This window comes from Dasypus novemcinctus, chromosome 7 (genome assembly GCF_030445035.2).
Source record: "Dasypus novemcinctus isolate mDasNov1 chromosome 7, mDasNov1.1.hap2, whole genome shotgun sequence".
NCBI lineage: Eukaryota > Metazoa > Chordata > Mammalia > Cingulata > Dasypodidae > Dasypus > Dasypus novemcinctus.
This window is the reverse complement of record NC_080679.1, coordinates 77,335,806-78,230,378: the sequence shown is the minus strand read 5'-3', so window position 1 is coordinate 78,230,378 and position 894,573 is coordinate 77,335,806. Positions and strand designations below refer to the sequence as shown.

At 41.0% G+C, this 894,573-nt stretch overlaps 5 protein-coding genes, 2 long non-coding RNA genes, 1 other non-coding gene and 2 pseudogenes across 14 annotated transcripts; 8 read left to right on the top strand and 2 right to left on the bottom strand.

The window, feature by feature from the left end:
- Positions 1-30,854: 30,854 nt before the first annotated feature.
- Positions 30,855-560,718, top strand: MYO3B (myosin IIIB). 2 transcript variants are annotated; one of them, XM_023589485.2, is made up of 36 exons: positions 30,855-30,917; positions 31,071-31,116; positions 100,420-100,603; positions 101,977-102,111; positions 114,323-114,427; positions 114,711-114,810; positions 125,175-125,251; positions 145,651-145,796; positions 236,793-236,858; positions 280,226-280,381; positions 293,265-293,361; positions 294,293-294,409; positions 294,915-295,019; positions 297,101-297,184; positions 298,026-298,228; positions 310,046-310,144; positions 310,471-310,585; positions 314,828-314,954; positions 315,769-315,979; positions 316,786-316,933; positions 318,691-318,844; positions 319,753-319,841; positions 322,112-322,241; positions 348,332-348,411; positions 354,675-354,752; positions 357,228-357,433; positions 395,102-395,213; positions 396,165-396,327; positions 397,733-397,813; positions 410,755-410,844; positions 424,659-424,758; positions 458,905-458,965; positions 459,897-459,993; positions 557,041-557,147; positions 557,522-557,568; positions 558,399-560,718. In XM_023589485.2, exons 1-36 carry the CDS (start codon positions 30,911-30,913, stop codon positions 558,514-558,516), a joined length of 4,041 nt encoding a protein of 1,346 aa, XP_023445253.2. In that variant the 5' UTR covers positions 30,855-30,910; the 3' UTR covers positions 558,517-560,718. The 2 variants fall into 2 exon arrangements, with proteins under 2 accessions (XP_023445253.2, XP_071072397.1); XM_071216296.1 differs by lacking the exons at positions 30,855-30,917; positions 31,071-31,116; positions 100,420-100,603; ... (2 more) ...; positions 114,711-114,810; positions 410,755-410,844 and adding an exon at positions 114,860-115,082.
- On the top strand, positions 236,589-236,705 carry LOC111764722 (U2 spliceosomal RNA; annotated as a pseudogene).
- Positions 533,908-607,537, bottom strand: LOC101420513 (uncharacterized). The gene is made up of 6 exons (XR_009186566.2): positions 607,408-607,537; positions 597,338-597,433; positions 593,518-593,630; positions 567,398-567,479; positions 547,248-547,358; positions 533,908-539,138 (listed from the first exon to the last, which is right to left on the bottom strand). It is a non-coding gene; the product is annotated as an uncharacterized lncRNA (long non-coding RNA).
- A 558-nt stretch (positions 607,538-608,095) lies between these two features.
- SP5 (Sp5 transcription factor) lies at positions 608,096-611,008 on the top strand. The gene is made up of 2 exons (XM_058300662.2): positions 608,096-608,619; positions 609,246-611,008. The coding sequence occupies exons 1-2, from the start codon at positions 608,569-608,571 to the stop codon at positions 610,383-610,385; spliced, it is 1,191 nt and encodes a 396-aa protein (XP_058156645.1). The 5' UTR covers positions 608,096-608,568; the 3' UTR covers positions 610,386-611,008.
- A 49,865-nt stretch (positions 611,009-660,873) lies between these two features.
- Positions 660,874-705,042, top strand: ERICH2 (glutamate rich 2). Of its 3 annotated transcripts, XR_011649259.1 has the most exons (12): positions 660,927-661,168; positions 661,437-664,436; positions 665,714-665,762; positions 665,978-666,014; positions 667,618-667,662; positions 668,136-668,231; positions 669,236-669,384; positions 672,214-672,395; positions 691,745-691,802; positions 698,459-698,652; positions 704,133-704,204; positions 704,845-704,920. XR_011649259.1 is itself a non-coding variant. In XM_058300660.2 (10 exons), the coding sequence occupies exons 2-10, from the start codon at positions 664,368-664,370 to the stop codon at positions 704,964-704,966; spliced, it is 834 nt and encodes a 277-aa protein (XP_058156643.1). In that variant the 5' UTR covers positions 660,874-661,168; positions 664,341-664,367; the 3' UTR covers positions 704,967-705,042. The 3 variants fall into 3 exon arrangements, 2 of the variants coding, with proteins under 2 accessions (XP_058156643.1, XP_058156644.1); XM_058300660.2 differs by lacking the exons at positions 667,618-667,662; positions 698,459-698,652 and having other exon boundaries at positions 660,874-661,168; positions 664,341-664,436; positions 704,845-705,042; XM_058300661.2 differs by lacking the exons at positions 667,618-667,662; positions 668,136-668,231; positions 698,459-698,652 and having other exon boundaries at positions 660,874-661,168; positions 664,341-664,436; positions 704,845-705,042.
- Positions 705,043-718,482: 13,440 nt separating this feature from the next.
- Positions 718,483-726,130, bottom strand: LOC131279196 (uncharacterized). The gene is made up of 2 exons (XR_009186565.2): positions 722,370-726,130; positions 718,483-719,488 (listed from the first exon to the last, which is right to left on the bottom strand). It is a non-coding gene; the product is annotated as an uncharacterized lncRNA (long non-coding RNA).
- GAD1 (glutamate decarboxylase 1) lies at positions 723,154-766,176 on the top strand. 3 transcript variants are annotated; one of them, XM_071216304.1, is made up of 19 exons: positions 723,196-724,248; positions 724,685-725,010; positions 725,121-725,592; positions 726,398-726,542; positions 729,718-729,780; positions 735,262-735,420; positions 736,771-737,013; positions 743,071-743,161; positions 750,364-750,476; positions 751,571-751,686; positions 751,771-751,850; positions 752,074-752,128; positions 753,624-753,740; positions 754,804-754,868; positions 757,861-757,939; positions 759,016-759,165; positions 761,744-761,851; positions 763,447-763,536; positions 764,750-766,176. In XM_071216304.1, exons 4-19 carry the CDS (start codon positions 726,461-726,463, stop codon positions 764,921-764,923), a joined length of 1,785 nt encoding a protein of 594 aa, XP_071072405.1. In that variant the 5' UTR covers positions 723,196-724,248; positions 724,685-725,010; positions 725,121-725,592; positions 726,398-726,460; the 3' UTR covers positions 764,924-766,176. The 3 variants fall into 3 exon arrangements, with proteins under 3 accessions (XP_004460842.2, XP_071072405.1, XP_004460844.2); XM_004460785.5 differs by lacking the exon at positions 725,121-725,592 and having other exon boundaries at positions 723,154-724,248; XM_004460787.5 differs by lacking the exons at positions 723,196-724,248; positions 724,685-725,010; positions 725,121-725,592; positions 726,398-726,542 and adding an exon at positions 729,131-729,589.
- Positions 766,177-777,676: 11,500 nt separating this feature from the next.
- LOC101430504 (GTP-binding nuclear protein Ran-like) lies at positions 777,677-779,800 on the top strand (annotated as a pseudogene).
- LOC111764725 (U6 spliceosomal RNA) lies at positions 778,643-778,745 on the top strand. Its single transcript, XR_002797267.2, has one exon. It is a non-coding gene; the product is annotated as a U6 spliceosomal RNA (small nuclear RNA).
- A 59,946-nt stretch (positions 779,801-839,746) lies between the features above and the next one.
- Positions 839,747-871,599, top strand: GORASP2 (golgi reassembly stacking protein 2). Of its 2 annotated transcripts, none has more exons than XM_004460784.5 (10): positions 839,747-840,133; positions 854,292-854,372; positions 856,903-857,106; positions 857,578-857,664; positions 858,602-858,732; positions 861,637-861,769; positions 864,120-864,243; positions 865,004-865,090; positions 866,080-866,190; positions 867,855-871,599. In XM_004460784.5, exons 1-10 carry the CDS (start codon positions 840,071-840,073, stop codon positions 868,193-868,195), a joined length of 1,362 nt encoding a protein of 453 aa, XP_004460841.1. In that variant the 5' UTR covers positions 839,747-840,070; the 3' UTR covers positions 868,196-871,599. The 2 variants fall into 2 exon arrangements, with proteins under 2 accessions (XP_004460841.1, XP_058156641.1); XM_058300658.2 differs by lacking the exon at positions 839,747-840,133 and adding an exon at positions 840,461-840,591.
- Positions 871,600-894,573: the final 22,974 nt, after the last annotated feature.

The window sequence follows — 894,573 nt, the reverse complement described above, 5'->3', positions numbered from 1 at the left end:
AAGAGGAGAGAAATAAATACATAAATCTTAAAAAAAAAGAGAGAGCATGAAAAGTTTTTGTCCATGCAATTTCCAGACCAGCCAGCAGATGGCATTAGTCAGAGCACCTTTCAATGTAGGTGTTTTAATCTCAGCTTTCCTGTGTTCCTGTGTTTAATCTCCAGAGCAGAGGTTCAAAGCAGGCTCTGCTGGCCAAATTCACTAAAGGAAAGCACCCTGACCTCCCCTCCCTTTTCCCTTGAAACAGCTAACAGGGAGGAAAATATCTGTTCCCTTCCCAGTCAGCTACGTGAGCTAGGTGTTTTACCCCAGCTTAATATCTTGGGGGTGGGGGAGGGGAGCCCTTCCCAACTGCCACAGGGGCTTGGTAACTCATGTTTGTCATTTTTGCTTGTCTCTCTATCCCTCACCCTCCTAAGAGTTGTGTTGCACTTTCCTGATCTGCTGACCCCCAAAGCATGTCCCTTGGACAGCTTTTGGCTCTTTCTCTGTTGTTTTTGTGAGAGCATTCAGCTCTGCATGCTAGTCTGTCACCATCTTCCCACAATCCTCCTCTTTCTTCTCTTTTCAATATAGGTATTTGAGCTATAAATTTCCCTCTTAGTTCTACCTTTGCTGCATCACATAGGTTTTGGTATATTCTGTTTTAGTTTTCATTCATCTCAAAATATTTAATTTTTCTTATGATTTGCTCTTTGACCCACTGGTTGTTCAAGAGTGTATTGTGTGGCACAGAGGCTCTGAGGGGAGGTAGAAGGAAAAATAGGTGTAATTTGGGGGTATTTTCGGGACTTGTGAATTGTCCTGCATGACATTGCAATAACAAATAGAGGCCACTATATATCTTGTAATAAGTTATAAAACTGTGCTGGAGAGAGTGTAAACTACAATGTAAACTATAATCCATGCTTAGAGGCAATGCTTCAAAATGTATTCATCAATTGTAACAAATGTACCACACTAATGAAGGATGTTGTTAATGTGGGAAAATGTGGGAGGGCTAGGGAGTGGGACTTTTGGTAATCCTCTATATTTTTGGTGTAACATTTATCTAATATAAGCATCTTATATATATGCATTGTTTACGAGAGTGGGACATCCAGCTTCCAAACAGGGCCCTTTATGTCATGTGTGACAAGAGAGTGAATTCAAAATGGGTGATATTGAGAAGAGTAACATTTTTGTTTAGAAGTGTGACCAGTGCCACACCATGGAAAAGGAATGCAAACACAAGACCGGGACAAATCTGCGTGATCTGTTTGGGCAGAAGACAGGAAAGGCCCCTGAATTCTCTTATACAAATGCCAAAAAAGAAAAAATTCATCACTTGGGGAGAGGAGACAGTAACGGAGTATTTGAAGAATCCCAAGAAGTACATCCTTGGAACAAAAATGATCTTTGTTGGCATTAAAAAGATGGTAGAAAGGGCAGACTTGTTAATGAGTAATAGTTGGCCACTGCATTATTACAAAATAGAATGCCTTGCAACTTTTTCACATGTACCATATTTAAATTGATCTTATACACCCAAATTCAGATAATGAATGGCTGATTGGATATTTTTGTTGGACAGACCTGAGTTAAATAAGATTGGCTTATAGTTAAATGAATATGATCAAGCTTTTTGAATTTTGGTAGTAGTTCTGGTTAAGCAAGTGCTATCACTATTTCTCTCTTTAAAGACTTATTCCCTCTATCATTTACCAGTCCTACATAACCACTAATCTACTTCCATCTTTATAAATTGATTTATGTTTACATTTTATACAAATTGAATTAAGGGAAATAGATATGGCTCAAGCAGTTGGGCTCCTGCCTACCAAATAGGAGGTCTAGGGTTCGATGCCCAGGGCCTCCTGGTGAAGACAAACTGACCCACGCAGAGTGCCAGCCCATGTGGGAGTGCCACCCTGTGAAAGAATGCCGCCCTACACAGGAGTACCCTCCCCCCATGTAGGAGTGCTGCCTGTGCAGGAGTGCCGGCCAATGCAGAGAGCTGGCACAGCAAGATGGTGCAACAAGAGACACAGAGAAGAGACAATAAGAGACAAAGCAGAACAGGGTGCTGAGGTGGCGCAAGAGAATGATTGCCTCTCTCCCACTCTGGAAGGTCCCAGGATTAGTTCCTGGAGCTGCCTAATGAGAATAGCATCAGATATAGAAGAACACACAGGGAATGGACACAGCAGACAACGGGGAGGTGGGAGTGGCGGTGGGAGTGGGAGAAATAAATAAATCTTTAAAAATATTTAAATACAATCATACAACATGTAGTACCTTGTGCCTCGTCTCTTTCACTTATGATATAATGTGGGTATTTTTGCCAGATATTAACATATATAACATTTTTTAGTTTCAAATAAAAGCGGTTTTATACATGCAATATTACCCATATTCATTTTCACTTGAGGTTTTACTATGCTATACAGTCCCATTTACATTTTTTTGCTTTCCTTTTGTCAAGAAAGGATGCTGAATTACATCAAATTCTTTTTCTGCATTGATTGAGATGATCGTGTGCTTTTTTCCCTTCAATTTGTTAATGTGGTGTATGACTTTGATTGATTTTCTTGTGTTCAACCAGTCTTGCATACCAGGAGTAAATCCCACTTGGTCCTAATGTATAAGTCTTATGATTTGCTGTTGGATTCAATTTGCAAATATTTTGTTGAGAATTTTTGTATCTATGTTTGTTAGAGATTGGTCTATAGTTTTATTTTTTTGTATTGTCTTTAACTGGCTTTGTTATTAGGGTGATGTTGGCTACATATAATGTGCTGGGTAATTTCGTGTCCTCTTCAATTTTTTGGAAGAGTTTAAACAGGATTGGTGTTAATTCTTTTTGAAATGCTCATGAAATTCACCTGTGAAGCCATCTGTTCCTGGACTTACTTTTTTGGGAGATTTTTGATGATGGATTCAATCTCTTTAAATGTGATTGGTTTGTTAAGTTCTTGTATTTACTGTAATGTCAGCTTAAGTTGTTTGTGCATTTCAAGGAATTTGTCCATTTCATCTAGGTTGTCTAGTTTGTTGGCTTACAGTTTCTCATAATATCCTCTTATGATCTTTTTTATTTCTGTAGGATCAGTTGTAACTTTTCCCCTTTCATTTCTGATTGTATTTATTTGCATCTTCTCTCTTTTTTTCTTTGCTAGTCTAGCTGGAGACTGTCAATTTTATTGATCTTCTCAAAGAACTGGCTTTTGGTTTTGTTGGCTTTGTTGTTTTTTGTTGTTCTCAATTTCATTTATTTCTTCTCTAATCTTTATTATTTCTTTCCTTCTGCTTGCTTTGGGATTGGCTTGCTGTTCTTTTTCTAGTTTCTCTAGTTGTTTAGTTAAGTCTTTGAGTTTAGCGCTTTCTTATATTTTAATATAGCATTTAGGGCTAAAAATTTCCCTCTCAAGACTGCCTTTGCTGTAACCCATAAATTTTGATAAGTTGTGTTCTCATTTTCATTTGTCTCAATATATTTATTGATTTCACTTGCAATTTCTTCTTTGACCCACTGATTATTTAGGAATGGAAACACTGATTTCCAGTTGTTTAGCCTCCACACATTTGAGGAAGTACCTCTTTCAGCTCTATTATTGATTTCCAGTTTTATTCCGTTATGATCCAAGAAGGTGCTTTGCATAATTTCAATCTTTTTATATTTATTGAGAGCTGCATTTTGCTATAACATGTGGGTAAAGCAATGGGCACTAGAGAAGAATGTATAACCCACTGAGTTTGGATGCAATATTCTGTATATGTCTTTCAGGTCTAATTCAGCTGTCATATTGTTTAAGTTCTCTGTTTCCTTGTTGATCTGTCTAGTTATTCTATCTAATGATATGAATGGAATGTTGAAGTCTCCAACTCTTACTATGTAGGTATCTATTTCTCCCTTCAGTTTTGCCAGAGTTTGTCTCATGTATTTTGGGGCACCCTGATTAGGTGAATAGATTTTTATGATCATTATAACTTCCTGGTGAATTGTTGCTTTTATTAATATGGCCTTCTGTATCCCTTATAACTTTTTTGCATTTAAAGTCTCTTGTCCAATATTAATATAGCTACTCCTGTTATTTTTTCATTACTATTTGCCTGGAGTATCTTTTTCCAAACTTTCACTTTCAGCCAGTTTGTATCCCTGGATCTGAGGTTAAGTCTTTCATAAGCAGCATGTGGATGGCTCATGTTTTGTTTTGTTTTTATCCATTCTGTCAGCCTATATCCTTTGGTGGGGAGTTTAATCCATTCACATTCAATGATATTACTGTAAATGCATTATTTATTTCTACTCTTTTGTTCTTTGGTTTTGTCATATCTTATTTTCATGTCTTTTTACCCTTTTGGTTATTCTTTCTGCTATTCTTGTCTTCTACACTCTCCTCCAAGCCTCTCTTTCCTGTCTTTTTCAGGCTCTAAGTCTCCCTTTAATAATTCCTAAAAGACAGATTTTTTAAAAATTTCATGATTTCTTCTAGTTCATGTTTATTTATGACTGTTTTAAACTCACTTTCATATTTGAAGGATGCTTTGCTGGATAAAGAATTCTCGGCTGGGAATTTTCCTCTTTTATTATTCTAATTATGTCATACCACTGTCTTCTGGTCTACATGTTTCTGATGAGAAATATGCACTAATTCTTCCTGGTTGTCCCTTGTATATGATTGTTTGCTTCTCCCTTCCTACTCAGAATTTTTTCTTTATCTTTGACATTTGACATTCTGAGTAGTATGTGTCTTGGAGTAGGTCTATTCAGATGAATTCTAATTGGGATATGCTGAGCTTCATGGACATGTAAATTAATTTCTGTCATGAGAGTTGGGAAATTTTCAGCCATTATTTCCTCAAATACTCTTTCTGCCCCCTTTCCATTCTCTTCTCCTTCTGAAATTCCCATGACATGTATGTTCTTCTGTTTTGTGTTGTCATTCAATTCCTGAGCCTTTGCTCTATTTTTTCCATTATTTTCTCTCTTCAATTTCAGCTGTTCTGCCTTTTGTATCACTTATTCTTTCTTCTATCATTTCAAGTCCTCTGTTGTATGCCTTTAATGTATTTTTCATCTCACCTATTTTGCCTGTCATTCCCATGAGCTCTGTTATTTTTCTCTTCAGGCTTTCAAATTCTTTGAGCTCATGAAGTGTCTTCCTGATGTCCTTTATCTCTTAGCCATGCTGTCTTTCAACTCATTAATTTGATTTTGGAAATGTGTATGAATCTCATTGATTTGTTGTCTTAAATCCTAGTCTCATCTGGGGCTTTGATATATTCCTTTTCTTGGGTCATTTCTTCTATTTTCTTAGTAAGGCTTGTAAGTTTTTGCTGATGTCTAGGTATCTGATTATGATGGTGAATTTACTCTGATACTCAATTTCTCTCTCTTTTGTAGGGATTTAGTGGTGGGAGTCTGTTACTCTCATTTTTTGATTCTTGGTTCAACCTTTTCTGGGCCTTTAGGTTTGTCCCTGTTAGTTGCTTAGATCTGGGCCCTGAACACTGTAATGGGTTGCAGACCCACATCCAAAAGCTTTGGGGTGAGAGGATGTAAAGGCCATAAAAAGACTTTCTTACTTATTTACTTTTAATTCCCTCCCATGCACTTTCTTGGTCAGCATCAGATGGTGCTCCTCAGTAGAACTCTCAGTTCAAAGCCTGGTCAGAGTGTGTTCAGTGCAACAGGGACCATATTAATATGACAGAGGATCTTGCCTGGAATCTAAAAGCCTTGCAATCCAAACTTTCTCAGATGCTTTTCTCCAACCTTTGCTGGCAGCCCCCTCCCTTTTTCCAAGTAGGTAATTGTTTCACTTCCCTCTGCATCCTTGACAACCAGTTCCACTAAGTTGGTTGGGTGATTGAGAGGGTCTTATCTCTTTAGTCCCCTGTTGGCTCACAGGACAAACAATGGCATGGCCCCCACCCAGCCTGGAAGTGCTCCTGGGACATAGCAGATTAAATCTGTGGGCCAAAAGCTAAATCAGCCTTAGGCTGTGTCCCTCTTTCTCCCCTTTCCTGGGGAGTTGGATCCCTGCAGCCAACATGAGGCTGGAGAATTCAAAATTGTCAGCTCCTATGGTGGGGAAGGTGTGTCAGCAGCTGCAGCTGCAGCTTCCACTCACAATATTTCCATTGAGATTCTTTTCCTTTCCCCCTCTCTTCTGGCTATTGTCTAGCCTTCCCCTGGTGTCCTAAATCCTGGACCATTTTTTTCCAGGCTGTTTCTGCCTGTCCTCTAGCTATTTTTCTGGGAGAGGAGAGAGTCCCTTGTCCTTTTAATCACCATCTTCCCAGAGATTACTATCTCTCTCTCATTTTTGAAAGACAGTTTTCTGGATATAGATTTCTTGGGTGGGAATTTTTTGCTTTCAGCATTTTGTTATTCCACTGCAAAAAAGGCATGGTTTCAGAAGGGAAACTGACATTTAATCTTATTTGGTTTCCCTTTTACACAATGTATTGCTTCTCTCTTTCTCTTTCAGAATTCTCTCTTTATGTTTGGCAATTGACAGTTTTATTATTATGTGTCTAGGTTTGGGTCTATTTGAGTTTATCCTGGAGTTCATTGAGAATCTTGGATGTATATATATAATTGGTAATTTGGGTAATTTTTCTTCCTTCTCATTTCTCTCTTTTCCTTTTGCAACTTGCATTATATGTGTATGTATGTGTGTGTGTATATATATATATGGGACTTATATAATACACTCAGTGGTGTCTCACAGTCTCACAGTCTCAGGCTCTATTCACATTTCTTCATTTTTTTTTCCTGCCCCTCAGACTGCATGCTTTCAATTCTCTTATCTTCAAGTTTATTCTGCTTTTTTTCTGCCAGCTCCAGTCTGCTTTTGAACCCCTGTAGGAATTTTTCAATTTCTGTTACTGTGGTCTTTATCTCTATCATGTGTTTGAGTCCTTAAAAAAAAAAGACTTTTATCTCTTTATTGAAATTCTCTTTTTTCTTTAGTTCTTGTGTTTTCCTTTAGCTCTTTGAGCAAATTTAAGACCTTTTTTAAAAAGATTTATTTTTATTTATTTCTCTCCTCCCCCATTGTCTGCTTTCTGTGTCCATTCACTGTGTGTTCTTCTGTGTCCACTGGCATTCTTGTCAGTGGCACTGGGAATCTGTGTCTCTTTTTGTTGCATCATCTTGCTGCGTCAGCTCTCCGTGTGTGCAGCACCACTCCTGGGCAGGCTGTGCTTTTATCGTGTAGGGTGGCTCTCCTTGCAGGGCACGCTCCTTGCACATGGGCCTCCCCTACACTGGGGACACCCCTGCAGAGCATGGTAATCCTTGTATGCACCAGCACTGCACATGGGCCAGCTCTCCACACAGGTCAGGAGGCTCTGGGTTTGAACCCTGGACCTCCCATGTGGTAGGCGGACGCTCTAGCAGTTGAGCCAAATCTGCTTCCCAAGACCAAAACCTGGTCGTCCTCATTGATGGTTTTTAATATTTCCATTTGTTCCCTTGCATGAACCATCATTTCCTTTTACTTTGCATGACTAATAATCTTTTGTATGACACTGAACATTTCAGTACTTGAATGTGTTATCTCTGGAATTTAGTCACTGAAGTGTCTGTTCCTTAAGCTTGGTATCTAGCTATTATTATTATTGAATACCCTGAGGCAAAAGCATAGGATCTTTGCCAGTCTTTTTTCCATATATGTCTTTGCCTGGACTTGCAGTGTAACCCTAGGAATTTTCATGTCCACATGGATCTGAATGTTCCCCTTCTTCTAAGAAACAGCATCTCTTCCTGGTCACACTGTATGTCCCAACTGGTACTCCTTTGCTCCAGTCAACTGTAACTTGACTACTATTCTGCAGTACTCCAGCTGTCCTGCCAGCCACCACCATGCATAAGGCAAGCTCTGGAATGGCAAGCCTGTAGTAATTGTTCTGATTTAGGTCCTTCATATTGCCACCAGACAGATTGTCACAGATATACATGCACCCAGGATGTTCACAAGGGTTACATTGCTTCCTCTGGAACTGAGACCCAGGATCTCATGCAGGCTAGGTCCATGATAAGCTGGGAAGAGGATGGAGGAGGGGCCTGCAAGTGTGCCACAAGGGCTTCCTACCATTTTTATCTTGGCTTTTTGTTGATTTGGTACCTATCCAGTTATCATTTTCTGGAGGTCTGAGAAAGATGGTTTTGCCAATTTTTGCTTGTTCTTCATAAATTCTGTTGGGGTGCAGAATCAGGTGCATCTTACTCTGCCATCTTAGTGATGTCACTCTTACCAATTTGATTTTGAACAGCCTGAGGCATTCACAAAGCGTTTGTGAAAGAATTTGTTCCTGTTGCAAATAATCTGAAATGAATGAAGAGAATTGAGTGGAATGCCCACTGCTTGGCATTTCTGACAGGACAGAAAGATGAGAACAGAACATTCAAGAGTATTGAGACAATTTGGGCAGGCATCTCAAAGGTAAAGTTGGTTGTATTATTTTTATTTGTGTCCATTAGGAAGTTAAAAAAAAAAAAGCAATCCTTGTTTATCATTTCTGCTACTAAAAGCCAATTGTTTTGTTTCTTTCCTTTTAAAAATTTTAAATTCTGGTTCCATCTCAGTTTCCCTCCACTTAATTTCTTAGACTATTCTGATAAAATTGTCTATTAGTATTACTGATTTTATACAAGAAAGATTTTTAAGAGCTTGATGTTTTAAAGCCTTACTATAGATATTAGGGATGATACAAAAAGTAGAAAAATGAAGAAATGAATTAATATTTTTGGTGCCCTACTGTGTATGAGAATACATTGTATTTGGCATTTTATCCACATTACCTTTTAAATTCTTTTTTTGACCTATTTGACAGGCATTATTTTCTCCCATTTTATGGGTAAAGAAATTAAGTTCAGAGAGACTTCTTGGGAATATGGTAGAGTGGGAAGATCCAAGACTCGGTCCTTCCACCAAAACAACTATCAAACAGAAACTGTCAGAAACAACTGTTTTGAAACTCCAAAGTTCAAAAACTTCAAATGAAGAGCACTGTACAGCTTCAGGAAAGAGTGGGGGAAGAGGCTGATAAACTATAATAAAGAACAGTAAATTGCTCTCTCTATGCAGTGGCTACCCGTGCCTATCCTCCACTTTCACAGCAGGTGACCTTGAGGTCCAGCCCATGCTACCTTGCTGGTATCAGAAAGGGACTCCTCAAGAACAGAAGTGGCACACTGATCACTGATCATGGTTTTGATTAGTGAATTTGAATTGCTGGGGCCCCAATTCTGAGGGTGGCCATTGTTTCAATTTGCCCTGAAGGTGGTAGCAGCCATAGTTTCAACTCTTCCCTGACAAGATGTAAAGATGCAGCATTTCCTCAGGGCCGTGGGGGGCAATTAGCTGAAGGGCTTAATTTGCTGAAGAGGTCAGGAAAGCTCAGTTTTGGGGATCCATCAGCTTTAGGCATCCTTCCTGATCCTCTCCCCAGGGCATTTTGGGGCTGGTCTGTGCCCTCTTCATGGATCCCCAGCCCTGTTTTGACTGGGAAAGTCTGACTTGGGAAAATCTTCTCTGGGGTGACCATCCTTCCAGAATTTACCCTAGAGGCAAAAGCAACTACAGACAATGAAATAAGTGTTAAAATACTATAGAGGTGGACAGTCTGAGTAAAAGGCCTGCTGGCTTCAAGCAACCAGAATAGGGGGGTCTGTCTCCTGGAACACAGAGGGGAAAACCAAATTCCTGAAAACAAGTGAACTCCGAAACAACAAAAGCGAAACCTCAGGACAAGGCAGAGGCTCAAAAGGACAGGGAAAACCCTGCACAGTGCATTTGCCTAAGGCACACCTTCTTGATGCGAGGGTGGAAGCTCAAGAACATTTCTGTTCTATCACCCGCTGGTTATAAAACCAAGAAACAAATATCTCAGGGTGTAAAACCCAGTGATAACATTTTAAAATACTAAAATGTACAGTATTCAATAAAAAAGTGCAAGACAACAAAGAAGCAGGGAATGATGGTCCATCCAAAAGGAAGAGGATAAAAATACAGAAAACATCAAGGAAAAAGGTGAGAGGGTGGACATACCATAAAAAGCCTTTAAAAAACTATCTTAGGGGAGTGGATGTAGCTCAAGTGGTTAAGTGTCTATTTCCAATCTATGATGTCCTGAGTTCAATCCCTGGTACCTCCAAAAAACAAAAGAAACAAATGAAAAGAAAAATAATTGTCTTAAAAATGTTCAAGTGACTGCTAAGGAGTGTGGAATTTTTCTTTTTGGAGTACTGAAATTGTTCTAAAATTTTTCTGGTGATGAATGCACACCACTGTTATTATACTAAAAGCCATTGATTGTACACTTTAGATGGGTTGTATGGTATGTGAATATATCTCAATAAAACTGCTTTAAAAATGCTCAAGGATATGAAGGAAAGTACAGAGAAAAAACTAAAAGATATCAGAAAACAATAAATGAGCAATAAGAGAGTCTAAGAAAAGAGATAAAAAAATTTAAAAGTAACAAAAAAGAACTGCTGGAGTTGAAGGTGACATTAACAGAAATAAAAATGCCCAGGAAGGTTTCAAGAGCAGACTGGAGCTGACAGAAGAAAGAAACAGTGAACTTGAAGATAAGGCACTTAAAATGAGTCAGGGTGAGCAGCAGAAAGGAAGAACAAACATTTAAAGCAAAAATAGCACAAGACACCTGTGGCACACCATCAAATGCACTAATGCATGCATATGGGAGTCCCAGAAGAAGAAGAAAGAAAGGGGCAGAAGGCGTATTCAAAGAAATAATGACAGAACTTCCCACTCAGCAAAAGATGTAAATATGAACATCCAAGAAGTGCAGAGAATGCCAGTCAGGATAAACATGAAGAAAAATATACCCATCATATATTGATTACACTATCAAATGCAAATACAAGAAGAAAGTTCTGAAAGCTGCAAGAGAAAAGCAATGTGTTACATACAAAGGAATCCCAATTAGATTGAGAGCTGATTTCTCATTACAAATCATGGAGGCAAGAAGTAAATGTATTGAAATACTTTGCTGAAGGAAAACAATTGCTATCCAAGAATTTTACATCTGTTGAGACACTCTTTCAAAAATGAAAGATTAAAGATATTATCAGACAAACAAAAGCTTAAGGAGTTCATCTACAATAGACTTACCCTATGAGTAGTGCTAAAGGAAATTCTTCAGATTGAAAGGAAAGGACACTAGACAGTGGTTCAAAGCAGCATAAAGAAATAAGACCAGGTAATTATAGATATCTGTATTATTGTATTGTATTGTTTGGTATATAACCCTATTTCTTCCTACAGGTACTAAAATGTAAATGCATAAAAAGAAATGATAAATCAAGGCTTTGGACATATAATATTCAAAGGTATAGGCAGTATAAAGTACAAAAAATGGTAGGGGAATAAAGGATATAGAAAAAGTATGTGTGCATGCCACTGAAGTTAAGTGGGTTTCAAATCAAATATGATTATTATATATTTAGGATGTTAAATTGTCACCCTATGATAAACACAAGGAAAACAGATGAAAAAATATATCCAGATGGAAATGAGAAGGCACTCAATATGGTACAACACATACAAAAAAATCAAGTAAATATGAAAGTAGGCATAAATGGAAGTGAGGGACAAGAAAGGCAAATAACATACAAAAGCTAACTAAAAAAATGGCAGAAAAAAGTCCTGTATTATCAGAAGTGACTTTAAATGTAAATGTATTAAACTCTCCGTTCAAAAGAGTGAGATTGGCAAAATGGGTAAAAAAGCAAGACCCAACTCTATGGTGTCTGCAAAAGACTCACCTTAAATTCAATGATACAAATAGGTTGAAGGTAAAAGGATGTAAAAAATATATACCATTCAAGTAGTAACCAAAAGAGAGCTGGAGAAGCTATACTAATACTGGATAAAATAGACTTTAAGTGAAAAAACAGTTGTAAGGGACAAAGTTTATCATTATGTGCTATCCTTGCATCTTCCTGTAAATCTATAATTATTTCAAAATAAAAAGTTTGTTAAAAAGGCAAAATCCAGTCAATGAAGACTTAATCTCCTTGGAGACTGGGCAAGTGATTCTGTACAGTCCATCTCTCTTCAATATGTTTATTTTGTTTTGTTTTTCTTTTTGTTTTGAGGTACTGGGGCTGGGGATTGAATCTTGGACCTTGTGTGTGGTCAACCACTGAGCCACATCAGCTCCCCTGAGTTGTTTTTTTTTTTCATTTGGTTGGTTGTTGTTGTTGTGTGTTTTTTTTTTAGAAGGCAGGGGAAACTGAACCCAAGACCTCCCATGTGGGAAGCAGGCACTCAACTTTTTGAGCCACATCTGCTCCCTGATATGTTTGTTTTTTAACAGTAGATTGACACCCTATTTGACATATTTGGGACCTTCTATTCTCTATGCAAATTGATGACAGGAAGTGGGATAGGGGAACATAGAGGTGTTTTATGTTTGTATGTATTTTAGTGCAACGTATATCTATTGAGGGCCTTAAGTTCAAAACCCTGTGTTGGTTGTTCCTGGGAATATAAACAAGTAAAATGTCCCTGTCTTATACTGTAGCTTGTAAAACATTAGTTTACCTATAAAAATAATCACAATGTGATTATATTATGAACCACCAATGGCTGGTTTATTAAAAAGCTATAAATGTCCCAGGGTTAGAGATACTGATATTATGGAGAAGTATGGACCTTATAGGATGGATTGGATTCAGAAAGGTAACAGGGAGGTGAAAGTGAACAAGAGATAGAAGACAAGGAAGGCAAGCAGAGGACTGGTGTTCTCAATCTGCCAGAAAGACCTAAAGGCTATTTTTTAAGAGCCTGGACTTTTTTTTTTTTTAAGATTTTTAATTTTTATTTATTTCTCTCCCTTTCCCCTGCCCCCCTCCCCCCCCCCCCCCCCCCCCCGTTGTCTGCTCTCTGTGTCCATTCATGGTGTGTTCTTCTGTGACCACTTCTATCCTTATCAGCAGCACCGGGAATCTGTGTTTCTTTTTGTTGCTTCATCTTGTGTCACCTCTCCGTGTGTGGTGTGCCATTCTTGGGCAGGCTGCACTTTCTTTCGCGCTGGGCGGCTCTCCTTATGGGGCACACTCCTTGCTTGTGGGACTCCCCTACGCGGGGGACACCCCTGCATGGCAGGGCACTCCTTGTGCATCAGCACTGCGCATGGGCCAGCTCCACACGGGTCAAGGAGGCCCGGGGTTTGAACTGCAGATCTCCCATGTGGTAGGTGGATGCCCTATCCATTGGGCCAAGTCCACTTTCCAGCGTGGACTTTTAAATCAGATATATCTGTGTTAAATCGGTCCTCCATCTTCTAATTAGCTGTTTGATCTTGGATAAGTTATTTAGCCTCTCCGGTCTCAGGTTCCTCCCTGGGGTCATTGGGAGGATTAAATGAGGTAGAATGGGATCTCCCTTGACATTTAAATTCTGCAAATATCTTCCCCTTTTGATTATGCATTGACTTTGTGAGTAGCCTATAGTGTCATTTATAGAAGAGAAATGTTTAATTTTGATGTCAAATTTACCTGTTTTTACTGTATAGTTGGTGCTTTTGAGGGTGCTTGTTTAAACAACAAAAGTACCTGGAACCCTACTAGAAAAATAGTCAAAGTAGTTATGAATAGGTAATTCACATAACTGGAAACCTAAGTTTCTAAACTGTTGATGAAAGAAATGCTCAGCCTCACAGTCAGGGAAATATAAACTAAAACCATAATAGGATACTATTCTGGAGAGCATTCTGTCAGTACCTAGCAAAAAAAATGTATATGTGTCTGTTCTAAAACTCAGGCATTATAACTCTGGGTATATTTTTCAGAGAAATTTTTGGGCAGGAGATGGGTAGGAGAATATTCTTTGCCATTTTTTCCTGTTTATCATAGAAGAAAAAAAGATATAAAAAGTGGTAATACTTATTAAGTGAACTCTGTAGCAGTCAGAAATAATGAACTAGATGTGCACAAAGCAATAAAGTTTCAAAAACCTGGGGTTGGGTGAAAAAATAAAATATAAAAATAAGATCTATAACACCAAACCATTTATGTAAATTAAAAACTTATACACACAAAACTTCTATATAGTTTTATTTTTAAATTGTATTTTATTTTTTTGAGGTACTGGGGCTGGGGATTGAACCTGGGACCTCATTTGAGGGAAGCTGGCACTCAACCAATGAGCTACAATGGTTCCCCCATTTGTTTTTTTATTTTAGGAGGTATGGGGGATCAAACTGGGACCTCATACATGGAAAGCAGGCACTCAACCACTTTAGCTATATCTGTTTCCCCTATATAGTTTTTTTTTAAGATTTATTTTGTTTTATTTATTCCCCCCACCCTTGCCACCTGCACTTGCTGTCTGTGCTTGCTGTCTGCTCTCTATGTCCATTCGCTATATGTTCTTCTGTGTCTAGTTGTTTTCTCTTCTTGTCTTCTCTTTAGGAGGCACTGGGAACTGATCCTGGGACCTCTGGTATGGGGAAGAGTCACTCAGTTGCTTGATTCAACTTAGCTCCCTGGTCTGCTGCATCTCTTACTCTCTCTCCTCTGTGGCTCCCTTTGTTGCCTCATCTTGCTGTGCCAGCTCTGCAGCGTGGGCTATCAGCTATCCATGTGGACCAGTTTGCCTTCACCAGGAGGTCCCAGGAATTGAACCTGGGGCTCCCATATGGTAGAGGGGAGCCCAATTACTTGAATCGTATCCACTTCCTGCCCTATATAATTTTAAAGAATACATTTACACCCAAGGATATTCCCAAGCATAATTCTCTAGGTACCTCTACTTGGGGGCTGATGTAGAAAGGAACTAAAACCTCCTTCCAACAGCCAACATCATCTTCCAGCCATATGAGTGAGCAACTTTGGAAGTACATCCTTCAGTCCCAAACAAGCCTTCAGATGACTGAATCCCCGGATGACATCTGCCAGCAACCTCGTGAAGGACCCTCAGCCAGAACCACCCAACCAAGCAACTCCCAAATTCTTGACCCACAGAAAGAGTCAGAGGTAATAGATGATTATTAAGTCACTGAATTTTGAGGTAAGTTGTGGCAGTTTTGATATTGTTTATGAATTCCAAAAATAGATATTGGATTGTGTTTGTAAAGTAGTCTGTTCCTCTGGGCATGTTAGATTATATTATATTCAGAATTTTCACTTTATTAAATCAAGATTAGGGCTTTTATTTGACCATGCCATTAGGGTGACTTAATTTAAGCCCCCCCCCCTCTCCTTTGTGGGCTATATAAATGGATACACAAAGACAGGGAAGTAAATACACAGAGAAGGACAACATAGAAGCAGATACGCAGGAAGAGAGAGTGCTCCATAGACATGGCCCCAGGAGGGAGATGAGCCTAATAGTCTACAGCTGACCTTGTGGAGAGACCAGAGCCGCTGAGCCCAAAAAGAAATGAGCCCCAGGGAGAGTGACGAGCCTTATGCCAGCCTACAGCTGAAACTAGAAGAAGCTGGGACCATGGAGCCTTAAGAGGAAGGAGGAAAGCTGAACCCTCGCTGACATCACCTGTCATCTTGCGTCAACACGTGGCAACAGACTTTGGATAGGAAAGTACCTCTTATGGTACCTTGAGTTGGACTCTTTAGGGCTGGTAACTGTAAGCTTCTACCCCAAATAAATGTCTTCTATAAAAGCCAACAGATTTCTGGTACTTTGTATCAGCATCCCTTTGGCTGACGAATACATACATTTTTTTTTTTTTAAGATTTATTTTTTATTTATTTCTCACCACCACCCCACCCCCCCGGCAGTTGTCTACTCTCTGTGTCCATTCACTGTGTGTTCTTCTGTGACCGCTTCTATCCTTATCGGCAGCACTGGGAATCTGTTTCTTTTTGTTGCGTTATCTTGTTGTGTCAGCTCTTTGTGTGTGTGGTGCCATTCCTGGGCAGGCTGCACTTTCTTTTGTGCACTCCTTACGGGCTGCACTCCTTGTGCATGGGGCTCCCACAGGGGACACCCCTGTGTGGCAGGGCACTCCTTTGTGCGCATCAGCACTGCGCATGGGCCAGCTCCACATGGGTCAAGGAGGTCCAGGGTTTGAACTTTGGACCTCCCATGTGGTAGGTGGACATCCTATCCATTGGGCCAAGTCCACTTCCCCTAATACATGCATTTTTATGCAGTATTAGATAACTAATACATAGACCTATTGTGTACTAGGTAATGTTCTAGACGCTGGGGATATAGCAATGAATAAAACCAAGTCCCTGATCTCATGGACTTTATATTCTATTTTATGGGAGGACAGAGAAACTATACAAATAGATAAATATATACTTTGTTAAGAGTTGATAATTTCTGAGGAAAAAAAGTGGAGTAAGAAGGGTGAAAAATGATGGAGGGGTTTCTATAAGATGATCAGGAGGTGCCTGTTGAGTAAGTAGAAATCTGAGCAGTGACCTGAAGTAAGGGAACAAGTCACACAGATATTTTGGGGAAGAACATTCTAGCAGGGAAAAGTTCAAGAGTAAAGACTACAAGGCGGGAATGAACTTGGTGGATCTGAGAAATCATTAAGAGTGTGAAGAGTTCTGTGTCTAGTTTTCATTGGCCTTCTTTTAGAATGTTTGGAGTGAGGTGGCCAGATTCAACACAGGATGCCTTGTTAAAATTGAATTTCAGATAATCAACAGATAAGTATGACCCAAATATTGTATGGGAATATTTACTAAATAATTATTCATTGTTTTATCTGAAATAGAAATTTAACTAGGTATACTGTATTTTTATTTGCTAAATCTGGCAATCCTATATGGAGCAAAGGAAGATCTGAAGACAACTAACTAAAATGATTACAGAAATGGAAAACATATCTTTTTGGAGGAATATTGAAGGAGGTGGCATATATATCCTTGAACAGAGAAGTCTAAAGGGAAACCCCATACCCACCCCCAAAGTAAGACAAAACAGTAGAAGAGAAAATGTACCATATGAGAGGCAAGTCTTGTGGACAGCTTCTGTCAGATGGTTTACAGGCACTGGAAACTAAAGTCCCCTGACTAAATGCATGTCCTTGGGCAACTGTTCTCATAGGTACAATAAAGGGGCAGTGCCAGTTCATATCTGCAGTCCCTTTGGCTTCAACATCGTGGGTCAGTGGAAGGTTAGATACTGCATGCTAACTTGTTTTCCATCTCCACAGAGAATAGAGCAAGAGTTGATGAGATTTTCAATGAGAGAATTGATTAAATATAAGGAAGAACTTCTTAACTGACGGGCAATTAAACACTGGAATGGCTTTCCATGAGAGGCTGTGGAATCTTGCTCCCTTGTGATCTTTAAAAAGAGGCAGCAGCTGTTGTAGTAAACACAGCCTCACAGAGAACCATCCTGGAGACGAAGGATTGAATCAGGTAGACTCTTGAGGGTCCATGCGCTGGAGTCATTCTGTTTAGGTCTACAGAAGTGGAGGGAAATGATCCTTTATTCCTCCTAGGAGCTGGTTCCAGTTCTCTGAGTCTTTGTTCTTATGTTGATGTAGCCCTACAGTAGTCTTTCAAAAGTACTTTTCCTCCACCTGTGTGGGTATCACCTAGAATGACTGCTGAAAAATGCAGTTTCCTGCGACCTACTCCAGGCCTACCGAATCTGAATCTCTGGATGAGGGGCCCAGGAATATGCATTTTAACAAGATCCCCAGGTGGTCTTTATGCATAGTACAGTTTGAGAACCACAGTCCTTGAAAAATGAGGTTTTCTCTCTCTTCCTAGGAATGAACTTTTAATGGCCTATATGGTTGCACATGTGGTAATTGAGACTCTCACCTAAGCCTATGTGCCAGGGGGTGGGTACATGTGTAAAGAAGGGAATGGGAGAATGGAGGTGTCAAAGGATTTTTAAAAAGGTTTTTAGACAGGATGCTTTGGCCAGGTGGAGAAAAGGGAAAGAAACCTGTTTACTGGCTGTTAAATTTCGCCAAAGACTCCCATTACTATAAGAAACCGATGTCCTGAAACCATTTCTGTCTATCTTTGTTTTTACATTCTTGAAGTATTTTACAAAGTCTTTCTGCTCTTTAAGAAAATATTAAATCGTATATTAAGCCAAAAAGGAATACTTTTTCCAGGATAGATTGGGTACCCTGAATAACCCTGGCAGCTATGGGTGCAGACAACCATCCTCTCTTAAAATTTCTGGAAAGAGTCAGTGTAGCTGGTAAAGATACAATAGAGGAAGAGAGCTCAGAGCCAGCTAAGAGGCAATTCAATTTGATTTAGTATTACAAAAGGAATCCAAAGTCACCAAGCATTTCCATGCTCCACTTGGACTCTTAATTTCCAGAATTGTTGCTGTGAAAGTCCTTGGAAAGGAAGGACTATGAAGGAAAGATTAATAGGTAGAACATTCCATGTGTCCCCTCCAAGGTCACTGGAGATCCCACTGGAGCAGGTCACTCTGGCCATTGTATGACTTACCTCTCAGCTCTGGGTAACTTTTGGGTTCTGCTCCAGACTTCTGCCAAGCCCTGCAAATGGAACTGAGCAAAGAAAAAAAGGAAGGAGAAATATTAAATAGAGGCTTCTGTTAAGAGGGGGAAAACCTTCCAGAGCCTGATTCAGGCCCAGGAATGGGAGAAGCAGATTGGATGGACTGGGAGGTTAGGGAAGGTACAATAAATGAGTCATCCTAGTAAAGTTCTGGTCTGGCTTTATGAAACTGAGTCCCCAGCCTCTGACACTTTGAGGGTGGGCCCCTCTGTGCAGCCAGTGGCCCAGGTGCTTGTCTTTGCAGGGTTCTCCACAGCCAAAGGCATTCCGGCATATCTGAGAAGGATGCCCTCTAAAGCTGGGCCAGCAGCTGTCTCTGAGCAGCAAGGCTCTTAAAAAGACTGCAGAATTCAATAGCCTCATGAAAAAGACCAAATCCTGACTTGATCTACTTGAGAGCCCTAGATGAGCCACTGGTCTCCTATCTAGACTCTGAACTGTACACACCTGTTCCAGAACTAAAGTGGCCTGACAGAGCTGAGCTGTGCTGGAAATGCAAAACTCTCTAACCACTCATGGAAAAATTCCACCTAGGACCCAGGAAGTCAGGTTCTCATTCAGCTCTTTTGCAGAACAAAGCAAAAAACAAATAAAAGTATTTTCATTATTATATTCTATTGTGTGAACCTCATATAGCTTTATCAGAGGTCCCTTTGATGGGTGCATCACTGAAAAAGAGTTGCCAAGAAGTATTGTGAGTTTTCTCTCCTAAGTCGGGAAGTTGCCCTAGAAGATAACAATGCACAGTTCTCAATTCACTCATTCTTCTATTTGCTCACTTATTCATTCAATCTCTAATTGCTTTTTTCTTTTAAAGATTTATTTATTTATTTATTTATTTCTCCTCCCTTCCCTCCCCACAACCCTGGTTGTCTGTTCTCTGTGTCTATTTGCTGCGTCTTCTTTGTCTGCTTCTGTTGTTGTCAGCGGCAGGGAATCTGTGTTTCTTTTTGTTGCGTCATCTTGTGTGTCAGCTCCCCATGTGGGCGGCGCCATTCCTGGGCAGGCTGCACTTTCTTTCGCACTAGGCGGCTCTCCTTACGGGGCTCACTCCTTGCATGTGGGGCTCCCCTACGCGGGGGGCACCCCTGTGTGGCAGGGCACTCCTTGCACGCATCAGCACTGCACATGGGCCAGCTCCACACGGGTCAAGGAGGCCCAGGATTTGAACCGCAGACCTCCCATGTGGTAGATGAACGCCCTAATCACTGGGCCAAGTCTGCTGCCTCTAAATGCTTCTTGAGTAGCTACTATGGGCCTAGTGACCCAACACACCAAGCTGGAGATGGAGAGGGGGAGAAAACTCACCAATAAAAAAGGAAAATAGGTCTGTCCTGATAGAAAATGTATATTTATGAATACAGAATCAAAAATCTACAAAAAAACGCAAAACAAAACAACTTTTTTATTTAAGTCCAGGGTAAGTGGGGGAGGAGAGGGGAAAAATAAATTGACCATGAATAAGAATGGGCCATTAAATCTGTAAGGTGTGGGGCTGCTAAATTCCCTTTGACATTGAACTTCATAACTGGGACACAGATCCTAGAGTGAGTCAACACTTTTCAATATCCTCTGTCTTGATCCTGTAGAAAATAGGTCAAGTAAGTCAGAAGCTGCCCAGAGGGAAGAGGCTAGAAAGAAGCTGAGAAGCCAGTCTGTCTGGGGAGCAGCGGGTGAGGGCATGAGATGCAGGCTCCAGGACAAGCCTCTCTGGGGGATCACCACAGCCTGGGGAAGGGCTATTTGCACTGACACACAATACCTCGTGTCAAGATGAGCTGGTACCTTGGCAGTCCTGTGGAGCTGGGGGTAATGGAGACAGCAGGGCGTTTTCTGAGTCACTGTGCAGACTCTTAGAAACAGTTGAGTTTTCTGCTGTTTAAGGAATTAAATGGTTGGATGCTCACTCACCAATCAAAAACACTTCCCAGGATGATACTGAAGTGTTGGACAGGGGTTTCCTTCTGATACAGAGGAATGCTGGGGGTCAATGGTGCATGGCAGGGAGAGGCAACCGAGGAAGGACCCTGCTGGGAGCTGTTTCTGAAGGACGGGAATGTAGTGTCTGGCAGCCAAGGTCCTCTCATGGGGAAAAGACCTTCTCCAAGCCAGACCCGGGGAACAGAGTTTCTCCTTCCAATCAGACCCCATGACTGGGCTAAGCCCCTATGCTTTTTGGAATTCCTAGAGGTTTCAATTATTCACTGGTCCGTGTGATGGATTATATTTCCAGTCAAGCTGATAAGATGGCTGTCTCTCCCAACTTTCCATTGTCCTTTTCTCTACTTTGTAATTTCTCTGATAAATCTTCTCTGTGCCCTGAGAATGACCACATTTCCTGAACAGTCAGGCCTGTTCTGTGGCATATGACAGACTCCCAACTGGACAAAATCCAAAGAGGGATTTAGTGATTCATGCAACTTACAAGTAATGGAGGAGCTTTAGGCCTGGCTAGATCCAGGCAGGCAAAGGGTCACCAGCTTGCTCACAAGATTTTAACACAAATAAGTTCAAAGTAAAAGGATGAGGGGAAAAAACTAGCATGCTAATACCAATAAAAGAAAACTGGAAAAATGTTACTAAGAGAGGAAAGGGGGAAAAGGGGAGGATGTTGGGTATATGGGAATCCCCTGTATTTTGTACATGACCTTTCTGTAACCTAAAACTTCTTTGAAGACAAAATGAAGAAAGGAAGACACTGGGGGAAATAAATGGAAGAAAATGTCACTATACATACAAGACAACAGATCTTACTGCGATGCAAGACATAATATCAAAAATTTTTTTAAAAATATTTTTTCATTATTTTTTATTATTCCAAACCATTTTTTAATTAAAAACTTTTTTGGTATTTTATTTCTTATTTTTAAAACTATCATTGTTATTTCAATTTCTTATTAATTGTTTTTGGCTTCATTTTTTTTTTTAAAAGATTTATTTTATTTATTTCTCTCCCCTTCCCCCCTGTTGTCTGCTGTGTCCATTCGCTGTGTGTTCTTCTGTGTCCGCTTGCATTATCCAGCAGCACTGGGAAACTGTGTCACTTTTTTGTTGCTTCATCTTGCTGTATCAGCTCTCTATGTGTGCAGCACCACTCTTGGGTGGGCTGAGCTTTTTTTCACGTGGGCAGATCTCCTTGCAGGGAGCACACTTTGCGCAGGGGGCACCCCTACATGGGGGTGCCCCTGCATGGCACAGCACTCCTTGCATGTGGCAGTACTGCATGTGGGCCAGCTCACCACACGGGTCAGGAGGCCCTGGGGATCTCCCATGTGGTAGGTGGACCCTCTATCAATTGAGCCACGTCTGCTTCCCTTGGCTTCACTTTTGAATATTGGATCACAGAAGGGTTACAACTATGACAGGGGTGGATCATTTGTGTGGGAGTCAGTGATGGGTGATACATGGGGGGAGGTTCACCTAGGTATACATATAAGGCATATAAATGTGTTCACTTGTTCATGGGGTATTGTCATGGTGGGCGGAGATTTATCCAATAACCGAAAGAATAGTGAATTCCCATCCTGGGGAGCTCTGCCACATTCTCTAATGGAACAGCAAGAATCCCCTGAGTACAGGGCAATGATTAGTGGAGGATGGTCCATTGATAGGCTCTTAATATTGATGACTGTACTTATGAATCTTTATTTTTGAAATTGAAAATTAGCCTAGTATTATAGAGTGCCTAAGAGTTACCACCTGACAGCCTCCTTGTTGCTCAAATATAGCCTCTCTCTAAGCTAAACTCAGCATATAAATGTTTTACCTTCCCCATAGCATGGGATGTGACTTCTGGGGATGAGCCTCTCTGGCACCAAGGGATTACTAGCAAGCACAACTAACAATGCAACTGGAAAAAGACCTGGACCGAAAGGGGGAAAAGGTAAAAACAGACGAGTTTACATGACTAAGAGACTTCAAAGTGAGTTGGGAGGTCATTCCAGAGGTTATGCTTATATATGTCTCAGCAGGACCTCATTAACTTCCAAAGTAAATACTACCACAAATAGTGGGGCTCATGAGAGCTCTGGAAACATCCAGACACTATAATCAGGACAGATAGCTCAGGTGTTTGATGCCTTGCCAGTGGGCCCTACTCTGGGATTTATGTTCCCCATATGATGGAGTTGGGCTCATTTGTAGTTTTCCCACACATGACTCTTCTGATCCTTCTATTTGAACCCGTAATTAGTACTAGGGTTGCTAGGCATAATCTAAGAGGCTAAAATCTTTGGGCTGTCCATGTTCCATCTGGGCCCTGAATCTCTATGGAGTTGCAACACCTACTCTCCAGTTCATTGGACTCATCCAGGACAACTAACAAGGAGATGATGATGGACAACAACCATCCCAAGGAACCAAGAGAGTCTACAACTGTAAGCAAGAGAGTTCCATCCATCTGTCCCATGGGATCAAAGCCCCCTCTCAATTAGAGGTGGAGTGGGCATCACCATCCCAGAATCCTCAGGATTGGGGAATGAACTATGGACTAGAGTGGACTTACTGGTATTCTACTATAGACTTATTGTGAATCTAGCAATGGAAGAACTTACAACATTGATGTGGAGGCAGTGGCCACTGGAGTTTCTGAGGTCAGGGAGAAAGAAAACAGGTGTAATATTGGGACATTTTCAGCACCTGGTAATTGTGGGAACCACAGAGGCAGGCCATTGTATATTTGCCATAACCCCAGAATTGAGTAGGAGAGTGTGTAAGCTACAATGTAAACTCTAATCCATGCTTGGCCATTGTATATTTGCCATAACCTACAGAATTGAGTAGGAGAGTGTGTAAGCTACAATGTAAACTCTAATCCATGCTTAGTGGCAATGCTCCAAACTATTTTCACCAATTTTAACAAATATACCACACTAATGAAGGATGTTGTTAAGGTGGGAAAATGTGGGAGGTCTGGGGAGTGGGGCATATGGGAATCCCTATATTTTTATGTAACATTTATATAATCGAAATAGCTTTTTAAAAATATGTATATTTAAAAAAAAAAGTTGGAGTGATATGTTAATATCAGATAAAGTTGATTTCAGAGTAAAGAGAATTAGCAGGGATAAACAATGTCATTTTCTAATATAAAGGGGTCAGTTCATCAAAAGGACATAGAAATTGTAAATGTTTATGCACCTAATAAAACTTTAAAATACATGAAGTGAGATCTAATAGAACTGCAAGAAGAAATAGACAAATCCTTGATTGTAGTTAGAAATTTCAGTAACTCCCTCAATAACTGATAGAACAAGTAGAGAGAAAAATCATTAAGGATTTAGAAGATTTAAATAAGTTTATCGACCAGCTGGACATAATTGATACTTAGAGAGCACTCCACCCAACAGCAGTGGAATACATATATGTTTAGTGAAATACATGGAACATTTACCAGGTTAGACCATATTCTGCATCATAAAAACTAGTCTCAATAAATTTAAAAGGATCCAAGCCATGCAAAGTATATGCTTGGCCATAATGAATAAAATAGGATATCAACAAAAGAAGGGTCTCTGGAAAATCCATAAATCTTTGAAACTAAAGAACACATTTCTAAATAACATATGAGCCAAGGAAGAAATCAAAAGGGAAATTAAATAATAAATTTTAAACTAAATGAAAATGAAACCACAACCTATCAAAGAGCAGTTAAGGATAGGTAGAAGAAATTACAAAGGGATCCGAGGAGACTTCTGAGGGCAATGGCTCTGTTCATTATCTTGATTGTGCTAATGGTTTCATATATGTATCCATCAAAATGTGCACTCTAAATATGTGAATTTTGTTGTGTGTCCATTATGTTTCAATCAAGTAATTAATAAAAAGTCATTTTAAAATGCTGACAGGTACCATAAATGAAAAATAATCCAGAAAAATATCATATATCACAGCATTGCACAGCACTCTATAGTTTGACAGAGTTGAACTTTTTGTTGTTCCCATGTGTCATGTGCTATCACTCCTCCATGATTTTGTACATGCTGTTCCCTTTGCCTGAAATGCTCTTCCATCACAATCTATTTGGGAAGTTTTTATTGAACTCCAACCCATTCCTGTCTCTTACGGCTGAGAAGAGTTCATACTAAAACTTTTGGACATCTGTTTCGTTGATTATCTTATAATAATTGCTTGTATGTGTGTCTCCCATTTTGACATGGGTGGAGTGGGGTTCCAGTTTGATCTGAGCCTGGTTCAGTCAAAATGCAGATGTATCTGGAGAACAGGTGGGATGGACATTTACATCATTGTACATCATGTTTAATGGACGATGGTGTGTTGGTCAGCCAAAGGGGTGCTGGTGCAAAATACCAGAAATTGGTTGGTTTTTATAAAGGGTATTTATTTGGGGTAGGAGCTTACAGATACCAGGCCATAAAGCATAAGTTACTTCACTCACCAAAGTCTATTTTCACGTGTTGGAGCAAGATGGCTGCCGACATCTGCAAGGGTTTGAGCTTCCTGGGTTTTTCCCTTCCAGGGTCTTGCTTATCTCTGGGCTCAGAGTTCCTCCCTTCCTGGGGCTTGCTTCTCTTTCCTCTGTGAGCTTACTTTCTGGGGCTCCAGCTTAAGGCTTCAGCTTCGAACTCCAACATCAAAACTCCAACATCAAAAAACCCTCCTCTCTGTCCTTTGTCATGTCTTTTATCTGTGAGTCTCACCTACCAAGGGGTGGGGACTCAACGCCCTCTGAATCCAATATAATCTAATATGCCCAGAGGAAAAGACTAGTTTACAAACATAATCCAATATTTCTTTTCGGAATTCATCAATAATATCACACTGTTACAAATGGCAAAGAAATGAGCAATTTCATTTAAAGCAGGGGTCTGTCCCTCAGTTGGTCTTTGTAGCCATGACTCCACTCTGAGTTCCATTGGGTGGCAGAGCATAAGCAAAAATGGAAAGCTCTTTTGTAAACATCGCGGTGATACATCTGGCGCCAAGCAGCCTATGGTTAGGTCCACAGAATGCATTGATCCAGAGAAGGGAGGAGGTTCACTCTGATTTGGCCTGAACATAAGGAAATTTCTGGTGTAAGCTGCGGCATCAGCAGCTCTGCTGACCTTTGGCACAGAGGAGCAAATTTCCACAGTGTGACTTTGGAATATGCCAGAGGGAGTCAGTGTTCCAGCTGCAGACATGGGTAGGCAGAGGAGAGGAGGTGACTTCATGAGCTTCCATGGGCATCTGTGACTTGGGCCACAGACATGGCCCCAGGGGGCTGGCGTGGCTGGGTGCCCCACAGCCATGCAGGGTTAATGGGAGGAGGGCAAGAGGAAACAGTAAGCATAGGCTCTTCTTTTATTATTATTATGATTTAAAATTTATTTCTCTCCCCTTCCCCCACATTGTCTGCTCTCTCTGTCCATTCGCTGTGTGTTCTTCCTTGTCCACTTGCATTCTGGTCAGCGGCACCGGGAATCTGTGTTTCTTTTTGTTGTGTCATCTTGCTGTGTCAGCTCTCCTTGTGTGTGGCACCACTCCCGGGCAGGCTGCACTTTCTTCAAACTGGGCGGCTCTCCTTATGGGGTGCACTCCTTGCACGTGGGGCTCCGCTACATAGGGGACACCCCTGCATGGCACGGCACTCCTTGCACACATAAGCACTGCACGTGGGCCAGCTCACTGCACGGGTCAGGAGGCCCTGGGTATCTAACCCTGGACCCTCCATATGGTAGGTGGACGCTCTATCAGCTGAGCCACGTCTGCTTCCCCATAGTCTCTTCTTAGGAGACATTTGGCTGAAAAGAGAGATTAGTTAGCTGTTAGAGGAGAGGCAGGGTCAAGGGAGGATTTAAAAATGCAAATTCATGCTATTGGAAGTTTGCCTTCTATTAATAAGAGATATGAAGAAAAATGCTGAACAAGAAGAAAAAAAATATATATGTACAATGAAGAAAATTAATATAGTGCTATGGGTAAACCGAGCAAAATGAAGTTATTATCCTCTTTGTGGCACACTAGAATGATCACAAAAATGTACCAACAGGCAGGCAAATTTTGATTAATTATGTAGTATCTGGCAATTATTTAACTATTGAGAATTTTATTTGGGGGCATTTTTGGGATTGGAATTGTCCTGCCTGACGTTGCAGTGACAGATACAGCCATCATTGATTTTGCCATAACTTACAAAATTGCACAGGACAGAGTGTAAATTATAATGTAAACTGTAATCCATGGATAGTGGCAATGCTTCAATATGTGTGCATCAATTAGTAACGAATGTACCACACTAATGAAGGAGGTTATTATGTGGTAAAGTGTGAGAGGGGAAGGGGATGGGGCATATGGGAATCCCCTATATTCTTAATGTAACATTTATATAATCTGAAGTTTTTAAAAAATTAATTAATTAATTAATTAATTTTTTAAAAGTCAGCATCTCTCTATCTGTGTCTTAAGCCTCTTCCTAATGAATCCAGGGAGGAGTTAGGGAGGCTTCCCAGCCCTGGCTATGCTGAAAACCTTCAGGACGACAAGATACAGACTCTAAGAGCTCCTAACTGTTCTTCCGGTAACCAGGTGGGTGCTCCCTCTGGCTCACTCCCACACTGCTGCCAGAGACTTTTTCCAAACACAAATTAACTCCCAAGTCTGAAGATGCTGTCCTATGTGCTTGATGCATGCCTCTATTGGAGCCTCTAATGGCTGGTTGATGGAAATACCTACTTTCATACATTGAACTGATGTTTACTGAGGGCATATAGGTGCCAGCTACTATTTTAAGTGCAGGTACAGCAGTGAACAGATTGGAAAAAAAAGTCCTTGTCCTTATGGAGCTCACATTTTAATGGCAGGAGACCGAAAAGAAACAAAAATAAAAATGTACAGTGTTATATTGTTAAGTGCTGTGGCCATTTGAAGTTCTTTTACAAATCCCCAAAAGAAAAAGCTTGTGTTCGTGAACGAATCCATTCCTGTGGGTGTGAGACCCTTTTAATTGGACTATGTTAGTGAGGCATGACTCAGATTGAGTCTCTGCCCTCTTGCTGGGTCTGATATAAATGAAGACGCCGAAAAAGGAAGCCACCATTTCCATCCGGTCACGTGAGAAAAAGGACTCCAGGTTCACCCACAGCTGAGCTCAAGGCGAGAAGCCCTGAGAGGCTCAAGGAACCAAGGCGTGGGGAGAGATGCCCAATGGGCCACAGCTGAGTTCTGAGTTCAGGAGAAAGTAGAGAGAGACCAGCAGACCGGCCGTCTTGCCTGGTGGCCTCACGTGATATGGGCTGTGTGTGGGCTGTGTGTTTATTCAAGAATAACCTGGGGGACGTGGACTTGGCCCAGTGGTTAGGGTGTCCGTCTACCACATGGGAGGGCCACGGTTCAAACCCCGGGCCTCCTTGACCCGTGTGGAGCTGGCCCATGTGCAGTGCTGATGTGCGCAAGGAGTGCCGTGCCACACAGGGGTGACCCCGTGTAGGGGAGCCCCATGTGCAAGGAGTGCGCCCGTAAGGAGAGCCACCCAGCGCAAAAGAAAGTGCAGCCTGCCCAGGAATGGCACCGCCCACACGGAGAGCTGACACAACAAGATGACGCAACAAAAAGAGACACAGATTCCCATGCTGCTGACAACAACAGGAGCGGACGAAGAAGACACAACAAATAGGCACAGGGAACGGACAACTGAGGCAGGGGGGAAGAGGAGAGAAATAAATAAATAAATCTTTAAAAAAAAAAAGAATAACCTGGGCTATATGTGTAAGCTCACAAAACTTAACATTCCAGCACAAGCCATGTGTGCATGCAAACAACAAGAACTGCAGCCCTGCCTCTCATGACCACACCACCCAGTCCGGCCTGCCTAGTTCCTGGAAAGTCCCCAAGTCCCGAGAAACTGAAACCACAAGAGTGGTGCGGGGCTCGGTGTTTTGGGCAAGAGCTCACTGGGCCAGCCAGTCATAATCAATCTTCCTTCTCAGAAAATTCCCACATCCTAGCCTTGAACACTCGATCACAGACTTCTCTCTGCTGCCACTACAACGGCAGGACACCAGGACCAGCAGCAGCTGTCTTTGGTGAAAAAGCATCTCTGATGGTGCCTTGATTTGGACATTTCATGACCTCAGAACTGTAAGCTTTTACCCCACATAAATCCCCTTTATAAAAGTCAACACATTTCTGATACTTTGCTTTGGCAGCCCAGTGGCAAACTAAGACAAATGCTATGAAGAAAAATAAAGTAGGAAATGAGGATAGCTTTTTAGTTTTATATAGTGTGGTCAGGGCAAGCCTTGCTGAGAAGATGACATTTTATTTTTTAAAGAATCCACTTTATTGAAGGATTGTTTACAAATCACCAAATGCAAACATTTCAAGTGTATGATTTGATAACTTTGGCCAACTGTATATACCCGAATACTACCATCCCATCAAGATATTCATTGCCTCAACCCCAAAGAGTTCCCATACTCCCCTTTGCAGTCAGACCCCACCCACTTCCCCTGGTCAGGCTGAACTGAGTGTTAGCACCACAGATTCGTTTGACCTGTTCTGAAATAAGAAACGGACTTTTGAGAAAAGACATGAAGAATCCAAGGAATCAAGCGTGGGGATATCTGGAGGGCAATTGTTCCTGTTCTGTACTGAGGTATACCACGCAGCAAAGACCAGAGGCTGGAACACGTGTGGTGAGCTGAGGCACAGCGCAGCTTGTGTGGGGGTAGAGGTGAGAGTAGTAGGGGAGGAAATCAGAGCGGGTGTGGCCAGACGTGTGGGACTGCAGTGTTTAGTCCACAGGAGCAGAGGAGTGGCATGATCTGCTCTGTGCTTTAACAGTTGTCTGTGTGGAGAACTGCCTCTAGGGGAAGCAAGGGACACTATTTAGGAAGGTATTGTGACAATCCAGGTGAGACCTGGTGACGCTTGGACCAGAATGATGGTAGTGGAGTGGTGAGAAGCAGTAAAAGACTGGAAATATTTTGAAGGTAGCGCTGAGAAGATTTGTTGCAGAGCTGAGGTGGGATGTAAAAGAAAGATTTTTGTAGAAAGCTATTTGGAGTCTGAGTAGCCAAAGGGGTGGATTGTGCTGGTTCTTCAGTAAATGTTTCTCAGTTAATGTTTCTCTGAAAACCACCCTTCAGCTTTGCCATCTGGGTCCATTTTAATAGGCTCTGCTGAAAGGAGGTGCTAGAGGGGGAGGGAGAAGGGTCATGCTCCATCATATTGGCTTCCCTTTCCTGACAATGGCACCACAGCAGTGGTTTTTCTCCAAGGCAGCAGTAGCTGGTTCTAATTTCCAGCTTTTTGTCACACTCCGAGAACCAGCCTCATGGGACCTCCTCTGTGGTACCAGTCACAGCTCCCTCCTCAGAGGTCTGCACTAGCTCCTTGGACCCCTCCTCACAGATCTATGTTCTGATGACCTGAGCCCTTCTCTGGCCCCCCAGCTGTAGGGATGGTGGCTGCTGCCTGTAGTTATTATGTCCGTGCTACCTCAGCAGACTCCTTTTGCCTTTTCAGTTCTCCAACTCCCGTTTAACAATTCCTTCTACTATTTTTTCTGTTAAAATAAATGATGGGGTTCTAACTCCTGAACAGACTCCAACTCCTGCAGAAATCATGAATGACTGTGAGAAAACTCTCAGCACAGGAAGAATGGATTTTCCATTAGAGAATACTCTGGAAGGAGCAAGCTTGGAGTCTTTTTGGACACGTTCAGTTTGGATGCCTATTAGACAGAGTGATGCTGCATGACTGTTGGGTCTGGGAGTTTAGAGTGTGGGGAGATATCGGGCTGGAGATATCACAGGGGAGGTCATCAGTGTAGTAGACAGGTACTTAAAGCCACACGACCACAGGCCTGTCAGGAGACACTCCAGGTCTTACCTTTCTTTTGGATCCCAGTGTCTTAGCACAGATCTTGGCACGGAGAGATGCTTCATTGTTATGTGTTGAATGAAGGCACATGATAGAAGAATCATGATGGTATTAGTTGAGTTTTCGTGTTTATAACAGTAAACTGTTTTGGAAATAAAGAGGCAGTTTCCTAGGAATGGCACTAACATGACAGGCAGGGACAGGAACTTCTCAGAATTGACTGGCATGTGGAGCCAGTCACAGAAGCCAGGTGACCAGTCTCCAGAAGGGGCATCGTCCCTAACAGCAAGTGCCCCCTTGGACTTTTTGGAATCCAAACCCTGGCTTTTGCTGCTCCAAAGCCATTATTTGAAAACGGAAGCTCTGATCCTCAGCAATCAAACATGAACAGTCCCACTCCGAGCCTCCTTACGAATAAAACGTGGCCTTTCCCCCTTTGGTGCTTCTTTCTCTTATTAACCCAGGCCTTACACTTAACCACTGCTTCAAGTTCCAGTGAATTATTAATTATTTGTCTCTTCTAGTCCTTTTCTTTGGGAGCAGGACTTTGCCAGTTTCATGTCGTCTTGGGCTGGGTGAGCGATGGCAGGTAAGGCTTTGCTCCTCCGGCTGGAAGCTGAGTGAGTGAGAAGCCATGCCTGGACCCTGGTGTCCTGGCGGCTGCTTGGGGCTGGCGGCAGGCCAAGGGCCTCGGGTGTCAGGTGGCCTTCATGATTCTGCTTATTTTGCTTGTTCGTTGCAGCAGTATCAGAGGTGAGCAGTGGAAGCATCGAAGAAGGCAAAACAAGGTAAGAGAAAGAATCCCCAAAATGAGGTCGATTCACCTTGGAGAACTAGAATGGAGCCTTTTGTGATGTGCAGGGGCTGGGCTTAATATTCATGTTGTGCATTATTTGTGTTCACCCTGACGCAGAATTTTCCTTAACTTCTCTGCTAATCATGTGATGCTGCTGATCATTACAAGTGGTTGGAATGATCTTCCTTAGGAAGAGGCAAAAACAGAGTCAAGATGGTCATGGTTATGATCATGTTCCCAAGCAGATGCTCCTTTGTGGCTAAAAGAACCTAAAGTCTTTTTCATCTTTTCCTCCTCTACCCAATGCTGCCCCCAAAGATCTTTCCCAGAGCCTGTGAGTCTCCTCATGAGAGGTTTGCTGGTTGCCCATGATCATGTAAAATTATTGAAGAGATTTAAGTATATTTGATTTAAAATGTGATGGCAAACAACTCTGCGTCCCACTCCATACAACATTTTTGTTTAATGTGTTCTTGTCTGATTCTGAAGCATTCCATCACTGTCAGAAAAAAACAGGTTAAGCAATGGCCGTGAATTTTAGTGCAACTATGTGTGCATAGTAAAAGTTAATTTTGGCCTGCTAATCTGCTAATCGGGTCCGGGCTGTGTTCTCTTAATGAGCCCCTCCTGCTTTCCCCTTTGGGGAGTAATAGGGTCCAGTGGCTCAGTTCCTTTCCCCTTTGCTGTGTGAGATGGTCCTGTTAGAAAGAGGTGAATCAGAACAGCCCGGGCCCAGAGGGCGCTGCAGCGCTGGTGGAGGTTCGAAGCAAATCCTTGCTGGGTGGGATGCGGCCGCTGAAGTCAGGCTGCTGGATTGCTCCTGTCCATAGGGGCGCTTGTTCTTTCTCAAGGCCTCAGTGAAACAATCAATGTGGCTTTGTCCCTATAGTCCAAAAATGTTAGCCTGGCAATCAGTCCCAGGGCAGTTTTGCAGAGCTTCAGATTTCAGAGCCCTGGGTAGGTGGGATAGGCTGAGCAGCCCTCCCTTCTTCCCCATCTCCCGGGCTGCCTCTCCTTGGGCCGAGGGACAGCTGATGGAAGGCCCGGTCAGTGTTATCTGAAGATGATGATAAGATCGCAAGGCTTGGTAATGTTATGTCATCAATTGTAACAAAAGGTACCACACTAAAGGGAAGGGTTAATAATGGAGGGGGACAGGAAGGGGATATGAGAACTCCGTATTTTCTGCATGACTTTTCTGTAAACTTACAACTTCTCTAGTAAAAAATATATATTAAAAAATTATAAGGTTTGGGATGGCGGAGAGAGAACAGAAAAGCATGTCGCTTTCTTAACCTCATAATCACGGCTCTTAAACTGATTTATTTTCAGTTGCTTTTGAAGCGGGGCTGGGAAGTGGGCAGTCTTCAGATGGGAGATGAGAGAGCTCCAGAGAATGGGTAATCAGGAAGCTTTCAGAGAAAATTGCTTGCCCTCCCAAGTGTAATGTTTCAAGGATTACTCAGCCCACTGATAGACACAGTTAGTTTTGGGGTTTTTTTGCAAGTTGTATTATGACTTTTTGATGACTGCAGAGCGTGGCATATAATCACAGCTGTTCAAGAATGAAGTATGTTCACCTTCTGTAGTGCTTAATGGAAAAGTGAGCAGTCAGATGATCTCTCTTCCTCATGATGAGGCAAAAATGAAGTTGAGATGAGCACATTTCCTTGGGAGGCAATGGCTTTTGTGAGAGAAGATGTGCTGGCTCCAACTGCTGCTGATGCGTCACCTGGAACGGTTGGTCTGTGTGCCAGGAATGACTGTTCCCAAGCAGATGCAACTTCATGGGTAGAGGAACCTAATGCTTTTCTTGTTGTCTTTCCCTCAAACAATCCCCAAAGGTCTTTTCCAGTGAAAATCTGACACTGTGAGTCTCATTTTGAGAGGTTTCAGTGGCTGTTACCATCTGCTTTGCTGCTTGGGAGTGTGGAACACTCGGTTGGAAACATTAAGAATGCTTTCTGGTAGGCTATTAGAACAGGGAGGGCACCCACTTGGTGCGAATCGTCAAAGACATTGCTCTCCTTTTCTAACAGGAATTAAAACTAAGTCATGGACTGCTTGACATCAGGATGCCCCCGAAAAGAATGAGAAGTAAATCCAATTATCTGGCAATTTTGCCTGGTCAAGACAATTTAGGTAATATCTTAGGTATTTAGGTACAATGCATGCTTTGGTTAATATTTTTCTTCAAAAAAGCATTTACTCTAGTACATTTGAAAGCCCTCAATCTCCCTTTCTACAATGATGACCTCAGGCTTAGCCAGAATCCTTGGCCAGATTGTGAATAGGCATTTTCTTTGTCTTTTGTCAGAAAAAAACCAAACACTTTCAGTGTCAAAATGGGAGGTGATTTGACAATTTAGTCAGATATTGAGGTATAAGCATAAAGAAAAGCAAAAGATAAAAAATTGGTGGTGTTAAAAAATTATGATAGAAGTTATTAATACTTCCTCAAACCTCTGTACACTGCTAAACCTTCAATTCTTTCAACCCAACTGCCCTCATCCATACTCTTTAAACCATTCATCAGGATTATCATTGGCCCGGGGTCTGTGCAGGATTGGATTAGTTTGGACATATAGTGTGCTTGGAAGGGGAAGTAGAATAAAGGCTTTGGGCTCATTAACTGGCTGGCCCTGGCCCCTGAGGTTGGTTGATCCTCCCTGTGAAGAAGGAAACCTAAATTGACTTAAAGGACACTCTGTGCTCACCATCTTTCTCTTTCTTTACCCTTCTCCTCTCTCTGCCTCTGTCTCTTTGCTTCAGTCTCTCTGTCTTTGTTTCTTTTTCTTTCTCTCTCCTTTGTTTGCTTTTGTACCTTCTTTATCAATAAACTTTGCAAAAATAGTATGTATAATTGCATACATATACACATTGAAAAAGGGACCCGGAAATATATGACACCCACATTTTAAGACAGTTATCTCCATGTGAGAGCATTACGTATGATTTTACTTTGCTTCTTCATACATGACAAAATTTTTCAACTTTTGGTATGTATATCTTTCATAATCAGAAAATTTTGATAAAAATAAGCAGGATACTGTGTAATAGTCTCATATAAGTTGAAGATAAAAAGCAACTTTTCTTGGAATGTGAAAAAGTAGTTTGCACAAAACTCTACCCCCTTGACTGCAATATCCACTGGGAGCAGGGACTGGGTCTTTTCACTTTGTATCTCCAGGCCTGGCATAGCAGCTGGCACACAGTAGGCTTTGATACATTTTTTGTGGAATGAACGCTTAAAAAGGCTCTATGGTGAAAAGTACCATGGTAAAAAGATTTTGAAGGAGGCAGCCCTTCAGCTTACAAATGATGCTATCCAAGATTCAGTCTATTAGACATTAAGTAAAAAAGAACAATGGATTAGAACTATAATATCCTGACTGGCTATAACTCGGACAAGAATTAATAAAACTCATTTTAAGCCGTAGTAATCTTTTATTAGAGAGACCAGTACCGATCAGGGTCCAACGGTGGCTTTCTCTATGGAAAAATAAACCTGGCATATACTTTTTTTTTTTTTTTAAAACCAAAAATCTCCATTGTCAGGATCTTGAATGCTGGTATTTGGCCTCTTGCTAAAAATGTCTGTAACTACAATGCGGGGAGACGAGGGGGCTCCATCCTCTCTGTGTTTGACAAGGCTCTTTCTTTCAAGGAGAAACATTAATAGATTTGTCTGGTGCCCAAAGCTGCCTGTGGAGGGAGGAGCCTGACCTTACAGTGTCCCCATTCCACATAATCTGGGTGTTCAGCCAGCTGGCACAGGCGGTGCAGGACGTGAGGCGTCAGCCGGGCTTGTTATGTCCTTGTGGGCAGCTTCCAAACTCCTTGGGAGCAACTACCTACAAGCATATGGTCTGAAGTCTACAAAGTTTAGCGAGTTAGTAAAACACCATGCTGCCCCAGTCAGGCTGTTTGCCCTGGTTGTAGCTTTGAGGGAGATTTTAAACTTCTGCTAAAGGGATCTTTTCACTTTGGGACTTTACTGGTGGAGAATCCATATCCATGTTCTTTCCCCCCAAATCGCTCATCTAGATGTCATGTCTCCTTAGGACTCTGTTCTTTTACTTTGATGCTTTTTCAACTATTTTGTCCTGAGTGAGTTTCTTTAAAAAAAAGATGAAACAATTGGTCATATCTAACAGTTTAATTGGTGATGCCTGTTTAAGGATTTGAGCTGGATTCAATTTTTGCTTTTCGAGTAGTCACTTTATCTGCTTGACAGAATGAAAAATCTTGTGCAGGTGTAATATTTATTTTGATCCAAAAACAAGGCCTTGATTTTTTTTTCTTATAGTGAGGCCAAAGAAATAAATAATAAGAAAAATAATAAGAAAAAAGACTGGAATTTCAACAAGGGGATTTCTCAAGGGCATTTAATGCTCAGCGTCACCTAATGCAGTTCCTTCTACGTGGGCAGTCTGTGTAACACTGTTAAGTCTATAAGCTGTTGTGTCTAAGATCTCATTAGCATTCATGGAAATATGACTGCTTGCAAATGGCCCTTCTCCTAAAGATGAATAGCTGCCTCGTATAGATGGGTGTCCCTGCCTATGTCCCTGCTGCTATCTGTACCCCCAGAAATAGAGACAGAATGGCCTGTCCTTCTGAAGACTTTGTGACCCCTTCTGGCCAGCTGTGAACTGTGAAAAGATAACAACTTATCTTCCCTTCCTCCCACATACTCCCCACCATTCCTCATTCAAATGTAAATTTGCTGGAATGGTTAAAGAGTATGCAACTAAGTAAAAACAGTCCTGCTTCCTGTGCAGAAATTATGTGCTTGTTTTGTTGGGGGCCATTTATTTATTACATGGTTACTGCACATTATATTATCTTTGTAGTCTGCTGATCTACCTTGATTGGATACTGGGAGGAAATGATTTCTTAATGTAATTTTATGCTTAATTTATAGATTTGATGCCTATGCTTTTCTAAAAATCATTATTTCTGCTAGCTTTTAGGACTCTATTAATAATTTAATTATGCGTTTTCTTTGTTTTTATAGCCTATGGCTATTTGATGGGCAGGCAGATTTTTAATAAATTAAGTAGATATGGTTCACTTACAGAACAAAAGAAAACATAGTCAGAGGAAGTATCTATTTGGGGGAATAACTATAATCAGTTCCCTACTTTAAACAAAGATCTGCCCTCAGCATTGAGAAATATATGGAGCCTCCCTTCTTATACTGTTCTTGCTTCCACTACGGGAAAACTTTTAACTGTGTGCATTTGAGGTGAAAAAAATAATAAGATAATATGGAAAACTGAAGACCTGTGGATACTAGTCTTGGCTTCACCTAAGTGATCTTTGAACTGAAACAAGTTATTCCATTTCTCTAAGCCTCAGTTTCCATGACTCTGCAAGTGTCACTATCTATTTCTCCTGATTGTATAGGGTTTTTGTAGGGAGAAATGACATAATGGATATAAAACTGCTTTTTAAACTGTAAAGTGCTGTGCAAACCTATGGCAGGGGCCAAATGCTGGTGCTCACGGTCCAAATACGGCATACATACTTTATTTGGCCAGTGCTATGTATTTTTTTTTTTAAGTTTCTGAGGGGAGGGATAGGGAAGAATAGGTGTAACATGGGGCATTTTTTTGGACATTGGAATTGTTCTGGGTGACATTGCAATGATGGATACAGTTTACTATGGATTTTGTGAAAACCTATAAAATTGTGCCAGGCAAAGTGTAAATCATAACATAAACTATAGGCCATGGTTAATAGCAATACGTCAATATTTGTTCATCAATTACACAAAAGTACCACACTAATGTATGATGCTGTTAATGGAGGAAAGTGTGGGAGCGGGAGGAGGTGGGGTATATGGAAATCCCATATATATTTTTCATGTAACTTTTATGTAATCTAAAACTTCTTTAAAAATAAAGATAAAGAAAAGAGCCAATATTTGAAAATAAATCAGTTTTACATAAAAGTTTCAATTTAGGGCTTCTCTTGAGAAACAGGACAATGTGGCAACTGGGCCTTATTTCTATGTGGCAACAATTGGTCTGAGTTGCAGAGCAGCTGTCATTTTAGTTCCCAAAAAATCTCCATCCTTTCCTGACAACTCTCTGACAAGGAGAGTGATCTCTTTTGCTGTTTGTGTGACGTGTCTGAGTTCATGATACTTGAATAATTAGACAGGCTGCTTTAATTTTGTGGTAAAAAAAACATTGGATTTGGAATAAAAAGATCAGAACTAGAGACCCAGCTCTGGCATTTTTCAGCTGAGACAACTTGGACAAGTCACTTTACATTTTTGAGCCCTTTCCTTATATGTAAAAGGGAAATATAATAACTCTCTCATAGAGTTTTAGAAAGATTTTACATGAGATAATGACCTAAGCTTATGAATAAGAATAAACAACACATACCTGTGTGTATTAGTAAGTATAACAGTTAATTATTACTGCAATGATGCTGTGTAACAAACAAAATCAGTGGCATATAGCAATAAACATTTATTTTTGCTAATGTGTTTATAGGTTGGATGTTGGTTCTAATGATCGAGGCTGGGCCCACTCACATGTCTGTAGCCCTGGCTGAGATGACCATGCCAACTTGGCTCTTTTCCATGCATCTTATCCTTCAGTAGGCTAGCCTGGGCTTGCTCTCATGGGGAAGTCAGAGGAGCAAGCAAGACAAAGCAAAAATGTACATTCACTTTTCTAAGCCTTTGCTTGTGTTATATTTGCTAATATTCCATTGACCACAGTAAGTCGCAGGACTGAACGCAGAGTCAAAAGTTGGAACAAAATAGCCCTGTCCCCAAGGCGAAGGTGCTGCAAAGTTACATAGGAAAGATATCCAGGGAGGGATGAAGATTTGGGGCCACTTTTGCCATCTATGCACCTTGGTAGGTACACTACACTATTGAAACAAACTCCAATACATATAATGTCTCAAATACAGTAGAAGTTTACTTCCCATCCATTTAATGGTATAAATCCTGGTTGGTGAGCAGTTCTCCTCACATAGCAGTTTGGGACCTTCCGTCTTGTAGCTCCATCATCCCCTAAGGCCTTCATCATTGCCTCCATTAGGGATGGGCAAACTTTGGGGGCCATACTGTCTCTCTTGCCACTATACATGCTGTCCTTGTAGCATTAAAGCAGCCATAGACAAAATGTAAATGAATGGTCATGACCCTGTTCCAATAAAATTTTATTTACAAAAAGTAGGCAGCAGGCCAGATTTGGCCCACAAGTCATAGTTTGCTGACCCTTGCCATCTAGAGTCCCAGGTCTGGAAAGTATTGGGTTACTCACCCATGGAATAAGAGGAATATTTTAACTCTTGCTAATACTGATTAAAGATAGAAAATATCAGAATGGATGAGAAATAAAAAACAACAATGAAAACAAGTTTCAGTCTGCTATACCCGATTCTTTGCTACCTGCTGTCAAACCGCCAAGCCAATTCTCACACACATTTTTGAAACAGCAGTTCCCTATTTCAAGATACTAATTTCTGTGTCAGTTAGGGTAGCTTAACTGCTGAAAAAAAAAAGACCAAGATATGTAATAAATGTAAAAAAGTTTACATGTATAACAGTGAAGGCTAGGTGTTTTTGGTCGGTAGTGGCTCTCCTCCACAAGGACAGTCAGGGACCTACTTCCTTTCCCTCTTGGAGCCTTGCCTTCTCATTTTTATCTGCATCCAATGGGTAGAAGAAGAAAGAGCATGGAGGAAGCACATCTGCTTCTTAAAAGCTTTGGTCAGAGAGGGCATATTATTCTGCTCACTCCCCATCTGTGAGAATGTAGTCATATGCCACACATAACTGCCAAGGAGGTTGGGAAATCAGTCTAACCATGAACATAGCAGCAATCACACTACTATGAAAAGAAAGGATGGCTTTGGCTGGATAGTTAGTGCTCTCTTAACTCTTACAGAATGATTTTCAGACTACAAATATCCCAGTGTCTAACACACTGCCAGGTATAGAGTGAATATTTGGTAAATGCTGTTGAAAGAAGGAAGGATGGATGGAAGGAAGGGAGAAAGGAATATTCCATTCATATGTAGGCCTGCCCAATTACAGACAGACAGGGCTGTCCATGAGTAATTATGATTCCCCATCTTGGCATCATGGCTTGATCTTTTGAGTACAAGTAATTATTTGTAGTGTCTTGGATTCTATAAATGGTGTGCTTCAACCATACATATGCCCTCTTTGACTTTTATAGTCTCAGGGAGAAGAGAATTAAACATTAATTGTACTTAAGTAATTAGCTCATTCAACTTGTCACTTAAGTGTTAGTGGATGGGAAGGCAAGAGGAAGGAATAAAATATAAGAGCAACTGGGACACAGCCTCCCTAAGCATTTAGGGTCAGGCTTATCAGAGTCATCTCAAAGAATAGTGAGAGAGTGTGCCTGGTCCCCCTTCCCACCTTTAAAGTATATCTAATGGACTTCATTAAAGTCACCTTCATCACAGGCTTTAAAGTAATTTCAAATGGCACTTCCGGGTGCTGCCCATGTTTGGCTAGGGAGGAGGCCTCTGAGCAGTTATCTCTCTGGCTGCACAGATGGTATTTCTCTGCTCAGTCACCTCTCGCTATCCTCTGCTGGTTTGGTGACTGTGGGACTGTTCCATGCCAGAATGTCAAGAAATCCTAGCATCTTCCTATTGAGGAGAGTCCTAAGCTCTAAGCGACAAAGGGAGAGATCCTGTGCTGAACACGGTTAGTGCAGGGGAGGGGAGAAGGCTGCAAATCTTGGCTACCACCTTATCTCGCTCAGCAGATGAAGGAGGGAGGAAGAACGGAGAGTTCTTGATAAAACACAAAGTGATAGGAATGAGCTGGGGTCTGCTTTGGGCCCTTGAGGAACTGTACCCACCTAAGGGTTGGAACTACCATCTTAGCCTTTTTCTTGTGGAATTGACTACTGTGGTAGGTGTATATGGCCTGTTAGTGAGGAACCAACAATGATGAAAGATGCCTTGGCTGGGGTTCTCAGCAGGGAACTGGGGTTACTTTTTAAAATTGCCATAGGCCCCACCTCTAGTCAGGGTGTGGGGAAGGAGAGAGGAAGAGAAAATAAACTTAACCAAACCCACCCAAGAATTTCTGGATTATATAAAACCTGGCCAAAGAATCAGAAATTCCATCTAGTTACTTGAAAGAAATGGTCTAGGAAACAATTCAATATTTGGCAATTTGGTAGTATAAGAGAAAATTGATTTTTTGAGCATTTTAACACTCTGGCAGCCTAGATTGAGTTTATCAATGGACTGTAGACTCTTTTTTAAAAATTCCAATCCATTCCACTATATTCTTTTCCAATTCATAATACTTATTCATACTTAATATTTTACCATCTACTTAAGATTAATGTTTTACCACATCAGGTAGAATGTTGGTTAATATGTCTGTTGTAAGCACTAAAGCACTGAAAAACTGTACATAGAGATACAGTAAAAAAATAATACAAGTAAATTGAAATGGAATGCTAAAAACAAATGTTCAAATAACCCAAAAGAAGGTAGAGAAGAGTATACTAACTCCAGCTAACAACAATTAAAGACAGAGAATATTAGAATGGATGAAAAACAAAGACAACAATGAAAACAAGCGCCAATAAAAAACAAAAATAGAACAGAAAACAAATAATAAAATGGTGGACCTAAATCCAAACTTACCAAGAATTATATTAAATGTAAATGATCTAAACATACCAACTATATACTATCTACAAGAAACTTCAAATATAGACATATACATAAGAGTAAAAGGATGGAAAGAGATTATATTAGTTCTCTGTGTTGCATTACAAACTCACTGGCTTAAAACAATACACATTTAATAGCGCACAGTTTATCTAGGTCAGAAGTCTGGATGTGATTTAGCATGGTTTTCTACTTTAGGGTCTCACCACACTGTAACCAGGGTGTCAACTGGGACTGTGGCCTCAACAGAGGCTCAATTGGAGAAATATCTGCTTCTAAGCATCCTCAGGTTTTTGGCAGAATCCATTTCCTTGAAACTGCAGGGCTGAGACTTCAGTTCCTTATTTACATAAATTTGTCAACTTAGATTAAATGGACCAGTTCCTAAAAACCAGAAACTATCAAAACTCATCAAAATGGAATAGACAACTTGAATAATGTTATGGCTATCAGAAGTAATTGAACCCTCGGTCAAAAACCTTTTCCAAACATGATGGTTTCTTGTCAAATTCCTTCAAAGAAAGAAGAAATAACACCAATTCTACCGATATTCTCTTCCAGAAAATAGTAGGAGAGGGAACACTTCTATGAGGCCAGTATTTCTCTGATACCAAAGCTAGACAAAGGAGGTACAAGAAAAGAAAGCCCCAAAACAAATACTCACGGAAATAAATGCAGACCTCTCTACCTCCAACAAAATATTAGCACATTGAATTTATTCTGGGATTGCAAGGTTGGGTCATTATTTGAAAACTAATAAATTCCATCCACACTATCAATAGTACAAAGAAGAAAAAACACATGATCATATCAAATTCATGCAGAAAATCACTTAAAAAACATTCATGATAAAAGCTCACAGCTGATTAAGAAATAAAAGGGAATGTCTTCAACCTGATGAGGGGCATCTACAGAAAATCTCGAATGTGGCAAACCCAATGAGGACTACTTATATCCTAGGTAACCCTGCCCAGGACATTTGCTTTCCTTGCCCTAGCAAGATACAGCAATAAAATCTCAGGCAACGCTGTTTCCAAACTTTGGTTTATTATTTCTGACAATCCAGAGACCAGCACCTGGTGAGAGCTTAAGTGCAGCAAAAGCAAGCTCTGGTGGTTGTTTTTTGGTGTGGCACTGGCATCGGGACTGCATAACGTTTGTGATGGCATTGTGCAGGAAGGAGGTGGTGAAAAGAACAGTAAGTTGTTGGAGAAGCAATTTGCTGAACAATAATTTAGGCTCTGATAACAAGGCTGTGAGGCGGGAAGCTGGCAGCTCATCCGAGCCTGGATGCCTCCTGGGAACCAGAGCCAGCAATCAGCAACACGCGGGGAAACAGTGGGGACCTGGAAATGAGATTCTGAAAGTCAGAAAGTGGGCAGTTGAGTCAGAGCTGTAGAACTAGCTAGAATAGAAATGTTTAGCTATCAGTACCAAGCAATGAAGCAGCAAGGGAGGGTTCTGTAAAGTGACCAGGGAAAATTTTTTTTCCGACTTAAAACAATAGGAATTTATTAGCCCATGGTTTTTAAAATTAATTAATACTTTTTAAATTTATTGTCTTTTTTAAAAAAGATAAATAGATCACACAAAGCATTACATTAAAAAACATAAGAGGTTCCCATATACCCACTCCACTCCCTCCCACCCCCCAGCCCACAGTTTTGAAGCAGGGAAAATGTCCAAATCAAGGCGTCATAAAGGTGATGGTTTCTCTCTGAAGCTGGAGTTCTTGGGCTGGCTGCCTGCACACCCTGGCCCTTGGCAACTCTGTCACATGGCAATGCACATGGCGGTCTCTCCTCCCTTTTCTCTCTTCTTTTCTGTGATCCATTGACCTTCAGCTTCTTGCCTCCTGTAGAATTTTTTTTTTTTATGAAGAGACTCAGAAAGAAAAAACTTTGCTTGATTAATGCCACAGCCTGCCAGAGATTCCAAACAGCAGAGTCATAAAGAGAAATGTCTCATGAAGGTTATTCTCTCGTGCAGATGGGTGCACTGGACTCTGTAGTCTGGCCCTTCTGCTTTTGAACTTATTTCTGTCACCCAGACTTCTCATACCTTCTTCTTAATGACCGGAACTTCTGACTTCCTTAAACTCCTTTAGAGGAAATTTGGTCTCTTGGTCAGTTACAACAGAAAAAAAATTGATGAGGCAAAGTTGGAAGTGTGATTTTTGGACTTCCAATGCTCAGCATATACTCATCTATGAGTATAAGATAACTTTTTCTTTCCTGGTCTCTACTGGAATTGCTAATGGAATGCACTGGTTTAAATTGCCCAAAGAATGTGGCCTGAAATTGAGAAGTCTGATTTCCAGGATGCTCTAGGCAAAGAGAAGTATAGAATTTTGGAAAGGAAAAGAAGTGATGTTGAAATGTCTTTCAAACAAACCAGTTCTTCCTGTTAAGAAAAATCACTGGAGCTCTCAAAGGCCAACAGAAAAACCCCAAGTTCTTGCTGGAGAACCACAGCCTTCCAGGCAGTGTGGGGTGGAGGGTATCATACTCTGGGAGTCAGGCCACCTGGTTTCTACTTCATTTGCCCCTAGGGGGGTTGTGGCTATGGTGGACCTGTAGGAAGGCAGTCTGGGTTCAAAGACTAGATCTGGTATTTTTTTCTGTGACTGTGGTCAACTGAGTTCACCTCTCTGTGACACTGTTTCCTCATCTATAATAACAAATGACAATAATATTGACCATGTGTGGTTGTTGAAAGGAATTAAATGAATTACCACTGCCTGCGTCAAACACCTGCAACTGTGCCTGGCTTATAATAAGTGTTATGTAAATGAAAGCTGATAGTGTATACTGTGTCCTAGGGCAACTTTCTTAATCTCTCTGGGTTCTAGTTTTCTAACCTGTAAAGTTGGAGGGTTGGATTATGGATAATTTGTAAGGTCCTATTTTTCAAAATGTGGTCTGGAGACTTTTAGCATCAAAATCATTTGGGCTTCAGTTAAAATCTGGGGTCTGGAAAGGGAACGGACTTTATAAAAAGTGCTTCCCAAGAGATTCTCAAGCATGCTAAAGTTTGATATCCATACTCTTAAGTTTTCTTCCGGGTTAAAAACTATGATTCCAAGTTTAATTAATCACAGCAAAGCCCACATAGTTAAATGAGCAACAGCTGGCGTTGAGCTGCTTTGGGAGGAAGGGAGAAGTTCTCCCCGGCTCGGTGCAGGCTCTGACCCTCTGACCAGTGGATGAAGTGCCAAGTCAGAGCAGGATCCAGGCTCTGCCTGTGCCTGCAGCAGGTGGTAACTCCCAGGCCAGGGTGGAGCTGCTTTCTTCATGAATGCCGCAGACAGGTCATGGAAGTACCTGAAACGAATTCCCTTCCTATCTCTAGGCCTTAGGGCAAGCCCTTGAATCTTTGTGACAATTAACATTTTTATAAAGTCTCTTGTTGGAAGTCAGAACGAATTGCTTCATCTTCTGTGCTCTGGTTCATATTATTTCTATCCTATTATAACTCGCATTCTAGTGTTTTGCAGTGGAGTATGTGTATCTGTCTCCCTGGAAACGATGAGTTTCTTAAATTCGGAGTGAGTGCCTTATACATCTAGGCATTCCACTCTCTCCTTGTCCCTTGCCCTTGCATTGAGCACAGTGATTTACATGTGGCCGCTCTTTAAAAAATGTTTGTTGAATGAATCTGCAGAAGACCCAGTTTACTGAGTTCCTGGGATGGAGTTTACAAGGCTGTGATCCCAGACAGTGTACACTGTAACCAATGATAGCCACAGAAACAAAGGCAGTGGAAAAATCCCACCTTCATCACAAAGGCCTATGCAATATTAATCCAGTGGAAGATATGAATCTTAATTAGTAGCAGGAAAAAAGTGATGATGTATCAAGTTTCTCAAAATGTCAGCTGGTGGCTGGGCAATCAATTCATTCAGAACCACTAACCATTGCACTGTGATACTGAAACCAATGCTGCTAATTAAAGGTATAATGACAATCAGCCAGCTCACTGTTAATTGATTCTTAATACTTCAATTACTTGTTTCCATGCCAGTCGAATTTAATCAAAAGGGGTCAGAGAGGTCTACAAGGTTTATAATTTTTAAATGATTTGCATATATTAACTTTTATGTGCATCATTTTCAAAACCAAAGTGAAAGGGTACCTATATTTATATACTTACTTGCTTATCAAGGTTTTTGGAAAATGAAGTTAATTCTTGATTACAAACATAATTTTATCAAAAGGGAAATTTCATTTCATCTTGGACTTTGGTTTGTGTTCTATTTCTTTATCTTCTGCTGGAAAATAATCCTGGATTTTTTTCTAACTTGAGAAAAACTTTCAGTTGATCGTGGGGCCTTCTCTCTTCATCATCTCATTTTTTCTTTCCATTAATGCACAAGTTTTGGGGAAAGAGTAGTTAACATAGCCTGCAAGACTGGTAGGGAATATGAGCCTAGGGGCCTATCTGGCTGAAGAAGAGTAAGAAAATACTGGGGCAGAAGTGGTGGGCCCTTCTCAGAAAAAGACCAGTGGCCAGCAGGTCCGAACACCCAGGCAAGTGACTCTAACTGCTCTCTGCTCAAGTTCCAACTATTTACCATAAAGAGTTGTCATGAGGATTAACTGAGTGGACATTTAAGAAGCACTAGGAACTATTATCTAGAACATAGTAAACAATACATAAAATTAAATTGTGACCAGACCAATGGTCCTAAAATGATTTCATTGGCATTCCTTTAAGAAACTCCGCCTTGAAGAATCAAGGCCAGGATTAGCCTGACACACTCCCCCAACCTGGCCCAGTCACTCATGCAGACAAACCCTCTGTCGGTTCTCATCTGATTAAACACTACCTGTGCTTTCCCATAGGAGCCTCCCACATGACTCTCAGCCTGCCTGTCCCTCTCCTGTATAACTGGTTCTCTTTTTTTTTTTTTTACTTTTTTTTCAAACTTACAGGACAGTTGCAAAAATAATGTGAAATCCATACAAAAATTCCAACATACTTCTTCCAAGGTATCCAGATCCACTAATTTTAACATTTTGCACATTTGCCGTATCATGCTATCAATGCATCTATTTATCCATCCATCCATCCATCTATTTATCTATATCTATCTATTTATCTATCTATCTATCTATCTATCTATCTATCTATCTATCTATCTCTTCTGAACATTTGCGAGTAGGTTTTATATGCTCCTCAAACATACAATACTTCCATGTATATTTCCTAAGAGCAAGGACATTCAGTTATGTAACTAAGTACAGTTATCAAGATCAACAAATTTAACACTGATATAAAGCTTACAGCCTATTCCAAATTTTCATATCTCAATAATATCCTTTTGAGCTTTTTCTCCTCCATTGCGACATCCCATCTAGGATCATGTATTGCACTTATTGTCATTGTCTCTTTAGTTCTTTTTTTAAATTGTAGAAACATATATACAACATAAGCTTTTCTATTTCAACCACTCCCAAGCATACCATACAGTGGCATTAATCAAAGTCACAACATTGTGCCACCCTCACCAATATCCCACAGAAACTCTACATTAACTCTAGCATTAGCTCCCCATTTTCCCTTTTCCCCAGCCCCATAACCAGAACTCTGCTTCTGTCTCTATATGTTTGCATATTATAGCTATTTCATATCGGTGAAATCATACAATATCTGACCCTTCATGTCTGACATTTCACTCAAATTGATGTCTTCAAGGTTTGTCCATGTAGTGGCATGTATCAGTATTTCATTCCTTTTTAAGGCTAATTCCATTCTTTCGGGTAGGATTTCTGGGTCATATGGTAATTCTATGTTTAACTTTCCTGTTCCACCCCTCCGATGTCTCCCTCGTCTGTTTGCTTGTTGTTTTGCTCGTTGTCTGCTCTTGTCTGTTTTTGTTTTCCTTAGGAGGCACCGGAAACTGAACCCAGGACCTCCCATGTGGGAGACGGACACTCAACTGCTAGAGCCACTTCCCCTCCCTATGTTTAACTTTTTGAAGAACCATCAAATTTTTTATCCACAGAAGCTGCACCATCTTACATTCCTGACAATGTGCAAGGCTTCCTATTTCTCCACCTCTTCATCAGCACTCGTTATTTTCTGTTTTTAAAATAACAGTCACTCTAGTGGGTGTGAGGTGGTATCTCATTGTGATGTTGATGTGTAGTTCCCTTATGGTTAATGATGCTGACCATCTTTTCATGTGCTTTTTGGTCATTTGTGTATATTCTTTTGAGAAATGTCTATTCAAGCTATTTGCCCATTTTTAAATTGGGTTGATTGTCCTTTTGATGTTAAATTGTAGTAGTTCTTAATTTATTCTGGATTTTAAACCCTTATCAGATATATGATTTCCAAATATTTTCTCCCATTCTGTAGGGTGCATTTTCATTTTCTTGATAATGTCCTTAGATGCCCAAAGGTTTAAAATCCATTTATCTATATTTTCCTTTGCTTTTGGTATAATATCTGAGACTCCATTGCCTAATATAAGGTCCTGAAGATAATTCCCTGTGTTTTCTAGGAGTTTTATAGTTTTACCTCTTATATTTAGCTTGTTGATCCATTTTGAGTTAATTTTTATGTTTGGTCTTAACCATCTGCCAGGCCCTGTTCTTGTCCTCCTTGCAGTGTGCCCAGCCCACTGTTGTGGCTCCTGCCTGGGACTTAAGGTTTGTGGTATTTATTGTGTAAATAATTGTGCATTCTTGTACATATTTGTTTAACTTTGTGCCTACAAAACGTAGTTGTAAACTTCATATGGATAAAGACCCTACCCTTCACTTCTTTGTATTACCGACCAATGCTGGGACAAAATCTTGCACATGACAAATGCTCTGTAAACAGTTGTTGATTGTTAAAATAACAAAATTTTAACCTTTTTAGTGAAATCTTTGCTTTGTTTATTTATTTATCTCCAGTTATCTGACCAACATTTATTTCTTTTCTTTTCTTTTTTTTTAAAGAGGTAGTGGGATTGAACCCAGGATCTCCTACATGCAAAGCAGGCACTCAACCACTGAGCTACACCTACTACACCTTTGCTTTATTTTTCAAATTTGGAAGTTTTAATTAGCAATGCATTTATCCTATCTGGTACTTTGAAACAAAAGATGTTAATGTTATTCTTACAACACTTCATTGTTTTCTCAAAGTGTTAAGTGATATTATTTGACTAAATTATTTATATTTGAATATATTAATGTATTAGGAGAGCCTCTTCTTTTGAAACATGACCAAAAGTCATATGAGAAGAATATAAATTATCACCTAATTTAATTAAGATTAGATAGAAGCTCAAGAAACCTAAGCATCATTTAGTTTTCTTTGTTTTTAGATAGAACTAGTACTGTAAAACCTGTCCAATTCTCATTGGGCATTCTCTATGGGCTTTTTTTTTTAAAAACATATTCAGGAAAATAGATTCCATAGCCTAATCTTGTAACTATCAGTAACTATTCTAATTACTTTCACCAGTAGGACTTTATCCTTTGAAAATACCCAAATTCTTTCTCTCAAAAGGCAGAATGGGAAAAGAGAAGGAAAAGAGAGAAGAAACAAATACAGGGATGCATATCTCTAGTACAACACTCTAGTATTACAGATAGGGACCAAACCATCTTCCTGACAAGCAACATTTACTTAAAAATAGATGATATCTTCTTAATCTCTTAACTTTGTGCTGAAAAATTCTAGATCCTTGAGCTTTTTCAGGAACTTATTCTCTAGGACTTAAAGTTCTTATGGGCTCTCTTTTGAACCTTCTCCAGTCTCACAATTTTAAACTGCAAAGTGCAAAACTCGAAACGCAATTAAATGGGGTTTCGGATGCCCCTTGGCTTTTCTAATGGAACTTGCTTCACTGGACTCCATCCCTCTCCTCCTTTCTTTTAGTGTAAAGCTAAATAGCACAGGCACTAAAGAAGTCATCAGGTTCTGTTTATTTTTCCTCATCAGCATGTGTCCGTGTGTGTGGGCACAGTCTTCCCTCAGGAGACCGAACTTTAGCCAATATGAGTAAGAGATATCTAAACATCCCTCTGGAACGAGGGCCTGGGGCTCTGTGAGCCGGGCCTGCTGGAGAAGTGGCATGCGGTTATGGTAAGAACAATGACTTACAGGACTGCAATCTTCAAGACCACTTGATCCCCTCTCTTTGCAGTGGATGACTTTTGTGTCCATTTAGCCCTCTGAGTGTAGAAGTCCTCTTTCCTACGGGGAGCCCATTCCACGTGGCTAGAGTGGAATGGAACCTTCTCCCATCAACCTCCTTTCACAGGGGTGAGCATTGACTCAGGCCTGACCAACCAGAGGACTCCATTCCTGGACTCACAGTGATTAATTCAAAGTCCGACATTGACCCAAGCCAGACCAGTCAGAGTTCTCCCTGGGACTTTTCTTCTGGAGCTGTTTAGTCCACTAGAGGGACTAACTTCAGAGACTGTGCACCTGGGGTTGCTGGTGCCCATCTTGTTTTTCATGTAGAGAGAGATCTCGTTAGAGAGTGAGAGAGGACATGCTCTGATTAAATACTATGAGTGATGCCGGAAGCCAATCTATCCCTGGACATTTCTTTTAAAAAAAAGTCATTTTGAGGCATGTTTCTGTCACTTACAAACAGTATCCTGACAAATACACTCCTCATTTTGCAAAGGAGGACACCAAGACCCAGAGAGGTGAAGAGATTGCCGTGGCATCATCACTGGAATTCTCATCACCAATCTGGGATTGCCCGCTTGCCCGCTTCCCCAAACTCCATTCCGTCCTTCCCCTTTCTCTCCGATCCCAGAGCGCTCTTGCTCAAGCACACGTGAGACTGTGTTAGGGAGCTCTTTAGTAGGACTCCTGGCTGTCTCTCCAGTTGCCTTACTGAGTACAGTTCAAGCTTCCCAGTCTGGCACGCAAGAGCCTTCAGGCCTTTGTCCCCACATTCCTTTCTTTTTCTTCTTCTTCTCATAGTTAGGCCAGTAAAAAGAATTTATTTGGTGAATGGGAGAAAGAACAGAGCTTGCTGAGAAACCGGGGACAAAGATGGAAATACACATCAAGATTCGATGCAGGCTCCTCCAGGCAGAGGCTATGTCCCCACACTCTCGGCTCTTGCTTCTCCTTAAGGTTTATGCTGCAGCTGTGCTAAATTGTGTGCAGTTCCCCAAACACGCCATTCACTCCTTCTTCTGTCACCTAGAGCTCCTTCATTCTGGAAGGAGCTTTCTGGAAAGTTCTTCATGTCCTGTGAAAATGTAAAGCTTTAATTTGTCCTTCAAAAATCCAATCACCATTCCTCCCCTAAGGGATTTAGTAACTGATCTGAATTAAAGTGACTGCCCTGAGATGACTTGGCAGGTAGCTGGGACTAGAACCCAAGTGTCCTGACTTCCAGCCCAGGGCTCTTCCTCTGCCTCACATGGTTTTTTTACTTTTTAATTAAAAATTTATTTTAAAATTATTGTAATTTCTTTTTAAAGCAGGTACGGGGGATTGAACCCAGGTCTGCGTACAAGAGAAGCAGACACTCAACCACTGAGCTACAGCTACTCCCTTATTATAATCTTTTTTAATTAGAAAAGGTATAAGTTTACAGAAAAGTCATGTAAAAAGTATAATGTTCTCATATATCTCACTATTGTTGACACTTTGTATTATTATCCCACCATGATTTTGATCTCAAAAGGTCCAGTGGGCCTTAATTCTGCACTGTTTACAAAGCATGCCAGCCCCACACAATCTGCACACTGGCATTCTGGCATCTGGGATGGGAGCAGCAGACTTCATTATGCAGGGTTTTTAATGTGCACTCTTTTAGGTTATGCTAAAAGCATAAAATGCACGAGGCTGATCGTTTTTTCTCTCATCTATTCATATACAGTGGTTCTCCCAGCTCTAAGCATCTGTTTGGTGAACTTCATAGTAAATAATAGTGAGTATGTTGCAAGTCTTAATGAACTGCTTGCATAAAAATCGTTCATACGTAATCAAGATACTATTGTTGTTATTAATAATATCAGCCATTTGTGTACAGATACTGAGGCCCAATACCAGCCCAATTAATTAAGGATTTTTAAGGGTGAAGCCAGACCTTGTGTTTTTTTTTTAAAAAAAAAAAAAAACTCCCTGTGGAAATTGCAGTGTGAAGCTGGGGCTGAGAACCAGCGGGCTTGTCAGTTTCTCCTTGAAGGGAGATCTGAGCAGGATTTGGGTAAGCTTTCAGGTACGGGCAAAATTAAGGGGATGATTTGAGTTAATCTAAAAGTTATAAAACATATTTACTTCCTAATTGTTAAGAATAAATATTGTCTCCACCCTGAAATACTGTTTCCTCATATTCATATTTTTACTCATTAAAATATTATCCCAAAGTGCTACCTTATTGCTGGGGTAACCAGGAGGGCTTCCATTAGTTAGTTTAGCCCTTCCTGAAGACTCTTTATCGTGTGCTTGGCTCTCCTCACTCTGATATAGGAAGGATAAAAGCACTCTACAAAAAGGTCTCCTAGGGAAGCAGATGTGGCTCAAGTGATTGGGCTCCTGCCTATCACATGGAAGGTCCCGGGTTCAGTTTTCCTGGAGAAGGTGAGCAAGACAGAGAGCTGGCACAGCGAGCTGACACAACAAGATGATACAACAAGAGACACAAAGAGGAAAGACAATGAGAGACACAACAAAGCAGGGAACTGAGGTGGCTCAAGCAACTGAATGCCTCTCTCCTATATGGGAGGTCCCAGGTTCGGTTTCTGGTGCTCCTAAAGAGAAGATAAGCAGGCACAGAGAGCACACAGCAAATGGACACAGAGAGCAGACAGTGAGCACAAACAACGGGGGTGGGGAGTAGAGAATGAATAAATAAAATAAATCTTTAAAAAAAATGTCTCCTGGCTGCTTCTCCCTATTTGCTTTGTCTCTCCATAGGGTCTCATTGGACTGTGCATTCATATCTAAGTGGAACTGTACCCATTTTGTTACATATAATTACTCCTAAATAATGAATTTCCCCTTCTGGCTAAGGCAGCTGATAAAACAATATTTAAAATAAAAAGCCAGTTAAAAAATCATCCTTGTTTAGTTCTGCTTTGTGCCTGGCTTACATTGCATTAGCCCCAGTGCATTCAGAACATCGAGACATCCTGGCAAATGGCAGCCGGGCTTTCTTGCTTAGGACCCATCCACGCATGGAAGACCTACCTCCACAGAGCTGCTCCTGTGCTGACGAATGTCATTCCGTGACTTGACCCTGTCTCCAGTTCAGAGCTCCTCATTTCTACCCCTTCAGTTTTCTCATATGGCCAAAAAATTAATCCATGTTCACCTCCTGTACTTCCCACCTATGGACTTCAGAGCCCAGGACATGGCAGTATTACCAAGGGCTGCACATCCACGCGGCCCTCCTGAATGGTTTGCAAGCTAAGTGGAGCAGACACAGCCCATGGTACTTTCTAATGTCTGTGGAAGAAAAAACACAAATTCATAGTAGGTTTTGGGTACGTGCCTTTCAAACACCGGAGTATAAAATACAGTTTCTGTTTATGGTGGTGAAAAATTCATAAAACTTTTTGCGCAGTGGAAGATGGGTTATCTGGAAATGGTAGGACTGTAGCTGTACATCAAGATACTGCTATAATAATGCTATCTTGCTCTCACTTTCCCTCCCCTCCCCACTATCTGTGTCCATTATTAATACCCTACAATCATCAAAATGACCAGCACAGAGTAGCCTTTCTCAGTTTGAGGGATACAATACACTTCCCTCAGAAACAATGGTTCACTGCAGCTGTGATCCTCAACCATGGGACTGTGCTTTTGGTATGTCAGGATAATCCAGAGAAACAGAACTAAAACCAAAAGTCTGTATATACCCTGACTATACATGAGAGGGAGGGAGGGAGAGAGAGAGAGAGAGAGAGATTGACCTATTATGAGGAATTGTCTCATGCAGCTGTGGGCCTGGCAAGTCCAGATTCCTTGGGCACCCTCGAGGCTGGAAATGGAGGTGAGAATGGGCTGAAGCCTTGAGTCTGCAGCTGTCGGAGCGGCCAGCAGGGAGGGGAGGGGGCTGGAATCCTGAGGCAGAATTCCTTCTGATCACTGTAACCCTCAGGTCTTGCTCTTAAGGCCTCCAACTGATTGCGTAAGGCCCACCCACATTATTGAGGGAATCGCCTTTACTTAAAATCAACTGGGGAGGCAGATGTAGCTCAAGTAGTTGGGTGACTGATTTCCATGTACAAGGTCCCGGGTTCAATCCCTGGTACCTCCTAAAAATAAGCAAACAAGTGAAAAACCGTTCCTGGGGAGCAGGTGGAGCTCAGTGGTTTAGTGCCTGCTTCCCCTACATGAGGTCCTGGATTCAATCCCTGGTACCTCCTAAAAATAACAATAAAACAAAAAACAAAAAAACTGGGAAGCGGATGTGGCTCAAGCCGTTGAGTGTCTGCTTCCCACATGGGAGTTCCTGAGCTCAGTTCCTGATGCTTCCTAAAAACAGAACAAAGCAAAACAAAAAACAAACAAACAAATGAAGAAACCAACTCAGGGAAGTTGGTGTGGCTCTGTGGTTGAGCGCCAGCTTCCTACTTACAAGGCCCCTGGGTTCATTCCCTGGCCCTGGTGCTTCATAAAAACAAAAACAAAAAAACCACAACTGATTGTAGATGCTAATCCCATCTACCGAATACTTCCACAGTAATAACTATGCCAGTGCTTGACCAAACAACGGGCCACCTTAAACTAGCCAAGTTGACACACAAAATTCACCATCACCCTCTCCTAGGAGAGACTGCTGTAACTCAGGGTGGGTGGGAAAGTGGCATAGGCTATTATGGCTTGAAAGAAGCCACAGTGGTCATTCTCACATTTCTACTCCCTATTCAAATGGCTGAGGAGTGTAATATAAGAGTTGAAGGGTAATTGCTACTTACAACAACAAAATGAAGTAGGCACTATGGCCCCATTTTACAGGTAAAAAAATTGAGGCTCCAAGAGTATGACGAAGATCATACAGCTAGTAAGAATCCAAAAGCCAAGATTCGAACATTACTCTCTCTCCTAAACTATGCTCCAACTGCTATTTCTTTTTTTCTTTTTAAGATTTTATTTATTTCTCACCCCTTCCCTCCCCCCTCATGTTGTCTGCTTTTTGTGTCCATTCGCTGTGTGTTCTTCTGTGTCCGCTTTGTATTCTTGTCAGTGGCAACGGGAATCTGTGTCTCTTTTCGTTGTGTCATTTTGCTGCATCATCTCTCGGTGTGTGCGGCGCCACTCCTGGGCAGGCTGCGTTTTTTTGCACAGGGCAGCTCTCCTTGGGGGGCACACTCCTTGCATATGGGGGCACCCATATTGCATGGCATGGCACTCCATGTGCACAGCGGCACTGCATGTGGGCCTGCTCACCACATGGGCCAGGAGGCCCTGGGTACCAAACCCTGGACCTCCTATATGGTAGGCGGATGCTCTATCAGTTGAGCCACGTCCACTTCCCTACTATTTCTATGCTGCCTCTCCAGGGTACTGTTCAATGCTGAATGCCAACTACAATCTAAAGGTATGGTAGGCTGCAGAATGGTCCTCCAAAATTGTCCTCATCCTCATCCCTGGAACCTGTATAAGGCAACTATGTTGCCTCACATAGCGAAAGGGACTTTGCAGATGTATTTCAATTAAGGATCTTGGGATGGACAGATTATCGTGGATTGTCAGAGTGGCTTCTGTGTAATCACAAGGGTGATGGTAAGTAAGAAGGAGGAAGGGTCAGAGACAAAGAGAGACTTGAAGATGCTACACTACTGGCTTTGAAGACGGAGATGAGGCCACAAGCCTAGGAATGCAAGGTGTCTAGAAGCTGGAAAAGGCAAGGAGACAGATTCATCACTAGAGCTTCTAGAAGGAAGTTAGTTCTTCAGACACCCTGATTTAGGCACGGTTGCATTCTTTTTGGTTTTCTGATGTCCAGAACTGTAAGATAATAAATTTGTGTTGTTTGCAGCTACCAAATTTCTGTTAACTTTTTACCAAAAAAAACCCAGGAAACTAATACAGAAGGACAGAACAATTAACCAAGGCATAAATTCTCTTTTTTTAAATTTTAAAAAAATTTTAATAAGATATTTAGATTACAAAAATGTTACATAACAAATACAGGAGATTCCCATATGCCCTGCTCCCCATACCACCCATGTTTGCCCCCATTAAAAACAAACTTCATTCATTGTAATTGATGAACACATTTGGAGCATTGCCACTAAGCATGGATTATAGTTTACATTGTAGTTTATACTCTCTCCCACTCAATTCTGTAGGTTATGGCAAATATACATGGCCTGCATCTGTTATTGCAATGTCATTCAGGGCAATTCCCAGGTCCTGAAAATGCCCCAGTATTACACCTGTTTTCTCTCTCCCTGACCTCAGAAACTCCAGTGGCCACTGCCGCCACATGAATGATCTAAGTTCTTCCATTGCTAGAATCACAATAAGTCTATAGTAGAATACCAGTAAATCCACTCTAGTCCATAGTTCATTCCCCAGTCCTGAGGATTCTGGGTTGGTGATGCCCACTCCACCTCTGATTGAGAGGGGGCTTTGATCTCATGGGACAGCTGGATGGGATTCTCTTGCTTGCAGTTGTAGACTCTCTCTGTTCCTTGGGATGGTCCCATTATCATCTCCTTGTTAGTTGTCCCGGGTGAGTCCAATGAACTGGAGAATAGATGCTGCAACTCCATTGAGATTCAGGGCCCAGCTGGCACATGGGCAGCCCAAGGGGTTGTCTAGGGTTGCCTACACCTGTCAACCCTAGTAGTAATTATAGGTTCAAATAGAAGGGTCAGAAGAGCCATGTGTAGGGAAACCACAACTGAGTCCAGTTCTGTCACACAGGACCAAAGTAGGGCCCACTGGTAAGCACCAAACTCATGAACTCTCTACCCTGACCGTAGTGCCTGTGTGCCTCCAGAGCCCTGAGCCCTGCTATTGGGGGTAACATCTACTTTGGCAGTCAAGGAGATCCTGCGGAGACATGCATATGTGTCTCAGAATGACCTCCCCACTCACTTGGAAGCCTCTTAGCCATTTAGACTCGTTTGTCTTTACCTTTTTCCCCTTTTGGTCAAGGGCTTTTAAATTATCCTCTTTTGACACTTTAGAGAAGCAAATTTAATTTTCTCTAATAGCTTGTATCTGATTAGGAATCCTCATGGTTAATAATAAAATAAGCTTATATTACATGAGTCTTAGTAGTATAGGAGAAATCTAAAACTGTCAAGCCTTTTCTACAGAGACAGCAATAACAAGATAGATTGCACTGAAATTCAGGGATAGGTTAGTCTTATAATTTGGCAATTTGCTACTTTCTCTACTATTGTAGACAGTATCTGACCTGCCATTTAAATTCACAATATTTACTACATTTATTCTTCATGCATGTAGCAATGATCAGATGCCTCCCATGCTGTAAATTATACAGATATGTGTAGGGCTGTAGATAACTGGATAAACAGATGCACACAGAAACTGTGGTGCCCCAAGGACTGACAGGAAGATTTTCTTTTCAGTATGAGTTCACTTACCACCTTTGAATTAGATGGCTGTATAAATGTTTAAAAGTTTATCAGGTATCTGATTACAAGAGAATATAAATAATTCAATACAGAAAATTGTTCCTTTAGAGTTGAAAGAAGTGTCAAGTGATACGATATAATATAAATGAGTAATTTCAATCTTAGATTGTTGTTTTGATGATTAATCTTATTTTCAAAAAAAGAATTCTTGCCTGCGAAAGGACACTCTGACATCCATTAGATCTTATAAAAGTTTGATTTATTTCTTTTCTATCATAGTTAATTTGGAAAGTTAGGAAAAAGTCTTGATGCTAAGTAATATGGAAAATCATCCAGTACAATATAATGACCCAGCTGGAATCCAAAGTCTCAATCAAATTGCCAAGCTGCTTACTTATCATTAGACTTGCTTAGCTGGAGACCAAAGTGTTGGTCTTGCTGGGTGTGAAGAGCTGTTTAGGGCCTAAATTAGTGCAAAATTTAATTTATGTATGACTTGACCTAAGAGCACTATTCTGGGAGTCACATCATCTAGATGACCTCTCTGAACCTCCTTTTCCTGTAAAATGAGAAGGACGTGTTCTCTGAATTCTCTCCATATGCCAAAATGATATTTGATCCCAAGTGAATGCATCAGAGTTCTGCTGTTTTTTTCTTCTTCGGAGTAGTCTTAATAAAATGATCAACTTACAACACACTCATTCAATCTAGTTGAGGTATACTGATGGCGCTCCCACCATAGGGAAGGACTTTGCTTCCTGTGGTTGAGGAACATGAATAAATATAAGACTCAGAGGATGCATCCAGTGCTTTTGTGCAAATTACAGAACGCTGCGCTCTCTGGAGGATGCGCACCAATATTATACAATTTGATGGGTGATCATTAGAAAAAGTATCCCTTTTCTTTGGGCAGATGTAGCCGCATGCCTGGGCACATGTGTTGGTGAGATTTCAGCTCCTGCATGTTCCTTTAGTTGGTAACTGATAAAACCAGTTCCCTTTATGCAATCTAGTTATGGAAATACAACACCTACTCTATATTCAGATCTTACAAATTACTCCAAATGGGTAATGGGTGCATTGTTGATTCAGTTCATATAAAATTAGAGGAACTAGGATATTTTCTTTCTTAACTCTTTTGAGGAAATCACCACATGACCGTTTGCAAACTGTTTGATCAAATTTGTTTTTAAATATTCGAAGTGCTTATGAATTTCACAAGTCTTTCATACAAAAGGCAGGTTGCTAAGTCTCATGCCTTAATTTAATATGTTTTGAGAATAACAAACATCAGCAGTTCATAGGGAACAAAAATCCCCTATCCCTGCCCACATGGAGAAATACTCTGGGGGAAAAAAGTGGTAGTAGTATCAGATCTTGATAAAGAAATCTTGTACTTTGCTAAAGCAGTGATTCACTGAGCAGGAAGAGTTGGGGCAGTGATGGAGATGGTTGCCAAGGAAACCCTTCCCTGGATGAAAACATATCAGATGCGGAACTGTGGGTCTGCAGACGTGCATGTAATTACTTGTAGCTTCTCTATTCTGACTTTGAGAGGAAAGGAAGCTTAAGACTTCTCCTCGACAGGCAGGATAGGCAGTTAAAGCCTGCTAGATGTTCTTAGGAGAATTAAGACGCTATTTGAATTGGTCTTTCTGAGAAGGTGTAAGCAGGTGGTTAAAACTTGGGAGGCCAAAGCGTGTATGAAGCCACAGCCAAGGCAGATGCAGGAGCCTCCCTGAGAACTGTGTATGTGCTTGAAACCTGGGTTATTCTGACATTGAAAGAAGACAGAGAAAAGTTCTATGGCAGTCTTTTACTTAGAAGAAGAACCAGTCACTGAAAACAACTCATTAAGTGTGAGAAAAATTATAAATATATTTAAATGTTTGTATTTATTTTGATCAATCTGTAGTCTATGTCATTTCTTTTTTTGAGTTATTCATAAGTAAAAATATTCAGATCCTATGGTCCAGCAATTCTACATCTAGAGTTTTACCCTGAAATCAACAGGGATATAAACAAAGATTTACCCAAGGATGTAGAGATGTTGATTGTAGTCATTCTTAAATATGGAATAATTGGAAACAATGAATGTTTACAGGTGGAGGGGATCAAGGAGAATGTTACTAAGTTTTGGCATACTCACTAACTGGAAAGAGAAACAGTAACAATCATGCTGTAGACCAGTGGTCTCAGTGACAGGCACATGATGTTCTTGCCCATCTGTATACACTAACCTGCCAGAAAGGCTTAATCTGTGGGTAAGAATGGGTAGGAAAGTGTAGTTTGAAAAAGTTTCCTAAGGTGATTCTGAAGGTGGGCATGGACGCTTTTCGAGAATTACTATTGCAATTAAATGATGTAGACACATATATTACTCTAATATTTATATATATATTTGTTTTATTTATTTTTGTTTTTTATTGCAATATATATTTTTAAAATATCAAACAGTAGGTAGTCAACATTGATAAAAATACACATATGCATGCACACATTTTGTAAAAAATTCTGAAGGAAAGATACAAAAATATTGATAGGGATTAGTTCTAGGGGGTAGATTACACATTGTTTCCTTTTTGTTCACGTCCTTTCCTGTATTTTCAAACATTTTGCCTACAGACATGTACTACTTGATAACCAGAGATCAAGGAAATGACATATTCTTGAATTTAAAAGGATGCAAAAGTTACAATAGTAGTCTTAGATTCCCAGCTGCTGAAACAAATACTACACAGTGGGTTGGCTTAAACAATGGGAATTTATTGTCTCACAGTCTTGAGGCTCAGAGAAGTCCAAAATTGAGACCTCCTCAAGGTGTTTTCTCCCTGGAGACTGTGGCATGGTGGGGCCAGCTGCCGACAATCCTTGGTTCTATCCTATGGTGATGTTGTCCTTTTTCCTCCAATTCCAGTTGACTTCCAGCTTCCTCCTGTAGTTTTCTCTCTCTATGTCTGATCATTCTGTTTGTACAGGATTCCATAATCTGGGTTAAAGCACAAGCTGATTCAGCTGGGCCTTAACGTCTTCCGGAGATCCTGTTTACCATGGGTCCACACCTACCAGAATGCGGTCCAAGACCAAGAACAGGTCCAAACGGGGGCACACAGTTCCACTCACCACTGTGTCAATCTTTTTTGAAGAGTTAATTTTGAAGAAAGAAAACAATAAATTGAGTTGCTAATTATACTCGATTGGTCTCTCCATTATGCGTAATTGAGGAAAACCCAGCATTTTGGCTTATATTAGAACCAAAGCCAAGCATTATTGCCCCTTCAAGGCAACTACCCACATTTCAGGCCCATTGCTTAATGAAGTTATCTAGAATATGAAGACAAACAACTTAGTTATATTTACGTCAACTTTACACTAGGAATGAAGTTCTGTAGAGTCAAATAATTGTCCAAATATAGCTAGGGCCTACTAGACCATTCTGTGGTGACACATATACAAATGCTATGGGCAAGTATATATGTTATCATCTTTGTGAAGAGCTTGTTTCTCCTTTACCTTTCAGAATTGTAAAGACATTCTTTCCATGGAACTGGACTCTCCATTTGGGGAGTAGTATTAAAGGTCAGAGGGATGTAGTACATCATCAGACCAGGAGGTAGAAAGCTTGAGTTCTAGACCTGGCGCCACTATTTGATCTCTTTGAGACCTTTTCCTTGTCTACAAAATGAAGATAGGAGTGCCAGCCTATTGCAATTTGATATTATTTTTGAATTCCAAAATAAAAGATGTTAATTATATCCTAAACTTGTCTGTTCCTCTGTGCGTGATCCCCTTTGATTGTATTAGATTCAGCTGAGATGTCTTTGGGTAAATTATGTTACAATTACGGCTTTGGTTTGACCCATCAGTAGGGTGTAACTCAGTTTAAGCCCCCAACCTCTTGGTGGGCTATATAAGCAGACATTCATTCGAGAAGACACATAGAAGAAGACAAGGAAGAGGAGAGAACGTGGTCATTTTGGTCCTGCCATGTGACAGGAAAGAGAAGGCTCAAACAGCTAAAGCCCCAGGGAGAGACAAGCTATTCACATCATAGTTTGCAGCTAAGGAGACGAGAGTCCTGAGCAGCTGAGACAGCCCAGAAAGAAACGAGCCCTCCAGCCTACAGCTGAGCCAGGAAGAAGCTATGACCATGGAGTCTTAAGAGGGAGAAGGAAGACTGAACCCTAGCAGAGATTGACAGTCATCTTGCTTCAACATGTGGCAACAGACTGGTGAGAGAGTACCTCTTATGATACTTTGAGTTGGACTCTTTACGACCTTGTAACTGTAAGCTTTTACCCCAAATAAATACCCTTTATAAAAGTAAACAGATTTCTGGTACTTTGCACCAGCACCCTTTGGCTGACTAATACACAGCCCTTCTTGCTTCTCCTGTTTCTGTAAAGAATTGGGTAAGATTAAAATTAGATGGGATAATATTTGGAAAAGTGCCAGGAAAGCTGTAAAGAGTTACACCTGTGTAATATTATTACTTTTCAAGATAAGCCAGTCTGGACATTTAATATCCTGAGAGATAAGGGGCCCTTTAAATTTACAACACTGCTGTGGCCAGGGCTGTGAACACCAGTAATATTTTTCCTCATGGAGTCATTTCCTCCTCAGCCAAAACCACAGATGGCAAGACAAGGGCTTGCACCTCCCTGCCTCTCGGCCTTGACCCTTGCACAAGTCTTCCTCCACTCTCTAAAGAGGAATGTTGTCCTTGTGCTGTCTTTTCTCAGGGCGTTCACATGGAGTTTCCCTCTGCCAAGCGCACTCCCTCCTTCCTGCATCCCTCCCGCTCAACTCCTCACCCGATTCCCTAGAGCAGTGGTTCTCAAAGTGTGGTCCCCGGCCCGCAGCAGCCACATCACATGTTAGAAATGCACATTCTGGGCCCTTTTCCAGAACGAATGCTACAAACTCTGGGGATGGAACGCAGCAATCTGTGTTCAATGAAGTCCTCCAGGGGATTCTGATGCACACTAAAGTCTGGGAATACTGCCCTACTGCTTTACTGCACATTAGGGTCCCCCTGGGAAGCATTAAAAACCGCTGGTGCTCAGGCCACACTCCAGACCAATTAAGTCAGAATATCTAGGGTGGGACCCAGGAATCCATATTTTGTAAATCTTCCCTGCTGAGTCCAATGTATAGCCCAGATTGAGAACCAGCAACCTAGAGTGTGTTAACTCTGTCCATCACAGCACGTAGCTCTGTGTACTTCTCTTCTGTAATGCTCATGCTTTAGCCCTATGAGGACGAGGAGTGTGCTTTATGTCACCAGAAACTGTCACATGGCAGGCACTCACTGAATTCTGATAGAATGAACCACAGCAAGCTTTGACGAGAGTATGTATTCAAAGGATTAATTTTTGTGTGTGTGTGATTTTTTAAAAATATTTATTTCCCCCCTTCCCCCACCCTGCTGTTTTTCTGTCTGTGTCCATTCATGGTGTGATCTTCTGTATCTATTTCTCTTTTTGTCTTCTCTTCTTGTCTTTCTCCTCTAGGACTCACCGGGATTCAATCCTGGAGACCTCTGATGTGGAGAGAGGTTCCCTGTCAATTGTGCCACCTCAGTTCAAAGGATTAATTTTAAAACACTAATACCAAAAGGATTTCAACAGGGTGTTGTGCAAAATATGATTAGGGTAGTATCAAAGTAGTTCCAAAATATTCAGGATGAAGAAAGATGGTCCTTTACATAGAAAGAAGTATATAGATAGATGTAGGAACACCAAAGAGTAACTACTAACACACCCTGGTGTATGCTTCCTGGGTCTTGCTGGTTGGGTGGCTTAGCTGTCCCCAAACAGAATATTCTAAGCCAGGCAAGCACTTCTCTCCCAACCAGCCAGTCTGGACCTACCCTCGGCTCCAGTTTCACCCCTGAACCTCTCCTGCTGCCTGGCATGGCCCTGCCCCTTGGCAGGTGTCCTGGACTCCCGTGGACCACTTGCTGCCTTCGGGGGCACTGTACTCTCATTAGGCCCATGGGCGCCCACCCATGATATTCCCAGGGGTCCCATCCCTGCCTCACAGCAGTCTTGCCTTTCTCAGGCCGGACCAAACATCCTATCATCAGGGCCTACCAGGAGGGAATGCTACCTCGCCCACCCTCACCTTAGTCCCTCACCCCTGGGGAAGAAAGGAGAGGCTCTTTTTACCCAGCCAGAGATTCAAAAAGTGAGGTAGACTTAGCCAGGCCCGAGCATGTCAAATCTCAAGCCCTGCATGTGCCACCGGCCCCTGCTTCCTGGGGTTCATGGGACCACATGAGCAGGGTTTGTGGGAGTGTATATTTGAGGGGATGAGAGGACTATTGAATTTTTAAAGCTGTTTTATTGAGATATATTCACATACCATACAATCTATCCAAGGCGTACACTGCTTTTAGTTTAATCACAGTGTTTTGCATTCATCACCTCAAAAATTTTTAGAGCAATTTCATTACTCCCAAAAGAAAAATGATAGCATTTTAATTCCTCTACAATACAGACCCTTTGCATTTACTTTTCATATCTCTAGTCTTCTTTAATCTGTGGCTGTTCTTAGCTTTTTCTGTATTTCATGACCTTGACATTTTTGAAGAGCACTGGCCAATTTTTTGAAATATAAAATATTCTTCATTTTGTTAAAATAAATAAATTTAAACAGTACAACCACCCCCAGGGCACATGACCCACCTGGCAACGGCAGTAGTCAGCCCCTGCCTCTGACCCTCAGCCATTCTGACCCGGAAGCAGGTCAGTTCTGTGTGTGCATGGGTGTTTGTGTTTGCATGTAAAAAAACCAGAGGAATTCCAGAACCCAAATTTTTAAAATCTCAAATTAGACACTGTTTCTTCAGTGACTATTTTCTTCAGGACAGAATACCCAGAGATCCTATCTCCTTTGACCATTAAAATCAATTATCTTTTTTAAGTACTGCTGATGACTTTGGTTAAATTCTCCTTTGATTTAGAATGTCTTTTGGAATTGAGGGATAAAATCCATGAAACGAAAATATGGATATTGAAATAGAGCGGAAAATGGATTATTTGGTCCTGCCAAAAATGTATCGGTTTAGAAAAAAACTTAATAGAATGTTCTTTGGAAAAATTGTCCAGGGGGGAACACTCAAAAGTTAGCTATTTTTACCTACCTTTATAATTCTTCAGCCATCAAACCCAGAATGTGGCACTCCATACATGGATGAAGGAGATCAGAAGTTAACCTGCAGGACTTCATTTAAAAATGTTATAAAATGCATTGCTTGTTTTGAACTGTATCTGCTCTAATGAAGAATTTAAAAATTAAAGTAGTTTCTTCTTTATGTACTTCTGAAGTTGTTTCTACTTCAGGTGTGCGTGTGTTTGAGAATACATATGGGCCCATGTGTTTATACGCGGACATGATGGAATTCTTGATATTTCTAGCACTTTGGAAAAATAAATTTTATGCATGCATTTCTTAGGTATAATAATTGCCTCTTAATGTAAAGGAATCACATTCAGTCATTCATCTGGTCAGCCATTTCTTTCAGCATTATACAGTCATGTACCAGGTCTGTCTTAGGCACAGGGTATATAACAGTGAACCTGAGAGACATGGTCCCTGTCCTTGTGCTGCTGACTGTGTAATAGTATCAGCACATGCAGAAGTCATCTCTGACATTCTTTTGCTTCTGGGAACCATTGTCCCTGAAGGCACCTAACCTTCCTGACTTGGTGTGTATGTGTGTGCATATGTGGTGTGTCTGCCTTATTCATGATACCAATTATCATTATTTGCCACTCTTAGATGAACTTTCCAGACAAGCTACCTTCCGTACTTCTCAGTACATTTCCAAGTGGGCATCCCAGAAAAAGTCAGCAACTCTCCAGTAACACAAATTGTGTCCATTCTCCAATACGTCTCATTGGAGAGAACAAATGATATACTGCATAACTCATGGATTAAAAATCTTTTTGGTGCTTTATGTACTTAACTCCATTAAACATAACAGTTCAAGCAAATTTAAAGTTAATAGATTCTCTCTTTTGCCTGTTGTTATTTTTGAAGTCTGTTACAGAAGAAAAATTATGCAAATAGCTGTCACTGTTGCTACTGCACTCACACTAGGAATGCATTGTAACTGCTTTCTTAGATGGAAACACTGGAGCTGGAGCAGATCTGGCTCTCAGATCTTGCAGGAAATTGTTCCTTCCTTCATACGGTCCATTTAGACTAAGAAATATTGTCAAGCCTGAGGTAGGAGGTAGGGAGGCAGGGAAGGAAAGCAGGCTAGATTACTAGCCCCTATAAGCTAGAAAGCCTTGGGGCAAACCCTTAGTAAAGACTATTTAGCCAGCCTTCCTGTGCTGGGGGGCCTGGTATTTTTTTTTCCCTTTTGGAGCCTGAACTGACAGGGGAGGGGGAAAGAAACTGCCTGCAGGGCACAGGTGCAAAATGGCAGACTTGGAAGTTTTACAGATGGCTTGCTCCACCAGAAAAATGTATAAACTGGACAAAGAAATTAGAATTAGCTAGAGGTAACTAGGTGGTGATCCTGGAGCCATACTGGACATTTAGCACAACTACAGGAGTGCCTGAAGAAGGGGGAGGCTGTGGAGAGTTCTGCCCTCTGGGCAGCGGCAGCTTCTGGCCTCCCATCAGCATCCACGGGGATGTAAACTGCAAGTGCCCTTTTTAAAAATTGGTTTTCATTCTTTTGTGGATGGATGATTTTTGATCTGCCAGATACCTGAGGGTACAGTGCAGACCCTAGCCAAGGTTTTAGCCTTCTTGTTTGCATCTGTTTCTGGCTTGCATCAGCATCTACCAGGACATAAAGAGTCAATGCCCTTTTTTCTTTTTTTTGGTCTGTTGATTATTTTCTTTCTCTTTTTTTGATGTGTTTTATGGTATGATGGATACCTGAGGGAGCACAAACTCTGGCCCAAATCTGGCCTTCACAGGAGCAGATTCTGGCTTCCTACCGGCATATAACGAGAGACTTGGAGAGGCAGTGCACATTTTTCTTCTTGGCTTTGTGTGCATGTATGTGGAGGGAAATTTGTCTGTATGTTAGTAATTTTCTTCTTTATTTTTTCTTTTCTCTTTCCTTTTTTTTTTTCCTTTCCCATGTTCTTGGTTTGGCAGAATGAGGAATAGATTTCCAGAATGACTATAACATAATATTCAAAATGTCTAGTTAACAACAACAACAAAAAATGACAAAACATACAAGGAGATAAGAAAGAAAGTATAGCATAGTCACAGGAAAACCAGAATTCAATGAAAACTGTTTCAGAGGAAGTTCAGTCTCTGGAATTATGAATCAAAGATCTTTGAGCAACTCTCTTAAATAATACATTAGTCAGCCAAAGGGGTGCTGATGCAAAATACCAGAAATCTGCTGGCTTCTATAAAAGGGTATTTATCTGGGGGTAGACGCTTACACTTACCAGGCCATAAGTGTAAGTCATTTCCCTCACCAAGTTCTCTGGCCATGTGTTGGAGCAAGATGACACATGGCAACATGCCTGCCAGGGTTCAGGCATCCTCTTCATCTTAAGGCTGCATGATCCCAGCTTCTTCCAATATCAGCTGTAGGCTGGGAAAAATCTTGTTTCTCTTCCAGGTCTCATTTCTCTCCAGGCTCAGCTGCTCTGCTTTCTCCACAAGACCAGCTGTAAACTACCAAGTAAATAGCTTTCTCTTCCTGGGGCCTCTGCCCTGTCTAATGGAGTCTTCTCTCTTTCCTCACATATCTGCTTCTCTGTGTATTTACTTCTTGGGGCTCTAGCATTGAAACTCCAGCCTCAAGACTCCAATCAACTCCTCTGTGTTGTTCTCCTGTGTGTTTTCTCTGTGAGCCCCCACCCACCAAGGGGTCAGGGACCCAACATCCTACTGATGTGGCCCAATCAAAGCTTTAATCATTAATCAAGTAAAAGTTAAACCTCTGAATCCAATCCAATCTAATATGCCCAGAAGAGCAGACCAATTTATAAATATAATCCAGTATTTATTTTTGGAATTTATAAACAATATCAAACTGCTACAAATAGGATCAATGAATTAAAGGAAAATAAGATCAAAGAACTAAAGGAAATCAGGAAAATAATATATGGATAAAATGAAAGTAAAAGAGCCCTAGACAGTAATCAAAGCTATATGAAGAAATAAAGACTCTGGTATGGGTAACTACGTGGGTAAATATAAATGCCAGTTTTATTGCATTTTTCATTTGCAATGCTCTCTTATTTCTTACATGGCTTAAAATTCAAATGCATAAAAAACAAGCATAGGGAAGTGGATGTGGCTCAAGTGATAGGGCTTCCACCTACCTACCTGGTGAAGAAGAAGAAAAAGTGTGCCTGCCTGGTGAGCCAGTGCTCACACAGTGAGCCAGTGCCTGCACGAGTGAGTCATACAGCAAGATGATGATGCAACAAAAGAGAGATGAAGGGGAGAATCAAGGTGAAGCGCATTAGAAACCAGGAACTGAGGTGGTGCAGCTAACAGGGAACCTCTCTCCACATCAGAGGTCCCAGGATCAAATCTTGGTGAATCCTAGAGGAGAAAAAATAAGAAGAGAAGCTCAAAAGAGAAATAGATACAGAAGATCACACAATGAATGGATACCGACAGCAAAAACAACAGTATCAAGGAAAGGGGAAGGAAAAGGGGAAAATAAATAAATAAATCTCTTTAAAAAAACAAGCATAAACCTTTGTTACTGGGCACATAATGCATTTATATGTAATTTGTGACAAGAACATAAAGGGGAGGACTGGAGAGACTTAGGAACAGAGTATGTGTAGGCTAATGAAGTCAAGTTGGTATCAAAACAAATCTAACTGTAATAGATCTAGGGTGTTAAATGTAATCCCCATGGTATCCATATCTAAAAATCTACACAAAAAGAAGTGAGAAGTGATACAAATGGCTTATTATCAAAGATTATCTACTCAAAAAAGAAGGAAATAATGGAGAAAAGGAGAACAAAAAAGGTATTAAACTTACAAAAAACAATAGCAAAATGGCAGATGTAAGTCTTAATTTATCAGTAATTACCTTAGATATAAATGGAATGAACTCTCCAATCAAAAGGCAGAGATTAGCAGAATAGAAAGAAACATGACCCAACTATATGCTGATTATAAGAGACCCAATTTAGGTCCAAAGACAGAGAAGTTAAGCGTCTACCTACCACAAGGAAGGTCCAAGGTTCAAACCCAGGGCCTCCTGACCCATGTGATGAGCTGGCCCATGCACAGTGCTGGTGCATGCAAGGAATGCCTTGCCACGCAGGGGTGTCCCCTGCATAAGGGAGCCCCGTGCGCAAGGAATACACCCCATAAGGAGAGCCACCCAGTGTGATAAAAGTGCAGTCTGCCCAGGAATGGCACCGCACACACGGAGAGCTGACGCAGCAAGATGATGCAACAAAAAAGAGACACAGATTCCGGGTGCCACTGACAAGAATACAAGTGGACCCAGAAGAACACACAGTGAATGGACACAGAGATCAGACAACTGGGTGGGGGGGAGGAGATGGGGAAGGGGAGAGAAATAAATAAAAAATAAATCTTTAAAAAGAAAAAGTGAAAAGATGGAAAAAAGATTTCATGCAAATAGAAACCAAAAGAGAACTGGGATTGCTATATTAATATCAGACAAATGGATGTTAAGTTAGAAACTGTTACAAGACACTCACCTTACAGAAATAAAAAGGATTATAAGAGATTACTATAAACAATTGTATGCTAACAAATTAAATAATCTAGAAGCAATGGAAATTTTTCTAGAAATACACAGATTATCTACATTGATTCAAGAAGAAATGGAGATACCTGAACAAACCTATAACAAGTACAGAGATAGAATTAGTAACCAAAAGCTCCCAATATAGAAAAGTCCAGAGCCAGATGGCCTCACTGTTGAATTCTACCAAACATACAAAGAAGACTTAATACCAGTCTTTCTCAATTTCTTCCAAAGAATTCAAGAGGAGGGAATACTTCATTCTATGTGGCTTGTATAGTCTTACAACAAAGTCTGGTAGAAACATCACAAGAAAGCAAAATTATAGACTACTTTCCCTTATGAATGTTAAGGCAAAAGTTCTCAACAGCATATAGAAAAGACTATACACCATGACCAAGGGCTATATGTACAGCACTTGTGCTAAGAATGCAAGGGTAGTTCCACATATAAAAATCAATCAATGTAATACAACACATTAATAGACTGAAGGAAAAAACTCTACATGATTATCTCAATAGATGCAGAAAAGGTATTTGACAAAATTCTGCACCCTTTGTTGATAAAAACACTCAGAAAACAGGAATAGAAGGGGACTTTCTCAACATGAAAAGGCAATTTATGAAGAACCCACAGCTAACATCATACTCAGAATGAAAGATTGAAAGCTTTCCCCCTAAAATTAGGAAGAAAACAGGGATGTCTGCTTTCTCCACTTAATATTGCACTAGAAGTTCTATCCAGAGCAATTAGGCAAGAAAAAGAAATTAAATAGAATATGAAAAAGTAAAATTATCTCTATTTGCAGATGACATGACCTTATCTTATATATAGAAATTCAAAGGGATCTATAAGAAAACTATTAGAGCTAAAACAAAAAACAAACAAACAAACAAAAAACAAATTCAGCAAAATGGCAGGGTACAAGATGGAAACAATTGTGTTCCTATACACTAGCAATGAACAATCTGAAATGGAAATTAAGAATAATTATTATTAATAAATTAAGATGCCATTTACAATAGCATCTAAGATATCTGGGAAAAATTTTCACCAAGGGTATAAAAGACTTGTACACTGAAAAGTACACAACACTGTTGCAAGAAATTAAAGGAGACCTACACAAATGGCAAGATATCCTATGCTTATGGATTGAAAGAGTTAATATTTTCAAGAAAGTGAAAAGTTGGAAAAAATAGTCTATGCTAATAGCAATCAAAAAAGAGCTGGTATAGTGATACTAATATCGTTTAAAATAGATTTTAAATGCAAAACTGATAAGAGATGAAGTAGGTTAATATATATTAATAAAAGGGACAATTCACCAAGAGGAAATAACAGTAATAATTATTTATGCACCTAAAATAGGTGTCCCCAAAATTCATGAGACACACACTGGCAAAACCAAAGGGAAAAATAAACATCATTACAATAGTAGTTGGAGACTCCAACACTCCACTCTCAGCATTAAATAGAACATCTGGACAGAAGATAAATAAGGAAACTGAGAACTTTAATAATATGATAAATGAACTAGATCTAAGAGACATTTATAGAGCATTACACCCTCAAACAGTAGGATATACATTTTTCTCAAGTGCTCATGGATCTTTCTCCAGGATAGACCATATGCTGGGAAATAAATCAGATCTCAATAAATTTAAAAACAATGAAATTATACAAAACACTTCCTCTGATCATAATGGAATAAAGTTGGAAATTAACAACAAATGGGAAAAAGGGGAAATTCACAAATATATGGAGATTAAACAATACACTCTAAAATAATCAGTGGGGTAAAGAAGAAATTGCAAGAGAAATCAATAAATACCTCAAGACAAATGAAAACAAGAGTACAACATATCAACACTTATGGAATAAGGACAGCTAACATGGAGGTGATAATGGACAACTACTATACCAAGGAACTGAGAGAGCCTACAACTGCAAGCAAGAAAGTCCCCCCCCCCCCCATTGGCCCTATGGTATCAGAGCCCCCTCTCAATTAGAGGTGGAGTGGGCATCACCATCCCAGAATCTTCAGGATTGGGGAATAAAATATGGACTAGAGTGGACTTCCTGGTATTCTACTACAGACTCATTGTGATTCTAGTAATGGAAGAAATTATATCATTGAAGTGGAGGCTTTGGCCGCTGGAGGTTCTGGGGGCAGGGATAGGAAAAAACAGGTGTAATATGGGGGCATTTTTGGGACTTGGGAATTGTCCTGAATGACATTGCAACAACAGATAAAGCCATTATAAATCTTGCCATAGCCTACAGAATTGTGTGGGAGAGTGTAACTACCATGTAAACTTTAATCAACACTTAGTGGCAAATTTCCCTCTCAGCACTGCCTTTGCTCCCATAAGTTTTTTTTTTTTTTAAGATGCTTAGATTATACAAACATCACATAAAAAATATAGGGGATTCCCATATGCCCCATTCCCTACCCCTCCCACATTTTCCCACATTAACAACATTCTTCATTAGTGTGGTACATTTGTTACAATTGATGAACACATTTTGGAGCATTGCCATTAAGTGTGGATTATAGTTTACACTGTCTCCAGCACAATTTTGTAAGTTATAGCAAGATTTATAATGGCCTGTATCTATCATTACAATGTCATTCAGGGCAATTCCCAAGTCCTGAAAATGCCCCCGTTTTATACCTGTTTTTCCCTCTTCCTCCTCTCAGAACCTCCAGTGGTCACTGCCTCCTCATTAATGAAAGTTCTTCCATTGCTATTAATAAAATCACAATAAGTCTATAGTAGAATACCAGTAAGTCTACTCTAGCCCTTTGTTCATTCACCAGTCCTGAGGATTCTGGGGTGGTGATGCCCACTCCACCTCTAATTTAGAGGAGCTTAGATCCCATGGGGCAGATGGATGGGACTATCTTGCTTGCAGTTGTAGACTCTCTGTTCCTTGGGATGGACATTGTCCATCATCACCTTGTTAGTTGTCCTGGGTGAATCCAGTGAACTGGAGAGTAGGTGTTGCAACTCTGTTGAGATTCAGGGCTCAACTGGCACATGAACAACCTCTTGGACATACACCTATCAACTGTAGTACTAGCTATGGGCTCAAATAGGAGTAGAAGAGCCACGTATTGGGAAAACACAGCTTAGTCCAACTCTGTCACACTGGGAGCATAAATTCCAAAGTAGGACCCTCTGGCAAGGAACCAAACTCCTGGCCGTCTGCCCTGCATATAGTGTCTGGGTGTCTCCAGAGCCCTCAGGAGCCCTGCTATTTGAGGCAATATCTACTTTGGCAGTCAATGAGATCTTACTGAGATGTGCATAAGCATAATCTCTGGAATGACTTCTGGCTCACTTTGAAGTCTCTTAGCCATATAAGCTATTTGTCTTTACCTTTTCCCACTTTGGCCAAGGTATTTTTTCCAGTTGCATTGGTAGTTGGTGCTTGGTAGTAATCCTTTGGTGCCAGGGAGGCTTATCCCCAAGAGTCATGTCCCATGCTAGGGGAAAGGTAATGCATTTATATGCTGAATTTGGATTAGAGAAAGGCCATATTTGAGCAACAAGGAGGCTCTCAGAAGGTAACTCTTAGGCACCCTATAAAACTAGGCTAAGTTTCTATTTCAAAAGTAAAAGTTCATAAGTACAGTTCTCAATATCAAGGGCCCATCAATGGATCTTTCACTACTCCCTGCCCCTGTACCTGAGGCATTCTTGCTGAAAATTAAACACTTTTGATCCTCAAAGACTTTGTCAAGCAAGTAAAAAGGCAGCCTATTCAATAGGAAAAAAGAGTGAGAAACGATATTTCTGATAAGGGATTGATCTCCATGTTATATAAAGAGATCACACAACATAATGACAAAATGACAAGCAACCTTATTAAAAATGGGCAAAATAATTGAACATTTTCCAAAGTGGAAATACAAATGGCCAAAAGACTCATGAAAGATGTTCAACCTCACTAGCTATTAGGGAAATGCAGATCAAAACTACAATGAGATATTTTCTCATACCATACGGAATGGCCATCATTAAAGAAGAGAAAACTACAAGTGCTGGAGAGGATGTGAAGAAATATGAACATTCCTTCACTATAGTGGGAGTGTAAAATGGTGCAACGTCTGTGGAAGATGATCTGGTAGTTCCTCAGGAAACCAAATATTGAACTGCCATATGATCCAGCAATCCTACTATTAGGAATATATCCAGAAAAACTGAAAGCAAGGACACAAACCAATATTTGCACACCAATGTTCATAGAGGCATTATTTAAAATTGTTAAAAGATGGAAATAACCTAGTTGTCCATCATCTGATGAATGGATAAACAAGATGTGGTATATTCATATGATGGAATATTATTCAGCTAGAAGAAGAACTCCATTGGGGAAGCACATGACAAAATGTAGGAAACTTCAGGATATTAGGTTGAGTGAAATAAGCTAGACTCAAAAGGATGAATGTTGTACGGTCCTACTGATATGAACTAAATACAATGAGGAGACTTACAAAGTTGAACTATGAACTGTAGGTAGGTGGAAGATAGAATGTGGGTTAAGAATGGGAGAAGATAGTGGATGTATGGAAAAAGTTTAATAAGATCGAATGTAAATATGGGGAACTGGACGTGGCTCAACTGATAGAGTATCCATCTACCATATGGAGGGTCCAGGGTTCGATCCCCACGGCCTCCTGATGTGGGTGTGGTAAGCTGGCCCACATGCAGTGCTGCTGCACAGAATGGGTGCCATGTCACACAGAAGCACCCCTGCATAGGGGTGCCCCATGCTCAAGGAGCATGCCTTGCAAGGAGAGCTGCCCCACATGAAAATAGCACAGCCCACCTAGAAGTGGTGCTGCACACACAGAGAACTGATGCAGCAAGGTGACGCAACATAAAAGAGGCGGTTTCCCAGTGCTGCCCGATAATGCAAGCGGACGCAGAAGAACACATAGTGAATGGACACAGAGAGCAGACAATGGGGGGGGGGGGGGAAGGGGAGAGAAAGAATTAAAAAATAAATCTTTAAAAAAAAAAAGTAAATATGTGGTAATGGATGGACTTGAGGGCAACATGTTAGAATGAATGTAACAAACACTGTTAATTTATGGACATGATTGTGGCTGAAACCAGGAGTCTAGGAAGATTGTTAGTTGGAGGACAGCTGGAGGATAATATTGGGAATGTAAAACAATGATTTGGAAGTAAACGAGGATTGTAGTTAATAATATTAATACAGGAATGTTCTTCTACTACAGGGTGTTAAGAATGTGGTGATGCATGGGAAAAATATAACAAATGTAATTTGTGGACTATAGTTAACAACAACATTGTAATGTTTTTGTAGCAAAAGCAAAGTTGTTACCATATTAATTCTAAAGGTTAAAAAAAAGAACATGGAGTTTGGTTTTGTGAGATATGAATACAGTTAAGTGTTTTTTTCTCTTCATTTATTTCATTAATAAGAAAACTTTGAGTATATCATTTAACTAATCTGTGCTCATCTTTCTATCTTTCTGAATATGAGAGGAACAATGGAGCTAGTAGTTGTAATTGTATGAGATAAAAGTGCCTGAAAAAAGCTTTTTAGGAGTATTGTTTCCATAATTCATTGAGCTGTCTTTTTCTGTTCTTTTATTCTTGAGAATTTGAAATAAAATTGTTTTAAAAAGTTGTTATAATGTCAGTAGTACAAAAGCAAGCTATAGAGTCAATGCAATCCCTATCCAAATTTCAACAACTTGAAAAATCAATCTTCAAATTCATATTTAACTGGAAGGGGCTCCAGCTAGCCAAAACAATTTTGAAAAAGATTAACAAAATTGGTGGACAAAATTGGTGGAAATTGGTGGACTTTCCAATTTCAAATTATACTATAAAGATACAAAGCTGCAGTAATCAAAACAGTGTGGTAATGGTATAAAGATAGACAAATAGGATGGAGGAATAGAGTATGGATTAAAGTGGACTTACTGATATTCTATTCATGAACTATTGTGATTAGTAATTGAAGAAAATGTGGCATTGATGTGAAGAAAGTGGCCATGGTAGCTGCTGAGGGTAGGGAGTGGGAAAAAGAGATGTGATTTGGGGGCATTTTCAGGACTTAGAGTTGTCCTGGGTGGTATTGCAGGGACAGTTACTGGACATTGTATGTCCTCCTATGGCCCACTGGGTGTACTGGGGGAGAGTGTAAACTATAATGTGGACCACTGACCATGTGGTGCAGCAGTGCTCAGAGATGTATTCACCAAGTGCAATGAATGTCCCATGATGATGGAGGAGGTTGTTGTTATGGGAGGAGTGAGGTGAGGGGGTGGGGGGTGGTATATGGCGACCTCATATTTTTTTAAATGTAACATTAAAAAAAATAAAGACAAAAAAAAAAAAAAAAGATACACAAATAGCAAATGGAACAGAATCTAAAGTCCAGAAATAGACCCACACAACTATGGCCACTTGATTATTGACAATGGTGCTAAGTACATGCAATGATGAAAGAATAGTCTCATCAATAAATAGTTTTGGAAAAACTGAATATCCACAGAGAGAAGAATGAAACTAGACCCCTACCTCACACCAGATACAAAAATCCACTCAAAATGGATCAAGGACCTAATTATACAAGTTAAACTATAAAAGTCTTTGAAGTTAGCATAAGTGCAAATCTTTATAACCTGGGATTCAGCAATAGATTCTTAGATATGACACTAAAATCATAAGAAACAAAAGAAACAACATATAAATTTGACTTCATCAAAATTAAAAACTTTTATTAATAAAGTAAAAATACAACTTATAGAATGGGAAAAAATAGTTGCAAATCACTTAACAGATAAATGCTTGATATCCAGAATATATATAGAACTTTTACAATGCCGCCACAAAAAGACAAACAACCCCAATTAAAAAATAGGGAAACAACTTGAATAGATGTTTCTCCAAAGAAGATATACAAATGGCTAATAAGCATATGAAAAGATGCTCAACATCATTAGCCATTAGGGAAATGCAAATCAAAATCATGGGATGCAGATGTGGCTCAAGTGATTGGGCTTCCAGCTACCATATGGGAGGACCCAGTTTCGATCCCTGGGTAAAGGCGTGCCTGCATGGCAAGCCAGGCCCATGCAGTGAGCCTGTGCCTGCATGGCGAGCCAGTGCCCGTGAGGTGAGCCAGTGACCATGTGGTGAGCCAGGCCTGCAGAGCGAGCCTCAGAGCAAGATGGTGACACAATGAAAAGAGAGATGAAGGGGAGAGTCAAGGTGAGACACAACAGAAACAGGAACTGAGGTGGCACAATTGACAGGGAACCTCTCTTCACTTCGGAGTTCCCCAGGATCAAATCCCAGTGAATCCTAAAGGAGAAAATGAGAAGAGAAGACAAGAAGAGAAATAGACACAGAAGATCACACAACAAATGGACACAGACAGCAAAAACAGCAAGGTGGGGTCAGGGGAGTGGAAGAGGGGAAGGCGGAGGGGCGAGAAAAAGCAAACAAACAAAAAACAAATAAAATCACAGTGAGACACACTTCACACCCACAAGAATGGTTATTACTTAAAAAATGGAAAAGTGTTGGAGAGGATGCAAAGGAATTGGAATTCTTGTGCCTTGTTGATGGGAATGTAAAGGGTGCAGCCACTGTAGAAAGCAATAGGGCAGTTCCTCAAAAAGTTACATATTTAATTACCATATAACCCAGTGATTCCACTTCTAGGTATATATCCAAAGGGAGTGAAAACAGGGTCGCGAACAGATACTTTGCACACCAATGTTTATAGCAACATTATTCACAATAGTCAAAAGGTGGAAACAACTCAGGTGTCTATCACCAAATGAACGGATAAACAAAATGTATGTACACACAACAGAATAATATTTAGCTATAAGAAAACGTGAAGTTATGGAAAAACCTTGAAAACATGCTCAGTGAAATAAGCAAGGCACGTAAGGATGACTTTTGTATGATATCACTTATAAGAGATGACTAAAAATGGCAAATCCACAGTAACAAAAAAGTAGAATAAGAGGATGGGGGAAGGAGGGAAAAATAAGGTTAATATGTGACTTTTCTCCAGATCCTGAGCCTCAACAGACTCCAGCACCTACAATCTGATTTATTGGACTTACCACACTCAGCTAAGATGGAGGTGAAGGACAACCACCACACCATGGAGCCTAGAGTGATTACAACTGAAAATGGGAGGATTGCATCCAGCATCCAGGTGGAATCTGAGCCTCCTCTTGACATAAAGGTGCAATGGACACAACCAATCCAGTGTCCACATAGAAGAGGTGGCATTGGATTGGGAAAAGTGGACATAATGGACAAAGGGTATGGGGAAAGGCAGGAAGAGATGAGAGGTGGAGGCGTCTTCGGGACATGGAGCTGCCCTGGATGGTGCTTCAGAGGTAATCACCGGACATTGTAAATCCTCACAGGGCCTACATGATGGAATAGAGGAGAGTATGGGCCATGATGTGAACCAATGTATATGAGGTGCAGAGGTGCCCAAAGATGTACTTACCAAATCCAATGGATGTGTCATGATGATGGGAACGAGTGTTGTTGGGGGGGGGGGAGAGGGGGGGGTGGGGGGGTGGGGTTGAATGGGACCTCACATATATATTTTTAATGTAATATTATTACAAAGTCAATAAAAAAAAAAATTAAAAAAAAAAAAAATATGTGACTTTTCTGTTATGTGGGGAAAAAGGAAGCTCCCTGCAGGCAGACAGGCCCTGCTTTCCTGTTCCTAGTCCCCCCTTCTCTTAGCCCATCGCTCTGTGCTCAGCCCTGGTTGTGCTGTTGAACGCCGTTGAACCGTCACCTTCTTCCTCAGGAATTCAGATCGGAATCTTACGGCATTTTTCCGAGTCCACCTGCAGCTCAGGAAAGCGAGTCTGCCTGCAGACCTTGACTGAGCCCTTGGCTTAGAAAAAGATATTAGTTTTGATTGTGCCATGTCTGGAACTAACGGGCACTGTAAAATAAACTTGGGGAAATACAAAATTGGAAATACTAAATGGCATGCACCCGGGCCTGGGGGAATGCTTTTGATGCTGCTGCTTGTGCTGGTAGGAAACAATAAATAGATTGGGTCCGCTACCAGTTAGCATCACATTCATTGTTGTCCAACAGTAAAGCAAAGCCACCAAGGATTTGGTGGATGCCTCATCTCCTCCTACAACAGGCATCGGAGGCTGCCACTACCAGCAACCCGGGTTGGAAGCAAGCCCTTTGGTGAAATGTGTTATCCATTCTGGTCCATGCACTCCTCAAAGACACGCTTTTCTAGGCCTGAATTGTTCTGCTGATTTTTGGAGGAATGAAAATTCAATCTCAGATAAACCAGATTCAGAAACTAGGTCGCTGATGTGACTTGCAGTTATTTCCCTTCCAGCTTTCTTCTGAGCTTGCTTTAGATTGCTTTTCTGCAAAGGGCAGACACAGCTGCCCTGGTTGTGGGGCTATGGGGAGTGACAGCCACTAGCCTGGGGTCCCTATCAGGTACCACTTAGATTCCAGCACCTCATGGCTAACATCTGCCTTTTGTCTGGACAGTTAAGTTCTCATTAAAGGAGTTGCAGAAATACTCTCCTTGAGTATTCATTTTTCATACACACACACGTACACACAGCATAGTTGATAGCCACTTGATCTGCCACCCACAGTTTATAATAGAACAGACCTGAGGGATTATAAGCCACTTCATTTCTGCACGAAATTTCTCAGCTTGAGGCCAAATTGAAGGGCATTAGTCATGAGTAATTTGCAGTTGTTTTTAATGTATTTTCCTCAGAGAGTTTTAAGGCAGCTAAAGTGAAGATAAATTTCCTATTGCTTTGGTGAGAAAGTGAAAATCTGATCATTTAGTTAATCATTTGTCATAGCTGTGGGCATGTATTGTTCCTTAATAACTGCAATGATTATGACTTGTGATTTTGGTAACATGACAATTTAAATGATATTAGATAAATTCAATTATGCAGCAATTATTTTTTCCAAATTTATATATGTTTAAGGTTTAAAATTCAAAGAGTCACTGTCCGTGTGGTGCAGGGGTGCTCCAGAATGTATTCACCACGTGCAGTGGATGTGCCGTGATGATGGAAGAGGTTGTTGATGTGGGATGGGTGGGGTGGGTGGGGTGGGGGGTATATGGGGATCTCATATTTTTTGAATGTAACATTTAAAAGAAAAAAAGGAGAAAAAAAAATTCAAAGAGTGTTAGAGAAGGAAACGTAGAGATCGCCACAATCACCCAGGGAGCTCCACTTCGGTAGGTCTGGGCTTGCACAAGTGCTGTGGGTGTTGTCTCAAGCCAACTATGAGTGACAGTGATCAGTCCATCCATCTCATAGTTTCAGGTGAGGAAACTGGGCATAAAGAAGCAAAGAGACTTTAGAGACCTACCAGGATGACAGGAAGACAAACCTGACACTCAGGACTAGGCCTCCTGCTTTCTGCTTCTGTGTGTTTTCTCCCATCCCAGAGAAGAAATGCCTTGTTTTTCCTACTCTGTTACTAGCCCTCAGCAGCAACAAAGACCCGTTTTTCTTCCTCAGCATCTGTGTGGGAGAGGGAGACCTTTGTGTTACGATGGCTTCGTTGCCTTCCTCGCAGTGGGGATCCCACAGTGGCACTCTGTTCTCTCACCTCAGCAGGGTGAACTTCTGCCCAATCAGAGGACTAAGGTCAAACCCAACAGCTGGAAAGCAAGCAACAAACAAATGGGTTCATTTCTCCTCTGCTGCTCTTGATGCTCCAGGAAGCCCTGTTGCTCTGCTCCAGGCTGCATCACCGAGCAGGATTTCCATCCTCAATCACCAGTCTTTCTCCTCATGCCTATTCTAATCCTGTCTGTTGTCCCTCTGCTGAATCCAAGCCAGACCCTAATGCCGTCATGCATGCTCACTCTCAGGCCTTGCTAGCCCACAATTAAGAGGACGTTTCCCGAGGTTATTGTGAGGATGTGATACATGAACAGAGACCTGAGTGATGTGGAGGGAGGCATGGAGCCCTGGCGGGAGTGGAGCAGGGAAGGTTTTTGCTGAGAGAGCGGCAAGGGTTGTTGTCCGTGGGCCGGAATCCACTCAGTGTGCTGTGACCAACGCAGAGTGAAAGAGCCGAGAGAGAAAGAGAATATGAGATCCGAGAGGGAGGCAGCAGTCAGGTCATCAAGGCATCGTGGGCCATGGTGGGAGAGGTTTGGATCCTATCCTAAATGCAATGGCATTTTATATAACTTTTCAAAAATCCTTCTTGTGGCTCTGTGGAAAATAGACTGTTTAGGACAGGCGGCAAGGATAGAAGCCATGGCTGTGGTCCAGGTGGGAGTTGGCTTGGACCAGGTGATGGAGGTGGCGGGGCTGAAGGCCATGTCCTGATGGAGGTACCTGACCGAGATGGCGGGTGGTACTGAAGTACAGCCTGGACTCTGCTTGCCAAGCCGTGCAAATTGCACGGGGCTAGGTCCCCTGGCGGTAAGGAATGCCTTTTTCTAATTTGCCTAAAAGTTTCCTTATGGACTTGTAGTGGCTCTGGGTGCCTCTAGGTATTTAGATTCAGGAATATAATAGAAGTGACAGGATTTATTGACTCTTCCCAAGTGGCTTAATTAATTAGTTAAGTATTTGTGAAGTATTTTGGAACATGTCAGAATAAAAGATTCTGCACGTTTTAAAGTTTTCCTACCCACCTGTTTTAGTTTCCTAGGCTGCTTCAAAGCACATACCATGAAATGGGTCTGGTTAAACAATGGGAATTTATTCACTCATGGTTTTGAAGCTATGAAAATGACCAAATCAAGGCATCAGCAAGGCAATACTTTCTTCTGAAAGACTGGCTGCTGGCAATCCTTGGCTCCTCTGTCACATGGCAAGGCACATGGCAGCATCTGCTTGTCTTTCCCTTCTCTTCCATGTTTTGTTGACTTCAATTTCTTGCTTCTGTGGCTTTCTCTTATGCCTGAATTAATTCTGTTTATAAAGAACTCCAGCGACAGGAGTAAGACCCATTTGATTGAAGTCATACCTCAATGAAAGTAGCCTCACACCCACAGGAATGGACCAATTTTTAAAAAATATATTTATTTTATTTATTTATCCCTCTGCCTCATTGTTTGTGGTTGCTTTATGCTCTCTGTGTCTGTTTGCTGTGTGCTCTCTGTGTCTGTTTTTTTTCTCTTTAGGAGGCACTGGGAACCAAACCTGGGACCTCCCATGTGGAAGAGAGGGGCTCAGTCACCCAAGCCACCCAGCTCCATGGTTTGTTGTATCTCTCATTGTCTTTCCTCTTTGTGTCTCTTTTGTTCTGTCATCTTTGTTGTGTCAGCTCACTGCACCTGCCCACTGCACCAGCTCGTCTTCTTCAGGAGGCACTGGGAATCAAACCAGGACCTCCCATGTGGTATGTGGGAGCCCAATTACTTGAGTCACATCTGCTTTCCTGGACCAATTTTAAGAACATGTTTTTCTGGGATACATACAACTTCAAACCACTACACCACCCATATATTGCCTTCAATGATCAAATCTTTAGAATCATACAGTATCATTTTCTATTTTGATTTATGATGTAGCTCAGTGACTTTCACCCTCGACTGTAAGATTTCATTATGGAAAAGTAGAATTATATCTCCAAGTGAAAGCAGGATTTTACTGCATGTGTTCTATTTATTAATGTTTTTTCAATTACTTGTGTTTTTTTGTTTTTTAGGGTTTTTTTTTTGTAAAATTTCATCACTTTCACAGATGAAATATATTTTAAGTGACTAAATGAAATTTATTCATCTATGGAAGCTATTTTACAATATAACTTTATCATCAGCCCATGAAAACTTTGACAAATAGCTTTATCACCAGCCCATGAAAACTATGACTTTTGTCTGATTTTATTGGAAGCTTAAAATTTTTTTTTTCAACCCAACACCTACTTATCTTTCCCTGCCATCTCTGCCAGCATAGGAGGCTCTGCATCTCAGAGCGATTCTCAAGGCTAAGTGCACCGAGTCGCTGAGGGCTGGTTTCAGGGCTAACCATGTGCCTGGTGCCCTTTAGGAAGCGCTGCTTCTAGCTCACAGAGAGCACAGTTCACATCCTGGCCATTCTCATCACACCTTCCCTGGTGCGTCCTGTGGTCCAAGTTCCCTCCTCACCATGCCTCCTTCCCTCTGCCCTCTCCTTCCTCACCTACCCAGGGACGTTTCAGCCCAGGATTAGCCCTGTTTCTTCTTGAAACAGCCCCTCCCCTTCATACCTCTCTGAGGGCTCTTCCTCTGGTTCCTCTCCCACACTTCCTCACCTCCACTTAACTGTACAGATTGGGTGAGAGCCTGTCCTTGCCCCTCTCCCCACTGCATCTGCCTTGGGGACCCCACTGGGTAGTGAATAGATGTGCTCTCTCTAAGGATGACTCTCCATTTGGTCCTCCCGATACATCTCCCTTCTTAGCTCCAGGTCTGCTTTCTCGTTGCTTACTGGTCAGCTACCCTATTTCCCATGGGAGCCTCCAACTCAGTAGGTCCCAAACTGAATCCAGAGTCTCCCCCAGAACTGCTCTTATTTCTGTTGACAATCTCCTAGTCATCCGGGTTCAAAATTTTAGCTTTATATTTGATTCTGATTTTTCTTTGGTTTTTGCATCCTATGTTTTGCCCAAAATTTACTGATTCTACTGCTATACTTTTTCCCAGACATCTGTTTCTCTTTTTCTTGAGGCTTCTTCCTTAGTTTAAGCCCTCAAAAATTTAACCAAAATCCACAATAGCCTCTCTTTTAGTTTTCCAAAGGGCTTGCAACGGAAAGTACCAAAAATGGGTTGGCTTTTTTAAAGGGGATTTATTTGTGTTGAAAGCTTATAGTTCTAAGACTGTGAAAAGCCCAACTCTAGGCATTATAAGAGGTGTTTTCTCACTAAAGTCAGCTTCATGTGGTGAAGCAAGATGGCCACTGATCTCTGCCGAGGTTTGAGCTTAGCTGAAGGCCACTCGGCATAGGGCTTGTCTCTTTCTGAGCCTCTATCAATTTCAGCTGCTCTGCATTCTTTCAGAGTTCAGCTGCTAACTATTGGGCATATGGTTCATGTCTGGGCCTCAGTTCTTTGAGTCTCTCAGGGGCGTCTCTCCTTGCAGCTCAGCTGTGGGTGAAACCTGCTGTATTTTCACATGGCCGGATCAAATATGGTGGCTTCCTTTTCCTGTCTGCATCTCTCTGTGTCTCTGTTTTTATCAGACCCAGCAAGAGGGCAGAGATTCAACCTGAGTCACACCTCACTGATGTGGTCCAATCAAAAACCCTAAATCGATTCTATCAAGTAATCCTATCAAAGGCCCATTAACTGAATTTAATTCAATCAAAGGATATCTCACCCACAGTCATAGATTAGTTTAAAAACATGATCTTACTCTTTTGAGGAATCGTAAAATAATTTCAAACTCTCAGAGCCTCCTAATTTATCTTCCTAATAGAGTTCCTTCCTTTGGCCCATCTCTGCACATTACAACCAGGTTAATCTTCCTGAAGTGACCACCAGGCCACTATTCTGTTCACAAACACCCATAGCTTCTCACTCACTAACTACAACAACGAAAACAACAGCAATTTATTGAATACTTGCTGTGAACCATGAATAGGTCTAAGAAGTTTACATGTATTTTCTCAGAACAATCCCAAAGAGAAAATATTATTACCCTTATTTTGTAGAGTGAAAAACGGAGGCACGAAGAGGTTAAGTGACTTGCCTATAGAAAAAAGCTCAGACCCTTAACGGGGTATTGAGAGCCTCCAAAGATTCAGTCCCATCTGCCCTTCAACATTTAACAAATACTCACTGAGCCTTTGCTCTATGTCTCTGCTGTCATGGAGCTCACAACCTTTGGGGAGAAACAATAAGTAAACAAATAGATACATGCATACAGATTGCAGGTAGTGCTATAGAGGAAATAAACAGGATTACATGAGAGAGAATAGCTAGGGAAGCTATTCTACATAGAGGGGTTATAACTCAGTTCTTCTAGCATTGCTTAAAGGGTATGTGTGGGGAGGTTAGGGGGAGTGGGCAACCACTGCTTTAGAATTACCTGAGTGTCCCTGATAAAAATACAGATTCCTCCATCCATTGTAGACTCAGGATTGCTGGGGCATGGACCCAGAATCTAAATTTTAAACAAGCTCCTTGGGGATTTTTTTGAGAGTTGTTGTGTCTCCCCGAACTCACCCATCCATGTTCCTATCCTGCATCCTTCATTTTTTTTCTCTGCCTATCTAGCCTCCCTTCTTGGCAAAACTCTCCTGATCTGTGTGTGTCTAGCTCCAGTTTCCTCTTTAAGGCCCAAGTCAAATACCATCCTGATTTCTCCCAGGTGGAAGAACTGTCTCTCTTCCCACCCCACCATAGAACATTTATCACCCTATTTTCCCAATATAGTTACTTATATTTAAGTTGCCTTCTTTAACATACTAAACTATATGCTCATGTAGGTCAAGGTTGAATCTGATTCATTTTAAAGTCCTTTAGTGCCTTGCTCCTACTAGGTACTCAATACACATTTGTGGAATATGTGACTAAGCTTATGCCTAGCTCTCTTTGGATTTGTTCAGAATGTTCAGAATGTCTCAATTATAGCAGGCCTAGCTTGTACTAAGATTGGTACAACCAATTCTATGTTCAGCTTCATCTCCAAAAATGAAGGCGAGTTCACTAAGGAGTGATGAACCACTATGCAGCAATTTCCAGCCAGCTACTGCTGGATGCATCCTGATAGCCTGTTTCAGAAGGGGTCACCATCTCCATGCATTAGAGCCGCCCAGTGCAAAAGAAGGTGCAGCCTGCCCAGGAATGGTGCTGCACACACGGAGAGCTGACACAACAAGATGATGCAACAAAAAGAAACACAGATTCCTGTGCCACTGATAAGGATAGAAACGGTCATAGAACACGCAGCGAATGGACCCAGAGAGCAGACAAATGGGGAGGGGGGTTGGAAGGGGAGGAGAGAGAAATAAATTTTTTTAAAATCTTAAAAAAAAAAAAGATGTACCCAATAAGACATCACAGAGTGGAAAGAGGCCTTCAAGCACTTTGCTCTGGAAAATTATTTTAAAAATAACACACTGTGATCATACCTGGTAGAAATAAGGAAGGCATTGTTACTTCTTTTTTCTTGCTGATAACTTTGGCTGTTGTTCTTGAAGGCCTCTGAGTGGTATCCCCTTAGTCCACTTACATGCAACTACCAGAGTGATCCTTTTAAAACATAAATCAGACCCTGTCTCTCCTTGCTCCAATTCCACCAATAGCTTTCTAATGCACTCTAAGTGAAAGCCAGGTCCTTACTTTACGGGGGCCGATAAAGACCTACATGATCTGCCCACTTTGTCCCCACCTTATAGCTTTGACACCATCTCCTGCTTCTCCTCTCCCTTTTCATTCCACTATAGCCACACTGTCTTCTTGCTATTCCTGAATAGGCCAGGCAAGCTCCTGCCTCAGGACCTTTGCACTTTCTGTTGCCACCATCTGAAATGGTTTTACCCCAGCTCTCACTCCCTCATCTTCTTCATGTCATTTCTCAAAAGGATTCTGCTAATAAGGTCTACCTTGGTCATTCTATTTAGAATTGCAGTTCCCCTGCCTTTTGCCTCGCCCTGACTTTCTGTTCACTTTACCTATTTTATTTTTCTTAAAGCAGTTATCACTATCATTTGCATATTTTACTTATTTATTTTGTTGACTGTCTCCCTCTCCTTCTCTTCCCTACTAGAGCATGAGCTTCATGAAGGTAGGTATTTTTTTTCATCTTAAAAATATTTTATTGTTAACTTTAAATGTAGATTTAGATTTTCTTTGTGATATATTCTCAATGCGTGTGTTCACTCCACTCTCCTTACTTTGTAGTTCAGATATTGAGAAACCTTCATTTTTTCCATGTAATAAATTTTATTTTTAAAAACTTTTTAGATTACAGAAAATTTACAGTGAAAGTAGGGGATTCCCATATACCACCCCCCACATTTTCTCCTACTAAGGACATCTTATATTAGTGTGGTACATTTGTTACAATTGAGGAGCAAATACTGAAGCACTGCTACTAACCAAGGTCTACAGTTTACAGTATGGTTTACACTCTGCGCCACACAATTTTATGTTTTGAAAAAATGTATAATGGCCTGTATCCATCATTGCAAAGTCATGCAGAACAATCCCAAAGCCCTAAAAATGCCCTATGCTCCACCGAGTCTTCCCTTCCCTCCCCTCAGAACCTCTGGTAACCACTATCTTTTCATCAGTGTTACAAGTTCTTCCGTTACTACAACAATAATAAGTCTACTTTGGCCCATGGTTGCCTTCCCTCCTTATGTTTGGGATGGTGATCCCAGCTCTGCTTCAGACTGAGTTCAGAGCTAGACCATCGACTGCACCTTAGTCGTCATTCCTCAGTCTGTGCATGAGTGAAGCTATTGGGAAAGACGAGAAGAGGCTCAGTGCTGTCCGCTGCTTTGTTTCCCTTCACAGCAGTGTGAGGGGTTGAAAGATAGATGTGCTGGATGTTGTTCTTCTCACCCCTCAATGGAATTAATTCTTTTGCTCTAGCAAAAAGAAACATTTTGCTGGGGCTCATCAGTTCCCTCACCAGCGGCCCACAGCTCCTTCTGCAGGACCTTCCATGAAGTTGTCCTGCTCTGGAAGCCGAGCCAGGAGGCTGTTTCGGGAGGGTGATTGGTGTGTAGTAAATTGGGTCCCAGGATGCTCACAGTCCTGAAGCATGTGGCACAGTCCAGTGCAGCAGAGAAGTTTCTTGCTGAAAATGTCCAAAATGCCCCTATTTTTCTCTGGAATTTCTTTTCCAAAATTCCCACCATATACTTTCTTCGGGGGCAACTCAAGGCTTTACTTTGAGACTCAAGGATTGAGCCCACCCTGCTCACCTACACTCAACCTTTCCTTTGGTTTCTCAAATGTTTAGACCCAGGTTGCTTAACTTTTGCCCCATCTCAAACTGACTGCAGAATCTTCTGGAGCTCTCCACTTCATAGTGATGTAAGTAACATTTTTCAGGGGAGAGAAGAGAAAACTGTCCAGATACCGTGAACTCTGCCTCAAGCATGGGTGAGACAGCTTTGCTTGAGTGATACCTGATACATGTGCAGATGCATTTCATATATGCCACTCACAAATGAATTAGACAGTCTCTGCCTTCAAGGTGCTTGTGGACCTTGCCTGTTGAGGAGGTGAGGTTTGTACATAGAACGACTCCACAGGGTAACATGTATGATCATCTAAGCACTACAGTGTTTCAGAGAAGGAGGTTGGCCGTAGGTGAAGAGAATAGGGAGCAAGAGCTGGCTCTGAAGGTTCTGGTAGGATTCTTGGTTAATGGACATAGTGGAATGGACACTCCTGCTGGTAGAAACCACATGAACACAATCACAGAGCTGCAGATATCCACGGGTTATTTAGGAAATGGAGAGGGGGTTGGTTGAAATGCATCATAAACTTGAAACAGGGGAATAATAATTTTAAGACAGGAATAGAAATGGAAGTCTACATTTAGATTGCCAAGGTCTTAAATATCTGAATGAGGAACTTGGACTTGAAGTTAATTTAACAATAGGGAGCCATTACAGACTATTTATTTACACAAGGTTGTGGTATGAAGGAGCCAATGGTTTTGGAGTCTGTATCTGAAATACAGGGTCCATAAGAAATTCTAATGAAAGGAGACAAATGGAAAAGCAACTAGTTAGAAGGCTTTTGCAAACCATCTTTTGTGAGATGAGTGGGGCTGGAAGGGGAAGAGTAGAAATGAAGGAAGAATGGACACATCGTAGTGACTGATGTGAGAGGTGAGGCAGTGGAGAAGAATTTGAGCATGTGGGGGCCCCTAGCTGACACTGGAGAGCTGAAGAGTGGTTTGGAGTTGCTGAAGGAAGTCTGTTACCTTTTATACACGTGTCTGAAAACCATGGAGGACAAGTAAGTGGAGATATGTGGTAAGCAATCAGTAATCCTGGACTGGTTGAAATACATCATACACTTGAAACAGGGAAATAATAGGAATTTTAAGACAGGAATGGAAAAGAAAGGCTGCTTTTAGATTGCTGTGGTCTTAAATATCCAAATGAAGAACTTGGGGGGAGGAATTGAGGCTGGAGAGAGTGAATTACCTGCCCAGAAACTATGATTAAAGCCTTAGGGTAGATGGGAAATTTGGAAGACAGTTGGAGGACTTTGGGCAGGACTTTGGTTTGAATGTCCAAATTAATGGGGAGAATGGAAGCTGGCACAGGGGGCGGAGAAGCAGGAAAATAAGGTATAAAGGAACTAAAGGGAGTCGAGTGGCTTAGAAGTTGGAGGCAGTGAGCAATGGCTAAGTTGTAGAGGTTGAGGACAAGGACTGAATGATTGCATTGAATTTGGTTTTTAAAAAGCCATTCAGAGGGAAGTGGATTTGGCCCAATGGATAGGGCATTTACCTACCAAGGTTCAAACCCAGGGCCTCCTGACCCATGTGATTAACTGGCCCACGCGCAGTGCTGATGCGCGCAAGGAGTGCCATGCCAAGCAGGGGTTTGCCCCATGTAGGGGAGCCCCATGTGCAAGGAGTATGCCCTGTAAGGAGAGCTGCCCAGCGCGATGAAAGCACAGCCTCCCCAGGAATGGCGCTGCACATGGCGCTGCTGACGTAGCAAGATGACGCAACAAAGAGAAACACAGATTCCCAGTGCCACTGACAAGAATGCAAGCGCACACAGAAGAACACACAGCAAATGGACACAGAAAGCAGACAACTGGGGGGGCAGGAGGGAAGAGAAATTTTTTTAAAAAAGCCATTCAGGGAGCAGATGTGGCTCAAGTGGCTGAATGCCTGCCTTCCACATAGGAGGTCCCAGGTTCAGTTCCCAGTGCATCCTGGAAAAAAAAAAAAAAAACAAGCAAAATGCAAAACAAATGAAAAAACCAACTCTGGGAAGCTATGTGGCCAGTGGTTGAGCGCCGGCTTCCCATATAAGAGAGGTCCTGGGTTCAATCCCTGGCCCCCGGTCCTGCAAAAAAAAAAAAAGCCATTCAAGAGTGATTGGGCTAGAAACCGGATAGTTTGCCTTGTAAAAGAAACTCACCTATAAATCTTCATATGTATGCATATGCATGTTTGCATTGATGTTTACAATTAAGAGTGCTTATTTATGGGTAGTGGGATTTCATGAATAATGTAATAATTTTTTTGTTTATTTCTCTTTAAAGTGTTCTACGAAACCACAACTGCTTTTTTTAAATCAAAAAAACACCTTCATTGGCCTTTCAAGTTCTTATTTTCATTCCTTCATTAAACAAATATTTATTGAGCACTTACTGTATCCTAAGTATTTGCCTTTGGGACAGAAAATTAGCAAGGCATGTTCTCTGTTCTCGAGATGCTTACTGATGGGGAAGACCCAGCAACATGGTAATTGCTAGAGAAGAATAATGGTACAGGGGGACCGTGACGGAAGGACTGGTCATCTCTAATGGGAACATTAGGAAGGGTCTGCTAGAGATGACATTTGAGCTGTACTTAGATGATCCTCCTGAGCAATGTGCACATCAGTTCTGTTTGTGAAAGGGCCAGTCCCTGCAAACGGGCCTAGATGCTTTCCAGCCTTTACCATCACATTGTACACTTGCTCAGATGTTGGTCTAGAACCATTCTCTAATTTGTTCATGCTTGTATGTGTTTTCTTATTTTGTGTGTCTCTGTGTATGCTTGTTTTTTTATGTTTTGTACAAATATCATCTGAACTCTTTCACTGTTCACTTTTCTGAATTCTTTTTAAAAGCTCTTTTCTAGGTTTGGAATATTCTTCCATGATTAATATGTAATATACTATAACATTTAGAAAAAAATACTCTGAGTAGCATATTCAGAAATGGAAATCTTCATCTTGAACTTTTCTTGCAAGTAAAAAATGTTGCTGGACGAGTTTCTATTTAAATCATACTCGCTAAGCTTGACTAGCTGCAGGAGATGACTGGGTACGTGCTCCAGACTTCTCTATTTTCAGCAAGGTAAGGCTGCACCTCTACTCCAGGAGTAACTCAGGGTATTCGGCAAGGGTTCAAGTCGTCCCATTTAGGATTGTTGGAAACTAACCCCCACTCAAATTAGCTCATGGAAAGGGGGGCTTCTTAGAAGAATACGGAAGGGAGTTTCACAGATATTTAAGGAAGATCACGGAGGTTAGCAGACCCTGGAAGGCCTGGAAGTAGAAATCGTAGTGAAGCCATGACCCAGTCCTCTCGGTCTTGTACTCTCCGGCATAGTGTGGGCCCTTCGGTTTCTTCCTTCTCTCTTTTCCTCTTGTTCTCAAGATGGGCTTCCACTGCTTCCTGCTCTCCCATGACTTCAACATGCATCCACGCCAGAATAATCTCTACAGAGACCTCTTGTTTATTTAAAAAAAAATACCTTTTAAAAGAAAATAATATATGTACCAGCAAAAATCTGACTAGTGTTCAAAGGCAGATAATTTTTAAAAATTATGTTAACTTTTCCCTTTTCCAATCTATGATTCCTGGTGCCATTTCCTAAAGTTTAAGGGTTTCTGGCATAGCCTTCTGGGGAAAAAAATTATATATAGAGAGATATGCATGCATTAATATACACATTAAATGGTTATATATGCAAGTCTTTTATTTACACAAAAGTTATCTTCCTTACACATGATTCAACACTTAAAAAAAAAACTTAGTTGTGTATTTTGGCATTCTTTTCATGTTAACTGATAGAAAACTTAACATCCTTTCTTTTTAGTGGCATGTAACTGAATAATATCTCGTTTTATATCATTATTATGATTTATTAGATAATGTCTCCATAATGATGGTTCTTTCGTTTGTATCTGGTTTTCTATAAAGTATAATGCTACAGTGAACATCCTTGTATATCTACTAGAAGCGTAATAGGGTGTTTGTTCTTACATTCATTCTATGGTCAATTTTAAGTTAAATTTTAATATGTGATGTGAAGTAAGGTGGAGATTTGGATAGGTTTTTTTTCCTTTTTTTTGCACATGGCTATCTAATCATTTCACTACTATTTGTTGAAAAGTTTTCCTTTCTAGTATATATTGATTGATTTTAAATATTGACCTGTTATCCTGTAATATTGATAAACTCACTTATTATTAGTTCTAGTGTTGTTCTGATCTTAAGGTGAAAACATTCAGTCCTGCACCCATTGAGTGTGATGCCCGCTGAAGGTTTTTCTAGATGCCTTTATCAGGTTAAAGAAGTTCCCTTCTCGTCCTCATTTGCTGAAAGGTTTTTATTTTTTGTTTGCTTTGTTTTTTCAAATCTTGAATGGATGTTGAATTTTGTCAAATGCTTTTTCTATGTCTACTGAGATGACCCACTGTGGGATTTTTTTTTCCTGGTCTATGAATATGATAAACCTAAGTGTGCTTTTTTGAGTATATACGCAGGGTTAATGCTTATAGTAGAAGTGCAGAGACAAAGGGAATGGGCCTTTTAGATTTTGACTAATTATCCTCAAAGAGATTGTGCCAATTTATACTTTCATTCATGTTGTCTCAGAATGTTTATTTCTTCATATTCTTGATAAGATGGAATATTATCAAACTTTAAACTACCTTTAAAGTTATGATAGAAGATAAATGGTATCAGAGTACTTTGATTTGTACTTGAAAATGTATGAACTTTAGCATCTGTTCGATATCTATCACATTTAAATTTCTCTTTCTATTGAGTTGTTCTGTTTCTTTTCTTTTTGTATAAGCTCTTAATAAAATAAGGAAATTATATCCTGATGCAAATATTTTTCCTAGTTTATTTTTGGAAAAAATATTAAGACTCTCATTTTTGGGCTATAGAGAAGTTTTAAACGTTTATGCAGTAAGATTTATCAACCTTTTTTTCTTTGTAGCTTTCGTACTTTATACTGCTTGAAATGAACACTTGCCTACACTAAGATTATAATAAATTTTACCTATGTTTTGTTTTATTTTAAAATTTTTTGATCTATTGTCATTGATTTTGGTGAAAGGATCTGGCTTAACTTTTTTTCTTAACAGTTAGCCGGCAAGTTAAACCAATACTACTTATCAAATAACATTATTTGGTCCATCTCTTCCCCATTGATTTGAAATGTGATCTCTATCATAAAATCTATTTTCTTATATATTTGAGTCTACTTTTGGACTCTATTCTACCTACCTGCCTATTTATAGCTTCTCCTGTAGCAAAATTTTTAAATAACTGTAGCTGTACAAAATGTTTTAAAATCAGGTAAGGTCATGTTCCCTAATTCTTCTTTTTCAGGTTTCCCCTGTTTTCACATTCAATTTTCTAGATTAACCATTGTATCATTTTGACATTTTTTTAAAAAACAAAAATAAAAAACATATGCACTTACTTTCAAGATAAATTTAGGAAGAATGGACAACTTCAGAGTTGTCACCTATCATAAGAATAAGACATGTATTTTTCCACTTAAAGTCTCTTCAATTCCATGATTTTAAGATTTTACTTCATATATATATTCTGCTCTATTTTATTAGGTTTAACTTCAGGTATTTTACTTTTCTATTTCCATTAAAATTATATTTATTTTATGACTTGATATGTAAAAAAATCCTTTTCTATGTAAAAACCTTTTTATACATAAAAAGTCTTTTGATTTCTGTATATTAATTTTATACTCAGCCACTTCAATGAATCAATAAATTTTTAGTAGTTGTTAAACTTCAATTGTCTAGGACTCAATCATTCCATCGACAAATGTTTTTGTCATCTCTTCAGCGTTTATTCCTATTCTTTTGTCTAATTGCATGCATTGGCTAGTACTTGCAAAACAATATAAAATATTAATATATGATAGTGGGAGAGTGCTGTCTTTTTCCTGGTTTATTAATGAAGGGTCTAGTAATTTATCATTAAGCAAAATGTTAACTTTTGGTTTTATATGTATATGTATATATATATATATTTTTTAAAGATTTATTTTATTTATTTGTTTCTCCCCCATGCTTCTTGTAGTTTGCATTTACTGTCTGCTCTCTATTCATTTGTTGTGTACTCATCTTCTTTTTTGGAGGCACCAGAAATCAAACCCAGGACCTCCCATGTGGAAGGGAGGCACCTATTGGCTTGAGCAACCTCTGTTCTCCACTTGTGTCTCTCACGTTTCTTCGTTGTGTCTCTTTGTTGCATCATCTTGTTGTGTCAGCTTGCCACGCCGGCCTGTTGCTCTCTGCGTTGGCTGACACTCCTGCGTGGGTTACCTTTCCTGTGCAGGGCAGCATTCTCAGCACTCCTGTGCGGGGCCGCATTCCCGCATGGGCTGGCAGTCCGCATGGGCCAGCTCTCTGTGTGGGCCAGCTCGCCCTCACCAGGAAGCCCTGGGCATCAAACCCTGGATCTCCTATATGGTAGGTAGCCCAATTGGTGGAGCCTCTTTCGTTTCCCTCTTAATTTAATTAGGCAGTCTATTTTCATTTTTCTAATTAATCAATTGCTGCTTTTACTTTTTCTTATACTTTCCTTAGGTTTATTTTATGGAGCCAGCTCTACATTCTTGAATGGAATGCTTATTTAATTTTTTTTTGTTATTATTTGCTTGGTAAATGTTTAATGCTATAAGTTTTTACCTTGAGTTCATTTTTTCAAGGATTTTGCTAAGTAGTATCTTTCATATTGCTATTTCTATATCCTCTGTAATTTCAGTTTTGAGTTTATTCTTTACATCAAGATCTGAGAGATCTGAGAGAGATTTAAAATTTTCAGGTGGCTAGGTTCTTTTCTTTTTTTTGTTATTAATATTCAATTTTATAATACTGTGGTCAGGGAAGAGTGTTTCAACACCATTTCTTAGAATGTATTAAGGTTTTTCTTTGTGGTCTAACATAGTCTTTATTTTTAAAATTAAAATATTTCATCATCATTTGAAAAGAAGTTGTATGCTAGATATGCTGTTTGACATATATCTGCTGTGTTGAACTTATTATTTTGTCTCCTTGCTCTATCATGGCTGACAATGTCTCTTACTAGTGTGTTTCATTGATTTCTTCTAGAAGTTCGTGTTTTTATGTATTCTGATACTTTGCTTTTAGCACTGGAAGATTTATGGCATGTATAAGCTCTTTATTTATTTATATATACTTTTTTTTTTTTAAAGATAGGTGATAGAAATGTTACATATCTTATTGATTTAAACTTTGAACATTCTAAAAATGTGTATAACAGACCCTGGTACACAGTAATTGCTAAATTATTATTGCTGACTGTTACAAATAATAGTTTGTGTTCTTAAATAGTTTTTGCCTTGAATTTACTCTATTCTGATATTACTATTATGACTCTTTTTATTGTTGTTACCATTTACCCTGAACTTCCTTTTACTCTTTTTTTTTTCTTCTGAGGTACAGGAATTGAACCCGGGTCCTCATATGTGGGAAGCTGGTGCTCAATCACTGAGCCACACCAGCTCCCCTGAGTTGTTTTTTTTATTTGTTTGCTTCTTGTTCGTGTTTAGGAGGCACCAGGGACCAAACTCGGGACTTCCTGTGTGGGAAGCTGGCGCTCAACTGCTTGGGGCACATCTATTCCCCCACTCTTTTAAGTTTTCTGAGTTGTAAATAGACTCTCAGAGAGTTTTTTAGATGTGGAACTCTACAGTTTTGGTTTGTTTTATGTTTTGACCTTTTGAAAGACTCTTATATTCATTTGTACAATAGGTGTTTTTTACTTTAATGCTTCCATATTAATTTACATTATGCTTTCTGTTTCTATTGCTCTCTCCCCCCATTTTTTTTTTTTAAGATTTATTTTTATTTATTTCTTTCCCCTTCCCCGCCCCCCCAGTTGTCTGCTCTCTGTGTCCATTTGCTGCGTGTTCTTCTGTGTCTAGTTGCATTCTTGTCAGCGGCACTGGGAACCTGTGTCTCTTTTTGTTGCATCATTTTACTGTGTCAGCTCTCTGTGTGTGCAGCCCCACTCCTGGGCAGGCTGTGCTTTTTGTTGCATGGCGCGGCTCTCCTTACAGGGAGCACTCCTTGCGCGTCGGCTCCCCTACACGGGGACACCCCTGTGTGGCACGGCACTCCTTGAGTGCATCAACACTGTGCGTAGGCCAGTTTACCACATGGGTCAAGGAGGCCCTGGGTTTGAACCCTGGACCTCTGATGTGGTAGGTGGATGCTCTATCCGTTGAGCCAAGTCTGCTTCCCCCTATTTCTTACTCAATGATTTGTCTTTTCTTTGTTTGATGTGTGTGTGTCGTATGAAAGAATGTGCTTTTCTTCTGATAATGTCAAATACTTAAAGTCTAATTTTAGTTAATTTAGAGATTTCTTTTATAACTTTTTATGGTAGTTTTCAACCTCTATCAACTTATCAATTATTTATTGAAATGTACTAAGATGGGTGAGAAAATTAACAAACATTTTTTCCTTATTTTTGTTAATAATGTCACTTCTGGTTATAATTTTGAATAGTATACTTAAGTCTCAGTTTTCTGATTTGTCATCTCTAGATACATTGCTTATATTTTTTCTGGTATTGACTGTTGCTGAGAAGAGGAGCCTGAGCTTTTATTTTGTATGTTTTTTATTATGTTTTGAGGTTTGTGTGACTTACATAACTGAAAACTTTTCTCTTTGCTTTGAAATTCAGTAATTTTACCAGGAAAGATCTTTCTGAGGTTTTCTCTTCCAATTTATGGGTAGTGGGCTTTAGGGGCAGTCATGGTTGATGGGTATCAACTTTGTTCTTCCTTCTAAAGTGTTGTTTAAAGTGCTGTGCTAGGGTCATTCTGCCTGGCAGGGGACATCTCCTACTGTATGACTTTGAAAATGTTCCTCTCTTTAGGATAGAGCCTTATTATTTCTTCTACTTCCTTTTAGATACCCACAAAGCCCAGTATCAAATAATATATGTAAAGGTTCTTCATAAGTTCTTATGAACCTGAGAACTAATTCCCTGTTGATAACTCATCCTCTCTGACAACTTCTCTCTAAATTGGAAGCATTGTTGAGATTTTTCAGGGAATCTCCTAATTCCCATCACACTTCTTCTGGGAGAAAAGCAAGAGCTGGATTTAAAACAGCAATGATTCCTGGGATCTTCCATCTCTCATGTTCCTTGAATGCTACTTTTCAAAGATTATGGCATGAAGCTGTATCCCTTCTTTAGTTTGATTGCTGCTAGGGTATTTTTGTTTTGTTTGCTGGATTTCAATTAGTCTTGTGAATATTGTTCATTCATTTAATTATAAGGAAGGCAGACACCTGACTTCATTTTCTCACCTTGCCCCAGAATTCATATAGATTGTCTAAACAAGATTAGAGCCTCAAGATCAGAGCTCAGTTGCTTCTTCTTCCTTATATTTGCTGTAGAATTAGTCCAGAGCTGCGCATACAATTAACATTTAATAACTACTTACTGAATGCATAAATAATAAATTTTATGTTATTTCTCATTTTTTACCTACTGTTGAAAGAATAGGAGATGGGGCACCATCATCTTCGAACAGGAATAGTTTTTGAGTAATCAGAAGAGGTGATGGGCTAAGCAGCAAGGAAAGAGCTGTAAGATATGGAAGAAATGGCTGCATGTCAGAACAAGTCAGTTTAGTGCTTACTTCAATGCTGGAAGAATCGAGCTCATCTATTTGCTTTTGACCCAATGTGGAATTTCAGTTCCCAAGGCCCCTGGAAAGACATTAGTGAATAAGCAGGGAATTTATCAGGAGTGACTTATTCCTTTGAATTTGCTTTTTCCCCCTTCTTTTTCACTAAATATATCAGTTTTTTTTAAATTACACACCCCTTAGCATGCCTTCCATAGCCCTACATAACCACTAGTTAAATTTCATCTTTATAAATTGATTTATGTTTACATTTTATATAAATGCAATCATGCAATATGTAACACAATATATTTACTTCATAGTAACACAGTTATTTAATATTTGTCCTTTTGAAAACACATCCGTTTGAAGGGCACTATGTGAAATTGACTTCTTGGATTCCTTCTTTAGCTAAAGTCAAGGCTTACCTTGGATTATTCGTTTTCTTTCCAGGCCTTTCCCTGAGGGGCAGACCTCCTGGCTGGCAAATATGTATTTCTTTGTGATTTTATGTGACTGTGTTTGGCCTTGTGCAGACTCAGCCTCATTCCAATGGGCAGTTTCTTTTTCAGTGACATGAGTCTTTTTGTGGCGATCAGTCTTTTTTGTTCATTTCAGTTTCAGAGCATTGATGTTCTCTCACTTCTCCTCTTTCAGGAAAAAGAGCAGGAATTGGACAGACAGAAGAAGGTCACTTGCCACCTTCTCTTGATTTTCTTTTTGCCGTTCAGTGGTTCGTTAGTTTCTCTTCACTACAGCTCTGTGTGGAGGCAGTTTGGACCGCACGGCAGCCGTGGTGGGGCACTGGCAGAGCCTCAGTAGGCTAGCAGTGGATCAGAGCACGGGACTTTCTGAGGATATGAGGGTGGGTGATTTTGGATTCTTTCTTTTCACTCAAATTTTCTAATGTGGCATGAGGGTAAAACAGAAGACCAAAATAGGAGCCAGGTGTTTGTTTTTTTGTTGGTCTTATATTTGTGCTTTATGATTTTCTCTACAAGTAAAATGTTAGCCCACAAGTGTCTTTGAGACGTTTTAGAATATGATCCAGGTGGAGAAACATTCAGGGAGGAGGGATTCACCAAGTGTTTGACACCAGAGTACACTCTGGCATACATTAACTACATGGAATTTTTAAGACTTTTTATCATGGGAATTTGAAAAAAAGGTACAAAGTAGACAGACTATTATAATGAAACCCCAAGCACCCAGCTTTAATAATCATCTCCCCACGGCCAATCTTGTTTCATTTTGCCCTTTCTTCCTTTCTCCTCTCCTTTATTATTCCAGATATCACATTATTTCACTCAGGAATATTTCAGTGTGTATGGTTTAAAGACAAAGAGCCTTTTAAAAAACAGCCAGAAAATACAACGACCACACTAAAGCAAAATTAAGCATACTTCCCTGATATCATCAACTATGCAGTGTTTCAATTAGCTCATAAATGTCATAAATTTTTCATCTTGTTGGTGTAAATCCACATGTTATTTCACACTTGATAGGTTTTTAAAGCCACATTTGATATGAGTTTAAGTCTCTTTTAATCAGATTATCCTGAGGTTACCCCTTCCAACTTATTTTTATTTGTTTACAGTTTATTTGTTCAGGAAGGGTCATTTGTCTTACAAAGTTCCCTGCTGTCTGGATTTTGCTGCTTGCTCCTCCATGGTGTTGTTTAACATGTTCCTCTGTCCCCTGCCGTTCCTGTAATGTGGTAGTGAGCTCTAGAGGCTTAATCAGATTCAGAGATTCAGGTTTAATTTATTTTAGCAATGCTGCTTCTTAGGTAGTGGGGTGTTCTGCCACCAGAAAGCATATTGTCTTTCTTTCTCTCTTTTTGTGATGTTAGAAATATAGGGAATTTAGGTCTCTATGTTGTAGAGTGTGGCAAAATCTAACCATGGAATATTTTAAGGCTTACTTTTAAAAAGGTCATTGCCTGCTGATGGTGGAAACTAAAACTCCTAAGAAAGTCTTTAAAAGGTCCTTCCTGATACAATAAGGCAGTCTGACATTAAAGTGCGTGCTATCCCACTCCTGATAGCAGGGGCCTGGAGCTGAGCTGTTCTCTGCCTCTGGCTGTTCACAGCAAAAAGAAGTCATATTCAGTGCATTTATAATTATCAACACAAGGAATATTATTAATAACCTGCTTTCTTACTCATCATAAATATACAAGTCCAGTTTGCCTTCTGAAAAGACAGAAAAATAACAGAATAAGAAAAAGGCCATTGTTCTTAACTTCCATGGGACTTACTGCAAGGATAAAGTCACTTACTAAATCTTTATCCATCTATCCATCTATCATCTTCTACTGCTCTATCCTGACTGGACAGTGGTTTGCATAGTGAATCATTTGAGTATTTTCTAGATATTTGGCTAATGACATATGGGCAAAGGAAGGAAAATATTACTTTAATAGCCAATTTTCCTTATTTACTGAACAGGAATATCTCTCCTAGATGATGTCCTCTCTGCCTTGCTAGTAACTTGGAAAGGTGTGGGTGCCACAGGGCTATGTGGGACAGCAGAATCTTGCTCTGGGCATCTAGTGACTTTGATGAGAAATCCATTTGCATCATCAGCTTACCTAATAATACCATATTCAAAAATGAGTGGTCATCAAGTCTTCACTTTAGAGCAGCCTCACAAACAGACACATTCAGGTCCATAGGACTTCTGACTGGTTGGCAAATTCTGTGGGAGCCTCCCCAGCACAGTGTATTAGTCAGTCAAAAGGGATACCGATTCAGTGTACCAGAACTCTGTTGACTTTTATAAAGGGTATTTATTTGGCAGTAGAAACTTAAAGTCACAAGGTCCTAAAGAGTCCAGCTCAAGGTACCATAAGAGGTACTTTCTCACCCAAAGTCTGTTGCCATGTGTTGAAGCAAGATGGTGAGCAGTGTCTGTGAGGGTTCAGCCTTCCTCCTTCTTCTTAAGTCTCCATGGTCCCAGCTTCTTCTGATCTCAGCTGTAGGCTGATATAAGGCTCTTTTCTCTTCTAGGGCTTGTTTCTTTCTGAGCTCAGCTGCTCTGGTCTCTTCAAAAGGTCAGCTGCAGACTATCAGGCTCATCTCTCTTCCCAGAGCCTCTGCCATGTCTAATGAGCTGTCTGTATTCCTCTGTGTTATTCTTCTCTCTGTGTCTACTTCTGTGTGAGAGTCTGTTTTGTCAGCCCACCAAGGGGGTAGGGATTCAACACTGATGTGGTTGAATCAAAACCCTAATCTTAACACAATTTAATCAAAGCCATCTCAGCTGAATTTAATACAATCAAAGGGTATCATGCCCAGAGAACAGACAAATTTGCAAACCAATCAAATATCTTTTTTGGAATTCATAAGTAATATGAATAGGAAAGTGCTGTTCCCCACCTCTGCTTAGACATGCTCTCTCCCAACCTGTCTGGCTTCCTGTGACGTTTGAAGCTTTTTGTGGATCTCAGAAAAGACCATGTTCTTAAAGCTAATCAATTCCTGTAGGTGTGTACTGGATTTAGTTGGGGGGCCTTTGATTGGAGTACTTCAGAGAGGCATGACCCAGACTTTGCTTGACAAGCTGACCATTCAGGATGGGACTTGCCTGGGCTCTTGGACTGCTGGTTCAAGGCAATTATGGAGCATGGTGTGCCTGCCAGGTGCTCTGGAAATACAGGTTCCCTTTATGCATTCATAATTTGTTGAGCCGCCTTTTGCCTGTTATTTTATTTTTTGAATTTGAAATTGAGTTTGAAAAAAAAAGGGTAAGATCAAAGGGTGGTGCCTTGGCAGAATGCCGTTTAGAGAATAATTTGAATTAGAAGTACAAAGCGGAATGCCTAGTAAGAAGCAAAAGGGCTCGCGCTGGGTGGACTCTAAGCCGCTGTGTGGGGATTGGAGGCCAGAGCTGGGACTGTGGGAGCCTGAGGGCTCCTCCCTTGGGTTGACAGGAGACCAGGCTTGGGGCCCCTCATTCAGCCTAGAAAGCAACAGAATTTGAAGGGACTCTTCCGTGGGATCAGTCTTGGGTGACTTTGTTTACCTGCCAAGCTTGCTGCTGGTACTTTACCACCACAGGGCTGTGTCCTTATTAGAGGACTGCTAAGGCAGAGTGAGCGTGCAGCTCTTGGCTAACCCCTCGGTGTGGCTGACACCAGGCTTTGCTGTGTGGACAGGGCCTGTGCTTGGTCCATCTTGGCAGGTCCTGACCCTGAGCAGCAGCCGGTGCCATGCATTGACTTATACCTGACAGCTGCCATAGCAGCCCAGGCTTTGCACATAGAAGTTGGGGACTGGTTTCCATGGCTATCGGGGAGCCCTGGTCATGGGCGCATTAACTTGGGGGGAAAGGTCTTAGACTGAGGCCTCTAGGTGTTTCCCAGCAGTGGCAGCCGCTGCTACCACTCAGCAGCCGAGCACAAATGCTCTCCTTCACGACCAGAACATCCTTTTTGCCTCTCTCACTCGCTCCTGCAGGGTTTGTATGACCTCCACTTTTAGAATCTTATTTTTCAGGGTGTCTCAGAGTCACTTTATTCCTCCACTCTACCTTCTATTTCCATTTCCTTAAGGAGGCTTCAAATTATTTTTTCCTCTATTGAAAGTAGAGACGGGAAATAAAAAATATCACAGAGTTACTAGGTAAGAGAGAAAAATATTCTTCTTTTGAAAGCCTGTACTCCATTGCCCACAATAAATTTTTGTCCCCTCTAGGAAACCTCTGTATGGGTTATTTCACTACAACCCCATGATGCTTGGACTTGAATCGCTCCCGGATCCCACAGATACCTGGGAAATCATAGAAACCATTGGTAAGGGCACCTATGGCAAGGTCTACAAGGTGGCCAGTAAGAGGGATGGGAGCCTGGCCGCGGTCAAGATTCTGGACCCAATCAGCGTAAGTAACAGCGGCAACTTACAACCACCAGACAGTGCTTCACATATATTGAGCTTTCAACTTTTTTTGCTGGTTCTAGGGATCATTTTCATTTGGAAAATTGCCACCATGAAATCGCAACATAAGTCATGATTTGTTGGCTCATCTATATAGAAGGTACTCTGGTATTGAAGTTTAACCTGATTTTTATTGCTTGTCCGAAAGTATTATTTCAGTTTTGGACCTTTGGGCTCTTCAAAAGTCATTATCTTGGAAACAGTGATGAATTAACACACCTGAGCTTATAGAGAGGCTGACCACTCTGTAAGTTACAGAGTGACCCAGATTTGTGATGTTCAACCATTTTGGGCTGAGAACTTATTTCAGAGCACGAAACGCTGACATTGTAATGCTGTTGGTTGTTTTACACGATGAGCTTACTGGCGTCCCGTTCCATGTCAGGGCCCTTAGTGATGCAGACAGCAGGAATGTTGCTCTGGATGCAGAGAGTGACCTAGTGATTGACATCTCAGACTGACAGCCACCTGCCCCCGCCACCCCCAGCTTCCTCAGGGGGGTTTATTGACACCACGTTGCCATGCTTTGGCTGTTGACACAATCAGAAAAGGTGTAACCACACACAGATGTCCCCTGGGAAGAAGGGCCCTCACCAGGGAGGGCAGACCCTGTGCCACACTCAGGCTCCATCGGGGACAGTTATTAAAGGGGTGCCAGGGAGCACTGCCACCATGTGGGGAAGCGGAGACCCTGCAGCGGGCACCCCTTTAAGAAGGCAGCTGTACAGGGCTGGTTTTTTAAATGAAGACTCTATGTGAAAGAGATGGCCCTTTTCAAAAACAAACACTTAGCTGCTTTGAAAATGCAGATTTTTTAAATCATTACATTATTTTTACATTTTGGTAATATATATATAACATAAAGTTTGCCATTTTAACAATTATTAAGTCTACAATTCAACAGCATTAATTACTTTTACAATGTTATTTTACCATCACCATCATTCAAATATAAAACTTTTTATCATCCAAAACAGAAACTTAGTATCTGTTAAGCAAAAACTCTCCATTTCCCCTTCCCCAGCCCCTGGGTATATAATTTAATGTACTTTCTGTCTCTGTAAATTTAACACAGATGTTTTTAAACAGAAAAAGAGCTTTAAGATATATTGCTAAAGAAAAAAAAAGAATATAATAAAAAAGATTTTAACTGGGATTTGAGTGTCCATTGTTATGTATTTCCAAAATATGGTAATTATGACATTAAAAATAGAGAGTGAATATGCTTTATTCTGTGATTATTTGACTATGACATCATATTTATACCCTTCCTTAAAGAGTAGACTGAATCCAGCATGCATTTTTCACCCTGTTTAGGATATGGATGAAGAAATTGAGGCAGAATACAACATTTTGCAATTTCTTCCTAATCATCCCAACGTTGTAAAGTTTTATGGAATGTTTTACAAAGCGGATCAGTGTGTAGGAGGACAGCTGTGGCTGGTCCTGGAGGTAAGAGGCACCTGTGGGGTAACCATCAATTCAAATAGAACATCGGGTGCTAGCAGACACTTTATTGTCTAAATGGTGTTTTAAGATTTACACTGGAGGGTCGGTCCATCTCACGTGTCATAGGTACCTTACCAGATGTGGCGCTCCCATGGGTAGGTGTGTGTGCTGAAAATGTTTGTGTTTCTGTGATTTAATAATTGAATAATCTTTTCTTCTAATACAGAGTGAATATAGGAATGCATTTGGAAAAGGTCCTTTTCCTCCCCAAAGAGGTCACATTTCATAGAAAATGTGCTGCAATTCATTGCAACTCATCTTCCAAAATGGTTAACCCAAAGTTCACTTAGCTTGCCAGGCTTGGATTAGCCCTGTTCCTGTTCATGAATCCTTCCCTTAGGTTGGGTTCCCTGCAAACTGACTCTGACAGTTAAGTGTGGAAGGTTTATTGGGGAGTCCTCTCGGGAAATAGAACTAGAAGGAAGTGAGGTGGACAGGATGGGGCAAGTTGCAACAGGGGCCTCGTCGGATCCTCTGGTGAGCTGTTGCTCTGGTCAGCTATTTCAGAGTCATCTGGAGTTGTGTCTCTGCATCAGTTGATCGTTGACTGTGTGCCAGCCCTGGACAGAGACATTGCCTTTGGTGGGGCAATTCCTTAGCTGAGGGCAGTTCCTCGCGAGGGGCATGGCCAGGAGCTGGGAGCAGTGGGCAGGGAGCAGTTGATATTCCCAGCAGCATGACCGAAGAGGGAATCTGAAGGGACAACTAGGTATCCACTGTAGTCCTGCATATTTTCTCCCTTGTCACTGGGAATGAGTGTGTGAGTCTGGGGCAAAAGAGGCATTTCCCTACAAATATAATCTCCCATGGGAATAAAATGGCAAACACATAATGACAATATATGGAAAAACCATATATTTACGGCAGGTCTCTTGCCTCATTCGCACTAGGCCCCTCCTGATCTGTCTGCCTGTCACCAGCATGCGTCTTCCTTCCTGAGGTCACATTTACCATCCAGGACACACGAGGAAACCGTAAAAGGAAACACAGCAAGGGGAGGCCAGGCCTCACTTGGTTGTCTAGTACCTCTTGTCTGAATCTGGTGCCTGGCTCGGGGAGGCCTGAGCACAGGGGAATAGGTACTGGCTGCCATGTGTGGGGATTTCCTTTGTTATATCCAAATGGGATAATATGCAGGGAGGGAAACCAGTCTGAACATTCCCGTCACATCAGTTGCCTTCCTCAGAATATAAAGATGTAAAGGATTTTGGCTTCAGGGATCATCTTTGTCCATGTAGTTGACTGGTTAAGTCACCCCATACATTCTCATGTTATCACCTTTTGGGCTTGAGTCCTCTCCCCATCTCCTGCCTCCCTTTTCAGGAAAAGTATGGGTTTTTATCCTGCAAATGAAATCTCTAGAAAAGTATCAATTTTTGAAATGCTGCTTTGCTTGGGAGATTAAAAGCATTTCATTCCTGGGGTCTCTGATTTTATTCTTCATCAGCTCTGTATGATCTCCATGTTTAAACCTCACTGTCATTTAATAATGGAAGCAGAGTGACCAGGAAATCTTAATCTCTGCTCATTATTTTTCCTCTGGCTCAAAAAGCCTCTGTGTTCAGACATAGTGAACTGGAACTGCTGCGAATTTTCCGGGGCCTAAGAAGAGGCCTTCCCTGGGCAGGGAATGCCAGCCCCCTGGGCCTGGCCGAGGGAGCCAGGAGGGCCTCACAGGGCCCTGCGAGAAGAGAAGGAGCCTAGGGCTATGTACTGGGCCTCGTTCGCATCCTCCCCTGCCAGCTGTCTTTTGCCTTTTTAGGGTAACCATGGGAGATAATGAGGCTGCCCTGAAACCCTGGGTTAGTCCCACCTCGGCAGCACAATATGACATTTACGGCTTTTGCATGATGTTTTGGCCCATGGCAAAGTTGGTGGTAGGGGAGCTGGATGTCCCCGGTCTTTTCTTTCTCATGACAGGCAGTCTAAGTCAGGCTGCTGAGTGGTTAGGGCATGACCAGTGCCTTCAGTGGTCCTACAGACACACAGGGATGCCTGGACTCGGAGTCGGAAGGAACTGCAACATTATTTTCTGCTCAGTTCCCTTAGCATTGTGTTGAGAAACAGAGGCTCAGAGAGTGGAAGTAACAGGTTCTAAAGTCATATCATTATGTGGGTGGCAGAGCTGGAGGAGAGATCCACCATGATGCGCTGCTGCTGCTGGTCATGCTCTCGTTCCAATTCCTGAAACGCTGGAAGCAGCAGCACTTCCTTATTGTGCTGGACAACGACGAGCAGTCAACAAGCGACCTGTCCATTCTGCTCCCTCTGCAGCTGTTTTCAGAGTTTTTTAGGAGACGCACACAATACAATTATGGTTTGTTTAATATTATTCTCCTCTTCCTGTACATTGAGATGAAATTTATGTTGTCTTTGCTCTTTCCTTGCCAAATGGGATAAAAGGCCCAGTGAGAGGCTATTCCACAGAACACTTCTAGGGGATAGAATAATATTATGAACAACCACCTTTAAATCACCACACCTCTGACAATGAAAGCAAATAAAAATGTCATTCCTAAAATTCATTACTAATTGTTAGAAGAAAGCAAACAAAAGCTCTCTTTCATGATGGACACCTATGATATTACAACAATATGAAGAGAAAGCACTCGTACACAATGATGTTTGGAAAATTGCAGGTCTTATTTTAGATGAAACATTAAAGTAAAAAAATACATAAGTCCTATTTTCTCTCACCTAAATGAAAGATAATAAGATTACATCTTTAAGAAAAACACCATACACAGAAAAAGACCAGGTATGTGCTAAGGAATGCACTACATTTTCTTTTTTCTTTTCAGTTTAAAACCCTTGGCAGGTAGAAACTATTAATTTCAGAATGAATCAAGTGTTCAGCTTAAAAGAAATGGTTTAATGGCTAGTATATTACTAGTATATGAAGCTATCAAGTTTAAAGAATAAAAGTTTCCTTATATTTTTTAATCAGATGAAAGAACTAGTTTTTTGTTTTTTTTTTTTTAGATTTATTTATTTATTTAATTTCTCCCCCTCCCCTGGTTGTCTGTTCTTGGTGTCTATTTGCTGCGTCTTGTTTCTTTGTCCGCTTCTGTTGTCGTCAGCGGCACAGGAAGTGTGGGCGGCGCCATTCCTGGGCAGGCTGCTCTTTCTTTTCACGCTGGGCGGCTCTCCTCACGGGCGCACTCCTTGCGCGTGGGGCTCCCCCACGCGGGGGACACCCCTGCGAGGCCCGGCACTCCTTGCGCGCATCAGCGCTGCACATGGCCAGCTCCACACGGGTCAAGGAGGCCCGGGGTTTGAACCGCGGACCTCCCATATGGTAGACCGACGCCCTAACCACTGGGCCAAAGTCCGTTTCCCGAAAGAACTAGTTTTTAAAATCTGGTCCCCTCTCCCCTCCTTCTCCCTGAGATCTAGGTATAGTCCAGTACTTAGTATGCAGACCAGAGCCAAAGAAAAACATCTCAGTCCAGTTTCCCCCTTCATTTAAGGCTTAAGGAAGTCCAGTCTAGACTCAAATATCATTGGAACTGTCATACATTAAGCCATTTTCACCCATTGATATTTCAGCAAGGATCAAGTTTATCAGACTAACAAATCAGTGTTTTAGCAGGAATCTGATGGACTGAAACACAGGACTAGCAAATTCTGATTGACCAGAGATGGATGGGAAAGCACTGGAGCAGACGGTGGGGTTCTAGAATGAGTGTCTCTGGAGCACTGGAGATCAGGATGAAGTGTAGAATATTTGGGAATAGAAAAGAAGGGAAGGACTTGGAAATGTTACAGAGTTGTATCCTTCATACATGTGGTATAAGTGCTCAGTAAAAGATATAGCGTTACGAAGCCGAACAGAGGAGAAATTCTGCCCGCTGCTCTCAATGAGCATGGAGGATGAGGTGGGAGATTGGGGTCTTGGTTCCTCCTTGCCTCTTGTGGTGTGAGTATCCCACCACTCTAACTCTAGGGTTTCAAGTGACATATTTTTTATACCTCCAGGTGCAAGCCAGTGACTTTATCGGGTACTCAAGAAAATAAACACCATCTGTCTCAACACTGTAGGATAAATATGATGTTCTGGACTTAACTGGGGTGTAGACAGTGTCCAACATGGTGCTTCCTAATTGATCTTCTAGAGTAATCTTGACTATATTTGAGTTTTGCTTTATGCTCTTTCTAGAACCTAATACCCTTGAAAGATAAAGTCCTCTGAGCAAAGGGATGCTGAAAAGAGAGTCTCCCAAATTCTGCAATCAGACTAGACTTGGTCAAATCAACCTGTGGAGACAGAAAATACATGAAAGGGGAAGCTTAGACTAGGATAAGGTCTGGTGATTGTGTTGCATTGGCCATTCTCAGATGATGTGGAGGAAAGTTGATGGCTTATTGAGCAAAGGACGTTTTATTGCTAGAAATTATGGCTGCCTTAGCAAATGCACACACTGTGATTGAATCAGTATTCAACGATGGTTTGAAAAGTAGATGTGGAATGTAAATGATTTTCTATTTTCCTTGGTTTGGAGCAAAAGGATCATTCAATTCTAGGCGCATCCAGCTGCCCCATTTCCTGAACGCTGAGGGTGTAAGGGGGAACTGCAGGAATGGAGACACACGTCTGTGCTTGAATCTGATCGCTGGCAGAGTGGGTGGGGAGGAAAGGCTGCAGGTGCCACCCCTCAGGGGTGGGGCGGGAGGCTCGGTTGTCTTCTTACAACTTTAAGGGGATTATTTTATTTGAAGCATTTAAATATAATTCTTTGTCATCCTTTAAGGTGTTCAGCCCATTTCACCAAACATTTACTCTGGTTAGATAATTGTCAGTGTGTACTTGCTTTCTTTTTTTATACCTAAGTACCCAAAGTCCTTTCTCTGTAACCCACGGGCTGCCCTTTAAAACTGTGTTGGTAGGCTTATCAGCTTCATGGGACAGCTTCTTTTAAAGGTGCCCTGAGCAATTTAATTATATGTTTCTGTGAATCAGGGAAAGTCAGACAGCCCTTAAACTCTGACATTTAGGAAACAAAAGGCACAGGCTGAGTAAGAGCCCTTTGTTGTTTTTAAATCCACAGCTGAGTTTTGATCCTACTGACAAAAGGGCTGCTCTAAATCACTTCAGAGGTTCCAGAGTTATGAAGAGAGTTTATAAGTTGGCTACTTACATACAATATTGCTGAATAGGTCCCTGTTGCAAAAGTGGCCTCACTTAAAGTAGGGCATGAGAGAGAATAAAATGCGGTTCCAGGGGGAAATGCCAGGGATGAGTTAACTTGAATCATCACCCAGCATTTAATATAAATTTTCTCTTGGTATTAATAGAATTTCAGTAGTGTACTTGTAATACAATAAAGCCTCTCTAAGATGGGAACCAGACTAAAGAATGGTTCTGATGAAGATGCATTGCATTCCTGCTGCTGCTTTTGCTTTAGAGGATCAAAGGACTTTATTGACTTCCCTTATTCTCACACTATCCCTAGATTCTGTCTCTTCTTTACCTTCCATATCCAATTGGTCAAAATTCCCTGTCAATTCTATCTGTCCCTTCTTCTCTATCCTCATGACTCTTGACTTCTTGACCCTGTTTCCCTCGATTGCTTTAAGAGCCTCCTGGCAGATGCCTTCCCTCCTGGTGTCTTCCTCCTCTGTCCATCCTACAACCTGCTGCCCAAGTCATCGTTCTAGAATGCAAATTTGACCATAGAGACCTCCTGTCTAAAACCTCTGGAAGGCTCACTGTTCCTATCTAATGATATATCATGGTATTATATTAATGACACAAGTAATGTATAATAGTAAAGCCCAAACACCTTAGTAGAGCATACCTGACATATTCCATTCCTCACCTTCCTTCCCTGTCTCCCTGGCCTGATATGCTGATAACTTTTGTCCCATTAGGAACAGACTGTCTCAAATTCACATGCACCCACCTCATTCTTTCATGCACTCTTCCTTTTCACATGATGTTTCTTCTCCAGGGATACCCTTCCCCTTCTTGTCTATTCATCCTTCAAACTCATTGAAAAAGTTATGCCCTCTGGGAAGATTTTCCACACTCTCTCTTCTCCTTACCTCCAGGAGAGTTCGCATTTCCCTCTTCCCTGTCCCACCTTATCATAGGCATATTCCTACCCCTCTTCTATTCTCTCTTTATGGGTCTGTCTTCCCCACTGGTACATGAGTTCCTTGAGGGCAGAATGGTGTCATACTCATGATCAAGTAGTGGGTAAGAAATTGGATAGCCACAAACTATTGAGTAGAAACTTTATTTTGTTTTTCTTAATTTGAGAAGTTGTGAGTTAACAAAACAATCATGTATACCATACCAAACTTTCTTTTCAATAACTGAATTCAACTTTGTTCTTGAGCCTCTAACCTGCCTAGAGGAGACAATTGATTCTAACCCATTATAAAGCTTCGTCCTATTTAGTGATTTCCTTGAGAAGGGGCAAATTCCAGGGTTTATATCTCAATTTCACAGTCCAGCTCAAAGCTCAGTCATTTGGAGAAAGTGAAGACAGCTAGTAAGATAAGGAATCAGTAGATGGATCTGGAACCTGGCAAAGAGTCCACATGGACATCAATAACCCTAAGATGGCTGCTGGAAAATACCCTCCCACACACGAGATTCTGCCATCCAGAACAAGATTTTTTCGGAAGCCAGGAGAGCCCGGATATTCCCCCAAGGACTTTATAATTGGGCCTTCCTGGGGAATTGATGGGTTGGGTAATCAATCAAAACAGCAAACAGCTGGAACTCCTCCCCTGCCATTAGCAAAGGGGTGGAATAATTAATAGTTTAAAAGGCAAGCATGAAGACCTCTTGCTGTCTTGCCTTTGCCTTATCCCAATGCCAGTCTTTTTTTTTTTAAAGATTTATTTATTTATTTATTTCTCTCCCCTTCCCCCCCTACCCTGGTTGTCTGTTCTCTGTGTCTATTTGCTGCGTGTTCTTTTGTCCGCATCTGTTGTTGTCATCTTGTTGTGTCAGCTCTCCCTGTGTGCTGTGCCATTCCTGGGCAGGCTGCACTTTCTTTCGTGCTGGGCGGCTCTCCTTACGGGTGCACTCCTTGCACGTGGGGCTCCCCTACGTGGGGGACACCCCTGTGTGGCAGGGCACTCCTTGCGTGCATCAGCACTGCGCATGGGCCAGCTCCACACAGGTCAAGGATGCCGGGGATTTGAACCGCGGACCTCCCATGTGGTAGATGGACGCCCTAACCACTGGGCCAAGTCCGCCGCCCAGTGCCAGTCTTGGTGCTGGTTCGTGTGCCTGTTCCTGCCCTCTGTGCCCTGCTCTTGCCATTTTTCTCCTGCCATAGTCACCATGCAAGTAAAAACCTGAGCATTTATAACTTATAATGGGGAATTTTGTAGTCTTTAAATTAGCCTGCTTTATCAATCTTCAGCCATTCCTCTCTATCTGGGCCCATGATCTGTTATTTTCTCCCATTTCTTTTCCTTCCCTACCTTAATAAATTACTAACTCCCTTGACCTGCTCTTGAAATTCATGTCTGCAGCATATCAAGAACCTAGACAAAATCTGGTTACAAAAGTACTCAGTGTTTCAGGTACCTTTTCTCATCTCTCCCTCTATCCCTCCCTTCTCCCTGGGTGGCATCCAGATCTGGGCCCAAACTTATGGAAAGTCATGATAGTGAGGGCAGGGTAACCTCCAAGTCCTGGTGAGGCTGAAATTGCTGTCGGCCTTTGGTACCTCCTGATGTCCCTAGTCCCTGGTACTCTCTTCTCTCTAGAGGTCCTCACTTTATATATCCTTCTCATTCAAACACTATCTTCTTCCTGTCCCCAGATAGAGCATCAAGAGAGTCCTGAATCTCTGGCAAGTCCTCAGCAGGCTGTAGGGGATTGTTACTGTCATCTCAGGCTTGGTTTGCCTAACCATGTCATACTGTCACTTCCACTCAACATGGACACTGCTTGTTGGCTTAAGGCTCCCTGTGAGGAGACTTCCCTTAGATTTTCAGATAGGAAGAAGGAGACTTCCCAATAAATCCTTGCCTGCAATTGCTGGTCTCCGCATCCCAATTGTCTCACTCTGACATCTAACATTTGGTGCCAAAACCCGGGATCCGGGAAGAGGAGACCCCCGTCACCATACCTTGCAACTTGGGAAGCCGTGAGCAGGGGCAGCTTGCTCAGGCTTACGCCCAGATCCTGGTTGGTGAGTTTGTTGCCTGATCTTGGAAAGAGGAAGCAATGGGCAGCGGCAGTTCGCCCAGGCTTACTCCTTGATCCTGATTGTGCAACTCTAGGTCTTTTTCACCCTCTCCTGGAACTCCCCAGAGCAAACCCCAGAGATGCTTGAGATTGCATTCAGACTGGCAGATTGGTGAGAGATCTACCCTTGCTGCTGCTGTAGCTCCATCCAACACCGAACTCCAATGATCAGCTGGGTGAGTTAAGGGAGTTCTCCTCTAGAGGAGCCTGTTCTTTCTCCTGTTGTTTTAGACAACTCTGCAAATCCTAGCTAGGTCAATGATCTTCTCTGTTTTTGGGGACCATGGCAGGTGCCTGACCTGCATCCTCAGAAGCCCCTCAGAAATCAGAGACATCTGGTTCTGGGTGTGGACTTCCTGCTGATAAGGTTCTCTGACTAACTCGGGGATGCCTGACTTGCTCAGTTAACTTTTGAGAATCCCTGACCTCATCCTATTTTCCAAAAATGGGAAATAATCCTTCAGCTCCTATCTATTACTCCACTACAATTTGGCCTCAGTACAAATTAGAACATGAAAATCAATGGTTAGAACATGGTACCTTTGACATAAGATCCTTAGAGATCGGAAAACTTCATCCAAAGCAATGGCAAGTGGCTAGAGGTCCCTTATGTTCAGGCCTTCCTATTTCTCAATAAATCCTTGCTTGCAATCGCTGGTCTCCACATCCCAATTGTCTCACTCTTCCATCTAACATTTGGTGCTGAACCCCAAGATTGACAGGACTAGGCCCCATTCCTAGCCCCCAAAACAGCCACAACTTGCAGAAGCTGCAAGTTTATTATTAACCTGCCCCATTGCAGAAGTGCGACCAGCCATTTACTCAGAAGGAGCCACGTCCCATGACATAGAACAGTCTTCCACCCAGAGCCTATGTGTCCAGATACAGTTCATTTCCTCACAAGAATAGACAAAGAAGCCACGTAACCCCACCAACCCCTTCTATACCCCCAAAATTCACTGCCCTTAGCCCACTGCCCCCTAGCCATCCCTATAGGCCCTCAGATCTCACTGAAGCCAAAACCCACTCCCACTAACTAAGCATGTTCCCGCCTATAGAAGTGCTGTATAAATTCATGACTGCTTCTGCCAGAGGCAGGCCGAAGTTTATTCTTCAGACCCCCTCCATGGGGAGAGCTTCCCAATAAATCCCTGCCCGCAATCGCTGGTCTGTGTCCCAATGGTCTCACTCTAACATCTAACAATAAAAACTGAAGCTTCCATTATCTTTACTCCTTACATGGACTGCCCCCACCCCACCCCAGAAGCAGCATCCTCACTCTAATCCTGTCTTCTCCATCTCTCTAAGCTCCACGCTCCTAGTCCCAGCAGGGCTTTTCTTTTTCTTGTGGTTTGAAAACTTCCCTTATGCCATGTCCTTAGTTCTTCCCTGTTTGTCATGGACTTGGTCAGTCCTTCAATTTTTGTTCCTTGATTTAGAAAATCTAATTTAGGAAGTTCTGAGAAATATTTTATGTCTCTTGAAAGCCTAAATTTTAAGACTATTCTATGTATCACAGCATTGAAAATTCATTCTCTGCTCAAGAGGTGTTAGATTGACTGTTGAATGATATTTGTCCTTTCAGGGTAATGTGAAAAATAATTGGAATGAAAAGAATGTGAAATCCTTTGGAAGACGTTACCCTGTTACTGACCATTAAGGCCAATGGAACCTGCAGTGCTGAGTTAGGACTTAAACCTGAAATTTGCAGAGAGGAGATTCCAAAGTCACCTAATATAGTCCCAAACTCACGGGACTGTCAAAGCTCTCACTGCATTTCATTGCTTCTGGCATCCCATCTAAATCATTCCTAAGAGAAAGTAATTTTTATCCTAGTGTTTAAGATTCCTTAATCCTATATTAGATTTTTAACCACATGCTGTGCCACTTATGAACAATTTAAACGGTAAAAACATGGGCAGGTTCAGTTCCAGATTATCTTAATTGCTAATGGGTGTGCAAGGTATCTGCCATGTATATAATGTGGAATGATACACACATCAAATAAAAACGTGTGCTCATCCTTTATTCAAAAGTTGCTGATGTTCATAATTAGAGCCAAATAGATCCTAATGTATTATTATCTGGATAAAGAGTTGTCTTCTTTTAGAAAATGTACTAATCCTTTGCCCTCAGGTTTCTTTTCTTACAAAAGCCACAACCCAGGGGACTACCCATTGTTTACCAGTTAACTCTTTCCCAAATTGCAAAGTGCCAGGAGAAAACTTGTGTCTCTAAAGTGGGCCTTTCCCTTTTAAAGGTCAAGGATGGCTGTAAGGATCTGATGAAAGCTCTAAATTTTCTTTCAAGAAAAATGCAAGATGCATATAGAACACTGCTGCCTATAATTTCAGGGTATTTTTGTGTCCTGCTCAAATCCGTTAAGAACCCTTGGTTTAAGGTGGTGGCATATACCAAACCCAAACCTGTAAATTGACTTCTTGGGTTAGTTTTCTAAGTTAGGGAGTAAATATTAATAAAAAGTCATGTGTGGTAAAAGTTACCCTTGAGACCCTGATAAAGTATACGGTATCTGGTTCGTATACTCAAACATCAGTAATTTACAAGATATAATAAAGACCAAGGGAAGTGGATGTGGCTCAACTGCTAGAGCATCTGCCTACCATGTGGACGGTCCTGGGTTCCATACCCAGGGCCTCCTGACCCGTGTGGTGAGCTGGCTCACATGTAGTGCTGCTGCACGCAAGGAGTGCCATGCCATACAGGGGTGCCCCTATGTAAGGGTGCCCCACGCACAAGTAGAGCCACCCTGCATGAAAGAGTGCAGCCTTCCTGGGAGTGATGCTGCACATATGGAGAGCTGATGCAGCAAGATGACTCAACAGAAAAGAGATGCAGTCTCCTGGTGCTGCCTGACAATGCAAGTGGAAACAGAAGAACACACAGTGAAAGGACACAGAGGGCAGACAATGGGGGGAGGGAAGGAAGAGAAATAAATAAAATAAATCTTAAAAAAAAAAGAAGACTAAATATACAAGACATAATCTTCTGGTATTTTTAATTATAGAAAAAGAAAGAGCATAACGTTTCTATAGTCCAAAGTTGAATATGAGGTTAAACACACATATGATGCAAACTCCATTTTGTAAACGTTAGGTACTATGTCAGCTCTAGAAACAGCAAATACACAGAAAAATATACAAGAAATACCCTGAATACACATGATAAAAGAAAAGCTTTTCAACAACGTGAAATTTAGGACCTCACAGCTTTATTGAGTGATTTGTGAATTGGGCAGCATCCCATACAGAAAGTAGAAAGGAGCTCCACCAAAGGGGTGGAGGCTCATATAGGATAAAAGCAGAAGCAAGTGAGGAAATGTTCTGATTGGCCGATATTAAGTATCCATTTTACATAGGAGGGTCTTCCAAAGCTGTGGATCGATAGATTAGTAAGGTGTGTTTGTCCATTCTGATAAGCTCTCATTACTGGATGGAAACTAGTTTTATCACCAGATATTGCTATCATCAACCCTTTAGGGTGTGTTCCATTTTCTTGGAAAATCCTTGAAGGTCAATTATTTTTGGCTTCTGGAAAAGCCCTTCTCTATAAGAGGTCTTCTCTCAGCAACACCAATGCAGGCAGCTGTTTTATTTTACTTAATAGTTCATGCTTTTTCTTTTAAACTTCTAAATAATGACTTGTGCTTTTATAGTTCATTTGACATTTTAAAGGCCACTTTTGGATTGCACTTTCAGTCATAAATCATCACCTTGAATAAAGAGTACATACACAAAGAACTAGATTTCACTGTGTAATGGAAAGTCAAAGTTGATTGATCCTGAGCTGGAGTTTTATGAACCGCAAATTAACTTTAGTGCATCAGGTCAGTAATAAGTGGGTTTCCATCTTAATTTCTTTTTCTTCTCTTTGTGTGTGTGTGTGTTCTGTCTCTGTCTCCCATACTTCCTCTTTTAGCTGTGTAACGGGGGCTCCGTCACCGAACTTGTCAAAGGTTTACTGAAATGCGGCCAGCGTTTGGATGAAGCATTGATCTCGTACATCTTGTACGGGGCCCTCTTGGTAAGCACGCCCATCAGGCTGGGGCCCCCTTGGTAAGCACGTCCATCAGGCTGGCGATGACAGCAGAGGAGGCAATTTGTCCACAGCTTGAATCTCCACTGCATATTAACAATGGGGAAAATCCCCTATAATATGCAAGGTTTACAACAGCAGGGAGGTGTAGCCAAATGTACACTTTGATTAGACTTTTTAATAGTAGGGTGATTGTTTTAAAATAAGCATGTACATCTTCCTTTCTCTTTCCTGCTCTCGGCGGTGGTGGCGGTGGCGGGACACCCTGCAGGGCCTTCAGCATTTGCACAACAACCGAATCATCCACCGTGATGTCAAGGGAAATAACATTCTTCTGACAACAGAAGGAGGAGTTAAGCTCGTTGACTTTGGTAATGACTGCTTGTCGTTTGTTTTCTTGATGTGTGCAGTTTAGCCAAAGGGGACAATTTATTGCAATCTCAGAAAATGGGGGCCTCTTGTTCTGCCGTAGGCTGAGGGACTTCTCCCGTGGAACACAGGCTGGAAAGTGGGGTGAGCAGATGGAGCACCCTAGGAGAGCTGTTTGTTCATCTATTTTCAGCTTTAGAAATACTTTTATTAAAGATGAAAAATAAAAGTGCTTTTTAAGAAGAATTTGAAGGGGAAATCTTCTGGTTTTCTGGTAAGAATTTCACGGTCTTAAGGCAATTGTCTATAATTTACATTTTGACACTTCTTCTTTTGCATATTAAAAGAGAAAGCAGTTTGGGTTTTCCAATGACTTTCACTAGCCTGGGGCACACTTATTCCCTGTGAGCAGAAGGTAAAATAGTCCTTTGGGCCTAGGAGCTAACATCCCTTTAAATTGTGATTATTGCTGCTACCTGAGAGGTTGGTTCAAGCTGGAAACATTAACAGTAAATGGAAGTGTGAGAGGAAGTGCAGAGCAATATCATCTAAGGCCAGAGAACTGTTAACTGTCTTCTGGGGACACTCATATTGATAGTCACAACTAACAAGCCATTTGGGTTTCCTTTTTCAGATTTATTGAATGGTTTTTTATTCTAAATGAGTTTCAAAGATAGTACTTCAGGGTCATTGTTAAAAATAATGAGAAAACGTCTAGAGAAGTGCTTTTAAAAGTGTTCTTTATTAATGTCAATATTGTAGAATAAAAGACTGATGGATTTTGAATATTCATTGTTTTCTTGATAAATAGGAATTCCTGTTAAAATGTACCAATGAATCATTTGCTCAAATTACTTAAAAATAATTGAAATTGCTTTAGGTATATTTGGTCTGTTTACTAAGAAATAAGCAATGAAAAATAGAAGGGGCAATCTTTTCATGTCTTATGCTCCTCTTTTATATAAGGAATGATTGTAATTCCAATACTAGTCTAAGGATTTAGTATCAGAGGTATGTTTTCCACACTTGATCCTGAGGGCAGTAACTATGGTGTGAGGGAAAAAGTCTAGAAGGGTGAGGATAGGGATTAATGTTGACTCACCTCCTCACCAGTTCTGCAGTTTGGCACAATGGTACAAACCCCTAATCTTTCCAATTCAAGGCTCCTGAATTTCCAGTTGCTGCAAAAAGAAATTTCTATAAAGTAAAAACAGAAAGATACAGTTAATTTTAACCGAAACTATAGTAGAGGATGGGGTAAACTGTGAAATTTTCCATGGCCAATAGAGTTTAGACAGCCCTCTTTGACCTTGTAATAAATGTAAGGGGCTAACCTCCCCACCTTTCTCCAAAAAACAACCCATGGGCTCTTGGCAATCTACACCTGATGTTTTTGATACCAAGAAATTGTAGGTTCTTCCTTCCTGATGTACTCTAAAGACCAATTTTTGAGACGCCAGGGTTTCAAAGACAGAAAGAGTTTGCGCAAACAAAGGAGGTCAGTTGCCTTAGACTGTCCAAAAACTGCCTCCTGAATCTGCAGAAATTCTAATACTTGATAACATCAGGGTTGTAATGAATAATTGGGTGGAGCTGGACAAAGAGTCCTTCATTAATAAACATTAAGGGACTGAACAGGATGGGGGTGGGTACCAAAGCAGGGAGAGTCAAAGTTACAATCATAATCAAGATCAAGTTTCTGGGACAGAGTAGAGGTCAGACACAGGGTTTTCCATGTTTCCTGAAGGGCATGAATTGGTGTGACCATGAGACCAAAGAATACACCTGGCATTTAGTCAGGCATAAACTTTACTGGGATGTATGAACAGGAGAGAATCTTTGATGGCTGTTGGTCAAAGAATGAATGAAGTTAATGTTCCACAAAGAGATGAGAAAATGAGGGATGACATATAAGGGGTTTTAGAACAGAGACATTCCATAGGGTATGAGAACAGAGTTCCTGCTAAGGTCATGTGAAATGTACACAAGGGGTCTGGTGATGTTTTCACTATGCATGTAGGAAGGACATTTATCAAGGACGTTTACTGCTTTGGGAAGATTATAGTTAACTATAACATTCATACATTCTCTCTCCTTTGGGAGGACTGTTAACCTTTAAGTTATGTATGGGTCACACAGGCAGCTATAGGCTGAGGACTTAAGGGGGCCTGGGTCCCCACAATATTAAACAGGAGGGTGAAATGGTTACCATCACAATAGTAAACCTATACAAGTGTGAGCCTAAGTCTAGAGTAACCATAAACAGGGAAGAAACTGTTACCAGATTTCATTTAGGTTCTTGGCTATGCTGCAGCAATGAATTTCAAGAACATGCCAGTAATTGATTTAGGTAGGGAAGGAAGAGAAATGAGAGAAAATAACAGGGCAGGAGTCCTAGGTAGAGAGGAAGAAGCTGAAAAGTGATAAAGAGGACTGATTTACAGACTACAATCTGCCATTATAGGTCATAAATGCCCAGGTTTACATGTGTAGTGATCCAAGTGGGGGACAGGGCAGCTGGAGTCCAGGATCCAGAGGCAAGAGAGCACAATAGAGCAAGAGAGCTCATTCAGGCCTAATGCCTGGCTTTTGAACTGTTAATTATCCCACCCCTTTGCTAATGGCAGGGGAGGAGTTTCAGCTGTTTACTGTTTTGATTGCTTATTTCCCCCATCAATCTCCCAGGAGGGCTCAATGGTAAAGTCTTTAGGCAATATCTGGGGCTTCTCTTGGCTTCTGGAGGAAGTCTTCTTCTGAGTGGCAGAATCTTGGGGCAGGTCTTCCAGCAGCCATCTTGGGGTTGCTGATGTCTATGTGAACTTCTTGCCAGATTCCAGGTCCATCTATTAATTCCCTATCTTGCTAGCCTGCTCCATTCCCCCCTCAGAGAGTTTTATATCTTTAATCTTAAAAGGGTGCTGAAGGAAGATGATCATTCTTCTGTAGCTACTTCCTGCTGGTTAGGGGCAGTAGGCTCTACCTGACCAGGTGTAAAACCCTCCTGCTATTCTATCTCAGTTGGAGGAAGATGGATATGGCATCCTGGGTGAAGCTGGATGAAGTACCCATATGACTGACAAGATGTTGATTCTGGAAGAAATAGACTTGATTAGAATTTTGAAAATATATGGTCCCACTAAGAGGACACTGAACCACAGAAGAAGAAAAGGCTAGGTGCCTGCAAAGGCTGCATTTTCCCGAAGTTGGTGGGAAACAGTACTCTTCCTTGAGTTATTTTATGCTGTTGGTTAACTCTAGAGAGAAAAACTGCAATAGACAATGGGGTTAGGTATGAATTGTCAATCCTAGTTCCTGTGGTGGAGGAGAGGAATGAGAAGAGGCATTTTCCTTTTCAGTTATGCTAAAGGAGATGAAACAGACAAGGTTTTTTAAAGGGGTGTTTAGTTCGCTCTCCCCCTAGCAATAAGCATTTGGGCTACAGTTAGAGGGAATAGCTGACTTTGACATAGACACTACTTAGTTTTGTGTCTTGAAGAGGTATTTCAGGCCGTCCAATGACTGGCATGCATACATCTCATCAGGTGCTTCTGGTGAGCTGGCACTTTCTTGGGCAGCTACCTTCACTTAGAATTAGTGCATCAAACTGGACATTTCTTTAACTTTAATAGCTGTGGGAGTGATCAGAAATACAGAGTAAATTTCCTTACATTTTGACTCTAATTGAGCAACTTCTCTGGTAATTTCTTTGACTATCTGCACCAGGCTTTGTCTTTTGAAAACCCATTTGGCTAAGCTGGTTAGAGCTTCCCTCCCCAGATGAGTGGTTTGGTGAAGTCCATGAAGGACTCTCCACTGCACTGCTCCTGGCAGGTAGACTTGAGTATCCTTACAAGCCACCCATCAGCTCCATTGTGAGTCCCAGGCTAGCTGCCCTGGTCAGTTCATCCTGGGTATACTTGAAGTACTGATACAGGTGCTGGAATAATGGGTAAGAGAGAAACTTTGGTTTGTGCTGCTGCTTTAGCAGCTGTCAGCTCAAGCATTTCTCTTGGCTATAGCAGTGTTTGGTTTTTGATGCCCTGGACAATGCATAACTGCTGTTTCCTGAGGTAACAGTGCAGTTTTTAGTGAGTTTAGGATTTCTTGCCTGTGTTTAATAGTTGACCTACTCTCAGTAAGCAAGCCTCATTTGCTGTATAGTAGAGTGAGCTTGAAGGACAAAGAAAGCATATTTAGAGTTTGTGTAAATATTACCTCATTTCCCAGCTGCTAGTTTTAAACTTCAGGTAAGGGAAATCAGCTCTGCTTTCTGGGCTGAAGTTCCAGGGGGATGAGCTTTGGCTTCTATTATTTCAAATTGAGAAACCACTGCATAGCCTGCCCTTTTAATCCCTTTCTTAACGAAACTGCTTTTATCTGTGAACTATTCAATGTTTGGGTTCACAAGAGGCTCATCTTTTAAATCTGGCCTGCTTGAGTAGTTTTGGTTAAGAATTTCAAGGCAGGAGTGGAGAAGGGGTCCCTCAGGATCTGACTTTGGGCCCCCTACCAGTGGTAGGGTGGCTGGGTTGAGAGTTTGACATACCCTTATTTGCATCTTGGGAGTTTCTAGTAATTGAGCCTGGTATTAATTAACCAGCGACCTGTGAGCCACTGATGGCCCCTGGCCTCAAGCACGTCCTTCACCCTACGTGGGGTGAAGACTGTGAGAGGTTGCCCCCAAGTTAGTTTGGTGACTTTTTAAATTAAAAGGGCTGTTGGCCCCACTGCTCTCAGGCAAGGTGACCATTCCTTTGTCTTACAAACATGTTTATTAACTACTCAGGAAATGAAGTTTACCAGGACTTTTAACATGTTTAATGTTCCTCTGTATATGATCTAATAGAAATATCACCATAATAATCAGACATAAATCTAGAATAGGATATGGGTACAGTACTTAATACTAATTAATGAACTACTCAATGCATAAGTTTCACTCTGAGCTGTAATTAATAGATTTAAGTTTCAGGTTTACAATACCTTACATGTTATCTCTCCATGGGAGCAGGCCATAATGCCAATTGTGTTTAAGTTTTACTCACAGTACTCTGGTGATCATTGCCCCACTTGGTATGTTCTTTACAGAAGCAAGCTGCAGCACCATTGACCTTAGAGAGAAGTTAGGAAAGTAGTTTCCAGTATTCTACCAGCCTGGTGCATAGCACCCTTCAGTATTATGAAACAGTACCAGCCTAGAGGTGATATCCATTGTACATCTGGCTATAGCAAGCCACTGTTGGCTGCTGCAGGGGCCTGAAACTGCAACATAGTTTCCATCTACTTCAGGAGCACAACCAGAGATTATAGTAGATACCTTTATTGTTTTAGGGGTCAGTGACCAACCTAGCCAATAACTCAAATGGAGAGGCAACCTGCCTGTATTGAAGGCCTGGTTAGAATACACAAGAGTGTGACAATGCCAAAGTCTATCTCTTGATTTTTATATGCTTTTTAAACATTTCCAATGCAATGTATCATATATCAAATGAACTTTTCAGTACTTTGCTTTTTACTTCTACATTTTTACCATGAAGATGTTAATTAGCAGGTATTTTACTTTAGCAGTAGAGGAAAAACTAGTTTTTCCATTTTTAAAATGAAAACTGAAGGTTCTCAATGGAATCAAGGTAACTTTTCATTACCACCACTTGAACATGCACATTGAGTTAACTTCCAGGTTTCACTGCTATGACGTTAACTTTTTGCTGTTAACATTAATTTAGGTTTCTAGTTAATTACGGTTTCTTAGAACTAGCCATTTAAATGCTTCAGTTTAGAAGATGCTTTTACAAACTCTTTATAATTGACCACAACCACATAGACTGGCTAATTTACCTTAGATGACAATTAGTAACCAATGGAATTTACTTTATGAATTTAAGAGAGGGCAGGCCTACATTCCTTTAACTTAATTTCATTAAATATGAATTTAGAGTTTTCATTTGTTAATTTGATATTACCATCCTGATGTATGAAGATATACACTGAGCAAATAGGCAGACATGAATAGTTTGACACAGAAACACTACTTAAAATTACTTAAAACTTTCATTTTTTTACAAAACAAGTTCAACTGTAAAATAACATTTGAAAGATCTCCTGGAAGCCTTCTTCTTTAATTTGCACTATGACCATGCAGATATGCACAAGAATTTTGTTTCTTAATTAATGGTTTATAACCAAAATGCCCCTAATGCTTTAATACAATTTACCTTTGCTTCAGAACTTTATTTTACTTTGACTTTAGCAGATTCTGGATGACCAAGACTAATTATATGTATATTCACTGAGGCTATTGAAGCCTCAGGGAAACTAGTTTCTCTCATGAATTGCCACTTTTAGGAACCCTGCCAGTCAAGGCAGGAGGCCTTAAGGTGAACTGGGTACCTTTATTAACTAAGCCACAAGACTTTTACTGGTAACAACTTTGTGAAGTTTCTTTACTTTTCTAGCAATTAAATAAGTTCCACTTGTGATTTATGCATTAAACCTACTAGCAAGACAGTACTGACATTTGAAGACTCATTTTTAGGTTACTTTTCACCATTATCCAATTTGTAACAGGTGAACCCCAAATCTGATTTCCTAAGCACAAGCAAACTGACAAAGTTAAATGCAGATTTCAAAGTTGAACACAGAGTTAAGTACAGATTAAAACAGAAGAGAGAATTTTATACCTTTAGCATTTCTAGGAATTCTTTCATCTTAATTGATGGCACATGAGGTTTCTTATTTTTCAGGAGTGGTTTAGTAACCAGTTTGGATTTTGATCTCTAGTCACACTTTTTATAGGCACAACTGAGTTTAAACTGAGAAGTTTGAGGTTTATTTCCTCATTTCTTTAAGGAGACATGGCATGAAGTTTCTGGGCCTCAGATTTATCTGTTTTCTTTTTTTACACTGGGATTCAGGGTCCTATACAGAGGCTGCTCTTGGCTATATGGTGGCCATGTAGACCAGCAGTAGGCAGAATTTCCTGATTCCTGAGAAGAGACTCCTGTAAGGAGTTTGCTGGTATGCTAGGGACTGCACCATCATTCTAGGAAGAATGAAGAAACACCTTTTTAGTCAGCTGATCTGGCATCCAGAGTCCTAGTCTGACTGAAGTTCACCACTCCCTATAATTTGGAGCTGATGCTCTGTCTCAGCATCCTGAGAATTTTTATTCAGAGCCAAAGTGGCCTATAGGTGTCATTGAGTGGGTGAGCTAGGTCCTGGGGGTTATCTGATGCTTCCTTTGGTGATCAGATCAATGCACTCAAGCCAAATTGGTGGGAGACTGAGTAGCAGCCCCAAATCAAAGTGCCTCAGATGTCTGTCTCTCAGGGGATATTTGGCTACTCTCTGAATGGATGGGCCTAAGGAATGGGGGCCATTCAGTTTCCTGCTCTGGTTCTTGGCACCCCTGACAGTTACAGGGTCTGAGACCGACTGACCCAAACAGAAGTTCCTGAGTTAAATCTCAGGAAACATTTGGCTGCTCTCTGATTCCCACCACCCCAGGGAATCATAGAGCCCCTGCTGCCCGGCATTCCCGGGGCTGCCTGGACTTGGGAGACAGGCTGACTAGATTTCAACTGGAAGCTGCCAAGCTGAATAGTGCTTCTTCCTCGAATATTCCTTTTTCTGAGAAGGGGCAAAAATAAAGCCTTACTAGTTTTATGACTTTACTGTCTGATAGTTTCCCAGTTAAACCAGCTTTCCAAAGGCCTTTAAGTGATTAAAGATTAATTTTTCTAGCTAACAGGCCTTGGGGCCCTGAGGGAAGTTTCTTTGCTGGACAAAGGTGAATTCCCAATTTCAAGGTTATTAAAACATTCCAAAGCATTCTAACACAAACCTGTAAAGAGAAATTCAGTACAAAGAAGTTGAAAGGTAAAACATGGGTAAAGGTTAATTATGCAACAATATCCCGGCCTGTGACCCCCCTGGGAAGGGAACTCTCATGACATACATTTTGGCTCTGCCTGCCTGGAGGGCCTGCAAAGGCATGGACCTGGTGGGAGGACTAAGCCCCCCAGGGCTTCCTGCCATTGCCATGCTGCCTCTGAGGGGAGAGGGCTGGAGAAGGCAATGGAAGGCAGGTCTGAGGACAAAGACCCTGGCTGCTAAAATGGCTTGAAGAAGCTTCACAGGGCCCAGTGCTCTGCCGGGAACCTCTGTCTTGGCAGGGCCGTGATTTAAGCCATTGCCCTATGACCCAGTCTTCCTGGCTGGGGTCAGATTTAATAAACCTGGACAGGTGAAGTGGATGCGGATGCAGAGAATTCCCGAGGCCTGGCCCCTTCCCTCCTGGGATTATGATCTTTGGGGGCTCATAGGCAAACCCATTTAAAATAGAAAACCAAAGGAAAGTGTTAAACAAGCTGTAGGCCATAGTTTCACTCAACAATAAACTCCTAGACTGACTAGCTAAATATGTTACAAGATTCTGTTTAGGTTATTGGCTATGCTGCAGAAATGAACAAGAGCATGCCAGGTGAGTTAGGCCAGTAATTGATTGAGGTAGGAAGAGAAATGGGAGAAAACAACAGGTCAGGAGTCCTAGGTAGAGAGGAAGGAGCTGAAAAGTGATAAAGAGGGCTGATTTACAGTTTACAATTTCCCCTCATAGGCTATAACTGCCCAGGTCTACTTGAGTAGTGATCCAAGTGGGGGAGAGACAGCTAGAGCCTGGGTCCAGAGGCAAGAGAGCACAAGAGAGCAAGTGAGCTCCTTCAGGCCTTGCACCTCGCTTGTGAGCTGTTAATTATCCCACCCCTTTACTAATGGCAGGGGAGGAGTTCCAGCTATTTACTGTTTTGATTGCTTATTTCCCCCATCAATCTCCCAGGAGGACCCAATGGTAAAGTCCTTAGGCAATATCCGGGGCTTCTTCTGGCTTCCGGAGGAAGTCTTCTTCTGAGTGGCAGAATCTTGGGGCAGGTCTTCCAGCAGCCATCTTGGGGTTGCTGATGTCTATGTGGACTTCTTGCCAGGTTCCAGATCCATCTAGTAATTCCCTATCTTGCTAGCCTGCTTCAAGGCCACTAGTAATTTCAGTAATTCCATAATTTCAGGTATTAGTTTTTGCTATTAGTAATAGAAAAAGCATCTGTATAATGATCCATTAACCATAATCATTTATTAACTCCTAACTCTCGGTTACATTTCAAAGGTGTGCCCTTCACTAATGAACACATGAATCCTGCTTTCTCAATTCTCATCATTACATCATTACAGCATTCTTGGTAACCTTTGTTATCCTCTTCAGGGCTGGATTAGACTTCTGCTTGGTATAAAGGAATACTTTGTAAAATATTCTTTACAAAATTTGTACAGTGCTTTACAATTTATAAATCATTTGTTCTTGTTTGGTCTTAAAAACCATCTGTGTTAGGTGAGGCAAGTATCATTATCCCCAGATTAAAGGTGAGAAAACTGAGTATCAAAGGTGAGGTGGTCTGCCTGAGGCCACACAGTTAGTAAATGGCATAACTGGGGTGGAAACAGTTCCTCTGATTCTTTATCCACTGTATCAATACTTCTATTTTGTTCCCTTGTGGTATAAAGAAAAGAACTGACTGAAGACTAAGATAAAGTACCCCAGAATTATATTAAAACTGAGGTCCTCAACATCGAGTGAGCCCTAGATAGTAAAATGATTAGTCAAGTTTTTTTCTATTTGATAGACACAGTTCTCTTGCCAGGTTTCCAGGCTTCTAGGTAAGATAAGGTACAAAAACATTTTACTTCTACACTTTTGCTTTATTTTATATGATATATGTTATTCTTTTTCCTACACAAAATGAAGCAACTTATTAAGAAATAAGTCACTTGAAATATTTTGAGACTATAATGGGAAGATATTTTGGGTGGATCCCAGTTATTGAGAACTGTCTTTTGATTCCAGATTTGTAATAATATGGATGGTGACATTCATTAGGGAAAAAAAAATACTCTAGTGATTTAGATGAAATGATAAATATTTTAGCACAGGGGTTGGCAAACTACAGCTCATGGGCCAAATCTGACTTCCCTCTTATATTTATTAAGTCTGTGAGTTAAGAATAAATTGCACATTTTAAAATGGTTAAAAAAAAAACCCAAAGAATAATATTTTGTGGCATGGGAAAATCATATGAAATTCACATTTCTGCCTCCATAAATAAATTTTGATTGGAACACAACCGTTGTCATTTGTTTACATATTATCTATGCTGATTTTGTACTAAAACAGCAGAGTTGAGTATTTGTGACAGAGAGTGTATGGCCACAAAGCCTAAAATATTTACAATCTGGCCCTTAATGGAAAAAGTTTGCCAAGCCCTAGTTTAGCATCATTCTTTACTCACTACTGAATCCCATCACCCTTTTCTTGTAGGTGTCTCAGCTCAACTCACCAGTACACGCCTACGGAGAAACACATCGGTTGGCACCCCATTCTGGATGGCTCCTGAGGTGAGCAGGGGGGCGTCTAGTTCTGTTTATTGAGTGCCTTGGTACTATGCCTTCTTATGGGTAAATCATATGCTTTACACATATAATTTTCAGGAAGGAAAAAAAATTCTATTTTCATGATTGAACTTTAATAGTTTTCTGATGAGATTTAACGTCAGAAAAGGAGGATTAACTCACAGTGAGCCCAAAGAGTACCTTCCTGCATTAGAGAAAAGGTACACTCCAGAAGATGCAGTTTTCTCCAGGGATCATAGCTTGTTTAGTTCATCCAGTCTGTGCAAATTAGGAAGTCACCTTCCCTGAGCAGGTGCAGCCCTAGAGACATGGCTTTATGGAGAACCCACTTCAGCTCCAACTGGCTTGCAGAACTATGCGCAGTGGCCCTGTTTGTTTCTTTGTTACTAGGTACATAGCAACTTTGTACTTTGCAACTCTGTGTACTTTGATGGCTCTCTGAAGTAAAGCCTGGGATTTGGTCCTAATTTTGTTCTGCTCTTCTGGCATCATCACAGAATCCTCTGTGAAAAGACGCATGTAGAAGTTTGGGGAACCTTCCAGCTACGAGGACAAGCCCTGAAACCTCAGTACAGCTTAGCTTGTCAGATAAGCCTTTAAATCCACCTTGGCCTTTGCCTGATAGCCACTCTCTGGGATTAAGCAAATGGGTTCTTTTAATAAGAGGACTCATGCAGTTGCCTCCTAGAGGTCTTTCCATCTCTAGTCTGTTCATCTGGTGGTCCCTCCTCTCTGTGGCTGCCAAGATGGTATTATAACACATTAATTTGTTTACACCAATCTCTACTCAGATTTCTTCTATGGTTCCCATTATCTATGGCTCTCTTTCTCATACTTGGATAATTGACAGTCCCAATTTAAAGGAAAAGAAAATTCCTCTAAATTCAAGAGTTTATTTAAATTGTCCATATTTCCTAAACATGTTTTTAAACATGAAAGTAGATATAAACTCCTTATCACTTAAGACCTACAGAACTATATAACCCAAAGGAAAACATGTTTTATAAACAAAATTACAAAGGCAGTAACATTCAAGTAAGCAGGCTGAATTTAATGAGATGAATTATATTGTTTTACAGAATTTGGTTGTCCTTTGCAATGTGGATATGTTTCAGAACACTGCAGCATGGGTTACCTTGAGTCTGGAAGACCGACTACCACTGGGTTGCATGTGGTGACCCAGTTCTCCCACTGCTTTTCTCTATGTCAGCATCTCTTTTGGCCTTCGGCTGGTACATCTCTGTTTTTCTCTCCTTGCCTGGGACAACTGAATTATGTCCACCACAAATGACATGTTCAAATTCCAACCTCTGGTCCTGTGGGTGTGAACCCATTTGTAAATAGGACTTTAAAAGATGTTATTAGTTAAGGCATGCCCAAACTGAATGAGGGTGGGTCTTAATCCAATATGCTGAAGTCCTTAGGAGCAAAGGAACTTGGACACGGAAAGATGCCATGAGGAGCAGACAGAAGCAGAAAGTCAATGGAACATGGAAGAGAAAGGAGAAGGCATTGCCACATGATGTAGAAGCCGTGAAACCCCAAAAATTGCCAGTCAGCCAGAAGATATTGATCCTGGGAAGAAGCATACATTCTAGATTCTGAAACCAAGAACCAATAAATTCCTGTAGTTTACGCCAACCCATTTTATAGTATTTGTTTTAGAGCCAGGAAACTAATACAGCTTTTGGTACCAGAAGTTGGGTGCTGCTATTACAAATACTTAAAAATGTAGAAATGCCTTTGGAATTGGGTAATGGGTAAAGGGTTGGAAGAATTGTGAGGCCCTTGATAGAAAAAAAGCCTAAATTGCTTTGAAGAGACTGTTGGTAGAAATATGTACGTTAAAAGTACTTAGAAGAAAATGATAAACGTGTTATTACAAAGCAGAAGAAAAACCATCCCTGTTGAAAAGTGGCAGAGCACTTGGAAAAATTGTTCTGATGTCAGATTGAAAGTAGAACTTGTGAGCAATGAACTTGGGTATTTAGCTGAGGAGATTTCTAAGCTAAGGGTAGAAGGTGCAGCCTGGTTTCTCCTTGCAATTTATAGTAAAATATGAGAGGAAAAGGATAAGCTGAGAACTCAGCTCGAAAGCAAAAAGAAACCAGAAATAGATGGTGTTGACAATTCTGAGCCTATTCAGATACTTCGCTCTGAGACTAAGGCTAGACAGTATCTATAGGGACCTCCCTGAGCTTCCGGGAGTGAGTCCCCAGAGGACTCCACAATGGGCTTTGATTAAACAACCCTTTGCTAAAGAGGGTGTGGCAGAACATGGATCTGGTCAGCCATGTCGGTGGAATCCAGGACTGGAAATGCAGTTATCCAAGAAGGATCTGTGGAAAGTTCTATTGTTTGATCATTTGGATCCCCTGTAACAGCACATAAAGCTAACAAGGTTTTGGTGAAATTTGTATGAAAAGAAGCAATGCCTGAAAGGGACAGAGAAAGGATGAATTGAAGGAAGAATGACTTTAAGGGCAGGACCTTTGAAGCTGCATTCTGGACTGGAGAGATCTCCTTGGGCCAAGAAAGTGGGCCTACCTGCATGTGTGGAAAGGGCAGGTCTGCCCCTGTGCCACCCTTGTTCAGGGAGAGTGCCACCACCCAAATGCTGTGTTCCATCCTTCCCAGAGAGCCCAGCTGCCATTCCAATGCTTGGAAAGGGTGGGGCCTACAGTCCCAGGATTGGGGAAAGCAGGGCAGTTGGGCAAGTGCTTGCAAGAAGTGAGGCTGCTATTTTATCAAGCCTGGAGGACAAAGAATCAAGCCATAGTTGGTTCACACGCTTTGAGCTCTAATTGAGTTTGCCCTGGTTTTTTGTACTTGTTTGGGGTCTGTGGCCTCTGTTTTTCTTTCAATTTCTCGCTTCTGGAATGGGAAGATCTATCCTATGCCTATGCCACCATTGTAAATTGGAATCAGATAACTTGTTTTTTAGGTTTTACAAGTCCATTGATGGAAGGATTTTTGCCCTAAGACTGACCACACCTGTATTGATTTTGATGAGACTTTGGACTTAGACTTGTTCTAAAATGGTCTAAAGGAGTTGAGATGTTGTGATGGAAAGAACTCATTTTGCATGCGGGAAGAACATGTCTTTTGGGCTCCAGGGGACAGACTGGGGGGAATTGAGTCATATTCCCCACAAATGGCATGTTTAGGTCCTAACCCTTGGTCTTATGGGTGTGAACCAACTCATTTGTAAGCAGGACTTTCGAAGATGTTATTAGTTAAGGTGTGTCCAAACTGAATGAGAGTGGGCCTTACTCCAATATAACTAAAGCCCTTACAAGCAAAGAAATTGGATGAGAGAAGCCATGGGGAGCAGCCAGAAGCTAGTGAATGAAAGAGAAAGGAGAAGACCTTGTCATGTCAATTGCCATGAGACAGATAAGCCAAGGAATTCCAAAGATTGTTGGCCAGCCAGAAGATACTGGCCCTAGGAGGAAGCAAGCCTTCTCATCTCCGAAACCATGAGCCAAAAAATCCCATTGCTTAAGCCAACCCATTGTATGGTATTTGTTGGTCATCTAGATGATCTGGAATAGGTTTTTAATCCTCTTCCTAATAATAATATTATTATCATTGGAACAAAAACAAAAAAATTTCACAGTGAACTTGTGAGCCCTATTTTGAGAAACACTGCAGGATAAATTCAAAACTCCTTTGGATAATGAACAAAGCTTGTCGTATTCCAGCAACTATCTACCTCTCCAGCCTTATCCGGTAACTTTTCCTTAAATTGCTTGTTTGTTTGTTTTGTTTTGTTTTTTTATGCACTAGGGCCGGGGATTGAACCCTGGGACCTTGTATGTGGGAAGCTGGCACTCAACCACTGAGCCACATTGGCTCCCCTGAGTTTTGTTTCTTGTATGTTTGCATGTTGTTTTGCATTTTTTTGTTTTTAGGAGGAACCAGGGATTGAACCCAGGACCTCTCATGTGGGAAGCAGGTGCTCAAATGTTTGAGCCACATCCACTCTCCCAAATTACTTGTTCTTACTGCTCTAATAGTAGTGTACAGCATGTAGTTCTTCAAACCCATATCTAATTCCTTTAGTCCTTGCATGAACTATTATATCATCCAGAATGGCCCTCTGTGCCCTGGAAAATTCCTCCTCAATGCTGGCTCCCTAGGAAGCCTCTGCTAATCCTTGGCAGACTTTGAGGCTCCTCTCCCTGAACTTCCACTGCAGCCTTTCCACCCTCCATTAGCGCATCGCATTGTAATTGCCTGCATGTCTGCCAATTGGACTCCAAGTTCTAGCAGGAATCTGTGATGCCCAGCTCTCAGCTCAGTGCTGAGTACAGAGTAGGTACTCAAAAAACAGGAGTAAGAAGAATTAACATATTGGTAAAAAAGCCAAAGGAATAATAAGTTTGGAAGGCGGCTTGAGGAGGACTGTTACAACAATTGATAATAGCCAATTCCTCTACAGCTTCGGTTTGATCTATTCTCAAAGAAAAGCCTACTTGAGGTCACTCAACTCATATTTGGGGTGGCGGGACATGAAAGATGGTGTTCCTGTCCTAATCAACAACAAGCTGGTGTTCTCAGAATCTCCAAGTGTAATTAAGAGAAGCCTCCACATGGACTTGTACATTTCTTATGAGGTGTTTGTGACCAGAGCATACACTTACACCTTTCCAACTTCAACTGTGTTGAATAGAAAAAGTAGAGTATTTCTTTAAGGGGCAGTTTCGTGGTCTCGAGTGAGTTTCCACTACCCAGATTGCCTGGAATGGGTTCCGGTCTCAGTGGAAAAAGCTAGCACTGCGTCCTGTCTGCTGCAGTGGTAAATTGAGGAGTAGGCAGTTTATCCCGTGGAGACCCTGACTGTGCTTTTCAGGAGAGCAGGAGGCCCCTGGGCAGGCCTCAGGGATTTTCCCAGGAAATGTGCCTCTGTCCAGGACACTCTGGGACGGAAGCTGCAGTTCCCAGAATTAGGCCTACACCACCCTCATGGTTTTATTTTCCAAATGGAAAATTTATTTTTCCAACAAAACCTTTTTTTCACTCTATAATCCTCCATTGAATGTCCACAGGAACAATCTTCCGTTTGCTAGTTATTTGTTCAATTCCACAAACATTTACATTACACACTGTGAGCAGTGTCTTGGGTCAGGAGCAGTCTTTGAAAGCATTGTCAATAACGGTTCAAATTAACATTGTCTTCCTATGACACTTTGCATAGTCTATTGGTCTTAATATGCATTCACTTCTGTTGGTGTGAATAAATGGTATTTATATTAAATATGACAACAAGGCATGCAATACCAACACCGATGCATGAAACCTGTGCAGAAAACCTGTGCTTTCATTTTTTTCAAGGAAGCTGAAAGATCCTTGGTCCTATTTTATTTTTGAGAGATTGAATCAAATTATTATTTTCCCATTTTTATTTCCGTGCTTATTTCACAAGCTTGAGTATCTGTAGTATTTAATTCAAATAGGCTATGCTACAAACCAGGTGGCTAATGGAACGTGAGCATACCCAATATAACGTTGACGAGCAGTCAGGATGCACAGCTCACCCAGGCAGTTCGAAGCTGCAGCATGAATTCGCTGTCATAATGTCAACACTCTCCACTTATTCCCTCTCACTGCTTCATTTGGACACTACTAAAGTTGAAAAATACTGGTAGAAGTGGTTTTAAGTCAGCAATGGAGGAGAAGAAAAATTCTATGGGCCGTCCTTAGTGTGGTTATAATTTGAAACACTAGTACTGGGGAAATATTGACTGGTTGGTAAAAGGGTTAATCCAAAAGTCATGATCAGTGTAACTTTTAAAAAATTTAATATAGTTTTATTGCATTATTGAATTTTAGCCGGTTTCAGTGTTCGTTTAAAAAATAACTTCAAACTTACAGGAAAGTTGCAAAAATAACATGAAAACAATACACAGAGTTCCAGTATACTCATTCACCTAAATACCTAACTTTTGGCCTTTCCTGACATTTATTATATAATTCTTTCCGTATCTATCTATCTATCTATCTATCTGTCTATCTGTCTGTCTATCTATCTATCTATCTATCTATCTATCTATCGCTCTACTATCTAAACATTTGAGAGTAGTTGCACTGTGTAAATTTTACAAGCTAAATATGTCAGTAGCAGACTATGACTCCAAAGATTATTTTAAGAGGGAAAGAAAAAAAATTTGAAGTTCAGCATAGAAACTACGTATTTAATAGGTTACCCTGAGCAAAATGACTTAACAATAGGAAATTAAATTTCTTGTATTGTAAGTACGGAAGTAGGTGGTTCCAGAGCTTGTTGATCCAGCAGCTCCTTGACGTCATAAAAAACCCAGATTCTTCAATCTCCGGGTTGTGACCGCTGCCAGCTGCATGTCTTTGTTGTTCGGCGCCTTGGCGGAGGTTGTGACAACATCCGCTGGAAAGCCCCAGCCTTGCACCAGTTGAGGGTAAAAGCACCAATGGGACAGTCAAACAGAAGCCTACCCTTCACTCCTTCTGCATTGGGTTGCTATTGTGGTCTGTCACGACGTCCAAGTGGGTTCTCCTCCTCCCCTGGGACCAAAGCCTAGTCCATCCCACAAATATTTAGCACCTGTTCTTTGCCGTAAATAATTCAAATTCTGAAGTAATCAGCAAGCAAGCTTTTGGAACCTGCAGGTCCCATCTTACGGGTGCTGGCTTAGTCAGAGCTCAGTTTTGCTTGTCACACACACTCGTACACACACACTCATACACACGTGCTCTCTTTCTCAGCCTCTGGTGTTTGAAGCAAATATAGTTCTTTCTGGATGTACCAAGAACAGCAGCTTGACTTAGGCCGTTGTCTTATTACATGAGCCCCCAACATCTTCAGCCATTTGTTCTCTCCAACCTGCTCTCTGGCCAACAATTTTTTAAACATTTTTCCTGAGATGGTTTGTCCGGGGCAACTTTCTCCTTATGTGGTTAAGCCTCTCTGGTTTCCCCTGCCTGTGCCTTTAGCCTATCCCCTAGGTAGGGTTGTGTGTTTGTGTGTGTTTTTACAGTTTTTCCTATGACGGTGTTTATTGTTTCTTTTCTCCTGGACTGTCTTCTGACTACTAGTGTCTGATAAGAAATAACACAGTTAATAGTACCCCACATTTGCACAGAGTTTTTGCAAACACAATGTTTTTAAATGCTCACCACTCTCTGTGAGAATGCCAGTTAGATATGACTACACCAGTTTTTTTTTGGGGGGGGGGTACCGGGGTCAGGGATTGATTGTGGGACCTTGTATGTGGGAAGCTGGCACTCAACCACTGAGCCACATCTGCTCCCCTGATTTGGTTTTCTCATTTGTTTCCTTTTCATTTGCTTTTTTGGTTTGTTTTGTAGGAGGCACTGGGAACAGAACCTAGGACCTCCCATATGGGAAGCAGGTGCTCAACGGCTTGAGTTACACCTCTCCCCTACACCAATTTTGTAGAAAGGGTGCTAGGGCTCTGCCAGGCTAAGTGTCCATGGACACAAGGTGGGTAGGTGAGTGACAGTCACTCACTGTCCCATGTGATACAACACATGCCAGGGTAATGTTAGTGTGCTCAGCCAGTATTTACATCAAACACTTGCCAGTGAATATTCTGGTCTGCAGCAAAAAGGGACATAAGCATACTTTGTGCTTAGTTACGGTGATGGTGGGACATTGGAAGTAGCTGATACTTAATCTACCTTTTCCAGCTTGACATATAGGGAAGACTTAAAATGAATGCTTGTAAATGATGCAAACCCAAATAAATGACACACAAAGTTGCCATTATTTTTATTGAGGATTGTAGACTGTGTTAAAATAATGCCTAATATGTAGCAGGTATACACTGGTCTGGCCATACTGGTTGTTAAAATATTAAAATATATTCTATTCGGGATGGTAAATAGCTGCTGGCAAGAGACCCCTGAGTGCTCTTGGCCACTGCAGGTGTCCTGTCTCTTTCCCTGGGACACTTCTGACCTCGTAATCTTGCAGTTAAAGGGGGTAACTTTTACAAATACTATGGCAAAGATGGCAAACAGAGGCCTCCAGGACTTTCTGATGGATGTGCCAGCTGACTGTCAGGTATTTTGAACATGACCCCTGCTAAACTAATGTATAGTGGGAAGGACACTTTTCCCTTACTAAAGACCTGATAAAGCACAAGGATTTGTGACAGGTGCTTTTTAATATATTATTTTCATTTCATTTCACAATAACTTTCTATAGTAGACATTGTGTCTCTGTTTTACCACTGGGAAAACTGAGTTTCAAAAAGTTGGAGGAGCACATGAAAAGATGGCAAATGTCATAATTCATTGGGAAAAGGCAAATCAGAATGCAGTGAGGTACTACCTCATACATTCTAGGATGGCTCTTATGACATTTAAACAAAGAAACCAACCCAGAAAGTAACAAAGTATTGAAGAAGTTATGGAGGAATTGGAACCTATGTACATTACTGGTGGGAATGTAAATTGATGCAGCCACTGTGACAACAGGTTGGAGATGCCTCAAAAAGTTAATCATAAAATTACCACATAGCCTGTAATTCCACTTCTAGTCATATACCCCCCAAATTTGAAAGCAGGTACTCAAACAAGTACATGTACATGCTTGCTCATAGAAGCATTATTCACAATAGCCAAAAGCTGGAAAGAGTCCAAATGTCCATCAATAGATGAATGGATAAGCAAATTGTGGCATGTACATGCAATGGAATATTATTCAGCCATTACAAAGAATGATGTACTGATGCATCCTAAAACATGGACAAAACTCAAAAACCTTATGCTAAGTGAGAGAATCCAGACACAAAAGGTCACATATTGTATGATTCCTTATATATGAAATATCCAGAATAGATACATCTAGAGAGACAGAAAGCAGATAGGTGGTTGCCAGGGCTGAGGACTTAGAGAATGGGGAGTGACCACTTAAAGAGTTCCCTTCTGGGGTGATAAAAATGTTTTGGAACTAGATAAAGGTGGCAGTTGCACAACAACTTGAATGTACTAAATGCCATTGAATTGTTCACTTTAAATCGGTTAATTTTTTCATGTCAATTAAAAAAAGAAAGCAGGTGTAGGAGGGATCATGCCCAAGCTCACCTACCTAGTCAGTATCAGAGCTGTCTGGCTTTTCAGAGAGTGTGGGGAATCAAGCTTCATTTCACAGATGAAGGAATCAAGACAGGGAGAGGATAGTCTTGGAGCTACTGCAGAGCAGATGTGGCCCCAGCATTCAGATTTCCTAGAGCACCAGTCCCTCTACAATGTGTTCAGTTGGGGTGTTCAGTGTGGAAAACGTGTACCAGCTGAGAGCGGATACAACAAAGACATGCAAAGATGGTGGGAAAATATTCTGAAATTGGAGTGGAGACACCTCATTTTAAAAGACGCTCATGAAGGAGCCATCACCTATCATTTATAGGTCGACTACACGTTGCAACACCAGCAATGCGAGAAGTAGCCCATGTATATAAAGGTTCTAGTTTATTCCACATCTTCCTAAAACAGCCAAAGGTCTGTGTCTATACTGGAAAACAGATTTGTGGATAAAATTAACATTTTCTTCTTTTTAGAAAAATTTCCCCCCTTTCTACTTCCATCTGCTTGTTGTTGCAAACAAGAGCTAATCAGCTGAGCAGAGAAACAGATGTGCTGTGACGGCTCTAAAAATGGGTCTCTCTCTGCCTGGCAAAGGGTCGTTGACAGGGACGGTTGCCATAACAACCAGCTTACGCCAGTGTAGAAATATTGCAGGCTTTTTGCGGCCACTTTTGCCTTCATTAATTATGCTGTTCCTAGCTAAATGATACGAAAATGCAATTTCTTTTGGTATTAGCACGATTAGAGACCATAAATAAGATGTTTTGTGTTGAAGGGCTGAGAAAGCATAAAACACTAAAGAACCAAAATATTATTTTGGCCATTATTACCATTTTGTTCCCTAAGCTCTAGTTAATGGGTCTGGCTACCAAATAAGAGTTAGCATTTATTGGATGCTTACCATGTTCATGGCACAAAGTACTTTATATGTATTAACTGATTTATAATCCTAACAACAACCCCATACAGTTGTATTATTATCCTAATGTTTTAGACAAAGGAATTAAGTAACTTTAGACAAAAGTTAAGTAACTTTTCTTGTCGTTGGATTAATTATTTGGTAGTGGCACCAGGATTTGAAACCAGGTATTTGGCTCCAAAATCCTTAGTCTAACCACTGAATGACAAATTGTTAAAGTATCACTAGTGTACCAGATAGGATGTGAATCTGGGGTTTTGTTTTCCTATTTTTAAGTTATTTTAGATGAGAGTTATCCTTCATAAAATGTAGAGGAAAATGCAATATTTTAACCTGACCTAGAAAAAACAATGCTATTACAGTTCAAGGGGAGGAGGAAAAGATCTGGAAAAATAAACTAACAAAGTTCTCCAGAGTAGAATAAAGGAGGTTTGGATTTTACTTTGTGTTTTGCCATTTATTTTAAAAAGTGAATGTGGCCCAGTTATTTCAATCTAGCTTCAGTTTAGTTTTTTTTTTTTAAAAAAAGTTAGGAGCATGAATTTTGGAGTCAAATAGACCTGAGAGCAAATCCTAGACATCTGCTTACCCACTTATCACTGACCTCAGCCGTGATATTGAATATTTCTGATTGTAAAATGGAAAGAAAAAAAAACTTCCTCAAAGGACAAGGTGAAATAACGTATTGAAAGCACTTTGCACAGAGCCCAGCATAGTAAGTACCTTTAAAAATGGTGGCATATGGGAAGCAGATGTGGCTCAAACGCTAGAGCCTACCATATGGAAGGACCTGGGTTCGAAGAAGAGAAAGCATGCCTGTGTGACAAGCCAGTGCCTGCACAAGTGCCCGCTTAGAGAGCCAGTGCCCATACAAGTGAGTCACGGAGCAAGATGATGACGCATCAGAAAAGAGAAAAGGGGAGAGTCAAGGTGAAGTGCAGCAGAAACCAGGAACTGAGGTGATACAATTGACAGGGAACCTCTTTCCCCATATCAGGGGCCTCCAGGATCAAATCCCAGTGAATCCTAGAAGAGAGAAAATGAGAAGCCAACACAGACAGCAAAACTAGCAGGGCGGAAGGAGGGGAAGGGGGAAAATAAATAAATACATATGTGTATATATTTTTTTAATGGTGGCATATATCACCCTGCACCCAGCCTCACCCCCCCCCCCCAGCCTAAGTTGTTCTCTCCTTTAAAACAAACAGGCTGGCTTAGGGAGTCTCCGCCTCTGTGGGCTCTTCTGCTTCACAGACCACGTTTACGGTTTTTAGGGAGCCTTTCCCAGCTCTCACGTTCTGTGGCTCTGCAGTTCTGCAGATTACAAGAGTGGGGTGTCCCCAAGCTCTCAGTAAGCCAAACTGATGATGGAATGACCTTCAGGATCCACTTTTCCCTGGCTGGAGATCCTGCGACTCCCTGTGCCACTGACAGCACTGCAAGGAATGGAGGGCTCGGGAGTTGGGGAGATTCAAGTGAGAGGTTTAAAATTTCCGATCCTTGGCTAAAAAACCTATGTATCCTCCCCAGAGACACTCAGCCATTTGCTGTTCCCTGGCTCCTTCCAGGCTCTTTGTGTCACCTTCCAAGAAACAGATTCCCTGCCTTGTGGCTCTGAACATGACCCTGCCATAATCTACAGATGCGGCCCCACCTTCTGAGGCTCTGAAGCCCTCCCGGATGCTGGGGGCTGCAGGGAGTAACGCTCCCAGGGCAAGAGTGAGTGAATGATTGAGTGCGGCCCCAGCTCTCCCCCTCAGCTCCCCTGGCAGCTCCCTGCCAGCTGGGGCTCCGTGGGGAAGTTGAGTCATCTGTCATTTGTCAGTGTGGAGGAGGGGGGCCGGGTCTGGGGGTGGCGGTGACATGTCGTCACCCTCCTCCCAGGGGTCTAAGTATAGGCCTCGTGTGAGGGCTTCAGGCCCCAGATGTGCAGAAGCATGGGCGGCCCAGAGCTGAGGCCACCCATGCACTGTGCTCAGTAACCCCCGGAACTCCCAGGCAATCCTCCCACAGCCCACAGTCCCCCACCCCTGGCCACACCACCCTCTCAGCCCCAGGCACAGAGAAGCCAGAGTTGGCTGATGCTTAATTGCAGGAGCAGGGAGAAGGGTCAGGGCACCTGCTGTTTTCTTCTTCATCATCCACCCGAGAGGAAGACCTGACGTTGCTACCGTCGGGGCAGAGGCGTTTGTGCGGGAGGGAGGTCAGAGCTGGCCTCCAGCTGGCCCTGAGCTCTGAGTCCCAAAGGACCAGGGAGCTGCCTCCTACTGAGGCTTCATCCGCCCCAGCAAGGCACCGGGTCTCTGAGCCAGGAAAGGGAACTCACGCTCAGGCAAAATCTAGCACTTACTCCTTCCTGATGGTCACTGAGCTGTCCCAGAAGAAGACAATGGGATGCAGGCAGTTAACCTGAGGATGGGACCCCAGATGAGCCTTGGGGAGGGAGTGAAGAAGGAGAAGGTGGGGTGGGGAGGGGATCCGCATTTATTGTGCTCTATTATGTCCTAGGCATTTCCCACACCTTTTTTAGTTTTAGAAAGTTAAACAAAATCATTCTTTTGCAGGCAAGTGCGACATTTCCAAGGGCATCCTGGTTCTCACGGTGATACCAGCCTGGGAGAGGACAGAAACCAGAGGCTCCTTGCAGATGAATGAATATGCTCAAGTGTGAACACTCAAATAATCTGATTTGCATCCCTATTTTTTTAGGTGCATCATAGAAGAGGGAAAAAAATATTTCTTCGCATTTGTTTCCTCTTGCGGGGTCAGGATGCGGTTCTATTGCCTACCATCTGTGTGACCTTGGACATGTTGCTTAACCTTTCTGAATCTGTTTCCTCACCTGGGGTCATCATACCTGTCCTAACAAGCTGTAAAATGCAATGAACTGTAGAAGCTCGTATTCACTGGTTCCTTTACTGTATTCTGGTAGGAGCAGAGCACTAACTGGCAAAGAACAGGGGACAGCAAAGAGGGAAGAGTGAAGGATGAGAAATGAGAGGAGCAGGAACTCCATCTGCTTAGATGGAGCCTAAGGGCCTTAGATGGAAGTTACTGAGGCTATGACTTATGGAAAACAAAATATCTGGCAATGGCCCCAGCATTCTCCATATTACAGGAATGCCCAGGAGATACCTCCCTGAGGAGGAACCACTGATTTTGCCACTGGCTTGGCCATGAGTGAGCTTGGTGACTTTGGGCAAGTCAACTCTCCCCTTGGGAGCTCAGTTTCCTTTTTTTGCGAAGTAAAGGGGGTTGAATGAAGAAATCCTAAGGTTCAGCTCCATCTCTGGTAGGAGGAAGCTGCTGGAAAAGGGGAGAGCAGTGGAACTGTACTGGGTCTCCATGTAAATGTACTCCTCCAAGAATATTTTTTGAGAGGTTAAGGACATAGACAAAAACATACAATGTGGACATGGAGATTTACTTTTTCTAGGGGGGCTCTGTAGATGCTTGTGCTCAGTCTGAGAAGGGGGCTTACCACATAAAATAGGGATGAGTGGCTCATTCCCAGGGCTTGGAGGAATTTAAAAATTGAGTGCTGTGCTGGCCTCAGACCCAGAACCAACCTCCTCTACCTCCACCAGCCACACTGAGCCTTGCTGGTGGGAGGGTACTGGTGTTGGGTATTGTGCAAGGGTGCTCTGTGAGTTTTTAATTTGAACCTTGTTTTATTTTGCAAAAAGCTTCAGCTGAATATTGCAATCCTGGGAAAAGACTTATAGAATGTCACATTTTAATTAGAGAACTTGCTGGATTTCATAAAAACAGTATAATTTAAATTATTTCTGACATTTCTCAGTGAACAAAATATAGAGCAGAGGCTAGCCTTGGTTTGCCTTTTATGATCATAAAAGAACTGAAACAATAATACATCAATTCCAATTCCTCTGCTCCACACCCCCTTTGCTCAAACAAATATCAAATATATTCTTCTTGAAGTTATATTTTATCCTAGAGAAGATGCCATTTGTCTATTTAGTATCTGAGCCTGTAAAACTTTAAGGTGTTGGTATGTAAAACTCATGAAAAATATTTGTCACGGGAATGTTTATAACTGCAATCTCTGAATCCAGGGAAGAAGCTCTATTTTGGAAATCTTTATGATCAATAACATTTATCAATTATGCCACATGGATTGTAGAAGCAAAATTAAGAAACGTATTTGCTTTCCTACCTCTCAGCCCATCTTATTTGCCAGTCTATTGCCTGCATTTTTGGGCTCAAGGTCAGCCAAGGATTAATAGCTTTAGGTCTATTTGCCTTGCTTCTTTATTTAGCTGAATTTAGCTCTTGAGATAACAACATTTTCCCTGTGTACTTGAGTGAAATTTTAATCTCGACCTTTGGTTATAATTTTGGATTGCACAAGTGATTTTATTTAGTAAGGGGAGAAATCAGAATGTATAAGGCTATACTATTTACATGTTTTAATGGGATTTAAAAAATCAGTGGAAAAACAAAATAGTCTAAATACCAACTGTATTATTTTTAAGTCTGGTAAATTATTTTTATGAGAGCAAGATATATTTTTTTCTTATGGTAATTGGCACAACTATAGTATTCTTTGCTTTAAGATCTCATTATTGAAAGAGATTTGATAAATGGTTTTGAGTTAAGTATCATGTTGGAGAAATCTAGGTTTTCTGAATCCAGGAGCTCATATGTTGACTGTTTTTATCCCCTTTTTATCCAGTCTAAGACAGATGTACTTTTCAGATAATGGAAACCTTGATTTGAGGAGAGACTGTCCTCTCAGGCTCTTATAGACACAGGCTTCTTTCCTCCAAGAGCAGAGGGTGAAACTCACTCTCTTGGAAACTTTATCAGTAAGGTTTACCCCTGGGGTAGACTGAGATGAAATTATAATCATGGTGGCCTGAGATAGTGAAAGTGCCACACAAGACTTGTGCTTACAATAAAAAGAATTGCGGATAGAAAGGAAATTTGTTTTACTTTTCTTGTGTTAGGCTCATAGGAACCTAGTTTTATAACCAAGACACCACCTTTAACCTGCCAACTTATAGCTAAAGAATCCCAACAGTTACCAAATACCTTGGAGGAATAAAACATGCCCTTGAAAGTGAAGGCAAATATTTCCTTTATTTATTTATTTATTTTTTTACATTTTCAAAACAACAAAATTCTTACTCTCTGTAGACCCTTAAGAATACGTAGAAAGACTTAAAGAAATAAAATAAATATTACCTTTACTCAATGACCCCACATTTTCTACTATTAACATTTTAGTGCCATTGAAAAAGCTGAATAATCAGCCTTTTCATAAACTGTTTCAGATGAGGCCCATGAAAAAGAGATTGTTTAGATTGCATGGGAGAAAGAAGTGCAGAGAGAGGAAATGATTTGCCAAGTTACCCAGGGGGGGAGTAGCAGAACCGAAATGAAGGTGCCCAGCTCTGGGGTTTTCTTGTGCTAGCCAGAGGTATGAGTCCCTCTCCATCAGATAGCTGCTGATGGCTGCTTTTTCACTCTGCCATTCCCTAGCCAGGGGCTGAGAAAAAGGTCAGCCATCCTCAACAGAATCCTGCTGACTGTGCTGGGGATGGACAAGGGGATGATATATGGCAAAACAGCTACATCAAGGTGCTGGGGCAGTTTACCCTGTAAACTCCTGCAGAGAGGGGAGTTGGCACTCATGCTGTGGAACAGAAGGAAGTGATTGGGGATGGATTTAGGGAATCTGGGCCTTTGGGGCGCTTTAGCCTGAAGAAGGCTAGAGAGAACTGCCCTAGCAATCAAGGAAAGCTGATGGGCAGCCTTTGCTCCAAAGACCAGTCCGACTAAACTTTTAGTGAAAACTTATTTCTTGTCCTCCTTGGTTTCCTCCAGAGAGAAACTGAGCAACCAAGGTAGTAACCAGTGACGTTTCGGCTGTTCAAGCCCACCTCTGGGTAAAAGGGCCTTAAACATTGGGCACCCAAGCTGTTAGAGGCTAGATATTGCAAGTAATCCCCGCATTTGTGTTTTTCCTCTTTCTAAAATAAGCAGCAGTGTAGTATGTGGCCAGAAAAGTCCTAAGTTTGCATTTCAAGGTGGGAACCTGAACATGCTCCATTAACCAGCACCTAAACAATCGCTATGTCGCTGAAGCTCATTTTCCTTAACAGAGGCATTATCTCAGTAACAGGCATCTTTTCCTAGACCTTAAGACCTGAAATTATTGGCAATAAAAACTTCTCAAAGATCCAGCCATCCAGTTCACACTGAAGAATAATCTACTGTCCGCTCTCCCTAATTTGCAAGGGGATGCTAGCCTCCCCATTTGAGACGCTATCCCAAGATTGCTTATTTGGAAATTGTGAAGTTATAGAATATTAGAGTGGGAAGAGAAGGTAGAGATCATTCATTCCCACCTTTCCATTTCATAGATCAAGAAAGGGAGGTCCTACCACGTTAGGGTAGAACTCAGACACAACTGGAACTTTTTATGCCGCCTAGCAAATTGACTTCTCCTGGCTTGTCTGTTTCTGTAACTGGCACCATCATCCTCCTCGTCACCCGGGATCAAAACGTCAGTCTTTCTTGATGTGTCCTGCTCCCTAACCTCCCATATTAAATTGCTCTCCACGTCCTGGAAGTCTTCCCTTGAACTCTCTCTCACACCTGTTCTGTCCTCCCCATTCCACTGCCACCCACATCATCCACTCTCTGTAAACAAAGGCCAGCCTCAAGCATTGGGCTTGTCTCCTCTGTGGGGTCGTGGGGGGTGAGGTGCAGGGTGTTGGGGTTCGGAGCCTTGTGTCGATGCTCCTCTCTCCGCCCCTTGAGTGTGACTTACAAAACCTGGGAAACCTGGTGCAGGGCAGCCCCTTTCCCTGTCCTTGCCATCCTCCTTTCTTATTGGAGCATCTTAACAATGGATCCAGTGAGTTCTTCTGAAAGTTGCCTTCTGGGGTAAGGGAGCAAAGACCAGTCGATGACCCCAAGCCTCCTTAATGCAGTTTATTTATTTAGAGACAAAGAGAATGCTCAGCTAAGGAGAGCGATTCTTCCTTTTGTCTCCTAAAGAAATAGTTGCAAACATTGGTGTTAGATTGATAGGGAATTCAGTTCCAAGATCTGTTGACCTTAAGTTGGGGAATATCCTCTTGAGTGCTTCTTACCCCTTCACACACGAGTCCGTGTGAAGGCTCATGTACTCCAGCTGAGGCCCAATGCTGGAAAAGAGGTACCTTCTGTGTCTGAGACTCCTCCAAGAAGATGGAGTTTAGGTGACAGAACCTCAAAGAAGCTGGTTAGTTTAGTCAAAACGTGAGTGCAGAAGCAGATAATTTCAATGTTCCTTGAGCATAACTTTTTTATGGCACTTACCACATCATATTGCAATGATCTGTTTACGTGTCCATTTCCTCTCTATGGTTGGGTAAGTTAGTTAAATTTTTATGCTTCAGTTTCCACATTTGTAAAAGGTGGTAATAATGTCTACCTCAGGGAATTATTCCGAGGATTAAATTAAGGCTTTATTTGCTTTCTCTCCCCAGAACCTAGTACAAAGCTTGGCTCATGGGCACTCAATAATAATGACTTATCTTATTAGCATCGTATTCGATACTTTTGCTTGGAAAGCTGAGATTAGGGAATTTCTCTGTCACATTATGAGCTGATTTTTGGGAAGAGAAGAATGTGGTTGGATGCTTTTCTATTAGTCAGACTGAGCTGAAGATAGTGTCTGCCTGTAAAGAGAAATTGAAACCACATAAATGTTTTTAATATTTTATGACAGCATTTGAGAAATGTAAGGAATATCCATCCTGACATTTGGATGTGTTTTGGAATTACCACCTGTGTCCCATCCAAGACAGCCAGAAGTTAATTTAAATTTATTCCAGGAGTTGAGGGCTCTGGGTCCTAGACACTTTTCATTGACTTGCTTAGCCAGAAATTATCTCCCTCTGCATTGCTAAGCATTTGGAGCCCATACCCTTTATTGGACACTTTAGTATACATTGTCTTAGGATATGTATAGCTGTCATGATAGGTCACTTGTTTATCATAAGCTCACATTATATTTCAACTGGCCATAAGTGCCTGGGTTGGAGCAGGATTATCTTACTTCCCTTTCTTACCTCACAAGGCCCTTCCCAGGGTCGTGTACCAGAATAGTGAACTATTTGCTAGATGATAGGTCTAAAATTTTGTGTGTCCCATACTTTTGAAAATGTCATTCCTGAAGGGGAAGGTGTTGAATAGCCTTCTCCAGAGATCTTTAAAAATAGTGTAGCTTTTCACTTGATTGGTGTAAGGAAAGCAAGGTCTTTGAGGGCAATGAAATGGCCTCTGCTACCGAAATTGGAATTCTTTGTACTTCAGTTTGAATGCACCCTTGAAAATAATATGTTAAAAGTATGACAGTTATTCTATGACAGGATATTCTATTCAGAGGTTGGGGCTGGGACCAGGCCGAGGACATGTGTCCATGGAAAATATCCAGTTCAGAAACAGAAGAAAAGTTGGAGGGTAATTTTGGGAAATGAGCACAAGCTCTAGGGCAAACTGGCAGACACATTTTGCCAGGCCTTGCAAGACCAATTAACCCAATTAACTGGATCTGGAAGAGAACATGTGTATTAGTTTTCTATTGCTGCTATAACAAATTACTACAAACTTAGTGGCTTCAAACAGTGCACATTTATTATCTCACAATTCTCTTCTCTACTGGACTAAAATCAGCATCTTATTTGAAGTCTTAGATGCATCTCAGACTCAATTTGTCTCCCGGGGGAACTCTGCTTTTCACTATCTCCCTTGCCCCCCCACCTCCCACCCTCTCTCCCTGCCTCTTTCATCATCTTCCCCAGCTCAATAAACAGCAATACTATTTTTCCAGTTGCTCAGGTCAAAAACGCTGGGGTTGTCCTTAACACTTCTTTTTCTTAAACACCGTGTACATCCCATAAGCAAATCCAGTTGGCTCAACCTTTAAAATTGTACCCAGAATCTGATTATTTCTCACCACCTCACTGTCTCTCATTTGAACTTTTGCAGAAGCATTTTTAACTGGTTTTGCTTTTCCTACCTGTACCACTGCAATCTGTTCTCAGTGAAGCAGCCAGAGTGATTCTTTGTGAACATAAGCCAGATCGTGCCGTTCCTCTGCTCAACGCAGTCAGTTGTCCCATCTCACTTACAGAAAAGCCAAAGACCTTATGATGGCCATGAGGCCTGTGATCATGGCCTGCCTGTGCTCGCCAACGATATTCCTGTCAACCTCTGCGGTTGTTTGGCCAGATGCCTACCAGAACCTCAGAATTTCCCACCCTCCCAAAGCCATGGGTCATCCTTAGTCAAGGAAGCAAATTCCTAGTCCTTCCACATCCCTTTGGTCCACCCCTGCCTTCTCCCAACCCCATTGTGATTGTCATCAGAGTCTGAATGTAGGGACTTTTCCTGCCTGACTCAGAAAGTTCACAGAGGGAAGCAGATGTAGCTCAACCAATTGGGCACCCACCTACCACATGGGAGGGCCCAGGTTCGGGTTCTGGTGCCTCCTAAAGAAGGCAAACATCTGCTGCACCCACTGCAATCAGCTAGATGCCGCAGCCGCTGCAATGAGTGGACACCATAACCCAGCAGCCGCTGCAGCCTGCGGAGAGTGAATGTGGCTCAGGCCATTGGACACTCACCCCCCATGCGGGAGGTCCTGGGTTCAGTTCCTGGTGGTGCCTCTGGAGAAGGCGAACAGACAATAAGCAGACAGATGAGAAAACCATGGGGGACGGGGGAGGAGGGAGATAAAAAACAACAACAAGTTGATAGCAACAGCTTTCTCTGCAAGATTCCATGCTTCCCAAGCGAATGACAAGTTTGGTGACATTTTCTGCTAATATTGATCTTGTATCCAGTCAGGCCAGTAACCACTGGGACAGCCAAAGTGGAGTAGCTGCTGAAATACAAACTGGTTGTTGGGGTTCGGTGGGGGGGGGGGTGCTGGTGTTCTTGATAGAAGAATGTGGGAGGGATTGCTGCTTTGTGTTAACCACATCAGTTTTCCTACATCTTTCTGTACAATTGGCCACAATCTTGGGGATTTTGCCCAGGAGTCAAGGATCTTTGAGAACAACTATTCTTTGCTATTGGATTTTTGGCCAGTAATAAGGTGGAAGATGCAGACACAGCCTTTCCTTAAAGGATGCTAGGGCAGGGGCAGTGTGTTTTGCACTTCTGTGCCTCTCCTGGCACTGTTCTTGGTACATAAAAGGTTCAGTGCGTGTTTATTGAACTGAACTGAGAAATTAAAAAACAAAGCAAAACACCTCAATGAATCTATCAGATGAATGGAGATCGGCAAAGGACCTTTTTGGACATCTGAGGTGGCAGTGGGGTTGATGTGTTGTGTCTTGCTTTTGTCTGATAGGTCATTGCTTGTGAACAGCAGTATGACTCTTCCTATGACGCTCGCTGTGACGTCTGGTCCCTGGGGATCACAGCAATTGAGCTGGGTGATGGAGACCCTCCCCTCTTTGACATGCATCCTGTGAAAACGCTCTTTAAGATTCCAAGGTAGGACACTAGATGGCGCTCTTGCCTCACTAGTTTTTGGCGTTTTTTGGGGGGTCAAATAGCTTGGTTAGAAAGAGAATAAGTAGTTTGTCAACAATTTCTAATCCTGAAAAAGACTGATTGTAAAATTTATTTCTTTTTGGAAAAAAAGGGCGGGGGAAGGACTGTTCTTGAAAAAGCACACCCCAAGGAATAATAGAAACAAAACAATTCCACATTTTCAGTATTTCAATTTTTCTGAAATGCTAATTTTTTTGCACTTCTCACTAGAAGACTATAAATGCAATTCTGAATTAAGTAATTTACTTAAACAATAGTGTTTTCTTTATATTATATAATCATATTTGGTCTTTTTCTCCCCAGTATGAATCTTTCTCAGGTATTTTGGAAACTTTGGGGGTAAGAAAAATGTGTCATATTGCTGTATCCACTCAGCACAGCATCTAAAGAATATCCGAAAAATGTTAATTGGTTATATACTTTACGTCTCAGTGGGAAATTGTGATGAAAGATCTCTGTTTGGAGGGTATTTAAAATGCAACTACATGTTTATTGTATGTATGTATAGGTTATTATGTACAAGAGGTTTGATGATAAAGAGTAGATTGAATATTATTTATTTTCCTGTATGTATTTGTCTTTCTTCATAATGAGGCTCTAGTTACAAATAAGGAGACCGTCAGGGGGCTCTCTCCTCGACCAGTTGCAAATTGACAGATAATTTGTACCTTCCACATTTTACTTTCAAAGGAAGGCTCTGCACTGGCTAGGAGCAGTTTAACCACTTCAACAATACAAGTAGTGACCTTTCCTTATCTGCACAATCACACAGCTATCACAGGCTTTAAAATTTTCTCTTGATTGCAATTTGCATTTCTGAGTAGGTCTATTTATATGCAGATGAGGCACTCGGGCGTTCATCATTTTAATGTTATCGTTTTATACCTAACCCAGATGTGAACAACCACCAACCAAAAATTATTCCCACCCAAATCAGAGTTAGTCTTTTTGCATTATCCAAAGTGCAAAACAGGTCATGGTGATTAGAAGAACAGGCAGGGCTTCTGGCTTTTTAAATTAATAGTCTGGAGAGTGTTCAAAACGATTTAAGAATGCAAGTGCGAAAAGCAGCATTGTGTATAGTAATATGTCAGAAAGTGAGAAATGGTGTTTGGAATGATTTGTGGGGTGTTTTGAGTTTTTACAAATGGTTTCCCCTTCACCATTTATTTATTGTGGCAGCATCATTCCCCAAATGTCAGGATTAAGATGTGTCTTCTGATTAGCAAGATATGTAAATATATATATATAGTCTTTAAATATATATGTATAGCCTTTAAATATATGCATTGTTTTTTAATTTCTTTTTTAAGTATGTGTTTTTGCACACATAAAATGTTCAGAAATTTCATGAGGTGATAAACATGAGGTAAGTTAGAAGCGGTGCGTTCTGTGTGTATTTCATTAGACCCTTCATCTCCAATGACTACACTTAACTTGCTTTTGTGCCCAGCCAAGCCTTCAAATCTGAATATCCCTGTGCTCTCATCTCTTCCGTCTTGGGAGAAGCCTCCAGATCCAGAACACACAGAACCAATCCCCACTTCCCACGCCTGCCTCGGGACACTTAGAAAGGGGAAGGGTGAATCCCGGAAACAGGGCAGTTGCTGGGCACGGATCTTAGGGATGAGAAGACTCCTTATCCCAGCTCCCAGCTCTAGATTGAGGTTTTCTCTCTCCCCCGAGTTTAACCTCCTGCCCTTTTACCATCTCTTGGTTCTCGTGCAGGTAATAAATCAGCTCGAACCAGGGAATGTCAGCAGGTCCCCAGTGCCACTGAGAGAGGCTCAACACTTGCCATTGTCACAACCTGAGGAGGGGACATTCCTAGGCAGGAAGGACAGAGGTTACAAGAAAAGAACATGTTGTATATACCGTACAGCATTTTAATTCCTGAAAGTAGGGACAATATATTGGGTTTACACTCAAAGTTAATTCCTTAAAGCTCCCCTGTCAATTAGAATTGGACAGTTCTCTTCCCAAGGGGTGTGAACTGACTTAGGGGAGTGTGTGTGTGTGTGTGTGTGTGTAAAAGAGGGAGAAACTTTCCTCAGATAGGCTCTTTGACAGGAGAGTGAGAGTGGTGAAATGAACTATTTACATATTTTTAAAAGGCATTCAGATTATTTGCCTTTGTCTTTCATGGGGTTCTCTCTCTCTCTCTTTCTCTCCCCCCTTCCCCTTCCCTCTCTCCCTCTCTCTCTCTTTCTCTCTCTCTCTCCTTTTTCTTTCCTGACAAATTATGATAAAAAGTCTCTGAACTTGCTGGCTTCAGAATTGTTTTTCTATTTCAACTCTAAGTGCCTCTGTGTTCTGGAATGCTCCTCAGCTGAGTAATGAAGTCCTTTTCAAGGGGCTCTGAAATCCAGAACACTGCTTCTTCATCTGGCCTTCCTTGCTCGCCTCTTCCCTGCAGCCCTTTTCCTTACTGGAAATAAATAAATTGGGTAAGTTATCAAGTAAGGAAATAAAAGAAAACCTTTACTGAGTCGGGGAGAGGTGACTTTCATAAGTTATAAAGGACTTAGTAATCACTGACGTGCTGGTTACGTGTGAGGTGAGAGCCTCAGATGTCAACAAAGCAAGTAATTATACGGAGCTCCCAGGGCACCAATGGAAAGTATGAAAGGAGACTGGCCAGGATGTGCATGATTTGTCTGCACGCTGGTCTCCTTGCTCTTCTCCTCTCTGCCTCCACCCACCTTCTCCTTTCTCTTGACCTTCACATTAGATGACACACAGAGTAATCGTGACCTGTCTTTGAAATACTGCGTGACTCGCAATCTTTCCTTGCACTGCAAACATGCAGAAATTATCTGCTGATTGGCAGAGCATCCACTGTTTGCTGAATCTGTCAGCATGTGTCATCTCGTCTAACGCCTTTGCTCCAAAAATGCCACCTCTCTCTCACGGGTTGATGCCTGGTCTGCTGCTATTTTTCCCAGGAGATAGAAGAGAGGAAAAGAAAGGAAAACTGTTTCTCTAGGTGTTAGTGGGTTTGGAACGATCTCTCTCAGGATTCTCTCCTGAGGGCTCCTATGAAACTCTAAAGGCGGCATGCAGGCTTAGGGGGATGACCTGGAAACATTTTCACTTAAAAGATGTGTTTTATAGATGCAACTGTAGGACGCGATACAGATAGGAAAAATAGACAATTGTTTTGGTCTCTTGGCAACCAGGTTTCATTTCTTAGCTTTGAGTCTTTGGCTAATGACTCCTTCAGCCTCCAAAGAGTGGAGTTGGAAAGCCAATAGTGATGAGTGTGAGTATTTATTAGGCAGGCACTGAGTGCTGGATCCCCAGACTATTTATTTTGGGGCCAGGTAGCAGCTGACTCTGTCCAGAGTCCCACCGCACATTGAGTACTTCTGCTTCTTTCCTTGTGGAAAAATGCAAAATGTTTTCAAGATTCCCGGCCGAAACGTCCTTGACTGGGAGCAGAGGGGACAGAACAGCCTGAACAGTCCAGTCCCAGAAGCTGAAGATTATTCCTTCCTAAAGGGAACGTGTCCTGCAATACTCTAGTTGAGAAAAGGAAAGCTCCTGAGAGTTTGGATCAAACCCCCAACTCACCTTTTGGCTTGTTTCCTTTATTGAATCTAGGTTATACCAAAGTCATCTGTACACTACCAGCTATCATTTTTATGGTATTTCCTGTGACACTGATTTGGGGGCAAAATATTGAACGACCAGCCTAAATGATGATGGAGAAAATAATAATAGCTAAGATCTTTGAGTACTAACTATGTGACAGGCACAGTACAATGCACTTTACAAATGCAGATAGGTGTAATCCTCACGGGGATCCCGTGAGGTACCATCCCCACTCCCTTTTCCAGATGACACGAATGGAAGCTCAGGCTGGTTCCATGGCTTGCCCTTGGCCATCCAGCCACGGGAGAACCTTGATTTGAACCTAAGAAGTTTGACTCCAGAGCCCACACTTTTTACTACTACTTAGAAAGTTAGGTCCTTCCTTATATTATGTTTATTTATTGATGAATTATGTATGGAGCACCTGAGGGGACTGGGGTATATAGTAATGAGTAGGAAGTAGTCCCGGCCTTTAAGAAACGTATAGTCCCCCATCCTTTTCCCTGCTCCCAATTTTAAACTGACATAGTAAACCTGAAAGTTAATATTTTATTAGCATCAATAATTGTGTCAGTCAAGGAACCAAAGAACAGGAATCAAGAATGTCATCCCACATATACTCAGGCCCTCCTTGGCATACTGATTTATAACCCCAACATCAGAAATCCCTCCCTTCTCCAAACTCAACTTCAAGCAATTGCCTTTTAGATCCTAATTTACAACACCTAAGATGAGTGTTTGAATGAAAGAATTGCAGAACATATGTTATGTAAAGGCAAAAAGGTACTTCAAATTATCATTATCATTATCCCAAATTTTCTTGCCCCTGTCCCCCTCCTTACAAATGCCATGTCCTCTATAGCCAACCTCTCGTCTCTCTTTTTCTTCCTCTTATTTTTCCAATGGGAAAAATCTCTTGGCTCTTGGGTAAATGGAAATCTGTTTCTAGCATCCTGCTTTGGAATGGATTTTCTCATGAAAAAAGTATATTAAGGGGTTATTTAGGAAGAAGAAATATAAGCTCTGATGTTTTCCACTTTGGGTACATTATTAGACTAGCTAATAGACTAGCTAAATTGACTTCTGTGATCTAGTCTGAGGACTTAGCCACTCTGTAGAACTTTATGGAAAAAAAATGTACTTTCCAAATTCTAAACTCTCAACTTAACGAAAGTGCTTTGGAACACTACCAGATGGGAATTTGGGCAGGCCCATACACCTGGCTTACCTTCAACTTTGCTCAACCTAACTCAGTCTTGGTGTTGGCTGCTTGAGTTGCAAAGATGAACAAGACAGGGTTTCTGTTCTCACCCCATATAGGGTACAGAGGTAACATGGGCAGAAGTTAGATAACAAAAGGGAGGAGAAACCAGACTTAAGGGATACAGCATACTCTTGGGCTGCCTGGATGGTGTGGGTGGTGGGGCTCAGAAAGTGTCACCACACAAAACATTCGATTTTAAAGGTCTGTCGTGGCACTCAATGCCTACAGCTGAGGATTGTTGTGGAGCAGAGAATCCTTGGGCGGAATTTGCATCCAAATTAGGCATAAAGATTCCTTTTGATTTTGCCTCCTCTATGTCAAAACCAAATCCTTCCTACGTGGTAAGCAGCAGCCCCTGCCTGTTCCTTGGCTCCGGGTGGATGCAGAGGCAGCAGAGAGCCCTGAGTCACCACTAATTGTCTTACTTTTACAGAATTATCACGGAACATTTTCCCTTGGGGCTGTGAAATATAAGGAAAAGAAAATTAAAACTAAACTATTGTTGTTGGGGTGTTAATGAGCGAAGCGGGATGTGTTTAATGGCACAGTAAGGCTAGATTTGCCGCTGGGAATTTTGGTTTCTCTTCACCAACCCAGGTCACTTAGCTATTGGCCTTTTAGCGATGAATCCTCACAATTCTGACTTCACTCATAAAGCAAGAAACACTAGAAGAATTACCATCATTTAACATTATTGAGCACCTAATAGCAAAAAAAAAAAGTTTTGAAATACTCCAGTGGAAAAAGTCTTTTATAAGTTTTTTTTTTCTCTCTTGGGGAGTTTTCCAATCCCATTTTTGGTGCATTACGATCCCCATCCTTCAGCCACCCCACCATGCCCTGGACGTGGGGGTATGCTCTGGGCCTAGAACTGGACACTCCATTTCCTTGGGAACTCAGCAGCTAGAGGCAGCTGGCAGGAAAACCCCAGAAGGCTCCCACTACATGGAACACGTTTCCCAATTCATTTTTGATTTGAGTTGAGCAGCTGGGGCTGTTAGTTCCTGTGGGGGTGCGCTTTGCTGTCCCCTGAATCCTGGCAGGCAGGGAGAGCTCAGCTTTGCTAGGTTTCATTTGGGGATCAAGAGGCAAAGCAGGAGAGTGCCTTCTGGGATGGCTAGTCCCAGCCACGGTAAGATGCCCACCCTGAGAGAGGCAAGGCCAGACAGTGTGAGGGCTTGACTTACAGCACTCTCTGTGCTTTCTCCCTCTTTACCCTGATTTCATTATTTTGGCATCATTCACTTTGCCTAACTCCAATAGCTCCTAAATGATGGAGAGATGGGCAAAGAGGATAGGCAAGGAAATAGAGCTCAAAATAGTACTGAAGGTCAGGAAAAGTCAGGGGAGGAAAGCGGAGAAGGTAGAGCCCAGGACATTTTTAGGGCAGTGAAACTTTTCCATATGACACTGTCATGGTGGACACATGATGTGATGGTTTGTCCAAACCCATAGAACTATACAAACCCAAGAGTGAATCCTAAGCTAAACCATTGTCTTTAGTTAATGGTTCACTGATGTTGGTTCACCAATTGCAACAAATGCATCACACTAATGTAAGATATGAGTAATAGGAGGAACTGGGGGGCAGGGCACCCCTCTGTACTTTCTGCACAATTTTTCTGTAAACCTACAACTGCTCTAAAAAAATAAAGTCTATTAAAAAAATTTTTTTAAGGAAAAAAATAGTACTGAAGGGTTGAGGCACCCTAGTTTCCTCTCTACTACAGAAAAACTAGGGAAAAAAAGTGAGGGATGGTAGTAAATGCTGTCATGAGTTGGCATAGTGGTAGGGCAGGGAAGAAACAGGGGTGAAGAGAGACAAGGTAATAGAATGGAGTAAGGCTCATCATGGCTGGAGCTGTACAGTCTCAGAGAATCCTAGAGTCAGGTGACGCCAATGCAGGCGAAAGAAAGTACCATGTGGTGCTTAAGCATGGGTGTTTGGGTCAGTTATCTGCTGGTATGTAAAAAACCACCCCCAAACTTGGTTGATTAAAACTGCAATCATTTATTAGTTTTCATGAATCTGTGGGTTCTCTGGGCGATTCTGCTGATCTGATCTTGCCTAGGTGTGCTCGTGTGTCTGAGGTCAGCTGGGAGTTGGCTGGAGGCTGGCTGGCCTAGGATGGCTTTGTCTAGGATGACGTGGCTCTGTGCCCAGTGCCGTGCAGTTTCTCATCCCCCAGCAGGCTAGTCAGGGCTTATTCTCACATTGATGAGATGGTTCCACATCTAGAAACAGGAAGGAGTAGAAAACTGGGCCATTTTTGCAACCAGTTTACCATAATGTGCTATAGTCAGTGTGTATGGGTTCAAATATCAGCTCTGCTGCTGTGTAGCTGTGTGAACTTAACCAAGTTAGTTAATGTCCCTGTGTCTCAGTTTCCTCCCCTGAAAAATGAGTATACAAATAGAGCCAGCTTCATAGACTTATTGTGAGGAGCCAATGAATGTAAAGTGCTTAGAAGAGTGCATAGTGAGCACTCAATTTATGTTAGGTACTACCAAAGGAAAGACCTCAAGGGTGCATTTATGCTGTAAGGAATTTCCTTTTCCTTGTAGTTGACAAACCTGAAACCTTCCACTGGAAAGAACCACCCAGGAGATGAGTCATTTGCAAGTTCAGAAAATTAATTGATTGATAATTGATTTTATGGGGAATTGAGAGAGAAAGAAGGCTGATTTCTCAATACATTCTTACTTGAGCTGTACTGGTCTAAAGGACTCTGCTATCAATAGCAATTGTCACAACTCCTTCATGATTGTAAGTACTCCTAAGAGATGTGGAGTCCCTCAGATACACACACAAGAGCTGTGACAGGAACTGCCCACGGGGAAGCAGGACTGGCCTTTGTTCCCACTCCCTTTGTGCCTGCTATGAGTGGCAGTCATCATCTTCTGAAGAGGACTGAGGCTGTGGTGCTTCTTTTGTTGTGGCTTTGTACTCAGTTGATGAGCTGTGTGATGGGAACTTGGCTGTCTCTCTACAGGGCCCATTTAGTCCCGGTGGCAGATTCAACCTTCCCCGGGCTCTGGAAATTTCTTATCCCCAGGTAAAGGGACAGTAACAGAGGCCCTAGACACTCGGTCACTGACTCAAAATTAAGTCTCATTCTCTTCACCAAAGAGACTGACTTTTCTTCCAGCCTGGGAAGGCTGAAAACACCGGCAAAGGGAGGTGGAAACCTAAGCCAGGCAAGGGGATTGTAAGGAGAGCCCTTAGTTGTTCTAGGTGAGTTCAGGTTTCTTGGCTTGGAGGAGTGAAACCTTAGGTACTGATAGAATATACAGGTGAGACTGCTGGCCCACTGTCAGTGATCTTAGTAGAATTCTGGAGAAACAGGAAGAGTGTCGAGGAGTGGAAAAGGATGAATGTACCTCAGTTCTCCAAAAAGGGATAGAAAGCAGATTCTGCAAACTAACATCTGGTGAGTTTGACTTTCATCATGGATTAATTGCTAAGACTTATTTTTTTCTCCTTGAATAGTTTGTGAATTCTTAGAAAAGAAAGCTGTGATTGTTGGGAATTAGCAAGGGCTCACTAAAAACAAGCCTTGTTAGACTAATTTCCTCATTTAGTATTATTCAAGACTGGTAGGAATGGAGACTGTTTTATACATGACATGTTTGGATTTTCAGCCTCAGGTAAAATCTGTTTGGATATCTTTGTGGCCAAAGAGAGAGATACATGGGCTGGATACTGGTGGTATTGGCGGATTCATAACCCAGAAAAAGGACTAACGTGCAGAGGCTGGACAATGGAATCAGTGTCAGCGTGGAGGAAGCCCTGGAGGGCTTGGACAAGGCTGTGCTCACTGTCGTGCTGTTCAGTGCGTTGGAGGACCGTGGCAGCCTGTGGATCACATTCGTGGAAGTAGTAGCTGATGTGCTGGATGACAGACTGGGAATCCCAAAAGATCTTAGTTGTTAGGAACAATGGGTGTCTCTAACAAGCAGATAGGCTCAGAAACCCTGGTGAGCTGTCCAGGCTGAGAGTGCCATGGCTTTGTCACTCACAGGTAGAAAATGGATTTAATCATGACTGTCAGTCCAACAGGGGTCAAAGAGTTTGACACAGCTATGAAAACAGTGAGGCAATCTTATGTGGCGTAATGTAAAGTTTAAAAGAACCCCCCCACCCCCCGCAAATGACCTCTGTCCTAGCCAGAACCCATTTTTTTTTATTTTATTGACTTTGTAATAATATTACATTAAAAATATATATGTGAGGTCCCATTCAACCCCACCCCCCCCCCCCTCTCCCCCCCCCAACAACACTCGTTCCCATCATCATGACACATCCATTGGATTTGGTAAGTACATCTTTGGGCACCTCTGCACCTCATAGACAATGGTTCACATCATGGCCCATACTCTCCTCCATTCCATCCAGTGGGCCCTGTGAGGATTTACAATGTCCGGTGATTACCTCTGAAGCACCATCCAGGGCAGCTCCATGTCCCAAAGACGCCTCACCTCTCATCTCTTCCTGCCTTTCCCCATACCCATTGTCCACCATGTCCACTTTTCCCAATCCAATGCCACCTCTTCTATGTGGACGTTGGATTGGTTGTGTCCATTGCACCTCTATGTCAAGAGGAGGCTCAGATTCCACATGGATGCTGGATGCAATCCTCCCATTTTCAGTTGTAATCACTCTAGGCTCCATGGTGTGGTGGTTGTCCTTCTTCAACTCCATCTTAGCTGAGTGTGGTAAGTCCAATAGATCAGATTGTAGGTGCTGGAGTCTGTTGAGGCTCAGGACCTGGCTATCACCTTGTCAGTCCAGAGATTCAAATCCCCTAAATATATCTTAAACCCCAACATTAACTGCACCTCCAGCACATTAGCATGAAAGTCTTATGAAGGGAGATCCCATCTGAGTCCAGATTCATCACACATAAACACCATTTCCAAAGAGGGGCCATCTGCCCTGGTAGTTAACCCCATCGGCCATGACCATAACTCCCATGGGTCTCTTTAGCCCTCAAAGGAACCAATATCTGGGGGTTGTATCTGCTTTATCTGTCTCTCTGACTCTGCTCAGTTGTGCATGAGGGCAATCCTTCTGCCAGCCTCCAGACTCTTTTTTAGAAACTCGTAGCCATATAAACTCATTTCTCCTTTTCATTTCCCCCTTACTTTAGGTCAAACAGCATTTTAAAGTCATGGTATTTTATGTAGACGTGGATATTCTGCTGATCCGCATTGAACCTTCCGTATAAGGTCATTTTCCAGTTGCATCATCAGTTGGTAGTTGATAGTGGTCCCTCGTTGCCAGGGAGGCTCATCCCCGGGTGTCATGTCCCACGCTGGGGGGAAGGCATTGCATTTACATGCTGAGTTTGGCTTTGAGACTGGCCACATTTGAGTAACATGAAGGCTGACAGGAGGAAATTCCCAGGCACAATGTTGCTCTAGGCCTTGCAGAACCCATTTTTAATGAAAGTCTCGTTCTGGAAACCACACTCAAGGTGCACAGCGAGTCCTTCCCTGACAGCACTCTAATGGGCCTGAGCTGGGATCCCGACACCTGGACACTGGTCCTGCTCCTGCTGACACCATTCCACCATGCCACCTCTCCATGAGAAAAAATTGCTACCATCCTTGAGCAAGACTCATAACCCAGACTCATTCAGATAAAAGGGCCTGTGTAACTAGGGCTCTTCAGCCTCCTATCTACATTCTCTGGGTGCTCAGCAGAGAGCACCTGCTGGCTGGAGCCGTCCACTGTGCAGCAATTCTCACCCAGGACCGTGGCTAGGATGTGTCCTAGAGCAGGGTCCTCAGTCCTGGCTACACATCAGAGTCCCGGGAGTGCTGAAAAACAAGTACCTGGGCACCACCCCTGGAGATGCCAATTTCATTTGTCTGGGATAGAGCTCAGCACTTATGTAAATATAAATTATATAATTACCTTTACAAATAAGGCTTGTAATTACATATAGTTTTATATCGTAAAGTTCCCCAGATGATTCTAAAGTGAAACCAGGGTTGAGAAAAACCCTGCCCTGAAATGTCTATCTATAATCTACCATCTATCTTTCTATCAATCCATATATTTACTTATTTGTCTATCTTTCAAAAACTTCAGTGTGTCTCCAGGAAATTCTGGCTCCTGCCTTCCCCATCCAACCCCATAGTTGAGAATTGAGAAGTAAGAAATGACACTAAGGGGAATACATTGTTACATATGAAGAATAAAAAGCAGAAAGAATAGTCAGTGGCGACTTTCTCCAGTTTTGAACCCATTCCTCCTAGAGCATACTGGAGGGCTGCCAGAGGCATAATTAAGGATGAGAGTTGTGGGGAGGGGACGTATCCTGCCTAAGAGAGCCCTGGGGTGAGAGAGGGCGAACTTGGCCAGGCTTCCACTCCAAAACCCCCTAGGTCAGGGGTTCTTAACCAGGGGTCCTGGGACCACCAAGGGGTCCATGGAAAGATTTCAGGGGTTCCATGAGCTTGAATTGAAAATTCAAAAAACATTATTCTTGTGGGGATGTGTTGGTGAGGGTGTGATATATTTATTAAAATAATGCACAATATAGTGTGGACTTAGTATGATTTTTTTTTTCTTCTCTTACCCCTCCCCTCCCCCTTCCCTTTCCCCTGCTCTGCTGTTTTTGCTGTCTGTGTCCATTTGGTGTGTGATCTTCTGTGTCTATTTCTCTTTTTGTCTTCTCTTCCTGTTTTCTCCTCTAGGATTCACCAGGATTTGATCCTGAGGACCTCCAATGTGGAGAGAGGTTCCCTGTCATTTGTGCCACCTCAGTTCCTGGTTTCTGTTGGGTCTCGTTTTGACTCTCCCCTTTGTCTCTCTTTTTTGTTGCATCATCATCTTGCTGCATCATCACTGCGCTGGCACTGACTTGCCATGTGGGCACTGGCTCTCTGCATGGACACTGGCTTGCTCCATGGGTACCGGCTTGCCGTGCGGGCACACCTTTACCAGGAGGTCCCGGGGATTGAACCTAGGTTCTCCCATATGGTAGACGGAAGCCCAATCACTTGAGCCACATCTGCTTCATGACTTAGTATGACTTTTATTTTGAAGTAACATGTTCTGAGTGCAGTGGATAACTGCCTGCAAAAAGTTGGTAAGGATGGTGGAGATGTTTTATGACGTTGTGGGAAAACTTGACCGTTTGAACAGACGTTGAACCATGTTAGGGAATCAGGTATTGAAATTATGGGAAAGTTGTAAAACATAATTTTGAATAATACTAAAATTTAATTTAAAGGCATGCTGATGTTGAGTGTCATAAAACTATCTGCCGCTACAGTTTAAGAGGGGTCTGTAATTTTTACCTGAATGGCAAAAGGGTCCATGGAACAAAAAATACTAAGAACCCCTGCCCTAGGTGGTAGAAATCAAAACACTCTTATGTAATGTGTCAGGCAGGACTCAGTCTGCTTCCGACAGGAAGTGGGATACATTAGATATTCCTCTTCTCCCTTGCTCCAGACCACTGAGCCAAGAACCTCTCTCCCCATCCAGACCTGCCTGGGCAGGGAAGAAGAGCCCATCTTGTCCACAATGTTCTGAGTGGAGAGGAGAGCCAGCTTCGAGTCTGCTTTTCTTCTGAGTTCTTCCCCAACTCAGTTTCTTTTCTGCTAAATGTGTCTGCTGATGCAGAATTAAAGAAAGGAGATAACTCTTAACCTTCAATCTGTCCATTTCAGAACAAAGAGGAGTGCATGATAAAAGTAATACTTGGGGGCATTGAGGGGTAGCTGTTATAAGCTATCTGGGACAGGTGCTGTGAGGTTGGTGATGATTTCCCAGAAGACACAGGTGTCCACCTTGACAGGAGCCAAGCATTTGTGGAGACATGATCCAAAGAGTGGCACCATCGTCTTCCATGTCCTAAAGGAGCTTATAAGCTGCACAGAGGACAGATGGACCTCCCAGTACTGAGCCTCATCCTGGTCATATGATATAGCCTCTTATACGGGACCTAATATCCACATACAGTTTTCCTTCCTTATCTCCACACAAAGAAGGTGGCACATTCAGGGAATGGTGAGGCATGCCATAGGGGGAGAAGAGTAGCAGTATCTCCTCCTTGTCCCTTCTGCCTTATCGCATCCTCTGCTTCTGAATCCTCAGCTCCTGCTTTGTTTGGCTTCACATTCCTGGTGCTAACCCTGGCTCTGCTCTCTGGACTCACAGTGCCCTTCTCCCCCTCTGTGATAGATTGCATTATGGTCCTCAGTTTAGGCATGCTCTTAGTCTTGATCCAGATTCCTGTCAGTGTGAACCCACTATAAATAGGATCTCTTGAAGTTGCTATTTTAAGTTAAGGTGTGGCTCAACTGAATGAGGTTAGGTCTTAATCTGGATTATTGAAGTCCTTTATAAGCAGAGAAAATTCAGACATCATGAGAGAAAGCCATAGGGAGACACCAGAAGCCAGAAGTAAATGGAACCAGAAGAGAAAGGAGAGAATATTGCCATGTGATAGGAAAGCCAAAGAATGCAAACATTGCCAGCCAGTCAGAAGGCTACCCACCATAGCAGAAAGCAAGTCTTCTAACCAATGCCTTGACTTGGACTTCTGGTCTCCGAAATTGTGAACTAATAAATTCCTGTTGTTTAAGCCAACTCATTGTATGGTATTTGTCGTAGCATCCTGGAAAACTAAGACCCTCTTTCTGTGCTGACTGTTCCTTGGGCTGGAAGCTCCTGCAGGTGTTCTGCATTATTCATGAGTCTGAGTGGGCTGAGTGGCTGTGGTCTCTCCTGGCTGCCCATATCCCTGCAGTTCACATTATCTCTCTGATGAAAGTAATCCTTTCTTTCCTCTTTTCTCCTGGAAGAAGTCTAGTGCTTGAAGGGCTAAGAAGGGATTTGAAACTGTTACCTCCAGACCCCTGAGGCACATGGTTCCTACCTGGTTAGGAAGTTTCTGAATGTCATTCAGCATCTGCAAGTTAATATATATTTATGTGGTTCCAATGTCTTCAGGTTCAACCCCATAAATAGCAAGATCTGAGCTATACTCCCACTGTATTAACTTTCTATTGCTGCTGTAACAAATTACCAATACGTAGTTGCTTAAAATAACACAAATCTTATAGTTCTGAAATTCAGAAGTCTGAAATTAGTTCTTGCTGGTCTAAAATTAAGGTGTTAGCAGGTCTGTCTTCCTTTCTGGAGGTTGTGGAGGAGGACCTGTTTTCTTGCGTTTTTCAGCTTGTGGAGGCTGCCCACATTCCGTGGTTCATGGTCCCCTTCCAAGTTCAAAGTCAGCAAGGGCCAGTTGAGTCTTTCTCATGCTGCCATCTCTCTGGTCCTGAGTCTTCTATCTCCCTTTTCCATATTATAAGGACCCTTATGATTATATTGGGCCTGCAAAGGTATTCTAGGATATTCTTCCTGTTTTAAGGATTAGTAAATTAAATTAGTAAACTTAATTCCATCTGCTACCTTTATTTTCCCCTGTCATGTAAGCTAACTTATTCAGTTTTGAGGGATTAGGACATAGACATCTTTAGGGGGCCATTATTCTGCCCACAAAACCCCTCCACCTTTTCCTAGGAATTCTTAGAAATCCTCAAGAATGTGCTGCATATGTGCCCACACCCATTTGGAGCTACCATCATTCTGTGCCTTCTGTCTGTTATTTCTCTCTTATCTGGCGCTGTCCACATCTACTTCCCATTCAACCACCATTAGAGTACCAGTGCCTGCAGGACTGCTGGTTCTGGTTACCCTGAAACCCTTTAGTCCTAGGGTATTAAAGCAGTATTAGGTTCCACCCAGAAGAGGGCAGACAGCCCCTTTCCTGGCTCTGAGCCACATTCTGCAACTTGGATCCCTGTGCAACTCTGCTCATGTCAAGGTTTTCACAGTCCATCTTTACCATTTTGGTGAGCTTCTCCTTTCTCTATCAACAGAGTAGCATCAAATCTCTCTAGAAAAACAGGTCTTCTATTTTTATCCTCATTCTTCTAATCAGTCCAAGGATCCAAGGAGGAGAGAAATCCACACTACCCCTTCCACATTTCTCCACACCTCCCTACCCAACGCCAAACTCCTTCAGCCTCACTGCTTACTAAATGGATATTCCCATTCAGATCAACGTACTTGTGAGGGAGAAGAAGACTAAGGAGAGGTACTATTGTTCTTGTGGTCTTCAAAGTGGAAGCATACACAACAATCTATCAGGGTGCAGGGAGAAAAATATTAGAATTTCTATATATATGTATTTTTTTTAAAAAAACAACAATTTATTACCTTGGTTGTAAAAGCTAAAAATCTGAAATCAAGGTGTCAGAAGACCCATGCTCTCCCAGAAACCTGTAGTTGAGGCCATACTTGGCTTTCCTTGGCTTGTAGATGGATCACTTCCATCTCTGCCTCCCTCTTCACATAGCCTTCTCCTCTTTGTGTCTCTCATCACCCTCTCCTCTTGTGTCTGTCTGTGTTCAGATTTCCTTCTTATAAAGACACCGGTCATATTGGATTAGAGCTAACCCTAATCCAACTTGGCCTCATCTTAGTTTATTATACCTGCAAGACATCTATTTCCAAATAAGGCCAAATTCACAGGTGCCAGGGGTTAGAACTTAACATATCTTTTTGGGGGGACACAATTCAATCCCTAACACCACCCAGGAATATTCTCTTACTGCCTTCATCTCCATTCCTGCTTGGTTTGTTCCTTCTCAGGAGAGGCAAAGCTCATCTGAAAAGTTAACTTCTCAGAGCAAACTTCCTGGGCAAACCAATGTATAGCAGTAACATTGTGTCATCCTATTTTAATTCTCTGCAGAGTACTTACCACTATCTTACAATTTTCTTGATTAGACTTTTAAATTTGGTTTATTTTCTCTTGCCTCTCAATGAGATGTAAGCTCTTTGAGAAATGAACTTCTCAGTTGTTCATAAATATATTTTTAGCACCTAGAAGAATTCCTTGCACATTGAAAGCATTTAAAAAACATCAGTGAATGAATAAAAATGTTTGTATTTACATAGACAAGAAGCAGGATTCACTTATGTGAAAAGGGACTAGGATGAGGGGGAAGGTAGGGTTGGAATAGCTGGTGGCCAGGTTTTATGGTCAGAGACACCTTAACTGCTAACTGAGATACTCATTTCATTAAATATCTGCTCTTTTCTTCTCAGATTTCTTTGGCATCTGCATCTTGTGTTTTAGCCTAATCATGTTTAACATACTGCGCCATTTATACCCGTTCCTAAACTTGGAAGTTTAGGAAGTCAGAATGGAGCCAGCTGTCTTCTCTCCTTCTCTGCTCCTCTCTGAACATCTGTCTTTATCTGCACTTCTGGTATGTAAAAGATGGATGCTCAAAACTCCCAATTTCAAAGCATTTAATCTATCCACATCCTGAGATAAGGTAATCATTGCTGAATCCCAGTTCCAACTTCCCTGAAAAGGCACATTTGAAAGATTCCCTGGCCTAAACTGGGAACTAAATCTATACCTATGTCTAGTTAACCTTAGCCAAGAGGAAAAGAGGCATGCAGCATGAGAACAGCTATAGGGAGCCCAGCCCACGAGTGGGGAAAGGCCATGCCTAGAAAAAGGGATTAACATGAACGAGGCAGATAGCCCAACAAGCGTCTTCTGCAATTTCTGTTGCATTTTATAAGTATTTTGAAAAGCAAAATCTTAGAAATTACCTAAATCTCCAACATTTAAATAAATAAAGAAATTTAAGTAAATTTTGCTAAACTAACTCTGGCATTATACTTGCTTTATGTTAAAGCTGAGCAGGCTCCATTCATTCATTCCAGAGAGATGGTTTTACTTGCAGCTCATTACAAATATACTTGAAATCAAGAGGGCGGTGACAAGATCCCTTTAGTGTTTCCTAGGTTCCTTTCCAGTCAATAAGAAACTCTTTTCTTTGAGTCCCAGAAGGCGTCTCCCTATTGGATTATATCTCTCTTGTTCTATTTCTTTTTTTTTTAGATTTATTTCTCTCCTCTTCCCCGCCCTGCCCCCCCCCCCCCCAGTTGTCTGCTCTCTGTGTGTTCTTCTGGGTCCGCTTGTATTCTGGTCAGCGGCACCCGGAATCTGTGTCTCTTTTTTGTTGTTGTTGAGTCATCTTGTTGTCAGCTCTCCGTGTATGCGGCACCATTCCTGGGCAGGCTGCACTTTCTTCGCCCTGGGTGGCTCTCCTTACGGGATGCACTCCTTGCGTGTGGGGCTCCCCTACACGGGGGACACCCCTGCGTGGCAGGGCACTCCTTGCGCGCATCAGCACTGTGTGTGGGCCAGCTTCTCACACGGGTCAGGACGCCCTGGGTTTGAACCTTGGACCTCCTGTGTGGTAGGCAGATGCCCTATCCATTGGGCCAAATCCGCTTCCCTTGTTCTATTTCTTTTTTCCTCAGGATCCCAGCTCTGTCCTGTCATGTATCGCTGCCTCCAGCAAGCATGTCCTTTGTCTCATGGCTTAAATCTCAGACATCGCCCATCTTTTTATTTTGAATCCTAACTGTTTTTTAGAGAGAAGCACCAAAAATGCACAACTTTCAACATCTCTTCAAATGGGGGTCTGGGGCCATGCCAAAGAACAATTCATTGCTGAGGAGGAACTGCTTTAAATTGGTTTTGGGCTAGAAGACCAAAGTCAAGTTATTGGCAAGACAATGCTTTCTCCCCAAAGTCTGCAGTGTTCTGGTGCTGGCTTGTAGCAATTCTTAGAGTTTCTTGCCTTGTATCCCTACATGTATTTTTAATCTAAAAAAAAAAAAAAACCCAAGAAATAAATTATACTTTTTTTTAAAAAAATAATTAACTTACTTCACTCAGTTCGAATGTTGGACAACCCCACCTGGTTTGGTTTGCAGGTGAATCATGAGGACACTCCACTTAGGGGCCCATTTTCAGAGTGTTGGAAAGCACTGCAGTTTAAGGGCACCTTGTTAAGTAACTATATGTCAAATGCTGTTGAATTTCAACTAAGTGGACTTCCACAGAAAAGACAAGTGCCTCAAAAAAATCTCACAATGAATCTAATTCTAATAATTCAAGCGCAAGTGAGTGACAGAAAAAAAAATAGCGAGGTGATAGCACTTTTTTCCTAGGACAAGCTCCTCATCAGCCATATGAGGTTAAAACAATGAAAGACTCATCAAATTTGCCAAGAAATCATCTAAAAACTTCAAAATTACCATGAAGACTATTTGAAATATGGATTTATATTCACTATTATTAATGATGAGGATCTTTCTAAATATATACGATGCCTTGAATTATTATCATGAAGTTAGTAGCATACTGCCACTGGGATAAATCAGCATCCAGAGCAGAAAGACATACATCTACATCTGACTGAAAAATGTTTGAGGGCTATTGTTTTTTAAAAAGCGTATTATTTATTTCATCTTACTTATCCATTTTTAAATTCAGTAGCACTTGTACACAATTTTTAAGAAAGAAATTGGTGGTGCATGCACTCAAAGAATCCTTACTGATAGGATGCTAATCAAGGAAGTTTAGAGATCACTGGTCTAGACTAGTACCTCTGAGGCCCAGGTCAGCCACTGTAAACAGTTCCTTTACTGTTTGGACTGTCATAATTTATAATTGCTGTACTATACATAATTTCTTTCTTTTTTATTTTTTTAAAGATTTACTTATTTATTTTCTCCCCTTCCCCACCCCTGCCCTGCTGTTTTTGCTTTTTGTGTCCATTTGCTGCGTGATCTTCTGTATCTATTTCTCTTTTTTTGTCTTCTCGTCTCGTCTTTCTCCTCTAGGATTCATGGGGATTTGATCCTGGGGACCTCTGATATGGAGAAAGGTTCCCTGAGCTGCACCACCTCAGTTTCTGGTTTCTGCTGCACTTCACCTTGACTCTCCCCTTTATCTCTCCTTTGTTGCATGATCATCTTGCTGCATGACTCACTTACATGGGCACTGGCTCACTGTGCGAGTACTCGCCACGCAGGCACTGGCTTGCCACGTGGGCACTGGCTCGCCATGCAGGCATGCTTTCTCTTCTTCTTTTTCACCAGGCGGCCCCAGGGATCGAACCTTGGTCCTCCCATAAGGTAGGCGGAAACCCTATCACTTGAGCCACATCCACTTCCCTATACATAATTTCTTTGAATCTCCACTGCAACTCTGATAGGTAGGTTTCTTCTCACTTTACAGTTAAGGAATCCAGAATTCAAGGGTTATGATTTGCTCAAAGACACACAGTTAATAAAAGCTAATAAGTGGCAGAGGGGGAGCTTCAAGTGGTCTGTAAACTCCCTGAGACTGAATGCAAAATGAATCATTTTGGGGGAAGATGGTCCATAACTCTCAAAGGGGCCTGGGTCCCCAACATATTTAAAACCACCAATATAATCCAACACAGCCACAAGCAGATGTAGAAACTCAGAGACTGAGTGAATTTTCCTAGGTGATATGGCTAGTCAGAGAGAGAGAGCTGTGGCTCAATTCTACACATTCTGACTATTAAAGTCCAATGCCAAAGCTTGGAGAGGTGAGTGTGGGGACGTCCACCTGTTGCCTTCATCTCTAGATCTGATATTGGCCCTGCCTTGTAGATTCATCTCGGTCTTTTTAGCACAGATCACCATTCTTCTAATAAAAAGGACAAACGGAAAGTGCACTTCACCTTTACCTCGATGATGACATACTTCCTTGGAGATCGTTGTCCTCCTTTTGACTCCATCCTCCACTTCCCTCTTTCCCAAAGTTCACATGTTGGCACTCCCATGTCTATTAAAAAGAGAAAGAAAAAAAAAACCCGCTTGTAACAAAACATGTATATCAACAAGGAAATAGTTCATTGACTTGGTAATAATATGCCAAAGGGGAAGGGATTAGAAAAATCAATGCACCCAGCACAAAATTACAATTAAGGGAAGAATGGCCCTAGGGGAAAAAGTTTGCCAAATGAGTTTGGCAAAATGTAAGAGCTTCCTAATTAAAACTATTTCATTTCTCTAGAAGCATGTGTGTAAATAGTAACCTCCTTACAAATGAAATGTAAGGTGTTGCTTGGAATTAATTTATCCAATAATTTGATGAATATCTCCTGATCACTTACCACACACTATATCAGGCACATTAGTGAAGAAAACAAAGTCCCTGTCCTCATGGAGCTTACATTCCAGAAAGGAGAGAAAAATAACAAACAAACAAATATATTATTTTAGGGGGCGATAGGTACTTGTCTGAAGAAAAATAAAGTGGGATAAGGAAAAAAGAGAGTGACAGCTGGGGTGGGGTTTAGTATTATATAAGGTGCTCAGAATAGGGCTCTACTATAAGATCCAAAGAAGAGTCTAAAGAGGGGACAGTGGTAGGAGATGATGCCTGAGAGGTAACTGGGGATATATCATATATGGACTGGTGGCCACTGTTATGATTTTGGAATCATCTATGAATGAGATGGCAAGCCATTAGGATTTGGAGCAGGAAAGTGACAAGAACTGACTTTTGTTTAAAGGGATCTTCTGGATGCCATGTGGAAAATGGAGTATTGGAGGGTGGGGGTTGGAGATAAGAGTGGAAACAGGGATACAAGGTAAGAGGCTCTTGTATTAGTCCAGCTAGGGGAGAATGGAAGCTTGGATCAAGGTGGAGTTGGTGAGAAGGAGTTTGATTATGGATATAATCTGAAGGTACAGCTGATTGGATTGCTGAGGAATTGGATATAGGATATGAGAGAAAGAGGAGCTAATAAAAACTTCAAGGTTTAGGCTTGAGCAAATGGAAAAGAGGTGTTGCCATTTTCAAGATGGGGACAACTATGGGAGGAGCTGGTTTGATGGAGGGATAGGGTAGGCATCCAGGATTCCATTTAGACATTAAGTTTGAGATGCAAATTTGTCATCCAAGTGGAGAGATTGAATAGGTAGTTGTGGTTACTGAGGTTAGTTGTATCATTAAATAAGCATGAAAACTGAGAAGGAGGAATAGGTTTTGGGGAAATGAATGCGGAGATGATTAAAAATAGGAAGGCCAAGTGACATAGGTTTTTAGAATCAGCTTTGGTTAGTTAATGCTGCATAACAAACAACCCTGACAGTTAGTGGCTTAAACAAAAATTTATGATTTGCCATGATTCTCTAGGCCAGGAATTCAGGCAGGGCTTGGCTAGATGGGTTTTCTGTTTCACATGGTGTCAGTTGGAGCCACTCTCTGGAAAGCTGGATTCAGCTGGAAGGCCCAGGAGGTGTTCACTCACATGCCCCAGTGACTCTCTGGGTGGCCTCCGCTCTCCACCTGGCTGCCTCTCAGCTTGGGGGTGCAGGGCAGATGGACTTCCAGGAGGGAACACTCCCAGGGCATAAAAGCAGAAATTCCAGATCCGTGAAAGCCCAGCCTTGGAAGGTATTCAGCATCACTTTGGCAGCATTCTATTGGTCAGAACAAGTCAATGGGTCAGCCCAGACTTAAGAGGAAGGGAAAGGACTCCACCTCTTCAAGGGAGGAGGGCAGAGAATTTGTGGCCATCTTGAATCCATCACCCAGACACTCTTGGATTTGAATTTGGGATCTGCCACTTGCTGGTTGTGTGACCTTGCGTAAGTTCTGTGAACTCTCCTAGATGAGATGATACCAACATACACTGGGCTGATATGAGGGAAAGAGATAATAGGGCACTGTGGCCTGGCCTGTAGTAGATGCTCAATGAAAGGTAGCTACTATTATTACTACTGCCATGCACATTTAAAGGATAAATACAACAAAAATTTGGAAAAGGATATTTGTTGGATTTGACTTTTAAGAGGTTATTGGTGATTGCTTAATTTTGGAAGAGAATAATAGTGAGGTGAAGAGCAAAAGTCAATGGCAAAGGTTAAGCTGTAAGTGGATTTGAGGGCAGTGAAAGGGGAAATGGGGGCTGTTGTGAGGGAAAGTAAGGTTGAGTAGAAGGGGCAAATGGAGACGTGGAAATTCAAGAGATGTGAGAGGAGATAATTGGTGAGGGCAGGATTTAAAAAGCCTTCTTAGGATTTTACAGAATCATATTTAGAATGCTGTGATTATGAACCAGAAAGTAGTTGGGGCTTGCTTTTCTAAGGGAACTCCATCTCGTTATTTAATTTTCTTTACTCCTTGTAGAGGGCACTTGTCTTCAGCCCCCAAACTGGTGGGAGACCAACACATAAGGAACAGTAGCTGCTCTAGATTTTTAAGTTTTGGCCTCAGTTCAGAGCACCATGAATTCTTAGCCTATAAATCACATGGTGAGAGGCTCCGAAAGTCTGAAAAGGTTCAAGCATTTAAAAAATGTTCTAAAAGAAAGGACTTTTTTTCTTGTATAACTTGGAAGGTAAATGTTATAAAAGCCTAAATCATCTGTGAATTTGGGAGTAATTATAGCATGGCTTGGGCCAAAATCAGCCAAGTAGAGTTATTAGGACCACAGCCAGGAGCCCCATTTCCCATGCCGAGGTGTGGGCAGTGCCAGAGGCAGAGGGCAGTGAAGGTCAGGTGAGGCAGGGGTCAGGGCATGCAGCAGGCACAGGCCTGGTTGAGTCCAGCCCTGCCCTTCCAGGGCACGAGGGGAAGGCACTGTCTGGTCAGAGTGAGAGTCCAATCAGTAGCTTCGAGATAGACAGAGACAACAGGAGTTGAAGGACTTCAGTCACCTGGTTGGATCACAGTCCAGCTAATGCCAGACTTTATTTCTTAAAGAAAACAGGTGGCCCTGCTGGAGGTTTTACTTTTAGCTTCCATGCCTACCCCCTGATTCCTCTCTTCTCTCTAGTTGGGAGTGATTCCATCACTCCATCACTTGGCTCATTCTAGAAAGTATTTAAGGCCATTTATAGATACACCAGCTGTGTAACATGATGAAAACATGAAGGAAGGAATTTTGCAAGAATTAAAAAGAAAAAAAAGATGGGAGGAAGATTAGGCCAAGGGGAGGTTGATAAAATGCACACAGTACTTTTCTATTCATTTGTGGTCCACACATTTGCTTCTGAGCTTCCTAGCTGCCAATGCAAAAAGAGAATCATAATCAATTATACAGTTGGCAATGTTCAGAAGATTAAAAATAACTAGGGTGCTCAGGATAGGTAACATAGTAAATGTTGTCTTTACTATCATCTTTAAATCCAATACTAGTTTTTCAATGTAGGTTGCTGTTCTAACTATAAAGAAAAACTCAGTAAAAATTAATAAAACAATGCAGCTCATCTGCATACAACTGATAGCTTGGCCTAATAAAGGATTAATTTTTAAAAATTTTCTAGGGCAATAATTGAGTGCCTACCTTGGTCACAAAACAAAAACACATCTGAACTCAATAAAGTATCTAATTTTAATTTTTAAACTAATTTTAATCCATGTAATTTCCTGGTATGTCCCCTGAGTTAAACAAATAAATTGCTTGGTAAACTGATTGAATTGGTTTGCTGTTGGTTATAACTTAATTATATTTTTATAGGATATATATAACTCTGGTTTTGAAATACTCTTAAGTCTTTTTTTTCTTTGGATCATCTATTTCTTAGCAGTTTGTGTCAAAAAGGTCATTGCTGTGCATATAGAGGTATGCTTATTATTCTTTTCTCTGTCAAGTAGGGGCATGGAAGGACTCTGATGCAAGTGAGAGAGGGGAGACCCAGGTTCTCTGTAAGAATCATAACAGGAAGTTCATGCCTCCCAGTTCAGGACAGGTTACATCCATGAAATCAAAAGCTGAAGGAAGGTCAGTAAAACTGCAAACAGTCCTGTGTTGCTCCTAACAGGTTTCTTCTGATTGCAATGGAGTAAAACAGTGAGAGTGGTGGAATAGCCTTGCTTGGACTCCCTCTGCATCAGTTTAAAATGACCAAGCTTGCAATTTATCAAAAAGGAAACAGATATATATATTATTATGTTATTATAAAAATCTTTTTAAAATGCACAAATAATTAGAATACATAAATAAAACAAAAGAGGATACGCAAAAATTCCACTGTCTGATTAATATCTTGGTGTTTATTTTTACAGATTTTTTTTCTAGAGATATATTCCTATGTTAGTTAGAGACTGCAGACCTTCTGCTATAACAAGTGATACTCTCAAATCTCAGTGGCTCAATAGATAAACGTTTTATCATTTGCTCACATAAAGCTCAAATAGCAGGAGTGGGTGGGTGGGGGTTGAGCTCTGCTCACACAGTCTTTGGGGGCCGAGACAGATGGATATTCAACAGGTAAATCTGCTACCCCCTAAAGCCTCTAAGTCCTCCCTCTGCTAGATGCTTGGCATTGTTCTGGCAGGCATGGGTAGAGAGAAAATGGTAGATTGCACACAAGTGTCATATATTCATTATGTCTACTTTCCTTTGGCTAACAGTCACATGGTCACATGTAACTATAATGGAGCCTAGGAAATGTAATCTAGTTCTGTGAAGGAGGAAAAGGGAATTAAACAACCAGTTCACTTATGCCACTGCCGTAAACATGTATATTTTTTCTGCAAAAAATAATATGTCATATATACAATTATTTAATCTGCTTTAACCCCATGGACATGTCAAATATCACTATTTGAACATGATGTGAAAGTCATGTCCTTTAGTCTGACTTGAGAGTTATGTAGAGTTATTCATTCAAAAGGTTCTTGCCAGTTGGTCAGAAGAATTCTCACTTTTCCTGTCCTTGGACAGTATATCTTCTAGAAACCGTCTTCTTGGTACCTGACAGGAATGAAGTTGTATGAATATTATTAATATATGTTAATGTTTATTTTTCAAATATATGGCCAATGTAATTTGAAGGTTTCATCTGAAGATCCAGAGTATGAGGTTAGCAGTCCCAGGAGAATTGATCTTTAGGAAGTCACTCTGGAAGGGCTCAGGGGCTTGGAGAGAATCCAAACTGGAGGGGAAAAAAGAATGAAGAAACTGAAGGGAAAAAGATGACTTGGGGAACCTGAGTGGGGTAGAGTGCTACCTGCCCATAAAATAAGAGTTGAGGGGGAATTCGTACTGAAAAGGGAAAACAACAAATTAGATCTTATTGGCTGAAATGGGTGAGAAAATGGCAGAATGATTGGGCTCAGTTTTTATGATGGCCAAGGTAATATGGACCCAAGAAAGGATAAACTCACAAGAAAATCTTGGTTGACCCAGAGAATGTAATTATAGAATCTTATGGGACAGACTACTTGAAAGAGGAAATCTTAGTGGAAACTGGACAGAGTACTAAATTAAATATTGAGACATATGGAGTTATGTGTTTAAAACTTTCCTTTTCTGAATAGTTGTTCATTCACTAAGCCTTTATTTAATTTTTGAAATTTACGTGTAATTCTACCACAATCTTGGTGGCTGAAGGGGATGAGGAAGTAAAAAAATGTAAGACACTTTTTCTGTTCTTCAGTCTCATAGTCACCTAGTTGGAAAGACAGATGGAACAGGTAAATTATGTGAATATATAAGGGAATACCAAGTGTACAATACTAAGGTGGAAAGAAAATATTTGCAGCATGTATAACAGATTCAAAAAATTAATACCCATGGTATATAAATAAGAAAAAGATAGCCCAAATGAAAAAGGGACAAAGGATTCCCTTTGTCTGGCATTCGTCAGACGAAATACAAATGACCATTCAGAATGTGAAGAAGTGCTCTAATTGTTCAAATCACTATACATAGGAATCAAGAGAATGTGTAAGAAACTAGTAATGCTACCTACTGCATTTGCCTCATATGTGCGCTCAGGTTACAGGAATCCATGTATGTTTGACTGAGGGTAAGAGGGAACTGGGAACCTGCTCTTACCTCTTATTTCTCTCAGGCTTTTTCTTAATGTATGGTGTTCCTGTCACATTGAGTACGTGACTCTGCTGTTTAAAGATGTGTACTTTTCCTGTAACCATGCCCCTAAATATTTCATCTGGAGCACAGTAGAGAGCTTGGGGTGGAGGTGGGGGAAAACTGATTGGATTGCCTTTATTTGCAGTGAGTGTGTTAGTCTCCAAAAAGGCACATTTTTAAAAAGTTCTTAAAAGGTAATTTTGACTATACATGGCTTTCACCTTACCACATTAGAACCACTCCCCCTGTGATTTTATTATACCATTTTTTACCCACCCATCAGACTGGAAAGACTGGCGAAACTGACAAGTGTTGAGCATAGGAGGAATCAGTCATATTGCTATTTATGGGAATATAAACTGGTATAGCCTTTTGGAAGGGCAATATGACAGTATCTCTCAAAATGTGAAGAAAAGTACCCTTGACACAGCAATTCCACTCTTAGAGATTTTTCTTCAAGTATACCACATAAGCTAAATGAAGTGAATGTATAAGAATGTTCATTGCAGCATTTTTTGTATTGGGAAAAATTGGAAAAAACCTAAATATCCATCAGTAGTGAATGACTGAACAGTTACAGTGTATACATTCTATGGAAAAACATGTATCCATGAAAAAGAATGTGACAGATCCTTATGTCCTGACATGGAAAGATGTTAAAAACAGTGGTTCTCAAATTTTAGCACACATTAGAATCACCTGGAAGACTTGTTAAAGCACAGATTGCTGGGCCCCAGCCCAGGAGTTACTGATTGAGTAGATTTGCTGGGGGAGAGGAGAGGCATGGATTTGTAGTCCTAAACAAGCCCCAGGTGATACTAATGCTGCTGGGCTTTGGTCCACACTTGCAGAGTCAGTCTTCCAAAACATCGTGCTCAGGGAGTGGATGTAGCCTCCCAGGTACGAGGTCCTGGCTTTGACCCCTGGTATCTCCTAAAAACAAAGAAACAAATGAAAAAACCATCTCTCTCATGTAGTCTCCCATGTATGAGGCCCCATGTCCAATTCCTGGTACCTCTTAAAAACAAATGACAAAACCAACTCTCTCATTGAGGAGTGGATGTAGCTCAGTTGTTGAGCACCTGCTTCCCATGTGTGAGGTCCTGGGTTCAATTTCTGGTACCTCCTAAAAAAAAACCATACATCTTGCTCAATGAAAAAAAATCAAGTTGCAGATTATTATGTCCTGCATGGTCCCATTTACCACAAAAACCTCACATATTTGAAAGGACATGAACTCATGGAAAAGGGCTCAGTGCTTCTCTCTGAGGAGGGGTGGGGCCTCAGTCTTGAGTCTATATTGCAGTATTGTTTAAATCTTTTACAATGAGGACATATTCATAGATGACTTGTATTAAAAAGAGAAACTACAAAAGCAGGAAGAGAGCAAGCACTTTTTGTCCTACCATCAGAACCAGTAAGTCTGTACAATAGTTCTAAGAGAAACAGGAGCAGAGCTGGCATGAGAAAGGCTGATAAAGAGTAATAGAATGAAAAGTTTTCCCTTTGAACTGTGTTGAGCTCCCAGACTCTGGAAATGTCTGGCTTAGGTCTGTAGTACCTACTACTTCTCTCTTACCCTGCTCTCAAACTCTGCACTTGACTTTTCTCTCCCTTGGCCTTAATCTCAGTACTGTTTAAGTCTGTAGTATCTACCAACTTCCAGGGTTTAGACATCTGCTCTTGCTTCTTTGCCTGGTACCTGATGCCCTCCATAGCTTGGCAGTCACTGCTAGAGCCGCCTTTTGGTGTTGCTTCCGGGTCTTGCCTGGTCGTTGGGCTGGTAGCTCAGCGTAGGACTTGGTCGTAGCGGTGAGAGTGGGAGGGGGGATCAGAGCTGTGACCCAGCAGAAGGATGGTACTTAAAAGGGAGCCATGATCAGCTACTGAGTGAAGATGACATTTGGTATCTTTCATTGTTCATTTCCTCAGCCTATCTTTAGTTGAATTTGTATGGTAAATGTGAGAGAAGAGAAAGAAACGTATTACTCCAAATACCATATTGCCACTTCTAGGAGCTCACACCGTAGGGTCACATGACACTTCACAGTTCACATGTGTTATGTTCACTAATCCTCAGACCCTGACAGGAAGTGTGCTTGTTTTACAACCATGAAAACCGAAGCCCACAGCGATTGCTGCTAAGTAGCAGATATGCAATTCACATTCAGGTTATATAATCTTAAATTCAGTTTCCAAGAGTTCAGAAATGAGAAAAGACCTCTTTCCTTCTCAGGATATTGTTTTAGAATTTGTTAATGAGATAAAGAAATGGGTGGAACACAGGGAATATAAAAGTGCTGAACATGTTTTAGCTCTAAAGCCTCTAATTGGAAAGCGGCATACTCTTAGAAGAAATGTTATCTTTTTTTCCCTCAATGATGTGTACATTTCCTTTCAAACCAATGGAATCATATAGGTAGCTCATAAATCTCTTGAATAAGGGCCTCTGGTGCCTACACATATAGATAAATCACACCGAGAGGACGCTGAACCATGAAATGATTCTGTTAACATGTCATCTGCCTAGAATATATTTTCAAATCTCCAACAGAAGGGTCTAAATTATGAAGGGAGGTGGCCGAGTAAAGTCGATGCTTTGATATTTGATACTTTTAACTTCCTCTGTCTGCTGCCTCTGTCTAAGAAGTGGGTCTGGCCTGGACCATGGAATAAAGCATGGCCTAAAATTGGCAGTCATTGTTATTAACCATTTTAACATCCAATGAAGCCAGAAATTCCTTATGCTGTGTTATGTTGTAAAGCATGATACACTGGTGCCACATGTCTGGTGTCACTAAGAAATTTTGAAAATTGCTAATAATCATAATGAGAATCTTAACCACAAAGAAGTCAAATTTAATGTGTTCTTGGTTTGTACTCAGCATTAACCCTAAAACTACAATAGGATTCCAAAGGCTTCCCCAAAATGGCTTTTGTTTTCAAGTTGCTATGAATGTAGTCTCAGAATTTGAGGTGGGAACTAGTAAGTTTTAGTGGTTTGTTCATGCCCAAACTTTAGTACATAGCAATGTGCCTAATAAATTTGCACATGCAGGTGATTGGTGAGGGACTATTTTTTTCCTACAATTCATCTTAATGCCCCTAGTAACTGTGACCTATCCCCATTTCCAAGTAGGGACAGAGGAGAAGAGTTATAGCATCACGCAGGAACTTTTTAGAAATACAAATCTGAGCCCTACCCTAGACCTACTGAATGAGTGTTAGAGATTTGGACCTGAAGAGTATCGGGAATGAAAGAAAGTGAAAGAAAGAAAGAGAAAGAACGAGAGAGCTGGGATCAGGGGGTCTGCGAGTAATAACTCCTCAGACAACTTTATTGTTTACAAAGGGCTCTCTATATACCCCAGTGTACGTGACAAGAAGCAGGCATACATAGCCTACGTGCCAATAAACATAAACACATAGCATACGTGACATCAAGCAGCAATGTGTATTAACTATTAGTATTACCCATAGTCTAAGGAATTTAAAAAAATCTTATCTCAAGGTACAAAGTCTAAGTGTTCTATTCACTGCAAAAGGTATGAGCTCATCTTTTCTTTCAGCCTTTAACAGCTTCATCCCATTTGCTGGGAACTCTTAATTACCGCATTCCTTAGGTTGCAGTCGTAGCCATGGAGATAGCACTAGCATGAAGACAGCACGTCTCTCCTTGAGGCCACTGTGCCTCAGTTTCCAACAAATGAGAATCTCTGAGGGAAGGGCCCAGTGATCTGATGTTTGCCAAGGCTTGAGAACTTCGGGGTGGCCATTCCTTCTTGACTCCTTTCCACTCCCTCTGCCACAGCCTTGGTGTAGGCCTTCATCAAACCCCACTTGGACCATTGGAGAAGAACCCCCACTGGTCTCCTGCCTCCAGACTCAGCAGCTCTCATCCAATCTCCAGATCACCATCAGCCTTTTCAATGAAGTCTTAGTTCTTCTTGTTTCCAGTGGACACTCAACACTCTTTCGAGGGGGAATCCCAAGTTTTTTCCCCTTTACTCCTCTCACCCACAAAGAGGAGACCAAGGCAATGGCTGCAATAGACTACACTAGTGTTGGGGTGATGGTGGTGGTGGTGGGAATGGTGGGTGATAACCACTATGGGAAGGAGTATTGGATAAACTGCACTGTGCTTTCTCCTTTTTTCTTTTAGAGGGGTGGTATGAAGTATGTGTATGTGCTTCCCTTGGGATCAACTTTGGCACAAAGACTTAAGATCAAGAAGGCCAAGATTCAGAAATGGGTCTCCAGGAAGGATCCAAAGAGGCTGCTCAGCCTGTTTTTGTATAAGCCTGAAGGCTGCCTGGAACAAGGCAAAAGGGGTCCTTTGAGCTCTTTGAAGTCTGGCCCATCTCACTCAATGACCATCCTAGACTTTGGGGTCAAAGCCTTAGCTAGTAATTAACAGATTGCTATAGCTTGTGGCATCCCTTCTGCATTTCTCTCTTGGAAAGCAGAGGCAAAGGTAGGGATCTGAGAACTCTGGGATCCTCCATCCTTGCTGTATATTATCCCCCAAAGCATAGGATTTTCCTCTTTCTTGAAATACCTCAGTGACCCACACTTGTTCACAGGATGAAGTCCAGATTTCTTGCTATAGCTTATTAGGCCTTTTTTATTCTGGATCCTACTTACTTTTTCTTGATATTGACCAAATGTACCATGCTCTCCAGGCATATCAAATTAAGGTCCCTAAGGAAGACATGGTCTTTTATGATTCTTTATAGTTTTGTACATACTGTACCCTTAGCCTGGAATGCTCATTCCCCCTTTGCTCTCATATGCTCCCATCTTCCACATTCCCTCTTGGTCCCTGCCTCTACCACCTGGCAACCATCCTTCAAAGTCCAACTCATATGTCACCTCCTCTGTGAAGTCTTCTTCAAGCAGGACTGAACTCTTGTGTACATTTATCATATACAGTGTTGGTCTAACAAATATTTTTTGTGGATTCAAAGGGAGTCCAATCTCCTACACCATAGCTACCAATAAGAGGCTTGGGGATCCCACTACGTATGAGGAGGGAGACTAGGGATGCCATGGATGGTGCTTGGCCATTTGGATTTCCTCTCTTGGAAATGTTAACTAAGAAACAGCAGGCGGCGGACTTGGCCCAGAGGTTAAGGCGTCCGTCTACGACATGGGAGGTCCACGGTTCAAACCCTGGGCCTCCTTGACCCATGTGGAGCTGGCCCATGCGCAGTGCTGATGTGCGCAAGGAGTGCCCTGCCACATAGAGGTGTCCCCCGCGAAGGGGAGCCCCACGTGCAAGGAGTGCACCCCGTGAGGAGAGCCGCCCAGCGCGAAGGAAAGTGCAGCCTGCCCAGGAATGGTGCTGCCCACACAGAGAGCTGACACAACAAGATGACTCAACGAAAAGAAACACAGATTCCTGTGCCGCTGATAATAGAAGCAAAGAAGACTCCGCAAAATAGAGACAAAGAACAGACAACCGGGGTGGGGGGGAGAGAAATAAATAAAATAAAAATAAAATAAACAAACAAACAAACAAACAAAAGAAACAGCAGGTCATTCCAATTGGTAGTACGCACATGAGCTGAAAGCTTGGGAAGAGATGGGGCTGGGCTGGCCATTTTGGACCTATATCAAGATAAGAAGAACAAGCAGGGCATGGGGTGGGGGTTATTTTGTAGCATCAAAACCAAAAGGCATAAGAGTGGGGAGAGAGGACTGATAAAGAGGTACAAGGACAATTTTGGGGTGATGGAAATGATCTATATCTTGATTCTGGTCATGGTTAAATGACTATATAAGAGAACTAGATCCCTAAATAGGGTGAATTTTGCTGCATGTAAAGTATAACTCAATAAGTTTGACTTAAAAAAGAAATCAATTAAAAAGAAAAACAGGCAGAAAGCAAACTAAAATGAGTTTTTTCTCCACAATATATTAATTTCCTAATAAGGGACCACAGCAGTTTTTTCTGCATAATTTTACTCAATTCTTCTTTTACCCCTGTAACCTTAGGATCTGAAGACTAGAGATGCTGTCTGTGGAACATATAATGCTTTTTGGTATGCTTGACATTGTTCAAAATGTCATTGAAATGGAAGGTAATATTTCTTTGTCACCTAGTTCTGAGTAGTGATAGAAACAAAAGATTATCTTCAAAGAGTCGTAAATCCATATACCTGAGCTTCAGCTTCTGCTAGGGCCTCATTTAATATTGTTGCCTAACTACTATTTGATTTGAGAGCTTTAAACAATATTGATTAGGCAGCATCACTAGACTTAATCACTGGTCTAATTATATAAAAGTTCCTGTAGTCAAATGCTTTGGGGAAATTCTGGGTTAAACAAAGTAAGCATGTTTTTTTTTAAATTTCAGGACTTCCCAGTGTCTTAGAATGGAGTCCAACAAGAGAGATGCTGTATATTGCAAATGTCTCAGATTATCGTCAACCCAATTTCACCCACAATTTCCAGATGTTCCCATCTCCTTCATACCCTCTGCTTTGGAACTTGATGTCATTGAATCATTACTGTTTATGTGACTCTTTCACGTAAACAGTGTCCCAAATACGTGTGGTATTTCTTTTGTTTTATTTTAGAAAGTCATGGAGCTAGGGCCACTTGAACTTCTTATTCATGTTTATGCCAAATTACACACACATTAGCTGAGTACTAGCTTATTTTAAAAGAGTAGATTCTGGTGCTTGAAAGGGAGACTTGCTGTCAGGGCATGAATGGTTTCCTGGTCTTTTATTTTGCCTTCCACAGTATGTTTCTTTATTAAGAAATTGTTCTGTGCTGTGCAAAGCACACATAGTACAATAAAACCAGTAAAGTATTGCAGAAAAAGAAGAGAAATGCGCTAAACAAGTTTTTTGGTATTCTATGGTGGTGAAGCAAGACATTGTCACCATCAGTAATTGTGTTTATAATTTGTTCACACAGGGAGCAAAAACAAAACAAAACAAAAATTAGTATCTGCTTACAGTGACAATGACTGTGGAACTTTAAAAACTATCATTTTTTTTACAGCAAATTTTTGTAAAATATACTAAATCTGAGCTGCTTTCCTCTCTGCAAAGATTGAGGACCATGGAGGCACATTTCTGCATTTTTCTAGGCCAGTGTCATGTCCTGGAAGGGTCATTCATGGATCATGCATGAATTTTTTTTCTGAAACAGGGATTGTCACTCTGACCAAATGAAGTCAGACAAAAAGGTTGTTAGGTTTCCCACCTATAGCCACTGCCATGGAAAGAGACTTTTCCCCCAATCAGAAGTGGTTGGTGTAGAAACCAGCTGGGGTCTAAGTCCTGAGTGAATTATTTCTAGTATGGCCCATTGGACTGGTGAATAAATGGGTCACTTAGAGAACCTTGGAGCAATATGAATGGGTCCTCTGTTACATATATACAAAACCAGATATCTTAACTCTGGTCTCATGATGCGCTGAAGAGCCTTCTAGAGTAGAACATATTTGCTTACTAGTTACCCAAGACTTCCACTTTGATAAAATGAAGAAACCGTTTCTATAATATGCAAACCCTGTAGCTGAACTCTCCCACATTTTAGTTGTAAACTATGCTGTTATTGTCCAGCTGCAAATGTGTGAGTAAGCACATATGGTCAATTATCAATCTTTACATCATAATTAAGGCCCAAAGTGAGAACCATCATAAAGGCAGGTAGGAGGATTCAGTATCCAGTCTCGCACAGGTAGATAACATAATGCCTGCCCAATCTAACAAATTTGTTACCTTTCTGGTAAACATAATTCCATAATTATGTTTTCTTTTTTTTTTAAGATTTATTTTTATTTATTTCTCTCGCCTCCCTCCCCCCCCACCCCCGTCTGCTCTGTGTCCATTCACTGTGTGTTCTTTTGTGTCCGCTTGCATTCTTGTCATGAGGCACTGGGAAAACAGTGCCACTTTTTTTTGTTGCATCATTTTGCTGCATCAATTCTCCGTGTGTGTGGCGCCACTCCTGGGTGGGCTGCATTTTTTTTTCGCATGGGGCAGCTCTCCTAGTGGGGCGCACTCCTTGAGTGTGAGGCACCCCTACGCAGGGGACACCCCTGCGTGGCACGGCACTCCTTGCATGTGGCAGCACTGCGCATGGGCCAGCTCCACACATGTCAGGAGGCCCTGAGTACAGAACCCTGGACCCTTTATATAGTACGTGGACGCTCTATCAATTGAGCCACAACTGCTTCCCTCCATTTCCTTTTTTAGCAGCACTCTCCTTTACCAAATTTCCCCAGCAGAGAAAGAATCAGAACCCTGCGATACAAAGGGGATATGTTTTGGCTTTATAACTTGTTGGTTTGGATTATACTTCTTATTCACAGTTTCTGTATTTTCTCATCTAAAAGGGGAGGACTGTTCAGTGAGACACCCCCCTTCCAGATGTGCCCTTGCACACATTACCTGGGAAATGGGCTCCGCAGGTAAGTTATTACTACCTAAACCCTCCGCTCAGGCAGGCAAGGGCAACTGAGACACAGTGAGCCCCAGTTCTGTTTTGCTCTAGTGGAAAATTTCCTGCTGACAAAGCTGGTGCTGGGAGCTAGGTGTCATCCAGCAGCACGTGGTTTGTGCAGCCCCTGGAGAGGCTGCAGAGCCCTGGCCTTGTCTATTTTGGTGAAGTGAGCATTGGAAATTCAGGGCTCCAGGTGCATCCGGAAGCTCATGCTTACCTGTGGTTTGGGGGCTTCAGATGCAGATAATGGTTGTTGATAATTACTGTTGTAATGATTGTTGTTATCAATCACATTATTATAACTGTGTTTTTGGAGCATATTATAATATAATATAAATCCTATAAATAGGATTTCCCAAGAAGCTAAAAGTTAATGGTGTTTTTCATTGACCACAGCTGTCCAGTGGCAATCTCTCAGTCTCTGAGGCAGTCAACTTCTATGACTATTGAGAGAGAGAAAGAGAGAGAGAGAGAGAGTCATTAAATCAATATATCAATTGCTGATTTTCAAAGAGATTCTTGATTTTTGCATGATGTAACTTATGTAAGGGTAACTACTGTGGCTGAATGGGGTTGCACAAAGAACTCACTGGACTCTGCTTTCACATATGAAAGCAGGTCAGAAGAAGATATGTCCTTTATAAATGGCTTCATGCATTCAGTTTAGGAAACCATTTCTTTTAAGTTGATAACTTAAGCTTAGCTCTGCAGAGGATTGAGAATTTTTTTCCTGTGTTGTTTCGTCTGATTAATATATGGAAACTGCAAAAATTCAAATATTACACAAATAAATGTCTTACAAAGAATGAAAGCCTGCCATAATCCTATCCCTCAGAGAGTACCACTGTCAACAGTTTGCTGCACATTTTCCCAGATATTTTTCGAGCAGAATACATACATACACACACACATTTCTTCAATTTACTTCCCCCCCTCCAGCATTTTAAAAGAAATGCATTTTAGAGGAAATTTTCTGATCTTTCATAACAGAAATGAACTTTTCTGTATGTTGTATTTTTCAAATTATGTTTGTATATCAGGAATAGATTAAGAGAGAGGCATTTCCAATGCCTATTTATCTCTGTAATTATCCAAAGTCTCTGAGAGACCATGGATGGTTTATTAGATAGATTTAGAAAGAATAACTGCAGTACTAGGCTTTTTGCTACAAACAGAGTGAGCTTCCAATGCACTGAGCATTACAATTATTTGGAAACAATCTGTAGCCTTGGAAACAATATGGCAGCAGTGACATCAGCAGCAATTATGTATAATTTTTATCCTCAGTTTATCACCAAGGTAACCAGAGCAGGTTTCCCTGCTTGAAATTTTAAGAATACTGTAGTCCTATATAAGGCAAGGATGTAGGAAAAAATTATACTCAGAATCCCTGCTACGATTCATTCCATTTCCCTTATAAAAGAGCGCTTTAAAATTTCAATAGCATGCATCTATTTTTGGCAATAACCGCAGGCTTTTGAAGCTATTAAATACAATTCCAAATATCTGAAATACTAAAAAGTTGATTATCGTGTTTAATTTTCATGCTCTTTCCTGTTAGAATATCTCCTCTTGCTTTGAACAGCAGTTAAGGGACAGACCCTCTTACAGAAGAAATGAGACAAATGGAATGTGCTTTGTAAACTGACATGAATTGGTTTATTCCTAAAACCAACTACCCTAGAGCGACAAACCTCTACTAACAACAATCATAATGGCCTCTTCCTAGGTTGAAAGCTTCTGGTCAATTCTCTGTACAGGGTTAGATGTGAGGTGGCTGCAGCTGGGCAAGGTGCCCCTCTAGTCAGAAATGATAGTTAAAATGGGACATTGTATTTGGATTCTGGGGTTGGTCCTGATAAGTTTGCATACAAAATCAGGTTATACACTGCTTCTGAACAAATGACTGACTGAATGAAAAGATGTGTAGATTTGATCACTTCATTACTGCAAAGTACACAGTTCCTCAGTTCCCCCCAAAATCCCTTTTGCTCCACAGCTGAGCTGGATTTTTTTATTGTGTTTTGTTCTGCAAATATCTTCTCTAAGTCTATAGCCTGTCTTAACATTGTTTACAGTGTTTATTGATGTGTTACAATTTTAATTTTAGTGTAGTCAAATTTTGCAATCTTTGCTTGTTGGTTTTGCTTTTTGTATTCTAGAAATAATTTCCTACATTAAAATTATAACATTATTTCCCTACACTTCTTTTTCTGCAGGGTGTAAAGCTTTGCTTTTTTCATATAAGGTCTTCAATTTGTCTAGAATTAAAAATGTTTTTGCATGTAATGTGAGGGAGAAACCTAAAATAATTCCTTTTTATATGGAAAGTCAATTGTTCTAAGACCACTGATTGATTAGCCTCTTCCCCATTGATTTGTAATATATAAACATGCCATCTATCTAGATCTCATGAATATGTTTTGGATTCTCTATTCTGTTCTATTGGTCTATCTGACAACCCCTGTGTGAATACCACACAGTTTGAATTAATAAGCTTTGATAATTATTCATGATATTGTAAGGCAAACTGCCTGTGATTAGTCAGGTCATTAATCTGGTCCAAGTTTGCCTTCCAAAGCAGCTAATAAGCATTGCAAAGGAAATGGCTACAGTCTTTCACCACTGTCTTCTTTCTCATGGAATTGCTTCTGAAGTTCAATGGTCTTGGCAGCTCCAGCAGAGTGAAATACCCTCTAGATCTCAGGAACCTAAAACTGGGCATGAATATCTGTCAGTAATCCTTTTCACTGACCATGGATTTCTTGCCAAGTCAGCACTAGGGCAGTTTGCCCCTATCTGTACCTGTACTGTGTGGTCTGAGAAGTTTCCCCATTTATGACTACTTAGGGACTTTCCATGGACAGGTCTAGTCATAGTCATTACATCCTTCCTCCTCTTTCTCTTCCTTTCCTCCACCTGTTCAAAAAATTTTATGGCTATTCTTGGCTTTTTATTTTTTCATATGAATTTTAGGAACAGCTTGCCAAGTTCTATGAACAATCCTATTGGGAGTTTGTTTGGAATTACTTCCATTTAAAGAGTAATTTGAGGATAACCAACTTCTTTTAGATTTATAGTGTTTCCATTCATCAAAATGGCACAGCCCTCCTTTCATTTAGGTCTTCTTTCATGTCCTCTAATTTGGGTTTACACTTTTTCTGTAAGTCTTGCACATTTAAAAACCAATTTATTCTTAGGTACTGTGATAGTTTGGAGCTTTTTGTGGATTCCAGAAATATCATGTTCTTAAAGATAATCCACTCTTGTTGGTATGGAACCTTTTGACTGGACTGGATTGGATTCAGTTGGGAGGCTTTGATTGGATTACTTCAGTGAGGCATGACCCAGGGTGGGTCTTGGTCCTCTTGCTGGAGTCCTTTATAAATGGGGGACTGAAAATAGCAGACACACAGAAAAAGGCAGCAGAGAGAGAGAAACTTGGAGAGGCTGAGAGGCTGGAGGATGGACTCATTGGAGCACAGGAGCCCAAAGAGAAAAGAGGAAGAAAGGGGAGAGATGAGCCATATGCCTGATTATCCACAGCTGAGCTTGGGGAGAAAGTAAGCCTGGAGGGGAAGGCAGAGACCCAGTTAGCAGATGCCTCTATGTGCCTTGCAATGTGGAAGGAGTCCTGGATCACCAGCAGTTGTCCCTTGGTGAGGCGGCATCTCTGATAATGCCTTGATTTGGCTCCTTTCATGGCCCCAGAACTGGAAGCTTTTAACCTAATAAATTCTCATTATAAAAGCCAACATATTTCTGATACATTGTTCCCATCAGCCTTTATTTTTTTTTTAAGATTTATTTATTTATTTATTTCTCTCCCCTTCCCCCCCACCCCAGTTGTCTGTACTCTGTGTCTGTTTGCTGTGTCTCCTTTGTCCGCTTCTGTTGTTGTCAGTGGCATGGGAATCTGTGTTTCTTTTTGTTGCATCATCTTGTTGTGTCAGCTCTCCGTGTGTGGGGCACCATTCCTGGGCAGGCTACACTTTCTTTCGCGCTGGGCGGCTCTCCTTACGGGGCGCACTCCTTGCGCGTGGGGCTCCCCCACGCGGGGACACCCCAGCGTGGCACGGCACTCCTTGCACGCATCAGCACTGCGCATGGGCCAGCTCCACACGGGTCAAAGAGGCCTGGGGTTTGAACGCGGACCTCCCTTGTGGTAGACGGATGCCCTAACCACTGGGCCAAGTCCGCCACCATCAGCCTTTAGCAAACTAAAACAGATACTCAATTTTTATTACTATTATAAATGGTGTTTTTTCTTGTTAGGTCTAATACATATTAGTTCTAATACTTAATTCTTCTCTTGAATTATGTTGAATAAAAGTGATGATAATGGACATCTGTCTTATTTCTCACTTTAAGGAGATGTTTCCAATGTTAATACAAATATTATACTTTGGTGATAATACTCTATTAGATTATAAATCTCTTACTTTGCTAAGAGTCTTTTGTTTTTTGTTTTTCTTATATATTTTTTCCAGGCTGCCTCATTGCTGGCGGTAAGGCGCTGCCGGTAGGATCCAGCGGCCCCAGTTATGAGCAAGCATGTGCTCTGACTCTGCAGAAGAGTCTTTTAAAAATCATGAATATCTTGCCTTTTATCAAATGCTTTTTATACATTTATTGAGATGATCATTTATTTTTCTATGTTAATTTCTTAAAATGACAAATCGCTTTAAGTAGTTATATTCAATCATCCTTGTATTCCTGAAATAAACTCAACTCAGTCATGACATTTATTTTTAAATACATTGCTGGAATTCTTGCTAATAACTTCTTTGGAATTTTTGCATCTTTATTTATAAGACTGGCCTAGAAAACTTTTTTTTCTCATTTTGTCCTATCTAGTTTGGTGTCATGGTTTTACCAGGCCCCAAACAAGTTTTTACCTTCTCTTCTTGGGAACAAATTGAATAAAATAGATAATATGTTTTGGTAAAAACATATTGTAAAATTATCTGGGTCTGGGTGGTTTTAAGAGTGAATTTTAAATTACTGAATTTTAGGTCTAATGAAATTTTTCCTTTATTTTTTAGTCAATTTTGGAGAGTGATTTTCTAGAAAATCATTCATGATGTATAAGCTATTTAAATGTATTGGCATAAAGTTCTTCATTGTGTTTTCTTATAATTTAAAAAATCTCTACTGTATCTGTATTTAGATCCCTTTTTGATTCTATATAATGTGTATTTGTGGCTTCTCTATTTTTCGTGATCAATCTTCAGAGAGATTTAATTATTTTACTGATCTTTTTACTGCCCTTTTTCTCTTCTCCTTTTGGAAATCTTATGACAAGAATGTAAGACTTCTTGGGATTGGGATCATTTTCTGTTTTTCAATAGCTTTTTTTCTGTGTTTTTCAGATTGGATAATTTCTATTGGTTTATCTTCAAGTTCATTCTTTGTCATCTCCATTCTGCTGTTTAGCCCTTCTAGGGAGTTTTAAAATTTGATTATTCTATCCTCATTTTCTATAATTTCCATTTGATTCTTCTTTATATTTTCTATTTCTTTTTTGAGAGTTTTTAATCTTTTCACTTGTTCCAGAGGGTATGTCTTACTTGTTACAATATTTTTTAAAAATAATAACTGCTTTAAAATCTTTGTCAGATACTCTGAAATCTGTGTCTTCTTAGTATTGACATGTGTTGTTTGTCTATATCCATGAGAATTGAGGTTTTCCTGTTTCTTTGTATACTTAGTAATTTTAGATTGTGTGCTGGACATTTGGAATATGGTTATTATAAGATCCTGAGTGATATTTAAATCCTACGGAGAATGTTGATATTTTTATTTTATTAAGCAATTAACCTGATTGAGTTCAGGCTGCAGGTTCCTTCCAGGCTTCCTTGGATTGTGATTTTAAAGTCAGTTTCATTTTCAAAATCTTTACCGTGCTATTCAGAACTGATCAGCATGTGCACCACCCATTGGCCAATCTGGGACTGTGGTAGTAGTCAGTCTCTTAGTCTCAAAGCTTTTGGTATGTTGTTTAGGATTAGATCTATACATGTGTAATTTGGGAGTGAAACCAGTTCATTAACACCTCTTCTAAACTCTTTGCTCTCCAAGATCTACATAGTACAGTCTGATTCCCTGGGGAGCCCCTTTCAGTTTTCCAGCAAGAAAGCTGAGGATTTATTTACTTTACTCTGCTATGTACTTTCTATGACTGCAACCATGTCTGGAGAAAAGTGACTGGAGGACAGAGAGAAAAAAGAAACATGGGTTCACCCTATCCTTTTGGAACCATAGCTCCCCTGATCAGAGAGGAAAGTTCCTTTACCATGGAGGTTTAGGCACCTTTTGCTACAAGGAGGCCCCTTTTTCACCTGTCAAGTTTTGTCTAGAGGAATTCTCCTGGAGCTTTCTCTGTCCTCACCTTGAATTTCCACTTCTGGGTTTTAGGATGCCTTAAGACAAAGCTGAAGGATACTGGAGGAAAAAATTGATAAATTCTACACTGGTTTGATGGTACTTAGACTTCTGGTCTTTTTCCTCTAATCCACATACTCTCATTTACTCTTCAGAGTCCTCAAATAACAGTTCCATGCTTTCTGTCCAAGTTTCATAGCTGCTTTCATAGCTCAGAATCAGAACCTATATTTGTTTGTTTGTTTGTTTGCTTTAGGAGGTACTGAGGATCAAACCCAGGATCTTGTACATGGAAAGTGGGCACTCAATACTTGAGCTACATCTGCTCCCCCGTATTGGTCTTTTTAAAGAAACAGCTTTTGGTTTGATCAAACCATTATTTTTTTTTCCCCTATATCATCAATTTCTGTGCATTTTCAAAAAAAGAATGCCTATTTATACTATTTTCTTTGCACTTATCTTGCTCCCTGTAATCTTGAGTGGAAGATTTAGGTCAACTTTTCTTTTTTCTCACCCTAAATATTCATAGAAATGTATTACAAAATTTCTTCTAAATACTGCTTTTGCCATACCTCATGATTTTGGAATGGAGAATTTCACAGTTACTCAGTTCTAAATATTCTATTTTATTTTTGTAATTGTTTTTGACTTATAAATTACTTACCTGTATTTTACTCTTGCAAACAAATAGTGTTCTATATTTTAAAAAGTGATTTTTAACTTTATTGCACTATAGTTAGAGACTGTGGTTAGAGTCACACTGGGGTTGGTGTGACTTCAGTTTCATATTATTTATTGAGAATTTGTGTCTCAGTCCATGGTCAGTTTTAAAAAATCATTCATGTATGCTGGAAAAGAATATGTACTCTTAATGATAAGGGGCAAGGGCCTATATATTATCATCAAATTAAACTTGTTAAATATCTCACATTGATTGTGGACTGATTAATTTCTCTTTGTAATTCTTTCAATTTTTACAAGTACTGAACTATCGTTTATTACTGATGAATAGTTTGTCATTATGTATTCTCATATTAATTTTACTATACCAATTTAATATTTGTTAGTATTTGTCATAGCGTTTCAAATCCCCCTTCTTTCAAGACTTTTGTGTCATTATGCTTTAGGTATGTTTTAAAAATAACATAGCTGGATTTTTTTAAAAAGTCATAGACTCTTGAATTGACTCATTCTGTTTAAACCTATGATTTTTGATACCTCTCAACTTATTTCTACTCTTTAATTTTGTGTTTTCTACTTACCATGCTATCTTTTTATTCTTTTATATGTGTTCTATTGTATTGATTTTCTTTATTACTCCCTTTTTTCTCTCCTCTCTATCATTTGGCAATAGTACATTAGATTTATATTACTATAATGGTCATCCTTAAATTGTTTTTTTTTAAGATTTGTTTATTTATTTATTTTTCTCCCCTCCCCCCACCCCAGTTGTTTGTTCTCTGTGTCTATTCGCTGCGTGTACTTCTTTGTCCGCTTCTATTGTTGTCAGCGGCAGGGGAATCTGTGTTTCTTTTTGTTGCATCATCTTGTATCAGCTCTCTGTGTGTGTGGCACCATTCTTGGGCACTTTCTTTTGTGCTGGGCGGCTCTCCTTACGGGTCAAACTCCTTGCTCCCCTATGCAGGGACACCCTAGCATGGCACAGCACTGCTTGCGTGCATCAGCACTACGCATGGGCCAGCTCCACATGGGTCAAAGAGGCCCAGGGTTTGAACCACGGACCTCCCATGTGGTAGACGGATGCCCCAACCACTGGGCCAAGTCCGCTTCCCTTAAATTCTTAACATACCATCTTGATTTAACAAGGTCTAATGTTATTCTGTATTTTTACTCCCTAAACAATAGAAGGACTTTTAAAAACTGTAAGTCTATACATATCTTAATTCTTCCATGTATTTTACTTATGCCTTATTTTAACACTCCCTTACCTGAATTATTCATTACTGTTATCGTTTTTAAAAAATTTACCCATATTCACAACATCTTTTTGCTCAATATAGCTTCTCTCATCCTGTTTTTTTCATTCAGAATGGAAGTTCTTAAATGGTTCTTTTAGAGTCTTTGAGTAATAAATTCTCTAAGTCTTTAACTTTCTAAAGATATCTTTATTTTTTCTTTATTATAAAACATCTTACCTTTGAAATAACTTAGCTGGGTATAAAATTCTAAGTTTAGAGTTCTTTTCCCTCAGCATGTTGAAGATGTAGAATCCTGGTCTCTTATTGCTGACAAGACTACTTTTCTGTTCCTTCAGAAATAATCAGTCTTTTCTGACTTTCTCTCCTTTTCTTTTCTTAAGATTTATTTTTTATTTATTTCTCTCCCCTTCCTCCCCCCACCCCTGCCCCTGCCTCAGTTGTCTGTTCTCTGTGTCCATTTGCTGCATGTTCTTTTTGTCCGCTTCTGTTGTTGTCATTGGCACAGGAATCTGTGTTTCTTTTTGTTGCAGTATCTTGCTGTGTCATCTCTCCGTGTGTGTGGCACCATTCCCGGGTGGGCTGCACTTTCTTTCGCACTGGGCGGTTCTCCTTACGGGGCACACTCCTTCCACGTGGGGCTGCCCTATGCAGGGGGCACCCCTGTGTGGCGCGACACTTCTTGTGCGCATCAGCACTGAGCATGGGCCAGCTCCACACAGGTCAAGGAGGCCTGGGGTTTGAACCACAAACCTCCCATGTGGTAGACAGATGCCCTATCCACTGGGCCAAGTCCACTTTCCTCTGCTTTTTATTTCATTTTGTTTTGTTTTCTATAGATTGACAATGACCATGTGAAAATTTTTTTTGTTTTTTTATATTTTTCTTTTTTGTTTTATTTTTGTTTGCTTTTATGTTGTTTTTTTTTTCTGTACGAATTTTTTAACTCATTTTGCTTGAGATCCATTCTGTTTCTTCAATTTGAAAATTAGTGCCTTTTAATTATTGAAAATTTTCAGCCATTGTCATTTCAAATATTCCCTCTGTCCCATTTTTTTCTATTCCCTCTTTTTGGATTTCCTATTTACTTTATTGTTCATATCTCAACTCCATTTTGATAATTTCCATTTATTTGTCTGTGTGCTGATTTCTGGATTATTTCTTCAGCTCTATCTCCTCATTCACTATTCTCTTTTTAGGTATATCTAACTGCTAATTAATAGTGAGTTTTTAATTGCAATGACTATTTTTCATTTCTAGAAGTTCTATGATGTTATTTTTCTAGGCTCTTTGTTCTGTTCTCATAATATCCTATTTCTTCATTAGATTAATGTCCATTTCATATTTTTCTTTTTAATCATTTAAAATACTTATTTTGCTTATAATAATATCTTTCAGATAGTTTATTATTTCTTTGGTATTTTTGGGGGGTGGGGGGTGGGGGGAAGGGGGCAGTTAATGCATCTCCCAGTTTGCTGTTTGCTTCCTCTCATCCTTAGATCATTTCATTGTATCATTGTAATATATATATATTTTAAATCACGAGGTCTTCTTATAGGTGATTGTATTTTCTATTTTTTTTTTAATTTTTTAAAAATATTTATTTATTATTATTATTTTTTAATTACATTAAAAAAAATATATGAGGTCCCATTCAACCCCACCGCCCCCGCCCCCCACTCCCCCCACAGCAACACTCTCTCCCATCATCGTGATACATCCATTGCACCTGGTAAGTTCATCTCTGAGCATCACTGCACCCCATAGTCAATGGTCCACATCATAGCCCAGACTCTCTCACGTTCCATCCAGTGGGCCCTGGGGGGATCTACAGTGTCCCGTAATTGTCCGTGAAGCACTATCCAGGACAACTCCACGTCCCAAAAACGCCTCCACATCTCATCTCTTCCTCCTGTTCCCCACACCCAGCAGCCCCCATGGCTACCGTTCCCACACCCATTTCACATTTCCTCTGTGGACATTGGATTGGTTGTGTCCATTGCACACCTATGTCAAGTGAGGGCTTAGATTCCACATAGGTACTGGATGCACTCTTCCCGCTTCTAGTTGTAGACACTCTAGGCTCCATGTTGTGGTGGTTGACCTTCTTCAACTCCATGTTAGCTGAGTGGAGTAAGTCCAATAAGTCAAAGTGTAGGAGCTGAAGTCTGTTGAGGCTCTGGGCCTGGGTGTCATATTATCAGTCCAGAGATTCAAATCCCCTACATATATCTTAAACTCAGCACCAACTACAATTCCAATAAAGTAGCATGCAAGTCTTGTGAAAAGAGATCCCCTCTGAGTCCATTTCCATCACGCAGAAACACCAGCTCCAAAGAAGGGCCATCTGTCATGGCAGTGAACCCCTTCTGCCATGACCATAGAACCCGTGGGTCTCTTTATCCCTCAAAAGAACCAATACCTGGGATTGTATCTACCTTATCTGTCTCTTAGACTCTGTTCAGTTGTACATAGGGGTATTCCTTCTGACAACCTCCAGACTCTTTTTTAGAGACTCACAGCCTTATAATCTCATTTCTCCTTTCCATTTCCCCCTTACATTAGGTCAAACCGCTTCCCGAAGTCATGTTATTATATGTAGACAGGTATATTCTGCTGTTCCGCATTGAATCTTTGATTCAAGGTCATTTTCTAGTTGCTTCTTCAGCTGGTATGTGGTAGTGATCCCTCGGTGCCAGGGAGGCTCATCCCCGGGTGTCGTGTCCCACGCTGGGGGGAATGCATCACATCTACACGCTGAGTTTGGCTGTGAGAATGGCCACATTTGAGTAACATGAAGGCTGTCAGGAGGAAACCCCCAGGCACAATGCTACTCTAGGCCTTGTTCTTATTGCAGGTGCATAGACTCAAAAGTGTAGCCATTAGTATCACGAGCCCACTGTTGGGCCCTCCTTCCTTCCTGGTTCTTGCCGTTGCACCTGGAGGATTGCCGCTGCTCTCCCAGGGCCCACAACAGTGACCCCCCGGCCAGGAGCCCAGTACCCCCCCAGCTGTTGTTTTTAATTGTTTCCACTATGAGTATATATAGACATTACCATATACCCTGGGCATATGCCCTGTATAACTCCCTGTCAACCATATATATCCTGTCAATAACATCCCATATCAGTATTCCTCCGCTGCCATTGTTGAACCACTCTGTGATCCAAAACTTCCCGTAAAGTGAATCCCAACATAATGTCAGCTTCAGAAGAGTCTTAGATCACCAAAATTCATATATACAATATACAGTATTTCCCCAGATCCACCATAAAACCTTTTCCCTTCCACAGCAATAATCTTTTAACTTATTCATATCATATTTCCTGAAACTGATGTACAGATTCCAAAACTATAGTTTTCAAACAAGGTAACATTTGTGCTTACTATGTGGTCCATACTTTAGGTTGTACAGTTTTCTAAATTTTTTAGTTATCCTATGTTTTGTCTTATGGTTTTCATTATTAGTCTGTCGTCCCCTATATGTTTTTGGTGTAATATTAGCTGTTTTATATTCATCCTCGTGTACTCTCACATAACTCCTCTTTTGCCCCCTTATTTACCTTTGTTCTATCCATTGCACGTCCATTTTCCCCTCCCCTTAGGACCCACAACACCTGCCAATCTAATGCCCTGGGAGCCGTCCTTTCTCACGAGAGATACAGTTCTCTCTATTCGACGGCATTAGTCTTCCCCAGGATATGGGTCCACCCCACCCAATGGTAGAACCCACCTTGGCAAAATGAGCCTTCAGCTATTCCCTCCGGAGTCCGTCCCGCATCAGACCATACCCCCTGAGCGTCCTAACCAGGTGACCCTCCTATTTATACTTTGATACGTTTTACTCAACATTTAGTTCTCAATGAATTTCTGGCACTCTCCCATGTTTGTATGTTGCCCCTCCCTCCCACCTATTTCTTGGACCATATTACCCCTCTTCCCATCCCCAGCCACCCTCAAACCCAGAAAACCCCACCCGAAGGTAACCCCTTGCCCCCATTTTGTCCCTTCTTTGTGCTCATACTTACCCCCAGCTCATCACAGATTCCACCCCTACAGACATTAACTCACATCCTTCCTCCACCCCCCGATTTCCAGTAAGCCACTTTTCCAGACTCTAGCTCTCTGAGGCAGTTAACTTATTTCATATCATTGAGGTCATATAGTGTTTGTCCTTCAATGCCTGGGTTGCTTCACTTAACATAAGATTCTCAAGGTTCATCCATGTTATCACGTGCGATTGTAGTGTATTGGTTCTTACAGCTGAGTAGTATTCCATTGTGTGTATATACCACATTTTATTGATCCACTCATCTGTTGATGGACTTTTGGATTGATTCCAACTTTTGGCGATGGTGAACAATGCTGCTATGAACATTGGTGTACATATATCAGTTTGTGTCCTTGTTTTCAGATCTGATGGGTATATACCCAGCAGTGGTATTGCTGGGTCATATGGCAAATCTATGGATAATTTTTTGAGAAACTGCCAAACTGTCCTCCAGAATGGTTGGATCCTTCTGCATTCCCACCAGCAATGGATGAGTGTTCCCCTTTCTTCACATCCTCTCCAGCATTTGTATTCTACTGTTTTTTTCATGGCTGCCAATCTTATGGGAGTAAGATGGTATCTCATTGTAGTTTTGATTTGCATTTCCCTGATAGCTAGGGATTTGGAGCATTTTTTCATGTGCTTTTTAGCCATTTGTATTTCTTCTTTGGAGAAGTGTCTGTTTAAATCTTTTTCCCATTTTTTAAATGGGTTGTTTATCTTTTTGTTTTCGAGATCTATGAGTTCTTTATATATGCAAGTTATAAGTCTCTTATCAGATATATGGTTGCCAAATATTTTCTCCCATTGTGTGGGTTCCCTTTTTACTTTCTTGACAAACTCCTTTGAGGTGCAGAAGGCTTTAATTTTGAGGTAGTCCCATTTATCTATTTGTTCTTTTGCTGCTCGTGCTTTTGGTGTGATATTCATGAAGCCATTTCCTATTACAAGGTCCTGTAGATGTTTCCCTACACTGCTTTCTAAGGTCTTTATGGTCTTGGCTCTTATATTTAGGTCTTTGATCCATCTAGAGTTGATCTTTGTATAAGGTGTGAGATGGTAATCCTTTTTCATTCTTCTACATATGGCTATCCAGTTCTCCAGGCACCATTTGTTGAAAAGGCCATTCTCTCCCAGTTGAGAGGGTTTGGTGGCTTTATCGAATATTATATGGCTATATACATGAGGTTCTATATCTGAACTTTCAATTCGATTCCATTGGTCTGTGTGTCTCTCCTTATGCCAGTACCATGCTGTTTTCACTACTGTAGCTTTGTAGTATGTTTTGAAGTCAGGAAGTGTGATTCCTCCTATTTCGTTTTTCTTTTTCAATATGTCTTTGGCTATTCGGGGCCTCTTTCCTTTCCAAATAAATTTCATAGTTAGTTTTTCTAGTTCCTTAAAGAAAGTTGTGTTGATTTTTATTGGGATTGCATTGAATGTGTAGATCAGTTTTGGTAGGATAGACATCTTAATAATATTCAGTCTTCCTATCCATGAACAGGGAATATTCTTCCATTTATTTAGGTCTTCTTTGATTTCCTTGAACAATCTTGTATAGTTCTCGATGTATAAGTTTTTTACATCTTTAGTTAAATTTATTCCTAAGTATTTGATTTTTTTATGTACTATTGTGAATGGTATTTGTTTCTTGATTTCCTCCTGATCTTGCTCATTATTGGTGTATAGAAATGCTACTGATTTTTGCGCATTGATCTTATAACCTGCGACTTTGCTAAACTCATTTATGAGTTCTAGGAGCTTTGTTGAAGATCTCTCAGGGTTTTCTATATATAGGATCATGTCATCTGCAAATAATGAAATTTTGACTTCTTCCCTTCCAATTTGAATGCCTTTTATATCTGGTTCTTGTCTCAGTGCTCGAGCCAGTACTTCCAAGACAATGTTAAATAGGAGCGGAGACAATGGGCATCCTTGTCTTGTTCCTGATTTTAGAGGGAAGGATTTCAGGACTTCGCCATTGTAAACAATGTTGGCTTTAGGTTTTTCATATATACTCTTTATCATGTTCAAAAAGTTTCCTTGTATTCCGATCTTTTGGAGTGTTTTTATCAGGAAGGGGTGCTGTATTTTGTCAAATGCCTTTTCTGCATCTATAGATATAATCATGTGGTTTTTTTCTCTCAATCTGTTTATATGGTGTATTACATTGATTGATTTTCTTATGTTGAACCATCCTTGCATACCTGGGATAAATCCCACTTGGTCATGGTGTATAATTCGTTTAATGTGTTGTTGAATACGATTAGCAAGTATTTTGTTAAGTATTTTTGCGTCTAGGTTCATTAGAGAAATTGGTCTGTAATTTTTGTATTTTCTATTGAAGTCTTCTATGATCTGGGTTATGATGTATTGCCACAAAACAGGTTTGAATTTGGTTCTAACATGTTTCCTAGGATTTTACCGGTTCAGTACCAGTTTCAGACATTTTTTACCATATTTGACTACTACCTGTATTACAGGTTTGAGGTTTTAATGTCCAACAAGAGTCCAGTCAGAGAGAGGCTTCCTTGTTGTGTCCATGGATGGAGTGGTGCTAGGCTTCTTTCCCTGGGCAGGCAGCCCTCCTCCTAAGTCCTGGTTTTATGTGTTGGTTTCATGTCCCATCTCTTTTCTCTCATGTGATTAAAAAACAAAACAAAAAAACAGCCACTAAAAAACTCCAGTGGAGCCTATAACAGGATCTCATTTTCTCTTGGGGCACTTCACAGATAGCCCATGAGCTCTACTGTTCATGCTTTAAATTCCTTTTCTCTTTCTTGTACCCAGGAATTTTCTTTTCTTCCTTTTGAACTCAGCTGTGTTTCCATTGTTTTTTTCTTATATTCTATCCAGCATTTTTATATACTTTAAGTGGTGTGGCATAATCTTCCTTAGCTCAGCCTGCCATGTTGGCAGAACTGAAAGTCTTGAATCACTTAAAGTTTACAAGGAATGGTCACACACATATTCTTGTTCACAGAAGAATCTACACAAGATGGTTGTTTATTCTGTTAGATGATATGATGAATGTTAAGTAACGTGAACATTATTGAGACCTATAAAAATAATGAGTCAGTGTTGCATAGTAGAAAGAACATGAACTTTGAAGTCATATGAACCTAATTTTTAATTCTGCCTCTGTCATCCACCAGGTGAGACCTTGAGAAAATGACTTAACCTCTTATTGTTTAAATTTTTCATCTGTGAAACTCAGACATACTAATATATACCCCATGGAGTTATGGGTTGTTGTGGGAATTAAGTGAGATAATGAATGAAAGTGCCTAGTACAGAATGTGGTATATAATAGGTGCTCAATAAATGATAGCTATTGTAAATTTGATATATTAACAATAGTTTTAATGTAGCACTTTATTTTTGCAAAGTATTATGCACTTGTTATTATTAACCATGATAGGTGTGACTTAAATCCTCAACCAGCAGCCTATCCCTACTGTAAGTTTGGAAGCAGCAGCATCATCGGAGTATGCTTCAGGACAAGCAGCACTCTACGACAAACTAGAACTTTGGTCTGTGATCTGTCCTGATGAACCCAGCTGGATATATGTGGGTGGAGAGAGTTTCTTTTGCCCCTCTGGACTTGAGTCCAGAAGCAGCTGAAAGCCCTCTTCATCCTGTTTTTCCAAGGATGCTATGTATCCTCTGGTCTTGATCCTTAAGGTCTTATGCTCTGAAGGCAAAGTGAGGCACAAAAGACCGACCCAAGAGAGTGTGAACATCCTTCACCCTAAAATTTAGGCTAGGCTTTGGCACCTGCTCCAGGTCTTCTTCTATCCGAAGCCCACCCTGGACCTGCTAAGCCAATGGGCTTCACTTTTGGGGGGTCCTGAGCCCACAGCAGCCTTTTGAGAATCATATAACCCTCAACCTAGAAAATGAATAAAAATTTCCCTGCTGGTTTAAGAATTTATGGATGCTCTGAATCTTCTCTCTGGTCCTAAGTGAAGAACATTTGTTACAGGCTTTCTTATGGCTAGAGATCAGCCCAAGCAGGAGATGGACCCAGGACCTTCTTTTCATGTAGAATTTTGGTTGTAATCCCCTCTCTGAGCACATACCTTGACAAGTGGAATGCTGGGCCACAAGAGATGAATGATGAGAAGAAAGTGATCCAAAGGGGAAGAGATCTCTAAACGCCACCCATGTAGAAGCTGGAGCTGAAATATAAGCTGTTAAGATGTTACCTGTCTGTACAACCATAGATGCCTAAGATGGTGGCAGCACTCTGGGTATTTTGGGGTGACCAGTGCAGTCATTAATGGAAAAGTAGAAAACACAGAGTAGTGTGCACCAAGTGTCAAACCAGTAGGGGGTGTTCAGATGGGCTTTCCAATAGGAATTACTTAGAAGTTTCCAGATCATAAGGCCGTCATTCTCCAGGCAAGGGGAAACCTCAACATGGCCTTGTGTGGGATTAAAAGGAGACTACTGAACTGAGCAGAGCCTTGTAACCAGGGAGGCGTGGGGGTCTTCATGGACTCCTAGCCCACTCTTCATAACCCAAAGCAGCACACGGCCTTTCAACTGATTGGTCTCTTACACATTGAAAAGCAGCCGTGGGGATGCACAATTTCTTCTTCATCTTCATCTTCATCTTCAACAAACTTTTATCTGGCTTCCATTGCGACTGAGGCACTATTATAGGTGTTGGGGTACAAAAATTCACCTTACAAAAAGATTCTTTCCCTATTTCCCCTCTCATACTTTATAGGCCTGAGGAAGAAAAAGCCCCAACCCTCCTTCCCACACATTTGTTGCATTGTTGCCAGGGTTAAGAATCTGTGGGTGTTCTCCTTACACCTTGTAAAATGGATTGAGCTAAATTATAGCTTCCCTTTTATAAAACAGTGATAGTCTAAACCTTCATAGTGCAAAATTCAGAGATTGCCATAGTAACTCTGCTTTTCCCAGGAAGTAATTGAAAATAGGACACTTTTTACAAAAATAGAATATTGACGTTCGTATCTATAAATGAATTAATTTACTGACTGATAGAGGGGAAAGAAGAAAGATGAGCCATTGAGCTGCATTTTAATGTGATTATGATTATCCCCAGGGTGGCAAGCAGCTTAAGCTTCTTCTTTTATTTTTGCAGCAAAGAGCACTTTCTTTTTGGCTTGGTTTGGGTATAGAAATAGTTTCCAGAAATATATAAAGTAATAAGGAATTAGAGAGCGCTTTTAGTAAAACACTGAAAGGCTCCAATTTGTTTCTTGCCATTATCAGTTTGATGAATGTTCAAATTGCTTGCAGGATATTTAATCGCTGTTCATGATTAGTATGGCAGCAAAACTATAGGAATAGCTGAGTGTGCCGTTAGCAATTAGGGAATTCTAGCCTATCACAGGTGCCGTCATGAGACCAAAGACACAAATGTATGAAGGAAAAATAATTAGGCTAGGAAATAATAATGATGATAATCATGTTCTAGAAATACCACTTAGAGGGTTGATAGAATTTTGATGAAGGCTTATAAATGTGTGTATTTATATGTGTGTGGTATAAATAAATGCCACATATATTCCAGGGCTTCTTTCCTAGAAATTTTCTAGGATCATTCTCAAGGTAATTTGTTTTCTTTCCAGATCAGGTCCCAGGCAGCTAAATAATGATCCAAATGAATGAATCTCTAATGGTAAAGTATTAGGCACCATGGCAGGAACTTAGAGAAGATTTTGAAGCTATAGCACTCTCCTGAGACCAGCCAGATCACACCCCTGGTGCGGCTGGTTTCTAGCTGGCAAGAAGTGAGAATAATACAATGTATTTTCATTTTATTGAGAGTGGTAACACCTTAATCCAAGGGACTAGACTTCCAGGGAGAAAATCTCAAGCACAGATAACCTGGCGTGGGAGTTTGGGTGGGTTGATGACTAGGGGCTGCCTTGGACTCTACCTAATATTTATATCATGATGTTTCTTATGCTCTGGAAAAATAGTGCTGCTATTCATTTATATATCTTTTACCCCTACTAGTTATGAGCCTACAGTGGGAAAGACAGTGTCTTAGTCATCTTGGTTGTCTTAGGGCTGGCATGTCGACTGGAATAGGAAGAGAGTAAATGCATGCCTGACTGACTGACCGGTTGGTTGGTTGGTCGAATGAGGCCCTGAACCTTCCCTCACGGAGGCAGGCCCACATCCAATTACTAGGGCCAGCCTTGCCCGCTGGACATTGGCCTTGCCTTGGCTGACATAACAGTTACTTTCCCTGCTACTAACACCTTTAAAATAACTTTCCACTAGGTTTCTTTTTTTCTTATAAAAAGAAAAAAGCCAATATTTACTGAATACATACTATGAGCCAGGGCCTGGGCTAAGTACTTTACATAGTACTATGTACATTTAATCTTTCCAAAAGCCCTGGGAGGGGAGGTGTTATTAATATTCCCTCTTTTCAGAGAAGGAAACTGAGGCACAGAAAGAATAAGATGGTTGGCTGAGATTTTGTGACTGCCAAATGTCAGGGCCAGAATTAGAACCTGAGCAGTCTAACTTCCAAATATTTTTTCCCTTTGTTCCCAGGACGTTGAGTACAAATAGAAATGCATGCTCTTCTTGGGTCCCAGCTACAAGGCTAATGTGGGAAGAGGGCAATAAGAAAAAAGGTACATATGACTAGATCACAGGAAGGAGTATGCCAGGTCTTTGATGAGGTCTAAAGATCTAGGAAGCATCTTCTGAACACTCATGCTTACATTGTTGGGATGAGATTGTAGAATCTTCGCGTGGGAAAGGCCTTGGTTATTCTCAGTGGTATGGCACACATTGATAGAAACAATCCACTGTTGTATATTTTGGTATTTTTTGTTTTGTTTTTGCAATCTACAGAGCCAGTGCTCTAATTACTCCCATTTTGCAAATGTGAAAACAGAGACACAAATTGCTTACAAATTTATCTAAGTGTTAATGAGATGCTGTGAAGTAAATAACTGGGAAAAACAACTTGGGTCAGGTGGTCAGAAAAGGTTTCTCTGTGGAAGTGATAGTAAAGCTGGAATTTAGAGGACTGGAAGGAGGCAGCAGTGTAAAAACCGGGGGAGGAGCATGAGTGATAGCGGGGAATTCCCAGTCACTAAGGGCTTGTGGTTTTTAGAATCACTTTCATATCTTATTTTATTCAATCCTCACACTCCTTTTTGAGGTATGGACTGCAGCTGTGGTACTCTTTAGAGCTGGTCAGAATTCCAGTTCTTTTCCTTCTGAACTCAGGGTTGGGTTGTACTTACTGGTCCCTTTAAAATTGGTTATGATCACGTGAGTTGTTTTGGTCAAAGAAATGTGAGTGACAGTAAATTGTGACATTTTTGGGTGGAAGCCTTAGAAAGATGGCTCATCTTGTTCTCTTTCCTCTCCCTATAGTGCAGGCACATCAGCCTGTCTGCCAGAGAAGTGATATGGGAAGGGCCCATATCAAAATATCGGTGCCCTAATTTGCATATCAACACCTTCCTTGTTTCCTTCCATACCAGGTGCCTTAGGGCCACAAGAGAAGACCCAATTTAGATTCCTCAATCTAAGAATATGTCATATTAAAAATCCTTATCATATTGCATGTCTCATCCTAATTTCTACCCCCAAACATCTCCCTTTGGGGAGTGATATAGAAAATGTGGCCTTTGTCAAAGTGCTGGGCTCAGGTTGTCAGGTGTGGTAGCTTGGAGTTACATACCCCATAAAACATGTTCTTAATCATAATCCATTCCTGTGAGCATGAACCCATTGTAAATAGGACCTTTTGATGAGGTTACTCCAGGTAAGGACTGATGCAGCTGAATCAGGATGGAGGCCTTATATAGAAAACTACAGAAAGAAGTCATGGGGAGCAGCAAGAAGCTGGAAGTCAACAAAATCCCAAAGAGAAAGAAGATGCCCCATTTTCATTAACATAAGATGGAAAAGCCAAGGAACCCCAAAGATTCCAAGCCAGTCAGAAGATGCCAATTCCACCCCTACTTCACCCCTGCCCCAGGAGAAAGTAGACCTTCTACCCTCTGAAACTGTGAGCCAATAAATTCCTGTTGGTAAGCCAACCCATTGTGTGGTATTTGTTTTAGCAGCTCGGAAGCGAAAATAACATGCTTAAGTACTCTTGGTGGCTAGACCTGGGTGGCAGAATACAGAGGTTAGTGCGACAGATTCAAGAATACGTATTTCTCCTTTTCTTTTTCTTTTTTTTTTTTTTTAAAGATTTATTTATTTATTTAATTTCCCCCCCTCCCCTGGTTGTCTGTTCTTGGTGTCTATTTGCTGCGTCTTGTTTCTTTGTCCGCTTCTGTTGTCGTCAGCGGCACGGGAAGTGTGGGCGGCGCCATTCCTGGGCAGGCTGCTCTCTCTTTTCACGCTGGGCGGCTCTCCTCACGGGCGCACTCCTTGCGCGTGGGGCTCCCGCACGCGGTGGACACCCTTGCGTGGCACGGCACTCCTTGCGCGCATCAGCACTGCGCATGGCCAGCTCCACACGGGTCAAGGAGGCCCGGGGTTTGAACTGCGGACCTCCCATATGGTAGACGGACGCCCTAACCACTGGGCCAAAGTCCGTTTCCCTCCTTTTCTCTTCATCTTTGGGGTTTGAAAAGTGAAGGATCAAGCATCACAGGAAACAATAACAGTGACAAGACTGAAGCCAACCTGGAATTCCTGCTAGCTGTTCTGCCTTCTGCAGCAAAGTCTGCAATAAAGCTTCAAGTAGTGCTCATAAAACAAAAAATTAAATAGATGCCAGGCTGTTTTTCTACTTTTTGAAGTTTGCCACATTAAAATAAGTCATTTTAAATGACTTACTTGATACAACTTAAGATTTAATTTTCAATTTTTGTTTTTATTTTCCCCATCTCAAAAGTTGCAAAGAGTGAAGATGAAATAGATTTCCACTTAACAGAACTATTGGAGATTAAAAACAAATCTGGAGAAGAGGGGCTGAATTACAAAGAGAGAGTTTATTGAGTTAGTTGATGAACCTTGGTGGGTATAGCATGCAAGCACAACAGAATTTCACAGGCTACATCTGTGCAGGCTGTCTGTCGGAAACATTCTCCATCGGGAAAGGGAGCTGGAACCTATCGGGATGACAATGAGACTATTTCCTTGAATGTTAAGCCAATCTACTTGTCAGTGTGTGGTGATCACTCAGCTGAGCTTTAAAGACCACAGGACCCTTTAGTTATTTGTGCCAACTGCTCAACCAGGTTTTATTTTGGTGATTGAAATCGTAGGAAAAAGCATCCTAGCTGACTAAAGAGATATTCTAGACGTAAATACATGAGTTCCTACAATAGATTCAGATGTTTGAATTTGGGGACTTTGATATTTTAGGTTGGTTTATTCATCAAATGATTTATCTAAAATTAGGAAATTGCTGAGGGTCAAAGTACCTCAAATTGAACTGATAATGGTTATAGACAATTCTGGGCACAAAACACAGTCAAATTAAGGTGGGATGGTGCTAAGAAATTTCTCTGCATTCAAACTCTTCTGCTAAGTTCAACTTACATTTAAAATGTTTGGAAAGATAGAGCCAGTGAAATAAAACAACAGTTGGGGGTTTCTGGGGGTGGTTTAATGACTAATTCTCAGTAGTCTCTGAGCAACAACAAATGATTGTTATCCTGAGCAACTGTTTTCTGATTGTGTGATGCACAGTCATGTGGAGGGTGACAGTGGGGACACGCTGGCCCAGTATTTCAGGGTCTTTTGGTATGGATGAAGGTCTGTGCAGAAAGCTTATAGAAAACAAGTAACATAGAGCTGCCACAACGCAGGGTGGAAGCAGGACACTGGATTTCCTCTCTCAGGCACAGGCTAGATAATTAGAGTCAGCAGCAGGAGGCAAATTAAAGCCCTATTGGGAAATTCTAAATATATAGGTGTTTGTGGACTTTGGCTACTTTTCCAAAGCCCTGAAGCAAGACTGAAGTGTGGGAGCAGGCCGTCAGCAAGTCTTCCCATCAAGCTGGACTTCAGTAGCTCTTCATTAAATTTATACTTTTTATTATCTTTTAAAATTTTGTTTTGCAGCTCTTAAAGTTCTTAAAACACAACACTGCCATAGAGAATGAGGTCTGTGTGACTTCTGATTTTAAAAAAATAAATAGACAATAAATAACAGCAGTTGAAGTTGAAATGTGTGAATCACAGTCTTATCTTGTATGGACTTGTATTTCTTTAATTCTTACCCCACATGATGTTTTTTCAGATATGTAAATGGATACAACTAATATTTGTTAATATGGTTATGAGACATTTGTAATAGGAAACGAAACATAATATTGATTGAAGTACTTACCCTAAATGATTTAGTTCTCTGTTTTCTGCAATTGGAAACATTTCAAATTTGGTTAAGGCTGTACAAACCAAAATAAGCATTACTGTTCACCTAGTGCAATTGCCCCAATTTTGCATGGGATTTAGAAGGAACTAATAACCAGCACTAGAGCAGTGGTTCCTGACCTTCATCTTGCCTCAGACTCCTGGGGAGCATGCTTTTACTACAAGCAGGGACTCTATCGCAGTGAAGTTCGTTCTAGTGGCAGGAGTCGGGGAGGCTTTTATCTGCAGGGACGAAACATTTGTGGTTTGAAAATTTTTATTTTCTCTCATTGAGATCACTTTAGAAACTGGGTCCTGTAAAAACAACATATTTTCCTAGATATTTTCTTTTTTTGTTGTTGTATTATGTATGTGTCTACATACACATTCTATTATATATTAATATACACACCCATTCATTAATAAATATCTCTTTTTCTTTTACAAAATACAGTCATACAATTTGTTTTGCTAACTTTTCTTTTTCTTAGCAATTTTATCAGATCTATTTCCTTGTCAGTACATATATGGATCTACCTTATTCTTTTTAAATGACTGTGTTGTATTCCATAAGGAGCTTCTGCAATTTATTTAACAGTTCCTTTACAGTTTTAGTTTTTTTCTTTTTTGTTGCTATTATATAAAACTTCAGTGAATATCATTGTATATTTGTATATCTATGTCTTGATGTGAGGGTAGACGCTAAAAAGTGAAACCTATGAGACAAAGATGTATTTATTAATATGGACACGTTGCCAAGTTGTTCTAAAAAAAATCGATAGCACTTTATATTTTCCTCCAACAGTATATGATAACATTCATTTCTCTACATCTTTATCAACACATTATCATTCTTCAAAAGTTTTTCCATTATGGTAGATGAAAATTGTATCTGATTTTATTTTTCTTTACTTTATTACTGATGGAGTTGAACATCTTCCTATAGTTTTTGGCAATTTGTGCTTCATCTAAGTGAATTTCTTATTCTTTTCTTTTTTTAATCTGTTTTTCTATTGTATTAAAAATTTTCTTTGGGAAACGGACTTTGGCCCAGTGGTTAGGGCGTCCGTCTACCATATGGGAGGTCCGCGGTTCAAACCCCGGGCCTCCTTGACCCGTGTGGAGCTGGCCATGCGCAGCGCTGATGCGCGCAAGGAGTGCCGTGCCACGCAAGGGTGTCCCCGGCGTGGGGGAGCCCCACGTGCAAGGAGTGCGCCCGTGAGGAGAGCCGCCCAGCGTGAAAAGAGAGAGCAGCCTGCCCAGGAATGGCGCCGCCCACACTTCCCGTGCCGCTGACGACAACAGAAGCGGACAAAGAAACAAGACGCAGCAAATAGACACCAAGAACAGACAACCAGGGGAGGGGGGGGAATTAAATAAATAAATAAATCTTTAAAAAAAAAAAAATTTTCTTTTAGTAATTTATAGACTTTTATCATGTATTATGGCTATTAACCCTCTGACTATTATAAGTTCAGGTATTTTCTCATGGCTTTCTTTTGGCCTACCAATTTTATTTAAGATGTCTTTTTCGGTGTAGAATTGGAAATTTTAATGCAGTTAAATCTGTCAATTTTTCCCTTAATGGTTTTAAAATGTTATATCATGCCCATGAAGTTCTCTCCCTTCTCAAGATTTTAAAAGTTTTCTCCTTTACTATTTTAATCTTTATATTTAGCTGATACAAATATTTAGACTTTTAGTCTATCTAGAATTAATTTACTGATTGATTCAAGATAGGAATGTAATTAAACTTATTAAAATATGAATAATCTATTGTCTTAGTTTGCCAAAAGGCTGCCAGTGCGAGTACCAGAAAAGGGTTGCCTTTTATAATAGGAATTCTACTTGGGGTAAAAGCTTACAGTTCCAAGGCTGTGAAATGTCCAAATCAAGGCACCATCAGAGATGCTTTCTCACCCAAGTCAGCTACTGATGATCCTGGCGTCCTGCTACATGGTGATCAGGCATATGTCAGGGCTCATCTCCTCAGCCTTGAGCTGCTCCTTGAGCCTAACCTCTTGGGGGCCCCTTTCCCTGCCTCTGTGCTCTGCTGATTCCAGTCTCTGGACCTCTCTCAGCCTCTTGGGGCTTCTCTGCTTTTCTGCAGCTATAGGCGAACCTGGAGTCCTCTCTCACATGGCCAGGTCAAAATGGCAGAGCTCCCTTTTCCTGTGTGTCTCTTCCTCTGTGTCCCTGTTATATAAAACCCAGTAAGAGGGTGGAAACCCAACCTGTGTCATGCCTCACTGACATAGTCCAATCCAAATGGCCCCACACCCACAGGAATGGATTAGTTCAAAAACATAATCTTTTTGGGGGTTTCACCAAATTCAAACTGTCTCAACACCATATATAGGATAGTTCATCTTTTCCTAATGATTTGGGATAAAATGATTTCTCATTTAATCACATCCTAATGGTTCGCATATATATTAATCTGTTTTTGTGCTTTCTATTCAGTCCTGTGATTAAAACGTACCATACTGTCTTTAGTCACCTAGCTTTAAAGGTGTTTTTTCTTATCTGAGAGAGTGAGTCCTCATTTTTTTTTTCAGAATGCTCCTGGCTATTCTTCCATATTTACTCTTCCGGAGACCATTCATTTTAGAATATGGAAGTGAAATATAATCTCAGATGCAGTTTCCTTAGGACTATGATGAAAGATTATTTAATACTGGTCTATTGTCCTTCTAGTTTCCTGATCTTACTCCCATAAGTAAGTGCATTGCTTCAAGTCTTGAATAAATGGAGAGAAAGAGGTACACACTCTCTTTTGTCTGCTAGTCAATGCCTTCCCAGTGGGAGGACTGTCAGAGAATTTGTGGCCATCTTTAATCTGCCACAGGTTTTATCTGCTAAACCCTTGGAGGATTGGGGTATGGAGCAAGTTTCTAGTGATTATTTTGCGCATACTTCCATAGAATTTAGAACCTAAAGTCAGAGCCGTTGAAGGCTTTCTTCATTATCTTATGAACTCTGGTGGTATACATAAACAATTTGTGTGATTGTACGTGGGTGCCAATTTGGGGAAGTTTGAATTCAAACAAAATGACCCTTGAAAAGAATTATATATCAGACAGTGGCTGGTGACTGGCCATTAGTTGTTTATTTAAACAAATTTGACTTACGGGTTTCAAAATATCCTTGGCAAGTAGAGTTCAGTAGCTACAGCACAGAGCTTGTGAGCCCAAGGTCAGTGTTTCATCCCTATATGAGAAAGGAAGACCCCTGCAATTCTGGTTCCCCCTTACTCTTACCACCCCCTGCTAGTAACCTTCCTCCCAAGGCATGTTTGGGTACCAATTGGCAACACAGACAGAGGACTATTTTGAGGGGAAAAATAAGCCCGTGTCCTTCTGAAGTTGGGTCTGTGATGTCATCTTATTACATAAAAGTCATTAGGTGCACATTGTGGGTGTGGAAGTATTTTGTACATTTGAATATTTTATTAGAAAACCTTTAATTAATTTTTTCCAAGAAGCTTGGAAAATATTTCTTTTATATTTTTGTTCTCATTCATCCAAAGGTGGCATAATCTTTCTTCCATTTCAGAATCTCTTTGATTTACCAGGTCTTTTATTTTAGGTGGATCATATCACACTCTGCTTTTTTAACCACAGACTTATAAAGTCATATGTACTCTACCACAGGACAGGGTGTTCTCAGCAACAGATGGTAAATTGGGCCTTTAACCTGAGGAAATTAAACTACTTTTTCAGTGAGCCAAAGTTTTCTCCCCAAGGCTGTCTTTCTCACTATGATAACATATGACCGAGGATTTATTGCATATCAGTGGTATAGATAGTGTAATGACCTTCTAAAGCTTTTAAATACCATTTTAGCTTGGGTTCCCACCCTGCATATGCCCTTGAAGTGTGAAGGCAAGTCTGTGTCCCCAATGGGAAGAGAGATTTGTCCCAGCTAAGTATGGGAATCAGCCCTTTGTGTCCCTGATGCCTGGCCCTACTCAGGCTCTAACAAGTATCTGGTGAATACGTATTGAGTGAATGGCCAGGGCAATGATTTGAATGTACTGGCCTCATATTTCCAGCCTTTTATTTGCCCTATTGAACCCCATTGTCTCAGAACATACTGTGATAATAGACTACTCTCGGTTGTTGGGAAAATGTGACTGTTCTGTTCTAGCAACATTGGGAAGGGATGTTGTAATTGCTGTAGGCAGTGCCCTTTGGTAGCCCTTCTGGCAGAAGGTGGAAAGCAAAAATCAAAGAAACAATTGCCTCCTGTAATTGTTTTTGTAGCCACGTTGCTGCAAGAGTGAGACGCCTGTGCCTTCCTTCTCTTTCCCTGAACAGAGTCACTGCCCTGAGTGTGGTGGACCTAAATCTTAATCTCCACCCCAACGATTTGCGTCAATGCATGTGAAAAAAATCACTGCTATCATAACAATCTTAACCTGTGCACTGATGCTGCTGCCTTCTTCTTAATTTCAGATTAGGGTCTTTAGTGCTGGGCATAATCTGGGTAGAAGTGGATCTCTGTGCTTCAGCATCCCACGAGGCTGCTTTCAGACCCTCATGTTCATCTAATTGCTCACCTTTTTTTTCAATCTTTGTATTTCTTGATTTATTAGAAATACCACCTTAATTCTGCATTATAATTAATTACCCCTTTTCACATTCCTACCAACCTTTACCTATTGGACTATAAATCCCTCTCCCCCACAACATTCAAGAAAGACAACACCAAAGCCAACCAAACCATCCCCTGCTATGCTTGCTCCTTTAGGAGGGAGCACAAATTCAAATGTTTAACCTCAAAGGTTAAACAGAAAATGAAAATGAGGGAAACATTTAGGTATAAAGTAAGACACAGGAATTGGAGGAGTCTGGGGCTACCTGGGAGAGGGCACGCCCTACCTAAAGGCTCTTTTGGGAGGGGGGGTGGGCAGGCAGGCAGGCTCTTATTTTTACACCATGCTGGACAAACAAAACATACCTCTGGCAGCTGAATCTGACCCACTCACCCCTGAGCACTGAACATTTTCAAGGGGGACCTCTAGAGACCTTTAAAATCCTGTCTGCCGCCATGTCATATAATTTCCCCTATAAAATAACACAAAGTATATATGAAAATGTAAAGTGGCCCCTTCAAGATTAAATGAAAATAAGATAGTGAGAGTAACGAAGTTGCCTAGGGCCACTCATACAGCCTCACAGTCTGAATTTGTGCAAAATTGTGAATTAAATAAATGTGATGAACTCTGGCTTGCTTGCAGATAATCAAAACCATCACTGATAAATCCTGCAAATGCCAAGGATGTAATGGCCTCCTTATTTTCTTCTGCCACAGGATTTTGGTACAGGCTGTTTCCATTGCCTGGGATGTTCTCTCCGCCAGTGCCTCCAGCTCTCTTTCCCCTGGTCACTTATTAACATGAATTTATCGTTTCTACCTCAGCTCATTCTTTTTTTTTTTTTTTTTTTATTTTTTTTTTTTTTTTATTTTTTTATTTTTTATTGACTTTGTAATAATATTACATTAAAAATATATATGTGAGGTCCCATTCAACCCCACCCCCCCACCCCCCCTCTCCCCCCCCCCCAACAACACTCGTTCCCATCATCATGACACATCCATTGGATTTGGTAAGTACATCTTTGGGCACCTCTGCACCTCATATACATTGGTTCACATCATGGCCCATACTCTCCTCTATTCCATCATGTAGGCCCTGTGAGGATTTACAATGTCCGGTGAAGCACCATCCAGGGCAGCTCCATGTCCCGAAGACGCCTCCACCTCTCATCTCTTCCTGCCTTTCCCCATACCCTTTGTCCATTATGTCCACTTTTCCCAATCCAATGCCACCTCTTCTATGTGGACACTGGATTGGTTGTGTCCATTGCACCTTTATGTCAAGAGGAGGCTCAGATTCCACCTGGATGCTGGATGCAATCCTCCCATTTTCAGTTGTAATCACTCTAGGCTCCATGGTGTGGTGGTTGTCCTTCTTCACCTCCATCTTAGCTGAGTGTGGTAAGTCCAATAAATCAGATTGTAGGTGCTGGAGTCTGTTGAGGCTCAGGATCTGGCTATCACATTGTCAGTCCAGAGATTCAAATCCCCTAAATATATCTTAAACCCCAACATTAACTGCACCTCCAGCACATTAGCATGAAAGTCTTATGAAGGGAGATCCCATCTGAGTCCAGATTCATCACACATAAACACCATTTCCAAAGAGGGGCCATCTGCCCTGGTAGTTAACCCCATCAGCCATGACCATAACTCCCATGGGTCTCTTTAGCCCTCAAAGGAACCAATATCTGGGGGTTGTATCTGCTTTATCTGTCTCTCTGACTCTGCTCAGTTGTGCATGAGGGCAATCCTTCTGCCAGCCTCCAGACTCTTTTTTAGAAACTCGTAGCCATATAAACTCATTTCTCCTTTCCATTTCCCCCTTACTTTAGGTCAAACAGCATTTTAAAGTCATGGTATTTTATGTAGACATGGATATTCTGCCTCAGCTCATTCTTGACATCATGGGGAGGCCTTCCCTGATCTTTTTAGTCTGGAACCGTATCTCTTTCATCCATAGTACTTAAACCTTCCCAAGGGAGATTGTTTGAATAAGGCTTGTCTTTTCCACTGTACCGCCACGAGTCTACTTAGCTACCGGTTTATCCTCCACACTGTTTCCCCATTGAAACTTTCCCCATTGTTGAAGGAATGAATTAATGAATTTTCTGTAGATTCATTTTTTGAAGTTTCTGGACTATCTTTGCCTTGCAATTGGCAGTATCTTATTCCTTCGCACGCCTTCTTCTCAGTGCTTTCCATCCCTCACGCTGTCAAGTACTAATGTGCACATTTCTTCAGAGGTTTGTCTACTTTCACAGTCACAACTATTTCCAGGGAGTAGTTAGGATTTGCTGTGATTTCAGGATATGAATGCCTCTAAAACTGAACTGGGATTGGACTGATAGCTGGAGCCAGAAACCTGTCTCAAGAATCCCCTAACCCAGCCAGCTGCATCTCCTGGACAGCATTTTGTCATGGCCCAATTTACTTACCTGTGATTAACCTGTAAGCAATTAGAGTGTGAGGATTACACTCTTAAACTTAATAAGATTCCGGCCTTCTGTAGGGTTTACTATGTCTATTTAGTGTAATACCAACAAAGAAATCCCTGACCATGTGGGTAAATGTTATCTCCCACCTAGGGGATGGTTCCCACCCCACTCACAAAAGAAATTGCTGCTGGTGATTAGTAAACTACATTTAAATTGTGATCTAAGTTTGCTCTAAACCAATAGGCGGAAATGCCATTAAAGTGAACCCTGCATCAAAGGCTGGCAGGAAGGAGTAGAAATGTTTATTTTGCTATTAGCTAAAGATAAGAGAGCCTTTCTGAATATTTTGCTTGGTGGCACTGTCCCTGGGAGTTAGAGATCTGTTTAAATCACTTCCATCTGTTAGCCAGGGAAATCATTCTTACTGCAATTTGGGGGCCATGTTTCCTGCAAATTGTTTTTTAGTTCTGGTTGCACTTAAATCTGAGGAGTGCACCAATGCCTTATATGGGGTGGGGTTTTCCACCCATATACCCACAAGTGTACGATGAGTTCTATAGAGAGGAATTATCTATGATATCGCATTGTGATGCAACTGTGTGTTTTATTTTCTTAACCACTGTGGAATTGTAGGTCCTAGACAATTGGGTATATGTTTTCTGCAAGAGTAGTAAGTTTATTAGCATTGACTGCTCCCCTACTCCCAGTAATTGGCATTCTTGCTTTCCAAATTTGTAGGTCATGGATTATTAAAGGAGGCAAAATATTGTGGAATATTTTATAAATTAAAAACAAAGTCTCTTCGTCTTTGCACTTCTTCATCTTTGATGCCTAATATTATCTGCCTCTTTTGCTTTGACATGTCATTTCAAGCGCAGTCATGATTGGATAAGGCCCCACAGACACTTTGCATGGAGCTTGAAGGGTGACCACTGTCCAGGGAAAAGGTAGCTGCCTTCTTCTTCATCCTCACTTCATGCAAAAGTTTTTGGTGATCCAGATCTATCTGTCCTTGCCCAAGGGAAGCTGGAAATGACATGGGAGTAAATGGTTCTTGGTCAAGCCTGACTGAAATCTCACACCTGCAACCTGCATGCGCTCCAGTCTATCAGGAAAAGGGCAGACACTCACCAACTGGGGGATTGTTCCAAGGCAGACTTGTTGATTGTTTTTTAAATAATTTTCTCATCTACTTTTCTGAGTAGGAAGCTAAGGTGTAATTCTGTAAAGAGATACTCTGGGCGGGATAAGGAATACTTGTGACGTCTCCCGTAGTGTGAAGAATGAATGGCAGTTCTTATACCTCTGTTTCCTGATGCCTTGGTTTGTTTGACTCTGTCTGACTTATTGAACAAGCTCCCTCTAAAGTCACACCTATCGTCTTCATGTATTTGACAGCCTCCTCTTCCTTCCAGTGACATTTGGGAATAGGGTCATCAGTGGATGCTCACGCTCCACAACCAGCATGCCCTTGCTCACCTTTTTGAAGAGTCTCCAAGCCGTAGGGGCAGAATTGCTGGTTGAGGTCGAAGGAACTGGATGAACGTGAGTGGAAAACGGGCATGGAACTGCAAAAACAACCTACCAGGTTGGCCTAAGGCAAGCTGGGAAGGGGGTACAGTTTGTCTTTGCAGCTTGTCTTCACCACTGTGTCCAGAGACCTACGGCACTGTGACCGCCCCCTGCACTCCTCATCAACCGCTTTCCTCCCCACCCAGGCCCTGCTCCTGGAGTCCTGCTGTGGGCACCGGCCTTCTTGTTCTCCGTGTGCCCTGCAGGCTGGCCACCTAATATAGGACAATAGGCTCAGTAATAGCTTCTTGTGGCCTGTGGGATAAAAGAGCCACAGGACCTGTGACTAGATGAAGGGCAGTATGGTACTGTGACACCCTTTGAAGTTGTCTAACAGGGGTTACTCATCCCAGGCAGACATTGAACATCCCTGAGGTAATTATTTCACCCTCTGAACTTCCTTTCCGCATCTGTGTGGAATGTTATGACGGCATACCAGGGTAGTGGTACGGATTACGTGAGAGAAGGGGATAAAATGTGTGGCCGAGTTGCAGGCCTCGCGTTCTCGGTAAGTAAATGAGAGCTCCCTCAGCCCCCCACCCCCTCACACCTGAGAAAAGGGTGGGAGTGGCGTGGCAGAGAATCTAGAAATCTTCTCATCTAGTCTCTTTGAGAAACATACTAGCTTCAACCTAGAAAAGTAATTCTAGACAAACAGAGAGAGAAACATACCGCTGAGCCCTTTGGTTCAAAGCTATCGGCAGCACCTCTCCGCAGACCAGCCTTGGTCTAAGTCAGATCTTGCTACTCTAAGAACCAGTGACAACATCTTTAGTCCTGAACATTCAAAATGTTCCTGAAAGGGTCCTATTTCCCACAGTCAGAAAACCAGTCACCTGGACCCCAGATTCGTTTTAAATATCCGCAATCCTGATCTTTTAAAAATACCCGTTTGAGAATATACTGAGTCCGTTCCATTTTGCTCCCCGCTCTCCTGACAGGGCTTCTCCTCCTCTTTCCACGCCCACCTCTTGGCCACCCTCTCAGCCCAGCAGCTGCAGGGAAGGTTTCTTTCCAGTTGTCCATCAAGTCTTCAAAAGCCAGCCGGAATGTAATTGTAATCTATTTTCCACCCTCAATAGTAGTGGGTGAAAACACACACACACACATTGCTCAAAATTGCAAGGCGATGGGAGCCAGAGCTGCCTCGTGACTCACACAGAGCCCCGCATGGATAATTACTGCCATTCATTACTGGCCCAGGAAAGAAAACAAGGGTCCGATTAGGTTTAGTGAACCAGAAGCCTGGTGGGTAAGGGGGGCGGCAGGAGGAAGCCTTGCTCCTTCTCTGCTGCCCCGCCCCCACCATACACTCACGTGTCATTTCCAGAGAAACAACATCCTGCTGGCTATTTTCCTCCCAGCCCACATCCTTTGTTATGCTTATTTAACGGGCAGTTTAGAAATGGCATTGTGGCCAAGTTCTGCCAAGCCCTTCCCCAGAGGTCTTTATAACCTTGAGCTAGGACTTGATTTGTCTGTTTCACTGAATGAGGTTAAATAGGGTCTATTTCATTAATTCATTAATTCATGCATTCATTCAATCTCCCATTTGCAAGGAAAAAGTCAAAGGACAAGTTCTGTGGAACGTCCTAAGGGAAATGTGATGGTGCACTCCTCCCAATGAAGTGCCTTCCCTCCCCATTGTAACCTCTGCCTATAGCGTCTTTTAGAGCAGGGGTTCTTAACCTTTTTTGTTCCAAAGACCTCTTTGCTAGGCAGGTAGAATCATGGACCCCTTACTAAGTCCAACTATACTATGTAGTATTTAATAAATATATCCACACCAACATGTCTCCACAAGAATAACGTTTTTTTGAATTTTCAATTCAAGCTCATGAATCCCCTGAAATCTTTCCATGGACCCCAAGGGGGACACCCTGGTTAAGAACCCCTGTCTTAGCACCAACCTAGGATGCCATTTACTGACTTGTTCCAGTCAAAAACATTGTCTCCCTTCTCTGAGTTCTCTGAGCATCTGCGGTATGCTGCTCTGCCTTATCACCTTTTATTAGATCTTTAACTCACTGATAAGAGAGGGGGAGGTTATGCAAATTACACTTCAGCTGTCAGCACAGAGTTTTATATGTTGCTTGTAGGCACTCATATTCGGCAGAATTGAGTGAATGAAACTCAGGTAAGGAACAATGTGTTTTAAGCTGAAATGTCTTAGGACAGCTAGTTGGGGGGAGGTAAATCCTGAAGGAAGAGTAAGATTTAGATCAGGTGATAGAGATGGGAAGTCCTAAAATGGAAAGCATTGGAAGAAAGTGCTAGGAGTGAATCTCTAGAATTAGAAAACATAAAAGAACAAACTAAGGCTGCATTAGTCAACACTGTGTCCATTACTTTTGTCCCCACATTTGCTCCTCACAGGTGGTCCATCAATATCATTGCATTTCATTCCATTCCTTGCAGGAACTCATTAACTGTATGAAATTTGTATTGGGTGGTTATGGTCATGACTGTTACTTTTAGGACAATCAAGTTTCACATTACAAACATTTATTCTTACTGTTTTATTCTATTCTATTATTTTTAGTTCTCCTGATTCATAACCAGCACAAAACCACCCTACTCCTTTTATTTCTTAAAAGACTGCAAATTCTGGAATTAGAAGCAGCGTTTAAGCCAATGATTCCTGGGAGCCAGCTTTATTCTTCTTAAATTTATCATACAATGTCAGGAATGATAAGAAGAATTAGGAATAGTGAAGAGACTCAGGATTTACTTATAGCTCTTAATAATAGTGGCTATTTTAACTGTCACTCATTGAATGTTTACTTTGTGCTAGACATTGTGTTTAATGTTTTGCATGTATCATTCTATTTCTAATGACGCATGAGATTCCTATAATAGATGTGTCATTGCTATTCTCTTTTATATATGATGAAACTGAAGCTTAGCAGGGTTAAAATTGCCCAGACTCATGCAGACTAAGCAGTGAAAGGGACATTTGAGCCCAGGAAATCTGATCCAGAGCCCATGCTCTTAATTACCACCATGTAGTCTCTCCCAGTGACTGGAACCCTGGGCCTGACAGGAATCAGGAAAGATCTATCCTTTATCTCCCAGAATCTAGGCAAGCCTATTAATATACAAATGTGACCTCAAAATGAAGGATGTCTGGGTATTTCAAAGATGATTCCATGGCTGACTTAGCCTAATTATTCTTTTTAGGCTGGATTACTATTGATTGTTAATGTATTTTTAAGTGGAATAATTTGCCAGATATTCCATACATACAGTTCCCATAGTGTATGACTTTCAAGAAAATTTTTAGCCATACATGAACGTGTGTGTGTGTGTGTGTATATATATATATATATATGTATATATATATATATGCATGCATATATACATAGGGGTGTGTGTATGTATCAATGATGGGGTGTATCTTATTTAAGCAGTCAATTATTTTAATTATTTAAATGTAGCAATCCACTGAAGTCTTTTTCAGTTACTCTGAAACCAAGATATTTTCAGGAAGATCAAGCAAAGTTCTTCAGATGATCTCTAAGTAGAGCATTTACTCTTCCCAAGAACTTTTTTTTGTCCCCAAGAAAAATCTTCCCCAATTACATTTTCTGAGTGCTCATAAAACTTTGCTCTAAAGTCTACCCAACTGCCTGGGCAGGAAACCATCTTCGAAGATCATATTTCTGTTCTCAATGGTCTGGAGAGTATGCTGTATTGCCTAGCTTGGAAGCTTACTGCCATACCTAATAATCTAGATAGCAGGAAATTCCTGATGTGCAACCCACATCTTTCCTGCTGCCTTTGTCCATGCCATTTGATTGTCAGGATGCTTCATGGCCCTTTTCCCAAGGCCAGAAAAGTACAGCATTTATAACTGATTCAGTAGTTATGGTCACATTCCAATTTCCTTAAGTGCCTCCATCTTGAACAGCCCTCTGAGTCCCAATTTGTGTAATGTGACTGAGGAACTGTGAGAATGCCATCTGTTTTCAAGAATGGGGCCATTGATGGCTGCACATTTGACTCTGAAGATGGCCCTCAGAGGTACTACTTGTCCAAATCAAGATTTGAGATCTAAAGAAGGTGGCCTTGGACAGCAAAATTGACCCTCACTTTATAGGGAAATGTGGCCATTTGAGGGTAATTGGATGGAAACATAAGCCTGGAGTGGTATTTATATAGCTTTTTTGTTTATTGAGTATAACTGCTGTACTCAGCTTCTTATAAAGCATGGGAGTAATAGGATCAAATTAAGAAAATCTACTTAGATGGAATAGCAGGGAAGTTTCCTAATGAAGAGATCTGATAGACCATGGAATAGTCTTCCCCAGGAATACTGGTCTCATTGAGATGTGGTTATTTACCATGGAACCAAATAGTCTCCCACTGGATGCATCTTGGGGCATTTTCATTTGGGTTTGTGACTTTGATTTAATTGGAAAAACATCTCAAATCTGTTGTTGACTACCTAAGGCTGTGCTTCTCAAATCCTGTTAGTGCCAAAATCACTGGTACACTTGTTAAAATGCAGATACCTGGGCCCTATCTCCAGAGATTCTGTTTCATCAGGTCTGGGCAAAGTCTGGGAATGTTCAAGTTCCAATTTTACAGAAGTGAAGTTTTGAAAAACACTAAATTAGAGTCACTTTGGGAAGATTCCAGATGTTTTAGCTGTGCATTTTGGTATACCTGTGCACTTTGTCCCTTATCCTTATCCTAGTGTCCCACTTTGCCCTATCACCAGAGTCCCTTTCCACTTACCGACAGGGAGGAGCAGTCTGGTAAAAGCCTGAAGGTTGCTGAGAGGAGCATGCCTCTTCAAGAAGCACCAAGCCTGACTGCCCCTGGCATTCCTTACTCTTCCTATGAGGCAGTTTTGTGTAGTACAGTTATTCCCAAAGTTCTATGGCATGTTAGCAGGTATGTGGTTTCATGGTCAGACAAGTGTAAGAAATACTGTAGAAAACAAAGTTAATAAGATTTCTTTATGGCAGGATTCCTCAGAGACTTTATCATGACAAAGTCTTCCCCATTTCTTAAAAAAAAAAATTTAAACATTTCTTGTATCCTTTTTAAAAATTTTTATTTTTATTTAAAGCCTCCCCCCAATGGTTGTCTCATCTGTCTGCTCATTGTTTGCTTGCCTTCTTCAGGAGGCACTGGGAACCGAACCCCAGACCTCCCACAGGGGAGGCAAGTGCCCAGCTGTCTGAGCTACATTCGCTTTCTGTGGGCTGCGGTATCTGCTGGCTTGTGGCATCTGCTGGTTTAGGTGTCTGCTTGTTGCAGTGGGTGTGGGGTCTTGCTCATTGTGGTAGGTGCAGCATCTGCTCGTCTTCTTTCAGAGGCACTGGGACCTGAACCCAGGACCTCCCATGTGGTAGGCAGGTGCCCAACTGTTTGATCAACATCTGGCTTCCCTTCTGAATTTTTTTTATCACTGAACTTCACATGAGACTACTGTGTCATGGAATGCACTCTGGAAAATCCAGTTAATTCTGAGCAAGAAAAATTAGTTTAAAACCTCAATTCTTCCCCCCCAGTAACTGAGTGACCTTGGACAGGTCCTTCATGTTCTCCAAGTTTGTTTCCTCATCTGTGAAATGGGAGTAATCATGCCACCTTACATAGCTCACAGGTTGTTGTAAGGACTGAATGAAATACATTTATGAAAGTGCTTTGTGAAGTATAAAGTGCTTTATGAACATTGGTCATCACTTACAAGTTCCTTACAAGTTTGGAGAGTGGAGAGTGAGCACTGGAATATCTGGTCCATTTGGTTCAATGGGGGTTGTCTTAATGCCGTATTAAATGTTAATCAGAAATTCTTAGAATACTGCTTTCTAAATCATTCCATTGACATAATGATTTGACTGAATATCAGAGTCCTGGATACTTTGCAATCCACACCGAAACAGGACTAGAAAGTGGTCAGTCATGCTGAAGAAGATGTTAAGGACCATGACCCAAAAGAATGGGGAGGGGGCAGGAGGAGAGCTGGGATTAGGCACAGCTAGACCTGGGGCGATGATGTGGTTATTGGGCTGTACCACATGGGATGGGTCGCCCCAGACCAAATTCCATTGTCTCGAGGAGTTTGGGCAAACTTGAGCTCAAATACGTAAGATTCATACGCAATGTGTCCAATACAGTGAGTGGGAGGTGCAGAGTAGGGGGCACTTCAATGCAGGGACAGCGTTCATCATTCAGTAGACAGTGTTAAGATTCTGAGTTGTCAGTGTGGTTTGAAGTCTGATGACAATTTGCACTATAGGCATGTGAATCAAAGTCCAGGCCTTTAGGGGAGGGGACCAAATAAATCTGTGTCATGTTTCAAAGTACTTGCCGAGTGGAGTAAGCATTTAATTGGAAAAACATCTCAAATCTGTTGTTGACTACCTAAGGCTGTGCTTCTCAAATTCTAATAATGTCTGAACCATCAGGTGAGCTTGTTAAAATGCAAATTCCTTGGTTCTATCTCCAGAGATTCCTCTTCATCATCTCCACCTCCTGCTGTTCACACTTATGTAGACCCCTCACACTTTGATCCAGGGTTGGTCCTTGTGGCGAGTAACAGAAGTGAAGGTATGCTGCTTTCTAGATTAGGTTAAAAAGACACCATGACCCCTCTGTCTCTGTCTTTCTGTCACGTTGCTTGCTCTGGGGGAAGTTAGTTGCTCTGTCACGAGCAACACTATGCAGAGGCCCATGAGGTAAGGAGCTGAGGCCCCCAACCAACGGCCAGTGAACGAGCCTTCTGTGAAGCAGATCCTCTGGCTCTGGTCAAGCTTTCAGTTGGCTGTAATCTAAGTCAACATCTTAACTGTAACCTAATGAGAGACCCTGAGCCAAAGTCACCCAGATCAACCATTAATGGCTTTTCTGATTCTCAGAAACTGTGTGAAATAATAAATGTTTATAATTTTGTGATTTTAAGTCACTAAGTTTGGACTAATTCTTACCCAGCAATAGATAATGAATGAACTTCAGGTTTGAAAATAGTGGTGTGAAGTGGGTATTTCCCCTTTCTGTTCTGCCTCATCTACAAGGAGAACAAAAAATAGCTGCAGACTTCATCTTTGATTAAATTAATGAAGAAAGATAATATAATCAACCAAAATTGAGTAAAAGAGGGTGAGGGAAAATAAATATACAGATTTAATCAATGCTTATACCAAGGAATTAATAAATGCTATCTAAAAAAAATAAAAGTTTAAAGATATATATATAAACTTACATAGATAATTATCAGAATAAAATTCAAGGCTTCCTAACTATCAAAAGAAACATATACCCAGAAAAAAAATAGACATTGTAATAAAGGATGAAAAAACAAGAAACTTACATTTTGGGCCAAGACGAAGTAACAGAAACTAAATTTATTCACCTGCTTGCCTGAAACAACCAAAACAAGAAAAAAAGAAAGAAAAAAGGACAAAATACAAGAAATAATGGTTTTCAAGACATTGGACATTAGGCAATGAAGGATAGTGATTCCTGAGAAATGGGGAAAAAATGAGCCTTATAATTACTCCAGTTTACTGCCTTTAAAGAGGTCATAGCAACTCAGGAATAGCGTGATTGATTGCCCAAAATAAGGAAAAAGAGCAAAGAGTTCAGAGAGACCAAGATGGCTAGAGTTCACAGGACAGAGTGCTAGAGATGAGAGAACTGCAGAGATAACTTCAGAGATCTGCAGAGGTTCCTCCATGATAATTCAATTGCATATTGATCAAGGAATGCATGTGAGGAAATTATCCAAGGCTGCTGGAAAGAACCATATATCCAAAGAAGGACTAGTTCTTGACCCCACAAGACAAACCAGAACATTTTAGGATTTACAGAGTATTAGGTAGGACACTCAAAAAGATCTTGCCTCTGTAGTGGGAAATATTTATCCCTAGTCAAAGCCCTACTCTGTTTCTACCTATCAATCCTTAAAAGAAATATTTCCAGGATGAGGCAAGCTGGAAAGACCAGCAGCTTTGTGGTCAAAAGGGCATCACTTGATTTGGAGCAGTGTGTGATACCCACATCCAGCAGTGTTATCAGTGGAAATGAAAATCTTGGCAGCAGATGAGTGGGGTGGCAGGAGTAATGGCCCCACTCACCTGAGGTTTTGGTCATGATTGGAGAAAGCATATTCCCAGACGAAGCTGCAATAAACTGAGTGAGGCCAAGAGTGTGGCCAAGCTATGCACACATTCCTGTAAGACCCTGAGGCTGCTGCATGCACAGAGGAGATGAGAAAAGGCCCATCAGAAAGTAAAAGCAGGGCAAGACTTGAAAATGTACAGAACTTTGAATGTGCTTCTCTGTCCACACACAGATCCACTAACAGAGGATGGAATTCTTACTGTCTTGAGATCTTTGAGCAAACAGCTATCTAATTATTGACTGATGACTAAGCTTTGCAGATACATAGGTCCCCTAGTAATCCAAACTTAGAAATAAAAACAAGAATTGAAAAAAAAAAAAAAAACTGACCAGGGACACAGCAGCTGCACAATTCAGGAGAGACAGATTCCATAGATTTAGTCCAAATAAGTAACTGAAAAAACAAAAAACAACAATCAAAAAACCAGCAAGACCAAGAAATTTTAGAGGAGGTAGAAGGATCAGAATTCAAACTTGCTACAATATATTATCTAAAATGTCCAGTTTTCTACAAAAATTTATAGACCATGCAAAGAAAGAGGAAAATTTGGCCTGTACTCAGGAAAAATTACAGCCAGTAGAGTCTTTAGACTCCTCAGATATTGAATTTAATAGGGTTGTGTTCAAAGAACTAAAAGAAATTATTCTTAAAGAATTAAAGCAAACTATGACATCAATTAATCAACAAGTAGGGAATCTCAATGAAGAGATAGAAATTATTTTAGAAAATCCAAGTAAATATTCTGGAGTTGAAAAGTACTGTTACTGAAATGAAAAACTCACTAGACGCCTCAGTAGACATAAGATGATAAAAGAAAGAATCAGTTAACTTGAAGATAGATCACTAGAAATTATCCTATCGGAAGAACAAAGAGAAAAATAAATACTGGAGAAAAATGAATAGAGTGTCAAAACCTGTGGGACACCATCATGCATTTTAACATATATGTGAAGGGAGTCCCATGTGGAGATGAGAGAGAAAAAGGGTGTTTTAGTTTGCTAAAAGATGCTGGAAGCAATATACCAGAAAAAGTATTGGCTTTTATAATGGTAATTTATTAAGTTAAAAGCTGACAGTTCTGAGGCCATGATAGTGTCAAAATCAAGGCATTATCAAATATGTTGTCTCACTAAGCTGCAGCTGTGGACAATTAGCATATGGCTTGTTTCTCCCTTCTCCACGCCTCATCCCTTTCAGTTTCAGGCTAAAGGGGCTTCCTCTCAGGCTCTGTGTTCTGTTGATTCCAGCCTCTGGCCTCCAGGGCCTCTCTTTCAGCTTCTGGATTCTTCTCTGACTCTGAAGCTTTTCTCTGTGTGTCTCTGCATGTTTCTTCCCTTTATAAAAGACCCCAGATAATGGATTAAGTCCCACCCTGGGCCATGCCCTTTTGAAGTGGTCTAATCAAAAGGAAGTTTCCTTAACTGGATCTAATCAAAAGGTCCCATCTACAATAAGTTTGTATGCACAGAAATGGATTAGCTCTAAGGAACTTCTGGAGTTGACACAGTTTCAAACTACCATAAAGGGCAAGGAACAAATATTTAAAGAAATAATGGGTGAAAATGTCCCAAATAGTCCACAGGAAGAAATAAAGAGCACATGAAGTGGTAAATATGTGGGCTAACATGAAAGACTCCTTAAATATAGTTTTTAATCCTATCCCCTCCTAATTCCTTAAAAAAATATAAGAGTTTGGGGAATGGATGTGGCTCAAGAAGTTGGGTGCTTACTTTCCACCTGGGAGGTCCCAGGTTTGGTCCCTGGTGCCTCCAAAAACTAAAAATAAACAACAAGCAAATGAATGAAAAAACTAACTCAGGGGCTCAGTGGTTGAGAGCTGGCTCCCCACATGCAAGGTCCTGGGTTCAATCCCTGGCCCTAATACCTCAAAACAAAACAAAACAAAACACAAAACACACAACACACACACACACATATGAGTTTATAAAGCAATAAGTATATTCTTAATATTAGAGGATATTGAATTTAGGACCCAAACCATTAATTTAGTCTGTGAGGACATTGCATAATAAGCATTATTTTACAATGAAGATATGAGAGTATATCTATTTATGACATTAGTTCATAAAGCAGAACTGAAAAGTACAAGGAGATATACACTGGTTGCAGAGTTATCTAATGAAACTTTCATTCCCTGACAAATCTAGTGGATAAAAAAATCAGCAGTGATAAAAGTGTTTTAGAATGTTCCCTGGGTACTTGAAAAGAAGATGCATTCTCAATTTTTGAGAGGACAGGTTTTGATAAAAAATATCTTATACCTGTCACAAAGGCTACAAAGACATTCTCAAATTCCAAAAATATAAATAGTACCAACAGCATTCTCTGACTACGGTGCAATAAAACTGGCAATAAAAATAAACAGAAAACACCTGAGTATAATAAAACAAAGCCATCTTTAGCAATCCAAATTAAAAAGGAAATCCAAATAGAAATGGAAGAATATATAGAAAATACTAATTATCAAAATACTATACATCAGACTTAATGGGAAATAGTTAAAGCAGGGATCAGAGGCAAAGTCATAGCCAGGAATACCTACATTAAGAACCAAGAAAGAATGGAAATGAATGAATTCGCTTCCAACCCAAGAAATTAAAAACTTTAATTTTGAAGCCAACTAAAGCAGAAGGAAAGATTTAATAAAATAGAAGAGTAAATTAATGAAGTAGAATATAGAAAAACAGTAGAACTAATGTATAAATCCATTTATACATTGTGAGCTAACCTAATCAAGAAAAAAAGAGAAAGTTTAAATATAAAATAAATAAAAAGAAGGAAGTAAATACAGACCCAGAGGAAGGTACTTGGCTCAATTTCTTGCAAATAAACTCAAATACCTGAATGAAATAGGTAATTTTTGCAGGAAAGTATAATTTAGCAAAAGGAAAGATACAGCACACAAGAATTAGCATTGCCCACTTAGTAGCTCACAGCTAGGGTGAAGTAAGGAAGATTATAGGTTCCCCTTAGACGTGGACTGAGACCTTCTTGAGAGAGTACAGTGAAATGGGCACTGTATATACTCAATATGTTTCTAATGGCTTGATGTTGATATATTTCTTTTTCATCTTATTTTTATGCAATAACCAGTGATAAACCCCTCCCCTCCATTTGTTGAATATACTTTTGTTAAATACATTTGCTGGCATTGTGTGTTCTGCTAGAATACCAAACTGTGATATCATAACACTCCCCACCACCACCACCCTGAGAGGGGACAACAGATTGGTGTTCAAAGAGGAATCTGTGAAATAAACACAAATTTGCTCATCTGAAGGTCTCTAGCATCTTTCTGCCATATTTCTGGCCTTTCAAATGGTTGCTAGGCAACCAGGTAGAAAAAAAATCGCTAAAGCTCTTGTAAAGAGAACACGTGCCTTAGAATGTCAGGGAAATAAATGTGGGCTTGTTCACTTGGGCCCCTTTTACAAACTATCAGGACTTGTGACAGTCCATTCAGTAGCAATGATTGCAATTGATCTTGAGTTGGTGAAAACAATTGGACACAATCTGGCTGAATGCAGCCATGACCTGATTCACCCAGGTGTGAGAGGAGGTGCTGCTTGGATGACTTTTGCCCTTGAAAGGGGACAAATGCTCAGTGTCTCCTTCCGGGCAGTCTCTGCCTAAGTCTGTGTGCTAAACCTGTGGGAGTCCATTCTTTCAGTTAGCACTGTCTTTATAAAACCTCTTTAGAGCTCACTGTTGTTAGCACTCAGTCTTCCTTAGGAACTGCTGCTATATCTCCCCTGGCATCTAATAAATCCACCTGATTTAAAATGGAGCCTGCCTGACCATGCTTCTGTAGGACCACGCATGCTCTCTCTGGCTGCCCTGGCTCAGATTGCTGTAAGGAACTGACAGCCTTGCTACCTGGTGCATGTGCCAGGGTCTGCTCATGGTGACAGGTGTTGATGTTCAGCTGCTAAATTCTCCCATTAGAGACAATGTGGTAGGATCTGATGACACAATCTGTTCATCTGAGGTCTGCCCTGATTTTTCCTGTCTAGAATACATTGCTAACTTTATTGAAACAATAAAAGAAGGGATAGATGCACAATTTGCCTTTTAAATGGTGTTGCTTTGCTAGGGAAAAATCCATGGCTATCTTTTTTTTTTTTTTCTATTTTAAATTTATTAACAGTGTATTGTAATTAGGTACATGGCTTTGCCTTAGAGGACAAATGGTGCTTGTTGAACTGTGACATTGGTCTGATTGTGGTAAAATGACCCATTTGGTTTGACCAGCTGTGACTTTGAAGAGAGCTGCATGACAGAGAACACACAAAACTCAACTGATGAAAACATTCTCAGCTCATACTCCCCATTACTGATCATTTTGTACCCCAAACAAAATGTTCTTTGGATTTGCTGGCTAATATCTATGATCTAAGGAGTACTATGCTTAGGTTGTTGGGATGACAGAAGTGCAATTGGTTTATCAAATTAGGTCCATATTCCCCCATTAATGTGATCTAAATTGCCCTGGCAGAATCCAAAGATGCTGTGGTGTCTCATTAACCAAGTGCAATTCCCAAGAGGGGAAGAAATATGGTGAGATGGTGTTGCAGTTGTGGACTGTGGAATCAGGCTGCCTTCCGAACTTCCCTAAGCCTTGGTTTCTTAATCTCTAAAACAGGGAATTATATAATTTATCTTATAGGTTTTATGTCAGGATTAAATGAGTGAATTCTTAGTACAGTGCTTGCACACAGTAAGCTCTCAGGAAACGCTGGCTATTGTTCTTTTTCTTGTTAGTCATCAGACCTCAGAAAGAATATTAGGCTTTGCAGAAAATTAGTCCAGTTTCAAGCCTGTGGGTCCTGTCCAAAGGAAGAGCTTGGGTTCCTGACTGGTCTTGAGAGAATAGGGAGAAATCATGGTCAGCTCCCTCAGCCTACTCCTTCCCTTTAACATAGCATGACTGTGTTGGTGGGAAATTGGGGGCCAGAGGAGAAAGGAGTCCCCCCTTTTCTGTGTTAATGATCCTGGCAAAAGAGTCTTGAACCACTTTGATTTTCACTTATTCCTTTCTAGGTTGGGAGAAATCAAAGGCAGAGAGATAGGGAGGAGTAAGAAGACACGCCACGCCTCGTGGCTCCTGAGTTCTTCGGCTCACCCAAAGTTGGAATTCTAGGGATAGAAAACCACAAAAAAGATTGTGTGTTTAGGGTCCTGCCACCTCACTCCTCCCTGTTCTGGGTCCTTTTTACTAAGTTTTTTTTTCCTGTCTTTTATTTATCCTAAGGAAAGTTTTGGCCAATACAGGTTTATAATACAATGCCTTAGAGAACATTCCCATTTAATAGGGAACTTTTGGGATAAAAATCAAAGAATCTTGAGGAAACGTCATGTACAATGACAAGACAGCTTTTTTTTTAAGTGAGGGAAGAGGGTGTCCGTCATCTCTTCATTACCTCTCACATACTTCCAGTGAGTATTCCTCACGTCGGAGGACACTGGACTCATTCAGCTGATGATAGCTTGAAGTTGCCCAGTGCAAGTCTGAGATTGGAATTTCTTAAAGTCTGCATTTTATCTTCTTAAAAAAGAGCAGTGTAACCCTCTTGGCACCTCTCTGTTCTCTCATTCCCTTCTTTGCCATGTGAGTTATTAATTTATTGCCTTTCAGCTCTGAATCTACCCTTCTTTGCCCTGCTTTGTGATACTGAATGGACTTGTAAATATTTCCCCTTTGCCAGATGGCAGATGTTAAACTTCGTCAGTAGAGGGCACCGGAAGGCCACTTCAGGAGGAAAGGGCTCTCGGTGATTCCAGCATGCTTTTTCCTCTGCTCCTATGGCTTGTAGCTTCCAGTCTGTGTCTGGAGTCCTGCCTCCTCACTCTGGGACACACAAATGACCCTCAGTCTCCAACGAGTTTTGCCAGCACCCAAACAGGCTACTTCCTAGTGAGTCTCAAAGGTGCCCCCGTAGGTGGTTCCTGCTTGCCAGCCCTGGGTTGGCACATCCCAGAGCACTCTACCACCCAATGGGCCTCAGTAAGCACCCTACCCAACCATGTCTGAACCACAGCCGTGGGTTTCAAGGGAGGATCTCTTCCAAATTTGTTTCTTCCTTGAATACTAGAGGCAGTAGCTGCTTCCAATATCTGCTATCCCTGTCTTCTTTTTACTCTTCAGTAGCAAATCCTGCTACAAATTAGTAATGTTTTATATTAAAATTTCCCTGTTCAAATTACTGGAGTGTCTTCTGTCTTCCAGTCGGACCTAAACTGATACAGCTCTGGAGGATGAGAAGTGGTTTATATGGTTGGGGAGGTTGAGGAGGCACCGGCAATGTGTAGCCCAGCTCTTTCCCTTCTTTCTCAGGGGAGTCAGCCTACCTTGCTTGCTAGCTCTCAGCTTGTAGCAAGCTCAGTGGCTAATGCTCTGCCACTGGGTGAGGGGCTCGTGGTGGTCCAACACCAGTTTGAGGTTGGCCAGCCAGGCAAGTCCTTGTCTAACTCTGCCTTTTAGTTTTAGGATGCTCAGAAATAAAAAGCCACCTTCTCCCAGATCAGCTCTATCAGTAACAGAGGTGCTGTTTTGGACTCTTTGGGTTGAATTCTTTATGTTGTTCCTCAATTAGTTCAGAACTAAGGCAGGGAGGAGACATACTGTTTATTGTCCTCCCCTACTCCCAGTGATTTTCATAAGAAATTGTTTTAATTAACTTAATATCAGAAAATTTGATGCAGGAAGGCCTAACATTTTTAGCCTGTGGTTTTACATATCTTGTGACCCTCTATGACAGCATAGTGATTTTTATCCTACCACCTAAAAGCTATTTTTTCTTATAATACAATGTATGTGGAGAGTGGTACTATATCTCAAAAAAAAAAATGCTTAGATACACCATAATGATCAGCTTCAAAGAGTATAATCCTCCAGAAACCTAGCCCCAAGTTTGATGATGGGCAGATATTTAGAGAATGACATGATATGTTTGAAACCCATCTCTTTGAAATCATGGACTTAAAAGCTCATGCATTTTAAATTGTGAGGAGAGAAATAAATAAATCTTTTTTAAAAATTTACTTAAAAAAAAAAAACTGTATGTGTAAAAGAAGAGGCCTGTGGCTTCCACTCTGTGCATGAAGAGTCTACTTCCCTGACACAGTGGACATTAACAGTTGGATTTTAAAGTATTACTGAGTTCTTGTTGAAGGAGAAATTAAAGAAGGAATGTCAACAAATTACCGCCTTGGCTCAGGCAGCGAACCACACACCACTCATCCCTTCCATCATTGCTATCGACAAGGCACCTTCTGTTGTCCTTGACTTTCTCCTGCACTTTGCATGGATGGCTGAGTTGGTTATGTGTTGTGTGTGTTTGTATAAGGAGAGTACAATAAGAGGGGAAGGTACCCAATGTGCTTTAGAGAGAAAATGCAGTGCATGCCTTTCGTGAATATTTGAAATGTGGGTGCAGTGGTCAAGGATTAATAACACTCAGTGACAACCCTTCTCCCCACCCCCATCTCAAATATAGGCCTGGAGTAGTACCTGACATGGGTAACATAAGGTAATCTTGAGATTCCAAGATGACCTTTGAAATAGATTCCTGCTGGACTGAAAAGTCAAAGGAAGTGAACCTCTCATCATTTATTGACTGTAAATAGTAGAAATGGGTTTATTATTAGCAATGTGATTTGATGGAATAACTTTACATTTTAATGATTATAGCTTAACATTACAAAATGGTGTTATTTAAGGAAGAGGGCCCAACTAATTTACTAAGAATTAGAATCACAGGATTCAACAAGCTTGAAATTTCAGATATAAAATTTTTCTTCTTTTAGTTAAATGTCTTCAGTTATCATAGTTATTAATTAAAACCCTCTGTTTCCTTAGGCAGTAGTGATTTTAAGTCTGAGATGTGACTCAGTCATATTCTGTCTTTACTTCCTTCCAGATACCTCTGCATTTAGTATTTCTCTTGTAAACCTCATCCTCTCCTCCTTTTCCCTACTCCAAAGGACTGGCCCTGATAGGGAGTTACCTTTATGGTGGTTTTAGCACTTAGCACGGATGTCTTTTCCAACGGACTTATCTTTCACATTTAATAAAGATCCAATATATTGCCTTGTAATGCTGTCTTCTGTGTCATTTTCATATAATCTATTTTCTGATTTTAAGGAAATGTCTTCAACTATTTGATTCTTTTTTCAAATGATTCCTCTTTAGCAAAATTATAGCACAAGTTTGTTTTGAAAATATCTTGGTCTGCGTCATGTATGTCAAGGCTATTACCCAGAGATACCCACAATTGGAATCAGGTAGCAGATTCTTGAAAGTAGTAGAATGAACCTCAGCAGTAGGGTTCCAAGCTCGGCAATGGTGTCCTTGAACAAAGCCAGGTTACCCTTCACGTTGCGTACTATGGAGTTGTGATCTGGGGGCACTTTTCACAACTAGTACATCCCACTCTGGAGGTTGCTTTCTCCTCTGCTTTAGCTCTATTGACCCCACTGGTCTGGAACTTCTCACTGGGCCACCCCCAGAAGATGAGGCAATCAGTGTTTGCTGATAAGAGGTGTTTGCCAACTAAGAAACCTTTAAAAGTTAGAGATCTCATATAACCATTTTCGCCTTCTTTCTAACAGTGAAAAGATAGATACACCCTAAAAACCCACCAACAGATGAACGGCTAAATAAACTATAATAGTTCCACCTATGAATAAGGTTGACATGGGAAGGTCTTTAAGATATGTTATTGAATGAAAAACAATTCAAGTACCAGGACACTTTTGTGTAGAGTATAAATCCATTTCTATTGCCCCAAATGTAAATATATTATAAAACTTAATATATTATAAAACGTTATATTTAAAATGCATAGAGAAAGGTCTGAAAATATATAAGCCATAGTGATATGGGGAGGAGAGTGGATTTGGGGTGGCAGTGAAAAATAATTTTTCCCCCTCTCTATGTTCCAATATATTGGGGAACTTTTTGCATTGAGCATCATGTATTACAAATAAGTATAAAAAATTTTAAATAACAAATTTTGAACAGGTGAGATGTGATTTCAGGAGAAAAGCAACTTTGGCTGAGTTTGGGGCTGAAGTTTTATACTGAAGACACACAACTAATTATTCAACTTCATTAATGGGATGTTTCAATTGTGATTAGAACAGCAGCTCAGTTGCTATAGTTAACACTCTCAAAACATTTAATTGAGCCCAAATCTTTGCTTTCTTGCTTCTTTGAGTAAATAAATAGAACATTTCAACATGTTTACTCAGCTGTATGTTAATTGTTAACTATTATACTTATCTTCAGTTTTTGTATCTTCTTCTCTATTTTCCCCTTCTCCTTCCCTAACACTTTTTACCCTTTAGCCACAGCTATCTGTCCTCTCTCTTCAGAACTCTACCTCAAAATTCACAACTTCCAGGAAGCTGCTCTTAATTTACTCAGCCCCTTGAGAGATCTTTTACTCAGTATCTCCTTGGCAAGTGTGCTATAATGTTTGAGGAGTTCATTTTGTACCCTCTCAAGGTATTACTTGCTAAGTGGTTTTCTATCATTTTATGTATATATGTTCAATTAATTCATCTTCTAAAGTACTGGACTCTTCATTAGTTGAATACAGAAAAGCAGTGAGGTGTGTGAATGTTGGAGCCAGAAATACCTGGATTTAAAACTTCCTTCTTCCACTTTAGAGTTGGATGCTTTTGAACAAATTTTTCTTTTAAGCTGCATTTTCACCACATGTGAAACTGGAATAATAACCCTTATTTCACAGGATTGTTGTGTTGTTCAGGTGACCTAATAGGGCATAGAGTGTCTCTGTAGGAAGCACTGAATATATGGTGGCAAATGATTGTCTGCCTCCAAACCACACATGTGTATATAATGATCCTGACATCAGATAAAGTTTATAATGAGGTGTGGGATTGTGTTTTATTGGTTTATGTTGGTCAAGTTCTATTCAGGGGCCAAGGGACATTGGGCTGCAAAAGTAGAGGGATAAGGCTTGTGTTGTCAAATCCAGCTCAAGGTACCAACCAAGATGACTCCTTCATTTCCCAAACCCTCCTTGTTGTGAATAATTTGGTCAGAATTTGTGCACATCCTAAAGAGCTGTTCCATATTTTCCTAATTTTATGTCACTTTGGGGACCAAGTCAGATTTTGTTTTGGCATCAGTCCCTGGTTTACTTAAAGCATATGTATATGTGTGTGCATTTACTCATGTAGTTCCTCGTTTAACAAAAATTATTGAGTGCTGCTGTGCCAGGCACCATAGATACACATAAGAGAAAATGCTTTAACCCCATGGATTTCACCTCTAGGGGCTTAGATGAACTTGCAAACAATTACAATGTTTTATGACCATTTCTGTCATGGAGAGCTTCACAGGATATGATGAGACTACAGGGAAAGGATCAACTAAGTCTGCAGGGGAAGGCAGGAAGGGGTCATAGAAAAGTTGCATATGAGCCAGGTCTTGAAGCATGAATAGGAGTCTGCCAGGTTAATAACTTGGGCCTAGCATTATAACCCAAGGATACATCAGGTGCAAAGACCCCAATGCATGAAAGAACAGGTCCTACCTCCGGAGCTGCAAGTAGAGCAGTAGAGCAGTATTGTGGCATCAGGTGAGCATAGAGAGTGGTTGAGATGAGATCAGGAAGATCGGCATGGGACAATTTGTGTGGGGTTGAGATTTTATCATTCTGGCAGTGTTGATCCACTAGAGAATTTTGAGCAAGGAAATACAGGTCAGATGTGAATTATAAAGAAATTCTAGTTGGCAAGTGCATGATGGGTTAGCAGGGGTTCTTAACAAGGGGTCTGTGAACTTGAATTGAAAATATTCTTGTGGGGATGTGTTGGTACAGGTGTGATATACTTATTAAATAATACACAGTGTAGTGTGGACTTAGTAAGGGGTCCGTGGTTTTTACTTGACTGGCAAAAGAGTCTATGGAACAAAAAAGGTTAAGAAACTCTGGATTAGAGAACGAGGATAGAGGGAAGGAGACAAACGAGGCTACTGAAGGAGTCTGGGTACAAGGTGATGAGTGATCAAGTCAGCACTTGAAAGAGGGGCTGGGGTGATGAAAAACTGGTTTAGGAATAGAATTGATAGGACTGGGAGCTTGATTGATGTATTAGTTGTCAATTGCTGTCATAAATTACCACAAACTTAGCAGCTTAAAACAACACAAACGTATTATCTTACAGTTCTGTAGGCCAGAAATCTGACACAGGCCTTACTGGACAAAACTCAAGGTGTCAGCAGGTGCATCCCTTTCTGGAGTCTCTAGGGTTGAATTTGTTTCCTTGCTTATTGAAGTTGTTGGCAGAATTCAGTCCCTTGCATTTGTAGAACAGAAGTCACCATGTCCTTGCTGGGTATCACCAGAGAGGCCCATTTCCACCTTCCAGAGTCACCTGTATTCCTTGGCTTGGGGCCTGTATTAGTTAGCCAAAGGGGTGCTAATGCAAAACCCCAGAAATTGGTTGGTTTTTATAAAGGGCATTTCTTTGGGGTAAGAGCTAACAGATACCAGGCCATTAAGCATAAGTTACTTCCCTCACCAAAGTCTATTTACATGTGTTGGAGCAAGATGGCTACCGACGGCTGTGAGGGTTCAGGCTTCCTGGGTTCCTCTCTTCCAGGGTCTTGCTTCTCTCTGGGTTCAAGGTTCCTTTCTTCCCAGGGCTTGCTTTTCCTGGGCCCAGGGTCCTCTCTTCTTGGGGCTGGCTTTTCTTTCCTCTGTGAGCTTACTTCCTGGGGCTCCAGCTTAAGGCTTCCGCATCAAACTCCAACATCAAAACTCCAACATCAAAAAACCCTCAACTCTGTTCTTTGCCATGCCCTTTATCTATGAGTCCCCACCTACCAAAGGGTGGGGACTCAATGCCCTAATCATAACTCAATCATGCCCAGGTACAGATCAGATTACAAACACAATCTAACATCTATTTTTGGAATTCATAACCATATCAAACTGCTACAGGGCCCCTTCTGCCATTTATAAAACCAGTAATAATGGGTCAAGACCCTTTCATACTGTGAATCTCTCCTGCCTCTTCTTCTATCTTCTCATCTCTTGGACTCCCTCTTCTGCTTAAAAGGACTCACATATGATTAAATTGGGCCCACCTGGAAAATTTGAGATAATCTCCCCATCTCCAGGTTCTTAATCATACCAGCAAAGTCTCTTTTGATATGAAAGGGAACATATTTACAGATTCCAAGAATTAGGGCATGGATATCTTTGGGGGGGAGGCGGGGGGGAGAGGCATTATTCTGCCTTCTTCAATTGGAAGTGAACCTTAAGGGAGCATGTAGAATCCAGGTTTCTGATTTCAACAACCAGACAGAATGCAGTTTGATTTTGAACATGCTGACTTTAAGGTTTCCCTGGGAAATCAAAATGGAACTATCTAGTAAGTAGTTGGATGTGAGCCAAAAGGCAGAAGAGAAATTGAGGCAGGATTAGGAAGTTGTTAAAATAGAGGTGTGGTGAACCCTCAATGAATATGTAGAATGAGAACAGAAGAGGGCTAAGAACAGAATCCTAGGAACAGATGTTATTTTAGATGCTGCAGAGGAAGAGGCACTCACAAAAGAACCTGAAGAACAACCAGCATGGTCTCCCGTTACAGGATCTCTGTCCCTATTGGCATGTCTCTTCCTTCTTCCTCTACCTGCCTATTTTCTCCCCATTATCTTCTTTTCTATCTACATGTAGAATTTTCCTAAAATTCCAGCTTTCACATTGTGCAGCATAGCCTTTCCAGTCTTCTTCATCACTATTGATCTTTCAATTCAGCTCCCATTACTGAACTCACTCATTCTCTTGGTATTTTTCAGTTCAAGTTTTTTTAAAAAAGACTTTTAAAGATAATCCAATAAGGAAGTGGACTTGGCTCAACTGATAGAGCATCCACCTACCATACGGAGGGTCCAGGGTTCTATACCCAGGACCTCCTGACCCATGTGGTGAGCTGGCCCATGCACCTTGCTGCCATGTGCAAGGAGTGCCCTGCCATGCAGGGGTGTCTGCCACGTAGGGGAGCCCCACATGCAAGGAGTACACCCTGCAAGGAAAGCCGCCCAGGATGAAAAAAGCACAGCCCACCCAGGAATGGCACTGCACACACAGAGAGCTGATGCAGCAAGATGACACAACAAAAAAGAGACACAATTTCCCTGTGCCTCCTGATAATACAAGCAGATGCAGAAGACCACACAGCAAATGAACACAGAGAGCAGACAATGGTGGGATGGGGGGAGGGGAGGAAGGGTAGAGAAATAAATAAAATAAATCTTGGGGGAAAAAAAGATAATCCAATTGACCCAGCTTATCATTTTTTTTTTTTTTTGAGTCATGCCATAGCATAGGTAACCATACCTTAGTTCAGGTAGGTGCCTACCTTGGTCCATTCAGCTGCTTCTCTAGTTCAGGGACTAGAATGAATCTAATCTGATTGTTCAGCAAAGCATTTTTTCCACAGTGGCTTTGAGAAAAGGCAGCTAAATTTATCTCCATTGTATTTGCTGGACCCAAGATTATGATGTTGAAAATGGGCATAGACTTGTAATAGGTTCGGCCTCACTTCACCATCTCCCCCTGCTCTTAGCCTCACATTCCTGATGCCATCTCTGTGTAGAGGATCATCTTTACAGAAATTCCAAACCACAGGAACAAAGCTGAGGCAGTCCAAACTCAAATCAAACTTAGTCATTTGCCTCAACTGACTATTCTCTTTTCTTAATTGTCTTGGCATGTTTATAAACAGAATCCTAACGAGAGCTGGTTTCCCACATTCACAGGACTCGCAGTCATTTGCCATTCACACATTCCAAAGGTGCTCAACATCCGCGTACATAAGGGAGGGATGCCTGCTTCTGTCTCTGATCACAGTTACGAGACTTCCTCATCACACTGAGTTCATCTCTCTCTTCTAAAGTCAGACCTTCTGGGCAGGGTTGCAGTTTACATCTGTAGGACTCAGCAGAGCTAAAAAGGTGAGATTCCTGGATTGGGAGAGAACTAGAGTTTATATTGCCAGTCCAAATAAAGTACTGCATAGTCTTCCTCTTGGTTTTCATTACATAAGGGTAATAATCTTTCACAAGATTTCAATTTTCTGAACCAAAGTATGATGGATGGACTCCAGGAAAAGCAGGCATCAACAAGGTCAAATGAGCTTCCTTAAACCAAATTCCTATGATGCTGTACTTCAAAAAAGACGTTTCCTTGTGTGGGGTTCATTTGAGGCCACAGAGGAGTAGTGGTGGCCTGGGCAAATGGGCAAAGTTAAAGGGTGATCTGCTGCCAGTTTCCTCAGTGCCTGCTGCAGAGTTTTAAGCCAGCACACAGAGTGTGGCCCCTGCCCATATTTCCTGCTGAGTAACAGAGACTGAAAACAGGAAGGGTAAGGTGCTCTCTATAATATAGAGGACATGTTCCATCCATTTCTTCATTGTACCCTTGCCAGGGTATTCTCTAATTGGTCATGATCTTTTGCAGCAGAGAGCTGTCCCTCCATACTTGGCTGACCAGGGTCAAGCCCATTAGTGTTGCTTCAGTCAAGTCAAGTCACTGTCTACAAAGGACTTCTTGGCAATGATTAACTCCTTTGGTGATGAATTAAGTCGTAGACAGTAGGTTACTTTTACTTAAGGAGCTCTACTCTGTTGAATTAGAACTGAGTGAGAAAGAAATGAGTTGAAAATGTGAGAGGATCAAAGAAAACGCAAACCTTGGAGAGATGATGAAGGACAACCTGTTTCCTGAGAAATGCAGGTCTGAGGCTCAGAGAGGTGGGCTGTGAGGATGTGGATGCACAACCTCAAACAGTTGGCGGCCAGTTAGAACGAGTCAGCCAAACAGGTACTGAAGCAGAAGTGATGTGATGGTGCTTTTATTATTAAAAAAAAACATTCAAAGGAATGATGAAGGCAAATATTATTGAATGAAATGAATGAGATAAAGAGGCAGCCTCCAAAACAACTGAAGGACAATCTTCACTGCTACTTTTTTCTAACTGGATACACAGATAATTTTCCTTTTGGTCTTTGAATTGGAAATACCTGAAGAACCACTAAATTCTTAAGCAGAACAGGTAGATCATATGCTTCCTTCTTATCATTCTTCTTTGCCACCTCATCCTTCCCTTCTACTCCCTCTTCAGTTCCAAAAGAATCATATAGTCTAGTCTCAAACTTACCCAAGTTCTTTGACTTTTTTACTCATCTGTGACTTCGTACATGTTATCTCCTAAGCCTGAAGTGGCTTCACTTTCCTTCTATATCCTGAAAAATCCAACCTAATTTTCAGAGGCCAGCTGAAGTTCACCTTTTTTATGAAGTCTTCTGGAACTTGCCAGATTGAGTAAATAGTCTCTCAATTATGATCCCACTTATCTTTGTGCTTGTGCTTCTATTATACCATTTATCAAATTATGTTCTAATTTGGATAATACTCTAAAATATTATCTCACTCAATTTTAGGTTCTGCTATATGTAATGGTAGCCTAAAGAAGATAGAAGTTTATTTCTCTCTCTCCTGTTAAGGAAAACTAGAGGGATGTAGTCTAGAGCTGGTATGCCAGCTTTGTAATGTCATCAAAAATCCAGTTTCCTAGCCATAGTACTCAGTTCACTTTTATTTTCAAGTTCATCTCATGTCCAAGATGGCTGCTCAAGCTCCAGCTATCACATCCATGCTCCTGGAAGTAGGAACAAGGAAAGAAAAAGAGGGCATATCTCTTTTCTTTTAAGGAGACTTTTTGGAATCCTGTACAACAATTTTAGTTACATATCATTGGCCAGAACACAGTCACATGGCCACATCTAGCTGCAAGGAACTTTGGGGAATACCATTCTTATTTTTGCAAAATATTACAAAATAAAAATTGTTCCAGAAGAAATGATAAGAGAATGGAGATTAGGACGCAACTTGTAATCACATTTTCTGATATATTTTTCACTTCTGATCATTCTTGCTGTTTCCCATCCCTTTACTAGTTAGAACTCTAATGAAAACAAAGATCACATAAATGGTTTAAAAATTTATATTCATAATTTGTGTGTGCAGAAATATAACTTTCTTCCTTTAGTGAATTTGATTTGCCCACAAGCCCCTAATTCCATTTATGGCTAGAAAAAGAAATCTTCTCAATTAAAGGTAATGTAATTACTTCTGTTTTAAAATGGAATCTCTTTGGAGTCAAGTTCTGGGCTCTTTCCTTCCTCTCTATCCCACCTTCTCACCAAGAGGTGGGATGGTTACCTTTCTTTCTTCTGTTCTCTAGTTCTCCTGGGCCTCCAATAGTTATATATCTGTCTCCCTCTCTACCCAGGAACCTCTTGAAATCTAGGGCGTTGTTTTGGCTATGTTGCTTTCCCCAGTGCCTATTCAGGAGCTTAAATAGTTAAAAATATGACAAATGAATTTATAAGTATACATTAAATGCATCATATAATTAATTCAAATGGTATCATAATGATCTGGAAATCCCCTAAAATTACAATTCTATTTCTCTACGGCCCCTAGCACTATGTTGATTGCTTTCTCATGGCACTGATAATATTCAGCTCTCAGTTATAATGATTTGTGTGTTTGCCTTGGCCTCCCTAAAGACTTCCTGATCTGTGTACCTCTCTCAGGCCCTGGGAGAAGAGCTGGAACATAGTAGGCCCTCAATTAATGAAAATGAATGGGGAAGCAGATGTGGCTCAAGCGACTGTACTCCCATCTACCATATGGGAGGTCCAGGGTTCGATTCCCAGGGCCTCCTGGTGAAGGCAAGCTGGCCTGTGCAATAAGCTGTCCCATGCAGAGTGCTGACTTGTGTGGTGAGCTGGCCCGCGCAGAGTGCTGGCCACGTGGCAAGCTGGTTTGAGCAGAGAGCTGGTGCGGCAAGATGACACAACAACAACAAAAAACAACACAGAGGAGACATGATGCGAGATGCAGAAGACTGGGGAGCTGAGGGGGTGCAAGAGATGGAGCACCTCTCTCCCACTCCAGAGGATCCCAGGATTGGTTCCTGGTGCCGCCTGAAGGGAAGACAAGCAGACACAGGAGAATGCACAGCGAAGGGGGTGGGGGGTGGGGGGATAAATAAATAAATAAATCTTTAAAGAAAAGAAAATGACTGAGTGCATAGGGTCTGGCACTTTGCCACTTACCTCCATCACTTCTTGGCCTTTTGGCTAAGATCAAGTGTAGTATCTGTTCTTATCATTTTAACTTACCTCCATGAATGAATCCCACTGGGAAGAAACAGAATAGACTTTATTAGAACTACTTAATGATGTCCATAAAGAAAAACTGGTATTTTGTCTTTAACTGAACTCTCTTTCATTTTTAAGGAAAAAAATTGCTTTTGTTTTTCAGAAATCCTCCACCTACTTTACTTCATCCAGAAAAATGGTGTGAGGAATTCAACCACTTTATTTCACAGTGAGTATTTCTTTCACTGAAAACTGCTTATCCAGCAAGGCCTTAAACAGTGATTGGAGAAATTCAAGCAGTGGAATTTACTTGGCACTAGAAGTTGTTATGCCTACCAGCACATTATGACACAAGATTTGTTCCAGTAAATGATAGAAGACGCTTCTGCAGGATCTGAAAAATAACGAGCTCAGTTTTACTATTGGCTGTAATCAGTCCTCCTGATGATTTAGGTCACATTTGTCTGAGAACCTACTCTGTCCTGGGGCAAATATTGCCAACTTTTCTTGTTTAATGATGGAGAAAGTTCAACATCTAAAACTCTGATGCCCACACTGGAACCAGAAAGGTGACAGAATTTGAAATTTCTGGCAGAGGTTTTACAGCTTGGAAGTTAGGCTGGGAACAGGGTTACAGTTCCCAAGTTGATTAAGGGAACAAACAGGATCTCAGGTCTGGGGCACCAATGCATAGGGTCCTAGCTAAGGCTCAACACATGGAAAACAAAATGAAAACCCAGGTGATGGGATGACCTACCTGGTGGAGCTATGTCACCAAGAACTAGGCAACACTCAATGGGGCTGAGACATGAGCAGAACCAACAGTGACACCAAAATAACTGGAGCAGGGCTGGGAACATGAGCTTTTGGTCCCACCTCTGGGAAGGATGCTATGTGGTTCCAGATTAGAAGACTAGAAGAGCTAAAGCTAGGAAACTGCTTTAGACTTAGAAAGGCCTTGAATACTGGAATGGAGGACTAAGGACAGAAAATAAGGTCTTTGTGGATGCAAACTGTTGGAGAGCAAAGCAGAATAGATTCATAAAGCATCCTGTTGATACTGTAGGCAAGGGAGACCAAAAAGTTCTACCTCTGAGACAGGTATCTAGACTAGGCACATCAAACCATATCCAGGGACAGGAGCTTGGAAGAGGTGCCCCCCAACTCCCATCCCCCACCCCCGCCTCTTCCTCCCCTACCTCCCCCCACCACCCCCCCCCCCCCCCGGGCTAGTATATGTAAAAGGTGATCTGAGGTTATGGGAGGAGAGAAAATGAGACCAAAATGGCTGATAAGCAGGATATAGGGAAGGTCAACAAAAATTCCTCTAACTTGTACCTATTTTGAAGACTTGGCTTCCACAAAGTGGTAAGGCAGTGAAGCAAACTTGGTATTTTGGTCATTGTAGTTAGTCACAATACAGACTAACAATCCCTTATCCACAATTCCAAAATCCAAAGAGCTCCAGAAACGGAAAGTTTTTTGTACTTGAATCATTCATCAGCAAAGCCTGACCTTATGTGAACTGATATGATGGCAACACATGATCTGAAATGATGGGGGCTATTTATAGCCATTATTTATCTCGCTTAGTGTGAATATTCATGTCTTTTGCTGCAGATATATTGTTGTTTGATTACAGTGTGCTACCCCAGATCCTGCTGGAGATGTTATGTAATATATATTAATAAATGCAACAGTTACTTTTCTAAAATATGATAAATTCTGAATTCCAAAACTTATTTGGCTCCCGAGAGTTTTGTATAAAGAATTATGAACTTGTATTTAATTCTCACTTTCATTTCAAATGCAGTATCATTCAAGGTCCCTGGAATTGTTCTCTTGTCCAGTCCCTCCTACACTTGTGCCATCTTCCCCCCTAGGAGAGAAGGGACAATGAAGAACTCAGAGAACGCCTTCAGGAAAGGCCATGTTGGAAGGTAATAGTACAGTTCAGGGCCAGGGGATCGAGGACATTTCCTTGCCCCTCCACCCCAGTGTTATTTCTGTGATGACTGCAAAATGCATCAGCAGCAGCTACAAGGCAAGGGTAGTAGAGTCAGAGATATTGAGAGGAACAGCTGCCTTGCAGGAGGAATGCTTCCCCCATATCACAAAGGAGGAGCCTTTCCATGAGGCTTGGGAGGTGAAGTAGAGGAAAGTGGAGAGCTGAAAACACCATGGTGGGTTGGGGACACATGACAGACCACCCAAGGAGAGAAATCTGATACTAAGCTCCCAGAGATCTTGCTGGCAGAGGTGGGAGTAAAAGCCATTTTGCTTTTCATTCCATTGCTGCACACAGATGCCCTTGAATGGCCTTCTCTAAACTGTTGGCCTAGAAAAATCTATTACATATTCACTATTATGCCTTTCCATACTGAGCTCCCCCAGTGCCTCCAAAATGTGACTTGACTCACAAAAATTTGTCTTACATATATTTTTTCAAGAGGGCATTCGTGTTCTAAAACCTAGTACAGTATTACTGGAATGGATTTAGGATAAAGTACACACTTGGTGAAGAGGGTTGGGACTTATAGGGTTAAAAAATCTCTCCCTACCTTTGCTTTCTCCTTTTGGCCAATTTCTCTACTATAGGCAAATCTAAATCTGTATATTGTCCCCCAATTTGGAGAATTCCAGATGCACTCATTTAGAACTGCTTTAGACTTGGAAAAGCCTTGGATATGAGAATGGAGGGCTAAGGTCAGAAAGCAATGTCTTTAAGGATACAAACTATTGGGGAGCAAACCAAAATGGATTCATAAGCATCTTGTTGCAGCTGCAAGGGAGGGAGACTGAAAAGTTTCTAATGAACCAAAGAAGGTAAATAGCAATTGATAGTACTTTCTTACTGATTTAAGATGTGGAAAAATGTCAATCTTCTCTTTGTTTAATGAGTTGTCCTCATAACAACTCATTTAGTGAAAGTACTCTATATTGTAAGTGTTCATAGGTTACTTCCTGACCTCAACCCCAATTCTATTTTCCCCAGAACATCTTAGATTCCTCAAGAACTTAAGTCTTGAGATTGGGAACTGATTATCATATTTTATATCTTTAGATAGAAACCTGCCCACCCTTCCTGAATAATATCCTTTTGCTTTCCTAGTCTAGAGGATTCAACTAGCCTAGGCTGCCACAATTTAGTCTACCACATGAAATTTGACTTTACTATTTCAGTGCATTTATTCAACTCTCTAATTAAATATAAAAACTGGCACTCACTGGGTTAGAAATGTGTATTTAAAGAGTGAGTCTTGGTTTGCTTTTATACTTACCTTGCTTATTTTGGGAGGAAAGGGAAAGAAGTATGGAGTATTGAAACCTTCTGATTTGAAGTTTTTCACTCTTAGAGGGATGGGGGCAAGGGAAGATGATTATCAGGTCATTTCAGGAAAAGTATTTTTAGCCTGAATTATCTAGATAATTGCTTCAATTCCCTTTGTAGACCAACTTGCAGTATATTAATGAAAACGGAACTAGCGCTCTCTAAAGAATAAGCAGGACTAGAAGTTTCTTAATAGATTCAAAACTTTTAATACTCTGTCCCCACATGAACTAAACTAAACTGAACTAAAGTGCATTCAATTCAATAATTTCACCCTTTCCTAGCCATCTGGTCCCCACCGACCAAAGGACTTACCTGACTTCTCCTTTATTACTACAATGGTCTGAATGGACTGACCTGCAGCCAAGTAATTACAGCATGTAGTCAGGGAGCAGGACTTCTGTGAGTATGTGTGTATATGTTGTGTCTACGTCTATGTATGTATGTATGGTGGGTGTGTGTGCTGTGTGTGCATGTTGTGTAAGTGTGTGCATGTTGTGTGTGTATTGTATGTGTGTGAGAGAGAAAGACAGAGGTTGAGAGAAAGAGAGCATGGAGAAGTGTGTGGGGGGAGGGCTAAACACCAGTGCCAGGATGTGGCTTAGTGCTTTTACATTTGTTCCTCGCCTCCTTAATATGCAGAGAGTAGGAGAGATTTTAGGAAGGACTGCAATCTATTAGTAAACCTGTTTTGGGGTTTAATAGAAAAGAAAACATCAGCTTGTTTGGTTCTGAACCTATAGGTGTTAGTGATAATTGACTCATTTATATGCATTAGTTATGCATTTGTCAAAGGATGACTCCTGACAGCTTAGTTATGATAAATTAAAAGCAATGCTCACATAAATTCTCCACTGCTTTTTATCCATATGCCAGGACCTGCCTGATGTTTATTGCCCCCTAAGTAACGTGTGGCTGGTTTTGTAGAGATTCCATTATCAGCCCTTTCCCCTTTGGCTAAAGCTATTTGCATAACAAGTTTATCTGGTTCAAGTAACAGACAGGCTTTGCTTTGTTATAAGGTTCCATTCAAAAATAGTCTTTTGATAAGATAACAATAATTTTCCTTTTCCCAACTTCACCTTGGTCCTGATGTATGTCACCTTTTGTGGGTTTTTTTTTCAAGTTCAAACTAATTTCAGGTTTGTGAATAAACTACAAAAATATTTTCCCAACCATTGGCCAAAAGATATCCATGAGCTATGCTTTTTCATTTTGCATCTAAAACTTTTGTGGTTTTATTGGGAATACATTTAGGGCTTCATCAACAATGGGTCTTGAGCTCCTTAGTAAGACAGTGAACATGGATTTCTCTGGGTTAAGGGAAATCCACTAAAAACACCACGGCTGCTGGTAGGGCTTAATGATGACTTGACCCATCTGATTGCTCACAAATACACTCAGCTTTTCTGGGCTGGCTGGCTTGGGCCCTAAGTGTTGCAGGTGTGTCAGTTTCCCAGGGTTGGCATCATGGACGACTTGTCACTTAGTCATGAAATGTTGAGGCAGCCTTTTCTGTCCCTCCTAAAGATATTCAAATGGGTACAAGTGTTGTAGAGAAATCGGGTGTGCGCGGTATCGAAGGCCAGGACACGAGAGTACCGAGAAGGAAGTTGGTTTATTTCGACCGGCCGGGCTCGGGCTCGGCGGACTCTCGTCCTAATAAAAACCGAGCCCCGAATAGAATTTTGGGTTCCCTTTTATACAGAAAAGATATAAGGATAGGGAGTTAAATGGTGCTTTTGTGAAAGAAAATGACTTTCCTTGTTAGTTAAGTGTTTGAGTACCAGATAAGTTTTTTATAGTACCCCCATATTTTAGGTGCGCTTGAATTAACATATCCCTCACATCTCCGGAGAGCTTGAATTAGCATATCGCTCACATCTCAGGTGAGCTTTAGCATATAGCTCACATCTCAGGTGAGCTTTAGCATATCCCTCACATCTCCGGTGAGCTTGAATTAGCATATCTTTCACATCTCGTCTGGAGGCAACCCTAAACACATTTGTCTTACATCCTTTTTGAACATTCAGAGACTATAGGGCCTATTTTACTTATTTGGCCATCTTGGGGACTAGGTACTCTTGGAAACAATTTTGAATTTATGCACAGGCTATATCACAAGCAGTCACACTGAAAGTTGAACAGGTGATATTACTGTATACTATGAAACTAATGGATATTTGCATATATTTATTTCTTAAAAATTGAAACTCAGACCTGAAACTTTTTCTTTTCTCTTGGCTTGAAAGTTTCTAAAGCTAAGCATTTGGGGGTGGTTGCTTCGTGGACATTGATTGTATTCCCGTCAAGGCAACAATTCTCAAATCTTTTGTCTTTCTCCATTTTGTGTTTCAAGGCTGCTTAGTTCCACATGGCTTTATCATATCAATGGACAACACACTTGCAACAATAAATAGCCCAACTCAGTGATTGATTAAGTTCTACAAATATTCTTGGCCTTTTAAGTCTTGAGTTCTCAGGAGACCATGTGAAGGGTTAATAATTCCTGGAGTAGAAGGCTGCAATAACCTTTATTTACATTACTTCACAAATTGGTAATTTTAATTAAAATGAGCAGCAGTATCTCCAGTGACAGACTCCATTTTAGATTTATTTAGCCAATGATTAGCTATTATGGCTTCTTGAATTAATTAGCATCTCTTGAGCTACAGGGAACTAGCAAATTAATAAAAACTCATGGAGAAGTTCAAAATAAAAAAAGAATTCTAATTTAAGAGCCCCCAACTTCCCCCTTTCTCTCTTAACATATATTGATCAATATACTTACAAATGCAACCTAACTCCTTTCTCATTTTTGAAAAACTGGGATTTTTTTCCCTTTCATAAGAACAAATAATGCTGTGCATTTCAAGGTTAGAGCTCCCTGAAGAGTGTCTAATTTAGGTTACCTAATAGATCATCTAAAGGCACAGAGGTCCTGATTTGATCCCATGTGTACACCGCTTATAAACCGATCTGATAAACTCTGATTTTCTCATGATGTAAATCAAAAAGTAGCTCATGGTGACTTGACATTCAAAACAGTGTAATGCCCCCAAACCCAGAATATAGTGTTGTCCTAGAAACTGTGGGAATGGGAGAGAAATGAGGGTTTTAGCCTCAGCTGAAGTAAGAAAAAGACATAGTAAAGTGGGTAATCTGGACTCTAGTGAGCACATTCTGCTTATTTCCTGACAGATGCTGGTTTTAGACCTTGTGAGAGAGCAGATCTTTAGCATATGCCATAGATTTCACAGAGTGCTCGTGTCAGCCGACACCTATGGCTTTGCGGTAGGTTAGTTTAAATGATGTTCCATGTCATTTCCCCCATACTGGCTTTTCTTTTCCTCTCCCCTCCCCTCCCCTCCCTTCATCCTCTCCTCTTCCTCTTCCTCTTCTCTCTCCTAGATGTTGGAGTGAGACAACTGGGACACAGAGACCAGAGATTGCAGGCAAGAATTTATTGAGAAAATCCAACAGGAAGGGTTCTGAAGATAGAAACTCCAGGCGGCCTCTGGCAGAGGCGGGCATTAATTTATGTAGTACATCTACAGACGGGAACATGCTTAGTTAGTGGGAGGGGCTTGGGGCGTGGGTAAGACCTGAGGGCCTGTAGGGATGGCTAGGGGGTGGGGGGCTAGGGGCAGTGAATTCTAGGGATGAGGGAGGGGTTGGTGGGGTCAGGTGGCTTCTTTGTCTATTCTCCTGAGGAAATGAACTGTATTTGGACACATTTGCTCAGGGTGGGGGGCTGTTCTATGTCACTGGACATGGCTCCTTCTGAGTATGTGGCTGGTCACACTTCCACAATGGGGCAGGTTAGTAATAAACTTGCAGTTTCTGCAAGTCTGTTATTCGGGTGAGGGACTAGGGATGGGGCCTAGTCCTGTCACTCTTCTTTCTCTTTGTTTTGCTTTGCTTTTTCCTCCCTCCTTCCCTCTCTCCCTCCCTCCCTCCCTTCCTTTCTTTCTCAGACTTGATTTTCATAATGTCAATCAAAAGGAGCCTGCAGCTGAAACTGACAGACGCAATGGCAAGCTCTGGACTGTCTGCAAATGCACACACCTGGGGTGGCAGCCGCATGCCCAGCCCAGCTTGTCCCTTATTGTCAACACTGTGCACTAGTGTGGTACCTTTGTTACCACTGATGAAGCAATTTTATTGTAAGTATATGATTAAGTTTAGTCCACAGTTTATATTAGGCCAACCCCCTATTTTAAGAGGTGAAGAAGTGAGGTCAAGTCTTGACAGTGCTCTGCTCACCATTCAGAAGAGGCAGCTGTGGAAGAGGGTGCTATCGTGTCTGCATCCAGCTGTGTAACTAGCTGTACCTTAGGAAAGATATTTAACCTCCTCATTTTTCAAATCAGCGCTGAGAGCACGTGCCTCACAGGGTGACTGTTAGGATTAGATTATATAATGTTTATACAGTACCTGGCAAATAATAATAGTAATTAACATGTAACTCTTACTCGTGCCAGGCACTGTTCTCTACACTTGACAGAATTTATTTAAAGTCTCATAATCCTCTAAGCCAGTTCTAATATTATCCCCATTTATAGAAATTGAGGTACAAAGTGATCAAGAGGCCCAAGGTCACAGCTAGTAAGTGGCAGAGCTGAGATCTGAACCCCAGAAGACTTGCTCCAGAGTTCGTGCTCACCCAACACTGGTTATTGCTTTTATTACCCTTTGCATTCGGCCTTTTCCATTATTCTGAAACTGTTTTTTTAAAAGTGTCAATGACCTTCTCATCTTTGACATCTCTGCTGGTTTGCATTCTGCTGTCTACCATATCCTTCTTTAAACTTCGGCTCAGTGAGTTCCACATCACAGTCCCTCCACACGCACATGCACATGCACACACATACACGAATGCACACACGCGCCCACATTCCTCACTCATTTCTCAACAGCAACAGCAGCACCACCTCTGGCTCAGCCTGAGAGAACCAGCTCCAGCAGCAGTCAACCAGAAGCAGTGTCACCTTTACTTGCTCAGCTGCAGACAGCGCTCCCTCCCCCACCTGTCCCGGGCTGCGCCGCTCTGCCTGTGCTGTGCTCTGCCTGTGCACGCTTCTCCAAGGCACGGCGCGGTAGAAAGGGAAATGGATGGCAGGATCCCGGGAGACACAAGCCCACAGTGCTTAGCCATTAGCTTTGGGAAGAGGGGGTGTACCAGATAGGTCAGAGTTAAACAGGACTCCAGTGGTTTTAGCCTGGGAAAGGATGTTTTTTGAGAATATATGTTGGAGAGATTAAGAGCACAGGATCTGAAGACAGATTGTATTCTAGCCCTGCCGCTTAGATTTTTGCAAGTTACTTAGCCTTTCTGAGCCTCAGTTTCCTCATCTTTAAAAAGGGAATCACAACTATATAATAATCATCATTTGGGATTAAGATCAAGTTTGCCTGCAATAGAGACTCCACCTTAAATAGAATGGACTTTTATTTTTCTCTGACATACAGAAGCCAGGAGGCAGGCCACACACGTAGACGGGCCTGGCAGGTCCACAGCAGCCGTGTGCGCTCCTGCCATCACACTGCTTTGCTAAGTGGGCCTTCATTCCCGGGGGTCTCCCGGGCCAGTAGGTCCTGGAGGGGAGGGGCTAAATGTAAGCCCTCTTACTTTTAGAAGACTCTGGCAGTTTCACACAATTTATCATTCTCCACAACTTAATCACACAGCCAGATCCAGCTGCAAAGGAAGCTAAGAACTGTCATCTTCTAACTAGGCAGCAGTGGGTCCAGATCACAACCAGGGTTCTCTCCCTAACTGGAGGGTGTGTAGTCTGCATCACACAAGAATTACGTGGGACACGGAGTCCGAGCTCAGCAATGATAATTCACAATGGTGGTGCCAGCAAAAACGTAGAATCAGGAAGAGCCTGTCGGGCCCATGGGGTGATGAGGCACGTGTGGCCTTACATCACAACAGGGCCTGGAGGAGGGGCTGTCGTGAGAACCACCTCGAGCTGAGCTATGGCTGGGAAAGACAGGGAAGGAAGGGCGAGGCGGAGCCATGGAGTGGCCTTGGTGACACCCTCCAGGGGTCTCACCTTCTCCCAGGAGCTGTGTTGCTCTCCTCCAGCTTTCTGCCTACCCCTCCAGTCCCTGGCTGCTGCCGTTTCCACCGTTGCCTCCACGGTGGGGCTTCCGCAGGCTCTGAGGCAGAAGGAAATCTGGCTTCAGGTCAGTTAGAATTTTAATTAAAAATGGAAATGGAATATCATGTCACCAGTACTACATTCTTTCAGGCTGCTGATGATTTCTGGCAGTGACAAAAATAGCAGCCATAGCTCTCTGACACTAACAAGGAAAGGGCTGGATTCCAAAATTACAACAGCAATTTTAAATGTAATAAATTGTTATGGTTCTCTTGGCCTCCCATTTCTTTTTGGGTATGTGTGGCTCCCATTGACCTCCCAGTATTTTAATTCAGGAACCTCTTGAGGTCATCAGATGCATGGTATTACCGCTCTCATACTAGGTCATGGATAATGAGTGGGGGGGAAATACCATAATTAATTTATTGCTCTCAAGGGTTTGTTTTTTGTGGGTTTTTTTTTGGAATAAGAATTTTATTTAAAAAGCTATGTATGTTAGTGAATGATGGGAAGTTTTGTCTTTAAGGGTGGTCCAAAGCTTAACCCTCAGGCCAGATCCTGGCTAATCCTTTGAATGCTGTACAACATCATTAGAGCATTAGGTATTAGTATTATACCACAAAACCATGGGGTATTTTTTCTTCCTTCTTTCTTTCCTGCCTTCCTTCTTGTTTTGTTTTGTTTAAATATGTCTCAAACATTAAGGGTTTATGTTAAATTCTTCCTCCCAAGCCTACTACCCAATAGTAAAAGAAGACTATTTCTATAGTTGTCAATGATTCATGGAGAACTGCAGGAACCAAATGCGTACTCTGTGCTAAGATTTCTTGGTGACATGTGCTGCTCCAGGAGGAACAAATCTCCATAGAAAGAGATGCAAATTGGTTCATCTCCGAGCCCAACATTGTTCAACTGATCAATTCCCTAGATGCTGGGTTGAGAATGATCTTGAGGCTGCACCCAGGATAGAAGATCACTATGACTTAGTAATCTTTGTGATGGGCCTTAACTGTAGTTCCTACCTTTATGAACCTGGAGTTCATATATCTTTTCAATTATGACCAAGTTCTCTGTTACATGGAAAATCTTCGTTCATGGCAAAACTCAATTATAAGTTTGTAGCCAAAGAAAGCAAATTAGTTTATATTTAACTAAACCAGGTATAGCTAAAAGAAACCCGAGATCTAAAAATAAAAAGTAGTTGAATAAATTTGGGATTATCTATGTGAGGGGTAGAGATAAGAGTATTAGCAGTAAACATTTATTTAAGGTTTATTATGTGTCACAGATGGTGAAATGTACTTTTCGTGTATTATTTCAATGAATCCTCACTGCTGCCAAATGAGGCAGGAAGCTGAGGCTCTTAGAAGTTAAGTGATTGGCCTGAGGTCTCATAGCTCAAAACTAACAGATAGAGTTGACCTCGGGTCTGTCATATTCTGACATTTGTAATGAGGCTCATGATGCTGATGTGTGTGTGTTGGAGGCAGAATGCCAGAGGCCACCCCCTGCCCTCCTCGCCGCCTGGAGATTTGAGTAGAACCTAAGTCCAGCTGCTCAGACATGTCCTCCAGTTTGCCCTCTCAGTTCCTACAAGGTCCTGTGGGGAATAGGCTGGTGAAATACCAGGTGCTCCTCCTCCTTCTCTCCTGACACTCACAATAGTAGCATTGCTAAAAATAAATAAAAGCAGGTACATGGTTAGTTGTGGCTTCTTTCTTGGTTGCTTTGAATACATGAAAACGACACCAAAACAAATCCTCCTTGGCTATTCCTCTCCGACAATCTCTGCCTCCTCCTCTCCGTTCCCCTCCTCTCCCCCTGCCCCTTAATTCCCACCATCATCTTCTCCATCACTTGGTTCAGAATTCTAGGGTAAGATTGGCGAAGAAACACTTCTGAATCCAGCATTAAGAGAAACATCTATACTCACATGACTTATGATGGTACAGGGCCAGTCAGTGGCATGCCCTTCTACCCAGGTAGTAATGTCCTTCTAAGGTGGACAGTGCCTTGCTAGGGCTGCTTTAGGGTAATATGCAGGTGCGATGGGTGAAAATTGCAATGCTGGGATATCGAGTCCTGTGACCTAAACAATTCAGTAGTGCTCCCATAATCACCATCCATTAATACAACATTTCCATCACCCTAAACAGAAACTCTGTACCAATTAAGCATTAACTTCCCATTCCTTATCCTTACCCTGGCCTCTGGTAACTTCTATTTTAGTTTCTGACCAAGAACTTGCATCATTTAATTATTTCATATCAGTTTGATCATATAATATTTGTCTTTTGGTGTCTGGCTTTATTTCACTCAACATGATGTCTTGAAGGTTTATCCATGTTGCAGTATCTACCAGTGCTTCACTTTTTACAGATGAATACTATTCCATTGTATGTATATACTACATTTTGTTTATCCATTCATCAGTTGATGGACACTTGAGTTGCTTCCATCTTTCAGTAATAATGCTGCTTATGAACATCAATGTGCAAATATCTGTTCAAGTTCCTGCTTTCAATTCTTTTGAGTATATACCTAGAAGTGAAATTGTCATGTCATATAGTATATTAGTCAGCCAAAAGGGGTGCTATTGCAAAGTACCAGAAATCTGTTGGTTTTTATAAAGAGTAAAGGGGTAAAAGTTTACAGTTACAAAGCCCTAAAGAGCCCAACTCAAGGTACCATAAGAGGTACTTCCTCACCCAAAGGCCGTTGCGACATGTTGAGGCAAGTGGCAGGTGATGTCTATGAGGGTTCAGCCTTCCTCTTTCCTCTTAAGGCTCTGTGGGGCCAGCTTCTCCCCATCTCAGCTGTAGGCTGGCAGAGGGCTCATCTCTCTTCCTCTGGGGCTTGTCTCTTTCTGGGCTCAGTTCCTCTGTTCTTTTCACAGGGTCAGCTGTAAACTATCAGGCTCCTCTCTCTTCCCTGGCCCCAGGATCCTCTGTGTATCTTCTCTGTGTGTCTACTTCCATGTGAGAGTCTGTTTTATCAGCCCATCAAGGGGGCAGGGGCTCAATGCTGAGTTGCACTCTAATGATATGGTTGAATCAAAGCCCTAATCTTAACATAATTTAATCAGACATCTCAATTGAATCTAATACAATCAAAGGGTTATCACGCCCAGAGGAAAAGACCAGTTTACAAACAGAATCTATATCATTTTTTGGAATTCAAAATTAATATCAAATGACCACAGGCAGTAATTCTATGTTTAACTCTATGAAGAATTACAAAACTGTTTTCCATAGTGGCTGTATCATTTTTACATTCCCACCAACAAAGAACGAGTGCACCTGTTTCTTCACATCCTCTCCAACGTTTGTTATTTGCCATTTTTTAAATAGTTGCCATTCTAGTGGATGTGAAATGGTATCTCATTATGGTTTTCATTTCCATTTCCCTAATGGCTAATGACGTTGAGCATCTTTTTCATATATATATTGTTCATTTGTGTATCTTCTTTGGAGAAATATCTATTCAAGTCATTTGCCCATTTTTAAATTGGGTTGTCTTTTTGTTGTTGAGTTATAGGAGTTCTTTATATAGCCTAGAAATTAAATTGTTATTAGATATGTGGTTTCCAAATATTTTCTCCCATTCTGTAGATTGTCTTTTCGCTTTCATGATAAAGTCCTTTGATGCATGGAAGTTTTAAATTTTGCTGAGGTCCCATTTTTCTATTTTTTTCTTTTTTTGTTACTGCTTTTGGTGTAAAGTCTAAGAAACCATTGCCAAATGCAGGATCCTGAAGATATTTTCCTGTTTTCTTCTAGGAGTTTTATTTTTTGGTTCTTATCTTTACATATTTGATCCATTTTGAGTTAATTTTCATGTGTTATGAGATAAGGGTCCACTTTAATATTCTGCATATGGATATCCAGTTTTGCCAACACCATTTGTTGAAGAGACTGTTCTTTCCCAGTTGAGTGGACATGGCACCCTTGTCAAAAATCACTTGGAGAACGACAGGGGACTATCTTCTCCAGAGAAATAGGTAGAGGACAGGCTGAAACAGCCTGGAGAAAGATCTTCTAGGGTATAGGACAGCAGGCAAAGACTGAACACCACACAGAGGAGAGAGGGACAAACAAAGAGAATCGGGATGACAGAAGTGTGAGCTGAAACCGGCAGCTGCTAATGCCGGCACCCTCCCCCACACTAAAGATACTTTAGAATTCTCAATGTCTGGGCCTGCGACTACAGACAAAGGGGGCTCCAGGGATCCAACACCCCAGGAAAGGGGAGAGAGAGGGACACAGCCTAAGACTGACTCAGCTTCTAATTCACAAATTTGATCTGCTGTGTCCCACCCCACCAGTCCTTCCAGGCCAGGGGCGACCACACTGTTTGCCCTGGGAGCCGACAAAGGACAGAGAATCTGACCCTCTCAATCTCCCTCTCTTCTAGCCAGGACTGATTGTTGAGAATAAACCTCCCCAGGAAAGGGGAGAGAGGGACACAGCCTAAGGCTGACTCAGTGTTTTACTCACAAATTTGGTCTGCTGTGCCCCAAGAACCCTGCCAGGCCAGGGGTTGTACCATTGTTTGTCTTGGGAGCCATCAAGGCGCTAAAGAGATATGATCCTCCCAATCTCCTTCTCTACTAACAATCAGGACTGATTGTTGAGGACTCAGAGGGAATGGAAATATTTCCTACCAAGGGAAAAGGGAGTAGGCTGACAGACAAGGCTGGAGAACTGTCTCTGACAAAGTATGAATTACAGGGCTCTTAGCCTCCAGACAGGAAGCTCTGTCACATTGATCTGGTCTGTGTTGCAACAAACATACTCCAATAAGGCATTGAACTGAGAGCTGCCAAAGAGTGCCATCTGCTGGCAACCAAGGAAGTGCACATGAGAAAATTAAAAATAAGAGAGGCTTTTCCAGCCTTTATAGCTTCCCTCCCCAAAGCCCTAGGAAGCAGGTCTCCAACCAATTAATGGGTCCAGACCCAGTTTTGAGCACCTAGCAGGGCCAATCCTAACAGCCCAGAAATCAAAGAAAGGTGGTAACACATAGCCTTTCACCACTCTCTATAAAAAAGAGAGAAACTGAGCATCTGAGTAAACTACATCCTAATCAGATGCCTAGATATCACCAAAAAAAGTTGAGCCATATTAAGAAAATGGAAGGCATGGCCCAAGGAAATGAATATATCAAAGCCCCAGAGGAGATTCAGGATTTGAGAGAACTAATCAGTGAGGTGCACACGACTTTCCAAAATCAAATGAATGAGTTGAAAGACAATATGGCTAAAGAGAAAATGACATCAAGAAGACATGGAGGGGAAGCAGATATGGCTCAAGTGATTGAGCTCCTACCTACCACATGGGAGGTCCTGTGTTCAGTTCCCAAGCTTCCTAGAGAAGACAAGCAAAACAGCAAGCTGGTGCAATGGGCTGACATGATGACCTGGTGCAACTAGGACACGTAAAGAGGAAACACAGTGAGAGAGACAACAAAGCAGGGAGTAGAGGTGGCTCAAGCACTTGAGTGCCTTTCTCCTACAAGGGAGATCCTGGATTCAGTTCCTTATGCCTTCTAAAAAGAAGATGAGCAGACACAGAGAGCAGACAGCAGTCACAAACAATGAGAGGGGAGGGAGATAAAAAGAAAAAGGAGACATTAGTGAGTGCAAAGAAATATTTGAAATCGCAAACAGAAAAGTGACAGCACTCACAGGAATGAAAGACACAATGGGTGAAATAAAAATATTTTAGAGGTACAACAGCAGACTCAAAAGGATAGAAGAAAGAATAAGTGATACAGGAGACAGAAGAACTGAAATTGAAGAGAGAAAAGAATGGAAAAAATTAAGAAGCAGCTCAGAGAGGTGAATGACAACATGAAATACAACAACATATGTGTCATGGGAGTTCCAGAAGGATAAGAGAAGGGAAAAGGGGAAGAAAGAGTATTTGAGGAAGTAATAGCTGAAAATTTCCCAACAATCATGAAAGAAATGAACTTACATGTCCAAGAAGCACAACATACCCCAATTAGAATAACTATGAATAGAGCTACTCCAAGACATATCTGACTCAGAATGTCATGTGTCAAAGACAAAGAGAAAATTCTCAGAGCAGCAAGGAAGAAGCAAGCCATCACATACAAGAGATGCCCAATAAGACTTACGATGGATTTCTCTTCAGAAACCGTGGTGGCAAGAAGATAGTGGTATGATACAGTTAGGACACTGAAAGAGAAAAATTGCTAGCTGAGAATTCTTTATATAACAAAACTGTCCTTCAAATATGAAGGTGAGTATAAAATATTCACAAACAAACAGAAACCAAGAGAGTTTGCAAAAAAGAATCCACCTTTGCAGGAATTATTAAAGGAAGCCTTAGAACCTAAAACAGAAAGACAAGAGAATATAGAAGAAAGAATAGAGAAAGGATAATCAAAAGAGTAAAAAGTCAGACAAAATATGATATGATATATGAAAACCAATGAATAAAAATGGTGGAAATAAATAATGCATTTACAGTAATATCATTGAATGTTAATGGATTAAACTCCCCAATCAAAACATACATGCTGACAGAATGGATAAAATAATATGAGCCCTCCATATGCTGATTACAAGAGACTTGCCTTAGACCCAGGGATATAAGTTGGCTGAAAATGAAAGGTTGGAAAAAGATACTCCATGCAAATAGTAACCAAAATAGAGCAGAGGTAGCTATACTAATATCAGACAAACCAGACTATAAATGCAAAAAAGTTATAAGAGATACATAAGGAAATTATGTGTTAATAAGAGGGACAATCCACCAGGAAGATATAACGGTCATAACTATCTATGCACTTAACCAGGGTACACAAAAATACATGAGAAAAACTCTGGCAAAACTGAAGGAAGAAATAGATATCTATCGAATAAGTACTGGAGGCTTCAGCACCCTACTCACATCATTACATGGAACAACTAGACAGAAGATAAACAAGGAAACAGAGATCTTGAACAAATGATAAATGAGTTAGACTTAACAGACATATTCAGAATGCTGCATCCAAACTCAGTGGGTTATCCCTTCTTCTCAAGTGCCCATGGATCTTTCTCCAGGATAGACCACATGTTAGGGCACAATGCAGCTCTCAATAAATATAAAAAGATTGAAATTATACAAAGCACCTTCTCAGGTCATAATGGAATGAAACTGGAAATCAATAATAGCAGGAAAAAAGTAAATTCACAAATGTGTAGAGGTTGAACAACAAACTCCTAAGTAATCAGTGGGTCAAAGAAGAAATTGCAAGTAGAAATCAGTAAATATATTGAGAAAAATGAAAATGAGAACAAAACTTATCAAAACTTATGGAATACAACAAAGGCAGTCTTGACAACTAGAGAACCTAGAAAAAGAATGGCAAACCAATCCCAAAGCAAGCAGAAGGAAAGAAATAATAAAAATTAGAAGCAGAAATAAATGAAATTGAGAACTAAAAGACAATAGAGAAAATCAACAAAACCAGAAGCTGGTTCTTTGAGGAGATCAATAAAATTGACAAACCTTAACTAGACTAACAAAAAAGAAAAGAGAGAAGATATGAATAAATACAATCAGAAATGAAAGGGGAGAAGTTACGACTGACCCCACAGAAAGAATAAAAGATTATAAGAGGATATTATGAGAAACTGTATGCAAACAAACTAGACAACCTAGACGAAATGGACAAATTCCTAGAAATGCACAAACAACTTACACTGATGCTACAAGAAATACAAGAACTTGACAAACCAGTCACATTTGAAGAGACTGACTCTGTCATCAAAAATCAAAAATCTCCCAAAAAAGAAATGTCCAGGACCAGATGGCTTCACAGGTGAATTCTACCAAGCTTTTTATAAAGAATTAACACCAATCCTGTTTAAACTCTTCCAAAAAATTGAAGAAGAGGGAAAATTACCCAACATATTTTATGAAGCCAACATCACAGTAATTCCAAAGCCAGGTAAAGATACTACAAGAAAATTATAGACCAATTTGTCTTATGAACATAGATGCAAAAATTCTCAACAAAATATTTGCATTTCAAATCCAACAGCATATAAAAACATTTATTTATACATCACTACCAAATGGGATTTATTCCTGGTATGCAAGGCTGGTTCAACATAAGAAAATCAATCAAAATAATACACCACATTAACAAATTGAAGGGAAAAAAAACCCCACATAATCATCTCAATTGATGCAGAAAAGGCATTTGACAAAATCCAGCGTCCTTTTTTGATAAAAACACTTCAAAAGATACCAATAAAAGGAAAATTCCTCAATATGATAAAAGGCATATATGAGAAACACACAGGCAACATTGTATGCAATGGGGAAAGGTTGAATGCTTTCCCTTGAAGATAGGGAACAAGAAAAGGATGCTCGCTGTCACCATTGTTATTCAATATTGTACTAGAAGTTCTAGCTAGGGCAATTAGACAAGAAAAAAAAATTAAAGGCATCCAAATGGAAAAGAGGAAGTAGAATTCTCACTGTTTGTGGATGACATGATCCTGTAGTTAAGAAAATTCTGAAGTATCCATGACAAAGCTACTTGAGCTAATAAATGAGTTCAGCAAAGTGGCAGGATACAAGACCAACATGCAAAAATAAGTAATGTTTTTGCACACTAGTTTGAAAAATCTGAGGAGGAAATCAGGGGGAAAATTCCATTTTCAATAACAACAAAAAGACTCAAATACCCAGGAATTAATGTAAACAAAGAAATATAGGACTTATATGCAGAAAACTACAAAGCAATGCTAAAAGAAACAAAAAAAGACCTAAACAAATGGAAAGACATTCTGTGTTCATGGATTGGAAGAATAAATTCAGTGAAGATGTCACTCTTACTCAAATTTATTTATAGATTCAATGTAATTCCAATCAAAATTCCAGCAGCCTACTATAAAAGAATTAGAAAAGGCAATTACCAAATTAATTTGGAGGGGAAAGTGGACCAAGAAGAGCCAAAAGCATTCTAAAAAAGAAGAGCAACATGGGAGGAATTTCACTGCTTCTCCTTGAAACATATTAGGAAGCGACAATGGTCAAAACAGCATGGTACTGGCCTAAAGATAGACACATCAGTCAGTGGAATAGAACTGAGAATCCAGAAATAAACCCTCCCTGTATGGTCAATTTGTTTTGACCAACCTACCAAGTCTATTAATGGAAAAAACAGTCTCTTCAACAAATGATGCCAGGAGAACTAGATAGCCATAACCAAAAGAATGAAAGAGGACCCCTATCTCACTCCCCATACAAGAACCAACTCAAAATAGATCAAAGACCTAAATATAAAAGACAGCACCATAAAAATACTAGAAGAAAATGTAGGAAAACATCTCCAAGACCTTGTAGTAGGTGGTGGTTTCTTGGACCTTATACCTCAAAGCATGAGCAACAAAAGAAAAAAATAGATAAATGGGACCACCTCAAAGTTAAACACTTTTGCACATCACAGGATATTGTCAAAGGATGAAAAGGCAGCTGACTCCATGGGAGAAAATATTTGGAAATCACATGTCCAATAAGGGTTTAATATCCAGGATATATAAAGAGATGTTGCAACTCACCAATAAAAAGATAACCCAATTAAATAATGGGTAAAAGACTTTAATAGACATTTGTCCAAAGAATACAAACGGCAAAAAAATAAACAAAACCACACACATGAAAAAGAGCTCAAATATTACTAATCATTAGGGAAATGCAAATCATAACTACAATGTGCCATCATTTCACACCTGTCAGAATGGTCACTATTAAAAAGACTGAGGGAAGGCGATGTGGCTCAAGTGATAGGGTTTCTGCCTACCATATGCAAGAACCCAGGTTTGATCCCTGGGGCCTCCTGGTGAAAAAGAAGAAAAGAAAGCATGCCTGTGCAGCAAACTGAATGCCCGTGTGGCAAGCTGAGTGCCCGTGCAGTGAGCCAGTGCCTCGCAAGTGAGTCATGCGGCAAGATAATGATGGAACAAGAGAGAAATGAAGGGGAGAGTCAAGGTGAAGTGCAGCAGAAACCAGGAACTGAGGTGGTACAGCTGACAAGGAACCTCTCTCCACCTCAGAGGTCCCCAAGCTCGAATCCCAGTGAATCCTAAAGGAGGAAAAGAAATGAGAAGACAAAAAAAAAGAGAGAAGTAGATACAGAAGATCACACAGCAAATGGACACAGACAACAAAAACAGCAGGGTAGGGGGAGGGGAGTGAAAGGGGGAAATATAAATAAATCTTTAAAAAAAAAGACTGAGAACTGCAAGTGTTGGAGAGCATGTAGAAAGATAGGAACACTTATTCACTGTTGGTGGGAATGCAGAATGGTACAACCACTGTGAAGAACTGCTTAGCAGTTCCTAAAAAAGTTGAATATAAACTTGCCACGTGACCCTGCAATATCACTACTGACTATGTACCCAGAAGAACTGATAGCAGTGATACAAACAGACATCTGCACACCTATGTTCACAGTGGAATTATTCATGATTGCCAAAAGCGGGAAACAACCCAGGTGTCCATCAACCAATGAATGGATAAGTAAACTGTGGTGTATTCACATGCTGGAATATTATGCAGCTGTGAGAAGAAATGAAGTCATAGAGGATATGACAACATGGATGAACCTGGAGGATATTATGTTGAGTGAAGCAAGCCAGACACAAAAGCATAAATACTGTATGGTTGTGTAGCTATGAACCAGATATATTGTGTAACATATTGTATGATTAAAAAAATTTTTTGCATGTATCCAGTACATCTAATTGAGAAATGTATATTTTTATTCAACTGTGTTTTCTTTTTCTTTTTAATTATTATTTATATTTTCAATTATCAAATGTACAAAATACAGTTAAAAAAAATCAGTTGGGGGGAGTAGGTACAGTTCAGTGGTTTGAGCACCTGCTTCCCAAGTATGAGGTCCCCGGTTCAAATAAAAAAGAAATATCAATTTGCCGTAGATATGAGAGTTTATTTCTGTGCACTCAACTCAATTCCATTGGTCTATATATTTGTCCTTGTGAAATACCATGCTGTTGCCTTGGGTAATATGTTTTGAAGTTAGGAGCTGTGAGTCCTCCAACTTTGTTTTTCTTTTTCAAGATGGTTTTGGCTATTCAGGTCCTTTTACCCTTCCAGTTTGACTTTTCCATTTTTGCAAAGAAGGTTGTTGAAAATTTGATTGGGATTGCATTGAATCCATAAATCACTTCAGGTAGGATTGACATCTTAACAATATTTAGTCTTCCAATTCATGAACTTATAATGTTCTTCCATTTGTTTAAATCTTCTTTAATATCTTTTAGCAAGTTTTACACGTATAAGTCCTTTGCATCCTTGGTTAAATTGATTCCTAGATTATTGATTCTTTTAGTTGCTATGATAAATGGAGTTGTTTTCTTGATTTCCTCATTACAGGGCATAAAACAACACTGATTTTTTCTTTTATTCTTCGCTAATTGGTCTTGTCCACTGCCACTTTGCTGAACTTATTTAGCTTTAATAACTTTGCTATAGATTCTTCAGGACTCCCTCTGGAGAGGATAATATCATCTGCAAACAGGGAGAATTTTGCTTCTTCCTTTCCTGTTTGGATGCCTTTTATTTCTTTTTCATGCCTAATTACTCTGCCTGGAATCTCCAGAACAATGCTGAATAACAGTGGTGACACTGTTTCTGATCTTATGGGGAAAGCTTTTAGCCTTTTACAGTTGAATATGATGTTAGCTGCAGACTGCATAGGTTCTTGGACTCAGAAAGGTGATAGAACAGCTTTAACATTCATGGTTAAGCAGATATGTTGAACGTGAAAGGAAACCAGTGAAACTAGAGAAAAATGTGTAGTTTATAAACCAGCAGAAGGGAAAAAAGGATCTATAGAAATACTTTCTCAATCCAACAGAAGCCTGGAAAAAAAAAAAAAAGAATTAGAAGAAAAACTTGGTAAAAGAGATTTCCATCTATATGACAGTGCTTTTAAATTGTTAAGCAGTTTGTTTTTCCCAAGATCTCCAGGCCACAAGACATGATGTAATGGTTAATGTTTAACAACCAGCTGGGTGGGGATGGGGCTAGGGCAGGACTGATTTGCAGTGTTTGCTGATTTCTGTGGCGTAAATACTCCCACCATGGCCAATTTTGAGCTACCAGTGTGAAACCAACCAGTTCACAGAACACCTGAAAATGTAGCAATAATGTCTAGGGGGCCTGTGGTGTTGACTCCAGCATACCACACTTTGTTTGTTTGGGTTTAACAGGCTTTTCTGCATGGTCTTCATATAGACATAATTTTTAATAATAAAATAAAAATGCCCCCACACACATACAAAACCAGATTTTCTGCATTTTAGTTCTCTAACTGAAACCACAAGGGAATTTGTCAAGAAACAGGAGTTGGTGCCATTCTGTTATTAGAATATTTATCATAGAGTTTTGGAAGTCCGGTCATTTTGATGCTTGTTAGCAAAGTTAGATTAATAGGGATAAATGTCCTCAGTACAATAGAATTTATATCATCCACATAATTGACCATTGTTCATCCAGTCAATCACTCATCTCATGATCTGATGTAACTGGCAGTAAGGCTAATGTGTATGTGATTTATTAAGCATGCTAATGTCATGCTAGTGACCCATCTAACCTGCTATCCGTCCTTGGCAACATAGTACATAGTTGTCTACTCCAGTAATAGGATCCCACAGAGAGACTCGAACAACCATTTTAATGCTAGACATTAAAATATATCTGAGAAACGCCTAGCTAGGATTATTCCCTTTCTTTCACTTTCTCCCCTTTACTGCTCCGCCTTTTCTCCCAGTGGATGGGTTTCTCGTCCTTTTTTTTCCCCTTCAGCTCACAAATGACCTGTCCTAGAGCAGGGGCGGGTGGGTAAAAGGTCCTGAGAAAGTCTTGCAAGTCACTGATTTGTTATTATGCATATATTATGTGACAGTGCATCACCTAGCCGATATGTGTCTTGGGGTTACAATGGCTTAAACCTTAGGACACTCAGGTGCGCCAGGGCAGGGAAGCAGCCTATTTGTGTGAGAGAGAATAGGAAATATGAGAAGGGGAAACAGAAAACTAACCATTTAGAAATCTATACATAAATTTACTAACAGTGGGAATAGGAGCCATCTCCCCCTTTCTTTCTGAACCTCCTGGGAACATTCATTGCCTGCAATGTCTGTGCTTTGCTTTGAAAGGGTTAATCAGATGGCCTATTATTCAGCAAATTAAAGGCTGGCTGCCCGAGAGTTCCTTTCAAAAAGGATTAGGGTCTCTGATGAGGCTTTGATGTAATAGATGGGGCTCTTCTGTTCCATCATGTTAATGGAGGAGCATTAACTCTCTTTGGCAGTCTGTCCCTTGCCTAAAAAAGAAAAACATTTTATTTTAGGAAAATGTAGTACTTAACGAAGCCCTAGATTGACATCCCTGTGGGTGAAATGTTCATTTCTTGGTCTGAAATTACACAGTAGCAGCACTTCCTGGCTTCCTTGGGTGAGCCCTTCCTCAGGAAGAACCATTCTCAGAAGAGCAGCAGAAGCAATAATTTGGGCTTTGTGTGCTCTGAAGCTTCTATGCCCAGAAGTTAGGTAGAAGGGGTGGCAGGTGACAGGCATCATGGTGGCTTGTGTCCTCAAGAACCAAGACAGTCAATGGCTTTGAAAAGTCCTGATTTCCATAAAATATTTGCACCTATTTTTTATCAGACAAAATTTTTCACAGGTGTTCAGTAGTGGTTAGGTGCTATGGAAACCTGGCTTAGTCCCTATTCCTTAAATTGTTGCTTACATCATCAATAGTATTCATGTAATTGGCAATTGGTCAGAAAAGTGTTTAGTAGATTTAAGTCTTAAACAAAAGACCACACATTAAAGATAGGGCACTGTGGTGGCTTGGAGCCCTGTACTCCAGAAAAACATCTTCTTAATCTTATCCGTTCCTGTGGTATGAACCCATTGTAAATAGGACCTTTTGATAAGTTTATGTCAGTTAAGGAATGGTTTAACTGAATCAGAACGGGTCTTAATCCTATTTCTGGAGTCCTTTATAAGCAGATTGAAATTCAGGCACATAGAGAAAAAGCCACAGGAAGAAACTGGAAATCAATGGACCCAAAGAAGCCAGGAGAAGCCACCAAGTGCATTACCATGTTACAGAAAAGTCAAGGACCAGAGATTGCCAGTAGGCATCCCTAGAATGCAACTTGCTGATACCTCAATCTTGGATTTCTCCTGGCCTCAAAACCATCAGCCAATAAATTCCCATCATTTACGCCAACCCATCATATAGTGTTTATTTTAGCAGCTAGGAAACGAAAATAGGCACACATTCAGGTAGACACAATGCCAGCAAGATTATTATAGCTCTAGGTCATTAATTTTACTCTTTTTCTAATCACTCTCTGTATTAGTCAGCCAAAGTGGTGCTGATACAAAATACCAGAAATTGGTTAGTTTTTATAAAGGGTATTTATTTGGGGTAGGAGCTTACAGATACCAGGTCATGAAGCTTAAGTTACTTCCTCCCCCCGAGTCTATTTTCACATGTTGGAGCAAGATGGCTGCTGACGGCTGTGAGGGTTCAGGCTTCCTGGGTTCCTCCCTTCCAGGGTCTTGCTTCTCTCTGGGCTTAAGGTTTCTTTCTTCCCAGGGCTTGCTTCTCTTTCCTCTGTGTGCTTACTTCCCAGGACTCCAGCTTGTCTTCAGCATCAAACTCCAACATCAAAACTCCAACATTAAGAACACTCAGCTCTGTCCTATGCCTTCCTTTTATCTGTGAGTCCCCATCCACTTACTGGCACAAGAGGTTTACATGATTACTTAATCAAGGAAACCTATGACTCCAGTAAAATCTAATATGCCCAGACAAAAAGATCAGTTTACAAACATAATCCAATATTTCTTTTTGGAATTCATCAATAATATCAAACTGCTACACCTTCCCTCCCTCTTCTCTCCCCCCAACTATGTAATATGGTCCAAAACTTTATTTGGAGCTATTATTTTCAACATTTAAGATGAAAATTTGGTTATTTTGTTGTTTCCACACTCCCTTGAGTGACCACACTTTGGTTCTCCTCCTGCCTTCTCCCCTACCCCTGACACTGGAATTAAATTGCTCCTTCCTTTGACTTGCTTTTGATTTCTGGGCTAAACTTTTTCAGCAATCTTCTTTCCATTCATTGTAGCAAACAGCACAAGGTAGCTTGGCACCCCTGCCTTCTTTCACTTGCCTTTCTGGGGATTGATAGCAGCATTCTGGGCACTGTATTCAATGTGCTGGGAATCAAGAAACCTGGCACTGTAAAATTCACCAAGTTGTTGGTAGATTTAACCCTGGATTAAGATCAGAGAATTCTGTGCCTTCTTATATTGGCCACTCAAGGAGAATTGTTTCACTAGTTGGCTCTTTGATGTAAAGTATCAGTTGAGATTGATGAGCTTTGTAACTCTTCAGTGCCCTCATTTACCCAAAGGTAATAGTATTCATTATATTGCATTACACGGAATTATTTCTATGAAGACCCAGGAGAGCCATACTCTAATTTAATTACCAATCATCATCATCATCATCATCACCATATCATCATAATTGTCCAGGCAGCTGATCTGGACCTTTTTTAAAAAAACAATTTATTGAAGTATATCATGCATACATGAACATACATAAACAGTAAATATATAGTAAAAGTTGTGAACTTATAAAACAAACATGTATAACATCATACAGGGCCCCCATACATCACCCCACCACAAACATCTTGCATTATTGTGAAACATTAGTAATAAATTATGAAAGAGCATTGTCAAAGTTTTACCACTAACTGTAGTGTGTATCTTACATTGGGTATATTTTTCTCCCAGTCTACCTTATTACTTTTTTGTTCCTAAACCATATAATTTTTGTAAGTGTACAATCAATGACATTTGGTATAATCACCAAGTTGTATGTTCATCACTTCAATCAACATTAGAGCATTTCATTACTCAAAACAAACAAAAAAAAAACCAACGAAAACAAATCACTATCATATCCATATGTGAGCACTACTTATTATAAATCCTATGATGTGCTTTTACTATTTCTATTCATTTACAAACAACTTTTTACCAATTCTGCACAGATTAAACTTCAGCTTTCCATTCCCTAACCACATTCTATTCTCTGGTGACTTATATTCTAGCTATTAAGTTCAGGAGTTTGCTCATTATACTTAGTTCATAATAGCAAAGTCATACAATATTTGTCCTTTCATGCCTGGCTTGCTTCATTCAACATAATGTCCTCCAGGTTCATCCACATTGTCATATGCTCCATGACTTCATTTCTTTTTACAGCTGAATAATAGTCCATCATGTGTATATATCACAGTTTGTTTATCCATTTGTCAGTTGATGGACATGATCTGGATTTTAAGAAATACAGAAGAGACTGTATTTTCCCTGTCATGTTGGCTGCTAGAAAGCTCAGAGCCAAATCTGTGGCCACCTCTAACAAAATCATTTATTTGGGATGCTAATTTCTGTTTTTCCTTACCTAATTTCCACTTTGCTTCATTTTTCTTTTCTACTTTCAATTATTTTCATCTTTCCTTATTGCATACACTTGTATTTATTTAGGCACATGCTGTTGTAAGCTGCCTAAAATTATTTCTGGAACAAGGGGAAGTGTCAAAAATCAACTACAGGGAAACGGACTTTGGCCCAGTGGTTAGGGCGTCCGTCTACCATATGGGAGGTCCACGGTTCAAACCCCGGGCCTCCCTGACCCGTGTGGAGCTGGCCATGCGCAGCGTTGATGCGCGCAAGGAGTGCCGTGCCACGCAAGGGTGTCCCCCGCGTGGGGGAGCCCCACGCGCAAGGAGTGCGCCCGTGAGGAAAAGCCGCCCAGCGTGAAAAGAGAGAGCAGCCTGCCCAGGAATGGCGCCGCCCACACTTCCCGTGCCGCTGACGACAACAGAAGAGGACAAAGAAACAAGACGCAGCAAATAGACACCAAGAACAGACAACCAGGGGAGGGGGGGGAAATTAAATAAATAAATAAATCTTTTAAAAAAAAAAAAAAAATCAACTACATACACTTCTGATGGGAGTGTAAAATGGTGCAGCCACTTTGGAAAACCAACTGGCAGCTCCACAAAAGATTAAACATAATTATATTATGACCCAGAAATCCCACTTCTAGGTATATACACATGAGAAAGAAAAGCAAAAAAAAAAAAAGTTTGCACAAATTCTCATGGCAGTATTCTTCATAACAGGCAAAAAGTGGGGAAAAAAAAGCAAATGTCCATCAACAGATGAGTAGATTATTAAAATGTGGTGTATCCATATAATGGGATATTTTTCAGAAGTAAAAAGGAAGAAAGAATTGATATATTATACAACATGGATGAACCTTAAAAAATCATTATGCTAAGTGAAGAAACAAGTCACAAATGGCCAATTTTAATGAAATGTCTAGAAAAGACAAATCCATAGAGAGAGAGAGTACATTGTGGTTGCCTGTGAGAGGTGGTATTGGGGAAATGGAAATGACTGCTAATGGGTAAGAGGTTTCTTTTTGGGGTGAAGATAATGTTCTAAAATTGATTGTGTGATGGTTGCACAACTCTGTAAGTATACTTAAAACTACTGAATTTTATACCTCAAATGATGAATTTTAGAGTATGTGAATTATATCTCAAGAAAACTGTTATAAAAATCATTTGCAAGATGGTGGAGTGAGACACTCCAGGGCACCATACTGCACCACAGAAGCTTTGAACAGCCGGCAATAACTGGCAAAAGTATATTTCTCAAAGTTCCAGTAAACAGTGAAAGGATTGCAATAACAGGGTGCATGCCAAATCAAGAAAAAGGCAACTTAAAAATGGTAGGCTGTTTTAGCACCCTTGCTGGCCACATCTCCCTCCCCTCACTGACTCCGTGCAGATCTGGTCTGTGCTCCCAGTGTGGATCACTGGGCCTGGTTCCAGAGACAGCAAAATACCCTTGTGCACACACTGGGAGCATGTTTGCCTTTGCCAATCTGGTGACAGTCTAAAGGATGGAAGCAGCACAGTCAGCACAGTCTTGCCATCCTAGAACTTACCCTTCATCTCACAGAGCTCTCCCACTGAACATTGTGTGAGAGCAGTCAAGTCCTGGCTTGCTGTGAGACATATAGTGCAGTACCTGGGGCCAAGAGGAAGTGCCGTTCCCTAGGAGAAAGGTACATTGGTATCCATGTAAATGTGGGAATTCCTAGGGCCATGCACACAGGCGTAGGACAAGAAGCATGTGCAGAAAGGAGGGGAGGACCCTTGCTTTTGCCTTACGTTATTCTCTATACTTGTAAGGCTAACTCTGAAGAGGAGGACTAGCACAGATTAATCTTTTGTTGTTAACTCCAGACATTCAAATAAATCTCTCAAAATAGCCGGATACATACTTAAAGAAATAGGTGCCTCAGCATCTAAATTCCAGGGATAGCACAATAAAATATCAAAATGTCCAGAGCTTCAACAAAAATTTTAAAACTTTCTTTCAAAATGAGAGCGAGATTAAAACATTCCCAGATAAACAAAAGCTGAAGGAGTTTGTCACCACCAGATGGGCCCTACAAAAGATGTTAAAGAGAGTTCTGCAGGTTGAAAGGAAAGGACACTAGACAATAAATTGAAGTCTCAAGAAGTAATGATCTCTGGACAGGTAACAACTTGGGTAAATATATATGCCAGTACTATCGTATTTTTGGTTTGTTACTCCACTTTTTACTTCTTATAGGGTATAAAAGGCAAATCATAAAAATGTAATGATAAATCAGTGGTTTGGTTATCATAATGTGCAAATATGTAATTCCTTACAAGATGTACATGAAGGGAGGGGATGAAGGGGTATAGGAACATAGTTTGTGCATGCTATTGAAGTACAGTCATTATCAAACTAGTTTAGTTTCCTAGGCTGCGCAAAGCAGATACCATGGGATGGGTTATGTTGAAACAATGAGAATTTGTTATCTTACAGTTTGAGGCCATGAGAATGTCCAAATCAAGGCATCATCAAGGTCATGCTTTCTTCTCAAAGACTGGTTGCTGGCAATTCTTGGCTCCTTAGCCCTGTGGCAAGGCACAAGTCAGCATCTGCTGATCTGACCCTTCTCTTCTAGGTGTCATTGCTTTCAGCTTCTTGCTTCCATGGCTCCTTCTCTCTCTGTATTATCCCATTTATAAAGGACTCCAGTGAGAGGATTAAGACCCATCCTGAATGAGGTGGGTCACACCTTAACAGAAGTAGCTTCATCACAAGATCCTACTTATAGTTCATTCATACCCACAGGAATGGATTAGATTTAAGAACATGTTTTTCTGGGGTTCATATAGCTTCAAACCATCACACAAACTAAATAAGATTGTTATAGATTTAGGATGTTAAATTTAAGCCCTGTGGTAACCACAAAGAAAATATTGGAGAATATGCAAGCTCACAGAGACAGAAATTACAATATAGGTTAACAGGGACGGGATGGGGGTTAATGCATAGTGGGTGTAAGATTTCTGTTTGTGGTGAAGGGAAAGTTCTAGTAATGGATGGTGAAGTCTACCACAGAATTGTGAATGCAATTAATCCCACTGAATGGTATGCTTGAGCGTGGTTAGCATAGAAATGTTGGTGTTGTATATACGTTTCCACAATTTGAAAAAAAACAAAAAAAGGAAACAGAGCAACTAAACAGACCATTGACAATTAAATGCAATATATGATCCTGGACAGGAATGAATAATGGAAGAGAAAAGGCTCAAAAAGACATTGGATTAGGGTTGTTCAGGGAAACAGAACCAACAGGATGTATATGTATATGTGTATGTGTATGTATGTATATGTGTGTGTGTGTGTGTGTGTGTGTGTGTATATATATGTATGTATGTATTAAGAGATTTATTCCAGGAATTGGGTCACATGGCCATAAGGATTGGTAAATCTCAATTCTGTAGGACAGGCCTCAAGTTGGGAACTAAAGGAGGTTTCAATGAATTCCCCAGGAGAAGCTGACTGGTGAAGCTGAGATTGAAATTATTTTTTCTGACTGCTGGAATCATCAGTTTTACCTTTGAGGCCTTCAGCTGATTCCAGGATACTTCTCTCATTGCTGAATGCAATCTTCTTTGTTGATTGTAGATGTAATCAGCCATAGATACAATCAACTGACTAATCATTTAAACCCACAAAATAACCCTCACAGTAACAATCAGACCAGCGCTTGCTTGACCCAATGACTGGACACTCTAACTTAGCCATGGTGACACATGAGCTTAACCATCACAGACATTACCAATAATGTTCCAAAACACAGGAAAAAATTAAAATGTAAGCTATAAGCTTTAAATCAATGTTGAATTTCTTGAACTTGGTAATTGTACTGGCGATGGTTATATAAGTGAATATCCTTGTTCTTAGTACTGGGTGTTCAAGACACATAATGCATAGAACCTACTCAAATATTCCAAAAACAGACAGATGTATGTATGTGTGTATGGATGAATAGATGACAGATGGATAGGTAGAATGATACAGCAAATATGGCAACATGTTAAAATCGGTGCGTCTGGGGGTGTGGGGATGTGGAAGTATGTTGGAGTTTTTGCAACTGTCCTATAAACTTGAAATTATTTCAAAATAAAAAGTTTAAGGGAAAAAAATCAACGGTAGTAATTAGTCAATTATAAATTTTATAGACTAGCTCCTCCTGGTTTTCTTACACTTCTAATTTTCATGTGGTGCCAGACATATCCACTGTGGTTAAAACCACCCATTTTCAGCAGACTCTGCAGGCACTCTTGAGTTTCACGTCCCAAAGGATAGGGATGGTCTTCTCCATAATATGCAATTTCCCTCTCCATTATCTGTGTCAGTACATTTGATCCACTGGGCAATATCTATGTTGTTCAGGAGCAAATTCCAAACCTGCGTGCATAAATACTGTCAGTTCTATTTTCGTTCACCCTTGCCTTTGCATACCATACCCTCTCTCCTTTGCCCTTGTCATTTTTTTTTATCCCCCCCTTTGTAGCTTGCTTTTTTGCATGCTGTCTGCTCTCTGTGTCCATTTGCTGTGTGTTCTTCTGTGTCCGTATTTATTTATTTCCCCTCTCCCCTTGTGGCTTGCTTGCTGTCTGCTTCTCTGTGTCCATTCGCTGCCGGCTCTTCTGTGTTTTTGCTTGTCTCCCTTTTTTGTTGCGTCACTGCTGAGTTGGCTCTCTGTGGAGCTTGCGGGCCGGGCAGCTCTCCGTGGCATGCTGGTGAGCCTCCTATATGGTAGACGGGAGCCCAACTGATTGAGCCACAGCCACTTCCCTGCCCTTGTCATTTTATTCTACCTAGCAATGAAAATAAATGAGCAAGAGTAGTCAAATAAGTAAGAAAATAACTAAGAGATGTAACTTCACAGCAAGAAAGAAAGACATGTTTCAAGAAAGTTGAGAGGTAGTGATCAGTTAACTGCTGGAACAAAGAGGTAGAATAGAGTAAGAACTAAAAATACACCATTGAATTTGGTGACTTAAAGAGCTTTGAGGTCCTTTGAGAGAAATTTCAGTTGAGTAGTGAAGGTGGTCGATTGTTACATTCACAAAGATTTAGCTACAGGTCCATCATTAAATTTTTTTTTTTTTTTTTAAAGATTTATTTATTTATTTAATTTCCCCCCCTCCCCTGGTTGTCTGTTCTTGGTGTCTATTTGCTGCGTCTTGTTTCTTTGTCCGCTTCTGTTGTCGTCAGCGGCACGGGAAGTGTGGGCAGCGCCATTCCTGGGCAGGCTGCTCTTTCTTTTCATGCTGGGCGGCTTTCCTTAAATTTAACTTAGCCTAAGACTCTACCAGTGGCCCCGTTCTCTTTCCCCCGTTACATTCTTTCCTTTTCCAGGCCCATGGCACAACTGTCATTTCTTCTTTCTCTTCCCACTTCCTTAATTCACATTGTATGGCTTCCCTCTAACTGATTCTCAGTCATGGTACCAGTTGGTTCTCTAAAGCAAAGATCGAATTGTGTTGTCTCCTTGCTCAGTTCAGTGTAGCTACAGAAGAAAGCCCGAGCCCACCAAAAGCCTTCTAGGTTCTGAATAAGACGTTCCTGGCCAGATTCTCACTCTTTGCTCTGTTTCCCATATGAGCCATGAATTTTATGCCAAAGGGCTTCCAAACCCCTCCACTTGGAATGTCCCTGCCCTGCACTTCTGTTAATATCCTCTTCTTAGTCAAGTTAGTATAGTGAAAGGCGGAAGGCAGCTGGCACATCAAACAACATGGCCGACAGACCACATGACTGTGAGACTCTGCCTGGAAACCTCCAGAGAAAAGGCTGCCAGAAAGACCTTCTGAGACCCTGGCCATCAGAATCTCATTTGGAATGAGAATCCCATTCAGGGTCGAGGGAAAGCCCCAGATATCCTCAAAAGGCCTCACATTGACCGCCTGAGAAATGACAAGTAGGGGAACCAATCAGAACAGCCCATGGGCTTTTAAAAAGCCCTGATTTGGGACCCCACATGAGCAACTCAACCTGCAGTAGGCCCATGGTCCATGCCTTGGACCGTGTATTTCCTCTTTTTCTTGTTTCTTAATAAACTCCTGGGAAGCAGATGTGGCTCAAGCAATTGGGTTTCTGCCTATCACATGGGAGGTCTGGGGTTTGGTTCCTGGTGCCTCCTGGAGAAGGCAAGCTGGCATGGCAGGCAAACGCATCAAGTTGATGCAACAAAATGATGCAACAAAAGAGACACAAAGAGGAAAGACAATGAGAGACACAACAAACCAGGGAGCTGAGGTGTCTCAGATGGTTGGGTACCTCTCTTCCATATAGGAGGTAGATGCCTCCTAAAAAGACGAGCAGATACAGAACGCACAAAGCAAATGGACACAGACCAGACAGTGACTCAAAACAACAAGGGGGCGGGGGATAAATAAATCTTATAAAAAATAAAAAATAAACTCTTTACTCCCTTGCCTACCCTATGGTGTGTCCTTACTTTTATACAACATAAGCCAAGAACCTAGAAGCCCAGAATCCAGAGCCACCTGATAACACTTCTTCAAGGCCCAGTTCATTACCTGTCATCTGAAACACTTGTTCCTCTAGCTAGAATTATTTAATTCTTCTGAGCTACTCTTGTGTTTACACTTTTCCACCTGGAATTATTATTAGTGCCCATATTTATTCTACTAATTGCTTCTAAATTCCATGAGATCAAAATCTCACTCCAGGCATCATTTCCCTTAAGTGCTTGGTATAGTACTGTATTAGGCAATCAAAAATATGCTGATGCAAAGTACCAGAAATCTGCTGGCTTTTATAAAGGGTATGTATTTGAGGTAAAAGCTTACAGTTAGAAGGATCTAAAGAGTCCAACTCAAGGTACCACAGGAGATGTTTTCTCACCAAAATCTGTTGCCATGTGTTGAAGCAAGACGGCAGGTGATGTCTGCTAGGGTTCAGCCTTCCTCTTCCTTTTAAGGCTCCATGGCCCAGCTTCTTCCAATCTCAGCTGTAGGCTGGAGGGCTCCTTTCTTTCAGGGCCTTCTCAGCTGCTTAGGGTTCTGTTCTCTTCAGCTACAAACTATCAGGTGAATTGCTCAGCTCTCCCCGGGGCTTTAGCTAGTTGAGCCTTCTCCTTTCTGTAACATGGCAGGACCGAAATGACCAAGTTCTCTCCTCTTCTGTGTCTTCTTCTGTGTGTTTTCTTGAGCATGTATCTGTTTATACATTCCACCCAGGGGGAGGGGACTCGACATGAGTTACACCCTAATCTTAATATAAATTAATCAAAGACACCTCAGCTGAATCTAATGTAATCAAAGAGTATCATGCCCAGAGGAACATACCAGTTTACAAGCATAATCTCTCTTTTCAGAATTCATAAATAATCTCAAACTGCCACAAGTGCTGTTCACAGTAAATATCTAGTAAATGTTTGAATGAATGGATGAATAAATTCAATTCCATCTTTTCCTTTAAATATTTCACATGTGTAATTTCGGCATGACTCCAGAAGATGATAAGCTTCTTAAGGGTGAAAGTAAAAATGTTTGTTTTGCCTTTGTCCTAGCCCCACCCTGTCCAGGGGAATACCTAAACATGTGATGGCTAAGCATCGTTGACCTCGAGCACCTTTTCTCATAGGTGATAGCTGGGATTGCCCATTGCTTCCCCAGGCAGGGAGAAAATGCCTACAAACAAGGATTGTGCTTTACCTCAGGGCAGAGTAGCAAGTAGGATCAAGGAAAGGATTAGAATTCCTAAGTCCCCAGGCCCTTAAGTCTGGACAAAGAAACAGACCATGACTATTTGTCAAAATAGACATTGATTTTTGAATCAAAGAAATTAGCCAGATATTCAAAAATAGGAGTGCCCAAAGGCTTGAGCTCAAAAATGCCGAAGTTCTTTGCTTTTGCTGAATTGTCAGAACCAGAATGTCACCCCATTCCCCCGTCCCCCCATCTCCCAACCCATCCCGCCCCCCACAAAGTTTACTTTGAGTTTCTGATAAGGACTCCTAATATCAAATAGGAATTTTGTCCTCAATGGTAGGAATAACTTTGAATGAAAATAATTGGCAGGCACAGTATTATTTAAACCTAACTCATGGAGCTGTTGGACATTAGCATTGCCTTTTGTAGCACTTGTCCCACTTGGAGTTGGTCACCCCCAGACCAGAGTAACTGGCATTTAGTGAGTACTCACTGTGTACCAGGCACTGCCCATGTATTATCTCATTTACTCCCCTTATTGCCATTTTACAGATGATGAACCCGAGGCTCAGTGAACTTACGTAACTTACACATCACACATAATTAAGAGGTATAGTTAGGATTTAACTCCAATCCCTGACCCTTAATCTTTAGGTAGCATCTCCCCAATTCTAGGCACCAAACATTTAAAAAATGAATGAATTCATGTTTCATTGTTTAAAGGAATGATGGATTCATAGATTGTGCATGTTGTTGTTATTTAAAATAACAAATAAATCAACAGACTATTTTAAGTGTGTTGAGCTGTTTCTATAAAACAAAATACCTTTGAAAAATGGAATTGTCAACCTCTGGATTATTTTATCCTGATTTACCCACATTTTCCCTAAGTTCTTCCTTCTGGAGCCATCTATCACATACCCCTTTGATCACCCCTCACCTTCCCAAGCTGTTTCATGTAAATATTTCCTTAATTTTCACCCCGCCCCCCCCCCAAAAAAAAGGCCTTTAAAGGAAGCCAGCGTCCAAGTCTGGTGTGCTGACTGCCTCTAGCAGTTGACCTGTGACCAACCTCGGACCCTCCCAGAGGCTCAAGAGGCAGTGCCATGGATGCTGCAGAGGAGGCTCTCAGCACTTGAGTCAGCGGGAAATACCCAGATTCTTGGGGAGCAGCAGATTTCTCAGGGATTCCACCATTCCCAATCCCTTGAACCAGAGGGTAGGATTTGAACAGAGACCAACAATCCAATAAACTAGTTGCTAGAGCTAAAAAATGAGTAATGACTCATTTTTTCTGGTCCCCTAACTGTACCAGATGGCTTGAGTTGCCTGGAGAAATATGTTTAATTGCAAATTGCTTTTCATGAAAACCTAAATAAGGAAGAAGAAACTAAGAAAACACGGTGGAGAGAGAAGATGGTGATTTGGGGACCATCAGTTAGCAATTCTTAAGAGACTGTCTTAGACCCGGGACACCAATGCTTGGCTTTGGGTTTCCTGCATCCCAGGGGTTTGAGACCCTCCTTGGCTGTAGCTGTGTCCACCTGAGAGCATGCTTATCCACAGTCTTCTGCAAATGTCATATGACAGTTTGAAAGCACAACTGCAAAAGTAGAGGGAAGTATCAATCAGAACAGTAAAACAGCCACTTCAACCAATGTGCCTTCAGTTGGCCTCTCCTGGGACACACTTCTGTATACCCCAAACCTGTGCTCCACCTTGACCTGTTCCATGGCTTTGGTTTCCACTGGTCCTTCTCCCAATTTCACCCCTTTGCTTAGAAAGTTTGCATGATTCCTTTCTTCCTCTTCCTACACTGATTCTGCCTATTGTCCCTGGTAAACTCTGCTTATTCCCTCTGCCCCTCCCAGACTTGCCCCCTCACCCTTCCCTGGCTTGAACCTCAGATAAGCAGTGCATGAAGATCTAGAATGGACAGGGTTTTGTTACCACATCACTTTCACTAAGGACACAGTATGGGCTTTTCTAAGTATTTACTAATGACCAAGGGATCAAGAGACAAGGGTTGAGTGAAGCAGTACTTGCATTCTCAGGTTTCACCCTGGCTCTTTACCGGGTTACACACTGCTGCTCTCAGCCTTAGTGCGGTCCGTCTATTCCTGGGCTCCCTCTCTCCAGTTACATATAGGTGTTCATTTCTTAACTCCAGAGGGAGATTTGGTTCACCCGCTCTTAGGCATTATCTTTTGGCTTTGGACCACGCAACACTTTTTCACTTTTTCACCTTCTTTGAGTCCTCCCTGGATGAGAAAAGTTAGTTCTTCTCGGTGCGCAGATTGCCTCCTTCAACCTCAGGCTTCAGGAAATACAATGGACTTCCATTTCTGTTTTCTTCCTGGGTTCACCTGAACTCTCTCTGGATCTTCCGGGCTGACAGCTTTGTCTAAAGGTCAGGCTTACTCACATTTCAAACCTGGCATCTAGGTCTCCTGGCCACGGTATCTCAGACAAGATGGCGGCTTCCCTGTTGTCCTCTAGCTATGCAGTCTTTCTCTGACTTTGCCACACAGAATTGTTTCTACTACCCACTTCAAAAGGAGACAGCTTCCTGTTTTAAAATCTTCTGTCCTACCTTGTCAGGGCCTTTTTCCTTTTCCACAGAAACCGGCTACTCTATCTGATTGATAACTGGAGACAGCCTGGCTAAGTAGTGCCCTCCTTGTTCCCACTTAACTCTTTCAGATTAGGGCACCTCTTCCCCACCCCAGATGTGACGTTATCATGCAATTGCAGTTCTAACTAGTGAGACTTTAAACCCGCTGAATGCAATATTTGTAAACTTCATGAAAATTGAAATGCAATTAAATATCCCACCAAACTGAGTGGTGGTGTTTCACTAAAATAACATATGCAATGTCAGGTTTCTCAGCTTGCCTTCTTTCGAGGTATTAGTCATCTTGGGAAAATGTCTGTGTATATCATAGTCCTGCCTTCCAGAATGGAAATTTCCTCCCAAGACAGAGCACCATGGTTCTCTAATACTTAACCTATAATTACTGTAGCCTCTGGAGGATTTTCTCCTCTTGCAGTGGAGGCCTCTTTGTCAGTCAGGCTTCTGTTTTATGATGATAGGAACTGCAGGGCAGTACAGTGCATCCCAGGGCAAGGCAATATTTGCTCAGATTAAAAAAAAATTTTTTTTTGATATTCTGCTCCAATGGGAACATTTAAAAAAATCTACTTAGCAAGCCCTCCAGAAAACAGCAGAAAGTCTAAAAGGCAGAACATTAAAAAAAGAAATGAGACGATACGGAAATCCCCAATTTTGATCTATTTTTGTATCATTATGTGGAATAAGATTATTTCCCCTCATGCTTTTCTCACCCAGCTCATCAGTATTTCCAGTTTTTGCCTTTTCAGCTGCTTTTTATCAACTGTGTTCACTCATCAGTAAATATTTATCTGTGACTCTTGATAAACAGCGCCTCCCTTGCAGACAGTTGATTTTTCGGGTTATAAAATGGCAGGTTACAGCAATAGAGCAGCTGTGTCTCGACAGCATTATTGTTTGAGAGGCAGAGTGTGCAGGCATTGCCGGCTCGAGAGAGCCCCACAGACAAGTCTAACCTTGCTTCTTGCTAAGAAATGTCCCCTTTTTGCCTGTTTTTGGCAGGAGCCAGGCTAGGAGATGGTAGCAAATAGCTGCAATAACCTGTGTTTAATGTGGTGACACTAATGAGTTCTGAGAGTTAATCTTCAGTCAAGTAAGCATGATGGAAGGTACTAGAATTTCAAAATTAGGTAGTGGATTGAGTTCCGTCAAGGCTGGAGTTTGTTTTCTTTTTCTTCTGGTATACTTTTCTATCATATTCAAACCACCTAACATGGCCTTGTAAATCCAGGATCTCTTAAAGAGTTTAAATTTCTTATTCTTTTGTTTCATTTTATCTCTTACCCCAAAGACAATCACCTAAATCCAGATTTTTTTTAATGATGAAAATCTGGGAATGAAAGAAAAAATTATCTATGACTTTGGAGAAAAAGGAGTATCCCTGTATTTAGTCATTGTTCAACATTTTTTTTTCCACAGTAAAATACTACTCCAGGAAGAAGTGAGCTTGAGGAAGCTCCTTTCCCAGTTTGAGACACTTTGTATCCTGTAGAAACAACAGCCTACAGGTGCCTCAGATGTGTTGGCAAAATTAAGGGCTCTGTATGTCTCCCCTAAGTCAACTAACATGAGGACTCTGCCACCCTTTCCAAAAGCATAGTGCTGATTTCTTAAAACATAGCTTCCAAGGGTACTATTTGCAGGTGCCCTGGTTCCATTGAAACAAAAAAGTGTGTGTGCCAAGGGAAGTTTGGAAACATCAATTTAAAGAAAATTAAAATGTTACCCAAGGACTTCTAACAAGTTTTAATATGCTCACATGTGTTATGAAACTCTAGACTTACTTGGTTTGGAAAATGACCAATATTTCCCAAACATCTTTGACCAGGAAACTATTTTCTCCCTTTTTCTTGGGTCGGGGGGGGGGGGGAACTCACCCCACATTAGCTGGTATACATTTCCCATCCAGAGTTCAACATTTTATGTATTTTCTTGTTTAAAAAAAAAAAAAAAGGAAGAAAAAACAAAAATGTTCAACCCCCAGTTGAGGAAAAATATTCTGCATCTGGAATTTGCAATTTTGGATTTATTAAGTGATCCTGAAATGAATAAGTATAGTATACCTTTCTTAGTTTCCTATGTTTGTTTTCCAAATCAGATTAGAGGATTCCACTATGCTTTTAAAAAGATATGGAAGGGAAGCGGACTTGGTCCAGTGGTTAGGGTGTCCGGTGTCCGTCTACCACATGGGAGGTCCATGGTTCAAACCCTGGGCCTCCTTGACCCGTGTGATGAGCTGGCCCATGGGCAGTGCTGATGTGCACAAGGAGTGCCCTGCCACGCAGGAGTGTCCCCCGCGTAGGGGAGCCCCACGCGCAAGGAGTGCGCCCCATAAGGAGAGCCACCCAGTGTGAAAGAAAGTGCAGCCTGCCCAGGAATGGCGCCGCACACACGGAGAGCAGACACAACAAGGTGACGCAACAAAAAGAAACACAGATTCCCATGCCGCTGACAACAACAGAAGCGGACAAAGAAGAACACACAGCAAATAGACACAGAGAACAGACAACTGAGGTGAGGGGAAGGGAGAGAGATAAATAAACTAATTAATTTTTTTAAAAAATGATATGGAAACTCTCAGCTGTTCTAAGGATCCAGTAGTCAATTCCATCTTCATCCACTAAATCCTTGCCTGGGAGTAGAATAAAATGAAAATGCTGATCTGGCCAACTTAAACAGTATGAGTTTTCGCACCAAATTGCAAAACTTTGGCGATAAAGAATATACCCCAAAGTTGGTACAGGGCTTAAAGTCAGTGGTGGTTCTTGGGGGTTCAAAGGAGCAGCTTAGTGACGGTGACTGTTCTGGTGGCCTCCGAGTACCTGGCTTCACAGCCTGTCTGTCCCATTTCTTGCACCTCAACCTTGAAATGCTTCTGTGGCAGACTGAGTTATGCAGCTCACACACACACACACATATACACAAAACCAAACCAAAATCATGCTCTTAATCCATCCCTGTGGGTGTGAACCCATTGCAAATAAGACCTTTTGAAGACATTCTTTTAGTTAAGGTGTGGTCCAACTGATTGAGTTTGGGCCTTAATCTCATTACTGGAGACTTTATAGAGAGAAAGCCAGGAGAGGAGCAAGAAGCTGGAAGTCAACAAATCCCAGAAGAGTAAGGAGAAGACCACTCATTGTCACTGAAAAGCCAAGGAAGCTCAAGGGTTGCCAGCTGGCCAGAATACCACAGGCCCTGAGGGGAGACAAGCCTTCCAGCCTCAGAAATCCTAAGCCAGCAAATTCCCATTGGTAAGCTTGCCCATTGGGCAGTATTTGGCATAGCAGCTGGGCTGCTACTTCTACTCCACCAATATATCCAATTTAGTTCCAAAACTATCAAGTCCTAGGTCAAGTCTCACCAGCTCAAGAAAGCCTTCCCCAGTCAGAACTCTTCTCCCCTCCTTTCCCACACACCCAGGATTATATTGATCATTGTGCAGGGTAGGGTGAGTTCTCCTGGTGAGGACTTGACCTCAGTTTCTCTACCTCTTAAAAGAGAGGGAGTTAGCCTAATGTAAACTGTGGACTATAGTTAATAATATAATTATGAACACTGTCTTCATCAATTGTAACAAAGGTACCACACTGTTAATAATAGAGAAATGTGGTGTGGGTGAGGGGATATGTGAGAACTCTGTGTTTTTGCACGATTTTTCTGTAAACCTACAATTTCTCTAATAAAAAAAAATTTTTAAAAAGGGGGGGTTAAAATAGAAAATTGTGGTTCTTGTACCTCTGACACCCTATGCTTTTGTGTTATTTCTCATCCCAAATAAATCTGCAAACTCAACTTTTGCTGTTTCCTGTATTTCTCTTGTCCTTCTGTCTTTCTGATTAGATTGCAGCATTTCAAGGGAAAGGGTCATAATATTTTAATTAATTAATTAATACTGCCTATATATGGTGCTGCGAAATAAATATTTACTGAATAAATGACGTGATATGATACTGATGCCCTGATGTCTAGTAACACATAATTTTCAGTCACATTTTTGCATATCTGCTCTGAAGGTAGAACTGTAACCTTTCCTCTATTTGTCAGTAAATAATAATTCAACTTCAGTCTGGTTCTTTCTCCCCATGAGAGAAAAAAATACAAGCGTCTTTTAGAACAAAGTTATCCTCTCAAGGTCTCCATGCCCTTCCCCTAAAAATTCTCCAGTACAGTTGGATATGTCACAACTCTGTTGAGTATTTTTCCCATACAAAAGCATTTTCAGTTTTGCTGATCCTGTGATTTGAATTCAACCCACTTGGGTCTTACCGAGAGAACTAACAGATCTTCTTGATCTTTGCTTCTCGAGAGTGGATTGCCCATCTTTATTTTTTGTATCTTTAAGAGACCAGATTTACCAGTTAGTTTCTTCCTTGTCTAATTCTCTTACTTCTTTATGTAGACCCCATTTCTTACTGCTGTTGTGATCTAGAGAGAACCCCTCTCCAGAATACTAAGTCATCTCACAACTTGTTGGTCACCTTGCTTCCCCACTGGATTCTAAAATTGTAAAACAAGATAAAACACATTTAATTGCAATGCAATTTCTAGTAAAGACCTATTTTCATAAGGCTGGAATATGAGTTTTCTGGTCTCTCTCAAACCCTATCCAAGGAGCTTTAATTACTGACATACCAGAAGGACCTTGCTTTCAGGCCTCACCTGGAACACTGTCCCAAGGCACCTATTTAAAAGAGGAAGGTGGAGTCCACTTCAGGCCACTTTCCCCTTCACATGCTATGAGGTTTTTTGTTTGTTTGTTTGTTTGTTTAAAGATTTTTATTTATTTATTTATTTCTCTTCCCTCCCCCCCCACCCTGGTTGTTTGTTCTCTGTGTCTATTTGCTGCATCTTCTTTGTTTCTGTTGTTGTCAGCGGCACGGGAATCTGTGTTTCTTTTTTGTTGTTGTTGCGTCATCTTGTTGTGTCGGCTCTCCCTGTGTGCGGCACCATTCCTGGGCAGGCTGCCCTTTCTTTTGTGCTGGGCGGCTCTCCTTACGGAGCGCACTCCTTGCGCATGGGGCTCCCCTACATGGGGGACACCCCTTCATGGCGGGGTCACCCCTGCATGGCAGGGCACTCCTTGCACGCATCAGCGCCGCGCATGGGCCAGCTGCAACACAGATCAAGGAGGCCCGGGATTTGAATCGCGGACCTCCCATGTGGTAGACGGACGCCCTAACCACTGGACCAAGTCCGCCGCCCTGTTTGTTTGTTGTTTGTTTTTATTGCTATGCCTCCCACTTTCACTTTCAACCCTCTGAGTTTACTAGTTGAAGTGTTGGCACTAGTCACCAAGCAGCTGAGGGTTGACTTGGACCTCTTGCTCTGTTTTTCTTTCTCCATGAGCACCTACTAGTAATCAGATGAAATATCAACTAATGCAAGAAGAAAGCAATAGAAAAATAATAAATAAAGTAAAGGGCAGGGGTAAGAAATAATATATGGGAAAAAACACTAAGAAATTTCTGTCCCATGTTTAGGGAAATACTATAGTACTGGTATGTCTATTTAGTGATGAGGAACAGATGTAATGTGACCTGCCCAAGTTCACTGAGCAGGTTTAGATGTGGGACTCAGCGATTCCTAATCTCCCTTCTCTCTATGACCCAGAGGGTGTGGGAACCACCATGTCCATCTTCAGGAGAAACTCTCAGAATACCGACTGTTTTTATTTTAGGAGTGTTGCAGATGGTCCTTCAAGTCAGGAGTTCTGGGCCATGCACCTGTATAACTGACCACGTAACTACCTCTTGGGTTGCTTTTTATTTCAGATGCTTTGGTTATTAGCATTTGTTACAAAGAGTCAAGTCGAGGGAAGATTACAGATGTAAAGACATGGGCACGTGTACTGGTTTTTTAAATTTTTGGTAAGAAAAATATTGGATTATACTAAAGGCCCCGGAACCTATGAAACTTGAATGATTGATTTCTTTCCATGGCAAGGCAGGAATGGTATTTATAGTCCTGCAGGCAGCAGAATGGCGATAACCTAGTTCTATTGGTTTTTCTAGCTGAAAGCTCCAGTTCTAATAAACAGGAATAGCCTGAATCAGTTCTAAAAAGGTCTGGGAAGTTGACCAAAACCCTTTTTTAGTGCTAGAAGGTGAGGGATGTAAAAGTGATTTGAAGTGAAAAACTGCAAAGGATAAAGCCTTTTTGTAAATGTAATGGGTGAGGATTGTTTTAAGGTTTTAAGAACTAAGCTTAAATGCTCAAGGTATAGCTGAACGTTTTATCATTTGCCAGTGCATTTCTTTATTTAAAGCATGTCGTGTTTCAGATGTTGCCAACATGTCACTCTTGGCAATACAGGAAGTTTTCATTTCATGGAGCAGGCAGAATGGCATCAGTTTTATCCTAGCCTCCAAAGTGAGTGCAAGACTGATAGCTTAAAAGGGCTGAGATTGAAATTTCTTCCTTCCGTCAAGGGCAACTCTCAGATTGGAAACACGATGGTAATTGGAGGGGTATTCATCAGACCCAATTTCAATAAAATTTCTTTGTGTCAAAATCATTTTTAATAACACAGAGCATATAGCCAAATCCTTTAAATCATGGCTTTCTTTGAAAGGGACATTGAATATGAAACAGAAAGTGGTTACACTGGTGCTGTTTTAACCAATTAACCTCAGAGGAGTTTCAATGCAACCCGATTTTTGCTGTTTTGAATGTTCCCTGTTTGCAAAATTCCATTCCAATTCATCTGAATTATATCATAGGCACTTGCCTGTTCTAAGGTTTCTCTGCTTCTTCAGAAGACATTAGAAATCAAGATATTGAACTTTCTCTAGGAAGGTTTCTTTGTGATTAGTTTCTTCCTTGCAACCTTGCATTTTCCCCACCACTAATAATGAGACAGTTCGTATTTTAGTTTCTAGTTGAGGTGATAATATTTAAATTCTATTTCTATTTGCTTCTAAAATAAATAGACTAATCAATTTCACTACATTGAAAATTTTTTTCTGTAATGAAAATTCAGACAGGAAATTCAGTCTGACCCATCTATTTTTGTGTTTTGAATATCCCAAATTAAATTGGTAAAATTTGATCATGTTTTCAATAGTTACGTAAAACAAACTAAAGTAGACTTCTGATAGTTTAATTCATTCAGCTAATAAGGCTGTTTTAATTTTTTCCTGGAATATATTAATAAAGAAAGAGCGGTAAGGTTAATGATTAGGTTTTATAAATGCATTTTCTTGCCTCTCTCCTATATTCACAGAAGAAGAGCAGGGTGTCTAAGTTTGTATTTTGGATTATTTGCTGATTTTTACAAACAGATGTCTTATTAAGGATTTTGAAAGGCGTCCTTCCGTCACACATCTCCTCGACCACCCATTTATTAAAGGAGCCCATGAAAACGTTTCGTTTCTGCAAAAACAGCTGGCCAAGGTCCTCGGAGACCAGATGCATCTAAACCCTATTGTTAAAACCAGGTAGGTTTTTCTACTTCCTCTCTCTGGTTACTTAAAAAACAGCACGTCATGTGTTTTGATTTGCCCAGTGTTATTACTGATAATGATCACATCCCTGCATTTTTGAGAGTTTAATTTACGTTACATTAAGTACTCCATAACCAGTGGATAAGTGCAAGAGAGCGTCAGAAACACACCGCCCATTTGCCATTTGCGCTTCTATGGCTTGTTTCTCTCAGCTGTGGCTGAAATCTTACTCTGTCCTCATGTTTGGTTAACTCTAGTTAAAAAAAAACCAAATATATATATTATATGATATATATATATACTTATATTAAATGTCAATGTGACCTTGTTACCAATAAAGGGTTACTGTAGGAAAATAGCTGCAGCTGAAATAGTGTGAAAAACCTTTACATGGCCGTTGCAGACTGGAGGACAGAAATATAGGTTGTAAATTGATTTCGGAAAGATCAAGAGGCTTTTTCTCAAATGTGCCCTGAGACACTTTCCTCTTTAGTTAAAAATTCCTTAGAGGCAATTTAGTATTTTTAAATGCTATTTTTCATATATTTTTCCTGTTACCTTTTAAAATCAACTGAGATTTCCCTTTTTTCTTTTAAAGGGAAGATTTAAAAATATATGTGTTTATTTTCAGTGGCAATTGTTTCAAATAGCATTCCATGGTGGTCTGTAAGAAATAGATTTTTGGTTTCTCTCCAGAGAGTGGCAGAATTTCCCTTTTAAAAAAATTATTTTTTAATGCAAATAAACCTGCTTGCCCTGCTTAGCAATTATTTGGTTTTATAAAACTGGCCAGGATACAGATAAGCTTCAGTCCATCATTATTAAAAGAATCTTCAAAGTATTAAAGGTAAAGAAAAGAAAACGTCACAATATATACAAGTTCTGGAAATATTCACATACTGTCTAGAAACTGTTTACAAATAAAAAAGGCAGACATTGTCATCAGGATTTTCAAGCTGGAGGTAGTCTCAAGATCAGGTATCTTTTGTATCTTCCTTTCTCCTACCCGCTCCCTCAGCACCTTTCCTTTCAGATGGCTCAAAATTTTTTCTTCTCTCCTCTTTTCCACTGCCATTTCTGTTTCTATGGTTTCCTTATGAGGTAGAGAAATGTTGAGAAATTCTTGCAAGTTGGTGCCTTCGTGAAACAGCAGGAGGTGTGTTTAAACCCGCGTCCCTGCCCATTTCTTCCCTTGCTTCTGTGTTTTTGGACCAGCCACTCCCCACTAACATCACCACTGCCCCTACCCCAGCCCCTACACCCCACTCTCCCAGCACCACCACCAAAAAAGAAAATGAAATGGAATAAAATACAGACCAAACCATAAAGAAACCCAGAATTCAAATGCTATAATTTAAATTGGGCATCTCCCCCAGTCTCCCTTGTTGGGAGGTCTGCCACAGAATAATTTCTGAGGCTTAGTTTGCAAAGTTATCCAGCCTTTCATATTTGCCTGACTTTGCCTGTCCAGATCTATGTTCTTTCAAAAACCTCTCTCCTTTTACCATAGAAAATCATGGCTCCAGGCTTTCTCACCCCCTTTCTCTAATTTCTCTTTATCTTTGTTAACTCCTTTGATGTCCAAGTCTCATGTGGTCGCAAAGGCTTCTCATGGGGTCTTTGTAATCTTCGGTTTCACTCAGCAGTTTGTGTTTTCTTTGAACAGTCATTAAAGAAAAATACAACCTCACAAATAGGTATCAAAACAGCCACTTCCTTAGGATGTAGGAAAATTAATTCCAAAAGAAATACAATGCTTGTAATTGACACTTACACCTACAGCCTACTACTATTACTTCCCCTTTCCAACTGGCCTGGGGTTGGGAAAACTCTCAGAAAGAACAGGCCTCAGAGATCTTTTGAGACTGGTAATTTAATATATGTAAAGTTGTTGGTTTCCAAGTTAAGAGGGAATAAAAATGAAGAAAATTGAGGGGAGTTTGTATTTGAGTAAGAATTTTTATGCGTAATTATGGTCACAGAGCTGGCAATACAGTGTGGTGGTTAAAATCACTGGCTCTGGTTTGAATCCCAGCTCAGCCATTTATTGGACCAGCTATTTTCCCTTTCTGTGCCTTAGTTTCTTCATCTATAAAGTGGAGATTGTTTTGAGAGTTAAGGGGGTCAATAGATGTAAAATGCTTAGAATAGTGCTTGATGCAGTTAGTCCTCAATCAATATTAGTAAGTAGTAGTAGTACAACTGGTATACAGTAGTATTAAGCTCCACATTTCTTTTTTTAAAACTACCCCTTGGCCTTAATCTGTGCAAATTCTTCTGTATTTATTTACCATATAATATCATGAAAATAAAAGGTACTGGGGTAGCAGTGAATGTTTAAAATATTGATTTCTAGTTCTTATTAAAAATCTAATTTATGCATTTAGTCGTTTGAGAGACATTTATCTGTGTGTATGTGTCAGGCCTTATGCTGCACACAGGGACTACAAAGGCAAATCAGATACAGTTCCTGATAAAGCTCTGGTAGTCCGGTGTGTGATACAGACAAGAATCAGATGAGAACAGTTCAGCATGGAAAGGGCCTGGATAAAGGAATGCCTGGGGTACTTACCAAAGTACCTGGGAAAGGCATCTAAACCAAACTGGAGCTGAGATGGTTGGGGAAGGCCTGGAACTAGGGGAAAGATAGTGCTCAAACTGTTCTGAGGAACAAATAGAAGGCAGTCAGAATGGGGGGTATTTTAGTTTGCTAGGCTTAAAGCAGATACTATAAAATGGGTTGGTTTAACAATGGGAATTTTTTAGCTTACATGCCTACAGTTCTGAGGCTTGTGTCCAAATCAAGGCAGCATCAAGGTGATGCTTTCTTCTCAAAGACCAGCTGCCGGTGATCCTTGGGTCCTCTGCCACCTCTGCCAAGGCACACAGTGGCGTCTGCTTGTCTCTCCTTCCTTTTCCAGTTTCCATTGCTTTCAGTTGCTTGCTTCTGTAGCTTTCTCTCTCTGTATCTATCCTGTTTGTAAGGAATTCTAATAAGAAGATTAAGACCCACCCTGGGCCATGCCCTAACTGAAGTGACCTCATGAAAACTTACTTTAATAGGTTGGCCCTCATAGGAATAGGTGCATGATTCATAGGAATAGAACATGATTTTCTATGGGGTACATACAGTTCCAAACCACCACAGGCACTATTCCAGGTAGAGGAGGCAAAATGAGCAAGGGCCAAAGGCACGGAAGCCAAAGAGAGCTGGGAGAATTTGGTACACAAGTAGTTGGTATGGCTGGAGTTTGGTGTGGGCCAGGGAGGGAGACATAAGAGCTTGGTGTGGGCCAGGGAGGGAGAGAGAGATAAGAGCAGGGCCAGATCACGATGGACCTAGGAAGCTTGGATTTGTTCCTTAGGCACTAGGGAGCTGCTGAAGGGTTTCAAGCAGAAAAGTGTTCCAGGAAGATGATTCTGATTGCAGTGTGGAGAATGGAATGGGGGAGAAGGGGGCAAAGCTAGAGACAGGGAGATGAGTGAGTAGATCAGCAGATGGTGGCAATTACAAAGACATTAAGATGTTAAGGTAATAGTATTGTCACGACTTAGTGGTAGATTAGTTGAGGGAGATTAGGGAAAGAGAGAACTGTCTCAGAACCTATCTAAACTGAGCTGCCTATCTCTTTGCTCTGACTCAGACAGCAATGAAACAGAAACTGTAAGACACTAAGAGACAGAGACAACCCAAAAATCTCTGCGTCCTCTATATCCTATCAAATGCAATGTCAAGGTATTATGCAAAGCTTCCAGTTTTCTGCCCAAAACTGGGCTCTTCAGTGGTCCAAGCAGTCCTGGGTCTATCAGCTGGAGCAATTTGTTTAGTTAGGAGAGTTGATACAAAGGAATGATACCTACAGCCTACTGAGAAAACTGTCTTGGGGTTCCTGTAAAGGCTGAGCATGTTCTGTCCACTTTTGGTACTTTCCTCAGAGGAAGGAGACTTTGGTAGTTGGTTGGAAGAAGTCAGGTTCTTAGAGGATGGGGAAAACTTGGGTAGGTGAAGGAGAGACATCTTTATATAGAGGGAGATGTTGACAATACAAGAGAGAGGAGAACATTGCTTATGGCAGAGAAAGCAAGAGAGAGTGGCATCAAGGGTCTAAGAGGAAGGTGAAATGAACCTCTAAATCTGGAAAGCTGTGGGGAGAGGTTAGATGAACATATCCAAAAATCTGAGGAGGAAGAAAGTACTCTGTTGAATGCCATTTATCTTTCTAAAGTTTTAAGCAAAGTGTCCATGGAACTGGGAGTGGACTTTGGACTCCAGTAAGTGTAAAATCTTTGAAATGGCCACTATGAGTAATATTATAAAGAATTGACAGACATAATGATTGCTCAGTAGCACCAAAAACCCAGGTGGAGCTTAATTGAATAGGATTCCATTGTAGTCAAGTCAATCAGTATTTAAGATAATGTATCTAGAGCATTCAGGAGAGCATCTAGTACCAGACACAAAACAAAGCAAAGCAAAACAAAACAAAACAAAAATGCACCTTTCCCATCCATCATCTCTAGCAACTCTTAGGAATAGGAGTAGAGAAAGCAGATACTCTCTTCTTCTGGTTGGAGATTGGCTTAGATGGATACAATGGGTGGAAGAGGGGTCAAGGGAACCAGGTTAGCAATGAGAATATCCTTGGGGTCATTTAGGGGTTTGGAAGAAACTGAAGCCAGGAGGAGCTCAAAGATTTTGAGCCTAGGAAGGGTCTGGGTCAGAGGGCTGGCAGTTACAGTGGAGACAAACCAAGGATGGCAGGCTGTGGAGAGAAAGGAGATTTCAGAACTGAGATCTGGGAACTTTTGAGAGGTAATTGTGAACTAGGGATAGCTGAGTTGTGGACAACTTCAGTCAAATGGAAATATAAGTTTCTTAAGAGTTGAGCAAGTTGAGGAAACTTGAAATGAGTGTGGGAAGAATTAACGAAGTGATTGTGCGGCATGGGAAAACCAAAAACTGGCCTCAGGGGAAGGGATGGAGAGAAGGCAAAATTGAGAGTCAAATGCTAAGAGGAAGAGTGTGTGCCCTGGAATTTGGTAGATAACAAGACTACCAAGAGAGGATGGTGTAAAATGCAATGGATGTGTCATGATGATGGGAATGAGTGTTGCTGGGGGGGGAGTGGTGGGGTGGGAGTGGTGGGGTTGAATGGGTCCTCATATATTTTTTTTAATGTAATATTTTTACAAAATCAATTAAAAAAAAAAGAGAGGATGGTGTAAAGAATGATGTGAATTTTAAAAGAGGATAAATTGGTGAGGGAGAATAATGATTGGGAATAATGGGAGGAGGCATGGAGGACAGGATAGTATATCTAGAGCATTGTAGGGAGTGGATGGAAGGTGGAGATGGAGCAAAAGGGTTATGGGGAAGTGGGGCATTTTCATTATGAGGAGGTAGGATAAGTATTTGAGAACAAGACTGAGAATCATGGGGAGTTTGTCCATAATGGAACATGAAGAGTCCATGAAGAAAGGCTTTATATATATATATATATACATATATATATATGCATGCAGAGACACCTATGGAGAAGCTACATCATTTGATATCATTACCTAATGCTGATTATATCATATGAGTGAAACCATTGGAATGTCAATTTCCCCAGTAACTTGTAAATTTGCCATGGCATGTATTTGCTTCAGGTGAATACATTTATGAGTTCAAGTTTTACTCTCTTAAAGGAGGTTTAAAAAAAAAACCTCTAAAATTCTGTGAACAACAGTTTGAGGCTGCATTGTTACTTAATCTGTCAGGGATTCTTTTCAATGATTTGTCATTTCCTTTATTTCACTTCCCATTTCCTTGACTTTCTGTATTAATCAGTGCTTATATGGTCTATTAGCCAAAGGGGTGCTGGTGCAAAGTGCCAGAAATCTGTTGGCTTTCATAAAGGGTATTTATTTGGGGAAAAATCTTACTGCCACAAGGCCCTAAAACGTTCAACCCAAGGTTGGTTCCTCACCCAAGTCTGTTGGCACATGTTGAACAAAGATACTAGGCAACATCTGCAAGGGTTCAGCCTTCTTCTTTCTTCTTAAGGCTCTTGGGCCCACTTCTTCCTGTCTTAGCTGTAGGCTACTGGGCTCACTTCTTTCAGGGTCTTCTCAGCTGCTCAAGGCTCTGTTCTCTTCAACTGCAACCTATCAGGTTAATGGCTCAGCTCTCCCTGGGGCCACAGGATCAAAGTCATCTTCTGTGTCTATAAACTCTCTTTTCTCATGTACCTGCTTCTGTGTGTCTATTTGATTGTCCACTTATATAGCCCACAAAGGGGGCAGGGACTCAAACTGAGTCACCCTAATGACATGGTCCAATTGAGGTAGGCTAGTTTAGGGAATGAAAAGACGAATCTGGGACCTGGCAGAAAAACATGGCCATGAAACACATGGCCATGGAATTCCACCTGGAAATCCTCTGAGGGAAAGACTACCTCACTCCCACCAGAAAGCTGCTGGAAGAACCTGTGAGAATTTTCCTTGATCATCCGGGGTCAAGGAAAAGCCCTGGATATTTTCAAGGGACCTTATTTTTGGCCCCCCCATGGGAAAATTGATGGGTGGGATAGTCAATCAAAACAGCAAACAACTGGGACCCCTCCCCAGAACATTAGCAACTGGGAGGAATAATTAATGGTTAAAAAAAAAGCAAGCACAGGGAAGTGGATGTGGCTCAACTGATAGAGCATCCACCTACCGTATAGGAGGTCCAGGGTTCAGTACCCAGGGGCCTCCTGGCCCGTGAGGTGAACTGGCCCATGCGCAGTGCTGCCGTGTGCCAGGAATACTGTGCCACGCAGGGGTTCCTCCCTCGTAGGGGTGCCCCATGTGCAAGGAGTGCACCCCGCAAGGAGAGCTGCCCCATGCAAGAAAAGCACAGCTTGCCCAGGAGTGGCGCTGCACACATGGAGAGCTGATACAGCAAGATGATGCAACAAAAAGAGACACAGTTTCCTGGTACTGCCTGACAAGAATGCAAATGGACACAGAAGAACACACAGCCAATGGACACAGAGAGCAGACACCAGGGGGGTGGGGAGGGAAGAGATATAAATAAAAATAAATCTTAAAAAAAAAAAAAAAGCAAGCACAGAAGGTAAATCAGCCCTTTTCCCTTCTCTGCCTGGACCAGCCCACAAGTATACCCAGTTACCTATAATCTGTTATTTTCTCCTCTTCTCTCATTTCCTTAAGTAAACTAAGTCTAACTAAACTGGCACATTCTTAAATTGTTTTATGTAACATAGCCAAGATCCTAAAGGAAATCCAGCAATAGAATCAAAACCCTAATCTTAATATAATTTAATCAAAGTCATCTCAGCTGAATCTAATACAATCAAAGTACACTCAGAGAAACGGACCGGTTTACAAACATAATCTGTATCTCTTTTTGGAATTTATAAATAATATCAAACTGCCACACCTTCCAAAGGATTTCTGTCCCAAAACAGGTTTACAAATGCCTGAATTTATTAATATCATCTGGTATATCATTCCACCATTAAAGCTCAGGGAAGTAGAACTGAAAACATATCTCTTATCTTCACAAGGGTTACTGGGAGAAGAATAAAACCACTCTGGAAGGCACATGGAGGCAACAGGGACCCAGCTTGCTGCATTGTGGCTCTCTCCTGCACACCACCTCCTGCCATTCACTCAGCTGTGATCCTTGATAAAAATGACGAGATTGTGCATGTGCTCCTTCAGGGTGGCTTGGAACTAGCTGAAACCACACATGTTAAACCCCAAATGCCAAGGGTCTGCTCGATGTATTACTTGGTAGCAGAATTAAGTTGCTGGTTTCCCCTCCCCGCCCACTTAATGGATTTTGCTTCTGTCCTTGCAGTTTGCCTGAGGCTGATTAAAACATTGACCTCAGCTTTTCTGATTTCTTTTCAACCTGCCAACAGTGATCTTTGAAAACAAATTTCACTCTGCTTTCCCCAGAGTATACCTTGCTTACTTCCTCTTTCACATGCAAACACACACACCCACACCCACACACACACACACTCCACAGCCCATATCACATAAACTGATGGTTCCTGGGTGAATGAATGACTTCTAAATTATTTGTTTCATGAAGACCTGAAGATGTTTGACACATAGGCGGTTACAGATCCTCCTAATAGAGAAGCAATAAATATATACTGCTATCTAATATCTGTCTATCTACTCGTCATCATCTACCATCTATCTGAATAGATATCTGAATTAATTAATTAATATTTAATTTTTTGCTGATGTCACTGATGCTTGCTGCCTAGAGAAGGTAGATATAGATGCCGCCTTATTGGAATCCTAGCCAAAACCTTTCTTAGATGAAAAACAGACAGATCCTATAGTAATTTCCACCCAAACAATTCTTCTATTTTTAGATCTATGTATTGTGATGTTTGTTTGATAATATAACCTTAAGTTCTGGGTCAAGTTAGAGCTCAAGTAGTCGTCTGGGTGGTATCTCCATCCATGTTTTGACTCTCCGTAGAATGATGTCACACCTAGATGGTCTGTTTTTGTTTTTCTCACTCCAGTTTCATGATTATATAGTTACAGTTAGAGTCAAATAAAAGTTTCTCGTGGGATGTGGGTGTGACTCCAGCAGTTGGGTGCCCCTCTACCACATGGGAGGTCCTGGGTTCAGTTCCCAGCGCCTCCTAAAGAAGACAAGCAAGACAGCAGGCTGACACAAGATAATGCAATGAGATGATGCAGTGAAGAGACACAATGAGGAAACATATTGAGAAACACAATAAGCATGAAGCAGAGATGGCTCAAGTGATTGGGCACCTCCCTCCTACATGGGAGGTCTCAGGTTTAGTTCCCAGTGCCTCCTAAAAAGAAGACAAGCAGACACAGAGAACAGACAGCCAGTACAAACAACAAGGGAGAGGAAGAAATAAATAAATAAAATGGATCTTTGAGAAAATTAAATTAAAAAATAAAAGTTTTTCTTTCATCAACGCTATTATCAAAGGTATATTGAAGTAGAAATAATGATTTGGAGGAAATATTCAAAATCATTGACTTTGGTGCAGGAATAGTACTCTCTTCCGCTTTGGGTAACATTTTCCTTATCATATGGAACCCATGGAATGTAGTGACAGTGAAGTGGTTTCTTAATCTGTGCCACTTGTCAGCTTGTCTCTGAGTTTTGCCCATGGCCACAGAGACCCTCGTCTTATACTCTTGAGGAACAGTGTAAGGCCATCTTTGGACCTTCTCCCTCCCTCTCTTTTCACCACCTCCCTCTCCAAACAGATTTTACTTACTTTTGGATCCGGGACCTGGTGGAGGTGATAGTCATGCTCCACTCCTTTCCTCCCACTCTTGGAGGGCCGTGATCCTGGGTGTGGAAGAATGGAGGTGGGAGTGGTGTCTAAAAGGCTGTCTGGCATTTCTCAACGCAGAGACTCACCTCTCCGCAGCTTCCTCCTATTGCTTTGTTCTGCATCATCGCAGGGATGAAGGCAGGAAGCTCCTGCAAGTCCTGTTCACACACATCTCCTTGGCAGTCACAACTTCCATAGACATAGTTGGCAGAAGGAAGCAACTAAGAGATTAAGGAGTCACTTTTGGACAAAAAGATATTTGTCAATATTGTTCATAAGACCAGCAGCTCAAACAAAGACGCCTACAGGCCAGGTCCAGATGGGATATTAAAGAGCACTCACACAGAAATAGTTTATCCATAATCGGGCATAGAGATTAAACTATAGTGAAGGCAGCAACCATTCAGGAATTTATTCCATCAGAACAACTGCTGCAGTGTCTAAACTAGTTTGGTGTCCTTTAAAGCTCTTTTCCCACTAATGGACCTGACCAAAGTTATTCCATGAAAGTCCCTCATTCCTCACCTCGCCTGTATCCTCTGTTGTCCACGGGGACTCCCAACCTCTGCCTCTGGCTGTCTCACTCATCCTTCCGATTCTGTTTTCATTCTCTACCCATTTCCTTTAACTTGATGCTTCAGACTTGCCTGCACTTCACATCTTGCTTGAACAATTCAACATTTTCCTGATCCCTGAAACCTAAGGCCAATCTTACTCACCACTACCACCGCCACTCCGCCACCATCACACACTTCCTTCAACCACACCAAACTCCAGGAGCCAGTCCAGGCCAGAGCTAAGGCTCTCTTTCCCTCTAACTTTTAACACCAAATCTCCATTTGTCTGGAAAGCTAGGCTGGGCAGTGAGCATATATAAAGCCTCCTATTAAAACAGAATAGGAGGAAAGTGGATGTGGCCTAAGTGATTGAGCTCCCGCCTACCACATGGGAGGTCCCAAGTTCGGTTCCTGGTGCTTCCTGGAGAAGACGGGCAAGACAGAGAGCTGGCGTGATGGGCAGGTGCAGCAAGCTGACACAACAAGATGATGCAACAAGGAGACACAGAGGAAAGATGATGAGAGACACAACAAAGCAGGGAACTGAGGCGGCTCAAGCAATTGGGCACCTCTCTCCCACATGGAAGGTTCCAGGTTTGATTCCTGGTGCCTCCAAAAGAGAAGGCGAGCAGACAGTGAGTACAAACAATGAGGGGAGTTGGAAATAGGAGATCTAGCAAAATGCAATGCAAACTTTGCTGGAATGTGAAAAATGTCTTCTGAGCTGTTAAAACTATAATACCTTTCAGTAACACTCTGATTTACTAGGATGCCCTTTGCAATTATTTATTTATTTATTCATTTATTTTTGCCATTTATCTGTCTACTTCTCTAGGCTTTGGAATACTCAATCCAAGTACCTTTTAGCTGGAAATCTGTAATTTTCACATTAAGCAAGGAATTCTTTAGGGAACAGTAATAGATGCTATTATGCTTTTCCCAAGTAAGACACTAGGTGGAGTATGTGAATTTAGAGGAAATTTAAGTTGGTAGTTTACTAGAGACAAACAAATCACTTAACTCAGGAAAACTGAAAAATATTACACCAAATTTATTTTCATTAATTTAAATAAAAATAAACGAATATAAAACAATACTTTTTCTATGTATATGTGAATACTAGGTGAATGTAAAAGACAATGACAAACAAAAATTAGAATAAATAAAACTCCTTTCCCTTCCTCACTAGACCCTCTAAACCCATAGCCAATGACACTGACAGTAGTTTCAGAAAAATACTAGTTGGAGAAGGTGGGAGGTGGGACTAACAGGTAATTTTTCCTGGGTTGGGAAGATGAAGTGGTCTTCACCAAGGTAGAAATATCTTGCAGCTCTATCAACTCTAAATTGCCAGCTCCAATTTTGAGAGCAAATAATTCTCCTACGTGGTACTTTCAGCAAAACATTTGGTCAAGGCCAGCTTTTGGGACCTGGCTGGATAGAATGATATCAGTGGGTGACATCCTCATAAACTCTGATGATGCTGGACATAAAAGGATGACATAAAAGGGCATAAGAGAACAAAGTGGCAAGTGCTATTTCCTCTGCTGGTGAAGTGACAGGACCTGGAGGATAATTTACATGTGGTTTTTTTACTAGTATTCTGTGTAAACTATTGAGTTATGAAAATTACTGAGTCCAAAGTTTGGCAAGGATGTAAGACTAATACTTGGTATATTTGTTCAACCCTTTTCCTTTTCAAAGTACTTTTACACTCATGAATATTTGGTTTACACAGCCATCTGTGAGATAGATAGACCAGTCGTGAGCACTTCCATTTTACGAGGAAAAAAGCTGAGACGTTTGCAGCAAGGGGGTTTGCTGAGTGGCCCACACAGCATTAGTCACAATTCTGAAACTAAGGCTCAGAACTCGTAACTTCTGGCCTTGCTTTCACCTTACACCACGCTGAGTGGTGGTAAAGTTTATGAAAGCAAGTGCAGAAAGGTCTACTGTGGCCTTGAATTAATATTATACCTTAAAGACTACATGTTAGTATACCAAAGGTTATTGGTATTGATGGCAAACCAAACTTTAAAAATAACAGGGGAGCAGTGCCTCCCAAGAGAAAGTCTTTTGTCTATGCACAGAGAAAGGTTTGTTAAGATACTGAGTGCCGCAGTCTTTCTAATAGCCAAAACTTTGAATCGCCCTAAATAGTGATCCACATGGAGCCAGGTAAATAACTTGGTGCATATTCATGTGATGTGATATTGCCCAGTGACAAAAGTGAATAAGCTAGGTGTACATATAAATAAACTTAGTCTAAAAATCTTAATGATGAATGAACAAAACAACTTTGTAGAATAAAACCTATAGAATGATTTGATTTATTAATTAAGCACACACAAAATCTGTGTGTTGTTTATGGGTACATCTGTGTATGACTAATATTTTAAATAGACCAGAAGGATACCACCACATAGTGGTCATCTTGGGGAGAGAAAGGGATGGCATGAGTCACAAAGGGACTTCAGATAAGCAGCTAAGATGAAATGTAAATAGTTATCAATTATTGGTATTTGCTATCTTATTCTGTGCAGTTTTCTGTATTTTTAAAAGATTCTCAAAAATGTGACAAGGATGGGGGTTGCTGGTGGAGAGCACAAGGGAATGCAAGAGAAGGGATGGCGCTTACCTCAATGGGAGCTATATGCCTCCCTCTAAACAACAAGAATGTGAAGAGATATTTACTCCTGTAGGTACCATAGTTGACATTTGAGAAAAGCAAATTCAAGTGTTAAGTGGGCCCATTTGATAACCCTTCTCACTGTGGCAAAAGGGAAGCTCAAGATGTGGACTCCCCTTATCCCTGATAGTTCCACAGTGATGGGCAGAGAGCATGGGGACCCAAGCTGCACTTGCTCTTCCTGTCTGTGAACATGACATGTGATAAGACTGTGAGTGAACCATTTTTTGCTGTCTGCTTTCTTCTACATTATTTATTGCCTTAATGCTAACACTCCCTTGATAAATTTCTAGGCATGAAAGGATGCACACCGGAAGACCCTATCATGTGAAAGATGCTGAAAAATACTGCCTTGATGATGATTTGGTCAATCTCGAGGTTCTAGACGAGGTACTAAATCTATCGTAGACAATCTGCACCTATGACATTTGTCTCACGTGAATGGCCTGAGCTTTCTGTTGGAGAGGATCTTCTCCTAAGGTCGCTCAAAAATTTAACTGGAAACTTGAGGTGAAGCTCAGGAAGCATTTGCTTCCTGTGACTATGAGCCTCTGTTATGTGTTCATTTACAGTCTCTAGAATGATAAAGAGAATAGGATTTATTGGATTTTTCAAATAAAGCCCTTTATAGTGTAGACCTGATTGATGGGTTATATAAGCTGAAATTATTTTCTGTTTAATAAAAATTGCAACTTAACTCTGGAAATCAAGATTGTTTTTCATAAAGAGAAACTTCATTTAGGAAAACACTGAAGTTAATATAGCTTGAACTCTAAATTTGAAAGCTGTGATAATCCTTGTTTAAAATAAGCATGCTTAATAGAGTTGTTAATTGCACTGGACCTGCTTCTGCTAATTCTGACTCTGGAGACCCTTAACTTCAATGCCTGAATCACTAAAGTGATTCAATTCTTTATTCCAATCACATACACTTTAAGTGAAAGACTGTGAGAAATGAAGTTACTACTTTGTCTGTACTTTATCAGTAGGAGTGGACTATTAAAGCACATTCTAATTAGAACATTTTGATTGGGTGAAACAATTGTTTTTCACAACAACAAGTAAAACCTTTGTTGGATATCTTGATGTTTTTTTAACAATTCCCTAAGTGGGTCTAATTATTTCAATATATGCCTAAATGTTTCTTCTTTCAAGGCACAGATCTATACTTAGGATCTTTGGGGTGATAATGATTTAAGTGAAAAAATTCCCATCTTTTAGTGAAAAATATTCTTGTAAGAATAAATTTATCGTTATTTCTAGAATCTCCTTCTTGACTGGAAATAAGTTCTAACCTCAGTACCATTTATCCTCTACTTAGGAAACAATTATTCATCAGTTACAGAAGCGTTATATGGACTTGCTGATTTACACATATGTTGGGGACATCTTAATTGCCTTAAACCCCTTCCAAAATCTGAGCATATACTCTCCACAGGTAAGGTATGCTCTAAGAGCATATTAATCCTGAATAGGAAATTTAAAATCACAGGGAAAATGGAAAGAAGGTAAAAGTGAAAATAAATTATATCACATTTAGTGTAATATAACCCAAAGTGCAGACAGTAACGCAACACAAATTGAAAATTTGCATTTTTTTGGTCACTTTTTTAAACAAGCTGTAACAATTACTAACATTTATTTAGTTTATCTCATTTTATTCTTTGAATCCCATGAAACAGTTACCATTATTAAGCCTGTCTGACAGACAAGGGGACTTAGCATAGAAAACTTAACTCACATGCACAAGCACATAAAGCCAGTAAGGACAAAAGTGGGGTTTGAACTCAGGTCTGCAGACTCCTGAGCCTGTGCTCTGCTGTCTTCTTAATGCAAGAATTCTCCTAATGACAAAGCTTTGGCTTAGTGGGCAATAGGAAACAGAGCATTAAAGGTATGATACTGAGAAGTCAGACCATTTTCCTACTAAATTTTTTTTTTAGTTTTCCAGACTTTATCATGGGGTGAAACGAGCGTCAAATCCCCCCCACATATTCGCATCAGCAGATGCTGCCTACCAATGCATGGTTACTTTCAGCAAGGATCAAGTAAGAACTCACCTGCTGTTATTCTTCTCCTACCAAGTCACGCAGTAAGATGTGTTCCATCTTCCTCTTCAGCTCTTCCGTGTCCTGCAAACCTTCTATTCTGGTGACAGATGCTGACCCAAGGACATAGTTTATAAAATAGCACCTCAGTCAAACTGGAACACTGATAAAGTCGGAGTAGCAGGAGAACATAAAAGCCTTTTTCGAAAACATGAAAAATCAAGAGCTCATTTTCCCCGATAAAATGTTATAAGGATATTTCTTATAATATTTATTAGAACATAGAGCAAAACAAACTCAATTACATGGCAATTATTGCAGTAGGAACAGGATATAAAATGGCATAAATGAATTTCCTTAGGAATAAGTTCTCAGAATTTTTATGATCCAGTCCTTTTCTATGAAATACCGCACATTCATTGACAGGGATCCTGTACCACACCATTTAGCTAATAAGAAATTTTTATGGATTAAGTGAAGATTGAACAAATCTTAAACTTGATATGGGTTAAACACAGATGACACCCATATACTTTAACTTTGGGGACTTCCGATTCACAGTGGTATCATTTCCAACCTTAGACCATTCCTTTACTTTCAATATGTATATTTTTTCTTTGTTTCTTTATTCTGTCTGGAACAGGAGTTATCAAATTTGGTGAGTAAATTTTCGGGGAGACTCATTACATCCATATTTACTGAGAACTATAAAGTGTCAGTGTAACAGTTTGATATAATCGATGAATTCCAAAAAGAAATACTGGATTATGTTTGTAATCTGATCTGTACCTGGGCATGACTGAGTTATTATTAGGGTGTTGGGTGCCCCCCCAGCCCCGACCCCTTGGTGGGTGCAGACCCCTTGGTGGGTGCAGACAGATAAAAGGCATGGCAAAGACAGAGTTGGAGCTTTTGATGCAGGGATTTCTCATGTTAGAGTTTGATGCTGAAGGCCCGGGAAGTCAGCACCCAGAGGAAAGAGATGACAGCACCAGGAAGGAAGGAACCTTGAACCCAGAGAAAAGCAAGCCCCAAAAACATAGGAACCCAGAAAGCCTGAACCCGCACAGACATCATCAGCCATGTTGCTCCAAATTTGATGAGGGAAGTAACTTATGCGCTATGACCTGGTATCTGTAGGCTCCTACCTCAAATAAATACCTTTTATAAAAACCAACCAGTTTCTGGTATTTTGCATCAGCACCCCTTTGGCTGACTAATACAGCCAGCTTTAGGGTTTATTGAGGAATAAAAGAAATCATAATAGTAGGAAGTAACAAAATGAAGTACATAGATTACCATGGGTTAAAAACTTGCCTTCTCCAGATTCTTGCCTTTCCCAGAGACCAGTGAAAGATCCATAGATTTCATAGAAAGAAAGTAAAGAGAGTGATATGGGTGGTTCTCAAGTGAAGAAGCTGCCTCACTAATCTCCTTTATACATAAAGAGCTCCTAGAAATCAAATCAAAAAAGATCAACAAGCAATACAGTTAAAAATAGGCAAAGGATATGGACAGGTCACAAAAAAGAGAATATGAATGACCTTAAGCATATGGAAAGATGTTCAGCTTTACTCAATACTGAGGTACTGTTTTTTAACCTATCAGATTGGCAAAAATCCAACATACTCTGTTGGTGAGGCTATAGGAGATCAGGCGCTTTCAAAAATTGGTGCAATCCTTAGCAATCTGGTATTATCTATCAAATTTGCAAAATATAAGTATGTTTTGATCCAACAACCACCCTTCTAAGAATTTATTCTACAAATGACCCTCCATATAAACATAACAATCTATATATAGGGTTATTCACTGCAGTATTGTTTATAATAGCAAAATAAAAGCCCAAGCATACATCAATATGGGACTGGTTAAATAGGCTATGGTACATCCATTCAATGGAACAATGTACAGCTACACAAAAGATTGAAGAAGGTCTTCATGTACTAAAATGGAAAGTCTCTAAGATATTTTACTCAGTGGAAATTGAGGGGATACAGTATGAAAATCATAGCTGAAACACACAAGATTATTTTACAGTGCTATGAAGTCTTCATTTGACCTTCCATTTTCTGTGTCAGTGCATTGTCATCAGTGGTGAAAGTGGTTCCGGGAAGACAGAAAGTGCCCACCTGATTGTTCAACATTTGACTTTCTTGGGAAAGGTATTCACTCCCTGCTTCATGTATTATGATCAGAGGTTAATGCAGAGTCACTGAGTATTTTATAAATGATGGAAATTATGTCTTAATTGTGGGTTACATAAAAACATTCCATCTTTGTTACATTTCTCTCTTGATAGTTACGCTTCTTAAGATGTCAGCATGACATCCTTCTCTCACATAGTGAAGAAAATAATGCTAGCATGAATTTATTAAGTTATCAGCAATTAATTATTCTTGTTTTCAGTATAATAGAAACATTTGGCCATTAAGTAATAAAGTGGTTAAACACTAGGAACAGGATCAGGGAGGACTACTAAGGTGATTAAATGGGTTGGAAAATACAAATCTTTGAGCAAGAACTGAAAAATACGGAATTTTTCAGCTTGATGGAAGGAACATTGAAAGAATGACAAATACTGGGCTAGTAATTACTATATTGTGTGTCTGGATGTGTGTATGGGTGTGTAAGTATTTGGGGGATTTTTGCATGAGAGGTTTATTGAGCATTATAATGGATGACTGAGAAAAGTTATGACATGCCTCTTTTTATAATTCTTTCTAAACTGTTCAGGCATTTTATCTATCAAAAATTTTAAGTAAAGTATAGCTGTACTTAAAAACTGATACTAGGGCAGAGGACCTAATTTAACCTAATCTGATTAATATGCACCAGGAAAGTTGCTCATCTGAGAAAATGGTGCTTGTAGCTGCTGTTTATTTCCCAAACACAGTTCTTTCCAAAAGGATAATGTGAACTTTGGTAGGCAAGGGGGGGATGCCAGCAACTTTGCTGGAAGAATGTTACTGGAGGATCCTCTTGACTGTTCTCTGTTTGTTACAGGCCAATAATCAGACCTTGAGAGAAAAAATTCTGCAAGTCAACTCCCTAGTGGAAGCCTTTGGGAACGCATGCACTGCCATCAATGACAACTCGAGCCGTTTTGGAAAATATCTGGAAATGATGTTTACACCAACTGGAGCTGTGATGGGTGCAAGAATTTCTGAATATCTCCTCGAAAAATCCAGAGTTATAAAACAGGCAGTGTAGGTGTACTATTTTATCATTCTGGTTTTCTCTTTAATATAGAGAGAGGGGCTTTGGGAATTTTAATGGCTTTATTGTCCCCTTTATTCTTCACAACTTCCAGCCTTCCTAAGAGCAAGGCGTTATTCATGCAAAAGGTTGGTGATAGTTTCTGGCCTAAAATATTTTTAAGGGCAAAATTCAATGGACCTGGGCTGGGAGTGCTTTGGGGTAGATATGCCTATTTCTCCTGAATTGGTTATATCAAGTAGAATTTAACAACATTGCAGATACTTTCAAAAATATTGACTTTGCCTATTTAAAAAAAGTACTGAGAGAGAATATACCATATGCTAATTTCCCCCCTAGATTGGGAGATGAAAGTAAAACAATGATTCTGTTTTAAGATTTATTTTTTTTTAATTTATTTCTCTCCCCTTCTCTGCCCCCCCCCCCCCAAGTTGTCTGCTCTCTGTGTCCATTCTCTGTGTGTTCTTCTGTGTCTGCTTATATTCTTGTCAGCGGCACCTGGAATCTATGTCTCTTTTCATTGTGTTGTCTTGCTGCATCAGCTCTCCATGTGTGCAGCACCACTCCTGGGCAGGCTGCATTTTTTTCACGCTGGGCAACTCTCCTTACGGGGCACCTTCCTTGCGCGTGGGGCTCCCCTACACGGGGGACACCCCTGCATGGCAGGGCACTCCTTGTGCATATCAGCACTGCATGTGGGCCAGTTCATCACACAGGTCAGGAGGCCCTGGGTTTGAACCTTGGACTTCCCATGTGGTCGGTGGATGCTCTATCCATTGGGCCAAATCTGCTTCCCATTGATTCTGTTTTAAGAAGAGCAGTATAGTGATAGTGATTAGAAGCCTGGGCTTCGCTCTGGGTTCAAATGCTGGCTCTGACACTTATTGTGTGACCTTGGGCGTGTCAGTTAGCCTCTCTGTGCCCCAGCTTTGTCTTCTGTGAAATGGAGTTGCTAATAGTGCCCACCTCATGGGTTTGTTGTGAGGATTAATGAGTTCATTTACATAAAACTACTTAAAAGAATGCTTGGTGTGGTACATACTTTCAAAGTGTTAGCTATTCCTTTTCCTACTATTACTATTGCAACAACAACAACTACTACTATAACTACTACTATTACTATCATTACTGTTATTGCAGGACATTGGAGTTCTTTAGGAGTGTGGCTCCAGTCATGCACTATCCAGTAATAATCTATTAAATGCTTGCTATATGCCAAGTGCTGTTTCTGCTGGGGTTACAATAGTTAATAAAATAGACAAGGTCTCTGGGTTCATGGAGCTTGGAGCATGTGGTGGAAGGGGGAGGGAGGAAGAGGATCCTAGGCATTAAGCAAATAAACATAAATGCAGAACAATTGTGATAAGATCTCGGAAACAAAGGAAAGTGTTACTAAGGGGAAATAGGAGAAGGAAAGAACACATAACTGAGTCCAGGAAGAAAAAGAGGCTTCCTGTGCACAAGACATTTCATCTGAGACCAGAGGATGACTAGCAGTTGGCCACTGAGATGAGGACAGGAGAAAGGGAGAAAATGAGGCTGAGACCATATCATGCAGGGCCTCGCAGCCAGGCTGAGGATTTTGAACATTTTTCAAAGGGCAGGAGAAAGCTATTTAACATTTTCAAGCAGAGGGGTCGCAAAATCCTTTTTTTTTTTACAAAATCCATTTTAAATAGATCTGACATTAAGTATATTGACAATATTGTATAACTTTCACCACTATGTTTCCAGATTATTTTCATCATCCCAAACTAAAACTCATACTCATTTAGCAATAAATCCCCGTTGCCTCCTATGCCTGCCCCTATTAACTACAATTCTGCTTTCTGTCTCTGTGAGTTTGCATATTCTGGATGTTTTATTTAAGTGAACAGATACAATATCTGTCCCTTCATGTCTGACACATTTCACTCAAATTGTGTCTTCAAGATTTCTCCATGTTGTAACATGTGCCAGCACTTCACTTCTTTTTCTTGCTGAATAATATTCCATTGTATGGATATACCACATTTTGTTTATCCATTCATCTATTGATGGACACTTGGGTTACTTCCACCTTTTGGTTATTGTGAATAATGCTGTGATGAACATTGGTGTACAAACAAATATCTGTCTGGGTCCCTGCTTTCAAATCTTTTGGTATATGCCTGGAAGTAGAATTGCTGGGTTATATGATAATTCTATGTTTTATTTTCAGAGGAATTGCCAAACTATTCTTTACAGTGGCTGCATCATTTTATATTCCTGTTTCTCCTCATCTTCACCAACACTTATTTCTAGTTTGTTTGTTTCATTTTTTTAACAATAGCAATCCTAGTGGGTGTGAAGGTATATTTCATTGTGTTTTTGATTTGCTTTTTCCTAATAGCTAATGATGTTGACCATTTTTTCATATACTTATTGGCCATTTGTATATCTTCTTCAGAGAAATGTCTATTGAAGTCATTTGCTCATTTTAAAAATTGGGTTGTTTGTCTTTTGTTGATTTGTAGGAGTTCTTTATATATTTGGGGTATTAAATCATTATCAGATATATGGTTTCCAAATATTATTCCCCCATTTGGTAGGTTTTGTCTTTTCACTTTCTTGTTGTTGTTTTTTTTTCATTTGTTTGTTTTTTGAGGTACCAGGAAATGAAACTAGGACCTCTTATATGGGAAGCTGGCACTCAATCACTGAGCCACATAGGCTTCCCTGAACTGGTTTTTTTTTTTTTTCCCTCTCTCTCTTTTGTTTTGCTTGGTTTTTTTGTTTTCTCAGGAGGCATAGGAATCAAAACTGGGACCTCCCATGTGGGAGGTGGACACTCAATCACTTGAGCCACATTCACTCCCTATAATGCCAAGTTTTGAAACAAGGAAATGTGAGTCCTCCACTTCGTTACTCTTTTTCAACATCGCTTTGGCTATTCAGGGCTCCTTGCAACTCCATATGAATTTGAGGTCAGCTTTTCCACTTCTGCAAAAAAAAGGCTGCTGAAATTTGGATGGGGATTTCGTTGAATTTGTAGATTTATTTGTGCAATATTGATGTCTTAACAATATTGAGTCTTCCAATCCATGAATACAAGATGTTTTTCCATTTATTTAGGTCTTCTTTAATATCTTTCAACAATGTTTTATAGTTTTCGGTGTACAAGTCTTTCATCTCCTTGGTTAGAATTGTTACTAGGTATTTTACTCTTTTAGATGCTGTTATAAATGGAATTGTTTTCTTGACTTCCTTTTCATTGTATTCCTCAGTAGTGTATAGAAACACTACTAACTTCTGTGCATTGTATCCTGCAATTTTGCTGAATTCATTTATTAGTTTTAGTAACTTGCCTTGGGATTTTCTATATACAGGATCATGCCATCTGTGAATAGAGATAATTTCACTTCTTTCTTTCCAGTTTGGATGCGTTTTATTTCTTTCCCTTGTGTCATTGCTCTGGCTAGAACTTCTAGTACAAAATTGAATAATAAAGGTGACAGTGAGCATCTTTGTCTTGTTCCTGATCTTAGAGGGAATGCTTTCAGTCTTTCACCTTGAGTATTAGATTTACTATGGGTTTTTCATAAATGCCCTTTATTGTGTTAGGAAAACGTTCCCTTCTACGCCTGTTTTTCTGAGTGTTTTTCTCGTGAAAGGATGTTGGATTTTGTTAAATATCTTTTCTGTATCAATTAAGATTATCTTGTGGTTTTTTTCCCCCCTTCATTCTATTAATGCGGTGTATTATATTGCTTGGTGTTCTTATGTTGAACCATCTCTGCATTCTTGGAAAAATTCCTTCTTGGTCTCTTGGTCGTGGTATATAATTTTTTTAGTATACTATTGGATTCAGTTTTCCAGTATTTTGTTAAGGATTTTTGCCACTATATTCATAAGGGATATTTTTCTGTAATTTTCTTTTATTGTTATTATCTGGCTTTAGAATCAGGATAGTGCTGGTCCCATGAATGAGTTAGGATGTAATCCCTATTTTTGGCGGGGGTGCGGGGAGAGTTTGAGATGATTGGTGTTCATTCTTCTTTATTTGGTAGAATTCAGCAATGAAGCCATCCAATCCTGGACTTTTCTTTGTTAGGAGGTTTTTAATTACCAAGTCAATCTCTTTACTTGTTTTAAGTCTGTTGAGATTTTTTATTTCTTCTTGCATTATATTAGATAATTTGTATGTTTCAAGGAATTTGTTCATTTCATCCAGGTTTTCTAATTTGTTGGCATATAACTGTTCATAGTACCCTCTTACTATTATTTTTATTTCTGTAAGGTGTTAGTGTATCCACTTTCATTTCTGATTTTAGTTATTTTTTTCCTATCTCTGTTTTTCTTTGTCAATCTGGATAAAAGTTTGTCACTTTTATTGATCTTTACAAAAAGAAGCAACTTTTGGTTTTGTTGATTCTCTCTATTGTTTATATCTATTCTCTATTTCAGTTTTCTCTGCTCTAATCTTTATTATTTCCTTCCTTCTACTAGAATTGGGTTTAGTTTGCTCTTCTTGTTCTAGTTTCTTTTGGTTGAAGTTAGGTACTGATTTGTGATCTTTCTTCTTTTTCAAAGAAGGCATTTAGAACTATGAGTTTCCCTCTTGGCACTGCCTTTGCTGCATCCCATAAGCTGTGGTATGTTGGCCTCATTTTCATATGTCTCAAGATATTTCCTAAGTTCCCTTGTGATTTCTTCCTTAACCCACTGGTTGTTTAATAGTGTGTTTTTAATTCCCATATATTTATAAGTTTTCCTGTTTTCGTCTGTTATTGATTTCTAGCTTCATTCCATTGTGATTTGAGTAGATACTTTGTATGATTTCAATATTTTAAAATTTATTAAGATTTGATTTGTGGCTTAACATATGGTCTATCCTGGAAAATGTTCCATGTTCACTTGAGAAGAATGTGTATTCTGCCGTTGTTGGGTGGGGTATAAATGTCCATTAGGTCTAACTGGTAGTAATGTGTTCAAGTCTTCTATTTTCTTACTGATCTGTTTAGATTTTCTATCGCTTATTGAAAGTGATTACTGCCCTTTCCAACCATTATTGTAAATCTATCTATTTCTCGCTTCAGTTCTGTCAATTTTTGCTTCATATATATTGGAGCTCTATTTTGAGGTGTATATATGTTCAAAATTATTATATCTACTTGTTGAACTGAAAGTTTTATCAATATATAATATCCTTCTTTGTCTTTTGTCATTTTTTTTTAGTTAAAGTTTATTTAGTCTGATGTTAATATAGTCACTCTGGTTCATTTTTTTATTATGGTTTGCATGGAATATCTTTTCCCACCCTTTTATTTTCAACCTCCTTGTGTCTCTATACCTAAAGTATGTCTCTTGTAGACAGCATATAAACATATCATGCTTTTTCATCCAAAGTACCAATCTCTGCTTTTTAATAGGGGAGTGTAATCCATTTAAGGTAATAACCAAAAAGGAAGGATTTACATCCGCCTTTTAGCTATTTGTTTCCTGTATGCCTTACATGTTTTTTTCCTCAATTACTCCATTTTTATCTTTTTTTCTTATATTTTAGTTGCTCTTTTTTTTCTGTACCATTTTGATTCCCTTCTTTCCTTTTCTCTCTCTCTCTTTTTTGGTTATTTTCTTAATGTTATGTTTGTAATTACAATTAACATCTTAAATTAATAACAACCTATTTAAACTAGTACCAACCTTGTTTCAGTAGTATACAAATTCTATTCCTACAGATCTCCATATTTCCCACTTTATATTGTTATTCTCTCAGATTACATCTTTATACCATGTATGTCAATTAATAGAGATTTCAAATGTTATTTTACACATTTGCCTGTTAAATCATATGGGAAGTGGAAAGCAGTTATAAACCAAAACTACAATAATACAAGATTTTATATTTACCTATGTGGTTACCTTTACCAATATTCTTTATTTCTCCTTATGACTTCAAGTTACTATCTGGTGTTCTTTTATTTCAGCCTGAAGTACTCCCTTTAGCATTTCTCATAGGTCAGGTGTTTTAGTTTCCCAGCTACTGAAACAAATACCACACAATGGAATGGCTTAAACAACAGGAATTTATTGGTTTATGGTTTTGAGGCTAGGAGAAGTTCAAAATCAAGGAATCAGCAAGGCAGTGCTTTCTTCCTGAAAACTGTGGCCTTTTAAGGCTGACTGCTGGTGATCCTTGGTCCTTGGGATTTCTGTCACACAACAATGCACATGGTGATCTCTTTTCCTTTATCTTCTGAGTTTCATTGACTTCCAGCTTCTGGCTGTTCCTGTTGCTTCCTACTTGTAGCCTTCTCTATAAAACCCCCAGTAACAGGATTAGGACCCATCCCAATTCAGTTGGGTCACACCTTAACTGACATAACTCATCAAAAGGTCCTACTTACAATGAGTACACATCCACAGGAATGGATTAGTGTTATAAATATGCTTTTTCTGGGGTACATAATTCCAAGCCACCATAGCAGGACTTTCTGAAAATGAACACTAAGCTTTTGTCTATCTGTAAATGTCTTAATTTCTCCTTCATTTTTGAAAGATAATTTTAACAGATATAGAATTTTTGGTTGACAGTTCTTTCTTTGAAGACTTTAAATATACTATCCCATCATCTTCTGGCCTCCTTGGTTTCTAGTAAGAAATCTGCTGTTAATCTTATGGGGATCCCTTGTATATGACAAGTCATTTCTCTCTTGCTGCTTTGAAAATACTCTCTTTGTTTTTGGATTTTTTAAATTTCACCATAATCTGTCTCAGTGTAGATCTCTTAAGAGTTCATCTGACTTGGAGTTCGTTGAGCTTCCTGGATGTATATATTCATGTCTTTCATCAGATTTGGGAAGTTTTCAGCCATTATTTCTTCAAGTACTTTTTCTGCCTCTTTCTCTCTCTCTTGTCCTTCTGGAAGTCAAGTAATGCATATGTTGGTACACTTGGTGTCCCACAGGTACATCAGGCTCAGTTCATTTTTCTTCATTTTTTTGTCTGTTCCTCACACTGGATAATTTCAATTGGCTAGTCTACAAGTATGCTAATCCTTTCTTCTGCCTGCTCAAATCTGCTGTTGAATCCATCTAATGAGTTTTTCATTTCAATATTGTACTTTGCAGCTCCAAAATCTGTTTGGTTCCTTTTTATAATTTCTATCTATTTTGTTCAGAAAGTTTTCCTAATCCCCTTTAGTACTTTGTATATGATTCTTTTAGTTTATTGAACATATTTAAGATAACCAATTTAAAGTCTTTGCCTAATAGTTCCAATCTATGAGCATCCTCAGGGGTAATTTCTGGCTAATCTTTTCTTCCTGTGAATGGGCCATATTTTCCTGTTTCTTTGTGAGGTTTGTAAATTTTTATTGATAGCTAAGCATTCTGAGTATGATGTTATTATAACTCTGGAAATCTAGTTCTCCCACTCCTTGGGGATTACTGGGTTTTGCAGTCTTATAAAAATTTTATTTATTTAAAATACTTTTTTATTTTTTAAATGTACTTAGATTACATAATGTTACCTAAGAAATCCAGGGGATTCCCATATGTCTCACTCCCTGCCCCTCCCACACTTTCCCATATCAACAACATCTTTCATCAGTGTGATACATTTGTTACAATTGATGAACACATATTGGAACATTACTGCTAAGTGTGGATTACAGTTTACATACAGTTTAAACTCTCCCACACAATTTTGTAATTATGACAAGATATATAATGGCCTGTATCTGTCATGGCAACATCATTCAGGACAATTCCAATGTTCCAAAAATATACCCATATTATACCTATTTTTCCCCTCTGCCTTCCCTCAGAAACTCTGGGCTGGGTTTTTTTTTTTTTTCTTGTTTTTTTTTTTTTTTTTTATGTTGATGACTGAAGCCATCAATTTGGGACATTTCCAAACTAACTTCCCTCCCAAAAGGGTTAAGAAAAGAGAAAAGAGATAAATTTTTTTAAAAGGCAGTGCCACTTTAAGGCTTCTCTGTTTGCCTGACAGAGGTTGGAACAATGGCCACCCACAGAGTCAACCCCCAGTTATCTGAAGTAGTTGTTCAAAAATTATGTTCAATGATCAGACCACACACACCTAGATTTTGGAGGACTAGGTCCTTACAACTCTCCCTAGTACCAGCAAGCTACACCAAGAACCAGGGCTGCAGTCCCCACTGATGCCTACCGTGTGGTTGGAGGATGGGGGATGGTAGTCACTGCACAGAAGATGAAATTCATTGGTATTTACCACACTTTACCAGCCTCTTCCTCCAGCTCTTCGCTGGATGTTCCAGTATGCTTGTCTTTCAAAATAGTTGATTCAGACAGCTCCTGCCAGTTTAGTAGTTGTTTTGGTAGAGGAATTGATTCCTAAAGCTTTCTACTCTGTCATTTTCTTAAGATTCTCTCCTTAACTTGCATTTTAAAATGATCACTCTAGCTTCAATGAGGAGAATTGAACAGAGGAGATGCACAAAGGAATGAATTGAGAACTTTAGGAGAGTGTTGCCAAAGCCACATGAGGAAGAATTTTAGCCCAGACTAAGGCAATAACTGTGGTGGTGGAGAGGTGCTGATGAGTCCAAGAGATATTGTGCAAGTAAAACCAATAGGTCTTGTTTCAGGTTAAAAGAGCATGGATGTCCTCCTTTATCGTGTATTTGTAGTTTCCCATAAAATTGGGACTAGAATGAAAATTAAGCAAATGAACAAGAAAAATAGAGTAAGAGTCATTTACACTTCCCTGTGGCTTCTTGATTAATTTTTATGAGGTTTCCTGCTTTTTTTTTTTTTTTTCTCCCCTAATAAGGGTAACTGTAAAGTTTTGGGAGCTACTTCTGACAGCATGGAAACGATAGTTTTCTGTGTTCAAAAATAAAGTGGTCTCTGTAACACAATGTGTTAATAATAGAATGATATTTGGGAACTCTGGCATTTATGCATGGTTTTTCTGTAAACCTATAATTCTTTGAAAAAACACTTAAGTTTGTATATTTTAAACCCTTATTAATAGGAATTAAATGCAATTACTTATTAAAATTTGAACTTATTAAGTTTAAAATTAAATAGCAACTAGCTAGTAAAAAATTAAAAGTGGCTTTTTGTAAGGATAAAGTGAGGAAGTTTCCACTCACAATTATGTGACTTCTTGTTATATATTGCTTACTAACACATCCTTATACCTTAGTTTCCTCATATGCAACATCAGCATCATAATGATAGCCTCAAAGGGTTGATATAAGAATTAAATGAGATGATATGTGATTTATACTAAATATAGATCTGAGACATAATTTGTTTCTAATAAAACATAACTATTATTATTAATTGTATTCAATATGATAGCACTGAAAGGTAAAATAGATTGAAGATATTGGATGAGGAGAAGATGGGATTTGTATGTCCTCAGTCCTGTTCACCTAGCTTTTCTGGGTCTACCCCCTTCCAGGCACATACAATTCCCTTCTTGGCCCTCTCTTGGCTGCGTGTAGTCATGCAAATAGATCTGGCAGATGAGCATTTAATAGCAACGCTTCCCAGCATCTCTTCTTTTCCCCTTTGGCATGGTGACTGGCAAAGTGTAAGATGGTGGTACTCTATCAGCCTAGGTCCATGAATGACTGCAATGAGCACAGACCCCTTGCTGACCTACAAAATACATGTGCTCTGAGCTTGAAGTAAGCTTTTGTTGAATGGAAGCTCTAAGATATGGGTGTGTTTGTTATTGCAGTAAAACTTAGCCAATCGGGGGGTGAAAATCAAATTGAATTTACAGTAGGGATGCATATTGGTAGGAGAAGTTTGGAAGGCTTGAAAGCTAGAGGCATTTGTAGAAAAACTGTAGGAAGGCAAGACCAAGATGGGTCAGCCTAAACCTGAACTTTCAACAAAGGATAAAGAACAAATGACATTCATTCCAGGTGTTTCAGTTCATAAAGCCCTGTAACAGTTTCCCCATCTCAATGAATGGTACCACTGTTACTAAAAGCTCATTAGAGACCAGGGAGGCAAATTTCATGTCCCTTTCCATCACCACCCTCATCCAGTATGTCACGAAGTTCTTTGGTTGACCCTTTAAAAAACATCTTGAATTGTACTCTTGTTCTCCATCACCAGTGCCATTACTTTATCCAAACCACTATGCTTTCTTTCTCACTGGGACCTCCAATTTGGTCTCTCTCTCTTCAACTTGACTTCTTACAATCGATTCTCCATACTGCAGCTAGATACATCTATTTATGCCACACTCTTACAGTGCCCCCTGGCCCCAGTTAAAATACTTCAAAGGATCCTAATTGCTTAATCAACAAAGTTCTTGTTGTGATCTAACAAAGCTGTACTGTCTACCTGACTACCTACTCCTCTGTTCTCACTCACTGGCCTTTTTTTTTTGGTCCTATTATGGGTGTCATAATCAGAGCCTTTGTGTAGTGCTGTTTCCTCTGCTTGGGATGTTCTTTCTCTTTTTCTTTGTAGCTTCTTCCAATTCTTTCTTATATTTCAGGGTTTGACTTAAGTGTTATTTCCTTAGAAAGTCCTTCTCCTGACTTAACAGTAATCTCGATCCCCCAACGTTATTCTTTATCCCAACCTCTTGCTTGTTTCTTTTAAAGCCCTCATCACAGTTAGTTTCTTGTTGTTTCCTTTAACTCCATTACTAGAATGAAAGTTCTAAGAAGGCACAAATCCTCTTCATCTTGTATGCCTGGCATTTAGGGTGGTACCTGACATGACTAGCACTCAAATTTATTAGATGAATGAACATATATCTGAGAAATGGCAAGTAGGGGCATCTAGAATACAGCTTAGGGATAAATATGCTCCAGAAGGGCTTTGACAGGATACACAACCAAAGGAAGATTGGGACAACCAAGAGAGTTTGAGTGAGGAATGGTGGCCCATGTCATACATGGGGCCAAGGCGTAGAAGGAAGATTTCTTTCCACCAGAGTTCGTTTGGCCAAACTCCTGGGGCATAAACAGAAGAAACTGTTCTCTTTCAGAGGCAGAAAGGGACGTAGAGCAGTGCTTTTCAAACTATCTGTACCAAAGGACCAGTTTTTATTTTTAAATCCTAAGTCACAGTGAATTGGTATTTTTATAAACTACAGTGATGCTGAATTATCAAAAAAAAATCACATGCTCTTGGCATGTGATAGTTGTCTAGGCATGTACTTTCCAACTCCTTACTTCTCTTATTGTAAGTTGCAACAGTTTACAGACCATACTTAGGGTCATATTTATCTAAAGGACTCAGGTCAAGGAAGCCTGAAAGAGGGTAAGCAGCAGGAGACCAATGGGATTGATGAAAGGTGTTTTGAATGGCGTTTGAAAGAACACAGAATTGAGAGAACAGAGACCTTGATTCTGGAACAAATTCTGCTTCTTCATCCCCTATGTGATTGGTGTGTACTTCATTGCTGGGGTTGCAGTAAATTAGGGTGTTTGGCTCATCTCACTAGTCGGGATTTCACTGTCTCTGAAGCTCCATGCACTGAAATGGAAGCCATGTAGCATATATACATATGTGGTTAGACTGAGATAGGATGAAGTGTTACCTATAAATATTTTCCATTTCTCCAAAACCTCCTGCATATTGTAAAGATAAATGTGTTTAATAATGTAACATTACTATACTGCTTATATCACTAGTACCACTCTGTACTTGGAGCATAATGCATTATTACTACTCTATGATTGGTGTGTAATATATTTCATTGCCTGAAAATGCAAATTTGCTACAGAATAATGTTTTGCACAGAAAGGAAATGGTATAAATTATTTGGAGCAGAGAAGCCCAGATATGTTATTAATAATATTGCCTTTCTTTTTTTTTCAGGGGAGAGAAAAATTTTCACATATTTTACTATATTTATGCTGGTCTTTATCACCAAAAGAAACTTTCTGAGTTCAGACTTCCTGAGGAAAATCCTCCTAGGTAAGTTCGAGTCAGGGATTTTAATTGTTACATTTAATGAATACACTATTAGCAATGGACAAAACTCGGAAATAAGTGATACTGTTTCCCTAAGTGGAAGCTCATAATGGAAGCTCATAGACAGTGGAAACTACACCTCACCATTTGCATTTCCTATGGAAAGTTAAAAAACTCCGCTGCAGTCACGTGCATTTATTCCACTGCAGTATTAGACTGTGAGGGAGATGGTCTGGCAAGCAAGGAGCCCCAGTGACACTCACCCTGGCAATTAGAGTGCCATTTTCCAAGCCAATGCTTAATGTTTGGTTATTCTCTGCTTCATTTAGGTACATAGCTGATGAAACTGGAAGGGTGATGCATGACATAATTTCTAAGGAGTCTTACCAAAGACAATTTGAAGCAATTCAACATTGCTTCAAGATTATAGGGTTCACTGACAAGGTAAGTGATTGTCAAGAAAGAAAGAAGCTTTTTAAATGTTAGTATCCTTGGATGAATGCAAGTGAAGACATAGATGTTCTAACTTTGCAGGACACTTTGTATACGCCGTTCCGGTCAGGCTATCAGGTCTTGCAACTCAAAGCATGGTCTAGGACCAGCCACGTTGTAATCACTTGAGAGCTTGTTAGAAACATAGACTCTTTCAGGCCCACCCGAGAACAACATTTTACATTTTAGCAAGATCCCCAGGTGTACATTAAAGTAGGAGAAGCACTGCTGTAAATACCATGCGCCTATGTATTAGCATTGTCACCAATTCACTAAAGCAGTAATAACAAACGCCAAAAGAAGACTGCCCTTTTCTGATGTCATTCCAACCGTTAAAGCTAATTTTGCCATTGGAGTACAGGGATGTGTGTAGGTTACACCCAAGCCATAGCAGTGCATTTATGCAGGTAACTCTGAGTGCATCAAGATAAATTAATTTAAACCCTTCACATTCTTTCAGTGACTTCCTTCCGCATGGGTATACAGTTGTACATTATTAACTGTAGCTCTAAGTACCACACTCTTATCATACTAGATACAGGGTGTCTCTATTAAATATATGCTAGAGGTGACAGAAAATATTTATAACCCTAGGTTCAAATATTTTCTGTGATACATTTATGTCATAGTTTCTGGGCTTCATGCCATCAATTTTGCAAAATAGACAGATTCTTTTGCTTTTCCAACAAAGGAAATGAATGATTAGGAGGTGGGTGAGAGTGCTAAGTCTTAAGGGAATAGATTACAAGCCACTCCAGTTACCCTGGGACTGCCACTCTGGAGAGAGGATTGCTTCTTTAATCCAGAGAGTTTGGCAAGCCCTTACCTCCCCAGCATGGTTGATTTTAGTCATAACGATACCTTTCTTTTTCCCTAGCCAGCTGTTAAATTTTCTCCATCAGCCTCCCACAGACTTTAAACTGAAAGACAGTGAAAAATCCCAAAGGTCAGATAAAAATAAAACTATAATTCCCTTTCCTCCTAGAGGAGAACAATTAACAGGTTCCAGCATTGTTAGAGGATCTTTATAGTTATAAATTTACAGAACTGGTTATTAAAGACACATCACCAGAAGAGTCAAAGCATCGTGGAGGCGTCAGTAGAGCCATTTTGTCACCTGCCAACGTGTTTGGGGCATATTCCCTCTTAAGGGTACAAGAACAATGGAGAAGTCAGTCTATTGGGTTAATAATATTTTGCTTTCAATGACCACAAAGATGTATTACAGAATACTGTGAAGAGGTTGGGTCTAGCAATAAAAGAAAGAATAAAATTGTTCTGTTCTAAAAGTAGAAGTATACTGCAAAAAATAATGAAACAGATGCTATCTGTTTTAAGATAAGAAAGTTAAAAACAGAAGAAATTGGGAAGCAGATTTGGTTCAACTGATAGAGTGCCTGCCTACCACATGGGAGGTCCAGGGTTAAACCCAGGGCCTCCTGGCCCGCGTGGTGAGCTGACCCATGCACAGCGCTGATGTGCACAAGGAGTGCCATGCCATGCAGGGGTGCCCCCTGCGTAAGGGAGCCCCATGCACAAGGAGTATGCCCTGCATGGAGAGCTGCCTTGCACGAAAAAAGCACAGCCTTCCCAGGAGTGGCACCGCACATACAGAGAGCTGACACAGCAAGATGACGCAACAAAAAGAGGCACAGATTCTTGGTGCCGCTGACAAGAATCCAAGTGGGCACAGAAAAACATACACAGTGAATGGACACGGAGAGCAGCCACTTGTGTGTGGGGTGGGGGGGAGGAGAGAGAAATAAATAAAAAATAAATCTTAAAAAAAAAAAACAGAAGAAATTAAGTATATGTCCTTGAAGTTGAGAGTCTTCTTGATAATATTTCTTTTCCTGGATGGAGTTATTCCATTTTATCACAGAAAGTTGGAAACTGGTAGGAAATAAAAAGAAATAGAGCAATGTTCTGCAGGTAAATTATGCCAGGAATGCCAGGAAAAGTTCCATAGTTAGAAACAAGGAGAGGGAAAATGAGCAAGGCAAGGAAGGTAAAAAAGACTTCCCAGGCTATCTGTGGGGAAGAAAGAAGGAAAATTTGATCATTTGAGATGGGTGTGTGAATACCATAGATGTTAACGTACTATGGGTTGATCTCTACCATGATTGTACACCTGACATTTCACCTGAACATAGGTAGCTGTAGATTCTTAGGTCAGAAAGGAAGTATTAATCAACGCAAGGATGGGGCTGAAGGAGTAGAATGGGTAGAAGAGTCTGGAAATATAGCATAGGTTAGCACCCTAAGGCTAATGCCTTCTTCTGAGGTGAGCATTAGATGCCCTCTCCCTAGTCCCCTTTACTGAAGTGAGGAAGGAGACCCAACCTGCCATTAACTTCAGTGATTCACACCAGTATTTGTACCTCAAAGTTTTCGCTCAAGGTCATAAGGTACTTTCCTGCTTTAAATGACTATCTAAGCATTAGATAGTGCCAAAGAAGCAAAGAGCAAGACGCTGGTCTCAAGGGTATGGTCTTTGGTGCCATTTCCTCTAGGGATTATCATCCCAATGGTAAAATGTCTGGAAGTCCTGTATTTGTTGTTTATTTATTAGCAAATTATTCATGTACTGTGCAATCCATCCAAAGTGCACATTCAATGGGCTTTGGTATAATCAGTCACAGAATTGTGCATTCATCATGCTGGAAGTCTTATTTTGGCTTGTCCTGTCACAATTGAGGTGTGTGTATGTGTGTGCAAGTGCATGTTTTAATTACAGGAAACATTTTCTTCTGAGAGCATCAGGAGTTTTAGATAACCTCTTAAGGTAACTGGGTGTAGAGAAAAGAGATATAAGGATCACTGCTAGAGTCTCTCTTTTACCTGCTTCCATAAGAAGTCACTCAATGCATTCAGCACACCTCGCAGAATATTGATCAAGGTAATGAGTTGCTGTCATGTTAAATTCAGGCAAGTCCAAAGAACACATTTGGTAGGTGTTCTCCTTAGCTACTCTTAAGTTAGATGATTAAAACAATACTTCTTGAAGGCAAAAACATGACATCTTGCCTCTGATGTTAAAGTTTGAAGAAAAATATTTATCTATAGCAGAAGCCAGTTTTAAAATCCCCGTTTGTCTATGTAGCATTATCAGGGATCCAGCAGATGTCACTGTTACAGTCCGTGCTCCATTTTTTCCATTTTTTTTTTTTGGCCTTACTGAATAATGTTTACAGGAAGGCTCAAAATGGGGGGCAATGCTTTATCAATGGCCTAATGACAGTTCCTATTAGTTTGCTGCAATGTAGAGTACTAAATCAAGTTCCCTGCCTGAATATTTTTGTGGAACTCTTTTTCTCTATCTGTAAGCATAAAATGCAGAATTTCCCGACTATATATTTTATTGTCTCACCTGTAGAAAATGTAAATGTGTAAATAAATAAATTTACTTTATTTTTTGCCTCTATGCTCCTTAGGTATTGATATTTCACTTTCAGTATAAAGACAGGACTTTGGATAACTTCTAGTGAGCCTGACCTCATTCATAACTATGTACTCCATCATTTAACTTCCAGGTGTTCTAGGAGCCTTCAATGAATTCCCTCCCAATGATTTCATAAAAGCTATGTTTAAAAGAGGTTAAGGAGGGAGCAGGTGTAGCTCAGTGACTGAGTGCCTGCTTTGCATGTACAACGTCCTAAGTTTGATGCCCAGTACCTCCAAAAAAAAAGAAAAATGAATGTAATTTACTAAAAGAGGTTAAGGAAATATCTTGAGACTCTCTTGTTTTAAAGAAAGGGTATACCTGAATTTGGAAACGCTGTTAGGTTAAAAGCCTAACGGGGCTTAAGTGAAGAAGGTCATTTCTCTTACACAACCATCCCAAGTATGGTGGTTGGGGACTGCAGAACAGCTCTGCTCCATGCAGATGTTCGTATCAGGCATCCTCACCTGTGGCGTCGCTGAAGCTGGGTTCTGGGAATTCCAGCCAGCAATAATGCGAAAGAAAGATGGGAGGAGGCGTGCTCCTTCCATAAGGCTGGGGTCCAGAAGTGGCCTGTGTCATTCTGCTCACTCTACTGATAAGAATTCAGTTACATGGTCACCCCTAAGTAAGTGCACAGACGAAGGGGGAAACGGACTTTGGTGGACAACAAGCAATTTCCACCACAGGACTAGGCTTTCACCGGACTGATTGGCAGTGACCTTTAACCATGGTTCTCAATGTCCTTTCAGGAGGTGCATTTAGTGTACAGAATTTTGGCTGGGATTTTGAATATTGGAAACATTGAGTTTGCAGCAATTTCCTCTCAACACCAAACTGATAAAAGTGAGGTTCCCAATGCCGAAGCCTTGGAAAATGGTAATTATTTGATATCTGGGGTCTGTGTTGCCAAAGGACACGTTTCTTTGATTTTGGTAGTTTTTCAAGATTCTGTTAAATGTAGTGCGGCTGTCTCTGTTCCTTCCACTGGCTATGGGTGTCTTCACAAACCAGTATTTCCCGAAAGGTGTCCTGCAGAATATGTGGAACGTCAGTGCTCTTGCCATAAGCTGCCAATAGGTGTTCTGCAGAAAATAATTCCACGGCAGGTAACTTCGGGCAGTTGTTTTCAACCCCGCCTGCTTTTGAAAATCATACACAAGGTTTTAAAAAATTAACATAGTTGGGCCCCACTCCAGTTGCCCCAGATCAGGATCTTCAAGAAAAAAGTCCCTGTTTTTAAAGTTCTATAGGTAATTCTGGCTTTAGCAAAGAATGAGAATCCTAAGTTAGTGGAAGAATTTATTTAAGTAAAAGTAAAGACCTTTTGTGTTAAACTGGAAGACTCTTTAGGGCTTTCAATGTGTTTTGTGACTCTCTAGGAGGAGAATGTAGCCAGCAGCAATTCCTCTACCTTATTTGACCAAAGACCCCCACCCTGACCCCCGTTTCTTCCCCCCCATCAAATGCCTATGAAGAGCTTTCAGAACATTTCGGGAAATACTGCATCAGTCTGGATGCTTCTTGAGGTCAGGGACCTAGTCTGCTTATTTTTGACTCTTACAGGCCTGGGATAGAGCCTGGCACATATTATATAAATGTTGAGAGAAAGAAAAAAAAACGAATGAATGAATGAAGGAAGGAATGAATGAATGTGTAAATCCCCAGAGCCCACCCGTACCTTTTGTTCCAGCTGCCTCCATTCTCTGCATCAGTCCTGACGAACTCCAGGAGGCCCTCACCTCCCACTGTGTGGTTGCCCGGGGCGAGACCATTGTCCGCGCCAACACTGTGGACAGGGCTGCGGACGTCCGGGATGCCATGTCGAAAGCCCTTTACGGGAGGCTCTTTAGCTGGATCGTAAATCGCATCAATATACTCCTGCAGCCGGACAAAAATATATGGCAAGTTCCCCTGAGCAGCAGAGGCCTCGAGGCAGCTGCCATCCCTGGTGTTTCTTTGCAAGAGGGAGCGCTATTTCCTCTTGGGTTTTCTTCAGCAAAACTCTCAGGCTTTGTCCTTTCAGAGACGGTTGGGATCCAGGAGAGCTGAAGCGATTGTACCTGAAAGGCTCCTGATAGACAGAGTCGTTCTAGTATAACGTTAAGAGAACAGGCTTCGCTGGGAGCTAGACAGGCTGGGTCCACATCCAAGCTCCATGACTTAACCAACTACATATTTAAGCCACAGTTTTCTCTTCTGTAAAATGGGGATAATAAAATCCTCATAGTGTTGTTTTAAGAATCAAATGGGACATTTTATGACAAGTTTCAGGGCACAGTATCTTAGGTTATTAAGTTATAACTATGCTGATTCTTTTGGAGGCATTAGTGGTATCCTACATAGTGGAACAGTGGACAGCAGCGAATTGTAAAGAGCATTCTTCCAAGGAAGCTTTGTGGGTGGGGAGGTGGAAGAACGAATCAAGGGCGACTCCACCCCCTTCAGAGTGGTTCTCCTTTAATCAGTTTTATATATGGAGCTTCTGAATAAGATTTAAAGAATTCTACTGTTTGAAAAAAGTCGAAGATACTGTTGAAAGGCTAAAGGAATGACTAGTTTAAAGCACTAGCCATTTCTGCCTTTGGAGATGGCAGGACGCTGCTCTCTCTGAGGAGGCCCGTGTATTGATAAACGCACAGGCACATACCTTCTCATTGTTCTGAGATGCTTCCTCCCCTAAAGAGGCTTATCCTTCTCTCGCTTGCAGTAGTGCAGCAGATGGCATGAATGTGGGGATCTTGGATATTTTTGGGTTTGAGAACTTTCAGAGGAATTCATTTGAGCAGCTCTGCATCAACATCGCCAATGAGCAAATCCAGTACTACTTCAATCAACACGTTTTTGCTCTTGAACAGGTAATATTGAACTCTGAAGTAACTAACTTGGGGGGAAGGTGTCTGCAAGCTGCCCACAATTTGAAGTGGAAACCCTGTTTGGCTAACAGGTAAAAGACTCTAAAGGAACAGGGCTGGTGAAGCAATCCAGTCCAAATGAACATGCAGTCCAAATTTAGTCTGAAAAAAGAGGACTTGATTTCTGTGGAAAGGTGTGTGTCCTCACTTGAGTAGTTCTGGTGACAAGGCAATTATTTAACTCTTGCTCCCAAACTTTTCATGAGTATAGTCCCATATACTAGATTCCCTTCTACTTTATTTAACTGAAATATGATTGTGTCCAAAGTGGCAAAGGATGATCTTGAATACAAGATACAGGTTCCTGTTGTTCTTAATTCCAAAATTGGCTATCCCCATCCCTCATCTCCTAAATACAAGGTCCCACAATAACTGGAGGCATAACCCCAGAAAGGAGTCAGATATGTTCCTGATTTTCTAGAAATGGAAGTCTTCCCCCTATGAAGTTAAGGGTACATTGTTGTAGAATTTCAGAGAGGTTCAATTATTTGCGGATAGAAAGGCCAGGACTCAGGAATGATTTTGAGAAGGAAAAAATGGTTTATTGACAGCTGGCCGGACTCGGGAGCTTTCTGTTGCAAACCCTGAGCCCTGAACAAGAATTTTGTGTTCCTTTTATACAGAGGAAGGGCTAAATCTTTCTTTGTTTCAGTGTTCAGTAGGTTTGAATTAGCATATATCTTCCACATCCTAGGTAAGCTTTTAGCATGGACTTCATACATTCTAGATAAGCTTTTAGCACATTTGGTTTGCATTTTCCCTGAATATTTAAAGTTTACAAAGTTTGCATTGATAAACTGTTTCCTGGGACTAGAGCCGTTGCCATGGTTACCATCGGCAGGGCTGCAGCCTCTCACCATCCCACACCCACAAGTCAGGACAGACAGCTTAGGTTAAGGTTATTTCTGAAGAGACAAAGAGCCTCCCACCCATAGCCCATATCAACATAAAACTGGGTGAAGCTAGTAATTCCAAAGCTTAGGGGTCCTTCTCCTACAGCAGCTGACCCCATCCCCTGCCCAAACCCCAAGCCTCTATCTCCTGTTGTAAGTAGTAAAACACTCTCACCAAGCCCCTTGAGTGCAGGAATAATTGTTGTTCTGCAGGAGTGAGGACACACAAACTATAATATGATTAAATAAACACAAAGGCATTTAGCAAAAATGCCAGAATTGGTTCTATCATAGGAGCTGGATAAATCTGTGTAATACTAGGCTCCCTGTCCTCTCTGCATAAAACTCGATCTAGTTTCACTTCAGGGTCTTTTGGTTCAGCTCCCTGGAAAATCTGGAGAGTGATTCTAGTTTTCAGGTCTAAATAATTCTCCTGAAGAATCCCCTGCAGGATTGCTTTCTTCCTGGTTTAAATCATATTTGTTGCTAAAAGAATTTTTTTTCAACCTCTGTTCCCTTTGACACTGGTTTCTGAACTATGATTTACCAAGTCCGTGTTTGCGAGACAGAGAAGCATCCCTCCTTTTGCTGGTCTTGGATGCCTGCTAAGGGTCACCAGCAGTTCAGACTTAAAACCAAGACTTCAACAGTGTCACATGCAGAAGATTCCTTTAGTACCCCATAGAGCAGACCCTGTTTCCCTCATGTGTTTGGTGTTGCCAGGCACAGAAAGCTGATGCCAAAGTACCCTGATGCTACCTGGGCCCTTTGTGGGCTGAAGAGAATTCATAATCCATTTCCCTCTAGATGGAATATCAGAACGAGGGCATTGATGCTACACCCGTGGAGTATGAAGACAATCTCCCACTCTTGAACATGTTCCTCCAGAAACCCCTGGGCCTGCTTGCACTCTTGGATGAGGAAAGTCGGTTTCCCCAAGCAACGGACCAGACCCTGGTTGGTAGGTACCTTTCTGAAAGGGCCTACAAGCTCAGAACAGAACTTGGCTCACATCAACAAATGAGAATGGTTGAGTGAATTTATCCCACTTATTTTGGTGGGTGATGAAAGTGAAGACCCTGTTTTTAATGAATTAAAATCTTCAGCAAATGACCAGGCAGAATTTGTATTTGAAGGCAAACCCATCACCATCCCTCCAACCTTCCTCACTTTCCTCTTCCTGCCAAGAGAAATTTCATTGAACTTCCAATATATCTATCATTTTTGTACCTTCTTCTCCCTTATTTCCCACAACCAGTTCTTGTTTCCCCTCCCTTCTATCTCCTATCTTTGCCTGGACCCCCAGCCACATCTGGTCGAGCTAGTGCAGGAGGCCCTTTCTGGTCTCCCTGCCTCCAGTCACAAAATGTCCCCCTCCACCCTGACCATCCCAGCTTTCTAGTCTTTCTAAAGCCACCTTTACTTTGGGTTCCTGTTCTCTGCAGGAAGAAGACAGGACACCTTCTGCTGGCATCAGTGGCCTTTTATACTTTATCCTTGTTCCTCTTGAATCTTCAGGGTTTTACATATTCCTTGTCCCTTGCCCCGATCATGAGATGCTTGGGACAGCAAAGCCGCAAGCCCTGTATCCCTTTGGTTCCACAGCACAGTTCCTCTCACAGAGTAGGCCCTCAACCACCCCACAATGAGAGCAACAGCTGCTCAGGGAGGAACAGAAAGTTTCAAGCCTTTTCCCCAGATGGAAAGTTGATTGGTGGGAGAAGCTCACTTTCAGGAGTTGAAATTGTCCCCCTCATCAGGCTGGTCTGTAATTCCTTATCTGGAAGCACTCATGACTCAGGGAGCATACATTTGTGTGAAGGAGCTAACAGTTCACATGGTAACTTCTAAACATGAAAACCCACACAGATAAATTTGAAGATAATCTACGCTGCAAATATTTCTGGAGGCCCAAAGGAGTGGAGCTGTGCTTTGGCATTCAGCATTACGCTGGAAAGGTGAGGCGAGTGTGACAATTATTGAATCTGAGTTTGACAAGAGGTAAGTGTCCATATTACCCTGTCTGTGCTGCTCGTGAAATTGCTTGCAGATTTCTTTGCCTTTTTAAATTCTATTTGAACACCTAATCATAATTCCCAAACTTTCTCAGTGGTGCTGTTCACAGAAAGAAGTTGCCCCTGGCATAGAAGCAGTTTCTCACTGGGGTGGCCCACAGAGCCGCCATCTGCCTCTCACCTGAGGTTTGCCCCAGAAGTGACAGCTCTCCAGAGAGAAAACATATTACAGCTTTTCCCAGTGTTTAGCTGTGAATGTTCACGTTCTGAAGTCATTTGGAGACGTGTAGGCAATGGAGGAGGGTTAATATCACAGTGGGGCTTAATTTTTAGTACTTTACTCATATGTCTACAGGGCACCAAAAATGTCCAGATGAAAAGGAAAGAAACGATTGTTTCATCATCCAGATGTTAAGCTTTTACAATATTAACTAAATTTTCCACTTTCCATTCATTATGCCTCAGACTCAATTTCAAGTTCCTGAAGCAGATCAGTGACTGTCAGGAAATTCTCTAGTCACACAGCCAGATCATTGCTCGCATGACTCCCAAAGGAGCCATTTGAATTATGGCTAATTGGTTCCTGTGAGGTCTGCTGGGGCCCTAGGTTCAGAAAATGGGTCGAGTTAAATAAAAGGCATTTGGAATTATTTTGTTGATTGGAAATTATCAAAAACTCTCTTGCATTCCTATCATGACATTGAACTTAATTTTGCCTGATTGGAAATTAATTGAAATGCAATCCTAATGCTAGCAAGGAGGATTGCAGGATTGCTTGTTTCTCATTCTACACAGTACTTTATTGTATCGGTTTTGGATCTTTTTTTTTTTTTTAAGATTTATTTATTTATTTATTTCTCTCCCTTTCTCCCCTCCCCCCACCCTGGTTGTCTGTTCTCTGTGTCTATTTGCTGCATCTTCTTTGTCCGCTTCTGTTGTTGTCAGCGGCATGGGAATCTGTGTTTCTTTTTGTTGCGTCATCTTGTTGTGTCAGCTCTCCGTGTGTGCAGCACCATTCCTGGGCAGGCTGCACTTTCTTTCGCGCTGGGCGGCTCTCCTTATGGGGCACACTCCTTGCACGTGGGGCTCCCCTATGCGGGGACACCCCTGCGTTGCACGGCACTCCTTGCGCGCATCAGCACTGTGCATGGGCCAGCTCCACACAGGTCAAGGAGGCCCGGGGTTTGAACCGCAGACCTCCCATGTGGTAGACGGACGCCCTAACCACTGGGCCAAGTCCGCTGCCCTCTTGGTTTTGGACTTTTGTTAGAAATTGCAATCAAGTTTTGCCCTTCAATCCTTCATTGACCTTAGCCCTGATGTCTGACTGCATGGTAATGTCCTCCAATGGCTGAGAGAGCGCCGTCGCTGCTCGTTCCCTCTCACCTTCTTTCTCCTTGGCCTCCCATTACTCTCCTTTTCCTTTCTCCTCCCTTTCCATCTCTCTATTCTTTTACACCACTTCCTACCTACCCATCTTCTTGCCTTTTTCTCCTCCTTCTCCTTCCTTCTTGATTTGTATATGTGTGTGGGGGGGGGCGTCCTTTTCTCCCTGGGCTCTGAGCCCATTCCTGAATTCATTTCCCATTTAAAGCTTATTTGTAGATAAGGGATTCTCTGGAATATTCCTTAAAATTTCTCTGAACTGGATCCCCTCTGTCCTGAGAGCTGAGAACTGCTCAACATCTTGGAGGGCCCGCTCAGATTCTGTGAGCCCTGTGGGAGATGGTGAGAGCACAGAGGCTATGCGCGTGGAGCTGGACACCTGGACCTGGACGCCTGCCTCCCGCTGTGGGACGTGTGACCGAGCACGTTCCCCGCCTCTTGCCAAGCTACCAATTGCCCATAGGAAAATGGAGATGATGATAACATTTACCTCATAGCATAGATACTTTACTTTGCAGATAGTGACTGCCCCATACATTTCAGTATTCTGTTTTTTTTCCCTCATTTCAGTATTCTGATGTGATATAGCTTTGATATAAGAGTCTTATCTTCAAAGAGCAACCTGGACGAGATGTTAAGATACACTAGCCTGTTAAAAATTACAGTCTCTCCCCCCACTTATCTGGTAGTTTGGATTTAAAAGCATGGCTATGTCAGGATGAATTCTATTCAGAGTTCGATTAATAACTATTTTCGGACAATTTGCCAGTGTTGCCAATAATGGGCAGTTGATTCAGCTAATTTGCTCTTTGCTGTTTGTGTTGTAGGTGTTGTATGATGCTTCTGGCGTTCTTGAGAAGAACAGAGACACTCTCCCTGCTGACGTGGTTGTAGTCCTGAGAACGTCAGAAAACAAGCTTCTTCAGCAACTCTTCTCAATCCCTTTGACCAAAACAGGTACTTGGAACCCCCTGACCATGCTGGTGCTGCTCTTTCCACAAGCCTAGGTACTGCGGGGGCTGCACTGCTAACATTGTGCACTTCTCTAAGGAGGCAGAAGGCTCTCTCCAACTCAGTTCAAGAAATGCAGCTCTGCAAGTGATTCCTTCTGTACTTAATTGCATAGCATCTATCTATCCACACCCACACATATATACACATGTGTATACATACACACACACACACTCTCCATAACATCAACTCTTTCTTAAACTTACTTTCTTGGCATTCTTCCTTTCATTTTTCCACTTATAAAACCATATGCTGGGGAATGGATATGGCTTGAGTGGTTGAGTACCTACCTCCCACATGAGAAGTCCCAGGTTCGGTTCCCAGTGCCTCATGAAAAACAACAACAACAACAAGCAAAAACAAACAAAGAAACTAACTCAGGGAAGCCAGTGTGGTTCAGTGGTTGAATGCCAGCTTCCCACATATGAGGTCCTGGATTCACTCTCTGGCCCCCAGTACCTCAAAACACAAAACAAAACAAAAAAACCCAACCATATGCTCTATGGGCACTCTACTTTCTGCATGATTTTTCTGTAAACTTGTAACTGCTGTAATAAAAAAAAGTGGGAAAGAGCAACAAACATGCAAAAAACCATATGTTCTTATAAAATCATGGTAAGTAGTCTAGGGTGGTCCAAGTTTACCTAGAATTATTGGTAAAATTATTTCAACCAATGCATGATTCCAAGTGAAGAATGGGTGATAAAGTAAAGACTCATCTAACCATGGGATCCTCAGAAGTCACCTCGTCCAACTTCCTACCCAGTCATCAACTCCATCCCACTGTTTTCCTAACCATCTTGGGGCAAGTCCATCACTCGCCTAAATACATTGCCTTGCTTCCTTACAGTCGATTTCTGTCTAGTTGCTGCTTCAGTCCTCATGCCAGGATGCAGGAAAGTAGGGCCAAAGAACGGAACTTCCAGGTCTTTGCTCTTTTGCCAAATGTATTCTAATTGGGCCCAGCTCCTTTGATTTACCTTGGATTTGACTGCCTTTGGCTAATCAGCCATCTCAGTTCTCTCACAGCTCTACTTTCAAGGGTTTTGTTTTTGAGGCTATGTCTGGAAACAGCTGTGGGTATGCTTTTAAGAAAGAAGGGGGAGAAACCTCCTCATCATTGTTTATAATTACCTCTTCTTTTCTTCCACACCCCTCTTGAAATCGTTGACACCCATGTCCAGTATGGAGCCTTTGCATCCTAAAAGAGATTGGCTCCCAGGTTTGATTTTCAGCAACTTGCTGAGGAATGGAAAGATAGGTTAAGGAAAAAAGACCACAGCCCACAACCTGGGCTTCATCTTAACTCGGAAGGAAGGTTGAAACTAGGCTCCCAACTTCCGTCAAACATACTGCTGTAAACAAAAATAATAGGGTGTGCCTCAGAAGGCTGCCTCCAACGTCCTCTCCAGACTTTCCTTGGGGACAGGCATGCAAGTTCATTATCGGCTCCCTGGAGAGCAGGGGCAGGTGTGGGTAGGGCTGGTGCTTCCCCACCCAGGCAATCAGGCCAGCGGAATCGCCCTCAGAGGACTCTTACACAGAGGCAAAGACACAGCCAATAATAGGCCATGTTTACAGTACTCTTTGGACTAAAATATATACAAATAACTCTTCAGTCAGTGTTTATGCCCTCTCATAAATATGAGTAACTACTTGTCAAATCTGTTCACAACTTCGGCATTTCCAATTTCTCAACCTTTGGCAAAATAAAAACACTTTCATAGCACTGACCACAAGGTGGCGCTATGCAAGAAGAGACCCTTCTGTTTCCGTGCACCCTTCTAACTCCTGAGGTGGAACGGGAACAAAGAGGAGCCGCTGCGGCTGCCACTGCTGTCGTTTCTTCTTCCTCTTAAGCTCTCTTCTTGTCTCATAATTCTTTCAGAATCTCGCCTTGAAACTCCACTCCACACCACCGAGAAATATTGGAGGAAGCAAAAGCAAACATAGGACTAGAAAAAAAGTGTTTTCCTGATAAGTTTCCTTGTATTCCTGAGTTGCCTATCAGGCATAATTATTTTGAAACCCTAAGGTTTATTTTCTCCCTCATTTATTTGTGAAGCCACAAATAAAAATAATATGCATGACTATTTAATTTTCCCAAAATTATTCATGTCAAAATGCATTCAATCAACAAATATAGAGCAGCTTCTAGGCAGCAAGGGAAATATAGAAGTATAGATAACATGACTTTGTCCTAAAGGCACTGGGATTTTCTTTTAGCTCCACTTTCTGTCTAGAATTGGATGCTAATTTATTATGATGATGTTTACCCTCAAACTCCAGTTCTAAAGTAATTGTACATCCTGTATGGAATGTCAGAATAGTAATTATAGTTCCATATTTTAAAACATCCATATTCTATGTGTTGGATTTATTATATTATAGCCTTGAAGGAAAGGTGGGAGGACTTACTGGAAAGAAATAGGTTGCATTGTTTTTGCTGAAACTGCAAATACTTCTTGCAGGCATGTGCCTCTTTATGAGGGGGAAAGTGAAAATATGGTAATATTTTCAATGAATGAGAAACCATTTTCTATCATTTTTACTTTCATTTATTCTGCTTCAAACCCTTAAATAACTGTTTTATTAAAATTAAATCGGTGGTGGTTGAAAGGGAAAGTCTAAGGTCATGTATATTACTAAAAAGAAAGTTAAAAAATGTAACATGGTAAGCATAGTAAAGTCTTAGGTGAAATATGAATATGGGTAATATTGCTTATACAAGACTGTTTCTCTTTGAAACTGAACAAATGTATGTTGGTGTTACAAGATACTAACATCCAACAAAAAAAATAAACTTTATGCTAAGCGAAAGAAACCAGATGCAAAGAACTACATATTGTATGATTTCATTTATATAAAATGTAAATATAAATCAGTTTATAAAAATGAAACCAGGTCGATGGTTATGTAGGCCTGGGGAAGGTTAGAGGGACTGTGGGTGTGACAGCTAAGGGGTGTGGAGTTTTTCTTTTTGGAGTAATGAAATTAATCTGAATTTTTTTGTGGTGATGAGTGTACAACATTGTGATTATACTAAAAGCCATGGGTTACATTTTGGAAAGACTGAAAAAAAAATTGGGCAGTACTTTGATAAGCATAGAGATTATTGGCACTTACTTTACAAATCTTTCTGGGGTTGAACTATAGGGAATAAAGAAAAAGACCAGAGTTAGGAAGCCTTGGAGACTACTAAACTGAAACTTTAAAAGCGGTGCTTTTTAGGCTTTTTTGAAGAGCGTTGAATTCTTCAATTTTGAGAGCAGAGGACATTTATTAAGAAGATCACTTAAAGATGTTGGCAATGGGTTATGGCTCCTTACTTCAATGGTGGTTGCATGGATATTTGCTTATAATATTCATTAAATTGTACATTTACATTTTGCATACTTTTCTGCATGTGCATTTTATTTCACAATAAAGAGATTTTTAAAAAAGACTGAGACAACACCTTAAAATGAAGAGAAAAACTTTATTTTACCTAGGATTTTCTACCCGGTTAAACTGAGGTTTCCTGGTTGCTAGTGTGCTGCTGTCCTTTGCTTTGAAAAACAGGTATCAGTGGAGCCTTGGGCTGGCTTTCCTGTCCTTGTAAGTCTACCTCTCTGAACTGCTGTGGCGGTAAAATCCCTTTGTTAATAGACACAAAAAAATTTACTGGTGCTTGATTTAATCTCGCATCAAGATTAATAGGCACAAACTCTGTGTTCATGTGTATGAGTGTGTGTCTGTAAAATCATACTATAAAATATCAGAGCTGGTATATTAGTCAGACAAAGGGGTGCTGATGCAAAATACCAGAAATTGGTTGGTTTTATAAAGGGTATTTATTTGGGGTAGGAGCTTACAGATACCAGGCCATAAAGCATAAGTTACTTCCGTCACCAGTCTATTATCATGTGTTGGAACAAGATGGCTGCTGACATCTGCAAGGGTTCAGGCTTCCTGGGTTCCTCTATTCCAGGGTCTTGCTTCTGTTTCCTTTGTGAATTTACTTCCCAGGGCTCCAGCTTAAGGCTTCAGCATCAAACTCCAACATCAAAACTTTAACATCAAAAAACCCCAACTCTGCCTTTGCGATGCCTTTTAGCTAATGACATGGCCCAATCAAAGCCCCAATCATAATCCAATCACACCCAGGTACAGACCAGATTATAAACATAATCCAAGATCTATTTTTGGAATTCATAACCATATCAAACTGCTACAGCTGGTAATCCATTTGGCATTTTCCTATTCCTGCCCTTACCTTCCTGTTCATGTTGTATAACCCAAAGTATTAAAAAAGTTAAACATGATGACTAAGTCCCAATCAAATGAAAGAGGGAGAAGATTCAGAACTCCCCCTCCCCATACACACATACCACCACCACAGAAGATTTGAACCACCAGCAAGAACTGGCAGAAACATCTTTCTCAAAGCTCCAGAAAACAGGTAAAGGATTGAAGTAATAGAATGAGCACTGAATCAAGAAAAAATCAACTTAAAAGTGGTAGGATCTCATGGTGGCCTCATTGGTCCCTCCCCAACCCTTTGCTGGATCTGCATAGAGCCAGCTTATGCTCCCAGTGTGGGTCCTTTGTCTTTGTTCCAGAGGCAGCAGAGTAACCCTCATGCACATACTGGAAACATGTATGTCTGGTCCAATCTCTCCAGTGGTGGCCTGAGGGACTCAGTCAGGACACTCATCACAGGCTCATGAAACTTGCCCTGCATGTACAAGGCAGCTCACAGAGGTCTCCTACAGAAAACTGAGGCAAGGGATTGTTGGTGGTGGGACATAAAGTCTAGAGCCTGGGACCACAAGGAAACTATTTCCTAGAGAAGAGGGGATATTTGTATCCATGCAAATGGGGGAATTCCTAGGGCCACATGCATATTCCCAAGAGAAGATACATGCACAGAAAGGAAAAGGGAGACCTCTATGCTTTGGCCTGGAGTTATTCTCTAAACTTATTATATGAATGAGCTCTGAAGGGGCTCACTCACGCAAGCTAATCTGCAAAGACTGGGAAAGATGTTTTCTTCCTCTTTCCTCCCTCGCTCCCTCTCTCCCTCCCTCCCTCCCTGTCTCTCTCCCTCCCTCCCTCGCTCTCTCTCTTCCTCCCTCCCTCTCTCTTCCTCTATCTCTCTCTCTCTTTCTTACACTACTGACATTCAAGGAAAATTCTGTCACACCACTAGCTGGATACAATCTTAAGGAACAAATACCTCAGAATCTAAATGTCAGCAACAGCACCTTAAAATATCAAAATGTCCAAAACACATAAAGAAAATGGAAATGATGTACCAGGCAGAGAAGGTTAAAACTTTAGAGATTATCAATGAGGAGGACCAGATTTAGGATAAACCAGACAAAGACTTTTAAAAAGTAGTCCTAAATATACTCAAAGAACTAAAGGAAAACATGAATAAAGAACTAAAGGAAATCAGGAAAATTATAGAGGAACACAAAGAGAACCTATCTGGGCTTTTTTCTTCTACATTTGCCTCATACAGCCTACCAGCTAACTGCAGTCTTTTTAAAAATGCAAATCAGATCCTGTCACTCCCCTGCTTACGATCTCCAGTGGCGTCTCATCACACCTAGAATAAAATCCAAACTCCTTCCCCTGCCTACAAACTCCTGCAAGTCTCTCCAGCCCCAACTCCTTGGTCTCTCCCTCTCACTCTCTGTCTTCATTCTGCTCCTCAGATATTCCAAGCCTTTTCCTCACCTACCAGCTGCTCTCTCTACCTGGAATATTCTTTTCCCAGATATTTACATGTCTGTCTCCATCTTGTGATCCAGAATTCAGCTCAAATGTCACCTCCAAAGAAATACCTTCCCCACTCACTCTATAACATCACCCTGTTTAACTCTCTCCATAGAGAGCTGGCAGTATCCTGTCTATCTTTGGTCATTAGATTGTAAGCTCCTTGAAAGCAGAGCCTTTATATCCTATTTACCACTGTACATCCAGTACCTAGAACAGTGCACACTGTGGAGCAGGTACCCACTAAATATTTGCCAAATAACTTGTTAACTCCTATGAGGATAACAAGGTGGAAAACTAAAGCCAAAATTCAAGTCTTGATTCCTGATCCAGGGCCTTTTCTGATCAGCTGCCAGCCTGCAGCAGGTTGGGAGGGTTTAGGGTCCTGGGCAGGGAGGCATCACTGAGAAGCAGGGAGTGGGGCTGCCGAGTCCTAGCCTGGGTAAGTGTAGGATCATGAGGCCCTGTCGTGTAGGGGTGCAGAAGGCTTCAGTGAGGTCAGGCCCTTGTTTGTCCTTCATGTCATGGTCAGGGCAGCATCTCAAGAGAGTCACGGTAGCCCCTATTTAGGCCAAGAGAGCTAGGGAACCCCAGATTCCTTGGCTGGGGGAGCATGTGTATATGGCCTGCAGGGCAGAAAAGGATATGTGTTCCCATACCTCCCTTGGCCTCCTGTGATATTTCTGAGTCTGGTATCAAGGCACAGTTTACTAACAAAGCATACCATTGGAATGCATCCTGTTCATTACCAGAGACATTATTCTATTACTATAATCACTATTACTAAGTTTTCTCTTTACAAAAGTAGAATTTTTGAGGTGGAATCTGGAGTAGTCCAATTTCACCTGGAAAAGAATTTATTAAACCTCTTTATTTATGGAACATGCTCCCCTAGATCTTTGTAAATGCACTAAAACCTAACTGATGGGGAAGTGGATATTGCTCAAGTTATTGGGCTCCCATCTATCATATGGGAGGTCCAGAGTTTGATTCCCAGGGCCTCCTGATGAAAGCAGGCTGGCCTGCAAAGCAAGCGGGCCTGGGAAGAGAGCTGGTCCACACACAGTGCTGGCCCGCACAGGAGTGCTAGCCCATGCAGCAAGTTGACCTGAGTGGAGAGCTGGCGCGCAAGATGATATAACACAAAGAGACACAGAGGAGAGACAATAAAAGACACAGCAGACCAGGGAGCTGAGGTGGCACAAGAGATTGAGTACCTCTCTTCCACTCCGGAAGGTCTCAGGATCGGTTCTCAGTGCCAAAAAAGAGAAGACAAACAGACACAGAAGAATGCACAGCGAGCGAATGGACATAGAGAACAGACAACAAGGGGGAGGGGGGAATAAATAAATCTAAAAAAAAAAAGAAAAAAACAAACAAAATACCTAACTGATGTAGATTAATCAGAGCTACATGATTCAGTGCGTTGGTCTTTTCCACCTGATAATATCATTAGCTCCATAAGAACAGGGACCATATCTTCTATTTCATTTATATACAGAACATATAGTCAGAACTAGTCATATTACTTCACAGCTCCATGCTATTACCCACACTAATTCTGATTTCTGGAATTACTTCTGTCCTCTATCCCTACCCCTAACAACTTAACTTCAACCCCTGCCTTTCTCCTGCCTTCCAATCCTTTTTTTCCCATCAAAACTCACTCCTTGCATCACCTCCTCCAGGAAGTCTTCCGATCTGAGTTGGGTGAAATTACTGATGCTACTAGGATATAGTTTCCATGAAGAATAGAAATTTTAGTTTGTTGTTAACAATTTTTTGTTAAAGTTTATTTGGGCAAGAAACAATCCAGGAATTGGGCAACCCCAAAATAAAAGTGGTAAGGAAGTGGTAAGGAGATCCATGGAGAGAATGGAAGGGGGAAGCCTATATAGGGCAAATGTGGTAGCAAACAAGGACATGTTCTGATTGTCTAACGTTGTTTCCATTTCACATGGGGGGTGGAGTTCTCACAAAGTGGGAAGCAGATATACATTGTATGGTGTGCTTGCCCATTCTGATAAGCTAGCTCTCCTGGACTTGAAAACTGGTTTGTCACCAGGTGTGGCTTCTCTGCAGTTCAGTAGAGTGTGTTCCATTGCTCCGTCTTCTCTGAGAGCCCCTGCAAGTCAATTGTTCTTGTCTTCTCTCTCAGAAAAGGGTCCCTCCCAGTAATGCCCAATACAGGTGGCCGTTGTATTTTTACCTAATGTCGTCCATTTAGTCGGCTTCTCTTTCCAGCTCCGGAAGTGGAGCCTGGAGCTTCAGTAGAGTCTGTCTGTCCCGGCAGAGAGTGCGAGGTGTGAACTGAATTTCCCCGTAGTCCTGAGAGCACTTGAGGTACATCAGAAATGTGAATCATCCCTGTGCTGGCTAGAAGCCCACCAGAGCCTGAGGCTTTATTTATTTTAAGAAGTTGTGGCATTCAGAGAGAAGTAGCTCAATTCAGAACTCCATCCTCTGAATCTAGAGAGAAAAGTATGAAAGCGTTGTTAGGACTCATGTTCCAGAGAAGCACTGACAGGGGTTGCGGTTAAATCTGGCATCTGAAATTGGTTACTGGCCTTCTTCCTAGGGTGGAGTCGGGCAGGGGGGCGGGCTTTGCCCAAAGCAAAGAGCACACATGTAATTCAAGCACAGACTGTGCAAGAAAACCCCAGATCCACGTACTGTCTGGGAAGTGGCCACCCTGGGGCTCCGCTCCTACCCCCACCCCGTACTGCCCTGCCTGTGTGTATCCTGCAGCCTACTCCCAAATCTTACTGCAACTGCCCACCTGGAGGACCTTACCAGAGGCCTCTGCTGCATCTGAGATTCCTCTCTGTTCTCTTCTGCCCTTTGACAGGCTGGAGGAGGCAGAGGTTCTTGGCAACAGCTGACAGCCCCAGGAGAAACCTCACACCTTCCTGGCTCCTACCCTATTAAGGATGTTCAGCCCTTGCCTAGGAAAATCTTTGCTTTTCTTTGTTAGTCTTGCTGAGGTCAAAATGTGCGTAAGATGTGCTTGGGGACAAAGAGAGCATCTCTCGAAATTCTCACGTTTTTCCTTTCCCCGAATGGGTTTAGGTTTTGAATTTGTAGTCTTCAAATGCTATTTTTTTTTTTTTTGTCCAAATGTAAGGAGCTCAAATATTTCTTACCTTTTACAGTCTACCTGCACTTTCTTCTGCTCCACCAGCTGTGGTAGAATAGAGCCCTGGACTGTGTAAGTCAGCTGATGGCTGAGATTCACCTGGACTGGTACTTTGTATTGGCTGGGTTTAGTTCACTCTTTTTTTTTTTTAAAGATTTATTTATTTTATTTCTCTCCCCTTCTCCCCTTCCCCCCCCCCCCCCCCAGTTGTCTGTTCTCTGTGTCTATCTGCTGCATGTTCTTCTGTGTCCGCTTCTGTTGTCAGCGGCTCGGGAATCTGTGTTTCTTCTTGTTGTGTCATCTTGTTGTGTCAGCTCTCCGTGTGTGCAGCGCCATTCCTGGGCGCTGGGCGGCTCTCCTTTCGGGGAGCACTCCTTGTGTGTGGGGCTTCCCTACGCGGGGACACCCCTGCATGGCCCGGCACTCCTTGCGCGCATCAGCACTGCGCGTGGGTCAGTGCCACACGGGTCAAGGAGGCCCGGGGTTTGAACCACGGACCTCCCATGTGGTAGACGGACGCCCTAACCGCTGGGCCAAGTCCACTTCCCTAGTTCACTCTTTGGAGTCAGTTTAACATCCGCAAAGTGAAGGCTTTGGATTAAGAGCTGCAAGATTAGAAGGGACCTACCTTAAGATTGAACATACTGACACCCAATAATCTCTAGCTCCCGTGTTCCATCTCTAGTGCTCTGGTTTGAAAGCTCTTACTTGGTTCTCTTTGAGAGCCCAGAGAACAGCACTGTCTAATGTGATGCAAAATGCCCTACTGGCTATATTTTAAAAAGTAAAAAGAAACAGGTCAAATTAATTTCAATACTAGATCTTACTTAACTCATATATCAAAAATGTTATTTCAACATGTAATAAAAAAATTAATGAAATATTTAACTATTTAGTACTAAGTCTTTGAACACTGGCAATGTATTTTAGACTTATGGTAAATCTCAATTCAGACTAGCCACATTTCATATGCTCAGTGGCCATGTGGCTAGTGTCCCCCATGCTGAACAGCATGAGAATCACTGTCCTGGCCACAGAGATGCCTCATTCCTGCTCTCAAAGAGAAGTGCAGAAATGCCAAGGAGCCCCAGTGCTGGTTTTCCCAAAGAAAATAAAGCCGAGCAGGGTAGGACAAAATGGCTTTGCAGATCCGTTTTTCAATAAAATAATATTTTATTGTGTGCAAGCTAGGCTTCGGACTATTTTTCAGTGTGGTTAGAGAAGTTATTGTTCTGGATTTGCAGAATTCTGGCAAAAGTTTTTTAATAGGGAAGTGGATGTGGCTCAAACAATTGAGCTCCTGCCTAACACATGAGAGGTCCCTGGTTCAGTTCCTTGTGCCTCCGAAGGAAGACAGCAAGCTGGTGTGACGGGCAGGTGCAGCAAGCTGACACAACCAGAGACACAAGAAGAAAAACATAATGAGAGACGCAACAGAGCAGGGAACAGAGGTTTCCTAGTGCCTCCTGGAGAGGACAAGCAAGATGGTGAGCTTATGCGACAGGCAGGCATGTCAAAGTGATGCAACAAGATGGTGCAACAAGAGACACAAGAAGGAAGACACAATGAAAGACACAACAAAGCAGGGAATGGAAGTGGCTCAAGAGATTAGGTGCCTCCTTCCCACATCAGAGGCCCCACGTTTGGTTCCTGGTATCTCCTAAAGAAACAAGAAAGAACAGACACAGGCAGTGCAAAACAACAAGGTGGGGAGAAATAAATAAATAAATCTTTAAAAAAAATTTTTTAATAACTCCCTTGGTTCTCTTTAGCAGAGATAGAAATTGTCCTGTATTTCAGCATCAATACCAGTGTATCCCAAAGTGTGTTTCACAAAGCACCACGTTTGTGGGATGTGAAGAGCAGTGAGATAAATATGAAATTTCCATGGTTGAGAAATGTGGGTAATACTGATTATGAAAATCCAACAGGTATCTATACTACAGACAACCAAAAGACAGTTCCAGGTATGGGTTTTGGAAATCAGCAAGATCCTTTTTGTGAAAAGCATCTTGGGGGTCAGGAGTCAAGTGGGAGACACTGAGGCAATGCTGATCAGAGAACTTTTTTTCCTGGACACACTTCTAGTGAGGGTCTTAAATCCATTTCCAAAAGGCCCTCATGCTTTCCTACACAGGGTGAGCCTAATTCTAGACTCATGAGTAGCCATAGAGGCCCTGCTGCTGCCATATCCTCAGAAAAGAAAAATGAAAACACACTTTAATAATACGTTGTGATAATGGCTCTGATGTGGGGAAAGTTAGTATCTGTAGTGAATTAGATCCACTGTCTTCCCCCAATACATTTCAATAGTTCTTTCATAGTTTCTAAATAAGAGAGTAAATGTGCATTTTATTTTGAAGTGGCAGTTCAATTTAGAAATGCTTAATTTTATTTCTTTAATGATCCTGTCAAGTATAGCAAATATAGTAACTGATTCTTCAAATGGTCAGAAACACAAGATAAATAAATTCTACTTCTCTCAGCCACCATCCTTCTCATTTATAGGAAAGAAATATGTTCCCACTTAGGATTAAAGTTTCTTTCCTCTCATTTCATAGCTCATATTGGAGAAAAAGATTCCAAGACCTCCATTTACAGTTAATTCATTCTACTATAAAATACCTTTATAATGGGGCTTTCAGTTCATTTCCCCCCACCCAATTAAAGATAACGTCAGGCACTTAAAGTCAAATGAATTAGAAACAAAGTCATTACAATTATACTCTCTCTACTTAGAGATGGATCACAATTTAACACTTTCTGAGGAATTTGGGTCATGTTAATAGAAATTGTCTTTTTCTTTTTAGAACACAAGAATGGTTTATAACAGCCTGGTCCATATGTTAGAAGCATATAAACAGTTAATCATTTTGCTCTAGTGCCAGCGTGTTGTGTGTGAAGAGAAGCTTTAAACCACAGCTGTGTGGAGCAACAATTGTGAACTTTACTGGCTTGCACATGTGAGACATGGGTAAACTAAATAAGATGTCGCTTAACTGAACTTGAGAGCCGTAGCTGGGAGAAAAGACTGCTAAGATTTTATTTAGGTTCTTATTTAGTAGAGTGGTCCCATTTGTTGTCTTTTCACAGGGGTAGTGCTAGCTATACAAAAAACCAAATCAACTGTTTGATTGGTTTGGCTTAGTTGTGATTACAGCTGACCTAGTTTGGTGTGTAAATGATTAAAAAAAAAAAAAACCCAGACAGGGTCTAAAATCAGTTGGGCCATGTGACCATCCCATCAATTACTCTGTGGTCTACCTTGAATATGACTCCAACTGGTAAAACTGATACGAGCAAAAGTGGATTCTTTTCTCCCAATGCACCTTTAAAGCCAATTCCTGAGACTCTGGGATTTCAAAAAGAGAAAGTTTATTTGGTTCCACAAAGGAGCACAGTGGCCTAACAGCTTAAAACTGCCTCCCAGATCTGCAGAAATTCTAATATTTTATAATGTCAGGATGCTAAGAACTAACTGGGGTAGAACTGGCACGGGTTCCTTCATTGATAAACATTAAGGGCTGAGCAGGATGGGGGTGGGCCCCAAACCAGGGTGAGTCACATCGTTACAATCATTACAGAAATCAAGGTTCTGGGGTAGGGCAATACAGAGTAGAGATCAGGCACAAGGTTTTCCGTATGGATATTTAACAGGAGGGTGGACTGGTTACCATCACAGCAGAAAACCTACACAAGGCTGAGCCTAAGTCTAGACTCGAGTAACCGTGAATAGGGATGAGCCCTGGTTTGAATGACTATCACAACAGCAGGTCTAGCCTAAATCCAGCCAGTTTCAGCAATTTCAGATATTAATCTTTTGCTATTTTATAATAACAAGGCAGCTATATAATTATTTTGTAACCGTAATTATTTGTTAACTCTTAACCTTTGGTTACAAAATGGCCACAAAATTTTAATTAGGCCGCCCCAGATGATAGACCCTGTCAGCATTACTCTTCAGTGTTCTGTGCTGCTGCTGCTTGACTGTGGGCAAGTGACTTACATACTCTGTGCTTCAGTTTCTTTCTTTGTATAGTGGGGCCATGGCTCGCAGTGTTGTGAGTATTAAATAATTTATTTTCAATGTTTAACATAGTACTACTACAGTGTAGGCATTCAATAAATGTTGGTGTCTAAGTACTTTAAATTTTTTTTCTAATCTGGAGCAGAGTGACAAAAATAGGACAAAAGAAGTAGATTCTCTACATTTCTTTATGATAGATCTATTTTTAAGGTAGTGGCAGTGATATGGATCCCTCCTTTCTCTTTCTTTTGATAAAAGAAAAACTTTTCATGCATTTTAGGATCTCCCAGCTTTATTGAACAATTCATGGATCAGGCAGCATCCCATTCAGAAAGGAGAAGGGAGCTTCACTGAGGGAGTACAAAGGCGAAGCTCATGTAGGGCAAATAGGGGAGCAAATGAGGAAATGTTCTGGTTGCTTGACATTGAGTTTCCATTTTTACTTAGCGGGGTGTAACAAAGTGAGTACAGATATACATTGATGGTATGGTAAGCTTGTCCATTCTGATAAAGCTCTCTCTACTGGACCAAAACTGGTTTTACCACTGGGTGTTATTTACCAGCAACCCTGCAGGGTGTGTTCATTTTCTAGGAAAACCCCTGCAGCTCAATTGCTTCTGTCTTCTGGAAAAGCTTTCTCAGAAAGGGGTCTTCTCCCTGCAAGGCCCAATGCGGGTGGCCATTTTATTTTACTTAACATTTTCTTACATGTTTTTTTCCATTCAATTTTTTTTTTTTTTTAAGTCTGTGACTTCTTTGTTTTAAAAACAATATCTTAAGAAGATAAAGAACAAAGAATAAAATAATCTCCAAAACCTTAAACCTTCAATTTATTTGCTTCCTTTCCTAGTCATGCAACCCAACACTCCATGAGACTGTAGGTAACAGAAAATTAGATCTTCTAGAAAACTCTGATTAACCTTGCCAAGCTCAGCCAAGTAATTAGCTTAAAGTAAAACTCCTTGGCCAACCAAGACTTGTAGGGGGTTCCACATGGCTCCAATCAAAGCCCCTGCACCCGGGACATCTGCATCTCTACTCACCACAGAAACTCTATAAATTTTAAAAGAATATTTTATTCCCCATGCTCTGTAAACATTCATCCAGCCCTCTGGATGATGAAATCCAGGTACTAAGAAGGCCAGTAACTCACCCAAGCCCTCCTAACAAGCAAATGGCAAAGCTGGGACAAATCCTAGGCAGTCTGACTTAAACTCATATTCTTAACCAGTGCACCGCTGTGATCCATCGATTAGCTTTGAGAAAAGAGGCTGAAATATGAAAGAATCATGGCATGTCCAGAGAGCAGCAAGGAGTTCAGGGTACATGGAGGGAAGCAAGGTGAGCTGGGACCTGCTTCTGGAGGGCTTTGAGTGTCATGTTAAATATTTAGAGCCACACCATTCATTTGTTCATCTATTTGCAAATGTTTATTGAGTGCTTGCTATGTGCTAGGTACTTGAGACTATATAATGGTAAATAGAATATAATTAGTGCCTGCCCTCAAGGAACTCAGACTCCAATGGAGAATCAGAAGTGTCAATTAGATTAATGGGTAGCTTTCAGTTTTTTGTATCATTAAAGAACATCTTTGGCTTTTTTATGAGACATTTTCTAAAAACATTTCAACCATGAATCTATCTCACTCAGGTTGACTACACATCCCTGGTGCTGCATTTTTTTTTCTGTAAAATGGTCCTCAGTCATTTGCTTATCTTCATACGATAATGAGTTATAAGCATTCTACAGTTCTTAGGTGACTGAAAGAAGAACCTGTATAGTGAGTTTGTAGATCTGATATACCTTTAAAAGGCAAGGATAGGGAAGCAGACTTGGCCCAATGGATAGGGTGTCCACCTACCACATGGGAGGTCCACGGTTCAAACCCCGGGCCTCCTTGACCCGTGTGGAGCTGGCCCATGCACAGTGCTGATGTGCACAAGGAGTGCCCTGCTATGCAGGGGTGTCCCCCGTGTAGGGGAGCCCCACGCGCAAGGAGTGCACCCCATAAGGAGAGCCACCCAGCGCGAAAGAAAGTGCAGGCTGCCCAAGAATGGTGCTGCACACACGGAGAGCTGACACAACAGATGACGCAACAAAAGGAAACACTGATTCCCAGTGCCTCTGATAAGGATAGAAGCGGTCACAGAGGAACACACAGCAATGGAAGCAGACTTGGCCCAGTGGATAGGGCATCCATCTACCACATGGGAGGTCCATGGTTCAAACTCCAGGCCTCCTTGACCTGTGTGCAGCTGGCCCATGCGCAGTGCTGATGTGCGCAAGGAGTGCTGTGCCACGCAGGGTGTCCCCACGTAGGGGAGCCCTATGCGCAAGGAGTGCGCCCCATAAGTAGAGCCGCCCAGCGCAAAAGAAAGTGCAGCCTGCCCAGGAATGGTGCCACACACATGGAGAGCTGACACAGAAGATGACACAACAAAAAGAAACACAGATTCCCGGTGCTGCTGACAACAACAGAAGCGGACAAAGAAGAACATGCAGCAAATGGATACAGAGAACAGACAACAAGGGGGGTTGGAGCGGGGGGAAGGGGAGAGAAATAAAATAAAGTAAAAAATAAAATAAAAATAAAAGGCAAGGATAGAAACTATCTAAGATGTTACTCTGGTTCACTGGAGAAACTTCCATAAACTTTTTAAATGCCTGCTACATGTAGGGTACTTTATATGTCTTATAGCAGGTGCTGAAGAAATAATTTTTGGATTAATGAATGGAAATAGGGATATTTGGAACCTGGTTTCAAGGAGTTTATAACCTCTATAGGAAATCAAATCATTCCTAACGATAAATGCCAATATAAGATAACATATGTGCATTGACTTAAAAGAACTCAGTACATTGACAAGCTTTAGCCTCTGAAATTAGCAGACAGTTGTGATGCTTGTAGAGTTCTTCTTTATTGGCCTTTATTCTCTATAGGTTCTGTGCTTCTAAAAAGTATTTCAGTGATGTTGCAGGGACAAATGTAGGACATTATATATCCTGCCATAACCCACTGAATGGACTGAGAGAGAGTGTAAACTACAACATAAACTATAATCCATGCTGGGTAGCAATGGTCTAGAATGTACTCATCAAATGCAATGAATGCACCACACTATGAAAGAAGTTGTCGATGTGGGATGAGTGAGAAGGTGGAAAGTGGGGTAAATAGGAACGTTTTATATTTTTAATGTAACATTTCTTGTGATCTATGTATCTTTTTTTAAAAAGATTATTAAAAAATGAAAAGAAATGAAAAAAAAGTATTTCAGGGAAGTGGATGTGGCTCAAGTGACTGAGCTTCCGTCTACCATATGGGAGGACCCAGTTTGATCCCTGGGGTCTCCTGGTAAAGGCGTGCCTGTGTGGCAAGCCAATGGCCATGTGGCCAGTCATGCAACAAGATGATGACACAACAAAAAGAGAGACAAAGGAGAGCGTCAAGGCGAGATGCAACAGAAACCAGGAATTGAGGTGGCACAAGTGATAGGGAACCTCTCTCACATCGGAGGTCCCCAGGATAGAATCCCGGTGAATCCTAGAAGGAGAATACGAGAAGACCAAAAAAAAAAAAAAAAAAGAGAGAGAGAGAGAAATAGACACAGAAGATCACACAGCAAATGGGTACAGACAGCAAAAAACAGCAGGGTGGGTGTGTGTGTGTGTGAAGTATTTCAGTAATTAACTGCATCCAAAGTCTGTAGGATAAGATTTTGATTAGTAAGTTTTCTGAATTCATTTATTCTGGACATTGAGTCAGAGTCCATAAAACCAAGGTCCATAAAAGCCTATGCCTGTACTAAAGAAATAAAAAGTTACATTAACTTTGTTCTTAAACACTATGGTATTTATATGAGGTTCAGTAGAAGAAACTTTCTGGGCGCTGGAATATAATGAATTGGTTAAACAAAAAAGATAGGGATGCGTGTGTTTCCATTGCCTCTGCCTCCGTTAGCTAACTAGAAAACCTATGGCAGTGTGACTTAGATATGAGTAGTGCTCGCCAATTAGGCATTATGCAAGTTAGATGTCTTGTAGTTTGCTGCATTTCTCGGTAGGAAAGTCATTTAGTGTTTTTTAGTTTTGATTTCCTTGGCTGAAAAAACTATAGTACTTCAACATCCTTTTATTGGGCTGTAAGTACTGGAGCCTAAGTCAGATATACCCCACTCCTCTACCACCAAGTATACGTTTGTATTGAAAACTACTTATCACTTTTTTTTTTAACCTGCTCACAAAACTGTGGGTTCTTTTTTTTTTTTTAAGATTTATTTATTTCTCCCCCCTCCCTCCATTGTCTGCTCTCTGTGTCCATTCGCTGTGTGTTCTTCTGTGTCTGCTTGTATTCTCATTAGGCAGCTCTGGGAACCGATCCTGAGATCTTCCGCAGTGGGAGAGAGGTGATCATTCTCTTCGCCACCTCAGCTCCCCAGCTTGCTAAGTCTCTTATTGTCTCTCCTCTGTGTCTCTTTTTGTTGCATCATCTCGCTGCATCATCCTTCCGCATTGGCTGGCACTTCTGCACGGGGCAGTGCCCTGCGTGGGCTGGCATTCCACATGGGCCAGCTAGACACGTGGGCCAGCTTGCCTTCACCAGGAGGCCCTGGGCATCAAACCCTGGACCTTCTATATGGTAGAGGGGAGCCCAATTGTTTGAGCCACATCCGCTTCCCTATGGGTTCTTTTGAGATATTATGATTCAGAGAAGTTAAAATCATATGCACAGGGAAGCAGCTGTGACTCAATCAGATGAACTCCCATCTAGCATATGGAAGGCCCTCGGTTTGCGTCCGGGGGCCTCCTTGTGAAGGCAGGCCTGCCCACAGATGCCGAAGAGTGCCGTCTGGCCCACAGATACCGTGGAGAACTGACACAGTAAGGTAATGCAACAAAAAAGAAGGGAGACAAGCAAGAACACAGAAGAGTCCACAGCAAATAGACACAGAGAGCAGACAGCAAGCAAAATGCCACAAGGGGCAAGGGATAAAAAAATCATATGCACAGTGACATTTTACTAAGCATTCTCTGAGACCTTTTATAAATTATGACAAACCGATAGAATGAACCCACAAAAAACTAAAGTAGAACTAACTCTCAACATAGAAACATACCCATTTAAAATATTCTTTTCCTCTTTAGTCATTAAGACATTCAACTGTATTGTAAATTTAGATAACCATTTGTGCAATATAGAAAAAGTAGCCAGAATCACAAATAAACCAGTACCTTAACTGCCCCCCCGCAAAAGTTAGCCTGAGTGCTTTCAGAGATAAAACATTAGAAAAGAGTTCATCATGATTGCGTTGCATTCACATTGGCACACACTTTTTACAAATGGTTGGAATTTGTTAATATGCCAACTAAAGGAAGCATGGGCTTTTACCAGGAGAATTTGTATTATAAAGACATTGAATAGGAATACCCTGAAAACAATGTTGGGTGGGGACAAATGCTCTGTGTCCTACCTCACGTGCTAAGGAACAAGAATGATGTAGAGAAACAAATGAACACAAGCTCATTTTTGCTACAATAGAAAGGTGAAGAAAGAGGAGTAACTGAAGACAGACCACAGACACAGAACTAATGCTTACTACTAGTGGAGATCAGGTGTGAAGAAAGCATTGGCAAATTAATTACCCAGGCCTCTAAGACCATTATTCAAGCTTCCACTGTTTATCTAAGGCCTAGCATCATCACCTCCTCCCACCTTATGCTACCCACCAAACTGCTGAGAAATGATACATTGTGCTGAATTTAGTTTTATCCTCCTTATTTTGTTTTATTTTGTTTATGTTCCCATTCCCACCTCCACTTTAGGAATCTTCTAATAAAATGTGTTTCACAAGCAGAGAACTTCAGAGCTAGATGGAAGCCCAACACTATTCAACATTTTAGACTTAGATTTGCATTCACCGTTATCACTCTTACTCATTTGCTTATTGTTCAACATGATGTTGCTTTTTGAACAACACTGTTTACTGCCCTGATAAGCTCCCTAATTTATAGTCCAGGTAAGAATATGTTTCACACGAACTCAACACTCTAATACACTGTTCCTTGTAGTTCCCTCTCACAGAGGGTTTCTCCACATGGCCTGACACTGATCTATACGAAGCTGCACAGCAATGAAGCGTTGTTGTCATAGATGCTGTCTTATTCTTGGCTTCTAAAACAAATACCACACAATGGGTTGACTTAAACAGTGGGAATTTATTGGCTCACAGTTCTGAGGCTAGGAGGTGTCCAAAATCAAGGCGTCAGCAAGGCGATGCTGTCTCCCTAAAAATGTGGTGTTCTGGGATGGGTTGCCAGTGATCCTGGGATCCTTGGCCTTTCTGCCACACGGCAATGCACGTGGCAACATTCTTTCCTTTCTCTTGTGGGTTCTGTTGACTCCTTCCTTCCCTGCAGCCTTCTCTATAAGGCCCCCAGTAATAGGATTAAGACCCACTCTGATTCAGTTGGCCAACTTTAACTAAAAATATCACCTTTAAAAGATCCTATTTACAGGGAAGCGGACTTGGCCCAACTGATAGAGCAACCACCTACCACATGGGAGGTCCAGTGTTCAAACCCAGGGCCTCCTGACCCGTGTGGAGCCTGCCCACGTGCAGTGCTGATGCGCGCAAAGAGTGCCGTGACACGCAGGGGTGTTCCCTGCATAGAGGAGCCCCACGCACAAGGAGTGCGCCCCGTAAGGAGAACCGCCCCATGTGAAAACAGTGCAGCCTGCCCAGGAGTGGTACCGCAAACACAGAGAGCTGACACAGCAAGATGACGCAACAAAAAGATGTACAGATTCCTGGTGCCGCTGACACAGAAGAACACACAGTGAATGGACCCAGAAAGCAAACAGCTGGGGGAGAAGGGGAAGGAGAGAGAAATAAATAAAAAATGAATCTTAAATAAAAAGATCTTATTTACAATGGATTCATCTTCTGGAGGACATAAGACACCACTGGCAGAATACAGTGACATACTAGTGGAGAACCACAGAACAAGTCACACTCCTCATTTTGCATATAATAAAACTGAGTCATAGAGAGTAGAAGTGATCTCCTGAAGACAATGGCAGGACTAGGATAAGAATCCAGGTTTCTCAATTTCAAATTTAAGTCCTTTTCATTGCTTCCATGCTAAAGAGGGACACCCAAAGAAGCTGTGAGGGTGTGAAGCTGTAACCCCAGAAAAGCGTGTTCTTAAAGTTAATCCTTTCCTGTGGGTATGGACCCATTTTAAGTAGGACCCTTTGGTGAGTAGGATCTTAAGCATCTGACTTACCTCATTCAGGATGGGTCTTAATTCTCTTACTGGAGTTCTTTAAAAGAATAAAATTCAGACAAGAAGAGAGAGACCCACAGAAGCAAGAAGCTGAAAGCAACAAAACCTGGAAGAGAAGGGAGAGACCAGCAGACTCTGCCATGCACCTTGCTGTGTGACAGAGGAGTCCAGGATCCCCAGCGGCCAGTCTTTGGGAAGAAAGAATTGCCTGGATAGCACCTTGATTTGGACACTTTTCTCAGCCTCAGAACTGTAAGCCTGTAAGTTAATAAGTGCCCCTTGTAAAAGCCAACCTATTTCTGGTATCTTTGCTTTTAACAACCTAGCAAACTAGAACAGAAGTGTTTATAGTTTCAAGCACTGAATCATCATCTCATCATCCCGCCCAATGAGAAGGTAATGGCATCTTTTTTCTTTTTTCTCTAAAGATCTGAGTGACTTTCTCAGTCTTATTTGAAAACACAAGGAAACACACATTTTGTGCTTCACACAGGGAAATCACGTGAATGACCCACCATCAATAGATAACATGTGCTGGGCAGAGCTTTTCAGGAGGGATTTTTTAGTTTTCAGGAATCAGTCCATTCTCTCCTGGGCCTTTTATTTAGGATTCCAGTCTTAGACTTTCAAATGTTACTTTTCTATGTACAATTGACTGATTCAACCACCTGATCTTGGTTTCATTAGTTCTCTCTGGCATGAGTCTCCTGGTGGCTGGTATCCAAACCATGAAGGGTTCGCCTAAACCTTTGGCCACGCTGATGGTTGGGCACACTACCTGAAGAGCAGAGGGGCAAAGCTTTTGTCTGTGGTCCCACCAATTACATGATACCTTAGCAAAGCCTTCATTTTCCATGTTTTCTCTCCAAAAATTGCCCCTACAGTTTATGTTTTCATTGTTAGTGCAAGTAACTTGTTTTTTAATTACAAAGGTAAAATAGTTTCTATGCTATTACTCAATATCTACTTTTAAAGTGAGAAAATGTTTAGATGTTAATGTTTGTGAAGGAATGGCACTGAGCCATAGTCAGATATTTTTCTAAATCTGACCCTGCTAGAAATTTACCTTATGAGTTCTCTAGAAATCAGTTTTCTGACTTGTAAATTTTTAAGGTTTCTTCCAGTGTAACATTCTTCCTTATGTCTTCCAACTAGAATCCTTCTCTTTCCTTTCAAACTCCTACTAAGCCTCAAAGGTCAAGCTCATTTCTTGCCTACTTTTCAGGGTTTTTTTTCCCCCTTGATTCTTCCAAGAAAACTTAGTCTTTACCTTTTCTGTGCTCTCACATCACTCTCATGTCACTTCATTCACAGGTTTATTATAACAATTTCCTCTCTAAATTGCAATTAATTGTTTATATGTCAGTCTCTCACTCAACAGCTCTTCCAGGCTATCTTCTCCTTGAAACAAAGAACTATACTTTATTTATCTTTTTAAGAACCATCTTTGTAAGACCCTTTAAGCATTATTTCAAAGTATGAATAATTTGAGAATCATTAAATGAAAGAGCCCCTATTTCAAAACTACCCCTCTTACCCCAACACTGCAAAGTCTACAAGTGCCCAGCAATCCCATCATTAGAATCATTCCATGAAAGTTCTGTTTCTAGAAAGCTTTCCATACCATGCAAACATCTCACCTATGTGAAATGATATATTTATCTACCCATTAACAAATTAGACCTGAAGTTTTGGAACAAAAATGGGGAGTTTTGATGGGAATATGGAGAGGTCTGTACTGCCTGGAAAATTTAGAGTGTGGGACAAGGAATTACAGGGAAGGGTTTGTTGGGGGGTAGGGAGGAGACAGTTAAAGCTATGTTGCACCATCTGAAGTGGATACAAGGATATGAAAAGGGACGTGGGGAACTTGAATACATCCTCTGCCTAAATACAATTTTGTCCAATACCAGCCCTGTGATTGGACTGAAAAAACAAACAAACCCTGTGCTGCATATGGAGTTGCTCTGAGATTGGAATGAGTCATTCTCACAAGTCAGAGACGTGGGTGCTGACAGATATGTGTACGTGGATTTCATTTCTTTTCTGGATGGGTCAAGTCTTCTTGCGTAGATGTCAACAGCCTAGGCTCTCAATATTTGTGTGAACACATGTCATGTCACATGGCAGCCGTGTTTTCCCCAATCAGACCACCAAAAAATGTAAGGAAGGGGGACAATTTCCAGAGCTTTCTTTAACTGCCTCTAGCTAAGGGGAGACTTAAGACTGAAGTGGTAACTTGCACCAAAGGAGCAATAAAATGCAGAAAACTGGGAGCGACAGCTCCACTATTGAGTTAGGAAAGAAAACCTTGTTACCGCCTTGAAACAGACTGATTACTCCACACACAGTTGTTTCCTGGGCTGATATCCTGTTTGTGAATTGTGATAGTTTAAGGAGGGAGTTACTAATCCCCTCCCCAAGCTCTGAAATTTTGAGGTCTCTGGATGACAAATCTTTAAAGCTGTAGTTTACGTTCTAAATGAGAGAGTAAAAGAAAATCATTTAATTTTGAACACATTGGTTTGGTTTCCTTCAAGCAATCTCAAGTGGTGGTTATTATGCAGAAATTCCTTAAGATGCCAAACAACTACCAAATAAAAGAAATGGGAAAGGGGTCTCAAATTCTTTGAATTTCCATATGCACGACAAAGGCAAGGTTGTGTATTTGGAAAACAGTGAATTTTTCTGTGTATGTCTGTCTTCACAGCAGATGGGAGGATAGGCTAGTCTCTCTTTATTTACCCTTTTGATTACTTCTCTGCACCAAACTACAGCCCCTTCCCTATATATGTAATTACCCATGTTCTTTTCATGAGAGATTAGGCCGTGTTCAAGTGGGCTAGGAACTGTCCCAACCCCCTCTGCCCATTCATTGATATTAACCCTGAAAGCCATAGATAAATGCCTTGGGAGAAAGTCAGGACTCCAGAGCAAAATCTAAAACCACACATTCTCCTCTCCTAGGCCTCCTACAGCTGTGTCATATTTTGTAGCTATTTTAAGTTGCCTTAATGTATCACATCTAAAACAAGCCATTGTTATAGATTTAGGACAGATGGTTATGTAAAGACGAACTATTTTTTAATATACAAAATACTATTGTAGGTTTTTATACAACTACTGTTCTTTTTTTTACTTCTTGCATTTTTATTATCTACAATGTTTTTAACTGAAATTAGGACATTTCAATCACTGCAAGTATCGTACCAGTACAGGTTCGAAAACATTACCAATACAATCTATTGATAAGACAAAGCTTAATTTACTGCTTACCACAGATAAGGGAAGGCAAAGTGCAAGTTAATTGAAAACTGAAGTTTGATTTAAGGAAGGTCTTTCAAAGTTTGGGGTAGGGTCTTGATTAGGATTGGATAAGGCTCAAAATACAACAGTCCAGGGTTGATGGAAACAGTTGGTGAGGATTTTGAGACAGGGGAGTTGAAGAATCTTAGGGCATAAGCTTGTTTTTTTCCCCCTGTAAAGTTGATGGATCTTTCGGGAAGTTCTGAAAACGAAATTCAAACCATTTGCCTGGGCAGGAGACGCCTGGAAAAATAAAGCCCTGCTATTCTAGTGAAGACGTGAAGAGCACAGAGGCACTGTAACGTAGGCTGTAAGATGTGGTTTTGGTTCCCAGGGCCCAGGCGGTGTATGGGGTAGAGTCTTGGTTCTCAGGTCTACTCAATTTATTCTTACAACAAAGGGATGAACTCAAGCGTTTTTTAATTTGCAGTTTCTTACATTTGTAGCAATTTAAAACAAACAGCCTTTTGCACATCAGCATTGCTTTATAATCGTTTATTAGCTTATTAATATGTTTCTTGTGTTTGGAGAGCAAATGAAAACAGGAAAATTTCCCGAAAAAAAAATGCCCACCAACAGTCACCACTGGAACCCTGCGACAAATCGTGTAAACCCAGAGGAGGCAGGAGAGGGCGTCTGAATTCACTAGCTGGGTATTTAAAACAGCAACGCCTCATTTTGGGCAATACCTCGTCCTTTGCCTTTCTTAAGAGGCGACTGAGGAAGAAATCGTGGGTGCTGGATCCTTGCCAGATGAAAATCCTCCGAAGCAGGCAGGAAATCACCATCTTTTACAAGTTCCAGCTCTGCCTTCAAACCACTTGTCTCTTTCCTGTTAAACTGGAAGCAGAGAAATTGCACCAGATCATTGCAAGCTCCAGTTCGGATTCCCTGTTAACCCATTTCCCACATAAGATATAAATGCCTCTGACTTCCATTTTCTCTCCTGGACATGTATTGTTAGTCACAGTTTCGGGAAGGGCAGGAAGGTGTTTGGGGGGCAATGAGGCATCCTCAGCTGGGAAGAAGCACTGTCCAGGGTTGAAGCACTGGGGATGCTTAACATTTGAAAGAAGTGTGAACACTGTATTTACATTTAAATTAAAATGAAAACTTCCCATAGGTTATGTTTCTGAAAGGTGTGCCTGGCACATCTGCCGAGGTCTATTGTTTATTCATGCTGTAAATCCTTTGAAATGTGTTAAAATGCTTCCCACTCATTATAAAGCTCCTGCCACTCCTGGATTAAGACTTTGATGTCACCAATCCTGCTTCAAAGGCTTCTTTCTGGGCTATTAATCACAGTTTAGCCTCTGAAGATATCGCCAGAGAAAACATTTGGATATCTTTGTGCTAGACTTGCTAAAACTTTGAAATCTTGTGTGTCTTGCATACGCACAAATTACAGCATTTCCCTTCATTGACAACTTTTTATTTTGCTACAGAATCAAATGACACTAGGTAAAAATGCAAACAAATCTCTTCACCCACTAGATGGGGGGTGGGAGGAAGGGTGTCTGAGGGGCTGTGGAGGGTGACTAGTGGGGAGGGGAGAAGAGATTCTGAGAATAGGCCACTGAGATGCTTCAAAGGTAAAAAGTGGTAGGAATCAAGAGAGGCAAGAGAGTCGAAGTTCAAAGGGGCGTTGCCTTATCAGTCTTCCTCGCCTTTCATTCTTTTTTTGACTAACCAGGGCTCCCAGTAGTGAATAGGTGAGATTCCCTAGTCTTCTCATGCCTTCTTCTCTCTGCTCCGAGACCTGTGAGCTGTTCACAGCAAATGCTCAGGAATCCTAACAATAACGTGCTAGTTCACCGGTAGTGAACGATTGCCTGGTCCCGGGCTGTGCCGACAGTGTCCTCTGTGAGTTATCTCGTTGAATCCTCACCAACGCTCTGTGAGGCCGGTAGAGCAGTCTTCCCACTATAGATGAGGAAACCAAGGCTCTGAGATGTTAATTAACTTGTTCAAGGTCACGCCCCCAGCAAGCGACAAAGCCGGGGCTGCCCCTTGGACTCCGCAGCTCCTCGCACGCGGCTCCTGCCCTGCGGGTTCCTCCCTGCGGAGGGGGCATCTCCTGTAGAGGGGTCCTGGGTGCCTGATCTGCCTTTGCTCGTCCACATCTTAGATCCCTGCAATGGTGTCCTTTGTGTCCAACTTCTCTCTCCGAAAATCCCCTTCAGCATTTTGGTTTTTGCATATTCATCTCTTTAGATGATCAGCTGTGCTCTAATAGGAGACTTTTTTGTTTTTTTCGTGTTTATGAAACGAATACAAATTCAAGTCATATGCATTTATAATTTATTTATAATATATAAGTAATTATAACAGATAATTGTTATAATGTATACATAATTACAAATTATTTATAATTTATAACACTGAAATTTTCTAAAGTTTTCAAATTCAGAGCAGACATTTGGAAAATTCAGAAAAATACAAAAACACAGGAAGAAAACCCACTCACTATCCCACTCCTTAATTTTTCCTTCAATTTACATTCTTTGTCTTTTTTCTGAGGTAACTTGGCCCAGACAAGAACCAGAGTAACAGCGTCCTCCAGGTCTCTGCCTCCTCATTTCAGTGCTGGGAGAGCCAAGGTGAGTAGCAGGCTTACATGCAAAATGACGTGACCGGGGTGTGCTTCTGACCTTGAGATAACCCTAGGGTGTACAACATTAGCTTCCTACCTTGGGTCCGCTGCCAGGGCAGTCTGGTAAAGAGACTGAAAAATGTGTTGTATGCTTGTCCTTGGAAGGGGGATGCTAGAAGGGTTAATAAATATTCAACTGTAAAATATGTTTACCTGTTTTAGCCTTCCTGTTGATGTCTAGCAAGGATCTCAAGGACTGGCTGGTTAATATTATAAATACTAACACCAAAACGTGATCTTGAGGGTGATGGAGTAATGAAACAATCAGATCACACCTCTCAATTGTCTTTTTTTTTTTTTAACATTGAGTATTAAACAATTCCTTTAATAAAGAATAAGCAATTCAGCTACACAACACTGTTCAGTATTATCCCAAAATTGATACACACATACATATCTGTATTTATTTTCCACTGAGAATAGAAGACTTACCTGTACAGAGTAGTGTTACCAAGCAAAACAGGAGGTTCCCTGCCCTACGCACTCAAATGATGCATTCCTGAGACCATGGGGTTTCAGAGAGAGAGAGAGTTTATTGCTCAGCACAAAGTAGATCAGATGACCTGTCACTTGAAAATCTGTCTCCCCGAGCTCCAGCAATTCTGATAGTTATATAGGATCCAAAGACAGGCAGGTTTATGCTAAGGAGTATAGTGGCTTGTGATGACCAAATTAGAGATGATCTAATTATTGAGCATAGGCAGATTGAGTAGGTTGAAGCTACCACATGTCAGGTAGGCTGATTTTGGTTAGATCTAGTGTTGTCTAGTAAGATAGGTTAGGAATTGGGGTAGGTTAGTTCTGAGCCATCTCAAGGTTCTTCACTAATAAATATTAGGAGGCTGTCTAGTCTTTAAAGTCTTCACATTTTAAAAACAGAATGGGGAGGGCACAAGCTGGGGCCAATTGCAAGGATTTTATGATCACAAGATAAAGGTTATATAGTTTTACAATCATTATCAAAGATCAAGATATCTGGGTTCCAGTTTAGTGAGTATCAGTAATTTCAGGCATTTACTTTTGGCTATTCTGCAATATATTAGAAAGTAAAAAGGATTTGGTAATCATAATCATTTTTTAATTCTTAACTCTCAGTAACCCCGCCCAGTGAATGAATGGATCACTTGATAAAAGTTCTTTTTTTTTTTAAAGATTTATTTCTTTCCCCTCCCTCCTCACCCACCCATTGTCTGCTCTCTGTGTCCATTTGCTATGTGTTCTTCTGTGTCTGCTTGTATTCTCATTGGCGGCACTGGGGATCGGTGTCTCTTTTTGTTGCGTCATGTTGCTATATCAGCTCTCTGTGTGTGTGGCACCACTCCTGGGCAGGCTGCGGTTTTGCGCGGGGTGGCTCTCCTTGGCAGGGGCCACTCCTTGCACAGGGGGGCACCCTTATGCGAGGGCATCCCTGCATGGGCCAGCACTCCTTGGGCGCAGCAGCACTGCACGTGGGCCAGCTCACCACACAAGCCAGGAGGTCCTGGGTATCAAACCCTTGGACCTCCTATATGGTAGGTGGACACTCTATCTCTTGAGCCACGTCTGCTTCCCTTGATAAAAGTTCTTGACAAAGGGCCTTGTCAAGGATATAACAAGTATAAGCACTTCTGAGGATTCAGAATGCAAATAGTGAGCACTCACTCACAGAGATCAAAAGAAAATTCTTTAGTTTTCCTTTTATTGCCAAAATCTAGATGGTTTGTAGGACATTTTAAGAGTCTATGTCTTTATCTTATGGTAAATTTAGTTGACACAGTACCATGCTTTTGGACTCTGGTGCTATAAGTTATATCAAACCACATACAGAGGAAGTATATAATGTTTAAGAAGGTTTTGGAACTAGACGGAACTGGGTTCAAATATAGACATTGTCATTTACTAGCTGTAAGACTCTGGGGAATTTACCTAAAATGTCTGAGCCTTAGCATCATCATAGGTTGTATTGGAATATCCTCATAGGTTAGTTTTGAGGATTCAAGGACGTAATATGGGCAAAGCATTTATGGTCTTTAACATGGGAAATACTCAATAAATGTTTTATTACTAAACTTTTGATATCCATTTTAAACTCCATATATGGAGTCCATATGTACATGGAAGAAGCTTGCTCATTTCCTGTGGGCTTGGGGTCTGTAACACAATTTGTAAAGCTCACTGCATGGCTACTTTGAAGATTAACCAGCATCGCTCACAAGGAAACCAGCAGGACATTTGTCTTGTGGGCAGAAAGCAAGCTCGTTCAGCCCCAATTGACTTAAATTGTTCTATAAATTGGTTTTGTAGGAGGAAGATATTTTGAGTTGGACAATATTTTTTGTTTGTTTGTTTGTTTAAATCCAGAATACCAGAATACTGATCATTTTGAATTTGGTTTCATTGGAAATATTTTTCTGCCAAAAAATAAAAAGATCTATTTCCAACAAGCCAGCTCTCTTCCACTGCTATTGCACAGAACACTGCCTCCCAGATATTTATCACAAAACTAAAACTAATCAAGCATGGCTGTGACGATGGGAACTAATGCTAAGTGTGTGTGAGGCAGTAGTTTTGCAAACCAGTTTACTAATGAGGAAAATGGAGGCTTTGAGAGTTAAATAACAAGTCCAGGGGACACACAGCTAGTAAATGGAGGAGCCAGAATCCACACCACGTGTGTCAGATTCCAAGACTGCTCAATAGCACGTGGCCTCTCTGAGCCAACAGAAGATTTTCTAAGCTCTTCCCACCCCCCTACCTGAGGTAGAAACTTAAAATACTTTGGAAAGGACTATTTTTTCCCTGTGACATGCCCACCTTTCGGTGCCAAATGAGCTCCTAGTAGTATTCATGTTCTGGGTTGTCTCTAGGAGACATTTTTGTTTACTTCCTTAATTAAATGATAATACTATAAACTAAATTAGGAAGACAAACTATTAGGTCAGACAGCAGTCCTTTTGGTTTTGATTTTTTGGGCTGCCTTTGGAGTTCCACAGTAAACCTGGTGCAGACAAAGTTTGCCTAGTTTTGTTACTGGATTTTATTTAGGTTCTTGGCTATGCTGCAGAAATGAATTTCAAGAGCACGCCGGGTGAGTCAGGGCAGTAATTTATTCAGGTAGGGCGGGAAGAGAAATGGGAGAAAATAACAGATCAGGGGTCCCAGGTAGAGAGGAAAGAGGTGAAAAGTGATAAAGAGGGCTGATTTACAGACTACTGTTCCCCATTATAGGTTATAAATGCCCAGGTTTTACTTGCGTGGCCACACGGCAGAGGAAAAATGGTGAGAGCAGCGTGCAGAGGGCAGAAACGGGTCCAGAGGCTAGAGAGCGGAGCACGCACAGGCCTCACGTCTGCTTTATAAACTATTAATTATCCCAGCCCTTTGCTAATGGCAGGGGAGGGGTTCCAGCTGTTTGCTGTTTTGACGATTACCCCACCCATCAATCCCCCAGTGAGGACCCAATGATAAAATCCTTGGGGAATATCCAGGGCTTTTCCTTGCTTGCAGAAGAAGTCTTTGTTCTGGATGGCAGAATCTTGGGGGTGGGGGTCTACCAGAAGCCATCTTGGGGGTCACTGATGTCCACGTGGACTCTGCCAGTTTCCAGTTCTGTCTATTGATTCCCTATCTTACCAGCCTGCTTCAGTTTGATGGAAGGAGAAAGGCAAAAGCACACAACTTCTTTCATGTCTTTTGTCCAAAATTCCCTCTTTTAAGTCCACACTGTATACAGGAGAATTGTGGGTATAGTATGCAGATATCTAAGAGACCCTTGACCATCCCTACAAGTTTCCAATTCCTAAATTAGAAAATGCTGAGATTGCTTATCATTTATTTTGTGAAATAAGTACTAAAAATACAGTTGATAGACTGCAGACAAGCATTAGCAATTCCAGGTTGTATATAACAAAGAACAAGTTTTTACTTACTTCCTGCAAGTCACTCTGTAAGTAACTACATGGACAGCGCATTGACTCATGTTGAAATAAAGATGCTGGGTGGTTAAACACCAGCACCCATTAGCTGGGGGCTCCCTCCCACCCATACCAGCCTCATAATTTTTGGAGTGCAAACTGGCACTTTACATTCTGTATTTTTCAAATTTGCTACATGGAACATGTACCGCTCTTGAAAACAATACATGTTATTTCTTTGAAATTGTGCAGAATTAGTATTTGTCAAGGATTTTCTCTGGTCACTAAATTGTTAAATTCTCAAATGCCAAGGGTCTGAAGTATGTTTGGAGGGAAGATAATAGGTAAATCTACCAATACCTACCAATAGAGAAATATAGATATGCTTTTCAGATGCCCTTTCTCCATGAGCCCCCTGTGAGGGCTGGCACCCCTAGCTAATTAGGGAAGGGAAATGAATGAGGAAAAGCCACGTTCAATATGAGAGATACTTTTTTTTTGAGTTATGGGGGCCAGAGATTGAACCCAGGACCTCGTATATGGGAAGCCAGCTCTCTTGTACTGAGCCACATCAGCTCTTCTGAGTAGGTTTTTTGTTTGCTTGTTGTTTGTTTTTGTTTTTAGGAGGCATGGGGGACTGAACCCAGGACCTCCCATCCGGGAAGCAGGCGCTCAACCGCTTGAACCACATTCGCTCCAGAGAGATGCTTCTTTGGAGTAGGATTTTTAAATAGGAGGAAGTGGTGGAGAAATTCCCAAGTTGTGTGTGTGTGTGTGTGTGTGTGTATGTGTACATACAATGGTCAGGTGGAGAGAAAGAAAATAAGGAGAAAAAGATGAAGAAAACTCTTAGAATTTACAATTCAGCCAAAAGAAGGCCCTAGCTATGATCTTTTTTGTTGTTGTCCTGATGTGTTTGCTCTGCCCCAAATCTCCCCAGCTCTGAGACCTGGCCCCCAAATGGGGGTGAAGTGGGAAGGAGAGCTTTAGTCGTCTGTTAGATGACTGTGGAGAGCATACTATACCATTTCCATATATGGGATGGGTTTGTTGTATTTATTTTTTCTCCTTCCTAAGTTAGAGCAGCCTTTCTTCTAAACAACAAGCTTTCGCTTCTATTCTCATTTAAAAATCTTTAAAATGATGAACCTGCAAGCTGCTTCAACTGTGTATACATGGACTGATGGCTTTGGGAAGATTTCCAACCCGCCGCCGGGAAAAAGAAAGCTCACTGTCCCCAATACCTCCTCACTCACATCATGTTCTTGCTCACTATTTAGGTTTTGTCTCTTGTTTTGGAAGACCTTGCTCCCCATGTTTTCCCCTTCTTTATCCAACCCTAATAAAGCATTTCCTTCCCATCTTTCACACACCCTCCAGGTAAGTCTCATTATTCCCCTCTCCCTTAAGCACCTATTTTTCACTTTTTTTGAGCACTGCCGCAGACATCCTCACCCCATCGGGGGCGGGTGGCTGCCTGGACAGCAGTCCCCCAAGTGGAACACACGTGCTGACGGCAGCATCTTCCAGTTCAAATGCTCCTGCTTCACACCCTCGCCACCTGTGCAGAGCAGATGGGAAGCTGCCACGGCGGAGGCCATGGCTGAAATGCCACTTGTGCATTCTGCAAATCAAATCACTTCCTGTGTGCAGAGGCAGGGTTTTTATCATTGAACTACAATAATGAGACACAGCCTGCTCTTGATACCTGCGATCGTTTTCATTTATCAATTCCCTCTGGTCGGCCCAGGTTGATAAATGAGTGGGAACAGGTGTGTCTCGTTGGGTTCCCAAGCAATTTGATGTGCAATTTCCCATCTGCATTGAGGACCTGGGAACTGTGGGAGGTGGGAGGTGATTCAGCAGCAGGGCGTGACTCTGGGGAGGGTGGTAGCACCTTTCCTGCAGTGCAACCTGGGCTTTGGGCCATGTCTTTATAATCACCTCACCTCTTGGACCTCTTCCTGTTTTGTCTTCTGTTTGTTTTTTAAGAAATAGTTTGGTCACATGTCTCCTTATTGGAGAACTTAACAGGGGCGATTAGAACATGGAGACGTCTGGAATAACACAGTGAGGGTTTATACTGAGACCATATGGTACTTCATAGCGTGAGCTCTTGTCACTTCAGTAGAACAGTGCAAATTCTTTTCCTCTTTTATGGATCTTTAAAAATTCTCCCCACAGTAGAAACTAATTTACGCTAAACTCCATGGCCCCTCAGGTATTAGACCAAACAGTCTATCAGAATTTGGAAAAGATGAGAATGAATTGGGTTCCTGTGTATCCTCAAACCGTTTGGCTCTGCCTGTGCTTCTAGGTGGACACTCTGGAGGTGATACGACATCCAGAAGAAACCACCAGCATGAAGAGGCAAACCATGGCTTCTTATTTCCGGGTATGGCTTCTTGATCTATATTCTGCCTACTTCCAAAAAGGACTTGCCAAGCCTTCTCACGAGGGGCCCAGATATGACAGAGTCATTGAAACAAAGAATAAGAGCCATGAAAAGAAGGCAGCAGGGAGAAAAAAATTGTAGTAGGACACCTACCTCTGAATTCAGCCCTCTCTGATCTCAGAAAGATGAGATGAAACTCTGTCTATAGAGGGATCTCTGCCACCAGGAATCAGCCCTATCCGTTGATTGTGCTGATTCTATTAGCATTTGAGCTGTTTCTTGGCTTTAACACTACTGGAGTCAGCCACTTTTCCAGCAAACTGAATGGTAAAGTAGTTAATAAAATTCTAGAAAGTGGCTTATCAAGTCCAGATATTAAGAGAATCTGTGTCGCCATTGACTTTATTTTCCTAAGTTGAATTAACCCACGACAAGATTTTTCCCTGGGCCTAATTATTTCCCATCTCTGCTGCCCTGATTCCTGGTTTATCACCTAGTAAAAGGGTTCCTTTGAACGACAACCTTGTCTGTAGAAGGTCTCTGTTAAATACACATTATATGGGAAAGATAAGACAGACTCTTCTACCAGTTTGCACAAATTTGTCTTCCTTAAAATCATAGAGCCTTAGATTTGGATGTCCCTTAGAGATCATCCACCACTGGGAGCTAAGGTCCAGGCAGCTTCGTGGTGGACATGCTGTTAGGCCAAAGATGGAACAGATTTCAGAGAGCAGCAGAATAGCGTGTAAGGTTAGGTTGGCACAGAAGGGTGTCCGCAGGGGTGGGAGGTAGTGAGGGTGGGTGGAGGAGCCACACAGGCTGAAGGGCAGGACCTGGGAGTCAGCACCACAGGTAGAAGACTCCAGAGAAAGCAAGCTAATGCCAGAAGGATCCATAGCCAAGGAGCCTGACCTGGCCGGCCAGACGAGAATTGGGCTCGGGATATTGACTGCAGGAATCCCAGGGGTCTTTGAGTCCAGTGTACCATCCCATGCCATGATCCCTGCTGCAGCATCCCTGGCAGGTAAGCATTCAGCCTCTGCTTCTTCACTCTGATGTGTGGACACTTCTAATTGCTAAGTATTTCTTATTTTGAGACTCGCCCTGGTCCTATGCCCTAGGTTAGAGGCTGTATCCTTATCCTCCCAGTAACCCATTTCCCATAGGATTAGAGACTTTGACTGAAGTCATCCTTCATAGCTCTGGGTGTGCCCATCAGCAAAGGAGCCTCTGGCTAATAGATTTTCAGAAATATACCAATGACAAGCAGTTTGGCATCCTCAAAATAAGGCTGAGAGCGATGTCTTAGGTCCCCAAATGCTAAATCTGAAAAATAAGGTACCTTGACAAGAAAGGTAATGCCATTTTCATCCAGTAGGGCATAGGATTATGAAATAATGGAACTGATTTCCTGAGTGGCTTGTAATTGCCCCAAAGGAATGTCCAAAAGAAGAGCTCCCATAATGGGTGCCCCTGAAACACAACTGAGGCCTCCCCCCCACAGCACCCATCTGTTTTCCCATGTCCTTATCTCATCCTTGTATAATAGTCCTGTACCAGTCATTTGGTATATGTCAGTTAATCTTTATCACAATCTCCTTTTTTCTCCAAACCCCTTGTTTTCTTCTCTTTCTCTTTATTACCATTCGTTATCAGTAGGAATTGCTTAGACTTTCTGGTGGTTCTTTGGCTGAAGAAGCAACTAGCCCCTGCCTAAAGCTGGGCATTTTATTTTATTTATTTATTTATTTTTTAAAGATTTATTTATTTATTTAATTTCCCCCCCTCCCCTGGTTGTCTGTTCTTGGTGTCTATTTTCTGCGTCTTGTTTCTTTGTCCGCTTCTGTTGTCGTCAGCGGCATGGGAAGTGTGGGTGGCGCCATTCCTGGGCAGGCTGCTCTTTCTTTTTTCACACTGGGCGGCTCTCCTCACGGGCGCACTCCTTGCGCGTGGGGGCCACGCGGGGGACACCCTTGCGTGGCACGGCACTCCTTGCGCGCATCAGCGCTGCGCCTGGCCAGCTCCACACGGGTCAAGGAGGCCCGGGGTTTGAACCGCGGACCTCCCATATGGTAGACGGACGCCCTAACCACTGGGCCAAAGTCCATTTCCCAAAGCTGGGCATTTTAGATTACGAATGGAGTTTGTGGAGTATTGCCTTGGAATAACAGAGAACGACATTATAATTCTGGAGATGAAGTCAGGGGCAGCCTAGCACATGTTCTTAGCTAAGTTTCTGCCACATGGGGATCGTGCTTGGTTCTAGGTTATATTTAAAGAATGCTTTTGACTCTTCAGGTAGCTGTCAGTACTCATCAGAACTCATTATCAACTCCTAGTGCTGGTTTTCTGTTATATCTCCAAGAGGCCTGTGAGACATTTACAAGCCTGGAGCTGCTCCGGAGGCCCCTGCAGGCCTGTGTTGCCATTGTTCATTACATTTGTGGTAACCTCAGTTCCTGTGCATTTCCACAGTATTCCCTGATGGAATTGCTCTCCAAAATGGTGATCGGACAGCCGCACTTTGTTCGCTGCATTAAACCCAATGACAACCGAGAGGCCCTGAAGTTCTCCCGAGAGAGGGTGCTGGCCCAGCTTCGCTCCACAGGGATCCTGGAGACAGTCAGCATCCGCCAGCAGGGGTATTCCCATCGCATCCTCTTTGAGGAGTTTGTGAAAAGGTCAGGCAAGCATCTGTGGAAACACAGTTTGTTAAATGTAGCTCTCCCCTGGCATCAGGATTGCTCCTCCTGCCCTCTTCCCTCCGAACATCTAATTGGCCATTACCCGCTACCATTCCTTGCTTAAATGTTGATTTTACTGTGTTCTTCTGGTTCCAACTACACTTCAGGGATCTTGAGGACAGATTAAGCTCCTTTTTGATAATGTGGGGTTTTTTTTGAAATGTCTATAGATATTTATATGTTATATATCTTCAGGTCTCAGATTCTCCAAATATTCAATGGTTTAGTGAAGGCATTCTTCCATGAGTGGGTTAGGATGCTGGCAATGTGAATGCACCAAAAACCCACTCCTTATCCAGGGCCTGCATGATGTAATATGATAGATAAAATTTATTGACACTTAAAATGTGTCAGGGAAACGGACTTGGCCCAGTGGTTAGGGCGTCCGTCTGCCACATGGGAGGTCCGCGGTTCAAACCCCGGGCCTCCTTGACCCGTGTGGAGCTGGCCCATGCACAGTGCTGATGCGCGCAGGGAGTGCCCTGCCACACAGGGGTGTCCCCCGCGTAGGGGAGCCCCATGCCCAAGGAGTGCACCCCATAAGGAGAGCCGCCCAGCGCGAAAGAAAGTGCAGCCTGCCCAGGAATGGCGCTGCCCACACTTCCCGTGTGGCTGACGACAACAGAAGCGGACAAAGAAACAAGACGAAGCAGCAAATAGACACAGAGAACAGATAACTGGGGGGGGGGGGGGGGGGGGGGTGGAATTAAATAAATAAATCTTTAAAAAAAATAAAATGTGTTAGACACTGTTTTAAAATATATCTAATTTGAATAACAGAACAATCCTATAAGATGGGCTCTATTATTATTATTTTTTAAAGATTTATTTATTTATTTAATTGCCCCCCCTCCCCTGGTTGTCTGTTCTTGGTGTCTATTTGCTGCATCTTGTTTCTTTGTCCGCTTCTGTTGTCGTCAGCGGCACGGGAAGTGTGGGCGGCGCCATTCCTGGGCAGGCTGCTCCCTCCTTCGCGCTGGGCGGCTCTCCTTATGGGGCGCACTCCTTGCGCGTGGGGCTCCCCTACACGGGGGACACCCTTGCGTGGCATGGCACTCCTTGCGCGCATCAGCACTGCGCATGGCCAGCTCCACACGGGTCAAGGAGACCCGGGGTTTGAACCGCCGACCTCCCATATGGTAGATGGACGCCCTAACCACTGGGCCAAAGTCCGTTTCCCATGATGGGCTCTATTATTGTCATCCTCATTTTACAGGTGAAAAAATTGAGGCACAGAAAGAAATTAAGTGATACTTCCAAAGTCCTACGCTGGTATATGGTAGAGCTAGGATTTGAACTCAGGCAGTCTGAGTTCACACTTTACTCCACACTTTACTCTCCTCACTCCACTGCTTTGTAATAGGTGTTCAATCTCTTTTATTGAAGTAAATTGCTGAGGAGCTTTTGAAATCCAGAAACTGCCTTTACTTAAGAATGAAATGTTTCCCTTCCTACACAATGGCCATAAGGACATCCTGAGTTTGCCTCGGATGACAGGTAGACTTGTCACAGAGCCTTTTGCAAAGAAAGGAGAAGCACTAACAACAAACTACCCTGAGTAGTACTGCTGTCTGAAGATGTCCAGAAAATTAAAATTAAAATTCATTATAATATCTGCTTCTTCCATAAGACAGTTTGTTTCTTTCTTATGCCAAAGGTTAGTTTTCAACTTTTTCTCCAGGAAAAATAGCATTTAAGTATGGCGGCTTGCTTTACCAAGGCTTCCAAACCTGACAGAATTCCATGGAAAAGAAAAGGCAACAACAACAACAAATTCCTTGCAGAGAGAGCTTTTAAATTAAAAGTGAGAAGGAAATAGTTTTTTAAAAAAGAATCATCTTTGAGCCCACCCCCTCTTAAATTAGGAGGTGGAACAAGAGAAAAAGATTATTTTACCCCATGAATGCAACTCGTCAAGTATTTTTAGCCACTGGGTGTTGAATTCATAAAAATATTTAAGAAAACAGGTCAAATGCCAAACAGATTGGTACTTCTTTGTTTGTAATCAGAAAGCCAGTAGGCAGGTATGAACAAGAGTTTCAAAATGTCAGTAAATCTGAGGATATAAGATATTTTGAGCCAGCAAGATAATTGGTATTTTGATCCTTTTGAGAAACTTAACAACAAAATGGATGAGCTAGTGGTTTTCCCCCTTGATGTTATTAAACAAATAGGTGTGCTTCTTATCTTCCTATTCAAGGGTGCTGTTTTGTAAACTCTTAGCAGGAAATATGCAGACAAAACAAAGGCTGGGAACAGGGCTATTCAAGGTGTACAAGAGTAAATAAAAGATAAGGTCTTGTTTAATGTTACTCTTTACCTTTTTGCATTTTTCTGGCCTCCGGAACTAAAATCCTAACTGCACTCCTCAAAGGTAGTGTTCTTGAGATTATATTTTTGGGTTGTAGTTTGGGAAAGGGCTTCCCTAATCCCTGAGTCACCCCAAATCTGCAGACTTGGCAAAATTGGAAATGCTTCCTTGCACCCATAATTCTTGAATTGCTTGGAAAATAACTCGGAAGTGTCCTTTCTTATCCTCTCTTTGTGAGGCCATTGAAGAAGAGGTGTCCCCGGCACCATTGCATCAATGAGACCAGGTGGGTTGGAAGTCTTTATCTGATTTCAGCTCCTTATGAAAGAGGCCCCTTGGAGTGCTGGGTCACATCTCATGGTGTCAAACTGTGGAGACCATCACAGAAAACGACTGTGAGCATTCATTGTCTTCATGGTCAATGGACTCTGAAGCACGGTCCAGCAGAGACTCCACGGAGGCAAACACATAGGACTATGTACGTTAGGACGTGTTTTGGCAAATATCTAAAGGATTGAGCAACCTATTCGGTTCAAAGTCCACTGGTTTGTTTTTAAAACTAGTGTATTAAATAGTGCAATTTAGTAAGGAGACCTGAGTTCTAGTCTCCTTTTGAATATACAATTTAGCAAGTAAGCTAACATTTCTGTAAAAGAGGTTTACTCATCTGCATGATAAGAAGGCAGGAAAGCACAGGGTCAATGTCCTAAAGATTTTCAGCAATTGCATGTAGATTCCTGGGCCTCCCTTAATCTTCAAGTCTTCCAGAGAGGTGGATGGCCTCTCTCCCCCTTGAGCTCACAGGATTGGAGACCTGTGTGCCCTCTTGCTAGAGTCTTATAGAAACAGAGAACTGAATGCAGAAATAGAAAAAGAGCTGCCATTTTGACCTGGCCAAGTGAAAGAGAGGACTCCAGGGTTGCCTACATCCCCAGAAAGACAGAGAAATCCAGAGTGGCTGAAAGAGAGGCCGGAGGCTGGAATCAGCAGAACAGCCCAAAGTTAAAGAGACAGGCCCAGGAAGACCTGAACTATATACCTGATAGCCCACAGCTGAACTTGGGGAGAAAAATAAGCCTAGAGGAGACAGCAGCGATCAGCCGCCATCTTGCTTTGCTACTTGGCAGGAATCGCCAGAAGCTGATCTTTGGTGAGACAGAATCTCTGATGATGCCTTGATTTTCACAATATCCAAGTTGGATATTGTAAGATTTTCCCCTAATAAATTCTCTTTGTAAAAGCCAACCCATTTCTGGTATTTTGCTCCCAGCAGCTTTATCAAACTAAAACAGCAATTATGAGTAAAGCTGCTGTAAACATTCCTTTGTAGGTTTTTATGTGGCTGTAAATTTTCAATTCATTTGAGTAAATACCTAGAAGTGTGATTACTGGATCACATAGTAAGAGATTATGTTGTTCTTTATAAGAAACTGCCTGACTTTCAAAGTGGCTTCCAAATTTTGCATTGCCATCAGCAATGAATGAATGTTCCTGTTGCTCCACATTCTTGTCAGCATTTAAGTACAGTCAATTTTTTTGTATTTTAGCTATTCTTGCAGGTATATAGTAATGTCTTGTTGTTTTATTTTACAATTCCTTAATGACTCGTGATGTTGAGCACCTTTTCATATGCATATTTGCCATCTGTCTATCTTTGCTGAGGTTTCTGTTCAGATCTTTTGCCCATTTTGTAATTTAAGTGTTTGTTTTCTTATTGTTGAGTTTTAAGAGTTCTTTGTATATGCAGGACTCAAGTGCTTTTTAGATATGTTTATGCATATATTTTCTCCCAGTCTATCATCTGTCTTTTCATTCCTTTGGCTGTGTCTTTCATAGAACAAGAGTTCTAATTTTAATGAAGTCCAGTTTACCACTTTTTTCTCTCATGGATTGTGTTTTTGGTGTTCTATCTAAAAACGTATCACCAAACCCAAGGTCATTCAGATTTTCTCCTGTTATCTTCTAGAACTTTGATAGTTTTATATTTTACATTTAGGTATATGGTCCATTTTGAGTTAATTTTTATGAAAGAATGTAAGATCAGTGTCATTTCTTTTTACTTTTTTTTTTTTGCATCTGGATGTCCAGTTATTCCAGCACCATTTGTTGAAAAGACTGTCTTTTCGCTATTGAATTTGCCTTTGCCTCATTGTCAAAATCAGTGGCTTTTATTTGTGTGAATCTATTTCTGGGCTCTCTCTTCTATTCCCTTTATCTATTATTCTGTCATTTTGCCTAGACCAGGCTGTCTTGAATACTGTAACTTTACAGTAAGTCTTAAAGTCAGATGGTGAAATCCTCTTCTTCAGTATTATAGTTTGTTGACTATTTGGGGTATTTTGCCTTTTATATATATAGAAACTTTAGAATCAGATTGTCAATATCCACAAAATAACTTGTTGAGATTTTGGTTGAGGTTGCCTTGGATCTGGAGACCAAGTTTGGAAGAACTTACAACTTAACAATATTGCCTCCTACCCAAGAACATAAAATATCTCTTAACTTACTTAGAAATTCTTTGATTTCTTTCATCAGAGTTTTGTGGTGTTCCTCATATAGATATTTTACGTATTTTGTTAGATTTATTGCTAAGTACTTCATTTTTATATGTGTACTAATATAAATTATATTGGTTTAATTTCAAATTCCATTTGCTCATTGCTGGAATAAAGGAAATCAATTGACTATATTAACATTTTATCCTGCAACATTGCTGTAATTACTGATTAGGTCCAGGAGATTTTTTGTTGATTCTTTGGGATTTTCTGTATAGATAATCATGTTATCTACAAACAAAGACAATTTTATTCCTCCTCCCCAATCTGTGTACTTATTTCCTTTTCTTGTCTTGTACCATTACCTAGAACTTCCAGTATCTTGTTGAATAGAAGTGGTGAAAGAGGGAAAGCTTGCTTTGTTCATGATCTTAAAGGAAAAGCATATAGTTCCTCAACAGTAAGTATGATATCAGGTGTAGAGGTAACATATATACAACATAAAATTTCCTATTTAAACCACTTTCAAGTGTACAATTCAGTAGTATTAATTACATTCACAATGTTGTGCTACCATCACCACCATCCATTACCAAAACTTTTCCATCACCCCACACAGAAATTATGTATCCTTAAGCATTAACTCCCCAGGCAACCTATAATCTATTTTCTGTCTCTATCAATGTGCATATTCTAGTTATTTCATATAAATGAAATAATATGACATTTTGTTTATGGCTTATTTCATTCAATGTTATTTCTTCAATGTTCATCCATGTTGTAGCATTGAACTTCATTCCTTCTTATGGCTGAATGATATTCTACTATATGTGTATATAATATTGTTTTTCTATTCATCTGTGATGGACACTTGGGTTGTTTCTACCTTTGGCTGTTGTGAATACTGCTGCTATGAACATGTACATACAGGTTTTTGAATGTTTATAGGTCTTCAGTTTTCTCAAGTATATACCTAGGAGTGGAATTGCTGGGTCATATAGTAACTCCATGTTTAACATTTTGAGGAACTACCCAAACTGTTTTCCAAAGTGGCTGCACCAGTTTACATTCCCATCAGCAATGCATGAGACTTCCAATTTTCCAATTTCTCTATGTCCTTGCTAATACTTATTTTCCTTTTTTTTTAATAGTAGCCATCTTAAAGGGTTTGAAATGTATTTCATTATGGTTTTGATTTATATTTCCCTAATGACTAATGATATTGAACATCTTTCCATGTACTGAATGGTCATTTGTATATCTTCTTTGGGGAAATATTTACTTAAGTCCTTTGCCTGTTTTTTAATTGGGCTGTTTGGTTTTTTTTTATTATTGAGTTGCAGGAATTCTTCACGTATTCTGAATATTAGTTCATCAGATATATGATTCGTTGATATTTGCTCACATTCTGTATGTTGCCTTTTCACTCATTTGATAGTGACCTTTGATGCACAAAAGTTTTAATTTTGATGAAGTCCAATTTATCAAATTTTTATTTTGCTTGTGTTTTGGGGATTATTCTTAAGAAACATTGCCAAATCCAAGATCATGAAGATTTTCCCCTCTGTTTTCTTCTAATGTTTTAGAGTTTTAGCTCTTAAATTAGGTCTTTGATCCATTTTGAGTTCATTTTTTTATATAGTATAAGGTGAAGGTCCAGCTTCATTCTTTTGCATGTGGCTATCTGGTTTTTCCAGCATCATGTTGAAAAACTGCCCTTTCCCCATTTAATGGTTATGACAGTTTGGAGCTGTATGTATCCCCCAAAAAACATGTTCTTAAACTTAATCTAGTCCTGCAGGTGTGACCATACTATAGGACTTTTTGATGAGATTTCTTCAGTTAAGGTATAGCCCACCTTAATCAGGGTGGGTCTGAATCCTATTACTGGAGTCCTTTATAAATGTAATAAAATTCAGACACAGAGAGAGAAAGCCACAGAGGGAGGAGCCAGAAAATGAACAGAAAAGAAGGGAGAGACTAGGAGAAACTGCCCTATGCCTTGCCATGTGACAAGCAAAAGACCAGGGGTTGCCAGCAGCAAGCCCCAGAAGGTCACAGTCTTTGGAGAGAAAGCATCACCTTGACAGTGCATTGATTTGGGCTTTTTCCTAACCTCAAAACCATGAGCAGTTAAATTCCCATTGTTTAAGCCAGCCATCACATGATATTTGTTTGAGCAGCCAAAGGAAATTAAAATGAACTTTGGTACTGGCAGTAGGATGCTGCTATTGCAAATACCAAAAAAAAAAAAAAAAAAAAAAAATGTGGGGAAACAGACTTGGCCCAGTGGTTAGGGCGTCCGTCTACCACATGGGAGGTCCGCGGTTCAAACCCCAGGCCTCCTTGACCCATGTAGAGCTGGCCCATGTGCAGTGCTGATGTGTGCAAGGAGTGCCGCACCACGCGTGGGGCTCCCCCGTTTAACACAGGGGTGTCCTCCGCGTAGGGGAGCCCCACGCGCAAGGAGTGCGCCCTGTAAGGAGAGCCGCCCAGCGTGAAAGAAAGTGCAGCCTGCCCAGGAATGGCACTGCCCACACGGAGAACTGACACACTAAGATGACTCAACAAAAAGAGACACAGATTCCCGTGCCGCTGACGACAACTGAAGCGGACAAAGAAACAAGACGCAGCAAATAGACACAGAGAACAGACAACTGGGGGGGGGGGGGGGGGAGGGGGGCAGGGAGAGAGGGAGAATTAAATAAATAAATCTTTTTTTAAAAATGTGGAAACAGCTTTGGAATTGGGTAATGGGCAGTAGAGGCTGGAAGAATTGTGAGGTGCTTGATAGAAAAGGACTAGATTGCTCTGGAGAAATTGTTCATGGAAATATGGATGCTAAAGGTACTACTCATGAGGTCTTAGAATGATGAATGTGTTCTTAAAAACTGGAGGAAAGATGAATCTTGTTTTAAAAGTGACAGAGAACTTGGCAAAACTGAGTTCTGATGTCGAAGGCAGTCAAAACTCTTAAGTGGTGAACTTGGATGTTTAGCTGAGGAGACTTCCAAGCTATATGTGGAAAGTACAGCCTAGTTTCTCCTTGCAGTTTATGGTGAAATGATAGAGGAAAGGGATAAGTTGAGGAATTAACTCCTGGTTGCAAAGAAACCAAGACTGTTTTGGCTATTTGGAGCCCCTTGCAATTCCATAGGAATTTTAGGATGGATTTTTCTGTTTCTGCAAAAAACACTATCAGGGTTTTGGTAGGGATTGTTATTATCACGAAAGGATGTTGAATTTTGTCAAGTGCTTTTTCTGCATTTATTGAGATGATCATGTGGGTGTTTTTCCTTCATTATATATTAATGTGGTGTATTGCATTGATAGATTTTCATATGTTAAACAACCATGCATTCCAGGGATAAATTCCCTTTGGCCATGGTGTATAATCTTTTTAATATGATGCTGATTCAGTTTGTTAGTGTTTTGTTGAAGATTTTCATGTCTTATTTATAAGGGCGATTGGCCTGTAGATTTCTTTTCTGGTACTATCTTTGTCTGGCTTTCATATAGTTTATCCATGTTGTTCATGCAGTTGTTCATAGTATTCCCTTATAATCACTTTTCTTTCAGTAACATCAGTAGGACTGTCTACTTTCATTCCTTATTTTAGTAATTTAAATCTTCTCTCTGTTTTCCTTAGTTAATCTAAGGAATCAATTTTATTGTTCTTTTCAAAGAATAAAATTCTATTTATTTTTATTTCCTCTATTGTTTTTCTATTGTTTATCTCATTTACCCCCACTCTAATCTTTATTAGTTCCTTCCTTCTGCTAGCTCTAGGTTTAGTTTGCTCTTCTCTCTCTAGTGCCTTAAGTTGTACAATTAAGTTATTGATTTGAGATTTTTCTTCTTTTTCAAAGCTATAAATTTCCCTCTTAGTACTGCTTTCACTGCATCCCATAAGTTTTGGTATGTTTTCATTTTCATTCATATCAAAGTATTTTATAATTTCCCGTATGATTTCTTCTTTGATCCATTGGTTTTCTAAGCATGTGTTGTTGGTCCTTGCTATTTTGAAGTATAAGACAGACATATGGAAAGGTCTCTGTTAAGGTTAAATTTCACTTGCATTGTAAAGTAGAACCCAGATCATCAGAGCATAAGATTTAAGGTAAGTCATAAGTAACTTTTTGGCAATTAAAGGTAAGAACCCCTAAGTAAGTTGATCAAAAAGGCTCTAACCTTGTGCCCACCCAAGAGCACATACTCAAAGGTTCTAACCAAGCTTGAAAATGCTGTTAGAGGTTAATATGTTAATAGAGTGATTTTCAAATGAATTTGCCTTTCTTCTCTTTACCATGTACAGTGATTTTTCTGGGAATCCAAACAGAGATAAGTTTAATAGGACAGAGATGGTAATGCTGTAATCTGGCTTCTGGTCACCTTTCCAGCCTCTTCTCCCTGCCTCTCAGCTCACACTCCAGGCAAGAACAGAACCATTTGGAGCTCCCTAACACAGTATGAAATATACCATATTAAAGCAGTATCCTGTAAAAGCAGGCTGCTTACTTGTGTATTAGTCAGTAGCTTCAGCAACCTTGCATTTGTCACAACAATCCTGCTACTATTCAAAATATTTTTCATATGGAGCTCCTTTAGCTCTTAGCACACAATTATTTTCTTTGATTTATAAGAACACTCAGTTTGACTAGATTATCCATTAGACTTGGCTCTGAATTAATCTTGGCTATTTCCAAATTAACATATACACACTCAACAAAGAGATAAAATTGCCACCTAATTTAAGGATAATTTTTAAATGAAGCTATTATATTGATTCCAAAAATGAGCCCCTGAAATGTTTGAGGCAATAAGAAAATTCTTAGGGATATAGCCTCCTAGGGAATTGGGGAAGGAGTTATATTTGAAATCCACATTTATTAGGTCATATTAGTTCTGATGTGGGTTTTTTGTTTTGTTTTGTTTTGTCTGTTTGTTCGTAAATCTGTTACCTGATGTGGTCGTTTAAAATTCTTTTATGGATCCCAGAAAGAAAAAGATTATGTTCTTGAACTAATCCATTCCTTGGGGGTGGTGGGGAGAGGGTGGCTGGCTTTTGATTGGATTACATCAGTGAGGCATGAAACAGGTTGGGTCTCTGCCCTTTATTTGGAGCCTTATGTAAATGGAGACACAAGAGAGAGAAAAGAGAGCCACAGTCATCTTTTCCCTGCCATATGTGAGAGGGACTCAAGGATCTCTAGCAGCCAAAGCTGAAGCATAAAGCCTTCAAGAGGCTGGGCCACTGGAGCAGCTCAAGGCTGAAGAGATGAGCTCTGGGAGCTGGGTTCCTGGACACAGTGAGCCCAGAGGCAAAGTCAGGACCTCGACAGAGATCACCCACTGTATCAGTCAGCCAAAGGGGTGCTGATGCAAAGTACCGGAGCTCTGTTGGTTTTTATACAGGGTATTTGTTTGGGGTAAAAGCTTACAGTTACCAGACCCTTAAGAGTCGAACTCAAGGTACCATAAGAGGTACTTCTTCATCCAAAATCTTTTGCCGTGGGTTGACACAAGATGTGGATGATGTCTGTGAGGGTTCAGCCTTCCTCCTTCCTCTTAAGGTTCCATGATCCAAGCTTTTTCTGATCTCAGCTATAGGCTGACATAGGGCTCATCTCTCTCCCTAGGGCTCATTTCTTTCTGGGCTCAGCTGCTCTGCTCTCTCCACAAGATCAGCTGTAGACTATCAGACTCATCTCTCTTCCCGGGCCATGTCTATGGAACACTCTCTCTTCCTGCATATCTCTTCCTGTTTCTGTGTGTCTTCTTCTCCATGCATTTACTTCCCTGAGTTTGCTTGAGTGTCCATATTAATAGTCCACAGCTGTAGGCTAGCTGTTGGCTTTTATAAAGGGTATTTATTTGGGGTAGAAGCTTATAGCCACAAAGCCATAAAGGGGAAGTTACTTCCTTCACCTAAGTCCGTTTCCAAGTGTTGGAGCAAGATGGCTGCCCATCTCTGCAGGGGTTCAGCCTTCCTCTTCCTCTTAAGGCTCCATGGTCCCAGCTTCTTCTAATCTCAGCTGTAGGCTGGCATAAGGCTTGTCTCTCTTCCAAGGGCTCAGCTGCTCTGCTTGCTCTACAAGGTCAATTGTAAACTATCAGGTGAAAAGCTTGGCTCTCTCCCTGGGGCTCCAGTATCAAAACTCAACACTCTGTGTTCTTCTTCTCTATGTGTTTACTGCCCTCTCTTTGATTAAGCATCCATTTATATAGCCCACAGCTGTAGGCTAGCTGTAGGTGGGGACTTAAACAGAGTTGCCCTAATGACATGGTCAAATAAATTCCCTAATCTTTATTTAATAAAGTAAAAGTAAAACCTCTAAGTCTAATATAATCTAATACACCCAGAGGAAAAGACGAGTTTACAAACACAATCCAGTATCTATTTTTGGGAGCAGAGGTGGCTCAAGACACTGGACACCTCCCTCCCACATAGGAGGTCCTGGGTTTAGTTCCTGGTGCCTCCTAAAAAAAAGAAGACAAGAGCAAAATGAACAGACACAGAGAGCAGACAGCAAGCTCAAACAACAAATGGGGAGAAAGAAAGAAATAAAATAGATCTTTTAAAAAAATCTATTTTTGGAATTCATAAACAACACCAAACCGCCACACCCACCATCTTGCTTTACCACATGGCAGCATGCCAGGATCATCAGCAACTGACTGGTGAGAAAGCATCTCTGATGTTACCTTGATTTGCACATTTCATGGCCTTGGAACTGTAAGAGTTCCCCCTAATAAAATTCCCATGATAAAAGTCACCACATTTCTGGTATTTAGCATTGGCAGCCCTTTTGGCAAACGAGCACACCTGATTTTATAGCCACCTTCCAAGTAATAACAAGATCTCTGGCATCTGTAGAGAAGCCTTGTGAATGCCAAGGGTGATGCACACAATCATTGCTGCTTAACATTTGCGAAAACCCAAAGGACCCTCATGAGAAACGTCTCCTAAAAAGCCAATTCTACACATCTGTCATTATGTATATATCCACATGCCTAATACAGTGCTCTGCACATAGTAGGCAATCAAAACATATGGAGTACACCATTCTATCCCCTCACCTCACTCAATAAAGGTGATTTATTCTGCTTTTGTAGATTTTTACTCCAAGAGAGAAGAACCACAAACCTCCTCATGAGAACAACCCCAAAATTGACCAACAGAGAGCAATCAATTGAGCTCCAGATACTCCTGCAGATAGAGGGTCTGGGGGTATATTAGGATTTTCTAGGGAAACAGAATATGTAAATATTATGAAATTGATTATAGGAATTGGCTCAGGCAACTGAGGGGGTGGGCAAGTACAAATTCTGTAGGGTAGGCTGCAAGTTGGGAAATGTAATGAAGGTTTTAGATGAATTCTCCAGGAGAAGCTGGCAGGCTGAAGTAGAGATGGAAATTCTTCCTTCTAACTGCTGAAGTCGTCAGTTCTTCCTTAAAGGCCTTTAACTGATTGGATGACACTTCTCTCCTTGCTGAAAGCAATCTCCTTAGTTAATTGTAGTTATAATAAGCCATAGATTCAATCAACTGACTAATGGTTTAAATCCATGAAATAGCTTCAGAATAACAATCAGACCAATGTTTACTTGACTAAACATCTGGACATCATAACCTTGTCAAGTTGACTCATGAACTTACCCATTACAGAGTGCAACTTTAAACATCCATTAATTAATATTCTTTGAATTTGTTAGGGATCCATTTGTTTTTAAGGCTGATCTTTATTTTCAAGCCTTTTGCATTTTAATTTTAACCTTGGCTTTATACTCTTTCAGGCTCATGCCAGAGTGGCCCATGGATGAACCCAAGATGGAAAACACATATCTCATTACTAGATCAAGCTACAAACCCACAGGCCTTCTTATATCTTCCCTGTTTTCAGTAGAAAATGTGTAATAAGGACTGTAGCAGTTTGATATGGTTATGAATTCCAAAAATAGATATTGGATTATGTTTGTAATCTGGGCTATCACTGGGCATGATTGAGTTATGATTGGGGCTTTGATTGGGCCATGTAATCAGGGCATCAGATAAAAGGCATGGCAAAGGACAGAGTTGGAGCTTTTGATGGGAGGGTTTTTGATGTTGGAGTTTTGATGTTGGAATTTGATCCGAAGCCTTAAGCTATAGCCCCAGGAAGTAAACACACAGAGGAGAGAGAAGACAGACCCTGGAAAGAAGGAACCCAGGAAGCCTGAACCCTCACAGATGTCAGCAGCCATCTTGCTCCAACAAGTGAAAATAGACTTTGTTGAGGGAAGTAACTTACGCTTTATGGCCTGGTATCTGTAAGCTCCTACCCCAAAAAATACCCTTTATAAAAACCAACCAATTTCTGGTATTTTGCATCAGCACCCCTTTGGCTGACTAGTACAAGGACCTACTAATATGACAAGCTTTATACAAGGTACTGAAAATAAAAAGATAAAGGTACTTTCTTGCCTTCTGCATCATTGGGTTAACAGAAAATATGTATAGGAAGGATGACAAAGTAACATGACAAAGAACACCCTAAGTATCTATTCTTTCCTTTGTTCCCTTCATGACATACTTTTAAGAATACTAGTCTCAGTATAAAAAGTGAAAAATTTCCCTTACCTGTAACTTTGTAAGCTCAAGAGGACATTAATGGCCCTACTGAAAGCCTTATATATTATGGACATAACTTTATTTTTATAGGAAATAGATTCATCTTTTAGAACAGATTCCATTAGGTATGGATTTGAACCTTTCCCTCTCCTTTTACTATTGTTGCTTTTATAACATGTGTTAGTGTATGTGAATTTATTCCATCAGACAATTTGTACATTCACAGAAAAATCACACAGAAAATGCAGAGTTCTCATATCCCCCTCCATTATTAACACCTAACACCTTGTATTAGGTACATTTGTTACAATTGATGAAACAATGTTATTATAATTGTACTATTAACTAAAGTTCATAGGATATTTTGGGGTTCACTGTTTGTGTTGTATGGTCCTATAGCTTTTATTTTTAATTTTTATCCTATAATACATATACAACCTAAAATTTCTTCTTTTAACCACATTCAAATATATAATTCACTGCTGTTGATTATATTTACAAGGTTGTGCTACAATCACCACCACCTATTAATAAAACTTTCCTTCACCACAAATAAACTTCTGTACAATTTAAGCATTAATTCCCCATTCCGTACCCCCACCTTTGCCTCTGGTAACCTATTTTCTAGTTTCTGAATCTATGAATTTACTTATTCTAATTAGTTCGTATCAGTGAGATCACACAATATTTGTCCTTTAGTGTCTGGCTTAATTCTCTCAATGTGATGTCTCAAAGGTTCATCCTTCTTGTGGCATGTATCAGAACTTCATTCCTTTTCATAGCTGAATAATATTCCACTGTGTTATACCATATTTTGCTTATCCATTAATCAGTTGATGGACATTTGGATTGCATCCATCTTTTGGCAATTGTAAATAATGCTGCTTTGAACATAGGCGAGCAAATATCTGCTAAAGTCCCTGCTTTCAATTCTTCTGTGGTATATACCTAGAAGTGAGATGGCCAGATCGTATGGTAATTCTACACTTAACTTTCTGAAGAACCAAGAAACTGTCTTCCACAGCAGCTGCACCATTTTGCATTTCCAAATACAATGAATGAGTGTTCCTATTTCTCTATATCCTCTCCAACACTTGTAATTTAAAAAAAAATAGTAATCATTCTGGTAGATGTGATATGGTATCTCATTGTGGTTTTAATGTGCATTTCCCTAATGGGCAATGATGTTGAGCATCTTTTTATGTGCTTTTTGGCCATTGTATTTTTTCTTTGGAGAAATGTCTTTTCAATTTTTTGCCTATTTCCTAACTGGATTGTTTGACTTTTAGTTATTGCGTTGTACAATTTCTTTATATATTCTGGACAAAATCATTTATCAGATATATGGTTTCCAAATATTTTCTTCCATTGTGCAGGTTGTCTTTTAACTTTCATGAAGAAGTCCTTTAATGCACAAAAGTTTTAAATTTTGATGAGGTCCTGTAGTTGTTTGATATGGGTATGAATTCCAAAAATAGATATTGGATTATGTTTGTAATCTGGTCCATACCTGGGCATAATTAAGTTATGATTAGGGCTTTGATTGGGTCACGTCATTAGGGTGTTAGTCCCCACATCATTAGTCCCCACCAAGGGGTGGGGACTCACAGATAAAAGGTATGGCAAAGGACAGAGTTGAGCTTTTTGATAGTGGAAGATTTTGATGTTGGAGTTTTGATTTGGAGCCCCAGGAAGTAAGCACACAGAGGAAAGAGAAGCAAGCCCCAGGAAGAGAGGACCTGAGCCAGGAGAAGAACACAGAGGAATAGAGACGGCTCCTTAGACATGGCAGAAACCCCAGGGAGAGGGAGACTGAGCCATTTGCCTGATGGTCTACAGCTGACCTTGTGGAGAAGACAGAGGACCTGAACCCAGAGAGAAGCAAGACCTGGGAAAAGAACCTAAGAAGCCTGAACCCTGGCAAGATTGCTAGCTGTCTTGCTCCAACATGTGGAAATTGACTTTGGTGAGGAAAGTAACCTATGCTTTATGGCCTGGTATCTGTAAGCTCCTACCCAAAATAAATATCCTTTATAAAAGCCAGCAGATTTCTGGTATTTTGCATCAGCACCCCTTTGGCTGACTAATACAGGTCCCGTTTACCAATGTTTTCTTTTGTTGCTCGTGCTTTTGATTAAAAGTTTAAGAAACCAGAAAGCAGATGTGGCTTTTGATAGAGCATCTGCCTATCATATAGGAGTCCAGAGTTTGAACCCAGGGCCTCCTGGCCTGTGTGGTGAGATGGCCCATGCGCAGTGCTGCTACTCACAAGGACTGCCATGCCACACAGGTGTGTCCCCTGCATATGGGAGCCCCATGTGCAAGGAGTGCACCCTGCAAGGATAGCCATCCCATGTGAAAAAAAGCACATCCTGCCCAGGAGTGGTGCCGCACACACAGAGAGCTGATGCAGCAAGATGACGCAACAAAAAGAGACGCAGGCTCCTGGTGCTGCTGAGAATGCAAGCAAACACAGAAGAGCACACAGCGAATGGTCATAAGAGAGCAGACAACAGGGGGAAAGGGGGAGGAAGGGGAGAGAAATAAGTAAAATAAATCTTAAAACCAAAAACATTGTTTAAAAAAAAAAAAAGAAAAAAGTTTTTAGAAACCATTGCCCAAGTCCTGAAGATACTTCCCTAAATGTTTTTTCCAGGAGTTTTATAGTGCTGGCTTTTATGTTTAGTTGTTCGGTTTTTAAAATCCAATTTGCATTAACTTTTGTACATGATGTGAGATAGGGGTTCCTTCTTTCTTTTATATATAGATATCCCGTTTTTCCAGCACAGTTTGTTTAAGAGACTTTTCTTTCTCAATTGAGTGGACTTGGCTCTGTTGTCATAAATCAATTGGCCATAAACATGGGGGTTTATTTCTGAATTCTTTATTCTCTTCCATTGATCTATATACCTGTCCTTGTGTCAATACCATGCTGCATTGATTACTATGGCTTTGTATAAGTTTTAAGATCAGGATGTGTGAGTCTTCCAACTTTGCTCTTCGTTTTCAAGATGGTTTTGGGATCCCTTACCCTTCCATGTAAATTTGATGATTAGCTTTTCCATTTCTGCAAAGAAGGATGTTGGAATTTTTATTGGGATTGTTTGAATCTTTAAATCACTTGAGGTAGAATTGTGATCTTAACAATATTTAGTCTTCTGATCCATGAAAATAGAATGTCCTTCCATTTATTCAGGTCTTCTTTGATTTATTTTAACAATGATTTATAGATTTTTGTGAACAAATCCTTTACATACTTGGTTAGATTTCTTCCTAGATATTTGAGTCTTTAATTTGCTATTATAAATGGAAATATTTTCTTGATTTCTTCCTCAAATGGTTCATTACTAGTGTATGGAAACAATACTGTTTATTTTTTTTCACATTGATCTTGTAGCCCACCACTTTACTGATTTCTTTTACTAGTTACATTGACTTTGTTGTGGATTTTTCAGGATTTTCTGTACACAGGATCTTGTCACCTGAAAGTAGGGAAAGTATTACTTCTTCCTTTCAAATTTGGATGCCTTTTATTTCTTTTCTTGGCTAATTACTATGGCTAGAATTTTCAGTACATAGTTGAGTAACAGTAGTGAGTGGACATCCTTGTCTTGTTCCTGATCTTAGAGGGAAAACTTTCAGTCTTTCACCATTGAGTATGATGTTAGCTGTGGGTTTTTCACATACGCCCTATATCATGTTGGGGAAGTTTCCTTCTATTCCCAGTCTTGTATGGAGGCAGGCTGGATTTTGTCAATTGCCTTTTCTGTATCTAGATGATCATGTAGTATTTCCCTCTTTGTTCTGCTAATGTGGTATATTACATTAATTGATTTTCTTATGTTGAACCATCCTTTCATACCTATGGAAAATCCCACTTGATCGTATTGTATAATTCTTTTAATATGTTACTGGATTTGGTTTCCTAGTATTTTGTTGAGTATTTTTCCATCTAAGTTCATAAGGGATATATTGTCTGTAATTTTCTCCTCTTATGGTATGTTTATTTGGTGTTGGTATGAAGCTGATTTTGGTTTCATAGAATGAAGTACAGAGCATTCCCTCCTCTTCAATTTTTTGGAAGAGTTTGAGCAGGATTGATAGTAATTCTTCTTGGAATGTTTGGAAAATTCACCTGTGAAGTGATCTGGTCCTGGATTTTCCTTTATTGGGAAGTTTATTATGACTGATTCAATCTCTTTATAAGTTTTTGGTCTGTTGAGATTTTCTCTTTCTTCTTGAGTCAGTATAGGTAGTTTGTGTGTTTCTAGGAATTTGTTCATTTCATCTAGGTTATGTAACTTGTTGGTGTACAGTTCATCATATCTCTTAAAATCATTTTTATTTCTGTAGGGTTGGAAGTAATTGCCCCTTTCATTGCTGATTTTAGTTATTTGTATCCTCTCACTTTTTATTTTTGTTGGTCAACCTAAAAATTTATCAATTTTATTGATTTTTCAAAGAACCAACTTTTTGTTATGGTTGATTATTTTTTTTTAAACCCTCGATTTCATTTATCTCTGATCAATGTCTGTTATTTCCTTTCTTTTTCTAGCTCTGGGTTTAGTTTGCTCTTCTTTTTCTAGCTCCTCCAGTTGTGAGGTTAGTTCTCTGATTTGACATTTCTTCTTTTTAAACGTAAGTATTTAGAACTATAAAGTGTCTTACAAGTTTTGGAATGTTAAGTTTTCATTTTCATTTGCCTCAAGATATTTCCTAATTCTCTCTTGATTTCCTTTGGCCCATTGGTTGTTTAAGTGTAGATTGTTTATTCTCCATACATGTGAATATTACATTTCTGTCTCTGTTATTGATTTCTAGCTTCACTTCATTGTGAACAGGGAAGATACATTGTATGGTTTCGTTATTTTTTATTTTATTGAGACTTTTTTTGTGACCTAATATATGGTCTATCCTGGAGAATGATCCATGTGTACTGGAGAACAATGTATATTCTGCTGCTATTGAGTGCAGTGTTCTATTATATATATACAGTTATATATATATAATATATATATATATAGTCTAAGTGGTTTATACCATCATTCTAGTCTTGTATTTCCTTATTGGTCTTCTGTCTAGATGTTCTATCCATTATTGAAAGTGGTGTATTGAAGTCTCCTACTATTAATGTAGAACCATCTATTTATCCCTTCATATTTGCCAATGTTTGTTTCATATATTTTGGGGCTTTGGATATATATGCTCACAATTGTTACATCTTCTTGTTGAATTGACCCCTTTCTCAGGATAGAGTGTACTTATTTGTCTATCATAACAGTTTTTGACTGAGAGTCTATTTTATCTGATATTAGTTAGCTACCACAGGTCTCTTTTGGCTACTATTTGCATGGTATATATTTTACCATCCTTTTAATTTTAACCTACTGTGTCTTTGAATTTAAGGTGAGTCTCTTGTAAACAGTTTATCACTAGGCCATGCTTTTTATTCATTCTGCCACACTCTGCCTTTTTAAAATTTATTTTATTTATTTAAAAGATTTCTATATTTCTCCCATGCCCCACCCCCATTGCCTGCTCTCTGTGTCCATTTGCTGTGTGTTCTTCTGTGTCTGCTTGTATTCTTATTAGGCAGCTCTGGGAAGTGATCTTGGGACCTTCAGGAGTGGGAGAGAGGTGATCATTCTCTTGTGCTACCTCAGCTCCCTGATCTGCTGAGTCTCATTATCTCTTCTCTGTGTTTCTTTTTGTTGTGTCATTTTTCTGCGCCAGCTCTCTGCGTAGGCCAGCCCTCCCGCGCAGGGCAGCGCTCCTGCGTGGGGAAGCACTCTTGCACGGGACAATACCCTGCACAGGCCAGCACTCCACATGGGCCAGCTTGCCAACAGGCCAATTTGCCTTCACCAGGAGGCCCTGGGCATCAAACCCTGGACATCCTGTATGGTAGATGGGAGCCCAAGTACCTGAGCCACATCTGCTTCCCTTTCTGCCTTTCAAATGGAGAGTTTAATCCATTTGTAGTTAAAATCACTACTGATAATCCAGGGCTTTCTTCTGCCATTTTGCTAGTCTTTTTTAAGTCTTATACTTTTTTTTGATCATCTGTTCTTTCATTGAGGTCTATTTTCATATTTATTTGATTTTAATTGTACCATTTTGAGTCCCTTCTCATTTCTTTATGAATGTATTTTAAAAACATTTTCTCAGTGGTTACCATGAGTAAATTTTACTATTCTAAATCTATAGCAATCATATTTCATTTTATACCTACTTAACCTCAACAGCATATACATTTATTATTCCTATACCCCTCCACTCCCCACCCTTTTGTTGTACTTGTTACAAATTATATCTTTATACATTGTATGTCCCAAACCATAGATCTATAATTACTTTTTAAAAATGATTTGTTTTATTTTTTTATTTGTATCACTCCCTATCCCACCCCCCATTGTTTTGCACTCACTGTCTGTTCATCTTCATTTTTTTAGAAGGCGCCAAGGGCCAAGCCTGGGAATTCACATGTAGGAAGGAGGCACCCAATCTCTTGAGCCACCTCTGATCCCTGCTTGTTGTGTCTCTCATTGTGTTTCCTTCTTGCATTATCATCTTTTGTGTCAACTTGTTGCGTCAGCTTGCCATGCCAGCTCCTTGCCTCACCAGCCCCTCACCACACCAGCCCCTCACCACACCAGCCCCTCACTCAGCTTGTTGTCTTGCTCGGCTTCTTTAGAAGGCATTGGGAGCCGAACCAGGACCTCTTATATGGTAGGTTGTTGCCCAAGGGCTTGAGCCATATCTTCTTCCCCTATAATTATTTTTATGCACTTGCATTTTAGAACCTGTAAGATGTAAGAAATGGAGTTACATACCAAAAAATGCAATACATTATTGTTGGCATTTACAATTACCCATATGGTTAGCCTATTAGATGTCTTTATTTCTTTATGCCACTTTACTCTTTTTTTTTCAGTTTGAAGAATTCCCTTTAGCATTGCTTGCCAGGCAAGTCTAGTGGTGATTCTCTGTCTCAGTGTTTGTTTTCTGGAAATGTCTTCATCTCTCCCTCATATTTTGAAAGAAAGTCTCACCAGATGTTAAATTCTTGACTTGGCAACTGTTATCTTTCAGCACTTTAAATATTTTACACTACTGCCTTCTTGTCTCCATGGTTTCTGATGAGAAATTGACACTTAATCTTATTGGGATACCCTTGTTCTTAACTTGTTGCTTTACTCTCACAGCTTTCAGAACATTCTTCTTGTCCTTGTCACTGGACAGTTTGATCACTATATACCTGGTATGTTTTTCCTTAAGTTTATCCTACTTGGTCTTGAATGTGTCTTTTATTAAATTTAGGAAGTTTTCTGCCTTTCTTTCTTTGAATATTCCTTCTGCCCCTTTCTCTCTTTCTTCTCCTTTTGGTACACCATAACACATATACTGGTACTGTCAATGGTATCCCACAGGTCTCTTAGGCTCTATTCATTCTTTTTTATTCTTTTTTCTTTCTGTTCCTCAGCCTGACTCATTTCAGTTGTCTTTGAGTTGACTAATTCTTTCTTCTGCCAGTTCCAATCTGCTGTTGAAGTTCTACAGGGAATTTAAAAATTTTCAGTTGTTATAGTTTTCATCTGCAGTAATTCCGTTTGATTCCTTTTAAAAATTTCTTTCTTGAGATTCATGTATTGTTCATTCATTGTTTTCCTCACACCCTTCAGTTCTTTCTCCTTGTTTACTTTTATCTCCTTGAGCATGCTGAGGATTTTTTTTTTAAGTCTTTGTCCCATAAGTCTAAAGTCTGGTCCTCTTCATTCATGATTTCTGGATTTATATCTTGTTCTTTTGGATGAGCCATCATTTCCAGTTTCTTTGTTTGTCTTGTGTTGCATACTGTACATTTTAACATTTTAAAGTGTTAACTCCAGATTTAGTCCTTGAGCTGTCTGCTCCTTAAGTTTATAGCTAGTGATATGATAGAGTTATTTCTGTGCTAGGACCTAACAAAAATAAACTAACTAAATCACAGAGCACTTCACAATCTTTGCAAATTGGCTCTGGTTTGGCTTGTGGTCTCTGTCAGAGCTTAGCCTTCCTATCAAAAAGATCAGCCTGGTTCTCTCTGCTTAGAGGAGATTGTGCCAAAACAATTTTTTAAAGATTTATTTTTTATTTATTTCTCTCCCCTTCTTTCCCCCTTCTCCCCCCTCCTGTTGTCTTCTCTCTGTGTCTACTTGCTGTGTGTTCTTCTTTGTCTGCTTGCATTCTTTGTCAGTGGTACCAGGAATCTGTGTCTCTTTTTGTTGTGTCATCTTGCTGCGTCAGCTCTCTGTGTGTGCAGCACCACTCTGGGGGAGGCTGTGCTTTTTTCAGTTGTGGCGGTTCTCCCTGCAGGGCGCACTCCTTGCACTTGGGGCTCCCCTACACAGGGACACCCCTGCGTGGCACAGTACTCCTTGCATGCATCAGCACTGTGCGTGGTCCAGCTCACCACATGGGTCAGGAGGCCCGGGGTTTGAACCTCCTATGTGGTAGGCGGATGCTCTATCAGTTGAGCCAAATCCGCTTCCCACCAAATCTTGGTGCATATTTCTCTCCCATCTCTTAGCAGGCTCTGTTCTTTTTACCCATTTCCCATAAATTCTTTTTATTGACCTAACTAAACTGGCGTGTTCTTAAATTCTTTTATGCAACACAGGCAAAAACCTAGAGAAACCCAAAACTTCCCTGGCTTCATTTGGTGAGCAACAGCGAGGAGTTCTAGAGGCAGGTAGTCCTCCCTGACACTCAGCAAGGACTGCAACTTGTAAATTAGATTTGGGTTCACCTGTTACAAATTGGATAACAGTGAGAGAATCAACACCTTATTTGCCATGCAGGGATTTCACCCAGTTCCAACCAAGGTGCTGGACCTGTCTTTCCTCGACCTCATTAGAATACCCAGAGAGGTTTATGCCCTGTCAGGCAGGGACTGTTGCCCTAAGCAGCAGGCAATAACTGCAGAAGAATGACCATCACCCCTCAGCAGCCCCTTAAGAATAAGGGCGTGCACTCTCTGAGGGGGAAGTTGAGGCAGGTTAGTACACGGAAACAAGGAAAAGACAAGCCACAACATGCCCAGCAGACAACATGGCCATAAGACCCCACCGAAACCCTGACCCTGACCTTGAGGCCCCATTAATTCTTTCGGGGAACTCCCCTTGGTCCTGGATATTCCAAACAGTCCTCCCCATTGGCCCCCACCATGGATGGGGTAGCCAGTAAGAGCTGGGGCCCCTCCCCTTAGCATTAGCAAGGGGAGGAATAATTAATAGTTTAAAAGTCAGCACACAAGCCAAAACCTGCTCTCTGCTTAGAGGAGCCCGCACCAAACACCAAATCTCGGTGCTTATTTCCATCTTTCTCTCCCATCTCTCGTCAAGCTCTGTTCTTTCCCCCATTTCCCAATAAATACTTTTAACTGGCCTAACTGAAAAACAAACAAACAAAAAAACAGCCCTAGGGCAATGCCAAGTGGGTTTCACTGTCCTAGTTGAGCCTACGTTGAGCTGTCTTCTTTTCCTGGGCTTATGCTTACTGATGGCCTTAGAAATTCTCCCGTTTGCAGTTTGCTGGAATTGGAATGCCCCCTCTACTTCCCTTGAAATAGACTTCCACAGCTCCTGCATGCACTTCTGTTTGACTAACACAGGTACTTCTTTACCCTGAGCCACTTCAACTGAATGTTTCTTGTGCTGTTTTAGCTGTCTGCAAGCTGTTTCTCTGCCTTAGGATAGATTCTGGGAGAGTGAGACAAATTACTTGGTTCAGTCTTTCAGACTTCCATGGGATAGATTCTCACTGACACACAGCGTTACTTTTCTCCTCTGTAGCAGGGCTAGGTTCCACGATGAGAGCATAGGCTGGCTCCTCACCTGCTGGGGAGGGGGAGGAAAAGGGGCCTGCAAAGATACCTGGGGCTTCTCCTACAGATTTTGAAACTGTGGTTTGTTTTTATTTGGCCAGGTTATCGCAGCCCTTTAACTGTTTTCTGCAGATCTGAGGAAGGATACTGTCTTTAAGATGCCTCTGCTCCTTTTCCCTGAGGTGTTTGGAATAATAGGAGTCTTCAGAGTCTGGTCCCCAGTGGTCTGAAGTAGCTGGTCAAAAGTAGTGATCAACAATCAGACCTCACATCCTTGGAGTTTGGATGACTAGGCCTTTTATTCCACCCCAGCACCTGCAGGCTGCATCACAAGCTCAGGCTGCAGTTCTCATGGTTGCCTGGGGTATGGTAGCCTTTTCAGGGAGGGTGAAATTCACTAGTATTTACTGCAATTTACCAGCTTCCTCCAAGTCTTCTGTGGATGCTGCAGTGTTCCACTAGACTCTGAAGTTTCAAAATAGTTGATTCAGACAGTCCCTGCCAGTTCAATAACCGTTTTGATGGAAGAACTAAATCTTAGAGCTTCCTGCTCTGCCATCTTCCCACAATCCTCTTCAATTGAATTTTTGCCTTGCCTTCCATTACCTTTCTAATTCTAGTCTCAGATCACCCTGGTGACTCTTTAAACTGTCACTAGAGTTATGTTTCTAAAAAAAGTTAAGAATATCATGTCAGAGAAGTGGATGTGGCTCAGGCGACTGAGCTCCCATCTACCACATGGGAGGCCACTGGTTTGGATCCTGGTGCCTCCTAAAGAAGACAGTGAGCTGGCCTGACAGGCAGGGGCGACAAGCTGACACAAGAGACACAAGAAGAAAAAACAAAATGAGAGGCACAACAAAGCAGGGAACAGAGGTTCACAGGGCCTCCTAAAGAAGACAGCAAGCTGACACAACAAGATGATGCAAGAGATGTGGGGAGGAAAAACCTAATGAGAAACACAACAAAGCAGGGGGTGGAGGTGGCTCTAGTGATTAGGCACCTGCCTCCCACCTCAGAGGTCCTGGGTCCAGCTCCTGGTGCCTCCTAAAGAAACAAGGAAGGGAGGTGAATGTGGCTCAACTGATAGAGCTTCCACCTACCATATGGGAGGACCTGGGCTCAATCCCTGGGGCCTCCTGATGAAAAAAGGAATAGAAAACATACCTGCACAGCAGGCCAGTGCCCGCATGGGTGCCCATGCGAGCGCCCTCGTGGTAATCCAGTGCCCTGCGCAAGTGAGTCACGCAGCAAGATGATGACGCAACAGAAGACAGATAAGGGGAGAGTCAAGATGAAGCGCAGCAGAAACCAGGAACTGAGGTGGCGCAAATTGACAGGGAATCTCCCTCCCCATCAGAGATCTCTAGGATGGAATCCCGGTGAATCCTAGAGGACAGAAAATGAGAAGAGAAGCCAACAAAAACAGCAGGGTTGGAGGAGGAAAAGGGAGGGCAAATAAATAAATAAATTAATTAATTTTAAAAAAAAAGAAACAAGGAAGATGAACAGGAACAGAAGGTGAAAATCAATAAGGGGGTGGGGTGGGGAGAAATAAATAAAATAAGTCTTAAAAAAAAAAGAGTATCATGTTATTACCATGGATAAAAATTTCTGCTTGCTCCTCATGGCCTCTAGGATAAAATCCAAAGTCTCTAGCTTAGCAGGCAAGGCTTTTCATCATTGGTCCCTGCTGACTTCCCACCAGTCTTCCTCAAATACCCTTGACACCTGCCAGGCTGAATTGGACCCTCCAGGCCCATTCGTGGTGGTTGGCCTGTGCACTTGCTCTTCTCCCTGGTGGAAAGCCTTCTTCACGGGGTCATCTTCTCCCTGCCTTTCAGTCTCCATCCCAGACCCCTTCCCTATGGAGTCTGCCTGAAACCCCCAACCTGTTGGTTGCTTCATCCTCTGTGCTCCCACAATGAATTGTTGATATCTCTGTACTAAAACTTATTATTTTATTTTAATTTTTATCCCAACATGTTTCTCTGGCCCTCTGGACTGTGAGCTTCTGAGGGGATGGAGTGAACTTATTTTTGTACCCCTCGAATCTCGCATAGTATCTGGCCCATGGCACATGTTCAGTATATCCTCAATCAAACAAGCATTTTTAGTGGCTTACACGGGGTTTCTCAACACTATTAACATTTTGGACCAAATGAAATATTTGTTGTAGGAGGCTGTCCTGTGCCTTATAAGATGTTTGCCAGCATCCCTGGTTCTTCCCACTAAATGCCAGTAGCACCATCCCCTTGTCATGACAATCAAAAATGTCTCCAGATATTGCCAAATGTTCCCTGGGGGAACAAATTGCACCAGTTGAGAACTACTTGTAAATTGTTTGTTTTTTCTTACAGAAGAATAAATTGAACATTAATTAGATTTTACCATTAATTCAACTATTCAATGATATTATCAGGTACCCAAACCCGTCTGACCTCCTTTCATTCATTTTTACCCACTTTACTGTGTGGGTTGTCTTTAGCCTAATGGTCACAAGATGGCTGCTGCCCCTCTAGGAAGCATATCTGCATCCAAGGCAGGAAGAAAGGGGCAGGATGAATAGCTAAGCCAGACACATCTGCCCCATTTTTATCAGGAAGAAAATGTTTTTCCAGAAGTCATTTCACATAATCTCATTGACCTGAACTGGGTCATGTAGGGATCAGGTCTGAGGCCGGGCAGTTGTCACTCAAGGAAAAACTGGAATTTGGTTTGGCAGGGAGAAGTGGGGAATAGACATGGGGGAGGCAGCTAATAATGTCTACCACAGAGAAGAAATTAAATGTTTACTTCTTGATTGAGAGAGTGACTGAATAACTACATGATTGAGTGAATGTTGAATAAATACTTCTAATTCCTCACAGCCCACTCATTTCTTACACCTCGCTCTCTGGCTTCTGCTTCGAAGATTGCCTTGTAAGCACAAGCAAGTGCAGAAGTACCTGCTTAGAAGCAGACAAGTTATTGGGAACTGTGTCTGTAAGGATCCTCCAGAGAAACAGAAACAACAGAATATCCGTATTCATACATTGAGAAATTTATTACAAGGGATGGGCTCACACAATTTTGGGAACTGGCAAATCCAAACTCCAAAGACAAGTTGGAGGCTGGAGATTCTGGTAAGGGTGATATTGAAATCTTTGGTCTGAATACAGTAGGCTGGAAATTTAGGAAGAAGTATAGAATGTAGACTTGAGGCAGAATTCCTTCTGATCCCTGGAGCCTTTGATTCTCACTCGTAGGACCTCCAGCTGATTGGATGAGGCCCGCCCATATTATTGACGGTAATCTCCTTACTTAAGTCAATCAACGGTAGATACAAATCCCATCTATGAAATAGCTCTACAGTAACCAGACCAGTGTTTGACCAAACAACTGGCCACCACAACCTAGCCAAGTTGACAAATAAAATCAACCATCACAGAAACCCTCTATTTCCATTGCCTTGAAATGTTGTGTTGACAACACATTCTTTTAACTCTTGTGAAGTGGACTGAATATTGTCAGTTATCACTGTGAAAACTTCACTCATAGGGACATGGTCCCTGCCCGTTTCCTGACAGAGCTCCAAGGTTATGTTAGCTCAGAGAACCTGGGTTGACAGAAAACTCAGCTTCAGAGAGAAATGCACTGTTATTTCGAGAAGGTTCCAATTCAAATTTCAATTTTCAGTGAAAAGAAGCTTCTACTTGTATTTATGGATATTCTGCAGTCAATAAGGAAATAGAAATCCTCCAGGAGTTAGAATGGGGATGTCATGCCTTGCTTCTCACAGGAAATCATTAGCTTTCTTTTCTTTTTACCTATAATGACATAGGTGAGAACCTGACATAAAATAGATATAAGCTTGTATATCTGTAGCAAATTGAAGAATCCTTAATTTCATGGAAATTGATTTATGAGGTAGTGAGGGACACATTAAGAGATAATTAGGTTGGATTATGGATAGCTTCGTCATCATGGGTTAAATATAATGCATGTTTGTGTGAACAATCTCCACATTTTTCTTCTAGGAACAGCAGTTGCATGGTGGCTTTCTTTGGGAGGCAATGGAATACCTACTATCCTTTTTATATTGTCATTCCCGCCCATTTTTTTAATTGTTTAGTGGAGTAAGTGAGTTGCTTACCCTCCCCAACTGCATGTGTTGACACATTTTATGTAGTTTATAGAATAGAATATTAGAGAAGTGAGACCATGGATGACTTCTTTCTGTCTTAGCCTTTATATTGCCACTGTAATTACTTTGGTTAGTGCAATATGAAGAACCACATCATCATCATCATCATCAGAAACTTTTATTAAGCACCTTTGTGTGCAAAGCTCTGTAGTATCTACTGGTGCATCAGAGGAATTTACACTCTTAGCACTTTAAGGTCTAATAGTGCAGAGCAACATGACTTCTTATCCCAAGGCCCACATATAGGAAGTCTTCCTAAAAGTATAATGGATATAATGGCTTTTTTTTTTTTTTTTGGTAGCAGGTGGTAGCCAGCTGTTCTCTCTCTTTACTGAAGGCCAAACACAAAGAAAAATTTTTTGAAAGGGGCATATGGTAAATATGAGAGAGAATTTAAACTAAATCTGGATTTTTATACATACAACGGGAAATGGGCAATTGGGGGTAATTATCAAATTATCCAAGCCAAAATAGCTCTGTTACCTCTATTATCTACATAAGAGAAAATTATCTATATAGATTGAATTTTGCAGATAATTGTCCAGTGTTTGGGGTAGCTGAGTAACAGTCTGGGTGGCCACTGATATAGATTGAGGGTCCCTCAAGGAATATTTTTAAATACTAAAAGGTTTGATGCTCTTTGCCCTATGACTCGGGCACTTTCTACTTAGATGCAAGTGATAGTAATCAAATTAGTAGATACATAGTTCTTTGTCCAGAATTTAGGCCCATTATAATTAAACCACTACAATTTCTACTTAATGTTTGAAATTAAGTTTTAATTGCAACAATAATGTATGAATGCTATTTCCTTTAAGATTATGAAACATTACATATAAGTCTAAAGTCTTCTTTTGCCTCTCTCCTAATTCTGGTTCCCAGCACCCTGCGCTCTCCACGGTCCCTTTCTGGAATAGCCAGATATGAGTTTGGTTACTTTACCCTTTCAGTATTCACACACACAACGCACAAACACACACATACACAAACTACATTTTTAAAAAACTTAACTTGAATTATATTTTTTGTACTATTCTGCAACTTGCTGTTCTAGTTAACATTATATACTAGAGATATACCCATGTTGTTTCATAGCTCTAGCACATTCTTTTTAAGCCCTTATTGAATTCCATGGTATTTATTTAGCTGTTCTTCTACTGATCGAATATTGACATTATTTCCAATTATTTGTAAGCAAGTCTCGATGAACAATATTAAATATTAAACATGTATGATGGTTTCTCTAGGAAAGATTCTGGGCAGTTGACCTTTTCCGTGGGAATATGTTGGGCTCCAAATCCCCATAAGTCATTTGGACCCAACAAATAGAAAAGGTGGTGTTTCCTCAGCTAGACTGTGTCACCATAGGCAAGGCAGTTCACTTATCTGGGACTCAGTTTCACTATGTCAATGGTTCTCCAACTCTCAGATACCTAAGAATCTCCTGGAGGGCTTGTTAAAACACAGATTGCTGGGCTCCCACCCAGTTTTTATGATTCAGCAGGTCAGGGGGAGGGGCAGGGTGTGAGAATTTACATTCATAACAAATTCCCAAGTGATGCTGATCCTGCTGTTCAGAAGACTCCTTTTTGAGAATCACTATTCTAGATATATGTTGAAGAGAATATCCTAGGGAAGAGATCACAGCTGAGATTCTAAGAATCCCAAGCAAACTATCTAGGTAAATGTTAAAAGCCTTCCAATTTATTATCCAAATATATCAAAAGTTACCCAAGATTTGGTACATTGTCAGTATTGAGTTGATGATAGATATCAATTTTAAAATCAGAGAAACAATTCTTTGGGCCAAGGGAGAAGTCAACATAGCTTCTTTATTGGAAGGGATATTAAACAATCCAACTACCTAGCTAAAACTGGAATTTATTCTACAACATTATTGACCTTGCCAACCAGCTTCCAATTGAACAGTTCCAGGATTAAGAATTCACTCCCTAGTTCCTGAGGCAGCCTGTTCCACTATGTCCTTCTAATGAAAAACCATCTTCTAGAAGCTTCCATCTCAGTGCTACCCTCTGGGTGTTACAAAACAAATCATCTCCCTTCTCCACTTGAGGGTGTTACTGATGCAGAGACACCAGGATTTCCATTAAAGAAAGAGTTTTATTACAAAGCAGCAGAGTAAAGAGACAGGAAGAAAAAGCTCAAATCTGTCTCCCCGTATCTAAAGAGTTTAAGGTTTTTATGGGATTAAACAAACGGGAAGTGGAGATAGTGATGTTGGCAGACATTGATTGGTTATGTTGCAGTTATGGTTAATAGGGAGTATGTAAGCACAGGCCAGAAAAGTCCTTAAAAACTGACAAAAGCCAGCTGGGGTGGTTGTAAATTGTCAGTTAACATGAGATAACAAGTAAAGGAATGGAAATAAGCTAAACAAACAGGCTGTAATGGGGTGGCAAGCATCTGGTTACAACAGGGTTGTGAATCACTTAGTTACCACTGCAATAACAAGCAAAGGAAGTAAGCTAAATTAACAACCACAGTTACAAGTAAAACCGCTGTGGTCAGCAGTTACAATGACAGTCAATTATCATGTTCTGCTAAATCAGGGGTTCTTAACCAGGGGTCCACAGACCCCCAAGGGGCTCGTGGAAAGATTTTAGGGGGTCTGTGAGCTTGAACTGAAAAAAAAATCAATTTATTAGCTTTATTTTCTCTGACCTTTAACTGAAATCTATTATGTCCTTCACTTATGAATGTATGTAATAAATTACAGTAGTACTCATTTCATATCACATTACAGTTGTGGCATATCTTGAAATATTGCTTACACTCATCCATATTCAAAATTACGGTAGTTGTTAGATCCAATTCTAGTTCAGTGCCATAAAACTATCTGCCACTATGTTCTAAGAAGGGGTCCGTGGTTTTCACCCGACTGGCAAAGGGTTCTGTGGAACAAAAAAGGTTAAGAACCCCTCTCCTAAATCAATGGTTTTCAAACTTTGTAGGACATCAGAAATCACCATAGAAGCTAATGAAAACACAGATTCCTTGTCCCCAATGCCCAGTTAAGACTTTTTTTTTTAAGTAGGTACTGGGGATTGAACCTGGGACTTTGTACATGAGAAGTAGGTGCGCAAACCACTGAGCTATACCCCCTCAGTGTTAAGCATTTTTGTTTCTAAGCTCAATGCCCCTAATCTCTGAACCACTTCCTCATGTTTCATGGCTTATTTTCCCTCAATATCCTTGGTGCTTAGGGCTGCCTGCCTCAATTCACCCCCAAATATACTCACTATCGCTTAGCTTTATTATTCTGCACAGCACTTATCCCTACTCAAAATGTTATACTTTATGTACTTGGGTTTTGTTTGTCTCCCCTACTAGAATAAATTTTATGAAGGCAGGAAATTGTCTACCTTGTCCATTCGTGTTATTCAAGTGCATCCATCAGTGCCTGGCACATTAGTAGGCCCTAAATAAAGTTTTAGTTAATGAATAAAATGAGAATGAAAAGCTTGTTTAATTTAAAAAGTGGAGCAACATAGTTATGACATAGTTATAACAAAGCACTAAAACTATACAAAGTGAATGATCCACCCTAAAACACAGTATTTAGAAAAACTTAGTTTTTAAAAAAATGTTTCAGTCAGAATTAACCTTTAAAAAATTAACCTCATGAGCAGATGTGGCCCAAGCAGTTGAGCACCTGCCTCCCACACGGGCAGTCCCAAGTTCAGTTCTTGGTGCCTCCTAAAGAAGACAATGAGCAGACATCAAGGAAAAACAATGAGCAGACAATAAGAAAAAAAAAAAGAAAGGAGCAGACAATGAACAAAAAATTCCCAAATGAGCAGGGAGCAGATGTGGCTCAAGCAGTTGAGGGTCCGCTTCCCACATGGAAGGTCCAGGGTTTGGTTTCCAGTGCCTCCTGGAAAAAAAAACAGGCAATGATAAGCAGACAATGACCAAAAGACAAATGAACAATGAGCTCAAACCATGAGCAAAACAACAAGCAAACGGATGAGGGAGCCATGGGGGGATGCTGATTAACCTCTAAAATGTCTCACTGTCAATTTAGGGTTGAGTAAACCTCCATTTAGAGGTATAGATGTTTTGCATGCCTTTGAGTGCAAACTCAAATTAGAGGCATGAATCAAAACAGAGCTTATTTTTATAGGTTGGGATTTCAAAAGCATTGTTAAAAGATGCAACTCCTTCCCTAACAATGTAAAAATGAAGGAACATCAGGACCAAGATGAGAAGGGCAAATTAAAAATGTAATAATGGGGTTGGATCCAATCACGAATGCCAATACAATTTTTATTTAAAATGGGTGATTCTTAGCTCTCTCAATTCTCTTTCCTCTCTGCTCTAGGTATCAGGGCAATCATTGAGGAAAATCGAGAATTTCATTGTACATATTGCCCATTATCATATGAACAGCAGAGAACTTCTTTGAAAACAAAAGAAAAAAGCTTAGTCTCATTGATAATCAAGGAAATGCAAATGAAAACTACAAATACTGTTTTACACTTACTTTGGCAATAATAAGTTGACAATTCATTGGACTGAATTTAATATAGAGCAACAGGAGCACTCTCTACTGATGAGGCAGAAACTGGTGTAGTAACTTTGGCAAATAGTTTGACTTTATTAGTAAAGAAAGTCATGAACCAATGTTTCCACTTATAAGTAGAAAAGAGACAGTATTTTTTTTTAGCATAATAGAGCTTTTAGAACTGTTGGGTGGTCTTGGTTCTCCTTTAATGTGAGGGTCTTCCTGTCCCCAAACTTGCCCATGCCTTTGTGTACTTTGGGTTAAACCTCTATAGCCTGCATTTTTTAAAAAGATTTTATTTATTCATTTATTTCTCTCCCCTTCCCCCCCCCCCACCCTGGTTGTCTGTTCTCTATTTGCTGCGTCTTCTTTGTCCACTTCTGTTGTTGTCAGTGGCATGGGAATCTGTTTCTTTTTGTTGCGTCAGCTTGTTGTGTCAGCTCTCCATGTGTGCGGCACCATTCCTGGGCAGGCTGCACTTTCTTTCGCGCTGGGCGGCTCTCCTTATGGGGTGCACTCCTTGCACATGGGGCTCCCCTACGCGGGGGACACCCCTGCATGGCACGGCACTCCTTGCACGCATCAGCACTGCTCATGGGCCAGCTCCACACGGGTCAAAGAGGCCCGGGGTTTGAACCGCAGACCTCCCATGTGGTAGACGGACGCCCTAACCACTGGGCCAAGTCTGCCGCCTATAGCCTGCATTTTATACTTCTTTCCTACTCTTCTTAAAAGATAATTTTTAGGAAAACATAAAATCATGAGTCACATACAGATAAAAAATGAGCATTTTAAAAAATTTATTTTACTCAGATATTATAAGGAAACCAGGCAGATGTTATAATCAGTTCAAAGGAAAAATCAAAACAACATAGGCTTATATGAAGAAAAGGAAAGTGACTTTTTCAACAGTGAGAAGGACGCCAATTAAATCACTGCCAGACTGGACATAATTTACATACTTATCAGTTACCTATCATTTACAAAGAATTGCAAAATAGCTCAAAGAGGGTGAGCTGGGCTAGAATATGATAACCCAGAAGGGTTTGTTATAGAAGATATAGTTCTCCTTCGAAGCACAAAAACCTTCCTGATACGTTGGTACCTTTGGATCCCTCATGTATGTCCAGGAACATCTGACAGCTGGATAGGAAGTGAGAATTTCTCCTAAGTCTAAAGTCCAATTCTAGATCATTAGAGACATTCACAGTTCCAGTGAGTAAAGTGCTGGAGTACCAAAGCTCCCTATTAGAGCATCAAAAATACTACCAGGTAATGGGACTGTATAACACAGTGAACCATGTGGTGGAAAGGCGACTGTGGTAAACAATACAAAAATGAGAGTGTTATCTCATGAACTGTAACAAATGTACACTACTAATACACAGTGTTAATAATAGGGGGTGTATGGAAAAAACATACTAAGTGTATGCTATGTACTATAGTTATAATAATCTGATCAAGTTCTTTCATAATCTGTAACAAATGTTTCATAACAATGTAAGGTGTTGGCAGAAGGGTGATATGCAGGAATTCTGCACATTATGCATGATTGTTTTGTAAGCTCACAACTTTTTTAATTAAAAAAAAATGAAAAAAATAATACTACCAAGTATATACAATAAGAGCTAGAAGTAGATGCAGATTAGTTGAGGGTAAAGAGCCCTGGCCTTGGAGTTAGAAGTTCAGATCTTCCAGTTACTAAGTTTGTGATGTCGAGCCAGTTGCCTTCTCTCTGGTTTTCTCCTTTGTACAATGAAATAATTGTTATCAATGACTCTAGTTTCCCTTCAGGACCTAAATGTTGCAAATGTGTATTAGAGAAGCAAGCCAGTCCCCTATACAGAAGGTCTTAAGAGAATGCCCAGACATGTAGAGTTTTGACACAGTGCGAGGAAGGCCCTACATTTGTTGGGGAACTTAGGGAGTCCATGAACAAAGGGAAAAGAGATGATAGAGAGGGAAGGAAACTACTTAAAAACAACCTCCCACCAACTCATGGTTTTGCACATGGCTTACCTCTATTGTAGCAGTTTGATATGGTTATGAATTCCAAAAATAGATATTGGATTATGTGTGTAATCTGGTCTGTACCTGGGCATGATTAGGTTATGATTAGGGCTTTGATTGGCCACATCATTAGGGCATTGATTCCCCACCCCTTGGTGGGGGGGACTCACAGATAAAAGGCATGGCAAAGGACAGAGTTAAGGGTTTCTGATGTTGGAGTTTTGATGTTGGAGTTTGATGCTGAAGACTTAAGCTGGAGCCCCAGGAAGTAAGCTCACAGAGGAAAGAGAAGCCAGCCCCAGGAAGAAAGGAACTTTGAACCCAGAGAGAAGCAAGACCTTGGAAGGGAGGAACCCTGAATGCAGGGAGAAGCAAGCCCCTGAAAGACAGGAACCCAGGAAGCCTGAACCCTCACAGCCGTCAGCAGCCATCTTGCTCCAACAAGTGAAAATAGATTTTTGGTGACGGAAGTAACTTATGCTTTATGGCCTGGTATCTGTAGGCTCCTATCCCAAATAAATACCCTTTATAAAAAACAACCAATTTCTGATATTTTACATCAGCACCCCTTTGGCACCTCGTCCCCTCCAAATATAGCTGTGATAATTCAGGTATATAGACAAAGGTGGCTTAACCAGAGTTAGAGCCAGAGATCTATTGACTCTAACCTCAGTGCTCAGATTCCAATCTGAGAGATAAATCTGACTGTAAGTAGGGCCTAGACATCAAGAAAGTTCTTTTCATTTAGATTATTTTGACATTGCATATCTCCTGCCCATTTAACTCATCAAAGTGCTTCAGGAAGGAGATGGAGTAGATCTCTCCAAAAAGGCCCCCATTGCTGGCAAACCTCTTGGCTGGGTTCCTTATAGTTAAGCCCTTAAGCCCTTATCCTGAAGCCCACAGGAGGTCAGGCAAGGTGCTTTTTCACCATAGTACCCACAAGAACCCAAAATTCCTCCATGGAGGAAACACGTTACATTTCCATGACCTGATTACTGTAGATAGATGATTACTTTGCTTCCTTTCAGGACTGTTTATTACCCTCTCTTACTGAACTTAGCTAGATATGACTATTATTATCATAGTAAACTAAGACAATTGAGTTGAAAGTCAAAGTTAAGTTCAGGATACATTCTGCCTATTTACAAATTAATAATTGCTAAGAGCTACCCATAGATACCTGAAAAACAATAATAAATACTCAATTGGAGAACTGTAACATATCTTGCATTCCTCTTTTTTTTTTAAAGATTTATTGATTTATTGATTTCTTCCCCCCCCTTATTGATTTCTCCCCGCCCCCGTTGTCTGTTCTCTGTGTCCACTCACTGCATCTTGTTTCTTTGTCAGCTTCTGTTGTTGTCAGCGGCACGGGAATCTGCATCTCTTTCTGCTGAGTCATCTTGTTGTATCAGCTCTCCGTGTGTGCAGCGCCATTCTTGGACAGGCTGCATGTTCCTTCACGATGGGCGGCTCTCCTTATAGGGCGCACTCTCTGTGCGTGGGGCTCCCCTATGCAGGGACACCCTGCGTGGCAGGGCACTCCTTGCGCACACCAGCACTGTGCATGGGCCAGCTCCACATGGATCAAGGAGGCCCAGGGTTTGAACCGCGGACCTCCCATGTGGTAGACGGACGCCCTAACCACTAGGCCAAGTCCGTTTCCCTGCATTCCTCTTATATCCTACACAGTACTGGACATTTGTTAGGTTCTCTTTAAATATGTCATCATCTGTAGCATCAAACATTCACAATGAGCAAGGCTTGGCTGCTTAAAACAAAGGTAGCCCATGTTGTAAATAGCTGCGCCTAGAGGAAGAAGTGTAGGAAATCTTGGTTTCTCACTGACTTTTATACCTTAAGCTATCTGAACCCATGTAGCTTTGTCTCCATTTCCACCATCTCCATGTACTCCAGGACACAATCTTTTGCCCTGGCCAAAATCAAGTCAGAAAGGCCATGACTGAAACTCAAGTGCTGGAGAAACTAGGACTGAACAATCTGTGCAGATGCCTTGAACTGCCCAGGTAGGCCTGAGCTCATCTCCTGATTGTCCCTCCTCCCATGTAGCATCAAAAGACACCTTCAGGGAAGCAGCCATGGCTCAATCAGTTGGGCTCCTGTCTACCATATGGGAAGCCCTGGGGCCTCCTTGTGAAGACATACTCACCCGCATGCCATGGAGAGCTGACGGCCCATGTGCTGCAGAGAGCTGGCGCAGCAAGATGACACAACAAAGGGAGACAAGCAGATACAGAAAGAAAAAAAAAAGCACAGCGAATGGACACAGAGAAGAGACAGCAAAGAAAGAAACAAACCACAGGAGGGAATAAATAAATAAATCTTTAAAAAAAAAAAAAGACACCTGCCATTAGCAAGTTTCTAGGTGTGGTCAAATAACCTACCATAATCTCATCCCGGCTGCCACTCCGGGTACTGAAGAACACTGCACTCTTTCCCAAAGGGAGAAACTGCGTATTCCCAGCCTTTAAGCATTTCCAGGACCTCTGGAAGCAAACGTTTCCAGCAAATTCAGTATTATAGTCCCGTTTGTAAAACAATCTTTTGATAAGAAGATAAAGTTAAATGACTCAAGGGCTAACCAAGTATTTTTTATTTCTACATAAAGAGAAAGATATGGGTATATTTGGCAGGAGGAAGAAACATTTATCATAGTTTGGTCATTTTTTTTTTTTAAAGTAAAAACAGTTCTATATTTAAAAGTAATTCCAAAGTAAAAGATTAGTGTTGTCTGAGTAATGGCAGGAAAATCCCTTGAAAAGGAAACTAAGTTTATTTTTAAGTTTCCAAGGGATTAAACTTAATTGCAGATGACAGCAAAAAAGCAGAGAAAAGGTCCTTGGCTTTTCTTTTTAAAGAGAAAGTAAGGTAAAGTTTTCTAATTGAATAATATATTCAACAAGTTATATATATTTTTAAAATAAGGAGAATAGAGGAGAAGAAAAAAGAGGAGAGAAAACAACTTTCTGGTGGTGTCCTTTGAATCCACCCAGAAATTCATTCATTTGCAAGCTTGAAAGTTCACTAAATTGAAGTAATCTAAGAAAGCAAATGTGGTTTGGGTGATTAGAATCATTAAAACATATTTACCATACACCCCAACTAAGAGATGTGGCTCAGCAAACAATCATTAGTGTTAGTCTATGATCACTTTTGCCGTCTACAAATTGCTTCGGATGGGAGTTTGCAAAGCCGAAAGTGTATACAATAGGATTATAAGTTATTTGTATAATAGTAATACTAACGTTTACAGAGATGACTTGTACTAGGAGAACTATCTAAATTACAGCTTTCTACAAGGATTAAATTCTTTGATCTTGCATGCAAAAGACACCACACATGCATTTAATTTGAATTGCAAAGTAGTATTAAAGGGAAATACACAAAGCAGAAAATATGAAAGTAGATAATAGCCAAGTTAATAAGTACAAATTGTGCGTTTTTCACTACCTAGTTTTCCATTATTGGTGCTCAAGAAATACTATTAAAAACAAAGGTGTGTCAGTGAGGTCCAGAGCAATTCTAATATACTGAATCAAAAGGCTAAAAATGCTTAATTTTGCTCTTTTATTTTATAGGTATTATTACTTGGCATTCAGAGCACATCAAACACCTCTTGCTAGCAAAGAAAACTGCATCAGTATCCTGGAAAAATCCAGATTAGACCACTGGGTGCTGGGAAAAACAAAGGTAGATTTTTCTTTGGTGTTTAGATTGTGTTAGGTATGATGCTCTGCTGGTTGTCCTTTGTCTCTTGTTGTGACATGAATGTCTCTGTACGTTGTGTGGCTTTAGCAGACAAGATCCCAACCTTACACTGGGTTTGTAAGCCCAACCTTGCTGGTCTTGGGTCAGGAGTCCCCCAACCTTAGAGACCAGTGGAGGGAGATTTGCCTCCTGTTCTGTAGGTAATTGGAGAGCTATTTAGCATTTCTAGAATGAGATCTTTACGTTCATTTTAAAACGTCATTTTTCTGCACCACATGTAAATACACAAACCACATTGATGACAATGACGAATTTCTTTTACAGTTTTGTCCATTTTTTATTAGACCCCTGTTTGATATTTACTGAGTACTCTGATTATTAGTCTCATCATAAGCAGCTTTACATTTGGGAGAACATCACGTCCCTATAGAATCTCAGCTTTTAACAGCCAGCCCTGAATTGCCCTATAAAACCAGCCTTAGCCTGAGTGGCAGTAGCAACACTGCTGCCCCTCAGCAGAAATTAGATCGCTGTGGTCAACTCCCCACCCTCCTAGCATGCATTCTTGGCCATAGATTGGTTGGTTAGCACCTCCCCCAGAGGTTGTAGGGAAAGAGAAGAGATCAAGCAGAGAAAATGGAACTCTTGTCAGCAATGAACCAAGCATGGCTTGGAGAGCATTTGGGATCTTCAAGAAAGCTTTCCAACCACATTATCTGTTTAGGTCAATAATCAAGGATTGGCTCTGCCTTAGACGGAAAATTGTATTTGCCCCCAAGATGTCAGCAATATTCACATAAACCAAGTCACTGCTTTTCCACTGTATGCTTTATTTGAATAATGGTTGTAATATTTATATTGAGGATATGATGGAGGAGATTGAATCTTTGTTTGGAAGCCCATTGTATTGCTAAAACTAATGTCTCATTTCAGGTTTTCCTCAAGTATTACCAGGTGGAGCAGTTGAATTTGCTGCTGCGAGAAGTCATAGGCAGAGTGGTTGTGCTACAGGCATATACCAAGGGGTGGCTTGGAGCCAGGAGATATAAGAGAGTCAGAGAAAAGAGAGAGAAGGGAGCGACTGTCATCCAGTCAGGTAAGGGGTCCAGTGCTCAGAAATACTGTCCAGAATCTTAAGGACTAGGGGGCTACTCATCTGTTGCTTTTCTTAGGAGTTTCTTCTCTCCATCTGTCCCTCCCTCCCCCCCACCCCTTCCTTCTCTTATTCTTTCCTTTCTCCCTTTCTTCTTTCCTTCAGAAAATATTTTTTTGCTAGCCCGGCATCAGGCAGACCCTATGTTAGACCCTGGGGATACAGCAGGGAAGAAAACTGTGGTCCCTGACCTCACAGATGAGCAAACAAACCATTATAATGCACTGTGGTCGGTGACCCCATAGAAGCAGTACAAAGTGTACCAAGGTCAAATCCAAATCACACAGATGTGTGACCCAGATAAAAAATATATATATAATTTCATCAGAATTACTAATGCCATTTCTCTACATCAGAATTACTAATGCCATTTCTGGAAGGTATTACTAGCACAGACGGTGCTTCCAAACCAAGAAAACAAATTGCTAGGGTCCTCCGAAGGCCCAGCCCGCTCAGTGCCTCTTTGCACACATGTATGTGCCATTTGTGTTGCCAACAGCATTTGTGCTCTTACACTGAGATGAGTGGTATGAAAGTGCCAGGTCTGGAATACAGAGAACCATTTCCTGTGTGCCCTCCTAACTCAGAATTACAGTTTGCCTTAGTCCACTCTGGCCCTCGTGACCTCACTCGGCAACTTGGAGAGCTGTGACGCTCGGGCTGAGGTGAGGTGGGGGAGGAAGGTGTATGCAAGGGCCTCGAACACACAGAGACTCCCTTCTGCTTTCTCCTCAGCCTCTCGGCGCCCTTCCTCCCCACCCGCTTCCCTTGCCATGGCTCCTGCCGCCCTCCTGTGGCACAGCCCTTGGCACGTACATAGCTCACCCTTGATAAATGCTGATATTGTGCTACTCATTGTTTTCCTTTATTCCCCTCTCCATTTTTCTCCTCCCTTCACTTTCATGTTGATACCTCTTCTCCCAAATAAAAACTGTATCAAAAGGGTCTTCCAGGTCCTTCCCACCGTCACCCCAGGTCCACTCCCACCCCTTCCCTGGCCCATTGGGTCCTGAACACACGGCTGACTCCCTGGACCTGAATGCCAGGGAACCACCTCATCTGTGATAGGGACCCCAAGTGACACCTAAGGCGAAGCCAGAGTGTTCTGGGGGCACTCACCGCCTGTACGAAAAGAACCCCTTCTCAGAAGCATCTTGGAAGCCAAGCTGTGAGTACAGAGAGGCCCCCTTTCCCCACCATAGTTCACGTATCTTTGTTGATTCTCTTCAGTGAGAAAGCCGGAGGGAGGAAGAGAGGGATGAGAGATTGGAGGGAAAACAGCTTATATCAATTCTCTGGCACGTTCTTAAATTAATGTCATTCCTAGCACACGGTTTTATATTTTTAGCCTGGAGAGGATATGAGGCTCGGAGGAAATTTAAGAAAATAAGCAACAGAAGGAGTGACTCTGCTGTTTATATTCAAGCAGGTAATTAAAACATCATTTTCACAACACCCATCTGAAAATATTCTGTGATTTAGTTCATGTGACTTTAGAAAAGCTGAAAGTTTAAGAATTCAGGAGCCCTGGAAGAGGAGTCGAGAGGTAGGAGGGGGGGCTCTAGTGCTTGTGCTCACACCACCGCCTGTGTGATAATGATGCTGCATGCCACTCTAAAAATTCCCCGAGTGGGTACTGTTATATTCCCTATTTTATAGGATAAACAGGGACTTGCCCAAGGTCACTCAGCTCATTAGAGGCAGAGTCAGCATTTGAACATCGGTAGTTTGTGTACAGAGTCGACTTCATATATTAACAATTGAACAAATGCATTTCTCTCTTGGGGCCACACTTCCCTTATCTGTGAAATGAAAGCACTGGCATGAAAAGGTCTGAAAGTTGCCTTTCAATCCTGAAATTCTCTGTTTAAATGCCAGACCTGTCTCAGAATCATGGAGGGAGGAATAATTCGGGGACTTAACCAGCGAACTGAGGTTTCCCAAACCCCTGCCTGTATGTGGCCGACGTGGTTCTCTAGCTGCAGGGGTGACACTTGGTGGCTCCTGAGGCTCGACTTGGCAGAAGCAGCCTGAGAGCTGGGAGCTCTAGCTACCAGCTCAATTGTCCCCTGCCCAGCTCTGATCTTTTGCAAATGGCACTTTCCTCTGTGGCCGACAGGCCAGACCCCGCCCTCGTTTGAGGCTGCGTGTACCTAATTGAAGCTCTGGAAGAAACAGGCCCCAGAGCTTGTCAGATTCCCAAGGAGCCCAAGAAATTGGAGACAGAATGAGAGAAATGGCCAGAGATCTTAGCAACAAGGGGAGCGATAAGGTTTCAGATACTGCCCATCCTGAAGCAAACTAAAGTAAAACAGCTGCAGCCTTTTTAAGGAGAGCGCTGTCCAGAACCCGGCTCCAGCAACACTTCTCAGAACTCTCTTCGGCCACAGCAGAGGCCTGACATCTTCATGCAAACCAAAATATTTGGAAGGAAGGGGTTTCATTTAAATGCAAATGTGTGACTTTTAACACCATCCCCTAAGAATTCTGCAACTTCAAAGCCTAGAAAGAGGGATGCAATTCTTGTTGCAGTGTAAGAAAGACAACTAAAAGTGCATTTGTTCCCTCTTGGCCAAAACACATACGTGGACACACACACACACACACACACACACACACAGAGTCCCATGTTAGGAGAAGATACTGGACTAATTTCTGATCTTGCAGTTTGGTCCAAAGCCCAACATGTGTTTAAAATATAAACTTTGAGCTTATATATCAGTGATCCACTGAGGCCAGTATATAGGAATCATAAATCAAAGCTTTCTAATTTGAAAATCATCTCTATAGGGCTCCCTGTTTTACACTGTTAATGCCAAGCGAATGCTTTGTCAACATGATAATCAGGGGTAGGTACCATGGAAGGGTGATTCGGTGTATTAGTGGAACTAGAAAAAACACATTTCTAGAAGGTATCTCCCTTTTATTGCTTTGTAAGCGCCGCCATTCCTTAGCCTGGCAGCCAGTGTTTCCCACTCGTCAGGGGCATGGGAACCTGTATTCCTGAGACTGCAGGGGCTTAGGCGGCGTGAAGCTGTTAAGGGTAGTAGGGATGCTATTTCTGCCATCCAGAGCAAAGAAGAGGATGGATTGGGGTCTCTCTTTTCCCTTCAGCCAACATGGACACGAGTGGGGTGCTGCTGCTTTGGTGTTAGGGTTCTGATGCACAGATAGTGTAGCAATGTGTGCGATTTTATGGGCAGTTTGCATTTACTTGAGAACCGTTCCCTTATCTTTAGAATCAAAGCCGTGATTATTTATCTAAAAGGCAAAGAACATGTTCTGACTTTTCAAAGCATAATCCTCTCATTACCAGCCCCTCTTTGTAGGATATTTCAGAATAGAACAAGACCAGGCACAGAAGTTCCCTTACTTTTGAAGCCCACAGAAAATGGCCAAGGGATGTTAATGTGAATACAAACATTTCTGGTTGTTTTCTAGAGTTATTCCCTAATTTATTATTTTTTCAACAAAACGTTTCATTTGAACTTTAAATTCCGTGGAAATCGTTTGTCTGTATTCTAGTTCTGGGCCATCTATATTTTAAAATGGTGTTGCTAGGGTATGTTATATATTTTTAAAAGAGCAGTCCTAGAAATTTAGGAAGCATTTGGCCTACATGTTGCTACAGAGCAGCGCATATTGAAATTTGTTTTCCTTTCATCTCCTTCCCAGTAAAAGCAGCCGAGCGGCTTATCCCTTTAGTTTCCTCAGAACTTCCTTTCAGAATTCCCGATCTATTACGGCACATTCGCATACCAGAAACAAGATGCCTTTTCATGCTGTCAACCTTTTTCATCTGAAATGTAAATTAATTCTTGCTGGTATGCCTTGACAGAGATCAAAGTCGGGGTATTAACCTTCCCGGGCTTTCTCCTCATCGGAATCCGTCCCCAGGACGGGGGCTGCCGTTAGGAGGCCAGTGTCCCCGCTCTGGCAGCCCTCGTGCACGCGCCACCATTTCAAAGGCTCCAAGTAAAGGCTCCGAGTCTCTTTGTAAATGACCCATCACGGCTTTCAACTGGGTGAGAAATGATTTGCTGGGCTAACTCTTGAGAGGTGAGCCTGCTCCTTTTAATTGTGGGTCCTTCACTCAATTCTGGGAGCTTGTTTAAGTGGTTCTGACAGCCAGCGATCTAGGTGGGGTAGTGGGAGGGACAGGCCCCGGCTCAGTGGGTCATTTCTCGCCTGTCAGTCTTTGAGGTAGGCCACATTTGCATTTTCAAAACAAACAGACGCCTTTCAAATGCATGAGCTGGTGGTCTGGAGATCTCTGTGGGCCCAAACAGTTCACCAGCCAGTGATCAAATGCTGGGAGAGAAAACAGACGGAAAAAAATACCGTAGTACAGGAGGATCCTTTTCCTCAGTGTATAACATTGCCCGGCAATAAAGGGCCTTTATGAGACCTGGGGAGGACGTGGGGAGAGGGGGCGTGGACCCCGATCAGAGGTAGAGTTTATCAGTTTCCTTTTTGGGAAAAAAAAATGAAAGAAAACTTTGAATGTCACCTTGGTGAGAAGTGGTATATTTTGTTGTGCTTTTATTATTGGGGTATGCTGATAATAGGCTCTTGCCATAGGAAAACATTTTAAATGCAAAGCATTAAAAATATGTACTTTTTAATTAGAAAAATAAGACTGCATATACTTGTGTTAAGATAGATGGGAAATTCCAAGTAAGCGCTCGTCATTCCATTACCGATGTGTTAGTCTTTAAATTAATACTTAGGTTTCAGAAAGGGGATCTAACTAGATTTATTCAATTAAAGAACGCATACATTCTTCAGTAAATAATATCAAAACAACCTTCAGGGAATATTTTTTAAAGGTTCTCTAATTTCATAAAAGCCCTGGCTTTAAAATTTTTCCTCCGACTCAAGATCTGTTTTTAAAATCAGAGCAAACTGGTGGGCTCCCCAACTATGAGGGAGGTGATGGTGGGAGCCCCAGGGGCTGGGGATGGAATTTCAAAGAGTGTCTCCCAGAAGGAAACTCTTCCAGTTGGCCATCCCCGCCACAGAGCAGCAGGAAGTGCCCGCTGGTTTACAGCACATTCCATCTAATTGCTTCAGTGCTATGGAGATTGTTGTTTTCTCTTCCTGTTTGTTCTCTGATCCTACGCACTTCACTCCTTGACCTCGCTTTAAAAAGCAGATATTATCAGAAGATAGCAGTGGCATTAAAAAACGATGGCCATTTCTCCCGAAGCTCTTGGGAGAAAGGGAAGTGTCCTTTCTGAAGGGTTGGCCACAAGGTTCCACGTGACTGAGAGAGGCGCACTCCTCAGAGGTTGTGGCTGTGAGCGGACCTTTAAACCAACGGGGAATCCCAGGGCTTGTCCTGTGAGCTCGGCTGGCCAGAGTTGCTCTCAATGCTGCTCCCAGAGGAGAGAGTAACATCACATCTAACCTGCTGCTACCCCTCCTCCAGAACACACTTGGACACAAATTCTTGAAGACTATGATAGCAACTTGACAGAGGCTATTTAACTTCTTTAAAAGCCTGACCCTCCATTATAACGGAACCAAGTTTTTAGAGATAAAATCACCTGATTCTATAAACTTCTTTCAGGGTAAGGGACCCTCCTGACCTTTTCTAACTTTAAAAGGCTATTTCCTTTAGCTATGTTGGTGAATTGGCAATAACTAGGTGGTTGCAACAATTTCCTGAAACTAGATTTCCCGAAATATCCCTAGATCTTGCAGGGATATTTTAAATCAGGTAATTTCTTTTTTCATTCATTTATTCAACTACTACTTTTTAGACATCTGCTTTTTGCTGGGGCTAGTGACCATGGTAAACAATGGGATTTAATTCTGCGTTTCAAGTTCTTCAGTTTGAATACAGAGAGCTATAACACATGCTGTCCCTCAAAGAGATGCTATTTTGGATAAATCTAGTGCTGTATTTTGGTCTACACTCATTGGAAGTTCTATACAACTCCAGAGTAATACAAAGAGTGAAAATCATTATAAAACACAGTTGAGGATATGCACCAAAATGACCCGTGCTTCTTAGAGGTAAGAATGATCATTGTAGATATTTTCCATTCTGCTACAGGAGTACATAAGCAGATTGTTGTTCACAAGCCAAACAGGAGAGAGAGGTCAAATGAAAGCACCATGAGGGGAAGAGTCCTCTTTGAATAAAGAAGGAAAGCAAGCATGTCCTCTATCACTTGTTTCCACAGCTCTGTTTGTCTTTCTGCTTCTATTCCACTTTTTGTTCACTCACTCCTTTTCTATTTCTTAGATAGATTCCTGGTCATTTCCCACAGAAGCTTAATTGCTCAAAGTGAGAGTCCTTGTCAGAAGAAGCAGGGCATGTGAGAGGACATTCCAAACTCTTCTTGACCATCAGACAGGGGCCTGCTGCCTGTACTTTCCTGTTTTGTTTTGTTTTGTTTTTAGGCCACATCCACATAACAGCAAAGAAACATCTAGGGGAAGGAATTAACTAGTGCAACTGAGCTTGAGTGCTCCACTTCTTAGCCTTTTCTTTTTTTTTTTTTTCAAATTAAACAAAATGCTGGGTGCCCTGCAGGCTGATGTAAGGGCTTCTGCTTAGCCCACACTCACCATCTCTTGGTTTCTATCACTCTCTGTAAGTAAAGAGGGATGCTGACTTCTGACAGCTGTAGGTTTAATATGTTGGATAGGGAGCAAGCATTGTGATTTATTTTGGGAAAACACGCCTTGTCTTTGAACATGGTCAGGAAATATAGAGAGCCTCCCGAAGCATGGCTAGGAAGAAGTGGTTTACAGCACAGAGATGACCTAACCTATGGCCTTAAGGTTTCCATCAAGAAACACGGTCTGCCAAACCTCACTTTGGCACAGCAACAGAATTCCTGCCATGGTGTAACTTGGAATACAGAGGAATGTCTTCACTGTGGAATCAAATCTTTGCTCAGTTTAGAATTAAACACCCAGAGGGCAGGGACTGTTCATTTAATCAACAGAGAGGAAGCCGTAAAGCCAACGTGAGTCTGAGGCCTGCTTGTGTCGATGTCAGGTTGACATGAAGCTGAAATGTGTTTGAGATGAAACTTTGATGTAGCAGTCGGCACTCCCAGGACTCAAGAGTAAAACTTCCAAGGAAGTCTGTGGTCAGAGCCTCCTTGGTTTGGAATCAGTCACTGCATTATAGACTTTATACAGGGCTCCAGAATCCAGCCCCAAAAAAGGTATTACCTGAAATAGCATCTTTACCACTTCAGCATTGAATGGGGCAACATTATAATGTTCAGCAGCACTCTCAAGTTGCTTTTACTCTCTGTTTTTAAAAATGTTAAGTTTTTTTCCATGTAGAATCACAACAAGGATTATTACATTTTATAACCTTTATCAATTATTTAGGCTGTATCCATGTAATAGTAAAGAAACTTGGGGGAGGGGATTCCATTTGCTATGGCAAGAATGGTCAAACATTTTTCCCTCAAAAGATTCTTATGAGTAGAAAGGTATGTTTGTTTTCCTCCTTAACAGATGAAATGGAAACATGGAGAGTTTAAATAAGCTGTCTCCATTTATTTCACATTAGTTTAAGAATTGGTACTAGAACTCTCTTCTGAGTCCTCACCCAATGCTCTTTCCAGTAGGCCATGCTCTATCATTGGTTTCCATTTTAGATATGGCACATAGACATAGGGTACCAGGCAAAGCTTTGGGAAGAAACCTAACCATGTGAGTTTTAGAGTCAAAACAATCAGCTTTAACTCTTGACTTTGCCATCATTGTCATATAGTTAGGAGGAAATTACTTAACCTTTGCACCTTAGTTTCTTCAGCTGTAAAATGAGATTCCTTAAGGCCTAATTATTGGGATCATTGTGAAGATGATAGCAGATAATATATGCAAAACATCCTGCACAGAGTAGTTGCTCAGTGAATGTCAGTTCCCTTTCTGTACCCCCTTCCTTAATGTGAGCTTTACTGGGGGAAGAATTAAGTTTGTGAAATCCCCTTCTCTGGTTAGCATAATAATATTGTCACTCCAAAAAGATGAAATTATTTCTCTCACTTCCAGAGAAAAATTATGCCTATCAAATCTCACATGGAATTAATCTTTATAAAAGAGAAAAATTTTCAAGGCTTATTTTATTTATTTATTCATTCATTCATGTCTTGCTTTTTTGATATGGAAAAAAAATCTAGTACAGCTATGGTGTGAAGGATTTCAAGTGACTTTGTTTTTGTTTTTGTAAAGGGGCATGCTCCATTGTTCAGAGAGCTTGAGTCATCTGAAGGGAGAAAATTTTCAGTTACCATCAAATTGTTAAGACTTAGGTGGGCTACTACTGATGCCATTTCCCCGCCCCCCCCTTACTGTTTTGAGGCCATTCTGAAACTTGCTCTGAAAGATAAGTCCCTTCTTCACCCTAGTCCCCCAAATCAGAAATTCTAAAATCCAGGAGTTAAATATCACCCATATTTGCTGCCTGTTCTTGTTGGAAAGCAAGTTTTCTTTCAGTTGTCTGAAGGGCTGGAAGACCTGGTCGCACCTATCATGTTTAACTCACAGTGACGGATGATTGGCAGCATAACAGCTCAGCGACAGCCATTTGGCCAGGAGTTCAAACCCAACACGATGAGCCACAGCAGGATCACAGTCTGATTTGCTGTGGCCATGAAGTCTGAATCACCGAGTGCAGAGGCGGAGGAAGGGGTGACAGCTGGTAGCCATTCTCGTCAATAAAGTTGTGACAGTTGAGGTGTACAGGCAACCAGGGCCTGCTAATTCCATAGACCTTGAGCCAAGCGCTTAATGTCAAAACCAGCCGTGGTCAATGATGCGAACAGTTGTGAAGGTTCCCTCCTCAGCAGCAAGTCTCTCCCTACCAAAATCTCTTCCTCATGGATTAGAAGCAGATTGGATCCTGCTTTCCAGGAATAGGAGAAGGAGAGAGGCGTTATCTTTCTATTTTTTTCAATTCTAGTTATTCTTTAAAAGGCATGTTTGTTTAGCCATAATTTACTATGAGTAAAATTCAAACAATTCTGTAAATTCTGACAAACATGCAACCAGGTAACTACCTTCACAATCAAGAAAAAGAGCATTTCTAACACCCCAAAAAGTTTCCTTGTGCCCCTTTGTCATCAACCCCTCCCCTGCCCCCTACCCCAGCAACCACTAGTGGGTTTTCTGTCTCTAGAGTTTTTCCTATTCCAGAATGTCATATAAAGGGAATCACACAGTATGGAGACTTTTGAGTCCTGCTTCCTTCATCGAGCACAATACTTTGGAATTTCAGTGTTACTGAGTTTATCAGTAGTTCTACTTTTAATTGCTGAGCAGAATTCTACTGTATACCATTTTAGCCATTTACCAGCTGAAAGACATTGGTTTGTTTCTAGTTCTTGGTGATTATGAATAAAGCTGCTAGAAACATTTGAACCTTTGTCTTTTTAAGAAAAATATAAGTCACTTTGCCTCATTGGAAACCAGAACTGTACAGAGCAGGGATGATGCAAGCAGTGGAGATCATTTCCTTCCTGATTAACTGACAGAAATACTTATTTTCCTAACAGCTTATAATTTTGCATAACAATTTACAGTTTAAACAAAGCACTTTCATTTTTATTTCCTGTAATTATCATAGTAACCAGGAGAGGTGGGTTGGAATCTTACCCCATTTTACAGAGAGTAGCTAGGAAACGCGACTACAATCAGATTTCCTAATTCCTCATCTGCGTATCTTCACCCTGCAACATTTTCTGAACACCCAGAATGGGCAGAACATTCTGCTATGGGCTTTGGGGGTGGGAGTGTCACAAAAACAGATAAAAAAAATTGTATAGTTTTTCCCCCCATTGTAAGAGACGATGTAGTATGGAACTTAGACCAATGCACCTTCCACAGCCTTGAGGGGGATTTAAGCTAAGGTCAGCTAACACAGCTATAAGCAAGGCTCTACCGAGGAACCTCCAGTCCTTTTTACAGGAATGGCATAAATCATAAAGAAATCAATCCATCCGAAGCCGAGGGGAGTTAGAGGAGAAAGGAGTGACAGACCTCAGATGCCCAGAGGGAAGGGGAATTCCCCAGACAGGACCCATCCGAAAAACTGATTTCTAGGATAAAGGAAAACCTCCTTCCTTAGCTTCCAAGTTGGAGAAAGCAATTACTAGGCATGACTTTCTTTGAACTCAGTGAAAGTTAAACTGGGATAATGACTGCAGATTTAAATACCAAAGAAGCAAAGTGGAAAACACTCTCACAGACCTGAAATTACTGGACTTGTTTTGTGTGGTGGAGGGCAGGATTGCTGATGCGGCTCATAGCGGGGTAAAGTGTTAATGAGATTCTCTTCTTTAAGAATGCTACTGCCTGAGAGATGCTTTTGGTGGCATTTGCCTGCAGACCTCCCACAAATTGGCTTCTTGATGGTGTGATAAGGTGGCTGCTGACCAGCTGTCACTCCAGCCAGAAACCACTTGGCTCCTGGTGAAGTGGGTAGCAGTGGTTAGGAGGGGAAGGCCTGGTTTCTGTGCCTCATCTGCATGCCCCTTCTCTGCCAGATACAGAGGGCGCCTTTGCCAGGCCCATTAGGAGAACAGGAAAGCTCATCCAACCTAGATCACAACCAGGAAATCTACCAAGACAGTGTCCCTTCTGAAAACAGTGTCCTCTAGGTGGGTCAGCAGATGCCTGGCTGGGCCAGAGCCTCCAAGCAGCAGCTGATCTGGGCTCCTCAGAGGCCTAAGCACACGAAAGAATGTGAGAAAGCCTGCTTTTTAACTTTTTTTATATTTTTACTTTTAAATCAGAGTACATTTAAATATTCTTTATCTTGCCGTAACCTACAGAATTGTGTGGGAGAGTGTGTAAACTACAATGTAAACTATAATCCATGTTTAGTGACGATGCTCCAAAACGTGTTCATCACTTGCAGTGAATGTGCCACACTAATGAGAGAAGTTGCTAGTGTGGGTGGATGTGGGCAGTAAGGGGAGTGGGGCATGTGGGAATCCCCTATATTTTTTGTGTAACATTTATGTAATCTAAAATCTTTAAAAATAAAAAAAATTTAAAATATAAATATACTTATTCATCTTTTGGTTTATAGACTCTTGCGTTTTCCTTACCTCCTTTTTCTTAGGAAAAGAACCTTAACATATTAGCAAATTCTAATCCTATTGATGAAGAATTGGCCTTTCATGTAATAAAAAGTGATGTGAGACATCTTATTAATGGCTAGGATAGGACCAGAAATGTACTTTCGCAGGCTATTTAAGCCTGGTTGCTATAGTTTGGAAGAGAAACACATAGCCTTTCTTAGTCTCCCTAATAATGGTTAAAGTTATTTTCAAGAAGTTTCTTTCATATTATAACTTTTGTTCACTATCTTTCTCTTAGAGGATCATCATTTTCCTTTTTGTAGAATAAACACCAGAGTAGCTTCTAAATATTTTGAGGATAATCCTCCAGAAATGACCTGGGAAACATTTCAATCACAACAACATACATTTGGTTTTGGAAGTTGTTAACAAGTATAACTGATGTTTTAAAATCAAACACAACTGATTATAACTACAGTTTGTATCTTGGAACTTAGGTTTTTGGCATTTGAATAAAATGAAAAGACTTTAAAAAAAATAAAGAATAGGGAAGCGGCTGTGGCTCAATCAGCTGCGCTCCTGTCTACCACATGGGAGGCCCTGGGTTCTTGTCCCGGGGCCTCCTTGTGAAGGCAGGCTCACCTGCACGCCGCGGAGTGCCAACGGCCTGCAAGCACCATGGAGAGCCGACTCAGCAAGGTGATGCAACAGCAAAAAAAACGAGAGACAGCAAAAACGCAGAAGAGAGTGCAGCGAATGGGCACAGAGAGCAGATAGCAAGCAAGCCGCAATGGGGGGGGAGGGCAAATGAATGAATAAATAAATAAATAAATATAGGCACAGAAGAATGCACAGTGAATGGACACAGAGAACAGACAGCAAGCAAAAAGCTGCAAGAGGTGGGGGGATAAATTAAATAAATAAATAAAAGAGTAGGGTTTAACAATTTTTTTAAATGTTGGAAAAAATGGCTCAGCATCATTTAATATTTACAAGTTCAGACTTCAAGATAAAACTGCTTGGGTTCAAATCCTCTCTCTGTTCTTGTCCAGCTGTGTTACTTTGGGCAAATCATTTAGCCTCCCTGTGCCTCGGTTTCCTTAGCTGTAAATGGGAACTATAGTGATCTCTACCTTTTAGCATTACTATGAAGATTAAACGAATTGATTTTTGTAAAGGATGTAGAACGGGGGTTCTTAACAAGGGGTCAGTGAGTTTGAATTGAAATTCAAAAAAACATTCCTGTGGGAATGTGTTGGTGTGGGTGTGATATATTAATTAAATAATACACAGTTTAGAGTGGATTTAGTAAGGGGTCCATGGTTTTCACCTGACTGGCAAAGGGGTCTGTGGAACAAAAAAGGCTCAGAACCTCTGATGTAGAAGGATACCTGGAACATAATCCTAATTTATGTTTGTTAGTTGATAATAATAATACCTTTCCCTAGCTCCTCTTCCTAATTTCCTTCCCTACAGCCAAACCAAGCTGAATACACTCACCAGATCTTTCCCATCTCTTTCTTCTAGTAATTCCAATTCTTAACGTCTGTCAGCTCCCCTTAAATGTTTCAGGGTGCTTTCACACCTTTACCTAATTTTATTCTTACACTCTTTATTACAATGCAAGCTCTGTAAGAGTAGGGACCATGCGTCTCTTTCAGTGTAGTCTGAGGCCCCCGTCACTTTAGTGTAGGAATGTTTACTGGGCCACCTTAAAGGAATGGAGTGACACAAATGACTCTAGGACAGAGGTGGGAAGGTGCTGCTCAAGGCAAGGAAGTCCACCAGAAAGGAGAGGGTGAAAGAAAATCCCATCTGAGGAAATAAGAAAGGAGAAAGTTCCATGGTTCTAATTTGGTATATCTGGAAGTACTGTTGGCAGAATTAGAAACAGTAAGAACCAGAAGGAAGGACCAGGAAGGGAGAGAACAAGATCTAGATTACAGGCCAGGGAAGAGGAGATGGGGATAGAGTTGGATTTTGTTGCCCACGGGTGGAGCCTGGAGAGCCTCTCCTGGGGATGGGGAGGTGGCAGGAAGGGCTGCTGCCAGTTTAGTTTCTATCCAAAGCCAATTGGAAAGAACCTGTCTTCTCCAGATACCTGAGGTGGGCTGAAGATGTCCCAACCTAGTATTGTGGGTAATGGAGAATGGAAGAAAGAAATGTGACAGCTGGGGAAATCCCTTTTGGATACTTTGGTAGGGAAGGATTTGGGGGGTTATCAATCCAAATTAAGCTGACTGGGAAAAAAAAATCTGCTTTTGTAATATTTCTCAACTGGATATAGTGTGTAGTCTGTCTTTTCCCTGACAGTGTAATCAATGTTGAGTTTTTGGGAAGTGGATGTGACTCAAGTGATAGAGCTTCTGCCTACCATATGGGAGGACCTGGGTTCAACCCCTGGGGCCTCCTGGTGAAAAAGAAGAAGAGAAAGCATGCCCGCACAGCAAACCAGTGCCCACGCAAGTGCCTACAGGGTGAGCCAGTGCCCACGCGAGTGCCTGTGTGGTGAGCTAGTGCCCCGTTCACGTGAGTCATGCAGCTAGATGATGATGCATCAAAAGAGAGACAAGGGGAGAGTCAAGGTGAAGCGCACCAGGAACCAGGAACTGAGATGGTGCAATTAACAGGAAACCTCTCTCCCCATCAGAGGTCTCCAGGATCGAATCCCGATGAATCCTAGAGGAGAGAAAATGAGAAGAGAAGACAACACAGACAGCAAAAACAGCAGGGCAGGAGGAGGGAAAGGAGGGAAAATAAGTAAATAAATAAATCTTTTTTAAAAAATGTTGGTTTGCCACCCACCATGGTTCTGTGAACAGGGCAGCAAGACAGAAGGAAAGGAAGGATACGCCTGAGGGGCAGAAATGTGCAATAGCAGGAAGGAAGTAATAGCTTCCTGGGAGAGACCTCATCCCTCTTTTAATTTCCCTGGTGGTGGAAACTGGAAAGTCAATAGAGAAGCCACCCAGTGGTTGTCAAACCAGGAGCCCTGGTCGAGAGCATTCATAACCTTGGTTTGTTACCCAGTTTTCCTCTTTGGCTAATGTGATCAGTGAGACAGAGAGGTGATCTGCATCACCTAAATGTCACACAGCTAGCTTATTAATTTTCCTGATCCCTACCATTATATTTTTCTCATTACATCTTAAAAATAAGCCCCAAATCCATTGGTGAGCTTATCACCTTGGAGCTTTAGCTCATAAGAAAAGTGGAAGCTTCTCTAGACAAGTTGTATTACCCAGTTTGATAATTCATCGAGGTGTGGGAGCATAATCTTGAGAAGTTCCTCTTTTGTTCCACCCTTCAGACCAAAGCAGTGATGTGCATCCCACTACCACTGGGGACACCAGGGGAAGTGTTCCATTTGAAGACTGCAGGAAACCTGGTGGCCACCAAGGTGGGTTCACTAGAGGTTTGGGATTGGAGTCCTCTTTTCATGGGCATTCCAGAGAAGATTCCAGAGCTGGAAAAGATTCTCTGTCTGCTGCTCTGACATTTTTTCCTCCAGGTGTCAGTTAATTAAATTTAGGGACAACCTTGCAGGAATTAAAGTCTCATTCTTCTGCAGTTGCCCCTCTTCCCATGCACCCGTTAGTGGGGAACCTGGTCTTGTCGCAGCAGCTCTCCTTATCAACTGCTTCTCCTCAAGCCAGACTCTTGGGGCAAACTCTGACATATTTATATCTGACTTATCCTAAGACTTTTGAAGGTTTAGTTTCTTAGGAAAATCTTTCTATGATCTAGACAATGGTACACAGACTTGAAATTGATTGCGAAGAAAAGTGGATTTGGCTCAACTGATAGAGCATCCACCTATCACATAGGATGTCCAAGGTTCAAACCCAGGGCCTCCTGACCCATGTGGTGAGCTGGGCCACACACAGTGCTGATACACGCAAGGAGTGCCATGCCACGCAGGGGTGTCCCCCACGTAGAGAAGCCCCAAGCGCAAGGAGTGTGTCCCACAAGGAGAGTGCAGCCTGCCCAGGAGTGGCACTGAACACACAGAGAGCTGATGCAGTAAGATGATGCAGCAAAAAGAGACAAATTCCTGGTGCCTCTGACAAGAATGCAAGTGGACACAGAAGAACACACAGTGAATGGACACAGAGAGTAGTAACAGGGGTGGGGGGGTGGGGGGAAAGGGGAGAAAAATTAATTTTTAAAAAAATCTTTAAAAAAAAAAGAGATTGTGAATATTCATGAGTGGAGGAAGCACAGTGGACCAGAAGTTAAAACTCTATTCATTTCAGCCCTCCATTAATTAGCATCCTTGAGCTTTGGTATCATTGTAAAGTGAAAGAAATGGACTATCAGTAGTTTTCAGACATTTAAAAAATATTAGTATCTCCCTCTTTTAGTACAGTTTGAAGGTCCCTGGACTTCTGCTTAAAGAAGAATCTATGGGTTTCAAAATATGGCCTTTAGTGCCAGCATCAGCATTTGATAATAAATAAAGATAAGTTGCTCTGGATTTTGCAGACAGTGCACCCAGCAGGCCCAGTGCCCCCCCCCCCCCCCCCCCCCCAAGGCACAATAGGGAGGCTCTGGGCACTTTAGGCTCCTTTGAATCTGTCACAAATCCTATTTTTCAAGGAAATGCAGAACCGAAGCTTTACCTTGGGACAAGGAGGTTAGGGAATAGGAGAAAAAATGAAGAGTGAAGGGAGCAGCAGTTTCTTGATCTGAAAAGACTTGGGAGTGGAGGCAATGAGAGCTTCTCATTCTCCAAGGAGAATTTAAGAGAAGGATGTCTGCCTGTTACTGACCGTAGGTGTACATTTCCTTTATTCCCTAGCAGAAGTCACATAGGAGGTTCTCCAGTTGTAATCAGCATGCAGATATGGGGAGGTTTGGGCCAGGCATAGTGTTTATTAAAAATATAAATATGAACCTCTTTAAGTGAGGTGTACATTCTCTGGTTTACCACAAACCTTACCACTCCCCACCTTCTTTGCCTGACACTTCACACATTTATGTTTCCTAGGTGGTCCCAAAGGCATTTGAATTGGCAATACCTGCTTTTGTGTGTGTTTGTTTCCTTGATAGCCAAAGGCTTTTCTATCTTATTTCAAAATGGGCCCATAAAGACTTGAAAATAAGAATGTCTCTTAGAGCTCCATTGGACTTTGGAAGGACTCATCTCTTTCAGAGATCTCCACTGTCAGTATTATTTTGCTTCATGAAGCCAGAAACACTTAGGGACTCTTCCCTGATGGAAGATAAGCCATCTCTGCAGAAACCCACAACTGCACATAACCCAAGTTTGGTATTTTTTAAAAACATTTTTGGGAAACAGATATGGCTCAACCAGTTGGGCTCCAGTCTACCATATAGGAGGTCCAGGGTTAGATGCCGAGGGCCTCCTGGTGAGGGCGAGCTGGCCCATGCAGAGCACTGGCCCCTGTGGGAATGCGGCCCCGCACAGGAGAGCCACCCTGCGTGGAAATGCCACCTCGCATGGGAAAGCCGCCCCATGCAGGAGTGCCAACCTATGTGGAGAGTTGGTGCAGCAAGATGATTCAACAAGAGACACAGAGGAGGGGAGCAGACTTGGCCCCGTGGATAGTGTGTCTGCTTACCGCATGGGAGGTCCGCAGTTCAAACCCCGGGCCTCCTTGACCCATGTGGAGCTGGCCCATGCACAGTGCTGATTCATGTAAGGAGTGCTGTGCCACGCAGGGGTGTCCCCCATGTAGGGGAATCCCACATGCAAGGAATGCGCCCCATAAGGAGAGGGACCCAGCACGAAAGAAAGTGCAGCCTGCCCAGGAATGGCGCCGCACACACGGAGAGCTGACACAACAAGATGGAGCAACAAAAAGAAACAAAGATTCCCAGTGTGGCTGATAAGGATAGAAGTGGTCACAGAAGAACACGCAGAGAATGGACACAGAGAGAAGACAACTGGGGGGCTGGGGAGAGGGGAAAGAAATAAAAAATCTTTAAAAATTTTTAAAAATTAAAAAAAAGAGACACAGAGGAGAGAAAATAAGAAAACGTAGCAGAACAGGGGAGCTGAAGTGGTGCAAGAGAGTAATCGCCTCTCTCCCACTCTGGAAGGTCCCAGGATCAGTTCTCAGAGCCACCTAATGAGAATGCAAGCAGAAACAGAAGAACACACAGTGAATAGATACAAAGAGCAGACAACAGGGAGAATGGGGTAGAGGGAGAAATAAATAAAATAAATATTAAAAAACAAAACAAAAAAACATTTCTGCTATTTAAATTCATAATTGTAGTTTTTCAGTCATGTCACTGGTCTGATTCCTTTAAGCCAATCCATTCGTTTAAAATGAGTCATCCTATTCTGCCCTTTTGTTTTTTTCTCCATGTCCCTTGTTAATTTGTCAGGGAGATACCAGGTAATTCAATCTGTCATCGGGACATAGTTAAAAACATTCTGATAATTTTAGATCTTTCTTTGAACTCAGTGGTTTGATAACCTACTTCTTATTTAAGTTTCTCTCTTTACTCTGACCCAAATCCTTCTACCGGCTTGCCAGGCAAAGCTGGGGGATGGAAGAGCAGACTTCATCTAAGCTTTATTAAGAATGTTCTATAAGTTTGTTTGGTTTTTATACTTCAAATACCTCAAAAATAAATATTTTGATGACTGAAGTATAAATGAATAAAAAACTTGGAAAAGGTTTTCCCTTCAATTACATGAACAGAAATTATATGGGTTCCATTAGAAACCCAAGAAAAGAAACTAGGTGCATTTTCTAAGTTCCAAGTAAAGATACTGATTCCTCCTCTCTTTCTGAGGAGAGTCCCAAACCAAAATGGGACGTTTGCGGCCACACTGGCATTGCGTGTATTTTGTTTTTTGTTTTTTTTTCTGTTAACATATATATAACCTAATAATTCCCCTTTAAACCACATTCAAATAAATAATTAAGTGCTACTCATCACGTTTACAAAGCCATGCTACCATCACCATCAACCATTACCAAAACATCTCCACTGCCCCTAATAGACACTCCCGATTCACTACCCCCACCCCATCTCCTGGGTAACCAATATTCTAGATTCTGACTGTAGGAGTTTCCTTATTCTGTTTATTCCATAATAGTAAGATCATACAGTTTTTGTCTTTTGTCTTCTGAATATTTTCTTTTTTTAATCAAAAAGTTGTGCTGGGTTTTGTCAAATGCCTTTTCTGCAAAATTGAGTTGATCTTTGATTTTTTCCCCCTTCATTCTGTTAATGTGGTGTACTACATTAATTGATTTTCTTATGTTGAACCACCCTTGCATACCTGGGATAAATCCCACTTAATCTTGATGTAAAATTATTTTAATGTGTTGTTGGATATGGTTGGCAAGTATTTTGTTGGGGATTTTTGCATCAAAGTTCATAAGGGTTATTGGACTGTAATTTTCTCTTGTGGTATCTTTGGTATGAGGCTGATGCTGGCCTTGGAGAATGAATTAGGGAGTGTTCCTTCCTTTTCCTTTTTTTTTTTTTTTTTTTTTTTGTCACGGGGAACGTTTGAGCACAAATAGTGTTAATTCTTCTTGGACTACTTGGTAAAATTCACCTGTGAAGCTTTCTGGTCTTGGACTTTTCTTTGTTGGGAGGTTTTTGATGACTGATTGAATCTCTTTACTAGTAATTGGTTTGCTAAGGTCTATTTCTTCTTGAGTCAGTATAGATAGTTTGTGTGTTCCTAGGAATTTGTCCATTTCTTCTAGGTTATCTAATTTGTTGGTATGCTGGTGTTCATAGCATCCATGTGTAGTCCTTTTTTATTTTAGTGGTGTTGGTAGTGATGCTCCCTGTTTCATTTCTGATTTTAGTTATTTTTGTCCTCTCTTTTTTTCATTATTCTATCTAAAGATTTGTCAACTTTTAAAAAATCTTTTCAAAGAACCAACTTTTGGTTTTGTTGATCCTATTTTTTTTAATTCTCTGTTTCATTTATCTTCACTCTAATCTTTGTATTTTCCTTCCTTCTGCTAGCTTTGGGTTTCACTTTCTTTTTTAGTTCTTCTAGTTTTGAGATTGGGTCATTGATTTGAAATCTTTCTTCTTTTATAATGTAAGCATTTAGAGCTATAAAATTTCCCTCACCACACTGCCTTTGCTGTATCTCATAAGTTTTTCATTCACCTCAAGATATTGCCTAATTTCCCTTATTTTCTCTTTAAACCTTGGTTGTTTAAGAGTATGTTGTTTAATTTCCACATATTTTTGAATTTTCCGTTTCTGTCTTTGTTATTGATTTCTAGGTTCCATTTGGTCAGGGAAGATACATTTTATGATTTCAGTATCTTTCAAATTTATTGAGACTTGTTTTGTGACCTAAGATATGGTTCCTTCTGGAGAATGATTCATATGCACTTGAGAAGAATGTGTATTCTGTTGTTGTTAGGTGCAGTGCCTTATAGAATACTACTTGGCTTATAGTATCATTCAAGTTTTGCATTTCCTTATTGGTCTTCTTTCTAGATGTTCTATCCATTATTGAAAGTGGTATATTAAAGTCTTCTACCGCTAGTGTAGAACCATCAATTTCTCCCTTCAAATCTGTCAGTTATTTGCTTCATATATTTTGGGCCTTTCCTGTTAGGTCTGTATATATTTATAATTGTTCATCTTCTTGTTGCCACTTTTAGTAGAATATAATGACCCTCTTAGTCCCTTGTAACATTTTTTTACTTGAAGTTTATTTTATCTGATTTTAGTATAGCTATCCCAGTTCTCTTTTGGTTGCTTTTTGCATGGTGTATTTATTTTTCTATCCTTTCACTTACAACCTACTTATGACTTTGAATTTAAGGGGAGTCTCTTGCAACTGGCATAGAGTTGAGTCATGCTTTTTATTCATTCTGCCAATCTCTGCCTTTTAAATAGAGAACTTAATCCACTTAGATTTAAAGTCACTGCTGATAATAAAGGACTTTCTTTTGCCATTTTGATATTTAATATTTGTAAGTCTTACACCTTTTTTGATCCTCTAGTCTTTTTTTAATGCCCAATTTATATTTATTTGATTTTTTTGTATTGTACCATATTAAGTCCCTTCTTATTACTATCTGGATATATTTTTCTGTATCTTCCTTGTGGTTACCATGGGACTAAAATTCAACATCCTAAAATACAGCAATCATACTTGATTTGATACTAACTTGACCCCAAGAGCATACACAGAGTTGTTTCTAATCCCCTCTGTCCCCCCACCATTTTTTGGTACTTGTACACATTGTTTTTCTCTTGCAGTTTTCAGAACTCTTTTTTTTTTTTTTTTTGTCCTTTCTTTTTAACAGTTTGATCAGTATGTGACAGAGCATTTTTTTCCAAGTTTATCCTGTTTGGTGTTCTTTGCGTTTATTGGATGTGCATATTAATGTCTTTTGCCAAGCCCAGGAAGTTTTCTGTCATTATTTATTTCCTTGAATATTCCTTCTGCTCATTTCTCCCTTTCTTCTCCTGGTGCTCCTGAAATCTGTGTATTGATTTCCTTGATGATGTCCCAGAGGTGTCTTAGGCTATTTTTTGGTTTCCATAATTCTTTTCAGCCTGACCTACTTCAATTTTCTTATCTTTGAGTTTAGATTCTTTCTTGTCACAGCTCCAATCTATTATTGAAATCCTTCTGGGAATTTTTCATTTAAGTTGTTATGTTTCATTCCTTTTTAAATTCCCGACTCTTTATTGAGATTCTTATATTGTTCATTCATTGTTTTTTGATACCCTTTAGCACTTTTTCTGTATTTTCTTTTCCCTGCTTGAGCATACTGAAGATCATTTTTTTATGTCTTATTCCAATATCTTCATAATCTGGTCCTCTTCGTTGGTGCTTTCTGAATTTTTACCCCTTTCTTTGGATGGGCCATCATTTCCTGCTTCTTTGTTTGCCCTGGAATCTTTTGTTGTACACTGTACATTCTACCCCAACCCCCAAAAAACATGGTCATTTGTATTATGAATGATTTTAGCAAAAAATTGTTTTTTACATAGCAGCTTTTAAAAAATTTATTTATTCATTTATTTATTTCTCTCCCCTTCTCCCCCTACCCCAGTTTGTCTGTTCTCTGTGTCCATTTGCTGCATGTTCTTTGTCCGCTTCTGTTGTTGTCAGCGGCACAAGAATCTGTATTTCTTTTTGTTGTGTCATCTTGCTGTGTCAGGTCTCCATGTGGGCAGCGCCATTCCTGGGCAGGCTGCACTTTCTTTCGTGCTGGGCGGCTCTCCTTATGGGGTGCACTCCTTGCATGTGGGGCTCCCCGCGCGGGGACACCCCTGCGTGGCACGGCACTCCTTGCGCGCATCAGCACTGCTGGTGGGCCAGCTCCACACGGGTCAAGGAGGCCCAGGGTTTGAACCGCGGACCTCCCATGTGGTAGGTGGATGCCCTAACCACTGGGCCAAGTCCACTTCTCATGTAGCTTTTTACTTATGAATTGAGAATGTTAGAAAACAGATTGAGACAATTATACATTTTCAGAATCAAACCACAATTACTTAAACTATTTAGTTAATTAAATATCCTGGTAATAGACTTTAATTTCCCCTTCATTTTTTCTTGCTGAGTGAGGGTTAGCCTCTCAACCTTGTTTAAAATACAATGGACATAAATTGATAATGTTGCATGGTGGCATTTGTGAATAGGCATTACAAAATATAATTTATAAAACCATATTTCCTGCTTTAACTTATTTCATAAAAGACTAGAATCTTTAATATGTTTTCACATTTACTAACAATTTTCTGCCAATCTTAAATAATTCTCTTTAAAAGAAGACAAAGCTCATGAGGCTAAATGTGCCTCTGTAGTTGTATTGAACAGGAAATTAATTCTCTGGAATCTGCATTTGCCTTCTTAAATGACAACAGATTTGCCTTAAGTGAGAAGTCAGAAATTTAAAAGTTAAAAGACCTCTGGGTGCAGAGCTAGCGGTTGTCTCTGGATGAGGAGACCATTGGCAATGGCAGCAGATGACGTCCCTCAATGGAAATGTTTTCATGTGTGTCCATGTGAAATTTATGGGGAGATATTTTAATTTTTCTCTTCTATGGTTATTATGGTTTGCCTTTTTTACTGGAAGTCTTCATTTCTTTATGCCACCTTGGACAACTGTCAATTGTTTTTCAGTCTGATGATCTCCCTTTTGCATTGTTTATAGGGCAGGTCTAGTGGTGATGAACTCCCTCAGCTTTTGTTTATCTGGGAATGTCTTAATCTCTTCTTTGTTTTTGAAAGAATGTCTCACTGGATAAAAATTATTGGTTAACAAATGTTTTCTTTCAGCACTTTAGGAATTTCAACCCACTACCTTTTTGCCTCCATAGTTTCTGATGTGAAATCAGCACTCAATCTTATTGGGATTCTTTTGTACAAAATGTTACCTTTTTTTTTTTCTTTTTTTGCAACTCAGAATTCTCTCATCTTTTGCATTCAACAGTTTGATCAATATGTGGTGGTACATATTTTTCTGCAGATTTATCCTATTTGTGTTTTCTGGGCTTCTTGGATGTACATATTCACATCTTTTTAAAAGTTTGGGAATTTTTCTGTCATTATTTCTTTGAATATTCCTTCTGTTCTTTTCTTGCTTTCTTCTACCTTTGGGGCTCCCATCATGCATAGGTTGATATGCTTGATAATGTCCCAGATATCTATTAGAATATTTTTAATTTATATTTGTTCTGCTCCTCACTCTGACTCATTTCAATTTTCTTATCTTTGAATTTACTGAATCTTTCTTCTGGCAGCTCCAATCTGCTGTTGATACCCTTTGTTGAGAAAAAGCACTCACTGGACATGGGGACTGACAACTGCATGCGGAAAGTTTATTGAGAAGCTTTCCCAGTGGAGGGGATCTGAAGATAATACTTCATTCCACTCTTGGAAGGGGTGGTTAAAATTTATACAGTATTCTAAAAGGCAAGGGAATTGTTAGTTTGAGGGGAGGGGGTTAAGGACTGAGAATAGCCCATGGCCAATGAGGGGTTGAAAAAGCAAATTCTTTCCCTTATATGGTTCCTGGTAAAGTGGGCTAGCAAGTGATATATTCTACTGATGGAGCTTTGGTCAGGAGAGAGTGGAGATTCTTATCTTGCCCTGTTCCAACGCCTTGTTCTTGTGAGGAGATGGTTGGTTGCTTTTATGCACACCTAGGCTATGGTTTGCTCAGTCAGTCATGTGGCCCCTGGATTAGGTTTTGCCTTTCTTTGTGTCACAGTCTGTTAATCATACGCTGTGAACTTTACAATAGGGAACCTCTAACACCCTCCCAGGAATTTTTCATTTCAGTTACTGTGGTCTTCAATTCTAGTAGTTTATGTTTGGTTCCTTTTAAAATTTTCAATCTCTTTATTGAGATTCTCTTATTGTTCATTCATTGTTTTCCTGATATATCTTAGTTCTTTCTCTGTATTTTCCTTCATCACCTTTCACATAATAAAAATCATTTTTTTAAGTCTGTCTGATGTGTCTACCTTCTTGTTTTCTTTGTTGATGTTTTCTGGATTTTTATCCTCTTCCTTTGCATGGGCCATCATTTCTTTTTTTTTAAAAAAAAGATTTATTTGTCCCCCGCCCCATGCCCCCGTTGTCTACTCTCTGTGTCCATTTGCTGTGTGTTCTTCTGTTCTCCTTGTATTCTCATTAGGCAGCTCCGGGATCTGATCCTGGGATCTTCCAAAGTGGGAGAGAGGTGTTTACTCTCTTGCACCATCTTAACTCCCTGTTCTGCTGTGTCTTCTTATTTTCTCTCCTTTGTGCCTCTTATTGTGTCATCTTGCTGCGCCAGCTCTCAGCATCGGCCAGTACTCCTGCACAGGGTGACTTTCCCATGCTGGGGTACATTCCCACTCAGTGGGACACTCCTGCATGGGGCGGCATTCCAGTCTGGGCTGGCACTCTGCATGGGCCAGCTTGCCCTCACCAGGAGGCCCTGGGCATCACACCCTGGACGGGTAGACGAGAGCCCAATTGGCCATCATTTCTTGATTGAGTATCCTCGCTGTACATTTTAATATTTTTTAAATGTTAACTCTGGAATTTGTTCCCCAAGAGATCTGTTTCTTGAGTATTAACCAGCTGGTGATATGACAGAGATTTTCTGGTGTGTCAGGAGCTAATAGAACCAAGTAAACCTATGCAAAAAAACATCTTTCACTATCTTTGCAAGTTCACTTTACTTTAGCTGGTGCTCTCTGTCACAGTTCATCCCTCCCATGAGGAAGGTCAACCCAAAAGCAAACGCAGTGTGCAGGGTCCTCCCTGTCTTTCCTGAGCCTGTGTCTTGTCCTGGACTTGTGCTTGCTAGCAGCCTTAAGAGTTCCTTGTTTACAGGAGTTTGAAATCCCAGGAAACAGACCTTTCCCTCTCCTGGGTGTTCTACTTCCTGACTTAAAGCAGGTAACCCTTTAACCCCAGGTACTTGAACTTAAATGTTTCTTACACTTCTTTCCTTGTCTCAAGCTGTTTTTGCCTGGAGGGCAAATTCTGGGAGAGGGACATACTGAAGAGGAGTTTCCCAAGTCAGGCTTTCCCAGACAGAACAAGGGAGGGACTCACAAAGGGTACTGGCTGGGTCCAAATTGCACTGTGGAGGTGGTGATGGAGAGGCGAGGAAGGGTACCAGGAGCTTTCTAAGGGCTTTCCAAAGCTATGCTTTCTTGGCTTGGCCCCTGCCCAGCAAATGCAGCACTTCAACTCTCTTCTGTAGCTTGGATGGAAGGTACTGTCTTTAAGTCTCCTCCATTACCTTTGCCCTTTGAAATAATGGCCTCCCTCAGAGCCAGATCCCCAACCATCCAAAGCAGCTAATCAAAAGCAGTGATCAACAATGCCCCCCTACCCCATTTTGGGATAGCGGACTTTCATGTTCCCCTGGCACTAGCAATCTATGCCAGGGCCACAAATATGGAGGCTAGGCAACAGTTACTGCCTAGTAGAGAGCAATTTACTAGTATTTATTATAATTTACCAGCCTTTTCTTCTACTCTTCCCTGGATGTTGAACAATGTTCTACTGGAATCTGGAGTTTCGAAATAGTTCAGACAGTTCTTAACTGTTTAATAGTTGTTCTGGTGGAGGGACCAATTCCTGAAGTTTCCTACTCTGCCATTTTCTCCCTTCTTGCGTCATTTATTCCCCCTCTGTACTGCTTTCTGCTTTTAAACTGCTATTGCTCCCTTTTACACTGAGAATCTAAAAAAGATACAGACAAAAGCTTGAAATCTCAGCTTTCCTCAGGGGCATTACAGATATGCTTTTCAGTGGTAGCTCTAGTGCTATGGAATTGGGCCAGAAAACAAGGTTAATTCCTTGTTAAAAATAATTTGCAGGGATTTTCCTTCTTAACAGAGAAACAAGTATTTGTTTCCCAGAATTAGGCTCCTTTTTTTTTTTTTACTTTTTATGTCAATTCTTGCTTTTTTATTGCTTTTCTTATATTAAAAATGAGCCTGGGCCAAATAGTGTTAGAATCTTTAAGAAAGGCAAAAACCTGCCTGGTCCTCTAGGTGGAGGAGTTTAAAACTCAAGTAAAGGGAATTGCTAATGGATTTCCAAAGGGCGGCAGCTATTTTTCTTGATTTCTGCTTGGTTTTCTTTCCCCTCCAATATTGCTGTTTCACTGTTTGGTCATAATATTTTGTGTAATAATAAAAATGTAGTTATGTTCCATTAAAATTTTTCTCTTTATCTTTTTGGTGTTTATGGCAATAATAACAACAATGGTTTTATCGAACACTGGCAGCTCAAAGAATTACATTTCTTCTACATAAGAGATAGTTATGTGTAAGGAACCAAACTAATAATTTAGAATCAGAGTATGCTCTTCCCAGAACAGGCAACACAAAAACAATTCATTTCTAATTTTTTTTCCTTTATTTCTTTTTCTACACTTCTTCACTGCAATATTATTTTTCCTATCATTATAACATCAACCTTTTGTATTATATGCATCTTTCACAGTATGTCACAACTGTCACATTTAGAGACTGTTTTGTTGGTTATATTTTGGTTTGACTTATTCTAGATGATTTGAAGTAATGATGGCAAATAGGCCATGTTGATTGTTAGTGACTACTTGGAGCTGCAATTTTCAGCCCTGGCTGTGTGTTAAATCATCTGGGGAGCTTTTAAAAATTGAATGCCAGGGAAGCGGATGTGGCTCAAGCAGTTGACCTCCTGCCTACCAAATGGGAGGTTCCTGGTTTGGTTCTTGTTGCCTCCTAAAGAAGACAGTGAGCTGGGATGGCAGGCAAGCACAGCAAGCTGACACAACAAGGTGGTGCAACAAGAGACACAAGAAGAAAAACACAATGAAAGACACAACAGAGCAGGGAACAGAGGTGGCTCAAGAGATTAGGTACCTCCCTCCCATATCAGAGGTACTGGGTTCGGTTCCCAGGGCCTCCTAAAAGAAACAAGGAAGCCAAAGAGACACAGCAAGTGCAAACAATGAGGGAGTGGGGAGAAATAAAATAAATCTTAATTAAAATATCCACTGGTGGTTCTAATATTCAATCAGGATTAAGAATCATTGATCTGGAGCTGTGGTTCTCAAACTTTACATGAACCAGGGTCACCTGGAGGGCTTGTTAAAACCTACCCCCAGAGTTTCTCATTCCATAAGTCTGTGGTGGAGTCTGAGAACATGCATTTCTAATAAGTTTCTAGGTGATACTGATACTACTGGATGTGAGAACCACTGACATGAGGTATTGTATTAAAAAGGAACTTGAGGGGAAGCGGATGTGGCTCAACTGAGAGAGCATCCACCTACCATGTGGAGGGTCCAGGGTTCAATCCCCAGGGCCTCCTGACCCATGTGGTGAGCTGGCCCATGCACAGTGCTGCCGCGCACAAGGAGTGCCGTGCCACGCAGGGGTGCCCCCATGTAGGGGTGCCTCACGCTCAAGGAGTGCACCCCACAAGGAGAGCTGCCCCGTGTGAAAAGAGCGCAGCCTGCCCAGGAGTGGTGCCGCACACACAGAGAGCTGACACAGCAAGATGTCGCAACAAAAAAGAGATGCAGTTTCCCGGTGCTGCCTGACAATGCAAGTGGATGCAGAAGACACACGGCGAATGAACACAGAGAGCAGACAGTGGGAGGGAAGGGGAGAGAAATAAATAAAACAAATCTTTTAAAAAAATTTAAAAAATAAAAAGGAACTTTAGTGCAGAGCACCGCCCAGCCCACAAAAGCCACGGAGCATCGCCTGGTCTGAAAGTGCTGCAGAGCACTGCCCAGCCCACAAGTGCCGCAGAGAGCTGACTCAGCAAGGTGAGGCAACAAAAAAGGGAGACAAGCAAAAACACAGAAGAGAGCGCAGCAAATGGATACAGAGAGCAGACAGCAAGCAAAAAAAGCCATGGGGGAGGGGGAGGAATTAAAAAAAAAAACAACGGAACTTTAGGAAGTGGATGTGACTCACGCAGTTGGGCTCCTGCCTCCCACATGGGAGGTCTGGGTTTGGTTCTTGGTGCCTCCTGAAAGATCAAAAATACACAACAAGCAAAACAAACAAATAAAAAAGCAACTCAGAGAAGCTAATGTGGTTCAGTGGTCGAGCGCCGACTCCCACATATGAGGTCCTGGGTTCAATCCCTGGCCCCTGACACCTAAAAAAAAAAAGGAACTTTAAAGAGAGCCTTGATGGATTAGTAACACCTACCATGGTCCCAGGAAAGAGAAACTGCATTTATCATCTTTATTCTTAAGAAACTCCCTAAATTTTCCCCAGTCACAATGTAGAAATGGGTTACTTCTGGAATGATTTCCTGTTACACTTAATCCTACCAACACTGTGAAAAGTTATTCTTTGATCTACTATTCAGATCTAGCTTATGGTCTAGCAGGACTAGAAGCTGGTCTACTAAATCTATTTAGGATGGTGCTATTTCAGCTCCTGTATGCTGCTTCTGTTGAGGTCTACCTCACTTTGGGGCCTTTAATTTCTGTCTATTATTTATATCTATTGCTAGAAATAAATGGCTTGTTTTCCTGTAAACGTGAGTTATTTTATATAGTTTGTTGGCTTGATCCTAGCACAGAATGAGAACATGGAGTCCCAGAATGGGTCAGTTTGGATGGCACATGCTGGAGAAAGACTGCAGAAAGTCAGGGAGTGGCGTGAGAGCAGGGAGAGACACTGCAGAGTGCAGATGGGCACCGAAATTTAACCCTGCCTACTTTTGAATTTATCTTCAGACTAAACTCTAAGTCCTTGTTTGTTTTCTCTCAGTTCTCAAGGGCTGTATAGATCATAAAAGCAGTCCACTTGCAGAATCGAGCAGTGGCCATGCAGAGACTTCAAGCAATTCTGCTGTCGCTGAGAAAAATCGGTGAGTCTTATCTATAGAAGTTCTCAACCATAAGCGTATCATAAGCATTCCCAGTCTTAAACTCAGGTGCTCTGCTCCAATGGACAATGAAACAAAAGTATTTTGACCCCTATTTTATTTTATTTTTTATTTTTTATTTATTGATAGAAGGTAACAGGGATTGAACCCAGAATCTCGTACATGGGAAGCAGGAAATCAACCACTGCGCTACATCCTCTTCCCTCTATTTTATTTTGATGAGTTGGAGAGAGTGGAGTTGAAAAGTATTTTCCATCAGACTTTCCCATGGCTGCAGTCATTACCCTGTGGGCAAAAGCCTTTATTCTATGGGGGAATCTGAACAGAATCCTGGCTATTGGGTTCTCTTTATGGTAAAATGTGCACTTGGCCTCATGGCCTCGTTATGTTAAAGCAGTGGTTCTCAACCAGGAAATTCTTGCCACTCCCTCCCTTCCTCCCCTGCCCAGGTGACATTTGGCAATGAGTGTGTAGAGACAATTTTGGTTGTATCAGCTTTGGAAGGGAAGGATTGTGTTACTGGCACCTAGTGGGTAGAGACCAGGGATAATGCTAAACATCCTGCAATGCACAGCATAGCAGCCCCCTGCCCTAAAAAGAGTTGTCCAGCCAAAAACGTTGACAGTGCCAAGGTTGAGAAATCTTGGGTCTAAGCTACAGAAAAAAGGTAATAGCATTTCCTGTTTACCCACAGGTTTTAGTTAGATATAATTCAAAAGGAGAAGAGCAGAGCTTGTCTAGCATGATAGCTTACTATTCTCAGTAACTTATGAGCTCCTCAAAGTCAACAGGGAAAGATGACCCTAGAAATATGGACTTGGGTCACTTTAAGTCGAGACAAGCCAAGTAATGACACCAAGCACTGTAGACTTGAGGATTGCAGAGGCCAGTTCTTCAGGGAAGATTTCATAGTCTATTTTCTCAGAAAAGTTTCCCAGGCCCCATCACATGCATCCCAGACCCCACCTCATAGTGGACTATGGCAAGGGGAAGGTCTAAGTAGAATGTAACTCAACTTTCTTATTTTCTACCAAATTGTGGGGAACTTCATTAAAAGTTTACTCCAGGACTCAGAGAAAGAAATATATCATTAGAGGTTTTTGCATCTTTTCTCCTAGAAAAAGAGGTAGTCTTGAATTGCAATTTTAAAAAAAATCTTAATTTTAAAATTTAAAAAAAAATATTAATTTAATATTTTTGAGACTCAAAAAATTTAATTGTTCTACTTCTTTAGTGTCTCAAGTCGCCTTTGGACTAAATTTACTTAGAGTAGCTTACTTAAAAGTGCATGAGGAAAGGTTATAGATCTAGTATCTCACATTAGAATAATAAACTTTTCTGAAGCAATGAAAAAACCTACTGAACTTGAAGGTGGAAGAGTTGGGTCCTGGTCCTAGTACTAACATGGTCCAGCTGTTTGACTCTGGACAAGTTCAGTGAACCAGTTTGGAAAATGACTCCTGCCCCAGTCTGACTCGCCTCAACCTCAGCTGTTGACTGACTGACTTCAGAAATCAGGGCAGTGCTATGAACTCCTTCCATTTCACTTCCCTCTGCTTTAGAATTGCTGCTTATCTTCATCTGTCTAAATTCCTTTGCTCCTGTCTCAAGAAAAAGCACAGGTCCTCTTCCTTCCGAAGGCTAACCCCTCTACCTCGGTTCCTGCCCTCCAGGTCCTACACTACCAGCCTACCCCCTGCTTTTCCATCTTTTCCTCTCCACCAACCCCTCCCTCCTTAACTCTGAAATCTTACCTGGGCCTTCATCATGTCCCTAAAACTGTTCTTGGGGAGCTCAGTTCCCAGTCACTAGTTCCTCATCTTCGTCAGACTCTGCAGCATTTCTTTTTTTTTTCAGGAGGTCCCAGGTTCAATCCCTGGTACCTCCTACATGGGAAGCAGACACTCAACCACTGAGCTATATCCACTCCCCTGCAGCATTTCATTTCATGGCTGTGCTTTCCTTGAACCCCACTCTTCTGTGCGTTTCTGTGGTACTGCATTCTTCAGGTTTTCCCTGAGACATCGTCAGTCTCTATCTTCTCTGACCCTATCCTCCTTCCCTGTCCCCACCCCCATCTAAATTCTGGCAATTTTCCAAATCCTTCACTCTCTTCTTTTTCTGTTTCTTACCTGGGTGATCTCCTTTCTCACAGATGTATTCTAGTTCAGTTCTCAGCTGTGTGAGTGTAATTCCCAGACCTCTGTTCTGAGCTCCCGTTCCTTCTGCTGGACATGTGTTCCTGATTTACACACCAGAACCAACAGAAAAGCCCACCCCAAAGTGTGTCCTCCATCTGACCTTCCCCTTTCTGTGAGTGGCACAAACCTCCCCATGACCTGGCCTTGAAACCTTGCCCACTCATTTTGGTCCCTACCTCTCAGTTGACTCCCACCTCCAATCACTTTCTAAACAGTTTCACTGGTTCGGGCCTGCCATGATCTCTTTCTCCCTTTGTTCTCAACTCTTTACAGACCACCTTTCATACTGACACTTGATCAATTGACCTAAAGTATATTCTGACTTACTCAAAGAACTTTGATGACTTCCCGTTTTAGACAAAACAGGTTCACACTTCTCAGTTTACTATTCCATGCCTCTCCCTTTTTGTTCCATTTCTCCAGGCTTACTTCTAGTATATCCCTAAATGAAATCGGCTCATTGTTCCACTGACAAACACACCCACTTCTGTTCTCTCTGCCCATCCTTTCTGTTCAACTCTTACATATTTGGTCAAAATGGCCCTATGCCTTTCCTTCATGAACACTTAATTCTTCGTAACACTCCTAAACCTTCAGAGCCTCTTTATAATATTACTATTCAAAGCACCAGCTCTCAACAAGATAATGAGCTTGTGCCCAAATATAAATCAACCCACTTCTTTCTTCTTCAAGAAAGTTTTGCTACAAAAAAAAAAAAAAAAAAAATCAGCAGAACTAAATAATGTGTTTAGTGTTGAGTTGATTTATATTCTGGTACAAGTTTTTACATCACAGTGAGTGTTAACAGTTCACAGACTGGGTCCTTGGACCACACTTGGGTTTATCACTCCCTGCGGGCCTCTTCATACGTTGCCTGGTAGATGTGGCTGACCATGCACTAGAAGGTCAGCTTCTCAAGGGTGAAGGCTGAATCATAGTCCTTCTTGCATCCAAATGGTTCTCAATAAGTTTATTGAGCTGACTTCCACGCCACTCTTCAGGATGCAGATTTTTATGAGAGAAATGTTCTTCCTGCTGAATCATTGGGTGGTGGCAGCAACAAGAGGATCCAGAATAACTCATCAGATGGTACCAGGCATGGGCGCTGGAGTCCCATTTTTCCCTATGTATTTGACAATCACAGTAGCCAGTGGAGCAATCCAGTGGTCATCTGGAAAGAAGTCTGGAGGAGGGGGAAAGGGAACTAGGTCATGCTAGTGATGATGTTCTCAGCGGCAAGTGACAGAGCCTCCAGTTAGCAGATTCAAGGATCCCTCAGGACAAGAGGTCTGAAGGCAAAAGTTTCAGGGCTGGGTCAGCTGCTCACGGGTGTCATTGAGGACACAGGCCCCTTGCATCTCTTTGTGTTGTTGCTTTTGTCCTGTTAGAGAAGCCCTCGCTTATGGTCCCAAGCTGCTGAAGCTGCACTGTACATCATTTCTGCACATGGCAATGTCTGAAGATGGATTCAAGATGTGGATGGGATAGGGCTGTCCCAGGATCCTCTCTCCATTTGTTAGGAGGAGGTATTGCCCAGAAGTCCCCTGGACCCTCCCTTCACATCTCACCTGCTAGAATTATCAGCAGTATCTCTGCAGGGTTGCTGCCAGGGAGGCTGGGAAAGTGAGCCTTGAAATTTTCAGCTTCTACAGAAGAGAGCAGGCAAAGTAGCAAGGGACTGAGAGGGGTTGTGGGAAGGCAATCGACAGCGTGTGCCACAGGTTGCTGATGGGGTAGTGATAGGAGAAGATGGGTACCAGAGAAAGAAGAAGAGAAAGCAAAATCAGAGGGAGGAATTCATAAGGCCCAGACATGATGAAAAATATTCTTCAGGAAAATAGACTTGGCCCAGTGGTTAGGGCGTCCGTCTACCACATGGGAGGTCTGCGGTTCAAGCCCCGGGCCTCCTTGACCCATGTGGAGCTGGCCCATGCGCAGTGCTGATGGGCGCAAGAAGTGCCCTGCCACGCAGGGGTGTCCCCCGTGTAGGGGAGCCCCATGCGCAAGGAGTGCGCCCAGTAAGGAGAGCCGCTCAGCGCGAAAGAAGGTGCAGCCTGCCCAGGAATGGCACCGCCCACACTTCCCGTGCTGCTGACGACAACAGAAGCGGACAAAGAAACAAGACGCAGCAAATAGACACAGAGAACAGACAACCGGGGGAGGGGGAGAATTAAATAAATAAATCTTAAAAATATATATATTCTTCAGAATAAGAACTACAGGGAAGTGTAGAGGTCATCATTCAGATTCACCCAATGTTCATTGCTATGGCGGGTCTTTCATTACACATTATCTCACTCAATTCTCACAGGAGCCTTTTGGGTTGGCATTACTGACGCCCTGTTACAAATGGGTAAACTGAATTTGGGGAAAGCTAAGGCAGTGGCTCCCAAATGCTGGCCCAGGGGCCAGTACTGGGTGGGATATAGCAGGTTTACCTGCTTCTGCTTCTAATCAGCTGATTGAAATCACACAGTATCACACAGAGAATAAATGGCAGGTCTGGGGTTTGAATCTAGACCTGTTTCCAACAATAATAATATCTAACATTTAGAATTCACTGAAAACTTGCTGAGCACCCTCCTAAGTTTTACATGCATTTTCCTAAGACAAGCTTCATAACAACACTGCGAAGGAGGTACACATCAATCATTTCTGGTTTTGGGGGATTACAAGCAGCTTGTAACATACCTCGTAAAGAAACAGAGTCGGAAACGTGAATGCAGACCCCCTGATGCCAGAGCCCATCCTTTTGACAGGTACATCCTAATGCCTTTCTTGGCCCAGGGCTCCAAATGCTGAGCTTCATTCTCCTCTAAACTGCTCAAATAAAATAACTGTGAGCGTTAGAGATAATGGATGTATAGAGTCAACTATATCCACGTTGTCTCCATACCTTTTGTGTCAGTGAATCTGAAACCATAGCTGGGTAATTCATAAACTCTGACTGATATAAAATTTTTGCCCTGTGATTGGTGGAGAAAATTCCGGCATTCAGTTCTTGGGAGAAAGCCTTCAGCTACAGGGGAAAGGTGAGAGTATCTGTGCTCTGAAGGGTTAATGTGGCTCGGGCTTACGGGAACCTGCGGTAGAAGGTAGAAACCAGCAGCTGGTCAAGCTGCCTCCCTGCTTCCCTTTCTACCTGAGGCTGTAACTGTGTACAGTGAATGGCACAATGGAAATAGTCTTTTATGTCCCGGGGCTTTGTTCCCAGGATGGTAATCCTCCATTTTAATGCTAAGTACAATAGTGAGGATTATGCCCCTTAATTTAACTTGGTCTGCATAGGCAAGGCTCTTGCCTGGCTTTTATTTGACATTCCTTAGCAGTTAGCCTGTTGTTGTGTAAAAAAAAAAAAAAAAAAAAAAGCCATACGAAGGAGGCAGGAGACTGCTAATATGGGTGCAGATGTTTTCACGGCAGCTTGTAACACCTCCCCCACAGAAGCTGCTTAATTGCAGGCCACTTAGATGAGGATTCGGATTCAGAGTGACGGGAAACTTCGTGACTCAGGCTGCTCGAGGAGAGCTGGCACCTCTCAAGATGGGAAAGCAAGCGCATATTTCTCCCGTGTGTCATCCTCGCAGCTCTGGGGCTTGGAGCCAGCTGGGCTGACCTCAGAATTGATGAGCCAGTCTGCAGGACCGAACAGGGGCCAGATTTTCATGTGGGCTGTGAATTACAGATTGCCACATATCTTGACAAACACCCTGCATGGGGGCGGCTCATTGCTGACCTACGTGGCAGTGCTAAGATTAAACAAAACAAAACAAAACTTTACTTACCAGGAAGGTGTTTCCTCTACTAAATTTCAACCCTACACCAAGATTTCCTCCCCCTTTCTTGTCCTAATCTCATGCGGCTAATACTCTCCAGCAAATTTCCCACCACTTTGGCTAAGTTAGTGGAACCCCGGATGGAACCAGAGGAAAGTGGCAGCATGGCGTGGCAGTGGTGCTGGGAACGGGAGCCTTCTTTTATGAAGTGCTTCTTATGTGGCAGACACTATGCTAGATGCTCTGGGTATTAGCTCATTGGGGAGGAAGAGGATGGGCTTTGGTGGAAGACCAGGATCTTAGTTCAACTACGAATCCTAGGAGATGTTGGGCAAGATTCTTCATTTCTCTGAACTTCAGTCTCCCAACCTGTGCAAAGGAAATAACTGTGAGAGTTAGAGATAATGGATGTAAAGGAAGTAGCACATTTCTAGACACATAATAAATGTTCAAGAAGGGTGATGGTGGGGTACCTGTTGTTGGTCTGGGTGATAAAAATAGTAGCAGGAATAGTCCTAATAGTAGTATTTAAAAGGTTCTTACAAAGCTAAGCTAATCTGAAAGGTCATGACCTCTCTGGCTTGGCTCTAGAGTTGTGGACTAAAGTAAACACTAAGGAGTCCAACACTTGAGCAACTTAACAATGCTGCTCACTCTCAGCTTTGACTTCAGGGCCAAATTTTCTTTTCCCCGGGGTAAGTTTGCCATTCTCTCTGGGCCCAGGACTCACCCTTGCCAGCACAGCCGGGATGCCCCTGGCATGGCCTCAAATGATAACTTTCAGAGCTTACTTGATTGTTAGAGACTTCTTAGACTTTTCTAGATTTTTAAAGTATTAATTGGTCACATTTATTTTCAAAACCTTTTTGAAGCCAGAAACCTCATCACCAGCTGAAAGTAGCTTCAAGGAAAAAAAATCTGTTTGGAGTTATAGTTTTCCTTAAGGATTTGCTCATGGCTGTACATAAATATTTATCTGAACTATTTCAACAAACCCTAAATCATTAGTGAGCCTTCTGCAAAGACCCTTTTAGAAGTATCGTGCATGTCAAGAATGTCAGCAATAGGAGTTCTCTTTATAGGACCAAATTCCAAGAACAGGAGGCCTCTTTTAAAATACGTGGAGCTATTTGGTGGTTTTCAACATGTTTTTGTCTTCTCCTTTCTGAATATTTGTTCATGCTGTTCCTTCTGAACAGAAAGCCCTCTCCAGCCTTTTCTCTACCTGTTGATATCTGCACACCCCTCAAGGTCTTATCCATGCAGCACCTCCTGCAGGGACTTCCGGCAGAAGAGAGGCAGGAGAAGGGCATTCCAGGCAGGGGGGTGTTGTGGGCCCCACCCAAATCCGGCTGGGCAGGGGGCACTCTGGTGAGGGTGAGAAGTCCAGTTAGGTGAAGGCTGGGAATGGAGAGGAGAATGGGATGACGCACAGGGGACTATTGCAGGGAATAAAGCAGAGGGGAGCCAGGGTACAGGGTCCTTAAATGCCACACAAAATATTTGGGACCTTATTCTGTAGGTCAAAGGATGGAAACCAACAGCCTTTGGGTGGAATGTAGTCAGCGGACACATTTTGTTTGGCCTGCACAATGTTTTCAGATTTTAACATTCATTTCCAACATATAAAACTAGAAAGATTTCATATAACAATTTGGATTTTGATGTCTTTTAAAAACTTGGAGGCTTTGGCGGCCGTCTGCTGGAATGGAGTAGAGTCTGTCCTGTATAGACACCTCCTCAAGTGCCTGCTTAATTCATGGCCTGGCCTGCCAGTGTCTGAGTTGAGTCGTGCCCATGAAGTCCAGGGGTCACCGTCAAGTAGAGGAAATGGTAAGGCTGCAGGCTCTGGAGCCAGACAGCCTCTGTTCTAGGACCAGGTCTAAGTCCAGCTAACTCAATGACCTTGAGCAACTTAATTATGCTTCTGATAATGGTCCCTACATCACATGGCCATTATGAGAATTAACTGAAATAAACCACAAGAACATTTAGAAGACTGCCTGGCCTGTAGTACGTGAACAAAAACTGTAAGGTGTTACTGCTGTAACCCACATGATAGGAAAGAATCCCTCTAGTACGGAAACCATCTCTCTTCATCTCCGTATCACTCAGAATCTAGAATCTAGCCTCTTTGACCATCATAGGCATAAAATCAAAGTAATTGATGAATGGATGAATGAATATGTGCTCCTCAAATTTTTTGTTTCTGAGGGAATCCAAAGCTAAATTTAGGTAATTTTATTCTAAAAAAAAACCTTCCTATTTATCTTGCATTTGACTTGAGTATCCGGACTAATTTTTGGTAAAGTAGGGAGCTGGGTTTCTCAAAAAGCCAATGATGCTTACTAAATAAAAGAAAGATCATGCCTTTAACTCAATTTTTGGTGATACATCTACCTTCCTAACTCAACATTAAGCCCCAAATGGAATGATGCTTAATTATGTGTTTTCTTTTTTTTTTTTTTCTTTAATTTATTTATGCTTTTTTTTTTTTTTTTTTTTTGAGGTACTGGGGCTGGGGATTGAACTGGGACATCAAATGTGGGAAGCTGGTGCTCAACCACCAAGCCACATCGGTTCCACTGAGTTGGTTTTTTCGTTTGTTTGTTTGTTTGTTTCTTTGTTTTTAGGAGACACCGGGGACTGAACCCGGGACCTTCCATGTGGGAAGCAGGCACTCAACCACTTGAGCCACATCCACTCCCTGTGTTTTCATTAGGAAGCTCAGTTATTGGCAGGTAGATGGCTGTGGTTAATACTCTAATTTAAGGGCAGTTACTAGGAAGTAAGACATGATGAACTTAAGCAGAAATGACGTTAGAGTATGTTTGCCTTGGGTTTTCTGACTACCCCCAAACCCACAGGAGATTCACACTTCCATCAGAGTTTTTGTGACCAATACCTGCAGACAAAAGTGGAGAATGGAGAACTACCAGAAATCATCTGTACGGTTTGGCATGGGAAACAATTTCTGGTATTTCCAACATTCTGGAAGATAGAACATGATCCCACCAAGGCCTTTAGTGTGATCACCTGCACAGATGAGATTTTATGGTTATGTTAAACCATCCATTCACCATCAGCCTTTTCTGGAACGAGCCCTTCAGTTGGCTGCCCTTGGCTCCCCAAGAATAATATAGCCTGTGCTTGAATTCAAACTTATCTACTTCTGTATCCAAGTGTGCCTAGTTTCTAGAAAGCTGATTAAGTAATATAGGTCCTATAAGCTTTAAATATTCAGAAAGGATGTAGACTGAACATGTATTCAAAATTACATCCAGACGGAATGTGGGCGATTTGTTAATTCAAGCTTACCTGGAAAGTAGGCAATATGCTAATTCAAGTTTAGCTGGTATTAAAAAAAATGGTTAAACCCTGAAAAACTAACAAAGAAAGTCTTTTTGACCCCTAAACCTTTCCTGGCCCCACCACATGTCTCTTATATAAAAATAACCTAAAACCTCTACTCAGGGCTTGGCTTTTTGGACAGGAGTCCACTGGGTCCAGCCAGTTGTAATAAATCTTCCTTTTCAGAGATTCCTGAGTCCTAGCCTTCAAAATGCGATCACTGAATCCTCTCTGCTTCCACTACAAGAAATGCAAGGTTGGATTCATTTTTTCTCTGGAAAATTTTTTCTCTCTCAAAAACAAAACATTTACAAGAAGCTTGGGTCCAAACACCCTTTATTTTATTTGGAAAAACATCATCTAAAACTGAATGATGTATTCAAGATTCTAAAAAATTGCTCTTTAATTTTGTACTTTAAGATGTCAAATGGTTCTCTTCTTTCCTAAAAAAATCAAAATTTTAGGATCATAATGCCTCTACTTTTTCTAAATTAATCTCAATCTCTCCTTAGCTCTCTCTCTTTCTTCTTTTTTCTTTTTTCTTTTTCTTTCTTCCTTTCTCTTTGCTTTCTTTTTCTCCATATACAATCTATACCTAAACACAGACTTTATAGACTATAATACACTTATTCCCCTTCCCTCTCCTCTTTCTCCGTCATACTTAAAATTGCTGCCCCACCTTCCTTTGGTTTGGTTGGTTGATTTTTGGTCTACTTAATTCCACGAAGAATTTGAGGAGATTTATAAGAAATGCACATAATAAAGGAGTGAAAAGTGTTTTTTTTTGTTTTGTTTTATTTTTCAGTCAAGTTGGAGGGAAAGCTCTTTCTCCCGAGGTCCTAGGATTAGCATCTCTAAAATTCTGGTCTCTAATCTAATGGAAGTTTCAATTTCAAGTAATGGCAAAATCTGCAGATTCCTCTCACCCTTTCTCCATTCTCTTGTCCCTTTCCTACATTGTACATTTTATGAATGTAGGACATTCTAGAAATCTAGTACATCTCTGATATTTACTCTACCTGTACCCTCCTCAAGACCTTTTCTGTAGTCCAGCTCAGAATGTATTTATGATAAAATATCTTTGTATTTTGAGTTTATTTTAAAGAGCTTGAGAAAAGAAAACTTGCTCAAGTTGGAAATATTTCAGGAAACAAAGTTTGTATAAAAATGAATTTTATAAGGGCCCAGATCAGAATGGCTAAGTAAGATACTTCAGGGCTCTGACCCCTACAGAAGCTTTGAATAATCAGCAAAAACTGGCAGAAATATCTTTCCTAAAGCTACAGAAAACAGTTAAAGAACTGCAGAGCAAGTACTGAATCAAGAAAAAGGCCACTTAAAATCAGAGGATCTCATGGTGCCCTAGGTGCCCCCCCGCCCCCCCCCCCCCCCACCTGCTTGGAATAGAGCTGAACCATGCTCCCAGTGCAGAGTCCTGGTCCCATTCAAGAGGAAACAGAGTAACCCTTGTGCACACACTTGGAGCATGTATATCTGGCCCAATTTGTCTTGTGGTGGCCTGAGGGATTCACTGTCCCAGAAATTGCCCTGCATGTTGAAGTCAACTCATGGAACTCTCTTACAGAATTCTTGGGAGAGCACTAAAGTTGTGCTGCCTGAAGCAAGGAATTGCTGGCTGATGATATACAGTGAAGAGTCCCAGACCATGAGGGAACCGTTTCCTAGAGAAGAGGGGACATTTGAAACTGTATAAACAGGGGATTCCCAGGACCATGGGGGTATGTCCAAGACAAGGTGCATGACCAAGGCAAGGCAACTGCACAGAAAGGATCAGGGAAGCCCCTATGGTTTGGTCTGGAGCTGTTCTCTAAATTCCTTACATGGATAAGCTCTGAAATAGAGCACTGGCACAGCTCAATATGCAAAGACTGGAAAAGGTATTGTTGACGTTTTTGTTGTTGTGCTTCTTCCTTCCTTCCAGCTTTCCTTTCTTCCTCTTCCTCCTCCTCCTCCTCTTCTTCTTCTCCTCCTTCTCCTTCTCTTCCTTCTCCTCCTCCCCTTCCTCCTCCTTCTCCTCCTCTTCCTCTCTTCCTCCCTTTCTTCCTCCCTCTCTTCCTCCTTCTTTTTCTTATTCTACTTCTCCTCCTCCTTCTCCTGTTCCTCCTCCTCCTTTTCTTTTGGTAAACTCTTACAATCAAGAAAAGCTCTGTCATGGATCTGTCATGACACTAACTGGATATAAGCTTAAGGAACAGATGCCTCGAAGTCTAAATCCCAATGACAACACATTAAAATATCAAAATGTCCATGTTTCAACAAAAGACAAAACTCGCAAAGAAACAGGAAGTGATGTCTCAAACAAAGGAGAAAATTAAAGCATTAGAAACCATCAGTGAGGAGAAGTAGAACTGAGACATGCCAGAGAAACTTTTAAAAAATAGTCCTAAATATGCCCAAAGAGCTAAAGGAAAACATGGACAAAGACCTAAAGTAAATCATGAAAATGATAGATGAATACAAAGAGAATATCAATAAAGAGATGGAAATTGTATTAGTCCGCCAAAGGATGCCGATGCAAAATACCGGAAATCTGCTGGCTTTTATAAAGGATATTTATTTGGGGTAGGATCTTACTGATACCAGGCCATAAAACATAAGTTACTTCCCACACCAAAGTCTTTTTTGATGTACTGGAGGAAGATGGCTGCCAACGCCTGAAGGGTTCAGGCTTCCTGGTTTCCTCTCTTCCTGGGTCTTGCCTCTCTCTGGGCTCAGGGTTCCTCTCTTCCTGGGGCTTGCTTCTCTTTCCTCTGTGTGCTTGCTTACTTCCTGGAGCTCCAGCTTAAGACTCCAGCATCAAACTCCAACATCAAAAACCTTCCAATTCTGTCCTTTGCCATGTCTTTTATCTGTGAGTCCCCACCCACCAAGGCGGGCACTCAATGCCCTATTGGCACAATAGGTTTACAATCAAGTAAACCAATATAATCTAATATGCCCAGAGGAAAAGACCAGTTTACAAACATAATCCAGTATCCCTTTTTGGAATTCATCAATATCAAACTGCCAAAGAAATTATGAAAAGGAACCAAACAGAGCCGAAGACCATCGCAACGGACATTAAAAATTCCCTTGAGGGTTCAAGAGCAGACTGGAGTTGGCAGAAGAAAGAATCAGTAAACTTGGAGAGAAGACAGTTGAAATCATACAATCTGAGGAGCAGAAGGAAGAAAGATTGAAGAAAACTGAAAGATCCTAAAGAATCCCTGGGATACCATCAAGCATACTGATGTACACATTCTGGGAGTCCCAGAAGGAGAAGAAAGAGAGAAAGGGGCAGAGAGCATATTCAAGGAAATAATGGCTCTAAACTTCCTAAATTTTTTTAAAGGTTTATTTATTTTTTATTCATCTCCCTCCCCTTCCCCTCCCACCAGTTGTCTGCTCTGTGTGTCCATTCACTGTGTGTTCTTCTGTGACTGCTTCTATCCTTATCAGTGGCATCGGGAATCTGTGTTTCTTTTTGTTGTCATCTTGTTGTGTCAGCTCTCCCTGTGTGTGGCACCATTCTTGGGCAGACTGCACTTTCTTTCGTGCTGGGCGGCTCTCCTCACAGGGTGCACTCCTTGAGCGTGGGGCTCCCCTACGCGGGGGATACCCTTGCGTGGCACGGCACTCCTTGAGTGCATCAGCACTGCACATGGGCCAGCTCTACAAGGGTCAAGGAGGCCCAGGGTTTGAACCAAAGACCTCCCATGTGGTAGGTGGATGCCCTATCCATTGGACCAAGTCCGCTTCCCAAAATTTCCTAAATTTAATGACAGACATGAACATACCTATCCAATTTGCTCAACCAACTCCAAACAGGACTAAAACCAAATAGACCTATGCTGTAGCATATTATAACCAAAATGTGAAGTGCCAAAGATAGAGAATTCTGAAAGCCTCAAGACCTAAGCAACATGTCATGTACCAGGGAACCTCAATAAGATTAAGTACTGATTTCTCATGGGAAACTGTGAAGACAAGAAGGCATAGTTAAATTATTGACAGTAAAAAACTGTCAGCCAAGATTTCTGTATCTAGCAAAACTATCTTTCTAAAATGAAGGAGAGATTAAAACATTCTCAGATATGCAAAAGCTGAGGGGAATTCATCATCACTAGACCAGTCCTACAAGAGATGCTAGAAAGAGTTCAGCAGGTTCAAAGGAAAGGACAATAGACAGTAAATCAAAGCTGCATGAAGATCTTCTAGTAAGGGTAATGGCAGGGGTACATGCAAGCATCAGTTTCTGTTGTAGTTTTTGTTTGTAACTCTACTTTTTACTTCCTACAGGATCTAAAAAGCAAGTGCATAAAATGTAATAAGAAACCAGTGGTTTAGGACTCATAATACATAAATACGTAATTTGTGACAAGAATTGCATAAAGGTGGGGAACAGAAGGGTATGGGAATTTAGTTTGTGTAAGTTAAGTTGGTATCTAAACAGATGAAATTGTTATAGATTTAGATGTTAAATATAAGCCCCATGGTAACTACAAAGAAAATATCAGAGAATATGTAAGCTCATAGAAACAGAAATTAGAGTACAGGTTGCTGAGGGGGCGGGGGTGTGGGTAGGATGGGGAGTTAGTACATATGGGTATAAAGTTTTGTTTGGAAGATGGGAAAGTTTTAGTCAAAAAGGTAGTAAAGTACTGCAGCATACTTAATGTGATTAATCCCACTGAATTCCATGCTTGGGATTCAGATGGAAAAGTTTATGTTGTATATATGTTCCCACAATAAAAGAAAAAGAAAGAGCAACTAAAGAGACAATGACAATTTAAGACAATACAACAGGAAGTAGACGTGGCTCAACTGATAGAGCATCCATCTACCATATGGAGGGTCCAGGGTTCAGTCCCCAGGGCCTCCTGATTCACGTGGTAAGCTGGCCCACGCTCAGTGCTGCTGCACACAAGGAGTGCCATGCCACGCAGGGGCGCCCCTGCATAGGGGTGCCCCATGTGCAAGGAGTGCACCCTGCAAGGAGAGCTGTCCGGTGTGAAAAAAGTGCAGCCCACCCAGGAGTGGCGCCACACACAGAGAGCTGACGCAGCAAGATGACACAACAAAAAAGAGATGCAGATTCCCAGTGCAGTCTGATAAAGCAAGCGGACGCAAAAGAGCATACAGTGAATGGACACAGAGAGAAGACAATGGGGGGTAAAGGGAGAGAAATAAATAAATCTAAAAAAAAAAAAAGACAATGCAACAGGAAGCTGAAGTGGCATAAGAGATTAAGCACCTCTTTCCCACTCCGGAAGATCCCAGATTGGTTACTGGTACTGCCTAAAGAGAAGAATGGACACAGAAAGCAGACCTGGGGGTGGGGGCAGGGGCCAGAAATAAGTAAATAAATAAATCTTAAAAAACACATAAATAGGGAAGCGGACTTGGCCCAATGAATAGGGTGTCCATCTACCACACGGGAGGTCCGCAGTTCAAACACCGGGCCTCCTTGACCTGTGTGGAGCTAGCCCATGTGCAGTGCTGATGCATGCAAGGAGTGCCATGTCACGCAGGGGTGTCCCCTGTGTAGGGGAGACCCACGCACAAGGAGTGCGCCCCATAAGGAGAGCCGCCCAGCGTGAAAGAAAGTGCAGCCTGCCCAGAAATGGTGCTGCACACATGGAGAGCTGACACAACAAGACAACAACAAAAAGAAACATAGATTCCCAGTGCCACTGATAAGGATAGAAGCCGTCACAGAAGAATACACAGTGAATGTACACAGAGAGCAGACAACTGGAGGGGGGGGAGGGGAGAGAAATTTTTTTAAAAATCTAAAAATAAATAAAGATAATACATGGTCATGGACAATTGTCAAGAGAAACATTATTGGGACACACGAAAAAATTAGAGGATAGACTGCAAGTTTTATATCAATATTAAATTTCCTGAACTTGATAGTTGCACTTAAGGTGATTACATAAGTTCTTAGGAAATGTACGGGGCAGTATTAAGTTGTCAAGGAGCATGATGTACCCAACCTATACTCAAGTGTTCAGAAAATGGATTGATAAATAGACATATAGACGGATAAATTGATGGATACATAGAATGATACAGCAAATGTGGAAAAATGTTAATATTAGTGGATATGGATATCTCAGTGTATAGGGGTATGTTGGAGTTCCACGTATGGGATTTGTATTAGTTTTGTACTGTCCTTTTTAAAATAAAAAGTTTAAAATTATAAAATGAATTGTATGAGTTTCATTATTTTTAAAAAATATTTATCTATTTGTTTATTTATTTATTTCTCTCCCCTTCCCCACACCCCTCCATTGTCCACTGTCTGTGTCCATCTACTGTGCGTTCCTCCTTGTCTGCCTGCATTCTTGTCAGCGGCACTGGGAATCTGTATTTCTTTTTGTTGCATCATCTTGCTGCGTCAGCTCTCCATGCGTGCAGCACCACTCCAGGGCAGGCTGTGCTTTTTACATGCGGGGCAGCTCTCCTTGAGGGGTGCACTCCTTGCGCGTGGGGCTCCCCTACGCTGGGGACATCCCTGCATGGCACGGCACTCCTTGTGCGCATTAGCACTGTGCATGGGCCAGCTCGCCACATGGGCTGGGAGGCTCTGGGTTTGAATCCTGGACCTCACACATGGTAGGCAGATGCTCTATCAGTTGAGTCAAATCCGCTTCCCAAGTTTTATTATTAATGCTCTAGATTATAATCCTACTTGTTGAAATAAGATTAATTTTGTACCATTCTCACTGCCTTCTTACCATTATTTCTCAAGGTTAGAGCTAAAAATTAGTTAGTGTGTCAGTTCCAGGTATATTTTTTGTTGAATGGCAGTTGCTCCTACCTGTAGGACACAAATATGCCAGCATATTTTCCTTAAGGATTATGATATCAAATTAAGAAGGAACCTGAGTGAGGGTTTGCCATAAAAGCTGTTAATAATCTCTCTATCTGTATCTCAGGAACTCTTGGATTTGTCTTCCTAATGAGTAGACCCAACAAGGGGAAGCTTAAATTTTTTCTTCTCGTCTGGGTGTTATAGGTTGAGAAGGAATAGAAAGCACTGGTGAAACAGAGCTCTAGTGACTGCTGTGATTGGGAAATTGGATAATAAACAGTCTCTGGTACCAAGATTCTAATGGCCTAAGATCAACATGTCTGAAGTGGCAGGCAGGAGTGGCCTTTCTCACTGAGGCTCAGCCTTCCCCCAGGGAGCTCTTTGTGTCAAGAACAGCCAGCCTCCTGGCTGGCTCCCAACACTCAGAATGGGGCTATCGTTTTTGTTTGCTTTGCAAGTATCTTAATGGGAAGTGGTTCAACACCACCTATGGGTTAATCTGAGGGGTTTGGCTCGGCAGCTGTTAGCTCCCGAGAACCACATGGCCATTCTTGGTGGAAGAAGTTGACTGTTACTCAGCGCCAGGTTGAAGCAGCTTTGCTGATTGGATTTACAGGCTAGCAGGAAGCACGTTGTTATCTTTTATTTTTATTTTGTTCCTCTTGAAAAACTAAAAATGTTATTTTCATATCCGACTGTGTTTTTCCCTCCAAGGCAGGGCAGTCATTTAAATTAGTTTCACTAGCATGAAACATACTTTATTCACCCAAACTCATTCTTATAGAATCTGAAATTTAGTATTAAAAGTGGACATTGATCTGGTGTGACAGTGGTGTAGGCAGTGGTATCATTACAGAAAGGTCAGATATGTTAGCCTTCAGAGAGGCAAACTGTGAAAGCTACACCCCTGTCTTCATCTGAGATCTAAAGAATTAAATGCATACTAGAATTTCTTAAGAATCCCTCCTTGCTCTACTGTCCCTTTAGTTTCTCCCCTAGTCCTAACTTTAGCTCTTACTTGTCTTGACCACAAGAATTCTTTTGTGGGTAATTTGATCAAGTCATGTCTTTCTGGATCTGTGTCTGCTGACATTGACACTGATGATCTCTTTCTTTATGCTTTCCTCACTGAATTTCAAGCAGGGTTGGACAGTTTCCACAAAACAGGTTAGGGAAGTTACTGGAGTGATGACAGACTTGTAGACAATTTCCAAATGTTCCTTTTCTAAAAATGCAAAAAGTTCAGATGACTCTTTAGGTCCTGGAGGAAAAAAATATCCAGCTAACCTCAGAGGCAGTACAGTCCTGCTTTGTATACCTTATCCTTCCTTGAGGGTTTCCCACACCTATTTGAGGGGTTGCTTGGTGTTGGGAGCAGGGGCCGTCGCATCCACTAGACCTACCACTACTGAGTGTAAGAACTTGGTAAACTTATTTTCTCTAAGCCTCAGATTCCTCAACTTTTAAAGACATGGAAAATGGCACAAAACTATCTACCTTACCAGGCTGTGAAAGTTAAATGAGATAACATATACAAAGCATGTAGCACTCCATCTGATGGATAAAAAGTACTCCTAAATAGTGTAATAGTAATAGGAGAAGCTGTTGTTATTGCTGGCATCCACATTTCTTTGTGTAATCCTTAGGACTACCCATTCTTTTCTGAAGCACTCATTTTGAAGTCTGTTGCTCCCAAACTTTTAAAATTAAGCAAGGACCACATCGAGGACAATTTGAGTATCAAAGCAAATAGCGATAATAAAGGAATAAATAATAAGAATTCATGAATGCACATAAATAAAAAGGGAGGGAAGGGGAAGAAAAAAAGGAGGAAAGAAAGAGAACAAGTTCTTCCTTGCAATATTGCAATAGAATGTGAAATAATAAATGTAAGAATGATGAAAACAGAAAAATGACCATTTGGCCACCATCAAGATAATAATCATTCAGGTGGTATATTAGTCAGCCAAAGGGGTGCTGATGTAAAATGCCAGAAATCTGTTGACTTTTAGAAGGGTATTTATTTGGGGCAGAGCTTACAGTTGCCTGCCATAAAGAGTAAGTTATTTCCCTCACCAAAGTCTGTTGCCACATGTTGGAGCAGGATGGCTGCCGATATCTGCAAGGGTTCAGCCTCCCTCTTCGTCTGACGGGTCTGTGGTCCCAGCTTCTTCCAATAGCAGCTGTAGGCTGGCATAAGTCTTGTCCCTCTCCTGGGGCTCATTTCTCTCCAGGCTCAGCTAGCTCAGGGATGGTCTCTGCAGCTATAAACTATCAGGCAAACAGCTTGTCTCTCTTCCCAAGGCCTTTACCATGTTTAATGGAGCCTTCTCTGTTTCCTCACGTATCTGCTTCTCTGTGTTCTTCTACATGTTTACTTTCCAGGGCTCTGGCTCAAAAACTCTCACTCTCTTCTCTGCCATGTAGTTTTCTCTGTAAGTCCCCACCCACCAAGGGGGCAAGGACTCAACGTCCCAGTGACGAGGCCCAATCAAAGTCCTAATCATAATTTAGTTATGTAAAAGTGAAACCTCTGAATCCAATATAATCTAATATGCCCAGAGGAAAAGACCAGTTTGCAAACATAATCCAACATCTATTTCTGAAATTCATAAATAATGCCAAACTGCTACAGGTGGCAATTACAAATGGATACTAAAACTAGCAGGTGAAAGTTTCAAGAGTGTCTTAGTTTTCTAGGGCCACTATAACAAAGTGCCACAAACGGGGTGGCTTAAAGCAACAGAAGTTTATTGTCTTGCAGTTCTGGAGGGTAGAATTCTGAAATGAAAGAGTCAGTAGGGCCATGTTTCCTCAGAAGCCTGGAGGGAAGAATATGTTCCGTGCCTCTGTCCTGGCTTCCAGAGATAGCTTGTTGGCAGTTCTTGACATTCTCCCCTCTGTCTGTCTATGTCCAGTTCTCTCCTTTTTATAAGGGTACCATTCATATTGGATTAAAGGCCCACTTTACTCCAGTTTGGCCTCATTTTACCTTGCCTAATTCCATCTGTAATGACTTTATCTCTGAAAAAGGCCACCTCTAACATACTGGGGATTAGAACATCAGCATATCTTTGAACCCATAACAAGTAGTAACAAGATATTTGCATAGTCTCCGAATAAGTCCCTATAAGATACTTACTAACACAACAGGAGAGTGGAGAAACCTGGTAGACACCACCTTAACCAAGTGATGAAATCTAGCATCACTGATAATGGGACAAGTCTACAGCATGTTTCTCCTGGTTTTCTGCACTGAGAAGAACACAACACATCTGTGGAATTCCTGTCAAATGTCCATAACCTGAATTTAATCGTGAGGAAACAGTAGACAAAGCCAAACCCACTCCTCAATGACAGGCCTGTGGGCTTCAAAATTGAAACACGAAAAGCAAGACTGAGGAACTGTTCTATATTAAAGTAGAGAAACATGACAACTGAATGAAACGTATGATTTAGGGTTTTCTTTTGCTATAGCAGACATTATTGGGACAATTGGCAAAATCTAAATACAATCCATAGATTGGATAATAATGTATTAATATTAATTTTTTAATTTTTATACTTGATGGTCATGTAAGAGAATTCCTTGTTTTTAAGGAATACCAACTGAATTTCTTTAGGGATATATGGGCATCAGTTTTTTCAACTGACTCTCAAAGGGTTCAGAAGAAAATTTACGTGTAGATGAATATGTATGTTTTTCATGATCATACATCATAGAATGTGTTGCTAAACCTCTAGCAAGTGTTTACAATGCTCACCTGACCTTTATATGCCATAATGCATAGCAGTTTTTGCCCATTAGGAACTTTTGATTAAGAACATATTCAAAGACATCAATTTTCTTAAAAGGTATTATAAGGTGTTTACTCAAATGTTACCTTCTATAGCAAACCCTGCCTGTGACACTTCTTATCCCCTTTCCCTGCTTTAATTTTCCTTGTTGGCACTAACTTCTATTTAATATGCTACCTGTTCTCTAGCTTGTTTTGTCTATTGTCTAATCCCCCAGTAGAATGTAGGTTCCATGAGCACAGAAATCTTTAGATGTTCTTGTTCCCTGGCTGCATCTCGAATGTAAAACGTAAAAGTCAGAGACATATTAAAGGTGGTCAACAAACATTTGTGGAGTGAAAGAACAAAGTCTGGGAGGCTACTGAGTGCTTTCTATAGCATGCTTAAAACACATTGTTCTTTTAATCATCCAGAATCTCAGGAAGGCTTGCCACCAAATTAGAACCTTGAGTATGGTACAATTGTGTATAATATTACTGTTAGTCCATAGTCACAAGGTAAGTGAAAGGTGAAGGCAGGGTCAAGGGGTGCCTTTCAGATGCAATCAGGCTTAATTTAATCTGCTTCCTGGCAAGTTTTCTATAACAAAATGCTAGTCTCCCCAGGTGTCATTCATTAAGATTCCAAATAAAATTGCTTGGGTATCTGGGGGAGTCCGGTAAGAAAATGCCTCTGGAGGCTGACAGCACAGGCACTGAGCCAATCAGGTCTGGGCTCTGCCAGCGGTGTGACCCTGCGTGGGAGGTTACTCAAGCAGCCCAAGCTTGGGCTTCCTGAAATGGGGGCGCTCACAGGACCTAGCCTAGGGCTGCCATGAGGAGTAAATGAGATCTCAGTCAAGTGCTTGGCACAGTGCCTGGCACAAAGTAGGCTGCTTCCATCACCGTTACCCTTAGTGCTTTCGCCCAGGAGGCCTCCTTTAGGGACAGTGTGCTGGAGGTTGCCAGGCTGGAGGCCCTGATCTTAGGAACTTTCCACTGCCCTCAGTTGAGTAGTACCAGGGGATAGTTTCTCTTGGGTACGATCATACCTCTGGGACCTGGGCTTTTCCTCTTTACTTCTCTCAGTTGCCTCCCAGACATCATCCATAGCCCACCTGAGGTCAGTTAGGCAAAGTTCTCACTACTTTTTAATTCAATGGTGTTACAAATGATGGCATTCAAACTGAGTACAAATCAAGAAGGTTGTGTATACCAGGGCTTGTAACTTCATTCCACTTGATTCCACACAGAGGAATGTTTGACTGTAGTGACCCTCAGCCTACAGTAGTCCATTCCTTTGGCTCACTGAGCTCTTCCTCACTCCTGCATCTCCAAACCCATCCTGAGCTGAGGCCAGATTTTCTCTTGGCTCCCTTGGTTGCTGACAAAGAATTAAAGTAAGCTTTATGGGTGGTTCTCCGTTGATTGTCCATTTTTCCACTAAGGCAAGCATTTTCTGTAGATTGGAGAAAAGCCTTCTGCTCCTAACTTCAAGTTTTACAGTGTCAGCTGCCTGCATGAAGTACTGAAGGAAGAGAAAAAATTGAAATGAGAATGCAGTAACTGGCAAATTAAGGCTGTGTATGCTCATAGGTTAGGGAAAAGCACTGAGGCAAACAAATATGATCAAATTTGAAGGGTGCAGGGGGATTTGGGAAATTAGCATAAGTACATAAATCTGCTAACTTTGAGTAATGGCATTATGAAACATTCATCAGTCTTTCTGAGCCCTTTTGATGAATCTGTCCTTGAGCCATATACTAAAACTTAAAATAATTGTGTATTTTAGAATAAACAAATATCTACATATTTGTATATTCAACTCATTCAACAATAACACTGATTGGGAGTGGGTTACAGGGTATGCATTTGCAATTTTTCTACATATTACAAGTCTCCAAAACTGTTGAGGAAAAAAACCCCAAAAGTTACGAGCGTTCCTTCTTGTTTCCCATATTTTCCTGCAATAATGGTGATCCTATTTTGTGCTTCTATTATTTGTTTTACTTCGCCTGTGCTTTCTTTGTATTTCCTTCATAGCATGTATCAAAACCCATGAATGTTGTCTCACCTTCTTTAGAAATCAAGAAAAGACAAAATAATAAAGAGATGACTTTTTTTTGACCAAAGAGATAAGCAAAGATTAAAAAGACTGATAATATTCAGGGGTGGTGATATGATAGGAAATTGGTCCTTTTACCTTTTCTGGACACAAATATCCATTTTTCTAAGAGAATTTAATGATATAGTTCAAATCCTTAAGATAGACAAAAAGTGTTCTCACTCTTTGATCCAACAACTCCACATCTAAAGTTTATCCTAAGGAAGTAACTGAATGAGTCCACATCATTGCATGCACAGAATATTTAATGTTACATTATTTATAATGTTAAAAAAAAAACCCGAGACATCAAAAATATTCAAAAGAAGTAGGTTGGCTAAATACATTTTGTTAATCACCCAAGAGAATACTATACAGCCATAAATACATGATATACATGAACACTTACATATGCATTTATTGTCTGTAGCATTTAGTCATCTAAAGGGGTGCCGATACAAAATACCAGAAATCTGTTGGCTTTTATAAAGGTTATTTATTTGGGGTCAAAGCTTACAATTAGCAGGCCATAAAGCACTTCCCTCACCTAAGTCTGTTGCTATGTGTCGGAGCAGCCTTCCTCTTTCTCTTAAGGCTTGCTGATCCCAGCTTCTTCCAATATCCCCATAGGCTATCAGGTCCTCTAGGCTTTGTTTCTCTCCCTGGGGCTTAATTCTCTCCAGGCTCAGGCTTTTTTCCACAAGGTCAGCTGTAGACCATCAGGCAAAAAGCTCGTCTCTCTTCCTGTGGCCTCTGCCATGTCTGTGGAGCTGTTTCTATTCCTCTGTGTTCTTCTCCTGTGTCTTTACTTTCCAGGCTCTAGCTCAAAACTCCAACCTCCCTTCTCCGCAGTGTGGTTTCTCTGTGAGTCACCACCCACCAAAGGGTCAGGGACTTGACTTCCTACTGACATGGTCCAATCAAAACCCTAATCGTTATTTAATCAAGTAAAAGTGAAACCTCAGACAGAACAGTTTAAAACATAGTCCAATATCTATTTTTGGAATTCATAAACAATATCAAACTGCTACAAAAAGATACTCATAATCACAAAAGGTAGATTAAAATGGTGAATATGTCATGAGCCATTATTTTTTAAAATGTATATTAAATGCATAAAAAGCATCTGAAAAGATAAACACCAAAATATTAACAGTAGTTATATATGGGTGTGAAATTTATCCCAGATCTTTATTTTCTCCTCCTTGTATATTACACAGTGAATATATGTTATTTTGTAAAGACAAAAATTGAAAAACAGGTAACACTTTTCAACCAGTTCTTTTAGACATTTACTTTGGGGAGAAAGGCAGATATTATTTTCATAGATTACTGCTTGGTGAAAACATTCAGACTACTTGGGAATTTGGACCATTTTCATCAACTGAAAAAAAGAGAGAGACGGAGAATAGACAAAACTGATAAGCACACTTTCCTTCTAAGATCAGGAACAAGACAAAGATGCCCAGTCACCACTATTATTTCAACATTGTATCGGAAGTTCTAGCTAGAGCAGTTAGGTAAGAAAAGTAATTAAAGGCATCCAAATTGGAAAGGAAGAAATAAAACTTTCACTATTGGCAGACAACATAATCCTATGTATAGAAATTCTCAAAATATCTACAATAAGCTACTAGAGCTAATAAAATAAGCAAAGTGGTGGACAACAAGACCAACGTGAAAAAATCAGTAATGTTTCTATACACTAGTAATGAACAATCTGAGGAAGAAATCGAGAAAAAAATTTCCATTTACAATAACAACTGAAAGAATGAAATATCTGGGAATAAATTTAACCAAGGATATAAAAGACAACATGTACATGGAAAACTATAAAGCATTGCTAAAAGAAATCAAAGACCTAAATAAACGGAAGGATATTTCCTGCTCATGAATTGGAAGACTAACTATTGCCAAGATATCAAATTCTACTTAAAGTAATAGATTCAACACAATCCCACTCAAAATTCCAACAGCTTTCTTTATAAAGTAGAAAAGACAATTGTCAAATTTATTTGGAAAGGGAAGGAAAGGGCCCCAAATAGCCAAAGCTCTCTTTAAAAAGAAGAACAAAGAGAACTCACACTTCCTGATTTTCAAACATATTGTAAAGCTACAGTGGTCACAGCATAGTACTGGCACAAGGACTGATATATAGACCAATGGAATTGGACTGAGAGTTCAGAAATAGACTCCCATAGCTATGGCCAGTTGAGCTGGGGTTTTTGGTTGTTGTTTTGTTTTTTAAAGATTTTTTAAATATTTGTTTCTCTCCCCTTACCCCCATTGTCTGCTCTCTGTGTCCATTCTCTGTGTTCTTCTGTGTCCATTTGCATTCTTGTCTTGCAGCACCGGGAAACTGTCACTTTTTTTGTTGCCTCATCTTGCTGCATCAGCTCTCCATGTGTGCAGCGCCACTCCTAGGTAGGCTGCACTTTTTTGTGCAGGGCAGCTTTCCTTGAGGAGTGCACTCCTTGCATGTGGGGCACCCCTACATGGGGGACACCCCTTTGTGGCATGGCTCCTTATGCACGGCAGCACTGCACATGGACCAGCTCCACATGGGCCAGGAGGCCCTGAGTACCAAACCCTGGACCTCCTATATGGTAGGCAGACATTCTATCAGTAGAGCCACAACTGCTTCCCAATTGAGCTGTTTTTTATATTTATTTTTCTTTCTTTAATCTTCCCCTCGTTGTTTTTGTGCTTGCTGTCTGCTGTGTTCATTTGCTGTGTGCTCATCTTCTCTTTAGGAGACACCGGGAACTGAACCTGGGACCTCCCATGTGGAAGACAGGCACTTAATCGCATGAACCATCTCAGCTCCCTGCTTTGCTGTGTCTCTCATTGTATTTCCTTTTTGTGTCCTTGTTGTATCATCTTGTTGCATCAGCTCACCACACCTGCCTATCATGCCAGCTCACTGTCTTGCTCATCTTCTCCAGGAGGCACCGGAAACCAAACCTATGATCTCCTGTGTGGTAGGTGGGAACACAATTGCTTGAGCCACATCCTCTTCCCTCCAACTTAGTTTTGAAAAGAATACTAAGTCCACTAATTGGACTTCAACAAATGGTGCTGGGAGAACTAGATATCTATATGCAAAAGAATAAAGGGGACCCCTATCTCACATCATATACAAACATCAACTCAAATTGGATCAAAGACCTAAATATTAGAACTAGGACTATAAAGCTCCTGGGAAAAAAAAAACATAGGGACACACCTTCAGGACCTTGTGTTAAGCAATGTTTTCTTAGACCTTACACTAAAAGCAGAAGCAACGAAAGAAAAAATAGATAAATTGGACCTCATTTGAAACATACCAAAATGCTTCAGCATTAAAGTGAAAAAAACAACTTACAGGATAGGAGAAAATATTTGGAAGCTACATAACCGATAAGGGTTTAATATTCAGAATTTATAAAGAAAGCATACAACTCCATAACAAAAAGACAACTCATTCAAAATATCAGCAAAAGACTTGGATAGAAATTTCTTCAAAAAAGACAAACAAGGGAGTGGGAATAGCTCAGTGGTTGAACACCTAATTCCCATGTATGAGGTCATGGATCCAATCCCTGGTACTTCCTAAAACAAACAAGCAAACAAACAAAAAACAAGATGCTCAACATCATTAATTAGCCATTAATGAAATACAAACCAAAACCAGAATGAGATGCCACTTCACACCCACTAAAGTGGCTACTATTAAAAAAACAAAAAATAACAATTGTTAGACGGCTTGTAGAGAAACTACACTCATTTGTTGGTGGAACTGTAAAATGGTGCAGCCACTGTGGAAAACACTTTGGCAGTTCTTCAGAAACCTAAGTATAGAATATCATACGACCTGGCTGTCTCACTTCTAGGTATATACCCAAAAGAATTGAAAGCAGAGATTCGAATAGATATTTGCACACCATTATTCATAGAAGCAGTATTCACAAGAGCCCAAAGATGGAAGCAACCCAAGTGTCTATAAACTGATGAATGGAAAAGCAAAACGTGGTATATACATATATTGTAGTATATATCACATACATAACCATGAAAAAGAATAAAGTCCTGTTATTTGCAACAACATGGGTAAACATTGAAGACATCATGTTAATGAAACCATCCAGGCACAGAAGGACAAATATTGTATGATCTCACTGATAGGAAATAATTAGAATAAGCAAATTTGTAGAGTCAGAAACTAGAATACAGGTTACCAGAGGCTCAGGAGGGTAAGGAATGGGGACTTAAAGCTTAATTGGTAGAGAATTTCTGTTGGGGTTATGGAAAAGTTTGAGTAATGGAGAATCATGATGGTAGCACAACATTTTAAACGTAATTAACACTATTGAATTATTTGAATATGTTAAAGGAGGAAATTTCAGGTTGTATATATCACTAAAATAAAAATTTTAAGGAAACATAGGGCTATACAACACAGTGAACTCAAATGTAAACCATGGACTATAGTTAATGACACAATTATAAAAATACTCTTTCATCATTTGAAACAAATGTACCACACTAATATGCAAGGTGCTAAGAATTGGGGAGGGGAGGTGTATATGGGAACTCTGTATTTTCTGCATGATTTTTCTGTAAACCTACAACTTCCCTAAATTTTATATATATGATATACCTGATGAACACAGTAATAAGAACAGCTCTGAGAAGCGGATGTGGCTCAAGTGATAGAGCTTCTGCCTACCATATGGGAGGACCTGGGTCAATCCCTGAGGCCTTCTGGTAAAAAAAAAAAAAAGAAAGCATGCCTGTGTGGCAAGCCAGTGACTGTGTGAGTGTCCCATGCAAGTGCGTTATGCAGCAAGATGATGACACAACAAAAAAGAGATAAGGGGAGAGTCAAGGTAAAGCACAGCAGAAACCAGGAACTGAGGTGGTGCAGTTGACATGGAACCTCTCTCCATATCAGGAGTCTCCAGGATTGAATCCTGATGAATCCTAGAGGAGAGAAAATGAGAAGAGAAGACAACACAGACAGCAAAAATAGCAGGGCAGGAGGAGGGGAAGGGGGGGGATAAATAAATAAATCTTTTAAAAAAAAAGAACAGCTCTGATATTGCAACTGACAGTTTCTCTCCTTCCCTCAATCAAAATGATATAGACCTGTCTCACCATTGATAGATGATTTGCAGAGACTTTTAATTGATTAGGATATGGTACCAATGGCAGAATCTGTGAGTGGCTAAGATTATTTGCAGAATGAATTGTCAGAGAGCCCATTTCAGGAAGGTATATTCCCACTGGACTGGGCTCAGACACTGAAGTAAAGCTAAAACCAGACCAGCATGCAGTAACAGAGCACCCACTGTATTCCAGACACTGGAGATGCAGTTATGAATGGGTAAGCACTAGTCTTGAGAAAGCATGGGCTGAAAAATATCACCGGTTTCAGAGTGAAGTTTTCAGTATGCTTGTGCCCAAAATATTGTGTGAGTGAACCAGAAATCTTCCAGCTGTGCCTAGAGTAGAAGAGTTGGGAGGGGGGTGGGAAAAGCTTACAGAAGAACTGACTCCTGAGCTAAAGAGGAGGATGAAATGACCAAGTGGCCAAGGGAGAAGATGATAATCCAAAAGCACAGAAATATTAATGAAACCTGGGGGAGATTTAGTGGGTGCTTGACAAATACTTATTTTTGTGTGTATGTGGGCATTATGAAAAGAAAACAAAAAAGCCATCTGGAGATACTTGCTTTCCAGTTTTTGTAATAAAAGATGCATTAATTTATTCACTTTGGGTGCCTTTGAACTTAAGAGATAATTTGTGTTCTTAAAACATTTTATCACTTTCCAATCCTCTGTGCCTTCAAAGTTATTTAAATAAATATAACCAGTGAGAAGAATATGCAATGACACCTTGCTGGTGCAAAGCAAGGAAGAGTGACTGCAAAGTGCCAATGCTGGGGATTCAGATCTGATGTTACTCCACATTTATACCCTCAGTTCTTAGAATGTTCAGATTCCATTTAAGAAGTAAATTAGAATGCATGAGTTGTCAGTTGGGATTAGACCTGTGGCCGGTTCATCTAGACATTCTGTTAGTGCTCAGGTCAGCACAGCATCTTTTACAAAGTGTCCTCTTGTCTGACATCAAATGGCTTCCTCAAACATCTTAATTTACCTTTATAGCTTGAATTCATTGAAACCATTTCTGAAGATGTTTATGTTTTCTATTATCTCTCATAGTAATTACTTCCATAAGAAAGCCAGAAACTTGCCTCCTGCAGGGTTCGTGGGGCTTCTATGTTAAAATATCCTGGTCTATGCAGAGCTTCAGAAGGGTTATTTGGCTGCTGCTTCTTGGGAACATGAGATTGGCCTCTTTCCATTGAGAGTTCTATGTTCAAAAGATTTTTGTTCAAAGTTATCAAAGAAGCAGGAACAAATTTGCTTGATTATGCTGGTTAGTCTTTCTTCCAGGGCTACCAAGTAAGACAAGAGTTTTCAACCTCAAGAATGAGAACTACTCCCAATTCTAGAGACAGTAGGAAGCAAACAAAAAGCAACCTACAGTGACTTAGCTGCAACCTATCCTGTTTTAAAATTATAATATACTTTCAAATGTGAACAACTAATGGATTTCTGTTTGTCTATCAGCCATTCTAAATTAAAATTGATAAAATATAAGCTATACTCTTGTATATTTTATATAAGTTAATGAAAACTACAGAAAGAAAGTTATTTGAGTGGAGTTTAGAAAATAGAGAGTCAGAGAGTAGCCACATATCAGTGAGCACCACTCTTGCCCAGGAAAAGGGTTACCAAATGTGACCTCAAAGCAGAAAAAGGCCAGTTACAAGACAAGCGTGATTGATCAAAAAATCCTCAAACGCACCCTGCTCTCATTCTAACATGTAGTTTGATCTCCAGAGTATTGACTCGTGTAACCCAACAAAGATGTGTTCTTTTTTTTTTTTTAAAGATGTGTTCTTGAATTTAATCCTCCTTCCTGTGGGTGTGAGTTGATTGGTAAATAGGACTCCTAGAAGATGTATTATCAGTTCAGGTGTGGACTTATTTGTGAATAGGCTCTTCTAAGATTCTATTTCTAGCTGGCCAAACTGACTCAGAGTGGGCCTTAATCTGTAATACTGGAGGTCATAGAAAATGCCAGGAGTCAGAGAAAACCACAAGGAGATCAAGGACATCACCATGTGACAGGAGGCAGAAATATAAGCCAAGGAAACCCAAGGATTGCTGCAAGCCAGCACCAGAACAGACTTTGGGGAGAAAGCATGGCCTTGCCAATGCCTTGATTTTGAACTTGTAGCCTCCTAAACTGAGAGAAAATAAATTCCCATTGTTAAACTAACCATTATGTGGTATTTGTCATAGCAGCTAGAAAACTAAGACATGAGCGGAAAGTGTAGTACAGATTTTATGACGCATGAAAAATCACACATGGCATTCTACTTTAAAAATAAGACCCTTCTGAGTTTAGCTATGCAACTCAGAGCCACCCCCAAAATCATTGCCCCTCAATAAATTGGGAGATTGAGTTTTGGGGTCTACAAAACTCAAGACCAGACCCTGGACCAAAGTGACTTTACCCAGTGCCACCAGCCCAGTATGACCAAGCCAGTTGGCTTCAGAGATCTTTGCTGCAGGAGAAGAGAAATGCTGGGACATTCTCAGAAGCCACCTACTCAGGAGTCAGCCTCCACTCTGCCCTCTCATCAGGTCACATCGGCACCAGAATTTAAGAAGGAATTAGACATTAGTTTCATTTTGGAGCTTTTTCAGGGCAGATGCCCAGCAGAAGGCTTCTCAACAGTGAGTGAGTTTCCTTCTCCCTTAGAACCCACAGTTCAATGAACTGACTGCAGTGAAGCAGCTGAGAGGCTGAGCCCTGGAGGCAATCTGCTTGTGACTTTAGTTATGGCTTCTGATAGATTAATGGACCAGTGAGCCCTCAAAATATGAAGTAAATCATGTAGCAAGAGACAATTACTTCCTACTCACCACCTTTGATAACTGGGTTCAGTGCTTCTACAGTTTAAAATGTGATACCTAAGAGAATCTGAAAACAGTGGTTTTTTGTTTTAATTTTTACCACAGATCCGAAATAATATCATGCTTTGAAAATCAGTAATTCTTTAATATCATGTAATACCAATCTATGTCAAATCTTCCCAATTGTTCTAAGAACGTCCTTTATGCCTGATTGTCCAAGCCAGTATCCAATTCAGGACATCACATTGCATCAAATTGTTTAATATCTCTAAAAGTCTTTCAATATAGAATAGTCCCCTTTCTTTTCATGACACTGATTTTTAAGAGATTGGTTCAATTATCCCATAGAATTGCTCACCTTCTGTATTTATTTTCTTGCTTCCTTGTGGTTTTATTCAGCTTGTCCCTCTATTCCTTGTCTTTTACATAAACTGTAAATTCAATCTAAAGCCTTGGTTAGATATAAGTTAAATGTTTTTAATTTTAAAAAAAGTATATATATATATATATATATATATATATCTCCTGGGAAATGTTAGATACTTTATTGCCTCACATCACAAGACCATGCTGTCCCAGCATTGGTGTTTGCTAAGATTAAGCACTGGATTAAGAGGGTGACATTTTGATTCCTCCAATGTACTGTTGGAATCTGTACGGTGGTACTTCAGTACCGTGTGAGTGACCTTCTCCCTGCCATTTGTCTAGGGGTTTTATGAACAATTGGTAATCCTTGCCTAAATCAATAATTTCCCTTTAGAGTCTCCTTTGCTTTGGTCAGCAGGTCTCGTGCTGTTTACCGGTTATGGTACTAAGCAAGTTATTTGCTTCCAGATCCTTATGTTCCTCATCTGTAAAATGGGTATAAAAATAGAAACAACCCACATGACTGTTGGAAGTATCAATGCAATAACCATGTCTTCCCACTTTTTCCCAGTACTGGTAGATTGTACACATGTCATAAACACTGACTGCTTGTTACTCTTGTGCTTTTCCTTCTTTTGATGGTGGTGGATTGCAGAGCATTATCTGCTGACTGCCAGCTTCATGTCCCTGATGCCAATGACAACAGATCTGCTGAAACCACTACAAAGAAGTTGAGGCACTTAGACTTCTGAAGAAAATTGATTCATATCAATTTTTCTAAAATGAATTGTAATGGATTAATAAATAAAGTTTGAATAAGAACTGCTAGATCAGTGTTTCTCAAGGTGTGCTCTAAGAATCAATAGTCCCCCAACATGCTCCATGAGAGAAGTGTTCTATTAAAATAACATCTGAGAAATGCTCCCCATTCTTTCCCTCTCTTGGAATTTCATTATGTGTATCATTTAGTTAAAATTTCTGAAAAGCCTTTCAAGAAAGAAACTGCTTAATTTGCTTAATCACGTATTTTCTCATCTCTTTGTCTGTAGACAGCCCTCCTTTTTTTTTTTAAGCATAGTAAGCTGGCATGGAGTCTTCCAAAGGCTTGAATGAGGAGGGAGCCCTACTACTGAGCCTACCCCCGTGGAGAGTTGGAGGATATCCGTCACTGGCTTTCAGATCCTGAAAAGCTATGCAGCCTCAGAGTTCTCAAGAAATTCTTTTCTTTGTGGTTGCAGGAAAGCAGAAACTGGGGATGCCGCAGTGATTCAAAATTTAAGCTCTCTTCCCTGGTTTTTCTCCAGAGTTCACCAGGGCTCACAGAGGACCTTGGAATCCTCCTTTCCTCTGTGTCCCACAGCCACTGGGACATGCCTAGGCTGGACAGGAGTGAGTCCTTTAGGCCCAATGAACAGATACTCAAGAGCCTAGAGGGCATCATGGTTCAGAGGAAGAGCAGAGGATTTCAAGTCAGACAAACGTGGGTCAATGTCCTAGTCCCACCAGGTATTTGCCATGATAACTTGGCAAATCCCTTAACATCTCTGAACCCCAGTTTCTTCATCTATAAAGAGAGACAATTAAAGTACTTAGCTCAGGGAAGCAGATGTGGCTCAAGTGATAGGGCTTCCGCCTACCATATGGGAGGACCCGGGTTTGATCCCTGGGGCCTCCTGGTGAAAAAGAAGAGAAAGCATGCCTGTATGGCGAGCCAGTGCCTGCATGGTAAGCGAAGTGCCAGCACGATGAACCAGTGCCCATGCAAGTGAGTCACACAGCAAGATGATGACTCATCAAAAGAGAGATGAAGGGGAGAGTCAAGGTGAAGCGCAGTAGAAAGCAGGAATTGAGGTAGTGCAGCTGACAGGGAACCTCCCTCCACATCAGAGGTTCCCGGGATCAAATCCCAGAGAATCATAGAGAGAAAAAGCGGAAAAGATAAAACAAAAAGAAATAGATACAGAAGATCACACAGCAAATGGAAACAGACAGCAAAAACAGCAGAATGGGGGAGGGGTGGGGGAAAATAAAAAAGTAAATCTTAAAAAAAAATAAAGTACCTAGCTCAAATGGTTGTCAAGCTCCCATTAGCTATTAAAGGTATTTTTTTAAACTATGGAGTTCTATATAAATGCTGATAAATTTAATTTTACTGTTAAGTATATTGTGATTGATCTACATGACCCCATATTTTGGGGTCCATTTGTTATTCTTTTATTCATCAACTTGTTTAATATTTATTGAGTGTTTTCTATGTACCAGGTACTGAGTTAGTGCTGATAACAGAGTATAGAATAAAGCAGACTAGTCCCCAACTTCATAGAACATTTTGTTGTTAGAGACATATGATAAACAAATATACATACAAATAAATATATAATTCTAGTCCTCTTCCCACATGAATAGGTAGAGCACACGGGATGTTTAAGACAGTGAAACTATTCTGTATGATACTGTTATGGTGGATACATGGCATTATGTATTTTTCAAAACCCATAGAATTATATAACATAAAGGATGATATAAGCTAAGGATATTGTTTAATAATAAGGAATCAATATTGGCTCATCATTTGTAGGAAACGTGCCACACAAATGCAAGATGTTAATAATAAGGAAAACTATATGTATGTGGAGGTAGAATATAATTTAGAATTCTCTGTGCTTCCTGCTCAGTTTTTCTGTAAACCTAAAACTGCTCTAAAAATAAAATCTATTAATTTAAAAATGGGTAGATTTTTTTAAAAGATGCCTAGAATGTACTACAAACATGTGCATTTTGAAGGTTCACAAATATTGAAATTGAGCTGAATTTTTCAGCTTAAAAAAAGAACAAGATTTTTGATGAAGAGATAATTTAACTCAATCACCTCGTTTTATAGATGAGGATAACTAGAAATACTGTAGAAATTTGCATCTGCATGTATGCACATGTGTGTGTGTGTGTGTGTGTGTGTAAGATTAGGGATATTGGGAAGAAGCCAGAGTCCAGATTTGCTGCCCACTTGTCAGTGCTTTCACTCTGCTGGGTTCCTTTGAAAAGCAATGTAAGGGTTGGCTTGCATTTTAACAGTATGTTATAATTACCAGTTTTTATACAATGTGTTCCAATTGCTAGAAATTGGGGACCCAACAGAATTGTTTTTGCAAACTTTGTTTCATGAAATATTAATATTCTAATAGATGTTAATAGGTTATCCATTTTTTAAAAAATTCTTGATCAAATTAGTTTAGGAAACCCTTCATGTCCCCCATCTCTTAGAGATCCATAAATGCATGTTGTGATTGTAAAAGAGAATTCCTGCAGTGAGAAAACCTCTTAAACTATGTACAACTCAGCATTTCCCAAACTTTCACTACAGAATCCATGTTAGGTTCTTTAACAGTTAATGTAATGAATGTGCTGAGTGGAAAGTGCAGCCTTAACCATCAAATCAACTTGGTTGGTTAGCAAGGTTGTGAAAGCCCAGTAGTACTCACTGAACCAAACTCAATGGAAGGACTTTAAATGGCTAGTTTCTCGGGACTTAGGATCTCAGACTGACTGTGGATGTGCTCTAAAATGTATGAGCAACACCTTTTAAGATGTGTTAAGTTGCCCATATCCTTTTAACCAAGGAATGAAATAGCACCTAGAGAAACACCGTAAATTTAAAGAGTATATTCTGATACATTGGTGGAGGAAAACAATCTACATTGTCTTTTTTTAAAATTGTCATTTTCAAGCACTTTATAACTATTTATTTATTTATTTATTTTAGACTCTCAGAAGCCCAGAGTTCTCTGAAAGAGTGTGATGTCTTCAGAGGACACGCAAATAAGGTACCCAGACATCTCGATTCCAAATTAACTGTGTATCCTTACTTCAGACTCATACATATCCATAGATGTGAAACATGTCTGTGACTGTTTGCTCATGCCATCGAAACATGAAACTGTTAGTGATATTTTGAAGTCTTTGAGACAAAAGCCCAGCCTGCTAAAGAACCAAGGTTCAGTAGAGAGACGGGGAGGTACAGTGAACAGAGAATCAAAAGCCTGGAAATTTGCTGCTGAGAATAAATGCTGGCTGCTCCCTGAGGTGATTTGTCTGTGCACTCCACTCTCTACAGATGTTAGAGCCTCTTTCTGAGTAAGGACCCGAGGTTCTTTGGTAACACTTTGATATCCTGCTCGAATTCAATATGTGAAATGGAGGCGTCTCTCTGTGACTTGGAGCCCACAGCAGGCTTTGAAGTCTGATCCAATTTTTGCTGCCTACTATTTGATGTTGAAAGGATGAAATGAAGAAAATGTTCAGTTTTTTCCAGTTACTCTGCTGAGCATATGTAAGATTAAAAAACAAAATCCTTTGGATGATGTACTTAGAAATGTTAAGTAGATTAATACCTTCCTATAGATTTTCTTTTTTCTTTCTAAAAGATAAATATTAAGTATAGGAGAAAATTGGCACATAGCTGTTTTTATATTCTGGGCTATAATTAATTTAGGAGGGGACTAGGTTGACTTGTTCAGAAGAAGAAATAAATGGATGAAGCAAAAGGTGTCGAGACTTTGCTACCAATAGCCCCAAGGAGAGGACCTCCACTCAATTCAAGTGCAAGACAGCCGCACCACACAAATCAATCCAATATGTTTAACTTCTTCCCTTACAACTGGGGTTAAGGGTCCCTTAGTTAAATGGAAGCCATGTCCTTACGGCTGCGTCATCAGAGGATAGCAATAATATTTCTCTTGCTGGGTCTTTCTGAAGCACTCAGTTTCTGGGACTGATTCGCCGTCTTCTCAGACATGCCATGCTGCTCCAGATCACCAAGGCCTGAGGCCACTGGGAGCCACACTAAAAACTGGTAAGGAGAACATTTCGGATTCTATGCTGCTTCTACAATTTGCATGTTTGTGTACTTTTTAATGGGTTGTTTTGGCAGTACTGTCCAGAAAATAGGACTTAGATAGCAATACGACCAAATGTTAGTAATAAGTTAAGTCTTGGTAAGCTATAAGGGCTGGAAGCAAAACCTGTATTAAAGGTAGCCATCTCTTGCCTATTCAAACCACCTAAGATTACTTTTCTGAGGAAAGAATATGAATACCAAAGGCCCTATTTTCCCCTTCATTTGTAAAATCCTCAAATTAGGAAACTGTTTCAAACTTCATTTTATAAAAGAAGCATAAACAATTGACCATCTTTTAGTAGAGTAGATCATTTAATATCAAAATCTAGGGGTTGGTAAAAAAAAAAAATAATGATTTAGAAAATAGTCCTGCCCTTTGGGCAACATGGCTATTCTTCCAGCAAGAATACAATTACCATGCCACAGTCCTTTCAGAAATAGCCATTTCTAGCCCCTTTTCTAAATTCTTTGCTACAGAATATGATAAAAATCAGTCTCAGATTTATGTGTGGCAATAATCAATATTCCTGGAAGATAAAAAAGGAAAGCAATCCTAAGAAATATTTATGAACCAGAAGATACTTGGAATGTGACCATTCCAAGAAAAGAAGACTTTCCAACTTAAAATACTCATGTGAAACAATGTCAACCTCATCTGTTTTTCTGAAATATGCAGTAATTTCTCAGTCTCCCCAAATTTCTTCTCTGCCTGTTTTACAGTGACAAAGTAATATACTACCAAGTGGGAAGTCCATAATAAATGTGTTATGACCTTCAGTCCATATGTGACTGAAACTCTCAGAGAGACACAAGAGAGGATGAGTCATCAAAGCAGAACTTTTAAAATGGATAAGCAGTAAATGATAAACTTGTCAAAGGGAATATTTTCTTCATAGTCAAATGGTATCCAAGAATAAGGCTATAATGCATGGGGGGGGGGGTAGAAGTAGTGCAAAGAAGAGGAAAATGTAGGGAAAAGATGGTGCAATGGAGCAAAATCCTTTACATAAGATTTTGATTGACTTTTTTTTTCTAGACAGACAGACAGTCTCTGCCTTTGAGTTGGGAGTATTTAGACCATTTACTCTTAATGTGATGTTTGGGTTTAAATCTGTCATCTTGCTACTTGTCTTCTATTTGTACCATTTGTCTTGTTTTCTTTTACCACTCTACTTTAAAATACATGAAATTCCTAAGAAAGAAATTAAACAGTATAATTGTATCCAAAGGCACAGGTTTTGGAGTCAGACCTGCCTGGATTCAAATCTCTGCTCTCCTGTGTATTATTAACAAAGTCACTTAATATTTCCTTACCTTAATATCTATATATGTAAAATGAAGAAAATAGTAGTTTACATCTGAGAGGGTTGTGAGGATTAAATGAGCTCATGTAAGTAAAGGGCATAGCATAGTATCTAGTTTATAATAAGGGTTCAATAAATATCAGCTGCTGCTGTTGTGGTTATCATTATTGATATTATGTAGATGCAAAGGTAATCTATTAAAGTGAGTACAAATTGTACGCAGAGAAATCTAAGTTTTACAGTAAGGCATTATGTTTTGGTGGGATAGTTCAGGGGGAGTAGACATATATTACATGTTGAATGAATAACTACTAAAAACAAAGGAGATTTGTTGGATTACAATCTCTCCCAGTCTTTAGGAAAGTATCCCCAAAAGTCAAACTTATTAAAAAGTTACACATCTGATTTGCTGTCAATGGCTCATATGCCCTTTCCTTCAACAGCTGACCCTTCCTTCTAATCTCAGGGATTTTCCGTTGGGTCTGTCACCATCACTACTACTTTCCCTTACTCTCTTGCAAAGAGCATCCCATGTGGTGGTCTTTCTGCCTCCATTCTTTTCCTCCTTCAACTTCTCTTAGGCATAGTTGCCCAAGGAGTTTTTCTAAAACACAAACCCGATCATGACATTCTCTTTCTCCACACTTCAGTGGCTCCCCATTGCCCAAGCATCAACTCTAAGCTTCTTGACATGACATTCAAGGCTTCTTATATTCTGGTCCAAATTTACCTTTCTAGCTCTGTCTTACATTGATCTCTCTTCCACACCCTGTGCTTTAAAATGCCCAGACTATTCTCCAAACATGCCTGGTGCAGTCCTTCCCTCCTGTGTGGTTTTTTTCATGCTGCTCCATCTGCTCCAATGTCTGTCCTTCTCGTTGTTCACTTGTCTGAATCCTGCCCAGTCTTCAGTGGGCAGGCCTACCTCTGGGTCCTTTTTTTTCCTTATAATACTTATAGATCCTGCCTTGTGTGATAGTTACTTTTTACATCTATAGATTTTAAACACTCTGAGATCATATTTGCATTTATGAATTCCCCTCACCACCTAGCCTAGGTCCTCAAATTGAATTCTTGAGCACCCAAAGGCATTAGGAAATATAGTGGAAGCAAGAATGAGATGAAACTCTACTTGAGAAGTGAGTCAGAGAAAGGTTTTAAAAAGTATTTCTGATAATCTTGGGACAAAAAAATGCCTGACAATCACCCTCAGGTAGATATAACATACTAGTGGAATAAGTTAAAATAATCCAAACTGTTTCATTTTGTTGCTGTTGTTGTTTGAACAGGGGGAGATGAAAAGAAGGCTTAGGTAGTAAAAGCATTCTGTAAATCAAATTCTCCTCGACCTTAGAAAGAAAAATTAGAGAACAAAAGTTGTCCATTTTTTTTTTTTTTTTTTTTTTTTTTTTAAATGCAGATTCTGATATCACTGGTCTGGGTGGGGCCTGAGTTTTCTGCATTTCTTTTTTTTTTTTTTTTTTTTTTTTTTTTTTTTTTAAAGATTTATTTATTTATTTAATTTCCCCCCCTCCCCTGGTTGTCTGTTCTTGGTGTCTATTTGCTGCGTCTTGTTTCTTTGTCCGCTTCTGTTGTCGTCAGCGGCACGGGAAGTGTGGGCGGCGCCATTCCTGGGCAGGCTGCTCTTTCTTTTCACGCTGGGCGGCTCTCCTCACGGGCGCACTCCTTGCGCGTGGGGCTCCCCCACGCGGGGGACACCCTTGCGTGGCACGGCACTCCTTGCGCGCATCAGCGCTGCTCATGGCCCGCTCCACACGGATCAAGGAGGCCCGGGGTTTGAACCGCGGACCTCCCATATGGTAGACGGACGCCCTAACCACTGGGCCAAAGTCCGTTTCCCAAGTTGTCCATTTTTATATATGTTTTCATCTTTATCCATTGCAGAAACAAGTATGTTTTGTAAGAGACATTTTAGTAAATTATTTCTCTGTGTTTAATTCTTTGCCTTAAATGAGCCATTATTTCAATCCCTGCTTTCGTGGAAGGTTGAATGAGTATACCATGACCACTTTAGTTTAAAAACAAAAAAACACTAACATCCAACAAGTTTCCCTTTCAGCTTTCAGTGAGTTCCATAGATGGGCCCAGTGGGGTGAAGTGGGTCAGGGAATCAAGCTTAAGTTAATCAGGACAGCTCTGATCAGAGCAGGCATGCAACCAAGTATGCAATTGTATAAATGCAGACCTTGGCCAAAGACTGCTCAAGTCCTTTAATCAGAGATCCTAAGAAGTGTCACTAACTGGCTTGTCTGGTCCTGGTTCATTCCTGACGGGCCAGAGAAAGGTACTACATACCCAGAACATGCCACTTTGGCCACTAGTCTAAGCAGTTAAATTATTCATTGGACTGACAGGAATATGTAAAGACCTGATCTGATTTTCCTACATAAAAAGTTATTCTTTAGGCATTTGTCCTTTCATTTATTCAACAAATTATTAGCAACTGCTAAGTAAGTGCCAGGTACTCTTGGGCCAGTACTTCTCGAACTCTCTCTTTTGAAAAGACCAATGTTTGTTTGTTTACTTTCTAATTTGCGTAACTGGATACTTTTGTAAAATACAATAAAAACGAATTACTAGAAAAATAAATATGCACTTGGATGTTGTATCAGTTTCAGATTGATCTAAAATTTTCTAAACACTTTAAATTTCTTTACTAATCTTGTGGCCCAGTAACAGCAGTCAGTCTGCAGACCACACTGCAGTTGCTTTGTTGCAGGCACTTGTAATACATCAGGGAATGACACAGGTAAAAATTCCAGTCCTTGTGATACTACATTCTAGCAGAGAGAAACAGACAATAATCTATATGCCTAATAAATAAGTCAATTGTACCAGATGCTTGAAGAGTTAAGTGTTAGGGGGTGGGAATGGGAGTGGAGCAAGAGAGATTAGGAGTGCCCGGAGCAGGGAGGGTGAGGCTGAGGGGACAGTTGTGCTTTTAAGCAGGGTGGTTCGGGTAGGCTACACTGAGAAGGCAACATTTGAGGAAAGACATGAAGGAGGCAAACTAGTTGGCCACGTGGATATCTAAGAGAAGCACATTGCAAGCAGAGGGACTGGCCGTGGCAGCAGTGGCCCTAAGAAAGAGCAAGTATGCAATGCTGGAGGAGTAGAAAGAGGCCAGTGGGACTGGAGCAGAGAGAGCAAGAAGGAGAGACAGAGGAGATGAGGAGCCAGATGATGCAGGGCCAGTACCTCTGAAGCCTCAATGATATAACAGACTCTCTGAAAATCTAGCTCAAATGAAGATTCTGATTCACTAGATCAAGGTGTATCCTGAGAGTCTGCAGTCCTAACGAGCTCCCAGGTAGAGCCAGTGCCTCTTCTGTGGTCCACGTTTTAAGTAGAGAGGATGCAGTCCAAGTGAAATGGGAGCCACTAGCATTTTCAGCAGAGGAGTGGCATGATCTGAGTTGTTTTAAAATGAGCACTCCAGCTGCTGGGATGAGGATAGACTAGACATCATCTTCCTTTTAGGTGGCACCAGGAAACAAACCCGTACCTAATCACTTGAGCCACATCCATTCCCTGCTTATGTCTCTCATGTTTCCTCATTGTGTCTTCCCATTGCATCAACTTGTTGGGTCAGTTTGCCACACCAGCCCATCGTGTCAGCTCACTGTCTTGCTCGTCTTCTTTTAGGAGGCACCAGGAACCAAATCCAGGACCTCTCATGTGTAGGCGAGCATCCTAACTGCTTGAGCCATATCACTTCCCCAATATATGTGTTTTGAAATCCATAAAGTTATTGCCCATGCTAAAAGTAACTTAACCTTGCATCTTGAAGATGGAGGAGGGTGAATTTTTTAGTGTGGAGACAATTGTGCTAAGGGGCAAGCAGTATTGTGCTGGCTTCCTGAGGTGTCACAGTTGGCAGTGGACATGTGTAGTAGAAAACCACTGAGGGCATGTGGTGTAAGTTTTAGTGATCTGATTTCAGATTGTGATGTGATCTGCCTCCCGCCCCCAACAACTGCTGAACAAATCACAGACTTTGACCCAGTTGCTTCTTTAATTCCATATACTTCCTTTATCCGTTATTTCCTTTTATCTTTCATGTTGCTCATTAGTAAATTGTGTTGATTTTGGGGGGTTCAGCCATCAGAAAGCAAACTTGGGGCTGTTTTTTGTCCTTAGAACTCTCATAACTTAGGGAGACCAACCATCTCAGTTTGCCTGAATTTGTATATGAGACTTTCATTGCTCAAACTGGGGCAGGCCCAAGTGAACTGGGATGAGTTGGTCACACCAATTAGAACTGGAAGTTGAGCTCAATTTGGACAAGAACTCTTTTTTTAAAAAATTAGATTGCTAAAACAAGCAGCACTGAGCCTCAGATCCGTGCTGCAGAATCGCCTCGCACCAGCGGCCTGCATTCTGAAGGGGTTGCGAGCAGCTTGCAGAACAGCACCACCGTGGTCCCCAAGGACTCAGGTGGTTGCCATTTGACAGGGAGAGCATAGTCCTTCAGTGGAGTCTCAAGAGCCATTCAGTCTCTCTTGGGAGAGCACATAGAAACCAGAGTCTAAATAGAGGGAAGGCTACTGGACCTCTTGGCTCCAGACCCAATTTCCTTACTGAATGCCCCTTTAAGACTGTGAGGCCATGGTGTCTTCACTTACGGGTAGTCTCCAGTGCTCTGAATCTTGGCTCTTTTCAGCCCTGTTAGGCTGAGAATATCTTTTCTTCTCTTGCCTGGGTACCACTGTATTCTTGGGGGACCTTCAACAGTGAGATTTGGTCAAGTCACTGTCTCAGGAGATTTCTCAATGAGATGGTAAAAGAATTGCAAGTACATAGTTCTCATCTTTAGCAGGTGAGTTGGAAGAAACACCTCCTTGTTAAAGGATCCTTTTAGACCAGTGGTTCTCAAACTTCAGCAGGCATCTGAATCACCTGGACAGCTTGGTAGGCCACAGATTGCAGGTCTGCCCCACAGTTTTGATGGGGGGAGGAGTGCATTTCTAACAAGTACCCAGATCATGTGATGCCACTGACCTTGAGACCATACTTTGAGAACCACAGTTTTAGACATTTCCCTATAACCATAATACTACATTCAATCAGAAAAAGTGAACCATATATGTGACCTTTTACTCATTCATTCAACAAATATTAATTAAGCCCCTACTGTATGTTAATCACAGAACCAGGAAGCGAATGAGACACTCTAAGAGGTGAATGCAATTCTTTTTTTTTTATTTTTATAAATTTATTTATTTATTTATTTCTCTCCCCTTCTACCCCACGACGGTTGTCTGTTCTCTGTGTCTATTTGCTGCGTCTTCTTTGTCCGCTTCTGTTGTTGTCAGCCACCCGGGAATCTGTGTTTCTTTCGGTTGCGTCATCTTGTTGTGTCAGTTCTCCGTGTGGGCGGCGCCATTCCTGGGCAGGCTGCACTTTCTTTCGTGCTGGGCGGCTCTCCTTACAGGGTGCACTCCTTGTGCATGGGGCTCCCCTATGCGGGGACACTCCTGTGTGGCACGGCACTCCTTACACACATCAGCACTGCATATGGGCCAGCTCCACACGGGTCAAGGAGGCCCGGGGTTTGAACCGCGGACCTCCCATGTGGTAGACGGAAGTCCTAACCACTGGGCCAAGTCCGCTGCCCTGAGTGCAATTCTAATATCTTGATCTTTGCAGCTGTTATTTTCCAAAGCTGATCTGGTGACACGCTGAGTGTCCTCATTTATCTCAAGTGGTCTCATGAAATTCTCAGGAAGTTGTCAAGAACAAAGTTACATTTGCTTGTAACTTTGCTGTACAGGAGGAGGAGGGGAGTGTTCCATATGTTTAAAAGTCTATAGTCCTCTCAATTTCTAAAGTTATCAGGAATTAATGCCTTTAGAGCAGAGGTTCTTAACTGTCGGTCCACAGACCCCAAGTGGTCCGTGGAAAGACTTCAGGGTGTCCGTGAGCTTGAACTGGAAAAAAATCAACTTATTATCTTTATTTTCTCTGACTGAAATCTAGCATTTCCATCACTTATGAATGTGTGCAATAAATAAATTACTGTAGTATTTATTTCACCTGACTGGCAGAGGGGTCCGTGGAACAAAAAAGGTTAAGAACCCCTGCTTTGGAGGATATTTCTATTTTATAAGCGCTACTATCTCTCTGAGATACCTCTGCCAGGCTGGCTGCTGTATATTCTCCTGCATAGCAAAATTGCTCTAAAAATCAGCAGATCTGAGTATTTGCATATATGTCTAATATGTATGTCACTGCCATAGTGTTTGTGTCCTGCTTTTTTGCAAAAGAATTGAAGCAAGGAAACAGGTTTACAAAGTTTGGGGCTTGTAGGCTTGAGCTGGAGGGTGGGAGGAGAAAAAGGAGAGGAAATATAGTGCTCTTAATTTCTAATTTAGCCCCGTTTATACTAATCATCCATCCCTCCCATTTTACTTAAAAGACTTTTCTCATTTTTAAGAGATCTGGGTTTGGGGTTTGTTTTTGTTTTGTTTCATGATGTAATTTTGGAAGACAAGACCAGCGTGTTTGAGAAATAAATCATAGTTGTGGGGTCTACCCCAACTAAGGCCTCTATCTAAGATTGTTTTCTAAAGGAACTTTTAGAGTACCTACCAAGAGGAAAGATTCACTGTGGTGCCCATTGTCCCTGAAATTTGGGAATTGAGGTGATAAAGAAAAAGAAAAGTGTCCCATGTTGCTTGGCGCCACATCCATTCCTCAGCCAGCGGACTCCCAGCGAGATGCTCATTCCAGCGGAGGAGCTGAGGTTGGGGGAGGAGAAAAGGGAAGGCGGCCCAGCCTGTGGTAGCTGGAAGCCAGGAGGTCTTTTGTCAGGCTACCATTCCTGAGCCAGTGTATCTCAGGGGAAACGTTTCTGCAGCCTTTCTCATTCCTGTGACTATTTCAAGTATGCTACAAAACTGGATGTTTTTTCAACATTACTTCTGCTTACTCTGTTACAGCAAACATTTCTGAGAAAACTTCTTCTTGAACCTTTCTGGTGGTTTCCTGAGAGCGTTAGGTGAGATGTACTTTTGCCAATACAAAATTAGTTTCTGGCATTTACCCAGGACATCAGGGCTGCAGCTGCCAAACACTACTAGGCAGGGTAGAGAGAGTCAAATGAGGCTATTAGGCTTCCAGAATTTGATGTCAATGGCATGGCTGTAAAACATGCCTAGAGCAATTTTATTTTTGAATTCTTGTCTTACTTGATGTATTTGAAATAGCACATACCCTATTAGCTGCCCTGTTAGCCTTAGCTGCCTACTTTATTTCATTTGAAGGGACTCTTTTCAACTTTTAAAGTTAAACATACAGTTGTTTAAACGATAGGAGTGGAGTGAAAATGGTTTGTGATTTTTTTTAGAAAAAGGAACATACACATTTCTCATTAAACAGTGAAGCTATGAATATAGTTGCGGTAACAACCAGAGGGAGAAGTTCAAAATAAGCGATGATATTAAACGAGTCCCCAACCAAGAATAATTCATAGTGATTGCCTGACTCCCAGCTTCCAGTCATTTCACTCTACCCAAGGCAGAGTTTTGCCTGAGTACTGCCTCCTCTCCACTCCAACCTTTCTCCATTCTCATGTTTCTCACCTCTTACCAGTGCTTTGCTGGCGTTTAAATCATTTAAGCCTTGTGCTACACTAAACTTTCCTGCTATATGATCTGCATTCTGAGATTCCTAAGTGTGTGTGTGTGTGTGTGTGTGTGTGTGTGTGTGTGTTGCTCTGGCAGCTTTGAGGGTACTCTTGGTCAGGACTTGTCCTTCCAAACAGGACTCCAGATGATTGGCTTAAGTTTGTAGAATAGAGCCTGACACATGGTGTGTTAGGATTCTCCAGGGAAGCAAAACAACAGGGCTTGTATACACACACACACGCACAATATTATGAGCTTGTTTTTAAAAAATAGGAGTTGGCTCATGCCACCATAGAGACTGGCAAGTCTGAATTCCATAGGGCAGGATGCAAGTTGGAGATTCCAAAGATGTTGGCACTGAATTTCCCAGGAGAAACTGACTGGCTGAAGTCAAGATAAAAATTCTTCTCTATGACTGCTGAAACCATCAGTTCTCCTTTTAAGGCCTTCAACTGATTGATGAGACTTTTTAAAAATAAAATTTTACTGAAGTATATCACCCATACATGAACATACATAAGCAGTATTAGTTATACTTACTATAATGCTATCATCAACTCTATTCATTTTCACAGTTTTACAATAAACCTTATGAAAAAATTCTACATTAAGCATCAGTTCCCCTTCTCAAACCACACTCTATCTCCTAGTAACATATACTCTGTGGAATTTACCTCCACGAGTTTACTCATCGTATTTAGTTCATATCAGTGAGATCATACAATATTTGTTCTTTTGTATTTGGTTTATCTTACTCAGCATAATATCCTCAAGGTTCATTCATGTTGTCATATGCATCCTGATTTCATTTCTTCTTACAGTTGAATAGTATTCCATTGTTATGTATATATCACATTTTGTTTATCCATTCATTGGTTGATGGTCACTTGGGCTGTTTCCATATTTTAGCAATTGTGAATAATGCTGCTAGGAACTTCAGTGTGCAAATGTCTGTTTGCATCCTTGCTTTCGTTCTTCTGAATACATTCCTAGTAATGGAATTGGCAGATTATACAGCAGTTCTATATTCAGCTTCTTGAGGTACTGCCAAACTGTCTTCCACACAGGCTGTACCATTTTACATTCTTCCACAGTGAAGGAGTGTTCCTGTTTCTCCACATCCTTTCCAGCACTTACAGTTTTCTGTTTTTTTAATAATGGTCATTCTGTAAGGTATGAAATGGTGTCTTGTTTTGATCTGCACTTCACTAAGAGCTAGTGATGTTGAACATTTTTTCATGTGTTTTTTGGCCATTCATATTTCCTCTTTGGAAAAATGTCTGTTCAAGTATCTTGCCCATTTATAATTTGGTTGCTTGTCTTTTTATCTTTGAGTTGTATGATCTCTTTATGAACATGGAAATCAAACCCTTATCGGATATTTTTTTCCATTGAATAGGTTGTCTTTTTATTTTCTTGACAGAGATTTTGAAGAATAAAAGTGTTTAATTTTGAGGTCCCTTTATCTATTTTTTTCTTTTGTTGCTTGTGCTTTGGGTGCAAAATTTTAGAAACTACTACCTACCACAAGATCTTGAAGATGTTTCCCTACATTTTCTTCCAGGAATTTTATGATCATTGCTTTTATATTTTGGTCTTTTGTCCATCTGGAGTTAATGTTTGTGTAAGTTGTTAGAAGTCTTCTTTCTCTCTTTTGGATATGGATATCTAGTTTTCCCAGCACCATTGTTGATAGACTGACTGTTCTGGCCCAGTTGGGTGGGCTTGATATCCTTGTCAAAAATCATTTGACCATAGATGTGAGATTCTGAGTTCTCAATTCAGTTCCATTGGTCAATATGTCTATCTATGTGCCAGCACCATGCTTTTTTACCACTGTAGCTAAAATCAGGAAGTGAGGGTCCTCTAACTTTATTCTTTATAAAGACATTTTTGGCTATTTAACGCCCCTTAGTCTTCCGAATAAATTTGATAATTGGCTTTACCATTTCTGCAGAAAAGGCTGTTGGAACTTTTATTGGGATTGTGTTGAATCTATAAATCAGTTTGGGTAGAATTAACATCTTATTAATATTTAGTCTTCCAATTCATAAGCACAGAATGTACTTCCATTTATTTAGGTCTTCAGTTTCTTTTAGCAATGTTTTGTAGTTTTCTGAATACAGTTTTCCTTTAATTCCCTGGTTAAGTTTATTCCTAAACATTTGATTCTTTTAGCTGCTATTATAAATGGAATTTTATCTGACTTCCTTCTCAATTGCTCATCAGTACTGTATAGAAATACTACTGTTTTTTGTGTATTAATCTTGTATCCTGCTACTTTTCTGAACTCATCTATTCTAGTTGCTTTGTTATGGATTTTTCGGGATTTTCTAGATATATGATCATATCATCAGCAAATAACATAAGTTTTATTTCTTCCTTTTCTATTTGGGTGTGTTTTCTTTCTTTTTCTTACCTAATTGCTTTAGCTAGAACCTTTAGCACAATATTGAACAGCAGTGATGACAATGGGCATCATTGTCTTGTTCCCAATATCAGCAAGAAAATTTTCAGTCATTCACCATTGAGTACGATGCTAGCTATGAGATATTCATGTTGAGAAAGCTTCCTTCTATTGCTATCTTTTGGAGTGTCTTTATCAAGAAAGGATGCCGTATTCTGTCAAATGTCTTTTCTGTATCAATTGAGAGGATTGTGTGATTTTTCTTCTTCAATTTAGTAATGTGGTTTATTATACTAATTGATTTTTTTTGTGTGTCTTGAATCATCCGTGAATACCTGGGATAAAACCTACTTAATCATGGTGTATATCTTTTAATGTGCTTTTGGATTCTGTTTGCAAGTATTTTGTTGACAATTTTTGCATCTATATTCAATAAAGAAATTGGTCTGTGATTTTCTTCTTTCATAATATCTTTATCTGGTTTTGATATTAGGATGATGTTGGCTGCATAGAAAGAATTTGGTAGCATTACATCTTGTTCAATTTTTTAAAGAGCTTGAGCAAGATGGGTATTAGGTCATCTTTGAATGACTGGTAGAATTCACCTGTGAAGACGTCTGATCATGGGCTTTTCACTTTGGGAGCTTTTTGATGACTGTTTCAATCTCTTTACTCCTGATTGGTTTGTTGAGGTCTTCTACTTCTTCTAGGGTTAGTGTAGGTTGTTCGTGTGTTTCTAGGAATTTGTCCATTCTGTCTACATTGTCTAATTTGTTAGCATACAGTTGTTTATACTATCTTCTTATGAATTCTCTTATTTTTGCAGGGTCAGTGGTAATATCCCCCCTTTCATTTCTGATTTTATTTATTTGCATCTTCTTTATTTCTTTTATTTACTTGCAACTTTTATTCTTTGTCAGTCTAGCTAAGGGTTTGTCAATTTTGTTGATCTTCTTGAAGCACAAACTTTTGGTTTATTCTTTCTATTGTTTTTGTTGTGTTGTTTGCTTTTCAATTTTATTTATTTCTGCTCTCATCTTTATTATTTCTTTCCTTCAGCTTGGCTTGGAATTAGTTTATAGCTCCTCCAGGTGTGCAGTTAGGTCTTTGATTTGAGCTCTTTCTTCTTTTTAATGTAATCATTGAGTGCTATAAATTTCTCTCTCAGCACTGCTTTTGCTGTATCCCATAGATTTTGATACATTGTTTCTCATTTTCATGCTCCTCAAAATATTTACTGATTTCTCATGCAATTTCACCTTTGACCCACTGGTTATTTAAGAGTATGTTGTTGAGTCTCCATATATTTGTGATTCCCTTCTTCTGTTCATTATTGATTTCCAGCTTCATTCCATTATGATCAGAGTAAGTCCTTTGTATAATTTCAGTCTTTTAAAATGTATTTAGAACTGCCTTGTGACCCAATATATATTACATCCTGCTGTTTTGGGATGTAATGCTTAATAAATGTCTGTTAGGTCAAGCTCATTTATCATATTATTCAAGCTTTCTGTTTCCTTATTTATCTTCTGTCCAGACGCTCTATTCAATGCTGAGAGTGGTGTATTAAAATCTCCAACTATTATTTTAGAGGCATCTATTTCTCCCTTCAGTTTTGCTAGTGTATTCCTCATGTGTCTTGGGGTACCCAGGATATGTGCACAAATATTTATTATAGTTTTTTCTTCTTGGTGAATTGCCCCTTTCATAAATATATAATGACCTTCTTCATCTCTTGTAACAGTTTTGCATTTTAAAATGTATTTTATCTGATATTAGTATCACTATTCAGATTTTTTTGGCTACTGTTTGCATGGAATATCTTTTTCCAGCCTTTCACTTTCAACTTGATTGTGTCTATATGTCTGAGGTGAATCTCTTATAGACAGCAAATAGATAGTTCTTTTTTATAACCCATTCTATCAGTCTATGTCTTTTGATCGGGGAATTCAATCCTCTAATATTCCATGTTATTACTATAAAGGCATTATTTATTTCATCCATTTTATCCCTTGGCTTTCCATTGTCATGTGTTATTATTGTGTCTTTTTATCCTTAAAGTTCCCCCTTACTAATAATCTTCATTTTTATACTCCTCTAGATCTTTCACCCTTGTTCTTTCCATTTAGATTGTAGCACTCCCTTTAGAATCTCTTGTAAATCTGATCTTTTGGTAATATACTCTCTGTTTTTGTTTGTCTGTGAGGACTTTAAACTCATCCTCATTTTTGAAGAACAGTTCTGCTAGGTAAGGAAATCTTGGCTGGCACTTTTTCTCTTCTAGTACCTTATGTGCACCATACCATGTTCTTTTCACCTCCGTGGTTTCTGATGAGATATCAGCACTTAGTTTTATTGAGGTTCCCTTTTATGTGATGTATTGCTTTTCTCAGAATCCTCTCTTTATCTCTGGTATTTGTTGTTTTGAATAGTAGATGTCATGGAGTAGGTCTATTCAGATTTATTCTGTTTGGAGTGTGTTGTTGTCCTTCTTGGGTATTGATATTTATGTCTTTCATAAGGATTGAGACATTTCTGGTCATTATTTCCTCAAATATTCTTTCTTCCCCTTTTCCTCTCTCTTCTCCTTCTGGGACACCAATAGCACATATGTTTGTGCATTTCATGTTATCATTCAATTCTCTGAGATCCTGTTCCATTTTTTCCATTCTTTTCTCTATTTATACTTACTTACTTATTTATTTATCCCTCCTCCCTCCATTGTCAGCCCTCTGTGTCCATTCACTGTGTGTTCTGTGTCTGCTTGTATTTTCATTAGGCAGCTCCAGGAACCAGTCCTGGGACCTTCCAGAGTGGGATAGAAGCAATCAATCATTCTTGTGTGCCACAGCAGCAATCTGGTCTTCTGCATCTCTTATTGTCCCTCCTCTGTGTCTGTTTTTGTTGCATCATCTTGGTGCATCAACTCTCTGCATGGGCCAGCACTCCATGCAGGCCAGCTCTCTGCACAAGCCTGTACTCCACGTGGGCCAGCTTACCACACGGGCCAGCTTGCCTTCACCCAGAGGCCCTGGTTATCAAACACTGGACATCCTATATGGCAGATGGGAGGCTAATTGCTTGAGCCACATTCACTTCTCATCTTTTTTCTTTCTCTTCTCCTGTCTTTTCAAGTTCAGATGCTCAGTCGTCCAAGACACTAATTCTGTCTTCCATCAATTCAAATCTACTGTTATATGCCTCTAATATATTTATTTTTAAACATTTATTTATTTATTTTTAAATTTCTCTCCCCCCACCCCCCATTGTCTGCTCTCTATGTCCATTCACTGTGTGTTCTTCCTGTGAGCACTTGCATTCTTGTCAGTGGCACCAGGAATCTGTGTCTCTCTTTTTTTGTATCATCTTGCTGCATCAGCTCTCTGTGTGTGCGTCACCATACCTGGGTGGGTTGTGCTTTTTTCACATGGGGTGGCTCTCCTTATGGGGGGCACTCCTTGCACATGGGACTCCCCTATGCAGGGGACACCCCTGCGTGGCACAGCACTCCTTGTATGTATCAGCAATGTGTGTTGGCCAGTTCACCACATGGGCCAGGAGGTCCTGGGTTTGAACCCTGCACCTCCCATATGGTAGGTAGATGCTCTATCAGTTGAGCCAAATCTGCTTCCCTCTAATGTATTTTTAATCTCATCCATTGTGTCTTTCATTACCATAAGCTCTGTTACTTTTCTTTGCAGGTTTTTGAATTGTTCTTTATGCTCACTCACTGTCTTCTTAATATCCTTTATCTCTTTAGTCATATTTTCTTTCATCTTCTTGAATTGATTTAGGAGATTTGTATGATGATCATTGATTATTTGTTTTAAATCTTGTGTCTCATCAGGACTTTTGTTTTTTTCCTTTGCTGGGCCATCTCTTCTTGTTTCTTAGTATGGCTTGTAATTTTTTGCTGATGTCTAGGCATCTGAATATGTTGGTGAATTTACTCTGAGGGTCAATTTCTCTGTCTTGCCTAGTGGTTTTGTTTCACAGCTCTTCTTTGGTTTTTGGTTCAACTTATTCTAAGTCTTTAAAACAACCCAGCATGAGTTATCAAATTAGGGCCAGATGCAGGGGTGCCCCCCGCACAGGGGAGCCCCACACACAAGGAGTGTGTCCCGTAAGGAGAGTCGCCCAGCGCAAAAGAAAGTGCAGCCTGCCCAGGAATGGCACCACACACATGGAGAGCTGACACAATGAGATGATGCAACAAAAAGAAACACAGATTCCTGGTGCCACTGATAAGGATAGAAGGGATCACAGAAGAACATATACAGTGAATGGACACAGAGAGCAGACAACTGGGAAGAAGGGAAGGAAAGGAGAGAAAAATTAATTAAAAAAAAAAACACAAATTAGGGCCAGGAACTCTTTAATGAGGCACAGGTCTGCTCCCAGGGCTTTTAGATGAAAGACAGCTAAGAGCAGTTTTTCTCCGTGAAGTTTCCTGGCCAGCTAGCAGATGGGGCTCATCATTGAATCATTCTATGGAGGAATCTCTTTCTCCCTCCTCTTGCCGAGAGTTTTGTTTGGTTAGAACCTAGATTCAAAGTGGGTTCTGTTGGCCAAAATCACTGAAGGGAAACCACTCTCTGCTCTCTACAGCACCATCCATCTTCCCACAGAGGATGATGCCGTTCCCCTCTCAGTTGGCCACAGTGAGTCATGAGTTTTATCTAGGATGGTCGCCTTGTGAGTGGGGGATGGGTGCCATTCCTGGCTGCTGGGATTAACAACTCACTGTTTTCATTTTGACTTCTTTGTCTCTCTGTCCCTCACCCTCCTGGAGGATGCACAGCCCTCTCTTGGTCTGCAGATCCCCAGAGCAGCTCCCTTGGACAGCCTTTTGTCCTTCCTGTTGTTTTTGTGAGACAATTGAAGCCTGCCTACCTACTCCAATGCCATCGTCCCAGAAGTCCTTTGGATGACACTTTTCTCATTGCTGAAGACACTCTCCTTTGTTGAGTGTAGATGTCATTTGCCATAGATGCAATCAACTGACTAATGATTTAAAACCATGAAATAGCCTTACAATAACAATCAGAACAGTGCTTGCTTGACCAAGCAATTAGACACTATAACCTAGCCAAGTTGATACATGAACTTAACCGTCACCCATGGTAAGCAACTAATAAATGTTTAGCTGCAGCTATTGCTATTCCTCAGTCCTCAAATAAGAACCACTTTTGAAAGTACATAATTGCCATGATAATTTCTTGTTTCCTTCAGGGCAAATCAGCAAGTCTTTTGGAGAGTGCTAAGATGCCTTTAAATTGTACTTAGTTTATCTCTTGATGTCACCACAAGTCTCAAGAGTTTATCACCTTGAACTTTTACTGCATTTAAAGAGAGTTGGATTAATTTGTTGGTGTCTACTATGTCTGGAAATGTGTGTAATGGGAGGGAGCTATGTTTCATTAATCCACCTAAGTGTTATAAGGAATATTCAGAGCTCCCACCAACTCAGATTCCCATTTTCTTTGTCTACCATCCAAAGGATCTGTTTGGCAGCTTTGAAGTGAGCAATTAGAATAGTCAGTCTATCCAGACATCAGGCTGGGGTAGTCTGACTTAATATACATGTAGGCTCAGTGTTCCCAAAGAGAGCCTTCCTTTTTAAAGGAAGAAATTAATGATATCCTTTTTCATTTAATTGATGCTGGGTATTTTCGTAAATTAGCAGCCTAATATAAGAAACAAATTCCAACAGGCTCAAGAAACAAATTCAAGAGATCTATAAAGCTCTTAGGGAATGAGTTTATACATTATCCTAATTTCAAAGGAAAAAGTTTCAGTGGCTGGTCTCTCAAAGGACACACACCCACTTTAAATGTCAAACTCTGCATTTATACAGAAATCAGTAAGTGCAAAAAGCTCTTGGCTTGTTTCTTTTCTTAACTGATTTGTCCTCTGAAGGACAGTTTTGATGCTAACTCTTTTATACAAAGTCTGAATGTTTGGGGTATGGATGGGAGGAAGAACATCCAAGGATCCACTCCAAATTTCCAAGGGTCAAATTACAAAGTGTCCATTTGTCTTTCACCACTATATTTACCAATGCCCAGAGCACTCCAGCTCACAACTTCACATTCGTACTCTGCCTTCTGATTTTCAACTTGGGTTGCTGTTTGGGCAGCAGGCACTTTCCCCTCTCTTCTGGGCTGCTCCTTCTTTGCTTCACATGGCATCCTTCTATTCATTCCATTAATGGAGCACCACTTCATGTAGTAGTTTCTATTTAATGCTGTGAGAAGACACTGGAAAAAAATACATCATGTTGTCTCTCTTTTTAAATGGGGAGTTAGAATAGATGCTCCTTTAATCTACTACAAATTAACCCCTAGGAGCTTACGGGACAACCTGTAAATTATTGCTGAATGATGAGAGGATTGGCTGCACACTGCTTAAAGGTTTTACTTACCAGTTATCTCTAACCAGAGATTTATAAACATTGACCTTAAAGTGAATATCTTCTCTTCAGCACTCCTGACAAATGGTCATACGGGCTGATTTCACACATTTTTTGGCAGACCATTTTACATCACAAGCTCCTCTGGGAAGTTAATGGAAGTCATGCAACCTATCCTAGAAAAGGGCAACTGCACACCCACAACATTTTACACCTAATTCCAAGCACTCCCTGAACCCCTTTCATGCTCCCGTCAAGTATCTGCACCACAGGTTAAGAAATCCCTGTATTAGTGAGAGGAATTGACTGATTTTCAAGACTATCAATTTTATGGTTTGAAAGCTTGTTAGAAGGATTTTCCTTCCTGCTTCCCTATAATTGAACAAGAAAAATGACTACTTCTTATTCCATGCAGTAGTTCTTCAAATATTTGTAGATCTCTATAGCATCCCCAATTGAACTTCCCCACCCCAATGAGTCCATTGTGGACCTGACCTGCCAACCAGAGAAAGCAGCCAAATGCGATGACATCAAGAAGGTGGTGAAGCAGGCATCAGAGGACCCCTAAACAGCATCCTGGGCAAACTGAGGACCAGGTTGTCTCCTCAGGCTGCAGCAGTGACACCCACTCTTCCACTTTTGATGCTAGGGCTGGCATTTCCTTCAACCACCACTTTGTCAAGCTCATTTCCTGGTATGACAATGAATTTGGCTACAGCAACAGGGTGGTAGACCTTATAGTCCCCATGGCCTCCAAGGAATAAGAGCTCCTGGCCCACCAGCGCCAGCAACAGCATGAGAGGAAAGAGAGGCAGTCAGCTGCTGGGGTGTCCTCGCCCCAGCTCAATCCCCCAACACTGAGAATTGCCCATCATCCACAGCTTCTGTCCCTGACCCCCTGAAGAAGGGGAGGGGCTCAGAGGGCCCTACCTGGCCATGTACCATCAATAATGTACACTGTCCCACCCACCCATCTACCCCCCAAAAATGTTATGGTTGCATTCAAGAGATTTTTGTACCACGATATAAGGTCTTAAGGCCAGAGGGTGTACATGCAATCCAAAAAGGGTAGTGCCTCAGCTTCTCAAAAGTGCTTGTTGCTATCATGTTTTTTCCTCATTAAAAAAGTAGTTAATTGATCTCTTACAAAATAACCCCAGAATTCTTGAGAAAACTAAAATGTTGAGTTCTATATTTATTTCTCCATCACCAAAATGCTTTCTTTTATTTAGAAAAATTGCTTAGCTATTGCTCAATGGTCCCTATTTAATAGAGAATTCTTGGACAAAGTTGGAGCATCAAAGATTGAGATAATAGGATCATTTTACATTTACTTTGAACTCCCAAAGTGGGATAATGTTTTCTGAATCAATTTTATATGCTCAGATAATTTGTGTATGATGTAAATTAGCATTGTTGCTCTCCTTGCAAGCAGTTTTTTCCTGGTTCTCATTAATATCTGTCTGACTATAGATGTTACCCTATTTTGATTCCTAGGACCCCTAGTTTTATAGGAGTAATAATAATATTCCCAGAAATCTTATATGCTTTGTTTTGGAGTTTTAAAATTATTTTTTATTTTTCTTTCATTAAATGCTGAATTATAAATATGTAGAATTTAAGTAGCAACAAATCAAGATTTAGCAAGAAATTATATATTTATACTCACAAAAAACAAAAACAGCAACAACAGCAAAAAGCACAACGCAAAGTCTGGAGATGAGGTATTTAGACTTGGTTCTAGTCGTCAATTAGTCTCACCAAAAAACAAATAGGTTGGATAAGTAATGCCTGGATTCCTTAATGTATCATATTTCTGTAATAAGACACTAAGGGTCAGCAATGAAGTTGTGTGCACTGACAGATATTTCAATCATTTCCATTCTCTCCCTTGCAAAATAATAGCAGGTTCTGCATTTAAGAAGGTATTTTTAAAAAATTGATTGCAATCCCTATTTTAACATACGTGATCCTCATTTTAGCATTGTACATATTTCTTTTATGCAGTTACCTCTGTGAATCTATAGTCATGAACTAGTATTTTAAGTCTACTCTTTTATCTCCTAAAAGTGTTTTCCTGCCTGTCCTGCTGTAGTTAACTCTTCTCACCTTGATATGGAAACATTGAAGGAGGCCTGTACTGAAATCCTAGAAGTTTAGGTGTTAGCCACTGATGTTGGTTTCCTGCTTCCCCGTGTGGATAAAAGAAAATTAATTGAACTCTACAAAGCTGCAAAAATCTTATATATATTTAAAAAAACAAAAACAAAAACAAAAAAACAGGGAATGAATTAGACAGAATCCCAGCAGGAAACAGATGGTCCTCTCAAATTAGGATAATTTAGGTAGTGTTATTAAAGACATTATTTTTAAAGGTTATAAACAGGTGCAGGAAAACCACAAAGAATAGTGTAGTCCCCCAGGGGCTAGTGGGAGAGGAACTGTTGCCACATAACAAGGCCAAGGAGAGGGTGTAGTGCCTGGAACGCAGCAGGAGAGCACCTTGTGGGTAGAGCCCTCCTGAGCATGAACTTCAGTCAAGGGCACAGTCAGTCCTAGACACCCCACAGGGAGGGAGCTGAGGGAGTAAGTATCCCCACTCTTTCTCTCTCTCTCTCTCTCCTCACTCTCCTCCTACCTCTGATTTCTACAAGGGTCTCCATTGGCCAAACCATTGGGAAGCCAGAGTAGTCCATACAGGCCAGCTCCTGGACATAAACATGGTGGAGATGAATGGAGAATAGTTCTGGAGGGAAGGATTCTACACCAGTTAAAAGGACCCAAATTATCTTCAATTCCTAATATAAAGCTCACACTCTCTCCCACAAAGGTGAAAAATACTTCTCTGGAAGACTTTTTTTTTTTTTTTTTTGAGATTTATTTTATTTGTTTCTTCTCCCCACCCACCCCACTCCCCCGGTCCCCGTTCCCCCCATTGTCTGCTCTCTCTGTCCATTCACTGTGTGTTCTTCTGTGTCTGCTTGTATTCTCATTAAGCAGCTCTGGGAACCGATCCTGGGGCCTTCTGGAGTGGGAGAGAGGTGATTACTCTCTTGCACCACCTCAACTCCCTGTTTTGCTGTGTCTTCTTATTTTTCTCTCTTCTGTGTCTCTTGTTGCGTCATCTTGCTGCACCAGCTCTCAGTGTTAGCTGGCACTCCTGCACGGGGCAGCTTTCCTGCGCCGGGCGTCATTCCCACATAGGGGGGCACTCCTGCACAGGGCAGCATTCCAGTGTGAGCTGGTACTCCACGCGGGCCAGCTCATCCTCACCAGGAGGCCCTGGGCATTGAATCCTGGACCTCCTTTATGGTAGACAGGAGCCCAATTAGTTGAGCCACATCCATATCCCTGGAAGATTTTTTTAAACTATATTAGGAATTGTTCTCTGCTATAAGAAACAGACCCTTGAATATTGTGACTTCAATAGACAAATGTTTATTTTCCTCAAGTCACTAGAAGCACACGGCTAGGCAATTTCTGGCATTGGTTCAAAAGCTCAAGAATATCAGGCAGGTCCAGGCCTCTGCAATTCACTTACCTTTTCCCTCAGGGCACCAAGATGGCCGCTGCTCCAGCCGTCACGGCTGCATTATTTTTGCAAAAGAGCAGAAGAATTTTCCTGGAAATCTACCTCATGACTTCTGCTTGCCCAGGGCTTTGTTTCATGCTGGTTTCTGGACTTGGGAATTTTTAAGTTAGATAAATCACATATTCCTTCCTGGATGATCCAGGATAAGCTGCAGGTCCTTCTTCATGGAATATCAAGGCCCCCAGTCAAGAGAAAGACCACCTATGAGAGGTAGTTATAAAATTACAGGGCAAATATTCACGTGTGATTTGTGGAAAGTTTGTATAAACAAAATGAAGCTATTTATTGCTGAGTCTAGAAATAGGAGAAGGGGAAGGACATGCTTTGTTCAAGCCGGTAGAAGTATAAAGATTACAATTTTTGTACAAAATAATTTTTTAAAGTGTATTAAGTGCCTTTAAAAATGTTCAGATCCTTTATCCAATAATTCCTCTCAGAATTGGTTCTAAAAAAAGTCTAGAAAATATTAAGAGGAGAGTTAAATAAATTGGTACAGCCAGATTGGGGAATAATATGTAACTATTAAAATTATAAAGTTTTTAAGATAGTAGTGGAGAATTGTTTGTATTGACATAATAACCTAATGTTCTGCTGCAGTTTGCCCGAGTAGTCCAGCCTCTAAGCTTCCCTATTCTTTTTTTTTCTAAAGATTTATTTATTTCTCTCCCTTTCCTCTCCCCGCCCCCCAGTTGTCTGCTCTCTGTGTCCATTCGCTGTGTGTTCTTCTGTGACTGCTTCTATCCTTATCAGTGGCACCAGGAATCTGTGTTTCTTTTTGTTGCATCATCTTGTTGTGTCAGCTCTCCGTGTGTACAGCACCATTCTTGGGCAGGTTGCACTTTCTTTTGCACTGGGCAGCTCTACTTATGGGGTGCACTCCTTGTGCGTGGGGCTCTCCTACACAGGGGACAACCCTGCATAGCAGGGCAGTCCTTGTGCACATCAGCACTGCACATGGGCCAGCTCCACGCGGGTCAAGGAGGCCCAGGGTTTAAACTGCGGACCTCCCATGTGGTAGGCGGATGCCCTATCCATTGGGCCAAGTCCACTTCCCCCTATTCTTTAATATCCAAATAAAATGATTCAAGTCCCCAACCGTGTAATAGTAGAATTTAGTCTCTCTATTCCTGTGCTGCTTGTTACCAGCTTGAACTAAGAAGGGGGCAGGGGATGGGGACCTTTAGAAAGAACTTTACAGGGAAATTCATACAGAAGAAGGTGCAAATGGCCCATGACTATTTGAAAAGTTGTTTAACCTCAAAATATAAGAAATGAAATTTTCTTTTTTGCCTCCTGTGGCAGTTTGAGATTACTTATGAATTCGAAAAGAAGAGATTATTTTTGTTAATTGGTCTGTTCCTCTGGGCATGGTGCCCTTTGATTTTATTAGATTCAGCTGAGATGTCTTTGATTAAATTATGGTAAAATTAGGGCTTTGATTCGACCACATTAGTAGGGTATAACTCAGGTTAAGTCCCTGCCCTCTTAGTGGGCTGTATAAACAGACACTCACTCAAGAAGACACACAGAAGAAGGCACAGGAAGAAAGAACTCCATAGTGGAGTAGAGGAGTGGTAAAGGAGAGAACTTTGATCCTACAGCCCAGGAAGAGAGATGAGCCATTTGCCTAATAGTTTGCTGCTAAAGAGAACAGAGCAGCTGAGCTGAGGAAGCCTGGAAAAAAACAAACCCTATTCCAACCTATGGCTGAGATCAGAAGAAGCTGGGCTCATGGAGCCTTAAGAGGAGAAAGGAAGGAGAGACCTGGCAGAAATCTCCTGCCATCTTACTTTAACATGTGGCAACTGACTTGGGTGAGAAAGTACTTCTTATGGTACCTTGGGGCTGTCAAGAAAATGAGGAAATAAGAGCATTTATATGGTGTCCTTTGGGCAGTGTAGACTGGTACAGTCTTTTCAAAGGACAATTTGTCAATATATTGACCCAGCAATACCTGCTCTATAAATTTACCTTTGATAGGTAAGTGGATAAGAACCCTTGACTCTATACACAGTCATCTGCAACCAGTTGTATTGGAGTATAAAAAGTACTCAAAGGTGTTAATTCTAGATCACTTTTAGAATAATGGTAGATGAACAAAGACACTGGCAAGTGCTTCACATGGTGCCTAGCACACAGGAGGTGCTTAATTTTATTTTTAAGATTTATTTTTTTTTATTTATTTCTCTCCCCTTCCCCCCACCCCCCAGTTGTCTATTCTCTGTGGTGATTCGCTGTGTGTTCTTCTGTGAATGCTTGCATTCTTGTCAGTGGCACTGGGAATCTGTGTCTCTTTTTGTTGTGTCATCTTGCTGCATCAACTTTACATGTGTGTGGTGCCACTCCTGAGAAGGCTGCACTTTTTTCGTGTGGGGCTGCTCTCCTTGTGGGATGTACTCCTTGCACATGGGGCTCCCCTACGTGGGGGACACCCCTGTGTGGCAAGGCACTCCTTGTGCACATCAGCATTGTGTGTGGGCCAAATCATCACATGGGTCAGGGGGCACTGGGTTTGAACCCTGGACCTCCCATATGGTAGGCGGCCACTCTATCAGTTGAGCTAAATCCGCTTCCCACTTAATAAATGTTTATGGAAAAGTAACTTAATTTAGATGGGTAATCCCTCCTGGGAGAAATTAATTTTGTTTCAAAAAGTCTCTTATAATTTAGTCACATCTAAATATTTCTGCTCAACAATTACATCCATGGAAATGGACACCGCCATTTGTCTAGAACACTGAGAAACTTTAAGGGATGGCGTTTCCTTTTCTCTTCTTTTCTTTTCTGTTTTTCTTTCTTTTTTAGTACAATCAAATTCATTGTGAGAATGAGTGTACCTCCAAGCAACAGTGGAGAAGGAAATGAGTATGGACCTGGAAAAGCTTGTAGGGGACAAGGGGAGGAGCATATTGCAAAGGGAGCTAGAAGCAGGTTATTCTGTGGTTTGTTTAACTACAAGCTGTGCTTCAGATGAGAGAGGGAAAAAAAACCCAAAAAACAACAAAGTAGACTATCTGATTGACAGGCATAATCCTTGTAGCTAAACTTTCAGGATCCAGAGCCACAGTGTCAACCCTCTACTGAAAGGGGTTGAGTCTTGCTTTAATTTTTTTTTTTTTCAACTCTGATCAAACACTTTTCCCATCACCCACCTGAAAAATCCCCAAACCTTTGGCCAAAGAGTTTGGCCACGGTAATCAGTGAAGACAACTTGAAATATTGTTTTTCATATCAGCAGATTATAGCAAAATCAAATACTCTTGAATTTTAATGATGAAAATATGTCGAATTGGAAACTTCTGTGAGTTTCATTGTTATTTTCTCAGCAATCCCAATAGAATGTGTTGAACTCGCTTAAGGTAAGAAAGCATCGAAAATGTGAGGTGAAGAGCTGTACTCTTAACTGTTTATGTTTACAAAGAGAAGGATGAAGTAATGTTCAGTGAAAAGAAATCTTTGGATAGAAAGTATAGCTTAGGACTATAGCATGGTGACTAATGAAAAAACGAGGTTTTAAATAGGACTATGGCATTATCATTTTGTTGATTGTACTTACTGAGACTTTATCATGAGAAATATATAAACCATAATGTTAATATCATCAGTTTTAATAAGATGTATAGTTTAGTCTCATTTTGAATATGCTTTACAGCTAGAATTCTATCACCTGAATTTTTCTGGTTTCTGCTAACCCAGGTGTGTACGTAGTGTTAACGATCTGATGAAGAGAATTATGAGTGGCCAATGAGACAACTCTTAATTTCTTCAACAGAATTTTTCACTGATTTACTATAGTCATTTGCACTAAAATATTAAAATATTGAAATCTACAGAGTTACCAGGTAGTGCTGATAAAAGGAAGCTCAATTTTTTAAAAATTATGCACCAAGTATGAATGGATTCAGCATTTTGAAGCCAGGTCTCATTCTCCATAGGGCAGGAATAAATCTCTTCTGTGTAATTCTGAAGTTCAAATGTTTCTGATTACTACCCTGCTGTCTTATTGGTACCTCCTGGAAAGCAATAAGTTTAGTAGAGTGCATGAGTTCCTCATATCACAGCATGATTGAGTCCAGATTCAGTAAGGCAGTAACCCTGGTAAAGAACTGCAGCATTTTGTGTGCAAGTCAGACACTCAGCTTCTTAGGACTTCAACATGGTGTCCACTAAGCATTTAACCTTTCATATTGTCATATTTTTTAATGAGACACTTAGCTACATTGCATTTGGGAAACAGGTTGAAGAATTTTTGCAAGCAACCTTCAGTTGCAACAACTTGAACTATATTTATTGCATTCATAGTCATGAAAAGAACATCCTTTTGTCATTCCGGAGTCTGTTTACTAAGAGCAAAATTAAATGATGCAAAGGAGGAAGAAAGAGGGAGTGATTTTGTTATAAACTTAATGTCAATTTTTATAATATGTTCTACTGAAACTGTCATTCTAACACCAAAATCACCAGCTAGATGAAATGAATATGACTTTCAGTTAGGTCTTTGTGAATTTCTTTAAGATTTTCAACTGACAATTCAAGTTTTCTCCCCTAACCATGAGTTTTAGGTGATGCTAGTGAAGGTTGTGGAAGATTTAAAGAAAAGAACTTATAGAAATGTTGAAGTTCTCTTTGAATCTGCAAGTATGACATTCCTTTGTTTTTATAAAAATTACATAATGGAATGTTTAAGAAAGTTTATAGGGTATAGTTCTGATCGGAGCAGAAAAAAACAAATTATGGCACTCACCTTCTGAGCAGGAGATTTGTTTTGCTTTGAGTCTTTGGCCTGAGGTTGGAAGAGTAGGACAGGCTAAACAGCTCTTCTCATAATATTGTGAGGCCCCCGGACAGAAAGTCCAATGGGAAAAAATTTAAGTACAGTGGGAGTGACAAACATTGTCACTGTGAGGAATGCCACACATTTTATTACCTCTTATAAGGACCAGGAATAACTCTAAGTGCTTGGAAAGCAGGGTCTTAAGTAGTCTTAACACAGACCTAAATTATGAAAAGCTTGACAAGGTTTAGGAGGGATGATGTTTAGCTTTACAGAAACATCATGCAGAAAGCACAGAGTTCTCATATGCCACCCCCCACCCACTCGAGAGTTTCCCCTATTATTAACATTTTGCATTAGTATGTAACCTTTGTTATAACTCATGAAATTATTTTATAATTATGCCATTAACTTTAGCACACTGTTTACATTAGGTTTCCCTCTTTGTGTTGTACAGTTCTATGGGTGTATGTGGTTATATATAATCTAAAATTTCTTCTCTTTTCCTTTTTTTGAATGTACAATTCTGTAGTCTTAATTACATACACAAAATTCATGTAAATATATTTTTTGAAGTACCAATGGCCCAGGGATTGAACCTGGGACCTCATGTGTGGGAAGCTGGTGCTCAACCACTGAGCCACATTGGCTTCCCTGAGTTGGTTCTTCCATTTGTTTTGCTTGTTGTTTGTTTTTGTTTTTTTTCAGGAGGCACTGGGAACCGGACCTGGGACCTCCCATATGGGAGGTGGGAGCTCAACTATTTGAGCCACAACCACTCCTCGTGGACATTTTTAATGTGATTCCAAATAAAGTTTCACGTTCCATTTTTTAACTTTTAAAAGAAGTTCCATTTATCAACTTCTAAAAGAACAGTATGAACATCATGTTTGAAACAAATACATTTTACAACAGTGCCTCAAGTGATGTGCCAGGGTGCGCTGGTGGGTTGTGGATGAGGTATGGTTGTGCCAAGGTACTGATGCCCTCAGCCCTTGGCACAGCCAAGCAGGACTGGGCAGCTGAGCCTCCTGTGTTTACCTGGGTATGCCATATAAATATTACCATTTTTCATATGTTCCCTGACCTGAAAAAGTTGAACAACCCTGCTTTACAAACATACTTTGCAAAATCCCTGAATTCCAAAAGAAGCAGCATATGAAATTACCTTATGCATCAATAAAGATAGAAAGATCACAGTGTAACATTCCCAAATAGAATGTGCTCAGTGATGGCCATGGCAGAGTGTGGACGAAGGTTAAGTGTCAAAGGTCAAGGGCTTCCCATCTTGGCCTTGCTGCTTCCTTGTGTGACCACACTGACTCTCTAATGATAAATACTCCAAAATGTTTCAGCCAGCATTAGGGAGTGAGGGCATACGGAGCATTTTTATTTTGTTTGTATTTAAAATACAAATGGCATTGGTTTAGCTGTCGTGTGACATTGTTTGGATCTTCTTTTGCCCAGAAAGGATGAGAACCATATATCTTTGAACGTCCTCCTCCCAGGTTTGTATTCTGTAGTTTGCCTCACGCATTCTTCAGAAGGACAGGCTTTGTCCCTAGGCGCCTTTGCTCTGAGTGAGACGACAGTGACTTTCCAACAGTGGTTTCAGTTGGCTCTTGGAATGCTAGGCTTAAGCCATAATAGGAGGCCTTGAAAATTCCATGGGCCAGGGATTGAGATGTTTAGATTTCAGAGTGCAGTTACTGTAGCAGGAATCTGGCCACAATACAAGGGCTGACAAAGTCAGCTATTTCTTTCAACGGTTGGATAGTCTTTTTAAAAGATGTTCAGGGACAGAGTCTAGAAACAGAAGTCAGTAACACACGTGTCTCGTTAGATCTACCAAAACATCTATCAGAAGATATTTTTAGGGGAGCGGGTGTAGTTCAGTAGTTTGAGCTTCTCCTTCCCATGTACGAGCAAGGTACTGGGTTCAATCCCCAGTACCTCTTTTTAAAAAAAAAGGTATTTTAGATGACCAGCCTGCCATTTTTCCCTTTCAGCTTTGGTGGTGAGGGTGGGTGGAGGGAAAGAAAAATAATCCAGAAACAAAACCCAAATATATTAGAAATTAGTTTTAAAATTGCAAATGCCACATTTAAAAAATCTGTTTCAACTTTGTGCCTAGAGTGTCCCATTGCCTGGAGCCTGAATATTAGTCCAGGGAGCACTGGAGTGCCTGCTTGTTTCTTCTTCCTTGTATTTAGCTTTCTTTTAGATGGGCTCTTCACTCATCCTTTCAAAAGTTAGGTAAAGCCAGGACCTCACTTTTTGCATTTCCCAGGGCAGGGGAAATGTGACTTCTCATAACGTGTTCTTCTCTTCACGTTACTGTGGTATCTTAGGTAGAAACGGTTATCATAAGACACTTCAGCAACTTCTGAAGGCTCTTGCACCAGAATCCATGAGGCTACACCTGAACTGTGTGCTAATCCATAACCAGATGCATCACTTCTCTTCCTGAAAGAGAAACTCTGAAAAACCAAGCTCCGGTACACTCTCGAGCTTTAAGCTTTGAATTGTGATCCGTAGAAAAGTAGACTCATGGAACTGATTTGGTCTTTTATTCCCTAAATGCTGGAATTCAGACTCTTTTTCCAGTTTTTTCTGCAGAATCTGGCTCTTTTCACAAGGTCCTCATTATAAGGCGACGTGGATTATTTGAACATGAGGGTATCTGGTAAATGCTCCATCCCCTAAACCCAATTTAACTGATCTGGAGGAGGATTAAGGACACTCCGATGCTGGTATGCTTCTGGGGGAAAATCCAAGATAACTGTACTGAGCTGCCAGAGCTATTGTTTCAAATGTGGTGAAATAGGAGTTTGATCTCAAGCAGAAGTTCTTGGTTGAAGAAAAGAAATTTTCACATTTGGAGAGAAAACCAGCTTCTCTCAGCTGCCATCAGGGGAGTAGGGAAGTGGTGTCTAAGGGAAAAGGAGACCTGAATGTAAAACATTAATTTGAAGGGTTGGAGTTGAGTTTGTCTTAATTTTTATTTAGGGCCTTTTCTTACGCTAGATAGCTTTTTATTACCAGAGGTAATACTGATCTTTTTTTTTTTTAAGATTTCTTTCTCTCCCTCTCTGCCCCCCCCCCCCAAGTTGTCTGCTCTCTGTGTCCATTTGCTGTGTGCTCCTCTGTGACCGCTTTTATCCTTATCAGCAGTACTGGGAATCCATGTCTCCTTTTGTTGCATCATCTTGTGTCAGCTCTCCGTCTGTGTGGTGCCATTCCTGGGCAGGCGGCACCCTCTTTCACGCTGGGCGGCTCCCATTGCAGGGCACACTCCCTGCGCGTGGACACCCCTGCATGGCATGGCACTCCTTGTGCTGCACATGGGCCAGCTCCACACGGGTCAAGGAGGCCTGGTGTTTGAACCATGGACCTCCCATGTGGTAAGCGGACACCCCATCCATTGGGCCAAGTTCGCTTCCCCTAATTGTTTTTATATTGGATCTTTGTGAACAAAATAACAGAATATACCCATTTCACAGATGAGGAAAGCAAGCCTCTAAAGTTAGGTGTCTTGTCCATGCTCATAAAGCCAGAAAGTATCAGAGCCCAGATTCAACACAGGTTGGTCTCACACCAAGGTGTAGGCTCTCAGCCACCATGCTTTGTTATCTTCCACAGCAAACACAACTCTATTCAACGTTGTCTTGAACCTTATGCCGCTTTTTGGCAGTTTTACTCAATCATTATTGTAAAGTAGGCAGGACTGGTTTTTATTTAGCAAATAACTATTCTGATTATTTCTCCTTGAAGAAATGGCCATTTGTACTGATGTTCAAAGCAGCATTATTCATAACTGCTGAAAAATTGAAAGAACCCAAGTGTCCTCCATCAGATGAATGGATAAACAAAATGTGGTAAATACAGACAGTGGATATTATTTGGCCTAAAGGAGGAGTGAAGTTCTGAGACATGCTGCAACACTCATGAACCTTGAAAACATCATGCTGAGTGAAATAAGCCCGACAGATAGGACAAATATTGTCTGATTTCACTTATATGGAATATCTACAAATAGAAAATCCATGGAGACAAAAAGTAGATTAAAGTGGCCTGTGAATGAGGTGCAAGGAGAAGGGGGAGCTGTTGCTTGGGGATATGGAGTAGTTGTAAATTTTTGACATTTTAAAATAAAATTAATAATTTTTTTAAGTGATCATATGAGTTTCAGAACTGTAATTAAATTAGAATTGATAGCCTTGCCAGGCCTCTTATATCAAAGCTGAGGCACTGACTGTGAAGAGTGGGAACCAGAGATTTGGAATGTCCCCATGCCTTTTGCTGTGTGGCTTTGCAGGGCCTTCCCACTGTGGCAGGTCTTCTCACCCCTCCCTGACTCTGGGCTCAGTCCTATGATTTACTTTGGCCAACGGGACATGAATGGAAATGATGTGACTGGAGTCTTGAAGGTGTTCAAGGGATGGGGGTTGTCTCACTTATGTCCATGGAACAAACATGCCTAGGCTTTCCTGCTGCTCCCAGGAATAGAAAGAGAGGCACATGGGTGGAGCTGCCCTATCTAAATTGCCTCAGCCAAGCCCAGCGTAGAGCAGAACCTCCCAGACAAGCACAGATAGAGGAGTGAGGTCAGTCTCCCAGCTAGGCCAAGCCTGAATAAGCTGACCGGTAGCTGACTCTCAGACATGCAAGCATATATAATGATAAATGATCACAGTTTTAAGTGATTAAAAAAAAAGTCATTGGTGTACTATCCAGTCTTGTTTTTGGATTCATTATTTTCAATTTTTCTTAGAGGCTTGGCAGATCTCAAGGCAGTTGTCAACTGATCCATAAATATAAGACCAAACACTTATTTGACAAATCAACAGCACCCCAGCGACCCCATCTGTAAATGAAATTTTTTTTAAAAGGTGTTTTATTTATTTCTCTCCCCTTCCCCCCGTTGTCCGCTCTCTGTGTCCATTCGCTGTGTGTTCTTCTGCATCCCCTTGCATTATCCGGCAGCACTGGGAAACTGCGTCTCTTTCTTGTTGCGTCATCTTGCTGCGTCAACTCTCCCTGTGTGCAGCTCCACTCCTGGGTGGGCTGCACTTTTTTCACACAGGGCAGCTCTCCTTGCAGGGTGCACACCTTGCACGTGGGGCACCCCTGCGTGGCACGGGCACTCCTTGCGCACGGCAGCACTGCGCTTGGGCCAGCTCCACATGGGTCAGGAAGTCCTGGGGATTGAACCCTGGACCCTCCATATGGTAGATGGACGTTCTCTCAGTTGAGCCACGTCTGCTTCCCTGTAAATGAAATTGAAGTTAGCACAGACTTACCCCTGAGCTTCTTGTTGTCCTTATTTCTTAATATGGTGCAAGGAATATAGTTGGAACTCAATATTTCGTGAAATAAGTGAGTCTCTCCTGTCATCCTGGAAAGCTCAGTAATAACATCTTTTTTCGTTGATTTAGGATTACCTCCTAAAACCTGTTGCTAACCTAACCTTATGTTTGCTGGGTACAGAACATTTATATAGATTTAATTCATCAAATTAGTCAGCTTTCATCTAGTGATGAATAATTTCTAAAGGAATGGGACATGTTCATACAAGAGCAACTAGAAGATTCACTCATTCCTTCAGGAAGCAGTCATTTGTTATTTACTGTGCTCCAGGCCACAGAAATAGAAAGATGAAAATAATTTCATACCTGCCCTCAGTTGGGATAATCTCCCCCCACCCCAGCCCCAGCTGGCTCCCTCATCTCTCTGCTCACTGTCTGCTCATTGTCTTGCTCATCTTCTTTAGGAGGCATCAGGAACCAAACCCAGGACCTCCCATGTGGGAGGCAGACACCCAACTGTTTGAACCACATCGGCTACCCCAGGATAATTTTTATTATGCTGTTATGCATGGGATGAAATGGGAGCCCAGAAATGGCATTAATAACTTGGACTTAGGAGATAGGGAAGGCTTTCAGAAGAAAGTGATACTGAGAAGGCTCCTAAAGGACTGCAGATGGAGTTTCCTATGTTGGAGCATGGGAATAGTGGGAGATGAGCTGGAAGGGTAAGTAAGTGTCAGATCAGGAAGGGTCTTGCATGCTGAAATGAAGACTGTCATCTTTGAAAGTTATGGAGAACCACTGAAGATCTTAAGCAGAGGAATGACATGCTCACTTAGAAGATTCTCTCTAGGTACCATATGGAGAATAGATAGGATGGGGGCAAAACTAGAGGCAAGGTCCATAAAGAGGCAGGCATTGTGGTCCAGGCAGGAGCTGATGAGGGTCTGAATTAAAGCAGTGGGATGCAGGGAGTTTAAAAGTAGAGCATGCAGGTGTGGTGACATGTATGGGGCAAGTAGTGGAGGGAGGAATCTGGAATGAGATGCCCTTGTTTCTTCCTGAACACATTGTAGAAAAGTAGTAGAGCCTTTTCAACAGCTTTTTAAGGCAATGAGTCTCAATGACAATGATTAAGATTAGAATGGAATGATGTTACAGAAAGAAGCGTGAAAGCATGGGTCAGTTTTTCAATACGCAGCTGAAACATCAGTGATCAGGCGGTAGGCAGGTGGAGGAGGCAGGCAAAGGTGAGCACCTCCTCTTCTAGCCAACAGCACAGGTGCTGCCCGCTGGTCAGGCTTGGCGCCTTTTCATGTGATGCTCTCCTGGTGCGAAAGGCCAAATGTTCCACTGAGCTGCGCATTTATTGTAATAATTTCCACAGACATTAATATCTACCTATATATTTGGCTTAATTTGGGAAACAAAAGGACAGTGTGTGTGTTGTAAATCTATACCTGGTTTTCATTTTTCCAGGTTAATTGGTTATGAGGATCAATCCATGCTGTGGCTATTTGAGATTATTTATGAATCCCCAAAAAAGAGAAAAATTATGTTTGTAAACTGGTCTGTTTTTCTGGATGTGATATCCTTTGGCTGTATTAAATTCACTTGATAAGAGATTAGGGCTTTGAGTCGACTGTGTCAGTAGGGCCTGACTCAGAGTTGGGTCCCCACCCCCTTGGTCAGCTCATATAAATGGACACTCACTCAAGAAGACACACGGGAAGAGAGAGAGCTCCACAGGTGCCAGAGGAGAGAAAGTTGTCGTTTCGATCCTGCTTGCCATGTGACAGAAAGGAGAAGGCTCAGAAGGCTAAAGCTCTGGGGAGAGATGGACCGTTTGCCTGGTAACCTACAGCAGACCTTGGGAAGACAACTGAGACTGATGAAGGAGGCCCTCAGAGACAAGCCCAGGTGGGGAGCCCGAACTCTTGCAGAGATCAGAGACCATCTCGCTTCAACACGTGGCAAACTGATTGGTGAGAAAGCAGCCTTGACTTAGACTCTTTAGGGACCTCTAACTGTAAGCTTCTAGCCCAAACGAATACTCTTTATAAAAGCCAACAGATTTTTGGTACTTTGCATCAGCATCCCCTTGGCTAACTAATACACATGATGTGACTGGTTTTCCTCTGGGCGTTCCTAAGCCTCTTATCCCTTCAGTAATTTAACATATAAACTCTAGTCTCCTATACTTGATATTTGGGCTGTGCCTTGTAATTTGTCTGAGTGTGTTCATTGGTCAAAGATAGATCCAAGTAGAGGTATATATTTTTGTAAGCTAGATTGTAAGCTCTCTCAGACGTAACTGCTCTCTAAAGATAAAAATCTGTTATTGTGCTGTGTGGTGAACTGACCCACGCGCAGTGCTGAGGCGCACAAGGAGTGCCGTGCCACATAGGGGTGTCCCCCACATAGGGGAGCCCCCACGCACAAGGAGTGCGCCCCTCAAGGAGAGCCGACACGTGCAAAGAAAGTGCAGCCTGCGCAGGAGTGGCACCGCACACACGGAGAGCTCATGCAGCAAGATGACCCAACAAAAAGAGACACAGATTCCCGGTGCCGCTGACAAGAATGCAGTTGGACACAGAAGAACACACAGTGAATGGACACAGAGAGCAGACAATGGGGCAGGAGAGGGGAGAAAAAATAACTTGTTATTGTGTAGATTGGACTGCTTCTAAGGGCATGTTGTACCCAGAAAAATTTAACTGAATTGAGAATCTAACTGCATTATCTAATAACTAATAAGATGGAGGATATCTGTGAGTTGAAGTACAAGAAGACTATCAAGTGCCTACCTATGTGATTAATTTCAAATGAATACGTGACTGCACTCTTCAAGAAAGAACTGCATCTGGACTTAAGAACACAGACTTCATAAGAGTTACAGGGCAATCGATTCCATTATAATTCTGGGGAAATGCTTATTTTCCAAAGTAAAATGAAGAACTTGCAGAGGCAATTAACCTTATAAATGAGCAGGAATAATTTATAGCATTTTGTGGCATGCAGGATATGAACTCTAGCTGACACAAAATTTTCCTAAAATATTTTGTACAATTATTAAATAAGATCTAAAGAAAGAAAATGACTGTCAAGAGATGAAAAGATACTGCCATTACATATTTCCCAAAACATTTTTAAAGAAAAGGGAGGAAAAAACCTTAAAAAGACTATATGCCATCATAAATAGGGTAAATAAATGGTGCTGTTTAAAATTAATTTCTGTCAGCCATAGATAGCTGCCCTTTTCTCCCAGTCACTCAAGATAATTATTAATTATACTTCCAGTTAAGTTTAAAGTTCTTTTGAAATGTGTTCAATAATTGCCTTATTATTCTTTCTTAATAGTACTTAGAGCTGTAAGATGCCACAGAATTCACTAGCCTAATCTACCCATTATATCGGGGATGAAACTGAGGACCAGGAAAGTAAAATGACTTGTTGCAGTTAAATCAATCAATCAGTCAATCAGTCTTTCAACCTACACTGCTTCAAAACACTGAAACTCTTAATACAGTGTGCAGGTGTTCATTAATCAGAAAAGCTTTCTTGTTTTCTCTTTACTAAAGTTAACTAAATCACAAAGCCTTCATTTCACACTGAAATGTTGTGAACATCTTTATGATGAGCCCTCGCAGTGGGCTCTCATTCACCATTATCAGGTTTAAGGAATACTTCATTGTAAATGGCTTCATTTTCAGTTGGTCATTATTTTAATTTACAAGATTCACCAATGTAATATATGTTTTTCAGGATTTTAACACAGTCGGGATTTTTTGCAATGCAGATATTTTCTTTTTGCCCAAGGCAATAATAGACAGGGAGGCAAACACTGCTTTAAAGAGGGTGTCTGATGATTTACATATTTTAAAAGCATTGAGATCAAAGGTAATGAGAATTTAATCCGTATGGCATGCAGAAGATAAATAAGAATATTAATACTGTATCAAATACTAATTAAAAGAAACACATGGATCTAATTTTAAAAATGTAATGCAAGGATGAAATATTCTTCATAAAGTTAAGACCTGATTCTCTTGTAAAAAGGACATATTTTAAGGAGGAGAGGGAATCCCCTATATTTTGATATAACATGTAATCTAAGGCTTCTTTAAAAATAAAACAATTTTTAACAAATTTTTAAATGGACTTAGCGAATTGCTTTTGTCCCCTTAGGTTGAAGTATTGACTGGTTCATATATGAAGCTTTCACAGAATCATGATAATAATTACTGGCACCATTATTATTATGTTTTAACAGTTTACAAAATGCTTTCACATTCTTTAATTTTTTATCCTTAAAGCCAACATTTTAGGTCAGGAGAACTTTTATCCCCATTTCACTGAAGAGGAAATATGCTCATAGAAGCAAATCCTCTTGGATATAATCAATCTCAAATCCCTCTCTCTCTCTCCACTTTAATGACAATTACTCAGAAGAGTACAGGGAGATGAGCACTCATTCACTGAGAATAAATGTTGATGCAACATTTTAAAAACTTCTAAAAATCCCCGTAAATTATCCCAGTCATCTCATTTCTGGAATTTAATCTAAGGAAATAATCAGAGCTATGTTATACCTAAGGTTGCTTATGGCAGCTTTATTTATAATAGTGAAAAATTTTAATAAACTATAATGTCCAAAAGATAGTAATGCTTACATATTACTTCTTAAATTATGCAATATTAAGGAGCCATTAAAATGTTTATAAAGAATATTTATAGTCATCATTAAGTGTTTCTATTTAAGTGTTAGAAAAAAAGTAGAATATAAAACATTTAATGAAATGTTTTGTATCGATATAAATATGTGTGTGTGTATATATGTGCATGTGTGTGCTTATTTATTTATTTATTTAATCTATATCAGGGGTTAATAAACATTTTCTGTAAAGGCCCAGATAGCAAATATTTTAGACTTTACAGATCAGAGATCTCTTGCAATTTCTCAACTCCACTGTTGTAGCAAAAATAAATCAAGATTGAATATATACAAATGACTGTGGATGTGTTCCAATAAAATTTTATTTAAGGACACTTAAATTTAAATTTCACGTATTTTTTTAATTAGGGAAGTTGTAGGTTTACAGAAAAATCATTCAGAAAATACAGAGTTTCCATATACTGCTTCCTCACACACACAGTTTTCCCTGTTGTTAACACTTTGCATCAATATGGTATTTTGTTATAATTCATGAAACAATATTATTATTGTATTAACTATAGTCCATAGTTTATATTAAGATTCAATGTTTGTGTTGTGTAATCCTGTGGTTTTCTATTAAAAACTTTTAATCTGGTAACATACATGCAACCTAAAATTTCCCTTCATAACCACATTCAAATATATAATTCAGTTGTATTAATTGTATTCATAATATTGTGCTACCATCACTACTGTCCATTATCAAAACTTTTCCATCCCTCCAAACAAAAACTCTGTACCAATTAAGCATTAACTCCCCATTCCCTACCCCTGCCCTGGCCCCTTGTAACCTGTGTCTAGTTTCTGACTCTATGAATTTGCTAATTTCTGACTCTATGAATTGCTGATATTTCATATCAGTGAGATCACGTAATTTTTTACCTTTTATGTCTGGCTTATTTCATTCAATAAGTCTTCAAGGTTCATCCATATTATCACATGTATCAGAACTTCATTTCTTTGTACAACTGAATAGTATTTTATTGTATGTATACACCACATTTTTAAAATCTATTCATCAGCTGAGGACACTTCAGTTGCTTCCAACTTTGGCAATGAGAATAATGCCCCTATGAACAGTAGTGTACAAATAGCTGTGTGAATCCCTGCTTCTAATTCTTTCAGTTATATACCTAAAAGTGCAATTGCTGGGTCATAAGGTAATTCTATACTGAACACTCTGAGGAACCATAGGGGCTGTACCATTTTACATTCCCTGCAACAATGAACAAGAATTCCTATTTCTCCACACCCTCTCCAACACTTTTTATTTTCTGTCTTCTTAATAGTAGCCATTCTAGTGAATGTTAAATGGTATCTCATTATGGTTTTGATTAGCATTTCCCTAGTGACTAATAATATTGAACATATTTTCGCATAGGTATTGGTCTTTTGTATATCTTCCTTGGAGAAACTTCTATTTAAGTCTCTGCACATTTTTTTATTGGGTTGTTTGTCTTTTTGTTTGGGGGCTCATAGGATTTCCTTTTATACTCTGGATATTAAGCCCTTATTGGATATGTGGTTTCCAAATATTATCTCCTAGTCTGTAGGTTGTATTTTAACTTTCATGATTCAGTCCTTTGATGCAAAAATGTCTTCAATATTGATGAAGTCCAACTTATCTAGTTTTCCTCTGTTGTTCATGCTTTCAGTATAAAGTCTAAGAAACCACTGCCTAATAGAAGATCCTGAAGATCTTTCCCTACATTTTCTTCTAGGACATTTATAGTTTCTGTTTTTATATTTAAGTATTTTATCCATTTTGAGTTAACTGCTGTGTGTGGTATGAGGTAGGAGCCAACCTTCATTCTTTCGCACTTGAATATCCAGTTTTCCCAGCACTATTTGTCAAAGAAACTATTTTTCCCATTTGAATGGCCTCCACACCCTTATCAAAAAACAATTGGCTATAAACATGAGGGTCTATTTCTAAACTCTTAATTCTATTCCATTTGTCTAGATATTTGCCCTTCTGCCAGTACCACGCTGTTTTGATTACCGAGGCTTTCATAATAGTCCTTTCACTATCTACCTACTTGTGTCTTTGAATTTAATGTAAGTCTTATAAACAGCATATAGTTGGATCATGCTTTTATTTTTTCATCCATTTTTCCAATCTCTGCCTTTTGACTGAAGATTTAATCCATTTACAGTTAAAGTAACTACTGATAATACAGAACTTTCTTCTAACATTTGCTATTTGGTCTTTGTAAGTTTTGTGCTTTTTGTCCCTAAATTTTTCCATGAATGCCTACTTTCATATTTATTTCTTTTTTGTAGTGTACCATTTTGAATCCCATCACATTTCCTTCTGTATATGTATTTTCAGAGTTTCTCTGTAGTTACTATGGGACTAAAATTTAACATCCTAAATCTATAACAATCACATGTGATTTGATGCCAATTTAACTTCAGTAGCATATACAAATACTGTTCCTATATCCCTATCCCCCACCTTTTTTGTTGGACTTGTTACAAGTTATGTCTGTGTACATTGTATATTCAAAATAATAGATTTATCATTACTTTTCATGTATTTACATTTTAAAACCTAAAACAAGTAAAAAGTGGAGTTACATACCAAGAAATACAATACAATATTCCTAGCATTTATAATTAGCTATATGGTTATCTTTACCGGAGATCTTTATTTCTTTAAGCCATTTCAATCCACTGTCTCGTGTCCTTTCCTTTCAGTCTCATGAACTCCCTTTAACATTGCTTATAGGGTAGATCTATTGGTAACATACTTCCTCAGCTTATGTTTATCTGGGAAGGTCTTACTCTCTCCCTTATTTTTGAAAGACAGTCTCTGCAGATATAAAATTCTTGGATGGCAATTGTCTTTCAGTATTTTAAACATTCTATCCCACTGCCTTCTTGTCTCCATGGTTTCTGAAGAAAAATCAGTACTCAATCTTATTGGTGCTCCTTGTACATAATACACTTCTTCCTCTTGAAGCATTCAGAATTCTCTCCTTGCCCTTTCAATTCAGCAGTTTGTCTGCGTGTCTGGGCACATTTTTCATCACATTTATCCTGTTTGGAGTTCATTGGGATTCTTAAATATATATACTTGTGTCTTTCATTAAGTTTTGGAAGTGTTCTGCCATTATTTTTTTAATATTCCTTCTGTCATTTTCTCTCTTTTTTCTCCTTTTGGAACACCTGTAGTGCATACATTGATATGTTTGATGTATCTGTGACAGTTTGAAGTTCTTTTATGAATCCCAAAAAGAAGCTAATTCATTCTTGTGGGTGTGAGACCTTTTTGTCTGGACTACATCAGTTAGGCATGACTCAGGTTGAGTCTTTGCCCTTTTGCTGGGTCTAAGATAAACAGAGACACAGAGAGACACACAGGGAAAGGGAACCACTATATTTGATCCTAAAATGTGAGAAAAAGGACTCCAGTTTTGCCCACACCTGAGCTGCAAGGAGAGAGCCCTCAAGAGATTCAAAGAACTGAGGCCCAGGGAGAGTTGAGCCATTGCCTGATAGCTTGCAGGTAAACCCAGGAAGAAAGCAGCACAAGCCAAGATGGATAGAGGAGGCCTGGAAAGAGAAAGTTTTATGCCTGGTTGCCCACAGCTGAGCTCCAGGAGATGGCAGATTCTGGAGGGGAAGGCAGAGACCTTAGCAGAGATAGGTGGCCATCTTGCTTTGCCATGTGGCCAGACAACAGGATAAACAGTAGCTGACTTTGGTGAGAGAGCACCTCTGATGATGCCTCAATTTGTACATTTCATGGCCTTGGAAATGCAAGCTTTTACCCCAGATAAATCCCCATTATAAAACACAACACATTTCTGATACTTTGCATCGGCCTCCCTTTGGCGAACTGAAATAGTTCTCATAGGTCTCCTAGGCTCTTTTCACTTTTTTATTCTTTTTTCTTTCTGCTTCTTTCAGCCTGAATCTTGTCTTGTATTTGAGTTCACTGGTTCTTTCTTCTGCAAGCTCCAATCTGCTGTTGAAACTCTCAGATATTTTTCATTTCACTTATTGTGGTCTTTAACTCTAGTAGCTCTGTTTGGTTCCTGTTTCTTTATTGAGATTCTCATATTGCTCCTTCATTATTTTCCTGATATCTTTTAATTCCTTCTCTGTTTTCCTTTGTCTCCTTGAATATATTGAAGATCATTTTTATAAAGTCTTTGTCCAATATGTCCAAAATATAGCCTTCTTCCTTAATGGTTTCTAGATTGTTATCTTGTTTCTTGGATGGGCCATCATTTCCTGTTTCTCTGTTTGCTTTATAATCTTTTTTGACAGACTGTACATTTTAATATTTTTAATATTTTTAATATTTAATAATTTTAAGTGTTAACTCTGGGATTTAGCCCCTGATCTGTCTGATCCTTAAGTTTATATCCCACTAGTGATATGACAGAGATTTTCTTTTCTTTTTTTTTTTTTTAAAGATTTATTTTTATTTATTTAATTCCCCTCCCCTCCCCTGGTTGTCTGTTCTCTGTGTCTATTTGCTGCATCTTGTTTCTTTGTCCGCTTCTGTTGTCGTCAGCGGCACAGGAAGTGTGGGCGGCGCCATTCCTCGGCAGGCTGCTTCCTCCTTCGCGCTGGGCGGCTCTCCTTATGGGTGCACTCCTTGCGCGTGGGGCTCCCCTACGCGGGGGACACCCCTGTGTGGCACGGCACTCCTTGCGCGCATCAGCACTGCGCATGGCCAGCTCCACATGGGTCAAGGAGGCCCGGGGCTTGAACCGTGGACCTCCCATGTGGTAGACAGACGCCCTAACCACTGGGCCAAAGTCCGTTTCCCTGACAGAGATTTTCTTGAGTGCTAGAGCTAATAAAAACAAACAAACCAAAGGGAAAAAAAAAAACACTTTCCACAATCTTTGCAATTTGACTCTCCATTGGCTGGTGCTCTTCTTTGGAATTTAGAAAAACATGTCCTATTCAGATGAAGGCTTTCAGGATTTTGAAAGTGCAGAGGAGAGACAGGTTGTAAAGGATTATTCTAGTTTAAGAACTCAAACAAATGTCAAGGTCCTAATTATTCTTTAATGCTTACATTACTTACCTCATTTAGGCTATATACCCAGTGAGTACTCAATGTATATGTATAAATTTGCATCTTAAAAGAAGCCTGCATGTTCCTTTATATAATCACATATGTTTAGTTACAAGATGACTACATTGTAAGGTTTTTATTGACAAATAACTTCACACCTAACAAACTAGCTTATGCAATAAAGAGGATTTATTGGCTCACTTAATCAAAATGCCACCATACATTAAGCAAAGGCCCTGTCCTTTGTGAGAGTCCCTCAATTTCTCATCCCTATTGGTTTACCTTCATCCTCAGACTGGCTTTCCTTACAAAATGGCTCCAGTAGTTCTAGGCTTCACATTTAAACAAATCCTGTTTAAGAGAAGATAGAGCCTCCCTCTCCCAGAATTCAATCAATCCACCCTAACCAATCCCTGAGGTCAAAGGAATGCCACAGGCTAATTGGCTGATACCTGGGTTACATGAACCAATCACTGCAAAGAAAGGGAAAGGGATTATCCTTACTTAGAGCCCTCCCTGGATCATGACTGCTATGCATTATGGGAGGAGTGGAATGGATATTGGGGAGATAAGTGTTCATTGTATCAGTTGAGGTTCCCTCAGGAGACAGAAAGCACACCAATTATTTTAACAGAGGGAATTTAATATAATGAGTTGTTAATTAATGTTAGAGAACTGAAAAGGCAAAAGGGGAACACTGCAGTATCCCAGAGATAATAACTTTAGGAAGCAGCTGCCATCCTTGAAGCTTGAGGAACAAAGAGTAGGGGTTGTGATTGTTAGATCACAGGCTTAGCTGGAGGGCCCCACAGAACTGAAACCCAGACCTCTGAGCAGGGTCACTGTTCAACTCATTTTGGTGTCTCTAGGGAGATGCAATGGGGCTGGTTCTGCTTGTGTAGGGAAACTACAAACTCGAACTACTTGCTACTGCTAGAATTAACTATTGTTGCCAATACAAAGGTCTATTGCTGTGTTGACACTGATAGGAACAAGAAGTAAACAGGAAGAAGCAAATCCCCTTTCCCCTTCCAGACTTGCAGTCTCTTTCTAGCACACCTTGTAGGCAGAACCTTTCAGGGAGTTATATGGCAAAGGAAAAATATGATTTGCAGGGGCCCATCCCGCCGTCACAAAGGGTGGGTTTGGAGCTAAGGGTGATAGCTAATAACCAGCACAGTCCATCCCACTGGTTATTCAGCATCCATTGAGCTGCCACATAACATCAAAAACAAATGTATGCTCCCAATTTCACCCTCTTCCCAATATAAATGGATACAAAGTCCTAATAGTCATTGTATCTATCTCTGAGAGATAGTCTCAGTATCTGTCTCTGCGCCAAGTTAATTTCTCTTCAGATTCAGTCACAGTTCATCTGAGTATTAAACTGTAAGATGAGCTGTCACAAAAACCCCTGTAGAAGAAGGGCAAAAAGGAAAGAGTGAATCAGTGTATATGTGTATAAAACATGCTTATAAAAAGGCAAGTCATGAAACACGATAACATGGATGAACCTGGAGGACATTATGTTGAGTGAAGCAAGCCAGACATAAAAGGACAAATACTATATGATTGCCCTCTTGTGAACTAAATATATTATGTGAAATATAAATATATTATGTAAAATATGTATATGGGTAAAATTGCATATATAAGACTGTTTTTCTTTGAAGCGGAACAAATGTAGGTTAATAATACAAAATGTTAATATCAGACAAAAAATAATACATTATACTAAGTGAAGGAGACCAGACACAGAGTACTACATATTCTATGATTCCATTTATATAAAATATAAATACAAATCAATTTATAAAGATAAAATTAAATTAGTGGTTATGTAGGTCTTAGGAAGGAATGCTAAGGGATGTGGAGTCTTTCTTTTTGGAGTAATGAAATTGTTCTAAAATTTTTGAGATAGCGAATGTACAACATTGCGATTATACTAAAAGCCATTGATTATACACTTAGGATAGAATAGCCAGAAAAAGCAGCTCTGTACAGTGGGGAAAGCATAGAGAGATTGAGAGGTGAGGAATTTTCTTGTTTGTCTGTTTTTTGTTTATTATTATTATATACTTTGGATAGATCATATGATATGTGAATATATCTCAATAAACTACTTAATAAACAAATAAATAATTGTGCAAGAATAGCCAGAAATAGCAGCAATATACAGCAGGGAAAACAGAGAGATTGAGAGGTGAGGAATTTGTCTGTTTTGTGTTTATTATTATTATTATTTTGTGTTCATTATTATTATTATTGAAATGCTTTCATAAGAGTTGAAGTGATAAACATACAATATTTGATTATACCAAATACCATTGATAGTACACTTTGGATAAATGGTTGCTTTATTAATATGTATCAATAAAATTGCTATGTTTTTTTTAAAAAGGCATGGGGGAAATACAGATAGCTGTTATATGCCTTGTTGCTATAAATGAAATCGTCACAAGGCCATAGTAGATGCTTATAATTTCCTTAATCTTTAATTACTCCATGATCCTTCAGTCAGGATCTCAACCTACTGCGGTTCTTTATCTTGTAAGGAAACCCAAACCTCATTCCTGAAGGGTCCGAATTTTCAATGGTTCTGCATAGTTTTTGGTGCTGTGATTTTCCACTAACTTTTACAATTGATCATGGAAGTACTGAGAAGTATATAGAGAATGTCCTGGGTTCCAGACATAATCCTCTTTGTTCCCACTGTGTATTCCCAATTCCTGTTAATCAGGATCAATGCATTCAGTAGAGTGATCTCTTTCTTTGCCTCTTGGTTCAGTGACATGAGGAGCCCAAAATGTCAAGTGGCAGTCTTGTCTTCCAGTTCAGGAATCACCGCTGTATTCCTGGTGGAAGCATTTCTCTAGCATATCAAGATCTCCAAAGTAACATAATTCAAGGTGTAGGGCCAGGAAAAAAAACTTCCATATGAAATGATTTAAATGATTTGAATTATTTAGGAAGTTACCAAAAATCCCAGAGCAGCCCCATTATCTCTAACTTATCACTCCCCTGATATTACCTGGGATTTTAATACCGTTAAGGACAAAGTCTGTAACTTATTCATGTTTGTATTCTCAGCAGAGCTTATTTAGAATATCTGTTACATCATAGGTAGTCAATAAATGCTAGTTGAATATATAGTTTGACAGGCAACTAGAAATGGGCTGTCTGGTTAGTATCAGATAATTGAAAGTTTTTTCATTTTCATGTTGCTACCTCTTACACATGATAGCTAGGTTTCTTCAGTCTCCAGTATTATGAGTAAGCTCTTTCTAGAAATCTGTGTTATGTGTTACCCAGCAACCCCATTTTTTCAGTATTAGGTTGAAGATTACAAGTACATGACTTCCTCAAAGGAGCAGGTGCCCTACTCCCCTTCAGAGTAGCATGGCTTTGGGTAGTGTTTAATATTACTCTGCACTTTAAAATGGAGTATCTTACACTTTAGAAGATTGAATTTACTGTCAGTGAATTTAAACCAGGAAACATTTCATTAGTTCCTTTTCCCAAGTCCTGAAGAGCTTTGGAAATGCAAACCAAAGCAGTCTTCCGCTGCCTGGAGCTCCTTCACAACATCAAAAGCTTCATGAAAATGTTTTCCTCAAACCTCAAGCATTTCCAAATATTAAATGTGAAAGATTTTACTCTAACTGCAAAGTGTTCTAAAACTACAGAGTGTGTGAGGGAGGGAGAGAGTGTGTGGTGCATGCACGTGCATGCATATGCATGTATATTTTTCCTGTTAATTTAACATTATGCCCAAACCCCTTCTAAACAGTGTTTCATAAACAAACAGACCTGTTTGGGGTTGGCTGGGTTCATTTGGAAGAAATAGGAGGATTGTATACCTTCCTCAAAACAAAGACAAGCTAGTAGTCTGAAAAAGGGGGCTCCCACGGATTTGAGTTAGTAGTGTGCTCTTGGGTTGACAAGAGGGTGACAAGACAGAATAATTAGATTTGACCCATTTCACTGAAGCACAATTTTAAGGGCAGGGTTGGACTTTAAAAACAGAACAGCTGATCTGTACTTAAAGTTTCCTCTTCTCCTGAGTATGAAATGCTTCGTTTTAAATAAGTTATATCAAAGAGAGTTTCTTTTTTTTTTTTTTTTTTATTTTTTATTGACTTTGTAATAATATTACATTAAAAATATATATGTGAGGTCCCATTCAACCCCACCCCCCCCCACCCCCCCTCTCCCCCCCCCAACAACACTCGTTCCCATCATCATGACACATCCATTGGATTTGGTAAGTACATCTTTGGGCACCTCTGCACCTCATATACATTGGTTCACATCATGGCCCATACTCTCCTCTATTCCATCATGTAGGCCCTGTGAGGATTTACAATGTCCGGTGATTACCTCTGAAGCACCATCCAGAGCAGCTCCACGTCCCAAATACACCCCCACCTCTCATCTCTTCCTGCCCTTCCCCATACCCATCGTCCACCATGTCCACTTTTCCCAATCCAATGCCACCTCTTCTATGTGGACATTGGATTGGTTGTGTCCATTGCACCTCTATGTCAAGAGGAGGCTCAGATTCCACATGGATGCTGGCTGCCATCCTCCCATTTTCAGTTGTAATCACTCTAGGCTCCATGGTGTGGTGATTGTCCTTTCAAAGAGAGTTTCTTGGTATTGGAAAGTTCATGTGCATTTTCTGTTGGAGTATTTCAAGAGCATCCTAAGGTAAATACAGTGAAAACTTAATTATGGGAAAATTTGCATTTTACATAACTTATGCTTTGTTTAAAATGCATTAAATGTCCTAGGTTAATATTTGCAATGTATTATCCACAATTTGCACTCATTTCTCAAAACTAGCTGCTAAAATGTTCACGTCATTCAGTACAAAACTTGCCTTAAAGGGTAGCTATTGTGGTCTAAGTGAGTGGGGGTGCAGGAATTGTGCAGGCCACACTTCTGGGGGGCTTTATGTGGAGGACCTGAAAAACTTACCTTGGCCTGGCTCTTTAACAGTAACTCCCAAGTGCTTAGCTCTTTCTTGGAGAAATGACTTTTGTTTTAAAATGTCATATAGTACAGGAAGCAACAGGTTATTGTTTTTAAGAAATCCATATTCTGATTAATCTTTAAATCCTGGGCAAACTAAAAGTTTATATATTGTATTTCATTGCTCAGCGTATCTGTAGAAAATGTCGGTACAGAAGCAACTACCCATATAAAGTGAGTAGAAATGTATTTCTTGGATTGGTTGCATAACTAGGAAAATGAAAAAACTACAAGAGCAAAGAATTGAAGAACTAGCATCAGAAAATTTAAAGATTTGTAATCCCGTAAATAATATGCTGTGGCCTACAGGAAACTTTTCAAGTTTTTTGAGCATGGTGGAGGTGTTGCCATTTACAACTTCAACAGTCAGTGCTTTCCTGGTGTTTGGGTTTTTTTAAATTATAAAATACTTCAAAAATCCAGGAAAGAAAAAAAACACCCATCAAATAGATCTTAACTTCTTGCCATATTTGCTTCAAGTTTGTTTTGTTTTGTTTTTTTTAAAGAAACAAAGCGTGACAAGTACTGGCAAAATACCCTGCCACCCTGTCCCAAAAGGTAACCATTATCCTGAATTTTCATTCCATTCCCCAGCACGTTTTTAGCCTTTTTACTCAGTGTGTATAGCAGCCAGTGTATCATAAAACTAAGCGTCAGAGTCACTCATTCCCACTGCTCCTTCCAAGGCCCAGATACTGTCAGGGTCACTGCCAAGGAAGCAGCCCCATCCAAAGCTGGGAGCCTAGAGCCCCTGAGAGCATGTGTGGGCCTGGAGTGGGTAGTCCTGGGACTGCCTCACAACCTCTGCAGCCTCTGGAGACCCTTGGTGGATCTCACTGCCTCTGATTCCCATATTCAACTCTGGGAGAAGGAGCTGCTGCAGCCTAAGGGTGGTAGGCCCAGGATCCCCGGGCAGCCCTGCCCAGAGAGGTCAAGATGCGGCTCTGCTGTGCAAGAAGGACAGAGGTGACAGAGTTGTGATTCCGAAGAATCTTTTCTGAACTACCAACTTCAAAAGCAATTTTTTTTTGACCAATCATAATAGAGAAAAGATGGAATTATCTTTTTACTCTCTTTATAAAAAAATTTATTATAAAATTGGAAGCAAAAAGAACGTAGGAAAAAACATCAGAAAATAGACATTATAAAGATATGTCAATTAGCAATAATATTATGGGATCTTTCTGGATTTTATTGTATCTGGTATTTTTCAACTTTTAAAATTTATAAGTTGTGGGGTTTTTCAAAATTAATATTCATTTTCATACCTAATTTCATAATTATAATTTTATGTTCCTTTTCTCAGAGATCTTCAAATTGGAAAAGCTCCAGACCCCACAAAACCTTACATGCATGAAAGCATAGTATGTTTTAAATCATTGAATAAATGCAGAATTTATTTTTTGCTCTTCAAGTTTATTTTTTCCCTGAAAATGTTTCCAATATTAATTTATCCAGTATCCAATGTTGATACATGTAGTACTAGCTCATTAATTTTATAAATATCATATGAGAGCTATTCTCTTGTTCATTGACTTTTAGATTATGATTTTTTACTATAACAAAAGATGCTATAATGGATGTTATTGTACATTTCTCCTTATATAAAAGCATAAGAAATTTCCTGGGATATATATTAAAACTTCTCCAAAAGGGAATTTCAGGTTTACAGAGTATTGTAGTTTCTTTCCTAGATGGCTCAAAGCAAATACAATGAAATGGGTGAGGTTTAGCAGTGGGAATTTATTCATTAGTGATTTTGAAGCCATGAAAATGTCCAAATCAAGGCATCACCAGGGTGATGCTTTCTTCCTGAAGACTTGGTTCTAGAGATCTCTGGCTCCTCTGTCACATGGCAAGGCACGTGGCAGCATCTGCTGGTCTCTCCCTTCTCTCCTGAGTTTCATTGATTTCTGCTTCTGGCTTCCCTGGCTTTCTCTTCTTTGTCTGAGTTTCATTCTCTTATAAAGGACTCCAGTATTAGGATTAAGATCCATCCTGAGTGAGGTGAGTCACACCTGAACTGAGGTCGCCTCATCAAGAAGTCCTACTTACAATGGGCTCACACCCACGGAATAGATTAACTTTAAGAACATGTTTTTCTGGGGTACATAGAGCTTCGAACCACCATGCAGAGGATGCACATCTTCTACTATTCAGGATACTGCCAGCTTGCTTTCCAAAAATCAGTACAAATTTCCCTCACACCAGCAGTCTACCAGCCTTCCCTCCCTCCATACCCGCACCAACACTTAGAATTTTCAGACTGAAAAAATTTTTCCAACCAAAAATGCAATGGTGTATCACTTTCTTTGCTTGTCTCTAATTAATAACAGGGATGGTGAGTTTTTTCATATGTTAATGGCTATTTGAATTTCTTTTCTGTGAACTGCCTACTCATGACTTTTGTCTGCTTTTATTTTGGGGTTGTCTTTCTTTCATTGATTTGTAAGAATTATTTCTATATTGTGGGTACTAATTTATTGGTTATATGCATTGTAAATTTATTCTCCTAGTCTATTCCTCATCTAGACATAGTATCTTTTATTGGACAGAAATTTTAATTTTAATGTAGCCAGCATGGTCAAATTGCTTTTTTTTAATTGCTTGTTCTTTTTTCTACCTTGTTTAAGAAATTATCCTTCCCCAAGCTCAAAGATATATTGAACTTTACATCTTTTAAAGGTTTTAAAGTTTTGTTTTTCACATGGAGGTACTCACTCTATCTCAAATTTATTTTTATATCTGATATGAAAGAGGGTCTACTTTTATTTTTTGTTTTTATATGGATAACCAATTGGTACCACTCCATTTACTTAATAATACACCCTTTCCATACTGACTTGTAAAGCATCTCTTCATAGATAAAAGTTTCCACTCTGTTTCTGGACTTTGTATTCTATTCCATTGATATAATTGTCCATACCTATGCCAATTTCACACTGTCTTAATTACAACCACTTTATAATAAATCTTGATATTTGGGGAGCAAGCACAAATATCCCCCTCTCTCTCCACACATTTGGTTTTCTTTCTTCAAAATTTTCTTGACAATTTTTGCTCTTCTGAGCTCCACATGAATTTTAAGATGAGCTCCCCAAGTTACTTAGGAAACGTGTTGGGGTTTTTATTAGAATCGCCCTGAATGTATAGTTCTAATCGGGAAGAATGTCTGTCCCTGTAAACCACAAATATTGTGCCCACTCCACTTATTCAAGTTGTCTTTTATGGCCTTCAATAACTTTTTAAAAATGTCTTGCACATCTTTTAAAATTTTTTTTTTTTATTTTAGAAGTTGTGAACTTACAAAACAATCATGCTTATGTGTAGATTTCCATACAATACTCCTTCACCAATACATCACACCGTTGTGAGACATTTGTTACAGATTATGAGATAATATCATTAGGCTAATTACCACTAATTATGCTCTATAGTGTACATTTGGCATATTTTTTCCGTATCGCCCTATTAACACAGTACATCTTTAGCACTGATGCAAGAATATTACAGTATTACTGTTAACTACAGTCCATAGGTTACATTAATTGTATTTTTTCCCACGCTTCTGCACATTCCCACCACCCTGCAATAGTGACACGCATCCATTCTAGATCACAGAAGGACATTCTTGCGTTTGTAATAATAACCACAACTCTCATCCACCTCTGGTTCACTGTGTTATTCAGTCACTAAATTATTCTCTAGCTTTCTTTCAATTGACTTTTACATCCCTGGACTACACTTTTCAGCCACAGTCTCATTTATAAACCAGCTGCTACTCACTATAATGTGTTACCATCAACTCTATCCATTTCCACTCCTTTACAGTAAAGTTAATTAAAATTTCTACATACATTCAGCATCAGTACTCCCTTGCAGCCCTCCTCTTATCACCTAATAACTTATACTCTAGGTTTTAACACCATGCATTTATTCTTCATATTTAGTTGAAATAATGAGACCATGCAACATTTGTCCTTTTGTGTCTGGCTTATTTCATTGAGCATAATGTCTTCAAGATTCATTCATGTTACCATATGTGTCCCAATTTCATTTCTCCTTACTGCAGCAGTCTTCCATCGTATGTATGTATGACATTTTGTTTATCCATTCATTGGGGATGGACACTTGCGTTGTTTCCATCTTTTGGCAATTATGAATAACACTGCTATGAACATGAGTGGGCAAAGGTCCGTTCACAGCACAGTTTTCAGTTCTTCTGAATATATTCCTAGTAGAGGAATTGCTGGATCATATGTCTTGCACATCTTATATTAAATTTATTCCTAAATACCTTATGGTATTAGTTATCTATTGTCACATAACAAACTATCCCAAAAACTTAGTGGGTTAACACAACAAACTTTTATTATCTCACAGTTTCTGAGGATCAGTAATTCAGAAGCATCCCAGCTGTGTGGCTTTGGCTCAGGGTCTCTTCTGAGGTTGCAGTCAAGGTGTCAGCAGGGCTGCAGGTATCTGAAGCATCTCCTTCCAAGACGGCTGTTTGCAGGAGGTCTCACTTCCTCACTGGCTGTTGGGAACAGCCTCAATCCCTCACCACCTGGGCCTCTCCTTAGGGCTACCTTAGTGTCCCTGTTACGTGGCAGCCGGCATCCCCCACAACAAGGGATCTGAGGCTGAAGCTGCAGGATCTTTTATGGCTGAGCCTTGGATGTCTCACTCTGTTATTCCTGCAGTATCCTATTAGTAACACAGGTCAGCTCTATTTAACGTGGGAGGGGAGTAGGGAATGGGCACCTATGAAAGGAGGTGGGGATCGTTAGGGGACATCTTGGGACTTGGTTATAACCGCACTTATATTTCTGTTGCTGTTTGGAATGGGATTTTATTATATTACATTTTTCATTTGGTTATTAGTGGATGTGGAAACACTACTGATTTCTGTATGTTGATTTTGAACAGCAACCTGCTAGGCTCTTATTACTTTCAATGGTTTGTTGATTATCTCGGGTTGCCTATATAGAATATCATTTACTACAAATAAGGAAAAAATTCTATTTCCTCCTTTCCAGTTATACCCTTCTTTTTCTTGCCTTATCACACTGTCTAGAAGATTCAGTACAATATGGAGTATAAACAGTGTTAATTGGCATGATGTTCTGGTTCCTCATCTTAATGAGAACACCTCTAAAATTTCAGTATTACTATTTTCATTGTAAATGTTTCCTAAATTATTTTTATATCAATGAATTAGCTTCTATTCCTTGTCTGATAATAGTTTTTCTAAGTGCTGTATCTTGCTAAAAGCTTTTTCTGCATATATTTAGATGAACCTATGGTTTTTCTAGTTTAGTCTGGCAGTGTGGTATATTGGTATGGTACATTAATAGACCTTAAATAATAACCATACTTGAAATCCTGGAATTAATTTTATGTGATCATAATGTATTTTTTTAGACACTGCTGATGCTAATGCTTTACACAGGGCTTTTTTAGTTTCTCCTCAAAGCTTAGTGCAGTTCTGTCAAGTCAGTAACTTAGGTACATGTTCCACAGAGATTCATGCACAGAACCCTGACTGACAGAGCTCTGTAACAGTCCCCCGCTTGCTCCTTCTGGTCCACCATAGTCACGGCACCAACCCTTCGTCATTACTCATAGCATTCCAGACAATTTTCCTATGCAGGGAAAGGTAAGCCAAGGCTCATGCCGAACCCCTGAAACAAATACGTAGCTTTGAGTTATGTAAGGGAACTTACGTAAGTGCTCAGCAATTGAGTCTTGTTTGCTGAGCCTCAAGAACAATGGCTAAATGTTGACCAGAGTAGCAATGACATAGGGATTTGAACTCAGAAGGCATTTTTTAACCTTAGGAAAATCGTGAACAGACAAGTCTTGGTTTTGGGGTGTTTTTTCTGGTTGCTGTGGGGTTTTAATTTTTGATACTTAAATATGTATACACACAGACACCTCTACTTTTGTCCCTCTTCAATTATAGGAGCATTATAGAGAGGGATCATTCTATTATTCAATTGAATAATAATTCAAAAGATATTAGGCACTTACAGAAGCATAGTTGTAAACAAGGTGGAGACAGTCCCTGCTCTCATGAAATTTACAGAAGGAGAGAAAGACATGTAAGCAATGATAAGCAGGAAGAGGGTTATTTCAAAGGGGAGGGGCAGGATGCTTTGGCATCTTGTGTTAGAGGAGCATAGCCTGGTCCAGGGGTTCAGAGACTATCCTAAGAGAGTTACCATTAAGCTTAGACTTAAAGACGAGTGAATATTAGCTGTGTGCAATACAGCCGGAAGTGTTTTAGGCAGAGGGAGAGGTGCAGAGACTGGGAGGCAAAAGAAAGCAGGAAACATAAAAACCCAGGTCTAGAGGAGCCTGGCAAATAGGCTCACAGCTTTGGATCTTTCAGCCTAAGGGCACTTGCTTTGTAGGGCTCCTTGCTCATGGTAGATACTCAATTAATGTTTGTTGCATGATTCAATACAACAGTCAAATGGATTTCCTTCTCTCTCTCTACATCTCCTTAGTAAACGGAAAACTCCAAACACCTCTTCTCACATAGCTATAACCAGTGGTGGCCCCCGAATCTCCAGGCAGGCACATATTACCAACTGCAACCTGCCTGGCTGGAGATCTGCGAGAAGCCTCGCCTTGAATCTGTGTCTACACAGTAGGTCCTCTGCTTCTACTGAGATGGTATGTTTACTTGAGGTGACTGTGGAGCGGTACTGATTCAGATTATGGGGAGGGAACCCTAAAGTCCTGCCAAACCACCATTTGGTCCTGTGACTGCCAGCAGCCTCCTGTGCAAAGCTGGGTCTTGCTCAAAACTCACAATTTTAGCTAAGCAGCTTAACCTCTACTATTACAAAAGCTAATATTTCCTGTAAGCACGATCATAGTGTGTTTTGACAATGATGGTGTAAGCCAATTAGCTATGTTTTCGGGGAAGAATCTTGCATGGCAAGTTTAACAAAGCTCTTAAAAATAGGTAGTGGAGCAGAACTGAAAGATGTGTGTCCTTATTAACAAGTAAAAACAACTAAAAAGGTGGCAGAGCAGCATCTTCTGGTGTAAGTTATACCCTAAATTGGGCAGGCTGACAAGTCTAAGGCAGCATGTGGATTTATAAGTTACAAGTGTATCCACTTCTCAGGAAGGATAAAAATCCTTGCCAGGGCCAAGGTGCTTTCCGGCAACCTGACGTTACAATGAACGAGTTCTCGGACTGTGAGCAGATTCAAGTTTGTGGTGACTAGAGGCATACGGCCAACGGGTGGGGAAAATGTCCAGGCGGCTGAAGGTTCAGGAGCTTCTGGGTTTGCTGTCACTCGGAGAAGCAGTCTGGGAAGGGTTTGAGGGTGGAGGGAGGAAGTTTTGTGTAGAAACCTGCTGCTTCCTTTCTTAGTCTCTTGGAAAGCAAACAGAACAAAACAGGCCTTGGGGCGCCTGTGAGTGGGGTGGAGTCAGCCCGCGGGGAGCAGCGCTGCTTTGAGGGAGATGACCTCACGGCCCTGGTCCCAGGTGCCCGGCTCCTGGCCTGGGTCCTCCGCCAGCCCCCGCCCCAGGAGGCCTGCCCTGGACGCTGCGCGGACGCCCCTCTGACCAGCAGCCCCGACGCACGGGTGCCCAGCGACTCCACCCTCCCGTCCAAGCCCAGGAAGAGGTCCCCTTTCCACCCGGCTCTTCATCTTTCCCACAACTGCCCTCACCATCTCCCCCACAACTGCCCTCGCCATCTCCCCCACCCTCCTTTCCTCCACTTCTTTCTTCAAGGCTCTCTTTTCTTTTCCTTCAAAAAAAAAAAAAAGGTCCCAGCAGGAGTTGTGGCTCCTAGGTGCCCCAGAAGAGTGAAATAAGTACTCAGCAATAGGCATTAAATATTTAAACTTTTTGTTAAGGAACAATTGTCACGGTGGCTTTCCTCTCTTGGCGGGGGGGGGGGGGGGGGGGGGGGGGGGCCGGGGGGGGGCGGGGGGGGGATGGGATTTTCTCTTTTCCTCTCCCACAAAACCCCTCCCGAGCGTCCTCACTGGAGGCCGACATCCCTTTGGGCAGCAGCTAACTTCAAAGGGTGGGAAAGGAGCAGCCTGACCCGGAGCCCCACACCCGGCCCCGGGCAGGAGCGGCCTGGCCAGCTCGAGGGCCTCCAGCTGCTGCTGCCCCCGCTCCTGCCCCCAGAGCAAGGGCCCCCCACAGGCCCCCACAGGCCCCCACAGCCCCCACAGCCCCCACACAGGCCCCCCCACAGGTCCCCCACAGGCCCCCACAGCCCCCACACCCCCCCACAGGCTCCCACAGGCCCCCCACAGATCCCCCACAGCCCCCCACAGGCCCCCACATCCCCCCCACAGGTCCCCCACAGCCCCCCACAGGCCCCCACAGCCCCCCACAACCCCCCCCACAGGTCCCCCACAGCCCCCCACAGGTCCCCCACAGCCCCCCCACAAGCCCCCCCACAGGCCCCCCCACGGGCCCCCCACAGGGCCCCCACAGCCCCCACAGGCCCCCCACAGCCCCCACAGGGCCCCCACAGCCCCCCACAGGCCCCCACAGGTCCCCCACAGCCCCCACAGGGCCCCCACAGCCCCCCCACAGGCCCCCCATAGGGCCCCCACAGCCCCCCCACAGCCCCCCACAGGGCCCGCCCCCACAGGCCCCCACAGGGCCCCCACAGGCCCCCCACAGCCCCCCACAGGCCCCCCGCAGCCCCCCACAGGCCCCCCACAGGCCCCCACAGCCCCCACAGGCCCCCACAGGCCCAGCGGAACTTGACTGGAGGCTAATGTTAGTGAGTGCCGCGTGTCTTTGTGTGTAGAACTAAATAGTTTTCTCCCTTCCGTGAGCGGGGCTGGAGGCCAGGGCTCATTCCCCCTCCCGGCGCCACCAGTGCCGAGCCCCTCGGGGCGCTCTGAGCACTGCGGTGTGGGGCGGCGCTCCCCCACGGGGTCTTTCCTGGCTGGGCTCTCCTCCCACGGGGCCCTAGGGGCACCACGTTCCTTCTTAATTTGTGCCCCCTGCTCTCTTGGCCACGTCCAGGGTCTCCATGAGAAATGAGGATGACAGTTCAAGGCCGGAAGCACCGCTTTTCTGAATTTTCATTTTATTTAGGGCCACTAGTCTCTACTTCACATCTGAACCCAGGTCTTCTGGTGTAGAAAAATCTCAAAACCAGTACTAGGATTTTCTACCTAGAGTAAGAACAGCAGCAACAGCACCTGAGCTAAGTGTTTTTCATGCAATATCTTATTTAATCCTGACAACATCTTTATAAGTAGGTACCATTATTATTCCCTGATGAAGAAACCTGTTCAGAGAGGTTTAGTAACTTGCCCAAGGTCACACAGCTGACAAGGAGTGAAGTCTGGCTTCAAATGCAGGTCTCACAAGAGATTGGCGGGGGCGGGGGGGTGGGTATCTGAAAATGTAATCTTTCATATATAGCATTAACCTTTAAAAAATAAACCTCAGAAGCAAATTAATTTACAAAAGATCTTTTTGTCTTAAAGACATCCTGGCAAAGACTTCTATTCATTCTTTCCTGTCCTATTCTTGCTCTCTTCCTCTGTTTACAGCTATGTTCACACAATGCTCAACAAAAATCAATACAAAAATACGGTAACACTCAGATTTAAGAAGCCTTATGTACAAGGTACAAAAGAGTTTTTATTTATTTTTTAAGCTTTCACTCAGGATTGTGGTACCCCAGTGGAGCTCCATTTTACATATACCTAACAAACTTGGAAAATATTTTACAGCGGAAGTAGAGGAAGTGGAGGAACCTCAATCAAAACTATAAATAAAGATTTTTCTTTTTCTTTTTTTAAAAGAAAAACAGATCTGTATACCCACCACCATTTTCATGAAGTATTTATTTACCAATTAGTCAGCACTGTGAGCTGGTTGATTTAATGATCTCTCATATGATTTATGCATAGTTTATTAATTGAGCCTGTGGAGATGAAGGGTGGATATAAATTAATGTGGAAATATCTTACTTGTCATTCCTTGACATACAGTTGTCATCAACTCTCGTCTTTTTTTCTCCTTTAAGTGTGTCTTGGATTTTAGGTAAAGTGTTATATAAGTACCTGGAACTATTCAGTTAAACCCCTCTAAGTATTGGGTGTAGTTTGGACCTTTCATACTTGTTAACAAGTTTAACAAGTTCTTTTATTGATCTGCAACTTGACTCAATAGTTACAGTATTTCAAAAAGAGAAGGCAATAAGCTTAAGGTAAAAGGCAACTTAGAATTTCCAGCATTGCTATTAGCCAAACAAGCTGCTGTTTGGTGTGCTATTTTTAAGCTGACTGCTTTTGATTCTGACCCTTAGGAGGAAAGCTAAAGTAAGGTTTCAGTAGACACTTGGTGGTTGCTCTAGAAATCTGGGACACTTTCAACAAGCCAGCAGGACAGAGAACATTTCCACCCTTCTGTGCTTGGCTCCCTGAGGCCCAGGCCCGTGCCCTGACTGGTATTCTGCCGGCGCAGGGGGTCCCCGCCTTGACTGCACGTTGGGATCACCAGGGGCACTTTGAAAACGACTGGGAGTGGATGAGGCTCAAGCCGCTGAGCACCTGCTTCTCCCATGGGAGGTCCTGGGTTCAGTTCCTCAAGCCTCCTTAAACAACAAACAAGAAGCAAACAAACAAAAGCCCAGCTCAGGAGAACTGATACGGCTCAGGGGTTGAGTGTCGGCGTCCCATATTCGAGGTCCCAGGTTCAATTCCCAGCCCTGGTACCTCAAAAACAAACAAACAAACAAAAACCTGTTGATTTGCCTAGGTCCCACCTCGAGAGATTCTGATTTAATTATTCTGGGGTGAGGCCTGGACACTGGGATTTTCTTAAAGTTTCCCAGATGATTCTCACACGCAGCCAAGGTTGAAATTTACAACTCTCAGGACATGCACAGAGAGGAAACCTGGTAACTAAGCCTTACACATGAATTACAGCATGTCCTCGGGTTGCAAATGTTTCTACTCGCCTGAATAATGCATCCCAAGTGAATAATGTATTACTCCTAGTGATTCTTTGCATCTTGAGCCAAGACGACTTTCAGAAGTCACATGAACGAGTCTTTATTTTGAAAAGGGGAACCAAGAGTATCTGCTGTCACACCTGGCTCACCTCAGAAAGTCCAGAACAGAGACACGGTTTGGGCGAGCAGTCTGCATTTTAGAGCCAGGAGTTCTCGCCGAGCCACCCCCGCTGCTGCCTGCCCTTCCAGGATTCCCAGAGTGGACTTCATCAGGTTGGCCAGGGGCACTCTTTCAGGCTGTCCCCTGCTCTTTCGACATTTGTGAGATGACCAGCCAGCATGAGGGGTACCATTTGTGGACCCAGGTGGTCAGAAAACCTGTCGCTATGGCCTCATGGGCACTGGGCTCTGAACCACCAGTGAGTAAGGAAATAAGTAGAGTCACAGCTCTTGGAGGTGGAAGTCACTCCAAGAAATTCCAGAGTGTTTGTTCAGGGAGAGAAGGTCTTGTTATACTGGTTTAGGAACCTGAACTGATGTCCAGGATACAGAAGTGAATTTACTTAGGAAAATTCAAAGACCGGCTAGTTTTGCTATTCCTCTGCACAAGGTTCACCAGAAATACCAGGCTGAGAGCAGTAATTTTCACAATAGACTGGGCCTCACCATTGTGATTTATGTGTTTTTACTTAGAGACTATATTTTAATGCCGAGATTTTTCTGATTATCTTTTTATGTGCACCCGCTCACCACATGGCTCTTAATTTAGAAAATATTCAGCAATTACATGTGGAATTGATACTTTACATAAAAGCAAAAATGGTGCCTGTTATGTATGTTACTGAAAAACTTGATGTCTTTTATTTTTCTGGCAACAGAGATATGTGACCCACCGAAATTGCTCATTATTTTTCATTTTCTATGAGATGAAAAGTTCTTAATTTAAAAGCAGAGCTGCCCCTGAATAGAGGTCACATTGTGGAAGTTTTGTTTTCGCAGGTCCTGAAGCCTTTGCCAAACACCAGAGATTCTGCTGTGTGCTCATAAAGTTTAATTATGAGAGCTCTGATTCAAATCTAAATTTGATTTACACAAAATTCTAACATTTTTTGAAATTAACTTTGATGCTAAAATCAGATGCTTTGGCAACTTGATAGAAGTAAGAAGATACTTCCTCAAGAAACTGCTCTTTAGACAAATGGATTATCTAAATAGTTAAGTGCATAAACAACACTCAAGTGAGAACTTTGGAACACAATTTGGATTTTTTTTTGTAGTGGGTATATTGATTCGCTGTCTTGCCAAGTCTGCCCAGTGCCAACAAAGCCAGTATTCCAGCATTTGTATATCAAAGAAGGCCAGCATGTTTACTGAAGGGGCGCTTTGGGAAATAGAAAAGTAACATCAACCAACTGTAACAGAAAGATAACTTTTCACACCTGCCTTTGCAACTGTACAGGACCTGGGCTTTTAAAAATTGTTTTGTTAAATTTGCACTAACACAGGAAAAGGAAAGAAAAAGACTACTCTCAAACACAAAAGCATGGAGGATTTACAGCTGTATTAGCTTTGTCAAGATATACCTTAAACCTATCACTTCATCTTTCTATATATAGTCCAAATTGTGATGCACTCAAATTTGGAAAAACTTTTAAAGTCAGTCAGTTAATTTTTAAAGGAAATTAGAAGTTTCTTTCCAAGACAAAACTCTTTTTAGAGTTACTTTCTATGAAAAAAAAACAAAAGGCACAGAGGTGTGACTGTTTCCTGTGAGTAAAAAGACAAAAATGTATCTTAACTTTTCTCCTTTAGAGTATGAGTTGATACCCTGAGCTATTTGGAAACAAATGGAAGTAATCGTCTATATTTCGATCTTATGTTCTAGGATACTTTCTCATTATATCCACTCCCGTCCCCCGCCCCCAACACATATTAACATATTTCATTTTGAAGCCACCTATAAGGAGGTTGCAAGGCATCAAGCAGACTGTGCTGGCCAAATGCTCCTCTCCTGGCATTGGGTAAGACAACTTTCTTCAAGTAGTTTTATTCAAACATTTCCCTTTCCATTACCAGAAGTAGTGTACTATATGTATTTGGGGTTGGGGGTGGGGGGTGGCCACAAACATCTACAAAAAAACATCTACAAAAAAACCTGAAATATCTTTCTTCATCTTCATATTTTCCTCCATGAAAGACAGGACATGTCAACCAAGCCAAGAAAATCTAGCTGAACTTGGAAAAGAATAAGTGGTCTGTGCCCTCTTTTAAAGCTGAAAGGAGTGCTATACTTAGACACCAAATTTAGAAGCCTCTTGACTGTGGGCCTAGTATTCAGTGAAAACGACTCTCCCCTCAGGACCTGCAGCTGGAAAACCACTTGGCTGACCTGCTCTCTTCACACTCAGTCCCTCAGACTTTGGGCTTCCTAGTGGAATCTTGGAGTCAGTTAACTTGAGAGAATATGTCCCAATATTAGAAGGACCAGCTAAAATGGGTTGGTAGAAGGGAAAGACCACAATACTACATTTTGCTCTCTACATTTAAGAGTGAACATCGTCAAACTGGGTCTTTATTATTTCCCCAACCCTACTGGTAAACCCTTTTTTTCCTCCCGTAGCCTCAGGCATAGATAATTTTTTCCTTTCCTTAGCACAATCTATCGATGCAATTATTAATTTAGGTTTTTGATTGCTCTCCTTAGAGCACCAGTGGCTTCCTGTGGATTTAAGAGCTTGTACACATCAATATGTGCCTGCAATTTTAGGCCTTCCCAGGCACTAATCTCATTCCCAGGGGCCTAAAACCCCAGGGCCTCTGTGTTAGAGGTACACTGGGCCTCTATTAGTTCTCATGATCGTGCTAAATGAGTTCAAACTACTTTCTCTGAGATCAAAAATAAAAAATCAAAGAGCTGTTGGAGGGTGGGAGGGCAGGGAGGGGTTGTAAACACACCTTTACCCATTTCCACGGACCGAAGAGATGTTCTGTTGAACACATGAGGCTAATGACAACAGAGGTTCATGACATTAGAGGGTGACAGGCCTAGTGTGGGAAAGGGGAATGAAGCAGAGTAGGACAAAGAAATTGTGTTTCCTTTTTTGGCAAATCCTCCCACAGATTTTCAGCAAAGCCCAGAATTCTAGAACTTTCATATTAAAAAGGATTTTAAAGATCATCATGTCCAACCCTCTTGTTTCATGGATGAGCAGTTGAAACCCAGAGCATGCAACTGGCCCAAGGCTGCCTTACTTCCTGGTTAGCCTTCTTAATGTCTCTTCTCCCATACTTCTGCTAAAAGAATAAAGTATACACACAATGAACAAATGTGTATTGAGCTCATTAAAATGCATTAAGTTTCAAGGTAGAGATCTAGAGTCAGCTGTAGGTGTTTTCCTTATCAACAGAAGTTCCTTACATTTACCATTTTGCAGCTAAAATGCAGTCACTTCTCAACTTGAGGCAGTATACTCCATTTACAAAACACTAACTCTGTGCCAGACAGCCCTCATACATTATCTTATTCAGTCCTTAGAAAACCTCTATTGAAGCAGATTTTTTTATTCCCACTTACAGATATGGAAAATGAGGCATGAAGAAGTTAAACCATTTGCCCAGTATCCCATAGCAATCCCAGCTAAATCTATCTGAACCAAAGCCCTTACTCTAAACCACGCTGCCTCTTCTGTGTATTGTAAAATCACTCTTATATGTGCCTTTCTGTTACTAGAGGTACTAGTCCTCTACACCCTGGGTAAAGAGGGAAGGGAACCAAAAATCAGTAGAATTTTAGAGCAAGAAGAAACAATAGGTCTCTCCAAACCTTTAATCAACCTATGAGAAAACTGAGGCTCATAGGAAGTTGAGACTTGCCACCATTTCTAGGTTAAGATTGGTGAATGGATTGGCAGGGAAAGGGAAGAGAAAGCAATTCACATTTATTGAGCACTTACTGTGTAGCAGGCTCCGTGCCAAGTGCTTTATGACTGTCATTTCCTTTTATCCATCTCTCTCATTGAACATAAGGTTCCTGAGAGCAGGGATCAGGTCTGCCCTGTTTAGTGATATATCCTTCGAGTCCATCAGCTAGCCTGGCTATGGGAGATAGTCAGTAAATATTTCTGAATGTCTGTCAACATGAATGAAAGAATCTCTCACCAATTTTAAGGAGAATCTTACCATCTCCATTTTACAAATGAGAATCCTGAAGAAGCTTCCTCAGGCTTGCAGAGTTTTCCTAGGTCTGCTGATTTCAAAGCCCACAGCCCTGGAACACAGCAGCAAGAAAATATACACCTCTAAGCAGATAAACAGACCAGAATATCGACTTTTACTGTCTCTCTTGTACCTCTTAGCAAGAGCTAGAGAACAGAGACCCAGGCGAGATCTGTTAGTCCTAAGATTTCGTTATTCTCATACTGTGATCCACTTACAATGTGCTTTGAGGTATCATAAATAATTAAAAGAAAACTGCACATCTTAAAATAAATGAGCTCCATACATTTGAACATGATGCAGCCGTGGCTTTCCACTGTTTTGTTTCCAACTCTCTCTGATGTGCTCCGTGGCAGTCATTAGTCAGGAACAGCTGTAAGACTTTTTATGTCATGAAACATCTGAGCATTTTCATGTAGAATCCATATTATTTCATGGAACTTATTGATTTCATACATTCTGATATCATAACGACTCTGTAGCCAACAGCTGTTAGTGTTATCAGCCCCAACATCCCTTCTCTTATACTTCTCCAGATAATGTCACCCTCCTTCCTTTGGGAAATTGCCCTCAACCCCATTTCATGTGATTCTGATGGGCTCTCAAGCAAAGTACACTAATCTCTGGTCAAAAATGTGGATATGTGACTCAAACCTGTTTTATCAGAATAACTCATTCCACTGGCCATGGCAATTGGTCCAGGGTCAGACAAATGCCTCAAGTTAGGCCTATCTGAGATTTTATATAGGACTATTTACTGCCCCCCAAATCATATCCACCTGCTCTACCAGTTCCACCACCACCACTGCTGCCAAGTAGAGAAAGGTTGATCGAAGTAAGAGAGAGTATGGTCAATGCATAGGGAACGTTCAAAGCTAAGAGGGAGGGGGGATGGAGTGTAGGGGAACAGGGACAGAAGGAAAGAGAATATTTAAGTCCCTGGAAGATCTGAAGCCAGCCTTACCCCCTAGACTATTCTGTCAGGTGAGGTCGCACGCGCACACGCACACACACACACACACTTACGCCGTGGTTACTGAACTGGACTTTCACTCAAAGTGACTCATATGTCACTTTCCTGCCTATTTTACTGAAGGCAGCCCTACACCAAACACAGAAAGTTGATTATCCAGTCTTCACTGGCTGCCCTTGACATAGCTGGGAGGCTGGTATGGAACTGGACTAAGGACAGGGTAGCCCCTAGCATGTAGGAGGTGTTCAAAAATGGTAGTAGTCTTTGCATTACTACCTTAACTAAAGATGGCCAGATTGTCAATGGGATTCTCACAGCCACTGGGGAGATGAGTTGTCTGGTACAGCTTTAGACAGGCAAGACTAAATTATGATGTAGAAGCCATTATGAGCCTTATTTCACGGCCACCTCTCAAAGTTGCCCCTCTTCCCCTGTTTTACTGTTACTTTCTAAGTGCTTGCAGGGTATTCCCAGCTATCCAGCTTCAAAGAGCACGCCAGCTGGGCCTTTGCAGTCTCCTTGCTCACTCTCACCCAGCAAACCCTTGCTCCTTTCTCAGCTAGTCTATTTTTGCCTATATGGATGCCATATATTGAAATTTCTATCTTCTCCCAAGAGTTTAATTTATCTAATAAGATAACTTTTCCCACTTTATTAGTAACAGGAATGGTTAACATTAGGAATTAACCCTCCAGCATGATACAATCAATATCACTATATCGAGTGGATTCATGCCAGGCCAAAAGGAAAGAAATTTGAAGTTCTAATTAGTCTGTTTATGATGTTGACTGGGTTTGTTGATATACTGAAAATAATCCAAGAAGCTGCGTTGCCACCTTTTTGTTGGGCATCCCTGCCTTAATCCAGAAGAGAACTACCAGGTATGACTCCTGAGAGGGCAGGCCTTTGAGCCCCTCCCATCTCATCTCGTAGGTGGTCCCTCTGTCGATTATTACCATTTTCAGTCCCCTGCTGCTCCTTCTGCCTGCCCCCCACTCCAGCATCCTAACAACTCCCCTGCACTTGCTTTAACCTAAGTTCTGATGGGCCTCAGACTAAGACATGAATTGAATCATGCAGAACACTTACCACACATTCCTAATCGGACTTGATTTGGCCACGAAATTCCTTAATTCTCCAGCCCATAAGATTCATAGAGGAAAGGACTCATTTACATAAGCATCTCCTCCCTTTGCTCCCGTTTCCATCCTCCACGCCCCATTCACCATGCACCTCACTCACTCTGCCCTCCAGGACCTGAAGAAGACCTTTTAAGGGGATAAGAAACTACACATTTTGTAGAAGGCAACATCTAAGCTCCAGGCTTAAGAAGCAATGGTCCTGAACACACAGTCAAACAGCCACAAGCCTGTGAGATAGACTCAGATTCAGGAAAGGAGTCTCTCGGCTTGCTATCCCCTGCTGTCTTGGCGCTGGGTCCTGCATTTGCCTCTTCTGTAACTCTCACAGAGTTGATTCTCTGTACATTTTTCTCCTTAGGCAAGGAAAGTAGGCCGAGGTGGGGGATCCATTTTAGGAGCGTGGTACCAGAATTTGGGGACCGTATGGCATTTACTTGGCCTTGCTCTCAGCACCCCATCTCCCATGAGGAACCGCCTCCCTGTCGAGGTGGGAGGTAGAGGCATCTTCTCTCTCTACCTCCACAGAGCTGCCTTGGAACAAGCCTTGACGATAGCCTGCCAGACCAGGTTATCCCAGACTTTTGATCCTTGAGAGAACCAGGCAAGGATATGGGAAGATTGGAGTTCCCAAAGCACAGCAGCCAAGCCCATTTCTGTTGCCTGGCCCTCCAGAGTGCCCTGGATCCTGCCTATTGTCCAAGTTGGGTTCTCTAGCCTCTCTAGTAAATTCCATTTTTCACTTAAGACGGTCTCAGTTTCTGATGACTGCAACCAAGAACCTGTTTATTCTAGAACTAAACTCAAGGTGAATGAATCTTCTGATCTGGTAGATATAATAGTATCTATTATTGGTTCTGCTTCCAACATTTCTGGCTTTGAGATTTTGCTGTTTATTGCTCATGGAACTTAAAAGCTTTTCATTCTAAGTTAAGGAATTGGAATAATGTGGCTAGAGAAAGATCAGAACAAACCATTCTAAAAGGGTCTCGTTGTGCAACTTATTTCTCAACACAATGTCTAAACATCATAATCATAGCATTTGGGGACAGCCAAAATGATTGATTTTGCCGAAAATATTTGTTATTTAATTACAGGATCATATGGGTCTTTTGGCAACCAACAGATGCCAAAACAGACTTTAAGCCCCATCTTGAGAAACTTGTGATTTGCTTAGTGTGCTTTTAATTTAAAGCATATGGCTTCACATTCAACTGCAGTGTCCAAAATGAAGACATTAGCAATGAATCACTCGATTGGAGAAAACACAGTGCGCTGAGACCTGGTCTTTTCGTCTGTGTACTCAAATGGTTCTCTTTAGGAGCATAAACACAAAGCAGCTCTCCCTGTTTCAGCTGGGTGTTCCTGGGATGCACGTGACATCAAAGGGCCTCACACATGAATTCCCCTGCAATGTACAGTACTTGGCACCATGGTCTGCCTCCATCTGAATAAACAGAGTGTAGTCTGGTCACTGGAAAACAGGATTGGAGTGATCAGAAGGCCCAAAAGTATCCTTTACTTTGGCAACTCTTCTTTATTTAGTCTCTCAGCCTCCTAGCCTGGTGCTTCACGGCGTTGGTGAACCCAGCCGTCCTGTGCCAAAATTCACAACTGCAACCTTCCTCCTAAAAGCACACTGTGGCTGAGGGCTGGGGACTTGCCCCGCTGAGCCTGCATGCACTCTAGCTGCTGGAGGGGGATGGCCAGCGAGGTCGTAGAGCTCAGTGGTAAGAACTCAGGCTCAGATTTTGAATCACCCAGGCATTTCCAAGTGATGTGAACTTGGGCAAAATATTTAAATTTCCTGAGCTTCAGTTTCTACACCTGTGAAATCGGAGCAACAGGATCAATCTGACCAAGTTATTGTGGAAATTGAATGAAATAACCCATGCACAGAGCTAAACTAAGGATCAGGTACCTCGTATGCTCTGGTAACACACTTAGCTATTGTGATTACTAGTTAAGGCAGGACCTATTTCATCTTGGCCCCTTTGCCTCAAGCCATGTCATGCCTTTGCTTAATTCAATACACATTTAATAAAGAGCCAACTGCAGGCTCGGCCCTGAGTTTTAGATGTGTTTATATCCTTCCCAATGTGCTGCATTGCTTGAAAAAGAGCTTTAGTGATTCTCTACTCATTTTCTTCAGTGTTTCTACCATCCTGTCTTCATTTCATTCTACAAGAACTTCTCCCCTACCCATTTTCAAGTTCTGAGTCATCCTCTATCCCCTTACCACCCAGTGGAAAGCATCATATCAAGCGAAGGAATCTAATTCTATTAATACTGAGGCCCCCACTGGGTCACATTCTGGACAGTGTGACCAAATTTATGTCAAAGGAGAGGAATCTCAAAAGGGGCATTCAGGGCTGCTTTTATTTACTTTTTATTTTTTTTAAAGATTTATTCATCTATTTATTCACCCCCCCCCCCCCCCATCTGCTCTCTGTGTCCACTCTCTGTGTGTTCTTCTGTGACCGCTTCTATCCTTATCAGCGGCACCGGGAATCTGTGTTTCTTTTTGTTGCATCAACTTGTTGTGTCAGCAATCCGTGTGTGTGCAGCGCCATTCCTGGGCAGGCTGCACTTTCTTTCACTCTGGGCAGCTCTGCTTACGGGGCGCAATCCTTGCGCGTGGGGCTCCCCTACGCGGGGGACACCCCTGCATGGCAAGGCACTCCTTGTGCGCATCAGCACTGCGCATGGGCCAGCTCCACACGGGTCAAGGAGGCCCGGGGCTTGAACCGCGGACCTCCCATGTGGTAGACGGACGCCCTAACCACTGGGCCAAAGTCCACTTCCCCTGGGCTGCTTTTAGTCTCAAAGAGAGTTCTGGGTAGGAAACCCCTTTTTCTCAAAGATTGGTAACATATTGAACGTAGTGATCTGTTGTAAATATGGACGTTACAAATATTTCCACTTTATTATTTGCCTTTTAATTTTGTTTTGGGTTCTTTTTTATTAGTGGTATTGGTGAAGTTTGTTTGTATGTTTGTTCTTAACTGTGAAAGGTGTTTATTTAAGGCAACCTTTTGCCTGCTTTTGGTCTCAGGCTTGAAGAGATCTTTCCTACTTCCAGGATTATATATTCACCCAGACTTTCTTTTGTCATTAAAATATAGTTTTAGCTTTTATATTTGATGTAAGTATTCTTAAACTATTTATCTTAAACCAATCTGGTTTACCTCACACAAATTATTAACTTCATAAGTCAACCATCATTGTTGATTATTTTCCCTTCTTGGAGGTCTTTTCTTGCTACTTTTAAACAGTGATGGCTCCTGGAAGGCATCTGTGAAAAAATAAAAAGCAGTCCCTTCAATGTAAGCAACAGAGAACTCTGAACACAGTCACTTCCTTGTTTATATAGTTTAACGGTTTGTTGCAATACACTTTTCTGGTTTAACCTTTTAATTTGGTTTCCTGCTGTACTTGTAAAAATTTTTTGAATGCAGATTGAATCGCTGTTAATTAATGGGATTATATCTTAATTCTCAAATGTGCTAAGGCAGAAAAAAAGGTAACTCATTTTTAGATCCTTATCACTTTTTGATTCTGCTGTTCTCACTTAGCTTTCATCACCTCAGTCTGGACCATTACAATGTCCTTTTTGCTTCTCTCCCTCTTTTCCCACCTCCAATTAATTCTACATGCCAGTGCCAGATCAATTATTACATGTCATTCTGCTGATCAGAAGCTTCAACGGCTCCCCAGGGCCCATAGGATAAAAGATAAAATCTTTAAGAATGGCTAGAAAAATCAAATTTTATTTTATATGTTTCAACCTAAAAGCTTCACCTCTCTCTCCCTTAAATATTCCTTCCTAATTAGTGGCGATCCCGGGGAATGGCATGTAGGAACTTTCCTGTTCCCATAATACATTAATTAGACCCATGACAAATCTCTCCCAAGTAAAAGTATTATTATTATTTGAAATTGAAAATGTTAATTGCCCATGTAATAAAAAGTGAAAGAAAGCATCTTAGAAAATTTTGCTAGTAGCATTTGATCTAAGAAAAAACAAAGCAAAATCCCAAGCACTTGCTATATAAGCCATTTGATAGCCCAGATATTATCTTTATTCCAAAGGGTTTTCCCCTAAATATCTTAAAACTTTAATATTTTTTCTCTCTGTTTTTTTCTATGGCATAAAAGCTAGGATTGTTGATATCCTCAGATTTCATAGATATAAAAGTCACAAAAATGTCAGCCATCTTTCCTCCTCACAAAATATACTTTCTGTGATATAGAAATAGTAGTAATTACCAGTCAAACCTTCTTTGGGAATTGGAATGATGATTGTTTAATACTATGTAAAGGTTTTATATATTCTCAGGTAAAAGTTTTGTATAACCATTTACGAACATTTTTTTTGTTTCATGATTTTCAAATCCTCAGGAAAACTTATATGTTCATCAATAAGGGGCTTGTTACATAATGGGACATCCATATAAAGAAAAAGAAAAGCCGTGAAAATGAAAGAGCTATATCCAGGTTTATTCCTGTAGAACAACCTCTATGTTATATAGGGATGCAAAAAAAGCAAGGCACAAGTGTATAAATATGCTCATATTGACAGGATTACGCTCATATTGACAGAATTTTGGCTTTTTTTTAACAGACAGAAAATATAGTCTTACAACTAGATACACGTAGAATATTTTCACACAAGATGTTAATGGTAGTGGAGTCCTCTGGAGCAAGGATGAGGTTCTGGAGAGGATTTACTCTCCATTCTATACTCTTTTGTGCTGTTTGACGTTTTTTTTAAACCTAAAGTCCGTGAATTTTTAAATTAAAGATGTTAATTAAAAGGTTTTTTTTATTAAAATTTGTAATGAAATTTCACTCTCATTTAATAGCACTTAAGATAAGAAGGAAGCAAACTGCACCAAGAGATACAGAAACCAGCTAGGTCAGCATTTTAGAATCAGAGAGAAAAAAATAAAACCCTCTTTAACAGAACATTTTGCAATGACTGCATATCTTTCAGAACTTAAGGGACAAAGAAAAATAAAACAAGTATAGAAAAGCTATAGCTGGGAAGCGGACTTGGCCCAATCGATGTCCGCCTACCACATGGGAGGTCCGCAGTTCAAACCCCGGGCCTCCTTGACCCGTGTGGAGCTGGCCCATGCGCAGTGCTGATGCACGCAGGGAGTGCCCTGCCACGCAGAGGTGTCCCCCGCGTAGGGGACCCCCACATGCAAGGAGTGAACCCCGTAAGGAGAGCCGCCCAGCGCGAAAGAAAGTGCAGCCTGCCCAAGAATGGCGCTGCACGCATGGAGAGCTGACACAACAAGATGATGCAACAGAAAGAAACACAGATTCCCAGTGCTGCTGATAAGAATAGAACGGTCACAGAAGAACACACAGCGAATGGACACAGAGAGCAGACAACTGTGGGGGGGGGGGGGAGAGGAGGGGAGAAAAAAAAGAAAGAAAAAAAAGCTATAGCTAAAGTAGTCCAAACAGACTCCTTCCAGAAATGTAGAAAGTGGAGAAGGGGATATTGCCTGGTATTTCAGAAAGAGACCACATAATGCAAGTGTGCAAAACTATAACAGGTTAACTTGTTCTCAGCCTCTATTTTTTCTGATGGTAGAAAACACTCTAGTAGCTTCCAAGTAAAGCCAATCATTTCTAGGATTTTCATAGCCTCTCTTTAATAAATAGTTGACTTAAAATTCTCCTCCCTTATTCTTCTTTTCATATCTCCTTCTTAGCCAAAACTTTTGAAAATTTTTGACTATACATACTGCTTGCCTTTCTTTCCATACAGAACCCACTTGGGCCCCACCACTCCCCTGAAACACACTTCTCCAAAGACCTCTGGGTTGCCAGATGCAGAGGACCTTCTCTGTCCTTTTTTTATTCCACCTCTCAGCAGCATTTGGCAAGGCTGATCACAGTGGCCTATAAAGCTTCTGTGAAAACTTACTTTACTGGCTTTGCCCACTGTGGTGGCTGCTCTTTGTTCTTTACAAAACCACCAAGTGTTAGAGCTCCTCAGACGTCAGAGAGGAACCTTTCTTTATTGTCCTGTTGCATTAATTCCCCAAGCTGAAATTCCACTGATATGTTGATGACTCTGCAATTCATATTCTCCAGCCCAGATGGTTTCTCTGGATTCCAGATAAGCATCTCCAGTTTTTACTTGACATCTCCACTCAGATGTTTCATAGGCATGCCACACTTAACATGTCCAAAACTGAACTCTTGTTTTTCTCACGGTCTCAGAAACCTTAACTCTCCCTTGATGTTCCCTATTGCAATAAATGGCATCACCATCCACCCAAGGACCCTCACCAGAAGTCTGGAATTCATTCTTTAGCACTCCCTTTCCCTCACCCTCACTTCCAATCCATCTGTTGATTTTATCTCCTAAATATATCTGATTTTGTCCAGCTCTCTTCCTTTTCACTGCCACAACTCTAGTCCACCTCTGTTCTGCAGTCACCGCCAAACTGGTCACCTTGATTCCACTCTGTGTCTCTACCTGCATGTGCCTCACATCAGTAAGAGTGATCTTTTTTTTAGAGAAATAACCTGCTTCTTGTTTTGTCCCTTCTCGTTGTCCTTCAGCAGCCTCACATTGTGTGTAAAATAAAATCCAGACTCCCTCCCATGGTCATTAAAGCTCTGCAAGACCTGTCTACAACCTGTTCTCCAACTTTATCTCATGCCATGGTCCCCTTTTCACCACTTTGGCCAGATCTTGTCTGCCTGGAGGACATGGATATGGTGTTTGCATAGGCTCCTCCCTCAGCCTGAGATGCCTCCCCCCACTTTTGCCTCTGCTCACAGGGCTGGCTCTCGTCACCCTCAGGCGTCAGTTTAACTGCCACCTCCTCAGAAAGGCCTTCTCCTATTACTCTCTCCTCTATAATTCTAACTCAAAACAATCTATTTGTTTCCTTATTTGTACTTAGCATAATTTGTAATGATTTATCTGTTTATACTTGAAATCATCATTAGAATGAGTGAAATCTCCATAAAGGTGATGATGGTGTCTGGCTTACTCATCAATCCATCCCTAGAAACTGATACATGGAAGACACTCAGTAGATAATAGACATTGCTGTGGATTTAGGAATGTGAAAATTTCAACTATTATTCTAACATTTCTATGGTATTCCTTAAAAGAAAAAGATAAAAATAATAAATGTGCTCTTCCTTTACTAAGTAATAATAGTGTACAAGGAAAACATTCATGAATAAGAAATTATATTCCTATTGTCCTTAATTATATTGTTGAATCATATGAGATTGCTAATATTTGACCATTTTGACCCACAAAAATGGCAAATACATAATGTGCAAACTAATAAATAAAGTGTAAAATTTAGTTTAAGCTAGTGTAACTGTCAGGATAGATTAGATTATGCTGCAGAAACCAGCAAACCCCATACCTTACTGGTTTACAATCACAAAGGCTTTTTGCTCATCCTATTCCAGTGTGAATGGGCTGTGGCTCTGCTCTAAATCATCTTCACACTAGGACCTAGGCTGATGTAGCAATTTCCATCTAGATCATTGTTGGCAGTGTGGCAGAGACTTAACAATCCTCATTCTAGCTCCTACTGAGAAATACACACATCACTCCAACCCACATTTCACTGGCCAGAAGAAGCCATATGACCATTCCTGAGTTCAACGGAGCAGAGATGTGAATCTTTTAAGTGGGAAAGGCACTTTGGGTGTAGAAACAGGGATATTCAGTGTAAAAATAATACAATCTACCATAGCTTTCCTGAGCAGCTACTGCTTTCACCTGATAGTAGCTGTTTTAGTTTGCCAGAGTTGCTATGAAATACCACATAATGGGTTGGCTTAAAGAACAAGAATGCATTGGCTTACAGTTTGGAGGCAAGAAGTCCAAAATCAAGATGTTGGCAAGGCCATAGTTTCCCGAGTTGGTAGCGTTCTGATGAGGGCAGTTCTCTGTCACATGCTGCTGTCTATCTTTCTTCCCTGTCTTCTAGTTCTGGCTTCTACTGGTTTCTGATTTCTCCTGACTGACTGCCCCAAATTGCCTCTTTTTTGTAAGGCCTCCCCAGTTATATGAATTAAAACCTACCCTGATTCAGTCTCACCCCACCTTAAGTAATAATAACACCTTCAAAAACTCCTATTTACAAATGGGTTCACACCCACGGAAACAAGGATTAAGATTCGAACTTATCTTTTTGGGGTATTTGATTCAATCCCCAACAGTAGCTATCCAAATTTCAGGTTCGTGTCCTACCAGTAAATAAGACTACACTTATGCCATTTATCCTATTTGTAAAAGCAGTATTATATAGTAAAAATAGCTGTATTAGCGTTCTGATCCACATTTAGCATTTTATAAGTAATGATATAGGTTTGTTTTATTTCATGGATGCTTTAGGTGAAGGCATAAGCCTTCTCATAAGAATCAGGTATTCTAAGCAGTGACAGGAATTTCTCTACTCTGACTTTGTCAATTTGAGAAATTTGTTTTATGAAGAGGAAATTTTATCATTAGGGGTCACTGGATTTTGAAGTTCTGTTTTAAACTTGTTCACTTTAAAGCTACCTATTGGTAAAATCCAAGAATATATAAGAAATTTCCTGAAATTCAGAATCAGGTACATTTCTGGAGGTTTTCTATTCTAATAAGTTCGTCTTGTGATGCAAAGAAAAGTTACAGGTATTAAATTGGCTTGGGAACATATGGATTCTGTTGCTAACGTCATTATTTACTTTCTATGTACCTTCTCTTTCTATAACATACAGATATTTAGAGTGTATATGTTCTATCTACTTCTCAGTATAGTTCACTGACTACAAAAGTACTTATAATAAATAGATATTAAAAATATGGCATTTAGTAAGAATTACTTTGACATCTCATTGGGATTATACAAGAATGGAGGTTCCAAATTCCACCCAGTTTCCATAAACGATAAATGGTATTTCTCACATCCTCACCAATGCTTCTCCAGAGGTGGAGAAGCATCCAATGCAGCATCCAAATGTCCTCTTTGTAGAAACCCCTGGAAAGACATCACCCATAGGAAAACAACACATAAATCTTCTCATGACCCCAATGTGCACTGACTGGCTGATCCAAGCCCTAAGTGTATTTTTTTTTCATACTCCTAGCCTCTCTTGTGTGAAATTAACCATTGATCTCAAAGTCAGAGATACAAATCCAGAGGAACCTGGAGGCATTCCAGGGCCCACAAATAAAAAGTTAATTACCTAAGGAAAACTACAAGAAAGACTTTTGTTTTCCACCAAAATTTCCTCCCCAGGTTGTTTGCTATGTCCTGCGTGGGCCCGATCAATACTTTAGTGCTTGAGAACCAAAGTCCCTTGGAATAAATTAATCTGCCAGGGAAAGGAATAAACAAAGAACAAATTAACATGTTTTAAGATGTTGCTTAAATTTTCATAAAAATAGACCTTGAGATGGGATGATGAGTTCCCAGGAGCCCGAGCTAATATTTGGTTGTAATTAAGAGTTGCTCTTTCATGTTTCATCTGATGTAGGTGGGAAATCACCCACGTGCTTGCTGAATTCTTTGCTCATGCTTCCTTACAAATGCCTCTGTTTACTTCATTAATAAGGAGTGGGTGTCTCACAATTTACACTGGCAAACTTAGCTTGTTTCACTGCTAGCTAATATTAAAATAATGAAATGACACACGCACACCCCATACAAATCAGGTACTCATTCCTGCAGGATCACCATATAGTAAATATTCAGTGGCTCAAAAAGATACTGACCTAACACATGGTAGACAAGACCATCCAAGGCTTAGGTGATGGACAGCAGACTCAGTGGGTCAGCTCCGTGTGCAGACGTGGAACATCAATGCTGACGATTAGCAGGGAGGGCAGCAACTGTGTAAATTACTCATTTATAAAAACCATGTGTGGACTTATTTAGATGCAGGAACTAGAAACCCATCTCAAACTAAGAGGCTGAAATGCCGTTTTCAGGGGTTCAAATGGTGTCCTAAGACGGCTGTCTCTCCATCTCTGGCTGTCATTTCCAATGCTGGTAAATGGCCACTGCCAGCCCCAGGTCGAACTCAAAGATCACCAAGGACAAGAGCTCTCTCCCTTCCAGTGTCCACATCTCAAATCTCCCTGAGGAATAATGGCCCTTCCTGGCCATATGCCCATCCCTGAACCAATCGCTGTGGGCTGGGGAAAGGGGTGGTTGGCAGCCAACTGGACCACTCTTTCAGCTGGGGGTGGGGTGGGGGGAGGGGAAGCTCAGCCATACCCAGATCACCCAATGTGTCCTCCACCAGAAGGAGGAGCACAGATGTTGGACAGGCCAAAGCAAGAAATGTCCACCTCAAAAATTTTATTTCCGGAGCACTGTTCATGCTCAATTGCTAAATACAGGTTATTTACAGAAGGGGAGGCCGAGACAGGGATCCCTGTGATTATACAAGTCTGAGCTCTGTTGACAAAATTGATTACACGCTACCAGGTAGTCAGGACTTTTCTATGAAGTTCTAAACAAAAACTCCCTGTGGGACTTAAATAGCAGAAGTGAGACATTCCTTTTTCCAGTTACGGTAGCCCTCTCTTCCTACTTCCCTCTACTTGTTTTAAGTATTATTCCACTTCATGGAATATATTTGTGCTAAATATCCTTTTACTCTTTCTAAAACATATCCAGGTAAAAGAATTTTCAATCAGTTGAGAATTTTCAGGATATGAATTTCCATGTTTTGAATAATTTCATAACTTGGCACTCGAGGATTTTGGATTTGGATATTATAAAAATCGGAACTGCATTTTTGACATGAGATACTTATTCTAATTATTGACCAATTCATATATTGTGAAGCTAGTTTTAATAATTTCTCTATACTTAAAGACAGTGCTGTAAACATACTCTCCAAAGTTCTATTATCACGGAAAAGAGAATCTCTAAACCAAGTAGATTCAGATCTGGGTGCTCAGAAGGAGTCATTGAGCCATTTTGCCTTTTGGAGGTTGGATCAGAATAAGCATCGCTTGGGCTTTCTTAGCCATGTAGGGCTCGCAGGTTAACCCCTGTGGGCAGCATGGCAGATTCATCAGGACTGCAAGCAGGCAGTGTTCTGGAATGGCTAGAATTAGCAGGTCATCCCCCATGGCAATTAGAAAAGCACCACCTAGATCCTTAAGAAGCAGAGATTTTGCTGATTCAAAACATTCTGCCTCAAAATTACTTACATAACATCCCATAGAAGCAGAATATTTAACCCATGATAGTAGTAACTTATTTAAATAAAGGTTCTATAAACACATTATGTCTTCAATGATTATGATTTTTGCTTATTTTTTAAAGAACAAGGGCCAGAGTCATTTAGCAAAATGGAATCTCCAACAATCAGCTCCTAGAATACTGTTCCGGCAGCAAAACTTCACCATTTGCACAAAATAGGGGTTTGAGGACAGTGGGACAAATGGGAATTCTACACAACTGGAAATAGAATAAGGAGTAGTTCAGTATTTCCACCTTGAAGGCTACATTCCTGTAGGAGAGAGAGATCTAGTTAGGAGAATTCAGAAGCTTCTTCCTACTTTATTTCAATAAAATAAATAAAATACAGCAAACTAGAGAGACTATCAATAACATTTGACATATCTTTGAAAATAGCAGTCATGGTTATAGCACAATTAATTCCAAATACCTTTCCTTATTCATAGGAAACTTTTCAAATTTCCTCTCTTGTGGATTTATTTTGCTTTGCAAAAGAGAATCTGCAGACTAAAGCAGGGACCTTTCCCTGTGTGGCGCTCCATCCAAACATACAAATTTCAAATTTCATGAATGAGTTTTTGAATCCTGTGTCCTCCTTTGTCCAAGAATCCTTCTTGAGGACTAGAAAACATGCTTCTTTAGCATCCTAGTAGACCTCCAGGCTGGCTCTGATGGACACTGAGTCCCACCCATATAACAGCAGGGGGCTGCTGACTGATACCTTTCCTTGGCACCTGGGCAGGATAAGGGAGCCTGGATTAAGCTGCCCTCCCTACAAGGCCACATGTACACCAATGAGCATAGATACCAATGCATCATCTTGTCTGTCACCTGGTTTGCCCTCTGATCCAGCCTCCCATGAAACAAAAATTTTATAGGGAAGAGTATATGACCAGCCCAGCCAGGGCTGATGGAGCAAGGACCACATTTGGTGTGTATTTGCATCAAGAAGTTTGTATGGGGAGTCATCAAGCACTGGGAAATAAAGTCCAGCAGTGTCCATGCTCAGGACCTTGGGAGAGCAGGGTAGCTAGTCATTGTGCCTCACTAATTGAGAGACCTTTGTTCATTGCCATATTCCCAGCACCTAGAACAATGTCTGATAGAGGGTAGACACTGAATAAAATGGAATGAGCTGGAGGGAAGATTTCATCATCAGAGAGAAAAGGAATTCTGCCATACTGACCCATGCTCAGCTGGGGAGCCAGAGTTTAGAAGGAAGCAGTGACTCTGGGTAAAGCATAGCGACTAATATTTGAGCTCATCCCACTGCATGTACCCCATCTGAGTAGACTCATCTGGTAAGACCTGGGGATGAGGGAGGGGTAGATTCAACATCCTGCTAACTTCCCATTGTTGCTTTTGTGGTCCAGGTATGCCCCCCTTTATCATCCTCCATTTCTGGCATCTACTGACCTCCTTCTGGTCACTTCCTCTCATTCAATGAATTTTGGGTTTTAAACAGTCATCATTTCCATTCCCAAATGTCACCATCAACTGGAGTGATGTCTGCAGCCATCAATCCATCCAATCCTAAACTTTATGGTTCCATACTTCTTCACACCAATGACTTTCATTCCCTTTCCATCCCAGTCATCTATACCCATGGCTATACCACAATCCAGCCTCCTTCCAGCTTTCTTACCCCCACCACAGCTGCTCTTTCAGTTTTTCAAGCTCTACTGGCTTTCCTTCACCCTGCCTTCAGCTGAGACAGGAGTTTAATCATTCTGACAAACTCCCTGGTCTTTCCAACTACTAGACTGAACACCCCAGCTCCAGATAGTCTTTCCTTCTTCTGCTGCTACACCTGAGCACACACAGAAAAGCATACCTTGCAGGTGGATGAGACTCACAAAATAATCTTGAACCCCAGCTAGGCCTATAACACTCCCAAATACTAGTCCCTGGTCAGGGTCACTTCCAACCCCTTCTGCATCTATTTCAATCTTTCACCACTCTTCAGTCCCCTCACTCTCTCTCGCCAGTATAGAGTAGGGGAAGCAACTGGGCATAGCAGAAGGAGCACAGGCTTTGGTGCCAAATGAATCCTAACTTCTACTCTGTTCCTAGGTTGAGATACCCAGGATAAGTTATTTATCCACCCTGAGCCTTGGTTTCCCCTTTTGCAAGGTGGGAATAACAATACTCATCTTGTAGGGTTGTTGAGAGGATTAATTGGAAAAATTTATACAGGCATTTAATCCAATGCCTAGCAAATAGTAGGCCACTCAATATATAGTAGCTAGGAAGATGGTTATCTTCATCATCATGAGCAGACGATCTGGACTCCTTGACTCTCTTTGAGTGGAGAGAGGCTACACAAGGAAGAAACTCCCTTTACTTCCTGCAGGAACTTCCAAATGTTAAACCCACCTACAACCATCAGGCATGTCCTCCTCCTATTTCCACAGACAAGTTGCCTCCCTCTTCCTACAGAGATTGGTCCTTCTCTCTGTGTTCTAGACCTGAGTTTCTCAAACTTTAGTGCTCACACAAATCGCCTCTTAGTGTGAGCTTAGTGTGAGCTTCTTAGTGTGCAGATTCTGAGTAAGTCTAGGACGGGCTGAGATTCTGCATTCCTAGTAAGTTTCCAGGTGATGCAGATGCTTCTGGTCCATGGGCCACAGCGTGTGAGTACAAGATTCTACAGCACATCCTCTCCTGCTGCCTCAAAACTGCGACTCCATCATTAGTCTCCATCCCTCAATCTGGACCCTCAGAGCCTACACAGGCCCAAATCTTGTATCTTTATAAAGTTCCCTTTATTAAGCCCTTCTTCCCCTCTTCTCTTTGCACCCAAGCTCCTCGAAACTAACGTGCCCTTTTGCCATCTCTTCACCTCCCGTTCACACCCTTACTCACTCATCTGGCTTTTGCCTCCAACACATCCTTGAAGCTGCTGTTAGTTATTAAATGTCACAGTTGCTTATTGGTTCTTATCTTAAATTACCTCTCTGCTTCTCCACACTATTCACGGTGATTGAGCAATTCCTCCTTTTTGAAACGCCTCCCTAGTGTTTCAGTGTCACTATTTCTTCTGCTCCCACCCCCCAACTGTCTCATCCTGCTTTCACTTGAAACCCTACTTGGAATCTCACAGGAACCTAAAATCCAATGCGTCCAGCACTGGACTTGTCTCCCTCCCCACCCCCCCACCCTCTTTCACCTCACATACAAGTTTACTCAATACTTAGAAAGTGCCAAACCCAGCTTTTCGGCACTGGAGGTAAAACAATGAACAAAACAGGCAAAATTCCCTGCCCTCATGGAGCTGATAATGAGGAGAGTCAGACAAGAAATAAAATAATTCGTATAGTGTATCAAAACATGGTAAGTGCCATGGAGTAAAAAAATGAATCAGGAAAGGGTTTAGGGTGTGCTAAGGGATGGGTGTATGAGTTGCAATTTAAATAGCATAGTTGGGAAGCAGACTTGGCCCAGTGGTTAGTGCATCCGCCTACCACATGGGAGGTCCACAGTTCAAACCCCGGGCCTCCTTGACCCGTGTGGAGCTGGCCCATGCGCAGTGCTGATGCGCGCAAGGAGTGCCCTGCCATGCAGGGGTGTCCCCCAAGTAGGGGAGCCCCACACGCAAGGAGTGCACCCCGTAAGGAGAGTAGCCCAGCGCGAAAGAAAGTACAGCCTGCCCAGGAATGGTGCCGCCCACACAGAGAGCTGACACAGCAAGATGACGCAACAAAAAGAAACACAGATTCCCGTGCCACTGACAACAACAGAAGCGGACACGCAGCAGACAGACACAGAGAACAGACAACTGGGTGGGGGGGTGGGGGGGAAGGGGAGAGAAATAAATAAATCTTTAAAAAAAAATAGCATAGTTAAGGAGGGCTTCTTGGAGAGGGTAATATTTGAATGAAGATGTGAAAGGGGTAAAGAAGGGACCCACAAAGCTATCTGAGGGAATGGCTTTCCAAGAATAGACGTAGTCTCTGCAAGGGTCCCAAGTGGAAGCAAGGCTGGTGTGTTCAAGGAACAGCAAGGAAGTCAGCGTCAAGGAGAATGAGGACAGGGTTAGCAGGCATATTTGTTATCTATTGCTTTATAACAAATTACCCAGAAACTCAGTGGCTTAAAATGACAAACATGTTTCTGGTCAGGAATCTGAGCACAGTTTAGCTGGGAGCTTCTGACTTAAATTCTCTCGTGAGGCTCCAGTCAAGTTGTTGGCCAGGGATGCAGCTCATCTGGTCTCAACAGGGGGTTGAGGGGGAATCCATTTCCAAGCTCACTCCCAGCTCAGCCTCTCACCACGTGGGCCTCTCCTCCGGGCTGCCTCACAGCAGGCGGCTGTCTTCCGCCTAGACAGTAAGAAAGCACCCAAGTTAGGAACCACAGTCTTTTTGGAACTTAATCTCTGAAGTGATAGCCTCTCACTCCTGCTGTGTTCTATCCATTAGAAGCAAATCAGTAGGCCCAAGAGGAGGGGATTACACAAGGCTGTGAATACCAGAAGATGGGGATCATTGGGGGGCCATACTAGAGGCTGCCCACCTCAGGAGGAGATGAGGCTTGTAAGGACATTGTAAGGACTTTGGTTTTTTTTCCAAGTGAGATGGGAAATCTCTGGAGAGTTTCAAGCAAAGGAAATACATGATGGTATCTTCTGGTTTTGCCAAACCCAAAAGCACTTCTTCATTAAGACTTTTGTACAAACAGCTCAATCTAACATTCAAGGCAAAGCTCCAATTTGTTTTTCCAGACTACTCTTCCATGATCCCACTACATATAACATAGGCTCATGCCAATTCATAAAAGAGTTCATAGCATAGTGATGAAGAACTCAGTTCTAGAGGCAGAGTGCCTGAGTTAGAATCTCAACTCTTCTTCCATTTATTAGTTATGTAATTTTAGGCATGCCACTGACCCTCTCTCTGCCTGAATTCCCTGTTTGTAAAATGGGAAAATAAAGTACTTACGTCAAACTGCAAATGGCCTGAGATTTTACCCTGCCAGCAAGTTAACAAGTTAACTTGCCAGTTTCAGAGATACTGGTGGAAGACATGAAACTCCTGGGCCGTAGACAAAGGACTTTATTACTCACATCCCAGGAAACTATGCACCTCATGTTCACATTGGTTCTCCTCACCCTCAAGTTCCATGGTTGATACAGAGTGGCCCAGTGAATACTGCACACACAGTTACATTGGAAACAAATCTTCAGAGGAGGAGAACACTATCTCTAACCTCCCAGGGTGTTTTCCATACAGATATCCTTGAAAAGATATTCCAGGACAAAAGCTATCACAGATATGTAGAAATGTCATAAGGAATTGCTCCCCAACAACTTACCTCATAGGTTTAAGAATTAAATATGTTAAATCATGTGAAGATCTTAGAATAGTGTCTGATACAAAGTAAGGGCTCCATAAATTATTAAGACACCTCTTCTGATACCATATCTTTTTTCAGGCCATTTCTTCCACTTGAGAGTTGCCCATTCTTCCCACCTTCCACACATCGTTCAAGTTCCATCTTCAGTACCACCTCTTGTATGAAGCCTTTACTGATCTACTAGCTGGAAATGATCTTTCTTATCTGAACTTTGTACCCGTCTTGGAGCACATCCACATTCTGCCTTTTACTATAATTATTCACCTCTTTATTCGACCCCTCCCTTAGATTTTAAACTCCTTGAGTGTAGGGACTGGGCCTTACTCTCGTCTTTGCTTGGACACAGCTGACCGTCAGGAAATAGTCTTGCAATTTGGAGTAGTTGAACCTTGACTTTGTCATCATTTCAACAACCAAGTACCACAGTATTTCTACCCCTTAATTTGGTTCTACCCCTCTGAATACTGACAGTTTGATTCTAACTCTCTTGACTCTTATAGTTCTCAAAGGGAAAATATCCACATTTCAACACTTGTGTAAAGAAGTTTGGATTATCTAATGCTCAGAAAAATTAGTATTTTCTAATGTTGCAGTGTGGCTAATTATCAAGGTTTCTATCTCCTTGACTAAACTATAATTTCCATGAGACCAGAAATTATGCCTTAGTCCTTGTACAATAACTTACTTTAAAATATCCCCCATGTGTAATTTAATTAGAAAGAAATCAAATCCTGGTTTTGAGCATGAAAAGAGTAAATTTAAATATCATGTAAAGTAATACACACTTTTTTTAAAAACCCTCAAATCATACCAAAAAAAATGCTGATGTATCTCTCTCAAGTTTTACCCCAAGTTCATCTTAACAGTTATCTCATTAATATGCAAGCAAATAAACATGTGCATGCATACATTCCTATAAATGACACTCCAAGATCATAAAGCCTATAGTCACTAAACTACCCTAAAAGTTTATATTACCAGTAATCTTCCATACTAAATCATAGACAAAATCTTTCATGAAATTTTAGTATAAGATTGGACACATACTAGGCTTCAAGTTTGAATATTTTTAGTAAACAATTTACTTACAAGAATATCTATTCTTGTATTTATATCTATTCCCAGGAGCCCCAAGACTCTGATCAGTGTTGTGTTTCTGTTTTTTAAAAGTCATGTTCACAAATCACACTTAACTACCTAAGGAAACAGAGTTTCTGGAGAACCACGACAACTGCCAACGTCAGTGTGAGCCCAGCTATGGAAGTTTGACAGGATCCATCCTTGCCTTCTGTGGTGTCCACAGGCCTCTGTCGAAGGGGACTTGCATGTCTCTCTTTAAACAGGCTCTGTTCTGTGACTCGACCTCTCATTCTCCAGCTCTGACCAGCTGGCCAATTACAGACATACATTTTTCAAAGTTGAAGACAGGATGATTAAAAATGGTCCAGACTGAGCTCTCAGAACCTTGCACTTTGCTGGGCCACCAGCGCCCTCGACTGCCCCTCCAAACACCACCCACCTCCTGGACCAGCAGCCAACTTCACCCCACCCAAACCAGGACTCTTTATCTAAGGCTACACTGTCCTAGATCTACCCCTTCCTTTTTCCTCCATCCCCGGCATCTAGAAATTTGCCAAAAACTTCATGGGGATACTTTTAGTGACTACTAATTCTTATCAATATAGGAAAAGTACATTCACCATCTAAAAACAAACACCACCCTGAGTCCCTGTCCTTGCACTAGGCACTTGATATCAGAGCTAAAGGCATAATGAAGACCAACATTAAAACCACCTAGTAATGAACTGGAATGTAGATTCCTCTTATGAATTGAGCTATTCATATTAACAATTCTTACAATGAGATTCAAATCTCATTCTAAATTAGTATTGTCATATATCTTGAACATCACATTATAAAGCATCTCTATTCTCTAACAATCTATGACAAAAATAAATAAAATTCTGTGCTTTAAACATTTTTTTAAACATATTTATAGCTGGAGAGGGAGGACCAAAAAGTCTAAAAACAAATATAGGAAAGAGAGTGGGAAGCAATTTAATCAAACACGGAAGCCAAGTCAGTGACCAGGTTTCTACAGTGACTATGTAAAAAGTCACTATGACTGCCACCTCCTCGTACAGATTGCCTTAGAATTTTCTTAGAAAGCCCCAGATTGGTTTTAAAATTTTCACTGTGTCGAAAATTACAATTTAAATGATCCACTTGGACACAGCCTAAGTAATGATGTTTGGTTCTCTCTTTCTTTGTCACAGATCTCATGGTAGTGGGTGGAATACAGTTAAATGGGCTATGTGGTCTGAGCCCTGCTGCACTCTTTGGGCCTCTCTCATGCGATGTACATCATTTAATAGCACATGTAAAATCACTAGCCACTGTCAAAGCATAAAACAGGCTCATGAACATACACTTGGACCTGGGCTGGTCCCGTCCCAGAAGCTGACTGGACCACTATGGACAGGGATTGACCTGGACATGTGGCTGCCTGGCCCTGCTCTCAAAAAAAAAAGCAGCAGCACTACTTTAAAAATAACAGGACTGCTCATGTTTTCCTCTCCAAGAAGGGGTCTCCATGAAGCTTTTTTTTAAAAATCCAGCTTCAACAGCCTCTTTCCTTCCAGATGGTGCATGGAGCCAAACCTGTCAGAGACCCTTAGTCTCCTGCTGACTTTTAATGCTGGTCCTTGATTGCTAATGACCCCTGACTGGACTGGCTCCCCAACTCATTTAACCCTCTCTGTTGGTCCCCATCTCACACAGAGTGAGAGGCGATGAGAGCTGGAAGGAGGACGGTGCCAAGCTGGCCAGGGCCTCCCACCTTTCCAGAGCTCATGGCCCATTTCCCAGTGCCGTCGATGTCCAAGATTGCTCCAGTGGAGAGCTCATCTTAATAAGAGTTTCTCTATATTGTCAGATAAATGTTACCAGGACTCTGATTGTTAACCTTTTATCTGACTGAGATCACCAAGTCCCTGAAAGAAAACACCACTCATATAAATCCCCAGACCTGGGTTAATTTGGAACCTTAAAATTAAATCACGCTGGAACTATTTTTTAGTCTGGTCAAACTTAGTGGTCAAAGCCACTGTGTGTGCCAGTGTAAAATAGCAAAACAGCCTTAGGGAAGGCAATAATTTCCTTATCAAGGCCTAAACCGGCTGTATAACACAGGAGATAACTATATCAGATGTGCTGATAACAGCTCTAAGTATTTACTTTGGTTAAACTTGTCTTGGTGTGTGTGTGTGTGTTTGTGAGAGACAAGCTGGAATATGCTTATAACTATTCCAATCAGGTGGCTCAGAGACAGCTGATTTAAAAAGAGAAAGCAAAAATTGATGACACCAATTTGTTGAGAAATCGTTAGTCCAGGTCTTTTATAACCTCCTTAGGATAGAATAAACCTCCTATGAGAATAAAAGGGAAGGGAGGGCTCGAGAGCTCATCACTTTGTGCATTGGTTTCAGAACAAATTTTCATTAACCCAACATCTTTTTGGATCATAATAAAACATGGAAATGAAAGTTGATAGTTCTGTGTGATCCTGAAGAACGGAAGTCTAAACTCTTGATCTGAACAGAGAAATGAAGGCTTTGTACCCCACTATTTCATAAACTTTTAAATGTATGGATAGTTGGGCAAAATTTGATTTTACAATGTACTGAGGAAGTTTTTTCCCAAAATGCAGCGCAAGATCAGAAAATAGCTCAAATATAATTATTTCGTATTTAACCTTTGTTTCTCCCAGATGCTTCCTATTTTTTTGACTTCTTGGCGATTAAGTCAGAAAGAACCACAATGTTCTGATTTTTCATCACTAACACTGTCTTGATTTCACCTTTGTATTGCCTTCATATAATGCAAAACAAAAATCAAACCTGTGATTTCCATTTAGTGTCTTCTCCACATTCTTTCCTGTTTCTGGCTAATCACTCACCCCCCACACACAGCTGCCCGTCATTTGTGTGTGTGTGTAATCTCCCCAAGCCAAGGCACTCATACTAATGACTGCCCTCGACCTGTGCAAATACTTTGGGGTTTATGGACCGGGATGGCAGTCTGTACAGCTGTGTAATATTAATGTCTGCATTGCATTTTTTGCTCAACAGCTGGGAAAAGGTCAAGAAGATGTGCTTATAATGCGGACTTTTAGTCTATCAGTAACCAAATCACCAGGGAAGGGCATCAGATGAACCCACCTTCTGCAGCATTGTCCTTTATAACGAATAGTGGTAGTACAAAGTTCTTGTGCATTGATAGAGAACTGTTCCCTCTGAAGCCTGTATGCATTTTGATTGGTCTGCCCTAAATGCCAACAAGCTGCTAGAATTAAAAGCATTTCTGGGGAAGTGGTTGTGGCTCCAGCAATTGAGCTCCTATTTGCCATGCAGAGGATCCGGGTTCAATCCCTATGACCTCCTGGTGGGAAAAAAAAAAAAAAAAAGGAAAAATGGCATCCCAGAGTTGTGTGGAGAGCCGGGGGTGTTGAAGTGAGGCACCAAAGAGACGATGATGAAACCGTATAGAAGAAGAAATGAAAGCATTTATGTCCATTTCTCAGATGAGCTCTAAGCGGTTACGTGGCAGTTATCGGGTAGTTATGGTGACCTCAAGGAGCCACTCAGCTAATGGTCCTCACCCTTTTCCTGCCTTCACACAGAATTTAGGGAACAAATCTCCAACAGGCGCATCTCTCATTGCACACAGATCTTAACACACTGGAAAAGAAAGCGATTCCAAGAGGAGCATCTCAGAATCTCCAAGCATGAATACATTTAATTTGCCACATCACCACCTTCTGTTGAAAAACCATTATATTATATCAGTCCAACCCTCTGGCTTTACAGATAAAACATGGCAGCCCAGAGGGTTAAGTGACCCAGCCAGGGTCACATAACCAATAAGTACCAGAACTTTGCCTATGCCCAGATCTTCTGACCCCAAGTCCAATGCTGATTTTACTATGGCAACCCAAACTTCTGCACCCTAACGCTAGATACAGCAGGAACGGAAACCAGATCTCCCAACTTAGAGAGCAAGGCAGAGCTGGGAATCCCCTGCCACAGGGTAGCAAAGATTGAGTCACAATTAGTTTAGTAAAACCAGCACTATCTGGTGCCCCATATCCTCAAGCATTTAAAATGTTGCAATCTTCAAAGAACTCCTTTAGTTCCATTTTCATCTGCTTTTTCCAAGGACATCGTTTGCAAGCTCCTGAGCAGTTCACTAGATGATTGGCATCTCATTAGGAGCTCCTGAAACGCTATCTCCCATCCTGCTGGCTGGCATTGTGGGTCTGCTTAGCATCAGATCCAAGTCTTAGACTTTTCATGTTGACGTTTTTAAAAAGGCTAAAGTAATGCTGTTTTCCCACCGGGCCCAGTTTAGGTGGCTGTATTAGCCTTAATTGCTGCCCCCATGCTGGGCCGAAGTTAGTGAACAGCCTTTGTCAAGGAGGGTACAGATGTACTCGGGAATCATCATGTGAAAACATCTGCATGGAAGGCACTACTGTGAGGCCTGGGAATAAGGAGTTTAAAAAAAAACAACTCAAAGCAGAAAGATGTGACATGATGCAAATTTCTGAGTACTAGACAAAGTACAACAAAATGGCATAATACCAACAGCAACCCATTGCTGAGTCTGCATAACTGATGCGAAGCTTTTCAAACATTTCCAACTGCTTGCAACCCTCCCAAGATCCCAAGGGTTTGCCCTATATTTAAGTTTTGCTTTAAAGAGAGTCTTGCTAGGTCAGAATGGCTTTTCAGCTTTGTCGCTTATTTATACTGCAACCTGAATAGGATCGTACCTCTGGAAAACAGAGATAATATGTCCATGAGCAGGAAAATTGTTCTCTTGGAGTGAGAGAAACAATTTTCTACATGTCTGTTTTGGTCCAAGCTGTTTGATGCAGCTGGGAAAACTACAGGGGCTACTGCCCCTTCCCAGAATTCCTTTTGCCCAGTTTCTCTGACTATATACTTGAGAATCAGTCGAAGTTCTTAGGACGGACGGGGTTAAACCCCTGGTTTTCCCAAACTTAGCTACAAATTGAAATCATCTGGAAGGGGAAGGACTCTTTTTTTAAAACAATATCAATTGCCTGAGAAGACCCCTGACTAAATGAATTAGGATCTCCTGGAATGGGTTCTGAGCATCCTATTTTTAAAAATCCCTGCAGGTGAGTCTAACGTGCAGCCAGAACCACTCCAAACTCAGACCCCTAAAAAGTGACTGAGGTGGGATCCATATTCAGGTCTTTCTGGCTCCAAAGCTTGAGTTCTTTTTTCCCAACAATCATGTTTCTCAACGTGTGGAACATGGACTAGTGGTGCTCTACAAGTTGATTTTAGATGGTGTGAGGATATGACATTAAATAGCATTGAATCATGTGATAAGAAATGTCAATTCTCAGTTTAAACGCTCCAAAAGGCTTCGTCGGGGTAATGTACCTTAAATTTCTCTCACGCTTACTCACCTCTCTTTTAAACAAACCTTTTTAGAAGTCCAGAACCGTCTATGAGCAACTGTATCCAGCTAAGGGGTATTAATATTGTTCAGTTTTCATTGTATTTATTTTATATTTGACTTCTATTTATGACAATTGACACTTATTTTCCATTTATAGTCATGAATTAAATTTTGTCTGTAAAGAAATATATTCAAGAAAAAAAGAAATTCGTTGATTTTGAAAATATTAAATAAAAAACAGTACAGATGATCTTGAATTTAGCAAAAACTGTTTAAATGCTAGATGTGTGGCCGGAGTTTGAGAAATTCTCCCCTACAACATGCTAATTTTAAAAACAGATATTTCCTCTCCTGTTAGCCTTGGGGCCTCGCATCTACCCTCCCCCCACACCAAACAGCCAACAACCTGCCCCATCTGCAGTTTGGTCCAGCCTGGCCCTCTGAACATCACTGCTGCCCCAGCTCAAGAAGAGCCCTGAAACACAAATGACTAATAAATATGAAGAAATGAAAAACATTCACCCTCTAGAGTAATCAACGAAATGCAAATCAAAACACGAAACAAGAAGCCCTTCTCTTACCTATTGAATTGTCAGGCTTTGTCTTGACAATCCTGTCTCACGCTGCTGAGGGTCTGGGGAAATGGATCATCTCAGATCCGGCTGGCAGAAGTACATTCTGCTACACACTTTCTGGATGGCAAGTGGAAATATAAATCAAAGTTTTTAAAACATGCATGCCCTTTAGCCAATAACTTCACTCCTAAGAACTTATCCTACAAAAATACATGTTATTTATCAAAGGCCAAGCTATGAGTATGCTCCTCAAAGCATTGCTTATCAGTAGAAAAAGTAGGAAACATCCATTGTCCAAAATAAGAAATTATACATTAATCATGGTTCATCTATAAAATGCAACAGTTAAAAATGATGCCATTTAGACTATCACTGGAAGGGCAGAGTAGAAACTTGTCATACCAGTTACTACTGTGATGGAAAATTATGGGAATGGGGTCAGAGATGGAAAAAAAAGATGGACTTTTCATTGTATAACTTATTTGAACATCATTTTCATTTACTACTTAAATATTGTCACTTAAAAGAAAGATACTATTTAAAATAGGTTAACTTGGAACCAACTTTGGAATTTATGCTCCCTAGAGTACAGAGTTGGACTCAGTTGCAATTTTCCTACAAATGGCTCTTCTGTCCTTCTCTTTGAACCATTAATTAGTACTAGAGTTGGTAGGTGTATGTCCAAGAGACTAAAATCTTTGGGCTGTCCATCTGTGAGCTGGGCCCTGAATCTCATCAGTTGCAACACCTACTCTCCAGTTCATTGGTCTCATTTAGGACAACTAACATGGAGGTGATGATGGACACTTACCATCCAAAGAAACAGAGACAGTCTACAACCACAAGGAAGAGAGTCCCATCCATCTGCTCTATGGGATCACAGCCCCCTCTTAATTAGAGGTGGAGTGGACATCACCATTACAGAATCCTAAGGATTGGAGAATGAACTATGGACTAAAGTAGACTTACTGGTATTCTACTATAGACTTACTGTGATTCTAGCAGTGGAAGAAATATATCATTGATGTGGAGGCAGTGGCCGTTGGAGGTTCTGAGGGCAGGGAGAGGGAAAAACAGGTGTAATATGGGGGCATTTTGGGGACTTGGGAATTGTCCTGAATGACATTGCAATGACAGAAATAGGCCATTACAAGTCTTGTCATAACTTACAGAATTGTGTGGGAGAGAATGTAAATTGCAATGTAAACTTTAATCCACACTTAGTGGCAATGCTCCAAAATGTGTTCATCAATCACAATGAACGTACCTCACTAATGAAGGATGTCGTTAATGTGGGAAAATGTAGGAGGTATAGGGAGCAGGGCAAATGGGAATCCCCTATATTTTTTATATGATGTTTGTATTATGTATCTTTTTAAAAAAATTTTTAAATAAAATAGGTTAAAATGGAAGAAATAATTACTTTATTGTTAGTGGGGGGAAGCAATAAAAAAAATTACATGAGTGGCTAAATTAAAAAAAAAGAGAATATATATCCCTAGAAAATATTGAAAGGATTTATAATTTTAAAAAAATTCTAATGCACTTTATTTTTTTAAAGAGGCTGTCTTCATTTCCCTCCTTGGTCAACTGCAGGTTCCCTAGAAGGGTCCCCAGTACAGGCAGGCCCTCTTCCCACGGGAAGCCTTGACAACAACATCCCTGTGGATGATCTGAGAGCCAAATAGTGGCCACATGGATGGAATAGATCTTAACAGGAATGGTCAATAATCACTGTTCACTCCCTCATTCATTCATTCATTCATGCATTCATTCGTTCATTCATTCATTCATTCTTTATTGAGTGTGTGCCAAGCCCTGAGTTGTGAAATGGTTTAAGGGAAGTTATTGCCATCTCTCTAACTAGTTAAATAGAGAATTCCATATAGTTTATAACTCCAGCATCTTCCACAAGCACTAATTTCACTCAAGGATGTTTTCTTTGTAGCAGTTTTACGAATTTGAAGAAGATCTTTCATGACATAACATGGCAGCTGGGAAAATTTGTAGCTTTCCTTTCATCTTAGAAAGCAAGATCTGAATTGCATGCACCCCAAGAGAAAACCACTCTTTCCAAGGTGTGTGTTCTTTACAGTAGTCCTCTGAATTCCTCAGTGCCTCCTGAAATTAGATATGGTGAGGTAAAAACATATGCAAATGTCTCAGTAAAAGAACAAGCATCATAAAAGACTCCATGCCTGAATCTTGGGATTTTGAGTCAAGAGACCTGAGTTCTAGCCCCAACTCTGAGCATTTCCTAAATAGCCCACGCCCCAGGGCATATCAGGAGCAGATGGTTTACAACACAGAAGGAAAATTTTTCCAGAGACTGCATTTTAAGGTAGTGCAGATTGTTACAGATTTTCTAGGCTAAATGGTCTTTATTGAGAAGGTAAAGTTTAATATGGTTTAGTAAGAGGCTCTCAACCCTGGCTATACATTAGAATCACTTAAGGAGATTTTCTAAAACTACCAACGTCCAGGTCCTGATATTTTTATATCAATATCAAATATCAATGTCCAGGCATTGATATTTTTAAAAAACTGAACAGTTGTAATTTAAAGAAATGACCTTCCATTGGACATTAGGGAACATGAATTCCCTGTTGGGTTTTGCCTCTAGTTTGCTGTGTGATCTCTTAATCTCCCTAGGCTTCTATTATCTCTTTGGAGGTTATTTGTCCTTCCCAAAAATAAGATGAAGTGAAGAAAAAGATACTTTGCAAAACAAGATTTGCTACATAAAAATGAAATGGTAGGGGGAAAAAGTACAGAGCCAGTAGCTCTTTGGAAGCTGTTTCCTGTAAGTGTCCACTGGTTTGCCACACGGCAGTTTCAACCATCTCTGAGGAGAAAGACTGTCCAGCTGAAAGCTGGGTGACTGTCACCTCCAAATGCCCTGAGAACCTTGGTCAGGTTAGAAAATGTGCCTCCCTATATAGGCAGAGATGGCAAGGCTCTGCAAATTAATTACATGACTCTAATCCTTTTTTAATGTCCCAGGGGTATATCTCATCACCCCGTATGGGATTTGCCATCTGTAAATCTAGAACATCAAATAGTCCGTTTGCTTCAAGGGGATGTTTTACTTGGCAAGTGACCCTGGCAATGCCTCATCCACAGAAAGGCAATCAGATCAGCACTCATACTGCTCAAAAAAGTATCTGTGCCTGCTGAGGGCCCACCAGGAGGATACAGGGGACTTGGGAAGTCCTGGGACTATGGATCTCCCCATGCACTCTCTTCCTTTCCTCCCAAGATACCACTGACTGTTTGCACCATATTGTTCCTCTAGGCCAGAGAATATTTGAGTTGTATGTTCCAATTGGCTTTCCCTTGCAGTTTTCCTTTTTGCATCCTGCTGGGAAATTCACCAGATCCTGCATATCTATATCTGTAGTGGATGATGAAAAGGGATACATTAAGTGTTGAGGGACTGTGTAGTGGGAGAGCATTTGTAGCCAAAGTAGCTGTAACTAAGAAAGTCCAGCAAAATAGAGGAAGCCATTTCCTTCTTTGTCTCTTAAACCCTAGGAGAAAACAAACAACCTCATGTGTAACTTAAAATTTTGCTTGGATTAGGTTGTCAGATTTAGCAAATAAAAATACAGGACACCCAGCTAGAAATGAATTTCAGATAAATAAGCAATCATTTTTTCAATATAAGTATGTCCCAAATATTGCATGGGACATACTTATAGTAAAAAATATTGGTTGTTAATCTGAATTTAAATTTAATTGTGTCTGATGTTTAATCTTAGATATGCCTACTTGTTCAATAAAGAGAAATACACTATTAAATATTCAAGCTAGTTTAAAATTATGTAACAAAGCTGTCAACTGAATTCAGCTCTTTGTCTTCCACTCATGGATTGGACAATTGTGAAAGTACACAGCGTGATTATTTGTGAACAGGGAGTGTGCATTTCCCCATGCTCCTGAAACTCCATCCAGATTTCTTCCATTTTTGAAATATTTACTTCCAATTTACTGTGAAGATCTGTGACAACTCAGAAGAGAAGGATGGTGTTTTAGTTTCCTAGAGGCTAAAACAAATACTGTACAATGGGTTGGCTTAACAACAGGAATTTATTGGATCCCAGTTTCAAGGACTAGAAGGCTTGCCTCCTCCTGGGATTGGTATCTTCTGGCTGACTGGCAATCTTTGACCTTCCTTGTCTTTTCCTTCATATGGCAATATATATGGCAGCATCTTCTTTCTCTTCCAGATTTCATTGACTTCCAGCTTCTTGCTTCTACCATGGCTTCTCCTTCTGTGTCCAATTTCCATTGCTTATAAGGACGTCAGCCATATTGGATTAAGGCCCACTTCATTCAGTTTGGACACACCGTAACTACTAACATCTTCACAGGTCCTACTTACACCCACAGGACCTGGGGGTTGGGAGCTGAACATGGTTTTTGTAAGGGACGTGATCCAATCCCCAGCAGATGGGCTAAAAATCTCAAATATGAAATCATATTTGGTTTGAGGATTGCTCAAAAAGGAAGGAGACTTTTGCTAAATGAAAAATCGTATTCATGATAGAGCATACCTATAAAAATCAAAATATGGAGGTAACAATATATTACAAACTGGGAGTTTGGTTTGGCTTACAGACATTTATGTGAGGTGGAAATAGGCCTCCTTCAGAATATGAGCATCATTGTCTTCAAAGTGTATAATTCACAGTCTATTGTGAATCTTGACATTTGAATTGCCAAAAATATACCAAAAGTAAGATTTTGATGATATTCTTTCATAATTTGTAACAAATGTTTAACAACAGTGTAAGGTGTTGGTAGGTTGATGTATGGGACCACAATATGTTATGCATGTTTGCTTTTTACTATACATTTATTGTTTATGTGTGTTCATATATAAATGATATAAAAAACAACAACAATAATAGGTTGAATTGGGGGGGAAATACACCAAATGTAAGATACTATGGTTAGTAGTAATATTTTGAGGATGCTCTTTCATCATTAGTTGAAAATGTTTCAAAACAATCAAGGTATTGGTGGTGGGGAAAGGTATGAGAGCCCTATATGATGTTATGTATGTTTGTTTTGTAAGTTCACAACTATTACTATACACTTATTGTTTATGTATGCTTAGGTATGAGTGATGTACTTAAATAAATTTTTAAAAATTTTTGAATTGCCAAGTTTGTTGAAGTAAACTAGTCAAATGAAGTAGGTAAGTTCCTGTATTAGTCAGCCAAAGGGGTGCTGCAAAGTACCAGAAATCTGTGGCCTTTTATAAAGGGTATTTATTTGGTATAGAAGCTTACAGTTACCAGGCGATAAAGCATTAAGTTCCTTCCCTCACCAAAGTCTCTTGTCACGTGTTGGAGCAAGATGGCTGCCAATGTCTGCAAGGATTCAGGCTCCCTCTTCCTCTCTTGGCTCCGGGGTCCCAGCTTCTTCCAGTTATCAACTGGGATAAGTCTCATCTCTCTCCTAGGGCTCATTCCTCTCTGGGCTCAGCTGCTATGTTCCCTCCACAAGGTCAGCCGTATTATCAGGCAAATGGCTTGTCTCTCTTCCCAGGGCCTCTGCTGTGGCTAACATATCTGCTTCTCTGTGTGTTTACTTCCCAGGGCTCCAGCTCAAAACTCCAACTAACTCTTGTGCCTCGTCATTTTCTCTGTGAGTCCCCACCCACCAAGGGGGCGGGGACTCAATGTCATACTGATGTAGCCCAATCAAAGCTTTAATCATTAATTAAGTAAAAGTGAAACCTTTGAATTCAATACAATCTAATGTGCCCAGACCAGTTCATAAACATAATCCAATATCTATTTTTGGAATTAATAAACAATATCGAACTGCTACAGTACCTTATAGATAACAATATTGTTTTGTATCTTATAAATGAACTGATTGTCTCAAAGCAAAGATGGAGTTCAGGCTTCTACTAGGCCACTTGCAGATTCAGCCTTTCTGAGCCATAGTGTCTTCATCCATTAAGAGAAAGAAAAATTTTTGTCCTACATACCTCATTGATTTTAAATTTCAAGTTGAAAAAATCATATAAATTTCTCAGTGTGCATCCACGTATGGATTTATTTTTTGTTAAGATTTTATTTTTTATTTATTTCTCTTCCCTTCCCCTCCCCTCCCCCTCCCCCAGTTGTCTGCTCTTTGTGGCCATTCGCTGTGTGTTCTTCTGTATGGACATTTCTTCATGTCTCTCTTCTGACTCAGCCTTTCCACCTACAGTAAACTTGCATGTATACATATTTTTCTTTATTTTTTTAATCATTCTGCAGCCCTTCCTCTCATCCTAGTTTTGTTACTGTGCTGGTTTGAGTCTTCTGTGGACCTTAAAGTCAATCCATTGCTGTACATGGGACCTTTTGATTAGGCTCAGTGAAAGGATCTTCCTTTTGATTAGATCACTTCAGTAAGACATGACCCAGGGTGGTCTTAATCCTCTTTTGGAGTCCTTTATAAACAGAGGAATAAAAGCCACAGACAGAGAGAAGAACCCAGAAGCTGAGAGAGAATGCCCCAGGGACCAGAAGCTGGAATCAAGGGAACACAGAGGCTTAGAGGAATTTAGCCAGAAGCTGAAAGAGACAAAGCCCAAAGGAAAGGGAAGAGACGCGATCATGTGCCTGATAGCCCACTGCTGAACTAGGAGAAAAAGCATCTTTAGATGATGCCACCACATGTCTGATGGCCCACAGCTGCAACTTGGTGAGACAGTATTTCTTGTAATGCCTTGTTATGGATGCTTTTGCAGCCTCAGAAGTGTAAGCTTTTAATCTAATAAATCTCTACTGTAGAAGCCAAACCATTTCTGGTATATTACATTGGCAACTTTTAGCAAACTAAAACACTGTCCATCATATAGAATATTTTTATTTTAATATAATTAAGTTGCTAATATCTTCTTCCACAGTTGGGGTAGTCTAGTTCATTTCCTTCTAAGGTTTTTATGGGAATGTTTTTAATGTTTAAAGTATAAAACTCATCTGGAATTTACTGTGGCCTGTGAGAATCAAGAGGTATATTAAGGAAAGCAAAGGGCTTAGCATTAAAAAAAAAAACAAAAAAAACTAATTAGAATTAACACTAGCTTGAGACCTTTGGCAAGTCACTTAACCTATTAAGACTCAGTGTCAGATGCTGGACATTGTATGCCCTGCCATGGCCCACTGGGTGGATTGGGAGTATAAACTACAATGTAAACCACTATCCATGTGGTGCAGCTGTGCTCCAAAATGTATTCACCAAATACAATGAATGAGCCACCACGATGAAAGAGATTGTTGATGTGGGAGGAGTGGGGTGAGAGGGTGGGGCGTATATGGGGACCTCATATTTTTTTAATGTAACATTTTAAAAAAATAAAGAAGGAATAAATAAACAAATAAATAAATACAATCCCAGTAAAATAAAAGACTCAATGTCTTACTGTTTAAAAGTAGGGACTTTGTCTTAGCTCTTCTTTGTATTCCCCATAATAACCAGCAAAATACCTTGTTTATAGGATAAATGTTATGAGGTCTGGATTTAAGTTGTATTTTCTGTGTATTGTTATCAAATTGTTTCAATAGCAGTTATTAAATAATTCATTTCCTAATTATTTATTTGATCACTTCTGATTGGTTATATATCAGTGGCACTAAGATTTATTTAGTGGCAAATTACCTGGAAGTTGCAGCACTTTTTGCAGAACATCATGAAATGTGGAAACATTAAGCTTAAAAATAAAATTTGAAAATAAAATAAAATAAAATTTGATGCAAATACTAAACACCTAGGCACCAGCTTATAATATACTATTGATATATATCATATACTATTGATAACATATGACCAGACACCAACAGCTTTAAAAAAAAATTTGTAGGAGAAATGTTTAAATGGAGAAAATTCTATCCAATAACTTAATTCCTTCCAAGAAGCAGGAAAAGATTAACAGCCCATGGAACAGCAGGTTATCAAGAGCAATGGTTGAGAACCACATCTTATGTTAAGCATTCCTGACGAGACAATATAAATAAAAGCTTCTGATCAACGATAAACACTTTATAAAGTCAGGACCTCTCCAGCTGAACCCACAACCTATTTAAAAGCAGACCTTTGTGTTCCCAAAGATGAAATTACAGCAATATTAGAAAGTCTAAGAGAAAGTGGATGCCAGACCTGCAGTGCAGTCTCATTCCAGCAACCTGACCTCTGGAGACTTCTGTTGATCATCTACACATCAGAAAGGAGATAACACAAAAGGGCCTCAACCTCATGTTCAACCACATTACAGAATGGGAACTTCACAGAGCAAATGGGGTAAATATGTTGCAAGTTTCAGAAAGAACCCATCCTAATTCTGGATTCCCTGTACTCTGAGTACGGTGCCAGCACCAGAGGCTAGGGTCCTGTTTCCTGTACAGCATGCCTGAGGATGTGGTCAGGGGTGTTTACAAAGGCTATCGAAACCCTCTCCACGCAACTTCAGTTTGCTATGCTAATTAATATTTCTTCATTGAGTTTACCTCTACTTACCCCTTTTCCTTAAAAAAAAAAAAAAAAAGTTCCTTGTTAAGAAAGGCAGCATGCTATAGTTTAAAAGCAAATACAAACAAAAACGTCTTCTAGATTAGGAAGTAAGAGATTTAGGGGTAGGTCCCCACTCTGCCACTTGCTCTTGGATGTCACTCACATTTATGGGCCTCAGTTTCCTTCTCTGAAAAAAAAAATATGGGTTTTTAGAATGAAGAGTTTCTAAAGTCCTGTATGGTTCTAACGTCTTGGCAAAACGTAAATTATGTCCACTTCAAGAAAAATCAAGATGCAGAACTTCATACTTATGAAACCGATAATTTGCTATCCATAATGATTCTTGCTGAGTCATTCTCTACTTAGAAAATTCCCCCCAGAACTGCTTCAAAAAGAGGGAATCCCCAGTGAAGTTAACATATGATTCCAATTACAAAACTTTTTAATTGCTAATTAGTTTATGATACACACTTAGGTCTAGGAAAGTGATATCTCTTCTCAAGACTATGACATTCATAAATGTATCAGATGAAGTCAAGATTCATTTCCCTTCCGAGCAGATGGTTTTTGTGGAATCTGCTGTCCTTTTGGCACTGTATCTGTTTCTTAATCTCCAGTACACTCTTGGCCAGGGTTCTGAAATCAGGCCTAAGACAGAGAGGTTGCTCCATGAAATTGTACAGTCATCCTTTCCCCTTCCCCTTTGCACCTCCTCCAGAGATTGCATGGATCAGTGGTATTGTTCAAAGCATTTCAGTAAATACTAGCTCAAGCCACTTTCCCTCCAAAATTTATCCCACCAAAAGTTTCGCTTCTCATCTACACAAGAGTGTGTGCTCCAGATGTCTTTGAACTCCTGCTGTAGGATGAGTTGTAAACGATGCCAGATTGCCTTCACCGTCCTGACTTCCCCGAGGAGGAGGACAGTCTCTACTCCACAAAGGCTGACCACCAACCTGTACTTCACCAGTGTGGACAAATCAATTTGCTTTCTCACTCTCGGCTGATGATTAGGATAAGAAAGGTGAAGACAAAGTTACAGTGGATCTTGTTTACACTTAGCAATTCCGGTGTGTTGTGTTGTTTAGTTTTGGGGGCTTTTGTTGTTGTTGTTGTTGTTGTTAGGATGATTTCTCCTAATATTAGCGGTCCAGTGCAAAGCTTCTATGAAATGTCCATCAAGCCGGGACACAGTTTCTATGTGCATTTTTATGAACATAAATTTTTCAGGTCATTTCCCCAACACCTGGGACAATTTACAATAAAACTTGCTATCTTGTTGCAGGTTCAGAAAATGGTCTTGCACAGAAGCAGCGAACACCTCGCCGCCGATGTCAGCAGCCCAAAATGTTGAGTAGCCCTGAGGACACCATGTACTATAACCAGTTAAATGTGAGTTCAAAGTGGCCGAAAAGCTGTTTCCCTGGCTTTGTTTCCAGTTAATAATTCTGTTATTAATACCTGTTCCAGCCCCTCCAGCCCCACCCCCACTCTCTTATGCTCTCCTCTTGAACATGTGCTTAGGCTCTTTATCTGTTGCTTTCATGTCAGGATGTCTGCCTTCACGGTGAATAATTGATGTGGTTTATCAAAGACGAGCAAGATGCATGCTTCATCAGGCTCACTTGAGCCCTTTGATCAAAAAAATTATGCTGTGACTTCTGATATTATCAGCATCTGCTTGCATTCAACACAAAATCACTTTGAATTAAAAATTAACGACTTACTGCTTTGCTTTGACTGTGTGTTCTTGGCCTTCTCCACAGGGAACTCTAGAATATCAAGGGAGCAAGAGGAAGCCAAGAAAACTTGGGTAAATATCTGTCTTCTTAGTTCTAAGCAACTGTAAACAGAAGGGGTCCTTTGTGATATTACAGAAAATGCAAAACTTTCCTGAGAGGCTCCTAAAAAGATGCAATCAGGATGTCACACTATTATTGACACTGGAAACTACTTTTCACAGTAGCAAGTATACACCACTTGAATCTAATCTCTTCTGTCCGAAATGGCTGAAACTGTTGCCTAAGGCCAAATATTGTTTCTCATAATCATTCCAGGGAATTGTACTTTCCTCATAACTGGAGAGAGGTAGTGGGTTGTATAAAATCCTCCTTCCACAAAGAAGAGCAGCTATGCACTACAAATAGACCACTTTACCCACATTATCTCATCCCTGGAACTTTAACCTACACAAAGAAGGACTTCCCCAAAAGGTTAGAGAAAGGATGCTAAGAGTGTATGGCTCATTTTGTTGTTAGCATCTTGATTTAGAATAGTAATGAAGTATAGGATTGGTACTAGTTTGAGAACTGCAGGAGATCAGTTGGGGAACTTTCTTATGTAGAGGGAAACAGACAGAAACAGACTATTTGTTTCACATAAATCAAGCTGCCCTATGATCATAAGTTCCGTACACCACTAAATTGGGCCCATTATCAGTGTGTGACCCAGAGGTAAAAGGCACTGGGGTCAGATCCCTTCCTCTGTGCTGGGAGACCCAGAGCTCCCTAATGCTGTTCTTACTCACCAGTGCTGGGCCCCAACCTGGTCCCAGACCCTCAAACAGCTTCGGCTTGCCACTGTGACCACCATGACATTTGTTTTCTTTTTCTGTGGAAAACCCTCTTCTTTTCTTCATTACAGCCAAATCAAAGTGCTTGATGGAGAAGACGAATATTACAAAGCTTTGTCACCTGTGGACTCGGTCCCTGAAGAAGACAACTCAGCCCACCCTTTTTTTCTGTCCTCATCCTCAAAATGAGAATCTTATGCTCAGTGCTGAACTGTACTTCCTGCCCCCAGATCTGCCCAGGATAAGAACAATCATGATAATTGACTGAGAAAGTATTGAAATGGGATTAGCTGTATCATCACCATCAGCTTCTTCAGACACACATTCTGTGCCCAAGCCTTACTGAACAATTTGCAGTTTCCTAAACATTTTATCACACCTGTCCTCTCCTCCCCACATCTGCTGTGCAGCCTGAGCTGGGCAGTCCCTCTTTTTCTCATCCCATGGGTCCCCGTGAGACACTGAGCACACCTCTGCTATAATAAGAACCTCACTCATGCTCCCAACATCGACGAGGGCAATGGGCAATCTCACCATAGGCCAGTCATGAACCTTGATAATAATTATTTTCCTACCAAGTCACCTTTCAATCCATGCAGGAGCTACCCTAGTAGGTATTCAGGAGACCCTTTTCCTCTTCTCTCCTCTCTGGCCCCACCTTGCTTGTCTTTTCTACCTCTCCCACCTTCCCCGCAAGGTCAGGACTCCACTTCCCATCCTGTAAGAGTGCCCCCACAGTCTCCACAGAATCTTTCAGATTCTTTCTACAAGGCAAGAAAATCATCTCTTGCTAATTATTATGCTGATAAAGCCTTTGCCTCCTTATCTACCTTGCCAAGACATTCCCATTGCCTTAATAGTAAAAAGGAATGAGTGGGGGGGAAAATTGGACCTATCAAAGAGTCCATATTAAGTTGTTTTATAACTGTGGTTGAAGGAATCATGTCCCCACAAAGACATGATCACATCCTAAACACTGGCACATGTGGGTATGGAGTCATTTGTAAACAGGATTTTTAAAGATTCTGTTTATATGAGACAAAATTGAATCAGGGTGGGCCTTAATCCAATATGACTTAATCCAATAAGGAATCCGATATTCCTTATAAGAAGAGGAAATCCACACAGAGACACAGACAACTGGACATGGAAGCAGAAGCATAAGAGAAGACAGAAGGAGACAGATTACCTTGTGATGAAGGATTGCTGGCAAGCAACCATCAGGATGCTACAGACTTTCAGGAAAGCATGGTCTACCAATTCCATGATATTGGACTCCTTACCTCCAAAACCATGAGATAATAAATTCATGTTGTTTAAGCCAACCAGCCTGTGGTATTTGTCATAGCAGCCCTGGCACACAGTAACTTTCCATTCACTGTCTGCTGTCTCTACTAGGCTATGAGAGTTGGAGGAGAATGGTCTTTATCTTGTCTGTCTCTATGTACAGGGAGCCTAGCACAGTACCTGACACATAGTGGATAACCAGCAAATGTGGAATGAATAGAGAGACTTCATTTGTTTAGACAAAAATACATATGACAAGCAAGTTACTTTCAATTATATCCTATATATGATTAACCTTTTTTCTTTTAAGGCCTGACTTTCTACTCAAGGTTGGACTAGTCTTATTGTAATAATATTATACCATATATTATAATACTCCATATGATGCAATACAACAAACATTTTTGGAGTAACTACTTTATGCAAAACAATATATGAGATTACTGTGTAATATAAAATAAATAAATAAAATTAAGTTTTTAAAAAAACTTACAAGATCCTTTCTCTAGAACAGATGTCCTCAACATTTTTTCTTACTTTAAAATACTTGGCAGATAATATGCATGGGAGTACCCATTTTGAGAAAAATAAACTTGAGGAAATATTTTTAAAAGATTGTTATCAGAGTTTTGAAGGGGGAAGGTATTTAAGCTTTTTACAAGCATAAATAATAAAAAGAGGCATTAAAAGATCTTAGAAATTGTAATTCTACAGGAAAAAGCAATTATTCAATAAACTTTACTTTATAAAAATTAGTCTTGATATTTTTCCAGCTCTCTGCCCCAAAGGTAATATTTACAAGGTACACAAGTAGAGCAATTGAAGTACAAATGAATTTTATTTTATTGCTAAAATAATGCTGAGAATATCTAGATTTTTAACATTTTTAGTCTAAAAGAGTTATTGGAAATTTCACTTTTATCATTGATTTGTTTGTTTTTGCTTTGATGCTATTAGCTGTTTTTCAAACTGTTGAGTAGAAATGTTCATAACTTCATTTTTGTCCATGTAAAATGTAAATTTAGACTTACCTTGTCTTTAATCAAAATATATCTATTAAACAAGTTAAAATGGAAATAAAAGTTATTCTCAAATCATAATCCAGAAGCTCTGCAATAATTGTCACAATTATAACTCCCAACAGTACTTTAGAAAGTGTTCACCATCAACTGCAGCACAGATAAGATGGTTTATAGACATTATTCTTGAGCTAGTCATAATGCCACAAACTCAGGAAAGCAATGCTTAATTAAGTCAAGTAGATAAGAATGATGCAACCTGCAATTTCATAAAGGTCTTGTTAAGTTTGTCAAAGTAATATGCAAATGGAAAAAAATAATAAAATAAGCCAGAGGGTTTATAGTAGAAAACAGTCTTCTTCTCCACCCCATACCCTATAACCTCTTCCCAGAAACAATCCTTCTTAGAAATTATTTCTAATTCTTCTATTGGTTTCTACCATATCTCTGAATAATGTGTTTCTACCTTCTTGGTTTATCATTAGACAGTATTTACTCTCCCCCTCTACATAAGATGTAGATTTATCTCATTCCATCTTGCTTATTCCCCCCAGTGCTCACAATTTTGTTTTGTTTAATTTTTTTTATTACCTTTTAAACTTTAAATTATATAATTAAAATTTTTATTTCTTGTGCCATCAACCTTAGATAAGATCTCTATATATTCAGTATGATGTCCAGTCTTTGAAATTGGTTGTGTCTCTGTGGTCTAGAATAGTATAAATTTTAGTAAATATTTATATACATACTTTAAAATTATGTATATTCTGCAGTATTCTACATACGTCCAGCAGATAAAATTTGTTAACTGTAATGTCCATGCTTACTAATTTTTTACTGCTTTTTCTATTAGTTAAGAGAAGCATGTTAAAATTTCTTACTCTGATTGTGAATTTGCCCTTTTCAGTTTTGTCCATTTTTTCTTTATATGTTTTAAGGCCATGCTATTAGGTCCATACAAACAAATTTATCATTCTTTTGTTGGTTAGCCAAGATAATAAAATTAGCATCCCTGACTTATCATTATCTAGTATTACTTGGTACTTTGACCCTCTTCATAGACAACTTAAAGGCCTTAAACACCATCTATATGTTATATTATGTTTTTATGTTTCTCTCCTTAATTACATTGCCACTACTGTGGTATAACTTCATTTATATTTACAATCTACAAGACATTATGATTATTATTTTTTCCATTGTTCTTCTTTCTTTTCCACATCTCTGACCTTCTATTCTGGGGTCCATTTCCTCTGCTAAAAGAACACTTCAGTGTTTCCTTTACTGTCAGTTTGCTGAATAGATTTAATTTAACTGAAAATGTCTTTATTTCACCTTCATTCTTGAAGGATATTTTGCTGGGTGTAGAAAACTACAATTGGTAGTTATTTTCTTTTAACACTTTAAAGATAGCATTTCTTTACTGTTTCTGTTGAACAGTCAGTGCTAAGTCAAACTGTTGCTCCTTTGAAGGTAATGTATTTTCCCTGGCTGCTTTTAAGGTTTTTCTCTTTTTTTGGTTTTCAGCAGTTTTAGTATAAGTGAGTCTCACTCATCCCTTGGTTATTCTTTATTGCAAGCTGGAAATTATATTTGCAAAATTGCTTGTAAAGAAAACTCAAGGCTCAATTTAATATTCTTTTCCTCCATAAAACAGTAATATTTGCTGGGGCCATGACTGAATCAGAATCACACTAACTCCATTTTTGAGGCTGGGATGGTGTGAATAGAACTGCGATCTCTATAAGAGCGGTTTACATCTGAGTCACCCTAAATCCTGGAGGGAAGCTATTTGTAGATCCAACTCAAAGTATGTGTGTCTTTGGGGTGGTGGTTAAGACCCCAGCTTGTCCCTTTCGACCCACACTGCTCAGTCCCACAGTTTCTTGGTGCCTCTTCTGGACTTGGCTAATGCTTCCCAGGAGAAAGGATATCCTCCAAATGCTAACCTATCCTCTCTGCATTACTTTCTTCTAAATCTTGGTTCAGTTTTTCTTTGCTCTCCTGTTAGTGCTCCAATGCCTTCAGCAGGTGTATTTTATATTTTGTCCTGATATACTATTTGGCCTCAAGGGGAGGGTAATTTGAATTACCTAGACCTTTATTACTGGAAGCAGGGGTCTTCTCCCATCCATTTTCCATTTTCAAGACATATATCAAAATCTCTTCCCTTAATGATTCTTCTTTTCGCTATTTTGAGCTTATTCTCTTTAGTTTTTCTTGAGTGCCATTCTAATAATGTCTCAAGAAATAGGGCAGACAGGTGTGTTCATGCTATATCTGCCATATTGTACCAGTTTCTGCTTAAAATTATTTTAAGCACTTTTTAAAAATTTATTGAAATATATCACTTATACATAAGCATACACAAAAAGTAAGTATAAAGTAATAGTTGTGAACTTATAAAACAAACATACATAACACCATACAGAGCTCTCATACCTCACCCTACCACCAATACCTTGCATTGTTGTGAAACATTTTTAGCTAATGATTAAAGAACTTCCTCAACATATTACTTAACCAAAGTATCTTACATTTGGTGTATTTTCCCCCAACCAAACCTATTATTATTATTATATTATTTATACATGAACATAATAAGTGTATAGTAAAAGTTGTGAACTTGCAAAGCAAACATGCTTAACATCACACAGGGCTCCCGTACTTCAACCCACTACCAACACCTTGCATTGTTGGGAGACATTTGTTACAAATTATGAAAGAATATTGTTAAAATCTTACTATTAACTATAGTCCTTACCTTACATTTGGTGTATTTTCCCCCCAACCTACCCTATTATTATTTTTAAAACATATTTTTATGACAGAAGTTGTAAACTTACAAAACAATCATGCACATGTGCAGAATTCCCATACAACACCCCTCTATCAATACACCACACCATGGTAAAACATTTGTTATAGATTATGAAATAATATCATCAGACTATTACCAAGTCCACAGCATACATTTGGCACACTTTTTCCATACATTCCATTATCTACACAGTACATGTTTGACATAGATACAAGAATATTACATTACTGTCAACTACAGTCCATAGGTCACTCCCATTATATTTTTTCCATGCTTCTCCACATTCACTCCACCCTGCAGTAGTGATGTACACCTGCTGTAGCTCACAAAGGACTCTCTTGCATCTGTACCTTCAATCACAATTCTCATCCATCTCTGGGTTAACTATGTTAGTCATGACCTAGATTATTCTCTAGCTTTCTTTCAGCTGGCATTTATATCCCTACACTACCACTTTCAGCTACATTCCCATTTATAAACCAGCTGTTACTATTATGTGTTATCATCTACTCTATATATTTCTGCACTTTTACAGTAAAGTTAATTAAAACTTTTACATACATTAAACATCAGTAGTCCATCTCATTCCTCCTCTTATCTCCTTTAAGAATCCACTACCTACCGCCAGGTCTTGAAGATATTTTCCTACATTTTCTTCTAGAAGCTTTACAGTTCTTGCTTTTATATTTAAGGTGCTTTTTTTAAAGATTTATTTCTTTTTTATTTCTCTCCCCTGCCCCTACCCCATTGTCTACTCTCTGTGGTCATTTGCTGTGTGTTCTTCTGTGTCCACTTGCATTCTGTCCACGGCACCAGGAATCTGTGTCTTTTTTGTTGTGTCATCTTGCTGCATCAGCTCTCCATGTGTGCAGTGCTACTCCTGGACAGGCTGTGCTTTTTTCACACAAGGCAGCTCTCCCTTCAGGGTGGACTCTTTGCACGTGGGACTCCCCCATGTGGGGGACACCCCTGCATGGCATAGCACTCCTTGCGCGCATCAGCACTGTGCATGGGCCAGCTCACCACATGGGTCAGGAGGACCTGGGTTTGAACCCTGGACCCCCCATGTGGTACGCAGACGCTCTATCAGTTGAGCCAAATCCACTTTCCTTTTCATCCATTTTGAATTACTTTTTGTGAAAGGTGTGAGATAAGGGTCCTCTTTCCTTCTTTTGGCTATGGATATCCAGTTCTCTCAGAACCATTTGTTGAATAGACTGTTCTGCCCAAGCTGGGTAGGTTTGACAAGCTTGGCAAAAATCACTTGACCATAGGTGTGAGGGTTTGTTTCTGAACCATCAATTCAGTTCCATTGGTCTGTGTGTCTGTTTTTATGCCAGTACCATGCTCTCTTTACCACTGTAGCTAGGTAATATGATTTAAAGTCTAGAAATGAGGGTCCTTCAATTTTTATTTTCCTTCTTAAGATGTTTCTGGATATCCAGAACCCCTTACTCTTCCAAATAAATCTGATAATCATGTTTTTCATTTATATAAAAAATGCTGGTAGAATTTTTATCAGGATTGCATTGGATATCAATGCAATCAATTTGAATAGAATTGCCATCTTAATGATATTTAGCTTTCCAATCCATGAGCATGGACTGTTTTTTCAATTATTTGGGTCTTTTTTATTTCTTTTAACAATGAATTGTAGTTTTCTGAATACAAGCACTTTACATCACTGGTTAGGTTTATTCCTAAATATTCAGATTTTGTCTGTCATTTTTTATTCTCACCACTCTTTTGACACTTTTAGTTACTTTTGCTGATATCTTCATTTCTAGACTCTCTCCTGTCTTTTCTTTTCAGACCTAGCACACCCTTTAGTATTTCCTGCAGAGCTGGTCTCTTGGTTACAAACTCTCTCAGTTTCTTTTTATCTGTGACTATTCTAAGTCACTCTCACATTTGAAAGACAATCTTGCCAGGTATAAGATTCTTGGTTGCAAGTTTTTTTATCTTAAATATATCATACAACTGTCTTCTTGACTCCATAGTTCCTGATAAGAAATCAGCACTTAATCTTATTGGATATCCCTGATATGTTATACATTATTTTTCTCTTGCTGCTCTCAGAATTCTCTCTTTAACATTTGACATTCTGATTAGTATGTGTCTCAGAGTTGGTCTATTAGATTTATTTGGATGGGCGTGCATTGTGCTTTTCGGACATGGACATCTATATCCTTCAATAGAATTAGAAAATTTTCCACCATTATTTCTTCAAATATTTCTTCTGCCCCGTTTTCCTTCTCTTCTCCTTCTGGGACACCCATGACACGAACGTTTACATGTCTCTTGCTATTGTTTAGTTCCCTGAGAACTTGTTCAATTTTTTCCTTTCTTTTCTTCATCTGTTCTTTTTGTATATCTGCTTTCAGAGGCCATTTCTTCAAGCTCACCAATCATTTCTTCTGCCTCCTCAAATCTGCTATTATGTGATTCCAGCTTATTTTTAATTTCATTTATTGCAACTTTCATTACTGTAAGAGCTTCTATTTTTCTATGTATGCTTTCAAATTCTTCTTTGTGCTTATCCAATGTCTTTTTAATATCTTTAATCTCTTTAGCCATTTCATTGAATTTATTAAAAAGATTTGTTTGAACATCTATGATTAGTTGTCTCAACCCTTTTATGTCATCTGGAGGTTTATCTTGTTCCTTTAACTGGGCCATATCTTCCTGTCTCTTGGTATGGATTGTAGTTTTTTGTTGGTGTCTCGGCATCTGGCTTACTAGATATATTTATTCTGCATGCAGTTTCTCTAATTTAGGGTTTTCTTGCCCCTTCTCTCTTGCTGGTTGTGTAGTAGGAACCAAGGATGTAGTAGTTGCTACTAGCTGTGGCTGCTCAAGCTGCCCTCATTGCCCTAGGGACCCATGAAGCTTCTCTCAACTTTCTCCTTTGCCATGGGTAGGGACAGGGTTACAGCCATGTGGAATAATCCAGGTTATGCAGGCCTAGACTGCAGTTGCCCAGTGAGACTGATGAAGATTCACACCCCTTCCTCCCCTACCTCGGGAGAGGATAGGGCTGTAGGTGTGGGCAGCAATCTATGCTGTGTGGGTCCAGAATGATTGCAGTTACCCCAGGAAACTTCTGACTATTCAATCTGTCCCAGCCAAATGTACCTGCAGTTACCCAGAGAGGGTGGTGCAGGTCTCGCCACCTTCCTCCCTGCTAGAGGTGTGATTAAAGCCTAGGCTAGGGCTGCAGGCTGATCTAGGTGAAAGAAGCCAGTCTCTAACATCGCTGTGATTTTCAATCAGCCCCGTTTACCCTCATGCCAAGGGTGGAGTCAAAATGGTGGCTACCAGCTTCTTTCCTACTTGAACAGTTTCAAACTTTCGTTGTTCTTAGGGTTATACTTTATCCAGCTGAATTTACTAATCACTAGCTGTAGTTGGTGGCCAACTGGCTCTTCCTCCTGTTCTTGGGAAATGGAACTTGCAACTCCTGTTACAGAATAGCTCCTGAGTCAGCTTGCACTGCCAGAGTAGGATGATCACTGGCCTCCTCGGCATGGCCTGCATCTTCCCTGAGAGGCTGGTGCAGGTCCCCCCAGCTTCCTCCCTGCTGGAGGTGGGGCTGGGGCTTATGCTAGGGCTGCAATCTGATCTGGATGGAAAGAAGCCAGTCCCTACCAGCACTGTGATTTTCAGTCTGCCCCGTTTCCTCTTGTGCCAGTGGTGGAGTTTAAAATGGTGGCTACCAGCCTCTGCCTGACTTGGACAGGTTTAAACACTAGCTGTTCTTTGAATTATACTTTGTCCAGCCTAATTTACTAATCAGTAACTGAAGTTGGTGCCCAATCATATCTTCCTCCCCCATTTTGGGCAAGTGGAGCTTCCACTTATAGCAATGGAATAACTCCTGAGGCGACTTGTGACTCGATGGATGATAAGCACCAGCTTCTGCAGCGTGGAGCGCTCTACTTACATATCTTCTCTGCAGATGGGCAGTCTCTTCCTTCCATTCCTTCAAGGATGCTGCAGGATGCTCTTCTGGTCTCCTGGAGCCCCTAAACAGGTACTTTAGTTAGCTCTGGGTGTTTATTAACTGCCCTGTAGCAAAAGCTGACTCTAGGATCGCCTTACTCTGGCTGCCATCTTGCTGGTTGCTTAAAATTATTTTTAAGTAAACGATTTACAAATATTAGTACTTGAACTATTTTATTTTGTAGGAGCTTTATTAAATTCATATACCATACAATTCACCCGTTAAAGTGTGGAATTTGAGGTACTTGGACTTTATTAATAATAAATTAATTATATCACACCCCACAACCAATTTGTGGGCACGACTGTTTAAAATACCATTGGAGAGCTGATCTAAGGGCTTATAACATAGAAGAGGAGATGTGACACATACACAGATATTTACAATAGAAAATGGTAGAGTAAATAAGATCAGAAAAGGGAGCATAATGTTTCATGAAGGTGTCAATATTTATCTTGCATCTTTAATAATGGATAGAGCAGAGATTGGCAGAGGGAGAACAAACTGGCATTCCTTAAAGTGGGACACCAGGGCTGCTGCTAGCTCTTGGTGTAGATTAGAAAAAGATGCTTCCCCCTCCCCCCTCCACCCCATTCCAAGCACAACCAAAAGTGGCAGCCTGGAAGAGCCCAACCGGACTTAGGTGGCCAGAAATTCAGGTCCTGTTCTGGTTAGTCTGAAGTACAGAACTTAAATCAAAGGTAAAACTAGAGAAGTAGATTATGAAGAACTTTTAATGGTATGCCTAGGAATTTGGAATTTATTTAAAACACAATGAGAAACCACTGAGGGATTTTGTTTAGAGGAATCCATAGCAGAGTTAAGATCTAGAAAGCGCTTATTGGCAGTCGTGTAAAGGGGAGAAGTAAGAAGCAAGCAGAGATTTTGCAAGGCTCAGGTGGTAGTTAAGCAAACAGTTATGAAGATCTAAATTAGAGTAATGGAAGGGGGAATAGGAAGAGTATGAAGCCAGTAGATCCTGCAAAAATATCATTTACATACTGAGCAGCAGGGCTAGGGAAGGAAGGGGGAGAAGAAGGATAAATTGAAGATGGTCCCATGCAGAAGAAAGTGTTAAGATCTACGTCTGCAACTTGGTGATAGTACAGTCAGTTTAGTTTCTTCTGCCTACTTCTCAGAAAATGTGGTGAAAGGAAGGAAAGAGGTAGAATGGTAATTCAAGAGGGTTGCAGAGTTGGCCGGATTTTTAGGATGAAAACAATCAGAGGCTAAAGAGAAAATTATGATTAAGGTACAGACTGAAGATGTGAGGAATTCAATTTTATTCTATGTTAATAACGTATGTAGTGAGGATCAAAAGTAAAAAATCAGTGTAGTAACTGGACTTAAGATACTTGTTAATCATTAAAGTAGTCATTGGAAGGTGGTTGGCTCAGGGCTGTGTCTGTTGGTTTTTCACACTGCTAATGTTGATTTGTGGGACATCATAAAGTATTTATTACCAGTTCCCTTGTGACTATTAATATAACTTGCAACAGAAAAGAACAGTATATTATCTATTCCATTATATATGTATTTCAAAGTTCAGAGACTCTTCCTAAAGTAAACTTTTGGGAATTTACTTTTTTAACTGTATATGGTGCCCCTTTCTTATATAGGGCTCATCAAGTTACATTAGCTTTCATCTGAAGTAAAATTTGGGTGAAGCGGAAATTTTCAAGAGATGGTGAGATATTTCCTCCTAAATACTTTATTTTTATTCATGACCTACTCACACCATCACTTTCTAAGCACACCCAATAGTTTGAATCATTTGATCCATTGAGAACCTCTTAATAAAGTCACTGACTTGTTATTGATCAGATAAATTTGTTGAATAACTAAACCAGTCATCAGTTCAGACTGTGTCTATGTGTAAAAACGGGCTTAACTGTTTCAGGAAAGCATCAAGTTAAGATGCTTTACCACCAACCAAGGTTTTTGGGAAACTCAATTTATGCTAAAAGTAGAGAAGGATTTTGCACACTTATACATGACACACATGTACCAGTAACTCAACCTGTGAATAAAAATGGGGAGTGTAGGAAGTCCTGTACTTATTTATCTAGTTTCATTGTACATCCCACTCATGAGACCCTCTGGTGTTCACTGCTCTTCAAACCAGACCCTTGGTCAATGACAGCAAAGAATGTTAGTGTTTTGAGGAACACAAATTTTTTTTTTTTTAATTTTACTTTATTTATTTATTCTCCCTCCCCCCCTCATTGTTTGAGGTCACTGTCTGCTCTCTGTGTCTGCTCATCTTTCCTTTAGGAGGCACCAGGGACCAAACCTGGGGCCTTCCATGTGGGAGAGCAATGCTCAATCTCTTGAGCCGCCTCAGCTCCCTGGTTTGCTGTGTCTCTCATTGTCTTTCCTCTTTGTGTCTCTTTGTTGCATCATCCTGTTGCATCAGCTCACCGTGCCTGCCTGTAACACCAGCTTGCCTTCTCCGAGAGGCACCAAAAATCAAACCCAGGACCTCTCATGTGGTAGGGGGAAGCCCAATCTCTTGAGCCACATCCATTTCCCAAAAATGTTTTCTTCATTCACAGAATCTTGTGGTTTTATTGGGCCACATATAATTCAAAAAAAAAAAAAAAAAGGAAGAGAATAAAAATAAAACAACAGCAAAATAGCAAAAAAAACCCAAAAGCCTTCTTGACAGTTGCCCTACTATGTCAAAAACAAAAAAATTATATTTCTGCCAATTAACATTCCTTTGACAACATTGGTTGGTTGATTGCCACTTGCCAGGTCAGTAGAGAGGAATGAGCATGACTAATAATCACTGTTCTGTGCACGTAAAGGTTATATTTTATAACAGTAAGGAGACTTAGAAAATACCTCGATCAATCCATTCTTCTTACAGATGACAAAATGGATTTCCAGTGACTTACCCAAGGTCAAACAGAGAGTCAGTAACAGAATCAAGACAAGAATCCAGGTCATTTTATTTTAAATTCAGGGCTCTGTACCAAACTGCAGGACTTCCCAGTGATGTCATACTCTCCAGGACCAACGTGTCTACTTAGAAAGAGGTTCTTCCTGCTAAAAAGATTTCCCTAATTCTCCTACTGTGTAAGGTATTGAGCCTTGCAAGGATTCTATAGATATTTTAAAGATATTATCTGAAAATGTTAAAGGCCACTACTGAAATATAAATATTTAATAAGAACATACAATTTCACCAGCAGGATCCCATGGAATCTTCATAGCAGCCATGTTAACTAGGTTAAAATTATAAATGGGAAGCTCAGAAAGGTTATGTGACCCAACCATAGCCAGAGAGCTAGTAGGGAAGAGCAAGATGGAAATTCAGGTATGTCAAATTCCTAAACAGTACTCTCTCCAGGAGCCAAGCAGCCTGAAACTCAGTGTCCTTTACGGAACCCTCATAGTTAAATGACAATCAGGGGAAGTGGAGGTGGCTTCACTGACAGAGCATCTGCCTACCATATAGGAGGTCTAGGGTTCAAACCCAGGGCCTCTTGGCCCGTGTGGTGAACTGGCCCACATACAGTGCTGCCACCTGCAAGGAGTGCCATGCCACACAGGGGTGTCCCACAAGCAAGATGTGCACCCCGCAAGGAGAGCCTCCCTGCACAAAAAGCGTAGCGCACCCAGGAGTGGCACTGCACATATGGAGAGCTGACGCAGCAAGATGACGCAACAAAAAAGAGACACAGATTCCCAGTGCCACTGAGAATGCAAGCGGACACAGAAGAACACACAGCAAATGGACACAAGAAAGCAGACAACAGGGGGGAAAGGGAGAGAAATAAATTTTAAAAATAAATCTTTAAGAAAAAAAAGACAATTGGCCAGATGCCAGAGTAATCAAAATATAGTTCAAGATAAAATATACTAATGCTTTCATCTAATTTTTACCCAGGAGGAATAACTGACATGTATTAAGAACTTATTACATGCCAGGCCCTGTGCTTTACTCCATTGCTTCATTTAATTTCACCGGTATCCCTCTTATAGGAAACTGAGGGGCAGAACAGTTAAGTGACTTGCCCAAGACCCCACAATTTAGTGGCATGCTCTGTCACCACTACTCTACAGTGCCATGTGGACACCTCCTGCCACTGGACCTGCAGTGACGGCCTGATGGTGACTCTATCTAGGAAGATGGGGTCTCTAGAAAGATTACCAAAGGCTCAGGTGGAGGCAGACTGTGAAGAAACCTGAAGCGTTCAGTCAACTAATCATTTATCAAATAAGAAGTTATTAGTGGTTTTGAGGCAGTGTAGAGTAGCCTCAAGAGGGATATGCAGAGAAGTCCCTGATTTCTTGGTGGTAATTAACAAGGCAAGGGGGAAAATGGTGGTGATCTTTCCATTTGGGGACCAGTCTGAGCCACCTTTTTTTTTTTTTTTTTTTTTTTTAATTTTTTTTTTTTTATTGACTTTGTAATAATATTACATTAAAAATATATATGTGAGGTCCCATTCAACCCCACCCCCCCACCCCCCCTCTCCCCCCCCCCAACAACACTCGTTCCCATCATCATGACACATCCATTGGATTTGGTAAGTACATCTTTGGGCACCTCTGCACCTCATATACATTGGTTCACATCATGGCCCATACTCTCCTCTATTCCATCAAGTGGGCCCTGTGAGGATTTACAATGTCCGGTGATTACCTCTGAAGCACCATCCAGGGCAGCTCCATGTCCCAAAGACGCCTCCACCTCTCATCTCTTCCTGCCTTTCCCCATACCCTTTGTCCATTATGTCCACTTTTCCCAATCCAATGCCACCTCTTCTATGTGGACATTGGATTGGTTGTGTCCATTGCACCTCTATGTCAAGAGGAGGGTCAGATTCCACCTGGATGCTGGATGCAATCCTCCCATTTTCAGTTGTAATCACTCTAGGCTCCATGGTGTGGTGGTTGTCCTTCTTCAACTCCATCTTAGCTGAGTGTGGTAAGTCCAATAAATCAGATTGTAGGTCTGAGCCACCTTTTTTTTTTTTTTTTTTTATTGACTTTGTAATAATATTACATTAAAAATATATATGTGAGGTCCCATTCAACCCCACCCCCCCACCCCCCTCTCCCCCCCCCCAACAACACTCGTTCCCATCATCATGACATATCCATTGGATTTGGTAAGTACATCTTTGGGCACCTCTGCACCTCATATACATTGGTTCACATCATGGCCCATACTCTCCTCTATTCCATCATGTAGGCCCTGTGAGGATTTACAATGTCCGGTGATTACCTCTGAAGCACCATCCAGGGCAGCTCCATGTCCCGAAGACGCCTCCACCTCTCATCTCTTCCTGCCTTTCCCCATACCCTTTGTCCATTATGTCCACTTTTCCCAATCCAATGCCACCTCTTCTATGTGGACACTGGATTGGTTTTGTCCATTGCACCTTTATGTCAAGAGGAGGCTGAGCCACCTTTTATCCCCAAAAAGAATGCGTAAAATTATTGTCACAATCTACACTAAGAATGCCTACAGACAAAGGGGAGCTGAAAGACAAAGGAAAGCAGGGGAAAACTGAAGATAAAACATCTCTGGCTATCGGTTCTGGCTGTCAATTATCCAACTGTTTGGCGAATATAACTCCAAATCCACAGTAAATCTATCTTCAAAAATATTTTATTAGAAATACATTGCAATTTTTGTGTCACTTAGTTTTAGGTTAACAATCACTCCTGCTTTTATTCACAGAACATTCAGACTGCAAGATCAAGAATATAGCTCATCTGCCCTAGCTATCTAACATTTAATATCCAAGCCGTAAAAGATATAATACCAACTTTCTTAACTATCAATATGCTAGAAATGGTTCTTCATCTTGGCCCTGCAGGGAAATGGCTTTTCTCTAGGCTAGAGGTCAACAAACTACTGCTGTGGGCCAAATCTAGCCTATGGCCTCTTTTAATAAACAGCATTTTATTGAAACACAACCATGTCTATCAATTGCATATTGCCTGTGGCCATTTTTGCACGACAACAGCAGCCTTACTTAATTGTAACAAAGCCAAAGTATTTACTATCTGGCCCTTTACAGAAAAAGTTTGCCAATTGCTACTCTAGACTATTAATCAGAGAAACAGAAAAATCTTTTTTCTAACCATTTTCCAATCATTGGAGGGGTAGGGAGGGTGGGCAGGGGTTAGACCTGGTAGAAAGTACTTGGACCAGAAGCCTAGTAATATCTAGTAATATAGTTCTGTTACTTTTTTTTTTTTTTAGGTTCCCTTGTAATATATAAAAACGGGACTGTGGAACATGGGTGGATGAAGTAATCCTAGCTAATGAGCCATGTATGGGTCAATAACTGAGGGAAGGAAGAAGACAGTAGGCAATGCTTAGCAGCTCACTAGGTACCCTTTGAAAAGAGGGGCAAAAACATGGATAAAGGGACCTGAGTAGAAAGGAGCCGGAAAAGAATTCTTTTAAAGCCATAGAGCTAAGAACTAAACAGTGACAACAGCCCCAGCAAGGACAAACTGTAGCTGAAGTCTCATGGAGAAGAGGTCGATGCCTTAGCTCATTGCTAAGAAAATGTCCCTAAAAACATAAAAGCAAAGAGGGCAAAATATTTCCATTTCTGTTTTTTTTTTCCTTCAAGATTTATTTATTTATTTATTTCTCTCTCCTTCCCCCCCACCCCTGCTGTCTGTTCTCTGTGTCTATTTGCAGCGTATTTGTCCGTTTCTGTTGCTGTCAGCAGCACGGGAATCTGTGTTTCTTTTTGTTGTGTCATCTGTTTTGTCAGCTCTCCGTGTGTGCGGCACCATTCCTGGGCCAGCTGAACTTGCCTTCATGCTTGGTGGTTCTCCTTACAGGTGCACTCCTTGCGCGTGGGGCTCCCCTATGCGGGGGACACCCCTGCATGGCACGGCACTCCTTGCGCGCATCAGCACTGCGCATGGCCAGCTCCACACAGGTCAAGGAAGCCCGGGGTTTGAACCGTGGACCTCCCATGTGGTAGACGGACACCCTAACCACTGGACCAAGTCCACCGTCTCCATTTCTGTTGTAGACATTTCCTCATTATTCAAATGTATATCATCGTCAATCTGTAGAGATTAAACAGATTGACAAAAAGATTTAAAAGATTTGCCAATTAGCCATGAAATACAAATTTTCTTCCAAATCGTCCCAGAAGCCACACTTCTCAATCATTATTGCAAATGACAATTGCTTTTGTCCTTACTACAAGAAATAGCTTCCCCCTGCCCCCAAGTCTGTGTTGTGTTCATATGTCACCTAAACAGATTGACTTCCAGGGGTCCCCTCCATCCTCACTTCCTCCCATCAGAAGCCTTTTGCTCCATCCTTGGCCAGGTGGTCTCTTTATGTTCCAAACTTTCCTACTATCCTTCCTCTCTTTCTAGACACCCTGTCTTGTTTCAGAAGAAGGGATGAAATAAACATCCTTGCCATCAAAGTCTATGCCATCTACAGGATACAGCAGTCATGGAAACCCAAATCAGGAGGTTTGACTGAACGCAGACCTTTCTGGCCACTCCTTGGCAACTCCCGCGGCTCCTCTCTGCCCACCCTTTCAATCTGCAGTTTCTCCTAGGCCCTTTCCTTTCCTCTACATACTATCTTTCCCACACATTATTAAAAATATTTTCCAGATTAGGAAGAGCTTTCCTTGTGGATTTTAGATTAAACAGAAGGTATCTGAAGATGAAGTCATTTAAATCATTTTTTAAGGCTAGCAGAAGTGAATAGTTAGCTTCACAGTATTGTTTCACTTTATGGGGCAACCAAGACAGCTTTTTAAATTACAATGAAATAAAGTGGGTGAATGAGAGGTGATATCAGAATGTATGTTTAATATCCTGTGCTTTCTGGCAGCCAACCTGCTAAACCACAGTTTTTCCCTGTTTTTCCTCTGTTCTGGAATATAAATTTGTGTTAAGACAGACACTAAATATTTTTGTAATGGTAATCAGGAACTAATTCAGCAATACATGATGGGCAAAAACACTAGGAAGAACTTTAAATCAGACAATGTGAGAAGGCTGTCTGTAAATTAATATTTTAATTCATGCCAAGAATAACCAATCTGGGAAAATACTAAAGAAATATTTACCTACTGAAAAATTAAAATAGCTCTGCAAGTAGGTAGAAAAGGGAAAGAGAACACTTAAACATGTTATATTACTAGATATTCTATTCATTTCATTTATCCACACTACTGGAAAAAAACAAACAGCACATCAGTCTAAAGTGGCCAATTAAAAACAGTATTAGTATTAGAATTTGGAATGCATGTTGAGTCACTCATTTTAACATGGATAGGTGTCCTGTTCTGAGAATTCACCAGCTTTCAAGCGAAATAATTAATCAGCATCACATATAGCATGTTCTTATTATGTTCAGAATACTTGACAAATGGCAAAAACTTGGAGCCTATGGCATAGCCTAGGACACTCATTCACACTTATATAATAGTTTTTACAAAAATGAATATTTTTCTCTCATTCATTCATTCATCCAAGTAAAAAATCTTTATTGAACACCTACTATGTGCCAAGCACTACCCTAGGCTTAGGGATACATCAGTAAACAAAGAGGTTTTTTTTTAAATTCTAACCCCCCCACACCCCCACCCCATAGAGCTTCAGTTTGGGTTGAGGAAGACAGCCAATAAGTAATAAGCACAACTAAATAAATTACACAGCGTGTTTAGGAGGTCCCGCACTTCCTGGTTTGCTCCAGATAGTCCCCGGTTATGTCCACTGTCCAGCTCTCCATTCCAGTTGACACTCTCTTTCACTGTCAAATGTGTTCCAGGTAGTCAACAAATTGCATGGTAACTCTAAGTATGTCTGAAGGTGATAAACACAGTGGAGGATGGGAGAGCAGAGAGTGGACTGCATTTTTGATAGGCCAGGGTAGTTCTGATTGAGCAAGAGACATCTGAGCCATGATCTGAAGGAGGTAAGGGAGTTGATAATGAGTATCTGATGTATAAAGAAAAAAAAAATCCTGACTATAAAATATTGCAATAATACCAAAGTGTAAAAAGTCAGTTTTCTTTCTCCTCCTCTTACCCCTCCTAATCTAACTGTTAAACAGTTAAACATATTTTCATACTTTTAGACATACAGAAGCTTCTAAAACATAAATTGTGTCATATTACACATAATATACAGCATTTTGAATCAATAACTTAATATGAACATGAATATATATATACTAGTCCACTAAAGGACCATATACTGCTTTCCCACCTCTAAACTTCCTCTCCATCTATTAATAAATGAAATCTGCTCTAGTAAAAGAAGGTATTCAGAATTTGAGGAGGGAACAGGAGAGGGACAGGGGTTAAACTTTTCTTGGTAACTGAGTCGTTGCTAAGGCTGCACTTTTTCAGAGCTACAGCAAGTTACGGAATGTGACCACTAAGTAAGCAAAGCAGATTAAGAATGCATTAAGAAAGTACTATTTCTCCAAAATGCAGAAATTGATCATCTCGACAGAAGTGAAATCAGTTAGTGAATGAAATTTCATTCATCACAGGGGTTCACGCCTTCTTTCCCCTGCAAATAGGGAGTTGGGGGAGAAGTAGGTGTCACTGATACAAAGGTTCAGTTTTGATTTTTGTTTCTCCTCCTTCCTGACCCCTCTCTCATCCCCTTCTGAAGCTTGGTGCCAAGCTAAGCTAAGAGCATCCTTAGGCTGGGGAAGAGGTCAGGATGTATAATGGAACACTTTCCTTGAACAACATATTGTAAATCCACTTGATGAAATTATGTCATGGCAAGTTACCTGTGTAATTTACATCTTTGGGGGAAAACTTGTTCTACCACAACACGACATTTCATGCACGATCTGTCAGTAGGCACTGTTTTGGTAAAGAGGCTGTATTACCAAGACATTTATAGAAACCCCAGATTCAATATATCCCAGTAATTGATGCTTCCTTTTTGGAATTTCTCGTTATTGTGAAAGTTTTGAGACTGATCCTGGGTGTTCAGGACTTCAAAAATATCAGAATGAAAAGGAAAAAATTAATCTTATCATCTGCACATTGCAGTCTTTCATATCTCATGTTAGGTTTTCCAACAGAACCAGCATGTTCAGCAAGTATAGGCGTTCAGAGCATCTAGACTGAAACCTCCACTTACCAGTCTTGTGTTTGGTATATGTGGACATAGCCTAGTACCATAACACATGGAAAGAAGGGGGTAAGGCTTTAACAAATAGGATAAACTCTTGTTAAATTAAATTTCCCTACATTAGACATAGTGTATGCAATTTTCAGTGGTTTAAATAAAACTCCCCCTGAATTGCAAGGATCTTATTCATGAACAAGAATCTGGTTAACTTTAGCAGAGTTTTCAAAGGAAAATAAGATCTACCCTCAGAGACTGAATCCCTAACTTCACTCTCATAAAGGGCTGTGTTTGTAAATAAATAAATAAATCTTAAAAAAAAAATTTCCCTTTAAAAAAAAAAGGGCTGTGTTTGTTAGTTTGTAATGTAAGCCAACTATGAACTGCAATGTTTTTATTAGTGACTTTGTTTTCCTTGCTACAGTCCTTTTACTATTAGATGATAATATTAAATTTGTATTAACAAAATTATGAATGTTTGAAAAATTATATAATTTAGGCCTCACAATGAAGGTCAGCAGTACCCCAGCCCCCATTCTAAAGGGATGAGCCTGAACTACATGAGAACCATTATCCAAAGCAATAGCACAAGGGTTTTAACATTTATTTCTATGGCTTTTGTCCATGGAAAACTTTGGGAGAAAACAAAATGCATGTCTGTTCCCATTTCCTAACAGTGAATGTTCTATCCTTTGGGCTTTTCCGTGTTACTGGACAAGAAGAGCAAGAACAAGGTGAAAAATAACAAGGAATAAGAATGGGAGAGGCTAAGATGAAAGTAAGTTTGCCAATCACCTGCCAGATGGGAAAGTCCTTATGGTACAAGAGCATCTAAATTGCCCAAGATTTTTTTATAGAGAGACATAAGTTATAAAGAGAAGATAAATTATCTGAGTCTCTAATTCACAAAATCACTAAGACCACCTAATGCTAGTTAAAAAAAAAACCTTATTAATACATAGATTTCCAGTTTTACTTTGTAATCTGAGCTAGAGAAAATTTACTGCAGCATTATCATCTAGGCCTCTTACTTCGTAGTTAATTAGCTAACATTTGTAAAGTGCTTTGAAGATGAAAAGCATGGTATAAATGCTAAGAATTGTTAAATAATTTCAGAGGAAAATCATAAAATAGATACATTGTTAACATTAATTTATATTTTATCTTTTCTCATTATCTGCACCCTGCATTTGATGTTTGGGGCTGCACTATACACACACACACACACAGTGTTAAGCTACAGTATTTAAACCAGCTCCAATTTAAACCTTGCCAAAAACTAGTTCTCAGCTGCAACAAATTAACTGTCTAGCTCAATCCCCACTGAAACTGGTAAAGAGTTAACTAGTTAAACAATCCTTCACTCCATCAGTTAAAAGGTAACATATTCATTCAGAAGCAGTTAATAAGAAATTCTGTTTTTACAATATACACTAACGAATAGTAAAATCAGCAGAACCATTTTGGTGTCAAACATATGATTCTACTTTGCATGACCACTGTCTAGTTGAAGATCCTGCTGCTAAACAGCTTAGGACGGTATATTATGTAGTGTTGACTGTTCCCTGCATTTTGCTGTCATCAAAGCACGTTAAACTTTTCTGAAGTCGTGGTTCTACTCCCTGTCATCTCGCCTCCTCCTTCCCCAAGTCCTAAACAGACAGAAGGATGGACAGAAGCAAGCCTGCCTTAGAAAATATTTGGCAACCGTCAGAAGAAAAAAATGCAGTGAAATATTCTCAAACTATGCTGTATCATGACAGCTTTCAATAAAGCAGGAAATAATAGATCAAGTGTATTCTAAGTATTTGCAAAATGTTTAATTGGGTAAAGGCAAGTCAAACTCCTCTCATCACAGCAACATCCTTATTGTAAATCCCACTTCAGTGATGCTGAAGTTAATCCCGAGTCCTGTTACAGGAAACTCATCCTTATTAAAGTAACATTAAGTGCTCCTTTTTTATCGATCTTCCCCTTCAGCTTAATGATAGAAACTTACTGATGTTTTAATAATAACCTCACAAGCTTTATCTCATTTTACTTTGCCTTGGTACTAAAAGATGCAGTGGAAACTAACTTAGCACAAACATTTTGCAGATGTCTTTAAAGGCCAGGCGGGGGTGAAAAAAAGATTCAATTGAGCTGCGTGTTAACAAAGATGGCTGAAAAACTAAAAGATAAAAGGGAGGCTCCAGTGCGAACATCAAAGAATTGTTAATGACAAGAAATACCATTAGGGTTAGCATCTCTTTTGTTTCAACCCTTTCACACCTGCAGTGTGTGGTGAGCTAAGCCTTTGTTCCAAAACCTGAATTACCTCCATTAGCATTTATAGAAAAATGGTTGCAAAAAAACTACACAAAAAGACCGAAATGTACTTATAGCTCTCCACTTTGGCTTGAAAAGTCAGAAATTAGTTCAGTATCTGTGGATCATCTTCTAGTTACTGGGTGTAACTATAGAGGTACAAAGCAATGGGTTGCAAATGAGCATGGTTGAAATGCGAGAATAGCTTTGTAACTAAAAAGAGGTACTATAAGCAACATGGAGACACACACGTGAGAGGTTCAGACATTAGCAAGAGCAAAATCAGAGCGTGAAATTCAGATTAGCCCTCCCCAGGCTGCAAGAGGAAGGGGGTATTGCAAGACTTGGCATGGCTAAAGGTGTAACCTGTTTTATTTGGCCCCTGAAAAATTTTAACAGATGGTGGGACCAGCTGTCTTTTTCAGCCATTTAATAAACTCTTCGGTGGTAACAGTTTGGAAAGTGGGGGTTTTTCGTTTTAGGCCAGAGGAGAAAATAAAGAAATCTGTCCCAAATTATCTTTGCCAAGTAATAAAGCACGGAAACATTACAAAAAGCTAAAGGGAAAACTCTATTCAACTATATTACCATCATTGTATTTTTTAAGGGAGCTGCAACAAAAACAAATTTCTCTCTGCCAAACGAGGTGACTGACTTAAGGCAAAATATATTCTGTATTGGTGTTGTTATCTGGGATTTTCATGTCGGTCTTTCAAAAAAAATAACTATCATGTTTAATGCTTATCAATGAATTAACACTTTAAGGCAACTATCCACAGCATTACAAAAAGAAGCAAACTAAACATTTATTCGAAGTTAAGCACTCATATAAGGTAAATAATTTGTCATAATGAATGAAGGGGTGAATTCCCTCCAACTTACATAATTAGTCTAAAATGGCATAAAATCCTCCTAATCATGTCATGTAAATTACAGATCCCACTCCAGACCTCAGGGAATGGGAAAAATGCTCATGTCAAGTTATTTTCAGAACAGGATCGAAGAGATTTTGCTTTCATGCCTAAAATATTTTTAACTGGCATTTCCCCCCAGTTAAAAGGCAACTCTCAATTATGGGAGAGAGATTTTAGTTACTGGATGTGAACACAACCACCTTTTTGCTTATTTCCATGCTTCCTGACTGAGCAACAGCCACTTCCATTTGACAAAGCTTTGTTGGGTCTACAGACATCTTATAGATTCTAGAGTGTTTGTCCCAAGTAATTTGCAACAATAAAATAAAAGCACTTTTCCATAGACAGGCCTTCTTAGATGCCTAAAGCTTATGCAGCTTCCATGATATCTAGCAAATCTCATGTGCGTAACTTCCAGCTTGCCTCCTTTCTGGACTGCTAGTGAAGCTTGGCTTCTAAACAGAGAGCAAAGAGAAGGTGCTAAGAAAGGATTAACGAATAACTCTTCCTGGAATAAGTTAGTTAATTCGTGGAGCTAGTGATAAAATTAACAGAATGTCATTTCTAAATCCCCAATTACCAAGATTTGTGAAATGCCTTAGGCAAATTATAATTCTTCCATTGTAGTACTTTCTCTAGTCTGTAAACCAGACCACCATTCATTCACACATTCTTAATGCGCATCCACTATACCCCAGGTACTGTGCCAGGGGCTGGATTTTGACGTGAGTAACACAGACATGACTTTTACTCTCTTGGAGCTTAGTTAACCTCATAAACATCTTCATTGTATAAAGAATGAGAGAAATGTTACAAACATAAAGCCCTCCACACCAGCATATTTAGGCTTGGTCTATCTAACTTCAAAAATATCTAAATGCTGCAAGTAAATCTGACAATCAAAGTTGGGAGAAGGGGACTTGCCCTCCACTTTCAGGTGAAAGTCCTGAAAGATGGAAGCAATTGCAAATTCTTCCTAGCAACCGTTAGCAAAGTGTCTGTATTTTCATGGTGTCATTTTTATTTTCCAGTCACTGGTTTCATACAAATGTCATAAGCCGCTCACTAAAGTATGATCATCTATTGAGAAAGCATCTCTAAGACATACACTCTACAGCTGAAAAAATGAGACACAGAGAGGTTAAGTTAATGTATATCATCCTAATACATTACAGAGTACTTTACTAATTGATTAGGATTCAACAGTTTCAAGTGGGGAGGGGGGAGGGGAAAGAAAGGGAGCCTTACTTCATAGAAATAGAAGCACTAATATCATATCTGAAATCTAGGTTGATCTCGTGGCTGGGAGGCAGATATTTTGAACTCATTCTAGTCCCTACCTCCAAAGTGTCAATGCCTTTGTTTCTATCTTATGAACCTTTTATAGGTACCAAATACTGACACCAATTCTGTCAGATTTTCCAAAATGTGAAAACATAGTTCAGCATGAATAAAATAAAGAAATGAGAAAATTCAAGTAAAGTGCAACTAAACCTGTGCAGGAAAATGTTGTCTCTTTTGCTACAGAGTATTATAGTTTTATTATTTTTGATAATGCCAAGTCAACAGCTAATCTGGGTTTAGTGAACAGCATAAGATTTGGGACTAGTTGCCACCTTTAAAGCCTTCAAGTTAACGAAGTTAAGATCCCTGTCTGTCCGCAAAGCAGGTACACCCTCAAGCCCAACTCCCTCTGCCATGGCTGGTCATGTCACCTTCACAGCTACCAGGCGGATTCCCAGCAGTGGCCACTGCCCACGGGAAGGGAACCGCCCCTGGAAAAGCTCAGTGACACCAGGCAGCAGTTCTGGTTAGAGACTAAGAGACTAAGTACACATATTTATGTTGCTTCCTTAATGCGCCCTCAATAGCACAACATTGAGAATGTAAACAATACTACTGAATTACAATCAATAACGGCTATCTTTGATGTTCAGTGATTCTTTTACTAAAAAGTCTCTCTTGAGATAGTGGACCTTAGCATTCCTAGAAAAGACAAAAGCAATATTTTATTCTAATGAAGAGCAGGAATGATGAATTAATGAGGTCCATTAGAAGCTGATAAATAAATACTGATTTATAAATTTCCTTAAGAGGGTCAGGAAATGTCATTAATTTCATAATAATCCAAATAATTCTGAAAATAAGAAAAAATGCTACAGGGAAGCAGACTTGGCCCACTGGTTAGGGTGTCTGTCTACCACATGGGAGGTCCGCGGTTCAAACCCAGGGCCTCCTTGACCCGTGTGGAGCTGGCCCATGCGCAGTGCTGATGCGTGCAAGGAGTGCCCTGCCCCGCAGGGGTGTCCCCCACATAGGGGAGCCCCATGCGCAAGGAGGGCGCCCCATAAGGCAGAAAATGCAGCCTGCCCAGGAATGGTGCCGCACACACAGAGAGCTGATACAAGATGACGTAACAAAAAGAAACACAGATTTCCGTGCTGCTGACAACAACAGAAGCGGACAAAGAACATGCAGCAAAATAGACACAGAGAACAGGCAACTGGGGTGAGGGGAGGGGAGAGAAATAAATAAATAAAATAAATCTTTTTTTAAAAATGCTACAAGAAACCTTTATGTTTATACCTAGAATTTACTAATGTGATAAATTCTTTTCTCAAATTGTATAACTAGTAGCAGTTAGATGTTTAACATTTAAAGGAATGATTTAACAAATTGTGGCACATGCAAAAATAATATATTTCTAGTTTAATTGCTAGAATTAATATAATTACATTCAAAAGAGACTGAATACTTGACAACATAATTGTCCATTTCATTAATAGCATTCAACAAATGTTTATTGAGTACTTGCTGTGTGCCAGATACTGTACTGTAGACAGAATGATAAAATGGTACAGGAAGCCAAGAAAATACATGGGACGGGGGAAGAAGAAAACAGGGAGAAGGAAAAATAAAAAGGGAAGGGGGATATTTACTGCTAAACATTAAAATATGCTATAAAACTACCCAAAAAAAAAAAGGCAGTATTTTACTGACACCAGAATTGACAAAAGGGAAATAGAACAGACAAAAGAGATATGAACTGAACATAAGTATAGCTAAGTATTTCTTATGATAAAGGTAAAATTTCAAATCAGTGGAGAACGGATTCAATAAATGATGCTAAGAAATTAATTAAATTTTTGGAAAAAAAGTAAAGTTGAGTCCTTGTTAAGGACTGTGAAGGTCTTACTTGCATGCTAACTAGCTAGCCTTCTGGGACAAAGACAAAACTGTAGTAGTAGTAGCCAAGGATCAGCATTTGCACCAGTTCCCTAAGCCCCCCATTTCCACAGGACAATGCAAAGAGGGCAGATAATATCTGTGCATGTAATGGGGTGTGGTACTGAAGAGGAACCCCGAGGATAGAGAACCCGGTTCTTTACAGTAGACAGTGAGCCCGCCTGCACATTGCCCTGGATGGACCAGCTACCACCTGCCCTCGGCTCCTAAGGGGGTCTCTGTCTTCCAAGGCTGTTCACTATAAAAAACATCCTTGAAAAGATAATTCGGGACAAAGGCAGTCAGTGCCTTTGCTCCTAAGATATGCACTAACCTGAGAGCCATGTGGAGAATTATCTCCCAACAGTCATGAACCAGTGCTTTATTTTAAAAGAATTCTAGCTAGATTAAAGAAAGAGTTCAATATAAAATAAATAAATAAATAAAAAATACTAGGAGAAAACATATGAATGTTTGAGGAAATCTTTAGAAACATAAAGTTAAAGGCAACATAAAAAAGAATAATGGATTTGCCCATGAAAATGTAAAACCTCTCTATGTCAAAGACATGCAGATATAAACTGGAAATAACATTTGTAGCATATATAATAAAGGCTAATAGCCTTACTATTTTTTTTAAATATGTATTGACTGCTTAGATGTACTAATACAGTGGAAATCAAGATGTTATCAATCAACTTCAAGAACCATAATAAGCTCTTAAAATTAAGAAAGAGAAAAACATCCTAATAAAGAAATGAAGAAAAGAGGCAAGAGCAGGCAGTTCACAGAAGGCTACAGATTGCCAATTAACATAAGAAAAAGTATTCAACTTCACTAGTAATAAAATAGAAATTTAAAACAACAAAGTATCACTTCTGAACTTTGAGAATGGCAACTTTTTTTTTAACTGAAGTGCCCAGTGTTAGTGAGAATCATGGACCCTCCCAAACTCTGCTAAAAGGAGTGTGATTGCCATGGACTTCCTGGTCTCAGCGTGAGCATATATATCGAAAGCCTTAAGACAGTGACCAGCTATTGACCTTATGGGAATACAACCTGAGAGAAGAGTGAATGGTCTGAGAAACATGTAAAATGTTCTTTTCAGTATTGTATACCATAACAAAAACTTAGAAACAATTTAAATATTCAGTAGTAGGGCATTACGTAGATATATCAAGGTACCACATACAATGGGATAATACATAGTCTTTAAAATAATTGTAAAGGGTAGAAAAAGAAGGCTGGTTATCAAGAGTACAAAATAACACTATTTTCCCTTTGAAAATAGGTATATGTAGGCATGAAATCTATTAGAATAACATACTAGACAAGTGGCAATGGTTATCTTTCCACATTGAATATTTAGTAGTTTTTATTAGGAAAGAAATGATGTTAAAGCAAAGAAAATGGTTGGCTCTCTTCATTAGAAATTTGTACTATTTATATTTGAACAAACTATAATTTAATGCAAAATGTTTTTCTGTGTAATCTTTTTCACATTGCCCAATCTTTGTTTCCTAGTAAAAGGTTCTAGGAGTGGGTTCTCCATCCATCTTCCAGGAAAAAGGCCTTAATAATATGTATGATGTGCATTATAGTTACAACAGTGTAATAATATGTATGGATCCTGGGAGGTAACAAAAATGACTAGGGGTGTGCTCGGAGGATGAGGTGATGGATTATCATGTTTAATCAGGTTTATCAGGTTTACTTTTATGTTTTCATATTGAATTTTCAAGGAATAGGGAAAAGAAGGGCTGCATGAGGCTAGGAAGCTGGTTAATGTTATGATGGTTTCTGAGAGATGCTGAATGATTTAGGCCAGATCTCAGTGAGACCGCACGTTGGAGGGGGCACCACTTATCGAGGGCTCCAGCCCTCAGCTTTGCAAGCTTAAGAACTCAGTTCCATCTGTCTATCAAGGGGTGCTCTGACTCTGGTTCACTGATAAACATAACCCCATAGTTTTCAGAATTTATTTAAGTGAAGAGCCTTTTCTTCTCATGGAATCTCACCCAGCGAGCTTTATAAGGGGGGCAAGGCAGAGCCCAAGAGAGAGCCTGGTCCTCAGATTCCCCACCCCCACCCCCAGCACCTCTGTTGACCCTCTAGCCTGTAAGCAATCTGAAACCTCTCTCTATGCCACCTTCCAGGACAGGGATTTATAAAACAGGACAGCAATTTATCATCAGTAGGGAAATCTGCTAAACAAACTCTAAGGGGATCAAGTTAAGATGATGGGGGAGGGCAGAGTCAAAGAATTAGGCTTGAGGTACTGGCTGAGAACCACCTCTATTCCAATCATGGGAGGCTAAGCCCTGTTCCAAGCTCTGGGGGCAGAGTCTCCAAGGGTAGGGCCAAGAGTCTGCATGGCAACCCACTTTTCTAGGGAATCTTAAAAGCTGTCATATGGGAGAAGGCATGGCGTTGTGACAGTCAGGTGCGCCAGCTCTAGCAACTTCCCCCATCCAGGGCCATGTTTCCCTAGATGGTAGGAATGCTTGCGTCAGGCCAGCTGAGCCACCTGCTAGAGCGACCCTGACAAACACCTCACCCTTCAAGATGGTGCTTCCAATAGTCCACCTTGGTCAGCATTTTCCCCCGACCTCATAGCATTATTTGGGGGCAGATAAGACACCAGTGATTAGAATCCAGCTCATCTTGTGTTGGTCACATGCTCAGGTGGGAGTCGTGGGAGACATCAGGCTCTTCAGTCACATATTCAGATCATTTCTTAGGGTACTTTGAGGGATTTCCAAAGATGGACTAGTCTCATATGTAGTTATTTAAATTTCAGAGGGAGATGTTTTCATATTCTATCCCTAATTTTGGCAATACAGTCTACTTGGGATCTGCAAATCTCTATATATTAATAAAAATTATTAGTCTAAAGTGAACGCCTAGTAGAAAAATGAGAGCAAGACACTTCAGAACCTTGTTCCTTCCTGGAATTCTCTTTTCTTTGACTGAAATAAAAGTGTCGGGAAGTGGACTTGGTCCAGTGGTTAGGGAGTCTGTCTACCACATGGCAGGTCCGTGGTTCAAACCCTGGGCCTCCCTGACCCGTGTGGAGCTGGCCCATGCGCAGTGCTGATGCCTGCAAGGAGTGCCGTGCCACGCAGGGGTGTCCCCTGCGAAGGGGAGCCCCATGCACAAGGAGTGAGCCCTGTAAGGAGAGCTGTCCAGTGCAAAAGAAAGTGTAGCCTGCTCAAGAATGGCACTGCACACACGGAGAGCTGACACAACAAGATGACACAACAAAAAGAGACACAGAGTCCCATGCCGCTGACAACAACAGAAGCGGACAAAGAACACGCTGCAAATAGACACAGAGAACAGACAACTGGGGCGGGGGGGGGGGAGGGGAGGGGAGAGAAATAAAATAAATCTTTTTAAAAAATTCAAAATTAAAAAATAAAAATGTCTAAAGAAAAGGTAATGTCCACAGCACTGCTTATTATTTTATTTCTGCTGGCAGAAAGCCTAAAACTTTGCATTCATTATATTATTCTTTTGATAAAAAAAGAGCTGCATCCTGATTCTTTGAAACAATTGTGGCCAGATGGAAGTATAATGTGAATGTGACAGTACCTATGAAGTTTCTTGGACTGACTACTCTGGGGACCAGAACTTGAGATTTCTCTGCAAAGCAGAGCGCAGGCAACAACAGCGCAGGTTTTACCTCCGGTTGCCCAATCTCTGACGCTGAGCCTCAGCCTGCCCTGCTGGGGCCACAAGCTCCAGGTAAAGAGCAGTTTGAGCTTCCCTCGACTTAATCCTCGCCTGTCTGCTGAGACCTCGCCTAGGGTGCCAACTGCAAGGATGGCTCTGGCTTTCCAACACCTGTCCACTAGGAACTGGGCTTAGACCCCCAACTCTTCTCACGCCTGCCATAAGACAGACATCAGATGGCGGCAGCTTCTGGTCACTCCTGAGAGGACTGACTGCATGGGGAACAGCGTCTCCCTGCGACAGCCTAGCTCTTCTCCAAATGTTTCTCCTCGTGTGGAATATTAACTGCAGACTAAAATAGCAAATAAGAGCCTCAAGAAGTCTTGCCGATCATAGACAATGAGGCTTCAGTTTCCTGTCATTCCATTTTCACATCAATCCTTTCATCTTCCTGTATTTGTTCACGTGTTTTAAATTTTAATTAACATTCATTTGTGCCAAACGTTGTTTAAGCCCTCTACATTTAGGAGCTGTGGCCTGCCTCTGACCCTCTATGGTAGGTTCTGTTTTTATCCCCACTTTATAGATGAGAAAATGAGGCACACAAATGTTAAGTAAAGTGTCCAAGCTCATACAAGTGGTGGATCTGGGACACAAACCCAGGCAGTAAATAGAATTGGTATAACACCAGTTATTTTCCTCAGTTTACAGATCAATAAACCCAGATGCCAAGAGGTTGCTTGATTCACTTTGAGTCACACAACTTGAGGCCGCCTCTTCTAACTTTGTCCTGGCCTTTCTGCTCTCACCGTCTCTTGAGGCTTGGGTTGGTGTCCTTGACTGCATCCTGCCAGCCCGCCATGGTTTAATCCGAGGAAGACGTTCACAGCAGGGTGAGTCAGTGAAAAACTTAAGGTTCTGCCTCTTCTGCCTGGTCTTTTCTGGCCTCGACTATCCTGAATAAGAAGCAGATCAGGACGTCCTTGGGGAACTGACTGGGGGCTGCTAACTCCTTTCCTGCCACATACCCTAATGAGAGGATCCTTTGTTCATGTATTTATTCCTTCAACACTTTTAATGACCGAATGACAAGTACCATGTTCAGCCCTAGAGCTACAACGGTGAGCAAGCTCTACAGTCACTGCCTCCAAGGAGCCCCCGGGCACGTACTGTTAGGAGGCAATTCCAATATCCATGAGAATGTGCCGTAAATGGGACAGGTAAGCCAGGGTGTTGCAGAGGACAGCGGAGCAGCAAACTCCAGGGGGAAAGCTCTCAGGAGAAAGAGAGGTCCACCTCAGACCTCAGCACATGCTGAAAGTCCAGAGCAGGACATCACTGCACAGGTTCACTAAGGCTTGTGTATCCTCTCTGAGGCAAGGTGATGCCATCAATTAGAGAGTTTGAAGCCAGGAACAGACATGACCTAAGTTCAATTCCCAGCCCAATAATAAGAAGCACTAACATTTATTGAGCTCTAAGAATGTTCTAAACCTCTTCATATATTATATTTGTTGCATGCTCACAACAATATTAGGAGGATGATATAACTGTTCCCATCTGTACATGAGCTACTGAGGCACGGAAAGGTGAAGACATAGAGTAGTGCAAGCAGGATTTGAGCGCAGGCAGTCTGACTCCAGCACTCACGCTCTTATCTGCTCGGCCAGATGCCCGCCCACATAGCAAAAGGCCACACAGAGTATTTAAAAACTGTGACATTTGCTAACCTCTTTTGCCTTCCCTCTTGCCCAAGGCTTTCTTAGCTCTGCTTCACAATGGAATCACCCAAGAAGTTTTTTAAAAATGTATCCCAGAAAAATGAAAATTTATGTCTTCACAAAAACCTATACACGAATGTTTATAGCAGCCTCATTTGTAATGAGCAAAAACTGGAAACAAACAAAATGTCTTTCCATAGGTGAGTGGCTAAACAAACTGTGTTACAGCCACACTATGGAATATTACCCAGCAATAAACAGGAAAAAACTAGACCCACATAGCAACTTGCATGGCTCCCAAGAACATGATGCTGAGTGAAAAAAGTCAATCTCAAAAAGTCACATCCTGTATGATTCCATGACAAATTAGAGAGACAGAGAACAGGTCAGTGTGTGCCAGAGATCAGTATTTGCTGGGCGTGGATGTGACAATAAAGGGGAGCAGGAAGGAGCCTTGTGGAGATGGGGCAGTTCTAAGTCTTGATTGCAGGGATGCCCGGAGGAAACTACACATGTAATAAAATGGCACACACACATAGGCCAGATTTTGGTACAACTGGAAGAAACTAGGGGAAGGGTACACAGGCTCTCTCTGTACTATTTTTGCAATTTCCTGTGAATTATTTCAAAATAAAAGTCAAAAATTTTCAGTGCCCGGGCCCCACAGACTCTGATTTAGTTAGTCTGAGTGGGGCCTGCGTATCAATATGTTTGAAAAGCTCCCCAGATGGCGCTTGAGTGAGCCAGGATCTAGACAGAAGCATCTCTTCCCACTGACCTTTCCAAGGGGCCTGGAATTCCTACGGCAAAAGCCCTCTTTTGAGTTAGGATATCGCTTCCAAGAGCGCCTGGTAGAATGCAAGATGAGACTCCCTAACTGTCATCTGGCAGAGCACAGGTCCCCGAGAGGCCAGGACACCAAACAGTCCCTCCTTCGTGGGGGAAGTGGACATGTTCCAAAACAGAGGGAGTGAGCCCCAAGCAGCCGCATTAAATTCCCAGTTTGCGTGGATGGCCGGCCTCCTTGCTGGCCTTGCCTGGGAAAGCGGGCCCCAGATGCCCACAGATGGATCACAGGTCCTTCCCCTAGTGGATGCCCCAGATACAGGTGCCATTCCAGGGCTTCACCTACTCCGTCTTTTGCCTCATAAGAAGGGTCCCCAAGTCAGGTGATCATCACTGATTTACTATGGGATCAGCTGTCTCCTGCTGATCTCATGCTGAAAGGTGCTAAGTAAGTTTTTATCACCCCTCAACCCATGACATGTGCATATTTTCAAGGGGTTATTAAATTGGTATTAATTAAGAGCAGGTCAAGAAATCAACGGCGTATGCTTGGCAGCTGGCAGCTCAGGTTTCTGCTAAAAAAAAAAAAAAGGGTTTCAAATCAAGGAAGGAAACAGATATGGGGCGCCTGAAGCCCCCCAGTCTGCCTGGGACCACTGGCGAGATGGGAGCCACGTGTGCCCCCTCAGGAACGATGTGGCCACCCACGGAGCCCTCTGGGCAGCTGCAGGAGTGAGCCCTGGAATGCATTTTCTGGTAGCTGCATCTGGGTAAGTGGCAGACTTCCTGGCTGCCTCTTTTTCTTTTTTATAGCCTCCCGACGGTATGTACACAGAGATGTTCTGGCACCCGGGGACCTGCCTTAAGGCAGATTTGGGGTCAGGGTCCTGATGAGCAGCTTTGTTCTCTTAAACACTATTGTCATAGGTCTCACCCATTACTGTGAATAATTTGCTAATTTTGGCCATAAAAACAAGTTCTTAGACAATCTCCAGTAATGTGCCTTTTTATGTCCATCAGGGGAATATTTTCCTGCCTCCTTTGTTTGATATGGAAATGAGCCTGATAGCTTTATAGCCAGCCAGGAGTTGGAATGTGAGAGAAAAATAAAATTGTGTCCTCCGTAAAGGTGGCTGCTGCTCTCTTCCGCAAGTCTTTGAAGACTTGGTTCTTGGAAAACAAAACCTCTCCAAATAAATGAACATCAAATTAGAGTCACCAAGGGGGTGGCTGAATACATCCTGGTGTCTATAAAACATACATATTATGTAACACACATTGCCTGCTACTGATATTTATGAATCATCTGGGAACAAAGCTTCCTTGTTAAAGAAACTGGCTGGGTTCCCCCCAGCGCGGGACATGACACCCGGGGATGAGCCTCCCTGGCAACGAGGGACCACTATCAACTACCAACTGATGATGCAACTGGAAAATGACCTTATACGGAAGGTTCAATGCGGATCAGCAGAATATCCATGTCTACATAAAATACCATGACTTTAAAATGCTGTTTGACCTAAAGTAAGGGGGAAATGGAAAGGAGAAATGAGTTTATATGGCTACGAGTTTCTAAAAAAGAGTCTGGAGGCTGGCAGAAGGTTTGCCCTCATGCACAACTGAGCAGAGTCAGAGAGACAGATAAAGCAGATACAACCCCCAGATATTGGTTCCTTTGAGGGCTAAAGAGACCCATGGGAGTTATGGTCATGGCCGATGGGGTTAACTACCAGGGCAGATGGCCCCTCTTTGGAAATGGTGTTTAGGTGTGATGAATCTGGACTCAGATGGGATCTCCCTTCATAAGACTTTCATGCTAATGTGCTGGAGGTGCAGTTAATGTTGGGGTTTAAGATATATTTAGGGGATTTGAATCTCTGGACTGACAATGTGATAGCCAGATCCTGAGCCTCAACAGACTCCAGCACCTACAATCTGATTTATTGGACTTACCACACTCAGCTAAGATGGAGGTGAAGGACAACCACCACACCATGGAGCCTAGAGTGATTACAACTGAAAATGGGAGGATTGCATCCAGCATCCAGGTGGAATCTGAGCCTCCTCTTGACATAAAGGTGCAATGGACACAACCAATCCAGTGTCCACATAGAAGAGGTGGCATTGGATTGGGAAAAGTGGACATAATGGACAAAGGGTATGGGGAAAGGCAGGAAGAGATGAGAGGTGGAGGCGTCTTCGGGACATGGAGCTGCCCTGGATGGTGCTTCAGAGGTAATCACCGGACATTGTAAATCCTCACAGGGCCTACATGATGGAATAGAGGAGAGTATGGGCCATGATGTGAACCAATGTATATGAGGTGCAGAGGTGCCCAAAGATGTACTTACCAAATCCAATGGATGTGTCATGATGATGGGAACGAGTGTTGTTGGGGGGGGGGGAGAGGGGGGGTGGGGGGTGGGGTTGAATGGGACCTCACATATATATTTTTAATGTAATATTATTACAAAGTCAATAAAAAATAAAAAAATTAAAAAAAAAAAATAATAAAGATTAAAAAAAAAAAAAAAAAAAAAAAAAAGAAACTGGCTGGGTTGGAAAAGTAAAATCTTCGTAAATTAAGTGACCCTCTGGGTTATTGCTCTGGCCTGTGCTAAACTACCAGCAAAGACCCAGGCCCAGAACAACTGCAGCCCTAATCTGGGCTTCGGCATTCTCTTTTCTCCTGCATTAATATTCCCTTTTTTAGCAATCCCAGCAAACCACCTGTTCTGCTCACTGCCCCTCCCTTCCAGTCAAGAAAGTTTTTGATAACATCACTTGTAGAAGGGTTGGAGGATTGTATTTTAATAAGAGAGAGTATGTAAGTCAAAGTATTACCTTAACTAGACATTTGCAATTTAAAATTTACCTCTATTGCCTTAAAGCCTGGCCCTATTTTCAGAAAGTTCAAGCATCATGGACAGGTGGGAGTGGGGGACAATAGAGGACTGCAGAATTTTTCACTAAACTTAATTTATTGGAGGAGCTGGACCTGAAGTAAACTTGATTTTGTTACTATAAGGCAGAGGTGTTTGCATTTTTATTCAGTCGCTTCTTTTAAAGGCAGATTGGGTTTTTTGTTTGTTTGTTTGTTTGTTTTGAGGTTCTGGGCCAGGAGGATTGAACCCAAGACCTCTTACATGGCAAGGCACACTCAACCACTTGAGCTACATCCTCTCGCTCCCTGCAGGCTTTTATAGTAAGTTCCCATCGCCCTTCTCCCCTACCCCTTGTACCCCACCCTCTACTCCCGCCCATCTCACCTCCCCACTGCACCCCCACCCCCACTCCCCCCACCCCCACTCCTGCCTACCCTAACTCCGACCCGTGGCTCTGTCCTCATCCCCAGTGAAGATGGGCAGGGGTGGTCCTTGGCTGGGCTCGTTCCCTCTGTGAGGCAGGACAGACAGACACACCGATCTAGGCCTGGAAGGAAAAGAGGAGTTATTCACTGGCAGAAAACCAGAGATATACAATCTCAAATCAGCCTCCCTGAACTGCAGAAATTCTAATATTTTATACCATCAGGATGCTAATGAATAATTGAGGCAGAGCTGGACACAGGTTCCTTCATTAATAAACATTAAGATGTTGAACATGGCAGGGGTTGGACACCAAACCAGGGTGAGTTACAAGGTTACAATGATTACCAGACATCAAGGTTCTGGGATAGGGAAGTAGGCAGTAGAGGTCAGTCACACGGTGTTCCATATGGATATCAAACAGGAGGGTGGAGGAGGGTGGAGTGGTTATAGCAGAGGGAGAGGCTAAGTCTTGCATAACCACTAACAGGGATGAGACCTGTTTGGGCTGACCATCCTAATAGCAGATCTAAGCTAAATCCAACCAGTTTCAGCAATTTTCAGATATTAACCTTTTGCTGTTTTTTAATAATATAAAGGCATCTATATAATTCTACATAATTCAGAGGTTCAGTACAGTTACTCAATATTTAAGCTATACTGGGTTTAGTACTACACTGAATGCCCATTTTGTTTTTCCAGCACAACCGATGCTATTTTCTCTTCTACCTAATGCTATTTTAAACCCCATAACCCTTCTTTTAGAATGCTCTGCAATGCAGCCCCACATCTCCTGGTGGTGGAAAGAATACTTGTACTGACAGTCCAAAGAGCTTGGGAATCTGGTCCAGACTCCCACACTACTTGGCTGGGTGACCTTGAGTGAGTCACTTAACTTCTATGAAATAATAGGTTGCATTTCAAGGCCTGTCCCCTTTTAAAGTGTTATCCTATCTACCTTCAGGAACAAGGGTTTTTTGTTTCAGTTTGTTTGTTTTTTAAGTGTCACTCTTGTGTTGTTGAGTCCAAAGAAAGAAAAGAAGAAAAGGAGCCCTGTCTCACAGGTGAAGAAAATGAGGCACGTATCAGGCTCCCACGATGGGGGCATGTACAGACCAGACAGCCTACACTTCTGTAGACAAAATATGAAAAGACTCCACGCTTCTCTGTACCGTTTTCAGAAGAAAAGGGTGTTAACTCTTCATGTTATGCCAAGAGAGCAGACCAATATATATTATCATCAATTATTAATTAGACTAGTGGAGAAGAAAATGCCCGGGTATTTTATGCACTTGTTCCTTTTAGATTTAAATTTAAACCTTCATATTCCTAAATTGTCTAGGTCTGAAGTGATGTCATCCTAAAGGCAAATGACATGGGAAGTTATTAAAACCCTCTTCTGGCACTGGGATGGGAGTACCGACACCACCCATTTGGCAGACTCCCTGGTAAAGAAAGACGATACACTCACCCTCCGCAGCCACGTGTGTGTGGCCGTAGAGGAGGCGGGCAGAACCTGCCTCCTTGGCCAAGGGTACATAACCCAGGCTGGGTTTTTGCTTTAGCCCTGGGCAAAAGGCATTTACCCAAAGTGTCTCGTAACAGTGCTGACACCTGAGGGCACCTTTTCAAGAATACCAAGAAAACGTAATGCTTTCTGCACCTTAAAAACCCATCCTAACTAAATCAAGCACAAGATGTTGCCATTATGTTTGAAATAATAATTATTCTAAAAGGACAGCCAAGTTTTTAGAGTGGCCCAAAGGCACTGGAAAGTCACTGAATCCAAAAGCAAGCTGTAATGCCCTAATTTTCAGCACCTATTCCAGAAACAGGTAAATAAATTCCCATCTATTACTGTCAGATAAAAGTTATTGAGTAACTGAAAAAGTGCTCTGGTACAAAGTCCAGGGTTTGTTTTTTATTTAAAATAGAATGTTTAGATTAAGTAAATATTCAACTCAAAAGGGTTCCAGGTTTAATAGAAGTTTCACTCTATAGTTATGAGCGAAGGGAAATGATAAGGATAAACATGTTAACATGAACACGTGATGTGATATACAAACATTGTCAAAGGTTCTCTCTTTTATGGGGCTTGTAAAAGGCTGTGTTCATGAACACTGCATCTATCACATGCCTGATAACCATGTTTTATTACACAGATGAAAATGTAGATGGTTAACTTTAAAGTTTTTCTTAAAAAACTCATAGATACATATATACACATGCATAAATATATAGAATGAAATTAGTGTTTATCCTATAGTACATGATTTTAGAGTTTAGTTTTATGTGCTTTATTTATATGAACTTAAAATTTGGGGGACTGGTAATAACCTTTTCTGAAACTGCATGGAATTTTATCAGTCTGGTAATTGGCTCTTCTCATGCCTTCCTTGGTCAGAGGAGGGACAATGAGAAGGGGCATTTCTCCTTGGCTCAATGGCATTTAGAGTTGGCAGGCAGATTAAGATGTCATAAGGACTGACAAAAACTGACATACTTTGAGACAAAACACACAAACACTCCAAAATGGTTAAATCCCTAGAGGAGTTAACTGCTAGAGAAATAGAAAAAAGGCTACATGGATGCCCCTCCAAGAGACCCTCCCCCCAAATCATGTGTGATTTGAGCAATACTCTCCTGAGCAACTGTATATTTTTGAAGACAACTGATTTGCGTTAATTGCATATTTTACTGGAAAATGTTTTGAGAGGTCATCTAACTGAAACTCCTTAGTACTGACCTGTCCTTGCCTCCTTGCAATTTAATAAATGTTTATTGAGTTACCTACTACATCTAGAGCAATACACTTGAATGGTGGAAAACAAAGATGCATCTGTTATTTCATGGTGTGGTATTGCCTGACTTTCAAAATGTCTTTCAGATAAAAATGTTAAAATGGCAGTTATAAGGTTCTGAAGGAAGAGAGATTAATTGGAAAAGGGAAAATCTAAAAGAGTTCCGAGAGCAGCCCTGTTCAGGAGAATGTGGCTGCACACATTTGAAATGTGATTAGTGAGACCGAGGAACTGAACTTTCAATCAGTCACATGTGGCTACCAGCTACTATGTTGGACAGTACAGTTATAAGAGGATGTGAGATCTGAGCTGGGTTTCAAGGAATGATAGGAATTTGCTAGACATAGAAAATGAACATTCTAAACAAAGGCTTCCAAGAGCTTACGAAGGTATGAAAGCTTCAGACATGACCAAATAAAGATCTACTTTCTGGTGAGATTGGAATAAAAGGTGGGTAGTGGGTAAGGGTGGCAGATAAGTTGGGAAGATTCAAAACTATGCAACATCTTACAGATAAGCTGAAGAATATACAATCAATTCCATATTCAATCAGGAGCCATTTAAGATTTTTGAGCAAAGTAAAAATATAAGTTACTCAGTCTTCATCAGATAATGTACAATATGGATTTGTGGGCTATCTTTATATCTATTGCTATAACAAACCATCCAACACCTAATGGAGTAAAACAACAGCTACTTCATGGTGCTCTTTGGTTTTGTGGGTTAAGATTTAGGTCAGAACAACAAGGATTCTTTGTCTCTGCTCCATGATGTCTTGAGTCTCATTTAGGGTGACTCACACAACTGGTGGCAGGAATCATTTGCAGTCTTCACTTAACATGTCTAGCCCTGGACTAGGGTATAACAGTTGGGCTCAGCTGGGACAATTGACCAGAGCATCTACACACAGTCTCTCCATGTGGTTTGGACTTCCCACAGCTGGGTTCCAAGAGGGAGTGTTCCAAAGGGGAGCATTTGGGGAGTGAGTATTCCAAGTGAACCAGGTGGAAGCCATTTGGCCTTTACTAACCTGTCCTTGGAAAGCACTTCTGATGCATTCCATTGGTGATAAGCGGATCACCGAGGCCAGCATAGATAGTGGGATGGAAGATACTGTTATGATCATCTGTGGTAAATACAATCTGCCATGAGTGTCAAGAAATGGAAATTGAAAGATAATGAAGGTTTCAGCCAAGAAAGTGAATGTTAGAAAAGAAAGGAGAAGCAAAAATTAGAAAGCAGCATGGAAGTATAACCAAGGGACTTAAGCAGTGATGGAATTAGAGTACGAAGAGGGAGGAAACACAAATTAGTTTCAACCGAACGCAATTTAAAAATCATGAAAGATCTTGGGAAGACGTGTTGATTTACAGAGAGAGAGAAAGGCTATGTTTCCTTGGAATGTATTGACTTTGAAGATCTGGTGAGACATTCCTGAGAAGATGTCAAATGGGCAGTTAGCAATTTGAAGCTGGATTCAAGGGAAAAATCAATGTTAAAGCTGGAAACAGATTTTGAAATCATGAGAGAGGGAGATGGTCTAAGGAGTAAACATGACAGGAACACAATAAATGTTGGTTGAAAGACATAACTGGGTCCAGAGTGGCTGAACCATTCATTCTTGGTGCTTGTTATGAGAAGAAGAGCATATCAGACCTTGGACAATTCCCTATGGAGAAGTGAGAGTCTAGGAATGGAGACCAGGAATTAAAGTGAAGCAACTATATAATCAGCAAATACAATGGATATTTGGATTGCTCATTCAGTAGTTATTCCAATCTCTTTCTAGATCAGAAAGCTAAAAACTCAATTTCCCGGACTCTCTTGCAGGTAGGGTTCCAGATATATGATTTAGATTGTACCAATCAGATGCACTACACCAAATTTTTAAAGGCAGAAATAAATAACTGTGAGGCAGAAACTGTGCTTCTCGGGGTCCTACTAGTTAATATGGTTGTGGTGGCATTTATTTTTTTCTATGACAGCTGTAACAGAGACTCTAATGCCCCAGCCCTATATCTATGTTGTCAAGAGGCAAGGTACAGATCATGGTAGAAGCAGCATGATTCTGAAACCGGGCAGATGTCACAATGGCTTCCCAGTGGGCAGGTGGCTTTCTGATCCCAGAGTTTCTGATCCTGGCAGAGGCAGCAGCTTCCTTGTCAACCTAGGACTGTGGTGTAGCTTTTTGAAGTCATTCCCGGATGCTCAGCCTAGACTCTATTTCTGAAGCTCTCCAGTCATCCTGTAAGACTCGGAATACCTTGTAATAATAAATCCATTTCTGCTTAAACTAGGTAGAGTGGATTCTGTTCACTGCAACTGAACCCTGACGGATAGTCAGAGACAAGTGGGGCGGGATCATGATGTGGGTCTTCGTGCCAGTTGTAGCAGCCAACTAGAAAAACCTTAGAAAAACAATAAATGAGAAAAGATTTCAGGGAAAAGAGGACAAAGGGAGAAGGGGGCTGTGATTATACCATATGCCATTGATTGTATACTTTAGATGAAAACATTTCAATAAAATTGATAATAAAGAGAAAAATGGAGGGGGGAGAAGTGTTGGTACCCTGAAAAGAGTGGATCTAAATCTGAATGAGTTTGCAGGGAAGCTCCAGGGTAAATAGAACAGTTCCAACTTGAAACTAAACCATGATCCTGGAAAGGACTTTGCTTCCTCAAGATCAAAAGGTCTGGTGGGAAAAGTGACCTTTTCCATTGGAATTGGGGATATGTAGCAGTCTGATAGTCGTATTAGTTTGTCTACAGTTGAACCTCTAAAGAGACTGGACTCGTATTTACCTGTATCTTCAAAATCGGTGCCTTAAAACTTCCAAATATTTAATTTAATAACTTCCCAAGGTAAGTAGCTGATTCTGCGTACCACCTAGTTGTTGGGATTGGGGAAGGAGGGAGAAAAGAATACTCTGGAAGTGAAAGGAAAGGTCATGGATCCTTGAGGTCAAAACCCATGTTTCTGCTTGGGTAAAACCGATAGTAAACATATCAGAAGGGACTGACATTTTCACCATGAGACAAATAAAGAACAGCCTGCAATATTCCACTAAATTATCCCAGACTTTTTATTTAATGATGTTGCTGCAGACCTTTATATACATTGAGTTGTCTTTCCAATAATAGAAAGGGATTGGCAATTCCTCAGGGGACTACTCTACTGTGATGGTTAAAAAGTTGCACTCTGCAATAAAATTACCTGGATTCAATTCCTGGCTCTACCAGTAACAGGATATGTGGTGGTCTTGAGCAAATGACTTAACCCTTCTGGGCTACAATTTCCCTTTTTATAAAATATGGTGAGTGCGTGGTGCTAAATCAATTGGCAACAGACTGTAGGCAACTTGTCCATACTTGTCTAAAGCGATAGCCCACTTATCTATATGTGACTAGGGTTAAAGCTACCTTGTCTGTACACCTTCAGGTCACCCACAATGCCTAAAACAAGTTATTTTTGGGAAAAGTTTTCTGAGACTCTCTGACCTTGCCCAACTGCTAGGATGTTCTAACATTATTTGAACCAGGGTCTTGATTTCCCCAAAACCAGGACTATTATCAGGGATAAGCAAGTTTTGTTAGTTAGCATTCAGTCTCCTTAACGGCTTGCTTTTCTTATTGTTCAGGCTCAACGAATCATATTTTTCTTCGTGTAACCTCACCGTATTTACTATATAAGTTTCCTCTTTCTCAGGGAAAAATGGAACACTTTTGTCTCAGAATAGTACATTCCCCAATTTGCAAATTGTCTCCTTTTGGTAAATAAACAGTCTCTCTTTTCTAAAGTCTTGAAATGATTTGACAGAGGATTCAGTGAGACCGCATATTGTTGTGGTTGGCAGCAACTTCATGGTCCTCCAGCCACTGCCACATGAGCACACTATAACGAAGTGTCTGCGTGTGCACAGACAGGGCACAAGCTGTGGCCGCTCAAAAACATAATACTAACAAACTGGAGCAACCCAGGAAGCTGAGACCTCGCCTTTCTCCAGCCTAAGTTAGCCAACTCCATCCCCTCCCTCAAGGCATTCTAGACTTAGATGGTGGAAAGGGAGGGCTCAGGCTTTGTATTTTTGATATGCACTACAATGTTTTTCATTAAATCTTTATTAGGCTTACATCCAAAGTAATTTTCCTATAGGTTAATTCATGTTTTATTTTATTGCTCTATCCTATCAGATGTCCAGAATTTTATACGTGTGAAATTAATACTTAGTTTAAAAGAAGAATTTATCACTTTCATCATTTTAAAGGAATAAATGATACCATGAATGGGTAAGAGGGTGTGGAGAAACCTTCCTACTCATCCTCAAATCCTCTATCAGCATTAGAGAAATAATGTAAGTGGGACTCGGTTGTCTTTCGTGTGTCATCTCAGGAAGCCACCTCACTTTTTTGGGCCTCAGTTGTTCCTCAATAAAAGATTATCACTATGGCCCCTTCAAGCCCTCAACACCCTTCTCGGGATCCTGGGGCTCCCCTTGGGCCTCACTTTTCCTCAGTCCTGGGTCATAAACTCTCTGAGGGTAGGGGTATGTCTTCTTTTTCTCTGGGGTCCCCGGCACCTGGCCCTGAGCCCGTCATAAGGACTGACTGTGCTCACTTTGTAAGCCTCTGCACTCAGCAAAGATTCCGTCCATTGTGCCTGGGAAGAAGATGGAAGATGAAGCCCCAAAACGGCACCTCCAGCTTCTGCAAGCCCCTCCCATGAGCTTCAGTTTATGGATGTCTCTGTGCCTTTATTTCTTCTGACATCAGGTGGTACTTGTTAAAAATCAAACCACAGGGTGGTTTGAAGTGTGAATATTAATGAATAAAATAAAGGCTTAATATAGAAGCGTGGCACTTTGGAAATTATATCTTTTCTAAAGGGGACTTGTATGTCCCTACAGATAACCTATATCAATGCCAATGTTGTTAAAAGAAATTTTACATGCATAAGAAAATCATGTTTGATTTGGAGACCTCCCACCCATGGGCAGCAGGTGGTACCCCAGGGCTTCTCTCCCTGCCCTTCATCTCAGCAGGACAGGAGGACATAAATGCTGCTCCTCTCCCCACCTTCTTGTCTGAGGAAGTCCAGATGGAGCAGGGTCCACAGCAGGACTTAAGCATGTTAGACTCAAGTGTAATCAACTAAAACATGTAGCACAAGGGCTGGCACTTGGCAGGTAGAAGCAGCCTGGTCTTGACCAGTGTTTGCACTTTTAATGTGTGTCCACCCCTTTCACACTCATCAATGGCTTTACCTTGTGGTTTAAAGAAAGGCTACTAATAAATGAAAAGCTTACCCCTTGAGTTCCATTTGGTACCCCACACCCAACCCCGAGGTCAGTAGCAGTATCATACAGTTATATTTGTTACTTGCCAGCCTCAGAAGAGGAGGCTCCTCTCTCACACTCTCACTGCCAACTCCCAGTTTCAGAGCCCTCCCACCTACAATTTCCTCCCTCTTTCTAACATTTCCTTTTCACCACATCCTAAAACACAGCCAACAAAACTTTTTCCTTGACCCTGCTATCTGTTCCAGCTGGCTTCTGTCCCCACCTCAGTTCTGAGGGTGGAACCTCAGAGCTTCCTCCTTAAAGAAGAGGACTGCTCCTACTTCTCACTACCCTCCCTTCTCCCCCTCCACATACCTCCCTGGCTTTGGACATGTCTAGTGGTTTTGCTCATTCTCCCACCTCTACTTAATTTTGTTTCCTCTTGCTTCTCTTTTTCTTCCGGCTGCTTTGATAATTCTTCTCCATCTGTTTATCTTCTAATGTGGTTTCCCTCCAAATTTTGCTGTAGCTTTTTTTACCTGCTTAATCTCCACTCACTCCATGAGCTCACCTATTCAGTGTTACAAAAAGCTCACAAATCCTTCTCTCCCACACTGCCCCCTCCCTACATTTCCAGGTCTCTGCAGGAATTTCCACATGAACATCCAGCCAAAATCTCAGATTCAACAGCCCCAAACTGAATTCAGTACGTCCACTTAACTCCAAACCGTCTCCCCTCTTTACTCTCCCACTTTTATCAACAACTGAACCATTCTGCTGCCTCACAGACTAAAACTCTGGGCTCCTTTTGATTTTGTTTAATCAGCTTTAGTGAGGTACAAGTCACGTATCGTACAATTCATCCAGTTAAGGTGAACAAATTAATGGTTTTTAGTATACTCACAGAGTTGTGCAGCCATCACCCCAATCAATTTTAGAGCCCCCATATTCATTAAGCTGTCACTTCCTGATGAATATCCTAAGGCTGTTGTAACAAATTGTCACAAACTGGGTGTCTAAATAACAGAAATTTATTCTCTCACGGTCCTGAAGTCTAGAAGTCCAAAATCAAGGTGTCTCGGGGCTGTGCTCCTCTGAAGGCTCTAGGGAAGAATCCTTCCTTGCCTCTTCCTAGCTCTGGTGGTCGCCGGCAATCTTTGGCATTCCTTGGCTTGTAGACACCTCACTCCCACTTCTGCCTCTGTCTTCCCATGGCCTTCTTTCCTGTGTGCCTCCTTTACGTCTGTGTCCAAATCTCCTTTTCTTACAGACACCCATCATTGGATTTGACCCACCCTAATCCAGTGTAACCTCATCTTAACTTGATTACATCTTCAAAGACCCTACAAGGCTACATTCACAGATACTGGAGGTAAGGATGTGAACATTATCTTTAGGCGGGCACGATTAAACCCACTACATTTCTCATTCCCTACTCTTCTCCCCCTGGCAACTGCTAATCTACCTTCTGTCTCTGGATTTGCCTATTTCATACATTTCACATCTTTTGTGATTGGCTTCTTTTACGCAAGAAAACGTCTTAAGTTCTCAAGGATCACCATGTTGTAGCAAGTACTTCATTCCTATAGCTGAATAATATTCCATTGTATGGATGCACCACATTTTGTTGGTTAGCTGATGAACATTTGGGTTGTTTCCAGTTTTGGGCTATTACGAATAATGCTATTATGAACACTTGTATACAAATCTCTGTATGGATGTATGTTCTCAATTCTCCCTTAACCACTTCAGCCCTCAGCAGTCCTCTCCTCTGAGTTCATACTGTTTTTGTGTGCTCCACAGCACCAATCAATCATTAGGCAGATGACATTTGTACAGTTCCACTCTGCCACCCAGTACCAATGAGCATTTATTGAACAGCTACTAAATTCCACAGCACTGTGCAGACACGAATATCATTATGCAAACACTGTTTCCTTTTGCAGTCAAATGAGGAAATAGAATCCGATGAGACAAATGATCCCTTCTAGTTTTCCATTTCCATGCCTTCGTTGGTTATAAATGGATCCAGTTTTGAAAGTTAAGCTTAAAGCTAATTCAAGGTTTTCAATTGAGGAAACTTTCCCATTTTATAAATAGCAAGCAAAAATTTGGTCACCAGCCTAGTGTTTTCCAAAGGTTCCCAGCAGTACATTAGCTTGTGACCAAACACATTTGGCCATATTAATGATCAAAAGCACCTATTTCAGACCCAGGCATTGGGGAATCTGAGATTTGGTCTGCAGTTTAAACTGACAGGCCGCTCCAAATTCTTGAAATTTATTTAGGGAGTATCAGATTGCAACCTTCCACCATCATATTTTTTAAAAAAATCAAATTGGAGAGACAAAGTTTGATCCCTTCATGTTAAGGGCCAAGAACAATAGCAGCTTTCAGCTCTAGCACAACTTCAAAAGGCTGCCGAGTGACTGCCTAAGGATTCTTGGTTGTAGATGACTGAAGAAATGCATAGGCGTCCTTCTGCGACTTGGTGCCCCATTAGCACGTGGAAAATCTGCACCACCGCCCCCAGCTGCAGTAAAGCAACAACAACTAGTATTGCATTAGATAGCGGCGGGCCGTTGAAGGGTTGGGCCTTAGTGAGGGAGCGGGCGAGATTCGGCCCGTTAATCAATACCGTGCTGTAAAGGACCAATGAATTAAGAATTTGTTTCAGTGCCCTAAATAATTTATAGATTCCCTCCCCCGCCCCCCAATCAACTGGTGAATTGCTTGGATTCATGGCGGAAGCAGGGGTCCCGGTTGCTACAAGAAAATGCCCGAGGTGAGGTACCAGGCTCCAGCTCGAGGTAGCAACGTTAGAGTTCCCAGTAAACTCTTCTTTCTTTCTTTCTATCTATCTATCTATCTATCTATCTATCTATCTATCTATCTATCTATCTATCTATCTATCTATCTATCTATCTATCCCAGTAAACTCTTCTTTCTTTCTATCTATCTATCTATCTATCTATCTATCTATCTATCTATCTATCTATCTATCTATCTATCTATCTATCTATCTATCTAATCTATCTATCTATCTGTCGTTTTGAGCTGATCCCGGAGCGCCGCGCTGGTCTGCACACCGCGCCACTGTGGGTTCACCCACCCTCTTCCTGCAGGTTGCACCCGGTCGCGCCCACCAGCCCTAGAAGAAACTCGAGTGCGATCTACCCAACCTCAGAACGCCGTGGCTTGAAGAGAACTCCGCTGCGCCTGCCGCGGGCAGGGGGCCTGTTAATTTAACCTCCCCGCCCCTTCATGCCCCACACACCCCGCCACAGTTACAGTTTGCTCCCAATTCGCGGCTCGCCCCCGCCCCCTGCCCCCCCCCTCCGGGGCTGGAGGATCAGAGATGAGTTCCCGGCCCGCTGTGCACAAACACACCTACCAACAAAAGAAAGCCCATTAAGTCTTCCCTCCTGAGACTCGCGCCGCAGCGGATGCCTCTTTGAACTGACCTCCGCCCTCGTCGCCCTCGTCGCCCTCGTCGCCCCCGCGCAGTCTGCGCCGTCTGGGGCGCGCCGGGGCCCGGGCTCGCGCGCTCCTTGCCGGCTGCGCCCCTGTGCCGCGCCGTGGGCCTTTGATGTCTCCTGACTGTACCGCAGAGCGGCCACTCGCTCTTCCCGGGCCTGGGGCTTTGTGTAACGGAACTGGCATTTGGCCTTGATACCTGTATCTCTTGGTGACTGAAACAAATTTCTAAAATAAATATTCTATCTTGATCTTCCGGCATTGTGATTTTAAGGGACATTCCGAACATTACTTCATTAAGAGTAAGCTGTTCAGGAGCCCTCGAGTGCGAAAGAAGGGAAAACCGCTCTAGAGCAGTTTGGAAAGAAAACAACCAACCGACAACTATCTTCAACCTTCAGCTGGGGTCGATCGGGTTGGAACTGGAGCGGGTTTTCACAAATGCAGATGAGGCCGAGAGTGGGGCCAGAGCGATCAAGAGAGGCCTACGTGTGCCCGTGTGCCCGTACTGTCCTAAGGACTTTGAATATATTAACTCAAGCCTTCAACTACGCTACGAGGTCAGCACTGTTGTCATATACACACAAACACATAGTTTACAAATGGTGAAATTAAGTACATAGAGGTTACACGACTTGCCCAAGGTCACCAACTAGAAAGTGGTAAGGCTGGAAAATCTGGCTTCAGAGTCTGAGCTCAACCACAAACCCTGCTGGCCGCCAATGGTGGCTTAGTTGACTAACGGCGCCTATGCTGTCGAAAAAAAGTTCTATAACTAACTTCAGAGGTGTGGACAGGGAGGGAGGGAGGAGAGGGAAGGAGGGGGGAGCGGAAGGGGAAGGGAAGAAGGACCGAGCTGGCAAATGAGGGTGCTTTCATGATTTCGAGCCTGCTTGATGGGCCTGTTCCGCTTCCCAGGGTAAGGGGTCTTGGTGAACTAGGAAAAGGCCCCTAGAGTGAACAGAAACTTTAAGGCACTGGCTTCGAGGGTGCGTACCTATGTCGGCGCGGGTGTGCGTCGTGGAGCTCCTTGACGTGTGACCGCTCCCTCCCAGGTTTTACTCCTACACAACCTCTGGACCAGGCAGGGGCAGGTCTGCCGGTCCTGGAAGAAAACCAGTAAGCACCCCCCCCCCCCCCGCCCCCACCAGAGCACTCCGACCCCATCTCTAGGAGGCGAAAGGCCGTGTCATCGTTCCCGGTGTGACCCCTGATTGAAGAAAAGAGGGACATGTGAGTGCGAGGGTGCGAGGGGTCGACCGTGTTTGGGCCGCGCGCGGCCCACGTGTCTTCTGCAGTGTTTCCATCGCGCAACTCTCCAAACGAAGGTAGGCCCAGCGCGCCCCCGCGGCCGTGCTCCGGGTCGTGGGGGGACTGTGGGCCTAGTGGCGTAGCTTCCGACCCCTGGTGGGATTGTGGGTTGGGGGGTAGGGAGGTGGGCACCAATATACAGCCCTGACTCCCAATTCGAAGCCCTTCGGAGCTGGGATAACAGCTGGCTGCTGCAGTGCGAGGGGGTCCACTTGGACCGTCCCCTCACTTCAGTGCCGGCCGCTGTGGGATTCGGGGAAGGACGACGCTCAGGGAAGTCAGGTGTTGGGCTGCGGACCCCAGAGAGGCGGGTGCTGCGCTCCCCACGCCCGCTCGCGAGAGACGGCTCCCGCTAATCGCTTCAAACTGCGCGAGCTGGTTTAGGGGTTCCCAGCGCCGCCAGCGGCCTGAGGAAGGCCGGAAAAAGGGCCCCTGCGGGTGAGCCCCGGCGGTCCGCCCCGCCGCACAGTCACGTGAGCCGCGGCCGCCGGCGGGAAGCCTCTGCAGTGGAATCCGACCCCAAATCCCTGAGCAGTGTGAATCCCGCCGGGCGCGCTCCCGGGAGGGACGATCCGAGAGAGTGCACCGCCCGGGCGGGAAGCGCTCCTCGCACAGAAAGCGCTCGCCCAGGCGCAGTGGAGCCGGAGCGAGGCAGGCACCCGGCTGCCCCTTTTCCGCCGGCGGCCTGTGCGGCCCCGGAGGGTCTGGGGACAACCCACCCTAAAGGGCGCTTCTGTGCTCCCCGCGAGGCAGCTCCCCCCACCCCTCGCCTGTTGAGAAGCTTTCCTTTCTTTCCAAAGGTGACAGAAACGAGAGTTTATACTGGCTTTTCTTTCCCCTTTGGGACCTCCCTTGTGTGGCTTGTAGTTTGTTAAACAACAAAAACATTTCCTCGGCCACCTCCTTTTTTCCCAAGTAGTTTCCGGTAGGCCTGCCGGGCCTGGTAACCTGCACTTGCTTGGCGGGACTTGGGGCTGGGGGGGGGGGGGGGTTGGGGAAACTGCTGGCATCGCAGGGGACTTTCGGTGGGGCCTACCTGTGTCTGCCGCCCGCCCAGAAAGACCTCCACGGCGTCCAGGCTTGCCTGCCTGGGAGAAACGGACTAGAGTAGCAATGGGCAGAGCTGGATTGAATTTTTCCCCCGGGTGGGTATTAGGGTTTGCTGTGGATGTCCTGCCAAGCTCAGCTTTGGGGGAAAGCGCGGCGAAGGTGTTTTTCGCAGTTTCACTATTTGCAAAAGTTACAGCCTGAGGGAAATCTCTAGGTCACCAGCTAGAGCGTCACCAGGAGCGCCGGGCTCTCGTCAGGCAGGAGGCTTGGGAGCGTGTGCGCCACCCACCGCGGCCCCGGGCGGCCGCCTGGCCCCGCCCGGGGTCACAGCCCTGCCCGCGGCTCCACCCGCGGCGGGCCGGGGTGCACGCGGCCGGCGGAGCGCGGCCAGTCCTTGCCCCGCCCCGGGAACTCGCTGCCGTGCGCAGTGTGTACGGGCGGGTGCGGGTGCTGTGCGCGGGCAGGCTGAACGTACCGGAGAAAGTTACCCTCTTCTAGGCAAAAAATCCTGCGCTGAGAAGACAAATGGCAGATTTCTCTGGCGATAACAAAGACACTTTGTCACTGTGGGCGCTGCCTTGGTGCAAATCTTTAATTGCAAGTGGGAGGGGGGAGGAAGAGGATCTAGTGTCTCGAGCAGCCCAGGCGCGGGTCTCCAGGCGGCAAGGCCCCCTTTGATCAGGAAAATCCAATTATTTGTGTATATACATTTCCCACATAGTGATTACTTCATTAATTGTCCCGCCTTTATCTCCTCCCTTCCCATCCCCCCTAATAATCAGTTCTTTTATCCAGACCAACAAACACACCATAGGAGCTTTGTGGATTCAAAGGATTTGCTTTCGCTTCTGAAAGAGCCGCTATTCTTTGATGATTGGGTAGCGGCAAACTTCAAAGCCATAAATCTTCCCTCTGACTGGCTGGCGGCCCAGCAAAGTCCTTATCAAATTCTTGGAGGTGATCCTGGAGCGCTCAGACCGCGCGCGGGGCGAGCGAGCGGGGCGCGGCAAGGGGTGCAGGCGGGGAGGGCGCCGGCGCGCAGAGCGGGCGCCCGGGAGGGACGCTGGGCCGTCGCTCGTCCTCGCCTTCGGGTCTCCATGCCTCGGTGGCGCCCAGCCCTGCACCAAGCGGCCCGCCAGCTGTAGCCATGGCCGCCGTGGCAGTTCTCCGGAACGACTCGCTGCAAGCCTTCCTCCAGGTCAGGGCCAGGCCGGGGGAAGGGGGCTCGGGGGAGGGCTCCGAGCATCCTCAGTCTCAAAGGGAACCCCACTCGGTGGCTGTCCCTGGAGTTAGACCTAGGCAGAAAGCTCGGAGAGTGCTGCCCACGCTAACTTCACACCTAACCTGTTGGCAAGAGTGTGGCCTTTGGGGGAGGGTTTTTTCGAGGGGCGCGACTGCCGGAGAACCAAGGCCGGAACGCACCGTACTCTGCCCTCCTGCTGATTTCAGCCTGCTGCGGGCCGGGGAGCAGCGCCGAGGTAGTGTGGAAACCGGCAGCTTAAAACAGAAGTGCAGGGAGGTGGGGAGGGGCTGTGGAGGTTTCCAATCGCCTCCCACGTTGCGCTTGCCTCCCTAAGGCTAGATGGCCTCTCTTTGCACCAAGTGGTATTGCAGGAAGAGTTCACAGGCCCCGTGTTCAGGTAGCGCAGTCACTAAAAGTTTCCTGGGACCGATGGGTGCGTGCGTGTGGGGCCGTGGAGAAGGAGGGACGGCGGGGGAGGGGCGGCGTATAATAGTGAGGGTGGCGGGACCGCACGGCCCGAATACTGCTCTTGGAGTGCTAACCTTTTGTCCCCTCTCCCTTCCCCGCCACCGCCCATGCAGGACCGCACCCCTAGCGCCTCCCCAGACCTGGGCAAGCACTCTCCCCTGGCGCTTCTTGCCGCCACCTGTAGCCGGATCGGCCAGCCGGGCGCGGCGGCGCCCCCGGATTTCTTGCAGGTGCCCTACGACCCCGGGCTGGGCTCGCCCTCCAGGCTCTTCCACCCGTGGACAGCCGACATGCCAGCGCACTCGCCGGGCACGCTGCCGCCCCCACACCCCAGCCTGGGGCTGACGCCGCAGAAGACGCACCTGCAGCCATCCTTCGGCGCGGCGCACGAGCTGCCGCTCACACCCCCGGCCGACCCCTCCTACCCCTACGAATTCTCGCCGGTGAAGATGCTGCCCTCCAGCATGGCGGCCCTGCCCGCCAGCTGCGCGCCCGCCTACGTGCCCTACGCGGCCCAGGCCGCGCTACCTCCCGGCTACTCCAATCTGCTGCCCCCGCCGCCGCCACCCCCGCCGCCCACCTGCCGCCAGCTGTCCCCTAACCCGGCCCCCGACGACCTTCCGTGGTGGAGCATTCCGCAGGCGGGCGCCGGGCCGGGAGCCTCCGGGATTCCGGGGGGCGGTCTCCCTGGAGCCTGTGCTGGGGGCCCTCACGCGCCCCGCTTCTCTTCTTCGGCCGCCGCAGCCGCAGCCGCGGCCGCCCTGCAGCGGGGCCTGGTGTTGGGCCCGTCGGACTTCGCACAGTACCAGAGCCAGATCGCCGCGCTGCTGCAGACCAAGGCCCCCCTGGCGGCCACGGCCAGGAGGTGCCACCGCTGCCGCTGTCCCAACTGCCAGGCGGCTGGCGGCGCCCCCGAGGCGGAGCCGGGCAAGAAGAAGCAGCACGTGTGCCACGTGCCGGGCTGCGGCAAGGTGTACGGCAAGACGTCGCACCTGAAGGCGCACCTGCGCTGGCACACGGGCGAGCGGCCCTTCGTGTGCAACTGGCTCTTCTGCGGCAAGAGCTTCACGCGCTCAGACGAGCTGCAGCGGCACCTGCGGACTCACACCGGCGAGAAGCGCTTCGCGTGCCCCGAGTGCGGCAAGCGCTTCATGCGCAGCGACCACCTTGCTAAGCACGTTAAGACGCACCAGAATAAGAAGCTCAAAGTTGCCGAGGCCGGGGTTAAACGGGAGGATCCCCGGGATCTGTGAGGGGAGACTCAGCAGAAGAACCTGTCTCCTCCCACTACCTTTCCCCCAAAGGGGCGCCAGGCTCCCACCTTTCCCAGCCTGGGACGCGGAGGGGACCCCGTGCTCGGAGCAGCAAGAGAAGTAAGGGCCGGGGCCCTGCGTTAGCCCAGGGCGGTTCCAAGCTTTGAACCATTCCCACTGTCGGGGAGACCGACAGTTCTTGGGGACCACCGCGGGCTGGCCTTCTATGTGGGAAACACGCCTGAAATAAAGCGGAAGGACCTTGGGAGATTTAAAATAGTACCCGGGGTTTTGCTAGGACCGGCCCCGGCTTTGTACAGGTTATTTAATAGCTTTGTTAAAGAATAATTATAGTAATTATAACATTAATGAAAATGTTGCTTTTGACTTCAGCTCCGTGCAGAGCTCCAGCATGAGATGTCTCTGTACAGCAATCAGCAGTTGCAGCGTGAAAATAAATACTTTTAACTGTGGGGTCCCCTCGGGAAGACCCCGCTGAGCCGGTCTCATTTGATCTTTCCTTCTTCCGGGAGGCTTTACAAAGCGGTCAGGTTTCACCGGGAATTTGATGGTCCCTGTAGGCTGCCTGTCTCGGAGACTTCTTTGATTTGGAGGGTTGTGGGCGAATGTGTAGGGTGCGTGGATGGAGGAAGTAGGGCAAGGTCAGTTCTGTGATAAAAAGGCTGGGGCGAGATTTTCCCATCACAGCTGGAGTTTCTCATGCGGCCTTAGAAGAGACTCACCCCGAGACTGTCGGGCTCCTCTGAAAAAGTTTGATACCTGCTGCACACAACGTGCATTCTTTTTACCTGACGAAATTCCCTGTGCCTTTCCGTTTTGTGTTTGGTCACAGGCGGGCTGCGCCTTCTCCCCGTAGCCGGCTTTGCTGGTGTCTTGAGAGATGAGATACAAAGATCTGTTCTCAGGTGAGATTTTGGAGTCACAGAGAAACTGGACAGGCTTTTGCTGGTTGGTCTTTGCGAGAGAAGAAACCCAGAAATTAACTTTCCAGGCGTCAGTCCTGAATTTGTCTCCTCATGAGATACAACGTTGTCTTGCTCGTTTTCTTCTCATCATGTTGCTGTAAGAATCTAACAGGTTTTGTTTCATAGTGGCCACCTAGGCATTTCTGGTTAGGTCAGGAAGTTCAGTTCAATTTTGTACCTCAACATCGTTGAAATATACGAAAGTTTTCTCAGGGAGGAGTCAGGAATACTCACAGTTTGGCAGTGTGGCAACAGTATAGGTTTTTGCCTTTCTCTAAAATTTGAAGTTTACAAGCGTTTTCTTTCCAAATGTCTTACTCAACTCCTTGATATTTTCTAATACTTAAGTTTTAAACCAGAAAGGGTTAAGTTTTCTGATTTAGAATTAGATGGGACAGAAAATGTTTTAAATTTTGCCAATAAGTCAAGCTATTAAAGCCGAATTTAATAGTAGTAGAAATTGACAGGATTTCACAGTTTACAAACTGTTACCTTGCTTTTTGTTTGAATTCAAACTTACCAGTAAGTTTTTATAAGCTATGAGGGTTGCCTGAGATTTTCTGTATTAAGTAAAACACTACCATCAACATAACTGAGTTGAAAATTACTTTTATACTTTTAAGAAGCAGCATTCTTACTCTGTAATTTGGGGCAAGTTAGTAAATGGATATTAGGATCCTTGTGGAAATATGTCTCACAACTTGTTACTCTCACTAGAGATTTTAGAACGATTTAATGACAAACTAGAATATGAGTCTTTAAGATTCTTGACCTGGGAAGGACAGTTTACATTAATTAAATTTGCAAGGGCATGGTAGTTTTGGAAGCAATAGTAATACAAAAGTTGCTAGAATGTTATCTTAATACATATCAAACGTACAACGTAAATCTAAATTAAAATTCTTGAGAATCATTACCATGAAGAGTTGCAGAATCTCACATCTGAACCATGCCCTGGGATAGATTTGAGGCAGAATAGTTTATTTTGACGGGTGATGGGGAAAGAGATCTTGTTATAGAGTAAAAAGACCAAGGGCTTTGACCTCAGAAAATGTAGTGATTCTTCATGTGAAAGAAAATGCCTGTGGTAGAAAAAGAAAAACGGCAACTGGTAAACAAGTCTACTAGCTATTATTGACAGCTATGATCATGTAGTATCCAAACAAACGATATGGAAGATAGCTAGTTTCCTTATAACTTTGTGATTGTTAAGAGGAAAAATAGATTAACTAGTTTAAGAATATAATGTAAGTTTTTTAAAACCAAAGTCACTTGATGACAAAACTTTCTAATGCTTTCATTTAAATAGAACCTGCAAATTTTTACAGTATGGGCTATTGGCTAACTTGGTATAGCCAAAAGGCTGTTCTTGTACCTCAGCAAATCTGTATTCCACTTAATTACTTCAGAAAGCAATATTTATACCTTTAGCTAAGTGGAAGCCAGAAAATGTGCTGTTGTTGTCCAAATATAGGAAAGCATTTCATATTTTTTCTTTTTTTTAATTAAAGTTAATAGATCACAAGGAATGTTACATTAAAAACATTAAAAAATGCATTTCATATTTATAATGAAAAAATAAGCTAGTAAATACTCAAAATACAAATTTGATAGTACAGGAATGGATTAGATCTGCAAACTGTTTAACTTTGAACTCTGCTGCAGGATTTGTTATGTGTTTCATAAAACTGCAACCAGAGTGCCACTTAGGACTTTAACATTTTTAAAATACAGCAATATGAAGAATTAATGACTTATATAAATGCATAAATTAAGCACTCTTAATTGTAGCAGAAAACTTAATGTAATTCAAAACTTAAAAGTTTAGAAACAAATTGCTATTAAATGTAAACTATTTTTATTAGAGTTTTGCCAACAACAAAAAGGCAAGTTTAATGCACCAGCTTTATACAAGGCTGTACTTTAAAGACTGCAGCACACAATTCAATTAAGTTTAGTAACTAATTGAAGAAAATGTGATGATTGCCTCAAGACTTTGACTTACTGACATTTTACATTTTTTAAGCAACTATTTTGGTAGCATGCAAATATAACGTAGTGTCATATTTTAGAAAATTCTAAATTTAGTGTGAAGTATGATTATTTTAAATTGAACACTCCATTGTTAAATAAACTATTTTGACCAAGAACTTAGAAACATGTAGAAATTGAGTTATTAGCAAATCAGGTAATTGGGAATTGTGTGTTTCTGAACTCTAGTTTTCTGCTTTTCTCAAGGGACGATTGTGCACATATATCCTTAGCAGACCACTAATTTGTAAATTTTAGAAATGAAAGTTATTATGTTAAAGAGAATGCAATACTGTTATTCACCTCACGATAGTCTTGCAACTGACATTTAAGAAGCACTGACATTTAAGAAAAGGCAGTTTTTCACTCAAAGTTGCACTATGTTCCTATTCTAATACTGTGGGGTTTTTAGTAATCAGTTTAAAGGAGCATCTTAAGTTTTTTCCCTCTATTTTGGTTCTTTTGTAATAGATTCACAGAATATGACTATAAAGGTAGCTATGAGTTCAAATTCACAAAAACAACTAGTAAGTTGTTTAGTCCTCTAAAATTTGCAAACCACTTTTATTTCATTAGCGCATCACATTAAGTAATGTCTGGTTGCTCTCCCTAGAAAATGGTCTATGTTGTGGAATTTAATTGAAACCTAAAACTTTGTTTTATAACAAATATGATTATAGTTTGCTAACATCCCAAACCGAGTCACTCAAAACATGTCATATTGATGTTCTATTAAATAACATTTTCTTCTGCTTTGCATTATTGAAGGGAACTTTTAAAAAGTTTGAGAATGAGGGCAGTTTCAGAATGAAGATACATGCCAATGTTTGATTAAAGTAGGGAAAAAAAATTTTTAAACCATCTAGTTTAAAAGAGGTATGTTGGCAATGAGATAGATGTTTAGATTAATTCACCGAAAGACATGTTTCCTTAATGTTAGTGGGCTACTATGATAGTGACCTGACTATGTGGTAATTCATATGTGTAATTTAAAGTCATCTTTTCTCTGGTGTTCAGTCACAGCACATTTTTGCATAAAGTTCATGTCAACTGCTCTTCCCTTGATTGTTTTTAAAGAATCTGGTATTTTGCCAGGGGCAGCAATGTTTCCAATTAATTTATGGAGATTATAAAAGAACTTACATAATGTTCCAGATTATAATGAATGCTAAGTGATATTTGTCCAGCAAAGATGTAATCAAACAGCTATGGACTATAATAACTTTTTTTAGGTAGTTCCACAGTTGTTTTACTATTATAACTTCTTATCACCAATTTAAGATTTGCACATGATGATTGATGGAGTATATATTTTCACACTGACAACCTTGATGGCTTCCCTTCCTAGACTTCATACACTTTTCCTTCCATATCTTTAGTGATTATGCTGAAGCGCAATCCCCAATGGGGTGTTTGACACGGAATTCGTAATTCAGTTTATGTAATGGGAACTGCAGTAGTTCCTGAACAACACAACAAACAATGTTAACTAACATATTCTGCTCATCTACCTAGTTCAAACAATTCATGGAAAATAAATCAAGTTTGTAGTTTGCTACCACATGGAAAACCTACAGTTTTCACTTTCAAAAACTTTTAGCATTATGAAGATTATCTGCCTACTGTAAAATGGAAGTTTGTTTTACAGTAAAACTTCATCTAATTATTTTTTAAAACATTCAACATAATGACATTTAAAATATGCTAAAATTCTAAGGCAATATCTAGCTGTCACCTAATATTTAAAAAATAAACTTTATCTCAACTTCATAAAATTAACTAACAGACAAAAGGCAGCTTAACAAATTATGGAAGTATTACTTTAAAAAATTCTGTCCAGGCACATTTACCCTATTTAATCCTAAAAACAAATCCAATCTAGATGTCACCTAATTTTTGAATATAAAGTTAAGTCATGGATCCTTCCTAATATTTTATGCTTAGCATAACCTAAAACACTGCTGGAAAACATCTGGCCCTCTGGTTAATTTCATCCAATTCATGAGGCAAATATCAAAGCTATTCCTCCTTTATGCTTATGGTTGGGAAACTGTATCCTAATTATAAAAGTATTTGGTGATAATTTCCTAAAAGACTACATAAAGTACCATGAAAGCTTATTTCTCTTATTTTGGTTTGAGTTTTATTCTTAAGTGAGGCTTTCTTTTTTCATTCTGTGTGTCTTTTTACTTGTGGATGTCACGTCTTCTATATATCCACATTCATCTTCAGTATGGAAACTTTCATTCTGTGCCACATGGCTCTTCTTTTTCTTGAAGTATTTATGCCCATTATTTGATTTTGTTCCCTATGATGCAGAACTTAACAGAATTTCCAAATCATTGTTTGGGATTTTAAAATCTGTTGTATTTTTAATATACATTTATATTCATTGGTCTAAACTTTACATACAGATAAATTGAGTTTATAAATCTATTTGTAAATTCAAGTCATGTTTTATTTATGTAGAATGCAGCTGATAATTCCTGTGGATTCATGAACCTCAATAGGAAAAATATTTCCATCCTATGTGAAAGTAAAATTGTAAAATATGACAAGATTATGGTTTGAGGTAATCCTAGGTTGCATAGATTTTAATTAGTAAAAAGTATACCAAATAAGTAGATTACCCAAATATGTAAATTTAACCTTTTATTTATTGAGCTAAAGTTATAATGAAGGGGATTTTAACAAAAGGCCTGTAAGCCCATAGCTATTTATAGTCCTTATTGGGGTTATTACACTTGCTAAAAACTTCTTTTTCTCTCAAAGCCTTTATTCTCACCTGTTTGAACCTCAACAAAGTCCATGGCACCTCTCAGTAGGCACCTCACATATACTGCCAAGAAAGGCATTGCTGTAACGAATTTTGTACTGAGCCTGGGATTGGAGTAGAAAGTTGCCATCATTCAGGCTTTCAGATAAAAGCACGGTGCTGTGTGCCTGAGCAGCCTGCGGCTGTAAGTTGTAGGCTGCAGCTGGCGCCTTGCTTCTGTAGCAGGGAGACCAAGAACTGGGTAAAGGGACTACCATGGGGAAGAGCAGGATCATGGAGAATATCCTATTTGTGAATATGCTCCAAGGGGGTGAAATAGGTTTACTGGGTAAAAGCCAAAAGAAAAGGTTTGAGTACTTTCTCCCAGCTGGAATGGCCCTCTAGGGAGGAAAGTGCTTTCCTCATCCCTGGGTATTTTTTTAAACCAATGGTGAGTATGAGTATAGTAGAGATGTGGGTCTTGAGTTAGGACATCTGGACTTGGGTGATCCTTATGGTTTCTTCCAAAGTTGAAGTGTTTCAAGTCTAAAATTTGTAAATTAAAAGTCAAATAATTGTTATTACAGCTTCTAAAAATGCAACAAAGTATGAATAATCAATCCTGGCACTTTGACATCTGATTTCTGTTTTCTTAACTAGACTTTACTCAATTATTCTTAAATAGTTAAAGGAAGAAAAGATTAGCAAAGGTAATTTTAGTAGTAGAATTTAGCAACATTATCTTAATATTAGTTTCTGAAGTTATCACTTCTGGATGTGTTCCTCTTTTTAAATGCTGCCCTATTATGCACATCCCCAAGTCTTGTTGTCTGTCCATGGAAATTTCACAGTAAAATGACAAGATTGAAAACTATACATATAACTTTTTCATTAATTAAATAGATATTCAAACTTACAAATATTGGCCCCTGTTAATCAAGTTTAAGGGAACTGTTCTTCTCCCACACCTTCAAAGTCAGTCAAGTCGAGGCATACAATTAAGAATATGTGAGCTGCATACTTAATTCACTATTTGTTATTTATAATTATTAGATCTGGAAAAGTACGCACAATAAAACAAATTAAAAACATATATACGTAACTCAATTCAGCAAACTTTTTGATGTCTGAATCATGTAAGTTTCAACGTGGACCCAAAGATGAGTACAATCCTTCATAGAGCTCGCATTTGCGAAGGAGATAAGACGAATGCAGAAATAAATGTAATACAAAGACTAAAGCACACTGAAACCAACCAATAGAATTCCTATGGAGAAGCAAGAGAAGGGGAAATTACCTCAGGTAATCACAATGATAAACTGCAACTTTACATCATAAATGAGTATTTTGCTTTCACAAGCAACAATCCCCAGACTGTGCAGTGTTGGGAATCCATTTAGGTTCTAACACAGAGCTGGCAGTTGAAGGCAGTGTGGACCTCGACCCACAGCGTCAGCATCACAGCAGAACTTGTTAGAAATGCAAAATTTTGGGTCCTAGCCCCCTAGCTACTGAATCAGAACCCTGGGATTGGGGTCCAGCGATCTGTATTTTAACAAATTCTCCAGGTGATTCGTACTAAAGTTTAAGAAGCAGTGGTTTAGAAAATTGTATATTTTAACCATGTATAAAGCTAACCTATGGAAAATCAGCAAATTCTTGCCTCAGATTTTCCTTACAAATTCATCTGGGGAAATGGTAAATGGATAGGCCAGTTGGCCAAAATCCCTCACTCAACCGAGAAAATTGAATTCTCCCAATGCGAAGACAGCCACAGTCTTGTTTAAAGAGTGATTCTTACATGCATTTTATGCAACTACATAAACAATCGTCCTTTTATGGTATTTAATGCCAATCAAAGATTTACATTTTGAATTATAAATACATATTTTATATATTAGAATTTTCTCCATAAAGTGGAACAGTAACTTTCAGCAACATCTGTTTTCTTAAAAAGGAATGTTAGCTAACTGAGCAGTATCATTGGATGATTAATAACGCAATATTTAATGGCACATATCAGCACCACTAAGAGTGAAAAACACACGTACTAAGAGATGTAGAAATGCAATGATGGCACGTCCAAAAGACAAATGCAATCTCTGTGAGCCTTGTTTTTCCTGAGATGGCTTGTAAAATGACTGACAGGGAAGAGCCGGGTCCTGGACTTCTCTCTAGTGGCCATGGAAAACATCGGAGGTTGCAGGTCTTTATTCAAACCCAGAGTTTTCACTTCCTCTGGCTTCATCCCAGTCCTTATCAGCCCACTCCACAAAGTCTCTTGTTCAAGATGCATCTCAAGGCTGTTTCTCAGACTAGAACATGATTTAGTAAAATGCATTTCTTTGAAAACCAGTTTATTTTTGGCTTTGGAATTGTGGGAAGATCCTGGGAATTACCAGTTCAGGAGAAACTTATGAATGAGAATAACTCCATAATCTTTTCCAATGAATGGACCTCTCTGCCTCCAAGTCTAAACTACCCAACCATTATTGTTTCAGGTTCTTTAGGAAGATCTCTAATGAATAGCACAAGATTAAAGTATGTTTCTACTATAATGCTCACAGGAGAATATATGATGAATCCAATTAAATGTATATATTTTTTTAGATTTATTTATTTAATTCTCTTACCTATCCCCCCACCCGCCCCTGTTGTCTGTTCTCTGTGTCTATTTATTGCGTCATCTTTGTCCACTTCTGTTGTTGTCAGCGGCACGGGAATCTGTGTTTCTTTTTGTTGCGTCATCTTGTTGTGTCAGCTCTCCATGTGGGCGGCGCCATTCTTAGGCAGGCTGCACTTTCTTTCGCGCTGGGCGGCTCTCCTTATGGGGTGTACTCCTTGCACGTGGGGCTCCCCTACGCAGGGGACACCCCTGCATGGCACAGCACTCCTTGCGCGCATCAGCACTGCGCATTGGCCAGCTCCACACGGGTCAAGGAGGCCCGGGATTTGAACTGTGGACCTCCCATGTGGTAGATGGACTCCCTAACCACTAGGCCAGGTCTGCTTCCCCAATTAAATGGCTCCCTCATCTGTCTGCTCATTGTTTCCGCTCGTCTGCTTGTTGTGTCTGCTCGTTGTCTGCTGTTGAATAAGTAATATAAGCATTTCAGATCAACTGTAGAAATCCAGACTTTCTTTGAAAGTCATTTTAAAGATTTATTTTATTTTATTTATTCTCCCCCACCCTTGCTGCCTGCACTTGCTGCCTGCTCTTTATGTCCATTCGCTGTATGTTCTTCTGTGTCTGCTTATCTTCTCTTCAGGAGGCACCAGGAACTGATCCTGGGACCTCCAACATGAGCAAGAGGCACTCTATCATTTGAACCACCTCAGCTCCGTGGTTTGTTGTGTCTCATTGTCTTTCCTCTGTCTTTCTTTTTTGTTGAGTCATCTTGTTGTCTCAGCTTGTGGCACGGGCCAGCTCTCCATGGCACAGGCCAGCTTGCCTTTCACTAGGAGGCCCCAGGAACCAAACCTGGAACCCCTCCATATGGTAGACAGGAGTCCAATCGCTTGAGCCATATCTGCTTCCCTTATTTGCTTCTTTTTTTTTTTAAGATTAATTAATTTATTCCCCTTCCCCCACCCCCTCTTCCACTCTGCTGTTTTTGCTGTCAGTGTCCATTCACTATGTGATCTTCTGTTTCTATTTCTCTTTTTTGTCTTCTCATTTTTTTCTCCTTTAGGATTCATGGGATTCAATCCTGGGGACCTCTGATGTGGAAGGAAGTCCCCTGTCAATTGTGCTACCTCAGTTCCTGGTCTCTGCTGCACTTCACCTTGACTCTCCCTTCATCTCTTTCTTGTTGTGTCTTCATCTTGCTGCATGACTCACTTGCATAGGCACTGGCTTGCCGCACGGGCATGCTTTCTTTTCTTTTTCACCAGGAGGCCCCAAGGATCGAACCCAGGTCCTCCCATATGGTAGGTGGAAGCCCTGGCATTTGAGCCACATCTTCTTCCCTCATTTGCTTCTAAACAAATATTTATGGAATGCCTCCTGTATACCAAGCAGTATTTAGAGCATTGGGAATATTGTAGTATATAAAACACAAAATCTCTGCCCTCATAGAGCTGCGTTCTAATGAAATCACAGTGTTGAAATTCTTAACCCCTACCCTGATCTTACCACTTTATCATTCCATTCACTTTAAAGTTCATTTAATAATTCCACAAATATCTATTAAATGCTTACAGATGTCAAAGACTATGAACATCCATTGTGCAAAAGTCATATAAGAACCTTGCCCTGTTACTGCCAAAGAAAGTCTGTAGGCAATGTCTAGAAGTACCAAGGAAGCAGGAACTATTCACAACTGCTTGCCATAGCCTGGTACAGTGCCTGGCACAAAGTACATAATGCAGAGCTGAAAAGAGAAGAGTCTTCCAGCCTGGGGAGGGGTGGTGGTAGTGTAGGTGTGTGTTGGGTGGAGATTTGATGGATTTGGAGACAGGGAAGGACCACACCTCAGAAGGGACAGGTATAGTGCTCCTAAAAAGGCTAAACCCAGGCACTGAGTTAACAGTCTTGGCAAAGACCTCCATGTATTAGTTATAGCTTGCTGTGTACCAAATTATCACAAACTTTGTGGCTTAAAACTACACCCATTTATTATCTCCTGGATTCTGTGCACCAGGAGTCTGGGCACAGCTTGCTGCAGCCCCTATTTAAGAGTCTTTCGTAAGTCTGTGATCAAGGTGTCAGCCAAAGCTGGGGCTCATGTGAAGACTTGACTGGGGAAGGATCCACTTTCAAACTCAAGTGACTGGCAGGATTTAGTTCTCAGTGGGTTATTGGACTAAGGGTCTCAGTTCTTTGCTGGCTATTGACAGGAAACTGCCTTCAGTTTCTTGCCGTGTGATCCTCTCCACCATGGCTACTTGCTTCATCTAAAGATGCAGGCTAAGAAGGCAATAGTAAGAGTCTGTTAGCAACATGGAAGTCACAAGCTATTGTAATCTAATCATGGAAGTGACAGCCCAACAACATTGCCATATTCTGTTCATTTGAATTAAGTTGACAGGAGGGGATTACAACAGCACATGAATATAAGAAGGCAGAAATCACTATGACATAGCTTGTCAGAAAAAATAATGGAATCATACATATAGACCATAAAGGCTTGGACAAAGAGTTTCTCAACATAAGCCTCACTGGGTAGAGACTACCTACTGTCCACCAATATCCATCTTCCCTTTCTTCCTTTTAGTATTAGTAATCCCCAAGTTATAGGGAGGCACGCGGCTATCCTAGAGAGTACACATCCCAGCTTCCTTTGCAGTTAGGTGTGGTCCTATGGCCAAGTTCCAACCAATGGGTTTTAAGCAGAAGCGAGATATGCTACTTCTGGTAACAACCTTAAAGAAAAGTTGCATGACCTCTCCTTCCTCTTTTCCTCTTCCTGAGGCTGGAATGCAGACATGGTGGTGGGCAACACCCTGGAAGATGGCAGAGCAACAAGATAGAAGGAATCAGGATCCCCAGAATACTTAGAGCAGAGCAGCCCAACTTCCCCAGTCTGCCTACCAGCTGGAGTTTTATATGAGAGAGAAATAAACAGCATTGTTTAAGCTGTTGTTATTTGGTATCAGTTAACAGTAACTAAATCAATATCCTGACTTCTAGAGGCAGTTATTAGCAATGCTCCTGCTGAGTCTTCCTGTGGCACTTGTGAAGTAATCCCTTTAAAAGAGTTTACCTGATAAAATGAGCTCATGTGATCGCACATCGTGTCACCTTTCCAGCTCCTCCTTGGCCTGTCTGCTAGTGCCCTCAAAATGATTTCTCACCCCCTCTGGGTGCCCTGTCAGGATGCTGCTAGGGCAAACTCCATTACTGATTTCCAGCTATGCCCATACTCAGGTACCTATAGGACTTCATTCACTTATTCATTTATTTCCTATTTCTGGGACTCCTCTCATGTGGCAGGCACTGTTCTTGGTACCAGATACAGCAGTGAAAATGACAGATAAACTCTCTGTTCTCAGGAAGGCAACATTCTAGTGGGATGAGTAAGGCATGATAAGCAAACAGATAAGATAATTTCAGGCAGTGATACAAAAAAACAACCAAAAATTCATCTTCACATGCCCTACAATATTACACAGGCCAACTGAGTCACAGCCACAGTCCTGAGTTTCCATGGCTTTTGTGGAGCAGTCTCTTAAGTGTTCATGCCCTTGTGCAGTCACCTTCCACACTGAATCAGGACTAGCCTGTGTAACCAATAAAATATGACAGAAGTGAGAGTGTGATTTCCAAGGCTAAGTCATGAAGGCACGGCAAGGCAACTTTCTCCTTGCTCTCTTACATCTTTTGCTCTGGGGAAGTCAGCCTCCATTCCAAGAGCACACCCAGCAGCCCTGTGAGAGAAAAATATGGAGAGAACAGAATCCTGCCAACAGCCAACATCAACCTGCCAGCTACCCTGGAATTAGATCCTCCAGCCCCAGTCAAGCCTTCAGCCCAGATGTCTACAGCTGTAGCCAACATCTTGACTGCAACCTCATGTAAGAGATTATAGAACAGAATTGCTAGGTGAAGTTGTTCCAAGATTTCTGACCCATAGACCTTTGATAAATGATTATTGTTGACCTCCATTTTAGAGTGATTGGTTTTACAGCAAGTCCAACTCACTGCTGAGCAATTTAACCACACTCTAATCATAATTAAACTCTCTCAATCTCTGAGACCTCTCTGAAAAGCAAGACCATCTCAAGGCAGTCTTCTGGATTTTCCTTGAACATAAAGTTACCTTAAACATAAAGTTGATATCTCTTTCTCATTGAGTGCCTGTTAATATTAGTTTTAAAACAAGATACTTTCCTGTCACTTGCAGTAATAACTTCAACAGCAACCAAGTTCTAGGTTTTCTAAAACCTCCAGTTGTGTTAATAAAACTGTTTATATGGCATAATCTAAAAAACATTTTGTTATATGTGTGACAAAAATGAGTTGGGTTAATGTTATTTTTCATGTTGAGGTAAGGAATTGAATGTCCTTATAAGTTAAACTACTTACAAATGTGGAGCACATTCCTGTAAAATGAGATGCTTAGGAAATCATGTCTTGGCAATTCTTCATATACAGAGAGATGACATTATTAATGTGCAACCTGAATTTCTGTGGATCCTACCAACCGAAGGCACAAAAAGGGTCATATTAATGATAATAGCCCACATTTTGTTGACTCCTGCTCTGACCTGTTTAACACCCCCATCATTTGCAAGGCCCGGGTCTAAGGGCAGCCATGTTCTCTTATTCTTCCTCACAGTGCCAGAGTGGCACGAAGCCCTCACTCTCTTGCTTCCTGGTGTTGTGCTATGTTACCTACATATTGTGGTTGGATAATTCATTAAAGTGCTATTCTGTGTTTTCCCTTCACTGTATTTTTTACTTTCCCTATTTAAGAAGATCTTTGTGTTTCTCTGTCTCAAAAGTATTTTGCTTCATAGTTGAAGTAAAAGTTGCTTATAAACTATCCGTTCCTCTCCAGTTTTACTGTCAAAGGTCTAAACTCATGGAGGAATTTTGCTAGGTTACCTCTCCGGGGGAAGTGGGAGCAAAGCAAGCACCTCTTGGAGAGTGGGAGAAGGGGGTGAAGACAACACGAGTTCAGGGAAGAGGGAGTGTTCCTGGGTCTGGGCAGGAGAGGTTGGGACTGGAAATGATGAGTGTGTTTGATGGATCTGGGAGGCTAGCAAGCACACAGAGGGATTTTCTTAGGAAGCCAGGACCTAGGCACAGGCTTTGACCAAGACCTCCAAAGGTTCCAGCTTCACACAGGAGTGAGGAAGTGCTCCTCTTCTAATTGAACACACCAGCTTGGACAGTGAGCATCTCACATTGGCTGTCGCGGACCTCGGCTAGAGATCTTGCTGCCATGCACTCTCTCTTTCCTCAGTAGAGAACTACCCTACTCTCCTCCACATCACAACCGAAACTTAATTTCTTGCTTAATTTCTCATAAAAATATTAAATATTGTGATATTTATTACACAGTAGATTAAAAGTCTATTCTTATTATTTGAGGTTGTTATATTCTATTAAGCCTATACCAACATTTAACTAGCCAATGCTGTGTCCATTCGCTGTGTGTTCTTCTGTGTCTGCTTGTATTCTCATTAGGCAGCTCCCAAAACCAGTCCTGGGACCTTCCAGGGTGGAAGAGAGGCGGTTATTCTCTTGCACCACCTCAGCTCCCCTGTTCTGCTACGTCTTCTTATTTTTTCTCCTCTGTGTTTCTTGTTACATCATCTCACTGCACCAGCTCTCCACGTCAGCTGGCACTCCTGCACGGGGCAGCTTTTCCCGTGCAAGGTGGCATTCCCACACAGGGCAGCTCTCCTGGTGGGGCACATGGGCTGGCACTACACGTGGGCCAGCTCGCCCTCATCAGGAGGCCCTGGGCATCAAACCCTGGATCACCTATATGGTAGACAGGAGCCCAATTGGTTGAGCCACATCTGTTTCCCAGGGTTAGATTCTTGAGGCTTCTGGCCACATCATTTTCTTAACCAGTTAACATAACCATATTTTTAAATGTGTGTTTCTGTTTAAAGAAGTCTTATATCTTTTGCTTCCTCCTTAAATTTAGATATAACGATTCACCAGCCTTTTAGAGACTACCCGCATTTAATGCCATCTACAAACCATATAATTTCCTTCAGAACATTTTTAAGTAACATTTAAACAAAGTCTCTGCATAAATTTAAGCAAGTTTAATCATAAATCTTACTGGGGACAGGTAATTGGGGCTCATTAATAAGGTGAAGGTGGGAAACGGACTTTGGCCCAGTGGTTAGGGCGTCCGTCTACCATATGGGGGTCCGCGGTTCAAACCCCGGCCTCCTTGACCCGTGTGGAGCTGGCCATGCGCAGTGCTGATGCGCGCAAGGAGTGCCCTGCCACGCAGGGGTGTCCCCCGCGTGGGGGAGCCCCACGCGCAAGGAGTGCGCCCGTGAGGAAAGCCGCCCAGCGTGAAAAGAAAGAGCAGCCTGCCCAGGAATGGCGCCGCCCACACTTCCCTTGCCGCTGACGACAACAGAAGCGGACAAAGAAACAAGACGCAGCAAATAGACACCAAGAACAGACAACCAGGGGAGGGGGGGAAATTAAATAAATAAATAAATCTTTAAAAAATAATAATAATAATAATAAGGTGAAGGTTCAGTAACATTGAACTCATGGCTAACAACACTTTAACTCATGCCTGAAAGAAGCTTATCTGACACACTCCACAAGAAACATCACAGCCTTCTTGCACTTAGGAATACTAGACAACACTTCAGCACCACGTGTGGGGGCCATTTTAACAATGAAATTGTCAACAACAAAAAAAACAAAAATGTGAAAAACATTGCACTAAATATATACCACAAAGAGGACATTTTTACAGTGTGAGAGCTGAAGCAAGATGGCAAAGCATTGCTTGCTGGGCCACAGTCAGAGCGTGCATTGAGAAGCTCAAATTTTTCACAGCTCTGCACATGTCCCCAAGTGACAGCAAAGATATAGCAAATCCGGGCTCCGTGAATAACGAGGATTGACAGTGTGTGTCTGTCGCTCTAGGAGGCACTGTTTACATGGACTCCAAGTGGACTAGTACCCCCGGAATTGCACAGCATGCCCACCATGCCTCCCGCAGTATCACAGCTGTACTACCAGGGCCCCCTTATCTCTGAGGGTCCCTCACAACACACCTCTAGAAACCTCCTTCCTTCAAATCCAGGACTAATATTTAAGGAAGATACTAGGATATCTGCTGCCTTTCCCTTCCCCCCCGCAGGAACCCCAAACCCTTTCCTTCATTCTCCATTGGTCAGAGACTCTAGGCCAGTAGACTCCAGGGGCCTCCAAAACAAGCAGATAAGGGGAAACGCCTCCTTGCCATACTCAAATATAGGATAATCTCTTGTATTCTGGTCTAGTCTAGAAGTATAATTATTGTTCCAGTGAAACAAATCTGTCAGAATCAGGTATAGATACAACAGCATGAAGGAGATAAAACTCTAAAGGACTTTGGAGAGTAGAGGATAGTGAATTCCTACCTTATACACACTCTATACACTCCATCATATATATAGTATCAATGTTAAGATTTATATAAAAATAAATTATACGTCATAATTCACTCTATTGCTAAAGAATTCTTGGCTTTGCAAATGGATTAATAAGATTCCATTGCATTTTTTGAGAGTGAGTTCATAACATATTATTTACAAATTGTTCATAGGAATATATCTGTTACATAAATTGAGTACACACGTATTCTGTTGTCAATATAACACCGTACTTTATGTCCTAGGACAAAACCTATTTTGAAAAATATAATCCATGGAATAACAATTTATCTTATTATTCCCCTTTTAGTGACAGAATTATTTTCCAAACTGGAAATTATTTTAATTACTTAACCTGGTTACAAAAATGCTTATGTTAGTAAATCTAGGCTAGACTATGCCGCAGTAACAACTCCTGAAATCTCAGTGGTATAACACAATAAAGGTCTATTTCTCACTCGTGTGACAACTGTTCCAAGTCTGGTCACTCTCCTACATGATTCTCCTCTAAAAAGTGACTCAGGGACTGTTTTAGTTTGCTAAAGACTGCTAATGCAAAATACCAGAAATGGGTTGGCTTTTTTAATAAATATTTATTAGGGTAAAATCTTATAGTTCCGAGGCTGTGAAAATGTCCAAAATCAAGGCATTACCAGAGATGCTGTCTCACCTCTGCTGGCAATCCTGGACTCCTGCCCTGGGAGAAGGCACAATGGCAGCTCTGCTGGTCTAGTCTCTGCCTTCCCCTCCAGGCCCACTTCGTCCCAAAGCTAGCTGTGGGTGCTCCAGCACATGGCTCGTCTCTGTCCAGGGATCCTCTCATAATTTTTGGACTACTCTATTGATTCTAGCCTCCGGCATCTCTCTCAGCCTCCCGGGGCTTCTCTGTCCTTCTGCAGCTGTAGGTGAACTTGGAGTCCTCTCTCACATGGCGGGGTAAAATGGCAGCTCCCTTTCTCTGTGTGTCTCTGCTTCCAGTCCTCCCTTTATATGAGACTCCAGCAAGTGGGCCAAGACCCACCCTGGATCACATCTCACTGAAGTAATCCCATCAAAGCCTCCCTCCCAAATGAATTAATTCCAATTAAAGGGTCCCACACCCACAGAAATGGATTAACTCCAAGAACATGATCTTTTTGGGAGCCACAAAAAAACTTCTAACTGTCTCAGGGACCAAGCTCTTTCCATCGTGTGACTCAACTGTCTCAGATTCTTTTGCTTTCAGGCAAGTGGGCAGGAGAGGAGTGGGAGAAAGACCTGGAAGAGAGAATGAAGATAGAGAACACACCTGCTCTTAACTGCCTCAGACTGAAGGAGACACATGACTTCCACCCACATTCCCTTGGTAAGAGTTACTTGAACGCACCTAGTTCATGGAGGATGGGAAATATAAAGGAGCACAATAATGTTTAATACTAACAATTTCTGACAATATGCTCATCATAAAGATGAACAAATCATCATAAAGATGAACAAAAAGTACATGAGGTGGAAAACGAAAGGGTTGCTTTATTCTCACCCCTCATAAATAAAAGCTGCTAACATTTTGTTTCATTCATGCAATCAACAAATCTTCATTAATCTCCCTCCATGTGCTTGGCTCTGTCCTGGGTGCTCAATATGCTGGATGAGGATCCTAATCTCAGGTGGCTTCCAGTGTGTGTGTGTCTCTCCTCCTGGGTTTGTAACCTGCCTCCACCACACATGCTTATGTGATTAATCAACTCCCAGAGACTTAGTTTTCTCCTTTGTAAAATGGGTATCATAATAGTACTTATACGATTATGTAAGTTGTTAGGGAAAAATGGTGCTACTGGGACATGAAGACTGAGGATCGCAGGCAGGAAGTTTATTGGGAAGCTCTCCCACGGAGGGAGTCTGAAGAACAGACTTCAGCCCCCCCACCGGCATGGCGGGAGTCTGAAGAGGGGCTTCAGCCTGCCTCTGGAGGGTGGTGGGTATGAATATAGAGTACATCAATAGGTGGGGAAACAGAGTACAGCCTGGGGTCAAATGGCCGGGGGAAATTGGGCTAGGAGGTCTTGGAATGAAGGAGGGGTTGGTGGTGGCTGGGTCCCCCTTATCTGCTCCACTTTGTTTTTTCTTGGGAGGGAATGGGCTGCCTGCTAGCCTGCAGGGATGGCTTGGTGGGTTATGGCTAGAGGCTGCCTTTCTTCAATTTATGTCACAGGGGTATTGATTCACGGTCTTGTGACCTGTTAATCCTTGCAAACTTTGTAAGGGGAACCTCTAACATAAGTATGGGTTGTTATGGGGATTAAATTAGATAATATAGGTAAATAACTTAGAAAAGTGTCTGACATATAACAAGCACATAATAAAAACCTGCTATTGTTGCTTTATGCATAATATAGATATTTGCTTTTATATAAACAGCTTAATACTATTAATCTACTACTGCTCTATGGGTTACTTCTTGAACCCATTCAGGGGAGACGTTCTTTTTTCCATTTCAGACCAGAGAAGATGTAAATCATTGATTTAACTGTTTATGATATTCCGTTGTCTGGATATATCCTAATGTATTAGTCTAGAGATTCTTTAACGTGGGGTTCATGAATAGGTTTCATAGAGTTCTAGGAACCCTCTAAAATTGTGTACTAATTTTTAAATGTATGCATTTTTAATAGAGAGTGTTTCTAAAATTTAATTAAATTCTGGAAGAATTCATAATCTAAAAGAAGAATCAGGATTTAAATTGACCAATCCTTGATCCTGATTTAGTAATTTCAGGTTTTTGTGCTTCAGTATCCCCATCTTTGTTGTTAGTGAAATCACTCCTCTCCCTTACCTAAAGATGTAAAGACTTTCTAGAAAGCACAGACAAAAACAGAAGCGCAGAACCAAAACCAACCATATTATTGGGTTTGAACTAATTTCCTAATAATTTCCACCCTCTTGAATGTGCTTGAGTTTAGCTAAAATATCCTCAAACACCTTCCTGCCCCAAAGTACAGAAATCCTAATTTCTGTACTTTTCTGCATAAAACCTATTTCTTTTTCTCTGTAGTCCAAGGCTTTGTCAAGATTTCCCCCTTTGTATCCATTCTGAAACAATATTTTGATTAAACACTGTTTCGTTAAATATGTGAGGCATCCTCTTAAGTGTGTGTGCTTTCCACCCTACAAGTTAATGCTGCTATCTATACAGTTTAAATTTGTGATTTGAAAAAAATGTGCTCTTTGAATACCAGTGATTTTAATATTAAACTGCCACAGATAAGGTATTTAAGGGGGAAAATGTGGTTGCCCACTTTGATGCCTGGGGATTTCAGTTCTGACATCCACAACAGAGACACAAAGACCACGTATGATCATCAAAAAATCACTTCACTTCACTGGGATCGTTTTCCCCATGTAAAATTGGGAGCTAGGTTAAGTAATTTCCAAATGTATATCCTTACAACCCCATGCTGCTAAAGAGAGACTTCAGGAGTCTCATGTGGACGTTGGTTTCTGTCTGTTTCATATCCTGAAGCCTTCTGATATCCACCTACTAGCTAAATGATCCCTTTTACTTCAGTGCCCCACAGTGCCCCACAAACTACAAGCTTAAGTTAAGTCTCATAGGGCTGTCTGTTGGCATATGCAGTGTGAAAAAGGAAAATGGAAGAAAATGGTGGCATGGGAGAAGCCACAAGGAAGATAGAGAGAAGGAAGAAGCAAGTTGGCAAGCCTAGTCATGTGACCAGGGCACAGGGCTTTCTCTTTATACGGACCCTGTAGGGAGGGTCAGGGTCAGGGCTTTGTCTCTACAGAGAACTGTCACCTCAATGAAGATCCTGTCCCTGGAAAGCAGCTAATGCTGTTTCCAGTTCCTAGGTGACAGCACTGTGTGTTAGATACATCTGTACTGTCATGGAAAGAGGAGTTTAGACCAACTAACTGTATGTAACTCTATTATGGTCAGTTGCTTTCTTTTATTTTTCTTAAGATTTATTTTATGTATTTATTTCTGTCCCCCATCCCCATCCCCTCCCCCCGTTGTCTGCTTTCTGTGTCCATTCACTGTGTGTTTAGGTGACTCCAGAAACCGATCCTGGGGTTCTCCAGAGTGGGAGAGAGGCGATCTTTCTCTTGTGCCACCTCAGCTCCCTGGTCTGCTGTGTCTTCTCATCGTCTCTCCTCTGTGTCTTTTGTTGCATCATCTTGCTGTGCCAGCTGTCCACATTGACTGGCACTCCTGCACGGAGCGGCATTCCCGCACGGGGCGGCACTCCTGCGTGGGCCGGCATTCTGCGTGGGCCAGCTCACAGTGTGGGACAGCTTACTTCATCAGGAGGCCCTGGGCATCAAACCCTTGACCCTCCATATGGTAGATAGGAGCCCAACTGCTTGAGCCACATCTGTTTCCCAATGGTCCGTTTCTTTACCCAAAAACTGAGGTGGTAGGACTAGTTGATTTTGTGAGGTCCTTTCAAGCTTGAAAATGACATGGTTTTTATGAAGACTTCTCTGTATAAACAGTGTGTTAGTCAGCCAAAGGGGTACTGATGCAAAATACCAGAAATCAGTTGGTTTTTATAAGGGATGTTTATTTGGGATGGGAGCTAACAGATACCAGGCCATAAAGCATAAATAATTTCCCTCACCAAAGTCTATTTCCACGTGTTAGAGCAAGATGGCTGCCAAGGTCTGCAAGGGTTCAGGCTTCCTGGGTTCCTCTCTTCCTGGTGCTTGCTTCTATTTCCTCTGTGTGCTTACTTCCTGGGGTTCTAGCTTAAGACTTCAGCATCAGGGAAGCTATTGTGGCTCAATTGATAGAGTGTCCGCCTACCATATGGAAGGTCCAAGGTTCTATACCCAGGGCCTCCTGACCCATGTGGTGACCTGGCCCATGTGCAGTGTCGCCACATGCAAGGAGTGCTATGCCACGCAGGGGTGTCCCCTGAGTAGGGGAGCCCCACACGCAAGAAGTGCACCCCGCAAGGAGAGCCACCCCGTGTGAAAAATGTGCAGCCCACCTAGGAGTGACACCACACACACAGACAGCTGATGCAGCAAGATGACACCAGGAAAAAAAAGCGAGTTTCCCAGTCCCACATGACAAGAATGCAAGCAGACACAGAAGAACACAAGTGAATGGATACAAAGAGCAGACAATGGGGGAAAAAGGGAGAGAAAAAAATAAAATGAATCTTTAAAAAAAAAAAGACTTCAGCATCAAACTCCAACATCAAAACTCCAACATAAAAAACACTCCAACTCTGTCCTTTGCCATGTCTTTTATCTGTGAGTCCCCACCCACCAAGAGGCAAGGACTAAATGCCCTACTGACACAAGAAGTTTACTTCATTACTTAATCAAGTAAACCTCTGAGTCCAATATAATCTAATATGCCCAGAGGAAAAGATTGATTTACAAATATAACCCAATATTTCTTTTTGGAATTCATACAACAATATCAAACTGCTACAACCGGGTATTCCGGTTTCTTTGTTTGTAAGTAATAAAACCACCCCCAAATATAATGACATCAAATAATAGCCCTTTTATTTTGCTCACATATTCTGCAAGATAGTAATTTACACAAGGCATGTTTGGGGTGGCCTGTGTCCCATAGTTCTGGGGCCTCAGTTGGGATAATTTGAACAGCTGGGGATACCTCAAACACCTGGGAACTAGAATCATCTGGAGGCTGCCTCACTCACCTGTCTGGTTCCTGAGCTAGGATGACTTGAAGTCTAGACTCAGTAGAGTATGTTAACCAGAGCACCTACTCAGTCCTCTCCTTGTGGCTTGGGTGGCTTCAGATAGCATGGCAGGCAGGTTCTACAAAGAATGACTCAAGATCGAGAATCCAGAGAGCTAGCATTCCAAACGAGAATAAGCTACATGGCCTTTTCATACCCAGCCATAGAAGAGACACTGTGACAATTCTTCCAAATTTTATTGGTCACAAGCAAATCACTAAGGCTGGCCTAGATTCAAGACCAGGGCGGTTAGACTCCAGATCTTGATGGGGGTGGCAAGTTCATTTTGCAGAAGAGCCATCTTTGTTGCCGCCATCTTTGGAAATGTACAGTCTGCCACAGTCTGCCCTCTGCCAACAATTCCCATTCCTCTTACATACAAAATATACTCACCTCCTCCCCCAAGATCTCCAAGTCTCATCCCATCAATGCATCTGCTCAAAGTTTAGGATTTTACCCTCTACATCAGGTCCAGATGCTGATGAGGTTTCTCAGGTGCCATTCCCCAGATATAGCCCCTTTAGTACAGTGCTTCTGAATCTAAAGCCTCATGAACTAAAGACACAAGTGTTGTCCTAAGATGCTTGAAAAGCCTTTTATCCATCTGAAAGGGTTCACAAGGCACCATCTTAAATCTTTCTGAGATTTTGAAAAGTATTTAGGGAAGCAGATGTGGCCCACGCAATTGGACTCCCATCTACCATATGAGAGGTCAAGGGTTCAATTTCCAGGGCCTCCTGGTGAAGGCAAGCTGGCCCAAACAGCAAGTTGGCCCAAACAGAGAGCTGGCCCACGTGAAGTGCTGGCCCACACGGAGAGCTAGTGCAGCAAGATGATGCAACAGAAAGAGACAGAGCAGACCAGGGAGCTGAGGTGGAGCAAGAGAGTATGGCCTCTCTCCCACTCCAGAAAGTCCCAGGATCAGTTCCCAGAGTTGCCTAATGGGAATACAAGACACAGAAGAACACACAGTGAATGGACACGGAGAGCAGAAATGGGAGTGAGGTCGGGGGAGAAATAAATAAATAATACTTTATTTAAAAGGTTCATATAGTTAGAGTCACACCATTGGCTTCATCTTTACTTTGAGACATGTCCTTCCTAATAATGTCCGGGATTTAACCTTTGCCATTACTTATTTTTAACAATATTTTCCCATTTTTATTTTAAAATTTCCAAAACTTACAATTACTCCATACTCACCACATGAAAGCCTTTCTTACGTTGAAAATTCTTTGCTGACTGGAAGAACTGACTGAGCCTTCTGTTTTCTCCAAATTTTGCTTGAAAACTGTTCATCTCTCTCCATTCGTATTTTATCATAAGCTACTAAAAGAAACCAGTTGCTACTTTCAACTATCTGCCTGGTAATTTCCTTGGCCAAATCTAGTAGTTGATTATGAATATTTTCTATTTTCCACATTACTGTAGATAATAGTGTTACCAAACTTTTGGCTACAGCTTAGGAAGGTTACCTTTTTCCACCCTCCAATAATAATTTCCTCTCTGTCTCTCCAGCTTTCACTAACTTTGGCATTTTTCAATGCCATCCAAACTTCTGCCTGCTGCCCATTCAAAAGCCAGCAGCTTGTGGTTTAGGCTTTGTAATGACAGGGCCCCACTTCCAGAAACCAAATTTTGTTCTGCTTATCTATTGCTGCTTAACAAACTATTCCTAAAATTATTGGTATAGAAAAATAGTCAGTTTATTATGCTCACAGATTCTGTGGGTCAGGAGTTGAAAGAGGGCCAAGAAAGGATGACTTATCTCTGCTCCATAATGTGTGGGGTCTCAGCTGGGAAGACTTGAATGACCGGGGGTGAGAATCACCTGAAGGCTGCCTCCGTCTCATGTCTGACGCCTGGGCTGAGGTGCTGGAAGACCCAGGCTCAGCTGGAGCTGATCCCCAGAAAACCTGCTACATGGCCTCTGCATGGGTCTTGGGCGTTTCACCACATGTGGGTTCTGTGGGGGCATGTCCTGAGAGGACAATGCAGGGAAGGTTCTAAGGGGAAAAGGTGGAAGCTGCTTGGCCTTTCCTGACCTAGCCTTGGAAGTCACGTTCTGTTGGTTATAAGTGAGTCACTAAAGCTAGACCAGATTCAAGGGTAGAGGAATTAGACTCCATCTCTTGATGGGACAGTGGCAAAATCCCTCTGCAGAAGAGCATGTGGGGTGGGAGGTACTATTGCTTTTGCTGTCATCTTTGGTAACTATGATTTGTCATTTCAGGTCATCTTCTTCTTGAGATCCGTTCTATTCATTCATTCACACACTACTGATTTTTACCCTACCTGCTTTCAAAAAGAATTTGAGGAGGGGCAACGGACTTGGCCCAGTGGTTAGGGCATCCGTCTACCACATGGGAGGTCCATGGTTCAAACCCCAGGCCTCCTTGACCCGTGTGGAGCTGGCGCACACACAGTTCTGATGTGCACAAGGAGTGCTGTGCCATGCAGGGGTGTCCCCCGCATAGGGGAGCCCCACGCACAAGGAGTGCACCTCCGTAAGGAGAGCCACCCAGCGCGAAAGAAAGTGCAGCCTGCCCAGGAATGGTGCCGCACACATGGAGAGCTGACACAACAAGATGACACAACAAAAAGAAACACAGATTCCCATGCAGCTGACAACAACAGAAGCAGACAAAGAAGAACACACAGCAAATAGACACAGAGAACAGACAGCTGGGGGGTGGGGAAGGGGAGAGAAATAAATAAATAAATAAATCTTTAAAAAATAAAATAAAATAAAAAAGAATTTGAGGAAACCCAGTTGCAGGCAGAGGATGAATTGGTGGGTATAGAAACCAGTCAAGGAAGGTGGTTGATCTCAGGTGATAATTCCATATCATATTCATTTACTCATTCCATAAATATTTTTTTGAGCATTAACAATATGCCATGCACTGTTATTTGCACAGGAGATGCAAGGTGAACAAAATTAACCCAAGTCCTGGTCTCATGAAGTTTAACGCCAGCCAGGGGAACAGATGTTTTTAAATCTTTGCACAAGTATATAACCACAAAGCCTCACAAGTTTTAGGTGGCAATGGCTAGGGAGTGATGGAAGGTGTGACACAGGAGCCTGGTCTAGTCCAGGGCTTAGAGAAAGATTTGCTAAAAAGAGTGACATTTATGCTAATAACTCAAGGTTGAGTAAAAATCAGGTAATTAAACAAGGGTATTGCAAAGCCACTGGCAGTACACAGATATATTATTTTCATTATTATGTCTTAATTTTACCATTTTGTGGAATTTATGACAGGTGGAATTGGTTTTCCATTTTTGTTCGTATATAAAGTTTCCTTGTGAAATAAATGTATTTAAATCGAACAGAGCTGTGTTAGGTTAAAAGAAGATGGTAAATAAAAAAATAGGGTGGGTGTTACACAAAAAAGCAACCATCATGAAGATGGTTAGCAGATACCTGAAGCTTAGTACACTTCCCTGGACTGGGTAGCGGGGAGTAAGGGGGCAGAGGGAAGGAGTCTTGGGCAGTGTTTTAGTTTCCTAGGCTGTTCAAAGAAGATACCATGAAATAGGTTGGCTTTTTTTTAAAAGGATTTATTTTTTATTTATTTCTCTCCCTTCCCCACCCCCCAGTTGTCTGCTCTCTGTGTCCATTTCTTTCACACTGGGCAGTTCTCCTTATGGGCCATACTCCTTGCATGTGGGGCTCCCCTATGTGGGGGACACCCCTGTGTGGCAGGGCACTCCTTGCGCGCATCAGCACTGTGCATGGGCCAGCTGCACACGGGTCAAGGAGGCCCGGGGTTTGAACCATGGACGCCCTATCCATTGGGCCAAGTCTGCTTCCCAGGTTGGCTTTTACCAATGGGAATTTATTAGCTTACATTTTGAGGCCCTAACAATGTCCAAATCAAGGCATCATAAGGCAATGCTCTCTTTCTGAAGATCGGCAGCTGGTGGTCCTTGGCTCCTCTGCCACAAGGCAAGGCCATGGTGGAATCTGCTGGTCTCTCCCTTCTCTTCCAAGCTTTGTTGCTTTCAGCTTCTTGTTTCCATGGCCCTTTCTCTCTCTCTCTTGCTCTCTCTGTATTCATCCCATTTATGATGGACTCAAATAAGAAGATTAAGACCCACCCTGGGCCACACCATAACTGAAGTAACCTCATCAAAATGTCCTACTTATAATAGGTTTCCACCCACAAGAATAGACTAGTTTCAATACTATGATGTTATAGGGGTACATCCAGTTTCAAACCACCAAGGTAGTAAAGGGAACATCCTGGTACAAACACCCTAAGGTGGAAGAAGGGGTAGTTTCAAGAACTGAAAGGCATTAATGTGGCTTGAGCAGAAAGGGAGAAGCAGTGGCTTGCAGTGAGCCAGGAGAGGCAGTAGGAGCCTGATATTCAGAACTGAAAGATTTGAGAATCAAAATAGGCATTTTTAATTTTTTCCCATAAAGATATACTTGTGTCAGTTTAGTATAAAAACACTATTTGAATAATACATTTTTAATAAAACAAATTCAGTCTATGCAGATAATATTAACTTGCAGTTTCTGAGAGAAAATCCTCCCATTAGAAATGGTACTGTTCAATATGTTTGAATTATCCTAAAAACAATGGGACATCTTTGAAGAATTTGGGAAATAAGAATGATAAAACCTAGTCTGTGATTTAAAAAAAAATAATGTCTGAGATAAACAGCAAGATGGCAGCAGAGTAAGGAGCTCCTAGAGTCAGCTCTGCTACAGAGCAGTTAGTAAACACCCAGAGCTCTCTGGAGCTAGCTGAAGCACCTGTTTGGGGTCTCCAGGAGACCAGAAGAGCATCCTGCAACATCCTTGGAGAAATGGAAGGAGGAGGCTGCCCACCTGAAGAGAAGACTCGTAAGTACAGCGCTCTATGCCATGGAAACTGGTGCCCATCCTCCACTGGAGGCACAAGCCACCTTGGGAGCTGTTCCGTGGCTGGAATTGAAAGCTCCACTTCCCAAAAATGAGGGAGGAAGAGATGGTTGGGCACCAATTTCAGCTACCGATGAGTAAATCGGCAGGCTAAAGTATAATCGTGAGACTAGCTTTGAGCCGGTCCAAGTCAGAAAGAGTTTCAGCCGGTCCAAGTCAGAAAGAGGCCAGTAGCTGCCATCTTAACTCCATGCCTGGCATGAGGGGAAGCGGGGCATACTGGAAATCCCAGTACTGGTGGGAACTGGCTTCTTTCCATCCAGATCAGATTGCAGCTCTACCTAGGCCCCAGTGCTACCTCCAGCAGGGAGGAAGCTGCAGGGACCTGCGCCAGCCTCTCCAGGAAATTACTGGCCAAGCCACAGAGGCTTATCCTACTACAGTGGCATGAACCACCCCAGGATATATTCTGTGCCTGGAATTGGAAGCTCCATTTCCCAAAAACAGGGGAGGAGGAGATGGTTGGCTGCCGATTTTGGCTACTGATTGGTAGACTTGGCTGGCTAAGATATAACCCTGGGAACAGCTGGGGTGTGAATCCACCCAAGTAGGAAAGAGACCAGTGGCTGCCATTTTGACTCCACCCCCAACCGGGACCGAAAATCACAGTGACAGTAGGAACTAGTTTCTTTCATCCAGATTGACCTGCAGCCCTAGCCTACGCTTCAGCCTGGCCTCTGGCAGGGAGGAGGCTGGTGGGCCCTGCACCAGCCTGTCCAGGTAACTGAAGGTACCTTTGGCTGGCACAGACTGAAAATTGGAAGTCTACTGCAGCAACTGTGGTCATCTTGAACCTGCACTGCATAGATTGCTGCCCACAGCTGCAGCTCCATCCCTGCCACAGGCAGGGGAGAAAGGAGTATGAAGCTTCATCAGTCTTTCTGGGCAACTACAATCTAGGCCTGCATGACTTGGATTATTCCACATAGCTGTGATTCTGTCCCTACCCCTGGCAAAGTTGGGAGAAACTTCACTGGTCCCTGCTGCAATGAGGGCAGCTTGAGCCTTCACAGCTTATAGCACCAATTACAACCTTGGCTCCAACTGCACAACCAGCAAGGGAGAAAGGGCAGGAAGCCCTTAACCAAAGAGAAAAACTGCACACAGAATAAATACTCTAGTAATCCAGATGCCAAGACACAAACAAAAAATTACAATCCACACCAAGAAACAGGAAGCTATGGTCCAATTAAAGGAACGAGATAAGCCTCCAGATGACATAAAGGAGTTGAGACAAATAATCATAGATGTTCAAACAAATCTCCTTAATAAATTCAATGAGATGGCTAGAGATTAAGGATATTAAGAAGACACTAGATGAACACAAAGAAGAATTTGAAAGCATACATAGAAAAATAGCAGATCTTATAGGAATGAAAGGTGCAATAAATGAAATTTTAAAAACATTGGAATCATATAATAGCAGATTTGAGGAGGCAGAAGAAAGGATTGGTGAGCTTGAAGAAATGGCCTCTGAAAGTGAACATATAAAAGAACAGATGAAGAAAAGAATGGAAAAAATTGAACAAGGTCTCAAGGAACTAAATGACAGCAAAAGGCAAGCAAACATACATGTCATGAATGTCCCAGAAGGAGAAGAGAGGGAAAAGGGGTAGATGGAATATTTGAAGAAATAATGGTAGAAAATTTCCCAACCCTATTGAAGAACATAGATATCCATGTCCAAAAAGCACAACGTACTCCCATCTGAAAAAATATAAATAGACCAACTCTGAGACAAATACTCATCAGAATGTCAAATGTCAAAGACAGAGAATTCTGAGAACAGCAAGAGAAATGCAATGCATAACATATAAGGGATACCCAATAAGATTAAGTGCTGATTTCTCACCAGAAACCATGAATGCAAGATGACAGTGGTCTGATATAGTTAAGATACTACAAGAGAAAAACTTCCAGCCAAGAATCTTGTATCCAGCAAGACTGTCTTTCAAACATGAGGGTGAGATTAGAAAATTCTCAGATAAACAAACTGAGAGAATTTCTAAGCAAGGGACCAGATTTTCAGGAAATACTAAAGGGTGTGCTAGAACTGAAAAGAAAAGACAGGAGAGAGAGGCTGGGAAGAGAGTCTAGAAATGAAGATTATATCAATAAAAGTAACTAAAAGTGTCAAAAGAGTGGTGAAAACTGCAACTCACTGTTAAAAGAAATTTTAAAGGCCTAAATATATATCCTGCCCGTAACCCACTGAATGTACTGGCAGAGAGTGTAAACTACAAATGTAAATTATAATCCATGCGGTGCAGCAGTGCTCCAAAATGTATTCACCAAAGTAATGAATGGGCCACAATGATGAAAGAGGTTGTTGATGTGGGAGGAGTGGGGGCATGGGAAGTAGGGTATATGGGAACCTCTTATATTTTTTAATATAACATTTTTTGTGATTCATGTATCTTTTAAAAAAAGAATTTATTATTAAAAATAGGGAAGCAGACTTGGCCCAATGAATAGGGCATCCGTCTACCACATGGGAGGTCCACTCTTCAAATCCCGGGCCTCCTTGACCCGTGTGGAGCTGGCCCATGCACAGTGCTGATGCGTAAAAGGAGTGCCCTGCCACGCAGGGGTGTCCCCTGTGTAGGGGAGTTCCACGCACAAGGAGTGCGCCCCATAAGGACAGCCGCCCAGCGAGAAAGAAAGTGCAGCCTGCCCAAGAATAGCGCAGCACACACGGGGAGCTGACACAACAGGATGACGAAACAAAAAGAAATACAGATTCCCAGTGCTGCTGATAAGGATAGAAGCGTCACAGAAGAACACACAGCAAATGGACACAGAGAGCAGACAACTGGGGGGGGGAGGGGGAGATAAATAAATAAATCTTTAAAATAGTAAATAAATAATAAAAAGCATGATGTATTCAACCAGTATGCAAGTGCTCAGAAAATGGATGGTAAATGAATAGATGGAAATACAGATAAATAGATAGGGGGATTGATAGAGTAATGGGTACATAGAATGACACAGAATATGCAGCAAAAATGTTAAAACTGGTGGACATGCATATCAGGGGAATGGGGATGTGTTTGGAATTCTGTCTTTAGAATTTTTAATATTTTTGTTAACTGTCCTGCAAGTTTGAAAGTATTTTGAAATTAAAATTTTAAAAAGAAATAATCCTAAAAAAATTAAAAACTTTAAATTTTTTTAAGAAATGAAAGGGCCTAAATAACTGGAAGAACAGTCCATGTTCATGGATTGGAAGACTATCATTAAGATGCCAATTCTACTCAAATTGATATACAGATTCAATGCAATCCTGATAAAAATTCCACCAGCATTTAAAAAAAACATTGAAAACACGATCATCAATTTATTTGGAAGGATAAGGGGTCCTGAATCGCCAGAAACATCATGAAAAGGAAAAGCAAACCCTCATCTCCAGACTTTAAATCATATTACCTAGCTATAGTGGTAAAAACAGCATGGTACTGGCATAAAGACAGACATATAGACCAATGGAATCAAATTTATGGTTCAGAAACAGAACCTCAAATGTATGGTCAAGTGATTTTTGACTAGCCTGTCAAACATACACAACTCAGGCAGAACAATCCATTCAACAAATGGTGCTGAAAGAATTGGATATCCATAGCCAAAAGAAGGAAAGAGGACCCCTATCTCACACCTTATCCAAAAATTAACTCAAAGTGGACCAAAAACTTAAAAATAAAAGCAAGAACCATAAAATTCCTAGAAGAAATTGTAAGAAAATATCTTCAAGACCTGGTGGTAGGTGGTGGATTCTAAAATGAGATAAGAGGAGGACTGGGATGGACTACTCATGTTTAATGTATGTAGAAGTTTTAATTAGCTTTACTGTAGAAGTGTGAAAATGTATAGAGGGGATGGTAACACATAGTGAGTAACAGCTAGTTTATAAATGGGGATGTGGCTGAAAATGGTAGTCAAGGTATGCAAATGCCAATTGACAGAATGCTAGAGAATAATCTAGAAACTAAATAGCACAGTAAACCAAGAGGTGGATAAGAATTGTGGTTGATGGTACAGATGCAAGAGTGTCCTTTGTGAGCTAAAGCAAATGTATATCACTACTGCAGGGTGTTGGGAATGTGGAAAAGCATGGGAAAAATACAGATAGAGTGACCTATGGACTATGGTTAGCAGTAATAATATATTCTTGCATCTATGCGAAAGATGTACTGTGTTGATAATGGGACAGTATGGAAAATGTGAGCCAAATGTACACTATAGACATGGCAACAATCAGATGACATTATCTTATCTGTAGCAAATATTCCACCATTGTGTGGTGTGTTGATGGAGGGGTGTTGTTTGGGAATTCTGCAAATTTGCATGATTGTTTTATAAGTTTACAACTTCTGTCATAAAAAAATATATTAAAAAAATAATAATAGGGTGGGTTGGGGGAAAAACACACCAAATGGAAGATAAGGACTATAATTAGTAGTAAGAAGTTTACAGTATTCGTTCATAATTTGTAACAATAATTTGTAACAAACGTCTCACGACAATGCAAGGTGTTGGTAGAGGGTTGATGTATGGGACCCCTGTATGATGTTATGCATGTTTGCTTTGTAAGTTCACAACTTTTACTATACACTAAATTGTTTATGTATGTTCATATGTAAATGATATAAAGATAACACGTGGTCGGGAGAAGAAAAATACTTTGGTTAGTAGTAGTATTTTGACAATGCTCTTTAATCATTAGTTTAAAAGATTTAACAAACAATCCAAGTTATTGGTGGTAGGGTGAGTTATGAGAGCCTGTATGATGTTATGTATGTTTGTTTTGTAAGTTCACAACTATTACTATATACTTATTGTTTTTTGTTTTGTTTTGTTTTGTTTTTAAAGATTTTATATATTTATTTAATTCCCCCCATCCCCCGATTGTCTGTTCTCTTGTGTCTGTTTGCTGCGTCTTGTTTCTTTGTCCGCTTCTGTTGTCGTCAGCGGCATGGGAAGTGTGGGCGGTGCCATTCCTGGGCAGGCTGCACTTTTTTTCGTGCTGGGTGGCTCTCCTTACGGGGCGCACTCCTTGCGCGTGGGGCTCCCCTACGCGGGGGACACCCTTGCGTGGCAGGGCACTCCTTGCGCATATCAGCACTGCGCATGGGCCAGCTCCACACGGGTCAAGGAGGCCCGGGGTTTGAACCGCGGACCTCCCATGTGGTAGACGGACGCCCTAACCACTGGGCCAAGTCCGTTTCCCATACTTATTGTTTATGTATGAGTGATATACTTCAGTAAATTAATTTAAAAATATTTTTTAAAGCCTATCAATGTAATTAGTGCACTTTTCAAATATACTGAAGAGCTTACAAGTAACATCCTGCTCTCCAACCCAATTTCCCACCCCAAGAGGGTAACCACTGTTATTCATTTCTGTTTTTATTCTTCTGGCAACTTCCTTCTTACCACAAAATATATATGCTTATATCTTACTTATCAAGTTCATACATTGTACAGGACATACCTTGGGTGCTTTTTTAGATTTCTTTAGGGTCATCTGTCTCCCAGTCTCCCTGTCTCTCAGCTTGCTTGGCTCAGGCCGTCGTGGTAGTAGCTGAATCAGTCTAAGCATGGGGTTCTACTCTGTGAGGCCATCAGGCCACATGACCAGATCTTGGCTTCCCCAAATGAGTCAGGTAACACAATCTGGAAGCCTGGGAGCCGGAAAATTTTGAACAATGGAAAATAGAGTATGAAGGGAAGTTTCAGATAAAATGTTTTTCTGCCGTCTTCCCTTGGATGGACTGTTTCAGGCACAATTTTTCCATGCAGCCTGTCCAAGGAAGTCTTTTATGTCTGAGTGGTCATATGCTAAAGAACTAGCTGTATATTTTTGTCACTCTTTTGGAGCAGTGACCAGTGCAGCGGTTCATCACCTGGTATTTGCTTCTAGTCCTTTCCCCCCTCTCTACCCTTCTCCCTAACTCTTGCAGAGCTGGATTGTGCCTCCTAATAAAGTATTAGCTCTTAAGCCTTGCCTCAGGCTCTATTTTCTAGGAAAATCAGGCTAAGACATATTGCCGATATTTTCTATTGACTTACATCATCAACGCCATCTTTCTCTCATATTCCTATAGTTAAATCATTGTTTTCAGTTCTATTCATTACATTTACAACTTTCAATTTTGTGCTTTTGTGTTTACATAATATCTCTTATGGCTCATATTTTGTAGGATGAAGATTCTGGTGTTCCTTCCCTTCCTTTCACCTCTCCTCCCCCTTTCACCTCTAAAAGTCTTCATCATACTTTGACATCCTTAAAGTTTATAACATTTATATTCTGTTCGTAATCATAATTATCTTCCATTATTTTTCCAAGTGCTGATTCTAAGTGTGAAAAGCAATAAACAATGCATATACTATGATGACTACTCATTGACCAATAAATGTTTCTTGAGAGCTTGCTATGTGTATTAATCAGGGTTCTCTAGGGAAACAGAATCAACAAGAGATATCTGTCAATAGTGTTTGATTTTTTAAAAGTCTCTCACGTGACCATGGGGATGCACAAGTCCAGGTTACACAGGCAGGCTGCAACCAGGGGCTCCAATGAAGGTTCTTGATGAGTTCTGGGAGATGTTGGCTGTCTAAAGACGAGCTGGGAAATTCTCACTCAATGCTGGAATCACTTTCCCTTTTAAGGCATTCAACTGATTGGATAAAGCATCACCCATTGCTGATGGCAGTCTCCCAGATTGATGTAATTGTAATCAGCTATCTATGATTTACCACTGCAATAAAGTCAATGGTGACTAAAGTCCATAAATGCCCTTGTATTACAGTTAGTCCAGTGCTTGCTTGACAAACAACTGGACACGATTACCTGGCCAAGTTGACACAATAGCCTAACCATCACACTATGTTTCAGGCACAGTTCTCTAAGCTCTAGGGACTAAACAGTGAACAAAACAGCTTTTATTTTAGAAGGAAGACAAGCAATAGACATAACTATACTATATACGTAAACTACATAGTATGATGAATAGTGGTAATTGTCAAGGAGAAAATAAAGCAAGGAAGGAGAATGGGAAACATCAGAGTGAGGGATCAAAACTGTAGGTAGCCTGGGCAGGGAAGGGCTCTCCTAGAAGGTAACCTTAAGGAAGTGAGGGAGCAAAACAGGCAGTTCTCTGTGGGAACAGTATTCCTGGCAAAGAGAACAGCAAATACAATGATCCTACAGCAGAGTGTTTGTAGGCTTGAGCAACAGCCAAGAAGCCAGTGTGTCTGGAGCAGATTGACCAAAGGGAAGGGAAGTGGAGAATAAAGAAAGGGAAGTAATGGGTAGCAAATCATATAGGATCCATAGTAAGGACTTTGGCTTTTACTTAAAGAAAGATGGGAAACCTTGAGGAGCTTTTGAGCGGTGAATTGATGGGATCTGATGTATATTTTAATAAGATCACCCTGAATGCTGTGTTGAGAAGAGACTGAAAGAGGTCCAGAGAGGAATTAGGAAAACCAGTTAGGGGACTATTGAAATAATCTCAGTAAGAGATGATGGGGGTTTAGACTAGGGTGGTAGTAAGGAGATGACAAGTTGCCAGAATCTGGATATATTTTGAAATAGAAACAATGTGACTGGTGACTGGTTGAATGTGAGAGAAAAAAATGGAGTCAAAGATGATGACAAGGTTTTTGACCTGAGCAACTGGAAGAATGGAGTTGCCTTATAAGAAGAGGGGGAAGACTATGGTAAGAATAGGTTTTGAGGGAAAAGATCAGGGGCTCAGGTCTGTTGGAGTTGTTGTTTAAATTGCATAACAGTGAAGCAGACTTGGCCCAATGGATAGGGCATCCGCCTACCACATGGGAGGTCCGCGGTTCAAACCTCGGGCCTCCTTGACCCGTGTGGAGCTGGCCCATGCACAGTGCTGATGTGTGCAAGGAGTGCCGTGCCATGCAGGGGTGTCCCCACGTAGGGGAGCCCCACATGCAAGAAGTACACCCCATAAGGAGAGTGGCCCAGCACAAAAGAAAGTGCAGCCTGCCCAAGAATGGCGCCACACACACAGAGAGCTGACACAACAAGATGACGCAACAAAAAGAAATGCAGATTCCCAGTGCCACTGATAAAGATAGAAGTGGGCACAGAAGAACACACAGCGAATGGACACAGAGAGCAGACAACTGGGGGAGGGGGGGAAAGGAGAGAAATAAATAAAAAATCTTAAAAAAAATAAAATAAATTGCATAACAAAGCACCCCAAAATTTAGTGGCTTAAAGCAACAATAATTATCATTGTTCTTGGTTTCTGTGGTCAGAAATTTGGAATAGGGCTCAACTGGCACAGACAACGTGCTGTGTCACGTAGCAGTGTTCCCTGGGGGAGCCCCATGTGCAAGGAGTGTACCCCACAAGGAGAGCCACCCCACGTGAAAAAAAGAGATCCTTTAGGATCTCTCACTGAAACTGTCCGTTTTAGCACTGAAAGTTCCATGACTTGGTAAACCCCTAAGAGGATATGAAAAATTCTGGTGTTCAATGATGAGGACAGAAAGTTGAGGGAAAAGTGCAAAACCAATACAGCAGACATGAAAGGGGGGAGAGGGGAGGGACCGAAAGCAACGTCATTTTAGTGTCAAAAATATACAGCATAGACTATCTACCTTTCATAGTCATTGTCACAGTTTTTCCCCCAATTGCCGATATTGGCAACCATGATTTGTGGTTCACAACAATGGATCATTGATGTCACATCACTTGAAGTGATGCAACTTAAGCATGCAGTTGAAGTGTGTTGTAATCATGGGCATTAGCAGTCCAAGTTTAGCGTGGCCTATGGGTTAACTGTTGTGCTTAGTGTCAAGATTATTAGAGCCATTCATGAATGCAGGATAGAACCCCCCCAAAATTCAGTTTAGTTGCTGAGACTAATGAAGCCTTGCACACACCAAGAGGCTATGAAAAGGTTTATTACTTATATAATTGAGGTCTCTGGAGGAAGCAGAGCAGTCCTCTCAAGCAAGCTCAAAATGGCTTGAGAAAGCAGGAAAGGAGACTGGTTTAGAATTTTTATTGTGGTTAGAGAGTGGAACTAGGGCAAGGGTTCCCATGCACGGACAGGGGCTTGGGTTGTTTGAATCTTCCAGTGTCTCCAAAGGAAGAGCATATAGGCTTTCAGATTACCTTGTCCAGATGTGGAGCTGAGAAGAAGGAAGAGTGAGGCTAAAAAGCTACCAGCAGTCAAACGTCAAAAAATGGAGTCAGACTCCTGTTACTGATAGTGCTAGCATAAGCTTTAATTTTGTGAGTATTGTGACAATATTGTCTAAAAGTTCAGATCATAAACCTGAGAACAATACTGTATAACCCAGATATCACTGAAAAAGAAGGCTAAATGGCTATATTATTTTAATACAGGCAGATAGGACATATACCTCTGGCTTAGGAAGCTAAATAACCAAAACAAAGCATACTGCCTGATATGCAGAAAATAATTTTGGTCTAGGCATGGCAGAGAAGGAGATTGTGAAAACATATGGAGTCTGAATCTCACAAGTCCTGGATTAGACAGGCACATGCTTTTAAATCACAAGCTTTTTTGTCTCTCAAAAAGCCACCAGGGAAGCGAATTTGGCTCAACTGATAGAGCATCCGCCTACCACATAGGAGGTCCAGGGTTCAAACCCAGGGCCTCCTGACCCGTGCGATGAGCTGGCCCACGCATAGTGCTGATGTGTGCAAGGAGTGCTGTGTCACGTAGCAGTGTTCCCTGGGGGAGCCCCACGTGCAAGGAGTGTACCCCACAAGGAGAGCCACCCCACGTGAAAAAAAGCACGGCCTGCCCATGTGCCTCACACATGGAGAGCTGATGCAGCAAGATGACGCAACAAAAGAGACACAGATTCCTGGTGCCGCTGACAAGAATGCAAGTGGACACAGAAGAACACACAGCGAATGAACACAGAGAGGAGACAATGGTGGTGGGGGGGAATAAATAAATCTTAAAAAAAAAACCAGAACACTAAAAAAAAAAAGCCACCAATGTGCTGTCAAAAATATTGACCACTGAATTAATCACACAAACGAACATTCATTATTTCAGGGGTTCTTTACCTTTTTTGTTCCAAGGACACTTTTGCCAGTCAGGTGAAAATTACAGATCCCTTATGAAGTTTACACTATACTGTGTATCATTTAATAAATCTATCACACCTGCACCAACACAGCCCCATATGAAAAATGTTTTTTTTTAAATTTCAGTTCAAACTCACAGACCCCTTTTTAATAACCCCTGCATTATTTTATCATTCCCTTGATTGCTCTATGAAACAGAGTAAAGTTGCATTACCTTATTCAGTGGTTGGAGTTAAAAGTTCCTGTGGGCAAACAGAAGGTGAAGTTTTGATAACAGATGTTTGGCCCCTTACACTGTAGGTTCATTCTGTCAGATCTTATCGACAATCATGCATTCAACAGTACATCAAGTGATGTGTCAAATTATGGCAAAGACAACCAAAAAATGTTTCCCCAGTTCTTAAGTATTTTCATTTGCAAAATAGAGCTTCACATCATCTTCTTGGTTTCTTTAAAGATTTTAATAAAACCACGGGGAAAACAAAGGATGGTTGATATCCTGTTCAATTAAAACTTAGACTTTGGTCATCTATCTGCATTTTGGCAGACAGCACAAATATAAATTTTGGCAAATTCGATTCAGTTGATAAACTTCTTACCAAAGAAAATGAAGATCTTTCCTGCTTGAACATTTTACATAACACTGCTATAAAAAGGGAGGTGGTTTGTTTACCTGTGATATTGAGAATTACCTGTAACAACTTCATAAGCAAAGTTTTTGGCCACTTTTCATGATTCCTCAAACATACAGAAGCACTTAATGAGATTTTTTACTTTATGGAAGCAGAAGGAGATAGCCCTCTTAGACATATGCTATATGATGGCTATCATTGTTATCAGCCATAGAAAAGATGTTAAAATACTGACCTGTTGTATAATCATATTTTCACATTGTGGGACTCTGGAGAGAGCAGAATGCCCTTCTCCAGTTTTTGGAAATAGAGTGAGGATGACAATGGAGAAAAGGATTTTAGTAAGAGAGAAATGTTTGTGCTGTTCCTCCAAAACTGTTTGATGATCCTTGTAAAAGCCATAAAGAGCCTAGAAAAGGAGGAACTGATTGCACCTGAGTTGTTTGGCAAATAGCAACAAAAACTCATAGAGTAAAAATAAATGACTTGTTTTTTGGAAATTAGACTGGTTCAGAACTAAAAATCACCAGAAAAGGGTAGGCAGATTAAACAGGACTTTCTTAATTTCTTTAAAACTAACTTCTTTGAAATTCAACTTCAGTTTCACAAATCCTTATTACTTCTGTGCTTTAAAACCATTTCCTGAGAAAGAGGTTTAACTTATGAAAACTTGCAATATATTTCAAACTGTTTGAAACGGATGGTTATTTTATATACATGGAAATTCTAAATGAGTTTATATAGATGATTTTAAAGACACCAAGGACCTGATTGGCAAAATGGCTGTTCTACCAAAACATGCCTGTAGATACAAAGTGGGTGGACCTTTTTTGAGAGCTGGAAAGTAATTTCTGTAAGTCTTAAAAATCTGTTGTTGCTAATAAGTAAAATCCTAAGGATTTCATGCTCAAATGCTTTGTTGAGAGGATATGAAGATTGATGTCATCACATTGCGCTGACACCAAGAATCAGTAAAATGCGGACTTAAAATAGGAGAGCTGCAAGTCAAAATACATTTTATGTTTGATTGTATTCAGTTTTATCAATACATAAGAGAAAAAAAGGATGTCCTAAAGGCTATAGGTAGTTCAGAGAGGTATTATTGGTAAAGGAAACAAAGAGTAAAAAATTCTACTATATCTAAGAAATATATCATTGTTATTTTTTATTAAATGCAGATAATATCTGATTAATTAGTATTATTGTATTTACAGTCTCCTTTTTAAAATCTAACATTTATATAGCTTAAGAATACATAATAATATAGCCTATGAATATAAATATTCAATATACAATTTAAAAAGAAAAAATAAATTGCTCTGTCAGAGGACAGGAAAATTGTTAAAATATTGTTATTTTCACATTTATTATTTGTAAAATTAGTCTTACTATTAATTACTTCTAATTGTCATTGTTAATGAATCCTATTATTTGTTTGTTTAAATAATAGCCTTTATGTTTGGATATATATAAAGAGAGAGATAGATAATCTCTGGTATTCTACTTTTGAGAATAATTTAACAAAGATTTAAATAAAATCAGAAATAGCTCTACTAATTTCATTAGGCCTCATCATCATGTTTTTACTATTTATTTAACAAAATAGAAATTTATAGCTGGCTAAAAAATGCCTAATTTGAAGCTAGAAACCATTTTTTATTGAAGGTAGACCATATTTAAATTTTTATAAGATGAGCACTGATTGAAATAGAAACTAATATTTCATGATATGATTTAATAAAAATAAGTATTAGCTATATTACTTAATATTACAGTTATTGAATTTATTATATAATGTACACCCAATCTAAATCACATGAAAATTTATCTGTAGCTTTTATCTAATGTATCTTTTAAATATTAGTAGTCCCAGAAATCATTGCAGTTACACTGAAAAGAATCAGTGTTATTAACTTATACTACTTTGTTGTTCAAAGATTTTTTTCTGTCTATTAATAGCTAATTACATGGCCCTACAACTGTGTAATGAGAATAGTTTAAAAGATTTGCTAAGGTATAAATACATTTTAAAAGGCAGTTTTTGCAGTCACTATTTCTCACCAATCTCCTTGTTCTCTTGGGGACTCCCTGGAGAATGCTGCATTTTTGACAATAGTCAGGGATGGAGGAGGCAAGGTCTTTCAATTAAAATTGTCATCACTTCCACCACTCCACTCTAGCATGTATCAGACTGGAAAACATGTCGATCTGGGTCAAAATACCTATTTCTAACACCAGGCTTCAGTTTAACCAAAATATATTGAGAACAGAGACAGGAATTCCAAAATGTTTATGATGCCCTTTTGTTTGGCCCAGGAGGTATTACAGCATGGGGGCCATCTCTGATGGATTGCTTTCTTTTGTAAAGTAAGAGAAGACACTTTGCTAATGCAAGCCCATTCTCAGGCAGATAAATTTTAGGAGAGTGCATATGGATATTTATGATATCTGCAAACTGATTCCCTTAAATTATTTTCTTCTTGAAAAGCAACTGTGGTTTGAAGACCACAGGTTATAGAAGAGAAGGAAAGCAAATGGACCAAGGAAATGTGAGAACATGGGGGAGGGGAGGAGATTTGATAACAAGGTGTTAGGACCAATGGATTAAAGATCCTGATGGGGTTGCAAAATTGCTAGAGTTGGGTCCCATAGGGAGTGAACCGAAAGGATGGTATTTGGAGAACAGGATGATGGAAGTGGAGATTATGGAGGATTTGCTGCTGTCGATATGATCTAGTATTGCTCTGTCCAATAGAAATACAATGTGAGTAGAAAATATCCGTAACTTTCAAATATTCTGTCAGCCACACTGAAAAAGTAAAACAGATGAAGTTCATTTTAATAACATTTTATTTAACCTCAAATTCAAATTATCATCATTATAACATGTAATCAAAGAAAATGATTGAGATAATTTATATTGTTTTTGTATTGTCTTCAAAATCCAGTGTGTATTTTATTCTTATAGTATATCTCAATTTGACTAGCTATATTTCAAGTGCTCAATAGGTAAAACTGACTAGTGGATACATACTGGGTTTCAGGTGTAGTGTTTAGCCAAGCGAATGGTGGAAGGGGGTGGAGGGTGTATTATTTTAAGAAGGATCAAGGAACAATTGAAAGCACAGGGAATTGGAAGGATCCTCTACATGGATATTGAAATGACCACGAATAATAACAGAAAAAAGTATTTTTTAAAGAGAAAAGACAGGATACTGTCACAAGTGATGGTAAGCCAAAAGCTAAAATCTGTACAGGTATTTTTTAACTGTAGAATTTTGTAGTATGCTGTGATTACATTTCTGTTCTTTTTTTTTTTTTTTTGCATTGTCTGCCTTCATCACATCATTCAGTTCTCAAGGATTCTATTTGTACTCTTTTCCCATTTATCGCTAGGACCATCTCTAGCCTTGCTACAAAGCTGTCATCTTGAGACTTATGGTGTATGTGTAAATGTCTTTATCCTGGTACAACATTTTATAGTTTACCTTGGTTTAGAATTCTCAGACCTTTGAAGGAGTTCTCCATTGCTTTCTAGAATTAAGCATTGCTGATGAGAAGTCCGATGTCAGTCTGATTCCAATTCCTTTGAAGGTGACCTCTTTAGTGTGTTTGGTTGTGTTTGTTTCTGTTTAGGTTTTTTACTAAAGATGTTTTTAGTTTTTTTTTCTTCTTGCCATTCTGATATTTTACAATTATGCTGTATAAGTCAGGATCCAGTCAGAAGACAGAAATCACACTGATATTATGAACAGGGAATATGAAGAATAATTAACTAGTAAAAGGGGATTACCTACTAGGAAGGATAAATGCAGGGAGCAGCCACTACCTCAAGGCTGAGATTCAACCTCATGAAAAAGGGAGTGGTTGTGGCCCACTGAATGGCAGAGAAGTTCCCTGAGGAGCCGCAGGCTGGGGCCAGCAAGCTGGGAGTCACCCACTGGTGTACCTGCAAAGCCTGCTGGGAAGCTGGCCGAAAGCCCCTTGGAACTTAACATGTGGGGTGCTAGCAAAACTCACCAGTGGGTGCATTCCCCTGGGTTTCTTGCACACCACTGGCAACGAAGCTGCCTGCTGGCAAGGAAGCCATCCAGCCCATCCAGACAAGGGATATTACCAGGGATAAAAAGTGTCATTTCATTATGATAGAGAAGTCAACTTATCAAGAGAACATAACAATCCTAAATGTTTATGCATCTTTTAACAGAGCTTGCAAATAAAGAAAAACTGACAGAATTGCAAAGAGAAATAGATAAATTCACAATTGTAGCTGGAGATTTCAACACCCCTGTCTCAAGGTTGGCAGAATAAGGAGACTAAAAATCCATAGGGATATAGAAGATTTGAACAAAACTATTGATCAACTTGACCTGATTGGCATTTATAGATTAAACTATCCAGCACCAGCTGAATACATTTTCTTTTCATGTGCACACAGAATACTTACTGAGATAGACCATATCCTGGGCCATACACAAAGTGTAAATAAATTTTGAAGGATTCTAGTCATACAAAAAAGTATGTTCTCTAACCACAATTGAATTGAACTATAAATCAAAAATAGATCTCAGCAAAAACTACAAATCTTTGGAAATTAAATAACATACTTCTAAATAACCTATGGATCGAAGAAATACAAAGGAAAATTACAAAATATTTAGAATTAAATCACCCGGGAACACAATATATAAAATTTGTGGGATACAGCTAAATCAGGATTTATAAGCACTAAATATTTATAAGCACTAAATGTTTATATTTGAAAATAAGACTTCAGCTCTCACCTTAAGAAACTAGATAAAGAAGGTCAAATGAAACCTAAAGTTAACAGAATAAAATAATAAAAATCAGAACAGAAAACACTGAAAAAGAGAAAAATAATAATGAAAATGATGAAACCAAAAGCTGGTTCTTTTAGAAAATCAATAAAATTGATAAATGTCTAGTCATTTTGATAAGGAAGAAAGACCCAAATTACCAATACTATAAAAGAGAAAAGTGAGGTTTGAGGAAGAGAGAAAAATGGTAACTTCAGATTTGGAGAGGTAGACAGATATCCAGTATGTCTGTCCAGCATGTAGTTAGATATATGAGCCCGAAGCTAGGTGAGAAGTTTAGGTCCAGTCAGCATACAAGTGATAGATAAAACCATGATGAAGTCACCAGAGAAAGAAGTGATAACACATATATGATTAGTTTCTTATCTTGACCCAAAAGTTCTCAATTTGCATTTTATTTATTTATTTATTGTAAAGATTTATTTATTTCTCTCCCCTCCCCTCCCCCCCAGTTGTCTGCTCTCTGCGTCTATTTGCTGCGTGTTCTTCTTTGTCTGCTTCTGTTGTTGTCAGAGGCACGGGAATCTGTGCTTCTTTTTGTTGTGTCATCTCTCGGTGTGTGCAGCGCCTTTCCTGGGCAGGCTGCACTCCCTTTCACGCTGGGTGGCTCTCCTTACGGGGTGCACTCCTAGCATGTGGAGCTCCCCTATTCAGGGGGACACCCTTGGTGGCACGGCACTCCTTGCCCGCATCAGCGCTGCGCATGGGCCAGCTCCACACGGGTCAAGGAGGCCCGGGGTTTGAACTGTGGACCTCCCATGTGGTAGAGGGACACCCTAACCACTGGGCCAAGTCCGCTTCCCTCAATTTGCATTTTAAAAGGCCACTCTTAAATAGAGTATGGATGTTGCAGAGCGGACAAGACTGGTTGTAGTGAAATTAGGAGACACTTACAGTAGACAGTTGCAGTAATCCAATTAAAGGATGTTGATACCTTGGCCTAAAGTGATGAAAATGGAAATGGAGAAAAATACATGGTATAAAGAGTTATTTAGGATGTAGAATTGACAAGACTAGGTTCTGGATTAGATATGCAGAATAAAAAAGAAGTATTTGTTAAGGCTTCTTTCTCACTAACTCACTCTGACAGGCAACACTGAAATAGAACAAGGTTTCTGGTAGAAGATTATTAATATAGTTTTAGAGCTATTGAGCTTGAAGTATCTGATATATCCAAGGATGGGATCTGGAAGGCACACGGATATATGAATTCAGAGGTAAGGTCTGAGAAGGAGACATATTAGGGAGTTATTGGTGGTGTACAGATGGGCAATAAACCAAATGAATGGAGGAAGTCTCTTAGTAAAATAAGTCATGGATCTTGGGCACACCAAAGTTTTAGAAAATACCACAAAGAAGCCAATTAATTAGAAGAACTAGGAGAAAAAGGTGCATGAAAGCCAAAAGAATAATTTTCAAGAAAGGGTGAGAAGTAATTGTGTCAAATACAGTAGAGAAACCTAAGGAAAAAATCAGACAGTCCCCTTCAAATCTGAATTTGCCAGATTTGGGGACAAAGCTAGCCACAGTATACTGAGCAGTATCTGAAAAGTAGGACATGTAAGCTGAGGTTGATAAACTGTTGGGGCAGACAGAAGAGAGAAAGAGATAGGGTTTTTTCAAGTGCCAAGTGTTTTGTTTTAAAGCTAGTTGACTTAATTTTTATTAATCAAAGGGAAAGATGTAGGGTTTTTTTTCTTTCTTTAAATGAGAGTTATATTCTAACATGATGTTTGTTTTTTGTTTGTTTGTTTAAAAATTTATTTCTCTCCCCCTGCTCGGTTGTCTGCTCTCTGTGTCCATTTGCTGTGTGTTCTTCTGTGTCCGCTTGTATTCTCATCAGGTGGCACTGGGGATCTGTGCCTTTTTGCTGCATCATCTTGCTGTGTCAGCTCTCCGTGTGTGTGGCACCACCCCTGGGTAGGCTGTGGTTTCACGTGGGACGGCTCTCCTTGTGCAGGGAGCACTCCTTGCGCAGGGGACACCCTTACACGGGGGCATCCCTGCGTGGGCTGCCACTCCTTGCACACAGCAGCACTGCACGTGGGCCAGCTCACCACAAGAGCCAGTAGGCTCTGGGTATCAAACCCTTGGACATCCTATATGGTAGGCAGACACTCTATCTGTTGAGCTACAGCCGCTTCCCCTAACAGGATTTTTTTTCCAATATTTGTTTTCCAAAATTCTTCTATTTGTATTTATTTATTGCAATATCATCCTCAACTCAGTATAGAAGTGGTTACAATTTCCAGGGTGTATGTTTTTGGTTTTTTTTAAGATTTATTTTTTATTTATTTCTCTCCACCCCACCCCCAATGTCTGTTCTGTGTCCATTTGCTGTGTGTTCTTCTGTGTCCACTTGCATTCTTGTCAGCGGCACTAGGAATCTGGGTCTCTTTTTGTTGCATCATCTTGCTGCGTCAGCTCTTCCTGTGTGCGGCACAACTCCTGGGTTGGCTGCACTTTTTTCGTGCAGGGCGGCCCTCCTTTCAGGGCACACTCCTTGTGCGTGGGGCTCCCCTACGCAGGGGACACCCCTGCGTGGCACAGCACTCCTTGCACGCCGCAGCATTGTGCGTGGGCCAGTTCACCACACAGGTCAGGAGGCCCTGGGTGTGGACCCTGGACCTCCCATATGGTAGGCGGACGCTCTATCAGTTGAGCCAAATCCGCTTCCCTGTTGTTTGTTTTAAGAATTTTAGGTTGACTGATTCCTGATTATGTTGGGGAGGGGCATCACATTTTTCTCACTTGGAGCTATCTTCTAATCACAGTCAGAAGACGTATCTCCTGGTTCAAGAGTTCCCAAAGGGCACTAAGAAAAGAAGTGTAATTCCCTGGTCAAATAAATTTGAGAAGGATACACATTAAAAATTCCCCTCTGAGAGACTGGCAAAGTATATTAGCATATCAAAGCCTCTGAGACATCCTACACTAAACCAAAAAACTTGTTAAGAGTTTAACAAACAAACTATATTAGAATTTTCCCTTAACACCAGGTAGCCAATTAATTCTGCTCTGGACTGTGGATTTCTGTTGGGTTTTGCAATACAAAGATTCTCCTGCATCTTATCTTTAGATTTAGGGGTTCATGTTGCCTTGGGGACTTGGAATCCTCCCTAGAATATCTACAGTGAAGAATGACGGTGACATCACTGTCAGCTTGGGGACCCCTTTTAACCTCAAGGCCAGAGGGGAGAGGACTTAACAAAAGATTGAACCCAGGATAAAGATGGTTGAGGAAAGGTCAGCAAGAGTCTGTATCTTTCATTAAGGCTAACAAAAATTCCTGCTCTGTGACAGGACTGGTTATTTATTAGAAACCTTCCTAGAAGTACTGTTAATTGAAGGCAGGATCAAAGTGCCTCCTTACATATCTGGAGAAAGTAATCACCTAGGGGAAGCGGACTTGCCCCAGTGGATAGGATGTCCGTCTACCACATGTGAGGTCCACGGTTCAAATCCCGGGCCTCCTTGACCCATGTGGAGTTGGCCCATGCACAGTGCTGATACGCGCAAGGAATGCCATGCCACACAGGGGTGTCCCCTGCGTAGGGGAACTCCACACGCAAGGAGTGCACCCTGTAAGGAGAGCCACCCAGCGTGAAAGAAAGTGCAGCCTGCCCAAGAATGGCGCCGCACACATGGAGAGCTGACACAACAAGATGATGCAACAAAAAGAAACACAGATTCCTGTGCCACTGACAACAGAAGTGGACAAAAAGAACATGCAGTAAATGGACACAGAGAACAGACAACTGAGGGGGGTGAGGATGTGTGGGGGTGTGGGGGAAGGGGAGAGAAATAAATAAATCTTTAAAAAAAAAAGTAATCACCTAAATTATAATTGCTTCAAATTAAAACACAAATTTGTAAATGGTAACATATTTTGAAATTCTGGTGAAATAAATATCATGATGTAGTGTCTGTGCAAATAGAAGTGTCATCTACATTATAGGTTGAAAAGGGGGAACTTGTAGAGCCACAAATATGGCTGTGTGGCAGTGTGCCCTTCTCTAGTATTATTCGGAGAAGAGCAGAGAACAATGGGATTCCAGTCTGTCCCAGTGTAAACTCTGATGAGGTCCAGCTTGAATGTGCAGCCAACCTTCTCTTTTCCATCTCATTACAGTGATTATGTGACAGTATGAAGCTTTTTGTTTCTTCAGTGAGGCGTGACCCAGAGTAAGTCTTGGTCCTCTTGCTGGAGCCCTTTATAAATAGAGGACTGAAAGCAGAGAAACAGAGAAAAAGCACAGAAACAGAGAAACCCCAAAAGGCTAGAAGAGATGAGGCCCGGAGGAGAGGGACAGAGGAGCCATATGCATGAATGCCCACAGCTGAGCTCAGAGAAGAAGTAAGCCTGGAGGAGGAGGCAGACACACAAACAGGCAGTGCCGCCATTGTGCCTTACCACATGGCAGACGTCCAGAATGGCCAGCAGCAGACCTTCAGTAAGACAGGATCTCTAAAGATGCCTTGATTTGGACATTTTCACAGCCTCAGATCTGTAAGCTTTTAGCCTAATAAATTTCCACTATAAAAGCCAAACATTTCTGGTACATTGCTCCCAGAAGCTTTTAGCATACTAAGACAGATTACTTAAGCAAAAGCAAACAAACAAATAAAACTAACCTTTAAAAAAAAGATTGCTATTTCACTTATATACAAGTATTTAAATTCATCCACAATCAAGAATGGAAGACAATCATCCTTTACAGGAGGCCTATAATGATGTTTTGGCTCCAGGCTCCCTCTACTGTCTCTGCAATAATTAACATTCTATGGCACCCTCCCGACTAGAGTCCAAAACCTAAGAAAGTCAAAACAAACACTCTTCAATAATAATAAAGGATATCCTATTATAAGCAGGAAGTTCAATATTTGGAGAAAGATGAAAAATTGTAAACAAGTTAATGAAATATTTATAAGTACAACATAAGTAAAACCATATGAAGTTGCCATTATATGCCCATTTTTAATACATAAACTGGCAATTACATATGGTTCAAGCTAATATATTAAAATTTAACTCCAAAGAATATTAATGCATGTGTGTTTGTGCTTGGGGGTTGGTTATTGCTTTTTTTTTTTAATGGAGGTACTGGGGAATTGAACACAGTACCATGTACGTGGAAAGCAGACACTCAAACACTGGGCTACACTCACTTCACCTGGTTATTGCTTTTAATAAATAATCTCTATTATGAAATTCCCTAAATACATTCGTTAATTTACATTTCATTTCTTAATCAAAATTAACTAGTGCATATGCTAAGTTCAGTGCCTTATAGAAATGTATATATTAAAACTTGAGTTTAGAAGAAAGAAATCTGTCTTCAGGTTAAAAAGTGTGAAGATACAAAATGTTTCACACAGGAAAGTAAATGAAAGAAATGTAGAAAAGTCATATGTTTACAAGAGGAAAGTGGAAATAAAATGGTTAACAGTTTAACTGTGAGAGGAAGAAATAGAACAATTTGCATAGACTTCAAACAATCTCACGCAATTGAGAAAATCAGCAAATCCTGGGAAGAACTAGAGATAAAAAACAAAGTCAACACACCTCAAATATTCTTGATGTTTCACAGTAACTAAGAAGAAAACATCTTCTGGGTAAGTTCACACTTTGCACAAAGTAAATATTAATTCTGTTGTTCATAGTTTTCCAAAAAGTTAATATTTAACAGTTCAGAATTTTAGTTTCTTAAGTTTGCCTTTGAAGCTGGAAGAGTGCTTTTTGATGTTTCATAGTTCTAGGAAACCAGTCTGAGAATGAAAGATGCTATCAAAGATTTAGTTACAAAGATGTTCATTAAAACTTTATTTTTATAGTTACTGTTCACCGCTTAAGTCTTACGTCTGGCATAGTGCCTAGTATGTAGTAAGTATTCAATGAATATTGAGTTAAAACTATTGAATTAATGGAAAAAAACTGGAAAATTTCAACTTGAGAACTAGTTAAATAAATCATGGATAAATTGTGGTTATGGACAAATTGTGGCCATTTAATATTATACAGCCATTAAAAATGTTTTCAAGATTTTTTATAGATGTTTGGGGAATGTTCAAGTGAGATTAAGTGAAGAGAGATGCCAATGACATATATATCATCTACTACAAATTTTATAAATATAAAAGGTTAGAAGAGAAAATAAAATGAACTGGGGTTAGTAGGTGGTGGGATTATGGGTGGTTATTTTTTCTTCACATTGTAAATTGTCACGATCGCGTATAACTTTTTTAATCAGAGAAACACTGTAATTTAAACATTTTTATATGATCTACAAACATTCAGATTTGTAAAAATTTATCCATTACAAATCATGGAGTTTAATAAAGGGTGGTGGTTGCCGGTGATTTAATATTATTTGTAGAAGGGTAGATGGCTTTTCCCCTTGTTAGCACAAACCCTCACTAGACAGACAATGCCTGGTGATTTATTCAGGGTCAAATGCACAAGCCAGAGCTAAGCAGTGCTCTACTTTTGGGTATTACATCATTAACAGCTTCTGCACAAAAGTTATTGAGATAGGTTATAGAAATACAGGTGAAATGTATCTTTTTTTTTCATTAGTGAGAAGTAAAATAACTATAATGGATTCCAGTATGCACTGGGCTTCATCTAATTACTTTTAATCCTAGCAGCTACCCTGAAAGTAGCTACCTTAATTCATACACATATTATATTAGTAATAATAATAAAAACTAAGATTTGTTGAGCAATTGTCATGTGCCAGGTTCTGTACCAAGAACTTAGTTTCTCTCATTTCGTGTTCTGAACTAACAGAGGCAAGTAGTCTGTGTAAAGTACCCTCCTCATTTTGCCCTTGAGGACCATGAGGCCCAAGGTCTGTCCTAACCGCCCCCTCCACATGGAGAAAATATTTTTATTCTTCAAGGTCATTAAATCCATTGTTGGACCTGCTTCCTGGAACAATAAATAGGCACTGAAAGCACTATAGTCTACAAACAGACCTGCGGTCATTTGACTCTCTGCTCTTCCAGAGAGGGGTAGGAAAAGGTTTCATAAGTTAGATTTGGAGTTTTCTTACATTTCCTGGGAGAAGGGCAATGGGAATTCCAGTCAGAAGTCAGTCACCTATCAATACTAAACAAATTCACCAAAACTAATGTTTTAAGGGTATTCAGCAAAAAACATAGGGAATTTCCCTTTATGATGTTTGAATGAAAAGCCTTTAGTCAAGTTATCTGCTATGTAAGGGAGTTTGCTATGTAAGAGTCGTTTGTTGTGTCCTAATCAAATTAGAGACGTACTTAACAACTTCATTATTTTCTTCAAAAACCTTCCCTTCTTGCTTTATTTTCTCCTCTTCTTCCTATCATACAGAACTCACGAGAGATTAAGAGAACGTGGATAATAATTAAGAGAATTTTTAAATAACCGGACCTTTGTATACTCTTGGTCTGTAAAATGGTCAAGCTGGTTCTAGTTTAACAAAAGCAAAAATAATACAGTCTGCCGTTTATTAAGCGTATTCCACATGTCGGTGCTTTATATATTTTGTTATCTGAAGCTTGCAACCATGCACCAGGTTACAAACGCGCAGGGGGCACCTAACCCCACAGAGAGGTTAACAGCGATTAGACTTCTTACTGCTTGATGACTATATGAAATTCGAACCTAGATTTGATTCCAACAAACAGGCTCCCTTCGAAACACGCTGCCTAGCGACAAACCCATCCGAAGGACTTCCCCCATCCCAAGTGGGGGAAAACCACCAATTCCTTCTTAGACAGCAAGCTTGAGGGACCATTAGAATTTTCTCATAGAACAACTTCCTCCACCCTCTTCTGTGACGAAAGCAATTATTTAAAAGGTAATACCAGTCACTGGCCGATGTCAATTTGATTTCTTCAACCTACTGATTAGCAGCCCCCGAACTAAAAAAGCAGACCCGGCCCCGGCTGCTGCGAGAGGCGGGTCTCCGGTTCTAATCACTCAAATAAATCCGATTTCAGGGAAAACTGGCGTCCAGGGTTCCTCAGGAAACCCATGACCTTCTCGTGCGACCTCCAACACAGACTGCTCTTTTTACTCCACAAGTTGAAAACACTACCGAAGCGACCCCGCCTCTTTCCCTCTCCCCGCTAAGAACAGGGGCAGGTGTGGACACGGACATTCCAGTCTCCCTTCCCTTCTCAAGTTCGGTCTGGAAGCGACCTGCGTCCCAGGAGGTGCACAGCTAAGTCCCCGCCCCGCGGCTCTCCCGAGACCGCGGAGACAGCCGCGACCGCAGCCACTCGCCCCGCCCTCCTCGGTCGCGGAACGTGCTCAGTCGGGGGCCCACCGCGTCGGCGCAGCCCGCCGGGCTTTCCCCGCCTCTTCGCGTGCTCCCCGCCCCTCCGCAGCTCTCTCGTTCGGCCCGCCCCGGGCCCCGCCCCCTCTCTGTCCTGTCTCCATGGCGACGCGACGTCTGCTGCCCGCGGCTCGCACGCCAGCGCGAGCTGCGCTTGTCTTCCCTGTCTGCCCTTCGGGTGGTCCGCGTGAGAGCGCCGCAGCGGGGAAAGTGGCGCACGGGCGGCTGCGGGTTGCTCTTTCCCGATTCCGGTGTCCAGTCAGACTCAGCCCTCAACTCGGACTCCCCGGATCCAGCGCGTGAATCCGCAAACTTCTCTGCCCGCTCCAGGTTCGAGCTCTGGGGCCCAGCTGCTGCGGAGGCGCCGCCCGAGGAGGTAGTGGCCGCGCGGCTGCAGGTATATCTCGCGCTCGGCTTCCGCCTTCTGCCCCGAGGAAGGGATGTTTGTGTCTACGTGTTTGTGAACGATAACTGGGGACTGACTACTACACCACCATTCTTTAATCTGCTGATTCGTTCGCGACAATTCCTCCGCCTCCTCCTCCCCCGCAAAAAAATCAGTGAAAATAGCCATCGAGGGGCTTTTGGCTCCCTCGCTGCCTCTTGGTCCTCGCCCTGTCCCCAACCCCCATTCTTTTACCTTGTTTTTTTATTTTTTGAAACAGCTTAATGGCCAATAAAGACGACCACTAATCTCCGCACGTAACTGCATATAACTTGCTCGGCTATAAAAACTTAGGTGGAATTTGGACAAAATTATTTCACCACTACTACGATCCTTGTTTTCATCTTATGTAAAATGAGGAGTTTGGACAACGAATCACTAAGGTTCAGTTGGCAACCATCTGGGAGAAGACAAAATTAAGTTGAGACATCCAAAATCAAGATAACTGTGGTCCTTGGCTGCTCCAACTTGTTTAAACAGCACCCGTACACCACCTATCCCTGCTGCATTTAAATTAACACAATATATAAAGATAGGTTTATTTTTTTTATCTTCCCATAGGTGATTATAGGTGAATTAGCTGAATCTTATCTTATCCAAGGACAGCCCCCTGGAAATAGCTTTTTTAAAAAGTAAGTCTGAATAAAAAGCACTGAAGATGTCTTGATTTGCTTCATTCTCCTAAAAAAAAAAGTACAGTGATCCCAAAACTCCAATTTGTTAATTTTTTTTTTTCTCATTGAATTTTTTTTTTTTTAACATTATTTCAAGTTCAAAAAAATAACAAAAGGCAGCTTAACAAATTATGGAAGAATTATTTTTAAAAAATCCTGTCCAGGCACACTTATTTAATCCTAAAAAATTCAATTGTTTCTCCTGTGTTCCAAAAGATGAATAAATGAGTGTAGATTAGCTACATGACATTACCAAGGCCTCCTTGTTAAAGAAAATGAAAACAAAAAATGCTTGATCAGATTCACGTGTCATAAAACTAAATCCCATATTCTTTTTGTTTTACCTTTAGCGTTGATATAATACCCTTTTTTGCCCTTGCTACAAAAAGATTACAATATTTTAAGAACTATAGTCTGTAAGTTATATTAGTTGTATTTTTCCCATGTGTCACCATGTTCTGAACACCTTGTAATAGAGGAACGGATTCTTGTATTTGTATTATTAACCACAATTCTCAATTACCAACAAAATTACTATATTATACAGCCTCTAGGTTATCCTCCAGCTGTCTTTCCATTAACATTGTTTTGTTTTTTAATCTCAGGGAAAAAATACAACCCTGTTCTGTAAGTGTTAAGAGCCTACCAGAGCCTACTTCCAACACCTATGTAAGAATTCACTGCCCCTGCTCCAGAATTCCAGGCCTTCCCACACCACCACCAATTGCTTTACATCCTCAGTGTTTTTTCCCAGTCCCAGTTTTACACATAGAACAATAGCCTCTCCACAGAGTTCACTCTGGCCTTTGTTACCAAGCCGCAGGTAATAATTGTAATAGGAGAAGGAGGAGGAATTGTAGTAATTGTACTTGTAGTGGTAGATATTATTACTGTTAGCCTTTATTTCATGGTAACCCTCCAAATAACTCTATGAGCTAGGCACTGTTTTTATCTTCATTTTATAGAAGGAAACTTGGCTAAGATCCAACAATTTGTAAGTAGTAGTCTGGCCTCCAAGCTATAGAGCAGGGGTTCTTAACCTTTTTGTTCTGCAGACACCTTTGCTAGTCAGGTGAAAACCATGGACCCCTTACTAAGTCCACACTACCCTGTGTATTATTTAATAAATATATCACACCTACACCAACATGTCCCCACAAGAATAATGTTTTATTTTTATTTCAATTCAAGCTCATCATCTCCTTATTAAGAATCCCTGCTGTAGAGGAAATACAAAATTTATATTTGGGGAAGCAGACGTGGCTCAACTGATAGAGTGTCCACCTACCATATGGAGGGTACAGGGTTCAATCCCCAGGGCCCCCTGGCCCATGTGGTAAGCTGGCCCATGTGCAGTGCTGTCGCATGCAAGGAGTGCTGTGCCACATAGGGGTGCCCCACACGCAAGGAGTGCGCCCCACAAGGAGAACCGCCCCGCATGAAAAAAGCACAGCCCGCCCAGGAATGCTGATGCAGCAAGATGACACAACAAAAAAGAGATGCAGTTTCCCGATGCCACCTGATAATGCAAGCGATCGCAGAAGAACACACAGCAAATGGATATAGCCGAAAACGGGGAAGGGGAGAGAAATAAATTTTTTTAAATTTATATTTGGTCATTTTTAAATATAAGTGATATAAATGGTGATTGAAACCATTTTTTTAATACTTGTGGCTATGCAATGAAATATTGCCCCCACATCTTATATGTTTCCTCCACTAAGCTCCTTAAGAATGGAGGCCAGCGCTTCATCCGCTCTGCCTCCCCTTTTCAGCATAGTGCAGGGCCTGAGCATGCAGCTCTATTTATTCATTCATTCTTTGCCTGTTCCTCTTTAGAATAGCTTATAAAAGAAATAGTACAAAAGGATAAAATAATTAAGCAAGTGGGATTAAGAAGAAATAAGTCTCCCAATATTACAAGACCTACCTCAATTGTGTGATCAACTTCAACACTATGGATTGCTTTCTGTCACTTACTGGATAAAGCCCAAACTCCTTCAGAGTTAATGACTTTCACAATTTGCCCCCACATGCATTTCCAACTTCATGTACTGCCATCCTTGCACTGCAAGACCTAGTTAAATTCCATCTTCATTGTGAAGCCTGACTCTTTCCTGCCTCTTACAGCAAGGAGAATCAACCATTCCTCATTCTCTGCTAACATTCTAGTATTGTAGCTCTTATTCCATGGTATCAGATGTATTAGCTGTTATTGGTTTCAAGGAGTAGGAGCCAAGGTTTCTTTTGGTTTCAAGTGACAGAAACAATTCCAACTTGCTTATGCAAAAAGAGAAATTGTCCCTGATAAGGACAGAGGTTGAGCTGTAAACAGGGACTTAGACATCATCAGGGATGTGTATGTGTATCTCTTTCTTCTCTGCCACCTTCCCCTCCTCTCTCCGGCTCTCATCCCTGGTTCTTTTGTATATTTTACTTCATTCTTTCAGGCCAGATTTCTCTTGGAAGCCGGAACCATGGCTGAAGAGAGCTCTGGACCCATGTTCTACCCTGCGATGTTTCCAGTTGAAAAAGCTCTGAAAAAGGTGATGAATGTAGCTTGGATCACAGGTCCACTCCTTGATCCAATCACTGTGTTAGCTTATTAATTACAATGATTGGTCTATCTTGAGACAGTACCTACCCTTTTGTTCACTTGGCTGGACATGTTAACCAAGTAAGGAAAGGCGCTATAGGTAGACAATGTCTTATTGTAAGGAAACTTGTGAAAATTATAATACTTGGGAATACTAGAAACCTGGAGAACAGGCCTCACAGCTGGATTCTGGAACTGGAAGGTTGTTCAAGAGCAGCTTTGTTGACCGGATTCTTTCAGTCCTTCACCAGCAATTCATGGATCACCAGCAATTCAAGGATCACCTTCTCTTTGCTCTGCCAAACTCACGACTCTCTCTGCCTGTCTTTCCAGTTCTGCCTCCACTTCCTGCCTACTCTCCTTGGATATCATAAGTCCAGAACACCAAAAGAGAAGGAATTTAATTGATCATGGTAATCTCCATTATCTCAATTTGGGCAGTTTGGAAAATTGCTATAGCCCCTTAGAGGGGAGCATTGGTATAGCATTCTGAGATTTGATCTGTCCCACATATGTAGGAAGTTTGTACGCGTCTCCCCTATAAGATCTTAAGCAGGGAATCTTCATCTTTGTATCCCCAGGGCTTAGCTAGACATACCTGATATATCACAGGTGCTCATCAGATGTTTGTTGAGTAGACATTGAATACTGCATGAAAATATTTGGAAAACTCTCCAAACAGTGCTATTCCCATTGTTACTAGGACCATTGAAACACATCAGGAGAGTCAACAAAAGCCAGAGGATACAGTTGGTAGAGACTCAAAGAGCTGGTTACATTGACCATTTTCAATAGTAATGAATGTGCATTTTTTAAACCCAATTTCATAATCCAGAGGAATGAGGGTTTACAGTTAGGATGGAAATAATGCTTCTAAATATAAAAACAGAATACATACTTAATACCCTTCTGAGATACTGAGTTCTGCATTTTGCTTTATTTATTTTTTTAAATTGTACGATATAATTATACAATTATATGTTTAGAAACTTATGAAATTAATATTTTGTTTTCTAGAGGTTTTATCTATACAAGTTTGATTTTGTAAAGGTAAGAGATGTAAATTTTTCTAGGAAGTGTTAACATATTGTTTGAATATTGGCTTTAGTATAAAATTACATTTTATAGATAATAGAAACGTTTATATACAGGCTGTGAATAAATGATTTCAAATATCTCAAACTAAAATAATGATAATGATCATTTTTATTTCTGCTTCTATTTTAGGTGCCAAAAAGTAGACAGAATGACAGATTGCTAGTGTTCGATCCAAAGGGTAAATAATTTATTACTTTTTAAAAATGTGTTTGAATACCATATCATCCTAAATATTAAGAATGTTACTGAGGTGGTTGGGTGTGGTTGAATAACTTAGTAATTACATTCTCTATCACATTGTCTTTTAAACAAACACCGACATATTTGCCAATCAGAAATTTACATTAAGAACATAGGTAAAATATTGAGGTTAATTTTTTTCTTCTCTTTCAGAAAAAGTGATGATTGAACCAAATGAAGCAATGTCAGGGTAAAAAGATGTCTTTGGCTGTGCAGCTTATCACATACCTTTTAAGCAATTAGAAATAGATTATGCAATCATTTGTTACCCAATTAAATTTGAGAGGCCAGAAAGTATGGATTAGCACTTGCACTTTTACTTCAGTCGAAGCAATTGTTACTTAGATAGAAATTTTAAATGAAAAATGAATATTGATAAAGATGTAGAGATATAGGTAATATTCACTTCACTTTTTGAATATTTAAACACTGAATATTTTAATTATATAATACAATAGAAAATAGTTCTCATTACTCATTGCTATTTCCCTTTGATAGTTGTTCATTTCTTTCAGAATATCTTTTTAAGTGACTATTTAAAATTAAACATATTATTTACAATGAGATGAATCATTACTACTTAATCAAGAAAATAGTCATCCCACCTCATTGAAGAGATCAGTATTAAAAATCACAGTCCAGTTTCGATTTAGTAGTTAAATATTAAGTAGCCTCTTTTTTTTTTTTAATTAAGTAGCCTCTTTGTTGAAGGAACTGACTCTGATAATTCATCAAAGCCCTTCTTAATATGGTCATCCTGCACCCCCCGAAAAAGAAATTCTATTATTTATTCCACAAAAAATTAGTTTGAAAGCTGATCATAAAACATACACATAGGGATCAATTATTAACAAATTTGTAGGCAATTGCTCTGATGAGATTGTATCTAAACTGATATTATTCTGATTTATCTATATATCATTGGTGGGGATAAATGCTACCTGATGCATACATTTTAATTTTCATACTGTCAGAGTTAAAATTAAAATCAGAATCCAGCTTGGTTTTTGTTGCAATTTATATATTAAATACATACTTTATATTAAAGAGAAAGTATGGTATAGCAGATCAGTGACTGAAGATCTTTGTTTATTTTCCATTAAATTTTATAGATAACTGAAAAAATGCCGTTAAGTATATAAGTCTATGTGTAATTATATGTATTATTTTATATAGTTAAAAATATATTTCAGAAAAATCTAAGAAAATTTTAGTTGTTTTTGGGGAAAATATGAGATAACTTTTTAATAAATAAGTATAGGAATTAGTCATTAATGAAAAAAATTACTATTTTATCAATGAATTTCAATTTTCATAGACATAACAGTTCTGGAACTAGAGCAAGGGGTCATCTTCAGGTAGCTGAGCCCCTGGAATAAATCAAATACAGCCTGGCAAAAATAGAAAAACAAAGTTACTACTTTTCTCTTTGTCTCATGAATAATTGCATCTGCTTATCAAACTGCTTTTTTTGAGGGCAGAGGAGTCATGTTCCCTTCAATAGCTTTCAGAGACGAGCTTAGGTTGGGCTGGGTTGGTGTTTGGAGTGAGTGAGCAGCAGGGTGGTTAGTGCAGTCAGTAGGCTTCACAGGTGTGTGACTTTGCATCAACTCAGTTACCTCACCCAGAGTTGAAGGTAAACAGAGCCAGTCCTGGAAACAAATTAACAAGTAGGAAAATAGAAATTTGGGGGTACCTTCGCTTGGAGAACAGGGCGACTAACCAGCAAAGTTGATGAAAGAATTTTCTCAGTGTTAACTTCAGTCCCACTTTCTACCCCTGCTTGTCCATAGTCTGACTGTTAAATGGGATTTGCCAAAAGTCTCTCTCCAGGTCAGGTAAGGGAAACATTTTCTTTGCCCAACCGGTTCCTTGGCTTAATCTTCCAATTCTTCATTACAGTCCCAGTCACAAGGAGTGTGGAGACTGTATAAAACAAGAGTTTCAAACTTTTGTGCATACAAAGCCTACATTTATCATTTACTTTTTTCCCTGTGGATGCCATGTGTGGAAGGTTTTGTTTACCCAACAAAGTGCATTTAACTAAATTTTCAGTAGTAGAAGTAAAATACATTTTTAATGCTAGACAATATTTTCTAGGTCTTGACCTTTTGCTCTATTGGGGTTTTGGTCAGACTTTCAAGCATACTTTAAGATATGAGGGGGGAAAATGGCTGACGCAATCCATGGCTTTCAACTCTTACTGAGATTTAAGAAATTGTATCTGTAGGTTATTGTATTACTGTATACTTTATCATCTTTTGTAAACTGAATGACAAGCTGTTTCTTATTCTCATTTCTACATTTTAAGTAAAGTCCTATTTGGATGCAGACCAAGATTGGCAAGCAAACTTTATACTTCAGCAACCCAAGTCTCACTTAATGTAGCTAAGACAGTGTCAGAAAAGTAAGTTTTAATTGATTTTGTTTTTAGGCACATATTTGACAAATATAAAGCATTTTAAAACAAAGGTTAAAATACAAATTTCCTGAAAAAATTATTCCAGTAGAAATTTGGGAGCATTTCATAAATATGCCCAATGCTCTTAACATGCTAAGGGAAAATCCTAAAGCCCCCCACCCTCCAACATAAATATGTTCCAGTGGAGTATCTGTCTAACCTTATTAAACTGACTTTAGTAGATAGTAAATTAATACCTTCCATTTCCAAAAGATATTTATTACTGCATAAAGTAAAAATTGGAATCTTTCCTCAATTTTAACGATATTTAAAGTTGTGAAATGTATCTTTCAGAGAATACTAGTCCTGTATGTTTTTTAATGGTTAGAAGCGTTACTACTATAAATAATGTCATCTTCTCAAATAGTTATTTTTCCACCAAGCCTGGGTCCCTGACTCACAAAAATTCCCTGCCTCAATACCTTGCCCCTTTATTGACATGAGATTCCAGGTTTAAAGGCTACAAGGAAAAGTTAACTCATTTTTATTTTAGCCACTGAATGAGAAAACTGCTATTTTATATTATAGCCGAGGGTTAATATTAGAGTTGCATTTTCTCTCTAAGTGTAGCATTTAGCAGTGGTAGGAAATGATTTATAACTTAAGAAAGTCCAAAGGTTATAGTCCTTAAATACTTTTACTCTGTCATATCACAATGGTGTGCTAAAGACACTTATACAATTGATTGCTTATATGCTCTATGTTCAAGAATTCTGAAAACATTTTAAGAATCTTGATACAATGAAAAATGCCATGTAGAAATAAAATTTTAATCAGTAAAAAATATTTTGATTTTCCATAAAGATACTATATTTTAGCTATTGAGTTTATTGTTATAGTGTGTGTTTATATTGAATATGTGTTATGTGTGTATATATTTATGGACCCGTATAAAACATTAGAAAGAATTGTGATCTAGGGAAGTAATTTCTTTTTTCACTAACATTTAGGAAGGAATTCTCTTCAAAGAATATTAAAAATAAAGTCTCTTTAAAGAATGCTGAAAATAGAGTCTCTTCAAAGAATATTAAAAATAAAGATACATTAACAAATCTACATTCTAACCTGTGGTCATCCTCCCTCTTAAAAGAAAGCCCAGGTAATAATATTTCTTTTTATTTAGTTGGGTAACTGAGCCTTCTAATTCAGCCTTTGGGAAGTCTAGGGTGGGTCGTGGGAGTCATTTTTCAAATTCATGTACTCAGTGATACTGGAAGCAGCCAGAGGTAGGATCCACAGCATGCATTACATAAGACAATGATAGAGTATTAAATTCTAGAATGAATTAAAATGCCTATGAAAGCATGAATAAGTTCCATTCATCTTATAACTGTTTGAGTTCCAGGCACAGGTTTACAACTGTGAATACGATAGTTGGCAAAATACAATAAACAAGGTCCTTACCCCTATGAAATTTATTCTAGTGGAAGACAGCATTAAAATTGGAATAGTAAAAAGCAAACACAAACAAATAAGATAATTACAAATTGTGATGGGTGCTTTAATATAAGTAAAAGACACCTGGAGAGAAGACTGCTTTAGCTCTAGGAATCAGGACGCCTCTCTGATGATGCGGAGTAGGTGTTTGTGATGTGAATGAGCAGTTTCTGTGGCAGCACATGAACTCCTGCTTCCCTATTATGACCTTCCCCTGATGTTATCAGTGTGATGAGTTAGTGCACCGGCTGAGTATACATTGGAAGATCAGGCTGGTTGTTAGCCAATGGAGACTGTAAATGAAACAGAAGCAGGTAGATGGCCCGAATAGTCCAGCCATCCTACACTTGAAGTACTTGTTATCTCTTGTCAGGGGTGTTACTTTTTTTTTAAAGCATTAATTTTACTAATTTTTTTGTCTGTGTTTTCTTAACATAGTCTTCTCTCTAACTCTCCTTGAACTCTCATTTTCTTCTACCACAAGTGTTTCTACAGTATTTAAAGTAGCTCCTGGCCACACCCCCACCAACAAGGGCATCTCACAAGACCCTCCAGGCATTCAAAATCTTGCAAAAATGAGGTGGATATAATACAAGTTCAGTTTGAAATTCCAAAAGATCTCCATAAAGCCAAAGGAGTCAGCAAGCTCACCCAAAAGATCAATGTTTTCCAAAGAGATTATTTTAAGAAATATTTAATATATTTAATAAAGTAAACTGTACTTTATTAGTACTGTGTTTATTTTATTAATGTAAGTAAGAAAAATATATATCAGACATAGTTAATAAGGGATCAAATTGACCCCCCATCTACCACTTATTAGTTTGTGTGACATTGGGCAGGTTATTCAAACTCTCTGTCCCTCAGTTGCCTCACTAGAGTATTGAGAGAACTGTGTAATATATGTAAAGTATTCAGAAGAGTGATGGCATATACTAAGTTTATTATTATTAATACATCCATCAGTTTCATGGATGACAATATTTAGGATCTGGCAAAATTTTATTAAAAAGTAAATGGAGTAAAATAAAAATATTAAGTAAAAATATAAGTGATACTTAGAAATGGCAAAATGAATGGAGATAGTGTAAGAATTACTGAAGTTTGGGAAAGATTACCATAAATTGTGCCATGGAGATTTTACCTCTTAAGTATTTCTCTAATCCATCTATTCTTCTCTGTCCCTATTACCACTGTCCTGTCAATTACCACATAAAATATCTCTCACCTGGACATTTTAAAAGTGACTTCTAAACTCTCTTTTTTTTTGTCTTTATTCATTTTTTTAATATTACATTCAAAAAATATGAGGTCCCCATATACCCCCCACCCTCCTCACCCCACTCCTCCCCCCATAGCAACATTCTCCTCCATCATCATTTTGTCCCCACTCAGCCATATATCAAAGTCTTCTTTCAGAAATGCAGATTTGGCCATGTTTGTTTCCTGACTTAAATCTTTCATTGGTATTCCATTCGTTCTTAGGATAAAGTCCTAACTCTGTGGCACTGCCTCACAGGACTCTCCATTATCTGGATAGTCCCTACTCCAGCTATGTCTGCCACCATTTCAGCCTCAACCTTGACCCTTAAGCAACACCAAAGTGCTTGTAGCTCCATAGACTCTCTTGTTTCTTATTGACTCATGCTGCCCTCTCTCCTTGGAAAAACTTTGGTCTACTCAGACTGGACAGTTCCTGACTACTCCCCCGACTGGGATGGGGCCGTCCTTGGTTCTCCCCCTTACCTAGCGTACATCTCTATCACCACACTTTCATGCTGTTCTATAATTTATCCATTTTGTTTCTGACTCCCCATTTAGAGTGTGAGTGAGTACCTGAGGTCAGGGGCTGTCTGTTTATTTGTTAGTTTGTGGGACTGTAGTCAGTAATACTTCATCTATGTTTGGTCATAGATACTGTATCATTACATTTTTAAAAATCATTAAAATGTTAAGTAACTTCTGATTATATCCAGAATACAGTTATCTCTTCTTTGTGTGTGTGTGTGTGTATGTGTGTGTGCATAAAAAGAGTGAACTTCGTTCTCAGATATCCAAGAATTGACACAACCTTGACCCTTGTAAAAATTATTTGTTTCTCAACCTCTACATTCTTACTCTCCAAGTTCTTTATTTAGTATTTACAATTTAGAAAGTACATTTCTGGAGGTAGATTAGCATTAATTTCTTATCTGTCAAAATTAGTATATCCTGTCCAAATGAAACATTTGCCATTTGTTAATATTTCAAATACAAAATATGCTAACATTAGCCCAATATTACTGGTTTCAACTTTTTTCCTCTTTAATTTGGCAGTTTTATCACCTTTCTTAGAAATGGAAATCAGGTAACTTTACTGCAATTCTCTTTAATCATGAAAAAACTCCAGAGCAGAAAGCTGTATGGTAAACATGTACATTTGTTACTTCATACCTTAGGTTTCACTTCTGAACTTTTTGATGTTTATTAAATTATATTGATTCTGTTATAGGTGAAGTGAGCAGAGCTGTAATCATTGAAAAGCAGGAGAAAAATAACAAATATTGCCTTCCAAATATTGATGATAAGTTGTCAGAATCAACAGATGATGATGGTGAAGATGATACCAATGATGAAGACGATGAGAAAAGTAATTATGACCATACTCGTGCCCCGTTAGAGTTAATGGCAGAAGTAAGTTTGACTTGTGCATTGTAATTTAAGAAACTTAAAAATATTGAAATAACTACTTAGTTTATAGCCTTGAGGAATAAAAAAATACAGTAAGAAGACCCTTGTAAGAATACAGAATCTTACCTGACAACTTATCTCTCTTACTACTTTTGCCAAGTTAGAGGTGAAAGATTCTGGAAGTGATATACAGTATTTTGGTAAGGCAGAGGCAGGAGTAAAAAAAGTTTTGGTATAAAACTCTTAAAAAGAACATTTACTGAATGCTTTCTATGTACTGGGCACCATGCTAGTTGCTCGGGATAGAGAGGAAAATAGGAAAGATATGTACTTGCCCTTGAGAACTAACAAGCGCATATATAAATCATTGCAATATAGTGATACGTGAACTTGTAACAAAATTTGCAGAGTTCCCTGGGAACAGGGACAATTAAGGAACTGGTAGCTTGAAGCCATATGCACCCCAGAAAAACATATTCTTAAATTTAATCCATTCCTGTGGGTATGAACCCATTGTAATTAGACATTATGATGAGGTTAATTCAGTTAAGGTGTGGCTCTCCTCAATCAGAATGGGCCTTAATCCTATTACTAGAGTCCTTTATAAGCAGAGTAAAATTCACACAAACAAGGCCACAGGAAACAAGAGGCTGGATATCAACAGAACTTGGAAGAGATGGGAGAGACCAGGAGAGGCTACCATGTGCCTTTCCATATGATAGAGGAGCCAAGAATCGCTGGCAGCCAGCCCCAGAATGCTAGTTTTCAGGAAGAAAGCATTGTCGTGATGATGCCTTGATTGAGGCTTTCTTTTAGCTTCAAAACCATAAGCAAATAAACTCTTCTTTCACCCAACCCATTTCATGGTATTTTCTCAAACAACCTGGACAACTAAAACAGTGACTGTAGCAGTTTGGTATTATTTATTAATTCCAAAAAATATATATTGGATTACGTTTGTAAACTGGTCTGTTCCTCTGGGCATATTAGATTGTATTAACTTCAGAGGTTTCACTTTTACTTGATTAAATTATGAGTAAGGCTCTAGGCCTAGTCAGTAGGAGAAAACTACAAGGCAGAGGAGAGAGTTGGAGTTTTTTTGATGCTGGAGCTCTAGAAAGTAAATAACACAGGAGAACTCAGAGAAATAGAGATGGCTCCGTAGAACAGCAGAGGCCCTGGGAAGAGAGAGAGCCTGATAGTTTAAAGCTGACTTTCTAGAAGAGAAGAGCAGGGCAGCTGAGCCTGAAAAGAATCGAGCCCCAGGAAGAGATACAAAGCCTGAAGGAACTGGAACCATGGAACCTTAGAAGGAAGAGGAAGGCTGAAACCTCAGAGAGACCGGCAGCCATCTCGCTCTAACACATGGCAACAGACTTTGGTGAGGGAAGTAACTTACGCTTTATGGCCTTGTGACTCTAAGCTTCTACCCCAAAATAAATACCCTTTATAAAAGCCAACAGATTTCTGGTACTTTACATCAGCAACCCTTTGGCTGATTAATACAGTGACTAATTGGGAAAAGAAACAAAAGGAACAGGGTTTAAAGAAAGGAATTTTAGAGGAAAAGAATGAGTGGAGTCTTAGAAACTTGAAGAAGGAGGTGTAGGAATACATGGAGAGGGCATTCTTGGCATAGAAAATATCATGTATGAAGAAATTGAAACCTGAAGCAACACCCTCAAAATTTGAACATAACACATCTACTGTTATTTTTACAGAGAACAAAACCATTTTACCTCTCATTTTGTGGCATCACAGTATACCTTAAATTATATTATGCAACTTCATGTATATTGTAAAAACCTTAAAATAGTATGCTTTCATTTTCCCCTTTTTATCCTTTTCACTATTGTTGTATATTTTACTACTACATATGTTATATTCCCTACAAGAGTTGGGTTATTTTTGTTTCAAATGGTCAGTTATCATTTAAAGAAATTTTTAAAACTTGAGAAAAGAAAAAATTCTTCTTATTTATCCATGAATATACTGTTTATTCAAGTTCTTTTATGTAGCTCCAAATTTCCATCTGATACCATTTTCCTTTTGACTGAAAAGCATCTTTTAATATTTCTTGTAATGTTTTGTTGGTCATATTCTTTTAGCTTTTGTTTGTCTGAAAAAGTCTTAATTCCCCTTCATTTTTTTTCTGCTCCCCCTCCCTGCCTCCCTGCTGTTTTTGCTGTCTGTGTCCATTCGCTCTGTGATCTTTCATGTCTATTTCTCTTTTTGTCTTCTCTTCTCATTTTCTTCTCAAGGATTCACCAGGATTTGATCCTGGGGACCTCTGATGTGGAGAGAGGTTCCCTGTCAGTTGCACCCACTCAGTTCCTGGTTTCTGTTGCATCTCGCCTTGACCTTCTCCTTCGTCTTGCTTTTTGTTGTGTCATCATCTTGCTGCATGGCTTGCAAAATGGGCACTAGCTCACTGCACAGTCATGCCTTTTCCAGGAACCCCAGGGATAGAATCTGGGTCCTCCCATATTGTAGACGGAAGCACAATCACTTGAGCCACATCCACTTCCTCCCCTTCATTTTCAAAAGCTATGTTTGCTCAGTTGACAGATTTTTTTCAGTACTTAAAAAAGTTGTTTTATTTTCTACTGGCTTGTGTAGTTTTTTAGGCTAGATGTCTGCTGTAAATCATATCTTTAGTTATCTGTATATAAATGTGTCTTTTTTTAAGGATTTTCCTCTTGGTATTTTTGGAAATTTAATTATGATGTCCTTTGGTGTGTTTTTTCTTCATATTTCTTTTTTTCAAAAATGTTCAGCCATTAATTCTCCAAATATTTTTTTTCTGATCTCCTCTCTCCCTCCTCTCCTTCTGGATTCCAATTACTTGTATGTTAGACCATGTAATAGTTTCTCAAAGATCACTGATGTCCCATTTATGTATGTATGTATGTATTTATATCAATGGACTATTTTTCATTATTGTAATTTTAAAATTAGAGAACTTATAGGTTTACATAAAAGTCATGTGAAAAATACAACATTCCCCTTACCTCCCCATTGATACTTTGCATTAGTGTGGGAACTTTGTTTCAGTTGATGAAAGTTTAAAATATTACTGTTAACACAGTCCATAATTTTCATCAGGTGCATTTTTTCTTGTATATCACTCTATTATTAACACCTTGAAATAAGGATGTACATTTGTTATAGTTCATGAAAGAATATTCTTCTATTTGTATTATTAACCACAATCATTGTTCACCACAGGGTTCACTGTGTTATATAGTCCCATGCTTACTTTCTAGTAACATATACAACCCAAAACATCCCCTTTGAACTATATTAACACACATCCTTCGAAGATCCTGTTCACAAATTCAGTGCTGTTAATTATACTCACAGTAGGATTGATAGTAAATGTTTGGAAATGGATAAGAGATGGTAACAGACTATTTTTAGAGCAGTTTTAGGTTCACAGAAAATTGAGTAAAAAGTACAGAGATTTCCCATATAGTCCCTCTCTCCCTTGCTCACAGTTTCCTCTTTTAATATCTTGCATTAGTGTGTGTTTGTTCAATTGATGAACCAATATTAATACATTATTATTAACTAAAGTTCATAGTTTACATTTGGTTCATTCTTTTTTTTTTCTTTTTTTTTTTTAATATTACATTCAAAAATATGAGGTCCCCATATACTCCTCACTCCCCTTACCCCACTCCTCCCTCCATAACAACAATCTCCTCCATCATCATGAGACATTCATTGCATTTGGTGAATACATCTCTGAACACCGCTGCATCTCATGGTCAATGGTCCATATCATAGCCCTCACTCTCCCACATTCCACCCAGTGGGCAATGAGAGGACATACAGTGTCTGGTAACTGTCCCTGCAGCACCACCCAGGACAACTCCAAGTCCTGAAAACGCCCCCACATCTCATCTCTTCCTCCCATTCCCTACCCCCAGCAGCCACCATGGCCACTTTCTCTACACCAATGCCACATTTTCTTCGATTACTAATCACAATAGTTCATGAATAGAATATCAGTAAGTCCACTCTAATCCATACTCTATTCCTCCATCCTGTGGACCTTGGAATGGTTGTGTCCACTCCACATCTATATCAAGAGGGGGCTTAGATTCCACATGGATGCTGGATGCAATTCTCCTGCTTTCAGTTGTAGGCACTCTTGGCTCCCTGGTGTGGTGGTTGACCTTCTTCAACTCCATGTTAGCTGAGTGGGGTAGGTCCAATAAACCAGAGTGTAGGAGCTGAAGTCTGTTGAGGCTCAGGGCCTGGCTATCACATGGTCAGTCCAGAGATTCAGGTCCCCTGGGTATATATTAAACCCCAGCACCAACTACAGTTCCAGTAAAAGTAACAGGAGAGGCTTGTGAACAAAGATCACATCTGAGTCCAGCTACATCACACAGAAACACAAACTCCAAAGTAGGGCCAAATGACATGGCACTGAACTCCATCTGCCATGACCATAGAACCTGTGGGTCTCTGTAGCCCTCAGAAGAACCAATACCTGGGGTCGTGTCTACTTTATCTGTCTCTGGAACTCTGCTGAGGTGTGACAACCTCCCAGCTTTTTTTGGAGACTCAGCCATATAAACTCATTTGTCCTTTCCATTTCCCCCTTTGACTCAGGTCAAAAAGCATTTTTAACTCCTTGTATTATATGTAGATTGAGATATTCTGCTGGTCCGAGTTGACCCTTTTATTCAAGGTCATTTTCTAGTTACATCATCAGCTGGTATTTGGTAGTAATCCCTTGGCGCCAGGAAGGCTCATCCCTGGGAGTCATGTCCCACGCTGGGGGGAAGGCAACACATTTACATGCTGAGTTTGGCTTCAAGACTGGCCACATTTGAGCAACACGGAGGCTCTCAGGAGGTAACTCTTAGGCACCCCGCAGCTCTAGGCCTTGTTCTTATTCCAGGTGCACAGGCTCACAAGCATAGTCATAAGTATCAAGGGCTCATTGTTGGACCTTCATTCTTTTTTGGTCTTTGCCATTGCACTTGGGGGATTGTTGCTGTTCCTTTAGGGAGTGTGATAGAGCTCCCCTGGCTAGGAAGTCAGCACTCCCTCAGTTGTTGTTTTTAATTGTATCCACTATGAAAATATCCATACATTTTTATGTACCCTGGATATATGCCCTGAGAACTCCCTGCCAACCATGTGTCCCCTGTCAATAACATCCCACACCAGTATTCCTCCCCTGCCATTGTTGAACCTCTCTGTAATCCAAAACTTCTTCAAAAGTGAAGCCCAATATACTGCCAGGTACCATTAATAGTAAAATGGAATATAGTGATGAGTTTAAAGGTTAGATATGGAATACATATTAATTTAGAAAAATTAAGGTAAAAATAAATTGGGGTATCAAAAAATTTAAAAATGCAAAAGCTTTGTTTTTGATACTTTGCTTTCCATCCCTGCAAGATTTTGCCTTCTATCAGTGCAATATCAGTTCATTCTTTTTATTTTATAGTTATATGAGTTTTGAAACATGCATTATATTTTGTGTCCACTATTAGAGTATACAGAATAGTTTCACGGCCCTAAAAATCCCCTGTGCTCTACCTCTTCTTATCTCTTCCCCTCCTTACCTTGAACTCCTAGCAACCATGGATCTTTTTATTGTCTCTATAATTTCACCTTTTCCAGAATGTCATATAGTTGGAATCATACAGTATGTAGCCTTTTCAGACTGCTTTCAATAGATAAAATGCATTTAAGGCTCTGTGCCTATTTGTAACTTGATAGCTCATTTCTTTTTTTTTTTTTAATTTTATTCATTTTTTAAAAAAATATTACATTCAAAAAATATGAGGTCCCCATTTACCCCCATCTCCCCCACCCCACCACTCCCCCCACAGTAACACTCTCCCCCATCATCATGACACATCCATTGCATCTGGTGAGTACATCTCTGGGCATTGCTGGACCCCATGGCCTATGGTCCACACCATAGCCCACACTCTCCCACGTTCCATCCAGTGGGCCATGGGAGGACATAGAATATCCGGCAATTGTCCCTGCAGCACCACCCAGGACAACTCCAAGTCCCAAAAATGCCTCCACATCTCTTCCTCCCATTCCCCGCCCCCAGCAGCCACCATGGCCACTTTTTCCACACCAATGCCACATTTTCTCGATTATTAACCACAATAGTTCATGAATAGAATATCATTAAGTCCACTCTATTCCTTACTGTATTCCTCCTTCCTGTGGACCTTGGCTTGGTTGTGTCCATTCCACATCTATGTCAAGAGGGGGCTTAGATTCCACATGGATACTGGATGCAATTCTCCTGCTTTCAGTTGTAAGCACTCTAGGCTGCATGGTGTGGTGGTTGACATTCTTCAACTCCATGTTAGCTGAGTGGGGTAAGTCCAATAAATCAGAGTGTAGGAGCTGAAGTCTGTTGAGGCTCAGGATCATTTCTTTTTAATCACTGAATTATATTCCATTGAATAGATGTACCACAGTTTATCCTTTTACCTTTTATTTAAGGAGGTACCAGGGATTGAAGCCAGGACCTCATACATGGTAAGCAGATGCTCAACCACTGAGCTGCACCAGCTCCCCACCTTCTACCTTTTGAAGAACATCTTAGTTACTTTTAGTTTTGGCAATTATGAATAAAGCCGCTGTGAACATTTAGGTGCAGGTTTTTGTGTGGACAAAAGTTTTCAACTCATTTGGGTAAATATCTAAGAGCACAATTGCTGGATTATATGACAAGACTATGTTTAGCTTTGTAATATACTGCCAAAGTGTCTTCTTAAATGGCTCTATCATTGGTATTCCCATCACCAATGAATAAGAGTTTTTGTTGCTCCATATCCTTGTCAGCATTTGGTATTGTCTGTGTTTTGAATTTCAGCCATTGTAGTAGGTGTATATTGTATTGTAAGGCCTGAAATTGAAATGTAATATTAGAGTACTGTTTTGACATCTTTGAGACCCATGGCCTAGCCTACAAATTCCTCTGCTTTCTCCAGATATGACTTCCCAACCAGCAAGAAAGATGCCCATGTGGCTAGCTCTCTGTGCAGCTCTGCTCCACCAGGTCCTTTCCTGCCAGCCCACAAAATTATTTAAACAAGCCAATCACATCCTCTTATAGGAACCAAGGGGCACCCTACCCACTTATCATTACAAATCCTGCCTCCCACAGCTCGTGCTCATTCACTCTGCTCCCAAGTGCAACCCCTGTGTGGCTCTGAGTGACATGCAATGTCCACCTCCCCTTGGCTGTGAGAATATGTAACTAATAAACTGCTGCCAATCTCATCTTTCTAGTGTTGGGCATTGGTATTTTTTCAGCCATTGTGCTATTTAGGATGAGAGATCCTTCCTTCACCAGTGGTATTTCATTTTTGTTTTGGTTTTTCATCCCTTAATGACAATCGTTGTTGAGCATTGTTTGCCAGGGCTATGACAAATATCACACACTGATTGGCTTAAACAGGAGTTTATTGGCTCACAGTTTTGGAAGCTAGAAGTCTCAAGTCGGTATCAGGAGTGGATGGGGCTCATGCAGTTGAGCTCCCGCCTCCCACATGGGAGGTCCCGGGTTCAGTTCCCAGTGCCTCCTAAAGAAAAAACAAACAGACAACAAGCAGACAATGAGCAAAAACAATGAACAGAAACAAAGAGGGAAAAAAATAACCAGTAAGCAAACAGAGGAGGGAGCCACCTGGGCAGGGAGCTGTCAATAAAGGCAAGGTATTTGCAAGGCCATATTTTCTCCAAAGTCTGTAGTGTTTTAGAAATGGCTAATGATAACATCTTCAAAGGTCTTGTATACAAATGGCTTCATACCCAGAGGACTGAGGGATAGGACTTAATGAACAAGTCTTTTGTGGGGAACATGATTCAATCCCTAACAAGGATCTTTTCCTATACTTATTTGCTGTTTGTATATCTTCTTTGGTGAGGTGTTTGTTCAGATCATTTGCCCATTCTTTAATTGGGTTTTTAATTTTCTTATTATTGAGGTTTTTTTGTTTTGTTTTCTAATTTTTTTTTTTAAGATTTATTTATTTATATTTCCCTCTTCCTCTCCTCCCACCCTGCTGTTTTTGCTGTCTGTGTTGTCTTCTCTTCTCATTTTCTTTCCTCTAGGATTCACCAGGATTTGATCCTGGAGACTCCTGATGTGGAGAGAGGTTCCCTGTCAAACCTCAGTTCCTGATTTCTGCTGCGTTTCACCTTGACTCTCCCCTTGACTTTTTGTTGCATCATCATCTTGCCGCATGACTCACTTGCGCAGGCACTGGGTCACCACGCGGGCACTTGTGCAGGCACTGGATTGTACGGGCACTGGATCACCGAGTGGGCACTCGCACTCACCTTGCAGGCACTGGCTCACTGTGCAGGCATGCTTTCTCTTTTTTTTTCACCAGGAGGCTCCAGGGATTGAGCCTAGGTCCTCCCATATGGTAGGCAGAATCTCTATCACTTGAGCCACATCTGCTTCCCTATTATTGAGTTTTTAGAGTTCTTTGTATATCTTGAATATAAGTCCTTTATCAGATGTGTGTTTTGAAAGTACTTTCTCCCAGTCTATGGCTTGTCCTTTCATTCTCTTAATGGTATATTTTGTGGAACAGACGTTTTTTAACTTTAATGAGATCAAACATCAATTCTTTCCTTCTGGATTATGCTTTTTGGTATTATATCTAAAAACTCATTGCCAAATTCATAGTCACCTAGATTTTCTCCTATTTATCCTCTACTAACTTTATAGTTTCACTTTTTACATATAGGTCTATGATCCATGTTGAGTAAATTTTGGTGAAAAGTGTAAGATTTATGTCTAGATTGATTTTTTTGTATGTGGAGGTCCAGTTGCTCCAGCACCATTTGTTGAAAAGACTGTCCTCTCTTCATTTCAAAGACAAGTTGACTATATTTATATGGTTCTATTTCTGGGCAATCTGTTTTCTTCCAATGATCTATTTGTGTATTCTTTTGCCAATAACACACTGTCTTGATTATTGTATCTTGATAGTAAGTCTTGAAGTCTGGTAGTGTCACTTGTCTAATTTTGTGCTTCTTGTTGGCTAATTTTTATCTTTTACCTCTCCATTTAAACTTTAGAATGAGTTTTTTGAAATCCAAAAAATAATTTGGTAGAGTTTTTAAATTGGGATTGCATTGAATCTTCCAATAGACCGAGCTGACATCTAAACAGTATTGAATCTTCCTATCATCAATATGGAATTTCTCTCAGTTTATTTAGATCTTCTTTGATTTTTTTCATCAGAGTTTTGTAGTTTTCCTTACATAGATCTAGTTCATATTTGTTAGATTTAATCCTAAGTATCATTTCTTTGGTGCTAATGTAAACTATACTGTGTTTTGTATTTCAAAATCTTATTGTTCATTGCTGGCATATAGAACAACAATCTACTTTTTTCTATTAACCTTGTGTTCTAGTCTTGCTATAATCAATTAGTTCTAGGAGTTTGTCGATTCTTTGGAATTTTCTACATAGATAGTCATATCATCTCAAAGACACGTTTTTCCTTCCCAATTTTATGACTTTCATTTCCTTCCTTGCCTTACCTTATTGCATTAGCTAGAACTTTCAGTATCATTTTGAATAGAAGTGGTGTGAGAGAACATCCTTTGTTCCTGATCTTAAGGGGAAAGTACCTCTTTTTTCACCAGTAAGTGTAACGTTAACTAGAATTTTTATAGGTGTTTTTATCAAGTTGAAGGAGTTCTCCTGTTTTCCTAGTTTGCTGGGCATTTTTATCATGAATTGGTGTTAGATTTTGTCAAATGCTTTTCAGCATCTATTGATATAATCATATGATTATTCTTCCTTAGCCTGTTGATATGATGGCTTAGACGATTGATTTTCAAATGTTTGAACCAGGCTTGCACACTGGAATAAATCGCACTTGAGTCATGGTGTATAATTCTTTTTGTACAATGTTGGACTTAATTTGCAAATATTTTGTTGAGGATTTTTAAATCTATATTCATGAGTTCTTTCCTTTCTTATAAGGTCTCTGTCTGGTTTTGGTATTAGGGTAATACCTGGCCTCATAGAATGAATCCTTCTGCTTCAACTTTTTGGAAGAGATTGTAGAGAAGGTGTATCATTTCTTCCTGAAATATTTGGTAGAATGCATCAGTGAAAACCCCAGCAAATCATTTTGTAGGTATCATCAAACTGATTCTAAAGTTTATAGGAAAAGGAAAAAGATCCAAAATAGCGCTAAATAAGTAAGGAAGTTAATTCAGTACTTTCTGTTTTGGAAGGTTATTAATTGTTGATTCAATTCTTTAGTAGATATAGACCAAAATAGTGCTCTTAGAGATATTCATATATTCCTTTATTATCCTTTTGATGTCCAGTCCATGGGATTGTAGTGATGGCCACTCATTTCTGATATTAATAATTTGTCCTCTCTCTTTTTACTGGTCAGCCTGACTAGAGGTTTAACTATTTTATTAATGTTTTCAAAGAACCAACTTTTTATTTCATTGATTTTCCTCTTTCCTGTTTTTAATTTCATTGATTTCTGCTCTAATAGTTACTATTTCTTTTCTGCTACTTTCTTTAGGTTTATATGCTCTAGTTCCTAAGATGAAAGCGTATATTATTGATTTTAGATTTTCTTTTCTTTTATATGCCTTCAGTGCTATCTATACATTGTACTTTAAGCACTGCTTTCACTGCACATCATGAATTTTCATAAGTTTTATTGTAATGTCCATTTAGTTCAAAATATTTTTAAATTTCCCTTGAAATTTATTCTTTGATCTATGTGTTACTTAGAAGTATGTTATAATCTCCAAATACTTTGAAACTTTCAAGCTAGTTTAATTCCATTGCTGGTCAAGAGCGTACTTTAAATGTTTTCTATTCTTTTAAATTCGTTGAGGTATGTTTTATGGTCCAGAAGGTGGTCTAGCTTGGCAAATGCTACACCAGAGCTTGAGGATATTTGCTGTTACTGGATGAAGTATTCTATAAATTAATCCAGTTGATTGATGGTGCTCTTCAGCTCACTGCATTCTTACTGATTTTTGCCTAGTGGATCTCTAAATTACTGATAGCAGGGTGTTGAAGTCTCCAACTCTACTAGTGGGCTTGTCTCTTTTACCTTGCAATTCTCTTAGCTTTTGCCTCAGGTATATGCTCTACTGTCAGGCCCATATGTTAAGGATTATAACGTCTTTTTAAATTAACTCTTTTTTATTATGTAATGCCCTCTATCTCTGATAATTTTCCTTGTTCTAGATTTTTTTGTCTAAAACTAATACAGCTACTCCAGCTTTCTTTTGATTTGTGTTAGCATACCTTTCTTCATCCATTTAATATATCTGTATGTATATATTTAAAGTAGATTTTCTTGTAGACAACTTGTAGTTACATCTTGGTTTTTATCTGCTCTGTCAGCCTCTTTAATTGTGTATTTAGACCCAGCACCTTGAAAGTGGTTGTTGATGTAGTTGGATTAAGGAATTTTTTCTGTTGTACTTGTTCTATGGTTTTTTGTTTGTTTGTTTTTCTCTTCCGCTCTTCTGCCTTCTCTGGTTCTAACTGAGCATTTTATATGGTTCTATTTTCTATCTTAGCATATTAATTATATTTCTTTTTTTTTTTTTAGTTTTTTAATTTTAATTTTTTTTTTTTAGGTACTTGGGCCAGGGATTGAACTCAGGAACTCCTATGTGGGAAACCAGTGCTCAACCACTGAGCCACATCAGCTTCCTTGAATTTTTTTTTTTTTTTGAGTTTGTTTGCTTATTGTTTGTTGTTTTCAGGAGGCATCAGAACCTGAACCTAGGACCTCTCATGTGGGAAGCAGGCGCTGCTCAACCACTTGAGCCACATCCACTCCCTCAATTATATTTCTTTTAAAAATTTTGAGCAGTTTCTTACCATTTGCAGTTAGAGTCCACTTTCAAATAACCCTTCACAGTTCCTTGTAAGTGTATCTTCTCACTCCCCCCCCATCCCTTATGATGTTGCTGTCATTCATTGCACTTACCCAAAGCTATTATCACCCAATTCATTGTTGTTATTATTATTTAGAACAAACAGGTTATGTATTAGATCAATTAAGACTAAGAAAAAAGTTTTATTTTATCCTGCATTTCTTCCTTACCTAGCACTTCCTTTCTTTATGTAGGTCTGTGTTTCTGACCTATATCATTTTCCTTCTCTGTGAAGAATATCTGTTAACATTTTTAACAGGTTCCTCAGTTTTTGTTTTTCTAAGAAACAAATCACTTTCAAATGATAATTTTGATGAAGACAGAATTCTTCTATATTAGTGTTTTTTTCCTTTCACCACTTTAAATATTTTATTCTACTCTCTTCTTACGTTCATGATTTGTGAAAAGTTCAATGTAATTATCATCCTCACTCCTCTAAAGATAAGAATTGTTTCCCTCTTCTTTAAAGATTTTCTCTTTGTCTTTTGTTTTCTGCAGTTTGAATAGGATATGCCTAGGTGTGGTGGACTGAATTGTATACCCCAGTTTGGATATGTTCTTGGTCTTGATCACATTCTGATGTATAGAACCATTGTAAATAAGATCTCAAGATGTTACTTCAGTTAAGGTGTGGCCCAAATGAATCAGATTAGACATTAATCAGGATTACCGGAACCCTTATAAGTATAAGCAGAGTGAAAGTCGGATGGAGAGAGGTCACTGGACTTCTCTGGAAGTCGGAAATCAACAGAACCTGGAGGAGGAAGGTAACGACATTGCCAGGTGGATTGCCATGTGATGGAAAAGCCAAGAACCCCAAAGATTGCTGGCCAACCAGAAAACACCAGCCCTGGGAGGAAGCAAGCCTTCTAGCTTTTGAAACCATGTACCAATAAATTCCTTTTGTTAAACCAACCCATTGAATGGTATTTGTTTTAGCAAGTACGGGACTAATAGACTAGGTATAGATTCTGGATATTTTGGATACTTTCTTGATATGTCTGAGCTTCCTCGATCTGTGGTTTTGTGTCTTGTCATTAATTTTGGAAAATTCTCAGCTATTATTTCCTCAAATATTATTATCTCTGTTCTTTTCCTTCTGATATTTTCATTAGGTATATCGGTATATCTTAAGTCTTTTGTTATTGTCCCACAGTTTGTGGATATTCTGTTTCTTTTTTTTTTTTTTTTTTCATTTTTTTTCTCTCTGCATTTCAGTTTCAGAGGTTTTATTGAAGTTTCTATTGACATATCCTCAAACTCAATGATTCTTTCTTTGACTGTTCATTCTACTGGTAAGCCCACCAAAGACATTCATTTTTCACAGCACTTTTTATTTCTGACCTTTCCTTTTGAATGTTTCTCAGATTTTCCATCACTCTGCTTACATTACTCATCTGTTCTTGTATGTCATCTCCTTTTTTCCTTTGGAGCCCTTAGCATATTAATGATAGTTATTTTAAATTCCTAATCTGGCAATTCTAAAATTTCTTCCATATCTGAGGTTTGGTTCTATTACTTGCTTTGTCTCTTCAGACTGTCTTTTCTTTTGCCTTTTATCATGACATAATTTTTTTTTTTAACAGCTACACGATGTATTGGCTAATAGGAACTGAAATAAATAGGCCTTTAGTGTGTGGGTATATGTTTATCTGTGTTTACTGTTTGCTTAGCTGTAGGTGTCTGAGACTTCAGCTTCCTCTATTGTCTCCTATTGTCTCTCCTGTTTTCTTTGGGTTTCCCCTAAAACTCTTTCTTAAATAGAATCTGAGCCTTCTGATTCTTTCAGCTGGAATCTCTTTTATTATTTAGGATCCCTTTTTATTTTTAAAGATTTATTTTTATTTATTTCTCTCCCCATCCCTCCCACCCCCACCCCCATTGTCTGCTCTCTGTGTCCGCTCACCGTGTGTTCTGATTTGTCTGCATTCTTGGCAGTGGCACTGGGAATCTGTGTCTCTTTTTGTTGTGCCATCTTACTACATCAGCTCTCCATGTGTGCGACGCCAGTCCTGGGCAGGCTGTGCTTTTTTCACACCTGGTGGCTCTCCTTGAGGTGTGCACTTCTTGAGCATAGGGCTCCTCTATGTGGGGGACACCCCTGTGTGGCATGGCACTCCTTGAGTGCATCAGCACTGTGCATGGGCCAGCTCACCACATGGGTCAGGAGGCCCTGGGTTTGAACCCTGGACCTCCTATGTGGTAGGTGGATACTCTATCAGTTGAGCCAAATCCACTTCCCTAGGATCCTTTTTGATATGATGGTAAAGTGGATAGGGAGAGGGGAAGCATCCTATAGTCCTGTATATAGATTTCAGTCTTTCAGTGGGCCTGTGGCTCTGGGCTGTAATCTTCACAAGTGCTTCTCAGCTTTTTTTTTTGCCCCTGGAAAGCTAAAGGGGTCTGGAGTGGGTATTCTTTCCCCAGATTGGTTAGGCTCTGGTAGTTTTCCCTGAGGCCAGAGGTAGGTAGAAGCTTCTGGGTATATTTCAAAATGGTTTACTTTGTCCCTCCTCCTGCTAGAAGCACAAGGGGATTTTTTTCCAGTATTCATCATGGAAATCTGGTGGGTTTCTGGAGGCAAAACTTATCTCCAGATACTGAGCTCCCATAAGTTTTAATTCTCAGTCCATACTCAGATCTAGCGGTTCATCAACTACAGTTTACACTTTCCTCTCAGTTCCTGGTACCAGCAGCTTCTGCTCTTGGTAAGCTGTATTCAGTTGTAACCTCGGTTCTCTGATGGATCTAGGAAGAAATGTTGGTTTTCAGTTTGTTCAGCTTTTTCTTGTTGTGAGGACAGGAGTGACAACTTACAAGCTCTTTACATGTCCATTTTTGGTTTCCTGGCTGCTAAAGCAAACATCATGAAATGGGTTGGCTTAAACAATGGAAATTTATTATCTCATGGTTTGAGGCTAAGAGAAGTCCAAAATCAAGACATCATCAAGGCAGTGCTTTCTCCCAGAAGACAGTGGTGTTCTGGGACTGGCTGCTGGTGATCCTTGGTTCTTGGTTTTCCTATCACATGGCAATGCACGTGGTGGCCTTTCCTGGCTTCTCAGAGCCATTGAGTTCCACCTTCTGGCAGCTCCCTCTGTCTTCTTTGAGGCCTTCTTTAATAAGGCCTTCAGTAATCAGATTATGGCACATCCTGATTCACTTGGGCCATATATTAACTAAAGTAACCTCAACAAAAGTCTTATTTACAAGGATTCATACCCACAGGAGTGGATTAACTCTAAGAACATGTTTTTCTGGGGTACATAGCTCCAAGCTATCGCAATACCAAAGCAGAAACTGTAAGTCCTTTTTTTCTGGTCATTTTCTCTATTTCATTTTAGCTAATTCCCATTGCTATATCTTCAAGCTCATGATATTTTCTTTACAGCTATAATTAGCTGTTAATTCATCCTGTATATATATTTTCATTTCATGTTTTGTACTTTTCATTTCTAGAACTTCTATTTAAATATTTTTATATCCCATTTTTCTCCTCATCAAGTTTTCTTTTACTTTCTTGAACACATCATATATATTTAAAATGGTTATTCTAACATCTTTGTCTACTATTCTGTCATCTTTGTCAACTGTCGTTCAGTTTCTATTGCTTGAGTATTCTGCTTTTGGGTCATGTTTTCCTGCCTCTTTGCTTGCCTGGTAATTTTTTACCAAATCCCAGACATTGTAAATTTTACATTCCTGAGTACCAACTTCTGTTGTTTTACTTTAAATATTATTGGACCTTGTTGTGGGACACTAGTTAATTTGAATCAGGTTTTTTTTGTTTGTTTGTTTTGAATGTTTCTTTTAAGCTTTGTTTGAGAGGGTCCAGAGCAGCCTTTATAGTGTAGGGATACTCCTAAGTCAATAACCTTATGAAAGCTCTTCCCAATACTCTGTGTATTAGGAAATCTTTCCACTCTAGCTGGTGTGAACTCAAGTTTTTCTCAGCCCTGTGTGAGGTCCAACAATCATTCCACCTACTTATTTTAGAGATTCTTTCCCTAGTCTCAGTTTTTTCATAGTCATGTGCAAATCAGTACCAGTCAAGGGCTCAGAGACATCTCTGCAGATCACTGAAGCTTTCTGTTTGTGCAGCCCCCTCTTTTCTTGCTCCAAAATCTGTCATTTCAACTCAGAGAGATTACTTGGCTCTGGATAGTCTTTCACTGTGCTACGAATAGTAAGCCAAAGCAGTCATGGGACTCATCTTGTTTTCTTCTCTCAGAGGTCACCATCTTGTGATTCCTTTTGTTTGAAGTCTGAAAAGTTGTTTCATATATTTTGCCCAGTTTTCTGATGTTTAAGAAAGAAAAATAAATCTGGTCTCTATTACTTCATCATAGTTAAAAGCCTCAATTAGATTTTTAGCACAAATAAAATGGTAACATACTTGCCATTTTTAGGTAATCTAACCCAAAAGCTAGCCTTGGACTCAGAAAAAAAAGACTTATTTACTACTTATTTCTTCATACAATAAAGCATATGTAGGGGATTTTGAAACTTCCTTAATTTATAAGGGGCTTTTAATAAGAGAGAGAAAAAATAATGCGAAGTGTTGGAATGATTTCACTTAACCAAACTTCCTGTTGACTAGACATCTAAATCATCTATAAATTGTGGAACATTCATAGACCTTATCTGCCATAACCAAACTGCCTACAGTTGCTCGTATTCCTTCTTTTCTTTTTCTTTTTTGACACTTAATTATAAAAGTAATACATGAATTAATTTTCGTGTAAAAATTTCAACAACATAAGATTGCTTATGTTGTGCCTATGCTTAAGATCTTTTGTTTTCAGAATGCATCCCTTTATTTTTCAACTTTTTATTTTGAAAGTTTCAAACCTATAGAATAGTTGAAAGAATAGAACAGTGAACACCTGTATACTCTACTTGGAGCCACCACTGGTTAACATTGTGCTATATTTGCTTTCTCTCCCTTGATAAAGTTACAGATATAGCTAGATAAATACTTTTAACTGAATCACTTGAAAGTAAATTGCAGATATCATAAAAGTGCGCCTTACCACTTGAACATGGGTTTCCTGAGTACATTCTTCAATATAAACATTATACCATCATTACACCTAAGAAAATTAGCATTAATTCTCTAATATATGATATCCAGTTCAAGTTCAGCTTTCCCAAATTTATTTTTAAAATCTCTTTTATAAAAGCTGAATTTTTTCCCAATCAGGATCTCATCAAAGTTCATGTTTCATGTTTGTTTAAGCATCTCTTTATTTTAAATATCATAAATAATTTAATACAGAAACAAAAATTTATAAGCCTTTGTCAACTTAATTTTGGGTCTTAAGTAATTCTCAGGAAGGACTTTGGCCAAATCTCCATTGCATAAATTTCTCAATTTCACTACCTTTTAAACTGCTGAAAAGAAATATATTTTATGTTATCAACAACAAAAATAGGTCAATGCAAGGGAGCCTTTTAAATTGATTCATTATTCCTTTTTCTGAGACTAATCTTACTATAATGCTTCATTAAACAGACTCAATATTAGATGATATGAAAGAATTCTTGTTAGTTTTCTTGGTGTGATAGCCATATTGTGGGTGTGTTCTTATTTTAAAGTGATACATACCAAAACATTTATGGATGAGATAATATGGTATCTGTGAACTGCTTCAAAATAATACTGGAGAAGGGAGGAAACTGGGTGGTGATTTTGATGAAACAAGATTAGTAAAATGTTAATAATTTTTGAAGCTTGGAATTGGGTATATGGGCTTCTTTATACTATTCTCTCTACTTCTATATATTTTTTAAATTTCTAAAATTAAGAAATTTACTTATTTTACTTATTATGCTAATCATACTCTGACATGAAGAATTAAGCTAGACATTAATCACAAAAATATAACAATATCAGATTAAAAGCACTTAGAATTAAAAGATGCTCTCATTAATAATTCTTGAATTAAAAATAAAAACAAAAAAAAACTTAAAATTTTGATAACCATGACACTAAATATTAAAACTTTTGAGAAGAACTTAAAGCTTCAAATGATTTGAGGATGGTGATTCAAGGAAAAATGAAAATAAATGAACTAAATATTAAGCCAGAAACAAGAAAAAGAAGTAAACCAAAATTAATGAATTCAACATAAAAAGAAACAAATTAATGTGTCAATTAAAGAAATGGTTATCTGAAAAAAATAGCATAGATGTGCCTCTAAATATCATAATTAAAATGTAAGAAAAACACAAATAGGAATTAAAATGAAGATAACCTCAGACAAGAATAGATTTTTAAAATATTAGAGCATTCTGTTGCATGAGTTGAACAAAACATAACATTGATATGTGAATCTCTGGTAGAGTTCTATTTACATTAGAAAAATAAATAATCTATTATCCATGGGAGAAAACTAGTAGAGAACTACCTCTTAAAATGACACCTGGATATTTTTCAAATATGTGGAAATGTGTGAAAAGTGTCTTTTATGTATTACTCAATGCCCCTGTCTCTTAAAGTATAAAAGGAATATTTCCTGCATATGGTTCAGAATATGTCACACACAAGCAAGAACAATCAGCAAAGTATCGTCTCTTTTCTTTATGTTTTTTAAAGAAAGCAATCTAAATAATAGCTAATAAAATAGAAGACAAGATAAGTAAATTTCAGCCTTAACAATACAAAATATCTTTTATAGACTACTTAATGCCATGGGGAGAAAATGATCATGGTTTATTTTTTTAAGTTACTAAATATTTCCAATTTTTATAAATATATATGTTCATTTATGGAAAAAAATACTAAAAGGATACACATGCAAATGTTAAGAATAAACATCTTTAGATTGCAGAAATTTACAAGCTAAATATACTCTTTGTCCCTAGTAACAAGTACAGAGTACATTTAGCTTTTAAATTTCCTACATTCAAAAATATGCATCATTTTGTAACAAATTATATATAATAATAAAATATAATAAAAATAGTAAAAACAAAATTACATTATAAGCAATACTGGAAAATACTGTATATACATAATTATAAGTACTTTTTCCAACTAGGTATTTTCATCGTAATTATGGACTAAGTGCCCAAATGAAAGCTGAACTAGAACCAAAGGACTATTAAAATAAAATTATTATCTTCTCTATCTGTACCAAGTGAATCAACTTGCTTATTCCCAAAGTGTTCAGTGCATATACATTATGGCTGTAGAAGTTATCTTACTAATTTCATGCTGTCTTTCCTTGAGAGGTCCTTAAAAATCCTTGATTGATTGATTACAGACTCACTCCTAGAAAAACATGTGTAAATGTTAAATGCAAAATAATCATTAATGGAATATTTTCTAGGGAGTTCATAACTGACATTTAAATTCTTTCTGAAACAACTTATCCAAAGAATTCCTTCATGTTTTCCAGTTCCTGAGAGCAGTAATGGACCAAGACTACCATCTGGCAAAAAAATTATGTCAGATGAGTAAGTACAAAATATTTTTTGTATTTTTCAGTCTTCTCTTTGTTTCTAAATAAATTCCATACTTTGTCAGATGGTTTCATTTTCATAAATCAATTGACTTCTCTATAGTGTCTCTGATTCCTTTATAGGAAATTAGGTTGTTTCATGTAAGGACTAATTTAGACTTCTAGAGTACCACTGAGTGGGCTAAACTAATATAGATTATTATAGACTAATTTACTATCATTAGAAAATAAGTCAAAATCCTACCTTCATGATAATGACTTAGTAACTTAATGCTTTTAGTTTCCAAGGAATATTAGGAAGTATAGTAATCAAGCATTACTTAACATGCAATTATTCCACAAATATTTGAGTGCCTTCCTGTGCTAGGCACTGTTCTAGGCATTGGAAATACAGCACTCAACAAGACAGATAAAAATCTCACATTTATGGAGTTTCATTTTTGCGTGGGACAGATTATGAAGTAATAAACAGTGTGTGATACATGAGAGGTGCTATGGAGAAAAGTATTGGGAGGAGGCAGTGGTATTGGGAGGAAGCCCTCACTGAAAGATGAGCAAAGAGTTGAAGAAGTTGAGGAAAATGGCCATGTGGATATCTGAAAGGAAAACGTTTCAGGAGGGCCAATAGCAAATGCAAATATCTTGAGATGGGAATATACTTGACAAGGAACAGTAAGGAACACAGTGTAACAAGCAGAATGAGCAAGGGAAAGTATAATAGGAGATAAAGTCAGAGAGATTATAGGTAGAGTGTGTTGCAGGTTGCTTAGGACCTTTTAACAGTTTAAGGACTTTGGCCCTTTTTCTGAGTGTAGTGGTAAACCATTGGAGAGTTTTGAGTAGTTTTCTTTCTATTTTTACTGGTTTGACTTGATGTTCAGAATAATTGTGGCTTTCTTTGCATTTATTTTTTTTCTCCCCCTTCCCCCCCCTCCCCGCCCCAGTTGTCTGTTCTCTGTGTCCATTTGCTGCATGTTCTTCTTTGTCCGCTTCTGTTGTTGTCAGCGGCATGGGAATCTGTGTCTCTTTTTGTTGCATCATCTTTTGTCAGTTCTCCATGTGTGCAGCGCCATTCTTGGGCAGGCTGCACTTTCTTTCGTGCTGGGCGGCTCTCCTTACGGGGCGCATTCCTTACGTATGGGGCTCCCCTACGCAGGGGACACCCCTGGGTGGCACGGCACTCCTTGCGCACATCAGCACTGTGTGTGGGCTGGCTCCACATGGGTCAAGGAGGCCCGGGGTTTGAACCGCGGATCTCCCATGTGGTAGATGGACACCCTATCCATTGGGCCAAGTCCGCTTCCCCCAATCTGCTATTAAGATTAGTAGGTTCTGTGGTTAGTAGGTTAGTGGGCTCTGGGGTTGGTGTATGCTCAAGAGACTTTAATCTCTGGACTGTCCATGTGCCAGCTGGGCCCCGGGCCTCAGCAGAGTTGCAACACCTGCTCTCCAGTTCATTGGACTTACCCAGGTCAGCTAACAAGTAGGTAAGAATGGTCAACCACCGCACAAAGGAACTGAGAGAGTCTACAACTGCAAGAAGGAGAATCCCATTCATCAGCCATGTGGGTTCTACACCCCCTCTCAATTTAGAGGTGGAGTGGGCATCGCCATCCCAGGGTCCTCAGGATCGTGGAATAAAATATGGATTAAAGTGGACTTACTGGTATTCTACTATAGAATTATTGTGACTCTAGCAATGAAAGAAATTATATCATTGATGTGAGGCAGTGGGTAAGGGAGTTGCTGAAGGCAGGGAGAGGGAAAAAGAGGTGTGATATGGGGGCATTTTCGGGGCTTGGAATTGTCCTGAATGATATTGCAGGGACAGGTGCAGGTCATTGTATATCCTGCCATAACCCACTGAGTGGACTGGGAGAGAGTGTAAACTGCAATATAAACTATAATCCATGCTGTGCAGCAGTGCTTCAAAATGTACTCATCAAATGCATTGAATGTACCACACTAATGAAAGAAGTTGTTGATGTGGGAGGTGTGGGGGGTGTGGGGAGTGGGGTATAAGGAAACTTCTTATATTTTTTAATGTAACATTTTGTGTGATCTGTGTATCTTTTTAAAAAAGATTAAAAGGTATGCTAAAAAAAAAAAACAAGAGAAAAAAATTAGTAGGTTCTTAATGTCAAAGGTTGTGATTTCCAGTTACAAAATGACCATTTGATGATTTTGAAAGATGTTGAAATTCTCCATCTTTTCATCTATTTTGTCCACCTTTTCCTCTAATATATTTATCATAGGTATTTTAAGGTTTTGGTCTATGAACTTCAATATCTGGATCATCTGTGACTCTACTCCTATTAATTACTTTTTTCTCTTGATTACCAGTCCCTTTTTCCTGCCTATTCAGTGTCTATTAATTATTTGTTGTATACCTGACATTGTGAATGATAGAACCTAAGAGCTTGAAGATGATGTTTTCTCTTACTTCTGTTAGGCAGATAATGTGTGGGGCTGATCACCCTAAGTCATTTATGGGTTGGGCAGGGTAACAACATGGTTGCGGCTTTAATAAAACTTACTTTTCCTCCGTTTCCTCCCTCTCTAGATTTTGATTGATTGGCAGGTCTGTATCTCCTCAGCCCTATAAAGGTGATGGGAAATCAGCCTGTCCTTTGAAGGTTTTGAGCTTTGAACTTTGTTCTTTGGCCTCTCTTCTCCATACCACTTTCAAATTTGATAAATTTCTTGAGTAGGTGACTTTGTTTCCTCAATACCATGAGACTATAAGAGATTTCAGTCATATTAAAACAAAAAACAAAAAAAACTTCCTGACCTCCCCCTTAACCCCAGAATTCAGTATATGTACCATGGAGGAAATACCTGTGCATTTAGAGCTCCTTAAATTTCCAAATCGTTGTACCAGCAGTACATGACCACCAAAACTTTATTAGATTTCTTCCCCACCCCCTCCCAAGCAGTGTTCTTCTGCATGACCAAGCATGATTGTTAGCTCACACCCACAATTCAGAAATGCCCCCATGGAAGAAAATGGCCAGTTAATAGACTTCCTTCCTCCAAAAGAAGGAAAGATTCATTTAATCTTATTTTCTCACACAGCTCCCTGATGTTGTTTTGTTGTTGTTGTTGTTAATATGATTTTATTTCCAATTATCTACCGTTTTAAAAGTAGTTACAGCTGGAGCTTTATCTACCAGGACCTATTATTTCCATCTCAGAACTGGAAGTACTGATTTCATTTTTTAGTACTTAACTGCTGTGTTGAGAATATACTGTGGAAGGTAAGGGTGAAATCAGGGGCATCAGTTTGGAGGATATCAAATCATCCAAATAAGAGACTCTTTCACTGTTGGTGGGAATATAAAATGGTACAGACTCTGTGGAAGACCATTCACCGGTTCCTCAGGAAGTTAAATATAGAACTACCATATGATCCAGCAATGCCTCTACTATGAATACATCCAGAAATTGAAAACTGTGACATGAACAGACATCTGCTCACTGATGTTCATAGTAGCATCATTCACAATTATCAAAAGATGGAAACAACCCAAGTGTCCATCAACCAATGTAAGGATAAACAAAATGTGGTATATACATCTGATGGAAGACTATGCTGCTGTAAAAAGAAATGAAATTGGGATATGATAACATGGATGAACCTTGAAAATATTATACTAAGTGAAATAAGCCAGACACAAAAGGATAAATATTGCATGGTTTCACTAATATGAATGAAATACAAAGAATAAATGTGTGGAGTTAAAACCTAGAGTATAGGTTACTCTAATAGGAGATAAGAGGCAGGCTGAGGGTATGCTTAATGTTTGTATAAGTTTTAATTAACTTGACTGTAAGAGTGCAGAAACAGTTGATGGTAACACATAGTGAGTAGAACTAATGCAGCTGGTTTATAAATGGGATTGTGGCTGAAAAGGGTAGTCTAGGGATGTAAATGGCAATTGAAAGAAAGCTAGAGAATAATCTAGGGACTGAATATCCACCCAGAGGTGAATGAGGATTGTTATTAATAATACTAATAAAAGAATGTCCTTCTATGAACTAGAGCAAATGTACATCACTGTTGCAAGGTGGTAAGAATGCAAAGAAGCATGGGAAAAATATAATTAATGTAACCTATGGACTATAATTAGCAGCAATACTGTAATATTCTTGCATCAATGCCAGAGACGTATTGTGTTAATAATAGGGGGTATGGAAAAAATTATACCAAATGTATGCTGTAGACCATAGTTGGTGATAATAGTCTGTTGATATTATCTCATAATCTGTAACCAGTGTTCTACAACAGTGTAGTGTGTTGGTGGAGGGGTATTGTATGGGAATTTTACATATGCAAATGATTGTTTTGTAAGTTTACAACTTCTCTAATGAAAAAAAAAGATGATTACTAGGACCAGAGATCATGGTAGGAGCTATGGAAATGATGAGATGATGAGAAGTAGTTGGATTTGGGAAGTATTCTGAAAGTAAAGCAGGTTGGATATGGGGTACAACAGAAAGGGAGAATTCAAAAATGACCTGAAGTATTGGGGCCAAAGCCCTTGGAAGAATGGGGTCGCCATTAACAGAGATAAAGACAATGCTGGGAGGAGTACTTTCATGGGAGAAGGTCATGAATTCAGTTCTAATGAAAGCTGCCTAATAGCAACAACAATAATGTTGGTCTCTATGCTGACATTTTACATATATTATATCATTTTTTCCTCCCAATAAATAAAAGGTAAGAATTATTATTATGCACATTTATGTACAAAGGCAAACAGACTTAAAGTAACTCCCCAAAGTCACATGACTGATAAGTGACTGAGGCAGACCTCAAAGGATGACTGTCTCTAAAGCTTTTATTCTGGGAAGTCAATGTGGCTCAAGCGTTTATGGTACCGTCTACCATATGGGAGGTCCAGGCTTCTATTTTCGGGGCCTCCTGGTGAAGGCAAGCTGGCCCACACGGAGTGCTAGCCCATGTGGAATGCTGGCCTGCACAGCATGCTGGCCCATGCAGGAAGGCTGGTGCAGCAAGATAGTGCAACAGAAAGAGACACAGAGGAGAGAGAATAAGAGATGCAACAGACCAGGGAGCTAAGGTGGCACAGGAGATTGAGTGCCTCTCTCCCACTCTGGAAGGTCTCAGGATTGGTTCCCAGTACTGCCTAAAGAGAAGACAAGCAGACACAGAAGAACACAGAGTGAATGAACACAGAAAGCAGACAGCAAGCCCAAAAACAATGGGGTGGGGTGGGGTGGGGTATAAATAAATAAAATCTTTTTTAAAAAAGGTTAAAAAAAACAAAGCTCTTCTTCTTAACCAAAATTTACTATAAAGTAGAATTTTATGAAATGACCTGGGTTTTTTCCTAATTGATTTACATTATAAAATAAGAGGGATTTTCTTGGAAAAACCTTGATCCTTAGAGTTAAAATAATCATAGGAAGAAAGGCAGGATACAAGATATTGCACAGCACCACCAAGAAATTATACTTATTACAATTATGGTCATTCCAGTTGACATGATGACTGTCCATCAAGAGGCTATAGCGACAGAGATGGCTATGGTTGTGATTGAGACTATTCAGATAATCCGAGTGGAGGGTCCTACAGAGATTCAGGTGAGAGTCAATAACTCATATGGTGCTCCACCTATAACTCACATAGTGCTCCACCTACACGAGGGCCCCGCCATCTTATGGTGGAAGCAGTCGATGTGAGATGATAATTATAGCATCTCACGTGATGGATGTGGTGGAAGTCGAGACAGTTCATCAGCCATGGTGATCTCAGGTAGTCCTGATTGGGTTGGCAGTCAAAAAAGAGGGCTTCCCCTTACAATGGGGTATTTCTTTTTTTTTTTTTTTTAATTGACTTTGTAATAATATTACATCAAAAATATATATGTGAGGTCCCATTCAACCCCGCTCCCCCACCACCCCTCTCCCCCCCCAACAACACTCGTTCCCATCATCATGACACATCCATTGGATTTGGTAAGTACATCTTTGGGCACCTCTGCACCTCATAGTCAATGGTTCAATGGGGTATTTCTGATCCTCCAGCAGTTGAAGCCTCAGAGCATGAAGAAGTGGTGGCTGGAGAGCAAGCCGATCTGCTATTCAGGGAGGCTGAAGTTGATACTAAAAACAAACAAAACTTTGGACCAGAATCCTTCTTCAAAGAAACAAAAAGTGGAAACTGTTGTGTCATAACTCAAAGACTACTAAGAAAAAATTGTACTACCTTTTAAAAATTTCCCGAGTTCCCTCCCATAATTTTTATGTTCTTGTGAAGAAAAAGTAAAGTATGTTTAATTTTATTTGATTTATGACATTGCTGTCAACAAGCAAAGGTTAAATGTATAAAATTTAATTTCTGTACTAGTGTTTTCCCAGTAAATGCAGCAAGCACTCCTTTAAGAGCTCCCATAAACATCTAGCCCTCTAAAATGGAAAGGCGGCTCTTTCTGCCTGTACAAACAAGATATTAAAGGGTGGTCGTGATAATACTATTCTTAGGATTTCGGGATGTCTTCAAGCTGAATCTCAATGTTCTTAGCATGAAAAACCAGAGATCAGATGCTTAGGTAAGGAAAGTGCTTGTCACCCAAGGAGTATATGAATACCGCTGGTCATATTTTTGCCTTTCTGACATTTCCTTAGGGATTTGCAAGAACCTCCCCTGCCCTCTCTCCCCAGTAAGACCATTGAAGTGTCTGTTAAACTACTACAGAATACTAAATAAAAAGTTTTGGTCAACACCAAGGCAGGAACGCCGCCTTTCTGTTGCCGTCGCATTGCTTGCCCTGGGTCTCTCTAGCTTGGCCTCTGCTTCCAAGCAGCTGTTCAGACCTCGGGTAAGTCATCTCATCTCTGTTTCCACTTCTCATTTTTAAAAGGAGCAGTTTGAATAAAATATGAGATCTATAAAGTTCCTTCTGGCCTTTAGCTCTTTTGAATGAATCAAAAGAGAAAATTTATAATTAAAACTACTGATGACAGAACTCAAAATATTAGCCTAAACAGTGTTGGACTTAAAATTTATGTAAAAGTCCTTGAAATGACTATGTCACATAGGGATTGTGATGGTCTGTCCTCACTGCCTGCTTCACACAGAGTTGCCACTATGGAATGAGTAATTTTTTTTTTAATGTTTTATTTTGAAGTACTTTCAAACTAAAGGACAGTTACAAAAATAATACAAACCCACACGGAGAATGCCAACAAACCTTTATCCCTCAGAAACAAAGATCCACCAATTTAAGACTTTGCCATATTTGCTATATTATTCTATTTCTCTCTCCACCCTCCATCTCTCAGTTTATCGATCTGTTTATCAATCCATCTTTTTTCAGTATTGTTTGTGTATATATATATATTTTTTTTAAAGATTAATTTTTTTATTTATTCCCCTCCCAACCCGCCCCCCCCATTGTCTGCTCTCTGTGTCCATTCGCTGTGTGTTCTTTTGTGACCACTTCTATCCTTATCAGCGGCACTGGGAATCTGTGTTTCTTTTTGTTGTGTCATCTTGTTGTGTCAGCTCTCCATGTGTGCGGTGCCATTCCTGGGCAGGCTGCGCTTCCTTTTGTGCTGGGCGGCTCTCCTTATGGGGCGTGCTCCTTGCACATAGGGCTCCCCTATGAGGGGGACACCCCTGCATGACACGGCACTCCTTGCGCGCATCAGCACTGCGCATGGGCCAGCTCCACATGGGTCAAGGAGGCCCGGGGTTTGAACTGCAGACCTCCCATGTGGTAGGTGGACACCCTATCCATTGGGCCAAGTCCACTTCCCTCAATCCATCTTTTTTTTTTTTTTTTTTAAGATTTATTTTTATTTATTTAATTCCCCTTCCCTCCCCCGGTTGTCTGTTTTCTGTGTCTTTTTGCTGCGTCTTGTTTCTTTGTCCGCTTCTGTTGTCGTCAGCGGCACGGGAAGTGTGGGTGGCGCCATTCCTCGGCAGGCTGCTCCCTCCTTCGTGCTGGGCGGCTCTCCTTATGGGTGCACTCCTTGCGCGTAGGGGAGCCCCATGCAGGGCCACCCCTGTGTGGCAGGGCACTCCTTGCATGCATCAGCACTGCCCATGGGCCAGCTCCACACGGGTCAAGGAGGCCCGGGGCTTGAACCGCGGACCTCCCATGTGGTAGACGGACGCCCTAACCACTGGGCCAAAGTCCGTTTCCCTCAATCCATCTTTTGAACACCTGAATAGTGTAGGCTGTATACATCATGTTCCTTGAAAACTTTATTGCCATGTGAATTTCCTAAAAACAAGAATATTCACTTATGTGTAGTTATCAAGTTGAAGAAATTTAGCATTAATATAAAGCTTACGATCTATATCCCAATTTTTTCATATGCCCTAATAATATCCCTTTCAGATTCTCCTACCCTTTAGATACTATCAAGGCTCATGTATTACATTTATTTGTTGTTGTTGTTGTGTTTTTTGTTGTTGTTTTTAGTTAGGCAAGTAATTTATTCAGGTAGGGAGGGTCCCAAGTATACCATTCAGTGAGGTTAATCCATGGGGTGGAGTAATTCTTAAATCATAGGCTAATTTTTTTTTTATTTGAGAAGTTGTGGGCTTACAGAATAATCATGCATAAAATACCTTATATTGGTGTGGAACATGTCTTACAATTGATGATAGCACATATTTATATAATATTATTAAAGTTCTGTTGGCATAAGCTTCAATCTTATGTCTTCCACACACAGTTTTATGTGGTCCTCATATTTCCCCAGCTGTTTTTCTGCTGTCTCATGCAGAATTGATATCTCCACTCCATACCATTTCCTACCAGGCATTTGAAGCAGCCTGGAAAAGTGGGGTTTTGTTTTGGACTCCCCCTCCCCACCCCCCACTGTTTTGCTTTCTGTATCCATTCACTGTGTGATCCTCTATGTCTATTTCTTTTTTTTTTTTTTTTTTTTGGTCTTCTTGTTTTTTCCTCTAGGCTTTACTGGGATTCGATCCTGGAGACTTCCCTGTGGGAGACAGGTTCCCTGTTGCTTGTACAGCCTTAGTTCCTGGTTTCTCTTGCATCTCACCTTGACTCTCCCTGTGTCTCTCTTTTCTTGCATCATTTTGCTATGTCACTCACCATGCAGACCTGGCTCACTGCATGGGCACACCTTTACCAGGAGACCCCGGGGATCAAACCCAGGTCCTCCCATATGGTAAACAGAAGCCCAATTGCTTGAGTCATCCCCGCTTCCCATGAAAAAATGGTTTTTAAATGGGAATGAAAGTCATGTCCCAAGTACTTTTCTTAGTTCATCTCATGATTGAGACCTGAGCTAATCAGTCTTCTTATTTCATGGTCACTACACCTTAAGATGGAAACCAGAGGCTCAGTCCTCTCAGAGTGTTGCACTTTTGTTCACAGGTAGCCAGAGCTTCTACCAGAAAGAAAAAAAAGGTTTGGGCCCCTGGAAGACTACTTACTACATGACTTATAAATGTTGAAGAATAATTACTTAGAAACCAAAATGATTGTCTTCATTATAGGTCTAATGCAAATGTAATCTTCCAGAAAGATAATTCCTAAAAAGTTGTTGTCTATTTAAGTGAAATAAACTACCCTTTTACCCTTTCCTCTTACTTGTGGATTGGGACTGCTTCTACTCAGATGTCTATATTCTCATGTTTTGGGGAATTTTTCTTTGTGTCAGGCACTCTACTGGGAATTCAGCAGTGAACAAGATAAGTGTTCTCTAGAATAGCCCCTATTCTGAGGAACATATGGCCCATAGGTAGCAGAACCTCCCTGTCTCCCACCCCAATGGTTGCACAAAAAGAAAGCATGCTCTGAATGCTTAGGAAGGAACCAAGCCTCTCTCTAGGTCCAGAACCATTTCAGAGAAACTAATAACCAACATTTATTCAGCACTTACATTGCACCAAGGACAGGATGAAGTGCTTTATCCATATTATCTTATTGATAACCAAATCAGCCCAATGCAGAATTTAGTATTGTTACAGATAAGGAAACTGAGGTATAAAGATAAAAAATACTTTCCCTAAAGCCACCCAGGATTCACATCTGACTGTCTTTCTCCATGGAGTGCATTTGGGTTCTGCTTCCCTCATGGAGCACAGGTTAGGAAATAGCCCCTAGGACACTACCTGCATATGATAGAAGCTTCTCTCACCTTATTACTGGCCTGTCAAAGAGTGTTTTAGTTTTGCAGCTGCTAATACAAAAACCATACATTATCTTGGCTTAAACAATGGGAATCTATTGGCTCATGGTTTTGAGGTTAGGAGAAGTCCAGAATTGAAGCATCAAGAAAGCTGTGCCTTCTCCCTGAAGACTGTGGTATTGTGGGGCTGACTACTGATAGTCCTTGGTTCTTGGCTTTTCTGTCACTTGGCAATGTACATGGCCATGTCATCTCCTTTCTCCTTTGGGTTTCATTGATTTCCAGTTTCTTGATTTTCCCATTTGCTTCGCTCTTCTGTGTCCAGTTTACTTTGCTTATAAAGTCTTTAGACATATTGGATTAAGGCCCACACTCATTTAGTTTGGGCACACCTTAACTAATAACATCTTCAAAGGTCTATTTCACAAATGGATTCATACCTAAAGGGCCAGGGTTGGAACTGAACATGCCTTTTATGGGGAACATGATTAAATCCCAAAAAAAGAGTAAGAAGAAATTTTGATTTATCATCTAGAATGGTTATTGCTGGCTAAATTACAAAGCAGATACCTTTTCCCCACAGCTGAAAACTGACAATCACCAGCAGTTTTTATTAAACATGGGGGTACCTGAACCCCCCTGTGCAGCCCTGTGGGGTAATCCTAATTCTAACATGAAGTTTTCTAAACTTTGTTCCAATGATGATTATTTTAAGATTTTTTAATAAGTGCCACCAAAAGGGATTCCATGGTCAAATAAACTTGGGAAACGATATTCTTCTCTCTATATGATTCATAATAGTAATGAACATATTAATGGTTCTGTAAAATCCTGTGATTACTCCTAACTTTACCTGATTAACTGTACTTAACTGAGTTTCTCAACTATTTTTCAACATCTTAAGAAAATAGCATCTCATGGAAAAAGTTAGAGAAGCTCTGCTCTAGAAAGAGGCTTAGCCTCAGAGAAAGAGACTGCTAACAATACACTTTAGTACAAGGCATAATGTATAAAAAGTTCCTTTTTTGAGAAACATTAAAAGATACATAAAATATTTATAGGATCCTCAAGAGCCACTTCCAATCAGGTGCACAATCATACTAATCCAGATTGTTGTAATTTGTTATGATAGTGGATTAGGAGATGAATATACTTGGTTTGGTGTGCCAAGATGGAAGCCATGGTCTGGAGTCCTGTGAGCCTAGTGGAACCATTCACAACTTCCTTACTCTTAGCCAGGCAAATAATACACTTGATGTTTCAGTGCCCCCTGGGGGCCACCAAGATATCGCACAGGAGTCACTTCATCAAATGGATAATGCAGAATTATGAATACTCAAGGCAGGTAGGAAGAATGTAGAGATGAGTATTATGAAATCTGGAAGAAAAAAAATAGTCTAGAAAACTCTGAAACACAGGTGTTATCTTCCGGGTCTCAAGGATGTTGATAACTAACAACAGGCCTAACAAATCTACTGGTATAGTCCAAAGGAAAGATGACCCGTTCACATAAAGGACCACTAGAAAGGAATAAGTAGTGCTAAAAACAATGGGTCCAATGAAGAGGAAGGGCATTATTAAGAAAGTTATAACTGGGATGTTGTCCACAGTGAAAATTTTCAGGATGAAGAGAAAGAAGAAACATCAGTTTTGTTTGTATGAAATATAAGGAGTTTTTTTTTTTTTTAATGGCATCTCCACCATGGAAGAGATTGTATAAAAAAACCTATGTTCCTTTTTGTTTCAATGAGGCCTTTGGTAAAGGATGTCATAGACGATAGATGGGTGAGATGAGATAAGGGATTAACAGACCTCTAGGTATATATTGTTCTCATTAGTGTAGTCTCCATATTTTGCAGTATTTGTACCTTGTTGGGGAAAGGAAATTATTATATTCAAGAAATACTTTGGCCACCGGCCTATGAGCAAAATGGTATTGAGGTGATGGAAATTACATACTTTGGATTGGAAGGAGAAAATGTTACGAGGATTGTTTCTCTTACAAAGCACTATCTATAAGTGGAATATTTATCTCTGTGCTTATATACCTGTGGTATAATTTTTGGTGTTTATTGCTTTGTGCATTTTCACTTGCTCTGATTGACAGTTTCAGTCTCATTCTAAGGAACCTGTTTGCTGAAACGCTTTGAATGCTCATAACATATATTCTGTTGTCCATTTTCAGTACTGATCTATGAACCAGAAAATCCTGAGGCCAAAGAGTTTTCCTCACTTATTGAAGAAATGTTGCTGATGGGTAAATTTTTAAATTGAAATTCTTTTTTCTCTTGGAACTACGAGACACTGTTAAAAACCCATTAATCCCAGGAGATTGGCAAAGTGCATCCTTAGGAAGTGGTGAAGAAAAGGGGAAATGGCTGCCTTTGATGGTTTAATGAAAATCTGCATGTCCTTTGTGGACGGTCATGATGACCTGCTTCCCTCTGGGGTGGAACTGCCCAAGCAAAGCAGGGTTCCTGGGCACCAGGCACCAGGTACCAAAGTTTCCAGAAGGAGCAGGACATGCTAATAGCCACTGTCTATAAAAGCATTATCCCACAATCTCAAGGAAAGCCAGAACTCTGTGAACTACTATAAACTTCACTTCCTCTTATCCTATTTAAGAATTCCATTAAAAAATAATAAAATAAGAATTCCGTTGACTTTATTAAGAATATTATAGACTATTTTTTAAATTAATGTTAAATTTACAAACACCTTTTTGCCAGTAAGAATGTATTTCATCTTTGTACTACGACTTTAACCCTACATCCAGTGAGCTAAGTTAAGCTCAGTTCTCTCATATTCCAAAAATATGTATTCCTTAGTGGAGGAAGGACCTAGGGGAAATGTTTTTTTAAAAACATTCTAAGCACTTCTTTCCCTTTCTGTGGCAGAGAAAGCTCCAAGTCTTGAGGAAGATGATGAAGATAGTGAAGAGGAGAGTAGCAGTGAGAGTGAAGGAGAAAGCAGTGAGGATCTGAGTGAAGAGAGCTCTGAGGGATGTGAAGATGAGTGATGAATGTCACTAGAGTGGTTTAAGCTTTATGCCTTTCACTAATATGTACCATGGAAATATAGAGAGATGCATTGTAGTCTAATTGTTCTTTATTTGCTGCAGTATTCCTTTTAATTTATCTATATTCTTATGTTCACGTTCCTTAATATTTAAATCTCAGCTCAATGTGAGTTCCTTAGGGAGGAAAATAGTAATTGCAATTACTTATATAGTACTAACTACATGCCAGGTCCTATTCAAACTGCTTCACACATACTAATTGATTTAATCCAACAACCCCATGTGATCAGTGCTGTCACCCTCCTGATTCTACAGATATGAAAACTGAGGCTCAGAGAGGGTTAGTAATTTGCCCAACATATCGTACACTTATTCTTTGGGAAAGCCTGGATTTGTGCATAGAAACTGTGGCTCCAGAATCCTACTCTTAGCTACTAAAATGTGTGGTGCCCGCATGACCTCCACTTTAGGCACTTCTTTCCAAGGATTTATTTTTATTTATCTGCCCCCCCCTACCCCCTGTTTCCCCCATTGTCTGTTCTCTGTGTCCATTCGCTGTGTGTTCTTGTGTGTCTGCTTGTATTCTCATTAGGCGGCTCCGGAAACAGATCCTGGGACCTTCTAGAGTGGGAGAGAGGCAATTACTCTCTTGCACCACCTCAACTCTCTGTTCTGCTATGTCTTCTTATTTTCTCTCCTCTGTGTCTCTTGTTGCATCTTCTTGCTGCACCAGCTCTCCATGTCAGCGGGCACTCCGCACAGGGCAGCTTTCCTGTTAAGGGCGGCATGCCCCTGCAGGGCAGCACTCCTGCACAGGGCCGCATTCCTGTGTGGGCCAGCACTCCATGGGCCAACTCACCGTGTGGGCCAGCTTGCCCTCACCAGGAGACCCTGGGCATCAAATCCTGGACCTCCTATATGGTAGATGGGAGCCCAGTTGGTTGAGCCACATCCATTTCCCCACTTTAGGCACTTCTACATCACCTGTTTTATGTTCTTCATAGCACTTATGAGTACCTGAAATTCTCATTTAATTATTTGTTTTTCTGTTTATCTTCTCCTTGTCTGCTAGAGAATGTAACCTCCATGATACAGGACCTTGTCTTTTTCACCATTATATCCCCAGCACCTGGACCAGTGCTTAGCAAATAATAGCAGTTGAGTGTGTGTGTGTGTGTGTGTGTATTCAAGTGATTGAATGAATGAGATGAAAGGTAATGAAAATGTCTTCTCTTTCATGAAACATTTACAAAGCTGTGTGATTCTTATATACTAATCTCCGTTACTTGCTGATTCTATACTCCCTGATGAATTTCTGCCACCTTCAAATTAGGTTGTAAAGTAACAGGTAAAAATGAGAAAAATAATCCTAAGTAATTTGTTTATGTGTGTGCTGCTCTGATTTTTAATTTTTATTCTTATTCAGCAAAATGCCATGCATAATGCAAAATGCTCACTGCATGGTTTATACTTCGGGCATTTTGTGGCCTGCTACTGTTCAGAGGAAGAATTCTCCTGTACCATTTTGTAGGGGTGACTGAAAGAAATGAAGACTAGTATGTAGAATCCCTAGTTACATTCTTGGGCCACGGCAGTTTGGCTGACACACATCTGAACAATGATGACCTGTTCTTTACATTTTTATTTTGGGTTTAGCATTCTTCCTCACCATAGGAAAAGTACCATATAACAATCTAATGATGCTCGCCTGATTATAGAGCTCCCCACCAATAAGCAGTCCAGAAAATGCCCTAAAAAGTACACTGTAGACTAAATTAGTTACTAAGGATAATTGAGTTTGCTGTTAAAAGAACACAGAAATTCAAGGAAAGAAACTCTGTGAATAAAAAGCCATCATATAACAGTCTAAATCAAAGAATTTGCTAAGTTTTCTCATCAAAAGTAAGTGGCATCCCTCTGTCCATACTCTTTATCCTGTTTGCATTCCTTAATGAAAATCAGAGCATTGGCATACCCTAACATAGGCATGTGGGTCTCTATGTATGTAGCAATCATAGATAAAAATTATCTGCAAAGTATTTTTATAGTATTTAATCCACTGGCTTCTCACAATTGTCATAAGAGGATGCTATTATTCCCATCACTTGCACAAATGAGTTGGGTATGATGCTTGCAGGATATTTGAGGGTAAAAGTTAATGAGGGTATTGAAATTCAGAAGAAATTGAGTTTTAGAGATGCTAGGTAATGTCTCAGTAGGAAAGTGCTACATTCCATGCTCCCTCACACATAGCCAAACTCTAGAAACTTTTTAATGAATCAGCAGACAAGTAGTGTCTATGTGGACAGTTCAGTTCTAGATTCATGCCTTATTCAAGAACTTAAAACACATTACAATTGTTAAAGAACCCAAATAGTCAACAATATGGGAATGTGTAAGAATGCCCACTCAATGGACTTGAGATAGGAACCCACTGAAATAGTTTCATTTATTTACTGAAAACCCACTAGGTAAACCATGGGCAACAAAGCGCTGTCCCTGCTCTTAAACAGCACCATTGTTGTTGTTATACGGGGTGATAAACACTGCCATTGAGGAAGTCCGGGGCAAAGGAGGCACAGAGGAGGGGCACTATGACAGTTTAAATTTGGTATATCCCAAAATAAGGTTGTTTTTGAGCTAATCCCCATCCCTGTGGGTATGAGACCCTTTGATTGTATTAGATTGAGACCTTGATTAGATCACTTTTGATTGGGCTACATCAGTGAGGTGTGACTGAGCTTGGGTCTCCATCGTCTTACTGGAGCCTTGTATAAATGGAGACAAAGAAGGCAAACAAAAAAGGGAGCTCTGCCATTTTGACCCAGCCATGTGAGAGAGAACTCAAAGATCACTAGCAGCGGGAACTGAGGCACAAAGCCCCCGAGAGCTTGGGCTCATGGAGCAGATCAAGGCTGAAGAAAGGAGCCATATGCCTGATCGCCCACAGCAGAGTTTCTGGTGATGGTGAGCCTTGAGGGGAAGGCAGAGACCTCAGCAGAGATCAGCTGCCATCTTGCCTCACCACATGGCAGGATGCTGGATCACAGGTAGCTGACTTTGGTGAGAAAGCATCTCTGATGATGCCTTGATTTGGATATTTTCACAGCCTCAGAACTGTTAAGCTTTTACTCTAATGAATTTCCCACTATAAAAGCCAACCCATGTCTGGTATTTTGTATCAGCAGCTTTTGGCAAACTAAGGTACCTAATTCAGTCCAGGCATCCAGGGAAATCATTGGGCAGGGAGGAGGGAGTGAAGTTCTATGCTGAGAAGGTAGAATAAGGAGGAATTAGGTACAAGAAGGAGGTGTGGGCAAGAGTATTCTAGCAATGGGAATACCACTTGCAAAAGCCCATAAAGTAGGTAAGATTGGATTGTAAAATGAAAATGAACCAGTTAAGTTAGAGAAAGATGAAGCTAAAATGCTAAAAGAATTGGATAATGGAGGTCCTTACAAGCCATGTTAGAGTTTAAACTTTATCCTTACGGAAATGGAAGGCCCTTGAAGGATTTCAAGGAAATTAATGAGTTGTATTTTAGACCATTCTGCTAGCCAGGTAGGAAAAAAAAACTTTCTCAGACTATAGGTCATGAGCCATTTTTCAGTTATAAAATCACTATAGTAGATCATAACTAGCTGGGTTTTTTTAATGAATATGAAGAATAGAAAATATCAGCATACATTGCAAAAGAGTAAGGAAAGTATTGTTTAGTGAAACTTTGGTTTCAGGAGAAGGTGTGTGTCAGATCTTTATGTGAAATGTATTTCTTCCTATGGGTCTCAATTTTTTTTTAAGTCTGAAATTGTAGAGAACAAACTAAAGTGGCATGCATCAGAAGTGGATGTGGCTCAAGCGGTTGAGTGCCTACTTCCCACATGGGAGGTCCTGGGTTGGTTCCAGGTCCTCCTGAAAAAAAGAAACAAATTTCCCACTTACGAGATGCCTATTCAATCCCCAGCCCTCAAAAAAAAAAAAAAAAAGGAATGCAAAAGTCCACTGTTACATAATAATTCTGGCAGTTCAAAATAGTATCCTGATAAGATAGTAGCAGGGGGTGCAGTAGAATAAGGGAGTTATCTTAGAAATAAAATAGAAGAAATTAGTGATGAATAAAATGTGGGGAAGAGGTAGAGATCAAAGATGACTCCCAGTTGAGTATCTTGGTATATCATGGTGCTATCTCTTTAAAAAGAAACACAAAGAAAAGTGGGTTTGTGGGGAAGATGGCAGTTTACTCACACAAGTTAAGTATGGGAAGTATATTGATTTTCTGTGGGTACTATAGCAAATTCCCACATGCTTGGAAGTTTAAACCAACACAAATTTATTATCTTACAGTTCTGGAGGTCAGAAGTCTGAAATGAGTATCACTGGGCCAAAATCAGGTGTTGGTAAGGGTGCTTCCTTCTGGAGTGCCTAGGAGAGATGTTTTCTTGTCTTTTCCAGCTTCTAGAGCCTATCTGCATTCCTTGGCTCATGGTCCCATTCCTCATCTTCAAAACTATCACTGTGCTCTTCTCAAGCTTCTCACCTGCCTGGTTCTCTCCTCTGCCTCTCTTTTCCACTTTTACAGATCCTTGTGATTATATTGAGCCCACTCTGGATAATCCAGGATAATCTTCCTATCATAGTCAGTTGATTAATAACCTTAATCCCATGTGCCATGAAACTGGTTCACAGGTTCCAGAGATTAGGACATAGACGTCTTTGGGGGCCATGATTCTGCATCTCACAAGAAATATTGGGTGAATGTTAACTAGGTTTTTGGAATTCACAGGATAGAGCTTAGAAGAGACACCTCTATTAGGAGGCAATATATAGATAGTAATAAAAAATATGGGAGTAAATGGCCCATGGAGAGAATATCATTTGAAAAGAAGAGAACTGAGGATAGAATTATGATGCTCACCACCAGTTAAGTGGTAGTCTGAGAAAGAAACATGCATAAAGGAGAATGAGAACAGCCAGGAGGAAAATCAGGAAAGCAAATATGGTTGATAGTGTTGGTTGCCTATTCAGTAACTATCCCTCTCTTCTTTGCTAAGAAAGCCCTGATTCTGTTCACACATTCACTTCCCACACCATAGCCATGGAACTCAAGAAGGCTGACTCCACCCTCGGCCGTCAGTGCACGGCATTTCTCTGGCACTGTTATTGTTCCAGACGCAGACATGTGAGCTACATTGGCCTGATCAGATCAAGGACTGAATTTCATGATTATGAAGAGTGGTTTCTCTATTCCTCTGGTTAAGAACCAGAAAGCATGCCCCCCTAGTTACTGCCACCAGCCAGCTTATGATCCTGAGGGGAACTAGCCTTAGGAAGAAGCTGATGCTGTGGGTGGTAAAGCAGAAGGGACCTCGGGGCCTGATGAACCACCTGCCCCAGGAGCCAGGCCTCCATTTGAGTTTTCTGTTAACGGGAGATAAACTGTCTTACTGTTTAAACAATTCGGGTGGAGGTTTCTTTTATAGTGTAGAATCAGCTGCTTTTCCTCTGATCTCCAGTACTGGTTCTTTCATAGCCTTCAATTACCCTACATTTCCTTATGTATTCAACAAGGTGATAATTTGTATTCCCTTTAATTAAAATGTGTTTTTTCCTTTTAACTTTACCCTAGTTGACATGTGAGCTGTATGTAATTTTGATATTTGCCTAACGTATTGATGTTGGACAAGGGGAGCAACTGAAAAATATTCACAGTGCCAAGTGTAAAATAAAGCCCAGAATACTGGAATTGTTTTAGGGTCCTGGGCAAGTGTCCTAAATCAGTTCACAAGAGACAGGTAATATGAAGCTGTTGAGAATAAACTGAGGAGGGCACAGGTCTCCTGATAGACTCTTCTAATAAACACTCAACTTGTCATGGGATATGAATTATTGTAATGGGGGCAGGGTGGTGGTGGCTGTGGTGGTATGTGTGGGAAAACTTGGAGAGGCTGGTGAAGTGAAGCCCGGGGAGATGAGATTTGCTTTTAAAGCCTTGTGAAGAATGTACCCTTTGAACCAGGTGAGAGACTATAGCTGACATTGCAGTTAATTCCCCCCATTCATTGATCTCACCCCCACATAATGAGTCTAAGCTAATCATGGTAATCACTTCCCCCTTACTACTAGTCATTACAAGCATGGGCAGTGAAAAAGAAAGCACATAGCCATCTTAGAACCTTGAGCAGGCCTTATGCTGAAGTCAATACTAAGGAGCGCAAAGAGAAGACAAGAAACCTGGTTCAGAACCTACACTCTCAAGTGGCTGCATCAACCAGCTCTGGTTTAGTACCTGCCCTAACTGTGAATATCTCATGTAAGAAAGTACATCTTCTTGCTGTTTAAACCTGTTTGATTCAGCTTTTGTCTTTTTAAAAATTTTATTTATTTCTCTCCCCTTCTGCCCCCTCCATTGTCTGCTCTCTGTGTCCATTCGCTGTATGTTCTTCTGTGTCTGCTTGCAGTCTTGTCAGATGGCACCAGGAATCTGTGTCTCTTTTTGTTGCGTCATCTTGCTGCATCAGCTCTCTGTGTGTACGGTGCCACTCCTGGGTGGACTGTGCTGTTTTAAGTGGGGAAGCTCTCCTTGCAGGGTGCACTCCTTGCGCATGGGGCACCCCTATGCAGGGGGCACCTCTGCATGGGATGGCACTCCTTGCATGTGGCAGCACTGTGCATGGGCCAGCTCATCACACAGGCCAGGAGGCCCTGGGTACCGAACCCTGGACCTCCTATATGGTAGGCGGACGCTCTATCATTTGAGCCACATCCACGTCTCTCAGCTTTTCTCTTACTCACAGCTGAGAGTGTCCTGCCTGATGTTTCTGCCATAGCACAGCAAGCATGATCATAAAATAACATCCCCTAAGAGTGTGTGCGCCAAATGGACATGTTGTTTCTCTCAGGTCCTTAAGTGTTTGTGGCCATGTAAAGCCAAGAAAGGGGAATTGGTGGTTCCTTGTGCCAACTGCAGTATGACTAACATAGAAATATGAAACTGATTAGAATGGAACTGAGGAGGGGAGGTAGGTGTTGTTGTTGTTTTTTCTTTTTACAGCTTTTATTTATTCCCTAAATTTTAAAATCATGTTCATGTATCATATAATTAAAAACTTTAAAATTAAGCCTATATATAGGGGGCGGGGATCTGGGAAAAAATTGATGAAAATAAATAATGATGTTTGTGTTTGGGTGATGAGGTTTTATCATTTTTCCTCATTCTAAAACCTTACACTTTAACAAACATATTACTCTAAAGGAAAAAAAATGTACATTTTTTTAAAAAGGAAAAAACCTTTTCAAAAGAGGGTTTGGAGGGAAACGGACTTTGGCCCAGTGGTTAGGGCGTCCGTCTACCATATGGGAGGTCCGCGGTTCAAACCCTGGGCCTCCTTGACCCGTGTGGAGCTGGCCATGCGCAGTGCTGATGCGCGCAAGGAGTGCCGTGCCACGCAAGGGTGTCCCCCGCGTGGGGGAGCCCCACGCGCAAGGAGTGCGCCCGTGAAGAGAGCCGCCCAGCGTGAAAAGAAAGAGCAGCCTGCCCAGGAATGGCGCCGCCCACACTTCCCGTGCCGCTGATGACAACAGAAGCGGACAAAGAAACGATGCAGCAAATAGACACCAAGAACAGACAACCAGGGGAGGGGGGGAAATTAAATAAATAAATAAATCTTAAAAAAAAAAAAAAGAGGGTTTGGTGTGTGGGAGCTTCCAATGAGGATAAACATTACTAAGTAAATAAATGGGTCATTAAGTTAGAAAAGAAATGTCATCTGAGACAGAAACTTACTGATCCTCAGAACATAAACAAGTTAGTGTTACCCTTATGCCTAATTGGATAATTTAAGTAGGGATAAATGCCGTCCACCAAAGTCTATCACAACCCAAAGAAGTCCGTGTTTCCTTAGAATTTATTATGTAGTTCCTGTTGTTGCATAACTGTACCACTGTATTTTTAATAGTGATTAACTTTCATGAGCTCTTTTTCCCTTTTTAATACTCAGCTTGCTTCTCTTCTACTCTGCAACAAAGCTTTGGTGTGTCATGCCCTCAGGTCCCTAATTGTATCTTCATCTCCAATAAAATTTATTCTCCATCTTTTCATAAAAACGACTACTTGACCATTCCATAAATGTGATAAATCTCATAGTTCCCTGTGTACCACTAGATTATATTTTAGGAGGAAAAGTTGCTCCCCATCTGTAGTGGTTTGATATGGTTACGAATTCCAAAAATAGATATTGGATTATGTTTGTACTCTGGTCTATTACTGGGTGTGATTAAGTTATATTAGGGCTTTGATTGGGCCACATCATTAAGGCATTGAGTCCCCACCCACCAAGGGGTGAGGACTCACAGATAAAAGATAGAAGACATGGCAAAGGACAGAGTTGAGGGTTTTTGATGTTGGATTTTTGATGTTGAAGTTTGATGCTGAAGCCCTGGGAAGTAAGCTCACAGAGGAAAGAGAAGCCAGCCCCAGGAAGAGAGGAACACTGAGCCCAGAAAGAAGCAAGCCCTGGGAAGAAAGGAATCTTGAACCGAGAGAGAAGCAAGATCCTAGGAGGGAGGAACCCAGGAAACCTGAACCCTTGCAGCTGTCAGCAACTATCTTGCTCCAACATGTGAAAATAGACTTTGGTGAGGGAAGTTACTTATGCTTTATGGCCTGGTATCTGTAAGCTCCTACCCCAAATAAATACCCTTATAAAACCAACCAATTTCTGGTATTTTGCATCAGCATCCTTTTGACTGTCTAATATACCATCATAGTAAGCACCAAATTCTAGACACCTACCACTATCAGGAGACCTCAACCAAAGGTACTCAGCTCGACAGAGTACTTGTCAGTAGACATCACCTTCCTAAGACCACATCTCATTTATTTCTGAAACTTAACCAGAAATGCCTTTAAAATCCATCGCTCTACTGACAGTGTCTTCAAGCCCTAGGCTTTTTCTATCAAGCTCCTCAAAATTCTTCTATGCTTTACCCATTATCCATTTCCAAAGCTACTTCTACTTTTAGGTATTTATCATAGCACCACCCCATTTTCCAATATCAAAACTTGTCTCAGTTTGCCAGGGCTACTATGGCAAATACTACACAATGGGTTGGCATAAACAACAAGGATTTATTAGTTCACGTGTTAGAGGCCGAAAGTCCCAAATCAAGGCAAAGCAAGGCAAGGCCATGCTTCCTCCTGGGGTCAGTAGCGGTCTGGTGATGGCAGTTCTCCATCACATGGCAGGGCGTTGGTCTCCTCCTAAATGGTTTCTCTGGCTTTTTGCTCCTTTGTTTGCCTCAGAATTTCCTTTCTTACAGATTAAGGCCCACCCTCACTCATTTTGGCCACACCTAAATAGGATCTGAGAAGATCGTATTCACAAATGAGTCTGCACCTACCTAACTGATAATATATCTTCAAAAGGTCCTATTTACAAATGGCTTCACACCCACAGGAACATGGATTAAAATAAAAACATGTCTTTCGTTAGGATACATACTTCAGTCTACCACAAAAGTCTTCATTGAGAAACATTTGAGCAAAGACGAGAATGAGAAGTATTAAACCTAGCATATATCTGCAGGAAGAGCTTTGCTGGTAGGGGAAATATAACTGCAAAGTCTCTGAGGTAGGGGCATGCAAAGAACAGCAAGGAGGCCAGTGTTGCTGAGACAAAGTGAGAATGGGGTAGAGTAATAGAAGAGCTCAAGCAGCCAACAAAGTCAGATCATGTAGGGCCTTGTAGCACTATAAAGACTAGCTTTTACTCCAAGTAAGATGGATACTCATTAGAACATTTTGAGTAGAGGAAAGCCATGATATGACTATGTCCTAATGTTTTACAAGCTGTGTGCCAGGGTAGTGGGAGTAAGGGCAGAAACAGGATAAAGTTTGAAGTTAGAGTCAACAGGATTTACTGGCACACTATAAAGGAGAAATCAAGGATAATTCCAAGTCAGACCAACAGGGAAGATGCAGTCGCCTTTTGTTTTTATTTACTGAGCTAGAGGAGATTGTAGAAGAAGCAAGGTTGTGAAAAAGGTTCAGGAGTTCACTATGGGTCACTATAAGTGTAAGGTGCTTATTGGAAATCCAAGTGGAGAATTCAGGTAAGTCCTTGAACCTGGAATGTTGGAGAGAGGTCTGGGGTAAAAATATGTATTGAGAGTTAACAACATTGAGTCATATTTAAAGCCATGAGACTGGATGAGTGCTGAGATCAGCTCAGTGATAGGTTGGCTCTAAGGGAAAGCAACACAGAACTTTACGAAATAAAGTGACAGAGAGAGACACACACACACAAGAAAGGAGATAAAGATGGGACCAGGGGACTCACAGCTTCTAGAACTGAGAGCCCTGACCTTACTTTCCCCCTCATATTTATTGGAAACTACCAAGCAGCTGTTTGCTATCTGAACTGCAACACCATCTACAATAATAGGGAACAACTGCAACATCCACAATAAGGCAACATCTACAATAGAACAGGTGAAACTCACATTTCCCTTTTTATTTTTGCTGTCTGTCTACGCAAATGACTTTCACTGATTAACAAAGCTTCCTGCATATTTTCACTTTTAGGCTTGAATAATACTAATATTTTTTCTCAATACATTCAACAAGGTATATTTATGTATCACAGTTCATCAAATCACTTAAGTACACAGTGTTTCATTATTAAAGTTCTGATTAGTAGTCAAGCATTTTATACATAATCCATAACTGCAACAACAAACGGTAAGACTTCCAACTAGCAGACATTTAATGAATAGACTTTCATTTCTCATGGGCTTAATATTCCCAACCAGCAAAGCTATAATGATCTCATTTTCCCCAGTTTGTATAGTGCTCTTAGCATCTTCACTGGACCTGGGGCCACATCCAATTCACAGGCTAAGTCAATATCCACCTTCTCCCTCTTTCATTGTTTTTTTAAAGATTTATTTTTATTTATTTATTCGACCCCTCCTCCCCCCCGTTGTCCAGTTGTCTGTTCGTGTTTTTTTAATTTTATTCATTTTGTAAAAATATTACATTCAAAAAATATGAGGTCCCATTCAACCCCACCACCCCCACCCCACCACTCTCCCCCCGAGCAACACTCACTCCCATCATCATGACACATCCATTGCCTTTGGTAAGTACATCTCTGGGCATCTCTGCATGTTCTATGTCTTTTTGCTGCATCTTCTTCATCCACTTCTGTGGTTTTCAGCGGCACGGGAATCTGTGTTTATTTTTGTTGCGTCATCTTGCTGTATCAGCTCTCTGTGTGGGCAGCACCAATCTTGGGCAGGCTGCACTTTCTTTCACGCTGGGCTGCTCTCCTTATGGGGCACACTCCTTGTGCGTGGGGCTCCCCTACGTGGGGGAAACCCCTGCGTGGCAGGACACTCCTTGCGCGCATCAGCACTGCACATGGGCCAGCTCCACATGGGTCAAGGAGGCCCGGGGTTTGAACCGCGGACTTCCCATGTGGTAGATGGACACCCTAACCACTGGGCCAAGTCCGCTTCCCTCTTTCATTTTTTAAAGCAGCCTCCTGGAGGTCCTCCTACTCCCATGAAGGACCTTTCCTAATGAACACATCTCAGTGAGGGATAAAAGATTTTTAGTATTCCAACAATATTACAAATTCTATTAACATGAGAAAATATTGTACTTTATCAAATACAGCACAGAGTATAGTTTTGTCTTACCCAACCAAACATTTCATAATTTGATAGAGTAGCAGGGATCTTACAGCTTGTCCCAATTGTTTGTGTATTCCAGGCCCTTAAAATACCATTGTCTCTGATGTTTCTTAGTAGGGTCACTGCCACAGGTTTCTTCTATGCAGCCAGATTCATTGCCATCAGGCCAGGGCAGAAAGCCTTGATGAACTGCCAAAGTCCATTGTTGACCTTTTCACACTTTTCACACTTTTGCACTTTTTGTATTCATTCAGGCTTGTTTTACCTTTATAAAACACATTATCTCACTGAACGCTACCACAATACTTTTACAACTTGCTATATGCATACTAGTTCTGTCCCACATATCTGCATATTAACCATTTTATTTTAGGACAAAATACACCTTATAACACTTCAGTTAGCATCCTCACAAACTTTTTACCTTTTTACCTTTTTACCTTTTTCAGTATTTTAAGACAAAATATGCCTTTTACATTTCAATTAGCATTCCTGCAAGCTTTTTACCTCTTTCAATATTCACTTAACTTATACATCTTTCATTTTAGCCTTCCTTTCTCTTTTTCTTTTTCCTTCCTTTCTTTTACTCTTTTTTCTCTCTTTCTCTTCTTTTATCCTTTCTTTCTCTTTATCCTTTCTTTTTCTTTCTTTTTTTGAACAATCAGATACACTGAAACAATGACAACACACACTGACATTGAACAAACACAAAAGCAGTTCCAAACCTATTAATCTAGAATTTCTTCATTGCTTCCTTTTATAATTCAACATTTCTTTCCCAGTTTTCCTCCTCTCAGTTTTCTTCTTAATCTCTTTCTGTCCCCAAGTCATACTTGCTTTATGATGCCATACTTGAACAAGTTCTGTAGTTTAGCTACTTTGATGCAAAGCCATTCTAGTCTTCGGAATGAGACCCAGCCATGCAGTTTCCAGCGTCTGTCTCTCCATCTGCATGACTGGAGGTTTTGAGTTCCAAGGAACTTTCATTGTCTCTTCGCGTTCCTGTTACAGCTTTATCCCATGAGCTGGTATCCACACAGGACAATCCCTCCTGGGGAAATATAAGCAAACCCTCGAGGATTTTGAAGGCTTTCCAAACCACTTGGAGCTCTGTGCCATTACACTCACTTTAGTTTCGCTCAAGGCAATCCTTCTTCCCTTTGGGCCCCATGTTGGGTGTCATGGGTGTCAGTTTGCTGACTAAAGGGGAGAAGCTGGAGACTTTGTTGCTCCTTTATTGAACACTATATTAGTCAGCCAAATGGGTGCTGATGCAAAATATCAGAAATCTGCTGGGCGTTATAAAGGGTATTTATTTGGGGTAGGAGCTTACAGTTACCAGACCATAAAGCATAAGTTACTTCCCTCACCAAAGTCTATTTTCACATGTTGGAGCAAGATGGCTGCCGATGTCTGTGAGGGTTCAGGCTTCCTGGGTTCCTCTGGGCTCAGCTCCTCTGTTTCTTGCACAAGGTCAGCTATAGACTATCAGGCAAATGGCTCTGTCTTTCCTCGGGGCTCTAGCTTAAGGCTTCAGCATCAAACTCCAACATCAAAACTCCAACATCAGAAAACCCACAACTCTGTCCTTCGCCATGCCTTTTATCTGTGAATCCCTACCCATCAAGGGGCGGGGACTCGATGCCCTAATGACATGGCCCAATTAAAGCCCTAATCATAACTAAAGCAGGCCCAGGTTCAGATCAGATTACAAACATAATATCTATTTTTGGAATTCATAACCATATCAAACCATAAACCAGGCACAGTTGAACTTGCTAAATTGGGCTTTATGAACATCAAATAAAATAGCCCACAAAGATAGGATTAATCCCATTTTATTGATGAGGAAAACAGCCTGAGAGCTGATAAATAGAATCAAGATTTGAACTCAACTCTGAGTTTCAAGGTTTTGTTTTTCTTCCATAACATGCTGCCTTAAAGACCTCAAAAGAGGCCCTTGTCCTTCACAACCCAAGAACATTCCCTGTGAGAAGATTCACAAAATATTCATTTATTTCAAATGAATGAAACTCATCTGGTCTCGACTGGCACCCGACTCCTCCTATTCTGGGAGTCCAAAAAGACTGTGATTTCTCCAAGGTCAAACCATAATTATGTGGTGGAGCTGGGAGGTCTCAATATGTAGTGCTCAGAGTACTGGGACTAAAGTAAGAGGAGAGGGTTTTCAGCCCACTTCTTACTAAGTATGTGAGCTGGGGAAGTCCTGTAACCTCTCTGGACTTTCACCTTCCTCAACTGTAAAATAGGGAGGGTGGTAATTAATTTAGAATTCATGCAATCAACACAGGATATAATATTTAGTTACCAAATAATGCTGCACATAATTTCCACGAGACTTATTTGTCGCTTCTATAATATGAGGATGATCATTTTTACCAGTCATGTTTCTGAAGAGAGAGCTCTCTGTGGTAGAGGGCAGTGCTGGCATGGCCTGCTGCCTTTCCCTGGGAACCACAAATACTGCGCTGAGGACCAGGTGCGTCAGCCTGGTGGGATAAAACACAAACCCCTAGTAGATAAGGGGATTGCTGGTGCATTCCTTCCCCTACTGTCCTGAGCATATGTAAATATTCACTAGAGACAGTCTGACTCTGGTTAACAGGCTTTATGACATCGGGCTCACACCCCAATGGTACACAAAGTGGGGTTCCTCCTCCTTTGGCCCTGGGGTGAGAGGGCATGTTCATCAGCTGTTGTCTCAATAATGATGCACACCCCATCACCCCAGAATTCCAGTGCAGGTTAGCTCCATTCCAGTGGCCAAAGGAAATCGCATGGCAGGGCCCAATATCGACAGTCTTGATCTAGGGAGAGAAAAAAGAAATTCAAATAATTCAAGTTCTCCCCATGCTCTGATGTTTGTCTCTGTCTTTTTCCTGGCTATGAAGTTGAGACAATGTGCCTATAGCCCCAGTGATAAAATAGTAATTCTCATTTAATTACCACGTTTAGGAACTGCTTGGTATTTCAAGTTACGTGGATTTAGAGGATCCCTGGATCATCTATAGACAAAGAAAACAGTATATAGTAGAAAACAGATACAGTAGAAAGAATGAGCTCCAGATGACTAGCTGCTTTGGGAAAATCCCATGGGGCATATGATACAGTAGAGAACTTTGAGCCTGAATACATTCCAGTGAGCTCTTACATAGAAGTTCTTGGTGTAAAGGGGATTTGGACAGAGCAGCAACAATTAATTCCTCCTGTTAAAGTTCCAGTTTTCTCCACCACATACTGGCTAGGATTAAGGAAGGAATCTGATCTGAAATAGAAGTTTAAATTATCAGATTCCACACAGAATCAGAACCTTCTCACAAACAACAATCCTATACACGTGTGAAAATGGGAACTAAATAACTGCTGTTTTAAATAGTTCAAGAGCTTTTACACTAAGAGAAATATGGGAAATGATCTTTCCTGTACCCCACTCTTTTGGGAAAAGACTAAGGAGAGGAAAGCAGAAAACAGATATATCTTTAAATCTGTCAGCATTATAATCCAAATCTGTTACTTCTTTGGATTCGTTTTGCAGTGAAACAGCTTCTTGCCTAATATTAAATGGGTCACTTCCTAAGGCCACCTTTTTCCCTCACAGTTATGTAGTAGAACAGTTTGATATGGTTATGAACTCCAAAAACAGATATTGGATTATGTTTGTAATCTGGTCTGTACCTGGGCATGATTAAGTTATATTAGAGCTTTGATTGGGCCACATCATTAGGGCACTGAGTCCCCACCCACAGATAAAAGGCATGGCAAAGGATAGAGTTGAGGGTTTTTGCTGTTGGAGTTTGATGCTGAAGTCTTAAGCTGGAGCCCCAGGAAGTCAGCACACAGAGGAAAGAGAAGCAAGCCCCGGGAAGAGAGGACCTGAGCCAGGAGAAGAACACAGAGGAATAGAGACGGCTGCTTAGACATGGCAGAAACCTCAGGGAGAGAGACAGAGCCATTCACCTGATAGTCTATAGCTGACCTTGTGGAGAAAACAGAGGAGCTGAGCCCAGAGGAACCCAGGAAGCCTGAACCCTCACAGACATCGGCAGCCATCTTGCTCCAACATGTGAAAATAGACTTTGGTGAGGGAAGTAACTTATGCGTTATGGTCTGGTAACTGTAAGCTCCTACCCCAGATAAATACCCTTTATAAAAGCCCACAGATTTCTGGTATTTTGCATTAGCAACCCTTGGGAAAGAAATAGGATGTCCTGCATCTCCTTGTCTTTCTCCGAGGAGATAGAAAACCCTGAGTGTTTCTGGCCACTTCCGGCAGCATCCATCAGCATTTTTAAAAGGCCCTTCTTTTGTGAAATATGGCAGGGCGCAAGCATGAACTGGAAAGAACCTGCCTTTTTTCTTGAAGAACTGCTCCTTTGTGAGGCCCGTTGTTTCTTCTTAGAAATTGTAATCCATCGCCACCTGGTGGTCCCTTTCATTTTCGTGTTTGGAAGAACAAGAATTGGGCATTTTAAGATTTGCACAAGGAGTTATGTCTGAACACAAACCACTCTGTCCTCCTTGATTAATTTCTTTAATATTAGAATATTCCATCTTCTGAATATCACGGTTCCAGGGAAGGGACCACTTTTCAATTATGTGAGGAATTCAGCTATCTTCTTTAGGGGAAATGGTTGTAATTTCCGGAATCCTTTCCTACATTCTGGCTGGAACTCTGCCTCCCTGCCACCCTTTTATGCCTTTCTTGTCTCCCTGGATTGACTGTTGTGTGATCTGTTAGGTAGAGGTGTTGACTGAGCTAGGTCTTCCAAAGAAAGTCTGGAATGGTTTGGGGAAACTATTAAAGTACACAAACACCCAAATGAACCTTGGCTCCCACTCAAGAAAAGCTGAATGTAAGGTTAAATAATGCTTCCCCCAGCCCTCGTCTCAGGATATTTAAATGATGTTTAAATGAAGACCACTGCCTTTTTTTTTTTTTTTTTTTTTTTGTCATGAAGTAGAGACTTAAAATAAAGCACCGGGTGAAACGGACCAACCCTGTAGCTCTAAATTACTTTTTCTGGAAGTTAAAAATGGTAAATGGGGGTCGAGGAACAACACAAGACTGACGTTTCTTATCTACTACTCGCCTTGACTTGGACCACATTTTATGCCTAAAAATCTCCCCCAAGCCCTGCTTTAGCTCAGCTTCCACATTTTACACTCCTCCTACCCTCCAAGCCCCCCTTTTTTGTGGGAAAGGCTCGACCCCAAATTCGGTTGAAATATCTTTAATCCTCCCAGGGGAAAGAGCATTGTGGGCGGAGGGTCGTGGTCGCAATTCCCAGCAATCGTTGTCCTAAAGGAAGGTTGTCTTCCGTGGACAGGATTTGCTGTAAGCTCACAAATCCCCAAAGCTGGGGAGAGACACCCTAGAGTTGCACACTGCCCACCCCCACCCCACCCACTTCTGCTTCTGGGCGCTGTGTTCCTTCTCTTCAAAGCACCGGACCTTAGATCAAATGCAAACGAAACAGCTGGGCGGAAATCACTCCCTTCCGGCCCACCCCTCACCACCGGCTCGAGTCCCTGGAAAGGATATCCTTTTTCCACCCCCAATTACCCCAAACACCTCCCTCCTGAGGTAATAAAAGATACTTAAAAGACGGAAAACAGAAACAAAAATAGATTTCAAATGTTCTGAAGAGCCGAAAGATAACTACAGCCACCCTCAGTCCAGTTTCTTACCTGGAGAGGAGAGAAGAGGAAGAGATACTCCAGTCTCCAAACCGGCAAAACAAACAGCAATTACAGTCTTTGGGGTCGCAGGCCCGGGCTAGCCTGACCGCCTGGCGCAAGCAGACTCAAAGGGGGAGAGCGAGCCGCGACGGCGGGGCGCTGTCCTTGGTGCTGAAGGATCCGGCCCTTGCTTCAGAACTCGAAATACGGGATTGGATGATTCCAGGACCTCAGTTCCTTACTAGCCCCGCTGAGTCCAAACAAGAGTCCGAGTTGGAATGGAAGACGATTGGAGAGTAAATGAAAGTCATGAGATCTCCAAGTCTGCCATTTTCCTTACCTAAGTGGAATGTAAAATCCATGAGTGCCTTGATAATATAAGCTCTAGGGATAATATAAACTCCATGAGAACAGTTCCTGGCACATAGTAGGTGATTAATGAATATGCGTTTAATAAATTAATTACTAAATTGAATTAAGACATGATTAATTAAAGAAGAGCAGGAGCCTTCTTTCCTCTTCCCCCTACCATATAAAAGAAAGGGACGGTTGTCCTCGCAGCTGGATGGACTCAGTTTTAATTTGCAATACCTAATCTTGTAGATTTCCTTTTTCCAACAAGATTATTTTCTCGGGTAAACGTTAGGGGTAAGCATTTTGGACGCTGGGGTCAGAGTAGGAAGTGATTGGAAATTTCTCAATCTGGTGCCACAGGTGCCGTAAACGAATCTTCCTTTCTAGGGAATCCCTCTCCCTGATTGGTGCGACCATCTTTCGGGGAAAGCTCGAAGTTGGGGCGCGGTTGGAATTCCGAGCTTCACCTGGTTGTAACCCCAGCATTTCAAGCGTTGCAGCGAAGCTACCGGGCGCGCGGTTCGAATGGGCATTTCCTGAGCCAAGCGGGCACGCCCACCCTGCCCGTCCCGGCGCTCCAGCTTCGCGGGCTGCGGGCGCCGCGCCCCGCCGTTCCGGACACGTTTGCCGTTGGAGTGTACCGGAGAGGGCGACAGGATCTTCCTGAATATCAAGGGCAACGCGGTTATTTCAAATCTCACAGCGAGATCCCTTACTGATCCGACTGTATCTTCCCAGGGCAACATCTTCGATCTCCCTTACGGAATTTTCGATGATTTGTAAGATTTTCGGCGTTTCCATTGTGTCGTGGTGGAAGGCGATAAGTCATTCGGTGGGAAGGGACGGGCCTCCATTGGACCAGCCAGGCCCCAGACGTGCTCATAAATAATCCCTGCCTGCTGCACCGCATCAAGACAGAAAGGAAGGGGGGGATCACTGTGAAAACGAGTAAAGGAATCACTGATTACAAGATGTCACCCAAACACAAACACATCCACTTTGTTTTGCCCTATATTAAAGGAAATTGAGAAGGAAAAGGGAAAATATAAACTAGCAAAGCAGGTGGCTGAGGGATGGTGTGAAGAGACGGGCAAGTAACAGCCCGACCAGCCGCTCCAGGTGTTGGTTTCCGCGCGGGAAGAAACGACACGTCCAGCTCAGGGCCTCGGTCTCTGGGCGCCTGGCGCCCTCTTGTGGGATTTTTTTTCCCGTGAACGCCTTTTTGCGATGAGGGGCTTTCGCGAACGTGGCATTCTATTAAAAGTGTTTAAACACTGCAAGGGGAGAATCCTTAAAAAGGCGTGAAATCGAAGGGGAAATGAGGAGAGTGGGCCAGGGCAGGGATGCCCAGTCCGACCTCAGGCAGGTCCCTGAGGCCTGTCCCCGGGGCAACCTCTCTGCTCTGGCTCCCCTTGTGTCTGGAGTGGCGCTCGTGCGTGTTATTAACCTTCAGACATGATCAATCAAGAGGACTTCTTGCCCCACCGCCAAGGGACACTTTCCTCTGCCGGTGGCACGCGGCAGCTGTGCTCAGGTGAGATCCTTTGGAGAGGCCGGGAGTTGGATGAGGAAATGGGACTGGGTCTTAGTTGCCCCGTTCTTCCCTGCCGTCTTTGCTTTCACAACAACCCTGGCTCAACAGAGAGCCAGCGAGGTCACGACCCAGCGTGCTTTTCCGCTCAGGGAAGTGTCGCGGGGCCGCAGCTCTGGGGGAAAGGGACCGGGACAAAGTCACTGCCCTTGTCTCCTCTAAGATATGGGCGGAGGGGGGAAGGAAAGAGAGGAGCGAGGAAGAAGTGCTCAGAGAGGCAGAATTCTTCATATGAATTATCTTGTCCCTCCGCTTACCCGACACCCTGCCTATTTCATAAAATTAGTGCGTGCGGAGTGCATTCTGGATTACTCATAGGGTCTTCTCTTTTTTTTCCGGGCACAAAACCGTGATCTGGATTTATAATCGCCCTATAAAGCTCCAGAGACAGCCAGGCACCTGCAAAGGAGCCCCGTCACTCCGCCGACGAGCGGCCCCCGCAAGTGGCGGCCTCGTGATTCCCCCGCGGAGCCGCTCCCCACCCCCTCCCCGCCCCCGCCTCCCCTCAAGCCGAGCAGCCGCCTGTCCGGATTTCTCTCCTCTCGTTCCGGCGCTCGCGTGCGGGACAGAGCCAGCTAGAGAAAGGCGGCAGCTGGAGGTGACGCCGGGCAGGTTACGCCTGTGGCAGGGCCGACCCAGCCGAGCGGATCGCTGGGCGCTGCCGAGGAGCGGCGGGAGCGTCCGGCCGGAGGCTGCCGAGCTGAGGTGGGTAAACGTACGGCCGCCCGGAATTCCCAGCGTCCAGCCTCCGCGGTTCGGCTGGGTCCCCTTCGCCCGCAGCTTACCGCCGACCCCCCGCCCCCGGCTCTCTGTAGGTGCGCAGCGCAAGGACCCTCGCCCTCCGCATTCTCCCTATCCTCCCCGCGGGGTTCACGTCCTGGGCACGCACGGAGACTGAGCCTCGAGCTGAAGTGGGACCAGAGCGATTTTCCTTCTCTTACGCTCCACGGCTGAGAGCGCCCATCTCGCCGAAGGGTGCCCGGGCAGCAGCAGCGGAAGGCGCGACTCGAGCGATAACCTGTTACTTCCCCAGCAGCTGCGGTCGACCGGTCTTCCGCGTTACTCTGGGCTGCGTGCGTGTGCGTGTGCATGTGCACGCGCGGAGCTGGCGGTGGGGCCCGGGGCAGGTGGAGGCGGCGGCTGGCGGGCTCTTCTCTGCGGGATCTCAGGTTTACCAAGATTCGCCCTCACTCTCAGTCCCGGGGCCTTCGGACGCCATCGCGCCAGCGCCGCGCACGGAATAGGGGCGCCGCGCAATGATCGTCGGCTGCTGCGCGCCCGGCGCAAGTTCGTTTCCCCAGTGACTCTCCCCTTTCTTGCTTTCTCTAGCCTCTTCGGGTTTGTACGGCGAGAAATCTGGGGTCCTAGGGGAGCTGGGTAGAGGGGGAAACACCGAAACCAGGATCCAGCCTCGCCTTAGGCTTCGCGATGGGGTACCATAGGAAGACGATGGAGGTTCCGACTCACTGCTTTCTGGCTGTCTGGGGTACAGGGAGGCTGTGGCTCTTCCCCGGCCAAGTTCGAGGGAGAACATAAAAAGAATCGACCTTTTTTTCCCCTCTCACCTTGTCTCAGCAAAGTCTCCAGTCCCCGGAACAGTTAGTGTCCTCCTTTCCAGGGAATTAGCCAGACACAACAACTGGAACCAGACATCCAACCAGACGTGCCCGCCCCGTGCACCCTCCCCCTGCCTGCCCTCCCGCGCGACCGCTGCTGAGAGTCCAATGGGACTTGTCACGGCTCCGCTGAAAGAACGCGCACCTTGCTTTCCTAGCCCAGTTCCCTGCACCCCCGCATCCCGCACTCGGCTTGAGGCCCCTTGTCTAAGAGCTGCATTCCAGGTCTCCCCTGGCGCCGCCAGACTGGAGATTTGCCCAGGGCTACGTTGCCGGCGCCCGAGTCTCTGAGCTCGCGCGCGCGTCTCCGCCTCCCTCGGCGCACCCGGGGCCCAGCCGGTTCGCTGCCCTTCCTCCCTCCTTTCTCTCCCGCTCCGGGACACCGAGGAGAGCGTACGAGCCCCTGGCAGCTCAGCCGCTTCTCAGGCGCCGGACCCCCGAGGCCCTCCCAGCACAGCTCTAGCTTCTCATTGCAGTCTGATCCTGCGTCCGACCCGCGGAGGACCCTGGACAGCAGAGGCCCCGGGACAACAAAGCCGATGGCGTCTTCGACCCCTTCTTCGTCCGCCGCCGCCTCGAACGCGGGAGCGGATCCCAATACTACCAACCTGCGCCCCACAAGTAGGTCCCGCCCCAATTTCCTGTCAAGTGGACTGCGGGGAAAATAGAGACGCTGAGACGTGGGGAGCTTTTCCTGGCAGAGAGGAAAGGAGGGGTGCAGAAAAGATGAAGGGAACTGGGAAATAAATGCGGCCCTGACCCGGCCCCGGCCAGAGGTCATTCGGTTCCCCCGGGCGGAGCGCCTCCTGGGGCGCCCGAGAGCAGAAACCACGCAGGGTATGAGTGGCAGGGATGGTTGGGGGCGCCGCGGCCGGCCGGGGAAACGCGCGCTGTGCGCGTTGTTTTTGTTGTGTTGTGTGTGGTTTCGTTGCGTTGTAGAGCAACCGAGATCAGGGCTGAGGGAAATGTGAGAGGCGGAGAGCACCAGAGGGAATAGAGAGTTTTCTGTCTCCTGCTTTCGTTGAGTCAAGATCTGGCCCCTCCTCCTTTCCCCCTGTGATGTGCTATAATCAGCAGAAATTTCGACGTTAATTGCAGCTTTTAGAAAACTCTGGGCTCCTAATTGCGCCAAATTTGCGTCGAGCTATTGACAAGTGAAGGAGAAGCCAGGGACGGGAAAGGTGCATAAAATGGTTTGAGGCTAATCCTCGACATTTCAGACAAATAATTACATCTTAAGCCAAAAAAAAAAAAAAAAAAGAGGAGCAGGCAGCATACTGAGGGTGGAGAGGAGACCTGTCGCCCAGCGATACATCCGGAAAAGGGAAGAAAGGGGGTGGGGGTGGGGGGCAGATAAAAAGGGGAAGGATTTATGCTTCCCCATCCCTAGTTCGGAGCGTTTCTCAACCTGTTTCCAGAAATCTGCCTTTAACCCGGGTTGATTTTCTACCTCTCTGTAGAGGACGGGAGACGAGGGAATTGTTTTACTTTCTCCATATTGGAATGAAATGTCTTTATACCCGCCTCCCCCCCACCCCCAATCTTTCAGCTCCAAAGACTGGTGATCTCAGAATTTCTATATAAGAGGAGTTTAGGTACGGCATTATGGTTAGAAGGAGAGTTTATTGCTGCGCTTTTATGATACTTTCTATAAGCTTGAGAAATCGTAAATTGTCCGCATCAGCGAAGAGGAGTATTATCGGCTAGGCCCCTCTAGCCCCTTGGCGCTGCCTGTTCCCGGGCAGGAGGCCTTGTGTTCGGTCCTCAGGCCGCGTTCCACTTCCCTTTGCAGCTCCCTCTCCCTGAGCGGGCTACAATTACCCGCAAAACAAAGAGGGGCTCGGGAGCGCCGCCAGCGCTAATGGCACGCGAGGCCGAAGTGGCCGGAGCAGGCTCTGAGGCGCGCAAGGCTTACATGCCTTTTGTCTGTCTGCTCTAGCTTTTATGGATTCCGTTTCTGGTGTTCACCACATTTCCCGCCCCTTTTTTTGCTGCCCAGCGAATCTTGGAAGCCGTTGCGTGCACCCACCCTTTAGTCCTCCCCCTCCGCCCAGAGCTTGGCCTTCACCGCAACCGCCCGCGGCCCGGTGCTTAAGTCCAGCCTCGGTCCGAAACCCAGCTGAGGCGCTGACCCGAGTGCGCACATGGCCTGGTACAGCACCGAGCCCCTGAGGCGGGAAGAAGAGAGCCGAGGGCCGGAGGGCCCGGAAGAGCAGGCCGCACCTGCCCCAGGGACCACTGCCGCCCGCCCCTTAACAGGCCAGCCTGGGCGTCCGCACCCTAGGTTGCTCGCTTACGCCCCGCTCTCCACCCATCCTTGCCGTTACCTGCAGACACACCCTCGCGCGCCCAGCCAGCTCCGCCTCTCGGTCCCCGCAGGGTCTCCTGAGAGGTGGCCTTGCTGAGCCCGCACAACCTCCCTCTTGCTCCAGCAACCCAGAGGATTCGGGGATGAAGTACGCCACTCGGTCTTCCCGACCCACCCTACATCAAAGCGGCTGTCTCGCTCCTTGTCCCCATCTGCCTTTCCCTCTCCTTTCACTGTAACCCTTAACTCTGAAAGACAGTGCAAGGCATCTGAGTGACCTTGAAACACTGGCAAAACCTCCCTGAGCCTCAAAGATGTTATTTGTAAATGGGTCTTAGATTAACACTCCTCCTGCCTATTTCATGGGTTTGTTTCATGGGATTACAGGAAATGGTGGTTAAAGTGAAAGCACTGTATCAGGTGAAAATAGAGCTTTACCGGCCAGGTATTGTTATTCTTATGGTTTTGCTTTGGTACTCACCTCCTGTCTGTTGCAACTCCGTCTGTGACATGCCATTTCACCGACAGCGGACTGTTTTCTCTCCCCTCTGGGACTCTGTTGTGCCTCGGGTTTAATGAATGTCACTCTCCTTATCGCAGCCACACTCGCACCAGGCTGGAGGATTGGATCTGGGTGGGTGAGGTTGAGGGTGAGGGTGGGAGTAGGGGTGATTGGAGGCGCCGGGCTTGGAGAAATTGAAAGGGGATTTCGCCCCGGGCCGCGACAGCGCTCTGCTGGCCCGGAGGAGCTGCTTTCTCGCTCGTCGCTGGAAGTTCAACCCCGAGGCACCGTTTAAGAATAGCACGGTGAAGAAGGAAAATCGTCTTCGCCTGCTCCAGATATGAAGTGTGGGAAGCAAGGGTTAATGAGGGGCAGGTTGGGGAAGGGGGACGGGCCTGAGGACAGGAGGCACACTGTTGTCTTCTGGATTCCCGGGTCCGACTGAAGAGCAGCCAGGCGATCCCGATCATCTAGTCAAATACTATTTTTCACCCAATTAATTCCTGAACTCTTCTGCGACCCCATTTCATGCCAGTTTATTTTAAGCTGCCACTCGGCTGGAGACCCGCCAAGAAATTATGAGACGTTTCGGTCCCAGATGCCTCTGTGTTCCCTTTCCGGGCTGCTGTGGTGGCCTGCAGGACCGTGACCAAGGGACCCGGCCTGACGGCGGGTCCTGGGCGGGCCGGGGCCGACCGTTTCCGCGTGAGGTCTGCCCCGCCCTATCCTAATTTCGCGGCTCCGGCACCCGGGTTGCTGGGGACGCTGCATCTCAGAGACACGGATTTGTACCTGACGGCGGGAGGAGGAGGGTGTGAATGTGGCTCGGAGGGCCCGAGTGTGCCCGTGTGCCCACAGGTCTGGTTCCCTGCTCCTTTCGGGAAGGAGCTTTTAATATGGAACTCTAGCTAAGACACCGCCCCCTCGACCCTATCCCCCATGGCCCAAGCCTCACTGACCGCACCTCCCTCGCTCTGTCTTCCCAGCGTACGACACTTGGTGTGGCGTGGCCCATGGATGCACCAGAAAACTGGGGCTCAAGATCTGCGGTAAGTGGAAGGGCCGGCTGGGGTGCGGTGCGCGGGCCTTTTTAGGCTTGGGAGAGTGGAGCGCGAGTGAAGAGTGCTCGCGGCTCTTGGGTCTGGTTTTCTAATAAACGACAGCCCCCGGCACCCGATGGTGGGGGTCCTCCACAGGACCTGAGTTTCCCCCGTCCTCCCCTTTCTCCGGAGCCCCAACTACCTGAGACTTAGTTGAGGGACCTCGGAGCACCTAGTCTGCGCCGGAAGACCTGGAACACAGCGCCCCCGCGCGGCAACCCCCGCCTCCCAGCCCAACGCCCGGGCGCCTCGGTGGGTGCGCTCTGCCCGCGCGCCGCGAAGGCTTAGTAGGGAAGGTGAGCTGGTCTGGCTTTCCTGCAGAGCTGGCCCAAGGCTCGGCAATCCGTCCAAGCCGGTGGCTGACACGTTGTCCTCTTCTCCCCTCCATCTCCACCTCCACCTTCCACCCCAGTCTGGCCTATGGAAGTGAAGTGGCCTCCCTGGCTGGACTTTGTGGCATGGAGATGTTATCACGGATTCAGATTTCGTTTAAGCGGCGGGGAGGGGGCTCAGAGAAAAAGGGAAAGAATTGCCTGCAGCCCTCGATGGCCTACCTGGGGGAAGTGCGGGGGCAGAGGCCGGAGGGTTTTCCGTGCCCTTGAAGACCCGGCGGGAAGATGCAGGGCAGGCGGGGTCGCGCGTCTGCCAAGATTTGCCAGGGAGGAAGGAAAATAGGTCTGGAGAGGTGGAGAGGAGAAAGAACTGCTCTCCGGAGAAATGAAAATGCCCAAGGGATGCAATTTTTTTTTAAAGGGAAAGCTAGATTTGTTCGAAGGGACACAGCTGATGGGCTTCCGCTGAACAATGAGCACTTGCTTTCCTCGGTACATTTCACCGTCTAAAATCGTCGCGTCTTATCGGGCCAGAAAATACGCATGTCCCCGGGCAGGGGGTGGAGAGGCGGGGGAAGATTAATGAGGAGCTTATTAAAGAGCTATCCGTCAGCTGCTGTGCACGGGAGATAACCGCGGAGCACTCTTCGAGGGGCTCGCACGGCCGAGCAGGGCGCCCGGGAGCCGGTCGGCGCGTGGCTGCTCTTTGGGCCTTTTCTTGCCGGCTTCCCACGGCCCCGAGGGCGACGGCAGTTTAGATCTCAATCAAAGAGGGTATTTAGCAGCCTCCAGGAACCCCCTACCTACCCGTTTTGCCTCGCCGCGCTCTGAGTTTCTGGCTCTGTCCCCCCTAATCCCGGGAACCAGCTTTTACCGTGAGGAAATGCCCACTCCCGGACCTAGCTATTTTTCCAGGGATAGCCCAGCCTTGCTTTTGGGCGGCCGCCGCGTTTGGCCCTCGCCCCAGCCGTGGGGGCCCGCGGGGCGAAGCCGGGGCCACATGCGGGAGCAGGGGCAGCTGGCAGCGGGGAGCTTTGTTCTATAAATAGCCGTCTCCCCCCCCCCAACCCCCACCGCCATTCCCGGCTTAATGGCCCGTTGCGCGCCGGGTCCCGTTCTGGGCCGCGGCGCTCAGCTTCTGCAGCCGTCATTGTCAGGCAGCCCGGCTAGCAGACCCGAGCGAGTCGAGCCGCGAGCGCCCGCCCGAGTCCGCCGACCGGGAGGGAGGAGGTTCAGGGTGAGGGCTGCACGTCAGCCGTGGTGTCAAGCGGTGAAGGGTGCAACCCTAGGCCTGTCTGGGGGTCCGCCTCCTGGCATGGGAGTTGGGGGGGGGTGTGGGGGATGGGACCATAAGCCCTGTTTCCTTCTCGGGGTCCGAAGGAAGGAAGAAAAGGTCTTAGCGCCCCTTCTGGGGACACATCCGACATGCCCTGAAAGGGTAAGGAGGGAGGAAAGAGTTGGGCTTCTCTGGGTCCAGGAATAGGGGCCCCAAGGGGGCACCGATTTTCCATCCCTTATTGCCATTCATAAGGGAGGGCTCTTCAGCCCTTGGGCACTACATCCTTAGAGAGTTTCTTCTCTGTTCCTTTTTCTCCAAGCTCCTCTGAGTACACTGTAATTTCAGGAAAGTTGCAACCCATTTGACAGGAGTAGAGGGCAAGGTAGGTGTGCCAGGGGAAATTGCCTTCTGTTAAAATGATTCTGGAAAGTCCTGAAGGATTTATTTTCCACACTTTGGGCCAATTCTGATTTTGGTTTTTAACCTAGTAGAGGCAGAGTGCAGTCCTCGATTTCGACTCGGGATCCACAGATTTCTCCCTCCACACACACCCACCAACACCCCTCATCACAAACCTTCATGTGCCCTCTTGATCCACCAACATCCTGGTTGGCTTGCCCTGTCACCTTAAGACAGCAGAGAGACTGATGGCCCTCTTCCACCTCCAAATCCATGTCCTAGGTTAACCCCTGGAAGCATCCTCGTGCCCTGCTATGATCCATCCCCCCCTTCCTTCTTATCCTCCTTCCCCCACAGCCAGGGAAGAGGCCACAGGGAAGGCCCTGGGTCCCACTCATGGTGTTCTTGGCTCTCAGAATACCCCTGGGAAACTTCTCAACTAAAAGAAACTCAAGCTTGCCAAGAGCTGGTGAGTGGAGTGGCTACAGGCACAGTGGCATGACCTGAATAGAGCCAGTCATAGGGAGCCCTGGGTTCTGGCCCTGGGCTGTACCAACTTCTCAGTGTGTCCTTGGGCCTCCATCACTTATCTGTGCAGAGGTCCCAAACTGGCTGCCGATTACAGCCCCTGAGCTGTTTTATTTAGGCCACACACTGTGTGTGTGTTCTAATGAAAAAAAAAAAGTTTGCATTAGTTGCCAACTTTTAAAAATACACATCATATATTCTGTATTTCTGACTTTTTTCTCTTGGAGGGAGCAAAAGGCAGCAGTGCAGAGGATGGGGATGATCTTGCAGGGTGCTATTAGCCCATAAAAATCAGAAGAGAGCCCCTTCCTCCAGGCAGATGTGGCTCCAGGCCAGGGCACACAGCTTGGTGGGCAGGGCATGGGCTGGGTGTCAGCCCCTACTTGTCCCCTTGGACTTGTGCCTACTACCTTGCCCAGCTTTGCAGTTCCCCCATAGAAACAGCCGGCTGCAGTTGAGTTCTGGCTGCTTCTCTAAGAAGGCACAAGCTCTCTAGTTCCCCACTCCTCCCCCTCCCCTCCCATTCACTGGACCCTCTAGGCTTTTGGGTTTGAGGGCAGGGGGAGGAATCGACAACAGCAGCACCCCTTCATCCTGGAGGTGGAGCCGGGACAGGGCTCGCCTCCTGGGGGATCCTGGAGGCCAGCCTGGGTGCCACAAACTGGCTAAACACAACTGCAGCTTCTGCTTTCCTCCACCTTTGCTTTACCTCTAAGAACAATGAGTTTGGTCACCAGTTTACCCACATGCTTAAAAGTAGGTCCTCACAGTTGAGGTGTAGAGCACTCAAAGTCTCCTACCACCTCTTATCCTTGGAGAAGTATCCAGTTCTTCCAGGGGGAAGCCTGGGTCACTTACTCTTCAGAGGCTCCCAATATTTTAGAAAACAAATCCCTTCTAAAATGGAGTAAAAGCAATGACAGTATACATTAAATATTTATATTAGCAAATTAATGGTCTTTAACATGAATTATAATGCAATGTAACTGTGCTATTCATAATTACAGTATTTGTAGAAAATGTTGATTCATGGTCCACTACAGGCAGTATGGTCGGGGAATGAGATACCGGTTTAAAGATGTGTGATTATTGGCCTCTATCAGGGTATTGCTGGGATTTAATACCCAAAGCCTGAATTGAGGCCCTGGTCCCTGCAGCTGCCTCCAGGTGCAGAGACATAAGCCCTTCCCAAAGAAGTGAGTCAGAAGCCCAAAAAGAGGTCAGAGACCTATAGAGAGGGGGTTCAGCTAGGAGGACCTCATTTCCATGGGGCTGCATAGATTTGCTTTCCAGCCTGGCTAATTCCACAGCTTACTGTTCTGGGACTTGGGAAACCAGTCTCGGAATTCAGGAGCCAGGTGTTCTCACCTCCATCTGGATGCTACTCCATCCAGGGGCAGATGAGTGCCAGCTCATTGTTCTGGGCCCTGGGGATTTGGAGGAGGAAACAGAAAGTGGGGAAAAGAAACAGAAAGGTGGGGAAAAGAATATGACCCCCATCTTTATAACCAAGTGTGGAGCTCTATTATAAATTATTTTCGTCCTTCTGATATATTTAAGATCTTTAGTGATATTTGAAAAGGTGCTGGAAACAATGAAAGGTCTGGTGTCTCTGCCTTCCTATTCCTCCCTCCAATAAAAGACACTGCCTCCCGTGTGGGAGGATTCTAATCACTGAAACCTTCCCCCCATCCCTCCTTCCTCTACCCATCACTGTTGAATTGCAGGCCTGGGGAAGCAGAGCTGTATTCTCCAGATTAACTTGTCTTTCTTTTGCACCTCTTGGGACTTTCTTCCAAGCTTGCCTTGTGGCATGTGCAGTTCCCAGAGGATCTTGATATCAACAAAGGCGCCTTTGGGATCACCAGGAGCAGATGCTGAAGGAAGGAGCAGATTTGCAGGCCAGGAGCCTCAGGGGGCTTGGGGGAGAAGGGGCAGGGGCATGTGCTCCAAGTTGGCAAGTCCTCCAGCCCTTCTGCTCAGCTCAGGTGGGAGAGATAATACAACCTCTGAGTTGCCGAGGTGAGGTCCTTTGACTTCCACCCTGGGCTAACAGTTCATCTCTCTGGAGTTCTTTGATCCTTTTCTAATTTTATTACATACAAGGCACATCTATGTCTGCCTTATATGCCAGACTGTCAACTCCTGGAGGGTAGGGGATGTCTCTTATCTTTATCTGTCCCCCATTCTATAAGGCTTAGCAGAGTGTTTTTCCACAATAGTTGCTCAATAAGTATTTATAAAATTAAAAGTCACCACACACAGTATTTTAAACATTATTGTCTCTTTCCCCATAGAGAAGGTGCTAGAGGGAAAGTTGCATGTCAGGTTCAGGTCAGAAAAATTACACATGTTCAACACTGTGAACATTACCTGGTGCCAGAGGAAAGCATCTCCCTTATTCGCTGCTGCTGGGCTTGGGCCCCTCCTCGGGTCTTTCCCCATCCCTCCCTCTCTGTCCTCACCCAGTCCTGCCTCCGCTGGTCCTGCCCCCTCCTCCTCCAGCCTGTAAACCCCAGTGCTGGCACCACATCCTCTCTGATGGCGTCCTTTCCTTGAAACCTTATCCTGGGGCTGGTTACTGGAGTGGAAGCTGTCCAGTTGACTTAATTCTGAGTTCACTGTCACGTTCAAAGGGGAGAACGGGCTTCGTTTACTGTTTTCCTCTCTTGCATGACTGGGTCTGTACCACGGATGACTCTCGGCGCTGCCCCCTCCCTGCCTGAAGGCGAGCAGTGCCAGAGCCACTACATGTAACTGCAGACACTTGGCTCCTCGGCTTCTCAGAAGTAGCCAGAACCCCTCTTGGAGAGGTGACCTGGGCCCAGCAGCTGACGCTTGGAGGCTGAGCAGCTCGGTGCTGTCCTGCTGATCCAGCTTCTTGTGCCGTAGGCTTCTTGCAAAGGACCAACAGCCTGGAGGAGAAGAGTCGACTTGTGAGTGCCTTCAAGGAGAGGCAGTCCTCCAAGAACCTGCTCTCCTGTGAAAACAGTGACCGGGAGGCCCGCTTCCGGCGCACGGAGACCGACTTCTCCAACCTATTTGCCCGAGGTAGTCCCTCCCCGACCCCAGCCTTCTGCCAGCCAGTGGGCTCCTTATTTGAATTTCTTGGCTTGTTTCTGAAATGTTACCTCCTTTTGCCAGAAAATGCCATTACCCTCTCTGAACCCTCATGAAACTGCTTTCCCAGGGTCAGAATATAACCTACTCCTGCCTCCTAACTGCCCATATTGCCATCATTTTGGAAGCTGCCGGAGGGCAGTAAAAACAGTCAACTTATTAGAATATCCCCTCCAAAGACAAGTGCAGGGGCAAATATGGATTCATATAATTTCAGGAGCCAAAGGAATCTTACATATTAGAAAATCCAGTGCTTTCCTTACCCTCCAGAGAAAAAGAAAAGAAAAAGGAATCATCCTGTGAGGCAGTGTGCGGCCAGGCCTCACAACCAGGGACTGTCCTGAAATTCCCTTGCCTTTTGGGGATCTCTCACTGATTACTCCTGCTCTCACAACTCTGGTCTCTGGAGGTACTTTCCCCCTCTTTCCACAACACCCAAAGGTAGACCCATCACCGCCCCTTCTACTAACGTCCCACAGGGCCACACAGGCCAGACCGGAACATCAAACAAGACCTCACAGAAACCTCGGAGATAATCCTGGGAATAGACAGAGCATCATGCCTATCCTGGCTCTTAAGCTGTGGTTGGCAATTTCACTTTAGGCCCCTATAGCTTTCCCCCCTGGCGGACCCCCAGCCTGACACTGCCTAGCCCAGGCTGCAATCTCTACAACACCAAGTCCGCTTTAGTCACCTCCAGACTCGAAGTCCAGGTCCAAGAAGACAAGATCAGGAGAGCGATGGGAATCCCCGCTCCCACCTGCCAATTCTAGTTTCCTGCCTGAGGACATCATGAAGGGCCACCCACTTCAGGGGAGACCCCAGCCCCTACCCATAGAGCCTTACCCTCTGCTGTCAGCGTCACTATAACACCAGAACAAAAGCCCAGTGCCTGAGCCAGAGGTACAGGGACACCTGGTACCAGGGCAGCAAGACAGAGTCCCTGCCATCCCACTCCTGACACATGCCCGTTCAGCCTTCAAGCAGACCTCTGCAGTGGCAGGGAGCTCACGGATGCTCAAAGCACTTCATTGCATTTATGAGCAGCCTGACTATCAAGAAGCCTGTGAACCCCCAGAGAGCAAATGCAAAATACTTGTGTATGTGCCTATGTGTACTTTTCTGGGGATATGGCACATCATATTCTCAGTGAGTGTGTGTGTGTATGTCCTGACGTGAAATTAGGCTGATACAGGTATCAGGGCTGATATTTGGGATTTCTGGTATGAAGAAATCCAGATATGAGTCAAATGATAACCATTTTTGGCTTTTCCCCCTCAGATCTGCTTCCAGCTAAGAATGGGGAGGAACAAACGGTGCAGTTCCTGCTGGAAGTGGTGGACATACTCCTCAACTATGTCCGCAAGACATTCGACCGCTCCACCAAGGTGCTGGACTTCCATCACCCCCACCAGTTGCTGGAAGGCATGGAGGGCTTCAACCTGGAGCTCTCCGACCACCCTGAGTCCCTGGAGCAGATCCTGGTGGACTGCAGAGACACACTCAAGTATGGGGTCCGCACAGGTGAGGGTGAGAGCCAGGTGCACAGGCAGCGGCAGCGTTCCCCTCCACTCTGCCCTTGCAGATGGTGAGGAGAGTAGGCTCATGGGAGGGAGAAACACAAAGCCTGGTGAAGGAGGGCAGCAGAGAGCTCAGTGACCCCACGAGTGAGCTCAGCTGGAGGCGGTTGGTGGAAGGCCCCTGAGCCTGGCACAAGCTCATCATCATTTATCGTTGTAAAGTAGCTTAAGAAGATGCAGATACATGGTGCTGGGTCAAGTTCTGAATAAAGAGTTGAAGTTGCCCTTTTTTTCTTTCTTTTTCTTTTTTTTTTTTTTTTTTTTTTGTGGCTATTCAACCTAGAGAGAGCAGGATGACCCATGCCCTACTTTTCCTCTCCTCCATTCCATGCCTATTTCATTCTAATAAATCCTACCCTTGCCTGTCCCTAACACTAAGAAGTGGGCCCATATTCCCTCCCCTTCTATTGAAAAGGCCAAAAAAGTCACACACGCTCCTTCTCATTCCACCCCAACCTCTGGAGTTTTGACAGCCGGGTCACCACATCCTACTTCCAACTGAGGAGCCCTTGGGGATGCCCTCTTGCCTCTTTTCCATGTTACAGAAGCCGTCTAACCAACAGTCTAACCTCAGCAGCTACTTTCCAGTTACCTCAAGTTCAAGGGCTTTTTGAGCCTCTGCCTGGGCTGCTTCAAAGCCTAGGAGTGAAAGAGTGTTTTCTGGTCCCTATAATTCTGTTAGAACTCTGTCCCTACCACAACCCCCCTTTCCTGAGTTCTTGGGCAGAACTATGGGGACTAGCAGTCCATAGGACACTTGCCAGTGCAGCCCCTTTTTCTTTTCTTTTTCTTTCTCTTTCCTTTATTTTCTCTCACTTTTCTTAGGCATTTGAGGTAGTCTAAGGCCAAGATTGGGGAAAATGGTGGTGATAGAGCTGAATGAGACTATTGGACGTAAAAACAAAGTGTAATGAAATAATGAGGCCTGCCAAAGAGGCATTTTTAAATAAGGAATCCCGAATAGCTTTTAAGCTCTGGCAGCACTGCTGGAATATATGTAGCTTTGTCAGATGGCTGCCTGGATGAACAAGACTCAATTATATGTGCAGGTCTGGTTTACTTGATTTTTAAAGAAAAACCTTCTCATTATTTAGTTATATTCCAGCTTGGTCACTTGGTTTCCTCACTGCTGATGAACTAACATTTTTTTGGCTGGATAAAAAGAATCAAAATTCCCCATGTATGTTTTAGCTTCAGTTGCTTTGGTTCAATGTTTTGTTTTGTTTTTTAAATCTTATTTCGTCAGTTCACTATGCATACACTTCCTCAAAGAGATGAGGATGGCTGACTTTTATTATTAAAGCTGAGAATATTATTGTCTCTCAAAGAAAAAGACATGAATTTGTCATAGGAGCATCTCTACAAAATGGAAGATTCATACGGTCAGAGAAAGTATGGACTTTCATTAATTCGGGGTATAAATCCACTAGGTGTGTAGCCTGTAGCCAGCCATCCCTGGTCTTCAGAGCAGCTTCTGAGAGCAGATATTTGCATTTATAGAGTTCATAATTTTCCAAGCAGTGTGAAAAGTTTCTGCTGCATGTCAGGGTGTTGACCCTGGCAAAGTGCACTGTTGCACTGTTATTGCCACATAAAAACACAGCTCCTGGTAGTTGGTCTGTAATTTACTTGTACAATACATGAGCAATAAGGTAAACCCTGCAAGTAGCTTAACAACAGTGGAGGATGTTTTTAAAAAGAAGACATTAATGCTCAGCCAAAATAATGAATTGGGTTTTAATAGTGAAAACATACCAATCTAGGTATACTCTGTGAAGTAATATTGTTGGCCTCTGGAATTTTCCCTTCAAATTACCAAAAGACTCCTCTGAAAAAATGGAACCAGCATATCTAGATTCTGCCTGAACCAAGAAAGCTACCAGCCAACCCTCAGTCATAGCAGCTAGTTAGGCCATCTGTAGATATATTTCCTCAGTTTTAATTTTTTAAAGCATTTACATTATGGAAAATTTCAAACTTATACAAAAGTAAAATAGTGGGGTGAATACTATATACCTAACACCCAAATTCAACTATTATCAGCTCCTGCCAATTTTGTCTCATCTATACTGTCAAGTCACATCCCCCACTTCTATGTATTTTAAGCAAATCCTGGACATAGTATTTCATCCTTAGTAGTCTTTATCCACAAGAACTCTTAAAAAGAAAAAATGTATCATTGTTATACCTAAAAATTAAAATGAACAGTTTCTTTATATCACCCAATGGTTAGTGTTCAAATTTCCAGTTGTTTCATAGATATCAAATGTGTTTTGCTTTGCTTTCTTATAATTCATTTGAATCAAGATCCAAATAAGTCCCTCACATTGAAATTAGTTGGTATGCCTCTTTGTAGATTTCCACTTTCAGATCTTTTCTTCCCTCATAATTTATTTGTTGAACAAATGTCTTACTTTTTAAAATAGCTCTTTCTATTTCCTCCTTCCTGACTTTTGGCCATGCTACTGCTCCTGACTCTGCCTACTATCAATTATTTTCACTGAATATAGAGCTTTAAAATGGAAATTTAAACTAGGTCATTTTGTTACTTGATAGAAATTCTGGTATAAGATTTGTGTACATAAGCTGAAAATTAGGTTTTGTGGGGTTTATGTCCATTATACTTGAGCAGACTGAGATGCTGTTCCCCTTGATTTTTAAGCATTTGTTTCTGTCTGTCTGTCTTTGTCCATGTTCTGTCCCTACCATACTGTCTGGTCTTGATACTTTATCAAATAGTGTAATTACACTTATTTATGATTCAGTTCTATCTTAAAACTAAATGTTTGTTGAATGTTGTCAAATGGACATATCATATATATGTATATTTAATGGACTTCAGCACAATTAGTTATATTGTAAGAGATCTCATAGGTTCTACTGGCAATGAAAAAGTTTGTAAAATGGACTAGTTTGACTTATTTGATGTAGTCAACATGAATACCTGAAATCTGGACCCATACTTACACTAAATTGACTGTACATACTTCCTTTATTTTTTTCTAAAAGTCATTATTTTTTAAGACTCTGAAGAGGCAGGAATTGGAATATTCAAAATAAGAAGTCATAAACCAGATGTGCTGAATGAGTCCCTCTCATCTAAACAGTTTCAAAGAGGGGAGTTAGATCTGGAGCATTCAAACACTAGCTCTCTGACAGTTATTTCAGAGGCAAAGGCAATTTCCCCTGGAAACATAGCAGTCAGCATATCTTTCTCACACCAGTTCTCTGTCACACATTCCTAGATAATCTATTGCCTTGGCTCCCTTGTGACAGTCGAGCCAAGCCTGCTCGATGTGGAGTTGAGTTTTCCAGTGAAAGCCAAGTTGACCAATTCTTGGCAACAATGATGAATTTGCTGAGAATAAAGTCTGTTAAAGCACACTCTGGATTGCAAAGTGCTGTAGAGTTATGTAGTAATAACAACTGTCTCAGCAAAAACTCCATGTGTGAATGAGGTTGTGTCTGCCCACTTCACGGAGATGCCAGGTCACCTCAGCAGTCAATTTAATTTAGTGGTCTCCTGACTACACATGAGTAAAACACATCCATGCTTGACAGTGTATGAATGGACCAACACAGAGACCCAGAGAGTGACGGCATGCCCACAGCATCAGCCTCAGGCTACCCCTTTCCCAGCCTCTAACCCTTACCGAAACCTCTTTTCCATCAGTAAAACCTTGATTTGGGTACTGTCCTTAGGACGTTAAATTAAAAATGGAAACCGTTATGGAAAAAATCATACAGTGCATCTTTTGTAATTTAAAAAATAGACATGACAAAGGAGGTCACCTGGAAATTAATAAATTAGAATTAGGAAAGCATGATTTGTGTTTACTTGTGAATATTTTAAACTCCCTTTCATATTTGAAGGACAGTTTTGCTGGATAAAGAATTCTTGGATGGAAATTTTTCTCTTTCAGTATCCTAATTATATCATACCACTGTCTTCTTGCTTCCATGGTTTCTAGTGAGAAATCCACACTAAGTCTTACTGGAAGTCCCTTGTATGTGATGGTTTGCTTCTCCCTTGCTGCTTTCAGAATTTTCTCTTTATATTTGGCGTTTGCCATTCTGAGTGGTATGTGTCCTGGAGTAGGTCTATTTGGATTTATTCTCTTTTTTTGGTATTTTAAATTTTTCTTTTCCTTTTTTAATTTTTTAAATTTTTGTTTGTTTAATTCTTTGGTTGGATTTATTACGATCGGGGTATGCAGTGCTTCTTGCAAATGTAAATTCATTTCTTTCATGAGAGTTGGGACATTTTCAACCATTATTTCCTCAAATGTTTTTTCTGCCCCTTTCCCTTCTCTCTCTTTCTGGAACTCCCATGACACATATGTTGTTGTGCTTTGTGTTATCATTCAACTCCCTGAGCCCCTGCTCCGTTTTTTCCCATTGTTTTCTCCTCCTGCTCTTCTCTTTCTTCAATTTCAGCTCTGTCTTCTGCATCACTTATTTCAAATCTACTGTTGTATGCCTCTGATGTGTTTTTTATCTGATCTATTGTGTCTTTCATTTCCATAAGCTGTTATTTTTCCATTCAGGTTTTCAAATTCTTTTTGTGCTTGCCCAGTGTCTTCTTGCTGTCTTTTAACTTTTTAGCTATATTGTCTTTCAGCTCACTGATTTGATTTAGGAGATTTGTATGAAGCACATTGATTGGTTGCCTCAAATCCTGTGTCTCATCTGGAGCTTTGATATATTCCTTTGGTTGGCCATATCTTCCATTTTCTTAGTATAGCTTGTAGATTTTTGCTGATGTCTAGGCATCTGATTATGGTGGTGAGTTTACTTGAATGCTTGATTTCTCTCACTTGCGTAGGGATTTAGTGGTAGGAGACTTTGTGTTGCTGCTCTTCTTTAATTCTTGGTTCAACCTGTTCTAGGTCTTTAGGATTAACCCTGTTTAGTTGCTCAAATGTGGGCCCTGGACCCAGTAATGAGTTGCAGACCCACTTCCAAGTGCTTTGGGGAGGAAACCTGTAAAGACTAGAAAAAAGGCTCTCTTGTTTACTTTTAATCTCCTTGCATGCACTTCCTTGGTCAGCCAACAGATGGTAGTATTCAACAGACCTCTCAATTCAATCCTGGGTCAGAACGTGTTCATTGCAACAGAACAATGTAACAGAGGATCCTACCTCAGAGCTATTCAGAGCCTCACAAACCAAACTTTCTCAGAGGCTGTTCTCTAACTTTGGCTGCAGTCTCCTCCCTTTCACAGGTAGGAAATAATTCCACACCCTTCTGTGTCCTCAACAACCAGTCCCAGTCTGTAGGGAGGTGTTGAGAGGGCTGAACCTCTTTCATCCCATGCCAGCTCCCAGGGAAAATAAAGGCACAGCCTCACCCCACCTGGAAGGGTTCGTGGGACACAGCAGACCAAATGTGAATCAGGCTTAGGCTGCATCCCTCTTTCTCCCTTTTCCTGGGGAGGTGGGCCCCTGTAGTCCCCTCTGTCTGTAGCCACTCTCCAGGGGCTGGAGAATTCAAAGCTGTCTGCTCCAAGGGCAGGGGGGTGGGGACAGACGGACATGGGCACAAGCAGCTGCAGCTGCAGCTTTTACTCCCAGCGTTTTCCCCATTAAGATTCTTTTCCTTTGCCTATCTCTTCTGAGTGGTGTCCAGCCTTCCCTGGTGTCCTAAACCTTAGAACTTTTTTTCCAGGCTGTTTCTGCCTGTCCTTTCAGCTATTTTTTTCTGTAAGAGAAGTGAGCACTATTTCTCTAATCCTCCATCTTCCCAGAAGTCATGATTTGTGTTAAGATATTTGATTTTTTTTTTTAACTTAAAAGCATGATGCTTTAAAAACATAGGTTTGGGATGCTAAGGATTGGTGTAGGTGGGTCAACCTGCCTTTCTCACCAATATCTGTGGGTCCCCCTATCAGACAGACAGAGATGGAGGTCCCATAAATGTGGTCGAGTGGAACAGGTCCTTTGCTTTGAAGATAACTTGAAAAATCAGGGTTTGCCTTGATGCTTGCCTGTTACTTCTCTAGGTCATCCTCGATTTTTCAACCAGCTCTCCACTGGATTGGATATCATTGGCTTAGCTGGCGAATGGCTGACATCAACTGCCAATACTAATATGTAAGTCCCACATATTCTTCTTTTCATATAAGCAATCATGATATAAGGCTGTAGCTTGTTGCTTTTAAAAAGTCTAGTTCCAGTGATTATGTAATCATTTTATTAAAGTTTCCCTGACCGTTTTTCTCTTAAAATCTTTTAGGTTTATCACAGTTCTGGTTAAATAGCAGATACTCAGTAAACCCTTTGAGTATCATATCCTTTTTATATGTGATCATAAAATCAAAGTCTCTTACGCTTCCCTTAAGTTGTGTAATTGAATAATGCAACTTAATAAGTGCATAGTAATGAGAAATGGTAACTCTAGCTTTCAAAATTTAGTTTGAAATTTTTCTTAATAGTATATCTAAAGAGGTCATGTTTAGAGATATGATCTTGGTTCAATTTCCCATTCAAGCACATTAGTCCTTATGGTTTAGGTCATATTTCCTCTATAATTAAAGCAGCCATAAAGCCAGAAAACAATTTGACCAAATGAAGCCATTGCTTAACTAAAAATTCTAAACCAAACTTCAACAAGTAATTGATTGTTTTTCTGAATTTAATATTTTTCCCTGTATTTGTTTGTGTAGGCATAGCCTTTGTTTACTTCTAAGTTCTTGTAAATTTATATGAAACTGATGCTAAAATGCTGGGGTGGCAAGTATTACCTGGGAGTCTTATTATGATCACCCCAAAGTTTCCTCTACTACATTTGCCCTTCTGGAAACAAGGACAGATTACAAACTGATGTTTGGGGGAGGGGTCGTCATAGTCTACCTAGCACTGTCTTTTCTCTCAACACTATGGCAATGTTTTACCATTATCTATACACCCAGACACATTCTGTTAAATTATTCAGGGGGAAATAATGTAACAGAACCTACTAACAATAATTTTATAACAACTATGTGGGAATTACAAGAGTCTTGATAGTTGTGGAAATATTTAGAAAACCCGTATTTTAAGTTTGTGGTAAGGTAGATTCAGAAAAATTAGCTTAGGTGAAAGCAGATTGTATTGTTTAAAATAAGAATTTCAGTTTCATGTCAAGACAGAATGAAAGTTATTAAAGTTCAAGGTATTCTCTTTCTTAAACTACTACCAGCCACAAAACTGCTTAATGCTGTGACTCAAACCACATTCATAAAATTTCGATTCATTAAGGATTCCTCCTTTGTGTGCTAATTTAAAACAATAATGGCAATTTAAAAAAAGCAAATGTGACAAGTGAAGCCTTGAGTGGTAAAAGGCATAAAAGATTAAGTTGATTGAAGAATGAAAATAGTTCTCATCCCCCCTGCTTGAAAGAGTATCCATGCTGGATCACTGAGACTCCAGCTAAGAGGAATTCAGGTCAAAGACATGATGCATGCATGGTCTCCTTGAACAAAAAGCTCCCCTTTGCAATCTTGACTATATTAAGATGTGTGAGATTTAAATATATCAGCAAATACAAATACCATAATATACGAATTATAATTGGAAAAACATTAATGCTTAATTATAGCATCAAACATTAAGGAACAATTTTCTTTTAGAAAATACAGGGTTTTTTTTTTTTTAAACCTAACTGTTTAGAAAATAAATGAAAAAAACAAAGTCAAAGATACATATCCATTAGGGCCCAAATACCCGGTTCAATCTAGGCAGTGAATTCACCCGGCATCTTTTTTTTAATTTTTTTATTTTTAGAGGAGCTTTAAATTACTTAAATGTTACATCAAAAATATAGGGGGGAAAGTGGACTTGGCCCATGGTTAGGGCGTCAGTCTACCACATGGGAGATCTGCGGTTCAAACCCCAGGCCTCTTTGACCCGTGTGCAGCTGGCCCACACGCAGTGCTGAAATGACACAACAAAAAGACACGGAGTCCCGTGCCGCTGACAACAACAGCATATATAGGGGATTCCCATATGCCCCACCCCTCCCCCTCCCACATTTTCCCCCATTAATAATATCTTTCATTAGTGTGGTACATTTGTTACGATTGATGAACACATATTGAAGCATTCTACTAGGCTTGGTCTATAGTTAACATTATGGTTTATACTTCGTAATGCACAATTTTGTGGGTTTTGACAAAATGTGTAATGGCTTGTATCCATCACTGTAATATCATGCAGAACAGTTCCAATGTCCCAAAAATGTCCCATGTTACACTGATTCTTCCTTCTCCCTCCCCTCAGAACTTCTGGTGACCACTGTCTTTTATATCAGTGATACAAGTTCTTACATTACTAGAATAATAATAAGTCTACTTTAGTCCATAGTTGCATTCCTCCTTTATGTTTGTTTGTTCCTCAGTCTTAAGGATTTTGTCACCGAGCATCTTTACATGTGTATTCTCAGGGCTTCTCAGCTAGCTGCTGTTTTCTAATATATAGCCAATCTCAATGTGAAGGAAAGGAACTCACCCTCTTCGAAACTTTGTGACTACATACCTGCCCTAAAAATCTTTTCTTCAACCAGAAAGATCCTACAAATTCTCCCTTTTATATGTGATCATAAAATCAAAGTCTCTTACTCTTTCCTTACCTCAGCTCAGCCATGAAATGCTAAAATATGCCCCAGCCATATGAGGTCAAGGCCGATCCGAGTATGACACATAGTAATTGCAACTGTACTGAACAATGGATATTTATAAAATATGATCCGATTCTAACAGATCAATAGAGAAGGTTATTTAAAATAGTGAAATAGTTTGTCAGTTCTAGAGACAAGGGATGTCTGAAGAAGTAATAATTTTCTCTAGAAATTGTTCTAAGCCAGTTCCCCTGGAGATCATGAAATGTGGCCACATTGTCAGGAGCTTACAGGAATTTTCGCCCTTGGGACAAGAATGGGAAAAGGATCTTTCTTTTCAGGACAAGATTTAATTAGTGATATATTGGTTTTTGTTTGTGGGGTTTTTTTGGTGGTTGTTGTGGGTTTTTTTGAGCCATACTATCATCATTGAATTTGGGTGGTCCTGGTAATAGAATAATAACTATATTCCTCAGTTGAGTCTTTTGAAAGGAACTATCTAATATCCTAAAGTAAGTATAAGCAAAGTGTAAGGTAGCCAACTGCTCAAATAGAAATATTTATGTTCCTGCTCTTATACCTGCCTGTGCCTACAGCTTTGAATATAGTCTCCCAAGCAAGGACTCGGTGATGATCTAAAGAAAACATCACCAGTGTGTAGATGTCCATTGCATGTGTGGTAATTTTCTTCCAAACAGGGTCTTTGAGAACAATTGCACAAGTTGGGCAGTGCCCAAGTGTAAGCAACAGTCTGTCCTCAAATCCCTGATGACAGTATATAATCTGAGTGTCCAGAACTATCACAGCCCTTGTGTTGTGAGGTTATGATTTCAAGCATCTAGTGCTTTATTTTTGTAGAAATTACACAAGAGAAATTTTCTGTGAGAGTTATCAGTCATTTTATACTTCTAGATAGGATGTTGGAGAGGAACCTGAAGTAAGCAAGTCTCATTTGTTATAGAACAGCAGCTGTGACGTGAAGGACTTAAAATTCTGACTGTAATGTACTGAGATCTTCAATCACTCAATTTCTCTGAACTTCAGTTTCTTCATCAGGAAAGTGAGGGATAATAATATCTATACCACAGAGTGCTTCTGAAGACTGAAAAAGACTCCTGTCATAAGTGCCCAGTGTATCCAGGGTGTGGTGTACAGCTAGGAAAGGGACAGGTCACCTTGGCCATTTGAGACCCCTCCCTTCGGCCTTCCAGCTCTTTCAATTTTCCATCTCATCATCTCTGGACACGAAGGAGGATGCACCAGGTTCCCTTCAGGTGTTTTACCCTTAGGGTGAAGATGTGCCACCTGCTGTACCCGTAAAGAGGGGAAGTCAAAGAGGAGTGTCAAGAGATGATTTCTCTCATGAAAAAAGGTGCCAGCTTGGCAGTCACTGAGGATCCAGATTCTTTGTGCCTTCCTGATCCTTTCTGTAGCATGGACTCTCATCCTCAAGGTCACCTTCTGGTCCAGGAGGGCTCCTGGAGCTCTAGCTATCACTTCCCTCTTCCAGAATTCATGAAGGAAAGAGGAAAAGAGAAAGGAGAGAAGGGCAAAAGGAGCACATGCTTCTTCCTTCTAAAAATTCCTCTCAGGGGTCTTATACAACATTTCCCATAGCATCTCTTTAGACAGAACTTAGTCACATGACTACACTTAGGAAGACTAGAAAATATTATCTTTGATGCAAGTTGTAATGCTAAATAAAATTTGAGTTTAGTTTAAAGGAGGAAGAGGACAATTGATATTGCGTAGCAGCCAGCAGATTTTGCTACAAGAAAATTCTACTTCTTGACAATCAGTTTGCCTTAGTTCTGGATGAACCCCACTGGGAAGATGTGTTGAACCACAAAAAAATGGGCTGACTCACTGCCCTACTCAACATAGAAAGACTAAGAAAACTTCTTTACTGTCACTCCATGAAAGTCACCGTCCTACTGTTTTAAATCTTTACCACAATTATTAGAAGGTTTATTTTCTTGTTCTCTGATTCTGAAATGCAATCTTGAACTCTGACTTTGGCATCCATCCAGTTTCTGCTGAATCCATATTTAACCTTTGGTCTCTTGACTTCCTCCACTTTCATCTGTCATTTAGGGAAGGGATTCTAACCAGGGATGCAGGTTGCAAAATGCGACCTTCCTATAATTATATATAAAATGATGTGCATATCCTCATTGTTTTTCCTAGAAAGAGGGACTGTAGCTTTCCCAGGATTCTTAGAGGGGGCTGTGATCCCAATAGAGCTAAGTTCAATGAGGCTTTGGGATGCAGCAGAGTCTCCAGTTGTAAACCTGGCCTCGCATGGCAAGGCAGGACCAAAGGAAGTGTCAGGAACTGGGAACACTGTGTTAGCCCACTTATCAGGCCTGGTTGAGGATCACCAGTCGTGGGCCAATCTATCGGTTTCCAGAAGAAAACATCAGAACTAAGGCAAGAATCAGGACAACCTTGGGTTGTCCTTAGTTGTGGGATAACTAGTTCTTCTGATCTAGGCCAGGGCTGGCACACAGTATGCAACTGAGGCCAGGGACCAGATGCTGGATTCATCCTAGTAGGCTTCCTCCTAAAGGTTGGGAAGGTGTCTTATATATCTTTGTCTCTTCAGTTGGGTGCCATCTGATGGAGAATAGTAATGCAATAAATATTTGTTAAAAAGAATGGAAAACTTAGCAATTAGATATCTGGCACAGAAAAGAAAACTGCAATAAATGGCATCAGATAGTCTCATTACTGAACTCTCTCAACTCTTCCTCCTAATACTGAGAGTAATGGCCATGTTTCTGGCCCTTACATATGAAGACTAATTCATGCAAACCTGGGGCCTAAATTGATGTGAATCATGACCCGTGGAGATGGACCAATCTCCCTGCCTTCAGTCCTGTCCCTCTCCCTTCCCCATGTGGTTCCTGCCTGGCCATCCAGTGTTGACTTGATTTCCAACTCAACTTTCATCCAGTCCTTGATCAGGTTCTGATATTATGGTGTATGATTCTATTTGTCCCTTGCTTCAGTTCCATGACAACCCAGAGAGTCTTCTTATTTGGTTTTGAGAGATTCTAGCACACATACTGTCAAGCAGAACCTCTTCACCATGACAACATTTTTGCCATTCCAACAAAAAAATCAAGTGAAACCATTAATAACACATTTGTTCACATATGGTTAGAAGCACATCATGTGTGTGCCTCTTGGTGCACTCGGCAGCACAGGCTAAACCGGGAATCCTTTTCTTCTTCTTCCTTTATCAGGCCATCAGACATGAGGGAGTGTTGGTTGCTACGGTGATGGGGCTCAGAGAGAACCAAAGCATGATTGTGACCTCCAGAGGTGATGGTAATTGAACACATAATTTTCCAAGGGTCTTCCTCCCAAATTTCCAGGGGCCTACTAAGGAAAATGGACATGTTCTTTTTGGAAACAAAATTCTTCTACCAACAGACATATCCTGAGGATCCTCCAGGATCTTTTTGTCCTCTTCTACCAGCCATGTGATTAATTTGATTGCTTTTCCTTCGTGATTAAAATGTTGTAGCTTCACCTGTGTCTTATGTACAACAATTATCTCATCCTTGCAAATAGCTTTTCTAAATCGTTAGGCCAGTTAGAATTCCTGTTAGTCCTCAGTATTGGCATTCAGCCCAAACACTCTACCCAATGATAAAACCTCCCCAGATCGCTTGGCTGAATCAATCTAGGCATCTCTCTTCAGCAAGGATGGTTTGAGCCCAGCCCACAGACTGTAATGCTTATGAAAGCCAAGCAAAAAGAAGAAAGGCAAAGAGCCTCAGAGCTGAATAAATACCTTTTTGTTTTCTGGCTTAATTTTCTGTGAATGGACCCTCCTTGATTTCTTTTAGACCCTATGATTGGTGCCACATTCTTGTTTCAATGACTAGTCTAGCAGACTGTACCTCTGTTTTGAATTGCTTTGAGAAGAGCATGGCTTGCCACGTTAAAATCAATTTGTTTGAAGACAAATGTAACCTACCAGGATATTTGATGTCCAAGTTAGCTGTGTATGCCAGTTGACTGCCCTCTTGTTTTTTATAATTGTTAATTAGAAAATCATCACTTATAATTATTCTTGATGGATATTGACTTCAGAGAATTAGAGAAACATAGCTTTACTTGGGGATTATCAGTAGCAAAACCATGTAGATAATTATATTGAGATATTTAAAACCTGGGTCAATATTTCCAATTATCTTCACATTTTTTAAATGTTATATTGTTTTCAGAAGGAAGACTTTAGCTTTGGATTTTATAGCTCCTACAGGTGTGAAATTGGCAGAGAGTTAAAAAAATGTTGCAATCCAATTTTATGTAAAACTTCGAATAGATTTTTTTCAATTAACATTTGCATCATCCTACAAGTTTAGATGTAAAGGGGACCCAGGGAAAGCATTTTCTTTCCTTCTTTTCCTCTGGGAAGACTGCAGTTAAGCTATTGCATTCAGTTGAGAATCTATTTTGTTGTTGAAGAATCACAGAGCAGGGACTTCCACCAACTTTCTTGGTAACCCTGTCTGTTTTCTGGCTTTTTATGATTGGTAACAATGCATTTCTAGGAAATGAATTATTCTGATGGTTTCGAACATCTTTTTTTTAGAACCCAAGTACTAAACTGATGGTCTGTGTTCCCAAAATAAGTAGTTTGTCTTCTTTATTTTCATTCTTTTCCTCACCATCTTTCCAGGTTTACCTATGAAATTGCACCAGTGTTTGTCCTCATGGAGCAAATAACGCTTAAGAAGATGAGAGAGATAGTTGGATGGTCAAGTAAAGATGGTGATGGGATATTTTCTCCTGGTAGGTTTCTCTTCTCTTCCCTGACTCTCCTCAAGATTTGCAGTAGAGATCCTTGGGATCCTTGAGAACACTAAGCACAAAGTGGGTTTGTGGAAGAATAATGTCCTTTAAAAGAAATGATCAATACTTCTGCCTTCCTGTTTTCCTCAGGATTAAGGCTAGCAAGAATGTTACATTCTATGTACACTAACGACTGTGCCTAAACCTATACAAACTGACAAAGGTGGTGTCCAAACCATGCTAAACAAGTCTGTCCTGTCAAAAAAGTTTAATTAAGCTACAGATCAATGAATCTAGGTTATCAATTGACTGATCCCCTTCAATCCAAATGCTGTATCTACTTTGAATCTCTAGTCTTATATAGACACAAGAAGAATATTTAAAACCAGGACAGGTGTTCTTGCAGGTAGGGAAGAGTTATAGGTGGTGTTGGGGGACAGTGAGAGCATGTATAACAAGAGAAGAAATAAGAATTGTAAGCCTCCCAGCTATTCATGCAGACCATGTTTTATCATTAAGTAATTGATGCAAAAGTGACTGGTTTGCGTTGGTCACACACACCTCCATAGCCACCTCCGTTCTCCTTGCATCTTTATTCAGGTATACACAGGCTTATTTTTATTTTAATAAACTCAGAGCTCTCCTAAATGATTCAGTAACTCCATTGGGCCGAGGAACAGTGGCCAGACAGGTAACCAAGAAATGGCACTGCTTCCTTCCGAGGCTCCATCATTCTCTCTATATTTCTGACTCAGGGAACCAACTCATCTTTGTTCAGCAAATAGATTGAGCAGAAAGTGGAAGCAGGAAGGTTGTAACTCACCTATCTCTTTGCAGCCACTGATGCTGCGACCTCCTTCGGTCTAGGCGGCAAGCAGGAAGGGCACTGGAGAGCTTGAATCGCCTCTACCTGAGTTTCCTATATGGCTTTAGTAATGAGAGTGACTACTTGAATTTCCAGGGCAAAGGGTCCAGAGGGAAGCCCCACAGTAGGGAAGCCAGTAACCCTGTCAGGGTGTTAGCCTTTTCCTTTCTGATGGCCCTTATTTCTTGAGACACCTGCCCAGCCTCCCCATGTGTCTGCTTGCCAATAGGGGGAGCCATATCCAACATGTACAGCATCATGGCTGCTCGCTACAAGTACTTCCCGGAAGTTAAGACAAAAGGCATGGCGGCTGTGCCTAAACTGGTCCTCTTCACCTCCGAGCACGTGAGTTGGGGGCTCCTGCTCATGGGTTGTGGTGTTTCCCGAGGTTTTATCCAATTTTTAACATCAAGTCTCTGTTTGTTTCAGAGTCACTATTCTATAAAGAAAGCTGGGGCTGCACTTGGCTTTGGAACCGACAATGTGATTTTGATAAAGTGCAATGAAAGGTAGGCAGGGGAGAGTGAATATTAGGTTCTTGATGTATTAAATGTGTTCATCTGTTAAATTTGTTTTATTGTGCTGAAGGACTGGCTCAGTACAGTGTGCCAAGCTGTTAATGGTCTGTTGAAAATATCCGATTAAATTACTTTTTTGCTGCTGTTGAAGTTTTTTCATGTGCAATCTGATTGATTCTTCATTTTAATTTCTCTACTTTTACAATAATTACAGAGGGAAGATAATTCCAGCTGATTTAGAGGCAAAAATTCTTGAAGCCAAGCAAAAGGTATGTACTTTAAGGTACCTCTAAACTCTGATGAATACAAATTTTTAAAAATGCCTTCTTTCTGCTCCAGACAAAAAAAGCCTTTGATAATATGAGATAATGTTATTGTGTTTCTAAAATACTACTCCCAGATATTTATTTGCTTATTTCCAACTTGTGAGGTGATTTAGATTTAAAACTGTGTCTCCATAATACCAAAATTTTTTTAATGAAAAATTCAGCCATGAAACCTCATGTAATCTCTTCATTGTGTCAGATGATTAGTATGATGTTCTGTATTAAATTGACAAGCTGAGCATTATAAAGATAAAGCTTAATTAAGCTTTCCACTTGCTACTTGTGAGGTAAAATCTCATTTTAACAAATGCCATTTTAGCTTAGGATTCTATTTAGCAAACTTCTTCCATGCCTTGGCAGGTGGCCCATGATATTTGGTGAATCCAGCCTCCACATATTCTATTAAATAAATTTTTTAAAATCTCGTAGAACAGATGTATCCATGAGTCATTGCCAGGTAGCTGTCAGGCCATTTGCCAAGTGCATTGTTATTTTGGTTCCATTCTTATACCTCTTTCCCTGACTGTAGTTGTTTGCTGGGGTCTCAGTAGAGGAAATGGATGGAAACATTGCTGGGACTGGGCAAGGACAGAAGGGGAGCAGAGCTTCAAACAAACCCACAACTCACAGATTTCCCCAAATCTGTCTTAAGCTCTATTTATTCCACTCTATTCCTCATTGTTTTCTTTTTTTGTTCACATCAAAATTTTCCTGTGTCTACTATGAGTGAAAGTTTTAGCTCTAATGTATGGAGCTGTTTTAAATAACCAAACAATGCTTCAGTAAAATTATTATATCGATAAACTTAGAACACTACAACTTCAAAAATGAATACTCTCCAGACGGTATTCAGAAACACCTGCCCATCACTCAAATCACTATTACTCTTTCCTGTTTTCTTTTCCTCCATAGAATTTATCACCAGCAAACATGCTATTTTGCTATTTAATTTTGTTTATTGTCTGTCACCACCACTATCACCCCCACTGATTGTAGACTCCAGCAGGGTAGAAATCTTCATCTAATGTGCTCATTCCTGTATCCACAGCATCTATCATGGGCCCCAGCCTGGCCTGGCACATAAAAGTCACTCAAAAAAAAGTCACATGGAAGGCCCCAGATTCAGTTTCTGGTGCCTCCTAAAAAGAAGATATGCACACAACGAACAGAGACAGTGAGCACAAACAATGAGGGGAAAAGAAATAAATAAAATGAAAATAAATCTTGAAAAAAAGAAAAAAATTTAAAAATCACTCAAAAATGTCTGTTGAATGAATAAATGAAACAACCCATGACTACCAATACAGATATAGGAGCTGATGCAACACCAACCTAGTTGCAACCTAGTTGGTTTCTGCAATTCTTCTATTTCAAGTGGAAATGAGCAAGTGAGAAATGTTAAAAAAAGGCTAATCAGCTCACCTCTTTTACCTTGTAGGGATACGTTCCTCTTTATGTCAATGCAACTGCTGGCACAACTGTTTATGGAGCTTTTGATCCAATACAGGAGATTGCAGATATATGTGAGAAATATAACCTTTGGCTGCATGTTGACGTAAGTGCTATAACTCACAGAGCTGCCCAGCACTTGGTGTTAGAAGCAGCTCTGCCTTATGCTTTGCCTCGAGCTCTTCCCAAGGCCCCAGCCAGCCCCCTCTCCAACCACATTAGTTCTAGCTCTCCTCTGGCCCCGTCAGCCATTCACCACAGGTACAAACTCTGGAAGTTGTGTGGTTCCTTACTGGCCAATTGCTATCTCTGTAGTTCATCTGAGAAGACGGTCGCCCTCCCAGGTAGCTATGTTTGGACAAATGGTTACAGAGCAAAGTATAACTGCTTCCAGAGAGAAACAATAGAAGATACAGCTTCTAGAAAGTGGCAATGAATATGTATGCTCAGCTTCCTGCCTTCTGTCCAACCATCTAAAACATTTTTCTAAACCGTATGTATGGAAAATGTAGGAAAAATAAGGCAGTATATGGAAGGGATTATCAACTAAGAGACTTAGCCCCGTATTTTCCCAAAATTTGGGGGAAAATTTGCGTTTTCACACATGTGACTGGGTATTTTTTTATATTCCTCTTTCTCTATTCATGGACTTAACTTCCCACAGCTGAGCAATGGCACATGTCTCCTATCGAGCAAATAAACATGCCTCATGGGATCCACAAAACTGCCTTGCTCTCCAATTGTGGGACCTCCCAGCCTGGCACGGGCTGGGTTCTGGGTTTTTCAGGGCCCTTAGAATTCTACTGTGGAGAGTGTGAGATGGCAGACTCCAATCTTGTGTAACTTCCAGAGCCACCTTGGGGCTCTCCTGATGGCCTTTGGTTTTCCCTAGTATTTTGGGGCTTTGGGCCTTGGCCACAGGTTCAGATTCGAATTACCTGTTATCATTGAGACAGTTGCTCTGACACTGACTTGGAGGAACTTTTCTAAAAGAAATTACAATTGATGAATACTTAGCCTTGCCACTGGTTGAACAGTGTAGGTTCATTTTGTCAGAGCCACTTCTGTATTTCACCTCTTACGTTACTTCTGATCACGTGTGGAGTGACTGGTTTTGGGTTCTTCAAAGTCCCTGATCACCTGTCCCTCTCCTTTCTCTGTCCTCACAGGCTGCCTGGGGTGGTGGGCTGCTCATGTCCAGGAAGCACCGCCATAAACTCAGTGGCATAGCAAGGTATGACCCCCGCCCACTAGGCCTCCTTCCATTCGGGGCATCAGACACTGGCTGCTGAGCCCGGGGATGTTGGCTGCACCTCCCCTTGCCATGATTCCCAACATCTCATTTCAATCTGACTAAGCTCAGTTTCGTTCAGCAGCCCTTTATTGAGCAGTATTGTATGGTAGGTACCCTGCAATAAAAAGATGACATGGGGGAAGCAGACTTCGCCCAATGGATAGGGTGTCTGTCTACCACATGGGAGGTCTGCGGTTCAAGCCCCGGGCCTCCTGACCCGTGTGGAGCTGGCCCATGCACAGTGCTGATGCGCGCAAGGAGTGCCCTGCCATGCAGGGGTGTCCCCCGCGTAGGGGAGCCCCACACGCAAGGAGTGCGCCCCGGAAGGAGAGCCGCCCAGTGTGAGGGAAAGTGCAGCCTGCCCGAGAATGGCACTGCACTCATGGAGAGCTGACACAACAAGATGACACAACAAAAAGAAACACAGATTCCCAGTGCCACTGATAAGGATAGAAGCAGTCACAGAACACACAGCAAGTGGACAAAGAGAGCAGACAATGTGGGGGGAGAGGGGAGTGAAGGGGAGAGAAATAAATAAAAAATAAATCTTTAAAAAAAAAAAGATGACATGGAAATCATCTTGGATTTCCCATCAAATGAGTCCTCTCATAAGCCCACAATTTAGAGAGAAAGACAAGTCAGCAAAGAGTTAAAACAAAATGTGATAAGAGTAACAGTAGATGTATTATGAAGATGCTCAAGTAGCAAAAGAAGAGAGACAAACTCATGCAGAGATTTGAAGATGCACAGTTTGCAAAGGGCAGAGAAAGGGCATAATTCATTTTGTTTTCTTTCTCAGTAAGCTTACTGCTTGAAAAGGGGAAGGACACTCAGCAACCCTAACTTATTTCTTTTTCTTTTTCACCATTCAGATTTAGTGGCTCTTCTAAGCCAAATATGATTTTGATCTGACTCCTTGGCAGTGATCCATAATGAAACTCAAAATGATTCACTTATCCATTAGCAAAAATTTACTGAGCACAAATCCTTGCCCTCCTTAAGTCACATCCCAGTGGGCTAGATGTTCATAAACAGATATGAAATCTGTCTGATAGGTAAGAAAAACAAAATAGTGTTAGGTAACAATGTGTGACGAGGCATGCTATTTTAGACAGGGTGGTCAGAGGCCTTTCTAAGGAGGTGACATTTCAGCAGATACTGAGATATACGCAGAGATAGAGCAAGGATTTGGGAAGAACATTCCCAACAGAAGGAATGGCAAATGCAAAGGCCCTGAGGCAGAACTGTTTTTGGCAAGTTGGAGGACCATGGAAGAGGCCAGTGTTGCTGGAGCAAAGTGAGAGAGGTGGTAGCTGATTGAGAAAAGTAGAGAGCAGACTGGCGTCAGGGAAAGCACTGGTGGCTTCTTGTGTAGCAAGAGCACTGGCTTTTTTTTTTTAATCTCTACTGTACCTCCTCCCTTATGTCTCTGTTTTGAAAAGGCGGTGTTGTAGTGAGTGAAACTGGCTCTTTGAAGCAATTATATGACCCTATAATTTGGAGGATAATAGATTAAGTGTAGATGAACCACTGCAACTGTAGTTTAGATTTCTCAAGCAATTTTCATTTTCCATCTTTTGAGTCTAGAAAAACCTGAAACATTTTGCACGAGACTTTTTCTTTTCTAACATTTTAAAGCACATATGTCTTCTAAAGGAAATCGAATGCATATCATGTCTTATGATTTTCTATTTGTAGCAGCAAAGAATCATTTACTTCAGATCTTTAGGACATTCAGAAAACCACTTAAGACATTTTATGAGACCAAAATATGATTTTTTAATGACTCAGTGAATAAGAGCAATGAGAAAATTGATTAAACTCACAACCTTTTAAAGATGGCTTGACACTGACACTTTTTAATGAGAAAAGCATTTGGTCAACTTTTCTTGGAACTTTTGTCTTTTCTTCACTATGCATTCGGGAAATATATTTCAGGCCTTTCTCTCTTCTTGAAATACAGTACACACCCTGTAGTCACATATACACTAAATTATTTTCCTCTGAAAGACCTAAGCAAGATGAGGAGGTTAAAAATCCACAGCCAGGGTTTAAAGACAGGGAGAGCAGAGGCAGTGTAATTTCGAGTCAGTTGCTAGGTCAGGGAAAGCATCCTGCCCAGGCATTAAAACACAGAGCCCAGCTGTGGGCCAGGCAATTGGGAAGGAGTCTGTAAATACTGAAGCAAAGTTACCAAGTTTTAATCATTGTACGTTATACTTAGTTGTTTCTGTAATGCCCTGGCTTGTGTGCTCCTTAACCATTTAATTGTGTCTGACAGAGTGAGGCGGTTGCTAGGAGACTGTGCTTGTTAAGCTATCGTTGCCGCCTAAACTGGCAATATCCTGCTCATTTGCATTTAAACATTGCTGCTAGGTAGTCTTAGTCTAGATCAGTCTAGTTGATGCTTGTTTTTAGGTGTCACTCTTCATACTACCCCATAAGTAGGTAGGTCAGCATCCCCAGCCCGTTTTGTAAATAAGAACAGGAATGTAAAAGGAAGCCTAAGTCATTTTATTCTTCATTCCATTCTTTGTGGTAGACACTTATTCTCTCCATTTTATAGATGGAAAAACTGAGGTACAGAGGAGTTCTATAACTTGCCCAAGCCAGCAACAGCCAGAGCCAGGATTCAGACGTGGACAGTGTAGCTCTAAAGCCCAAGTTCTTAACCACAACACCATACTTATCTATCTGTAAAGCTCTCTTAACGAGAGGACATATAAGAAGTTACTGACATATATGAGCTATTATTAATAGCAATTATTTAAAGAGGCAGTCCACAACTTAATACCCCGAGACTGCCTGCAAAGTATTTGTTTACCATCGGATTAGTCCAGTTAGGAGTTGAGATGGGTGGTGTTTTCCTCAGGAGCACAGCTGCTTCCTTCTGACACCTGCACCTTCTGAAAGTATCCTGTGCTTCTTTCAGGGCCAACTCAGTCACCTGGAACCCCCACAAGATGATGGGCGTGCTACTGCAGTGCTCTGCCATTCTCGTCAAGGAGAAGGTCTGTACTCCCTCCTGAGATAAACTGCCAACCCACATGTCATTTAGACGGCATGGGAAGGGAAAGCGTGGCGCCTTTTACAGGGCTTGTTGACAACTCACAAGCCTGGCAGCCCCACTGTGAGGCCACCACTGCCATTCTTTCCTTCCCTTGTCTGGAAGCCATTGGCTAACCTGGTGCTTCCTCCTACCCATTGCTCTCCACTGCCCTTCTCCCTTTTTGGGTACTCAGGGCTCTGCTGTGACAGAAACTTTAAGGGGATTAGATAATTTAACATTCCTTCACATTCACAGAAATGAGAAAGGTTGAGTGAGGGTGAAATACCAAGTCTCGCCTCAGTGAGGACAAAAAGTGATCATTGAAACACAGTTCAAATTCTTAACCTAAATTTGTGGTCCCAAGAGCTGAAATAAATTAGGTGGAACAAGAACTACAAATGTCAACTTAGAATAAGAAGGAATATTGATCAAAAAGCTTCTAAAAATGGATCAGTGCTACATTCCTTCCTTTGCACAGCTAATTTTAGCTGCCCTCCCATGCATTATTGCTCTAATAAAACTTTTGCAGATTTCAGCATCCAAAAAGTCTCCAGCTTGTAAGGAGTTCAAATCTACACAAGCTGTTTACTTCAGTTTTAACTTCATAAAAGATCCTGGAAAAGAATGGAAGACTCATTGAGGGTGCTCCCCGTAGTATGAGACCGCCACCCACTGCGGGAAACGTACATCCCTACCACCTGCCCACTGAATGCCATAGCACTTTCCCATCTTTGAAACCACCCAAAATACCCACACACATTCCCAAAAGCCCTGTAGAGGGATGGTGGGACTCGTGTTTTGAGGCATCCAAGATAAATGATCATTTTCTAATCAAAGTAACAGAAGGGAAAGAGGCAAAGGTGATATTTCCTAAGCGTAGCTTTAAAGAAGAACACTGAGACATTAGAAGAAATGTTGCGTGGCATGGGATGCCGAGGCCCTCCTTCCAGGTACCTGCACAGCCCGCCCTGTTCCAAAGCCGTCCACACCTCAGAAGTGTGAGCACAGACACACCCATGTCTCTGATTTCCGTGATAGGGGATACTCCAAGGATGCAACCAGATGTGTGCAGGATACCTTTTCCAGCCAGACAAGCAGTATGACGTCTCCTACGACACCGGGGACAAGGCAATTCAGTGCGGCCGCCACGTGGACATTTTCAAGTTCTGGTTGATGTGGAAAGCAAAGGTACAAAGGAGGGAATTCAGGAAAAGGGGCAGAAATGTCATTTGCACAGGCTGGCTGGCAAAAGAGAGGCAAAGATATATCACAGATAATTCGCTGTGCACTGTGTAATCAATATCTAGATAATTGGCTTAACTGCAATTTCCTTTTTGGGGTAATGAAATAACTTTATCCCTTATGTCAAGGTCTCCCTCCTTCCATTCAGTCTCCTCAATTTGAATTATGTTTTCTAATAACTTTCTCTTACAACAGCTAAAATGTATGCCAAAATAAGGACTTCCATAGCAAAATTTAGAGATGCTGAAATTATTGAGTACTGATGCAGAGAAAGAGATAAAAGTTTAAATTACTGCATTATTCTGTGCAGATCCCTGAAATACTTTATAAGGCCTCTAATCATGGAATATATATGACAGTTTTAGGTTCTATTTAAATAACATCCTTTCCATTATTTGTACTCTGTATACTGCCCTAGAAAATATACACTTTATTCTGAGAAATTTTGCTAGACTGAAACATGCTGTGTCTGCATTCATCATCAGCCCTTTGAGGTTATTTCTGGGTCTAGAAAAAAGCTAATTTTTGGAGTTTCTCCCAAAATATGGGGGAGAAAATGAATTACCAAGTGACTATTTGTTTCAAAGGTATTTTTCTCCAATCAAGTAAAGGCAATTTTGATTTCACAGCTTTATATAGCATGTGCTGTTTTTATTTACCTACATTAATTTTAATAATTTCCAGATTGTATCTACTTAACACCAAAACATTGAAGTTTTGTAGAGAATTATCTAGTGAGTTGGATATTTGTTCTGTGGGAAGAATTTGACTGATTAGTTTTCTTCCTCATTAAGTCATTTTGTCTTAATGTAGAAATAGCCTGAATTTGATTTCTACCACAAAACCATTATAGGAATTTTAAACATATAAATAGCTATAAATTGCAACAACAGAAACTCAAACTGTTAACAAGAGTGCTATCATTTTGAATATAATAACCACATGACTTGTCTCAGTAGCTTGTTCCTTTATTTTGCCTAATAATCTCTGGAACTACTGCCAGAGTCTTGGCTCTCGGCGCACTGGTTGCTGAGGTGGGGCCCTGGTGTGGACTTCATACCCTCATACCCTGCCAGGACGTACGGTCATCAGTGGCACTGCGTGGGGAGGCTTACACTTTGCCAGCGTTGGCCTTTGCCCAGACCCATTTACATTGCACATGCCAGCCTTGTGCATCTGCTGTCCTTGTTAACACCCGGCCCACTTGACAACCCTCATGCTCATCAGCCATGCTGGCTTTGGAAACTCACACTCAACCAGTTTGCCAGTAGTTGGAACTATTGCCATCTCAGGGCATGTATTAAGACCATTGGCTTCCCCATCTGCCTGCCTGCCTGCTACCAAAAAGTGAGAATGCTGCATTAAACGGAAGACCACCTGCCTGGGAGAGCCTGGGGTATGTTTGGCCAGGATTTGCTGGGGGGATGGGGGGGTGGGGGGGGCGGTGTATTCTAAAGCAGTGTTCCTCAAACTATCTGTGGCAAAGAACCAGTTCTTTGTTCTGTTTTTTAACTTATAATGGACCTGTGCAGTACAAATGAATTGCTAGAAAAATGAAATTTAAAAACCATACAAGCTCCAATTTTTATTAGACTCAATAGACATGAACTTTTTCTGTCAAATTGCTGCAAAAGTTTCTTATGCTTAATTTCAGTTTCCATATTTATCTCATCATGGGCCAGTTGTAAACAGTTTGTGGTCTGGCCTCATTCCATAGATGTCACTGTGAAGAGCACTATCCTAAAGCAAACCAGAACTATGCTGCAGATCCAAGCTGTGAATAGCTAGCAGGGAGCTAAAAGCCCTACTGAGCATAACTGCCGAGACCTAGAGGGCCTTCAGAAGAGCAAGCAGGCACACTTCATTTCATTGTGTACAGAGTTGTGAAAAAGATTTACCTATTTAATTAGACAGTTCTTTCTAACCTTCTCCAAGAATACTCTTTTTATGTTTCCAATAGACCAGGACTGCATAGCCTTCCCTAAAGCCCAGTCAGAGAACATGTTGTTTCACCAACAAACATGATTTTTTTAAAAAGATTTATTTAGTTATTTCCGCCCCTTCCCCTCCTTCCACCCTCCTGTTTTTGCTGTCTGTGTTGTCTTCTCTTCTCATTTTCTCTCCTCTAGGATTCACTAGGATTCGATCCTAGAGACCTCTGATGGAAAGAGAGGTTTCCTGTCAATTGCACCACCTCAATTCCTGGCTTCTGCTGTGCTTCACCTTGACTCTCCCCTTGTCTCTCTTTTGATGCATCATCATCTTGCTGCACGACTCACTTGCACAGGGTTCTGGTTCACCATGCGGGCACTCACGTGGCCACTCACGTGGGCACTCAGGCACTTGTGCGGGCACTGGGTCATCACATGGGTACTTGTGTGGGCACTGGCTTGCTGCATGGGCACACTTTTTCTTCTTTTTCACCAAGAGGCCAAGGGATCTAACCCAGGTCCCCCAATATGGTAGGCGGAAGCTCTCTATCAGTTGATCCGCATCCACTTCCCATGACTTCTTTTTAATACAGGGCACAGTGGGATTTGAAAATCAGATCAACAAATGCCTGGAACTGGCTGAGTACCTCTATGCCAAGATTAAAAACAGAGAAGAATTTGAGATGGTTTTCGATGGTGAGGTAGGTTGTCATCATAGACCAGATGTACATTGTTTCTGGAAAACCTATTGAGGGAAGCACCTGAAGCCATATTTTTCCACATTGCCAAAAGCTGTTTCCAAATTTCATTCTTATGCGCTCTCTTCATTTAATACCCTCCTTGTTTGTGAACTTTCTTCTGATAGCTTGGGGTGACTTTCCCCCTATACCTCTTTTATAATGGTGTAGCTCTAGGCCAACCCTTTGCAGATAAAAGGTCTTTACTTGGCAGGTCTGAATCCTTCATCATCACTAGGTTTGTCTTAATACTATGTAAAACCTCCCTGATAAAGTGTTTCTCATTTCCAGGAAGCTTATACAATGGTTATATCCTTGTTTCCCAAGACTGGTTCCAAAATGATATTCTGCTTTACATAAATTCTTTAGGAAGAGAGCAAGATAAAACTGTCTTTGCCTGAGTGCACATCCACGTAGCTCATGGTAAAGGAATTGTACCAATATCTACTGAGTGCCTGCTGTGTAGCAGGCATTGTGCCAGGAGCTGGGTTATAGAGAAATGACCAAACAGATTCTACTCCTGCCCTCATGCAATTTACATGATTCAAAAAAGATGGGAGAGGGGCCAGAGGTGAATAAAACAAAATCCACTCATAACCCAGGACAGTACAACACTGTCCACATGCAGCATTACTCCATTTATCAGGCAACCTAAGCTATTACTAGGAGTACATCCGAGAGTCACTAAATGAGAGAAAAAGGGCCTTGAGAGTTAAAAGCGATGATACAGTGCTCCAGCATTTCACCTATGGAGCGCTGCTGATCATTTCCACTATTTTAAAGATTCTAATAGTAGATCAGAAACAGCAAATGAGATATCTCAAGCCAGAGAGAGGCAGGCACAGTGAAGGTACATGGCACTAGGGAAGAAATGGGAAAACTCTAGCAAGAATACAGAAGAACTCAGAAAGCACAAGAATCTTTAATGCAGGGACACAAAACAGTTTTGGCAACTCATTAAGCCCTGTCTTATGGTTTAAAATAAATATTAATGTTCACAATGATAATCCTGGGTCATCAAGAAAAAATTTAGTGTCAGTATAATAAACTAATAAAATACTCAGTATCAACAAAATAAACTATGTTTCAACTCTCTTCTATATGTGAGATACTACAAAATGGTGAAATGGATAATACTTTTTTTTTAGTCACCTAAATAATATAAATTTTAAAAATAATTTCAGGAGGTAGGGAGTGGGGTATATAGGAACCTCTTATATTTTTTAATGTAACATTTTGTGTGATTTATGTGTCTTTTTTAAAGAGAAACAAATTTTTAAAAATTTGAAAAATAATATTTTTAAAAATTATTTAAACAACTTCAGTGTTTAAAGGTGATAAGTTTTCTAGATAATTGGTTATTGGGGAATAGCTCTGTGGCCAGATTTGATTGGATAAACCAGGTATTGTTCTCCTTAGTTTTCTAATCACATTGCTTTCAAGATGGAATTAGCCATTTTCTTTGTTTGAGAACTTTCAAAAGAGTGCATATGGGTTAGGGGACAGCTTTCTCTCAAGCTCTTATGGCTTATTTGTTGTGTTTGTTAAAATCTCTGCAGCCTGAGCACACAAACGTCTGTTTCTGGTATATTCCACAAAGCCTTAGAGGTGTTCCAGATAGCCCTGAGCGACGGGAAAAGCTACACAAGGTATGAGATCCCTGCTTGTCTCACCCAGCCCTCTGCAATCTCTGGCTGGTCCCCATTTGTATTAGTCAGGGTTCTCTAGGGAAACAGAATCAACAAGAAATATCTGTCAATAGTAAGAGATTTTATCAGAGTCTCTCACACAACTGTGGGGATGCACAAGTCCAGGTTCCGCAGGCAGGCTGCAGCCAGGGGCTCCCATGAAAGTCCAGTGAAGGTCCTTGATGAGTTCTGAGAGACATTGACTGTCCAAAGACTAGCTGGGGAGTTCTCACTCAATGCTGGCATTTCTTCCCCTTTTAAGGCATTGAAATGATTGGATAAAGCATCACTCATTGCTAATGGCAATCTCCCTGATTGATGTAATTATAACCAGCTATTTATGATTTACCAATGCAGTAAAGTCAATGGTGACTACAGTCCATAAATGCCCTTGTATTACAATTAGCCCAGTGCTTGCTTGACCAAACAGCTGGTCACAATTACCTGACTGAGTTGACACTTTAGCCTAACTATCACAACATTCTAACGTGTCTTTCTGTTGGGGGAGAAATACAAAATAAAGACCTGGGGTGGACTTATCCTAATGGAGTGGTGTATGGCCTTCTCCTTGGGTCTGGACTGTTCTCTTGGCATGGTGCAGACACAGCAGGAACCCCTGAAGGATGCTAGTCTGTCTTTGACTGGTGATAGCCATTAAAGAGGCTGTATGCAGGGCAGTTGGAAGTTCAAGCCTATTATAATGTTGATTTGTTCTAGTCATTGATTTCTATATCTAGTTTATATATTATTTCTAGTTGTTGGTACTACATATAATTTTTGTATTCTTTCTTTCACCCAGCCATTCAACAAATATTTGTTGAACATTGCCTATGGGCCAGGGAGTATCTTGGTCTCTGGATTATGCAGAGGCCTTAAATGTGGTATTGCCCACAAGAATTTTGGGGGGGTTTGGCTTTGGTTTGGTTTTGGTTTTATTTTCTTTATTGCATGACTGACTCAAAATTCAGTCACAGTACTGTCTGAGGGAACTTATGACTGGGTAGACCTTAAAGAGTTGTAAGACAGTATGAGTATGGATACAAAATATTTCTTTGTCTTTATATCAATAGAAACACAAATAGTAAAGAGCAAGTTGCTCTTTTCCCAACCAAAAATTGGATTAAATTGTTAAAAATTGCAGTCTTGAATTTTGTTCTGTGATTTCAATCCCAAGGTGGCTCCAAAAATCAAAGCCCTGATGATGGAGTCGGGCACAACCATGGTCGGCTACCAGCCTCAGGGAGACAAAGCCAACTTCTTCCGGATGGTGATCTCGAACCCAGCCGCTACTCAGTCTGACATCAACTTCCTCATTGAGGAGATAGAAAGACTGGGCCAGGATCTGTAAGAACTCAAGAACACAAGTTTCTGGGAACTCCCTTTCCCCTCTGGCACTGTAGAACAAACCTCTATACATTACTGAATCACTTAGGCCATTTCATTGAGGAAAATTATAATATCTTGAAGAATACTGTTAAAACCTTATTTACGCTTGTTTGTCATAGTTAGGAAATAATGTTCTTTTTAAAAATTGCACATTAGGAATACAGTATATATGTACAGTTATATATACCTCTATGTATATGTACATGTATATGTATATGTACATGTATATGTATAGCTTAGTAATAGATCATAGCATGTTTCTCTCTTCAAGAGAGTTTACTTTACCTTCAACAGTTACTGAGGGGCTAAATGTGCTGCAAACCAGCTTGTCCAGTAACCACAGGAAAGATGCTTTTCCAACTGAAGTGTTTTAGGAGCCAAGGGAAGTTGACTTCAATGCCTGTGTTTCTCCCACCTGAAGTCATGATGAATGAGAAGAAGCATCACTAGATGACAAGAGTCACACCCTCCCCATGAGTATACTATTAGGGGAAAGTAGTAGCAGTCATTGTTACAAGTGTGCTATTGCTGTATTTTTAGAGATTAATTTGTGTCAATTGTGTGTATTACTGTTGTCTGGATTTGGGGGGGGGGAGAAGAATACATGTAATGATGTCAATGATTGTTTATTGTAGGTAAATGAAATATTTATATTCAGAGATTTTCCATGCTGAAGAGGTGTCTTGTATTTTCTTCCCATTTGTAATGTATCTTATTTATATATTATTGAAGTAAGTTCTGAATACTGTTTATGGTATTTTCGTGCATTTGTGAGCCAAAGAGAAGATTAAAATTAGTGAGACTTGTATTTATATTAGAGTGCCCTTAAATAATGGCTTAAGCATAAGTTTACTGTCTGTAAAAGAATTCTGCTACTGTATATAGAGTCGTACATAAGGAACTCGCATTCCTAAAGCAGCACCTGCTCTTCTACTACCTTCTCCGTCTGACTATCTGTATGGTGTTCTCAAGGCTTTTCTAGTAACTGTTGGATAATAACTAGACCCCCTGTAACTTGTAGTAATTCATGACCAATCTCTGTGACTTGCTTAGCTGAAACCTAAGGCCATGTTTCCGAAGACCTTCTGAAGATCTCAGACACACTGACCAGGCTCACAACTGTTTTTGAAGAAAGGAAATTCACACTGTGCGTTTTAGAGTATGCAAGAAGATTATCAATCAATAAAAATATTCTCCATGGAGAATTTGAACAAACTTTTCTTCGATTCTGTGTTTCATGCTGAGAAATTTTTCCAACTAGAGTTACTGAGAACAACCACAGCCCGTTCGTTCCCTTTCTGCCCACTCTCGGTGATGCTCAGTACCCCGTCCAGCTGGGGCTGAACTCACCGCCGTACGTTCCAGAGCCCCTGGTCTATAACATCATAATGGTTGTAATAAAAAGCTGTAAAAAGTTTCTGCTCAACCCTTCAGCCATTTCTCGTTTTTCTTCTTGCATCTTGGAGTTCGATTCATTCAGTCATTCAACAAATATATTTTCCTTCTATGTAGAAGCTCTGTTCAAGGCACTGAGATTACAGGAGTGTGCTTGACGGGCAAGTTTTCCTCCTAGTGGGGATTTCACATCATGCGGTGGAGGGGGGGGTCGGGAGTTTCTGAACAGCTGTGAAACCACAGCCCTGTCTGTACCTTCTGGCTGCTTATGCTTTTACAGTGGTCCTTCCTAATTCGCATCCTCTGGAAATATATTTTGGTGCTGGATCCTTAGGATATAGGGCCACTTTCTACGGCATTCTATTAAGCTGTAATGATACTGTCTCACTCCTCTTTGCAATACAAGGAGTAGCCTATTTAGCACATGTAGGGATTAGATAAGAGTCCTATGTAATTAGCCCGGGTTCATGTGTAACCATCATATTAAAGAACTGGACTCCATGGGGAAGGACTTAAAAGCTACTTCATTCTTTCTCCCATTGTGCCTTCAAATCCCTCCTGTGGGCTGATTGTTTCTTTGTCCCTATTTGAATTCAGGCCAATCCCAAAGCTTTTTGGGTCTATCGTGGTCACATGAACAGTCTCATTCTAATAATTAAATATATTGATGTAGTAAGCAAGGCTTCACATTTTTGTACAATATAGAGTTTTTCTTTTCCTCCAATGTGGACCTGTTTGGCTGCAAGGCTGAAGAGGCAGGGAAAGTGATGCTTGTGGTAGGGCAAGGTCAGCTGCCTTTTATTTCATACCTCCATCTCTTCTCCACTGCCCCTCTATTGCATTTCCTCCTTCAGGGTCAGGAAGAGAAGGGGTTAAAGTAACAGGCCCAACTCTGCCAGGCTGTTAATTTATCATCTTGCCTCAATGCTGTTAACTTATCACCTTGCCTCAGAGTCCCTGGTCGCTGAGATTTTTTTCTCTCCTGGGGCAATTTTTGTGTGTGAGGGGGTGGGGGTTATTAAGATAAATTTTAGGTACAGTAAAATTCACTCTTTAGTGTGTACTATGATCATGTTTTGTGAATTTTGACAAAAGCATACACTCCTGTTACCACCACAAGCAAGATCTAAGACAGTTCCCTCCCCTCACACCCTTAAACTCCCCGGTGTCCTTTTGTACTCAATTTCCAACCCCTGGCAAGCTCTGATTTGTATTCTGTCCCCAGAATTTTGCCTTTCCTGCCATGGTTTAAATGGAATCACCTAATATACAGCCTTTTGAGAATGGCTTCTTTCAGATATCCCAATGCATTTGAGAGTCATCATGTTGTTGCCGGTATCAGTTGTTCATTCCTTTTTATTGTTACATAGTATCCCATGGTATTGATGTACCATAATTTGTTTATCCATTTCCCAGTCAAAGTAAATTCCGGTTGTCTGCAGTTTGGGGCAATTACAAATAAAGACACTATAAAATATTAACATACAGATATTTGTGTGAACATAGATTTTCATTTAACTTGGGTAAATACCTAGGAGTATGATTGCCAACTCATATAGAAGGAGTATGTTTAACTTTATAAGAAGCTGCTAAACTATTTTCCAAATGGCAGCATTTTACATTCCCACCAGGAAAGTACAGATTTTCCACTTGATCTGTAATTCTTGCTGGGACTTGGAATTGTCAGCGTTTTTTTGTTTTTGTTTTTGTTTTAGCCATTCTAATAGTGATATCTTATTGTGGTTTTAATTTGCTTTTTAGCCAAGGGCCCCTACTCTGTCCAGTTCTTCTGGGATCCCTTCCCCTCCAGGTACCATTCTTTAATTGGGTCCCTTTTATTTAAAGTAAAAATAAATTTTTAAAAGTCCAATAAGGGGAAACGGACTTTGGCCCAGTGGTTAGGGCGTCCGTCTACCATATGGGAGGTCCATGGTTCAAACCCCGGGCCTCCTTGACCCGTGTGGAGCTGGCCATGCGCAGTGCTGATGCGCGCAAGGAGTGCCGCGCCATGCAAGGGTGCCCCCGCGTGGGGGAGCCCCACGCGCAAGGAGTGCACCCATGAGGAGAGCCGCCCAGCGTGAAAAGAAAGAGCAGCCTGCCCAGGAATGGCGCCGCCCACACTTCCCGTGCCTCTGACGACAACAGAAGCGGACAAAGAAACAAGACGCAGCAAATAGACACCAAGAACAGACAACCAGGGGAGGGGGGGAAATTAAATAATAAAAATAAATAAATCTTAAAAAAAAATAAATAAAAGTCCAATAAAATGGGTTACATAAGGAAGGATTGTTTTTGGGTTTTTTTACATACTTGTTTAGGACAAAGAATGACAATAATATACTTCAGTATCCAGCACTCAGCCTAAGAAATAGAACATTATCAGTACTGTACCAAGCAGGGTTCTCCAGAGAATCGGAACCAGCAGGATGTGTGTGTATGTGTTTAATTGATTTCAAGGAATTGGCAGATGCGATTGTGGGGGCTGGCAAATCTGAAATCCCTAGGGCAGGCCAGTAGACTGGAAACAGAGAAAAGTCATGTTGCAGTCTTGAACTCAAAATTTGTAGAGCAGGCCAGCAGTCTGGAAAATAAGCAAGAGTAAATGAAGCCTCAGCAGACTTGCAACTCCTACCATCTGGTTTATTGGACTTACCCTGGCCAGCTAGCAGGGAGGTGAAGAAGGTCAACCACCACACCAGGGAGCCAAGAGTGCCTACAACTGCAAGCAGGAGAACTGCATCCATCATCCATGTGGAATCTAAGCCCCCACTTGATGTAGAGGGGGAGTGGACATAACCACCCCAGGGTCCACAGGCTGGAGGAATAGAGTTTGGATTGATATTCTACTGATATTCTACTATGAAACTATTGTGATTAGTAATGGGGGAGGTTGTACCATTGATGTGGAGAAAGTGGCCATGGTAGCTGCTGAGGGCAGGGAGAGGGAAGAAGAGATGTGATGTGGGGGCATTTTCAGGACTTGGAGTTGTCCTGGGTGGTACTGCAGGGACAGATGCTGGACATTGTATGTCCTGCCATGGCCCACTGCGTGGACTGGGGGAGAGTGTGAACTACAATGTAAACCACTATCCATGTGGTACAGCAGTGCTCTGGGTGTGTTCACCAAATGCAATGAATGTGCCACAATAATGAGAGAGCTTGTTGATGTGGGAGGAGAGGGGTGAGGGGGGTGGGGGTATATGGGGACCTCATATTATTTGAATGTAACTTAAAAAAATAAATAAAGAAGGAAAATAAATAAATAAAAGCAAAAAAAGTAAATGAAGTAGTCTTGAGGCAGAATTTCTTCTTCATCAGGAAACCTCGGGTTTTACTCTTAAAGGCCTTCAACTGATTAGAGGAGACTGATCCACATTTTCGAGGGTAATTTCTTTTACTTAAAGTCAACCTTCGACAACCACCACACCAAGGAACAGAGAGAGTCTACAGCTGCAAACAAGAGAGTTCCATCCATCAGCCATGTGGGATCAAAGCCTCCTCTCAATTAGAGGTGGAGTGGGCATCACCATCCCAGAATCCTCATCCTCAAGATTGGGGAATAAAATAAGGACTAGAGTGGACTTCCTGGTATTCTACTAAGACTTATTGTGATTCTAGCAATGAAGAAATTATATCATTGATGTGGATACAGTGGCCACTGAAGGTGCTGAAGTCAAGGAGAGGGGAAAAGAGGTGTAATGTGGGGGCATTTTCAGGACTTGGAATTGTCCTGAAAGACAGATACAGGTCATTATATATCTTGCCATAACCTACAGAATTGAGTAGGAGAGAGTGTAAACTACAATGTAAACTATAATCCATGCTTAGTGGCAATGTTCCAAAATGTTCCATCAATTGCAGTGAATGTACCATACTAATGAAAGAAGTTGTTAATGTGGGGAAAAGTGGGAGGTGTGGGGAGTGAAGCATACAGGAATGCCTTATATTTTTTATGTAACATTTTATGTAATTGAAGTATCTCTTAAAAATGAATAAAAAAATATATTTAAAATTAAAAAAAAAAAAAAGTAAACCTTCACAGCAGTGTTTAACCAAACAACTGGACATAGGAGCCTCGTCAAGTTGCCACATGAACCATCACAAGCACCTTAGAGCTTTCCACTCCACCAGGAACCTTCTCTACCTGGATGTTCTACCCCTCTCCAAAAAAAGGTCACTATTCTGAATTTTGTGTTAATCACTCTTTTGTTTATCACATATATATGCATCCTGCTTGTTTTTTGCACTTTATATCAGTAGAATCATACAGAATATATATATATACTTGTTTGGCTAGTCTTTCTATTCAACATCATGATTTTGTAAGGCCAGAGCTAACCTATAGGACATCTTTGTGCAGTTATAAATTAAAAGGCACCCTTTCCTTCAGGGACAGCATCTCTGTGTCTGTGTATAGTTTGACACATGGAGCACAAAATAGATTTTAGTGCCTACTTGACCCATTGGCACAACCTGCAGCCACAGTCTTACATGGCAACCTCATGTTTTTTATATTCACCTTTGATGATGGTTCCAGCTGACAATTCATTCATTTTCAGCGTGATAATGGTATTCTGTTGTATGAATATATCTCACTCAATTTATCCATTCTATTGGTGGTAGATATAGGAGCTTTTCCCAATTTTTGCTTTTAGGAATAATGCTGCTATGAGCATGCTTAGCTTTAGCTTCTAGGTATCTCTAAGGTTTACACCTAGAAGTGAAATTTCTGCATTCTAGGATACTTGTTCAACTAGTGGGTAAAGTGAGTGGTCATTCGAAGTTGCGCTTCCACCAGCAGTGTTTAGAAGTGCATGTTGCTCTATAACCTCACTTTCGCTATGTATTATTCCTAAAATTTTTGCCAATCTGGTAGGTATAAAATAATGTCTCACTGTGGTTTTAATTTGTCTTTTCCTGATTACAAATGAGGTTGAGCATCTTTTCACTTTGAGCATCTTTTCACTTTTTATGGACCATTTGTGTTCTCTCTTCCATGAGATGCCTATCATGCCTTTGGTCCAATTTCCAGTTATCATTTGTCTTTCTTTTATGATTTTTAGTAGCTCTTTATATATTCCAAATACTAATTCCTTTTGACAATATGTTTGGTAAATATCTTCTCCAAATTGGGACTTATCTTTTCACTTGCTTATTGCTGAAATTTAATGTAGAATTTCTCAATATTTTTCTTTATGGTTTCTGCCTCTTTTGTGTCTTCTTTAAGAAATCCTTCTTTATCCCAAAGCTATATATTCCCTTATACTGGCTTCTAAATTTTAAGGTTTTATGCTTTTCATGTTTAAGTCTTTAATCCACTTTGAATTGATTTTTGCATTTCGTTCTTCAAGAGTGAAGTCTATTATTAACCCTTTATTCTTCAAGATAAATTTGGAATCAAGTTCCACAAAAAATCCTGTTGAAATTTTTATTGGAATTTCATTGAACCTGTGGATGAATTTGAATACCAGTATCTTTTCAATATTGAGTATAGTAACATGAACAAAGTGTTTTAGTTTGCTAAATGCTGCTGGGAGCAATATACCAGAAATGGGTTGGCTTTAAAACGAGAATTTAATAGGTTAAAAGCTTACAATTCTGAGGCCGTGAAAACATCCAAATCAAGGCATCTTCAGAGATACTACTGTTTCACCAAAGATTAGGTTCCAGTGATCCTGGACTCCAGTCACATGGCAAGGCACAAAGGTGGCTCTGCTGGTCTCCACCTTCCCTTCCAGGCTCAGTTCCTTCCCAAGCTCAGCTGCAGACAATCAGTTTCATGGCGATATCCACTCATCTCCTTCCTTTTCTCCAGGCCTTGTTGCTCAGCTTCTCACTCTCCGTGGGCCTTCTCTCTCAGCCTCTCAGTGTCCTCTTTCCATGTCTCTGTGCTCTGATGATTCCAGCCTCTCTCAGCCTCTCAGGCTTTCTCTTGTCTCTCCAGTCTTCTTTCTGTGTCTGTGGCTTTTTAGTCCTCCATTTATAAAGGACTCCAGCAAGATGATTAAGACCCACCCTAGGTCCTGCAGTCTAATCAAAGGCCTTTAACACAAAGTGATCTAATCAAAGGGGCCCTTAACTGAATCTAATCAAAAGGTTCCATCTACAATGGGTTTACAGGCAAAGGAATGGGTTCACTTAAGAACAGGATTTTCTGGGTAGTCCACAAAAGACTCAAACTAGCACACATAGTATATATCTCCATTTAACTAGGGCATTTTAATGCCTTTCAATAAAGACAGAACTATAATAAATCTCCATTGTAAAACCTAACTCACTTCTGCTATGTTGCTTCTGGCAGCTTTGGCAAACTAAAACACCACCTCAAAACTCCTCTTTTTGCTTCCCTCACTCCAAATGTAATGGACATTTGTGTCTTTGGCCTGCCCAGCATGCATTCTCTCTTCTTCTGTTCACATCACCCTAATTTGATTGCATCACCCTAATATCCTTCCTTCATTCCTGCCCTATGTAATTTGAATAGATGAGCTCACCCTCCACTTCCAGAGGTGGTCACTTGGTTCAGGTCTGACTCATCTCAAGAATGAATCTGTGATTATAACCAGGCCAGAGAGATTCCTGGGACGGTCATGACACCCTAAACCAGTAAGGATACCTTGAGCCTAGTAACATGTAAAAATCCTAAGCAATCTCGGCCTTGCAAAACATCCATCAGGGGACCTATCTTGAAAGCCTGAAAGCCTACACTATGTTCATTTTAAGAACAATGACTGAGTTTGTCCATAGAGCTGTACTCATTTCCCATTGCTATTGTAACAAGTTACCACAAGTTTGGTGGCTTAAAACAACACAAATTTTTATCTTACAGTTCTGGAGATCAGAAGTCCAAAATCAGTCTCAGACAGAAATCAAGGTGTCAGCAGGACTGAGGCCCTTCTGGAGGCCCTAGGAGAGAATCTGTTTCCTTGCTTTTTCCAGCTCCTTGAGGTTGTCTGTATTCCTTAGCTTATAGATCCATATCACACATCTCTGTCTCTGACTCTTCTGCCTCCCTCTTTCTATTCTAAGAACACTCGTGATTACCTGGTGCCCAAACAGATAATCCAGTATAATTTCCCCATCTCGAGACCCTTTACTTATTCACAGCTTTGCTATTATTGATGAATTCCAAAAGGAAATATTGGATTATGTTTGTAAACTGATCTTTTCCTCTGGGCATATTAGATTATATTGGATTCATAGGTTTACTTGATTAAGTAATTATGTAAACCTCTTGTGCCAGTAAGGCATTGAGTCCCCACCCTTTGGTGGGTGGGGACTCACAGATAAAAGGCATGGCAAAAGACAGAGTTAGGGGTTTTTTTGATGTTGAAATTTTGATATTGAAGTTTGATGCTGTAGCCTTAAACTGGAGCCCAGGAAGTTAGGCTCACAGAGGAAAGAGAAGCCAGCCCCAGGAAACCTGACCCCTCACAGACGTCAGCAGCCATCTTGCTCCAACAGGTGAAAATAGACTTTGGTGAGGAAAGCAACATGCTTTATGGCCTGATATCTGTAAGCTCCTACCCCAAATAAATACCCTTTATAAAAACCAACCAATTTCTGGTATTTTGCATCAGCACCCCTTTGGCTGACTCATACATGGGGGTTAGGATGTAGACATCTGTGGCAGTCCATTATTCTTTCTACTATAATAATTTTGCATAGGGGCCTCAGAACCTCCTGACAAAGACCTCATCTGAGGAAAAGAGACAGTTGATGGTTCAATGAGTTGGTGTGAACAGGAATCTCTTGAAGTCAAAAGTGAATATCCTGCTGAGATTGGGGGAGAGGAAGCTTGGATTATTCCTAGAACTAGTGCCAGAAATCTGTACAGAGGAGACAGTAAGAAGAAAATTTGTTTCACCACATGTGTGAGAAAGTTAGAACACAAACTGGCATGGCTTTGCAGCTGCATGACAGACTGTAATCCACATGGGGTGTCTGAGGAGCAGAGTTCCATGGCTCTGTGGCAAGTACCAGATCTTCTGCCAGGACCTCAAGTTATTGGATTGAGTTTGACTAGAACAAAGACTAACATTCATGGTTTCAAACTGGTTAACTATTTTCAATTGTAGCAACATATGTGTGTATAGGGCATGTGTGTGTGTTTTATGTACATATAAAACCTAAAATTCACCATTTTAACCATTTTTAAGTGTACATTTCAGTGGCATTGATTATATTCACAATTTTATGCAATAATCACTATTTCCAAAAGTTTCAATCATTCCAAAGAGAAAATCTATACCCATTAAGCAATAACTTCACATTCTCTACAACACTCAGCTACTGGTCTACCCTCTAATCTAATTTCTGTCTATGAATTTGCCTATTCTATTTATTTCATTTAAGTGGAATCAAACAATATCTGTCCTTCTGTGCCTGGCTTATCTCACTTAGCTTAATACTATCAGGGTTCATCCATGTCATAGTGTGTATCCCAACTTCATTCCTTTTGGTGGTTGCATATTATTCTATTGTATGTTATAGCAGTTTGATATGGTTATGAATTCCAAAAATAGATATTGGATTATGTTTGTAATCTGATCTGTACCTGTGCATGATTGAGTTATCTTTAGCATTAGCACCCCTTGGTGGGTGGGAACTCACAGATAAAAGGCATGGGAAAGAACACAGTTGAGGATTTTTGATTTTGAAGTTTTGCTGTTGGAGTTTGATGCTGAAGCCTTAAGCTGAGGCCCAGGAAATAAGCTCACAGAGGAAAGAGAAGCCAGCCCCAGGAAGAAGCAAGCCCTGGAAAGAAAGGAACCTTGAACTCAGGGAGAAGCAAGACCCTGGAAGGGAAGGACCCAGGAAGCCTGAACCCTTGCAGCTATCGGCAGCCATCTTGCTCCAGCATGTGGAAATAGACTTTGGTGAGGTAAGTAAATTATACTTTATGACCTGGTATCTGTAAGTTCCTACCAAATAAATACCCTTTATAAAAACCAACCCATTTCTGGTATTTTGCATGAGCACCCGTTTGGCTTACTAATACATATGTATTCGCCACATTTTGTCTGTCCAGTCATCTGTTGATGGATATTGTATTAGTCAGTCAAAGGGGTGCTGATGCAAAATACCAGAAACTGGTTGGCTTTTATAAAGGGTATTTATTTAGGCTAGAAGCTTACAGTTACCAGGTCATAAAGCATAAGTTACTTCCCTCACCAAAGTTTGTTGCCACATGCTGGAGCAAGATGGCTGCCGATGGCTGCCAAGGGTTCAGGCTTCCTGGGTTTCTCTCTTCCCGGGGCTCGTTCATATCTGGGCTCAGCTGCTCTCTCTCTCCACAAGGCCAGCTGTAGACCATCAAGTAAATGGCTCATCTCTCTTCCCGGAGCATCTGCTGTATCCAATTGAACATTCTGTCTATCCTCACACATCTGCTTCTCTGTGCATTCACTTCCCAGGCCCCAGGATCAAAAGTCCAACCTCCCTTCTCTGCGGTACGGTTTCTCTGTGAATCTCTGCCCACAAAGAGGGCGGGGACTCAATGTCCTACTGATGTGGCCCAATCAAAGCCTTAATCATTATTTTATCAAGTAAAAGTGAAACCTCTGAATCCAATATAATCTAAAATGCCAGAAGGGACGGAACAGTTAATGATCGTAATCCACTATCTATTTTTAGAATTCATAAACAATATCAAACTGCCACAAATACTTTGGTTGTTTCCACCTTTGGCTATTGTGAATAATGCCACTATGAACACTGGTGTACAAGTATTTGTTAGACTCCCTGTTTTCAATTCTTTAGGGTATATATCAAAAAGAAGAGTTGCAGAGTAATATGGTCCTTCTATATTTAACTTTCTAAGGAAATGCCAGACTGTTTTCTACAGCAGTAGCACCATTTTACATTCCCTCCTGGAATGTACGAGGGTTCCAATTTCTCCACATCCTTGCTAACACTTGTTATTTTCCATTTTTTGCTTATAGCCATCCTAGTAGGTATGAAGTGGTATTCCATTGTGTTTTTAATTTGCATTTCCCTAATGACTAATGAAATCAAGCATCCTTTCATGTGCTCTTTGACTATTTGTATATCTTTTTTGGAGAAATGTCTATATAAATCCTTTGCCAATTTTTAATTGGGTCATTTGTCTTTTTGTGGTTGAGAAAGTGATGAACTTTCAAGACCTAAAGGGAAAAAGCAGGGTGAAAGGGACAAAGCTCTCCTGCCATCATTGATGCAGATTCTTCTGTTCCAACCACCTCACTCACCTGGTCACTCCAGCGGGCGTGAGCAGGGAAACTTTAGGCAGACCAATGGTGGGAGCACGTTGCCTGTGCACCTTCTCAGATTTGCCTGTGCCTGCAGTCTTCAAGGGTTCTTAGGGTGCATACATTGAGGGGAGAGGTGGGAATGCATGGGGAATGGTTTCATAGTCTGAGGCAAGTTAATAAGTGTTTTTTTTTCTTGCCCCAAAGTGGTGATTAGGCTCCAGTGCCAGAGACAAATGAGACATAAGTGTCCCTCATTCTAAAGATCACTGGGCCACCCCCTGGCTCACAGCTCACTGGGAAGGGGGAGAACTGGCTGCCCTACTACCCGCCGTAGCCTCAAACCAGCCTCCCAATGCCACCACTTTCCCAGAGACGAGAGAAGGGATTTATTAGGATTGTGAGTTGGGAGCCCAACGCCATGGAGTAGAGAGAGCCTGGAAGCTGAAGGGGAGAATACATCCTGGAGGCAGATCCCAAACCCACGTCTCTTAGGTGGGGGAGCCAAGTGAGAGGAACAGGGAAGTTCAAGGCCCTGGCCCTTCAAGTTCCTTGAGTCAAAAGCCTGGCAAGGTGGGGAAGTGGGCAGCTTCAGAAAGTTGGGCAGACTTTTAATAATCAAGTCATGGAATCGAAGCTGTTGCCAAAAGGTCTGATACCTGGTAAAAAAGTGAGATTCGACAAGTGTGACCAGAGACTGGAATAAAAATAAAACCATTCCATGTTTTGCCCCACCGAGTTAGGGGTGTTCAAGAACCTTTCACAACTATTTTACAATAACGGCAGAATAAGCACCAAGGATCTGAGTTTCTCCTGGTTGCAGTCAAGCAGCCCAATCCTTTCCTAGAGGGGAAAACACACCTGGACAGATGAATATTTCCCCAAATAACTTCAGAGAACAAAACAAAGAAAAAGGCACAAAGCAGACTCAACCATTTGGTGAGCAGATGAAATAAAATAATTTTTGCTAGATTTCATATGTATTTCACATCGAAGGAAGGAGCAAAAGGAAACTCCATGGGGTCCAATCAAGGAAATGTTTCTATCGTGCCAGGGGGAAGGACCTTCCCTACTCCAATGACCATTGGAGCATGGCCTACAGACCCAGGAGAGGTCTGTAGCCCATGCCAGGGTTGTCTGGGCAGCAGCCAGATGGGACTTTGGTGCCTCACAGCAAGAGATGAAACAGGAAGGAAGTTGAGAGTGGAGAATATATTCCAACTTGGCCTGAAGAAATGGTGAATTCCCTGTGGTACCAGAGGGAACAGCATCCCTGCCTGCACTCCTGGGCCTTTCTAAACTAACTAAGAAGAATTTAAGCAGGCCCAGTGTTCCCTCCAATAACAGATAGGGGTAGTCCCAAAGAATAGGGTTTTGCTACCAATGCTATATTCCTATTTTTACTATCATGCTCATGTGGTTTGGGAAAGCATAGAGTACAGAGAACAGAACTGCAAAAAGGAATTCATAAGCAAACCTCCAAACTCTTTCTTCCCCTTCAGCTCATCTGAAACCTTACTTTTAGATTAAAAACTGCTCGGTCTCAGTCAGATAGGGCACAGAGATGCTTCTGGAAGAACCATCACAAAGGCAGCCTGAGAAGAACCCCAAGTTCAATTTAAACTTTTATTGGTTGGCAATGGTGGTACTGGAAAAACTACTTTTATAAAACATCATTTGGTGAGTTTGAGAAATATATAGATACCAGGGGTGTTGAGGTCCATCCCCTTGTGTTCCATACCAACAGAGGACCTATCAAGTTCAATGTGAGATACAGCTGGTCAGGAGAAATTTGGTGGCCTGAGAGATGGCTATTATAGCCAAGCCCTGTGTACCATTAAAATGTTAGAGATACTATCAAGAGTTACTTATAAGAATGTGCTTAATGGCTTAGGGATCTGGTACAAGTGCGTGAAAAATCCCCATTGTGTTGTATTGTGTTGTGTTGTATGGAAACAAAGTGGATATTAAGGACAGGAAAGTTAAGGCAAAATCCATCATCTTCCACCGAAAGAAGAATCTTCAGTACTCTGACATTTCTGCCAAAAGTAACTACAGTGCTCGCTTCCGCAGCACATATACTAAAATTGGAAAATTGGAAGATTAGCATGGCCCCTGTGCAAGGATGACATACAAATTCATGAAGCATTCCATATTTTTATCAACTATTGTGATTAGTAATCAAAGAAAATTTGGCATAAGTGTGAAGAAAGTGGCCATGGTGGCTGCTGGGGGTAGGGAGTGGGAGGAAAAGATTTGATGTGGGGGCATTTTCGGGGGTTGGAGTTGTCCTGGGCGATGCTGCAGGGCCAGTTACCAGACAATGTATGTCCTCCCATGGTCCACTGGGTGGACTGTGGGAGAGTGTGGGCTATGGTGTGGACCATTGACCATGAGGTGCAGTGGTGCTCAGAGATGTATTCACCAAATGCAATGAATGTCTCATGATGATGGAGGAGGTTGTTGTTATGGGTGGAGGAGTGGGGGGTAGGGGATATATGGGTACCTCATATTTTTTGAATGTAACATTAAAAAAATAAATAAAGAGAAAAAAAGAAAGGGAAAGTCTAAGGTCAAGTACATTACTAGAAGGAAAACTAAAAAATGTAACATGGGACTGTATAAGATAACGAAACCTCATGTGAACTATGAATATGGGTAATATTGCATATATAAGACTGTTTTTACCAAATAGAAATATAAATAAACTAGAGAGACAGAATCAGAATAGCTTTATAAATGCTATTTATAATACATTATAAATGCTATTTATAATACAATGATAGCATTGTATTCCCCTGTATACAGCAGGGGAAGAATAAAGAAACTGAGAAGTGATACATTTTTTTGTTTGCTTGTTTTTTGTTTTTATTATTATTGGAATAATGAAAATAATTTAATAATGCCTGAAATGACAACAGCACAACTATGTGATTATACCAAATACCACTGATGGTACAATTTGTATGGATTTATGCTTTATTAATATGTATCAAAAAAATTGATTTGTTTAAAAAAAAAGTAGCTACAACTTTGAAAAGCCCTTCCTTTGGCTTGCTAGAAAGCTGATCAGAGATCCTAACCTGTAGTTTGGTGCCATGCCTGCTCTTGCCCCACCAGAGGTTGTCATGGACCCAGCTTTGGCAGCACAGTATGAACATGACTTAGAGATAGTTCAGACAACTGCTCTGCCAGATAAGGATGATGACCTGTGAGAAGCTGAAGCTGGAGTCCAGCATCAGAAGTTGAGATTTATAGGCAACTGTCCTGTGATGTCAGTGGCACAGCCTTTGCAGCTTCATTGTGTAGCTAAGCAGAGCATGTGCTTCATCTTTGGGATGCTGAAGGAAATGAATGGGCTGCAGAGCCAATATGGCAGTTAAAAAATACCTTCATTTTTTTGGACCTGCATATTTAGCTGATTTGGAATGCAGTTGTTTCCTTTTTCAGTTTCAAATATAAGACTGCTATGGTCACAATATTCAGTGGTGTGGCAGTTTGGTATTGTTTATAAATTCCAAAAATAGATATTGAATTGTGTTTGTAAACTGCTCTGTTCCTCTAGGTGTAGTAGATTGTATTAGACTCAGAGGTTTCACTTCTACTTTATTAAATCAAGATTAGGGCTTTTATTTGACCATAAGGGCAACTTGGTTGCCCTACAGCTAGCCTACAGCTAGCCTAGAGCTTGGGCAATATAAATGGAAGCTCAGTCAAGGAGAGGGCAGTAAATAAATGGAGAAGGAGAAGAGAGAGAGTTGAGTTTTAATGCTGGAGCCCCAGGGAGAGACCCGAGTCGTTCGCCTAAGAGTTTACAGCTGGCCTTGTGGAACAATCAGAGCAGCTGAGCCTTGGGAAGAGAGAGGAGCCTTATGCCAGCCTACAGCTAAGATCAGAAGAAGCTGGGACCATGGAGCCTTAAGAGGAAGAAGAAGGCTGAATCTTCGCAGAGACCGGCAGCCATCTTGCTCCAACACATGGCAACAGACTTTGGTGAGGGAAGTAACTTCCCCTTTATGGCCTTGTGACTGTAAACTTCTACCCCAAATAAATACCCTTTATAAAAGCCAACAGATTTCTGGTACTTTGCCTCAGAATCCCTTTGGCTGACTAATATAAGTGTGGTGAAGTCTTGTTTGTTATTGTCATTCCCATTCCTTTATGTTTAGAATCAGAATAAAGCTATATTTCAAATATTTTAAGAACTGCTTTGAATTCCCTGGAAATAGCAGTGTATTTTATTGGTAAGCTTTCATTTCCATTTTATGGGAGCAAATCTATGTAACTTCTTAATTCTTAGGCAAAATCACAGATCTCTTTTGATTCCTGTGAAATTTGTGTACTTTGTGGTCTCTGAATTAAATCCTGCTTAGTTGATAGTGAAAATTTTCTTTTGCTACTGCTGCTCCTTCCAAAGTAAATGGAAAATGGAACAAAGGAGGAAGGAAGGGAGGGAGGGAGGGAGGAAGAGAGGGAAAGAAAAAAGGGAAAGGAGAGAAGGAAATTAAAGGAAGAGGGGGAGGGAAGAGGAGGGAGGAAGGAGGAAAAAAAGAAGAAAAAAGAGAGCGATGAAAAGAAAAGGAAGCCTATGGATGACCAGTCATGGGGCCTTGGGGAAAATCAGCTGAAAGGAAGGAATGGAATGAAGCAAGGGTTGGTTACCGCTGCTTGCTCAGTGGGCTCCAGTTACGATGTCTTAGCAGATGCAACTGTTGGGCAACAGTTTCAAACTTGAGATAAAACAGCCTTCTTGCCTTACTGTAGTCAGAGGGAATCTGAGAGAAGCTAATGTCCTCCTGGGAGGGAGAAGTAGAAAGGTGCCTTGTTTTAATGTTACTTTTAGGGTTTGAGCGTGAAAGGAAAAAAAAAAGAAAAGCCTGAAACTCCCCTTACACTTTTTACGTGAGAAGCTCTCCTCAGGCTCAATGGATGCCACCTAGTGGGCAAACAAGCAGCTCACGCATAGCCAGCAACTCAGGCAGCTTCCCAAGGCCAGGCAGGGTTTGACTTATCACCTTTCCTTCTCTATCTAATGCAGGGATGTAAACAGTGGTTTAGCCCTTCAGAGGCTGCCCCTTACATTGGGACAGAGGCAGCAGCAAATAAGGACTGACAGAGAGTGGCCCCGGAGACCCAGGGAGCCCTGAGAGCTGGGTTGGAGCAATGGAGGGGTTGGGACTCTGGCTGCCTAGAGACTCGAGACAGGAGCCTGGAACCAGAGGGTCAGAAAACTGGCCAGGGGCTTTACCACCATCTGTAGTCGGCAAAAAGCCAAGGGTCTGGACTCTGTGGCATCTGATAAAGCAGGTTAGGATTCATTGGTCCTCAAGACCAAGATCTGATATTTAGAAGGTCTTTATTATTCAAGACAGGGACACCAGCCAGCAGAGGTACAGTGATAAGGTTCATTCTAAGCAGGGACTTTCTGCCCTTTGACCCATTCTATATCTTAGACCATCGTGTGTGCATTCTGGAGCCCACAGGATTCTGCATATGAGGTATATTTCAGCTGGTCTGAATTGAGTTTATGACTCTTAAAGTCAAAAGAATACAATACAGTTTCTCAGTCTATTGCAAAGGACAGTGGCGAGTGTCAGTGGGCAGATATAAAAGTGACAGTGAGACAGTAAACATGACCACTCTACATAGCTGCCCACAACCCCTCCTTCTAACGGACTGTCCCTCCTAGAATATCCTGATGAAGGTGTGGGTCTAAGCATGCTATTCCAGCCCTGCACTTGTCCAGGAGTAAGTGCTTGACCTCAGGACAGTCAGGAGAGGTGATGTTATGCTGTCATAACAAATAATGCCCACAATTTAAGTGGCTTAAAACAACACGGCAGCAAGGGAAAATGGGTTTATTCTTGATCATGCAACCTATCTGTAACATACCAGCTGAGAGTTCCTCCCCAAACTGTCCTCCATCCAGGACAGACTGAAGGAGCAGCCACCTTCTGGAGCATTGGCTGGTCACTAGAGCAGAGGAAAGGAGAAAATGACTGATTTCACACAAAAAGTTGAATTGTCAAGTCAGATTCACAGGGATCATAGATCTTACCCAATACTAAATTTTACTAATAATTCAAAGGATGCAGGCAATCCCAAGACCCAGGAGAAACATGAAGAAATTTGAGATGTCAGTAGAGTTCTCAGGTACTTCCTTTCTGCATTAGAACCAGTTCTTGTTCAGATTTTAAATGGTAGGTTCTAAACGAGGCTTCACTTGCACAAAGGGAGCCATTTCACTTATGAAATATATCCAACTTATTCTCAGATAATTACATAGCTGATTGATAGTTTTCCAGTGTGCCATGCCCCATATATGCAGAAATTCCTAATTTGTTCACCATGAGCAACCTAGATAGACAAAGTACATCTTGCAAAATTCATTCCACAGGCCTCTCACCATGTAGCACTGCCACATCCATGACTCTGATGTGTCCTTTTCCTTTTTCTCCTTTCTCAACAAACTCTTGTTACTGGCCTTGGGGGGTGGGGTAGGGGGGAGGCATTCCATAAGTGAGGATTCTCCATTATAAGTGAAGAGTCTCCACTATCTAACCAGTGTAGGTGTGATCAACATGTTTACAAAGCGTTAATCCTTTCTTTTAATCCTTTCAGCTCGCACCCTTCTGTGTTAAAACAAGAAGGAAGGTTACCACTGTTAACCTCTTCCTTTCTGATGTAAATAATGCTTTGGCCCTTAAAAGTTTCCATCAGGAAATTAAACATATCACTTCTGCTTACACAATTCATTGCCAAAGCAAGTCACATGCCCTGGATTCAAAGGCATAGAGAAGTAGAATCCTTCCTCAGGGAGGAAACCAGATATTGTTGAAGAGGCAGCCAATTCATGGGTGGGAAGGGGGAGTCTGAAATAAAGATCCATCTTGTATCAGAGTAATGCTAATGGCCGTAATAGATCAACCTATACATTTCAGGTGCTTAACACAAAGAATGCTAATTTATCTTTTGCATTGATTCAATGTGCCTATTTGGCAGACAGCCTTCTACAGGGTCATTCAGGATCCTGAGCTCCTTCCATATAATTACTCCACCATCTCCTTGGGCCTCAGTCCTGTTCTGCTCTTTCAGCTGGCTAACAGGGAATGAAATACTGGAGAAGTGCCAATAGGTGCTGCCTAAGAACTTTGGCTCATTCGTCACACACATGGTTTCACCTGCATGCAAGGGAGACTAGGAATTGTCATCCCGGAAAGGACAGCTACTTCCCAACCACAACTCTACCTGACATCAAGGGAGCAAAATCTCTGGAGGAAGTCAGCCGTCTCTGCTGCAGGCATTGAAAGATCTCTCTTTCTCTTGGAAATGTAAACTAAAGGAATTTCCCTTTATGTATTGGGGCTATACCTAACAGTATTTATCAGGTAGGATTGGGTTGAATGTTTCAGTTACCAGATTTCATTTAGGTTCTTGGTTATGCTGCAGAAATGCACACCGGATGAGTTAGGCCAATAATTTATTCAGGTAGGGAGGAAAGAGAAATGGGAGAGAATAATAGAGCAGGGGTCCCAGGAAGAGAGGAAGGGGGTGAAAAGTAACAATGTGATCCCCATTATAGATTGTAAATGCCCAGGTTTACTGGCGTGGCCACATGGCAGAGGAAAAATGGCGAGAGCAGTGGAAAGAGGGCAGGAACAGGTCCAGAGATAAGAGAGCAGGAGCACGAGAGAGTGAGTGCGCTTCAGCCCTGTACCCGGGGCTTTTTGAACTGTTAATTATTCTACCACTCTTTTGCTAACAGCAGGGGAGGAGTTCCAGCTGTTTGCTGTTTTTTTGTTGTTGTTGTTGTTTTAAAGATTTATTTATTTATTTATTTCTCTCCCCTTCTCCCCCCCCCCCCCCACCCCACCCAGTTGGCTGTTCTCTGTGTCTATTTGCTGGGTCTTCTTTGTCTGCTTCTGTTGTTGTCAGCGGCACAGGAATCTGTGTTTCTTTTTGTTGCGTCATCTTGTGTGTCATCTCTCCGTGTGGGCGGCACCATTCCTGGGCAGGCTGCACTTTCTTTCGCGCTGGGCGGCTCTCCTTACAGGGTGCACTCCTTGCACGTGGGGCTCCCCTACATGGGGTCACCCCTGCGTGGCACGGCACTCCTTGCACACATCAGCACTGTGCATGGGCCAGCTCCACACAGGTCAAGGAGGCCCAGGGTTTGAACCGCGGACCTCCCATGTGGTAGACGGACGCCCCAACCACTGGGCCAGGTCCACTTCCCCCTGTTTGCTGTTTTGATTGATTACCCCACCCATCAATCCTTTATGAAGGCTCAATGATAAAGTCCTCGGGGAATATCTGGGGCTTCTCCTGGCTTCCAGAAGAAGTCTTTGTTCTGGACGGCAGGATCTTGTGGGTGGGGGTCTTCCAGCAGCCTGGGGGTTATTGATGTCCATGTGAACTCTCTGCTAGGTTCAAGATCTGCCTATTGACTCCCTATCTTACCAGCCTGCTTCATTTCCTCCTGGTCTCCAATGATTATTTCATGTCCAACCATCATGTCCATAACCCAACTAATCAGAAGGAAGAAAAGACAAAACTGAAGGTAAGCTGTCATTTTCCTTGAAAACTTCCTGGAAGTCCTTACAAGACACTTGGCCAGAACAGTCACAGAACATACAGCCAAACCAAGATGAAAGAGAGCCAGGAAATGTGGTACTTATTATTATGGCCACGTACCCAACCAAAAGCAGTGGTTCTTAATGGAAGTAGAGCGAACGTGTACTGGAGGAACATGATCAGTACCTGCCACAAAGGTCATGACTGGACGTAGGCCTGGAGAAGTTAGAAAGGGATATGCATAACTCAGAGTGCTGGGGCAATAGAATCTACACATTAATAGAGAAAGCCAGTGGAAGGCAGAACAGAAATAACTGGATACCAGAGTGTGACTCGGTCATGTTAATGGGTAGAGACTGAGAGTGAAGCTCTATGAACTCCTGCTAATGGGATGTTCAGAACTTCTGTCTCCTCCAGGATTTGTGAGGGCCAGTCCTGGTATAACTCCTGACCTTACATTTCCACGGAATTCCCCTTATGGTACTATATATGTCCATCTTCCCTTTACAAAGCCAACTGGAGTGGGTCTTTGTTCCCTGAAAAGCACAAGACCAAATTAAAAAGTTTTTTAAAAAGATTTTATTTATTTATATCTCCCCCCTCCCTCCACTGTCTGCACTCTGTGTCCATTCACTGTGTATTCTTCTGTGTCTGCTTATATTGGGCAGCTCCAGGAACCAATCCTGGAACCTTCTGTGGTGGGAGAGAAGGGATCACTTTCTTGTGCCACACCAGTTCCTTGGTCTGCTGCATCTCTTATTATCTCTCCCCTGTGTCTCTTTTTATTCTGTCATCTTGCTGCGCCAGCTCTCCGCATGGGCTGGCACTCCTGCATGGGGTAATACTCCTGTGCAGGCCATCACTCCACATGGGCCAGCTCACCATGCAGGCCAGCTTGCCTTCACCAGAAGGCCTGGATATTGAACCCTGGACCTCCTATATGGTAGACAGGAGCCCAATTGCTTGAGCCACATCTGCTTCCCTTAAAAAGTATTTTTGAGAAAATCTAGAGACATGACACCATATTGAAAATGAGAATTACTTCTTGGAGCAACACTATAGTAGGCAGAATTGAGTCCCTGACCGCCCATGAATATGTTACCTTATAAAGCAAAAGGGACTTTGCAGATGTAAGTAAATTTACTAATCAATTGACCTTGAGATATGGAGATTATCCTGGGTTATCCAGGTGGATCAAAGGTAATACCATGAGTCTTTAACAACAGAGAAGTTAGGCTGATAAGGAAGTCAGCGTGGTGCAGCTGACGGAGAAATCAGAGAGACCAGGAGAAGGACTGGGTGCATGGCTGCTGTTTTGAAGATGGCAGAGGCCACTTGAGAAGTAATGCTAGTGGTCTCAGCGAGCTGAGGACATCCCCTGATTGACAGTCAGCAAAAAATCAAGCCTATGAGCTTGTAAGTGGTTCTTCCCCAGAGCCTCCAGATGGGAACCTGGACCACTCAACACCTTGAGTGTGAAAGCCTGAGTGGTGAGTCCAACCAAGCCCACAGTCTTCTGACCTACAGAACTGTGAAATAATAAGTGGATGTTGTTGTAAGCTGCTAACTTTGTGGTAATTTGTTATGCAGCAATAGAAAACTAATAGAAACGCCAACTGAGTCATCTGAAACAGAGCATTAGCCAGAGTCTACATGATGTGACCATTTTATTAAACATTCTCAACTCAATGGGTACAAACTTGAAATGGTTCTGTTTCTCTCCAGCAATTGCCTCCAACTGTGTTAGGATACATTTACTTCCATGGATAGCAGGTTCCCTAACAATCTCTTAGGTGGATTCTTCAAACTCCTGGTCATTTTTTTTTTTTTTTAAGATTTATTTTGGGAAACGGACTTTGGCCCAGTGGTTAGGGCGTCCGTCTACCATATGGGAGGTCCGCGGTTCAAACCCCGGGCCTCCTTGACCCGTGTGGAGCTGGCCCATGCGCAGCGCTAAGCGCGCAAGGAGTGCCGTGCCACGCAGGGGTGTCCCCCGCGTGGGGGAGCCCCACGCGCAAGGAGTGCGCCCGTGAGGAAAGCCGCCCAGCGTGAAAAGAAAGAGCAGCCTGCCCAGGAATGGCGCCGCCCACACTTCCCGTGCCGCTGACGACAACAGAAGCGGACAAAGAAACAAGACGCAGCAAATAGACACCAAGAACAGACAACCAGGGGAGGGGGGGAAATTAAATAAATAAATCTTTAAAAAAAAAAAAAAAAAGATTTATTTTATTTATTTATTTTGCCCCCTCACCCCTCGTTGATTGCACTTACTGTCTGCTCTCTGTGTCTGTTTGTTGTGTGCTGTCTGTGTCTGCTTGTTGTATGCTCTCTGTGTCTGCTCATCTTTTTAGGAGACAATAGGAGCCAAACTCTGAACTTCTCATGTGGAATGGAAGTGCCCAATCTTGAGCCACCTCCACTCCCTGCTTGTTGTGTCTCTCACTGTTTCTTCATTATGTCTCCTCGTAGTGTCATCTTGTTGCATCAGCTTGTTGCATCAGCTTGCTGCACCAACCTTGCTTGTCTTCTTTAGGCGGCATCAGGAACCAACCCCAGGACCTCCCATGTGGTAGGCAGGCACCCAACTGCTTGAGCCACCCCCACTTCCCCCTCCTGGTCACTTTTTCTTTTTCTGCGTGCCTCTGTTGGAGTAATGGATAACTCTCATCATTCTGACAATCAAGAGTAGCAAATAAAATGTCATCATTGCAGTCCTGGTCACTTTTGATTATTCAAACCCTACCCAATTTAAAGTTCCAACTTCCTATCTGGTTGAAAGCTCCCCCTTCACGCATCACCTGAGCTCATGACTCCAGGGAACTGCAGTAGAGAGGGACCACGTGATGGTTCTTCTGGTTCTTTTACTCCTTCTTCCCTGACTCTCCTGGAGTTTAAGGAGTGGGCATAGTCTGCGCCTGGGGCACTATCTCCCCCTTTCTCCTCTGACCTGTAGCTATTCTGAGCTGTTGCGGCAGGGAGGAGAAAGAAGGAAAGGGACAAGTGCCCCCTACTTAACTGGCTGCCATTCTGGCCTTCTCTCTTGTGGTGCCCTCCTTCTTTGACTCTCACTGATTGCCCATAGGCACTGGCTGGCTCATAAGATACACGAGTTCTTCAGAGGGCCTTCAGGATGGGACACTTCCTGCTTTACTGCCCAGCTTCCCATGTGCCAGCCCCAGCTCTGGCCTGGCCTCTCCTAATTCCCGCCAGGTCCTGCTAGGTCCTGACAGCCCTCTTGGCTCCATCCCACCTACCCTCTTCATGATCCATTTGACCAGGGGGGGAATTGTTCATCCTTGCCACACTAGCCAGTGAGAGTGAATCCTGCTTCACCTCCACCAAACTCTCTCCACCCTGCCATTTTCTCCAATTCTCATTTCCTCTGCTTAGAAAGGTACAGGACAAATTCACATGCCTATGTAGACATCCAACCAGAGAATGAAATACCTAAGTCCCTCTTTTCCAAGCTTTCTCTACTTTCTCCAGTGGGTCTCTTGGAAACCCTCCCTATCATTTAGCTTCAAGGAAGAAGGGACACCCCCATCCCTCTGCTTCACTAAAGCAATGCTTCTTGCAAAAATGACTGCAATTCCACTGGGATGATGGCTTACACTTCTTCTATATACTGAGGGGGGGGGGGGTTTACGTTGAGGGGGAGCTCAGATGATGGATGCAAACAGGAAAGCCAGTTAGTCCACCACTTAATACTCCCAAGGGAGGTGTCTCACCCAATGGTTGGTGGCTTGCTATAGAACACAAGGGACTTAATACTTCTTTGTCCTGATCTTTGAGCCCCAGTCATCAATTCCTGGATACCAGGAAGAGTCTCATATAACATCCTATTTCAATAGTAGAAAGAAATAAGAGCTGTCTCAACACAAGTGCAAAAGCTTTCTTTCTTCTTTTGCTTAATGGCATAGATGTTAACAGAAAATACTATCAAGACAAATGTATAGCCTTGCACCAACATTGAAATACATCAACTATGCTGGCACAGGATAAGAACAATGAGGCTTAAAGAAGTTCATGCAAAAAGAAAAAAAATTGGGGAATTTTAGTGGATGAGGCTTGCAATGCAATTTGGCTACCAAAGCACTTACTACAATCTGTGGCCAGATGGATGAGTGTGTTGTCCAGCACAGGATGATAATAACCCCATTGTTCTCCACCCTGCTTGGGGCACATCTGGAGAGTCATGTGCAATCCTGGGAAACTCCTGAGAGGGTTGGGGTGGTGGCAGTGGTATCAGGCAATATTGACAGAATCCAACAAAGAGAAACACAGATGGGAAGAGCCCAGATGAACAGCATGCCAAATGAGAATATTTGAAAAAACCGGGAATGTTTCTCATTTGTGTATGACTTGCAAAAAGGAAGAGGATAATGATTGCTCTTTGAAGGGTATTTGTAATTCCAGAGAGCAAAACTGAAGCCATAGAAAGTAAGCTGCCGGAGGAAAAATGGCAACTCAATATAAGAAAAAACATCTAACTTTTAGAATCATGCTCATGGCTTCCAACGAGTGCTTACTATGAGCCTAGCACTTAACATGTCTGAATGCCTTCAATCGTCACAGCAACCTGTGTGATGGGTACTATTATCATCCCCACTTTATAGATGAGGAAACTGAGTCACACCACATTTAAGTAACTTGTCCTAGGACATAAGTCCTTTGAGTGTCATTCAAATTCAGGCCTCCACCTCCAGAGTTCACTCTTTAAACACTACCCTACACTGCCATTCCATGGAATGGAATGGGATACTCGCCTTCAATCCAAGGATTTGATGGGTTATTTTATAGGGCTTTTCTGCACTGGGTGGGAGCTTTGACAAAGTGCTCTTTGAGATCTTTTCAAATTAGATAGGTCACAAATTAAGTATGGTTATACTCTAAGCAAATCATTTTCCACTTAAAAGGATTTACTCTTTCTTTCATTTAGCAAATAAGTTGTTCAATACCTATGTGCCAAACCCTGTGCATAATAGTATTCACAGATGTAGTCCTACAAAAAGCCAGCTTCGGGAGAGGATGTGGCTCAAGCAGGTGCGCACCACCTCCCACATGGGAGGTCCTGGGTTCTTTCCCAGTGCCTCCTAACGAAAAACCAATGAGCAAGACAATGAGCAAAAACAAACAAACAAGGAAACAATGAGCGAAACAAGGAGCAAACAGACAAACAGATGAGGAAACCAACTCAGGGGAGCCAGTGTGGCACGGTGGTTGAGAGCTGGCCTGCATATGAGGTTCTGTGTTCAAGCTCTGGTCCCAGGACCTAAAAAAAAAAAAAAAAAAGCCAGGTACTCCTGCATATTTTAAAATGACAACTTCTAAGTATTCTGTTTATCTCTAAACTACTTACAACAAAATACTTGTCTGAGGTTTGCTTCTGGGGTTCCCAAACTCAGACAATGACCAAAAGCCTCCAACTAAAACTGGAATCCAAGAGTTTCCTTAGCTTAGTATGCTTAGGAAAAAATCCTAATATTAGTAATGAATATCTAATAACGTCTTTGACAACCCTCAGTTCTGGAAAACAGTATTGTACCAAAGTCTCTTGTTTCATTTGTGGGCTTTCAGTGTTAAATTTGAAGAGTTGAAAAACAATAAGTAATTGTATTTTCTGAAATTCGTTTTTACTTTGCTCTCCACTAGCACCTTAAAACAGATGGTATCCATTCAAATGAAAATGAGGTATAAAAGTGATTTTTATTAAGATTAGCACTCAATTTAGGTTTTGCTTTATTATGCATACCATAAATAACTATGTAAGTTCCCCGTAAATAGGTGTATACATGATATAATTCATAGTTATTTGTGCTCTACCAATTACACTGAAATTATGACTGGAGTTACTACAGAGCCTTAATAATAATTACTATGTAATTTGTAGTTTTCCAGATTGGGGAACTCTTTGGAAGCTGCAAGCAACTAGCCAATTGTTTTCAAAGACTTCAGTAATGACTGTTATTACTGAGGAGCTGAATGAATTCTTTTATATGCCCTGAAGATTACTTGACAATTACACTAGATGCTGCATTTTTAGTAGCCAACAGATAAACAGACAGCAAACTAACTATGTAATGGTCCAATAATGTAGACCAATGTAGTTGGCTGTGAAAATAAAACATAGTCTCCCATCGATTTTTATTTCTTTAATGGGGACACCTGCCTATACAATACACTTAATTACATGGATTCCTTTTGCTCATGATCAGCATAAGAAGAAGAATAAGTGAAATTAAAGGGAAGATTGCTGAGATTTTTTTTATTATTTTGCAAAAATACAATAGGCCTCAAAGTTAACTCAAACTAACTCAGCTATCCTGGTCTTACCCATAACAAACCTAGCTCTCTTCTTCCTTAAAGCTTCTTGGATATGGTACCCAAACTCACCACTTTTACTTCCTTTCAGTAATCTGACTCTGGACTAGAATTTATTACTACAGCCCACATCTAAGAAAACCTCTATTTTCTAAAGATGAAGCCCTTTCAAATTTTTCTTATATTTGAGGACTTGTAAACAATATTTTTTATACCTATTCCCCTTCTAAACTAGGGTGTGGTGGATTTTCTTCACATATTTTTTGTGCAGATGAAACACAATTCTCTCTCAGAACTGACCCCAGGATAAAATGTTAGGCATACAGTTTGCTTTCAGCCCCATTAACCTCCTTTTTCTCCCCTTCCTCCTTCAACCCACCTTTACATGGCCAGTGAACTTCTGAGCATAGTTTGCTTTCATCCTAGTGTCTCAGGCCAGTCCATGTGTTACCTTACCCAGGGATAATTATTGTGCAAAATTACCTCTAGGGATTGAACAAAAGATTGTTCTCCCCATCTTAAAAGTTCCTCATCCAGGGCTAGGGGAAGGTGTTTGGGGATTGTTGAGAGGCCCCTGAAATCTCATGTCACAGCTGTGCCTTGTCAAATAACCTTCCTAAAACTATGCATATAGCCAGTGAAACTGCCCACCATCCTGACTTCCTTCCTGGAAGAATGGAAGTCTTTGTCTGAAAATGGCCACAATTATACTCTTGGGATTTAGTTTTTTATGCCCTCATTTTCTGCAGCAGCTATTCCAAAATAAAAAGCTTTTGCCTTTCACTGGTGAGTTGCCCTGGGAACCACTTTAATAAGCCTATTAAGATCTTTGTTCATGTTCTGTCTCTCTGCTAGCATTGTGCTCCTATTTTTAATATTAATAAGACTTACACTAGCCAGCTCACTAAAACCGCTCTCCTTTATTTTTATTCAAACGATTAACTCCAACTGTTTTATGACTAAACCATTTTATTTAACAGTCTCCAAACACACCCCATAAAATGCTTCATGAGTCTGTTTTGGGACCATTTTAATGAGCAAAACCTACTATACATTCAAAATTCCTGTGAGGAAATTTTCATCCACTTCTAGAAAACTCCAGTTGATAGAAATACCACCTGTAGAAATCTATTGCCTGTGTCAGATGAAATGACAAGACCAATAGCATGGCTGAAGTAGACTCATTTGGGTGCTTCCCAAACCTTCCTTTCTCAGGAAACTTCTCACTGCCCCATCGCCCTCTGCAGAGTGGGCCAGCATCCTTGTTTATATGTACAGATCCCCACTGCCCTGCCCACAGCTGAAGAGGCCCGAGGAGAACAACTAAGCAAATCGGACCTCTCCAATTCTCTGTCCCAGGACTTTGGAATTTAGACTGAGAAACCTGATGGTTTGTGTGTGTTTTGCAAGCTCAGGAGCGGGGAGTAGGGGATGGATGTTACATGCTGTCATGTAAACAGGGGAAGCAAGAAAGCCGGCCTTCGGAGAAAGCAAAATGAAGTAAGGGGTGGAGAGCACTAGAGATAAAAGGTAGAGTGTTCTGGCAGCATTCCAGTCCCTGCTTCCCACCCTTCCAGAGGTTCCGCTTCATTTCTTCATCCTGTCTAGGGCCTCCTGAGTAACCCTGTAGCCTCAGAGGAGGGCCTTCCATCTGCTTAAACTGGCCTCTTCCCATGGCCTATGTGGGGCTTTAGAAATATTTCCACAAATTCTTTGACACTCTCTCCTTCAAACGTTGGAGCCACATTTCCCTCCCCTTAAATGTGGGCTGGACTCAGTGACTTCTAATGAAGAGAATGAGGTGGAAGTTAGTCCAGTGTGTGACTTCCAGAGCTAAGTCATGAAAGGCATTCCCACTTATGCCTCGCTCTCTTACATGACCGGTTCTGGGAGAATCCAGCTGCCATGTCTCAAGGACTCTCAAGAAGCCTGTGGAGAGGCCCTGGCTGAGAGGAACTGAGGCCTCCCACCATCAGCCAGCCCTTCTCAGCAGCCCTGTGAGTGGGCCACCTTGAAAGGGCGCCTGCCTTCTCCAATCAAGTCTTCAGATGACCGCAACCCTGGCCAACAGCTTGGCTACACCTCAAGAGAGACCGCAGCAAGAACCACCTAGCTAAGCCACTTCCCGATTTCTGACTCACAGAAACCAGGAAGGATAATAAATGCTTTTTTCTTTAAATAGCAAATTTTCTTTTTTAATTTCTTTTTTTTTTTTTTTAAGATACATAGATCACAAAAAATGTGATAATAAATGCTCATTGTTTTAAGTCTCAAAGCTTTGGGATAATTTGTTACATAGCAGCCTTCAAGTCCCCACATGATCAGGGGCCCTTTCAATCCCCAGCTCTGGTCCCTGCCTTCCTGCTCATGATTCTCCAACCACCTATCTTATACCTTAAGGCCTTCACACATGGTAGTCCCATTACCTGAAGTCCTCTTCCCAAACAGCACCTGCTCATCATTTTGCTCTCAGTTTAAATGTAGAAGCCTCAAAGAGACTTTTCTTAAGCACCCAATCTGAAGCCTGTCCTTTCAGCCCAATGCCACTATTCTCTCACAGGATCCTGTTTTTATTTTTCTTAAATTTTGCTGCAACTTATAAATTCATATATTTATTTGATTTGGGGCTTTTTTTCCTGTTTTATATCTACCTTTCTACTATGAATCCAGTGCCAAGCACAATAAACTCTCAGTAATTCTTGTAGAATAAGTGTAAATGAACTTGGTTCCATTAGTTATGACCAAGATGTCCTAGTTAGTGGCCCAACACAAAACAGTGGGCCAAGGGACCTTGATTCTATTTCTGGCTTTACGGGGGGCTGAATGCCTGTTGCAGAGTGTTTTGACCTCTCCAAAGAACTCTGTAGGGCAGACAGATCTCACCTAATGAAGAGGGCTCCTGAGTCCCAGGGGTCAGGCTGTCAAAGGTGCCACAGTTACAGGACCATGGACGAGCTAGCTGGCCGTGACTGAGAGTCCAGGCATCAGCTCATGCCTCTCTGCCCGAGCCCTCTGCCCTCCCACGGGTTTGGTGCACGTTGTTTTCCAGCCCTTTTCAGAACCAGTAATACCTAATCCTAGGTGTTTACAAGCACATTAGAACTTTTGTTTAGGGGTTTCTTCTCATTCCAGTCCCAACCATCCTGGGTCACACAGCCTCCCTTCTCTCGGAAGGTCTCATTCTCCACTGAATTCCCAGATGCAGCCTGGTACCGACAGCTGTCCTCCAACTCCCATCTCAAGACTTTAATTTACCTCTTAGAATATATACAACCTCGATGACCCCATCCATAGGGTCGCCCAAATGTAAGGTGATCTTTTCTCACAACTCGTCTGGATAGGACGCAGAGCAAACCTGGGGAGGAGGTAGATAAGCCCAGGTGTAGCTGTGTCATGGGCACGGCCTGTGGTTTTTGCTGCCAAATAGAGAACCACAGCTTCCCGCTCCTCCACATGTGGCCCCCAGACTACCTGCTTCAGAATCACATGGGATTCTTGTTAAAATTCAGATCCTTGTACCCACCCAAGTCCCAAGGAATCGAAGTCTCTGGCTCGAGATGAAGCTCTGAAATAGTGAGCTTTAATTAGCTCCCTTACTGCTAAACCAAGAATCCTTACTAAAGAGCATCGGGGTGGTCCCGCAGCCCCTCAGAACCCTTTCTTAACACCTCAAGTTCCTACAAGAAAGTTTATCACGGGAGAATGACCTCCTAAAAGGCCAGGAGCTGGAGGCTCTGGCAGCGGCTTAAGACGTGGCGTCAAGTCGGGTAGATCCAGAGGGATGGGTGCAAAGGAAGACTACTGCTGCCAACAAGTCAGGAAGGATTCCCCCAAAACAAAGTTCCAGTAAGCTCTTATTTTTTCCGAGTGTCAATCTCACTTCTCGAAAATGTTTGGAGACCTAGAGAATCAAAGGAGAAGGGGAGTGAAAACTTCTGAGCAGTTACCATACTCACTTATCATACTCACTAAGGCTTTGATTATTATTCTTTTGATATAGGTACTCACTGACCTGCCTGACTCTACTATAAGTTTACACAGTTGCTACTCAAGGTGTGGTGTGTAGACCAGCAGCATCAGCAGCACCTGGGAGCTTGTAGGAAATTCCAACTCTCAGGCTCCACCCCAGATCCACAGAATCAGAATCTGCATTTTAACAAGATCCCAGGTGATTCTTGGCACAATACATTTTGAGAAGCATCAGTCATCTTTCCTCTACCTTATCATTTATATATATATAAATTTTATGAACTTATACAACATGTTTCTTATCTAAAAGGCAGAGAATCCTTTCAAAATAGGGAATGTATTAGTTTGATATGTCCATTTCTTGCTGATCCTGGGCAGACATTGATCACTACTGATACACTGTAATTTTAATGAAAGGAAATATTGTTTGAGCTTAACACTAAGTGCCCAGAGTTACATATAATAGGACCTTCTTTATTTGACTTTTTGAAAATTAGGACCATATTTGCCCATCTCAACTTTTTCCAAATCATCCCTAAAATTCTTCCAACACTTTCTTCACAGTTCTTTAAAGATGACCAAAGGGGTTCAGTGATTTCATTTGCAAGTTTTTTCAATACCCTGGAATTTGGCCAGGTCAGGTCACTCAAGCTAATTTAGGACATTTAGATTAGTGGATTTCAATACTGGCTGAACATTAAAATCACTTGAGGAAGCTTTAAAACTACCAGTGCCTGGGCTTTCCAACAGACCAATGAAAGTGAAAGAAACTAAAAGCAGTCATTTGATATATGTTACGCTACAGCTTTAATTTTTAGATTGAGCTAATGTACTACTGTAGTTTTAACTATGTAATCTCACTCATGTAACTCAAAGCATAGAACTATACATCGTTGCTTATTAATGAAAACTGTCTTTAGTCACAAAGCAAATCCCTTTTTCCCACTCCATAATAAGTTCCTGTTTTCCTTCTCTCCCTTAACTAAAACCTAATAAAACATCCACTGGACAGAGAAGCCTGAGACCAAGGACACTCTAAGGCAGGGGTTCGTAACATGGGATCCATGAGCTTGAACTGAAATTCAAAGAAACATTCTTGTGGGGACGTGTTGGTGCGGGTATGATATATTTATTAAATAATACACAGGATAGTGGATTTAGCAAGGGGTCCATGGTTTTCACCTGACTGGCAAAGGTCCATGGAACCCTGCTCTAGGGAGCGCCTATGAGCTCACCCCCTTCTCCCCCTCCTCTGATGCCCACTTTCAGACCCCAGTTTGCAGGTGGACTCAGCCAACAGCATTCCTGTCCGCACCTCTCTTTGGCTAATTCTAATTCTTTGTTCAGGGAGGTAGATTTGAGAGTTTGTCTTCTGACCTCCACCAGCTTAATGAACTTTTCCCCTTGTGTGATCAGTCTTAGTGTGGACTTTAATTTTCTGTGCCCGGTAAGAACCTGGGGAACCCATAGCATTCCCCTTCGGAGTCAGCATCTCTGGGGTGGAGCGCAGCAGGGACCGGGTCTGAAAGCATACCAGGTGGTTCTAAGGTGCCACCTAGGTGAAGCAATTGAAGGGAAGGAGGGTTTTGATGTGTTTTTTTAATAAATCAATTTTATTGATACATATTAATAAAGCATAAATCCATCCAAAGTGTACAATCAATGGTATTCAGTATAATCACATAGTTGTGCAGTCCTCACTTCAATAATTTTTACAGCATTTTCATGATTCCAATAATAAACAACAAAGAAATGAACAAAAACTCATCAACTTTCAATCTCTCTATGCTTCACTTATTATATATATCTATTATTCTGTTTCCATATCCATACCCAGTTTATTTGTACTTACATTTTGTAAAAACAGTCTTATATATGCAATATTACCCATACTCGTATTTTTTTGAGGTTTCACGATGTTTTACAGTCTCATGTTACATTTTTTAGCTTTCCTTCTAATAATATACATGACTCTAGATTTACCCTCTCAACTATTGTCATATCTATATAATAGCTCTGCTAGTTACAAACACTATGATGTGTTTTCACCATTTCTCTTCATTTCCAAAGATTTACAAACACCTTTTTACCAGTTCTGCATAGATTAACCCTCAGCTTTCCACTCTCTACCTGCGTTCTGTTTTCTGGTGACCTATACTCTAATTATTAACTCAATGAGTTTACACAATATATTCAGTTCATAATAGCACAATTATACAGTATTTGTCCTTTGGTATCTGGCTTGCTCCACTCAACATAATGTCCTCAGGGTTCATCCATGTTGTCATATGATTCACAACTTCATTTCTTCTAACTGCTGCACAATATGCCATCATGTATATATACCACAATTTGTTTATCCAATCATCAGTTGACGGACACCTGAGTTGTTTCCATATTTTGGCAATCGTGAATAATGCTGCTATGAACATCAGTGTGCAGATGTCTGTTCGTATCACTGCTCTCAGTTCTTCTGGGTATATACCCAGTAGTGGTATTGCCAGATAACCTGGCAAATCTATAGCCAACTTCTTTAGGAAGTGCCAAACAGTCCTCCAAAGTGGTTGTACCATTCTACATTCCCACCAAAAGTGAATAAACATTTCTATCTCTCCTCATCCTCCCTAACACTTTAAAAAGTTTTCCAACTTTTTAATAGTGGCCAGTCTAATAGGTATGAAATGATATCTCAATGTGGTTTTGATTTGCATTTCCCTAATTGCTAGTGATATTGAACATTTTTTCATGTGTTTCTTCACCATTTGTGTTTCTCCTTTGGACAATTGACTTTTCAAGTCTTTTGATAATTTTTTAATCATGTAGTTTGTCTTTTTATTGTTGAATTGTATGATCTCTTTATATGTCATGGATATTAAACACTTTTCAGATATGTGATGGCCAAGTATTTTTTCCCATTGAGTCAGCTGCCTTTTGACAAAGTCCTTTGAGGTGGAAAAGTGCTTTATTTTGAGGAGGTCCCATTTATATATTTTCTTTCGTTGCTCATGCATTGGGTGTAAGGTTTAAGAAACTACCACCTACCACAAGATCTTGAAAATGTTTTCCTTCATTTTCTTCTAAGAGTTTTATGGCTGTTGCTTTTATATTTAGATCCCTAATGCATTTTGAGTTAATTTTTGTATAAAGTATGAGATAAGGGTCCTTGTCCTCTCTTTTGGATATGGCTATCCAGTTTTCCAGCACCATTTGTTGAAAAGACTGGGAGGGCTTGACAGCCTTGTTAAAAATCACTTGACTATAGATGTGAGGGTCTTTTTTTGAGTACTCAGTTTAGTTCTATTGGTCAATCTGTCTGTCTCTATGCCAATACCAAGTTGTTTTTACCACTGTAGATAAATAATATGTTTTAAAGTCAGGAAGTGAGAGTCCTCTAACTTTGTTCTTCTTTTGTAAGGCACTTTTGGCTATTTGGGGCTCCTTACACTTCGAAATAAATTTCATAATTGGGCTTTTCCATTTCTGCAAAAAACGCTGTTGAGGTTTTTATTGAGATTACATTGAATCTATAAATCTGTAAATATGGGTAGAATTGACATCTTAATAATATTTAGTCTTCCAATCATGAATGTCCTTCCATTTATTTAAGTCTTCTTTGGTTTCTTTTAGCAATGTTTTGTAGTTTTCTCAGTACAGTTCCTTTTTTGTCCTTGGTTAAGTTTATTCTTAAATATTTGATAGTTTTAGTCATTATTATAAATTGAATTTTTTTCCTGAATTCCTCCTTAGATGGCACATCAAAATGGTATAGAAACGCTATTGATTTTTAACTGTTAGTCTTGTATCCTGCCATTTTGCTGATCTCGTCTATTAGTTCTAGTAGCTTTGCTGTGGATTTTTCAAGATTTTCTAGATAAAGGATCATATCTTCAGTGAATAGTGCAAGTTTTACTTCTTCCTTTCCTATTTGGGTGTCCTTTATTTCTTTATCTAGCCTAATTGCTCTAGCTAGAACTTCTAGCACTAATATCGATTAATGTTGACAGTTGGCATTGTTTTCTTGTTCCTAATCTCAGTGGAAAAGCTTTCAGTCTTTCACCATTGAGTACAATGGTAGTTGTAGGTTTTTCAAATTTGCACTTCACCGTAATGAGAAAACTTCCTTCTATTCCTACCTTTTGCAGTGGTTTTATCAAGAAAGGGTGCTATATTATTTCAAATGCCTTTTCTGTATCAGTTGAGAGTATAATGTGATTTTTCTTCCTTAATTTATCAATGTGGTTTATTACTCTAATTGATTTTCATTTGTTGAACCACCCTTGCATACCTGGGATAAAATCCACTTGATAGTAGTGTATAATTCTTTCAGTGTGTTTTTGGATTCAGTTTGCAAGTATTTTGTTGAAAGATTTTTGTATCTATATTCATTAGGGATATTGATCTGTAATTTTTTTTTCATAGTTTCTTTATATGGTTTTGGTATTAGGGTAATGTTAGCTTCATAGAATGAGTTTGCTAGCATTCTTTCCTGTTTTTTTAAAGAGCTTGAGCAAGATTGGTATTAATTATTCTTTGAATGAATGGTAGAATTCACCTGTGAAGCCAGCTGGTCCTGAGCTTTTCATCTTTGACAAGTTTTTTATGACTGTTTCAATCTCTTCACTTCTGATTGGTTTGTTGAAGTCTTCTGTTTCTTCTAGGTTTAGTGTAGGTGGTTAGTGTGTTTCTAGGAATTTGACCATCTCCTCTACATTGTCTAGTTTTTTGGCATACAGTTGTTCACAGTATCCTCTTATGATCTTTCTTCTTTCTACAGGGTCAGTGGTAATGTCTCCTCTCTCATTTCTGAGTTGATTTACTTCCATCTTCTCTCTTTTCTTCTTTGTCAGTTTAGCTAAGGGTTTGTCAATTTTGTTGATCTTTTCAAAGAGCCAACTTTTGGTTTTGTTGATCCTCTCTGCTGTTTTTTTCTTCTTGATTTCATTTCTTTCTGCTCTGCTCTTTACTATTTCTTTCCTTTGGCTTTACTATTTCTTTACTTTGGGATTAGTTTGCTGCTCTTTTTCTAGTTCTTCCAGGTGTGCAGTTAGATCTTCAATCTTAGCCCTGTCTTCTTTTTTAATGTAAGCAATGAGGGTTAGAAATTTCCTTCTCAGGACTGCCTTTTCATTATTTCATAGGTTTTGATATGTTGTGTTCTCATTCATTCATCTCAAGATATTTGCTGAATTCTCTTAAAATTTCTTCTTTCACTCACTGATTACTTAAGAGTGTGTTGTTTAATCTCAATATATTTATGAATTTTCCCTTTTTCTGTCCATTAATTTCCAGCTTCATCCCATTATGGTCAGAGAAAATGTTTTGTATAATTTCAATCTTTTAAAATTTATTGAGTCTTGTCTTGTGACTCAAACATATGGTCTATCCTGGAGAAGATCCATGAGCACATGAAAATAATGTATAGCCTGATGATTTGGTGTACAATGCTTTATAGATGTCTGTTAGGTCAGTTCATTTACCCTATTATTCAAGCTCTCTGTTTCTTTATTCCATATGTCCTATCCAATACTGAGAGGGGTATATGTTTCCAATCATTATTGTAGAGACATCTATTTCTTCCTTCAGCTTTGCCAGTTTGTGCTTCATGTATCTTGGGGCACTTAGGTACATAAATATTTAGTATAGTTATTTCTTCTTGGTAAATTGCCCCTTTTATTAATATATAATTATCTTCTGCATCCCTTATAAGAGTTTGTGTTTAAAAATCTATTTTGTATGATATAAACATTGCACTCTGTATTAGGGTTCTCTAGGGAAACAGAATCAACAGGAGATATCTGTAAATAGTAGATTTTTAAAAATATTTATTTATTAAATCCTCCCCCCTCATTGTCTGCTCTCTGTGTCCATTCACTGTGTGCTCTTCTGTGTCTGCTTGTCTTCTCTTTAGACAGCACTGGGAACCGATCCTGGGACCTTCCAGAGTGGGAGAGAGGTGCTCAATCTCTGTGCCATGTCAGCTGTGTCTCTTACTGTCTCTTCTCTGTGTCTTTTTTTGTTGTGTCATCTTCCTGCGCCAGCTTTCTTCTTGGGCCAGCTTCCCACATGGGCCAGCACTCCACATGGGCCAGCTCTCCACTTGGGCCAGCTCACCATGTGGGCCAGTTCACCATGTGGGCCAGCTTGCCTTCACCAGGATGCCCTGGGAATCGAACCCTGGACCTCCCATATGGTAGAATGGAGCCCCATCATTTCAGCCATACCCGTTTCTGTGTAAATAGCAGATTTTATAAAATTCTCTCACATGACCATGGGGATAAACATATCCAAATTCCACAGGCAGGCTGCAAACCAGGGGCTCTGATGAAGGTCCAATAAAGATCCTTGATGAGCTCCCAGGAGACACTGGCTGTCCAAAGATGAGCTAGGAGATTCTCTTCTGAATGCTGAAATCCCTTCTCCTTTTAAGGCATTCAACTGATTGGATAAAATGTCACTCATTGCAGATGGCAATCTCCCTGGTTGATTGTAGATGTAAACAGCCATCTATGCAGTAAACTCACTGATGACTAAAGTCCATAAATATCCTTGTATTGCAATTATCCCAGTGTTTGCTTGACCAAACAAGTGAGCACAATTACCTGGTTAAGTCAACACATTAGCCTAACCATCACATACTCTATGTCTTTTTTGGTTACTATTTTCATGGAATATCTTTTTCCAACCTTTCACTTTTAACCTGGTTGTGTTGTTATATGTGAGGTGAGTCTCTCATAGGCAGCATATAGATGGCTTATATTTTTAAATCCATTCTATCAGTCTATGTCTTTTGATTGGGGAGTTCAAGCTATTAACATTCAAAGTTATTACTGTAAAGGATTACTAACTTCATCCATTTTGCCCTTCGGTTTTCTGTTGTCATATCTTACTATTTTCTGTCTTTTTACCCTTTAATTTATCCTTCTTAATAATCTTCATTTCTACAGTATTCTCCAAATCTCTTGCCCTTGTTTTTTTTCTTTCAGGCTGCAGCATTCTCTAGCATCTCTGGTAATTGTTTTTTTTGCTAACGTATTCTATCAGTTTTTGTTTGTTGTGAAGACTTTGAACTCACCCTCATTTTTGAAGGACAGTTTTGCCAGATACAGAATTCTTGGTGGGCAGTTTTTCTCTTTCATATATTAAATACATTATACCACTTTCTTCTCACCTCCATGGTTTCTGATGAGAGGTCAGCACTTTATCTTATTGAGGTTCCCTTGTAGATGATGCTTTGCTTTTCTCTTGCTGCTTTCAGAATCCTCTCTTTATCTCTGATATCTGTCATTCTGAATAGTAGATATCTCAGGGTAGGTCTATTTGGTTTTATTCTATTTGGTGTGAATTGTCCTTCTTAGGTATTGATATTTATGTCTTTCATAAGGGTTGGGAACTTTTCTGTCATTATACCACAAATATTCTTTCTGCCCCTTTCCCATTCTTTTCTCCTTCTGGGACACTGATAATGCATATGTTTGTGCATTTCACATTGTCATTCAATTCCTTGAGACCCTGTTCCATTTTTTCCATTCTCTTCTCTTTCTGTTCTCGTCTTTTCCAGTTCAGATGTTCTGTTTTTGACATCACTAATTCTGTCTTTGAGAAATTCAAATCTGCTCTTATGTGCCTCTAAAGTATTTTTTTCTTTTTCTTTTTTTTTAAGAGGTACAGGGGATTAAACCCAGGACCTCATACATGGGAAGCAGGCACTCAACCCCTGATATATCTGCTCCCCAATGAGAGTTGGTTTTTTTTCATTTGTTTGGTTCGTTGGTTTTTAGGAGGTAGTAGGGATCAAACCCAGAAACTTATACATGAGAAGCAGGTGCTCAATCACTTGAGCTATACCTGGCTACCTCTAATTATTACTTTTTTCTTAAAGATTTATTTTATTTCTCTCCTCATCCTCCCCTCCACCCATTATCTGCTCTCTTTGTCCATTCACTGTGTATTCTGTGTCTGCTTGCATTGTCAAGCAGCACCAGGAAACTACATCTCTTTTTGTTGTTGCATCATCTTGCTGCGTCAGCTTTCCGTGTGTGGGGCATCACTCCTGGGTTGGCTGCATTTTTTTCAGGCAGGGCAGCTCTCCTTGCAGGGTGCACTCCTTGCATGTGGGGCTCCCCTGCATGGGGGCACCCCTGCATGGCATGGCATTCCTCATGAGCTGCAGCACTGTGTGTGGGCCAGCTTACCACACGGGTCAGGAGGCCCTGGGTATCAAACCCTGGACCAGCCATATGGTAGGCGGATGCTCTGTCAGGTGAGCCATGTCTGCTTCCTATCTAATGTATTTTTTAATATCATCCATCATGTCTTTCATTCCTATAAGTTCTGTTACTTTTCTTTGCAGACTTTCAAATTGTTCTTTATGCTCATCTAGTGTCTCTTCAGGATATTTGGTTTATTCCTTTGGCTTGGCCATCTCTTCCTGTTTCCTAGTGTGGCTTATAATTTTTTGCTGATGTCTGGGCATCTGAATATTTTGGTGAGTTTACTCTGGTGACCAATTTCTCTCTCTTGCCAATTGTTCTTTTCCCCACAGTTCTTCTTTGATATTTGGTTCCACTTATTCTAAGTCCTTAAAATTGCCCAGCTTAAATTATCAAAATTGGGCCAGGGATTCACTAATGGGACACAGACTTTCTCCCAGGGGTTCTAGTTAAGAGCAGTTTTTCTCCATATAATTTCCAGACTGGCCAGCAGATGGCACTCATTAGTGCAGTTTTACATGGAGTTTTCCTTCTGTCTCAGCTTTCCTGTGTTTTGGTCTGACCAGCTGGAGATTCAAAGCAGGCTCTGCTGACTGAGTTCATTGAATAAAAGACCCCTGACTCCCCTTCCTGTTTCCCTTGTAACAGCTGACAGAGAAAAAGACATCTGTTCTCCTCTTGGTCAGCTGCAGTGAGCTTGGGGTTTTATCCAGGCTTAATATCTTGGGGGGTGGGGAATGGGAGCCCTTACCTGCTGCCACAGGAGGGTTGGTAATTCACATTTATTGTTTCAGGTTCTTCATCTCTCTGTCCCTCACCCTACTGGGAGTTGTGTAGCACTGTCCTAGTCTGCTGACCCCAAAGCAGATTCCTTGGACAGCTTTTGGCTCTTTCTCCATTGTTTCTGTAAGAGCATTGAGCCCTGCCTACTTACTCTGACACCATCTTCCCAGTACCTGAGTTTTGTTTTTTAATTCTCACACCTGGAAACAGAATCTTGGTGGCTGGGACTCAAGCACCAATTAGCTGTGAGCTCTCCAAATGATACCTATGTGTTGCCAGAATGGAGAACCCCTAAGCTACATGCACTTGTACACTCTTCTCCCCTTTATTGAGCACCAATTTTCTCAGCCAATGTTTGCCCCATCCTTCCTTTCCTGTCTGAAGAGAATTCTCCTTGAAAAGGAAATTAGAAAGAAAATAGAAGTTCCCAATGCCTTCCAACGAAATCAGTTTTACACTTTCATCTGGGCATTTTCCTCTTTCTTGCTCAGTAGTTTGAAGTCTTCTTAATGTGATCAGTTTGTACTTGGAGAAACACTCTCCAGTCCTCATAAAACCTTCTTTATCCCTAGTTTTGAAATCCAAAAGCTAAGCACCATCCTTTGGAGTTGGTGATTTACAGCCTGCTACCTTAATGCAATCGACTTCCCAGATTTTTTTCCTCCAGTTTTTCAGGCTTGACCTGGACAACTAACAAAACTATGATGATAGACAAGTCCCATCCCTGAAACAAGGAGTATCTTCAACTGCAAGAGAAACAGTTCCTTCCATCTGGTTCATAATATCTAAGTCCTCTCCTAAGCAGTCAGAGTGGACATTATTCCAAATCCCTCAAGAGTGAAGAATGAACAAAAGTACGGGGGAAGTGTAACCATGGACCAAAGCAGATTTATTGTTATTTTAGTTATTATCTTGTGCTAATGAAGTACCTTGCAACATTTGGTATAAAAAATAAATAAAATATAAGAAAAACCTGTATTGTAAGTATAATTGATTCTGTTATACAGATGAAGAAACCAAGGCTCAGAGTGATCAAGTGACTTACTCAAAACTGTATAGTCAGTAAGTAAGAGACTAGGATTTATAGCTAGGTCTCTGGTTCTAAAATCCGTAGTTTTTCACTGAAGCATAACACCTTCTAATTTTTGTTGTGGTTTTTTTTTTTTTAATTAAATTCTTAGGTGTCTAAAAGTTTGCTGCAAATGTAGAGAAATTTTCCAGTATACTGAATTCTCATCACATGTAGATATGACCAGGCATGGAATATCTTGTTAATAAATTACCTTTTTCCTAGAGGAGCTGTATCAGCACGGCCTTGAAGCAGGCAATCTACCCCTGTCTAAAGTCAGGACCGGAAGATCTGACCCCTATACCTGAAAATATTTACACGGGTGTTTGCACCCAGGATGTGCACTGCCTGAAGACATGTGTTTCCAACATGTTCTCTAGCTGGTTAAACAATGTAAAAACATACTATGATTCCTTGCAATTCTCTTCCCCAAAAGGAGAAATCTAAATAATTACCATCGTCCTGCCTGTTACCCAAAGTGGCATCTGTTTTCTGAAATTTAAGTGTAAGAAGACTAATTGGTCTCCATCTCCAACGATGATAAAATACAAAATGGGTTTGCGTTATATTTGAAGAATTTAGATTAAATGTCAGGAAGTCCTTTGTAATGTTAAGTATGGGGAAAGGAAGGTTGACTCTCCATCTCTAAGAGACTCTATCAGCAAAATCAGGATTTAAAGTGAGGTGGAGGAGGGGGGATAACATTCTCCTTCTGGGATGTGTGTTTTGCACCAGCATCTCTGAGCAGTTTGAGATGCTTCAGGAGATGGAGGAATCCTGGCCTAATACCTGGAGCAAGGGTTCTTAACTTTTTTTGTTCCATGAACCCCTTTACCAGTCAGGTGAAAACCATGGACCCCTTATAAGTCCACAAACATAATCCTTTTCTTTTTTGGGGATTCACAAAAATAATCTCAATATATTTTTAAATATACTGTGCATTATTTAATGATTATATTATACCCTCACCAAACATGTCCCCACAAGATAATGTTTTTTTTTATTTCAATTCAAGTCCAGGGACCCCTTATTAAAAACCCCTGACCTACAGAAAGGCAAATGGGATTCTCAGGTAACCCTCAGTATAATATTTGGGGGCTGCAATAAGGTGCTTTGCCAAGAGTAGGAAGTAAAGGGAAGTTTACCTTTTAAAGGTTAGAATGCAGGAGAACAACACTGTGGATCGGGGCAGGAAGGTCAAAGTCCCTGAGGAAGACAGGATGCACCCAGGCTAACAAGGCTCCCTGAAAACCTATTTTCATGTATTTTTTGCTCTTTCTCCTTCCTCCTGACTGGAATGCATTGAGATGGCTGAAGCTCTCTTGGCTAAATTGGATCATGTGGTGACCTCGAGACTAGAAGCCGTGTTGCTGCAGATAGCAAAGAAAAAATATAGTAGGCCAAGTCTCAGATGACACAGAAAAGCTGCTGTAACAGCAGAGCTGAAGAGTCTATTTCCAGACGAGAAACTTATAAATTTAAGGCAGATAGTATGCATTTTTCTGTTATATGCAGACCAAATTAATCCAAACTAATGCAACTAGGGCTCACCGTTTGGATAAATTGCCCAGACACAAAACCACGTGAGCCCTCCTAGTCTGGAAAGCAAGGAGAAGAGTGACATGGAACAGCACAAAAGACCAGTTCAGGAATAAAGTCCAGCTGTAGGGTCAGCTCAATAACTGAGGCTTATTCTTCTAACCAGCCCAACGGTGGGAAAATGATGCTTTGCCTGACCAGAAGAAAAGGATTTTAAATCTTATTAGGGGGAACAGGTGCTTCCCATGTACAACGTTCTGGGTTTAATCCCCAGCACCTCCTATAAAAAAATAAAATAAATCTTAATGGATTTTGGTGTAAGTCCCTTGGAAGAAGCCTAGGAAGGAAGAGGAACAGGCATACTGTCTAAGGGCTTCACCTGCACACAGGCTAGTTGTTCCCTGTAGATGTTGTATTGTCAGCCATAGGGGTGCTGATGCAAAGTAGCAGGATTTCGTTGGCTTTTATAAAGTATTTATTGGGGGTAAAGCTTACAGTTACAAGGCCCTAAAGAGTCCAACGCAAGGTACCGTAAGAGGTATTTTCTCACCAAAGTCAGCTGCCACAAGTTGAAACAAGATGGTGGGCGATTTCTTCCTGGACTCTCCTTCCTTCTTCCTCTTAAGTCTCCATAGTCCCAGCTTCTTTTGATCTCAGCTGTAGACTGACATAGGGCTTGTTTCTTTCAGGGCCTTCTCAGCTGTTCAGCTGCTCTGTTCTCTTTAGCTGCAAACTATCAGGTATATGGCTTATTTCTCCCAGGGGTCCCAGGACCAAACAGGACAGAGCTCTCTCTCTCTTCCCTTGGCTTTAACTGTTGGAGCCTTCTCCATTCTGTCACATGGCAGGACTGAAATGACCAAGTTCTCTCCTCTTCAGTGTGTCTTCTTGAGTGAGTGCCCATTTATATAGGCCAAAGGGGGTAGGGATTCAACCCAAGCTACACATTAATAATGTAGCACAATCAGAAGCCCTAAATTGACTTTATCAAGTAAACTTAATCAGAGGTCCCTCACCAAATGTAATACCAGGGGCATCACACTCAGAGGAAAAAACCAGTTTACAAACATAGTCCATCTCTTTTTTGGGGATTCACAAAAATAATCTCAAACTGCCATGGATGTATAGGTGTAAATATACAGAAATCCATCCAGGGTGACATCCAGATCCCAAAGCTGTCCTAGAGAGGCCCCTTCGGTCTCACCTAAGAACTAACCTCATGAGTAGGAATCTCTAATTATACTTTTCTTTTATTGCTCTCAGCTGATCTATTTATTTGGTCCAATTTACAATGAAGAGAGACTGGTTCCTTTAGTCTCCTCCTGGCTAGGAGACTAGCTTAATTATTCTGGGCATTGAGTTTGTCACCTTAGAGCCTTCCTCATGAAAAACGTTAATTGACAACCTGGAAAAGGGAGTGCTTTATAATGTAGTGTTTTCCGGAGAAGATTTCACCTGCCAAATGGGAAGATACAGCTTGTGAGGTCGACGGAGTGAGAGTAGGAGGAAGATCTTTTATGCTCTGGGAATTTTCTTTCAGCTGTTTGGCAGGCCATGGTCTGGGTCATTCTCAAGATCTACTGAGAGCCAGGAAACAGCTGTGTCAGCCACGCAGCAGTGCGGGCAACCTGCTGTGGATGAGCCTTCTTTGGCTCTTTGGAGGTACCATGTTGCTTTAGAAAGAGCAATGAACTGCTGATCTGGGCTCAAATTCTGGCTCTGCTCCCAGCTATGACAGGACCCAGTATGACACTGTGAGGAAAATCAGTTATCTTCACAGGACCTCAGCCTATTTATTTTTAAAGTGAATTAAAGCATTGGTTAAAGTATTCCTCTGGTTAAAATACTCCAAAGAAAGCATTAATGCAAGCAGGAGAATCCCATCCATCAACCACGTGGGATCTAAGCCCCCTCTCGATTTAGAGGTGGAGTGGGCATCACCATCCCTGGGTCCTCAGGATGGAGGAATAAAATATGGATTAGAGTGGACTCACTGGTATTCTACTATAAAATTATTGTGACTCTAGCAATGGAAGAAACTATCACTGATGTGGAGTCAGTGGCCATGGGAGTTGCTAAGAGCAGGGAGAGGGAAGAAGAGATGTGATGTGGGGGCATTTTCAGGACTTGGAGTTATCCTGAATGATATTGCACAGACAGATGCAGGACATTATATATCCTGCCATAACACACTGAATGAACTGGGAGAGAGTGTAAACTACAATGTATACTATAATCAATGCTGTGTAGCAGTGCTCCAAAATGTACTTAACAAATGCAATTTGTGCCACACTAATGAAAAGGTTGTTGATGTAGGAGGAGTGGGGGTTTATGGGAAACTCTTATATTTTTTAATGTAACAGTTTGTGTGATCTATGTGTCTTTTAAAAAAAGAATTAAAAAATTAAAAAATTAAAGCATTAAGCTTTAAAATACTATAATTTCTAAGTTTTCATATTAGAAATATAAAAATGCAAACTAATCTATTGTTTTCACTGCACATGAACAATGTTCTTTTTTGTTCAAATAGCACATGTAGTGGGAACGGTAGCCATGGGGGCTGCTGGGTGTGGGGAACGGGAGGAAGAGATGAGATGTGGAGGCGTTTTCGGGACGTGGAGTTGTCCTGGATAGTGCTTCACGGACAATTACGGGACTCTGTAGATCCCCCCAGGGCCCACTGGATGGAACGTGAGAGAGTCTGGGCTATGATGTGGACCATTGACTATGGGGTGCAGTGATGCTCAGAGATGAACTTACCAGGTGCAATGGATGTGTCATGATGATGGGAGAGAGTGTTGCTGTGGGGGGAGTGGGGGGCGGGGGCGGTGGGGTCGAATGGGACCTCATATTTTTTTTTAATGTAATTTAAAAAATAAATAAATAAATAATTTAATAAAAAATAAATAAATAAATAAATAAATAAAACACGGCCCAGCCAACGGAAAAAAAAAAACAAATAGCACATGTACTTTGCAAAATACTACAAATACGTATTAATAGAAAGACTAAAATCTAAATCTTTCATAACCCATCACCATTAATATTCTGTATATACCCTTCCAGACTTTCATCTAAGCAGAGAATAACATGCTTTAAATCTTTGTACAAAAACATGACCACATCCTGTATTCTTTTCCTAGGGCTGACCTAAAGTACCTTAAACTGGGTGGCTTAAAACAACAGAGGTTTATTCTCTCACAGTCCTGGAGGCTAGAAGTTTGAAATCCCAGTGACAGTAGAGTCACGCTCCTTCAGAAGGCTCCACAGAAGAACCCTTTCCTGCCTCTTCTGGCTTCTGATGGTTGCCAGCAAGTGATGTCCTCCTTGGCTCGCAGCTGCATCACTCTAACTTCTGCCTCCATCTTCACAGGGCTCCCTCCCTCAGGGTGCTCTCTGCCATTCTGTATCCAAATCTCCCTCTCCTTTCTCTTCCAAACACCCCAGTCATCAGGTTTTGGGGCCACTCTAATCCAGTGTGACTTCATCTTAACTTGGTGGCCTCTGCAAATACCCGATTTCCAAATAAGGCCCATCACACGTGCCAAGGGTTAGGACTTGAGCATATCTTTTAGGGTGACACACTTCAATCCATTATATACCCTGTCAGCTGTCCTGTAGTCTGCTTTTCCAATTAACACGATAGTCAAAACATATTTCTATGTCAACAAAAAATTTTATTTTCAATTGATTTATGTATTTAACCCCCCCTCGTTGTCTGCTCTCTGTGTCCATTTGCTGTGTGTTCTGTGTCTGCTTGCATTCTTGTCAGGTGGCACCGGGAACCTGTGTCTCTTTTGTTGAGTCATCTGGCTGCATCAGCTCTCTGTGTACAGCACCACTCTGGGGCGGGCTGAGCTTTTGCACAGGAGAGCTCTCCTTGCACAGGGGCCACTCACTGTGCGTGGGGCACCCCTACACGGGGGTACCCCTGCATGGGATGGCACTCCTTGCATGCAGCAGCACTGCATGTGGGCCAGCTCATCACACGGGCAAGGAGGCCCTGGGTATTGAACCCTTGACCTCCTATATGGTAGGTGGAAGCTCTATCAGTTGAGCCACATCTGCTTCCCGACAAAAATATTTCCATATCACCATGTTTAATACACCAGAATGTATTTAACCAAACTCCATCTTTTTTAGTACTATAAGCATTGCTCTTTTAAGCATCCATGTATATACATCTTGGCTAGTTTCTTGGTTTCCCTAGGATAAACTCCAAACAGTGAAGCTCCTGGATTTAACATTATCCTCTTTTTTAAGGATTTTGATACATGTTCCAAATTGTCCTGCAGTAAGTTGTATAATTTTGCATTCCCCAAAGCAGTGTGTGGGAACGCCTTTCTCCCTACTCCCTCTCATTGTCTTTAATTTTTGTCTTTCTGATATGTGTGTGCCATTGTTTTAAATTTTGTATTCTTTCCTAACCTGTGAGCTTTGTTCTTTTTATTTCTTTTTCTTGGTAGTTTGTGTTTTTTTCTCAAGAAAACCATCCTGTCCTTGATCCACTTCCCTGTTGGAACTGTCTCTCTCATGTAGGCACAGTTACTGCCCCCTCAAACATGTCAGAGGGAGGAGACGTGACAAGCAGAGGGTTGGGAAGGGAGGGAGTCCCCAAGAAGGCCTCCAGTGGCACCCAGTGCAATCAGAACTCTGGAGGGGTGGCGTGCCCATATGCTCCCCACATCCCCATCCCACACCCTGAACCCTGGGTCACTCCAGAGGAGGAGGAGCGTGTACTCTGTGCCCCTAAGGATGTGGGAGGAAATGAAGCAGTCCCCAGGTGACCATGTGAAACTTGGGTGGCACAGAGTTGGGGCACAGGGAGATCCAGAGCAGCCCAGGAGGCACCATCTAGAAAAGGTGCTGAGGTGCTTAGGAGAGTCCAATGAGTGATGGAAAATATCCAGCTGCATTAGTCATATTAACTATGCATTTAGTTATTTGGTAACTATTTACTGAGTAATTATTAAAGCCAGGGATTGCACTTGCCAAAATAAATAAGTACACTAAAGTAATACTGTTAATTATATAACAGGTTTTCTTTTCTTTGAAAGGATTCCATTTTTAGTGTTCAGCATTCAGCAGACCAGAAGCATTTCCTTTGAAATACTTAAAAGTCAAAAAGCACTACATGGGATAGGAACTGAATGAACGAAATGAAACACTTCCCCAAATGATGTGTTATTTCTACAGGTCAGTATGCTTAGACAGGACATGGAACAGCAACAAGGCTTGAACGGTTCCTTTGGGGTCTGGGGATTTGACAGAACTCTAGTCCCAGCCAGTACACCACAGTGGAATGTGTTGTCACAAAAGGCAAACTTGGAAAGTGCATGTGGCTCGGGGACTGAGCTCCTGTCTACCATTTGGGCGGTTCAAGGTTTGATTCCCAGGGTCTCCTGGTGAAGGCAAGCTGGCCTGCGCAGTGAGCTGAGCTGAGGGGAGTGCTGGCTAGTAGTGATAGCAGAACATCTAACATTTTTACAGTCATATAAATTATAATGTTTAAATGCAAAAATCTCCAGATTAATGACATGAGGTAAGTGGAAACTGCCCAAGATGACCCTGTGGCCACTGTCCAATAATTGGACTCAGGGAAGATTTCAAAATTAGTGTATTCCAGTCCTTCCTCCATATCTGTCCTCAGATATCTTTCTGGCGCAATAAAAAAAATCAGTAATCCAGAGGAGTACATGTGTCTCAGTGGTTGAGTGCCAGCTTCCCACACACGAGGTCCCAGGTTCAATCTCTGCCCCTGGTACCTCAAAAAAAAAAAAAAAAAAAAAAATCAACCATCCAGTCATGTGAGTTACCTAAAAAATAGAGGCAGTACAATAAAGAAGGCCCTCCTATTTTACAACTCACTCATTTTAGGCATGTCTTGATATTTGTGAAGCAGTTTTCACAGTTTGCCCTGGACAGATCACTTGCCAAGCTGGTTTTCCTTTCTGTGAGTTTTATTCCATAGGACCAGAGGTAACTACCACAGCTTGCAGCACCCAGGCATGGGGACTTCACAGCATCTCCAGCAATCTTCCAAACAAGTAATAACCATTCAGGAGCAGAGACCTTTGTTTCAGCAGTTCAGGAGAATTCATTCTCAAAAGAGAAAACTCATTTGCTCATGGCAGTGATTCAAGCTGCTATCTTCACAGAGAATGTTGCCAAAGCCAAATTCTTTCTCAGTTATGAAGGTCAGAGGTGAGGCAACTGTGCTTACCGGGCAAAGCTCTTTTAAGGATTCCTTTGGCATCCTGCTTTTTTCTTTACAGCTGATTAACACTGGATGGCCATTTCCTTAAAAAAGAAAAATTCAATTTCTCAGTTAAATTAACTTCCCTAACATGGTATTTACCATAATCCAGAGAATGATTTGAGACTTCATAATACTTGATTTCAGTTCCAGGTAAATTCACTGCTGTAGCTCTCTACATTCCAAATGTTATGTCAGGGCTTGAGCAGTCAAAGTAAGACCTGGAACTTAACGCTTGGCTGGCACATCTGAGGAACTCTTGATTGTCATCATATCCTGATTGCTGGCATACCCAGTACAGGCGAATTTTGGAGAGCCTGAAACTTTTTGCCTCCATTTTACTGCTATTGCCCTAGATCAGTCTTTCATCCCTCTCGCAATCCTGGACTGGTAAAACAGTTAGGACAGGTGCTTGGACTCACAGTGCTCACTCATAGTGTGCATTTATTAGAGGATGTCACTACTGAAAGACCACTGTTTCCCTGAGAGGTGAGACTGCAAATTATTACATCTAACTGTAACATCAACAACCATGCTTCGATGAACTGTTTCATGCTAGACGTGGCAGGTGATGACATCACAAAGGTGAATCCTACATAAACTCAAAGACTCTACTTGTGAGTTGCTTGAGATCTTTGCACATACATCTTAACTGTGTGGTGATTTGCTGCACGAGAAGTCACACAAGCCTGCCTATGGCTGAGTCCTATTATCACAGGCAGCATGAAGTCCCACAGTGCTCTGGTAGCAGACTCATTGTTTCCTTCAAGGCTTTCTAAATTGCCTCACCTTGTCTGTGCTCTCTGCATGGGGGGAAAGTCCAGGACACAAGGAAGGAAACAATTCCCTGGAAACAAAAGAACCCTGGGAAGCCAATGTGGCTCAAGGGATTGGGATCCCATCTACCATACAGAAGTCCAGTGTTCAAATCCTGGGGCCTCCTGGTGAAGGCGAGCTGGCCCACATAGAGAGCTGGCCCACGCAGAGTGCTGGCCCACACGGAGAGCTGGCACAGCAAGATGACGCAAGAAAAGGAGACACAGAGGAGAGACAATAAGAGATGCAGCAGACCAGGATGCTGAGGTGGCGCAAGAGATTGATTGCCTCTCTCCCACTCTGGAAGGTCCCAGGATCTGTTCCCAGTGCTGCCTAAAGAGAAGACAAGCAGACACAGAAGAACATGTAGCAAAAGGACACAGAGAGCAGACAGGGTCCAAAAACAATGGCGGGGGTGTGGGTAAATAAACAAATAAATAAATCTAAAAAAAAGAACCATGAGCACTGTATGTCATTGATTTCAAGATGCACTTTTTTTTAAACCTCTACTCCTGTGAAATCTGATACCATGTGAAAGCATTGCTGTTGTCTACGCATGCACAAACGTGGTCCTAGCAGTTCATCTTGTCACTTCAATAGTTGTATATACATAGTTGGTACCACATGATTTGAGATTTATCATCATTTAAATGGACACAGAGAGCAGACTTTTTTAAAGTGCCAACCAAGTCTCAGAGTGCTTCATTAAACATAAAACAAAATTCTAATGCTAAAAATAATTGTGCTTCAGTTTAGCTGGCAACATTTTCTTCCTTTCTTCATGGTACATAAAATAACAGTTCATCAATAAGCCAGGCACAAAAGGACAACATCGTATGGTCTCACTAATATGAACTAAATATGAAGAATAAATACATGGGGTTAAAACCTAGAATATAGGTCACTAGGAGATAGGATGAGGACTGAGAAGGTGTACTGATGCTTAACATATGTAGAATTTTCAATTAGTTTGACTGTAAAAACGTGAAAATGGATAGTGTTGATGGTAACACATTATAGTGAGTTAACTAACACAGCTGGTTTATAAATGGGGATTGTGGCTGAAAAGAGTAGTCTAGGGATGTAAATGTTAATTGAAAGAAAACTAGAGAATAATCTAGGGACTGAATAACATAGTGAACCCAGAGGTGAGTAAGGATTATGGTTAATAGTACAAATACAAGAATGTTCTTCTATGAACCAAAACATATGTACATCACCATTACAAGGTGATAAGACTATGGTGATGCATGGGAAAAATACACTAATGTTACATACAATCTATACTTAACACCTATATTGTAATATTCTTGCCTTAGTGTCAAAGGTACTATATCAATGCTAAGGGTCAATGATAGGGGTGGATGGGATTTTTCCTTTTGGACTAAGGAAGACATTCGAAGGTTTACTGGGGCGGTGCCTGCACAACTGAGTGTATACTTTGGATAGAATGTACAATGCACAGGACTATATAACACAGTGAACCATGTGTTAGAAGATTGACTGTGGTTAACAGTACAGATATGAGAGTGTTCTCTCATAAATATAACAAAAGTACAATACTAATACGTAGTATTAACAATAAGGTGTGTATAGAAAAAATATTCCATGTATACACTATGGGCCATAGTTAGTGGTAATAGTGTGATCATGTTCACTCATAATATGTAGCAAATGTTACAGCTCAAAACTTCTGTAATAAAAATTTTTAAAAAGCAGACTAGATGGGAAGGACATACCCGCCTAAGGAAATGGCACCAGTAAAGGTTTTAAGATCTGAAGTTTCAGAAATTGTAAATGAATAGTTTACTGTGGATAGATTATAGTGTATGTTGGAAATGGACACGAAATGCAGTGGCAGAGTACACAGGAGTTTGAAAATAATATTTTACATGTAAAAAAATAACAGTTCATCTTTCAATTAAAAGCTCCTTAAAGTATATGAAAATGGTATCTTTTCAAGTTTTAGCAACAATTAGGAGCTTCTAAAATAAGCTACCTTGACATTGTCTCCAACATTTCAAATGTTCAAGTATTGGCAGAGCCAAGTTCCACCTATGCTAACACTTAATTTTTAAACCTATTTCACATTTTAAATAAATACATTTATTTTAAAATACATTTATTTTAAAAGAAAAAGCATGCTATTATAAATGTAAAACGAAGGTTCTGATGTGCTAGTTGAATGGTTTAAATATAAAATAAAATAAACATATGGCCATTAAAATAAAATTTTTAAAAAGTTAACTGCTGAGTGTCCAAGACAATGGGAAATCCAAGTCTAGCCTCTGGCCAGAAACAGAACACCTATCAGGTGTTGCATCATTTTCCAACCAAACCCACACATCAGTTGGTTCCCAAATCACTTCTAGCTGGGCGTTCTATGTTTAGTTGATTCAGGATAGAACTTGACATATACTTGACCAGAATCTGTCTACATGGTAACCTGTTAAAATTAGATTTCAGCAGCTGGTGGACCACCTCTGGTCTGTGAAGATGCAACATATTGTTGTTTTTTTTAAAACACCAAACCAGTAAAATTGACTGTTTTAGGTTCCACTATTAAGTCCACGTCTATTCCAAGTTCTCTTTTTAAAAGTAACTTTCTGATGTAGAAAAGTAGTACTCTCCAACAGTGCTAAAGGCGATATAGGGAAGCGGACTTGGCCCAATGAATAGAGCGTCCGCCTACCACAAGGGAGGTCTGTGGTTCAAACCCCGGGCCTCCTTGACCCATGTGGAGCTGGCCTATGCGCAGTGCTGATGCGCGCAAGGAGTTCCCTACCACACAGGAGTGTCCCCTGCAAAGGGGAGCCCCGCGTGCAAGGAGCGCACCCAGTAAGGAGAGCCACCCAGCACAAAAGAAAGTGCAGCCTGCCCAAGAATGGCCCCACACACATGGAGAGCTGACACAACAAGATGACGCAACAAAAAGAAACACAGATTCCTGGTGCAGCTGATAAGGATAGAAGAACACAAGTGAATGGACACAGAGAGCAGAAAACTGGAGGGGGCGGAAGGGGAGAAAAATATAAATAAATAAATAAATAAATAAATAAATAAATAAATAAATAAATAAAGCTTTAAAAAAATAAATTTAAAGGCAGTATAAATTTGTGTAATCTTTCTTGAAAGCAATCTAGTCATTATCAAATGTCATAAAACCACACATACCTTTTGATACAGAATTCCACAGGATTTTTGTCCAAGGAAATTAAAAGAAGCAGAGGCAAAGATTTATCAACAAGGATGCTCATTGCTGCATTGATAATAGTAGTGAATGCTTAAAAAGTTGAAACATCTCAAATAAGCAATTTGTTAAATAAATTTTAGTACATCCATTTGCATATTATATAGTCAACAAAAGTGATATCACAAAATGTTTGACACAGGAAAACATTTACCACATAATGTGCAAATAAACATATCATAAAACTATATGTAGTGTTATTCTTATTTTTAAAATTTGGGTCCATTTATAAAAGTTGTGGGTAGTAGAATTACAGTAAATTTCCATTTTCATCCCTGTATGTTTCTGCTTTTTAAAAAATTTTCTACATTGAATAACTACCACTCTTATCAGAAAAGGAATATTAAATGCTTTTAAAAAGAAGAAAAGAAAGTAAGCACAACTGCTTATTAAAGCTTATTAAAATCAAATCCTGGGAAACGGACTTTGGCCCAGTGGTTAGGGCGTCCGTCTACCACATGGGAGGTCCGCGGTTCAAGCCCCGGGCCTCCTTGACCCGTGTGGAGCTGGCCCATGCGCAGTGCTGATGCGCGCAAGGAGTGCAGTGCCACACAGGGGTGTCCCCCGCGTAGGGGAGCCCCACACGCAAGGAGTGCACCCATAAGGAGAGCCGCCCAGCGCGAAGGAGGGAGCAGCCTGTTGAGGAATGGCGCCGCCCACACTTCCCGTGCCGCTGATGACAACAGAAGCGGACAAAGAAACAAGACGCAGCAAAAAGACACAGAAAACAGACAACCGGGGGAGGGGAGGGGAATTAAATAAATAAAAATAAATCTTAAAAAAAAAAAAAATCAAATCCTTATTCTTACTGAAAATTCAGGAATGAATGAAACTATGATTTGTTGAGGGGCTGCCATATGTTCGTCATTGTGTTAGGACGTTTGTGTATATTTTTCTATTTAATCATTACAATAATCCTGTAAGCTATTTCCCATTGTTCTTGTTCTTACTGATGAGTACATAAAGACTAAGAGAACTGAAGTAGCTTAATTTAGTAGCTGCATACAACTATTATACTACATGACAGAGTCAGAATTCAGTTAGGTCTTATTCCTTCCTTCCTTCATTCGTAATACATACATATGCACTTACCCATAACTATGAGGATGGTTAAATATTTCTGACAGGAAATAGTAAAGAGTAACATAAAAGTCATCAAGTATAATACTAAAAATATCTATCCAACTTCAGAAATAAAATATTTCAGAAAGAGTTGATGCCCCTGTGTATTTATCCCCAATCCAATGCTATTCTCCTGCATCCAGATGTAAGCATTCTTGGATTTAGTATTTATTATTCCCATGCAATTTTTTATTCCTTGGCTACATATGTTTGTATGTGTAAACTATATTGACAGTCAGTGTTCAACACCGTAGGTATTTCACACAGAGGGAGATTTAATGTTGAGAATTGGTTACAAAGGGCTGGAGAAACAAATGGAATAAGGGGGTTATGTTCAATTTCAAACGTTTGCCCTTCCAGATCAGTTCTTTCTCTGTGCTCAGAAAACTGCTCAGTATGGCCTATCTCTCTGGTCCCCTTGCCCCTTTGGCTTCTGATTGGTTTTGGACAATGGGCAGCACTGGTGAGAGGTTGAGGGAAAGAGGAAAATGAGATCATAGCACCTGTTCACTGGCTTCTTCCCTGCTAGGTTGCTACAGGTTGGCACTGCTGCTGCTGAAATAGCCACCAGTTTTGCTGAAATGCTCACCTTCAGTCATCTTCTGTGATTTTTGGAAGCACTGCCAGGAACAGAAAGGAAAATAGTATCTCCCTTTCTTCTGTTTTCTAATGTTCTTCCAGTGCCTTGCATTGAAAAAACCTAACCAGAACCAAAGTGACAAGGAAGGCTGCAAGACGTAGTTCACGGGTCTCTAGCCCCTTTGCAATAACAGAAGTATGCACAGAAAGGCTAGAGTGAGGTACATAACTAGCACAAGTATGTAAGTATTCTTTGTGTTTAAAAACTTTATGTAGATGGTATCATGTTACACATATCCTTGCTTTTTTTTGTTAACTTTCTATTATTGAATTCTACCCATGTTGATATATGTGGCTCTAGTTCTTTCATTTTAACTGCAATGAGTTCAATAATCGTATTTCCACAAGGAAACTAGTGAAAGAGAAGCATGGAGACTACTAGCATTGGAACAAAAAAAGGATAAAGATATATGACAAACTACAACAGTAGGTAAAACTAGATGAAAGGAAAATATTTCTAAATGTTCGTCATTTGTTCATTAAATACATTCATTGAGCTGCCGCCGTGTACTAAACATCGTGCCTGATGGAAGAGAAAGAAAATCAAATTTGACCTGGTCCATGCCTTCCAATTGCTGACACATAGAGAATTAGATACACAGTTTTTATCAGGGTGATAAGTACCATGATAGAGTTATGACTAAGGTGCTATAAAAATTCAGAACTTGATAAATAGAAAAAAGAAACACTGCCAAGCAATATAGATTTAAAATGCCTAAATAAGGGAAGCAGACTTGGCCCAATGGATGGGGTGTCCGCCTACCACATAGGAGGTCCGCAGTTCAAAACCCAGGCCTCCTTGACCCTTGTGGAGCTGGCCCATGCGCAGTGCTGATGCGTGCAAGGAGTGCCGTGCCACACAGGGGTGTCCCCCGTGTAGGGGAGCCCCACGCGCAAAGGAGTGTGCCCCGTAAGGAGAGCCACCCAGTGTGAAAGAAAGTGCAGCCTGCCCAAGAATGGCACCGTACACACGGAGAGCTGATACAGCAAAATGACACAACAAAAAAAAACACAGTTTCCTGGTGCCGCTGATAAGGATAGAAGTGGTCACAGAAGAACACACAGCAAATGTACAGAGAGAGCAGACAACTGGGGGGTGAGGGGAAGGGGAGAGAAATAAATAAATAATAAATCTTTAAAATAAAATAAAATGCCTAAATAAACACTTAGAAATATATGTTCTACATCTAGTATTATAAGTGGTATTATAATGTTAGATTAGAGAAGTTGTAAATTTACAGAACAATCATGCATAAAGTATTGAGTTCCTATATACCAACCTATAATTAACATGTTTCACTACTATGGTACACTTGTTACAATTAATGAAAGAACATTTTCATAATTGTACTACTAACTACAGTTCATTGTTTACATTGGGGGTCACTGTGTTGTACAGTCCTATTTTTAAAAAGTTTCATTCAGATAACAGATATACAACATGAAATTTTCCTTTTAAACTACATTCAAATATATTATTCAGCGCTGTTAATTATGTTCACAATGCTGTGCTACCATCACTACCATCCATTACTAAAACTTTTCCATCACTACAAATAGTAACTCTGTGCAATTTAAGTATTATTTCACTCAACACAATGTCATCAAGGTTCATTCATGTTGTCACATGTGTCAGAACTTCATTCCTTTATATGGTTTAATAATATTCCATTGTATGTATATAATACATTTTGTTTATCCATTCTTCAGTTGATAGACACTTGGATTGCTTCTATCTTTTAGCAATTGTGAAGAATGCTGCTATGAACATGGGCGTGCAAATATTTGTCTGAGTCCCTGCTTTCAATTCTTTTGGGTATATACCTAGAAGTGAGATCGCTGGGTCATATGGTAATTCTATACTTAACTTTCTGATACACCACTGCACTGTCTTCCACAGCAGCTGCACCATTTTACATTCCCCCCAACAATGAATGAGTGTTCTTATTTCTCCACATCCTCCCCAACACTTGTAATTTTCTGTATCTTTAATAATAACTGTAGCAGTTTGATATTGTTAATGAATTCCAAAAATAGATATTAGATTATGTTTGTGAACTGGTCTGCTCCTCTGGGCATATTAGATTGGATTGGATTCAGAGGTTTCACTTTTACTTGAGTAAATAATGATTAGGGTTTTGATGGCGCCATGTCAGTAGGACGTTGAGTCCTCGCCCCCTTGGTGGGCAGGGTCTTACAGAGAAAACAGCTTGGCAGACATGAAAGTTGGAGTTTTGAGCCAGAGCCCTGGGAAGTATACACACACAGAAGCAGATATGTGAGGAAAGAGAAGGTCCCATTCAACACAGCAGTGGCCCCAGGAAGATGAACAGTTCACCTGATAGTCTACAGCTGACCTTGTGGAGTGATGAGAGCAGCTGAGTACAGAAAGGAATGAGCCCCAGGAGAGAGATGAGACTTATCCCATCCTACAACTGATATTGGAAAAAGCTTGAACCACAGAGCCTTGCAGATATTGGCAGCCATCTTACTCCAACACATGGCAACAGACTTTGGTGAGGGAAATAACTTGAGCTTTTTAGCCTGGTAACTGTAAGCTTCTATCCCAAATAAATACTCTTCATAAAAGCCAACAGATTTCTGGTACTCTGCATCAGCACTCCTTTGGCTGACTAATATAGGAACCATTCTAGTAGGTGTGAAATGGTATCTCATTTTGGTTTTCATTTGGATTTCCCTAATAGCTAATGATGTTGAGCATCTTGTCACGTGCCTTTTGGCTATTTGTATATCTTCTTTGGAGAAATATCTATTCAAGTCTCTTGCCCACCTCCCAAGGACAGTGAGGAAGGGATGGGGAGAGACTCCAGGAGAGTAACTTCAGCTTGAGACCCGCCATGAACAAATGAGGCTAGGAAAATGGAGTCTTCCTCAAGAGCAATATGGCATGCAAAGGCCCTGCTGCATTCAGAATTGAATGAGATGGTTGAGTATAAACCAGTACCATGCCGAGATTTTCCTTCAGTTCATGCAAATCATTTTCTCCCTAAGAAATGGTGCATGATCATTAGTTTGAAGGGAGAGGCTTCAGGATTGATATTTCCTGAAACACAAATGTCTCGTTTCTCCATTTCAGATTTAATTTTTAAAAATTCATTCATTTCTATTAACAATATAGTTACATAAATGATCTCTAGAACTAGATTATTATTTCCTGCCTTCTACCTAGACTGGACCAAAAGGAGACTTTTTTTCTGAATAACAGTATACTTTCAAATAAGATAAATTATTATCATATTTATTTTAAGATTTTTTAAAAAATTTATTCTCACCCCCCCTCCCCCATTGCCTGCTCTCTTGTCTGCTTGCATTCTCAGTGACACTGGGAATCTGTGTCTCTTTTCATTGCGTCATCTTGCTGCATCAGCTCTCCCTGTGTGTGGCACCACTCCTAGGCGGGCTGCACTTTTTTCGCATGGGGCGGCTCTCCTTGCAGGGTGCACTCCTTACACATGGGGGTCCTCTACACAAAAGACACTGCTGCATGGCATGGCACCCTTTGCGCGTGGCAGCACTGCGCATGGGCGAGCTCACCACACTGGCCAGGAGGCCCTAGGTTTGAACCTTGGACTTCCTATATGGTAAGTGGACAATCTATCAGTTGAGCCACATCTGCTTCACCATATACAAGTTTTTATCTCAACCATTTACTAGAAAGTTTTACTTGGAATGAAATACTACTGTGCCCTGACTATAAATATTATAAATTTGGTCCTTCAGAATTGTTAGAGCATTGCCCTCCATAAATACTTGTTAAACAAATATTTGTTATTTGGCTATTTGTTAAACAGCTATACTACCACTAGTGTGGTTGTCTCAGAAAAATGAATTAGCATATGTCACCATCATTCAATTACTTTGTCTTTGAAAAAAGAAACTCTATGAAGAATATTAATATAAACATTAAAGAAAGCTGTTTATATTAAATATCATATTCAGAATAAGATTTTGTAAAATATGACCACTAACTTACAATTGCATCTCTCACTAATCCCCTAATGTCACCACTCACTGTGTATCTAATTTGTTTTCCCTCAGGCTTGGATAGACTTAACTCTGGAATTCTTCAACAGTTTACATTCCCTCCTGTGTATGTGAATACACACACTTTTCCCAACACTGGGTTTTGTCATTAAATAAAGCTTTTGCTAAATTGAAAAGCAACAAATGGAGGTATCAGAATTTTTTAAAAATTAGTGGGATAGCCAGACTTTTTTTGTATTTTTAATGATTATCTGCTTTCTTCTTTTGTTTGAATTATTTGCCTTATTGCCTCTTAAGGTAGTCACCTTTCCTTATTAATTAGTCTGCCCTGACTTTACACCTATGGTCAGTTTGTTTTATCATCTCTGGATTCCATACATGTATTAAGAGTATTTTTTTCCCAGACTGTGGTTTTCCTTTTCATTTTCATAACTATTTTGAATAGCAAACGTTTTAAATTTAGTTAAGTCTAATTGATTATGCTTTTTAAGCCTATTTATAAGTCTTTGCCAAACCCAAGTCACTATGATTTTTTTCCTGTTTTCTTCTTAAAGTTTCTGTATTAGTCAACCAAAGGGGTGCTGATGCACTATACCATGGCTCTCATAAAGGGTACTTATTTGGGGTAGGAGTATACAGATAACAGGCCATAAAGCATAAGTTACTTCCCTCACCAAAGTCTATTGCCACGTGTTAGGTCAAGATGGCTGTCAACATCTGTAAGAGTTCAGGTTTCTTGGGTTCCTCTCTTCCCGCAGCTTGCCTCTCTTTCCTCACAACCAAGTGCCTCTGAGTGCTTACTTCCTGGGACTCCAGATCAAGACTCCAGCAGCAAAACTCCAGCAGCAAAAACTCCAGCCTCAAAAACCTCCAGCATCAAAACCTCCAACTCATCTAAGCCCCCTCTTGATATAGAGTTGGAGTGGACATCACCATCCCAGGGTCCAAAGGATGGAGGAATAAAATATGAATTAGAGTGGACTCACTGATATTCTACTATGGAACTATTGTGACTAATAATGGAAGAAATTGTAGCATTGATGTGGAGAAAGTGGCCATGGTAGTTACTGGGGGCAGGGAGAGGGAAGAAGAGATGTAATGTAGGGGCATTTTCGGGACTTGGAGTTGTCCTGAATGATGTTGCAGGGACAGATGCTGGGCATTATATATCCTGCCTTAACCCACTGGGTGGCCTGGGGCAGAGTGTAAACTACAATGTGGACTGTTATCCATGTGGTGCGGCAGTGCAATGAATGTGCCGCAGTGGTGGTGGGGGTTGTTGGTGTGGGAGGAGTGGGGTTAGGGGAGTGGGGGGGATATGGGAACCTCTTATATTTTTTGAACGTAACATTTTTTAAAAAAGAAAGAAAGAAAAAAAGCTCCAACTCTGTCCTTTGCCATGCCTTTTATCTGTGATCCCCACCCCATCAACACCCTACTGATGTGGCCCAATCAAAGCCCTAATCATTATTTAATCATGCTCAGATACAGACCAGTGTACAAACATAATCCAATATCTATTTTTGGAATTCATTACTATATCAAACTGCTATAGTTTCATAGCATTTCTTTTTACATTTGGGTAAGAAATGGTCTGCAGTGACCATTTCAAGTTAATTTTTATATGGTATGAGGAAGTATTGAGTTCACAGTTTTCATATAGCTATCCAATTATTCTAGTATATATATATATATATATATATATATATATATATATATATATCCCTGCACATTGACTTGCCTTGGCACCTTTGTGTCATGGCTGGAAAAAGGCACTTAGATTACCTTCTCCAAAAAGGATGCCTGGTCTGACAATGTTCCTGCAGACATTACTCTCAAGTTCAAAGAGAAGCCCATGTATGCCTCCAATGAAATGACACCTGTGTGACCTAAGTGCTCAGGTCAGCCTCAAGGAGGGGAGACCTGGGTCAAGTTGTATATGTGTCTGCAGGGGGTTGAAGAGGGTTCACAGTTGAGATGAGGGGGCATTTCCATTCCTTCTCACCAGCTGGATCATTCTTTCCCTTCATTCATTCATTCATTTTTTTTCTTCCTTCCCCACTCACACTATCCCCAAACTTTCCCTCATTTCCCTCAGGTACTATGTGGGGACACTGTGAACATTTTTACCATAGATGGCCAAGAGATCCCTTTGCCCTGCAATGACTTCATCAAATCAGACACCATAAAGAAATTCCATGGAATGGGTTTCCGTTCTCTAAGATTCGCATCTAGTGGGGAGATCTCACTGTGGAGTTCAAAGCTCACTTCCAGACAGATGAACAATAAAGACACAACAAATTCTTAAACAAAGCTCTTTACCCTGTTTCTTGGCCCTACCCCAGCCAGCTCAGGATCCACCCCAGCAATATCCTCATACACACCACCCCCCCATCCAATGACCACCCCACTTTGAGTCCACTGGACACTAAAAACCTTTTCTAAAATGCAAAATACCACTGTTTTTAGGAAAATGTTCCCGTCCCTGTCTTCCTTTAGAGCTGGATTGTTTTGGGGGTAAGAGATGGAGGAGGTGGAGAGTGCTGGCCTGGGCCAAGGATCAGTTTTTATATCCTCATCTTCTTTGACTCCAGTTCCCTCTCCAGTGATTAGAGTGATCTGAGCTCTACTTGAAGATATGTAGATATTCCTTATAAATAGCATGTTTTCCATCTCCTTGCTACATCAGGCTCACTGAGAGCTTTCCTCTGCTCTGCCTTCCTCTGGCCTCCCCATGTTGGAGTGGGAGAGAAAATAAATTACCCATCCTGGTCTACAGTGGCCAATCTAATAGCCAGAGAGCCAAAATTGCTGCAAACGTCTTCACACTCAAGTACTGCTCACACAGAGCTAGGGATGAGCTGGGATGGGCAGTTTAGTTAACCATGAACAGGGCCATTGAGCCCAAGAACTTTTCATTTGGGTTTGGGAGATGACCAAGGCCCCTAGCAGCCTTTGTGTCTGCCCCTAAGCTTATACACAAATAGAGTCAGAAGTGCTGCACCCCACACACCCCTACCCCCCAACCCTGCCAAGAGTCTGGGCAGGGTGGAGATGGGGAAGGGGTGAACTGCTATACTAAGGATATGCTAATAGGTGGGGAGCAGGGCCCACAGCCTCAGCCTTCATCTGGAAAGGAAGAGGATTTGGAGGGCAGAAGTCAGTTGTTCCCACCAAGGGATTCAGGGCACAGGTTTCTCCTCACCTTCCTGAACTCAAGCCTAGCCATCTTCAAACTTCCAGTTCCCACCTTTGTGAAAAACTATTCACTTCAACTATATACAGTTCAAGATAGTAAGGGAGAAGATGAAAAGTAGTTGAGTCAGCTGAGGAATGGATAAACAAATTGTGGAGTATACACATGATGGACTATAATGCAGTGGTAAGAAGAAATGAAGGCGTGAAGCATCTGACAGCATGGATGAAACTGGAGGACGTTATGTTGAGTGAAGCAAGCCAGACACAAAAGGACAAATACTGTATGATTGCCCTAATATGAACTAAATATATTATGTGAAATATAAATATAGGTAGAATTGCATATATAAGACCATTTTTCTTTAAAGTTGAACAAAGGTAAATTAATAGTACAATTCCAGACAAAAAACAAAAACATTGTACTGAGTGAAGGAGAGCAGACACAGAGGATGACATATTGTATGATTCCATTTATACAAAATGTAAATATAAATCAATTTATAAAGATGAAAGGACATTAGTGGTTGTGTAGGTCTTAGGAAGGAATGTTAAGGGGTGTGGAGTCTTTCTTTTTGGAGTGATGAAATTGTTCTAAAATTTTTGAGACGATGAATGTACAACACTGTGATTATACTAAAAGCCATTGATTATACACTTAGGATAGAATAGCCAGAAACAGCAGCTATGTACAGTGGGGAAAGCATGGAGAGACTGAGAGGTAAGGAATTTTCTTGTTTGCTTGTTTTGTTTATTATTAATATTTTTGAAATAATGAAAATGCTCTAAAAATCATTTTAGTGATGAATGCACAACTATGTGATTATAGCAAATACCCCTGATTGCTCACTTTGGATGAATTGTATATTTATTAATATGTATCAATAAAATTAATTTGTTTAAAAAAAGTAGTTGAGTCAGGCTATAGGATAGAGTCTTTATTGGCTTTTCTCACTTTGAAAAGCTCCTGAATGCTTTTTTTTTTTTTGAGATTTATTTTATTTCTTTCTCTCCCCTTCCCCCCCTGTTGTCTGCTCTCTATGTCCATTCACTGTGAGTTCTGTGTCCGCTTGCATTTTTGTCACGCAGCACCAGGAAACTGTGTCGCTTTTTTTTATTGTTGTGTCATCTTGCTGCATTAGCTGTCCATGTGCATGGTACCACTCATGGGCAGGCTGCACTTTTTTCATGTGGGGCGGTTCTCCTTGTAGGGCGCACTCCTTGTGCGTGGGGCTCCCCTACGTGGGGACACCCCTGTGTGGCAGGGCACTCTTTGCACATGGCAGCACCGCACATGGGCCAGCTCACCACACGGGTCAGGAGACCTTGGTTATCAAACCCTGGATGCTCCATATAGTAGGCAGACGCTCTATCAGTTGAGCCACAACCACTTCCCCATGAATACTTTTTTTTTTCCAAATTCTGCTCAATTTATTCATTTTTTTAAAAGATATTACAGGGAAACGGACTTTGGCCCAGTGGTTAGGGCGTCCGTCTACCACATGGGAGGTCCGCGGTTCAAACCCCGGGCCTCCTTGACCCGTGTGGAGCTGGCCATGCACAGCGCTGATGCGCGCAAGGAGTGCCGTGCCACGCAAGGGTGTCCCCCGCGTGGGGGAGCCCCACGCGCAAGGAGTGCGCCCGTGAGGAGAGCCGCCCAGCGCGAAAAGAAAGAGCAGCCTGCCCAGGAATGGCGCTGCCCACACTTCCCGTGCCGCTGATGACAACAGAAGAGGACAAGGAAACAAGACGCAGCAAATAGACACCAAGAACAGACAACCAGGGGAGGGGGGGGGGATTAAATAAATAAATAAATCTTTAAAAAATAAAAAAAAATAAATAAATAAAAGATATTACATTAAAAAAATATGAGGTCCCCATTTTCCCCCACCACCCACACCCCACCACTCCCCCCCCAATAACACTCTCCCCCATCATCATGTCACATCCATTGCATCTGGTCAGTACATCTCCGGGCATCGCTGCACCCCATGTCCCGTGTTCCATACCATAGCCCACACTTTCCCACGTTCCATCCAGTGGGCCATGGGAGGACATACAACATCAGGCAATTGTCCCTGGGGCACCACCCAGGACAACTCCAAGTCCCGAGAATGCCTCCACATCTCTTCTCTTCCTCCCCTTCCCCGCACCCAGCAGCCACCATGGCCACTTTTTCCACATCAATGCCACATTTTCTCGATTATTAACCACAATACTTCATGAATAGAATAACATTAAGTCCACTCTGATCCTTACCGTATTCCTCCTTCCTGTGGATCTTGGCTTGGTTGTGTCCATTCCACATCTATGTCAAGACATGAATACTTATTAACGGAGTTTGGTTTGGTTTGGTTTGATTGACATATTTTTTGCAATTATTGTATTATGAAAATAAAATTAATATTAAATAGGACATCTGAGCAGGTGCAAATGAAGACCCCAGGATGGGGGTTGGTATACAATGCCATTGTCAACTTCCCTCCATGGCCTTGTCACCTTTTTTTTTTTTTTTTTTAAGATTTTTTTTTTTTTATTTAATTCCCCTCCCCTCCCCCGGTTGTCTGTTTTCTGTGTCTTTTTGCTGCGTCTTGTTTCTTTGTCCGCTTCTGTTGTCATCAGCGGCACGGGAAGTGTGGGCGGCGCCATTCCTCAGCAGGCTGCTCCCTCCTTCGCGCTGGGCGGCTCTCCTTATGGGTGCACTCCTTGCGCGTGGGGCTCCCCTACGTGGGGGACACCCCTGTGCAGCACGGCACTCCTTGCGCGCATCAGCACTGCGCGTGGGCCAGCTCCACACGGGTCAAGGAGGCCCGGGGCTTGAACCGCGGACCTCCCATGTGGTAGACGGACGCCCTAACCACTGGGCCAAAGTCCGTTTCCCTTGTCACCTTTTAAAAGAGCAGACACTCCTTACTCAAAGTCCAAACTCCTAAAATATCCTAAATCTAAACCCCACACATGGCACAGACAGAGATAGCACTCTTCTTTTAGAAGAAACAAATATATTTGGAAAGAATACATAGCATAGGTTTTGAGAAGCAGATCACAGCCTCTTCAAAAAATGTGCTAGTATGAGATTGTGCTCTCAGGCTAGAGGGGGAAAGGCAAGTGGTGTGAGTGGGAGGGAGGCCAATGAGACTGGGGAAACCAGGACAGAAAGAGCCCTGATGAGGGGAGAACACTAGGGAAGTTGGTCAAATGGAAGAACAGAAAGCCAGTAGTGGAATGAAAGCAGGACAAGTACAGGATTAGGAGGGCTAACGGCAGAGGAATGGAGACCACAAGTGGGACAGTATTGGGGCCACTGACAGAGAAACATTTTGCAGCAGAGACAAAGCCAGGGATAAGATGAAAGGAGTAATGTTAGGTTGGGGTCCATCATGAAGTTAGGGTATAATCAGAGGAAGGGAATCAAAAGGGGGAAATCAGTCAGAGATGATACAGGGTACAGCATAAAGATGGGATTCTACGGCATCCTCAGTCTGGGAAGCCATCAAGAGGCCAGTGCTTAAAATATTCTTCCAAGAACTAGAACAAATGTATGTCACTATTGCAAGGGTTAATAACAGGGTGGTATTTGGAAGAAAAAAAAAACAACTAATGCAAACTATGGTCTGTAATTAACAATAAGATTGTAATATTCTTACATCAGTTGTAACCAAGATACCATACCAGTGCTAAGTGTCAATATTAAACCAGTATAAAGGATATGGGATTTTTCTTTTGAGCAAAGAAAATGTTCTCAAATTGGCTGTGGTGATGAATATACAACTCTGTGATTATACCAGGAGCCACTGATTATATATTTTGAACAGATTGTATAGTGTGTGAATAAAACTGTACTGGAAAGAAAAAAAGAATAACATGTACAGAGATTTTTTGTAAGTTAATAAAAGAACCACACGTGGCCAAAGGAAAAAAAAGAAAAACTAATGTGGAAATAACAAAAATTCCTAAATGTCAATGTGTTTCTAAAATAAAAGATCTAAAAGTAAAGAAGGAAAAAGAGGCCCAGGAGGAAGGACTGGTGGTTGGCCTTCTGCAGCAACTGGGGGAGGGAGGTAACTAGTCACAGAGAGGGCTTGGACAGAGAAGCGTGGAAGCTAAAGGGGTTTAAGACTCCACAACATTTTCCCAGACTCTCAACCGACAGGTCAGCTTTCTGAGTCCTACCATCATACATCTCATAGCAGGGAACTTGTTGCTGCAGTTGCTGAAAGCTGCCCTTAACAGGGAGCTCATGCAAGTGACCACAGAAGACAAGAGGTACAAGCCACAGCTGGAAACAGAGCAGGGCAGGAGGGCATGCCTCTATTTCCCTCTCTTCACAATACCCCAAGACTTTCTTCTACATCCACTGGGGGTTGCCCCTCCTAGTTAACCCAAGGCTACAAGGAGGCCCAGGAATTGCATGCTAGGAAGAGGAACACAGGAAAGAAAGGGAGAAGTGAGTTACCTTTTGAGAAAAGTAGGCAAGTCCTGGGCAACCTCAGCTCCTTTCTGGCAAGCTCTCAAAGGCAACACCAGGAGACTGGGCTCCAGGCAGTAAAGATAGGCACAAAGGTTAAGCAGAAAGGCCTTTTTGGGTGATACACTTGGCATTGATATCTCAAATGGTAAAGACTCTAGATTAGAGTTCCCCATCCACATCACAGAGCTAGACAATCATCACAAAAGTTTCTGGAAGGTGGTAAAAATAAGAAAAACCCACAGCCCCAACCCTCACCGTCCACCTAGCAGATCCCTCCACTCCTCCATGGACTTCTCATCCTCTCACCTTTCTCTGGACCTTTCTATTTTTCAACCCCATGCTTTCATCATACCACATTATGCAATATTATTTCTAGTTATTTCACCTCTAAGCCAGGTATTAGCTGGGTTCTCTTTTACCCCTTGGAGAGCTAGACTTAAATGCACTATTTCCATAGCCTTGAAAGTCTGAAGGTCTCCCAGGAATTTTTGCTAATTTTACACTCTCAGGATCTCCTTTTCCCTCAACTCCAGCTTCTCCACAAAATCTTTTTCTCTTGCATCAACTCAGACTTAGAACTCAGAATCCCCCTCAACTTCCTTGAAAAGAATCCATTTTCACAAAAAAGAATCTGTGAGCAATGTACTAAAGATGTAAGAGTCAAAGAGGGAGAGAGCTGCACAACACGTTAAATGCTCCTCTTAGAATTCCTTTACTTTCAAGTCCCTTTTAGGGTGCTCTGCCCTAAGGGCTCTCAACTCTTCACCCCCCACACTCATGCAGTGCCCCACCATAGGGGTGCTGCTCTCCTCTCCCTGGCCCTTGCCCTTCCCAACATTCACCTTCAGTGATAGAGGTTTAGTTAAAAATACAAATTATAAGAAAGGCAATAGGGAATGTCAAAGAACATCAGTACAGGGAAACGGACTTTGGCCCAGTGGTTAGGGCGTCCGTCTACCACATGGGAGGTCTGCGGTTCAAGCCCCGGGCCTCCTTGACCGGTGTGGAGCTGGCCCATGCGCAGTGCTGATGCGCGCAAGGAGTGCCCTGCCACACAGGGGTGTCCCCCGCGTAGGGGAGCCCCACGCGCAAGGAGTGCACCCATAAGGAGAGCCGCCCAGCGCAAAGGAGGGAGCAGCCTGCCAAGGAATGGCGCCACCCACACTTCCCGTGCCGCTGACGACAACAGAAGCGGACAGAGAAACAAGACTCAGCAAAAAGACACAGAAAAACAGACAACTGGGGGAGGGGAGGGGAATTAAATAAATAAAAATAAATCTTTAAAAAACAAAAACAAAAAAAAACAAAGAACATCAGTACAAATTTGGGTTTTGTTACTGAGTTTGTTTGCACCTAACCCTAGAGATTCTCTTTGACAAAGGTGCAAAGGCAATTCAATGGAGAAAGAATAGTCTTTTCAACACCTAGTGCTGGGACAATATGGATGCCCATATACAAAAGAAATTAATTTGGACATATACCTTACACCTTATACAAAAATTAACTCAAAATGGATCATAGATCTAAACGTAAAATGTAAAACTTATAGAAGAAAACATAGGAGAAAAGTCTACGTGACCTTGGGTTTGGTGCAACACCAAAAACATGATCCATGAAAAAACTGATCAATTGGACTTGATCAAAGTTTTAAAATGTTTGTCTGTAAATGATACCATTAAGATCATGAAAAGACAAGCCACAGACTAGAAGGAAATATTTGTAAATCACATATCTGATAAGGACTGATATCCAGACTATATAAAGAACTCTTAAAACTCAAAGAAGAAAATAAATGACCCAATTTTAAAATGGGCAAAAGATATGAACACTTTATCAAAGATGATGTATGGATGGCATATAAACACATGAAAACATGTTCAATGGCATTTGCCATTAAGGAACTACTAATCAAAACCACAATAAGTTGCACTGCACACCTAAAAGAATGGTTTAAACTTTTTTGAAAACTGACAATACCAATTTTTGGTAAGAATGAAGAACAACAATAAACACAGAGTGGAATACAAAAATAATGGATGGAACTAAACCAATTACGTAATAAAAAGAAATACTACTTGTGTGTGAGACTAAGAAAGCAATTGGCCCAATTGAAACAGGATTGCAGTACATTCTATGAAATATATCTTCAAGAAAAATTTTATAAATTTCAAGCGATAGATGGAATGAAAAAGATCCTTAGATATTAGTGATATGGTTAAAACATGAAAGAGAGAAGGAGGGAGGAAGGGAAGGAGGGAAGAAGGGAGGGGAGGAAGGAAGAAGGAGGGAAGGAAGGAAGGGCAGGGAAACTAAACCACACACAGTTTCCTTTCTCAAGAATGAATTAACAACTAGAAACTCCAAGGAAAAAAATTGTCTAAAGCATCACAGTTTGCTTTATCAAACTAAAATGCTAAGCTATTGCATGATTTTGAATAGTTGATAGATTATAAGAAAAGGAAATATGTTTATCCACTGACCTGTACAATGGGAATAGTCTCTATTGAGAGTAATGAGCTTGACATATTAGAGGTAAAGAAAAGAATATAAAACTTAGACTGTGGAAATATAATCTTAGGAAATATAATTGGCTGTAAAATGCCAATATATAATATCCATGCATAATAACAAAATAACTTTAAACCTTTAGAATCAATCTACCATACATGACTTAAATATTGTTATAGAACAAAATCTAAATGTTAACAACCTTGATAATATAAAGATAAAGGCTCAGTGGTCAGAAGATAAGAAATGAAATAATGTAGAAGAGGTAGAAATCAGGGTAAGAAGTCAAATATCTTTATTTAACATAGCAAAGAATTAAGAAATACTGACTAACATTGATTGCACAAGGTTTGAGGTTTTACAGATAGATTTTTAAAGATGCTCCCCAATATTTAAATTATCATTATCAAAACTCAGAAAGAGAGGGCAGATGGTAGTTGGGTGAGTTCAAGCTTCTTCTTGTAGCTGGGAGCGAAGAAATAATGTCTTAAATTGATAAATCAAGAAAATATATATTTACAATTACATTATCAATTAATGTATATGTAAATTATACTTATATCATCACTGGCTTTATCAAGGCTACATTCTATTGAGTAGAAATGTAAATTACATTTACAATTACAATTATCATGCAATCAGGATAACAGAAACCACTCCAGGTATTTCAAACAGACAGAAGGTAATAAAAGTAATTACAAAGGTATTGGAAAAGGACCAAAATGGGGAAAGTAAAGGTTGTTTTATTTTATTTTTTTTAAGATTTATTTTTTATTTATTTCTCTTCCCTTCCCCACCCCCTTGTCTGCTCTCTGTTTCCATTCGTTGTTTTCTTCTGTGTCCATTTGTATTCTTGTCAGCAGCCCCGGGAATCTGTGCCTCTTTTTGTTGCATCATCTTGCTGCATCAGGTCTCCATGCGTGTGGCACCACTCCTGGGCAGACTGCACTTTTCTCACATGGGACAGCTATCCTTACGGGGTGCACTCCTTATGCATGGGGCTCCCCCTACGCATGGGCCAGCTCACCACACAGGTCAGGAGGCTCTGGGTTTGAACCCTGGACCTCCCATGTGGTAGGTGGACACTCTATCATTTAAGCCAAATCCACTTCCCCAAGGTTGTTTTAAATATGTAGGAAATGGGAAGCGGACTTGGCCCAACGGATAGGGCATCTGCGTACCACATGGGAGGCCCATGGTTCGAACCCTGGGCCTCCTTGACCCGTGTGGAGCTGGCCCATGCACAGTACTGATGCACACAAGGAGTGCCGTGCCACGCAGGAGTGTCCCCCACATAGGGGAGCCCCATGCACAAGGAGTGCGCCCTGTAAGGAGAGCCACCCAGCGTGAAGAAAGTGCAGCCTGCCCAAGAATGGCGCTGCACACATGGAGAGCTGACACAGCAAGATGATGCAACAAAAAAAGAAACACAGATTCCTGGTGCTGCTGATAAGGATAGAAGCGGTCACAGAAGAACACACAGCGAATGGACACAGAGGGCAGACAACTCGGCGGGGGGGAGGGCGGGGAAGGAGAGAGAAATAAATAAATAATAAATCTTTAAATATGTAGGAATTGACAGATGAGTGACCAAGGAGATTAGACAGAAGGAGGACTAGAAATGGTAGGGTCAGAGAAAGAGCATCGGGGTAAAATGATGAGTTCATTTTGGGGGGAAGAAAAAGAATAAAAAGCTACAGAAATTCTCGTTCATTGCTGATGGAAATGCAAAATGGGGCAGCCACTTTGAAAGACAGTTTGGCACATCCTTATAAAGTTAAACATAGACTTGCCATATGACCCAGAAAATCCACTCCTAGATATTTACTCAAGTGAACTGAAAACTTATGTTTACACAAAAACCAGTACATGAATGTATGTAGAGGCTTTATTAATAATCACCAAAACCTGGAAACAACCAAGATATCTTTCAACAGGTGAATGAAAATTTAAACTATGGAGGAAAAGAAAACAACTATGGTATGTCCATAGCATAATGGAATACTATTCAGCAATAAAAACTGTGAGTCACACAACACAGATGAATCTTAAATGCAGTTTGTTAAGTGAAAGAAGACAGACTCAAAAGGATACATAGTTCATCCATACAATATTCTGGAAAAGGCAAAACTACAGGAATGGAAAACAAATAAGCAGTTACCAGGGGCCAAAGGAAGGGATAGCAGTTGATTATAGAAGGTATATGAGAATGTTTAGGGTGATGGAACTGTTCGAGGTAATCAAGGGTGAAAACATAGTACCATGGATTTATAAAAATCAAAGAACTGTACATCAAAAAGAGTGAATTTTAATGTGTGCAAATTAAAAGAAAACTAGGATGCCAGGGACCACAGAATAGTTTGCAGACTGTGACAAATGAATCTTACTGCATTACACAGGTGAATATTACAACATATCCTCAATTCACTGAATGGGGTAGGGTTAAAAAAAAGGAGCTTACCTAAGTAACTTTGGAAAATCTTTTTTGACTAGAAATCATAAGGCTAAAGACAAAAAGAATTGTACATAACACTGTACACTAGTTTTAAATTTTTTTCTTACCGGAGTACAGGTTAACAATTTTGAAACTACTTTATATGCATACTAAGGTTGAAAAAATAAGCAAATAAACGGTAGATAATGGGAGTTAGTCTCTCAATACCAAAGAAAGAGGTTATAAATAAGCAAGGGAAAAAGCTAGAATGAACCCTGTAGTACTGGATTAGAGTCAGAGATACAAGAAGGAAGTCAAGTTTAGTTTAATATATATATATATGTTATATATATATATATATACAGATAGTACAGAAATAATTATAGATATGTATACACATATGGATCATTATATATACATATATGTTTCCTAACTCTGTCTGCTGAGAGAGACTAGAAGCAATGACACTCCAGTAGCAATGAGCACACCCAGTGCCCAGATCCTGGTTTCTAAATACCATTCTCCAATAAAAGAGATCAGGGCTTCTTGATGAAAAGGCTGGTTCTATGGCTAGAATGGGGTAAATATAAAATGAACCTAGAACATCTTGTAGTGCCGGAAAGTACAGAAACGCTCAAAAACAAAGCAATGGGGCTGTCAAAGAGACTCAGGGGCCAACCTGAAAGAACCCCCAAAGAGCAAAGCTGGAAAAATTTGAGCAATAAAATATATCATATTGCATTCCAACCAGTAATGAATAACGTGGTATTGTATTACAACCAAAGACAAAATAAATATCCATGAGTCTATACTGATATAAATAAAAGATTGAATAAATAAATAAATGGGGAGGAGGGGGAAGCGGCAAGTACTCCTTACAGAAGAATTACCAATTATTTACAAAATTTCTAGATGATTCTAACACATACCCAAGCTTGAGAACCTCTACTCTAGTCCTTTTCTCTTAACATGCCTATTAACATGACCATTCATTTAACATTTATTGGACTTGCCAGCCATTTTTTCTTCTTATTTTTAAGCACTGAGTATACAGTAGAAAGCAAGAAGAAAAGATCCTGCCCTCAAGGGTCTAACACTAGTCTAACACTAGAATAAATATACACCATCTATGTCTCACAAAATTCACTGAGTATTTTCCAGTTTCAAGTCCCCAAAGAAAAAATCTTATTGGCTTACCAAATTACTACTATCCTTTTTTGGAGGGCACATTTCCTAACAGGTCACCTCATAGGTTATTGGTCAACACAGGTGTTGTTTGCTGGTAGGACATGGATTCTCTCCTAGTCCAATCAGCTGTGGTTGGTGTTTCATGGCACATAACATGACCCCTCACCCAATTTGCTCCCTCAGCAAAACAAACCAGGGACTCTGTATATTGACTGCCCACAGTCTGATCTGTACTGTGTAGCTGTCATCCAAATAATTCCAGCAGGAGCCAAACTTTCCCAGGGCAGTCTGGAGGCAAAAAGATTAGGCTGTACTTGCCAATATGATAAATATGACCTTTCTATCACAAACTGCTTATTTATGAGAACTCAGAATCAATGATACCCAGGATAGACATACAAAATTGTGTCTTTGATGCTTCTTCCAGAAAAAATAGATTTCTTTTGGTTTAATTTTTTTTTTTTTCTGGTCTGCAGACATTTCCTTTTGCTGGACTTTGCTTTCCTGCTATGTATTATGTCCCCATACCAACTTGTCTGCAGCAGATGCCTACTTTACTCAAGGGTGACTTGGACAATAATCTCCCATATGTTCTCCTACATCATGTTATACCTTTTGATATTAACAATATCTTTGGGATTTTTTTCTCTGTTCTCTATTTGAGCATATTCCCTAATTAAAAGAGGAAAACAACTGGCACCAGGAAAACCGGAGTGATGCTTATCACCTTTTTTTCAGTCCTAAACCTGTACCTCATGCTCTACCAATTGTGGCCAAAGAAAATCACAAATATGAGCTGCAGAGGTAACTTATTGACTCATCCTGAAAAAAGAAAAAGCTCTGAAGCTATTCTTTATACACGTTAGATTCAAACCAACAAACATTATTACATGTTCCTGATGCTTAACAAGGAACTGGGCATCTAAAGATGAAAAATAGATGATCTTCACCCTGAATGAATGGACCGTCAATGATGGTTCCAGAAATGAAGGAACTGATTATTCCAAGCACTCAGAGGGAGGAGTCATTTTGAACTGAGGGATAAATACAATGGGCCTTAAGTTAAGATTTTTCCAAGTAGAAAATGTGAGGAAGGGCCTTCCAGACATAGGAATTGATGTGAACAAAGTCATTAAGATTAGAAAGTAAATGATGTGTATGGGGAACAGCAAATAGTCACACTTGTCTGAAACATTCACCACAGCTATAAGGAAGGGCTGGGATTACTCACAGACCCGAGGTTCTCAGCCTGGCTTCTTCAAACTATGGCTAGTGTCAGACATCTGGGAACCAACTGGCTCCCAAATTTTGATTACTGAACACAGGAACAATTTACGAAACCACCATGAAGAGGATTACAATTACCATGCAAAACAAGGGTATAGTCATCAAATCTACTCGTTGTATTTATTCTCTTCCATTAACTTCATTAATTTGTTGAATTAGCTGCCAGGCACTGTGTTAAGTATTAGGAATGCAGAGCAGAGTGCACTTCAGTCCCTGTCTTTGAGGAGCCTAATAACTGTAGACCTCATGTATGCCCTTATGTATTTATTCAATTTCCTAAATATCTGGTGCTGGTTCTTTAGTAGCAAAGAAAACATTGTTGCTGTTTTTTTAATTTAAACAATCTTTCATTATTACAGAAGCAGTTCATGAGTACAGATTTACAGAATATAGCGCAAGCCAAAACAAAAAATAAAGCATCTGTCACCACCCAGATAGCACCACCATAAGCATTGGTTCACATCTTCCCACATCTTTGTATGCATTCACATATACTAACATGTATTTTGTTTACTGAAATGCTATCATATTGTACATACCGTCTTGTAACCTGCTTTTTTTGGTCAGATATCGCCATTTTTCAAGTCAATAAATGCTTCTCTTCTAGTATTCAGATCATATTCAAATTTCCCAATTTAATCCAAAAATATCCTTTACAGCTAATTTCTCCAACCCAGCCCCTGACTCAGAGCCTTGCACTGAGTCTCCTGGTTATGTCCTCATGTTTCCTTTTATTTCCCCCCTCATGGTTCTTTTAATCCAGTGTGTTCTTTTTGTTATGATTCTAACTTGATGAAAATAACTAGCCAGCTATTCTGAAGAACGTCCCACCTTCTGGATTTACCTGCTTCCTCATGATGTCATTTCATTCCTCTATCCTCTGTACTTCCTGTAAACTTAGAAGTTATAACTGAAGATGTGATAGAGGCAAGTTAAACTCTTTGGGCTAGAATGGGTGATAATGTGTACTTCACGTGGCATCACAGAATATACATAATATCTAGTTGATTCAGCGTTAATTATGGTCAAGTAGACGGTTGGGTAATAGTAATGACTGGGGGTTTTAAAGGGAATACACGAATGCGGCAAAAGTAGCTACAGAGTTGGAAAATTGTGACTAAAACATTACTATTTAAAGAGGGTGGGATGGGGAATCAAGTGCTACAGGCTCCGGAACACCAAGGAAATCCAATCGTTACTTCCCACGTTGGTGTCACTCTAACGCTGTGTTTGGATCCCCTGATCTCGTTCTCACAATTAAAAAGGAAGAGCAAAGGAAGGAAGAACTTTGTGACTCCCCCATGACTCTTCGGGACAACTATTTAATAAAGGGAGAGTTTCCCTTTACAAAGTGAGCTGAACTGACGCGGTAGGTAGCTCAGAGAGGCCACCATCATCACCCTTAGCGGTCCAACCTGGGACTGACTGGGTGGATTTGCATCCACCCCTATCTTCAGCAGCCTCGCCTCTGGCCACCAGGGGGCGCTGCAACTTAGGAACCATTCTTTCGCGTGAGCCGAAATGTATCTACATGAATCTTGTCCAACTCAGGGCTCCGTAGCTAGGTGCCGGGACGAGATGAACCGTCTTTCTGCTCTCTCGCGAGCACAAGTTGACACCTCCTGGTCTGCGCGCGCAGGCCCCTCCAGGTGGCGCGCGGCAGGTGGCGCTCTCTGCGGCGTCGCCTCGGCTCCGGCTGCCGCGGCGACGATCTCCCGGCGGGCAGTGCGGCCCGGCTCTACGGCGGCAGCGACTGCCACGTCCCAAGTGCTACGCCGAGGAGCTAAGCGGGCGGTGCGCGGGGGGCGGAGAGCAGCGCGGAGCCCGGCCACAGCGATCGCCCGCCGCCATGGGCTCTTCGCAGAGCGTGGAGATCCCGGGCGGGGGCACTGAAGGCTACCATGTCTTGCGGGTAAGGGCTCCGACGGCGGCCCGGAGCGGTGGGCTGGAGGCGGGGCCGGGCCGCGGGGAGGCTGAGGACCCGATGGGTACCTTCCCGGGGCAGCCAGGCCCGACCCCGCGAAGGAGCAGAGACTATGGGCTCTCACTTGGCCGACGCTGATTCGAGAGGCCAATCGCATCCCGCCTCCCCCTAGCTCCCGGGCCCGGGGTCCACGGTTCTCGGACAGGTTGGACTCAGAGGCGGCTGCCGGCGACTTGGCTGGGGTTCGGCCCTGGGTAGGGGGCAACCTTGGTTCCTCTTCCTCAGCACGACCTTCTCTGCTCCGCCACTCCCCAGTTCTTAGCTTCCAAAGTTACCAAGGGATTGGGAGCAGCCTCTCAAAGAGGAGATAGTGACTGTAGCATTTGAGTGTCCGGAGAAAAGGAATCTTGAACACCGCAACCTGGAGCTGGGGGATGCGACTGCAGGTATTAATCCACCTCGGCGCTTTCCGGATATCCGGAAAGGCCATTTAAGAAAGGAGACAGAAAATAAAATAGCCTAGTAGTTTTGACTGACTTAAAATGTATTTCATTTTGACAGGACGGTTTCTTCGGTGTCATTTCTGCCTTTTCCTACCCTTCCCTTCAACATTTCCTGGAGAGGGTACTTCCTTTCTGTTCTTATTAAGAGTACTGAGGGTGTGGTGAAGATAAAGGTTGAGAATCACGGTGGTAAGAGAGCTAATGATAAGGAATGTACTTAAAATAATCTGGGTAAAAAGGAAAGGAACCTCAGTTCACCAGGATGCAGAGAAACAGCATCTCAGAAAGTGTTAGCTAAGCCGGCACTTCAGCCCTGAGTTCTACAAAGCATGTAGTCGGCTCCACATAGAGCCAGGAGTTTTTAAAAGGAACACTGATAGTAGTGTACTGGGACACCTGCATGAGTGGTAACACGACAGTCAATAAAAGTGGTCCCCAGCCCATTAGGGAAGTAATCAAGTGTCACAGGCATGAGCGTTTTCACTGAAAGGGACAGAGTGCACTTCTCCATGCTACCTTCATTTTTTGCCCTAGGTTGTGTTACAGGCGAGACAACATTCTTAAACTAAATTACCCAGATATCCAGATAATAATAGGGTTGTGATAGATCACCTTTCTGATCTTCAGGATTAATATGTCTAGTTGTCTCTTCACTCCACTAAAAAATCTCTCTTGAAGCTGCACTCTTGGTAGGAAAGAATGTTTTTGCAGAAAGAAATGGGAGTCTAATAACACCATATTACCTTCCTATACCTTTCAGCTAACCCACCCAGGAGTGCCAAACTAATGGGGGGAGGGCAGGGGGAAATGAAAGGAGAACAGTCAGATCCTAAATGTCAAGTGAAAGTTAGCAGCAGTACCTTCCTCTCTGTTACCTGCTCTGATTTTGACTTTCTACTCTAATGTGCTATCCAGGATTACTCGCTCATTCTCATGGTGACTGATTGTGGTCATGTATCCTTGGGGACGCATGATGTTTTCATAATACATGCCCTCAGGGAAACTCAGTAAAACGCATTAGTGCTAATGAATAAAAAAAATTGTCTTAATATTTGCAAGACAACTGTTCATATCAAATGGATTCCAATTTAATTCTTTCTGTTTATGGGTTCATTCCAACATGAAACAGTTAAAGTGAATTTTCTTTATTTTGCTTTATTTCTTTATTTTGCTCCTCAGCAAACTAGACTTATACATATTCAGTAATGCAAGTGTGTTATTAATTGTTCATCTGATTTTTAGAAAGACTCGGGACAACCTTAGTTACCACTGCGCATTTGGAGCATTAAAATGTTGCAAAAAATGAAATAATTCTTATTTAATTAAGAGTTTCATGAGTGGGAACTTTAAAATAGTAATGATCATAATTTAGGAGAATTTTTAAAATGTTTCTGAGTTCCTTATCCACTCTGCATCTGATTCTGTAGTTGGTTTCTTTATTTTTAGAGGGAAAAGTACTACATTAAATCTTAACATACAAAAATGTCCTCCCCCTTTCATGTTTTATTGCCTGAATATATAGTGGTATATTTTACAGCTGAATTATTGAGTTTGTAAACCAGAGTAAATATGGCAGGAAAACCTTGCAGTAAAATCACCCACTTGGAACTAGTTCTAGAATGGTTTAATTAGAGTCACTTTTTCTTTAATAATCAATTCCCTGGCCAGTTCCTTGTTGGTAATAAAACTTGTATGACTGGGTTTTGAAGCACCAGCTATACCGTCGCCCATATCTACAACTGCTTTATTGTTATTTCAGAGTCCTTATAATTCAGATAGATGAAACTTCCCATTTTTTTCATTCTTTTGCTATATCCTTTTTTAGGTTCTGTTTTAAAAATCTTTAGGGGACAACCTTGAAATAGGTCCAGCTTTTCTACTGTAAGCAGTATACTTTCCTTTTTATGTATTCTGTATTTATACATGAATGCATATTTTCATGTGGTTGTGGGTATTGTATATCAAACTCCTTATCACCCCATCTTATTTCGCATAAGTAACCTAATGGTAGTTTCTTATGTATCTTTCAGAAAGCATATATCTGTCCCTCTGTCTCTATCTCTCTTTATCTTACTTCTTTTGTAACTAGTGGAATAATACTTTTACACACCTTGCTTTTCTCACTTGGTGAAATGTCTTGTCAGTCTTTCCATAGGAGCACATAGAGATCTGCCTCGTTCTTTCAATTATTCTGTTGTAAAATAGTTTGGTACCTCCTGTGTTAAACAGTTCATTTTTCTTGTCTTTTTCTGTTTTAAGTACCTTAAATCCTACCCTTTTCACTTCAAATGAATGTTTTCTCAAATTGTTGAATTTTTATGCTGTCTGTTTTTATAAGCATTGATCTTCATTTTGGTAAGTTACTATATTTTCTCTTTTTTTAATCAATACAGCATTTTTTTAAAGAATTTTTAAAAGCTATTTCTCTCCCCTTCCCCCTCCCCCCAGTTGTCTGCCCTCTGTGTCCATTCACTGTACGTTCTTTTGTGACTGCTTCTACCCTTATCAGCGACACCAGGAATCTGTGTTTCTTTTTGTTGTTCATCTTGATTTCTCAGGTCTGCCTGTGCAGCGCCATTCTTGGGCAGGCTGCACTTTCTTTCGTGCTGGGCAGCTCTCCTTACAGGGCGCACTCCTTGTGTGTGGGGCCCCCCTACGTGGGGGATACCCCTGCGTGGCAGGGCACTCCTTGCATGCATTAGTACTTCGCGTGGGCCAGCTCCATGCAGGTCAAGGAGGCCCGGGGTTTGAACCGTGGACCTCCCATGTGGTAGACAGATGCCCTAACCACTGGGCCAAGTCTGCTTCCTTATATTGTTTTCTGATTCTCAACACATACAACTTCGTTTGAGACTGTTTGGATAAGTTCAAAAAGTAAAACAAGGAACTTAAATTACCTGTAATCCCATCATCTAAAGGGAAATACTATTGAAGTATTTTTCCTGGTCTTTTTTTCCTAACAAAGATTATGTATGCTATGACATATTCAAGTACAATATGATCAGAAGTTATCATAAGATATTACTTTACAACCTAAATATCCAACAGTTGAGAAAGTGTTAAGTAAACAGGGCCTACCCACAGATTAGAATGTCATGCGTTCAGTGCAAATGGTCTCAAAACACACTGTATATATGTGTGCCTCTCTGTGTGTGATGTACATGTGAGTGCCCAGGAAAATAAAACTGCAACATTCTTAACCAGGATATTAAAAGGACTATTGGTCGATGATGGCATTTGTATAGTCCTTTTAAATTTAATATATTTTCTAGACTTTCTGCAGTGATCATGAGGTACTTGTATAGTCATAAAAAATATAGATATAAAACAAAGTGGACTCCAAGTGGGAGATTTTTTAATTTTTTAATTTGTTTATGTGGTATGTCCATATAGTAGAATATTATTCACCTGAAAAAAGGAATGAAGTCCTGATACATGTTACAATATGGATGAACCTTGAAGGCATCATGTTGTGTGAAGTAAACCAGACACAATCTTTATATCATCTCACTATTGTGAAATATTAGAATAAGCAAACTCATAGTTATAGTATAGGTTACCAGGGGACAGGGGTGGGGATAGGCAATGAGAAGTTAAGGCTTAAAATGTGCAGGGTCCCTACTTGGAACAATGGAAATGTTTTGGTAATGGATCCTGGTGACGGTAGCACAACAACATGAATATAATTAAAAGCACTGAAATATATGTCTGAACATGGTTAAAGGGGAAATGTTAGGTTGTATATTTGGTAACAGAATAAAAAAATTTTTAAAGATCCATGGAACTGCAGTACACAGTGAACCATGGATTATAGTTAATAGTACAGTTATTAAAATGTGCTATCACACATTTAATAGTACATGTAACACTATATAATAGTACAGTTATAAAAAGTACATAATACAGTTATGAAAATGTACTTTCATCAACCGTAACAAATATTCCACACTAATGCAAGGTGTTAATAATAGGGTAGTATTTTGGAACCCTGAATTTTATGCATGATTATTCTGCAAACCCACAGCTTCTCTAATAAAAAAAAATCCTTATATTTCAGATTCTCTTGTGCAGTGGGTCAGATTCCTTGTTCACCATGAAGAACAGTATCAGAAATAAGGGGCCATGTTTTCCTCTGGACATAAATACATTGAGAGATGCTCATAGCAGATCACCAGGGACCACTCTGAGGAATCACTAGATCCTAGTCTCAGTACCATCACTGCAGTATGTTTCCTTGGGCAACTCTGAACTTCTTTGAGCTTCATTCTTTTTATCTGAAAGATGGGAACAATGGTTGTGCCTCCTCCACCTTTCTCATGAAGAGACACACTAGTATATAAAAATAATTTGAAAACAGTTAAGCATTGTTAAATCTCTTTATTAAAACAGTACCCTCAAAAACAAAAGTAACTTCTACTTCATTGGTTGTACTGAGGATTAAATATTCCATGTAGAGCACTTAGCATAGGGTATGGAATATGATAAAGAATAAATGCTCACTGACGCCTTTATTAGTAGTGAGAACCAATATTCTAGTGTCAGTACTAGTTAAAATATACTGGAACTAAACATTTTTAATAATGTTTCCATTTAATCAGTCAGCAGCTACTTTTTGTCCATGTGCCTACCCCTGTATTTTGCTGCTATTCTAGTTAACTGTGCCTGCTAATTTTAAGGATCCTCATTTTTAAGGAAGTTTGTTTTCTGTTTTTGGTGTCCTTTTCATTACTTTGCCACAGTGTTATTAAACACACTTATTAAAATGACTAAAAGTCTCTATGTAATTTAAAATTATCTGGTTGGGTTTGGTTTTCTTCATTGTACAATCTATAGATAGCTTAGTGGCAGTTAGACTTATTGCACGTTGCATAACTCAGTCTTAGAAACCATCTAGTCAACCTCCTCACTTTACAGCTAGAGAAGAGGAGGCAAAGAAATTATGACTTGCCCAAGGTCACACAGCAAGTTTTTTTCCCCAATGAAACAAATACCTAAGTTGGTATCTGAAGAGTTTACTTCACATTTGTCTTTCAAGTCCCCTATAGGAAAATTTGTCCATTTGCAGACATAGAAGAGCCCATTCCCTTCCCCCAAAATGTCTTTTATAACTATCAAGGACTTAGTGGGTGGGTTTTTTTTTATTATATAACATTCCCAAATCTTTTCTATTGTCTTGATCTTCTAAGCATACACACACAAATACACACATCATGAGGTAGTTAACGGCTTTATGTGTATCATTGAAGAGAGTCATCATTGAGGTGTTAACTGGATTGAATTTATTTTTAGTCTTAACATCTTTACTGTTTTTAAAACCAGTATAAAGGTGAAAGTGTTAACACTAAATTGAGAGAGAGGAGATGATGGTGTGAACAGAAATTCATTCAAAGGGACTTACCTACCTTTATGTGTAGAGACAGAATCTCTGGAAGAATGTAATATGCAATAATATAAAGAGGAGACAAGTACACAGTTCACTAAGTCAGCTTTATAGAAAAATCTCCATGCTTAGAAGACTGAAGGGAGATCATTCAGTTATCAGTCAGAAGCCTGAATTAAGTGTATATATCACCTTGTAAAATATCATCTGGTGATTTTCTGTGCTTTGAAAGTAGCCTTGTCCTTCCTTTGCTCCTCCTCACAAAGACTTTTAAAAAGAGTGAGTTTCATGCAAAATGAACCATGTCTAGTAGAAAGTAGTGTTATTTGAACCCTTTTAATCCCGGAAGAAGAGATACTTAACTGGAAAGCAAACAGTGAAATACAATTAGGTCTGTATGCAGTTAGTTTAAGGAAAAAATCAAGCTAAATCTGATAAAAGTTTCTAAGGACTTAAGGATCGGAAGGTGAGCGAAAAGTAAAAAACTTGCTTTTATTACCTGGGAATTAATTGAACAAAACAGTTAATGGCATCTTGTAGGGCAGTTTTTTCAAACTTTATTTTAATTACAACTCAAAGTAAAATTTTTAAAATTTATTTTAAAATGTATTGCATGCTTCCCCAGCATCATAAGTTTTCATTTTTGATTTTGTAATTTCTGTTTCCCTTTTACCAGCTATCATTTTTTGCTATAATTAAGTGGCAGTAAAATTTCTGTCCTCTGCTTTGCTATTACTTTGCCTGTTGGTGGCTTGGAAATCTTTGGATAGCCAAAATTATGTAAATAGTTTGTAAAATAAATGTAAATAGAACCTGAGCATTGTCCTGGAGTGTCCTTATAAAGAAGAATGAGCATTAGACCAAGTTACTTTGAGACCTTCATGTTTACTACTCAGAGTCCCTTTGACTTAATTACTGGTTCTCATTGTGTTCCATATAGGTGAGGTGTTGGGTTTTTTTCTTAGATAATCATCATTTTATTTATACTTTTTGGATGGAGTTTATCTTAAAATTCTTCATAATAATAAATGCACATAAGTATATATCTTGATTAATTTTCATGAACAATGCACCCTTGTAACTTAAGCATGCCATCCCTTGTCAACCACATATCCTGCCTCACTCTCTTCCTCCCTTTCCCAGGGTGAATACTATCCTGATTTCTACAGCATAGATTAGTTTGGCCTCTTCTTGTACTTTGTATAAATTGAATCATGCAGTATGCACTCATTTGTGTCGGGCTTCTTTTGCTCAAATATTGTGAGATTTATCCATATTGCATGTTCTTGTAGCCCTTTCATCTCATTAATATATTTCATTCCATTGCAAGTATATGCCACAATCTATTTCTCCATTCTACTGTTGATGGGCATTTGTATAGATTTCAGTTTTGGGCTGCTATGAACAGTCTACTATATGTCTTTCGGTAAACCTATGTGTGCCCATTTCTATTGAATATATACTTAGGAGAGGAATATTGGATCAAAGGTTATGCATATGTTCAAAATTAATAGCTATTGCCAGAGTTTCTTCCAGTTCCATTCCCACCAGCAATAATTGAGGTTTCAGTTTCTCCACATCCTCACTAACAGAGTTTTCTGACTTTTCCATTTTGGTTTTTATTAAGTTGAGCACATTTTCACCTTTATTGGGCACTTCAGTATCGTCTTTTGTTTAATGTCTGCTAAAGACTCGTTCCCATTTCTCTATTGGGTTGTCCCTTTTTTTTAAATGACTTTTTTGAGATATAGGTTAAATACCTTAATAGTCAACCTTTTAAAGTCTACAATTCAGTAGTTTTTACTATGTTCACAGAGTTGTGTAACCATCACAACTATCTAATTCCATAAAGAAACCCCATACTCATTAGTAGTCCTTCCGTATTTCCCCTGCATCCAGCCCCTGGCAACCACTAATCTGCTTTCTATCTCTGTGGATTTTCCTACTCTGGCTATTTCATATAAATGGAATCATACAATGTTATCTTTTTTTTTTATTTTAAGATTTATTTTGTTTATTTTTCATGCCCCCCTCCTGTCCATGCTGTGTCCATTCATTGTTTGCTCTCTGTGTCTGCTTGTCTTCTTTTTTTTAGGAGGCACTAGGAACTGAACCCAGGGCCTCATATGTGGCAGGGAGACATCTAGTCGCTTGGGCCACCTTTGCTCCCTGCTTTTTGTGTCTCTGATTTTGTTTCCTCGTTGTGTCTCCTTGTTGCATCTCCTTGTTGTGTCAGGACACCGTGCCAGCCCACTGTCTTGCTTATCTTCTTTAGGAGGCACCAGAAACTGAACTTGGGGCCTCCCATGTGGTAGGCAAGTGCCCAACTTGAACCACATCTGCTTCCCTGTTGTCTTTTCTGACTGACTTCTTTCACTTAACATAACGTTTTCTAGGTTAAATCATGTCTGTGTTAACATGTATCAGTACCTCATTCTTTTTTAATGCTGAATAATATCCATTCTATACCATATTTTGTTTATCCATTCATCACTTGATGGACATTTGGGTTGTTTACACTTTTTGGCTATTATGAATGATCCTGCTGTAAACATTCGTGTACAAATTTTTGTATTGACATAGGTTTTCATTTCTTTTGGGTATGTATCTAGAGTGGAATTACTGGGCCATTTGGTAACTCTGTTTAACATTTTGAGGATGTACCAAATTATTTTCCATGGTGGCTGGGCCATTTTACATTCCCACTAGCAATATATAAGGATTCCAGCTTCTCCACAGTGTCACCAACACTTGTTACTTTTTTTGTTTAGGCCATTCTAGTGCCTTTGTTTTTTGTTGTTGTTGTTTAAGATTTATTTTTACTTATTTCTCTCCCTTTCCACCCTACCCCAGTTGTCTGCTTTCTGTCCATTTGCTGTGTGTTCTTCTGTGTCTGCTTCTATTCTTGTCAGCGGCACCAGGAGTCTGTGTTTCTTTTGTTGCATCATCTTGCTGTGTCAGCTCTCTGTGTGTGTGTGGTGCCATTCTTGGGCAGGCTGCACTTTCTTTCGCGCTGGGCGGCTCTCCTTTTGGGGTGCACTCCTTGCACCTGGGGCTCCCTTATGTGGGGGACACCCCTGCATGGCAGGGCACTCCTTGTGCGCATTAGCACTGCGCTTGGGCCAGCTCACCAGACAGGTCAGGGAGGCCCTGGGTTTGAACTGTGGACCTCCCACGTGGTAGGCAAATGCTCTGCCCCGTTGAGCCAAGTCCGCTTCCCCGTTCTAGTGCCTTTGAAGTAATGTCTCATTGTGGTTTTGTTGTCTATTTTAATGATTTGTAGTAGTTCTAAATTTGTTGGATATGTACTGTATCTTTTCATTCTCAATTGTGTCTTTTGATGAGCAAAAGTTCTTAATTTCAGTATATTTCAATTTATCAGTCTTTTTAGTTTGTTAGTGCTTTTTGTGTCCAGTTTAAGAAATCCTTGCATACTCGAGAAAGCCAGAAGATATTCTCTTATGTTTTCCTATGACAGTTTTATTGCATTACTTTGACCTTTAGATCTACCATCCACCTGACCTTGATTTTTGAGAGGCAACATTTTAAAAAATGGTTTCTCTCTTCCCAGCTAACATTTTACAGGTTCCTTCCTTCTTGCCTTTTCCTTTTTTTAAGGGGCCATGGTAGTATTTAATACATGATTGGGAAAATTAGAGTCGAGTCCAGGAATTGGTTGGTTGTAAAAGTTTGCACTCAGGTGGTGATCGCAGATCTGGGAACAACAGAAGATTGTAAGGCTCCTATCATATAAGCCAGGAACTTAGGTAGCATTTTATAAATATAAGCTCATTGAATCTTTACAATATTACTGTAAAGTAGATGGCATCATCCCTTACTTGTGAATGAAAAAACTGAGGCCCAGAGAGGTGAATAAGTTTTCTCACGCTTACACACACACACGACAAAGAAGTAGGCAAAAACCATGGCTTAAATCCAAGTCCCACTGGCTCTAAAAATTCCATTATTTTTACATGTTTAAAAAGCTTGTAAGATCTTAAATTTTCAAATTTAACGTATTTGTTTAAAATTTGCTGTAGCATATTGACCAATAAGTGTTAAGTGGCAAAAGGAGCTGTGTGTGTGTGTGTATTTGTATGTAAAATGGTGTGAAATAAGTAGAAGATGGGTCAACAATCTAGAAATCTCATGGGTAACAGAAAGTATTGAAGTGGTAAACTGATACTTGAGAGATTAGGTATTGAAGATTCTTTTTTGGTGGCTAATATTGCAAGAGCAACATATTTGTATGGATGTGTAATTTGCCATTTTGTAGAACTTATTTTCCATGCTACAAAATATAGGAAATTTCCTCCAAGTATATTAGAGTCAAAGAGTATTTTTTAGGACTACCTCTATTGGCTTCCTATGTTGCCAGGATTGTGTTGATACTAATGATGTAAATAAAACGGAGAGAAATTAATTTGAAGGCCCATTAGAAACAGAGGAAATTGATTTTTGCAGCAAATGAAAAATGGAAAAATAAACAGCATGGGAAAGAATTCTTAAGTTTATTTTCGAATTCACATTTAGCTACTGAAAACTTTTTAGTTAAGAGAAAGATGCTGGTAATGATATTGGAAACTTTCCATTTCAAAAAATAGTGTTAAAACTTTATACTCAGAGGGTGGTGTGATAAGAATCAGTGTGTGGGGTCAACTTTCTCAGCTGGTGTTGAAATTACGAAAGTGCTATCTTTAGCCCTTTTAGCTAACCGGTAAACTTTTCAGTGGAGAAGTCTGAAATTGATCAGTGAAGTTGTTGGGTTCTTGTAAAACATTTATTAGTGGTCAGTTGGAAACCTTCAGATTCAGAAATTAGATGTACACCCCAGAATATGAGAAACGCCACTCTGAAGGGGCTCCCTGGGATTTGTGCTGGTCCTCCCCTCTCCATGCCTGCAGCATTTCACACCTGTTTGCTAGGTACCTACTAGCTGGGCATTTCACACTCAATAAATCGGGGCCCTTTTTCCCAAGGAGCTGTGACTTGACCTCACATTTCTTCCCATAATAGCTTCTGACAGAACCACTTACCTTTCATACTACCCACCTTTCAGAGTTGGCATTTGAGGAGAAATCTACCTGCCATTTGGGGCATTAGACATTTTCTTTGATAGCATACAGAATGTAAAATACCACCCCAGCCTACCCCATTTCAGAAAACTGAGTTTAAAAAAAAATGAAACAAAATACGCACTGATTATTTTTATTAAGTTAAACGTTAACCATTCTTATAAAAGATAGCTATTTTTTATTGTGGCAAATGGAGAAAACCCAGTTTTACTTCTTCAGAAGCAACAATAGTATAATTTTGACTTTAAATAAATAAAAGGCAGAATTAAACCAAGAGTAAAGAAAAATTCCCACTGACACTGGCATTAGAGAAATGTATTCTGGAACCAGTCTGAGTTCTGTTTTGAAAGCATCAAAATGATTTGTTACTGTGTAAATAGCTATAGTTGTTGTTTTTTTTAATATTATATCCTCTTGATTTTTTTTAAAGATTTATTTTTTATTTATTTCTCTTCCCTTCCCCCCCCCCTGCCCCCGCAGCTGTCTGCTTTCTGTGTCCATTCACTGTGTGATCTTCTGTATCCTCTTGTGTTCTTGTCAGCAGCACCCAGAATCTGTGTCTCATTTTGTTGCGTCATCTTGCTGTGTCAGCTCTCTGTGTGTGTGGCACCATTCCTGGGCAGGCTGCACTTTTTTCATGCTGGACGGCTCACCTTATGGGGCACACTCCTTGCGCGTGGGGCTCCCTTACGCGGGGGACACCCCTGCGTGGCAGGGCACTCCTTGTGCGCATCAGCACTGTGTGTGGGCCAGCTCCACATGGGTCAGGAGGCCCTGGGTTTGAACTTTGGACCTCCCATGTGATAGGTGAATGCCCTATCCATTGGGCCAAATCCACTTCCCAGCTATAATTTTATATATGGATGAATCCATAACCTCATAATTGACTGTTAGAACTTGGGCCATTACAGAAAATTAGCCTACAAGTAACAGTGTAAACTATTCCTTTTTGTAGGCTAGTTTTGTGAATATTTAGTAACAGCAGAGTAAAAATTCCTCAGAACATTATGAAAATATTTTGGAAAAGGAAGTACAAAGTGGATCGTATTGACTTTTGTTTTTTTTGTGATACTATTATTACTACCTACTAACATTTTATTACTATAATTTATAAAGCATAATAGTATATCTTAATCCATTTAAAATGTGGGATGTTCAGGATTTGAACTTTTGAGAAGCTATGCAATCTTAATACTCATTTAAGGGGAAGAGGATGCGGCTCAAGTGATAGAGCTTCCACCTACAATATGGGAGGACCTGGGTTCAATCCCTGGGGCCTCCTGGTGAAAAATAAGAAGAGAAAGTGTATCCATGTGACAAGCCAGTACCCACATGAGTTTCCACATGGTGAGCCAATGCGCCACGCAAGTGAGTCATGCAGCAAGATGATGACACATCAAAAGAAAGACAAGGGGAGAGTCAAGGTGAATCGCAGGCAGAAACCAGGAACTGAAGTGGTGCAATTGACAGGGAACCTCTGTCCACAGCAGGGGCCTCCAGGATCAAATCCTGTTGAATCCTAGAGGAGAAAAAATGAGAAGAGAAGACAACAGACAGCAAAAACAGCAGGGCAGGAGTAGGGGAAGGGAGGAGAATAAATACATAAATCTTTTTTTAAAAAAAAAAACTCATTTAAAGTCCTCTTTGAATCTGGCCCACCTTTCTTTCTAGTCTTCTTACTGAGAGATGTACTTTGGAGTTTCATCTCCATCACTAGTCAGCTATTAGACATAAGCAAAGCCTTGGAATGGTTTCTTCACTTGCAAAATCAAACAGTTACACAAAACCAGTGGGTTGTAAACTTTGTGTTTGTGTTCACAGAGAAACCCTTTGTGAATCTAATGAAAACCATGGATCTTTGCACCCTGAAAACTGCTCATTCATACAGACTGTTGAATATAGTGTCAAGAGCCGCAGGTATTCTGTGAAACTGTCCACAGGCCAATCTGCAGTTTCACATCCTCTGGATTAGAGAATTTCTGGGGCAATTGTTGTTTTCAAAATCTGTAATTCTGTACTTCCATCTCACACCACCCTATTGTCTAAGTTATATTATATGATTCTGACCCTCATTTTATAGGCTCCTGCTTCATGTTTGTACTCATATGATTTCTTCCTTTCTGCCCCTTTATCCATCTTCACCTTTGAAAGTTCTACCACTTTTTAAAAATTTCTCTCCCCTTTGCCCCCCTCCCCCACCCCAGTTGTCTGTTTTGTGTGTCCATTTGCTGGGTGTTCTTTTTTGTTTGTTTGTTAGCCTCTGTTGTTATCAGCGGCACAGGAATCTGTGTCTCTTTGTTGTTGCGTCATCTTGCTGTGTCAGCTCTCCGTGTGCGCGACACCATTCCTGGGCAGGCTGAACTTCGTTCGCGCTGGGCTGCTTGCGTGTGGGGCTCCCCTATGCGGGGGAAACCCCTGCGTGGCACGACACTCCTTGCGCGCATCAGCACTGCACATGGGCCAGCTCCACACGGGTCAAGGAGGCCCGGGGTTTGAACCGCGGACCTCCCATGTGGTAGATGGACGCCCTAACCACTGGGCCAAGTCCGTTTCCCTCTACCACTTTTTTTGAAAGTACAATTCAGATGTCTTCTTTTGTGTGTGTGTGAAGCCTCTTACAACCAAAATTCATCTTCCTGATTTTAGAACTTTGTACCTCCCTGAAAGCCCTTGACCTATTTGGTCTTGTATTACAGTTCATTCGAGGGCTGTGGTCCTCTTGTCTCGCCTTTGCCTTCACACCTCTCCCCCCATAGATTTGACATTTCTTGAGGTCAGTGACTATGTTTCTGTATTAACTTTATAACCAAACAATTCCTTGGCATTAGTAGTCATGGAATAAGTGCTCACTAAATTAATTTGAATTTGTTGCTCAGTAGTAAGGATTAATTGCCTGCTATGTCATATGTTAAATGCTGAGAGGGTGCACCACACCCCTCCAAAAAAAAATAGTGTTAAAGTGGTATGAGATGGAACCATGGAAGAGATGAACTTTAAAAATGGATAGAATTTAGGGAGCTGACAGGACTTTTTCTGGGAGAGACAAAGAGAAAGGAAAGTACTACTGTGTGTATTTTGTTATCAATAAAATTAATCTATTTTTACTGATAAGAGATAGCTGCTTAAGTTTAGCTTACAATTTTTAAAAGCTTTGCATTTTTTCATGTTGTGCATTTTTGTTTTTACAGGTTCAAGAAAATTCACCAGGACATAGAGCTGGACTGGAGCCGTTCTTTGATTTTATTGTTTCTATTAATGGTTCAAGATTAGTAAGTTCAGCTTTTTATAGTTTTGCCTATAGTATTTTGAAATATTTTTGAAAGTAGAATTTTTCAGATATATTTGGGATTGATGTTTATTAGTTTAAAAAATAGGAGTTTTAAAAAATGTGCTTTTGGCTGTCCAAGGCCAATTACCCAGTGAAAATGCAATTTCCAAAACATTGTGTAGAATATAATGCCAATTTTATAAAAATAATCATGTACAAGTAAACATATTAAAATGTCAAATCTAGAATACCATACCTCAGAATCCAATGATTATTTTGGAACAGTAGGACCCTGTAAGATTTTTACTTTATATTTTAAATAGTTTCGTAAGCAGAAAAAATATAATTAAGATGAAGAAGTTTACTCCTTAGAAGATGTCAGATTTTTGAAGGTTTTGGCAAATGGATCTAAAGACTTATTCTCAAATAACTTGTCATTTTATTGGAACTTCGTTTATGATTTATAAATAATTTTATTAGAATGAGAGATGTGCTCCAGAAGTGCAGAGTTAAAACTACTTTTTATGAATTGCTTTCAGTTTACTCATAGTAAAGTCCCAAAGGAAGGACGTTATATTACCTCAGCAAAGAAAATTCTTATGACAATAGCTTCTTTGTTGGTTTATTTTTTCAAAACATTCTTCACATTTTTGTTTTTATTTACCAACATCTCTCACATCTAGCCTTTATTCATTTGTGTAATGAAATATTTAACATACCCTTTCCATTTTCTTTTCCTTCCAGCTACTAGTAACATAATAAAATATATATTCAGGAGTAGAGTCCAAAATTAAACTTCAACCTCAACAAATGTCTTAAATTTAAAAAATCACAGTCATTGCAGATTTGCTGCTATTGTGACAATTTTATGGTGTATTTTGTATTTTGGGGTTTTTTTACTTTTTAAAAAAATTGCTGTGACATATATATGAACATAAAATTTGTTATCTTAACCCTTTTGAAGTATACAGTTAGTGATCTTAATTACATCCACAGTGTTGTGCAACCATGACCACATGTCTATTTCCGGAATTATTCATCACCCCTAACAAAATCTCTGTAGCCATCAAGCAGTAACTCTTCATTCACCCCTCCCCCTAGTCCCTGGTAACCTTTGGTCTAATTTCTGTCTCTATGAATTTGCTTATTTTAGATATTTCATATATGTGGAATCATACAATATTTGTCCTCTTCTATCTGGCTTATTTCACTTAGCATAATATTTTGAAAGTTCATCTATGTTGTAGCATGTATCAGAACTTATATTTATGGCAAATAATATCTCAATAAAAGTATTTACCACATTTTGTTTATCCATTCATGTGTTGATGGACACTTGGATTGCTTCAGCCTTTTGGCTACTATGAATGATGCTGTAAACATTGGCATACAACTACCTGTTTGAGTCCCTGTTTTCACTTCTTTTGGGTATATACCTAGGGGTACAATTACTGAGTCATATAGTAATTCTGTGTTTAACTTTTTGAGAAACTGCCACAGTGTTTTTCAGTTCAGTGCATCATTTGACGTTCCCCATAGCCACTTGCAGTGTCAAGGATTCCAATTTTTCTATATCCTCACCAATACTGTTTTTTTTGGGGGGGGGGGGTTGTTTTTTGTTTTGTTTTGCTTTTGCCAACCTAGTAGGTGTGCAGTAGTATCTCATTGTGGCTTTAATTTGCATTTGCCTGATGGCTAATGATGTTGAGCATCATTTCATGTGGTTATTGGCCATTTGTATATCTTCTTTGGAGAAATGTTTATTCAAATCACTTGCCTATATATTTTTTTAACCCTCCCCCCCATTTGCCTCTATTTTAATTATTTTTTTATCGTTGAGTTGTAGGAGTCCTTTATGTATTCTGAGTATTAAACCCTTATTAGATTTATGATTTGTAATTTTTTTCTTCCATTCCATGGGCTATCTTTTTACTCCCTTGATAGTGTCTTTTAAGGTGCAAAAGTTTTTAATTTTGATGAAGTCTGGTTTATCTATTATTTTCTTTTGTTACCTGTGCTTTTAGTATCATATTTAAGAAACCATTGCTAAATTCAAGGTCATAAAGATTTACCTCTATATTTTATCCTAAGAGTCTTATAATTTTAGCCCTATATTTAGATCTGTGATCCATTTTGTTAATTTCTCTGTACGGTATGAATGAGGTAGGGGTTCTTAATCCTTTTTGAATGCGGACATCCAGTTTTCCCAGCACCCTTTGTTGAAGAGACTGTTTATTCCCCATTTAGTGATATTGGCACCTTTTGAAGCATTTTTGTTTTTAATCATTGAAGCCCTAGATGACTCCTAATAATGGTGGGTTGCAAATCCTATAATCTTCAGTGAACTATTAGAAGAAAGTTAGTTTGGAGTTGTTGCTAACATAAAAATTAATCTTTACTTCTTAACATTGTTTTACCTCTTGTCTGTTGAATGTTTTATGTTGATTACTGATATTACTACTATAGGACCATAGGATGTTAAAATCTATTAACATTTTATTTATTAAGGAAAATGATTTCTGTGTTCACAGAATAAGGACAATGACACTCTTAAGGACCTACTGAAAGCAAATGTCGAAAAACCTGTAAAAATGCTTATCTACAGCAGCAAAACACTGGAGCTACGAGAGACATCAGTCACCCCAAGTAACATGTGGGGTGGCCAGGGCTTGCTTGGAGTGAGCATTCGTTTCTGCAGCTTTGATGGGGCAAATGAAAACGTTTGGCATGTGTTGGTAGGTATCACCTGTGAGCTGTTGCTTCAGTTTAAGAAGCATTGTAGTAATGTGTTTTAACAGTGGCCGTCTGAGTTTGGTGAGATTGTAGGGGTGGTATGGCTGCTGCTGTTGGACTGTATCTAGTGTCCGAAAACCAGCATACATTGCTTTTAAAATAAGGATTTGAAAAAACTTGAGGAAGAGAAGCAAATACAGAAACCTAAGAAATATTTTTTTAATGATTTATCCATTAGAAGTAGAATGGTTTGTCCAGGTTAAAGCAGATATCTAGAGAAATATTTAAAATATTTATTAAGTATTTAATTTTTATGTTAGGAAGTTTTAAATGTATGTAGTCTAATTTTTTACATCTGACATCTCTAACAAGACAGAAGTAAAGATTATTTTTTATTACAACAGATTGTGAACTATAAATTTGGAAGGTTATTTTATTTATTAATTTTGGGGTATGTTTTGGTGTTATCCTAGGAAGTGGAATCAAATTCTCCTGCAGCGCTGGCAGGTCTTAGACCTCACAGTGATTATATCATTGGAGCAGATACAGTCATGAATGAGGTAATAAATATATTTCTTAATAGTGAAAATTATATAATACTTTCTCATTAATGTTTTAGTTCAGAAGTATATTTGAGTACATTACATTTAGACTTGAAATTTAGGTCTTTGCTGATCAAAATCATCTGTGCTTACCAGCGCTGAGTAGAACATCTGGGAAGTTCTTATTAGGTAGAGCTAGGAGGAAAAGCACACACTAGCGTGGCAATTGCACAGGTTTTATATAGATTATACAGAAACCTCTTATTTACTTCAAGACTAAATCAGATTCCCATTTTGGTCATTTATTTCAAACTTCTCTTTCCCTTTTTGCTCTTTAAGGTGACAAAACTGAGTCAGTCAACTATGGTTAGTCACATTCTTTTCCTTGTCCATTAGTTAGTGGAACTGTATATTGCTAAATCAAAAATGTGAGGAAGGGGAGGCTATGTAGCTCAGGCAGTTGAGCACCTGCTTCCCACACATGAAGACCCAGGTTCAATCCCCGGTACCTCCTAAAAAATAACAAATGAAAAAACCAACTTGGGGGACCTGATGTAGCTGATGCCATCTTCCAACATATGAGGCCCCAGGTTCACTCCCAGCCCCAGTACCTAAAAAAATGGGAGGAAAAAATAAGGTACCCAGGTAGCCATAATGGAGAATAAAAGCAGAATATATAGATTTTAATAGAGAAGAGTTTTCCTAAGAATGCTACTTGGTCTTATAGGACTGGGCACAATGCCTTGCACAGAGTAGGTAGTTAATATACTGAATTAAACTTTACTTGGAGTGTCAGTTTAAGAAATGATTTATTTGTCTGAAGCTGTGCCTAGAATCTGTATTTCTAAAAAAAGTTTCTCAGGTGATTCAATTCCAGAATAACCAAGCCAGATATGAGACCCGCTATTCTAAAGAATAGTATTAAAAACAATTTTCTCCTATGATGCTTTTGTAGTCTGAAGATCTGTTCAGCCTTATTGAAACACATGAAGCAAAACCATTGAAACTTTATGTGTACAACACAGATACCGATAACTGTCGAGAAGTGATTATTACACCAAATTCTGCATGGGGTGGAGAAGGAAGGTAAGGTCAATCTTTAGACTAAATTACGACTACTTAAATTTACTAGTCATATATTGTAAATAGTGGTTATTTTTATTTAGAAACAAATTATTGATTTGTTATAAGCTTCCTCTTGAGAAAAGGAAAGAGCCAACCCAGAGTATCAAAACTAATAATTCATCTTGTTTTTTTTAAAGCGCTTATCTGAGGAACATGATATATACTATTGCCCTTCCCTTCTCCTCCTCCTCCTCCTTTAGCTAATCTAAGAGCTAGCAACTTTGTTAAATTATAGGAAGGCCTAGGGTTTAGAAGCTTTTCCAAATGATTTGTAGAAGCTTAACCCCTTGCCAGGGAAAGCTTAACTTAGTTGATGCAGGCAGAGAAACCCTGTGTTTGCTCAGATCTCTTTGAGATCCAGACCATTGAGAGAATTGCAGTTTTGATGGTCCCAAAATGTCTGAAATCATTCAGCTCAGCTTGTTTCACTGCAGACTTGTTGCAGTTTGAGAAAAGTGAGGTAGGAGTATTATCTAAGACTCTGGCATCTCTGGGACAATGGTTGATCAAAGTCATTGACCATTGTCCATGTGTATAAATATCCAGAAATGTTATCTTCTTGGGGTATTTGGATTAACTGATTTCAGAGGGACTGCCTCATATAAACTAAATTTGCAAGGAAGCTGCCATATTCAATGAAATGGCAGTTTTTCAGGTTACAATAGAAAAATGCCCCCTCTCCAGTTAAGAAGAATACTTCAGTCAGATTAGTACCATAAGAGTGAGCATGGAAACTGAATGCAAGGAGGAGATTCTGCAGATGGTGAATTCCAACAGCAAAGACTATCTCTGGTTCTTTAAGTTGAGTAAATACTGCTACATTCTTGTTCTTTTGGAGCCCTTCTTTTCCAGACTCAGTGCCAATTATCCCTTTTCTGTGAAAGGCATTTTTCTTTTGACAGGCTCAGTAATATTGACTGGCCATTGCTTTAGGCAGGCCCATATAGACCATTTTCCTGAGTCTGTATTCTCACAGTGTATTTGGCATATCTGCTCCCTTGGTTTTTGTTCCTTCCTCTGAGGCTGACTGCATTTCATTCATTGCCTCATATTTTCCTTAATTTCATTCTTGGGGTATGTTTTTCAGTTTGCAGTGTGTATTGGTGGTGTTGCAAGTGCCTTCTCTTCCACCACTTGGTTATGATTAATGAGCACCTTGTTTTACAATGCAGCTGCCTCTGAGAGGTTATCATTGATTAGCATAAATTATTTAATCTTTCTTCTAAATCTCTCTGAGATCCAGACCATTGAAAGAATTGCAGTTTTGATGATAGGAGGCAGGGAAAATGAGAGAAGAAGGAATAAGTATGAAGCATCATTAAACAAATCAGGTTCAGGTAACAGAGAGCTGAAGTTAGCAACTGCCTACTCTCCCAGCTTTTGGTGGTAGTGGTACTCAGGAAGATAATAAATAATTGGCAGGGGTAGGCACAGAGGTATGAGTGCATGGCCTACTTAGAAAGTATCAAGTAGTTTGGGAAATAAAAGCAATCATGATGGGAACATAAGTTGGACACAGTTACGGAGGGACTTAAATACCATGGTCCGAAATTTGGATGTACTTTGGGCAGCAGGACTATGATATTGTATCAGTAGGCATTCTTTGGTTCCAGACAGTAGAAACTACCTGTAACTGACATAAACAGAAATGAATTTATTGATATGAAATAGCGCCTATAATCAAAGAAAAAAGCTAGTGAACCAGGCTTGGAAAGGGCCCAGAACTCACATCACCTGTAGGAATTTAGATAGGAAGAACTAATAGAAAATTTCATCAACATTCCATTGAGGCGATAAAACCAACTTTGGTTTTACTGTCACTCCCAAGATCTACAGCCCTGGGCAAGAGAAGTTGATTGGTCTGGCTCTAGTCATGAGCTACTCCCTGGGGTTTGGGCAGGGCAGACACCCGAATGGAAGTAATTCCCCAAAGGGAAGAAGGAAAATGGAATATCAGGAGGCCAGCAGACTAAGTAAAGAAGCAGTGTGGGGAAGCGGACTTGGCCCAATGGATAGGGTGTCCAACTACCACATTGGAGGTCCATGGTTCAAACCCCGGGCCTCCTTGACCCATGTGGAGCTGGCCCATGTGCAGTGCTGATGCGCACAAGGAGTGCCATGCCATGCAGGGGTACCCCCCGCGTAGGGGAGCCCCACGCGCAAGGAGTGTGCCCTGTAAGGAGAGCTGTCCAGCGCGAAAGAAAGTGCAGCCTACCCAAGAATGGCGCCGCACACACAGAGAGCAGATGTAACAAGATGACGCAATAAAAAGAAACACAGATTCTCAGGGCCACTGTTAAGGATAGAAGCGGTCACAGAAGAACGCACAGCAAGTGGACACAGAAAGCAGACAGTTGGGGGTGGGGGAAGAGAAATTTTTTGAAAAAGCAGTGTGACAATATCTTTTTTGGAACACCATCTCTGGTGGCAGTGAAAAGAGAGTTGAGAAGTGGAATCTGGATTAAACATATTCAACTGATGTGTCAAGTTCTGATATAGAACTATGGGTATATAAATGACATCCTCATACTAAAGTGTGTTGACTTCTTTGGCGGAAAGGCTGTTGTATGCATCTGTTCAGCAAATAATTAAGTACCTGCCATGTGCCAGTAAGCACAAGGTCTTTACCCTCAAGGATCTGACATTTTTTTGAGGGAAGATGGTGATAAATGCTTGCAAAATAAAGGAGAGTAAAGATAGTGACTGGTGGGGGAGGGGAGAAGTATGCTGTTTCATATAGCTTGTCAGGAGAGACTGATGACATTATTTAAAGTAATAGAATTTTGTTTTTATCTGTCAAACATCTCAAAGAAATGCAGACTGCAATTGATAACAAAAATGATTAAGGAAAAAATATTTTTATAGCCTAGGATGTGGCATTGGATATGGCTATTTGCATCGAATACCTACACGCCCGTTTGAAGAAGGAAAGAAAATTTCTCTTCCAGGACAAATGACTGGTACACCTATTACTCCTCTTAAAGATGGGTTTACAGAGGTAAGATAACTTTACCACCTGATTATATCGTAGAATTTCCACCAAAACAAGTCAAGTGGCTGCAGATACTGTGGGATCAATAATTCGAATAGGGCAGATAATGAGTTAAGTATTGACATTGTTGAATTCAAGGTTCCTGTAGGATATCCAGATGGAACTTAAATATATGGACTGGAAGGGAGACACAGCTAGAGATTCAGATTTGGGAGTCATCTTCAAAGAGAGGGTAATGTGACCCAGTAGGTGTTAGGGCCTAGGTGGGTCAGAGGCTGAGGTCATAATCTTAAAACCCTAGTATTTACCCTAATCTTAAAAACCCTAGGATTAGAAAAGTGGATTTGGCTCAATGGATAGAGTGTCCACCTACCACATGAGAGGTCCAGGGTTCAAACCCAGGGCCTTCTGACCTGTGTAATGAGCTGGCCCACGTGCAGTGCCAATGTGCGCAAGAGGTGCTGTGCCACGCAGGGATGTCCCCCGCATAGCAGAGCCCCTCGCGCAAGGAGTGCGCCCTGTAAGGAGAGCCGTCCCGTGCAAAAAAAGTGCAGCCTGCCCAGGAATGGCGCTGCACACACGGAGAGCTGACTCAACAAGATGACAGGACAAAAAGAGACACAGATTCCCGGTACCACTGACAAGAATACAAGTGGACACAGAAGAACACAGCGAATGGACATGAGAGCAGACAAGGAGGGGAGAGGAGAGAAACAAATCTTTTAAAAAAACAAAAAACAAAACCCTAGCATTGGTGGGCAGAAAAAGGGATACAGCATAAGTAGCTCCAGAGGAGAAGTCCAAAGAGCACAGTCAGCTATGCCAGGTACTGTGGAGAGGTCAGTTGAGGGAAAGAGTGACAGCCCACTTCCTGGTCTAGAGCAGTTTTAAGGACTTGATGGGGTACAAATTCCAGATTAAGGGGGCAGGGTGGGGAGATACATACAGAGTGACTGGGGTGTGAAACATAGTGATAGTGCTTGCTATTTCAAGAAACTTGTTTGAGAAAGAGAGAGCTGGGTGTGTTTTTTGAAAGAGTTGGTAAAGGGGTGATTACAGAATCAAAATGAGACTTTTTAAGGAATAAGCACTACCTGAGCAAGCTTGTAGACTTTTTAAATGTTTCTTGATTAGAGTATCCAGGAATAATTAAATCTTGCCTACACAGCTAAATAAAAAGCAAAGTAGCCCAAAAAGAAAATGCAGGATTATAAAGTGAGCGGTGCTCCTAAGAAGTATAATCCCCCTCCCCTACACTGGCTCATGGCCAGAACTAGTCTAGTTACATGTCCAAGCTCTTTTTTTTTTTTTTTTTTAAAGATTTATTTATTTATTTAATTTCCCCCCCTCCCCTGGTTGTCTGTTCTTGGTGTCTATTTGCTGCGTCTTGTTTCTTTGTCCGCTTCTGTTGTCGTCAGCGGCACGGGAAGTGTGGGAGGCGCCATTCCTGGGCAGGCTGCTCTTTCTTTTCACGCTGGGCGGCTTTTCCTCACGGGCGCACTCCTTGCGCGTGGGGCTCCCCCACGCGGGGGACACCCTTGCGTGGCACTGCACTCCTTGCATGCATCAGCACTGCACATGGCCAGTTCCACACGGGTCAAGGAGGCCCGGGGTTTGAACCGCGGACCTCCCATATGGTAGACGGACGCCCTAACCACTGGGCCAAAGTCCGTTTCCCTGTCCAAGCTCTTAATACCATGTCTACTGCCCCTGATCAGTGCTTTCTGCCCTAAATGAGCCTCAGGGGTAGTCTGAAAAGACCAGAGGGTGAAGTGGTGGCTAGGCAAGAGGCCAGAATGGAAGTTGTGTTGGAATGTACCAAAGGGCACTGTAGCCAGCAGAACTTGGAGTGTTCAGAGGTGAAACGACCCAGCTGTAGTCCATATAGAAGCCCCACCCCCACCCCATTTTTCCCCTGAAAAGTAGAGATATGACTGCCACGTTCCATCATGACTGAGAAAATGAAATGGACTCATGAGGTTAGAAATCGAGAGAAAACTCTTAAGGAATTTGTCATGGTATTAAGACTTCCAATTGATTTTTTTTTCTATGAGCAGTAGAAGCTTTAATGTTGAGAGAGAAGAGGAGAACAGTGGCATTTTAAGGGTTGCATGAAATGATTTTGGGGTGGCTAGAAAGGAATAGTTTAGTCATGTCCCCAGAGACAGGGAATTACAGGATGGAGAGATGTTTACAGTGGCTGCTCCCACATGCGTCACGGTTAGGAATATCTAAAGGCAAAAGTGCCAGGTGAGAACTTTTGACAGTTAGTATGTGATCAAAAACTGGATCTGTAAGATTGATAAAAGATTGAGTGATTTTCTTTCTTTATTTTTTTCTTTCTTTCTCTTGGAAGGTCCAGCTGTCCTCAGTTAATCCTCCATCTCTGTCACCTCCAGGAACTACGGGAATTGAACAGAGTCTGTCTGGACTTTCTATTAGCTCAACTTCACCAGTTGTCAGTAATGTTCTAAGTACAGGTGTGCGGAAAATATATTGTTTTCATTCTCCTTTGTTTATGATATTCTGCTTTTCTCTCCAACCTATAGATGTGTAAAAAGTAATGTCATAAGATTGTTCCCCCATAAACTAGAACAAATATATGTCATTATTATTACAAGGTGTTAATAATAGGGGGGTATAGCGGGAAAAATAGACTTAATGCAAACTATAAAGAGGGGGAAAAAAGTAATTCTACTTGAAAACTATGAATGTGCTCTGCATTGGCAGCAGGTCTTGTCCATGAAAGCTAGTTCTAAGTGGCCACATGCCTACACACAAGAAAGGCCACATGCTCTTTTGTCTTTTGGCCCATTCATTTCATTCTCCTCTCAGCATTCACTGGCTCACTGGGCACATTAAATAAAACCAGTATCCCCAGGTTTACTAGTTACTAGTTACTAAATCCTAGTTCAAGAGCCCAGTAGAGATTGACTAGAATCACATGTCCCATTTCCAAAATTCTAAAACAGGTCTCTAGTCTACCCCTGCTTAGATCATGTATTACACTCCTGTCCAGTGAGGTTAGCTGGGGGTGGGATAAGAAATTTGCCAACCCCTTGGTCCAAGCTCTCGTAACAGTCGTTTGCAAGGGCCATCAGCAGAGTAGGTACCATGACAGGTGGTGTCAGTCAGTAAGGGTGGAGCCGGGCACTGAGGATTGTTTTAATATAGCTTGATTGTTGATTCTTTGTCAGTTGGATTTATTAGAAAAAAAATTTTAATGTGCTTTTATTTTAGGTGTACCAACAGTACCATTATTGTCACCACAAGTAAACCAATCCCTCACGTCTGTGCCACCAATGAACCCAACTAGTACATTACCAGGTAATCAGCAGAGGACTAAAGATATATTTAATGATCATAGCACTATTAATAACTTGCTTCTTTAAAAAATTGAAAAAAATCTCATGTTTGTCATGACTTTTTATGTCTTTCCAAAATTTATCTCCACAATAAGTTGTGATAAATGAAACAAATTGCAACTTTCCTTAGCAGACAAGGAAGCAAAGATGTTATTTACCCAACTAGTTAGCTGCCAAGCCAAGGGCTTCTTACCCCAGCTGACTTAGCCTTCCTCCCAACCATGCAGCCTGAACCTGGGAATAAAGAACATGTAAAATTCCATTCTTCAACCTCTCCTTGTTAGAGAGGTTGAAATTAAATTTTAATTTAATGCCCAGTGAATGCAGATATCAATCTGATTATCAAAAATACTTCTTTTGTGATGACCTTGAATTGTATAACTAAGGATATTGTTATACAGACATATTAAGTCATTATACAAATGTGTTCACACATCCAGAAAGATAAAGCAAGTGTGTTAAAATGTTATTTGAGGAATTTAGAGGAAAGGTATGTATGGGGATTCTTTGTACTTTTTTTGCAAATGTAAGTTAAAAATTATTTCAGGATAAAAAAATTTAAAAAGAAAGCCAAAGGAACTGTTAAACCTCCACCATCAAAGAAAACTTCAGTTCCCTTTACTGCTGTGCAAGCTGAGATAAATCATCCATTTCTCCAAAGCACTCAAGCTGTCATCTTTCTTATTCTTCTGGTTTTTTAGCAGCATTAGTTTTTGGGTTTTTTTTTTTAACCCTTACCCATTTAGGTATCTACTCACTTAGACATAGAGTTATATTTCAGGTAAGTGAGGTTTTGTTGTTGTTAATATTTTTATGATACAAAACTGCCACATATTAAGTGGATTTCTAGTATTCTCATTTTGAAGTGGGCAAAATCTTTTTCAATATGCAAAGGTTTTTCTCTCTAGGCAAAGTGGTTTACCTTTTGTTCTTCTCTTGCCTTCTCTTCAGGTCTGATGCCTTTACCAGCGGGACTCCCTGACCTCCCCACCCTCCCCAATCTCAACATCCCCACACCACACATCATGCCAGGTGTGGGCTTAGCGGAAATCGTGAACCCGGGTATGTTGCAGATCTTACCCTCCTAGGATCACCCTCTCTCATAAGCTTCAACCAGAAAAACCAAGCCACTCTTTCAGTCTTTTTCTGGAAAGGGCAAACAAATTTCAGCTACTTCAAATAAATATTAATCCTTTTATTTAAAAAGCTTAAAAAAATGATGATATTTGTATTCTTAGGGAGACAGTAGAATAGAAAGGTGAGAGAGGGCATGGGTAAATATACCATCCAAGAGCTTTTTGAGACTACAAATAAGCATTCCCATCTCCGCCTGGCCGCTTCTGGTCCCCTTTTCTCCTTTCCCTGCATCCTGCAGCTGAAGCACCCTTGAGGTTGTGGAAATAAAGAGTGGTGTTTGGCATAGAGTGTGCCGTTTGCCCAGTGGTGGTGAAAGAATTCCCCATTACTGTCTGGGTTTGGGGCAGCTGCTGCCAGAGTAGTGGTGCCTGTGTATGTGGCCCAGGCCGATGACCAGAACTTTCTCTCAGTCAGCTGGCTGGACTTGTTTGCTAAATATTCTCCACTCTTAACAAATGTTTTTCTAATAAAAAGTGAGATTTTAGCTGCACATAATTAAGAGAGCAGATATTCAAAGTATTTATACTAATTTTGCACGTACCAAAATAAAGCACTTATTCCCCCGAATGAAGCAGCGGGTGTCCTACTAGGTCTTGTAGCTAAGGATAACCCCACCAAGGTGACCACGTACCAGGGGTTATTTTTAATTGCATATCTCAGTGATTTGGCACCTCTGTGATGCCAGCTAGTGATCTTATTATGCCATGGTGTACAGTAACATTTCTAGATTATAAATGTCCCTGTTGTAACATTCACCACCTGTATATATTTTTTAACCCATCCTCATCAACTCACTTAGGTCTTCAGCATGAGATTTTGAAAAACAAAAGATGTATTAGTAAACTTAAATTAACATGGAGTATCTTAGTGCTCCCTTTGTTTTTCTTTCATCTCTTACATTCTTACCTCTTCTGCCCTTTCCCCAAGCTGAAAGAGTCCATGACATTAAGGCTTTCACCAACCAAGTGGTTGCCCTGACCCTGTGTTTTACAACCTGCCCTTTCCTTGGTTTCTTAAAGAAGTAATTTTACCTTCCTTCATTCTGCATTTTAAAATCATCAGCCTAAACCCACAAGTATCACATAAACAGTTCTCTATCTTAGGCTTAAATAGTGGCTGGGTTCTTCCGGCGAGGCTAGCTCCTCCCCTCCACAACCTTCACAGAAGGCTTGGCCCCTATAGCTCTTCTTCCTCTTGTCTATGAAGACAGCAGCTGTAACTTAGCTTACAGCTTGCCTGGGGCAAGTATGAATTCTCCCTTCGTTGGTCAGTGTAGCCGCATCACCTGCTATGTGGGCTTCTGTCCATCCTGGCTGGGAGAAGCATTGCTTTTCTGAGCTGGGTTTCCCTCAGGGCAGAACTGAGTCACATGTGGCCTTAGAAACCCAGGGAACTTTTCCTCCTGGCCAGCTGGTAGAACAGTGAATGTTTAGGTCTGTCATGGCTTTCAGCTGGGGAAAAGTGATGATTGTGGTTTATGTTCTCTCTTGAGCTTCAGTTTCCTTAATGAAATGCAAATAGTCATTTGACTCTGACTGCTGCTCTTTTAGTGCTAAGAGGATATATGATCTATGCCATTTTTGTCCTAGGTTTGCCACCTCTTCCTTCCTTGCCTTCCCGAGACTTACCTGGCATTGCACCTCTCCCTATGCCATCCAAGTTCCTTCCGCCATTCCCTTTGGTTCCAGAAGTCTCTTCTGCAGCAAGCTCTGGGGAGCTGCTGTCTTCCCTTCCACCCACCGGCAACCCACCCTCCGACCCTGTCATGACTACTGCCACGGCAGACGCTGTCTCCTCACTCACAGTGGATGTGATGTCCCCTCCTGCAAATGCCCCCACTGCTGCTGAGGACAGACTCAGCGAATCCGCCCGGGCCAGTGAGAAGCCTCTTCCTGCAGTTACAGATGCACATGCTTCTGAGTCACCTTAACTTTGAACCGTTCTTCACAATTGGCGTGGTATATTTATTTAACCACAGGAGCGTCTGGAAATGCAAACTACCATCACTTTCATACTAGTTTGTATCGTATCTGTAGGCATCCTGCAAAAAATTCCAAGGGGAAGGCTAAGCAAGAAGATGTGGGCTTATATCCTGCCAAGTTGGGGTGCAATAGATGGGCCAGGGAGGGAAATGTCAGAAAGTGCTTGTGTTTTAAAACAGCCAAAAAGAATTGTAAGGGTGACTTGCTGCCAGGCTTCTACTGCCATTCTTGGGGGTGTACATCTTTGGGAAAGGTGGTAACAGGGTGTCCACTAGGTTTCCTGTCTTTCTACTGCTCCTTCTGTAAGAAAACAAAATATTTTATGCCTAGTACTCATGGCATTTCTTGTACTTTATAAATCGTTTGCAAGAATGCAAACCACCTCACTAAACCATGAAAAGGAGACATTTTACTTTTGGTCTCTGTGAGTCACGTATCTATTAAAGCTTACAGGAAAATTCCAACTAAAGATATTTGTTAAAGCTACACAGTGTGCACTATTAATTGAACATCTTTTTAATCAGCCTCTACACAGATCCTTGTTTTGAGCTTTCAAAATTACTCAAGACATTTTGTATCTGCTGCTGTTGCTTGTAAGTCCAACATAAAATGGCATTTAAAAAGAAATAAAGGAGATGTTGCACAGTTTAAACTAGAGGGCGGCACTTTGTGGCTACTTAAAATATTATAGCTACTGGGTATGCATAGATACAGCAATAAATTACAGTAATTTTACTTTTCTTGTTATATCTAAATTTTAAGTTCTAATTGCCATGTGTGTACTCGTCACTCCCTAGTCTCTCACGTCTTTCATGTAACTTTTCACATTTTATGTTTGCCTTCTCCTGAGTTTTCCAAGAGGTGATAAATTAATTGGAATTGATATATTGAGTGAAATTAAACACATGTATTCCTGTTTTTGAAATAAGATGAAAGAAGTTCATCAGTCTTTGACCTGGTGCTAGTGTGAAACCCTCGTATCTCCTGCAGTGGTGGACACTGCTTAGTGGCACGCACCATGTGACTGACCTCTGACCACTCAGCCAGAAACCAGAGTCGCCAATGCCAAGCCAGCATTTTTGAGGGGTCCTGTGCTGGCCAGCTTTAGAATGCATCTGCTTCTGGAGCTGGGGTTGTATTTGAAGCTAAATGATAAAAGAAGGCTCTAACTCTTCAAAGTTTCTTTTGTTTGCATTATAAATATTTTTAGTTTATTTCTCTCAGTCTGCAATCATGGTTTATGAAAAGGGACTTATAACTGATAGAAAATATTCACAAGCACATTTAAATGTTACCGTTTTTAGCTTTCCAGGAAGTGGTACATTGAGCAAGTCGTTACTACTTTCTAAAACATGCTCATGTTTTTTTTAAAAGTTAAGGAGCTTCCTTAATGAAAAGCAGATAATTTTTCAACTTTCCAGAATGGTTTTTGTTTTTGTTTTCTTTTTAACCGTAGTTCTTCTGAGGCAGTGATTCTTAACTCTTGAGATCACAGAGAATGTTCAGAGTCCTGGAACATCTTCCCAGAAAAATGTCCATAAGCATATGTTTAAAAAAAAAAGATTCTATGAGAGTGAGATCCGCAATACTTGGAAGACTTGACCAAGATTGGCTCATTGGTTCTTCCTTGAAATGAACGACGCTCAGGTGTTCTCTGCTTCCTTCAGAAAAAACTGTTTAAGTGTTTATAGATAATGGTAGATCCAGTTCCAGGTGCCAGAAACATGTTAAAGCTAGCATCCCTATCAGTAGTCCACACATCACCTTTTAAGGGACACAAACTAAAGAGGCAGCTCGGGGCACCCAGGGGAAGCGCTCTGGTGGAGAGGGAGCTCTAAAGCCCCACGACCTTTGAAATCATCTCTATCAGTGAGTGCAGATATTCCCACAAGAGAGGTACAAGGCTATTATTTTGGATTAGGTTTGATGATTACAAAAATCCTCAAAATCAGTGGCTTAATCAAGATCATGTACTTATTCCATATTCAGGTAGTTTGAGGCAGTTGGTCCACTGCAGTATCCACAACCCTAGCTCCTATCTGGAATTCTGTTGGGTGTGGTTTCCATCCCTAAGGTCTTCTCATGGTTTCAGAGCCCCAGCCATTCCATCCTCAGTCCACCCAGCAAGAAGAGAAGGTACTGCTTAAGGACACCTCACAGAGAAGTTGTACCTGGCACCTGGGCTGCCAGCTTTCTGGCCAAAACGGTCCCATGGCCACTTCTAGCTGAGAGGGAGCCTGGGAAATGTCTATTCCATGCCCACGTGTGCCTAAATCTCAGGGTGCCAATACTAAGGAGGAAGGAGAGGAGCCAGTGAGGGACGATTAACAGCCCCTGCCACCCCAACATGGAGCTGAATGTGAGCACACAGCGCAGCTCCACTGTGCCCAAGATCTGATGGGAGCCAAGAGAAGAGGTACTTCTGGCAAGGGTGCTGGGAGAGGTGCAGGGAAGTTTCTAAAGCAGGCAAAGAAGGAGGCAGAGGCCATTCCAGATAGGAAAGGAATGTTCGAGGAACAGCAAGGAGATGGAGTGGACACTGTGCTCAGCTGGGGAGTTTGAACTTTGTCTTAAAAACCCAGTTGTCACTGAGGGACTTCTACTTGGGTGGGAAGCAGTGAGAACAAGCTCAGATTTGCACCTGAGAATGCTGACTCCAGTAATATGGAGGACAGAAGACGAAACAATGGTCTCTCCAGAGGCTGCAGACCCTGAAATGAGCAGCAGAGGAAAGAGCTTCCAAAGACTGACCACGTTGGCAGCTAAGGTGTACATACTCCTACTGTCTGCTGATGACTTTATCTTTTCCCTTTAGATTTTTGCTTCTGATTAATGTTTAGCCCATTACTAAACTCACTTACCTTGGAATGGCTTAGCTCCTTTCCTGTAAGTTCTGAAGACCCATAAATGGCTGTTTGTGTTCTCTCCCTCATTTGTGAGACATCAGTTAAAGCTCAAGGATGGCGCACTCTTCCTTACACATCCCAGTATTGCTGCTGGTGACTACAAAGATGCGCGGCCACGGGCTGCTGTGATGGCAATAGCGACATGGATAACCTGACCCTACCTTAGGGAACCTACCATGTAGGTGGGAAAACAAGATGACTTCTTGAGATCCTGCAAAGTGCAGCAAATGAAGAGTCTCAGATGTGTAGCAAAAGAGAGAAGGGGTCTAGAGTCTGAGTGAAGGGAACAGTCTGACCACTGAAGTCAGGGAAGGCTCAGCTGAGCCTACAGTTCAGCAGGTGAAGAAGGGGTTAAAAATTCCAAGGCTGGGTTGTGCTGGGGACAACAGTGTTGGCTACTGGTACATTTATATTATTAGAAAATAAAATGCATTTTATTTCCATTACTTCTTTGTCAAAAGCTTTTTTTTCTGGCAGAGAATTGCCCTTTACATATATATGTATCTTAAATGTTAAGGAAGGCTGGGTCTCCCCAGCTCACCTGAAGGTGAAGATCTTCCCCTTTATCAGCTGTCACCCCCACGCCCCACAGTGGTTTTTCAGCCCTGGCTTGCAGTTTAAAATCACCTCAAATAGAGATTCCTGGGCACTTGTAGTTTTTAAAAACTTCCAGTGGACTCTGAAGTGCAGCCAGAGATGACAGCCCCTGCGCTAAACAGGCATTTCTCTCCTGCTCAGGGAGCCTGTCCCCTCCCCATCTGCAATTAGCAGGCACCTTACCTCTTCATAACCGAGCCAGTCAGGCTGGACCATAACTGGAGGAGGGAATAAGGCAATAGAACTTTCTTTTACTGCTTGCCAGTTAGAGGAGGGACCTTCTAATTCCTCATCTATTTTCATTCTATCTAGGAAGATTCTGGTGTGGCTAAACAAAGCCTTCATAGGTCTCTTGGCTATCAAGCCAATTTGATTAAATAGAAGAGGGAATTAAGGCCACAGTCAATTATGTGAACATAGTAGCATCAGGCCAGTAGAAGGGCAAGTGGGACTGGCTCCCAGGGAAGGGTTGCCCAGACCCTGGTCTCCCTGCAGCCCTTGGTGTGCCCAGCCATGGCCCAGGAGCCCTTTAGATGCCTGCCGTCCTGCGGCCCAGTGTGGACACCCAGGCACATCCCCCACGTGGGTGCAGAACGTGCTACCTCTCCAGGGAGGTATAATGGACATGGGTATCCTTTCACTGCTCTAAACCAGTTTTTAAAAGAGAGTAAAGACACCAAACTCCACCTGGTAGAAGTAGCCCAGGGATCTTCAATTTACTTGTGCTCTACTCAGTGCTAGTAGAGTGAGTAAGGAAGCAGGATACAAAATCCAGTAAGCTGCTCAGCACTCTGCGGGAACAATGGACAAGAGGTAGCAAACTGGCTCACCCAGACATGTTTCCTTTGAACTGCACTGTATATATTAAAATTTGAATTAATTGCCAAACAAGAACCAGATTTCTGGTTTCTCTTGAAAAGTTTCAAGCTCCAACAACACTGGGCCTTCATTCCCACAAGGAAACAAGCACCCTCTTGGGCCTACACCGTCTAGTTGTCCACAGTCCCCACCTGGCCCAATTGTCTGGCCCCTGCAAGTACTGAGTTTGCAGTGCCTCCTATTATCCTGGTAGTAACAACAGTGAGGCTGGGGGCGGGGGGGAGAATGATGGGGAAGCTGGACTTTGATAAAGTTGGGAGTCCAAAGTCCATGGATATTAAGAGCAGAAAACGGGGTCCTTTATGAACTTCATTCACTTGGACCCATTGAATCCTGGAGGAATCAGCGCTAAGGTGGATAAAATCTGAAGCAGTTGCCTAATCTATAAACCTGGGGGAGAACATAGGTACCTGGTCTTGAGAGGAACTGGGGTTTCACCAGCCTCTTTTCCTGAAACCATCTTCTGGGTCCCCAAACCCATTTATTATTGACAATTAAATTCTAGAATTGAGAATTCAGAAATAAATCCACACAACTATGGCCAACTGATTTTTTACAAAGTTGCCAGGTGTTTTAATTGGGGGAAAGAACGGTCTCTTCAACAAATGGTCTTGGGGAAACTGAAAATCAACTTGTAAAAGAATGAATTGGACTCACACCATATACAAAAAATTAACTCTAAATGGATCAAGGACCTAAACATAAGAGCTAAAACTGTTAAACTCCTAGAAGAAAGCAGAGGGAGTAACCTTCATAACTTAGGATTTGGTAGTGATTTCTTAAATATGACACAAAAGCATCAAGCAACAACAATGAAAAGATAGAATGGGTCTTGTCAAGATTTAAAACTTGCACACCAAAGGACATTATTAAGAAAGTGAAAAGACAACCATCAGAATGGGAGACAAGGGAAGCGGACTTGGCTTATGGATAGGGCATCTGCCTACCACATGGGAGATCCACGGTTCAAACCCCAGGCCTCCTTGACCCGTGTGGAGCTTGCCCATGCTCAGTCCTGATGCATGCAAGGAGTGCCATGCCATGCTGGGGTGTCCCCCACATAGGGGAGCCCCACATGCAAGGAGTGCGCCCCATAAGGAGAACTGCTCAGTGCGAAAGAATGTGCAGTCTGCCCAAGAATGGCACCGCACACACAGAGCTGACACAGCAAGATGACACAACAAAAAGAAACACAGATTCCTGGTGCCGCTGATAAGGATAGAAGCAGTCACAGAAGAACACAGTGAATGGGCTCAGAGAGGAGACAACTGGAGGGCAGCAGGGGATAAATAAATCTTTTTTTAAAAAAAGAAAGGGAGACAATAATTGTAAATCATGTATCTGATAAGATTTTTTAAAAATATTTATTTTTATTTATTCCCCCATTGTTTGCACTTGCTGTCTGCTCATCTTCTCTTTAAGAGGCACCAGAAACTGAATCCAGGACCTCCCACATGGTAGATGGGAGCCCAATCACTTGAGCAACATCCACATCACTGATAAGATTTTTATCCAGAATATATAAAGAACTGCTACAACTCAACAATAACAACAAAGACAACCCAATTTTAAAATGGGAAAAAGACTTGAATAGACATTTCTCTAAAGAGATATAAAAAGCCAATAAACACATGAAAAGATGCTCAACATCTCTGGGCATCAGGGAAATGTAAATCAAAACCACATTGAGATACCACTTCACACCCACTAGAATGGTATTATTTTTAAAATCAGAAAATAATATTAGAAAGGATGCAGAGAAATAGAAACCTTTATCCATTTCTGAGGTCACTGTAGAACGGTAGATGTGGAAATCAGTTTAGTGATTCCTCAGAAAGTTGAAAATAGAATTGCCATATTATCCAGCAATCCCTCTTCTAAGTATATACCCAAAAGAATTGAAAGCAAGAACTGAAACAGATATTTGTACACCAATGTTCATATCAGCATTATTCACAATAGCCAAAAGGTGGAAACAACCCAAGTATCCATCAACAGATAAGTGGATAAACAAATTTGGTATATCCATGTGTTTTAATTTCCTAGGCTGTTCTAATCAGATACTATGAAATGGGTTGGCTGTAAACAATGGGAATTTATTAGCTTACAGTTTTGAGGCTGAGAAAAAAGTCCAAATCAAGGCATCATGAAGGTGATGCTTCCTTACTGAAGACAGGCTGCTGGTGATCCTTTGCTCCTCTGCTTCATGGCAAGGCACATGGTGGCATCTTCTAGTCTCTCCCTTCTCTTCCAAGTTTCCTTGTTTTCAGTTTCTTGCCTCCATGGCTTTCTCTGTCTATTCATTCCTTTTAGAAAGGACTCCAGTAATAGGATTAAATCTCATCATGAATGAGGTGGATCTCACCTGTACTGAAGTAGCCTCATCAAAAGATCCTTACAGGGAAGCGGACTTGACCCAACAGATAGGGCATCCACCTACCACACAGGAGGTCCAAGGTTCAAACCCAGGGCCTCCTGACTCATGTGATGAGCTGGCCCACACGCAGTGCTGACGCGTGCAAGGAGTGCCGTGCCACGCAGGGGTGTCCCCCACATAGAGGAGCCCCACGAGCAAGGAGTGTGCCCCATAAGGAGAACCACCCAGCACAAAAAAAGTGCAGCCTGCCCAGGAATGGCGCTGCACATATGGAGAGCTGACACAGCAAGATGATGCAACAAAACAAGACACAGATTCTCGGTGGCGCTGATAAGAACGCAGGCAGACACAGAGGAGCACACAGCAGGTGGACACAAAGAACACACAACTGGGGAGGGGGGCAGGGAAGGGGAGAGTAATTAATTGGGAAAAAAAAGATCCTTACAGGGATCCACACCCACAAGAATAGATTAATTTTAAGAACATGTCTTTCTGGGGTACCTACAGTTCCAAACCACCACACCATACAATGGAATACTATTCAACTGCAAAAAGAAATGCTGTTCTGATGCATGCTACAACATGGAGGAAACTCGAAGACATGATGTTAAGTGAAATATTCCAGAAATGAGAGGACAAATGTATGATTTCACTTACATAAAATAGCTAGAAGAAGCAAACTTCATAGAGAAAGATGGTAGTTCATAGGTTAACAGGGGTAGGGCAGGAAGAGGCAGTTATAACTTAACGGGTCAGTAGTTTCTGTTTGAGGTGATGAAAAAGTAAAGGATGTCGTGATGGTAGCATAGTATTGTAAATATAGTTAATACTACTAAGTTGTACACTTGCATGTGGTTAAAATGAAAAAAATATTTTGCTGTATATTTGTTACAATAAACAGTTTTTTTTAAATTGAAAAAAAAATTCTATTAGGATTATCATCAATTCTCATTTTTAGGGACCAAGGAGTTTATACTGAGAGTTAACAGAGCCCTGGATGGTTTTCTTGTCCTCCATTCTGCAGTGGTGAGAGGGAAGTGGCACTGGCCTTTGTCTGGGAGTGCTGCTAAGAACTCTGCATGAGGTTTGGAGGAAGCAGTGAGTTAGGGATTGAATAGGATTATGGGAACTTCTCATTTCTTCTCTTATGTATCTGTGTTTTGCCGGAATTCTTTAAAAATTGGAATTACTTTTCAATCAGCAAAAACAATAGGATTATTTAGCAAGCTGTTTTTGTTTGGTTTTGTGGGGTGTTTTTGGTCTCAGTCTTCTCAAGTCATTGACTTCCGTCCGTCCACAGACTGCCCAAGGAGCAGGAGGGCGGTTCCCACAGCATCTGTTAGGGCTGGTCGTATACGGGAGGAGCACTCTACTAGGAAATCCTTAACATTGGCCCCAGGTTAGAACGATCAGGATCGTTGCCTTCTGGTTTGCAACGTTATGTTCTTTACAAAAAAGTTTGGCCAGAAGTGTCCCTGTGGGGTTCGGACTGCTGTGCTGAGTAGGCGCGGCCCACAGAGAAAGGACGGCAGGAGTGGGCACCCCTCGGCAACATGGTTTTGGCAAAAACACGGTCGTGCGTTTAGCTCTCCGGAAATAATGCCAGCTGTCGGGTACATGGAGTCTACACCTGTCTAAAATCGGTTCATTTGAGATCAGCAGCAGAACAACCTCTGGCCCCTTGGCGAGGCAAACTGTCTCACTAGGGAGGAAAAAGCAGTCCTGTGGCAGGGCCTGGGAGCTCCGCCCGTGCAGACTTCAACGCGCACCACGGCGTTTGGCCCACCTTGGGCTCTGCCAGGTCTTTTGTTTCTGGTTGCCTGGAATGACCAGAACTAAAAACGACATGAAACCTCAGAGCTTCAGAGAAAAAGTAATGAAATTAATTTTTCCAAATTCAGACTTCTCCTACGCAAAGAGTATAACCCTGGGGGAAAACACAACCCACCGGCACCTTGGGCTGCTGCTGCGCGCTCCGGGTCCCCGGAGGAAGCGGAGGAGAGTTACGGTGGCTGCAAAGGCCGAGAAGACAGGAAGACGGGAGCGAGAGAAGAGCCCCTGGGCAGGCCTCGGCCGGGCTCCGGCTCTGACTTGATTCCACCGACTGGGGGTTCCCAGAATGTGATGTTTTTAATAGTTTTAATGTCCATGTATTTATTTTAACATGTATCGAAAAAATAGGGTTGCCCCGGATGAGGCTGAAGCAGTTTCCCGTACAAATAAGCTTCCATGAGAAAAAGAATCGATTTACAGAAAAGGGAGTTGGTGTCGGGTGCCGTGGACCGTGCGGGGAGTTCTTCCCAGGAATTCCCGCGGGCTGGGGTGCTGCGGGGTAAACCCGGCTTGCCCGGGAGCCTCGGAGATACTAAAGAGCGAAGGCTTCGGCGTTGGAGCTGAATCCGGGTGGCTCTGTCCGGCCCCAGGTGGCTGTCCTCACCCCGCGGGGCCTCCTCGGCGCACTTGCTCTCCAACAGTTTTGTTCGGCGACTGTCGGAACAACGTTCGCTTTTCTCCAGGGAACTCTCGCCCCTGCGCCCCGGGAGAGGGACCCGGGCAAGGCGGGCTCCCGGGCGGGACACGCCGCGGCCACCAGGGGGCGCCCGGAGCCCGGGAAAGCCGCACCAGGTCGGGGCTTCGGCGTTTCCGGGCGGCTTCGCCAGGACCTGGGCCCGGCGGGGTGGGCCGGGGCGGGGGCCGCCCTAAGGGTGGGGGTGTTTTGTGTCACCTGGAAGAGGGCTCTGGAGCACAGCCCTCCACTTCCCTTCCACCCCAGACTTTCAGCTGGAACGGGGAGCGGGGATGGGGGGTGCAGAAGAGCCAAGGTACGGCCACCAAAAGGAGGCCCCCATCAACAAAAATTTGAAGTAAATATATTGACTTGAGGATTGTTAAAATAACGACGAAAAGCGCGCCCAGTGTTCGCGAAAGAAACCTTCAAATACTCCCGGGGAACATCGGGAATCTGGGCGCCTGGTGCAGGGGTCTTGCTTCCCACCTTTCCCGCGCTCTGCCCAGCTCCCTGCGGGCCATTTCCTTGTGTTCTCCACAAAAGGCACGTTCAGGTGCCAAGCCCTGGTGCCTTGGGTGGGAACCATTTTGTACCTGGGAAGACGGTTTTAGTGAAGCTGTCCCTGAGCTGAAGAAGGCGGGCCTTGCTCCGAATGACTGAGGGCGTCGTATGCAAAGGAAATTGGACCCAGGAGCAGGCAGAAGCCGGAAGCCAGTGGAAGCCAGAACAAAAAGCAGCAGCCCCACGAGCCTTGCCAGGGGCGGAAAAGCCAGGGAGCCAGCCCCAGAGCCACTGTCTTTGGGGAGAAAGCTTCGTCTTGCCGATGCCTTGATTTTGGAGTTCTACTGTCCTCAAAAAATGTGAGCCAATAAATTCCTGTTGTTTAAGTCAAGCCAGCCCTAAAACCAAAACACTCCCCAAACCAGGCTCCCCAGCCAAGTGAGAACCTGGCTGGGATCATCACCCCTCCACTTCCCAGTAGAGCCAGCTCTGGGCCTGCGCCTGGCCCAAGGCTGGACTTTTCACTCATCTCTTATCCTCCCCTCAAACCCTCAAGGCAAATAGTCCTGGTTCATAGACAGGCCCAGTACCTAAGTGGGGCAACTGGGCCTTGGACTCAGGTGTCTCTGCAAAGGCATAGCACCACACTATTTAATTATAATTAAAGATTTAATATTTGGTGTGATGTGTATAAGGGACAGAATAGCAGACAGCCTGGGTAATCCCATCTGAGGAGATGAGGGACGGCTTTCCTGGGGAGGTGATATCAGGGCTTTGAAGGATAGAGGTTTTCCCAGGTGGTCACAGTGGAGGGGCACTGCAGGCAGAGGGAATAGCTCTGCCGTGACATGAAGGGAGGTAGAGCACAGCGTTCTGAAATTACACATAGTTGGGGGTGAGGTATGAAATGAAATCCCAAGAAGTTAAAGGGCTCTCAGGCACACAGCCAGTGGTGGTGGAGCTGGGTCTAGTGTCCACATGGAGGGTTGGGGTAGCAGCAGCTCAGTGCAAAGGCCCTGGGAGAGCTGGTAGGGGATGTTCACAGCTCAAACCGGGGAAGTGTCCGATTCCACTAGGTTCTTGGCTATGTTGTATGAAAAAATTTAAGAACATGCCAATTTAGGCCAGTAAAAAGAATTTATTGGGAAATGGAAGAAATGAACAACAGCTTGCTGAGAAATGGGAGAGAAAGATGGAAATACGTACCAAGATTTGATGCGGGCTCCTCTAGGCAGAAAGAGCGAGCTTTGGCTTGTGTGGTCACCTTTTAAGCTATTAATTATTCCTCCCCTTGCTAATGCTAAGGGGAGAGGCCCCATCTGTTATAGGTTACCCCACCAATGGTGGGGGCCAATGGTGATGCCTGTTTGGAATATCTGGGGCCTCCCCTCAGCCCTGGAAAGAGTTCCAACTGGAACCTCAAGGTTAAGGTCAGGGTCTCGATGGGTCTCAAGGCCATGTTGTCTATCAGCCATGTTGTCTGTCAGCCATGTTGTAGCTCATCTTCTCGTTTCTCCTTACTAACCTACCTCGAAACCCAAAGAGGTAACAATACCCTCATTTATATCAGATTTTTAAATGCCAGCAATCCCCACCCCCTTTCCCCAGCAATAAGTCAGTGCAGTCATTACAACTTTTAGTTGTGGTAAGAAGCCCACTTGAAATAGCCTTGTCAAATGGTAGCCACTTATTGGCAGGCTTCTGGGGGAGTTTCTCTAGTTGGAAGAAGAGGAATGCACCTAGGCTTCAGAAGATGCAGAGGGGATGACTAAGGTGAGAAAGTGATACAATGTGATCAAACTGACCTTTGAGGAAGGGAGGCAGCCTCTTGGGTTGCACCTGGCTTCCCAACTAGAATGTGAAACCTTGGTGGCAGGCACCAGCTCCTAGCACATCCCTGGCTCACAGCAGGCACTCAACTGCTGAGTGAACATCAGATCTGCCCACATCTACCTTAGAGTCTGGTAATGGGACACAGATCAGTGTCATTCCATGCAGTGAGTGCTAGGTTTGAGTTAAGGACCTGTGAGTGGTAGTAGTGTCTAGTGTCCACTGAGCACTCACTGGGGTTTCCTGTAACCCCTTCCCCCCCCATTTACCCACTCCAGGCTAGGAACCCTCTACAGGGATCTGAGGGAAGAGGACCATGCATTTCTGGAGGGAAGGATGGTACAGAGTCGTAGAGAATAGGGCAGGGAAGGAGATTTCAAACAACATTTCCCCACATTTCCCAGGGGCTTTTGACTAAGGAGATGAACTGTGTGTGTGTGATAAATGGCAAGGGAATGCTGGGCCTCTAACACCCAAGTGAGAGGGTTTGTAACCTTTCATTCACCATCTAACAGGGGAATAAAAACAAAGTTGTTTTTAAACAGAATTTGATCCTTAAGGAATAGAGCTATCTAATTTGCACCCTGACTACATTTTACAGATTCCATTCAGAATCAGTGAGCGCTACTTGAAAAGATAATATTGACTTCAAGAAACTACTCTGTACTTTTACTCAGCTGGGTCTTGGATTGCCAGTGGATAATCAAAAATCTTCCAAATCCCCATTATAATATGATTACTTTTTCTGTAATAATATGATTACTGTATCTTGTTAAGTAACTTTAGAAATCTTAAAAAAGCTGTATCAGACATGATCTGTAAGAGTCAAATGTAAATTCCTTCTCAGATCTTGAAACGTAAATTGAAAACTTTGCCCTGCCATTAATTTACTTTGATCACTTCAAACGTTCCTGAATACTTTACTGGAGATTTCAAAGCCTCTTAAAACATGAGGGAATGTATTAGAAAATTATAAATTTGACATTTGAAAACATTCTGCTATTTCTGATTTAAAAATAAGAAAGATGCTGATGAATTAAATAGTGAACTTCAATCAAATTGAGCTTTAGAACATAAGCTCTGGAGTCAGCCAGGCTTGACTAAAATCCCAGCTCTGCTACCTAACTACTTGAGCAAACAATTTAATCTCTGTGAATCTGTCACCCCCTTCTATCTACAGAATGTGCACAACCATAGGGTTGTTGTGGGAGATTCAAGAAAATAGAGATACAGTGCCTGGTATGCTGTAAGTTTCCAAAGCCATCCTTATTCTGTTCATTCCTTCGATAAACAAACTTCTGCACAGGTGAAATGTTTTGTTTTTTCTCATCTTTGTGATTCAAAGCCAAGGTCCATGGCAGTTGTTGGAAAAGAGAACCTTCAATAGTTAACTGGGTCTAAATTAGATTCCGAAATGATACATCTTGGATTTACCAACATCTTTTTTTGCTTAAGAATGTTGGTATAAAATACTAAATACTTGACTTTTCTTCATTACTCAATAAACTAAGCAGAGTGAAATCCCAAGTAGAGGGTATGGTATTGAATTGGCTTGAGGCAGAGGTACAGTTTTTTTTTCGTTTTATTTAAGATTTGTTTTATTTATTTTTCCCCACCCCCATCCCCATTGTTTGTATTTACTGTCTACTCTCTGTGTCTGTTCACTGTGTGCTTGTCCTCTTTTTAGGAGGCACTGGGAACCAAACCTGGGACATCCCATGTCATGGGCAGGCACCCAACTGCTCGAGGTACATCTGCTTCCCTACACTTTTGGTTTAATCCACTTCAGGTCACTTCTTAGGGCATGGTCCTGAAGGAGTTTCAGTACAGAGGCTTTGGGTTTTTGTTATTACCCTAATCCTGAAAGACTCCAGAAGATTCTTCTAAGGTGTCTAGCTTAGCTCTTTATGCTCCTGCCCCATGTACCTACAAAATCTGGCAAAAGACATGAACCAGAGACCAGTTACATGTTTGACTTCAAGAGACCCCTTTAAAAAGTACAAGAAGCCACACGTAAAACTGGATTGTTTTGTCATTCAAATTCCTGAGGGTACAGGATTGTGGGAAGATGGTAGAGTAGGGAGCTTCAGGACACAGACCTTCCACCAAAACAACAATTAACCTGGCAGAAACTGCTGGAAATAATTAGGCTGAAACCCTGGAGGCCAGAAGAACACTGTACAGCATCCAGAGAAGTGCAGGAGGAAGAAGAACTGGTAAATTATGGTAAAAACCAATATTACTCTTTCCATATGGCTACTGGCACCCATTCCCCACTCTTCAACAGGCTGCTATGAGATCCACATCCTGGAAAACTTGCTAATGATAAAAAGGGACATAAAAAAAGCTCTTACCCAAGACCAGGGGTAGGTATGACTGATCATTGATCATGGCTTTTGGGGAAGCCAATATTGAACCATAGAGCCACATTGTTTCCCCTGAATAGGTTTTTTTCATTTGCTTGCTTGTTGTTTTTTTTGTTTTTTAGGAGAAACTAGGGATCGAAACCAGGACCTCCCAGGTGGGAAGCAGGTACCCAACTGCTTGAGTCACATCCTCTACTGATCATGGCTTTTGATTAGCGAATTCGGAGCTGGAGGCCCCGTTCTGAAGGCAGCCATTGCTTCAATCCATCCCAGACAAAGGGAGTGGTGGCTATCGTTTCAACCTTCCTTGACAGGGGCAGCGGCAGTGGAGACTTAAAGACATTGCAGGTCCTCAGGGATGAAGGATTGTTCCTTGAAAGGCTACATTTGCTGGGCTAGTCAGGAAAGTTCAGCTGTGAGAAACTATCAGAGAAGCCATCAGAAAAGCCCTTGGTACCCTTCCTGATCACCTCCTCAGGGCATTTTGGAGCCAGTCTGAGTCCCTTTTGGGGTCCCTGACCCAATTTCGGTAAGGACAGACTGGCCTAGAAAGTCCTCTCCAGAATCTGCCATTCAAGCAAAAGCCGCTTAAGACAATAAAAGAAATGTAAAAAATTGTAGAGGTGGATATTCTGGACAAAGACCTGCTGGTTTCAAACCCTGGAAGAGGGAGGTTTGTCCCCTGGAAAACAGAGGGAATATACAAACTCCTCTAAACAGGGGAATTCCAAAACAGCTAACAAGCAAAAAAGCCCAGGACAAATCTGAGACCCAGAAAGGGAAAATCCTGCACACTGCATTGGATCGCTGAAGATCCAAGAAAATTTTTGCCTTGTCACCAGCTGGCTACAAGACACAGATATATCAGGGATTAAATCCCAGCATTAACATTTTAAAATATTAAATGTACAGTGTGCAACAAAAGTACAAGATGAACAAACAGGAAATGATGGCCCATCTAAAGGAAGAGGAAAAAATACAGAAAACTTTAATGAAGAAGTGAATGTGGACATATCAAATAAAACCTTTAAAATTATTTTAAAAGTGCTCAAGGAACGATAAATGATGGAAAATACAGAGAAAGAACTAAAGGAAATCAGGAAATGAATGAGTAATATGAGAATTTTGATAAAGAAACAGAAATTTTAAAAAGGAACCAAACAGCACTTCTGGAGCTGAAGATCACAATAAATGAAATGAAAAATGCTCTGGAGGGTCTCAAGACCAGATTGGAGCTGTCAGAAGAAAGAATCAGTGAATCTGAAGACAAGACACTTGAAATGAGTCAGGCTGAGTATCAGAAAGAAAAAAGAAATACTGAAAGCAAAAATAACCTAAGAAAACTCTAGGACACCATCAAGCACACCAATATACATGTTAGGGGAGTCCCAGAAGGAGAAGAAAGAGAGAAAGGGGCAGAAGGAATATTCAAGGAAATAATAACAGAGAACTTCCCAAACTTTGCAAAAGATGAGAATATGCACCTCCAAGAAGCCCAAAGAGCACCAAAGAGATAAACATCAAGAAAAATAAACCCCATCATATGTATATCAGAATACTGGATGCAAGGACAAGGAGAGAGTGCTGAATGCTGCAAGAGAAGAGCAACATGCTATATACAAGGGAGTTGCAATTAGAGTGAGTGTCATCTTCTCATCAGAAACCATGGAGGCAAGGAGGCAGTGGGTTGAATTAAAGTGCTGAAAGAAAACAACTGCCAGCCAAGAATTTTATACTCAGTGAGACTTTCTTTCAAAAATGATGAAGAGATTAAGACATTCTCATATAAACAAAAGCTGAGGGAGTTCATTATAAATAAACCTGCCCTACAAGTAATGCTAAACAGAATTCTTCAGAAAGGGAAGAACATTAGACAGTAGTTCAAAGCAGCATAAAGAAATAAAGACCTACAGTAAAGGTAATCATTTGGGTAATTATAAATTATAATTATAAACACCAGTATTGTTGTGTATTGTTTGGTATGTAACTCCACTTCTTACAGGTGCTATAATTCAAATGCATAAAGCATAATGATAAATCTAGGTTTTTGAACATACAAAGTACAAATATATAAGTAGTAACAAGTACGAAAAATATTTGTGAGGGGACAGAGGGGCATAGGAAAAGTATATGTTCATGCTATTGAAGTTAAGTTGGCATTAATCCAAATATGATTACTATACATTTAGGATGTTAAATTTTAACCCCACAAGGAAAATAGATAAAAACTATATCCAGATAAAAATGAGAAGTCACTCAATATGGTACAACACACAAAATAAATATAAAGGTAGGCATTAATGGAAGGGACAAAAAAAAAAAGTATAAGACTTACAAAGGCTAAGTAGAAAAATGGCAGAAGAAAGTCCTATATTATTAATAGAGACTTTAAGTATAAATAGACAAAACTTTCAAAAGGCAGAGATTTGCAGAATGAATAAAAAAGCATGACTCAGCTATATGCTGCCTGTAATAGACTCACCTTAAATTCAAAGATACAAGTAAGTTGAGGGTGAAAGACACTGGGGTGGTTATACTAATATCAAATAAAAGAGATGAAAAGAGTGACAAGATTAAAGGATGGTCTTTATATACAAATAAAGGGAACAATTCAACAGGAAGATGTAACAATTGTAAATATGTATGCAGCTAAAAGCAGAGCCCCAAAATATAGGAGGAAGGGAAGGAAGGGTGAGAGGGAGAGAGGGAGGGAGGAAAGGAAGGAAGGAAGAAAGGGAAGGGAAGGGGGAAGGAAGATTTGAAGTGACAAACTTATGGTTCTACATTAATAGTAGGAGACTTTAATACACCACTCTCAATTATGGATAGAACATCTATTCAGAAAATGAATAAAAGAAGTGCAAGACTTGAATGTACTCTAAACCAACTAGATCTAACAGACACATAAAGAACACATCACCCAACAAAAACAGTATATACATTTTTCTCAAGTGCATATGGATCATTCTCCAGGATAGAACACAAGCTGAGTCACAAAACGGGTCTCAATAAATTAAAAAATAATGAAATCATACAATGTATCTTCTCTACCATCACAATGGAATGAAGCTAGAAATCAGTAATAGAGAGAAATGGAAAATTCACAAAAATATGGAAATTATCATACTCTGAAACAACCAATGAGTTAAAGAGGACAGAAGTGAAATTAGGAAATATCTTGGGGTGAATGAAAATGAAAATACAGCATACCAAAACTTCTGGGATGCAGCAAAGGCAGTGCTGAGGGGGAAACTTATAGCTCCAAATGCTTGCATTAAAAAAGAAAAAAGGGGGAAGCAGATGTGGCCCAAGTGACTGGGCTCCCATCTACCATATTGCGGGGCACAGGTTCAATTCCTGGGGCCTTCTGGTGAAGGTGAAGTGGCCTCCACCACAGAGAGCTGGCCCACAGCGTGAGCTAATGCAACAAGATGAAAGGAAAGAAAGAAAGAAAAAGAAAGAAAGAAAAAGAAAGAAAAAGAAAGAAAAAGAAAGGAAGGAAGGAAGGAAGGGAGGGAGGGAGGGAGGGAGGGAGGAAGGAAGGAAGGAAGGAAGGAAGGAAGGAAGGAAGGAAGGAAGGAAGGAAGGAAGGAAGGAAGGAAGGGTGAGAGAAGAGAGAGAGCGAGCACACAGATATGGCTTGAGCTTTTGGATACCCACCTCCCACATGGGAGGCCCCAGGTTTGGTTCCCAGTGACTCCAAAGGAAGATGAAGAGATGCAATGAGCTGATGCAACAAGTAGGGAGTGGATAAGGCTCAAGTGGCTGGGCACCTGCCTCCACATGGGAGGTCCTAGGTTCAGTTCCCAGTGCCTTCTAAAGAAGACAAGGAGACAACGAGTGGACACAATGAGCAGAGATGACTGGACAGAAGCAGAGACAATGAGCAGATAGACAAGGGGAGCCATCTCGGAGGGGAAGGGGTTGTGTGTGGAGAAATAAAGCTTTCCTGGTGAAAAAAAATCAGAGACCTAACCTCAAAACTGGAAGAGCTAGAGATGAAGAATAAACTTCAGGTAAGAGTGGTCTTAATCCTCTTACTGGAGTCTTTTATAAATGGGAGAGAAATGCAGAGATGCAGAGAGAAACACCTAGAAGCTGTGAGAGACAGCCCTGGGAGACAGAAGCTGAAATCAACAGAATACAGAAGCTGAGAGGAGGCCACTGAAGCCAGAAGCTGAAAGCAATGAAGACTGAAGGAGAGGGGAGAGATTAGTAGACACTGCCATGTACCTGATCATCCACAGCTGCAGCTTGGGAAGAAAGCATCTCCTGATGATGCCTTGATTTAAACACTTTCACAACCTCAGAACTGTAAGTTATTAAATTCCCTTAGTAAAAGCCAATCCATTTCTGGTATATTGCCTTGGCAACCTTTAGCAACCTAAAACACTTAGAAACACAAAAACTACCTATGCTGACTCAAGAAGAAATGTAAGATCTCAAAAAATCAATAACTAGTAAAGAATTGTGTCAGTAATAAAAACCTCCCAATAAAGAAAAGTCCAGAACCAGATGCCTTCACAGAAGAATTCTACCAAACATTCCAAGAAGACTTAACTCCAATTCTGTTCAAAAAGTTGAAAAGGAGGTTAACACTTCCTAATTCATTCTATGAGGCCAACACCACCTCATACCAAAGCCAGATAAAGATACCACAAGAAAAGGAAAACTATAGACTATTATTTGTGAATATAGATGCAAAAATCCTCAACAAAATACTAGCAAACTGAACCCAACGGCACATTAAAATAATTATACACCATGTTATTTCTGGTATGCAGGTTGCTCAATATAAGAAAATCAATTAATGTAATACACTACATGAACAGAATTAAGGGAAAAAAGCACGATTATCTCAATCAATGCAGAAACAATATATGACAAAACTCAGCACCACTTCATGATAAAAACATTTTAGAACACTAGGAATAAAAGGAAACTTCCTCAACATGATAAAGGGTATATATGAAAAGCCCATAGCTAACAGTCTACTTAATGGTGAAAGACTGAATGCTTTCCCTCTAGGATCAGGAACAAGACAAGTATGCCCACTGTCACCACTATTATTCAACGTTGTACTTAAGTTCTTGCCAGAGCAATTAGGTAAGAAAAAGAAATAAAAACATCTAAACTGGAAAGGAAGATGTAAAACTTCTGAAAAATCCACAATTAAGATCCTAGAGCTAATAAATAAGTTCAGCAAAGTGGTGAGGTAGAAGATCAACATGCAAAAATCCATAGTGTTTCTATACACAAGTAATGGCCAATTGGAAGAAGAAACCAATAAAAAAACCTCCATTCACAATAGCAACTAAAAGAATCAAATACCTAGGAATAAATCTAACCAAGGATGTAAAAGACTTGTATACAGAAAACTACAAAACATTACTAAAAGAAATAAAAGACTTAAGTACATGGAAGAACATTTATATTCATGGATTGGAAGACTAAATATTGCTTAGATGTCAATTTTACTCAAAGCAATTTATAGATTCAATGCAATCCCAATCAAAATTTTAATAACCTTCTTTGCAGAAATGGAAAAGCAAATCATCAAATTTATATGGAAGGGTAAGGGGCCCAAAATAGCTAAAGCCATATTGAAAAAGAAGAATGAAGTTGAAGGACTCACTTCCCAAACTTAAAAATTTATTACAAAGCCATGTAATCAAAATGGTGTGGTACTGGCACAAGGACAGACATAAAGATGAATGGAGTTGAATTGAGAGCTCAGAAAACCACCTCACATTTATGGCCAACTGATTTTTTACAAAATAGCAAAAAATACTCTACTTGGACAAAATAGTTTCTTCAACAAATTGGCTGGGAAAACTGGATCTCCGTTTGAAAAAAAGAAAAAAGACAAAAAAAAGGATTCTTACCTCATGCCATATACAAAAATCAACTCTGAAATGGATAGAAGACTGAAGTCTAAGAGCTAGAGCTAACAAAACTCCTAGGAGAAAACGTACGAAGAGATTTTTGGGGCTTCGTGTTATCCAAAGGTTTCTTAGACTTTATACCCAAACCATAAGCAACAAAAGAAAAAATAGATAAATGGGGACTCATCAAAATATAAAACTTTTGCTCTTCAAAGGACTTTATTAAAAAAAAAGTAAAATGACAACCAAAAATAGAAAATACTTGGAAGCCACATATCAAATAAAGGATTAATATCCAGTATATATAAAGAAATCCTTCAACTTAACAAGAAGAGGAATAACCCCATTTAAAAATGGGCTCTAGACTTGAACTGACATCTCTCCAAAGATATACAAATGGCCACAAAGCACACAAAAAGATGCTCATTATTAGCCATCAGGGAAATGCAAATCAAAACCATGAGATACCGTTTCACACCCATTAGAATGGCTGTTATTTAAAAAAAAAAAAAAAAGGAAAATAACCAGTGTTGGAGAGGATGTGGAGATATAGGAACACTTATTCATTGCTAGTAGCATTTAAAATGGTGCAGCTGCTGTGTAAGACAGTTTGTTAGTTTTTTAGAAAGCTAAGTATAGAACTGCCATATGACCTGGTAATTCCACTCCTAGGTATATATCCAAAAGAATTGAAAGCAGGGACTCAAAATAGATATTTGCACAGATGTTCATAGCAGCATTATTCACAATTGCTAAAAATGGGAGCAACCCAAGTGTCCATCAACCAATGAATGCATAAATAAAATTTGTTATATGCATACAATGGAATATTATAAAGTCATAAAAAGGAATGAAGTCCTGATACATGTGATAACGTGGGTAAACTTTGAGGGCATGTTGAGTGAAATAAGCCAGGCACAAAAAAGACAAATACTTGAAACAATTGGAATATGCAAATTCATTGAGTCAGAATCTAGAATATAGGTTACTGGGGACAGCGTAGGGATAGAGAATGGGAAGTTAGGAAGGCTGAAAATGCCCAGGGCTCCTACTTATAAGGATGGAAAAGTTTTGGTAATGGATGGTGGTGATAGTAACACAACATTGTGAACACAATGTGAACAGCACTGAAATGTATCTGAACATGGTTAAAAAGGGGAAATGTAAAAAAAGGGGGGGGGATGTTAGTTTGTATATATGGTCACAGAAAAAAAAATTTAAATCCATGGAGCTGCAGTACACAAACAGTGAACCCTAAGTTAAACCATGGGCTTAATTAATAGTACAATTATAAAAATATGCTATCATCAATTGCAACAAATGTTTCACACCAACACAAGGCGTTGGGGATGGGGTGCTATGTGGAATTCTGTATTTTATTGTCCTGTAAACTCACAACTTCTCTAATTAAAAAAAAACAAACCGAGGTTAGCAGAGAGTGTCTCCTTTGCAGGTGATTTGGAGTCATATGACTGAATTCTAGTAAGTAATGGCAGTGGCAGTGATGTCACTCTGGCCTGAGGCACTTAAGTACCAGGGCCCCTCCCCCTCACCTCTCCTTCTCTTCGAAAGCTACATGTTGATGTGATAGAACCATAAGATGCAAGCAGCGTGGATGCCTGAATCACCAAACAGGAGAGCTTTTGTGGAGAGCTGCCTAGGATAATTACCCAGTCTACTTTAAATTTTGCATGATTGAGAAAGAAACCTTTGTTTTGGGTGGTTAATTTGTTACCATAGCCTGTCTTATCCTATTATATTAACATTTCACATTTAGATAGGAAAAACAACAGAGATTATAATCTGAGGTGTGATAAAGAGAAACACAAAACATTATCAACATTTTCACAATGCAATCTAGGCTAGGTACATTGGAAAATTACATGAAGAGAACTTGGATACCAGTTTTGGCTTCACATCAATTATTAAAAAGTATTTTCTAACTTTATTAAAATAACTTTTGTGTATGGCACAGTATCAGTTTTTATATCAGAGAAAGGTAAAATAGATACAGATTAGCAATTTTAACATGAATATGTTCTTGTAGAACTAAGAGTCAAGTTTAAAATTTTAATGTTAAAATTTTAAATGTTTCCGTCATGGTTCTATCCACAAATATGTCCCAGTGAAGAAAATATTCTTAGGGCCAAGACGGTTAGTTAGTGAAAGAGGAGAAAGAGCTTTCTGAAAAGTTTATATTACAAATTCAAAATAAGTCACTTCGTTGCCACGGCTGTCTTGTAAAGTCAAGCCACTAAATTAATGCAGAAATGCTATCCTTTTGAACTAAAGCAGAACTGAGAATTTTCCTAGAGCTATTTTTTTTCCCCAGATTTTGTGTCTGAATATAGCTTTCCCAGTGATGTGGGGAAGAGTTAGATTTATACAGTCAATTTCCCTGTGGGATGTAAAACTTGGCTTAAGCAATTTCTAGGGTCATTAGCAGAACGAACATCTTCCATACATGCCACTTACTTTTCTGTCTTCCTTACAAACTAATTTACCATTAAAGATTACTACTTTATTTTGTAGCTAAAAATAAATCAGCAAAAAACAAAATACATTATACTCCAGCATAATTTCCTTAAAGATTATTTTACAAAGCATATATAATTCTTGGATAAACATAAGGATATGTTTGAATACTAACAAGCTATTGCTATGAGACCAAAGGAAAAATAACTCCTAGCCATGTTGTTTAAATGTCTAGTTTTTCATTTTATCTTGGATACTGTGGCAGTTTGGTACTGTTTATTAATTCCAAAAAAAGATGGATTGTTTGTAAACTGATCTGTTCCTCTGGGTTTATTAGATTGTATTAGATTTAGAGGTTTCACTTTTATGAAATCAAAGTTAGGGCTTTTATTTGACAATGCCATTAGAGGCAACTCGATTTGAGTCCCTGTCCCCACCCTTGGTGGGGTATATAAATGGATGCTCAATCAAAGACAGTGAAGTAAATACACAAGGAGAACACAGTTTAGTTTTGGAAGCTGGAGCCCTTGGGAAAGAGCCAAGTCGTTCGACTGATAGTTTGCAACTGGAGACCAGAACTCTGTGAACAGCTGAGAAAGTCCAGAAAGAAATGAGCCCAGGGGAGAGACAAGCCTTATGCTGGCCTACAGCTGAGATCGGAAGAAGCTGGGACCAGACCCTTAGGAAGAGGAAGGCTGAACTCTGAGACCGGCAGCCATCTTGCTCTAACATGTGGTAACAAACTTTGGTGAGGGAAGTAACTTTTATGCTTTATGGCCTTGTGACTGTAAGCATCCACCCCAAATAAATACCCTTTATAAAAGCCAACAGATTCCCGTTAACTTTACATCAGCACCCCTCTAAGACAGTTAATATATAACTAGTTATGCATCTAGAATAACAATGCATGACCTCATAACACTTTAGTCATTCTTCTAAGCTCACTTTCTTTTAATGCTTTTTACTAGTAGCTATGCATGTATCTATTCTGACCCTGGGAAGTAGGTTCACAAGAATTCACTTAAAAATATATTCCTGAAGTTAAAACTCACAAAATGAAACAGTAATTTTTTGTTTACATTAGTTCAGAGACCATCACAGGGTCATCTAATATTTATGATACTTGACTAGTTAAACCACAATAGTATTTTCTGAATACTTCCAAAATAGCTTTGTGTACTGGAGTAAGGAAGAGAGACATGAAGCCTGCTGTATGTCATAGCAACAGAAAGGGTTCACTCTAAGCAGTTATGCACAGACAGGGGTGTTGACACTGAAATACTTCCAAACCAGTCAATAAATAGCTGCTGTCTAGACTATTCTGAGCTCTCCCACCCCACCACCTCCTTCCCTTTCTCAGGAAAGCCCACAGTGACCCTGTAAAAGGGGCCTTTTGAGCCCTCTTTCTGCATTAGTCAACATTGCTCAGACCATGCTGCTGCACCTGTTGGAAATCTTCTCAACTCCATTCTTGGTGCTAGATGCCTGTGAAACAGGCACTATGCATAGAAAGTTCACAGGTGTGTAAAATAAACCTCAGAAAGGTTAGGTAACTTCTTCGAAACAACCTATGACTAATATTAAGAACAAATTAGCCCACCCTCATACTTTGGGTAAGGTAATTTCAGTAAGTTTGATGTTTGTCATATTCTAAAACTATGATCATTAGTATCTTCCCAGATCATGTCAACTGTATTTAATTCAAACCTACCACATATGCAATTATGTCATATGTATCTGTTGTTTAGCCTGAGTATCCTTCAAATGAAAATGGATCATACATGTAAAGGAAACATTTAAACTTAGTTGCATACAGAATTTTAAAAATTTTTTTACAAAGAATCACTTCATTTAGGCAGGACTACTGACTTGTCATCTTTGTGTTGAAGAACCACACATGGGTAATTTCATCAGTCCCAGAAGACTCTGAGACAAAGGTTAGGACTTTATATGAACAACTAATGAAGTTCCTCCAAAGTTCCAAGGCCTCTTTTTGAAGTTATTAAGTTGACCCAGTTATATAAATTCCTTATTAGATACCAACTGATATCAATATAGGGAGAGGAGGCAGAATGTACCTTTTATGCTCATGAGTGGACTGAGGAGGAACGTGACCCCATCTCTGTAAGCTAGGCAGAAAGGACTGCTGATTGATGGAGCTGATTTATTGAAATTTAAAACAAAAAAGAAATTGGACAAGAAAAGGTTTGCAACCATCACCTGGAATGAGATCATGACTCCCTGCCACCAAGGTATGGCTCCGCTGGCTTCCCGACCCAACACCTAAAAAAATTCTTTAGATTTGTTCTTTCAAGGTGACAACCATCTGTCTGAGCTATTTATTTTTGTGCCACTTTTAAAGAATTATGAAAATTCTAACACACTGAACCATGTTTATAATAGGCAAGACGTTAACCTAAGAACCGTGCTCTAAGAATCCAAAAGCTGTGCTTTAGTTCTGGTAACAATACTAATTACGTGACTACCCCTCTCCAAATCTGCTTCCTCTTGTAAAACAGAGATAAAACATAGATAATCCATCCATCCTATCTTAAATGGTTGACTAATAAGAAAACTCTGAGAAGTAGGTAGAAGGGCCTGATGAAACAGCTACCTTCCTTTGGCTTCCACATTCATGTAACCTAATCATTTCCTTAGTTGAAACTTGGATCAAGTATACTATTTCTTAAAAGAATTTAAATTATCTTGGGAAACAAAGCGTACTGCTTTTTTAAAGGAGGTACTGGGGATTGAGCCTGGGACCATGTACATATGAAGCAGGTGCTCAACTACCAAGCCGCACACCCACTCCACCATACTGCATCTTACAATAGGGCAAAAACAGTAATTTTTCAGTCTTAAAAAGAGAGTAACAGCATATTATATATACATGGTATTTAGTATGTACAGGGCTTGGTTTTAAGTGCCTTACACATTACCTACTTACATCTCACAACTACTCTGCATGGTAGGTACTATTACTTCTCTTTTTCAGATGAGGAACTCAAAATACAGGTAGTAAATGGCAGTCAACATTTAAACCCACGAAATCTGGTTCCAAAATCTGAGCTCTTAACCAATTTTATTGCTTTTCTTTAAAGTTAGGCAATCCACATCCCCAATATTTTAAATGGGTGAGCATTTCCAAGAGAAAGCCATGCATTTTGGTCCTAAGTACCAATTACTCTTCTATTAAGTTCTTTGCAGGTTCTATACAATTTTTTGAAGAGGTACTGGGAATTGAACCTGGGACCTAGTACATAGGAAGCAGGCACTCAAATCATTGAGCAATACCCCTCTATACAAATAATTTTTGAAGTTGGTTTACACACATTTAAATCCTTTCCTTTTTAAAATCAAGGAACTTCCTGGGGAAAAAAATTCTCAAAAAAAAAAAAAAAATGGAGTGGTGGGGATGGAGAGCAGTATGGGAAGGTAAATGGAAATGTGTTTGTTTTAGGAAACTAAGCTAATTCAAATTAACAGACATTATTTAAATCCTTGAACTGTTGCAGAATTATTGAAATCTAGGACTTGGAATTCTAATAATTCAATTTAAAAAACAGCTAATAAAAAAGTATTTTTTGAATTAGACTGTTAGGTCACCAGAACATTAAAATTTGGTATACTTAGAAGGAAAATAATCATATAACATGTCAAAATTTAGATTGGGATTAGAAGACCTGCCAATGGGATTTTAAAAGTTATAAGCCACGCTATCACTTCCACACAAAAACAAACAGCAATGGACTTAAATTTTAAGAGTAAACCAAGCATCTAAATGGACTGCAGTCAGCAGGGTCATTAAAATATAGCGAATAACAACATCTAATGGTGATCAACTTTATTACATTTAATAAGTGCTGATGAACACCAATCTGCTAAGTGTTTCACTGAAACTCCCCATCATTTTGACTTCATATGATTAGGAATTTGTAGAACAAAGTATATGTTCACATTTTATCTGTCATTTAAAGAGTTAATTTTTAGGAGGAAGGGAT

What these genes read in the sequence shown, in the direction of transcription:
- MYO3B (XM_023589485.2), top strand. An exon ending in AGCTGTGGCTGGTCCTGGAG is followed by an intron (nt 102,112 to 114,322) that starts GTAAGAGGCACC and finishes TTCCTCTTTTAG; the next exon opens with CTGTGTAACGGGGGCTCCGT. An exon ending in AACCCTATTGTTAAAACCAG is followed by an intron (nt 280,382 to 293,264) that starts GTAGGTTTTTCT and finishes ATAAATTTCTAG; the next exon opens with GCATGAAAGGATGCACACCG.
- SP5 (XM_058300662.2), top strand. Translation starts at nt 608,569, where the DNA reads ATGGCCGCCGTGGCAGTTCTCCGGAACGACTCGCTGCAAGCCTTCCTC. An exon ending in CGCTGCAAGCCTTCCTCCAG is followed by an intron (nt 608,620 to 609,245) that starts GTCAGGGCCAGG and finishes CCGCCCATGCAG; the next exon opens with GACCGCACCCCTAGCGCCTC.
- ERICH2 (XM_058300660.2), top strand. Translation starts at nt 664,368, where the DNA reads ATGGCTGAAGAGAGCTCTGGACCCATGTTCTACCCTGCGATGTTTCCA. An exon ending in TTGAAAAAGCTCTGAAAAAG is followed by an intron (nt 664,437 to 665,713) that starts GTGATGAATGTA and finishes CTTCTATTTTAG; the next exon opens with GTGCCAAAAAGTAGACAGAA. An exon ending in GCTAGTGTTCGATCCAAAGG is followed by an intron (nt 665,763 to 665,977) that starts GTAAATAATTTA and finishes CTTCTCTTTCAG; the next exon opens with AAAAAGTGATGATTGAACCA.
- GAD1 (XM_004460785.5), top strand. Translation starts at nt 726,461, where the DNA reads ATGGCGTCTTCGACCCCTTCTTCGTCCGCCGCCGCCTCGAACGCGGGA. An exon ending in TCCTCTTCACCTCCGAGCAC is followed by an intron (nt 751,687 to 751,770) that starts GTGAGTTGGGGG and finishes TGTTTGTTTCAG; the next exon opens with AGTCACTATTCTATAAAGAA. An exon ending in GACGGGAAAAGCTACACAAG is followed by an intron (nt 763,537 to 764,749) that starts GTATGAGATCCC and finishes TTCAATCCCAAG; the next exon opens with GTGGCTCCAAAAATCAAAGC.
- GORASP2 (XM_004460784.5), top strand. Translation starts at nt 840,071, where the DNA reads ATGGGCTCTTCGCAGAGCGTGGAGATCCCGGGCGGGGGCACTGAAGGC. An exon ending in GCATGGGGTGGAGAAGGAAG is followed by an intron (nt 858,733 to 861,636) that starts GTAAGGTCAATC and finishes ATATTTTTATAG; the next exon opens with CCTAGGATGTGGCATTGGAT. An exon ending in CAGTAATGTTCTAAGTACAG is followed by an intron (nt 864,244 to 865,003) that starts GTGTGCGGAAAA and finishes CTTTTATTTTAG; the next exon opens with GTGTACCAACAGTACCATTA.